Genomic DNA, 1,153,433 nt, shown 5'->3' with positions numbered 1-1,153,433 from the left:
TATCCATAGGACAACAGTCAGTCGCACACTGCACAAATCTGGCCTTTATGGAAGAATGGCAAGAAGAAAGCCATTTCTCAAAGATATCCATAAAAAGTGTTGTTTAAAGTTTGCAACAAGCCACACTAAACATGTGGAAGAAGGTGCTCTGGTCAGATGAAACTAAAATCGAACTTTTTGGCAACAATGCCAAACGATATGTTTGGCTTAAAGGCAACACAGCTCATCACCCTGAACTCACCATCCCCACTGTCAAACATGGTGGTGGCAGCATCATGGTTTGGGCCTGCTTTTCTTCAGCAGGGACAGGGAAGATGGTTAAAATTGATGGGAAGATGGATGGAGCCAAATACAGGACCATTCTTTTAGAAAACCTGTTGGAGTCTGCAAAAGACCTGAGACTGGGAAGGAGATTTGTCTTCCAACAAGACAATGATCCCAAACATAAAGCAAAATCTACAATGGAATTGTTTACAAATAAACATATCCAGGTGTTAGAATGGCCAAGTCAAAGTCCAGACCTCAATCCAATCGAGATTCTGTGGAAAGAGCTGAAAACTGCTGTTCACAAACGATCTCCATCAAACCTCACTGAGCTCGAGCTGTTTGCCAAGGAAGAATGGACAAGAATTTCAGTCTCTCGATGTAAAAAACTGATAGAAACATACCCCAAGCGACTTGCAGCTGTAATTACAGCAAAAGGTGGCGCCACAAAGCCGAATAATATTGCACGCCCCACTTTTCAGTTTTTGAATATCCACAAAAATTTAAAATAACTAATAAATTTCGTTCAACCTCACAATTGTGCTCTACTTGTTGTTGATCCTTCACCAAAAATTTACATTTAGTATCTATATGTTTGAAGCATGATATGTGGGAAAAGGTTGGAAAGTTCCAGGGGGCTGAATACTTTCGCAAGGCACTGTGTGTATATATACACACATATACACACTTTGAACATGTGCTCTGGACCCACACGCCCACATCCTCCCTCTCAGCTGTGAGCCCTTAGATGCACATAAATTCAAAGCCATGAGTCTGACCAGACGTGTCTGACCATCTTAGAAATCCCATCTTTTAAATCACAGATTTTTAATCACTATGAATTAGACTAGAATTGGACTGGAATTGACTGGAAGGTAAAAGAATAGAAAACTACTATAATGTTTCGGTTTCTTTTCTCTTTCACCCCCATACTACTTTATTTCTTCCTATCTCCTGTAAACCCTCCACCGAGTAAGGAAATAGTCATTTCTTCCTCCATCCTCCCCAGCCATCTCACCTCCTCCACAGAACTGTTCCTCCACATACAATCCTTTCTCTCCAGGCACACACGGCCACATCATGACCTATCCAGCTCACACCTCACCTTCTAACGCTCAGTCTGCTGCTCCTCATCGCTGGCGACATATCCCCAAATCCCGGCCCCCCTTATCACATCCCCACACTCATTTCTAATCCCCTGCCACGATCCTCTACACGTCTTCGCAACCACAGTAACCTCATACCCATTCATCCAGCCCCCACTCCCCCAGTCCCCCTACCTAGAGCACTATGGAACGCACGCTCTGTCTGCAATAAACTGTCATTTATCCACAACCTCTTTATCAATAACAAACTCTCCTTCCTCGGCATCACTGAAACCTGGCTCACCCCCTCTGACTCTGCCTCTCCAGCCGCTCTGTCCTATGGTGGATTCCACCTCTCTCACACCCCTCGCCCCAGCAACAAACGTGGTGGAGGGGTTGGCTTGCTCCTGTCTGACACCTGCTCCTTTACCCCAATTCCACTACCACCCTCTGCTACTCTTCCCTCGTTCGTGGTGCACTCCGTCCGCATCTACTCCCCCTCCAATCTACAGCTGGCTGTCATCTACCGCCCCCCAGAACTAGCTGGCTACTTCATTTCCTCTCAGCTGACATCCCCACTATCATCATGGGTGACTTCAATATCCCCATTGACACTTCCACCTCAGCCGCCTCTAAACTTTTTTCGCTCACTGTCTCTTTTGGTCTCACTCAATGGTCATCTGAAGCCACCCATAAAGATGGCCACACTCTGGACCTCATCTTCACCCGCCTTTGTTCCCTTACTAATCTCACCAACTCACCCCTCCCTCTGTCTGACCACAACCTACTGACATTTTCTTCTCTCTCCCCTCCTAGCGCACAACCTCCACTCCACAAACTCACTCACCCTCGCAGAAATCTCAAACACCTCAATTTACAATCACTGTCTGAGTCCCTTCTCCCTCTTACAAACATAGCTTCCTTCCATGACACAGACGCTGCTGCCTCTTTTTATAACACCACAATAACAGCAACACTCGATTCGGCCACCCCACTCATGCATAGCAAAACTCGTAGAATCAACAGGCAGCCCTGGCTAACCAGCCTGGCCAAAGAACTGAGACGGGCTTCCAGGATCGCTGAACGGCGATGGAAGAGATCTTGTTCTGCTGAGCACTTCACTGCATACAAGCAGTCCCTCGCCAGCTTCAAGTCCGCGCTCACTGCCGCAAAACAAATTTACTTCTCATCTCTCATATCCTCCCTGTCGCACAACCCTAAACAGCTCTTCAACACTTTCAATTCTCTACTCCATCCCCCAGCATCTCCTCCCTCCCCTATCATTTCAGCTGAAGAATTTGCCTCTTTCTTTAAGCAGAAGATATATAACATCAGACAAAGCTTTGGCCCGCAGCCCCCAATGCCCCTCCTCTTGACTACTCAGCCCCGTTCCAAAGCCAGCTTCTCCACCATGACAGAAGATCAGCTCTCCCTCCTTCTATCAAGATCACATCTCACCTCTTGCACTCTTGACCCGCTCCCATTCCACCTCATCCCTAACCTCACAAAAGTCTTCATCCCAACCTTAACACAACTCTTCAACCTCTCACTTACAAACGGTGTCTTCCTCTCATCCTTCAAACATGCATCAATCACACCTATCCTCAAAAAACCCTCCCTCGACCCATCCTCCGTGTCCAGCTATCGCCCGATATCCCTTCTCCCTTTTGCCTCAAAACTACTGGAACAGCATGTCCATCTTGAACTGTCCTCCCACCTCTCCTCCTGCTCTCTCTTTGACCAGTTACAATCTGGCTTCCGAACACATCACTCAACTGAAACTGCCCTAACTAAAGTGACCAACGACCTACTAACCGCCAAGAGCAAGCGACACTACTCTGTCCTCCTCCTCCTGGACCTGTCTTCAGCCTTCGACACTGTGGACCACTCCCTTCTGCTACAGATCCTCTCATCTCTTGGCATCACAGACTTGGCCCTATCCTGGATCTCATCATATCTAACAGATCGGACATTCAGTGTCTCCCTCTCCCACACCACCTCCTCATCTCGCCCCCTGTCTGTCGGTGTTCCCCAAGGCTCAGTTCTATGACCCCTACTCTTCTCCATCTACACCATCGGCCTGGGACAGCTCATAGAATCCCATGGTTTACAATATCATCTCTACGCTGATGACACGCAGATCTACCTATCTGGACCCGACCTCACTTCCTTACTGACCAAAATTCTGCAATGTCTGTCTGCTATTTCATCCTTCTTTTCTGCTCGTTTTCTAAAACTGAACATGGACAAAACAGAATTTATCATCTTTCCCCCACCTCACTCTACCCCTCCACCCGACCTATCCATCAATGTCAATGGCTGCTCACTTTCCCCGGTCCCGTATGCTCGGTGCCTCGGGGTGATCCTTGACTCTACCCTCTCTTTCAAGCCACATATCCAAGCCCTTGCCTCCTCTTGCCGATTTCAACTCAAAAACATTTCCCGGATCCGTACATTCCTTGACCATGAAACCACAAAAACACTAGTGCATGCCCTTATCATCTCCCGCCTTGACTACTGCAACCTCCTACTCTCTGGCCTCCCTTCTAGCACTCTGGCACCACTCCAATGCATCTTAAACTCTGCTGCCCGACTAATCCACCTGTCTCCCTGTTATTCCCCAGCCTCCCCTCTCTGCCAGGCCCTTCACTGGCTTCCTATTGCCCAGAGGCTACAGTTCAAAACACTAACAATGACATACAAAGCCATTCACAATCTGACTCCTCCATACATCTGTGACATGGTCTCCCGCTACCTCATCTCATGATCTCCTACTCTACTCCTCTCTCATCTCTTCCTCCCACAACCGCATCCAAGACTTCTCCCGTGCGTCCCCCATACTCTGGAACTCTCTACCCCAACACATTAGGCTCTCACCTACCACGGAAACCTTCAAAAGGAACCTGAAGACCCACCTCTTCCGACAAGCCTACAACCTGCAGTGATCCCCAGTCTACTGAAGCGCCACATGACCAGCTCTACCCTCACCTAGTGTATCCTCACCCATCCCCTGTAGACTGTGAGCCCTCGCAGGCAGGGTCCTCTCTCCTCCTGTACTTGTGTGTGCCTTGTTTTATTCATGTTTATTGTACTTGTCTATATTTGCCCCATTCACATGTAAAGCGCCATGGAATAAATGGCGCTATAAAAATGAATAATAATAATAATAATAATAATAATAAAATAATAATAATAATATATATATATATATATATATATTATCCATATATATAATTGCCTAAGGGTTTTTCCGTCTGTCTGTCTGTCTGTCTGTCTTTCTGTCTGTCTGTCTGTCCTGGAAATCCCGGCTCTCTGATTGGTCGAGGCCGCTAGGCCTCGACCAATCAGCAACGGGCACAGCGACGATGATGTCATAAATGACGTAGACATCCCGCGTCTCTGATTGGTCGAGGCCGCCAAGCCTCCACCAATCAGCAACGGGCACAGCGACGATGATGTCATAATGGTTGCCATGGCGACGATGATGTCATAAAGGTTGCCTCGACCAATCAGCAACGGGCACAGTCTGCCGCGAATTCTGGAATCATCATTGTCCATATATTACGGGGACATGCATATTCTAGAATACCCGATGCGTTAGAATCGGGCCACAATCTTGTATATATATATATATATATATATATATATATATATATATACAGGTCCTTCTCAAAAAATTAGCATATAGTGTTAAATTTCATTATTTACCATAATGTAATGATTACAATTAAACTTTCATATATTATAGATTCATTATCCACCAACTGAAATTTGTTAGGTCTTTTATTGTTTTAATACTGATGATTTTGGCATACAACTCCTGATAACCCAAAAAACCTGTCTCAATAAATTAGCATATTTCACCCATCCAATCAAATAAAAGTGTTTTTTAATAACAAACAAAAAAACCATCAAATAATAATGTTCAGTTATGCACTCAATACTTGGTCGGGAATCCTTTGGCAGAAATGACTGCTTCAATGCGGCGTGGCATGGAGGCAATCAGCCTGTGACACTGCTGAGATGTTATGGAGGCCCAGGATGCTTCAATAGCGGCCTTAAGCTCATCCAGAGTGTTGGGTCTTGCGTCTCTCAACTTTCTTTTCACAATATCCCACAGATTCTCTATGGGGTTCAGGTCAGGAGAGTTGGCAGGCCAATTGAGCACAGTAATACCATGGTCAGTAAACCATTTACCAGTGGTTTTGGCACTGTGAGCAGGTGCCAGGTCGTGCTGAAAAATGAAATCTTCATCTCCATAAAGCATTTCAGCCGATGGAAGCATGAAGTGCTCCAAAATCTCCTGATAGCTAGCTGCATTGACCCTGCCCTTGATGAAACACAGTGGACCAACACCAGCAGCTGACATGGCACCCCACACCATCACTGACTGTGGGTACTTGACACTGGACTTCAGGCATTTTGGCATTTCCTTCTCCCCAGTCTTCCTCCAGACTCTGGCACCTTGATTTCCGAATGACATGCAAAATTTGCTTTCATCAGAAAAAAGTACTTGGGACCACTTAGCAACAGTCCAGTGCTGCTTCTCTGTAGCCCAGGTCAGGCGCCTCTGCCGCTGTTTATGGTTCAAAAGTGGCTTTACCTGGGGAATGCGGCACCTGTAGCCCATTTCCTGCACACGCCTGTGCACGGTGGCTCTGGATGTTTCCACTTCTCCACAATCTTCCTCAGGGTCCGGTCTCCTCTTCTCGTTGTACAGCGTTTTCTGCCACATTGTTTCCTTCCAACAGACTTACCATTGAGGTGCCTTGATACAGCACTCTGGGAACAGCCTATTTGTTGAGAAATTTCTTTCTGGGTCTTACCCTCTTGCTTGAGGGTGTCAATGATGGCCTTCTTGACATCTGTCAGGTCGCTAGTCTTACCCATGATGGGGGTTTTGAGTAATGAACCAGGCAGGGAGTTTATAAAAGCCTCAGGTATCTTTTGCATGTGTTTAGAGTTAATTAGTTGATTCAGAAGATTAGGGTAATAGGTCGTTTAGAGAACCTTTTCTTGATATGCTAATTTATTGAGACAGGTTTTTTGGGTTATCAGGAGTTGTATGCCAAAATCATCAGTATTAAAACAATAAAAGACCTGACAAATTTCAGTTGGTGGATAATGAATCTATAATATATGAAAGTTTAATTGTAATCATTACATTATGGTAAATAATGAAATTTAACACTATATGCTAATTTTTTGAGAAGGACCTGTATATATACACACAGTACAGACTAAAAGTTTGGACACACCTTCTCATTTAAAGATTTTTCTGCATTTTCATGACTATGAAAATTGTACATTCACACTGAAGGCATCAAAACTATAAATTAACACATGTGGAATTATATTCAGTCATGGACAAAAATTTTGAGAATGAGACAAATCTTAATTTTTCCAAAGTCTACTGCTTCGTTTTTTCTAATGGCAATTTGCATATACTCCTGAATGTCAGAGTGATCAGCTTAACAGCAATTACTGTACTTGCAAAGTCAATATTTGCCCAGAAAATGAACTTTAACCCCCAAAACACATTTCAACATCATTGCAGTCCTGCCTTAAAAGGAGCAGCTAACATCGTTTTAGTGATTGATCCATTAACACAGGTGTGGGTGTTGATGAGGACAGGGCTGGCGATCAATCAGTCATGATTAAGTAAGAATGACATCACTGGACACTTTAAAATGAGGCTGGTGCTTGGTATCATTGTTTCTCTTCAGTTAACCATGGTTATCTCTAAAGAAACACGTGCAGCCATCATTGCACTGCACAAAAATGGCCTAACAGGGAAGAGTATCGCAGCTACAAAGATTGCACCTCAGTCAACAATCTTATCGCATCATCAAGAACTTCAAGGAGAGAGTTTCCATTGTTGTCAAAAAGGCTCCAGGGCGCCCAAGAAAGCCAACAAGCGCCAGGACCGTATCTTAAAACTGTTTCAGCTGCGGGATCGGACTACCAGCAGTGCCGAGCTTGCTCAGGAATGGCAGCAGGCTGGTGTGAGTGCTTCTGCACGCACTGTGAGGCGGAGACTCTTTGAGCAAGGCCTGGTTTCAAGGAAGGCAGCAAAGAAGCCACTTTTCTCCAGAAAAAACATCAGGGACCGACTGATATTCTGCAAAAGGTACAGGGAGTGGACTGCTGAGGACTGGGGCAAAGTCATTTTCTTTGATGAATCCCCTTTTCGATTGTTTGGGACATCTGGAAAACAGCTTATTCGGAGAAGAAGAGGTGAGCGCTACCACCATTCTTGTCTCATGCCAACTGTAAAGCATCCTGAAACCATTCATGTGTGGGGTTGCTTCTCAGCCAAGGGAATCTGTTGTGAATTCTGTGGTCAAGCTCCCTCCTGTGGTCATGAGTGGTACTTCGGCTGGTTCTGTCCATGAGCTTCATCTGGTGGATGTGAGTGGGGCTGCGGCTTCTGAGTTTCCTTCCTCAGGTGACGAGGTTAGGTCGTTAGGTGCTGCTCTATTTAACTCCACCTAGTTCTTTGCTCCTTGCCTCCAGTCAATGTTCCAGTATTGGTCTTGCTCTCTCCTGGATCGTCTTGTGGCCTGTCTGCCCTGCATAAGCTAAGTTCTGCTTGTGTTACTTTTGTTTGCTATTTTTTCTGTCCAGCTTGCTATATTGCTTTTTCTTGCTTGCTGGAAGCTCTGGGACGCAGAGGAAGCACCTCCGTGCCGTTAGTCGGTACGGAGGGTCTTTTTGCGCCCTCTGCGTGGTTGCTTGTAGGTTTTTGTGCTGACCACAAAGCTATCTTTACTATTCTCAGTCTATTCAGTAAGTCGGGCCTCACTTTGCTAATACCTATTTCATCTCTGTGTTTGTATTTTCATCTTTACTCACAGTCATTATATGTGGGGGGCTGCCTTTTCCTTTGGGGAATTTCTCTGAGGCAAGGTAGGTTTATTTTTCTATCTTCAGGGCTAGCTAGTTTCTCAGGCTGTGCCCGAGGTGCCTAGGTCTGGTCAGGAGCGCTCCACGGCTACCTCTAGTGTGGTGTGATAGGATTAGGGATTGCGGTCAGCAGAGTTCCCACGTCTCAGAGCTCGTCCTATGTTGTTAGTAACTATCAGGTCACTTTGTGTGCTCTTAACCACCAGGTCCATTGTGTTTCTGATTCACCAGCTCATAACAGTACTGGAGGCCCAAAGTACTAATGCTTCTCAATAGAGGGAAAAGCGAAGTTCTGAGACCATTTTTTTTTCTCTGCACTGTGTTTTGCCTTTCTTTTCCCCTAGACATTTGGGTGGTTCAGGACACAGGTGTAGTGATGGACATTAAAGGTCTGTCTTCTTGTGTGGATCATCTCACTGCAAGAGTACAAAATATTCAAGACTTTGTGGTTCAGAATTCTATGTTAGAACCTAGAATTCCTATTCCTGATTTGTTTTCTGGAGATAGAGCTAAGTTTCTGAGTTTTAAAAATAATTGTAAACTATTTCTGGCTTTGAAACCCCGCTCCTCTGGTGACCCAGTTCAACAAGTTAAGATCATTATTTCTTTATTACGTGGCGACCCGCAAGACTGGGCATTTTCCCTTGCGCCAGGAGATCCTGCATTATGCAATATTGATGCGTTTTTTCTGGCGCTCGGATTGCTTTATGATGAACCTAATTCAGTGGATCAGGCAGAGTGTCAGGGTCAGGATGAGGTAGAGATATATTGTCAGAAGTTTAGGAAGTGGTCTGTGCTCACTCAATGGAATGAATGTGCGCTGGCAGCAATTTTCAGAAAGGGTCTCTCTGAAGCCTTTAAGGATGTTATGGTGGGATTTCCTATGCCTGCTGGTCTGAATGAGTCTATGTCTTTGGCCATTCAGATCGACCGACGCTTACGTGAGCGTAAAACTGTGCACCATTTGGCGGTATTATCTGAACATAAACCTGAGCCTATGCAATGTGATAGGACTTTGACCAGAGCTGAACGGCAAGAACACAGACGTCGGAATGGGCTGTGTTTTTACTGTGGTGATTCCACTCATGCTATTTTCGATTGTCCTAAGCACACTAAGCGGTTCGCTAGGTCTGCCACCATTGGTACGGTACAGTCGAAATTTCTTTTGTCCGTTACTTTGATCTGCTCTTTGTCGTCCTATTCTGTCATGGCATTTGTGGATTCAGGCGCTGCCCTGAATTTGATGGACTTGGAGTTTGCCAGGCGCTGTGGGTTTTTCTTGGAGCCCTTGCAGTATCCTATTCCACTGAGAGGAATTGATGCTACGCCTTTGGCCAAGAATAAGCCTCAGTACTGGACCCAACTGACCATGTGCATGGCTCCTGCGCACCAGGAGGATATTCGCTTTTTGGTGTTGCATAATCTGCATGATGTGGTCGTGTTGGGGTTGCCATGGCTACAAGTCCATAACCCAGTATTGGATTGGAAATCAATGTCTGTGTCCAGCTGGGGTTGTCAGGGGGTGCATGGTGATGTTCCATTTCTGTCTGTTTCGTCATCCACCCCTTCTGAGGTCCCAGACTTCTTGTCAGATTACCGGGATGTATTTGATGAGCCCAAGTCCAGTGCCCTACCTCCGCATAGGGATTGCGATTGTGCTATCAATTTGATTCCTGGTAGTAAGTTTCCTAAAGGTCTTCTGCTGCTGTGCAAGCTTTTCAGGAGTTGAAGCGTCGTTTTTCTTCTGCCCCTGTTTTGTGCCAGCCAGATTTTTCGCTCCCGTTCCAGGTCGAGGTTGATGCTTCTGAGATTGGAGCAGGGGCTGTTTTGTCGCAAAGAAGTTCTGATGGCTCGGTGATGAAACCATGTGCCTTCTTTTCCAGGAAGTTTTCGCCTGCTGAGCGTAATTATGATGTTGGCAATCGAGAGTTGCTGGCCATGAAGTGGGCATTCGAGGAGTGGCGTCATTGGCTTGAAGGAGCTAAGCATCGCGTGATGGTCTTGACTGATCACAAGAACTTGACTTATCTCGAGTCTGCCAAACTGTTGAATCCTAGACAGGCTCGTTGGTCGCTGTTTTTCTCCCGTTTTGACTTTGTGGTTTCGTACCTTCCGGGCTCCAAGAATGTGAAGGCGGATGCCCTTTCTAGGAGTTTTGTGCCCGACTCTCCGGGTTTGCCTGAGCCGGCGGGTATTCTCAAAGAGGGGGTAATTTTGTCTGCTATCTCCCCTGATATGCGGTGGGTGCTGCAAAAATTTCAGGCTAATAGACCTGACCGTTGCCCAGCGGAGAAACTGTTTGTCCCTGATAAATGGACGAGTAGAGTTATCTCTGAGGTTCATTGTTCGGTGTTGGCTGGTCATCCTGGAATCTTTGGTACCAGAGATTTGGTGGCTAGATCCTTTTGGTGGCCGTCTCTGTCACGGGATGTGCGTTCGTTTGTGCAGTCCTGTGGGATTTGTGCTCGGGCTAAGCCCTGCTGTTCTCGTGCCAGTGGGTTGCTTTTGCCCTTGCCGGTCCCAAAGAGGCCCTGGACACATATCTCTATGGATTTTATTTCGGATCTCCCCGTCTCTCAAAAGATGTCGGTCATTTGGGTGGTTTGTGATCGCTTCTCTAAGATGGTCCATTTGGTACCCTTGTCTAAATTGCCTTCCTCCTCTGATTTGGTGCCATTGTTTTTCCAACATGTGGTTCGTTTACATGGCATTCCGGAGAACATCGTTTCTGACAGAGGTTCCCAGTTTGTTTCGAGGTTTTGGCGAGCCTTTTGTGCTAGGATGGGCATTGATTTGTCTTTTTCCTCGGCTTTCCATCCTCAGACAAATGGTCAAACTGAACGAACCAATCAGACCTTGGAAACATATCTGAGATGTTTTGTTTCTGCTGATCAGGATGATTGGGTGTCCTTTTTGCCTTTGGCTGAGTTAGCCCTTAATAATCGGGCCAGCTCGGCTACTTTGGTTTCGCCGTTTTTCTGCAATTCTGGTTTCCATCCTCGTTTCTCTTCAGGGCAGGTTGAGTCTTCGGACTGTCCTGGTGTGGATACTGTGGTGGATAGGTTGCAGCAGATTTGGACTCATGTAGTGGACAATTTGACATTGTCCCAGGAGAAGGCTCAACGTTTCGCTAACCGCAGGCGCTGTGTGGGTCCCCGACTTCGTGTTGGGGATTTGGTTTGGTTGTCGTCTCGTTATATTCCTATGAAAGTTTCCTCTCCTAAGTTTAAGCCTCGTTTCATTGGTCCTTATAGGATTTCTGAGGTTCTTAATCCTGTGTCTTTTCGTTTGACCCTTCCAGCTTCTTTTTCCATCCATAATGTATTCCATAGATCATTGTTGCGGAGATACGTGGCACCTGTGGTTCCATCCGTTGATCCTCCTGCTCCGGTTTTGGTTGAGGGGGAGTTGGAGTATATAGTGGAGAAGATTTTGGATTCTCGTATTTCGAGACGGAAACTCCAGAACCTGGTCAAGTGGAAGGGTTATGGTCAGGCAGATAATTCCTGGGTCTTGCCTCTGATGTTCATGCTGCCGATCTGGTTCGTGCCTTTCATTTGGCTCATCCTGGTCGGCCTGGGGGCTCTGGTGAGGGTTTGGTGACCCCTCCTCAAGGGGTGGGTACTGTTGTGAATTCTGTGGTCAAGCTCCCTCCTGTGGTCATGAGTGGTACTTCGGCTGGTTCTGTCCATGAGCTTCATCTGGTGGATGTGAGTGGGGCTGCGGCTTCTGAGTTTCCTTCCTCAGGTGACGAGGTTAGGTCGTTAGGTGCTGCTCTATTTAACTCCACCTAGTTCTTTGTTCCTTGCCTCCAGTCAATGTTCCAGTATTGGTCTTGCTCTCTCCTGGATCGTCTTGTGGCCTGTCTGCCCTGCATAAGCTAAGTTCTGCTTGTGTTACTTTTGTTTGCTATTTTTTCTGTCCAGCTTGCTATATTGGTTTTTCTTGCTTGCTGGAAGCTCTGGGACGCAGAGGAAGCACCTCCGTGCCGTTAGTCGGTACGGAGGGTCTTTTTGCGCCCTCTGCGTGGTTGTTTGTAGGTTTTTGTGCTGACCGCAAAGCTATCTTTACTATCCTCGGTCTATTCAGTAAGTCGGGCCTCACTTTGCTAATACCTATTTCATCTCTGTGTTTGTATTTTCATCTTTACTCACAGTCATTATATGTGGGGGGCTGCCTTTTCCTTTGGGGAATTTCTCTGAGGCAAGGTAGGCTTATTTTTCTATCTTCAGGGCTAGCTAGTTTCTCAGGCTGTGCCCAAGGCGCCTAGGTCTGGTCAGGAGCGCTCCACGGCTACCTCTAGTGTGGTGTGATAGGATTAGGGATTGCGGTCAGCAGAGTTCCCACGTCTCAGAGCTCGTCCTATGTTGTTAGTAACTATCAGGTCACTTTGTGTGCTCTTAACCACCAGGTCCATTGTGTTTCTGAATCACCAGTTCATAACAGGAATTGGCTCACTCACAGTCTTGCCTAAAAACACAGCCATGAATAAAGAATGGTACCAGAATGTCCTCCAAGAGCAACTTCTCCCAACCGTCCAAGAGCAGTTTGGCAGCCAACAATGCCTTTTCCAGCATGATGGAGCACCTTGCCATAAAGCAAAGGTGATAACTAAATGGCTCATGGAACAAAACATAGAGATTTTGGGTCCATGGCCTGGAAACTCCCCAGATCTTAATCCCATTGAGAACTTGTGGTCAATCATCAAGAGACGGGTGGACAAACAAAAACTAACACATTCTGGCAAAATGCAAGCATTGATTATGCAAGAATGGACTGCTATCAGTCAGGATTTGGTCCAGAAGTTGATTGAGAGCATGCCAGGGAGAATTGCAGAGGTCTTGAAGAAGGGTCAACACTGCAAATATTGACTTGCTGCATTAACTCATTCTAACTGTCAATATAACCTATTGGTACTCATAATATTATTGCAATTATATTTCTGTATGTGATATAAACATCAGACAAACACTAATAAAAACCAGAGGGCAGCAGATCATGTGAAAATATAATTTTAATGTCATTCTCAAACATTTTGGCCATGACTGTACTTAACAAAAAAGTGTGAAACAACTGAAAATATGTCTTATATTCTAGGTTCTTCAAAGTAGCCACCTTTTGCTTTGATGACTGCTTTGCACACTCTTGGCATTCTCTTGATGAGCTTCAAGAGGTAGTCACCGGGAATGGTCTTTCAACAATCTTGAAGGAATTCCCAGAGATGCTTAGCACTTGTTGGCCCTTTTGCCTTCACTCTGCTGTCCAGCTCACCCCAAACCATCTCGATTAGGTTCAGTACTAGTGACTGTGGAGGCCAGGTCATCTGGCGTAGCACCCCATCACTCTCCTTCTTGGTCAAATAGCCCTTACACAGCCTGGAGGTGTGTTTGGGGTCATTGTCCTATTGAAAAATAAATGATGGTCCAACTAAACGCAAACTGGATGGAATAGCATGCCGCTGCAAGATGCTGTGGTAGCCATGCTGGTTCAGTATGCCTTCAATTTTGAATAAATCCCCAACAGTGACACCAGCAAAGCACCCCCACACCATCACACCTCCTCCTCCATGCTTCACGGTGGGAACCAGGCATGTAGAGTCCATCCGTTCACCTTTTCTGCGTCGCACAAAGACATGGTGGTTGGAACCAAAGATCTCAAATTTGGACTCATCAGACCAAAGCACAGATTTCCACTGGTCTAATGTCCATTCCTTGTGTTCTTTAGCCCAAAGTCTCTTCTGCTTGCTGCCTGTCCTTAGCAGTGGTTTCCTAGCAGCTATTTTACCATGAAGGCCTGCTGCACAAAGTCTCCTCTTAACAGTTGTTGTAGAGATGTGTCTGCTGCTAGAACTCTGTGTGGCATTAACATGGTCTCTAATCTCAGCTGCTGTTAACCTGCGATTTCTAAGCCTGGTGACTCGGATAAACTTATTCTCAGAAGCAGAGGTGACTCTTGGTCTTCCTTTCCTGGGGCGGTCCTCATGTGAGCCAGTTTCTTTGTAGCGCTTGATGGTTTTTGCCACTGCACTTGGGGACACTTTCAAAGTTTTCCCAATTTTTCAGACTGACTGACATTCATTTCTTAAAGTAATGATGGCCACTCGTTTTTCTTTACTAAGCTGCTTTTTTCTTGCCATAATACAAATTCTAACAGCCTATTCAGTAGGAATGTCAGCTGTGTATCCACCAGACTTCTGCACAACACAACTGATGGTCCCAACCCTATTTACAAGGCAAGAAATCCCTCTTATTAAACCCGACAGGGCACACCTGTGAAGTGAAAACCATTCCCGGTGACTACCTCTTGAAGCTCATCAAGAGAATGCCAAGAGTGTGCAAAGCAGTCATGAAAGCAAAAGGTGGTTACTTTGAAGAACCTAGAATATAATACATATTTTCACACTTTTTTGTTATGTATATAATTCCGCATGTGCTAATTCATACAGTAGTTTTGATGCCTTCAGTGTGAATTTACAATTTTCATAGTCATGAAAATACAGAAAAATCTTTAAATGAGAAGGTGCGTCCAAACTTTTGGTCTGTACTGTATATATACAGTATGCGTGTCTGTGTGTCTCATCACTGACATATATATATATATATATATATATATATCTATAATATAACGCTGGGAGCGTCACTCTGTCCGAAGCCTTAATAGACTGCGCAGGCGCGACGCCCCCAGCGTTACATTATAGATGCCGCCGAGAGCAGGGGGTCGGGAGTACGGGTAGATGCCGCCGAGACCAGGGGGTCGGGAGTACGGGGAGATGCCGCCGAGAGCAGGGGGTCGGGAGCACGGGGGCGCCGTATGTGCGCCCGGCACAGAAAGTTTTTACTTACGCCAGTTCCGGCGCCATTGTCTTTCTCCTCCTGGTGCCGGAATCGGCGCCTGCGCAGTACGCGCTTTCCGGCGCCATTTCATTGAAGACACACTGCAGTGTCTTCAATAAAATGGCGCCGGAAAGCGCGTACTGCGCAGGCGCCGATTCCGGCACCAGGAGAAGCAAGACAATGGCGCCGGAACTGGCGTTAGTAACAAATTGCTGTGCCATGAGGCTGTGGCACTTCATGCCACAGCCATTTGTTACTTACGGCATTTCCGCCGCCATTCTCTTTCTCCTCCTGGTGCTGGAATCGGCGCCTGCGCAGTACGCGCTTTCCGGCACCATTTTATTGAAGACACACTGCAGTGTCTTCAATAAAATGGCGCCGGAAAGCGCGTACTGTGCAGGCGCCGATTCCGGCACCAGGAGAAGCAAGACAATGGCGCCGGAACTGGCGTAAGTAACAAATTGCTGTGCCATGAGGCTGTGGCACTTCATGCCACAGCCATTTGTTACTTACGGCATTTCCGCCGCCATTCTCTTTCTCCTCCTGGTGCCGGAATCGGCGCCTGCGCAGTACGCGCTTTCCGGCAGTGTCTTCAATAAAATGGCGCCGGAAAGCGCGTACTGCGCAGGCGCCAATTCCTGCTGCCAGAATCGGCGCCTGCGCAGTCCGCGCTTTCCGGCGCCATTTTATTGAAGACACACCTGCAGTGGAGCCGGATGATAGGTGAGTATGGTATTTTTTTTTTTTTATATGGCAGCAGCATACGGGGGCATATAATACAATAGTGGCGCAGGATGGCAGCAGCACATGACAGAACGGGCGCAGGATGGCAGCAGCACATGACAGAACGGGAGCAGGATGGCAGCAGCGCATGACATAACGGGCGCAGGATGGGAGCAGCACATGACAGAACGGGCGCAGGATGGCAGCTGCGCATGACAGAACGGGGGCGCAGGATGGGAGCAGCACATGACAGAACAGGCGCAGGATGGCAGCAGCACATGACAAAACGGGCGCAGGATGGCAGCAGCGCATGACAGAACGGGCGCAGGATGGCAGCAGCACATGACAGAACGGGCGCAGGATGGCAGCAGCACATGACAGAACGGGCGCAGGATGGCAGCAGGATGGGAGCAGCACATGACAGAACGGGCGCAGGATGGCAGCAGCACATGACAGAACGGGCGCAGGATGGCAGCAGCACATGACAGAACGGGCGCAGGATGGCAGCAGCACATGACAGAACGGGCGCAGGATGGCAGCAGCGCATGACATAACGGGCGCAGGATGGCAGCAGGATGGGAGCAGCACATGACAGAACGGGCGCAGGATGGCAGCAGCGCATGACAGAACGGGGGCGCAGGATGGGAGCAGCACATGACAGAACGGGCGCAGGATGGGAGCAGCACATGACAGAACGGGCGCAGGATGGCAGCAGCGCATGACAGAACTGGCGCAGGATGGTAGCAGCGCATGACAGAACGGGCGCAGGATGGCAGCAGCGCATGACAGAACGGCGCAGGATGGCAGCAGCGCATGACAGACCGGGTGCAGGATGGCAGCAGCTCATGACAGAACGGGCGCAGGATGGCAGCAGCACATGATGGAGACCATATACCAATATAAATGCTCGCCACCCGGGCGTAGAACGGGTTCAATAGCTAGTATATATATATATATATATATATATATATATATATATATATATATATATATATATATATAGAAAAAGTATTAGAGCAGCACAAAAAAACACAAAAGTGAAAATATAAAAGTAGAGTCGGGTGCAGAGCCCCCCAGGCATAGGCCAAACCTCAAATGTCAAGGCTTGAAAAAGGTTTACATCTACCAGAACTGAAACGTTGCTGAGATGGGCTAATAAAAGTAGCTCCTGCTTTTTCTACTACTAACGGTGTGCTGCCTCCATTTTTTGGATTCCTATATATATTATATTATTTATATTTCATACAGAGCTAGATGGCCGAATAGCCGGTAAATCATTTGTCGGCTTTTGTTAAATCATTACAGAACCCGACACAATATGAGACATGGTTTACATACAGTAATCCATTGCATATCCATTAGATTTATATATGTCCCTCATTAATAATGTTAGTAGTGTGTGTGTGTCAAATTTTGGAGCTGTAGGTGTTAAATTAAAGAATTAAAAAAATAACTCTCAGAAAAAACTTGCGTGGGTTCCTGCACAATTTTCTCCACCAGAGAGTGGAAGCCAGTGACAGAGGGCAGATATTAATAGCCTAGAGAGGGACCATGGTTATTAGCACCCCTGGCTAAAATCATCTGCCCCCAGCCACCCCAGAAAAAGCGAATCTGTAAGATGTGGCAATTCTGGCACTTAGCCTCTCTCTTCCCATTGCCATGTAGTGGTGGCATATGGGGTAATAAGGGGTTAATGTCACCTTGCTATTGTAAGGCAAAAGTCTTTTAATCAAATAATTAAACACACAGATTTTCCATCTTTATTGCACTCTCAATCCAAGCAAAGCCCTCGTTCTTCTGTAAAAAAATAAAAAAGCAACAATATCCCATACCTGTCCGCCATACAGTCAAGTCCCACGCAGCAATCCATCTCAAGTTAAATAGTTTACAACCGGGAGCAATGCTAATGCTACCGCCCTGACTGTAAACCACTGTGTAATGAATTAAAAGCTGCCTGTGAAGCCTCCCTTCCTGACCGGACATGAAAATATTGGAAAAGTTTCTGATCATTTTCCCATGCTGTCAGTTTGCCGCGGGTCAGACAGGGAGTCTGCGCATGCTTAGTGACGTCTGGTTCCTGGTGCCTAGTAAATACTGAGCTGTGCAGACAATGAGCTCAGTATTTTGGAGACATACAAAATACCATAAGTATACATATATTGTGGAGATATAGCTCATCAGGGATCTCTGCTTTGGCCCAAGCAGGTGGCTATGGAGTCACAACGAACAATAGCAGGCTAGCGAGTTCCACACAGGTATGTGTCAGGTGTATTTATTGTACACATTTGCCATACAATGTTACACGTGCCAAACATGAAATAAAATGTCTAAGGCCGTCTGGCCACTAACTAACAACAAGATACTAACTGCAAAATAAACCTACACAACAGGAAAGAAGTTTGTGCAACCTTACTGTGTCAGCTTCCCAGACCAGCAGATGAGAGAGTGAGATCCCAGCAGTTCCTGATTATATCAGCTGAATCAGACAGGAGTCAAAAGCTGGATTGAATGTGTGGAAGGGAAGCACCAGTACTTTTAGGCTCATCACTAAAGAAAACCAGGACCGGATTACAGTGAAATAAACAGCTTCACAATCAATACCGTGATACATATGAAATGAAACGGGGAGAAACATCTGTTTTCTAGTACTTCTCCCCTTGGAACCTCACATACCCCCTTCCTCTGTTCGAGCCCGTGGGGCCGGATACAACGAGCTGCCAAGCAATGTGTCCTAGACAACGCATCTGCATTCCCGTGTGCTGCGCCTGCCCTGTGCTCAACGGAAAAGTTAAAAGGTTGTAATGCCAAGAACCAGCGTGTCACCCTCGCATTGCCCTCTTTTGTGCGGGACATCCATGTTAGGGGTGAATGGTCTGTTACTAGCCTAAATTGGCGACCTAGTAAATAATAGCGTAAGGTGTATAGGGCCCATTTTATAGCCAGGGCTTCCCGCTCAACCACGCTATAATTCTTTTCTGCCCTAGTAAGCTTTCTGCTTAGATAGACCACTGGGTGTTCCTCGCCATTCACTTCCTGTGACAATACTGCACCGAGACCGACACCAGAGGCGTCCGTTTGGACAATAAACTCCCGTTTAAAGTCAGGGGCAACCAACACTGGTTGGTCACAGAGGACCGTTTTTAAATACTGAAAGGCCTTCTCTGCTTCTGTGTTCCACTTTATTGTGATAGATTTCGAGCCCTTAGTAAGATCTGTGAGAGGGGCCGCGATGGTGGCAAAATGTTTGATGAACCGCCTATAATAACCAACGATCCCCAAAAAGGCTCCGACTTGCTTTTTGGTGACCGGTCGTGGCCAATTCTGAATAGCGTCCACCTTATTGGTCTGTGGCTTTACGACTCCTCGCCCTATGCTATATCCCAGATAGCGAGCTTCTTCCAATCCCAAAGTACATTTCTTAGGATTGGCAGTTAACCCAGCAGCTTTTATTGAGTCCAAGACGGCTTGTACTTTTGACAAATGTGTGTCCCAGTCATCACTAAAGACAATGATATCGTCCAAGTATGCGGACGCCTACTGGACGTGAGGCTTTAGGACAATATCCATTAGACGTTGGAAGGTGGCTGCAGCACCATGTAACCCAAATGGCATATCACGGTACTGGAACAGTCCCTGGGGTGTTACAAAGGCCGTTTTCTCTTTGGCTGAATCCATGAGGGGAATCTGCCAATAACCTTTTGTTAAGTCGATAGTGGATATGTACCTGGCCGAACCCAGTCTCTCTATAAGTTCATCATCTCTCGGCATCGGGTAGGCATCAAATTTCGATACCTCATTTAATTTTCGAAAATCATTACAAAATCGAATAGTCCCATCGGGTTTGGGCACCAGCACGATTGGGCTAGCCCAATCACTCCGGGACTCTTCAATGACTCCAAGTTCTAACATTTTCTCGACTTCCTGGGCAATGGCTTGTCTCCGAGCCTCCGGAATTTCATATGGTTTTAGTCGTACACGGGCCTGTGGATCAGTAACAATGTCATGTTTAATTAAGTGAGTACGGCCAGGAAGCTCTGAAAAAACCTCTGCGTTTTTCTGTATAAATTCCTTGGTCTCTCGTTTTTGACTTTCGGATAGTGTCTCTGCAATACCCACCTCTGGCAATGCTACCTGGGGGTCATTTACCACAGATGGGGGTGCCCTACGAGGTCCATCATTAAGGGTGGCTTTTGTCATTAGACTCTCCCTATCCCACCAGGCCTTAAGCAAGTTTATGTGGTAGATTTGTTCAGTTTTCCTCTTGTCTGGTTGATATATCTTATAGTTCACTTCACCTATTCTCTCCAACACCTCGTATGGGCCCTGCCACTTCGCAAGAAATTTATTTTCTACAGTAGGTACTAATACTAATACCCTGTCTCCAGGTTGAAAGACTCGTGTTTTAGCCGCTCGGTTATATACCGTGCTTTGGGCCTGTTGCGCACGTTCTAAACATTCTTTAACTATTGGCATGACCGCCTCAATTCTATCATGCATAAGCATTACGTGTTCAATTACACTGCGATAAGGAGTCACCTCTTGTTCCCAAGTCTCTTTAGCAATATCTAACAGGCCTCTAGGACATCGCCCTTAAACTAACTCAAAAGGCGAAAAGCCTGTGGAGGATTGGGGTACTTCCCGTATAGCGAACAGGAGATATGGTAGGAGAGCATCCCAATCCCTCCCGTCCTTATCTACTACCCTTTTCAACATTCCCTTCAGGGTTTTATTATATCGCTCCACCAACCCGTCAGTCTGAGGGTGATATACTGAAGTACGCAAGTGGGAGATTTTTAGTAGCTTACACAAGTCCTTAAGTATTCGAGACATATAGGGGGTTCCTTGATCTGTTAGTATTTCTTTCGGAATGCCGGTGCGAGAAAACATATTAACAAGCTCCTTTGAAATTGCTTTCGCAATGGCATTCCGCAGAGGCACTGCTTCAGGGTAACGAGTGGCATAATCTAGTACTACCAAAATGTACTGATGTCCCCTGGCAGATTTAACTAATAGACCCACTATATCCATTGCTATCCTCTCGAAGGGCACCTCTATTATTGGTAAGGGCACAAGGGGGCTTCTAAAATGTGACATAGGTGTGGTCAATTGACACGTAGGACAGGACTGACAATACCGGGTCACGTCCCCCCCTATACCCGGCCAAAAGAAACACTGCAGAATACGGTGTTTTGTTTTTTCTCCGGCCAGGTGTCCCCCCAAGGGATGTTTATGTGCCAGTTCCAAAACTACCTCGCGAAAGGACTTGGACACCACTAGTTGCTCTACCGCCACCCCTCGCACTTTGTCTATGTGATACAGCATACCCTGTTGCACAGCTAGATGTGGGAACTCATTTTGAGCCCCTGGGTACAATGGTCTTCCCTCAGAGACCTTTACATTTTCCCATGCCCTTGCCAGAGTAGGGTCCTGGTGTTGAGCGGTCCCGAACTTACCACGGGCCACCTCAAGACCTAGCATTTCTATAGCCTCCTCTAGTTCACTTGCGTCGCCTGCATATACAGCCAGAGGTGAGTCTACAGATTCTGGAGTTACCTCTGAGATGGACTCCCCCCCTCTTGCTGCAATAGCTCAGGGGTTAGCCCCACGGCACCCTCCTCAACTAGAGTGCTCATGCCATTTTTAAGGCTCCACAAGTCCCAAAATAAGGGAAAGTCTCTCCCCAATATTACATCATGTCCCATAGACTTTAGGACTGCCGCTTGATGTCTTTTGGTTCCTACTGGCGTGGCAAGGGTGACCCAGGCAGTGGGGTAGTTTTTTATATCGCCATGGATGCAACTAATATCCAGGGTTGAGTTCGTTAGGGCTCTAGGGTCAACCAAACTGGCATGTACCAGAGTTACTTGACTGACGGAATCCAAGACGGCATTCACACTATGGCCGTCGACCTCGAGGCAACACACGTGTCGTTCATTTCCTGTGAGGACCTCTGCAACACAGACCGACTGTACATATAACGAAAGGCGTCTCATAGCGTTACAGTCCATTGGCTCTGTAGTCATTGGGCAGTTAGCTGCTACATGGCCAAGCCCGCGACATCGCCAACATTGTATAGGTCCTTGCTTCCTCACCGGAGACGCCTGATAGGGTCTGCTGAATTGCTGTGAGACTGTACCGCCTCCATAGTTCTTTGTGGGTTTGCTACCCTTTATTGCAACGTTCTCTTCTTTTGAAGATGAAGTAGGTTTCGCAGTATTTTCTGGCGATTTCTTGGGAGCCCAGCGAGGTGATAACGTCCCTTGGAGTAGGCTTTCGGAAGCATTGTAGCGTTCGACCATATTCACCAACTGGTCGGCTGTATATGGGTCACCTTGTCCAACCCATCTCTGTATCTTAGGGGGCAAGGACCGCAGGTATTTGTCTAGAACAACACGTTCCACCATCTCTGCAGATGTCAAAATCTCTGGTTGCAGCCATTTTTTTACTAGATGGATAAGATCATGCATTTGTGAGCGGGCTGGCTGATCTTCCACAAAAGTCCATAAATGTACCCTCTGTGCTCGTACATATGTGTTTACTCCCAGCCTGGCCAGGATTTCGCCTTTTAATTTGGTATAGTCCATAGCATCCACTCCACTTAGATCGTAATAGGCCTTTTGTGGGTCCCCGCTCAAAAATGGCGCAACCACTTTAGCCCACATGTCCACCGGTAAATGTTCACGTTCTGCAATACGTTCAAATACGGTGAGATACGCTTCTACATCATCGTCAGCAGTCATTTTAAGCAGGGTTTTTTGTACGGCTTTCCGTGCACCAGCAACACTTTGTGCATGATCCCTCTCATCTCGGGGCTGCCGAATCAAAGCCTGCTTTATTGCATTCAACTGCTCTTGCTGAACCTGGTTTTGCTGGTCCAGGGCTTGCTGGAAGTAAGTATTGGTCTGCTGTTGTTGAATATTTGCCTGCAATAACTGTTTCACTAGTTCCTCCATATTACTGGACTCTTGGCTCTTCAAAAGCACCGGAGCTTTCAGCCAGGACATACACAGAGCACTTTATCTGCAGTCACAGTCCAACAGCCACTATGCCCGCATTCTCAAAACCATTTGTGGAGATATAGCTCATCAGGGATCTCTGCTTTGGCCCAAGCAGGTGGCTATGGAGTCACAACGAACAATAGCAGGCTAGCGAGTTCCACACAGGTATGTGTCAGGTGTATTTATTGTACACATTTGCCGTACAATGTTACACGTGCCAAACATGAAATAAAATGTCTAAAGGCCCCTTCACATTTAGCGACGCTGCAGCGATACCGACAACAATCCGGATCGCTGCAGCGTCGCTGTTTGGTCGCTGGAGAGCTGTCACACAGACCGCTCTCCAGCGACCAACGATGCCGGTAACCAGGGTAAACATCGGGTTACTAAGCGCAGGGCCGCGCTTAGTAACCCGATGTTTACCCTGGTTACCATGCTAAAAGTAAAAAAAAAACAAACACTAGATACTTACCTACCGCTGTCTGTCCTCCAGCGCTGTGCTCTGCTTCTCTGCTCTCCTCCTGTACTGTCTGTGAGCCGGAAAGCAGAGCGGTGACGTCACCGCTCTGCTTTCCGGCTCACAGCCAGTGCAGGAGGAGAGCAGAGCGCAGCGCTGGAGGACAGACAGCGGTAGGTAAGTATGTACTGTTTGTTTTTTTTTACTTTTAGCATGGTAACCAGGGTAAACATCGGGTTACTAAGCGCGGCCCTGCGCTTAGTTACCCGATGTTTACCCTGGTTACCAGTGAAGACATCGCTGGATCGGTGTCACACACGCCGATCCAGCGATGTCTCCAGGGAGTCCAGCGACGAAATAAAGTTCTGGACTTTGTTCAGCGACCAACGATCTCCCAGCAGGGGCCTGATCGTTGGTCGCTGTCACACATAACGATTTCATTAACGATATCGTTGCTACGTCACAAATAGCAACAATATCGTTAACAATATCGTTATGTGTGAAGGTACCTTAAGGCCACTAACTAACAACAAGATACTAACTGCAAAATAAACCTACACAACAAGAAAGAAGTTTGTGCAACCTTACTGTGTCAGCTTCCCAGACCAGCAGATGAGAGAGTGAGATCCCAGCAGTTCCTGATTATATCAGCTGAATCAGACAGGAGTCAAAAGCTGGATTGAATGTGTGGAAGGGAAGCACCAGTCCTTTCAGGCTGATCACTAAAGAAAACCAGGACCGGATTACAGTGAAATAAACAGCTTCACAATCAATACCGTGATACATATGAAATGAAACGGGGAGAAACATATCTGTTTTCTAGTACTTCTTCCCTTGGAACCTCACAATATATACATATATCTTTATTTGACCTTCTTAGGTTGAGCAATAGTCGTGCTTATACATATATCTATCAACCTGGGTATGATCCCCAAATAAAAGGGACACTTAATCACATACACAGATATACTTTCAGAGAGGGTTTCTTGTGAAAAACCCAAAAGCAGAAAAATGGTCAAGTCTCCAATACTCAAATATAGGAATATAGGAATTACATGGCTTCGGGAGCACAATGGATGTCTTGTCTCAATGGGATATCAGCCCCTTTGAGATAGGTGTTCATTCATTTGTCTGCTATATTGGTGCAGTTTTTTAAGGAGTCATGGTGTTCCGTGTTTGGGGAAGACAGGACATGCATGTATGTACACACATACACTGCTCAAAAAAATAAAGGGAACACTAAAATCCCACATCCTAGGGATCACTGAATGAAATATTCCAGTTGTAAATCTTTATTCATTACATAGCGGAATGTGTTGAGAACAATAAAACCTTAAAATTATCAACGTAAATCACGACTAATATCCCTCAGAGGTTTGGAGTTGGAATGATGCTCAAAATCAAAGTGGAAAATGAAGTTACAGGCTGATCCAACTTCAGTGGAAATGCCTCAAGATAAGGAAATGATGCTCAGTAGTGTGTGTGGCATCCACGTTCCTGTATGACCTCCCTACAACACCTGGGCATGCTCCTGATGAGGCGGCAGATGGCCTCCTGAGGGATCTCCTCCCAGACCTGGATTAAAGCATCCGCCAACTCCTGGACAGTCTGTGGTGCAACGTGATATTGGTGGATGGTGCGAGACATGATGTCCCAGATGTGTTCAATCGGATTCAGGTCTGGGGAATGGGCTGGCCAGTCCATAGCTTCAATGCCTTCATCTTGCAGGAACTGCTGACACACTCCAGCCACATGAGGTCTGGCATTGTCCTGCATTAGGAGGAACCCAGGGCCAACCGCACCAGCATATGGTCTCACAAGGGGTCTGAGGATCTCATCTCGGTACCTAATGTCAGGCTACCTCTGGCGAGCACATGGAGGGCTGTGCGGCCCTACAAAGAAATGCCACCCCACACTGACCCACTGCCAAACCGGTCATGCTGAAGAATGTTGCAGACAGCAAATCGCTCTCCACGGCGTCTCCAGACTCTGTCACGTCTGTCACATGTGCTCAGTGTGAACCTGCTTTCATCTGTGAAGAACACATGGCACCAGTGGTGGTGGTGGTGAATTTTCCAATCCTGGTGTTCTGTGGCAAATGCCAAGCGTCCTGCACGGTGTTGGGCTGTGAGCACAACCTCCATCTGTGGACGTTGGGCACTCAGATCATCCTCCTGGAGTTGGTTTCTAACCGTTTGTGCAGACACATGCTCATTTGTGGCCTGCTGGAGGTCATTTTGCAGTGCTCTGGCAGTGCTCCTGCTGTTCCTCCTTGCACAATGTAACGAATGGAAAAGGAGGCACAGAAGTTGAAGTTCACATTAGTTTTTATTAAGGTTTAACAAGGAACCTCTGGGCCACGGTCTGGGGGGCTCCGAATGGGGCATGAATACATGAGTCCCAGACACCCGTGGTAAGTCCCCTTGAACAGGGTCAGAACGGAATGCCTGGGGGACACGGGTGCTACCTCCAGTTAGACCCCAGACTCGTGGTAGCTGTCCCAGTGGGACAAACGGACAAGCATAGTTAGTGGGAGACGTGTAGCTAACCAGGTGGGACCGGGTGTACAGGTAGAAGCTGGTTCCAGCGGTACTGCGTTGTCCAGAGATGAGGATGGCAGATTGGCGGGACAAGACGGAACTGGTGTAGACAGAGCGAACGTCGTCCAAGATAGCTGGGTAACTGCTAGCTGATGATCTGTGGAAACAGAGAGTATTAGCAGAACACTGGCAGAGAACTTTCAGAAACAGAAGCACATGCTGACAGGAACCGGAATGTTATGATCCGGTGACCTTGGAGCTGCATGAGAACTTTCACTGGAGAAAGTGGCCACTATACTGACCGCAAACCTGAACTTAACTCCGCAACTAGAAGTAGCCGTGGAGTGTACCTAACACACCTAGACACCTTGCCACAGCCGGAGGACTAAATACACCTAAAGATGGAAATCGGAATACTGTCTTGCCTCAGAGAAAATCCCCAAAGGATAGACAGCCCCCCACAAATATTGGTGGTGAGTCGGAGAGGAAAAAACACACACAGGCAGAAAAAAACAGGATTTAGCACAGGAGGCCACTCTAGCTAGATAGGACAGGATAGGACAGAGTTCTGTGCGGTCAGTATTAAAACCCTTCAAAAAATCCACAGCAGAATATACAAAAACTTCCTACATCCAACTAAAGACGTAGGAGCGTAAATCTGCAACTCCAGTGAAACCAACCAGACTGAGAAAACACAGACACAGTCTAATCTGGACAAAAGAAAAACAAACGAAAATACTGAAAATAAGCACACTGCATGCGTGCCACAGGAAAAGAAACAGACACTTATCTTTGCTGAACTGGCAGATAAGCAGGAGAGGCCAGGCAGAGATCCAATACTTCCAGAGAAACATTGACAACTGGCAGGGGCTAAAGGATCCTGCACACCTAAATATCCCAGTCAGAATTGTAATTATCTGATACACCTGGCCAGGACTGCGAGTCAGAGACATCTGCATTCCCACCAACAACCACTGGAGGGAACCCAAGAGCAGAATTCACAACACCGGAAGAAGCAACCGTAGATACTTGTCGCTCCGGCGCCCTCCTTATGGTGGAGAAGCTAGAAATAGCATTGAACAACACGCCATTGGCCAGAAGCATATTTTTAAAAATGCGCACTGTCTCTTTTAAGAGACAGGGAGCGAGCACACACGTGGCCTAAGCACACTGCCTGATAACCTGCTGGGAGCACGCCAGGAAGCAGGAGATGAAGCAGAGGCAGAAGCTGCATCCTGACAGCATGGAGCCAGCACAGAGCGAGAGTCCTGACAGGGACCCCACAAAGATATAGAGACCGGACCAGGTGTAACACACAGAGTCTGAGGTAGCGGTCCTTCTGCTGGACTGTTGCCCGCCTATGGGCCCCTCCACGTCTCCTGGTGTACTGGCCTGTCTCCTGGTAGCGCCTCCAGCCTTTGGACACTACGCTGACAGACACAGCAAACCTTCTTGCCACAGCTCGCATTGATGTGCCATTTTGGATGAGCTGCAATACCTGAGCCACTTGTGTGGGTTGTAGAGTCCGTCTACACGAGTGTGCTACCAGGAGTGTGAAAGCACAACCAACATTCAAAAGTGACCAAAACATCAGCCAGAAAGCATTGGTACTGAGATGTGATCTGTGGTCCCCACCTGCAGAACCACTCCTTTATTGAGTGTGTCTTGATAATTGCCAATAATTTCCATCTGTTGTCTATTCCATTTGCAAAACAGCATGTGAAATTGATTATCAAACAGTGTTGCTTCCTTAGTGGACAGTTTGATTTCACAGAAGTTGGATTTACTGAGTTATATTCTGTTGTTTAAGTGTTGCCTTTATTTTTTTGAGCAGAGTATATGTTAAGCATATACAGTGGGGCAAAAAAGTATTTAGTCAGTCAGCAATAGTGCAAGTTCCACCACTTAAAAAGATGAGAGGCGTCTGTAATTTACATCATAGGTAGACCTCAACTATAGGAGACAAACTGAGAAAAAAAATCCAGAAAATCACATTGTCTGTTTTTTTTAACAATTTATTTGCATATTATGGTGGAAAATAAGTATTTGGTCAGAAACAAACAATCAAGATTTCTGGCTCTCACAGACCTGTAACTTCTTCTTTAAGAGTCTCCTCTTTCCTCCACTCATTACCTGTAGTAATGGCACCTGTTTAAACTTGTTATCAGTATAAAAAGACACCTGTGCACACCCTCAAACAGTCTGACTCCAAACTCCACTATGGTGAAGACCAAAGAGCTGTCAAAGGACACCAGAAACAAAATTGAAGCCCTGCACCAGGCTGGGAAGACTGAATCTGCAATAGCCAACCAGCTTGGAGTGAAGAAATCAACAGTGGGAGCAATAATTAGAAAATGGAAGACATACAAGACCACTGATAATCTCCCTCGATCTGGGGCTCCACGCAAAATCCCACCCCGTGGGGTCAGAATGATCACAAGAACGGTGAGCAAAAATCCCAGAACCACGCGGGGGGACCTAGTGAATGAACTGCAGAGAGCTGGGACCAATGTAACAAGGCCTACCATAAGTAACACACTACGACACCATGGACTCAGATCCTGCAGTGCCAGACGTGTCCCACTGCTTAAGCCAGTACATGTCCGGGCCCGTCTGAAGTTTGCTAGAGAGCATTTGGATGATCCAGAGGAGTTTTGGGAGAATATCCTATGGTCTGATGAAACCAAACTGGAACTGTTTGGTAGAAACACAACTTGTCGTGTTTGGAGGAAAAAGAATACTGAGTTGCATCCATCAAACACCATACCTACTGTAAAGCATGGTGGTGGAAACATCATGCTTTGGGGCTGTTTCTCTGCAAAGGGGCCAGGACGACTGATCCGGGTACATGAAAGAATGAATGGGACCATGTATCGTGAGATTTTGAGTGCAAACCTCCTTCCATCAGCAAGGGCATTGAAGATGAAACGTAGCTGGGTCTTTCAACATGACAATGATCCAAAGCACACCGCCAGGGCAACGAAGGAGTGGCTTCGTAAGAAGCATTTCAAGGTCCTGGAGTGGCCTAGCCAGTCTCCAGATCTCAACCCTATAGAAAACCTTTGGAGGGAGTTGAAAGTCCGTGTTGCCAAGCGAAAAGCCAAAAACATCACTGCTCTAGAGGAGATCTGCATGGAGGAATGGGCCAACATACCAACAACAGTGTGTGGCAACCTTGTGAAGACTTACAGAAAACGTTTGACCTCTGTCATTGCCAACAAAGGATATATTACAAAGTATTGAGATGAAATTTTGTTTCTGACCAAATACTTATTTTCCACCATAATATGCAAATAAAATGTTAAAAAAATAGACAATGTGATTTTCTGGATTTTTTTTTCTCAGTTTGTCTCCCATAGTTGAGGTCTACCTATGATGTAAATTACAGACGCCTCTCATCTTTTTAAGTGGTGGAACTTGCACTATTGCTGACTGACTAAATACTTTTTTGCCCCACTGTATACAGGCATATACATACAAGTACATGCAGCGCCCCAGAGATCTGGTCGTTGCAGTAACGTCGCTCTGCCACTAAGGGGAGTGATGATAGGTCTGATGACACTAAAGGAGTTCTACTGACCAGGTATCACTAAGCACACACTACACTTCACACTCCGGCCACTAGGGGGAGAAAAAGGCTTATTTATTGGGCCACTTCTCACATTGGTAAAACTAGGGGTCGGACAGGAAGTTAGGCAGAAGGAAGCCTGGGAGAGCTCCAGTAAGGACCTGTCAGAACTGGGAAATCTGGCAGGTACCTAGCGAAAGGACAGATTGTTACGGAACCGCGCCTGCACTACCTTGCGGCGGTATCCTAAGAAAGAGACAAGAAAGGAAGGATATTGTGGAACAGTGAGAAACGAGATCAGCACAAAGGAGATCCAGTAGGAGTCGTGCCCCGAGAACGGCAACATCTTACTGAGGCGCATAGCCGGTGGACGGAGCACCGAAGAAGTAACAGTCTCCACGCATTACTTCAAACAGCGGCAGGACAGTTAATTACAGGTTGGCTGTCTACCATACAACACCTAAGAAGGACATAGGAGGCAATCGTGGGAGAGGGGCGACACTAGGGTTCCAGAATACCTCCAGGCCTACCTGTCCTAAAGGTGCATCCTAGCCATAACATACCTGGGGGACGGAGAAGAGAAAGATCTAGAACGAACGAGAACAGAAGTTGTGAGGACTATCCTGAATGCTCAGCAGGGAAGCACTACAACACACAGGCGCTAGTGGGTAGACACTGATTTCCACCTGCAAAGGGAACTCTGGATGTGCCTTCGGACCAGCCGGTCTCAGACAGCCCTGTTGAAAGTGCCCTGGATTGAGGATCCTGAAACCTTCAGTAAAAGGTAAAGAAACTGTACCCTGTGTCCTCGTTATTCCTCGCACTACACACCATCACCCTTTATTGGGCACCCCTTAGCAGGGTCACGGACCGGGTCCAGCCACCGTGACAACCCCAGAACTGAGACAGAAAGGAACGGTACCAAGTAACCTGTGGCCCTGTGTCTGGAGGGCGATCCAACTTGGCGTCACGAACAGGATTGTACTTAAGCCTGAAGAATCAGGTCATGTGTGCCTTGGAACTGTGATTGAACTGTGACTTATTGCAAAGACTGTGAACCACTATTTGCCGCCAAAAATACGCCATTGCCGCGCCGCGTGGAGCGCGAAGGGAGGAGTCATAGCTTCGTGGGAGGAGCTGGCTGGAAAAGCGCGCGGAGCGGAAGACGCGGTGAGGCGCCGACCCCGGAAGGAGAACCCCGACCCCGACCGATTAGCAAGGGGGAGGAACGGCCATGACGGACCCCGGAGGAGCGGAGGCGGCGGCCACAGCTGCAGACTCGGGAGCACTTCCGCATTCCACGGTAAGCGCAGCCACAAACCCGGTATCACCGCTAGAGGCCGCGGGGCTTACCGCTTCCACCAACCAGCCGGATAGCGCCGCCGCTACAGCAGCCATAATGTCCTTCTCTATGCCGTACCTACCAGGGGCCGCCTGGCTCCCGCGATACTTTGGAGAAGCTCATACGTTAACTGACTTTAAAGAAGAGATTTGCAGCCTGCTCCAGTTTTATCCCTTGACGGAGCCTCAGAAGGTTCATATGATAATCGGCCAACTCTTTGGAGCGGCATTGAGGGAAGTAAAGTCCTGGCCCGCTGCAGACAAGAAAACTGCGCAACAATTATTTGCCAAGCTTAAAGCCACCTTTGACACCCGCACCGCTACGGAAATTAAATTTACGTTCTATGGGTGCAAGCAGCGGCCGCAGGATAGCTTACGTGACTATGCCCTTTATCTGCAGGAGGCACTGCGGGCCATCAAACAAAGTGACCCAAGCAGCATGCAAGATGAACATAAACTCCTGAAAGAGCGGTTCATCGAAGGGCTCCTGTGCAGTAACCAAAGGGCCCAGCTACACTTCCTGGCCATGCAGAATCCAGACCTGACTTTCGCGCAATTCAAAGATAAGGCTATCCAGGCGGCAAGCCCTCACATACCACCAGGAGGTGGCGCCGGACGCACCTGTCTCCGCCGAGGCTGATGCCCAGATCCTGGACGACGACTCCCCTGCAGGACTGCGCCTTTAGGTACAGGAACTGACCAGGAGCGTTGCTGCCCTAGCCCGGACCATCCAGTCCCTACAGGAGGCCCCCAAGGAGAAGATCCAGCTGGCTTCCAGACCGGAGGATGTCCCCTGGCAACGACCAAGGAGGGTTCCATCGACCAGAGGCAGAGACGACGATCGTTTTCATCAGTATGGATGACCTATCTGCCGCCGCTGCCATCGGGTGGGCCATCTTGCAAGGTACTGTCAGTTAAACGAGCAACCCCTGGGGCCAAGGGCCAACCCCCAGGAGTAGAATGCAGAGGCGTAGCTAGAGCTTTTGCCGCCCGGGGCTGTTCCCGAGTTTGGCGCCCCCCCCCCCCCCGGCTCAATACACACAAAGGTTACCAAAAACGGTTTTCCTGTTTTGTAGAACTTAAACTGGGCCTAATGGTGTCACCCCCACATGCCACACCTGTGACTTAATACCACCACACCATGACCAGGCCACATAGTGACCGAATAATACTACATACAAGGGACAAATACCACAACACCATTTCCAGACCACATATTACCACCACATAGTGACTGAATACTACAATACTGATCAGTAATAAAAAAAAACCACAATACTATCACCATAAGTGCCAGTATTCACAGGAGATCTGTACTTAGTATGCAGTGTCTGTGTAGAGGTAATACAGAGATCACTGGTGACATTATACACAGGACCTCTATATAGTATACAGTGTATAGTGTCAGTGTATAGGTAACACTGACTCACCAGTGACGTCTCTAGGTGAAGTCCTTCATCTTTCATCCAGCACAGACCGCCATCATTCCTTCCAGCCAGGACTCGTTTCTGCAGGAAATAACACAGTTATCTCGAGCTCCGCTTGTAGAACACATCACTTAATTTTTCACAACTTCTACATTACATCACATGAAGAAAAAAAGGTGATATAGTGTCACTCTGCACAGTAACAGGACCGCCCCCCCATTTAAAACAGTATACTCAAAAAATAAAATAAATACATCACTGCAGTAATAATATCCCTTAATTAGCCCCTATGGTAATAATATTCCCCACCCTGGCCCCGTTTCTCATTCCTGGCTCCAGCCATATGTTCTCGCATCCTGCCCTCATGAGTATCCATTCTACCCCATATGATCTCCACATCCTGCCCCACCAGCCTCCATCGTATCCGTCCTGCCCCATGATCCAATCCTGCCCCGTGTCTCCAATCATGCCCCGTATCTACATTCTGCCCATGCCTCAAGTCCTGCCCCCAGTGTGTCCAGCATATTACCCCCATGTTGTCCAGCAATCTGCCCCAGTGTGTCCAGCATATTACCCCCATGTTGTCCAGCAATCTGCCCCAGTGTGTCATAGTAACATAGTAACATAGTAACATAGTTAGTAAGGCCGAAAAAAGACATTTGTCCATCCAGTTCAGCCTATATTCCATCATAATAAATACCCAGATCTACGTCCTTCTACAGAACCTAATAATTGTATGATACAATATTGTTCTGCTCCAGGAAGACATCCAGGCCTCTCTTGAACCCCTCGACTGAGTTCGCCATCACCACCTCCTCAGGCAAGCAATTCCAGATTCTCACTGCCCTAACAGTAAAGAATCCTCTTCTATGTTGGTGGAAAAACCTTCTCTCCTCCAGACGCAAAGAATGCCCCCTTGTGCCCGTCACCTTCCTTGGTATAAACAGATCCTCAGCGAGATATTTGTATTGTCCCCTTATATACTTATACATGGTTATTAGATCGCCCCTCAGTCGTCTTTTTTCTAGACTAAATAATCCTAATTTCTCTAATCTATCTGGGTATTGTAGTTCTCCCATCCCCTTTATTAATTTTGTTGCCCTCCTTTGTACTCTCTCTAGTTCCATTATATCCTTCCTGAGCACCGGTGCCCAAAACTGGACACAGTACTCCATGTGCGGTCTAACTAGGGATTTGTACAGAGGCAGTATAATGCTCTCATCATGTGTATCCAGACCTCTTTTAATGCACCCCATGATCCTGTTTGCCTTGGCAGCTGCTGCCTGGCACTGGCTGCTCCAGGTAAGTTTATCATTAACTAGGATCCCCAAGTCCTTCTCCCTGTCAGATTTACCCAGTGGTTTCCCGTTCAGTGTGTAATGGTGATATTGATTCCCTCTTCCCATGTGTATAACCTTACATTTATCATTGTTAAACCTCATCTGCCACCTTTCAGCCCAAGTTTCCAACTTATCCAGATCCATCTGTAGCAGAATACTATCTTCTCTTGTATTAACTGCTTTACATAGTTTTGTATCATCTGCAAATATCGATATTTTACTGTGTAAACCTTCTACCAGATCATTAATGAATATGTTGAAGAGAACAGGTCCCAATACTGACCCCTGCGGTACCCCACTGGTCACAGCGACCCAGTTAGAGACTATACCATTTATAACCACCCTCTGCTTTCTATCACTAAGCCAGTTACTAACCCATTTACACACAATTTCCCCCAGACCAAGCATTCTCATTTTGTGTACCAACCTCTTGTGCGGCACGGTATCAAACGCTTTGATACCGTGTCCAGCATATTACCCCCAGTGTGTCCAGCAATCTGCCCCAGTATGTCCAGCACTGCCCCCAGTGTGTCCAGCAATCTGCCCCAGTGTCCAGCCTTTCCCCAGTGTGTCCAGCAGTCTGCCCCAGTGTGTCCAGCATATTACCCCCAGTGTCCAGCATTGCCCCAGTGTGTCCAGCATATTACCCCCAGTGTGTCCAGCAATCTGCCCCAGTGTCCAGCATTGCCCCAGTGTGTCCAGAAGTCTGCCCCAGGGTCTCCAGCATTGCCTCAATGTGTCCAGAAATCTGCCCCAGGGTCTCCAGTATTGCCCCAGTGTGTCCAGCAATCTGCCCCATGGTCTCCTGTATTGCCCCAGTGTGTCCAGCATTCTGCCCCATGGTCTCCAGTATTGCCCCGGTGTATCCAGCAATCTGCCCCATGGTCTCCTGTATTGCCCCAGTGTGTCCAGCATTCTGCCCCATGGTCTCCAGTATTGCCCCGGTGTGTCCAGCAATCTGCCCCATGGTCTCCAGTATTGCCCCAGTATGTCCAGAAGTCTGCCCAGGGTCTCCAGCATTGCCTCAATGTGTCCTGAAATCTGCCCCATGGTCTCCAGTATTCAGTGTGTCCAGCAATCTGCCCCATAGTCTCCTGTATTGCCCCAGTGTGTCCAGCATTCTGCCCCATGGTCTCCAGTATTTCCCCAGTGTGTCCAGCATTCTGCCCCATGGTCTCCAGTATTGCCCCAGTGTGTCCAGCAATCTGCCCCATGGTCTCCTGTATTGCCCCAGTGTGTCCAGCATTCTGCCACATGGTCTCCTGTATTGCCCCAGTGTGTCCAGCATTCTGCCCCATGGTCTCCAGTATTGCCCCAGTGTGTCCAGCAATCTGCCCCATGGTCTCCTGTATTGCCCCAGTGTGTCCAGCAATCTGCCCCATGGTCTCCTGTATTGCCCCAGTGTGTCCAGCATTCTGCCACATGGTCTCCTGTATTGCCCCAGTGTGTCCAGCAATCTGCCCCATGGTCTCCAGTATTGCCCCAGTGTGTCCAGCAATCTGCCCCATAGTCTCCTGTATTGCCCCAGTGTGTCCAGCAATCTGCCCCATGGTCTCATGTATTGCCCCAGTGTGTCCAGCAATCTGCCCCATGGTCTCATGTATTGCCCCAGTGTGTCCAGCAATCTGCCCCATGGTCTCCAGTATTGCCCCAGTGTGTCCAGCAATCTGCCCCATAGTCTCCTGTATTGCCCCAGTGTGTCCAGCAATCTGCCCCATGGTCTCATGTATTGCCCCAGTGTGTCCAGCAATCTGCCCCATGGTCTCATGTATTGCCCCAGTGTGTCCAGCAATCTGCCCCATGGTCTCCAGTATTGCCCCAGTGTGTCCAGCATTGCCCCAGCCCCAGACAGTCAGACATAAAGAAAAAAAAAAAAAAGTAAAATCCTCACCTCTCCCGTTCCTAGCGCAGGTCCGGTGCAGTCAGCGTCTCTCCGGCTCTGCGACGCTCAGGACAGAGAGGCAGAGCGGCGCGCACAGTAGTGACGTCATCGCGCCCTCTGCTCTGAGACGTCGCAAAATCAGAGGACGCTGCAGCTGCCGGCGCCGCAGGAACCAGGAGAGGTGAGTATAGAGCGGGGGGCGGGGTCCGGTGGTGGGGGGAGCTGGCCCTGGTCGTGGCGGCGGACGGCGCCGCCCGAAGATTTAAAGGGGCGTCTTTTTTTTTTTTTTTTCTTCTCCTGCAGCGCCGGCCGCCCCCCGCATTGTGCCGCCCGGGGCGGACCGCCCCCCCCGCACTCCCCTTCCTACGCCACTGGTAGAATGCCCAGGCCCGCAAAACCCCCAAATATAACAGAAATCATGGAAAGTCTACTTCTAAAGCAGATAGATGAAGCTGCAACCCATAATGAGGTCCTGGTTATGGGGGACTTTAACTACCCGGATATTAACTGGGAAACAGAAACCTGTGAAACCCATAAAGGCAACAGGTTTCTGCTAATAACCAAGAAAAATTATCTTTCACAATTGGTGCAGAATCCAACCAGAGGAGTAGCACTTTTAGACCTAATACTATCTAATAGACCTGACAGAATAACAAATCTGCAGGTGGTCGGGCATCTAGGAAATAGCGACCACAATATTGTACAGTTTCACCTGTCTTTCACTAGGGGGACTTGTCAGGGAGTCACAAAAACACTGAACTTTAGGAAGGCAAAGTTTGACCAGCTTAGAGATGCCCTTAATCTGGTAGACTGGGACAATATCCTCAGAAATTAGAATACAGATATTAAATGGAAAATATTTAAGAACATCCTAAATAGGCACTGTAAGCGGTTTATACCTTGTGGGAATAAAAGGACTAGAAATAGGAAAAACCCAATGTGGCTAAACAAAGAAGTAAGACAGGCAATTAACAGTAAAAAGAAAGCATTTGCACTACTAAAGCAGGATGGCACCATTGAAGCTCTAAAAAACTATAGGGAGAAAAATACTTTATCTAAAAAACTAATTAAAGCTGCCAAAAAGGAAACAGAGAAGCACATTGCTAAGGAGAGTAAAACTAATCCCAAACTGTTCTTCAACTATGTCAATAGTAAAAGAATAAAAACTCAAAATGTAGGCCCCTTAAAAAATAGTGAGGAAAGAATGGTTGTAGATGATGAGGAAAAAGCTAACATATTAAACACCTTCTTCTCCACGGTATTCATGGTGGAAAATGAAATGCTAGGTGAAATCCCAAGAAACAATGAAAACCCTATATTAAGGGTCACCAATCTAACCCAAGAAGAGGTGCGAAACCGGTTAAATAAGATCAAAATAGATAAATCTCCGGGTCCGGATGGCATACACCCACGAGTACTAAGAGAACTAAGTAATGTAATAGATAAACCATTATTTCTTATTTTTAGGGACTCTATAGCGACGGGGTCTGTTCCGCAGGACTGGCGCATAGCAAATGTGGTGCCAATATTCAAAAAGGGCTCTAAAAGTGAACCTGGAAATTATAGGCCAGTAAGTCTAACCTCTGTTGTTGGTAAAATATTTGAAGGGTTTCTGAGGGATGTTATTCTGGATTATCAAAATGAGAATAACTGTTTAACTCCATATCAGCATGGGTTTATGAGAAATCGCTCCTGTCAAACCAATCTAATCAGTTTTTATGAAGAGGTAAGCTATAGGCTGGACCACGGTGAGTCATTGGACGTGGTATATCTCGATTTTTCCAAAGCGTTTGATACCGTGCCGCACAAGAGGTTGGTACACAAAATGAGAATGCTTGGCCTGGGGGAAAATGTGTGTAAATGGGTTAGTAACTGGCTTAGTGATAGAAAGCAGAGGGTGGTTATAAATGGTATAGTCTCTAACTGGGTCGCTGTGACCAGTGGGGTACCGCAGGGGTCGGTATTGGGACCTGTTCTCTTCAACATATTCATTAATGATCTGGTAGAAGGTTTACACAGTAAAATATCGATATTTGCAGATGATACAAAACTATGTAAAGCAGTTAATACAAGAGAAGATAGTATTCTGCTACAGATGGATCTGGATAGGTTGGAAACTTGGGCTGAAAGGTGGCAGATGAGGTTTAACAATGATAAATGTAAGGTTATACACATGGGAAGAAGGAATCAATATCACCATTACACACTGAACGGGAAACCACTGGGTAAATCTGACAGGGAGAAGGACTTGGGGATCCTAGTTAATGATAAACTTACCTGGAGCAGCCAGTGCCAGGCAGCAGCTGCCAAGGCAAACAGGATCATGGGGTGCATTAAAAGAGGTCTGGATACACATGATGAGAGCATTATACTGCCTCTGTACAAATCCCTAGTTAGACCGCACATGGAGTACTGTGTCCAGTTTTGGGCACCGGTGCTCAGGAAGGATATAATGGAACTAGAGAGAGTACAAAGGAGGGCAACAATATTAATAAAGGGGATGGGAGAACTACAATACCTAGATAGATTAGTGAAATTAGGATTATTTAGTCTAGAAAAAAGACGACTGAGGGGCGATCTAATAACCATGTATAAGTATATAAGGGGACAATACAAATATCTCGCTGAGGATTTGTTTATACCAAGGAAGGTGACGGGCACAAGGGGGCATTCTTTGCGTATGGAGGAGAAAAGGTTTTTCCACCAACATAGAAGAGGATTCTTTACTGTTAGGGCAGTGAGAATCTGGAATTGCTTGCCTGAGGAGGTGGTGATGGCGATCTCAGTCGAGGGGTTCAAGATAGGCCTGGATGTCTTCCTGGAGCAGAACAATATTGTATCATACAGTTATTAGGTTCTGTAGAAGGACGTAAATCTGGGGATTTATTATGATGGAATATAGGCTGAACTGGATGGACAAATGTCTTTTTTCGGCCTTACTAACTATGTTACTATGTTACTATGTTACTAAAATTGGAGAGCCAAATACGTCGGGGGGCGTCCTGTTCTCCCCATCGTGATCGACGGTATCCCCATGAACGCTTTGCTGGACACCGGTTCCCAGGTGACAACTATGCCCTACATTCTTTATAGGCATTATTGGGAGGACACTGACATCACCCGTGCCCCTGATGATGACTTCACCATAATAGCTAGCAATCGTCAGCCACTGCCGCAAGTGGGATATAAAGAGGTCACTATTAAGGTGGGGCGGGTTGAATTGGAGGCCCAAGGAATTGTCATTGTTGATATTGACCGGCGTGAACGTAACCCCATGATGACCATCGGTACTAATGTCATAGAAAATTGTCTTGCAGAAGTTATTGTTTTGTTGCAGCAAGTAGCAGAGACAGCTGGTCACAGTGAACAACGTGCCTTACAGAAAGAAATCAGAGCCCTAATGCGGAGACAGCAAGTGGAGCTGACTGGTGGTGAAATTGGCCGGGTCACAGTGAGTGATTCGAACCCCATTGCAATACCCCCAGGAGTGAAATGTTAATATGGTGTCGGGCAACCATAGGTCTCGGGGGTAAAGACTATCAGGCCCTGGTAGAACCTGTGTATTCGGAGAATAGGCCTACCCTCCTGACAGCCAGAGGGGTGGTTGACGTCCGCAAAGGGAGGGTGCCGGTACAGGTGCTCTTAACTGCGGGGAGGAGGAAGTCCACCTAACTAAATATGTCACACTTGCCAAGCTGTTTACTGTTAATAATAGTGTGATTCAGGCACCCGGACCCTTGGCTCCGTCCAAGTCGGCGGAGGACAACGGCTCTGCAGAGCAATCAAAAGATTGGTGCCAAGAATTACATGTGGGCACTGATGCTACTCCATCTCACCAGATACAGGGGGCCTACAGCATGGTTCATGAGTATGAGCGGGTATTCAGCAAACACCCCCTTGATTTCTGGCGGGTAAAAGGGATTCAACATCACATCCCCACAGGAGATCACCCACCCGTAAAGGAAAGATACCGTCCTGTACCCCCAGCTCATTATCAGTGTGCCAAGGACATGTTACGAGAGATGAAGGAGGCTGGGGTAGTGAGAGACAGCTGTAGCCCCGGGCAGCTCCAATAGTCCTCGTTAGAAAGAAAGATGGCACCGTGAGGATGTGTGTGGATTATAGGCAATTAAACCGCATTACACATAAGGACGCATATCCCCTGCCTAGGATAGAGGAGTCCTTGGCTGCGTTAAAGTCTGCTAATTACTTCTCTACTTTAGATCTCCCCAGTGGGTATTGGCAGGTTCCCGTGGCAGAGGCGGACAAAGAAAAGACAGCCTTCACGACGCCGATGGGTCTCTGCGAGTTCAACTATATGCCCTTCGGATTGTGCAACGCCCCGGGGACGTTCCAGAGGATGATGGAGTGCTGTTTGGGACACAAGAACTTTGAGACCGTGCTGCTGTATCTGGACGATGTCATTGTCTTCTCTAAGACCTATGAAGACCATCTGAAGCACCTAGTTGAGGTCTTTGAAGCGCTGTCCAACTTTGGCTTAAAGGTGAAACCGTCCAAATGCCATCTGATCAAACCCAAAGTACAGTACCTGGGCCATGTGGTGAGTGCCGAAGGAGTGGCCCCAGTGTTATGTAGGCAATCCAGTGACACAGTGTGCCAGCAGTCAGAGCACATACAGTGATCTGACAATAACCCAAAAACAATAGAACGAGCTCTGAGACGTGGAATCTCTGTAGACCGCAATACCTGAACCTAACCTAAACACAACTAAAGGCAGCTGTGGATTGTGCCTGACACTACCTATGCAACTCGGCACAGCCTGAGGAGCTGACTAGCCTGAAGATAGAAAAACAAGCCTGACTTGCCTCAGAGAAATACCCCAAAGGAAAAGGCAGCCCCCCACATATAATGACTGTTAGCAAGATGAAAAGACAAACGTAGGGATGAAATAGATTCAGCAAAGTGAGGCCCGATATTCTAGATAGAGCGAGGATAGCAAAGAGAACTTTGCAGTCTACAAAAAACCCTAAAGCAAAAAACCACGCAAAGGGGGCAAAAAGACCCACCGTGCCGAACTAACGGCACGGCGGTACACCCTTTGCGTCTCAGAGCTTCCAGCAAAACGAATTGACAAGCTGGACAGAAAAAGTAGCAACAAAAGCAAAGAAGCACTTATCTAAGCAGAGCAGCAGGCCACAGGAAAGATCCAGAAGCTCAGATCCAACACTGGAACATTGACAAGGAGCAAGGAAGACAGAATCAGGTGGAGTTAAATAACAAAGCAGCCAACGAGCTCACCAGAACACCTGAGGGAGGAAGCTCAGAAGCTGCAGTACCACTTGTGACCACAGGAGTGAATTCAGCCACAGAATTCACAACACCCCAGACCCCGACAAGGTCACGGTGATCAGGGACTGGCCGCAGCCCAGTAACGTTCATGAGATCCTCGGGTTGGTGGGTTACTACCGGAGGTTTATCAAGGACTTCACCAAGAAGGCCGCACCATTGCAAGACCTGTTGGTGGGCCAGCCCAAGAAACCCAAGGGTAAGAATACCCCGTTGGATTGGAACGACGGACTGGAAGGATCGTTCACTTGCTTAAAATCGACATTAACGGGAGAGGAAGTACTAGCCTACCCGGAATACGACCAACCATTTGTATTGTACACGGAAGCCAGCAACGTGGGGCTGGGAGCGGTGCTGTCCCAGGTCCAGAAGGGCAAGGAACGAGTAATCGCTTATGCCAGCAGGAAACTTCGCCCCACTGAAAGGAACCCAGACAACTACAGTTCCTTTAAGCTGGAGTTCCTCGCAGTCGTTTGGGCCGTGACGGAGAGGTTCAAGCACTATCTAGCCTCAGCGAAATTCACCGTCTTCACGGATAATAATCCACTTACACACTTGGACACAGCGAAACTCGGCGCCTTGGAGCAGCGGTGGATGGCCCGGTTGTTTAATTATGATTTTACCATCAAGTACCGGGCGGGGCACAAGAATGTGAATGCCGATGCATTGTCCCGAATGCCTCACTTACCCGAAACGGAGGAAGACCCAGAAACATTTGAAGAAGTGGAGCTGCCCGCTTTCCATCTTCCCAAGGCAACTCAGTGTTCCCATCAGGTGGAGAACAGGCGCAGAAACAAACAGGGCGCCCCGTTGAATCCCCTGCCCCACCACAGGTGGACAGAGAACCAGGATGGTGACCCTGCGGTCCGTCGGGTGAAGGAGCTCCTGACGCAGGCAGGTTCGCATCCTGGCCCGGATGATCCACCGGAGACATTACAGTTGTGGAAGGAGAGGGGCAAACTGTTTCTTCACGATGGCAAGCTGTGCCGAAGGAACATCGACCCTTGCACTCACGAATTAGTGTGGCAGATTGTGGTCCCCAGACAAGATGTGCCCATGGTCCTGGGAGCATACCACGATGAGGCAGGACACTTCGGTTGGAGAAAGCTGGAGAGGCTACTCCGTGGGAGGTTCTACTGGGTCGGCATGAAGAAGGCCATCGAGAAGTGGTGTCGAGAGTGTGGCCCCTGTAGCCTACGCCGGAAGGATCGGGACAGCCAACGGGCTCCCCTGCAGCCCATCATCACCAAACGGCTTCTCGAGTTGGTCGCGCTGGATCACGTAAAGCTAACACCAGGCCGGTCAGGGTATATCTACTCTCTCACCATTGTAGACCACTATTCCAGATTCCTGGTAGTCGTACCAGTCAAAGATCTGACGGCTAGGACGGCTGCCAAAACCTTCCAGCAGTACTTCTGTCGACCCCATGGGTACCCAGAGAAGGTGTTGACCGATCAGGGACCGGCATTTGAAGCGGAGGTGTTCCAGGAGTTCTGCAACTTGTACGGGTGTAAGAAGATCAGAACCACGGCATACCATCCACAGACCAACGGGATGTGTGAAAAGATGAATTAAGTGGTGATCGACTTACTGAAAACCTTACCTGCAGAGGAGCGGAACTTGTAGCCTACAAAGTTACCAGACTTGGTGGACATGTACAACCACATTCCAACTGCACCCCAGCGTACCAGATGCGAGGAAGGTCTAGTAAGTTACCCGTCGATCTGGACATGGGGGTTCTGACCCCCGAAGATATATCACCAGATGCGGATTGGGATACCGAGAGGCAGCAGAGGTACCGCAAAGTACAGGAAAATGTGGAAAAGAGTCTCGCTCAGGCCAGACAGAAGCAAGAGAGGGACTACAACCAGCATGCTCCCGCGGCTCCATTGGCACCTGGTGAGCAAGTACTCAAAAGAAAGAGGAGACTACACAAGCTTGATGATCAATGGGAAGCGGAACCGTATACCATTCTCCCCTCCGACTTTGACAATACAAAGGTCTGTCTCATCAGTAAGAACGGAGGGGAGACCTCAGCGGCCATATCCAGAGACCACCTGAAAATATGCCCGAATAAGCTGAAAGATGGGGAAACAGATCCCAGGATTTCTCCACCCGTGGAAGAAGAGAAGATGATACACACTGTTCTTGGCGATTTTCCCCAGTCCTGGACTCAAATAAATCAGGCCATTGTGGTACCTGTCCTAACGTTCCGTCAACCGAGACCGTCAGAACTAAATGTGGTGCCAGGGCAGCTGGACCCGCCAGCGCAGCCGACCCCACCAGAACATGCGATGCCAACGGTCGAACCAGCGGGTCCCCCCTCTGTCATCGGTGAATCTGCCATGCCCACCACTAATAGTGGTAGCACTGAGGACACCAGTAGGCCAGTGCTGCCCAGACTCACTAGAAGTGTAGCTAGAAGACAGTGCACTACACTAGCGATAGCAAGCGTAGCGGATCCTGTCAGGCCAGTAGCAACCCCTGCGCTGCGGAGGTCCACGCGTAGCACCAAGAATCAGACTCCACTTCGTTATAGACCTTGGCGATATTAACGATAGTTGTTATTTGGTTGAAAATGCTTGTGTAAATATTTGTGTTATAGGTTAACCCCTTAGTGACAGAGCCAGTTTGGTACTTAATGACCGAGCCAATTTTTGCAATTCTGACCACTGTCAATTTATGAGGTTATAACTCTGGAACGCTTCAACGGATCCCGCTGATTCTGAGATTGTTTTTTCGTGACATATTGTATTTCATGTTAGTGGTAACATTTCTTCGATATTACTTGCGATTATTTATGAAAAAAACAGAAATATGGCGAAAATTTTTAAAATTTTGCAATTTTCAAACTTTGTATTTTTATGCCCTTAAATCAGAGAGATATGTCACAAAAAAATAGTTAATAAATAACATTTCCCACATGTCTACTTTACATCAGCACAATTTTGGAAACAACATTTTTTTTTGTTAGGGAGTTATAAGGGTTAAAAGTTGACCAGCAATTTCTCATTTTTACAACACCATTTTTTTTTAGGGACCACATCACATTTGAAGTCATTTTGAGGGGTCTATATGATAGAAAATAACGAAGTGTGACACCATTCTAAAAACTACACCCCTCAAGGTTCTCAAAACCACATTCAAGAAGTTTATTAACCCTTTACGTGCTTCACAGGAACTGAAACAATGTGGAAGGAAAAAATGAACATTTAACTTTTTTTTGCAAACATCTTAATTCAGAACCATTTTTTTTATTTTCGCATGTGTAAAAACAGAAATGTAACCATAAATTTTGTTATGCAATTTCTCCTGAATACGCCAATACCCCATATGTGGGGGTAAACCACTTTTTGGACGCACCGCAGAACTTAGAAGTGAAGGAGCGCCATTTGACTTTTTCAATGCAGAATTGGCTGGAATTGAGATCGGACACCATGTCACGTTTAGAGAGCCCCTGATGTGCCTAAACAGTGGAAACCCCCCACAAGTGACACCATTTTGGAAACTAGACCCCTTAAGGAACTTATCTAGATGTGTGGTGAGCACTTTGAACCCCCAAGTGCTTCACAGAAGTTTATAACGTAGAGCCGTGAAAATAAAAAATCGCTTTTGTTTACACAAAAATGATCTTTTCGCCCATAAATTCTTATTTTCACAAGGGTAACAGGAGAAATTAGACCACAAAAGTTGTTGTGCGATTTCTCCTGAATACGTCGATACCCCATATGTGAGGGTAAACCACTGTTTGGGCGCACCGCAGAGCTTGGAAGAGAAGGAGTGCCGTTTTACTTTTTCAATGTAGAATTGGCTGGACTTGAGATCGGACGCCATGTCGCGTTTGGAGAGCCCCTGATGTGCCTAAACAGTGGAAACCCCCCACAAGTGACACCATTTTGGAAACTAGACCCCTTAAGGAACTTATCTAGATGTGTGGTGAGAACTTTGAATGCCCAAGTGCTTCACAGAAGTTTAGAATGCAGAGTCGTGAAAATAAAAAATATTTTTTTTTTCACAAAAAAGATATTGTAGCCCCCAAGTTTTTATTTTCACAAAGGTAACAGGAGAAATTGGACTGCAATAGTTGTTGTCCAATTTATCCCGAGTACGCTGATGCACCATATGTGGGGGTAAACCACTGTTTGGGCACACGGCAGAGCTCGGAAGGGAAGGAGCGCCGTTTTGGAATGCAGACTTTGATAGAATGGTCTGTGGGCGTTATGTTGCGTTTGCAGAGCCCCTGATGTACCTAAACAGTAGTAACCCCCCACAAGTGACCCCGTTTTGGAAACTAGACCCCGCAAGGAACTTATATAGATGTGTGGTGAGAACTTTGAATGCCCAAGTGCTTCACAGAAGTTTATAATGCAGAGTCATTAAAAAAAAAAAAAAAAGATTTCCACAAAAAAGATTTTGTAGCCCCCAAGTGTTTATTTTCACAAGGGTAACAAGAGAAATTGGACCCCAGAAGTTGTTGTCCAATTTATCCCGAGTACGCTGATGCCCCATATGTGGGGGTAACCCACTGTTTGTGCGCACGGCAGAGCTCAGAAGGGAGGGAGCACCATTTGACTTTTTGAGCGCAAAATTGGCTGTCGTGTTTGGAGACCCCCTGATGTACCTAAACAGTGGAAAACCCCCAATTCTAGCTCCAACCCAACTCCAACACACCCCTAATCCTAATCCCAACCTGATCCATAATCCTAATCACTAACCCTAACGATAATCACAACCCTTACCCCAAAACAACCCTAATGTCAACCCTAACCATAACCCTAATCAAAACCCTAAATCCAACACACCCCTAATCCTAATCTCAACCCTAACCTCAAACCTAACCCTAATCCCAATATACCCCTAATAACAACTCCAACCTTAACCCTAATCCCAAACCTAACCCTAATCCCAAGCGTAACCCTAATGCCAACCCTAACCCTAATACCAACCCTAATCCAAACCCTAACCCTAATCCCAACTCTAACCCTAACTTTAGCCCCAACCCTAGCCCTAACTTTAGCCCCAACCCTAACCCTAGCCCTAAGGCTACTTTCACACTTGCGTCGTTTGGCATCCGTCGCAATCCGCAGGATGCGTTTTTTGCCCATAGACTTGTATTGCCGACGGATCGTGACAGATGGCCACACGTCGCGTCTGTCGTGCACTGGATCAGTTGTGTTTTGGCGGACCGTTGCATCCGCCATTTCTGACCGCGCATGTGTGGCCGTAACTCTGCCCCCTCCTCCCCAGGACATAGATTGGGCAGCGGATGCGTTGAAAAACTACATCCGCTGCCCACGTTGTGCACAATTTTCACAACGTGCGTCGGTATGTCGGGCCGACGCATTGCGACGGCCCCGTACCGACGTAAGTGTGAAAGAAGCCTAACCCTAAATTTAGCCCCAACCCTAATCCTAAATTTAGCCCTAGCCCTAACCCTGCCCCTACCCCTAACCCTAGCCCTAACCCTAGCCCTAACCCTACCCCTAGCCCTACCCCTAACCCTAGCCCTACCCCTAACCCTAGCCCTAACCCTACCCCTAACCCTAGCCCTACCCCTAACCCTACCCCTAGCCCTAACCCTACCCCTAACCCTACCCCTAACCCTAGCCCTACCCCTAACCCTAACCCTAATTTTAGCCCCAACTGCTGTTCTCCTGCCGGCCAGCAGATGGAGACAGATGGCGCATGCGCCCGCCATTTTCTTTTCCCCGGCAGCCAGGAGGAGCAGCAGGAGGACCCAGGGACACAGGTGAGTATGCTAAAGTCCCGAATCCCCCTATTTCTCTGTCCTCTGATGTGCGATCACATCAGAGGACAGAGAATTACACTTTACTTCTTTTTTTTTTTTTTTGCGGTCGCCGGTAAACAGTTAATTACCGGCGATCGCAAAACAGGGGTCGGTAAAACCGACCCCGATCATGTTCTTTGGGGTCTCGGTTACCCCCAGCAGCCGAGACTCCAAAGATTTTCCCGGTGCCGGCCGGCGGGCGCACTGCGCATGCGCCCGCCATTTTGAAGATGGCGGCGCCCACCGGGAGCCACGAGGAGCACCGGGGGAGATAGGTGAGTATTGGGGGGCTACCTGGGACCCCTTTTCTCTGTCCTCCGATGTGCGATCACATCGGAGGACAGAGAAATTAAAAAGAGATCGCGTTTTTTTTTTTTGCGATCGCCGGTAAACGGTTAATTACCGGCGATAGCAAATGCGGGGTGGGTAAAAAAAAAACCCGAATCATGTTCTCTGGGGTCTCGGCTACCCCCGGCAGCCGAGACCCCAGAGAAAATCCGACTCTGGGGGGCGCTATTCACTTTTTCCACAGCGCCGTTAATTAACGGCGCTGTGGTTTAAGTACCCTTAGCGGCCGCCGTTAAAAGGCGTATCGGCGGTCGCTAAGGGGTTAAAAATGGACAATGGTGTGATGGACAGTGAATCACTCCAAAACTTTCACAGGGGCCCCTTTGTTTACCCGGGGTAACTGCTATTCTATGGTTACACCTACAGAACTGGGAGTCATGGACTGTGCATGACCAATCTTTTGCAACGTTCAAGCGTCCTTACCTTCCATAACGGAAAGCACTGTTTTGTTTATTTGTTCATAGTATATATATAAGAATTTTTGTGTGTTTTCTATTAACATGTATTGTTGTTCTTCTTTTCCCAGTTCGGGAGTACTGGATTTAACTGGGGGGAGTGCAGCGCCCCAGAGATCTGGTTGTTGCAGTAACATCGCTCTGCCACTAAGGGGAGTGATGGTACGTCTGATGACACTAAAGGAGTTCTACTGACCAGGTATCACTAAGCACACACTACACTTCACACTCCGGCCACTAGGGGGAGCAAAAGGCTTATTTATTGGGCCACTTCTCACATTGGTAAAACTAGGGGTCGGACAGGAAGTTAGGCAGAACGAAGCCTGGGAGAGCTCCAGGAAGGACCTGTCAGAACTGGGAAATCTGGCAGGTATCTAGCGAAGGTACAGATTGTTACGGAACCGCGCCTGCACTACCTTGCGGCGGTATCCTAAGAAAGAGACAAGAAAGAAAGGATATTGTGGAACAGTGAGAAACGAGATCAGCACAAAGGAGATCCAGTAGGAGTCGTGCCCCGAGAACGGCAACATCTTACTGAGGCGCATAGCCGGTGGCCGGAGCACCGAAGAAGTAACAGTCTCCACGCATTACTTCAAACAGCGGAAGGACAGTTAATTACAGGTTGGCTGTCTACCATACAACACCTAAGAAGGACATAGGAGGCAATTGTGGGAGAGGGGCGACACTAGGGTTCCAGAATACCTCCAGGCCTACCTGTCCTAAAGGTGCGTCCTAGCCATAACATACCTGGGGGACAGAGAAGAGAAAGATCTAGAACAAGCGAGAACAGAAGTTGTGAGGACTATCCTGAATGCTCAACAGGGAAGCACTACAACACACAGGCGCTAGTGGGTAGACACTGATTTCCACCTGCAAAGGAAACTCTGGATGTGCCTTCGGACCGGCCGGTCTCAGACAGCCCTGTTGAAAGTGCCCTGGATTGAGGATCCTGAAACCTTTAGTAAAAGGTAAACAAACTGTACCCTGTGTCCTCGTTATTCCTCGCACTACGCACCATCACCCTTTATTGGACGCCCCTTAGCAGGGTCACGGACCGGGTCCAGCCACCGTGACAACCCCAGAACTGAGACAGAAAGGACCGGTACCAAGTAACCTGTGGCCCTGTGTCTGGGGGGTGGGGGCGATCCATACACATGCAAGTATATATACATATACTATGAATACATACACATACAGGAATGTAGATACACATACAAGCATATATATGTATATATACTGTATCTAATATATAAAGCTGAATGTGTTTGTGTATGTGTGTGTGTGTGTATGTATGTATGTCAGGGATTGGCATCTGCACCGTCGCAGCTACAGCCACAACATTTTGCACAATCACACGTCTGGACCCCGAGAGCGTCATAGGCTGTGTTGTGAGGCGAAATTTTAACTCCGCGCGTTCCAATCCACCAAACAATTTTGCCCCTATCTACATAATGGGGAAAAAAGTGAAAGGCAAAGTGTTGGAGGCGTCGCAGCTACAGCCACAAAATTTTGCACAGTCACACGTCTGGACCCCAAGAGCGTCATAGGCTATGTTGTGAGGTGAAATTTTAACCCCGCGCTTTCCAATTCACCAAACAATTTTGCCCCTATCTACATAATGGGAAAAAATGAAAGGAAAAGTGTAGGAGGCAAATTGACAGCTGCCAGATGTGAACAAGGGGGACTTAAAGAATGAGAGCGATGGCGCCAAAGAGTATATACCGTACAGTTGCTAAGGTGGGGCCCCGACATGGGATACTCACCACATACGGGGATATGAACACACACACAAAATGCGCCACACACTACCACGTGCTTGAACACATATTACCCTCAGCACACATTTCACCACGAATACACCAACCTCGCCACATAAAAGTCGAAACACAAAAGTCGCCACTCAAAACTCGCCACACGCAGAACTCGCCACATGCAAAAACTAGGCTCTTGCAAAACTCCCCACAAGTGCAAAACTCACCTCATGGAAAACTCGCCACACGCAAAACTTGCACACGTGGAAAAATTGCCACATGCACAAAAGTTGCAACACATGCAAAAGTTGCCTTACACAAAACTTGCACATACTCAAAAGGCACCACACATAAAACTCGCCACGCGCAAAACTCGCCATGCGCAAAACTTGCTGCACACAACTTGCTACACTAACCTGTCACATGCAACTCGACACACAAAAAGTTGCTACACGCATGTTGCCACACAAAATTCATCTCACAAAAGTCGCTACATGCATGTCGCCACACGCAACTCAACACACACAACTTGACAAACGACACTCACCCTAAAACACACACAAGTCTGGTATTATCCTTCAAAAATAAAAATCTGATTAATAAGCAGACAAACTACAACAAATGTACCATATAGGAAATACGGCAGCTGTCAGTCACATGACCTGTCTATTATGTGTATGTGTGAGCTAATATATACTGCCAGGGGGAGGGCTGTTGTGAATTCTGTGGCCAAGCTCCCTCCTGTGGTCGTGAGTGGTACTTCGGCTGGTTCTGTCTATGAGCTTCCTTTGGTGGATGAGAGTGGTACTGCGGCTTCTGAGTTTCCTTCCTCAGGTGATGAGGTTAAGTCGTTAGGTGCTGCTCTATTTAACTCCACCTAGTGCTTTGATCCTGGCCTCCAGTCAATGTTCTAGTATTGGTCTGGCTTTCTCCTGGATCGTTCCTGTGGCCTGTCTATCCTGCATAAGCTAAGTTTTGCTTGTGTTATTTTTGTTTGCTATTTTTTCTGTCCAGCTTGCTATATTGGTTTTTCTTGCTTGCTGGAAGCTCTGGAACGCAGAGAGAGCACCTCCGCACCGTTAGTCGGTGCGGAGGGTCTTTTTGACCCCTCTGCGTGGTTGTTTGTAGGGTTTTGTGTTGACCGCAAAGCAATCTTTCCTATCTTCGGTCTGTTCAGGAAGTTGGGCCTCACTTTGCTAAATCTATTTCATCTCTGCGTTTGTATTTTCATCTCAACTCACAGTCATTATATGTGGGGGGCTGCCTTTTCCTTTGGGGTATTTCTCTGAGGCAAGGTAGGCTTATTTTTCTTTCTTAGGGCTAGCTAGTTTCTCAGGCTGTGCTCGAGGCGCATAGGACTGGTCAGGAGCGCTCCACGGCTACCTCTAGTGTGGTTGGATAGGATTAGGGATTGCGGTCAGCAGAGTTCCCACGTCTCAGAGCTCGTCCTATGTTTTTGGTAATTGTCAGGTCACTTTGTGTGCTCTGAACTTCAAGGTCCATTGTGGTTCTGAATTACCTGTTCATAACAGTACTGGAGGCCCAAAGTACTAATGCTTCTCAATAGAGGGAAAAGAGAAGTTCTGAGACCATTATTTTTTTTTGCACTGTGTTCTGTCTTTCTTTTCCCCTTTACATCAGGGTGGTTCAGAACACAGGTGTGGACATGGACATTCAGGGTCTGTTCTCTTTGATGGATAATCTCGCTATAAATGTACAGAATATTCAAGATTTAGTGGTTCAGAATCCTATGTTAGAACCTAAAATTCCTATTCCTGAGTTATTTTCTGGAGATAGAGCTAAGTTTTTGAATTTTAAAAATAATTGTAAACTATTTCTGGCTTTGAAACCCCGCTCCTCTGGTGACCCAGTTCAACAAGTTAAGATCATTATTTCTTTATTACGTGGCGACCCTCAAGACTGGGCATTTTCCCTTGTGCCAGGAGATCCTGCATTATGTAATATTGATGCATTTTTTCTGGCGCTCGGATTGCTGTACGATGAACCTAATTTAGTGGATCAGGCAGAGAAAAATTTGCTGGCTCTGTGTCAGGGTCAGGATGAGATAGAGATTTATTGTCAGAAGTTTAGAAAGTGGTCCGTGCTCACTCAATGGAATGAATGTGCGCTGGCAGCTATTTTCAGAAAGGGTCTCTCTGAAGCCCTTAAGGATGTCATGGTGGGATTTCCTATGCCTGCTGGTCTGAATGAGTCTATGTCTTTGGCCATTCAGATCGGTCGACGCTTGCGTGAGCGTAAATCTGTGCACCATTTGGCGGTATTATCTGAGCATAAACCTGAGCCTATGCAGTGCGATAGGACTTTGACCAGAGCTGAAAGGCAAGAACACAGACGTCAGAATGGGCTGTGTTTCTACTGTGGTGATTCCACTCATGCTACTGTATCTCCGATTGTCCTAAGCGCACTAAGCGGTTCGCTAGGTCTGCGACCATTGGTACGGTACAGTCGAAATTTCTTTTGTCCGTTACTTTGATCTGCTCTTTGTCTTCCTATTCTGTCATGGCATTTGTGGATTCAGGCGCTGCCCTGAATTTGATGGACTTGGAGTTTGCTAGGCGCTGTGGGTTTATCTTGGAGCCCTTGCAGTGTCCTATTCCATTGAGAGGAATTGATGCTACGCCTTTGGCCAAGAATAAGCCTCAGTATTGGACCCAGCTGACCATGTGCATGGCTCCTGCGCACCAGGAGGATATTCGCTTTCTGGTGTTGCATAATCTGCATGATGTGGTCGTGTTGGGGTTGCCATGGCTACAAGTCCATAACCCAGTATTAGATTGGAAATCAATGTCTGTGTCCAGCTGGGGTTGTCAGGGGGTACATGAGATGTTCCATTTCTGTCTATCTCATCATCCACCCCTTCTGAGGTCCCAGAGTTCTTGTCTGATTACCGGGATGTATTCGATGAGCCCAAGTCCAATGCCCTACCTCCGCATAGGGATTGTGATTGTGCTATCGATTTGATTCCTGGTAGTAAGTTTCCTAAGGGTCGACTGTTTAATTTATCTGTACCTGAGCACGCCGCTATGCGGAGTTACGTGAAGGAGTCTTTGGAGAAGGGTCATATTCGCCCGTCATCGTCGCCATTGGGAGCGGGGTTCTTTTTTGTGGCCAAGAAGGATGGTTCGCTGAGATCTTGTATTGATTACCGCCTTCTAAATAAAATTACGGTCAAATTTCAGTACCCCTTGCCGCTGCTATCTGATTTGTTTGCTCGGATTAAGGGGGCTAGTTGGTTCACCAAGATAGATCTTCGTGGTGCATATAATCTTGTGCGTATTAAACGGGGCGATGAATGGAAAACAGCATTTAATACGCCCGAAGGCCATTTTGAGTACCTGGTTATGCCATTCGGGCATTCTAATGCTCCATCAGTGTTTCAGTCCTTTATGCATGACATCTTCCGAGAGTACCTGGATAAATTCCTGATTGTATACTTGCATGATATTTTGGTCTTCTCGGATGATTGGGAGTCTCATGTGAAGCAGGTCAGAATGGTGTTCCAGGTCCTGCGTGCTAATTCTTTGTTTGTGAAGGGTTCAAAGTGTTTCTTTGGTGTTCAGAAGGTTTCATTTTTGGGGTTCATTTTTTCTCCTTCTACTATCGAGATGGACCCTGTTAAAGTTCAGGCCATTTATGATTGGACTCAGCCAACATCTCTGAAGAGTCTGCAGAAGTTCCTGGGCTTTGCTAATTTTTATCGTCGCTTCATCAATAATTTTTCTAGTATTGCTAAACTGTTGACTGATTTAACCAAGAAGGGTGCTGATGTGGTCAATTGGTCTTCTGCTGCTGTAGAAGCTTTTCAGGAGTTGAAGCGTCGTTTTTCTTCTGCCCCTGTGTTGTGCCAACCAGATGTTTCGCTTCCGTTCCAGGTCGAGGTTGATGCTTCTGAAATTGGAGCAGGGGCTGCTTTGTCGCAGAGAAGTTCTGATTGCTCGGTGATGAAACCATGCGCCTTCTTTTCCAGGAAATTTTCGCCTGCTGAGCGAAATTATGATGTTGGCAATCGAGAGTTGCTAGCCATGAAGTGGGCATTCGAGGAGTGGCGTCATTGGCTTGAAGGAGCTAAGCATCGCGTGGTGGTCTTGACTGATCACAAGAACTTGACTTATCTCGAGTCTGCCAAACGGTTGAATCCTAGACAGGCTCGTTGGTCGCTGTTTTTCTCCCGTTTTGACTTTGTGGTTTCGTACCTTCAGGGCTCTAAAAATGTGAAGGCGGATGCCCTGTCTAGGAGTTTTGTGCTCGATTCTCCGGGTTTGCCTGAGCCGGCGGGTGTTCTCAAAGAGGGGGTAATTTTGTCTGCCATCTCCCCTGATTTGCGGCGGGTGCTGCAAAAATTTCAGGCTAATAGACCTGACCGTTGCCCAGCGGAGAAACTGTTTGTCCCTGATAGGTGGACGAATAAAGTTATCTCTGAGGTTCATTGTTCGGTGTTGGCTGGTCATCCTGGAATCTTTGGTACCAGAGATTTGGTGGCTAGATCCTTTTGGTGGCCGTCTCTGTCGCGGGATGTGCGTTCTTTCGTGCAGTCCTGTGGGATTTGTACTCGGGCTAAGCCCTGCTGTTCTCGTGCCAGTGGGTTGCTTTTGCCCTTGCCGGTCCCGAAGAGGCCTTGGACACATATCTCTATGGATTTTATTTCGGATCTCCCCGTCTCTCAAAGAATGTCGGTCATTTGGGTGGTTTGTGATCGCTTCTCTAAGATGGTCCATTTGGTGCCCTTGTCTAAATTGCCTTCCTCCTCTGATTTGGTGCCATTGTTTTTCCAGCATGTGGTTCGTTTACATGGCATTCCAGAGAACATCGTTTCTGACAGAGGTTCCCAGTTTGTTTCGAGGTTTTGGCGAGCCTTTTGTTTTTGCTAGGATGGGCATTGATTTGTCTTTTTCCTCGGCTTTCCATCCTCAGACAAATGGCCAGACTGAACGAACCAATCAGACCTTGGAAACATATCTGAGATGTTTTGTTTCTGCTGATCAGGATGATTGGGTGTCCTTTTTGCCTTTGGCTGAGTTCGCCCTTAATAATCGGGCCAGCTCGGCTACTTTGGTTTCGCCGTTTTTCTGCAATTCTGGGTTCCACCTTCGTTTCTCTTCAGGGCAGGTTGAGTCTTCGGACTTTCCTGGTGTGGATACTGTGGTGGATAGGTTGCAGCAGATTTGGACTCATGTAGTGGACAATTTGACTTTGTCCCAGGAGAAGGCTCAAAGTTTCGCTAACCGCAGGCGCTGTGTGGGTCCCCGACTTCGTGTTGGGGATTTGGTTTGGTTGTCATCTCGTTATATTCCTATGAAGGTTTCCTCTCCTAAGTTTAAGCTTCGTTTCATAAGGTCCATATAGGATTTCTGAGGTTCTTAATCCTGTGTCTTTTCGTTTGACTCTTCCAGCTTCTTTTTCCATCCATAACGTGTTCCATAGGTCATTGTTGCGGAGATACGTGGCACCTGTGGTTCCTTCTATTGATCCTCCTGCTACGGTTTTGGTTGAAGGGGAGTTGGAGTATATAGTGGAGAAGATTTTGGATTCTCGTGTTTCGAGACGGAAACTCCAGTATCTGGTTAAGTGGAAAGGTTATGGTCAGGAAGATAATTCCTGGGTCTTTGCCTCTGATGTCCATGCTGCCGATCTGGTTCGTGCCTTTCATGTGGCTCATCCTGGTTGGCCTGGGGGCTCTGGTGAGGGTTCGGTGACCCCTCCTCAAGGGAATTCTGTGGCCAAGCTCCCTCCTGTGGTCGTGAGTGGTACTTCGGCTGGTTCTGTCTATGAGCTTCCTTTGGTGGATGAGAGTGGTACTGCGGCTTCTGAGTTTCCTTCCTCAGGTGATGAGGTTAAGTCGTTAGGTGCTGCTCTATTTAACTCCACCTAGTGCTTTGATCCTGGCCTCCAGTCAATGTTCTAGTATTGGTCTTGCTTTCTCCTGGATCGTTCCTGTGGCCTGTCTATCCTGCATAAGCTAAGTTTTGCTTGTGTTATTTTTGTTTGCTATTTTTTCTGTCCAGCTTGCTATATTGGTTTTTCTTGCTTGCTGGAAGCTCTGGGACGCAGAGAGAGAACCTCCGTACCGTTAGTCGGTGCGGAGGGTCTTTTTGACCCCTCTGCGTGGTTGTTTGTAGGGTTTTGTGTTGACCGCAAAGCAATCTTTCCTATCTTCGGTCTGTTCAGTAAGTTGGGCCTCACTTTGCTAAATCTATTTCATCTCTGCGTTTGTATTTTCATCTCAACTCACAGTCATTATATGTGGGGGGCTGCCTTTTCCTTTGGGGTATTTCTCTGAGGCAAGGTAGGCTTATTTTTCTTTCTTAGGGCTAGCTAGTTTCTCAGGCTGTGCTCGAGGCGCATAGGACTGGTCAGGAGCGCTCCACGGCTACCTCTAGTGTGGTTGGATAGGATTAGGGATTGCGGTCAGCAGAGTTCCCACGTCTCAGAGCTCGTCCTATGTTTTTGGTAATTGTCAGGTCCCTTTGTGTGCTCTGAACTTCAAGGTCTATTGTGGTTCTGAATTACCTGTTCATAATAGAGGGCTTCCTGTTGGCTGGGGATTTATCAGGCTGCCAATTTAGCTTACAAATACTGAGGTAAAAATACTGAGCAAATAACGTGTGAACAAGGTCTAATACAGGAGGAGATGACACACAGGTATAAACTATATACAGGGGAGATGACACACAGATATATACTATATACAGGAGAGATGACACACAGGTATATACTATATAGAGGAGGAGATGACATACAGGTACATATATATACAGGAGGAGATGACATACAGGTATATACTATATACAGGAGGAGATGACACACAGGTATATACTATATACAGGAGCAGATGACCTACAGGTATATACTATATACAGGAGGAGATGACATACAGGTATATGCTATATATAGAAGATGACATGCAGGTATATACTATATACAGGAGGAGATGACACACAGATATATACTATATACAGGGGAGATGACACACAGGTATATACTATATACAGGAGGAGATGACATACAGGTATATACTATATATAGAAGGAGATGACATTCAGGTATATACTATATATAGGGGAGATGACACACAGCAGGTATATACTATATACAGGGGAGATGACATACAGGTATATACTATATACAGGAGATGACATACAGATGTATACTATATATAAGGGAGATGACAAACATGTATATACTGAGGTGATGAGGTGAAAATGAGAGGTGTGAGGTGAAAATGAAAAGGTGTGAGTGCAAAATGAGAGGAGTGAGGAAAAATAGTGGAGTGATCAGAAAATGACAGATGTGAGGTTGAAATGACAAGTGTTAGGGGGGAATGAGAGGAGTGAGGGAGAAAATGAGAGGTGTGAGGGAGAAAATGAGAGATGTGAGGGGGAAAATGAAAGATGTGATTGGGAAAATGAGAGGCGTGATGGGAAAATAAGAGAAGTGAGGTGCTATAACTAACCACAGATATTTACTATGCCCAGGCAACGCCGGGCTCTTCAGCTAGTATATATATATATATATATATATATATATATACAGTCATGGCCAAAAGTATTGACACCCCTGCAATTCTGTCAGATAATACTCATTTTCTTCCTGAAAATGATTGCAAACACAAATTATTTGGTATTATTATCTTCATTTAATTTGTCTTAAATGAAAAAACACAAAAGAGAATGAAGCAAAAAGCAAAACATTGATCATTTCACACAAAACTCCAAAAATGGGCCAGACAAAAGTATTGGCACCCTCAGCCTAATACTTGGTTGCACAACCTTTAGCCAAAATAACTGCGACCAACCACTTCCGGTAACCATCAATGAGTTTCTTACAATGCTCTGCTGGAATTTTAGTCCATTCTTCTTTGGCAAACTGCTCCAGGTCCCTGATATTTGAAGGGTGCCTTCTCCAAACTGCCATTTTTAGATCTCTCCACAGGTGTTCTATGGGATTCAGGTCTGGACCTATTGCTGGCCATCTTAGAAGTCTCCAGTGCTTTCTCTCAAACCATTTTCTAGTGTTTTTTGAAGTGTGTTTTGGGTCATTGTCCTGCTGGAAGACTTATGACCTCTGAGGGAGACCCAGCTTTCTCACACTGGGCCCTACATTATGCTGCAAAATTTGTTGGTAGTCTTCAGATTTCATAATGCCATGCACACGGTCAAGCAGTCCAGGGCCAGGGGCAACAAAGCAACCCCAAAACATCAGAGAACCTCCGCCATATTTGACTGTAGGGACCATGTTCTTTTCTTTGAATGCCTCTTTTTTTCTCCTGTAAACTCTATGTTGATGCCTTTGCCCAAAAAGCTCTACTTTTGTCTCATCTGACCAGAGAACATTCTTCCAAAACGTTTTAGGCTTTTTCAGGTAAGTTTTGGCAAAGTCCAGCCTGGCTTTTTTTATGTCTCGGGGTAAGAAGTGGGGTCTTCCTGGGTCTCCTACAATACAGTCCCTTTTCATTCAGACGACGACGGATAGTACGGGTTGACACTGTTGTACCCTCGGACTGCAGGGCAGCTTGAACTTATTTGGATGTTAGTCGAGGTTCTTTATCCAACATCCGCACAATCTTGCGTTGAAATCTCTTGTCAATTTTTCTTTTCCGTCCACATCTAGGGAGGTTAGCCACAGTGCCATGTGTTGTGAATTCTGTTTTCGAACTCCCTCCTGTGGTCATGAATGGTACTTCGGCGAGTTCTGTCCGTGGACTCCCTCTGGTGGCTGTGGGTGGAGCAGCTACTTCTGAGGTTCCTTCCACAGGTGACGTAGTTTGTTCTTTGGCTGGCTGTTCTATTTAACTCCACTCAGATTGTTACTCCATGCCAGCTGTCAATGTTCTTGTACTGGTTCAGTTCGCTCTTGGATCTTTCTGGTGACCTGTCTACTCCAGCAGAAGCTAAGTCCCTGCTAGTTAATTATTTGTTCATTGTTTCCTTGTCCAGTTGGCTATCATGATTTTGTCTTGCTGGCTGGAAGCTCTGGGATGCAGATTGGCACCTCCGCACCGTGAGTCGGTGCAGAGGTCTTTTTGCACACTCTGCGTGGTCTTTTGTAGTTTTTTGTGCTGACCGCAAATATGCCTTTCCTATCCTCAGTCTGTGTAGTAAGTCTGGCCTCCCTTTGCTGAAACCTGTTTCATTTCTGTGTTTGTGACTTTCATCTTAACTCATAGTCAATATGTGTGGGGGGCTGCCTTTTCCTTTGGGGAATTTCTCTGAGGCAAGGTAGGCTTTATTTTCTATCTTTAGGGCTAGTTAGCTCTTAGGCTGTGAAGAGGCGTCTAGGTCGTGTTAGGTACGCTCCACGGCTATTTCTAGTTGTGTGATAGGATTAGGGGTTGCGGTCAGTAGAGCTCCCACTTCCCAGAGCTTGTCCTGTGGTAGTTTAACCATCAGGTCGTTCCGGGTGCTCCTAACCACCAGGTCCATAACAGTATAGCTGGCCCAAAGTATTAATGCATCTCAATAGAGGGATAAGAGAAGTTCTGAGACCATTTTTTTTTCTCTGCAGTGTTTTTTGTCTTTCTTTTCCCCTTATCCTCTGGGTGGTTCAGGACACAGGTGTAGATATGGACATTCAAGGTCTGTCCTCTTGTGTGGATCATCTCACTGCAAGGGTACAAAACATTCAAGATTTTGTGGTTCAGAATCCGATGTTAGAGCCTAGAATTCCAATTCCTGATTTGTTTTCTGGGGATAGATCTAAATTCCTGAATTTCAAAGATAATTGTAAACTGTTTCTAGCTTTGAAACCCCGCTCCTCTGGTGACCCCATTCAACAAGTAAAAATCATTATTTCTTTGTTGCGTGGTGACCCTCAAGACTGGGCATTTTCCCTTGCGCCAGGAGATCCTGCATTGCGTGATGTAGATGCGTTTTTTCTGGCGCTTGGATTGCTTTATGATGAACCAAATTCAGTGGATCAGGCAGAGAAAATCTTGCTGGCTTTGTGTCAGGGTCAGGATGAAGCGGAGGTGTACTGTCAGAAGTTTAGAAAGTGGTCTGTGCTTACTCAGTGGAATGAGTGTGCCCTGGCGGCAATTTTCAGAAAGGGTCTTTCTGAAGCCCTTAAGGATGTCATGGTGGGATTTCCCACGCCTGCTGGTCTGAATGAGTCTATGTCCTTGACCATTCAGATCGATCGGCGCTTGCGTGAGCGCAAAGCAGTGCACCATTTGGCGGTATTCTCTGAGCATAGGCCTGAGCCTATGCAATGTGATAGGACTTTGACCAGAGCGGAACGGCAAGAACACAGACGTCGGAATGGGCTGTGTTTTTACTGTGGTGATTCCACTCATGCTATCTCCGATTGTCCTAAGCGCACTAAGCGGTTCGCTAGGTCTGCCACCATTGGTACGGTACAGTCTAAATTTCTTTTGTCCATTACTCTGATTTGCTCTCTGTCGTCCTATTCTGTTATGGCATTTGTGGATTCAGGCGCTGCCCTGAATTTGATGGACTTGGAGTTTGCCAGGCGCTGTGGTTTTTACTTGGAGCCCTTGCAGTAGCCTATTCCATTGAGAGGAATTGATGCTACGCCTTTGGCCAAGAATAATCCAGTATTGGATTGGAAATCTATGTCTGTGTCCGGCTGGGGTTGTCAGGGGGTACATGGTGATGTTCCATTGCTGTCTGATTTGTTTGCTCGGATTAAGTGGGCTAGTTGGTTCACCAAAATAGATCTTCGAGGGGCGTATAATCTTGTGCGAATTAAACAGGGCGATGAATGGAAAACAGCATTTAATACGCCCGAGGGCCATTTTGAGTACCTGGTTATGCCATTCAGGCTTTCTAATGCTCCATCTGTGTTTCAGTCCTTTATGCATGACATCTTCCGAGAGTACCTGGATAGATTCATGATTGTACATTTGGATGATATTTTGGTCTTTTCGGATGATTGGGAGTCTCATGTGAAGCAGGTCAGAATGGTGTTCCATGTCCTTCGTGCGAATTCCTTGTTTGTGAAGGGGTCGAAATGTCTCTTTGGGGTTCAGAAGGTTTCATTTTTGGGTTTCATTTTTTCCTCTTCTACTATCGAGATGGACCCTGTTAAAGTTCAGGCCATTTATGATTGGACTCAGCCGACATCTGTGAAGAGCCTGCAGAAGTTCCTGGGCTTTGCTAATTTTTACCGTCGCTTCATCTCTAATTTTTCTAGTGTTGCTAAACTGTTGACTGATTTGACCAAGAAAGGTGCTGATGTGGTCAATTGGTCCTCGGCAGCTGTAGAGGCTTTTCAGGAGTTGAAGCGTCGTTTTTCTTCTGCCCCTGTGTTGTGCCAGCCAGATGTTTCGCTCCCGTTTCAGGTTGAGGTTGATGCTTCTGAGATTAGAGCAGGGGCTGTTTTGTCGCAAAGAAGTTCTGATGGCTCGGTGATGAAACCATGTGCCTTCTTTTCTAGAAAATTCTCGCCTGCTGAGAGCAATTATGATGTTGGCAATCGAGAGTTGTTGGCCATGAAGTGGGCATTCGAAGAGTGGCGACATTGGCTTGAAGGAGCCAAGCATCGCGTGGTGGTCTTGACGGATCACAAGAATTTGACTTATCTCGAGTCTGCCAAGCGGTTGAATCCTAGACAGGCTCGATGGTCGCTGTTTTTCTCCCGTTTTGATTTTGTGGTTTCGTACCTTCCGGGCTCTAAGAATGTGAAGGCTGATGCCCTGTCCAGGAGTTTTGTGCCTCACTCTCCGGGTGTTTCTGAGCCGGCGGGTATTCTCAAAGAGGGGGTAATTTTGTCTGCCATCTCCCCTGATTTACGGCGCGTGCTGCAGAAGTTTCAGGCGGATAGACCTGACCGTTGTCCAGCGGAGAAACTGTTTGTCCCTGATAGATGGACTAGTAGAGTTATCTCTGAGGTTCATTGTTCGGTGTTGGCGGGTCACCCTGGAATCTTAGGTACCAGAGATTTGGTGGCTAGATCCTTTTGGTGGCCTTCTTTGTCACGGGATGTGCGTTCTTTTGTGCAGTCCTGTGGGACTTGTGCTCGGGCTAAGCCCTGCTGTTCTCGTGCCAGTCGGTTGCTTTTGCCCTTGCCGGTCCCGAAGAGGCCCTGGACGCATATTTCCATGGATTTTATTTCAGATCTCCCTGTCTCTCAAAGGATGTCGGTCATTTGGGTGGTTTGTGATCGCTTCTCTAAGATGGTCCATTTGGTACCCTTGTCTAAATTGCCTTCCTCCTCTGATTTGGTGCCATTGTTTTTCCAGCATGTGGTTCGTTTGGCATTCCGGAGAACATCGTCTCGGACAGAGGTTCTCAGTTTGTTTTGAGGTTTTGGCGGTCCTTTTGTGCTAAGATGGGCATTGATTTGTCTTTTTCTTCGGCTTTCCATCCTCAGACAAATGCCCAAACCGAACGAACTAATCAGACTTTGGAGACATATCTGAGATGCTTTGTTTCTGCTGATCAGGATGATTGGGTGTCCTTCTTGCCTTTGGCTGAGTTCGCCTTTAATAATCGGGCCAGCTCGGCTACTTTGGTTTCGCCTTTTTTCTGTAATTCTGGTTTCCATCCTCGTTTCTTTTCAGGGCAGGTTGAGCCTTCGGACTGTCCTGGTGTGGATACGGTGGTGGACAGGTTGCAGCAGATTTGGACTCATGTGGTGGACAATTTGACATTGTCCCAGGAGAGGGCTCAACGTTTCGCTAACCGCCGGCGCTATGTTGGTCCCCGACTTCATGTTGGGAATTTGGTTTGGTTGTCATCTCGTCATGTTCCTATGAAGGTTTCCTCTCCTAAGTTTAAGCCTCGTTTCATTGGTCCGTATAAGATTTCTGAAGTTCTTAATCCTGTGTCATTTCGTTTGGACCTTCCAGCTTCTTTTGCCATCCATAATGTGTTCCATAGGTCGTTATTGCGGAGATACGTGGCGCATATGGTTCCCTCCGTTGATCCTCCTGCCCCGGTGTTGGTCGAGGAGGAGTTGGAGTATGTGGTGGAGAAGATTTTGGATTCTCGTATTTCGAGACGGAAACTTCAGTACCTGGTCAAGTGGAAGGGTTATGGTCAGGAAGATAATTCCTGGGTTTTTGCCTCTGGTGTTCATGCTGCCGATCTAGTTCGTGCCTTTCATTTGGCTCGTCCTGATCGGCCTGGGGGCTCTGGTGAGGGTTCGGTGACCCCTCCTCAAGGGGGGGTACTGTTGTGAATTCTGTTTTCAAACTCCCTCCTGTGGTCATGAATGGTACTTCGGCGAGTTCTGTCCGTGGACTCCCTCTGGTGGCTGTGGGTGGAGCTGCTGCTTCTGAGGTTCCTACCACAGGTGACATAGTTTGTTCTTTGGCTGGCTGTTCTATTTAACTCCACTCAGATCGTTACTCCATGCCAGCTGTCAATGTTCTTGTACTGGTTCAGTTCGCTCTTGGATCTTTCTGGTGACCTGTCTACTCTAGCAGAAGCTAAGTCCCTGCTAGTTGATTATTTGTTCATTGTTTCCTTGTCCAGTTGGCTATCATGATTTTGTCTTGCTTGCTGGAAGTTCTGGGATGCAGAGTGGCACCTCCGCACCGTGAGTCGGTGCAGAGGTCTTTTTGCACACTCTGCGTGGTCTTTTGTAGTTTTTTGTGCGGACCGCAAAGATACCTTTCCTATCCTCAGTCTGTTTAGTAAGTCTGGCCTCCCTTTGCTGAAACCTGTTTCATTTCTGTGTTTGTGACTTTCATCTTAACTCACAGTCAATATGTGTGGGGGGCTGCCTTTTCCTTTGGGGAATTTCTCTGAGGCAAGGTAGGCTTTATTTTCTATCTTTAGGGCTAGTTAGCTCTTAGGCTGTGAAGAGGTGTCTAGGTCGTGTTAGGTACGCTCCACGGCTATTTCTAGTTGTGTGATAGGATTAGGGGTTGCGGTCAGTAGAGCTCCCACTTCCCAGAGCTTGTCCTGTGGTAGTTTAACCATCAGGTCGTTCCGGGTGCTCCTAACCACCAGGTCCATAACAGCCATGGGCTTTAAACTTCTTGATGACACTGCGCACGGTAGACACAGGAACATTCAGGTCTTTGGAGATTGACTTGTAGCCTTGAGATTGCTCATGCTTCCTCACAATTTGGTTTCTCAAGTCCTCAGACAGTTCTTTGGTCTTCTTTCTTTTCTCCATACTCAATGTGGTACACACAAGGACACAGGACAGAGGTTGAGTCAACTTTATTCCATGTCAACTGGCTGCAAGTGTGATTTAGTTATTGCCAACACTTGTTAGGTGCCACAGGTAAGTTACAGGTGCTGTTAATTACACAAATTAGAGAAGCATCACATGATTTTTCCAACAGTGCCAATACTTTTGTCCACCCCCTTTTTATGTTTGGTGTGGAATTATATCCAATTTGGCTTTATCACAATTCTTTTCATGTTTTTTCATTTAAGACAAATTAAATGAAGATAATAATACCAAATAATTTGTGTTTGCAATAATTTTCAGGAAGAAAATTAGTATTATCTGACAGAATTGCAGGGGTGTCAATACTTTTGGCCATGACTGTATATTGTAAGATTACGCTACCTGAGTGTGTTAGGGAACACTCGCTTGGCAGCAGGATAAACACTTCAGGCATGATATCTTACACATAACAGTCTTATTTGGTTTATTACACATCATAAACCACATGACGTAGAGTCCATTGTGTTACACAGTTCATAGAACCTCACAAGCACCAACAGTCTGTATAGTACCTGATGGGAGCTCCTGCTCCACCTGCTTACTCCTTGTCAGTCCACTCCTCCGGGTAAGCTGCCTCACGGGGATCACCAACTTGCCTGGCTGGCACACATTAGTCAGTCCAGACCCACAGAAGGACTGTAGCTTCCCCACACAGTAGCTGTCACTGGCTCTGCAGATCCCGGTCCTCACCTCGTGCTATTCAGGAATCCGGTCCTACTCCCAGGACCTCCCAACACCCAGGTTACACAGGATCACACAGGTGGCCAGTCCGGGTACTATTCAGGACGTCCATCCCCAGCTGGTGCCGTCCAATACCCAGGCCACCAGTAGCAAAGTTACACCATGTGCTATTCAGGATTCCTCGTCTGGGAACTCCAACACATACTTCAGGACCTTCAGACCACACATGTGACCCACACCCTGGTCACATTATATACCCTGAAACCACACCCCTGGGTGGGAGTGTGGATGTGTGGCTAGTTTTTCCCGCCCATCTCACACAACTAGTCTAGTAAGTCACCCTTGCCTATTATACAACACTACACCAACTGTTGAGAGACTACAGGTCCCAGAATAACCACATTACATCAGACTTACCACGCAGACTCCCTCTGCGACACATACCGTCCACCAATCACATGACCAGTCGTTGTTTCAACACAATTATGTCTCCAAGTGCACCTTGAGGTGCAGATGCAGTGCCCCCTGGCTGTAACATTAGTCACTGCACCACAATATATATATATATATATATATATATATATATATATATATATATATATACACTACCATTGAAAAGTTTAGAGTCACTTTGAATTTTCCTTATTTTTGAATGAAAAGCACAGTTTTTTCCAATGAAGCTAACGTTAAATGATTCATAAATACATACTATACATTGTTAATGCGGTAAATGACTATGGCTGGTTTCACACTTGCGTTTTGATCTGCAGCGCTTGTACCGCATATAAACGCATGCGTTTTTTTTCTATGTTTAATATTAAAAACATGCGGTTTTTTTGTACGCGTTTGGCTGTGTTTAACGACGCATGCGTTTTTTTGCTGCATGCGTTCTGTCGCAGAAATGCAACATGTAGTAATTTTCAGAGGCTTTTTTGACGCATGCGTTCGTTTGTGTTTGATTTGCGTCAAAAAAATACATTGGTGTCTATGGAAACGCATGCGTTTTTACGCACATGCGTTTGGTTGCGTTTTTGAACGCATGCGTTTCAATTAAGATAACCATGTCTAGACACTGATAAGCCACCCCCTACCATCAAGGTGATAAAAGGGAGGTTGGGGACAGTTTCAGGACACTTCTCACCAGACTCTCAAGAAGACAAGACACTGGCAGGCTGCATTTTGGAGGACAAGACCCAGATCAATTTGAGTATATCCTAGCCAAGGCCTTTATTTTATATTTTTTGGCTCTACATGTCCTAATTTCTTCCATTTATTTCCTTCTACATGCATCAGAATGTCTTCTGCGGAGTCTTCATCTGATGAGGAATATCAGCCACGTCAGTCGGAAGTGGAGCATGTCAGTGAGGTGAGTATTTGCCTCTTCAGCTTGGTAAGTATTCACTGTCACATCAACACATGTGACAATTTGATTTTTCCTTTTTTTTTAGAGCACTTCTACTGAGGCACAGACCGGGCAGGAGCAGCGGAGTCAAGCTCCGGTGGGAAGACGGCAGCTGGTATTGTAAAATTCTTGAATCTTCCTTTCTTTACACTTGTATTTCTTTAAATTTTTCTTCTGGAATCCTTTTGTATGTTGACTTTTGTATTCATGCCATTTCTCATCATCTGTTCTCTTTCTTTTCCTTATGTGATTGAGCAAACTTTAATGATTTTCTTTAATTTTTAGGTTTCACAACGGGACGATGACCTTATCGACAACGACCTCCTAATAACACTGGTCCAGGAGCGAGTTCCGTTGTGGGACAGCCGGGATCCACTGCATTCGATGAACAGCACGCGTTTACGGAATTTTTTTCAGTAAATATATTTATTGAAATTTTAAACAGGAAAAACAATAAAACGAATCATTACAATGTACAGAGCTATACAATACGCCTCTGAGAACACAGCACAAGTGTAGTTAAACAAGGACTCTGGCACATAAAGGGTACATGCTTCTCATCTTGAGAATCACCTTGGGACATGGATACAGGATACAGAACCTGTAAGAAAAGCAATTGTAGAGATAGGAGAAAAAGAAAGAAAGAGAAGAAGTGAGAGAAAAAAAAAAAGGGGGGGGGGGAATGGGGAAGAAGGGGGGATTAAGGGAGACCCAGCAATGTATACGCCCACGTATTGAGAATTATGAGTATGTACACAGCCAAGTCAGGAACCCTGTGCTTTCCTTGAAGGATTGCCAGAGGAACCAGGTGTGTCCCTGGACATATGCAGCATCACCATCACCCGCCACCGGCGACTCTAGACGATGTAATCTATCCATTTCAGCTATCCATTCCTCCGTGTAGGGGACCTCAGTGGACCTCCAATGTCGGGGAATAACTGCCCTAGCAGCTATGAGGCAAAATCTCAGGATCCCCTTTTTAACGGAAGCTATCGAACTGGGTATCAGGGACAGTAGGGCCATTTGGGGGGAGGGCTCGTGGCGGACCCCAGTCATCAAATGAAAGGCATCGAAGACTGAGTTCCAGAAGGGTTGCAGGGGACCACAGGACCACCAAACATGAAGCATAGAGCCCGTGGCGGAGCCACATCTCCAGCAGGCGTCCGAGATCTCCGGGTTAATCCTGTGGAGAAGGACGGGACACCTATACCAGCGTGTCAGTAATTTATAATTCCTCTCCTGCACCTGACTGGACATCGTCATCTTATTTGCAAGAGTGAAGATTTTTAGACTATCCGCCTCAGAAAAGGTGATCCCCAGGTCCCTCTCCCAAGCCTCCATAAATCCAAGCGTAGTAGGGGGAAGTGAATTCAAGACCAGGCCATAGAGCAAGGAAACCACGTGGGAGGGACCCTCGGTAGGGAGCATCAGGGACTCAAATGGTGTCAGCGCCCCCATCGGCACACTGGAAAGAAAGCTCCGCAATTGCAGAAACTCCAGCCAGGACAGAGGTGTCGAAAGATCAGAACCTCGTAACCCCCGCATGCCGGAGAGCCCCGCAAGCTTATCCTTCACCTGACCCAGTCCCACCCCGTCAAGTCATGACCAACACAGATACGTAGATCTATTCATTGCTGGGGGAAAGGCCGGATCGTCAAAAAGGGGACTCAGTCTGCTCAATCGGGAGGTCAGGCATAATTTCACATAGGATCTATCCCAGAACCTCAAAACAATCTGTGTGAGTGGAGCAAAACTCGACACAGGTGGGCGTCCGGTCCCCCCCAGCCAAGGCAGCCAGTACAAAGAAGAGGGCGATAAAAGTTTCTCCAGGAGCACCCACTGTTTATGAGCATCACCGAGCCTCCAGTCGACAATCCTAGAGAGCAAGATTGCCTGATAATAACATTTAAAATCAGGAAGGCCTACCCCCCCTTTAGTCTTGGGTCTCACTAACACTGAGAATCGAGTCCGCGGCTTCTTAGTTCCCCAAATAAAGCTATTGATAGCTGACTGCAGGCGCCTGAAAAAGCAATCCGGAACCTGCACTGGAGCAGTCTGAAAAAGATAGAGGAATCGGGGTAAAATATCCATTTTGACCACTCCCACCCGTCCGAACCAAGATAGCTGAGGTCTGCCATACCGTTTAAGGTCCGAGATAGTTTTCTGCAGGAGCGGGACGTAGTTCAGAGCATATGTTGCGCTAATGTCAGCAGGTATTAAGACACCTAAATATTTTAAGGCATCGGTCTTCCACTTAAAAGAGAAGGACGCCTGAAGCTGAGAGACTAGATCATCAGGCAGGGAGATATTGAGCGCCTCCGTCTTGGAGTAGTTGACTTTAAAGTTTGAAACCTCCCCGAACCTACGGAACTCTCGGAGGAGTACAGGAAAAGCCATGGTCGGGTTGGTAATGTACAGCAATAAATCATCCGCATACAGGGATATCTTAAACTCATGTTGGCCAATCCGCAGACCCTCAATATCAGGAGTCTTCCGTAATGCCACTGCCAGATGCTCCATCGCAAGGATATAAAGTAAGGGGGAAAGGGGGCAACCCTGACGGGTCCCGTTTCTTATGTCAATGGGCGGGGAAAGGGTACCGTTCACTCTAAGACGGGCCGTAGGCCTATGATACAGAGCAAAAATCCTCTCCAACATGTTAGGTCCCACATCCAGTTGCTTCAAAGAGGCACGTAGAAAGGTCCAGCCTAGGCGATCAAACGCCTTCTCAGCGTCAATAGATAATAAACATGCTGGTACCTTTCCTGTGCGCATGTACGAGGTCAGAAGCAACGTCTTCACCGTGTTATCCTTGGCCTCCCTGTGCGGCACAAAGCCCACCTGATCACTATGGATGGACCCAGGGAGAATAGGGTTCAGTCTACCAGCTAACACTTTCGCGAACACCTTCACATCCACATTAATGAGGGATATGGGCCTATAGCTTGCACACAATAGGGGATCTTTTCCCGGTTTAGGAATCACGGTGATTGTGGCCATCAGCGTTTGGGGGGCAAAGGGGCAGCTGGCCAAGATGGAGTTAAACAGTTTGGTCATGAAGGGGACCAGGGAATTCGCATATAACTTATAGAAGGCGGCGGAGAATCCGTCAGGACCAGGGCTTTTACCATTAGCCAAAGATTTTATCGTGTCTAAAACCTCCTGTTCCGAGAGAGGACTCTCCAGGGCCTCAGACTCCTCCACCGACATAGGCGGGAGCTCAGTGTCCCGGATGTAGTCGTCCACCCGTGCTTGAAACTCGGAAGGGGACATATCAGACAGCGGGCCGCTTAAATTGTAGAGAGAGTCGTAATATGCTCTGAATGAGTCCACAATCTCCTCAGAAAAATGGACCAGTTCACCTGTAGCAGACCTCATAGTAGGGATATAAGTGGTGGGGGCACGGGGGTGCAAAAACCTCGCTAGAGCTCTCCCGGATTTATCAGAGTACTTATACAGAAATTTATGAAAGCGGTCCCTCTGTCGTGCTAACGTCGTGTCCAACAAGGCACTCAACTCACAGCGTGCCCGGAGGAGATCAGCCAGCACCCCAGCATCTCTAGTCCGTTTATGATCCAACTCCAGAGTTTGGATACGAGTCAACAAACCCACAATGTTAGTCTCCCTCTCTCTCTTCAGTCGGGCCCCCTGTTGTATAAATACTCCCCGTATTACTCCCTTCAGAGCCTCCCATTGGTATGGGATGGCCGTGGGGTCATGCTTGTGAAAATCTAGAAAGTCTGAGATTGCTGTTCGCACGACCGCCTGGCATGTTAGATCTCCAAGGAGACCAGGGTTTAAGAACCAGGTCCATTCTCTCGGAGAAAGGCTCGGCAGCCGAAGGGAGAGCAAAACTGGGGCATGGTCTGACCACAACATCGTGTCAATGTCAGACTTTGGGTCAAGAGACAGGAGCCCGTGGCTGATCAAAAAATAATCCAATCTACTATAGGAATTATGTACTGTGGAGAAGTAGGTATAATCTCGGGTAGTGGGGTGTAGTAACCTCCAAACATCCACCAACCTTGAGTCCGTCAGGGCCCGCCGCAGTCTCTCCAGCTGTGAGAGGGACACCGCTGACCTGCCCGAAGAGGAATCCACAGCGCGGTCCAACACCATATTGAAGTCCCCTCCCATAATCACATAGCCTTCAGCAAAGGCCGAGAGGTCCAGTAGGTACTTTCTGCACGCTCGGACCTGGTCTTGATTGGGGAGATAAATGTTAGCTATGGTGAACAGATCATGGGCAATTTTGAGCTTTAAAAACACATATCGACCATTAGAATCCGCTTTAGAGGCAACTACCTGAGCCTGTAAAGACTTGTGCAATGCAATGCTGACACCTTTAGACTTGGAGTCAGAGTTGCTGCCATGGAACCACTGTGTGTAGTATTTATGGTTAAGCTTAGGGATTCTGTCTGCTCGGAAATGTGTCTCCTGCAGCAGAAGTATGTCAACCCGTTTCTTATGCATACCGTATAAAACCTTTCATCGCTTTTCAGGGACATTAAACCCCCTGACATTAAGCGAGCAGAGTTGTAGAGACGCCATAGGAACTATCGGGCCTGCGGGTGGTACAATCGGGTCGGAAAGGAGTAGGAGGGGTGGAAAGTGGGGAAAAATAGAAACAGAGAAAGTAAAGCACCAAGGAAAGAGAGTAGTTCAGCCGGAAGACAGGGTTCCGACCAGAAAAAAAGAGAAAAACCAAGAAGCCACTAGGCCTCAATGGTACAGGACAATATCAGAGAAAACTCTGAGAAGTAGTCTCAGAGACACACCCTAGTGGGGAGGTGATTGAGCAGAGAGCAACCAGCCGAGCCCCTGCAGCAAAAAAGAAAATAAAAAAAAATCCAACTCTACCCAGTGCGTTTATGGAATGAGGTGGCCCAAGCGTTGTGGGATGGCTGGGACAACGCCCCACCATGGGTCCGTAGTGCATTTGGTAAGTATTGCACTGCAGTGTGAAGCAGCAGAGACCTTGGCCGTGCTCTCTTGACTGTGTGTGATGAAAGAAACTCTCCGGAGTTTCTCTCATCACACACAGTTGTCTTTGCACGGCAAAAAGTCCATTTCCTGACCATAATGTGTTTTTTTTAACAGTGGACAAAGTAAAAACACGTTGGCGTTCCATGAAGGACCGCTTCAACAAGGACGTGCGCCAAGAGAGTCGTGCTGCCAGTGGTTCAGGAGCAAGGATCAGACTGTACAAATATCATTGCGTGCTGTCATTTTTAAGACCGGTCCTTGTCCAGAGAAGTTTTTCTCACATGCTTTCGGTTGTATTGTATTGACATAATCTGTATTTTAAAATTCCACAGGATTTAGCGCCTGGTTATTTTTTGGTATTAATTTTCTGTTTCCTTTTTTCACAGCACGACTGTCGGCCCAGGTTCTGGAGCTGTCCTTCATCCGGCAGCCACGGACCCATCCCAGCCATCCAGCAGCGCAGCAGCAGGTGGGCCTTCCACACTAACTGGAGACCAGGGAGCTGGTCCATCAGGTCTTCCCCTTTCGCAGTCCTCTTCCACTGCACCCTTTTTTTTGGGCTCATCCCGGCAGCGACAGAGGGCTTCGGACAGGTCACTCATGCCTGAGTTTTTGCACTTGAGCTCGGTTTTACACGAAGCAAACAAGGCTTTAGGTGACCGAATGGATGTTTCTCATAACCTCTTGAATTGCCGTATCCAGGAGGTCACCAAAAGCCTTGATCAAGTGAAAGCCGACCTCCAGAGGCCAGCTCATCATTTTTTCAATCAAATTGAGCAGGGCATGTCGGAACACCTTACCCCTGATCTCCAGCTCAGTGTGATGCAGGCCTGCAATGCTGCTTTTGTGTAGGCTATGCAGCAGAGTCGGTATTTACAGCAGACAGTGGCGGCATATCCAACTGTGCCGTCACTGTCACGATTAACCTCAATGCCGACCTCTGTTGCATACCACTGTACGGCCACCTCAATTCCTTCCACAGGCGGACTCCACTACAGCACCAACATCATGACGAGTGCAGTTGGACATCCCACCGCCACCACCGTGACAACCGCTGCTCCGGCTTGGACCTCCTCCACTGACACCACGATGCAGCAGGACCCTGGCGTGGCTTTTCGGACCGGCCCCACCACGATGCCGCAGGACCCTGCCATGGCTTTCAGGACCGCCCCCACCACGATGCAGCAGGACCCTGGCATGCCTTTACGGACCGGCCCCACCACGATACAGCAGGACCCTGACAGGGCTTTATGTACCCCCCACCATGACGCAGCAGGACTCTGGCATGGCCGAGCGCTCGACAAGCGCTATGGACTGTGAGACAGTGCAGCCGGACCCTGACGGGTCATCCGCCACCACGCTACAGCATATGAGCCCACCAAGACGTCCCCCTACCAGGCAAAACCCAAAAAAACTCAGAAAAAAAAACTCTTAGTATTCCTCCCCCTTCACCTACCGATGTGTCTGTATCGTCAGTTTTGTCTCACCCTTCCAGTGCATCTCAAGCCTCTCATGTGTCAAGCCCCATCCTCGAACTTCCAGACCCTTCTAGTTTCATTGCCCCTTCTCCTGCCACCTCTGCATCGTCCACGGTTAGCCAGGCCTCATTTCTTCACACCCCCCGTTTACATCACTATACCCCAAGCCGACGCAGTAAAAAATAAATTTTTCCAGTTGTTTGTTAACAAAATAAAAAAACCTTTGATTTGCCACAATTATGTTTGGTTTATTATGTCTATCGCCGCCGGCAACACACACCGTGCGCCAAGAAACGTCGCCACACACTTACTTTTTTGGCCACATCATATCTCCAGTAGTTAAAAATAAAAAGACTGCAGCTTTGTGTGTCTTTAGTATACAAATATGAGGTGGGCCAAAAAATATAACATGTATCTCCATATTCTCTTTTTGTCTATGCCTGGTGTGCCAGTATGAAGAGAAAATGGTGGAAATACAGCGCAGTCCCCTACTGAATAGGTCAGGTGTCAAAAACTCATTAGTTATGACACCTGACCTGTTGAGTAGATAACTGATAATCTATTACACACAAATTGAGGACACAATGTTTGTCACACGCTACATATCTATGCTCACCTGCCCATGTGTCAGAAATAGTGAATTCATGAGCCTGTATATGTGTATCATGAATGCATTATTTCTGACACCTGACTTGATGAGTATAGATAGCGTGACAGTGATTGTATCTTCAGTTTGTGTCCAATGGATACATGAAAAGACAATCATGACGCAATGACGTCAACAAGCTTAGCAATAAAGCAACATGGCTGCCATTATTAGCAGTATGTGGCCAGTGTGTTATAACAGTATTTGTAAACCAAAACAGGGAGTGGAAAAATTATAGGTAAATTATGATAATATAATAACTAGCACCTCTGCTTGTATCGCCCACTCCTGGTTTTGGATTACAAAAAATGATATTAAATACCGATCAAATACTGCCAGGTTTTGTACAACCTTGGTTTAGAGAGGAAAAAGATAGGAGACACGGTCAACACAACCAAAGTTTATTAATGTGAAATATTATTTTCATTGTAGAAAATTACTGGTACAGATAAAGATACAACAGGACATTTACACAACATTGTCCTGCCATGACACCTGTCCAATATCTGAATCAAAAAAGGCAGCAAATTGGTCCCGCATGAGACCAACGTCTGCAGTTGACCGCAGCGGGTGATGCTGGAATTCAGGCAGTGGGTGTGCAACTGGTTCATCCAGTTCAATGTTGGGTCGCTCCTTAGTAATTATGTAATGGTGGAGAACCACACAGGCTGTGACCACCTCGTCAACTGTTTCCACTTTTAGATTTATGGCTGATGCAAGAATGCGCCATTTACCGACCAGAATGCCAAAGGTACACTCTACTGTTCTTCAGGCCCTGGTCAGTCTGTAGTTGAAGATCCTTCTAGTGTGGTCCAAGTCCCAACTGGAATAGGGCTTCAGTAGATTTTCACACATCTGGAAGGCCTCATCCCCAACCATAACAAACGGCAGCGGTGGACCTTGAGTGTTGGGGAGAGGCTGTGGAGGGGGGAAATTAAAATAGTTGCCATACACACGCCGGCCCATATCCGAGCTCTTGAAAGTCTGGGAATCATTGCCACGGCCAAAAGCTCCAATGTCCACGGCGATGAAGCGACAGTCCGCATCAGCTATTGCCATGAGCACTACAGAAAAATATTTTTTGTAGTTGAAAAACTCCGATCCGGTTCTGGCAGGTTTGATAATGCTGATGTATGCAACTCGGCACAGCCTGAGGAGCTGACTAGCCTGAAGATAGAAAAACAAGCCTGACTTGCCTCAGAGAAATACCCCAAAGGAAAAGGCAGCCCCCCACATATAATGACTGTTAGCAAGATGAAAAGACAAACGTAGGGATGAAATAGATTCAGCAAAGTGAGGCCCGATATTCTAGATAGAGCGAGGATAGCAAAGAGAACTTTGCAGTCTACAAAAAACCCTAAAGCAAAAAACCACGCAAAGGGGGCAAAAAGACCCACCGTGCCGAACTAACGGCACGGCGGTACACCCTTTGCGTCTCAGAGCTTCCAGCAAAACGAAATGACAAGCTGGACAGAAAAAGTAGCAACAAAAGCAAAAAGCACTTATCTAAGCAGAGCAGCAGGCCACAGGAAAGATCCAGAAGCTCAGATCCAACACTGGAACATTGACAAGGAGCAAGGAAGACAGAATCAGGTGGAGTTAAATAACAAAGCAGCCAACGAGCTCACCAGAACACCTGAGAGAGGAAGCTCAGAAGCTGCAGTACCACTTGTGACCACAGGAGTGAATTCAGCCACAGAATTCACAACAGTACCCCCCCCTTGAGGAGGGGTCACCGAACCCTCACCAGAGCCCCCAGGCGGACCAGGATGAGCCACATGAAAGGCACGAACAAGATCGGGAGCATGGACATCAGAGGCAAAAACCCAGGAATTATCTTCCTCAGCATAACCCTTCCATTTAACCAGATACTGGAGTTTCCGTCTAGAAACACGAGAATCCAAAATTTTCTCCACAATATACTCCAATTCCCCCTCCACCAAAACCGGGGCAGGAGGCTCAACAGATGGAACCATAGGTGCCACGTATCTCCGCAACAACGACCTATGGAATACATTATGTATGGAAAAGGAGTCTGGAAGGGTCAGACGAAAAGACACAGGATTGAGAATCTCAGAAATCCTATACGGACCAATAAAACGAGGTTTAAATTTAGGAGAGGAAACCTTCATAGGAATATGACGAGAAGATAACCAAACCAGATCCCCAACACGAAGTCGGGGACCCACACGGCGTCTGCGATTAGCGAAACGTTGAGCCTTTTCCTGGGACAAGGTCAAATTGTCCACTACATGAGTCCAAATCTGCTGCAACCTGTCCACCACAGTATCCACACGAGGACAGTCCGAAGACTCAACCTGTCCTGAAGAGAAACGAGGATGGAACCCAGAATTGCAGAAAAATGGCGAAACCAAGGTAGCCGAGCTGGCCTGATTATTAAGGGCGAACTCAGCCAAAGGCAAAAAGGACACCCAGTCATCCTGATCGGCAGAAACAAAGCATCTCAGATATGTTTCCAAGGTCTGATTGGTTCGTTCGGTCTGGCCATTAGTCTGAGGATGGAAAGCCGAGGAAAAAGACAAGTCAATGCCCATCCTACCACAAAAGGCTCGCCAAAACCTTGAAACAAACTGGGAACCTCTGTCAGAAACGATATTCTCTGGAATGCCATGTAAACGAACCACATGCTGGAAGAACAATGGCACCAAATCAGAGGAGGAAGGCAATTTAGACAAGGGTACCAAATGGACCATCTTAGAAAAGCGATCACAGACCACCCAAATGACTGACATCTTTTGAGAAACGGGAAGATCAGAAATAAAATCCATAGAGATATGTGTCCAAGGCCTCTTCGGGACCGGCAAGGGCAAAAGCAACCCACTGGCACGAGAACAGCAGGGCTTAGCCCGAGCACAAATCCCACAGGACTGCACAAAAGTACGCACATCCCGCGACAGAGACGGCCACCAAAAGGATCTAGCCACTAAATCTCTGGTACCAAAGATTCCAGGATGACCAGCCAACACCGAACAATGAACCTCAGAGATAACTTTATTGGTCCACTTATCAGGGACAAACAGTCTCTCCGCTGGACAACGATCAGGTTTATTAGCCTGAAATTTTTGCAGCACCCGCCGCAAATCAGGGGAGATGGCAGACACAATTACTCCTTCCTTGAGGATACCCGCCGGCTCAGACAAACCCGGAGAGTCGGGCACAAAACTCCTAGACAGAGCATCCGCCTTCACATTTTTAGAGCCCAGAAGGTACGAAATCACAAAGTCAAAACGGGCAAAAAACAGCGACCAACGAGCCTGTCTAGGATTCAACCGCTTAGCAGACTCAAGATAAGTCAAGTTCTTATGATCAGTCAATACCACCACGCGATGCTTAGCTCCTTCAAGCCAATGACGCCACTCCTCGAATGCCCACTTCATGCCCAGCAACTCTCGGTTGCCCACATCATAATTTCGCTCAGCAGGCGAAAACTTCCTGGAAAAAAAAGCGCATGGTTTCATCACTGAGCAATCAGAACCTCTCTGCGACAAAACAGCCCCTGCTCCAATCTCAGAAGCATCAACCTCGACCTGGAACGGAAGAGAAACATCTGGTTGAACACAGGGGCAGAAGAAAAACGACGCTTCAACTCTTGAAAAGCCTCCACAGCAGCAGAAGACCAATTGACCAAATCAGCACCCTTCTTGGTCAAATCGGTCAATGGTTTGGCAATACTAGAAAAATTGCAGATGAAGCGACGATAAAAATTAGCAAAGCCCAGGAACTTTTGCAGACTCTTCAGAGATGTCGGCTGAGTCCAATCATGGATGGCCTGGACCTTAACAGGATCCATCTCGATAGTAGAAGGGGAAAAGATGAACCCCAAAAATGAAACCTTCTGCACACCAAAGAGACACTTCGATCCCTTCACAAACAAAGAATTAGCACGCAGGACCTGAAAAACTGTTCTGACCTGCTTCACATGAGACTCCCAATCATCCGAGAAGATCAAAATGTCATCCAAGTACACAATCAGGAATTTATCCAGGTACTCTCGGAAGATGTCATGCATAAAGGACTGAAACACTGATGGAGCATTGGCAAGTCCGAATGGCATCACTAGATACTCAAAATGACCCTCGGGCGTATTAAATGCAGTTTTCCATTCATCTCCTTGCCTGATTCGCACCAGATTATACGCACCACGAAGATCTATCTTGGTGAACCAACTAGCCCCCTTAATCCGAGCAAACAAATCAGATAACAATGGCAAGGGGTACTGAAATTTAACCGTGATCTTATTTAGAAGGCGGTAATCTATACAAGGTCTCAGCGAACCATCCTTCTTGGCTACAAAAAGAACCCTGCTCCTAATGGTGACGATGACGGGCGAATATGCCCTTTCTCCAGGGATTCCTTCACATAACTGCGCATAGCGGCGTGCTCAGGCACGGATAAATTAAACAGTCGACCTTTTGGGAATTTACTACCAGGAATCAAATTGATAGCACAATCACAATCCCTATGCGGAGGTAGGGCATCGGACTTGGGCTCATCAAATACATCCCGGTAATCAGACAAGAACTCTGGAACCTCAGAAGGGGTGGATGACGAAATTGACAGAAATGGAACATCACCATGTACCCCCTGACAACCCCAGCTGAACACCGACATGGATTTCCAATCTAATACAGGATTATGGGCTTGTAGCCATGGCAACCCCAACACGACCACATCATGCAGATTATGCAACACCAGAAAGCGAATAACCTCCTGATGTGCAGGAGCCATGCACATGGTCAGCTGGGTCCAGTATTGAGGCTTATTCTTGGCCAAAGGCGTGGCATCAATTCCTCTCAATGGAATAGGACACTGCAAGGGCTCTAAGAGAAACCCACAACGCTTAGCATACTCCAAGTCCATCAAATTCAGGGCAGCGCCTGAATCCACAAATGCCATGACAGAATACGATGACAAAGAGCAGATCAAGGTAACAGACAGAAGAAATTTTGACTGTACCGTACCAATGGTGGCAGACCTAGCGAACCGCTTAGTGCGCTTAGGACAATCAGAAATAGCATGAGTGGAATCACCACAGTAGAAACACAGCCCATTCAGACGTCTGTGTTCTTGTCGTTCAACTCTGGTCATAGTCCTATCGCACTGCATAGGCTCAGGTTTAATCTCAGACAATACCGCCAGATGGTGCACAGATTTACACTCGCGCAAGCGACGACCGATCTGAATGGCCAAAGACATAGACTCATTCAAAGCAGCAGTCATAGGAAAACCCACCATGACATCCTTAAGAGCCTCAGAGAGACCCTTTCTGAACAAAGCTGCCAGCGCAGATTCATTCCACAGATTGAGTACTGACCACTTCCTAAATTTCTGACAATATACTTCTATATCATCCTGACCCTGGCACAAAGCCAGCAAATTTTTCTCAGCCTGATCCACTGAATTAGGCTCATCGTACAGCAATCCGAGCGCCAGGAAAAACGCATCGACACCACTCAATGCAGGGTCTCCTGGCGCAAGAGAAAATGCCCAGTCCTGAGGGTCGCCGCGCAAAAAAGAAATAACAATCAAAACCTGTTGAACTGGATCACCAGAGGAGCGAGGTTTCAAGGCCAGAAATAATTTACAATTATTTTTGAAACTCAGAAACTTAGTTCTATCTCCAAAAAACAAATCAGGAATAGGAATTCTTGGTTCTAACATAGATTTCTGATCAATAGTGTCTTGAATCTTTTGTACTCTTGCCGAGAGCTGATCCACAGATGAAGACAGACTTCTAATGTCCATCGCTACACCTGTGTACTGAACCACCCAAATGTCTAGGGGAAAAAAAAGGCAAAACACAGTGCAGAGAAAAAAAATGGTCTCAGAACTTCTTTTTTCCCTCTATTGAGAATCATTAGTACTTTTGGCTTCCTGTACTGTTATGAAAGGCAATTCAGTACTACAATGGACATAGCGGTAAGAGCACATACAGTGATCTGACAATAACCCAAAATCATAGAACGAGCTCTGAGACGTGGGAACTCTGCAGACCGCAATCCCTAATCCTCTCTAAACAACATTAGAGGCAGCCGTGGATTGCGCCTAACTCTGCCTATGCAACTCGGCACAGCCTGAGAAACTAACTAGCCTGAAGATAGAAAATAAGCCTACCTTGCCTCAGAGAAATACCCCAAAGGAAAAGGCAGCCCCCCACATATAATGACTGTGAGTTAAGATGAAAAGACAAACGTAGAGATGAAATAGATTCAGCAAAGTGAGGCCCGACTTTCTTAACAGATCGAGGATAGAAAAGGTAACTTTGCGGTCTACACAAAACCCTAAAGAAAACCACGCAAAGGGGGCAAAAAGACCCTCCGTACCGAACTAACGGCACGGAGGTACACCCTTTGCGTCCCAGAGCTTCCAGCAACAAATTAGACAAGCTGGACAGAAAAAATAGCAAACAAATAGCAAAGAAGATCTTAGCTATGCAGAGCAGCAGGCCACAGGAATGATCCAGGGAAAAGCAAGTCCAACACTGGAACATTGACAGGAAGCCAGGATCAAAGCATTAGGTGGAGTTAAGTAGAGAAGCACCTAACGACCTCACCAGATCACCTGAGGGAGGAAACTCAGAAGCCGCAGTACCACTTCCCTCCACCAACAGAAGCTCACAGAGAGAATCAGCCGAAGTACCATTTGTGACCACAGGAGGGAGCTTTGCCACAGAATTCACAACAGAAACCCCCCACAAGTGACCCCATTTTGGAAAGAAGACCCCCTAAGGAACTTATCTAGATGTGTGGTGAGCACTTTTAACCCCCAATTGTTTCACTAAAGTTTATAATGTAGCATTGTGAAAATTAAAAAATCATTTTTTCTTTCCACAAAATGATGTTTTAGCCCGCAATTTTTTTTCCCCAAGGGTAACAGGAGAAATTGGACCACAAATCTTATTGTCCAATTTGTCCTGAGTACGCTGATACCCCACATGTGGGGGGGGGAACCACCGTTTGAGTGCATGGCAGAGCTCGGAAGGGAAGGAGCACTGTTTGAAATGCAGACTTAGATGGAATGGACTGCAGGTGTCATGTTGCATTTGCAGAGCCCCTGATGTACCTAAACAGTAGAAACCCACCACAAGTAACCCCATATTGGAAACTAGACCCCCCAAGGAACTTATCTAGATGTGTTGTGAGAGCTTTGAACCAACAAGTGTTTCACTACAGTTTATAACGCAGAGCCGTGAAAATAAAAAATATTTTTTTTCCACGAAAATGATATTTTATCCCCTATGTTTTTATTTTCCCAAGGGTAACAGGACAAATTGGACCCCAAAAGTTGTTGTCCAACTTGTCCTGAGAACGCTGATACCCCATATGTTTGGGGGAACCACTGTTTGGGTGCACGGCAGAGCTCAGAAGGGAAGGAGCGCCATTTGAAATGCAGACTTAGATGGATTGGTCTGCAGGCGTCATGTTGCATTTGCAGAGCCCCTGATGTACTTAAACAGTAGAAACCCCCCACAAGTGACCCCATATTGGAAACTAGACCCCCCAAGGAACTTATCTAGATGTGTTGTGAGAGCTTTGAACCAACAAGTGTTTCACTACAGTTTATAACGCAGAGCCGTGAAAATAAAAAATATATTTTTTTCCACGAAAATGATATTTTATCCCCTATGTTTTTATTTTCCCAAGGGTAACAGGACAAATTGGACCCCAAAAGTTGTTGTCCAACTTGTCCTGAGAACGCTGATACCCCATATGTTTGGGGGAACCACTGTTTGGGTGCACGGCAGAGCTCAGAAGGGAAGGAGCGCCATTTGAAATGCAGACTTAGATGGATTGGTCTGCAGGCGTCATGTTGCATTTGCAGAGCCCCTGATGTACTTAAACAGTAGAAACCCCCCACAAGTGACCCCATATTGGAAACTAGACCCCCCAAGGAACTTATCTAGATGTGTTGTGAGAGCTTTGAACCAACAAGTGTTTCACTACAGTTTATAACGCAGAGCCGTGAAAATAAAAAATATATTTTTTTCCACGAAAATGATATTTTATCCCCTATGTTTTTATTTTCCCAAGGGTAACAGGACAAATTGGACCCCAAAAGTTGTTGTCCAACTTGTCCTGAGAACGCTGATACCCCATATGTTGGGGGGAACCACTGTTTGGGCACACAGGAGAACTCGGAAGGGAAGGAGCCCTGTTTTACTTTTTCAAAGCAGAATTGGCTGGAATTGAGATCGGACGCCATGTCGCGTTTAGAGAGCCCCTGATGTGCCTAAACAGTGGAAACCCCCAATTATAACTGAAACCCTAACCCCAACCCTAACCCTAGCCCTAGCCCTAGCCCTAGCCCTAACCCTAGCCCTAACCCTAGCCCTAACCCTAGCCCTAACCCTAGCCCTAATGGGAAAATGGAAATAAATACATTTTTTTACATTTTATTATTTTTCCCTAACTAAGGGGGTGATGAAGGGGGGTTTGATTTACTTTTATAACGTGTTTTTTAGCGGATTTTTAGGGTTGGCAGCCGTCACACACTAAAAGACGCTTTTTATTGCAAAAAATAGTTTTTGCATCACCACATTTTGAGAGCTATAATTTATCCATATTTTGGCCCACAGAGTCATATGAGGTCTTGTTTTTTGCGGGACGAGTTGACGTTTTTATTGGTAATATTTTCGGGCAGATGACATTTTTTGATCGCTTTTTATTCCGATTTTTGGGAGGCGGAATGAACAAAAAACAGCTATTCATGAATTTCTTTTAGGGGGGGCGTTTATACCGTTCCACGTGTGGTAAAATGGATAAAGCAGTTTTATTCTTCGGGTCATTACGATTACAGGGATACCTCAAGGAAGGGGCAGCTGGGAGCCGCGGGGAACCATCCTTCTACATAATGGGTAAGCTTGTGGGAATGAGTATGTAGCTTATTTGCTGGCAGCACTGATTGTGCGGTAGAGCACCTTTTATTGGCACTTGCACCTTATACTCATTTATGAGTCCCATGTGCTTCCCTGTGGATGCATTAGTTCCTATGTAGGCTACCCAGCTCACCGGTATTTTTCCTTCCTGAATTCCTTCCTTATTTGCTATGATAGCAGTTTACTGAATTTATGTGTTATATGTGTGTTTGTAGATACGATTTTCTGTAATAATAAAGTACTATTGATTTTTATTATGTTTTGTGGGACTGGTTTACTCCTTTTTTTGGGTCTATATACCTCATTTATGTAATTTTTTTATGTTTTGGCGCTTTTACACAATAAAAACTATTTTATATAAAAAAATAATTGTTTTTGCATCGCATTATTCTGAGAGCTATAACTTTTTTATTTTTCTGCTGATGATGCTGTATGGTGGCTTTTTTTTTGCGGGACAAGATGACGTTTTCAGCGGTACCATGGTTATTTATATCCGTCGTTTTGATCGCGTGTTATTCCACTTTTTGTTCGCCTGTATGATAATAAAGCGTTGTTTTTTGCCTTGTTTTTTTTTTTTTTTTTTGCGGTGTTCACTGAAGGGGTTAACTAGTGGGATAGTTTTATAGAGCGGGTCGTTACGGACGCGGCGATACCAAATATGTGTACATTTATTGTTTTGTTTTTTTTTACATAAATAAATGGATTTATTGGGAAATGTTTTTTTTTTTTAATTTGGGGATTTTTTTTTAATTTTTTTTTACTTTCTAACATTGTCCCAGGGTGGGACATCTCTGTATTAGATCAGATCGTTGATCTGACACTGTGCATAGCACACTGTCAGATCAACGATCTGACAGGCAGGTTAGGTGGCCATCTTGGTCACTTCATGACCCGGAAGGAGTCCGGCGGCCATCTTGGATCCGGGGACTCCTTCCGGGTCACCGGAGCAACGCGATCTCATTGCGTTGCTGCGGTGGGAGAGCGCAGGGAGCCCCCGTCCCTGCGCGATCCCCCTCTATGCCGCTGTCACTACTGACAGCGGCATCAGAGGGGTTAAATGCCCGCGATCGGCGATAGCGCCGTTCGTGGGCATTGCTGCGGGGTGTCAGCTGTCATATACAGCTGACACCCGCACCCGATCACCGCGGCGCTCAGCGCGAGACTGCGGTGATCGGTGCGCTGTACTAGTACTGCTGCTGGCACAAATGCAGTGCCGGCAGCGCAGTACTAGTACGGCGCATGTCACGAAGGGGTTAAATAGTACACGCAAAATGCCAGTGTCAACGTATACAGTGAAGAGGCGACTCCGGGATACTGGCCTTCAGGGCAGAGTGGCAAAGAAAAAGCCATATCTGAGACTGGCTAATAAAAGGAAAAGATTAATATGGGCAAAAGAACACAGGCATTGGACAGAGGAAGATTGGAAAAAAGTGTTATGGACAGACGAATCCAAGTTTGAGGAGTTGGATCAGACAGAAGAACATTTGAAAGATGCAGAACAACTGAAAAGATGCTGTCAGAGTGTCTGACGCCATCTGTAAAGCATGGTGGAGGTAACGTGATGGTCTGGGGCTGCATTGGTGCTAGTAAAGTGGGAGATTTGTACAAGGTAAAAGGGATTTTGAATAAGCAAAGCTATCACTCCATTTTGCAAAGCCATGCCATACCCTGTGGACAGTGCTTGATTGGAGCCAATTTCATCTTACATTAGGACAATTACCCAAAGCACATCTCCAAATTATGCAAGAACTATTTAGGGAAGAAGCAGGCAGCTGGTATTCTATCTGTAATGGAGTGGCCAGCGCAGTCACCAGATCTCAACCCCATTGAATTGTTGTGGGAGCAGCTTGACCATTTGGTACTGTTGGAGGTGCTTCTGGAAGCAGGGGGTGACATTTCTCCAGATTACCTCAGCAAATTAACTGCTAGAATGCCAAATGCTGTTATTGCTGCAAAGGGAGCATTCTTTGACGAAAGCAAAGTTTGTAGGAGAAAATTATTATTTCAAATAAAAATCTTTTATTTAACCTTGTCAATGTCTGGACTAGGTTTTCAATTCATTTGGCAACTCATTTGAATAATAAAAGTATGAGTTTTCATGGAAAACACAAAATTGTCTGGATGACCCTAAACCTTTGAACGGTAGTGCAAATATATGTGCACGATGGTTTAGTGGTTAGCACTGCAGCCTTGCAGCACTGAAGTCCTGGGTTCAATTCCCACCAAGGACAACATCTGCAAAGAGTTTGTATGTTCTCTCCGTGTTTGCGTGGGTTTCCTCCAGGCACTCCAGTTTCCTCCCACATTGCAAAGACATAGGGATAGGGTATTTAGATTGGGAGCCCCATTTGAGGACAGTGATGATAATGTCTGCAAAGCGCTGCGGAATATGTTAGCGCTATATAAAATGAAAGATTATTATTATATATATAAAATATATATATACACACAAGCATATACATACAATTCATATATAACCATACACAAACTTTAAGGCTGTTAGTATCCTACCTTGCCTTGTCTTTAGTCAGGTACAGGCTTTATTGAAGTACTTCTTCTATACCCAGGAAGTAGCAGTGCAGGGCGCGCGGAGTGATGTAACTTTTAAGGTACGGTTACACTAAGCGACGCTGCAGCGATATAGACAACGATCCGACCTAAACTAGATCGCTGGAGCGTCGCTGTTTAGGTCGCTGTAGAGACGTCAAACACAGCAACTCCAGAACGATGCAGGAGCAATCCAGTGACGTAACGGCGACTCACTTATCGTTCTCGCTCCATGTAAAACGTTGCTGGCGTCATTGCTTTTGATGTCAAACATGATGATACACGCCGATCTAACGACCAAATAAAGTTCTGGACTTCTAGCTCCGACCAGTGATATAACAGCGGGATCCAGATCGCTGCTGCGTGTCAAACACAATGAGATCGCTATCCAGGACGCTGCAACGTCACAGATTGTTGTCGTTCTCGTTGCAAAGTTGCTGAGTGTGACGGTACCTTTAGCAGATGCGGCAGTGGCCACATCTGCTAGCTGTGAAGCTGCTGGGCGTGTGACCCCTGCTGCTCTCCTCCTCCCTGACACAGCTCTCCACTGTTCTGTGCATCGCGGCCATCCAGCAGCGCGCGCATTTAACCCCTTTACCCTCATGGGTGGTTTGCACGTTAATGACCGGGCCAATTTTTACAATTCTGACCACTGTCCCTTTATGAGGTTATAACTCTGGAACGCTTCAACAGATCCTGATGATTCTGACATTGTTTTCTCGTGACATATTGTACTTCATAACAGTTGTAAAATTTCTTTGATATTACCTGCGCTTATTTGTGAAAAAAACTGAAATTTGGCGAAAATTTTGAAAATTTTGCAATTTTCCAACTTTTAATTTTTATGCCCTTAAATCACAGAGATATGTCACACAAAATACTTAAAAAGTAACATTTCCCACATGTCTACTTTACATCAGCACAATTTTGGAACCAAAATTTTTTTGTTAGGGAGTTATAAGGGTTAAAAGTTGACCAGCAATTTCTCATTTTTACAACACCATTTTTTTTAGGGACCACATCACATTTGAAGTCACTTTGAGGAGTCTATATGATAGAAAATACCCAAGTGTGACACTATTCTAAAAACTGCACCCCTCAAGGTGCTCAAAACCACATTCAAAAAGTTTATTTACATTTTAGGTGTTTCAAAGGAATTTTTGGAATGTTTAAAAAAAATGAACATTCAACTTTTTTCACAAAAAATTTAATTCAGCTCCAATTTGTTTTATTTTACCAAGGGTAACAGGAAAAATTGGAAACCAAAAGTTGTTACATAATTAGTCCTGAGCACGCTGATACCTCATATGTGGGGGTAAACCACTGTTTGAGCGCATGGCAGAGCTCGGAAGGGAAGGAGCGCCGTTTGACTTGTCAAAGCAAAATTGACTGGAATTGAGATAGGACGCCATGTCGCATTTGAAGAGCCCCTGATGTGCCTAAACATTGAAATCCCCCACAAGTGACACGATTTTGGAAAGTAGACCCCCTAAGGAACTTATCTAGATGTGTGGTGAGCACTTTGACCCACCATGAGCCATAATGTAGAGCCGTAAAAATAAAAATCATATTTTATCACAAAAATTATCATTTTGTCCCCAATTTTTTATTTTCCCAAGGGTAAAAAGAAGAAATTGGACCCCAAAAGTTGTTGTGCAATTTGTCCTGTGTACGCTGATACCCCATATGTGGGGGTAAACCACTGTTTGGGCGCATGGCAGAAATCAGAAGGGAAAGAGCGCCGTTTGACTTTTCAATGCAAAATTGACTGGAATTGAGATAGGACACCATGTCGCGTTTGGAGAGCCCCTGATGTGCCTAAACAGTGGAAACCCCCCACAAATGACACCATTTTGGAAAGTAGACCCCCTAAGCGGGATTTAAATCCCGCTTCCCTGATTGGTCGTGCTAGACAGGCGCGACCAATCAGCGACATTGGCGCGGGATTTAAATCCCGCTTCCCTGATTGGGCGCTAACAATCAGCAACATTGCCGCAGGATTTAAATCGCGCTTCGTGATTTAAATCCCGCACCAATGTCGCTGATTGGTCGCGCCGGCTGGGCGCGACCAATCAAGGAAGCGGGATTTAAATCCTGCGCCAATGTTGCGCCGGCTGGGCACGAGCGATCAGGAAAATAATAAAAAAAATAAAAAATCATTACATTCTCACCTTCCGTCGCCTCCGCAGCAGCTTTTCCTGCAGCTCGCAATACTCCGGTCCCACTGCTTCGCTGATTGGTCGCGCCCAGCCGGCACGACCAATCAGCGACATTGCCGCGGGATTTAAATCCCGCTTCCCTGATTGGTCACGCCCAGCCGGCGTGACCAATCAGCGACATTGCCGCGGGATTTAAATCCCGCTTCCCTGATTGGTCGCGCTAAACTGGCGCGACGAATCAGCGACATTGGTGCGAGATTTAAATCCCGCTTCCTTGATTGGTCGCACCCACGCCAATGTCGCTGATTGGTCGCGCCGGCTGGGTGTGACCAATCAGGGAAGCGGGATTTAAATCCCGCGGCAATGTCGCTGATTGGTCGCAGCGGCTGGGCGTGATTAATCAGGGAAGCGGGACTTAAATCCCGCAGTAATGTCTCTGATTGGTCGCGCGGGCTGTGCGCGACCAATCAGGGAAGCGGGATTTAAATCCTGTGGCAATGTGGCTGATTGGTCGCGCCGGCTGGGCATGACCAATCAGGGAAGCGGGATTTAAATCCCGCGGCAATGTCGCTGATTGGTCATGCCGGTTTGGCGCGAACAATCAGGGAAGCGGCACTTAAATCCCGCAGTAACGTCGCTGATTGGTTGCGCCGGCTGGGCGCTACCAATCAGGGAAGCGGGATTTACATCCAGCGCCAATATTGAGGCGACTGGGCGCGAGCGATCAGGAAAATAATTTAAAAAAATAAAAAATCATTACATTCTCACCTTCTGTCGCCTCAGCAGCAGCTTTTCCTGCAGCTCGCGATGCTCCGTGGGACCGTAGCATCGCGAGCTGCAGGAAAAGCTGCTGCGGAGGCGACGGAAGGTGAGAATGTAATGATTTAAATCCCGCTTCCCTGATTGGTCACGCCCAGCCGGCGCGACCAATCAGCGACATTGCCACGGGATTTAAATCCTGCTTCCCTGATTGGTCGCACCAAACCGGCGCGACCAATCAGCGATATTGGCGCCGGATTTAAATTCCGCTTCCCTGATTGGTCACGCCCAGCCGGAGCGACCAATCAGCGACATTGCCGCGGGATTAAATTCCCGCTTCCCTGATTGGTCACGCCCGGCCAGCGTGACCAATCAGCGACATTGGCGCGAGATTTAAATCCCGCTTCCCTGATTGGTCGCACCCAGCCGGCGCGACCAATCAGCGACATTGGCGCGGGATTTAAATCACGAAGCGCGATTGGTCATACCAGCTGGGCGTGACCAATCAGGGAAGCAGGATTTAAATCCCGCACCAATGTCACTGATTGGTCGCGCTGGCAGGGCGTGACCAATCAGGGAAGCGGGATTTAATTCCCGCGGCAATGTCGCTGATTGGTCGCTCCGGCTGGGCGTGACCAATCAGGGAAGCGGAATTTAAATCCGGCGCCAATGTCGCTGATTGGTCACGCCGGCTGGGTGTGACCAATCAGGGAAGCGGGTTTTAAATCCCGCGGCAATGTCGCTGATTGGTCACACCGGCTGGGCGTGACCAATCAGGGAAGCGGGATTTAAATCATTACATTCTCACCTTCCGTCGCCTCCGCAGCAGCTTTTCCTGCAGCTCGCGATGCTACGGTCCCACGTGTGCCGTTTATGTGTTTTATGTCTGTGTAGATCCGGTAGATAGTTGGAACAGTTACTGATTTGCTTGTGGTTGCTGGGAAACAGATAACAGGAAGTCAACTCGCTCGATAAGTTACCACAGATTCCCGTGCATAGGAGGGATAGGAGGTCCTAGAAGTCCAGGCTCAGATGGCGATAACTTAGAGGGATACCACAGATTCCCGTAACAGGTTAGCCAGGCAGGATGACCACAGCGGAGGGTGGTAGAATTCCCGCCTGCTGAGCATTTGAGTGCTCTGTGCGATTGGCAGTTGTCGGTTACCGGGATGACTCGTATGTTTCAAAAAATAATAAAGACGGCTTCGATTCCTCCCGGATGTCTATTGATGTTTGTAATGTAATGTGCTGTGGCTTTGATTATAAAGTTGCAATAGAAAGTTTTTTTCTCTTTTTCACACTTCTCCTTTTGCTGTTAGCAGGGAAATATTTCTTGTAAATCACACTGTCACATCTGTTTTTGCTCTGTGTCCTTTTTTTGTATTCTGAGATTTCGAGCTGTAGTGTAGCATAGGAATTTTGAGGAAATGAAACTGAGAGGTATCTGTGACTGCTGTGAGATACCTGTTTTTAGATATGTGACTTTAGTGACTTTAGATACACCAGCAGAGAAAACGGGAAGTGTCTGAGTGCGTCCAAGCACAGACAGAAGTGTTAGAAGCTGTTTCAACTTTCTACTTTTTGAAGTTTTTTTTCCTTTTGAATCGGGAATAAGATGGGCATACAGGAGTGTTTTTTTTACTTCCTGATGAGAAAACTCCCCCCCTTCCTCCACCGATAGTGGCATAACAAGAAGGTGTTAAGTATGTGAAGAATTTTAGAAGGTATAAAGTATGAGGGATTCATAAGAATGGCAGAATTCAGTCTGCGGAATTATATGACGCAATTGAAAAGGAAAAAAAAGAAAGTTGATGTTAAATTGCTCAATGATGCTAATACATGGTATAAATTAGCAGCATACTTACATCGTTTAGGAAGTACAGAAAGATATGTGAACAATCCTGGAAATTATCTTTGTGTATAAGATGGGGAAAGGTGTTAAGCCATCAGTGCCTCCCCCATATGGGGACGGAGATATTGGACATGTACAGTCTACTCCCAACAGAATCCATGGTATAGGGAGTTTTGCACAGTGTGGCGCTCCCCATCCCTCCCTACTGGGAGAAGGCATCATTGTTCCAACCACACCCTCTCTGGCTTCACAGAAGGTAGAGGAATTCTTTCCTCTCTCCTCTTCCTTCTCTATTACTCTTTCTCTCCTCCTTCTGTACTACACTCTTCACACTTCTCTCTCCTCCCTCCCTCTCTCTCCCCTCCTTCTTCAATCCCCTTTCCTCTTTCTTCACATCTCTCTCCTCCTCCTCTCCGCTTCCTTCACACCCCTCTCCTCTTTCTCCAAATCTTTCCCTCTCTCTCTCCCCTCCTCCTCCTCCATCACACCTTTCTTCCCTCCCCCTCATTCTCTCCTCTTTCTTCACTCCCCTCTCCTTTCCCTTCACACCTCTCTCCTCCCTTCTCTTTCCTCACTCCCCTCTCCTCTTTCTCCACACCTCTTTTCTCCCTCTCTCTCTACCCTCCTTCTTCACTCCCCTCCTCTTTCCCCACTCCCCACTTCTTTATCCTCTTCATTCTCCTCTTTCCTTACTAGCTGGGCCAAGGCCCAATCCAAACAGCATGGTCTCCCTGTTGTCCCTCCGTTCTATCTGTGTTTGGTTTTCGGCATGACAATGCATGTTTGCTTTAACGCTTTACTCTTTTCCCCCTAATTTGAGCTGGGATACTGTTGGCTGTTACCTGGATGGAGCCTTCTCAGTTCCCTGCTCTCCTGCACAGCCGTACACGGGTGGTTAGGTCTTTTTCTATTGCTTGACCATCCGCATGTGCAGTCCCTGGTTGCCGCTGTGGAAGCTGTCCGCAGGTTGTGAGGTCATTTGCAGCTGGTGCATGACTTTCCACGTGTGTTCGTGCTTGCAGTCACAGCCTGGTGCCCTGAGCCTCAGTTCCTGCACTGATTGTGCTGTAATGGTTTCTGTGTTTGCTAAGGGCGTGCACGGCCACACCTCCCCTGCTTTTATCAGGGTTAGTGTGTGTACTTGAAATACTGTCCCCAGCCAGTTGCTGAAGGGCATGTCCTATATAATGTTCCCCTGCCCTACGGGCGGGGCCTGAGCTACGCACAAAGCTCCTGAACTTTCCTATGTGTGTTTGTGTTCCTGCATCTCTCCTGTCTATGTTTTGGTACCAAAGTCCTTGTCTTGATTCCTGCTTTGTCCTGTTCTGGCGCCTGTCCTGGAGGCCGTATATCCATGCCCAAATCCTTGATCCTGTACCTGTCCTGTACCTGAACCTGTCTGAACTGTGTCTGCTGTGATTATGTTCCTGGAACCCCTCTGCATCTGGAGACTCGCACCCAGTGACTTTGAGTCTCTTGTAACCGGTGTTTCTGCTGAGCATCTACTACTCTGTGCTCTGACTACCATGCGGTGCTAGCTCCTGGCAGGTCCAGCAATCCTGCGGTTCTAGTACCATCCCGCTTGAGTTCCTTCCTAGGTCCGATGCCCGGAGACTGATGACCGCTGTCTGGAGCTTGGAGCCTGATGACTGTGGTGGTGCCTGTAGGTCGTGTCGGATGTCCGAAACTGAACAACTCCTGTCTGATGTCTGCCGGTGACCCTGGGTCCAGATGTCCTGTCTGTACCCTGATGTCCTGCCTTCGTCCTGATGACCTCGTGTACCCTGATGTCCTGATGACCTTGTGTACCCTGATGTCCCGATGACCTCATGTACCCTGATGTCCTCGTGTGTCCTGATGTCTTACCGGCATCCTGATGACCTTGTGTACCCTGATTGTTATGATCCGGTGACCTAGGAGCTGCATGAGAACTTTCACTGGAGAAGGTGTCCACTATACTGACCGCAATCCTGAACTTAACACCGCAACTAGAAGTAGCCGTGGAGTGTACCTAACACACCTAGACACCTCGTCACAGCCAGAGGACTAAATACCCCTAAAGATGGAAATAGGAATACTATCTTGCCTCAGAGAAAATCCCCAAAGGATAGACAGCCCCCACAAATATTGGCGGTGAGTCGGAGAGGAAAAAACATACACAGGCAGAAAAACAGGATTTACCACAGGCGGCCACTCTAGCTAGATAGGACCGGATAGTACAGAGTTCTGTGCGGTCAGTATTAAAACCCTTCAAAACATACACAGCAGAATATACAAAAAACTTCCTACATCTACTAAAAGATGTAGGAGCGTAAATCTGCAACTCCAGTGAATCCTACAATCAGAGCAGGAATAAAACTGAAACAAGCACACAGCAGTGTGCCACAGATACAAAAACCAAACACTTATCTTTGCTGAATTTGGCAGCAACAGGAGAAGCCAGAAAGTGATCCAACACTTCACAAGTAACATTGACAACTGGAAAGGGCTAAAGGATCCTGCACACCTAAATATCCCAGTCAGAATTGTAATCATCCGATACACCTGGCCAGGAATGCGAGTCAGAGACAACTGCATTCCCACCAACAACCACTGGAGGGAACTCAAGAGCAGAATTCACAATAGTACCCCCCATTGAGGAGGGGTCACCGAATCCTCACCAGGGCCCCCAGGACCAAATCAGCAGCATGGACATCAGAGGCAACAACCCAAAAATTATCCTCCTGGCCATAACCCTTCCATTTGACCAGGTACTGAAGCTTCCGCCTCGAAAAACGGGAATCCAAAATCTTCTCAACAACATATTACAACTCCCCATCAACCAACAGAGGGGCCGGAGGATCAACAGAGGGAACAACGGGCTCCACATATTTCCGCAACAAAGATCTATGGAAGACATTATGGATAGCAAAAGAGGCCGGAAGCGCCAGTCGAAAAGACACCGGATTAATAATCTCAGAAATCCTATAAGGACCAATAAACCGAGGCTTAAACTTAGGAGAAGAAACGTTCATAGGAACATGACGGGAAGACAACCAGACCAGATCCCCAACCTGAAGCCGGGAACCAACACACCGACGATGATTAGCAAAATGTTTAGCCTCCTCTTGAGACAACACCAACTTGTCCACCACATGAGCCCAAATCTGCTGCAACCGGTCCACCACAGAATCCACACCAGGACAGTCAGAAGGCTCAACCTGCCCAGAAGAAAAACGAGGATGAAAACCAAAATTACAAAAGAAAGGCGAAACCAAGGTAGCAGAACTAGCCCGATTATTTAGGGCAAACTCGGCCAATGGCAAGAAGGCCACCCAATCATCCTGATCAGCAGACACAAAGCATCTCAAATAAGTCTCCAAGGTCTGATTAGTTCGCTCGGTCTGGCCATTTGTCTGAGGATGAAATGCAGAAGAAAAAGACAAATCAATGCCCAGCCTAGCACAAAAGGCCCGCCAAAACCTAGAAACAAACTGGGAACCTCTGTCGGACACAATATTCTCCGGAATACCATGCAAACGAACCACATGCTGAAAGAACAATGGAACCAAATCAGAAGAGGAAGGCAATTTAGGTAAGGGCACGAAATGAACCATCTTAGAGAACCGGTCACAAACAACCCAGATAACAGACATCTTCTGGGAGACAGGAAGATCAGAAATAAAATCCATCGAAATATGCGTCCAGGGCCTCTCAGGGACTGGCAATGGCAAAAGCAACCCACTAGCACGGGAACAACAAGGCTTGGCCCGCGCACAAGTCCCACAGGACTGCACAAAAGAACGCACATCACGTGATAATGAAGGCCACCAAAAGGACCTACCAACCAAGTCTCTGGTACCAAGAATGCCAGGATGACCGGCCAACACGGAACAGTGAACCTCAGAAATCACTCTACTAGTCCATCTGTCAGGAACAAACAATTTCCCCACAGGACAGTGGTCAGGTTTGTCAGCCTGAAATTCCTGAAGAACCCGTCGTAAATCAGGGGAAATGGCAGAAAGGACCACCCCCTCTTTCAGAATACCGATCGGCTCTAAGACCTCAGGAGAATCAGGCAAAAAACTCCTAGAGAGGGCATCAGCCTTAATATTCTTAGAACCCGGAAGGTACGAGAGCACGAAATCAAAACGGGAAAAAAACAAGGACCATCGAGCCTGTCTAGGATTCAGCCGTTTAGCAGACTCGAGGTAAATCAAATTCTTATGATCGGTCAAGACCACAATACGGTGCTTAGCTCCCTCAAGCCAATGTCGCCACTCCTCAAATACCCACTTCATAGCCAACAACTCCCGATTGCCGACATCATAATTGCGTTCAGCAGGCGAAAACTTACGGGAAAAGAAGGCACACGGTTTCATTAAGGAACCAACAGGATCCCTCTGAGACAAAACGGCCCCTGCCCCAATCTCAGAAGCATCAACCTCAACCTGAAACGGAAGAGAAACATCCGGTTGGTGCAACACTGGAGCAGAAGTAAATCGACATTTAAGCTCCTGAAAGGCAGAGACAGCCGCAGAGGACCAATTCGCCACATCAGCGCCTTTCTTCGTCAAATCGGTCAAGGGTTTAACCACGCTGGAAAAATTAGCAATGAAACGGCGATAAAAATTTGCAAAACCCAAAAATTTCCGAAGGCTCTTCACGGATGTGGGCTGAATCCAATCATGAATGGTCTGAACCTTAACCGGATCCATCTCTATAGACGAAGGAGAAAAAATGAACCCCAAAAAGAGACTTTCTGCACCCCAAAGAGACACTTAGACCCTTTCACAAACAGGGCATTGTCACGAAGGATCTGAAATACCATCCTGACCTGTTGCACATGAGACTCCCAATCATCGGAAAAAATCAAAATATCGTCCAAATATACAATCAAGAATTTATCAAGATTAGTCCGGAAGATATCATGCATGAAAGACTGAAAAACCGGATGGAGCATTAGAGAGTCCGAATGGCATCACAAGGTATTCAAAATGGCCTTCGGGCATGTTAAACGCAGTTTTCCATTCATCACCCTGTTTAATACGAACAAGATTATATGCCCCTCGAAGGTCAATCTTGGTAAACCAACTAGCTCCCTTAATCCTAGCAAACAAATCGGAAAGCAAAGGTAAAGGGTATTGAAACTTGACCGTGATTTTATTCAAGAGGCGATAATCTATACAGGGTCTCAAGGAACCATCTTTTTTAGCAACAAAAAGGAACCCCGCTCCCAACGGTGAAGAAGATGGCCGAATATGCCCTTTCTCCAAAGACTCCTTAATATAGCTCCGCATGGCGGTATGTTCAGGCACAGATAGATTAAAAAGTCGACCCTTAGGAAACTTGCAGCCTGGAATCAAGTCAATAGCACAATCGCAGTCCCTGTGCGGTGGAAGGAAACTGGACTTGGGCTCATCGAATACATCCTGAAAATCAGACAAAAACTCTGGAATTTCAGAAGGTGAAGAAGAGGAGATTGACATCAAAGGAACATTATTATGAACCCCCTGACAACCCCAACTAGTCACAGACATGGACTTCCAGTCCAACACAGGATTATGTACCTGCAACCATGGAAAACCCAGCACGATAACATCATGCAAGTTATGCAACACCAGAAATCGACAATCTTACTGATGAGCTGGCGCCATGCGCATGGTCACCTGTGTCTAAAACTGGGGCTTATTTTTAGCCAAGGGTGTAGCATCAATGCCCCTTAAAGGAATAGGGTTCTGTTGTGAATTCTGTGGCTGAATTCACTCCTGTGGTCACAAGTGGTACTGCAGCTTCTGGGCTTCCTCCCTCAGGTGTTCTGGTGAGCTCGTTGGCTGCCTTGTTATTTAACTCCACCTGATTCTGTCTTCCTTGCTCCTTGTCAATGTTCCAGTGTTGGATCTGAGCTTCTGGATCTTTCCTGTGGCCTGCTGCTTTGCTTAGATAAGTGCTTCTTTGCTTTTGTTGCTGTTTTTTCTGTCCAGCTTGTCTATTCGTTTTTGCTGGAAGCTCTGAGACGCAAAGGGTGTACCGCCGTGCCGTTAGTTCGGCACGGTGGGTCTTTTTGCCCCCTTTGCGTGGTTTTTTGCTTTAGGGTTTTTTGTAGACTGCAAAGTTCTCTTTGCTATCCTCGCTCTATGTAGAATATCGGACCTCACTTTGCTGAATCTATTTCATCCCTACGTTTTGTCTTTTCATCTTGCTAACAGTCATTATATGTGGGGGGCTGCCTTTTCCTTTGGGGTATTTCTCTGAGGCAAGTCAGGCTTGTATTTCTATCTTCAGGCTAGTCAGTTCCTCAGGCTGTGCCGAGTTGCATAGGTAGTGTCAGGCGCAATCCACAGCTGCCTTTAGTTGTGTTTAGGATAGGTTCAGGTATTGCGGTCTACAGAGATTCCACGTCTCAGAGCTGGTTCTATTGTTTTTGGGTTATTGTCAGATCACTGTATGTGCTCTGATTGCTGGCACACTGTGTTACTGGATTGCCTTCATAACAGTACAAGGAGCCAAACTAATGATTCTCAATAGAGGGAAAAAAGAAGTTCTGACATCATTTTTTTTTCTCAGCTCTGTGTTCAGTCTTTTTTTTTCCCCTAGACATTAGGGTGCTTCAGGACACAGCTGTGGACATGGATATTGAGGCTCTGTGCTCTTCAATGGATAATCTCGTTACAAAAGAGACAAGATACAATTGATCAGAAATCTATGCTAGAACCAAGAATTCCTATTCCTGATTTGTTTTTTGGTGATAGAACTAAGTTTCTGAGCTTCAAAAATAATTGTAAGCTATTTCTGGCCTTGAAACCTCATTCTTCTGGTAATTCAGTTCAACAGGTTTTGATTATTATTTCTTTTTTGCGCGGCGACCCTCAGGACTGGGCATTTTCTCTTGCGCCAGGAGACCCTGCATTGAGTGGTGTCGATGCGTTTTTCCTGGCGCTCGGATTGCTGTACGATGAGCCTAATTCAGTGGATCAGGCTGAGAAAAATTTGCTGGCTTTGTGCCAGGGTCAGGATGATATAGAAGTATATTGTCAGAAATTTAGGAAGTGGTCAGTACTCACTCTGTGGAATGAATCTGCGCTGGCAGCTTTGTTCAGAAAGGGTCTCTCTGAGGCTCTTAAGGATGTCATGGTGGGTTTTCCTATGACTGCTGCTTTGAATGAGTCTATGTCTTTGGCCATTCAGATCGGTCGTCGCTTGCGCGAGCGTAAATCTGTGCACCATCTGGCGGTATTGTCTGAGATTAAACCTGAGCCTATGCAGTGCGATAGGACTATGACCAGAGTTGAACGACAAGAACACAGACGTCTGAATGGGCTGTGTTTCTACTGTGGTGATTCCACTCATGCTATTTCTGATTGTCCTAAGCGCACTAAGCGGTTCGATAGGTCTGCCGTCATTGGTACTGTACAGTCCAAATTCCTTCTGTCCATTACCTTGATATGCTCTTTGTCATCGTATTCTGTCATGGCGTTTGTGGATTCAGGCGCTGCCCTGAATCTGATGGATTTGGATTATGCTAAACGTTGTGGGTTTTTCTTGGAGCCTTTGCGGTGTCCTATTCCGTTGAGAGGAATTGATGCTACACCTTTGGTCAAGAATAAACCTCAGTACTGGGCCCAGCTGACCATGTGCATGGCTCCTGCACATCAGGAAGTTATTCGCTTTCTGGTGCTACATAATCTGCATGATGTGGTCGTGTTGGGGTTGCCATGGCTACAAACCCATAATCCAGTATTGGATTGGAACTCTATGTCGGTATCCAGCTGGGGTTGTCAGGGGGTACATGGTGATGTTCCGTTTTTGTCTATTTCGTCATCCACTCCTTCTGAGGTCCCAGAGTTCTTGTCTGATTATCAGGATGTATTTGAAGAGCCCAAGTCTGATGCCCTACCTCCGCATAGGGATTGTGATTGTGCTATCAATTTGATTCCTGGTAGTAAATTCCCTAAGGGTCGTTTATTTAATTTATCCGTGCCTGAACACACCGCTATGCGCAGTTATGTGAAGGAATCCCTGAAGAAGGGACATATTCGCCCATCGTCACCACCACTGGGAGCAGGGTTCTTTTTTGTAGCCAAGAAGGATGGTTCGCTGAGACCGTGTATTGATTACCGCTTTCTTAATAAGATCACTGTTAAGTTTCAGTATCCCTTGCCATTGTTATCTACCTTGTTTGCTCGGATTAAGGGGGCTAGTTGGTTCACTAAGATAGATCTTCGTGGTGCGTATAATCTGGTGAGAATCAGGCAAGGAGATGAATGGAAAACGGCATTTAATACGCCCGAGGGTCATTTTGAGTATCTAGTGATGCCGTTCGGACTTGCCAATGCTCCATCTGTTTTTCAGTCTTTTATGCATGACATCTTCCGTGAGTATCTGGATAAATTCCTGATTGTTTACTTGGATGACAGTTTGATCTTCTCAGATGATTGGGAGTCTCATGTGAAGCAGGTCAGAATGGTTTTCCAGGTCCTGCGTGCTAATTCTTTGTTCGTGAAGGGATCAAAGTGTCTCTTCGGTGTGCAGAAAGTTTCATTTTTGGGGTTCATCTTTTCCCCTTCTACTATCGAGATGGATCCGGTTAAGGTCCAAGCCATCCAGGATTGGACTCAGCCGACATCTCTGAAAAGTCTGCAAAAGTTCCTGGGCTTTGCTAATTTTTATCGTCGCTTCATCTGTAATTTTTCTAGCATTGCCAAACCATTGACCGATTTGACCAAGAAGGGTGCTGATTTGGTTAATTGGTCTTCTGCTGCCGTGGAAGCTTTTCAGGAGTTGAAGCGTCGTTTTTGTTCTGCCCCTGTGTTGTGTCAACCAGATGTTTCTCTTCCGTTCCAGGTCGAGGTTGATGCTTCTGAGATTGGAGCAGGGGCGGTTTTGTCACAGAGAGGTTCTGGTTGCTCAGTGTTGAAACCATGTGCTTTCTTTTCCAGGAAGTTTTCTGCTGCTGAGCGTAATTATGATGTGGGCAACCGAGAGTTGCTGGCCATGAAGTGGGCATTCGAGGAGTGGCGTCATTGGCTTGAAGGAGCTAAGCATCGCGTGGTGGTATTGACTGATCATAAGAACCTTACTTATCTCGAGTCTGCCAAGCACTTGAATCCTAGACAGGCCCGTTGGTTGTTATTTTTTGCTCGCTTCGATTTTGTGATTTCGTACCTTCCGGGCTCTAAAAATGTGAAGGCGGATGCTCTGTCTAGGAGTTTTGTGCCCGACTCTCCGGGTTTATCTGAGCCGGCGAGTATCCTCAAGGAAGGAGTCATTGTGTCTGCCATCTCCCCTGATTTGCGGCGAGTGTTGCAAAAATTTCAGGCTAATAAACCTGATCGTTGTCCGGCCGAGAAACTGTTCGTCCCTGATAGGTGGACTAGTAAAGTTATCTCTGAACTTCATTGTTCGGTGTTGGCTGGTCATCCAGGAATCTTTGGTACCAGAGAGTTAGTGGCTAGATCCTTCTGGTGGCCATCTCTGTCACGGGATGTACGTACTTTTGTGCAGTCCTGTGGGATTTGTGCTAGGGCTAAGCCCTGCTGTTCACGTGCCAGTGGTTTGCTTTTGCCCTTGCCGGTCCCGAAGAGGCCTTGGACACATATTTCGATGGATTTCATTTCTGACCTTCCCGTTTCTCAAAAGATGTCAGTCATTTGGGTGGTCTGTGATCGCTTTTCTAAAATGGTCCATCTGGTGCCCTTGGTTAAATTGCCTTCCTCCTCTGATTTGGTGCCTTTGTTCTTCCAGCATGTGGTTCGTTTGCATGGCATTCCTGAGAATATTGTTTCTGACAGAGGTTCCCAGTTTGTTTCAAGGTTTTGGCGAGCCTTTTGTGGTAGGATGGGCATTGACCTATCTTTTTCCTCGGCTTGCCATCCTCAGACTAATGGCCAGACCGAACGAACTAATCAGACCTTGGAAACATATCTGAGATGTTTTGTTTCTGCAGACCAGGATGATTGGGTGTCCTTTTTGCCGTTGGCTGAGTTCGCCCTTAATAATCGGGCCAGCTCGGCTACCTTGGTCTCTCCATTTTTCTGCAATTCTGGGTTCCATCCTCGTTTCTCTTCAGGACAGGTTGAGTCTTCGGACTGTCCTGGTGTGGATTCTGTGGTGGACAGGTTGCAGCAGATCTGGACTCAGGTAGTGGACAATTTGACCTTGTCCCAGGAGAAGGCTCAACTTTTCGCTAATCGCAGACGCCGTGTGGGTCCCCGACTTCGTGTTGGGGATCTGGTTTGGTTATCTTCTCGTCATATTCCTATGAAGGTTTCCTCTCCTAAATTTAAACCTCGTTTTATTGGTCCGTATAGGATTTCTGAGATTCTCAATCCTGTGTCCTTTCGTCTGACCCTCCCGGACTCCTTTTCCATACATAATGTATTCCATAGATCGTTGTTGCGGAGATACGTGGCACCTATGGTTCCATCTGTTGAGCCTCCTGCCCCTGTTTTGGTGGAGGGGGAATTGGAGTATGTTGTGGAGAAAATTTTGGATTCTCGTGTCTCTAGACGGAAACTCCAGTATCTGGTTAAATGGAAGGGTTATGCTCAGGAAGATAATTCCTGGGTTTTTGCCTCTGATGTCCATGCTCCAGATCTTGTTCGTGCCTTTCATGTGGCTCATCCTGGTCGGCCTGGGGGCTCTGGTGAGGGTTCGGTGACCCCTCCTCAAGGGGGGGGTACTGTTGTGAATTCTGTGGCTGAATTCACTCCTGTGGTCACAAGTGGTACTGCAGCTTCTGGGCTTCCTCCCTCAGGTGTTCTGGTGAGCTCGTTGGCTGCCTTGTTATTTAACTCCACCTGATTCTGTCTTCCTTGCTCCTTGTCAATGTTCCAGTGTTGGATCTGAGCTTCTGGATCTTTCCTGTGGCCTGCTGCTCTGCTTAGATAAGTGCTTCTTTGCTTTTGTTGCTGTTTTTTCTGTCCAGCTTGTCTATTCGTTTTTGCTGGAAGCTCTGAGACGCAAAGGGTGTACCGCCGTGCCGTTAGTTCGGTACGGTGGGTCTTTTTGCCCCCTTTGCGTGTTTTTTTGCTTTAGGGTTTTTTGTAGACTGCAAAGTTCTCTTTGCTATCCTCGCTCTATGTAGAATATCGGGCCTCACTTTGCTGAATCTATTTCATCCCTACGTTTTGTCTTTTCATCTTGCTAACAGTCATTATATGTGGGGGGCTGCCTTTTCCTTTGGGGTATTTCTCTGAGGCAAGTCAGGCTTGTATTTCTATCTTCAGGCTAGTCAGTTCCTCAGGCTGTGCCGAGTTGCATAGGTAGTGTCAGGCGCAATCCACAGCTGCCTTTAGTTGTGTTTAGGATAGGTTCAGGTATTGCGGTCTACAGAGATTCCACGTCTCAGAGCTGGTTCTATTGTTTTTGGGTTATTGTCAGATCACTGTATGTGCTCTGATTGCTGGCACACTGTGTTACTGGATTGCCTTCATAACAGGGTTCTGCAATGGCTGCAAGGGAAAACCACAACGCTTGGCAAACTCAAAATCCATTAAATTCAAGGCGGCGCCTGAATCCACAAACGCCATGACAGAAAATGATGACAATGAGCAGATCAAGGACACAGATAACAGAAATTTAGGTTGTACAGTACTGATGGTAATTGAACTGGCGATCCTCTTTGTCCGCTTAGGGCAGACAGAAATGACATGAGAAGCGTCTCCACAATAATAACACAACCTATTTTGACGTCTGAAACCTTGTCGTTCTGTTCTAGACAGAATTCTATCACATTGCATAAGCTCAGAAATTTGCTCTGAGGATAACGCCACAGCGCGCAGTTCTGCGCTCCCGCAGGCGTCGGTCAATCTGAATGGCCAGAGACATAGAATCACTCAGACCGTAAGGCGTGGGAAACCCCACCATAACATCTTTAACGGATTCAGAAAGCCCACTTCTGAAAATTGCCGCCAAAGCATCTTTATTCCATTTAGTCAACACAGACCATTTTCTGAATTTCTGACAATACAATTCTGCCGCCTCTTGACCCTAAGACAAGGCCAACAAGGTCTTCTCAGCTTGATCCACAGAATTAGGTTCATCATATAATAGTTCTAAAGCCTGAAAAAAGGAATCAATATTAAACAAAGCCGGATTCCCAGATTCCAGGGAAAACGCCCAATCCTGCGGGTCGCCACGCAGCAGGGAGATTACGATCTTTACCTGCTGAATGGAATCACCAGAGGATCGAGGTCTCAGGTCAAAACACAGTTTACAGTTGTTTTTAAAACTCAAAAATTTAGACCTGTCACCAGAGAATAAATCAGGAGTAGGAATCTTCGGTTCTAAAGCAGGAGTCTGAACAATATAATCAGAAATACCTTGCACCCTAGCAGCAAGCTGGTCTACACGAGAAGCTAATTCCTTAACATTCATGCTTGCACCAGGCTCCTCAGCCACCCAGATATTAAGAGGGAAGAGAACACAAAACAGACTGGAGAAAAAAAAATGGCTCAAGAGCTTCCTTCCCTTCTTCTGAGATGCATTTAACTCATTGTTGGCCAGATGTACTGTTATGATCCGGTGACCTAGGAGCTGCATGAGAACTTTCACTGGAGAAGGTGTCCACTATACTGACCGCAATCCTGAACTTAACACCGCAACTAGAAGTAGCCGTGGAGTGTACCTAACACACCTAGACACCTCGTCACAGCCAGAGGACTAAATACCCCTAAAGATGGAAATAGGAATACTATCTTGCCTCAGAGAAAATCCCGAAAGGATAGACAGCCCCCACAAATATTGGCGGTGAGTCGGAGAGGAAAAAACATACACAGGCAGAAAAACAGGATTTACCACAGGAGGCCACTCTAGCTAGATAGGACCGGATAGGACAGAGTTCTGTGCGGTCAGTATTAAAACCCTTCAAAACATACACAGCAGAATATACAAAAAACTTCCTACATTTACTAACCCCTTAGTGACGGAGCTAAATTTTTGAAATCTGACCAGTGTCACTTTATGTGGTAATAACTCTGCAACGCTTCAACAAATCCTAGTGATTTTGAGACTGTTTTTTCGTGACACATTGTACTTTATGATAATGGTGAATTTAGGTCAATATGTTTTGTGTTTATTTATAAAAAAATATCAAAAATTTTAGAAAAATGTTAAAAAATTAGCAATTTTCAAAGTTTGAATGATTATCCCTTTAGTCCAGATAGTCATACCACAGCAAACCATTAATAAATAACATTTCCCACATGTCTGCTTTACATCAGCTCCATTTGTAAAATGTTTTTTTATTTTGTTCGCATTTTAGGAGGATTAAAAATGTAGCAGCACAAAGTCAAAAGGTGTCTCAATAGCCTTCCACAAATCCTTTGTGCCTGAGATCTTAGACTCACAAATTGACAAACACGGCAGATATATCTTCCTACTTATCACATGGGCAGCACATAAACTTGTAATTGCTAACGTATATTTCCCAAACCAAGGGCAACAGAAGTTTGGAGCCGAATGCAAAAGACGTCTCGAGGAGTTTGCTGGTTCCTCTCCTGTGATACTTGGGTGTTGTGAATTCTGTGGCTGAGTTCACTTCTGTGGTCACAAGTGGTATTGCAGTCTCTGGGCTTCCTCCCTCAGGTGTTTTGGTGAGCTCGTTGGCTGCCTTGCTATTTAGCTCCACCTGAGTCTGTCTTCCTTGCTCCTTGTCAATGTTCCAGTGTTGGATCTGAGCTACTGCATCTTTCCTTGGGCCTGCTGCTCTGCTAGATAAGTGCTTCTAGTTTGTTTTCTGTTTTTTCTGTCCAGCTTGTTATTATCTTTTGCTGGAAGCTCTGAGAAGCAAAGGGGTGCACCGCCGTGCTGTTAGTTCGGCACGGTGGGTCTTTTTGCCCCTTTGCGTGGTTTTCGTTTTAGGGTTTTTTGTAGACTGCATAGTTCTCTTTGCTATCCTCGCTCTGTCTAGAATATCGGGCCTCACTTTGCTGAATCTATTTCATTCCTACGTTTGTCTTTTCATCTTGCTAACAGTCATTATATGTGGGGGCTGCCTATTCCTTTGGGGTATTTCTCTGAGGTAAGTCAGGCTTGTATTTCTATCTTCAGGCTAGTCAGCTCCTCAGGCAGTGCCGAGTTGCATAGGTAGTTGATAGGCGCAATCCACTGCTGCTTCCAGTTGTGTGAGGATAGATCAGGTACTGCAGTCTACAGAGATTCCACGTCTCAGAGCTCGTCCTATTGTTTTGGGTTATTGCCAGATCTCTGTATGTGCGCTGATTACTGCACGCTGTGTTGCCTGATTGCCAGCCATAACAGTACAAGGAGCCATTCAATGATTTCCAATAGAGGGAAAAAAGAAATCCTGACATCATTTTTTTTTCTTAGCTCTGTCTTCAGTCTTTTTTTTCCCCTAGACATTAGAGTGCTTCAGGACACAGCTGTGGACATGGATATTCAGGCTCTGTGCTCCTCAATGGATAATCTCGTTGTAAATGTACAAAAGATTCAAGATACTATTGATCAGAAATCGATGCTAGAACCAAGAATTCCGATTCCTGATTTGTTTTTTGGTGACAGAACTAAGTTCCTGAGCTTCAGAAATAATTGTAATCTATTTTTGGCCTTGAAACCTCATTCTTCTGGTAATCCTATTCAACAGGTTTTGATTATTATTTCTTTTTTGCGCGGCGACCCACAGGACTGGGCGTTTTCTCTTGCACCAGGAGATTCTGCATTGAGTAATGTTGATGCATTTTTCCAGGCGCTGGGATTGCTTTACGATGAGCCTAATTCAGTGGATCAAGCTGAGAAAAATCTGCTGGCTTTATGCCAGGGTCAGGATGATGTAGAAGTATATTGTCAGAAATTTAGAAAATGGTCAGTACTCACTCTGTGGAATGAATCTGCACTAGCGGCTTTGTTCAGAAAGGGTCTCTCTGAAGCTCTTAAGGATGTAATGGTGGGATTTCCTATGCCTGCTGGTTTGAATGAGTCTATGTCCTTGGCCATTCAGATCGGTCGTCGCTTGCGCGAGCGTAAATCTGTGCACCATCTGGCGGTATTGTCTGAGAGTAAGCCTGAGCCTATGCAGTGCGACAGGACTATGACTAAAGTAGAACGGCACGAACACAGACGTCTGAACAGACTGTGTTTCTATTGTGGTGATTCTACTCATGCTATTTCTAATTGTCCTAAACGCACTAGGCGGTTCGATAGCTCTGCCGTTATTGGTACTGTACAGTCCAAATTCCTTTTGTCCATTACCTTAATGTGCTCTTTGTCATCATATTCTGTCATGGCGTTTGTGGATTCAGGCGCTGCCCTGAATCTGATGGATTTGGATTATGCTAAACGTTGTGGATTTTTCTTGGAGCCTTTGCGGTGTCCTATTCCGTTGAGAGGAATTGATGCTACACCTCTGGCCAAGAATAAGCCTCAGTACTGGGCCCAGCTGACCATGTGCATGGCTCCTGCACATCAGGAAGTTATTCGCTTTTTGGTACTGCATAATTTGCATGATGTGGTCGTGTTGGGGTTGCCATGGCTACAAAATCATAATCCAGTATTGGATTGGAACTCTATGTCGGTAACCAGCTGGGGTTGTCAGGGAGTACATGGTGATGTTCCATTTTTGTCTATTTCGTCATCCATTCCTTCTGACATCCCAGAGTTCTTGTCGGACTTTCAGGATGTATTTGAAGAGTCCAAGTCTGATGCCCTTCCTCCGCATAGGAATTGTGATTGTGCTATCGATTTGATTCCTGGTAGTAAATTCCCTAAGGGTCGTTTATTTAATTTGTCCGTACCTGAACACACCGCTATGCGCAGTTATGTGAAGGAGTCCCTGGAGAAGGGACATATTCGCCCATCGTCGTCACCATTGGGAGCAGGGTTCTTTTTTGTAGCCAAGAAGGATGGTTCGCTAAGACCGTGTATTGATTACCGCCTTCTTAATAAGATCGCTGTTAAGTTTCGGTATCCCTTGCCATTGATTTCTGACTTGTTTGCTCGGATTAAGGGGGCTAGTTGGTTTACTAAGATTGATCTTCGTGGTGCGTATAATCTGGTGAGAATCAGGCAGGGAGATGAATGGAAAACGGCATTTAATACGCCCGAGGGTCATTTTGAGTATCTGGTGATGCCGTTCGGACTTGCCAATGCTCCATCTGTTTTTCAGTCTTTTATGCATGACATTTTCCGTGAGTATCTGGATAAATTCTTGATTGTTTACTTGGATGACATTTTGATCTTCTCAGATGATTGGGAGTCTCATGTGAAGCAAGTCAGAATGGTTTTCCAGGTACTGCGTGCTAATTCCTTGTTCGTGAAGGGATCAAAGTGTCTCTTCGGTGTGCAGAAAGTTTCATTTTTGGGGTTCATCTTTTCCCCTTCTACTATCGAGATGGATCCGGTTAAGGTTCAGGCCATCCAGGATTGGACTCAGCCGACATCTCTAAAAAGTTTGCAGAAATTCCTGGGCTTTGCTAATTTTTATCGTCGCTTCATCTGTAATTTTTCTAGCATTGCCAGACCATTGACCGATTTGACCAAGAAGGGTGCTGATTTGGTTAATTGGTCTTCTGCTGCCGTGGAAGCTTTTCAGGAGTTGAAGCGTCGTTTTTGCTGTGCCCCTGTGTTGTGTCAACCTGATGTTTCTCTTCCGTTCCAGGTCGAGGTTGATGCTTCTGAGATTGGTGCAGGGGCGGTTTTGTCACAGAGAGGTTCTGGTTGCTCAGTGTTCAAACCATGTGCTTTCTTTTCCAGGAAATTTTCTGCTGCTGAGCGTAATTATGATGTGGGCAACCGAGAGTTGCTGGCCATGAAGTGGGCATTCGAGGAGTGGCGTCATTGGCTTGAGGGTGCTAAGCATCGCGTGGTGGTTTTGACTGATCATAAGAACCTTACTTATCTTGAGTCTGCCAAGCGCTTGAATCCTAGACAGGCCCGTTGGTCGTTATTTTTTGCTCGTTTTGATTTTGTGATTTCATACCTTCCGGGCTCTAAAAATGTGAAGGCGGATGCTCTGTCTAGGAGTTTTGTGCCCGACTCTCCGGGGTTATCTGAGCCGGCGAGTATCCTCAAGGAAGGAGTCATTGTGTCTGCCATCTCCCCTGATTTGCGGAGAGTGTTGCAGAAATTTCAGGCTAATAAACCTGATCGTTGTCCGGCCGAGAAACTGTTCGTCCCTGATAGGTGAACTAGTAAAGTTATCTCTGAACTTCATTGTTCGGTGCTGGCCGGTCATCCAGGAATCTTTGGTACTAGGGAGTTGGTTGCTAGATCCTTCTGGTGGCCATCTCTGTCACGGGATGTGCGTGCTTTTGTGCAGTCCTGTGGAATTTGTGCTAGGGCTAAGCCCTGCTGTTCACGTGCCAGTGGGTTGCTTTTGCCCTTGCCGGTCCCGAAGAGGCCTTGGACACATATTTCGATGGATTTCATTTCTGACCTTCCCGTTTCTCAAAAGATGTCTGTCATTTGGGTGGTCTGTGATCGCTTTTCTAAAATGGTCCATCTGGTGCCCTTGGTTAAATTGCCTTCCTCCTCTGATTTGGTGCCTTTGTTCTTCCAGCATGTGGTTCGTTTACATGGCATTCCTGAGAATATTGTTTCTGACAGAGGTTCCCAGTTTGTCTCGAGGTTCTGGCGAGCCTTTTGTGGTAGGATGGGCATTGACCTATCTTTTTCCTCGGCCTTCCATCCTCAGACTAATGGCCAGACCGAACGAACCAATCAGACCTTGGAAACATATCTGAGATGTTTTGTTTCCGCTGACCAGGATGATTGGGTGTCATTTTTGCCGTTGGCTGAGTTCGCCCTTAATAATCGGGCCAGCTCGGCTACCTTGGTCTCTCCATTTTTCTGCAATTCTGGGTTCCATCCTCGTTTCTCTTCAGGACAGGTTGAGTCTTCGGACTGTCCTGGTGTGGATTATGTGGTGGACAGGTTGCAGCAGATCTGGACTCAGGTAGTGGACAATTTGACCTTGTCCCAGGAGAAGGCTCAGCTTTTCGCTAATCGCAGACGCCGTGTGGGACCCCGACTTCGTGTTGGGGATCTGGTTTGGTTATCTTCTCGTCATATACCTATGAAGGTTTCCTCTCCTAAATTTAAACCTCGTTTTATTGGTCCGTATAGGATTTCTGAGATTCTCAATCCGGTGTCTTTTCGTCTGACCCTCCCAGACTCCTTTTCCATACATAATGTATTCCATAGGTCGTTGTTGAGGAGATACGTGGCACCTATGGTTCCATCTGTGGAGCCTCCTGCCCCTGTTTTGGTGGAGGGGGAATTGGAGTATATTGTGGAGAAGATTTTGGATTCTCGTGTCTCTAGACGGAAACTCCAGTATCTGGTCAAATGGAAGGGTTATGCTCAGGAAGATAATTCCTGGGTTTTTGCCTCTGATGTCCATGCCCCAGATCTTGTTCGTGCCTTTCATGTGGCTCATCCTGGTCGGCCTGGGGGTTCTGGTGAGGGTTCGGTGACCCCTCCTCAAGGGGGGGGTACTGTTGTGAATTCTGTGGCTGAGTTCACTTCTGTGGTCACAAGTGGTATTGCAGTCTCTGGGCTTCCTCCCTCAGGTGTTTTGGTGAGCTCGTTGGCTGCCTTGCTATTTAGCTCCACCTGAGTCTGTCTTCCTTGCTCCTTGTCAATGTTCCAGTGTTGGATCTGAGCTACTGCATCTTTCCTTGGGCCTGCTGCTCTGCTAGATAAGTGCTTCTAGTTTGTTTTCTGTTTTTTCTGTCCAGCTTGTTATTATCTTTTGCTGGAAGCTCTGAGAAGCAAAGGGGTGCACCGCCGTGCTGTTAGTTCGGCACGGTGGGTCTTTTTGCCCCTTTGCGTGGTTTTCGTTTTAGGGTTTTTTGTAGACTGCATAGTTCTCTTTGCTATCCTCGCTCTGTCTAGAATATCGGGCCTCACTTTGCTGAATCTATTTCATTCCTACGTTTGTCTTTTCATCTTGCTAACAGTCATTATATGTGGGGGCTGCCTATTCCTTTGGGGTATTTCTCTGAGGTAAGTCAGGCTTGTATTTCTATCTTCAGGCTAGTCAGCTCCTCAGGCAGTGCCGAGTTGCATAGGTAGTTGATAGGCGCAATCCACTGCTGCTTCCAGTTGTGTGAGGATAGATCAGGTACTGCAGTCTACAGAGATTCCACGTCTCAGAGCTCGTCCTATTGTTTTGGGTTATTGCCAGATCTCTGTATGTGCGCTGATTACTGCACGCTGTGTTGCCTGATTGCCAGCCATAACACTTGGGGGCGACTTTAATATTCCTATGAACCCTGCGGTGGATGTCTCTTCGGGTAAGTCTTCATATCCTGCATCTTCTATTAAAAAAATAAGATCCCAGCTACACAGCATGAGACTGGTAGATGTCTGGAGGGTTCTTAACCCAACAACTAAGGACTATAGCTTCTTCTCAAAAATACATAACACTTACAGCAGAATAGACTATTTTTTGTTTCACATAAGTTGCTCGACATGCAGGTAAAGGCGGACGTGGGGTCGATATTGTGGTCGGATCACGCTCCTATTTACCTAACAATCTCGCTTCATTCTGCCTCGAGACCAGGTTTCTCCTGGCGTCTGAATGAAAACCTACTACAGGATCCCATATGTAAATCCAAGATTGATCATACAATCACAGATTTCTTGTCTGACCACGAGGAAGACACCACGTCCCCCACTGTAAAATGGGAGGCTTTGAAAAGTGTAATAAGAGGCGTCCTCATCTCTCATGGCGCTAGGCTAAAAAAAGAAAGAGCGGCGGAAATACTTAGCTTAACAGAACAAATCCACCAATTAGAAAACAAACATAAACGAGATCTTGAGGCCAGCACATTTGCTAGGCTCTCCTCGGCCAGACAAAAACTGCTAACTATAATAGACCAAAAATCTAAATGCCTCAGAGAAAGACTCAAGAGCCGCTTCTACCAGCTAGGCAATAAAAGTGGTAGACTCTTGGCCAGAGCCCTCAATCAATGCAATCCCAATACCTACATTCCTTTTATTAAAAACAAAGAGGGGAAGAAAGTGTTTAATACCAGAGATATTCTTTCCAACTTCAGCGACTACTACAAATCTCTATATAACATAGCGGGTCACTATAAAGAGGCTCCACTACATTCTCTCCGTAATAAAATCAAATCATATTTACAGGAACACAAATTACCCACTCTGCCTGAAGGTGATCTACTTGATCTTGAAAAGGAATTCTCAGTGGAGGAGGTTTCTGAAACCATTAGCGCCTTGAAACAGGGCAAGAGCCCGGGCCCTGATGGGTACTCAGCAGGCTTTTACAAGTCATTCAACACACTGCTTAGTCCAATACTTCTGAAAGCTTGCAATTTTGTCTCCCTTGGGGGATCGTTCCCTACACAGGCACTCATCGCTCACATAACAGTTCTCCCTAAGCCGGGCAAGGACCCCTCTACGTGTGATAATTACCGCCCGATCTCTTTAATAAACCTAGATATTAAAATATATGCAAAAATGTTAGCCAATAGATTATGTCCCCTTTTACCAAAACTAATAAACCAGAACCAGGTGGGCTTCGTTCCAGGACGAGAGGCGAGGGATAGTACAATTCGAACTATCTCTCTAATTGACAGAGCGGGCAGAGAGGGGGACCCCCTGTGTATCATGTCAATTGATGCTGAAAAGGCCTTTGACCGGGTCCATTGGGAATTTATTTCTCAGACCCTAGAGGAAATTGGCTTAAAAGAAAATATGCTGCGAAGGATCTCTGCCCTGTATTCTTCTCCTAGTGCTCAGGTCAAGGTAAACGGCACACTATCGGATATGTTCCCGATCAGAAATGGTACAAGGCAGGGGAGCCCACTCTCTCCCCTCTTATATATCCTAACAATGGAGCATTTAGCTGTGGCCTTGAGAAACAATCCATCAATTAATGGTATAAAACTACGTTCTGAAGAGCACAAGCTAGCACTTTTTGCAGATGACATCCTGCTATATATTACGTCTCCCTCCACGAGTCTACCAAACATCATTTCGGAGCTACATAAATTCGGCCACCTAAGTAACTTCAAAATGAATTCCCATAAATCGGAAATCCTAAACATTTCACTCCAACTTCCTTTGGTGGATCAATTAAGGAAGACCTTCCCATTTAAATGGTGCTTTGATTCCCTTACTTATTTAGGTATTAAAATAACAAGCAAAACGTCTAAACTGTTTGAAACCAACCTTGCGCCAACCCTACAGAAGACAAACTCAGACTTGGAGAAATGGCACAAGCTCCAATTGTCCTGGCTGGGTAGGATCAATGCAGTTAAGATGAACCTCCTGCCTCGCCTCTTATATTTTTTCCAAACAATCCCCCTATACCTACCAGCTTCCTTCTTTTCCCGCCTCAAACAAATAATCACTCGTTTTATTTGGTCTCATAACCGAGCACGTATTTCATATACAACATTGAGTAGATCTAAACCGACAGGCGGATTGGGTCTCCCGGATCTCGCGATTTATAGTTATGCATCATTGGGAACTTGTATCCTAGACCTTTATCATAGCAAAAACAACAAAAAGTGGGTAAACCTAGAAAACGATCTTAATGGATGCGACTCCCAAGTTGTTCTTTGGACAGGAGGCAGGGGGCTAGGACCAGGCACCTACATACCCTTCCTCACGCGAAACATATTGCTTCTTATTAAAAACCGAAACAAAGACCTTCAGATCACAACTCTCCCGGGCCCCTTAATCCCAATTTATGACAATTCTGCTTTTCCGGCGGGACTGAATAGAGAGACATTTCTAAATAAGAGAAAAGATTCCAAACCCATCATCCACGACTACTTAAAAGAAACTGGGATGAAGTCCCTTCGGGAATCATTCCCAGAGGAGGAATCACACTCTATTGATTGGTTCTTCTATGAACAACTAAAAAGTTATATCCACTCAATCTCTAAACAAACCAATATTGGCAGGCCGCTAACTCCCTTTGAGATGCTTTGCATATCAGCAAACCCTCCGGACCATACTGTCTCGCTGCTATATAAAATCTTTCAAGAAGGGAGGGCTCCACTGCAGGGTTGGCCATTGTTTTTCTCGAAATGGGAGGGCGATCTGGGAAGGCCCTTGTCATCTGAAGACAGGGGAAAAATTCTTCTCTTCTCGTCCAGATCGTCATTATGCGCAGTATCACAGGAGAGGAGCTATAAGATTCTAGCAAGATGGTATAGATGCCCCTCCATGGTGCACGCGGTGTTCCCCACGACTCCTGACACCTGCTGGAGATGTCTAAAGGAGACTGGCTCTTACATGCATATCTGGTGGGACTGCCCCCCCATAAAGGATTTGTGGTTGGCCGTCTTTGAACTTCATAATAAGCTGTCTATCACACAGATCCAACCTTCACCAAGTATAGCATTGTTGTCTCTATGCGACTTGTCAATATCTAGGTTCAAGAGGGGCATCCTCAGACACTTTCTTACCGCAGTCAGAAATCTAATCCCTCGGTTTTGGAAACAAGAAAAATTTCCTTCCCGCACAGAATGTGTGGCAGAACTTAATAACATCTATAGAATGGAGCAGCTGATAAACCAGTCACCAGGTAACGCAGAAAAAACCTACAACGTATGGGCCCCCTGGATCGCTTTTAGGGAAACTCCTGAACTAGACCTCTGGGTTACCAGAACCCGACACATTATTTAGTCTATTTTCGTGTGCGTCCGGGCCGTTTCTTGGCATGCGCTCTGTCCGCTGGGATGCGGAGGCAGCCACACTCCTTCCCTGAATTTCCCTCACCCTCTTCCATCCCTCTCTTCTTCTCCCTACCCTCCTTTCTTTCCCCTCTCTGACTTTCTATGTTTGTCCTCCCCATACCCAGTTTGATTGTATATATATGTGTATGTATGTATATGTATGTATGTATATATATATATATATAGTATTTTAAATGAATACAAAGGAACCTATCAATGGTTACCAACTATCCCGGCTGTTTTCTATTGTTATTACCTCATAATCTCAGGACAGCCAATAGCAGTACTAATCAGAAAGTTAAATTATAAGTCTTAAATGCTGTAACAATGCTCCTCTTGTTTGACTTGTAATTACTGCCTATCATTGCACAGATTTTCCAGTTTGTATTGTTTACCTTTATTCTTTATTGCTGTGCTCAATAAAAATGATTTATACAAAAATGTAGCAGCAATTTTTTTTTTTTTCAAGGAAATTTACAACATTTATTTTTTTAGGGAACTATCCATGTTTGAATTGACTTTAGGGGTCTCATTTATTGGGAAACCCCCAAACGTGATACCATTTTAAAAACAGCACCCCTTGACATATTGAAAACTGCAGTCAGGTAGTTTATTAACCCTTCAGGTGCTTTACAGGAATTAATGCAAAGTGGTATGACAGAAATGAAAATGTGTATTTTTACCACCTAAATGTCGGTAAATTCTGAACAGGTTACAACAGCCGACAGACTCTGAGGCCGCTATTTGGTCATGAACTGCCATCGCAAACATCAGGACCACAAAATCAAGATCTGAGGGCACCAATTGGGATAAAGAGGAAGCCCCCACACTCTGTTAACCATATATAATGATGTAGTCACTATTGACAGCAGCATCTAAGGGGTTAAAGAGATATGTACGGTGACAACACTGATCGTGGCTGATGCAGCAAGTTGTCAGCTATAGTGGACAGCCGACAGCTGCTGGATTGTCACCTGTATGGGGATGATATTCTCTTATATCTCAGGTCAGTTAAAAGACGTATTGGCGGTCATTAAGGGGCTAAAAGATGTAGGAGCGTAAATCTGCAACTCCAGTGAATCCTACAATCAGAGCAGGAATAAAACTGAAACAAGCACACAGCAGTGTGCCACAGATACAAAAACCAAACACTTATCTTTGCTGAATTTGGCAGCAACAGAGGAAGCCAGAAAGTGATCCAACACTTCACAAGTAACATTGACAACTGGCAAGGGCTAAAGGATCCTGCACACCTAAATATCCCAGTCAGAATTGTAATCATCCGATACACCTGGCCAGGACTGCGAGTCAGAGACAACTGCATTCCCAACAACAACCACTGGAGGGAACCCAAGAGCTGAATTCACAACACCTGATATGTGGAATCGGGATCCTGGCATAGTCTTGTTTGGTTTATGTACTGTGTGACTTTACTTTAGTAAACTTTACTTTCTATATACCTGAAGTTGTGCGGTGTAATCAAGTCCTACGTCTCTTTCCTTGTCCATATGCTCAGCTGCCACAGAACCCCGGTCTCTGCCCTCCCCTAGTTCGGGTAGGCCCGGGTCCCCCTCTGTGGTATAAACGGTCCGTACTGCGTTCCCGGGGGATGTGCGCCCCACGCCTTCTGAGGTCGGTCGGCTTGGGGGAGTCTATGGGCTGGGCCACATCAGTGGCTGCAGCTGACCATGATACATGTATCCAGTGCTTACAACACAAGGCACTTTTATGTCCCAAGTACAGCACAGCCATTGCCAGTTATGATATCGGGAGAAGAGGGTGAGAACATCCCTGCTCACAGTACTGCAGGCAGCCCCCAGACACATCAGGCACCAGAGAGTTCAGCCCGAGGTTCAGAGAGGGGAGGACAGACATCACCATCTGCTGATAATGTACAATTTCAGTACTGGTCAGAGCTGCCAACATTTACATCAACATGGAACTATAATCCTGATCCACCGCAGCCTCAGGGGGAGACATCCTCACACAAAAAGGCAAATTCTATGTCTAAATATCAGCCCGTGAATGACCCCAGCACACAGTATCACAACTACTTCTCTGATGAGGATCAAGAGGGAGTGCAGCGCCCCAGAGTCCTGGTCGTTGCAGTAATGTCGCTCTGCCGCTAAGGAGGGTGATGTTATGTCTGATTGCACTAAAGGAGTTCACCTGACCAGGTATCACAAGCACACATTACACTTCACACTCCGGCCACTAGGGGGAGCAAAAGGCACTATGTATTAGGCCACTCCTCACACTGGTAAAACTAGGGGTCGGATAGGAAGTTAGAACAGAACGCAGCCTGGGAGAGCTCCAGGGAGGACCTGTCAGGGGTGGGTTCCTGACAGGGGCCTAGCAGAACGATTAGAAAGCAATGGGACCGCGCCAGCTCTACCTTGCGGCGGTACCCTAAGGAAGGACAAGAAGAGGAGGATATTGTGGACAGTGAGAAATGAGATTAGAGCACAAAGGAGAGCCAGTAGGAGTCGTGCCCCGAGAATGGCAACTTCCTACTGAGGCGCGTAGCCGATGACTGGAACACCGAGGAAGTAACTGACTTTATGCCTTACTTCAAACTCCGCAGGACAGTTAATTATAGGTTGGCTGTCTACCATATATCACCTAAGGAAACAGGAACACATGGGCTACTTGCACAGTGAACAAGTCTGTATGATCATGTTCACACACCACCAAGAAACCTGAAGACACAAAAGAGAATAGTAAAACCAAAAACACTCAGTTTGAAAAAATGTTGCAGTAATCTGCAAGTGCTAGTAAAAGATGTAAAAAACAGGGTATTTGGTTGATACGTTTTTTGCAAAAAATGTATACTAAGCTGCTCTACCAATCTTCACGGTATACCCTTATCAGAGCAGTCCTAACTAATGTATGCAATCCCTATCTGATGTATTTAAAAACCTGATCATCTGTATATAACCTGTGTGAACAGGGTTCAGAGAGGAAAAATCCATGTGTGCATACAGGGTAGAACAGCTTTTGTGCAGATAGCCCAAGAGGAGTGGTGGAACTCCCCAGTCTTGTAGACACAAGAGAACAATTATGGAAACAGGAACACATGGGCTACTTGCACAGTGAACAAGTCTGTATGATCATGTTCACACACCACCAAGAAACCTGAAGACACAAAAGAGAATAGTAAAACCAAAAACACTCAGTTTGAAAAAATGTTGCAGTAATCTGCAAGTGCTAGTAAAAGATGTAAAAAACAGGGTATTTGGTTGATACGTTTTTTGCAAAAAATGTATTCTAAGCTGCTCTACCAATCTTCACGGTATACCCTTATCAGAGCAGTCCTAACTAATGTATGCAATCCCTATCTGATGTATTTAAAAACCTGATCATCTGTATATAACCTGTGTGAACAGGGTTCAGAGAGGAAAAATCCATGTGTGCATACAGGGTAGAACAGCTTTTGTGCAGATAGCCCAAGAGGAGTGGTGGAACTCCCCAGTCTTGTAGACACAAGAGAACAATTATGGAAACAGGAACACATGGGCTACTTGCACAGTGAACAAGTCTGTATGATCATGTTCACACACCACCAAGAAACCTGAAGACACAAAAGAGAATAGTAAAACCAAAAACACTCAGTTTGAAAAAATGTTGCAGTAATCTGCAAGTGCTAGTAAAAGATGTAAAAAACAGGGTATTTGGTTGATACGTTTTTTGCAAAAAATGTATTCTAAGCTGCTCTACCAATCTTCACGGTATACCCTTATCAGAGCAGTCCTAACTAATGTATGCAATCCCTATCTGATGTATTTAAAAACCTGATCATCTGTATATAACCTGTGTGAACAGGGTTCAGAGAGGAAAAATCCATGTGTGCATACAGGGTAGAACAGCTTTTGTGCAGATAGCCCAAGAGGAGTGGTGGAACTCCCCAGTCTTGTAGACACAAGAGAACAATTATGGAAACAGGAACACATGGGCTACTTGCACAGTGAACAAGTCTGTATGATCATGTTCACACACCACCAAGAAACCTGAAGACACAAAAGAGAATAGTAAAACCAAAAACACTCAGTTTGAAAAAATGTTGCAGTAATCTGCAAGTGCTAGTAAAAGATGTAAAAAACAGGGTATTTGGTTGATACGTTTTTTGCAAAAAATGTATACTAAGCTGCTCTACCAATCTTCACGGTATACCCTTATCAGAGCAGTCCTAACTAATGTATGCAATCCCTATCTGATGTATTTAAAAACCTGATCATCTGTATATAACCTGTGTGAACAGGGTTCAGAGAGGAAAAATCCATGTGTGCATACAGGGTAGAACAGCTTTTGTGCAGATAGCCCAAGAGGAGTGGTGGAACTCCCCAGTCTTGTAGACACAAGAGAACAATTATGGAAACAGGAACACATGGGCTACTTGCACAGTGAACAAGTCTGTATGATCATGTTCACACACCACCAAGAAACCTGAAGACACAAAAGAGAATAGTAAAACCAAAAACACTCAGTTTGAAAAAATGTTGCAGTAATCTGCAAGTGCTAGTAAAAGATGTAAAAAACAGGGTATTTGGTTGATACGTTTTTTGCAAAAAATGTATACTAAGCTGCTCTACCAATCTTCACGGTATACCCTTATCAGAGCAGTCCTAACTAATGTATGCAATCCCTATCTGATGTATTTAAAAACCTGATCATCTGTATATAACCTGTGTGAACAGGGTTCAGAGAGGAAAAATCCATGTGTGCATACAGGGTAGAACAGCTTTTGTGCAGATAGCCCAAGAGGAGTGGTGGAACTCCCTAGTCTTGTAGACACAAGAGAACAATTATGGAAACAGGAACACATGGGCTACTTGCACAGTGAACAAGTCTGTATGATCATGTTCACACACCACCAAGAAACCTGAAGACACAAAAGAGAATAGTAAAACCAAAAACACTCAGTTTGAAAAAATGTTGCAGTAATCTGCAAGTGCTAGTAAAAGATGTAAAAAACAGGGTATTTGGTTGATACGTTTTTTGCAAAAAATGTATACTAAGCTGCTCTACCAATCTTCACGGTATACCCTTATCAGAGCAGTCCTAACTAATGTATGCAATCCCTATCTGATGTATTTAAAAACCTGATCATCTGTATATAACCTGTGTGAACAGGGTTCAGAGAGGAAAAATCCATGTGTGCATACAGGGTAGAACAGCTTTTGTGCAGATAGCCCAAGAGGAGTGGTGGAACTCCCCAGTCTTGTAGACACAAGAGAACAATTATGGAAACAGGAACACATGGGCTACTTGCACAGTGAACAAGTCTGTATGATCATGTTCACACACCACCAAGAAACCTGAAGACACAAAAGAGAATAGTAAAACCAAAAACACTCAGTTTGAAAAAATGTTGCAGTAATCTGCAAGTGCTAGTAAAAGATGTAAAAAACAGGGTATTTGGTTGATACGTTTTTTGCAAAAAATGTATACTAAGCTGCTCTACCAATCTTCACGGTATACCCTATATACATTAGTTAGGACTGCTCTGATAAGGGTATACCGTGAAGATTGGTAGAGCAGCTTAGTATACATTTTTTGCAAAAAACGTATCAACCAAATACCCTGTTTTTTTACATCTTTTACTAGCACTTGCAGATTACTGCAACATTTTTTCAAACTGAGTGTTTTTGGTTTTACTATTCTCTTTTGTGTCTTCAGGTTTCTTGGTGGTGTGTGAACATGATCATACAGACTTGTTCACTGTGCAAGTAGCCCATGTGTTCCTGTTTCCATAATTGTTCTCTTGTGTCTACAAGACTGGGGAGTTCCACCACTCCTCTTGGGCTATCTGCACAAAAGCTGTTCTACCCTGTATGCACACATGGATTTTTCCTCTCTGAACCCTGTTCACACAGGTTATATACAGATGATCAGGTTTTTAAATACATCAGATAGGGATTGCATACATTAGTTAGGACTGCTCTGATAAGGGTATACCGTGAAGATTGGTAGAGCAGCTTAGTATACATTTTTTGCAAAAAACGTATCAACCAAATACCCTGTTTTTTACATCTTTTACTAGCACTTGCAGATTACTGCAACATTTTTTCAAACTGAGTGTTTTTGGTTTTACTATTCTCTTTTGTGTCTTCATATATCACCTAAGCAGACATAGGGGGCAAGCGTGGAGAGGGGCATCTCTAGGGTCCCAGAATAGCTCCGAGCCTTCCCGTCAAATGGGTGCGTCCTATCCAGATAAACTTGGGGGACGGAGAGAGAGAGAGAGAACGAGAACGAACGAGAACAGAAGTTGTGAGGACTATCCCGAATGCTCCGCAGGGAAGGACTACAACACACAGGCGCTAGTGGTAGGCACTGATTTCCACCTGCAAAGGGAACTCTGGATGTGCCTTCAGACCGGCCGGACTCAGACAGCCCAGTTGACAGTGCTCTGGATTGAGGATCCTGAAGCCTTCAGTAAAAGGTAAAGAGACTGCAACCCTGTGTCCTCGTTATTGACTGCGCCTCACACCATCGCCACCTACACTACTGGGAAGCCCTGGGGATATACTTCACCTGTAGGAAGGTATACCATCTACCTGCCATCACATCACCCCAGTGGACCCCAAGTAGCGTCGGTCACCCTGACCGAATACCACAGGTGGCGTCACGAAACCTAAGCCGACTTTCATCACCCCTTTTATTGGACGCCCCTTAGCAGGGTCACGGACCGGGTCCAGCCACCGTGGCAACACCAGAACTGAGACAGAGAGGACCGATACCGAGTAACCCGCGGCCCTGTGTCTGGGGGCGCTCCATCTTGGCGTCACGAACAGGATTGTACTTAAGCCTGAAGAATCAGGTCATGTGTGCCTTGGAACTGTGTTGGAATTGTGCTTGAACTGTGACTTATTGCAAGGACTGTGTATTGCTGTATACCGCAAAGATTCCCGCCAAAACTGCCGCCATTACAGCACCACGAGGAGCGCAGGAGAAGAAGAAGGGTGTGGAGTTGTGGGCGTGAACGAACTGAGAAGCGCAAAGAGCAATGGCCACCCAGTCCAAGTACTTTTGTACCTTGAGGACGTGTCCGTCAGCAGCCGAGATCTGCCTCCTGATCCTCAGTGGCGGGCGGAGGCAAAGGAAGCGAAGCCACCCACGAAGGAGAGAGCAGGAAAAGGACGAGGGAGAAGAAGTGAGCCACGTGGGAGACGCCATGGCCAGCCGACCGGGATTGGGATCGGAGCGTGGGGTCGGAGCAGAGGACTCCCCCAGCTACCCAGAGAGATACCGTGGCCAAGCATCACCTGTGGGCCCTGACTTCCTGCAGGCCGGAGTGGACGAGCTAAGTGATCAACTCCGGCGGACACAGCTGAGGCCGGGTGGAAGGAGACCGTCATTGGGGGCCTCACCAGACGTCTGTCGGCAGCCTCGTCTGGTCCGGAGCAAGAAAGAAGTTCCAGCGCTCCTAAGACAGAAAGCAAGGCCCTGCGGGAAAGCGAGATACTGCAAACAGAGATGACAACGCCACAGCGCAAGGCCCCGCAGTCGGCGTTCCAGAGCCCGCCGTCAGCAGAGTCGGCCAACCCCGAAGACACCGTGGTGGCAGGTAAGAATGCCGACCCTGCCCCAGTGACAGAAGACCTACTGGGAGGCCCCATAGCAGCGCCACCTGCTGCCATGACTAAGACTAACTCTGAACTGACAAATACTGAACCTACTACCAAAATTGACATTCGAACCCAGATTATACCTGAAAAACCGATTAGTGACATTGATACCGCATCGGATGAGAAGTCGAATACAGATCTTTCCGGGCCAGGAAGTGTTCGCTACCAACTGATGCCTTGCAACCTACCATCGCGAGAATAAACCTCGAAACCGCGACAAATGTAAATAGTTAACTGTCTGTTTCCTGCTCTTTTGCTGCCTAAACCCGTTTTAGGGTTAACTCTTAAAGGGATCCCTTTGTTGACCCGGGATCTCTATTGTTTCGAGTTTTTCTATTTTTTCTACTAAAGACTGCCGAATCATGGACGGTGAATGATTCACAAACTGTGTTGTAAATAGTTCGCACCTTCTTAAAGGTGCTCTCTACTGGTTTTACAAGGAAATAAGACTTTGCGAAGAGACGCTCCTGATGACGACGCGGAGGTTTCTTGTGTCTTGCAGTTCCTTAGTGACTTGATGAATGTTTGAACTACCTCAGAGAAGACTGGTTCCCCCTCTTAAAGGGAATGTTAATTTGTTGCCTTTTGATAATGATGCCTTAGGTAGTAAGATAGTGATAATGTTTGCATAGTAGATGCCATGTAGCTAGAAGAGCTAGAAAGTGAACCCATAGGGGTTAGTGAGTCTAAGAACCATAGAGAGATGGTTGCTGTGGACCTAGAAGAAGAAAGGCAGTAGGCCCGGACGAATAGCCAGGCGGTCCTGCATCTGTGTGAAGTTAGAAGTGAAGGAAAAGTTAGATTTGTACTGTAACGTTTTATAGTAAGCCTTTAGTGGGTCCAGCTTATACGCCCTTAAAGGAAAAGTTAAATTATTGTTCAAAGATTTGCACTTAGTAGAATACCTGTTTGGGTAATAGGAATTATTAATAGGAAGTAGAATAGAATGTTATTTAACCCCTTCCCGACCCATGACGCCACGTAGGCGTCATGAAAGTCGGTGCCAATCCGACCCATGACGCCTATGTGGCGTCATGGAAAGATCGCGTCCCTGCAGATCGGGTGAAAGGGTTAACTCCCATTTCACCCGATCTGCAGGGACAGGGGGAGTGGTAGTTTAGCCCAGGGGGGGTGGCTTCACCCCCTCGTGGCTACGATCGCTCTGATTGGCTGTCGAAAGTGAAACTGCCAATCAGAGCGATTTGTAATATTTCACCTATTATAACGGGTGAAATATTACAATCCAGCCATGGCCGATGCTGAAATATCATCGGCCATGGCTGGAAATACTAATGTGCCCTCACCCCACCCCACCGATCGCCCCCCCAGCCCCCCGATCTGGCCGGTACACTGCTCCGGCTCCCCTCCGTCCAGTGCTCCGCTCCCCCCCGTGCTCTTGTCCGCTCCCCCCGTGCTCCAATCACCCCCCCGTGCTCCAATCACCCCCCCTGCACTCCGATCCACACCCCCCGGTGCTCCGTTCCACCCCCCCGTGCTCCATTCCAGCCCCCCCGTGCTCCGCTCCACGCCCCCCGTGCTCCGTTCCACCCCTCCCGCGCTCCGATTCCCCCCCCTCCCGTGCTCCGATCCCCCCCCGTGCTCCCCCCCCACCCCATCATACTTACCGATCCAGCCGGGGTCCCGTCCGTCTTCTCCCTGGGTGCCGCCATCTTCCAAAATGGCGGGCGCATGCGCAGTGCGCCCGCCGAATCTGCCGGCCGGCAGATTCGTTCCAAAGTGCATTTTGATCACTGAGATATAATCTATCTCAGTGATCAAAATAAAAAAATAATAAATGACCCCCCCCCCTTTGTCACCCCCATAGGTAGGGACAATAAAAAAATAAAGAAATTTTTTTTTTCCACTAATGTTAGAATAGGGTTAGGGTTAGGGTTAGGGGTAGGGTTAGGGCTAGGGTTAGGGGTAGGGTTAGGGTTAGGGTTAGGGCTAGGGTTAGGGCTAGGGCTAGGGTTAGGGCTAGGGTTAGGGCTAGGGTTAGGGGTAGGGGTAGGGTTAGGGGTAGGGTTAGGGGTAGGGTTAGGGGTAGGGGTAGGGTTAGGGGTAGGGTTAGGGGTAGGGGTAGGGTTAGGGGTAGGGTTAGGGGTAGGGTTAGGGCTAGGGTTAGGGTTTTGGTATGTGCACACGTATTCTGGTCCTCTGCGGATTTTTCCGCTGCGGATTTGATAAATCCGCAGTGCTAAACCGCTGCGGATTTATGGCGGATTTACCACGGTTTTTCTGCGCATTTCACTGCGGTTTTACAACTGCGATTTTCTATTGGAGCAGTTGTAAAACCGCTGCGGAATCCGCACAAAGAAGTGACATGCTGCGGAATGTAAACCGCTGCGTTTCCGTGCAGTTTTTCCACAGCATGTGTACAGCGATTTTTGTTTCCCGTAGGTTTACATTGAACTGTAAACTCATGGGAAACTGCTGCGGATCCGCAGCGTTTTCCGCAGCGTGTGCACATACCTTTAGAATTAGGCTATGTGCACACGGTGCGGATTTGGCTGCGGATTCGCAGCAGTGTTCCATCAGGTTTACAGTACCATGTAAACATATGAAAAACCAAATCCGCTGTGCCCATGGTGCGGAAAATACCGCGCGGAAACGCTGCGTTGTATTTTCCACAGCATGTCAATTCTTTGTGCGGATTCCGCAGCATTTTACACCTGTTCCTCAATAGGAATCCGCAGGTGAAATCCGCACAAAAAACACTGGATGGAAATCCGCGGAAAATCCGCAGGTAAAACGCAGTGCCTTTTACCCGTGGATTTTTCAAAAATGGTGCGGAAATATCTCACACGAATCCGCAACGTGGGCACATAGCCTTAGGGTTAGGGTTGGAATTAGGGTTGTGGTTAGGGTTGTGATTAGGGTTATGGCTACAGTTGGGATTAGGGTTAGGGGTGTGGGGGGGTTAGTGTTGGAGTTAGAATTGAGGGGTTACCACTGTTTAGGCACATCAGGGGTCTCCAAACGCAACATGGCGCCACCATTGATTCCAGCCAATCTCGTATTAAAAAAGTCAAATGGTGCTCCCTCACTTCCGAGCCCCGACGTGTGCCCAAACAGTGGTTTACCCCCACATATGGGGTACCAGCATACTCAGGACAAACTGCGCAACAATTACTTGGGTCCAATTTCTCCTGTTACCCTTTTGAATCTAAAAAAATGCTTGCTAAAACATAATTTTTGAGGAAAGAAAAATTATTTTTTATTTTCACGGCTCTGTGTTGTAAACGTCTGTGAAGCACTTGGAGGTTCAAAGTGCTCACCACATATCTAGATAAGTTCCTTGGGGGGTCTAGTTTCTAAAATGGGGTCACTTGTGGGGGTTTCTACTGTTTAGGCACACCAGGGGCTCTGCAAACGCAACGTGACACCCGCAGACCATTCCATCAAAGTCTGCATTTCAAAAGTCACTACTTCCCTTCTGAGCCCCGACGTGTGCCCAAACAGTGGTTTACCCCCACACATGGGGTATCAGCGTACTCAGGAGAAACTGGACAAAAACTTTTGGGGTCCAATTTCTCCTGTAACCCTTGGGAAAATAAAAAATTCTGGGCTAAATAATTATTTTTGAGGAAAGAAAACGTATTTATTATTTTCACGGCTCTGCATTATAAACCTCTATGAAGCGCTTGGGGGTTCAAAGTGCTCACCACACATCTAGATAAGTTCCTTTCGGGGTCTAGTTTCCAAAATGGGGTCACTTGTGGGGGGTTTCTACTGTTAAGCCACATCAGGGGCTCTGCAAACGCAACGTGACGCCCACAGAGCATTCCATCAAAGTCTGCATTTCAAAACGTCACTACTTCACTTCCGAGCCCCGGCATGTGCCCAAACAGTGGTTTACCCCCACATATGGGGTATCAGCGTACTCAGGAGAAACTGGACAACAACTTTTGGGGTCTAATTTCTCCTGTTACCCTTGGGAAAATAAAAAATTGCAGGCTAAAAGATCATTTTTGAGAAAATATTTTTTATTTTTTTATTTTCATGGCTCTGCGTTATAAACTTCTGTGAAGCACTTGGGGGTTCAAAGTCCTCACCACACATCTAGATTAGTTCCTTTGGGGGTCTAGTTTCGAAAATGGTGTCATTTCTGGGGGATCTCCAATGTTTAGGCACACAGGGGCTCTCCAAACGTGACATGGTGTCCGCTAATGATTGGAGCTAATTTTCCATTTAAAAAGCCAAATGGCGTGCCATCCCTTCCGAGCCCTGCCGTGCGCCCAAACAGTGGTTTACCCCCACATATGGGGTATCAGCGTACTCAGGACAAACTGGACAACAATATTTGGGGTCCAATTTCTCCTATTATCCTTGGCAAAATAGGAAATTCCAGGCTAAAAAATCATTTTTGAGGAAAGAAAAATTATTTTTTATTTTCATGGCTCTGCGTTATAAACTTCTGTGAAGCACCTGGGGGTTTAAAGTGCTCAATATGCATCTAGATAAGTTCCTTGGGGGGTCTAGTTTCCAAAATAGGGTCACTTGTGGGGGAGCTCCAATGTTTAGGCACACAGGGGCTCTCCAAACGCGACATGGTGTCCGCTAACAATTGGAGCTAATTTTCCATTCAAAAAGTCAAATGGCGCGCCTTCCCTTCCGAGCCCTGCCGAGTGCCCAAACAGTGGTTTACCCCCACATATGAGGTATCGACGTACTCGGGAGAAATTGCCCAACAAATTTTATGATCCATTTTATCCTACTGCCCATGTGAAAATGAAAAAACTGAGGCGAAAAATAATTTTTTTGTGAAAAAAAAGTACTTTTTCATTTTTACAGATCAATTTGTGAAGCACCTGAGGGTTTAAAGTGCTCACTAGGCATCTAAATAAGTTCCTTGGGGGGTCTAGTTTCCAAAATCGGGTCACTTGTGGGGGAGTGCCAATGTTTAGGCACACAGGAGCTATCCAAACGCGACATGGTGTCCGCTAACGATGGAAATAATTTTTCATTCAAAAAGTCAAATGGCGCTCCTTCCCTTCCGAGCCTTACCATGTGCCCAAACAGTGGTTTACCCCCACATGTGAGGTATTGGTGTACTCAGGAGAAATTGCCCAACACATTTTAGGATCCATTTTATCCTGCTGCCCATGTGAAAATGAAAAAATTGAGGCTAAAAGAATTTTTTTGTGAAAAAAAGTACTTTTTCATTTTTACGGATCAATTTGTGAAGCACCTGGGGGTTCAAAGTGCTCACTATGCATCTAGATAAGTTCCTTGGGGCGTCTAGTTTCCAAAATGGGGTCACTTGTGGGGGAGCTCCAATTTTTAGGCACACGGGGGCTCTCCAAACGTGACATGGTGTCCGCTAAAGAGTGGAGCCAATTTTTGATTCAAAAAGTCAAATGGCGCTCCTTCCCTTCCAAGCCCTGCCGTGCGCCCAAACAGTGGTTTACCCCCACATATGAGGTATCAGCATACTCAGGACAAATTGGACAACAACTTTCGTGGTTCAGTTTCTCCTTTTACCATTGGGAAAATAAAAAAATTGTTGCTAAAAGATAATTTTTGTGACTAAAAAGTTAAATGTTCATTTTTTCCTTCCATGTTGCTTCTGCTGCTGTGAAGCACCTGAAGGGTGCTCAAACTGACTTCAAATGTGAGGTGGTCCCTAAAAAAAATGGTTTTGTAAATTTCGTTGTAAAAATGACAAATCGCTGGTCAAATTTTAACCCTTATAACTTCCTAACAAAAAAAATTTTGTTTCCAAAATTGTGCTGATGTAAAGTAAACATGTGGGAAATGTTATTTATTAACTATTTTGTGTCACATATCTCTCTGGTTTAACAGAATAAAAATTCAAAATGTGAAAATTGCGAAATTTTCAAAATTTTCGCCAAATTTCCGTTTTTATCACAAATAAACGCAGAATTTATTGACCTAAATTTACCACTAACATGAAGCCCAATATGTCACGAAAAAACAATCTCAGAACCGCTAGGATCCGTTGAAGCGTTCCTGAGTTATTACCTCATAAAGGGACACTGGTCAGAATTGCAAAAAACGGCAAGGTCTTTAAGGTCAAAATAGGCTGGGTCATGAAGGGGTTAAAATATTTAGCCGTGTTTCTGTTTGTAGCGTTCAAGTGACCTCACCTCCCATAAAGAGAAGCATTGTAATGTTTCCATTGTTCAAAGCATTTAAAAATTTTGTATGTCCTTGTCTAATAAGTAATAACTATTGTTGTTCTTCTTTTCCCAGTCCAGGAGTGCTGGATTTAACCGGGAAGGGGGGGGGGGGGAGGGGGGGAGTGCAGCGCCCCAGAGTCCTGGTCATTGCAGTAATGTCGTTCTGCCGCTAAGGAGGGTGATGTTATGTCTGATTGCACTAAAGGAGTTCACCTGACCAGGTATCACAAGCACACATTACACTTCACACTTCCGGCCACTAGGGGAGCAAAAGGCACTATGTATTAGGCCACTCCTCACACTGGTAAAACTAGGGGTCGGATAGGAAGTTAGAACAGAACGCAGCCTGGGAGAGCTCCAGGGAGGACCTGTCAGGGGTGGGTTCCTGACAGGGGCCTAGCAGAACGATTAGAAAGCAACGGGACCGTGCCTGCACTACCTTGCGTCGGTACCCTAAGGAAGGACAAGAAGAGGAGGATATTGTGGACAGTGAGAAACGAGATTAGAGCACAAAGGAGAGCCAGTAGGAGTCGTGCCCTGAGAACGGCAACTTCCTACTGAGGCGCGTAGCCGGTAACCGGAACACCGAGGAAGTAACTGACTTTATGCCTTACTTCAAACTCCGCAGGACAGTTAATTATAGGTTTGCTGTCTACCATATATCACCTAAGCAGACATAGGGAGCAAGCGTGGAGAGGGGTGTCTCTAGGGTCCCAGAATAGCTCCGAGCCTTCTTGTCAAACGGGTGCGTCCTATCCAGATAAACTTGGGGGACGGAGAGAGAGAGAGAAAAGGAGAACGAACGAGAACAGAAGTTGTGAGGACTATCCTGAATGCTCCGCAGGGAAGGACTACAACACACAGGCGCTAGTGGTAGGCACTGATTTCCACCTGCAAAGGGAACTCTGGATGTGCCTTCGGACCGGCCGGACTCAGACAGCCCAGTTGACAGTGCTCTGGATTGAGGATCCCAAAGCCTTCAGTAAAAGGTAAAGAGACTGCAACCCTGTGTCCTCGTTATTGACTGCGCCTCACACCATCGCCACCTACACTACTGTGAAGTCCTGGGGATATACTTCACCTGTAGGAAGGTATACCATCTAGCTGCCATCACATCACCCCAGTGGACCCCAAGCAGCGTTGGTCACCCTGACCGAATACCACAGGTGGCGTCACGAAACCTAAGCCGACTTTCATCACCCCTTTTATTGGACGCCCCTTAGCAGGGTCACGGACCGGGTCCAGCCACCGTGACAACCCCAGAACTGAGACAGAGAGGACCGGTACCGAGTAACCCGCGGCCCTGTGTCGGGGGGCGCTCCAGGAGCATCATACATGTTCCCCAGTACTAGGAAAAGAAACCCACAGGCACAAAGAAGGCGGGCAGATAGAGGACCACCCTTACACTATGTACACTTCACCCCAAGTCAAGTGACCAGTATTCTGAATAATGTGCCAGACCCAGATATGTATCTTATGCCATTTTACTGAAGAATGCAACAGAACCAGCGAACATATGCAGCAACCTGAAATGATCTCTGGGCCGTAATGGAAATAAAAGCAGTTGATGCATTCTGGCCAATCATCAAGGAACACTTCAGACTTCCAGCAGAACTAGATGTACACCCTTGAGAGTCAGGGCCACAGCTAATTGAACAGCTCAGAGAGTGGGCCAAAGACAGATTGGCAGGACAAGCCCTCAGTTTAGATGACATGAGCCAAGACAGGACAGAGTATGTGGAAAAGTTTCATGGCAGACTAATGCAAGTTTTCTAAGACTTGGGCTTCACCATTCATGACCAAATACATAGGCAAATGTTGGCACAGGCCTTTGTGCATGGACTAAGGGAACCAATCAGGAAACCACTGATAGTGGCCAGACCCGAGTACAGGTCAATAGCAATGGACACCCTACTCACAGTAGCCAAAGGGATTGAGATCCAACCAAGAGTGCAGAAGACAGCCCCTCTTATGGTGACCACTTACCTGGAAGAGCAACTACCCTACAAAGACAGAAGAAATGTCAAGTGTGGCAAGTCTCACCATTTCCGGAACCAGTGCTGAGCACCCATGCAACCCCAGAGTTGGCCCAGAGAAACAGGTCAAGGAAGAAGTACAGAAATCAGTGAAGAGCTCTGCCCATAGGACAGGAGCAAGCCAGGTCCAGAAGACACCACGCTCCTAACATGCAAAACCCCACCGGATGGACCAATACCTCAAATTACCCTGAAAGTGGATGGTGTTGTAAGATCTTTATTTGTGGACACTGGTGCAGCAAGAAGTGTGATGAAACATGTGGAACTCTCCGACCTCACCTGCCTATCAGAATCCGATGTGTCTTGCATGAGGATTGATGGTCAAGTCAGACGTTCCCACCTTACAAAGCCCCTGAGTGTGTGGACTCAGCCAGGACACTCTATTCTGTCCCAGTTCGTTGTGTCAAGGACCTGACCACTCAACCTGCTGGGAGCGGACCTACTCCAGAAGCTGAAGGCAACCATAGTGTTCCAGGAAGATGGGACCGTAACACTTTCTTCACCCCTGACCCAAGAAGAATCAATCATGCTGGCGGCCTTACATGATCTCCAAACAACCGATGCAAGCTTACCTCAGGTGCTGGACATGGTACCAGAAAGCCTATGGTCCAAGGGACCCTAGGATGTGGGGAAACTTCAAGTTGCCCCAGTGTGGGTGTCACTCAAGCCAGGTACCCCGTACCCTCATAAGGCCAAGTATCCCCTGTCTATCGCCCAGAGTCAAGCTGTCTCTGACCAACAGAAGGTCTTCCTTGAAAAAGGGATGATTCTTACCTGCACGTCACCTTGCAATACCTAACTTTTCCCAGTCAATAAAAAGACTGTAAAAGGAGAGCCAGCCAAGTTCAGAATGGTGCATGACCTAAGGGCTGTGAACGAGGCTACGGTATTTAAAACCCCAATTGTGCCAAATCCGCACACTCTGCTCTCAAATGTGCCGGCCACAGCAACAGTGTTCACAGTGATTGACCTGGCCAATGCTTTCTTCAGTGTTCCCCTTCACCCAGATGACCAGTACCTGTTTGCCTTCACTCACCAGGGAGCACAGTAAACATGGACAGTGATGCCTCAGGCGGCCCAGAACAGCCCTTCACAGTTCACCAAAGCAATGTCCTCCATCCTTGTCAACTGGATTACAGAACATGCGGAAGTCACCCTTCTACAATATGTGGGTGATCTTCTCTTATGTGCAGTTGACCTTGATATGTGTACAGCCCATTCCGTGTCTCTCCTACTCTACCTGGCGGAGCAGCACTGCAAGGTCTCAAGAAACAAAGTCCAGTGGTGTCAGAAGCGAGTTACATTCCTGGGACACTGTATTGCTCACCAGACGAAACACCTGACAGATGACCGGAAGACCACAGTGGAGAAAATTGCTCCCCCAATAACTCCAAAGATGCTACAGGTCTTCCTTGGTCTAGTTTCATATTGCAGAGCTTGGATCCCTGATGCCTCGGTCTTAATGCAGCCTCTGTACGATTGCATCAATGCAACCCCATTCCTCCTGTCGGATGCAGCCTTCAACTCGTTCAGGAAATTCAAAGACTCCGTAGTCTCAGTGCCAGCACTAGGCCTACCTGACTACAAGAAGCCATTCCGTCTCTACCTGATGGAAAGAGAAGGTCATGCTACTGCTGTCCTGACACAGATTCATGGGGAAAACAGAGACCTTTAGGCTACTTTTCAGCTTGCCTGGATCCATTTGCAAGGGGAGCCCCCTCCTGCATGAGGGCAGTATTTGCAGCACACGCCCTCCTGGACAAGACTGCTGACATCATTCTTGGACATCCACTGGAGATCCTGGCTTCACATGACATCTCAGCAATCCTCAACCAAACCCAGCCAAAACATCTCTCCACCACCAGACATCTTCGTCTCCATTGCTCTCTGCTCTTGCCTGACAATGTCACCATCTTCAGATGCACGGTCCTCAACCCAGCCACTCTACTCCCACTCCCAAGGGGGGAGGCGGATATGGACTCTGCAAATCAAAATCTGCATGATACCTTTCACAAGAATCTGGATATGCTCTGGACTGACGACCATGATTGCTTCAGCATCATGCAACAGGAAACAGAAGGATTACCCAATGTGGCGGATGAGCAACTAACCAACCCAGAGTTGATCCTCTACATAGATGGCTCCAGGCTTGTAGATGATAAAGGAAGGTTCCACACGGGATGTGCAGTGACCAGCAATCAAGAAATCTTATGGTCCAGAAGTCAGCCACCTAGCCTGTCAGCCAAGGAAGCAGAACTGATAGCGCTGACGAATGCCTGCCAGATTGTAGAAGGCAATGCTGCAAACATTTATACTGATTCCAGGTACTCGTATGGTATAGCACATGACTTTGGACCCATCTGGGATGCAAGGGACTTCATCACGGCAAGCGGGACAACCGTGAAGCATCATGGAGCCATCAGAGACTTGCTGGATGCACTCCAACTACTGAAGGTGGTGGCAATATTAAAAGTCAAAGCACATGGAAAACTGAACACAGTAGAGGCACGGGGAAATAACATGGCAGACATGGCAGCCAAAGAAGCAGCCAACAGAAGACAATATGGGGAGGTGGGAGAGGTCGTAGAGCCGGATGGCTACTACATGACGACTGAGGACAAGAATCCAGACAAAATAACGTCTAGGATCTGTTCAAGAAGTTGCAGGAGCAGGCTCTAAAGGAAGAGGAGAACTGGATGCCGAAGGGAAAAACACATGAAAAAGGAAAGCTATATGCAATGGACTCGAAACCCTGTCTACCTCGAAGCATGTACCCTATGGTGGTTCAATGGGCCCACACACAGATCGAAGACACAGATGAATGATCTGATCGGTGCTTACTGGTTTGCTCCAGGGATTTTTACCCTAACTGCCAAATTCACTAGCAGCTGTTTGACCTGCGGCAAATGCAACCCTGTACGAGTGGAGAAAGTTTCCACACATCATCCTGCCAGACCACTGTACCCCTTCCAGAGGATCCAGATAGACCACATCCAGATGCCGCCAAGTGGAGGATTTGAATACACTCTCGTGGTCATAGCCATGTTCTCTGGATGGCCAGAAGTTTTCCCAGTGAGGAACCAGTCAGTGAAGACTACTGCAAAGAAGCTACTTTCAGAAATAGTGGGGTTCTGGGGTTCCAGAAGTGATAGAAAGTGATCAGGGACCCCCATTCACAGCAAACCTAACACGAGAGATCTGGTCAGCAGTAGGGTCAGATTTAGGGCTACACACTCCCTACCATCCCCAAAGTAGCGGGAAAGTAGAAAGACTAAACGGAACACTTAAGAACATGATGTTGAAAGTCGCCCAAGAGACAAACAAACCAGGGCACGAAACACTCCCGATCACACTATTTAGTGTAAGGCACACACCCAGAGGCCCAGAGAATCTGTCACCATATGATATTTTGTTTGAGTCTAGTCCCAGGTTAGGGGTATTCTTCCCTTAGCAGCTGACTATGCAATTTGATACTTTGTCTGCTTATGTAATTGAATGCACCAAGAAACTTGCTAATATCCATTCTCGAGTTTTTTCTTCATTGCCAGATCCAGATTCAGTATCCAGTACGCACTCCTTGAAGCCAGGAGATTGGGTGTTGGTGAAAATGTTTTAAAGAACACCACTCGATTCCAGATTAGATGGTCCTTTCCAAGTGCTGCTGATGACACCATCCTCTGTGAAACTGGAGGAAAGACTAACTTGGATCCACGCATCGCATTGTAAGAAAGCTCCCATACCAGAAGATACACCCAAGCCAGAATGATGTTGTGGATGCCCTGCCTGACCGGATAGATGACCTACCTGATAAAGAATACACACCGCTGACTAGACATGCTGTTGACTAAGAGACTATGATTGCAACGAACCTCCGTTAGGGACAGATCTCTTGACTGCCCATTTGCGAAAGTCTGTACGGAGTGGGGTGTATGCCCTAGGCATGCATCAGCTCACCGGCAGCACAAAAGAGTTACAGCGCTTTGGGACAGGAGGTTAGGATTAGGGCAAGTGATATCTAAGGGGGGATTGTGATGGAAATATATGTCATAAAGATCTCACTTGCATATATTCTTATATATACTCACAGCTAATATATACACTCTAATCAATTGTTTAAAATGGCTGACATAAACTGATGTAAGCCAGAGAGACTGTTTGGGGCTTTCCAGGCAAAAGCGGAACAACACCAGATGTACTAAGTGATGAACAGACGTCTCAACTTTGTCCTAGATGCAGAAAAAGGCGACAGTTACACTTTAGTTGCTTAATCAGCATTCATTTGTGCATTAATCACAATTTGACATATATATTTAGATAACCAATAACAGAGGAGCTTGATAATATGGTAATTAACTAACCACCCCTAACCACCCCCTTTCTATATGCAATTATAAAACCATGCAGATCTGGTTTGCTTCAGTTCTGGTCATCGGGGGTTAATGCAGTTTCTTCCCCCCGGTGGCCGCTGATATTACTGCATTGTTCCTGGCTCAGCTGATGCTTGTGATGATCACTCCCTCCATCCTTTAAGAGGTCACCTGGTTCATCAGCTGACTGTCGGTGTTAGCTCATTCTTCAGCGACCAAGCCAGGAGTAGGATCTAGCTGGGAACTGCTGTTCTTCTGCTGAGTCCGTTCTATCTGGTGTTTCCCTCTGTTGTGCTGTTTCTTGCAGAAATAAGCTAAGTTTGGTTTTCCTTTTCTTTGTTTGTTTTCCTGTTTGTTGTTATAGTTTTATACTGGTGCAGTCCACTCTTGGGGGGGAGTGGGGGTCACTATAGGGTCTGCATAGGAGACAGGGATTCGCTGGCGGCTCGGGCCTCCCTACCTTTAAGGGTACCCCTGAGATAAGGGTTAGCCAGGGCCCCTATAGTGGCAGGGACAGGTGCGGGTTCCAAATACACCGTCCTGCCCCTTTATCGCCGTACGCGGCGTGACATTAACACCGACCTGCACATTTTTTCTGGTGAGCTATGGCTCAGATGCAGGCCTTTGCCCAACTGCTTCAGACCCTCACCGACGAGTTTAAGGTGCTGCGTGGTGAGGTGGTGCAGCGCTGCAGCAGTTGGTGGGGTTTTGGGCTTCGGCCCAGGTAAATGCTCAACTTGAGCCCAAGTTGTCCCTTCCTGACAGGTTCTCTGGTGGGAGAGATACATTTTTGGTTTTTAAGGAGGCCTGTAAGTTATACTTCAGGCTCCGCCCTCGTTCATCAGGGAGTGAGGAACAATGGGTGGGAATCATCGTTTCCCTTCTCAAGGGTGATCCCCAATCCTGGGCCTTCTCCCTGCCGACCGGTTCTCCATCTCTACGGTCAGTGGACGAGTTTTTTGCGGCTCTGGCACTGGTGTATGGTGACCTGGATGGCGTCTCCTTGGCGGAATCCCGACTCCGTAAGATCAAGCAGGGGCCTCGGCCGGCGAAGGAGTACTGTTCAGAGTTCAGGAGGTGGGCCACTGACACACAGTGGAATGACCCGGCCCTTAGGAGTCATTTTGTGCAGGGTCTGTCCCCTAGGTTGCAAGATACTCTGGTACAGTACGCCGCTCCCAAGTCATTCGAGGCCGCCATGTCCCTTGCCATCCAGGTGGATAGACGTTTGAGGGAGAGGCATACACCAAATGTGCCCCCGGTAGTCCTTGCTAGGGAGGAGGACACACCTGACCAGGTGGACGAACTCATGCAGGTGGGAGGAGTAACTTCCCAAACGGGGTTGTCTGAGGTTCGCCGGGGTGTGGGGGCATGTTTTTACTGTGGGCAGACTGGTCATTTTTATCAATGTCTGCCCAGCTCGCGCCAAGATACCTGTTCCATCTAAAAAGCCGTGTCCCTCTGGTTGTGTGGAAGGAAGCGACCAGGGAGTGTATATTTCCTCCATTTTCTCGTCTCAGTGTACCTTACCTGCTGAGGTGGTGGTAGATGGGGTAACTGAGAATATTCCGGTGCTTGTGGACAGTGGAGCAGGAGTCAATTTGGTGGATGCTCATTTTGTCCAGAACCATGGCCTGATGAGTAGGTCGCTAGCTAGACCCCTAAGCGTTCAGGCCATTGACTCTGTCCTGCTCAGCCAGGGGAGCATTACCCAAGTCGTTGACAAGATACATCTGCGTATAGGGGCTTGTCATGAAGAGTTCCTGTCGTGCTACGTCTTGGAGAACTTACCAACTCCCATTGTCTTAGGTCTCCCTTGGTTGAGTAAAAACAACCCTGTCATAGACTGGCGGTCCAGAGAAGTAGTCAGCTGGGGTCAGTCGTGTAAGGACTGTTGTCCAGGAGCTACGATCTCTGCCGTCCTTCTACAACCTACCCCTTCTTCTCCTGTGGGGGCAGTAGAGGTGTTTGAAGGGAGTAGGGGCAAGACTCTACCCTCATTACATTCTAACCCGATATGTCAGAGACCTCTTAGGAGGAGGGGTCAGAGGACAGTGGTGGTTCCCTCAGTGCATTGTGGGGGTGTGAGTTTGGTGACACAGGGGGACGTCTCTGTTGTCGGTTCTATAAAGAGTTCACCATCTTGTGGCAGACGCACGTGTGAAAATAAGCGTTCAGGTCCGGACCTGTGTGTGAATGAATACGTATGGGTGTCCACTAAAAAGATCAGATGGAAGTGTGGAACTGGAGTCTGGAGTTCGAGGGTAATCGGGCCATACCGAGTGTCAGCCATTGTCGGTCCGAAGACTTACCAGTTGGAGTTACCCTCTGTAATGCCCATACACAATTCATTCCACAGGTCGGCGCTTTGGAGATTTGTGCCGTCTACGTTGTCATCTCCAATGTGCCGTGTCCACCGTAAACCTAAGGGTCAGGTGACTGAGGAGGTGAACTCTGGTGAATCGAGACGTTCTCACAGTAGGTTGTTTGCTGGTGAGGTCCATTGTTGAGGGTCCAGAGGCCCCTCATTGAGAGGGGGGTACTGTCACCATCCAATTGTGGATTTGTGGCAGATCTGGTTTGCTTCAGTTCTGGTCATCGGGGGTTAATGCAGTTTCTTCTCCCCGGTGGCCGCTGATGTTACTGCATTGTTCCTGGCTCAGCTGATGCTTGTGATGATCACTCCCTCCATCCTTTAAGAGGTCACCTGGTTCATCAGCTGACTGTCGGTGTTAGCTCATTCTTCAGCGACCAAGCCAGGAGTAGGATCTAGCTGGGAACTGCTGTTCTTCTGCTGAGTCCGTTCTATCTGGTGTTTCCCTCTGTTGTGCTGTTTCTTGCAGAAATAAGCTAAGTTTGGTTTTCCTTTCCTTTGTTTGTTTTCCTGTTTGTTGTTATAGTTTTACACTGGTGCAGTCCACTCTTGGGGGGGAGTGGGGGTCACTATAGGGTCTGCATAGGAGACAGGGATACGCTGGCGGCTCGGGCCTCCCTACCTTCAAGGGTACCCCCGAGATAAGGGTTAGCCAGGGCCCCTATAGTGGCAGGGACAGGTGCGGGTTCCAAATACGCCGTCCTGCCCCTTTATCGCTGTACGCGGCGTGACAGGAGCTCTGTATATAGTATACAGTATATAGTGTCACTGTACAGGTAATTCAGTGATCACCAGTGACATTATATAGAGGAGCTCTGTATATAGTGTACAGTGAACAGGAAATAGAGTTAATAGAGTGTATAGTGTCAGTGTACAGGTAACACACTGACTCACTGGTGACTTCTCTAGTTGAATTCCTTCATCGTCGCTTTTCTTCTTCATCGAGTTCAGACCACCATCACCTCTTCCAGCCAGGACTCATCTCTGCAGAAAATAACAGTTATCTAGAGCAGATTCACCAATTTTTCCCGAACCTCTACACTACGCCAGATGAAGAAAAAAGCAACCGTGTCACCCTGCACAGTAACAGAACCTCTCCTCCCCCACACTGAAGACAGTATCCTCAAAAATATAATCCTTTAATTATCCCCTATAGTAATAATATCCCACATTCTGGAACCTATGTGTCCTCCCATTCTAGACCCCACGTGTCCACCCATTCTGCCTCATGTCTCTCCATACTACCCCCATGTCTCTTCATATTGCCCCCATAGTCATCCATAACAGTATAATGCATCTATATATATAATTGTCTAAGGGTTTTTTTCCGTCTGTCTGTCTGTCTTTCTGTCTGTCTCTCTGTACTGGAAATCCCGCGTCTCTGATTGGTCGAGGCCGCCAGGCCTCGACCAATCAGCAACGAGCACAGTATCGACCTAGATGTCATAATGGTTGCCATGGCGACGATGATGTCATAAAGGTTGCCTCGACCAATCAGCGACGGGCACAGTCTGCCGCGAATTGTGGAATCATCATTGTCCATATACTACGGGGACATGCATATTCTAGAATACCCGATGCGTTAGAATCGGGCCACAATCTAGTATACTGTATACAGTATAGTTATATATAGTGCTATAATGCAGCCCCATAGCGGTATAGTGCACCCACTTAGCGGTATAATGCATCCACATAGTGGTACAATGCACCCAGACAGCATTATAATGCACCCCCATAGTGGTATAATGCACCCCATAGTGTATAATATGCCCCATACCGCGGCTTTGCCATCATCACGCCGTCTATACACCTCACACAGGCTCAGTCACACTCATCAGGGCTGCGCTGCTCCTTGACTGTGACTGAGAAGAAAATTGCTGAGCCCATGCTCAGCAGGGATTGGATGGTGTAGTCCTGCCCTCCTATGGCCTCACATTCCTGTAGCTCAGCACTGGATGCCTCAGCACAGCTGTCACAGTGATGCGCCTCCTCCTGCTCCCTCCTCACCCCTCTTGCTTATGAAAACTGAATGCAGGCCCCCCAGCTCAGGGGCCCCATACACCAGTAAGGGTAATAATGCCCTGCTGGCGGCCATGTATACAGAGCTCCTGTGTATAATGTCACTGGTGATCCCTGTATTACCTGTACACTGACACTATATACAGAGCTCATGTGTATAATGTCACCAGAGATAGCTGTATTACCTGTACACTGACACTATATACAGAGCTCCTGTGTGTAATGTTACTGGTGATCTCTGTATTACCTTTACACTGACAATATATACAGAGCTTCTGTCTATAATGTCACTGATGATCACTGTATTACATGTACACTGACACTATATACAGAGCTCCTGTCTATAACGTCACTGGTGATCACTGGTGTATTACCTGTACACTTGTGGAAAAAATGGCATCCAGCTCCAAGAGATAAAATCACTTAACTTTAATAGTATTCATTTAAAATAGAAATAGGTTATAAAACATTCAAAAACCGGATATACCGGAAGGAGATTGCCTGTTTAAACTGTATGCGTATCGAACATACAACTGCTCTTAGTCTCAGTTAGCTCTGGCCATGCATAGCATCAATTTATACTAAGACATAACAGGTGTGGAAAGAAAAAAAAACACCATCACCTTCAACAAATATATAATACAATGAATTAGGCTACTTGAGTCGAGTGAAATCGGCCGATTATCGCGAAAAGTCGGGGATCGACCAAAACACGAAACCCAATGCAAGTCAATGTAGGAGCATAGTCGGCAGTGAGTGGAGGCCAGGAAAACATGTACAGTGCCCATTTTAATGGCAAAAACATACATTCTTGTTACTGAAGTTTGTCAATCTTAATTTACCTTATAATAATAGTAAGGCATTGGAAATTGGGGGTCATTTGGCTAAAGTTGTGGGGGGTAGGGCTGGTTCAAGTATTTAGTGGGTCCAGGAAATCTGGACCACGTCACGGCAGTGGAGCAGGGAGAGGTAAGTATTTCAACTTTGCAAGTGCTGTGATCCTGAGCAAGCAGGGGGGGCCCACTCGTTGGCATTGGCACTGGCACAGGGTCCCTCAAAGTACGGTGGTGTGTTTGCACGGCGGGGGCGCCTCCCACCAGCAGCGACACTTTTGCATACTATGAGGGGCCCTGTGCCAGTGACGTCGCCAACGAGTATTCCTCCCCCCACCTGATGAAGGAACCTGCACTTTCATCTGCACCTTCCTCTTTGTCCCCTTGTAAGGTGGTATCGTATGCGGGAAGGGGAACCTGACTTTCAGCAGGGTCACAATCTTGCTGTGTAGCGTGCACGGGGAATGTTGCGTTATGGGTCAATGTACCAGCAGACTCACCTATCACTGGCTGGGCAATGGGCAGGATGAGGAGGAAACACAGATATAGGCCCAAAGAATAAAGTGGGCTAAATGCAGTTCAAAATTGGTAACAGGACTAACCAGGGGGCATTGCTTTGTTCAGTGGAGGACAACTGTAATGAGAGGCTGACACAGTGAGTAGGCCCAAATCAGTAAGTAGGCTATATGCAGTTCAAAATTGGTAACAGAAGTAAACAGGCGGCACTGGTTTGTTCAGTGGAGGAGAACATCAAGGAGCGTCAGACACCGTTAGTAGGGCCAACAAAACAAGTAGGCCAAATGCAGTGTTATATTAAAAACAATTTAACGAGAGCCTGAAGATAGAAGCTAGGGAAAGGCAACCTGGAGAACACCTTGGAGCGGCAGACACGTCTCTACAACCCAGACCCAACTTGTAGGCCTAATGCAGTGCTGTTTCAACAACTACTTAACAAGAGCATGAAGACAGAAGCTAGGGAGAGGCACCCTGGAGAACACCTTGGAGCGGCAGACACCGTCTCTACAACCCAGACCCAACTTGTAAGCCTAATGCAGTGTTGTTTCAACAACTACTTAACGAGAGCTTCAAGGATAGAAGCTAGGGGGAGGCAACCTGGAGAACACCTTGGAGCGGCAGACACCGTCTCTACAACCCAGACCCAACTTGTAGGCCTAATGCAGTGCTGTTTCAACAACTACTTAACAAGAGCATGAAGATAGAAGCTAGGGAGAGGCAACCTGGAGAACACCTTGGAGCGGGAGACACCGTCTCTACAACCCAGACCCAACTTGTAGGCCTAATGCAGTGCTGTTTCAACAACTACTTAACAAGAGCATGAAGATAGAAGCTATGGAGAGGCAACTTGGAGAACACCTTGGAGCGGGAGACACCGTCTCTACAACCCAGACACAACTTGTAGGCCTAATGCAGTGTTGCTTCAACAACTACTTAACAAGAGCATGAAGATAAAACTAGGGAGAGGCAACCTGGAGAACACCTTGGAGCGGGAGACTCCGTCTCTACAACCCAGACCCAACTTGTAGGCCTAATGCAGTGTTGTTTCAACAGCTACTTAACAAGAGCATGAAGATAGAAGCTAGGGAGAGGCAACAAGGAGAACACCTTGGAGCGGGAGACACCGTCTCTACAACCCAGACCCAACTTGTAGGCCTAGTGCAGTGTTGTGTCACGCTCGCGCCCTGACTGGTGGGCGTGAGCTCGGGGGGTTTGTGGCCCCACTGTGCCACAAACCAGACTACCCTGGAAGGGGCGTGACTATGACAGCTGCCTGGGTTTTCACTGGAGCCTCTGATGGTGAGGACAGGCTTGTGCAGCAGGCAGCTGCCAGGTGCTACTCCAGGGTGGTGTCTGGCTGTGGCTGCTGATCCCACTTGGGAGACAGGAACACCTGGATTGGTGCGGGCATTAGGCAGGACTGGCAGAAGAGCACGGCTGGAACACAGACGAGTAGGCTGGCACGGCTGAGACAGGGCTAGCAGAGACACGGCAGAGAACTCAGGGCTGGCAGAGACACGGCAGGAAACAGGACTGGCTAGGACAGCAGGAACACAGGACTGGAAGGCAGGGCAGGAGCGGCAGGACTGGCAGGAACACAGGATTGGGAGGCACTGCAGAGAACACAGGACTGGAAGGCAGGGCAGGAACGGCAGGACTGGCAGGAACACAGGATTGGGAGGCACTGCAGAGAACACAGGACTGGAAGGCAGGGCAGGAACGGCAGGACTGGCAGGAACACAGGATACACAGGACTGGTTGATGTGGTGTATGAATCAGGCTGCACTCTGATGACACCCGAGTGCAGTCCTATTGTGAGTGTGATGAAGGAACAGGTAGGGACCTGTACACACAAAAGATGCAGGTACGGAAACAAGCCAGAAGGAAAGGAGAAAGAAGGAACAGGTAGGGACCTGTTCACACAGGAGGACCAAGTAACAAGTAGAAGGTGGAACTAAGAGAAGAGAAGGAGAAGGCAGAGCCAAGGACGGAGCCGCAAGAGGTGGAGCCAAGGGCGGAGATGCTGGAGGCGGAGCCAAGAGCGGAGACGCTGGAGGCGGAGCCAAGAGCGGAGAGTCTGGAGGCGGAGTCAAGAGCGGAGACGCTGGAGGTAACGCCAAGAGCGGAGACACTGGAGGCGGAGCCAAGAGCGGAGACACTGGAGGCGGAGCTAAGAGCGGAGACGCTGGAGGTGGAGCCAAGAGCGGAGACGCTGGAGGCGGAGCCAAGAGCAGAGACGCTGGAGGCGGAGCCAAGAGCGGAGACGCTGGAGGTGGAGCCAAGAGCGGAGACGCTGGAGGCGGAGCCAAGAGCAGAGACAGAGCCAAGTGCAGAAACACAGGAGGCGGAGCCAGATAGTACCAAAAAGAGCGGAGCCAGATAGAACTGCAAAGAGCGGAGCCACAGAGCAAAACCAGAGAGTGTGAAGCAAGGTCTGAGTGCAGAGCCGCAAGAGTGCGGAGTTAAGCAGACAGAAAACACAAGGAAAGAAAGCAGGGAAGGAAGCCACAGATAAGGAGACCGAGAAAAGACAAAATACAGACAAGGCAATAGAACAAGACACAGGGACAAAGACACAGGGACCAGGATATTCTGCCTCCTGGAGGGCGGACTACAAGAACAAGGCAAGAGCACAGAGAAAAGCTCAGAGGGAGTAACTCAGAGCAAGGCCAGGCAAACTCAGCAGCTAAACACTAACTGAGCTAACACATTGCACAGGCCCAGACCACAGGGTGGAGCTGCACTATATACAGGAGGCCTCTTGGTAATTGGTCAGGAACTGATTGGACAGGTGCACCTGATTCCTAAAAGAACCAGAGAGTTCAGGCGCCGGCCCCCTATACACATAGCCATGAGGCATGCAGAGAGCAAAGACACAGAACATGGAGCTGGCATTAAAGAGAAAGCACATCATGGCCTGGAGCAGTGGGTAAGATAGTGTGAGAGATGTGAGGCCATGCTGTGATGCCAGCAGAGTTGTTACATGTTGTTTCAACAACTACTTTACGAGAGCCTGAAAATGGAATTTCAGGACAGGAAACCTGGAGAAGAGCACGGAGCGGCATACACCGCTAGTATGCCCCAACCAAACTAGTAGCCCCACTGCAGTTGTTCGATTAAAAAACTATTTAACAAGAGCCTGAAGATTGAAGCTCAGGAAAGGCAACCAGGAGAACACCTTGGAGCGGCAGACACTGTTAGTAGGCCCCAACCTGTTGTGAATTTCGTTCTTGGGCTCCCTCCAGTGGTTGTAAATGGCACTTTTGTGAATTCTGCCCTTGGGCTCCCTCTGGTGGTTTTGAGTGGAACTGCTGCTCCTTGGGTTTAGCTTTAGCAGCTGCTTTCACTAATCGTCTCTCCTGGCACTGCTATTTAACCTGGCTCTAGTCTTCAGCCTATGCCACTTGTCAATGTTTTCTGGCTGGATTCACATCTCTGCTTGGATTCTCCTGGTTTCCTGACCAGTTCTGCTAAGATAAGTTCTGGCTTTGCTCATTTCAGTCCACATGTTGTGGACTTATTGTTCTGTGCATTCTATTTTTGTTCAGCTTGTCATTATGGATTTTTTCTGTTAGCTGGATGCTCTGGGAAGCAGATTTACCCTCCACACCTTTAGTCAGGTGTGGAGATTTTGTAAACTCTGTGTGGATTGTTTTCTAGTTTTTATACTAACCGCACACTATCCTTTCCTGTCCTATCTATCAAGCTAGACTGGCCTCCTATGCTAAAATCTGATTTCATTTCTGCGTATGTTATTTTCCCCTCCTCTCACCGTCAATATTTGTGGGGGGCTATCTTTCCTTTGGGGATTTTCTCTGAGGCAAGATAGGTTTCCTGTTTCCATCTTTAGGGGAAGTTAGATCTTAGGCTGTGCCGAGGGGTCTAGGGAGCGTCAGTTACCCCCCACGGCTATTTCTAGTTGCGCTGCTAGGTTCAGGGTCTGCGGTCAGTACAGATACCACCTTCTTCAGAGCTTGTCTCATGTTGTTCCTAAACCACCAGATCATAACAGTACAAGTGGCCAAAAATGAATTAAATGTATCTCAAAAGAAGGAAAAGAAAGTTCTGAACCATTTTTTTTTCTGTGCTCTGGTTTGCCTCTTTTTTCCTCTTGATATCTGGGTGGTGCAGGATATATGCTCTGGCATGGATGTTCAGGGTTTGTTTTCTCGTGTGGATCAACTGGCTGCAAGAGTACAGAATATCCAGGACTATGTTGTCCAGACTCCGGCTTTAGAGCCCAGAATTCCTACTCCGGATTTGTTCTTTGGGGACAGATCCAAGTTTTTGAACTTTAAAAATAACTGCAAATTGTTTTTTGCTTTGAAACCCCGTTCTTCAGGTGATCCCATTCAGCAGGTGAAAATCATCATATCCTTGCTGCGTGGTGATCCGAAAGACTGGGCTTTTTCTCTTGAAACAGGGGATCCGGCATTATTGAATGTAGACGCATTTTTTCAAGCGCTCGGATTATTATATGACGAACCTAACTCTGTAGAGCATGCTGAGAAAACACTGTTGGCCCTGTGTAAAGGTCAGGAAGCGGCAGAGTTATACTGCCAGAAATTTAGAAAATGGTCTGTGCTCACTAAATGGAATGAAGAGGCTCTGGCTGCTATTTTCAGAAAAGGTCTTTCTGAAACCCTTAAAGATGTTATGGTGGGCTTTCCTACGCCTGCCGCTTTGAACGAATCTATGTCTCTAGCCATTCAGATTGATCGGCGTCTGCGCGAGCGCAAAGCTGTGCACCATATGGCAGTATCCTCTGAGCATAGTCCTGAACCTATGCAATGTGATAGGATTTTGACTAGAATAGAACGGCAGGAATTCAGACGTCAGAATAGGCTGTGTTTTTACTGTGGTGATTCGGCTCATGTTATCTCTGATTGCCCTAAGCGTACTAAGAGAGTCGCTAGGTCTGTTACCATTAGTACTATACAGCCTAAATTTCTCTTATCTGTGACCCTGATTTGCTCATTGTTGTCCTTTTCTGTCATGGCATTTGTGGATTCAGGCGCTGCCCTGAACTTAATGGACTTAGAATTCGCCAGGCGCTGTGGTTTTTCCTTCCAGCCTTTGCAGAGCCCTATTCCTTTGAGGGGCATTGATGTTACACCCTTGGCCAAGGATAAACCTCAGTACTGGACACAGATGACTATGTACATGGCTCCTGCACATCAGGAAGATTGCCGTTTTCTGGTGTTGCATAACCTGCATGATGTTGTTGTGCTGGGATTTCCATGGTTACAGGAACATAATCCGGTGCTGGATTGGAAAACTATGTCTGTGACTAGTTGGGGTTGTCAAGGGGTATATAGTGACGTTCCTTTGATGTCAATTTCCTCTTCCCCCTCTTCTGAGGTCCCTGAGTTTTTGTCGGATTTCCAGGATGTATTTGATGAGCCCAAGTCCAGTTCCCTTCCTCCACATAGGGACTGTGATTGTGCTATTAACTTGATTCCTGGTTGTAAGTTCCCTAAGGGCCGACTTTTCAATCTGTCTGTGCCAGAGCATGCCGCCATGCGGAGCTATGTTAAGGAATCTTTGGAGAAAGGGCATATTCGGCCCTCTTCGTCACCATTGGGAGCGGGTTTCTTTTTTGTTGCTAAGAAGGATGGCTCCTTGAGACCCTGTATTGATTATCGTCTTCTTAATAAGATCACGGTCAAATTCCAATACCCCTTTCCTTTGCTTACTGATTTGTTTGCTCAGAATAAGGGGGCTAGTTGGTTTACTAAGATTGACCTCCGAGGGGCATATAATCTTGTTCGTATTAAACAGGGTGACGAATGGAAAACTGCATTTAATACGCCCAAAGGCCATTTTGAATACCTTGTGATGCCATTTGGGCTCTCTAATGCTCCATCTGTGTTCCAGTCTTTCATGCATGATATTTTCCGCAATTATCTTGATAAATTCATGGTCGTATATTTGAATGATATTTTGATTTTTTCCAATGATTGGGAGTCTCATGTGAAGCAGGTCAGGATGGTGTTCCAGATCCTTCGTGATAATGCTTTATTTGTGAAGGGGTCTAAGTGCCTATTCGGAGTTCAGAAGGTCTCTTTTTTGGGTCTTGTTTTTTCTCCCTCGTCTATAGAAATGGATCCTGTTAAGGTCCAAGCTATTCATGACTGGATCCAACCCACATCTGTGAAGGGTCTTCAAAAATTTTTGGGCTTTGCTAATTTCTATCACCGTTTCATTGCCAACTTTTCCAGTGTGGTTAAGCCCCTTACTGATTTGACGAAGAAAGGCGCTGATGTGACGAATTGGTCCTCTGAGGCTGTTGAGGCCTTTCAGGAGCTTAAACGCCGATTTACTTCTGCCCCTGTGTTGCGTCAACCGGATGTTTCTCTTCCTTTTCAGGTTGAGGTCGACGCTTCTGAGATTGGGGCAGGGTCCGTCTTGTCTCAGAGGGAGTCTGATGGTTCTTTGATGAAACCGTGTGCTTTTTTTTCCAGAAAGTTTTCGCCTGCGCAACGCAATTATGATGTCGGCAATCGGGAGTTGTTGGCTATGAAGTGGGCGTTTGAGGAGTGGCGACATTGGCTTGAGGGAGCTAAACACCGTGTTGTGGTCCTGACCGATCATAAGAATCTGATTTACCTCGAGTCGGCCAAGCGGCTGAATCCTAGACAGGCTCGATGGTCCCTGTTTTTCTCCCGTTTTGATTTTGTGGTCTCGTATCTCGGATCTAAGAATGTTAAGGCTGATGCCCTCTCTAGGAGTTTTTCGCCTGATTCTCCTGGAGTCCTTGAGCCGGTTGGCATTCTTAAGGAGGGGTGATTCTTTCTGCTATCTCCCCTGATTTGCGCTGATTCAGGAATTTCAGGCTGATAGGCCTGACTGCTGTCCAGTGGGGAAGCTGTTTGTTCCTGATAGATGGACAAGTAAGGTAATTTCTGAGGTTCATTGTTCAGTGTTGGCTGGTCATCCTGGGATTTTTGGTACCAGAGATTTGGTTGCTAGGTCCTTTTGGTGGCCTTCCTTGTCTCGCGATGTGCGTGCTTTTGTGCAGTCCTGTGGGACTTGCGCCCGGGCCAAGCCTTGCTGTTCCCGCGCTAGTGGGTTGCTTTTTCCTTTGCCGGTCCCTGAGAGGCCCTGGACGCATATTTCCATGGATTTTATTTCGGATCTTCCTGTTTCCCAGAAGATGTCTGTTATCTGGGTTGTTTGTGACCGGTTCTCTAAAATGGTCCATCCGGTACCTTTGCTTAAGTTGCCTTCCTCCTCAGATCTGGTTCCATTGTTTTTTCAGCATGTGGTTCGTTTGCATGGCATTCCGGAGAATATTGTGTCTGACAGAGGTTCTCAGTTTGTCTCTAGATTTTGGCGGGCCTTTTGTGCTAGCATGGGCATTGATTTGTCTTTTTCTTCGGCGTTTCATCCTCAGACTAATGGCCAAACTGAGCGAACTAATCAGACCTTGGAGACCTATTTGAGATGCTTTGTGTCTGCTGATCAGGATGATTGGGTGTCTTTCTTGCCGTTGGCCGAGTTTGCCCTTAATAATCGGGCTAGTTCGGCTACTTTGGGTTCACCTTTTTTTGTAATTTTGGTTTTCATCCTCGTTTTTCTTCTGGGCAGGTTGAGCCTTCTGATTGTCCTGGTGTTGATTCTGTGGTGGACAGGCTGCAGCAGATTTGGACTCATGTGGTGGACAATTTGACGTTGTCTCAGGAAAGGGCTCAACGTTTTGCTAACTGCCGTCGGCGTGTTGGTCCCCGGCTTCGTGTGGGGGATTTGGTTTTGTTGTCTTCTCGTCATGTTCCTATGAAGGTTTCTTCTCCTAAGTTTAAGCCTCGGTTTATTGGTCCTTATAAAATTTCTGAAATTATTAATCCGGTCTCTTTTCGTTTGGCTCTTCCAGCCTCTTTTGCCATTCATAATGTTTTCCATAGATCTTTGTTGCGGAGATATGTGGTGCCCGTTGTTCCCTCGGTTGACCCTCCTGCCCCGGTGTTGGTTGAGGGAGAGTTGGAATATGAGGTTGAGAAGATTTTGCATTCTCGTTTTTCGAGGCGGAGGCTCCAGTATCTTGTCAAGTGGAAGGGTTATGGCCAGGAGGATAATTCTTAGGTTGTTGCCTCCGATGTCCATGCTACCGATTTGGTTCGTGCTTTTCACTTGGCTCGTCCTGATCGGCCTGGGGGCTCTGGTGAGGGTTCGGTGACCCCTCCTCAAGGGGGAAGTACTGCTGTGAATTCCGTTCTTGGGCTCCCTCCGGTGGTTGTAAATGGCACTTTTGTGAATTCTGCCCTTGGGCTCCCTCTGGTGGTTTTGAGTGGAACTGCTGCTCCTTGGGTTTAGCTTTAGCAGCTGCTTTCACTAATCGTCTCTCCTGGCTCTGCTATTTAACCTGGCTCTAGTCTTCAGCCTATGCCACTTGTCAATGTTTTCTGGCTGGATTCACATCTCTGCTTGGATTCTCCTGGTTTCCTGACCAGTTCTGCTAAGATAAGTTCTGGCTTTGCTCATTTCAGTCCACATGTTGTGGACTTATTGTTCTGTGCATTCTATTTTTGTCCAGCTTGTCATTATGGATTTTTTCTGTTAGCTGGATGCTCTGGGAAGCAGATTTACCCTCCACACCTTTAGTCAGGTGTGGAGATTTTGTAAACTCTGTGTGGATTGTTTTCTAGTTTTTATACTGACCGCACAGTATCCTTTCCTGTCCTATCTATCAAGCTAGACTGGCCTCCTATGCTAAAATCTGATTTCATTTCTGCGTATGTTATTTTCCCCTCCTCTCACCGTCAATATTTGTGGGGGGCTATCTTTCGTTTGGGAATTTTCTCTGAGGCAAGATAGGTTTCCTGTTTCCATCTTTAGGGGAAGTTAGATCTTAGGCTGTGCCGAGGGGTCTAGGGAGCGTCAATTACCCCCCACGGCTATTTCTAGTTGCGCTGCTAGGTTCAGGGTATGCGGTCAGTACAGGTACCACCTCCTTCAGAGCTTGTCTCATGTTGTTCCTAAACCACCAGATCATAACACCAACCAAACTAGTAGCCCCACTGCAGTTGTTCGATTAAAAAACTATTTAACAAGAGCCTGAAGATTGAAGCTCAGGAAAGGCTACCAGGAGAACACCTTGGAGCGGCAGACACCGTCTCTACAACCCAGACCCAACTTGTAGGCCTAATGCAGTGTTGTTTCAACAACTACTTAACAAGAGCTTCAAGATAGAAGTGAGGGAGAGGCAACAGAGAGAACACCTTGGAGCGGAAGACTCAGTTTGTAGACCACAACGAAACTTGTGGCCCCAATGCAGTTTTATAATTCTGACAAGCTGAAAATCCGGCTTTTTTTTTTTTGAAGAAGAAGAAAAGCTGTATTAAGTGTTGCAGACAGACACTGCTAGTAGGCCTTACACCACAAAGTAGGCTCACTGCAGGATGACAAAAAGTTACATGGGTACACGGTCGGCATTGGTGTGCTTAGCGGAGGACAAATGGAAGGAGGGACCGCAGACAGACTTAGTAGGCCTAAAATAAAAAAATTTTGGCTCAGAACAGTTTGAATTATCTTGCAGGGGTACACAGGCAGCATTGGTGTGGTCAGCGGAGGACGATTGGAAGGAGTGTCTGACACAGTTAGTACTCCCAAAAAATAAATAGATGTTAATGTCTCGCAAAACAACAAAACCAAAAAACAAAAGGGTGGCATACTTAGGTACAGGGGTGAGCTCCTCTGCTGAGTTTCAAACATAGTAATTTGGCGCTAAGTATTTACTGGTGTCAATATAGGACACTGACCCTGACTATTTTAACTAGCATCATACATGTCAACAAATTGGTATTGTCAGTGCCAGGCATTGAAGGATGTCAGCACATAGACTAAACATTGGTGGAGCTGTGAGAGATAATTTTGCAAGTGGTAGAACAGTGTTTGAGCTGGGGGGAAACTCTCTTGTGGCCGGCGGTACAGGCCCAGGGCCCCTCATGTTACAACGGTGTGTCTGACGTTGGTTGCGCGCCACCACCACCAGAGACACTTTATTGTACTATGAGGGACCCAGTGGCAGTGCCATCGACCAAAAACGGGCACACCCACCTCTTCAGACAAACGGGTGCTTGCACCAAGTGGCGAGACCACGGCCCGTGGGGTGAGTTAGCCCATTTAGGGAGGTGTAAACATGTCGTATGCTGGACAAACAGCTGCTGCAAATTAAGAGATTGGAACAGTCAGTAAGACCAGTCCACAAGCGAGACCTTTTTATAGGAAAGCTAGGTGTCAGCCGGGAAAGGTGGGGCAAAATAATTCAAAATCCATGAGTGGTTCATTTTAATGAAGGTTAGATCATCAACATTTTGGGTAGCCAGAAGAGTCCTTTTTTCGGTCAATATTGAACCAGCAGCACTGAATACTCTTTCTGATAGCACACTAGCTGCTGGGCAAGCAAGCTCCTGCAAAGCATATTCTGCCAATTCAGGCCAGGTGTCTATTTTGGATGCCCAGTAATCAAATGGGAATGACGGTTGAGGGAGAACATCGATAAGGGATGAAAAATAGTTAGTAACCATACTGGACAAATATTGTCTCCTGTCACTTTGAATTGATGCTGCAGTACCTGTCCTGTCTGCGGTCATTGCGAAATCACTCCATAACCTGGTCAGAAAACCCCTCTGTCCAACGCCACTTCTGATTTGTGCAACTCTAACACCTCTGCCCTGTTGCCCCCTGCAGCTCGTGTGAGAACCATCACTGGCGCTGTGTACTGGGAATGCCTGAATCAAACGGTCTACAAGAGTTGCTTGTTTGGTTGCTAATATTTGTTCGAGGTTCTCATGTGGCATGATATTTTGCAATTTGCCTTTATAGCGAGGATCAAGGAGGCAGGCCAACCAGTAATCGTCATCGGTCATCATTTTAATAATGCTTGGGTCCCTTTTGAGGATACGTAAGGCATAATCCGCCATGTGGGCCAAAGTTCCAGTTGTCAAATCTGCGGTTGTGCTGGGTTGAGGGGCAGTTTCAGGCAAATCTACGTCACTTGTCTCCCTGAAAAAACCTGAACCGGGCCTTGCAACGCCACCAGTTGCTATTGGCCCCGGAGAAGCTTTCTCATTCAAAAAATACTCATCCCCATCATCCCCCTTGTCCTCCTCCTCTTTGCCCGCTACCTCATCCTGTAGACTGCCCTGACCAGACAATGGCTGACTGTCATCAAGGCTTCCCTCTTCCTCGGCTGCAGACGCCTGCTCCTTTATGTGCGTCAAACTTTGCATCAGCAGACGCATTAGGGGGATGCTCATGCTTATTATGGCATTGTCTGCACTAACCAGCCATGTACATTCCTCAAAACACTGAAGGACTTGACACAGGTCTTGTACCTTCGACCACTGCACACCTGACAACTCCATGTCTGCCATCCAACTGCCTGCCCGTGTATGTGTATCCTCACACAAATACATAACAGCATGCCTCTGTTCACACAGTCTCTGAAGCATGTGCAGTGTGGAGTTCCACCTTGTTGCAACGTCGATGATTAGGCAATGTAGGGGAAGGTTCAAAGACCGCTGATGGTTCTGCATACGGCTGGAGTGTACGGGCGAACGGCGGATATGCGCACAAAGTCTGCGCACTTTGAGGAGCAGGTCGGGTAACCCCGGTAACTTTTCAGGAAGCACTGCACCACCAGGTTTAAGGTGTGAGCCAGGCAAGGAATGTGTTTCAGTTGTGAAAGGGCTATGGCAGCCATAAAATTCCTTCCGTTATCACTCACTACCGTGCCTGCCTCAAGATGTACAGTGCCCAGCCATGACTGAGTTTCTTTCTGCAAGAACTCGGACAGAACTTCCGCGGTGTGTCTGTTGTCGCCCAAACACTTTATTGCCAATACAGCCTGCTGACGCTTGCCACTAGCTGTCCCATAATGGGACACCTCGTGTGCAACAGTGGCAGCTGCGGATGGAGTGGTCGTGCAACTGCGGTCTGTGGACGAGCTCTCGCTTCTGCAGGAGGACGAGGAGGAGGAGGAGGGGGGGCGAACGCCTACAGCCAACTGTTTCCTAGACCGTGGGCTAGGCAGAACTGTCCCAATATTGCTGTCCCCTGTGGACCCTGCATCCACCACATTAACCCAGTGTGCCGTGATGGACACGTAACGTCCCTGGCCATGCCTACTGGTCCATGCATCTGTTGTCAGGTGCACCTTTGTACTCACAGATTGCCTGAGTGCATGGACGATGCGGTCTTTTACATGCTGGTGGAGGGCTGGGATGGCTTTTCTCGAAAAGAAGTGTTGACTGGGTAGCTCGTAGCGTGGTACAGCGTAGTCCATCAGGGCTTTGAAAGCTTCGCTTTCAACTAACCGGTAGGGCATCATCTCCAAATGAGATTAGTCTAGCAATGTGGGCGTTCAAATCCTGTGTACGCGGATGCGAGGATGAGTACTTCCTTTTCCTAACGAGAGTCTCATGTAGGGTGAGCTGGACTGGAGAGCTGCAGATGGTGGAACTAGGGGGGGTGCCGGTGGACATGGCAGACTGAGAGAGGGTTGGAGATGGTATTCTTGCTGGTGCCCTACATGCAGTGTTTCCTACCACGAACCTGGTGATTCCCTGGCTGCTTTGGCCTGGCGACGAAACCTGCACATTTACTGCAGGTGGTGCGGTAAACGGTGGGCTTACAGTGAGGGAAGGGATGTAGTGTTGCTGACTAGCTTCATTGGCCGAGGGTGCTACAACCTTAAGGGACGTTTGGTAGTTAGTCCAGGCTTGCAAATGCATGGTGGTTAAATGTCTATGCATGCAACTTGTATTTAGACTTTTAAGATTCTGACCTCTGCTTAAGGTAGTTGAACATTTTTGACAGATGACTTTGCGCTGATCATTTGGATGTTGTTTAAAAAAATGCCAGACTCCACTCTCTCTACTATCGGATACCTTTTCAGGCTGTCCTACAACTGGTTTTGCCACGCGTTTTTGGCCAGATACGGGCCCGGCAGATGGAACCTGTTGCGATGTTGATGCCTGCTGCGGCTCCTTCTCCTCCGCTTCAGAGCTACTGCCGCCTGCACCCTTTTCCCCCAATGGCTGCCAATCGGGGTCAACAACTGGGTCATCTATGACCTCCTCTTCTATCTCGTGTGCAACTTCGTCTGTGTCACCGTGTAAGCCGGTGGTATAGCGTTCGTGACGGGGCACCATAGTCTCATCAGGGTCTGATTCTGGATCAGTACACTGCGAGGGCAATGTTCTGGTCTGAGTCAAAGGAACAGCATAGTAATCTGGCTGTGGCTGTGCATCTGTGCACTCCATGTCCGATTCAACTTGTAATGGGCATGGCCTGTTAACTGTTTCACTTTCTAACCCAGGAACGGTATGTGTAATGAGCTCCATGGAGTAACCCGTTGTGTCACCTGACGCATCCTTCTCTGTTGTTCTTGGTGAAGAAGACAAGGAAGCGACTTGTCCCTGACCGTGAACATCCACTAACGACGCGCTGCTTTTACATTTAGCAGTTTCAGAAGAGGAGGCGAAAGAGTTAGAGGCTGAGTCAGCAAGGAAAGCCAAAACTTGTTCTTGCTGCTCCGGCTTTAAAAGCGGTTTTCCTACTCCCAGAAAAGGGAGCGTTCGAGGCTTTGTGTAGCCAGATGACGAACCTGGTTCAACAACTCGAGACTTAGGTGCTATATTGCTTTTCCCACGACCACCTGATGCTCCACCACCACAACCATCATTACCAGCTGGCAATGACCGCCCACGGCCACGATATCTTCCACCAGACTTCCTCATTGTTTGAAAAACGTAACCAAACTAACGGTATTTGTTACTGTAAAACCAGTTACAAGGTGAACTCAAACTTCTGTTGGATTTATATATCCCTTTATAGGTGGGTGAGACTGCAGGGAAAATTAGGCCCAATGTATACCAGTACACAGCTTCAGTGGCAGACAGATATGCCACTAACAGGACTGACGCCGATGCAGACACTAACAATTAAAATCTCCCCCTTTTTATTTTTTCTGGGAGAATATTGAAGAAATGTGGCCCACTCTCATACAGTATATGTTCTGTGGCACAAAATTTGAGACAGGTGGCACACACAGGAGTGGCACTGAAGCAGAAATGCCAATCTTAATCTCCCACTATTTTTATTTTTTCAGGGAGAATTGAAAAGAAATCTGGCCCAGTATTACACACTAGGTTTAATGTAGCACAAAATTTGAGACAGGTGACACACACAGGAGTGGCACTGAAGCAGAAATGCCAATCTTAATCTCCCACTATTTTTATTTTTTTCAGGGAGAATTTAAAAGAAATCTGGCCCAGTATTACACACTAGGTTTAATGTGGCACACAATTTGAGACAGGTGGCACACACAGGAGTGTGTTGTGAATTCTGTGGCAGAGCTCCCTCCTGTGGTCACAAGTGGTACTTCGGCTGGTTCTCTCTGTGAGCTTCCGTTGGTGGAGGAAAGTGGTACTGCGGCTTCTGAGTTTCCTTCCTCAGGTGATGTGGTGAAGTCGTTAGGTGCTGCTCTATTTAACTCCACCTAGTGCTTTGATCCTGGCCTCCAGTTAATGTTCTAGTATTGGACCTGTTTCCTGCTGGATCGTTCCTGTGGCCTGCTGCTCTGCATAGCTAAGTTCCTCTTTGCTATTTGTTTGCTGTTTTTTTCTGTCCAGCTTGTCAATTTGTTTTTTTACTGCTTGCTGGAAGCTCTGGGACGCATAGGGTGTACCTCCGGGCCGTTAGTTCGGTACGGAGGGTCTTTTTTCCCCCTTTGCGTGGTTTTTGTAGGGTTTTGTGTTGACCGCAAAGTTACCTTTCCTATCCTCGCTCTGTTCAGAAAGTTGGGCCTCACTTTGCTAAATCTATTTCATCTCTACGTTTGTCTTTTCATCTTAACTCACAGTCATTATATGTGGGGGCTGCCTTTTCCTTTGGGGTATTTCTCTGAGGCAAGGTAGGCTTATTTTCTATCTTCAGGCTAGCTAGTTTCTCAGGCCGTGCCGAGTTGCATAGGGAGCGTTAGGCGCAATCCACGGCTGCCTTTAGTGTGGTTTGAGAGGATTAGGGATTGCGGTCAACAGAGTTCCCACGTCTCAGAGCTCGTTCTTGTTTTTTGGGTTATTGCCAGGTCACTGTATGTGCGCTGACCTCTATGTCCATTGTGGTACTGAATTACCTTTCATAACAGTACTGGAGGCCCAAAGTACTAATGATTCCCAATAGAGGGAAAAAAGAAGTTCTGAGACCATTTTTTTTTCTTTGCACTGTGTTTTGCCTTTTTTTTCCCCTAGACATTTGGGTGGTTCAGGACACAGGTGTAGCAATGTACATTAAAGGTCTGTCTTCATGTGTGGATCAGCTCACGGCAAGAGTACAAAGTATTCAAGACTTTGTGGTTCAGAATTCTATGTTAGAACCGAGAATTCCTATTCCTGATTTGTTTTTTGGAGATAGAACTAAATTTCTGAGTTTCAAAAATAATTGTAAACTATTTCTGGCTTTGAAACCTCGCTCCTCTGGTGACCCAGTTCAACAAGTTAGGATCGTTATTTGTTTTTTGCGTGGCGACCCTCAGGACTGGGCATTTTCTCTTGCGTCAGGAGATCCTGCATTAAGTAATATCGATGCATTTTTCCTGGCGCTTGGATTGCTGTACGATGAGCCTAATTCTGTGGATCAGGCAGAGAAGAATTTGCTGGCTCTGTGTCAGGGTCAGGATGAAATAGAGGTATATTGTCAGAAATTTAGAAAGTGGTCCGTACTCACTCAGTGGAATGAAGGTGCGCTCGCAGCTATTTTCAGAAAAGGTCTCTCTGAAGCCCTTAAGGATGTCATGGTGGGATTTCCTATGCCTGCTGGTTTGAACGAGTCTATGTCTTTGGCCATTCAGATCGGTCGACGCTTGCGCGAGCGTAAATCTGTGCACCATTTGGCGGTATTACCTGAGCTTAAACCTGAGCCTATGCAGTGCGATAGGACTTTGACCAGAGTTGAACGGCAAGAATACAGACGTCTGAATGGGCTGTGTTTCTACTGTGGTGATTCCACTCATGCTATCTCTGATTGTCCTAAGCGCACTAAGCGGTTCGCTAGGTCTGCCACCATTGGTACGATACAGTCAAAATTTCTTCTGTCTGTTACCTTGATCTGCTCTTTGTCATCGTATTCTGTCATGGCATTTGTGGACTCAGGCGCTGCTCTGAATTTGATGGACTTGGAGTATGTTAGGCGTTGTGGGTTTTTCTTGGAGCCCTTGCAGTGTCCTATTCCATTGGGAGGAATTGATGCTACGCCTTTGGCCAAGAATAAGCCTCAGTATTGGACCCAGCTGACCATGTGCATGGCTCCTGCACATCAGGAGGTTATTCGCTTTCTGGTGTTGCATAATCTGCATGATGTGGTCGTGTTGGGGTTGCCATGGCTACAAGTCCATAATCCAGTATTAGATTGGAAATCCATGTCTGTGTCCAGCTGGGGTTGTCAGGGGGTACATGGTGATGTCCCATTTCTGACTATTTCGTCATCCACCCCTTCTGAGGTTCCTGAGTTCTTGTCTGATTACCGGGATTTATTTGATGAGCCCAAGTCCGATACCCTACCTCCGCATAGGGATTGTGATTGTGCTATCGATTTGATTCCTGGTAGTAAATTCCCAAAAGGTCGACTGTTTAATTTATCTGTGCCTGAGCACGCCGCTATGCGGAGTTATGTGAAGGAGTCTTTGGAGAAGGGGCATATTCGCCCGTCATCGTCGCCATTAGGAGCAGGGTTCTTTTTTGTAGCCAAGAAGGATGGTTCACTGAGACCTTGTATAGATTACCGCCTTCTAAATAAGATCACGGTTAAATTTCAGTACCCCTTGCCATTGTTATCTGATTTGTTTGCTCGGATTAAGGGGGCTAGTTGGTTCACCAAGATAGATCTTCGTGGTGCATATAATCTTGTGCGTATTAAACGAGGCGATGAGTGGAAAATTGCATTTAATACGCCCGAGGGCCATTTTGAGTATCTAGTAATGCCATTCGGACTTGCCAATGCTCCATCAGTGTTTCAGTCCTTTATGCATGACATCTTCTGAGAGTACCTGGATAAATTCCTGATTGTGTACTTAGATGACATTTTGATCTTCTCGGATGATTGGGAGTCTCATGTGAAGCAGGTCAGAACGGTGTTTCAGGTCCTGCGTGCTAATTCTTTGTTTGTGAAGGGATCAAAGTGTCTCTTTGGTTTTCAGAAGGTTTCATTTTTGGGGTTCATCTTTTCCCCTTCTACTATCGAGATGGACCCTGTTAAGGTCCAAGCCATCCATAATTGGACTCAGCCGACATCTCTGAAAAGTCTGCAAAAGTTCCTGGGCTTTGCCAATTTTTATCGTCGCTTCATCTGCAATTTTTCTAGTATTGCTAAACCATTGACCGATTTGACCAAGAAAGGTGCTGATTTGCTCAATTGGTCTTCTGCTGCGGTGGAAGCTTTTCAAGAGTTGAAGCGTCGTTTTTCTTCTGCCCCTGTGTTGTGTCAACTAGATGTTTCGCTTCCGTTCCAGGTCGAGGTTGATGCTTCTGAGATTGGAGCAGGGGCTGTTTTGTCACAGAGAAGTTCTGATTGCTCGGTGATGAAACCATGCGCCTTCTTTTCCAGGAAGTTTTCGCCTGCTGAGCGAAATTATGATGTGGGCAATCGAGAGTTGCTGGCCATGAAGTGGGCATTCGAGGAGTGGCGTCATTGGCTTGAAGGAGCTAAGCATCGCGTGGTGGTCTTGACTGATCATAAGAACTTGACTTATCTCGAGTCCGCCAAGCGGTTGAATCCTAGACAAGCTCGTTGGTCGTTGTTTTTTGCCCGTTTTGACTTTGTGATTTCATACCTTCCGGGCTCTAAAAATGTGAAGGCGGATGCGCTGTCTAGGAGTTTTGTGCCCGACTCTCCGGGTGTATCTGAGCCGGCGGGTATCCTCAAAGAGGGAGTAATTGTGTCTGCCATCTCCCCTGATTTGCGGCGGGTGCTGCAAAAATTTCAGGCTAATAAACCTGATCGTTGCCCAGCGGAGAAACTGTTTGTCCCTGATAGGTGGACGAATAAAGTTATCTCTGAGGTTCATTGTTCGGTGTTGGCTGGTCATCCTGGAATCTTTGGTACCAGAGAGTTAGTGGCTAGATCCTTTTGGTGGCCATCTCTGTCGCGGGATGTGCGTACTTTTGTGCAGTCCTGTGGGATTTGTGCTCGGGCTAAGCCCTGCTGTTCTCGTGCCAGTGGGTTGCTTTTGCCCTTGCCGGTCCCAAAGAGGCCTTGGACACATATCTCTATGGATTTTATTTCAGGTCTTCCCGTCTCTCAAAAGATGTCAGTCATTTGGGTGGTCTGTGATCGCTTCTCTAAGATGGTCCATTTGGTACCCTTGTCTAAATTGCCTTCCTCCTCTGATTTGGTGCCATTGTTTTTCCAGCATGTGGTTCGTTTACATGGCATTCCAGAGAATATCGTTTCTGACAGAGGTTCCCAGTTTGTTTCGAGGTTTTGGCGAGCCTTTTGTGGTAGGATGGGCATTGACTTGTCTTTTTCCTCGGCATTCCATCCTCAGACTAATGGCCAGACCGAACGAACCAATCAGACCTTGGAAACATATCTGAGATGCTTTGTTTCTGCTGATCAGGATGACTGGGTGTCCTTTTTGCCTTTGGCTGAGTTCGCCCTTAATAATCGGGCCAGCTCGGCTACCTTGGTTTCACCGTTTTTCTGCAACTCTGGGTTCCATCCTCGTTTCTCTTCAGGGCAGGTTGAGTCTTCGGACTGTCCTGGTGTGGATACTGTGGTGGACAGGTTGCAGCAGATTTGGACTCATGTAGTGGACAATTTGACTTTGTCCCAGGAGAAGGCTCAACGTTTCGCTAATCGCAGACGCTGTGTGGGTCCCCGACTTCGGGTTGGGGACTTGGTTTGGTTATCTTCTCGTCATATTCCTATGAAGGTTTCCTCTCCTAAGTTTAAACCTCGTTTTATTGGTCCGTATAGGATTTCTGAGGTTCTTAATCCTGTGTCTTTTCGTCTGACCCTTCCAGATTCTTTTTCCATACATAACGTATTCCATAGGTCATTGTTGCGGAGATACGTGGCACCTATGGTTCCATCTGTTGATCCTCCTGCCCCGGTTTTGGTGGAGGGGGAGTTGGAGTATATTGTGGAGAAGATTTTGGATTCTCGTGTTTCAAGGCGGAAACTCCAGTATCTGGTTAAGTGGAAGGGTTATGCTCAGGAAGATAATTCTTGGGTCTTTGCCTCTGATGTCCATGCTCCCGATCTTGTTCGTGCCTTTCATATGGCTCATCCTGGTCGTCCTGGGAGCTCTGGTGAGGGTTCGGTGACCCCTCCTCAAGGGGGGGGGTACTGTTGTGAATTCTGTGGCAGAGCTCCCTCCTGTGGTCACAAGTGGTACTTCGGCTGGTTCTCTCTGTGAGCTTCCGTTGGTGGAGGAAAGTGGTACTGCGGCTTCTGAGTTTCCTTCCTCAGGTGATGTGGTGAAGTCGTTAGGTGCTGCTCTATTTAACTCCACCTAGTGCTTTGATCCTGGCCTCCAGTCAATGTTCTAGTATTGGACCTGTTTCCTGCTGGATCGTTCCTGTGGCTTGCTGCTCTGCATAGCTAAGTTCCTCTTTGCTATTTGTTTGCTGTTTTTTTCTGTCCAGCTTGTCAATTTGTTTTTTTACTGCTTGCTGGAAGCTCTGGGATGCAGAGGGTGTACCTCCGTGCCGTTAGTTCGGTACGGAGGGTCTTTTTGCCCCCTTTGCGTGGTTTTTGTAGGGTTTTGTGTTGACCGCAAAGTTACCTTTCCTATTCTCGCTCTGTTCAGAAAGTTGGGCCTCACTTTGCTAAATCTTTTTCATCTCTACGCTTGTCTTTTCATCTTAACTCACAGTCATTATATGTGGGGGCTGCCTTTTCCTTTGGGGTATTTCTCTGAGGCAAGGTAGGCTTATTTTCTATCTTCAGGCTAGCTAGTTTCTCAGGCCGTGCCGAGTTGCATAGGGAGCGTTAGGCGCAATCCACGGCTGCCTTTAGTGTGGTTTGAGAGGATTAGGGATTGCCGTCAACAGAGTTCCCACGTCTCAGAGCTCGTTCTTGTTTTTTGGGTTATTGCCAGGTCACTGTATGTGCGCTGACCTCTATGTCCATTGTGGTACTGAATTACCTTTCATAACAGGAGTAGCACTGAAGCAGAAATGCCAATCTTAATCTCCCACTATTTTTTTTTCCAGGGAGAATTTAAAAGAAATCTGACCCAGTATTACACACTAGGTTTAATGTGGCACACAATTTGAGACAGGTGGCACACACAGGAGTGGCACTGAAGCAGAAATGCCAATCTTAATCTCCCACTATTTTTTTTTCAGGGAGAATTTAAAATAAATCTGGCCCAGTATTACACACTAGGTTTAATGTGGCACACAATTTGAGACAGGTGGCACACACAGGAGTGGCACTGAAGCAGAAATGCCAATCTTAATCTCCCACTATTTTTTTTTCAGGGAGAATTTAAAATAAATCTGGCCCAGTATTACACACTAGGTTTAATGTGGCACACAATTTGAGACAGGTGACACACACAGGAGTGGCACTGAAGCAGAAATGCCAATCTTAATCTCCCACTATTTTTATTTTTATTTATGGGAGAATTGGCAAGAAATCAGGCCCACTGTTAGACTGTATGTTTTCTGTGCCAGAAAATGAGACACAGATGCCACACACAGGACTGCCACTGATACAGATTTGCCAATTTTAATCTGCACCCTTTTCTTCTTCAGGGAGACTAGTGAATAAATCTGGGCCACTGTATTAGAGTATATTTTCTGTGGCAGAAAGTGACTTGAAGAGATATAACGAAACAAAAAAAAAAAAAGGGACTGTCCTACAATTACTATCTCCCTGCAGTAATCTCAGCAATGTATGGCAGGCAGCAATAACAAAGAGTGGACTGCTGCACAAAAAAAGTCAAAAGTGTGGACAAACAAACAAGAAAGCTGTGCAGAATGGAAGGAGCAACAGGATTTGTGCTTTGAAAAAGCAGTTGGTTTGCACAGCGGTGTACAAACAGCAATGCAGCTATCTGGGAACCTTCTAGGGCAGCCCAATGAGCTACAGCGCTGAGGAAAAAAAAATGTAGTCTCCACTGTCCCTGCTAAGAAAAGGTGGTGTTGGACAGTGGAAATCGCTACAGCACAAGCGGTTTGGGGGTTAATGTACCCTGCCTAACGCTATCCCTGCTTCTGACGAAGCGGCAGCAACCTCTCCCTATGCTCAGATCAGCAGCAGTAAGATGGCGGTCGGCGGGAACTCCCCTTTGTAGCCCCTGTGACGCCGCAGAAAGCAAGCCAATCACTGCAATGCCCTTCTTTAAGATGGTGGGGACTGAGACCTATGTCATCACGCTGCCCACACTCTGCGTCCACCTTCATTGGCTGAGAAATGGCGCTTTTCGTCATTAAAAGTCGCGTACCGCATGGCCGACCCCACACAGGGATCGGGTCGGGTTTCATGAAACCCGACTTTGCCAAAAGTCGGCGACTTCTGAAAATGACCGACCCGTTTCGCTCAACGCTAATGCTGAGCACCCAATAATATAGACCACATGGTCAGAATTGCAAATAAAAAATTTTTAATTTTGTAGATTTTTTCATTTTTATCATCATAAAAAGTCGAAGTTTTTTTAGAATGTGAACATGTTTCACATGGAAATTTTCCACACTTGTAAAACCTGTCATGATCAACTAATGAGATGCTTTGGAATTCCTGCATGGATTGTAAAAGCTTGGAGACAAATAACTCCCTAACGTCGGTGCACGTCTAGCCACAATTTTAAAATACTGTCCATAGCATCATCATTTTTGAGAATATTCAAATTGCGATATACAATATTTGAAATGACTTTAAAGTGAGAGCTGTATGTCAGTTCCAAAACAGGTTGTTCTGATGAAGGGATTGCAATGGGATTACAGCCACTATTCACACTAGGAACAGGATTGATTAGTTCCTGTCTAGATCTAGAATCGTCAATTTGAAAAGCTCGATTAATAGTCCAGCTGGGATATTTCCTTTTAATAAGACGGCTTTTCATATTGTTCTTTTCAGTTTGAAAAAAAGATCACTACAATTGCTGCGTAAGTGCTGCGACCATTTGGTAGGACGTGAGTCTTAAATGAGGAAATCCTCGTGGGTCTCTTCATCTTTCCTATACAGTCATTGCCTATGATAACCCAGCCTAGGTCAAAGCATTGAGCAAATGGAGCCTCATGTGGCCCGTTGATTTGCTGACGTACCTTGTGTAGTCGCAGAATGTCTCTGCCAAGCAGGATCAGAATGTTTGCGCTGTTGTCGAGAGCTGGTATCTTGCCTGCCAAAGTCCTTAGATGAGGGTGATGGAGTGCAACCTCTGGATTTGGGATTTTCTGTCTGTTGGACGGTATCTGGTTGCATTCGACCAGAGTGGGTAAGGGTATCTCCACATTGTTCTCAAGAGAAAACACCATGAGTCCATTTGCTCCCAGAGACCTCAGTAAAACACCACTGCAGGTGCCCAGGGTGTAGGGGTGAGAGTTTCCCTTTAGGTCAAACATGTCAAAGAGCTCTGACCTTGCAAGTGACTGGTTGCTCTGATCGTCTAGGATAACATACACCCTTGCAGTTTTCTCTGATCGACCCTTGGGATACACATTCACCAGGCATATCTTCGCACACGGCTTGTCCCAGAGGCCTTCTCCGCAGACTTCTGTGCATGAAGAATATATTGTGACAGAACTCACTGTTTGAACAGCATCCTCTTCGCCTTGCCTTGTGGTGGGGAAGGCGTATGCTGTGCAGTGTTTGATTGGGATGGATGGAGCGCTTGCACATGCTCCTCACTGTCGCACTCCAAACACTAAATAGATATTTTACAGTCCTTAGGAAAGTGTCCAGTAGAAGCGCAGCACCTGTAACATATCCTAAAGTTCTTCAGAAGCTCTTTGCGTTCCTGGAGTGATTTCTTTCTAAAGCCGATGCACTTCTGTAAGGGTACCGTCACACTATACGATTTACCTACGATCACGACCAGCGATATGACCTGGCCGTGATCGTAGGTAAATCGTAGTGTGGTCGCTGGGGAGCTGTCACACAGACAGCTCTCCAGCGACCAATGATGCCGAGGTCCCCGGGTAACCAGGGTAAACATCGGGTTACTAAGCGCAGGACCGCGCTTAGTAACCCGATATTTACCCTGGTTACCAGCGTAAAAAAAAACAAACAGCACATACTTACATTCTGGTGTCCGTCTGTCTCTGCTTCCCGCACTCAGTGACTGCCGGCCGTAAAGTGAAAGTGAAAGCACACGTCACCGCTGTGCTCTGCTTTCACTTTACAGCCGGCAGTCACAGTGCGGGAAGAAGACGGCAAGGGACCTGACAGACACCAGAATGTAAGTATGTGCTGTTTGTTTTTTTTTAGTTTTACGCTTGTAACCAGGGTAAACATAGGGTTACTAAGCGCGGCCCTGCGCTTAGTAACCCTATGTTTACCCTGGTTACAAGCGAACGCATCGCTAGATCGCATCGCTAGATCGGTGTCACACACACCGATCTAGCGATGACAGCGGGAGATCCAGCGACGAAAGAAAGTTCTAAACGATCTGCTACGACGTACGAGTCTCAGCAGGATCCCTGATCGCTGCTGCGTGTCAGACACAGCGATATCGTAACGATATCGCTGGAACGTCACGAATCGTACAGTCGTAGCGATCGAAATGGCAGTGTGTGACGGTACCCTAAGGGGTGAGGTTTCTTGTGAATGGGACACATATGAATAGGATTTTCAACCTTCTCACCTTTGTTGCTCTTATCTTGTGAAACTGTAGGTGTGGGAAGAACATCAGTCTTCTTGACGGACATTGGAGCTCGGCGGTTCCTGTAGTTAAGACGTGGACTCTCGTGTTTAGGAGATGAAACAGGGTTGCTGTGCTCTCCATAGGAAAAACGTGGATCAGTCTTACACTCTGCAATATTTTCAATGAACTCGCAGAAGTAAGAAAATGGAGGGAAGAAGACTTGGTTTTCCCTTTTGTATTTTGATCCAAGCATGGCCCACTTATTTTGGATATTGGACGGCAGCTTGGAAACTATTGGGGTTACTCCATGAGCAGTGTCCAGGCAGCTGAGGCCAGGCAGGTATGGGTCTGCTTTGGCCAGCTGAAGCTCTAACAGAAGGTTGCTGAGCTCTTGGAACCTTGTACTGTCTTTACTAGATACCTTTGGAAAATCCTCCAGTTGCTTGAAAAGAGCCTTTTCTATGGCCTCAGGACTGCCATAGCTTCTTTCTAGCCTCTTCCATGCAGCGGTGAGACCCGCGATAGGATTACTGATGTGGACGGATTTAAGTCTCTTGACCCGATCCGTGGATTGTGGCCCAAGCCACCTGATTGGCAGGTCTAGCTCTTCAGCGGCAGTGATGCCGAGGTCACTGATTGTGGTTTTAAAGGTACACTTCCAACCCCTGTAGTTCTTAGGTTTATCGTCAAACTTTGTAAGACCTGTCTTAGTTAGATCACGCCGAATCATGTACCTTGCAAAGCCAGTCATATCAGCATTCTCCGATTTTGGAAGGACCATTGATGGCTGGGTAGCATTGTAAATACAGTCTGTGCTTTGACCTGGGAATGCAGGAACATACAGGGCAGCGTAGGTGTTCAGTCCATTAATGAGCTTAATTTCTGCCAAACATATGACTAGAATTGTGTGACCGGAGTGTGGTGACTTGCCTGCATATTGGCCTGCACGTATGTTTCTGTGTATAAGGTTTGGTGCGGTGCAGGTTTCTGGTACATTCTGGTGCACAGAGGAGGATCAGGATGCAGGGTTGGCAGCGTATTGTACTGACCTTGGGTGCAGGATGCGGGTAAACACTCTGTGTCCTGTTGTCTCAGGGAAGCATCTGTTCGGTCAGGAAGTATTGCAGGAGCAGGGGGAGCGCTGTATTGGCTTTGCACATAGTCTCTAGTACGTTTAAGAGGGTCTTCAGTATCAAAATCACTTAAACTGACAGTGTCTCTTTGGCTCCCACTGATGGCCTGTTCCAGGACCTTTAACCTTGCCATGGCTGCGGCGTGTTCACATTCCTTCTCTAGGGCCTCTATTTCTGCCTTTTTTTCTTCTCTAGGGCCTCTGTTTCTGCTTTTCTTTTCATCTCTAGGGCCTCTGTTTCTGCCATTCTTTTCTTCTCTAGGGCCTCTGTTTCGGCTCCCTCTATTTCATCTCAGTTTTCTTTTGAGCGAAGGCAGCTTGTATGTATCGCTGAGGGTTGAGGATTTTGAAGAGCGTGACTGCATACAGTTGATAATCTAAACACATTTGTGCAAGGATTCCCTCTGGTGGTCAATCAAGCGAAGCAGGCTGAGACAGGCTGTCTATGTGACTCAGCAGTTTTTGCCATTGCTCTGCTATGGCACGGAGAAGATCATGTTTACTGGATAGTAGATTCTCCCTTACTTTCCATGTGGGCTATCACGCCACAGAGAGAAGAAACAACCCGGGAGTGGAACCTCTGGATCACGGCCCCAGAGCGCCCAAGGGCGAGCAAACCTGGTGGATGCACCCCCTATACAGGGAACGTTAGGAGCAGTCCCTAGGAGGATGGAACCGCAACTGCCGGAGCCAAAGGGACGACTGGGTCAAGACGAGGTAGCAGGATGAAAGGGAATATGCAGGAACCAACAATAGCTGAGGCGGAGAGCTGTAAATGAAACAGAAACAGTAAATGACGGTAACACAGAAGAAAACAGACACAGGGTAGGACCATAGGACATGGACAGTACGAGATAGGGAAAGGGCGGAAATAGGGAAGGCACAGGAGTGGTAACAACCTAACAAAAAGGACAAGGGCACGTAGGCTGATAACAAAGAGAACAGGAAGGACCTGAGGACGACGAAGGGACACTTAAACAAAAGGCGTCACAGCAGCGAAGATTCGCAGGCGCCTTACCTGGGTAAGCTCAGGACAGAAATACCCGGTGGGCGCCGCCATATTGGAGGCAGAGCCACCGGGTCACGACCTCTCAGAATCCCACGCGGCGGAAGAAGCGCTATGGCGCATGCGTGAACCACTGAAGCGCCTGGAACTGGAGAAGCCGGGCAGAATGCAGCCAGGAGAGACTTCGGGAACGCGGACAGGTAAGTATGAGTGGTCGTGACAGTACCCCCTCTCTTACTCCCCCTCTTTTTAAAGCTGGAAAGAAACCTTTTTAAAATATGGGGAGCATTGATATTCTCCCGGGTTCCCACCACCTCTCTTCAGGACAAAATTCCTTCCAGTCAATTAAAAATAAAGTCCGACCCCTAACAGTCTTTTGGGCAAGAATATCCTTAACCTCGAATATATCATCAGTAGTGGAAAATAAGGGGAAATGAGTTTGGGACGAGTGAAAACGATTAAAGACTGCGGGTCTAAAGGGAACCTGTCACCCCGTTTTTTCAATATGAGCTACAAATAGCGTTAAATAGGGCCTGAGCTGTGCTTTACAATAGTGTCTTTATTGTCCCCTGATTCCCCACCTTTGCTGCCAAAATACCTTAGTAAAGTCGCCGTTTTCGCCTGTCAATCACGCTGGTCCGGTGAAATGGGCATTGTGAAATCGCTGTTATAAAACTGTCCCACTAGTTAACCCCGTAAGTAAACACCGTAAGAAAAAAAACGAGGCAAAAAACAACGCTATATTATCATACCGCCGAACAAAAAGTGGAATAACACGCGATCAAAAAGACAGATATAAATAAGCATGGTACCGCTGAAAACTTCATCTTGTCCTGCAAAAAACGAGCCACCATACAGCATCATCAGCAAAAAAATAAAAAAAGTTATAGTCCTCAGAATAAAGCGATGCAAAAATAATTCTTGTTTCTATAAAATAGTTTTTATAGTATAAAAGCGCCAAAACATAAAAAAATGATATAAATAAAGTATCGCTGTAAACGTACTGACCCGAAGAATAAAACTGCTTTATCCATTTTACCAAACGCGGAACGGAATAAATGCGTCCCTCAAAAGAAATTCATGAATAGCTGGTTTTTGGTCATTCTGCCCCACAAAAATTGGAATAAAAAGCGATCAAAAAATGTCACGTGCCTGAAAATGTTACCAATAAAAACGTCAACTCGTCCCGCAAAAAACAAGACCTCACATGACTCTGTGGACTCAAATATGGAAAAATTATAGCTCTCAAAATGTGGTAATGCAAAAAATATTTTTTGCAATAAAAAGCGTCTTTCAGTGTGTGACGGCTGCCAATCATAAAAATCCGCTAAAAAACCCGCTACAAAAGCAAATCAAACCCCCCTTCATCACCCCCTTAGTTAGGGAAAAATAAAAAAAATAAAAAAATGTATTTATTTCCATTTTCCCGTTAGGGTTAGAGCTAGGGTTAGGGCTAGGCTTAGGGCTAGTGTTAGGGTTAGGGCTAGGGTTAGGGTTAGGGCTAGGGTTAGGGTTGGGGCTAGGGTTACGGCTACAGTTAGGGTTGGGGCTAAAGTTAGGGTTGGGGCTAAAGTTAGGGTTAGGGTTTGGATTACATTTACGGTTGGGAATAAGGTTGGCATTAGGGTTAGGGGTGTGTCTGGGTTAGAGGTGTGGTTAGGGTTACTGTTGGGATTAGGGTTAGGGGTGTGTTTGGATTAGGGTTTCAGTTAGAATTGGGGGGTTTCCACTGTTTAGGCACATCAGGGGCTCTCCAAACGTGACATGGCGTCCGATCTCAATGCCAGCCAATTCTGCGTTGGAAAAGTAAAACAGTGCTTCTTCTCTTCCGAGCTCTCCCATGTGCCCAAACAGGGGTTTACCCCAACATATGGAGTATAAGCGTACTCAGGACAAATTGGACAACAACTTTTGGGGTCCAATTTCTCCTGTTACCCTTGGGAAAATACAAAACTGGGGGCTAAAAAATAATTTTTGTGTGAAAAAAAAAAGATTTTTTATTTTCACGGCTCTGCGTTATAAACTGTATTGAAACACTTGGGGGCTCAAAGTTCTCACAACACATCTAGATAAGTTCCTTGGGGGGTCTAGTTTCCAATATGGGGTCACTTGTGGGGAGTTTCTACTGTTTAGGTACATTTGGGGCTCTGCAAACGCAATGTGACGCCTGCAGACCATTCCATCTAAGTCTGCATTCCAAATGGCGCTCCTTCCCTTCCGAGCCCTCCCATGCGCCCAAATGGTGGTTCCCCCCACATATGGGGTATCAGCGTACTCAGGACAAATTGGACAACAACTTTTGGGGTCCAATTTCTACTCTTACCCTTGGGAAAATAAAAAATTGGGGGCGACAAGATAATTTTTGTGAAAAAATATGATTTTTTATTTTTACGGTTCTGCATTATAAACTTCTGTGAAGCACTTGGTGGGTCAAAGTGCTCACCACACCTCTAGATAAGTTCCTTAGGGTGTCTACTTTCCAAAATGGTGTCACTTGTGGGGGTTTCAATGTTTAGGCACATCAGTGGCTCTCCAAACACAACATGGCGTCCCATCTCAATTCCTATCAATTTTGCATTGAAAAGTCAAACAGTGCTCCTTCCCTTCCGAGCTCTCCCATGCGCCCAAACAGTGGTTTACCCCCACATATGGGGTATCAGCGTACCCAGGACAAATTTTACAACAACTTTTGGGGTCCATTTTCTCCTGTTACCCTTGGTAAAATAAAACAAATCGTAGCTGAAGTACATTTTTTGTGAAAAAAAGTTAAATGTTCATTTTTATTTAAACATTACAAAAATTCCTGTGAAACACCTGAAGGGTTAATAAACTTCTTGAATGTGGTTTTGAGCACCTTAAGGGGTGCAGTTTTTAGAATGGTGTCACACTTGGGTATTTTCTATCATATAGACCCCTCAAAATGACTTCAAATGAGATGTGGTCCCTAAAAAAAATTGGTGTTGTAAAAATGAGAAATTGCTGGTCAACTTTTAACCCTTATAACTCCCTAACAAAATAAAATTTTGGTTCCAAAATTGTGCTGATGTAAAGTATACATGTGGGAAATGTTACTTATTAAGTATTTTTGTGACATATCTCTGTGATTTACAGTTATATGAAAAAGTTTGGGCACCCCTATTAATCTTAAGCTTAATGTTGTATAAAAATAGTTTTTTTTGCAACAGCTATTTCAGTTTCATATATACCTAATAACTGTTGGACACAGTAATGTTTCTGCCTTGAAATGAGGTCTATTGTACTAACAGAAAATGTGCAATCTGCATTCATACCTAATTTGACAGGTGCATAAGTATGGTCACCCCACCAGAAAAGTGACATTAATATTTAGTAGATCCTCCTTTTGCAAAAATAACAGCCTCTAGTTGCTTCCTGTAGCTTTTAATGAGTTCCTGGATCCTGGATGAAGGTATTTTTGACCATTCCTCTTTACAAAACAATTCCAGTTCAGTTAGGTTTGATGTCCGCCGAACATGGACAGCCCTTTTCAAATGACCCCACAGATGTTCAATGATATTCAGGTCTGGGGACTGGGAGGGCCATTCCAGAACAGTGTAATTGTTCCTCTGCATGAATGCCTGAGTAGATTTGGAGCAGTGTTTTGGATCATTGTCTTGCTGAAAGATCCATCCCCTGCGTAACTTCAACTTTGTCAATGATTCATGAACATTATTGTCAAGAATCTGCTGATGCTGAGAGGAATCCATGCGTCCCTCAACTTTAACAAGATTCCCGGTGCCGGCATTGGCCACACAGCCCCAAAGCATGATGGAACCTCCACCAAATTTTACTGTGGGTAGCAAGTGTTTTTCTTGGAATGCTGTGTTTTTTGGCCACCATGCATAACGCCTTTTTGTATGACCAAACATCTCAATCTTGGTTTCATCAGTCCACAGGACCTTCTTCCAAAAAGAAATTGGCTTCTCCAAATGTGCTTTTGCATACCTCAGCCGACTCTGTTTGTGGCGTGCTTGCAGAAATGGCTTCTTTCGCATCACTCTCCCATACAGCTTCTCCTTGTGCAAAGTGCATTGTATAGTTGACCGATGCACAGTGACACCATCTGCAGCAAGTTGATGCTGCAGCTCTCTGGAGGTGGTCTAAAGATTGTCCTTGACTGATCTCACCATTCTTCTTCTCTGCCTTTCTGATGTTTTTCTTGGCCTGCCACTTCTGGCCTTAACAAGAACTGTACCTGTGTTCTTCCATTTCCTTACTATGTTCCTCACAGTGGAAATTGACAGGTTAAATCTCTAAGACAGCTTTTTGTATCCTTCTCCTGAACAACTACGTTGAATAATCTTTGTTTCAGATCATTAGACAGTTGTTTTGAGGAGCCCATGATGCCACTCTTCAGAGGAGATTCAAACAGGAGAACAACTTGCAAGTGGCCACTTTAAGTAGCTTTTCTCATGATTGCATGCACCTGGCTTTGAAGTTCAAAGCTCAATGAGGTTAGTAAACCAAAAAAAGTGCTTTAGTAAGTCAGTAAAAAGTAGGTAGGAGTATTTAAAACAAGAAAATGATAAGGGTGCCCAAACTTATGCACCTGTCAAATTTTGTTTGAATGCAGATTGCACATTTTCTGTTAGTACAATATACCTCATTTCAAAGCAGAAACATTACTGTGTCTAACAGTTATTAGATATATGAAACTGAAATAGCTGTTGCAAAAAAAACTATTTTTATAAAACATTAAGCTTAAGATTAATAGGGGTGCCCAAACTTTTTCATATAACTGTAATTGCATAAAAATTCAAATTTGGAAAATTGCGAAATTTTAAAAATTTTCTCCAAATTTCCATTTTTTTCCACAAATAAACGCAGGTAATATCAAAGAAATTTTACCACTATGATGAAGTACAATATGTCACGAGAAAACAATGTCAGAATCACTGGGATCCGTTGAAGTGTTCCAGAGTTTTAACCTCATAAAGGGACAGTGGTCAGAATTGTAAAAATTGGCCTGGTCATTAATGTGCAAACCACCCTTGTGGGTAAAGGGGTTAATGGCCAACAGTTCTTTGTCACCGATGGAATAATTACATTCAGAGGAGGAGAAGGATTTAGAGAAGAAGCCACAGGTGACGATGCTTCCGGAATGGAACTTTTGAAGAACTGCTCCAACTCCTATGGAAGAAGCATCCACCTCAAGGACAAAGGGTTTGTTGGCATCCGGAAGGTGCAACGCTGGGGCGGCAGCAAATCTTTGCTTCAGAGTTTGAAAAGCATCCTCTGCCTCCTGAGGCCAGTTGTTGGAATCGACTCCCTTTGCAGGTGAGAGCAGAGATGGGCCTGGTTAAGGAGGAGAAATGAGGAATAAATTGTCTGTAATAATTGGCAAAACCAAGGAAACGTTGAATGGCCTTTACCCCAACGGGCCGTGGCCAATCGAGAACAGCAGACACCTTAGCTGGATTCATTTTCAGTCCTGAATCAGAGACAATAAATCCAAGAAAGGGTACACTAGACTGCTCAAAAACACACTTCTCGATCTTGGCGAAAAGATAATTCTCCCTCAGACGTTGTAAGACTAGATGAACGTCACGTTGATGAGTGGAGAGATCCGGAGGGAAGACGAGATAGACTACGTCACTAGAATAAAGACGATCCCTGAAGACATCGTTGACAAACTCTTGAAAAACAGCAGGAGCGTTACAGAGACCAAAAGGCATAACTAAGTATTCGTAGTGACCATCACGGGTGTTGAAGGCGGTCTTCCACTCATCCCCTGCACGGATACGAACCAGATTGTAGGCTCCTCGAAGATCAAGCTTAGTAAATATCTGTGCCCCTCTAAGACGGTCAAAAAGCTCGGAGATTAAAGGTAATGGATATTTCTTTTTCACCGTAATGTTATTCAATCCTCCGTAATCTATACAAGCACGAAGAGAGCCATCCTTCTTTTTGATGAAAAAGAAGCCAGCACCGGCAGGAGAAGAGGATTTCCGAATGAAGCCTCTGGCGAGATTCTCTTGAACATACTCAGACATGGCTTGAGTCTCTGCTGGCAAAAGAGGATAAATTCTTCCTCTCGGAGGCATAGTTCCCGGAAGAAGTTCTATTGTGCAGTCGTAGGAGCAATGCGGAGGAAGATTCTCTGCTTCTTTTTTATTGCAGACTTCAGAAAAGGAACTGTAAACAGAAGGCAAACCAGAAGGAATGAGGGAAGGGCGAGAAACACCAACAGGACGCACCTGCAGCAGACACCGAGCCCAACAGGAATCTCCCCAATGAAGAATGTTGCCATTATGCCAATCCAAAGCGGGTTCGTGGGTCCGCAGCCAAGGTAGGCCGAGGAGTACTGGATGCGAAATATTGGCCAAAACATAAAACACAATTTTCTCTTTATGCAGAACCCCTTCCTGAAGTTCAACTACCTGCGTGATTTGGGTGACAGTCTCCTACAGAGGTTTGCCATCCACGGAGGTGAGGAAAAGGGGATTTTCTAAGGTCCTAACAGGAACAGAGAACTTAACTACCTCTTCTAGCCTAATAAAGTTCCCCGCAGCACTCGAGTCAATATAGACTAGGAAGGAAAAACATTTACCAGAAACGTGCAGTAAAACAGAAAGAGTGAGGGGTAGAGAGGTATTACATGCACCTAGGGAGGCCACTCTTACCTGGCCTAGGCGGAGGAGTTTTCCGGACGATCTGGGCAAGCACAAAGAAGATGGGAGGTACTGCCACAGTAAAAACAAAGACCTTGGGTGCGTCTCTCCTGGCGACGTTGCTCAGACATTTTGAGCCGGTCTATTTGCATCGGTTCCAACGCCAGTACGGAGGTGGACACCCAGTAACGAGGACTAGGTGGTCTACAAGAAGGCTGGGAAGGCCGAGGATTCCTCCTTTCATGGGCTCGCCCCTGAAATCGAAGGTCAATACGGGTAGCCAAAGAGATGAGATCCTCTAAATTGGTTGGTGTATCGTGACCCGCTAACTCATCTTTAATATGCCCAGATTAGCCTTGCCAAAATGTTCCCACCAAAGCTTCATTATTCCAGCCTAAATCGGAGGCTAGAGTGCGGAATTGAATGGCGTACTGACCCACAGTTAAAGACCCCTGCTGTAAATAAAATAGGGACTCAGTAGTAGAGGCCAGACGACCAGGTTCGTCAAATACTCGACGGAAGGTCTCTAAAAAGTTAGCTAACTGCGAAATTACAGGGTCATCATGCTCCCAGAGAGGATTCACCCACGCCAGCGCATCCCCCTCCAAATGAGAAATTATGAAAGCTATCTTGGCCCGATCAGTAGGGTACTGTAAAAGCAGAAGCTCAAAATGGATGCGGCACTGATTTAAGAATCCCCGACATAATTTGGGATCCCCGTTATAGCGTGGTGGTTTGGCCAGATGGGGAGGAGGGTGTGGAGCCGAGGGAGGAATGGCAGCAGACGCAGCAATCTGCAAGGAGAGAAGTCGAGTATCTACGGAAGCCATGTAACTTAAAATATGAGCCTGAGTGTCTCGCTGTTGTGCCAGCTCTTGTTGTAAGCTGGCCAACTGAGAAGCATTACTGAGGTCAGAGGTCTGAAGAGCGGACAGACGAGAGTCCATGGACTTCATAAAAGACATCATACGGGACTGGCTTTCATGTAAAAAGACTAACTATTTTTGAGCAGCTGAGGCTCCAGCGGGATCCATGGCCTGCAAATACTATCACACCACAGAGAGAGGAAACAACCCGGGAGTGGACACTCTGGGTCACGGCCCCAGAGCCCCCAAGGGCGAGCAAACCTGGTGGATGCGCCCCCTATACAGGGAGCGTTAGGAGCAGGCCCTATCAGGATGGAACCGCAACTGCCGGAGTCAAAGGGACGACTGGGTCAAGACGAGGTAGCAGGATGAAAGGGAATATGCAGGAACCAACGATAGCTGAGGCGGAGAGCTGTAAATGAAACAGAAACAGTAAATGATGGTAACAAGGAAGAAAACAGACACAGTGTAGGACCATAGGACATGGACAGTGCGAGATAGGGAAAGGGCGGAAACAGGGAAGGCACAGGAGTGGTAACAGCCTAACAAAAAGAACAAGGGCACGTAGGCTGATAACAGAGAGAACAGTAGGGCTTGAAGACGAAGAAGTTATACCTAAACAAAAGGCGTCACAGCAACGAAGATTCGCAGGCGCCTTACCTGGGTAAGCGCCGGATAGAAATACCCGGTGGGCGCTGCCATATTGGAGGCGGAGCCACCGGGTCACGACCTCCCAGAATCCCAGGCGGCGGAAGAAGCGCTACGGTGCATGCATGAACCGCCAAAGCGCCTGGAGCTGGAGGAGCCGGGCAGAATGCAGCCAGGAGAGATGTCAGGAGCGCGCCGGCCGGACAGGTAAGTATGAGCGGTCGTGACATGGGCTTTGTGGGACGTCTAGCCTTTTCACTAGATGGTGGATCAAGTTCTATGCACTCTTCCTCTAACAATGGGTCTGGCAGAGACAGTGTAGTCATTCTTTCAGCCATACTGATTCACAGGGAGAAGGGAAGCTGTATGGTCTCTTATATGCTGAGAGCGGATGCTCTGCAGGAAGTTCTGTAGCTTTTTAGAAGCTGTGGGTGGCTTTACAGATGAATCTGATAAGTCTTTTTTACTATTCTGTCCCCGGGGCCTGTGGCTGCAAATATGGCTCTTTGAGATGCTGAATCTCTTCACCCTACTTACAATTGGCAATGTTCGCAGATAGCTTAACTCAGCTGCAGGCACACATGTTATGAAGAATCCAGCAGAGACTTTGATTTCTTTAAGAATTCTTGTTGAATGCATACAAACAGCAACAGGTAAAAAAGACTTTCTTCAGACAGGCTGAAAGCACATGTGCCTCTATTGAAGCCAAGATGGAGACTGAGACACAGGGAGAAGAAGGAAGTGACATGACACCCAGCAGAGGGAGACAGGGAGACAGAAGGGACAAACTTCATGGAAAGGGAGGATTTTAGCTACGCAAAACACAGGAACACATAGCAACAATACACAATATGAGAGACTGCAATACAGCATGTAAAATGTACAGGACAGTCTGTAAATGTCTCATTCATGGGACATAACAGTCCTTTTCTGACAGCTTATAAAATCATAGGCTGCAGCCAATAGAAAAGGGACACAAAATAACACATTGAATTTATCATAAATCACAAGCAGCACTGGCATGTATTGCCAATATACTGCAACCAGAGAAGAGGGAGGACAGTGCAGAAAAAAGGGGGAAGTCAGGAAGGAGACAGCCAGTGCCTTATATTCAGCCCCCTCACCTGTCTCTCTTATGTCTCATTCCTCTCTTGTCTTCTGCCTTCATCTTTGCTGTCTCCTGCCTCTCTCTGTTTCTTGACACTTTGTCCATCTTTTCTATAATCCCCTGCTCTTTTCTTTCTTTCCTGCTGCCTCGTCTCCTTGGTTGTTTGTGGCTCCACCCCCTCCATTTAGCCCCACCCCTTCATGTTATTCCACAGCATGATAGCTGTGACGCTGCTGGAGGGGAGGGATCAGCAGCCCAGCTCCTGACTCCGCTACATTGAGTGATTATCCCCTGTGTCAGGACTGCTCTTGCCCAGCCTGCACTACAGCGCCGAGTGCTATATATCAAGGGGCGGCATAGTGCTGCTGCTGTGGATTGTGCCACCCCCTGAGAGGCATATGGGAGCGCAGATGCTGACATTAGGCACTTTTTCTTGCCAGCATGTCTCACCAAGTCCGGGCCCCTCCTCTTTCCTTCTACTCCCGGGCCCTTACACGAGTAAGGGCAGTAATGCCCTGATTGCGTCCATGGTGTTAGCCAGTAGATAGAATAGAAAAATATTTGGAATTGAGAGTCCTCAGTGGTTGATACTTTTTAATGGTTAACTGAAAAGATGGTAACAAATTGCAAACTTTCAAGACTACGCAGGTCCCTTCATCAGGCATAGACTAATACAACATCTGAAGAATCACATATTTATACACAACACAGCACAGAACTGTCATTATGGGAGAGTGATAATCAAACAGTTGTGTCCATAAGTATTGGAACAGTTCGTAGATAAGGAGTGAATGTTTTATTGTCCTCTGATTGGGGTCTGGTTCTGTGTTACAATGCCCCCACAAGGTCTGAAGAGCAAATTCCTGTCCAATATTCAGACAGATTTGAATAAAAACTTATTGTTTCTCAAGTCTAAAATTACTATGGACAATTTTGAGATTTTCCAAAAAGAATTAAAATCTAAAATACAGTCATTGGAGGATTCCATAATTTCTCTCAAAAGAAAAAAATTAATAGAGAAATTATTGATTATACCAATGATCAAGTCTATGAATGGGGCAGATGGGAGAAACAACTTGCTACACCCAAGTCTATATTGAAAAAATGCACTTGTTCTCCTTATGGCAAGCAAGTCACATTTTCTTCTTCAGATCCTGAATCCTGAGATGTGCAAGTGGATTCATCAAGACACTGGGGGGGATGCTCCTTCACAAGCTAAGACTAAGAAATCTCAAACTATTATTGCAAACCACTTAGAAACAACAATGTCTAAAAAACGCACAAGGAGGGGCGAAAGAAAACATTGCAAATGCCCCAATGTTATTCAGGAGTCGACTGAGGCGTTTCAAAAAGACATCTCACTAGATGTTATTAATTTATCCTCTATAGTTTTGTCTGATGTTGAAATTAAACTTCTTTCGCAAGGACTTAATTTTGTTCCCACCAACTCAAACTTGGATGTTTTTTCTACTCTAAGGCTGCCGTCACACTAGCAGTATTTGGTCAGTATTTTACATCAGTATTTGTTAGCCAAAACCAGGAGTGGGTGATAAATACAGAAGTGGTGACGTGTTTCTATTATACTTTTCCTCTATTTGTTCCACTCATGGTTTTGGCTTACAAATATTGATGTAAAATACTGACCAAATACTGATAGTGTGACGGCAGCCTAAAAGATATAAATAAGTTTGTAACAGATCTTACTATTAAAAAAAACTTTTCTTTGGAGGACAAAACCAATAAGCTAACATCTTCAGCTGTTATTAATTAATTCAGAGGGAAGAATTTCTTGGAACAGAACACTCTCTTATGTGTCCTAGATCTTGACACTTTGAATAATTCACCAAATGATACTAATATTGTTTCTGGATTTAAAACTAGGAATCCTACTTTTTATCCAATTCAAACCTGGACTGAGTCGATGGAAAAATTCCAGGACAATGTGGAAAAATATTTGGAATTGAGAGTCCTCAGTGGTTGATACCTTTTAATGGCTAACTGAAAAGATGGTAAAAAATTGCAAGCTACACAGACCTCTTCATCAGGCATAGACTAATACAACATCTGAAGAATCACGTATTTATACACAACACAGCACAGAACTGTCATTACGGGAGAGAGATAAACAGTTGTGTCCATAAATATTGGAACAGTTCGTAGAAGTAATTGCGTTATTATGATGGTTTCCATGGAGACCCCCGGCACCAAGATGGCCACTGGGTCCTTCTGGGTCCTGCAGGGAGGTGGCTTGTAAGCACCTGCTGGGAGCAGGCGCTGGCATGTCTCCTTCCCTGCCTGTCAGACTGCTGATCTGACACTGTGCTGTGCAAAGTGTCAAATCAGCGATCTGACATTATATACTGATGTCCCATACTGGGACAATGTAATAAAGTTAAAAATATATATTATAATGTGTAAAAATATATTTTTTTAAATCTGCAAATAAAGAAAACATTTTTTTTTCAAGTAAATACATTTATTTATGTAAATAAAAAAACAAACAATAAAAGTATACATATTTGGTATCGCCGCGTCTGTAACGACCCACTCTATAATACTGTCCCACTAGTTAACTCCTTTAGTGAACACCGTAAAAAAAAAACGAGGCAAAAGACAATGCTTTATCATCATACTGCCGAACAAAAAGTGCAATAGAACGCACTAAAACTGGTACTGCTGAAAATGTCATCTTCTCTTGCAAATAAAAGCTGCTTTACAGCTCCATCAGCAGAAAAATAACAAAGTTATAGCTCTCAGAATAAAGCGATGCAAAAATAATTATTTTTTCTATAAATTTATTTTTATTGTGTAAGGCTGTGTGCACATGTTCTGGATTTTTTTCTTTTTTTTTTGCTATAAAAACGCGATAAAACCGCAAAAAAACGCTCACATTAAGCATCCTATTAAAAGAATGCAATCCGCATTTTGTATGCACATGCTGTGTTTTTTTCCTGAGTGGAAACGCATTCCGGAAAAAAACGCAGCATTTTCATTAATTTGCGGAATCGTCGGGATTCCACACACATAAGAATGCATTGATCCACTTACTTCCCGCATGGGGCTATGCCCACCATGCGGGAAGTAATCGGATCATGTGCGGATGGTACCCAGGGTGGAGGAGAGGAGACTCTCCTCCACGGACTGGGCACCATATCACTGTTAAAAAAAAGAATTAAAATAAAAAATTGTGATATACTCACCTTCGATGGTCCCTGGAGTCTTCCCGCCTCTCAGCGGTGAACGCGGCGCCTTCCGTTCCCAGGGATGCTGTGTGCGAAGGACCTGGTATGACGTAGCGGTCACGTGCACCGCTGAGGAGATCGGGGGCAGTCGGAAGGTGAGAATAACCATTTTTTTATTTTTTTTTATTATTTTTAACATTAGATCTTTTACTATTGATGCTGCATAGGCAGCAGCACTTGTTTGACAAGTGTGACCAACCTGTCAATCAGTTTTCCAAGCGATGCTACAGATCGCTTGGAAAACGCTAGCATTCTGCAAGCTAATTTTGCTTGGAAAACGCTAGTGTTTAGCGGGAATACGCATGCTAATTCCGCATGCGATATACCCAAGGCAGGTGTTGTGGAATTGCCACGGAAATTTCCGCTGCAATTCTGCAATGTGTGCACTTAGCCTAAAAGCGACAAAACATTTTTTTTTAAAAATGCGGTATCGCTGTAATTGTACTGACCTGAAGAATAAAGCTGCCTTATCAATTTTACCACACGCAGGACGGTATAAAAGGAAAAAAAGCAATTCCTGAATTGCTAGTTTTTGTTCATTCTGTCTCCCAAAAATCAGAATAGAAAGCAATCAGAAAATGTCATGTGCCCGAAAATGATACCAATAAAAAAAGTCAGCTCACCCTGCAAAAAACAAGCACTCTGTCGAAATATGAAAAAAATTATAGCTCTCAGAATATGGTGATGCAAAAACTAGTTTTCGCAATAAAAATCATCTTTAAGTGTGTGACAGCAGTCATACATAAAAACCCGATATAAATCTGGTAACGCTGTAATCACACTGACCCAAAGAATAAAGTCGCCTAATTACTTATACCGCAAGAGGAAGGGCATAAAAAATAAATAAAACCAATTCTTCACATGCTGCTGATTTTCTCATTCTGCCTCCCAAAGATCGCATTAAGACTTGGTGCACATTTATCCTGCGATCTGTGCTGAACGCTTAAACCAAGGTTTCCATGTAATTCTCTGAAACACGTGACTCAGACAGAACCTCTGGTGGAAGATTCCCTATAATGAGGCAGATGGAGGCACTGTGGGCACCATTAGGCTATATTCACACTTTGCGGATTTTGCTGCGGATCCGCAGCGGATTTGACCGCTGCGGATCCGCAGCAGTTTCCCATGAGTTTACATTTCAATGTAAACCTATGGGAAACAAAAAACGCTGTGCACATGCTGCAGAAAAATCCGCGCGGAAACGCTGCGGATTACATTCCGCAGCATGTCACTTCTTTTCTGCGGATTTTCACCTGCTCCAATAGAAAACTGCAGATGAAAATCCGCAGAAGAAAACGCAGTAAAAACCGCGATAATTCCGCAGTAAAAACCGCGATGGGTTTTCACTGCGGATTTTGCAATTCTGCTGCGGAAAAATCCGCAGTGGAATCTGCAGAGTGTGAACATAGCCTTAGACCTGTGATCCGGCAGTGTCTATCTTTTTAGGATTGCATAAAAGTGCTGTCGGCCACAGTTTTCTGCACTTCTGAAAAAAAGGAAATCGCGGAACAGAGGCCAGACGGAGTCCAGAGTAACTGTGCTGCCTCATTATAGTAAATGGATCCATCCGGGTTTCATCTGAATCAAGTCACTCTGAGATTTAGATGGAAACCGCAAAAGTAAGTACTCAGCATAGAGCGCTCGATAAATGTGACCCCTAACGTTATGTAAAATGTTCCCAATAAAAGCTTCCACTCGATCCACAAAAAAAGCAAGTCCTCACTCAGATCTGTCATCTGTTAACAGAAATATAGGGGTCTTCCATGTTACTGATAGTACAAACACTCTGGAAAGCAAAATAGCTCCTCACCCACCAAAATTCTCCACTCCCAAATCCAAATGCCCCCATCTCTTCTGAGCCCCAGTATGCCTAAAACCACATATAGCGCCCACATGTTTTGCATTTCTGTAGTGATGAGAGCTCGCCTAATTTACAGGTGCGTGTCTCCAGAAGAATGAGCTGGGCATAATGTACTGGTCACTAAAGCGCACTGGTCACTACAACGGCAGTTTGCAATTTTCACTCAGCAACTTCCACTGCTGCCATCACTACTTCTGTTGTTAAATTCCCAAAGAGTTATAATTTCCAAAATGGGGTACCTTATGGGGGTTACATCTGCACTGTAATATGGTGCTAATTCCCTTCTGATCTTTGCACTGTGCCTCAAAAGTAGTTTTCGACCACATATAGGGTGTCAGGAGAAATTGCACAACAAAGTTTGCAGTCCATTTTCTCCCTTTGCCCTTTTGAAAATACAAAATTTGTAGCTAAAAAAGTTTTTTGTGGGAAAAATTTGATATTTTTTATTTTTACAGCTTAATGTTATAAACTTCTGTGAAGCACTTGTGGGTTCAAGGTGCTCAATACACATCTAGGTAAGGTCCCAATGGGTCTAGTTTCCAAAATGGTGTCATTGTGGGGGGTTCCCACTGATTAGGTATATTAGGAGCTCTTCAAATGGGATATGGTGTCCGTTAATTATTCCCTCAAATTTTGCATTCAGAAAGTCAAATGGCGCTCCTTCCCTTCCAAGCCCTGCCTTGCATCCAAACAGTGGTTTTCCCCCACATATCGGGTATCGGCGTACAGGGCTGCCATCAGGGCATTACTGTCCTGACTGGCGTATGGGGCCTAGTCAGCAGAGGGGGCCTATACGGGCAGAGCTGCCACTAGAAATTTCGGGGCCCCATACTGGCAAAATATTCAGGGCCCCCTTGAGACTCTGCCCAGGCTCCACCCCAGCCCCGCCTCCACGCTCTACCCCTCGAACTGTCCACGGTCCCACCGCTCCCTCTTGGAAAAACTCCACTTCTCACCTATCCCACATTAACAGTTCCCATCACCAGATCACACATATAGCCAGCAGCTTTTGTTTTGGCCAAAAGATTTTTTAAGCTGCCACCATAACACGGTAGACACTTTTGGCCGGGCGCTACTCTGCTGTAACCTATTAAATATTTGTTACAATTTGCAATACAATTTAGGTATATTTTTATTTATTTTTCAATTTTTAAAATGACCAATAATATCACATACAAGGAACAAATACTGCTACACCATGACCAGACTGCATATTACCACCAGTGATCGAATAATAGCACATACAAGGAACAAATACCACCGCACCATGTCCAGACCATATGTTACTACCACATAGTGACTGAATACTACAATTCTGATCAGTAATAAAAAAGCACCATACTATCACCATAAGTGCCATTATACACAGGAGATCTGTACTTAGTATGCAGTGTCTGTGTAGAGGTAATACAGAGATCACTGGTGACATTATACACAGGAGCTCTGTATATAATGTATAGATAATACAGTGATCACTAGTGAAATTATACACAGGACCTCTATATATAGTATACAGTGTATAGTGCCAGTGTACAGGTAACACTGACTCACCAGTGACGTCTCTAGGTGAAGTCCTTTATCTTTCATCCAGCAAAAACCGCCATCACTTCAGCCAGGACTCGTCTCTGCAGGAAATAACACAGTTATCTCAAGTTCTGCTTGCAGAACACATTACTTAATTTTTCCCAACTTCTACATTACACTACATGAAGGAAAAGAGGCGACATAGTGTCACTCTACACAGTAACAGAACCGCCCCCCCCATTTAAAACAGTATACTGAAAAAATAAAATAAATACATCACTGCAGTAATAATATCCCTTAATTAGCACCTATGGTAATAATATTCACCATCCTGGCCCCATGTGTCTCATTCCTGGCATCAGCCATATGCTCTCCCATCCTCATGAGTATCCATTCTGCCCCATATGATCTCCCCATCCTGCCCCATCTGTCTCCATCATATCCTTCCTGCCCCATGATCCTGCACGATCTGACTCCAATCCTGCCCCATCTGTCTCCATTTCTGCCCCAGTGTCTCCAATCATGCCCCATGTCTTTCATCCTGCCCTGTGTCTCCATTCTGCCCCCTATGTCTCCAATCATGCCCCCTATGTCTGCAATCCTGCCACTTGTCTCCAATCATGCCCCCTGTGTCTCCACTCTGCCCCATCTGTCTCCAATCCTGCCCCATCTGTCTCCAGTCATGCCACCATGTCTTTCATCCTGCCCCATGTCTCCAATCATGCCCCATATCTCCATTCTGCCTGTGCCTCTCATTCTGCCCCAATGTCCAGCATTCTGCCCCTTTGTCCAGCATTCTGCCCCTGTGTCTCACAGTCTGCCCCTGTGTCCAGCATTCTGCCCCTGTGTCCAGCATTCTGCCCATGTCCAGCTTTCTGCCCCTGTGTCCAGCTTTCTGCCCCTGTGTCCAGCATACTGCCCCTGTGTCCAGCATACTGCCCCTGTGTCCAGCATTCTGCCCCTGTGTCCAGCATACTGCCCCTGTGTCCAGCATACTGCCCCTGTGTCCAGCTTTCTGCCCGTGTCCAGCATACTGCCCCTGTGTCCAGCATTCTGCCCCTGTGTCCAGCATTCTGCTCCTGTGTCCAGCATTCTGCCCCTGTGTCCAGCATTCTGCCCCTGTGTCCAGCTTTCTGCCCCTGTGTCCATCTTTCTGCCCCTGTGACCAGCATTCTGCCCGTGTCCAGCATTCTGCCCGTGTCCAGCTTTCTGCCCCTGTGTCCAGCTTTCTGCCCCTGTGTCCAGCTTTCTGCCCCTGTGTCCAGCATTCTGCCCCTGTGTCCAGCTTTCTGCCCCTGTGTCCAGCGTTCTGCCCCTGTGTCCAGCTTTCTGCCCCTGTATCCAGCATACTGCCCGTGTCCAGCATACTGCCCCTGTGTCCAGCATGCTGCCCCTGTGTCCAGCATGCTGCCCCTGTGTCCAGCATACTGCCCCTGTGTCCAGCATAATGATCCTGTGTCCAGCATACTGCCCCTGTGTCCAGCATACTGCCCCTGTGTCCAGCACAATGCCCCTGTGTCCAGCATACTGTCCCTGTGTCCAGCATACTGTCCCTGTGTCCAGCATACTGTCCCTGTATCCAGCATTCTGCCCCAGTGTCCAGCATTCTGCCCCTGTGTCCAGCATAATGCCCCTGTGTCCAGCATTCTGCTCCTGTGTCCAGCATTCTGCCCCTGTGTCCAGCTTTCTGCCCCTATGTCCAGCATACTGCCCCTGTGTCCAGCATACTGCCCCTGTGTCCAGCGTAATGCCCCTGTGTCCAGCGTACTGCCCCTGTGTCCAGCATTCTGCCCCTGTGTCCAGCATTCTGCCCCTGTGTCCAGCATACTGCCCCTGTGTCATGCATTCTGCCCCTGTATCCAGCATACTGCCCCTGTGTCCAGCATTCTGCCCCTGTGTCCAGCATTCTGCCCCTGTGTCCAGCATTCTGCCCCTGTGTTCAGCATTCTGCCCCTGTGTCCAGCGTTCTGCCCCTGTGTCCAGCGTTCTGCCCTGGGCCCCCCGGATCGCCGCTCTCAATAAAGCAAAAAAAAAAACAAGTTCTTCTCACCTTGACCGCGCTCCTGCGGCGGGTGAAGCTCTGGCTCTCTCCACGCAGTGAAGCGCGCACTCGCCGGCGACTGACAATGACGTCAGACGCCGGCGAGATGCACACTGCGGCAGACGTCAGCTGCCAGCCTCAGATTGGTTGGAGGTTGTTAACCAGGCCCGCACGTCATTAGAGTTAAACAGCTGCAGCGCCACCTCTAAGGGCCTGGTTTAGCCTGCGGCTGCTGGTAGGGGCCCGTGAGCAGATGAGATGCGGGCCCCCTCTGCCCACCGGGCCCCATACGCCAGTCACGGCTGTAATGCCCTGATGGCAGCCCTGTATACGGGCCTCGTCTCTTCTGCTGATCGGACCCCAGCCAGTGCAGTAACTGAACCCTGCGTCCGAAATGCAGGGTTCAGTTACACTATTGCTGTGGAGGCCCGGGCCCGCATGGCAATAAAGTTGCCAGCCAATCGGAGGCTGGCAGCTGACGTCAGTGTGTACGTCGCCGGTGTCTGACGTCATTGTCATTCGCCGGCGAGTGCGTGCTTTCAGCCTGGAGGAAACATCCCTCGCCGCAGGAGTGCGGCAAGGTAAGAGGAAAGGTTTTTTTTATTATTTTTATTGAAAGCGGCAAGCCGGCAGGATGGAGACAAGTGTTCATCCTGTCGGGAGCAGAGTAGAGACAGGGCAGAATGGAGTCAGGGGGCATGATTGCAGACACAGGGGGCAGAATGGAGCCACAGGGGGCAGGATTGGAGACACAGGGGGCAGGATTGGAGACACAGGGGGCAGGTTTGGAGACATGGGTGGCAAGATTAAATATATGGGGGCATGATTGGAGACACGGGGGCATGATTGGAGACAGAGGGCATGATTGGAGACACAAGGGGCATGATTGGAGATACGGGGCAGACTGAAAGATATGGGGGCAGGATTGTAGACATAAGGGGCAGGATTGGAGAAATGGCGCCATGATGACGGATATGGGGGCATAATTGGAGACACAGGGGGCATGATTCGAGTCACAAGACATGATTGGAGACACAGGTTGCATGATTGGAGACACAGGGGGCAGGATTGGAGACACAGGGGGCAGGATTGGAGACACAAGGGGCAGGATGGGGAGATCATATGGGGCAGAATGGATTCTCATGAGGGCAGGATGGGAGAACATATGGCTGGAGCCAGGAATGAGATACACAGGGGCCAGGATGGGGGATATTATTACCATAGGGGCTAATTAAGGGATTTCTTTTTTGAGGATACTGTTTTAAATGGGGGGGCGGTCCAGTTACTGTGCAGAGTGATTCTATGTTGCCTTTTTTTCCTTCATTTGGTGTAGTGTAGAAGTTGGGAAACAATAAGTAATGTGCTCTGCAAGCTGTGCTCAAGATAACTGTGTTTTTTCCTTTAGAGACGAGCCCTGGCTGGAAGAAGGGACCTTGATCTGTGCTGGATGAAGATGAAAGACTTCACCTAGAGATGTCACTGGTGAGTCAACGTATTGCCTATACACTGACACTATACATTGTACACTATATACAGCGGTCCTGTGTACAATGTCACCAGTGATCACTGTATTACTTTTACACTGACACTGCATACTAAGTACAGATCTCCTGTATGGGGCCCCGAAATTCCTAGTGGCAGCCCTGATGGCGTACTCAGGAAAAATTGCACAACAACATGTACAGAGTAGTTTCTCCTGTTGCTTTTATGAAAATGCAAAATATGGAGCTAAAAAAGATTTATTTAAGAAAAATGTGATTTTTTTTATTTCCACGGCTCTAACGCTATAAACTTCTGTGAAGCATCTGTGGGCAGGGCTGCCACTAGAAATTTTGGGGCCCCATACTGGCAAAATTTTCAGGGCCCCCTTGAGACTCCACCCAGGCTCCACCCCAGCCCCACCTCCAGGCTCCACCCCTCGAACTGTCCACAGTCCCACCGCTCTCTCTTGGAAAATCTCCACTTCTCACCAATCACACGTTGACAGTTCCCATCACCAGATCACACATACAGCCGGCAGCTTTTGTTTTGGCCAAAAGACTTTTTAAGCCGCCACCATAACACGGTAGATACTTTTGGCCGGGCCCTACTCTGCTGTAACCTATTAAATATTTGTTAAAATATGCAATACAATTTAGGTATATTTTTATTTATTTTTCAATTTTTAAAATGACCTATAATACCACATACAAGGAACAAATACCACAACACTATGACCAGATGACATATTACCACCACAGTGATCGAATAATATAAAATACAAGGAACAAATACCACCACATCATGACCAGACCACATATTACCACCAATGACTGAATACTACAATACTGATTAGTAATAAAAAAAAAAAACACAATACTATCACCATCAGTGCCATTATACACAGGAGATCTGTAATTAGTATGCAGTGTCTGTGTAGAGGTAATACAGTGATCACCGGTGACATTATACACAGGAGCTCTGTATATAATGTATAGGTAATACAGTGATCACTGGTGACATTGTACACAGGACCTCTGTATATAGTATACAGTGTATAGTGTCAGTGTATAGGTAACACTGACTCACCAGTGACGTCTCTAGGTGAAGTCCTTCATCTTTCATCCAGCACAGACCGCCATCACTTCATCCAGCCAGGACTCGTCTCTGCAGGAAATAACACAGTTATCTCGAGTTCCGCTTGTAGAACACATTACTTAATTTTCCCAGCCTCTACATTACACATGAAGAAGGCGACATAGTATCACTCTACACAGTAACAGGACCGCCCCCCATATAAAACAGTATACTCAAAAAATAAAATAAATGCATCACTGCAATAATAATATCCCTTAGTTAGCCCCTATGGTAATATTTGCCATCCTAGCCCCCGTGTGTCTCATTCCAGGCTCCAGCCATATGTTCTCCCATCCTGCCCCATATGATCTCCCCATCCTGCCCCATCTGTCTCCATCGTATCCATCCTGCCCCATCTGTCTCCATTCTGCCCCATCTGTTTCCAATCCTGCCCCATCTGTGTCCAGCACTCTGCCCCATCTGTTTCCAATCCTGCCCCATCTGTCTCCATTCTGCTCCATCTGTTTCCAATCCTGCCCCATCTGTTTCCAATCCTGCCCCATCTGTTTCCAATCCTGCCCCATCTGTGTCCAGCACTCTGCCCCATCTGTTTCAAATCCTGCCCCATCTGTTTCCAATCCTGCCCCATCTGTTTCCAATCCTGCCCCATCGGTGTCCAGCACTCTGCCCCATGTTTGTCCAATCCTGCCCCATCTCTGTCCAGCACTCTGCCCCATCTCTGTCCAGCACTCTGCCCCATCTCTGTCCAGCACTCTGCCCCATCTCTGTCCAGCACTCTGCCCCATCTCTGTCCAGCACTCTGCCCCATTTCTGTCCAGCACTCTGCTGTTATGATCAGGTGGCCTTGGAGCAGCATGAAAAGACCTTCGCTGGAGCAGTGGTAACTTTACTGACCGCAAACCCTGATCCTATCACCGCAACTAGAAGTAGCCGTGGGGTGTGCCTAACCAGACCTAGACACCTCGACACAGCCTAAGGACTAAATATCCCTAAAGATGGAAATAGGAAAACTCTCTTGCCTCAGAGTAGATCCCCAAAGGATAGGCAGCCCCCCACAAATAATGCTCTGCACCATTCATTATTGCACCATAGCAGGGCCACATAGTGCTCTGCACCATTCATTATTGCACCATAGCAGGGCCACATAGTGCTCTGCACCGTTCATTATTGCACCATAGCAGGGCCTCATAGTGCTCTGCACCATTCATTATTGCACCATAGCAGGGCCACATAGTGCTCTGCACCATTCATTATTGCACCATAGCAGGGCCACATAGTGCTCTGCACCGTTCATTATTGCACCATAGCAGGGCCAAATAGTGCTCTGCACCGTTCATTATTGCACCATAGCAGGGCCACATAGTGCTCTGCACCTTTCATTATTGCACCATAGCAGGGCCACATAGTGCTCTGCACCGTTCATTATTGCACCATAGCAGGGCCACATAGTGCTCTGCACCATTCATTATTGCACCATAGCAATTTAATTTTATTACACAAAAGACAGTGACCTAGTCGCAAAATTACATGGTGGACACAAAAGCATTAGTTACATATTGTTGAGTAAATGGCAAAGCAAAAAGAAAAATTTTGGTTATACGGCGTGATCCTGCCAGGGTACAGCTCCAGAACCATTAAAGTACTGACAGTATTTATCTCGACAGTCCCTTGCATCGTCTGCCTGTCTGCCAGATCCCAGTGCTTGAAGAGCAGTTAAATTTTCAGGTTGTGTACGTCATTCCCTGGGCACAATATCTCTGGTTCTTGGGTCCACTGCATCAATGAATGAAGGAGGAGAATAGGAGCTGGTATCATGACGTCTCAGGAAATTATGTAGCACACAGCATGCCAAAACCACAGTCTATAGACGGCAGCTTCAAGTTGATAGCTGTGTGGAACACTCTAAACCGATTTGCCATAATCCCAAAGGCATTTTCAACCACACGACAGGCCCTAGACAACCGGTAATTATATATTCTGCGCTCCGGTGTGAGTGTTCGCTGCGCAAATGGCTTCAGCAGATGTGGATGAAGAGGGAAAGCTTCGTCTGCGATGAAAACAAAATTGAGGTTTGCTTTTGTGTCTTCATTTAGTGGCAACTGCAGTTGATTGTTCCTCAAGCTTTCCCCAAATGAAGTGTGTTCAAAAACTCCACCATCGGAGACTCGACCATTCATGCCAACATCCACATCGACGAACTCATAGTTTGCATTGACAAGGGCCATGAGGATCACACTGAAATATCCTTTGTAGTTGAAAAAAAAGGATCCAGAGTTGGCTGGTTGCGTGATGCGCACATGCTTTCCACCGCAGTTTGGAAACTGCCACAGCTGTTCAAAATCGGAAGCAATCCTCTTCCAGTCATCCGCTGTCTTGGGAAACTGCAAGATGAGAAGGAAACATGTACAAATTAGGTCAAATATATTGTTGTGCACATACACTCTCATGTGGACATCCTAGAGTGATTGACGCGCAGTATGGATTAGTATATCAAATTCAACAACCCTGAGTATGCAGGCAGCCATTTTATCAGATGGCTTCAGTGACTGAGAGGGGGTGCTAAACAATATATAGAAATTATATAATCAATAAAATAACGTTGGGAGCAGCAAATAAAAGAAGGGTGGCGCAGGGTTGGAGCAGCACATATCAGAATGGAGCCGCAAAATGGTAGCAGCACATGTCAGAATGGAGGCGCAGGATGGCGCAGGATCGCAGCAGCACATGTCAGAATGGGGGCGCAGGATGGGAGCAGCACATGATAGGATGGAGGATGGAGAACATATACCAATAGAAATGCGGGCGTAGAACGGGTTAAATAGCTAGTATAATATATCGACATAACACAGCATCCAAAAAAAAATAGTATTACCTCCATATAATGCCTTAAGCTCTGCACAATGGCCTCGCATGTCTCCGGAATCACAATGCTCAGGAAAGGTCTGGAAACAGCTGCGGAAAACTGCAAATCCTGAAGAGACCTTCCTGTAGCCAGGAACCGCAGTGTCACCGCCAACCTTTCATCAACGAGCAGGGCTGCGCGCATCGGCGTATCACGCCTTTGTATGAGTGGCATAACAGCAGACAGTATTAACTTGAAGGATTCCTTAGACATCCGAAGGTAGTTTCGGAAATCATGAGGGTTATTATCACGTAACTCTCTTATGAGACCCATGTGTGACAATGTGGATCTTTTCTGCAGCCAGCTCCGGGTCCACATGCGACGTTTTCGTTTAGGACGTCTCTCCTCTTGGAGACGTGCTGCCTCAAACACTAGGGCAGCAGCAACAACAGAACTCTCATCGGAAGTGAGCATACTTCCTAAAAAGAAAACAAACGTACAATAAATACACGTGCTTACAAAACAATGTTTTGACCATTGATCTAATTACTATATATGTTACTACTGGCATAAACGGGGCAGTCAACCATCTCGATCTGTAATAAAAGGATTAATTAATTGGGCCACGCTACAGCTGTGTACCTGAGGTTCTATGGCCTACCCTACTCTCCATAAAGGAAAAATCGACCACGCTCCAGCGTTTATCCCCGTTGAAGCGCAACATCTGCTACGCTGTAGCGTTATACATACCTCTTGCGGTAAAAGTCTGTAGTTATAAAAGTCCAGGGAATCCAGCGAATTTAGGAGTTCTGTTTCCAGCACGTGCTCCAGAGAGAAATGAATAGAGCGCTTGACAGCTCCGGTTTTATCCGCTGGGAACAATAGTCCTTTGTCTGTCGAATGAGCGCACAGTATTGTACCGCCCAATCAGCACACAGGAGGTGGAGAATTTGGCGCTCCTACGTAGCCATCTCCTCAACCCATTACATCGTATACAATATCGTGCACACCTTTGTTACACCATGCGATCATGCCGCCACAGCGGGACACTAGACGACGAAAGAAAGTTTCAAACGATCTGCTACGACGTACGATTCTCAGCGGGGTCCCTGATCGCAGGAGCGTGTTACACACTGCGATATCGTAACTATATCGCTCGAACGTCACGAATCGTGCCGTCGTAGCGATCAAAATTGCACTGTGTGACGGTACCCTTAGACCCTTTCACAAACAAGGCATTCACGAAGGATCTGAAATACCATCCTGACCTGCTACACATGAGACTCCCAATCATCGGAAAAAATCTAAATATCGTCCAAATATACAATCAGGAATTTATCAAGATAATCCCAGAAGATATCATGCATGAAGGACTGAAAAACAGATGGAGCATTAGAGAGTCCAAATGGCATCACAAGGTATTCAAAATGGCCCTCGGGCGTGTTAAACGCAGTTTTCCATTCATCACCCTGCTTAATACGAACAAGATTATAAGCCCCCCGAAGGTCAATCTTAGTAAACCAACTAGCTCCCTTAATCCTAGCAAACAAATCGGAAAGCAAAGGTAAAGGATATTGAAACTTGACCGTGATCTTATTCAAGAGGCGATAATCAATACAGGGTCTTAAGGAACCATCTTTTTTAGCAACAAAAAAGAACCCCGCTCCCAACGGTGAAGAAGATGGCCGAATATGCCCTTTCTCCAAAGACTCCTTAATATAGCTCCGCATGGCGGTATGTTCAGGTACAGACAGGTTGAAAAGTCGACCCTTAGGAAACTTACAGCCTGGAATCAAGTCAATAGCACAATCGCAGTCCCTTTGTGGTGGAAGGAAACTGGACTTGGGCTCATCGAATACATCCTGAAAATCAGACAAAAACTCTGGAATTTCAGAAGAGGGAGAAGGGGCGATAGACATCAGAGGAACATCATTATGAACCCCCTGACATCCCCAACTAGTCACAGACATGGACTTCCAATCCAAAACAGGATTATGTACTTGCAACCATGGAAAACCCAGCACGATAGCATCATGCAAATTACGCAACACCAGAAATCGACAATCTTCCTGATAGGCTGGCGCCATGCGCATGGTCACCTGTGTCCAAAACTGGGGCTTATTTTTAGCCAAGGGTGTAGCATCAATGCCCCTTAAAGGAATAGGGTTCTGCAAAGGCTGCAAGGGAAAACCACAACGCCTGGCAAACTCAAAGTCCATTAAGTTCAAGGCGGCGCCTGAATCCACAAACGCCATGACAGAAAATGATGACAATTAACAGATCAAGGACACAGATAACAGAAATTTAGGTTGTACAGTACTGATGGTAAATGAACTGGCGATCCTCTTGGTCCGCTTAGGGCAGACAGAAATGACATGGGAAGCGTCGCCTGTTGTGAATTCTGTTGTCGGGCTCCCTCCTGTGGTCATGAATGGTACTTCGGCTGGTTCTGTCCATAGACTTCCTCTGGTGGGTGTTTCTGAGTTTCCTTCCACAGGTGGCGAGGTTAATTCGTTAGCTGGCTGTCTATTTAACTCCACTTAGATCATTGCTCCATGCCACCTGTCAATGTTCCAGTATTGGTCTAGTTCACTCCTGGATCGTTCTTGTGACCTGTCTTCCCAGCAGAAGCTAAGTTCCTGTTTGTATTTTCTTTGGTTTGCTATTTTTCTGTCCAGCTTGCTTGCTCCGACTCACGGTGCAGAGGCGCTCCCTCTGCGTCCCAGAGCTTCCAGCAAGCAAGACAACAATAAAAATAGCAAGCTGGACAGACAAATAGCAAACCAAAGAAATACAAGCTGGAACTTAGCTTCTGCTGGGAAGACAGGTCACAAGAACGATCCAGGAGTGAACTAGACCAATACTGGAACATTGACAGGTGGCATGGAGCAAAGATCTAAGTGGAGTTAAATAGAGCAGCCAGCTAACGAATTAACCTCGTCACCTGTGGAAGGAAACTCAGAAACACCCACCCGAGGAAGTCCATGGACAGAACCAGCCGAAGTACCACTCATGACCACAGGAGGGAGCCCGACAACCGAATTCAGAACAGTACCCCCTTGAGGAGGGGTCACCGAACCCTCACCAGAGCCCCCAGGCCGACCAGGATGAGCCAAATGAAAGGCACGAACCAGATCGGCAGCATGAACATCAGAGGCAAAAACCCAGGAATTATCTTCCTGACCATAACCCTTCCACTTGACCAGGTACTGGAGTTTCCGTCTCGAAATACGAGAATCCAAAATCTTCTCCACCACATACTCCAACTCCCCCTCAACCAACTCCGGGGCAAGAGGATCAACGGATGGAACCACAGGCGCCACGTATCTCCGCAATAACGACCTATGGAACACATTATGGATGGCAAAAGAAGCAGGAAGGGCCAAACGAAATGACACAGGATTGATAACCTCAGAAATCTTATACGGACCAATGAAACGAGGCTTAAACTTAGGAGAGGAAACCTTCATAGGAACATAACGAGACGACAACCAAACCAAATCCCCAACACGAAGTCGGGGACCCACACAGCGCCTGCGGTTAGCGAAACGTTGAGCCTTCTCCTGGGACAATGTCAAATTGTCCACCACATGAGTCCAAATCTGCTGCAACCTATCCACCACAGTATCTACACCAGGACAGTCCGAAGACTCAACCTGCCCTGAAGAGAAACGAGGATGGAAACCAGAATTGCAGAAAAACGGCAAAACCAAAGTAGCCGAGCTGGCCCGATTATTAAGGGCGAACTCAGCCAATGGCAAAAAGGACACCCAATCATCCTGATCAGCAGAAACAAAGCATCTCAGATATGTTTCCAAAGTTTGATTAGTTCGTTCGGTTTGGCCATTTGTCTGAGGATGGAAAGCCGAGGAAAAAGACAAATCAATGCCCATCCTAGCACAAAAGGATTGCCAAAACCTCGAAACAAACTGGGAACCTCTGTCCGAAACGATGTTCTCCGGGATACCATGTAAACGAACCACATGCTGGAAAAATAATGGCACCAAATCAGAGGAGGTGTCACGCTCATGCCCTGACTGGTGGGCGTGAGCTCGGGGGGTTTGTGGCCCCACTGTGCCACAAGCCAGACTACCCTGGAAGGGGCGTGACTATGACAGCTGCCTGGGTTTTCACTGGAGCCTCTGATGGTGAGGACAGGCTTGTGCAGCAGGCAGCTGCCAGGTGCTACTCCAGGGTGGTGTCTGGCTGTGGCTGCTGATCCCACTTGGGAGACAGGAACACCTGGATTGGTGCGGGCATTAGGCACGACTGGCAGAAGAGCACAGCTGGAACACAGACGAGTAGGCTGGCACGGCTGAGACAGGGCTGGCAGAGACACGGCAGGAAACAGGACTGGCTAGGACAGGAGGAACACAGGACTGGAAGGCAGGGCAGGAACGGCAGGACTGGCAGGAACACAGGATACACAGGACGGGTTGATGTAGTGTATGAATCAGGCTGCATTCTGATGACACCTGAGTGTAGTCCTATTGTGAGTGTGATGAAGGAACAGGTAGGGACCTGTACACACAGAAGATGAAGGTATGGAAACAAGCCAGAAGGAAAGGAGAAAGAAGGAACAGGTAGGGACCTGTTCACACAGGAGGACCAAGTAACAAGTAGAAGGTGGAACTAAGAGAAGAGAAGAAGAAGGCAGAGCCAAGGACGGAGCCGCAAGAGGCGGAGCCAAGGGCGGAGACGCTGGAGGCGGAGCCAAGAGCGGAGACGCTGGAGGCAGAGCCAAGAGCGGAGATGCTGGAGGCGGAGCCAAGAGCGGAGACGCTGGAGGCGGAGCCAAGAGCAGAGACGGAGCCAAGTGCAGAAACACAGGAGGCAGAGCCAGATAGTACCGCAAAGAGCGGGGCCAGATAGAACCGCAAAGAGCGGAGCCACAGAGCAAAGCCAGAGAGTGCGAAGCAAGGTCTGAGTGCAGAGCCGCAAGAGTGCAGAGTGAAAGCAGACAGAAAACACAAGGAAAGAAAGCAGGGAAGAAAGCCACAGACAAGGAGACCGAGAAAAGACAAAGTACAGACAAGGCAATAGAACAAGACACAAGGACAAAGACACAGGGACCAGGATATTCTGCCTCCTGGAGGGCGGACTACAAGAACAAGGCAAGAGCACAGAGAAAAGCTCAGAGGGAGTAACTCAGAGCAAGGCCAGGCAAACTCAGCAGCTAAACACTAACTGAGCTAACACATTGCACAGGCCCAGACCACAGGGTGGAGCTGCACTATATACAGGAGGCCTCTTGGTAATTGGTAAGAACTGATTGGACAGGTGCACCTGATTCCTATAGGAACCAGAGAGTTCAGGCGCCGGCCCCCTATACACATAGCCATGAGGCATGCAGAGAGCAGAGACACAGAACATGGAGCTGGGATTAAAGAGAAAGCACATCATGGCCTGGAGCAGTGGGTAAGATTGTGTGAGAGATGTGAGGCCATGCTGTGATGCCAGCAGAGTTGTTACAGGAGGAAGGCAATTTAGACAAAGGTACCAAATGGACCATCTTAGAAAAGCGATCACAAACCACCCAAATGACCGACATCTTTTGAGAGACGGGGAGATCCGAAATAAAATCCATAGAAATATGCGTCCAGGGCCTCTTCGGGACCGGCAAGGGCAAAGGCAACACACTGGCACGAGAACAGCAGGGCTTAGCCCGAGCACAAGTCCCACAGGACTGCACAAAAGAACGCACATCCCGTGACAAAGACGGCCACCAAAAGGATCTAGCCACCAAATCTCTGGTACCAAAGATTCCAGGATGCCCAGCCAACACTGAACAATGAATCTCAGAGATAACTCTACTAGTCCATCTATCAGGGACAAACAGTTTCTCCGCTGGGCAACGGTCAGGTCTATCAGCCTGAAATTTTTGCAGCACCCGCCACAAATCAGGGGAGATGGCAGACAAAATTACCCCCTCTTTGAGAATACCCGCCGGCTCAGGAACACCCGGAGAGTCAGGCACAAAACTCCTTGACAGGGCATCAGCCTTCACATTCTTAGAGCCCGGAAGGTACAAAACCACAAAATCAAAACGGGAGAAAAATAACGACCATCTAGCCTGTCTCGGATTCAACCGTTTGGCAGACTCAAGATAAGTCAAATTCCTGTGATCTGTCAAGACCACCACGCGATGCTTGGCTCCTTCAAGCCAATGACGCCACTCCTCGAATGCCCACTTCATGGCCAACAACTCACGATTACCAATATCATAATTACGCTCAGCAGGCGAAAACTTTCTAGAAAAGAAAGCACATGGCTTCATCACCGAGCCATCAGAACTTCTTTGCGACAAAACAGCCCCTGCTCCAATCTCAGAAGCATCAACTTCAACCTGAAACGGGAGCGAAACATCTGGCTGGCACAACACAGGGGCAGAAGAAAAACGACGCTCCAACTCCTGAAAAGCCTCTACAGCTGCAGAAGACCAATTGACCACATCAGCACGCTTCTTGGTCAAATCAGTCAACGGTTTAGCAACAGTAGAAAAATTAGCGATGAAGCGCCGATAAAAATTAGCAAAGCCCAGGAACTTTTGCAGGCTCTTCACAGATGTCGGCTGAGTCCAATCGTAAATGGCCTGGACTTTAACAGGGTCCATCTCGATAGTAGAAGGGGAAAAAATGAACCCCAAAAATGAAACCTTCTGAACTCCAAAGAGACACTTTGACCCCTTCACAAACAAGGAATTCGCACGAAGGACCTGGAACACCATTCTGACCTGCTTCACATGAGACTCCCAATCATCCGAAAAGACCAAAATATCATCCAAATACACAATCAGGAATTTATCCAGGTACTCTCGGAAGATGTCATGCATAAAGGACTGAAATACTGATGGAGCATTGGAAAGCCCGAATGGCATAACCAGGTACTCAAAATGGCCCTCGGGCGTATTAAATGCTGTTTTCCATTCATCGCCTTGTTTAATATGCACAAGATTATACGCCCCTCGAAGATCTATCTTGGTGAACCAACTAGCCCCTTTAATACGAGCAAACAAATCAGACAGCAACGGCAAAGGATACTGAAATTTGACTGTAATTTTATTAAGAAGGCGGTAATCAATACAAGGTCTCAAAGAACCATCCTTCTTGGCCACAAAAAAGAACCCTGCTCCTAATGGTGATGACGACGGGCGAATATGGCCTTTTTCCAAGGATTCCTTTATATAACTCCGCATAGCGGCGTGTTCTGGCACAGATAAATTGAACAATCGGCCCTTAGGAAACTTACTACCAGGAATCAAATTAATTGCACAATCGCAATCCCTATGAGGAGGTAGGGCACTGGCTTTGGGCTCATCAAATACATCCCGATAATCCGACAAAAACTCTGGAACTTCAGAAGGAGTGGAAGACGAAATAGACAAAAATGGAACATCACCATGTACCCCCTGGCAACCCCAGCTGGACACAGACATAGATTTCCAGTCCAATACTGGATTATGAACCTGTAGCCATGGCAACCCCAAAACGACCACATCATGCAGATTATGCAACACCAGAAAGCGGATATCCTCCTGATGTGCAGGAGCCATGCACATGGTCAATTGGGTCCAGTACTGAGGCTTATTCTTGGCCAAAGGCGTAGCATCAATTCCTCTCAATGGAATAGGATACTGCAAGGGCTCCAAGAAAAAACCACAGCGCCTAGCATACTCCAAGTCCATCAAATTCAGGGCAGCGCCTGAATCCACAAATGCCATAACAGAATAGGATGACAAAGAGCAAATCAGAGTAACGGACAATACAAATTTAGACTGTACCGTACCAATGGTGGCAGACCTAATAATAATAATCTTTATTTTTATATAGAGCTAACATATTCCGCAGCGCTTTACAGTTTTTGCACACATTATCATCGCTGTCCGCGTTGGGGCTCACAATCTAAATTTCCTATCAGTATGTTTTTGGAATGTGGGAGGAAACCGGAGTACCCAGAGGAAACCCACGCAAACACGGAGAGAACATACAAACTCTTTGCAGATGTTGTCCTGGGTGGGATTAGAACCCAGGACTCCAGCGCTGCAAGGCTGCTGTGCTAACCACTGCGCCACCGTGCTGCCCTAGAAATTTAGACTGTACCGTACCAATGGTGGCAGACCTAGCGAACCGCTTAGTGCGCTTAGGACAATCGGAGATAGCATGAGTGGAATCACCACAGTAAAAACATAGCCCATTCCGACGTCTGTGTTCTTGCAGTTCAGCTCTGGTCAAAGTCCTATCACATTGCATAGGCTCAGGCCCATGCTCAGATAGTACCGCCAAATGGTGCACAGCTTTACGCTCACGCAAGCGTCGATCGATCTGAATGGCCAAGGACATAGACTCATTCAGACCAGCAGGCATGGGAAATCCCACCATGACATCCTTAAGGGCTTCAGAGAGACCCTTTCTGAAGATTGCTGCCAGGGCACATTCATTCCACTGAGTGAGCACAGACCACTTTCTAAACTTCTGACAATATATCTCCGCTTCATCCTGACCCTGACACAGAGCCAGCAAGATTTTCTCTGCCTGTTCCACTGAATTAGGTTCGTCATAAAGCAATCCAAGCGCCAGGAAAAACGCATCAACATCACGCAATGCCGGATCTCCTGGCGCAAGGGAAAATGCCCAGTCTTGAGGGTCACCACGTAACAAAGAAATAATGATCTTTACTTGTTGAACAGGGTCACCTGAGAAGCGAGGTTTCAAGGCAAGAAACAATTTACAATTATTTTTGAAATTCAAGAACTTAGATCTATCACCAAAAAACAAATCAGGAATTGGAATCCTGGGCTCTGACATTGGATTCTGAACCACAAAATCTTGAATGTTTTGTACCCTTGTAGTGAGATTATCCATCCAAGAGGACAGACCTTGAATGTCCATATTTACACCTGTGTCCTGAACCACCCAGAGGTAAAGGGGAAAAGAGAGACAAAACACACTGCAAAGAAAAAAAAATGGTCTCAGAACTTCTCTTATCCCTCTATTGAGATGCATTAGTACTTTGGGCCACCTGTACTGTTATGACCTGGTGGTCAGGACAATAATGGACCTGGTGGTTAAGAGCACACGGACTGACCTGATAGTTACTGATAATAAAGGACGAGCTCTGGGACGTGGGTACTCTGCTGACCGCAATCCCTAATCCTATCAAACACACTAGAAATAGCCGTGGATTGCGCCTAACACTCCCTATGCAACTCGGCACAGCCTAAGGAACTAGCTAGCCCTGAAGATAGAAAAATAAAGCCTACCTTGCCTCAGAGAAATTCCCCAAAGGAAAAGGCAGCCCCCCACATATAATGACTGTGAGTAAAGATGAAAATACAAACACAGAGATTAAATAGATTTAGCAAAGTGAGGCCCGACTTACTGAACAGACCGAGGATAGGAAAGGTTACTTTGCGGTCAGCACAAAAACCTACACAAAGACCACGCAGAGGGCGCAAAAAAGACCCTCCGCACCGACTCACGGTGCGGAGGCGCTCCCTCTGCGTCCCAGAGCTTCCAGCAAGCAAGACAACAATAAAAATAGCAAGCTGGACAGAAAAATAGCAAACCAAAGAAATACAAGCTGGAACTTAGCTTCTGCTGGGAAGACAGGTCACAAGAACGATCCAGGAGTGAACTAGACCAATACTAGAACATTGACAGGTGGCATGGAGCAAAGATCTATGTGGAGTTAAATAGAGCAGCCAGCTAACGAATTAACCTCGTCACCTGTGGAAGGAAACTCAGAAACACCCACCAGAGGAAGTCCATGGACAGAACCAGCCGAAGTACCACTCATGACCACAGGAGGGAGCCCGACAACCGAATTCACAACAGACTTTCCACTTTTTAGGCACATCAGGGACTCTCCAGACACAACATGGCAACTGCCCCTTAACTGGGGATATATTCACATGCAGGAGTCTGCTATAGACTCAGTCTGCTGAAAATCATCTTTTAACTTCCATCTTTTAAATTACATCTTTTTAATTATGATTCTGAATTAGACTGAATTCTAGAATGCATTTGGCTACTCATCACTACTACAATATTATCATCATCTGCACCATCTAATCGAGCTGTTCTCCTCTTCCCACAGGTATGCACTGACTTTACCCAGCTCTCCCTGGCTCCAGAATATCTCTGTATACTGCATTGATTTTCCATGGTATGCACTGACTTTACCCAGCTCTCCCTGGCTCCAGAATATCTCTGTATACTGCATTGATTTTCCATGGTATGCACTGACTTTACCCAGCTCTCCCTGGCTCCAGAATATCTCTGTATACTGCATTGATTTTCCATGGTATGCACTGACTTTACCCAGCTCTCCCTGGCTCCAGAATATCTCTGTATACTGCATTGATTTTCCATGGTATGCACTGACTTTACCCAGCTCTCCCTGGCTTCTGAATGTCTCTGTATATTGCACTGGCTTTTCTATGCTTCCCCTGGATCTGAGTGTCTTGGTGCAGCACATACAATCCTTTTAGTATGCTTTCTCACCTATGAGCTTGTTTCCACGACCTGTTTTCATGTCTCTCATTGTGTGATCCTGGCATCTCTTTGAGTGGTCAGTCTTACCCCTCCCTCACTTTATGACCTTTGCTTAACTCTCTACATCTGGTCTCCCATACCCAGCCACCCCCTCATTCACACCTGATTGCCCTTAACTGGGGATATATTCACATGCAGGAGTCTGCTATAGACTCAGTCTGCTGAAAATCATCTTTTAACTTCCATCTTTTAAATTACATCTTTTTAATTATGATTCTGAATTAGACTGAATTGGACTGGAATTGACTGGAAGGTAACAGAATACCAACCACTACAATGTTTCGGTTTCTTTTCTCTTTCACCCCCATACTACTTTCCTTCTTACAATCTCCTGCAATCCCTCCTCCTAGTAAGGAACTAGTCATTTCTTCCTCCATACTCCCCAGCCATCTCACCTTCTCCTCAGAACTGTTCCTCCACATACAATCCTTTTTCTCCAGACACACACGGCCACATCATGTCCTATCCTGCTCCCACCTTCTAATGATCTGTCTGTTACTCCTCATTGCTGGTGACATATCCCCAAATCCCGGCCCTCCCCAATTCATCCCCACACTCGTTTCTAACCCCCTGCCACGATCCTCCGCACGTTTTCCCAACCACGACAACCTCATACCCATTCATCCAGCCCCCACTCCCCCGCTCCCCCTACTTGGAGCACTATGGAACGCACGCTCCATCTGCAACAAACTGCCATTTATCCATGACCTCTTCATCACCAACAAACTCTCCTTCCTCGGCCTCACTGAAACCTGGCTCACCCCCTCTGACTCGGCCTCTCCAGCTGCGCTCTCCTATGGCGGATTACACCTCTCTCACACCCCTCGCCCCAGCAACAAACGCGGTGGAGTAGTTGGCTTGCTCCTGTCCGACACCTGCTCCTTTACTCCAATCCCGCTACCACCCTCCGCTACTCTTCCCTCGTTTGAGGTGCACTCTGTCCGCATCTATACCCCCTCCAACCTCCAGCTGGCTGTCATCTACCGCCCCCCAGAACTAGCCATCTCCACCTTTCTCGACCACTTCACCACCTGGCTACTTCATTTCCTCTCTGTTGACATCCCCACTATCATCATGGGTGATTTCAATGTCCCCATTGACACTTTCACCTCAGCTACCTCTAAACTTTTATCACTGACTGCCTCCTTTGGCCTCACTCAATGGTCCTCTGAGGCCACTCACAAAGATGGCCACACGCTGGACCTCATCTTCACCCGCCTCTGCTCCCTTACTAACCTCACTAACACACCCCTCCCCCTGTCTGACCACAACCTACTGACATTCTCGTCCCTCTCCTCTCCTAGTGTGCAACCCCCACTCCACAAACTCACTCACCCTCGCCGAAATCTCAAACATCTCAACTTACAATCACTCTCTGAGTCCCTTCTCCCTCTCACAGACATAGCTTCCCTTCATGACACAGATGCTGCTGCCACTTTTTATAACACCACAATAACAACAACACTCGATTCGGCCGCCCCACTCATGCATAGTAAAACTCGTACAATTAACAGGCAGCCCTGGCTGACCAGCCTGACCAAAGAATTGAGACGGGCTTCCAGGATTGCTGAGCGGAGATGGAAGCGATCCCACTCTGCCGACCACTTCACTGCATACAAGCAGTCCCTCGCCAGCTTCAAGTCTGCGCTCACTGCCGCAAAACAAACTTACTTCTCATCCCTCATATCCTCCCTGTCCCACAACCCTAAACAGCTTTTCAACACTTTCAATTCTCTACTCCGTCCCCCCGCACCTCCTCCTTCCCCCCTCATTTCTGCTGATGACTTCGCCTCTTTCTTTAAACAGAAGATCGATACGATCAGAGAAAGCTTTGGCCCACAGCGCCCACTGCCCCTCTTAGCTGCTCAACCCTGCTCCTCCAAAACCAGCTTCTCCACCATGACAGAAGATCAGCTCTCCACCCTCCTGTCAAGATCACACCTCACCACCTGCACGCTTGACCCGCTCCCATCCCACCTCATCCCTAACCTTTCCACGGTCTTCATCCCAACCCTAACGCACCTCTTCAACCTCTCACTCACAACAGGTGTCTTTCCCTCATCCTTCAAGCATGCCAAGATCACACCCATCCTCAAAAAGCCCTCCCTCGACCCATCCTCTGTGTCTAGCTATCGCCCGATATCTCTTCTCCCTTATGCCTCCAAATTGCTGGAGCAACACGTCCATCTTGAACTGTCCTCCCACTTCTCCTCCTGCTCCCTCTTTGATCGGTTACAATCAGGCTTCCGTTCCCATCACTCAACTGAAACTGCCCTAACTAAAGTCACCAATGACCTACTAACTGCCAGGAGCAAGCGACACTACTCTGTCCTCCTTCTCCTGGACTTGTCTTCTGCCTTTGACACTGTAGACCACTCCCTTTTGCTACAAATCCTCTCATCCCTTGGCATCACAGACCTGGCCCTTTCCTGGATCTCGTCATATCTGACAGACCGAACATTCAGTGTCTCCCTCCCCCACACCACCTCCTCACTTCGCCCCTTGTCAGTCGGTGTTCCTCAAGGCTCTGTTCTAGGACCCCTACTCTTCTCCATCTACACTTTCGGCCTGGGACAGCTCATAGAATCCCACGGTATGCAGTACCATCTCTACGCTGACGACACGCAGATCTACCTCTCCGGACCTGACCTCTCCTCCTTGCTTACCAAAATCCCGCACTGTCTGTCTGCCATTTCAGCCTTCTTTTCTGCTCGCTTTCTACAACTGAACATGGACAAAACAGAATTCATCATCTTTCCCCCATCTCACTCTACCCCTCCACCAGACCTATCCATCAATGTCAATGGCTGCTCACTATCCCCAGTCCCACACGCCCGGTGCCTCGGGGTGATCCTCGACTCTGCCCTCTCTTTCAAGCCACATATCCAAGCCCTTGCCTCCTCCTGTCGTCTCAAACTCAAAAATATTTCCCGGATCCGTGCTTTCCTTGACCGCAACACTGCAAAAACGCTAGTGCATGCCCTTATCATCTCCCGCCTCGACTACTGCAACCTCCTACTCTCTGGACTCCCCTCTAGCACTCTGGCACCACTCCAATCCATCCTACACTCTGCTGCCCGACTAATCCACCTGTCCCCCCGCTATTCCCTAGCCTCTCCCCTGTGTCAAGCCCTTCACTGGCTTCCTATCGCCCAGAGACTCCAGTTCAAAACCCTCACACTGACATACAAAGCCATCCACAACCTGTCTCCTCCATACATCTGTGACATGGTCTCCCGGTACCTACCTACACGCGACCTCCGGTCCTCCCAAGACCTCCTTCTCTACTCCCCTCTCATCTCTTCTTCCCATAACCGCATCCAAGACTTCTCCCGTGCTTCCCCCATACTCTGGAACTCTCTACCCCAACACATCAGACTTGCGCCTACCATAGAAACCTTCAAAAAGAACCTGAAGACTCATCTCTTCCGACAAGCCTACAGCCTGCAGTGATCCTCAACCTACTGAACAGCCGCACAGCCAGCTCTTCCCTCTCCTAGTGTATCCTCACCCACCCCCTGCAGACTGTGAGCCCTCGCGGGCAGGGTCCTCCCTCCTTATGTACTCGTGTGCCTTGTTATCTGCTCATGTTTAATGTATTTGTCTATATTTGCCCCGTATTCACATGTAAAGCGCCATGGAATAAATGGCGCTATAAAAATGTATAATAATAATAATAATAACTGCTAATTATTCCAGCATATTTTACTTTCAAAAAATCAAATGGTGTTCCATCTAGTGTTTTAAGCGATACCTTCCGATATCGGATATCGGATATCGCCGATACCGATACCCGATACCAATGCAAGTCAATGGGACCAAAATATCGGAATTAAAATAAACCCTTTCTTTCCTTGTAGGTTCATTCTACATGAAGGAAAACAACTAAGAATAATGTAGGATGTATTGGGGGAGGTGGCGGAGACATTAAAGGCATAGAGGTTTAGCCTAATCAAATAGAATAGCAGGAATTTTATTTTTATTTAAGACGTTCGGCGTTACAAAGATATTGACTATGCTAAGATTTTTTTATTTTTTCAGATATTGATACTTCCTCGCCCTTCACCTTTTTTTTTTTACTTTTCCCACACTTTCTTCTTCATCATCATCAGCATCTTTGACATCAACTTCTTCTTCACCTTATTCATCTTCTTCTTCATCTTCTACCTATTTTTTTTGTTACATTCTTCATATTCTTTTTATTCAACTATTATTCTTCTTCATGTTCTACTTCTTCATCATATTCTTATTTGTGACAGGAATTCCTGTAGTTGTTATCTATAAAAGTTTGAAGATTACACCTTCCGTTCTGCCTGTCACAAAAGAGTTACATTTGTCCGCATTCAGTTTGGCCTGCAGCATCAGGCTTTATCCAGGGGCACCACGAGGAGGAACGGACTCACCCCCATACACTGCTTAGTCTTCTTCTGCATATAATTTAGATAATATCTTTTGCTCTGATATAAAGTGTTATGCTTAATGTTCTTCTGCTCTTTGTTCTGCAGCCTCTTGTTCTTCTGCTTCTCGGTCTTCCATGTCGTCGTCTCCAGGGTCGTCGTCTCCAGGGTCGTCGTCTCCGGAGTCGTCGTCGTCATCGGGGTGGTCTTCAGGGTCGTCGTCTCCAGGGTCGTCGTCTCCAGGGTCGTCATCTCCGTCGTCGTCGTCGTCGTCATCGGGGTGGTCTTCAGCGTCGTTGTCTCCAGGGTCGTCGTCATCTCAGTGGTTGTCGTCTCTGGTGTCGTCATCTTAGGGGTGGTCTTCCGGGTCGTCGTCTTTAGGGTCTTGAACTTGGAAATGTAGAAGAAGGTACAAGAAGGCTGAGAAAATGCCCAGAACCAGCTGATCGAACTGGAACTTGGATGGCTACCCGAAGGTCCAAGAGCCATTGGAACTACCGAGGACCAGCTGACATTACTGGAACCAGGTTACTAAGCAGGAGGTACCCGTGCCAGAAAGCACTACCAAGGACCACCTGACATTGGTGGAACTCGGATACCCAGAAGGAGGCACCTAAGCCAAAGGCTCTGCCCGGAACCAGCTGACGGTGCTGGAACCAGGATGTGGACCAGAAGGTCCACAGGAGAAGAGAGAACAGCTAGGCCGCGAGGCTGCCGCAGTTCCTGAACACCAACAGTCCTACAGGGGGAGCTTGGCCTACTGGCACTACAGAACCAGCCTTGATTGCCACTTCCTGCAGCCCACATAGGAAGCTCCTAAACTGGAGGCACCATGGAGTTGGCTAACCCGACCGCAACACGACGGGACAATGTATAGGCGTGTAAGTGACCTTGACACTCCCCGGAACCAGCTGACGGTGCAGGAACCAGGCTGGGCAGGAGGGAGTACCCGTGACAAAGACACTGCCGAGAACCAGCTGACGGTACTGGAACCCGGATGCGTTGGGCAAGTGTGCAAGAGCCAATGGCACGACCGAGGACCAGCTGACGGTGCTGGAACCCGGTTACTAAGCAGGAGGTACCCGTGCTAAAAAGCACTACCAAGGACCGCCTGACGTTGGCGGAACTCGGATACACTGAAGGAGGCACCTAAGCCAAAAGGCTCTGCTCGGAATCAGCTGACGGTGCTGGAACCAGGATGTGGAGCAGAAGGTCCACAGGAGAAGAGAGAACAGCTAGGCCGCGAGGCTGCCGCAGTTACTGAACACCAACAGTCCTACAGGGGGAGCTTGGCCTACTGGCACTACAGAACCAGCCTTGATTGCCACTTCCCGCAACCCACATAGGAAGCTCCTAAACTGGAGGCATCATGGAGTTGGCTAACCCGACCGCAACATGACGGGACAACGTATAGGCGTGTAAGTGACCTTGACACTACCCAGAACCAGCTGACGGTGCAGGAACCAGGCTGGGCAGGAGGGAGTATCCATGACAAAGACACTGCTGAGAACCAGCTGACGGTACTGGAACCAGGATGTGGACCTATTCAAGATTGTCTTCCTAGAGCCCCCAACTAGCGGTGTTGGAGCAAAGGGTCAGCAGGGGGAGCAGAGTGTAGGCCGAAGCCTGCACTGGAGGCAGCTTTGTGTCTGCGTGGCGTTTGCAGGACACGTTGCCGGCTACACAGCAGGGTAACAGCTGGCGTTGCGGAACCCCACTGACGCATTGGCGGGTGTTTTGCTCTGTGCAGCCAGCACTTCCGGGCACCAACTGGTGGTGTTGGAGCCCAGGGTCTGCAGTAGGAGCAGAGTGTAGGCCGAAGCCTAATTGAACCAATTTCAAAGGTAACCTTTAACCCCCCCCCTCAGGTGTTACAAACTAGAAGAGCCACACCATGTGCAGCACTAATGCTGCACAAGTAAAAGGTTGCTCTATTTAGTTTGCTCCTTGCACACGCAGAATGAAACACGTATACAATTTAGCCCCTTATACAGTCAAACTGTCTTTGAGGCGTGACTTGCCTTCTTAATGAGACGCAGCACAGCTGTCAAAAAATCCCACCTTGGTGCTGGGCGCATACTCCTGAGCATCGTTATTTGCTGTACAGGAGTCTACGCTCTTGTGTTATCCCTTGGCCATGCGCTGTTAGCGCTGCCTGTCTTCTGACCTCATTTCACGTCGGCCGGTGCGGTTAGCGATGCCCATGAATCCCAGACCCGCAGTGTCTTTTCATAAATTCACACTGCGGGGCTGGGATTCATGGCCTTGCGCAGTAAATATGTTCGCCTCTCACTCATGTCCTTACACCTGCTTCAGACTGGGCGGCGTCCGCTGATCCCTTATCGCATGCCATGGCCATGAAGCCGCACAGTCTGAAGAAGGCGGAAGGAGATGAGTGAAGACAGGCGAAGATATGCACTGCTCATGCCCATCAATCACACCCTCGCAGTCAAAATAAATAAGACACCGAGGGGCGTTGTGTCGGGCAGGGCGGACGCACAGGCGCAGCCAGCCAACCAATGATGTCAGAAGACGGGCAGCGCTACCAAGGGGGTTGCTGCGAGTCATTAAAAAGGAAAGTCACACCTCAGGGACGGTTTAATGGTCTCAGGGGACACATTTTTTTACGTGTTGAGTTCGACGTGTGCAAGGAGAATAAGTGAGCCACCTTGTACAAATGCAGCATTACCGCTGTACAAGATGGCTGTTATACATACAAACGCCTGGGGGGGGGCAGGTTCCCTTTAATTTCAGTTCAGGTGTCTGCGTGGCGTTTGCAGGACACGATGCTGGCTACACAGCAGGGGAACAGCTGGCGTTGCTGAACCCCACTGACACATTGGCGGGTGTTTTGCTCTGTGCAGCCAGCACTTCCGGGAACCAACTGGCAGTGTTAGAGCCCAGGGTCAGCAGGAGGAGGAGAGGAGCAGAGTGTAGGCCGAAGCCTGCACTGGAGGCAGTTTTAGGTCTGTTGTGTCTGCGTGGCGTTTGCAGGACACGTTGCCGGCTACACAGCAGGGTAACAGTTGGCGTTGCTGAACCCCACTGACACATTGGCGGGTGTTTTTCTCTGTGTAGCCAGCACTTCCGGGCACCAACTGGCGGTGTTAGAGCCCAGGGTCTGCAGGAGGAGCAGAGTGTAGGCCGAAGCCTGCACTGGAGCAAGTTGAAAAGGAACCTTTAACCCCCCCAGGCGTTTGTTGCTGAAAGAGCCATCTTGTACAGCACTAATACTACAAAAGGAAAAGGTGGCTCTTTTAATTATGCTCCTTGCAAACGCTGAACTAGACACTCATGTAATGTGTCCCCTCACACCGTAAAACTGTCCCGGAGGTGGGACTTTCCTTTGTAATGTGACACAGCACAGCCGTCATTCCTACCCCCTTGGTGCCATGTGACTCCTCCTCAGCTTTGTTTTAAGCTGTCACGGAGCCTGCGCTGTAATGTTATCCCTTGGCCATGCACACTTAGCGCTGCCCGTCTTCTGACATCATTTGGTGTCGGGCTGGCTGCGCCTGTGCGTCCACGCTGCCCGAGATCCCACCTCGCAGTGTCGTCTAATGTAATCCCACTGCGGGCCTGGGATCCATGGGCATGCGCAGTGCATATCCTCGCCTCTCACTCCCCTCCTTCCGGCTTCTTCAGACTGTGCGGCGTCACGGCCGTGGCATGCTATTAGGGATCAGCTGACGACGCACAGTCTGAAGAGGCCGGAAGGAGGGGAGTGAGAGGTGAGGATATGCACTGCGCATGCCCATGGATCCCAGGTCCACAGTGGGATTACATTAGACGACACTGCGAGGTGGGATCTCGGGCAGCGTGGACGCACAAGCGCAGCCAGCCCGACACCAAATGATGTCAGAAGACGGGCAGCGCAAACTGTGCATGGCCAAGGGATAACATAACAGCGCAGGGTCTGTGACAGAATCAAACAACGCTGAGGAGGCGGCACACGGAGCCAAGGGGGTAGGAATGACGGCTGTGCTGCGTCACATAACAAAGGAAAGTCCCACCTCCAGGACGGTTTAACGGTGTGAGGAGACACATTTCATAAGTGTTAGGTTCAGCGTGTGCAAGGAGCACAACGAAAATAGGCACCTTTTCCTTGAGCAGTATTACTGCCGCATAAGGTGGCTCTTTCAGCAACAAACGCCTCGGGGGGGACAGATTCCCTTAAATTTTAGTTGTGCCAGCGTGGCGGTCGCATGAAACGTTGACGGATACACAGCAGGGGAGCAGCAGGCGTGACTGAACCCCACTAACCCATTTGGCGGGGTGTTTGGCTCTGTGCAAACAGCACTTCCGGGCAGCAACCAGCAGTGTTGGAGCCCAGGGACAGCAGGAGGAGCAGAGTGTAGGCCGAAGCCTGCACTGTAGGCATGTAAATGTCTGTTAGTGTGCCAGCGTGGCGGTCGCATGACACGTTGCCGGATACACAGCTGGGAATCAGCTGACGTTACTGAAACCCAAGTGTTAACTGTGCAGCCAGCACTTCCAGGCACCAACTGGAGGTGTTAGAGCCCAGGGACAGCAGGAGGAGCAGATTGTAGGTATTGCCGCACACACACAGCTGGGGATCAGCTGACGTTACTGAACCCCAATAAGAGAGGAGCGACTGTTGACTGTGCAGCCAGCACTTCCAGGCACCAACTGGAGGTGTTAGAGCCCAGGGACAGCAGGAGGAGCAGATTGTAGGTATTGCCGCACACACACAGCTGGGGATCAGCTGACGTTACTGAACCCCAATAAGAGAGGAGCGACTGTTGACTGTGCGGACAGCACTTCCAGGCACCAAATGTCGGTGTTAGAGCCCAGGGACAGCACGAGTAGCAGAGGAACAGAGTGTAGGCCGAAGCCTGATTGGAGCAAGTTGAAAGGGAACCTTTAACCCCACCCCCACCCCAAGGCGTTTGTAGCTGAAAGAGCCATCTTGTGCAGCACTAAGGATGCAAAAGGAAAAGCTTGCTCTTTTAATTATGCTCCTTGCAAACACAGAACTAAACACTGTAAGACTCATGCTGGTGTGGTAGATGGAGGCAGGTATATCTCGCCCAGGTGTTTGTCCTATGTGAATTAGGCCACTCAGTATCTTCAGGGTGCTAATGGGTTAATGATTGCAGGAATAAAAGATGACCAGCTGGGTGTTTCCAGTGTCTGCCTGGGGCACACAGATTGCCTGCCTGTGTGAGACAAACGTGAGTGAAGAGCTCTGCTCAAGATCTGTATGATGTTAGCTGGGTGGGGGAAGCCCCCCCAGTTGTTGAGATAGCAACGTATTTGTTTAGTTAGTGCCGGACAGGCTAGGGTTTATTTTTATGTTTTGTTTTTTGTGTTGCTTTCACGTTAATAAATCTGACCTGAGGTCAGCCTGCTCAGAAACCTGCTGTACGCCTCAGATTCAATGCACAAACCACGTGTCCTTTGACCCCAGCAAAGGCGATCCCAGAGTGTTTTGTCACATTGTGGTGGAGAACGCGGGCATACCGTGGCACAGGCGACAGCATGGAAGATGTGGTGAAAGCCTTAGTACAGTCCACTGCCGTACAGCAGCAGGCCACTGCCGCACAGCACGAAGCTAATCGCTTGATGGCCGCACAGCTGAAGGAGTTACTGGACATGACGGTTGCAGACCGCCAACTTCTCCAACAGGTGGCGCAGCGCCTGGTGAGCATGCCTGACGCTGACCCGAAAGCAGAGTCCAGAAGGATCCATGTGAGTCGATACTGGCAAAAGCTGACTGCAGAAGATGACGTCGAGGCATATCTGACAACGTTTGAGCGGACGGCATTGAGAGAGAAGTGGCCGAAGGCACGATGGGCCGATTTGATTGCCCCGTTTCTCTCCGGCGAGGCCCAAAAAGCTTACCATGATTTGGACCCGGAGGTCGCTCAGGACTTTGAGAAGCTGAAAGCTGAGATCCTGGCCCGGCTGGGTGTGACGACGGCTGTCCGTGCACAGAGGGTACATCAGTGGACATACCAGCAAGATAAACCAGCGCGGTCTCAGATGTTCGACCTGATCTACTTGACAAAGAAATGGCTGCAACCCGAGGTACTGACAATACCCGAAATAATCCAGCGGGTTGTCCTGGACAAGTACCTGAGAGTACTACCCCCAGCGCTGAAAAGGTGGGTAAGCCAAGGAAATCCCACGACAGCGGATCAACTTGTGGAGTTGGTCGAGCGTTATTCCGTGGCAGAAGGACTTCCCGACGACACCGCCAAACCCCGGACTGTGCCTCCTCCTCGTGGAACCGGTAAGACTGTTCCAGGGACCACGGGTGAAGGAAAATCGCTTAAAACTGTGGGGGAGGAGTCCGGGACTGCTCGCACTCTGAGACCAAGAGTATTGGACGGTGGTCTCAGTAGGGGACCTGTTAGGTGTTTCCGCTGCCATGAGAAGGGTCATGTTTCTGCGAACTGTCCTGTTACCGCTGAACCCATGCAGTGCGACGTTATAGACTCTAGAAAACGCATGTCTTTGGTTACACAGCTAGTGAGTGTGAATGCGGGTCAAAATGATACAGTGAAACACCTGTGTGAATTATCTGTTGATGGGAAAAATGTTGTGGCATTACTAGACTCTGGAAGTGTGGTGACTCTGGTGAAAGCTAGTCTAGTGGCACTTCCATCTGGTCCGTCTGACAAGTTTTCTGTGACGTGTGTGCATGGTGACACCCGCTCGTACTTAACAGCGGTCATATGGATTTCTACTCCCTATGGGTCAGTGCAGCACAAAGTGGGACTCGTTCCCGCATTGTTACATGATGTAATCCTGGGCAGGGATTTTCCCTATTTCTGGCAGTTGTGGGAGAATCAGTTGCTCCTTTACGGTAGCTGTACCCGTGAATCTTCTCCCATGCCATCTGGAGGTCCCGAGTCCCTAGAGGAGACCCCACAGGAAGATGTTGCTGGGGAGGTTAGTGAATCTAACCTTCAGTACCCCTTCTCCGTCATGGCGGGGGAAACAGAGGAAACTGAGGAACCTCAGCGAGAGGCGGAGGCAGACAGCCATCCGGCACCCTGCCTGCCAGATTTGGGAGTCCAGGTGGATGACTTCCACAGCGAGCAAATGAAAGATCCTACCCTGACTCCGGCTAGGAAAAATGTAAAAATGATAGATTGGGTACCCGTAGAACCTGACACTAGGCTAGCGTACCCATATATGGTTCTTGAAAATGATTTGCTCTACCAGGTAGAAAAAAAAGGGGAAGACACAGTGCAACGGTTAGTGGTACCCAAACCTTATCGGCGGAAGGTACTGGATTTGGCCCACGGACATATAATGGGGGGACATCTGGGGGTACAGAAAACCACAGAAAGGATATTGCATTGTTTTGTGTGGCCTGGAATACATTGTGATGTGCGTAACTATTGTGAGTCCTGTCCAGAGTGCCAAATCGCGGCCCCTAAATCTCAGTTCCGTAGCCCTTTGGTACCCCTTCCTATCATCGGGGTCCCTTTTGAGAGAATTGGGATGGATTTGGTTGGGCCCCTTCCCCGATCCGCACGTGGGCACCAACATATCCTCGTCATCGTGGGCTATGCCACTCGTTACCCGGAAGCCGTCCCTTTGCGTAACACAGCTACCAAGACGATCGCCAAGGAATTGGTACAAGTGTTTAGTCGGGTGGGAATTCAAAAACAGATACTCACCGACCAGGGGACTCCCTTTATGTCGAGGGTAATGAAGGAGCTCTGCAGGCTCTTACAAATAGACCCGTTGCGTACGTCTGTCTATCACCCTCAAACAGATGGCCTGGTTGAGCGCTTCAACAAAACCTTAAAACAGATGCTCCGGAAGGCGATAGACATAGATGGGAAGAACTGGGATTACTTGTTACCCTATTTGCTGTTTGCCATTAGGGAAGTTCCCCAGTCTTCCACAGGATTTTCGCCTTTCGAACTGTTGTACGCCCGTCGTCCCCGGGGACTGCTGGACGTCGCAAAAGAAACCTGGGAAGGTCAAGTCACTCCCTTTAAAACGGTGATCGACCATGTAACACAAATGCAGGATCGTATTGCCGCTGTCATGCCCATTGTTAGGGACCATATGTTACAGGCCCAGGGAGCCCAGAGGCAAAGTTATGATAGAGGCGCTAAGGTCCGTACATTTGCACCCGGCGATAGGGTGTTGGTCCTAATCCCTACGGTGGATAGTAAATTCCTGGCGAAATGGCAGGGCCCATTTGAGGTCCGAGAAAGAGTTGGTGAAGTGAACTATAAAGTGTACCAGCCGGGTAAGAGAAAACCGGAACAGATTTATCATGTGAATCTGATAAAATCCTGGAAAGACCGCTCTGCCCTAACGGCGGATCTGCCCCGTCCGGTTTGTTCACCTACTGTACCAGAGGTGCAGGTTGCTGAGACTCTCTCAGAACGACAAAAATCTGAGGTTAAGCAATTTTTGTTACAGAACCGACAGTTTTTCTCCGAAAAACCTGGCCGGACGAAGTTGGTGAAACATGAGATTGTCACAGAGCCTGGCGTCACTGTTCATGTGAAGCCCTACCGGATTCCGGAAGCCCGCCGTGAAGTGATGGCAATGTTGGACTTAGGAGTCATTGAGGAGTCACAGAGCGCCTGGTCCAGTCCAATTGTGTTGATACCTAAACCGGATGGCTCCATCCGGTTTTGTAATGACTTTAGGAAACTGAATGCAGTTTCTAAATTTGATGCGTACCCTATGCCCCGGGTCGATGAGTTGATCGACCGGCTTGGTAAAGCCCGATACATTACGACCCTGGATTTAACAAAGGGGTACTGGCAGATTCCTCTGGCCGAGGCGGCCAGAGAGAAGACGGCATTTGCTACACCGGAAGGTCTGTTCCAGTATGTCTATATGCCGTTTGGACTTCACGGAGCTCCCGCAACGTTCCAGAGATTGATGGATCGAGTCTTGAGGCCTCACAGACAGTACGCTTCTGCCTACCTGGATGACATCGTAATTTACAGCATGGACTGGGAAACTCATCTCCAGAAGGTACAAGCCGTGATTGATGACCTGCGAGATGCAGGTTTAACGGCAAACCCCAAGAAATGCCACATCGGGCTTGAAGAAGCCCGATACTTGGGCTACGTGATTGGCCGAGGAGTGGTTAAACCCCAGATCGACAAAATACAGGCAATTCAGGGCTGGCCACAACCAGTGAACAAGAAACAAGTGCAGGCTTTCCTGGGGATTGCCGGCTATTATCGCCGGTTCATACCCAATTTTGCAGCCATGGCTACTCCCTTGACGGATCTTACCAAGGGGAAGGGTTCCGTCATGGTAAAATGGACCTCAGCTGCTGAAGAGGCCTTCCACAGCCTGAAACGGGCTTTGTGCTCTCAGCCCGTACTAGTGACTCCTGATTTCAGCAGCGAGTTTGTGGTACAAACTGATGCCTCTGATACTGGTGTCGGAGCTGTACTTTCCCAGGTGAGGGACGGAGTCGAACACCCGGTCCTCTATCTCAGTCGGAAACTGAATGTACATGAGCAGAGGTATGCCGTGGTTGAAAAAGAGTGCCTAGCCATTAAATGGGCTCTCGACTCCCTCAAGTATTACCTGGCTGGTAGGAAGTTTAGGCTGGTCACAGACCATGCCCCTCTCAAGTGGATGCACCTCCACAAGGACCGTAATAGTCGGGTAACCAGGTGGTTCCTTGCCCTGCAGGCTTACTCTTTTACGGTGGAGCACCGACCTGGGGTGCAGATGGGGAACGCCGATGCCCTATCCCGAGTGCACTGTTTCAAAAGTGTTCTTGCTCGACCGGAGTGGTCTGAGCAAGGGGGGGGGATATGTAAGACTCATGCTGGTGTGGTAGATGGAGGCAGGTATATCTCGCCCAGGTGTTTGTCCTATGTGAATTAGGCCACTCAGTATCTTCAGGGTGCTAATGGGTTAATGATTGCAGGAATAAAAGATGACCAGCTGGGTGTTTCCAGTGTCTGCCTGGGGCACACAGATTGCCTGCCTGTGTGAGACAAACGTGAGTGAAGAGCTCTGCTCAAGATCTGTATGATGTTAGCTGGGTGGGGGAAGCCCCCCCAGTTGTTGAGATAGCAACGTATTTGTTTAGTTAGTGCCGGACAGGCTAGGGTTTATTTTTATGTTTTGTTTTTTGTGTTGCTTTCACGTTAATAAATCTGACCTGAGGTCAGCCTGCTCAGAAACCTGCTGTACGCCTCAGATTCAATGCACAAACCACGTGTCCTTTGACCCCAGCAAAGGCGATCCCACAGTGTTTTGTCACAACACTTATAAAATGTGTCCCCTGATACTGTGAAACCGTCCCGGAGGTTGGAATTTCCTTCGTAATGGGACGCAGCACAGCCGTCATTCCTACCCCCTTGGTGCCGTGCGCCGCCTCCTCAGCGTTGTTTGAAGCTGTCACGGAGCCTGCGCTGTAATGTTACCCCTTGGCCATGCACACTTAGCACTGCCCGTCTTCTGACATCATTTAGGTGTCAGGCTGGCAGTGCCTGTGCATCCACGCTGCCCGAGATCCCACCTCGCAGTGTCGTCTAATGTAATCCCACTGCGGGCCTGGGATCCATGGGCATGCACAGTGCATATCCTCGTCTCTCACTCCCCTCCTTCCGGCTTCTTCAGACTGTGCGGCGTCACGGCCGTGGCATGCTATTAGAGATCAGCTGACGGCGCACAGTCTGAAGAAGGCAGAGGGAGATGAGTGAGAGCCTGAGGTGAAGATATGCACTGCGCATGCCCATGGATCCCAGGCCCGCAGTGTGATTAAATCAAAAGACACTGCGAGGCGGGATCTCGGGCAGCGCGGCCGCAAAGGCCCAGTCAGCCTGACACCAAATTATGTCAGAAGACAGGCAGCGCTAATGCAGCGCCCCAGAGACCTGGTCGTTGCAGTATGGCCCCAAGGCGAGTAGCGGTACGTCCGATGGCACTAAAGAGTTCTCCTGACCAGGTATCACCAGAACACATTACACTTCACACTCCGGCCACTAGGGGGAGAAAAAGGCTTCATTTATTGGGCCACTCCTCACACTGGTAAAACTAGGGGCTGGGGAGGAAGTTAGTCAGAAGCTGACTGGGTTGGAACCAGGCAACATCCCGTGGCAGGGGGTGTTGCAGGGAGAAGGCACAGGGGGGTCCCTGTCAGGCGTGGGAACATGGCAGGTGTCTAGCGACAGAACAGAACGTTACGGAACCGCGCCTGCACACCTTGCGGCGGTATCCTAAGAAAGAGACAAGAGGGGAAGAATATTGTGGAACAGTGTAAACGAGATCAGCACAAAGGAGAGCCAGTAAGAGTCGTGCCGAGAGAGGAAGGCAACATCTTACTGAGGCGCGTAGTCGGTGGCTCGATCACCGTAGGAGTAACGGACTTCACGCATTACTTCAAATTCCGCTGGACAGTCAATTATAGGTTGGCTGTCTACCTTCTACACCTACGAAGACATAGGGGGCAACATTGGGAGAGGGGCGTCTCTAGGGTCCCAGAAGACCTCCAAGCCTTCCCGTCAAACGGGTGGCGTCCTAGCCATAACATATCTGGGGGACGTTAGAAACTAGCAACATCTGGAACCAAAGAACGAGAGAGAGAGAGAAAGCTGTAGAGAACGAATGAAGGAGAACAGCAGTTGTGAGGACTATTCCGAATGCTCAGCAGGGTAGGACTACAACATACACAGGCGCTATTGGTAGGCAACGATTTCCATCTGCAAGGGAAACTCTGGATGTGCCCATCGGACCGGCCTGTCTCTGATAGCCCGGTTGAACGTGCTCTGGACTGAGTGTACTGAAGCCTTCAGTAAAAGGTAAAGAGACTGCAACCCTGTGTCCTCGTTATTGCCTGCACCTCACACCATCACCATCTACCTTACTGGGAAGCCCTGGGGACATACTTCACCTGTGGGAAGGTATATCATCCGGCTGCTATTCCATCACCCCAGCGTCGGTCATCCTGACCAAACACCACAGGTGGCGTCACGAACTCCTGACAGACTGTACTACCACCTTCATTGGACGCCCCTTAGCAGGGTCGCGGACCGGGTCTAGCCACCGTGACAGCCTCAGAACCGAACCAGAGAGGCCCGGTACCGAAATGTCGTGGCCCTGTGTCTGGGGGCGCTCCACTAAGTGTGCATGGCCAAGGGATAACAGAACAGCGCAGGCTCCGTGACAGCTTAAAACAAAGCTGAGGAGGCGGCGCACGGCACCAAGGGGGTATGAATGACGGCTGTACTGCGTCACATTACGAAGGAAAGTCCCACCTCCGGGACGGTTTAACGGTATCAGTGGACACATTTTATAAGTGTTAAGTTCTGCGTGTGCAAGGAGCTAAACTAAAAGAGCTACCTTTTCCTTGTGCAGCATTACTGCTGCACAAGGTGGCTCTTTCAGTAACAAATGCCTGGGAGGGGGGGGGGGGGACAGGTTCCCTTACATTTCAGTTGTTGTGTCAGCGTGGCGGTCGCAGGACACATTGCCGGCTACACAGCTGGGGATCAGCTGACGTTACTGAAACCCAATAACACTGGGTCGTATGTTTTGACTGTGCAGCCTGCACTTCTGACCCTCAACTGGCGGCGTTGGAGCCCTGGAATTACAGTTCAGGTGGTAGAAAGATGAACACATCAGGAGACCTGGATGACACCCAATTATTTAATCAGGCAAAGGAGTGGCAAATTCCTGCGAGATCCAGGCCTGGTTCATTTTCAGAAAAGTAAGCCGGTCAACGTTATCGGAGGATAGTCGCATGCGACGGTCTGTTAGTACACCACCTGCGGCACTAAAGACGCATTCCGATAAGACACTAGCCGCAGGGCAAGCCAGCACCTCCAATGCATACTGGCTTAGCTCTGGCCATGTATCCAGCTTAGAGACCCAAAACTTGAAAGGGGAAGAGCCGTCTGGGAGTACAGTAAGAGGGCAAGACATGTAGTCTGTCACCATCTGACGGAACCGTTGCCTCCTGCTGACTGGAGCCGTCGGTGATAGTGTAGACATTTGGGGCGGGCACACAAAACTGTGCCACAGTTGGGCCATACTGGTCTTGCCTTGGGCAGAGGCACTGCTTCTGCTCCCTCTTGGTGCAGAGCCTCCTCCACTGCCTCAACGCACTGAGCTGCTTTGTAAAGCACTAGCAGCACTCCTCTCAGTTGGACTGGAGAAGATGATGGAATTCACCAGTGTGTCTTGGTACTCCCGCATTTTACGCTCCCGGGTCAACGGTGTGATGAAGTTTTGTACGTTGTCCCGGTAGCGAGGATCGAGGAGGGTGTACACCCAATAACCAGGCATGTTGAGAATGTGGTCAATGCGGCTGTCTTTTCTCAGGCACTGCAGCATGAAATCAACCATGTGCTGCAGACTGCCAACTGGCCAAGAAACGCTGTCCCCTGCTTGAGACGTGATCTCTGCCCGCTCTTCATCACCCCACCCTCGCTGTACACACTGACTACTGGACAATTCTGTAACTCCTTCCTCTGGACGGATGTCTTCCTCCTCCATTGACTCCTCCTCATCTTCCTCACAAAGTGTCCCCTGCCTACGCCTTTGTGAGGAACCACGTGGCGCTGACTGTCCAGAAGCTGATGGAAATGGTGACTCCTCATCCTCCACCTCTTCCACAACATCATCCCTTAGCGCTTGCAGTGTTTGTTGAAGCAGGCAGATAAGGGGGACAGTCATGCTGACTAGTGCATCATCTGCACTCGCCATCCGCGTGGAATAATCGAAGGGATGCAAAACCTGGCAGACGTCCTTCATAGTGGCCCACTCTGTGGTTGTGAAGTCTGAATGGCGCGGAGTGCGACTTCTTTGCGCCTGATGCAGCTGGTACTCCATTACTGCTTGCTACTGCTCACACAACCGCTCCAACATATGTAACGTGGAATTCCACCTGGTAGGTAAGTCACATATGATGCGATGTTCCGGAAGGCGGAATCGGCGCTGCAGAGCTGCAATGCGCGATCTTGCCTTGTTGGAACGCCGCAAGTGAGCACACTCTAGATGGACCTTGTGCAGCAGTGCATCAAGATCCGGATAGTCCCTCAGAAAACTCTGCACAACCAAATTGAGCACATGTGCCAGACATGGGATGTGAGTGAGGTTGCCAAGGGCCAAAGCTGCCACCAGATGTCGGCCATTGTCACACACTACCATGCCTGGCTGGAGATTCGCTGGCACAAACCACACATCGCTCTCCTGCTTGATGGCATTCCAGAGCTCCTGCGTTGTGTGGCTTTGATTCCCCAAAGAAACTAATTTCAGAACGGCCTGTTGACGTTTGGCCACGGCTGTGCTCATGTCGGTCGTAACAGGTAAACGTTCACTGGTCCATGTGGAGGTGGACTGTGACGGCTCCAGCAGCGATGATTCTGAGGAACTTGTGTATGAGGAGGAGTCAATGTGTACAGACTGGATTCCTGCGCCACTCGCACGATCTGTACCCGGCTCAACAACATTAACCCAATGGGCAGTGAGGGAAAGGTATCGCCCCTGTCCATGTTGACTGGTCCACGCATCGGTGGTGAGGTGGACCTTGCTACTGACATGCTTGTGCAGGGCAGGGATGGCTTGCCTGCTGAAATAAAAGCGGCTGGGCACATTGTACTGTGGGACTGCCAATGCCATCTAGTCCCGGAAGCTGTCAGTCTCCACCAGCCTGAATGAGAGCATTTCCAGTGACAGAAGTTTGGCAATGCCTGCATTCAGAGCCTGTGCTCGGGGGTGGTTTGCCGAGAATGGCCACCTTTTCTCCCATGCCTGTACTACCGATGGCTGTAGACTGGGCTGGGAGTGTGAGGATGACTGGGAACGTGGTGCTGTGGGTGGAATTACAGTGGGTCTCTGGACAACAGTGCCAGAGGTTCTTCCATGGCGATCCTGGGAGGAAGCAGAACCAGCTGTGTGTGAGCTGGAGGAAGAGGCAATACGAGCTGAAGAGGTGGTAGCTGCCGCTGTTGGTTGGCCTAGGTCTTCAGTGTGTTTTTGTAACTCAACCGCGTGCCTGTTCCGCACATGTTTCCACATATTTGTGGTATTGAGGTTGCTGACACTTTTCCCTCTTTTGACTTTCTGATTACACAGCTTGCATTTGACAACGCAAATGTCATCTGCAACTGTGTCAAAAAAGGACCAGGCACTACAAGTCTTGGGAGCGCCCTTTTTGGCTTTTGGAAGAGATAAGCTCCTAACTCCTAACGGGTGCCAAAGTGAAGGCTACAGGCTCCGCAGTCTTCCCCCTCCCTCTCCCTCTTTGGCCCGTTCGGGGAATCTCTTCCTCAGAGCTGCTCCCACCACCTTCCTGTACCTCACGCCACGATGGGTCAAGGACCTCATCATCTACACTACCCTCTGCCACCAACTGCTCCTCCTGGGTAGTCTCGGCAGCACAGTACGCACCAGAAAGCGGCACCTGAGTCTCATCATCAGATGCGTACTGCGCTATGGTGACCGGAGGCACTGGCCCACCCGCCTCTTCAGAGTCAGAGAGACAAAGCTGTTGGGCATCACTGCACACTGCCTCTTCTTCCATTTCTCCAATGCTGCTTGGCTGGCCCCCTGTTTCCAAGCCAAGAGATTCAGAGAACAGAATGGCTCCTGTCCTGGGCTCTCTGACTGCCAGGGGAATTTGGCAGGTGGTGAAGAGACAGATGGCTGCTCTCCAGTGCTCTGTGCCTGAGAGGATGTGGCACTAATTGAAGTTGATGCGTTAGCTGCCATCCATCCGACAATGGCTTCAATTTGATCTTCACGCAGCAGCGGTGTACGGCTCTCTCCTACAAAGCCGCGCATGAAGGACTGTTCCCTGCTGAAACTGGGTGATGATGAGTCATCGGTGCCCGCAGCAGGCACAGAATCACCACGTCCTCTCCCTGCTCCGCGCCCACGCCCACGTGCCTTACTCCCTGCCATCTTCATCTTGGTTGACGGATAAAGATAAGCAGAAAAGTACTAAGGCCTTAGTGTGCTTATTCCTGAACAGCTCCTCCTAACAGGTATAATAAACACTAATTTTCTAAAGTGTGGACTAGACTTTATTATGAGTTAATGTGGCCTACACAACTGTCAAGTGGTGTGTTTGGTGAACTTTACTTTTTTTTGGGGGGGGGGGGCAGATCGGACTACAGAGCGAGTTTCACTCACACGGAGACCGTGCAGACAGCCGTAAACGGCGCTGCAAGGCCCAAAAACCTCCTCTATGTTATACTATGTAGTGTTTTTCCACAATTTGGCTGGATACGGGTGGAAAGCTACTAATAGGAAATTTTTGAAAAAATGTGCACCAGGATGCACTATTAGCAAAAAAGGACAATGTATTTAACGGTATGAGGCAGTAACGCACCCTGAGCTGAATACAACTGTCTGTGGCTACACACAGACTACAGAGCGAGCTGCAATCACACGGAGACCGTGCAGACAGCCGTAAACGGTGCTGCAAGGCCCAAAAAACCTCCTCTATGTTATAGTATGTAGTGTTTTTCCACAATTTGGCTGGATACGGGTGGAAAGTCACTAATAGGAAATTTTTGAAAAAATGTGCACCAGGACGCACTATTAGCAAAAAAGGACAATGTATTTTACGGTATGAGGCAGTAATGCACCCTGAGCTGAATACAACCGGCTGTGGCTGGACACAGACTACAGGGCGAGCTGCACTCACACGGAGACCTGTTATGATCCGGTGACCTTGGAGCCGCATGTAAACTTTCACTGGAGTAAGTGGTAACTATACTGACCGCAAATCCTGATCTTAACACCGCAACTAGAAGTAGCCGTGGGATGTACCTAACAACCTAGACACCTCGTCACAGCCGGAGGACTAAATCCCCCTATAGATGGAAATAGGAATACTATTTTGCCTCAGAGCAGAACCCCAAAGGATAGGCAGCCCCCCACAAATATTGGCTGTGAGTAGGAGAGGAAAAACACACAGGCAGAAAAACAGGATTTAGCACAAGAGGCCACTTCTAGCTAAAATAGGAAAGGATAGGACAGAGTTCTGTGCGGTCAGTATTAAAACCCTTCCAAAAATATCCACAGCAGATTATACAAAAATTCCTCCATCTAACTAACGACATGGAACGTATATCTGCAACTCCAGAGACTAATACACTCAGAGCAGGAATACAATAAAAAAACAAGCACACAGCTTGTGTGCCATGGAAAAAGAAACAGACACTTATCTTTGCTGAATTGGCAGCTAAGCAGGAGAAGCCAGAAAGTGATCCACCACTTCCCTAGTAACATTGACAACTGGCAAGGACTAAAGAGTCCTGCAAACCTAAATACCCCAGTCAGAACTGCAATCAGCAGATACACCTGTCCAGGACTGCCACCCAGGGACAACTGCATAACCACCTACAACCACCGGAGGGAGCCCAAAAGCAGAATTCACAACAGTACCCCCCCCTTGAGGAAAGGTCACCGAACCCTCACCAGAGCCCCCAGGCCGATCAGGATGAGCCAGATGATAGGCACGAACCAAATCAGCGGCATGGACATCAGAGACAAAAACCCAAGAATTATCCTCCTGGCCATAACCCTACAATTTGACAAGGTACTGAAGCCTCCGCCTCGAAAAATGGGAATCCAAAATCTTCTCAACAACATATTCCAACTCCCCATCAACCAACACAGGGGCCGGAGGATCAACAGAGGGAACAACGGGTTCCACATATTTCCGCAATAAAGATCTATGGAAGACATTATGGATAGCAAAAGAGGCCGGAAGCGCCAGTCGAAAAGACACCAGATTAATAATCTCAGAAATCCTATAAGGACCAATAAACCGAGGCTTAAACTTAGGAGAAGAAACCTTCATAGGAACATGACGGGAAGACAACCAGCCCAGATCCCCAACCCAAAGCCGGGAACCAACACACCGACGACGGTTAGCAAAACGTTGAGCCTCCTCCTGAGACAATACCAAATTGTCCACCACATGAGCCCAAATCTGCTGCAACCTGTCAACCACAGAATCCACACCAGGACAGTCAGAAGGCTCAACCTGCCCAGAAGAAAAACGAGGATGAAAACCAAAATTACAAAAGAAAGGCGAAACCAAAATAGCCGAACTAGCCCGATTATTAAGGGCAAACTCGGCCAATGGCAAGAAAGCCACCCAATCATCCTGATCAGCCAACACAAAGCATCTCAAATAAGTCTCCAAAGTCTGATTAGTTCGCTCGGTCTGACCATTTGTCTGAGGATGAAACGCAGAAGAAAAAGACAAATCAATGCCCAGGCTAGCACAAAAGGAACGCCAAAACCTAGAAACAAACTGGGAACCTCTGTCGGACACAACATTCTCCGGAATACCATGCAAACGGACCACATGCTGAAAAAACAACGGAATCAAAACCGAAGAGGAAGGCAATTTAGGCAAAGGCACCAAATGAACCATCTTAGAGAACCGGTCACAAACAACCCAAATAACCGACATCCTCTGGGAAACCGGAAGATCGGAAATAAAATCCATAGAAATATGCGTCCAGGGCCTCTCAGGGACGGGCAATGGCAAAAGCAACCCACTAGCACGGGAACAACGAGGCTTGGCCTGCGCACAAGTCCCACAGGACTGCACAAAAGAACGCACATCACGCGACAAAGAAGGCCACCAAAAGGACCTACCAACCAAGTCTCTGGTACCAAAAATGCCAGTATGACCAGCCAACAGGGAACAATGAACCTCAGAAATCACTCTACTAGTCCATCTGTCAGGAACAAACAGTTTCCCCACAGGACAGCGGTTAGGTTTGTCAGCCTGAAATTCCTGAAGCACCCGTCGTAAATCAGGGAAAATGGCAGAAAGGACCACCCCCTCTTTAAGAATACCGACCGGTTCCAAGACCTCAGGAGAATCAGGCAAAAAACTCTTAGAGAGGGCATCAGCCTTAATGTTCTTAGAACCCGGAAGGTACGAGACCACGAAATCAAAACGGGAAAAAAAACAAGGATCAGCGAGCCTGTCTAAGATTCAGCCGTTTGGCAGACTCGAGGTAAATCAAATTTTTATGATCGGTCAAGACCACAATACGGTGCTTAGCTCCCTCAAGCCAATGTCGCCACTCCTCAAACGCCCACTTCATAGCCAACAACTCCCGATTGCCGACATCATAATTGCGTTCAGCAGGCGAAAACTTATGGGAAAAGAAGGCACACGGTTTCATTAAGGAACCAACAGGATCCCTCTGAGACAAAACAGCCCCTGCCCCAATCTCAGAAGCGTCAACCTCAACCTGAAACGGAAGAGAAACATCCGGTTGGCGCAACACCGGAGCAGAAGTAAATCGACGTTTAAGCTCCTGAAAGGCAGAGACAGCCGCAGAGGACCAATTCGCCACATCAGCGCCTTTCTTCGTCAAATCGGTCAAGGGTTTAACCACGCTGGAAAAATTAGCAATGAAACGGCGATAAAAATGTGCAAAGTCCAAAAATTTCTGAAGGCTCTTCACGGATGTGGGCTGAATCCAATCATGAATGGCCTGAACCTTAACCAGATCCATCTCTATAGACAAGGGAGAAAAAATAAAGCCCAAAAAAGAGACCTTCTGCACCCCAAAGAGACACTTTGACCCTTTCACAAACAGGGCATTGTCACGAAGGATCTGAAACAACATCCTGACCTGTTCCACATGAGACTCCCAATCATCGGAAAAAATCAAAATATCGTCCAAATATACAATCAAAAACTTATCAATATAAGTCCGGAAAATATCATGCATGAAGGACTGAAAAACAGATGGAGCATTAGTGAGCCTGAATGGCATCACAAGGTATTCAAAATGGCCTTCGGGCGTGTTAAACGCAGTTTTCCATTCATCACCCTGCTTAATACGAACAAGATTATATGCCCCCCGAAGGTCAATCTTCGTAAACCAACTAGCTCCCTTAATCCTAGCAAACAAATCAGTAAGCAAAGGTAAAGGGTATTGAAACTTGACCGTGATTTTATTCAAGAGGCGATAATCAATACAGGGTCTCAAGGAACCATCTTTTTTAGCAACAAAAAAGAACCCCGCTCCCAACGGTGAAGAAGATGGCAGAATATGCTCTTTCTCCAAAGATTCCTTAATATAACTCCGCATGGAGGTATGTTCAGGCACAGATAGGTTGAAAAGTCGACCGTTAGGAAACTTACAGCCTGGAATCAAGTCAATAGCACAATCGAAGTCCCTGTGCGGTGGAAGGAAACTGGACTTGGGCTCATCGAATACATCCTGAAAATCAGACAAAAACTCTGGAATTTCAGAAGAGGAAGAAGAGGAGATTGACATCAAAGGAACATCATTATGAACCCCCTGACAACCCCAACTAGTCACAGACATGGACTTCCAATCCAACACAGGATTATGTACCTGCAACCACGGAAAACCCAGCACGATAGCATCATGCAAATTATGCAACACCAGAAATCGACAATCTCCCTGATGGGCTGGCGCCATGCGCATGGTCACCTGTGTCCAAAACTGGGGCTTATTTTTAGCCAAGGGTGTAGCATCAATGCCCCTTAAAGGAATAGGGTTCTGCAAAGCCTGCAAGGGAAAACCACAACGCCTGGCAAACTCAAAGTCCATTAAGTTCAAGGCGGCGCCTGAATCCACAAACGCCATGACAGAAAATGATGACAATGAGCAGATCAAGGACACAGATAACAGAAATTTAGGTTGTACAGTACTGATGGTAAATGAACTAGCGATCATCTTTGTCCGCTTAGGGCAGACTGAAATGACATGAGAAGCATCGCCACAATAATAACACAACCTATTCTGACGTCTGAATCCTTGTTGTTCCGTTCTAGACAGAATCCTATCACACTGTATTGGCTCAGGAATCTGTTCTGAGGACAACGCCATAGCGCGCACAGTTCTGCGCTCCCGCAAGCGCCGGTCAATCTGAATAGCCAGAGACATAGAATCACTGAGACCGGAAGGTGTGGGAAACCCCACCATAACATCTTTAACGGATTCAGAAAGACCCTTTCTGAAAATAGCCACCAAAGCATCATTATTCCATTTAGTCAACACAGACCATTTTCTGAATTTCTGACAATACAATTCTGCCGCCTCTTGACCCTGAAACAGGGCCAACAAGGTCTTCTCAGCTTGATCCACAGAATTAGGTTCATCATATAATAATCCTAAAGCCTGAAAAAAGGAGTCTACATTAAGCAAAGCCGGATTCCCAGATTCCAGGGAAAACGCCCAATCCTGCGGGTTGCCGCGCAGCAGGGAGATGACGATTTTAACCCGCTGAATGGAATCACCGGAGGATCGAGGTCTCAGAGCAAAAAATAGTTTACAGTTGTTTTTAAAACTCAAAAATTTGGACCTGTCAACCAAAAACAAATCAGGAGTAGGAATCTTCGGTTCTAAAACAGGAGTCTGAACAATATAATCCGAAATACCCTGTACCCTAGCAGCAAGCTGGTCTACACGAGAAGCTATTTCCTGAACATTCATGCTAGCACAAGGCTCCTCAGCCACCCAGAGATTAAGAGGGAAGAGAATATAAAGCAGACTGAAGAAAAAAAATGGCTCAACACCTTTCTTCCCTTCTTCTGAGATGCATTTAACTCATTATGGGCCAGTTGTACTGTTATGATCCGGTGACCTTGGAGCCGCATGTAAACTTTCACTGGAGTAAGTGGTAACTATACTGACCGCAAATCCTGATCTTAATACCGCAACTAGAAGTAGCCGTGGGATGTACCTAACAACCTAGACACCTCGTCACAGCCGGAGGACTAAATACCCCTATAGATGGAAATAGGAATACTATTTTGCCTCAGAGCAGAACCCCAAAGGATAGGCAGCCCCCCACAAATATTGGCTGTGAGTAGGAGAGGAAAAACACACAGGCAGAAAAACAGGATTTAGCACAAGAGGCCACTTCTAGCTAAAATAGGAAAGGATAGGACAGAGTTCTGTGCGGTCCATATTAAAACCCTTCCAAAAATATCCACAGCAGATTATACAAAAATTCCTCCATCTAACTAAAGACATGGAATGTATATCTGCAACTCCAGAGACTAATACACTCAGAGCAGGAATACAATCAAAAAACAAGCACACAGCTTGTGTGCCATGGAAAAAGAAACAGACACTTATCTTTGCTGAATTGGCAGCTAAGCAGGAGAAGCCAGAAAGTGATCCAACACTTCCATAGAAACATTGACAACTGGCAAGGACTAAAGAGTCCTGCAAACCTAAATACCCCAGTCAGAACTGCAATCAGCAGATACACTTGTCCAGGACTGCCGCCCAGGGACAACTGCATTACCACCTACAACCACCGGAGGAAGCTCAAAAGCAGAATTCACAACAGAGACCGTGCAGACAGCCGTAAACGGCGCTGCAAGGCCCAAAAAACCTCCTCTATGTTATCCTATGTAGTGTTTTTCCACAATTTTGCTGGATACGGGTGGAAAGCCACTAATAGGAAATTTTTGAAAAAATGTGCAGCAGGCTGCACTATTTGCAAAAAAGGACAATGTATTTTACAGTATGAGGCAGTGACGCACCCTGAGCTGAATACAACCGGCTGTGGCTGCACACAGGCTACAGGGCGAGCTGCACTCATACGGAGACCGTGCAGACAGCCGTAAACGGCGCTGCAAGGCCCAAAAACCCTCCTCTATGTTATCCCATGTAGTGTTTTTCCACAATTTAGCTGGATATAGTTGGAAAGCCACTAATAGGAAATTTTTAAAAAAATGTGCAGCAGGCTGCACTATTAGCAAAAAAGGACAATGTATTTTAAGGTATGAGGCAGTGACGCACCCTGAGCTGAATAAAACCGGCTGTGGCTGCACACAGACTACAGGGCAAGCTGCACTCACATGGAGACCGTGCAGACAGCCGTAAACGGCGCTGCAAGGCCCAAAAACCCTCCTCTATGTTATCCTATGTAGTGTTTTTCCACAATTTAGCTGGATACGGATGGAAAGCCACTAAGAGGAAATTTTTGAAAAAATGTGCAGCAGGCTACACTATTAGCAAAAAAGGACAATGGATAGAACAGTATGAGGCAGTGTGAACCACCCTGAGCTGAATACAACTGGCTATGGCTGCATACAGACTACAGAGTGGGCTGCACTCACACACACAGAGACCTTGCTGAACGCTGTTAAAACAGCGCTGCAAGGCAAAAGCAAGGTGAACACACAGCGGTTGCTAAATTAGCCTGGGAAAAGCGCAATGAAACAATTCGCTATCTCAACTGGCCCTCAGTCAGAACACAGCGTCCTGTCTCTAACTGAATTCACAGCAGAGTGAGCGCAAAATGGCGGCAGCGTTTTTTATAGTGTGATATAGAAGGGTTAATAGTTTGCCTTTAACTACCTTGCCTTTAAGTGCCTTTTGCCTTTAAGTGTTAGAATTACTAGAATCTGTTGACTCAGTAGTCTGACGGTCTCCTCTTCAAGGAGACTGTACTTCTTATCATGTATGTTCCCAATATTCAGTCACAACATGCTCCGGGTACGTTAGAGAATAAAGGTCAGTATGACCCTGGGTGATGGTGGGCGCTACATGAGTTACATTGAAATGCATTATGTGTAAATGGTATAAAATATTGCTTCTTGCTCTATTACTTCAGATAAAAGTGACTTGCTCACAGGATATGTGTGAGGTGTCTTTTTGTCTCCAAGCGCGCTTGTAAAATGACGGGCGTAACTCCACGATTTGGCCCTCACTGGTGATCTGTCAGCTGACATTTGGGTCAGAATGAAAAACAGCTATAACAGTTTTGGCGCCCGACCGGGGCCGTGTATCCAGCTTATTCGGAATCCGTATGGGGGAGCTTCTGGGAGATTGGCATGCAAAACACCAGCTGCAGCAAGGTGAGAAATATTATTCTTACAAACCTGTTTTGCACTTGCAATCTCTCATCTGGATCTCTCCATACCTCTGGGTAAAAGGCTGCGAACATGGTTCAAAGAATCCACATCACCAGTGAGTTTTGTGTTTTGTCTATTTATGTCCGTATGAGAGTTGAATAATAGAGTTATAAGATGATAATTGTTATCTGTATCATTTGTCAGTATCCTAATTGGTTGTGTATTTGTGTAATGTGTAATACAGAGCTGGGATAGACTCTGTGCAGTGTTGTTATTTTGGTCATTTTGGATTGGCAGTACATCATATGAAGCTGTATTTTGTATTAAGGCCGTGGTTTTTGTTGTTTGGCCTTAATGTGCTTTCAGAGTGTCAGTGGACACTGCTGCAGTTTGTGTTATATAGAGTTGTGTTAATTCCAAAGTGCAAAATAGGCAGGCTGTGTGAGCCTTGTATGTCTATGAGAACTCTGAATGAGATGACAGGTGAGTAAATGAGTATAAGGAATAAACATAAATCCCTGATTGATGAGGGGTTCCGTTAGGTGTGGTCCTCTGTATGTGACAGAAGACATTATTCAGCGCAGTTTGAGCTGAATTAGGTGGAGTGATTGAGATAAGGGATTTTCTTCTTGTAAAAATCAACTGAAAGTGAAGGGAAAAGAAACCACAATCCCTGAATGAGCATGTATGTATGAGTGATCACATAAGTATCATTACTTATCTAACTGTTGTTAATTGTCCAGGATGAATGAGTTGTGGATATTTTTAATGTACATTTAATTTACATCTGAGATTCAGTGAAACCCGTGTTATGTGTAGTTTGACATTGGATAGGTTTCTATATGTGTTTTGGCCGGACGCGGTCAGAATCAGCTTATTCAAGTTATGCAGTGATCTGCCTGTATAGAGAAACTGTTTTTAATTCCGAGAGAATGAATGTTTTGTAGAGATTAAGTCTGAAAACTGCTGCATTCTGTTTCTGTGTGTGTAAGACAAGCTCTTATCTGTGTTTACACTTGATGGGAGGGGCGAACCCCTGCGCGAATTGTTTTTGATTTTCTCCTCCTTGTGATGCGGGACAGAGAAAGGGGGGGTCCATGCAGCTGCACTGAAGAATATGGAGCTGTGCATATTCTGTCCTTGGTTCAGTACGCGCTAAGAAATTTGTGTTTAAAGCAATAGTACTGTATGTATTGAAGTAGAAAGAAATATCGTAAGTTCAAGTTGGAATTTGAAAGTGAAAAGAACTGTGCTTAGTTTTAGAGGAAGCTTGTAAGTGATTGAAAAGATTGGTAAAAGATTCACCTGCTTCAAGTTGAATGATTGATATATAGCAAATTGAGGATCAGCAGAGGAGGTAGCCAACTGCATGGCTGATGTAGTGTACGGAGGAACCTGCTACAGTCCGTCTACGGCAAATTGGTGGTGTAACCTTGCCATCCATGGAGCTGTGCTAGCCAGCTGATCTACCGAGTGGTAGGTGGTTAACCTGCTCGCTAGAATCCTTTAGGTCTACCGGGAAATAGGTGGTGTAACCGTTCCCGCTAAATCTTGACACTCACTCTGACTTGTCACGTGTTGCAACCCTGGTTTAAGGCAAGGCACACTAAAAAAAAGGGCATTTTTAGAGGTGAGTGTCTGAGCGGATAAGTTGAAGCCATGGGCGACTTATTCTGTGTGCAGTCAGGGCCCCCAATGGGATCCAGAACCGCTATAGACATTGTAAAAGACATAGAAGGAAAGGAAGCAGTAAAAGATGTGAGACCAATATTGAAAAAGGCAAAAATGCCGGAGTGTGGATGTTTGGATGTTCAAAAAGGCACAGACAAATGAGGAAAATAGCATGTGAATAAATGGCATCTGAGAGAGTGCAGCAGGACGGAAGTAAGGTGTATTATGAATGTTTTGATGCTTAAAAGTCCGACTATGACCGACACATTACTGCTACGGTCATACCTTTGTATAACCAGAGACCAAGACAAGACAGATGGACTTGTAAACATTGCGGTCAGACAAACCCAGACTGGAGAAATACTTGTATGATCTGTGATGTAACCCAACCTAAGTGAATTACACTGAATCCTCTCCAGACAAGATCACATATAGTGACATAAGAAGCTGACACAGGATTGTGGTTAATGGGTAGTGGGGACATTAACTTTTGGGAGTAAGCTGACAGTAATCCTTTTGGGAAGGAGCTGTAGACCGGCATGTCATGTCACCCCCACCACCAGAGAACCAACCACATCAGGTAGTGTAAGACAGATACAGGAGTATTATCCCTGGAAGCCCTCTGACTAGCTAGCTACGCTAAAATGATTGGCTGACCCTAAGAACAAACCTTTCCCATTTTACAGACAAAGACAATATGATGGACGTATAAGTGCACCTGAGCAGACCTAGAGAGTTGGTGAGCACCAAAGCAGGTGACGTACTAGGATGCAAATTAAGACTTTTACAGATGTGACTAAAGGAGAGAGAGTAGAGATGTACTCTGGACGGTTACAGCTGAAATGGGCAGACATAGGGTACAGTCCAGTAAACCCACTCGATGTTAAAATATTGGTAAATACATTCATTGACGGTATGACAAAAGGCTTATGAGACGCAGTACAGACAGCTAGACCTAAATGGAGAAATGTAGATTCAAAGACCTCCTGAAGATTGCTCAGGAGTTGAAGAAACTAGGACAATAAGATGACGTGTCATGTATGCTGGAACACGAGGAAAACAGTAGAGACTTAGTAAGGGACCTAAGGACTTAGAAACAGTGAAGTGCTGGAATTGTGGAGAAAATGGACACTCAGACCAATCTTCCACCTCCTTCACCTTCAGACTAGGAAACTGACAACCCAGCGACAAATGTGTGCCCTGTTCTTGTCCCCTCCAGACTTGGTCCTGCCTTGATGACCACCATACCAATGCTGGGAGGGAAATAGACAGAATTCTTGACCGACACTGGGGCAGCTGGGACTAGTACACAAAGACTTGATACTGCCAGACATGATTACTGACGAGACTGTGGAATACGTGAGGGTAGGGGGACAAGCGACTGAAGCCCCTATGACTAAACAAGAAAAGACTAGAGTCACGAGATAGGCAAGAGGTGCTTACAAATTTATTGTTAGTGACAATACCCCTATGAATTTGCTGGGAGCAGAGTTGAGTGCTGTCTAGGCACTATACAGTGCTCTCCTGAGGGTATTACAGTCACAAGTCCCCTTTTCATATAAACACTTGTGGCAGAGGGACGCCAGGGTCTTCCATGTGCACATTATACCACAGGTAAATCATGTCCTATTATAGTTACACTTAATTCCATTCATTTGCCAGTTTTAGTAGTTTCCTTGCACAAAGGTGGTATAGTTACTGTGTATTTCTAGGTTGTCTTCATATGATATATAGTTTTTTAGCCATTCATTATATTGGCTCAAACCATAGTCACTGTTTATTTGTCTTTTCCAGTTCTTATACCTTATCGCAAGCAACTGGCATTGATATTTGGCATTTTTCAAATCCCTTCTTTTTGTATTCGGAACTGTTAGTTATGGATTTATATAGGGCTGTTACTTTCTTAGAATTGTACATTGCTGTGGCCTATGGCATTGTGCTCCCCCGTTTTATGACTCAGTATCTGTCGTAATTATATATATATAATTTTCTTTTGGTAACATTTTGTGAATCAAATTTAGTTTTTTTTTAAGGGGTACTCTACCCAATCAAATACGGGTATAAATATTTGGACATTAATGTGTGACTTATTTAAACACTTGTGTAATATTGCAGAAATGGTGTATATGGCAAGAGTAGTGAAAGTAACACCTGACACCAGAATGTCTGAGGACAGGGAAAAGAGTCAGGTACCAGACACCGTTTGGGCAAGGGGAAAATCTGAGATGGGTCGGCTGCCCATTCCCCCTGTCATGATAAATCAAGAGAAGTAATCACTCCTCTTTGGTTAAGGCAATACCCCTTAAGTCTAGTCAAATCAATGGCCCTGAGCAGGAATATTAAAGAGTACGTTAAGGCAGGGGTTCTAGTGCAGAGATATTCCCCCTTCAACACCCTTTTGTATCCCATTAAGAAAAAAAAAAAGGACCCAAGGGTTCCCCTGACACTTACAGAATGGTTCATGACTAACGAGCTATTAATGATGTTACAGAGAGTATGACCTTAATTGTCCCTAACCCACACACCTTACTGTCCCAGATTCCAGCGACGTCAAAATGTTTCACCGTTATTGATTTGGCAAATGCATTCTTCTCTGTGCCACTGCACTTTCACTGTCAGTATCGTTTGTCTTTCACTCACGAAGGTAAACAATACTGTTGGACGGTCCTCCCACAAAGGGGGAAAGAACTCCCCAACCATCTATTCAACAGCGATGGCAGGGATTCTTGAGCAGTGGCAACCACCTCATCCACAGATTGTGCTATTACAGTACGTGGATGACCTCTTGCTCTGCTGCCCGGACCAGATGTCCGGAAGCTACAGTTTCCTTGCTGTGTTTTTTTTTTTTGTTTGTTTTTTTTGGCAGAAAAGGGTTGCAGAGTCTGACGTGACAAATTACAGTATTGCAAACAAAAGGTGACATTTTTAGGACATTGTATTGCTGAAGGTACAAGACACCTGACTGAAGACAGAAAACAGGCAATACAAATCTCCCTTTACCCAGGTCACATCAGCATCTATGCACTTTTCTAGGTTTGGTGGCCTACTGTAGGCCTTGGATAAGGTCTGCTTCACAAATGATGCACCCACTCTATGACTGTTTGCCATCAGAACCCTACAATCTCACTCAAGAAGCAATTGACTCCTTCCACTCTCTCAAGCTGCTCATTGTGTCAGACATTCCAAACTATGATCAGCCATTTTTCTTATTTTGCACAGAGCAAGGTGGACATGCTACCGCAGTACTAACACTACAACATGGAAAGAAACAGAGACCGATAGGTTACTACTTAGCACAATTAGACCCCATGATTAGAGGGTCTTCTACATGTGTACGTGCTGTAAGAGCTGCTGTATTACTGAAAGGCATGTGAGATCACACTGACTTTTTCTTTTTGACTTTTTTGACAATTTTGTTCCCCACGTGACATTAATGCCATACTCGTACAAGTTCAACCAAAACAAATTGTCAATGGATAGACAGATCAGACTTGAATGTGCTCTAATACTAATTCCTGAATATGTCACCCTCAAAAGACATAATGTTCTGAATCCAGCCACTCATCTGCCTGCGGATTCAGAAAAGGGGGAATTGGTGACAGCATTGGCAGGTGGGAAAGAGAACATGACATGACGTTGACATGACGCACGAACATGACTGCATAGGAACTGATGAGTCAGGAGACAGTGGGTTTTACATATGTTCGTGGGAAGAAAAAAAAACCTGTTCCTAATGCATATTTTGAGTTTTTTTATTTTTGTAGATGGCTCCAGATACCACCAGAATGGGCGACTCTACATTGGATATGCAGTAGTATCCTCACATGAGGTAATCCGAGCTGAACCACTCGCTCCTCACATGTCGGTGCAGGAGGCAGAGTTGAAGGCACTCACTGAGGCGTGTAGAGCTGCTGCAGGTAAAGTCGCTAACAGTTACACAGATTCAAATTGTGCATGGGGAATATCCCATGATTATTGCCCTATCTGAAGAAGCAGAACGTTTCTTACATCAGCCGGTAAGCCCATTAAAAATGCAGAGCTGGTGAAACAATTAGTGGAGGCATTGACGTTATCAGTCCAGGTTGGCATCGTCAAGGTAAAAAGCACACACGGACGGTGACTCTGTGGAGGAAAAGGGCAACAGAAGGACGGACGAGGCTGCTAAAGTAGCAGCAAGGCGGCCTAGGAAGCAGTGGACGGTGGCGGGGAGTCAGCGTATTCCAGCCACACTGAGCCTAGATGTCCTGAAATCCCTCCAGCTGCCCAAACAGAGAAGGAACACTGGGAGAATGGGAGCTGAGCTGAACTCAGAAAGAGTATGGGAGAATCAGGATAAATCGTATATACCAAGATCCCTGCTCCCAATCATGGCGCAAGCAACACAAGATGCCTTCTGGATCGCTCCTGGTTTCAGTTACGCAGCCGCAAAGCTCGTACGGTCATGCCTCATCTGTGCACAGCACAACCCAGGTAAAACAGTAGGAATCCCTAAGAAAGCGACACCCAGGCCTCTCTACCCGTTTCAGAGACTGCAGACTGGCTACATACAGCTACCCAAGGTAGGAGTGTATGAAAAATGTCCTAGTATGTGTAGATCTCTTCTCTGGTTGGCAGGGAGCCTATTTTGTAAAATGTGCAAATACTAAAGCGACTGCAGACAAACTCATGAAAAAAACTGATCTGCAGGTATGGTGTCCTAGAAACCATAGACAGCGATAGGGACACACACTTCACGGGAGAAATAATGAGGGAAGTCATGCAGGTCCTGGGAGTACAGCAAGCATATCACGCACCATATAGACCACAAAGTAGTGGGAAAGTGATGAAACTAAATGGGACACTTAAACTGGAAAATCAAAGGCCATGGCAGACAAAGGAAAGAGCGGGGTAGAGTGTTTGTCTCTTGCACTCTTTTCAGTCACACACACTCCAAATAGAAAGACAGGCTTGTGTCCTTTTGAAGTCCTGTTTAGTAGTTTGCCAGAGGCTGGTCTGTACTTCCCACAGGTGCTACAAAAGCAACACGGTGCTATGACAGCCCATGTCCAGACCTTACAGAAAAGACTTAATGTGGTGCATAAACATGTGTTTTCATCCATTCCAGATCCAAATGCCAGTGCAGACGTATATCAGCTGAATCCAGGTGATTGGTGGTCATACACAGACATGTGAGAAGGAGCCTAGATCCACGGTTTGACGGCCCGTTTTAAAGTCCGTTTTAAAGCTGACCACATTCACCTCAGGGAAACCTGAGGGAAAGCCCACCTGGATCCATGCCAGTCACTGCAAAAAGATCTTTTCACCAGCAGAATGACTGTTGTCCTAATCACCTTGCTGACAGTGGTAGGATGTTTGCACCTTACAGAGACACTGGATAAACAAACTTATTCAACATCTTGCTTTTCTTATAAAAGACGCGGAAGGACAAAAACTGCTGGACTGTTGGATCTGTGCACACAGCCCATTATCTGCAAGGACTATGCTGTACTTAGCCTTACCCCAGGACCCAAGGAAGGTATTAGCACCCCACTGCATGCACAAGTGAGACTTGGACTCAGATTTTCGTGGTTCCTTAAGGCTCTTAATGAGACTAATACAATATAGAGACTCCTTTTTAAATCCAGCCAATTGGCTTAGCGGCCTAGCGGATGGATTATTTTTGGTATTTTACAGACTTGTATGCAAATTTTGTTGCTTTGCTTATTGTTTTATGTAGCCGTAAAAGCGCTAATATATGTATTACCTAAGCTATGGAATAATGTAGGTGTAGAAAAAAAATCTAAGGCTGAACCTTCTGTAGTATATCATAGGCCCCGTATGGCCACTGTTGACTGGGGAGGTGAGTGTCCACACTGAGGGTGGATGGGCGAAGCAGGTAGGAAGTCCCCTTGTGGGTATTAGACCCATGAGACAGTAGCCCCTTTGTGGACATCATCTGACCCCGTAGCAGAGGTTATACCATTTACAAAAGGGGGAAATTGATATAGAAGGGTTAATAGTTTGCCTTTAACTACCTTGCCTTTAAGTGCCTTTTGCCTTTAAGTGTTAGAATTACTAGAATCTGTTGACTCAGTAGTCTGACGGTCTCCTCTTCAAGGAGACTGTACTTCTTATCATGTATGTTCCCAATATTCAGTCACAACATGCTCCGGGTACGTTAGAGAATAAAGGTCAGTATGACCCTGGGTGATGGTGGGCGCTACATGAGTTACATTGAAATGCATTATGTGTAAATGGTATAAAATATTGCTTCTTGCTCTATTACTTCAGATAAAATTGACTTGCTCACAGGATATGTGTGAGGTGTCTTTTTGTCTCCAAGCGCGCTTGTAAAATGACGGGCGTAACTCCACGATTTGGCCCTCACTGGTGATCTGTCAGCTGACATTTGGGTCAGAATGAAAAACAGCTATAACAAGTGCATCATGACATCATTTCAGCAGCCAATCACAGCCTTGCCAGTAGTTACATGCCCACCATGCTGAACAGGATGTGCCCACACTTGCAATCATTCCTCATTGGCTGAAATCGTGCAGTTTGAATTCTGGGAACTTCCGATTCCGGTATCCGATATGCGGTAAATATCGGAACTCGGTATCGGAATTTCGATACCGCAAATATCGGCCGATACCCGATACTTGCGGTATTGGAATGCTCAACACTAGTTCCTTCCCTTTCAAACACTGCCGTGTGCCCAAACAGTAGATTTCCCCCATATATATGGGGTATCGGCATGCTCAGAAGAAATTGCACAACAAAATGTATGGTCTATTTTCTCTTGTCAACCTTGCAAAAGTAAAAAAAGGAAAAATTTTATAAAAGAAAAGTAAATATTTTATTTTTTTTCTTCCACATTCCAAAAATTCCTGTGAAGCACCTGAAGTGTTAAAAAAACTTCTTGAATGTGGTTTTGAGCACCTTGAGGGGTGCTGTTTTTAGAATGGTGTCACTTTTGGGCATTTTCTCTCATATAGACCCCTCAAAGTCACTTCAAGTGTGAGGTGGTCCCTAAAAAAATGGTTTTGCAAATTTTGTTGTAAAAATGAGAAATTGGTCAACTTTTAACCCTTATAAGTTCCTAACAAAAAAATATGTTTCCAAAATTGTGCTGATGTAAAGAAGACATATGGCAAATGTTATTTATTAACTATTATGTGCGATAAGCCTCTCTGATTTAAGGGCATAAAAATGAAAAGTTTGTAAATTGCGAAACTTTCAAGATTTTTGCCAAATTTACATTTTTTTCACAAATAAACGCAAGACATGTCTAAGAAATTGTACTGCTATCATAAAGTAAAATATGTCACGAGAAAACCTCAGAATCACCGGGGTTCATTGAAACGTTCCAGAGTTATTACCTCATAAAGTGACAGTGGTCAGAATTGTAAAAATTGGCCTGGTCATTAAAGGGAATCTGTCAACTAATTTTGGCACTATAAGCTACGGCCACCGCCATCAGGGGCTTATCTACAGCATTCTGTAATGCTATAGATAAGCCCCCGATGTAACCTGAAAGATAAGAAATACAAGTTATATTATACTCACCTGCTGGGGTGGTCCGGTGCGGTCCAGTCTGATGGGCGTCACGGTGCGGTCCAGTCCGATGGGCATCACGGTCCTGGTCCGGCACCTCCTATCTTCATGCGATGACGGCCTCTTTCTTGCTGCTGTCGCAGCTCCTGCACAGGCGTAATTCTTTGCCCTGTTGAGGGCAAAGTACTGCAGTGTGCAGGCGCCAGGAAAGGTCAGAGGCCTGGCGCTTGCGCACTGCAGTACTTTACGCTGCCCACAACAGGACAAATCAGTACACCTGCGCAGGACCCGCAACAGCAGCAAGGAGGATGACAACATCGTATGAAGATCGGAGGCGCCGGACCCGGACCGTAACGCCCATCAGACCCGAACCGGGACCGCTCCTGGGTGAGTATAATCTAAGTAAGTAAGGGTACCGTCACACAGTGGCATTTTGATCGCTACGACGGCACGATCCGTGACGCTCCAGCATCGTAACAATATCGCTCCAGCATCGTAGACTGCTGTCACACTTTGCAATGTACGACGCTGGAGCGATAATTTCATGACGTATGTGCGATGTAGAAGCCGTTGGTTACTATGCGCACATCGTATACAATATCGTGCACACCTTTGTTACACCATGCGATCATGCCGCAACAGCGGGACACTAGACAACGAAAGAAAGTTTCAAACGATCTGCTACGACGTACGATTCTCAGCGGGGTCCCTGATCGCAGGAGCGTGTCAGACACAGCGAGATCGCTGGAACGTCACGGATATATCGCTGGAACGTCACAAATCGTGCCGTCGTAGCGATCAAAATGCCACTGTGTGACGGTACCCTAACTTGTTTTTCTTATCTTTCAGGTTACATTTGGGGCTTATCTACAGCATTACAGATGAGCAGGATTCAGAAGGGTAATGTCCAATGTGGATATGCAGCATAGAACGGCTTTTATGTGCACGGCCCACAAGGAATTTCTGAATCCTGCTCATACAGGTACTATACATATGACCAGATTTTTAAATGCATCAGATAGGGATTACATACATTAGTTAGGACTGCTCTAATACAGGTATACCTTGATGTTAGGTAGAGCGGCTTAATATACATTTTTTGCAAAACCAAATACCCTGTTTTTTTATCCTTTTATTAGCACTTGCTGTTTACTGATATTTTTTGCAAAAGAGTATTTTTTGGTTTTACTGTGCCCTTTTTTTGTGTTACACTATATACTCTGCCTATGGGGGTTGAATTATACTATATAGTCTGCCTATGGGAAGTGCATTATGCACTATGTAGTCTACCCATGGGGAGTGCAGTATACAATATAGAGAAATATGGGAAGTGCATTATACAATATGGGGACCTATGAGGAGTGCATTATACTATATAGAGTCTTCCTATGTGGAATGCATTACACAATATAGACTCTGCCTATGGGGAGTGCAATATACTAAATTGAGGACTATCTGGCGTATTATGCTATATGGAGGCTATCTAGGGGGCTATCACACAGTGTGATTACAGTGACGTCCACGTGGCCATCACAGAGTGTTGGAGCCATTACACAGATTGGGGGATATTAAGGAGTCAGTATATATATATATATATATATATATATATATATATATACAGTGAGGGGGCATTATACCGAGTATAAGAGGACATCATACTGTGTATAGGGAAGCTGTACAGATGTGAGACTGGGGACATTCTTAAATGTAAAATGGGGACTTATTGCTATAGGGGAACTCAGGTTATTGTGACTGTCAAAGGGGCACCCACAGGGTAATATTACTTTTTACGGGACAAAATGTGGGCACTGTTTTCTAGGGCACTTGCACCCGGCATTACTACAGCTCTGGCAAAAATTAAGACACCACTGCAAAATTTTCAGATTGTCTGATTTTTCTCTTTATAGGTATACTAGATGGTGGCCCGATTCTAACACATCGGGTATTCTAGAATATGCATGTCCACGTAGTATATAGCACAGCCATGTAGTATATTGCCCAGTCACGTAGTATATTGCCCAGCCACGTGGTATATTGCCCAGTTATGTAGTATATTGCCTAGTCACGTAGAATATTGCCCAGCCATGTAGTATATTGCCCAGCCACGTAGTATATTGCCCAGTTACGTAGTATATTGCCCAGTGACGTAGTATATTGCCCAGCCACGTAGTATATTGCCCAGCCACGTAGTATATTGCCCAGTCATTTAGTATATTGCCCAGCCACGTAGTATGTAGTATATTGCCCAGCCACGTAGTATATTGCCCAGCCACGTAGTATATTGCTCAGTCACGTAGTATATTGCCCAGCCACGTTGCCCAGCCACGTAGTATTTTGCCCAGTCACGTAGTATATTGCACAGCCCACGTAGTATAAAGCACAGCCCATGTAGTATATTGCACAGCCCATGTAGTATATTGCCCAGCCCACGTAGTATATAGCAATGTGGGCATCATATCCCTGTTAAAAAAAAGAATTAAAATAAAAAATAGTTATATACTCACCTACCAGAGCCCCCGAATCCAAGCGAAGTGGTTACCGACGCTCCTTGCGTGCTCCGGTCTCAAGAGTGCATTGCGGTCTCGCGAGATGATGACGTAGCGGTCTCACAAGACCGCTACGTCATCATCTCATGAGATCGCAACATGGACCGGTTACCGGAGTGTCTCGAGCGGGAAAGGCCTGTTGTGTATCCGAGGGGCCGACGGACGGTGAGTATATAACGATTTTTTATTTTTTTAATTATTTTTAACATTAGATCTTTTTACTATTGATGCCGCATAGGCAGCATCAAAAGTCAAACGTTCGTCACACAGGGTTAATAGCAGCGTTAACCGAGTGCGTTACACCGTGGCATAGCGCGGTCGGTTAACGCTGCCATTAACCCTGTGTGAGGGCTGACTGGAGGGGAGTATGGAGGGGGCACTGACTGCGGGGAGGAAGGAGTGGCCATGTTGCCACCGGTCTGTGCCGGTGTGGGCTGATTGGTCGTGGCTGTTTTGCCGCGACCAATCAGCGACTTGGATTTCCATGACAGACAGAGGCCGCGACCAATGAATATCCGTGACAGACAGAAGGACAGACAGACAGAAAGACGGAAGTGACCCTTAGACAATTATAGAGTAGATTTTTTAGTAAAATGTAAATTGTTCTTTTATTCTATAAACTACTGATAACATGTCTCCGAAGTTCCAAGCAATACATTTTGTATTTATTTTCTGAAAATGAGAAATGGTCAAAATAACAAAAAAATGCATTGCTTGCAGACCTCAAATAATGCAAAAAAAAAAACCAAGTTCATAATAATTTAGAATCATTTAGAAACAACAATACTAATGGCTTAACTCAGGAAGAGTTCAGAAATCAATATTTTGTGTAATAACCATGATTTTTAATCACAGCTTTCATGCGTCTTGGCATGCTTTCCACCAGTCTTTCACACTGCTTTTCGGTGACTTTATGCCACTTCTGGTACAAAAATTTAAGCAGTTCTTCTTTGTTTGTTGGCTTGTGACTATCCATCTTCCTCTTGATTACATTCCATATGATTTCAATGGGGATCAGGTCTGGAAATTGGGCTGGCCATGACAGGGATTTGATGTGGTGGTCCTTCATCCACACCTTGATTTAACTAACTGTGCAGCACGGTGCATTGTCCTGCTGGAAAAAAACAGTCCTCAGAGTTGAGGAACAATGCCTGAGCAGAAGGAATCAACTGTTTTTCCAGGATAGCCTTCTATGCGGCTTGATTCATACGTCCTTCGCAAAGAACAACCTGCCCAATTCCAGCCTTGCTGAAGCATCCCCAGATCATCACCGATCCTCCACCAAATTTCACAGTGGGTGCAAGACACTGTGGCTTGTACGCCTCTCCAGGTCTCCGTCTAACCATTGGACGACCAGGTGTTGATCTGGATATTCTTCACTAAGGCTGGAATTGGGAAGGTTAATCTTTGCGAAGGACGATTAATCAAGCCGCATACAAGGTTATCCTGGAAAAACAGTCAAAACTACGTATCAGGATCCTGTCAGCCCCAGCACGCTGCCACGGCTGAGCAGGGTGACTCACCCACACTGCGGGAGAGCCCGGGGTCAGATGCCACGGGGAAAGCTCAGGCAGACGGGACCTGAGCAGAAAACAGAAGGACCTACGATCATGTGACCACAGAGGGCAGGGCTTAGCATCCTGCTACTGGAGATAAGTGCAGGATTCTACAGGTTAACCCTAAAACCACCTAATCCCAGAAACTGAGCAGACCATGACACTAGGGTAATTTTTGATCCTAGCTTGTTGGATGACAAATTCTACAAATACAGTGAAAGGAGGGAATGGTACGTTATGAGTTTGCTTATATCATGAGCCATGTGTAAGTTGTAAGGAAGTTTCTGTACTATCGGATTGACACCCCTAGCAGTGTCTAAGAATGCCAATCCAGGCAAGTGACCTTCCTTCTGGGCAACTTGTAACTCTAGCATTAAATCACTCAAGTCTCTAAGCTTCTGATAACCTTTAGGCACTATCTTAGGAAAATCATCAATTCTTTTGTATAAAGCATTCTGTATTACTTCTGCTTCACGTCACTTGTCTTATCTATTGCCTTCTTTCTCTCTGTGCTGTGTTGTGTATAAGTATGTGATTCTTCAGATTTTGCATTATTCTTTGCCTGATGAAGAGACCTGCCTAGTCTTGAAAGCTTGCAATTTGTTATCATCTTTTCAGTCAGCCATTAAAAGGTATCAACCACTGAGGACCCTCAATTCTAAATATTTTTCTATCTACTGGCTAACACACTACAAAGATATGTATCTTTCCTGTATCAAAATGGAGGATACCAGAATGTATCGCATCTTTATGGAACTAAAGCCACTTCTGAAGAAACGTGCACAAATGGACAGCAACATTTTTTTCTTATCTAAATGCAAAAAGGAGAATCTAATTTCCAAAGGACTCTGGATTACAAACTAAATTCTTCCTACCTACAATACCCATTATGCACCAAACCTTTGTGACAGGACTTCTGTGTGAGGATTCTCTGGTAAATAGGTGGACCCTCTGGACTGTGACGACAATCCCCTCACGGATGAGCTGACCAGATAGACCACCCCCTATACAGGGAGTGTTAGGGGCAGGAGCGTGAGAGACTATCACCACGGAAGCTGGAGGACCCAGGAGGTAGAGGGAAGAGGAAAATGGAGACAAAGGGCCGAAAAATCGGAAGAGAGCCTGAAACTGGTGGGAATGGCAAGGACACAGGACAGACAAAATGCCGCAGGGATTCAGGACAGAAGAGCACTATGGAGAGACAGAGAAAGCAAGAACACAAGGACTGCAGGGAGACTGGGACTGCAGGGACATGGAACCTGTAGAGACACAAGGACAGCTGGAACACAGGGACTGCAGGGAGAATGGGACTGCAGGGACACGGAACCTGAAGGGACACAAGGACAGCTGGAACACAGGGGCTGTAAGGATACAGGAACTGTAGGTACAAACACAGGGGCTGTAAGGATACAGGAACTGTAGGTACACAGGGACTGCAAGGAGACTGGAACTGCAGGGAATGACGCAGGTACTGCAGAGAAACAACAAAGAACAAAATCAGGGAACAAGAAGATGCACTAAGTATACGTGCGACCAGGAGCACTTGAGAAACACAAGTGATCATCAGGCACAGGGGTGAAGAGCAGACAGGAAGATATAGTAGCGCTATGACTTACTTCCGGGTGGAGAGGGTCCTCCAAGACAATAGAGAGGACAGGACAGGAAGCGCTAGTAGGACCTAGAGGTGCGCACGCGCAGAACGGAACCCGGCGCGCGCGGGCGCACCCGATGATCAGCAGAAGCCGGGAGCGAGCGCTGGAGGGAGGACGCAGCAGAGCCGCGCCGGGATGCTGAGGACACGTAAGTATAGCAGGGTGCAGAAGGCGGCAGCGGAGGTGGCGTGACAGTACCCCCGTCTTTACACCCCCTCTTTCTAAGGCTAGAAAGAAACCTGGACAAAATTTGGGGAGCCAGAATGTTCTCCCGAGGCTCCAAGGACCTCTCCTCAAGACCAAAATCCCTCCAGTCAACCAAAAACAAAGACTTTCCCCTGTATCTTTTCATAGCATCATCCGCAGAAACAGGCGAAGGAGAACAAAGAGAAGTGATTAAACACTGCCGGCTTAAGGAGAGATACATGAAAAGAATTAGAAATACGAAGAGAAGCGGGTAACTTAAGCTTATAGCTTATAAGAAACATCATTAATGTGAGTCTAAACCTTGAAAGGACCGATATAAAGGGGACCCAGCTTATGTGAAGGAATCTTAAGACGAATGAACTTAGAGGAAACCCAGACCTTATCCCCAGGATGGAAAATGGGGGAATCAAGACACCTTTTATCGGCATGTCTCTTCATCCTAAGTTGAGCCAACTCGAGGGAGGACTTGGTCTCCTGTCAGACCCTGGAGAACTCTCTAGACAGAAGATCTGCGGCTGGTACAGAAGAGACAGGAGGAACCGGTAGAGGAAGGCCAGGGTGTTGACCATAGACGATGAAGAATGGAGATTTGCTGGAAGCTTCACTGGGATGATTATTGTAGGCAAATTCGTCCCATGGTAGCAATTCAAACTAGTTGTTCTGATGGGCATTATTGAAATGACAGAGATAGGTCAATAACGTCTGATTAGTATGTTCCACTTGGCTGTTGGATTGTGGATGGTAAGCCGAAGAGAAGTCAAGCGAGATGTTCATAGACTTACAGAGGGATCTCCAGAATCAGCGATGAACTGGGCTCCACGATCAGAAACAAAATGTTGGGGAAGTCCATGAACACGAAAAACATGATGAACAAAAATCTTCGCCAATTCAGGTGCAGAAGGTAAACCAGGAAGAGCGATGAAATGGGCCATTTTGGAAAAACGGTCCAGGAGCACAAAAATAATGGAGCAACCAGATGAACCAAGCAAGTCTGTAATGAAATCCATAGATAAATGTTGCCACGGAGAAGAAGGCACCGGTGGAGGATGCAGAAGACCAGAAGGTAATTGCCTGGGAATCTTATTCCTAGCATAGAAGGGCAGGAGGCGACAAAACTTTGGACATCTTTAGACAGAGTAGACCACCAGTAGTAGCGAGAGATCAAACCATTGAAACCGACATGTCCAGCCAGTTTGGAAGCATGGCCCCAAAGTAAGACACGTCTACTGTTCCCCACTGCGACAATGGTTTTACCCGGAGACAAAGATGAGAAAGAGACCGGAGCAACCGTGATGACTCTGGCAGGATCAATGATGTGTGCAGGTTTCTCCTCAATATCCCCCAACCGAAACGACCTAGACAGAGCGTCAACTTTGGAGTTTTTATTACCAGGCAGGAAACGAAGTTCAAAATCGAACCTGAGGAAGAACAAGGCCCACCTGGCCTGTCGCGGATTCAGTCTATGTGCTGAACGAATGTAAGCCAGATTCTTGTGATCCGTATAGATCACAAAACGATGTAAGGCTACCTCTAACAGATACCGCCATTCCTCCAGTGCCAATCTGATAGCCAATAGTTCCTTATCTCAGATGGAATAATTCTTTCCAGAAGAAGAAAAAGTCTTGGAGAAAAAGCCACAGGGCATAAGACGACCAGAAGAAGATCTTTGAGAGAGCACAGCTCCGGCTCCGACAGCAGAAGCATCAACTTCAAGGACGAAGGGTTTACTGGCTACAGGACGTTTAATTATTGGCGCGGAGGCAAAGGCTTGCTTGAGAGACAGGAAAGCTTTCTCAGCCTCAGAAGACCAATGGTGAGGGTTGGCACCCTTACGAATCATGGAGGAGATGGGAGCCGATAAAGAAGAAAAGTGAGGGATAAAATGCCGATAATAGTTGGCAAATCCAAGAAATCGCTGAATTGCTTTAACTCCAAGCGAGCGTGGCCAGTTGAGTACAGCATAAACCTTTCCTGGATCCATACGCAGACCGGCATCGGAAATAATGAAACCCAAAAAAGGTAGAGATGACTGTTCAAAGACGCACTTCTCCAGTTTTGCGTATAGCCGATTCTCTCTCAAACGCAGAAGTACTTGCCGAACATCTCTCCTATGGGAAGACAGATCTGGAGAAAACACAAGAATATTGTCCAAGTAGACCACCACACAGGTGTAAAGAAGATCCTGAAAAACGTCATTCACCAGCTCCTTGAAGACTGCGGGTGCGTTGCATAACCAGACGGGCATAACCAGATATTCGTAATGGCCATCCCTGGTGTTAAACGCAGTCTTCCATTCGTCACTCGAATGGATGCGGACCAAATTATAGGCCCCTCAAAAATCCAACTTGGTGAAGATTTGTGCTCTTCGTAGACTATCCAAAAGTTTGTGAATAAGAGGAAGTGAGTACTTGTTCTTAATCGTGATGGCATTGAGACCCCGGTAGTCTATGCATAGACAAAGGGAACCATCTTTCTTCTTAATGAAGAAAAAACCAGCTCCAGCAGGTGAAGAAGACTTCCGAATGAAGCCTCTGTGTTATGACCCAGTGACCTTGGAGCCGCATGAATAACTTTCACTGGAGTAGGTGGTAACTGTACTGACTGCAAATCCTGATCTAACACCACAACTAGAAGTAGCCGTGGGGTGTGCCTAACAAACCCTAGACACCTCGTCACAGCCGGAGGACTAAATACCCCTACAAATGGAAATAGGAATACTATCTTGCCTCAGAGCAGAACCCCAAAGGATAGACAGCACCCCACGAATATTGACTGTGAGTAGGAGAGGAAAGACACACACAGGCAGAAATCAGGATTTAGCAAAAGAGGCCACTCTAGCTAAAATAGGAAAGGATAGGACAGAATACTGTGCGGTCAGTATTAAAACCCTTCCAAAAATATCCACAGCAGATTATACAAAAAATTCCTCCATCTAACTAAAGACGTGGAACGTATATCTGCAACTCCAGAGAATCCTACACACAGAGCAGAAATACAATCAAAAATCCAGCACACAGCATGTGTGCCATAGAAAAAAAAAACAGACACTTATCTTTGCTGAATTGGCAGCTAAGCAGGAGAAACCAGACAGAGGTCCAACACCTCCCAATAACCATTGACAACTGGCAAGGACTAATGAATCCTGCAAACCTAAATACCCCAGTCAGAATTGCAATCAGCAGATACACCTGACCAGGACTGCAGCTCAGGGACAACTGCATTACCACCTACAACCACCGGAGGGAGCCCAAAAGCAGAATTCACAACACCTCTGGCCAGATTTTCTTGAACGTATTCGGACATGGCTTGAGTTTCAGTAGGCGACAGAGGATAAATACGACCTCTAGGAGGAGTAGAACCAGGAACCAGATCAATTGGACAGCCATAAGAGCGATGCGGTGGTAAAATTTCCTTCTCCTTCTTATTAAACACATCCGAAAAAGAGTGATAGGCAGAAGGAAGATTCACAGATTCCGGAGTGGCTCGAGAGGAACCCGTTGGCATGACGGGGAGCAGGCATCTATTCTGACAAGACTGTCCCCAACCTAAAACGTCTCCTATATGCCAGTCCAGAGTGGGCTCGTGAGTTCTTAGCCAGGGAAGCCCCAAAAGGAAAGAATGAGACAGAGAGGGTAAGGCTGGACCCGTTGAAGCGATTGTTCGCGAAACGGCCGTCGTCTGTCTCGTCTCTGCACCCTCCCTCACCGCTCCCTCCTCATGTTGTAACCTGCCTTGTTCCTAGCTGGGAATGTTGAGCCACGGTCAATAAAGGACTATATTATCATTGAAGATCACGGGTGAGTGCTGCTTTCATTCATCTCCTCATGTATTGGTAAGGCTGGTTTCACACTTGCGTTTCAAAACGCATGCGTTTAAAAAAAAATGCATGGTGAAAAAATGCATGTAAACGCGTGCAAACGCTGCCTTTTTTTGACGCATGCGTTTTTGCATGTGGTGAAAAAAATGCAGCGTTTTGACGCGTTTACATGCGTTTTTTCATGCGTTTGCGTTTTTTAAACGCATGCTGAGAAATGTGTGACAGCTGCCAATCATCAAAATAAAGTAAAAAACCCACTATAAACAGAAATAGTTAGGGTTAGGGTTAGGGGTAGGGTTAGGGGTAGGGTTAGGGGTAGGGTTAGGATCCCTTTAGGGTTAGGGTTAGGATCCCGTTAGGGTTAGGGTTAGGATCCCTTTAGGGTTAGGGTTAGGGTTAGGATCCTTTAAGGGTTAGTGTTAGGGGTCGACTTAGGGGTAGGGTTAGGGATAGGGTTAGGATCCCTTTAGGGTTAGGGTTAGGATCCCTTTAGGGTTAGGGTTAGGGTTAGAATCCCTTTAGGGTTAGGGTTAGGATCCCTTTATCACCTTTATGGTGGGGGGTGGCATATCAGTGTGTGTTTTTTTTTTTCATAAAAACACATGCGTTTTTAAAGCAAACAAATGCATGTGCTTAAAAACGCGTTTCCATTGACTCCAATGTATTTTTTGACACAAAAAAACGCATGAAAACGCATGCGTCAAAAAAACTCCTCTCAAAAATACTACAAGTTGCATTTCTGAAAAAGAACGCATGCAGCAAAAAACCGCATGCGTTTCAAAACGCGGCCAAACACGTACAACAAAAAAATGCATGCGTTTTCAATGTTAAATATAGGAAAAAAACGCATGCGTTTTTGTGTGCAAAAAACGCTGCAGACAAAAACGCAAGTGTGAAACCACCCTTAGACAAAAAAACAATTTCTCACGGTGTAGGGTGTTATGATCAGGTGGCCTTGGAGCAGCATGAAAACCTTCACTGGAGTAGGTGGTAACTTATACTGACCGCAAACCCTGATCTTATCACCGCAACTAGAAGTAGCCGTGGGGTGTGCCTAACAAAACCTAGACACCTCGACACAGCCGGAGTACTAAATAACCCTAAAGATGGAAATAGGAAAACTATCTTGCCTCAGAGTAGACCCCCAAAGGATAGGCAGCCCCCCACAAATATTGACTGTGAGTTGGAGAGGAAAAGACACACGCAGGCAGAAAACAGGCTTGGCAAAGGAGGCCACTTCTAGCTAAATAGAAAAGGACAGGACAGGATACTAAGCGGTCAGCATAAAAATACTACAAAAAATATCCACAGCAGAAAATACAAAACTCCACCACCTAACTAAAGATGTGGAGAGTATAACTGCAACTCCAGAGAATCCAACCAGACTGAGAAAAACAACTGACACAGTCTAAGCTGGACAAATAGAAACAAAAGATCAGCACTGAAAATAAGCACACAGCAAGTGTGCTTCAGAAAAAGAAACAGACACTTATCTTTGCTGAACTGGCAACTAAGCAGGTGAGGCCAGGCAGAGATCCAATACTTCCAAAGAAACATTGACAACTGGCAAGGGCTAATGAATCCTGCACACTTAAATATCCCAGTCAGAACAGCAATTAGCAGATACACCTGGCCAGGACTGTGACTCAGAGACAACTGCATTCCCACCTACAACCACTGGAGGGAACCCGAGAGCAGAATTCACAACAGTAGGACTCCAATCTGTAGTTCAACCTCCTCCGTAACCAAGTTGACGGTCTCTTGCAAAAGCTGACCATCAACAGAAGCTAAATGTCTAGGAGTCTCCAGAGGTCTAACAGGTATCCCAAGTCTATTTACTACCTCAAGTTGAACAAAGTTTCCAGCAGCACCTGAATCAACATAAGCATCAAGAGAAAAATGACGGGAACCCAAATGTAAAATAACGGACAGAATCAGGGGGGAGAGGAATCAAAGCTACCTAGGGAGGCCTCTCTTACCTGGGCGGAGGCGTTTCCCGGCTTCAGAGGGCAGGAACATAGAAGATGAGAGGCACCGCCGCAATAAAAATAAAGAACCTGTGCGAGTCTCTCCTTGCGGTGTTGCTCAGCAGACTTGAGGTGATCAACCTGCATGGGTTCAGGAGAAGACGTGGAAACAGCCGGAGTGACTTGAGGGAATGAAGACCCTCGAGTAGGAGTAAAATATAAGAAAAACATATATATATATATATATATATATATATATATAAACGGAGTAGTAACGTTTCAACCCTGCCTCGGGTCTTTCTCAAACTGCGTTTTCTAAATAATGAGACACGCCCACAGAAGCAGGACGTCCTGACATCACAACAAGAGGAGCCCTTAAAGGGACCACACTTCTAAATTTTGCCCATTATCTAGAAAACGCAGTTTGAGAAAGACCCGAGGCAGGGTCGAAACGTTACTACTCCGTTTATGCTTCCTGCTGTGTGTGTATATATATTTGTCTCAACACATGTGAATAAATACGTCACCTTTTTGCAAAGATATACCCTAAAAGAGTGCGGCTGTTTTTCTTATATTGGACTTATTTTTGGGTTTTCCCAAGTACAACCAGCACCAACCAAAAATAGCTGAGTGCGCTCCTTTTTTCTTAATATATCACTCGAGTAGGACTAGACAGAAGAAGGGGTTTCTTCTCTCTGACAAGCTCGCGAGAGCGCTCCTGAAAGCGCAAATCTATGCGTATAGCCAAAGAAATTAGATCATCCAGGGAGGTGGGAGTATCTCGACCCGCCAACTCATCCTTAATCTGAGAGGACAAACCACGCCAGAATGCACCAACCAAAGCCTCATTGTTCCAACCTGTTCCAACCTAAGTCTGAGGATAGAGTTCGAAAACGCATGGCGTACTGGGCTACGGAAAAAGTACCCTGGTGAAGGTTGAAAAGCGACTCCATAGTAGAGACCAGGTGACCAGGTTAGTCAAAAACCTTATAAAAGGTATCTAGAAACGGAGCGAGTGACTAACGGATCATCTCGTTCCCAGAGGGGATTAACCCATGCCAGAGCCTCACCCTCCAAATGGGAAACAATAAAATCTACATTGGCTTGGTCGGTGGGGTAGAGTAGCAGAGATAATTCAAAATGCTGTTGGCACTGATTAAGAAAACCGCGGCATAATTTTGGATCCCCACCATACCGAGGAGGCCTGGCTAAACGGGGCGAAGGTTGAGGAGCGGAGACCTGGACAGGAACAGAGGCGACATTTTGAAGAGAGAGGCCATAAAATGGCCTGAATGTCCCGTTGTTGGCCAAGCTCCTGCTGAAGAGCAGCCAGCTGAGCGGCATTACCAGGATCAGTGGACTGTAAGGCCACAAGACGAGACTCCATGTTCTTTAGAAAAGACATGATCCTAGTCTGATTATCTCGCAAGAAGAGTAACTCCTTCTGAGTGGCAGAAACACCAGCGGGGCCCATGGCCATGGCCATGGCCTGATGATACTGTGAGGATTCTCTGGTAAATAGGTGGACCCTCTGGACCGTGACGACAATCCCCTCACGGATGAGCTGACCAGATAGATCACGCCTATACAGGGAGTGTTAGGGGCAGGAGTGTGAGGGACTATCGCCACGGAAGCTGGAGGACCAAGGAGGTAGAGGGAAGAGGAAAATGGAGACAAAGGGCCGCAGAAGTGGAAGAGAGCCTGAAACTGGCGGGAATGGCAAGGACACAGGACAGACGGAATGCCGCAGGGATTCAGGACGGAAGAGCACTATGGAGAGACAGGGAAAGCAGGAACACAAGGACTGCAGGGAGACTGGGACTGCAGGGACACGGAACTTGTAGAGACACAAGGACAGCTGGAACACAGAGACTGTAGGGAGTCTGGGACTGCAGGGACACGGAACCTGAAGGGACACAAGGACAGCTGGAACACAGGGGCTGTAAAGATACAGGAATTGTAGGTTCAAACACAGGGGCAGTAAGGATACAGGAACTGTAGGTACACAGGGACTGCAAGGAGACTGGAACTGCAGGGACTGATGCAGGTACTGCGGGGAAACAACAAAGAACAAAATCAGGGAACAAGAAGATGCACTAAGTATACATGCGACCAGGAGCACTTGAGAAACACAAGTGATCATCATGCACAGGGGTGAAGAGCAGATAGGAAGATATAGTAGCGCTATGACTTACTTCCGGGTGGAGAGGGTCCTCCAAGACAATAGAGAGGACAGGACAGGAAGCGCTAGTAGGACCTAGAGGTGCGCACGAGCAGAACGGAACCCTGCACGCGCGCACCCGACGATCAGCAGAAGCCGGGAGTGCTGGAGGGAGGACGCCGCAGTAGCAGAGCCGCGCCGGGACGCCGAGGACACGCAAGTATAGCAGGGTGCAGAAGGGGGCAACGGAGGCGGCGTGACATTCTGAGAGACTAAGGAACCATCCTTTGCATGTCTGCTATAGCTTTAAGGATAAAGTCCAAGGGCAATTTGAAACTCTGAGGAAAACACTTCCAGAAAGCACAGAGCAAAAAATTACAACAATATTACAACAAACTACGGACCTTTCTTATTCCTAGGAAGGAAAAGAAACTACACAGATTGCGCCTCAATTTAGGACTCTATACAGATACAAAACAAAGCCAAAACCTGACAATTTGGACAACCACTCCATTCCAGACACAAAAGCATGTGTCATCAATTTCTCAGATTACAAACCCAACAAAGTGGAGCTAGCTGTGCTCTCTAGAGGACTCTCATTTTGCCCTACTAAAGTCATAGATAAAACTGAACTCTGCAGTCATATGGAACATTATTTTAGGAGATTGCAATGATATAAAAGATTCACAAAACATTTGGACTGAATGTAAAGGGATCTGTCATGATCCCAATGGCAGGGGATCACTAAAGGACAAGCACAGATACAAACAAGCTCTAGGGCGATGGAACCTGAGCTGACCGCGACCCTGAACCTAACACACAAATAAAAGTAGCCGGGGAACGTGCCTACGATGATCCTAGACGTCTCGCTCCAGCCGAAGATCTAACTTCCCCTATTAGAAGAAACACAGACCTCTCTTGCCTCCAGAGAAATACCCCACAGAAATAGCAGCCCCCCACATATAATGACGGTGAAATGAGAGGAAAGCACATACGCAGTATGAAAACAGTTTCAGTAAAATGAGGCCCGCTAAAGCTAGATAGCAGAGGATACAAAAGTGAACTGCGCGGTCAGTGAAAAACCCTTCAAAAAACCATCCTGAAATTACTTGAACTCATGTGCCAACTCATGGTACATGAGGAGCAATTTCAGCCCACTAGAGCAACCAGCAGCAAAGAATCACATATCTGCAGGCTGGACTTAAAAACCAAATAAAGCAAAACACCAAAACAGGAAAATCCAAACTTAGCTTCACCAGAAGGTTCTAGGAGCAGGGAGCAGAGGTAACAAGACACACTGGATACATTGATAACCGGCGAGGAAATGCCAGCAAAGCCAGGTTAAATAGGAAACTCCCATATCCTGATGGAACAGGTGGAACCCAGCGACCCAGGAAAGACAAGTCACCCAGTACCATCAGTAACCACCAGACGGAGCCCAAAAACAGAACTCACAACAGTACCCCCCCCTTGAGGAGGGGTCACCGAACCCTCACGAGAACCACCAGGGCGACCAGGATGAGCCCTATGAAAAGCGCGAACCAAATCATCAGCATGAACATCCGAGGCAACCACCCAAGAATTATCCTCCTGACCATAACCCTTCCACTTGACCAAATACTGGAGTTTCCGTCTGGAAACACGAGAATCCAAGATCTTCTCCACAACATACTCCAATTCTCCCTCCACCAGCACTGGAGCAGGAGGCTCAAGCGAAGGAACAACAGGTACCTCATACTTCCACAACAACGACCGATGGAACACATTATGAATAGCAAACGATGCCGGGAGATCCAAACGAAACGACACAGGGTTAAGAATTTCCAAGATCCTATAGGGACCGATGAACCGAGGCTTGAACTTAGGAGAAGAGACCTTCATAGGAACAAAACGAGAAGACAACCACACCAAGTCCCCAACAAGAAGTCGAGGACCCACGCGGCGACGGCGATTAGCAAACTGCTGAGCCTTCTCCTGGGACAACTTCAAATTGTCCACCACATGACTCCAAATCCGATGCAACCTATCCACCACCATGTCCACTCCAGGACAATCAGAAGGTTCCACCTGACCAGAGGAAAAACGAGGATGAAACCCCGAATTACAAAAGAAAGGAGAAACCAAGGTAGCAGAACTAGCCCGATTATTAAGGGCAAACTCGGCCAGCGGCAAAAAGGTAACCCAGTCATCCTGATCAGCAGAAACAAAACACCTTAAATAAGTTTCCAAGGTCTGATTAGTTCGTTCAGTCTGGCCATTCGTCTGAGGATGGAATGCAGACGAAAAGGACAAATCAATGCCCATCTTAGCACAGAACGTCCGCCAAAATCTAGACACAAACTGGGATCCCCTGTCAGAAACGATGTTCTCAGGAATCCCATGCAAACGAACCACATTCTGAAAAAACAGAGGGACCAACTCAGAGGAGGAAGGTAACTTAGGCAAGGGTACCAGATGAACCATTTTAGAAAAGCGATCACACACAACCCAGATGACGGACATTTTTTGAGAGACAGGGAGATCCGAAATAAAGTCCATGGAAATGTGCGTCCAAGGCCTCTTCGGGATAGGCAAAGGTGACAACAATCCACTGGCCCGAGAACAGCAAGGCTTAGCACGAGCACAAACCTCACAAGACTGCACAAAAGAACGCACATCCCTCGACAAGGAAGGCCACCAAAAAGACCTGGCCACCAAGTCTCTAGTACCAAATATTCCAGGATGACCTGCCAACGCAGAAGAATGGACCTCGGAGATGACTCTACTGGTCCAATTATCCGGAACAAACAGTCTCTCAGGCGGACAACGATCAGGTTTACCCGCCTGAAACTCCTGCAAAGCACGTCGCAAGTCTGGGGAGACAGCAGACAAAATCACCCCATCCCTAAGGATACCAGAGGGCTCAGAATTTCCAAGGGAGTCAGGCACAAAACTCCTAGAAAGAGCATCCGCCTTCACATTCTTTGAACCTGGCAGGTATGAAACCACAAAATTGAAACGAGAGAAAAACAATGACCAACGAGCCTGTCTAGGATTCAGACGCCTGGCAGACTCAAGGTAAATCAAATTTTTGTGATCAATCAAGACCACCACACGATGTCTAGCACCCTCTAGCCAATGACGCCACTCCTCAAATGCCCACTTCATGGCCAAAAGTTCCCGATTACCAACATCATAATTCCGCTCAGCCGGCGAAAACTTTCTAGAAAAAAACGCGCATGGCTTCATCACTGAGCCATCGGAGCTTCTCTGTGACAAAACCGCCCCCGCTCCAATCTCGGAAGCATCAACCTCAACCTGAAAAGGGAGCGAAACATCTGGCTGACGCAACACAGGAGCAGAAGAAAACCGGCGCTTAAGTTCCTGAAAGGCCTCCACAGCCGCAGGAGACCAATTAGCAACATCAGCACCCTTCTTAGTCAAATCTGTCAAAGGCTTAACAACACTAGAAAAATTAGTTATAAAACGACGATAGAAATTAGCAAAGCCCAAGAACTTCTGTAGACTCTTAAGAGATGTAGGCTGCGTCCAGTCACAAATAGCCTGAACCTTGACGGGATCCATCTCAATAGTAGAAGGGGAAAAAATATACCCCAAGAAAGAAATCTTCTGGACTCCAAAGAGACACTTTGAGCCTTTTACAAACAAGGAATTGGCCCGCAGGACCTGAAACACCTTCCTGACCTGCTGAACATGAGACTCCCAGTCATCAGAAAAAAACAAAATATCATCCAAATACACAATCATAAATTTATCCAGATATTCACGGAAAATATCGTGCATAAAGGACTGGAAGACTGAAGGAGCATTAGAAAGTCCAAAAGGCATTACCAAATACTCAAAATGGCCCTCAGGCGTATTAAATGCGGTTTTCCACTCATCACCTTGCTTTATTCGTATAAGATTATACGCACCCCGAAGATCAATCTTAGTGAACCATTTAGCCCCCTTAATGCGAGCAAACAAATCAGTCAACAATGGCAAAGGATACTGATATTTTACGGTAATCTTATTCAAAAGACGATAATCTATACAAGGCCTCAAGGAACCATCTTTTTTGGCCACGAAAAAAAAACCTGCTCCCAAAGGGGACAAAGATGGACGGATATGTCCCTTTTCCAAGGACTCCTTAACATAATCCCGCATAGCAGTATGCTCTGGCACTGACAGATTGAACAAACGACCTTTAGGAAATTTACTGCCTGGAATTAAATTTATAGCACAATTGCAATCCCTGTGAGGAGGAAGCGAACTGAGCTTAGGCTCCTCAAAAACATCCCGATAGTCAGACAAAAACACAGGAATCTCAGAAGGAGTAGATGAAGCGATAGAAATCGGAGGTGCATCATCATGAACCCCCTGACAACCCCAGCTTAACACAGACATCGATTTCCAGTCAAGGACTGGATTATGAGTTTGTAACCATGGCAGACCAAGCACTAGGACATCATGCAAATTATACAGTACCGGGAAGCGAATCACCTCCTGATGAACAGGAGTCATACGCATGGTCACTTGTGTCCAGTACTGAGGTTTATTCATAGCCAAAGGTGTAGAGTCAATTCCCTTCAAAGGAATAGGGACTTCCAGAGGCTCCAGACTAAACCCACAGCGATTGGCAAATGACCAATCCATAAGACTCAGGGCAGCGCCTGAATCCACATAGGCATCGACGGAAATGGATGATAATGAACAAATCAGAGTCACAGACAGAATGAACTTAGACTGTAAAGTACTAATGGCAACAGACTTATCAACCTTTTTTGTGCGTTTAGAGCATGCTGATATAACATGAGCTGAATCACCACAATAAAAGCACAACCTTTTTTTCCGCCTATAATTTTGCCGTTCACTTCTGGACTGAATTCTATCACATTGCATTATCTCAGGTGACGGTTCAGACGACACCACCAAATGATGCACAGGTTTGCGCTCCCGTAAACGCCGATCAATCTGAATAGCCATAGTCATAGACTCATTCAGACCAGTAGGCGCAGGGAACCCCACCATAACATCTTTAATGGCCTCAGAAAGGCCATCTCTGAACTTTGCAGCCAGGGCGCACTCATTCCACTGAGTAAGCACCGACCACTTCCGAAATTTTTGACAATAAATTTCTGCTTCATCTTGCCCCTGAGAGAGGGCCAACAAAGCTTTTTCAGCCTGAATCTCTTGGTTAGGTTCCTCATAGAGCAAACCCAATGCCAGAAAAAACGCATCCGCATTAAGCAACGCAGGGTCCCCTGGTGCCAATGCACATGCCCAATCCTGAGGGTCACCCCGCAGGAAAGATATAATAATCTTGACTTGCTGAGCAGGGTCTCCAGAGGAGCGAGATTTCAATGAAAGAAACAACTTGCAATTGTTCCTAAAATTCAGAAAACGAGATCTATCTCCAGAAAAAAACTCTGGGACAGGAATTCTAGGTTCAGACATAGGAGCATGTACAACAAAATCCTGTATATTTTGAACCTTAGCTGCAAGATTATTCAGGCTGGAAGCCAAACTCTGGACGTCCATGATAAACAGCTGGGATCAGAGCCATTCAAAGATTAAGAGGAGGAGGAAGTAGCCAGGCTGCAATAAGGCTAGGCAGCAAACTCTGAGGGAAAGAGAAAAAAAAAAAACAAAAAACAAAAAAAAAATTCCTCAGACTACTTATCCTCCTACTACAGCCAATACAATTAACACTTTGTGGGCCGGTTATACTGTCATGATCCCAATGGCAGGGGATCACTAAAGGACAAGCACAGATACAAACAAGCTCTAGGGCGATGGAACCTGAGCTGACCGCGACCCTGAACCTAACACACAAATAAAAGTAGCCGGGGAACGTGCCTACGATGATCCTAGACGTCTCGCTCCAGCCGAAGATCTAACTTCCCCTATTAGAAGAAACACAGACCTCTCTTGCCTCCAGAGAAATACCCCACAGAAATAGCAGCCCCCCACATATAATGACGGTGAAATGAGAGGAAAGCACATACGCAGTATGAAAACAGTTTCAGCAAAATGAGGCCCGCTAAAGCTAGATAGCAGAGGATACAAAAGTGAACTGCGCGGTCAGCGAAAAACCCTTCAAAAAACCATCCTGAAATTACTTGAACTCATGTGCCAACTCATGGTACATGAGGAGCAATTTCAGCCCACTAGAGCAACCAGCAGCAAAGAATCACATATCTGCAGGCTGGACTAAAAAACCAAATAAAGCAAAACACCAAAACAGGAAAATCCAAACTTAGCTTGACCAGAAGGTTCTAGGAGCAGGGAGCAGAGGTTACAAGACACACTGGATACATTGATAACCGGCGAGGAAATGCCAGCAAAGCCAGGTTAAATAGGAAACTCCCATATCCTGATGGAACAGGTGGAACCCAGAGACCCAGGAAAGACAAGTCACCCAGTACCATCAGTAACCACCAGACGGAGCCCAAAAACAGAACTCACAACAGGGATCCAAACAACAAGGAAGAGGTCAGACTGGATACCTCCACCTGGACGCAACCCTCATTTGGATAAATAGACTCCTTCAGACATTTGATAAACTCCACCATCATAGACACCAACAAGAAACAAGCATCTAACATCAGTGCCCAGTCTCTAAAAACCAACAAAGGAATCATCATTAAACCTGCTGATAAGGGAGGTGCAATAGTCAAGATGAATCCATCAGACTATATGAAAGAAGCAACTTATGGACACACACTACTACAAAAATTTGGAGTTGGATCCTACACAGGACTATTACAAGGAACTAAACAAGTTGGTATCTTGTCTGTCTGACGAATCCATAAGAGCTGATGACCTCATACCAGAGAGTCCAAGAATAGGGACTGTTATGACCTGGTGGTCAGGACAATAATGGACTTGGTGGTTAAGAGCACACAGAATGACCTGATAGTTACTGATAATAAAGGACGAGCTCTGGGACGTGGGAACTCTGCTGACCGCAATCCCTAATCCTATCAAACACACTAGAAATAGCCGTGGATTGCGCCTAACGCTCCCTATGCAACTCGGCACAGCCTAAGGAACTAGCTAGCCCTGAAGATAGAAAAATAAAGCCTACCTTGCCTCAGAGAAATTCCCCAAAGGAAAAGGCAGCCCCCCACATATAATGACTGTAAGTAAAGATGAAAATACAAACACAGAGATGAAATAGATTTAGCAAAGTGAGGCCCGACTTACTGAACAGACCGAGGATAGGAAAGGTTACTTTGCGGTCAGCACAAAAACCTACAAAAAGACCACGCAGAGGGTGCAAAAAGACCCTCCGCACCGACTCACGGTGCGGAGGTGCTCCCTCTGCGTCCCAGAGCTTCCAGCAAGCAAGACAACAATAAAAATAACAAGCTGGACAGAAAAATAGCAAACCAAAGAAATACAAGCTGGAACTTAGCTTCTGCTGGGAAGACAGGTCACAAGAACGATCCAGGAGTGAACTAGACCAATACTGGAACATTGACAGGTGGCATGGAGCAAAGATCTAAGTGGAGTTAAATAGAGCAGCAGCTAACGAATTAACCTCGTCACCTGTGAAAGGAAACTCAGAAACACCCACCAGAGGAAGTCCATGTACAGAACCAGCCGAAGTACCATTCATGACCACAGGAGGGAGCCCGACAACAGAATTCACAACAGTACCCCCCCTTGAGGAGGGGTCACCGAACCCTCACCAGAGCCCCTAGGCCGACCAGGATGAGCCAAATGAAAGGCACGAACCAGATCGGCAGCATGAACATCAGAGGCAAAAACCCAGGAATTATCTTCCTGACCATAACCCTTCCACTTGACCAGGTACTGGAGTTTCCGTCTCGAAACACGAGAATCCAAAATCTTCTCCACCACATACTCCAACTCCCCCTCAACCAACACCAGGGCAGGAGGATCAACGGATGGAACCACAGGCGCCACGTATCTCCGCAATAACGACCTATGGAACACATTATGGATGGCAAAAGAAGCAGGAAGGGCCAAACAAAATGACACAGGATTGATAACCTCAGAAATCTTATACGGACCAATGAAACGAGGCTTAAACTTAGGAGCGAAAACCTTCATAGGAACATAACGAGACGACAACCAAACCAAATCCCCAACACGAAGTCGGGGACCCACACAGCGCCGGCGGTTAGCGAAACGTTGAGCCTTCTCCTGGGACAATGTCAAATTGTCCACCACATGAGTCCAAATCTGCTGCAACCTATCCACCACAGTATCTACACCAGGACAGTCCGAAGACTCAACCTGCCCTGAAGAGAAACGAGGATGGAAACCAGAATTGTGGAAAAACGGCAAAACCAAAGTAGCCGAGCTGGCCCGATTATTAAGGGCGAACTCAGCCAACGGCAAAAAGGACACCCAATCATCCTGATCAGCAGAAACAAAGCATCTCAGATATGTTTCCAAAGTCTGATTAGTTCGTTCGGTTTGGCCACTTGTCTGAGGATGGAAAGCCGAGGAAAAAGACAAATCAATGCCAATCCTTGCACAAAAGGATCGCCAAAACCTCGAAACAAACTGGGAACCTCTGTCAGAAACGATGTTCTCCGGGATACCATGTAAACGAACCATATGCTGGAAAAATAATGGCACCAAATCAGAGGAGGAAGGCAATTTAGACAAAGGTACCAAATGGACCATCTTAGAAAAGCGATCACAAACCACCCAAATGACCGACATCTTTTGAGAGACGGGGAGATCCGAAATAAAATCCATAGAAATATGCGTCCAGGGTCTCTTCGGGACCGGCAAGGGCAAAAGCAACCCACTGGCACGAGAACAGCAGGGCTTAGCCCGAGCACAAGTCCCACAGGACTGCACAAAAGAACGCACATCCCGTGACAAAGACGGCCACCAAAAGGATCTAGCCACTAAATCTCTGGTACCAAAGATTCCAGGATGCCCAGCCAACACTGAACAATGAATCTCAGAGATAACTCTACTAGTCCATCTATCAGGGACAAACAGTTTCTCCGCTGGGCAACGGTCAGGTCTATCAGCCTGAAATTTTTGCAGCACCTGCCACAAATCAGGGGAGATGGCAGACAAAATTACCCCCTCTTTGAGAATACCCGCCGGCTCAGGAACACCCGGAGAGTCAGGCACAAAACTCCTTGACAGGGCATCAGCCTTCACATTCTTAGAGCCCGGAAGGTACGAAACCACAAAATCAAAACGGGAGAAAAATAACGACCATCGAGCCTGTCTCGGATTCAACCGTTTGGCAGACTCAAGATAAGTCAAATTCTTGTGATCTGTCAAGACCACCACGCGATGCTTGGCTCCTTCAAGCCAATGACGCCACTCCTCGAATGCCCACTTCATGGCCAACAACTCACGATTACCAACATCATAATTACGCTCAGCAGGCGAAAACTTTCTAGAAAAGAAAGCACATGGCTTCATCACCGAGCCATCAGAACTTCTTTGCGACAAAACAGCCCCTGCTCCAATCTCAGAAGCATCAACCTCAACCTGAAACGGGAGCGAAACATCTGGCTGGCACAACACAGGGGCAGAAGAAAAACAACGCTTCAACTCCTGAAAAGCCTCTACAGCTGCAGAAGACCAATTGACCACATCAGCACCCTTCTTGTTCAACTCAGTCAACGGTTTAGCAACAGTAGAAAAATTAGCGATGAAGCGCCGATAAAAATTAGCAAAGCCCAGGAACTTTTGCAGGCTCTTCACAGATGTCGGCTGAGTCCAATCGTAAATGGCCTGGACTTTAACAGGGTCCATCTCGATAGTAGAAGGGGAAAAAATGAACCCCAAAAATGAAACCTTCTGAACTCCAAAGAGACACTTTGACCCCTTCACAAACAAGGAATTCGCACGAAGGACCTGGAACACCATTCTGACCTGCTTCACATGAGACACCCAATCATCCGAAAAGACCAAAATATCATCCAAATACACAATCAGGAATTTATCCAGGTACTCTCGGAAGATGTCATGCATAAAGGACTGAAATACTGATGGAGCATTGGAAAGCCCGAATGGCATAACCAGGTACTCAAAATGGCCCTCGGGCGTATTAAATGCTGTTTTCCATTCATCGCCTTGTTTAATACGCACAAGATTATACGCCCCTCGAAGATCTATCTTGGTGAACCAACTAGCCCCTTTAATACGAGCAAACAAATCAGACAGCAACGGCAAAGGATACTGAAATTTGACTGTAATTTTATTAAGAAGGCGGTAATCAATACAAGGTCTCAAAGAACCATCCTTCTTGGCCACAAAAAAGAACCCTGCTCCTAACGGTGATGACGACGGACGAATATGGCCTTTCTCCAAGGATTCCTTTATATAACTCCGCATAGCGGCGTGTTCTGGCACAGATAAATTGAACAATCGGCCCTTAGGAAACTTACTACTAGGAATCAAATTAATTGCACAATCGCAATCCCTATGAGGAGGTAGGGCACTGGCTTTGGGCTCATCAAATACATCCCGATAATCCGACAAAAACTCTGGAACTTCAGAAGGAGTGGAAGACGAAATAGACAAAAATGGAACATCACCATGTACCCCCTGGCAACCCCAGCTGGACACAGACATAGATTTCCAGTCCAATACTGGATTATGAACCTGTAGCCATGGCAACCCCAAAACGACCACATCATGCAGATTATGCAACACCAGAAAGCGGATATCCTCCTGATGTGCAGGAGCCATGCACATGGTCAATTGGGTCCAGTACTGAGGCTTATTCTTGGCCAAAGGCGTAGCATCAATTCCTCTCAATGGAATAGGATACTGCAAGGGCTCCAAGAAAAAACCACAGCGCCTAGCATACTCCAAGTCCATCAAATTCAGGGCAGCACCTGAATCCACAAATGCCATAACAGAATAGGATGACAAAGAGCAAATCAGAGTAACGGACAATAGAAATTTAGACTGTACCGTACCAATTGTGGCAGACCTAGCGAACCGCTTAGTGCGCTTAGGACAATCGGAGATAGCATGAGTGGAATCACCACAGTAAAAACATAGCCCATTCCGACGTCTGTGTTCTTGCCGTTCAGCTCTGGTCAAAGTCCTATCACATTGCATAGGCTCAGGCCCATGCTCAGATAGTACCGCCAAATGGTGCACAGCTTTACGCTCACGCAAGCGTCGATCGATCTGAATGGCCAAGGACATAGACTCATTCAGACCAGCAGGCATGGGAAATCCCACCATGACATCCTTAAGGGCTTCAGAGAGACCCTTTCTGAAGATTGCTGCCAGGGCACATTCATTCCACTGAGTGAGCACAGACCACTTTCTAAACTTCTGACAATATATCTCCGCTTCATCCTGACCCTGACACAGAGCCAGCAAGATTTTCTCTGCCTGATACACTGAATTAGGTTCGTCATAAAGCAATCCAAGCGCCAGGAAAAACGCATCAACATCACGCAATGCCGGATCTCCTGGCGCAAGGGAAAATGCCCAGTCTTGAGGGTCACCACGTAACAAAGAAATAATGATCTTTACTTGTTGAACAGGGTCACCTGAGGAGCGAGGTTTCAAGGCAAGAAACAATTTACAATTATTTTTGAAATTCAAGAACTTAGATCTATCACCAAAAAACAAATCAGGAATTGGAATCCTAGGCTCTGACATCGGATTCTGAACCACAAAATTTTTAATGTTTTGTACCCTTGTAGTGAGATTATCCATCCAAGAGGACAGACCTTGAATGTCCATGTTTACACCTGTGTCCTGAACCACCCAGAGGTAAAGGGGAAAAGAGAGACAAAACACACTGCAAAGAAAAAACAATGGTCTCAGAACTTCTCTTATCCCTCTATTGAGATGCATTCGTACTTTGGGCCACCTGTACTGTTATGACCTGGTGGTCAGGACAATAATGGACCTGGTGGTTAAGAGCACACGGACTGACCTGATAGTTACTGATAATAAGGACGAGCTCTGGGACGTGGGAACTCTGCTGACCGCAATCCCCAATCCTATCAAACACACTAGAAATAGCCGTGGATTGCGCCTAACGCTCCCTATGCAACTCGGCACAGCCTAAGGAACTAGCTAGCCCTGAAGATAGAAAAATACAGCCTACCTTGCCTCAGAGAAATTCCCCAAAGGAAAAGGCAGCCCCCTACATATAATGACTGTGAGTAAAGATGAAAATACAAACACAGAGATGAAATAGATTTAGCAAAGTGAGGCCCGACTTACTGAACAGACCGAGGATAGGAAAGGTTACTTTGCGGTCAGCACAAAAACCTACAAAAAGACCACGCAGAGTGCGCAAAAAGACCCTCCGCACCGACTCACGGTGCGGATGCGCTCCCTCTGCGTCCCAGAGCTTCCAGCAAGCAAGACAACAATAAAAATAGCAAGCTGGACAGAAAAATAGCAAACCAAAGAAATACAAGCTGGAACTTAGCTTCTGCTGGGAAGACAGGTCACAAGAATGATCCAGGAGTGAACTAGACCAATACTGGAACATTGACAGGTGGCATGGAGCAAAGATCTAAGTGGAGTTAAAAGTTAAATAGAGCAGCCAGCTAACGAATTAACCTCGTCACCTGTGAAAGGAAACTCAGAAACACCCACCAGAGGAAGTCCATGGACAGAACCAGCCGAAGTACCATTCATGACCACAGGAGGGAGCCCGACAACAGAATTCACAACAAGGGACATTCTACATGCTTCCCAAAATCCACAAATCTGGAAATCCAGGGAGACCAATTATTTCATGTGTGGGCACCCTTACTGAGCAGGTATCTGGATGGGTAGAGGGTGTTCTTAAATCCCTGGTAAATGATACACCCAACTACATTCAGGACACAACTGACCAATCGATTAAACTAGCAGCATTAGGTCCTTTACCAGAAGGAACCATCCTGGCCACCATGGATGTGGAATCTTTGTACTCCAATATCCCACACCATGATGGATTAAATGCCTGCAAATTCTTCAAGGAAAATGATGCTGATTCTATGGTGAAACTCACAAAATTCATCTTCACCCACAACTACTTCGAATTTCACAACAAGATTTATCTACAGGAGACTGGTACAGCTATGGGAAGTAAAATGGCTCCATAGTATGCAAATCTTTTCATGGCCAAGCTTGAAAACGAATTTTAGTCCTCATGCCCCATCAGGCCTCTGGCCTACTACCACTACATTGATGATATTTTAATCATCTGTTCCAAGAACAGTTTAATCAATTTCATCCCACCATCAACTTAACACTCAACTGCTCCAGCACTGAAATTAACTTTTTGGACACCATCATTAAGCTAAACAACAATGAAATAGAGACATATCTGTATCAGAAGCCAATAAACTGTCCAACATACCTTAAATGGGACAGTTTCCATCCAAAACACATAAAAAACTCTATTGTCTACAGCCAAGCCATCAGATACAATCCTTTATGTTCCAACCCCATGGATAGAGACAAACACCTTTGTTGCCTCAGAAAGACTTTTTTGAATCAGGGCTACCATCCAAAAACAATTGAAAAAAAAAAAACAAATTACAAGAACCACCAGAATATCAAGGAATCACCTGCTACATTACAAAGCTAAAGAAGAAAATAATCGGGTGCCTCTAGTAGTCACCTACAATCCAAATCTGGAGGCCTAAGGGGAGCTCCACGGAACTTACAACCTTTACTACAAAAAAGATGCTCGATTAAAATCCTTTTTTACAGACCCCCCCTACTGTGTTTTAGGCAGACCCCAAACTAAAGAAGCATCATTGTCAGAAGTTCCCTGTCCTCTCAAACAGCTGCAGGAACCTTTCCTTCCAACCAGAAAAAATGTAAAACTTGTCCATTTATAATGACCATGACAAGATAAAAATCCCCAACACACATCAGGACCACAAGATCACAGCACTTTCAGCTGCATCACATCTAATGTGGTGTATTTAATCATTTGTACTAAATGAAGAACTGGGGGTATGTATGTGGGGGAGACAGGGCAAAAACTTAGAACTAAGATGAACTTTCATCGCCACACAATAAGAGAAAAAAGAATGGACCTACCGGTAGCAAAACATTTTTGTATCCCCGGTCATAGCATCATGGACATGAAATTACTTTTTTTAAAAGGTAATTTCAAACCTCAGAAAGACAAAAGAGTCTATGAGTATATACTCATGATGACCTTTGACACACTCAGTGCAGAATGTGTCACATGGATATATGTCTTTTCAAATCAATTAAGGAATTTGCTTTTCAGACCTTCTGGGGTCATCACAACACAGAACCAGACCCATTCAGAGGACCATAAAATATTAAGACTTCCTTATCTATGAACTGTTCAAATATCTATTTCTATCTCTCTCACATGATAATTCTACTTCACGTCACTTTTCTTATCTATTGCCTTCTTTCTCTCTGTGCTGTGTTGTGTATAAATATATGATTCTTCAGATTTTGCATTAGTCTTTACCTGATGAAAAGACCTGCGTAGTCTCGAAAGCTTGCAATTTGTTACCATCTTTTCAGTTAGCCATTAAAAGGTATCAACCACTGAGGACTCTCACGTAGAAATATTTTTCTATGACTTCTATGGACCAATAGCATTCATCAAGTCTTTCCCACACTTTACGTAGACATGTGTGTGGATACTTTATATTAATGTCTCTTAGTCTTTTGGCATGCTCGACTGACTCACTTCCGAGCCACCTTAGGAGATCTAACTCCTCACTACTAGAAAGGCCCAGATCCTGAATGACGTTCTGGAACGAGGCTCGCCATGACCTATAGTTTTTGGCTTTATCAGTGAACTTTACAAGTCCTTTTGTAACCAGTTCTCGGTGGGCAAAGAATTTTGCAAATTCCATGGTGGCTTGGTCAGTGCTGGTACGAGCAGGTGTGTTATAGTCATGTCTAATGTGTGGTGTATCACCATGCCTGTGAGAAACTTCTGGCTTCGGATAGTCTGCATAGTACCCTTCTGGTAAAGGTGTCTCTTTAAGGCGGGACGGGAGCTGTACCATCTGCTTGATGGAACGGTAGCTGCGGTCAACATCTCTGTGCTGGGCATCTTGTCTGTAGTAGCGAAGTTCTTCGCTGGTAATCGGCATAGACTGGTCGATGTAATGCGTGAGAGCTGTCATCCATGCTGAAATGATAATGGACGTACTCTGAGACGTGCTGCGCTGGATCTTGCTGCTCTAGATGTGTTCCGAGAACGTTGCTGTGACTCTCATAATGAGGATCCTCCACTGCTTCCAAGTACTCTGCCTTGGCTATTATGGCTGCTGTCTCTTTGTCTGTATCAAGTCTTTCCAGAGACTCTTGCTGACATGCACTCTCTGCTTCTTGCTCTGCATGCAGGCGTGCGGTTTCTGCTTGTTTCAACTTTAATTGCATCTCTTGCGAAGGAGGACCTGGCTTTGGCAGCTTCAGCTTCAGCGAAAGCAACAGCAGCAAGCTCTTTTATTGAAGACTTGATAGAGCCTGCTCATGACCTCGTTTTGAGTGAGGATGTATCGCGTTGAGACATTGTGCGATTAGTTGCGTACTACTGAGTTTGTTGGCGGGAAACTGAGTCTATGTATAAATGGACTTCAGAGTGGCGGGAGTGATGTTGCGCTTTCTGGAGGGCTTCACTCTTGTTACTTGTGACTGAATGGCGGCTGCTGTGATACCCCTATGTGATGCACTGTGGGTGGTAGCGGTCCCACACAGTCCAATCCACTATCGCTTGACTAGCATCCGCTTTACTGTTCTGCCTTCTTCCAAGTATGGGCTACGTGGTTTCCAGCATACAGCTAAACCTCCTTCACATCTCAAATAAACAGTACAGTTCAGTAGTGTTTGTGGTTTATTGGTGCGATGATATGAAGATGAACATTAATGTTTGTGTGGTAAAACTATAAGAATACAAATTGTATCAGTCAATACTGGGCACATCACAGAAACCAGCAGCAATGATAATACAATACAAGGTGTACACTGAATACATTAATTATAAACAGCTATGACAGTACTAATTGCAGAAAGCACACTTCTACACAGAGGTACAGTACAGACCAAAAGTTTGGACACACCTTCTCACTTAAAATTTTTTCTGTATTTTCATGACTATGAAGTGTGAAACAACTGAAATTATGTTTTATATTCTAGGTTCTTCAAAGTAGCTACCTTTTGCTTTGATGACTGCTTAGGAAAACACAACGCATGTGGATAATTGCGGAAGAAATGCTGTGGTCACAACCGCAAATGTGAAACCGGCCTAAGTCACTAATTGGTTACAAGTTCAGCACTGTGTATTATTGTTTGCCTTTTCAGTCTATATGAGCAATTTATCTGCCATCATATTATGATTAGTGGGTGGGCTAAAATTCAGTTCAGATTTCGTATGAGTTTGTGATTTTTTGTGCAATAGCTATTATTTCATCTATTTCTCAGGGAATATCATAAACACCTTTTTATTACAAATACAGTAACTTCTGAACTGGTGTTAATTTATTGATACATGATATTTGGTGTGCAATGCACAGTGTGTGCAGCTATTTTGTATTGTATCCACTTTATTTTTATTTTTAGTGTATTGTAACAAAGTATGTGCAATAAAAAAAATTTTAAGTTTTTTCTATTTGGCATGTGCTTCCGCTGTTTTGTAGGAATCTGTGCCTTCTGATTGGTTGCCATGAATGATAGGGACATTGTTTTTTTCCACACTTCAGTTTTCCGCTATCATTATCAGGCCGGAGTCACACTACTGTATAACATGGCCGAGTGTTAAGTGATAAAACATCACAGCACTCAGACCAGTGTTAAACTATGGGACAGATCACATCTGTGATTACTTTCCACTGTACCCGTGCAATCACCGGTGGGAGCCCAGCTTACAATGTAACCCCCTAAATGCTGTGATCAATGTCATTCACAACATTTAGGAGACTGGGAGATGGAAGGGACAACCTCTGCCATCCAATGGACACCCCGCTACATCATTGCGAGGGTCCAATCATCGTCATGGCAAACTGAGGTTGTCATGACGACAACCAGGCCACCCAGCTGCGGAAAACCTGTTAGACCATAGTCAGAGCATGATCTAAGAGTCTACTGTCAGTGCACCACTGGCAGGTATAAAACATTGCAATGCATTATACCACAGATCAGAGTGATAAAAGTAAAACAAAATTGTAAAAATTTATTAAAAAAAATTAAAAATTATACTCATAAATACGTATTTTTATGTAAAAACAAAAGTAAAAAGTACACCTATTTGGTATTGCCGCATCTGAATGGACCTCCACTATAAAATTGTCACACCAGCCCCATCAGGACATTTGTAGTGTATATACGTCATGGTTGGGATTGACTTCCAGCTGCATCGGAAACCCGAATACCTGAAGTGCTCCCGATGATCAGCTGTTCGGTGCCGCAACTGCATGTGTTGCGACTGTGTGACAGTCACAACACACAGGGTCTCCATGCATGTGTTATGAACAGTAATACCATATACAAGGGACAAATACCGCCAAATTATGACCAGACCACATATTACCACCCTATAGTGACCGAATAATACCACAAACAGGGAGCATATACTGACACAACATGGCCAGAATGCATATTACCACCACATACTGACCCAATTATACCACATACAAGGAATAAATACCACCACACCACAACCAGACCATATATTACCACCACATACAAAGAACAAATGCCGCCACATCATGACCAGACCACATATTATCACCACATATAAGGAACAAATACTGCTACACCATAACCAGACCACATATTACAACCACATAGTGACCAAATACTACAGCACTGATCATTAATAAAAAAACCACAATACTAATATTACCTTAAGTGCCATTATACACGTGAGCTCTGTATATAGTGTCAGTGTATAGGTAATACAGGGGTCACCAGTGACGTTATAGACAGGAGATCTGTATATAGTATTCAGTGTACAGGTAATTCAGGGATCACCAATGACATTATATACACAGGAGCTCTGTATATAGTTTTAGTGTATAGGTAATACAGGGATTGTTCTGCCCATTTTATGCTCAGTAAGAGAAGGTATTTGTAGTTTGACACTTGTTATTACCCGTAAGAGGTGATATGTTATCCCTTTATGATGTTTAAATATGTTTAGCACAATATGGCAGCATTCTTACAGATGCACGTGTCTTCCCCTTTAAGTTCAGTGAGCTTGTGGGACCGCACCCTGCTCCTCTGAGACAAAGAGACATGTTTCAGACATGCCTGCCTGGACTCTAAGGCTACTTTCACACTTGCGTTTTTTGCAATCCGTTGCAATCCGTCGTGCAACGGATCCGTCGTGTTTTGGCGGACCATCGGCACGAATAAACGTTCAAGTGAACATTTCTTTGTCCGTCGCGTTCGCCATTTTCTACCCCGCATGCGTGGCCTAAACTCCACCCCCTCCTCTACGGACTTCAGAATGGGCAGAGGATGCGTTGAAAAACTGCATCCGCTGCCCACATTGTGCCACAAATTTCACAACGTGCGTCGGGATGTCGGCCTGACGCATAGCGACAGACCCGTACCGACGCAAGTGTGAAAGAGGCCTTACTGCAAAGTGCAGGGACTCATATAGATTAGTGAAGCAGGGTTACAAAGTGCCAAATGACTTATAGCAGCAGATTTATAAGAGACAAAGAATAATACACGATCATAAAACATGACCTATGGAGGTAAAAAAGAGCCTCACAGTACGAAGTGTAGAGAGTAATTTCTAAAGTGCCAAGTGACTGATAGAAGCAGGTAATGAGAGTTAAGTAATAATGCAGAGTGCTAAATAACAAACAGCCAAAAAGGGGGGAGGCTAGAGATGGAGGCAATTCATGACCTGTGGTACCAGTGCTGGACCCCGATGCACATTTCGCGTAAGCTTCTTCCTTGGGGGGTTATTGTATGAAAGGGGAATGGATAAAGAGTCTTTATATAGCTTTAGCTTCAGTGGTGGCAGCGGCATGTGTGCGTCACTTCCGTCATCTGAAACTGGACCAGTGTCTCATGTCACTCGTCCACACCCCCCTCCGTCAGAGAAAGGGGCAGAGCAAGTGACGGCCAGGACGTGTATTCCTTATACTACAGAGTCTGCCTGTGGGGAGGGGGGCTGCCTTACAGAGTCTGCCTGTGGAGAGGGGGAGCTGCCTTATACTACAGAGTCTGCCTGGGGGTGCTGCCTTACAGAGTCTGCCTGTGGGGGGAGGGGGCTGCCTTACAGAGTCTGCCTGTGGGGAGGGGGTCTGCCTTACAAAGTCTGCCTGTGGGGAGGGGGGCTGCCTTACAGTCTGCCTGTAGGGAGGGGGGCTGCCTTATACTACAGAGTCTGCATGGGGGGAGGTGCTGCCTTACAGAGTCTGCCTGTGGGGAGGAAGCCTGCCTTACAGAGTCTGCCTGTGAGGAGGGGGGCTGCCTTATACTACAGAGTCTGCATGGGCGGGAGGTGCTGCCTTACAGAGTCTGCCTGTGGGGATGGGCCTGCCTTACAAAGTCTGCCTGTGGGGAGGGGGGGTCTGTGTTACAGAGTCTGCCTGTGGGTAGGTGGCTGCCTTACAGAGTGTGCCTGTGAGGAGTGGGGCTGCCTTATAATACAATCTGCCTATGGGGAGGAGGTGCTGCCTTATACTACAGAGTCTGCCTGTTGGGAGTGGGGCTGCCTTATAATACAATCTGCCTATGGGGAGGAGGTGCTGCCTTATACTACAGAGTCTGCCTGTGGGGAGGGGGCTGCCTTAGGCTGGTTTCACATTTGCGTTTTTTGCCGCAGCGTTTGTACCGCATATAAACGCATGCGTCATGTTTTCCTATATTTAACATTAAAAATGCATGCGTTTTTTTTGTTCGCATTTTGCCGCGTTTGACGACGCATGCGTCTTTTCGTCACTTGCCTATGGGGGCTGCATTATACTGCAGAGTATGCCTATGGGGGTGCTGCATTATACTACAGAGTTTGCCTATGGAGGCAGTCTTATGCTATAGAGTCTGCCTATGGGAGCTACCTTATGCTCTAGAGTCTGTCTATGGAGGGTGCATTATACAATATAGTGTAGGCCTATTGGGAGTGCATTATACTATATGGAGTCCAATGGGGAGTGCATTATACTATATTGAGGACTATCTGGTGCATTCTACTATATGGAGGTTATCTAGGGGGCCATCATACAGTGTGGGGATTACATTGAGGGGGTCATCTTACAGTGTTGGAGCCATCAAACAGTTTGGGGGTTACTAAGGGGCCAGTATACTGTGTGGGTGGTACTATACAGTGAGGGGCATCATACCGTGTATAGGGGAGCTGTACAGGGGGGAGACTCGGGACATTATTAAATGTAAAGTGGGCACTTATTGTTATATGGGAACTCAGGTTACTGTGACTGTCAAAGGGGCACACAGGGCAATATTACTTTCTAGGAAGCAAAATATGGGCACTGTTTTCTAGGGGACTTGCACCCGGCATTACTATATTATAAAGGGGTGATTTAGAATTTAGAAGGCACAGAGAACCACACAGCAGGTGCAGTAATAGGGACATACGGCAGCAGCTGCTCAGTATTGGGGTATCAGGGGCAGTAATAGGGACACATACGGCAGCAGCGGCTCAGTATTAGGGTATCAGCAGGATGAGGAAATTGTGGAGGTTGGGAATAGATGGTGATGGGGCTGGAATATGAGAAGTGAAATGTGTCTTTGTTGTACTCTCTATAGCTGAGTCGTGGCTGGAGAAGTTGTCATGTCGGTCTGGGCCAGATGGAAAAGACGTGAAAAACAACGACTCAATCAGAAAGAACGTCAGCATTAAGTCACCATCTGGAACTGTACTTTGATCTGTTATATGTTCTGCAGGGCTGATATTTACCACTGACCATATGGCGGTAATATCCATATTGGTCTTTGTATAGAGATTATTTTCAGCAACATCGCTGTCATCTGCTGAGGTTCTCTTCCACTATTAAAGCGAAGGTGCCGTGATTTTAGTTTTTATATTAATAATTATTGATTATATAATCAATTATTTTTAATACAAAATTAAATTAACTACTTTCATAGTTTTTTATTTATTCCCTTTTATTTTTGCCACTTGAGGCTGCCATTTTCGTTAGTGTGGGCGCAAGTTTCTGGGCACGACACCTGCACACCTCACTTATGGCAGCCATGGGCATAACAGACTGTGGTCGGACTCCGACCGCATCCCTTACATTGAGGCCGCTCCTCCTGCTTCTTAGGCTTCTTTCACACTTCCGTTTGCTGGTGGACGTCGTAATGTGTTGCTGTGACGGATGTGTTGTTTGTGGAGGAGGAGGAGGAGGAAGAGAGAGAGAGAGAATTTTCCCAGAAAATCCTTCCAGGCATGCTCAAAATTAAAAAACGGGATACGTCGCTGGATTCCAGTGTTTGACGGTCAGCAACGGATCCTGCGTCCATAGGCTTCGATTATAGCCAATGATGGACAGCGCAGGATGATTTTCTGACGTGAAGAAAAAACATTCCTCTGAACATTTTCTCTGTCCAACGGATCGCTATTTTCTGACGGATCCAATGCACGATGGATGAAACGGATGGCCATCCGTCACAATCCGTTGCCAATACAAGTCTATGGGGAAAAACAAGATCCTACAGAAAAATTTGCAGGATCCTGTTTTATCAAAACTCAACGGATTTCGACAGGAGAGAAAAGATGGAAGTGTGAAAGAGGCCTTAGCTGTGACCTGGGCACGCCCACTAGGCTGCTAGGTCACAGCTGTGGTGGGAGATCGCGGCCATTTTGTTGTAGCCCACAGCTGTGGGCTTCATTTTCCTCTGTCATCGCACACACACATCAGTGCATGAAATGGCAGGAGCTGCTGGGGAGAAGCTGCTGTGAAGCGAGGGTGCGGGGTGAGTGTCAGCAGCGAGGAGCGGCGATTGCAGCCTGTAATTAGTATTACAGTACAGGCTGCAATCACTGCTCACTGCTGACTTGTTCAGAGCACAGCAGGGAGCGTGTCACACTGCTCTGCCCTGAACAGGATGCAGCACTTCCTGGGAGAGGAGGGAAGGTAAGTACAGGTTTTTTTTTTTTTCTTATGCATCTACCACTGCTACCTGCCCCTATATGCCACTGCTACCTGCCCCTATATACCACCTACCACTGCTACCTGCCTCTATATACCACCTACCACTGCTACCTGCCTCTATACAGTTAAGTCCATATATATTTGGACTGAGACAAAATTTTTCTAATTTTGGTTATAGACAATGAATTTTAAACAAAACAATTCAGATACAGTTGAAGTTCAGACTTTCAGCTTTCATTTGAGGGTATCCACATTAAAATTGGATGAAGGGTTTAGGAGTTTCAGCTCCTTAACATGTGCCACCCTGTTCTTAAAGGAACCAAAAGTAATTGGACAGAATAAATAATTTTAAATAAAATGATCATTTCTAGTACTTGGTGGAAAACACTTTGTTGGCAATGACTGCCTGAAATCTTGAACTCATGGACATCACCAGACGCTGTGTTTCCTCCTTTTTGATGCTCAGGCCTTCACTGCGGTGGTTTTCAGTTGCTGTTTGTTTGTGGGCCTTTCTGTCTGAAGTTTAGTCTTTATCAAATGAAATGCATGCTCAGTTGGGTTGAGATCAGGTGACTGACTTGGCCATTCAAGAATATTCCACTTCTTTGCTTTAATAAACTCCTGGGTTGCTTTGGCCTTATGTTTTGGGTCATTGTCCATCTGTAGTATGAAACGACGACCAATCAGTTTGGCTGCATTTGGCTGGATCTGAGCACACAGTTCGGCTCTGAATACCTCAGAATTAATTTGGCTGCTTCTGTCCTGTGTCACATCATCAATAAACACTAGTGACCCAGTGCCACTGGCAGCCATGCATGCCCAAGCCATCACACTGCCTCCGCCGTGTTTTACAGATGATGTGGTATGCTTTGGATCATGAGCTGTACCACGCCTTCACCATACTTTTCTCTTTCCATCATTCTGGTAGAGGTTGATCTTGGTTTCATCTGTCCAAAGAATGTTGTTCCAGAACTGTGCTGGCTTTTTTAGATGTTTTTTAGCAAAGTCCAGTCTAGCCTTTTTATTCTTGATGCTTATGAGTGGCTTGCACTGTGCAGTGAACCCTCTGTATTTACTTTCATGCAGTCTTCTCTTTATGGTAGATTTTAATATTGATACGCCTCGCTCCTGGAGAGTGTTGTTCACTTGGTTGGCTGTTGTGAAGGGGTTTCTCTTCACCATGGAGATTATTCTGCGATCATCCACCACTGTTGTCTTCCGTGGGCTCCCAGGTCTTTTGCATTGATGAGTTCACCAGTGCTTTCTTTCTTTCTCAGGATGTACCAAACTGTAGATTTTGCCACTCCTAATATTGTAGCAATTTCTCGGATGGGTTTTTTCCGTTTTCGTAGCTTAAGGATGGCTTGTTTCACCTGCCTTTGACCGCATGTTTACTTCACAGCAAAACCTTCCAAATGCAAGCACCACATTTCAAATCAACTCCAGGCCTTTTATCTGCTTAATTGAGAATAACATAACGAAGGGATTGCCCACACCTGTCCATAAAATAGCCTTGGAGTCAATTGTCTAATTACTTTTGGTCCCTTTAAAAACAGGGTGGCACATGTTAAGGAACTGAAACTACTAAACCCTTCATCCAATTTTAATGTGGATACCCTCAAACAAAAGCTGAAAGTCTGAACTTCAACTGCATCTGAATTGTTTTGTTTAACCACTTAACGACCGCAGATACGCCTTTTAATGGCGGCAGTTAAGGGTACTTAAACCACAGCGCCGTTAATTAACGGCGCTGTGGAAAAAGTAAATTGCGCCCCCCAGAGTCAGATTTTTTCCGGGGTCTCGGCTGCCGGGGGTAGCAGAGACCCCAGAGAACATGATTCAGGGTTTTTTTTACCGACCCCGCATTTGCGATCGCCGGTAATTAACCGTTTACCGGCGATCGCAAAAAAAAAAAAACGCGATTTCCCTTTTAATTTCTCTGTCCTCTGATGTGATCGCACATCAGAGGATAGAGAAAAGGGGTCCCAGATAGCACCCCGATAGTGACCTGTTTCCCCCGTTGCCGCTCGTGGCTCCCGATGGGCACCGCCATCTTTTTCTGGCAAAAAAATGCTGGGCGCATGCGCAGTGCGCCCGCCGGCCGGGGGGTAGCCGAGACCCCAAAGAACATGATTACCGACCCCTGTTTTGCGATCGTCGGTAATTAACAGTTTACCGGCGACTGAAAAAAAAAAAGCGATGTATAATTCTGTCCTCTGATGTGATCGCACATCAGAGGACAGAGAAATAGGGGGATTTGGGGACCCTATTATACTCACCGGTGTCCCTGGGTCCTCCTGCTTCTTCTCCTGGCCGCCGGCGTCTTCTTTGGGAAACAAAATGACGGGCGCATGTGCAGTGTGCCTGCCATCTGTCGCCATCTGCCGGCCGGCAGGATAAAGCAGTTAGGGCTAATATTAGGGTTAGGGTCAGGGCTAGGGTTAGGGCTAGGGTTAGGGCTAGGGTTAGGGCTAGGACTAAATTTAGGGTTAGGGTTGGGGCTAAATTTAGGGTTAGGGTTGGGGCTAAATTTAGGGTTAGGGTTGGGGCTAAATTTAGGGTTAGGGTTGGGGCTAAATATAGGGTTAGGGTTGGGGCTAAATTTAGGGTTAGGGTTGGGGCTAAATATAGGGTTAGGGTTGGGGCTAAATTTAGGGTTAGGCTTCTTTCACACCTACGTCGGTACGGGGCCGTCGCAATGCGTCGGCCCAACATACCGACGCACGTTGTGAAAATTGTGCACAACTTGGGCAGCGGATGTAGTTTTTCAACGCATCCGCTGCCCAATCTATGTCCTGGGGAGGAGGGGGCGGAGTTACGGCCACGCATGTGCGGTCGGAAATGGCGGACGCGACGCACAAAAAAACGTTACATTGAACTTTTTTTGTGCCGACGGTCCGCCAAAACACAACTGATCCAGTGCATGACGGACGCGACGTGTGGCCATCCGTCGCGATCCGTCGGCAATACAAGTCTATGGGCAAAAAACGCATCCTGCGGGCACATTTGCAGGATCCGTTTTTTGTCCAAAACTACGGATTGTGACGGCTAGGGTTAGGGATGGGGCTAAAGTTAGAGCTAGGGTTAGGGTTGGAGCTAAAGTTAGGGCTAGGGTTAGGGTTGGGGCTAAAGTTAGGGCTAGGGTTGCGGCTAAAGTTAGGGTTAGAGTTGGGATTAGGGTTAGGATTTGGATTGAGGTTGGTATTAGGGTTAGGGTTGGCATTAGGGTAACGCTTGGGATTAGGGTTAGGTTTGGGATTAGGGTTAAGGTTAGGGTTGGGATTAAGGGTGTATTGGGATTAGGGTTAGGTTTGAGGTTAGGGTTGAGATTAGGATTAGGGGTGTGTTGGATTTAGGGTTGTGATTAGGGTTATGGTTAGGGTTGACATTAGGGTTAGGGGTGTGTTGGGGTTAGGGTTGGAGCTAGAATTGGGGGGTTTCCACTGTTTAGGTACATCAGAGGGTCTCCAAACACGACAGCCAATTTTGCGCTCAAAAAGTCAAATGGTGCTCCCTCCCTTCTGAGCTCTGCCGTGCGCCCAAACAGTGGGTTACCCCCACATATAGGGCATCAGCGTACTTGGGATAAATTGGACAACAACTTTAGTCGTCCAATTTCTCCTAGTACCCTTGTGAAAATAAAAACTTGGGGGCTACAAAATCTTTTTTGTGGAAAAAAAAATATTTTTTTATTTTCATGACTCTGCATTCTAAGCTTCTGTGAAGCACTTGGGCATTCAAAGTTCTCACCACACATCTAGATAAGTTCCTCGGGGGGTCTAGTTTCAAAAATGGGGTCACTTGTGGGGGTTTACTACTGTTTAGGTACATCAGGGGCTCTGCAATCGCAACATAACGCCCACAGACCATTCTATCAAAGTCTGCATTCCAAAACGGCGCTCCTTCCCTTCCGAGCTCTGCCGTGCGCCCAAACAGTGGTTTACCCCCACATATGGTGCATCAGCGTACTCGGGATAAATTGCACAACAACTATTGCGGTCCAATTTTTCCTGTTACCCTTGTGAAAATAAAAACTTGGGGGCTACAATTTCTTTTTTGTGAAAAATTTTTTTTTTTATTTTCACGACTCTGCATTCTAAACTTCTGTGAAGCACTTGGGAATTCAAAGTTCTCACCACACATCTAGATAAGTTCCTTGGGGGGTCTAGTTTCCAAAATGGGGTCACTTGTGGAGGGTTTCTACTGATTAGGCACATCACGGGCTCTCCAAACGCAATATGGCATCCGATCTCAATTCCAGCCAATTCTACATTGAAAAAGTAAAACAGCACTCCTTCTCTTCCAAGCTCTGCGGTGCGCCCAAACAGTGGTTTACCCGCACATATGGGGTATCGATGTATTCAGGAGAAATCGCACAACAACTTTTGTGGTCTAATTTCTCCTGTTACCCTTGTGAAAATAAGAATTTGTGGGTGAAAAGATCATTTTTGTGTAAACAAATGCAATTTGTTATTTTCACGGCTCTACGTTATAAACTTCTGTGAAGCACTTGGGGGTTCAAAGTGCCCACCACACATCTAGATAAGTTCCTTAAGGGGTCTAGTTTCCAAAATGGTGTCACTTGTGGGGGTTTCCACTGTTTAGGCACATCAGGGGCTCTCTAAACGCGACATGGCGTCCAATCTCAATTCCAGCCAATTCTACATTGAAAAAGTCAAACGGCGCTCCTTCACTTCCAAGTTCTGCGGTGCGCCCAAAAAGTGGTTTACCCCCACATATGGGGTATTGGCGTGTTCAGGAGAAATTGCATAACAAAATTTATGTTACATTTCTGTTTTTACACATGTGAAAATAAAAAAAAATGGTTCTGAATTAAAATGTTTGCAAAAAAAAGTTAAATGTTCATTTTTTTCCTTCCACATTGTTTCAGTTCCTGTGAAGCACGTAAAGGCTTAATAAACTTCTTGAATGTGGTTTTGAGAACCTTGAGGGGTGCAGTTTTTAGAATGGTGTCACACTTCGTTATTTTCTATCATATAGACCCCTAAAAATGACTTCAAATGTGATGTGGTCCCTAAAAAAAAATGGTGTTGTAAAAATGAGAAATTGCTGGTCAACTTTTAACCCTTATAACTCCCTAACAAAAAAAAAATTTGTTTCCAAAATTGTGCTGATGTAAAGTAGACATGTGGGAAATGTTATTTATTAACTATTTTTCATGACATATCTCTGATTTAAGTGCATAAAAATACAAAGTTTGAAAATTGCTACATTTTAAAATTTTTTGCCATATTTCCATTTTTTTCATAAATAATCGCAGGTAATATCGAAGAAATGTTACCATGAACTAACATGAAGTACAATATGTCACGAAAATCTCAGAATCAGCAGGATCCGTTCCAGCGTTCCAGAGTTATAACCTCATAAAGTGACAGTGGTCAGAATTGTAAAAATTGGCTCAGTCATTAAGTACCAAATTGGCTCTGTCACTAAGGGGTTAAACTTCATTGTGGTAATGTCTAGAACCAAAATTAGAAAAATGTTGTCTCTGTCCAAATATATATGGACTTTGAGCGCCCCCAGACGCAGGGACGCGGGTTACTCGGTACCGATCCTCTCTGTCTCGGTTCTGGGGTTGTCACGGTGGCTGGACCCGGTCCGTGACCCTGCTAAGGGGCGTCCAATGAAAGGGGTGATGAAAGTCGGCCAAGGTTTCGTGACGCCACCTGTGGTATTCGGTCAGGGTGACCGACGCTGCTTGGGGCCCACTGGGGTGATGTTATGGCAGCTAGATGATATACCTTCCCACAGGTGAAGTATATCCCCAGGGCTTCCCAGTAGTGCAGGTGGTGATGATGTGAGGTGCAGGTAATAACGAGGACACAGGGTTGCAGTCTCTTTACCTTTTACTGAAGACTTCGGGATCCACAATCCAGAGCACTGTTAACAGGGCTGGCTGAGTCCGGACGGTCCAAAGGCACATCCAGAGTTCCCTTTGCAGGTGGAAATCAGTGCCTACCACTAGCGCCTGTGTGTTGTAGTTCTTCCCTGCTGATCATTCGGGATAGTCCTCACAACTCTCGTATTCGTTCTTTATCTCTCTCTCTTCATCCCCCAAGTTTATCTGGATAGGACGCACCCGTTTGACGGGAAGGCTCGGAGCTATTCTGGGACCCTAGAGATGCCCCTCTCCACGCTTGCCCCCTATGTCTGCTTAGGTGATGTATGGTAGACAGCCAACCAATAATCAACTGTCCTGCGGTATTTGAAGTAATGCATGGAGTCAGTTACTTCCTCGATGTTCCGGTCACCGGCTACGCGCCTCAGTAGGATGTTGCCGTTCTCGGAGCACGACTCCTACTGGCTCTCCTTTGTGCTTTGATCTCGTTTCTCACTTCTCCACAATATCCTTCTCCTCGTGTCCTTTCTTAGGATTGCCGCCGCAAGGTAGTGCAGGCGCAGCTCCTTACGTTCTGTCTTTCTGCTAGGTACCTTTCCAGGAATCCACCCCTGACAGGTCCTCCCTGGAGCTCTCCCAGGCTGCGTTCTCTCTAACTTCCTATCCGACCCCCAGTTTTACCAGTGTGAGGAGTGGCCTAACACATAGTGCCTTTTGCTCCCCCTGGTGGCTGGAGTGTGAAGTGTAATGTGTGACTGTGGGGACAAGAAAAAAGAGGCGTCACACTATATGTCATATGGGGATCACCAAGCCAATAATATATCAATCATTTTTAAATTCTTTATTTTGTCAGCCAAGAAAACACAAAACAGCACACAACACTTAAAAACATTTAAAAACAAAGTAAGACATCAAAAGTTCCTGATAAGGAACCCCCCCCTGGACGTGTAGAGGAATGATAGGTATCCCAAAATATTTCTGTTATAATAGTAGCCACAAATACAGTGATACATAAATGAAGGGTCAAGTATAATTCTGTTGGCCTATCCTGACATAAATAATCTAAGAAATACAATCTATATCTGGCCCAGCTCGCAGTACCAAAGGGAAATATACCCTAAATAAGTATGCACACACCTACTATATTCAAGAGAGCAAAAATAGGGTAGTACAAGCAATATAATGATGGAAACAATGACAGAAAATACACATTCACATAAACCTATTAAAACTCAGTCCCCCAAGTTATCAGAATGTATGATATTATACCGAAGGTGATCAGCCTCCAGTACTAGGAATGTATTGAAATAACATGCACGATATTAAGTGCTAAACCGTTAACCTTGAACATAGGGGGGAGCATATAAACATGCAACAATGACAATCTTATACAGCTTAAATGGCTCTAGGTAAGGATAATGTTCCCAGCAAGTCCCAGAAATATATCCGAGCACCACAAACATGTGTACCGCCCCCCTAAGATCAGGTGCACGCATACATAAAAAACTAGAAAAATCTAGCAATACTAGGGAGAGCCCTCTCGACTGCGCAAGGGCGCAATATAACCACACTGGATGATAGAATAGTGCCGCAAATAGAACAAGACCAAGATACCTATCCCTACATCAGTCCAAGGGGCCAAAGCCCAACGCGTGTCGCCACCGAAGTGGCTTCGTCAGGTGCAGGTGCCGCTATGTGCGGCCGACCACAATTTATATGTGTCTAACGCTTACCCCAAATTACAGATTTACCGCAGCTGTGGAGCGGCGTCATGGATTCGCTAGAGCAGAGGAGCGGCGTTCCCCATACCGGATATGGTCACACATTCACCCAAACATCCAGGTGTACCAAGATGGCTATCCTAGCGGCAGATGCAGGTTTATACTCCCCTGATGATTCCATAGGATGAAACGTGTCGGGAGACGCTGGCCATAGCTGAGGCTTCTACTTTTCTCACCACTACAGGGGGACTCCAGATAGAGAGGAATCTCTCCAAAATTTCCGGTGAGATCCACCCATATATATTTGGGGATTTTTTTGCACACATGTTGGTTAGACGGCGGTGTACAGTTGTTTATTTTGGACGTAGGTGTTAGATTTAAAGCCTCATTGCTATGCTGCTACAAACTGACAGTGACTGTGATTTGTGTTGAAAAGGATGCATGTGAATATACAACTAGTGGGAAAAGCCTCCTGATATAACACCACTGGAGACAGACAGGCATAGTGGTTAATGCAGGTCCTTAGATTCCTTTAAAAGCCTCCTAATATAACACTGTGGGCTGGTATCTGATATTAATTAACCACTTTTGTATGACTGGTTCTGATAACTGTACACAGGTGCTTCGAAAGGCTGGATATCAGTCTGCATTTATGATTTCAGTAAAATATCAGTCCAGGTTAACGTATGACCCGTATGGTGGACTGTTTGGAAATACAATGCCGATAGATTGAATTTGCATTTTTCCAAGGGGTCTAAAAGATATATGCTTGCTTTCCCACTGTATATATAGTGGTATTTGGCATCATCCCTTAGACTGGTAATATACCAGAATAGGGAACAATCGGTACTGTCATTTTATTGTATGTATTTATGTTAGTCCTCCCTTCTGTGTAGGGTATAGGGCACTTTCCTCACTAGGTTTCCCTTCCCCCATGTGCAGTGTTTTTGGTGTTACATGTCGCATTTTTTGAATTTTTAACGTAACTTAATAAAAGTGAAGTTTTAGGTATCCAATTGCTATTTTCTACTTTGAGTTACTCATTGGATTACGCACCCTGCTTATATATACTTCTTAACTAATTATCATAACATTACAATTTTTGTTAAAACAAAAAAGAGGGTCAACCCTCCCCTGGACGAGTTTTGATTCCAAAAAAATAGTACCCAATGCAACATCAATATTAGCTATGTACCTAAACACTTTATCATGTTAATCAGCTCTGTTTTTTTGTACAAAATGGCAAAAAATAACATTGTAAGAGAAAATAGATTATTCCTGTAATCATGTAGGGAAAGCATCTTTCAAGGTAAATTAATGTCAATACATTAGTGTACTTACAAAGTTGTGTCTGCTCCGCACGTGGCCGTTGGGCATAATCTGGGAATAGGATCCCACAGATGGTCCTCCAAGCTGCCTCTTTCCTGGCACGGTTTGAATAATTAGGATCCCGCTGGTCCCAGATTTCTGGCCTTTCTTGGACCAGGATGAGGAGCATATCCACGTTTATTATGCTGGCCATGATGCTTGCAACTCCGTGGAGGCGAGCGGCAGACTTCCGGGATTGTCTGTGTGGCTTTTTCAGCTAATTAGCATGTCTTAGCTTCCTGATTGATGGCTTGGCACAATTCCTTGCACCTGGCGATGTCTGGAGATGTCTAGCATATTTCTCGCAAGTCACACGCATGGTCCGTGTGTAATCCGTAATTTTCTCGGCCCCATAGACTTTCATTGGCGTATTTTTTGCACAATACGGTGACAAACGCAGCATGCTGCGATTTTCTATGGTCGTAGAAGACCGTATAATAAGGATCTGTAAAATACTGCTGATAGGAGCTGGGCCATAGAGAATCATTGTACTGTGTGCAATCCGTATTTTCAGCACCTCTCATACGGCCGTAAAACTCGCTAGTGTGACGCCGGCCTTATCCCTTAGCAAACATCCAGAAGGGGAGAAGTGACATCACACACACATCTCAGCAGACTCCGCCCATAATTACTGCAGTGCAGTAATGTGAGCTAGTTGTGCACTAGGTTTTTGTCAAATTTCAGTAGCTGCTCCCCCTAGTGTTTAAAAGTGGAAATGCCAAACTTTTTAAAATTATTTTTCATATTTTACTAAATTATAAACAAATGATAATATTTTTTTAAGAAAATGTAAACATTAATTCTTTACATTTTTTCAATTTCTGGAATTTTTTGTTTTTGCTGGCACCTTCCCTTTAAGGTGCGTCACCCAGATGTAAAGCTAACATATTAAACACCTTCTTCTCCACAGTATTCACGGTTGAAAATGAAATGCTAGGTGAAATCCCAAGAAACAATGAAAACCGTATATTAAGGGTCACCAATCTAACCCAAGAAGAGGTGCGAAACTGGCTAAATAAGATTAAAATAGATAAATCTCCGGGTCCGGATGGCATACACCCACGAGTACTAAGAGAACTAAGTAATGTAATAGATAAACCATTATTTCTTATTTTTAGGGACTCTATAGCGACAGGGTCTGTTCCGAAGGACTGGCACATAGCAAATGTGGTGCCAATATTTAAAAAGGGCTCTAAAAGTCAACCTGGAAATTATAGGCCAGTAAGTCTAACCTCTATTGTTGGTAAAATATTTGAAGGGTTTCTGAGGGATGTTATTCTGGATTATCTCAATGAGAATAACTGTTTAACTCCATATCAGCATGGGTTTATGAGAAATCACTCCTGTCAAACCAATCTAATCAGTTTTTATGAAGAGGTAAGCTATAGGCTGGACCACGGTGAGTCATTGGACGTGGTATATCTCGATTTTTCCAAAGCGTTTGATACCGTGCCGCACAAGAGGTTGGTACACAAAATGAGAATGCTTGGTCTGGGGGAAAATGTTTGTAAATGGGTTAGTAACTGGCTTAGTGATAGAAAGCAAAGGGTGGTTATAAATGGTATAGTCTCTAACTGGGTCGCTGTGACCAGTGGGGTACCGCAGGGGTCAGTATTGGGACCTATTCTCTTCAACATATTCATTAATGATCTGGTAGAAGGTTTGCACAATAAAATATCGATATTTTCAGATGATACAAAACTATGTAAAGCAGTTAATACAAGAGAAGATAGTATTCTGCTACAGATGGATCTGGATAAGTTGGAAACTTGGGCTGAAAGGTGGCAGATGAGGTTTAACAATGATAAATGTAAGGTTATACACATGGGAAGAAGGAATCAATATCACCATTACACACTGAACGGGAAACCACTGGGTAAATCTGACAGGGAGAAGGACTTGGGGATCCTAGTTAATGATAAACTTACCTGGAGCAGCCAGTGCCAGGCAGCAGCTGCCAAGGCAAACAGGATCATGGGGTGCATTAAAAGAGGTCTGGATACACATGATGAGAGCATTATACTGCCTCTGTACAAATCCCTAGTTAGACCGCACATGGAGTACTGTGTCCAGTTGTTGCTATAAATACATTTCTTTATCTAAATAAAAAAAAACAATAAAAGTACACATATTTAGTATTGTCGCGTCCGTAACGACCCGACCAATAAAACTGTCCCACTAGTTAACCCCTTCAGGGAACACGGAAAAAAAAAAAAAAAAAAACGAGGCAAAAAACAACACTTTATTATCATACCGCCAAACAAAAAGTGGAATAACACGTGATCAAAAAGATGGATATAAATAACCATGTACCGCTGAAAACGTCATCTTGTCCCGCCAAAAATGAGCCACCATACAGCGTCATCAAAGAAAAAATAAAAAAGTTATAGTCCTCAGAATAAAGCGATGCAAAAATAATAATTTTTTCTATAAAATAGTTTTTATCGTATAAAAGCGCCAAAACATAATAAAAAATGATATAAATGAGATATCGCTGTAATGGTACTGAACCAAAGAATAAAACTGCTTTATCTATTTTACCAAACGCGGAACGGTATAAACGCCTCCCCCAAAAGAAATTCATGAATAGCTGGTTTTTGGTCATTCTGCCTCACAAAAATCGGAATAAAAAGTGATAAAAAAATGTCACATGCCCGAAAATGTTACCAATAAAAACATCAACTCGTCCTGCAAAAAACAAGACCTCACATGACTCTGTGGACCCAAATATGGAAAAATTATAGCTTTCAAAATGTAGTAACGCAAAAAATATTTTTTGCAATAAAAAGCGTCTTTCAGTGTGTGACGGCTGCCAATCATAAAAATCCACTAAAAAATCCACTATAAAAGTAAATCTAACCCCCCTTCATCACCCCCTTAGTTAGGGGAAAAAAAAAAAATGTATTTATTTCCATTTTCCCATTAGGGTTAGGGCTAGGGTTATGGTTAGGTCTAGGGCTAGGGTTCCGGCTAGGGTTAAGGCTATAGTTAGGGTTGGGGCTAAAGTTAGGGTTTAGATTACATTACATTTATAGTTGGGAATAGGGTTGGGATTAGGGTTAGGGGTGTGTCAGGGTTAGGGGTGTGGTTAGGGCTACCGTTGGGAATAGGGTTAGGGGTGTGTTTGGACTAGGGTTTCAGTTAGAATTGGGGGTTTCCACTGTTTAGGCACATCAGGGGCTCTCCAAACGCAACATGGCGTCCGATCTCAATTCCAGCCAATTCTGCGTTGAAAAAGTAAAACAGTGCTCCTTCCCTTCCGAGCTCTCCCGTGCGCCTAAACAGGGGTTTACCCCAACATATGGGGTATCAGCGTACTCAGGACAAATTGGACAACAATTTCAACTGTTACCCTTGGAAAAATACAAAACTGGAGGCTAAAAAATAATTTTTGTGGAAAAAAAAAGAATTGTTATTTTCACGGCTCTGCGTTATAAACTGTAGTGAAACACTTGCGGGTTTAAAGTTCTCACAACACATCCAGATGAGTTCCTTAGGGGGTCTACTTTCCAAAATGGTGTCACTTGTTTCAATGTTTAGGCACATCAGTGGCTTTCTAAACGCAACATGGCGTCCCATCTCAATACCAGTAAATTTTGCATTGAAAAGTCAAATGGCGCTCCTTCCCTTCCGAGCTCTGCCATGCGCCCAAGCAGTGGTTTACCCCCACATATTGGGTACCAACATACTCAGGACAAATTGTACAACAACTTTTGGGGTCTAATTTCTTCTCTTACCCTTGAGAAAATAAAAAATTGGGGGCGAAAAGATCATTTTTGTGAAAAAATATGATTTTTTATTTATACAGCTCTGCATTATTAACTTCTGTAAAACACTTGTTGGGTCAAAGTGCTCACCACACATCTAGATAACTTCCTTCCTTAGGGGGTCTTCTTTCCAAAATGGTGTCACTTGAAGGGGGTTTCAATGTTTAGGCACATCAGTGCCTCTCCAAACGCAACATGGCATTCCATCTCAATTCCTGTCAAATTTGAATTGAAAAGTCAAACGGCGCTCTTTCCCTTCCGAGCTTTCCCTTGCGCCTAAACAGTGGTTTACCCCCACATATGGGGTATCGGTGTACTCAGGACAAATTGTACAACAAGTTTTGTGGTCCATTTTCTCCTCTTGGTAAAACAAATTGGAGCTGCAGTAAATGTTTTGTGAAAAAAAGTTAAATGTTCATTTTTATTTAAACATTGCAAAAATTCCTGTGAAATACCTGAAATGTTAATAAACTTCTTAAATGTGATTTTGAGCACCTTGAGGGGTGCAGTTTTTAGAATGGTGTCACACTTCGTTATTTTCTATCATATAGACCCCTCAAAATGACTTCAAATGTGATGTGGTCCCTAAAAAAAAATGGTGTTGTAAAAATGAGAAATTGCTGGTCAACTTTTAACCCTTATAACTCCCTAACAAAAAAATTTTTGGTTTCAAAATTGTGCTGATGTAAAGTAGACATGTGGAAATGTTACTTATTAAGTATTTTGTGTGACATATCTCTGTGATTTAATTGCATAAAAATTAAAAGTTGGAAAATTGTGCAATTTTAAAATTTTCACCAAATTTCCATTTTTTTCACAAATAAACGCAGGTAATATCAAAGAATTTTACCATTGTCATGAAGTACAATATGTCACGAGAAAACAATGTCAGAATCACTGGGATCCATTGAAGTGTTCCAGAGTTATAACCTCATAAAGGGACAGTGGTCAGAATTGTAAAAATTGGCCCGGTCATTAACGTCCAAACCACCCTTGGGGGTAAAGGGGTTAATGCAGAGGTGAATTTTAGCTGTTCTTATTTTCCTGTGGCAAGGTGACAGGGAGGCGAGTGCCCAGCACAGCCATGACATCATGTCTCTCTGATGCCAGGCACTCGCGGCCACAAGAGGAGGCAGGAACGTCGGGAAGTGACAGACAACCTGGAGCAAACTGGGGAAGAGGGAGTCATGTCACGTGACAGGCATCACGTGTGTTTCGCGCTGGAGGAGGAGGTGAGGGGGGCGGCGGTAGAGCGATAGGCCCCGCATATAGAGAGACACCGGGCAGCGGAGGAGAGCGGCTCCTGCCCCAAGGTAAGCTGCGGCCGTGGCTGCTCCTCCTGTAATCCGCCGCGGCCTGTTGCTCCTGAGTAATGGGGCTGCTCGCCGGGTATTTGTGTGCGTTCATTGTCAGTGAGCGGCTCCCCCAGCGCTGCTGTGTGCCGCTGATGTAATGTGCGGCGGGCAGCACCGGGTGCGGCGGGCAGGGGTCTCCCGATCACGGCTGTGTGCTGGGCACAGGTATCACAATGGCTGGGTAATGGTCCTGGCAGACCCCGCATCCTTCTGGAGTGGAATGTTACCCGTTTCTCTGGCGGCCACGAATTCTACCTCTCGGATCTCCTTCCTCATTATAGTTGGCCGTTTTTGCTTTGTTCTTCGCTGCTACTGAATACCTTGTTGCTTTTTACCATTGTAGTTCAGTGATCTTGTAAAACTGCATTTGTGTGAAGAAGCAGGCAATCCCCAGGCTTTACTGGCTGATTACATCCATTGTCCCTCCCAGTAGTGTGTGGAAATGACAGCAAGTGTTGGTTAAGTGTCCAATATATAGTGTACCGGTCTGCATACAGTATGCGTACTGTCGTCTCACGGCCACGGTGTACGTGGACCCGGACACTGTCGTCTCACGGCCACGGTGTACGTGGACCCGGACACTGTCGTCTCACGGCCACGGTGTACGTGGACCCGGACACTGTCGTCTCACGGCCACGGTGTACGTGGACCCGGACACTGTCGTCTCACGGCCACGGTGTACGTGGACCCGGACACTGTCGTCTCACGGCCACGGTGTACGTGGACCCGGACACTGTCGTCTCACGGCCACGGTGTACGTGGACCCGGACACTGTCGTCTCACGGCCACGGTGTACGTGGACCCGGACACTGTCGTCTCACGGCCACGGTGTACGTGGACCCGGACACTGTCGTCTCACGGCCACGGTGTACGTGGACCCGGACACTGTCGTCTCACGGCCACGGTGTACGTGGACCCGGACACTGTCGTCTCACGGCCACGGTGTACGTGGACATCGTGAACTTTCTACACATTGTCCTTATTGGAATAGTCTGTTGTCATAAATTATATCATTAAGGTTCTGGAGACAATAGATGACAAGGGGAACCTTGTGGTACGCTCCTAGTAACCCAGGAAATCCTTAACAATGCCATGCATGCACTGGTACTATGTCTATGAATGCCATGTCTGTGCTGTTTGATAATTTATTTTAGGCTTGTAGCATTTTTGTTTTTATACAAACATGTTTCCAATATAGTTAGTTGCAGATACAAATACTGCAGATTTTTATGTCTGTATTTTGCTTCAAAAGTTCCAGAATGATTATTGTGTATAAATCATTAAGGCCGGGGTCACACTTGCGAGTTCGATGCGAGAAACTCGCGCATCAAGTCCCCGCACTGCTGCCGGCACTCAAGTGTACGGCTACATGTGTTTCTATGCAGCTGCACACTCTGGTCCCGAGTGCCGGAACTTGATGTGAGAGACTCACTTGAGTTTCACGCATTGTGACCCCGGCCTATTTCTGACATTCAGCCATGGGCTTCTGATGGCCTGAACTGCTTGCACCTCCAGCATAGCAACACTTCCACCTAACCTTATCCATCTGACATGGTGAGATTCTCCAGCATGTGCTGTTGCCATGGCAACTGTACCCACCCATAGAGTAGCAGTCGCTGCTCCAGTAAAAAAATATTTGGACCCCCTACACAATACTTCTCAGGTGTGGTACTGTTGTCATGGCAACTGTATCCTTCAATGCACAGGGGTGTTTCATTTTATTATGAACAGAAATAAGAGCTGCACAATTGGAAACTATCAAAAAAGATAAGACCCTAAGTTCTGCGAATTGTCCAACCACATTTTACTAGGCTATGGTGCAAACATAATCAAGCTTTTGCTGTAAATAATGACAGTGAAAAGTTCTAGTCCATGATTTCTTTAAAGAAGTTGTCCACTACTATAACGTTTTGTTTCATAAATCTTGCTATTATGCGCCACTGAAAACATCCACTGTGTTTATTTTAGCAATATTACCTTTTATCATGTTGTAGCAGCACATCCTCAGTGCTAGATCCAGCTCTCATGGGGTTAATCGACAACTTCCTTTCTCCTGACTTATTGTGCTCTAATACTACAAGTTCCATGATGCATTGCACTGGCCTGTAAGCCCGAACATACCACACCCACTCCAAAACACACCCAAACCCTCCCTCCTCTCTCTTCAAAAAGATTTGTGATGTCCTTTCTGTCCAACCTCCTCTTTTACATTTGTCCAACCCACACTCCATTACAGATAGATAGGTAGATAGATATGTATCTATATATCTATATCTGTTTCCATAGATATGTCAATATCCATGTTTCTGAACCCCTGGAGCTTTTTTCGTTTATCGCTCCCCTTCTTTCCAGAGCCATAATGTTTCCGTCAATATGGCCATGTGAGGGCTTATCTTTTGCGGGACAAGTTCTACTTTTGAACAACACCATTGGTTTTACCATGTCGTGTAACAGAAAATGTAAAAAAAATTCAAAGTGCGATGAAATTGAAAAAAAAAAAAGTGCAATCCCACATTTGTTTTTTGCTAGGTTCACTAAATGCTAAGGCTGTGTGCACACGTTGCGGATTTGATTGCAGATCCGCAGGTTTTTTTTTCTGCACAGAATTGCATCAAATCCGCAGTGTAGTGCACAACCTATGTAAGTCCATGGGAGCCGCAGACTTGTGCACATGCTGCGGAAAAAGCCGCACCGAAACGTAGATTTTTTTTTTTTTCCGCAGCATGTCACTACTTTTGTGCCGAACTGCAGCGTTTCTGGACCCTTAGACTTGCATTGAGTTGGGCACATCCGCAGCAAAACTGCAGATGTAAAAAAGATGTGCAGTTTTGCTGCGGATGTGCGTCCGAGAAACGCTGCAGTTCGGGAGGAATGAAGTGTGTGGATGGTGACTGTGTGCATGTATGTATGTGTGTGCGGGCGGGGTCTGTGGGCTGTTTGGGTGTGTGCGGGACTGTTCGGGTGTGTGTGCAGGCATTATCCGATCTGCAACTAATTCGGATGTAAAACTGCACCAAAAACTGCATTAAAAACGCATCAAAACCGCACCAAAAACTGCATCAAAACTGCACAAAAAAGGCATAAAAAAGGTATAAAAACCGCACCAAAAACGCATAAAAAATGCTGCTGTGTTTTCTGCAAGGAGATGCAGATTTTGTGCAGAAAATCCTGCACCCAAATCTGCAACGTGTGCACACAGCCTAAAACTGACCTGCCATTATCATTCTCCAGGTCAGTACGAGTTCATCGACACCAAACATGTCTAGGTTTTTTTTTTTTATGTAAGTGGTGAAAAAAAATTCCAAACTTTGCTAAAATAAAAATAAAATAATTGCGCCATTTTCAGATACCCGTAGCGTCTATATTTTCTGAGATAGCGGGTTGGGTAAGGGCTAATTTTTTTGCGTAACGAGCTGACGTTTTTAGTGATACCACTTTTGTGCAGATATGTTCTTTTGATCACCCGTTATTGCATTTTAATGCAATGTCGCGGCGACCAAAAAAACATAATTTTGGCTTTTGAATCTTTTTTTTCTCGCTACGCCGTTTAGCGATTATGTAATTTTTTTTTTTTTTTTTTTTTGTTGAAAACAGCTGATCTGTTGCAGCTTTGAAGTGGGCTCACCGCCGAAGCCCACCTCAAAACGGGGGATACTGCCAGCTGATATAATATTCCGTCAGCTGGCAGAAAGGGGTTAGTGAACAATGTTTCAGTTAAAAAAAAAAAAAAAAATGTTGTGGGCACCAGCACATTTTTCTGTGCCAGAGGGGGAAAGCCGATGGCCGGGGGCCAATATTTGTAGCCTGGGAAGGGGGTAATACCTATGGCCCCCTCCCAGGCTATGAATATCAGCCCGCAGCTGTCTGTGTAGCCTTTACTGGCTATTTAAAATAGGGGGACCCACCCAAAAAATGACGTGGGGTCCTCCTATATTTTATAGTCAGAAAGGCTACGCAGACAGCTGCGGGCTGATATTCATAGCATAGAGAGGTGCAATGGATATTGCCCCTCCCCGGCTACAAATACCAGCCCGCAGCCTCTCCTGTAAGATGCGCCAATTCCGGCACTTAGCCCCTCTCTTCCCACTCCCGAGTAGGTGTGGGATATGGGGTAATAAGGGGTTGATGTCACCTTGCTATTGTATGGTTACATTAAGCCTGGCTAATAAAGGAGAGGCGTCAATATGACGCCTATTCATTATTAATCCTATAGTAGTGAAAGGGTTAAAAAAATACACAGCCAGAAAAAAGTATTTTAACCCCTTTCTGACATTGGACGTACTATCCCGTCGAGGTGGGGTGGGCCCCAATGACCACCGACGGGATAGTACGTCATATGCGATCGGAAGCGCTCACGGGGGGAGCGCGGCCGATCACGGCCATGTGTCAGCTGCCTGTCATCCTACCTCCCTCTCTGCTCCAGGCCCGGATCCAAGATGTCCGCGGCATCCCGGTCCTGCAGGGAGGGAGGTGGCTTCACAGAGCCTGCTCAGAGCAGGCACTGTGAAGCCTGCAGTGCTGTAAGTCAGATCGGTGATCTGACAGTGCTGTGCAAACTGTCAGATCACCGATGTGTGATGTCTCACCCCCCCCCCCCCCCCCCCCCCGGGACAAAGTAAAAAAGTAAAAAAAAAATTTTCCAAATGTGTAAAGAAAAATAAAAAAAAATATTCCTAAATAATGAAGAAAAAAATTATTCCCATAAATACATTTCTTTATCTAAATAATAAAAAAAAAACAAAAGTGCATATATTTAGTATCGCCGCGTCCGTAACGACCCGACCTATAAAACTGGCCCACTAGTTAATCCCTTCAGTAAACACCGTAAGAAAAAAAAAAAGCGAGGCAAAAAACAACGCTTTATTATCATACCGCCGAACATAAAGTGGAATAACACGCGATCAAAAAGACAGATATAAATAACCATGGTACCGCTGAAAGTCATCTTGTCCCGCAATAAACGAGCCGCCATACAGCATCATCAGCAAAAAAATAAAAAAGTTATAGTCCTCAGAATAAAGAGATGCAAAAATAATTATTTTTTTCTATAAAATAGTTTTTATCGTATAAAAGCGCCAAAACATAAAAAAATAATATAATTGAGGTATCGCTGTAATCGTACTGACCTGAAGAATAAAATTGCTTTATCAATTTTGCCAAACGCGGAACGGTATAAACGCCTCCCCCAAAAGAAATTCATGAATGGCTGGTTTTTGGTCATTCTGCCTCACAAAAATCGGAATAAAAAGCGATCAAAAAATGTCACGTGCCCGAAAATGTTACCGAAAAAAACGTCAACTCATCCCGCAAAAAACAAGACCTTGCATGACTCTGTGGACCAAAATATGGAAAAATTATAGCTCTCAAAATGTGGTAACGCAAAAAATATTTCCAGATCGTCCCTCATGACAGCACCACAGGAGGTTGCTCTTCATATCCTTGATAGTGACAGGAACACAGAAGATGTTAAATAGCCCCTCCCCACCTCCACCCCTCAGTGTTTTTCCTGTCCCTATCAGGGACAGACGCAGGAGAGAGTTCACCAGAAGATTAGGTTTTTCTCTTTACCTGATCCGAGGTCAGGTCTTGGAGCAGGAGCTCTGGAGAGCGGTCCATCCTCCTGGAGGGGGCTCTGGCCGCGAGAGTCTGGCGACTCCTGAAGTCGCACGATACCGCTGGAGGTCCCTCTGCGACTAGGTCGAGCTGTCTGCTCCCATGCGCTGCCTCATCCCCTCATCAAAGGGGGTGCTGAGGCTGCGGCGGCGGTGTCCGGCGCTCCCTCAGGCTCCACGTGCGGCCGGTGCTGGCGTCGCTCCCCTAACTTCCGGTCCGGCGCTACAGCCGAAGGTGACGACTTCCGGGGGGCGTGGCCAGATTCCGGGGGTCGGCGGCGCCGATTGTTTCCTGGGCGCCTGGAAGCTGCAGGGGGAGATCAGAGCGCAATGGCTGAAGATTATGCGCCGGTTTCCAGGTCCCAGGCTTGTCTGCATGTGTTCCAGATGACGCATGCGCAGTACAGCTGGGAACCTGAAATCACCGTGGAGGCCAGCAGCTGAGCTCGGAAGGAGGACGAATCAGATGTCTTGAAGCCGGGTAAGATTGCTACTTAATGACTGACATCTGACAGCACACTTGACCCAATAACATGGAAGGTGCTACTCGCCCAGACGTCCAATCCTTAGAGCTGCACACGGACCATGTGAGTAGTACGTGGTACGGGATGCATTCCAAAAAGTTAGTTCTGTACCTACAGGGATCTCCTTAACATTTCAGGATAAGGACATTCCCGAGAGGTCAACTACTAAAAAAAGGACTATTAGATGCCCATTGTGCACCACCAAACTCCCAGAGGGCTATAAGAAGAAATTATGCGAAAAATGCATCGCTAAACTTCTTAAAGACGAACAGGCTTCGCTGTTAGATAATATTAAATCTATGATTAGAGACGAAGTCCAAGCTACAGTGTCAATGATAATGGAAGAGTGGGAAGATGTGGGAAAAAAATTAGTAGTCCCGAGAGACTTCAAATACCGTCTTCCCTTTGACCCAGAAGAGACTAAAGTCTGGGAGTCGGTTCCAAAGATCGACATTCCTGTGGCCAAAGTCACAAGGAAAACGGCTATTCCCTTTGAGGACTCGTCAGGGTTAAAAGACCCAATGGATAAGAGGTCAGAAGATCTTCTTAAGAAAGCCTGGGAATCGTCAGCCGCCATTATGAAGACGAATATAGCGGCTACCTCTGTAGCAAGGTCCATGAGTCTTTGGGTGGACGAGCTGGAGAGTCATATTAAAAATAGAACTCCAAGGGAAGAAATCCTTAAATCCTTTTCAGTTTTAAAGATGGCGACTGATTTCATGGCAGATGCTTCAGCGGAATCCGTACGCTTTGCTGCCCGGAATAATGCACTGTCAAACGCAGCAAGAAGGGCCTTATGGCTGAGATCGTGGACGGGAGATACCCAATCCAAGAACAAGCTGTGTTCGATTCCATTCTCAGGTTCTCACGTCTTTGGTCCAGTCCTTGACAAGCTACTTGAAAAAGCGTCTGATAAGAAGAAAGGCTTCCCTGAGGAGAAGCCAAAGAAACCGCAATTCTTCCGAAAAACTCGCTCCCACCCAAGACAGGACTACAGAGGCAAGGGGAAGTCCGGTAGGTGGAGCTACCCTAAAAGAGGCAGAGGAAGAGGTTCCTTTCGAGACCAATCAACAGGACCCAGCAAACAATGACGCCAACAATATAGGAGGGAGACTACAATACTTCCAAGAAGGATGGCAGAACATAACTCAGAATCAGTGGATTCTACAGACAGTGGCACAGGGTTACAGGATAGAGTTTACTCATCTACCCCCCAAGAGATTCTGCTTAACACAGTCATCAGCAGTACATCAAAGGCTGATAACAGACATACAGGAACTCTTAGAATTAAACGTCATAATACCGGTACCCCATCATCAACATTTTCAGGGGCATTACTCCAGTCTGTTCTCCATAAGAAAATCAAACTGAGATTACCGAACAATAATAAACTTAAAACCATTAAACAAATGGGTGGCGTACAAACGCTTCAAGATGGAATCTCTCAAATCAATTGCACCGCTAATAAAAAATGAACTCTGTAATGTGCACGCTAGATCTCAAACATGCTTACTATCATGTTCCCATTCATCCCTCAGATCAAAAATTCCTCAGGTTCGCAATAAGAAACCACAAGAAAATACTTCATTTCCAGTTTCAGTGCCTACCATTTGGTCTCTCCTCTGCCCCAAGGATATTTACGAAGCTCATGACGGAGGTCATGGCCTACTTAAGAGAGAAGGAAGTTCTCATCGCACCATATCTGGACGATCTGTTGCTGATCGCAGATTCATCCCAACAGATGGAAGAATCCTTAGAAATAACCACGTCACTCCTGAAACGTCTGGGGTGGGTAATAAATGCAAAAAAATCAAGTCTCGAACCAGAGACGCAGAAGATATTTCTAGGGGTACTACTAAATTCCGAACTAGAATACTCCTTCCTACCAGACCAAAAACAACGGTCAATAAAAAAAGAACTTCAATCAATAAAAAAACGGAAATACATCTCCATCAGGAAAGCAATGAGGATTCTAGGTCTGATGACTTTTGCATTCCCAGTGTACAGTGGAGCCAGTTTCACTCCAGAACGCTTCAAAGGGAAGTTCTTTCGGTATGGAACGGAAGAAAAGATTCACTAGACAACAGGATGTGGTTACCCAGCAGGGTAAAGCAGTCCCTCTCATGGTGGATCAACATAAAAAAACCTCAAAAGAGGAAAACCATGGAAAATATCTCCATGCATAAATATAACCACCGATGCAAGCTCAAGGGGCTGGGGAGCCCACATAGAAGGTCGATACCTTCAGGGGACATGGCCACCATCGATACGCGACAGTTCCTCCAACTACAGGGAACTCAGAGCGGTCTGGGAAGCACTAAAAAGGTGCCAACACGAGATTCAGGGACACCACATCAGAGTCTTCTCAGACAACTCGACCACGGTAGCTTTTCTCCTACATCAAGGAGGACCAAGGCACCGTCCACTTCAGGCACTAGCAGAAGAAATATTCTCCTGGGCGGAAAATACCGTAAAGTCCATCACGGCAGTACACCTAAAAGGTTCACAGAACCAAATAGCGGACTTTCTCAGCAGAGAGAAGGTACAGCTGTCAGAATGGTCTCTAAACGAAGAAATCTTTACTCAGTTAATCCAACAGTGGGGCACCCCACAAATAGATTTATTCACCTCAAGGAGCAATACAAAAACGAAAGAATTCTTTTCGCTAAATCCAAGAGACAATCCAACTGGCATAGATGCATTGGCTCAACATTGGGACATGGAACTTGCATACGCGTTCCCTCCACTAGCCCTAATTCCCAGAGTTTTGAGGAAAATTCAGGAAAGTTTAGCCGTAGTAATCCTAATAGTGTCATATTGGCCCAAGAGGAGCTGGTTTCCTCTGCTGAAGTGGATGGCGGTGGAAGACCCAGTGTTACTACCACTAAGACGGGATCTTCTAATACAGGGACCATTGGTCCATCAAAATCTAAAGATGCTACAACTCTCAGCGTGGATCTTGAAAGGGAGATCTTGAGATCAAAAGGACTGTCTGAGTCAGTTATCTCGACCATGAAAAAAAGTAGAAAGCTGGTGACCTCGGCTATATACCAGAAAATTTGGAAGAAGTTTTGTGCACAGACCAATATTCCAATATCCGTTCTCCAACAACCTGATATTCCTCAAATACTAAATTTTCTCCAAACAGGTTTTGATATGGGCTTAAGACCTAGTACGCTAAAGGTACAAATCTCAGCTTTAACTGCCTTTTTATGACTATCCAATAGCGAATCATCCCTGGATAATGAGATACGTTGTGTAGCTTTAATGTATCAGACCAACAATACGAAGCTCAGTACCCTCATGGAACCTCACTTTGGTGCTAAATGAGCTACGGAAAGCTCCATACGAGCCACTTGATCAGGCAGACCTAAAATCTGTGACATTCAAGACTGTTTTCCTCGTCGCAATAACGACAGCAAGGCGAATAGGCGAAATTCAAGCCCTGTCCATAACAGATCCATACTTAAAGATACAAGAAGATTGCATCGTTTTAAAGTTGGATCCCTCATTTCTTCCAAAAGTTGTGACGGACTTTCACAGAAACCAGGAAATTAGTTTTACCCACGTTCTGCCAGAACTACAATAATGAAAAAGAACGTTCTCTTCATTCTCTGGATGTTAAGAGAACAGTGTTGCAGTATCTAAAACTTACAGACAGCTGGAGAATTGACTCTAATCTCTTTATCCAGATGTCCGGGAAAAATAGAGGCAAAAAAGCCTCAAAAGCGACTCTGGCCAGATGGATCAAATCTACCATTTGCGCTGCGTATATTTCAGCCGGTGAATCTCCTCCAGATCACCTAAAAGCCCACTCTCTGAGAGCAGTATCTGCTTCATGGGCAGAGAGTGCGGGTGCATCCATGGACCAAATTTGCCGGGCGGCAACTTGGTCTAGCTCAAATACCTTTTGCAAGCACTACAAGCTGGACGTTCTTTCAAAGCAACAGACTAGCTTTGGGAGAAAAGTCCTCAAAGCTGTAATCCCGCCCTAATAGGAGTTATTTGGTATTTCTCCTGTGGTGCTGTCATGAGGGACGATCTGGAAACTAGGAGTTAGTCATACCGGTAACGGTATTTCCAGGAGTCCATCATGACAGCACCCATTATTTGCCCCCCCTTGAACTACTGTCTAATATGTGATACGAACATGTAGAGAGGAAGTTCAATAAAATTGTGTTGTATCCATCCTGATGTGGTACTTTGTAAAATCACTGAGGGGTGGAGGTGGGGAGGGGCTATTTAACCTCTTCTGTGTTCCTGTCCCTATCAAGGATATGAAGAGCAACCTCCTGTGGGGCTGTCATGATGGACTCCTGGAAATACCGTTACCGGTATGACTAACTCCTAGATTTTTGCAATAAAAAGCGTCTTTTAGTGTGTGACGGCTGCCAATCATAAAAATCCACTAAAAACCCGCTATAAAAGTAAATCAAACCCCCCTTCATCACCCCGTTAGTTAGGGAAAAATTAAAAAAATGTATTTATTTCCATTTTCCCGTTAGGGTTGGGGCTAAAGTTATGGTTAGGGTTTAGATTACATTTACGGTTGGGATTAGGGTTAGGGGTGTGTCAGGGTTAGAGGTGTGGTTAGGGTTACTGTTGGGATTAGGGTTAGGGGTGTGTTTGGATTAGGGTTTCAGTTATAATTGGGGGGTTTCCACTGTTTAGGCACGTCAGGGGCTCTCCAAACGCGACATGGCGTCCGATCTCAATTCCAGCCAATTCTGCGTTGAAAAAGTAAAACAGTGCTCCTTCCCTTCCGAGCTCTCCCGTGTGCCCAAACAAGGGTTTACCCCAACATATGGGGTATCAGCGTACTCAGGACAAATTGGACAACAACTTTTGGGGTCCAATTTCTCCTGTTACCCTTGGGAAAATACAAAACTGGGGGCTAAAAAATAATTTTTGTGGGGAAAAAAGGATTTTTCATTTTCACGGCTCTGCGTTTATAAACTGTATTGAAACACTTGGGGGCTCAAAGTTCTCACAACACATCTAGATAAGTTCCTTAGGGGGTCTACTTTCCAAAATGGTGTCACTTGTGGGGGGTTTCTACTGTTTAGGTACACTAGGGGCTCTGCAAACGCAATGTGACACCTGCAGACCATTCCATCAGTCTGAATTCCAAATGGCGCTCCGTCCCTTCCGAGCCCTCCCATGCGCCCAAACAGTGCCCCCCCCCCCCCCCACATATGGGGAATCGGCGCACTTGGGACAAATTGGACATTGGGGTCCAATTTCTCCTGTTACCCTCGGGAAAATACAAAACTGGGGCTAAAAAATAATTTTTGTGGGAAAAAATTTGTTTTATTTTTACGGCTCTGCATTATAAACTTCTGTGAAGCCCTTGGTGGGTCAAAGCTGTTGTGAATTCCGCTCTTTGGCTCCCTCCGGTGGTTGTAAGTGGTATGGCTGCTCCTTGGATTTAGGTGTCAGCAGCTGCTTCCACTGATCGTCTTTTCTGCTCGGCTATTTATGCGTGGCTCTTTCCTTCAGCCAGTGCCACTTGTAAATGGTTCCTGGTTGGATTCACATCTCTTTGGATTTCCCTGTTATCCTGACCAGTTCAGCAAAGCTAAGTTCTTGCTTGCTCTTTTCTGTCCACAGGTTGTGGACTTATCCGTTCTGTGCTTTCTATGTTTGTTCAGCTTATCAGTAAGAATTAATTCTGTCTTGCTGGAAGCTCTGGGAAGCAGATTTACCCTCCACACCTTTAGTCAGGTGTGGAGATTTTTTGTAAACTCTGCGTGGATTTTTGTAGTGTTTTATACAGACCGCACAGTATTCCTTCCTGTCCTATCTAGCTAGACTGGCCTCCTGTGCTCATTCTGGTTTCATTCTGTGTATGTCTTTTCCCTCTCCACTCAGTCATTATTTGTGGGGGGCTAATCTATCCTTTGGGGATTTTCTCTGAGGCAAGATAGTTTTCCTGCTTCTATCTTTAGGGGTAGTTAGGTCTTAGGCTCTGACGAGGTGCCTAGGGAGAGTTAGGAGCATCCCACGGCTACTTCTAGTGTTGTGTTGAGCTTAGGGATTGCGGTCAGTACAGTTACCACTTCCTTCAGAGCTCGTTCCATGTTGCTCCTAAACCACCGCATCATAACACAAAGCGCTCAAAACACATCTAGATAAATTTCTTAGGGGGTCTACTTTCCAAAATGGTGTCACTTGTGGGGGGTTTCAATGTTTAAGCACATCAGTGGCTCTCCAAACGCAACATGGCGTCCCATCTCAATTCCTGTCAATTTTGCATTGAAAAGTCAAATGGCGCTCCTTCCCTTCCGAGCTCTTCCATGTTCCCAAACAGTGGTTTACCCCCACATATGGGGTATCAGCGTACTCAGGACAAATTGTACAACAACTTTTGTGGTCCATTTTCTCCTGTTACCCTTGGTAAAATAAAACAAATTGGAGCTGAATTAAATTTTTTGTGAACAAAAGTTAAATGTTCATTTTTATTTAAACATTCCAAAAATTTCTGTGAAGCACCAGAAGGATTAATAAACTTCTTGAATATGGTTTTGAGCACCTTGAGGGGTGCAGTTTTTAGAAAATACCCAAGTGCGACACCATTCTGTCATATAGACCCCTCAAAATGACTTCAAATGAGATCCCTAAAAAAAAAAAAAAAAAGTGTTGTAAAAATGAGAAATTACTGGTCAACTTTAAACCCTTATAAATCCCTAACAAAAAAAAAAATATAGTTACAAAATTGTGCTGATGTAAAGTAGACATGTGGGAAATGTTACTTATTAAGTATTTTGTGTGACATATCTCTGTGATTTAATTGCATAAAAATTCAAAGTTGGAAAATTGCGAAATTTTCATAATTTTCGCCAAATTTCCGTTTTTTTTTTTTCACAAACGCAGGTACTATCAAAGAATTTTTACCACTGTCATGAAGTACAATATGTCTCGAGAAAACAATATCAGAATCACTGGGATCCGTTGAAGTGTTCCAGAGTTATAACCTCATAAAGGGACAGTGGTCAGAATTGTAAAAATTTGCCCGGTCATCAACGTGCAAACCACCCTTGGGGTTAATATTCTTAATTTAATCATACTCACCATACTCGATCACCTGCATAAAATTAAAAATAATAAACCTAAAAATAATAAACCGTATACTCACTTTCCGCTGTAGTCCAATTAATAACGAGTGTCCCACAACGATCTCCCCTATAGAACACTGACGTCGGGTGCAAAGCTGTAAGAGAATTTTCCCACACAGCAGTGCCAGAAGTGAGTCTAGGGACTATTTCCAGGACGTCATCCTGACAGCACTCTGGAGGACGTTCTTCCTCCCTTGCTGGGACAGGAAACACACGAGAGTTCAAAAGGTCTGGTCCCACCCCCAAACCTCAGTGTTTTTCCTGTCCCTGCAAGGGACGCATGAGAGCAACTTACCGGAGCTCAGGGGGATTGTGCGGCTCGTCCAATACCCTTCCCCCTGTCAAGAGGCTCAGGGCAGATACCCTCCAGTGGGGGGTCCCTCTGCTCCAAAGACCAGGAGTGGACAAGGCTCCTGGAGGTAGCCGCTCCTCCCGGAGGGAGGCTCTCGGCTGCGGACACTGTTCCTGGAGGCCGGCGGTGCCCGGCTCGGCGTCTTTGAGCGGAAGTTCCCAGGGGCCGCGTCACTTCCGGTTTCGCGGCACCCGTTACCGTCACTTCCGGTAATGCTAATGTACGGGGGAGGTGTGCGTTCCAGCGCGGTTCAGTCGGCGGCTGTAGCGCTTCTGTTGGGAGCTCTGAGGACCTCTGCAAACATGGAAGGAAGCATGCCACCTGAGGAGGGGGTAAGTGCGCATAGCGCAAACTTCCCCACCGGCTCGCACAGACAGGTGTTCCTTACCTATTCCCTATCTTATATCGTTTAAGGATAAGGGTACCCCCGCTGTCCCGCCTGGTCCAGTTAAGAAATCCGGCAAGGCCTCTGGGAAGTCCAGTAGATGCCCCATATGTAGCGTAAAGCTGCCAGACTCGCACGGGAAAACCTTATGTGCAGATTGCACATCCAAGGTTATGAGAAATGAGCAGCCCTCACTGCTATCGGAAATGAGGTCCCTTATACGAGAGGAAGTCCAATCCTCTCTGTCTAGTATGATGGAAAGATCTAGCCCTATTCCTGTCCGCAAGAGGGCCAGAAAGGAACGGGACTTTAAAGAGCCAGAATTTTCCTCTGAAGATAGGTCTGATTCTGAAGACTTTGTCTCTGAAGAGGAAGGGGAGCTTCCTTCGGGAAGCCAGGACCACCAGAGGAAGTACCTCTTCCAGGCTGAGGATACGAATGATCTGGTGCAAGCGGTGCGGAGCACAATGCAAATAGAAGAAACTTCTAAACCGCAATCCAGGCAGGACCTGATGTTTGGGGGACTTATGTCGCGTCGGCAGGCAGTCTTCCCAGTTAGCGAGCATATCAAAGCCATGGTACTCGAAGAGTGGAAGGAGGCAGAACGTCGGCTGGTATTGTCCAAGGACTTTAAGGCTCGTCTGCCGTTTGACTCAGAGGAAGTAAAACTTTGGGACGAGATCCCCAAAGTGGATGTTCCTGTGGCAAAGGTTGCCAAAAGGACTGCTATTCCTTTCGAAGACTCATCAAACTTACGCCATCCCATGCATCGGAAAGCCGACGTACTGTTAAAAAGGACCTGGGAATCCTCTGCGGCGCTAATTAAGACCAACATTGCAGCTACCTCAGTAGCCCGGTCTATGTACCTTTGGTTGGGTCAATTAGAAGAGCATCCCTCTAATAAAACCCCGAGATCCTAAAATCTCTCCCTATAATGAGATCTGCCACGGCTTTTCTGTCCGACATGACGGCTGAATCCGTCAGATTTTCGGCCAGAAATAGTTCATTATCTAATGCGGCTAGGAGGGCGGTCTGGTTAAGATCATGGTCTGGAGATAATGCCTCTAAGACCAAGCTATGCTCAATCCCCTTTTCAGGTACAAGGGTATTCGGTCCATCTCTAGATACTATTCTAGAGTCAGCCTCTGACAAGAAAAAAGGGTTTCCGGAGGACAAGCCTAAGAGGTCGCAGTCCTTTCGGAGAGGGTTCCCCTTCAGGAGACAGTCAGACTTCAGAGGCGGTAGATCTAACAGGGGATTCAACAGGGGTTCACGTACCCAGGGTAATAGAAACAGGAATGTTTTCTTCAGCCCCTCCTCGAAATCTAAGTCTCAATGACGCCACCCTTATAGGGGGGAGGCTTCGTCACTTTTCAGACAGCTGGGCCCAAATCACCAAGAATCAGTGGGTTCTTCGGACTGTGGCAGAGGGCTACAGGATCGAGCTTTATTCCCCTCCACCAGACAGATACATTGTTCCTACGATGGTTCCTCGGGACTCGCCCATGATGATAGACTTAATGGGGATGCTTTCCTCTCAAATCATAATTCCAGTACCATCATTAGAAGTAGGCCAGGGTCACTACTCTTCCCTATTTTCAATAACGAAACCCTCCGGCGATTCTCGCACAATAGTGAACCTGAAACCCCTGAACCATTGGGTCAGGTACAAGAGGTTCCGTATGGAGTCATTTCGTTCGGCAATCCTCCTCATAGATCAGAACGATGTAATGTGCACTTTCGACCTGAAAAGTGCCTATTATCAGGTTCCCATTCACCCTCTTTCTCAGAGGCTTCTGAGGTTTGCGGTAGTTCTGCCATCTGGGACCTGTCACTTCCAGTTTCAGAGCCTTCCGTTCGGCCTTGCATCGGCTCCTCGGATCTTTACTAAGTTGGTGTCGGAGATTGTTGCTTTTCTAAGGAACCAAGGAATCAGAATAATTCCTTATCTCGACGACTTCCTCCTGGTGGCAAGTACTCCGGAGATTCTAGTAGATCACAGCAACCGAACCTTATCTGTGATGGAACAGTTAGGTTGGGTCATAAATTGGCAGAAATCTGACTTAACTCCGGAACACAAGAAGATCTTCCTGGGAGTGTGTTTGGATTTGGTAAACAGAATATCGCTTCTACCAGAGTCCAAGCTGGAGGCAATACGGATCCAGGTCAGACTCTTACTAGAACACAGAGTCTCAGTAAGGATGGCCATGAGAATGCTAAGCCTAATGACGGCATGCATACCATGTGTAAGATGGGCACAGTTCCATTCAAGACCTCTGCAGAGATTAATCCTCTCCAAATGGGACCGGCATCAGTCTTCTCTGGACAATATTTTAAAGCTGACGTATCAGGTACGAAGGTCTCTCCTTTGGTGGACAAACCCAGAGAAGTTAAGGAACGGGGTACTATGGTCCACCGATCCCTATGTGGTAATCACAACAGACGCCAGCGCCTGGGTCTGGGGTGCTCATTTAAAAGGCAGGATTCTACAGGGCAGATGGCCTTCAGACGTCGTTCACAGCTCCTCCAACTTCAAAGAACTGTATGCTGTTTGGGAGGCCTTGAAAAGGAACAATCAGATTCTGGAGAATCGACATGTCAGGATTATATCCGACAATGTGACTACGGTTTCCTTTCTGAAGCATCAAGGAGGTCCAAGGCACTATCGACTTCAGGAACTGGCAGGGAGAATATTTCGCTGGGCAGAAAGATCGGTCCTTTCCATCTCTGCGGTTCACCTAGAAGGCTCCCAGAACATCATTGCAGACTTCCTGAGCAGGAGAAGAGTGTTTCCAACAGAGTGGGAACTCAACCAGGATATCTTCCGGGATTTGTGTCTTCGCTGGGGAACTCCCATTATAGACCTTTTTGCAAACAGAAGAAATTCGAAGGTCTCAAAATCCTTCTCTCTGAACCCGCGGGATCTTCCGGAAGGGATAGACTGTCTGAGCCAGGATTGGACAGAACCTCTCTTATGCCTTCCCTCCTCTGGCATTAATCCCTGCCGTTCTCAAGAAGATCAAGGAAGACCGGGCTCGAGTTATTCTGTTTGTGCCATACTGGCCGAAAAGAAGTTGGTTCTCCCGTCTGGTAGACCTAGCAGTCGAGAACCCAGTAGAGCTGCCTCTCAGGACAGATGTAATCCACCAGGGTCCTGTGTATCACCCAAATCCAGAGAAGCTCCATCTTTCGGCCTGGATCCTGAAGGGATGATCTTGAAGGCCAGAGGGCTATCAAGTCAAGTAATTGCCACAATCAAGGCCAGTAGGAAGCCTGTCACGTCGGCAATTTATTTGAAGATCTGGAGACGATTCTGTCTGGAGGGTGGCAGGTCTGAGATTGCGGCAGGCACTCCCGACTTACCTAGAATTCTAGATTTCCTGCAGTCTGGGTTTGACAAAGGTCTCAAACCAAGCACCCTGAAAGTGCAGCTCTCCGCACTTGGCTCCTTTTTTTGACTATCCTCTAGCATCTCACCCTTGGATAGTCAGGTTTATCAGAACCACCCAGAGGTTACGCCCCACCATTAGGCAACTGTCGCCTTCCTGGGACCTTAATTTGGTCCTCAGATTTCTCTGTAAAGATATTTACGCCTCAGCTGATAATATGCCCATTTCAGTTCTAACACGAAAGACAGCGTTCTTAGTAGCTATTACCACAGCTAAGAGAGTGGGGGAGATTCAGGCTCTGAGTACTAGGGATCCGTACCTTCAGTTTAGAGATGAAAGCTTAATCCTCAAACTTGATCCCTCGTTTATTTCAAAAGTAGCAACTCTTAAAAATAGGAACCAGGAAATCGTGTTACCATCCTTCTGCAATAATCCGGCTAATGCTAAGGAGAAAACTTTGCATTCTCTAGATGTCAGACAGGCTGTCCTTGACTATCTGGCAGCCACCAACTCTTGGCGTATTGATCCAAATTTGTTTATTTTGTTTGGTGGGAGGAATAAGGGCAAAAAGGCTTCTAAGGCCTCTATCGCTCGTTGGATCACTTCGGTGATCTCTGAGGCCTACCGATCAGAGGGGATTCCTCCTCCGGGGGGTCTACATGCACACTCTACTCGAGGGATAGCTACATCTTGGGCAGAGAGGGCTGGTGCCTCTCTAGAACAGATCTGTAGGGCGGCAACATGGGCCAGTGCTAATACCTTTTGTAAACATTATAAACTCTATGTTTTGTCTGGTTATCATACTGCTTTCGGGAGAAAGGTTCTCCAAGCGGTAATCCCACCCTGAGGAGGTGCTTTGGTACTCTCCAGAGCGCTGTCAGGATGACGTCCTGGAAAATGGGTATTAAGCTTACCGTTAATTATGTTTCCAGGAGTCCATCCTGACAGCACGGGTAGTTCCCCCCCCTGGTAATATGGATTGGCATAATATAACTCTGGCAGAGTTGTAGTGTGTTCCTAGCATATGATGTAATATGTGTCTGATATTTAATGTAATATGTTCAATTGACCTTTAAAATATCTTTTCTGCATTTCCTTGAGGCGGTTCTTGTTACAACACTGAGGTTTGGGGGTGGGACCGGACCTTTTGAACTCTCATGTGTTTCCTGTCCCAGCAAGGGAGGAAGGACGTCCTCCAGAGTGCTGTCAGGATGGACTCCTGGAAACATAATTAACGGTAAGCTTAATACCTATTTTTCTCACAGGGGCGTAGGAATACATTGTGGGGAATATATTGTGGAGGGATGCCCTCCATCATTGTATTCCTGGTGAGCGGTCGCATCAGCTGATGCTGCTGGTCTCCACGGGAGACCGTCCAGGGACATGCGTTTTAATTGGATTTCTGTGGATTAGGGAGTATAATGTTTATTTTAATATTTTTTTTTTTACAGGTGACACTGGCTTCGGGGATCAAGGTGACAAGTGATGGTGAGTATGTACTCTATTGTATATGTACTGTATGTGGCATGGTGTATGTTGTGTGGTGCAATGCGCAGGTCAGATGTTGCATGCCACATGGTGCATATTGTATGTTGTATGTCGCTTGTGTTATGTTGCATGTAGTATGTTGCATGGTGTATGTTCTGTGTGTAATGTATGTTGTATGTACTGTATGTGTTTTTTTTTTTTTTTTTTTTTAAATTTCATTTCAACACATTAGCCGGATGATGGGACTACTACTGTCCCATCATTGGCTAATGTGTCACTCTCTGTCACTGTTGCAGGCAGAGCCCGATGGGACTTGTAGTCCCATCGGATGATGCCTGCACACAGTGACACACACACACCCACACCAATGCCCTCCACCCCCTCCTCCGTGCGAAGCTGACCCACTGCACAAAGCAGACCGACCGCACAAAGCAGACCCACCACACAGCCCCCCGCCCGCACACTCCCAGCACCTTCTGCAGACCCACCGCCAGCAGATCCACCGATGGCTGATTCACCACGCAGACCCCCCGCTGCTGCCGCACATCCCAGCACATGAGTGTGGCGGGCAAGCAGACCCGAGCATATCAGCACAGCCCGCAGATCCCAGCCCAGCCCCGCAGTCTGACCCCAGCACTGCCCACAGCACAGTCACTCTTGATGAGTGACCGCTGTCTGTGGAGGCTGGGTCATGCCTGCTCATGAGGTCATGTCAATTTCCAGTGTCTGGAAATTGACGTGATGTCGGCGGAAATTAGCGGCGGCTGCAGCCTGGGGGTCGCGTGACCCGGACTCAGCCGCCATAGCGCCGCTCACAGGCGAAAATGGCACCATAAGGTATTTGTGGTATTGGTGATTTAAGGGCATGAAAATTCAAATGTTCGCCAAATTTCCATTTTTTTTTCACATATAAGTCACATCAAAGAAATTTTATCTGTACAATGTCACGAGAAAACATTGTCAGAATCATCGGGATCCGTTAAAGCGTTAGAACTCGAACTTCTTAAAGGGACAGTGGTCAGAATGGTAAAAATTGGCCTGGTCATTAAAATGCAAATCACCCTTGGGGGGCTAAAAGGGGCTAAAGGGAATGTCACCCCATTTTTGGCCTATAAGCTAAAGGTACCGTTACACTAAACGACTTACCAACGATCACGACCAGCGAGACGACCTGGCCGTGATCGTTGGTAAATCGTTGTGTCGTCGCTGGGGAGCTGTCACACAGACAGCTCTCTCCAGCGACCAACGATCAGGGGAAAGACTTCGGCATCGTTGAAACTGTCTTCAACGATGCCGAAGTCCCCTGGTAACCAGGTTAAACATTGGGTTACTAAGTGCAGGGCCGCGCTTACGTCCTGTCACGTCCCCCGGCATCCACAGGGTTAAAACTGATTTCGGCAGGAGAGCTGCTAATGTACGGGCTTCGGCTGAGAGCTTCCCTGCACTGACTGTGTCTGCGCCGGCCGTAAAGCATAGCACAGCGGTGACTCGAGTATGAGCCTAGGGTGGAAAATGCAGCAGCTACCGGTAAATTTGAAAAATAAAAATATATACCAATAAAAGTAAAATTAATTGAGACATCAGTAAGTTAAGTGTTTTTGAATATCCATATTGAATCCGGAGCCCCATATAATGCTCCATGCAGTTCATGATGGCCCCCATAAGATGCTCCATACAAAATACGCCCCATATAATGCTCCTTGCAGTTCTTTATGGCGCCATAGATGCCCCATATAATGCTCTATGCAGTTCATTATGGCCCCATAGATGCCCAATATAATGCTCCATGCAGTTCTTTATGGCCCCATATAATGCTCCATGCAGTTCATTATGGCCCCATAGATGGTCCATATAAAATTGTGCCACATGTAATGCTGCTGCTGCACTAAAAAAAAAAAAAAAAATTACATACTCTCCCCTCTTGCTGCCCGCTGCTCCTCAGCATTCCGTCTCTCCGCAGTGACTGTCCAGGCAGAGGGCGGCGCGCACATTAATACGTCATCGCATCCTCTGACCTGAACAGTGAGTGCAGAGGATGCGGAAGATGGAGCGTCGGTGGAAAGGTGAATATGAAATACTCTCCTGCTCCGGGAGGTCCCTGCATGTCCTTTGGTCTTCGGGCACGGCAGCTTCTTCCTGTAGTGAGCGGTCACATGGTACCGCTCATTACAGTAATGAATATGCGGCTCCACCCCTATGGGAGTGGAGTGGATATTCATTACTTTAAAGAGCTGTAGAAGTGACCGCTGAACAGGGGAAGAAGCTGCCACGCCCGAAGACCTTGGGATATGCAGGGACCGCGTCGGGAGCGCCGGGATCAGATGACAGGAGGGCCGCGCTTAGTAACCCGATGTTTACCCTGGTTACCAGCGTAAACTTAACCCCTTCCCGACCCATGACGCCACGTAGGTGTCATGAAAGTCGGTGCCAATCCGACCCATGACGCCTATGTGGCGTCATGGAAAGATCGTGTCCCTGCAGATCGGGTGAAAGGGTTAACTCCCATTTCACCCGATCTGCAGGGACAGGGGGAGTGGTAGTTTAGCCCAGGGGGGGTGGCTTCACCCCCCCGGTGGCTACGATCGCTCTGATTGGCAGTTTCACTTTCAACAGCCAATCAGAGCGATTTGTAATATTTCACCTATTATAACGGGTGAAATATTACAATCCAGCCATGGCCGATGCTGCAATATCATCAGCCATGGCTGGAAATACTAATGTGCCCCCACCCCACCCCACCGATCGCCCCCCCCAGCCCTCCGATCTGTCCGGTACACTGCCCCGCTCCCCTCCGTCCTGTAATCCGCTCCTTCCCCCGTGCTCCGTTCCCCCCCCCCCCCCCCCCCGTGCTCCGTTCCACCCCACCTGCGTTCCGATCCACCACCCCCCCCCATGCTCCGATTTCCGTGCTCCCCCACCCCCATCATACTTACCGATCCTGCCGGGGTCAGTCCGTCTTCTCCCTGGGCGCCGCCATCTTCCAACATGGCGGGCGCATGCGCAGTGCGCCCGCCGAATCTGCCGGCCGGCAGATTCGTTCAAAGTGCATTTTGATCACTGAGATATAATCTATCCCAGTGATCAAAATAAAAAAATGATAAATGACCCCCCCCCCCTTCCTTTGTCACCCCCATAGGTAGGGACAATAAAAAAAATATAGAATTTTTTTTTTTTCCCCACTAATGTTAGAATAGGGTTAGGGTTAGAGCTAGGGTTAGGGTTTTGGTATGTGCACACGTATTCTGGTCCTCTGCGGATTTTTCCGCTGCGGATTTGATAAATCCGCAGTGCTAAACCGCTGCGGATTTATGGCGGATTTACCATGTTTTTTCTGCGCATTTCACTGCGGTTTTACAACTGCGGTTTTCTATTGGAGCAGTTGTAAAACCGCCGCGTAATCCGCAGATTGAAGTGACATGCTGCAGAATGTAAACCGCTGCGTTTCCGTGCAGTTTTTCTGCAGCATGTGTACAGCGATTTTTTTTTTTTTTTTTTTTTTTTTTTTTTTTTTTTTGTTTCCCATAGGTTTACATTGAACTGTAAACTCATGGGGAAACTGCTGCGGATCCGCAGCGTTTTCCGCAGCGTGTGCACATACCTTTAGAATTGGGCTATGTGCATACGGTGCGGATTTGGCTGCGGATCCGCAGCGGATTGGCCGCTGCAGATTCGCAGCAGTGTTCCATCAGGTTTACAGTACCAAGTAAACCTATGGAAAACCAAATCCGCTGTGCCCATGGTGCGGAAAATACCGTGTGGAATCCGCAGATGAAATCCACATAAAAAAACACTGGAAATCCGTGGAAAATCCGCAGGTAAAACGCAGTGCCTTTTACCCGCGGATTTTTGAAAAATGATGCTGAAAAATCTCACACGAATCCGCAACGTGGGCACATAGCCTTAGGGTTAGGGTTGGAATTAGGGTTAGGGGTGTGTTGGGGTTAGGTGTTGTGAATTCTGTGGCAGAGCTCCCTCTTGTGGTCACAAGTGGTACTTCGGCTGATTCTCTCTGAGCTTCCGTTGGTGGAGGAAAGTGGTACTGCGGCTTCTGAGTTTCCTTCCTCAGGTGATATGGGGAAGTCGTTAGGTGCTACCCTATTTAACTCCACCTAGTGCTTTGATCCTGGCTTCCAGTCAATGTTCTAGTGTTGGACCTGTTTCCTCCTGGAGTGTTCCTGTGGCCTGCTGATCTGCATAGCTAAGTTCCTCTTTGCTATTTGTTTGCTGTTTTTTCTATTCCAGCTTGTCAATTTGTTTTTTCTGCTAGCTGGAAGCTCTGGGACGCAGAGGGTGTACCTCCGTGCCGTTAGTTCGGTACGGAGGGTCTTTTTGCCCCCTTTGCGTGGATTTTGTAGGGTTTTGTGTTGACCGCAAAGTTGCCTTTTCTATCCTCGCTCTGTTCAGGAATTTGGGCCTCACTTTGCTAAATCTATTTCATCTCTACGTTTGTCTTTTCATCTTAACTCACAGTCATTATATGTGGGGGCTGCCTTTTCCTTTGGGGTATTTCTCTGAGGCAAGGTAGGCTTATTTTCCATTTTCAGGCTAGCTAGTTTCTCAGGCCGTGCCGAGTTGCATAGGTAGCGTTAGGCGCAATCCACGGCTGCCTCTAGTTGTGTTGGAGAGGATTAGGGATTGCGGTCAACAGTTCCCACGTCTCAGAGCTCGTTCTTATTTTTTGGGTTATTGCCAGGTCACTGTATGTGCACTGACCCCTTTGTCCATTGCGGTACTGAATTACATTTCCTAACAGTTAGGGTTGTGGTTAGGGGTGTGTTGCGGTTAGGGTTGTGATTAGGGTTATGGCTACAGTTGGGATTAGGGTTAGGGGTGTGGGGGGTTAGTGTTGGAGGTAGAATTGAGGGGTTTCCACTGTTTAGGCACATCAGGGGTCTCCAAACGCAACATGGCGCCACCATTGATTCCAGCCAATCTTGTATTCAAAAAGTCAAATGGTGCTCCCTCAATTCCGAGCCCCGACGTGTGCCCAAACAGTGGTTTACCCCCACATATGGGGTACCAGCATACTCAGGATAAACTGGGGTCCAATTTCTCCTGTTACCCTTGTGAAAATAAAAAAAATGCTTGCTAAAACATCATTTTTGAGGAAAGAAAAATGATTTTTTATTTTCACGGCTCTGCGTTGTAAACGTCTGTGAAGCACTTGGGGGTTCAAAGTGCTCACCACATATCTAGAGAAGTTCCTTTCGGGGTCTAGTTTCCAAAATGGGGTCACTTGTGGGGGGTTTCTACTGTTCAGCCACATCAGGGTCTCTGCAAACGCAATGTGACGCCCGCAGAGCATTCCATCAAAGTCTGCATTTCAAAACGTCACTACTTCACTTCCGAGCCCCGGCGTGTGCCCAAACAGTGGTTTACCCCCACATATGGGGTATCAGCGTACTCAGGAGAAACTGGACAACAACTTTTGGGGTCAAATTTCTCCTGTTACCCTTGGGAAAATAAAAAATTGCAGGCTAAAATTCTCATTTTTGAGAAAATAATTTTTTATTTTTATTTTCATGGCTCTGCGTTATAAACTTCTGTGAAGCACTTGGGGGTTCAAAGTCCTCACCACACATCTAGATTAGTTCCTTTGGGGGTCTAGTTTCCAAAATGGGGTCATTTGTGGGGGATCTCCAATGTTTAGGCATACAGGGGCTCTCCAAACGCGACATGGTGTCCGCTAACAATTGGAGCTAATTTTCCATTCAAAAAGTCAAATGGCGCGCCTTCCCTTCCGAGCCCTGCCGTGTGCCCAAACAGTGGTTTACCCCCACATATGAGGTAGCGGCGTACTCGGGAGAAATTGCCCAACAAATTTTATGATCCATTTTATCCTGTTGCCCATGTGAAAATGAAAAAATTGAGGCTAAAAGAATTTTTTTTGTGAAAAAAAGTACTTTTTCATTTTTACGGATCAATTCGTGAAGCACCTGGGGGTTCAAAGTGCTCACTATGCATCTAGATAAGTTCCTTGGGGCGTCTAGTTTCCAAAATGGGGTCACTTGTGGGGGAGCTCCAATTTTTAGGCACACGGGGGCTCTCCAAACGTGACATGGTGTCCGCTAAAGAGTGGAGCCAATTTTTCATTGAAAAAGTCAAATGGCGCTCCTTCCCTTCCAAGCCCTGCCGTGCGCCCAAACAATGGTCTACCCCCATATATGAGGTATCAGTGTACTCAGGACAAATTGGACAACAACTTTCGTGGTTCAGTTTCTCCTTTTACCATTGGGAAAATAAAAAAATTGTTGCTAAAAGATCATTTTTGTGACTAAAAAGTTAAATGTTCATTTTTTTTCCTTCCATGTTGCTCCTGCTGCTGTGAAGCACCTGAAGGGTTAATAAACTTGAATGTGGTTTTGAGTACCTTGAGGGGTGCATTTTTTAGAATGGTGTCACATTTGGGTATTTTCAGCCATATAGACCCCTCAAACTGACTTCAAATGTGAGGTGGTCCCTAAAAAAAATGGTTTTGTAAATTTCGTTGTAAAAATGAGAAATCGCTGGTCAAATTTTAACCCTTATAACTTCCTAGCAATAAAAAATTTTGTCTCCAAAATTGTGCTGATGTAAAGTAGACATGTGGGAAATGTTATTTATTAACTATTTTGTGTCACATAACTCTCTGGTTTAACAGAATAAAAATTCAAAATGTGAAAATTGCGAAATTTTTCCAAATTTCCATTTTTATCACAAACGCAGAATTTATTGACCTAAATTTACCACTAACATGAAGCCCAATATGTCACGAAAAAACAATCTCAGAACCGCTAGGATCCGTTGAAGCGTTCCTGAGTTATTACCTCATAAAGGGACACTGGTCAGAATTGCAAAAAACGGCAAGGTCTTTAAGGTCAAAATAGGCTGGGTCATGAAGGGGTTAAAAAAATAAAAACACTACATACTTACATTCCGGTGTCTGTCCTCCGGCGCTGTGCTTTCCTCTGCACTGTGAGCGCCGGCCATATCCCTGGTGTCAGCAGCAGTGGTAAATCAATAAATGATGAGGAATGCAATGTCATTATTGGGGACTCTGACTTCCTGTATCCTGGCTGTGTCATGGGCCCAGTTACATACAATGGGAGATATTGTCAGCATATAAATGATTAGGAGGGTGTTTAGAAGGAAGGTTAAATCTTTCTTCCATAACCATGAGCTCCCTCTCATGGTGGCTAGACGGGTATGATCTGTCATCAGACATTCCATCAATGTCTTGGATCAGCAACATTATTACCACAGATGCAAGCGTGAGTGGTTGGGGAGCACAATTGAGAGATTATGTTATACAAGGTCCTTGGTCAGTATGCAAGGGGAACAAATTCTTTGAACATGAAAAAGCTATTGTCGGTAGAGAAAGCAGTAAAAGGGTTCCTTACCTCTCTCCAGGGCCATCACATCCAGATTCTCAGTCAATCGATCCACACTGGAATATTTCAATCAAGGGGGACACAAGCTCTTGCTCCCTGATGAATTACATAGTAACATAGTTAGTAAGGCCGAAAAAAGACATTTGTCCATCCAGTTCAGCCTATATTCCATTATAATAAATACCCAGATCTACGTCCTTCTACAGAACCTAATAATTGTATGATACAATATTGTTCTGCTCCAGGAAGACATCCAGGCCTCTCTTGAACCCCTCGACTGAGTTCGCCATCACCACCTCCTCAGGCAAGCAATTCCAGATTCTCACTGCCCTAACAGTAAAGAATCCTCTTCTATGTTGGTGGAAAAACCTTCTCTCCTCCAGACGCAAAGAATGCCCCTTTGTGCCCGTCACCTTCCTTGGTATAAACAGATCCTCAGCGAGATATTTGTATTGTCCCCTTATATACTTATACATGGTTATTAGATCGCCCCTCAGTCGTGTTTTTTCTAGACTAAATAATCCTAATTTCGCTAATCTATCTGGGTATTGTAGTTCTCCCATCCCCTTTATTAATTTTGTTGCCCTCCTTTGTACTCTCTCTAGTTCCATTATATCCTTCCTGAGCACCGGTGCCCAAAACTGGACACAGTACTCCATGTGCGGTCTAACTAGGGATTTGTACAGAGGCAGTATAATGCTCTGTAATTGATGAAACCAGTAGAGGGCCTTTTCCAGCTGGCAGAGCAGCAGCTTCTTTCCCTGATGGCTTTACATATAAAGGGGAGGGAGAATGGCAGGACAGAATTCCAACATCGCAACCAACTGAGGCAAAGGGATTGGGTCCTGAATTCGAAGGTTTTTCAGCACATAGTGAGCAGAATTTTTCCATCTTCCTGTTCAGCTTGTTTTAGAACAGATCTATATCCGGGAGCCCTCCAAAGATCCGCTAAGTCCAAGATAAAGCCCTCAAGCTAATAGAAGCCCTTCAGATTCCTTGGGATTTCGGGATGACGTATTCGTTTCCTTCAATAGTAATGATTCCGTAAGTGCTGAAGAAGATCACCGAGGATCATGAGAGGGGTAATCCTAATAGCCCCAGTTTGGCCAGAAAGACCTTGGTTTTCCTGGATGAGGCTAATGTCCGTTTTCGATCTTTGAATCTTGCCATAGATCCAGGATCTACTCACTCAAGGTCCAATCTGTCATTCGTCAGTGAAAGGTTTCCATCTAACAGTATGGAATATTCATCATTATGCGCATATTCATCACTGTAATGAGCGGTACCATGTGACCGCTCACACAGGACCTGCTGCCGGCACTGAGAGCATACATCGCAGGAGCTGGGTGAGTATTTCTCGGCAAGCGGGGGCTGGCGCACAGGGGATGGGAGGTGACCCACAATCTTTATTTTTATCACACTAAAAAAAAACCCTTGATTTTTCATTCCTTCTCTCCAGCGAACGCTGCTGGGGAGAAGTAACGAATGCTGGCTTCAGCACTAAAAGCAGGGGACCGCGCTTAACTGTAGCGCTGTCTCCCTCACGGTCCGTGTGGTCCTCAGTCGGCACACGGCTGCTGCACGTGTGCCACACTGATGTGCTACGTGAGCACACGGACACGGATAACTCCGGTACCGATTTCTCCGGTACCGAAATTATCTGGACGTGTGAAAGAGGCCTAAGGGAGATGACAAACGTGTATACTGAGGTGAAAATGAGGTGTGAGGTGAAAATGAAAAGGTGTGAGTACAAAATGGGAGGAGTGATCGGAAAATGACAGATGTGAGGTCGAAATTACAAGTGTTAAGGGGGAATGAGGAGTGAGGGGGAAAATGAGGTGTGAGGGAGCAAATGAAAGATGTGAGGGGGAAAATGAGAGGCGTGATGGGAAACTAAGTGAGGTGCTATAACTAACCACAGAACCACCAGAAATGCGCTCATTGCCGACCCCCGTCACGTGATCAGGGGTCAGCGATGCGTCTGCATAGTAACCAGAGGTCTCCTTGAGACCTCTATGGTTGCTGATGCCGGCTTGCTGTGAGCGTCACCCTGTGGTCGGCGCTCATAGCAAGCCTGCAATTCAGCTACATAGGAGCGATCTGATGATCCCTGCTATATAGCAGAGCCGATCAGGCTATGCCAGCTTCTAGCCTCCCATGGAGGCTATTGAAGCATGGCAAAATTTAAAAAAACATGAAATAAATAATAAAAAATATATATAAAAGTTTAAATCACCCCCCTTTCGCCCCATTCAAAATAAAACAATAAAAATAAAATCAAATATATACTTATTTGGTATCGCCGCGTTCAGAATCGCCCGATCAATAAAAAAAAAAAAGTATGAACCTGATCGCTAAACGGCTTAGAGAGGAAATAATTTGCAACGCCAAAATCACGTTTTTTTGGTCACCATGACATTGCATTAAAATGCAATAACAGGCGAATAAAAGAACATATCTGCACCAAAATGGTATCACTAAAAACTTCAGCTCGGCACGCAAAAAATAAGCACTCACCTGACCCCAGCTCACGAAAAATGGAGACGCTACGGGTATCGGAAAATGGCCCTTTTTTTAAAAAAACATTTTTTTTTTTAGCAAAGTTTGGAATTTTTTTTTCACTACTTAGATAAAAAATAACCTATACATGTTTGGAGTCTCTGAACTTGTAATGACCTGGAGAATCATAATGGCAGGTCAGTTTTAGCATTTAGTGGAGCTAGGAAAAAAGCCAAACAATTAACACACATGGGATTGCACTTTTTTTGCAGTTTCACCGCACTAGGAATTTTTTTCCTATTTTCTAATACACGACATGGTAAAACCAATGATGTCGTTCAAAAGTACAACTCGTCCCGCAAAAAATAAGCCCTCACATGGCCATATTGGCTTAAAAATAAAAAGTTATCGCTCTGGGAAGGAGGGGATTGAAAAACGAACACGGAAAAACGGAAAATCCCAAGGTCATGAAGGGGTTAAAGATAAAATAAATTTTTTTTGGGTATCACCACACTTGTAATATAAAAAAACAAGATCTTGATTTATATGAAAACATTTTTTTTTTTTTTTTTAAATGTACAATACAATTGTAATGCAGTGTGTGTGTGTGTGTGTAGAACAAGTCATCAGACCATGGCAGATTCTAGTCCCCTAAGACACTGAGGCCATGATTACTTTTTGGTGCGTTTTTAGACTCTTTGCTGCGTCTTACAGTTCCGCAAATCTAATACCCACTGTGTGTTTTTTTTTTTTTTTTTTATTATTTTGTTTTACACAACGTAAACTGACCTGTGGGGACGAGGCTGAAATTGGTTTCTTACTCATCAGTTTATTTGGCAATTTTTTTCTTTTCTGTTTTTTATTGGTTTAACAACAAGAAATAAGCATCATGATAATAACATACAATGCAGCGAGATGCCCTGATGTGAATACACTTAACAATAGCTACAAAAATTATAAAACTGGCACAAAAATGGGCATCAAAGTGGGCACCGACGGGCGTTAATGAAAGGGTTAAATGACTTTGGGCCACTGATATTACACTGCAGATATACAGAAGAGGGCGCCCCACATAAAAACCAGGTCTCTCCAGCCTGGCCCAAATGCATTCTGGGCAAAATAACTGGCATCAAAGTGGGCAGTCGATTTTGGCCATTTTAATAAGTAACTGGTTTTTAAGGAGTTAAATGACTTTGGGCCACTGATCTCACACTATGAATACACATAGTGATGCCCTGCAACAACCCCAGGTCCCTCTAACCTGGCCCAAATGGATTCTGGTCATCAGAACTGCCATCAAATTGGGCAAACAGCCCATTTTCACAGATTTGCATAACTGATTTTTTTAAGGGATTAATTGACTTTGGCCCACTGATCTCACACTAAAAATACACTGGTATGTATTCTAAAGGCTCCTTTTCACTTGCGAGAAATACGTGGACACTTGGGAGCGGTGCATGCGGCTGCATAGCAATACATGGAGCTGCACACTCCGCTCCCAAGTGTTGGCGCCAGAGCTTGGTTTTAACCTGCGAGACTCGGACGTATTTCTTGCAAGTGAAAAGGAGCCCTTAGTGTGAGATCAGTGGCCCAAAGTCAACCTCTGTGTGCACTCTGCTGAATACGCAGATATCTCTGTTCCCAGGCTTCCTCCTCAGCGCCATCTTGCCTCTGCGGGACAGGTGGTGACTCACTCCTCAGTGCAGCCACCGGGTCCACAGCATCCCCCTGGGGCTTCTCCACCCCTCCCCCGGTCTCCACACACAGAACCTCTGGTTCTGTGTCTCCGGACATCAGCAGACTGTCTAGGGGAGGGGGCGAGTTCTTTTCCCAAGTCTGGTGAGGGTTGTATCTGTCCAGAGGTGGAGGTCCTGAAAAGAAGCGCTTTATATCTTGTAGAGGTTGTGCCAGGGTGAAAGGATTAGTATCCTGATGTTCTCTCCTAAAGGTACCATCACACTCAGCAACTTTCTAACGATCACGACCAGCGCTACAACCTGGCCGTGGTCGTTGGAAAGTCCTTGTGTGGTCGCTGGAGAGCTGTCACACAGACAGCTTTCCAGCGACCCGAAGTCCCCGGGTAACCAGGTGTGAGGAAAATGTATATCATAAGTGAGTTTTCTTGCTAGCCTGCGTGGGCTAAGCCCCCCCTTCTTGGAGTGATGCTAGCTTCAAATCCCTTCCCTTTTCCTCAGCCAAGAGCTGCTTTGCCCATGTACTGGGGGAAGTTTTATGGCCGAGAGGAATTTACGACCAGGGTAGAATCTTCCTCCAGCTAGAACAGGAAAAATGGCTCCAAAATTCATGAAAGATCCTTTGTTTGGTTTTTGTACGATATTATGCACCATGTTTACGTTAAGAACACGAAAATATATATTCGTATTCCCACTCGGTGTATCTACCCATCCCTTGAAACTCTGGCTTCTAACTCCATCTGGTAAAGAAGTAGGGATTTCTCTGTAAATATGTATCCCAGATAGGACATATTTGATCTCATTAGAATGCTCACGTTAATCCGAGATGAATGATAGGTTGAGTCTGACTCTGTCATGTTTTGTAGCGAAGTTATATCAAGTAGATAAATTTAAGATTGAAGTACTCAGAATGTAGAGAGAGGAGGGTCTGGATAAGCCAGCCCTTCTGTGATGTCAAAGCCTTAAGGTATTAAGTTGTGGCACACATCCTCAGCTCACCCTTCTGCTGGATTTCTTCTTCTGGACTTCTTGTCCTATTGTCCCAAGAGCTGAGTACATCCCATGGACTGGGATGTATGGAAACTGCACTAGCCAGGGGTGTCCGCCATGCTTTTAACATGTGAGTGTTATCTTTTCTCATTTATTCCCTTTGTTATAATTACCCATGTACATATTTGCAATTGTCTCATTTGTAACATCTTTATAAAATATTTTTGATAAAGCACTGCCTATTATTTTTATGGGATATAATATTTCATATATTAGTTCGTTCATCCATGCTCTAAACGTACCCTGTCTCTTGAAGAGAATTACGCTACTGTGTTGGGTTAGCTTCGGACCCGTTTAATCGAAGCTGGTGGCAGCGAGAAGTGTGCAGACTTTTGGGTTATGTTGTAGCGGCTGCGGCGTTAATAATTATTGTTCCTGCCTGAGTGGGAGTAGTTATCGCGTCGCTGCAGCGTGCCCAATAGCCAGTACATAGCAGGCAGCCTTTCTGGCGACTAATTACCCAGGGTGCAGTACCTAATCTGACCTGAGAGTAAGGGGGGCGCCAGAGAGCTGCAAGTGTTAAGTGGAACTGTAAGCGGGATATACATAAATCCCTGCAGTCCGTGGTATATAGAAAAGCAGTGGGATACCTAAAATAAGCCCCTGCTGTAAACTAAGAGGTCAATAGCCCTGTGTGTGTTTTCTCATCACATTGTTAGCAGTGGAGGGACAACTAAGATAAGCCCCCCTGCACATGTGATAGCTGTCTGTTGGCCTAAAGTCACCCCAAACCGTGACGTAGGGGTGACGGTCACGGTGTGAATCCTGACCAATTGGTGACAGCGGTCAGGGGAATCGTGACACCAGGGTAAACATCGGGTTACTAAGCGCAGGGCCGCGCTTAGTAACCCGATTGTTTACCCTGGTTACCATTGTAAATGTAAAAAAAAAAAACCCCTACATAATTACATTCCGGTGTCTGTAACGTCCCTCGCCGTCAGCTTCCCGCACTGACTGTGAGCGCCGTAAAGCAGAGCACAGCGGTGACGTCACCGCTGTGCTTTACGGCCGGTGCTCAGTCAGTGAGGGACGTGACAGATCCTAATCGCTGCTGCGTGTCAAACTCAACGATATCGCTATCCAGGACGCTGCAATGTCACGGATCGCTATCGTTATTGTTTTAATGTTGTTCAGTGTGAAGGTACCTTTAAAGGGAACCTGTCACCTGAATTTGGCGGGACTGGTTTTGGGTCATATGGGCGGAGTTTTTGGGTGTTTGATTCACCCTTTCCTTACCCGCTGGCTGCATGCTGGCTGCAATATTGGATTGACGTTCATTCTCTGTCCTCCATAGTATACACCTGCACAAGGCAAGATTGCTTTGCACAGGCGTGTACTATGGAGGACAGAGAAGGAACTTCAATCCAATATTGCAGCCAGCGGGTAAGGAAAGGGTGAATTAAACACCCGAAAACTCCGCCCATATGACCCAAAACCAGTCCCGCCAAATTCAGGTGACAGAGTCCCTTTAACACCCATTTGTGGATTTTGTGATTTGAGATAGTGTTGCTGTGGGTTTCTTCAGCATAGGTAAGGAGCGAGGTGAACATGCTTCTCTACTCCTCCATGGCCATCCACATTCCATTTTCCTATAATAGTTTGTGGACTCCATATAGAGTGCCCCTAATTGCTAGAAGAGCAGAATCGACCTTCAAGTGACCCCATTTTGGAAAATATACCCCTGCCAAACATGTGAAAGGTAAAGGTGGTTTATGCATACTGGGGCTCAGAAGGGAGGGGGGCATTTGGATTTGGGATCATAGAATTTGCTGAATTCCTTTTGGGGGGTGAAGAACCATTTAGGTAGCTTTTTCAGAACCTTTGTACTACCAGTAACATGGAAGCCCCCTATACTTCTCGCAACAGATGACGGATCTGAATGAAGACTTGCTTTTTTTTCTTGTACGGTAAAAGTGCTTAGGCGACTTTATTCTTTAAGTCAAGGCAATTACAGCAACACCAGATGTACGTATATTGGGTTTTTGTTTGGCTGCTGTCACACACCGAAAGATGATTTTTTTTTTTTTTTTTTTTTTTTTATTGTAAAAACAAGTTTTTCCATCTCCATATTTTGAGCTATAATTTTTCCATATTTAGGACGACTGTCATGTGAGGTTTTTTTTTTTTGTTGCAGGATGATTTGATATTATTGCTACTATTTTGTAGTTTTTTGATTGCTTTTTATGTGGAGGCTGTATAACAAAAAATCAGCAATTCAGTATTTTTTTTTTTTTTATTTTATTTTTTTTTCCCCATTCTGCTTGTGGTATAATTGATAAGGCAGCTTTATTCTTTGGATCAGTGTGATTACAGCTATACCACATTTATTATCTATCTGAAGTCAGAAGACAAGACTGACTGTCACTTCCAGACTAGTGTGAACAGGTGCATACTAGGAGCAGCCATCTCCATACGAAATAAGCAAAAAAAGTTGCACTCTGTAGTGCTAAAGCATGTCAATATGAATAGCAATACTGCTTCTGGATGCTAGGAAAAAGTGAGACTCTTGGCACATAATTTGGCCAATTCATACATGCCCAGCAGCCAACGACAAGGTGGTCTCAGAGCTTTCTGGGTCGTACGTGTCTAGTGTGAATACCTCTCTAAGACCTAAGTATGAATTCCTGGGTAGATGTGAATACCTCTCTTCAAAGTCTGATTTTAATGGGTAGGTAGGACCCTGTTGCAATTAAAAACCACCACATGCTGGAGGGCGGAGTGCTCGGTCAGAGAGTTAATATACAAATGACAAAAGACTGACTGGGCATGCATGAATTGGCCAAATTAAGTGTTGAGCGTCTCATTTTTCCTAACATCCAGAGGAAGTATTGATATTGATATTTCTTATATTTCATATTGACATGCTTTACCACTACAGAGTGCAACTTTTTTTTTATTGTATATAGAGATGGTTGCTCCTAATATGCACATGTTCACATTAGCTTGTAAGTGCCAGTCAGTGTTTTGTCATTTGTATGTTAGCTCTGTTGATGTGAGCAGGCAGTGATTGGCATCAGGCAGAACAGGCGGGTAGTTGACAACTACCTGCATGGAAGTTTTTAGCCCCATAACGAAAAATAAGTAAAGTCCTGGACAGACCCTTTAAGTGCCTTTTTTGTAATAAATCATTTTATTTATTAATTTCAGGTAACTGCAAGATTGAACCTGGTCTAACTCTCCTCCTGAAAATTCCCGACAAAGCAACACTGCCAAAGTCAACTTTATCGTATCCCATTGTTGACATGGAAGCAGCTTATGGTCTCCTCTAACTTCATCAAAACATTTCCAAAGTAATCCAAAATGACCGAAGACTAGACTTGTGTACTGTTCCCATGCTATATTAAAAAACTGAAGCATAATACCAGACATTCAGCTGGATTGGAAAAAACTGATATAATTAAAAGAAATGCACTCCCCCCCTCTCCCCAGATGTTTTTTCTGAGCTTAATGTACAATGCAGCAGTAAATAATGAAGGTCCCAAAACGGATAGTTAAGTAAAAAAGGAAAACCTATGCCTTGGGACAGAAAGACTAGTAAATCGCAATGCCTAATTTGTATTGATGGTGTGGAAGAGGGCACATTAGAAAGAAGGCAAGACTGGATATTTTTCTGACAAATAGACTTTAATTGGGTCGTGAAATGAATTGACTTTTTTCATCTCTGAGGAAGTGAGAAGAGACTAACAAACGACTTAAATACCATTTAAATCATAACTTGGAGGTCGACTGCTGAAGGGAAAACCTATGCCTGATTTCTCCTTAGGAATAACCAGAAGCTTAAAGTAGCAATTCTGTGCCAGTAACTAGTTTTACTGCCTGATAAATCTAATGATTTAACCATTTTGTGTAAAAAAAAAAAAAAAAAAAAAATAAATAAATTTAGAAATGTAGAAAGGAGATTAGCCAGGCAATACGATAATGAATGTTTTGTTCATGTCTTGGTGTGTAAGGGAGAGCAGAGAAATTGTCAGCTAGCCGGAACATCAGTTGATTGGAGCGACCATGAGAGAGTATCTGCTTCCTATACATAAACGTCTTGTTGGAATCCGTAATGATCGCTGTTTTTCGACTCTCAGTATTTCTGATCGCACAGCTTTGAACATTCTTATCTGGTCGGCTGCATAACCAAAATGATGTGTGCTATAGCTGTACTGTAGAGACATAACAGTTTTTTTTTGTGTTTTTTTTTTTTTTTTCTCAGAACTGGATATTGTTTGGGGAAAAAATTGGGCTGGAAATAATTTTGCACATTTTATGTGCCTTTTCTTTCCTTCTGCGTTTTATGCAAATTTACTTTGGCTTCAAGAACCTGCCACAAAGTGATTTGGAATTGGAATACAATGAGTTAGGACAGTTTGCTGTGCACTTTGGGGCATTTTGTGTCAGTTCTTTTAACCCTTAAATACTTGAAACCTTTACAATCCTCTAATTTATGGAATTGTGTGTGACGTTATTGGACTGCTCTATTGCTATCCTGGAACTGGAATCTCAGGCTACATATATTTATGCATAATAATTTGCTGAGGAGACACATTGTGGGACAGAACGAGAAGCAAGACAAGAAACCATGAGTGTCAACCACACAACCTTCACGATAAGAATCCAGACTGCTGGTTAATTTTACGCCAAATTCCTGAAGTTGTTGTGTACCTGGATAACTCTTACTATGCATTACGAGGCTGTTTATGGGCAACTGACCACTTAACATACTTAAGGTCAACTTTAACACTTTGAGAATTGCGGTCTTGTGTAAATGCACCTGACATTTGGAACTCGTTTTATTTACTTTAATTTTAAGAAAATTTTGTGAGGACTGGCAGCAAAACTTTTAAAAGCATGTACGCATCGGTGGAGCATGGTCCTGTACTTTGTAGTGACTCCAACATTTTATGCCTTTCTTGGAAAGGAAGGGTGCCAAAAAGTGAAAAAGAGAAACCAGTGTGTCGAAGGCGCTACTATGAAGAAGGGTGGCTAGCAACAGGCAATGGAAGGGGAGTTGTGGGTGTTACATTTACCCTGAGCCATTGTAGAAGAGACAGAAATGCACCACAGAGAACCAACTTCAACCTTCGAGGTCACAACAGTGAGGTAAGAGTTTTATTTCCTTTCCCAAAAGTTCTAATGTTCCACTTATCAGAATATCGTTTTGGGATTATGCATTGACATGCCGATGATATTTTGGTCTAAGTTTATCACTTATCCCATGTTTTTGTGCAGATAACTAGAGAGAACTGACAGTGAAAGTGGTGGGCCATAAAGTGGGTGGTATAACATACTGAATGTATATTTTGGAACCAGGATTTCTATCATGCTTAATTACTAAGTCATTTCTCAAATTCTCAAATTAAACATTTAGGAGATCCTTTTTTTGATTATAAGTGATATAAACTGATGTATGGCTCCAGGGTAAAGCCATGTCCTAGTTATCTGGATGAAGCCACAAGCTGTTAACTCAACCTGCCTTCTGAAAATGCAACACTTTTTCCACCCTTATGTCATTTACCTCTATTGTTAAAACAAGTCTGGAATTTAGTATCTCCTCCACTCTGCGGAAGCTGTTCACTGATGCTAGGTAACAATTCTACATAGGAGCGATCTGAGCTTCGCTCCTATGTAGCAGAGCCGATCAGGCTATGCAAGCTTCTAGCCTCCTATTGAAGCATGGCAAAAGTAAAAAAAGTTTGAAATATGAAAAAAAAAAAATAAAGTTTAATCCCATATGACGTACTATCCCGTCGAGGTGGGGTGGGCCTTAATTCCTACCGACGGGATAGTGCGTCATAGCGATCGGCCGCGCTCATGGGGGGAGCGCGGCCGATCGTGGCCGGGTGTCAGCTATGTGCCATGAGCGGTCACGGACCGCTCCCGACACATTAACCCCCGGCACACCGCGATCAAACATGATCGCGGTTTGCCGGCGGTACAGGCAAGCATTGCTCCCTGCGTGCTTCCCTGAGACGTGATGTGCTCACCGTGTACCGAGAGTCTTCTCCCTGCAGTCCCCGGATCCAAAATGGCCGCCGGGCTGTATCCGGGTCGACTGCAGGTGCTGGTAAGCCTGCTGCGATGTGAGTGAGATCGCCGATCTTACAGAGTGCTATGCAAACTGTAAGATCGGCGATCTGTGATGTCCCCCCCCCTGGGACAAAGTAAAGTAAAAAAAAAAAAATATTCCCATAAAATTTATTTATCTAAAAAAGTGAACACCGTAAGAAGAAAAAAAAAACGAGCCAAAAAACAACGCTTTACTATCATACCGCCAAACAAAAAGGGGAATAACACGCGTTCAAAAAGATGGATATAAATAACCATAGTACCGCTGAAAACGTCATCTTGTCCCGCAAAAAACGAGCCGCCACAAAGCATAATAAGCAAAAAAATAAAAAAGTTATAGTCCTCAGAATAAAGCGATGCCAAAATAATTATTTTTTCTATAAAATAGCTTTTATTGTATAAAAGCGCCAAAACATAAAAAAGATATAAATGAGGTATCGCTGTAATCGTACTGACCTGACGAATAAAACTGCTTTATCCATTTTACCAAACGCGGAACGGTATAAACGCCTCCCCCAAAAGAAATTCATGAATAGCTGATTTTTGGTCATTCTGCCTCACAAAAATCGGAATAAAAAGCGATCAAAAAATGTCACATGTCCAAAAATGTTACCAATAAAAACGTCAACTCGTCCCGCAAAAATCAAGACCTCAGATGACTCTGTGGACCAAAATATGCAAAAATTATAGGTCTCAAAATGTGGAGATGTAAAAACTTTTTTGCTATAAAAAAAAAAAAAAGCGTCTTTTGGTGTGTGACAGCTGCCAATCATCAAAATCCGATATAAAAAACGCTATAAAAGTAAATCAAACCCCCCTTCATCACCCCCTTAGGGAAAAATAATAAAATTAAAAAAATGTATTTCTATTTTCCCGTTGGGGCTAGGGTTAGGGTTGGGGTTAGGGTTGGAGCTAATGTTAGGATTGGGGCTAAAGTTAGGGTTGGGGCTAAAGTTAGGGTTTGGATTATATTTACGGTTGGGATTAGAATTGGGTGTGTGTCAGGGTTAGGGGTGTGGTTAGGGTTACTGTTGGGATTAGGGTTAGGGGTGTTGTTGGATTAAGGTTTCCGGTAGAATTGGGGAGTTTCCACTGTTTAGGCACATCAGGGGCTCTCCAAACGCGACATGGCGTTCGATCTCAATTCCAGCCAATTCAGCGTTGAAAAAGTAAAACCGTGCTCCTTCCCTTCCGAGCTCTGCCATGTGCCCAAATAGTGGTCCCCCCCCACATATGGGTTATCAGCGTACTCAGGATAAATTGGACAACAGCTTTTGGGGTCCAATTTATCCTGTTACCCTTGTGAAAATACAAAACTAGGGGCTAAAAAAATCATTTTTGTGAAGAAAGAAAAAAAAATTTTTTTTTATTTTCACGGCTCTGCGTTATAAACTGTAGTGAAACACTTGGGGGTTCAAAGCTCTCACAACACTTCTAGATAAGTTCCTCAAGGGGTCTACTTTCCAAAATGGTGTCACTTGTGGGGGGTTTCAATGTTCAGGCACATCAGGGGCTCTCCAAACGCAACATGGCGTCCCATCTCAATTCCAGTTAATTTTGCATTGAAAAGTCAAATGGCGCTCCTTTCTTTCCGAGCTCTGCCAACAGTGGTTGACCCCCACATATGGGGTATCAACGTACTCGGGACAAATTGTACAACAACTTTCGGGGTCCATTTTCTCCTGTTACCCTTGGTAAAATAAAACAAATTGGAGCTGAAATAAATTTTGTGTGAAAAAAAGTTAAATGTTCATTTTTATTTAAACATTCCAAAAATTCCTGTAAAACACCTGAAGGGTTAATAAACTTGAGGGGTGCAGTTTTTAGAATGGTGTCACACTTGGGTATTTTCGATCATATAGACGCCTCAAAATGACTTCAAATGAGATGTGGTTCCTAAAAAATAATGGTGTTGTAAAAATGAGAAATTGCTGGACATCTTTTAACCCTTATAACTCCCTAACAAAAAAAAAATTTTGGTTCCAAAATTGTGCTGATGTAAAGTAGACATGTGGGAAATGTTACTTATTAAGTATTGTGCATGACATATCTCTGTGATTTAAGGGTATAAAAATTAAAAGTTGGAAAATTTCGAAATATAGAAAATTTTCGCTAAATTTCCGGTTTTTTTTTTCAAATAAACGCAAGTTATATTGAATAAATTTTACCACTAACATGAAGTGCAATATCTCAAGAGAAAACAATGTCAGAATCGCCAAGATCCGTTGAAGCGTTCCAGAGTTATAACCTCATAAAGGGACAGTGGTCAGAATTGTAAAAATTGGCCCGGTCATTAACGTGCAAACCACCCTCGGGGCTTAAGGGGTTAAATCACCCCCCTTTTGCCCCATTCAAAATAAAACCATAAAAAAATCAAACATGCACATACTTGGTATCGCCGCATTCAGAATCGCCCGAGCTATTAATAAAAAAAAAAAAAAAAAAAAAAAAAAAAAAAGGAATAAACTGATTGCTAAACGGTGTAGCGAGAAAAAAATTTGAAACGCCAGAATTACTTTTTTTTTTTTGGTCGCCGCGACATTGCTTTAAAATTGGGGCTATCAAAAGAATGTATCTGCACCTAAATGTTAACATTAAAAACGTCAGCTTGGCATACAAAAAATAAGCCCCCACCCCACCCGACCACGAAAAATGGAGACGCTTCGAGCATTGGAAAATTGGAAAATTTTTTTTTTTAATTTTTATTGAGCAAAGTTTGGAATTTTTTTTTCACCACTTAGATAAAAAAAATAACTTAGACATGTTTGGTGTCCATGAACTCGTAATGACCTGGAGAATAATAATGTCAGGTCAGTTTTAGCATTTAGTGAACTTAGCAAAAAAGCCAAGCAAAAAACAATGTGGGATTGCACTTTTTTTGCAATTTCACTGCGCTTAGGAATTTTTTTCCCATTTTCTAGTACATGACATGCTAAAACCAATGATATTGTTCAAGAGTACAGCTCACCCCGCAAAAAATAAGCCCTCACATAGCAATATTGACAGAAAAATATAAAAGTTATGGCTCCAGGAAGAAGGTAAGCAAAAAACGAAAGCGAAAAAATTTAAATACCCCGTGTCATGAAGGGGTTAAAGTGCAGCAGTGCTCTGTATAAAGTGCTAGTGCTAGAAAGGTTTAATCGTATGTGAGCTATACTTATTGCTTGATACAGAAGTGATTGCAGACTTCCATTCCTGGGTGGTAGCCACTCAGGAGTGGGTGTCTCTGATCACTTCTGTATCGAGCAGTAAGTATAGCTCATATACTAATACACGTTTTTTGCTCTAGCACTTTATGCGGGGCCGCTGATGGACCCTAATATCTTTGTTATACCGTAACTTGCCTCAATAACGCATGCTAGAGGCTCAGCCTTGTTCAGTGTTTCCTATGTGAGGTATATTTTTTTTATTTTGCAATTATAACTGTAGTAGCAGTGGTGTGTGAGAGAGACATTTCCCATTCATTAACATTGTGTGCACTCTGTACTGCGGATTTGAGGCAATTTCGCGCATCCAAAAACGCATCAAAATCCGCAGCGTGTGCACATACCCTTAGGAGTCCTGCAGTGTAATATGCATCTATGTTTGCAACAAATAACTGCTGCCTTCAGCTCTTTACAAGCTGAGCTTCAAACCAACGCAAACCTGGAAAATCATTTGCAACTTTTGAAATGGAAGGACAAGGGAAAATATATTGATGTATTTGTGAAATATAATTGGAATTATAACTAACAACGTATGTAGTCTCGCATCCATATAAATTAATATGACCATGTAAGGCTATTTTCACATTTGCGTTGTGCGATGTTGCGTCCGAGACGCAACGCACAACGCAAAACAAAACGCACGCTAAAACGCAGCATTTTGTGATGCAAGCGTCCTTTTTTGCCGATTTTTGGACGCAAAAAAAATGCAACTTGCTGCGTCCTCTGCGCCCTACGCTTGCGGCAAAAAAAAACGCTTGCGTCGCAAAACGCAGCACAACGCATGTCCATGCGCCTCCATGTTAAATATAGGGACGCATGCGTCGCCGTGGTTGCGCCCGACGCAACGCAAATGTGAACGTAGCCTAAAAGGGGAAACTGGACAGTCAATAACTAATTGCATTAAAAACAGAGAAGAACTCTACCGAAAAGGTCAGAAAACTCAGTGTGAAATATGGTAAATCTTTTTTAATGACCAAGTGATGAAAGGATTACAGAAAATTACCATATGAGCCATAAAAACAAAGGGTGCTCCCTGAGGAGAATAGAAAACATATAACTTGTGGGAGATATAATATGTATAAAATTATCATCCTGATAGATGGACGTCACTGTACACTATAATGTATCCCACTACACATAATAACATACATAATGTCTTTTATCCAAACCATAGAATCAAGTAAAGTGCTAGTACATCAAATTATGGCTATTGGTATCATATAAGTGAATGTGCATCGCTGCACAGTGTAGTGACTGACAAGTTTCAGAGACACATAAATGTAAGGAACACTGTGACTGGTAAGGCTAACTCAGTACATGTTTTTCGCTATGTCCTGGATAAGTGAAGCAATGCAGCGCACGGAATGCTTACCGGGACGGGGCGCAACTGCTGACGTGCAGGACCTGCGGCACGTGACTGCAGGGGGTGGAACCGGGGGCGGAGCAATACACCAAAATGTCATCAAGATGGATCACAACAAAACGTCAAAGATCAGCAAACACTACATTAGTGAAATTCTGAAATATGACGGGAACATTAGACCGAACGGCATAACCAGGTTTTCAAAAAGACCCTCGGATGTGAGGAAGGCCGTTTTCCACTCGTCCCGCTCTCAAACCCTTATCAGATTATAGACTCCCCGGAGATCATGTTTGGAAAACCATTTAGCCTCAGTTGATTACATAGATTTGGGATAAGGGGAAGAGGATATGTATTTTTCACGGTTATTTTCTTTAGTTCTTGAAAGTCGAGGCATGGATGTAGGCTGCCATTTTTCTTTTTAACAAAAAAAAAAATCCGGCAGCCACAGAAGACTGAAGGACGTACACTACCGTTCAAAAGTTTAGGTTCACTTAGAAATTTCCTTATTTATGAAAGAAAAGCAGTTTTTTTTTCCAATGAAGGTAACATTAAATGATTCAGAAATACCACATTAACAATGTATACAGTGTAAATCACTATTTTAGCTGCAAACGTCTGGTTTGTAATGCAATATCTTCATAGGTGTATAGAGGCCCATTTCCAACAACCATAACTCCAATGTTCTTATGGTACTTTGTGTTTGCTAACTGTGTAAGAAGGCTAATGGATGGTTAAAATACCCTTGAAAACCCTTGTGCAAGTATGTTAGCACAGCTGAAAACAGTTTGGCTGATTTAGAGAACCTAGAAACCTGACCTTCCTTTGAGCTAGTTGAGAATATGGAGCATTGCATTTGTTGGTTCCATTAAACTCTCAAAATGGCCAGAAAAAAAGAACTTTCATGTGAAACTCGACAGTCTATTGTTACAGCTGCGACGGCAGACGCGGCCCAGCTGATGCCTCTACGTCGCTAGACCACGACGATGTGGGGCGAGCATCCCAGGTGTGTTGTGAATTCTGTGGCAGAGCTCCCTCCTGTGGTCACAAGTGGTACTTCGGCTGATTCTGTCTATGAGCTTCCGTTGGTGGATGTGAGTGGTACTGCGGCTTCTGAGTTTCCTTCCTCAGGTGATGTGGTGAAGTCGTTAGGTGCTGCTCTATTTAACTCCACCTAGTGCTTTGATCCTGGCCTCCAGTCAATGTTCTAGTATTGGTCTTGCTTCCTCCTGGATCGTTCCTGTGGCCTGTCTGCTCTGCATAAGCTAAGTTTTGCTTGTGTTATTTTTGTTTGCTATTTTTTCTGTCCAGCTTGCTTTATTGGTTTGTCTTGCTTGCTGGAAGCTCTGGGACGCAGAGGGAGCACCTCCGTACTGTTAGTCGGTGCGGAGGGTCTTTTTGCCCCCTCTGCGTGGTTATTTGTAGGGTTTTGTGTTGACCGCAAAGCAATCTTTCCTATCCTCGGTCTGTTCAGTTAGTCGGGCCTCACTTTGCTAAATCTATTTCATCTCTGCGTTTGTACTTTCATCTCAACTCAGTCATTATATGTGGGGGGCTACCTTTTCCTTTGGGGTATCTCTCTGAGGCAAGGTAGGCTTATCTTTCTATCTTCAGGGCTAGCTAGTTTCTCAGGCTGTGCTCGAGGCGCATAGGTCTGGTCAGGAGCGCTCCACGGCTACCTCTAGTGTGGTTGGATAGGATTAGGGATTGCGGCCAGCAGAGCTCCCACGTCTCAGAGCTCGTCCTATGTTTTTTGGTAATTGTCAGGTCACTTTGTGTGCCCTGAACTTCAATGTCCATTGTGGTTCTGAATTACCTGTTCATAACACAGGTGGGAACGAAATGTGGACCCATTGGACCACAGAAGAGATCCTGGACCTACCCAGGCTAATAAAGAGTAGCGAGTAGGGTCTGTGGCAGCTGAGCTTGTGGACAAGATGGTGACATGCAGAACTAGATAACACCGCACAACTTCAGGTATGAAGAAAGATGAAGTTTACTCAAACAAAATCACAGTACATAAACAGAACACAATTTATGCCAGGATCCCGGTTCTGCACTTCAAGAAAGGGTACACGTCTCAAGGAAACAGACGAAGGCAGGAGGACATCACGGGTTGATGCAGTCCATGGTTATCTGGCACGGGCATACTAGAACGGCCTCTCTCTCAGGCCTCAGCATAGCACAGGGTGAGCAGGAGAACATCCGACACTGACCTCGGACAGTCTTCTGATGATGGCAGGGGTAATCACGGGTTGATGCAGTCTAGTGTCCTCTGGCACAGGCATACTAGGACAGCCTCTCTCTCAGGCCTCAGGCATAGCACAGGCTCAGCAGGGGAACATCGGAAACACCGACCTCGGACAGACGTCAGACAATTGCAGGGGTCATCACGGGTTGGACCCCGGGGAACCATCGGGACACAGGCTGGACATCGGGACACAGGCTGGACATCGGGACACAGGCATGATTGCCCAGGTAATCGGCTGGGACACGGATGGCACAGAATCAGGCAACTGTGGTCGGGCTCCAGGAACCAGACAGCGGTCCCCGGTCTCCGAACATCGGACCTAGGAAGGAACTCAAGCAGGATGGTGCAAGCACCGCCGGATTGGACCGGGGCCGGACGGAGTTGGTAACGCATAGCAGGCTGAGCACAGCATAGTAAACACTCATCAAAAACACCAGACTCCATCTTTAAAAATCGAACCCAGGTTAGTTCAGTCACTGGATACAGGATTCCAGACACAGAGGGACTTCTGGAACATAACACAGAGGATCAAGCGTTCAGACCTGTGAATGCAGCCCTCAGGGAGCCGAGAAACAAAACACAACAGCATCGGGCCTGGATTAGCAGCCTCCAGGAAAGGAGGATCTGGGTACTCCGCACCCAGAGCAGGCGGAAGAACGGGTATCTGCTTTCCCAGAACTGAACGCAGGCAGAACAGGAGCTGAACACCCCACACACGGCAAGACTCAGAAACTTAATGCGAAGCTCTGTCAACGCCCAAAGAGGGAGTTTATATAGGAGCTGCCCCTCCGCAATAGGCTGGGGAAAGCAACTCGGGTGCACACACTAACCCTAATAAAAGCAGGAATGGTGTGGCCACACGCACCCTAAGCACATACAGAAACTGAGGCTGAGTACCTGGCAGCAGCAGCAAAGACATCAACACATGTACAGCTACACAGCAGAGCAGGAAACTGAGCAGCATCCATACAGGTAACAGACAACAGTATCCCTGCTAGTTAGAGGGAGAGGAGCAAAGGGTTAAAGCAGAGACATGTAGAGTAACGCCGGAGAAACAAGGTACAAACCCACTGGCGTTACATCTATTGTTCTTAGAAATGAAGGCTATTCCATGTGAGAAATTGCCAAAAAACTGAAGATTTCCTACAACGGTATGTACTACTCCCTTCAGAAGAGAGCAGAAACAGGCTCTAACCAGAGTAGAAAGAGAAGTGGGAGGCCCCGCTGCACAACGGAGCAACAAGACAAGTACATTAGTCTGTAGTTTGAGAAATCAACACCTCACAGGTCATCAACTGACAGCTTCTTTAAATAGTACACGCAAAACACCAGTTCCAACGTCTACAGTGAAGAGGCGACTCTGGGATGATGGCCTTCAGGGCACAGTGGCAAAGAAAAAGCCATATCTGAGACTGGCTACTAAAAGAAAAGGACTAATCTGGGCAAAAGAACAGACATTGGACAGAGGAAAATTGAAAAAAAAGTGTTATGGACACAACAATCCAAGTTTGAGGTGTTTGGATCACACAGAAGAAGATTTGTGAGATGCAGAACAACTGAAAAGATGCTGGAAGAGTGCCTGACACCATCTGTTAAGCATGGTGGAGGTAATGTGATGGTCTTGGGTTGCTTTGGTGCTGGTAAAGTGGGAGATTTGAACAAGGTAAAAGGGATTTTGAATAAGGAAGGCTATCACTCCATTTTGCAACGCCATTCCATACCCTGTGGATAGCGCTTGATTGGAGCCAATTTCATCCTACATCAGAACAATGACCCAAAGCACACCTCCAAATTATGCGAGAACAGTTTAGTGAAGAAGCAGGCAGCTGGTATTATATCTGTAATAGAGTGGCCAGAGCAGTCACCAGATCTCAACCCCATTGAGCTGTTGTGGGAGCAACTTGACCGTATGGTGTGCAGAAAGTACCCATCAAGACAAACCAACTTGTGGGAGGGGCTTCTGAATGCATGGGGTAAAATTTCTCCAGAGTACCTTCGCAAATTAACTGCTAGAATGCCAAAGGTCTGCAATGCTGAAATTGCTGCAAAGGGAGCATTCGTTGACAAAAGCAAAGTTTGAAGGAGAAAATTATTATTTCAAATATCTTTTTTTCTAACCTTGTTAATGTCTGGACTAGATTTTCAATTCGTTTGGCAACTCATTTGATAAAAGTATGAGTTTTCATGGAAAACACAAAATTGTCTGGGTGACCCTAAACTTTTGAACAGTAGTGTATATGCCCCTTGCCGAGGCTTTCTGCAATACACTCCTTCATGGCCAAACGCTCAGGACTGGACAAATTGAGCAGACAGGCTTTAGGCAACTTAGTCCCTGGAACCAATTCAGTGACACAATCAAAGGGTGTATGTGGTTGTAAAACCTCAGCCTCGCCTTGAAGTCCTTCTTCAGGTACTCTGGAATCCCCTCCAGACCGACAGTCGAGACAGAGACAGATCAGACAGGTTTAGACAAAAATGCAGATTTATAACAAAGATTGAAACCGTTAGGCCACCATTGAACAATTTCTCCGGTCTCCCAATTGATGACAGGGTTGTGACGTTGCAACCAAGGCATCCCCAACACCAACCCAGCAGGCAGATTTTTCAAGACAAAACTTATTTTTTCAACAAGAACAGAGCTCACCTTTATTGAAAAACGGCCGACACATAGAATCCCTTCCTGGGTGAGGGGAGAAGAGTCAATAGCCACCACTTTAATTGGAGACTTAAGCCTGACTGTCCCTATCTTGCATTGAGAAAGCAACCGAGAGTCGACCAAGTTGATGGACGAACCGCAGTCAACAAAAGCTGTAGAAAAAGGACCATCGTTCGCCAGAAGTTCTACTTGCTGCTAAATTTTAGAAAATGAGGAAAAGTGTACCTGAGGGTCTGGATAGTTTCCTCGTTCACTACCCAGACCTACTCGTTTCACGACACTTTGGTCGATGAAGGGCAGGATGGACAGTCCTTCTTCCAGTGTCCAGACTCCTCACAATAAGAGCACAGCTGCTATTACGACAGCATTTCCTCTCTTTCTCCTTAAGAGTGAGAGCGCCCATGGCAACTCTCTCACTGTGGAACAATGGGGTTTCTAATTGCATGACGTCTTCTCACCCGCAACCTACAGTCCATATGGACAGCCTGGGTCATGGTGTCCTCCAAAGAGTCAGGTGGAGGATGAAGGGCCAAGTCATCTTTCAGGTGTTCAGAGAGGCCCCTGCGGAACAAGCCCCGAAGGGCGGCATTCCAGGAAACCTCAGTGGCCCAGCGTCTAAACTCAGCACCTAACCACTCAGCCGAGTGCTTCCCCTGACAAACACTCATTACCATGTCTTCAGCCAGTCGCACACAATCCGGCTCATCGTAGATATGCCCAAGGGCCTCAAAAATGCATTCACAGACATTCTCTTGGGCTGTGGAAGGGAGAGAAAAAGCCCAAGCCTGCGGGGCTCCCCTTAATAAAGAGATTATGATCCCCACCCTCTGACTTTCATCCCCAGAAGAGCGGGGTCTTCAAAAAAAAAAAAAGCTTACAGCCCTCCTTAAAGGCTCTAAATTTCGCTTTGTCCCCAGCAAATGTTTCTGGCAACATAACTGGAGGTTCAGTCACAAGGAATTAGAGTAACATCTCTAGCTCCTGCCCCCTGAACCCTCGACGACAGGGCTCCTTGCACCGCATCAGATACCAGTTGCGGAGTCTGAGCAAGAGCTTGTAGCTCTATAGTCAATTTCTGCATCATCTGTGTCAGGTGCTTCACCTGCTCAGAAAGGGTTTGCATGGGTCCACACTACCCCCAGCGGCAGGAGACTGTGATGGTCAGTTATAATTTAACCCTAGCATGCATATTGGGGGCCTTTTAGGCCCCCATGCTTACTCTTTTGCTATTATCTGCAAATTTACTTAAGCCCTTCATGACCCAACCTATTTTGACCTTAATGACCTGACCGTTTTTTGCAATTCTGACCAGTGTCTCATTATGCAAACTGTAAAGCGCTGTGGAATATGATAGCGCTATATAAAAAAAGATCATTAATAAAGATTATTATGAGGCAATAACTCGGGAACACTTCAACGGATCCTAACGGTCCTGAGATTGTTTTTTTTCGTGACATATTGGGCTTCATGTTAGTGGTAAATTTAGGTCGATAATTTTTGCATTTATTTGTGAAAAAAATGGAAATGTGACTAAAATTTTGAAAATTTCGCAATTTTCTAACTTTGAATTTTTATTCTGTTAAACGAGAGTTATGTGACACAAAATAGTTAATAAATAACATTACCCGGATGTCTACTTTACATCAGCACAATTTTTGAACCAAAATTTTGTTTTTGCTAGGAAGTTAAGGGTTAAAATTTGACCAGCGATTTCTCATTTTTACAACTACCGTATATACTCGAGTATAAGCTGACCCGAGTATAAGCCGACCTCCCCCCCCCCCCTAATTTTGCCACAAAAATTGGGAAAACTTATTGACTCAAGTATAAGCCTAGGGTAGGAAATGCAGCAGCTACCGGTGAATTTCAAAAATAAAAATAGATGCTCCATACCGTTCATTATTGCCCCATAGATGCTCCATATAAAGCTGTGCCACATATAATGCTCCATACTGTTCATTATTGCCCCATAGATGCTCCATATAAAGCTGTGCCACATATAATGCTCTGCACCGTTCATTATGGCCCCATAGATGCTCCATATAAAGCTGTGCCCCCATATAATGCTCTGCACCGTTCATTATGGCCCCATAGATGCTCCTTATAAAGCTGTGCCATATATAATGCTCTGCATCGTTCATTATTGCCCCATATATGCTCCTTATAAAGCTGTGCCATATAGAATGCTGCTGCTGCAATAAAAAAAAAATAAAATCATACACTCTTCGCTCAGGACGCCGGCGCTTTCAATATTTACCTGCTCCTCGTGCGGCTCTCCAGCACTGACGCTCAGCAGAGGGCGCGCACTTACTACGTCACCGCGCCCTCTAACCTGAGCACCACAGCCAGAGGACGCTGGAGATGGAGCCGCAGCGGAACGAGGAGCAGGTAAATATCGCGCAGCACTCCCCTCCCCGTATACTTACCTGCTCCTGGCGCGGTCCCTGCGCGTCCCTGCTTCTTCCACCGCTACATCTTCCTGTATTGAGCGGTCACAGTTACCGATCATTAGTCATGAATATGCGGCTCCACCTCTATGGGAGGTGGAGCCGCATATTCATGACTGTAATGAGCTGTACCATGTGACCGCTCAATACAAAAAGAATCTGCAGCGCTGGAAGAAGCAGGGACCGCGCCGTGAGTAGGTAAGTATAACTACACAGCCCCCGCTCTCTCTCCCCTGCCGACCCCCAGGCATGGCTCGAGTATAAGCTGAGAGGGGGACTTTCAGCCCCCAAAAATGAGCTGAAAATCTCGGCTTATACTCGAGTATATACGGTAAATTTACAAAACCGTTTTTTTAGGGACCACCTCACATTAGAAGTCAGTTTGAGGGGTCTATATGGCTGAAAATACCCAAAATTGACACCATTCTTAAAACTGCACCCCTCAAGGTGCTCAAAACCACATTCAAGAAGTTTATTAACCCTTCAGGTGCTTCACAGCAGCAGAAGCAACATGGAAGGAAAAAATGAACATTTAACTTTTTAGTCACAAAAATGATTTTTCAGCAACAATTTTTTTATTTTCCCAAGGTTAAAAGGAGAGACTGGACCCCAAAAGTTATTGTACAATTTGTCCTGAGTACGCCAATACCCCATATGTGGGGGGGGGAACCACTGTTTGGGCGCACTACAGGGCTCGGAAGGGAAGGAGCGCCATTTGACTTTTTGAATGAAAAATTGGCTCCATTCTTTAGCGGACACCATGTCTCGTTTGGAGAGGCCCTGTGTGCCTAAACATTGGAGCTCCCCCCACAAGTGACCCCATTTTGGAAACTAGACCCCCCAAGGAACTTATCTAGATGCATAGTGAGCACTTTGAACCCCCAGGCGCTTCACAAATTGATCTATAAAAATGAAAGTACTTTTTTTTTTTTTTTTACAAAAACTCTCTTTTGGCCTCAATTTGTTTATTTCCACATGTGCAACAGGATAAAATGGATCCTAAAATTTATTGGGCAATTTCTCCTGAGTACACAGATACCTCACATGTGGGGGTAAACCACTGTTTGGGCACGGCAGGGCTCGGGAGGGAAGGAGTGCCATTTGACTTTTTGAATGAAAAATTAGCTCCAATCGTTAGCGGACACCATGTCTCGTTTGGAGAGGCCCTGTGTGCCTAAACATTGGAGCTCCCCCACAAGTGACCCCATTTTGGAAACTAGTCCCCCCAAGGAACTAATCTAGATGTGTGGTGAGCACTTTGAACCCCCAAGTGCTTCACAGAATTTTATAACGCAGAGCCATGAAAATAAAAAATAATTTTTTTCCCATAAATAATTTTTTAGCCCCCATTTTATTATTTTCCCAAGGGTTACAGGAGGAAGTAGACCCCCAAAGTTGTTGTGCAGTTTTTCCTGAGTACCCTGATACCCCATATGTGGGGGTAAACCACTGAGCGCATGTCGGGGCTCGGAAGGGAGGGAGCACCATTTGACTTTTTGAACGCAAGATTGGATGGAATCAATGGTGGCGCCATGTTGCGTTTGGAGACCCCTGATTTGCCTAAACAGTGGAAACCCCTCAATTCCAACTCCAACCCTAACCCCAACACACCCCTAACCCCAACACACCAACTAAGAGTAATCCTAATCCCAATCCTTAACCCTAACCACAAGCCTAATCTTAACCCTAATCCCAACCCTAACCCTAATTCCAACCCTAACCTTAAGGCTATGTGCCCACGTTGCGTATTTGTGTGAGATTTTCCCGCACCATTTTTGAAAAATCTGCAGGTAAAAGACACTGCTTTTTACCTGCGGATTTCCAGCACATTTCCAGTGTTTTTTGTGCGGATTTCACCTGCGGATTCCGATTGAGGAACAGGTGTAAAACGCTGCGGAATCTGCACAAAGAATTGACATGCTGCAGAAAATGCAACGCAGCGTTTCCGCGTGGTATTTTCCGCACCATGGGCACAGCGGATTTGGTTTTCCATAGGTTCACATGGTACTGTAAACCTGATGGAAAACTGCTACAAATCCACAGCGGCCAATCAGCGGCGGATCTGCAGCCAAATCCGCACCGTGTGCACATAGCCTAATTCTAACCCTAATTGTAACCCTAATTCTAACCCTAACCCTAGTGGGGAAAAAAAAAATATATATATATATATATTTTCTTCATTTTATTATTGTCCCTACCTGTGGGGGTGATAAAGGGGGGTTCATTTACTATTTTTTTAATGTTGATCACTGTGATAGGTTTTATCACAGTGATGAAAATGTACCTGGAATGAATCTGGCGGATGGCAGATTCGGTGGGCGCACTACGCATGCGCCTGCTATTTTGGAAGATGGTGGCACCAATGGAGTAGACGGACGGACACTGGGAGGGACACCGGAGCTCGGTAAGTATGGGGGGGTGGGATCAGAGCACGGGGGAGCAGACAGGAGGACGGAGGGGAGCGGAGGACAGGATGGAGGACTGGAGAGTAGATCGGTGGCGGGGGCAGATGATATTGCAGTATCGGCCATGGCTGGATTGTAATATTTGACCACTTTTCATAAGTGAAATATTACAAATAGCTCTGATTGGCTGTTTCACTTTCAACAGCCAATCAGAGCGATCGTAGCCATGGGAGGGCGAAGCCACCCCCCCTGGGCTGAAGTACCACTCCCCTTGTTCATGTAGGTCAGGTGAAATTACAGTTAACCCTTTCACCCGACCTGCAGGGACGCGATCATTCTGTGACACAGCGTATGCGTCACAGGTCGGATTAGCACCGACTTTCATGATGCATACGCTATCACAGGTCGGGAAGGGGTTAGGTTAGAATTTTGAAACTCCAGGTAATCCTCAAGTATGTCGTTGTTGGTAATATCCAGTTGTTCATATAATTTTTTTTATATAGGCATTTTGGTGTAACAATGATTTTTTGTTGAAAACCACATCTGTACGGATTGGGGGCATTTTAGGCCCCCATGTATTTTTTTTATCATGTTCTCAGTAGTGTTTGTGTCTCAAGTTACTTTATTTGTACTCGGTAATGCTGGTGGAGTGGCCAGGGAGTGGATAATGCCATATGAGGATGTCATGTGATTTTTGGAGGTAGAGATAAGGCCATGACATCATCTCGGGTCCTTCTGAACACAGTAATGAGCTGTGTAGAGAGTAATGAGGACAGTATACACTGTGAGCTAATTTACTTTTACTGCTGGCAGGGAGTCAAAAATCGTATGATGTTCCAATACGAGAATTATTTCTGGACCCACTTTCTGATCCACACTATAAGGCGACAATGTCAGTGGACAGATTTGATTAAATTAGAAGACACATTCGATTTGATGATAAGCGAACACGTGCATTGAGGCTTGAAGCAGACAAATTAGCCCCTATCAGTTATATCTGGAACATATTTATCAAAAATTGCACCAAACTTTACAATCCTAGTACTAATGTTACAGTAGATGAGCATCTTGTACTGTTCAGAGGACGCTGCAAGTTCATACAATACATGCCCAGCAAGCCAGCCAAATATGGAATCAAAATCTTCTGGATGTGTGATTCTGCAAATTATTATGGCATAAATGGCGTAATTACTGTGGCAAAGAGGTTGGTGCACCAGTACAGAAGGATCTTAAGTCTGAAATTGTCAAAACTCTTGCTGTTCCAATATTCAATTCAGGTAGAAACATTACCATGGACAATTATTTCACCAATGTTGAAATAGGCAATTTTCTGCTTCAAAAAGCTATTAAACTTGTTGGTACTATCAAGTCAGCGAGCACTTTATGAGAGTGTCTTTGGATTCAATAACAAAGCGACTTTGGTATCTTACAAAGCGAAGAACTAGAAATCAGTGATTTTACTCGGTACCATGCATCACAAATGCAGTATTGACAGCTATGACAGAAAATTAAAACCAGAAATCATCCTGCATTACAATAAAACAGAAGGTGTAGACAAAATGGATGAGGTGGTGGGAGAATATTCATGCAAGAGGCAAACTAAACAATGGCCTGTAGTACTTTTTTCAAATATGCTTGATGTAGCAGCCCTAAATTCCATGCACAGAGGAAGGACAGGAGACACCTACTTTTGAAGGACCTTTGTCATGAGCTTTGTAATGCCTCACATGATACAGCAATTCCAGGGCTAGGAGAAAGACACATGAAACCGCGCTTTCTTTTTCTAAGAAACATAGAAAGGAAAACTGAGAGATTTTGTTCAATTTGTAAGGAAAATGTCTGCAAAGAACATTCTTCCGAAAAAATAACGTCAAAATTGTTTGGAAGACTAATATAATAGAAACAAACATAATAGAAATGTAGCTACAGCTAGTTTGGTATAGATTTTTTTTTTTTCATATGTTTGTGTGAAATTTTGAAAACAAAATTTTGGGGGTGTTTTCGGTGAAAAATTATAATTAAAATTTTGTTTACTAATCATATTTTATTTAGCAGTTTTAAAGATTTCTGATGTCACGCATACTATGGTTAAGGAACACCGTGACTGGTAAGTCTCACTCAGTACACGTGTTCCGCTATGTCCTGGATGAGTGAGGCAATGCAGTGCACTGAAAGGTTGTCGGGAAGGAGCGCAACCGCTGATGGGCAGGACCTGCGGCACATGACTGCAGGGAGTGGAACCGGGGGCGGAGCAAGCTGTAGCGCTCCCGGAGAAGACAGCGGAGGATGGTGGGCACCGATAGAACAAGAGAAGTTCAGGAAAGCCGAGGTCAAAACCGAGAGGTCAGCAAGGTACAGGAGCGAGGTACAAAAGAGTAATCAAATACAAGGCCATGTGTCAGAAACCGGAGAGGGCAGCAATAGTACCAGGGGTACAGGCAGAACGAGTAGTTAGAATGGAGCAGAAGTCAGAAACCAGGCAGGACAAATGAGCACTTAAAGAATCAATAGACAACAGTAAAAACGGGGGACAGAACAGAGTCAGTAACAGGATAACACACAAGAGCAGGCACAAGCACACAAGGGTCAAACTGAAAAATCTTAACCCCTGAGGACCCTACCAAAACTTCCAAAAAATCTATGACCATAATCGGGTAAAGTGCTTAGTGCATCATCATGAATAAGGGCCAAGTCACACTCGCTACTATTAGTCAATCAAAAACAGAGTAAGGTGCTAGTGCATGATCACGTGTAAAATACAGATCATACTTGCTGCTATGGATTCCCACTCCTGAATGGCATCCACCCCTACATGCGTTTCAGCTGTCGCCTTTGTCAGGGAGTCACGCGTGTCTGGGTGGACATCATTCAGGAGTGGGAGTCCATAGCAGTGAGTGTGACTTGCATTTTACATTTGATCATGCACTAGCACTGTATAATATGCTTTTGTATAATTAGCATGAAAGTGTGTAATCCCAACAAAAGTTCTACTGTTAGTAGCAGTAAAGGTTTAAAATATAAGTTTTAATAATACTATTAATAAAAATATCAATACCAAAATTGCAAAGTGCGGGACAAACAGTTTAAAAAAAAAAACAAAAAAAACAAAACAATAATGGTACGAAAAATCAATTACGTCAGATCACCGTTTACGATAATGCTCTTCGGCATTCTGTTCCTAGTATGTGTGACACCCTTATCTACTCTCCTGATGAATGAGCAACACGAAACGTGTTGGAAGATCCACCAGCAAAGAGGGGAAACAGTCCAGGATGTGTGTTCATCCATGGATGACTGAGTGAGACTGTTCCACTTTTAACCCCTTCCCAACCTATGACTCATACGCTGCGTCATGAAAGTCGGTGCCAATCCGTCCTGTGACGCAGCGTATGCGTCATGGCGGAATCGCGTTCCTGCAGGCTGGGTGAAAGGGTTAACTGAAATTTCAGCCGACCTGCAGGGACAGGGGAACTTGTACTTTAGCCCAGGGGGGGGGGGGGGGGGTGGCTTAGCCCCCACTTGGCTACGATCGCCCTGGTGACCACTTTGTCACCACCTCCCAGATCTAATTGGAGCCAGCGTCCGTGACGCTAGCTCTCCATTCAGATGTGGAGGGGCGGAGAAAATCATGGCTGCCTCGCTGTCCAGCTTCATGACTTCCATGGAAGCTGAACAGCGAGGTGCCTGTATACTGCCCTGCCACATACAACGATCGCCGCCACTGAAGTGGCCGCCACCGCCAGGTGCTCCCCTCTCCTTCTCTTCCCCCCCCTTCTCTTGCGATGCCATGCCCCCGACCTTCGCTCCCTGCCCCCGGTGATCGCCCCCTCCTCCCTGCCCCGGAGATCACCCCCTTGCTGCTGCCGGCTCCATTTCCTCCTTCTGCTGCATCGCACCTGACAGCCCCCGCCCCAGTGATCCCCCTGATCTCCCCCCTGCCCTGTGGATCACCCCCTGCCCCGTTGATGTCCTCCCCATCCCCGCTGATCTCCCCTCTGCCCCGCGGATGTCCCCTCTGCCCCGCTGATGTCCCCTCTGCCCCGCTGATGTCCCCCCTGCCCCGCTGATGTCCCCCCTGCCCCGCTGATGTCCCCCCTGCCCCGCTGATCATCCCCCAGCCCCAGTTTATCCCATTAGGGTTGGGGCTAAAACTAGGGTTGGGATTAGGGTTAGGATTAGGGTTGGAATTAGGGGTAGGGTTAGGATTAGGGGTAGGGTTGGGATTAGGGGTAGGTGTGTGTTAAGGTTAGGGTTGGAGATAGAATTGGGGGTTTCCACTGTTTAGGCACATCAGGGGTCTCCAAACGCGACATGGCGTCCGATCTCAATTCCAGCCAATTCTGCACTGAAAAAGTAAAAGTGCTCCTTTCCTTCCCAGCTCTCCCGTGCGCCTAAACAGGGGTTTACCCCAACATATGGGGTATCAGCGTATTCAGGACAAATTGGACAACAACTTTTTTTGTCCAATTTCTCTTGTTACCCTTGGCAAAATAAAAATTGGGGGGGCTAAAAAACCCTTTTTGTGGGAAAAAAAATGATTTTTTTGTTTTCACGGCTCTGCGTTATAAATTGTAGTGAAACACTTAGGGGTTAAAAGTTCTCTCAACACATCTAGATAAGTTCATTGGGGGTCTAGTTTCCAATATGGGGTCACTTGTGGGGGGGCTTCTACTGTTTAGGTACATTAGGGGCTCTGCAAACGCAATGTGACGCCGTCAGACCATTCCAGTTGATTCTGCATTCCAAATGGCGCTCCTACCCCTCCGAGCTCTGCCATGCGCCCAAACGGTGGTTCCCCCTCACATATAGGGTATCAGCGTACTCAGGACAAATTGAACAACATCTTTTGGGAACCAATTTCTCCTGTTACCCTTGTGAAAGTAAAAAACTGCGGGCTAAAAATAATTTTTGAAGAAAAAAAAAAAAAGATTATTTTATTTTCACGGCTCTGCGTTATAAACTACTGTGAAGCATTTGGGGGTAAAAAGTGCTCACCACACATCTAAATAAGTTCCCTGGGGGGTCTAGTTTCCAAAATTGGGTCATTTGTGGGGGGGTTTCTACTGTTTTGGCACATCAGGGGCTCTGCAAATTCAACGTGACGCCCGCAGACCATTCCATCAAAGTCTGCATTCCAAATGGCGCTCCTTCCCTTCTGAGCCCCGATGTGTGCCCAAACAGTGGTTTACCCCCACATATGGGGTATCTGCATACTCAGGACAAACTGGGCAACAAATGTTGAGGTCTAATTTCTCCTGTTACCCTTGTGAAAATAAAAAATTGCTTTCTAAAATATAATTTTTGAGGAAAGAAAAATGATTTTTTATTTTCACAGGTCCGCATTGTAAAGTTCAAAGTGCTCACCACACATCTAGATAAGTTCCTTGGGGGGTCTAGTTTCCAAAATGGGGTCACGTGTGGGGGGTTTCTACTGGTTAGGCATATCAGGGGCTCTACAAACGTAACATGATGCCCGCAGACCATTCCATCAGTCTGCATTCCAAAACGTCACTACTTCCCTTCTGAGCCCCGTCTTGTGCCCAAACAGTGGTTCCCCCCCCACATATGGGGTATCGGCGTACTCAGGACAAACTAGACAATAACTTTTGGGGTCCAATTTCTCCTGTCACTTTTGTAAAAATAATAAATAGCTTGCTAAAAGTTAATTTTTGAGGAAAGAAAAATGATTTTTTATTTTCACGGCTCTGTTATAAACTTCTGTGAAGCATTTGGGGGTTCAAAGTGCTCACCACACATCTAGATTAGTTCCATGGGAGGTCTAGTTTCAAAAATGGGGTCACTTGTGGGGGAGCTCCAATGTTTAGGCACACAAGGGCTCTCCAAACGCCACATGGTGTCCGCTAACAATTGGAGCTAATTTTTCATTCAAAAAGTCAAATGGCGCTCCTCTTCCGAGCCCTGCCGCGTGCCCAAACAGTGGTTTACCCCCACATGTGAGGTATCAGTGTACTCAGGAGAAATTGCCCAATAAATTTTAGGATCCATTTTATCCTGTTGCCCATGTGGAAATGAACAAATTGAGGCTAAAAGACATTTTTTGTGAAAAAAGTACTTTTTCATTTTTACGGATCAATTTGTGAAGCACCTGGGGGTTCAAAGTGCTCACTATGCATCTAGATAAGTTCCGTGGGGGGTCTAGTTTCCAAAATCGGGTCACTTGTGGGGGAGCTCCAATGTTTAGGCACACAGGGGCTCTCCAAACGTGACAAGGTGTCCGCTAAAGATTGGTGCCAATTTTTTATTGAAAAAGTCAAATGGTGCTCCTTCCCTTCCGAGCCCTGTCGTGCACCCAAACAGTAGTTCCCCCCCCCCACATATAGGGTATCTGCGTACTCAGGACAAATTGTACAATAGCTTTTGGGGTCTAGTTTCTCCTTTTACCCTTGGGAAAATAAAAAAATTGTTGCTAAAAGATCATTTTTGTGACTAAAAAGTTAAATGTTCATTTTTTCCTTCCATGTTGCTTCTGCTGCTGTGAAGCACCTGAAGGGTTAATAAACTTCTTGAATGTGGTTTTGAGCACCTTGAGGGGTGCAGTTTTTAGAATGGTGTCACTTTTGGGTATTTTCAGCCATATAGACCCCTCAAACTGACTTCAAATGTGAGGTGGTCCCTAAAAAAAAATGGTTTTGTAAATTTTGTTGCAAAAATGAGAAATCGCTGGTCAAATTTTAACCCTTATAACTTCCTAGCAAAAAAAAAGTTTCCAAAATTGTGCTGATGTAAAGTAGACATGTGGGTTATGTTATTTATTAACTATTTTGTGTCACATAACTCTTTCGTTTAACAGAATAAAAATTTGAAAATTGCGAAATTTTCAAAATTTTTGCCAAATTTCCATTTTTTTTCACACAAAAAACGGAAAAATTATCGACCTAAATTTACCACTAACATAAAGCCCAATATGTCACGAAAAAACAATCTCAGAACTGCTAGGATCCGTTGAAGCGTTCCCGAGTTACCTCATAAAGGGACACTGGTCAGAATAGCAAAAAACGGCAAGGTCTTTAAGGTCAAAATAGGCTGGGTCATGAAGGGGTTAATTCTAGCATAAATATGCCAAGCTAGTGTTATGGCTGCACCTTGACATAAAGGTATACAAGTATGAATGTGATGCCTGTAATCTATTGTCATGGTGCTGAGGCCAGATTCTTTGTGGGCTTATGCTGCTGATGTCAGAACTATGGCTAATATATACAACCCCTGGCAAAAATTATGGAATCACTGGCCTTGGAGGATGTTCATTTAGTTGTGTAATTTTGTAGAAAAAAGCAGATCACAGACATGGCACAAAACTAAAGTCCTTTCAAATGTCAACTTTCTGGCTTTAAGAAATACTAAAAAAAAAAAGAACAACAAAAAATGTGGTAGTCAGTAATTGTTACTTTTTTAACCAAGCATAGGGTAAAAATTATGGAGTCACTCAAGTCTGATGGAAAAAATTATGGGATCATGAAAAACAAAAAAACACTCCAACACATCACTAGTATTTTTTTTTTGCACCGCCTCTTGCTTGCAGTCTCTGAGCCATGGACTTACTGAGTGCCAAACAGTACTCTTCATCAATCTGGCTCCAACTTTCTCTGATTGCTGTTGCCAGATGAGCTTTGCAGGTGGAGCCTTGTCATGGACCATTTTCTTCAACTTCCACCAAAGATTTTCAATTGGATTGAGATCTGGACTATTTGCAGGCCATGACATTGACCTTATGTGTCTTTTTTCAAGGAATGTTTGCACAGTTTTTGCTTTATGGCAGGATGCATTATCATCTTGAAAAATGATTTCATCATCCCCAAACATTGCTGGGGTAAGAAAAGTGTCCAAAATATCAACATAAACTTGTGCATTTATTGAAGATGTAATGACAGTCATCTCCCCAGTGCCTTTACCTGACATGCAGCCCCATATCCTCAATGACTGTGGAAATTTGCATGTTCTCTTCAGGCAGTCATCTTTATAAATCTCATTGGAATGGCACCAAACAAAAGTTCCAGCATCATCACCTTGCCCAATGCAGATTTGTGATTCATCACTGAATATGACTTTCATAAAGTCATCCACAGTCCACGATAGCTTTTCCTTAGCCCATTGTAACCTTGATTTTTTTCTGTTTAGCTGATGTTGATGGCTTTCATTTAGCTTTTCTGTATGTAAATCCCATTTCCTTTAGGCGGTTTCTTACAGTTCGGTCACAGATGTTGACTCCAGTTTCCACCCATTCATTCATAATTTTGTTTTGTTCTGCATTTCCTGTTTTGGAGACATATTGCTTTGTTTCCGGTCTTGATGCTTTGTCTTGTTTGGTCTACCAGTATGTTTGCCTTTAACAACCTTCCCATGTTGTTTGTATTTGGTCCAGATTTTAGACATAGCTGACAGTGAACAACTGACATCTTTTGCAACATTGCGTGATGATTTATCCTGTTTTAAGAGTTTGATAATCCTCTTCTTTGTTTCAATTGAAACAGCTCTCCAAGGTGTATTCACTCCTTTTTAGGCTATGTGCACACGTTGAGGATTGGGGTGCAGAATTTTCCGCACAAAATCCGCATCTCCTGGCAGAAAACGCAGATGCGGATTTTGTGCTGTTTTTTTTACCCCTGCGGATTTCTATTATGGAAGGGGTCAGAAACGCTGCAGTTCCGCACAAAAGTAGTAGAAGTCTTTTGTTCCACAGCGGTTTTCATGCGGATTTTTCTGCACCATTAGCACAGCTTTTTTTTTTTTTTATATTGATTTCCATTGTACTGTAAATCACTGTGTAGAACTGCAGCTTTTCCGTGCGGAAAAATCCGCTGCGGATCTGCAGTAATTCCGCATCGTGTGCACACAGCCTTAGATTCAGACTAACGAGCAGATCTAATTTGATGCAGTTGTTATTTTGGGAATGAAAATTTACAGGGCGATTCCATAATTTTTTTTTCCCCTCATAATTGAGTGACTTCATAATTTTTACCCTGTGCTTGGTTAACCCCTTCAAGACGCAGCCCTTTTTCATTTTTGCGTTTTCGTTTTTCACTCCTTTCCTTCCCAGAGCCATAACTTTTTTTACTTTTCCGTCAATATGGCCATGTGAGGGCTTATTTTTTGCGGTACGAGATGTACTTTTGAACGACACCATTGGATTTACCATGTCTTGTACTAGAAAACGGGAAAATAATTTCTAGTGTGGTGAAATTGCAAAAAAGTGCAATCCCACTCTTGTTTTTTGTTTGTTTGGCTTTTTTGCTAGGTACACTAAATGCTAATACTGCCATTTTGATTCTCCAGGTCATTACGAGTTTATAGACACCAAACATGTCTAGGTTTTTTTTTACTTAAGTGGTGAAAACAAATTCCAAACTTTGCTAAAAAAACAAAAACGAATTGAGCCATTCTCCGATACCCGTAGCGGTTTCATTTTTCAGGATCTCTGGTCAAGTGAGGGCTTATTTTTTACGTTTTTAATGATACCAATATTGTGGAGATACATTATTTTGATCGCCCGTTATTGCATTTTAATGTAATGTCGCGGCGACCAAGAAAACGTAATTCTGTTTTTTTAAAGTTTTTTTTTTTTTTTTTTTCTCGCTACGCCGTTTAGCGATCAGGTTAATGTTGTGTTTTTTTTTTTTTTTTTTTTTTTATTGATGGATCGGACGATTCTGAACGTGGCGATGCCAAATATGTGTAGGTTTGATTTTTTTTTTTTTTTTTTAAATTGTTTAAACTTTTATATATATTGTATATACTCGAGTAAAAGCAGACTCTCTCCCCCCCCCCCCCCCCCCCCCTAATTTTGCCACAATAAACTGGGAAAACTTATTGACTTGAGTACAAGCCTAGGGTGGAAAATGCAGCAGCTACCGGTTAATGTCAAAAATAAAAATAGATACCAATAAAAGTAAAATTAATTGAGACATCAGTAGGTTAAGGGTACCGTCACACTATACGATTTACCAACGATCACGACCAGCGATACGACCTGGCCGTGATCGTTGGTAAGTCGTAGTGTGGTCGCTGGAGAGCTGTCACACAGACAGCTCTCCAGCGACCAACGATGCCGAGGTCCCCGGGTAACCAGGGTAAACATCGGGTTACTAAGCGCTGGACCGCGCTTAGTAACACGATGTTTACCCTGGTTACCAGCGTAAAAAAAAACCAAACACTACATACTTATATTCCGGTGTCTGTCCCTTGCCGTCTGCTTCCCGCACTGACTGAGCGCCGGCCGTAAAGTGAAAGCACAGTGGTGACGTCACCGCTGTGCTCTGCTTTCACTTTACGGCCGGCAGTCAGTGAGTGCGGGAAGCAGACGGCAAGGGACCTGACGGACACCGGAATGTAAGTATGTACTGTTTTTTTTTTTTTTTTACATTTATGCTGGTAACCAGGGTAAACATCGGGTTACTAAGCGCGGCCCTGCGCTTAGTAACCCGATGTTTACCCTGGTTACAAGCGAACGCATCGCTAGATCGGTGTCACACATACCGATCTAGCGATGACAGCGGGAGATCCAGCGACAAAAGAATGTTCCAAACGATCTGCTACGACGTACGATTCTCAGCAAAATCCCTGATCACTGCTGCTTGTCAGACACAGCGATATCGTATGGATATCACTGGAACGTCACGAATCGTACCGTCGTAGCGACAAAAGTGCCACTGTGTGATGGTACCCTAAGTGTTTTTGAATATCCATATTGAATCAGGAGCCCCATATAATGCTCCATACAGTTCATGATGGGCCCATAAGATGCTCTATATAAAAATGTGCCACATATAATGATCCATACAGTTCATGATGGGCCCATAAGATGCTCTATATAAAAATGTGCCATATATAATACTCCATACAGTTCATTATTGCCCCATAGATGCTCCATATAAAGCTGTGCCCCATATACAATGCTCTGCACCGTTCATTATTGCCCCATAGCTGTGCCATATAGTGCTCTGCACCGTTCATTATTGCCCCATAGCTGTGCAATATGGTGCGCTGCACCGTTCATTTTTGTCCCATAGCTGTGCCATATAGTGCTCTGTACCTTTCATTATTGCCCCATTGATGTACCATAGAAAGCTGTGCCATTGCTGCTGCTGCAATAAAAAACAAACAAACACATGCTCGCCTTTCTTGCTTGCAGCTCCCAGCGTCCGGTCCCGGCGTCTCTCCGCACTGACTGATCAGGCAGAGGGCGGCGCGCACACTATATGCGTCATCGCGCCCTCTGACCTGCACAGTCAGAGCGGAGAGACGCCGGGAAGATGGAGCCACGCCTGGCGTGTGGAACGGGGATAGGTAAATATGACATACTTACATGGTCCCGGCGTCCGGCTCCTTCTCCCGCACAGCTGATCTAAGGTGCCGCAGCCTCTTCCTCTATCAGCGGTCACCGTTACCGCTCATTAGAGAAATGAATATGCGGCTCCACCCCTATGGGAGTGGAGTCCATATTCATTTTTCTAATGAGCGGTCCCACGTGACCGCTGAAGAGGGGAAGAGCTGCAGCACCCGAAGACCGTGGGACGGCAGGGGGAGCGCCGGGACTAGGTAAGTATGCCTCAGCGCCCTCTCCCCCTCACCCGCCGACCCCACCGCCGACCATGACTCGAGTATAAGCCGAGAGGGGCACTTTCAGCCCAAAAATTTGGTCTGAAAATCTCGGCTTATACTCGAGTATATACGGTATATATATTTTTTCATATATTTTAAAACATTTTTTTTTTATTTTTGCCATGCTTCAATAGCCTCCACATGGGAGGCTAGAAGCTACCAGAGCCTGATCGGCTCTGCTACATAGCAGCGATCATCAGATCGCTGCTATGTAGCTGAATTACAGGCTTACTATGAGCGCCGACCACAGGGTGGCACTCACAGCAATCCGGCATCAACAACCATAGAGGTCGCAAGGAGACATCAGGTTGTCATGCCGACTCATCGCTGTCCCCTGATCATGTTACGGGGTCGGTGATGCGAGAATTTCCGGCCACCTGGCAGGAAGCGGTAGTTAAATGCCGCTGTCGGCGTTTGACAGCGACATTTAACTAGTTAATAGCGGCAGGTGGATCGTGATTCCACCTGCTGCTATTGCGCGCCGTAGCCCACATCAAAGGGGGAGACACGACATGCGCAGTACTAGCATGTCGTGAAGGGGTTTAAAAAAAATTAACCATTACTGACTAACACTTTTTTTTGTTCTTGATTTCTTTTTGTGTTTCTTAAAGCCAGAAAGTTGCCATTTGAAATGACTTTAGTTTTGTGCCATGTCTGTGATCTGCTTTTTTTTTTTCTCTACAAAATGAAACAACTGAATGAACATCCTCCAAGGCCGGTTATTACATAATTTTTGCCAGAGGTTGTAGTATACTGTTATTCAAGTTCCTAAGGTACAAGGTGGGCAGATCCCCGTTACTATTATCTCGTTAATTTACGGCTACATACAATGATGCTGGGGTTGTCCAAAAGCTCATGGGTATCTCAGTGATAACCTTTAGCTTATGCATTTATTGTAAGCAGATGCTGCAATTTTAGCTTTAAAGTATGGTACATCAAATGATCCATGGCTAATGCTGTGAACTCTAAACAGTTACTCTCCTGCTCAAACACCTCCGTGAAGATAGTGAGTTTATTGCTCTGGATAATAATGGTGACTGCTGGTGCCTGTAGTAAACAGTAGTATCTGCCGTACCCTGGTGATTTGTGATCTCAAGTATTGGATCAACCAAATAATACTTTGAACCTTCACCACAAATTAATAGTGTATAGTGAACGGTGATCAGACATAATTGATTTTATTGTACTATTGTTGTTTTTTTGTGGCATTTTGTCCCTCACTTCACACATTTGGTATTGATATTTTTATTAATAATGGCATTAAAAGTTATGCTATTTGGGATGCTGTCCGCTATTTCATCCCTCTTCTCCACTAGATTTCTAAAAATTAACATGGACAAAAAAGAATTCATTATCTTTCCCCATCTCACAAGAACCCCCCCCACGGACCTATCCATTAAAGTGAATGGCTGCCCACTCTCCCCAGTCCCACAAGCTCGCTGCCTTGGGGTAATCCTTGACACTCATCTCTCTTTCAAAACACATATACAAGCCCTTTCCACTTCCTGCCGACATCAACTCTTTGCATTCCTAAACCAAGAATCTGAAAAAACCCTACTCCATGCCCTCATCATCTCCCGCCTTGACTACTGAAACCTCCTGCTCTGTGGCCTCCCCTAGAACACTCTCTTACCCCTCCAATCTATTCTATACTCAGCTGCCCAACAAATCCACTAGTACCCCCGCTATTCCCCGGCCTCTCTCCTCTGTCAATCCCTTCACTGGCTCCTCATTGCCCAGAGACTCCAGTACAAAACCCTAACCATGACAATCAAAGCTATCCACAACCTGTCTCCTCCATACATCTGTGACTTCGTCTCTCGGGATTTACCTGCACGCAACCTCTGATCCTCACAAGATCTTTCTCTACTCCCCTCTTATCTCCTCTTCTCACAATCGCATACAAAATTTTTCTCGCTCATCACCCCTACTCTGGAACTCTCTACCATAACATAGACTCTCGCCTACCATCGAAACCTTAAAAAAGAACCTGAAGACCTACCTCTTCCGACAAGCCTACAACCTGCAGTAACCACCGCTCGACCAAACCGCTGCACGACCCTCGCCTACTGTATCCTCACCCATCCCTTGGAGATTGTGAGCCCTCGCAGGCAGGGTCCTCTCTCCTCCTGTGCCAGTCGTGACTTGTATTGTTTAAGATTATTGTACTTGTTTTTATTATGTATACCCTTCTTCACATGTAATGCGCCATGGAATAAATGGCGCTATGATAATAAATAATAATAATAATAATAATAATGATGCACTAGCACTTTACATTATTATGTCTCTGAAACCAGTCAGCCACTTCACTATATGCAGCAATGCACAATTTGATGTACTAGCACTTAACTTGATTCTATGGTTTTGATGCAGGACGTTATGTATTATATTATGTGTAGTGAGATACATTATAGTGTACACTGACACTCATCTATCAGTATGATATTTTTATACATAATATGGCTCCCACAAGTTATATGTTTTTATTCTCCTGAGTGTGTGCCCTTTGTTTTTATGGCTTACATGGTATTTGTGCTGTAATCCCTGAATGTCTCTCTGAACTGCATTTTCTCTATCCCCATGATGGCACCATGGAGAGAGGGGTCCGCCCCCAGGGACAGGAAACCTACAGATGAAAAAGGGCGTACCTCTCTCCCACATCAGTTGGTTTCCTGTCCCTGACGGGGAACCTACAGCACGTACCTGAAGGATTCTTCGTGGGATTCCAGGGAGCTGGCCGGTCGGTTCCTGACAGGGGGCGCCCTGTCACGGCTGGTTGCAGCGGGTTTTCTCCCCCCTTTTATTCCGACCCTGAAGCACCACCGCTGGGGTCGGCGGGCCCTGTGGGTGAGTGTGTCAGGGGAAGGCAGTGAAGAGGTTCCAGCCTGCCTTCCCCGTGTAAAAAAAAAAAAAAAAAAAAAAAAAAAAAAAAAAAAAAGGGAGGAAGGAGGCAGGTGACGGCGGTCACCGATTCAGCCTCTGTACCGCTAGTCGGTACATGGAGGTAGCGGTGGCTATCTTTCCATGGCGGGCACAGGAGCTCTAGAGCGGAGCGCACCGCCGATCACCGCCGCCCAAACCTGAAGTGCGGGAGCAGGCGGAACGAGAAATCGCGCGCACAGGCGTCCCCAATAATACCTTCCCTATAGGACGCCTGTGCCGCGAACCGGAAGTGACGCGCACGCCTGCGCAGATGGTCGCTTCTGCCGGCGGCAGATTCAAAAACAGAGTTCCCTAAGGTGTAAGCGTGGAAATCCCCTCTTTGTTGGAAAACTGCAGAGTGGAGCCACTATGAGTGGTAGAGAGGAGCAAGAGGCAAAGGAGTGTGCACAACTGTCACCTGAGCAATTACAGGTGCAGCGGCACCCGCGTTCACAGCACCAGCGGAAGGGAAATGCTTCGTCCCAGCAGCGCAGCAGCAGTGGTCGCTCAGGGTCACAACGCAGCCAAGTCTCTGGGAAATGTACACGACCGGCGACGAATCCAGTGGATGTAGTCCCGAGGCCAGAGACGGTATCTCTCATTCACAAGGGGTGAGTGATCTACGTGAAAGTAATAATGTAATATGAGATTACTTTTTTCTTCTAGGGAAGAAAGTGTACAACTAAATCAAAGCACAAAGTTTGTGCGATATGTTCGGAAGAACTACCTTCCTCCTGGGAAAAAAAGCTATGCGGGTCTTGCATAGAAAAAACCATTCAGGAGGAGTCCCCGGCGTTCGCATCAGACCTGATGAAACATTAATAAAAAATCAGGTGGAGAGTGCCCTCAAAGGCATTAAAATTCTGAAGGAAAGACGTAGATCAGGTCATAAATCTCCTGAACCCAGCATAAACGAATCAGAAAGTGAAACATCTGACTCTAATGATTCATCAACATCCGAGACCTCTTCACTATCGTCAGAAGGGGGACGCAGTTGCTTTCCCATCGAAGAGACAGACGCACTGGTAAAGGCTATTAGAACAACCATGGGTCTGGTAGATGAACGTCCCAAAAGAACAGCACAGGACATAATGTTCAGCGGATTAGAACAGAAGAAAAGAAGGGTATTCCCGATAAATGAGAAGATTCATTCTTTAATCAAGAAAGAATGGAAAAAAACGGATAAAAAAGTTCTCTTGACTCCTAAGAGAAAATACCCGTTCGACAACCCAGCCTGCTCATCCTGGAGCAAGGCACCCAAACTGGATGTGGCCATAGCAAAGGCCTCCAAAAAATTTGCCCTGCCCTTCGAGGACATGGGCACTCTAAAAGAGCCGATGGACAAAAAAGCAGACACTTTCTTAAAACACTCATGGGAAGCAGCAGGAGGTGGTGTAAAACCAGCCATCGCAGCCACTTGCACGGCCCGTGCTCTAATGGTATGGCTTGAACATTTGGATTCCCAGCTAAAGGGAAAAGTCTCAAGAGACACAATACAAAAGTCAGTGTCCATGATGAAAGGGGCAGCAGCTTTTCTGGCGGACGCTTCGGTGGACTCAGTGAGATTAGCAGCCAGGTCGGCCTCTTTTTCCAACGCAGCAAGACGTGCCCTGTGGCTAAAGTGCTGGCCGGGGGACTTGCAAACGAAGACCAAGTTATGCTCAATACCTTGCGAAGGGGAATTCCTGTTTGGATCAACATTAGATGACATCCTCGACAAAGCGGGGGATAAAAATAAATCTTTCCCCGGGTTCCCTAACCAGTCATATAGACGTTCCTTTCGGAACATAAAGTTTATGCGGAGAAGACCCCCAAAAGGAAATAAGGATGGATGGGAAGACAGAAGAAATAAAAATAGGGGCTTCTTGTTCAACAAACCCCCCCCCCTCCTGATAATAAAAAATCCCAATGAAGGTATTCCCCAGGTCAGAGGGAGACTAGCCGAGTTTCTTCCAGCCTGGGAAAGAATTTCAAACAGCCCCTGGATCTTAGGCATTATACGAGAAGGCCTCAAATTCAAATTTCGTGTCCCTCCCGGCAACTTCTTCAGAATAACGCCTCAAAAACAGTCACACGAACAGTCAGCTCTCCAGAAGGAAATTCTGAACCTAGTCCAGAAAGGGGTATTGCAAGAAGTCCCATACCAGGAAAGAGGCACAGGGTTCTATTCTCCCCTCTTCCTCCGCAAGAAGCCGGACAGATCATACAGAACGATCATCAATCTAAAAAAATTAAACAGTTTCCTAGAGTTACAACATTTCAAAATGGAGACAATAATATCTTGCGTAAGAATACTCTTTCCCTTGTGTTTCATGACTGTTCTAGATTTACAAGACGCATATTACCATGTGCCCATCCACAGAGATTATCAAAAATATCTCAGACTGGCAGTGAATATCCAGGGGGAGGTAAAACACTTCCAATTCCGGGCTCTCCCCTTCGGGATAGCTATTGCTCCTCGGGTATTCACGAAAATAATGGCAGAAGTAATGGCCCACATACGGGAGCAGAACATCCTAATAGTTCCCTATCTGGACGACCTCCTTGTAGTAGGGAACTCATTCCAACATTGCGAACAACAGTTGAATCAGGTCATGACTTCACTGTCGAGTCTAGGGTGGCTGCTAAACATAGCCAAGTCCAAGATGGTGCCATCCCAGGTACAGATGTACTTGGGGATAGTCCTAGACTCGATCACGCAAACATGCTATCTTCCTCAGGAGAAAATTCAGAAAATGACACAGGCAGTGTTGCAGCTGACGGTATCCCCAGTCACTACCCTGAGGAAAGCAATGTCCCTGTTGGGCTCCATGACTGCCTGTATCCCGGCCGTACAGTGGGCACAATGTCATTCCCGGGATCTACAATGGGAGACTTTAGATTCAGGCATATCTCTGCACGGGAATTTAGACGAGCAGTTAAGTATATCTCCAAACACAATACACTCCCTAGCATGGTGGGCGGACCCAGGGAATCTAACCAAAGGGGTTCCTTGGGCTCTACCGACAGAAAAAATTCTAACGACAGATGCAAGCCCCTGGGGTTGGGGAGCACACATAGACGATCAAGTGGCACAGGGGAATTGGAACAGAAGTCAAAAGCTAGACTCTTCCAACATGAAAGAACTGTTAGCGGTAAAGCTGGCCCTAACACATTTTCTATATCTCCTTCACGGGCATCATGTAAAAGTCTTCTCGGACAACCAAGTAGTGGTCGCATATCTAAACCACCAAGGGGGCACCAGGTGTCGAGCTCTGATGGAGGTAACCCAATCCATCTTCCACATAGCGGAACACAGTCTAAAGTCCTTGACAGCTCTCCACTTAAAGGGCTCAGAAAACCAGACTGCAGACTTCCTGAGCAGGACATGCTTAAAGCAGGGAGAGTGGGAGCTAAATCAGTTGGTCTTCGATCAAATCGTGAATCTCTGGGGTCTACCAGAAATAGACCTATTCGCGAACAGCCAAAACCACAAAGTGAAAACATTCTGCTCAATAGATCCCCGGGAGAACCCTGTAGCTCTAGACGCACTAACAATTCCGTGGAACTATCATCTCGCCTATGCGTTCCCTCCAATGTCGCTCATCCCCTTAGTGTTGAGGAAAATTCGGGAGGAGAGAGCTACAGTGATAGTAATAGCGCCATTTTGGCCCCGCAGAATATGGTTTTCTTGGCTAAGAAACATGTCCATATCGAGTCCTTGGGTTCTACCAGACTCTCCAAAACTTCTGTCCCAGGGTCCAGTATTTCACCCCAATGTAAAAAATTTACACATGACAGCATGGCTTTTGAAAGGAGGTTGCTGAGGGATAAAGGGTTCTCTCCCAACTTGGTGTCCACTCTATTACAGAGTAGAAAACCCGTAACCACTAGAATATATGGGAAAGTGTGGAAAAAGTTTGTCGGTATCAGGGGCAGACCCGTCCGGGGAGATCTCAATAGGGAAAATACTTGAGTTCTTACAGAAAGGTCTGGAAAGAGGTTTAGCTACAAGCACTCTAAAGGTCCAGGTGGCAGCCTTAGGAGCACTGTATAATTACGACTTGGCCAAAAATCGATGGGTCATGCGTTTCATTAAAGCCTCATCTAGATCCAGACCCATTCCCCTCCACAACTCGCCTCCATGGGATCTAAACCTTGTATTAAACGCTCTAACCAAACCTCCCTTTGAGCCCCTGACAGAAGTTCCTTTAAAGATCTTATCCCTAAAAACCACACTGCTAGTGGCCCTAACCTCGGCTCGTCGTGTCAGCGATGTACAAGCGTTATCCTCATGTCCACCCTTTATTCAGATATTTGATGACAAAGTCATTCTTAAAACTGACCCGGCTTACCTCCCTAAAATATCACAGTTTCATAGAACGCAAGAAATTTCTTTGCCCTCCTTTTGCCCCAACCCTAAAAATGAGGGGGAAAGAACACTGCATACCCTAGACGTAAAAAGATGCCTGATCCAATATCTGTCAGCCACTAGGGAGTGCAGGAAGGCTAGGGCTTTGTTTGTCTGCTTCCAGGGTCCACGCAAAGGACAAAAAGCATCGAAAGCCACGTTAGCAAGGTGGATAAGAGACGCCATCGCCCTATCCTACTCATCCTGCGGGACAGCCATCCCGGAGAATATAAAGGCTCATTCGACCAGAGCAGTGGCATCATCCTGGGCGGAGAGAGCTGGCGCTTCGATACAACAGATATGTAGAGCGGCCACTTGGTCTTCCCAGTCTACATTTTTCAAGCATTACCGCTTAGACTTGACCTCCTCTGATACTACCTTTGGGCGAAGGGTTCTAGAGGCAGTGGTCCCTCCCTAAGAGCTATCTATTCAAATCTCTCCGTGGTGCCATCATGGGGATAGAGAAAATGGTAGTTACCTGCCGATAATGGTATTTCTCTGATCCCATGATGGCACCCGTATATTCCCTCCCTTTTCACACACAGGTGTGCACTTGGTAATGTACCAGTAATTAGTTTTAGTCACGGTGCCTCTGTTAAGTCAAATTGGTTAAGTTTAATTTGTGCAAATATTGAGTTGCAGCTGAAGTTCTGTATAAGGCTCTGTAATCCAACTGATGTGGGAGAGCGGTACGCCCTTTTTCATCTGTAGGTTTCCTGTCCCTGGGGGCGGACCCCTCTCTCCGTGGTGCCATCATGGGATCAGAGAAATACCGTTATCGGCAGGTAACTACCATTTTTTTTTTTTCCCTCTGGTATCCACTGAATGTCTCCAGCTCTGCCTAGACCCTGAATGTCTCTCTGAACTGCATTTTTTTCCCTTCTGGTATGCACTGCTCACCTTTCACTTTAGATTCATAATGTATTTCACTTCTCTGGTGTTCTCCATGCATACCCCTGAGCAGTCAGTCTAACCCCCCCCCCCCCTTTATGACCTTTTGTTTAACTCTGAACATGTGTTCTGGCCACACCCCCACATCCACTCACAGCTGAATCCTCTTACTAGCACATATATTCAGATCCAGGAGTCTGATCCACACGTAGTCTGATCCATGCAACTTTCAAATTACATCTTTCAAATTGCATATTTTTAATTACTTTGAATTAGACTGAATTGGACTGGAATTGACTGGAAGGTAATGGAATACAAAACCACTACAATAATTCGGTTTCTTTTCTCTTTCACCCCCATACTACTTTCCTTCTTTAAATCTCCTGCAATCCCTCCACTTAAGAAGTAGTCATTTTTTCCTCCATCCACCCCAGCCATCTCACATTCTCTTCAGAACTATTTCTCCACATACAATCCTTTTTCTCCACACACGGCCGCATCATGTCCTATCCTGCTCCCATCTTTTAACGCTTTGTCTTCTACTCCTCATCGCTGGTGATTTATCCTCAAATCCTGGCCCTCCTCAACACATCCCCACAAAACATTTATAACCCCACTGCCACGATCCTCTGCACGTTTTCCCAACCATGATAACCTTTTACCCATTCATCCAGCCCCACTCCCCCGGTCCCCCTACATGGATCACTATGGAACGCACGCTCTGTCAGCAACAAACTGCCATTTATCCATAACCTCTTCATCACAAACTAACTCTCCTTCCTTGGCATCACTGGAACCTGCCTTTCCCCCTCTGACTCTCCAGCTGCACTTTCTTATGGTGGACTCAATCTCTCTCACACCCGTCGCCCCAGCAACAAACGTGGTTGAGGAGTTGGCCTTCTCCTGCCCAACACCTGCTCCTTTACCGCAATCCCGCTACCACCCTCCACTACTCCCTCTTTTGAGGTGCACTCCTTCCGCATCTGTTCCCCCTCCAACCTCCAGCTGGCTGTCATCTACTGCCCCCTAGAACTAGCCATCTCCACACTTCTCAACCACCTCACCACCTGGCTACTTCATTTCCTCTCTGCTGACATCCCCACTATCATGAGTGACTTCAATATCCCCATTGAAACTTCCACCTCATCTGCCTCTAAACTTTTATCACTGACTTCCTCCTTTGGCCTCACTCAATGGTCCTCTGAGGCCACTCACAAAGATGGCCACACGCTGGACCTCATCTTCAACCGCCTCTGCTCCCTCACTAATCTCACTAACTCACCCTTCCCCCTGTCTGACCACAGCCTACTGACATTCTCTTCCCTTTCCTCTCCTAGTGTGCAACCCCCACTCCACAAACTCACTCACCCTCGCAGAAATCTCAAATGCCTCAATTTACAATCACTGAGTCCTTTCTCCCTCTTACAGACATAGCCTCCCTTCATGACACAGATGCTGCTGCCACTTTTTATAACACCACAATAACAGCAACACTCGATTCAGCCGCCACGCTCATGCCTAGCAAAACTCGTACATTCAACAGGCAGCCCTGGCTGACCAGCCTGACCAAAGAACTGAAACTGGATTCCAGGATCGCTGAGCGGAGGTGGAAGCGATCCCGCTCTGCCGAGCACTTAACACATACAAGCAGTCCCTCGCCAGCTTCCAGTCCACGCTCACTGCTGCAAAACAAACTTGGTTCTCATCTCTCCTATCCTACCTGTCTCACAACCCTAAACAGCTTTTCAACACTTTCAATTCTCTACTCCGTCCCTCCGCACCCCTCCCCTCTCATTTCTGCTGAAGACTTTTCCTCTTTATTTAAACAGAAGATCGATACGATCAGAGAAAGCTTTGGCCCACAGCACGCATTGCCCCTCTTAGCTGCTCAACCTTGTTCCTCCAAAACCAGCTTCTCCACCATGACAGAAGATCAGCTCTCCACCCTCCTGTCAAGATCACACCTCACCACTTGCGCGCTTGACCCGCTCCCGTCCCACCTCATCCCTAACCTTGCCACGGTCTTCATCCCAACCCTAACACACCTCATCAACCTCTCACTCACAACAGATATCTTACCCTCAATCTTCAAAAATGCCAAGATCACACCCATCCTCAAAAAGCCCTCCCTCGACCCATCCTCTTCGTCTAGCTGTCCCCCGATATCTCTTCTCCCTTATGCCTCAAAATTACAGGAACATGTCCATCTTGAACTGTCCTCCCACTTCTCCTCCTGCTCACTCTTTAACCCCTTCCCGACCTTTGACGCATACGCTGCGTCATGAAAGTCGGTGCCATTCCGACCCATGACGCAGCATATGCGTCATGGAAAGATCGCGTCCCTGCAGGCCGGGTGAAAGGGTTAACTCCCATTTCACCCGATCTGCAGGGACAGGGGGAGTGGTAGTTTAGCCCAGGGGGGGTGGCTTCACCCCCTCGTCGCTACGATCGCTCTGATTGGCAGTTTCACTTTCAACAGCCAATCAGAGCGATTTGTAATATTTCACCTAAAAAACTGGTGAAATATTACAATCCAGCCATGGCCGATGCTGCAATATCATCGGCCATGGCTGGAAACACTTATGTGCACCCACCCCACCCCTCCGATCGCCCCCCCAGCCCCCCGATCTGTGGTCCGCTCCCCTCCGTCCTGTGCTCCGCTCCCCCGTCCTCCTGTCCGCTTCCCCGTGCACCAATCACACCCCCCGCGCTCCAATCAAACCCCCCCGCACTCCGATCCCCCCCCGCACACAGCGACCCCCCCCCGTGCTCCGATCCACCCCCCCGCACAGCGATCCCTCACCCCGTGCTCCAATCCTTCCCCGTGCTCCAATCCTCCCTCCCGTGTTCCGATCCACCCCCCCCATGCTCCGATCCACCCCCCCCGTGCTCAGACGCCCCCCCGTGCCCTGATCTCCCCCCCCTTATACTTACCTGGCCGCCCGAGGTCCGTCCGTCTTCTTTCCTGGGCGCCGCCATCTTCCAAAATGGCGGGCGCATGTGCAGTGCGCCCGCCGAATGGCAGATTCGTTCCAGAGTGAATTTTGATCACTGAGATAGGTTATATCTCAGTGATCAAAATAAAAAAAATAGTAAATGACCCCCCCCTTTGTCACCCCCATAGATAGGGACAATAAAAAAAATAAAGAATTTTTTTTTTTTTTCACTAAGGTTGGGGTAAGAACTAGGGTTAGGGGTAGGGTTAGGGCTAGGGTTAGGGCTAGGGTTAGGGTTTCGGTATGTGCACACGTATTCTGGTCCTATGCGGATTTTTCCGCAGCGGATTTGAAAAATCCACAGTGCTAAACCGCTGCAGATTTATCGTGGATTTACCGCGGTTTTTCTGCGCATTTCACTGCGGTTTTACAACTTGCGATTTTCTATTGGAGCAGTTGTAAAACCGCTGCGGAATCCGCAGAAAGAAGTGACATGCTGCGGAATGTAAACCGCTGCGTTTCCGTGCAGTTTTTCCGCAGCATGTGTACAGCGATTTTTGGTTCCCATAGGTTCACATTGAACTGTAAACTCATGGGAAACTGCTGCGGATCCGCAGCATTTTCTGCAGCGTGTGCACATACCTTTAGAATTAGGCTATGTGCACACGGTGCGGATTGGCCGCTGCGGATCCGCAGCAGTGTTCCATCAGGTTTACAGTACCATGTAAACATATGGAAAACCAAATCCGCTGTGCCCATGGTGCAGAAAATACCGCGCGGGAACGCTGCGTTGTATTTTCCGCAGCATGCCAATTCTTTGTGCGGATTCCGCAGCGTTTTACACCTGTTCCTCAATAGGAATCCACAGGTGAAATCCGCACAAAAAACACTGGAAATCCACGGTAAATCCACAGGTAAAACGCAGTGCCTTTTACCCGCGGATTTTTCAAAAATGATGCTGAAAAATCTCATACGAATCCGCAACGTTGGCACATAGCCTTAGAGTTGGGTTGGAATTAGGGTTGTGGTTAGGGTTAGGGGTGTGTTGGGGTTAGGGTTGTGGTTAGGGGTGTGTTGGGGTTAGGGTTGTGATTAGGGTTACGGCTACAGTTGGGATAAGGGTTAGGGGTGTGTTGGAGGTAGAATTGAGGGGTTTCCACTGTTTAGGCACTTCAGGGGGTCTCCAAACGCAACATGGCGCCACCATTGATTCCAGCCAATCTTGTATTCAAAAATTCAAATGGTGCTCCCTCACTTCCGAACCCCGACGTGTGCCCAAACAGTGGTTTACCCCCACATATGGGGTACCAGCATACTCAGGACAAACTGCGCAACAATTACTGGGGTCCAATTTCTCCTGTTACCCTTGAGAAAATAAAAAATTGCTTGCTAAAACATCATTTTTGAGGAAAGAAAAATGATTTTTTATTTTCACGGCTCTGCGTTGTAAACGTCTGTGAAGCACTTGGGGGTTCAAAGTGCTCACCTCACATCTAGATAAGTTCCTTTCGGGGTCTAGTTTCCAAAATGGGGTCACTTGTGGGGGGTTTCTACTGTTTAGCCACATCAGGGGCTCTGCAAACGCAACGTGACGCCCACATAGCATTCCATCAAAGTCTGCATTTCAAAACGTCACTACTTCACTTCCGAGCCCCAGCATGTGCCTAAACAGTGGTTTACCCCCACATATGGGGTATCAGCGTACTCAGGAGAAACTGGACAACAACTTTTGGGGTCAAATTTCTCCTGTTACCCTTGGGAAAATAAAAAATTGCGGGCTAAAATTCATTTTTGAGAAAATAATTTTTTTTTTTTTATTTTCATGGCTCTGCGTTATAAATTCTGTGAAGCACTTGAGGGTTCAAAGTGCTCACTACACATCTAGATTAGTTCCTTTGGGGGTCTAGTTTCCAAAATGGGGTAATTTGTGGGGGATCTCCAATGTTTAGGCACACAGGGGCTCTCCAAACGCGACATGGTGTCCGCTAATGATTGGAGATAATTTTCCATTTAAAAAGCCAAATGGCGTGCCTTCCCTTCTGAGCCCTGCCGTGCGCCCAAACAGTGGTTTACCCCCACATATGGGGTATCTGCATACTCAGGACAAACTGGACAACAACATTTGTGGTCCAATTTCTCCTATTACCATTGGCAAAATAGGAAATTCCAGGCTAAAAAATCATTTTTGAGAAAAGAAAAATTATTTTTTATTTTCATGGCTCTGCATTATAAACTTCTGTGAAGCACCTGGGGGTTTAAAGTGCTCAGTATGCATCTAGATAAGTTCCTTGGGGGGTCTAGTTTCCAAAATGGGGTCACTTGTGGGGGAGCTCCATTGCATAGGCACACAGGGGCTCTCCAAATGCGACATGGTGTCCGCTAACAATTGGAGCTAATTTTCCATTCAAAAAGTTAAAAGGCGCGCCTTCCCTTCCGAGCCTTACCATGTGCCCAAACAGTGGTTTACCCCCACATGTGAAGTATCGGTGTACTCAGGAGAAATTGCCAAACAAATTTTAGGATCCATTTTATCCTGTTGTCCATGTGAAAATGAAAAAATTGAGGCTAAAAGAATTTTTTTGTGAAAAAAAAGTACTTTTTCATTTTTACGGATCAATTTGTGAAGCACCTGGGGGTTTAAAGGGCTCACTATGCATCTAGATAAGTTCCTTGGGGTGTCTAGTTTCCAAAATGGGGTCACTTGTGGGGGAGCTCCAATTTTTAGGCACACGGGGGCTCTCCAAATGTGACATGGTGTCCGCTAAAGAGTGCAGCCAATTTTTCATTCAAAAAGTCAAATGGCGCTCCTTCCCTTCCAAGCCCTGCCGTGCGCCCAAACAGTGGTTTACCCCCACATATGAGGTATCAGCGTACTCAGGACAAATTGGACAACAACTTACGTGGTTCAGTTTCTCCTTTTACCATTGGGAAAATAAAAAAATTGTTGCTGAAAAATCATTTTTGTGACTAAAAAGTTAAATGTTCATTTTTTCCTTCCATGTTGCTTCTGCTGCTGTGAAGCACCTGAAGGGTTAATAAACTTCTTGAATGTGGTTTTGTGCACCTTGAGGGGTGCAGTTTTTAGAATGGTGTCACTTTTGGGTATTTTCAGCCATATAGACCCCTCAAACTGACTTCAAATGTGAGGTGGTCCCTAAAAAAAATGGTTTTGTAAATTTCGTTGTAAAAATGAGAAATCGCTGGTCAAATTTTAACCCTTATAACTTCCTAGCAAAAAAAAATTTTGTTTCCAAAATTGTGCTGATGTAAAGTAGACGTGTGGGAAATGTTATTTATTAACTATTTTGTGTCCCATAACTCTCTGGTTTAACAGAATAAAAATTCAAAATGTGAAAATTGCGAAATTTTCAAAATTTTCGCCAAATTTCCGTTTTTATCACAAATAAACACAGAATTTATTGACCTAAATTTACCACTAACATGAAGCCCAATATGTCACGAAAAAACAATCTCAGAACCGCTAGGATCCATTGAAGCGTTCCTGAGTTATTACCTCATGAAGGGACACTGGTCAGAATTGCAAAAAACGGCAAGGTCTTTAAGGTCAAAATAGGCTGGGTCATGAAGGGGTTAACCGGTTACAATCTGGCTTCTGACTCCATCACTCAACTGAAACTGCCCTAACTAAAGCCACCAATGACCTACTAGCTGCCAAGAGCAAGCGACACTACTCTGTTCTCCTTCTCCTGGACCTTTCTTCTGCCTTTGACACTGTGGACAACTCCCTTCTTCTACAGATCCTCTCATCTCTTGGCATCACAGACTTTGCCCTATCCTGGATCTCGCCATATCTGACAGACCGAACATTCAGTGTCTCCCTCCCCCACTCCACCTCCTCACTCCGCCCCTTGTCTGTTGGTGTTTTTCAAGGCTCTATTCTAGGACCCCTACTCTTCTCCATCTACACCTTCGGCCTGGGACAGCTCATAGAATTCCACGGTATGCAGTATAATCTCTGCCGATGACACGGAGATCTACCTATCCGGACCTTACCTCACCTCCTTACTTACCAAAATCCCACACTGTCTGCTATCTTGGCCTTCTTTTCTGCCCGCTTTCTAAAACTGAACATGGACAAAACAGAATTCATCATCTTTCCCCATATCACTCTACCCTCCACCAGACCTATCTATCAATGTCAATGGCTGCTCACTTTCCCCAGTCCCACACACGCGGTGCCTCAGGGTGATCCTAGACTCTGCCCTCTCTTTCAAGCCACATATCCAAACCCTTGCCTCCTGCCAGCTCAAACTTAAAAATATCTCCAGGATCCGTGCATTCCTCGATTGCGACACCACAAAAACACTAATGCATGCCTTTATCATTTCCCACCTTGACTACTGCAACCTCCTACTCTCTGGCCTCCCCTCTAGCACTTTGGCACCACTCCAATACATCCTACACTCTGCTGCCCGACTAAACTACCTGTCTCCCCACTATTCCACAGCCTCTCCCCTATGCTAAGCCCTTCACTGGCTTCCCATCGCCCAGAGACTCCAGTTCAAAACCCTTACAATGACATATAAAGCCATCCACAACCTGTCTCCTCCATACATCTGTGACATGGTCTTTTGGTACTTACCTACACGCAACCTCCGATCCTCTGAAGACCTCCTTCTCTACTCCCCTCTCATCTCTTCTTCCCACAACCGCATCCAAGACTTCTCCCATGCTTCCCCCATACTCTGGAACTCTCTACCACAACACATCAGACTCTCGCTTACCATAGAAACCTTCAAAAAGAACCTGAAGACTCCCCTCTTCCAACAAAAACCAAAAACACATGGGCTACTTGCACAGGGAACAAGTCTGTAGAAACCTGTGCACACCACCAAAGAACTTGAAAACACAAAGCGCACAGAGAGGTCAAAAATACTCTGTTGTAAAAATAGTCACAGTAAATAAGCAAGTGCTCGTCAAAAAATGAAAAAATACAAGGCATTTAGTTAATGTTTTTTTGCAAAAAAAGTATGTTAAGCTGCTCCACCAATCGCCAAGGTATACCCTGTTGTGAATTCTGTTGTTAAGCTCCCTCCTGTGGTCATGAATGGTACTTCGGCTGGTTCTGTCCATGGGCTTCCTCTGGTGGTTGTGAGTGGGGCTGCGGCTTCTGAGGTTCCTTCCTGTTGTGAATTCTGTGGCCAAGCTCCCTCCTGTGGTCGTGAGTGGTACTTCGGCTGATTCTGTCTATGGGCTTCCGTTGGTGGATGTGAGTGGTACTGCGGCTTCTGAGTTTCCTTCCTCAGGTGATGAGGTTAAGTCGTTAGGTGCTGCTCTATTTAACTCCACCTAGTGCTTTGATCCTGGCCTCCAGTCAATGTTCTAGTATTGGTCTTGCATCCTCCTGGATCGTTCCTGTGGCCTGTCTATCCTGCATAAGCTAAGTTTTGCTTGTGTTATTTTTGTTTGCTATTTTTTTCTGTCCAGCTTGCTATATTGGTTTTTCTTGCTTGCTGGAAGCTCTGGGACGCAGAGGGAGCGCCTCCGCACCGTGAGTCGGTGCGGAGGGTCTTTTTGCGCCCTCTGCGTGGTCTTTTTGTAGGTTTTTGTGCTGACCGCAAAGCAACCTTTCCTATCCTCTGTCTGTTCAGTAAGTCGGGCCTCACTTTGCTAAATCTATTTCATCTCTGTGTTTGTATTTTCATCTTTACTCACAGTCATTATATGTGGGGGGCTGCCTTTTCCTTTGGGGAATTTCTCTGAGGCAAGGTAGGCTTATTTTTCTATCTTCACGGCTAGCTAGTTCCTTAGGCTGTGCCGAGTTGCATAGGGAGTGTTAGGAGCAATCCACAGCTATTTCTAGTGTGTTTGATAGGATTAGGGATTGCGGTCAGCAGAGTTCCCACGTCCCAGAGCTCGTCCTTTATTATCAGTAACTATCAGGTCATTCCGTGTGCTCTTAACCACCTGGTCCATTATTGTCCTGACCCACAGGTCATAACAATTCATACCTTGCTTGTAGTATTTCATTGGGGCGTTTCTCATACATCCTTGAAGTTTTAGTCACGTGCAACGAGGCACTGCATTTAAAGGTCGTTTCGCTGCCCACTGGCGGCTTTGTTTTTTTTTATTTACAGGTCCTTCTTTTCATTGACCTGTCTCCAATATGCATTGCTTTTGTTTGTCTCATCTGAATTGGCTATGCATACGAAGTAATCTTCTAATGACATTGCAAGATTAAGAGACTGACTACTGCATTGTCAACAGGAGCTTACAGCGCATGCGGCACCATTTCTGATGAGACAAACCTAGTCAATGATTGCGACTGTGCAGAATCTCAAGCAGAGCAAGACAAGTCACTGAGAGAAGTGACCGGTCAAAGACCTTAGGTCTCCATGGGGCAGAGAGACGGGAGTGCAGAACTTTCCCTACTGCACTTGCGATTAAAACGTAAAGAATGTCTTTTTAAGAAATGTCCCCAAATGCAGTGTGGCAAGTACTGCACTTTCAGCTCTGCTGAGCTTTCTGCTGGCTGACGGCCTCCGATCTTTGCCACGTCACTCTTCTCTCAGTGACCAATCTCTCCTTGCCCAAGATTGACAGCAACATTATTACTGGGGTTAGTCTCCTCAGAAATAGTAGCATACGTGCAGTAGGCTCCGGTCGACATTGTGGAAGCTGGTCCATTGATCTTGCAACGTAACTATGTGCTTACAGCTCTTGTGCCATCCCTTCTAGTGAAATGAACCCAGGCCATAACACTGCCTGCGTAAGGGAGAAGGCAGTGAAGAGTGATCTCTCAATTAAAGACCTTGGGGTGGGGAAAATGCAGAGAACACCTGGAAGTGCAGTGCACATACAATTACATCTCTGATTATAACTTGGATTTCTCAAAAATGCCCAAGCAAAATTCTACAATCCAGGTATGTATTTAACTAGATGGAGGCCCGATGCTATCGCATCGGGAGGGTGGTAATGTCACGATGGGGGCAGGCTTTTGCAGCGTTGAGTGTCTCTCAACCATATGCTCACCCACCTATCCACTCTTTCCCCATGTGCTGACTTCTCCCGTCTGTGCTCTCTTCTTTGACCTGTCTACCGCATGTGCTATCCCCCTTGTCTTCTGTCTCTCTCCATCCTGTGCTGTGTTCTCCCATCAAAGACAATATTGACATTACAGCAGGAGATCGCAGAGGATACATTTTGAGGTAAAATATTGTTTAAAAAGTCAGTGCAATATCTTACCTGGCAAAAGAAAACCTCTGTGATCCCCTGCTGTAATGTCAGTATTGTCTTTTGCTTCCTCCCCTACCCAGGAGATGTAATGTGCTTCGTACATGGTCAGATACAGACAATTTTTTAAAATGATCTTTCGTTCGTGGAAAAACCCCTTTAACGTGACCGGCTTCCTCTGCCTGTAGACATGTCGCACATCTGCCGCCGGGATCAGCCAAATGATTCACTGCATGCACGAGTTCCACGCAGGTGCAGTAAATCAGACCGCCTCCATCTTTGTGCAGACAGATAGCGGCAGTCACATTAAAACTGCGCATGTACTCCTGTACATAGATGGCAACTGTCAGTGACTCATTTAGCTGATCTCGGCGGCCTGTTCGTGCCGATGTTATGCTTGTGGTACCACGCAAGAGGCTGCGTACGGTGTATACAGTGTGTGTGTGTGGTGCGTACGGAGTATACAGTGTGTGGTGTATATAGTGTGTGTGTGTGTGTGTGGTGCGACGGTGTTCCACTGGTGGTACCGTGCAAGAGGCTGGTACCACCAGCAGTTTTTATATTGAGACACCCATCACTTGGTTGTCCCAATATGGAGGTCTGTGAACTTCCGCTGCTTGGAATTCTGGGATCCGTGTTATGGCTGGCAATCAGGCAACACAGCGTGCAGTAATCAGCGCACATACAGAGATCTGGCAAAAACCCAAAACAATAGGACGAGCTCTGAGACGTGGAATCTCTGTAGACTGCAGTACCTGAACTGTCCTCACACAACTGGAAGCAGCAGTGGATTGCGCCTATCACTACCTATGCAACTCGGCACTGCCTGAGGAGCTGACTAGCCTGAAGATAGAAATACAAGCCTGACTTACCTCAGAGAAATACCCCAAAGGAATAGGCAGCCCCCACATATAATGACTGTTAGCAAGATGAAAAGACAAACGTAGGAATGAAATAGATTCAGCAAAGTGAGGCCCGATATTCTAGACAGAGCGAGGATAGCAAAGAGAACTATGCAGTCTACAAAAAACCCTAAAACGAAAACCACGCAAAGGGGCAAAAAAGACCCACCGTGCCGAACTAACAGCACGGCGGTGCACCCCTTTGCTTCTCAGAGCTTCCAGCAAAAGATAATAACAAGCTGGACAGAAAAAACAGAAAACAAACTAGAAGCACTTATCTAGCAGAGCAGCAGGCCCAAGGAAAGATGCAGTAGCTCAGATCCAACACTGGAACATTGACAAGGAGCAAGGAAGACAGACTCAGGTGGAGCTAAATAGCAAGGCAGCCAACGAGCTCACCAAAACACCTGAGGGAGGACGCCCAGAGACTGCAATACCACTTGTGACCACAGAATTCACAACAGATCCGGACTCATCTGGATGGAACAGGATGTGAAGACATTACAAGGTAAGTATATATTAAGATAGTTAAAGAGGTATTCCCCTCGTGACTTTATTTATCGGTTGAATATCCTGCAGGTCCACTTGAACCTCTTTCACGTGTTACCTACAGTTTAGAACAAATTTGCATCCCATATCTGGCTCACTTTCATTGCTGGCACATTTTCATCCAAGGATTTCTGAGGTATTTTTAGTAATTGCTGTACATCCATCCAATGTACCACAATACACACACAGAAATACCTAACATCTATAATATAACGCTGGGAGCGTCACTCTGTCCGAAGCCTTTATAGACTGCGCAGGCGCAAGCGCCGGCGCAGTCTGGCCCCCACAGAGTGACGTTCCCAGGAGATCGCGGTATGCGTAAGCACTGAACGCATACCGCGATCTCCACCGGAGAGTCATGGACCGTGGACGCGCCAGGAGGGAGGGTAAGTATATTCACCTGTCCTCCGTTCCAGCGCTGCGTGCGGCTCCGTCTTCCGGCTCCTCTGCTGTGACAGTCCAGTCACAGGCAGAGGAGCCGGAGTGTGTGTTCAAGATAATGGCGCCGGAATGCGCGGACTGCGCAAGCGCCGATTCCTGCTGCCGGAATCGGCGCCTGCGCTTTCCGGCGCCATTTTCTTGAAGACACACTCCGGCTCCACTGCAGGTGTGTCTTCAAGAAAATGGTGCCGGAGAGCGCAGACTGCGCAGGCGCCGATTCCTGCTGCCGGAATCGGCGCCTGCGCAGTCCGCGCTTTCCGGCGCCATTTTCTTGAAGACACACCTGCAGTGGAGTCGGACGATAGGTGAGTATGGTATTTTTTTTTTTTTTATATGGCAGCAGCATACGGGGGCATATAATACAATAGTGGCGCAGGATGGCAGCAGCACATGATAGAACGGGCGCAGGATGGCAGCAGCACATGATAGAACGGGCGCAGGATGGGAGCAGCACATGACAGAACGGGCGCAGGATGGCAGCAGCGCATGACAGAACGGGCGCAGGATGGCAGCAGCACAAGACAGAACGGGCGCAGGATGGCAGCAGCACATGACAGAACGGGCGCAGGATGGCAGCAGCACATGATGGAGACCATATACCAATATAAATGCTCGCCACCCGGGCGTAGAACGGGTTCAATAGCTAGTAGTAACATAGTTAGTAAGGCCGAAAAAAGACATTTGTCCATCCAGTTCACCCTATATTCCATCATAATAAATACCCAGATCTACGTCCTTCTACAGAACCTAATAATTGTATGATACAATATTGTTCTGCTCCAGGAAGACATCCAGGCCTCTCTTGAACCCCTCGACTGAGTTCGCCATCACCACCTCCTCTGGCAAGCAATTCCAGATTCTCACTGCCCTAACAGTAAAGACTCCTCTTCTATGTTGGTGGAAAAACCTTCTCTCTTCCAGACACAAAGAATGCCCCCTTGTGCCCGTCGCCTTCCTTGGTATAAACAAATCCTCAGCGAGATATTTGTATTGTCCCCTTATATACTTATACATGGTTATTAGATCGCCCCTCAGTCGTCTTTTTTCTAGACTAAATAATCCTAATTTCGCTAATCTATCTGGGTATTGTAGTTCTCCCATCCCCTTTATTAATTTTGTTGCCCTCCTTTGTACTCTCTCTAGTTCCATTATATCCTTCCTGAGCACCGGTGCCCAAAACTGGACACAGTACTCCATGTGCGGTCTAACTAGGGATTTGTACAGAGGCAGTATAATGCTCTCATCATGTGTATCCAGACCTCTTTTAATGCACCCCATGATCCTGTTTGCCTTGGCAGCTGCTGCCTGGCACTGGCCGCTCCAGGTAAGTTTATCATTAACTAGGATCCCCAAGTCCTTCTCCCTGTCAGATTTACCCAGTGGTTTCCCGTTCAGTGTGTAATGGTGATATTGATTCCCTCTTCCCATGTGTATAACCTTACATTTATCATTGTTAAACCTCATCTGCCACCTTTCAGCCCAAGTTTCCAACTTATCCAGATCCATCTGTAGCAGAATACTATCTTCTCTTGTATTAACTGCTTTACATAGTTTTGTATCATCTGCAAATATCGATATTTTACTGTGTAAACCTTCTACCAGATCATTAATGAATATGTTGAAGAGAACAGGTCCCAATACTGACCCCTGCGGTACCCCACTGGTCACTTCGACCCAGTTAGAGACTATACCATTTATAACCACCCTCTGCTTTCTATCACTAAGCCAGTTACTAACCCATTTACACACATTTTCCCCCAGACCAAGCATTCTCATTTTGTGTACCAACCTCTTGTGCGGCACGGTATCAAACGCTTTGGAAAAATCGAGATATACCACGTCCAATGACTCACCGTGGTCCAGCCTATAGCTTACCTCTTCATAAAAACTGATTAGATTGGTTTGACAGGAGCGATTTCTCATAAACCCATGCTGATATGGAGTTAAACAGTTATTCTCATTGAGATAATCCAGAATAACATCCCTCAGAAACCCTTCAAATATTTTACCAACAATAGAGGTTAGACTTACTGGCCTATAATTTCCAGGTTCACTTTTGGAGCCCTTTTTGAATATTGGCACCACATTTGCCATGCGCCAGTCCTGCGGAACAGACCCCGTCGCTATAGAGTCCCTAAAAATAAGAATTAATGGTTTATCTATTACATTACTTAGTTCTCTTAGTACTCGTGGGTGTATGCCATCCGGACCCTGAGATTTATCTATTTTAATCTTATTTAGCCGGTTTCGCACCTCTTCTTGGGTTAGATTGGTGACCCTTAATATAGGGTTTTCATTGTTTCTTGGGATTTCACCTAGCATTTCATTTTCCACCGTGAATACCGTGGAGAAGAAGGTGTTTAATATGTTAGCTTTTTCCTCGTCATGCACAACCATTCTTTCCTCACTATTTTTTAAGGGGCCTACATTTTCAGTTTTTATTCTTTTACTTTTGATATAGTTGAAGAACAGTTTGGGATTAGTTTTACTCTCCTTAGCAATGTGATTCTCTGTTTCCTTTTTGGCAGCTTTAATTAGTTTTTTAGATAAAGTATTTTTCTCCCTATAGTTTTTTAGAGCTTCAATAGTGCCATCCTGCTTTAGTAGTTCAAATGCTTCTTATTACTGTTAATTGCCCCTCTTACTTCTTTGTTTAGCCACATTGGGTTTTTCCTATTTCTAGTCCTTTTATTCCCACAAGGTATAAACCGCTTACAGTGCCTATTTAGGATGTTCTTAAACATTTTCCATTTATTAACTGTATTCTTTTTTCTGAGGATATTGTCCCAGTCTACCAGATTAAGGGCATCTCTAAGCTGGTCAAACGTTGCCTTCCTAAAGTTCAGTGTTTTTGTGACTCTCTGACAAGTTCCCCTAGTGAAAGACAGGTGAAACTGTACAATATTGTGGTCGCTATTTCCTAGATGCCTGGCCACCTGCAGATTTGTTATTCTGTCAGGTCTATTAGATAGTATTAGGTCTAAAAGTGCTGCTCCTCTGTTTGGATTCTGCACCAATTGTGAAAGATAATTTTTCTTGGTTATTAGCAGAAACCTGTTGCCTTTATGGGTTTCACAGGTTTCTGTTTCCCAGTTAATATCCGGGTAGTTAAAGTCCCCCATAACCAGGACCTCATTATGGGTTGCAGCTTCATTTATCTGCTTTAGAAGTAGACTTTCCATGATTTCTGTTATATTTGGGGGTTTGTAACAGATCCAAATGAGAATTTTGTTACCATTTTTCCCTCCATGAATTTCGACCCATATGGACTCGACATCCTCATTTCCTTCGCTAATATCCTCCCTTAAAGTGGACTTTAGACAAGACTTTACATAGAGACAAACCCCTCCTCCTCTCCGATTTTTACGATCCTTTCTAAACAGACTGTAACCCTGTAAGTTAACTGCCTAGTCATAGCTTTCATCTAACCATGTCTCGGTTATTCCCACTATGTCAAAGTTACCTGTAGATATTTCTGCTTCTAGCTCTTCCATCTTGTTTGTCAGGCTTCTGGCGTTTGCGAGCATGCAGTTTAGAGGATTTTGTTTTGTTCCAATCTCCTCGCTGTGCATTGTTTTAGAAATGTTCTTACCTCCCTTCTGAGTATGTTTTCCTGGGTCTTCTTTGTTAAAGTCTAATGTTTTTCTTCCCGTCCCCTCTTCTTTCTTCTAGTCTCCTCTTCTTCTGCTTATGTTTACACGTGGCTGGCTATACAATCTTTCTTGTACATTTGAATGGTATAGTTTCAGTGTTGAATAAATGGATTTTTGTGCAAAATCTATTCTGCTAAATGTTTTATAATTATATCTTCATGAAACATTGATTTTATTTGTATATTGATATATCTGTTTTTCTCTCTTTTTTTTTTTTTTTTCTGGGTTATGATTTGAGCGTTATGACAGTTGTGCAAGTGCTTTTTCTCCAGTCACCTTCCACGACCGCAGTATCGGAGGATGTCTCCCCGGTGAAATACCCCTCCCCTTCCTGCAACCACCAGTATTTTCCTGTCCCCTATGGCAAGAGGTTTCTGATAGTGCTGCCGTGGCCGTCGATCGGGAGCGCTGTTACCTGCATGCGCTGGGCAGTCGAGGTCGGGGGTTCCGCTCTCCTCCTGTGACTGCTTCCATCTCCGCGTCCGCTGTACCTATGCGTTCCACCCTGGAGCGCACGTTCTCCGGTTGGCGTCCTGACCCAGCGGCAGGCATGACGGGCATTTCTTGCATCACCCCCTATGGACCCTAGGGAGGAGGAGCACTAAATCTCACTGGCGACCTCGATGCTATATATTCCTGGTCGGGGGAAAAAGCCTCCAGGTAAGGCCCATTTGTCTATGTCCTTCGGTGACTGACCGTATGGACGGCGACAAACCCCTGCACTCTGCTTCTGCAGAGCCCAGCATTCACCCTCCTACTGTAAGTGGTGAATGAGGCCCCTTGCTGTCCAGATAATTATAAAGTGACTTAGTTCACCTTTCTCTTTTTAGGGAGACATGGTCCCTGCCCATAAAAAGGATAAGATGCCCACCAAGTGGCATGTGTGTCCAAGCTTCCCTCATAAGAAAAAGCTCTGCTAACCATGCACGGATGAAGTACTGCGTAATGAACAGCCCTCTCTTCTGGACATCAACAGAACCCTCATCAGACAGGAGGTTCAGTCCTCTATGGTGGCCCTTTCCCAGGCCCCGACATCACAGCCCCCTCCTCCTAAGAAAAGGAAGATGGCTCCTGTGTATTCTGACTCAGGCGAGATCCGTACCTCGGGTTTGGAGGACATTTGGGAGAATGAGGGTTCTACTTCCACCCCCAGACCAAATAATAAAAAATATCTTTTTTCTTCCAAAGATATGGAAGACCTAATTTCTATGGTGAGGAGCACCATGAGGATGGAGGAGAAGGTAGCAAGCCACTCCGTTCAGGATGATATGTTTGGGGGGTTAAAACCCAGAGCCCCGAAAAGGTTCTGGAAACATTGAGAATCTTGACCTTCATGAATAGGGCCTACCTGAGAGAGGTTTGAGTGTCCCGTCAGAGTTAAAGAATCGATTTCCTCTTGATGGGCACTGTTCTTTATGGGAGATACCTAAAGTAGGTGCACAGGGTAACCAAAAAGACGATTCGTCCTTTTGAAGATTCCTCTCAGCTCAAAGATCCTATGGATTGGAAAATCGAGAGCTTGTTAAGGAAATCCTGGGACACATCCACTAATCTACTAAAAACAAATGTGGCCTCAACATGTGTTGCCAGATCCCTATTCCTCTGGCTACGTACATTAGAAAATCACCTTTCTCAGGGCACTTCAAGGGAAGAGATACTAAACTCTCTACCACTTCTTCAGAAGGCAAGGGGGTTAAATGCGGATGCTTCCGCTGAGTCTGAACGTGTAGCCGCTAGGTCTGCAGTTCTCTCCAATTCAGCTAGGAGAGCTCTATGGCTTAAATCCTGGGGAGGTGACATTACCTCCAAGTCCAAACTATGTGGTATTCCTTTTCAGGGACATTGTGTTTGGACAAGCCCTTGATGAAATTTTAGACAAGGCTACAGATAAAAAGAAAGCTCTTCCAGAGCAGAGAAGCTCTTTTCGTCTCTCCCGTGAGAAAGCTCCCCAGAGAGATTACAAGGGTAAAGGTAAAACAGGTCGGTGGAGACACCCAAAAGGGGGTAAAACCAGGAACATCCTTGTCCCCCAACATCAGCAGGCCCCTTAGAAGCAATGACTGCTCTCCGGTCGGGGGCAGACTCTCAGGCTTTCTCTCCCAATGGCAGGCCATCACCACAAATCAGTAGTTCCTGCGTACCATACAGGAAGGCCTGAGGTTAGAATTCGAGAGTCCTCCTCCTCATCGCTTGACAATTACCTCCCTACAGTCTCCACACCTTCGAGAATCCCTGATTTCAGATCTTCACTGTCTGCTCCAGGCAGGGGTGATTTCCTGGGTATCATATCAGGAAATGAAAGAGGGTCACTATTCTCACCTGTTTTTGGTAAAAAAAAAAAAGCCCTCTGGGAAACACCGGATCATCATAAACCTGCAACCCATAAATCAGGTGATCAAATATTGAAGATTTAATATGGAATCAATTAGATCAGTAATTGGGTCAGGATTGGGTTATGTCTACGGTAGATCTGAGGGACGCATATTATCATGTGTTGATACATCCCGACCACAGGAAGTTCCTCAGATTTGCAGTGGCCAAAGACCATCGGGTCAGCCATTATCAATTCAATGTCCTTCCATTCGGCAACTCGTCAGCTCCATGGGTTTTTACCAATATCATGTCAGAAGCAGTGATCTTCATCCGTCAACAGGGGGATCTGTATCATCCTGTATCTGGATGATTTTCTTATTGTCGCTCCATCCATTCCTCATCTGAATCTGGATGTGACTAAGGTCCTGGATATCCTGAGATCCTTGGGGTGGATTCCGAAATTGGAAAAGTCAAATCTCCATCCATCTTCGAAGAAAAATTTTTTGGGAGTTCTTCTGGACTCAGGGGAAAGAATGTCCTTCTTACACAGGGTCCGTCAACTCGACCTCGTCCAGAGGATTTCCAGATTCAGGAATCGGAGGACCCCGACCTTTAGAGACTCTATGTCAATCCTGGGCTCGTTGACATCATGCATCCAAGCAGTCCCCTGGGCCCAGGCCCACACAAGAGTCCTTCAATCCCACATCCTGCTGCATTCGAAAGGACACCAGAATGCATTAACCAGGAGGATTCCTCTCCCCAGTCACGTGAAATCCGACAACACGACTATACTGGCCTACCTCTGACACCAGGGAGGCACGACATACACCAGCCTGAAATTAACTGCTGCAAGGATTTTTTCCTGGGCAGGAAAACACCTCCTATTCATCACAGCAGTGCACATAAAGGAATCAAACCATGCCCAAGCGGACTTCCTCAGCAGGAGGGACTTCCATCCTGGGGAGTGGTCTCTAAACCAAGAGGTATTCCTATCCCTGGTCCGGAGATGGGGAAGTCCCAACGTGGATCTGTTTGCCAACAGTCAGAACACGAAGTTGAGCACTTTCTTCTCCCTCAACCCCTCAAGCGAAGCGCAAGGACTGGATGCCTTCTCCCATCCTTGGAAGTTCGCTCTGGCATACGCCTTCCCGCCAATTCCTATGTTACAATTCTGGTGGCACCCATGTGGCCAGGAAGAAGCTGGTACGGTGCATTGACAGATGTCTCTAGAGGGTCCGATACTTCTGCCCCAGATAGTTGACCATCAGCAGGGACCCCTGCTACACTCAGATTTACACAGGTTGAAACTGGCGGCCTGGTTGCTGAGGCTGAGATTCTGAGAGCCAGAGGTCTCTCAGATGACGTAATTCAGACCTTACAAAAAGTAGGAAACCAATAACCAACGCCATCTATGGCAAGGTTTGGAAAAATTTTCATTCTGGTGTTTCCCAAACAACCCCGATCCGTTCCATCCCAATATTGCACAAATCTTAGAGTTTCTCCAGAAGGGACTGGATCTAGGACTCTCACCTAGTACCCTTAAGGTTCAGGTGTCGGCACTTAGTTCATTCTTTGATCAGGATTTAGCAAGCCACCGCTGGATTAGACATTTCATGACATCTGCAACTAGGATTCCCCCTAGGCTCCTTGTCCAGACCCCTCCTTGGGATTTGAAGCTAGTCCTGAATAGTCTGACCGGGGACCCGTTTAATCCTTTATCAACCATCCGCTTAAAAATCCTGACCCTTAAGACCGTCTTCCTAGTAGCAATCACTACCGCTAGGCGTATAGGAGAGCTGCAGGCCTTGTCAGTACAGGAGCCATACTTAACCATCACCATAGCTAGCATAAACTTTAAGCTAGACCCTTCCTTCCTTCCTAGACAGCACGGTGGCGCAGTGGTTAGCACAGCAGCCTTGCAGCGCTGGAGTCCTGGGTTCAAGCCCCACTAAGGACAACATCTGAAAGAGTGTTCTCTCCGTGTTTGCGTGGGTTTCCTCCGGGCACTCCGGTTTCCTCCCACATTCCAAAGACATACTGACAGGGAATTTAGATTGTGAGCCCCAATGGGGACAGCAATGATAATGTGTGTAAAGCGCTGCGGAATATGTTAGCGCTATATAAAAATAAAGATTATTAAAAAAGAAAAAATAAAGATTATTATTCCTTTATGCCTAAGGTGGTCTCAGATTTTCACAGAAGTCAGGATATCATTTTACCCTCATTCTGTCCAAATCCTAATCCGAAGGAAGAAGCCTTTCACACCTTGGATGACCGCCGGGTGGTCCTTTTCTGCCTCCAACAAACGGAAAATTGGAGGATAAATCAAAACCTATTCGTCCAGTTGCAAGGACGGAATAAAGGCAAAAAGGCAGCTAAAAGTACAATGGCTAACTGGATCAAACAAGCCATTTTGTCTAAGCGTATTCATCTCCGAAGCTGAAAGCCCACTCCACCCGTTCAGTCTCAACTTCCTGGGAAGAGATAGGTAACACATCATCTGAGCAGATATACAGAGCCACCACCTGGTCGTCAGTCCACACATTCACCAGGCACTACAGACTAAATTTCAATAGGGACCTATCGTTTGGCAGACGTGTTCTGCAGGCAGTTGTCCCTCCCTAAGAAATTAGCTGTTGGCATTACTCCGATACTGCTGGCTGGAGACTGGAGAAAATAGAATTAGTCTTACCGGTAATTCGGTTTCTAGGAACCTTCAACGACAGCACAAATTTTCCTCCCTATCTGATATTCTTATTGGATGATTCCTGCACTTAAGTGGTAACTAAACGTGCTACAGTGTCCAGAAAAAACACTGGTGGTTGCAGGAAGTGGAGGGGTATTTAACCTCTGTTTCCTGTCTCCTATTAGGGCAGGGAGACATCCTCCGATACTGCTGTTGTGGAAAGTTCCTAGAAACCGAATTACCAGTAAGACTAATTCTATTTTATTTCTTCATTTTTGACATTCTGAATATTTTACTTCTGATCAGGACTATGGTGCACACTGCAGATAAGAAATATATTTCCTGTCATTAAAATATTACCGATATGCATTGTATAGTTTGTTTCATGCCTTCTCTCAAGACTCCACTTGTTTTGTTGTGGAATGAATGAAAATGTGCTGCACCTTGGTGCTTGCAGAGAAATCTTGCATACATTTTCTAAGTGGGAGGATGAAGGAAGGCTTGCAGGAGAAAAAAAAAAATAAATCCACAGCTATTTATGGCTTCTTCTCCTGAGGGCACTGAATGACTGAAGAGGGATGCCTGAGGTTTGAAACCGGCTTGAATTTACGAGATGAAGCACATAATATGTCATATAGGAGTTCAGTAATTCATTCTGGTCCCAGCAAAAAAGCATTTAATTGAGAAATTATATACGTATATAATTTTGCTGTTTGCACAAACTCTTCAGCTATGGTCTGTTTAGAAGAAAACTGTGCTATCAGTATATATATATTTATAATTTGTAAAGTGCTGCGGAATATGTTGGCGCTATATAAATAAAATTATTATTATTATTATATTGAAACATATACTGTTTAGGTGGCACAAATAAACAATGCCAGAATTGTTTAGATCTAACATATGATTTCAGACCTGCCAGAAATCTAATAAATTCATGCTATGTCAGTTGATAGTCTGCCTTGTCCAACCACGCATTCTTCTATTAATATTATTATTATTATTATTATGCATTTTTATAGCGCCGTTTATTCCATGGCGCTTTACATGTGAAAAGGGACAAATATAGACAAATACATTAAACCTGAGCAAAAAACAAGGAACACAGGTACATAAGGAGGGAGGACCCTCCCCGTGAGGGCTCACAGTTTGCACGGGATGGGAGGATACATTAGGAGAGGGTAGAGCTGGTTGTGTGGCAGTTCCGTAGCTTGAGCATCACTGCAGGCTGTAGGCTTTTTATCTCACCAAAAGGAGACATGTATAGCCTCTGGAAACCGTTTCCTAGCCAGTATTATGGCTTAACATTGGAGATCTTCCAACATGTTATATAAATAACTTATTTTAATGTTTTCTTATGTTACATAGTTGCTGTACAATAATGGTGGAATATATATCAAAATATTTATACAAAACTGTGCAAAAAAACCCCCAACATGAATACACAAAGAAAAATGCTACATAAAGAGAAAACAAAAACCAGGGGTTTATCATCCCTTAGGCCTTCCTTGTGTTGCTCAACTACAACTCCCAATAGCGTAAAAAAAAAAAAAAAAAATTAATCAAAATTGGGTTGTAGTCTGGCAGAACATGGAAAGCTGAAGGTTGAAAAGTCCCAGGCTACATTCACAGCACTGACACAAGACAGGACAGATAGGACGCCACCCTGCCAGCTTGGCATTCTCCCCTTTAGCGAGAGAAAAATAATAAAAGAGCACTTTTACCCATAGTGCTTACCAATGCATAAAATGCATGGAGAAATCATTTTGAACGAAGCGTCCTAACTTTTGTTAGAATGATGACAAGTTAAAAATTTGGTGGTTTCTTGTTCAGTCCATAGGCCTACATCATGTGGCAAACCGGTGAGCATGTGGCTCTATTAGTATAGGAGATACCTGAAAACATATCACACTTTTCCCCATAGTGCTTTTACCAATGCATAAAATGCATGGAGAAGTCATTTCGAACGAATCGTCCTCAGTTTTGTTAGAATGATGACAGGTGGGGGGCGTGGCCTGGACTGCTATGGTGTAGGTTGTGCGGTGCTGGTGCTCCTGAGGAAAATCCTCTATAATCAACCAAAATCACCTAAAAACCATTTTTATTGTCAAATTAGTATATTGAGCTTATGTTCATCAACAAAGAGGATGTTGCTCGGAAGCGAGTAACACGGACGTTTTCCCCCAACAGGTGAAGTGAACCCCTTCAAGTGGACATTCCAGTTTATTATTTATTGTTACCACTTGTATTAAACACTTATAGGTCTAAGATTTTCTTCACAGGTTTGCAAAATAGGCATCCATATAATTTAGATCATAATGAGTTTAAAACTACTATCCTACAATGTAAGAGGACTTAATAGTCCACACAAAAGACATACACTTTGGAAAGAAATAAGTAAAATAATTTGTATACAGGAATCCAAATTCAAAAACAAGGCCAACCCAAAATTCTCACATAAAAATTTCCCATATATTTACAAGTCTGACAATGTGAAAAAGAAAGCCGGTGTGATCACAATCATCAAAGGCACAATTTCATTTGAATTCATAGAGGAAGTCAAAGATGTTAGATTCCATATTCTTATTTGTTCATTAAACAACCAGGTATGCACAATTATCAATATCTACGCCCCCAATACGGGTCAAATAAATTTCCTGAACAAAATAAATAAAAAAGTCATGTCAGTTAAGAGAGGTGCCATGATTTGGCTGGGAGATTTCAATCTGGTCCCAAACGCAAATATGGACTCCTCCACCTCAAATAGATACAGACCAAACAATTTAGACAACTGGATCCATCATAACGAATTATTTGACATCTTTAGGTGTCTTAACACCACATCAATTGAATTCTCCCGTTTTTCTGACCCTCACCAATCAGCGTCACGTATTGACTTAATTTTATCAGACATTTTTACACTTCCCAAGTTCCATAGAATTAATATAGAAAGGAAAACCTTCTCGGACCACTCTCCAGTATCAGCTGAAGTACAAATAGGCCACACAATTAACAAAAATTCATTATGGAAATGCGACTCTAATCTGTTACACCACCCTGAATATAGATTACCAATAGAAAAATCATTAATAAATTATTTTACAGAAAACTCTCCTACAGATACAACCCCATTCATAAATTGGTGCGCCCATAAGGCGGTTATAAGAGGTACCATGATACAGATCTCTGCCAAAAGGAAAAGAAAATTTAGGACTCAGATTGAGGACCTTCAAAACAAAATAAAAGACAAGGAAAACGAGCAAATAAATTTAAATTCCCCCTCTACACAAATCAAAATTGATTTACTAAAACTCAGGCAGGATCTCAAAAGAATCATATTTTCATCATACCATACCATGGTCAAAAACTTCAAAATGAAGCCATACTCTTCAATAAATAAGCCAACACGATACATGGTTAATAGATTGAAAAAGACTAGACAATCAAATAGGATCAACAAAATAAAAAACCAAAATGGAATAACGGTATCTCATCCTCAAGACATAGCTAATTCCTTCGCTGATTTTTATAATAAATTATACAATTTACAGTCACAAACTTCTACCCCAAAACCCAATACCTCTGACATTGAAAAATTCTTGTCCACAATTGAACTCCCCAAACTGACCCATGACGATTTAGAAAACCTAACTTCCCCATTCTCCCAAGAAGAAATTGAAAAGACCATTCTTCAACTCAAAGATTTTAAATCACCAGGGCCGGACGGTTTCGGGAATGAATACTACAAATCCTTCACCAAAATACTTTCCCCACACTTAAAAAAAAATCTTTAATATAGCTGGTTCCTCAGGAAATTTCCCAGAAGAAATGTTAGAATCCACAATAATATTGATCACCAAACACAATTCCGACCTGACTCTTGTAAATAATTACAGACCAATTTCCCTCATAAATGCAGATTTGAAGATTTACTCCAAATTAATAGCGAATTGGCTCAAATCCTACCTACCATCATTGATAAATAAGGATCAGATAGGTTTTATCAAAGGTCGTCAAGCGACAGATGGCACTAGAAGACTGATTAATTCAATCAAGCTGATACACTCCTCTAAATTGCCAACGGTAATTATAACTTTAGACGCCGAAAAGGCTTTTGACTGCCTAAATTGGCTCTATCTAACATCAGTTCTAAGTAAATTTGGTTTTATTGAAAAATATATTAACAGCATCATGGCGCTTTACTCTAGGCCAAAAGCCAGAATATATACTAACAATTATTCTTCTGCACTATTTGACATATCAAATGGTATAAGACAAGGTTGCCCCCTTTCTCCACTTCTTTTTATACTGTCAATGGAACCATTGGCGCAATCGATCAGACAAAACAATAACCTAAAATGTTTGAAAACACAAACACGTCAGTATAAGATTGGCCTTTTTGCCGACGACCTGATACGCCTTACGAATCAATCACAGAACTGCAAAAAACCCTTAAATCTTTCTCAAATATTTCCTTTTTTAAGATTAACGAAAATAAATCAAAAATCTTGCCATTTTATTTGAGCGACTTAGAAACGAAGAAAATTGAGAACATATCTTCACTAAGCTGGTCAGAGGGGGACTTAGAATATCTAAGCACGATCATCTCAAAAAATTTAGAGGCAATAATGAAGAAAAATCTGGACAAACTCTTAAAGACAATTAACAATGACCTTAATTTCTTTGGTACAAAAGACCTATCATGGTGGGGTAGAATATTGGTTATCAAAATTTTTATCATCCCAAAAATCTCTTATATACTAAGAACACTCCCCCCTAAAAGTCAACACATCTTATCTAACCAGTATACAATCCACAATTAATTTGTTCATCTGGAATAAAAAAAGGGCCCGAATACCCACAAACATATTATATAAGTGCAAATAATTTGGGGGTATAGGCCTACCCAATATAACCACCTTATACTTATCGAACCTTATCAAACAAAGCCAATATTGGTTCATGCAAGAGGACTATCCAAATTGGCTTGATCTAGAAATTACCCACAATCATAATAAATCTCCCAAAGAATTAGTCTTCAACCATATTCTAAACAGAACCAACAATATTCACGTTAAACACCCTATTTTGTCTTCCATTATATATGCATGGGACAAACTTTCTAAAAGGGAAAGAGGATCCAACAAGAAAATTCTTCTCTACAATACCCCTATAGATATTATTACGCTTACCCAAAATGCTGACCCCTCTCCCATGTGGCGAGAAAAAGGGATCCCAAAAATTAAGCGATATTCATGATGGGGTTAAATTTATCATTTTCAGCTCCTTGAAAGAAAAATTTAAAATTCCCTCCTCAGCCTTTTTTCCTTATAAAACACTGAAAGAACAAGCCCAAAATTTTATCATTAAAAAAAAAACAAAAATCTCCGAAGTTACTACTAATTTATTACTAATTTATTAAAAAACCCCAAACATTACTTATTTTGGAGTAATAAGCAAATTTATTGGTGGTTCAACAACGACACTAAATTTGACAAGTTATCTTACATGAATAAATGGGAAAATGATTTGAACACGACATTTACTCCAGAACAGTGGGAAAACGCGATCCATTTCACCTATGCATCAAATATTTGCATGACACTACAAGAAGCATATTTTAAAATCATCACAAGGTGGTACTTCACTCCTGCTCGCCTTTCCCACCTACCATCGGGAGGGTCTCCCCTGTGCTGGAGAGAATGTGGAGAATACGGAAGTTTGCTACATATGTTTTGGAAGTGTCCAAGGGTGAAACCCTTATGGAGACAGGCCACAAAACTAATCAACAAAATATTAACCCCCTTCGCGCCATGCGCCGTACTAGTACTGCGCTGCCGGCACTGCATTTGTGCCAGCAGCAGTACTAGTACGGCGCACCGATCACCGCGGTCTCGCGCTGAGTTCCGCGGTGATCGGGAGCGGGTGTCAGCTGTATATGACAGCTGACACCCCGCAGCAATGCCCACGATCGGCGCTATCGCAGATCGCGGGCATTTAACCCCTCTGATGCCGCTGGCAGTAGTGACAACGGCATAGAGGGGGATCGTGCAGGGACTGATGAGATCGCGTTGCTCCGGTGACCCGGAAGGAGTCCCCGGATCCAAGATAGCCGCCGGACTCCTTCCGGGTCATGAAATGACCTGGCTAGCCGGCGCCTGCTGAGAGTTGCTGAGAGCAGGCGCCGGAAAGCCAGCTAAACTGTCTGTCAGATCGTTGATCTGACAGAGTGCTATGCACAGTGTCAGATCAACGATCTGATCTAATACAGAGATGTCCCACCCTGGGACAATAGTAAAAAGTAAATAAAAAAAAATAAAAAAAAATAGAATGTATAAAAAAAAAAATCCGCAAATAAAAAACAAAACCATTTCCCAGTAAATCCATTTATTTATGTAAATTAAAAAAAAATAATAAAAGTACACATATTTGGTATCGCCGCGTCCGTAACGACCCGCTCTATAAAACTATCCCACTAGTTAACCCCTTCAGTGAACACCGCAAAAAAAATAAAAAACAAGGCAAAAAACATTGCTTTATCATACAGGCGAACAAAAAGTGGAATAACACGCGATCAAAACGACGGATATAAATAACCATGGTACCGCTGAAAACGTCATCTTGTCCCGCAAAAAAAAAGCCGCCATACAGCATCATCAGCAGAAAAAAAAAAAAGTTATAGCTCTCAGAATAAAGCGATGCAAAAACAATTATTTTTTTATATAAAATAGTTTTTATTGTGTAAAAGCGCCAAAACATAAAAAAAATTACATAAATGAGGTATCGCTGTAATCGTACTGACCTGAAGAATAAAACTGCTTTATCCATTTTACCACACGTGGAACGGTATAAACGCCCCCCCCTAAAAGAAATTCAGGAATTGCTGATTTTTGTTCATTCCGCCTCCCAAGAATCGAAATAAAAAGCGATCAAAAAATGTCATGCGCCCGAAAATGTTACCAATAAAAACGTCAACTCGTCCCGCAAAAAACAAGATCTCACATGACTCTGTGGGACAAAATATGGATAAATTATAGCTCTCAAAATGTGGTGATGCAAAAACTATTTTTTGCAATAAAAAGCGTCTTTTAGTGTGTGACAGCTGCCAACCCTAAAAATCCGCCAAAAAAACGCTATAGAAGTAAATCAAACCCCCCTTCATCACCCCCTTAGTTAGGGAAAAATAATAAAATGTAAAAAAATGTATTTATTTCCTTTTTCCCGTTAGGGCTAGGGTTAGGGCTAGGGTTGGGGTTGGGGCTAGGGTTAGGGTTGGGGTTAGGGTTTCAGTTAGAATTGGGGGTTTCCACTGTTTAGGCACATCAGGGGCTCTCCAAACGCGACATGGCGTCCAATCTCAATTCCAGCCAATGCTGCTTTGAAAAAGTAAAACAGTGCTCCTTCCCTTCCGAGTTCTCCTGTGCGCCCAAACAGTGGTTCCCCCCAACATTTGGGGTATCAGCGTTCTCAGGACAAGTTGGACAACAACTTTTGGGGTCCAATTTGTCCTGTTACCCTTGGGAAAATAAAAACATAAAGGATAAAATATCATTTTCGTGGAAAAAAAAATATTTTTTATTTTCACGGCTCTGCGTTATAAACTGTAGTGAAACACTTGTTGGTTCAAAGCTCTCACAACACATCTAGATAAGTTCCTTGGGGGGTCTAGTTTCCAATATGGGGTCACTTGTGGTGGGTTTCTACTGTTTAGGTACATCAGGGGCTCTGCAAATGCAACATGACGCCTGCAGACCAATCCATCTAAGTCTGCATTTCAAATGGCGCTCCTTCCCTTCCGAGCTCTGCCGTGCACCCAAACAGTGGTTCCCCCCAACATATGGGGTATCGGCGTTCTCAGGACAAGTTGGACAACAACTTTTGGGGTCCAATTTATCCTTTTACCCTTGGGAAAATAAAAAATTTGGGGCAAAAAGATCATTTTTTGTGAAAATTAATATAAATTTTTTTTTACGGCTCTACATTATAAACTTCTGTGAAGCACTTGGAGGTTCAAAGTGCTCACCACACATCTAGATTAGTTCCTTAGGGGGTCTACTTTCCAAAATGGTGTCACTTGTGGGGGTTTCCACTGTTTAGGCACGTCAGGGGCTCTCCAATCGTGACATGGGCTCTGATCTCAATTCCAGCAAATCTTGCATTGAAAAGTCAAATGGCGCTCCTTCCCTTCCGAGTTCTGCCATGTGCCCAAACAGTGGTTTACCCCCACATATGGGGTATCTGCGTACTCAGAAGAAATTGGACCACAAAAGTCGTTGTACAATTTGTCCTGTTACCCTTGGTAAAATGAAACAAATTGGACCTGAAGTAAAAATTTTGTGAAAAAAAGTTAAATGTTCAATTTTTTTAAACATTCAAAAAATTCCTGTTAAGCACCTGAAGGGTTAATAAACTTTTTGAATGTGGTTTTGAGTACCTTGAGGGGTGCAGTTTTAAGAATGGTGTCACTTTTGGGCATTTTCTGTCATATAGACCCCTCAAAGTCACTTCAAGTGTGAGGTGGTCGGTAAAAAAAAAATGGTTTAGCAAATTTTGTTGCAAAAATGAGAAATCGCTGGTCAACTTTTAACCCTTATAATTCCCTAACAAAAAAAATTGTTTCCAAAATTGTGCTGATGTAAAGCAGACATATGGGAAATGTTGTTTATTAACTATATTATGTGATATAACTCTCTAATTTAAGGGCATAAAAACTAAGAGTTTGAAAATTGCTAAATTTTAATAATTTCCGACAAATTTTTGTTTTTTTCACAAATAAATGCAAGTCATATCGAAGAAGTTTTACCACTATCACGAAGTACAATATGTCTCGAGAAAACAGTGTCTTCCCGGTTTCCATCGTCACTCCATTCCTTTTAGCAATCACGTGACTTGTATTCCGACTTGCCAGCTTACTCATGGTATAAGTGTGACCCAAAAGTTGCTTGTACAACGCAAGTCTATGGAGTGTCAGAATGATGCACCATAGATTTACATTATAAAAGTAAATCACCAGTGTCAGAATCACCAGGATCACCAGGATCCGTTGAAACGTTTCAGAGTTATGACCTCATAAAGTGACAGTGGTAAGAATTGTAAAAATTGGCCCTGTCACTTAGGTGAAAACAGGCTTTGGGGTGAAGGGGTTAAAAGATAATATCATAGTTACCCCAGCAATGGCCTTGTTGTCTTTACAATGGGAAAGCGTTGACACAAATGTGAGACCTATTATAATGCACATTTGTTTAGTGGTTAAACAAATTATAGCATTCCATTGGAAAAATCCATTTTTACCAGCCTTTACTGAAATCATAGACCAAATTAATCTACATAAAGCATATGAAGAAAACTTCGCAATAGCAAATAACTATTATAAGAAATATGATAGGAAATGGAAGAAATGGGTTGAGGTATATCCCAACTTACCACATTAAAAGGAAAGGTGACAATTAATGTATACCTGTGAAGGTAATATATGTTAACCTGTTAATAATTGGGGGGTTGAAGGCCCAAGCCAGGTTTATATAGATTTGGGGATGTCTGGCCAATTAGATTAAAAAAAATCCTGTTTCTGAGCATGCTCAGTAGAAAAAAACGTATTGCAGCGCTGCATTGCGTCGTACGACGTGTCTCGACGCATCCGTAGCTCATAGACTTTCATTGTAGCAAAAGACGCATGCCGCAGGATGCGCCGAGACACGTTTTTTTGTCGGAGCCAAAAAAACGTTACAATCTACGTTTTTCCAGACGACGTGTCGCCTAATTTCGACGCATCCGTCGAAAGACGTATACCGACGAATGCAAATCCGTTGCAATGTGTCGCCAATACAAGTCTATGGGGAAAAAACGCATCCAGCAAAATATTTTGCTGGATGCGTTTTTTCGGCAAAACGACGCATTTTAACGTATTGCAGTCAACGCTAGTGTGAAAGTAGCCTTAGCCAGTTTAAGTACATGTGGTGGTTGCCTGGTTGCTAGGGAATCCCTACATGTACTTATGCTGGCTAACAGATGTAACTCATTCAGCTGCGGCGAGAAAAACGAAATCTCCGAGCACTAAAAAATATTCGGAGGACCCACGAGCATTCTCGAGACATCTCGACATCTCTTTTAAGTGCAGCTCTGAGTTCCTCCTAAACTTTGCAAATTTTCAAAGCTTTTCAACAGAATTCTGCCGTGAAAGCTGTGATGAATTGGGCCCATTGTCTTTAATTTGTTAGAATGCTTATAAGAGAGGACAGAACTGGATATTTGAACCTTCCCAACATTTTAATTCCTTCCTACAGGATATTTAAAAAAAAAATGTATTTTTGAATAGAGATCTTTAGGCCGGGTGCCTTTGATCCAGAAGTAGCAGCGCTTTGGATGCAGCGCATGTTTGCTGCGTCCAAAGCTCTGCCTTCTAGTGAATGCAGGTTAATGCACATGTGTTCACTCTTTTGCAGATTTCTCGCATCTAATACATTCTATTGATATAGTTTCGGTCTGGAAAGATGTGCCTCATTTAAGTCTAGAAATCCCATCCACTATTGCTGTAACAGCTGGCTGCTGTGGGTTTGACGCTGCATAAGTACACAGCGTCAAATCGGCAGCAACTCTGGATCGTGAGCACATAACTTTACAATTTTCAAAATAAAACTAAAAACATACACACAATGACAAAACAGCCCACCATACATAACCAATAAACTGTCTACAGTGTATCATTTATGCATGGCAGGTAATAATAATCTTTATTTTCATATAGCGCTAACATATTCCACAGCGCTTTACAGTTTGCACACATTATCATCGCTGTCCCCGACGGGGCTCACAATCTAAATTCCCTATCTGTATGTCTTTGGAATGTGGGAGGAAACCGGAGTACCCGGAGGAAACCCACGCAACCTTGAAGAGAACATACAAACTCTTTGCAGATGTTGTCCTTGGTGGGGTTTGAACCCAGGACTCCAGCGCTGCAAGGCTGCAGTGCTAACCACTGCATGACTGTGCTGCCCAGGTACTTTGAAAGAAAATGTTGGAAATCTCTGTAAAGCTGGTTTCACACTTCCGTTTTTTTTTCCGGTACCAGAGATGTCCATGTTTAGGTGCATGGTAGAGCTCGGAAGGGAAGGAGCGCCTTTTGACTTTTTCAACACAAAATTGGCTGGAATTGAGATTGGACTCCATGTCGCATTTGGAGAGCCCAAGATGTGCCTAAATAGTGGACCCCGCCCCATTAGTGACCCCATTTAGGAGAATAGAACCCCCAAGGAACTTATCTAGATGTGTGATGAGCACTTTGAACCCCCAGGAGCTTCACAGAAGTTTATAACGTTGAGCCGTGAGAATAATAAAATCACATTTTCCTCACAAAGATGTTATTTAAGCCCCAAATTTTGCATTTTTAGAAGGGTAACAAGAGAAATTGCACCATAAAATTTGTTGTGCAATTTCTCTTGAGTACGCCGATAATCCATATATGGGGGAATACTACTTTTGAGGCACAGTGCAAAGGTCAGAAGGGAAGAGACTTAACAAATCACGCGAGACATCAGCACTATTTTCAATGGAGCACGGTGACCCGCTCCACTGCGCAGGCGCCAGATTTCCAGTCCCGCAGTGTGAATACATCATAACACACTGCTGGGCGGGATCTGGGGCCTCCGCTACATGCAGGCGCGATATCCTTACATCACCTGATGTAAGTTCATGGGCAGCACGCACGGCGCATGCCCGAGAACTGATTGCAGAGTAAGCGCCGGTGACGTCACGAGAAAGAGAAGAGGCGGCACACAGGACAGAGCGGGATGATGGACGGCTGCGAGGCGGTTGAGTTAGGGGGAGAAAACATACCTCCCTGACTCAATAGAGGTATGGCGGGAAATTTATAAAATTCATTATTCAGCATTCCTAGGGATAATAAACATAAGAGCCACCTTCACAGAATGCAGCCTTAGTGCTGCTGACGGTGGCTATTTTACTTTAATAGGCCCTGGGGGGGTGATGTGTTCCCTTTAAGTTTTTACTTTCTCTAAGGGCTAATAGGACAATTTATTTTACAACAAACAAATTTTATCTTGAGTGTGCCAATACCCCATATAATGGGGAAATAGTTTTCAAGCACAGTGCAAAGTTCAGAAGGCAAGGAGTGCCAGATTTTACTGTTATGGTTTGCAGGTGCCATCTGTGAGAGCACATGAGGTGCCAGAACAGCAGAACCCCCCATAAGTGACCCATTTTACAAACTACACCTCTCAATGAATTCACATGATAGTGCGCAAAATGTCCATTACAATACATGAGGCGCAGAGTTTTGGTATTGCTGAATTGAATCTCTTTTGTTTCCTCTATTCATGAGGGTATAAATGAAAATATGCATAGATCAACCTGCGCATACTGACATTTGGCTTAGGGTAAAGGGTATTACCCACTTGTAGTGTTAGATGAGGAGGCATGATTAAAAGGTTTACCTGATAAGGTTTATCAGAATCTGCGCCTCATGTATTGTAATGGACATTTTGCTCACTATCATGTGAGAAGCGGCACGATTGAAGGAGTGTCCGCGAACCGGATATGACGTTACGGCACAGCGTGTCTGCGTCTCAGTTGCCGGGAGTGATGTGCGCATCATCGCATGGTGCACTGTTATGACCTGGTGGTTAGGAGCATCCGGAATTACCTGATAGTTAAACCTCATACAGGACGAGCTCTGGGATGTGGGAGCTCTGCTGACCGCAAGCCCTAATCCTATCACACACACTAAAAATAGCCGTGGAGCGCTCCTGACCAGACCTAGGCGCCTCGTCACAGCCTAAGAACTATCTAGCCCTAGAGATAGAAAATAAAGCCTACCTTGCCTCAGAGAAATTCCCCAAAGGTAAAGGAAGCTCCCCACATATATTGACTTTGAGTAAAGATGGAAGTCACAAACGCAGAGATGAAACAGGTTTCAGCAAAGGGAGGCCAGACTTACTAAATAGACAGAGGATAGGAAAGGTAACTTTGCGATCAGCACAAAAACCTACAAAAGACCACGCAGAGTGTGCAAAAAAGACCTCCGCACCGACTCACGGTGCGGAGGGGCCAATCTGCATCCCAGAGCTTCCAGCTAGCAAGACAAAATCATGATAACCAGCTGGACAAGAAAACAGAGAACAAATAATGACTATCAGGAACTTAGCTTCTGCAGGAGAAGGCAGGTCACCAGAGAGATCCAGGAGCGAACTGAACCAATGCAAAAACATTGACAGCTGGCATGGAGTAACGATCTGAGAGGAGTTAAATAGAACAGCCAACCAAAGGATAAACCACGTCACCTGTGTAAGGAACCTCAGAAGCTGCAGCTTTACTCATAGCCACCAGAGGGAGCCCATAGACAGAACTCGCCGAAGTACCATTCACGACCACAGGAGTGAGTTCGACAACAGAATTCACAACAGTGCACTGCACGCGCTCCAACAAACCGGAAGTCCGGTGTGTGGCGTCCGGAAACACGCAGCCCTAAATGCCGGTGAGCACTAGATATAAGGCTAGTAAGATGAAGGTACTCTAGCGATTGCTCATTTGAACTGAACACATGCCATAATCCCCTGATGAGTCTATACAGGATAAAACGCGTTGGGAGGCATTCTTTAATAAATATGACCTGAATGAAAGGATGTGGATTTACTTGAAAGCTGCAAGAAGGTTCAATTGAACTCAACCTGCATGAGACTGGGAAAGTAACCAAGAAATGACAGATGAGTATAAAATGATTTATATTGACTTATACATAAATCCCACATAACAGCTGATGTGAACGTATACCCCAAAGAGTTTCTGTATGGGAAACGGTATAGTTGTATTCTAGCTGTATTTACTGGAATTCTGGTGTTTAGGATTAAAGGGGGCTGAGTCCGGGTCACGTGACCCCCAGGCTGCTGCTGCCGCTAATTTCTGCCGACGTCATGTCAATTTCCAGACTCTGGAAATTGACGTGACGTCAGCAGCAGACGTGACCAGCCTCCACAGTCAGAATCACTCAAGAGTCGGGCCACAATCTAGTGTATATATACTAGATTGTGGCCCGATTCTAACGCATCGGGTATTCTAGAATATGCATGTCCCCGTAGTATATGGACAATGATGATTCCAGAATTCGCGGCAGACTGTGCCCGTCGCTGATTTGTTGAGGCAACCTTTATGACATCATCATCGCCATGGCAACCATTATGACATCTACGTCGATACTTTGCCCGTCGCTTAATCAGAAACGTGGGATTTCTACGTCCTTTATGACATCATCGTCGCTGTGTCAGTCGCTGATTGGTCGAGACCTGGCTGCCTCGACCAATCAGAGACGCGGGATGTCTACGTCCTTTATGACATCATCGTCGCCATGCTGTGCCCGTCGCTGATTGGTCGAGGCCGCTAGGCCTCGACCAATCGGAGACGCGGAATTTCCAGGACAGACAGATGGAAAAGCCCTTAGGCAATTATATATATAGATCTATACTAGCTATTGAACCCGTTCTACGCCCGGGTGGCGAGCATTTATATTGGTATATGGTCTCCATCCTGGTATGTGCTGCTCCATCCTGCGTCCCCATCCTGTCGTGCTGCTCCATCCTGCGTCCCCATCCTGTCATGTGCTGCACCCATCCTGCGTCCCCATCCTGTCATGTGCTGCACCCATCCTGCGTCCCCATCCTGTCATGTGCTGCACCCATCCTGCGTCCCCATCCTGTCATGTGCTGCACCCATCCTGCGTCCCCATCCTGTCATGTGCTGCTCCCATACTGCGCCCCCATTCTGACATGTGCTTCACCCATCTTGCGCCTCCATTCTGTCATTTGCTGCTCTCATCCTGCACCTCCATTCTGTCATGTGCTGCTCCCATCCTGCGCCCCCGTTCTGTCATGTGCTGCTTCCATCCTGCGCCCCCGTTCTGTCATGTGCTGCCCTATTCTGTCATGTGCTGCTCCCATCCTGCGCCTCCATTCTATGTGCTGCTCCTATCCTGCGCCCCCGTTCTGTCATGTGCTGCTTCCATCCTGCGCCCCCGTTCTGTCATGTGTTGATGCCATCCTGCGCCCCCGTTCTGTCATGTGTTGATGCCATCCTGCACCCTCGTTCTGTCATGTGCTGCTCCCATCCTGCGCCCCCGTTCTGTCATGTGCTGCCCTATTCTGTCATGTGCTGCTCCCATCCTGCGCCTCCATTCCGACATGTGCTGCACCCATCCTGCGCCTCCATTCTGTCATTTGCTGCTCTCATCCTGCGCCCCCATCCTGTCATGTGCTGTTCTCATCCTGCGCCCCCATCCTGTCATGTGCTGCTGTCATCCTGCGCCCCCGTTCTGTCATGTGCTGCTGCCATCTTGCGCCCCCGTTCTGTCATGTGCTGCTCCCATCCTGCGCCCCCGTTCTGTCATGTGCTGCTCCCATCCTGCGCCCCCGTTCTGTCATGTGCTGCTCCCATCCCGCGTCACCATTCTTTAATTTGTTGCTCCCATCCATATGACCCATACGCTGCTCCATAAAGGTTTATGGCCCCCATAAAATGCTCCATAGTATATGCCCCGTACACTGCTCCATAAAGGTTGATGGCCCCCATAAGATGCCCCATAGTATATGCTCCCGTACACTGCTCCATTATGGTTTATGGCCCCCATAAGATGCTCCATAGTGTATGCCCCGTACGCTGTTCCATAAAGGTTTATGGCCCCCATAAGATGCTCGATAGTAGTAACTGCCCCGTACACTGCTCCATAAAGGTTGATGGCCCCCATAAGATGCTCCATAGTAGTAAATGCCCCGTACACTGCTACATAAAGGTTGATGGCCCCCATAAAATGCTCCATAGTAGTAAATGCCCCGTACACTGCTCCATAAAGGTTGATTGCCCCCATAAGATGCTCCATAGTAGTAAATGCCCCGTACACTGCTCCATAAAGGTTTATGTCCCCCATAAGATACTCCATTGTATTATATGCCCCAAATGCTGCTGCGATATTTTAAAAAAAACAAAAAAAAAACATACTCACCTATCTTCGCTGGGCGCCGAGTGCTGGGGGGCCTGAGCAGGCAGGGACACCGGCGCGCTGTGGGGGCCAGGTGCCGGAGTCGCCGCTAGCTCAGGCCCCCGACACTTGCTATATTCACCTGTCTGGCCCCGTTCCAGCGCTGCGTGCCGCTTCTTCCGGGTCCTCCGGGCTGTGACTGTTCAGTCAGAGGGCGGCGCGCATTAAGCGCGTCATCGCGCCCTCTGAACTGTGAACGTCACAGGCAAAGGACCCGGTACAATTTATGGGCAAGTAGAGATGATTACCGCCACCTGCAAGGTCAATGGGAGGAGTGCAAGATCAGTCTGGATGCAGCCACATCCATACACTAAACAAAGAGAAAAAAACAACAACCAGCACTCCCAATGTGAACACATGCAAGCTGTATCATATAGATATAAAGAAACACAGCAGCACATGTATATGAATCTAGGCCATGTGAAAACACAGACAAATATTCGATATGAATCATACTACTCAAAAATATTTTTTCATAAAATTTTTTTCAAAAAACTTACTTATAGATAAAATGAAGATTCTTAGCGCATAAATTGGCCAATTCATGTGTGCCCATCAACCATGGCAAGGTGATCTCCCTCTGATGGGTCCTAACTCTACTGTACATGCCACGTGGTTGATGGGCACACATGAATTGGCCAATTTATGCGCTAAGAATCTTCATTTTATCTATAACTAAGTTTTATGAAAAAAAAAATTTTGAAAAATTTTTTATGAAAAGATATTTTTGAGTAGTATGATTCATATCGAATATTTGTCTGTGTTTTCACATGGCCTAGATTCATATACATGTGCTGCTGTGTTTCTTTATATCTATATGATACAGCTTGCATGTGTTCACATTGGGAGTGCTGGTTGGTTTTTTTTCTCTCTCTCTCTCTCTCTATCTATCTATCTATCTATCTATCTATCTATCTATCTATCTATCTATCTATCTATCTATATATATATATATATATAGTGTACACATTTATTCAACCTATTCTATTGTAAGCTGTCAGTGTGATTTTACTGTACACCGCACTGAATCGCCGACTTTTCTCTCTAACACCGCTGCGTATTTCTCGCAAGTCACACTGTTGGTCCGTGTGTAATCCGTATTTTTCTCGCCCACATAGACTTTCATTGGCGTATTTTTTTTTGCTGACAAACGCAGCATGCTGCGATTTTCTACGGCCGTAGAAGACCGTATAATACGGATCAGTAAAATACGGCTGATAGGAGCTGGGGCATAGAGAAGCATTGTACCGTATGCAATCCGTATTTTCAGCACCTCTCTTACTTCCGTAAAACACGGTAGTGTGACGCCGGCCTTACTCTGGACTACATCTGACCTCTGTTCAGCCGTGTCCTTTTCAGAAGTGCACAAAACTGTGTCAGACGTCGCTTTATGCAATCCTAAAAAAGACGGACACCGCTGCATCACAGGTCCACAGTGCCTCCATCTGCCTCATTTTAGGGAATCTTTCGCCAGAGGTTCCGTCTGAATCACGTTCAGAGATTTACACGGAAACCCCAGTGCATGTACTCAGCACAGGATAAATCTGCGCCAAGCCTTACTGCGATCTTAGGGAGGCAGAATGAAAAAAAAAAAAAAAATAGCATGTGAAGAATTGGTTTTATTTATTTTTTGCACCTTGTGTCGTGTAGTATAAATGATTAGGTAACTTTTATTCTTCGGGTCGATGCGATTGCAACAATACCAGATTTAGGTGTCTTTCACACGTCCGTGTCTCCGGTATGTGTGGTGACCGTTTTCATGTGTACCGGAGACACGTACACATGTAGATCCATTCAAGTGAATGGGTCTGTGCACATGTCAGTGTTTCCACAGACCAGGTGTCCGTGGGCAAAACAGGCTAAGGCTATGTGCACACGTCAGTATTTTTTCCTGGCAAAATCCTGAGAATTCTGCCAGAAATCCGCGTGCTTTTTTAGCGCGGACTTTGCAAGTTTTTGACGTGTTTTTTGCGCGGAGTTGTTTGCGGATACTCCAATTTGATGGGAAATCCGCAAAAAATCCGCAAAAATAATGAACATGTCCGTTTTTTTTTTGCAGTATGCTTTTTTTGCGGAAAAAAACGCAAACATATGCACAAAAAATGCGGAATGCATTCTAAATGATAGGATGCATAATGTTTGCGTTTTTTTTAGCGATTTTATTGCGAAATTCCGCAAAAAAAAACGCTAAAAATCCGGACGTGTGCACATATCCTTAGGCTGTATGCACACATTCCGGATTTTTAAAGTTTTTTTGAGTTCTATCTATCTATAAAAACGTGATAAAATGCATAGAAAAACTCATACATATGCATCCCATCATTTAGAATGCATTCCGCAATTTTTGTGCATATGTTGCGTTTTTTTCCGTGAAAAAAACGCGTTGCGGTAAACACAGCATGGTCATTAATTTTGTGGATTTTTTGCAGATTTCCCACTATATTATTGCATTGGGAACCTCCGGAAAAATCCGCAAAATAAAATAAACCCGCAATAAAAACGCATGCGGACTTCTTGCAGAAAATGTCCGGTTTTGTTCAGGTAATTTCTGCAAGAAATCCTGACGTGTGCATATAGCCTAACATGTCCATTTTTTAATGTCAGCACGGGCGGCAAAACGTCCCACAAACAGAAAACACACATGGATGTCACCCGTGTGACACACATCGGCGTTACAGTAAGCGCTCACGGTCCTAGCGGGGATCTCACACGGGTCACGGCAGTTTTGTCTAGCGTGGAACACAGCCTCAGTGACTGGCAGTAAGCTCGATGATGTCATTGCCGGGCACTGACGCTGCAATTGCAGCCGCTCAGTTACCAGTGGTTCTCAGCCTGGACGGTCGCATCTTGGCACTGTCCAGGTTGAAAATTATTTCTCCCCCAGACATGGATTATTGCATGGGACAGAATGACTGAAAGGTGAGGGATATTGTTTTTTTTAATTTTTGGTTTATTAGAGGATAACGTGGACTTTAGTGGAATTAGGAGTTAGGTCAGTATAGCTGTGTTTGTTGTTTTTAAATAAAAATGAAAAACTGTGTTTTGTTTTATTTCGAAAAAAATACTTTATTCTGGCTGTGTCTTTACCATACAACTACAGGATTATTAATGGATAGGTGTCTTATAGACGCATCTCCATTGCTAAGCTGTGGGCTTGATGTCACCTGACAATACCCCCCACAAATATGAACCCCACTTGCCACCACTACAATGCAAGTGGGAATAGCTGGGCAAAGCCTTTTCTGGGTGGCTGGGGGGGGGGGCAATATCCATGGCCCCTTACCAGCCTGAGAATACCAGCTATCAGCTTTAGCAAGGCTGATTGTCAAAAATTGGGGGGGACCCCACGCCGTTTTTTAAAATGATTTAAATAATTAAGCAAAACCGCATGGGGACCCCTCGATTCTTGATAACCAACCTTGCTGAAGCTGACAGCTGAGGATTGCAGCCCCCAGCTGTGAGTTTTGCATAGCTGGTTATAGAATATACAGGGGAACCCACGCTGTGGCGTCTGATGAATACCCCTATCAGCCGCTCCTGCTTTCACTGTTATTAGCGGCAGCATGAGTAGGCTGATAGGAGTAATAGTCCCATCAGCCGCCGCCTGCTGTCTCTTTTATCACTTAAATATGACTCTCATCATTCTTCCCTGTTCGCGTTGATCCCCGGCAGAACAGGGGAGAATGATGAGAGGTGTTCAGCACCCAGCACTGGGGAACAGCGCTTACTGTAACGCTACTTAGCTGGCACCCGTCCGTGTTGTACTGATGCGGCAAATGGATGCCACACATGTGCTGCTAGGTGCACGGTCTCCGCTACCGTTTTTTTTCCGGTACTGGTATTATCAAGACATGTGAAAGACTCCTTATAGCGAGTTTTTCTGTTTGGCTTCTGTCACACACTAAAAGACTATTTTTATTGCAAAAAAATAGTTTTTGTATCCACATATTTTGAGAGCTATCATTTTTTCCATATTTTAGCCCACAGTCATGTGAGGTCTTTTTTTTTTTTTTTTGTGGGACGAGTTGATGTTTTTATTGGTACCATTTTCAGGCACATGACTTTTTTTTTTTTTTTATTGCTTTCTATTCTGATTTTTGGGAGATAGAATTAACAAAAAAATCAGCAATTCAGGAATTTTTTTTTTTTGGGGGGGAGGGGTTATGAGAAGGTAGTTTTATTCTTCAGGTCAGTACGATTACAACGATACCTCATTTATTTTTTTTATGTTTTGGTGCTTTTATACAATAAAAACACTTTTATAGAAATAATAATTATTTTTGCATCGCTTTCTTCTGAGAACTATACCTTTTTTTTATTTTTCCGCTGATAAAGCTGTATTTTGGCTTGGTTTTTGCGGGACAAGATGACATTTTCACTGGTACCATGTTTATAGATGTATTTTTAACCCCTTCCCGACCTTTGACGCACCGTATGTGTCATGAAAACCTGTGCCAATCCGACCTGTGACGCAGCATATGCGTCATGGTCGGATTGCGCTCCTGCAGGCCAGATGAAAGGGTTACCTTTAATTGCACCCGGCCTGCAGGGACAGGGGGAGTGGTACTTTAGCCCAGGGGGGGGAGGCTTCGCCACCCCCCCCGTGGCTACAATTGCTCTGATTGGCTGTTGAAGGTGACGTTTCACTTTCAATCAGAGCGATAGTAATATTTCACCAATGAAAATTGGTGAAATATTACAATCCAGCCATGGCCGATGCTGCAATAGCATCAGCCATGGCTGGAGATCGTGATCTGAGCCCCCCCCCCCCCCCCCCCCCCCCACCACGATCTCCTCCCCTCCGGTCCTCCATCCGGTAATTGCCTGTCCTCCGCTCCCCTCCGTCCTCCTGTCCCTCCCCCATGCTGTCCGATCACCCCCCCACCCTCAGACCTGTGTCCCTCCCGGTGTCCGTCCGTCTGTTCGATGGGTGCCGCCATCTTCCAAAATGGCGGGCGCAGTCGCAGTGCGCCCCCCGAATCTGCCGGCCGGCAGATTGGTTACAGGTACTTTTTGATCGTTGTGGTTCTATCACAGCGGTCAAAATAAAAAAAAATAATAAATAACCCCCCCTTTATCACCCCCATAGGTAGGGACAATAATAAAATAAAAAATGTTTTTTGTTTTTTTTTGCCCCACTAGGGTTAGGCTGGAGTCACACTAGCGAGTTTTACGGATGTACGAGCGCAGAAAATACGTCCGTAAAACTCGCCAAACAAATGTCCCAATTATTCTCTATGCCCCTGCTCCTATCTGCCGTATTTTACTGATCAGTATTATACGGCTTTCTACGGCCGTAGAAAATCGCAGCATGCTGCGTTTGTCACCGTATTGCGCAAAAAAAACGCCAATTAAAGTCTATGGAAGCCCCAAAAATACGGATTACACACGGACCAGCAGTGTGACTTGCGAGAAATACGCAGCGGTGTTAGAGAGAAAAGCCGGCAATTCATTGCGGTGTACAGTTAAATCACACTGACAGCTTACAGTAGAATAGGTAGAATAAATGTGTACACATAGAATAGGTATATATCTATATATCTAATTGTCTAAGGGTTTTTCCGTATGTCTGTCTGTCCTGGAAATCCCGCGTCTCTGATTGGTCGAGGCCGCCAGACCTCGACCAATCAGCGACGGGCACAGCGACGATGATGTCATAAAGGACGTAGAAATTCCGCGTCTCTGATTCAGCTACGGGCACAGTATTGACGTAGATGTCATAATGGTTGCCATGGTGACGATGATGTCATAAAGGTTGCCTCAACCAATCAGCGACGGGCACAGTCTGCCGCAAATTCTGGAATCATCATTGTCCATATACTACGGAGACATGCATATTCTAGAATACCCGATGCGTTAGAATCGGGCCACAATCTAATGCATATATATATATATATATATATATATATATATATATATATATATATATATATATATATACACACACACAGTGGGGCAAAAAAGTATTTAGTCAGTCAGCAATAGTGCAAGTTCCACCACTTAAAAAGATGAGAGGCGTCTGTAATTTACATCATAGGTAGACCTCAACTATGGGAGACAAACTGAGAAAAAAAAATCCAGAAAATCACATTGTCTGTTTTTTTAACATTTTATTTGCATATTATGGTGGAAAATAAGTATTTGGTCAGAAACAAAATTTCATCTCAATACTTTGTAATATATCCTTTGTTGGCAATGACAGAGGTCAAACGTTTTCTGTAAGTCTTCACAAGGTTGCCACACACTGTTGTTGGTATGTTGGCCCATTCCTCCATGCAGATCTCCTCTAGAGCAGTGATGTTTTTGGCTTTTCGCTTGGCAACACGGACTTTCAACTCCCTCCAAAGGTTTTCTATAGGGTTGAGATCTGGAGACTGGCTAGGCCACTCCAGGACCTTGAAATGCTTCTTACGAAGCCACTCCTTCATTGCCCTGGCGGTGTGCTTTGGATCATTGTCATGTTGAAAGACCCAGCCACGTTTCATCTTCAATGCCCTTGCTGATGGAAGGAGGTTTGCACTCAAAATCTCACGATACATGGCCCCATTCATTCTTTCATGTACCCGGATCAGTCGTCCTGGCCCCTTTGCAGAGAAACAGCCCCAAAGCATGATGTTTCCACCACCATGCTTTACAGTAGGTATGGTGTTTGATGGCTGCAACTCAGTATTCTTTTTCCTCCAAACACGACAAGTTGTATTTCTACCAAACAGTTCCAGTTTGGTTTCATCAGACCATAGGACATTCTCCCAAAACTCCTCTGGATCATCCAAATGCTCTCTAGCAAACTTCAGACGGGCCCGGACATGTACTGGCTTAAGCAGTGGGACACGTCTGGCACTGCAGGATCTGAGTCCATGGTGGCGTAGTGTGTTACTTATGGTAGGCCTTGTTACATTGGTCCCAGCTCTCTGCAGTTCATTCACTAGGTCCCCCCGCGTGGTTCTGGGATTTTTGCTCACCGTTCTTGTGATCATTCTGACCCCACGGGGTGGGATTTTGCGTGGAGCCCCAGATCGAGGGAGATTATCAGTGGTCTTGTATGTCTTCCATTTTCTAATTATTGCTCCCACTGTTGATTTCTTCACTCCAAGCTGGTTGGCTATTGCAGATTCAGTCTTCCCAGCTACAATTTTGTTTCTGGTGTCCTTTGACAGCTCTTTGGTCTTCACCATAGTGGAGTTTGGAGTCAGACTGTTTGAGGGTGTGCACAGGTGTGTTTTTATACTGATAACAAGTTTAAACAGGTGCCATTACTACAGGTAATGAGTGGAGGAAAGAGGAGACTCTTAAAGAAGAAGTTACAGGTCTGTGAGAGCCAGAAATCTTGATTGTTTGTTTCTGACCAAATACTTATTTTCCACCATAATATGCAAAAAAAATGATAAAAAAACAGACAATGTGATTTTCTGGTATTTTTTTTTCTCAGTTTGTCTCCCATAGTTGAGGTCTACCTATGATGTAAATTACAGACTCCTCATCTTTTTAAGTGGTGGTACTTGCACTATTGCTGACTGACTAAATACTTTTTTGCCCCACTGTATATAATATAGTGTGTGTGTGTGTGTGTATATATATATATCAGTGAGACACAAATATGTATATATATATTACTTCATACAGCGCTAGATAGCTTTAAAGCCGGTAATTCAATTACCGGCTTTTGCTATCTCCTTCCTAAACCCGACATGATATGAGACATGGTTTACATACAGTAAACCATGTCATATCACCTTTTTTTTGCATATTCCACACTACTAATGTTAGTAGTGTGTATGTGCAAAATTTGGCCGTTCTAGCTATTAAATTAAAGAGTTAAATGGCGGAAAAAAGTAAGCCAAATTAATAATGGAGAGGCGTCAATTATGACACCTATCCATTATTAATCCAATAGTAGTAAAGGGTTAAAAAATACACAAACACATTATTAAAAAGTATTTTAATGAAAAAATCACAAAGGTTGTTGTAATATTTTATTCTACGCTCAATCCACTCACTGAAGACCCTCGCTCTGTAACAAAAAAAAAACAAAAAACAACAATATACATACCTTCCGAAGATCTGTAAAGTCCCACGATGTAAATCCATCTGAAGAGGTTAAAATATTTTGCAGCAAGGAGCTCTGCTAATGCAGCGCTGCTCCTTGCTGCAAAACCCCGGAGAATGAAGGTAAAGTAGGTCAGTGACCTATATTTACCTTCATTTGCGGTGAGGCGCCTTCTGCTGGTTGTCCCTAGATCGTGGGAACTTTCCTAGAAAGCTCCCAGGCTCGAGTTCATATGAGGACAACCAGCAGAGGGTGCCTCTTATGAACTCGAGCCTGGGAGCTTTCTAGGAAAGTTCCCACGATCTAGGAACAACCAGCAGAGGGCGCCTCACCGCAAATGAAGGTAAATATAGGTCATTGACCTACTGTTGTGAATTCTGTGGCTGAGTTCACTTCTGTGGTCACAAGTGGTATTGCAGTCTCTGGGCTTCCTCCCTCAGGTGTTTTGGTGAGCTCGTTGGCTGCCTTGCTATTTAGCTCCACCTGAGTCTGTCTTCCTTGCTCCTTGTCAATGTTCCAGTGTTGGATCTGAGCTACTGCATCTTTCCTTGGGCCTGCTGCTCTGCTAGATAAGTGCTTCTAGTTTGTTTTCTGTTTTTTCTGTCCAGCTTGCTATTAACTTTTGCTGGAAGCTCTGAGAAGCAAAGGGGTGCACCGCCGTGCTGTTAGTTCGGCACGGTGGGTCTTTTTGCCCCTTTGCGTGGTTTTCGTTTTAGGGTTTTTTGTAGGCTGCATAGTTCTCTTTGCTATCCTCGCTCTGTCTAGAATATCGGGCCTCACTTTGCTGAATCTATTTCATTCCTACGTTTGTCTTTTCATCTTGCTAACAGTCATTATATGTGGGGGGCTGCCTATTCCTTTGGGGTATTTCTCTGAGGTAAGTCAGGCTTGTATTTCTATCTTCAGGCTAGTCAGCTCCTCAGGCAGTGCCGAGTTGCATAGGTAGTGATAGGCGCAATCCACTGCTGCTTATAGTTGTGTGAGGATAGATCAGGTACTGCAGTCTACAGAGATTCCACGTCTCAGAGCTCGTCCTATTGTTTTTGGTTATTGCCAGATCTCTGTATGTGCGCTGATTACTGCACGCTGTGTTGCCTGATTGCCAGCCATAATACCTACTTTACCTTCATTCTCCGGGGTTTTTCAGCAAGGAGCAGCGCTGCATTAGCAGAGCTCCTTGCTGCAAAATATTTTAACCCCTTCAGATGGATTTACTGCGTGGGACTTTACAGATCTGCGGAAGGTAAGGATATTGTTGGTTTATTATGTTTTTTTTTGTCACAGAACGAGGGTCTTCAGTGATTGGATTGGGCGTTAAATAAAATATTACAACAACTTTTGTTTTTATTTCATTAAAATCATTTTTAATAATGTGTGTATTTTTTTAACCCTTTACTAGTATTGGATTAATAATGGATAGGTGTCATAATTGACACCTCTCCATTATTAATCTGGCTTAATGTCACCTTACAATAGCAAGGTGGCATTAACCCTTCATTACCTCATATCCCACCGCTACACGGGAATGGGAAGAGAGTGGCCAAGTTCCAAAATAAGCGTATCTTCCAGATGTGCCTTTTCTGGGGTGGCTGGGGGCAGATGTTTTTAGCCAGGGGGGCCAATAACCATGGACCCTCTCCAGGCTATTAATATCTGACCTCAGTCACTGGCTTTCCTACTCTGGCGGAGAAAATTGTGCGGGAGCCCACGCCAATTTTTTCCGCCATTTAACCCCTTAATTTACTAGCTAGAACGGCCAAATTTTGCATATACACACTACTAACATTAGTAGTGTGGAATATGCAAAAAAAAAAGGTGATATGAGATGGTTTACTGTATGTAAACCAGGTCTCGTATCATGTCGGGTTTTAGGAAGGAGTTAGCAAAAGCCGGCAATTGAATTACCGGCTGTAAAGCTATCTAGCGCTGTATGAAGTAATAATATATATACATATATGTGTCTACTGATATATATATATAACCCTTTGGGTCTTGTACGGTATCCTAACAGCAGGGGAACCGACTGGTTGTGGCCTTTTGCTTGGGGTCCGATTAATTGTGACACCCAGTGGTTTTGGATTGCGTATTTTGGTGTCCAATCAGTGCATCAGGCTGTTCTGTATGATCACTTGGCCAGATGCTTATATCTTATATCTTTTGTATATCAAACTGCATTATGTCTGGAATACCTGTATTATGAATGAGTGTTATATTAAGGGGATCCGTACATGTATGTTTAACCCTTGGGAGCGTTTAGACATGGTTTACAAGCACTACAGCACCTTATTATAAATTATATCCCTAAAACATCTAATAAGGGACAGGTTAGTGGACAGTCGTCGTTGAGCGGGGGCGCCACTGTCGTACCACCATAGGGTGCCAACCTCCGCTGACAGGTAGGGGTAGAGTAGGGAGTATTATAGACTCTCCCCTCCTTTCTTTCTATCATACATACGATTGTAGTTTTGTATGACTGTTCATGTGTTTCCATCCCATCCTATTAGGGCCCAATAGGGGTAAGAGGGATAGTTGATGGTGAGCGGGGGCACCAATTGCGCAGGACTATAGGGTGCCAACCTCCGCTGATAGGCAGGGTGCAGGTAGTGCAATATAGGGCTAGGCACCACCCTGGTCTTTTTTATGATATGCTGTTGTCATGGTGACGGTTTACGTTAAGTGCACTTATTTTTGATAGGTTTTAAAATTAAATAATAAAGGTATTTTTAATCTAGTTTACACTGGGGATTTTTTTTTCTGTGAATTTTGTAAGGATATAGGTCCCCATAGATATATTTTTTCTTCTCTGTAAGTGTGTGACATAGTCAGAAAAAGGCGCTGGTGAAGCGGAGACCCGACGCGTCTTGCCCCACTCAAGAGGCTTCGCCATTTGTATGACCTTCACTTTTCTCTTGTGTCTTTTGGTTATGCATATGTTGTAGGTCAGGGTGATCCCTCTTTATAGGCCATGGTGCCCCCTCAACATATATGTCTAGACTGAATACTATTAATCCCCCAAAAGTGGATTATGGTGTGGGACAGAACATCAGACAGGTGAGGGATATTGCTGTTTTTTTATTTTTGTTTTATTACAGGAGGCGAGGGATTCAGTGGAATTAGTTGTTAGGTGAGTATAACTGCTTGTTGTTTTTAAAGGGACACTGTCACCTGGATTTGGAGGGAACAATCTTCAGCCATGGAGGCGGGGTTTGGGGGTTTTTGATTCACCCTTTCCTTACCCGCTGGCTGCATGCTGGCTGCAATATTGGATTGAAGTTCATTCTCTGTCCTCCATAGTACACGCCTGCGCAAGGCAAGATTACCTTGTGCAGGCATGTACTACTGAGGACAGAGAATGAACTTCAATCCAATATTGCAGCCAGCGGGTAAGGAAAGGGTGAATCAAAAACCCCAAAACCCCGCCTCCATGGCTGAAGATTGTTCCCTCCAAATTCAGGTGACAGTGTCCCTTTAAATAACAATGGAAAACTGTTTTTATTTTTTATTTCTAATAGAATACTTTATTCTAGCTGTGTCTTTATTTACCAGCTCACTATTGGATAAGTAATAAATAGGTGTCTTATAGACGCCTCTCCATTACTAAGCTGTGGTCTTGATGCCACCTGACAGTACAAAGGTGACACCAACCCCACAAATATGAACCCCACTTGCCACCGCTAGAGGGCAAGTGGGAAGAACCAGAATTGGCACCTCTAATAGATGTGCCTTTTCTGGGCGGCTGCAGGCTGCTAATTTTAAGCTGGTGGGGTCAATATCCATGGCCCCTTACCAGCCTGAGAATACTATTTTTTTTTTTTAACTATCCAGGCAAAACTGACAGCCGGGGGCTGTAACCCTCAGCTGTCAGTTTTAGCAATGCTGGTTGTCAAAAAAAGGGGGGGGGGGGAGGGGGGGCACACTGTTTTTTTTTTAATTAGTTATTTAAATAATTTTAAAAAACTGTGGGACCCCGCTGTTTTTGATAACCAGCCTTGCTTAAACTGGCAGCTGAGTGTTACAGCCCCCAGCTGTCAGTTTTGCCTGGCTAGTTAAAAAAAAAACAAACAAAAAAAAAACAGGGTAACCCATGCTGTTTTTTTTTTTCATTTACTTAGAGCGCTTGCTACTGGTGAGGAATACTCCCATTGGCCACTCCTGCTGTCACTTTTTTTAGTGGCAGCAGGTTGTAGGCTGATGGGAGTAATAATCTCATCAGTCGTCGCCTGCTGTCACTGTTCTCGCTTGATTATAACTCTCATCGTTCTTCCCTGTTTGTGCTGATCACTGGCAGAGCTGGGGAGAATGATGAGAGCCGTCTTCACCACCAGGCGCTGTGGAGCAGCATTTACTGTACTGCTTCTTCCCTGGCACCGGTGCGGGTTACACAGATGACATCCACGTGTGTCATCTGTGTGCACGTGTGCGGGACATTTGCGGCCACGGTCCGTGGAAACACACTGACTTGTGCACAGACCCATTCATTTGAAAGGGTCTATGTGTGTAAGTGTCTCCGGTACGTGTGAAAGCTGTCACCACTCCTACTGGAGACATGGACGTGTGAAATAGGCCATATAAAAATATAAAGGTGAGTATTGCCTCTCACATAACAAATGTCTTCTTTCCAGAGTCATACATGCATCAGATAAATAAGTCTGAAATCTTAAACCCTTTTTTGTTTATTGGCTTGCCTTTAAAGATCACTAAATATTTCTGAATGTAGTGATTAATAGTTGACCGCTACAACTACAGAAGATAAGTTAGAAGTTAATGAATCCTAACAAGGAAAGATGTCCTAAACTCATGCACAGGCTTGCATAATACTGATTGATCTTTTTTTTGTTGATTTTCAGGTGGTGCTAGTGAGATGGAACGAACCTTTTCAAAAGTTGGCAACCTGCGATGCAGATGGGGGTATATTCGTATGGATCCAGTATGAAGGTAGATGGTCTGTGGAACTGGTCAATGATCGTGGAGCACAGGTGGGTGATAAATCTGGTGTCCGTTCTATGAACGAATGAGATTTGCTATATTGAAAGTAATTTTCCTTTAAAGAGCTCAGATATGTGGGCAACAGTTAATGGTGTGTAGACTCAAGTTTGTTAATGATAGAGTGAACCTGTCATGTCAAGAAACACTATTTGCATGCAAATAAAGGGTTACTGTGCATGTATATAGCGTGAAAATCCTGTCTGATGCTTTACTGGAGCAATGCCTACAGGGAGAAAATTATTCAAATGATTTATTATTTTAAATAATGTATACTATATTGTGAGTGTGGCTGTATACACAGCCTACTTTTTCTGCAAGACCACACTTTTTTCTTTTAGACCTCGTTCACATGTTATTTGGTCAGTATTTTTACCTCAGGATTTGTGAGGTTAAACTTGGAGTAAAACAATCCGAGGAACAGTATTTTAGAAACACATCACCACTTCTGTATTTTCTGCCACTCGTGGTTTTGTCTCATAAATACGGAGGTAAAATACTGACCAAATACTGATCTTGTGAATGTGTCCTTATACACAACCTCTTACTGGAGCAGCACCTCACTTCTCTCATTTCCCCATCGCGCCTCTTATTTTCCCCCTCACATCTTTCATTTTCCCAGTCACATCTCTCATTTTCCCCTCACTCAACTGTCATTTTCAAATCAGTCCACTATTTTCCCCTCACTACTCCCATTTTCCATTCACACCTCTTCATTTTCACCTCACACCTCTTTTTCCCCTCACTCCACTATTTTCCCCTCACTCTTCTCTTCCCCTCACACATGCACAGCACCTTCCTCTTATGAGCACAACAGTGTAATCCATGAGGCTCCTCCCTTTCCCTTGACGTCATGCCTCACAGGAACAACCCCATTCTAGACATGACGGAGCTAGATGTGGCCTGTGCCTACCATGTACTCTAACTATGCGGAGTGGGCGTGGCTTGAAACACACACCCTCAGAGAGAGGTGTATATATATATATATATATATATATATATATATATATATATATATATATATATATATATATATATATATATATATATATATATATATATATATATATATATATATATATATATATATATATATTTTAAATGGATGTGTGTGTGTATATATGTGTGTGTATATGTATATATATATATATATATATATATATATATATATATATATATATATATATATATATATATATATATATATATACACACGCATACATAAACACCTTCTCATTTAAAGTTTTTTCTGTATTTTCATGACTATGAAAATTGTACATTCACACTGAAGTCATCAAAACTATGAATTGACACATGTGGAATTATATACTTAGCAAAAAAGTGTGAACCAACTGAAATTATGTCTTATATTCTAGGTTCTTCAAAGTAGCCACCTTTTGCTTTGATGATTGCTTTGCACACTCTTGGCATTCTCTCTCTTGATGAGATTCAAGAGGTAGTCACCGGGAATGGTCTTCCAACAATCTTGAAGGAGTTCCCAGAGATGCTAGGCACCTGTTGGCCCTTTTGCCTTCACTCTGCGGTCCAGCTCCCCCCCAAACCATCTCGATTGGGTTCAGGTCTGGTGACTGTGGAGGCCAGGTCATCTGGCGTAACACCCCATAACTCTCCTTCTTGGTCAAATAGCCCTTATATAGCCTGGAGGTGTGTTTGGGGTCATTGTCCTGTTGAAAAATAAATGATGGTCCAGCTAAACGCAAACCGGATGGAATAGCATGCCGCTGCAAGATGCTGTGGCAGCCATGCTGGTTCAGTATGCCTTCAGTTTTGAATAAATACCTAACAGTGTCACCAGCAAAGCACCTCCACACCATCACACCACTTCCTCCATGCTTCACGGTGGGAACCAGGCATGTAGAGTCCATCCATTTACTTTTTTCTGTGTCGCACAAACACACGGTGGTTGGAACCAAAGATCTCAAATTTGGACTCATCAGACCAAAGCACAGATTTCCACTGGTCTAATGCCCATTCCTTGTGTTCTTTAGCCCAAACAAGTCTCTTCTGCTTGTTGCCTGTCCTTAGCAGTTGTTTCCTAGCAGCTATTTTACCATGAAAGCCTGCTGCACAAAGTCTCCTCTTGACAGTTGTTGTAGAGATGTGTCTGCTGCTAGAACTCTGTGTGGCATTTACCTGGTCTCTAATCTGAGCTGCTGTTAACCTTCAATTTCGGAGGCTGGTGACTTGGATAAACTTATCCTCAGAAAGCAGAGGTGACTCTTGGTCTTCCTTTCCTGAGGCGGTCCTCATGTGAACCAGTTTCTTTGTAGCACTTGATGGTTTTTGCCACTGCACTTGGGAACACTTTCAAAGTTTTCCCAATTTTTCAGACAGACTGACCTTCATTTCTTAAAGTAATGATGGCCACTCGTTTTTCTTCATTTAGCTGCTTTTTTCTTGCCATAATACAATTTCTAACAGTCTATTCAGTAGGACTATCAACTGTATATCCACCAGACTTGTGCACAACACAACTGATGGTCCCAACCCCATTTATAAGGCAAGAAATCACTTATTAGACCTGACAGGGCACACCTGTGAAGTGAAAACCATTCCCGGTGACTACCTCTTAAAACTCATAAAGAGAATGCCAAGAGTGTGCAAAGCAGTCATCAAAGCAAAAGGTGGCTACTTTGAAGAACCTAGAATATAATACATAATTTCAGTTGTTTCACACTTTTTTGTAATTCCACATGTGTTAATTCATGGTTTTGATGCCTTCAGTGTGAATAACAATTTTCATAGTCATGAAAATACAGAAAAATCTTTAAATGAGAAGGTGTCCAAACTATTGGTCTGTACTGTGTGTATGTATGTGTATACGTATATATATATATATATATATATATATATATATATATATATGTATATATATGTATATGTATGTATATATATATATATATATATATATATATATATATATATATATATATATATATATATATATACACACAGTGGGGCAAAAAAGTATTTAGTCAGTCAGCAATAGTGCAAGTTCCACCACTTAAAAAGATGAGAGGCGTCTGTAATTTACATCATAGGTAGACCTCAACTATGGGAGACAAACTGAGAAAAAAAAATCCAGAAAATCATTGTCTGTTTTTTTTTAACAATTTATTTGCATATTATGTTGGAAAATAAGTATTTGGTCAGAAACAAAATTTCATCTCAATACTTTGTAATATATCCTTTGTTGGCAATGACAGAGGTCAAACGTTTTCTGTAAGTCTTCACAAGGTTGCCACACACTGTTGTTGGTATGTTGGCCCATTCCTCCATGCAGATCTCCTCTAGAGCTGTGATGTTTTTGGCTTTTCGCTTGGCAACACGGACTTTCAACTCCCTCCAAAGGTTTTCTATAGGGTTGAGATCTGGAGACTGGCTAGGCCACTCCAGGACCTTGAAATACTTCTTACGAAGCCACTCCTTCATTGCCCTGGCGGTGTGCTTTGGATCATTGTCATGTTGAAAGACCCAGCCACGTTTCATCTTCAATGCCCTTGCTGATGGAAGGAGGTTTGCACTCAAAATCTCACGATACATGGCCCCATTCATTCTTTCATGTACCCGGATCAGTCGTCCTGGACCCTTTGCAGAGAAACAGCCCCAAAGCATGATGTTTCCACCACCATGCTTTACAGTAGGTATGGTGTTTGATGGATGCAACTCAGTATTCTTTTTCCTCCAAACACGACAAGTTGTGTTTCTACCAAACAGTTCCAGTTTGGTTTCATCAGACCATAGGACATTCTCCCAAAACTCCTCTGGATCATCCAAATGCTCTCTAGCAAACTTCAGACGGGCCCGGACATGTACTGGCTTAAGCAGTGGGACACGTCTGGCACTGCAGGATCTGAGTCCATGGTGGCGTAGTGTGTTACTTATGGTAGGCCTTGTTACATTGGTCCCAGCTCTCTGCAGTTCATTCACTAGGTCCCCCCGCGTGGTTCTGGGATTTTTGCTCACCGTTCTTGTGATCATTCTGACCCCACGGGGTGGGATTTTGCGTGGAGCCCCAGATCGAGGGAGATTATCAGTGATCTTGTATGTCTTCCATTTTCTAATTATTGCTCCCACTGTTGATTTCTTCACTCCAAGCTGGTTGGCTATTGCAGATTCAGTCTTCCCAGCCTGGTGCAGGGCTACAATTTTGTTTCTGGTGTCCTTTGACAGCTCTTTGGTCTTCACCATAGTGGAGTTTGGAGTCAGACTGTTTTAGGGTGTGCACAGGTGTCTTTTTATACTGATAACAAGTTTAAACAGGTGCCATTACTACAGGTAATGAGTGGAGGAAAGAGGAGACTCTTAAAGAAGAAGTTACGGGTCTGTGAGAGCCAGAAATCTTGATTGTTTGTTTCTGACCAAATACTTATTTTCCACCATAATATGCAAATAAAATGTTAAAAAAACAGACAATGTGATTTTCTGGATTTTTTTTTCTCAGTTTGTCTCCCATAGTTGAGGTCTACCTATGATGTAAATTACAGACGCCTCTCATCATATATATATATATTCATTCATTCATTCATTCATTCATTCATTCATTCATTCATTCATTCATTCGTTCGTTCAGTACAGACCAAAAGTTTGGACACACCTTCTCATTTAAAGATTTTTCTGTATTTTTATGACTATAATTTTCAGCGATGTGCCCTATTGCCTCCTCTCAACAATTTGCTTTTGTCTCCATGAGAGCAGTGAATTTGGGCTGGAATCTGTCTGTACCTTACTGGCTCTGATGTTTGTCCTAATATATCCGTAATCCACTGCAGAATTCCACTAATTCCCTGCAACCCAGAATTTGTCATTACCCTCTCTAATTATGCTGGCCAGTAAATGAAATAGGCTTTCAGAAAATTAGCGTTTCTTCCCATACTAAGCAGTAAACATTTTCTGGCCAAGAATAGATAACTGCAGATATGCTAAAGGTACCGTCACACTAGACGATATCGCTAGCGATCCGTGACGTTGCAGCATCCTCGCTAGCGATATCGTCCAGTTTGACAGGCAGCAGCGATCAGGCCCCTGCTGTGCTGTCGCTGGTCGGGGAAGAAAGTCCAGAACTTTATTTGGTGTCTGGACTCCCCGTAGACATCACTGAATCGGCGTGTGTGGCACCGATTCAGCGATGTCTTCGCTAGTAACCAGGGTAAACATCGGGTAACTAAGCGCAGGGCCGCGCTTAGTTACCCGATGTTTACCCTGGTTACCATCCTAAAAAGTAAAAAAAAAGACGCTACATACTTACCTACCGCTGTCTGTCCTCGGCGCTCTGCTTCTCTGGTCTGGCTGTGAGCACAGCGGCCGGAAAGCAGAGCGGTGACGTCACCGCTCTGCTTTCCAGCTGCCCGGCGCTCACAGCCAGACCAGAGAAGCAGAGCGCCGAGGACAGACAGCGGTAGGTAAGTATGTAGCGTTTGTTTTTTTACTTTTTAGGATGGTAACCAGGGTAAACATCGGGTAACTAAGCGCGGCCCTGCGCTTAGTAACCCGATGTTTACCCTAGTTACCAGGGACTTCGGGATCATTGGTCGCTGGAGAGCTGTCTGTGTGACAGCTCTCCAGCGACCAAACAGCGACGTTGCAGCGATCCGGATCGTTGTCGGTATCGCTGCAGCGTCACTTAGTGTGACGGTACCTTAAGTCCTAGTAAAGGCTCATTCAAATGTATTTTCTTTTATTCAGATGACTGCTACCCATGTTTTCAAAGATGGCACTCTTGTACCAATCACAGTATATGAGGTAATTCACGTGTCAGATTTTTTCCGTGGAAAATTATCCACACAAAGGCTCTGACCAGACTTTGATGGTCAAAAATTGACACTCTGACCAAACTCAGAAAATCACTAATGTCTGAATGAGCCCTTATTCAACCAGTTCTTAACTAGTGTATTTGGTACTTAGTAGAACATTCCAAATGTGATATATTCGGCCATGCTCACTGGACGGGTCACTAGTCGGGGCCTCGGCCTGAATCTATTCAAGTGTATGGAGTGAGGCCAGGCACATTAGACGTTCTCTGTCCAGGAGTTTGTATAACTCATACATCATTGCCGCTCCCAGCTCAAAAGCCAGCTGAGAGGATTCATAAATCTGCAGTCACACAGAGTGACTGCATACTTATGGAGTTGGCGATATGTGACTGTCAACAATATGTCACGGATCGGGGGTGACCTTTGGCCAGCACACGGCTATCACATGTGCAGGGAGGCTTATCTTATTTATCCCTCCACTGCTACAATGTGATGAAAAGACAAACAAGACTATAGACCTGTCAATTTACCGCAGGGGCATATTTTAGTTATCCCACTGCTGCTACAATATCACGAACAGCAGGGATTCATGTATATCCCGCTTTCCAGTTTGGAACTTGCAGCTCTCCAGCGCCCCCCTCCGGGTCAGTCAGGGAACTACACCTGGGATAATTAGTCGCCGGACGGGCCGCTTCACTGTGGACTGGCTAGCAGGCACGCTGCAGCAAGGGAATTATAAATGCTCAGGCCGCAGCCAGACAATAGCTTATAAAACCCCGTTCTGTCGCTGCCAGCGGTACCCACCTAGCCCAGAACACACTTCGCTGCCACCAGCTCACATTTCTCACAGAGAGGGGTTCGAGCAGCACAGTGGCTCAGTGGATAGCACTGCAGCCTTGTAGCGCTGGAGTCCTGGGTTCTAATCCCACCTTGGACAACATCTGCAAGGGTTTTGTTTGTTCTCCCTGTGTTTGCGTGGGTTTCCTCCGGGTTCTCCTGTTTCCTTCCACATTCTAAAGACATACTGATAGGGAATTTAGATTGTGAGCCCCATCGGGGACAGTGATGATAATGTGTGCAAAAAACTGTAAAGGGCTGCGGAATATGTTAGCGCTATATAAAAATAAAGATTATATTATTATTTGGCTGGAGAACCCTTTAAGGACCTGGCATTTTTTGTTTTTGCGCTATCATTTTTTCCTCCACTTCTTCCAACTTCCATAAGTTTTTTTTATTTTTTAGTTGACGCAGCCATAAGAGGGCTTGTTTTTTGTAGGGCAATTTGAACGTTTGAATGACAACATCCATTTTATCATTTGATGTACTGGAAGGTGGGAAATTACAAGTCTGGCAAAATAGTAAAAAAAGCAAAATTACACAAATGGTTTGTTGTTTTTTTTATATCTTCAGCTTTAATTTTACGGTAAAATGACCTGGCAATATGATACTCCAGGTCAGTATAATGAAGATACCAAATATGAATAGGTTTTGTTTTATTTACCGTAAGTGTTGAAAACAAAATTTCAGAAATTTGTAAATGAAAAAATGTGAGAGCAGTAATGCTGTTAATTTTAGGGATTTGGAGCTATGTGAGGGCTTAGTTTTTTTTTTTAGTTTTTTTTTTTTTAGAGCCGACGTTTTTATTGATATGATTTTTGGGTAGATACGATGTTTTGATCACCTCTTAATTTTTTTTGTGTTGTTGCGACTGCCAAAAGAAAAAAGCAATTCTGGCATTTGTTTTTCTTTCTCGTTACTCCAATTGACAGCGGCATTTGACAGCTTAACAGCCACGGGTAGAGCTTCGCTCCACCTGCAGCTCTTACAAGCAGATGATGCTTGAGTAAATTATCCATCCTCTGCTGGCAAAAATGTGGTCTCACTTTTTGAGTTTGGAGATCCCCTAAGGTGCCTAAACAGTGGAAACTCCCCACAAGTGACCCCATTTTGAAAATTAGACCCCCATTATCTAGATGTGTGGTGAGTACCTTGAAACCCCCAGGTGCTTCACTGAAATTTATAACGTTGAGCCATGAAAATAAAAGTTTGTTTCCCACAAAAATGTTCTTTGAGCCCCAATTTTTTTTTTTTCAAAACGGTAAGCGGAAATGGGACCCCACAATTGGTTGTGCAGTTTTTCTGGAGTACGCTGATACCCCATATGTGGAAGAAAACTACTGTTTGGGTGCACGGCAGGGCTTGGAAGGGAAGGGGCGCCATTTGGAATACAAAATTGGCTTAAATCAATAGCCGACGCCATGTCACATTTGGAGAGCCCCCGAGGTGCCTAAACAGTGGAAACCCCGCACAAATTACCCCATTTGGAAAACTAGACCCCCCAAGGACTTTATCTAGATGTGTGATGAGCATCTCGAAATCTCAGGGGCTTTGCAGAATTTGATAATGTTGAGCCGTGAAAAGTAGAAAACAACACATTTTCCCAACAAAAATGTTGTTTCAGCCCCATTTTTATTTTTTATTTTTACAAGGGTAACAGGAGAAAATGGATGCCAAAATTGGTTGTTCTATCCTACTTTTTGTTCAGCAGCATGATGAAAAAGCAAAATGTTTTTTTTGTTTGTTTTTTTTTTACAGTGTGTACTGAAGGAGATAACTAGTGTGAAAGTTTTTATATGTCAGCTCGTTCATAAATACAGTGGGGCAAAAAAGTATTTAGTCAGTCAGCAATAGTGCAAGTTCCACCACTTAAAAAGATGAGGCGTCTGTAATTTACATCATAGGTAGACCTCAACTATGGGAGACAAACTGAGAAAAAAAATCCAGAAAATCACATTGTCTGTTTTTTTTAACAATTTATTTGCATATTATGGTGAAAAATAAGTATTTGGTCAGAAACAAACAATCAAGATTTCTGGTTCTCACAGACCTGTAACTTCTTCTTTAAGAGTCTCCTCTTTCCTCCACTCATTACCTGTAGTAATGGCACCTGTTTAAACTTGTTATCAGTATAAAAAGACACCTGTGCACACCCTCAAACAGTCTGACTCCAAACTCCACTATGGTGAAGACCAAAGAGCTGTCAAAGGACACCAGAAACAAAATTGTAGCCCTGCACCAGGCTGGGAAGACTGAATCTGCAATAGCCAACTAGCTTGGAGTGAAGAAATCAACAGTGGGAGCAATAATTAGAAAATGGAAGACATACAAGACCACTGATAATCTCCCTCGATCTGGGGCTCCACGCAAAATCCCACCCCGTGGGGTCAGAATGATCACAAGAACGGTGAGCAAAAATCCCAGAACCACGCGGGGGGACCTAGTGAATGAACTGCAGAGAGCTGGGACCAATGTAACAAGGCCTACCATAAGTAACACACTACGCCACCATGGACTCAGATCCTGCAGTGCCAGACGTGTCCCACTGCTTAAGCCAGTACATGTCCGGGCCCGTCTGAAGTTTGCTAGAGAGCATTTGGATGATCCAGAGGAGTTTTGGGAGAATGTCCTATGGTCTGATGAAACCAAACTGGAACTGTTTGGTAGAAACACAACTTGTCGTGTTTGGAGGAAAAAGAATACTGAGTTGCATCCATCAAACACCATACCTACTGTAAAGCATGGTGGTGGAAACATCATGCTTTGGGGCTGTTTCTCTGCAAAGGGGCCAGGACGACTGATCCGGGTACATGAAAGTATGAATGGGGCCATGTATCGTGAGATTTTGAGTGCAAACCTCCTTCCATCAGTAAGGGCATTGAAGATGAAACGTGGCTGGGTCTTTCAACATGACAATGATCCAAAGCACACCGCCAGGGCAACGAAGGAGTGGCTTCGTAAAAAAGCATTTCAAGGTCCTGGAGTGGCCTAGCCAGTCTCCAGATCTCAACCCTATAGAAAACCTTTGGAGGGAGTTGAAAGTCCGTGTTGCCAAGCGAAAAGCCAAAAACATCACTGCTCTAGAGGAGATCTGCATAGAGGAATGGGCCAACATACCAACAACAGTGTGTGGCAACCTTGTGAAGACTTACAGAAAACGTTTGACCTCTGTCATTGCCAACAAAGGATATATTACAAAGTATTGAGATGAAATTTTGTTTCTGACCAAATACTTATTTTCCACCATAATATGCAAATAAATTGTTAAAAAAACAGACAATGTGATTTTCTGGATTTTTTTTTCTCAGTTTGTCTCCCATAGTTGAGGTCTACCTATGATGTAAATTACAGACGCCTCTCATCTTTTTAAGTGGTGGAACTTGCACTATTGCTGACTGACTAAATACTTTTTTGCCCCACTGTATATGCATTTTATGTTGTAGTATTTTTTCTTCTTTATTTATAGTTTAAAAGCATTTTTTTAAACTTTTTTTTATTTAGTCCCTGTATGGAACTTCAATTCTTATTTCTATGATCGCTGGTCTCATACAATGCAATACACATGTATCGCATTGTATGAGACCTGTCAGTGTTACACAGGCAGATCTCTTGTGAGACTCAGATGCAGGCTGAGTCTAATACCAGGGGTCCCCAACTCCAGTCCTCAAGGCCCACCAACAGGTCATGTTTTCAGGATTTCCTTTGCATTGCACAGGTGATGCAATTATTACCTGGGCAAGACTAAGGAAATCCTGAAAACATGACATGTTGGTGGGCCTTGAGGACTGGAGTTGGGGACCCCTTTAATAAACCACTGTAGCAGGCAGACCCGGATGACATCATGTGACCTCCAGCTGCTGACACAACGCGGGAACCCCAATGATGTGATCAGATCACGGGGGGGCTTTGGAGAGGCGAGTAAACCAGTGGCCTCCCACTACTATCTTCCAAATGCAGCGATCATGGTTTCTAGAAGATAGCAAAGGATTAACATTAGGGTTGATCGAATACTTTAGGATAAGTGCTTATCCGAGTAGCTATAGCGCTTATGAATAGCTGCCTCGGTAACCTGGATACCTGGAGCGCTCATGATAATCAGCTGTTCTCTGCCGCAGCTGCATGTGTAGCAGCTGTGTGACAGTCACAACACATGCATGGAAAGACCAACAGACAGGCTCTCCATTTATGTGTTTGACTGTCACAGAGCCACAACACATGCAGCTGCGGTGCCGAACAGCTCATTATCGGGAGTGCTCCAGGTATGCAGGTTACCGAGGTAGCTATTAGGTAAGCGCTATTGTGGCACCCCAGGAGTCCGGATGCCACAGTGGCAATGCCTTCCTCACAGGGGATAATGCCATGCCTAGAATCAAGAAGGGATCCCCTTAACAGGTAACACTAGCATGCAACACTTTCCTGACTCCAGACCAGAAGAGGGAGCTGTAAACCCAGTTTCAGGGGAGCTTCCCTGATAAGTTCTGGTTTGGAGGCGGGGTTAGTCAGCTAGTCCGTGCTAGTGAATTAAGAGGAATCAAGTGAGGAGAAGCTGGGGATAGGAGCTGCGATTGGGCTCACCCCAGGACTGATCACAACAGACTACACACCAGAGTCTGTGGTTGTGTGGGAACTGTATGCCCCGCAACTGAATCCGGAGAACGGAAGATTGCAGGTCTCCTGGCCACATCTGACGCCTGAAGGCACAGCAGCAAACTAGAGAACCTGGAGCCACCACGAGGAAGTGTTGTCAGGAAAAGGCTCGAGCTGCCTACCATGCGGGTAGTGGTATTCCACTTAAAGGACAGACTGAGATTGGGACTTGAAGACCGCATAAGGCATCAATAACCTAAAGAACAGCGCAGTACGGAGGCTTCCAACCTCACCTGGCTAGGAGGATTCTGAACTGCTACCAGGCTTCCCTAGATTTCCAATACCACCTATACCTGTGCTCCAGAATGCACCTACAATTAAAGGTAAAGAAACTACAGGCCCTGTGTCCTCCAATCATTCCTGCACCTCAACTTTCACAACCCCTCATAGACTGGTCTGGTAGCCCTGGAGCCTCGCTCCACCTGTGGGGATCAGGACCATCCAAGCTGCATCACCATCAGCCCCAGCGGTCCCTTTAAGCGGCGTCGGCCATCTATAGCCGAGTACCTCAGGTGGCATCACGAACAATCCCCTATAAACATTCCCGCATCCTTTTTAATTGCATGCCCAGGGCCACAGACCGGGTCACTGCTGCCGTGCTTTAAGAACAGTCCGACCCGGTTCCGAGTACCCCACGGCCCTAGCGGATGTTGCACTATAGCTATTAGTTTAAGCCCGAAGCTTTTTGATCAACCGTAGTTAACATCATTAGGTCGTAATCCAATCAGGTCCCGATGTTGTTACCTGTCAGAGCCACCGCTCTGCACAGGAACTGCAGCGCTTGCATGACTCTGGGGGTCCTGAGCGCTGCGAGACCACTGAACACTCATAAACACCTCCCGAAGTGGGCGGTCAGGAAGCGTTTAAAGAAGCACTCCCATCAAAATCCTTGTCCTCTCAATACACTGCTCAAAAATATAAAGAGAGCTCTTAAACATCACAATGCAACTCCAAGTCAATCACACTTATGTGAAATCAACCTGTTATGAAGCACCACTGATTGTGAATTAATTTCTCCAGCTGTTGTGCAAATGAAACAGACAACGGGTAGAAATTATAAGCAATTAACAAGACAACCCCTATAAAGGAGTGGTTCTGCAGGTGATGACCATAGATCATGTCACTGTTCTCATCCTTTTTGGCTGTTGTTTTGGTCACTTTTTCATTTTGTCACTGCTCTCATCCTTAGAGGTACTGTACAGTAGCATGAGGCGGTTTCTACAACTTACAGAAGTTGCTCAGGTATAGCAGCTAGAGTAGTTGTCTGTCAGCTCAATGTCCAGAGCATGATGCAGATACCAGGAGATAGGCCAGTGCACCAGGAGACGCGGAGGGGCCATAGGAGGGCAACAACCCCGCATCAGGACCGCTACCTCCTCCTTTGTACAAGTAGGAGCAGTGCCAGAGCCCTCCAGCAGGCCAATAGCATCCATGTGTCTGCTCAAACGGTCAGAAACAGACTCCATGAAGGTGGTATGAGGGCCCTACGTCCTCAAATGGGTGTTGTGCTTATAGCCCAACACTGTACTGGGCGATTGGCATTTTCCAGAGAACATCTAGATTGGCAGATTTGACATTGGGTGCTCTGTGCTCTTCACGGATGAGAGCAGGTTCACACTGAGCACATGTGACAGGGTCTGGTGACACCTTGGAGAACGTTTTGAGACCATCCTCTAGCATGATTAGTCTGGCAGTGCATCAGTAATGGTGTGGGGAGGCATTTCTCTGGAGGGCCACACAGCCCTTCATGTGCTAGCCACAGGTACCCTGTTTCACAGATCCCCACCGTGCTGCTAACAATTTGTCACATACCCGTTCTCCGCACTTGGGGTTGTGCCTACAAGGGTTTATCTATCTCCCCTTTCTCAGTCCAGCATTCAACATCTGTCCTGTGCTGCAGTGGGAGCATAAATCACACACTGACCCAGGCCACACACCCGCTCATACACTCTGCCACTACTCACCGAACACACGGGCGATGAGTCCCGGAAATATTACTAAAACGGTCTACCACTCATAAGGGTCAAACACTTTAAGGCTATGGATTCTTTAGAACATACACGGTTCAACTGTTAAAGTTTTATGCTTTAATACAAAAGGTACAGTGCTTATAGTAAAAAAGAATCTAAAAATATGGTAATAAAAAGACATACAGGTATGCAAAACCGTATAAAATAAACAGGATAAAATTTACAGAAATAGCTAACGTGTAGTCTGCTTCTGTAAACTATGAATTAACACATGTGGAATTATTTACTTAACAAAAAAGTGTGAAACAACTGAAATTATGTATTGTATTCTAGGTTCTTCAAAGTAGCCACATTTTGCTTTGATGACTGCTTTGCACACTCTTGGCATTCTCTTGGTGAGCTTCAAGAGTTAGTCACCGGGAATGGTTTTCACTTCACAGGTGTGCCCTGTCAGGTCTAATAAGTGATTTCTTGCCTTATAAATGGGGTTAGGACCATCAGTTGTGTTGTGCAGAAGTCTGGTGGATACACAGTTGATAGTCCTACTGAATAGACTGTTAGAAATTGTATTATGGCAAGAAAAAAGCAGCTAAATGAAGATGATATACAGTACAGACCAAAAGTTTGGACACACCTCAGTTAAAGATTTTTCTGTATTTTCAGGACTATGAAAATTGTACATTCACACTGAAGGCATCAAAACTATAAATTAACACATGTGGAATTATGTACTTAACAAAAAATGTGAAGCAACTGAAAATATGTCTTATATTCTAGCTTCTTCAAAGTAGCCACATTTTGCTTTGACTGCTTTGCACACTCTTGGCATTCTCTTGATGAGCTTCAAGAGGTAGTCACCGGGAATGGTTTTCGTATCAATCATTTTTATTGGTCATAGCAATAAAGAATAAAGGTAAACAATACAAACTAGTAAATCAGTGCAATGATAGACAATGGTTACAAGTAAGTCAAGTGAGGCATTGTGACAACATTTAGGTCTTGTAATTCAACTTTCTGGTAAATAATGTTGTTGGTTATCCCGAGATTATGAAGTGTTAATAAAAAGAAACAGCAGGGATAATAGATAGCCATTATTAAATTTCTTTGTAATCATTTGACAGTATAACATGCATTCAAACTGAGTAAGAGGAAGACAAACAAAGTAAGATAAGGGAAAGAAAGAGGGGTAGAAAGAAGGAGAGGAGTGGATGGGGGAGTGGGGAAAAGGTGTGGCTGCCAACCCGCTCCAGCGGCCAGAGCGCAGGTCGAGAAACGGCTCGGGAGTGCACGCGAATGAGCTACATAATGCGTCAAGTTCTGGAAATCCAGCGATCTAATTCAGAGGTTTCCCTAAAAGCAATCCAGGGAGCCCATGTGTTGTAGGTTTTTTCCGCATTACCTGTAGACTGATTTATCAGCTGCTCCATTCTATAAATGTCATTAAGTTCTGCCACAAATTCTGCATGGGAAGGGAATTTTTCTTGTTTCCAAAAACGTGGAATTAGATTCCTGACTGCAGTAAGAAAGTGTCTGAGGATGCCCCTCTTGAACCTAGATATCGACAAGTTACACAATGACAACAATGCTAGACTTGCTGAGGGTTGGATCCGTGTGATAGACATTCTATTATGAAGTTCAAAGACGGCCAGCCACAAATCCTTTATGGGGGGGGGGGCAGTCCCACCAAATATGCATGTAAGAGCCTATTTCCTTTAGGCACCTCCAACAGGTGTCAGGAGTCGTAGGAAACACTGCATGCACCATGGAGGGGCATCTATACCATCTTGCTAGAATCTTATAGCTCCTCTCCTGTGATACTGCGCCTAATGACGATCTGAACGAGAAGAGAAGAATTTTTCCCCTATCTTCAGATGACAAGGGTCTTCCCAGATCACCCTCCCATTTCGAGAAAAACATTGGCCAACCCTGCAGTGGAGCCCTCCCTTCTTGGAAGATTTTATATAGCAGCGAGACAGTATGGTCCGGGGGGGTTTGTTGATATGCAAAGCATCTCAAAGGGAGTTAACGGCCTGCTGATATTGGTTTGTTTAAAAATTGTGTGGATAAAACTTTTTAGTTGTTCATAGAAGAACCAATCAACAGAGTGTGTTTCCTCCTCTGGGAATAATTCCCGAAGAGACTTCATCCCAGTTTCCTTTAAATAGTCATGGATGATGGGTTTGGAATCTTTTCTCTTGTTTAGATACATCTCTCTATTTAGTCCCGCCGGAAAAGCAGGACTATCATAAATTGGAATCAAGGGTCCCGGGAGAGTTGTAATCTGAAGGTCTTTGTTCCTGTTTTTAATAAGAAGCAATATGTTTCGTGTGAGGAAGGGTATGTAGACGCCTGGCCCCACCCCCTTACCTCCGGACCAAAGAACAACTTGGGAGTCGCATCCATTAAGGTCGTTTTCTAGATTTACCCACTTTTTGCTATATTTCGTGTGATAAAGGTCCAGGATACATGATCCTATTGAAGCATAACTGTAGACCGCAAGATCTGGGAGGCCCAAACCACCTGTCAGTTGAGATCTACTTAAAGATGTAAATGAAATACGTGCCCGACTATGAGACCAAATAAAACGAGTGATTATTTGTTTGAGGCGGGAAAAGAAGGAAGCTGGTAGGTATAGGGGAATTGTTTCAATGAGATATAGGAGGCGAGGTAGGAGGTCCATTTTAACTGCATTGATCCTACCCAGCCAAGATAATTGGAGTCTTTGCCATTTCTCCAAGTCCAAGTTTGTTTTTTGTAGGGCTGGCGTAAAGTTGGCCTCAAACAGTTTAGACGTTTTGCTTGTAATTTTGATACCCAGATAAGTGAGAAAGTCAAATCGCTATTTAAATGGAAAGGCCGTCCTTAATTGATCAACCAAGGGGAGTTGTAGTGAAATGTTTAGGATTTCGGATTTATGGGAGTTTATTTTAAAATTGCTTAGGAGACCAAATTTATGTAATTCTGAAATAATGTTTGGTAGGCTCGTAGAGGGAGACGTGATGTATAGGAGGATGTCATCTGCAAAAAGTGCTAACTTATGTTCATCAGAACATATTTTTATACCATTAATTGAGGGGTTATTTCTCAGTGCTACAGCCAAATGCTCCATTGTTAAAATATATAGGAGGGGAGAAAGTGGGCACCCCTGCCTTGTACCATTTCTGACCAGGAACACATTCGATAATGCTCCGTTAACCTTGACCTGGGCACTAGGAGAAGAATAAAAAGCGGAGATCCTACGCAGCATATTTTCTTTTAGGCCAATTTCCTCTAGAGTCTGAAAAATAAATTCCCAATGAACCCGGTCAAAAGACTTTTCAGCGTCGATTGACATGATACACAGGGGGTCCCCCTCTCTGCTCGCTCTATCAAGTAAAGAGATAGTTCGGATTGTGTTGTCTCTCGCCTCTCGTCCTGGAACTCCGGAAATGGTTTTTACTTTACAGGTGTGCCCTGTCAGGTTTAATAAGTGGGATTTCTTGCCTTATTAATGGGGTTGGGACCATCAGTTGTGTTGAGCAGAAGTCTGGTGGATACACAGCTGATAGTCCTACTGAATAGACTGTTAGAATTTGTATTATGGCAAGAAAAAAGCAGCTAAGTAAAAAAAAAGAGTGGCCGTCATTACCTTGAGAAATGAAGGTCAGTCATTCTGAAAAATTGGGAGAACATTAAAAGTATCCCCAAGTGCAGTTGCAAAAACCATCAAGCGCTACAAAGAAACTTGCTCACATGAGGCCTGCCCCAGGAAAGGAAGACCAAGAGTTACCTCTGTTTCTGAGGATAAGTTTATCTGAGTCACCAGCCTCAGAAATTGCAGGTTAACAGCAGCTCAGATTAGAGACCAGGTCAATGCCACAGATATTTCTAGCAGCAGACACATCTCTACAACAACTGTTAAGAGGAGACTTTGTGCAGCAGGCCTTCATGGTAAAATAGCAGCTAAGAAACCACTGCTAAGGACAGGCAACAAGCAGAAGAGACTTGTTTGGGCTGAAGAACACACTGAATGGACATTAGATCAGTGGAAATCTGTGCTTTGGTCTGATGAGTCCAAATTTGAGATCTTTGGTTCCAACCACCATGTCTTTGTGCGACGCAGAAAAGGTGAACGGATGGACTCTACATGCCTGGTTCCCACCGTGAAGCATGGACGAGGAGGTGTGATGGTGTGGGGGTGCTTTGCTGGTGACATTGTTGGGGACTTTTTCAAAATTGAAGGCACACTAAACCAGCATGGCTACCACAACATCGTGCAGCGGCATGCTATTCCATCCGGTTTGCGTTTAGGTAGACAATCATTTATTTTTCAACAGGACAATGACCTCAATCGCCTCTCCAGGCTGTGTTAGGGCTATTTGACCAAGAAGGAGAGTGATGGAGTGCTGCGCCAGATGACCTGCCCTCCATAGTCACCAGACCTGAACCCAATCAAGATGGTTTGGGGTGAGCTGGACCGCAGAGTGAAGGCAAAAGGGCCAACAAGTGCTAAACATCTCTGGAAACTCCTTCAAGATTGTTGGAAGACCATTTCCGGCGACTACCTCTTGAAGCTCATCAAGAGAATGCCAAGAGTGTGCAAAGCAGTCAACAAAGCAAAAGGCGGCTACTTTGAAGAACCTAGAATATAAAACATATTTTATATATCAATCAGACACAGGAAATACGTTCCTAATGGGAATTATTAGAAAAAATTGTACAATGACCGACCGATATAATGCAATGATGATATACACGATGGAACCTCTAAATAGAGCGGTCCAGGTCTGAATATAATTAATAACATCAATGTCCCAATAAACCATCAGCTATTCCCATTATCCCATAATGAATATGGATTACCTGTGCCTGAAAGTGCTATGTGCCCCCTTGGTTCTGTTCACGATCGGCGTCCACTCACCCCGACGTACGTTTCGCCACCAGCTTCTTCCGGGGGCGTGTCAGGGTGAGGGGCAGCCGGGTATAAATATAGCGCACCACCAATCAGCGCCTTGCTAAGGGAAGGAATCTATGCAAGCCTGTACTAGTGCATAATGCATGCGCCCGCCTCCTACTTGGGGCGCTTCCCTAGTAACGCTCAATGGCACGCAAGGTGTGACGCCTGCGTGTCAGTGCGTGAGCGTCTCGGGAAGTCCCAGGAGGCCGGAGTGCACGTGCATGCAAAAAAGGCATATCGACACCGATGGAGATAGGAAGCTATGTACACAGGAAAATACATAATAGCAGTCAGTGAATCAATCAAAAAAATAAGTATAACGCAGACTCTGATAAATAGTGCTTATTATTAATAAATAACCACCACCGAAAGATATGAATAAATAAGGGGAATAGTGTGAAAATGTGTGTACAAGAGGAGTGTGAAAGAAGTGTAAGGCCATGTTCACACGTAGCGTCGGGTCCCTGAGGGTTGTCCCGCAGCAGATTTGATAAATCTGCAGGGCAAATCTGCTGCGGTTATCCCTACAGATTTATCACGTTTTGTCCTGTGGTTTCCGCTGTGGGATTTACTCCTACTATTGATGCTGCATATGCAACAATATGCAGCATCAATAGTAATGTAAAAAAAAAAAAAAAAATGGTTATACTCACCCTCTGACGTCCCGATCTCCTTGGTGCTGCAGGCGGCCGTCCGGTTCCAAAGATACTGTGCGAGAAGGACCTTCGTGACATAACGGTCATGTGACCGCAACGTCACCGCAGGTCCTGCTGGCATAGCAACCTGAGACCGGATGGCCGCGTGCAGAGCTGAGAGGTGAGTATAGCATTATTTTTTATTTTAATTCTTTTTTTTTTTTTTACACAAATATGGTTCCCGGGGCCTGGAGGAGAGTCTCCTCTCCTCCACCCCGGGTACCACCCGCACATTATCCGCTTACTTCCCGCATGGTGGGCACACCCCCATGCGGGAAGTAAGCAGATCAATGCATTTCTATGTGTGCAGAATCGCTGCGATTCTGCACAAAGAAGTGACATGCTGCGGGTTGTAAACTGCTGCGTTTCTGCGCGGTTTTTCCTGCAGCATGTGCGCAGCGGTTTGCGGTTTCCCATTGGCTTACATGTTTACTGTAAACGCAATGGAAACTGCTGCGGACCCGCACCATCAAAATTGCTGCGGTTCCGCGGTAAAAACCGCAACGTGTGCACATAGCCTAAAGCGGTAAATAGGTCATTCAAAATAATGACCAATTAATATCAATATATTGTTTTATTAAAAAGAATAAAGAAATGAATGCAGTGAATACAAAAATAAATTAACCCGTGGTGAACTACCATAAAGTGACGGTGCAAAATTATGAATATCAATTCATTAATTTGTGACCAATTAAATATACTAAGGATCAATCAATGACCCAATTTAATACAGAAATCTCAATAAATTAGTGACAGTTTGAATATATAATACACACAATTCACCCCCCAGTTCCATATATTAAAATTACCATATCTTAATAATATAAAGTGACAGTGCACATAATTGGTGATCCAATTTGATGCCACACAATTTACCCCCCAAATCAATATACCGTATATACTAGAGTATAAGCCGACCAGAGTATAAGCCGAGACCCCTAATTTTGCCACAAAAAACTGGGAAAACTTAATGACTCGAGTAAAATCCTAGGGTGGAAAATAGATCCAGATATACTTGTAAGATGTTCGGGTGGTTTACTCAACGCGTTTCGAAGCTCATGGCTTCTTCTTCAGGAAGTTTCCACACAAAGATATCTTTGTGTGGAAACTTCCTGAAGAAGAAGCCATGAGCTTCGAAACGCGTTGAATAAACCACCCGAACATCTTACAAGTATATCTGGATCTATTATTTGTCGCAGCAGCGTGGATGTAATCCACATTTCATCTATTATAACGGTTCTGAGAGGTCGCAGCGGCGACCTGTGGATCTGCAGCAGCTGACAAACTACACGCTTGTACTGTGTACCACCAGGTGAGCAGTTCTCTCACTATTGATTAGAAACAATCCTGGGGATAAGACCCTATTTGCGCTTTTTTTGTCTCCTCCTATTTTTCTATACCAGGGTGGGAAATGCAGCAGCTACTGGTAAATTTCAAAAGTAAAAATAGATACCAATAAAACTAAAATTAATTGAGACATCAATAGATTAAGTGTTTTTGAATATCCATATTGAATCAGGAGCCCCATGTAATGCTCCATACAGTTCATGATGGGCCCCATAAGATGCTCCATACAAAATACGCCCCATATAATGCTCCATACAGTTAATGATGGGCCCCATAAGATGCTCCATACAAAATACGCCCCATATAATGCTCCATAAAGTTTATGATGGGCCCCATAAGGCTACTTTCACACTTGCGTCGGTACGGGTCCGTCGCTAAGCATCGGTGTGACGTACCAACGCACGTTGTGAAAATTTGTCACGACGTGGGCAGCGGATGCAGTTTTTCAACGCATCCGCTGCCCATTCTAAAGTCCGGGGAGGAGGGGGCGGAGTTCCGGCCGTGCATGCGCGGTATTAAATGGCGGATCGATGTACGAAAAAACGTTACATTGAACGTTTTTTCGTGCCGACGGTCCGCCAAAACACGATGGATCCAGTGCACGACGGAGGCGACGTATGGCCATACATCGCGATCCATCGGCAACACAAGTCTATGGGATAAAATGGCATCCTGCGGGCACATTTGCAGGATCCGTTTTCCCCCCCCCAAAAAAAGATTGCGACGTACGTCACATGCCGCAAGTGTGAAAGAAGCCTTCGATGCTCCATATTAAAATATGCCCCATATAATCCTGCATAAAGGTTAATAATGGCCCGATAAGATGCTCCATAGACACATTTGCCCCGTATAATGCTGCACAAATGTTGATTATGACCCCATAAGACGCTCCATAGAGATATTTACCCTATATAGTGCTGCACAAACGTTAATTATGGCCCCATAAGATGCTCTATAAAGATAGTTGCCCCATACAGTGCTGCACAAACGTTGATTATGGCCCCATAGGATGCTCCATACAGACACATTTGCTCCATATAGTGCTGTATAAACGTTGATTATGGCCCTATAAGATGCTCCATTAAGATATTTGCCCCATACATTGCTGCACAAACGTTGATTATGGCCCCATGATATACTCCATACAGACACATTTGCCCCATACAGTGCTGCACAAACGTTGAATATGGCCCCATAAGATGCTCCATAGAGATATTTGCCCCATATGCTGTTGCTGAGATTAAAAAAAAAAAGACAAAAAAAGTCACATACTCACCTCCAGTCGCTCTGGCACCTGGCACTTTCAATATTCACCTCTTCCCTTTCCGGGCGCCGCTCCGTCTTCAGCGTCTTCCGCACTGACGTTCAGGCAGAGGGCGCGCACTAACCATGTCATCGCGCCATCTGACCTGAGCGTCACTGCAGAGGACGCTCCCTCTCCCCATTATACTCACCTGCTCCTGGCACGGTCCCTGGTTCCCCGGCGCCCGCAGCTTTTTCCTGTAGTGAGCTGTCACCGTTACCGCTCATTATAGTAATGAATATGCGGCTCCACCCCTATGGGAATGGAGTAGGGTCCATATTCATTACTGTAATGAGCGGTACCATGTGACCGCTCACTACAGGATGAAGCTGCGGCGCCGGGAGAACTAGGGACCTGCAGGGACCGTGCTGGGAGCAGGTATGTGACTCCCCTCCTCTGCTGTCCCCTGGGTATAACTCGAGTATAAGCCGAGAGGGGGACTTTTAGCCCACCAAAATTGGCTGAAAATCTTGGCTTATACTCGAGTATATACGGTATTAGAATTATTATATCCAAGTAATCTAAAGTGACGGTGCATATAATAAATAATAAAAATAAAAAATATTCCTGTCATAATGATATATAAATATTATTATTATTATTTATTATTATAGCGCCATTTATTCCAATAATTATAAATACTTAATAATCAATAATTTCATCTATTCAACACCTATTTCATAAATTATAGAGTACAGAGGGATGATAGTATAATGAAACTCCCGATGTATATAGGACCCCTCATAATATTATACGTTGATAGTCCATACATAAACCGACATGCCATTCAAAATCATTGCGGCTTTAAGAATTGAAAATATGAAGAGTCCAAATCCACCGCTATCCTTCCCATAGGACTTACAAATGAATAATAACTGTTTAGTGTCTTAGGCACAATAAATGTAAAGTTCACAGTGCATAGTATCTGGTCTTGACGAAACGTGTGTTGGGGCGGCGGGGACTGCTTGTTACCGTTACATTGCCTTCTCACATTAAGTAAGTATGCCACATTTCTTAGTTATGTTTGTACTGTGTGCTCTTGCAGTTTATTCTGGACCAGATACTATGCACTGTGCACTTTACATTTATTGTGTCTGATTGCTGCTAATGCATATGTCAGTACTGATAGATTTGAATTACCTATGTAGCAAATATTGTATTGTGTCATTATAGTGTTTACTGACCAATATTGCTAGAAGAAATGTTGCAATAATTCTATAAAAAGGCTAAAAGATGTGCTGGTTACATCTTGTCCCTGGATGAATGGTGTCCAGTAGTTCTAATTTTAATAATTTTTGAATCTGTACTTTATAAATAAAGATGTGAATTTAGGCTACGTTCACACTAGCGTTCGGCTAGTGTGCGTCGCGCTAGCGTCGGGCGACGCAGCGGCGACGCACGCGTCATGCGCCCCTATGTTTAACATGGGGGACGCATGCGTTTTTGCTTGTTGCGTTTTCCGACACGTGCGTCTTTTTTGACGCTCGCGTCGGACCAAGAAAACGCAACAAGTTGCATTTTTCTTGCGTCCGATTTTCGTCAAAAAACGACGCACGCGTCGAAAAACGCAGCGTTTTTGCGTGCGTTGTGCGTCGCGTCGCCGACGCAGCGGCGCACAACGCTAGTGTGAACGTAGCCTTAAGGATTATACTCGATATGTGGTCTTTATGCTCCATGTTTTCTGAAGTGAAACTTCCTTTAGTAGTCAGCCGTACCCAGGAAGGACAGTATCTGCTTCTTAGTTTGTGGGGTGGGCCAGGCTGTAATGGCTTCTACCTTCCCTGGCTCAGGTTTTAGCAGTCTTCCTCCACCCGGTGTCCTAGGTATTGTACTTCCCGCATGGCTACCTTATACTTCCCTGGCTTAACAGTAATCCTGCAGTTGCAACACCTTTGCAACACCTGCGAAAGATGTACGAGGTGTTCCTCCAAAGAATTACTAAAAATGGCTATGTCTTTGAGATAAGCGACAGCAAAACCATCACATCCTTCCAATAAGTGATTGATTGACCAACCTCTGGAAGGTGGCAGGGGCATTCTTCATACCAAATGGCATTACCAGAAACTCAAATAGCCCGAATGGCATTACAAAGGCAGACCTCTCCAGAGCTTCTCTGGTCAGGGGTATCTGCCAGTATCCCCAACTTAGGTCCATGATGGTGAGGTATGATGCTTTAGCTAGCTGCTTTAACAGCTCGTCTATCCTCAGCATGGGGTAGACCTCACATGTAGTCAGTAGACTTAATTTCCTGTAGTCTACACAGAATCGGGTAGTATGGTCCTTTTTCGGGACAAGAACCACAGGCGAGGCCCAGGCACTCGGGGATTTTTGTATTACCTTGAGGTTCAGTATCTCCTCTACCTGTTCCCTCATGTGTGCCTTCACCCCTCCTGACACACGATATGCAGACTGCCGTGCTGGGGGATTAGTACCAGTGTCCACATGGTGAGCTGCTAAGTGCCTTCCAGACTCCCCTGTGAAAACTTCGGTGAAATCGCTGAGCGACCCCATCAGCTCAGACCTCTGCCTGTGGGATAGCTCAGGGTTAAACTCTGCTGACTCCAGGGACTCCATGTACTGAGTCCCAGCCCTCACACCTTGTAACAGATCAGCCTCCCCCTTTTGAGGCAGGCTACTGACAGGTAAGACACATGTCTCCCTGTCATGATGAGCCTTCAACATATTTTCATGAAATACTTTCTGACGCTTTGCATGCTTTTCTAGTGTCACCACATAATTAACATCATTTAGCCACTTGTGTACATTGTATGGTCCTTCCCATGCGGCCTGTAATTTATTCTGTAACATAGGGACCAACACCCAAACCTTCTGCCCCTCCTCGTAGGCCCTCAGTCTGGCATTACGGTCGTACCAGACCTTCTGGTTGATTTGGGCCTGAGTCGTGTTTTCATGGGTCAGGTTGCTCAGTTCATACTTTCTCTGAGCTGCAGTACATATTCAACCACTGAGACTCCCGTACTTTTGGGGTCGTCCTCCCAACAGTCCTTAATCAGATCAAGTGGCCCCCTGACCCTCCTGTTATGGACCTGGTGGTTAGGAGCACCCGGCACGACCTGATAGTTAAACTCACACAGGACAAGCTCTGGAATGTGGGAGCTCTGCTGACCGCAACACCTAATCCTATCACAACAACTAGAAATAGCCGTGGAGCGTTCCTGACACTCCCTAGACGCCTCTTCACAGCCTAAGAGCTAGCTAGCCCTAGAGATAGAAAATAAAGCCTACCTTGCCTCAGAGAAATTCCCCAAAGGAAAAGGCAGCCCCCCACATATATTGACTGTGAGTAAAGATGAAAGTCACAAACACAGAAATGAAACAGGTTTCAGCAAAGGGAGGCCAGATTTACTAAACAGAGGATAGGAAAGGTATCTTTGCGGTCAGCACAAAAAACTACAAAAGACCACGCAGACTGTGCAAAAAGACCTCCGCACCGACTAACGGTGCGGAGGTGCCACTCTGCATCCCAGAGCTTCCAGCTAGCAAGGCAAAATCATGATAACCAGCTGGACAAGGAAACAATGAACAAATAATAACTAGCAGGAACTTAGCTTCTGCTGGAGCAGACAGGTCACCAGAAAGATCCAAGAGCGAACTGAACCAATGCAGGAACATTGACAGCTGGCATGGAGTAACGATCTGAGTGGAGTTAAATAGAGCAGCCAACCAAAGGATAAACCACGTCACCTGTGTAAGGAACCTCAGAAGCAGCAGCTCCACTCACAGCCACCAGAGGGAGTCCATGAACAGAACTCGCCAAAGTACCATTCACGACCACAGGAGGGAGTTCGACAACAGAATTCACAACACCCTCCTCCCATAAACCAGTTCAAAGGCGGAGAATCCTGTAGACGCCTGGGGTACCTCTCTGTATGCAAACAACAGATGGGGGAGGTACCGCTCCCAGTCTCTCCCTTGAGTCTCCACCAGCATTTTGAGCATTTGCTTTAATGTTCCGATAAAACGCCCCCAGAGTCCGTTGGTTTGGGAATGATAGGCGCTTGCCACAACATGCTGCACTTGTATTTTCTCGCAGATGCTTTCCATCAGACTGATGGAGAAGGGTCCCCGTTTGGCTTACCTCCCTTCCAGCTGAATCCCGATGGCTTCCGCACCTCAGGCATCCTGTTAGGCCTCGTTCACACTTCTGTCTTTTTCCTCCCGTCGAAATCCGTTGAGTTTTGAAAAAACGGGATCCTGCAAATTTTTCTGCAGGATCCTGTTTTTTCCCATAGTCTTGCATTAGCGACTGATTGCAACGGATGGCCATCAGTTTCATCCGTCGTGCACTGGATCCGTCAGAAAATAGAGGTCCGTCGTGCAGAGAATACGTTCAGAGGAACGTTTTTTCTGCATGTCGGAAAATCGCTCAGCGACGGGCACTACGCTGCCCGTCGTCGGCTATAATGGAAGCCTATGGATGCAGGATCCGTCGCTGACCGTCAAATACAGGAATCCAGCAACGTATCCCGTTTTTTCACTCTAAGCATGCCCGGAAGGATTTTCAAGTCAGGGAAAAATCTCTTTCTCTCTCTCTCTCTCTCTCTCTCTCTCTCTCTCTCTCATCTTGTACCTGAAAATGCAGGCAGGAACTCCTTCGACGCATCAGTCATAACACTGAATGCGTTGAATACGTTTTCCTCTATTTTTTCAACATCCGTCGGAACGTCGCTTCACTGCATTAGAACACACCCCGACCGACGGAAGTGTGAAAGAAGCCTTAGCCACATAGCAGTCTGCAATCTTTGCAGCCAGATCTGCAGTTTGTGGCTCCCGATCACACACACATTGTCGTACATCCGTGGGGCACATGTGAAGAAATTGATCCTTGACCATAAGGTCTGTTAACCCCTTAGTGACAGAGCCAATTTTTTACAATTCTGACCACTGTCACTTTATGAGGTTATAACTCTGGAACGCTTCAACGGATCCCGCTGATTCTGAGATTGTTTTTTCGTGACATATTGTACTTCATGTTAGTGGTAACATTTCTTCGATATTACTTGCAATTATTTATGAAAAAAAAAACCGGAAATATGGCGAAAATTTTTAAAATTTTGCAATTTTCAAACTTTGTATTTTTATGCCCTTAAATCAGAGAGATATGTCACGAAAAATAGTTAATAAATAACATTTCTCACATGTCTACTTTACATCAGCACAATTTTGGAAACAAAATTTTTTTTTGTTAGGGAGTTATAAGGGTTAAAAGTTGACCAGCAATTTCTAATTTTTACAACACCATTTTTTTTTTTTTAGGGACCACATCATATTTGAAGTCATTTTGAGGGGTCTATATGATAGAAAATAACGAAGTGTGACACCATTCTAAAAACTACACCTCTCAAGGTTCTCAAAACCACATTCAAGAAGTTTATTAACCCTTTACGTGCTTCACAGGAACTGAAACAATGTGGAAGGAAAAAATGAACATTTAACTTTTTTTTGCAAACATCTTAATTCAGAACCATTTTTTTTATTTTCACAAGTGTAAAAACAGAAATGTAACCATAAATTTTGTTATGCAATTTCTCCTGAATACGCCAATACCCCATATATGGGTGTAAACCACTTTTTGGGCGCACCGCAGAACGTGGAAGTGAAGGAGCGCCGTTTGACTTATTCAATGCAGAATTGGCTGGAATTGAGATCGGACACCATGTCACGTTTAGAGAGCCCCTGATGTGCCTAAACAGTGGAAACCCCCCACAAGTGAAACCATTTTGGAAACTAGACCCCTTAAGGAACTTGTCTAGATGTGTGGTGAGCACTTTGAACCCTCAAGTGCTTCACGGAAGTTTATAATGTAGAGCCGTGAAAATAAAAAATCCTATTTTTTGTCCACAAAAATGATCTTTTCGCCCACAAATTCTTATTTTTACAAGGGTAACAGGACAAATAGACCACAAAAGTTTTTGTGCGATTTCTCCTGAATACGTTGATACCCCATGTGTGAGGGTAAACCACTGTTTGGGCGCACCGCAGAGCTTGGAATTGAAGGAGCGCCGTTTTACTTTTTCAATGTAGAATTGTCTGGAATTGAGATCGGACGCCATGTTGCGTTTGCAGAGCACCTGGTGTGCCTAAACAGTGGAAACCCCCCACAAGTGACACCATTTTGGAAACTAGGCCCCTTAAGGAACTTATCTAGATGTGTGGTGAGAACTTTGAATGCCCAAGTGCTTCACAGAAGTTTAGAATGCAGAGTTGTGAAAATAAAAAATATATTTTTTTCCACAAAAAAGATATTGTAGCCCCCAAGTTTTTATTTTCACAAGGGTAACAGGAGAAATTGGACTGCAATAGTTGTTATCCAATTTATCCCGAGTACGCTGATGCGCCATATGTGGGGGTAAACCACTGTTTGGGCGCACGGCAGAGCTCGGAAGGGAAGGAGCGCCGTTTTGGAATGCAGACTTTGATAGAATGGTCTGTGGGCGTTATGTTGCGATTGCAGAGCCCCTGATGTACCTAAACAGTAGTAACCCCCCACAAGTGACCCCATTTTGGAAACTAGGCCCCTTAAGGAACTTATCTAGATGTGTGTTGAGAACTTTGAATGCCCAAGTGCTTCACAGAAGTTTAGAATGCAGAGTCGTGAAAATAAAAAATATTTTTTTTTCCACAAAAAAGATATTGTAGCCCCCAAGTTTTTATTTTCACAAGGGTAACAGGAGAAATTGGACCCCAGAAGTTGTTGTCCAATTTATCCCGAGTAACCCACTGTTTGGGCGCACGGCAGAGCTCAGAAGGGAGGGAGCACCATGTGACTTTTGATTGGCTGTCGTGTTTGGAGACCCCCGATGTAACTAAACAGTGGAAACCCCCCAATTCTAGCTCCAACCCTAACCCCAACACACCCCTAACCCTAATCCCAACCCGATCCACAATCCTAATCACTAACCCTAACGATAATCACAACCTTTACCCCAAAACAACCCTAATGTCAACCCTAACCATAACCCTAATCAAAACCCTAAATCCAACACACCCCTAATCCTAATCTCAACCCTAACCTCAAACCTAACCCTAATCCCAATACACCTCTAATCACAACCCTAACCTTAACCCTAATCCCAAACCTAACCCTAATCCCAAGCGTAACCCTAATGCCAACCCTAACCCTAATACCAACTCTAATCCAAACCCTAACCCCAAATCTAGCCCTAACTTTAGCCCCAACCCTAACCCTAGCCCTAAGGCTACTTTCACACTTGCGTCGTTTGGCATCCGTCACAATCCGTCGTTTTGGACAAGAAACGGATCCTGCAAATGTGGCCGCAGGATGTGTTTTTTGCCCATAGACTTGTATTGCCGACTGATCGTGACGGATGGCCACACGTCGCGTCCGTCGTGCACTGGATCAGTGTTTTGGCGGACCGTCAGCACAAAAAAAAACTTTCAATGTAACGGTTTTTTGTACGTCGCATCCGCCATTTCTGACCGCGCATGCGTGGCCGTAACTCCGCCCCCTCCTCCCCAGGACATAGATTGGGCAGCAGATGCGTTGAAAAACTACATCCGCTGCCTACGTTGTGCACAATTTTCACAACGTGCGTTGGTATGTCGGGCCGATGCATTGCGATGGCCCCGTACCGATGTAAGTGTGAAAGAAGCCTAACCCTAAATTTAGCGCCAACCCTAACCCTAAATTTAGCCCCAACCCTAACCCTAAATTTAGCCCCAGCCCTAACCCTAAATTTAGCCCTAACCCTAATCCTAACCCTAAACCTAGCCCTAACCCTAACCCTAGCTCTAACCCTAATTTTAGCCCCAACTGCTCTTCTCCTGTCGGCCGGCAGATGGAGACAGATGGCGGGCGCACTGCGCATGCGCCCCCATTTTCTTTTCCCCAGAAGACGTCGGCGGCCAGGAGGAGCAGCAGGAGGACCCAGGGACACCGGTGAGTATTATAGGGTCCCCGAATCCCCCTATTTCTCTGTCCTCTGATGTGCGATCACATCAGAGGACAGAGAATTACACTTTGCTTTTTTTTTTTTTTTGCGGTCGCCGGTAAACAGTTAATTACCGGCGATCGCAAAACAGGGGTCGGTAAAACCGACCCCCGATCATGCTCTTTGGGGTCTCGTCTACCCCAGGTAGCCGAGACCCCAAAGATTCTCCCGGGGCCGGCCGGGAGCCACGAGGAGCACCGGGGGAGATAGGTGAGTATCGGGGGGGGGGGGGGGGGAGATCGGGGACCCCTTTTCTCTGTCCTCTGATGTGCAATCACATCGGAGGACAGAGAAATTAAAAAGAAATCTCGTTTTTTTTTTTTTGCGATCGCCGGTAAACGGTTAATTACCGGCGATCGCAAAAGCGGGGTCGGTAAAAAACCCCCCGAATCATGTTCTCTGGGGTCTCGGCTACCCCCGGCAGCCGAGACCCCGGAGAAAATCTGACTCTGGGGGGCGCTATTTACTTTTTCCAACTGTGGTTTAAGTACCCTTAGCGGCCACCGTTAAAAGGCGTATCGGCGGTCGCTAAGGGGTTAAATCCTCAAAACTATTTACAGAAAGTCCCCTGATCCATTGGTGGAACGTGGTCCTCAAGGTGCTCACAACATCTGCATAGCTATCAGTTGATCCACGTTGTAGGTTCCGGAACATTCTCCGATACACTTCTGGTGTTAGGTTGTATTTCCTGATCACGGCCTCTTTTATGGCATCATAGTTCCCATCTAGCTGTGGTGGGATTCAAACTTACAGGGCTTTGCCTCTCAACCCTGGTGTTAGATACTGCGCCCACTGCTCACGGGTTAGATGGTATTGCCTGCAGGTTTTTTCAAACCCCTGAAGGAAAGTATCCAAGTCCTTATCCTTCTCCATCACGGGGAAGTTTTCCAGACGTGGTCTCCTCGTATTTATGTCCTGGGAGGGGGTTAGCTGAGGACCGATACCCCATTCTATTTGAGCCACCTGAAGCTGGAAAGCTCTCTCCTCCTGGCGTTCTGCAGCCTCTCTCTCAGCCCAGTCCCGGTGTTCTGCAGCAGCAGCCTGTCGGTGCTGTAGAATAAGCTGCTTGCGCAGATTGGGATCACTTGTTCCCACCTGTTGTAAGTCCATTTTTAAAGCAGAGTCCATATGTTCCTCAGCACTGGCACGTCAATCAAATATCTCTGGTGCAAGAGCTGGCATTGCTTGGTCTCTCTGAGACGAACTATCTCCTTGCCCAGATATCCCAGAACTTTGCTCCATTTTCTGCTCGACCAAGGTGCGTGTCAGCAGTTCCTTGGATTTCTCGGCCGTCTCTATTCCTCCCTGCTCACAAAGGTCAGTCAGAGCATCTTTGCTCTGCTTCTGGTACTTCTTACCATATCGATGAACAGCCTTTGCCAAATAAAAGATAGAAAAGAAAAACGGGGAGGGGAAGCTGTTTGCCAGTATGTCTAAGTAAGCACTGAGTTGAACATTGTAGAACTGGTGCATTCCTCACAAGGATTCCAATTCTTTAGTACATGGAATAATTGCTTAAACCATGCACTAATGCTCTAATAGAAATAATTCTCTCCCACTGCTCTGCCACCAATTGTCACAAATCCCCACCTTGCTGCTGCCAAGTTGTCATGTACCCGCTCTCAGCACGTGACTTGGGGTTGTGCCTGCAAGAATTAATCTATCTCCCCTCTCTCAGTCCAGCGTTCAACCTCTGTCCTATACTGCAATGGGAGCATAAATCACACACTGACCCAGGCCACACACCCGCTCATACACTCTGCCACCACTCACCGAACACACAGGCAATAAGTCCCGGAAATATTACTAATACTGTCCACCCTTCATAAGGGTTAAACACTTTAAGGCTATGGATTCTTTAGAACATAAAAGGTTCAACTTTTAAAGTTTTATGCTTTAATACAAAAGGTACAGTGCTTATAGTAAAAAAGAACATAAAAATATGGTAATAAAAAGACATACAGGTATGCAAAACAGTATAAAATAAACAGGAGAAAACTTACAGAAATAGCTAACTTGTAGTCTGCTTCTGCTCCCTGGGGGGTGGGGGAGTGAATATGGACTGGATCACATCAGCTAGGCTGACCCTCAATCTGTGAACAATTTTGAATGTATACAAGCCAAATTTATCTCAACCACCCCGCGTTGTCGCTCCGACCCCAATACTGGACCCACTGAGGCATTGCGGGTCAGTGCATTTCATGCAGTAACGTGCATATTCGTTCTTTTAAGCACCAATTGCTCCCACACACTTGGATTCAGCTCACTGGTTTTCCTTGCTGGCACATTGTGATGCAATAAAGACATAGCACCGGCACTGCAGCGGCGCAACACCATTAAGTTTTCTTTTATATTTGGGACATATTGTGCTACTTTTTCTTGTTACTTGATACAATTGATAAGTTAGCGATCAGTAATTAGTACATCTATAAAAATTGGCCACTCATTAATAATTGGCATATATACAAAGTACTAAAACATCAAGGACAATATAGAAACATCCTTCCAACCAATTATTGATGTTTTTTATTCATTCATTTATTTATCTATTTTGAATAGGTTAGCGCGGTGACCTTTGTTATAAATGTTTTTTGCTTTTCTTTGGTATTGACAGACTGAGCGCAGCCGCTGTCTAGGCACCAGCAGCTTCAACTTATATCTAGAATTTTTGGGAGCGCCGATGTGCCTAACATTATGTAATTGACATCTCTCTTCCAAAGAGCTGAATGTGTGAAGCTCTTCCTCTCCTTCCTGGTCCTAGCTAGGCCCCCTGGCGAGATTGGAGACAGAAGTCTGCTGTCTCAGGATAATACATATTAACACCTGGGTGAGACATGCAGCCTTTAGGACAGATGTTAAATAATTACTAGTCACACAATAAACCTATACATAGTTCACTGCACACATATATTTATACATATTTCACTACACCCTGACTGCCATTAGGTATCGGGATGAGATTCCCATTGTGAGATGATATACAGGTGCAGTGTGCACTCGGTTCCTTCTGATGCATGACAATGTTAGGCCTCATGTGTCTGAAGTGCGTCTGCAGTTCCTACGTGATGAAGTCATTGATGCTATGGACTGGCCTGCTTGTTCCCCATAGCAAAATCCAACCAAGCAAATGCGGGACATCATGTCTTGTTTCATTCATTAAACGCCACATTTCTTCACAGGCTGTCCTGGAGTTAACTGATGCTTTAATCCAGGTCTGGGAGGACCTCAGGAGAAAGTCCACCGCCTCATCAGATGCATTCCCAGGTGTTGTAGAGAGGTCATACAGGCACATGGAGGCCACACACACTACTAATCATCATTTCCTTGTCTTGAGTAATTTCCACTGAAGCTGGATAAGCCTGTAATTTGATTTTCCACTTTGATTTTGAGGATCATTCAAAATCCAGACCTCTATGGGATATTAATCTGTATTTATATTGATAATTTTTATGTTTTATTGTTCTCAACACATTTCACTATGTTAATGAATAAAGATTTGCAACTGGAACATTTCATTCAGTGATATCTAGGATGTGGTATTTTAGTTTTCCTTTTATTTGTTTGAACAGTGTATATTGCAGTCATATTATAGCACTGTGTACTTACAATTGCTTCTTTTGCCCTTCTACACAGTTAATTCTTCTGTTAGGAAGTCTATTTCTCCTGTATGAGTTGTCCTCAATGTTGATGGCAATATGTTAAGATAATAAAAAACATTGATGGGAGTGCTTCTTCAATTAGAAGAGGTCTCCTACTGATACCAAATCTGTCTTACTAATTATTAAAATTCACCATTCTCTAATTTCACCATCAATGTTTGTGCGAAACATTTCTGGTGCAAGCAATTACCTTCATAAGTCACATGCTTAGTGAAGGGAAGTCCACCTGTGTGCAGTCTAAGAGTCACATGGTGTGTCAGTATATACACAGCTTTTCTGAAAAGCCACAGAGGCTGCAACACCAGTTAAGCAATAGGCACCACTAACTAAACACCATGAAGACCAAGGAGATCTCCAAACAAGTCAGGGACAAAGTTATTGAGAAATACAAGTCAGGGTTGGGTTATTAAAAAAATATAATAAAATGAAAAAAATAGTCCAGTCTGTGATGATGCCCCGGAGCACCATCAAATCCAATATCATCAAACGAACATGGTATCGCAATAAACCTGCCAGGAGAGGGCCGTCCACCAGAACTCTCAGCCCAGTGTAACAATGCTGCTCACTTGGGTGCGGAATGAGGAATCACAGAAACCGTTTCTCTTTTAAAAGTTTGATTTGTTTATTTCACTCTACATAAACTGCATCACAGGAAACTTAAATACAACCTTTTCCTGGCACAAAGTGACACATACAGAAAAAATCAATATAGTAGTGAGGGTTCCTCAGCTTGGGTTAAGGTACCTTCACACTAAGCGAGGTCGCTAGCGAGATCGCTGCTGAGTCACAAGTTTTGTGACGCAACAGCGACCTCAGTAGCGATCTCGCTATGTTTGACACGTAGCAGCGACCAGGCCCCTGCTGTGAGATCGCTGGTCGTGTCGGAATGGCCTGGACCTTTTTTTGATCGTTGAGGTCCCGCTGGGTAGCACACATCGCTGTGTTTGACACCTTACCAACGACCTCGTTGACGACTCAGGCACCGACACATAGGCGTGCATTTGCGTTGCCTTTTCCGCACCCCTCAGCTCCGATTGGTGGTCGCTACTGCGTTCTGATTGGCGGTCATGCCTTCAACAGAAGGCGACATAGTAGCGCTTCCATCCTAGGTGTCAGAAGAACCGTTGAAGAATAGATAAATCGAAGAAGAGTCGCAGGCCGGAGAACTCTACAACGATCTGCAAACCACCACGCGGTCAGGAACAAAGGACGGAAGGGCTATTGTCGCCTCATAAGGCAAGGCTGCCACCAATCAGAACGCAGTAGCGACCACCAATCGGAACTGAATGGGCGCGGAAAAGGCAACGCAAATGCACGCCTGTGTGACTACAACATCACACAGGACGTCCCTCATCGAGGTCTGAATCGTCATAATAGCTGCCATGTGACAGGGTCACAACGACCAACGACATCGTTGTACAGGTCGCTACAGGTCGATGCATCGCTGCTGCATCGTTTGGAAGATCTCACTGTTTGACATCTCACCAGCGACCACATAGCGACGCAGCAACGATCCCTGACAGGTCGTATCGTTGTCGGGATCGCTTTAGCGTCGCTAAGTGTGACTGGGCCTTTAGAGTCCAGCTGCATAATTCTTTAGTAAAGATACACAATTCTGTAGGTCTGCATACCCCCACACACAGTTGTGACGCAAATGGGCTACATTTTACCATATGAATCACACACAGAGGTGGGGTATGTGGGCAGCCAGACCCGCCCAATTCCCTCTGCCTGGAAACATATCCTGGATGTCCTACAAACCTCTTAGTAGTATGTGTACTTGAGCATTACTCCAGGTTTATATCACAGAGGAGAAACATCTCCCTTGTAATTAACTCCCTTCAGCTATCTGTCTGGCAGCCATCTTTCATCAAGCAATGAGGGCATGAATCAAAGGGACAGCACAGATACTAAAGGTAACCTTGAAGGAGCTGCAGAGTTCCCAAGTATAGACTGAAGTATCTAAAGCAACACTCAAGTGGTTTGAGGGGAAACTTGTAAATGTTTTGGAGTGGCCTAGTCAAAGCACAGAACTTTATCCAATTGAGAATCTGTGGTTAGGCTGTTCACCAAAGGATATCATGTAGTTTGAAGGAGCTGAAGCGGTTTTGCCTTTGAGGAGTGAGCAATAATCATAGTGGCAAGATGTGGAAAGCCCAAAGAGACTTATGCAAAGTGACTTGCAGCTGTAATTGCTGCAAAAGGAGGCTCTACAAAGCACTGACTTCAGGTAGATGAATAGTTATGCACACTGAAGTTTTAAGTTATTTTGTCCTATTTGTTTGCTCTACAAAAAAAGAAAAACAAATTTTTACAGCTGTAGGCATGTTCTTTACATGAACTGATGCAAACCTTATAAAAATAGTGAAAATCCAGGTTGTAAGGTAGCAAAACACACAAAAAATTTGCATGTCACTGTAACTCTCTAACGACCGCCGATAAACTTTTTAACGGCGGTCATAAAATTCTGTTATTCCTCAGCACCGTTTTGAATCCAGGGCATTGTGAACTGTAAGATGACGTCTATATAAGCAGTGTCTCACAGGCTGTGTATTTGACTCACTGACACGACTCTGGCACTGCAATACACAAGTACTGCAATGTACTGTATGAGACCAGCAATTAAATTATGCATGTCCCACAATGTGACTTAGGCTACTTTCACACTGGCGTTTTTTGCAATACGTTGCAATGCGTCGTTTATGGCAAAAAACGCATCCTGCAAAGTTGTTTGCAGGATGCGTTTTTGCCCCATAGATTAACATTAGCGACGCATTGCCACACGTAGCAACCGTCATGTTGTGGCGGACCGCCGGGAGCAAAAAACGTTAAATATAATGTTTTTTGCTGCCGACGGACCGCTTTTTCCGACCGCGCATGCACGGCCGGAACTCCACCCCCACCTCCCCGCACCTCACAATGGGGCAGCGGATGCGCCGGAGAAATGCATCTGCTGCACCCATTGTGCGGCGCATCAAACGCTAGCGTCGAAATCTCTGCCCAACGCATTGCGACGGGCAGATTCCGACGCTAGTGTGAAAGTAGCCTTAGTGGAAAACGCTAAAAAAAAAAATCGCGAAAAGCCATTTCCTTATAAAAAATAAAAAAAATGCAGCCTTTGTAATAAAACAAAGTTAAATAAAAAAAAATGCACATAATTGGTATTGCCGCATCTGGAAAGACACAATCTATTAAACTAAGATGCTATTTATTCTGTAGGGCGGACACTGTAATTAAAGAGGGGGGGGGGGGGGGGAAAGCTAACAATATTGCTTTTTATCATATTGACAGATAAAAAAATTAAAAGTGAAGAAAATTATATGTATAAAAAATTGTACAAAAGTAAAAGCCAAATTTCCCACAAAATCAAGCCTTAAAGGGAAGGTACCGCGTTTGTAGGTCATTAATAAATCACTGTAATGTAGCATAACATGCTGCTATAAGCAAGTTTGAAATGCATGTGAAACAGATTTCATGTGTTATATGAGTTTAAAGAATGCACTGGGGGCTGACATCTTGGTTTTGCAGCAGTAGCAGAGCACTATCAGTGTCAGATTACGGCACCCCATGGACATAGGGTCAGCGCCGGTCTATTATCTCCTATCTGTAACATTGCAGCAGCATTAGCAGTGAGCTGGGCATGCCTCTGTGGGCTGCACAACTCACTGCTGTAGGTGTGACTAGCTGCCATTTTATTATAGCCCTGTGCTATATGCCGAGCTCCACTTACTCTCTATCGCAGGACAGAAGAAGCCCTCACTGCTCCTCTACTCCAAGCAGGCACATCCTCTGCTCCTCACACACTGCCCTGTGTGCTTCTCCTGCTGTCTCCGCCTCCCCCTCACACACAGTCCCTGTGTTCTCCGGTAAGCTGCACTCACAGCCTGCAGATAGGGAGCTGACACCTGGAGAGAGAGAGAGCAAGGCAGCTGACAGGACAGGGATTAAGGTGGGGGATGGCAAGATTGTTATTCACAAAAAATGCTGCTGAGTCCACTGTGTTCTGCTCCTCTGTAAACAAGCTGTGCCTCTGATGCAGTAACTGCTGGTGATAGCAGGTCACAGGGCAGTCATACACAGAATGGTGCTGCCCTGTGATGCTGCTCTTTATTCTGCCCCAGGGATATTAGACCACCCAAAAGGGGAGGGGAATGGTGATGTCAGCAGTTACTGCCCCAATTTTGTTGCTGGTAAATCTTACTATAGCTGCTTGAGGTCTAAAACGGTAAATGCTCCCCCTAGTGGTAAATATGTATATTTGTAGAAAAATATATAATATTTTTCATATAGAAATGTTTGCAAACAGTGCAAACATTGCATTAATACATTTTAATTACTATTTTAAGCTTAATTTCACAAAAAAACTAAATACAAGAAAACTGGTGGCTCCTTCCCTTTATTATGGCTCATAAGGCAAGCAAAATATAGTTAGTTTTTAGAATGTGGCGGTGCAAAAATAAATTCATTTTTGTAAAATATTGTTTTTAGTCTGTGAAAGTAGCAAAACATAAAAAATTAAAACTATTGTCTGCTTTTGTTTATTCTGCCTCCCAAAAATCAGAACAACGTTAGGCTTATATTTATCCTGTGCTCTCCACTGAGTGTTTACGTTGGGGTTTCCAGTTCAATCCCCAAAAATGTGATTCACACAAAACGTCTGACAGAAGCACTCACATATGAGGCACATGGAGTCTCTTTGGACTCCATCTTGTTTCTCATCCGGTGCTTTACCATCATTTTAGGTGATAATCATTGTGCTTATCACATCATTAGCACACAAGTGGGGTTGACCACATTTCTGTGCTTACCTAAAAATATGGATACCATCAGAGTAGAAGCCAAACTGAGTCCAAAGGGTCTCCACCTGCCTCATTATAGTGAGTGGTTGCATCGGGGTTGTCATCTGCATCTTGTTTTGTGGGATTTACATGGAAACCTTGACGCAAGTGCTCAGTGTAGAACACAAGAATGTGATCCCACATGATACTGAAAGCGATCCAATAATGTTATGTACCCCAAAATGTTACTAACAAAAAACCTAACTTATCCAGCATAAAACTAGCCCCCACCCAGGTCCGTCATCTGCCACTGGAAATATAGAGAGTTCCAACGTTACTGGTAGAACAAAGACTCTAGAAAAAAAGACATAGCTTCTGCCGCCTCAAATATAAATCCAATGAAATCTATGCTCTCCAATCCAAATGCCCCCTCCTTCTGAGCCCCATTTTGCCTAAACGCAGTAAACGGTCACATGTTTGGCATTATTATAGCCGGAGAGTGCATAGAACAATTTACCTGGTGCATGTCACTTGAAGCACAAGCTGGGCACTACAATATATGGGGGCTCTACACTATATGGCGGCATATGTATGGGCACTAAACTAGCAGATTTCCAATTCTCCCAAATAAAGCATGGCGTGGATGTTATAAAATAGTCACTGCAGCCATAGGTTAATTCATTGAGATGTGGAGTTCTTACAATGGGTGACTTTTAGGGTTTTTTCTGCTGTTCTGGCACCTTTGGGGCCCCGCATATGTCGCCTACAAACTATTCTAGCAAAATCTGTACTCCAAGTGCCTAATAGTGCTCCTGCCTTCTCAGCCCTGAAGTCTGGCCTAACAGTTGTTTCCGACCACATATAAGGCCATCGCCACGTTTGGAATAAATTGCGCCATAAATTGTGGGGTTTCCATTATTAACCCTTGTGTAACTGAGAAATTTGCAGCAAATAGAAAAAAATTATTTGTATTACTAAAATGTTATATTTCCACATCTCATTGTTATAAAATTCTGAGAGGCACCTATTTTCTTCAAAATTCTCAATACACCCCCAGATGAATTCCTTAACAAGTGGAGTTTCCAATATGGTGTCCCTTCTGGGGGTTTCTGCTGATCTGGCATTTCTGGGGTTCTGCTCTGCTAATGGCGCCCTCAATCTATTCAAATGGTGTCTGAGTTCTAAAAGCCAAGTAGCGCTTCTTCCAATCTAATCCCTGCCGTGGGCTCAAACAGTAGTATGCAACCACATATGGCATACTGCCACGTTTAGTAGAAATTGCATAACAAATATTAGGGTTCATTTTTCTCCCATCACCCCTTGTGTAAATTATAAATTTGGTTCTAAAGCAGTATTTTAGTGGAACAAATGTACCGTATTTTTCTGACCATAAGACACATTTTTTTTCCTCCAAATTTGAGAGGAAAGTGTGGGTGCGTCTTATGGTAGGGATGTAACGTGGGGAGGGGGCAGCAGCGAGTGGGTTTGCACTGTGAGGCAGGAGGCAGAAAAATGTCCCTGCTGGGCTTCAGGAATCAGCTGAGGAAACCACATGGTCCCGATCATTAAAGTACAGTGAATATTCATTAGCTACTTCCCCGCCCACCTGTCAGCTGAGCAGTGAGCCAGGAGCAGCAAATGAATACTCCTTCACAGGGACACACATGGTTTCCCCAGCGCTGGATTCCTGCAGCAGCTAGGGAGATCTGTGTGTCTGGTGGAGGAGGGGGCAGCAGCAGGGGCCAGAGGGGACAAGATCACTGCATACCTGCCTGCTGGGGCTGTGCTGGATGGATGCTGAGTGCTCCAGCACAAGGACCTGTGTGATGTAATGAATAGGGCGGGCTGGAGCATCACATGGCAGCACAGAGCCCTCCCTCTTCTGATGTCATCACAGGTCCTGAAGACACCACACTACAATCTGCAAGCTTACTCCTGTGCTGTGGAGAGGCAACAAGAGGGAGGGCTCTGTGGTGTCATGGGATGGGATGCTCCAGCATTTTACCTCACCACAGAGTGGCTGGCTGCCACAATTAAAATGTTAGTCACTACAACACACAATAAAGCACTCTGCTACTTCTGTGGTGAACTATAACTCCCAGCATGCCATAGGTTCTGCAGGACATGCTGGGAGTTATAGTTCTCCCAACGGGATCTCAAAGCAGCACTCCACTGTTATATTTTTAGTGCTGGAGTGGTGCTTTAAATATATGCCCTGTGCCCCCATTCTTATACTCACCCTCCAGCATCTTCATACAGTACTTTACAGACACCACACTGGTCCTGCAGCACCATCTTCTACCTGCAGCTTCCAACATAATAACATACTATTATATATAATAACAATGCATATAATAGCTTCAATTGCTTCAAATATATTTTTCCCTATTTTCCACCTCTAAAACCTGGGTGCGTCTTATAGTCCGATGCGTCTTATGGTCCGAAAAATACGGACTTTTTTTGTTTTCACATGTAAATGTTATAACGTTTTGTGGATCACCTGTAGGTTAACAATGTTCAGTAGTTCGCTAGATGAATTCCTTGATGTATCTAGTTTCAAAAATGGGGTCACTTGTGTTTCTGCTGCTTTGTCAAGGACCCTGCAAATGTGACTTGAGATTCACAATCTATTCCTGAGAAATTTACACTCCAAAAATCAAATTGTGCTCTTTCCATTCAAAGCCCTGCCATGTGGCCAAATAGCAGTTTTTGGCATGTATGGGGTATCGTCCCGTTAAGGAGAAATTGCATAACAAATTATGAGGTCCGTTTTCTCCTATTATCTATTATGAAAATTACAAATTTCTGGCTAAAACAAAATTTTAGCTGAAAAAACATAATTTTCGTTTTCTCACCTGCATTATAAAAAGTTCTGTGAAGCACCTACGGGTTCAACAAGCTCAACACCACCATAGATGAATGGTCTAGTCTTCTCCAAAATAGTCATTGTTGAGGGTTACCTGAACTGTAAATTTCGGACTTCGTACTGGACAAGAAGTGTCTGGTACCAAACACCGAACACTGACTAATTACTGTACGTCCGTGTAGCTGTCCAGGTTTGGCAGTCTAAGGGTACGTTCCCGCAGTCAGTAAACGCTGTGGGTTGGACGCTGCGTACATTAGCAGCGTCCAACCCGCAGTGTCCAGATGTTACAGCATAGTGGATGGGATTTCAAGAAATCCCATGCCCACTATGCGTGCACCAAAGCCCACGGCTTCCCTGCAGAGACGAACATGCGGTGCGTCTTAACTGACCGCAGCATGTCTATTTATCTCGCGGAGACGCTCAATCTCCGCAAGATAAATCTCACCCATACAATGTATTGGACACGGTGATTCCGCACGGTTCAATGAACACCTGCAGAATCGCCTGTGTTCAAAAGCTGGCAGCGCTTTGGACAGAGCAAACGTACTGCATTCAAAATACTGCCAAGTACTGATAGTGTGCACCCGGCCTAATAAAGCTTGTTGAAAGGCTGCAGCGCAAAGTTTCTTTTTTCGTGTCGTCTTGGTTTATGAATTAAAAATTAAACCAACGGTTACTCTTTAACTTGTCAAGTACTGATCACCTCGTAAATTTAGTAACATTTTAGTCTTTTTGTTCTTATTATATTTTATATGTAGTGTCAGAGAAGCCAGGTTAGTCTTTGAAAAAGAAATATGGTTTGAAATGCGTTTTCATGTGGGTTGTTTTTATGATTTGCTTGGAGGACTTGGATAAAAAGGAAATATAATTTTCTCTTACGCTGTTAAGCAGAGCGCGTTTTTTTTCTCTTTAGAATATAGGATTAGTACTTTCCAATGGGCATGCACCCAAAAAAGGAGTTCTTGCAGATGTGGTGAGCAGATTTTTTTTTCTTATTTATGGTAATAGTGTAATAAAAATGTGGTAACCTTAGCATTTTTTTTTTTACATTTTTTTTTTAAATGCAGGAATTATTTTTATCATATGGCCTAGAATAATGAAGCCAAGTATTATAGTAACATGAGGATAATCATGCATATAATGACTGTTTACACGAGGCGATCTAGCTAAATTAACCAAACTGGTCAGAGATCTATCATTATTTTCTCTGTGTGAAATTGCATAGCCTTTTGTATTATAGATTATTTTATTTGCATGTGAGGCACGCACAACTAGCTATTTACATAGTTACATAGTTACATACGGTAGTTATTAAGGTTGAAGGAAGACTATAAGTCCATCTAGTTCAACCCATAGCCTAACCTAACATGCCCTAACATGTTGATCCAGAGGAAGGCAAAAAAAACCCATGTGACAAGAGTAAGCTCCACATTGGGGAAAAAAATTCCTTCCCGACTCCACATACGGCAATCAGACTAGTTCCCTGGATCAACGCCCTATCAAGGAATCTAGTGTATATACCCTGTAACATTATACTTTTCCAGAAAGGTGTCCAGTCCCCTCTTAAATTTAAGTAATGAATCACTCATTACAACATCAAACGGCAGAGAGTTCCATAGTCTCACTACTCTTACAGTAAAGAATCCACGTCTGTTATTATGCTTAACCCTTTTTTCCTCCAAACGCAGAGGATGCCCCCTTTTCCCGGTTTCAGGTCTATGATTAAAAAGATCATCAGAAAGGTCTTTGTACTGTCCCCTCATATATTTATACATTAACATAAGATCATCCCTTAGTCTTCGTTTTTCCAAACTAAATAGCCCCAAGTGTAATAACCTATCTTGGTATTGCAGACCCCCCAGTCCTCTAATAACCTTGGTCGCTCTTCTCTGCACCCGCTCTAGTTCAGCTATGTCTTTCTTATACACCGGAGACCAGAACTGTGCACAGTATTCTAAGTGTGGTCGAACTAGTGACTTGTATAGAGGTAAAATTATGTTCTCCTCATGAGCATCTATGCCTCTTTTAATGCATCCCATTATTTTATTTGCCTTTTGTAGCAGCTGCCTGACACTGGCCACTGAATATGAGTTTGTCATCCACCCATACACCCAGGTCTTTTGCCCAGAGTTTTAGAATTAAGCACATAATTATACATCTAGTTACGTCTACCCAAGTGCATGACCTTACATTTATCCCCATTAAAGCTCTTTTGCCATTTATCAGCCCAAGCTTCTAGTTTACATAAATCATCCTGTAATATAAAATTGTCCTCCTCTGTATTGATTACCCTGCAGAGTTTAGTGTCATCTGCAAATATTGAAATTCTACTCTGAATGCCCACTACAAGGTCATTAATAAATATGTTAAAAGAAGAGGGCCCAAAACTGACCCCTGTGGTACCCCACTGCTAACCGCGACCCAGTCCGAGTGTGCTCCATTAATAACCACCCTTTGTTTCCTATCCCTGAGCCAGCTCTCAACCCACTTGCACATATTTTCCCCTATCCCCATTATTCTCATTTTATGTATCAACCTTTTGTGTGGCACCGTATCAAAAGCTTTTGAAAAGTCCATATACACTACATCCACTGGGTTCCCTTGGTCCAATCCGGAACTTACCTCTTCATAGAAACTGATCAAATTAGTCTGACATGAACGGTCCCTAGTAAACCCGTGCTGATACTGGGTCATGAGGTTATTCCTCTTCAGATACTCCAGTATAGCATCCCTTAGAATGCCCTCCAGGATTTTACCCACAGTAGAGGTTAAGCTTACTAGCCTATAATTTCCGAGTTCAGTTTTTGTCCCCTTTTTGAATATTGGCACCACATTTGCTATACGCCAGTCCTGTGGTACAGACCCTGTTATTATGGAGTCTTTAAAGATTAAAAATAATGGTCTATCGATGACTGTACTTAATTCCTGCAGTACTCGAGGGTGTATCCCATCCGGGCCCGGAGATTTGTCAATTTTAGTGATTTTTAGACGCCGCCGCATTTCCTGCTGGGTTAAGCAGGTGACATTTAATGGGGAATTTTTATCACTAGTCATTTTGTCTGCCATGGGATTTTCTTGTGTAAATACTGATGAAAAAAAGTCATTTAGCATATTAACTTTTTCCTCATCCTCATCCACCATTTCACCCAGACTATTTTTAAGGGGGCCAACACTATCATTTTTTAGTTTCTTACTATTTATGTAGTTAAAGAATATTTTAGGATTATTTTTACTCTCTCTGGCAATGAGTCTCTCTGTCTCAATCTTTGCTGCCTTGATTTGCTTTTTACAGAATTTATTTAATTTTCTGTATTTATTTAATGCCTCATCACTACCTACTTCCTTTAATTCTCTAAATGCTTTCTTTTTGTCACTTATTGCGCCCCTTACAGCTCTATTTAGCCATATTGGTTTCCTCCTATTTCTAGTATGTTTATTCCCATACGGTATATACTGTGCACAGGTCCTATCCAGGATGCTAATAAATGTCTCCCATTTTCTTTGTGTATTTTTGTGTCTCAGGATATCGTCACAGTTAATTGCACCAAGATCCTCTCTCATCCGTTGGAAATTTCCCTTCCTGAAGTTTAGTGTCCTTGTAACCCCTCTATTACACATCCTTTTAAAGGATACATGAAAACTTATTATTTTGTGATCGCTATTACCCACGTGACCCCCAACCCTTATATTTGATATGCGGTCTGGCCTGTTGGTTAATATTGGGTCTAGCAGTGCCCCCTTCTTGTTGGGTCCTGAACCAGTTGTGAAAGGTAATTGTCTTATAGTTGTCAAAAACCGATTACCTTTGCTGGAACTGCAGGTTTCTGTTCCCCAATCTATTTCAGGGTAGTTGAAGTCCCCCATAATAATGATTTCTCGCAGGATGGGTTTTAAGGACGATTTTACATATAGACACACCCCACCCCCTTGCTTATTTGTACGGCCATTTCTAAACAGACTATAGCCCTGCAAGTTAACAGCCCAGTTAGATTTTAAGTGTGGTGCAATTTACTAGTTGGAAATGTGTTAGGCTATGTGCACACGTTGCGGATTAGGCTTAGGAATTTTTGGTGCGGATTCTGCTTCTCCTCGCAGAAAACGCACCTGTGGATTTGTCCCATTTTTGTGCGTTTTTGCTGTGGTTTTCTTGCGGATTTGCTGCGTTTTTTACTCCTGCGGTTTTCTATAATGGAATGCAGCTCCCTTATACACAGTATGATGGGGCCACAGCTCCCTTATACACAGTATGATGGGCCCACAGCTCCCTTATACACAGTATGATGGGCCTGCAGCTCCCCTATACACAGTATGATGGGCCCGCAGCTCCCTTATACACAGTATGATGGGGCCACAGCTTCCTTATACACAGTATGATGAGCCCACAGCTCCCTTATACACAGTGTGATGGACCCGCAGCTCCCTTATACACAGTATGATTGGGCCACAGCTTTGTTATACACAGTATGATGGGCCCGCAGCTCCCTTATACACAGTATGATGGGGCCACAGCTCCCTTCTACACAGTATAATGAGCCCACAGCTCCCTTATACACAGTATGATGGGCCCGCAGCTCCCTTATACACAGTATGATGAGCCCGCAGCTCCCTGTCATGATTTGGCAGTCTGCTTTCATATAAAGTGACTGCAGACATTTATTCCATGCCTTTATCAACTTTATAGTATTAAATTGCTTATTATTAAAGCACCACTCTAGCAGGGTTTTTTTTCCCACCGCTGGAGTGGTGCTTTAAGCGCAAGTCCCCATCCTCGGTCATTTACTCATCCTCCGGCGTATTCACTATTTTGTGGCACTGCTACAGTCCCACGGCTCATTCTTGTGAGTGCAGTTTCTGACTGGCCAGAAGTTAGAAGCTATGTCACAAGCGCTCAGTGTAAGACTGTGAGGCTATGTGCACACGTTGCAGATTTTTCTGCACCACTTTTGCAAAGTGCTGCGTTTTACCTGTGAATTTACCGCAGATTTCCTGCATTTTTTGTGAGGATTGTGCCTGCATTTTTACACCTGTGGATTCCTATAAAGGAGCAGGTGTAAAACGCTGCAGAATCCGCGCAAAGAATTGACATGCTGTGGAAAATACAACGCAGCGTTTCCGCGCGGTTTTTTCTGCACCATGTGCACTGCGGATTTGGTTTTCCATAGGTTTCCATGGTACTGTACACCACATGGAAAACTGCTGTGAATCCGCAGCGGCCAATCCACTGCGGATCCACAGCCAAATCTGCAACATGTGCAAATAGCCGGAGAGTGAGAAAGAGGCCAGAACGAGGCTCCCATAGACTCACATTGATTAGTGACCTCTGCGCTGCTCCATGAAACACTGGAGCAGCGGACAGGTCACTAACTGCAGGTGACTGAGCCGAGCAGAGACAAAAACAGATAAAAACGCCAAAGGTGAGTATCAGACAGAGGGCAGCGGACTTGGATTTTCAGCACCGCTCCAGCAGTGAAATAAAAAAAATGCCGGAGTGCAGCAAATATTACGTGATGGAGCACATATAATATCATAACAAAACATTATAATATTCAGCCCCCAGTGACCTGTTCCCACTCCCCCACTTCAGCCCCAATGCCCCCATCAACTCACATCCACCCCCTCAGTGCCCTGTCCCACTTCACCCACCTTCAGCCCCCACAACACCCCCATGGTCTCACATTTACCCCCCAGTGCCCTGTCTCCCCTCCCCCACATCGGTACCCAATACCCCCATCATCTCACATCCACCCCCTCAGTACCCTGTCCTCCCTCACCCACTTTCAGCACCCACAATACCCCAATGGTCTCGCATTCACATCACAGTGACATACCTAAAATGTTCCATCCCCACTTACTGATAAAGTTTGTAGGCAGGACCAGGAAGTGTCTAGGTGAAATGCAAGCTGTGGGCACTAGGACCCAGCGTGCCTGAGCCAATCCCAGCGTACACAGAGTGAAGATAACTGCAGCTGGGGAAAACCTGCATGATCAGGTCAAACAGGGAAACCATTCACTGCAGGAGGGAGACTGCAGCCGGCCACTGTGCTAATAGCCAGCTTGCAGAGTCTCTGTCAGATGGGAGCAGACATTATACTGCTCTGCTCCTATGCTGTGTTCTGCCTCGTCACAGAAGTGGCCCTGGCCCCAGTGGGCCCCTTCATGTGACAGGGCCCGGGGCGATGGCCCCCTCTGCCCCCCCAGTAACTACGCTACTGGGCTGTTATGATCTGGTGGCCTTGGAGCAGCATGAGACGTACTCTGGAGAATGTGGTCCCTGTACTGACCGCAAACCCTGAACCTAGCAGCGCAACTAAAAGCAGCCGTAGGGGGTACCTAACACTCCCTAGACCCCTCGGCACAGCCTAAGATCTAACTACCCCTAAAGACAGAAACAGGAAACCTATCTTGCCTCAGAGAAAATCCCCAAAGGATAGATAGCCCCCCACAAATGTTGACTGTGAGAGGAGAGGGAAATAACATACGCAGATATGAAATCAGATTTTAGCATAGGAGGCCATACTAGCTAAAAAGAAAGAATAGAACAGAGTACTATGCGGTCAGTATAAAAACACTAGAAAATATCCACCGCAGAAAATACGAATCACCACATCTGACTAAAGACATGGGGGGTATATCTGCATCTCCAGAGAAATAGCTAGGCTGCAAAAAATCCTTCACAGACCAAGCTGGACAAGACAAAAATATGAAAATGCACAGAACTATAAGGTCCACTGCAGGTGGAAAGCAAAAACAAAGCCAGGACATATCTTTGTAGAAAAACACAGCAAACTGGAGAGACCAGCAGGGAAGTGAATCCTTCAAGAACAATGGACAACTGGCACTGACTAAAGGATCCAGCAAAGCCCATATATATATATATACCATATACCCCAGTCAGTCCTGCAATTAGTAGATACACATGTCCACTCCTGCAATCCAGGCACAACTGCATTACCCTCTACAAACACCGGAGGGAGCCCAAAAGCTGAATTCACAACACTGGGCCTCCCCATGGCCAGCATCTGAGGCCCACACGACCTCCCCATGGCCGGCATCTGAGACCCACGCAGCCTCCCCATGTCCAACATATGAGGCCCATGCAGCCTCCCCATGTCCAGCATATGAGGCCCATGCAGCCTCCCCATGTCCAGCATATGAGGCCCAAACAGCCTCTCCATGTCCATGCTAAGACCCCCATAGCCTTCCTATGTCCATGATAAGACCCCATAGTCTCCCCATTTTCAACCAAACATCCCATACACACAAATTATTACATAAAAAAAAAACACTGCATACTCACGCTCTCTCGTTCCCACTGCTCTGCTTCTGTTTCTGGTGCGCTGACTCATCGCAGTACACAACTGACGCAATTACATCAACTGTTTCACACGTTGATTGGTGGAGGAAAGATTCGGAGGCCTTTCCTGCGCCAATGCAGTCAGTGTGCATGGAGAGTGACTGTGGAGACAGCGAGCGGGAAGGTGGAGACAAAAGGACTCGGTTGTCTCAGTCCTAGACTGGAACAGCCAGAGGGCCAGATGTGGCCCATGGGCTGCACTTTGCCCAGGTCTGATATGGAGGACTAAATGACAGCAGGTTTATTAGTTCTCTAGTGATCATCTGCTGATAGAAATGAGTTGTTTTGTTTTTTTTTTAAAACTGTAGCAAGCAGCCCAGGAAGTGACACATCACTGGAAACGGGGTCAATATCTCTACCGTATGCTGCACTCAGATTAGTTGGGCAGAAACCTCATGACAGATTCCCTTTAACCCCTTAGCGACCGCCGATACGCCTTTTAACGGCGGCTGCTAAGGGTACTTAAACCACAGCGCCGTTAATTAACGGCGCTGTGGATAAAGCGTATAGCACCCCCCAGAGTCCGATTTTCTCCGGGGTCTCGGCTGCCGGGGGTAGCCGAGACCCCAGAGAACATGATTCGGGTTTTTTTTTACCCACCCCGCATTTGCGATCGCCGGTAATTAACCGTTTACCGGCGATCGCAAAAAAAAAAAAAAAAAAACGCGATTTGCGTTGTGTTTCTCTCCCTTCTAATGTGATCGGACATTAGAGGGGAGAGAAATAGGGTCCCCCGAGCCCCCCACGGTACCTAATGTACCGGTGAAGGTGCCCCCCCCGGTCCCCGACCCTCCTCCTTCCTGTGCGGGCTCCAAAATGGCGGGCGCAAGTGCAGATGCGCCCGCCAAAACCTAGCTTCCCCCGCAGTGTATTGGGGTCGGTTTTTACCGACCCCTGGAGCGATCGCAATCCCGGGGGTCTTTACAGACCCCCGGGGATTGCGATCGCTGCAAATAGTTTGTAAAAAAAAAAAATGCTTTGCATTTCTCTCCCCTCTGATGTGATCGCACATCAGAAGGGAGAGAAATAGAGCCCCCGAGCCCCCCACCATACCGCCTGCACATCAGTGCTCCTGTCCCCGGTCCTCAGCCCATGGTCCCCGGTCCTCAGCCCACGGCTCCTGGCCCCCCTTCTTCTTCTCTGCTGGAAGAAAATGGCGGGCGCATGCGCAGTGCGCCTGCCATGATCTGCCAGCAGAGACCCAGCAACCTATGAGAATTTTCTCATTGGCTGCTGGGTTTTGATTACTGTAATATGTCCAATTACAGTGATAAAAACCCCTAATATTTGATAAACATGGTAGCACTTGGGCTGTACCTTTCTCCTCTCTCCTTGTAGTTGTTCTAGGAGAGAAGAGAGAGAGAGACTACAGTTCAAGTGCTGCCCTGTCAGTTACAAAAAACATAATATCTGCCTCCGCCAGCATCCAATTTACCCACCCCCGTTCTCCGTAATCCCTGCATCATCAGCAGAGGATTATAAAAAAAAAAAAAAAAAAAAAAAATTTTTTTTTTTAATTTTTTTTTAGGGTTAGGGGAGGAATTAGATAAAATGGCCCGCAGAACTTTTAGCGCGGAGCAAGCTTACAGCCTGCTTTGCTCCGGCAGCGAAACAGATTCTGCCCCTGAAGTTGAGCAGTTTTCAGACAGTGATGACGACTCTTCCTCCACGGGATCCCCCAGCCCGGTGGTAGCGGAGTCGGTCGTCACTGCTGAAGCTTCAGAGGCAGGACCAAGTACCGCAGTCCCCCCACCGCTGTGGTATAATGACACCTCATTTTCCCCTCAAATTCCCCCTTTTTCTGCAGTCCCTGGAATAAAAGTAGATGTCGCCAATTTTACCCCCATTGATTTTTTTGAAATTTTCATTAGCCCCGAAGTCCTGCAATTAATCGTCCACCAAACAAATCTATATTGCCGGCAATATATTTCCCAAAAACCCACTGCCTTTCATTCCCGTTCCTGGATCCCCACAAATGTCCCTGAAATAAAAAATTCTTAGGCCTCACCCTGAATATGGGTATAGTAAAAAAACCCACTCTCCGCTCTTACTGGGCAACAAAAGCTGTCCACTGCACCCCTGTATTTGCAGCCATCATGTCCCGAGCCCGTTACGAAGCCCTGATGAGATTCCTCCACTTCAGTGACAATTCCCAAGCTCTCCCAAGAACTGACCCCAACTACGATCGGCTAAATAAATTAAGACCCCTAATTTCCTTTCTAAATTCCTATACCCCAGAGCAAAATATGGCAGTCGACGAGTCCTTGATGAGCTACAAGGGCCGTCTGTTATTCCGCCAATTTATTCCCTCCAAGAGGGCCAAATACGGCGTAAAATTATATAAAGCTTGCGAGAGCTCATCAGGGTACACGTCCACCTTCCTAATTTATGAAGGTAGGGACCGCCAAATAAACCCCCCAAACTGCCCCCAGACAATTGGTATCCCAGGCAAAATTGTCTGGGAGCTAATGACGCCCTTTCTCAATCAAGGGTACCACGTGTATACCGATAACTATTACACGAGTATCCCCCTATACAAATCCCTCCATGCTGCAAATACAGGGGCCTGTGGGACAGTGAGGAAAAACAGAGTGGGGTTTCCGTCACAGTTGGTGTCCAGACGTTTGGAGAGGGGGGCGTCATTTTCACTTGCAAGCGACCAACTTCTTGCAGTGAAGTGGAAAGACAGGAAGGACGTCTATATGCTTTCCACACTGCATACGGACACCACTGTGACGGTCAGAGAGAGGGGTGCCACCAGGGACAAAGAAAAACCAGTCTGCGTCACAGACTATAACAGACATATGGGTGGCGTAGACCTGTCAGACCAGGTTCTGCAACCATACCTGGTCAAGAGGAAGACCAGGGCGTGGTATAAAAAGGTGGGAATCTATCTAATTCAGACTGCCACCTACAACAGCTTTGTCCTATATAAAAAATCTCAAGGACCGCTAACTTTCCTGCACTTTCAGGAAAAAGTAGTAGAGAGCCTCATATTTGAGTCCATGGCACCGGGGGAAGCCTTTGACTCTGAGGATTCCCGGAGACTGTCAGAACGCCATTTTCCTCACCCTGTCCCTGTCACTCCTACCCAAAGGTATCCTCAAAAAAGGTGCCGAGTTTGCAGAAAGCATGGCAGGCGGAGTGATTCCCGATTCTATTGCCCCACATGCCCATCCCAACCAGGCCTTTGTATCTCCCCCTGTTTTGAGACCTACCACACCACCTACAATTATTAGTTTGCTTTTTTTTCAATAATTTTTATTTTCTGCTTAGTGGCCCCAGTAGTACAATTTGGAACAATTGATAAATAATATTTTAATTAGTAGATCCCATTTTACCCCATTTCACAATTAATTCCAGAACTTGATCAATCCCATACTAAACTACTATCCCAACAAATTCTCGTCCACGTACCCACGTCTGTACGCTCTAGAGTGTGGACCCCACAAATGTTCTTGCAAAGTCAGATCATCTGAAAATTCTACGACTCGATCAATCCCATACCAAACTACTATCCCAACAAATTCTCATCCACGTACCCACGTCTGTACGCTCTAGAGTGTGGACCCCTCAAATGTTCTTGCAAAGTCAGGTCATCTGAAAATTCTACGACTCGATCAATCCCATACCAAACTACTATTCCAACAAATTCTCGTCCACGTACCTATGTCAATAAGCGTTAGAATGTGGACCCCAGAATTGATCTTGATAAGTGAAATCATCTGAAAATGAATTCTAGGACTTGATTACTCACAAACATTTTTGACCATTTATCTAACTTTGACTGTTTTATGACTCTTGCTACACAAAACTTGGGCTTCCATTTATATTACTTATATTTATGTTGATGATACGGGCATGATCGTTTTATTGTAGGATTTCTAAAAAAAATTAGGAAGTTCCGTATTTATACACTATTGGCTTTACTTTATGGTTCTTGCCGAACCTCTGGTACCAGACAATACTTTCTATAGAGAACTGGTTGTTTTGTGTATATAGCGGTTCTGACCTTGGCGAGTGGGAGCTTGCTATGGTGTACCACGTCTATTGGCACATTCGTCTCTCATATAGGGATTGATGGAGCTAAAAGGACGTTGTACGACCAGTCTCTGAAAGTGTCTGCCATTCTAGCCCTGATGGTGTTCTTTCATCTTTGGAACAAACTCCGCTTTGCCACATAGTTGGCTGCATTTTCCTACACATTTTGCCCTTCATTCCAGTACAGTTTATTCTTCCTGCTATAATATACGCAAATGCGGGACAACTGTTTTGTTAGCAAGACCAATTTTATAGTCAGCCATTGTGTTTTAGGAGCATGCCTCCCTCTGTGAGTAATAATTCCTGGAAGGATTTTCTTTTTTGCTCAATGTCTCTAGAAGCTTTGAATGGGTCCTGGATCTTCAATTTCAAATAAAGCCAAATTTGTCACATTGTGCCCCATTCTGTCCAAGCCCTGCCATTTGTCCAAACAACTTTTTGACTACATATTGGATATCGCTGCGCTCATAATAAAGTGGGTAACGAATTGTGGGGTCCACTTTTTGATGTTATTTCTGAAAAAGTGAGACATTCAGGTCTAAAACAAGATTCTCGTGGAAAAAAATGAATTTTTTCAATATGACGACCTAATGTTATCAAACTCTGTGTCATACATGTGGGTTCAAATTGCTCAATATACCCCTGATTAAAATCTTTGAGGGGTGTAGTTTCCAAAACGGGGTCAGTTGTGGGGGGTTTCTGCTGTTAGGCACATCTACAAACCCAAAATGGCGTCCGCTCTCACAATTAAGAGATTAAAAATTCAAACGGCGCTTCTTCCCTTCCAAGCTCCGCAGTGCGCCCAAACACAGGTTTACCCCCACATACGGGGTATCGACATACTCAGGACAAATTGCACAACAACTTTTGGGAACCAATTTCTCTTGCTACCCTTAGGAAAATAAAAAATTTGGGGTGAAAAGATCATTTTTGTGAAAAAAAAAAAAGATTTTTAATTTTTTCGGCTCTACGTTATGAACTTGTGTGAAGCACTTGGGTGTTCAAAGTGTTGACCACACACCTAGATAAGTTCCCTAGGGCAGTGTTTTTCAACCAGTGTGCCGCGGCACACTAGTGTGCCGCGGGGAACGGGAGTCAGCTGTATTCTGTGCCGACTGTCAAGCTGACAGCCGGCACAGAGAAGCTGCAGCGCGCCGGCTCCCGGAGATCAATTGTACTCGCAGACATCTACCAGCTGCGAGTACAATTGAGGCTCTGACCGCTGGGTCAGAGCGACGCCAGCAGCGTGATCAAGTCATGTGATCACGCTGCTGACGTCACTATCCGGCGCGCAGGAGAAAGAAGAGACTTGGTGGTAAGTGCTCCTGTGCTGTGGAGCTGAAGACACCGAAGATTCAGCGTGGGGCGGGTTTATGGGGAGTATGTGGGGGGATTTATTAAGTGTGTGGGGGGATTTATTCAGTGTGGGGGGGGATTTATTCAGTGTGTGGGGGGGATTTATTCAGTGTGTGGGGGGGATTTATTCAGTGTGTGGGGGGGATTTATTCAGTGTGGGGGGGGGATTTATTCAGTGTGGGGGGGGATTTATTCATTGTGTGGGGGGGATTTATTCAGTGTGTGGGGGGGATTTATTCAGTGTGTGGGGGGATTTATTTAGTGTGGGGGGGGATTTATTCAGTGTGTGGGGGGGGATTTATTCAGTGTGTGGGGGGGATTTATTCAGTGTGTGGGGGGGATTTATTCAGTGTGTGGGGGGATTTATTCAGTGTGTGGGGGGATTTATTCAGTGTGTGGGGGGGATTTATTCAGTGAGTGGGGGGATTTATTCAGTGAGTGGGGGGATTTATTCAGTGAGTGGGGGGATTTATTCAGTGTGTGGGGGGATTTAATCAGTGTGTGGGGGGATTTATTCAGTGTGTGGGGGGGATTTATTCAGTGTGTTCGTTGGGGGGGGCTGGAATTTATTTAGCATGTGTGGGGCAGGGTGCATTGATTCTGTGGAAGGGCAGTGGATATATTCTGTGGGGGTGAGTGGGGAGATGGGGGTGGACACAGTAGCGAAGGGAAAAATGTGTGCTGACAGTACTGGGAGCAACGGTGATGGGATGTGTGGACAGTATGGGGAGTCGGGGGAATGTGTGAGGGGGGAATGTGTGAGGAGGAAATATGGAGAGAGCAAAGGGGTATGTTAGCAGGGGGGGGATGTACAGGAGGAGGCTATTAGAAATGTGTGCAGACAGTATGGGGGGATGAAAGTGTGAGTGGATACAGAATAGATACTGAGTAGTGTGAGGGTAACAGCCAGGAGGAGACAGTATGCCAAGTAGGAGGAGTGTAATGAAGGGGCACAGTAGAGAGACTGGGCTCTCTATGAGGGACACCGTATGAGAAGGCAGTGTGAAGTATGGAAAAGAGAGAGAGGGTAGTGTGGATGGCATGTACCATAAGAGGGACAGTGAGGGTCATATTATGTGCTGGGAATAAAGTGAGGGGCAATAATTTACTCAGGGGCTCAGCCTAGGGCAGATATTGTTATTCCGGAGCATTATAATAACACTGCTATCTTTAAGGGTGTTGTGTTGGGATGTGCTGCAGAAGACAGGAGAAGATGGAAGTCTGCAGAAACGAGCTCTGCCGGTGGATGAGAAGAGTCATCATGGCATCTGGACAAGGTGAAGATGAAAAGAAAGAGGCGACTCCACAAACAACGTCATCTATCAGGTACCTGGATGTAAATGTGTTTTTTTTGTGATACTAATTCTCATTTTTATTTGTTAGGAACATTAAAGGGGATGTCCAAGGTTGTGATGAGTCTGCAGTCATACTATGTGACTGCAGACTTCTGAATTCTCACAGTGCACACTGCTATCATAATTCTCTGATGTTGGTGGTTTACATACATGCGGTCACGTGCTGACTAGACATGTGTGGCCTCATTCAATGAAAATGAATTGACTGAGGCCGGACACGTCTAGTTAGAATGTGACCAGAAGTATCCAAATCACATACTTGTGCTGTCATGACCATCCACTCTGGCCACCGGCAAGGGAGAATCCTGAAAGTGTGCAGTGCTTGCGCTGTGAGAATTCAGAAGCCTGCAGTCACATAGAATGACTGCAGACTTTCATCTCAAACCTGGACGCACCATTTTGTGCCATTTTGGTTGGTGGTGCGCCTCGGGATTTTTTAAGTATAAAAAGTATGCCGCGGCTCAAAAAAGGTTGAAAATCACTGCCTTAGGGGGTCTAGTTTCCAAAATGGTGTCACTTATGGGGGGTTTGCACTGTTTAGGCACATCAGCGGCTCTCCAAACGCGACATGGTGTCCGATCTCAATTCCAGAGAATTCTATGTTGAAAAAGTCAAATGGCGCTCCTTCCCTTCTGAGCTCTACTGTGCATCCAAACAGAGGTTTACCCCCACATACGGCGTATCAACATACTCAGGACAAATTGCACAACAACGTTTGGGGTCCAATTTGTCTTGCTACCCTTGGGAAAATAAAAAATTGGGGGTGAAAAGATCATTTTTGTGAAAAAAAAAATGATTTTTAATTTTTTCGGCTCTACGTTATAAACTTGTGTGAAGCACTTGGGTGTTCAGTGTTGACCACACACCTAGATAAGTTCCTTAGGGGGTCTAGTTTCCAAAATGGTGTCACTTGTGGGGGGTTTCCACTGTTTAGGCACATGAGCGGCTCTCCAAACGCGACATGGTGTCCGATCTCAATTCCAGAGAATTCTATGTTGAAAAAGCCAAATGGCGCTCCTTCCCTTCTGAGCTCTACTGTGCACCCAAATAGTAGTCCTTCCCCACATATGGGGTATCGGCATTCTCCGGACAAATTGCACAACAAATTATGTGGTTCATTTTCTTTTTTTACACTTGTGAAAATAAAAAAAATTGGTTCTGAAGTAAAATGTTTGTGAAAAAAAGTAAAATGTTCATTTTTTCCTTCCACATTGCTTCAGTTCCTGTGCAGCAACTGAAGGGTTAATAAACTTCTTGAATGTGGTTTTGCGCACCTTGAGGGGTGCAGTTTTTAGAATGTTGTCAATTTTGGGCATTTTCTGCCACATAGACCCCTCAAACTGACTTCAAATGTGAGGTGGTCCCTAAAAAAAAATGGTTTTGTAAATTTTGCTGTAAAAATAAAAAATTGCTGGTCAAATTTTAACCCTTATAACTCCCTAATAAAAAAAAAAATGTTATTCCAAAATTGTGCTGATGTAAAGTAGACATATGGGAAATGTTATTTATTGACCATTTTGTGTGACATATCTCTTTGATGTAAGGGAATAAAAATCCAAATTTTGAAAATTGCTAAATTTTCAAAATTTTCGCCATATTTCCGTTTTTTTAATAAATAATCGCAAGTAATATCGAAGAAATGTTACCACTAACATGAAGTACAATATGTCACGAAAAAACAGTCTCAGAATCAGCGGGATCCGTTGAAGCGTTCCAGAGTTATAACCTCATAAAGTGACAGTGGTCAGAATTGCAAAAATCGGCTTGGTCATTAAAGGGAACCTGTCACCCCGTTTTTTGAGATTGAGATATAAATACTGTTAAATAGGGCCTGCGCTGTGCGTTACTATGGTGTATGTAGTGTACCCTGATTCCCCATGTATGCCGAGAAATACATTACCAAAGTCGGCGTTTTCGCCTGTCAATCAGGCTGGTCTGGTCAGGTGGGCGTGTTCACAGCGTTCTTTTCTTCCCCAGGTTTCCGTTGGTGGCGTAGTGGTGTGCGCATGTCCAAGGTCCGGATTCCCTGTGCCCACGTGAAGACACAGCGCGCGATCTGCGCTGTCATTCCTTTCATCGGTGCGGGCGGCCATCTTCCTGGGGCCGCGCGTGCGCAGATGTAGTGCTCTGCTGCACGGGGCTTCAGGAAAATGGCCGCGGGATGCCGCGCGTGCGCAGAAGAGATCGCGGCGGCCATTTTCCCAAAGCCGAGATGCAAACTCGGCTTTGGGAAAATGGCCGCCGCGATCTCTTCTGCGCACGCGCGGCATCCCGCGGCCATTTTCCTGAAGCCCCGTGCAGCAGAGCACTACATCTGCGCACGCGCGGCCCCAGGAAGATGGCCGCCCGCACCGATGAAAGGAATGACAGCGCAGATCGCGCGCTGTGTCTTCACGTGGGCACAGGGAATCCGGACCTTGGACATGCGCACACCACTACGCCACCAACGGAAACCTGGGGAAGAAAAGAACGCTGTGAACACGCCCACCTGACCAGACCAGCCTGATTGACAGGCGAAAACGCCGACTTTGGTAATGTATTTCTCGGCATACATGGGGAATCAGGGTACACTACATACACCATAGTAACGCACAGCGCAGGCCCTATTTAACAGTATTTATATCTCAATCTCAAAAAACGGGGTGACAGGTTCCCTTTAAGTACCAAATTGGCTCTGTCACTAAGGGGTTAAAGTGACTGTGATATAAGATCACATACTGTAGGGAAAATAAGTATCTGATACACTGCTGATTTTGCAAGTCTTCCCACCTACAAAGAATGAAGAGGTCTGTGATTTTTATTGTAGGTACACTTAAACTGTGAGCGACAGAATCTAAAAAAAAATCAGGAAATCACATCATATGATTTTTACATAATTAATTTGCATTCTATTGCATGAGATAAGTATTTGTTACAATATAAAAATAGGAGAAAAAAAGCAACAAAGATCAGCTCACCTCTCATTCCCACCGCGCGGATCATGCAGTGCTGCAAGTAGTATGAAGGTGAAGCATAAGTCCAGCGTGGGTCATATCCATAAAAAATAACTTTTATTCCATTTTCATTAAAAGCACATAGGTCCAAAATCCATATTTATATGCACAGATACAAAAATGGGTAATTCATACCAGTTACAGTCACAGGCTTAAAATGCATTTAACCCCTTTACCCCCAAGGGTGGTTTGCACGTTAATGACCGGGCCAATTTTTACAATTCTGACCACTGTCCCTTTATGAGGTTATAACTCTGGAAAGCTTCAACGGATCCCAGTGATTCTGACACTGTTTTCTCGTGACATATTGTACTTCATGATAGTGATAAAAATTCTTTGATAGTACCTGCGTTTATTTGTGAAAAAAACGGAAATTTGACGAAAATTATGAAAATTTCGCAATTTTCCAACTTTGAATTTTTATGCAATTAAATCACAGAGATATGTCACACAAACATAACATTTCCCACATGTCTACTTTACATCAGCACAATTTTGGAACCAAAATTTTTTTTTTGTTAGGGAGTTATAAGGGTTAAAAGTTGACCAGCAATTTCTCATTTTTACAACACCATTTTATTTTAGGGACCACATCACATTTGAAGTAATTTTGAGGGGTCTATATGATAGAAAATACCCAAGTGTGACACCATTCTAAAAATTGCACCCCTCAAGGTGCTGAAAACCATATTCAAGAAGTTTATTAACCCTTCTGGTGCTTCACAGGAATTTTTGGAATGTTTAAATAAAAATGAACATTTAACTTTTTTTCACAAAAAATTTACTTCAGCTCCAATTTGTATTATTTTACGACGGGTAACAGGAGAAAATGGACCTGAAAAGTTGTTGTACAATTTGTCCTGAGTACACCGATACCCCATATGTGAGGGTAAACCACTGTTTGGGCACATGACAGAGCTCGGAAGCGAAGGAGCGCCATTTGACTTTTCAATGCAAAATTGACTGGAATCGAGATGGGACACCATGTTGGAGAGCCCCTGATGTGCCTAAACATTGAAACCCCCCACAAGTGACACCATTTTGGAAAGTAGACCCCCTAAGGAACTTATCTAGAGGTGTGGTGAGCACTTTGACCCACCAAGTTCTTCACAGAAGTTTATAATGCAGAACCGTAAAAATTAAAAATCATTTTTTCACAAAAATTATCTTTTCGCCCCCAATTTTTTATTTTCCCAAGGGTAAGAGTAGAAATTGGACCCCAGAAGTTGTTGTACAATTTGTCCTGAGTACGCTGATACCCCACATGTGGGGGTAAACCACTGTTTGGGCGCGTGGGAGAGCTCGGAAGGGAAGGAGCGCCGTTTGACTTTTCAATGCAAAATTGACAGGAATTGATATGGGACACCATGTTGCGTTTGGAGAGCCACTGATGTGCCTAAACATTGAAACCCCCCACAAGTGACACCATTTTGGAAAGTAGACCCCCTAACGAACTTATCTAGATGTGTTTTGAGCGCTTTGACCCACCAAGGGCTTCACAGAAGTTTATAATGCAGAACCGTAAAAATAAAACAAAAATTTTTTCCCACAAAAATTATTTTTTTTAGCCCCCAGTTTTGCATTTTTCCGAGGGTAACAGGAAAAATTGGACCCCAAAAGTTGTTGTCCTATTTGTCCTGAGTACACTGATACTGCATATGTTGCGGTAAACCCCTGTTTGGGCGCACGGGAGAGCTCGGAAGGGAAGAAGCACTGTTTTACTTTTTCAACGCAGAATTGGCTGGAATTGAGATCGGACGCCATGTCACGTTTGGAGAGCCCCTGATGTGCCTAAACAGTGGAAAACCCCCAATTATAACTGAAACCCTAATCCAAACACACCCCTAACCCTAATCCCAACAGTAACCCTAACCACACCCCTAACCCTAATCCCAACCCTATTCCCAACTGTAAATGTAATCTAAACCCTAACCCTAACTGTAACCCTAACCATAGCCCTAACCCTAGCCCTAATGGGAAAATGGAAATAAATACATTTTTTTAATTTTTCCCTAACTAAGGGGGTGATGAAGGGGGGTTTGATTTACTTTTATAGCGGGTTTTTTAGCGGATGTTTATGATTGGCAGCCGTCACACACTGAAAGACGCTTTTTATTGCAAAAAATATTTTTTGCGTTACCACATTTTTGAGGTATAATTTTTCCACATTTTGGTCCACAGAGTCATGTGAAGTCTTGTTTTTTGCGGGACGAGTTGTCGTTTTTATTGGTAACCTTTTCGGGCACGTGACATTTTTTGCTCGCTTTTTATTCCGATTTTTGTGAGGCAGAATGACCAAAAACCAGCTATTCATGAATTTCTTTTGGGGGAGGCGTTTATACCGTTCCGCGTTTGGTAAAATTGATAATGCAGTTTTATTCTTCGGGTCAGTACGATTACAGCGATACCTCATTTATATCTTTTTTTATGTTTTGGCGCTTTTCTACGATAAAAACTATTTTATAGAAAAAATAATTATTTTTGCATCGCTTTATTCTCAGGACTATAACTTTTTTATTTTTTTGCTGATGATGCTGTATGGCAGCTCGTTTTTTGCGGGAGAAGATGACGCTTTCAGCGGTGCCATGGTTATTTATATCTGTCTTTTTGATCGCGTGTTATTCCACTTTTTGTTCGGCGGTATGATAATAAAGCGTTGTTTTTTGCCTCGTTTTTTTTTTTTTTTCTCACGATGTTTACTGAAGGGGTTAACTAGTGGGCCAGTTTTATAGGTCGGGCTGTTACGGACACAGCTATACTAAATATGTGTACTTTTATTGTTTTGTTTTTTTAATTTAGATAAAGAAATGTATTTATGGGAATAATTTTTTTTCTTTTCATTATTTAGGAATATTTTTTTTTATTTTTTTTTTACACATTTGGAAACTTTTTTTTTTTAACTTTTTTACTTTGTCCCGGGGGGGACATCACAGATCGATGATTTGACAGTTTGCACAGCACTCAGATCACCGATCTGACTTACAGCACTGCAGGCTTCACAGTGCCTGCTCTGAGCAGGCTCTGTGAAGCCACCTCCCTCCCTGCAGGACCCGGATGCCGCGGCCATCTTGAATCCGGGCCTGGAGCAGGGAGGGAGGTGAGCAGACCCTCGCAGCAACGCGATCACATCGCTTTGCTGCGGGGGGCTCAGGGAAGCCCGCAGGGAGCCCCCTCCCTGCACGATGCTTCCATGTACCGCCGGCACATCGCGATCATGTTTGATCGCGGTGTGCCGGGGGTTAATGTGCCGGGAGCGGTCCGTGACTGCTCTTGGCACATAGTGCCGGATGAGCGCTGCCGATCGCATATGACGTACTATCCCGTCGGTAGTCATAGGGGCCCACCCCACCTCGACGGGATAGTATGTCTGATGTCAGAAAGGGGTTAAAATCAGCAATGTAAAAATAGAACTTAATATTTGGTACAGAAACCTCTGTTTGCAATTACAGAGGTCAGACGTTTCCTAGTTCTTCTCCAGGTCTTTCAGGTTTTGGGGCTGATGATTCGTAACATTGAGTTTAAGCTCCCTTCAAAGATTTTATTTTTGATTAAGATCTAGAGATTGACTAGGTAATTCCAGGACCTTGAAATCATTTTAGGCTGTGTTCACATGTTGCAGATTTTTCGCGCTTTTTTCGCTATAAAAACGTGAAAAAAAGCATACATTATGCATCCCATCATTTAGAATGCATTCCACATTTTTTGTGCACATGATGCGTTTTTTTGCGCGAAAAAAACGTATCGGGGTAAAAAACGCAACATGTTCATTAATTTTGCGGATTTCCCACTATATTATTGCGCTGGGAAACTTTGGAAAAATCAGCAAAAAAAAACGCGGTAAAAACGCGAGAAAATGCAGAAAATGTCCTGTTTTGCTCAGGAAATTCCTGAACGTGTGCACATATCCTAAAGGGAGCTATTCCTTAGTTGCCCAGTCTGTTTGTTTTGGATCATTGTCATGCTGTTACCAGAAGAAGATTGTTGTGCTAAACTCTCACGATTTATAACCTCACCCATCCTTTCTGCTTCACAGTTGGGATGGTGTTCTTGGATTGTTCTCATGCTTCTTCTTCCTCCAAACAAAGCAAGTGGAGTTGATATTAAAAAGTTCTATTTTGGTCTCATGTGACCACATGACCTTCTGCCATGCCTCTGGGTCATCCAGAAAGTCTTTGGTGAACTTCAGGCTATGTGCACACGTTGCGGATTTTGATGCGTTTCCACAGCGTTTTTGGATGCATGGAATTGCATCAAATCTGCAGTGTAGTGCACAAGCAATGTTAGTCAATGTGAAATTGACATTTGGTGTGCACATGCTGAGGAAAAAAATTACAGAATCGCAGCAGGTTTTTTTCCGCAGCATGTCAATTCTTTTTGTGGATCTGCAGCGTTTCTGCACCCATTGACTTCCATTGTGTCAGGCCAGTCCGCTGCAAAACCACAGGTTTAAAAAAGATCTGTGGATTTGCTGCCGTTGTGCCTGCGAAAAACACTGCAGATCTGGAGGGGAAAGAGTGTGTGGGTGGAGTGTGTGTGTGTGGGTGGAGACTGTGTGTGTGTCTGTATGTGGGTATCTGTGTGTGTGTGTGCGGTACTGTGTGCGCGCGCGGCTGTGTGTATGCGCGGCTGTGTGTAGGCAGGCATCGTTTGATGGGACTACTAGTCCCATGCAGCTATGCCTGCTACAGTGACAGGTAGCTGGATGATCACATAGAAAAAGTTAACCACCAGCACTCGGATGCAGGATGCACGCTCAAGGGTCCCAGGATCCAATCGGGCCCGAAATCACAAATGAAGAAAAAAAGCAGCATCCATACCAGGTGAATTGTGTCCAAGAAACGGTCTTTATTCAGCCATAAAACAGCATACAACGGCATTGTGGCCGAAACGTTGCATCTGTTTTATGGCTGAATAAAGACCGTTTCTTGGACACAATTCACCTGGTATGGATGCTGCTTTTTTTCTTCATAGGTAGCTGGATGATGGGACAGTAGTAGTCCCATCATCCGGCTACTGTGTTCAAGTGTAAAAACAAACAAAAAAAACCCCACGCACACACGTATAGGCATACAGTACATACAACATATACAGTACATACTCACCAATCACCTAGTCCCTCTATCACCTGTAAAAAAAAAATGTAAATAGGTGCAATAGGTATAATCTGCTGCAATAGTTATGATCTGAGATATGGAACACCAATCACACAGGGAGGATAAAGCGCCGGGGTATGTGGCAACATCAGTTGCAGAGGCAAAGTGCTGTGTTCGAATCAGTGAGGAGGAAGCGTGGCAACGTGCTGTGCAGCAGGAGCCTCCCTGTGTGATTGGTGTTCCATATCTCAGATCATACCTATTGCAGCAGATTATACCTATTGCAGCAGGCTGTTATATAACCTATATAATCTGTGGACGCTCCTTATACCTTCTTAGATTGCTTCTACATCCAGTTCACACTAAAGAATTGTCTGATGAAGGTCCTTTGCCGGCCCGAAAATGTTTTTTTCGTCAATTGTGTCTGGATGCATTAATAATAAAAAGAAGCAAAATAATTTTTCTCACTACAGAGTGCCAAGTTTTTTCTATTAAATAAAAAAACAACAGTATACTCCCTGATCTGATGTAATCCATTTAATAACTAGTGTCCCACGACGATCTCCCGTGGAGAGCTGTCACATCGGCATATGCAATCGCTCTCCAGGGGCTTCGGGGTACAATAACAGAAGGTATCCTTCCCCACTGTATCCCTCCGCCGCTGTGAGTACAGTATAGTTCGTACTGTCACTTGCGGCACCGCTGCGTGAGAAAATTCTCACGCCGCAGTTCTGTAAAGTGAGAGACCATTGAACCCTCAGTGATAACACTGTAGGTGCCATTGTCTCATGTCAGTGTGTCACTGGAGGCCTATAGTGCCGTCACATCTCCTGACGTGACAGCTCTATAGGGGAGATCGTCATGGGACACTCGTTATTAAATGGACTGCGTCGGACCAGGGAGTATTTGTTTTCGTCTATTATTTTTCCTTTTTTTCCTGGAGATTGAGGGCATTGCATGGATTGGCAGAAAAATAAAGATGGCAAAACTGTGTGGTGTTTTATTTAATTAAAATGCTTTATTCTGCATGTGTGTGTGTGTTTATTTAACCCATTAACAACTATAGGATTAGTAATGGTTGTGTCTTACTGATGCCACTCCATTACTAAGCCGGCTTGATGTCACCTTACAATTCAAAGGTGACATTAACCTCCTATTACCTCATATGCCATTGCTACAGGCAGTGGGAAGAGAGAGGCATCATTCTGGGGTGGCTGAGTGCTGGTGTTTGTAGACGGGGGGGGGGACAATATCCATGGCCCCTTCCTAGGCTATGAATATCAGCCTGCAGCTTATCTGCATAGCCTTTTCTGGCTATTAATTAAAGGGGGACCCCATGACATTTTTTTTGGGGGTGGGGTTCCACTATTTTAATAGCCAATAAAGGCTAAATATATAGCTGTGGGCTGATATTCATAGCCTGGCAACATCCATGGGTATTAACCCCTTCCCAGGCTATAAACATCGGCCCCTAGTTCGCTGGCTTTCCCTCTCTGGTGCAGAAAATTGCACAGGAGCCAACGCCATTTTTTTGGGTTATAAATTATACAGATATTGTGTTTAAGGCCGGGATCACACATGTGAGTAACCCGCACGAGTCTCTCGCATCAATACCCGGCACTCGGGAGCAAAGTGTGCGGCTGCATGTATTTCTATGCAGCTGAACGCTCCGGTCCCGAATGCCGGTGGCAGTGCTGGGTATTGAGGTGCGAGACCCTTGCGAGTTTCTCGCAAGTGTGACCCTGGCCTAACGCAGATTTTGTGTGTGTGTGTGTGTCTTCATTTAACTCTTTAGGTACCATTTTATGTTTATTACTAAACATTGGGCTAGGTATTATCTATCTATAGATATATCCAGGGCCGGACTGGGACTAAAATTCAGCCCTGGCATTTGAAGTTACACAGGCCCACTTGTCACATGGTGACTGTATAATCTCTTTGTACACTTGTAGGTTACAAGACGTGAGGGGAGTGTAACACGACTATATAACATAATTACAGCTGTATCCAGCATTACAGCTCAGTCCCCGTAGAATGTAATACAGCACAGCCACCATAGAATGTAATACAACACAGCCCTAATAGAATGTAATACAGCACAGCCCCCATAGAATGTAATACAGCACAGCCCCCATAGAATGTAATACAGCACAGCCCCCATAGAATGTAATACAGCACAGCCCCCATAGAATGTAATACAGCACAGCTCCCATAGAATGTAATGCAGCCAGCCCCCATAGAATGTAATACAGCACAGCCCCCATAGAATGTAATACAGCACAGCTCCCATAGAATGTAATGCAGCACAGCCCCATAGAATGTAATGCAGCACAACCCCCATAGAATGTAATGCAGCACAGCCCCCATAGAATGTAATACAGCACAGCCCCATAGAATGTAATAAAGCTCCCCCATAGAATGTAATACAGCACAGCCCGTATAGAATGTAATACAGCACAGCCCCATAGAATGTAATGCAGCCAGCCTCCATAGAATATAATACAGCACAGCTCCCATAGAATGTAATGCAGCCAGCCCCATAGAATGTAATGCAGCACAGCCCCCATAGAATGTAATACAGCACAGCCCCCATAGAATGTAATGCAGCACAGCCCCATAGAATGTAATGCAGCACAGCCCCATAGAATGTAATGCAGCCAGCCCCCATAGAATGTAATGCAGCCAGCCCCCATAGAATGTAATGCAGCCAGCCCCCATAGAATGTAATGCAGCCAGCCCCATAGAATGTAATGCAGCCAGCCCCCATAGAATGTAATGCAGCCAGCCCCCATAGAATGTAATGCAGCCAGCCCCCATAGAATGTAATGCAGCCAGCCCCCATAGAATGTAATGCAGCCAGCCCCCCATAGAATGTAATGCAGCCAGCCCCCATAGAATGTAATGCAGCCAGCCCCCATAGAATGTAATGCAGCCAGCCCCCATAGAATGTAATGCAGCCAGCCCCCATAGAATGTAATGCAGCCAGCCCCCATAGAATGTAATGCAGCCAGCCCCCATAGAATGTAATGCAGCCAGCCCCCATAGAATGTAATGCAGCCAGCCCCCATAGAATGTAATGCAGCCAGCCCCCATAGAATGTAATGCAGCCAGCCCCCATAGAATGTAATGCAGCCAGCCCCCATAGAATGTAATGCAGCCAGCCCCCATAGAATGTAATGCAGCCAGCCCCCATAGAATGTAATGCAGCCAGCCCCCATAGAATGTAATGCAGCCAGCCCCCATAGAATGTAATGCAGCCAGCCCCCATAGAATGTAATGCAGCCAGCCCCCATAGAATGTAATGCAGCCAGCCCCCATAGAATGTAATGCAGCCAGCCCCCATAGAATGTAATGCAGCCAGCCCCCATAGAATGTAATGCAGCCAGCCCCCATAGAATGTAATGCAGCACAGCCCCATAGAATGTAATGCAGCACAGCCCCATAGAATGTAATGCAGCACAGCCCCATAGAATGTAATGCAGCACAGCCCCATAGAATGTAATGCAGCACAGCCCCATAGAATGTAATGCAGCACAGCCCCATAGAATGTAATTCAGCCAGCCCCCATAGAATGTAATGCAGCCAGCCCCATAGAATGTAATGCAGCCAGCCCCCATAGAATGTAATGCAGCACAGCCTCCATAGAATTTAATGCAGCACAGCCCCCATAGAATGTAATGCACCCCCCCCCCATAGCCCCACAATCCAGTTATCACTCATTGATGTATATATAAGAAAAAAAACACTTTACTCACCTTTCCTCTTGCCCCACGCTGCTCCAGGCTCCGGTCTCAGCAGCTGCAGTCTGCCCGACACACAGCAGATGACGTCATCGCGCACCCGCAGTGTCAAAGGCAGAGCAGGGAATGATGGGAGAGGGAGCGACAGCAGACGCTCTCTCCTCCATGATTGCATTCAACTGTACCGGCGTCATAGTTGAATGCGGGGCACCGGGGAGTGTGCCGAAAGCGGGGGGAGTGTGCCAACAGTGGGGGGAGTGTGCCGAGAGTGGGGGGAGTGTGCTGAGAGCGGGGGGAGTGTGCCAACAGCAGGAGGAGTGTGGGGGGAGTGTGCCGACAGTGGCACACTCGAGCGGCCCACTACTGCCAGCGGCCCTTCTAGCATTTGCCAGAACTGCACGATGGCCAGTCCGGCCCTGGATATTTCTATAGATAGATGTATAGATATACTTATAGATAAATAGACAATAAATATATCTATAGATAGATGGATAGATAGATTTATCTATCTATTATCTATCTATAGATATATCTATCTACCTATCATCTATCTTCCTGTGTGTAAACATTATTGTTCAATGGAGTATGTATAGTTATATGAAAAAGTTTGGGCACCCCTATTAATCTTAAGCTTAATGTTTTATAAAAATTGTTTTTTTTACAACAGCTATTTGTTTCATATATCTAATAACTGTTGAACACAGTAATGTTTCTGCCTTGAAATGAGGTTTATTGTACTAACAGAAAATGTGCAATCTGCATTCAAACAAAATTTGACAGGTGCATAAGTATGGGCACTCCACCAGAAAAGTGACATTAATATTTAGTAGATTCTCCTTTTGCAAAAATAACAGCCTCTAGTCGCTTCCTGTACCTTTTAATGAGCTCATGGATCCTGGATGAAGGTGTTTTTGACCATTCCTCTTTACAAAACAATTCCAGTTCAGTTAAGTTTGATGGTCGCCGAGCATGGACAGCCCTCTTCAAATGATCCCAAAGATGTTCAATCATATTCAGGTCTGGGGACTGGGATGGCCATTCCAGAACAGTGTAATTGTTACTCTGCATGAATGCCTGAGTAGATTTGGAGCGGTGTTTTGGATCATTGTCTTGCTGAAAGATCCATCCCCTGCATAACTTCAACTTTGTCACTGATTCATGAACATTATTGTCAAGAATCTGCTGATGCTGAGAGGAATCCATGCGTCCCTCAACTTTAACAAGATTCCTGGTGCCGGTATTGGCCACACAGCGCCAAAGCATGATGGAACCTCCACCAAATTTTACTGTGGGTAGCAAGTATTTTTCTTGGAATGCTGTGTTTTTTGGCCGCCATGCATAACGCCTTTTTGTATGACCAAACAACTCAATTTTGGTTTCATCAGTCCAGAGGACCTTCTTCCAAAAAGAAATTGGCTTCTCCAAATGTGCTTTTGCATAACTCAGCCGACTTTGTTTGTGGCGTGCTTGCAGGAACGGCTTCTTTCGCATCACTCTCCCATACAGCTTCTCCTTGTGCAAAGTGCGTTGTGTAGTTGACCGATGCACAGTGACACCATCTGCAGCAAGTTGATGCTGCAGCTCTCTGGAGGTGGTCTGAGGATTGTCCTTGACTGATCTCACCATTCTTCTTCTCTGCCTTTCTGATGTTTTTCTTGGCCTGCCACTTCTGGCCTTAACAAGAACTGTACCTGTGTTTTTCCATTTCCTTACTATGTTCCTCACAGTGGAAATTGACAGGTTAAATCTCTGAGACAGCTTTTTGTATCCTTCCCCTGAACAACTATGTTGAATAATCTTTGTTTTCAGATCATTAGACAGTTGTTTTGAGGAGCCCATGATGCCACTCTTCAGAGGAGATTCAAACAGGAGAACAACTTGCAAGTGGCCACTTTAAGTAGCTTTTCTCATGATTGCATACACCTGGCTATGAAGTTCAAAGCTCAATGAGGTTAGAAAACCAAAAAAGTGCTTTTTTAAGGCTTCTTTCACACTAGCGTCGGAATCTCCCCGTCGCAATGCGTCGGAGAGAGAGATTCCGACGCTAGCGTTTGCTGCATTGCACAATGGGTGCAGCGGATGCATTTTTCCGGCGCATCCGCTGCCCTATTGTAAGGTGCGGGGAGGTGGGGGCGGAGTTCCGGCCGCGCATGCGCGGTCGGAAAAAGCGGTCCGTCAGGAGAAAAAAACGTTACATGTAGCGTTTTTTTCTCCTGACGGGCCGCCAAAGCACGACGCATCCGTCGCAAGACGGATGCGAAGTGTGGCAATCCGTCGCAAATGCGTCGTCAATAGAAGTCTATGGGGAAAAAACGCATCCTGCAAGCACTTTTGCAGGATGCGTTTTTTCTGCAAAACGACGCATTGTGACGGATTTTAAAAAAAAACGCTAGTGTGAAAGTAGCCTAAGTCAGTAAAAAGTAGGTAGGAGTATTTAAAACAAGAAAATAAGGGTGCCCGTACTTATGCACCTGTCAAATTTTGTCTGAATGCAGATTGCACATTTTCTGTTAGTACAATAAACCTCATTTCAAGGCAGAAACATTACTGTGTCCAACAGTTATTAGATATATGAAACTGAAATAGCTGTTGCAAAAAAAACAATTTTTATAAAACATTAAGCTTAAGATTAATAGGGGTGCCCAAACTTTTTCATATAACTGTAAATGAAGAAGTTGGACAAGAAATGCAAGAGATGCAGATTCTGTACAGAAAATTCTGCAGGCAAATCTGCAACGTGTGCACGTACCCTCGAACTGGCCTGGACATGTGTTGGCGATTACAGGGGGGACCTTAAGTGCCCTGCAGGGTAATAATCCATGACGGTGTAGTGTGCCATTAATGGTAATGTTTGAGACTATGGTCTCGGCTCTCTTCAGGTCATTGTCCAGATCCTCCCGTGTAGTTCTGGGCTGATTCCTGACCATTCTCAGAATAATCCTAACCGCACGAGATGAGATCTTGCATGGAGCCCCAGACATAGTCATCTTGTCTTTCTTCTATTTCCTAATAATTGTGCCATCACCTGTTGTTTTCTCACCAAGCTGTTTGCCTATTGACCTGTAGCCCATCCCACCCTGAGGGAAAGGTCTACAATTTTGTTCCTGGTGCTCTTAGACAGCTCTTTGGTCTTGGCCATGGTGTAGAAGTTGGAGTGTGATTGATTGTTTGGATCGGTGTCTTTTATATAGGTAACGACTTCAAACAGGTGCAATTAACCCCTTCTCGACATGCCCCGTACTAGTACGGCGCATGTCGGGTCCCCTGGTTTGATGTGGGCTCCGGCGGTGAGCCCACATCAAAGTCGCGACATATCAGCTGTTTTGTACAGCTGACATGTGCGCGCAATAGCAGCGGGTGAAATCGCGATTCACCCGCCGCTATTAACCTGTTAAATGCCGCTGTCAAACGCTGACCGTGGCATTTAACTGGCGCTTCTGGCCGCGCGGCCAGGAATGACCTCATGTCGACCCCCGTCACATGATCGGGGTCGGCGATGCATCAGGATGGTAACCATAGAGGTCCTTGAGACCTCTATGGTTACTGATGCCGGCCTGCTGTGAGCTCCCTCCTGTGGTCGGCGCTCATAGCAAGCCTGCATTTCTGCTGCATAGCAACGATCTGATGATCACTGTTATGTAGCAGAGCCGATCGAGTGGTGCTAGCTTCTAGCCTCCCATGGAGGCTATTGAAGCATGGCACAAGTGAAAAAATTTTTTTTAAAAAAAAATATGAAAAAACTAAATATATAAAATTTTAAATCACCCCCCTTCGCCCCATCCAAAATAAAACAATAAAAAAAAAATCAAACCTACACATATTTAGTATCGCCGCGTTCAGAATCGCCCGATCTATCAATAAAAAAAATGCATTAACCTGATCGCTAAATGGCTTAGTAAGAAAAAAAAAATTGAAACGCCAGAATTGTTTTTTTGGTCGCTGCGACTTTGCATTAAAATGCAATAACGGGCGATCAAAAGAACGTATCTGCACAAAAGTGGTATCATTAAAAACGTAAGCTCAGCATGCAAAAAATAAGCCCTCACCCGACCCCGGATCACGAAAAATGGAGACGCAACAGGTATCGGAAAATGGCGAATTTTTTAAAGCAAATTTTTGAATTTTTTTTCACCACTTAGATAGAAGTCGTGATGTGGTCGCTGGGTGTCTGAGTTGCCATGACAACCGAGGGTTTGCTGAAGACCCCTGTGCCGATCATTGTGATCCATCTGGCCTGTGGCTGGTGTTCATAGGAAATTGTGATTTTCGCTATACATAGTAGTGCTGATGCAGTGCTATGTATTGCACAGGTGATCAGATGATCGCAGCTTTAAGTCCCGTAAGGGAACTGTAATGGGGTCTACCACTCTGGGGTACCTCTTTCAGTACCACCCCGTGTTTTCGGAGGTCTGCTCTGCGTTGACTGGAGTCTGAATGAAGGACGCTGGCTGGAATTCCTTGGTTACATGGGTGCATATAAAAGATCACTTCTTCTCCATGTATTTCCAGTCTGACAACACTTTACTCACAGGACACAGAATATATATAACACAGATACTGAGGGCAGGACAATAGACAAGCGGCAGGCCAGACATACATTACAATAGTCGCAAGTGGCCGGAGCCTGCTGATATTTACTGTGGGAACTACAAAGGTGGGGGGGGGGGGGGGGGGTCGGACAAAAGGGGAATAGCGTGTCCCCTCTGCCCAGGGGCGCAGCCTGTTGGCTGATGCATTAGCGACATGCATCTCACATGGAACCTATTATACATACATATAACTGCACAACATATTCTGGGTGCTGAGTGGTTCTGTAACACTGCTCCCCTTTTCAGCGACGCGATCGGCATACACAGTCTGATCCTTAACTGATTGGTTTGGGGATGACCGAAGTTTATGGGGTTGGTACAAGTTCCGTTTGTCGACTTAGTCCATCGGTGTTACCGTTTTGTTTCCCGGGTCTGTAGTGGATGGTGAAGTCCAGAGGTTGTAGGGCTAAACTCCACCGCAGCAATCTGGTGTTGTCTCCGGAGACCCGATTAAGCCAGGCTAGGGGATTATGGTCCATTAGGAGGGAAAACTGTCGTCCATACAAATATGGTTGCAACTTTTTGAGTGCCCATACTACCGCCAGGCACTCATTTTCGATGGCCGCATAGCTTACTTCACGGGGCAGTAGTTTCCGACTCAGATAAGCTACTGGGTGTTCTTGGCCACCCAGCCCGACTTGGCTCAGTACTGCCCCCATTCCAGACATAGAAGCATATGTGTGAACAAGGAAACGTTTATTTGGATCGGGTGTGGCCAATACAGGGGTATTGGTGAGGGCGTCCTTTAGTTGGCGGAAGACTTCCTCACACTCTGGGGTCCAGGTTACCTGGCTGGGTTGGTTCCTACGGGTCAGATCAGTGAGGGGCTTGGCTACACTGCTGTAATTGGGAACGAATTTCCTGTAATACCCCGCTGTCCCTAGAAACTCCATGACCTGGGTTTTAGTGCGTGGGATGGGCCCTTTGGCTATGGCCTCAATCTTGGCTGGTTCTGGTCGCTGTTTCTCACTCCCACCCAATGCCCTAAATACTGAACCTCTGCTTTTCCCACGTGACACTTGTTTGGATTCAGGGTGATTCCGGCCTTGTGGATCCTGTCCAATACTGTCTCTAGGTGATTTAGATGCTCTTCCCATTTCGCACTGTAGATGGCGATGTCGTCCAGGTAGGCACAAGCATAGTCCTGGAGACCATCCAGAAGCCTGTCAGCCAGCCTTTGGAAGGTCGCCGGGGCATTCTTCATCCCGAATGGCATAACTCGAAACTGGAATAAGCCGAACGGGGTGACAAATGCCGACTTGGGAATAGCGTCGGGACTAATGGGAATCTGACAGTAGCCTTTGCATAGATAGATGGTGGTCAAATACTTTGCCCCCGCCAGCCGGTCTAACAACTGATCCACACGTGGCATGGGATATGCATCCTTCACTGTTTTCTCATTGAGCTTACGATAGACTACACAAAACCGTGTAGTCCCATCCTTCTTGGGCACTAACACTACGGGGGATGCCCAGGGACTATCTGACTCTTCAACCACCCCTAAACGCAACATCTCTTGTATCTTTTGTCGCATCCCTTCTCGTATAGACTCAGGGACGCGGAAGGGGTTTTATCGCAGGGAGGTCTGATCCTGGGTCTCAACCTTGTGTTGTACCAGGCAAGTGTACCCTGGTCTCCCCGAAAACATTCTCTGTCGCTGCCTCGACAACTCCTCCGCCTGCTGTCTCTCCCGGGGACCTAGGTCTTCACCCAAGTGTACCTGGTCCCCTGTTTTAGACTGAGTCCTTTCCCCTAAGACATCCGGTAAGGGTAGTCCGTCTCAATCCTCTGCTTCAGGTGCACAGATGGCCAATACCTCTTCAGGGCGCTCCCGGTAGGGCTTCAGCATATTCACGCGGAACATGCGGATGACCCTGGGGTCGTCACAATCGGCGACATTATAGGTTGTGTCGGCTATTTTCCCCGCTACCTGGTAGGGTCCCTGCCATGCAGCTTGAAACTTGTTCTGCTTAGTGGGCTCTAACACCAGGACCTTCTGTCCTATTTCCAAGGTGCACTCTCTGGCCCTCTGATCGTACCATACGCGCTGGCGCCGCTGGGTCACCTGCATGTTCACATACAGCCTGGGTCAGCTCCTGTAGGCGGTCCCGGAATTCCAAAACATAGGGTACAATAGGTACCCCTTCTATGAGGCCTTCCCCTTCCCAGTGTTCTGGCACTAAGTCTATAGGTTCCCTTTCCTGTCTCCCATATACCAGCTCGAACGATGAGAACCCCGTGGATTCTTGGGGCACCTTCCGATAGGCAAACAGGAGGTGTGGTGTTGGGGGATACAGCAGAGAAATATAGTACAGCCCACGTAGTATGTAACACAGCCCACGTAGTATGTAACACAGCCCACGTAATATATAGCACAGCCCACGTAATATATAGCACAGCCCCCATAATATATAGCACAGCCCACGTAGTATATAGCACAGCCCACGTAGTATATAGCACAGACACATACACTGTGTGCAGAATTATTAGGCAAGTTGTATTTTAGAGGATTATTTTTATTATTGATCAACAACTATGTTCTCAATCAACCCAAAAGACTCATTAATATCAAAGCTTAATATTTTTGGAAGTCGCAATGTTTTTTTTTTAGATTTGGTTATCTTAGGAGGATATCGGTTTGTGCAGGTAACTATTACTGTGCAGAATTATTAGGCAACTTAATAAAAACCAAATATATTCCAATCTCACTTTGTTTTTAACCAAGTAAACCAATATACCGTATATACTCGAGTATAAGCCGAGATTTTCAGCCCACTTTTTTTTGCTGAAAGTCCCCCTCTCGGCTTATACTCGAGTCATACCCGGGGGTTGGCAGGGGAGGGGGAGCGGGGGCTGTGTAATCATACTTACCTTCTGCTGGAGCGGTCCCTGCTTCTTCCAGCGCTGCATCTTCTTCCTGTATTGAATGGTCACATGGTACCGCTCATTACAGCAATGAAGAGGTGGAGCCGCATATTCATTACTGTAATGATCGGTAACTGTGACCGCTTAATACAGGAAGAAGATGCAGCTGTAGAAGAAGCAGGGACCGCGCCAGGAGCAGTAAAGTATACGGGGAGCGCAGTGCGATATTTACCTGCTCCTTGTTCCGGTGCGGCTCAGTCTCCGGCATCCTCTGGCAGTGACGCTCAGGTTAGAGGGCGCGGTGACGTAGTCAGTGCGCGCCCTCTGCTGAGCATCAGTGCTGGAGACGGAGCCGCACGAGGAGCAGGTGAATATTGAAAGCGCCGGCGTCCTGAGCGAAGAGAGGTGAGTATGTGATTTTTTTTTTATTGCAGCAGCAGCATTCTATATGGCACAGCTTTATATGGTGCATCTATGTGGCCATAATGAATGGTGCAGAGCATTATATATGGGGCACAGCTTTATATGGAGCATCTATGGGGCCATAATGAACGGTGCAGAACATTGTATGTGGCACAGCTTTATATGGGGCCATAATGAACGGTGCAGAGCATTATATGTGGCACAGTTTTATATGGGGCCATAATGAACGGTACAGAGCATTATATGTGGCACAGCTTTATATGGAGCATCTATGGTGCCATAATGAACGGTCCAGAACATTGTATGTGGCACAGCTTTATATGGGGCCATAATGAACGGTGCAGAGCTTTATATGGGGCCATAATGAACGGTGCAGAGCATTATATGTGGCACAGCTTTATATGGGGCCATAATGAACGGTGCAGAGCATTATATGTGGCACAGCTTTATATGGGGCTATAATGAACGGTGCAGAGCATTATATGTGGCACAGCTTTATATGGAGCATCTATGGGGCAATAATGAACAGTATGGAGCATTATATGTGGCACAGCTTTGTATGGGGCCATAATGAACGGTGCAGAGCATTATATGCGGCACAGCTTTATATGGAGCCTCTGTGGGGCAATAATGAACAGTATGGAGCTTTTTATGTGGCACAGCTTTATATGGAGCATCTGTGGGGCAATAATGAACAGTATGCAGCATTATATGTGGCACAGCTTTATATGGAGCATCTATGGGGCAATAATGAACGGTATGGAGCATCTATTTTTATTTTTGAAATGCAACGATAGCTGCTGCATTTCCTACCCTAGGCTTATACTCGAGTCAATAAGTTTTCCCAGTTTTTTGTGGCAAAATTAGGGGGGTCGGCTTATACTCGGGTCGGCTTATACTCGAGTATATACGGTAACTGCACAAAATTTAGAAATAAATATTTCTGACATGCAAAAACAAAACCCCCTAAAATTAGTTACCAATATAGCCACCTTTATTTATGATGACACTCAACAGCCTTCCATCCATAGATTCTGTCAGTTGCTTGATCTGTTTACGATCAACATTGCTTGCAGCAGCCACCACAGCCTCCACGCTGTTCCGAGAGGTGTACTGTTTTCCCTCCCTGTAGATCTCACATTTTATGAGGGACCACAGGTTCTCTATGGGGTTCAGATCAGGTGAACAAGGGGGCCATGTCATTATTTTTTCTTCTTTTAGACCTTTACTAGCCAGCCACGCTGTTGGGTAGTTCGAAAATCATGTTTTTCTTGAATGATACCGACTTCTTCCTGTACCACTGCTTGAAGAATTGTCTTCTAGAAACTAGCAGTAGGTCTGGGAGTTGAGCTTCACTCCATCCTCAACCCGAAAAGGTCCCACAAGTTCATCTTTGATACCAGCCCATACCAGTACCCCACCTCCACCTTGCTGGTGTCTGAGTCAGAGTGGAGCTCTCTGCCCTTTACTGATCCAGCCTCTGGCCCATCAAGAGTCACTCTCATTTCATCAGTCCATAAAACCTTTGAAAAGTCAGTCTTAAGATATTTCTTGGCCCAGTCTTGACGTTTATCTTATGTTTCTTGTTCAAAGGTGGTCGGATTTCAGCCTCCTTATCTTGCCCATGTCCCTGAGTAATCGCACACCTTGTGCTTTTTGTTACTCCAGTAACGTTGCAGCTCTGAAATATGGCAAAACTGGTGGCAAATGGCATCTTGGCAGCTTCACGCTTGATTTTTTTCAATTCATTGGCAGTTATTTTGCGTCTTTTTTGCCCAGCACGCTTCTTGCGAACCTGTTGGCTATTTGCCATGAAACGCTTGATTGTTCGGTGATCACGCTTCAAAAGTTTGGCAATTTCAAGACTGCTGCATCCCTCTACAAGACCTCTCACAATTTTGGACTTTTCAGAGCCCGTCAAATCTCTTTGACCCATTTTGCCAAAGGAAAGGAAGTTGCCTAATAATTAAGCACACCTAAAGGTACCGTCACACTCAGCGACGCTGCAGCGATATAGACAACGAGCCGACCTAAACTTGATCGCTGGAGCGTCGCTGTTTAGGTCGCTGTAGAGACGTCAAACACAGCAACTCCATAACGATGCAGGAGCGATCCAGTGACGTAACAGCGACTCACTTCTCGTTCTCGCTGGTTGTTAACTCCATGTCAAACAGCCGGAGTGTACTGATCCGACAAACATCTAGGTTCCCTATGCTCGTTGCTGGCATCGTTGCTTTTGATGTCAAACATGACGATACACGCCGACCTGGCGACTAAATAAAGTTCTGGACTTCTAGCTCCGACCAGCGATGGCACAGCGGGATCCAGATAACTGCTGCATGTCAAACACAACGACATCGCTATCCAGGATGCTGCAACGTCACGGATTGTTGTCTTTCTCTTTGCAAAGTTGCTGAGTGTGATGGTACCTTTTATTTAGGGTTTTGAAGTCATTAGACAACACCCCTCCTCATTACAGAGATGCTCATCACCTGATTTACTTAATTGATAGTTGGCTCTCAAGCCTGAACAGCTTGGAGCAGGACAACCTGTATAAAAAGTATCATGTGATCAAAATACAACTTGCCTAATAATTCTGCACACAGTGTAGTATATTGCACAGCCACGTAATATATTGCACAGCCACATAATACAGGTCCTTCTCAAAAAATTAGCATATAGTGTTAAATTTCATTATTTACCATAATGTAATGATTACAATTAAACTTTCATATATTATAGATTCATTATCCACCAACTGAAATTTGTCAGGTCTTTTATTGTTTTAATACTGATGATTTTGGCATACAACTCCTGATAACCCAAAAAACCTGTCTCAATAAATTAGCATATTTCACCCATCCAATCAAAAGTGTTTTTTAATAACAAACAAAAAAACCATCAAATAATAATGTTCAGTTATGCACTCAATACTTGGTCGGGAATCCTTTGGCAGAAATGACTGCTTCAATGCGGCGTGGCATGGAGGCAATCAGCCTGTGACACTGCTGAGATGTTATGGAGGCCCAGGATGCTTCAATAGCGGCCTTAAGCTCATCCAGAGTGTTGGGTCTTGCGTCTCTCAACTTTCTCTAAACAATATCCCACAGATTCTCTATGGGGTTCAGGTCAGGAGAGTTGGCAGGCCAATTGAGCACAGTAATACCATGGTCAGTAAACCATTTACCAGTGGTTTTGGCACTGTGAGCAGGTGCCAGGTCGTGCTGAAAAATGAAATCTTCATCTCCATAAAGCATTTCAGCCGATGGAAGCATGAAGTGCTCCAAAATCTCCTGATAGCTAGCTGCATTGACCCTGCCCTTGATGAAACACAGTGGACCAACACCAGCAGCTGACATGGCACCCCACACCATCACTGACTGTGTGTACTTGACACTGGACTTCAGGCATTTTGGCATTTCCTTCTCCCCAGTCTTCCTCCAGACTCTGGCACCTTGATTTCCGAATGACATGCAAAATTTGCTTTCATCAGAAAAAAGTACTTGGGACCACTTAGCAACAGTCCAGTGCTGCTTCTCTGTAGCCCAGGTCAGGCGCCTCTGCCGCTGTTTATGGTTCAAAAGTGGCTTTACCTGGGGAATGCGGCACCTGTAGCCCATTTCCTGCACACGCCTGTGCACGGTGGCTCTGGATGTTTCCACACCAGACTCAGTCCACTGCTTCCTCAGGTTCCCCAAGGTCTGGAATCGGTCCTTCTCCACAATCTTCCTCAGGGTCCGGTCTCCTCTTCTCGTTGTACAGCGTTTTCTGCCACATTGTTTCCTTCCAACAGACTTACCATTGAGGTGCCTTGATACAGCACTCTGGGAACAGCCTATTTGTTGAGAAATTTCTTTCTGGGTCTTACCCTCTTGCTTGAGGGTGTCAATGATGGCCTTCTTGACATCTGTCAGGTCGCTAGTCTTACCCATGATGGGGGTTTTGAGTAATGAACCAGGCAGGGAGTTTATAAAAGCCTCAGGTATCTTTTGCATGTGTTTAGAGTTAATTAGTTGATTCAGAAGATTAGGGTAATAGGTCGTTTAGAGAACCTTTTCTTGATATGCTAATTTATTGAGACAGGTTTTTTGGGTTATCAGGAGTTGTATGCCAAAATCATCAGTATTAAAACAATAAAAGACCTGACAAATTTCAGTTGGTGGATAATGAATCTATAATATATGAAAGTTTAATTGTAATCATTACATTATGGTAAATAATGAAATTTAACACTATATGCTAATTTTTTGAGAAGGACCTGTATATTGCACAGCCACGTAGTATATAGCACAGAGACGTAGTATATAGCACAGAGACATAGTATATAACACAGCCCATGCAGTATATAACACAGGCCACGTAGTATAGAGAACAGCGATGTATTACATTGCCCAGCCACGTAATATATACCACAGCCACGTAGTATATAGCTCAGAGATGTAGTATATAACACAGCCCACCCAGTGTATTGTCCAGCCACGTAATATATTGCACAGCCACGTAGTATATAACACAGGCCACGTAGTATAGAGCACAGCGATGTAGTATATTGCCCAGCCACGTAATATATACCACAGCCACTTAGTATATAGCACAGATATGTAGTGTATAACACAGCCCATGCAGTATCTAACACAGCCCACGTAGTTTATAGCAATGTGGGCACCATATCCCTGTTAAAAAAAAAAAAAAAAAAAGAATTAAAATAAAAAATAGTTATATACTCGCCTTCCTTCGGCCCCAGATCCAGCCCAGGCATTTACCGATGCGCCTCGCGACGCTTCAGTCCCAAGATTGGATTGTTGTCTCGCAAGATGATGACGCAGCTGGAAAGGCGATGGAAGGTGGGAATATAATGATTTTTTATTTTGTTTATTTTTTTAACATTAGATCTTTTTACTATAGCCAGCATCAATAGTAAAAAGTTGGTCACACAGGGCTAATAGCAGCGTTAACGGACTGCGTTACACCGCGGCATAACGCGGTGTAACGCAGCCATTAACCCTGTGTGAGCGCTGACTGGAGGGGGCGAATTCGCAGCCGGACTGTGCCTGTCGCTGATTGGTTGCGGCACCAATCAGCGACGTGGGATTTCCATGACAGACAGACAGACAGACGGAAGTGCCCCTTAGATGATTATATATATATATATATATATAGATAGATAGAATATATATATATATATACACATACATACATAAAACATGTATATGATAGTCATCCTCTCATGTTCTACTTACTATAAAAAAAACTACCACATGCCACTTTTTTGTAGAATATATATATATATATATATATATATATATATATATATATATATATATATATATATATATATATATATATATATATATCTTTTTGTAATGTGTGTTGTTATATACAAGAAGTATCCAAACTATTGTATGCAAATGGATTAAACCCTTTATTACCCAGTACTTCAATGGGTTAAAGATTCGCATGTAATACTTGTTTCATTCTGATGACATTTTAAATGGGACCTGTCAATAGGATCAACCCTCATAAGCCATCTGAGTATGTAGGTCAAAGGAAGCTGAATAAAATGAGACCTTGATATCTGCGATCGGATGTTTTATTTCAGAGAAATCAAAATTTTTATAATATAAATGAGGTGTTAAGATCTATTGGCAGGACAAAGATCTGTCTGAGAATCTGCCTCCAGAGCTTGTTTTTAATGAAAGGGCATGTTAACAGTGAGACATGTTATGATTGACAGTCTGCTCTTCTGATCTCACTGCAGAGCTGTGTGTAAGGCTTTGTTTCCACGGTCAGGAAACGCTGTGTGTTTTTTACGCTGTGTAGAGCCGCAGCGTCAAACACGCAGCGTCCAGATGTTACAGCATAGTGGAGGGGATTTCATGAAATCCCATCTCCACTATGTGTTAAAGACGCAGGCGTCAGACCCGCGTAAACGGACATGCGGCGCGTCTTTTCAGAACTCAGCATGTCTGTTTACAATGCAGTGACCCTCCGTCGCCGCATCGTAATTTACCATAGACAATCATTAGATGCTGTAAAACCTCATCTAATGATTAGTCACATGCGTAGTAACTGCGTAAACGCAGCTTACTACGCATGTCTACTAATTTACATGCGATCTTACCTGTCCCACCACCGGACGTCCGCGTCCACTTCCGTTCTCACGGTAAGCTAAGTTTTCGCGATAGCTTAGCTTACCGCGAGAACTGCCGTGCACTTGACGGGGGGTTATCTCCGGTCACTAGTCCGGTTCTCACGGTCAGATGATCAGCTGATTGTGAAAACACTGCAGTGTAGGTGATCACTGCAGAGTTGTCTCCGGCGGTTATCTACAAGCTCTGCTATGTCTGGATGTCAGGCATCCAGAAGTAGCATCAGTATACTCAAATTAAACTGGACAACAACTTTTGGGGTCCAATTTCTCCTGTTACTCTTGTGAAACTAAAAAATTGCAGGCTAAAAACTAATTTTTGAGGAACGAAAAATGATTTTTTATTTTCACGGCTCTGCGTTATAAACTTCTATGAAGCATTTGGGGGTTTAAAGTGGTCACCTCACATCTAGATTAGTTACATGGGAGGTCTGGTTTCCAAAATGGGGTCACATGTGGGGGAGCTCCAATGTTTAGGCACACAGGGGCTCTCCAAACGCAACATGGTGTCCGCTAACGATTGGAGATATTTTTTCATTCAAAAAGTCAAATGGCACTCTTTCCCTTCCGAGCCCTGCCGTGTGCCCAATCAGTGGTTTACCCCCACATGTGATGTATCCGTTTACTCAGGAGAAATTGCCCAATAAATTTTAGGATCCATTTTATCCTGTTGCCCATGTGGAAATGAACAAATCGAGGCTAAATGAAATTTTTTGTGAAAAAAAAATATTTTTTCGGATCAATTTGTGAAGCACCTGGGGGTTCAAAGTGCTCAAAATGCATCTAGATAAGCTCCTTGGGGGGTCTAGTTTCCAAAATAACATAGTAACATAGTTAGTAAGGCCGAAAAAAGACATTTGTCCATCCAGTTCAGCCTATATTCCATCATAATAAATACCCAGATCTACGTCCTTCTACAGAACCTAATAATTGTATGATACAATATTGTTCTGCTCCAGGAAGACATCCAGGCCTCTCTTGAACCCCTCGACTGAGTTCGCCATCACCACCTCCTCAGGCAAGCAATTCCAGATTATCACTGCCCTAACAGTAAAGAATCCTCTTCTATGTTGGTGGAAAAACCTTCTCTCCTCCAGACAACCATTCTTTCCTCACTATTTTTTAAGGGGCCTACATTTTCAGATTTTATTCTTTTACTATTGATATAGTTGAAGAACAGTTTGGGATTAGTTTTACTCTCCTTAGCAATGTGCTTCTCTGTTTCCTTTTTGGCAGCTTTAATTAGTTTTTTAGATAAAGTATTTTTCTCCCTATAGTTTTTTAGAGCTTCAATGGTGCCATCCTGCTTTAGTAGTGCAAATGCTTTCTTTTTACTGTTAATTGCCTGTCTTACTTCTTTGTTTAGCCACATTGGGTTTTTCCTATTTCTAGTCCTTTTATTCCCACAAGGTATAAACCGCTTACACTGCCTATTTAGGATGTTCTTAAACATTTCCCATTTATTATCTGTATTCTCATTTCTGAGGATATTGTCCCAGTCTACCAGATTAAGGGCATCTCTAAGCTGTTCAAACTTTGCCTTCCTAAAGTTCAATGTTTTTGTGACTCCCTGACAAGTCCCCCTAGTGAAAGACAGGTGAAACTGCACAATATTGTGGTCGCTATTTCCTAAATGCCCAACCACCTGCAGATTTGTTATTCTGTCAGGTCTATTAGATAGTATTAGGTCTAAAAGTGCTGCTCCTCTGGTTGGATTCTGCACCAATTGTGAAAGATAATTTTTCTTGGTTATTAGCAGAAACCTGTTGCCTTTATGGGTTTCACAGGTTTCTGTTTCCCAGTTAATATCCGGGTAGTTAAAGTCCCCCATAACCAGGACCTCATTATGGGTTGCAGCTTCATCTATCTGCTTTAGAAGTAGACTTTCCATGCTTTCTGTTATATTTGGGGGTTTGTAACAGACCCCAATGAGAATTTTGTTACCATTTTTCCCTCCATGAATTTCAACCCATATGGACTCGACATCCTCATTCCCTTCGCTAATATCCTCCCTTAAAGTGGACTTTAGACAAGACTTTACATAGAGACAAACCCCTCCTCCTCTCCGATTTTTACGATCCTTTCTAAACAGACTGTAACCCTGTAAGTTAACTGCCCAGTCATAGCTTTCATCTAACCATGTCTCGGTTATTCCCACTATGTCAAAGTTACCTGTAGATATTTCTGCTTCTAGTTCTTCCATCTTGTTTGTCAGGCTTCTGGCGTTTGCGAGCATGCAGTTTAGAGGATTTTGTTTTGTTCCAATCTCCTCACTGTGGATTGTTTTAGAAATGTTCTTACCTCCCTTCTGAGTATGTTTTCCTGGGTCGTCTTTGTTCGAGTCTAATGTTTTTCTTCCCGTCCCCTCTTCTTCTAGTTTAACGCCCTCCTGATGAGTGTAGCGAGTCTTCTGGCGAATGTGTGTTTCCCAGGTTTGTTGAGGTGTAGTCCGTCTCTGGCGAGGAGTCCATCATACCAGTAATTCACACCGTGGTCCAGGAATCCAAATCCTTGTTGTCTGCACCATCGTCTTAGCCAGTTGTTTGCATCAAGGATCCTGTTCCATCTCCTGGTGCCATGCCCGTCTACTGGAAGGATAGAAGAAAAAACTACCTGTGCATCCAGTTCCTTTACTTTCTTCCCCAACTCTTCAAAGTCCTTGCAGATTGTCGGTAGGTCCTTCCTTGCCGTGTCATTGGTGCCAACATGTATCAGAAGAAATGGGTGGACGTCCTTGGAGCTGAAGAGCTTTGGTATCCTATCGGTCACATCCTTGATCATCGCACCTGGAAGGCAGCATACTTCTCTTGCAGTTATGTCCGGTCTGCAGATGGCTGCTTCGGTGCCTCTCAGTAGTGAGTCTCCCACCACCACCACTCTTCGTTGCTTCTTGGCTGTACTTTTTGCTGTCACTTGTTGCTGTGTGCCCTTTTCTTTTTTGCTTGCTGGTATTGCTTCATTCTTAGGTGTGCCATCTTCATCCTCTACAAAGATTTGATATCGGTTCTTCAGTTGTGTGGTTGGTGATTTCTCCATGGTCTTCTTGCTTCTTTTGGTCACATGCTTCCACTCATCTGCTTTTGGAGGTTCTCTGACACTTTTTGCACCTTCTGTGACCAGTAGAGATGCTTCTGTTCTGTCTAGAAAGTCTTCATTCTCTTTGATGAGTTTCAAAGTTGCTATTCTTTCTTCCAGACCCCGCACCTTTTCTTCTAAAAGGGCCACTAGTCTACACTTCTGACAGGTGAAATTGGATTCTTCTTCTGGTCGATCTGTGAACATGTAGCACATGCTGCAGCTCACCATGTAGGTTGTCACATCTGCCATGTTGCTCCTAGATCCTGCTGACTTGCTGTGTGTTTTCCTTCTTGTGTAATCTACTCAGCCAAGCTCTCTTGCAATAATGTCCTACAGGCAAAAATTCGCGCGCCTTACGGCGCGCGGTTTGGTGATGCTTTCGAAGCAGCTGGTCCCGGCTGTACCCAACGATCTTCTAGCTTAGGGAGACTTCGCTTCTCCCAGAAGGCACCTGGAATATGCAAATTAGCCTCCTGAAGCTTGAATCCCTGGTTTGGTGATGCTTTCGAAGCAGCTGGTCCCGGCTGTACCCAACGATCTTCTAGCTTAGGGAGACTTCGCTTCTCCCAGAAGGCACCTGGAATATGCAAATTAGCCTCCTGAAGCTTGAATCCCTGGTTTGGTGATGCTTTCGAAGCAGCTGGTCCCGGCTGTACCCAACGATCTTCTAGCTTAGGGAGACTTCGCTTCTCCCAGAAGGCACCTGGAATATGCAAATTAGCCTCCTGTGTGTTTTATTAACCCTTTAACAACTATAGGATAAGTAATGGTAGGTATCTTATTGACGCCTCTCCAGTACTAAGCCGGCTTAATGTCACCTTACAAAGGTGACATTAACCCCTTATTACACCATATGCCACCGCCAGGTACGGACTGGGACTGAAATTCAGCCCTGGCATTTGAAATCACACAGGCCCATGCTGTCCCCGTCCCCAAGCACCAGATGGAATATATTACTAATATTTCCCTGGATGGAGGTAAGTAAGATTCACTACAAGACCAATATACTAATGTTACCCGTGGCCTGCTAGGGTGTTGTGAGTTCTGTTTTTGGGCTCCCTCTGGTGGTTACTGATGGTACTGGGTGATTTGTGTTCTGCTGTCTCTGGTGTCCACCTGTTCTATTAGGATTTGGGAGTTTCCTATTTAACCGGGCTTTCTTGTCATTTCCCCGCCGGCTATCAAGGTTATCAGAGTGTTTTGTTACCTCAGCTTCTGGCTTCAGTAATCTTCAGGACAAGCTAAGTTTTGATTTTCTTGTTCCACGTTTTGCTTTATTTTTGTCTTGTCCAGCTTGCATATAATTGTCTCTTTGCTGCTGGTTGCTTTAGTGGGCTGTAATTGCTCCTCATGTTCCATGAGTTGGAACATGAGTTCAAGTAATTACAGGATGGTTTTTTGAAGGGTTTTTTGCTGACCGCGCAGTTTGCTTTTGTATCCTCTGCTATCTAGTTTTAGCGGGCCTCATTTTGCTGAATCTGTTTTCATACTGTGTATGTGCCTTCCTCTCATTTCACCGTCATTATATGTGGGGGGCTGCTATTTCTGTGGGGTATTTCTCTGGAGGCAAGAGAGGTCTGTGTTTCTTCTAATAGGGGAAGTTAGATCTTCGGCTGGTGCGAGACGTCTAGGATCAACGTAGGCACGTTCCCCGGCTATTGTTATTTGTGTGTTCAGGTTTAGGGTCGCGGTCAGCTCAGGTTCCATCACCCTAGAGCTCGTTGGTGCTTGTCCTTTTGTGATTCCCTGCCATTGGAATCATGACACTAGGGTAAGTGATGGAGTCAGCGACTTTGTGCTCCATCACAATTCTTAACAGTATGGCTGTCTTGAGAACACTGATTCTGTCAACAATGTTGCAGACAAGGCAGCCCACAACCAGACAGGCCCTTCTGGCATTTGCCAGAATTGCCAAATGGCCAGTCCGGCCCTGGCCACCGCTACAGGGCAGTGGGAAGAGAGTGGCTAAGTGCCGGAATTGGCTTACAGATGCGCCATTCCTGGGGCGGCTGGGAGCTGGTATTTGTAGCCAGGGGAGGCCAATATCCATGGTCCCTTCCTAGGCTATGAAAATCAGCCCACAGCTGTCTGCGTAGCTTTTCTGGCTTTTTTGTGGGGGTACCCTTATTTTTATAGCCAGGAAATGCTAAATATACAGCTGCGGGCTGATATGCATAGCCTGCAAAGCTCCATGGGTATTAACCCTGTTGTGAATTCAGCTTTTGGGCTCCCTCCGGTGGTTGTAGAGGGTAATGCAGTTGTGCCTGGATTGCAGGAGTGGACATGTGTATCTACTAATTGCAGGACTGACTGGGGTATATAGCTTTGCAGGATCCTTTAGTCAGTGCCAGTTGTCCATTGTTCTTGAAGGATTCACTTCCCTGCTGGTCTCTCCAGTTTGCTGTGTTTTTCTACAAAGATAAGTCCTGGCTTTGTTTTTGCTGTCCACCTGCAGTGGACCTTATAGTTCTGTGCATTTTCATATTTTTGTCTTGTCCAGCTTGGTCTGTGAAGGATTTTTTGCAGCCTAGCTATTTCTCTGGAGATGCAGATATACCCCCCATGTCTTTAGTCAGATGTGGTGATCCGTATTTTCTGCGGTGGATATTTTCTAGTGTTTTTATACTGACCGCATAGTACTCTGTTCTATTCTTTCTTTTTAGCTAGTATGGCCTCCTATGCTAAAATCTGATTTCATATCTGCGTATGTTTTTTCCCTCTCCTCTCACAGTCAATATTTGTGGGGGGCTATCCTTTGGGGATTTTCTCTGAGGCAAGATAGGTTTCCTGTTTCTGTCTTTAGGGGTAGTTAGATCTTAGGCTGTGCCGTGGGGTCTAGGGAGTGTTAGGTACCCCCCACGGCTACTTTTAGTTGCGCTGCTAGGTTCAGGGTTTGCGGTCAGTACAGGGACCACCTTCTCCAGAGAACTTCTCATGCTGCTCCAAGGCCACCAGATCATAACATAACCCCTTCCCATCCTACAAACATCGGTCCCCCATTCGCTGGCTTTCCCTCTCTGGCGCAGAAAATTACGCAGGAGCCCACACCATTTCTTTTCACTTTTTTTTTTTTTTAATTAAACAGATATTGCATTTAAGGCCAGGCTCACACTAGCAAGAAACTCACACGAGTCTCCCGATTCAATACCTTGCACTGCCGCCGGCACTCGGGACCGGAGCCTTCACCTGCATAGAAATACATGCAGCCGCACATTCCGGTCCCGAGTGCCGGCGGCAGTGCCGGGTATTGAGGTGCGAGTTTCTTGCAAGTGTGACCCCGGCCTAAGGAAGATTTCGAGGGTGTCACACATGCGAGAAACTCAGACAAGTCTCGCATCTTAATACCCGTCCTCGGGAGCTCCCGAGTGTCGGTGGCAGTGCCGGGTATTAAGATGCAAGACTCGTCCGAGTTTCTCACATGTGTGATCCCGGCCTAACTCTTTATTAACATTTTATTTTGTTTATTACTAAACATCGGGCTTGGTATTATCTATCTATCTATCTACTATCTATTATCCATCTATCAATATAGCTATCTATAGGTATATCTTTCTATGGATATATATATCTATCGGTAGATAATAGATAGATATTAGATAGATAGATACGATAGATAGATAGATACGATAGTTAGATCTGTCTATCGTATCTATCTATTATCTATCATCTATCTATTATCTATCTATAGATGTATCTGTGTGTCTAAACATTATTCTTCAATGGAGTATGTAAATGAAGAGGTTGGACAAGAAATGACATCACAATTCTTTTTTTTGTATATCTTCATTTAGCTTACAAAAACACACACACAAATCCACATGAATGTGCATCAAAAACGCAGGTGACCTGCCAGTGACCTCGGTGCAGAATTTACCTGCGTCAAATCCTGAGCAAAGCCTGATGCAATCCTGACCTTAGGCTATGTGCACACGTTGCGGATTTTGCTGCGGATCCGCAGCGTTTCCGCAGCTGCAGATCCGCAGCAGTTTCTCATGAGTTTACAGTACAATGTAAACTTATGGGAAACCAAAGACGCTGAAACACTGTGCCCATGCTGCGGAAAAAGCCGTGCGGAAACACAGCGGATTATTTTCCGCAGCATGTCAATTCTTTGTGCTGAATCCGCAGCAGTTTTACATCTGCTCCAATAGAAAAAGGCAGATGGAAAACCGCAGCAGAATCCGCATTAAAACCGCGATAAATCCACAGTAAAAACCGCAGTGGTTGCAGATTTTTCTACGTGTGCACATAGCCTTAGAGTATTTTGTGAGTTTTTCACATCATTATTTGTAAGCCAAAACCAGGACTGGAACAGTCAGAGGAAAAGTATAACAGAAACACATCCAACATACAGTTATATGAAAAAGTTTGGGCACCCCTATTAATCTTAAGCTTAATGTTTTATAAAAATTGTTTTTGCAACAGCTATTTCAGTTTCATGTATCTAATAACTGTTGGACACAGTAATGTTTCTGCCTTGAAATGAGGTTTATTGTACTAACAGAAAATGTGCAATCTGCATTCAAACAAAATTTGACAGGTGCATAAGTATGGGCACCCCACCAGAAAAGTTACATTAATATTTTGTAAATCCTCCTTTTGCAAAAATAACAGCCTCTAGTCGCTTCCTGTAGCTTTTAATGAGTTCATGGATCCTGGATGAAGGTATTTTTGACCATTCCTCTTTACAAAACAATTCCAGTTCAGTTAAGTTTGATGGTCGCCAAGCTTGGACAGCCCTCTTCAAATGATCCCACAGATGTTCAATGATATTCAGGTCTGGGGACTGGGATGGCCATTCCAGAACAGTGTAATTGTTCCTCTGCATGAATGCCTGAGTAGATTTGGAGCGGTGTTTTGGATCATTATCTTGCTGAAAGATCCATCCCCTGCGTAACTTCAACTTTGTCACTGATTCATGAACATTATTGTCAAGAATCTGCTGATACTGTTGTGAATTCTGTGGCTGAATTCACTCCTGTGGTCACAAGTGGTACTGCAGCTTCTGAGCTTCCTCCCTCAGGTGTTCTGGTGAGCTCGTTGGCTGCTTTGTTATTTAACTCCACCTGATTCTGTCTTCCTTGCTCCTTGGCAATGTTCCAGTGTTGGATCTGAGCTTCTGGATCTTTCCTGTGGCCTGCTGCTCTGCTTAGATAAGTGCTTCTTTGCTTTTGTTGCTACTTTTTCTGTCCAGCTTGTCAATTCGTTTTGCTGGAAGCTCTGAGACGCAAAGGGTGTACCGCCGTGCCGTTAGTTCGGCACGGTGGGTCTTTTTGCCCCCTTTGCGTGGTTTTTTGCTTTAGGGTTTTTTGTAGACTGCAAAGTTCTCTTTGCTATCCTCGCTCTATCTAGAATATCGGGCCTCACTTTGCTGAATCTATTTCATCCCTACGTTTGTCTTTTCATCTTGCTAACAGTCATTATATGTGGGGGGCTGCCTTTTCCTTTGGGGTATTTCTCTGAGGCAAGTCAGGCTTGTTTTTCTATCTTCAGGCTAGTCAGCTCCTCAGGCTGTGCCGAGTTGCATAGGTAGTGTCAGGCGCAATCCACAGCTGCCTTTAGTTGTGTTTAGGTTAGGTTCAGGTATTGCGGTCTACAGAGATTCCACGTCTCAGAGCTCGTTCTATTGTTTTTGGGTTATTGTCAGATCACTGTATGTGCTCTGATTGCTGGCACACTGTGTCACTGGATTGCCTACATAACAGATACTGAGAGGAATCCATGCGTCCCTCAACTTTAACAAGATTCCCGATGCCGGCATTGGCCACACAGCCCCAAAGCATGATGGAACCTCCACCTAATTTTACTGTGGGTAGCAAGTGTTTTTCTTGGAATGCTGTGTTTTTTGGCCGCCATGCAGAACGCCTTTTTGTATGACCAAACAACTCAATCTTGGTTTCATCAGTCCACAGGACCTTCTTCCAAAAAGAAATTGGTTTCTCCAAATGTGCTTTTGCATATCTCAGCCAACTCTGTTTGTGGCGTACTTGCTTCTTTCGTATCACTCTCCCATACAGCTTCTCCTTGTGCAAAGTGCGTTGTATAGCTGACCGATGCACAGTGACACCATCTGCAGCAAGTTGATGCTGCAGCTCTCTGGAGGTGGTCTGAGGATTGTTCTTGACTGATCTCACCATTCTTCTTCTCTGCCTTTCTGATGTTTTTCTTGGCCTGCCACTTCTGGCCTTAACAAGAACTGTACCTGTGTTTTTCCATTTCCTTACTATGTTCCTCACAGTGGAAATTGACAGGTTAAATCTCTGAGACAGCTTTTTGTATCCTTCCCCTGAACAACTATGTTGAATAATCTTTGTTTTCAGATCATTAGACAGTTGTTTTGAGGAGCCCATGATGCCACTCTTCAGAGGAGATTCAAACAGGAGAACAACTTGCAAGTGGCCACTTTAAAGCGACTGTCACCCCCTCCAGCAGTTAGAAACTAAAAAAGCTACCTTGTGCAGCAGCAATGCTCAATGAGGTTAAAACACCAAAAAAAGTGCTTTAATAAGTCAGTAAAAAGTAGGTAGGAGTATTTAAAACAAGAAAATGATAAGGGTGCCCATATTTAGGCTAGGTTCACATTGCGCTAGGGGAGTCTGTCTAACGGACACGTTTTTAAGTAGTGAAAACGCAATGTAACGGACATTGTAAGGCACTCATAGACTTGCATTGTCTGACGCATCGTGATGCATGCCTAAATTGGCATGCGTTTGCCACATTACATTTTTTGATGACGGACCTTCGAACGCGGCTTGTTGCGTTTTCGAGTCCGGTCAAGCTAACGCAAGACCAACGGAAGCGTCAATTCTGCTATTGAAGGCTATTGCAAACGCAGCCAGACGCAAATCATGCAAAATTTCCAAATAAAACCATACGTTTGAATTGCGTTAATGAGGGTGGTCCATGTGGACATGTGACAGGAAATATGATTTCAGCCATTTTTAGGAGGAGGGACACTACAACACATTGTCAACACACCTACAGCACAGTGTGAGTGTCTTGCAAGCGATCAGAGGCAATGTAAGTACAATTCTATATATTATATATCTCTGTATACATCATGTGAGTGTGTAGTGCACGTCGGTTGTGTGTGTAGTAAAAATGTATTGTTTTGTTTGCACACAGATGTCGGATAGTGAGGGAAGCAGCAGTAGCAGCAGCAGTGTGTCTGCGGTATTCTCCCAATCGGTATGCTTTCACTTTAAAAAGCCACAATAATGTTGTGTGTCACTCCAGTGTATTGAGGTAAGCATGTTTTTATTGCAAATAGGAGTCTTCGGAGCCCGAACCTGCTAGGCAACCCCCCAAGAAACAGGCAAAAGTGAGAAAGGTAAATGCCGCATGTTTTGTGTGTTTCACCCATAAATTTATTGATACCAGAATTATTATTTATTTATTAATTTTTTTTAAACTACACCATAGGTTGTTGAACAAGGACACAAGAAAAAAAAACAGCCTCGCCGCCTGTCGTCGCCACACCTACCAGCGGTAAATATCACGCTATTAATGTTCCTTTTTGACCCAAAAAAAACAAAAATAAGTTTCCCTTTTTTTTTGTATTAAAAAATCTAACCTACTTAATCAAACATAGTACAAGAAACATATATCTAAACAACGTGTAAAACCCTGGTTAAAAAACTACATATCACAACATAAACAAAACCCAACAAGGACAAGCAACCAAAACAAACATTGCAAAATTATTTATGAAAAGTTAAGTGTTTTAAAAAAGGGAAAAATGTAGGATAAAATGAATAATAAAATATATTTTTGCGATGAGATACTATTTCTATACAACCCAAAATGAACGTATACATTGTAATATTACGTTTTGTGTTTATTTTCATAGTCCAAGCAGCCCGCCAAAAAAAAGAGGAACATTGTGGTTGACGAAGAGCCCTTGGACATACAGAACGAGACGCTGATCACTCTAGTGGAAGCCAATCCGTCCATATGGGACCAAAGTGACAGCTCCCTCCACGATATAATGAAAAACAGGAAGTTGTGGGATAAAATCATGTGCCATTTTGACCCACGATATATGGAGAAGTCGGCATCCTCTAAGAAAAAAATTGGTAAATATTGATGAAGTTAACTTGCGAAATGTAAAGATTGCAAGCTGTCAAAAAAATTTTGTAATTTTTTTATTTTTTATTTTAAAGCCGATGCTGTCCATACCCGTTGGAGATCTATTAGGGATCGCTTTGTACGGGACTTCCGCAACAGCCAAAACACACCTAGTGGATCTGGTGGCAAACGGGTCACCCCTTATGTGCATTATGAGTAATTGCTGTTTCTACAAAAAACTTTGTCGCAGCGCTCGTAAGTGAAAAGATTTAGGTGTGAGAGACAAAATAGTATAAATTAAAATAATTAATTTTTTTTTTTTTTTTTTTGTAATAGAACAATATGCAGTTCCACTGCGTCAAGAGAGGCAGAGGAACCGGAGCCATCTTCTCTGGAACCAAGCCTGAGCGAGCCACGATCTGTGGAGAGAAGTACTGTGGCTTCTGTTGTCAGTGCCCGTTTGCAAGCACAGCGCGTACGCAAGCGAGCATCCAAAAAAGATGAAGCTGATGCCATAATTGTAGATGGACTCCAACGGGTAGAGGATCTGTGTCGCAGTGAGCACAGAGACCTGAGGCGGGAAATTACGGACTTGCAATCCCGTGAGTCTGTATATGCAGCCAATGAGTGGAAGCTCCTGCTTTTGTCCTATGTGCCTGTAGTTCAAAATATCCCGGCGCACAGAAATATTATGTTTAGGCAAAGACTTAATGACCTAGTTGAAAAATTTTTGGGCCCCCAGGAACCCACTTCCTCGAGAACAAGAAGCATGGACATGCCGGCCTACAACCCACAATACAGAGGCCGGGGTGAACCGAGCATGGAACAGCAGAGGCAATGTAGCAGTCCATCATACAGTGGGGCAGACAATACGCCCGCGCAATATCACAGTCTATAAGTACTGTTCACTTTCACCAACCTGTTGCAATTACAGCGTTTACATTTTTTGGGTTTAATTTTAGTTCACCAAAGTTTTTTGTGTATGTTTTTGTTCATCCCTATGGGATATCATATGTTAAAATGTCTACCAATACTGAGGTTGGAATATTTTCTATGATTTATAGTAAACTGTTACTTTAAAATTTCATATTCTTGTATGACTTGAACTTTTTACTCTAGATAAGGTTATGGAAACTCAAACAAACAAAAATTGCCCCACACATTTCATCAATATCATCAGGCTTCAACATTTTCACACGTGTATGTCTTGCCATGGAACAAGGCCTTCATGTGTGAAGTAATTAGCAAATTGATCACGAATCCTCATAATTTCAACTGTAGACCGAATAGCAGTCGAATCTATGCTGATGAGGTTCGAATCACAATCATCGGGGTCAACCACCTGGGGTTCATGCCTGGAAACAAAATTGTGCAGACAGATGCGTGCCTTCACTACACGGTCCACATTTTCAGGTTGCAGTTGCATGCAAGTTAGTAATATACGCCATTTCAAGGTCAAAATACCAAATGTACACTCCACATAACATCTTGCCCAGCTAAAGCAATAATTAAAAATGCATCTTGTGGAGTTTAGACTACGGCTTGAGTATGGAACGCCTCATCCCCAACTAAAACATAGGGCAAACTTGGTCCTTCGGTCCCCGGAAGAGGTCGTGCTGAGGGTATGTTGAAGTTGTTGCTGTACAAACATCTCCCCATGTTGGAGTCTTTGAAGACTCTGGAATCGTTCGTCCGTCCATACGCACCAATATCCACAGCAACAAAACGGTATCTAGCATCCGCAATAGCCATCAATACAATAGAAAAGGATTTTTTGTAGTTATAGTATAGGGATCCACTATGCGCTGGTTTCTGAATACGAATGTGCTTGCCGTCCACGGCACCAATGCAATTGGGAAAATTAGCCACATCCTCGAAATGTTGGGTAATCGCTAGCCACATTTCTGTTGTCAGGGTTGGTAGCACAAGTGGTTGCAAGTTGTTCCAAATGGCATCACAAGTTTCACGAACGGTTGACTTCCCAAGTCTAAATTGAAAATGCAGTGATGCAAATGATTCTCCGGTAGCCAGATATCTGTCGGCAATCACAAAGAAAAAAAATATATATATATATTGTTAGGATTTTAAAGGACATCTAACAAAAAGTCAAATTTAAATGGAATGCTACATTTGCCTAAATGTACATAATTATGCCCCGCGATAAATTACATCTTGTCTTTGTCAATAGAAGAATGTTCAAAAAATGTATAATTACCTCAGAGTCACCACTACACGTTGCTCCGCACAAATGCTTTCACGGAAAGTGCTGCGCTGATGATGTATCTTATCCTTCACATGCGAGAGCAGAACATCAAAGGTCTCAATGGACATCCGTAGATAACGTTGAAATTTAAAGGGATGATCGCGAAGCTGAACATACAGGGTGTGAAAGGCACCATATGTATTCCATAATAAATTCACTTCATGGATCCAATATCTCCTTTGAGAAATACGCTTTCTCTTGCGAAGTCGCAACTGCATCAAGTGAAATCTAACGAGCTCAGACACAAACATCTTGCTAGCAGAAGTTCACTCAATGTTTTCAAAATGGAGAATGTGTATGCACCCACACCCGACGCTGACAAAAGGAAAAAAAAAGAAATGAGTACAACTTTAGTGACAGTGCCAAACGCAGACAAACGAATGCTTCACGAACGGACATCAGAAAGACATAAACGCAGTCACGTGCGTTAACGCAAGCGTTAACGTGAAGCCATGTTTTCAACAAATTTGGCTCTTTTCTGTACATGCGTTTAACGGATCCGTTTAACGGTATGTACTTAACGCAATGTGAACCTAGCCTTAGTTTGAAATCCTCCGATCATTGGACTTTGTGCTAGAATTACCCTTGTTTGATGCACTTTTCTTTCTCTTTACTTATTTATAACAGACTAGATGGAGGCCGAATGCTATTGCATCGGGAGGACGGTTATGTCACTATGGCTTTGCAGCATTGAGAATCTCTCCCCCATGTGCTCACCCACCTATCCACTCTCTCTTTCCCCATGTGCTGACTTCTCCTGTCTATGCTTTCTTTTTTGACCTGTCTACCCCTGTAGTGTAGCTACCGGGGGGCAGAGGGGCGCGCGCCCCGGGCCCCACGCTCTGAGGGGGCCCACCCGGAGCTACGCTACTGTAACTGTACAGTTACATTCTGCGGCAGAGCAGGGAGAATCAATCTCCCTGCTCTGCCGCTATGGGGCCCCTGAGCAGGTGGGGGGGGGGCCCAGTGCCAGCAGTGGGCCCCCCGCCCATCATCGCATGGTGAGCTGTATCGGCAACTAGCCGATACAGCTCACCTCATTGATGAGGGAAGGAGCGCTGTGCTGTTTCCCCATCATGCCATCAGCATCTGACGTCACTCGCAGACGCCGACACTGACAGCGGGCACGGTGACGTCACCACCCGGCGCCTGCTGTCAGGACAAGAGCTGGAGCAGGGAGCACCGCTGGAACGAGGAGGAAGAAAGGTGAGTATTTATTTAGTTTTTATTATGGGGGCTGCCTTATACACTACAGGATCTGCCTATGGGGGGAGTACTGCCTTTTTACACTACAGGATCTGCCTATGGGGGTAGTGCTGCCTTATACATTACATGATCTGCCTATGTTGGGGAGTGCTGCCTTTTTACACTACAGGATCTGCCTATGGGGGGAGTGCTGCCTTATACTACAGGATCTGCCTATGGGGGGGGGGTGCTGCCTTTTTACACTACAGGATCTGCCTATGGGGGTAGTGCTGCCTTATACATTACATGATCTGCCTATGTTGGGGAGTACTGCCTTATACTACAGGATCTGCCTATGGGGGGAGTGCTGCCTTTTTACACTACAGGATCTGCCTATGGGGGGAGTGCTGCCTTATACATTACAGGATCTGCCTATGGGGGGGAGTACTGCCTTATAGTACAGGATCTGCCTATGGGGGGAAGTGCTGCCTTTTTACACTACAGGATCTGCCTATGGGGGGGGGGAGTACTGCCTTATATACTACAGGATCTGCCTATGGAGGGTGCTGCCTTATACACTATAGGATCTGTCTATGGGGGGGTTTGCCTTATACGCTACAGGATCTGCCTATGGAGGGGGTTCTGCCTTATACTACAGGATCTGCCTATGGGGGGTGCTGCCTTATACTACAGGATCTGCCTATGGGGGGAGGTGCTGCCTTATACCACAGGGTCTGCCTATAGGGGTACTGTCTTATACTACAGGGTCTGCCTATAGGGGTACTGTCTTATACTACAAGGTCTGCCTATAGGGGTACTGTCTTATACCACAGCGTCTGCCTATAGGGGTACTGTCTTATACTACAAGGTCTGCCTATAGGGGTGGGGTTCTGTCTTATACCACAGGGTCTGCCTATAGGGGTACTGTCTTATACTACAAGGTCTGCCTATGGGGGGAGTTCTGCCTTTTTACACTACAGGATCTGCCTATGGGGGGAGTGCTGCCTTATACATTACAGGATCTGCCTATGGGGGGGGAGTACTGCCTTATAGTACAGGATCCGCCTATGGGGGGGGAGTGCTGCCTTTTTACACTACAGGATCTGCCTATGGGGGGAGGGGGAGTACTGCCTTATATACTACAGGATCTGCCTATGGGAGGTGCTGCCTTATACACTATAGGATCTGTCTAAGGGGGGGGGGAGGTTCTGCCTTATACACTACAGGATCTGCCTATGGAGGGGGTGCTGCCTTATACTTATAGGATCTGCCTATGGGGGGTGCTGCCTTATACTACAGGATCTGCCTATGGGGGGTGCTGCCTTATACTACAGGATCTGCCTATGGGGGGAGGTGCTGCCTTATACCACAGGGTCTGCCTATAGGGGTACTGTCTTATACTACAGGGTCTGCCTAAGGGGGACTGTCTTATACTACAAGGTCTGCCTATAGGCGTACTGTCTTATACCACAGGGTCTGCCTATAGGGGTACTGTCTTATACTACAAGGTCTGCCTATAGGGGTGGGGTACTGTCTTATACCACAGGGTCTGCCTATAGGGGTACTGTCTTATACTACAGGGTCTGCCTATAGGGGTACTGTCTTATACTTCAAGGTCTGCCTATAGGTTTACTGTCTTATACCACAGGGTCTGCCTATAGGGGTACTGTCTTATACTACAGGGTCTGCCTATAGGGGTACTGTCTTATACTACAAGGTCTGCCTATAGGGTTACTGTCTTGTACTATATTGAGGACTATCTGGTACATTATACTATATGTAGGTTATCTATGGGGCCATCATGCAGTGTGGGGATTACAGTGAAGGGGCCATCATACAGTGTTGGAGCCATCAAACAGTTTACAGTGTACTAAAGGGTCAGTATACTGTATGGGTGGTACTATACAGTGAGGGGCATCATACTGTGTATAGAGGAGCTGTACAGGGGGAGACTCGGGACATTATTAAATATAAAGTGTGCACTTATTGTTATAGGGGAACTCAAGTTACTGTGACTATCAAAGGGGCACTCAGGGCAATATTACTTTCTAGGGGGCAAAATATGTTTTCTAGGGCACTTGCACCCGGCATTACTATATCATAGATGGGTGCTTTAGAATTTAGACAGCAGGTGCAGTAATAGGTACACATACTGCAGCATCGGCTCAGTATTAGGGTATCAGGTGCAGTAATAGGGACATACGGCAGCAGAGGCTCAGTATTGGGGTATCAGGGGAAGTAATAGGGACACATACGGCAGTAGAGGCTCAGTATTGGGGTATCAGGGGCACTAATGGGGACACATGGCAGCAGATGCTCAGTATTGGGGTATCAGCAGGATGAGGATTTTGTGCAGGTTGGGAATAGATGGTGATGGGGCTAGAATGTGAGAAGTGAAATGTGTCTTTGTTGTTTTCTCTGCAGACGAGTCTTGGCTGGAAGAAGTTGTCATGTCAGTCTAGGCCAGATGGAAAAGACGGGAAAAATGAACAATTCCATCAGATTACGTCAGCGGTAAGTCATTATCAGTAACTGTGCTGTGATCTGTTATATGTTCTGTAGGGCTGGTATCTACCACTGACCATATGGCGGTAATATCAATGTTGGTTTTTATATAGAGATTATCTTCAGTAATAGCGTGGTCATCTGCTGAGGTTCACCTCCAGTATTAGGGCGCGTCACCGTATTGTAATCAAGGTTACCTGGTTAGGGGCCCACTCAGAAGCTTTGCCCCCCTGAACCAAAACCTTAGCTACGCCTCTGGTCTACCCCATGTACTATATGCATTATTTTTGTCGCAGCGATGCTGTTGCTCTTCAAGAGTCTCATTTTCCCTTTGTTGTCTTTGACGTTGTGCCTTTGCTGCTTTCCTTTCATTGTCGTTCGTGTACTTTTTAGGAGGAGCCATGTTGGCGTTTAGATTTTCTTTTTAAATGTGGTTTTCCCACAATAGAAAGTTCAGTTTAAAAATTGTCTGTGTCTGACTGTGTACAGAACATACCACAGCTCTTGTGCAGGGGAGGAAGCAAAAGTCGATACTGCCATTACAGCAGAAGATCGCAGAGGATACATTTTGTGAGGTAAAATATTGTTTAAAAACAGTCAGTGAAATATTTTACCTGACAAAATGAATCATCTGTGATCATCTGCTGTAATGTCAGTATTGACTTTTGCTGCCTCCCCTGCCCAAGAGATGTAATATGCTTCGTACACAGTCAGACACGGACAATTTTTAAAATGAACTTTCGTTCTTGGGAAAACCCCTTTAATGTGACCGGCTTCCTCTGCCTGTAGACACGTCGCTTATCTGCTGCTGGGATCAGCCGAATGATTCACGGCGCCTGCTCTGAATTTGCGCAGGCGCAGTAAATCAGACTTCTGCCATCTTTGTGTAGACAGATAGCGGCGGTCACATTAAAACTGCGCATGCACTCCTCCTGTACATGGATGGCGGCGGTCAGTGAATCATTCGGCTGATCCCGGCGGTGTGCTCGCGACGTGTTCTGCTGGTGGTACCGTGCAAGAGGCTGCGTACGGCTTATACAGTGTGTGTGTGGTGCATACGGTGTATACAGTGTGTGTCTGGTGCGACGGTGTTCCGCTGCTGGTACCACGCAAGAGGCTTATACCACCAGCAGTTTCCATATTGAGACACCAATCACTTGAGTGTCCCAATATGGCTGTCGGTGAACTTCCGCCACTTGAAATTCTGGGATCTGGACACATCTGGACAGAAGAGGATGTGAAGACATTAGTATATATTAAGATGACAACTTTAAAAATAAAATTCTGGAATCCGTTTTCATCTTGTGAGCACATATTTATTGCAGTATTCTTAAAGAGGTCCACTATTTTATAATTGATGACCTATCCTTACGATAGGTCATCAATGTCTGATCGGTCGGGGTCTGACACTTGGCACCCCCAAGTTGGTCTCTGCGGTGGTGGTCGCTGGTTGGAACTGCCCAATTGCAGAGCTGCTCTGTCTTCTCACAGTGGCTGCCGCTGGTACTGCACATCCGCCTCCTACTCAAATCAATAGGAGGAGGATGGGCGGTACACTGTTGTCGCGGTCACTGTCAGAAGACGAAGCGGCTCCACAATTGAACAGTTCCCGCCAGCTGCCAACACCGAGAACTCTTAGTCAACTGCTGGGTGTCAGAAAATTACTGATCAGACATTGATGACCTATCGTAAGGATAGTGGACAGCCTCTTTAGTATTGGAGACAAACTAATCATGTTTGTTTCTTTTATCCTTAATAGGTTAGTGACTTTACTTGGAGTCACGATGGCACGCAAGCATTGATATCATACCGAGATGGATTTGTACTTGTGGGATCAGTGAGTGGTCAACGACATTGGTCATCAGAGATAAACTTGGAAAGTCAAATCACCTGTGGCATTTGGACACCAGATGATCAGCAGGTATCATGAAATTACAAAACTGTATTCATATTTACATTTCTGAAAGGATGCACAATATTAAGCCCCATAATGACCAAGTCACTTTATGTTTTAACCCCTTTATGACCCCAACTTTGTTGTACTTTTGAATGACACCATTGGTTTTACCATGTTGTGTACTCGAAAACGGGAAAAAAAATTCCAAGTGCGGTGAAATTGCAAAAAAAGTGCAATCTCACACTTGTTTTTTGTTTGGCTTTTTTGCTAGGTTCACTAAATGCTGAAACTGACCTGCCATTATGATTCTCCAAGTCAATACGAGTTCATAGACACCAAACATGTCTAGGTTACTTTTTATCTAAGTGGTGAAAAAAAAATTCCAAAGTTTGCTAAAAAGGAAAAAAAAAAAATTGCACCATTTTCCGATACCCGTGGTGTCTTTTTTGTGATCTGGGGTTGCCTGGGGGCTTATCTTTTGCGCACCGAGCTGATGTTTTTAATTATACCATTTTGGTGCATATATGTTATTTTTATCGCCCGTTATTGCATTTAATGCAATGTCGCTGCGACCAAAAACACCTAATTCTGCTATTTTTACTTTTTTTTTTATCTCTACACTGTTTAGCTATCGGGTTAATCCTTTTTTTTATTGATAGATCAGGCGTTTCTGAACGCGGCGATACCAAATATGTGTAGGTTTGAATTTTTTTTTATTTTAGCTTGAATGGGGCGAAGGAGGGTGATTTAAAGTTTTATATATTTATTTGTTTCAGATTTTTAAAAAGATTTTTTTCTAATTTTGGCATGCTTCAATAGCCTCGATGGGAGGCTAGAAGCTGCCACAACTTGATCGGCTCTGCTACATGGAGGCGATGCTCAACTCGCCCCTATGTAGCAGAATTACATGTACCGACTACAGGGTGGCACTCATAGCAATCTGGCATCAACAACCATAGAGGTTGTTGTTATGCCAACATGCCGATGACCCCCAATCATGTGACGGGGGTCACCAGTGCACGCATTTCCGGAAGGGTGGGAAGCACTTGTTAAATGCCGCTGTCAGAATTTGACAGCTGCATTTAACTAGTTGATAGGTGTTGGTGGATCGTGATTCTACCCTTTTGTGGGCACATGTCAGCTGTTCAAAACAGCTGACATATTCCGACTTTGATGCGGGCTCACCGCCGGAACCCACATCATAGCGGGGGTTCTGCCCTCGGTCGTACTATTCCATCTGCGGGCAGAAAGGGGTTAATGACCAGGCCTCATTTTTTAAATTTGACATTTTGAGGTAATAACTCTGGAACGCTTCCTCGAATCCCAGTGATTCCGAGTTTGTTCTTTGTGTGACACATTGTACTTCATGATAGTGGTAAAATATCTTCGATATAACTAAAAAAACTAAAATTTTGTGAAAATTTTGCAATTTTCAAACTTTGAATTCTTATTCCCTTAAACCAAAGGTCATCAAAATAGTTAATAAATAACATTTCCGACATGTCTAATTTAAATCAGTCTAATTTTTGAAACATATTTTTTTTGTTTAGGAATTTTTTTGTTAGGAATTTTTCCAAACCATTTTTTTGGCACCATATCACATTTGAAGTGACTTTGGGGGCCTAAATGTCAGAAAATACTCCCAAATGACACCATTTTTAAAACTGCACCCTTCAAACTACTCTAAACCAAATTCAAGAAGTTTATTAACCCTTAAGGTGCTTCGCATGAATTAATGCAACGTGGAAGGAAAAAGTTTACATTCTACTGTTTTGTTTTTTCTTCACAAAAATGTTACTTTAGCCCCAATTTTTTTTAATTTTCGCAAGGGTTACAGAAGAAATTTTACATCAAAATTTGTTGTGTAGTTTCTCCTGAGTATGCCGATACCCTATTTGTGGGGGAAAACTACTGTTTGGTTGCATGGTAGAGCTCAGAAAGGAAGGAGCACCACTTGACCTTTTTAACTAAAAAATGACTGGAATTGAGAGTGGACGCCATGTCGCATTTGGAGAGCCCTTGATTTGCCTAAATGGTGAAACACCCCTGCATGTGACCCCATTTTGAAAAATACATCCCTCAAGGAATGTATCTAGTTGTGTGAGTCACAGAAGTTTATAACGTAGGGCCGTGAAAATAAAAGAAAATTCTCACAAAAATGTTATTTTAGCTCCAATTTTTTTATTTTCACAAGGGTAACAGGAGAAAATGTACCGTACAATTTTTGTGCAATTCCTCCTGAGTACACCAATGCCTCATATGTAGTCGACAACTGCTTTTGAGGCACAGCGCAAAGCTCAGAAGGAAAGAATCGCCATATTGGAGTTCAGATTTTGCTGGGTTTGAGGGTGCCATGTTAGATTGGCAGTGCCAGAACAGCAGAATCTCCCTGTAAGTGACTTTTTTTTACAAGCTACACCTCTCAATGAATTTATCTATGGGTGCAGAGATCATATTAAGACCATGGGTGTGTCACACAACCTTACACCATTGGGCAGCGAAGAGAAAAGGATTACATTTTTACTACAGAAATTTTGTTTTAGCCCTAAATTTTACGTTTTCACATGAGGAAACTGATAAAGATGGCACCAAAATTTGTCACACAATTTCTGCTGAACATAATACCCCATATGTTTGTCAGGATTCCCCTGACCGCTGGCCCCAATTGTCACGATTCGGGGTGACTTTAGGCCAGCAGACTACTATCACATGTGCAGGGGGGCTTATCTTAGTTATCCCTCCACTGCTAGCAATGTGATGAGAAAACACACACAAGGCTATTGACCTCTTAGTTTACAGCAGGGGCTTATTCTAGGTATCCCACTGCTTTCAATATACCACAAACTGCAGGGATTTATGTATATCCCACTTACAGTTCCACTTAACACTTGCAGCTCTCTGGCGCCCCCTTACTCTCAGGTCAGATTAGGTACTGCACCCTGGGTAATTAGTCGCCAGAAAGGCTGCCTGCTATGTACTGGCTATTGGGCACGCTGCAGCGACGCGATAACTACTCCCACTCAGGCAGGAACAATAATTATCAACGCCGCAGTCGCTACAGCATCACTCAACAGTCTGCACACGGTATCGCCGCCACCAGCTTCGATTAAACGGGTCCGAAGCTAACACAACAGTAACAGTAGCGTATTTCCCTTCAGAAGACTTAGGGTACGGTTTAGAACAGGAGAACGAACTAATATTAAATATTATATCCCATAAAAAATTAGGCAGTGCTTTATCAAAAATATTTTATAAAGATATTACCAATGAGACAATTACAAATATGTACACGGGTAATTATAACATAAAGGGAATAAAGGAGAAAAGATAACACTCACATGTTCAACGCATGGCAGGCCCCCAGGCTAGGGCAGTTTTCCATACGTCCCAGCTCATGGGATGTACTCAGCTCTTCCAGGAAAAAAAAGGACAAGAAGCAAGAGCTGGGGATCTGGGCAGACAGTTATAGCTAAGCCTGTAACATCCCAGAAAGGGGTTGGATCACCTCGTCCCTCCTACCTCTTCAGATAACTCATTTTATCCTAATCTATATCTACTTTCGATAACTCCGCTACAAAACATGTTATAGTCCTAACAAATCCATCATTCATCTCGGATTAACGTGAGCATTCTAATGAGATCAAATATGTCCTATCTGGGATACATATTTACAGAGAAATCCCTACTTCTTTACCAGATGGAGTTAGAAGCCCGGGTTTTGCGGGATGGGTAGATACACCGAGTGAGAATAAGAATATATATTTTCGTATTTCTAGCTTAAATCGTTTGCCTAATATCTAACAAAAACTAAACAAAGAATCTTTCATGGATCCTTGAAGTTTCTACTTCACTTATAGCTGAACAAGAGCTTACACAGCAAATGCCGGTCGTAAATACTTTTGGCTCTCCTAACCCCCACACTCTCTGAGAAGGAAAGCCAGGAATTTGCAGCTACAACTGTTGCAGTATCACTCCAAGAAGGGGGGCTTAGCCCACGCAGGCTAGCAAGAGAACTACTTATGATATTTCATACTATATCGTGACACCTCCCCCTTTTGGTGTGCGCTAGGGAGGCAGTACCCCACGGTATGCCTCCATGGGCACCTCAGTAGGTTCACCCTGGCGGGAGAGTCCATCTGCATTCCCATGCTCTTTGCCCGTTTTGTGTTCAATGGTGAAGTCAAACTGCTGAAGGGCAAGGCTCCAGCGTAGCAACCTGCCGTTGGTTCCACACATGGCGTTTAGCCAGCGCAGAGGGTTGTGGTCGGTCACCACAGTGAAGGGGCGACCGTACAAGTAGGGCTGCAAGCGCTGCAGGGCCCAGACTATGGCCAGGCACTCCTTCTCGATGCTGGAGTAGGCCACTTCCCTCGTCAAAATCTTCCAGCTCAGGTATAACACGGGGTACTCTTGGTCCTCCGAGTCAACCTGGCTGAGCACAGCACCAAGGCCAAACTCGCTGGCGTCGGTCTGCACCAAGTACGGTCGACTGCTGTCGACTGCTTTCAACACAGGGGCGTTGCACAGTGCAGTTTTCAACGCCTGGAAGGCCCCCTCACAGCCATCTGTCCAGTTGACGATGTGGGGTAGCTTCTTCCTGGTGAGGTCCATCAAAGGTTTTGCCAGGCTACTATAGTGCTGTACGAAGCGCCTATAGTACCCTGCAGTGCCCAAGAAGGACATCACCTGTTTCTTGGTCACGGGAGTGGGCCAGTTCACGATCACTCCCACTTTGTCAGGCTCTGGCTTCAGGGTGTTCCCGCCTACCCGGTGCCCCAGGTAGTGAACCTCCCTCATGCCCATCTGGCACTTTCCGGGCTTGATAGTCAGTCCTGCTTGGTGAATTCGCCTGAGCACCTCCTCGAGATGCTGCAGGTGTTCCTCCCAGGAGAAACTGAAGATGGCCATGTCATCCAAGTACGCCACTGCGTACTTCTCCAGTCCCTGAAGCAGGAGGTTGACCATCCGCTGGAAAGTGGCAGGGGCATTCTTCATGCCGAAGGGCATGACCGTGGACTCGTACAGTCCAAAGGGTGTGATAAAGGCGGACTTCTCCTGCGCCTCGGGGCTCAGGGGAATCTGCCAGTATCCTCGACTCAGATCCATTATTGTTAGGTAATTTGCACCAGCTAACTTCTCAAGCAGCTCCTCGATGCGCGGCATGGGGTGCGCGTCAGAGGCTGTAATGGCGTTGAGCCCCCTGTAATCCATGCAGAATCGGGTGGTCCGGTCCTTCTTTGGCACAAGATCTACAGGTGATGCCCACGCGCTCGTTGACCGTCGAATCACCCCCAGCTGTAACATCTCATCGATCTCTTGGCGCATAATCTGCTGCACCTGGTCAGAGATTCGATAGGGTGTTCGCCGTAGTGGGGCGTGATTCCCGGTGTCCACCTCGTGGACGGCTAACTCAGTCCTCCCAGGTCGGTTGGAGAACACGACCCGGAAGGGTTCCAGTGTGGTTTGCAACTGCAACCGCTGGGGTTCAGTTAACGAGGCGCTTACCTCCACGTCCTCGATGGACCCATTGACGTTGGCTTGGGCCAGCATGTCCAGGAGGGTGTCTTCCTCACCGTCTTCGGGCAAGCTGCAGACCGGTAGGACGAAAGGTTCACGTTCGTGATGAGCCTTCATCATGTTGACGTGAAAGGCCTTTCGCCTACCCCGAGCGTGGTCAAGCGTGACCACGTAAGTGACCGGGTTGAGCTGTTGGTGGACGACGTACGGGCCCTCCCAGGCTGCCTGAAGCTTATCCGTTGGTACGGGGACCAGCACCCACACCTTTTGACCCACATGGTAGGTCCGCTCCCGGGCGTTCTGGTCGTACCAGTGCTTCTGATCAGCCTGAGCCTGCGTCATGTTGTCATGCACCAGCTGCGTCAAGGTCTGCATCTTGTCACGGAAGCGCATGACATACTCCACTATGGACACTTCAGAAGGGTTCGGCTCCTCTTCCCAGGATTCTCTTACCAAACCGAGGGGTCCCCGGACTCGCCTGCCATACAGGAGCTCGAAGGGGGAGAACCCTGTCGAGGTCTGCGGAACCTCTCGGTAAGCGAATAGCAGGTGTGGGAGGTACCGCTCCCAGTCGCGCCCTTGTGTCTCAACCAGCATGCGTAGCATCTGTTTGAGGGTACCATTGAAGCGTTCACACAAGCCATTGGTCTGTGGGTGATACGCACTCGATACCAGGTGCTTCACCTGCATTCTCTTACAGAGAGCCTCCATTAAGCGAGACATAAATTGGGTCCCTTGATCAGTAAGCATTTCCCTGGGAAGTCCTACACGTGAAAAGATGGCCAACAGGGCATCCGCCACCTTATCTGCCCTAGATGACGACAGAGCTACTGCCTCTGGGTACCGGGTAGCGTAGTCTACCACAGTAAGGATGTATTGCTTTCCAGAGCTGCTGGGGACGGCCAGCGGGCCCACAATGTCCACCGCGATCCTCTGGAAAGGCTCCTCTATCACTGGCAAAGGGATCAGGGGAGCCTTAATAGCAGGCCCCGCCTTCCCCACTCTTTGACAAGTGATACAGGAGCGGCAGTAGTTTGACACATCTGTCCCCATCTTAGGCCAATAGAAGTGTTGAGACAGCCGGGCCTTAGTTTTGCTGATCCCCAAGTGTCCAGCTAGCGGGATCTCATGGGCAATCCGCAACAACTCACCCCTGAATTGCTGCGGGACGACCAGCTGTCTTTCCCTCAACCACTCCTTTTGTTATTCTCCGGGTACTGTCTCCCGGTACAACCTTCCTTGTTCCCAGAACACCTTCTCCTTATCAGTCTCGGAGAAGCGCGTCCTGGCGAGTTATCTCAAACTCTCTAGGCTCGCATCTGTGTGCAGAGCGGCCTGAAACTCCTGGCTAGGGGAAGCCAGCAGCGAAGTCAGGGTCCCTTCCCCACGGGAACCATCTTGGACCTGCTCTGGGTCCACCTCTGGTTCAGTCACAGTGGTGACTGAGGAGGGTCCGGAAGGCTGACAGTTATCTGCGTTCCGGGCACTCTGACTGCGGGTGACAGCAGCTACGTAGGCTGTCTCCCCGGGGATTTCTAAAGACCCATCAGCCGGCGCTGCTATGGGCTCTACCTCCCCATCCACCCCCAACACTCCAGGGGCAGTGCTACTTATGGGCCAGTTACCTTCCTCGGTGGCACTGGTCACTTTCATGGCATCACCTTTCTCACGGTTCCCATGCATCTCCCCATTTCCTGTAGCACCGACACTTGCCCCTGTTAGGGGTTTCTCAGCCGTCTCACTCCACAGAGCGACGTGGCTGAGCACGCCTGTACCTATGGACACATTAACCTTCACAGAAAAATCATCATCAGGTTCAGCTGGCACAGGTACAACATTTTCACCATCAATCCTAGGACAAAAATGGTTAAAATATGCATCATTACAAGATAAAGCATGGTCAGGTAACACATGCGATTTCCCATCATCATCATCATCAGGGTTAACGTTACCCTCATTAGTAGATTGGGGAGGGGTGTCAGAGACGTAGTGTGCAACCAACCTCCCCAAATCAGTCCCCAACAAAACATCAGTGGGCAAATTATCAGACAGCCCCACTTCCTTCACCCCGCTCCCGGCACCCCAATCAATAAAAACCCGGGCCATCGGTAAGGGACAGCTGATGCCCCCAATCCCAGTGACAGTTAGGGTTTTCCCCGGAATGATTTCTTCAGGGGCCGCCAGTTCGGGTCGGATGAGGGTTCGTTCAGCCCCGGTGTCCTTGAGGCCTGTAGCAACATGGCCTCCCACAGTGACGTGCTGTACGTTGTCACACACCCTCCCAACCACACCACCCACCAAATGAACTGCTGCATTAGGCCCTGGGGCCTTGGCTGGAGTGTTCTTCTGCTTGGTTGGGCAGGAGGGACTGATATGACCAGTCTGATGGCAGGTGAAACACTTGCGAGGTTCGGTGGTAGGTCTGGTGCTGTTGGCTACGGGGACAGGACCTCTGGAGTGCTGGCTGGCAGGGATACTGGCGTTGGTTGCAGGCTTACCCCCTCTCCAGCTGGTGGTGACTGGCTTCCGCACTTCCGATCTACGGTTGGCCTCATAGGCATCGGCAATCTGCGCTGCTTTCGTCACGTCTTTGGGTTCTCTGTCCATCACGAACTGTCGCACCTCAGCTGGGCAAAGATGAAAGAACTGGTCTTTGATCATCAGGTCTCACAGCTGTGCAAAGGTGGTCACTGACAGTCCTTGGATCCACTGGTCCAAGTGGGTCCCCAGTCCATGCACCACATCACTGTAACTGTCGTGTGGGCCACGTTGGAGGGTCCGGAACTTTCTACGGTACACCTCGGGTGTAAGCTGGTACTTGGCTATCAGAGCCTGCTTGATGGCCTCATAGTCACCATCTTGTTCTTGAGGGAGGGCAGCAAACGCCTCCAGAGCTTTACCTCTCAGCCCTGGTGTCAGGTATCGTGCCCATTCATCTGTAGGCAGCCGGTACTGTCTGCAGGCTTTCTCAAAGGCCCGCAGAAACGTGTCCAAGTCTCCGTCCTTCTCCATAACCGGTAAGTGATCGGGCCGGGGCTTAGGCATCTGAGCGCTGCTGGGCTCACGGCTGGACTGGGACGACCCCTGCATTTGCAGTCGGGCCATCTGCAGCTGGTACTCCCGCTCCGCTTGCCGCTCGGCTCGCTGGGCCTGGGCCTCTCGCTCAGCTCGGGCGTCTCTCTCAGCTCGGGCCTCTCTCTCGGCTTGCTGGGCCTGGGCCTCCTGCCGGTATTGCTGAATCAGCTGCCGGTGTCCCTCATGGTCGTCAGTGGGGAATTCATTCAAGGCCGCCTGCAGGTGGGGGTCCAATTCGCCCGGATTGCTAACAGGGCCGGCATTCAGTGGTTGGACCTCTGCTGCAGCACCATGTTCGCTGGTGCTGGCTTCTGCGGCCTCTGGGCTCTGTGACCTGGCTTGGTCTGCTTCGAATTGCACCAAGTCAGCGACCATTTGAGCCTTGGACTTGTCCTGGGGGTTCAGGCCATGGTACATGCATATCCCAGCAAGAACGTCCTTCTTCTGCTGGTTGTACCAGGCTTCCCCTTTCGCAGCCATGGTTGCCAAATAAAAGATAGGATAGAAAAACGAAGAGAAGGGAGGGGATAATTACCAGTACGCAATTGTCTCAAGACTAATAAAACACTGAGTTCGTTCTCCAAACTTATTTGCGCAGAGTCCTCTCAAGAACTTATATTGCATAGCAAAAGTCTGCAAGGACTTTAGTCTGCAGTGTGATCCCTTAGAAGTGTGTCCTTAAAAGTGTGGATTACAGTAGAATTAAAACCTGAATTGAACCTGAAGGGAACTGAAGGTAACTGGCCAGTCACTATAAACAATGTTTCTGTTTGTTTTCACATTCACCCCTATAATCCTTCACTTTCTGCTACCTCCCCTAACCCCTACTCCTAGTAAGGAACTGTTCATCTCCTCTTCAATCCTCCCCATCCACCTCACCTCCTCCACAGAACTGTTCCTTAACATACAAACTTCTGTCTCCAAGCACAGACAGCCCCCTCATGCCCTCTCCTGCTCCCACTTGCTAACACTTTCTCTGCTCCTTCTTACTGCTGGTGATATCTCTCCAAATCCTGGTCCTCCTCACCATATTCCCACAATCATTTCTACCTCCCATCCATGCTCTATCACAAACTTCCGTAACCTCTCTAACCTTATACCCATTCGCCCAGCCCCCGCCTCCCCAGTCCCACTAACAGGAGCTCTGTGGAACGCTCGCTCTGTCTGCAACAAGCTCTCCTACATCCATGATCTCTTTGTTACTACCAAACTTTCCTTCCTCGCCATCACCGAAACCTGGCTCACCCCTTCTGACACAGTCTCCCCTGCTGCACTCTCTTACGGTGGCTTCCACCTTTCTCACACACCCCGCCCCAGCAGTAAACATGGCGGAGGAGTTGGTTTTCTCCTGTCAGATAACTGCTCCTTCGCCCCAATCCCACTGCCACCCTCTGTCACTCTCCCTTCCTTTGAGGTGCACTCTATGCGCATCTACTCCCCCACCAACCTCCAACTGGCTGTCATTTACCGCCCCCCAGGGCCAGCCACCACCTTCTTTGACCACTTCACCACCTGGCTACTTCATTTCCTTTCTGCGGACATCCCCACTATCATCATGGGCGACTTCAACATCCCCATTGACACTTCCCTCTCAGCTGCCACTAAACTTCTAACTCTCACTTCCTCCTTCGGCCTCACTCAATGGTCCTCTGCAGCCACTCACAAAGACAGTCACACACTGGACCTCATCTTCACCCGCCTCTACTCTCTATCTAACCTCTCTAACTCACCACTTCCACTCTCTGACCACAACCTTCTCACATTCTCATCTCTCTCCACTCCATGTCTACAATCCCCACCCCACAAACTTTCACACCCTCTCAGAAATCTGAAACATCTTGACCTACATTCATTCTCTGAATCCCTCCTCCCCCTCACAGGCATAAGTTCCTTACACAATGCGGATGACGCTGCTGCTCTATATAACACCACAATAGCTGTAGCTTTGGAATCTGGTGCCCCACTTACACATACCAAAGCTCGCAAAATCAACAGACAGCCCTGGCACACCAGCCTGACCAAAGAACTGAGGCGAGCTTCCAGGGCTGCTGAGCGCAGATGGAAAAGATCCCACTCCAACGAGCACTTCATCGCATTCAAACAGTCCCTCACTACTTTCAAGACCACACTCGCCACAACTAAACAAACGTACTTCTCATCTATCATATCCTCTCTCTCACAACGCTAAACAGTTATTCAACACCTTCAATTCTCTCCTCCGTCCCCCAGCACCTCCTCCCTCCCCACTTATCTCCGCTGAAGACTTTGCCTCATTTTTCAAGCAGAAGATTGATAGCATTAGAGACAGTTTTGGTCAACAACCCTCAGAGCCCTTCCTCCCGATTTCCCAGCCCTCCACCTCCAAAACCAACTTCTCCACCATTACAGAAGATCGACTCTCCACTCTACTCTCAAGATCGCATCTCACCACCTGTGCACTTGACCCGCTCCCATCCCACCTCATCCCAAACCTCACCGCAGTCTTCATCCCAACCCTAACCCATCTCTTCAACCTATCACTAACAACTGGTGTTTTCCCCTCAAGCTTTAAACATGCCTCCATCACACCTATCCTCAAAAAGCCCTCTCTTGACCCATCCTCTGTATCTAGCTATCGCCCTATATCACTTCTCCCCTATGCCTCCAAACTACTGGAACAACACATTTACCTTGAACTGTCCTCCCATCTCTCTTCTTGCTCCCTCTTTCACCGCCTACAATCTGGCTTCCGGTCACACCATTCCACCGAAACTGCCCTAACTAAAGTCACCAATGACCTCTTAACCGCCAAGAGCAAGCGACACTACTCTATCCTCCTCCTCCTCGACCTGTCGGCTGCCTTTGACACAGTGGACCATTCCCTATTAATACAAACCCTCTCATCCCTTGGCATCGCAGACTTGGCCCTATCCTGGATCTCATCATACCTAACAGACAGGACATTCAGCATCTCCCACTCACACACCACCTCCTCACCTCGCCCTCTATCTGTCGGAGTCCCACAAGGTTCAGTCCTTGGGCCCTTGCTCTTCTCCATTTACACCTTTGGCCTGGGACAGCTCATAGAATCTCATGGCTTTCAGTATCACCTCTACGCTGACGACACACAGATCTACATCTCTGGACCAGATATCACCTCCCTTCTAACCAGAATCCCTCAATGTCTGTCTGCTATTTCATCCTTCTTCTCCACTAGATTTCTAAAACTTAACATGGACAAAACAGAATTCATCATCTTTCCCCCATCTCACGCGACCCCCCCAATGAACCTATCCATTACAGTAAATGGCTGCCCACTCTCCCCAGTCCCACATGCTCGCTGCCTCGGGGTAATCCTTGACGCTGATCTCTCCTTCAAACCACATATCCAAGCCCTTTCCACTTCCTGCCGCTTTCAACTCAAAAATATTTCACGAATCCGTTCTTTCCTCAACCATGAATCTGCAAAAACCCTAGTCCATGCCCTCATCATCTCTCGCCTTGACTACTGCAACCTCCTGCTCTGTGGCCTCCCCTCTAACACTCTCGCACCCCTCCAATCTATTCTAAACTCTGCTGCCCGACTAATCCACCTGTCCCCCCGCTATTCCCCAGCCTCTCCCCTCTGTCAATCCCTTCACTGGCTCCCCATTGCCCAGAGACTCCACTACAAAACCCTTACCATGACGTACAAAGCCATCCACAACCTGTGTCCTCCATACATCTGTGACCTCGTCTCCCGGTACTTACCTACACGCAACCTCCCATCCTCACAAGATCTCCTTCTCTACTCCCCTCTTATCTCCTCTTCTCACAATCGTATACAAGATTTTTCTTGCGTATCACCCCTACTCTGGAACCCTCTACCACAACACATCAGACTCTCGCCTACCATCGAAACCTTCAAAAAGAACCTGAAGACCCACCTCTTCAGACAAGCCTACAACCTGCAGTAACCACCGATCGACCAAACCGCTGCATGACCAGCTCTACCCTCACCTACTGTATTCTCACCCATCCCTTGTAGATTGTGAGCCTTCGCGGGCAGGGTCCTCATTCCTCCTGTACCAGCTATGACTTGTATTGTTTAAGATTATTGTAGTTGTTTTTATAATGTATACCCCTCCTCACATGTAAAGCGCCATGGAATAAATGGCGCTATAACAATAAATAATAATAAATAATAATAATAACTTTATGCAAGTTTTTAGTGAGAGGAATGATTACTCAAACCAAATCACTAATGCTCTAAGATATCCCACTGCTGCCACCAAATGTCAGGATTCCCCTGACCGCTGGCCCCAATTGTCACGATTCGGGGTGACTTTAGGCCAACAGACAACTATCACATGTACAGGGGGGCTTATCTTAGTTATCCCTCCACTGCTAGCAATGTGATGAGAAAACACACACAAGGCTATTGACCTCTTAGTTTACAGCAGGGGCTTATTCTAGGTATCCCACTGCTTTCAATATACCACAAACTGCAGGGATTTATGTATATCCCACTTACAGTTCCACTTAACACTTGCAGCTCTCTGGCGCCCCCTTACTCTCAGGTCAGATTAGGTACTGCACCCTGGGTAATTAGTCGCCAGAAAGGCTGCCTGCTATGTACTGGCTATTGGGCACGCTGCAGCGACGCGATAACTACTCCCACTCAGGCAGGAACAATAATTATCAACGCCGCAGTCGCTACAGCATCACTCAACAGTCTGCACACGGTATCGCCGCCACCAGCTTCGATTAAACGGGTCCGAAGCTAACACAACAGTAACAGTAGCGTATTTCCCTTCAGAAGACTTAGGGTACGGTTTAGAACAGGAGAACGAACTAATATGAAATATTATATCCCATAAAAAATTAGGCAGTGCTTTATCAAAAATATTTTATAAAGATAATACCAATGAGACAATTGCAAATATGTACACGGGTAATTATAACATAAAGGGAATAAAGGAGAAAAGATAACACTCACATGTTCAACGCATGGCAGGCCCCCAGGCTAGGGCAGTTTTCCATACGTCCCAGCTCATGGGATGTACTCAGCTCTTCCAGGAAAAAAAAGGACAAGAAGCAAGAGCTGGGGATCTGGGCAGACAGTTATAGCTAAGCCTGTAACATCCCAGAAAGGGGTTGGATCACCTCGTCCCTCCTACCTCTTCAGATAACTCATTTTATCCTAATCTATATCTACTTTCGATAACTCCGCTACAAAACATGTTATAGTCCTAACAAATCCATCATTCATCTCGGATTAACGTGAGCATTCTAATGAGATCAAATATGTCCTATCTGGGATACATATTTACAGAGAAATCCCTACTTCTTTACCAGATGGAGTTAGAAGCCCGGGTTTTGCGGGATGGGTAGATACACCGAGTGAGAATAAGAATATATATTTTCGTATTTCTAGCTTAAATCATTTGCCTAATATCTAACAAAAACTAAACAAAGAATCTTTCATGGATCCTCGAAGTTTCTACTTCACTTATAGCTGAACAAGAGCTTACACAGGAAATGCCGGTCGTAAATACTTTTGGCTCTCCTAACCCCCACACTCTCTGAGAAGGAAAGCCAGGAATTTGCAGCTACAACTGTTGCAGTATCACTCCAAGAAGGGGGGCTTAGCCCACGCAGGCTAGCAAGAGAACTACTTATGATATTTCATACCATATCGTGACAATGTTGCTTTACAGTACTGCTTGGCCATACGGCGAGATTCGGGAGGGAGAGTGCGCTATTCACCTCCTGGTGCTCAGATTTTCCTATTATACAGTATTTTGTGGACTCAATATACAGAGCGCCTAAGTCCTAGAAGAAAAGTATATCCCCCTCAAGTGACCCCATTTTGGAAATTACACCCCTTCCAAATATGGGGACACTAAATGTGGTTTAGGCAAACTGTGAGGCTCAGAAGGGAGGGGACATTTAAGTTTGGGAGTACAGAATTCACTGGATCTCTTTTGAGCAGTGGGGAGTTCATAGCTTTTTTCCAAAGCCTCTGTACCATCAGTAACTTGGAAGACCCCTATATTTCAGATGACAGACATGAGTGGAAACTTGCTTTTTTGTGGATTGGGTTGAAGCTTTTGTTGGGAACATTTTTTTTAACATTTTGGATCACTTTTATCCTGCGCTCTACTCTGAGTACTTATATCGGGGTTTCCATCTAAATCTCCAAATTGTCTCTTCAGAGAGGAAGAGGACTAGAACTCTAGTGCCACCTATTGGAAGTAGCAATCCTAACAGTCAATGTTGACTCTTTAACGAGCCTTGTCACATGACTTAGGATAATAGCCAAACCAGAATCTAAATTTGCAGACACTGTGTTTCGGGTTACTGCCCCTCGTCCGTGCAAAGTGGAGATCTGGTTTGGCTGAATGAGAGGTGTCTGACCGGAATCCAAGAAGTATCGTTTCTCCTTGTGGAGAGTGACATGATAAGCATGTCGAGGTGAGGAGACTTAAAGCCGCAATGCTCCGAATGACGTGATTCAGATGAAACCCTCAAAGGATACATTCACTAGAATGAGGCAGCAGAGTTACTCTGGACTCAGTCTAGCCTTTGTTCAGCGGATTACAGGTCAGATGACGTCCACAGTGTCCCCATCTGCCTTATTATGTGGAATCTTCTGCCATTACAGCGACACCAGATTTCTATAGTTTTTTCAGCTTTACTGCTGTCACACACTTTTTTTTTTTTGCAAAAACAAATTTTTGCATTGCCATACGTTGAGAGCTATAATTTTTCCATTTTTCTGCCTACAGAGTCACCTGAGAGAGGGCTTTGTTTTTGCAGGACTAGTTAATATTTTTATCAGTGCCATTTTCGGGCACAGTACATTTTTTGATCGCTTTCTATTTCCATTTTTGGGAGTCATAATGAATAAAAAACAGCAATTCACGAATTGTTTTTTTTACTTTTTTATGCTGCTTCGCAGGTGATAAAATTGATAAGGCAACTTTATTCTTCAGGTCAGTATTACTGCAATTATACCTCATTTATGTAATTTTTTTATGTTTTGCACTTTTACACAACACACAGCAAATAGATGAAGCTGCGACTCAAGGAGAAGTCATTATTATGGGGGACTTCAACTACCCTGAAATAGATTGCAGTTCCAGCAAAGGTAATCGTTTTTGACAACTATGAGAGACAATTACCTTTTACAACTGGTTCAGGACCCAACAAGAAGGGGGGCTGTTATGATCAGGTGACCTTGGAGCAGCATGAAAACTTTCACTGGAGTAGGTGGTAACTATACTGACCGCAAACCCTGATCTTATCACCGCAACTAGAAGTAGCTGTGGGGTGTACCTAACAAAACCTAGACACCTCGACACAGCCGGAGGACTAAATACCCCTATAAATGGAAATAGGAATTTCTACCTTGCCTCAGAGCAGAACCCCAAAGGATAGGCAGCCCCCCACAAATATTGACTGTGAGTAGTAGAGGAAAAGACACACGTAGGCAGAAAACAGGATTTAGCAAATGAGGCACACACTAGCTAAATAGGAAAGGATAGGACAGGATACTAAGCGGTCAGTATTAAAAATCCTTCCAAAAATATCCACAGCAGAAAATACAAAAACTCCACCATCTAACTAAAGATGTGGAGTGTATCTCTGCATCTCCAGAGAATCCAACAAGACCGAGAAAACACTGACAGTCTAAGCTGGACAAGAGAAAAACAAATGAATAGCACAGAATATAAGCACACTGCATGTGTGCCACAGGAACAAAAACCAGACACTTATCTTTGCTGAATTGACAGCTGAGCAGGAGAAGCCAGAAAGTGATCCAACACTTCAGAAGAAACATTGACAACTTGCAAGGGCTAATAAATCCTGCACACTTAAATATCCCAGTCAGAACAGCAATCAGCAGATACACCTGGCCAGGACTGTGACTCAGAGACAACTGCATTCCCACCTACAACCACTGGAGGGAACCCAAGAGCAGAATTCACAACAGGGGGCACTGCTAAACCTAATATTAACCAACAGGCCAGACTGCATATTCAAATATAAGGGTTGGGGGTCATTTGGGGAATAGTGATCACAAAATAATAAGATTTCATGTATCCTTTAATAAGATGTGTAGTAGAGGGGTTACACGGACACTAAACGTCAGGAGGGCAAATTTCCAACGGATGAGAGATGATCTTGGTGCAATTAACTGGGATGATATCCTGAGACATAATGTCACGCTCACGCCCTGACTGGTGGGCGTGAGCTCGGGGGGTTTGTGGCCCCACTGAGCCACAAACCAGACTACCCTGGAAGGGGCGTGACTATGACAGCTGCCTGGGTTTTCACTGGAGCCTCTGATGGTGAGGACAGGCTTGTGCAGCAGGCAGCTGCCAGGCGCTACTCCACGGTGGTGTCTGGCTGTGGCTGCTGATCCCACTTGGGAGACAGGAACACCTGGATTGGTGCGGGCATTAGGCAGCACTGGCAGAAGAGCACGGCTGGAACACAGATGAGTAGGCTGGCACGGCTGAGACAGGGCTGGCAGAGACACGGCAGAGAACTCAGGGCTGGCAGAGACACGGCAGAGAACTCAGGGCTGGCAGAGACACGGCAGGAAACAGGACTGGCTAGGACAGCAGGAACACAGGACTGGAAGGCAGGGCAGGAACGGCAGGACTGGCAGGAACACAGGATACACAGGACTGGTTGATGTGTATGAATCAGGCTGCACTCTGATGACACCCGAGTGCAGTCCTATTGTGAGTGTGATGAAGGAACAGGTAGGGACCTGTACACACAGAAGATGCAGGTACGGAAACAAGCCAGAAGGAAAGGGGAATGAAGGAACAGGTAGGGACCTGTTCACACAGGAGGACCAATTAACAAGTAGAAGGTGGAACTAAGAGAAGAGAAGGAGAAGGCAGAGCCAAGGACGGAGCCGCAGGAGGCGGAGCCAAGGGCGGAGATGCTGGAGGCGGAGCCAAGAGCGGAGATGCTGGAGGCGGAGCCAAGAGCGGAGATGCTAGAGGTGGAGCCAAGAGCGGAGACGCTGGAGGCGGAGCCAAGAGCAGAGACGCTGGAGGCGGAGCCAAGAGCAGAGACGCTGGAGGCAGAGCCAAGAGCAGAGACGCTGGAGGCGGAGCCAAGAGCGGAGACGCTGGAGGCAGAGCCAAGAGCGGAGACGCTAGAGGTAACGCCAAGAGCGGAGATGCTGGAGGCGGAGCCAAGAGCAGAGATGCTGGAGGCGGAGCCAAGAGCAGAGACGCTGGAGGTAACGCCAAGAGCGGAGACGCTGGAGGCGGAGCCAAGAGCAGAGATGGAGCCAAGTGCAGAAACACAGGAGGCGGAGCCAGATAGTACCGCAAAGAGCGGAGCCAGATAGAACCGCAAAGAGCGGAGCCACAGAGCAAAGCCAGAGAGTGTGAAGCAAGGTCTGAGTGCAGAGCCGCAAGAGTGCGGAGTTAAGCAGACAGAAAACACAAGGAAAGAAAGCCGGGAAGGAAGCCACAGATAAGGAGACCGAGAAAAGACAAAGTACAGACAAGGCAATAGAACAAGACACAGGGACAAAGACACAGGGACCAGGATATTCTGCCTCCTGGAGGGCGGACTACAAGAACAAGGCAAAAGCACAGAGAAAAGCTCAGAGGGAGTAACTCAGAGCAAGGCCAGGCAAACTCAGCAGCTAAACACAAACTGAGCTAACACATTGCACAGGCCCAGACCACAGGGTGGAGCTGCACTATATACAGGAGGCCTCTTGGTAATTGGTCAGGAACTGATTGGACAGGTGCACCTGATTCCTATAAGAACCAGAGAGTTCAGGCGCCGGCCCCCTATACACATAGCCATGAGGCATGCAGAGCGCAAAGACACAGAACATGGAGCTGGCATTAAAGAGAAAGCACATCATGTCCTGGAGCAGTGGGTAAGATTGTGTGAGAGATGTGAGGCCATGCTGTGATGCCAGCAGAGTTGTTACACATAAAAATACACAAAGAAAATAGGAGACGTTTATTAGCATCCTGGATAGGACCTGTGCACAGTATATACCGTATGGGAATAAACATACCAGAAATAGGAGGAAACCAATATGGCTAAATAGAGCTGTAAGGTGCACAATAAGTGACAAAAAGAAAGCATTTAGAGAATTAAAGGAAGTAGGTAGTGATGAGGCATTAAATAAATACAGAAAATTAAATAAATTCTGTAAAAAGCAAATCAAGGCAGCAATGATTGAGACAGAGAGACTCATTGCCAGAGAGAGTAAAAATAATCCCAAAATATTCTTTTACTACGTAAATAGTAAGAAACTAAAAAATGATAGTGTTGGCACCCTTAAAAATAGTCTGGGTGAAATGGTGGATGAGGATGAGGAAAAAGCCAATATGCTAAATGAATTTTTTTTCATCAGTATTTACAAAAGAAAATCCCATGGCAGACAATCTGATCAGTGATAACAAAAATTCCCCATTAAGTGTCACCTGCTTAACCCAGCAGGAAGTACGTCGGCGTCTAAAAATCACTAAAATTGACAAATCTCCGGGCCCGGATGGGATACACCCCCGAGTACTGCAGGAATTAAGTACAGTCATCGATAGACCATTATTTTTAATCTTTAAAGACTCCATAATAACAAGGTCTGTACCACAGGACTGGCGTATAGCAAATGTGTTGCCAATATTCAAAAAGGGGACAAAAACTGAACTTGGTAATTATAGGCCAGTAAGCTTACCCTCTACTGTGGGTAAAATCCCGGAGGGCATTCTAAGGGATGCTATGCTGGAGTATCTGAAGAGGAATAACCTCATGACCCAGTATCAGCACGGGTTTACTAGGGACCGTTCATGTCAGACTAATTTGATCAGCTTCTGTGAAGAGGTAAGTTCCGGACTGGACCAAGGGAACCCAGGAGATGTAGTGTATATGGACTTTTCAAAAGCTTTTGATACAGTGCCACACAAAAGGTTGATACATATAATGAGAATAATGGGGATAGGGGGAAATATGTGTAAGTGGGTTGAGAGCTGGCTCAGGGATAGGAAACAAAGGGTGGTTATTAATGGAACACACTCGGACTGGGTCACGGTTAGCAGTGGGGTACCACAGGGGTCAGTATTGGGCCCTCTTCTTTTTAGCATATTTATTAATGACCCTGTAGGGGGCATTCAGAGTAGAATTTCAATATTTGCAGATGACACTAAACTCTGCAGGGTAATCAATACAGGGGAGGACAATTTTATATTACAGGATGATTTATGTAGACTAGAAGCTTGGGCTGATAAATTGCAAATGAGCTTTAATGGGGATAAATGTAAGGTCATGCACTTGGGTAAAAGTAATAAGATATATAACTGTGCTTAATTCTAAAACTCTGGGCAAAACTGTCAATCAAAAAGACCTGGGTCTATGGGTGAATGACAAACTCATATTCAGTGGCCAGTGTCAGGCAGCTGCTACTAAGGCAAATAAAATAATGGGATGCATTAAAAGAGGCATAGATGCTCATGAGGAGAACATAATTTTACCTCTATACAAGTCACTTGTTCGACCACACTTAGAATACTGTGCACAGTTCTGGTCTCCGGTGTATAAGAAAGACATAGCTGAACTGAAGCGGGTGCAGAGAAGAGCAACCAAGGTTATTAGAGGACTGGGGGGTCTGCAATGCCAAGATAGGTTATTACACTTGGGGCTATTTAGTTTGGAAAAACGAAGAATAAGGGGTGATCTTATTTTAATGTATAAATATATGAGGGGACAGTACAAAGACCTTTCTGATGATCTTTTTAATCATAGACCTGAGACAGGGACAAGGGGGCATCCTCTACATCTGGAGGAAAGAAGGGTTTAGGCATAATAACAGACGCGTATTCTTTACTGTAAGAGCAGTGAGACTATGGAACTCTCTGCCGTATGATGTTGTAATGAGTGATTCGTTACTTAAATTTAAGAGGGGACTGGATACCTTTCTGGAAAAGTATAATGTTACAGGATATGTATACTAGATTCATTGATAGAGCGTTGATCCAGGGAACTGGTCTGATTGCCGTATGTGGAGTCGGGAAGGAATTTTTTTCCCCAATGTGGAGCTTACTCTTTACTCTTACTCTTTGGTTTTTTTTTGCCTTCCTCTGGATCAACATGTTAGGGCATGTTAGGTTAGGCTATGGGTTGAACTTGATGGACATATAGTCTTCCTTCAACCTTAATAACTTTGTAATTATGTTAAAACTTTTATAGAAAAAATAATTTTTTTCCATATCTGTATTCTGAGAGCTGTAAAAATTTTATTTTTCCTCTGATGGAGCTGTGAGGTGGCTTGTTTTTTGCAGGACAAGATGATGTTTTAAGCTATACAATTTTTATTTTTCATTTGTCTTTTTGACCGTGTTTTATTTCACTTTTTTTCCAGCAGTATGATGAAAAAGTATAGTTTGTCACTTTGTTGCTTTTTGCAGCGTTCACTGGTGAGGTTAACTAGCATCACGCTTTTATAGATCTGGTCTTTCCAGTCATGGCAATAGAAATATGTGGGTTTTCTCTAGTCACCTTCCACGATGGCATATGGAGGTTGTCTCTTTGCCCTAATGGGGAACAGGAAACACAGAGAGGTTTAAAAGGACCTCCCACCTGCCAGTGTCTTTCCTGTTCCCCATGGGACAGAGAGAGTGTTATGGACCTGGTGGTTAGGAGCACCCGGCACGACCTGATAGTTAAACTCACACAGGACAACCCCTAATCCTATCATAACAACTAGAAATAGCCGTGGAGCGTTCCTGACACTTCCTAGACGCCTCTTCACAACCTAAGAGCTAGCTAGCCCTAGAGATGGAAAATAAAGCCTACCTTGCCTCAGAGAAATTCCCCAAAGGAAAAGGCAGCCCCCCACATATATTGACTGTGAGTAAAGATGAAAGTCACAAACGCAGAAATGAAACAGGTTTCAGCAAAGGGAGGCCAGACTTACTAAACAGACAGAGGATAGGAAAGGTATCTTTGCGGTCAGCACAAAAAACTACAAAAGACCACGCAGAGTGTGCAAAAAGACCTCCGCACCGACTAACGGTGCGGAGATGCCACTCTGCATCCCAGAGCTTCCAGCTAGCAAGGCAAAATCATGATATCCAGCTGGACAAGGAAACCATGAACAAATAATAACTAGCAGGAACTTAGCTTCTGCTGGAGCAGACAGGTCACCAGAAAGATCCAAGAGCGAACTGAACCAATGCAGGAACATTGACAGCTGGCATGGAGTAACGATCTGAGTGGAGTTAAATAGAGCAGCCAACCAAACGATAAACCACGTCACCTGTGTAAGGAACCTCAGAAGCAGCAGCTCCACTCACAGCCATCAGAGGGAGTCCATGGACAGAACTCGCTGAAGTACCATTCACGACCACAGGAGGGAGTTTGACAACAGAATTCACAACAGTACCCCCCCTTGAGGAGGGGTCACCGAACCCTCACCAGAGCCCCCAGGCCGATCAGGATGAGCCAAATGAAAGGCACGAACTAGACCGGCAGCATGAACATCAGAGGCAACAACCCAGGAATTATCTTCCTGACCATAACCCTTCCACTTGACCAGGTACTGGAGTTTCCGTCTCAAAACACGAGAATCCAAAATCTTCTCCACCACATACTCCAACTCCCCCTCGACCAACACCGGGGCAGGAGGATCAACGGAGGGAACCATAGGCGCCACGTATCTCCGCAACAACGACCTATGGAACACATTATGGATGGCAAAAGAAGCTGGAAGGGCCAAACGAAATGACACAGGATTGAGAACTTCAGAAATCTTATACGGACCAATGAAACAAGGCTTAAACTTAGGAGAGGAAACCTTCATAGGAACATAACGAGATGACAACCAAACCAAATCCCCAACACGAAGTCGGGGACCAACACAACGCCGGCGGTTAGCGAAACGTTGAGCCTTCTCCTGGGACAATGTCAAATTGTCCACCACATGAGTCCAAATCTGCTGCAACCTGTCCACCACAGTATCCACACCAGGACAGTCCGAAGGCTCAACCTGCCCTGAAGAGAAACGAGGATGGAAACCAGAATTACAGAAAAAAGGAGAAACCAAAGTAGCCGAGCTGGCCCGATTATTAAGGGCGAACTCAGCCAAAGGCAAAAAGGACACCCAATCATCCTGATCAGCAGAAACAAAGCATCTCAGATATGTTTCCAAAGTCTGATTAGTTCGTTCGGTTTGGCCATTAGTTTGAGGATGGAAAGCCGAAGAAAAAGACAAATCAATGCCCATCTTAGCACAAAAGGACCGCCAAAACCTCGAAACAAACTGGGAACCTCTGTCCGAGACGATGTTCTCCGGAATGCCATGCAAACGAACCACATGCTGGAAAAACAATGGCACCAAATCAGAGGAGGAAGGCAATTTAGACAAGGGTACCAAATGGACCATCTTAGAGAAGCGATCACAAACCACCCAAATGACCGACATCCTTTGAGAAACAGGGAGATCAGAAATAAAATCCATGGAAATATGCGTCCAGGGCCTCTTCGGGACCGGCAAGGGCAAAAGCAACCCACTGGCACGAGAACAGCAGGGCTTAGCCCGAGCACAAGTCCCACAGGACTGCACAAAAGAACGCACATCCCGTGACAAAGAAGGCCACCAAATGGATCTAGCCACCAAATCTCTGGTACCAAAGATTCCAGGATGACCCGCCAACACCGAACAATGAACCTCAGAGATAACTCTACTAGTCCATCTATCAGGGACAAACAGTTTCTCCGTTGGACAACGATCAGGTCTATCAGCCTGAAACTTCTGCAGCACGCGCCGCAAATCAGGGGAGATGGCAGACAAAATTACCCCCTCTTTGAGAATACCCGCCGGCTCCGGAACACCCGGAGAGTCAGGCACAAAACTCCTTGACAGGGCATCAGCCTTCACATTCTTAGATCCCGGAAGGTATGAAACCACAAAATCAAAATGGGAGAAAAAGAGCGACCATCGAGCCTATCAACCTTTTGGCAGACTCGAGATAAGTCAAATTCTTGTGGTCCGTCAAGACCACCACGCGATGTTTAGCTCCTTCAAGCCAATGTCGCCACTCCTCGAATGCCCACTTCATGGCCAACAACTCTCGATTGCCAACATCATAATTGCGCTCAGCAGGCGAGAATTTTCTAGAAAAGAAGGCACATGGTTTCATCACTGAGCCATCAGAACTTCTTTGCGACAAAACAGCCCCTGCTCCAATCTCAGAAGCATCAACCTCGGCCTGAAACGGGAGCGAAACATCTGGCTGGCACAGCACAGGGGCAGAAGAAAAACGACGCTTCAACTCCTGAAAAGCCTCTACAGCCGCAGAGGACCAATTGACCACATCAGCACCTTTCTTGGTCAAATCAGTCAACGGTTTAGCAATACTAGAAAAATTAACGATGGAGCGACGGTAAAAATTAGCAAACCCCAGGAACTTCTGCAGGCTCTTCACAGATGTCGGCTGAGTCCAATCATAAATGGCCTGAACTTTAACAGGGTCCATCTCGATAGTAGAAGGGGAAAAAATGAAACCCAAAAATGAAACCTTCTGAACTCCAAAGAGACACTTTGACCCCTTCACAAACAAGGAATTCGTACGAAGGACCTGGAACACGATTCTGACCTGCTTCACATGAGACTCCCAATCATCCAAAAAGACCAAAATGTCATCCAAATATACAATCATGAATCTATCCAGGTACTCTCGGAAGATGTCTTGCATAAAGGACTGAAACACAGATGGAGCATTAGAAAGCCTGAATGGCATAACCAGGTACTCAAAATGGCCCTCGGGCGTATTAAATGCTGTTTTCCATTCATCGCCCTGTTTAATTCGCACAAGATTATACGCCCCTCGAAGATCTATTTTGGTGAACCAACTAGCCCCCTTTATCCGAGCAAACAAATCAGACAGCAGCGGCAAAGGGTACTGAAATTTGACTGTGATCTTATTAAGAAGGCGGTAATCAATACAAGGTCTCAAAGAGCCATCCTTCTTGGCCACAAAAAAGAACCCTGCTCCCAATGGTGACGACGACGGGCGAATATGACCCTTCTCCAAGGATTTCTTTATATAACTCCGCATAGCGGCGTGCTCTGGCACAGATAAATTAAACAGTCGGCCCTTAGGAAACTTACTACCAGGAATCAAATTAATAGCACAATCGCAATCCCTATGAGGAGGTAGGGCACCGGATTTGGGCTCTTCAAATACATCCCGGTAATCTGATGAAAACTCAGGGACTTCAGAAGGAGTGGAAGGCGAAATTGACAACAATGGAACATCACCATGTACCCCCTGACAACCCCAGCCGGACACAGACATAGATTTCCAATCCAACACTGGATTATGGACCTGTAGCCATGGCAACCCCAAAACGACCACATCATGCAGATTATGCAACACCAAAAAGCGGATATCCTCCTGATGTGCAGGAGCCATGCCCATGGTAAATTGAGTCCAGTACTGAGGCTTATTCTTGGCCAAAGGCGTAGCATCAGTTCCTCTCAATGGAATAGGATACTGCACGGGCTCCAAGAAAAAACCACAGCGCCTGGCAAACTCCAAGTCCATCAAATTCAGGGCAGCGCCTGAATCCACAAATGCCATAGCTGAATATGATGACAGAGAGCAAATCAGAGTAACGGACAAAAGAAATTTAGACTGTACCGTACCAATGGTGGCAGACCTAGCGAACCGCTTAGTGCGCTTAGGACAATCGGAGATAGCATGAGTGGATTCACCACAGTAAAAACACAGCCCATTCCGACGTCTGTGTTCTTGCTGTTCAGCTCTGGTCAAAGTCCTATCACATTGCATAGGCTCAGGCCTATGCTCAGAGAATACCGCCAAATGGTGCACAGCTTTGCGCTCACGCAAGCGCCGATCGATCTGAATGGCCAAGGACATAGACTCATTCAGACCAGCAGGCGTGGGAAATCCCACCATGACATCCTTAAGGGCTTCAGAAAGACTCTTTCTGAAAATTGCCGCCAGGGCACACTCATTACACTGAGTAAGCACAGACCACTTTCTAAACTTCTGACAGTACACCTCCGCTTCATCCTGACCCTGACACAAAGCCAGCAAGATTTTCTCTGCCTGATCCACTGAATTTGGTTCATCATAAAGCAATCCAAGCGCCAGAAAAAATGCATCAACATCACGCAATGCAGGATCTCCTGGCACAAGGGAAAATGCCCAGTCTTGAGGGTCACCACGCAACAAAGAAATAATGATTTTCACTTGTTGAACGGGGTCACCAGAGGAGCTGGGTTTCAAAGCTAGAAACAGTTTACAATTATTTTTGAAATTCAGGAACTTAGATCTATCCCCAGAAAATAAATCAGGAATAGGAATTCTAGGCTCTAACATCGGATTCTGAACCACAAAATCTTGAATGTTTTGTACCCTTGCAGTGAGATGATCCACACAAGAGGACAGACCTTGAATGTCCATATCTACACCTGTGTCCTGAACCACCCAAAGGTTAAGGGGAAAAGAAAGACAAAACACAGTGCAAAGAAAAAAAAATGGTCTCAGAACTTCTCTTATCCCTCTATTGAGATGCATTAATACTTTGGGCCAGCTGTACTGTTATGGACCTGGTGGTTAGGAGCACCCGGCACGACCTGATAGTTAAACTCACACAGGACAAGCTCTGGGATGTGGGAGCTCTGCTGACCGCAACCCCTAATCCTATCACAACAACTAGAAATAGCCGTGGAGCGTTCCTGATACTCCCTAGACGCCTCTTCACAGCCTAAGAGCTAGCTAGCCCTAGAGATAGAAAATAAAGCCTACCTTGCCTCAGAGAAATTCCCCAAAGGAAAAGGCAGCCCCCCACATATATTGACTGTGAGTAAAGATGAAAGTCACAAACGCAGAAATGAAACAGGTTTCAGCAAAGGGAGGCCAGACTTACTAAACAGACAGAGGATAGGAAAGGTATCTTTGCGGTCAGCACAAAAAACTACAAAAGACCACACAGCGTGTGCAAAAAGACCTCTGCACCGACTAACGGTGCGGAGATGCCACCCTGCATCCCAGAGCTTCCAGCTAGCAAGGCAAAATCATGATATCCAGCTGGACAAGGAAACCATTAACAAATAATAACTAGCAGGAACTTGGCTTCTGCTGGAGCAGACAGGTCACCAGAAAGGTCACCAGAAAGATCCAAGAGCGAACTGAACCAATGCAGGAACATTGACAGCTGGCATGGAGTAACGATCTGAGTGGAGTTAAATAGAGCAGCCAACCAAAGGATAAACCACGTCACCTGTGTAAGGAACCTCAGAAGCAGCAGCTTCACTCACAGCCACCAGAGGGAGTCCATGGACAGAACTCGCCGAAGTACCATTCACAACCACAGGAGGGAGTTCGACAACAGAATTCACAACAGGAGAGGTCTCCATGTGCTGTAGTGGCTGGCGACTGCAGTACCTTGTACAGGCTTTGCCTGTTTAAGCCGGGCAGCTGATGGTCGCGCTCCGCCTCCTCCGGTGCTGCTCCCGTCGTCCTGCTTGCAGGTGCCTCGGGACCCCCTCCTGGCCTTCCTGTGCCCCCACGAGGGCAAAGCAGGCCTGGGATCCCTCGCCGGGTTCCTCCAGGAGCTTCCCGGCGTTCTCCCCCTCCATTCTGTCGGCTCGGCGTTCCGGAAGTGACGTCAGCGGTCGCGCGCGCGTCACTTCCGGTTTTTCGTATCATCTGGAAGCTGGTACTTCCGGGTTCGCCGGCCGGCGTGTCGGGCTGATGGCGTCCCCTCACATGGATTCTAGAGGGGGAACATTTGATTGCTGGAGACAGGTGCTGGACGGCGTTCTTAAATCCTGCTGAACCACCACTGAAGAAAGGCTATTTCCCCAGTATGGATGGTTCTTTGTGCCCGGCGTCTGCGGAGCCCAGCGCTACCCCTGTTACAGTGAGTGTTTGCAGGGATAAGATCCGGGAGGTAGTACCTTTAGGGGGTTTCGTTGTCCTCTCTCCTTTCACCCTTTCTGTTTCAGGGAGAAAAGTCTGCCCCTACAGCCGCTAATAAAAAGAAGTGCCCAGTCTGTTTTGCTAAATTCCTTCTTAACTGGGATGAACAACTCTGCCAGCCATGTACTGACAGGATTGTAAAAGCCGAGCAACCATCTCTGCTGGATGAAATTCGCTCCCTAGTAAAACAGGAGGTGCAATCTTCATTGGCAGCTTTTACTCCTCTACCACCGCCACCACATTCCCCAGCTAAAAAGAGAAAAATTTAGGTCGTTGAATCTGATTCTGATTCAGATCGCTCTCATACCTCATCTGTGGGCTGGGAACATCCAGTATCGCCTAAAGCTGAGATAAGGAAATACCTCTTTTCCTCAGATTACATTGAGGATCTAGTATCTGCTGTCCGTAATACTATGGGCCTAGAAGAGGAACCTGAACCACAGTCCATACAGGATCAAATGTTTGGTGGGCTCAGATCGGAGAAGAGAGTGGGGTTCCCAGTGCACGCTAACATTGTTAGTATGATTGATCAGGAATGGGAACAGCCTGAGAAACGCCTCAGTACCCCTTCAGAAATGAAGCATAGATTTCCTCTATAGGGTGAAATTATCAAATTGGACATTCCAAAGGTTGATGTGCAGGTGTCTAGAGTCGCCAAAAGAACAGCACTCCCTTTTGAGGATTCTTCGCAATTAAAGGATCCTATGGACAGGAAGATTGAAAGTCTCCTAAAAAAATCATGGGAAACTTCTACATCTGTCCTTAAGGCTAACGTCGCTTCTACTTGTGTTGCCAGGGCCCTCTCCTGCTGGCTAGAAAAATTAGAGTCTCACATATCTCAAGGTACCTCAAGAGGCGAGATATTAGATTCACTCCCCATTCTACATAAAGCTACTGGGCTTCTGGCTGACGCTTCTCTGGAATCTGTTAGAGTGGCCGCCAGATCCCTGGTGCTTTCCAACTCTGCCAGAAGAGCCCTCTGGCTTAAGATATGGAGCGGTGATATCACCTCTAAAGCAAAGTTGTATGCCATACCCTTTAAGGGAGATTATGTTTTCGGTCCGGCCTTAGATGACATTCTTGACAAGGCTTCCGACAAGAAAAAGTCACTCCCGGAGCAAAAACAACCTAGGAAACGTTTTTTTCGTGCCCCACAGTCTCAGCCCTCTCAAGCAAGAGGTAAAGGCAAAACCAGCAGGTGGAGTTACGCAAAGGGTAGAGGGAAAAATATTTTTGTCCAACAGCAACAGCAGCAGCAGTCCCAACAGGACAAACAATGACTCCGACCCGGTGGGGGGGAGACTCTCAAAATATGTGGGTCAGTGGGAAAATATCACCAGTTCCCACTGGGTCCTCAATGTTATCAAGAAGGGCCTATTGATAGTTAATTTCTTCCCCCCCTCAGGGTCTAAAAGTTACTACCCTTCTGACATCGAGAGATCACAGTTTATTGACATTGGGTCTCAGAGATCTTCTGAAATCAAATGTGATCTCCCCAGTTCCACAATCGGAACGGGGAAAAGGACATTATTCCCGACTGTTTTTGGTACCCAAACCTTTAGGGGACGTACATATTATTATAAACCTGAAAGGTCTAAATCAACATGTGAAATATCGCTAGTTCAAGATGGAGTCTGTAAAATCTGCAATTCCTCTGATAGAACATCACTCCTTTATGGCAACCATCGACCTAAAGGATGCATATTTTCACATTCCTATTCACCCAAGACACACAAAATATCTCAGGTTTGCGATACAGGGGAGTCATCGAGTGGAGTCCTTCCCTTTGGCATTTCCTCAGCACCGAGGGTGTTCTCCAAAATCATGGTCATTTATCCGGAAACAAGGTGTCTGTATAGTGCCCTATCTGGACGATCTCCTGATAGTAGCTCCCACCGAGATGACCCTGATATCCCATGTGTCAACCACTTTAGAGATATTGATGTCTCTGGGTTGGATTCCAAATATGAATAAATCTCAGCTTCAACCCTCAAAAACAAGGAAGTTTTTGGGTGTGGTTCTGGACTCGGCAAAACAGATGTCCTTTCTCCCAGACGATCACAGGCTACCATTAGCAAAAATCAGAAGATTCAAAGAGATGAGATCTCCTACTCTTCGAGAAGGAATGTCTCTCTTAGGCTCCATGACAGCCTGCATACAATCGGTAGCTTGGGCTCAAGCTCACTCAAGAATTCTCCAAACCCACATTCTAGACAAGTGGGATGGTCGACCTGGCACTCTAACAAAAAGGATCCACACACCCAAGTGAGTGAAAGCATCCTTAACATGGTGGATGAATTCCAGAAACCTCCTGAAGGGCGTGAGCTGGATTCAGCTTCCACTAACCACGATCAAGACAGATGCCAGCAAGAGGGGCTGGGGAGCCATATGAAACATATTCCTTACCAAGGTCTTTGGAACCAGTCGATCAGCGAGAAATCGTCAAATTTCAGAGAGCTCAAAGCTTTGGAAGAGGCCCTGTTAGCAGCAAGCCGTCAGATTTCTGGTCAACATGTCCAGATATATTCAGACAACATGACCAAGGTGGTTCACATCAAGCTCCAGGGCAGTACAAAATTCCTCAGTTTATAAAAGATCTCCGCTCGAATTTTTTATTGGGCCGAAAAACACTTACTGTCCCTGACGGCAATTCACTTAAAGGGGGCTGCAAATATTCAGGCAGATTACCTGAGTCGCCAGGACATTCATCCTGGCGAATGGAGCCTAGATCTTCAAACGTTCAATATACTAGTACAAAAGTGGGGTCTTCCAGATGTTGACCGCTTTGCCTCTCACCAGAACGCAAAAGTCGAAACCTTTTTTTCCTTGAACCCAAGAGGCAATCCCAGAGGAGTGGATGCCCTAGTCCAAGATTGGCATTTCCAGCTAGCCTACGCATTTCCACCAATCCCAATTCTTGCAAAGGTTCTACGGAAGATACTGATAGAAATGACTCCGACTATTCTGATAGCTCCTTTTTGGCCCAAAAGAAGTTGGTTCAACTTGATCATCCAACTACAAGTGGATGGGGCGGTAATGTTACCACTAAAAGACAATCTCCTCTCTCAGGGTCCCATTCTCCATGCAGACCCTCAGAAATGGAACTTAGCGGCGTGGTTACTGAAGCCCAGGTTTTCAAAGCAAAAGGATTATCGGACCCTGTTATAGCTACTCTCCAAAAATCGAGAAAGCCAGTAACCAACGCCATCTCCAACAAAATCTGGAAAAAGTTTTTGTCGTTTTGTCTGCCTAACCTTCCAGACCCTCTCAAGCCAAATATACCTAACATATTAGATTTTTTACAAAAAGGCTTGGAGATGGGTCTTAGACCCAGTACTCTCAAAGTCCAGGTCTCTGCACTTAGTTCTTTTTTTGATCAAGATCTAGCAGGTCATCGCTGGATCAAAAGGTTTTTAACATCGGCAACTAGTATGAATCCTAGAAAACAGATCATAGTTCCCCCATGTGATCTCAATGTGGTGCTCCAAGGTCTTACAGGCCCACCTTTTGAACCTTTGTCCTCCTGCTCTCCTCAAAATCTTGCCTATAAAACTGTGTTTTTGGTAGCCATAACTTCGGCTAGAAGAGTGGGTGAACTGCAGGCCTTATCTATACGAGAGCCGTATCTTCTAGTGAGAGATGATTCAATAGTACTTCGTCTGGATCCTTCTTTTCTTCCGAAGGTAGTCTCTGAATTTCATCGTTCCCAAGAGATTGTTCTACCGACCTTTTGCCCTAAACCTGCAAACTTGGAAGAAAGAAGATTCAGCACTCTGGATGTACGACGTATTCTGCTGCAATACTTGGATCAGACCCGTGCTCTCAGAATCGATCATAACCTCTTTGTCCATCTCTCAGGGCAAAATAAGAGGAAAAAAGTAGCTAAAAGTACCATTGCTACATGGATCAAAAAAGCCATAACGGAAGCCTACCTTGCTCAAAACAAAATACCTCCAGTAGGGATCAAGGCCCATTCAACAAGATCTACGTCAGTTTCCTGGGCAGAAAGAGCAGGTGCATCTCCGGAGCAGATCTGCAGGGCAGCAACGTGGTCTTCACTCCATACCTTCTCTAAGCATTATAGATTAGATGTATTGTCCAATAAGGACTTAGTCTTCGGCCGTAAAGTTCTCCAGGCCGTTGTCCCTCCCTAGTGCCAAATTAGTTGGTATTCCTCCATATGCCGTCGTGGAAGGTGACTTGAGAAAATAGAATTATTCTTACCGTTAATTCGGTTTCTAGGAACCTTCCACGACGGCGCTAATTTCCCACCCGATACATAATCCTGGACTAGTTCTGGGATTTCGAAGGTAAACCGGTGCTATGGTCTCAGTTGTAAGTCACTGGCAGGTGGGAGGTGGGAGGTCCTTTTAAACCTCTCTGTGTTTCCTGTTCCCCATTAGGGCAAAGAGACAACCTCCATATGCCGTTGTGGAAGGTTCCTAGAAACCGAATTAACGGTAAGAATAATTCTATTTTTTATTTGTTTGTTTTTTTTTATACATAAAAATGTGTAATTTATTAGTGTAATATTTTTAATTATTTTGTATTTTTTTTTTTCACTTTGTAATTTTTTTTATCTGGTCTCACTATGGGACTTCCGCTTTTTTTTATTTTTGTTTTTTTAACTTTGATCGCAGGTGTAATGCTTTGCAATGCACCAGCATTGCAAATGCGTTATACATATACAGAAGCTTCGATCATGGTCTAATAAGCTTCCCGTACCTTGGTGACCTGGGAGTCACTATGGCAAAAATCGGGCTCTTGCAATGACATCGTGGGAGCACTCATACGTAGGCAGATGGACCTCTCTCCTTTTAGGTACCGTCACACTAAGCGACGCTGCAGCGATACCGACAACGATGTCGATCGCTGCAGTGTCTCTGTTTGGTCGCTGGAGAGCTGTCACACAGACAGCTCTCCAGCGACCAACGATCCCGAGGTCCCCGGTAACCAGGGTAAACATCGAGTTACTAAGCGCAGGGCCGCGCTTAGTAACTCGATGTTTACCCTGGTTACCAGCGTAAACTTTAAAAAAACAAACACTACATACTTACCTTCCGTGTCTGTTCTCCGACGCTGTGCTTTCCTCTGCACTGTCAGCGCCGGTCAGCCGGAAAGCAGAGCGGTGACGTCACCGCTCTGCTTTCTGGCTGGCCGGCGCTGACACAGGATGCAGGAGAAGTGCAGAGAAGCAGAGCGCCGGGGACAGACAGCTGAAGGTAAGTATGTAGTGTTTGTTTTTTTAACGTTTACCCTGGTTATCAGTGAAGACATCGCTGGATCAGTGTCACACACGCCGATCCAGCGATGTCAGCGGGAAGTCCAGCGACGAAATAAAGTTCTGGACTTTCCTCAGCGACCAACGATCTCCCAGCAGGGAGATCGTTGGTCGCTGTCACACATAACGATTTCCTTAACGATATCGTTGCTACGTCACAAAAAGCAACGATATAGTTAACAATATCGTTATGTGTGACTGTACCTTTTGCCTGGTTCCTAATTGTTGTGATCGTTTACACACAGTGACAGTTTAATCCCTTAACGACCGCCATATACCTTTTAACGGCGGCAGTTTTAGGTACTTGTGCATCAGCGCTGTTTTATAACGGCACTGAGAAATAAGTGTATAGCGCCCCCAGAGTCTGGGGAGGAAATGTGCTCCCGCCGAGTTATGCCGGCCTATTGTTGACTTTCTTTATTAGAAAGTCAATTTTACATCACTGCAAAATCATTGGTGGGGAGAAGAGCGTAGCTGCTGCGTCATGAGTTGAAGAGGGGTGGAGCTGGGCTACCAGGGATTTTGCAGCGATGTAGAATTCAGCTAGTCTGTTTTTAATCACGTGTCATTGACCTAATTGAAAAGAGAAGAATTAACTGAGTAGAAGGGCAAAATGAGCAATTGTAAGTACGCAGTGCCATAATGTGATGATTGCAATATGTTAAGAGGATGAAAACTTTGAAGCGAGTGCTTCTTTAAATCATAAGGCTTTACTATTCATTAAAAAATAAGTTGCCAAATATTTACAATTCTTAAATTTCAGCCCCTTTCAGAACCCTTTATATTTGATAAGAATATATGCCATTAATTAAGATCCTATTAAATTGTGGCTATGTCTTCTGGTCATAAACCGGTTATCAGTGAGAAAATAGCACAAGTTTTTTTTTTTTTTTTATAAGACCTGTTGGACAAAATAATGGAAACACCTAATGTTTTGGCATCATAATCTTCGAACATGTGATAAACACGCAAACCGTGACATATGGTAATATTTTGTAGTTGATTATTTGTGTTATGTGATATGTGTATGTAAATTAACTGTTTGTTTTGCATAATTTTAAGAACATTGATGAGAACCTGATACCAATTGCAGGATTTTCAAAGAGGCCAAATTGGCAGGCGTTAGTGTATCATTAAGTGCCCGAATGCTTGGCGTGTTAAGAGGTACTGTCTCCAAAGTAATGACTGCGTTTGAAAGAGAAGGAAAAACGTCCGCAGCAAAGCACAGGTCCATCCGAAAGTCAAAGTTGACTGAGCGAGACCGTCGTACTCTAAAGCGAATTGTGAGAGAGGATCGCAAGACCACGGCTCCGAAAATCACTGCTGAGCTCAATGAACATCTACAGAACCCAGGTTCCACGAAAACTATTCATCGGGAGCTGCACTTCGCTGGATTCCACGGAAGAGCTGCAATTAGAAAACCGCTGCTCTCAATGACAAATGTTTCCAAGCGTTTAGAGTGGTGTAGCCAGCCACAGTCTACTAGGCCAGCCACAGCCTTCCAGGCCATCAGCCAGCCACAGCCTCCCAGGCCAGCAGCCAGCCACAGCCTACCAGGCCAGCCACAGCCTACCAGGCCAGCTACAGCCTACCAGGCCAGCCACGAAGTCAACTAGTCTAGCCGCCAGTCAACCAGGCCAGCCGCAGCCTACCAGGCCAGCCACAGCCTACCAGGCCAGCTACAGCCTACCAGGCCAGCCACGAAGTCAACTAGTCTAGCCGCCAGTCAGACTGTGGCTGGCCTGGTTATCAGGCCAGTCGCCTGCCAACCAGGCCAGCCACCGGCCAACCACAGCCTACCAGGCCAGCCACAGCCAACCAGGCCAGCCGCCAGCCAACCAATGTCTTCTTCTGGGAGCATTCCCTCGCATCGTCAGTGATGTGAGGTAAATAGATAAATATATATTTTTTCTTTTTGTTGATGTTAACGAAATATGTATAGATTATTAATAAATAATTGTTTAACAGGAACCTGCAGTATCAGAGGTGTTTCCAGAAGGAGACGGACGGGGTGAAGAAATACCCGGAGCTGGCTTGCATTTAGTAAGTTTCTTACATGCATCGCAGAAACAAATCATCACAGACCTCACAGTATACACAACACATAAAAAACAAATCATCGCAGACATCACAGTAGACACAACACATAAATCAGATCATCACCGACATCACAGTACACACAATACATATCCAAACAGATAATATTGTTTTTTTTTTTTTTTTTTTTTAGTCTTCCGATTCTGGGTCTCGACGTAGAGGTCCTCAAAGCACATCCCACGTCGGGGTGGTCATCACAAAGTAAGTACCTCAACTTCATGTTGATGATTTGTGCCTAACGTTTTTGTTTTTTTTGTCTTTATCAGGCTACAAAGCGTGCTCTGGACTCTGACGGTGAGGAGGCCGGTTTAGATATCGACCTCCTCATCGATATAGTCCGAGAGCGGGAGCCGCTGTGGAACACGGGGGATCGCTGCCACGCTGATCAAGGTGTGACCCGACGGCTCTTGGAGGAAGTATGTCACAAAGTAGTGGACAATTGGGAGGACCTTGAGGGTCGGGCCCAGAATCAAGCGCATAAGTATTCCCAGTTCAGTAACTTATGTTGCTTGATGTAATGTGTTGAAAACTAACTAATTTGTGCTTTCACTTCACAAGGGACAGAGTTATGAACCGGTGGCGTTGGCCTGTTACATGTGTAACCTTTTTTTTTGGGTTTCAGCCAGAGCCAAGCAATAACAATATATTAATTAACATATATACTCGAGTATAAGTCGAGATTTTCAGGCCATTTTTTGGGGCTGAAAGTCCCCCTCTCTGCTTATACTCGAGTCATACCCAGGGGTCGGCAGGGGAGGGGGAGCAGCAGCTGTCTAATAATACTCACTTACTCCTGGCGCGGTCCCTGCAGGTCCCTGGCTTCCCGGGGCTGACCGCTTCTTCCTGTACTGAGTGGTCACATGGTACCGCTCATTACAGTAATGAATATGCGGCTCCACCTGCCATAGGGGTGGAGGTGTATATTAATTACTGTAATGAGCGGTAATGGTGACCGCTCAGTACAGGATGAAGCTGCGGTGTCGGGGAAGCAGGGACTGCACCGAGCCAGGAGCAGGTGAGTATAATGGGGAGGGGAGCGCAGCGCTGCGCGATATTCACCTGCTCCACGTTCCGGCGCTGCTCCATCTTCAGTGTCTTCTGCAGTGACGCTCAGGTCAGAGGGCGCAGTGACGTGGTTAGTGCGCGCCCTCTGCCTGAACATCAGTGCAGGAGACGTTGAAGATGGAGCGGCGCCGGCAGCACTATATGGGGAAAGTGTCTGTATGGGGCATCTTCTGGGGCAATACCGTTTGTGCAGCACTATATGGGGCAAGTGTCTGTATGGGGCCATACCGTTTGTGCAGCACTATATGGGGCAAGTGTCTGTATGGGGCCATAATGTTTGTGCAGCACTATATGGAGCCATAATCAATGTTTGTGCAGCACTATATGGGGCAAATATCTTTATGGAGCATCTTATGGGGCCATAATCAACATTTGTGCAGCATTATATTGGGCAAATGTGTATATGGAGCATCTTTTGGGGGCATTATTAACCTTTATGCAGGATTATATGTGGCATGTTTTAATATGGAGCATCTTATGGGGCCATCATAAACTTTATGGAGCATTATATGGGGCTCCTGTTCAATATCGATATTCAAAAACACTTACCTACTGATGTCTCAATTAATTTTACTTTTATTGGTATCTATTTTTACTTTTGACATTTACCGGTAGCTGCTGCATTTCCCACCCTAGGCTTATACTCGAGTCATTAAGTTTTCCCAGTTTTTATGTGGCAAAATTATGGGGGTCGGCTTATATTCGGGTTGGCTTATACTCGAGTATATACGGTACTCTTTTTTTTCTTTTTTCTACAGCACCGTCTGCAGCACTCGGGAGCCTGCAGAGTTGAACCCTTCTGGAGCGATCCCTCAGGAGTCCGCCATCGGGGACCACTTCGACAGACCGACCCATTTGCACCTTCCATGCCTTCCCTCACATCTGGTCTCTCTGTCCCATCCACCTGCGCTGGAGCATCGTGGCAGACTTCGTTACATGAAGCTTCTGGTGAGGATATAGCTTTTCCTTTATCCCACCCCTCTGACACTGTTGCCACCATTAGAACACCTTTAGGTTCTGGGCGGCAGCACCAGAGGGATCAGGAAAAGAGCTATGCGCCCAAGTTCTTGAATCTAAATGCATCCTTCCAGAACTCATTCAAACTGTTGTCAGCAAACCACTGCTGGATTCAACCTACTGAACAGCAGTTTGCTTGAGTTGAGCACACGTCTGGATAGACATCTGCATTGAGATGGAAGTAAATCGCCAAATTACTCATTTTTCCGAGTGCATAGATGAGCTATCTCCTGACCAGCAGATGCATGTAATGCAAGCCTAGTGCAGGTTCGCTCCCAAGCCCCTCCACCCGCCCCGGTAGTTTCTCCCGCACTTGTTCCCCCTCCAGCCACTGTCCCTCCTCCCCCTCCTATACAATACCATCTTCCTGCCCCAAACCAGCTTCCTGCCCCATACCAGCTTCCTGCTCTGTACCAGCATCCTGCCCCATACTAGTTCCCAACCACATCATCTGTGCCTCCACTCCCTGCCTATCCTGTACTCCCTGCCCACACTACCAACAGTCTCCTTCCACACCCATCATGCCCCAAACACAACCCTCTTCTCCACCCACCACCTCTTTTGCCTCCCAATCCCTCCACTCCACGCCTGAAAGTTTACAATATCCCATCCCTAATCCCGTTTTTTATTCCTCCCATTCTCTTTCTTTCTCTACCCCTTCACCCTCTGTTTTACCTTCTGATCCGTCACCACCACAATCCTCTCTCCGACAGTGGGAGTGTGAAGTGGTCCGATCTGCCAGCCCCTCCAGTACTATCTCCACCCCACACTACATGAATTTATAAATGTTTTATAAATTAAAAAAGTTTTCTAAAATTTATAAAAGATTTATTTTTTGTTTAAAAAGCTTTGTCTTTCATTTATTTAATTATAAGGTACAATACTTTGTGTAAACTTTGGGTAAAACCCAACCAGGTACAATACTTTGGGTAAAAACCGGTACAATACTTTGGGTAAACTATGAGTAAACCCAACCAGGTACAATACTGTGGGTAAAAACAGGTACATTACTTTGGGTAAACCAGGTACAATACTTTGGGTAAACTTTGGCTAAAACCCAACCAGGTACAATACTTTGGGTAAAAACAGGCACAATACTTTGAGTAAACCATGTACTATACTTGGGGTAAAACCAGGTCCAATACTTTGGGTAAAACAAGGTCCAATACTTAGGGTTACAAGGTGCAAGGTCCAAGACAAAGCTTTCAAACTATCTCATCTTGCCAGTATGATAATCATTCAAGGTGGTTTCATCGATGTTGTCATCCATGGTAATATGTTCCTTGCATATTATGAAATTGTGCATGACCACACAAGCTTTCACCACCTCAGTGTCAGTCTTCAGGTTGATAGCGGTCAACAGAACACACCATTTGGATGTTAGAATGCCAAAAGCGCTTTCCACCATTCTTCTCGCTCGTGTTAGGCGGTTATTAAAAACTCTTTTAGTTGGCGTCAATCTACTACTTGAGTATGGCTTCAGCTGGTGTTCTGAGAGTTGGAACACTTCATCTCCAACACATACAAATGGCATTGGTGGCCTAGAGGTTTCAGGCAGCGGTCTTGGTGGTGGAAATTGGAGGGTGTTTCCATATAGCTTGCAGACACTTTAAAAACTTGCGAGTCATTGGAGTGGCCATAAGCCCCAATATTGGCCGCTATAAACTTGTATTCTGCGTCTGCGATGGCCATGAGCACAATGGAGAAATATTTCTTGTAATTGAAATATTCTGAGCCAGATGCAGCAGGTTTGACGATGCGGATATGTTTCCTGTCCACTGCACCCAAGCAATTGGGAAACTGACACATTTTTTGTAATTTTTCTGCAATATCCAGCCAAATCTCCGTTGTGCGATGTGGGATAAATTCTTGATGCAAACAGTCCCACAATACGCGGCAGGTGTGCTTAACAATCCCCGATATGGTGGAAATCCTGAGTCTAAATTGAAAATGGAGTGAGGAAAGGGATTCTCCAGTTGCAAGGAATTTGTGAAAAAAGGCAAGGCAATAATTAGTACAAAATACCAGCAACAACATTACAGTTATAAGTGTGCTTTAACAGTAGGAGATACAATAAAAATGGCTTACTGAAGAGTCATCATCAGACGCTCCGTCGGTGAAATGGAGAAGCGCCAATATGTGTCACTAATTCGGATGATGTTTCCAATCCGTTCCACCAAAAAAATCGAAGTAGTCCGGTTTCGAACGTAGCTGAAAAGCTTTTCCGGGTTTCCTCTTAACTCCTTGTATAATGTTGAATAGACCCCACGTGTCATTCTCTGTGTTGTGATTGGGTGGATCCAAAAATGACGCTGATGCATGGTGCGCTGTCTTTCTCGCTCCTTCTCTAGAACAATCGCTTCCAGACGATTAGCCTAAAAAGTGAAATCCACATAAATCTTCATAATGTTTGCCATCATGCCTTCCATCTTTGCACCACTTGCTCTACAGCCTGTCAAAGATGGACTGTAGAAACATTATATATAGGTTTTCAGTAGCCAATAACGTTTGTGAGCCTCCCATGGGCGATTTTAAAAAATGGATCCGTCGAAGAAACTGATGTAAAACTAATGTGACGGATCCATTTTTTTGTCAGATCCGGCAGTCGGATCCGTCACATCAGAGTTTTTCACAATTTACGACGGATTGTTGAGCCAACGAATTGTGACTGACGGCAAAAAAAATGTGTGAAAGCAGCCTAAGACCTTCATTCCATCTACACTTCTTGCTGTCAATGCTGTATCATCTGCATATTTAAGGTTGTTGATGATTCGTCCAGCAATTTTGATTCCTTCTTTTTTTGGCAAGTCCAGCCTTCCTGGTAATAGCTTATGCATAAAAATTTAATAGAAATTATGACCGGATACAGCCTTGTCTGACCCCTTGCTCTACTTTGAACCATGCTGTGTTTTCCGTTTGGATTATTACTTCTTGGTCAATTTCAAGGTTCCTAATTAGGCTGATCAGATGGTTCGGCACACCCATACCTTTCATGGTATTTTGAAGTATCTGGGGATCATCACAGTCTAAGGCTTTGCAGTTTTCGAAGATTCAAAAATCAATCTCCTTTTGTTGTTTTCTTTTACCTTTTGCATTATTCATCTAATATTAGCCATTACATCTCTTGTTCCTCTGCCTTTTCTAAATCCTGCTTGCTACTCTGGCAGCTCTTTGTCAAAGTAAAGCTGTAGACTTCTTTTTAAGATCTTCAGTAGTTTTTTGCTGGCATGAGGATGGGAACAGTAGTAAGATAGTTTCCAAAGTCTGTAGCATCTCACTTCTTCAGAATAGGAATAAACACATATCTTGTCCAGTCCTTGGGCCATTTACCAGTTGTCCATATCTGTAGGCACAAGCATTTGATAACATCAACTGCTGCTTCAGAAGACTTTATTAGCTCTATTGGAATATTGTCACATTCTTGTAACGTCGTTTTTTTGGCAAAAATGTTATCATAGCAATGACATGTTCTTTAACCCCTTCACAACATGTAAAGTCTATTTACTTGATATTTCGTGTAAAAAAACAAATCAGTATAGTAGGGTTTAGTGTAAGAAAAACCAAGTGTAAAGCAAAACCAAGTGTGAAGGAAAAAAAAAACCCTTAAAAAATAACTTGTATTTATAAAAAGCGAAATATACAAAAAATTCTCTTTTTAGAAAGAGGAGTTATAGAGGGTCTGGTAATGATAATCCCATAGAGTTTATCCACTGGGATACAAAACACAAAAACAGCACATTGATTTGGCGCTAAAGAGTAAATGACAAAATAGGAAGAGTCTAGGGAAGATAAATTGTGTTACCCTATATGTATCCCTTCCTATCAGCAGACGTTGGCACCACCCTGTATAGCGAAATAGCGCCTCCACTCAACGTCGATTGGCCCTCCATGACCCTCACCGAGACTCCTTAACCCCTTCCCGACCCATGACGCCACGTAGGCGTCATGAAAGTCGATGCCATTCCGACCCATGACGCCTATGTGGCGTCATGGAAAGATTGCGTCCCTGCAGATCGGGTGAAAGGGTTAACTCCCATTTCACCCTATCTGAAGGGACAGGGGGAGTGGTAGTTTAGCCCAGGGGAGCTACGATCGCTCTGATTGGCTGTTGAAAGTGAAACTGCCAATCAGAGCGATTTGTAATATTTCACCTATTATAACTGGTGAAATATTACAATCCAGCCATCGCCGATGCTGCAATATCATCGGCCATGGCTGGAAACACTAATGTGCCCCCACCCCACCGATCGCCCCCCAGTCCTCCGATCAGTGCTATGCACCGCTCCGTCCTGTGCTCAGCTCCCCCCGTGCTCTTGTCCGCTCCCCCGTGCTCCAATCACCCCCCGGGCTCCGATCCAACCCCCCTGCACTCCGATCCACCCCCCGTGCATCATCCACCCCCCGTGCTCTGATCCACCACCCCCGTGCTCCGTTCCACACACCCCCCGTGCTTTGTTCCACCCCCCCGCGCTCCGATCCTCCCCCATGCTCCGATCCACCCCCTGCATCATCCACCCCCCGTGCTCCGATCCACCACCCCGTGCTCTGTTCCACCCCCCCGTGCTCCGTTCCACCACCCCCGCGCTCCGATCCCCGCCCCCATGCTCCGATCCCCCCCCCCCGTGCTCCCCCCCACCCCATCATACTTACCGATCCTGCCGGGGTCCGTCCGTCTTCTCCCTGGACGCCGCCATCTTCCAAAATGGCGGGCGCATACGCAGTGCGCCCGCCGAATCTGCCGACCGGCAGATTCGTTCCAAAGTGCATTTTGATCACTGAGATATAATCTATCACAGTGATCAAAATAAAAAAATTAATAAATGACCCCCCCCCCCCCTTGTCACCCCCATAGGTAGGGACAATAAAAAAAATAAAGAATTTTTTTTTTCCACTAAGGTTAGAATAGGGTTAGGGCTAGGGTTAGGGTTACGGTTAGGGTTAGGGTTTCGGTATGTGCACACGTATTCTGTTCCTCTGCGGATTTTTCCGATGCGGATTTGATAAATCCGCAGTGCTAAACCGCTGCGGATTTATCGCGGATTTGCCGCGTTTTTTCTGCGCATTTCGCTGCGGTTTTACAACTGCGATTTTCCATTGGAGCAGTTGTAAAAACGCTGCGGAATCCGCAGAAAGAAGTGACATGCTGCAGAATGTAAACCGCTGCGTTTCCGTGTAGTTTTTCTGCAGCATGTGTACAGCGATTTTTGTTTCCCATAGGTTTACATTGAACTGTAAACTCATGGGAAACTGCTGCGGATCCGCAGCGTTTTCCGCAGTGTGTGCACATACCTTTAGAATTAGGCTATGTGCACACGGTGCGGATTTGGCTGCGGATCCGCAGCGGATTGGCCGCTGCGGATTCGCAGCAGTGTTCCATCAGGTTTACAGTACCATGTAAACCTATGGAAAACCAAATCCGCTGTGCCCATGGTGCGGAAAATACCGCGCGGAAACGCTGCGTTGTATTTTCCGCAGCATGTCAATTCTTTGTGCGGATTCCGCAGCGTTTTACACCTGTTCCTCAATAGGAATACACAGGTGAAATCCGCGCAAAAAACGCTGGAAATCCACGGTAAATCCGCAGGTAAAACGCAGTGCCTTTTACCCGTGGATTTTTCAAAAATGATGCTGAAAAATCTCACACGAATCCGCATTGTGGGCACATAGCCGTAGGGTTAGGGTTGGAATTAGGGTTGTGATTAGGGTTATGGCTACAGTTGGGATTAGGGTTAGGGGTGTGGGGGGTTAGTGTTGGAGGTAGAATTGAGGGGTTTCCACTGTTTAGGCACATCAGGGGTCTCCAAACGCAACAGGGCGCCACCATTGATTCCAGCCAATCTTGTATTCAAAAAGTCAAATGGTGCTCCCTCACTTCCGAGCCCCGATGTGCGCCCAAACAGTGGTTTACCCCCACATATGGGGTACCAGTGTACTCAGGACAAACTGTGGAACAATTACTGGGGTCCAATTTCTCCTGTTACCCTTGTGAAAATAAAAAAATTGCTTGCTAAAACATCATTTTTGAGGAAAGAAAAATGATTTTTTATTTTCACGGCTCTGCGTTGTAAATGTCTGTGAAGCACTTGGGGGTTCAAAGTGCTCACCACATATCTAGATAAGTTCCTTGGGGGGTCTAGTTTCTAAAATGGGGTCACTTGTGGGGGGTTTCTACTGTTTAGGCACACCAGGGGCTCTGCAAACGCAACGTGACGCCCGCAGACCATTCCATCAAAGTCTGCATTTCAAAAGTCACTACTTCCCTTCTGAGCCCCGACGTGTGCCCAAACAGTGGTTTACCCCCACATATGGGGTATCAGCGTACTCGGGAGAAACTGGACAACAAATATTGGGGTCAAATTTCTCCTGTTACTCTTGGGAAAATTAAAAAATTCTGGGCTAAATAATTATTTTTGAGGAAAGAAAACGTATTTATTATATTCACGGCTCTGCATTATAAACATCTGTGAAGCACTTCGGGGTTCAAAGTCCTCACCACACATCTAGATTAGTTCCTTTGGGGGTCTAGTTTTCAAAATGGGGTCATTTGTGGGGGATCTCCAATGTTTAGGCACACAGGGGCTCTCCAAACGTGACATGGTGTCCACTAATGATTGGAGCTAATTTTCCATTTAAAAAGCCAAATGGCGTGCCTTCCCTTCCGAGCCCTGCCGTGCGCCCAAACAGTGGTTTACCCCCACATATGGGGTATCAGCGTACTCAGGACAAACTGGACAACAACATTTGGGGTCCAATTTCTCCTATTTCCCTTGGCAAAATAGGAAATTCCAGGCTAAAAAATCATTTTTGAGGAAAGAAAAATTATTTTTTATTTTCATGGCTCTGCGTTATAAACTTCTGTGAAGCACCTGGGGGTTTAAAGTGCTCAATATGCATCTAGATAAGTTCCTTGGGGGGGTCTAGTTTCAAAAATGGGGTCACTTGTGGGGGAGCTCCAATGTTTAGGCACACAGGGGCTCTCCAAACGCGACATGGTGTCCGCTAACAATTGGAGCTAATTTTCCATTCAAAAAGTCAAATGGCGCGCCTTCCCTTCCGAGCGCTGCCGTGTGCCCAAACAGTGGTTTACCCCCACATATGAGGTATCGGCGTACTCGGGAGAAATTGCCCAACAAATCTTAGGATCCATTTTATCCTATTGCCCATGTGAAAATGAAAAAATTGAGGCGAAAAGAATTTTTTTGTGAAAAAAAAGTACTTTTTCATTTTTACAGATCAATTTGTGAAGCACCTGAGGGTTTAAAGTGCTCATTAGGCATCTAGATAAGTTCCTTGGGGGGTCTAGTTTCCAAAATGGGGTCACTTGTGGGGTATCTCCAATTTTTAGGCACACGGGGGCTCTCCAAACGTGACATGGTGTCCGCTAAAGAGTGGAGCCAATTTTTCATTCAAAAAGTCAAATGGCTTTCCTTCCCTTCCAAGCCCTGCCGTGCGTCCAAACAGTGGTTTACCCCAACATATGAGGTATCAGTGTACTCAGGACAAATTGGACAACAATTTTCGTGGTTCAGTTTCTCCTTTTACCATTGGGAAAATAAAAAAAATTGTTGCTAAAAGATAATTTTTGTGACTAAAAAGTTAAATGTTCATTTTTTCCTTCAATGTTGCTTCTGCTGCTGTGAAGTACCTGAAGGGTTAATAAACTTCTTGAATGTGGTTTTGAGTACCTTGAGGGGTGCATTTTTTAGAATGGTGTCACTTTGGGGTATTTTCGCCATATAGACCCCTCAAACTGACTTCAAATGTGAGGTGGTCCCTAAAAAAAATGGTTTTGTAAATTTCGTTGTAAAAATGAGAAATCGCTGGTCAAATTTTAACCCTTATAACTTCCTAGCAAAAAAAAAATTTTGTTTCCAAAATTGTGCTGATGTAAAGTATACATGTGGGAAATGTTATTTATTAACTATTTTGTGTCACATAACTCTCTGGTTTAACAGAATAAAAATTCAAAATGTGAAAATTGCGAAATTTTCCAAATTTTCGCCAAATTTCCGTTTTTATCACAAATAAACGCAGAATTTATTGACCTAAATTTACCACTAACATGAAGCCCAATATGTCACGAAAAAATAATCTCAGAACCGCTAGGATCCGTTGAAGCGTTCCTGAGTTATTACCTCATAAAGGGACACTGGTCAGAATTGCAAAAAACGGCAAGGTCTTTAAGGTCAAAATAGGCTGGGTCATGAAGGGGTTAACAAAGCCACCACCAAACATCTAAGTAAAGTGCTTATAGTGCATAATAAAGTGTGTGATCCTATGTGCCTAGTCTCTACTGAGCTGTGCAGGAATATGGCTCAATATTACAGAGGAGATGTAATACTCGCATAGGTATATATTTTGTATGTCTTTATATATGCTAATATCTCAGTGTGGTGTAAAGATGTTGAGAAACCAGGACAATCTGATGATAAATGAGCTACTGGAACAAACCATACATGGTCAAGGCAAGAGACCCTGCATCTGATGAAATGCTACTATTACAGCAGACCAAATGAGAGAGGATATATGAAGCGCATGAGGAAACTCTGGATGGATACAAGACCTAAATGTCCACTGACTTTGAAACAACTAGTCACCCAACTTACAACTAGTCACCCAACTTTTCAATGTCATTAAGAGAAAGCTGATAGCAGAGGCTCTAAGTGCCAACTCGTAGTAAATAGAGCAGTCGCTCAAGACTCAAGATCCAGACAGACCAATCTCAACACAACCTGGATTGACTACAGGAAAGCTTATGAATCAGTGCCACACACACATGGATCTGTGAATGCTTGGCTCTCTACAATGTCAACAGGAAATTTAAGAACCTTCCTCAGAAACTCAATGGGGCTCTGGACAGCAATATTGGAAGTCAACTCAAGACAACTAGTACAAATGATCATCAAATGCGGTATATACCAAGGTGATGCACTGTCTCCATTGCTGTTCTGCATAGGCTTGAACCACTTCAGTCAGATAATTACAGAGTCGGCTATGGATACAAGTTCAAGAGTGGAAACACCATAGGCCACCTCCTCTACATGGGGGACATCAAGCTGTATGCAAAAAATGAACGTGACATCAATTCATTGATCACACTGACAATGATCTACTGCAAAAACATTGGCATGTCCTTCGGACTGGTGAAGTGCAGCCGATTGGTAATAAAGCGAGGCAAGATAGTCAGGACTGATTAAATGGATTTACCAGAAGGGCAAATGGCAGATGTGCAGACATGCTACAAGTACTTCTGCATCCCACAGGGATACGGTAACCATGATGAGGAGGCAAGGAAACCAGCAACTTCCAAATACCATAAAAAGGGTAAGACAGGTCCTGAAGAGCCAGCTCAATGGGGAGAATAAAATCCGCACCATCAATACATATGCCCTGCCAGTTATCAGATACCCTGCTGGCATAGTGTTTTGACCAAAAGAAGAGATGGAAGCTGCAGATGTAAAGACATGAAAGCTCCTCACAATGAATGGAGGTCTTCACTCCAAGTCTAACATCCGAAGATTGTATACCAACAGAAATGAGGTTGGTCGAGGCTTGATAAGCATCAAAGCCACCATCACTGATGAAACCAGGAGTATCCAGGGATACATCAGAAAAATGGCACCAACAGATGAGATGCTGAGAGCCTAAGGCAGCAACAACAACAACAGTTCTGGAAAGACGAACATGAACATGAAGCGCCAGGGGAAGACAAGCCGCTGCATGGGATGTTCCATCGACAGATGATGGCGGTGGCTGACATTTAGAAATCCTACCAATGGCTGGAGAAAGCTGGACTCCAAGACAGCACCGAGGCACTTTTCATAGCGGCATAAGAGCAAGCACTAAGTACTAGATCCATAGAAGCAGAAATCTACCAGACAAGACAAAACCCAAGGTGCAGACTATGCAAAGAAACCTCAGAAACAGTCCAACACATAGTGGCAGGATGAAAAATGCAAGCAGGAACAGAGTATACCGAATGCCACAACCAAGTATCGGGAATTGTATGGAGTAACATCTGCGCAGTCCATGTGGAAGACGCCAGAGCAAGTGGTGGAGAATGAAAGGGCTAAAATCATGTGGAACTTCAAGATCCAGACGGATAAGCAGGTGTTGGCTAATCAACCAGACATTGTGATTGTAGACAAGGATCAGAAGACCGCAATGATAATAGATGTTGCCGTGCCAAGTGACAGCAATATCAGAAAGAAGGAATATAAGAACCTGGAGAAATACCAGGGCCTCAAAGGAGAACTGGAGAAGATGTGGAGGTGAAGGCAACAGTGATTCCAGTGGTGATAGGAGCACTAAGTTGGGAAAATGGCTACAACAGATCCAGGAAGCAACATCTGAACTCTCTATCCAGAAAATTGCAATGCTGGCAACAACTAAGATCCGGGCAGAACCCTCAAACTCCCAGGCCTTTGGTAGAAGACCCGATAATGAGAAAGGACAACAAAGACCACCCCCATTGGGGGGGGGGGGGGTGAGAAGGAAGTTTTTTACATCTATGTGAATAATACCTCTCCTCTGTACTATTGAGCCATATTCCTACATGGCTCAGTATAGACAAGGCACATAGGATTAGACATTTTATTAGGCACCATAAGCACTTTACTTAGGTGTTTGGTGGTGGCTTTGTTAAGGAGTCCTGGTGAGGGTCAAGTAGGGCCAGTTGACGTGAAGTGGGGGTGCCATTTCACTACCCAGGGTGCAAACCTCCGCTGTTAGATGCTGTCACCCTATATGTATCCCTTCCTATTTTCCCTAGACTCTTCCTATTTTGCCATTTATTCAGTAGCACCAAATCAATGCTCTATTTTTATGTTTTGTATCCCAGTGGATAAACTCTATAAGATTATCTTTACCAGACCCTCTATAACAACTGTGTAACCCCTTTCTGACATATGAGGTACTATCCCGTCGAGGTGGGGTGTGCCCGTATGACCACCGACAGGATAGTACCATCATATGCGATCGGCCATGCTCACGGGGGGAGCGCAGCCGTTCGCGGCCGGGTGTCAGCTGACTATCGCAGCTGACATCCGGCACTATGTGCGAGGAGCGGTCACGGACCGCCCCGACACATTAACCCCCGGCACACTGCGATCAAACATGATCGCAGTGTGCCGGCGGTATAGGGAAGCATCGCACATGGCGGGGGCTCCCTGCGGGCTTCCCTGAGACCCCCAGAGCAACGCGATGTGATCGCGTTGCTGTGAGGGTCTCTTACCACCTCCTCCCTGCAGCAGGCCCGGATCTAAGATGGCCACGGCATCCGGGTCCTGCAGGGAGGTGGCTTCACGGCGCCTGCTCAGAGCAGGCGCCGGGAAGCCAGGAGAAGTGCACGTCAGATCGCTGATCTGACACAGTGCACAGCAAAGTGTCAGATCAGCGATCTTACACTATAACATGACGCCCCCCCTGGGGCAATGTTATAGTGTAAAAAAAAAAATATTCACATGTGTAAAAATAAAAAAAATAAAAATTGCAAGAAAAAAATTTTCTTCCTATAAATACATTTCTTTATCTAATTAAAAAAAAACAATAAAAGTACACATATTTAGAATCGACGCCTCCGTAATGACCCCACCTATAAATCTATATCACCAGTTAACCCCTTCAGTGAACACTGTAAAAAAAAAAAAAAAAAGAGGCAAAAATCAACGCTTTATTCTCATACCTGTTGTGACTTCCGCTCTTGGGCTCCCTCCGGTGGTTGTAAGTGGAATGGCTGCTCCTTGGATTTAGCAGTCTGCAGCTGCTTCCACTGATTGTCTTTCTGCTCGGCTATTTATGCCTGGCTCTTACATTCAGCGAGTGCCACTTGTCAATGGTTCCTGGTTGGCTTCACATCTTTGCTTGGATTTCCCTGATATCCTGACCAGTTCAGCAAAGATAAGTCCTTGCTTTGCTCTTTTCTGTCCACATGTTGTGGACTTATTCGTTCTGTGCATTCTATGTTTTGTCCAGCTTGTCAGTATGGATTAATTCAGTTAAGCTGGAAGCTCTGGGAAGCAGATTTACCCTCCACATCTTTAGTCAGGTGTGGAGATTTTTGTAAACTCTGTGGATTTTTGTAGTTTTTAATACTGACCGCACAGTATTCTATCCTGTCCTATCTATCTAGCTAGACTGGCCTCCTGTGCTACATCCTGGTTTCATTCTGTGTATGTCTTTTCCCTCTCCACTCACAGTCATTACTTGTGGGGGGCTATCTATCCTTTGGGGATTTTCTGTGAGGCAAGATAGTTTTCCTGCTTCTATCTTTAGGGGTAGTTAATTCTCAGGCTGTGACGAGGTGCCTAGGGAGTGACAGGAGCATCCCACTGCTACTTCTAGTGTTGTGTTGAGCTTAGGGACTGCGGTCAGTACAGGTACCACCTCCTTCAGAGCTCGTCCCATGTTGCTCCTAAACCACCAGTTCATATCACATACCGCCAAACAAAAAGTGGAATAACACGCGATCAAAAAGACTGATATAAATAACCATGGTACCGCTGAAAACGACATCTTGTCCCGCAAAAAACGAGCCGCCATACAGCATTATCAGCGAAAAAATATAAAAGTTATAGTCCTCAGAATAAAGCGATGCAAAAATAATTATTTTTTCTATAAAATAGTTTTTATCGTAAAAAGCGCCAAAAATAAAAGAATTATATAAATGAGGTATGGTTGTAATCGTACTGACCCGAAGAATAAAACTGCTTATCAGTTTTACCAAACGCAGAACGGTATAAACGCCTCCCCCAAAAGAAATTCATGAATAGCTGTTTTTTGGTCATTGTGCCTCACAAAAATCGGAATAAAAAGCGATCAATAAATGTCACGTGCCCGAAAATGTTATCAATAAAAACGTCAACTTGTCCCGCAAAAAACAAGACCTCACATGACTCTGTGGACCCAAATATGGAAAAATTATAGCTCTCAAAATGTGGTAACGCAAAAAATATTTTTTGCAATAAAAAGCGACTTTCAGTGTGTGACGGCTGCTAATCAAAAAATCCGCTAAAAACCCGCTATAAAAGTAAATCAAACCTCCCTTCATCACCCCCTTAGATAGGGGAAAAAAAAATGTATTTCCATTTTCCCATTAGGGTTAGGGCTAGGATTAGGGCTAAGGTTAGTGTTGGGGCTAGGGTTCAGGCTACAGTTAGGGTTGCGGCTACACTTACGGTTGGGAATAAGGTTGGGATTAGGGTTAGGGGTGTGTCAGGTTTAGGGGTGTGGTTAGGGTTACCGTTGGGATTAGGGTTAGGGGTGTGTTTGGATTAGGGTTTCAGTTATAATTGTTTTTTTTTCACTGTTTAGGCACATCAGGGGCTCTCCAAACGCGACATGGCGTCCGATCTCAATTCCAGCCAATTCTGCGTTGAAAAAGTAAAACAGTGCTCCTTCCCTTCCGAGCTCTCCCGTGTGCCCAAACAGGGGTTTACCCCAACATATGGGGTATCAGCGTACTCAGGACGAATAGGACAACAACTTTTGGGGTCCAATTTCTCCTGTTACCCTTGGGAAAATACAAAACTGGGGGCTAAAAAATAATTTTTGTGGGAAAAAAAGAGATTTTTTATTTTCACGGCTCTGCATTGTAAACTGTAGTGAAACACTTGGGGGTTCAAAGTTCTCACAACACATCTAGATAAGTTCCTTGGGGGGTCTAGTTTCCAATATGGGGTCACCTGTGGGGAGTTTCTACTGTTTAGGTACATTAGAGGCTCTGCAAATGCAATGTGACGCCTGCAGACCATTCCATCTAAGTCTGCATTCCAAATGGCGCTCCTTCCCTTCCGAGCCCTCCCATGCGCCCAAACAGTATTTCCCCCCCCACATATGGGGTTTCAGCGTACTCAGGACAAATTGGACAACAACTTTTGGGGTCCAATTTCTCCTGTTACCCTTGGGAAAATACAAAACTGGCGGCTAAAATATAATTTTTGTGGGAAAAAATGTTTATTTTTATTTTTACGGCTCTGCATTATAAACTTCTGTGAAGCCCTAGGTGGGTCAAAGTGCTCACCAAACATCTAGATAAGTTTCTTAGGGGGTCTACTTTCCAAAATGCTGTCACTTGTGGGGCGTTTCAATGTTTAGGCACACCAGTGGCTCTACAAACGCAACATGGCGTCCCATCTCAATTGCTGTCAATTTTGCATTGAAAAGTCAAACGGCGCTCCTTCCCTTCCGAGCTCTCCCATGCTCCCAAACAGTGGTTTATCCCCACATATGGGGTATCAGCGTACTCAGGACAAATTGTACAACAACTTTTGGGGTCCAATTTCTTCTCTTACCCTTGGGAAAATAAAAAATTGGGGGCGAAAAGATCATTTTTGTGAAAAAATGATTTTTTATTTTTACAGCTCTGCATTATAAACTTCTGTGAAGCACTTGGTGGGTCAAAGTGCTCACCACACATCTAGGTAAGTTCCTTAGGGGGTCTATTTTCCAAAATGGTGTCACTTGTGGGGGGTTTCAATGTTTAGGCACATCAGTGGCTCTCCAAACGCAACATGGCGTCCCATCTCAATTCCTGTCAATTTTGCATTGAAAAGTCACATGGCGCTCCTTTGCTTCTGAGCTCTGTCATGCGCCCAAACAGTGGTTTACCCCCACATATGGGGTATCGGCGTACTTAGGACAAATTGTACAACAACTTTTGGGGTCCATTTTCTCCTGTTACCCTTGGTGAAATAAAACAAATTGGAGCTGAAGTAAATTTTTTGTGAAAAAATGTTAAATGTTCATTTTTATTTAAACATTACAAAAATTCCTGTGAAACACCTGAAGAGTTAATAAACTTCTTGAATGCAGTTTTCAGCACCTTGAGGGGGTGCAGTTTTTAGAATGGTGTCACACTTGGATATTTTCTATCATATAGACCCCTAAAAATGACTTCAAATGAGATGTGGTCCCTAAAGAAAAAATGGTGTTGTAAAAATGAGAAATTGTTGGTCAACTTTCAACCCTTATAACTCCCTAACAAAAAAAAATTTTGTTTCCAAAATTGTGCTGATGTAAAGTAGACATGTGGGAAATGTTATTTATTAACTATTTTTCGTGATATATCTCTCTGATTTAAGGGCATAAAAATACAAAGTTTGAAAATTGCAAAATTTAAAAAATTTTCGCCATATTTCCGTTTTTTTCATAAATAATCGCAAGTAATATCGAAGAAATGTTACCACTAACATGAAGTACAATATGTCACGAAAAAACAGTCTCAGAATCAGCGGGATCCGTTGAAGCGTTCCAGAGTTATAACCTCATAAAGTGACAGTGGTCAGAAGTGTAAACATTGGCTCGGTCATTAAGTAACAAATTGGCTCTGTCAATAAGGGGTTAACAGACCTTATGGTCAAGGATCAATTTCTTCACATGTGCCCCACGGATGTACGTGGGGCACATGTTCCTTCCACATTGTTTCAGTTCCTGTGAAGCACGTAAAGGGTTAATAAACTTATTGAATGTGGTTTTGAGAACCTTGAGAGGTGTAGTTTTTAGAATGGTGTCACACTAAGTTATTTTCTATCATATAGACCCCTCAAAATGACTTCAAATGTGATGTGGTCCCTAAAAAAAAAATGGTGCTGTAAAAATGAGAAATTGCTGGTCAACTTTTAACCCTTATAACTCCCTAACAAAAAAAAATTTGGTTCCAAAATTGTGCTGATGTAAAGTAGACATGTGGGAAATGTTCCTTATTAAGTATTTTGTGTGACATATCTGTGATTTAATTGCATAAAAATTCCAAATTTTCGCCAAATTTCCGTTTTTTTCACAAATAAACGCAGGAAATATCAAAGAAATGTTACCACTAGCATGAAGTACAATATGTCACAAGAAAACGATGTCAGAATCACCAGGATCCGTTGAAATGTTCCAGAGTTATAATCTCATAAAGGGACAGTGGTCAGAATTGTAAAAATTGGCCTGGTCATTAAAGGGCCTCTGTCACCCCCTCTAGCCGTTATAAACTAAAAGAGCCACCTTGGGCAGCAGTAATGCTGCATTCTAACAAGGTGGCTCTTTTAGTTTTTGGTGCAGTTATTGTCAAAATAAAGCGTTTTATAGTTTCGCCAAAATACCTTTCTTTAGACAGGGAGGCAGGTCTTAACCCCGCTGCTGGAAACGCCACACTGCAAACATGATGTTTGTTGTATGTGGAATTTCCTGAAGAAGAGGTCGCACTGACCTTGAAACGCGTTGAATAAACCACCTTTTAAATTTATTATCCTTAGAACTTCATCATTAAGGCAGCGCAGATTTAACCTACACCTCCTGCACAGTTTATATTGTCATACGGCTGTTGATCGGCTTGTGGATCTGCAGCAGCCGAAATCGCTACATGCTTTTCATTCAACAAAATCAGGTGAGCAGTTCTAAGAAAGCTCTCTTGGTTATCTAGAGGATAAGACCCTATTTTGCACTTTGTGTCTACATTTTTTTCTCCTATAGCACTGTTTAGGTACATCAGGTGGTTTCCAAGCGTGACATGGCGCCACCATTGAATCCAACCAATTTTTACGTTCAAAAAGTCAAACAGTGCTCCCTCCCTTTTGAGCTCTGCCATTCACCAAAGCAGTGATTTACCCCCACATATGGGGTATCAGCATACTCAGGACAAGTTGCACAACAATGTTGGGGTTCCAATTTCTCCTTTTACCCTTGGGAAAATAAAACTTTTGGGGCGAAACAATAATTTTTGGGGAAAAATTATTATTTATTTTCACGGCTCTACATTATAAACTTCTGTGAAGCACTTTGGAGTTCAACGTGCTCACCACTAGTGATGAGCGAGTATACTCGTTACTCGAGATTTCCCGAGCACGCTCAGGTTTCCTCCAAGTATTTTTTAGTGCTCTGAGATTTAGTTTTCATCACCGCAGCTGAATCATTTATATCTGTTAACCAGCTTGATTGCATGTGGGGATTCCTGTTGTGAATTCTGTTGTCGGGCTCCCTCCTGTGGTCATGAATGGTACTTCGGCTGGTTCTGACCATGGACTTCCTCTGGTGGGTGTTTCTGAGTTTCCTTCCTCAGGTGACGAGGTTAATTCGTTAGCTGGCTGCTCTATTTAACTCCACTTAGATCTTTGCTCCATGCCACCTGTCAATGTTCCAGTATTGGTCTAGTTCACTCCTGGATCGTTCTTGTGACCTGTCTTCCCAACAGAAGCTAAGTTCCTGTTTGTTTTTCTTTGGTTTGGTATTTTTCTGTCCAGCTTGCTATTTTTATTGCTGTCTTGCTTGCTGGAAGCTCTGGGACGCAGAGGGAGCGCCTCCGCACCGTGAGTCGGTACGGAGGGTCTTTTTGCGCCCTCTGCGTGGTCTTTTTGTAGGTTTTTGTGCTGACCGCACAGCAACCTTTCCTATCCTCGGTCTGTTCAGTTAGTCGGGCCTCACTTTGCTAAATCTATTTCATCTCTGTGTTTGTATTTTCATCTTTACTCACAGTCATTATATGTGGGGGGCTGCCTATTCCTTTGGGGAATTTCTCTGAGGCAAGGTAGGCTTTATTTTTCTATCTTTAGGGCTAGCTATTTCCTTAGGCTGTGCCGAGTTGCATAGGGAGCGTTAGGCGCAATCCACAGCTATTTCTAGTGTGTGTGATAGGATTAGGGATTGCGGTCAGCAGAGTTCCCACGTCCCAGAGCTCGTCCTTATTATCAGTAACTATTAGGTCATTCCGTGTGCTCTTAACCTCCAGGTCCATTATTGGCCTGACCACCAGGTCACAACAGATTCCCTAGCAACCAGGCAACCCCCACATGTACTTATGCTGGCTTGCAGATGTAAATCATGCAGCTGCGTCAACAAAAACTAAATCTCTGAGCACTTACAAATACTCGGAGACCTTCCGAGCAACGAGTATACTCGCTTATCACTGCTCCCCACACATCTAGATACAATAAGTTCCTTTGGGGGTCTAGTTTCGGAAACGGTGTCACTTGTCGGGGTTTTTCACTGTTCAAGCACATCAGGAGCTCTCCAAACGCGACATGGCATCCGATCTCAGTTCCAGCCAATTCTGCGTTGAAGAAGTCAAACGGCGCTCCTTTCCTTCCAAGCTCTGTCGTGTGCCCAAATAGTGGTTTACCCCTATATATGGGGTATCAGCGTATTCAGGAGAAATTGCACAACTTTTGTTTGTTAATTTTCTCTTTTTACAAAAAAAATTGGGTCTGAAGTAAAATGTTCGTGAAAAAAAGTTAAATATTCATTTTTTCCTGTGAAGCATGTAAAGGGGTAATAAACTTCTTGAATGTGGTTTTGAGCACATTAAGGTGTACAGTTTTTAGAATGTTGTCACTTTTGGGTATTTTCTGTCATGTACACCCCTCAAAGTGACTTCAAATGTGATGTGGTCCCTAAAAAAAATGTTTTTTAAATTTTGTTGTAAAAATAAGAAATCGCTGGTCATCTGTTAACTTTTGTTTCCAAAATTGTGCTGATGTAACGTAGACATGTGGGAAATGTAATTTATTAAGTATTTTGTGTGACATATCTCTCTGATTCAAGGGCATAAAAAGTAAAAGTTTGAAAATTGCTAAATTTTACAAATTTTCACCATATTTCTGTTTTATTCATAAATAAATGCTAGTCATATTGAAGAAATTTTGACTCTAACATGAAGTTAAATATGTCATGCAAAAAACAGTCTTAGAATCAGCGGGATCCATTAAAGCGTTCCAGAGTTATGACCTCCTACAGTGACAGTGGTCAGAATTGGATAAATTGTCTCCGTCCTTAAGTACAAAATTGTCAGTCACTAAGGGGTTAAAATTGTTTTTATTGTCTAAAAGCGCCAAAGCATAAAAAAAGATATAAATGAAGTATCGCTGTAATCATACTGACCCGAAGAATAAAGCTGTCTTACAAATAATGGATATAATGGAACTAGGTCTAGTACAAAGGGGGAAAACAAAATTAATAAAGGTGATGGGGGAACTACAATACCCAGAGAGATTAGCAAAATTAGGATTATTCAGTCTAGAAAAAAAGACTGAGGGGTGATCTAATAACCATGTACAGTGCCTTGCGAAAGTATTCGGCTCCCTGGAACTTTTCAACCTTTTCCCACATATCATGCTTCAAACATAGATACCAATTGTAAATTTTTGGTGAAGAATCAACAACAAGTGGAACACAATTGTGAAGTTGAAGGAAATTTATTGGTTATTTTTAATTTTTGTGGAAATTCAGAAACTGAAAAGTGGGGCGTGCAATATTATTCGGCCCCTTTAACTTAATACTTTGTTGCGCCACCTTTTGCTGCGATTACAGCTGCAAATCGCTTGGGGTATGTCTCTATCAGTTTTGTACATTGAGAGACTGAAATTCTTGCCCATTCTTCCTTTGCAAACAGCGCGAGCTCGGTGAGGTTTGATGGAGATCGTTTGTGAACAGCAGTTTTCAGCTCTTTCCACAGATTCTCGATTGGATTGAGGTCTCAGGTCTTTTGCAGACTCCCAACAGGTTTTCTTCAAGAATGGTCCTGTATTTGGCTCTATGCATCTTCCCATCAATTTTAACCATCTTTCCTGTCCCTGCTGAAGAAAAGGCAGGCCCAAACCATGATGCTGCCACCAACTTGTTTGACAAGTGGGGATGGTGTGTTCAGGGTGATAAGCTGTGTTTCCTTCACGCCAAACATATCGTTTGGCATTGTTGCCAAAAAGTTCGATTTTGGTTTCATCTGACCAGAGCACCTTCTTTCCACATGTTTGGTTTGTCTCCCAGTTGGCTTGTTGCAAACTTTAAACAACCCTTTTTATGGATATCTTTGATAAATTGCTTTCTTCTTGCCAATCTCCATAAAGGCCAGATTTGTGCAGTGTACAACTGATTGTTGTCCTATGGACAGACTGTCCCACCTCAGCTGTAGATCTCTGCAGTTCATCCAGAGTGATCATGGGCCTCTTGGCTGCAACTCTGATCAGTCTTCTCCTTGTTTGAGATGAAAATGTAGAGAGACGGACGGGTCTTGGTAGATTTTCAGTGGTATGATACTTCTTCCATTTCAATATGATCACTTGCACAGTGCTCTTTGGGATGTTTAAAGTTTTGGAAATCATTTTGTATCCAAATACGGCTTTAAACTTCTCCACAACAGTATCACGGACCTGCCTGTTGTGTTCCTTGGTCTTCATGATGCTCTCTGTGCTTCAAACAGAATCCTGAGACTATCACAGAGCAGGTGCATTTATACGGAGACTTGATTACACACAGGTGGATTATATTTATCATAATTAGGCATTTAGGACAACATTGGATCATTCAGAGATCCACAATGAACTTCTGGAGTGAGTTTTCTGCACTGAAAGTAAAGGGGCCGAATAATATTGCACGCCCCACTTTTCAGTTTTTAAATTTCCCAAAAATTTTTAAATAATCAATAAACTTCGTTTAACCCCTTAGCAACCACCGATATATCTTTTAACGGCGGTAGTTATGGGTACTTAAACAACAGCGCCGTTAATTAACTGGATGTGGAAAAAGTGTATAGCGCCCCCCAGAGTCGGATTTTCTCTGGGATCTCGCTTGCCGGGGGTAGCCGAGATCCCAGAGAACATGATTCGGGTAGTTTTTTTCCCGACCCCCGGATTGCGATCGCTGGTAATTAACCGTTTACCGGCAGCAGCAAAAATAAACACCGTGATTTGCCATTTAATTTCTCTGTCCCCTAATGTGGTCGCACATCAGAGGACAGAAAAATGGGGTCCCCGATGCTTACACGTGTCCCCAGGTGCTCCTCGTGGTTCCTCATGGGCGCTACCATCTTCTTTCGGCCAAAAAATGGCGACACCCGGCAGACCTTTGGGGTCTCGGCTGCCGGGAGTAGCCAATATCCCAAAGAACATGATCGGGGTCATTTTTTACCGACCCCTGTTTTGCAATCGCCGGTAACTAACTGTTTACCGGCGACCGCAATAAAAGAAATGCAATGTTTCTGTCATTTTCTGTCCTCTGATGTGATCACACATCAGAGGACAGAGAAATAGAGGGATCGGGGACCCTGTCATACTTACCTGTGTCCCTGGGTCCTCCTACGTCCCCTCCTTGGCCACCTTCTTCTTCCTCCGGAAAGAAAATGGCGGGTGCATGCGTAGTGCGCCTGCTGTGATCTGCCGGCCAGCAGAGGAAGATTCTTCCTCTTGTTTCATTTTGGTCACTGTGATAGATCCTATCACAGTGATCAAAATAAAAATAAAATAGTATTTAACCCCCCTTTATCACCCCTTTAGTTAGGAAAAATAATAAAATAAAAGAAATGTATGTATTTCCATTTTACAATTAGGGTTTCAGTTGGGCTAAACGGAGTTGGGCTAAAGTTAGGGCTAGGGTTAGGGTTGGGTCTAAAGTTAGGGTTGGGGCTAAAGTTAGGGTTGGGGCTATGGTTGGGGCTAAAGTTAGGGTTAGAGTTAAGGTTAGGGAAGGGTTGGGATTAGGGTTTGGGTTAGGGTTAGGTTTGAGATTAGGTTTAAGGTTTGGTTTGGGATTAGGGTTAGGGGTGTATTGGGATTAGGGTTGGGATTAAGGTTAGGTTTGAGGTTAGGGTTGAGATTAGGATTGGGTATTTTGGGTTTAGGGTTTTGATTAGGGTTGGGATTAGGGTTAGGGGTGTTTTGGGGTTAGGGTTGTCATTAGGGTATGGCTAGGCTCTTGATTAGGATTATGGATCGGGTTGGGATTAGGGTTAGGGGTGTGTTGGGGTTAGGGTTGGAGTTAGAATTGGGGGTTTTCCATTGCTTAGGTACATCAGGGGGTCTCCAAACGTGACAGCCAATTTTGCGCTCAAAAAGTCAAATGGTGCTCCCTCCCTTCTGAGCTCTGCCGTGCATCCAAACAGTGTTTTACCTCCACATATGGGGCATCAGCATACTCAGGACTAATTGGACAACAACTTTAGGGTCCAGTTTCTCCTGTTACCCTTGTACAAGGTCTGACTGGGGTGTCTTGGGCCCACCAGGTTAATGGACTCTAGGGGCCCACCCTACAGTTATATGCAAATATCTGTCAGTAGTTATCCTGATTATAATGGACCATTGGCTGTAAAACACAGGTGCTCCTGCACATCTACTGTGCGCCCCCATAGCTGGGATGTATAATTACAGTAGTTTACATTAATGGGGTTGTTTGGTTAAAACAAGTTATCATTGATCCATGGGCTTCACAGGATAGTTGATTGCTTAAGTCCGACCATTAGAAACTGCACCGATCGGAATAATGAGGAAGTTTTGTCGTTGATAGGACACCTATCCCCATTTTAAAATGGAGCTGCAGGTGGGATGTCTGACCGCAGCTACATTCATCCTCTTTGGGGCTTCCAGAAAAAAGCAAGATCAGCCACTGATCTTGACAGTGATTGACAGTGATTTTACATGCCACTCCAGTCTAATGGGGCTAAAAAGTTCCACATTCTGCCGATTAGATCCAAGTAGTCAGACCCCTCCAATCAATACGTTATTGCTTATACTGTGAAGAGGTGATTACTTTTTTTCATAGGAAACCCCCTATAAGTGCATCTCCGCCGCTGTGTACAAGTATTTAATCTTTAATGAAAATAAAGAATCTTCTCCTAATTAATATCAGAGAGAACAAATGACTGCCACACACAACACAATCCCCTATACCAAGACCACATGCAGGAAGAAATACCACCACACCATGACTAGACCACATAGTGACCGAATAATACAACATACAAGGGACAAATACTGCCACACCATGACCAGACCACATAGTGAATAATAATACATACAAGGAACAAATATGGCACACCATGACCAGACCACATATTACCACCACACAGTGAACCGAATAATACCACATACAAGGAAAAAATATAGCCACACCATGACCAGAACACACATTAGCACCACACAGTTACCGAATAATATCACATACAAAGAACAAATATGCCACACCATGATCAGACCATATAGTGACTGAATAATGACATATTACCAGCATATAGGGACGAAATAATACCACATACAAGGAGAAATACTGCCACGCATGACCAGTCCACAATTTACCACCACATAGTGACCGAATACTGCAATACTGATCATAAATACATACCTCAATACTAATACTGTTATTACCACCAGTGGCATTATACACAGGAGCTCAGTATATAGTGTCAGTGTACAGGTAAAACAATGATCACCAGTGACATTATACACAGGAGCTCTGTATATAGTGTCAGTGCACAGGTAATACAGTGATCAACAGTGACATTATACACAGGAGCTTTGTGTATAGTGTACAGGTAATACAGTGATCACCGGTGACATTATACACTGAAGCTCTGTATATAGTGTCAGTGTACAGATAATACAGTGAGCACCAGTGACATTATACGCAGGAGCTCTGTATATAGTGTCAATGTACACATAATACAGTGAGCACCAGTGATATACACAGGAGCTGTGTGTAGTGTACAGGTAATACAGTGATCACTGGTGACATTATACACAGGAGCTCTGTATATAGTGTCAGTGTACAGATAATACAGTGAGCACCAGTGACATTATACACAGGCACTCTGTATATAGTGTGTGTACAGATAATACAGTGAGCACCAGTGACATTATACACAGGAGCTTTGTGTATAGTGTACAGGTAATGCAATGATCACCGGTGACATTATACACAGGAGCTTTGTATATAGTGTCAGTGTACAGATAATACAGTGAGCACCAGTGACATTATACACAGGAGCTTTTTATACAGTGTCAGTGTACAGGTAATACAATGATCACCAGTGACATTATACAAAAGAGCTCTGTATATAGTGTCAGTGCACAGGTAATACAGTGGTCACCGGTGACATAATACACAGGAATTCTGTACACAGTATATAGTGTATAGTGTGTGTGTACATGTAATACATTGATTCACCAGTGATTCTCTAGTTGAAGTCGTTCATCTTTGCTTTTCTTCAACCAGCACAGACTGCCATCTCTTCTTCCAGCCAGGACTCGTCTCTGCAAAAAATATCATCAATAGCTGATCTCTTCCAGAGCGCTTCCCCACTTTTTCACTGACTTCTACACCACATCAGATGAAGAAAAAAAAGCGACGCAGTACCACCCTGCACAGTAACAGGACACCCATTTTACTCCATCCATTGAAAACAGTTTCCTAAAAAGTAAATTATATTACAGTAGTAATGTCCCTAAATAGACCCTAAAGAAATTATGTTCCCCACTTATCACCATAAACTAATATAGCATGTTTCTCATCCTTTCCCTCAAACAGTAATTTAGTCCCTCATCTTGGTCAACTTTATTTAATCTTGCCCAGCCTTGCCTCCTTTATTTTATAATATGCCCCAGCCTGTTCCCCTGTGTCCCTTGTCCAGCCTGGCCCCCAGATATCCATCCTGCCCCCTCAGCTATACATACTGGCCCTCATATGTCTCTTATCCTGCCCCCCATATTTCTTTCCTGGACCCCATATATCCTTCCTACTCCCCTGTCCCGGCTCCCCCATATATGCAACCTGCCCCCCATGTATATCCATCCTGGCCCATCCCTATATATATCCATCCTCCCCCCATATATCTATCTCATGGCTCCCCCATATATGCATCCTGAATCCCCCACATATGCATCCTGGTCCATTGTTCTGCCTCACACCCCCCCCCCCCATAAATATATATATATATATATATATATATATATATATATATATATATATATATATATATGCACACACACACACACACACAGTTAGGTCCTTATATATTTGGGTAGAGACAACATTTTTCTAATTTTGGTTCTAGACATTACCACAATGAATTTTAAACAAAACAATTCAGATGCAGTTGAAGTTCAGCCTTTCAGCTTTCATTTGAGGGTATCCACATTAAAATTGGATGAAGGGTTTAGGAGTTTCAGCTCCTTAACATGTGCCACCCTGTTTTTAAAGGGACCAAAAGTAATTGGACAATTGACTCCAAGGCTATTTCATGGACAGGTGTGGGCAAACCCTTCGTTATGTCATTCTCAATTAAGCAGATAAAAGGCCTGGAGTTGATTTGAGGTGTGGTGCTTGCATTTGGAAGGTTTTGCTGCGAAGTAAACATGCGGTCAAAAGAACTCTCCATGCAGGTGAAATAAGCCATCCTTAGGCTGTGAAAGCAAAAAACTGGGTCACTAGTGTTTTTTGATGATGTGACACAGGACAGAAGCAGCCGAATGAATTCTGACGTATTCAGAGCCATACTGTGTGCTCAGATCCAGCCAAACGCAGCCCAACTGATTGGTTGTCGTTTCATACTACAGATGGGCAGTGACCCAAAACATAAAGCCAAAGCAACCCAGGAGTTAATTAAAGCAATGAAGTGAAATATTCTTGAATGGCCAAGTAAGTCACCTGATCTCAACCCATTTGAGCATGCATTTCACTTTTTAAAGGTAACCTGTCACCTGAATTTGGCGGGACCGATTTTCGGCATATGGGCGGAGTTTTCAGGTGTTTGCGCAGGCGTGTACTACGGAGGACAGAGAATGAATTTCAGTTCAATATTGCAGCCAGCATGCAGCCAGCGGGTAAGGAAAGGGTGAATCAAACACCTGAAAACTCCGCCCATATGACCGAAAAACCGATCCCGTCAAATTCAGGTGACAGGTTCCCTTTAAAGACTAAACTTCAGACAGAAAGGCCCACAAACAAATAGCAACTGAAAACCACCACAGTGAAGGCCTGGCAGAGCATCAAAAAGGAGGAAACACAGCGTCTGGTGATGTCCATGAGTTCAAGACTTCAGGCAGTCATTGCCAACAAAGGGTTTTCAACCAAGTACTAGAAATGAACATTTTATTTACAATTATTTAATCTGTCCAATTACTTTTGGTCCCATTAAAAACAGGGTGGCACATGTTAAGGAGGTGAAACACCTAAACCCTTCATCCAATTTTAATGTGGATACCCTCAAATAAAAGCTGAAAGTCTTAACTTCAACTGCATTTGAATTGTGTTGTTTAACCCCTTTACCCCCAAGGGTGGTTTGCACGTTATGGACCAGGCCAATTTTTACAATTCTGACCACTGTCCCTTCATGAGGTTATAACTCTGGAACGCTTCAACGGATCCCGGTGATTCTGACATTGTTTTCTCGTGACATATTGTACTTCATGATAGTGGTAAAATTTCTTTGATATTACCTGCGTTTATTTGTGAAAAAAACGGAAATTTGGCGAACATTTTGAAAATTTCGCAATTTTCCAACTTTGAATTTTTATGCAATTAAATCACAGAGATATGTCACACAAAATAATTAATAAGTAACATTTCCCTCATGTCTACTTTACATCAGCACAATTTTGGAACCAAAATTTTTTTTTTGTTAGGGAGTTATAAGGGTTGAAAGTTGACCAGCAATTTCTCATTTTTACAACACCATTTTATTTTAGGGACCACATCTCATTTGAAGTCATTTTGAGGGGTCTATATGACAGAAAATACCCAAGTGTGACACCATTCTAAAAACTGCACCCCTCAAGGTTCTACAAACCTCATTCAAGAAGTTTATTGACCCTTCAGGTGTTTCACAGGAATTTTTGGAATGTTTAAATAAAAATGAACATTTAACTTTTTTTCACAAAAAATTTATTTCAGCTCCAATTTGTTTTATTTTACCAAGGGTGACAGGAGAAAATGGACCCCAAACGTTGTTGTACAATTTGTCCTGAGTACGCCGATACCCCATAAGTGGAGGTAAACCACTGTTTGGGCGCATGACAGAGCTTGGAAGCGAAGGAGCACCATTTGACTTTTCAATGCAAAATTGACTGGAATTGAGATGGGACACCATGTTGCGTTTAGAGAGCCACTGATGTGCCTAAACATTGAAACCCCCCACAAGTGACACCATTTTGGAAAGTAGACCCCCTAATTAACACAACACCCAAACCCCTTGTGGTGGGAGTGGGTCAATAAAAACCTGGCCCGAAAAAATCAAGGCTTTGTACGATCAGACTAGTTGTTTCATTGGTGAATTACCAACTGGCATCTGTTTGGTGTTTATTATCACTCTGTGGGCCCTAGGTTGTGGGCTATCTATTAGCATTGGTAGTGATATAGTATTCCCACATGGGTATAGGGACTTACAGGGTTTGAAGGGTCAGCCGACGAGGAGCGGGTGCGCCATATTGCGTCCAAGAGGGTGCCAACCTCCGCAGACAGGCAGGGAGTATCTTAGGGACGTGTAGTATTTGCATTTCGTCCATTTACCCCCACCCTCTGCCCTTGATTTTTTCGGGCCAGGTTGTTATTGACCCACTCCCACCACAAGGGGTTTGGGTGTTGTTAGTTTTTAATCCTAGTTTGTTTAATAAAGTTATTGGATATATTCGTTTTTTTTTTTTCTCGTTTTCTTTGTTGAATACTAATTTGGACTATCAGACAGCATACTTTTTTTCAGATTTTTTGTGATTATGGCTGGTTTTTTATCAGGGCCTATCTGTTCTGAATCATGGGTGAGTGAGGCGGATCGGGTGTTTTCAGTTGACTCAGGCTACACAGGTACCGACTCGAGCCCATCTATATATTCCACATTTAAAGAACTTACTGGGTATTATAAAAAATACTTGAAATCCCTATGGGAAACAAAAGCATTAGAGAATTATATTAAGAACAATATCGTACCGAAGGGATTACGAGTGAATATCTCGCCATCACCACGAGTAAGTAACCCCGGCCTTCTAAAGGCCTGGCGGGAGGAGTCCATAGCCTCATCTGTTTGGTTTATGAAATTATTGTTAGAGGAAGAGAAAAAGATTTTAGAGACTACATCTAAACAACTAAACGAGTTGATAGAGAAAACGTTACAGTTTAAGTCCGACCCTGAGTTTAATAAAAAGGAGAGTAATCTGCAAATCTCAGTGGAACGCTATCAAAATCAACTAAAGAATCGTAAACATACACAATTTATGCGAGACTCTGAAGAGTTTAAAACCAACAGTGCGTATAATTTCTTAGGAGGCGTGGACACCGTCTCTGAGATTTATTCCTCTGAGGCAGAGGGCTCCGACACAGAGAGGCCGGGGGGATACTGGAGACAAAGAGGGAGAGGTGGGTCTTCATCATATGGGGTAAAGGAAAATGGCAGAAGCAAAGAGGTTATACGGGCAGGTACCAAGGAGGCAGAGGTCGAGAGCAGGGCTTCATGGGCCAAGGGAATGGAGCCAGTGGCTTTGGGGCACCCGCAAGATCTCTAGTCCCAGTATCATCTTCCTCCTCATCCACCTCTACACCCTCCTCCTCTTTTTTAGAGCAGAGGGCCCCAGTGGGGTACGATTTGAGGAAACGAATGTAAGAAACATGTATGAGGACAATCAGATTATAAATCTTAGTAGTCATACTTTGTCGTCTGTAGAAGTCAGTGTATTAAGAAAGGAACTCACATTTGTTCCCACAACATGGTATAACACATTTTCTTGGGTTAAGGATTTAAATCTCTGTCATAAATTAAAATGGAAAAAAAAATTTTTCTTTACATAACAAACAACAATGTTTAGAACTTGATATATCTGAGGAGGATCTGGAGGGGTTGAATGTTCTGACAGACCTCCTGGAGGACAATGAGAGGGAGAGAGGATTGGGTCCACACACTGACCTAAAATTAAAGAGTAACATAATGCCTCCCCCGGGTGATTACGCTAATATCGACATCTTTCTGAAAGTGGTCGAGGATGACCTTAAAAAAATAGGCCGATTGAATGGAGATAAATCACCAAATTTGAGTAGTGAAGAATGGGAGGCCTTAGAGAAATTGGAGAAAAATGACCAAATTATCGTCATGTCATCTGATAAAGGAGGCAATTTGGTCATCCTCGACCATAAGAGATATGTGGGAATGTGTAAATCTATCCTGAACGACAGAGAGACGTATGGCATACTTGAGAATGACCCTACAGAAAGATTTATTGGGTCATTGATGACTATTTTAGATGCTGGTCTACATGATAAATTGATTTCTTACAATGAATTTAAGCTTTTGGCTCCTCCTACCCCGATGATTCCAACTTTTTATGCCCTCCCTAAAGTCCACAAAGGTCTCTCCCCCCTGAAAGGACGCCCAATAGTTTCAGGTGTTGGTTCATTGAGTCAGAATGTCGGCATTTACATAGATAACATCTTACGTCCGTTTGTTATATCATTACCCTCATATGTGCCGGACACATCGGACCTACTCCAAAAGATAGACGGCGTTGTGGTGGAACAGGGGACCATTTTAGGTTCAATCGATGTCGAGGCTTTATACAGTAGCATTCCCCACAGTATGGGCCTTAAGGCATTAGAGTATTATTTAAGGACGAGAGCCGTCTTTTTTGAGAAACACAATAAATTTGTTGTGGAGTTGATGGAGTTCGTTTTAACCCACAACTATTTTCTTTTTGACGGTAAGTACTTCCACCAGCTCAGGGGGGCTGCGATGGGTTGCTCTTGTGCACCCTCGTATGCAAATCTCCTCCTGGGCTGGTGGGAGGAAACCGTAGTGTTCTCTGGGGTAGAGGAATGGTGGACCAATAAAATATCGGCTTGGTACCGATATATAGATGATGTCCTGGTCATATGGAGTGGTACAGAAACGGAGTTTAACAGCTTTGTACAAGGGTTGAATGACAATGGTTTTGGCCTAAGATTCACGTCAGAGAATGATAGATGTGAACTGGCATTTCTGGATGTTAAAATCACCATCAACACTAATGGGGTACGTTGGATACAAGGCTGTTTCGTAAGCAGACAGCCACCAATGCCCTTCTTCGGTGGGAGAGTCATCACCCGGCTCCCCTGAAGAGGGGTATCCCTCGGGACCAATACTTAAGGGCAAGGAGAAATTGCTCCAGTCCTGCCACTTTTAGGACACAAGCATACGATCTGAGAGAGCGATTCCGAGATCGGTGATATCCGGATGAGGTCCTAGATCCGGCCTTTAGGAATGCTATGGGTAGAGAGAGACAGACTCTCCTACAGACGAACAGAAAACCAGAGGTTGAAAATATCCCGAGGATTATTGGAACCTATGATAATCAAACTAATCGGGTTTTCAGTGTCCTCAAAAAACATTGGGGTATTTTGCAGTTGGATGAGACTCTGGCAGATATCATCCCGGATAGACCCGAGATTACCTTCCATAGAGGACGGTCTTTGAAAGATCAACTTGTGCACAGCCATTATAAAAGACCGAAACAGGAAGGAACCTGGCTTGATAGACGTATCAATGGTACGTTTAGGTGCGGAAACTGTTCATTTTGTGATTATATAACACCAGGCAAGAGCTTTATTAGTGCATATAATGGAAGACACTTTTTTTGCAGGGACTTTGCTAATTGTAAGACCACTGGTGTGGTCTATATGGCTACGTGTACATGCCCGAAAAACTATATAGGGAAGACCAAAAGAGAACTGAGGAGGAGGATCGGGGAACACCTGGGAGATATCAAGAATAACAGAGACACTCCCGTAGCACGTCACATCTGGGAGACACATCAGGGTGACATTAAGACTCTTTCTTTCTGTGTTCTGGAAGTGATAAAACAAAATGGTAGGAGAGGTGACTGGGATAGGGTTATCCTGCAAAAGAAAACCCAGTGGATATGTAGGATGGAGTCAGTGGTCCCGGGAGGACTCAACGAGCGGTTAACCTATGGTTGCTTTGTGTGAATTATTTTCGTCGGTTTCGGTTTTGCTCCCCTTCTCCCCTGGTATGAATGAGACAGCGCTGCAGACCTAGTAGACGGCTTGCAGCAAACTAGATAAGGACATAGGAGTTTGATGCCTAATATGTATACTCCAGATTATCTGTTTATAATGGACTTAGGATAATATGGTTGTGGGTGTTGGGTCTTGCTGACTGACACCATATGTTACTGCATACTTACCATGTGTGCACATTTTGGTCCCCTATTCAGAGGGTATTTTCTCTAAGATCAATATCCCTTGGGGGCGCCATATACATGACTATGACAAGAACATATCTGTATGTGCTGTTACCTTTAAATATATGTAATGCGCCTCCAGAGAAATTCATTAGATTTAATGTTGGTGCGCACTATAGTGTACTATCATTTCAGTATGTGGGTGGTTGTGATATTTGGAGGCCCACTATAATTGTGTGTGAGAAATGGGCCACACACAGATGGGAACATAGTACCAGGAACCAATTTGATTTGTGGATGTTATCGCTTTGTGTTACTTACACACGGAGCCTAGCTGTGGGACAGGGTGCCGCTATACCTAATGGGGCCGAGTGGAGCCGTCCACAATATAATGTAGGCAGGTAACACATATGCGGCTGTGTAATCAGTGGTTAGACCTATATGGTCTTTGAAGCGGCATATGTATAGTTAAAACATGCCAGCACAACCGCCGTGCTTATATGGTCTTTGAAGCGGCATATGTATAGTTAAAACATGCCAGCAGAACCGCCGTGCTTTTATCGTGCTGAGTGTGTTGGTAACAAGGCGGAGCATGTGTAGATGATGGACGTCAGCGCGATTTACTATGGGCGGAGTTTTCTGCCGGTGTCACGGCGCCTGCGCAGTAGTTTTTTGGTGTATAATCCGATCCACAAGAAAATGGCGCCCAAGCACATGCGCAGTTGGAAATCTGGCAATTAGACCTCTAGGGCCAGAAACCTGCGCGTGCGCAGAGAGTAGAGGACGCCGAGAGACGGGGATAATGGCGGCCAGAGTACTGAATCAGAGAGTCTGAAGCCCGGTAACCAACCCCAAGTTTGGGACATTTTTGGAGCGGCACATACAGGTAGTAATTAGCCCGTAATTCTTTATCTCCAAGGTGGGGTCTATTTAATGCTGGATTTGCCAGTGTATTCCCTGCACCTGCAACCAGGCACAGCATGCATCTCTGATGTGATTCAACCACACGGAACTCCATTTTCCCATATGCCTCCTGAGGAACCACATCATGGGGGGTAAACGCGTAGAGGCGAAACTTGAACACAGATGTATCAAGTTTTTTTTAACTGTTTTTTTTTGTTTTTTTCACCATCTGTGCATTTGTAACCAGTGTATATATATATATATATATATATATATATATATATATATATATATATATATATATATATATATATATATATATATGTACTTGACCATCTGTGATATAAATTTAAACTGTACCTGCTAGTCACTAGGTATACCCTAGTTATTGCTGGTTTATGTGTTTTCAAACAATCTTTATGTTTCTCTATGGTCTGACCGAGTTACAGGGGTCCGTCACTATAGGTCACTAGTGTAGCCCCTAAGGCACCACCCGTGTACAGGATTTCTAATCTTTGCAGGGATTCAGTCAGGGTGAGCAGGGGCAGCCGCCGAGGAGCGGGAGCTCCATTTGTGTTCAAGAGGGTGCCAACCTCCGCTGATAGGCAGGCATGTCCGGCTAGGGACTCTATAGGGCGTACTAGCCTTAGGAATAGGCGGTGTATTTAAGTGTATAGGGCTTTGTACGGTCAGACTAGTTGTTTCGTTGGTGAATTACCACCTGGCATCTGTTTGGTGTTTATTATCACTCTTTGGGCCCTAGGTTGTAGGCTATCTATTAGCATTGGTAGTGATGTAGTATTCCCACATGGGTATAGGGACTTATAGGGTTTGAAGGGTCAGCCGACGAGGAGCGGGGGCGCCATATTGCGTCCAAGAGGGTGCCAACCTCCTCAGACAGGCAGGGAGTATCTTAGGGACGTGTAGTATTTGCATTTCGTCCATTTACCCCCACCCTCTGCCCTTGATTTTTTCGGGCCAGGTTTTTATTGACCCACTCCACAAGGGGTTTGGGTGTTGTGTCAGTTTTTAATCCTAGTTTGTTTAATAAAGTTATTGGATATATTAGTTTTTTTTTTTTCGTTTTCTTTGTTGAATACTAATTTGGACTATCAGACAGCATACTTTTTTTTCCAAAGTAGACCCCCTAAGGAACTTATCTAGAGGTGTGGTGCACACTTTGACCCACCAAGTGATTCACAGAAGTTTATAATGCAGAACCGTAAAAATAAAAAATCTTTTTTTTTCACAAAAATTATCTTTTCGCCCCCAATTTTTTATTTTCCCAATGGTAAGAGAAGAAATTGGAATGAAAAAGTTGTTGTACAATTTGTCCTGAGTGCGCTGATACCTCATATGTGGGGGTAAACCACTGTTTGTGCGCATGGGAGAGCTCTGAAGGGAAGGAGCGCCGTTTGACTTTTCAATGCAAAATTGACAGGAATTGAGATGGGACGCCATGTTGCGTTTGGAGAGCCACTGATGTGCCTAAACATTAAAACCCCCACAAGTGACACCATTTTGGAAAGTAGACCCCTAAGGAACTTATCTAGATGTGTGGTGAGCACTTTGACCCACTAAGAGCTTCACAGAAGTTTATAATGCAGAGCCGTAAAAATAAAAACAAATATTTTTTCCCCCCAAAATTATTTTTTAGCCCCCAGTTTTGTATTTTCCCGAGGGTAACAGGAGAAATTGGACCCCAAAAGTTGTTGTGCAATTTGTCCTGAGTGCGCTGATACCCTATATGTGGGGGGGAACCACCGTTTGGGCGCATGGGAGGGCTCGGAAGGGAAGGAGCACCATTTGGAATACAGACAGATGGAATGGTCTGCAGGCGTCACATTGCGTTTGCAGAGCCCCTAATGTACCTAAACAGTAGAAACCCCCCACAAGTGACCCCATATTGGAAACTAGACCCCCAAGGAACTTATCTAGATGTGTTGTGAGAACTTTGAGCCCCCAAGTGTTTCACTACAGTTTATAACGCAGAGCCGTGAAAATAAAAAATCTTTTTTTTTCCCACAAAAATTATTTTTTAGCCCCCAGCTTTGTATTTTCCCAAGGGTAACAGGAGAAATTGGACCCCAAAATTTGTTGTCCAATTTGTCCTGAGTACGCTGATACCCCATATGTTGAAGTAAACCCCTGTTTGGGCGCACAGGAGAGCTCGGAAAAGAAGGAGCACTGTTTTACTCTTTCATCGCAAAATTGGCTGGAATTGAGATCAGACGCCATGTCGCGTTTGGAGAGCCCCTGATGTGCCTAAACAGTGGAAACCCCTAATTCTAACTGAAACCCTAACCCAAACACACCCCTAACCCTAATCCCAACCATAACCCTAACTTTAATCCCAACAGTAAATGTTATCCAAACCTTAACTTTAGCCCCAACCCTAGCCCCAACCCTAAGGCTATGTGCACACGATGCGGATTTTGCTGTGGATCCGCAGCGTTTCCGCAGCTGCGAGTCCACAGCAGTTTCCCATGAGTTTACATTACAATGTAACGCTGTCCACATGCTACGGAAAAAAAAGTGCGGAAACGCAGCGTTTTACATTCCGCAGCTTGTCACTTCTTTCTTTCCGCAGTGGTTTTACACCTGCTCCAATAGAAAACCGCAGTTGTAAAACCGGTGTGAAATCCGCAAAAAAAAAAAAAAACATGGTAAATCCACGATAAATCTGCAGCAAAAACGCGTTTTTTGCCCGCAGATTTATCAAATCCGCTGCGGAAAAATACGCAGTGCACCATTCTATGTGTACACATTCCTTAACTGTAGCCCTAACCCTAACTTTAGCCCCAGCCCTAACCCTAACTTTAGCCCCAACCCTAAGGCTGCCGTCACACTAGCAGTATTTGGTCAGCATTTTACATCAGTATTTGTAAGCCAAAACCAGGAGTGGGTGATAAATGCAGAAGTGGTGCATATGTTTCTATTATCCTTTTCCTCTAATTGTTCCACTCTTGGTTTTGGCTTACAAATACTGATGTAAAATACTGACCAAATACTGCTAGTGTGACGGCAGCCTAACCCTAATGGGAAAATGGAATTAAATACATTTTTTAGGCCATGTTCACACGTTCCTGATTTCCCTGCTGTTTTTTCGGCACTAAAAACCGCAGCTCTTGGCAGAAAACGCAGGTGCGTTTTTTTGGTGAGTTTTTGGTGCGTTTTTTGATGCGGTTTTTAGTGCAGATTTTTATGCAGTTTTCTCTGCAGAGTCTGTGTGTTTTCTAGGAAGTTTTTTTAGGGTTAAAATGGCTGAAAATACCCTAACCGTACCCCTAACCCTAACCCTACCCCTAACCCTAACCCTAGTTCTAACTGTAGTGGGGGAAAAAAAAAATTCTTAATTTTATTATTGTTACTACCTATGGGGGTGATAAGGGGGGGGGGGGGGGGTAATTTACCTTTTTTTAATTTTGATCACTGTGAGGTTATCACAGTGATCAAAATGTGCCTGGAACGAATCTGCCTGCCGGCAGATTCGGCGGGCGCACTGCGCATGCGCCCGCCATTTGGGAAGATGGCGGCGCCCAGGGAGAAGACGGTCGGACGGACATCGGGAGGCCCGGTAAGTATAAGGGGGGGAGATGAGGGCACGGGGTGGCATCGGAGCATGGGGGGGTGGGATTGGGGCATGGGGGGGCAGCCACACTCCGCCCACGCACTTCCTGCTGCAGCGATTCTGCACCACAAACCGCAGAAAACCCGCAGATATTTTTTTCGTCTGCGGGTTTTACTGCGGGTTTGACCTCACAATGGAGGTCAATGGGTGCAGAACCGCTGCAGTTCCGCACAAAGAGGTGACATGGTACTTCTTTTTTACCGCAGCTATTCAGCTCGGCTTTTTTAGTGCATTTCCGCAATGTGGGCACAGCGGTTCCTGTTTTCCATAGGGTACATTGTACTGTACCCTGCATGGAAAACAGCTGCGGACCCGCAGCGGCAAAATCGCGGCGGTTCCGCAGTTAAAAACGCATAGTGTGAACATGGCCTTAAAATTGTATTATTTTTTCCTAACTAAGGGGGGTTTGATTTACTTTTATAACTGCTTTTTTAGCGGATTTTTATGATAGGCAGCCGTCACACACTAATGGACGCCTTTTTTTTGCAAAAAATAGTTTTTTCATCTCCACATTTTGTGAGCTATAATTTTTCCATATTTTGGTCCACAGAGACATGTGAGGTCTTGTTTTTTGCGGGACAAGTTGACGTTTTTATTTGTATCATTTGCGGGCACGTGACATTTTTTGATCACTTTTTATTCCGATTTTTGTGAGGTAGAATGAACAAAAAACAGCTATTCTTGAATTTCTTTTGTGGGGGGGCTTATACCGTTCCATGTTTGGTAAAATTGATAAAGCAGTTTTATTCTTCGGGTCAGAACTATTAAAGCCATACCTCATTTATTTCATTTTTTTTTTATGTTTTGGCACTTTTATACGATAAAAACTATTTTATATAAAAAATTTTTGCATCGCTTTATTCTGAGGACTATAACTTTTTTATTTTTTCGTTGATGATGCTGTGTTGCGGCTCGTTTTTTGCGAGACAAGATGACGTTTTCAGCAGTACCATGGTTATTTATATCCGTCTTTTTGATTGCATGTAATTCCACCTTTTGTTTGGAGGTATGATAATAAAGCTTCGTTTTTTGCCTCGCTTTTTTTTTTACGGTGTTCACTGAAGGGGTTAACTAGTGGGACAGTTTTATAGGTCAGGTCGTTACGGACGCTGCAATAATAAATAAGTGTACTTTTATTTTTTTTTTATCTAGATAAATGTATTGGAACAATTTTTTTTTTTTTTAATTTAGGATTTTTTTTATTTTTTTTTTTAACACCTGTGAATTTTATTTTTTTTCTCTTTATTACATTGCCCTAGGGGGGGATATCGCATTATATTGACAGATCGCTGATCTAAAGGTACCTTCACACATAACGATATCGTTAACGATATCGTTGCTTTTTGTGACGTAGCAACGATATCGTTAAGGAAATCGTTCTGTGTGACAGCGACCAATGATCAGGCCCCTGCTGGGAGATCGTTGGCCGCTGAGGAAAGTCCAGAACTTTATTTCGTCGCTGGACTCCCAGCAGACATCGCTGGATCGGCGTGTGTGACACCGATCCAGCGATGTCTTCACTGGTAACCAGGGTAAACATCGTGTTAATAAGCGCAGGGCCGCACTTAGTAACCCGATGTCTACCCTGGTTACCAGCGTAAAAGTTAAAAAAACAAACACTACATACTTACCTACCGCTGTCTGTCCCCGGCGCTCAGCTTCTCTGCACTCCTCCTGCACTGGCTGTGAGCGTCGGTCAGCCGGAAAGCAGAGCGGTGACGTCACCGCTCTGCTTTCCGGCCGCTGTGCTCACAGCCAGTGCAGAAGGAGTGCAGAGAAGCAGAGCGCCGGGGACAGACAGCGGTAGGTAAGTATGTAGTGTTTGTTTTTTTAACTTTTACGCTGGTTATGTTATCTGAGGCGAAAGCAAGAGTAGACCCTCTGGACCGTGGTAAGGTACTACCTCCGGGCGAGCTGACCTGGTGTTACCCAACCCCTATACAGGGACTGGCTGGGGCAGGCCCGAAGAAGACCAAACCACAGTAGCAGATACCAGAAGGGACGGCTCAGGAGCAAAACAATAGAGGAAAACAAAAACGGAATCACAGGAGCGGGAACACACAGGAGCGGGGAAGGAGGCAAAAAACAACGGAAGACACAGAGACTGGAAATCAGGCTGTACTGAGGAAAAGCTGAGACAGAGGCGAAACTGTAGAGAGAAAGAGAGAGAGAGGACGGGATAAATGGAGGCACAATAACGAGAGGCAAGCGTAGAACACAGGGCTAGCACGAAGCACAAGGCGAGAAGGGACCAGAGGCAAAAGCACAGGCAAATGACACTCAGGCACCTCCTAGCAGGGGAGGTGGCCTGAAATACTGTGTCTTACCGGGATTGGTTGAGACTACTGGATCCCAGCACCCGGAGGCAGGAGATCCAGGACTGGAGCGCAGGTGCCCGCCGTCGAACCCTGCGCGCTGGCGCAGATGTCCGTGCGCCGGCGCAGATGCCGAACCTCCCCAGCAGGATGTGGAGGAGGAGCCTGCTGAGGACGAGCGCGCCGCCCCCCAGAGGCAGGACAGCGGGGACGAACAGCGGCGGAAGGAGTCGGCGTCGCTGGAGAGGCAGGAGGAACGGCACGCCGGAACCCGGAAGAGGAGCAGCCGAAGCAAGCAGGGACAGCGCACCGGCGACCAGAAGCGGAGCGACGAGGGTAAGTAGCGGCCGTAACAGTTACGATCATGTTTGATTGCAATGTTCTGGGGGTTAAAGTGCCGGGAGCGGTCCGTGACATGACTGCTCCTGGCACATAGTGCCAGATGTCAGCTGTAATAATCAACTGACACCTGGCGGCTATCAGCCGCGCTTCCCCCGTGAGCACGGCCGATCGCCTATGATGTATTATCCCGTCACTGGGAATTAAGTCCCAACTCACCTCGACGGGATAGTATGTCATATGGGATTAAGGGGTTAAGGAAGGCCCGCACAGAAGAGTAGTCACTTCTAAGGTGACCTTTGCTTGCTGGATTCGATATGCCATTCTAGTATCATATTAAGCTAAGGCCAGATCTCCCCCATTCAGGGTTAAGGATCACTGTTCTCGGGCTCTGGGAGCCTCCTGGGCAGTCCGATGGTAGCCATTTGTTTTAGACCTTTGTATGGCGGCTACTTGATCACTGGTTTACACATTTTTTTTTCTTAATCAGATAATTTTTATTGATTATTTTATTTTGTAAGCAATTACGTACATTATAGTACAAACACAACAAACTCTATAAATAAGTTTAACCCTTAATGTTTATATAGTCCTATACCTGCCAAGGTAGGCCATGCCAAACAAACTTATTAGTTTTGTCCAAATGAAGAATTTCCCAAAGACTGGTGAAACGTTATTAAATACAGGGATTATACCAAAACTAGTATTGGCTGTATGTTCACTAACAGCATGCTTACAAACAGAAAATTATTGGTATCTATATGTCCTCAACATACAATATTTGAAAAGCCAAAATAACCAAACGGTCTAATACAGTTATTCTGAGTAGGTCCACAAACGCCACCCCAGGGGTGGCCAGCCACTGCTCCAATATATTTATAAACTTTTTTTAGTGAGTTCCTTTTAATGTAAGTACCTCTCTCCAGGCATATGATAATATTAATTTTGGCTTTCAATTCCTCCAATGTTGGGGGATTACAGTCTAACCGGTGCAATTTCTTAGCAATAAACAGTATTCTCAGAATTGCTGTTGTCACAGGGGATTTTAAATCTACCCCCACCCCAGAAGGCCCAGTATGCACACCCTAGGATTAAGTTGTATATGTATCCCGAATACCCTTTTAATAAGAAAGGCCACTCCCACCCAGTAGTGGCCTATATCAGCACATTCCCATAGCATATGCATCAGATGGGCCCCATTCATACCGCATCTCGGACATGAGTCTTCAGTACGAACCCCAATTTTAATCAATATATTAGGTGTCTTATATACTCTGTGGATAGGGAAATTTTTAGATTTTCTTTGGGACTTGGATAAAGATAGTATAGGTGTTGTTTCTAGTATTTCATTCCATTGTTCTTCAGATATGGGGCCAACATCCTCTTCCCACTGTGATCTGACCAACATGGGATAAGGGTAATAAAATCCTGTAAATGGAGGAAATAAGGCACTTCGTATTAGATGCTGTAGCGATTAAATCTAAGATATAGTGATTAGTGATATCTACCTTAATAGTCTTAAATTGTGTCTGGAAGGCATGACGAAGCTGCAAACATAGAAGGCTCTATGTGGAATGCCAAACCCAGAGTGAATCTGATGAAAACTTTGGATTCATGCGTCACATACTATGGGGACAATAGCAAAATCCCTCCGCTTTCCTATTCACCGAAGCCCTCTAGTTGAGCTATTTCACTTAGTTTAGAATTGTGCCACAGAGTGGAATAGTTTATTAATCCCTTGATACGGAGAATGTCCTTGCCCCTATCTGAGATTTTATAGATCAAATATAGAGTGTGAACCTTTGTCTCATTTTCCATGAGAAAACCAGACTCAAGAGCTAATATTGATATCTCCCATTTAGTGCCCTCCTTTATTAGCGAACACGAAGCTCCACAGTGGTCAGTTGTACCCCAGCCCAGAAACTGCTGTAGCTGTGAGGCTATGACCTATAGTCAAGCAGTTGGAACTGCTAGGCCATCATTATCCTTTCCCCTTTGCAGGATTTCAAGTTTAATTCTGAGTTGCTGTTTTTTCCAGATGAGTTTCCGTAACAGCCCATGTATTTTGTGAAAGAAAGATGTAGGAATCCAAATCGGAGTATTATGAAGAAAATAAAGGAGTTGTGCCATTAGGATCATTTTCAAAAGATTACTTCTTCCAACTGGAGACATCAGGAGGCGACACCATATATCCACCTTTGACCTATATTTTAACAGCAGGGGGGCAAAATTATGTGAAAGAAAGTCCTGGGGGTTAGCAGAAACTATTACCCCCAAATATTTAAAAAAGTTTACTATTTGAATTTGTGTATGTTCCAATGAGTATTCCTCTGGAAGAGGATCAACAGGCATAAGTTCCTATTTGCTCCAGTTAATTAGAAGGCCCAACCATTTCCCGTATGTTTTAATTATGTCCATTACTGGTCCTATAAAAGTGCCTAGGTCCCCCCCAGAAAGAAGCATATTATTCCTGTATAGAAAGATTTTTATCTCTATTGGCCCACACTGAAAGCCAGAGATTGCAGGATTATTTTGTAACAGGCAAGTGGCTCCATGGCTATTGCAAAAAGGAGTGACGGGACAACCCTGCCGTCTTTCCCTTCCCAAATAAAACGATCCCGATATATAACCCTTAACCCGAAGTTTTGCCTTTGGAGAACAATATAATAACTGGATCATTGAAATAAATTTATCTCATGCCCTTTAACACAGCCCACAAAAAGTTCAGTTCAGCTCTGTCAAATGCCTTGGTGGCATCTAAGTAAAGGATCGCCCTTGTTCCCTTGGATTTTGGACTAAGCCGCGTATATAACCTTATAGCCTTATATTATATCAGGTGGATTTGTTTTGTATAAATCCAGTTTGATCATTGTGTATTACCCTTGTAATCACCTTGGATAATCTATTTCCAAGAATTTCAGCTAGCAGTTTGACATCGGTTTGGAGGAGGGAGATGGGTCTATAAAAATCAGGCAGGGATGGATCTTTTCCAGGTTTCAATATCAATCCCAATACCGCCTCTTTCATAGATTCTCTGAGGTTACCAATTCTAATACTTTCTTGACAAGCTTCCAGTAAATTTGGAAGCAATATTTCTTGATATGTTTTGAGGAATTCCCCTGGTAACCCATCTGAGCATGGGGCCTTCTCATTTTGGGATCCTTGAATGGTCTCCTTCAATTCCTCAAGTTCAATTGGTTTGTCTATTATGCCCACTCTAGATTTGATAATTGTGGTAATAAATGGTTGCTAAAAAGTTCTCTTTTTCTTCTGAATTGGTGACGCTTCTAGAAGAATAAATACTAGAAAAGTAATGATGCAGATTGTGGAGAATGTCTCCATCCTCCGTAACCATGACCCCAGTGTCAAAGACTAGTCTAGAAATGCACGAGAACCCATTTTGAGCTTTAACAATAGTTGCTAGCAAGTAGCCCGCATTTTCACCCTCCATAAAATTTTTGTTTTGCAAAAAAACCTGATTTTGTACAGCTAGTCCCAATAGGTGATTTTTCCCTTCCCCCATGACGGCACACCTGAGAGAGGGGATCCGCCCAGCCAGGACAGGAAACCCTACTGAAAATAAAAGGGCAGTACCTCTCCCTCGCTTCAGTTGGGTTTCCTGTCCTGACAGGGACCCTCTTACTGAACACGGCGGTTCACTTACCCAGGTCCCGTCCCGGCGTGGAAGAACAGGCAGCGCCTGTGCGTCGGGTTCGGGGGTCTGGAAGCGCCGTCCGCAGGTCCTCCGGGTCTTCGTCCGAGCGGGCGTTGAGCAGCGTGGTCAGAGGGCTGGGTTCCCTTCCATGGCTGCCACGCCGCCCTCCCCTCTCTGCCGGCGTCCAGGTGCGGTGGCCGCTTCCGGGTCGCTCGTCTGACGTCACGCGCAAGGCACGCTGGGAATGGGCGTGCCCGCGTGACGTCGGGGGCGGGCGCCGGATCCAAGATGGCGGCGCCCATGATGAGAACGCCGGCCGGTGAAAGGGAACTTCGGCGGCACGGCAGAGAGTGGGAGGGGGTTAATTTGGGCACCGAAGGAGACGGGGAGTGCAGTGGTCCCCCCATAAAAGGGGGTTAGACCACAGAAGACGCGCTCATGTCCATAAACTTCACCATGGAAGTAGGACAACAGGAGCAGCAGCAGCAGCAGCCGCCTTCACAGCAGCAGCAAATGGAGCTCTCACCAGATGCCTTGCCGAGCCACCAGCATACCAAGAGCAGCCGCTCAAGTGCTAGAAACAGCAGTCGTTCTGTCCGGCAGGATTCGTTGGCGTCCAGGAGGGACGCTTCACGTGCATCTGTCCAGCCTCCAAAATCGGTACCCTTGATTGTCGGTAGTAGTGAGTGATCTACGTGAATGTCACCCTTATGGTAACAGTGTCCATTTTTGTCTGTTTTTGATCACTAGGGGTCCAGGAAAGCGGTTGGTAAAACAAAGAACCGAGAGTGTGCCCTTTGTAGAAACCCGCTTGCAGTTCAGTGGCAGAAGGATCTCTGTGCTGACTGCATTAATAAAACTATACAAGAAGAGACCCCTAATTTTGCCACTAGCCTAAAAGCCATAATACAGGCTGAAATAAGACTCCTTGAAATTGGCCCTTAGCGAACCAAGAAGGAGAAGCCGTAAGGCGTCCACAGACTCAGATGCCTCTCAGAGACAGGGGAGTCATAAAACATCCGGGTCTCCCTCTACCTCCTCGGCCTCTGTCCAGTCTTCAGATTCCTCCTCGGACAGTGATTCAGGAGGTCGTCCATGTTTCCCAACTGAGGACGTAGATAAATTGGTTAAAGCAGTTAGATCTGCAATGGGGCTTAAAGAGGAGAAGACACCTAGGTCACTAGAAGATGTCATGTTTGGTGGCCTAGAAGAGAAAAGGAAACGCACGTTTCCGGTTAATGCAAAAATAAAAGCATTAATTGAGAAAGAGTGGAAAAAGCCCGAAAAAATGGGTTCCTTGCCCTCTTCATCCAAAAGGAGATATCCTTTTGAGGATAAAGACTCCGAGTCCTGGGAGAAAATCCCTAAGATTGACGGGGCAGTAGCCAAATGTTTAAAAAGATCATCCCTTCCGTTAGAGGACTCTGGTGTTCTCAAAGACCCGCTTGATAAAAAAAGCAGATAGTTTCCTGAGACACATCTGGGAAGCCTCAGCCGGGGGCCTTAAGCCGGCGATTGCGGGAACATGTACGGCCCGTGCCCTAATGGTCTGGCTACAACAGATAGAAGATCAGCTGAAAAACAAAGTACCCAGAACTGACATCCTTGCAAATATTTCTTTGCTACAAGGAGCAGCAGCTTTTTTGGCAGACTCTTCTGCGGATTCCGCAAGACTAACCGCAAGAGCCGCGGGTTTGTCCAACGTGGCAAGAAGAGCCCTTTGGCTCAAAGGCTGCCCGGGGGATTTGCCATCTAAACACAAACTGTGTTCTATTCCATGTGACGGCCAACTTCTCTTCGGGAAGAAACTTGAAGACATCCTGGAACATGCAGGAGATAAGAAGAAAGGTTTTCCCAACATCCCTAAAGATCCTAAAAAAACTTTTTTTCGTAGGAGAAGATATAATAGAGGTCGCCCCCCAGGGGAGAGAAAAAATTGGGACTTTAGAGATAAAAGAGGATCGGGCTATATGTTTAAAGGGCCCTCCACATCGGCAAAAAAATCCCCCCAATGACATTACGCCAGAAGTGGGAGGAAGACTCTCCCTCTTCTTTCCGGCCTGGGTAAATATCTCTCCCAGTATCTGGGTCACGAACATCATCAGAGACGGCCTAAAAATAAAATTTGTCTGTCCTCCCAGACGAAACTTCATAATAACTCCCCGACGGAAGTCTCAGCAGGAACAATCTGCCCTAGAAACCGAGATCTTGGGACTTGTCCACAAAAAGGTTCTTCAGGAAGTCCCGGTTCAGGAAGAGGGAGACGGGTTTTACTCCCCCCTCTTCTTGATCCAAAAACCAGATGGTTCTTGGAGAACTATTATAAATCTAAGGAAGCTCAACCAATCCATAGAAAACTACACTTTCAAGATGGAGTCTATAAACACAACCATAAAACTTCTCTTCCAACACTGCTTCATGGCAGTAATAGACTTAAAGGATGCTTACTACCATATACCAATACATCAGGAATATCGGAAATACTTGAGGGTAGCTCTCTATATTCAAAATCAGGTAAAGCATTATCAATATACAGCTCTTCCATTCTGCCTGTATACAGCCCCCAGAGTTTTCACCAAAGTGATGGTGGAAGTAATGTCATACCTCCGGTCCCGGGATGTAGTAATTGTCCCATATCTGGACGATTTCCTGGTAATAGGGAGGTCAGAGTCCCACTGCACTCATCAAGTATCAGTGGTAACATCAACTCTAATGGAGCTGGGTTGGATAATAAACATCCCCAAATCCAGACTACTGCCAGTAAAAATACAGTCCTTCCTGGGGTTAATACTGGACTCCGAGCGTCAGCTCTGCCTCCTTCCACAAAACAAAGTGGACAAGACAATAAACCTGACCAGTACAGCAATACGTCAACCCGCAATGACTCTCAGAAAGGCGATGTCCCTTCTAGGCTCGTTAACATCGTGTATACCGGCAGTAGAATGGGCGCAATTCCACCTAAGACAACTACAGTGGGAAGTTCTCTCAGCTCAAAGACTGTTAAGAGGGCATTTAGAAGGAAATCTATGTCTCTCCCTGAGCGTAAGGGATTCCCTAGCTTGGTGGACTGTAGAACACCACCTGACAAAGGGGGTCCGGTGGAAAAATCCGGTCATAGACATCATCACGACCGACGCAAGCGGTACAGGTTGGGGAGCTCATCTGAGATCTCACTCTGTACAAGGTACCTGGTCCATAAAAGAAAAATACTATGGATCAAATGAAAAAGAGCTATGGGCAGTGGAGAAAGCCCTAAGACATTTTCTCCCTTTACTCCAGGGTCGCCATACTCGAATCCTAACAGACAATCGAGCAGTGGTGGCGTATGTCAATCATCGGGGGGGACGAGGTCCAAAGGCCTCATGAATGCGTCAAAACTCCTCTTCCAACTGGCAGAACAACACCTGTTTTCTCTGTCGGCACTACACATCAGGGGCATAGAAAACACTCAAGCAGACTTCCTGAGTCGCAGAGGCTTAAGACAGGGGGAATGGTCCTTAAACCCCCAGATATTTCAGCAAATAGTCCAAGCCTGGGGCTCACCAGAAATAGACTTGTTTGCCAACTCGCACAACAAAAAAGTCAGAAAGTTCTGCTCCTTAAATCCAAAAGAACATCCCTTCGCAGTAGATGCCCTACTAATACCTTGGAAGTTTTCTCTAGCCTACGCATTCCCCCCGATAGTGATGATCCCAGCTGTGATCCGGAAGATCAGAGCGGATCAGGCGAAAATTATCCTCATAGCTCCATTTTGGCCAAGGAGACCATGGTTCTCCCTTTTAAGGCAGATGTCGGTAACAGATCCATGGATTTTGCCAGAAATTCCGGACCTACTAACCCAGGGCCCAGTAACCCACTCTCAGGTGAAGGGCTTCCATCTGGCAGCCTGGAATTTGAGAGGGCGTTACTAAGTCGCCATGGATTCTCACCAGGATTAATCTCCACCCTGTTGAAAAGCAGAAAACCCATAACTTCTAGAATCTATGGTAGGACACGGAAAAAATTTCTTGACTTCCTGGGTGAACCATTGGGGGAGGTGGCTCCAGTGGGTCCTATCCTTGAATTTCTACAAGCAGGATTACATGTTGGGTTAGCAACCAGCACCCTTAAAGTTCAGGTTTCAGCCTTGGGAGCCCTGTATAACTGTAATCTTGCCTCAAATAGATGGGTTTCACGATTCATAAAATCTTGCAGTAGATCTCGGCCGGTCGTTATCCCAAAAATCCCTCCTTGGGATCTAAATTTGGTCTTAGAAGCTCTAACTAAACACCCTTTCGAGCCCTTACAGGAGTTATCACCTAAGTTACTTACCCTTAAAACAGTTCTTCTAGTAGCCCTAACATCGGCACGTAGGGTAAGTGATTTGCAAGCCCTGTCAATATCCCCTCCTTATACTCAGGTTTTTGATGACAGGATCGTTCTAAGACCAGACCCGGCTTATCTCCCCAAGGTGGTTCAAAAGTTCCATAGGAGTCAAGAGATTACCTTACCATCTTTCTGTAGTAATCCCAAAAATCCAGGGGAACAAAAGTTCCACATGCTAGATGTGAGAAGATCTATGTTACAGTACATATCTATGACTAGTCAGTGGAGGAAAGACCAAACCCTATTCATAGCCTTTCAGGGTAGCAAAAGAGGGTGTGGGGTAGCTAAAAGTACTATTGCTAGATGGATTAGGGAGGCCATTAGTTTATCCTACTCTGCGGGTGGCACTCCGGTTCCTGAAGGCATCAAGGCTCACTCTACCAGAGCCATGGCTACCTCCTGGGCGGAAAAGGCTGAGGTATCGATTGATCAAATTTGCAAGGCTGCTACCTGGTCCTCACCTTCAACTTTTTTCAAGCACTACCGGCTAGACCTTTCCTCCTCTGCTGACCTAACCTTTGGTAGAAGGGTACTCCAAGCGGTGGTCCCTCCCTAAGGTTTCATTCTACAAAAGTCTCTCAGGTGTGCCGTCATGGGGGAAGGGAAAACACCAGGGTTACTTACTGGTAACAGGTTTTTCCGGAACCCATGACGGCACCCGTATATTCCCCCCCTTTATCACCTTTTCGGTGTGCACTATTGTTTTGGGTGCTTTTTTAGTTAATATGATGTGGTGTTGGATTGCCATGTGTACTAACCAGGGGGGCCTCTCATGCTCTGAAAACCAACTGAAGCGAGGGAGAGGTACCGCCCTTTTATTTTCAGTAGGGTTTCCTGTCCTGGCTGGGCGGATCCCCTCTCTCAGGTGTGCCGTCATGGGTTCCGGAAAAACCTGTTACCAGTAAGTAACCCTGGTGTTTTCATTATTTTTTGAGATTCTTTCATATTACAGTGCTAGTTGAGGGGTTTGATATAAATTCTGATTCTACTAGGCCGACCTTATTGTGTAACTTTTTGTGTATTCACTTGTTTTAGTTTTCCGTTCACTAATTTCACCAATATAGAGTCCTCTAACAAATACTTTCATGGCATCCCATACTATTAAATTCGAAGTGGAGTCCATATTAATGCTAAAGTATTCCCCGCAATCTGTCATGTAGAGAATCCCCAATAGTCTGAATCCAAAATGGGTTTAACTGCCATATGTTCTTGGTGACCAAGCCCTCCATACCCAACCTCAGTTGTACCTTTTATAGGGGAATGATCTCACACGGTTCTTGGTAAATATTCAACCTCCTTTACCAGAGACATCATTTTCACATTTCCAACCACCAAGTCAATTTTGGATAACGAATGCTAAGACGTTGAATAACAAGAGTATGTCACTGTCAGATCTTCCGAACCTCCTAGAGTGAACCCACAGGACCGCGACAACGAACCTCCCAAGGGTAAGCTAACCAGGTGGAGCGTTATGGGCAGGCCCGAGGGAGACTATTGCCATGGAAGCTGATACTCGGGGACAGAAAGTAGGAGCAGAGAAGGCGCTGAACTGGCTAAAACGGAGACACAGAGCAGACAGGGTATGGCGGTAACACAGAACAGGCAGGGTAAGATAAATGCATAAGACTGAGCTAGGTATGGTGGATGCACAGGACAGAGCAAGGTATAGCGTGACCTGGGTCAAATGAGAACAATTGACAATCAGGCATAGAGTAGGAGGAGAGGCTACCTGATATAGCAGGAGTTGCGCAGCACTTCCGGGTCAGGATCCATCCAGGATCAGGAAGGGGATGAGCGGAGACCAGCCTGAGGGAGTGCGCGTGCGCCGACTGAGCAGTAAGGAGAAGTGCGCACGCGCTGGCGCCAGGAACCAGGGTCGAGCGAGGAAGGAAGAGGAGAGGAGACCAGGCGGTGCACGGACAACCCGGGAGTGCGCAGAGATGAATACGCAAGCCGGGAAGAAGACCTAGGAGAAGCGGCAGCAGCAATGCGCCGGGACAGGTAAGTATGAGAAGAGCCTGAGGGGAATGCGGCAGACATGACAGTACCCCCCTCCTTACGCCCCCTCCTCCTAAGCTTAGAAAGAAACTTAGCTAGAATTCGAGGATCCTGGATGTTTTTTCGAGGCTCCCAAGATCTCTACTCAGGACCAAAGCCCTTCCAATCAATTGAAAAGAGGGTCCTACCTCGAGATTTCTTCATAGCCAATATGTCCTTAATGTCAAAGACATCTTGTGCGGAAATGGGTAGAGGCGACTGGCCAATGGTATGGTGAAATTGGTTAAATATGACTGGCTTGAGTAGAGAAACGTGAAACAAATTTGGAATGCGAAGCGAGGCGGGTAACCTCAACTTGTAAACAACATCATTAATACGAGCTAACACCTCACATGAACCGATATACCGTGGACCTAACTTATACGAAGGGATCTTAAGCCGATTAAACTTGGAAGACACCACACTTTATCACCAGGTTGAAAAGACGAAGAATCCAGACGCCTCTTGTCTGCATGTTTTTTAATTCTGTCTCCAGCTCGTTCGAGTGCGGTTTTGGTCTCCTGCCAGACCTTAGAAAACTCCTCAGACAGAAGATCGACCGCCGGCACACCCGAGGCAGGGGGTACTGGCAGAGGTACAGCAGGATGTTGCCCGTAGATGACAAAGAAAGGTGACTTGGAAGATGATTCATTATTGTGGTTGTTGTATGCAATCTCGGCCCAAGGAAGTAGACTAGACCAGTCGTTTTGATGGACGTTAGAGAAATGACGAAGATGGGTGACCAGGATTTGATTTGTGCGTTCTGCCTGACCATTAGTTTGAGGGTGGTAGGCAGAGGAGAAGTCCAAAGTCACGTCCATTAGTTTGCATAATGCACGCCAGAAGCGCAAGGTGAATTGAACTCCTCTGTCCGAAACTATGTGCTGAGGAAAGCCGTGAATTCGAAAAATATGAGCGATGAAGATCTTTGCCAATTCGGGAGCAGAAGGTAAACCAGGAAGAGGAACGAAATGAGCCATCTTGGAAAATCGATCCATGACTACAAAGATAACTGTATGACCTGAGGACCGAGGCAGATCAATGATAAAGTCCATTGCAAGGTGTCGCCAAGGAGACCAGAGGGTAAATGTCTAGGAACTTTGTTGCTTGGATCCACGATATGTGAAGGTTTCTCCTCAACATCGGTTGTCAGAAAGGATCTGGATAGGGCGTCGGCTTTGAATTTCTTATTGCCAGGGCGGAAATATAGCTCAAAATCAAATCGGACAAATAACAGCGTCCACCTGGTTTGTTCTGGATTCAGTCTCTGTGCAGAGCGGGTGTATGCCAGATTTTGTGGTCTGAGTAGATCTTAACAGGATGAACAGCTCCTTCCAACAAATACCGCCACGCCTCCAACGCCAATTTGATAGCCAGCAACTCTCTGTCACCAATGGTATAGTTCCTCTCAGCCGCATAGAAGGTCGTAGAGAAGAAGCTGCAGGTAACCAGCCAACCAGAGGAAGACCTCTGGGAAAGAACTGCTCCCGCTATGATTGCAGAAGCATCCACCTCCAAAATGAAGGGTTTGCTAATCTCTGGACGATGGAGAACGGAAGCTGTAGCAAAGGCTTGTTTCACAGACTGGAAGGCGTTCTCGGCCTCCAGGGACTAGGAGTGAGGGTTAACTCCCTTGCGGATTAAAGCAGAGATAGAGCTGGACAGGGTAGAAAAGTGTGAGATGAACTGCCGGTAGTAATTGGCAAATCCAAGGAATCGTTGGTTCACCTTGACGCCTTGAGGACGCGGCCAGTTCAGCACGGCGGACACTTTTCCCGGATCCATATGTAGACCAGAGTCAGATATGATGTACCCTAAGAATGGTAGGGATGACTGTTCAAAGACGCACTTTTCTAGCTTGGCATACAGACGATTCGCTCTAAGACGTAAGAGGACTTGACGGATGTCTCTTCTGTGGGTAGAAAGATCTGGAGAGAATATAAGAATATCGTCTAAGTACACGACCACACAAGAATAAAGTAGATCCCGGAACACATCGTTCACGAACTCCTGGAAGACAGCGGGAGCCTTACACAGACCAAAGGGCATAACCAAGTACTCGTAATGACCATCCCGGGTGTTGAATGCTGTTTTCCACTCATCTCCAGGACAGATACGGATGAGATTGTAGGCCCCATGGAGATCCAATTTAGTGAAGATACGCGCACCACGGAGACGGTCAAATAGTTCTGGAATGAGAGGAAGTGGGTGCTTGTTCTTAATCGTGATATTATTGAGACCTCGGTAGTCGATGCAAGGACGAAGGGTTTCATCTTTCTTCTTGACAAAAAAGAACCCAGCACCAGCGGGAGAAGAAGATTTTCAAATAAAGCCCTTGGTTAAGTTCTCTTGGACATATTCAGTCATAGCTTGGGTCTCAGTAGTGGACAGAGGGTAGATCCGGCCCCTTGGAGGAGTGGAACCTGGAACAAGGTCAATCAGGCAATCATATGGACAATGCGGAGGAAGGATCTCCGCCTCTCTTATTGAAGACGTCAGCAAAGGCCACATAGGCAGATGGTAAATCTGGAGACAGATGTTGATTGAGAAGAAGTTTTAAACTGGATGGGATGCAAGCACTGATTTTGGCAGAGATGTCCCCAACGCATAATGTCCCCAGACCGCCAGTCGAGAGTAGGCTCGTGCTTCCTCAACCAAGGGAGACTGAGAAGAATAGCATGAGACAAGGAGGGTAGTACGTAAAAGACAATTCTCTCGATGTCGAACTCCGATCTGTAATTCCAGTTCTTCGGTAACCTGAGTAACAGACTCCCGCAGGGGTTGACCATCGAAGGAAGTTATCTGCCGAGGAGTCTCCAGGTACCTGACAGGAAACCGAAGTCTTCTAACCGCCTCGAGCTGAATGAAATTTCCGGCCGAACCTGAATCAATATAGGCTACTTCAGAGAAACGCTTAGAACCTAAATGCAAAAGAACAGAAAGAGTCATAGGTGGAGAGGAATTAGAATCACCTAGGAAGTCCTCTCTTACCTGTCCTAGGCAGAGGCGTTTCACGGCCTCAGGGGACAAGAACGCAGGAAATGGGAAGCACTGCCGCAGTAAAAACAGCCCTTGAGCGAGTCTCTCTTTACGACGCTGCTCTACTGGCTTGACTCGGTCCACCTGCATGGGTTCTGGAGCAGGAACAGCTGGGGAAGACACAGCACAAGAACGAGAGGAACTAGAGGTACGGAGGAACACGAGGAAATCTCTCCCTAGCGGCTTCACGGGAGCGCTCCTGAAAGCGTAAGTCTATACGGGTTGCCAGGGAGATCAGGTCCTCTAACGATGTCGGAGTATCCCGACCAGCCAGCTCGTCCTTGATCCGGGATGAGAGAGCACACCAAAAAGCTCCCACCAATGCCTCATTGTTCCAATTTAACTCTGAAGACAGGGTGCGGAACCGAATGGCGTATTGGCCCACAGAGAGCGATCCCTGGTGAAGATTAAATAGTGATTCTGTAGCAGAGGCCAGACGACTAGGCTCGTCGAATACCTTGCGGAATGTATCGAGAAAGGTGGAAAGCTGAGAGACTAAAGGATCATCACGCTCCCAGAGAGGATTTACCCAGGCTAAGACCTCCCCCTCTAAATAAGATACAACAAAAGCCACTTTTGCCCGGTCAGTGGGGTACTGCTGAGGCAGCAACTCAAAATGTAGTTGGCACTGATTAAGAAACCCTCTACACAACTTGGGGTCTCCGCTGTACCGTGGCGGCTTCGCCAAACGGGGCAAAGGGTGAGGGGTTGTAGCCTGGGGCGAGACAGGGGCGGCGGACTGAAGAGCAAGCAGGCGACCATCCACCGATGCCATATAATTCAGAATGTGGGCCTGGGTATCACGCTGCTGAGCAAGCTCCTGTTGGAGACCGGCCAACTGAGTAGCGCTCCCAGGATCAGAGGTCTGAAGGGCCGACAAACGGGACTCCATGGTCTTTAGGAAGGACATAATTCTTGACTGATTCTCCTGTAAAAATAGAAGTTCTTTTTGGGTGGGGGGCGGAGTATCAGCGGGGTCCATGGCCTGATTGTACTGTCAATGTCAGATCTTCCGAACCTCCTAGAGTGAACCCACAGGACCGCGACAACGAACCTCCCAAGGGTGAGCTAACCAGGTGGACCACTCCCAATACAGGGAGTGTTTTTGAAGTTTTTGAATTTCCACAAAAATTTAAAATAACCAATAAATTTCGTTCAACTTCACAATTGTGTTCCACTTGTTGATTCTTCACCAAAAATTTACATTTGGTATCTTTGTTTGAAGCATGATATGTGGGAAAAGGTTGAAAAGTTCCAGGTGGCCGAATACTTTCACAAGGCACTGTAACAGGTTTCCCTGAATAATGCCTTGGCCAAATAGCTTGACCAGGTCCATGCTTACTTTTATTTTGCTTTATAACTCACAGGCGTCCTACTGTAACCAAAAAGCATTCCAGCAGGTCTAAGGCTACGTTCACATTTGCGCCTTTGGACGCTGCGTCGCCGACGCAACGCACGACGCACCAAAGACGCATTTGAAACGCACACCTTTTCGACGCAAGCGTTCAACGCATGCGTCGTGAACGCAGCGTTTTTTTTTAAAAAAACGTTGCGTTTTGTTTAAAAACGCAGCGTTTTTAGACTCATGCGTTTTCCTAAAGTGATGTAATTGTTTAGCAATTACAAATAAAAAAAGGCCACAATTACTGTCTAGACACTAGATAAAGACCACCAATGGCTACAAGAGGGTGGGTGTAGGGTATATATACACTGGCAGAGATGAATTCCTCAGATTTTCCTTGTGTTTCCAGCATCAAGATGGAGCGTCCCATGGAGAGTATCTACATGAATATGGAGTTGGATTTTGCCTTGGCTAATGCTTATGCTATTGCCTATTACGAGCAAAGGAAAAGGGATAAACGGAGAAGGAGTCATCGGCGCTTTCGGCTACACTCTATCGTTGAAGTGCAGGAGATCCGTGGAGCCTACCATTGCTTGTTTGGCGAGCTAAATGGCAACCTGGAAAAATATTACGAGTATACCAGGATGTCTCAAGACAGCTTCCGCTATCTGCTGCGTCTGGTGGAAGGAGCCATTACCAGGCAGGACACACAGCTCCGGAGATCAATTTCTGCTGAGGAACGGCTGTTGGTGACTCTACAGTACGTATGTAGCTCTGAACGACTGATCTGTTCTTCCCTTTTTTTTTTTCCTGTAAATATTTTGTTTGGGGTTGGTTGGGTATAGTAAATGTATTTTTTATTAATACAATGCACTTTAATTCAATTTCTTTATTTTTCATCTTGGCAGTTTCCTGGCAACCGGAGAGACCTTAAGATCCTTGCATTTCCAATTTAGGATTGGAGTCTCCACACTTTCTGGAATTATTGCCGACACATGCTGCGCTTTGTGGGACAATCTCCGGGATGAATTTTTACCCCTCCCTACAACAGACATATGGGAGGCCAACGCCAAGAAATTTGAACAAGTGTGTTCTTTCCCTAACTGTATTGGAGCTGTGGATGGGAAGCACATTAGGATTATAAAGCCAGCAAGAAGTGGATCTCTTTTTTTCAACTACAAAAAATATTTTTCCACAGTGCTCATGGCAATTGCAAGTGCGGACTGCAGGTTTCTGGCTGTGGACATTGGAGCATTTGGCCGTGCAAATGACTCGCGTACATTTAAGGACTCTGATATGGGCCAAAGGTTGTATGGGAACAATTTTAATTTGCCCCAGCCACGGCCTCTTCCCAACACCGAAGGCCCGGCAATGCCATTTGTTGTGGTTGGGGATGAGGCATTTCAAATGTGTGCCAACCTATTGAAACCATACTCTAGTAGGGGCTTGGACCACACAAAAAGTATTTTTAAGTACAGACTGTCCAGGGCCAGAAGAACTGTGGAGTGCGCCTTTGGCATCCTGGTCTCCAAATGGCGTATTTTAGGATCCGCCATTAATCTTAAAATTGAGACAGTGGATGAGGTGGTGAAGGCTTGTGTGGTTCTCCACAATTATATTATGGCCAAAGAGAGACTGAACGTGGAACTCGATGAACCCATACCAAACCCATTGCCCGATTACCAAGATCACCCTTTGAGAACAACTGTGGAAATAGTGCAGATGAGGGATCGATTTGCATCCTATTTTGTATCTGATGTTGGCCGTGTGTCATGGCAAGATACAATGTTGTAGTGCTTATGTTTTGTACTCTCATACTTTGTTCAGCTTTTAAATCTAAAATTAATACCTTTATAGTGCAAAAAATATGTATAATGCTAAAGATTGATACACTATTATGTCCAATAAAAGTCACCAGTAAAGGTGCCTAATAATGTAATGTTATGTTAAATTTGGCAGCTACCTATATGTAAATAATTTTTTCTTTTTGACTAAACTTACTTTAATGTGCCCTTCTTAAAAATTGCTATCCTTTTTTAAAAAAGTTGTGTTTAATAAACAATTTTTTTACATTTCACAAAACTCCATTTGCCTACCAACTGCTGTCGCCGAAAATGTTCAGAGGTGATCACCATCTCCCATATTTACTGAGCCAAAACACCGTACTTTTGTTGACATGGCCGTGTGTTCGATAGTTGAGCGAACTTCATCGGCTCCCTCCTTGGCAAACTGTCAAGCTTCCAGACTAGTTGGCTAGGGAACACGGCTTCATTGAGCGCACTGGCTGATCAACAATTTTCACCCACCGCAGCAGTATGTGTGGCGGGAGTGTGACAGGCACTACTCATGCATGGCGAGGCCAACAAATCGGCTACGGTTGTTCATGTGTTGTGCTAGTCACACATCCTTGAAACATGCGACAGCGGTGACGGACATAAAGCAGATCAACCGCACACATGGAGCCGGGTCCATATGCAAGTAGTTGAAAAGTGTGTCTCTGATAACCCACTGTCATTGCTGGATCGGCGTGTTTGACGCCGATCCAGCAATGTGCTTGTACCCAGGGTAAAGACCGGGTTACAAAGCGCAGTGCCGCGCTAGTAAAGTAACCCGATATTTACCCTGGTTACCCGGGTGATGCAGGGGGATTTCGGCATTGTTGAACACAGTTTCAACAATGCCGAAGTCTTTACCCTGATCGTTGGTCGCTGTAGAGAGCTGTCAGTGTAGCTCCCCAGCAACCACACAACGACTTACCAACGTTCCTGTATGTGGACAATCTGTCATATTTGTGTTTGTAAACACCTCATAGAACAATGAGAGACAACCAAAAAACTATACTTAAAAAGGGACAAAATAGTGTCTGACATTGCATATATGAGGTATATAAAACACAAAATGTGTGTAGACGTCGCACGGTGAGTTGCCGATACTATAGTTGCCAATAAAAACCAAAATTGATAATAAAAAAACAATTTTATTTGGGGGAAACAGAAAGAAAAAGGGATGAATAAAACTAGGGGCTATCAACTGTAGCAACTAATGGGGATTTGTAACTCCCTGCTTCCGAATGGCGAGAGGAGGAAGCAGAGGCTATTGAGGAGCCATAGTCCAGTAGACTCGAGGGCAAGTCCAAGGCATCATCATCATACTGGGGGGAAGATACTGCAACCACTGTAGGGGAGGGAGGAGGCAAAACCAGTCTGCTGGATCGTGACTGGCTTTGGCTGCTCCTGCTGCGTCTAGACCCTTGCCGCTTTGAAGGTGTCTGTGTTGGAGCAGCCAGAGCCGCAGAATTCTGTTCTCCTTCGCTTCTTCCTCCTTCTCGCTTCTCCCGCGGCGGCTTCCCCAGCAGGACGGGTACGGGAGGTTGAGGGCCTAGCAGGAGCAGGACTCGGTGGATCAGTGTGGTAGTGTCTGTGGTGGCGTCCCTCAGCACGCAGACCCCGGTGGAGTGGATGGAGTGGCTGTGCAGCAGGAGTCGGAGTCATGGTAGCCAGCGATGGCACTACGGGCAGTGCAGTCGCTGACTGCATGATCCGAGCCTGCTGAAGAGCACTCATGTAGGCATTGTTGCAGGCCTGCATCACCGAAATCTGGAGTTCCGGCGTAAGGTGTTCCACCATGCCCTTTGCAATGGCACTAAAAAAGTGTTTTGCCGGCCTCGAGAGCTCGGATTCCATTGAATCAAGGCGCCGGTCGATAGTGGCCAGACCAGTCTCCATTCTATCTCCCAGCACCTTGAAACAAGTCTGGAATACCATGCCCAAATGAAAATACTCGGGCATTAGCGGCCTGTCCGAGGCCCGCTGTCGCTGGCGTGAATAGCCAAAGGAAGGAGCGACAGAGGCCTCGGTCAGGGGAACACCGGATGGACCGGCTGCCGGTTCTCCAGAAGGTTGTTCAAGCCTGCTCTCGCTGTGGGATGGCTGTGATGGGTCAGATGGCGATTCATGAAGGCCCGCTCTAGAGGGCCGATCAGGTTCGAGGGTGCTGCTGTGAGTTCTGTTAAAAGAAGAGGAAATCATTAGTGTGGAAAAAATACCATCACATACGCCAACTCCTGTAATAGAATAAGGTTAACATTGCATTACACAACAATAGATTGCAATCCTCTGTCTCTCTATCTGTCTGTCCTTCAATCATTCGCTGATTGTTATCACCAGCTGCTGACGAGACCAATCTGCGAATGGCCTAGTGCAGAAGACAAAGAGCGCTCCTTCCAGCTGCCAATGCCTTTCCGCCCGCATAGTCAACACTGTCATCGCCGAACACACGGCTGGCATTTAAATCTTTTTCTAAATAAAAAATTGGTGTCATAAACTCTTTAGTATTGACGCTGCCTATGCCGCATCAATATTAAACAATTTAAAGTTACTAATTTGATCTTTAAAAAAAATAATGCTATGCTTGCACGGTAGTTGCATTTCAGACAGACAACTGCCATTCTTTACGCTGATCGCAGGACCTGCCATGACGCCACGCCAATGTGATTGAGACGTAATCACAATTCCTGCTATCAGACCTACCCTAGCTCGGAACGGAACATGTCATGGACTACAAGGACTCACGCGGTTAACTAATAAAAATATTTTAAAAAAATGGATGTGTAATTTACCATGCCACTAGGGAAAAAGTACTGTGGATGACCAATATACTACGTGTACTACGTGGATGGGCTATACACTATGTGGCTGGTCAATATACTATGAGGATACGTGGCTAGGACATGTACTATGTGCCTGCGCAATAAACTTTGTGGCCTCGCAATATACTAGGTGGGTGCGCAAGGTTATACGTTGTTGGCAATGTACGATGTGGATGTGTAATGCTATGTGCCTGTGCAATATGGTATGTGGGCATGCATATTGTGCAGTACCCGATACGTTAAATACTTACTGTTGGCGGGCAAGGATCGGTCTCATAAATTGCAACGCCCTGCTATATTTGTAGCGAATGGACCTTCCCGCTGCAGCACCACTTCGAACCTTCTCCTCTTGACGAAGGACCTTATTGAAACGGTCCTTCATGGATCGCCATCTGGTCTTCAACTTTTTGACTGTGAATGCAAAACCAAAAAAAAAGGTTAGATATTTTACATTTCCATATGATAACACAACCGTGTGCGATGCAAAGTTGAAGGCATTGATTGCATTACACACTGTTGTGTTATCCTGGCCAGATGGGTCTGATCGGAGTTTAACAAATACTTACCAAAGTTTGATTTTTCCATAGTGGAAGCGCTATCAAAGCCATCCCACAGCGTTTTTGCCACCTCTACCCACATCCGCCTCAAAACGACCTGGTCCGCATGACGGGGGTCACGGGTGTCCCACAACGGCCCATGCTCCTGTATGCTGGAGATTAGGAGGTCCACGTCTATCGCTGGCCCGTTGTGAAACCTAGAATATTCGAAAAACATAAAGGATATGAAGGTTTGTAAAAATTTACATCAAATACCACCACCACCCAACACCCCCCCCCACTCCCCCGAGAAGAAAAGGAATTAAGAATAATGAAAAAAAAATTTTTGTTTTCAAGAACACTTACTTGCCGCCACAGCTTGTCCCCGATGTCGCTGTTCCTGCGGTGTCCCTTCCTCCTCACTTGCAGAAGTCTATAAAAATAGATTTAAAAAAATTTGTGCCAAGTCTGCAAATGACAGCGAATAATAAGCATCTGTACATAATTACTCACTGAGCTCCCCTGCGCCGAGTGGCTTGATGGTGAGTCCGTCGCCATTCTTGCAATTAAAAATTCTGCAAGGAAAAATTTAAACAAATATTACATTATTTCAAAACACAGCCAGATACAAGAAAATAGAGAAGAAAAAAAAACCAAAACATCATAATAACATTACTACCACAACATACTGTTCACTCATAGGACAATGCAAACTCAACTATCGCTGATCATACCACAAAACCATACATTGTAGTAAAAATCAATAGCAGATACGACACAATCCAGAGTATAGCAAAAGGTGTCATCCAGAATAGACATAAATAAATAAAAATTTAACTACAAGAGCCCCCTATGTACAAATCCCCCCCCCCAAAAAAAAATTAACCTTTATTGCGTACACCAAAAATTAAAAAAAATATACAAAGGGCCAAAAAATACCAATCTAGTCTAAAACGCCATACTTTACAATAAAATACAGCAAGACATGAGCCAAGAAAATGCCATACGGTTAACCCCAGAAATAGAAACAAGAATAAACACATACACCAGAAATATACAATAAAATGCTTAGAAAAAACAAAAAGGAACAAACGCATGATAACAGAACAACCCAAAATACAAACCAATCCAAAAAAAAGCAAGGCCTGAGACAAGAAACACCATCATATAAAACGCCAGAAATACATAAAAATAACAAATTTTCACTAAAAACCCACATTGGCATGACCGTACAAAAGCACAGACCAAACATTGCACAAATTTCATTCAAAAATCAAGAAATAAAAACACAGAAAAAAAAGGCAATGAAAAATTATTATACTTACAGGTTTTGAAAGCAGATCCTCACTGGCGTCTCAGGTGTCTGATGTGTCCTTGTGTCCTGATGGCAATTGAAAGACAATGCCAGCCCCTTTTCTTTATATATGTAGGGTCTTATCAGTGTCTACACACAGTCTAGACACTAATTCTATTTTTTGATTAAAAGAATGCATGCGTCGTACAACGCACAACAACGCAAGTACGTGCGTCTACTGCGTCGCCAATGCAATTCAATGGGTTTTTTGACGCATCGATGACGCAAACGCGACGCAAGTGCGACGCGTGCGGTTTTTTAAAAATTTGTGACGCCAAAAAAATGCAACATGTTGCGTTTGCCGCGCCCTGACATGTGCGCTGAAACGACGCATGCGTCATGAAACGCACCGAAACGCATGAAAACGCACGCACATGCGTCCCCAATGTTAAAGATAGGGACGCATGACGCGTGTGTTGTTTTGCGACGACGCTGCGTTCAAAGACGCGAATGTGAACGTAGCCTAATAGGACTCCGTCCGCATCCTGGGAGATACATATCGACCGTCGCATACGATCCCCCTCACTGCCTCACAGGAGGAAGAAAAATTCCACACCTTAGATGTAAAGAGGTGTTTGGTTCAGTACCTAGAGTCCACACAGGGATGTTTGAAGGAAGGATCTCTATGTTTTCAGGGGCCTAGAAAGGGACTCAAAGCCTCCAAAAGTACCCTGGCGAGATAGATAAGAGATGCAATATTGTTGTCCTACTCATCTAGTGGGAATATTGCCCTGGAGGGTATGAGAGCTCATTCTACAAGACCAGTGGCAATCTCCTGGGCAGAAAGGTCTGAGGTTTCAATAGAGCAGATCTGTAAGGCTGCCACCTGGCCATCACCTGGTCTTTAAGTAATATGATAAAGATATTTAATCGTTGTCAAAAACCAGGAGATCATCCTATGCTCCGTAAACCAACTGATGCGAGGGAGAGGTACCTCCCTTTTGTCTGAAGGTTTCCTGTCCCTGAAGGGCAGATCCCCTCTCTCCGTGGTGCTATCATGGGATCTGAGAAATCCCGTTAGCGGTAAATAACTAGTTCTTTTGCAGCTACACAGAGTTTAGCTGGATAAAGCATTGAGTAGGGCACTTGACTATCTCTGTCTCTTATTAAAATAAAAAAAACTTTGCTTGCCTCTTTTGTATTTCTGCAGAAAAGTCCGGGTAAATGGAAGTTTTATATCCATTAATAGAAAGATATTTAAGTCCCCTGTTTTTTTTTTTTTTTAGAATAAGCGTCTCTGTCAAGGTAGTGCAACATGCGGATAATGACTGGACGTAGGGGAGCACCTGGTTGGAGGGGTCTGCTGGGCACCCTGTGCACTAGTTCAGTTGCAAAAACTGACGAGTGCCTCCTTTCCTGTGGTGTAAAATATCCACTTTTCAAAAAATCCCACAGGATCCTTTCCTTCCACTTTTTCAGGGACCCCCACCAGCCTTATATTATTTCTGCACATCCTATTTTCTAAATCGTCTGTTTTATCAAACAGTAGGGAAATGTTCTGCGCAGTTTATTTAACATCTTCAATGATTTGTGGCATTTTATGCTCCATACATCCTACCCTCTCCTCCGGCTCCTTCACTCTTTCATTTACTGTATGGAGGTTCTGTTTAATACAGTGAATATCCTCCTTCATGCTACCCATTTGTTCACTAATTGTTGCTAGAGTAGTGTTAGACAAGGAGACTGCTGCAAACCCATCTCTCATAGTTGGTTCAGGGCATCATCCTGTGAGGGAACACATAGCACAGACATGCTCCCTTTGGTCTGCAGGGGTGATCTTTCCCCACATGCTGTGAGTGTCTTCCCCATGTTCTCATCTTGTGACTCTTTTTCCATCCCCAGTTGCTGCTCAGTGCTATTGTGAGCATCCTCCAAGCCTGATTTTGCCTCAAGCTGCAGGGGAGTCACAGAGACATTTGCAAAACCTTTTAGTCTTGCAGCAGCATCTGCTGCTCTGTCTCAGGCTGGAGTACCTTGTGTAGGAACCATTTGGAGGATTTATCTTATCTTGGCTGGGTCTCCTTCTCTCCCACTTTCCTGCTGTGTGTTATGATTTATCTCCTCAGCGATGTCCCTGAAGGACAGACCGCAGTTAGAGGAGACATACTGGTCAAGTTCTGGGCTGCAGGAGTAAGTCTAAAGCTAGGTAACCAAGGATTTTTCACAATGGAAGGCAGGAGCTATGTAAAACACGTCTTCGTCACATGCTGTCCAGGCCACGCCCCGGTTCACACATTTTCTAACTTTTACAAGGTTCATAACTTTTTATTGTAAGACGCAAGGCAAGTCTTCTTGTCACTTGGCTATTGGCCTGAGTAAGAGCAATTCTTCCTGTGGTAATACTATAATTTTTGTGATTCCACACCCCAAGAACTGCTTTAGAATGATTCACAGTTCCTGAGAAATGAAGAATTTTTGGGAAGTACTGCTGATGGGTGTTTGTTTGCATGCTCAGTTGAGTACTGAGCAGTGATGAATATCTCATGGTGCTCAGGTCCTTGTATTATTTTTTCCCTCTTTTTCCCTCTCTTTCTCTACCTCCCTCCCCTCTCCCTTCCTCCTTCTCTCTCCCCCTCCCTCTCTCCCTCCCTCTCTCTCCCTCTCTCTACCTCCCTCTCTGTCCCATCCTCCCCCTCTCTTCCTCCCTCTCCCTTCCTCTCTCTCTCCCTTTCTATTCCTTCCTCCCCTCTCTTTTCCTCCCTCCTTCCCTCTCTCTCTCTCCCTTTCTATTCCTCCCTCCCCTCTCTCTTCCTTCCTCCTTCCCTCTCTCTCTCCCTCCCTCTCTCTCCCCCCCCTTTTCCCCTCTCCCTTTATTACGGTATCTTAGAGTGGTCTAGTTTTCCTCCTTTTATGTATAAACGTTCCTGTTCCCTTACACTATGTAACGTGTGTGGCTATTCACAACACTTGGTGTATGTAAAGTAAAACAAGATTATTATTACAAATTATACTGAATAAAGAAATCATACATAATTATAATACCGTCACCATCCCATAGGAATCACTTTACCCACCCATGTCCCAATACCACTTGACAATGCAGAAGTATCCATATTTTTTTTTAAGGGGAATATAAGGATAAGAAGAAACAGATAAGAGAGGTTATAGGATGAGATAATAGACAGGAGAGGAAGTAATTAATGCAGGGGGAATTGGTAAATATGGAGAAAATAAACCATGGGCTGTTGAATGGGAGAGGAATCGGGTTAAGTGGATTCTCAGGAAGGTTGAAGAGGAACTTGAGGAAAGATCTGCAGGATTGATGGTATGCTCCTCTTGTGGTGGTGGTCAAAGAAAACAAATGTGTCCAGTTTGTCACAGTGGTAACTCTCGCATGCCTCTTCAGCTCCACTCATCATGGTCACCACGCACCTGGCTTCTCGGGTCAGGCCGACTCGCTGAGTTTTGCCTCTTGCAGCACTGCTGCATCTGAATGTGTTGCCATTTGGCTTTAGTGGGGTGTGGACAGTCTCTGCAGGAATGCAACCTTGCTGTGTCTTTCAGAGATTAAGTTCCCCGGCCAATCCCATGCAAGCAATCTCTATTTTAGGCAGCTCCTCCCACTGCTCTTGGTCCGAATGTTGGTTTCTAGTCTCTTTGCCTGCTAGCGTCCTGTTTATGCGTGTGTTTTTATTTCTCCCATTATGGACCCGTGTTGCCTACCTGTCCTGTCTGATCTTTTCTATGCTCATCTCAGCTAAGCATTCTGATCCTGTGCAGTGGGACAAGCCAAACATTCTATAAAAAAAAAACCACAGCGAAGGTATCATGACAAAGTATGCATGTTCTTTTGAAGCCCCCGGCGCCTTTAGACAGTCTTGAGAGATGACCCTGGATGGGAAAGTTAGCTTTCCAAAGTTTTGACCCAAGTCGCCGCATTTGGGGAGAGAGGTCTCTCTCCATGGCAGATTATTTAGACTCCGGGTCCGTTGCCAACCTAATCTATCCTGACCTGGTTCGTTAGCTTCCTGCGCAACAGCTTCTTCGTCCCCGGGTTGTTGCCTCCATTGACTGACAACCCCTGGTGCAGCATATTTGTCATGTCATGCTGTCTGTCACCCTGCAAATTGGAACCCAGCACTCAGAATCTTTTTTTTATGTGCTACCTAGATCTGTAAACTCTGTTTTTTTGGGTCTTCCATGGTTTCGTCTACACACACCAGTTATTGATTGGTCCATTGGTCAGTTGCTACAATGGGGGTCATCATGTTCTACCAACAGGTTGCCAACGTCATGCCCAAGTCCCCGCCTTCTATGCCTACGGTCCTGCCTTCCCTAACTGAGACTCGTGTTTTGTCACGATCCTTTGACACATCTAATTCTGAGGAGGAATCTCAGCACATCTTTAACCCGGTTAAGATTGTTGAAGCGGCTCCTGTTCTGTAAAAGACTTCCCTTGGGATAAGACCTTAGCTTCAACTAGGTAGAGAAGAATTCAGTCCAGGACATGAATCCATGCCAGCCAAGGATGTTTGGGACCTTATAGCCACCTATCCACAATGCGCTAGTAATAGTGAGTCCTCCAGGTACAAGCCTGCAGAAAATGTCTGTACCCCTACTATTCCTTAGATGTTTCATCGGTGAACTTTAAACCCGTGATCCTATATAAATAGGCAGTAAGCACTTCAGTATACAATACATCACATTTTTTTACCAGAAATGGTACAAAGTGACAAAAGAATGTTTGAGTAAAAGAATATTTTTTATTAAGTACAAAAAATTAAAAACCGAATTTTAAAAAGACAGGGGAAAAGGAAAAACCTCCAAAAAATCAGGGAGAAGATACAGTTAGATGGAATGAATTTACAAACACTGCAAATCAAAAAATGAAAAGATGTATAAGCAGTTTTTATTTTTTTGTACTTAATAAAAAATATTCTTTTACTCTTAAATGTTCTTTAGTCACTTAGTACCATTTCTGGTAAAAAAAAATGTGATGTTTCATCGGTGGTCTGACTAAAAAGGGAAAAGTGTACAGTTTCGGCGGTAAATCACATGCATCCTCATCTCTGCCTTACTGACCGTAGGTCACCACGCAGCTTCTCCACGCGTCAGGCTGGCTCGCTGAGCATCTTCTCATGTCAAGCTGGCTCGCTGAGCTTTTCCTCTCACAGCAATGCTGCATCTGAATGTATTGTCATATGGCTTTAGGGGGGCGTGGACGGTCTCTGGAGGAATTTAGCCATGCTGTGTCTTACAGAGATTAGGTTCCAAGGCCAAACCTGTGCAACCAAGGGCTATATTAGGTAATGCTCCCACCATTCTTTACCTGAATGTTGGTTCATAGTCAGCTTGCCTGCTAGTGTCCTGTTTGTATTTGAGTGTTTTGGTTTTTCCTGATACTGACCCAGCTTGCCTACCTGTCCTGTCTGGCTTCTTCACTCCTGACCTCGGCTACGCATTCTGATCCTGTGTTGCCTGTCCCGACCTTGAACTGCCTGAACACGTTTTTCTCTTTACCCTCTTGTAACATGTACCCACACCTCTGATTTTCCAGTCTGCTGCAGCAGTCCTAGTGACTTCCTTGGAATGGTACTTGGTGTCTACCAGCTGCCCATCATATCCTCATCATCAGAGGCTCTAGTTAAGATCTGATAGACACCTAGTCATGCCCCTTCAAGGTAATCCCGGCCTATGGCGCAGTGCATCCAGACCCACCAGTGTTACTAAGTTCTTGGGCTTTTAAGCCCCGTAGATAAGGGACAGTATCCAGATTCTGGTGTGCGGGGGATGGCTTGTTTTGTTCCTTGCCTTTTGAATAAGCTTTACTCCCCCCACCCCTGGCGTTGGGCAAGGATGTATCATTGTTATCTCAGCTGATAGGACAGACTGGAACAACTGGTTTATTACCAGCCCCAATCCTGTTTACTCAAACTGCTGCAACAAAGGCTGAATGTGCCCTGCACCCAGCTGGTTTAGAGCTTTGATGTCTTCTTACTTCAGCTGATAACACAGAATTTATGAAGTTTTTACCATCTTCACTCTGTCCTAAGGGGTCAGGAAGTGGACTGGGCAGTGTGTATATGTATATAGATATAGGTATATCCATATGCATGTATGCACGCTGAAAACACTTACCTTTACAGGGGTACACTGCACTTTCTCTTGATTGCCCTTTTGGGTGTGCATTTATTTTGTTTTCCTCTCTGGCTGGTTGTCCTTTTCCATTGTTCTTTTGCTTCTCCTTCCACTTTCCACAGAGTAAATTGGTGCTGGTAGGCTAGGTAATGTATCTTAGGGAGGCGACTACTTTTTTGTTTAGGTGTATTAGAATGGTCAGCCTCCAGGTGGCAACAGACTTAGCCCATGGTTTCATTTAAGGCTATGACAGAGATTTTAGGGTGTGGCAAAAAAAATTCCACCAATGCTTTTTAAACGCTACATATATTCTTAGTCCTGATGTTAGTGTGTGGTTTACTTTCACTGAAGTACAATAAATACAATTTCTAAATAGGTGTTCCACCCATCTTTAAATACCCTCAATATAATCGACACATCTGGCATGATTGTACTATTATCAAAAAGCCTTAACTTAAAAAAACAACTTTGTGTCCACATTTAACCCCTTAACGACCAATGGTATTTTGGTTTTGCATTTTAATTTTTTGCTCCCCTTCTTCTTCCCAGAGCCATAACTTTTTTATTTTTTGGTAAAAATGGCCATGTGAGGGCTTGTTTTTGCAGGACAAGTAGTACTCTTAAACGACACCATTGGTTTTACCATGTTGTGTACTCGAAAACGGGGAAAAAATTTCAAGTGCGCTGAAATTGCAAAAAAAGTGCAATCCCAGACTTTATTTTTGTTTGTTTTTTAACCATGTTCACTAAATTCTAAAACTGACCTGCCATTATGATTCTCTAAATCATTACAAGTTCATAGACCCAAACATGTCTAGGTTTTCATTTTTATCTAAGTGGTGAAAAAAAATTCCAAACTTTGTTTAAAAAAATAAATTAAAATGGCACCATTTTCCGATAATCGTAGCGTCTCCATTTTTCATGATCTAAGGTTGGGTGAGGGCTTATTTTTTGTGGGCCGAGCTGACGTTTTTAATGATACCATTTTGGTACAGATAGAATCTTTAGATCGCCCGTTATTACATTTTAATTCAATGTCGCGGTGACCAAAAAAAAAAGTAATTCTGGCGTTTTGACTTTTTTCTCGCTACGTCGTTTAGCGATCAGGTTAATCCTTTTTTCTATTGATCAGGCGATTCTGAATGCAGCGATACCAAATATGTCCTATGTTTGATTTTCTTTTTATTGTTTTATTTTGAATGGGCCAAAAAGGGGGTGATTTGAATTTTTATATATTTTTTAAAACATTTTTTTTTTTTTTTACTTTTGGCATGCTACAATAGTCGCCATGGGAGACTAAAAGCTGCCATAACCCGATCGGCTCTGTTACATGCAGGGGATGATCATATCACCTGCATTTAGCAGAATACCTCACTTTCTATGAGCGCTGACCACCGGGCGAAAAAAATGGATTCAATCTCTAATACCCATATGCTGTTGAACGTAAGATGTAAATGTCTATGTGAGTGCATTTTGTTTACTTTATGTAAAGAGATTGAATCTTTTTTTTTTCGTTTTATATCCCAGTCTGAGGAAGGTCTATGACAGACCGAAACGTTACAATTCCATTGAGATTTTTTTCATATTAATTAGAGATCATTCATGTTATGAAGAGTGCCAGAGTTTTTTGAAGTGCAGAAACAACCATGTGACCTCTGGAACCATTATCTGAAAATGAGAAGCATTCGCCTTGTATTGCTTCTGCAGGACACAGTTGGGATTGTGACATACTATCTCCTTTGTGCTATTTCACAATGAATACATTGGTGCACACATATGTAGGTGGATACATGCCCTATTGGCTGGTTTCTCTGCACACATGCATTAAACTCTTCGGGTCATTTTTAGGTTTTGCATTTCTGGTTTTTGCTCGCCTTGTTCCCAAAGTCATACCTTTTTTTTTAGTTGGACTTTTGAACGACGCCATTGATTTTACTATGTAACGCTACGTTCACACTAGCGTTGTGCGCCGCTGCGTCGGCGACGCGACGCACAACGCACCGAAAAACGCGTGCAAACGCTGCGTTTTTTGACGCGTGCGTCGTTTTTTGACGAAAATCGGACGCAAGAAAAATGCAACTTGTTGCGTTTTCTTGGTCCGACGCTAGCGTCAAAAAAGACGCACGTGTCGGAAAACGCAACAAGCAAAAACGCATGCGTCCCCCATGTTAAACATAGGGGCGCATGACGCGTGCGTCGCCGCTGCGTCGCCCGACGCTAGCGCGACGCACACTAGCCGAACGCTAGTGTGAACGTAGACTTATGTACTGGAAAACGGGAAAAAAAAAATCCCAAGTCCTTTGAAGTTGCAAAAAAAAAGTGCAATTCCACAATTGTTTTTTTTTGTCTTTTACCATGTACTCCAAATGCTAAAACTGACCTGCCATTATGATTCTCAAAGCCATTACGAGTTCGTAGATACCAAACATGTCTAGGTTCTTTTTTATTTAAGTGGTAGAAAAAAATTCACAGTTTGTTACAAAGAAAAAATATATATACATTGCGTAATTTTCTGAGACCCCAAGCGTCTCCATTTTTCAGGATCTGAGGCTGAGTAAGGGCCTTTTTTTGTGTGCTGAGCTTACGTTTTTATTGATAAATTTTTTGCGTAGATACAAAGTTTTGATAACCTTTTATTGCATTTTAATGCAATGTTTCGGTGACCAAAAAAACGTAATTCTGATGTTTTGATTTATTTTTCTCATTACAATGTTTACTGATTGGATTAATTCTTTTTATATATTGATAGATCTGGTGATTATGAACTCGATGAAACCAAATATGTGTATTTTTAATATTTTTTGTAATTGTTGTATTTTGAATAGGGACAATGGAGAGGTGATTAAACTTTTTTTTTTTTTTAAACGTTTTATAATTTTAAAAACATTTTTTTTTTTTTTACTTTTAACTTGCTTCTGTAGTCTCCATGGGAGACTAGAACCTGCGATCATCCGATCACCTGTGCTACACATAGTAGGACTTCATCACAATACAAAGATGTGTTCAGTTCACAGACCCTGTATAATGGCACATGAAATCCTGCTGGACGCCTAAACTTCGTTTCGATTAAATTATTTTGTGTAACATTGCGTTGGAATTGAGCTGTCGTTAACTATAGCGTTCATTTCGTGAGTATAGTTTATTTTTTTCATTTTTATTTTTTCAAATTTTTTGTCAGTGGTTATTGGGAGGTGTTGGACCTCTGTCTGGTTTCTCCTGCTTAGCTGCCAATTCAGCAAAGATAAGTGTCTGGTTTTTTTTTCTTTGGCACACATGCTGTGTGCTGGATTTTTGATTGTATTTCTGCTCTGTGTGTAGGATTCTCTGGAGTTGCAGATATACGTTCCACATCTTTAGTTAGATGGAGGAATTTTTTGTATAATCTGCTGTGGATATTTTTGGAAGGGTTTTAATACTGACCGCACAGTGTTCTGTCCTATCCTTTCCTATTTTAGCTAGAGTGGCCTCTTTTGCTAAATCCTGTTTTCTGCCTGTGTGTGTCTTTCCTCTCCTACTCACAGTCAATATTCGTGGGGGGCTGCCTATCCTTTGGGGTTCTGCTCGGAGGCAAGATAGTATTCCTATTTCCATCTATAGGGGTATTTAGTCCTCCGGCTGTGACGAGGTGTCTAGGGTTTGTTAGGCACACCCCACGGCTACTTCTAGTTGCGGTGTTAGATCAGGATTTGCGGTCAGAACAGTTACCACCTACTCCAGTGAAAGTTATTCAAGCGGCTCCAAGGTCACCGGATCATAACAGTACAACTAGCCCTTAATGAGTTAAATGCATCTCAGAAGAAGGAAGAAAGGTGTTGAGCCATTTTTTTTTCTCTGCAGTCTGCTTGGTCTTCTCTTCCCTCTTTATCTTTGGGTGGCTGAGGAGTCTCGTGCTAGGATGGATGTTCAGGAATTAGCTTCTCGTGTAGACCAGCTTGCTGCTAGGGTACAGGGTATTTCAGATTATATTGTTCAGACTCCTGTTTTAGAACCGAAGATTCCTACTCTTGATTTGTTTTTTGGTGACAGGTCCAAATTTTTGAGTTTTAAAAACAACTGTAAACTGTTTTTTGCTCTGAGACCTCGATCCTCCGGTGATTCCATTCAGCAGGTTAAAATTGTCATCTCCCTGCTGCGTGGCGATCCGCAGGATTGGGCGTTTTCCCTGGAATCTGGGAATCCGGCTTTGCTTAATGTAGACTCCTTTTTTCAGGCTTTAGGATTATTATATGATGAACCCAATTCTGTGGATCAAGCTGAGAAGACCTTCTTTGCCCTGTCTCAGGGTCAAGAGGCGGCAGAATTGTATTATCAGAAATTCAGAAAATGGTCTGTGTTGACTAAATGGAATAATGATGCTTTGGCGGCAATTTTCAGAAAGGGTCTTTCTGAATCCGTTAAAGATGTTATGATGGGGTTTCCCACCCCTTCCGGTCTGAGTGATTCTATGTCTCTGGCCATTCAGATTGACCGGCGCTTGCGGGAGCGCAGAACTGTGCGCGCTGTGGCGTTGTCCTCAGAGCAGATTCCTGAGCCAATGCAGTGTGATAGGATTCTGTCTAGAACGGAACGACAAGGATTCAGACGTCAGAATAGGTTGTGTTATTATTGTGGCGACGCTTCTCATGTCATTTCAGTCTGCCCTAAGCGGACAAAGAGGATCGCTAGTTCAATTACCATCAGCACTATACAACTTAAATTTCTGTTATCTGTGTCCTTGATCTGCTCATTGTCGTCATTTTCTGTCATGGCGTTTGTGGATTCAGGCGCCGCCTTGAACTTAATGGACTTTGAGTTTGCCAGGCGTTGTGGTTTTCCCTTGCAGCCTTTGCAGAACCCTATTCCTTTAAGGGGCATTGATGCTACACCCTTGGCTAAAAATAAGCCCCAGTTTTGGACACAGGTGACCATGCGCATGGCGCCAGCCCATCAGGAAGATTGTCCATTTCTGGTGTTGCATAATTTGCATGATGCTATCGTGCTGGGTTTTCCGTGGTTGCAGGTACATAATCCTGTGTTGGATTGGAAGTCTATGTCTGTGACTAGTTGAGGTTGTCAGGGCGTTCATAATGATGTTCCTTTGATGTCAATCTCCTCTTCTTCCTCTTCTGAAATTCCAGAGTTTTTGTCTGATTTTCAGGATGTATTCGATGAGCCCAAGTCCAGCTTCCTTCCACCGCACAGGGACTGCGATTGTGCTATTGACTTGATTCCAGGCAGTAAGTTTCCTAAGGGTCGACTTTTCAACCTGTCTGTGCCTGAACATACCGCCATGCGGAGCTATATTAAGGAGTCTTTGGAGAAAGGGCATATTCGGCCATCTTCTTCACCGTTGGGAGCGGGATTCTTTTTTGTTGCTAAAAAAGATGGCTCCTTGAGACCCTGTATTGATTATCGCCTCTTGAATAAGATCACGGTCAAGTTTCAATACCCTTTACCTTTGCTTACCGATTTATTTGCTAGGATTAAGGGAGCTAGTTGGTTTACGAAGATTGACCTTCGGGGGGAATATAATCTTGTTCGTATTAAGCAGGGTGATGAATGGAAAACTGCGTTTAACACGCCCGAAGGCCATTTTGAATACCTTGTGATGCCATTCGGGCTCACTAATGCTCCATCTGTTTTTCAGTCCTTCATGCATGATATCTTCTGGACTTATATTGATAAATTCTTGATTGTATATTTGGACGATATTTTGATTTTTTCCGATGATTGGGAGTCTCATGTGGAACAGGTCAGGATGGTATTTCAGATCCTTCTTGACAATGCCCTGTTTGTGAAAGGGTCTAAGTGTCTCTTTGGGGTGCAGAAAGTCTCTTTTTTGGGCTTCATTTTTTCTCCCTCGTCTATAGAGATGGATTTGGTGATGGTTCAGGCCATTCATAATTGGATTCAGCCCACATCCGTGAAGAGCCTTCAGAAATTTTTGGGTTTTGCAAATATTTATCGCCGTTTCATTGCTAATGTTTCCAGCGTGGTTAAACCCTTGACCGATTTGACGAAGAAAGGCGCTAATGTGGCGAATTGGTCCTCTGCGGCTGTCTCTGCCTTTCAGGAGCTTAAACGTCGATTTACATCTGCTCCGGTGTTGCGCCAACCGGATGTTTCTCTTCCGTTTCAGGTTGAGGTTGACGCTTCTGAGATTGGGGCAGGGGCTGTTTTGTCTCAGAGTGATCCTGTTGGTTCCTTAATGAACCCGTGTGCCTTCTTTTCCCGTAAGTTTTCGCCTGCTGAACGCAATTATGATGTCGGCAATCGGGAGTTGTTGGCTATGAAGTGGGCGTTTGAGGAGTGGTGACATTGGCTTGAGGGAGCTAAGCACCGTATTGTGGTCTTGACCGATCATAAGAATCTGATTTACCTCGAGTCTGCCAAAAGGCTAAATCCTAGACAGGCTCGATGGTCCTTGTTTTTGTCCCGTTTTGATTTCGTGGTCTCCTACCTTCCGGGTTCTAAGAACATTAAGGCTGATGCCCTCTCTAGGAGTTTTTTGCCTGATTCTCCTGAGATCTTGGAACCGGTCGGTATTCTGAAAGAAGGGGTGGTCCTTTCTGCCATTTCCCCTGATTTACGACGGGTTCTTCAGGAATTTCAGGCTGACAGACCTGACCGCTGTCCTGTGGGGAAACTGTTTGTTCCTGACAGATGGACTAGTAGAGTGATTTCTGAGGTTCACTGTTCCGTGTTGTCTGGTCATCCTGGCATTTTTGGTACCAGAGACTTGGTTGGTAGGTCCTTTTGGTGGCCTTCTTTGTCACGTGATGTGCGTTCTTTTGTGCAGTCCTATGGGACTTGTGCGCGGGCCAAGCCTTGTTGTTCCCGTGCTAGTGGGTTGCTTTTGCCATTGCCGGTCCCTGAGAGGCCCTGGGCGCATATTTCTATGGATTTTATTTCTGATCTTCCGGTTTCCCAGAGGATGTCGGTTATCTGTGTTGTTTGTGACCAGTTCTCTAAGATGGTTCATTTGGTGCCTTTGCCTAAATTGCCTTCCTCTTCGGATTTGGTTCTGTTGTTTTTTCAGCATGTGGTTCGTTTGCATGGTATTCCGGAGAATATTGTGTCCGACAGAGGTTCCCAGTTTTTTTCTAGGTTTTGTGCTAGGCTGGGCAATGATTTGTCTTTTTCTTCTGCGTTTCATCCTCAGACAAATGGTCAGACCGAGCGAACTAATCAGACTTTGGAGACTTATTTGAGATGCTTTGTGTCTGCTGATCAGGATGATTGGGTGGCTTTCTTGCCATTGGCCGAGTTTGCCCTTAATAATCGGGCTAGTTCGGCTACTTTGGTTTCGCCTTTCTTTTGTAATTTTGGTTTTCATCCTTGTTTTTCTTCTGGGCAGGTTGAGCCTTCTGACTGTCCTGGTGTGGATTCTGTGGTTGACAGGTTGCAGCATATTTGGGCTCATGTGGTGGACAATTTGGTGTTGTCTCAGGAGGAGGCTCAACGTTTTGCTAACCGTCGTCGGTTTCTTGGTTCCCGGCTTCGGGTTGGGGATCTGGTCTGGTTGTCTTCCCGTCATGTTCCTATGAAGGTTTCTTCTCCTAAGTTTAAGCCTCGGTTTATTGGTCCTTACAGGATTTCTGAGATTATCAATCCGGTGTCCTTTCGACTGGCGCTTCCGGCCTCTCTTGCGATCCATAATGTCTTCCATAGATCTTTATTGCGGAAATATGTGGAGCCCGTTGTTCCCTCTGTTGATCCTCCGGCCCCTGTGTTGGTTGATGGGGAGTTGGAATATGTTGTTGAGAAGATTTTGGATTCCCGTTTTTCGAGGCGGAGGCTTCAGTACCTTGTCAAATGGAAGGGTTATGGCCAGGAAGATAATTCTTGGGTTTTTGCCTCTGATGTCCATGCCGCTGAATTGGTTTGTGCCTTTCATCTGGCTCGTCCTGATCGGCCTGGGGGCTCTGGTGAGGGTTTAGTGACCCCTCCTCAAGGGGGGGTACTGTTGTGAATTCTGCTTTTGGGCTCCCTCCAGTGGTTGTAGGTGGTAATGCAGTTATCCATGGGCTGCAGTCCTGGTCAGGTGTATCTGCTGATTGCAATTCTGACTGGGGTATTTAGATTTGCAGGATTCATTAGTCCTTGCCAGTTGTCAATGGTTATTGGGAGGTGTTGGACCTCTGTCTGGTTTCTCCTGCTTAGCTGCCAATTCAGCAAAGATAAGTGACTGTTTTTTTTTCTTTGGCACATATGCTGTGTGCTGGATTTTTTATTGTATTTCTGCTCTGTGTGTAGGATTCTCTGGAGTTGCAGATATACGTTCCACGTCTTTAGTTAGATGGAGGAATTTTTTGTATAATCTGCTGTGGATATTTTTGGAAGGGTTTTAATACTGACCGCACAGTATTCTGTCCTATCCTTTCCTATTTTAGCTAGAGTGGCCTCTTTTGCTAAATCCTGTTTTCTGCCTGTGTGTGTCTTTCCTCTCCTACTCACAGTCAATATTCGTGGGGGGCTGCCTATCCTTTGGGGTTCTGCTCTGAGGCAAGATAGTATTCCTATTTCCATCTATAGGGGTATTTAGTCCTCCGGCTGTGACGAGGTGTCTAGGGTTTGTTAGGCACACCCCACGGCTACTTCTAGTTGCGGTGTTAGATCAGGATTTGCGGTCAGTACAGTTACCACCTACTCCAGTGAAAGTTATTCATGCGGCTCCAAGGTCACCGGATAATAACAGAATATGTCAGGCTAAGTAAAGGTACCTTCACACTAAACGATATCGCTAGCGATCCGTGACGTTGCAGCGTCCTCGCTAGCGATATCGATCAGTTTGACACGCAGCAGCGATCAGAATCTTTCTGTGATGTCGTTGGTCAGGGCTAGAAGGCCCGAACTTTATTTGGTTGCTGGCTCTCCCGCTGACATCGCTGAATCGGCGTGTGTGACACCGATTCAGCGATGTCTTCGCTGGTAACCAGGGTAAACATCGGGTTACTAAGCGCAGGGTCACGCTTAGTAACCCGATGTTTACCCTGGTTACCATCCTAAAAGTAAAAAAAAACAAACGCTTCATACTTACCTTCCGCTGTCTGTCCTCCGGCGCTGTGCTTTCCTGCACTCACTGTGAGCACAGCGGCTGGAAAGCAGAGCGATGACGTCACCGCTCTGCTTTCCGTCCGCTGTGCTCACAGCCAGTACAGAGAAGCACAGCGCTGAGGACAGACAGCGGAAGGTAAGTATGAAGCGTTTGTTTTTTTTACTTTTAGGATGGTAACCAGGGTAAACATCGGGTTACTAAGCGCGGCCCTGCGCTTAGTAACCCGATGTTTATCCTGGTTACCGGCATCGTTGGTCGCTGGAGAGCTGTCTGTGTGACAGCTCTCCAGCGACCAAACAGCGACGCTGCAGCGATCCGGATCGTTGTCTGGATCGCTGCAGCGTCGTTTAGTGTGAAGGTACCTTAAGGCTGCAAAACGTCAACGAGAAACAACAGATCAGCGTCAATCACGACTCGGTGCTCAGCAATCACGCGATTACAACCGCCTTGCATTCCGGTAGAACCCACCTAATGATTATAGTTTGAGCCAACATATTCTCATCGGCACTATGACTGAAATGTGTCATTATTGCAAGGCTCTGAAATTTAATGGATAAACAAAAGGAATGTGTTGCGCCGCTGGAAAATGTAATCTGCTTCAACTTGGAAAACCACCAGAGCCATTAAAAACTGCAAAACAATAGATCAGCTGCGATATTTTCATATGAATTGCCGGAAATTGGGAACGGAAAGGTGCCGGTTGATCTGACGTCAGGATGAATTTTATTACCTCATAACTTCTGCAGTTTTGTGGCATCAAAAGGAGAATTTATTGAAAAAGTATTTCCCAATATTCAAACCAATTATAAGAATCACGACTGGCTGAGTGAACGAGCTATTCTTGCCGCGAAGAACAAAGACGTCTACGAACTTAACAATATTATTCAGTCTAACATTCAAAATAAGGCAGTCACATACAAGTCCGTCGACACTGTTGTGGAAGCAGATGAAGCGGTTAATTATCCAACAAAAATATTTTAATTCACTCTATCTGCCAGGAATGTCACCGCACGTACTGCAATTGAAAATTGGCGTGTCAATTTCATGTTGCGAAACATTAAACAGCCAAAGCTTTGCAATGGCACGCGGCTTGCAGTAAAAAAATTAATGAACAACGTCATAGAAGCAACAATCTTGACAGGACCTTTCGAAAATGAAGATGTCCTTATTCCTCGCATTCCTATGATTCCAACGGATGTGCCATTTCAATTTAAGATATTGCAATTCCCAATTCGATTGGCGTTTGCAATCAGCATCAACAAAGCTGAAGGCAAATCTTTAGAAATGTGTCATTTAGATGTAGACATGCATGGCTTCTCACATGGACAATTATAAGTTGGGTGTTCTAGAGTCGGCAAACTAGACAATCTCTATATCTACACAGACAATGGAACAACTAAAAATATTGTATACCCACAAGCATTGTAAAATTAAACATATTAGAAATGTTTGTTTTCTCTTTTTTCTTTTTTTTCTATTTAACCAAACTGAACCACAGCAACACGTGGCCGGGTACAGAAAGTTATTAACCCTGCTGTTCTGTTGGTCAAAAATGACCGACTTTGAACTTCAATATTCTTTAAAATATTCAAGATGCGGCTCTGAAACCCGTGGCCTACCGACCCATCCTCATTTAAGTCAATCAACCACAAGTTTCAGAACCACATCTTGAACACCCCCAAAAATACCAAAGTTCAAAATTGGTCTCCCCAGACCAAACAGAACAGCAGGGTTAATAACCAGCAAAGTCAAGTCAGACAGCTGTTGGCTGATATTAATAGCCGATAAAGGGGCCATGGATATTGGCCTCCTCCCAGACTAAGAATATGAGCCCTCAGCCTCCCCAAAAATGTGCATCCAATAGATGCCCCAATTCTGGCGCTAATCCTTGGCTCTTCCCACTTGCCCTGGTGCGGTGGCAAGTGGGTTAATAGTATTGGGGTTGATGTCAACTATGTAATGTCAGCTGGCATCAAGCCCAGGCGTTAGTAATGGCGGGGCATCTATAAGACACCCCCGCTACCAACCCCATAGTCAAATTATATAAAGACAAACACAGAATAAAGTCTGTTATTTTAAATAAAAACTCCCTGACCCTCTTTTACCCATTTATTAATATCCAAATAAAAATATAAAAACAAAGACATTCTTACCTGTCCGCCTATAAGCCATTTGTCCCGCGATGAGCATCTAGTTGACACTGAGCTGCGCATGCGAATGACAAAGCTTCAGTGCCGAGTGCTGACTTCAGTAAGACGAATTTGTCATGCATCGAGTGATTACGACAGTGAGTGGAGTTCATCTGTAAACTCCAGTTACCCTACTGACTTCAGCGCCTGGCACTGACATCAGAGCTCAGCACTGAAGCTGCGTTCGCATGCTCAGCTCAGTGTCTTCTGGATGCTGAGCTCAGCGATCACATTTTATGTAACTGCTCAGCAAAGCATCCAGATTTAGCGGATTTGGGCTCATCACAGGACAAAAAGGGTCTTGGAGTTATTTCAATTAAAGGACTTTACTCTGTCATTACAAAGCTGCCATTAAACCCAATTCTATTACCTCACTTGCCACTGCAAGTGGTAGAGTGGTGACTAAGCTTTAGAATTGGCGCTTGTAATGCATTCGCCATTTCTGGGGTGGTTGAGTGCTGGGAGGCGGCCAATATCCATGACCCTTTGCTAGGCTATTAATTAGTGTGCAGCTGTCTGCCTAGCCTTTGTTGGTTATTAATTGTGAGGGGACTCCATTTCATTTTTTTGCTGTGAGCTGATATTCATAACCTGGCAGGCTCCATGTTTATTACTCCATTTCCAGACTTGAAACATCAGCCCCAAGCTGCTGTCTTTTCCTCAACTAGTGAAGGATAATATGGGGGACCCCACACCATTTTTTTCTTCTCTCTCTCTCTCTCTCTCTCTCTCTCTATCTATCTTTTATTGTATTCTAAAAGTAAGGGTTCCAGAGGGCAATATCTCTATAAATGGTAATAGTCAGATTATAAAGGGATAAACGTATCATTTAGATGCAATTTACTATTTTAAAATAGCAAGCTGAGGCTAGAGTGAACCCGAAGTACACTACTGAAAAAAAAAATAAAGTGAACACTAAAATCCCACATCCTAGATATCACTGAATGAAATATTCCAGTTGTAAATCTTTATCCATTACATAGTGGAATTTGTTGAGAACAATAATACCTAAAAATTATCAACGTAAATCACAACTAATATCCCATGGAGGTCTGGAGTTAAAATGATGCTCAAAATCAAAGTGGAAAATGAAGTTATAGGTTGATCCAACTTCAGTGGAAATGCCTCAAAACAAGGAAATGGTGCTCAGTAGTGTGTGTGTGGCCTCCACGTGCCTGTATGACCTCCCTACAATTCCTAGGCATGCTCCTGATGAGGTGGCGGATGGTCTCCTGAGGGATTTCTTCCCAGACCTGGACTAAAGCATCAGCCAAGTTGTGGACAGTCTGTGGTGCAACATGACGTTGATGGATGGTGCGAGACATGGGCCAACTGCATCAGCATATGGTCTCACAAGGGGTCTGAGGATCTCATCTCGGTACCTAATGGCAGTCAAGCTATCTCTGGCGAGAACATGGAGGGCTGTGTGGCCCTCCAAAGAAATTCCACCCCACACCATTACTGACCCACTGCCAAACCGGTCATGCTGAAGGATGTTGCAGGCAGCAGATCGCTCTCCATTGCATCTCCAGACTTTCTCACGTCTGTCACATGTGCTAAATGTGAACCTGCTTTCATCTTTGAAGAGCACAAGCCATCAGTGGCGAATTTGCCAATCCTGATGTTCTGTGGCAAATGCCAAGCAATCTGCATGGTGTTGCGCTGTCAGCACAACCACCTTCCGAGGACGTCGGGCACTTAGACCACCCTCATGGAGTCGGTTTCTAACCGTTTGTGCAGACACATGTACATTTGTGGCCTGCTGGAGGTCATTTTGCAGGGCTCTGGCAGTGCTCCTCCTGTTCTTTCTTGCACAAAGGCTGAGGAAGCGGTCCTGCTGCTGGGTTGTTGCCCTCCTACGGCCCCCTCCATGTCTCCTGGTGTACTGGCCTGTCTCCTGGTAGCGCCTCTGGACACTACGCTGACAGACAAGGCAAACCTTCTTGCCAGAAAGCATTGGTACTGAGATGTGGTCTGTGGTCCCCACCTGCAGAACCACTCCTTTATTGAGTGTGTCTTGATAATTGCCAATAATTTCCATCTGGTTTCTGTTCCATTTGCACAACAGCATGTGAAATTGATTGTCAAACAGTGTTGCATCATAAGTGGACCGTTTGATTTACTTGGAGTTACCATATATACTCGAGTATAAGCCGAGAATTTCAGCCCATTTTTTTAGGCTGAAATGGCCCCACTCGGCTTATACTCAGGTCATTCCCAGGGGTCAGCAGGGAAGGGGGAGCGGCAGCAGTCTAATAATACTCACATGCTCCTGGCGGGGTCCCTGCAGGTCCCTGGTTCTACGGGCGCTGACAGCGTCTTCCTGCATTGAGCAGTCACATGGTACCGCTCATTACAGTAATGAATATGCAGCTCCACCCCTTTGGGAGTGGAGTCGGGTCCATATTCATTACTCTAATGAGCGGTACCATGTGACCGCTCAATACAGGAAGAAGCTCTCAGAGCCCGGAGAACCAGGGACCGCGCCAGGAGCAGGTGAGTATAATGGGGGCATATTCACCTGTTCACGTTCCACCGTCGGCGCCGCTCCATCTTCCGCATCCTCTGCAGTGACGCTCAGGTCAGAGGGCGCAATGACGCGATTAGTGTGCGCGCCGCCCTCTGCCTGAACTGTCAGAGTAGAGGATGCGGAAGACTGAGCGGCGCCGACGGTGGAACGTGGGACAGGTGAATATAGCAATGTCTGGGGCCTGAGCGACGAGAGGTGAGTATGTGACTTTTTTTATCGCAGCAACAGCATATTGGGCAAATATCTCTATGGAGCATCTTATGGTGCCATGTGCAGCATTATATGGGGCAAATATTTCTATGGAGCATCTTATGGGGCCATGTGCAGCATTATATGGGAGCAAATATCTATGGAGCATCTTATGGGGCCATAATCAGCATTTGTGCAGCATTATATGGGGCAAATGTCTGTATGGAGCATCTTATGGGGCCATAATCAGCATTTGTGCAGCATTACACGGGGAAAATGTGTCTATGGAGCATCTTATGGGGCCATAATCAGCATTTGTGCAGTATTATATGTGGGCAAATATCTCTATGGAGCATCTTATGGGGCCATAATCGGCATTTGTGCAGCATTTTATGGGGCAAATGTCTCTATGAAGCATCTTATGGAATCATAATCAACATTTCTGTATCATTATATGGGGCATATTTTAATATGGAGCATCTTATGGGGCCCATCATGAACTGTATGGAGCATTATATGGGGCTCCCGATTCACTATGGATATTCAAAAACACTTAACCTACTGATGTCTCAATTAATTTTACTTTTATTGGTATCTATTTTTATTTTTTACATTTATCGGTAGCTGCTGCATTTTCCACCCTAGGCTTATACTCAAGTCATTAAGTTTTCCCAGTTTTTTGTGGCAAAATTAGGAGTCTCGGCTTATACTCATGTCAGCTTATACTCAAGTATTTACGGTATATTCTGTTGTTGAAGTGTTCCCTTTATTTTTTTGAGCAGTGTATATAAACTAAAATACTAGGAATTAAAAATAGCTGGATTTCATGCACCTCTTAATGAATGAGGAGTATCTGACTTCAAAATGCTCCCTCGTCAAGATGAATCGATGCCATGGTGCACCAAGTTACAATATTAATTTGTAATTTAAGCTCTTAAGTGTATGGAAAACTGAAATTCCAAGCAACCAAAGTATATAAGAAAAAACATAAAAATCAAGGTTAAAATAACAAGCAGATAACTCATTGTTACAAGTCAAACTAGTTCTTATGAACAAAAAGGACATGGATTTTCTCAACCGTCTTTATAATAAAGTCATCTTGTATAACAATGATTTGAAGCTGCTGTCACCTGACGTTTTCAGGAGCAACTTTCATCCTGGCACAGTAAAATATAGAACATGTAGTGTCATAAAATATTGCAAAAAGATGCTACTAGACAGTCAACGTGTGCATACACTTCAGTAGTACTAGTGTTTTACTAGTGAAATGCTCATGCGCTGCAGATCTGAATTGTCTGACACTATATGTTGAAATGTGGTTTGCTTGTCCAAGAAAAGACCGTCGTATGTTGAAAGTAATGAAAACTGATAAACTGCTGTAAAACAAAATTGTTCTCCGAACTGGTATTCAAGGTAATACAGATAAAAAATGTCTGTTCTTTTGTTTGCTAGGTTCTGTTTGGCACTGCAGATGGCCAGGTTATAGTCATGGACTGTCATGGCAGGATGTTGGCACATGTTCTCTTACATGAGTCAGATGGCATTCTGAGCATGTCATGGAATTACCCCAGCTTCTTGGTGGAAGATAGCAGTGAAAGTGACACTGATTCTGATGACTATTCTCCACCACAAGGTAACAGACCACATATGTATACCTCTTGTCTAAAAAAAAAAAGGAACAAAGTGGATAAACACTATATTCCTCATGTTGGGCTTATATTGTTAGTAGGTTAATGAAATGGTGTTGAAAAATCAAATCATTGTGTTTTGGTCCACACTTTGATTGTTCTGGATGCTTTACATTCCCTATTTCAGCAAATTTAAGAATATTCATGTCATAACGCTATATTAATCCATGATTATCCTGCACATCTTCTTGATATTAAAAACTTTTTCTTCATTCAAATCCTCTTAAAAACATAGTTAGAGATCAAGACAGAAAGGGATAGCTAATCCCACTTGCGAATTAAAACTTTACACGTTTCGACCCATGTGTGGGTCGTTATCAGGGCCGGCTCCAGGTTTTTGAGTGCCCCGGGCGAAAGAGTCTCAGTGGGCCCCCCTTTAACACATAAAGCAATTCATGATGCACAAATACAGAAGTGAAATATAGGTATAGTACAATGCCAGGTTTCACTTCTTACATGAGTGATAGCTATTGTAAATTCTATAATACCATGCAGCAGAGGGGCTTTATAGCACAGCCACGTAATGTATAGCACAGTCATGTAGTATATACACAGCCACGTAGTATATAGCACAGCCATGTAGTATATAACACAGCCACATAGTATATAGCACAGCCACGTAGCATATAGCACAGCCACGTAGAATATGGCACAGCCACGTAGTATATAACACAGCCACATAGTATATAGCACAGCCACATACTATATAGCACAGTCACGTAGTATATAACACAGCCACGTAGTATATAGCCCAGTCACGTAGTATACAACACAGCCACGTAGTATATAGCACAGCCATGTAATATATAACACAGCCACGTAATATATCACAGCCCATGTAGTATATAGCACAGCTACGTAGCATATAGCACAGCCACGTAGTATATAACAGCCACGTAGTATATAGCACAGCCGAGCACAGCCACGTAGTATATAACACAGCCACGTAGTATATAGCACAGCACCGTAATATATAGCACAGTCATGTAGTATATACACAGCCACGTAGTGTATAGCACAGCCATGTAGTGTATAACACAGCCACATAATATATAGCACAGCCACGTCATATATAACACAGCCACGTAATATAAAACAGCCCATGTAGTATATAGCACATGCCGCGTCCAATCAGCTACAGGTACTGTGCCTCCTCCCTACTCCCCTCCAATCAGTGCCCCCTGCGTGCGTCACTGCTGACACATGACCCGCACACGGTGCACAAGGTTATAATGGGGAGGAAGCAGCGAGCGCTCACAATGCGGGACACGGAAATACAACTGGGAGATCACAGCAGCCGCCATCATCTGACCTGTGCCCGGAGCTCCGCAAACTCCCAGGAGCAGCCACGATGTCGTCCGCCAGCAGCGGCCTCCGTGCCGCACTACAGGTAGGGCGGACTATCACCCCGCACACAGCTCTTCGGAGCCAGCCCATGTGCCGACACTGTGAAGTCCCGCAGGGCGCCCCATGTGAGCCACACTCCCGGCCGGGCCCTCGGCTTCTCCGTCATCTACACACATGTCCTGTTATTGTTATGCGTGGACCATGTGCTGTTCCTGCACTGCCAAAGATGGCGCCTCCGCCGCTCTCACAACCGCCCGTACATCTGCTCCTCTCATGGACGGATGACCTGGGAAGGCCTCCAGAAAGCTGCCGCCACCGCCCCCCTCCACACTCCCCTCCAGTGTTATATAACGTCTCTGTGCTATATACTTTGTGGGCTGTGTTATCTACTATGGGGGCTGTGTTATCTACTACGTGGGCTGGGCTGTGTTATCTACTACGTCGGCTGTGTTATCTACTACGTCGGCTGTGCTATATACTACGTTGGCTGTGCTATATACTACGTGGCCTGTGCTATGTACTCCGTGGGCTGTTAAATACTACGTGGCCTGTGCTATATACTACGTGGGCTGTGTTATCTACTACGTGGGCTGTGTTATTACTACGTTAGCTGTGCTATATACTACATGGCCTGTGCTATATACTGCGTGGACTGTGCTATATACTGCGTGGGCTGTGCTATATACTGGGTGGCCTGTGTTATATCCTGCGTGGGCTGTTATATACTGCGTGGGCTGTGTTATATACTGCGTGGGCTGTGTTATATACTGCGTGGGCTGTTATATACTGTGTGGGCTGTGTTATATACTGCGTGGGCTGTGTTATATACAGCGTGAATTGTGTTATATACTGCGTGGGCTGTGTTATATACTGCGTGGGCTGTTATATACTGTGTGGGCTGTGTTATATACTACGTGGTTGTGCTATATACTATGTGGGTGTGTTATATACTGTGTGGGCTGTGCTATATACTATGTGGCTGTGTTATATGCTACGTGGGCTGTGTTATATGCTACGTGGGCTGTGTTATATGCTACGGTGGGCTGTGTTATATGCTACGTGGGCTGTTATATACTGTGTGGGCTGTGTTATATACTGCGTGGGTTGTGTTATATACTGCGTGGGCTGTGTTATATACTGCGTGGGCTGTGTTATATACTGCGTGGGCTGTGTTATATACTGCGTGGGCTGTGTTATATACTGCGTGGGTTGTGTTATATACTGCGTGGGCTGTATTATATACTGCCTGGGCTGTGTTATATACTGCGTGGGCTGTTTTATATACTGCGTGGGCTGTGTTATATACTTCGTGGGCTGTGCTATATACTACTGTACATATTCTAGAATACCCGATGCATTAAAATTGGGCCACCATCTAGTTGCTCATATACCTTCAAGTTCTACATGTTTTGTGGCTACATTAATAGGAGCCTTTTGTTGCCAACCAATTTGATCTTCTGTACTGAAATTAACCCTATTCATGTGGTCACTTGGAGACAGTACATTCCCGATAGTTAGACCCCTTTTTGAAACAGTCTGACAAAACATGTGGAACTTGCAGGTATATGAGCAATGTTAAACAGTTTGTTTCTTATCAGACAGGAGAAGCTATCAATATAAAATCGATGATGAATCCAGTGTACCTTATCTCATGTGAGAAAGGCAGAGTGCAGTTTGTTGGGTGCACCACCAGAACACTGCGCACACAGTTATCAGAACATATTTATGATGCACAATACCGTACAACACACAGTTTGGTGTTTCAAAGCATTTTCTGTATATTCACTCCGGCGATATGTTTGATTTAAAAAATCACTGCAATCGAAAAAATAAATATGAGAAATATTTAATGCATGAAATGCATAATTGGATTCTGCGTTTAAACACTAGAGCTCCCTTAGGTTTGAATCAGAAAACAGATTTGTTATTTTTAATAATTTTTTTTCATACAGAAATTATCTTTGGGATATCAAATCAGGAGCTTTGTTTTTTACTCATTATGATTAAGACCCACATATGGGTCGAAAAGCGTAAAGTTTTTTTTCTCATGTGGGATTAGCTATCCCTATCTGTCTTGATCTCTAACTATGTTTTTAAGAGGATTTGAATAAAGAAAAAGGTTTTAATATCAAGAAGTTGTGCTGGATAATCATGGATTAATTTTGCATGCAGGCTATTCCATGCACCTTTGTGGATAACTGCACCTGCTGTGGATTCAAGTTGAGCTGATAAACTTTTCTTTATATTTCATGTCATAATGCTGTTGGTTACATATATGGTTAATCAGTTGTTAGCAACAATCTGGCATAACCCAGGCTCACAAAGAGGTCATGCCCGAATAATTGAAAAAGATAGATGTTGCAATATGTTGCCAACTTGTTAATTCCATGTCTAGGAGGCTTTGGGCTTTACTTAAAAATCGTAGCCGTCATACAAAATACTAGATGTTGTAGTTTTGATGTGGGGTGTATTAATTTTTGCATCAACTAATTTGAGAAAAATAGCAGATTTTAGAATGAAAGATAGATTTAACTTTAGTTTCATGCTATGGGGTAAAAAAGTGTTCTTTGAACTTCAGAGTTGTCAAAATAAAATTGTGGAAATTGTTCTTGTATTTTGTATTGTCGTCTTGAACCAATCCAATGGCCGCACTAAAAAAGATATATTACCCTCTGTGACATTTATGGCATATTGAAAGTATATTCCATAAATTTCTGATGGGTGCAAATTTTACTTACAGGACTCTTACCTTTACCAATAAGCACTGCACTCCAAGGGTATATGCACATGTTGCAGATTTGCCTGTGGAATTTTCTGCGCAGATTCTGCATCTCTTGGCACAAAAGGCAGGTAAAAATCCGCGTTGACCTGATGGGTTTTTGACTCGTTTTTGATGCGGATTTTCATGCGTTTTTTAATGCTGATTTATATGCGTGTTTGTAAGCTAAATAGAGATCTATTATTTACCAAAAAAAAATGAATTGTGATGTCATTTCTTGTCCAACCTCTTCATTTTACATACTCCATTGAAGAATAATGTTTACATAGATAGATAGATAGATGGGCTATTAAATTTTGAGCATCTTCTAAACTTTAATCTACAATGATGTTCTGCCTCTGATTTTTGGACCCCTACAATAAGGTTTGGTACATGCCTGTGGGGGCCTTGCACCCTAATTTTCCTTTTTGTCTTTTTGTGCTGCTTTTAATCTTTTTGCAACTAGATAGATAATAGATAGATCTATCTACATATCTATATAGATATATCTATCTCTATCTATTTCTCGCTATCTATAGATATATATTTGTTTTAACTCAAATAGCTTTTTATTAAGTATAATATCACAATAATCATTTTACAACAATACAGGCATTTTTTTATTTTTTCAGCAACAACCCTAAGCATTACCAGAATCATTTTAATAAGATTGACTCACTGACAAGTGCAATTTAGACCAAGCCCCTACCTTTGCATTAAGAACCCCCAGCACAGGAGTCAAATTCTGTCTGCAATAATAATAGTCTGTAATCGGCATAGAGATCCATATCCCCAAATGCTTAAATTGATCTGCCACTTTAAGTCTACCCCCATCTGCTTCATCTCCCACCTCATCCCTTAAATTATCCACCTTGAACAAAGTTGATTTATTCATCAACCCCGACAAAGCTCCAAATCTCTCAATAAGCTGAATAGCATTTCCCAATGAGACATGCAGATCGCCCAAGAAAAGCAGTATATCGTCCGCGTATAGCGCTATCTTTTCTTTTATTGACCCATACTTAAACCCAGACCCTTCGGCAGACTATCTAATCTTGGCTGCCAATGGTTCCACAGCCAAAGCAAACAAAAGATGGGAGAAAGGACACCCCTGTCTTGTCCCTCTATGTAATGTAAAATCCACCGCACTCCCTTATGTGGAATATCTTAGAACAGAAATGTAACTCTTTTGAAATTTGCTAATTTATTCAAGTAAATCAATAACATCGGATCAAACATAAGGCAATTGTTACAAATTGTGTATGCGACTCAGAGTGGTGACGTTTCGACCCTCCCGGGTCTTAATCTAGGGTCGCACTAGATCCAGTTTTTTAGGGAAATAATAGAAAGGATGTCGTCCCTGTGGTGTCCAGGGGCAGGTATTACTTTCTAATGAGTATAGCCTAGTGGGTGATCCGTCTCTAGGTGCAACCTTGTCTGAAAATAGCAGCGGCGCAACAGCGTCTTGCTGATAATTTAATGGTAGATACGGCCCAAGTGGTAATCTGTTTGTGGGTATAGCCTTATTAAGGAATAATGGAAGCGTATTCGCGTCTTGTTGATGATAGGACCATTTAAACAGCCTAAAGGGGGATCCGTGTAGGGGTATAACCTTAATAATGAAAAACAGCGGCGCGTCTGCATCAGTTTTAGCGAAAAATATGGCCAAAAGGGGAATCCGTAATAGGGTAGAGCCTTGATAGGGAGGAACTGCGGCGCAACTGCGTCTTGCTGATGGAGAAGGCGTAAAACCCTGGGAGGTGTGTGAGCGGCGCTCCTGCGTCCTGTTGTGTGGCCATTTTCCAAGCGTACAAACCATACAACTGTCGCACAATAAATTCCTCCAGCTCTCCAAACACCAGCTCCTCACTACTCCAGGTCTTTCAAGCAAGTGCTATCTCAGACAAGGATCTGACCAGAAGGCCTAGCTTTTATAGAAGAGAGGAGTGGCTAACCGAGCACAGCTGAAAGCAGGAATTTCCACAAGCCTATTAACCCCTGTCCTGCTGAAAGAAAACAAAACACTTTTAATACACAGGAGAAGCGCTTCTTCTCACGATGAAGCAGAAGCCATCAGACGCCGTGGTCTTCTGGTACTAATCTGTCACGGTAACTCCGTGACAGTCGTACTCTCCACAGATCAATCATGCCAATTTCCCAACATATGTACCAAACTCAGTAGTATGGCCTTCAGACCTATTCTGTACGTTTTTATTTCTGTCCCAGAAGTCATCACATATATTATTGAGGTCCCCAATAATTAGAAGCGACATCGAGTCTCCCCGTCCAACCAGCTCAAACACTTCTCCTTCTCTAATTTTCTTGATGGAATAAGGAGGTGGAATATATATAGCCACTACACACAGCAATACCCCAAACATTTTGGACTTCACCGCCACATATTGGCCATCCGCATCAACATATACCTTCACCTCATCATAACGCACACCCACGGAGACCAGTACCGACACTCCCCTTGAGTTAGTAGAGAAGGTAGAGTGATACATTTTCTGTATCAAGCTCCTACATACAGTAAGACATAAACCTTCTCGCGCACCAAATGTGTCTCAAGCAGGCATATCAATGAGGCCCTTTGATCTCGAGCGTACTGTAAAACCGCCGCCTGTCTTGTCTTATCTGCTAGGCCTCCTACATTCCAAAAAAACACCATAAGAGGAAAAAACCTCCACTATTCTTGACAAATAACTAGTACACAGGCAGAGATGCTTACCTGTCCAAGGCCTCCAAACAATTACACTAACCAAAGTGCAGCGGACCCAAGTTAAGATGGTAGATGACAGATGCACAGGTGCAATAATACCAATAATGCAGCCAGCCTACAATCAGGATTTGGCCACATGGACCCAAGTTAAGATGGTGGGTGCCACATACAGATTATTTTGCACAGGTGTGCCAGGCGGCCAAATCCTGATTGTAGGCTGGCTGCATTATCGGTATTATTGCACCTGTGCATCTGTCATCCACCATCTTAACTTGGGTCCGCTGCAATTTGGTTGATATAATTTTTTGGAGGCCTTGGACAGGTAAGCATCTCTGCCTGTGTACTGGTTTTTTGTCAAGAATAGTGGAGGTTTTTTCCTCTTATGGTGTTTTTTTGTTAGAGTAGGACTGGCAATACGTAAGGACCCTTGTTGTGAGTTGTCAGCTTAAGTATTGTGGCCATAATATCAACCAATACCTTGCATACATGTTATATTTTTGGGCACGTTATTTTTTCAGGGTGCAGCTGGGCCCTAGATGGCTCTGTAAACTGTGACCTCTGTTCACACAGGATGCATTATAGCAATGGCTGGCCCGCTATATGGCGTTATTAATGCCTTGAGCCATATGCTCTGCACTTCTGTGTGAACATGCCTCATACAGATCATTTTGCACAAGTGTGCCAGGCGGTCACAGTTTACAGAGCCATCTAGGGCCCAGCTGCACCCTGAAAAAATAACGTGCCCAAAAATATAACATGTATGCAAGGTATTGGTTGATATTATGGCCACAATACTTAAGCTGGCAACTCACGTCAAGGGTCCTTACGTATTGCCAGTCCTACTCTAACAAAAAAACACCATAAGAGGAAAAAACCTCCACTATTCTTGACAAAAAACCAGTACACAGGCAGAGATGCTTACCTGTCCAAGGCCTCCAAACAATTACACTAACCAAAGTGCAGCGGACCCAAGTTAAGATGGTGGATGACAGATGCACAGGTGCAATAATACCGATAATGCAGCCAGCCTACAATCAGGATTTGGCCGCCTGGCACACCTGTGCAAAATAATCTGTATGTGGCACCCACCATCTTAACTTGGGTCCATGTGGCCAAATCCTGATTGTAGGCTGGCTGCATTTTCGGTATTATTGCACCTGTGCATCTGTCATCCATCATCTTAACTTGGGTCCGCTGCACTTTGGTTAGTGTAATTGCTTGGAGGCCTTGGACAGGTAAGCATCTCTGCCTGTGTACTGTTTTTTTTCTCCTACATTCCAACTCAGTATTTTAATATGGTTCCCCATCACACCACTCATAATCCTTACTACTTAGCCTGAGCTGTCTAATCCCCCCCCCTTTAAACTCCCACCCCTGCCCCCCCCAAATAAAGCTTCTTCCTCTCTTCGAGAGTGGGGCTCCTCTGCCCATTAGAGACACTCTCCCTTAGCTTACATTCTCCTTCCGCCTCCCGCCACCATTAAAACCACAACTCTTTTCATTTATCAAAAACATTTCAAAGCATACAGTGAGATAAAGAGATTACAATACACATTCACAGAACACCCTTTTAACTGCTCCCCTACCCTCCATATTATCTATTACAACACTGGCCAAGTAACCAGAATGGCCAAACTCAACTCTTCCAGAATTGAAAATAACACAAGAGTTGAACAGGTATATAATTAACCCAATTCTCCTCTTCCAAAGACAAAGAAATATCGCATATCCATGTCCCAATGGATTCTCAGTCTCCTTTAGCTTGTATTTTCTTAGCATTAATATCGATCCACTGGGCAGTTTCCTCAGGTGCCAGGAAAAAATTAACTCTGTCAAAAGCCACCACTCTTAACTTCGCAAGAAAAAGCATGGAGTATTAGGCCCCCATCTCTCTGCCGTCTCTTGACACCAGAAAACTGCATTTTCTGTTTCTGGATCGCAGCGGAGTAATCCGGGTAAATGGCAATCCTCTGTCCGCCAACCGTGAGATCCTCCATTTCTCTGGCATTCCTGAGTACAATATCTCTGTCCCTATATTTTTATATCTTGGCCAACATGGTACGGGGATTAGCTCCAGGGGTAGGGGGCTGCAGTGGAACCCTGTGAGCTCTTTCAATGGCAAAAACTTTTGTCAGAACCTCAACTCCAATCTTCTCCCTTAGCCAGTTTTCAATAAACTCAGCAGGATTTCTCCCCTCTGTTTTTTCAGGCAGACCCACTATTCGGAGATTGTTAATTCTGGATCTATTTTCCAGATCCTAATTTTTTGCCGCCAGTTTTGATATCTTTTGAGCAAACTTTTGCTCTGCGTTTTGCAACTATACTGCATGATCCACTGCAGTGCTCACCTCTCTTCCACTACCCCCTGCGTTTTTGCCATCTTTGTAGGGCAGCATTTATATGTACAATCTCCCCATTAACCTCCTGCACCTGGAGGGTCAAGCCATTTAGGCACTGCTTACATGAGGAAACAAGTATAAAGATGTCCCTCAGGGTCGTCTTTCCTCTCAGTTCCACTTCTTTTTGAATCTCTGCAACTGCAGCCATGCCACCTTCTCTTTCCCCCTTCTGTTCCTCGTTCTCTCCTGCAGAGATCGTTTCATCCTTCTCCCCTTCAGATCCATCTCCAGCAGGCGACTTTGCCTCTTCCACTCCGTCCACCTGGGCAAACTTTCTTAGTTTTGCAGCAGCCTCCAAGTGTCGCTGACATGCGGCATTTGCATTGTCACATTCTTCATGGCCGTGGCGCCATCTTGGATCGCGCTGCCCTCTCCAGCACCCGCATCTTTCTGCCTCCTCCTGGTCATCTCTTCCTCCACAGGGCTTTCACGCAGTGCTCCTCCGCACCCAGGATCTTCAGCCAGCAGGTACGGCACAATTTAAGGCAGACAGTGGTGTCTGCACAGGATTAGAGCAGTAATGGCAATGAATGCGCTCTCCTATGCGTCCGCTCACATGGCCAGCTAGGACCCACCCCATCTATAAACATATCTATCTCTCTCTAGCTATCTATAGATATATCTATCCATTTATAGATAGATGGATAGATAATACCAAGCCCAATGTTTAGTAATAAACATAATATAAAATGGTACATAAAGAGTAAAATAAAGACACGCACGCACACAAAATCTGCGTTAGGCCTGGGTCATACTTGCGAGAAACTAGCACGTGTCTCGTACCTCAGTAACCGGCACTGCCGCCGGCACTTGGACCGAAGCGTTCAGCTACATAGAAATACATGCAGCCGCACACTTCGGTCCCGATTGCAGGCGGCAGAGCCGGGTATTGATAAAAGAGACTCGTGCGAGTTTCTCTTAAGTGTGACCCCGGCCTTAAACGCAATATGTGTTTAATTGAAAAAAAAATTTGTGGGCTCTCGCAAAATTTTCTGCGCCAGAGAACGAAAGCTAGTGACTGGGGGCCAATGTTTATAGCCTAGGAAGGGGTTAATACCCATCGATCTTCCCAGGCTATGATTATCAGCCCGCATCTGTATATTTAGCCTTTACTGGCTTTTAAAATAGGGGCAGCCCCTTAAAAAACATGATGTTCCCCTATAATCAATAGCCAGAAAAGGCTATGCAGACAGCTGCGGGCTGATATTCATAGCCTAGGAAGGGACCATGGATATTGGACCCCTCATGGATACAAACCCCAGCACACAGCAGCCCCAGAAGTGGCGCATCTATTTAATGAAATAAAACACTACACAGTTTTGCCATCTTTATTGTTCTGCCAATCAATGCAACACCCTCGATCACCTGTAAAATAGAAAAAAATAATAAACTAACACAAATACTCCCTGGTTCGAGACAGTCCATTTAATAACTAGTGCCCCATGACAATCTCTCCTATAGAGCTGTCACATCAGGAAACTTGACCACTCTACAGGGCCTCCAGTAACACACTGACAGGAGACAATGGTTCCTGCAGTGTTATCACTTTATGGCACTGCTGCGTGAGAATTTCCCCATGCAGCAGTGCCGCAAGTGAGTGACCTCTGACGGCGGAGGGATACACTGCTGGAGGATACCTGCCGTCCGTATATCCCCGGAGCCCCTGGAGAGTGGTCACATCTGCCGATGTGACAGCTCTCCACAGGAGATCGGTGTGGGACACTTGTTATTAAATGGATTACATCGGACCAGTGGGTATACTGTTGGTTTCTTTTATTTGTTTTACAGGTGATCGAGGTCTTCAGGGACTAGGTGTATGGTGAGTATATATTGTATGTAATAATAATAATAATAATAATAATCTTTATTTTTATATAGTGCTAACATATTACGCAGCGCTTTACAGTTTGCACACATTGTCATCACTGTCCCCGATGGTGCTCACAATCTAGATTCCCTAGTAGTGATGAGCGAATATACTCGTTACTCGAGATTTCCCGAGCACGCTCGGGTGTCCTCTGAGTATTTTTTAGTGCTTGGAAATTTAGTTTTTATTGCCGCAGCTGAATGTTTTACATCTGTTAGCCAGCATAAGTACATGTGGGGGTTGCCTGGTTGTGAGATAAATATGGATTACACACGTACCATATGTGTGACTTGTGAGAAATATGCACCAGTGTTCTATAGAAAAGCCGGCAATTCAGCGCGGTGTACAGTAAAAACACACTGACAGGTTAAAATAGAATATATAGAATAAATGTCTACACATAGTATATGTAGCAAAGGGGGAGGAAAAAATCCAAAAGATAACCTATGGTCTTTGGTAAAATATGCTTTATTGTGGAAGGCAAGGAAACGATGGCAACAACAGAATCACCCAACAAACTGTAAAATGTAAAAAGGGCACTGAAAACCATACATGCCATATTATCTATAAAGTACACATTCTGTATAGGTAACAAAAGGGCATTAGATGTATCCACAAAGGCATGTGAGAGAAAAAAAGAATACAAAATACGCCAAATAGAAACAAAAGAAGTAAATATATCAGGAATACATCACCCCAAAATGCAGGCAAGTGCTGGCAGGTAAGCGGTCCCAGTGCCCGCCCCAAAGCACGTTTCGGAACACCTTCGTCAGGGGGCGCATAGTATAACACACAAAAGCGGTATAAAAAGGCCACACACAGGAAATGAACCGTACTAATGCCCTGGAAGTACCTCTGCGCTCCTTAGCAACCACCCACACAACAGAGAGAGCGGCGCAGTCCAGGCTGTGCGCGCAGAAACACGTGGGGCCCCACGTGATCGGCTAGCAACAAATCCATGGACATCGCCGCCCGCAGAGGAAAAGTGGGTAGGCGCATGCGCTGAAGAAGATCCGAGGCTGGAGCCACCATCAATTCTAAGGGCAAAACATAGCCTGCCTTAGAGATAGCAAAAGACAGAGTTAATAACCGCAATGGCTCCATTATTAATATGTCACCTCTCAAAGCACTAGAGTTAGTAGAAAACCAACATAACAATCTACAAATAAAGTACATCATACTAAAAAAAAAGGACAACAGGTGTAAAGATACATAATATAGTGTAACACTGTTATCCATTTCATAACCCATCGCATATATAGATAATATTCGTAAAGTCAAAATAAGTATCATACAGTTGTTGGTATATAGAAGATTACATCATGGGATATATATATATATATATATATATATATATATATATATATATATATATATAAATAGCGCGAAGTAGATCGTAGTCTTTCACAAATATTGCTCCATAAAGATGTCCAAACGGATAGTGTGTTGGATAATTTCATATCTTCAATCTTGTGCCATAGAGAAGGCAAAAAAATCCGTAACCATGGCCAAAAAATACAGTAGAATATGGATCTAAAAATATGAAAATATTGTTAAAACAAGTCTGTTGACAATCCACTGCAACAAGAGAACCTCACAGTCCAAAGATCTCAAGAAAGGGGCAAAGCTAAGGTTTTCATTTAAACCAAGGGGATGTGTAGTCCGTAGTGTCCATATCCATCTAGATTCAAGCCGTGCCAGTTTAGTAGAAAGTTTGCCACCCCATATTCCGACATCTAAAGAATCAAATCCCCTAAACCTAATCAACCTACCATTACTCCCATGGAATTTTTTGAAGTGTCTTGGGAGTATCTTAAATAGAAATATCAGTGCAACTTGCTGCTGTACGCGGACTTTCAGTTGGCGGGACGTAAGCCCTACATAAATTAAGCTACAAGGGCAAGTAGCATAATAAATCACGAACCGTGTAGTACATGTGATTGCTTTTTTTAACCCCTTTCTGCCATTGGACGTAATATTCCGTCCATGTGGGGTGGGCCTTAATTCCCAAGGACGGAATATTACGTCCAGCGCGATCGGCCGCGCTCACGGGGGGAGCGCCGCCGATCGCGGCCGGGTGTCAGCTGCTTATCGCAGCTGACATCCGGCACTATGTGCCAGGAGCGGTCACGGACCGCCCCCGGCACATTAACCCCCGGCACACCGCGATCAAAGATGATCGCGATGTGCCGGCGGTGCAGGGAAGCACCGCGCAGGGAGGGGGCTCCCTGCGGGCTTCCCTGAGACCCCCGCAGCAACGCGATGTGATCGCGTTGCTCCGGGGGTCTCCTACCTCCCTCCCTGCAGTAAGTCCCGGATCCAAAATGGCCGCGGATCCGGGTCCTGCAGGGAGGGAGGTGGCTTACCAAGTGCCTGCTCAGAGCAGGCACTTGGTAACGCTGCACTGCTCTCAGACAGATCGGTGATCTGTCAGAGTGCTGTGCAAACTGGCAGATCACCGATCTGTATTGTCCCCCCCTGGGGCAAAGTAAAAAAGTAAAAAAAAAAATTTCCAAGTGTGTAAAAAAAAAAAAAAAAAAAAAAAAAAAAAAATCCTAAATAATGAAAAAAAAAATATATATATTATTCCCATAAATACATTTCTTTATCTAAATAAAAAAAACAAAACAATAAAAGTACACATATTTAGTATCTCCGCGTCCGTAACGACCCGACCTATAAAACTGGCCCACTAGTTAACCCCTTCAGTAAACACCATAAGAAAAAAAAAAAAAAGAGGCAAAAAACAACGCTTTATTATCATACCGCCAAACATAAAGTGGAATAACACGCGATCAAAAAGACGGATATAAATAACCATGGTACCGCTGAAAGCGTCATCTTGTCCCGCAAAAAACGAGCCACCATACAGCGACAACAGCAAAAAAATAAAAAAGTTATAGTCCTCAGAATAAAGCGATGCAAAAATAATTATTTTTTTCTATAAAATAGTTTTTATCGTATAAAAGCGCCAAAACATAAAAAAATGATATAAATGAGGTGTCGCTGTAATCGTACTGAACCGAAGATTAAAACTGCTTTATCAATTTTACCAAACGCGGAACGGTATAAACGCCTCCCCCAAAAGAAATTCATGAATAGCTGGTTTTTGGTCATTCTGCCTCACAAAAATCGGAATAAAAAGCGATCAAAAAATGTCACGTGCCCGAAAATGTTACCAATAAAAACGTCAACTCGTCCCGCAAAAAACAAGACCTCACATGACTCTGTGGACTCAAATATGGAAAAATTATAGCTCTCAAAATGTGGTAACGCAAAAAATATTTTTTGCAATAAAAAGCGTCTTTCAGTGTGTGACGGCTGCCAATCATAAAAATCCGCTAAAAAACCCGCTATAAAAGTAAATGAAAAAAATGTATTTATTTCCATTTTCCCATTAGGGTTAGGGCTAGGGTTAGGGTTAGGGCTAGGGTTAGGGCTAGGGTTAGGGTTAGGGCTAGGGCTAGGGTTAGGGCTAGGGCTAGGGTTAGGGCTAGGGTTAGGGCTAGGGTTAGGGTTGGGACTAGGGTTAGGGTTGGGGCTAGGGTTAGGGCTAGGGTAAGGGCTAGGGTTAGGGTTAAGGCTACAGTTAGGGTTGGGGCTAAAGTTAGGGTTAGGGTTTGGATTACATTTGCGATTGGGATTAGGATTAGGGGTGTGTCTGGGTTAGAGGTGTGGTTAGGGTTACCGTTGGGATTAGGGTTAGGGGTGTGTTTGGATTAGGGTTTCAGTTATAATTGGGGGGTTTCCACTATTTAGGCACATCAGGGGGATCTCCAAACGCGACATGGCGACCGATCTCAATTCCATCCAATTCTGCATTGAAAAAGTAAAACAGTGCTCCTTCCCTTCCGAGCTCTCCCGTGTGCCCAAACAGGAGTTTACCCCAACATATGGGGTATCAGCGTACTCAGGACAAATTGGACAACAACTTTTGGGGTCCAATTTCTCCTGTTACCCTTGGGAAAATACAAAACTGGGGGCTAAAAAATAATTTTTGTGGGAAAAAAAGAGATTTTTTATTTTCACGGCTCTGCGTTATAAACTGTAGTGAAACACTTGGGGGCTCAAAGTTCTCACAACACATCTAGATAAGTTCGTGGGGGGGTCTAGTTTCCAACATGGGGTCACTTGTGGGGGTTTCTACTGTTTAGGTATATTAGGGGCTCTGCAAACGCAATGTGACGCCTGCAGACCATTCCATTTAAGTCTGCATTCCAAATGGCGCTCCTTCCCTTCCGAGCCCTCCCATGCGCCCAAACGCTGGTTCACCCCACATATGGGGTATCAACGCACTCAGGACAAATTGGACAACAACTTTTGGGGTCCAATTTCTCCTTTTACCCTCGAGAAAATACAAAACTGGGGGCTAAAAAATAATTTTGAGGGGAAATTTTTTATTTTATTTTCGCGGCTCTGCGTTATAAACTGTAGTGAAATACTTGGGGGCTCAAAGTTCTCACAACACATCTAAATAAGTTCCTTGGGGGGTCTAGTTTCCAATATGGGGTCACTTGTGGGGGGTTTCTACTGTTTAGGTACATTAGGGGCTCTGCAAACACAATGTGACGCCTGCAGACCATTCCATCTAAGTCTGTATTCCAAATGGCTCTCCTTCCCTTCCGAGCCCTCCCATGCGCCCAAACGCTGGTTCTCCCCCACATATAGGGTATCGGCGCACTCAGGACAAATTGCACAACAACTTTTGGGGTCCAATTTCTCCTGTTACCCTCAGGAAAATACAAAACTGGGGGCTAAAAAATTATTTTTGTGGGAAAAAAATTTTGTTTTATTTTTACGGCTCTGCATTATAAACTTCTGTGAAGCTCTTATTGGGTCAAAGTGCTCACCACACATCTAGATAAGTTCCTTAGGGGGTCTACTTTTCAAAATGGTGTCACTTGTGGGGGGTTTCAATGTTTAGGTACATCAGTGGCTCTCCAAACGCAACATGGCGTCCAATCTCAATTCCTGTCAATTTTGCATTGAAAGGTCAAACGGCGCTCCTTCCCTTCCGAGCTCTCCCATGCGCCCAAACAATGGTTTACCCCCACATATGGGGTATCAGAGTACTCAGGACAAATTGTGCCACAACTTTTGTGGTCCAATTTCTTCTCTTACCATTGGGAAAATAAAAAATTGGGGGCGAAAAGATAATTTTTGTGAAAAAAAAAATGATTTTTTATTTTTACGGTTCTGCATTATAAACTTCTGTGAAGCACTTGATGGGTCAAAGTGCTCACCACACCTCTAGATAAGTTCCTTAGGGGGTCTACTTTCCAAAATGGTGTCACTTGTGGGGGGTTTCAATGTTTAGGCACATCAGTGGCTCTCCAAACGCAACATGGCGTCTCATCTCAATTCCTGTCAATTTTGCATTGAAAGGTCAAACGGCGCTCCTTCCCTTCCGAGCTCTCCCATGCGCCCAAACAATGGTTTACCCCCACATATGGGGTATCAGAGTACTCAGGACAAATTGTGCCACAACTTTTGTGGTCCAATTTCTTCTCTTACCATTGGGAAAATAAAAAATTTGGGGCGAAAAGATAATGTTTGTGAAAAAAAATGATTTTTTATTTTTACGGTTCTGCATTATTAACTTCTGTGAAGCACTTGGTGGGTCAAAGTGCTCACCACACCTCTAGATAAGTTCCTTAGGGGGTCTACTTTCCAAAATGGTGTCACTTGTGGGGGGTTTCAATGTTTAGGCACATCAGTGGCTCTCCAAACGCAACATGGCGTCCCATCTCAATTCCAGTCAACTTTGCATTGAAAAGTCAAATGGCGCTCCTTCCCTTCCGAGCTCTGCCATGCGCACAAACTGTGGTTAACCCCCACATATGGGGTATCAGCGTACTCAGGACAAATTGTACAACAACTTTTGGGGTCCATTTTCTCCTGTTACCCTTGGCAAAATAAAACAAATTGGAGCTGAAGTAAATTTTTTGTGAAAAAAAGTTAAATGTTAATTTTTATTTAAACATTCCAAAAATTCCTGTGAAGCACCTGAAGGGTTAATAAACTTCTTGAATGTGGTTTTGAGAACCTTGAGGGGTGCAGTTTTTAGAATGGTGTCACACTTGGGTATTTTCTATCATATAGACCCCTCAAAATGACTTCAAATGAGATGTGGTCCCTAAAATAAAATGGTGTTGTAAAAATGAGAAATTGCTGGTCAACTTTTAACCCTTATAACTCCCTAACAAAAAAAAATTTTTGGTTCCAAAATTGTGCTGATGTAAAGTAGACATGTGGGAAATGTTACTTATTAAGTATTTTGTGTGACATATCTCTGTGATTTAATTGCATAAAAATTCAAAGTTGGAAAATTGCGAAATTTTCAAAATTTTCGCCAAATTTCCGTTTTTTTCACAAATAAACGCAGGTAATATCAAAGAAATTTTACCACTATCATGAAGTACAATATGTCACGAGAAAACATTGTCAGAATCACCGGGATCCGTTGAAGCGTTCCAGAGTTATAACCTCATAAAGGGACAGTGGTCAGAATTGTAAAAATTGACCCGGTCCATAACGTGCAAACCACCCTTGGGGGTAAAGGGGTTAATGTTAAATGTTTTTCCACCACTGGAGTCAGAGAATGTATTAATGCGATCCACGCCACACAGTGACCGCACGGAAAGGAACCACACCATGAGGAGGCATTGTCTAGAAAGGTGACCCTTGGTATTCCTTCATAATGACTCTGTGTCAAATATAAGTTCCTGGCCCGCCTAAAGGACATAAGGGGATGATCCGGTAAGATTTTAAAATTAGTCTTATGCACCTTAACCCTTTCATGACTTTGGGATTTTCCGTTTTTCTGTGTTCTTTTTTCGCTCCCCTCCTTCCCAGAGCCATAACTTTTTCATTTTTCCATCAATATGGCCATGTGAGGGCTTATTTTTTACGAAACAAGTTGTACTTTTGAATGACATCATTGGTTTTAGCATGACATTTACTAGAAAACGGGAAAAAAATTCCAAGTGCGGTGAAATTGCAAAAAAAAACCTGCAATCCCACACTTGTTTTTTGTTTGGCTTTTTTGCTAGGTTCTCCCGGTCATTACGAGTTCATAGACACCTAACATGTCTAGGTTATTTTTTATCTAAGTGGTGAAAAAAAATTCCAAACTTTGCTAAAAAAAAAATAAAAAATTGTGCCATTTTCCGAATACCGTATCGTCTCCATTTTTCATGATCTGGGGTCGGTTGAGGGCTTATTTTTTGCTTGCCGAGCTGGCATTTTTAATGATACAATTTTGGTGCAGATATGTTCTTTTGATCGCCCGCTATTGCATTTTAATGCAATGTCGCGGCGACCAAAAAAAGTAATTCTGGTGTTTGGAATTTTTTTTCTCTGTACGCCATTTAGCGATCAGGTTAATCCTTTTTATTTATTGATAGATCTGACGATTCTGAATGCGGCGATACCAAATAAGTGTAGGTTTGATTTTTTTTTTTTATTGATTTATTTTGAATGGGGCGAAAGGGAGGTGATTTAAACTTTTATATTTTTTTTTATTTTTTTAACTTTTTTTTAACTTTTTTTTTTAAAAACTTTTGCCATGCTTCAATAGCCTCCATAGGAGGCTAGAAGCTGGCACAACTCGATCGCCTCTGCTACATAGCAGCGATCATCAGATTGCTGCTATGTAGCTGAATTGCAGGTGTGCTATGAGCGCCGACCACAGGGTGGCGCTCACAGCTAGCCGGGATCAGTAACCATAGAGGTCTCAAGGACCTCTATGGTTACTATGCAGAAGCATCGCTGACCCCTGATCATGTGACGGGGGTCAGCGATGCGCTCATTTCCGGCCGGATGGACGGAAGTGCAGGTTAAATGCCGCTGTCAGCGTTTGACAGCGGCATTTAACTAGTTAATAGTGGCGGGTGAATCGCGATTTCACCCGCCGCAATTGCGGGCACATGTCTGCTGTTCAAAACAGCTGACATGTCCCGGCTTTGATGCGGGCTCACTGCCGGAGCCCTGCATCAAAGCGGGGTATCTGACCTCGGACGTACTATCCCGTCCGAGGTCAGAAAGGGGTTAAGAATAGGCCAAGATTTTAGTAATGCCTCACGGATTTTAGTAGCCTGAGAATTGAAGTTAGTTACAAACCGCAACTGTTTGTCAGACTGCGAGGATCTACTTGCTGGATTATTGTAGATAAGGGCTTCCCGAGGGGTTGTCCTAGCCCTATTATAGGCCCTCTTAATAGACCGCTTACTATATCGACGGTTAAGGAATCTCGCCTGTAGCTCTTTAGCCTGCCGTTCAAAATCAAGCTCTGTTGAACAAATGTTTCGCAAGCAAAGGAATTGCCCAGTTGGTACAGCCCTGATAATGTGAGATGGATGGCATGATGATGCATGTAATAAAGTATTTGTTGATGTTGGCTTACGAAACGTGTCAGTTTGTACCATGCCAGAAGGTTCCTTCTTTACCATGACATCCAGGAATTCAACTTTTTCCATACTCCAATTATATGTCAGGTGAATGTTCAGATCCTTGTCATTCAAAGCTGCCCTAAATGTGGAAAGTTCATCAGATGAACCCTGCCAGATCATGAGTACATCATCAATGTACCAGGTCCAAAGAAGGACCCGGGCTATTGACGCCCAACGATCTGACAGGAAGAGGTCCCTCTCCCACAGCCCCAAGAACAGATTAGCATAGGAGGGCACAAAGGCCGCCCCCATGGCTTTTCCCTGGAGCTGTAAGAATAAGGACCCCTTAAAAACAAAAAATTATGTGTTAACGCAAATTCAAGTAATTCAAGGATCAAGTTTCCAAACTCAGAGGAAGATCCAGATAGACCAAGAAAAAACGTATAGCATTTAAACCATCTTGATGTTTAATGTTAGTATACAATGATTCTACATCAGCTGTAGTCAAAATGGTATCTCCGTCCAAACGGACAGAGTCAACCTTCAGCGGCAGAATCAAGAATATTGTCCAATTAAACACTAAAGGCCGACAAGGGATTAAAGGTCAGTTTCTTATAACACACAGCATTATGAAGTTGCCGGTAGGCCTCTTTTTCGTACATAACTTTAGGCCAGATGACCACATTACCTCCCTTGTCGGCCGGTTTCAGTACAATATCTTGAATGCTTTTTAGATATTGCAGCCTCAACCTTTCCTCTCAACTGAGATTATCCCTCCCAAGATGTTGTGGTATCTTAAGGAGATCCTGGGTGACCACCTGGACAAACATATCAATGTGGGTACATGCAGAGAATGGGGGAAACTTCCTCGACTGTGGTCTAATAGAAGGTGGGATCTTACCTCCCTCAGCAATATTTTCCCGCCAACTGAAAGTCCGCGTACGCGAACACGTGTTAGATATTGAAGCAGCAGCAAGTTGCACTGATATTTCTATTTTGAAGACACTCCCAAGACACTTCAAAAAATTCCATGGGAGTAATGGTAGGTTGATTAGGTTTAGGGGAATTGATTCTTTAGATGTCGGAATACGGGGTAGCAAACTTTCTACTAAACTGGCACTGCTTGAATCTAGATGGATATGGACACTACGAACTACACATCCCCCTTGGTTTAAATGAAAATCTTAGCTTTGCCCCTTTCTTGTGATCTTTGGACTGTGAGGTTCTCTTGTTGCAGTGGATTGTCATCCGACTTGTTTTAATAATATTTTTATATTTATAGATCCATATTCTACTGTATTTTTTGGCCATGGTTACTCTAGTGCTTTGAAAGGTGACCTTAATACTGGAGCCATTGCGGTTATTAACTCTGCCTTTTGCTATCTCTAAGGCAGGCGATGTTTTGCCCTTAGAATTGATGGTGGCTCCAGCCTCGGATCTTCTTCAGCGCATGCGCCTCCCCACTTTTCCTCTGCGGGCGGCGACGTCCATGGATTTGTTGCTAGCCGATCACGTGGGGCCCCACGTGTTTCTGCACGCACAGCCTGGACTGCGCCGCTCTCTGTGTTGTGTGGGTGGTTGCTAAGGAGCACTGAGGTACTTCCGGGGCATTAGTAGGGTTCATTTCCTGTGTGTGGCCTTTATATACCGCCTTTGTGTGTTATACTATGTGCCCCCTGACGAAGGTGTTCCGAAACGTGCGTTGGGGCAGGCGCTGGGACCGCTTACCTGACAGCACTTGCCTGCATTTTGGGGTGATTTATTCCTGACATGTTTAGGCCGGCGTCACACTAGCGAGTTTTACGGACGTATGAGAAGCGCTGAAAATACGGATTGCATACGGTACAATGATTCTCTATGGCCCAGCTCTTATCTGCCGTATTTTACTGATCCGTATTATACGGTCTTCTATGGCCGTAGAAAATCGCAGCATGCTGCGTTTGTCACCATATTGCGCAAAAAAAATCGCCAAAGAAAGTCTGTGGGGGCGAGAAAAATACAGATTACACACGGGCCAACAGTGTGACTTGCGAGAAATATGCAGCGGTGTTCTAGAGAAAAGCCGGTAATTCATTGCGGTGTACAGTAAAATCACAAGGACAGGTTACAATAGAATAGCTAAAATAAATGTCTACACATAGTATAGGGGTATATATATGTCAGTGAGACATAGATGGTGGCCCGATTCTAACGCATCGGGTATTCTAGAATATGCATGTCCACGTAGTATATTGCCCAGCCACATAGTATATTGCCCAGCCACGTAGTATATTGCCCAGCCACGTAGTATATTGCGCAGCCACGTAGTATATTGCCCAGTGACATAGTATATTGCCCAATGACGTAGTATATTGGCCAGCCACGTAGTATATTTCCCAGTGACGTAGTATATTTCCCAGCCACGTACTATATTGCCCAGCTACGTAGTATATTGCCCAGTGACGTAGTATATTGGCCAGCCACGTAGTATTTTGCCCAGCTACGTAGTATATTGCCCAGTGACGTAGTATATTGCACAGTGACGTAATATATTGCCCAGTGACATAGTATATTGCCCAGTGACGTAGTATATTGCCCATCCACGTAGTATATTGCCCAGCCACGAAGTATATTGCCCAGTGACGTAGTATATTGCACTGTGACATAGTATACAGCACAGAACCATGTAGTATATTGCCCAGTCACGTAGTATATTGCCCAGTGACGTAGTATATTGCCCAGTGACGTAGTATATTGCCCAGTGACGTAGTATATTGCCCATCCACGTAGTATATTGCCCAGCTACGTAGTATATTGCCCAGTGACGTAGTATATTGCACTGTGACATAGTATACAGCACAGAGCCACGTAGTATATTGCCCAGCCACGTAGTATATTGCCCAGTGACGTAGTATATTGCCCAGTGACGTAATATATTGCCCAGTGACGTAGTATATTGCCCAGTGACGTAGTATATTGCCCATCCACGTAGTATATTGCCCAGCTACGTAGTATATTGCCCAGCCACGAAGTATATTGCCCAGTGACGTAGTATATTGCACTGTGACATAGTATACAGCACAGAACCATGTAGTATATTGCCCAGTCACGTAGTATATTGCCCAGTGACGTAGTATACAGCACAGATCCACGTAGTATATTGCCCAGTCACGTAGTATATTGCCCAGTGACGTAGTATATTGCACTGTGACATAGTATACAGCACAGAACCATGTAGTATATTGCCCAGTCACGTAGTATATTGCCCAGTGACGTAGTATACAGCACAGATCCACGTAGTATATTGCCCAGTCACGTAGTATATTGCCCAGTGACGTAGTATATTGCCCAGTGACATAGTATATTGCCCAGACACGTAGTATATTGCCCAGACACGTAGTATATTGCCCAGTGACATAATATATTGCCCAGTCACATAGTATATTGCCCAGTGACGTAGTATATTGCCCAGTGACATAATATATTGCCCAGTCACGTAGTATATTGCCCAGTGACGTAGTATACAGCACAGAGCCATGTAGTATATTGGCCAGTCACATAGTATATTGCCCAGCTACGTAGTATATTGCCTAGCTACGTATGTCACAGGTTAAAAAATAAACATATACTCACCTTCCGAGGGCCCCTTGTAGTTTGGTCACATGACCGTGACGTCTTGGCAGGTCCTTCTCGCTCAGGACTTGTGATGACGTCAGCACAGGCCCTGCGCGCCTGCACGAGATGGACCTGCCATGACGTCACGGTCATGTGACCGGAACGTCATCACAGGCCCTGCGCGAGAAGGACCTGTGACGTCATGGCAGGTCCTTCTCACACAGGGCCTGTGATGACGTCGCGGTTACATGGCCATGACGTCATGGCAGGTCCTTCTCCCATACATGGCATCGGAACCTGCCACTTGCATGGAGTGGTCACCGGAGCATCGCGTGAGTATATAATGATTTTTTATTTTTAACATTAGATGTTTTAACTAGTGATGCTGCATAGGCAGCATCAATAGTAAAAACTTGGTCATACAGGGTTAATAGCTGTGGTAATGGAGTGAGTTACCCGCAGCATAATGCGGTTCGTTACCGCTGGCATTAACCCTGTGTGAGCGGTGACTGCGGGGAGTATGGAGCGGGCGCTGACTGCAGGGGAGGGACTAATCGGACTGTGGCCGTCGCTGATTGGTCGTGGCAGCCATGACAGGCAGCTGGCGAGACCAATCAGCGACTTGGATTCCATGACAAACAGAGGCCGCGACCAATGAGTATCCGTGACAGACAGAAGGACAGGCAGACAGAAAGACGGAAGTGACCCTTAGACAATTATATAGTAGATATATATATGTATGTATAGATATCTATATACAGTGGGGCAAAAAAGTATTTAGTCAGTCAGCAATAGTGCAAGTTCCACCACTTAAAAAGATGAGAGGCGTCTGTAATTTACATCATAGGTAGACCTCAACTATGGGAGACAAACTGAGAAAAAAAAATCCAGAAAATCACATTGTCTGTTTTTTTAACATTTTATTTGCATATTATGGTGGAAAATAAGTATTTGGTCAGAAACAAAATTTCATCTCAATACTTTGTAATATATCCTTTGTTGGCAATGACAGAGGTCAAACGTTTTCTGTAAGTCTTCACAAGGTTGCCACACACTGTTGTTGGCATGTTGGCCCATTCCTCCATGCAGATCTCCTCTAGAGCAGTGATGTTTTTGGCTTTTCGCTTGGCAACACGGACTTTCAACTCCCTCCAAAGGTTTTCTATAGGGTTGAGATCTGGAGACTGGCTAGGCCACTCCAGGACCTTGAAATGCTTCTTACGAAGCCACTCCTTCGTTGCCCTGGCGGTGTGCTTTGGATCATTGTCATGTTGAAAGACCCAGCCACGTTTCATCTTCAATGCCCTTGCTGATGGAAGGAGGTTTGCACTCAAAATCTCACGATACATGGCCCAATTCATTCTTTCATGTACCCGGATCAGTCGTCCTGGCCCCTTTGCAGAGAAACAGCCCCAAAGCATGATGTTTCCACCACCATGCTTTACAGTAGGTATGGTGTTTGATGGATGCAACTCAGTATTCTTTTTCCTCCAAACACGACAAGTTGTGTTTCTACCAAACAGTTCCAGTTTGGTTTCATCAGACCATAGGACATTCTCCCAATACTCCTCTGGATCATCCAAATGCTCTCTAGCAAACTTCAGACGGGCCCGGACATGTACTGGCTTAAGCAGTGGGACACGTCTGGCACTGCAGGATCTGAGTCCATGGTGGCGTAGTGTGTTACTTATAGTAGGCCTTGTTACATTGGTCCCAGCTCTCTGCAGTTCATTCACTAGGTCCCCCCGCGTGGTTCTGGGATTTTTGCTCACCGTTCTTGTGATCATTCTGACCCCACGGGGTGGGATTTTGCGTGGAGCCCCAGATCGAGGGAGATTATCAGTGGTCTTGTAGGTCTTCCATTTTCTAATTATTGCTCCCACTGTTGATTTTTTTCACTCCAAGCTGGTTGGCTATTGCAGATTCAGTCTTCCCAGCCTGGTGCAGGGCTACAATTTTGTTTCTGGTGTCCTTTGACAGCTCTTTGGTCTTCACCATAGTGGAGTTTGGAGTCAGACTGTTTGAGGGTGTGCACAGGTGTCTTTTTATACTGATAACAAGTTTAAACAGGTGCCATTACTACAGGTAATGAGTGGAGGAAAGAGGAGACTCTTAAAGAAGAAGTTACAGGTCTGTGAGAGCCAGAAATCTTGATTGTTTGTTTCTGACCAAATACTTATTTTCCACCATAATATGCAAATAAAATGTTAAAAAAACAGACAATGTGATTTTCTGGATTTTTTTTTCTCAGTTTGTCTCCCATAGTTGAGGTCTACCTATGATGTAAATTACAGACGCCTCTCATCTTTTTAAGTGGTGGAACTTGCACTATTGCTGACTGACTAAATACTTTTTTGCCCCACTGTATATAATTGTCTAAGGGTTTTTCCGTCTGTCTGTCTGTCTGTCTGTCTGTCCTGGAAATCCCGGCTCTCTGATTGGTCGAGGCCGCCAGGCCTCGACCAATCAGAGACCGGCACAGCATCGACGTAGAAATCCCGCGTCTCTGATTGGTCGAGGCCACCATAATGATGTCATAATGGTTGCCATGGTGACGATATCATAAAGGTTGCCTCGACCAATCAGCAACGGGCACAGTCTGCCGCGAATTCTGGAATCATCATTGTCCATATATTACAGGGACATGCATATTCTAGAATACCCGATGCGTTAGAATCGGGCCACAATCTAGTATATATATATATATATATATATATAGATAGATAGATAGATAGATATACATATGTCAGTGAGACACACACACATATATATATACATATATATCTATATATATAATTGTCTAAGGGTTTTTCCGTCGGTCTGTCTTTCTGTCTGTCTGTCTTTCTGTCTGTCTGTCTGTCCTGGAAATCCCGCGTCTCTGATTGGTCGAGGCCGCCAATCAGCAACGAGCACAGCGACGATGATGTCATAAAGGACGTAGACATCCCGCGTCTCTGATTGGTCGAGGCCGCCAATCAGCAACGGGCACAGCGACGATGATGTCATAAAGGACGTACACATCTCACGTTTCTGATTCAGCGACGGGCACAGTATCGACGTAGATGTCATAATGGTTGCCATGGCGACGATGATGTCATAAAGGTTGCCTCGACCAATCAGCGACGGGCACAGTCTGCCGCGAATTCTGGAATCATCATTGTCCATATACTACGGGGACATGCATATTCTAGAATACCCGATGCATTAGAATCTGGCCACAGTCTAGTATCTATATATATAATTGTCTAAGGGTTTTTCCGTCTGTCTGTCCTGGAAATCCCGGCTCTCTGATTGGTCGAGGCCACCATAATGATGTCATAATGGTTGCCATGGCGACGATGTCATAAAGGTTTCCTCGACCAATCAGCAACGGGCACAGCGACGATGATGTCATAAAGGACGTAGACATCCCGCGTCTCTGATTGGTCGAGGCCACCATAATGATGTCATAATGGTTGCCATGGCGACGATGTCATAAAGGTTGCCTCGACCAATCAGCAACGGGCACAGTCTGCCGCGAATTCTGGAATCATCATTGTCCATATATTACAGGGACTTGCATATTCTAGAATACCCGATGCGTTAGAATCGGGCCACAATCTAGTATATATAATTGTCTAAGGGTTTTTCCGTCTGTCTGTCTGTCTGTCTGTCTGTCCTGGAAATCCCGGAAATCCAGGCTCTCTGATTGGTCGAGGCCGTCAGGCCTCGACCAATCAGAGACCGGCACAGCATCGACGTAGAAATCCCGCGTCTGATTGGTCGAGGCCGCTAGGCCTCGACCAATCATCAATGGGCACAGCGACGATTATGTCATAATGGTTGACATGGCGATGATGATGTCATAAAGGTTGCCTCGACCAATCAGCGACGGGCACAGTCTGCCGCGAATTCTGGAATCATCATTGTCCATATACTACGGGGACATGCATATTCTAGAATACCCGATGCGTTAGAATCGGGCCACAGTCTAGTATATATATAATTGTCTAAGGGTTTTTCCGTCTGTCTGTCTGTCTGTCCTGGAAATCCCGCGTATCTGATTGGTCGAGGCCGCCAGGCCTCGACCAATCAGCAACGGGCACAGCGACGATGATGTCATAAAGGACGTAGACATCCCGCGTCTCTGATTGGTCGAGGCCGCAAGGCCTCGACCAATCAGCAACGGGCACAGTATCGACGTAGATGTCATAATGGTTGCCATGGCGACGATGTCATAAAGGTTGCCTCGACCAATCAACGACGGGCACAGTCTGCCGCGAATTCCGGAATCATCATTGTCCATATACTACGGGGACATGCATATTCTAGAATACCAGATGCGTTAGAATCTGACCATAGTCTAGTATATGTTAGGTCTCGAGTTCCCGCTTCTGCACAGGGGGAATCTCGAGCCATCTCCGCTGCGGTCTCCCATTCTTATCCAGCCGAATGGCTGAGTGGAGTCTGCTCAGCAGGGACGTCGGTCCCAGCGTCTTGCTCAGTCTCACTCTGTACAGAGAGTTACTGCTGCTTCTTCAGCTTCTGCCATTAAAGCCAGTGCTGGTCAGCAGCGAGCGGACTTCTCTGGGACTAAGTCCTTGTCTGCACACACTGAGCATGCCCAGGGCAAGATCTCCCGTTGGAGATCGAGGGTCATGTGCTCAGGCCCTGCAGCACATTCCATTGGTCCTCTTGGCAGGTCTTGGAAGGGCAAAGTTTCTGTGGAAACTTCCTGTGCTGCAACTATATAAACTGCCCATGACCGCACGGCCATGCGCTAGTGTACATTTGCTTACGTGTGTTTGTTGTGAGTGCAAGTCGTCCTTGGATACCCCTTCCCTATTGAATGACTGTTCGCGGAAGGTGTATGGTTGCTATCTAGCGCCCGACTTATCCTACAGCACGAATCACACAGTACAGCGTCCAGTTGCTGTGACCGTCAGTACGGCGCTGTGCACTTCCTCTGTGCTTTCCTTACCCAAGCCTGGGTGGTTAGTGGCGTTCGTCAGTGCGGCACCGCATGCACTCTTGTGCCCTAATATTTAGCTTCCTTACACACCCAGTTGCGCTGTTGTGCCAGCAAGGGTCTAATCAGACTTCAATCCTAGTTGGGGTTGAGTTCGCTGACTACTTGCTCGCGCTCTATGTGCGGTACCGCGATCCTGTGACGCAACAGGATCGCTTCCTTCACGCTGGGTGAAGTTTAACCCACGTGTGTATACTTATGAGTACCGCCATATAGTCCGTCATTACTTGGCAGCAGGTTCCATCTCTGCACGGTGGACCCCGGGCTGCGAACGCACCATACTCTATCTGTCCTATTATTTGGTGCGTTCCGCTAGCCCTAACAGTATATATATATATATATATATATATATATATATATATATATATATACATATATATATATATATATATATACTAGCTGAAGCTGAAGAGCCCGGCGTTGCCTGGGCATAGTAAATATCTGTGGTTAGTTATAGCACCTCACTTCTCTTATTTTCCAATCACGCCTCTCATTTTCCCAATCACATCTTTCATTTTCCCCCTCACACCTCTCATTTTCTCCCTCACCCCTCTCATTCCCCCCTAACACTTGTCATTTCAACCTCACATCTGTCATTTTCTGATCACTCCACTATTTTTCCTCACTCCTCTCACTTTGCACTCACACCTTTTCATTTTCACCTCACACCTCTCATTTTCACCTCATCACCTCAGTATATACATGTTTGTCATCTCCCTTATATATAGTATACATCTGTATGTCATCTCCTGTATATAGTATATACCTGTATGTCATCTCCCCTGTATATAGTATATACCTGCTGTGTCATCTCCCCTATATATAGTATATACCTGAATGTCATCTCCTTCTATATATAGTATATACCTGTATGTCATCTCCTCCTGTATATAGTATATACCTGTGTGTCATCTCCCCTGTATATAGTATATACCTGTGTCATCTCCCCTGTATATAGTATATATCTGAGTGTCATCTCCTCCTGCATATAGTATATACCTGCATGTCATCTTCTATATATAGCATATACCTGTATGTCATCTCCTCCTGTATATAGTATATACCTGTATGTCATCTCCTCCTGTATATATATGTACCTATATGTCATCTCTTCCTCTATATAGTATATACCTGTGTGTCATCTCTCCTGTATATAGTATATATCTGTGTGTCATCTCCCCTGTATATAGTATATACGTGTGTCATCTCCTGTATTTGACCTCGTTCACACGTTATTTGCTCAGTATTTTTACCTCAGTATTTGTAAGCTAAATTGGCAGCCTGATAAATCCCCAGCCAACAGGAAGCCCTCCCCCCGGCAGTATATATTAGCTCACACATGCCATGACAGAAAATGACGATAATGAGCAGATCAAGGTCACAGATAACAGAAATTTAGGTTGTACAGTACAGATGGTAACAGAATTAGCGATCCTCTTTGTACGCTTAGGGCAATCAGAAATAACATGAGCAGAATCGCCGCAGTAAAAACACAACCTATTCTGACGCCTGAATCTTTGACGTTCAGCTCTAGACAAAATCCTATCACACTGCATAGGCTCAGGGCTCCGCTCAGAGGACAACGCCACAGTGTGCACAACTCTGCGCTCGTGCAAGCGCTGATCAATCTGAATGGCCAGAGACATAGAATCACTCAGACCAGCAGGCGTGGGGAACCCCACCATAACATCTTTAACGGATTCAGAAAGACCCTTTCTGAAAATTGCCGCCAAGGCATCCTCATTCCATTTAGTCAGTACAGACCATTTTCTAAATTTCTGGCAATACGATTCTACCGCTTCTTGACCCTGACACAGGGCCAACAAGATCTTCTCAGCTTGATCCACAGAATTAGGCTCATCATACAATAACCCCAATGCTTGAAAGAAAGAATCGACATTAAGCAAAGCAGGATTGCCAGTTTCCAGGGAAAATGCCGAATCCTGTGGGTCACCACGCAGCAGGGATATGATGATTTTAACCTGCTGAATAGGATCACCAGAGGACCGGGGTCTCAATGCAAAAAACAGTTTACAGTTATTTTTGAAACTCAAAAATTTGGATCTGTCACCAAAGAATAAATCAGGAGAGGGAATCTTAGGTTCTAAGGCAGGAGTCTGAACAATATAATCTGAAATACCCTGTACCCTAGCAGCAAGCTGATCCACACGAGAAACTAACTTCTGAACATTCATGTTATTACTAGGTTCCATAGCCACCCAGAGATTAAGAGGGAGAAAAAAACAGGCTAAGGAAAAAAAAATGGCTCAAAACCTTTCCTCCCTTCTTCTGAGATGCAATTAACTCATTGTTGGCCAGTTGTACTGTTATGATCTGGTGGCCTAGGAGCAGCATGAGACGTACTCTGGAGAAGGTGGTATCTGTACTGACCGCAAACCCTGAACTTAGCAGCGCAACTAGAAGTAGCCGTGGGGGGTACCTAACACTCACTAGACCCCTCGACACAGCCTAAGAACTAACTTCCCCTAAAGATAGAAACGGGAAAACTATCTTGCCTCAGAGAAAATCCCCAAAGGATAGACAGCCCCCCACAAATATTGACTGTGAGAGGAGAGGGAAATAACATACGCAGACATGAAATCAGGATTTAGCATAGGAGGCCATACTAGCTAAAAAGAAAGAATAGGACAGAGTACTATGTGGTCAGTATTAAAACACTAGAAAATATCCACCACAGAAAATACAAATCACCACATCTGACTAAAGACATGGAGGGTATATCTGCATCTCCAGAGACACAGCTTGGCTGCAAAAAATCCTTCACAGACAAAGCTGGACAAGACAAAGCATGAAAATGCAGTGAACTATAAGGCCCACAGCATGTGGACAGCAAAAACAAAGCCAGGACTTATCTTTGTTGAAAAGCACAGCAAACAGGAGAGACCAGAAAGAGATGTGAATCCTCCAAAAACAATGGACAACTGGCACTGACTAAAGGATCAAGCAGGACTAAATAGCGGAGTCCAAATTGCAAAAAGTGAACACACCTGATAAATGCTGCGATCCCAAGACAGCAGCACTACCACTCATAACCACCGGAGGGAGCCGAAGAGCAGAATTCACAACAGTTGATGCCTTTGCCCAAAAAGCTCTAATTTTGTCTCATCTGACCAGAGAAAATTCTTCCAAAACGTTTTATGCTTTTTTAGGTAAGTTTTGGCAAACTCCAGCCTGTCTTTTTTATGTCTCGGGGTAAGAAGTGGGGTCTTCCTGGGTCTCCTACCATACAGTCCTTTTTCATTCAGACGCCGACGGATAGTACAGGTTGACACTGTTGTACCCTCGGACTGCAGGGCAGCTTGAACTTGTTTTGATATTAGTCGAGGTTCTTTATCCAACATCAGCACAATCTTGCATTGAAATCTCTTGTCAATTTTTCTTTTCCGTCCACATCTAGGGAGTTTAGCCCCAGTGCCATGGGCTTTAAACTTCCTGATGACACTGCGCACGGTAGACACAGGAACATTCAGGTCTTTGGAGATGGACTTGTAGCCTTGAGATTGCTCATGCTTCCTCACAATTTGGTTTCTCAAGTCCTCAGACCGTTCTTTGGTCTTCTTTCTTTTCTCCATGCTCAATGTGGTACACACAAGGACACAGGACAGAGGTTGAGTCAACTTTAATCCATGTCAACTGGCTGCAAGTGTGATTTAGTTATTGCCAACCCCTGTTAGGTGCTACAGGTACGTTACAGGTGCTGTTAATTACATAAATTAGAGAAGCATCACATGATTTTTTTGAATAGTGCCAATACTTTTGTCCACTCCCTTTTTATGTTTGGTGTGGAATTATATCCAATTTGGCTTTATGGCAATTCTTTTTGTGTTTTTTTCATTTAAGACAATTTAAATGAAGATAATAATAGCGAAGAATTTGTGTTTGCAATCATTTTCAGGAACAAAATGAGTATTATCAGATAGAATTGCAGGGGGGTCAATACTTTTGGCCATATCAATCTTTACTTAAAATAGACATGCCACTGAAGCGAGCTTATTTGACCAGATGGGAAAAAGAATTAGGATACTCCCTTACTGATTCACAAATCAAACATTTACAGATACTCACACGGTCCCTCAAAGTGTGTGCGGATCCAAGAAAATTCTTTTAAAATTATCACTAGATGGTACATTATGCCCAAACAAGTCCAAAGATGGCATCACGCTACATCCCCTAACTGCTGGAGATGTGGAACCGGAGAAGGTAGCTACATACATATATGGTGGTCCTGCCCGATGCTCGCCCCCTTCTGGAGCGACGTTAATTCTACCATACATAAGATATTAAATAAACGTATTACCTTGAAACAAGAAAATGTCTTTCTAAATATTCCAATCTGGTCAAATGATAGGTTTGCTAACAAATTAGTTAAATTCATTATAGCAGCGGGGAAATCTTTGATCCCGATAAACTGGAACTCCAAGACAATACCCACTGCTAACCAACTACATATCAAAATAGAACAATTATATCACATTGAGGAATTAGCTGCAAGAGTCAATCTCAATATTGATAACTTCAATCATATGTGGAAGTCCTGGACCCAATATAGGACACGGCATACATTCTACACGGCAATATTGCCATAGAGCGATAACCTCTCACCCTAAGGTGCTACTATCTTCTCTCCCCCCACTGAGCCCCCCCCTTTCCCTTTTCAATGCCCCATCTCATCCTTCTCTCCCCTAACACTTGGACTCTCCTATCCCTTTTTTTCCCTTTTACTTTAAATATAAATTTTGAGAAGATACTTCTTTAATTGTTGTAAGGTGACTGTATAACTCTGACATCAACGGTACTTACGATAATTGAAACAATTAGAGCTACATGTACCAGTTATACTCTTAAATCTTTGAACTATGTTATAGTCACTTCTGTTGAATTTGTTTGTTATGCATCAAATTTTCAATAAAAAGAACATTGAAAAGAAATGATAAGGAATTTTTAATTTTTCCTGCAACATTTACAAAAACATTTTTTTAGGGACCACATCACATTTGAAATTACTTTAGGGGCGCCCATATGACAGAAATTACTCAAAAGCGACACAATTCTAAAAGCTGCATCCCTCATAACCACACTCAAGAAGATTATTAACCCTTCAGTGCTTCACGGAATTAATGCAATGTCAAAGGAAAAAAGAAACATTTTACTTATTTTCACACAAATTTTACTTTAGCCGTAAATATTTTATTTTCACAAGGGTAACAAGAGTAAATGAACCCCAAAATGTGTTGTGCAAATTCTCCTGAATACGCCAATACCCCATATGTAGGGAAATTTATGACAGGGCTCGGAAGGGAAGGAGCACTATTTGACTGTTTGAATGAAAAATTTGCTAGAATCATTAGTTGCATTTGGAGAGCCATTGATGTGCCTAAATTGTGCAAACCCCCCACAAGTCAGCCCATTTTGGAAACTAGTCCCCCTCAAGGAATATATCTAGCTATGTGGTGAACACCTGGAACTCCGTGGTGGGTGCTTCACAGAAATTTATAATGTAGAGCCATGAAAATGTCACATTTCCCACAAAAATGTTATTTTAGCCCCAGATTTTCCATTTTCACAATGCTAATGTCACACTAGGGACGTCCTAGCTATCCCTGCTCCACAGATTTCTTCCGATGATGAAGAAGCTGTGGCCACGTACAATTGCTGTACTCCTAAATCTGCCTCTCATGATTCAGGACTGGGTTTTCTCTTTATCCCGTCCTGGTCAGACAGAGACTAATTATATCTGCCTCTCTCTGTAGTGAGGGCAGCTTTTTAGTTGCCATATGACCAAGGTCTGGTGTCGGTGATAGTTTCCGGTCCCCTCGGCCTGAGCAGCTGACCTAGGTTACTCTGTTGGTAATCGTGTTTTTCTGTATGCGTGCTCGCTTTTGTGTGTTTGTCCTGACTTGCTCCCTAACCTGTTTCCATCCTCCGTTTTGGTATCGTTTAGCTTGCTTCGGTTTTCTGACCTCCTGGCTTGCTTCTGACTACCCCTTCGGCTTCTCCCCCTGGTACCTTACTCCCGTCTGGTTCTTACCTGTTGGCAAGCTTCTGACCATGTGTTTGCTTAGACCTCTGGTGCTACGTTTGACCGCTTGTTGCTGACTTAGCTAGTTTTGACGATTCTGCTGCCACCTGGTGGTAGCCCTGCTGCAGTTTTGCAGGTCTGCCCTGGGAGTGTGCAGTTTTTCCTCCACTTTATTGCCATCTGGTGGAGCTTGGACAGACCTGCATTGCAGCTGCATGACATTATCACTGACCTCACATTAAATCTAGTGGAGGTCTATTTATTTTACTCTGCTTTGTATCCACTCTGCACTTTGACTGAGCAGGTGACCAACCTGACCCAAATGATGCGGAATCTGTCCTTGAAGCAGAGGGCTTTGGCTGCCTCTCACCAGCAGGTGCAAAGAGAGTTTGCTGAGACGGTTATAACTGTTCAGAGTGTTTCCCCTCTGACGGGCAGTAAGAATGGTACTGTGTCTGATGTGTCTTTTTCTTCCCCTGAACCCTCTGTCAAGCTCCCTGACAATTTTTCTGGGGAAAAAGAGAAATTTTGGGTATTTAGGGAGAGTTTTAAATTGCTGTTCTCCCTCAGGCCTCGATCCTTGGGTGATGAGTCAGCAGGTGGGGATAGTAATGTCATTACTTTGGGAGGGTCCGCAGGCTTGGGCTTTCAACTTACCCCCATCGCCCTTGAGAGAATGTCTGTTGAAAAGTTCTTTGAAGTTCGAAGATGGGGCCCTTCTCACTCTACAAGAACTACGCAAAATCCCTGGGCTATCGGGCCTTACCTTTCTGCAACATGGAAAGCTTTCCTACCTTCTTTGCCAACGAAACCACCCGATCGATTTCAATAGAGCTTTAATCCCCTATGAGATCTTATGTGCCAGGATAAATTCCCCTACCAAAACTCTCTCAACAATTTACCAGTCTTAAGATGGATAAACCTCTGAAACGGGCATATTTAGCCCATTGGGTAAAAGACATGAGTACCTCCTTTTCTGAATCACAGATTAAACATATCTACAGAAACTCCCATGGCCCATCGAACTGTGTACATATTCAGGGAAACTCGTTCAAAATTATTACCAGATGGTATATTACGCCTAAACATATCCACAGATGGCACCATGCTACAGCTGCTAACTGTTGGAGATGTGGAGCGAATGATGGCAGCTATATCCACATCTTATGGTCTTGTCCGATATTTTTTGGAATGAGGTGTCTTCAATCATACATAAGTTGCTGGGCAAGCGTGCCGTCTTGAAACCTGAGAATATCTTTCTAGACCTTCCACTTTGGAAAAATGAAAGATATGCTACTAAACTGGCTCAATTCATTCTGGCGGCCGGGAAATCATTGATCCTGACAAATTGGAACTCAACTATCCTACCCACCACACAACAACTTTACTCCAAAAGCGAACAAATATACCATAAAGAGGAGTTAGCAGCAAAAGTCAATCATACTTCTGCTAATTTTCAAAATATCTGGAGGACCTGTGTTGTGAATTCTGCTCTTGGGCTCCCTCCGGTGGTTGTAAGTGGCACTTTTGTGAGTTCTGCTCTTGGGCTCCCTCTTGTGGTTTCTAGTGGTATGGCTGCTCCTTGGAGTTAGCTGTCATCAGCTGCCTCCACTTATCGTCTCTTCTGCTCGGCTATTTAAGTCTGGCTCTTTCTTCAGCCTGTGCCACTTGTCAATGTTTCCTGGCTGGATTCACATCTCTGCTTGGATTCTCCTGGTTTCCTGACCAGTTCTGCAAAGATAAGTTCTGGCTTTGCTCATTTCAGTCCACATGTTGTGGACTTATTGTTCTGTGCATTCTATGTTTGTCCAGTTGTCAGTATGGATTTTTTCTGTTAGCTGGAAGCTCTGGGAAGCAGATTTACCCTCCACACCTTTAGTCAGGTGTGGAGATTTTGTAAACTCTGTGTGGATTGTTTTGTAGTTTTTATACTGACCGCACAGTATCCTTTCCTGTCCTATCTATCAAGCTAGACTGGCCTCCTATGCTAAAATCTGATTTCATTTCTGCGTATGTTATTTTCCCCTCCTCTCACCGTCAATATTTGTGGGGGGCTATCTTTCCTTTGGGGATTTTCTCTGAGGCAAGATAGGTTTCCTGTTTCCATCTTTAGGGGAAGTTAGATCTTAGGCTGTGCCGAGGGGTCTAGGGAGCATCAGGTACCCCCCACGGCTATTTTTACTTGCGCTGCTAGGTTCAGGGTTTGCGGTCAGTACAGATACCACCTCCTTCAGAGCTTGTCTCATGTTGTTCCTAAACCACCAGATCATAACAGACCTGGACCCAATTTAGGACACAATCTTCCTTTTACTCTACAGTTACGCCATAATTATTTAATCATCCCAAGGTGCTTCTACAACCTCTCCTACCCCTACCCCCTCCCCTCCCTCTCCTATACTCTTCCCCCTACTTCTATCCTCCCCTACTGTTCTGATTCCTCTGATGCTCATCTCATTCTCTCCATAAAATTGGAAGTCTCTGTAAATCCACTGTTTACGGTAATTAAGTTTCTGCATGCTAGATATTGGCTGTTCATTTTACCGGAAATACTATTATAGTTTCTGTTTTCTGTTATTGTTACTTTCTCTAATTATATTTGTTATACAATAATTTCCCAATAAAAAGAACATTGAAAGAAAGAAAAAAGTACTTTTGGGGTTTCCCATAAGAAGCTATCCCCGTCCAGGGGGAAACGTTTTTTTTTTTTAGCTCTGAGGGCACGCTAAGTCCTTGTTAGGATTTGAACCTGCGACTCTTTGTTTGCTAGTCTGTTCCTTTGCTTGGTGAGCTATTTGGAACTTGCTTGACTTCTGCCTGAAACCATATGAACTTCGTCTGAGATAGAGATCATCACCTGCCCTGCTGATTTGTCCCCACCCTGATTGAGCTTGATTGGACCTGCTATATATACCTGGCCCTGTGCACCTTCCTGTTGCTGAGTATTTTGTGTGCTCAGTCTAACTGAGTGAAGCAATCTCTGGTTGGAAGGTGTCTTGCTGGCATCTTTCTGCTTCCTATTGACTTTCTGCTGCTACTACCCTGAACTCCTGCTGCTCATACGGACTTTGTGCACGTGTGGGATCCAGGCCGGCCCTGGCTTGGGCTGGTCCCTGCATCTGCGGATATATTGAACTGCCACTGCCATATATTGCATCTCCCGAGGTCTTTCCACAGTCCGGTCACTTGTATACATCTGCAACAACAAACAAGATGGCTACCGCACTTCACAAGCAGGAGCGCACGTCTAGGTCCCGGGAACCACCTAGGGCCATACGAAGTCCAAAATATAGAAGTGACAGCGCTCCATCCGGGTGTATTCCAAAATTCAAAACTTTATTGAAGCCATAAAAACAGCAGACAGCTGCTTCGGCCACTGACCTTCAGTCCTGTATCGCCAGTAATGTGACAGGATACTCAGCCCAAAAATGGAGACCGCTGGGGCAGAAACTATGGAGACACGTGTCAGAAAACTGCAGTGTGCAATGTCCAATCTGCACGGCGAACAGATGAATGGAAAAGCACGGATGGACGCATTTATTATACAAAACGACCATAATGTCCAGAATCTCCAACAAACTATCCAAGATTTGCAGAATATGGTACAGGTGTTGACTGTCCTAATTACACAGCTAGAAGGACAAGCTTCCGTCTCAGCGTCTGACAGGCCCCCTAAATTGCCACCGTTTCGTTTTGGAGGAGATCGAGATAAATTTAGTAGATTTTTGAACCAATGCTATCTGTTCTTCGATACACATCCTAATCAGTTCCCGACCGATAGGTCAAAGGTGTTATGCATCATTATGCTGTTAACCCACAAAGCGATCGCTTGGGCGAATCCTCTGATTGAGACTCGGGACGCACGTTTAGACAATTTGAATGAGTTTATTCGGGCGATGCAGCAGATGTTTGATGACCCAAATCGTGCAGCTACAGCTGAATCAACGTTGCTGGCATTACGACAAGGCAAACGTCCGTCGCAGAATATGCTATGGAGTATAGGAGGTGGGCCGTCGACACTGAATGGAATAATGCAGCAAAAGTAACCTTCTTTAAAAGAGGACTTTCTAGTGCAGTAAAGGATGAACTTGCCCGTGGAGAGACCCCTTCAGATCTGGATGATGTCATCAAACATTGCGTCCGGATTGATACCCGTCTGTCTGAACGACGACAAGAGAAGTGGAATTCCATGAATCGCTCAACAAACTCATATAATTCTTCCCTGCCATCGGTCATCAAAGAAGTGCCTAGCCGGAATCCCCGGGATACAGAATCAGAACCGATGCAAGTAGATGCGATCCAAAGACGAGCGAGTGCAGAACGAAGAGAACAAAGATTTAAAGAGAATCTATGTCTGTACTGCGGGGAAGCAGGACATTTTCTCATTAACTGTCCAAGTCGTCCCACAAGACGTTCACGAAAAATGGTGGCGGCCATAATGGACCCTGACTCCTCTGACGAGGAGTCTTAGATTTCAGAGACTGACTATGCTAAGGATGAGATCCAGTCTATATCATCCATAGCTCCACATGTTAGGAAAGAGAACCGAGAATCGCATTATTTTATAACTATTAAACTGAAGGTCAACTCCATGTGGATCACCGCATCAGCCATGATCGATTCTGGGGCCAGTGGGACTTTCATGGATTCTGCGTTTGCTCAAAAACATGGCATAGATGTGCAGAAAAGATGTTCACCTATTGTGATGGAGACAGTAGATGGATCTCCACTGAATTTGGGGCCAGTGGACCATGAGACAGGACTTTTGGAGATCTATATTGAGCCACAGCACCGCGAGATGTTGACATTCCTAATTATTTCTTCCCCACATTTTCCCATTATTTTAGGTCTGCCCTGGTAACAGAAGCAAAATCCTTGCATCGACTGGGAGATGAAAAAGATCAGTTTCCCCGTAATGAACGTTCGGGTGGAAGTTCCAAGTGAGTCAACATTAGAAACAGCCCAGAATTCAGAATTACCTCAGCTACCAGCGGTGTATGAAGATTTTCTAGATGTCTGTGACAAGAGGGGGGCGGATACCCTTCCCCCGCATCGACCATACGACTGCCCAATAGAGCTACTCCCGGGGGCGGCTATACCATTTGGAACTATCTACCCTCCAGCAGGTCCTGAACTAAAGGCTCTCAAAGAATTTATTGAAGAAAATCTAAACAAAAAATTCATTCGTCCATCATCCTCTCCCGCTGGAGCTCCAATATTCTTCGTTAAAAAGAAGGATGGAACACTTCGGCCAGTAGTGGACTACAGGGAGCTTAATAAAGTGACGATTAAAAATCGTTATCCCTTACCGTTGATCCCGGAACTCCTAGAAAAGGTGCGATGTGCGAAGATCTTCACTAAGTTAGATTTACGTGGGGCATATAACTTAGTACGTATAAGACCTGGGGATGAGTGGAAGACAGCTTTTCGTACCCGATATGGACACTTTGAGAGTCTAGTGATGCCCTTCGGACTTTGCAATGCTCCAGCTACTTTCCAGCACTTGGTGAATGATATTTTCCGAGACCTGTTGGACCAGTTCATGGTCGTTTATCTAGATGACATCCTGATTTTTTCTAATTCTGTGGAAGAACATCAGACGCACGTAAGACGAGTGCTAGAACGTTTAAGAGAGAATTCATTGTACATTAAATTAGAAAAATGTGAATTCCATCGAGAAGAGATCCAGTTCCTCGGATACATCATTTCACCTCAAGGATTACGGATGGATGCTAAGAAAACGCAAGCTATCACCGAGTGGCCTATCCCTACAAATGTGAAGGAGGTCCAGCGTTTTGTGGGGTTTGCCAACTTTTACAGATGTTTTATTAAAAAATTTTCAGAAATTGTGGCACCCATCACGCAACTGACAAAAAAAGGAGCAAATTTCATCTGGACTCCACAGGCGCAAGAAGCATTCTCTCGTTTAAAAATGAAATTCACGACGGCTCCCATATTACGCCATCCTGACCCAGAATTGGCATTCATCATTGAGGTGGATGCCTCAGATTGTGCGGTCGGTGCAATCCTCTCTCAGAGGACAGGGGAAAAGAAGTTGCTGCATCCATGTGCATTTTTCTCACAACGTATGTCCTTAGCCGAAAAGAACTATGACGTGGGTAATAAAGAATTGCTCGCCATTATATCAGCATTCAAAGAGTGGAGACATCATCTTCAAGGGGCTGCACAGCAAATTTTGGTGTTGACTGATCATCGCAATCTAGAGTTTATTAGGTCTGCAAAATGCCTCTCTCCTCGGCAGACCCGTTGGAGTCTGTTTCTGAATCAGTTTAATTTTGTAATTTCGTATCAACCAGGCTCCCGCAACAAGAAGGCAGACGCATTATCCCGAATGTTTTCAAGTGATGTTAACCTCGTAACAAAACCCAAGCCTATTGTGGCCGATACTAAAATTGTGGGAGTAATACATGATGGAGATTTGCTGGAAGATCTAAAAGCAGCATACGAAACAGACTCTTTTCTATCACGTCCATCAGGAGACGTACACCTATTTTTCAAAAATCAAGTATGGACTGATGGTCGACGATTATATGTGCCAGAAGCAGCTCGGTTAAAAGTTCTACAACTAGTGCATGACTCTAAAGTTGCAGGGCATAAAGGGGTACAGAAAATGCAGGAGTTTTTGTCACGTTTCTTTTGGTGGCCGAACTTTCAAGAAGACGTGAAGAAGTACGTTAAGTCTTGTGACATCTGTGCCAGACATAAGACCCCACGTGTATCTCCTATGGGACTGCTGCAGCCTCTTGCCATTCCAACACGGCCATGGGGATCGATTTCAATGGACTTCATAGTGGATCTACCTGATTCCAAGGGAAAGACATCCATTCTGGTAGTAGTGGATCGACTTACGAAAGCAGCGCATTTTATCCCGTGTACAGGTCTGCCTTCAGCAAAAGATACAGCTGATCTGATAATTTGCAATGTTTTTCATCTCCACGGAGTGCCAGATGAAGTCGTCTCAGATCGAGGTGTACAATTTACATCTAAATTTTGGCGCAGTCTGTGCTCAGCACTAGACATCAAGGTACGATTGTCAACCGCTTATCATCCGCAATCTAACGGTCAAACAGAACGTACGAATCAGACGCTGGAGCAGTATCTTCGTTGCTATATTTGCCATCTGCAAGATGACTGGGTAGATTTGTTGCCATTTGCGGAGTTTTCATACAACAATTCACAGAATGCTTCTATGAAACAGACGCCATTTTTTGCAAATCTTGGATATCATCCAAACATCCTTCCCAAGAATCCTGTGGCGCCATTAATACCAGCAGTCGCAGAAAGAATCTCTCTCCTACAAAAAAATCTGAATGTCCAGAAAGACACATTAAGGGAAGCTCAGGAGAAATATAAAAAAGCTGCTGACAGGTATCGTAGACCCACTCCCACTTTTAGGATTGGAGATCGAGTGTGGTTATCCACTAAGAATTTGAAACTGAAGATTCCTTCTCCTAAATTAGGACAGAAGTTTGTGGGACCATACAAAATCAATAAGATTGTGAGTCCATTGGCTGTTCGTTTACAGCTACCAAAATCAATGAAGATTCATCCCGTATTCCACGTGTCTTTGTTGAAAGCCACCACAGCCAATCCATTCCCAGAGCGATCCCCTCCGCCTCCTGATTCAATTGAAGTGGACGGACAGGAGCAGTTTGTGGTGGAGATCTTGGATTCTCGAATTCATAGAAATGGTTTACAATATTTGATCAAATGGCAGGGCTACGACACGGAAGAAAATTCATGGGAACCGGTAGGCAATGTCAATGCTCCCCGTTTGATTAGACAATTTCATCAGCGGTATCCTGCAAAGCCTGGGCAAGTTGCGTCCAGAGGCCGCCATTAAGAGGGGAATATTGTTAGGATTTGAACCTGCGACTCTTTGTTTGCTAGTCTGTTCCTTTGCTTGGTGAGCTATTTGGAACTTGCTTGACTTCTGCCTGAAACCATATGAACTTCGTCTGAGATAGAGATCATCACCTGCCCTGCTGATTTGTCCCCACCCTGATTGAGCTTGATTGGACCTGCTATATATACCTGGCCCTGTGCAGCTTCCTGTTGCTGAGTATTTTGTGTGCTCAGTCTAACTGAGTGAATCAATCTCTGAGCTCCTGGTTGGAAGGTGTCTTGCTGGCATCTTTCTGCTTCCTATTGACTTTCTGCTGCTACTACCCTGAACTCCTGCTGCTCATACGGACTTTGTGCACGTGTGTGATCCAGGCCGGCCCTGGCTTGGGCTGGTCCCTGCATCTGCGGATATATTGAACTGCCACTGCCATATATTGCATCTCCCGAGGTCTTTCCACAGTCCGGTCACTTGTATACATCTGCTTCGGCCACTGACCTTCAGTCCTGTATCGCCAGTAACGTGACAGTCCTTTTTCATGGAGGCCCCATTCATGGAGGATCAGACTCTGAACATTTTCGTGTACAGGAAACCCTTTTGATCTTTGAGCTTCAGACCCCCAAATATTTTGTCTCTATCCTGTACCATGAATTTAACTTCTTCCTCCTCCACCCCCATGGTGCCTCTCGCCATACTGATCAGCTCACGCATATCTTCGGAACTAAAGTAGTATTTTTGCTCTCTGGTTTAGGGGTAGAAGTGGAAGTGGAACCCTCATTCTCCCAAATGTCCTCCGGACCCGAGGACTGAATCTCACCCAAGTACAAGTCAGATTCTATCAGAGCCTTCTTCCTCTTTATAGAAGGAGGTGGTTGATGTACCGGTATCTGGGAGAAGGTAGAAATGGAGGTCTGGACCTCGTGTTTAATGAAGGATCTGATGCTATCCAGGAAAGAGGGCTGCTCGGAGCATAAGACCTCATCTGTACAGGACTGGCAGAGCTTTTTCCCATATGTAGAAGGAAGCCTGGCAGCACACATTTTACACTTGCGTCTGGTCCTCTTAGGGTCAGAGACCTTTTCTCCCTATAAGAGAGAGAGAAGGTTTGCTAAGCCACTTGAGAGAATAAACGCTGGATAGCCGGGGCTGACACCTGCTACTTACAGTAAAGGGGGGTACACTGGGCTCCGCAGACGCAGAGAAAGAGGGCTGGTCACCATCCATGTCCGTGTGTCCACAGCGTCAGCCAAAATGTCTTACCTGGTGACTCCCCACTCGGATCTTTAAAAGAATCGAGGGTCCAGCGTCATCTGAGCTCCTTCTCCCCCCTCTTGGCCCAATGGGGGGAAACCACCTTGGAACGTCCCCTGATGTTGCCGCCAATGCTGGGAAGAAAGCGCCGGCTGGCTCCCGTGTGAGTTCCACCCAGAAACGTACAAGGGAAAGATCGGAAGTGACGTGCGCCCCAGCGTGGCACGCACAGCGATGACCTGAAAGTGGAGGCGCTCCACCTCCGGCCAGCGCGCGCTCCCCAGAGATGGCAGCATGGGGGAGGAGGAAATCGGGGAGCTACTGGAGGCCCCTGGTGCACACATCACTGCCCTGCTTTACCCCCGGGGTCGCAGGAGAGGCGGGAAGGTCCCGAGTCCCGCAGGAGTGAGGAGACGGGAGCAGCTACCGGAGGAGGAGAGATGAAGCCCCCGACCTCAGCTGCCCAGCTTCCGAAGGTAATGTGGGGTGCTCCAGTCGCCGGCCACGGCAGCACCATCAGAGATCCTCTTCATGCCCCGCAGGAGACAGGGAAACACTGGTGGTTGCAGGAAGGGGAGGGGTATTTAACCTCTTTGTGTTCCTGTAAACTATTAAGGCGGGGAAGACATCTTCCGAAGTGGCCGTCGTGGAAGGTGACTGGAGAAATAATGTTTTTCTTTTTGGGGACCACCGACCGAGATTTCAATTCACAAATATATTGTTACAAAAATCGGATTCAGTTGAATTCACTATATAGTTATGGTATTAATCTTGGACAGCTCACCATATTTTGTTCACATATTGAAAAAACATTAAAGGGAACCTATCACCACATTTGGCCTATTTAAAGTATTAATATGGGTATACATATTAGAGACCGCTGAAAAAGTCATGATATGTGCCTCATATCAGATGCTGTGTTGTTGGGAAATCATCTGGTGTCACTCAATATTAATGACTGCTTCCAGGCTCTGAGGAGGATGTTGCCTGGAAGATAACTCTGTTTCCAGAGATTATTTTCATGAAGGAGGTGTTCACAGTGTGATGTGTAATGGCCGCTCTCTTCTCTCCTGATCTCCCTGTAGGGCTATGTTCACACGTTCCTGATTTCCCTCCTTTTTTTTCAGGACTAAAAACCGCAGCTCTTGGCAGAAAACGCAGGTCCTTTTTTTGGTGCGTTTTTTGATGCGTTTTTTATGCAGTTTTCTATGCAGAGTCTGTGTGTTTTTTAGGAAGTTTTTTAGGGTTAAAATGGCTGAAAATACCCTAACCCTACCCCTAACCCTACCCCTAACCCTAACCCTACCCCTAACCCTACCCTTAACCCTAACCCTACCCCTAACACTAACCCTAACCCTATTCTAACCTTAGTGGGAAAAAAAAAATTCTTAATTTTTTTATTGTCCCTACCTATGGGGGTGACAAAGGGGGGGGGGGGGTCATTTACTATTTTTTTTATTTTGATCACTGACATAGGTTATATCTCAGTGATCAAAATGCACTTTGGAACGAATCTGCCGGCCGGCAGATTCGGCGGGCGCACTGCGCATGCGCCCGCCATTTTGCAAGATGGCGGCGCCCAGGGAGAAGATGGCCGGACGGACACCGGGAGGCCGGGTAAGTATAAGGGGGGGAGATGAGGGCACGGGGGGGGGGGGCGTCGGAGCACGGGGGGATGGCATCGGAGCATGGGGGGGTGGGATTGGGGCACGAGGGGGGCAGCCACACTGCAGCGGTTCTGCACCACAAACCGCAGAAAACCCGCAGATATTTTTTTCGTCTGCGGGTTTTACTGCGGGTTTGACCTCACAATGGAGGTCTATGGTTGGCAGAACCGCTGCAGTTCCGCAAAAAGAAGTGACATGGTACTTCTTTTTTACCGCGGCTATTCAGTGCGGCTTTTTTCGCGATTTTCCGCAATGTGGGCACAGCAGTTCCTGTTTTCCATAGGGTACATTGTAATGTACCCTGCATGGAAAACAGCTGCGGACCCGCAGCGGGAAAATCGCGGCGATTCCGCATGAAAAAAAGGATGGTGTGAACATGGCCTAGAGCTGTGTGTGGTTATACCTGACACATCTTGCCGGTTCCTCTCAGCTTTAGTTTCCATCTCACAAACAGACAAGGTTGTAATATTGTTGCAATACATCAGAGCACAAAGGCTTCAAAAAATGTTTGCAAGAAGACAAATTTTATTTCTCGTGTTTTGTGTTACGGTACTTTTCTCACACTGGGGACACCTCCTTCATGTAAAATAAGATCTGTATGCAGAATTTTCTTCCAGGCAACATCCTACCCTTAGCTTGGAAGAGTTCATTTATATAGTGATGAAAAATAATTCTCCCCAACAAGGCATCTCATGTGAGACATACAAGTATCACTCTTCTCATCAGTCAGATGTGTTGAAAGAGTCCCTTAAAAAGATTAAGATATTTTTGCAGAAATGATTTTATTAGGTTTGCTTTAGAAAGGATCATACAAAGAAAAACAACAAAAGTATCAATAAGATAAGCTGAAGCAATAAGTAAACCTTGACGTAAATGGAGGGTAGATCTGAAATTTGAAACTAGCAACACTTTGTGATTTGTTTTCCTGTATATACTTTTGTATAAGCCAAGGCACCCAATTTTGCCACAAAAAAATGGGAAATCTTATTGACTCGAGGTTAAGCCGGGTATGCATTGTTCACTCATCCCCATCCTTGTATGCATGGTTCCTTATCCCCATCCTTATCTGTCTGGCTACTTATCCCCATTTTTGTCTGCATGGCTCCTTATCCCTGTCCTTGAATGCGTGGCTCCTTATCCCTATCCTTGCATGCATGGCTCCTTAAAAGCATAAAAAAGAATATCCTACTTGCCTTCCCTGCTCACCCTCGCATTATCTTGTTCCTGTGTCAGCCGCTCCTGCAGCCGAGCGATCACGTGTCATTGCTCATTAAAGGAATGAATATTCACCTCTCTGCATGCCTGTACCCGTAGCGTCTCCATTTTTTGTGATCTGGGGTTGGGTGAGGGTTTAATTTATGCACACCGAGCTGACGTTTTTAATTATACCACTTTTGTGCAGATACGTTATTTTGATCGCCCGTTATTGCATTTTAATGCAATGTTGACCAAAAAAACGTAATTTTGGCATTTTGATTTTTTTCTTGCTACACCATTTAGCGATCAGGTTAATCCTATTGATCGAGCGATTCTGAACACAGTGATACCAAATATGTGTAAGTTAGATTTTTTTATTGTTTTATTTTGATTGGAGTGAAAGGGGGGTGATTTGAACTTTTATATTTTTAAACACTTTTTTTAAAAAACAATTTGGCATGCTTCAATAGCCTCCATAGGAGGCTAGAAGCAGGCACTACTCAATCGCCTCTGCTACATAGAGGTGATGCACAGATCACCTCTATGCACCAGAATTACAGGAGAGGAGACCTCTGGTTGTGATGGCAATGCACCGATGACCCCCCGATCACGTGGCAGGGGACAGCAGTGCGAGTACTTCCAGCCGCACGGCCAGCAGCGCTTGTTAGATGCGGCTGTCAGAGTTGACAGCGGCATTTAACTAGTTAATGGGCGCTGGCGGATCGCGTTTGGAAAACAGCTGACATGTTGCGGAGCCCACCTCAAAGCGGCGATACTGCCAGCTGACATTCTATTCCGTCAACTGTCAGAAAGCAGTTAATGAGCGGGCACCCGTGATAGCCCACCAGCTGCGGCTGTAACTGCCCTTGCTTTACTAGAAATGAATACTCATTGCCAGCGCACTGAATATTCATTTTTCCTTTTTGCAGCGGGCACAGGATTTAGCTGCAGTTGCTGTCTCCTGTGACCCGCTGATCCCCCTCCCCAGCTGTCTTCAAAATATGGAAGCTCACTAATAGGCTGTGAGCCAGATGCTCTGCATCTCCTGTGTGTGTGACCATTGCTTGGTGTTTTTTATAGATTTTACTGGGGAACACAATTTTTTAAGAGTTAGGTCAGACAACTGTTCTTAATTAATTTTTGGATGCTGAATCCAGAAATGATCTCAGTTTTTCTCTATCACGTCAAGTTTTTGAACTATAGGATTTTTGTCTTCTCAAAACTATGTAAACTACTGTACCTAAAAAGTGTTTTTGTTTTTTTAAATAGTACAAATATGAACAAAAAATGAAATATATAAGAAATAGGCATGACAAAGTTGTGACTACTCTTACAAGTTGCCACGTAGCTCTATATGAGTCGAATTGTAATCAGATAACAAGTCTTATTACAGATATCAGTGCAATTTTGCTTCTCTGGCAGGTAAGTTGTGTAGGAAAAACTTGATGTGCTAAAAATAAACGGACTACATTTTTGGAATCAGCATGCCAATTTTAGTATAAATCAACTCAAAAACCTAACTCAACAGAAATTTTTTTTCAAATTGTTCCCCTGTGTTTTTGGAGGATTTTCAAGTCCTCTTTTTGTGGTTTTGATGTCATAGCAGGACTTACAAGCGTGAGGACCCGTGACGTGGGTTGTGAGCTTCCGTATTTTGGCCAGAATATTAACTAACACCTCACATATATTGCTATGTGTTTTTTGCACTTTATATCTTTTCACGGTGCAGTTGGGCCCAGATGACTCTTTAAACTGTTGCCTCTGTTCAGACAGGATGCATTTTAGTTAGCACTGGGCAGCCCGCATGATCTAAGAGTATAGGCGTCATTAACCCCTTTCTGACCTCAGACGGGATAGTACGTCCGAGGTCAGATCTTCTGCTTTGATGCAGGGCTCCGCAGTGAGCCCGCATCAAAGCCGGGACATGTCAGCTGTTTTGAACAGCTGACATGTGCCCGTAATAGGCGCGGGCAGAATCGCGATCTGCCCGCACCTATTAACTAGTTAACCCCTTAATCCCATATGACGTACTATCCCGTCGAGGTGACCTGGGACTTAATTCCCAGTGACGGGATAGTACATCATAGTGTTTAATGCGACATCGCGACTTAAGTCGCGGTGATTGCATTAAATTTCCGGCGCCATCTTACCTGGAGGAAGATGGCGCCGACATCCCCGGGCATGGCTTCGCCCCCTAGGCATCTGGATCGCTGTTATTGGCTGTTCAATTCTGAACAGCCAATCACAGCGTTCCTCATTGTTTCAGCCAATCGGAGCGGCTGAAACAATGAGGTCGCAGGCTAGGATCGAGTACCGATGTACTCGATCCTAGGGCCGGTGCCTGGCAAAACTCCCCCGGATTGGCGCGATCGCCGATCGTATCGATCGCGCCAATCGCAGGGCACAGCGGCGGTATTACCGCCGCTGTGCCCTGCTGTACTGGCCTGGATCGGTGCTGCAATAGCACCGATCGTAGGCCAGAGCCTAGTGCAGGCCCAGCAGGGCCTGCAGGAGCTGATTGGCGCGAACGACGATCGCGCCAATCACAGGGCACAGCGGCGGTATTACCGCGCTGTGCCCGGCTGTTCCCTGCCCCGTGCCCGGCTGTTCCCTGCCCCCTGCTGTCCCCTGCTCCCATACCCCCTGCTGTAGCGGCCTGGATCGGTGCTGCAATGGCACCGATCCCAGGCCAGTGACTAGTGCAGGCCCTGCAGGGCCTGCAGGAGCTGATTGGCGCGATCAACGATCGCGCCAATCACAGGGCACAGCGGCGGTCATGTTGTGACTGCTGTGTGCCTTGCTGGTGACCTGGCAGTGACCTGCCTAGGATCAGAGGGATCCTAGGCAGTTGCCATGGTCACCAAGCCCTGCAGGGATTGGTGGGATCGATGTTATCATTCGATCCCACCAATGACAGCTCACAGCAGCGGTGTGACCGCTCTGTGACCTGTCTATCACCTGCAGGTGACCTGTGTGACCGCTCTGCAGGGGTCCTCACTCTAGCTGAGGGAGTCCTGCTGAGCAGTCACACAGCCAGATCCTATCTTGCTGGGCCTTGTGGAAGTGTGTGACTTCCAGGAAGCAGGATACCCCAGCGCCACACTTAGAGGAGCCCTTTTTGGGACCTAATTTCAAACTTTCAAACAGTATCAGCTACTCAGTTTGAGAAAGACCCGGAATTGGGTCGAAACGTCACTTTTTTTCTTATCCTGCTGTATGTGTACATATATTTGAATGTCAAACACATGTGAATAAATACACCACTTTGCAAGCTATAACCCAAGAGAGTGCGGCTGTTTTATCGTTTATTTGACTGGTATTGGGTTCTTTACAAGTACAGCCTGCACCACCTGATTTGCTGAGTGTGCTCCATTCCCTTGAACTTTGGTAAGTGACGCGGTTCATTTATCAGAGCTCTCGTGCCTACGGGTTTTTTTTTCACATCCCCGTTCACACACCCAGCAGCCACTAAACTTTGATAAGTGATGCGGTTCATTTATCAGAGCTCTTGTGCCTGCGTTTTTTTTTTTTTTTCACATCCCCGTTCACACACCCAGCAGCCGCCAAACTTTGGTAAGTGACGCGGTTCACTTATCAGAGCTAGGGCCTGCTGTTTTATACTTTTCTTTCACAGGTATTTTTTTTTCCTTTAGCTTTTTCTTTTCAGAGTAGTTTGCACCAAGCACTATCCCCCCACACTTACACATAGTTACCAATAAAGTACACCCAAGCACCACACTTACAAAAAAATGTCCCGCTCGTCCCGTTCGTCCCAACAGCGCTATTCAGTGGAGGAGGCATATGCTTTCCTTGCCTCCGACACTGATAGCGAGGGAGAGGATCCTACTTTTCTTTATTTTTCTGATTCTTCCTCATCCTCTTCCCACTCCTCATCTTCCTCTTCCGGCCCTGCGGAACCGCCACGCAGACGCCGCAGGACAGAAGATGAGGCTAGGCCCATCTTTGATGAAGATGAAGCGCCCACCATTGCTGAAGACGAACCAGCACACCCCACTGTGGATCCCATATGGACCACACCCCCCGAAAATTACGAGCCACTGATTCCTGATTTTGTGGCAGAATCAGGAATCAAGTTTGACACCACCGGCCTCACAGAACTAGACTTTTTCAAAGTCTTTTTCTCTGAGGCTTTCGTCAACCTCATGGTGGAGCAAACTAATGTGTATGCTCGGCAATTTTTGGACCAAAACTTGGGTTCATCATATTCTAACTGGTCTCCTGTAGACGCAGTTGAAATGATGCAGTTTTGGGGCCTGGTCCTCCATATGGGGATTCTGAAGAAGCCTGAACTTCGGCAATATTGGAGTGTGGATATTTTATATAACACTCCAGTATTCAGATTGGTCATGTCCCGGATGCGTTTCGAGGCCATCCATAAGTTCCTGCATTACAACGATAATGCACGGTGTCCCGCACGAGATGACCCCAACTTTGACCGTCTGTTCAAAGTTCGACCGGTCATCGAACACTTCAACAAAAAGTTTGCAGAAGTGTACGTGCCTCAAAGGGACATCTGCGTGGATGAGTCCTTAATTCATTTTAAGGGGCGGCTCGGATTCCGTCAATACCTGCCCAGCAAGAGGGCCAGGTACGGAATCAAACTCTACAAGCTGTGTGAGAGTACCTCAGGGTACACCCACAGCTTTAGAGTCTACGAAGGGAAGGACAGCAGGATTGAACCGCCTGAGTGTCCTTCTATCCTGGGAGTGAGTGGGAAAATTGTGTGGGATTTGGTGCACCCACTGCTGGATAAAGGTTATCACCTCTATACCGATAACTTTTATTCCAGCATCCCACTCTACAAATCTCTCTTTGCGCGAGGTACCGCAGCCTGCGGTACTGTCCGCAAAAATCAGAGAGGCCTCCCGAAGATGCTACTTGGGCAGATTCTCAGAAAAGGTGAGATCAAAGCCCAATGTAGCGACCGCCTGCTGGTTGTCAAGTACAAGGACAAAAGGGATGTCCTTCTGTTGACCACCATACACGGTGATGGCAGCGCCCTCAGCACTGTTCGGGGTACCTCTGCACAGGTCTTCAAACCGGACTGTGTACTTGGGTACAACAAAAAAATGGGGGGCGTTGATCTCTCCGATCAACTCCTCCAACCGTACAGTGCTTTGAGAAAGGCCAGGGTTTGGTCCAAAAAGCTGTCCGTGCACATCGTACAAATGGCAATGCTTAACGCTTTCCTGCTGTCACGATGTGCACGCAACACCGATACGTCGTACCTTCATTTCCAGGAGGTAGTGGTTAAGGCCCTGATGTTTGGCACGAAGGCAGGAGCGGGCCCCAGTACTTCTGGAACTGAAGGTGCACGTATCGTACCAGGCCAGCATTTTCCTGGGGTGGTCCCACCAACTGATAGAATAGATAAGCCGCAAATAAGGTGCCGAGTGTGGTACAAAAGAGGAATTCAAAGGGACACCATCTATCAATGCGACACCTGCCCTGACAAACCTGGCCTGTGTATGAAGGATTGCTTTAAATTGTACCACACCTCCATGCACTACTAATTTACTTTCCAGGAAATAGAATAATTCCAAAGTTGGCACATCTAGGTAAGTTCTCTGGGGGTCTACTTTCCAAAATGTTGTCACTTGTGGGTTTTTTTCCTGTTTAGGCACATCAGGGGCTGTGCAAACGGAACATGATGCCCGCAGACGATTCCATCAAAGTCTGCATTCAAAAACGTCAGTACTTCCCTTTTGAGCCCCAACGTGTGCCCAAAGAGTTTTTCTCCCACATGTGGGGTACCAGCGTACTCAGGGCAAATTGGACAACAACTTTTATGGTCCAATTTTGTCTTGTTACTCTTGGGAAATTAAAAAATTGGGGACTAAAAGATCATTTTTGTGGACAAAAAATAGGATTTTTTATTTTCACACCCGGGCGTTATAAACTTTAGTGAAACACTTGGGGGTTCAAAGTTGTCACCACACATCTAGACAAGTTCCTTAGGGGGTCTAGTTTCCAAATTGGGGTCACTTGTGGGGGGTTTCCACTGTTTAGGCACATCAGGGGCTCACCAAACGCGACATGGAGTCCGATCTCAATTACAGCTAATTTTAGCTTGAAAAAGTCAAATGGCGCTCCTTTCCTTCTGAGCCCTGCCATGCGCACAAACAGTGGTTCCCCCCCACATATTGGGGTATCAGCGTACTCAGGACAAATTAGACAACAACTTTAGCAGTCCAATTTCTCCTGTTACCTTTGGGAATATAAAAAAAATTGTTGCTAAAAGATCGTTTCATGACTAAAAAGTTAAATTTTCATTTTTTCCTTCAACATTGCTTTAGCTCTCACGAAGCACCAGAAGGGTTAATAAACTTCTTGAATGTGGTTTTGATCAGCTTGAGGGGTGCAGTTTTTAGAATGGTGTCACTTTGGGGTATTTTTTGCTATATAGACCCCTAAATGTGACTTCAAATGTGAGGTGGTCCCTAAAAAAAATGGTTTTGTAAATTTTGTTGTAAAAATGAGAAATTGCTGGTAAACTTTTAACCCTTATAACTCCCTAACAAAAAAAAATTTGTTTCCAAAATTGTGCTGATGTAAAGTAGACATGTGGGAAATGTTAATTATTAAGTACTTTGCGTGACATATCTTTGTGATTTAAGGGCATAAAAATTCAAAGTTGGAAAATTGCGAAATTTTCTAAATTTTCGCCAAATTTCAATTTTTTTCACAAATAAACGCAGGTAATATCAAAGAAATTTTAGCACTATCATGAAGTACAATATGTCACGAGAAAACAATGTCAGAATCGCCAAGATCCGTTGAAGCGTTCCAGAGTTATAACCTCATAAAGGGACAGTGGTCAGAATTGTAAAAATTGGCCCGGTCATTAACGTGCAAACCACCCCCGGGGCTTAAGGGGTTAAATGCCGCTGTCAATCGCAGACAGCGGCATTTAACTACCATTTCCGGCCAGGCGGCCGGAAATGACGTCATCGCCGACCCCGTCACATGATCGGGGGTCGGCGATGCTTCAGAATAGTAACCATAGAGGTCCTTGAGACCTCTATGGTTACTGATCCTCGGCAGCTGTGAGCGCCACCTTGTGGTCGGCGCTCACAGCACACCTGCAATTCTGCTACATAGCAGCAATCTGATGATCGCTGCTATGTAGCAGAGCCGATCGTGCGATGCCTGCTTCTAGCCTCCCATGGAGGCTATTGAAGCATGGCAAAAGTAAAAAAAGAAAGTTAAAAAAAATGTGAAAAAAATAAAAAAAATATAAAAGTTTAAATCACCCCCCTTTCGCCCCAATCAAAATAAATCAATAAAAAAATATCAAATCTACACATATTTGGTATTGCCGCGCTCAGAATCGCCCGATCTATCAATTAAAAAAAAGCATTAACCTGATCACTAAACGGCGTAGTGAGAAAAAAATGCAAAACGCCAGAATTACGTTTTTTTGGTCGCTGTGACATTGCATTAAAATGCAATAACGGGCGATCAAAAGAACGTCTCAGCACCAAAATGCTATCATTAAAAACGTCATCTCGACACGCAAAAAATAAGCCCTCAACTGACCCCAGATCATGAAAAATGGAGACGCTACGGGTATCGGAAAATGGCGCCATTTTTTTTTTTTTTTTTTTTTTAGCAAAGTTTGGAATTTTTTTTCACCACTTAGGTACAAAATTACCTAGTCATGTTAGGTGTCTATGAACTCGTACTGACCTGGAGAATCATAATGGCAGGTCAGTTTTAGCATTTAGTGAACCTAGCAAAAAAGCCAAACAAAAAACAAGTGTGGGATTGCACTTTTTTTGCAATTTCACCGCACTTGGAATTTTTTTCCCCGTTTTCTAGTACACAACATGCTAAAACCAATGATGTATGTCGTTCAAATGTACAACTCGTCCCGCAAAAAATAAGCCCTCACATGGCCATATTGACGGAAAAATAAAAAAATTATGGCTCTGGGAAGGAGAGGAGTGAAAAACGAACACGGAAAAACGAAAAATCACAATGTCATGAAGGGGTTAATAGGCTGTGAGCCAGATGCTCTGCATCTCCTGTGTGTGAACCTTGCTGCATACAGACTGTATAATTTTGTGCAATGGTGTACCAAACGGCCAATCCCTGATTGTAGGCTGGCTGTCTCATCGGTTTTACTGCACCTGTGTAGCCACCATTTTTAATTGGGTCCACTGCGCCCTGTTAGGGTATGTACATACGCTGCGGATTTTGCGGCAGATCTGCAGCGGATTGGCCGCTGTGGATTCGCGGCTTTTTTCCATGAGTTTACAGTACCATGTAATCCTATGGAAAACAAAATCTGCAGTGCACATGCTGCGAAAAAAAAACGCGCGGAAATGCAGCGTTGTTTATTCCGCAGCATGTCAATACTTTGTGCGGATTCCGCAGCGGTTTTCACCTGCTCCATAATGGGAATCCACAGGTGAAAAGCCGCATGTGAAATCCGCACAAAATCCTCAAAAACATTGCGTCAAATCCGCGGTAATCCGCAGTGTTGTTTACTTGCGGATTTACCAAAATCAGCCCAGAAAAATCTGCAGGACTTTCCGTAACGTGTGCACGTAGCCTTAGTGCATTTGGTTTGAGGCCTGGGCAGGTAAGCGTCTCTGCCTTTTTCTTAGTAGTTTTTTTATAGATTTTTTGGATAATTTTCAAGTCCTCTTTTTGTGGTTTTGATGTCAGGCATGTAATGTGCAATATGTTGGATCAACCACACGCAAATGAAAGCAGAGAATTAAACAACATGTATCAGGAGCCGCTACTGGTAACAGCAATGATAAACGCTCTTTGTAAGGGCTCATCTCCACTTGTGAGAAAAATGGACGAGTGCAATCCGATAAAAAATCGGATTGCACTCGGACCAATGTTAATCAATAGGTGACATTCCATTAGCGATTTTTTTCTCAGCCGAAAACGGACTGAGAAAAATCTGTCGGCTGAGAAAAAAATCGCAGCATGCTGCGTATTGCTGAGATTCTCGGACGAGACTCGCCAATGCAAGTCAATGGGTGCGAGAAAAAAAACGCACAGCACTCGCACCATGCGAGTGCTGTCCGATTTTTACGCACCCGTGTCCTTATAAAAGCCGGCAATTCAGCGCAGAGTACAGTAAAATCACACTGACAGGTTAGATGAGAGTAGATATATACTCATAGAATAGGTATATATACATATATATATGTCAGGGAGACACCTATATATATATATTTATATTTAATGCAGCGTGAGATAGCTTTAAAGCTGGTAATTCAATTACCGGCTTTTGCTTTCTCCTTCCTAAACCCGACATGATATGAGACCTGGTTTACATACAGTAAACCATCTCATATCACCATTTTTTTGCATATTCCACACTACTAATGTTAGTAGTGTGTATATGCAAAATTTGGGCGTTCTAGCTATTATATTTAAGGGTTAAATGGCGGAAAAAATTGGCATGGGCTCCCGTGCAATTTTCTCCGCCAGAGTAGTAAAGCCAGTGACTGGGGGCAAATATTAATGGCCTGGAGAGGGTCCATGGTTATTGGCCCCCCCTGGCTAAAAATACCTGCCCCCAGCCACCCCAGAAAAGGCACATCTGGAAGATGCGCCCATTCTGGCACTTGGCCACTCTCTTCCCATTCCCGTGTAGCGGTGGGATAAGGGGTAATGAAGGGTTAATGCCACCTTGCTATTGTAAGGTGACATTAAGCCCAATTAATAATGGAGAGGCGTCAATTATGACACCTATCCATTATTAATCCAATTGAATGAAAGGGTTAAAAAAACACACACACATTATTAAAAATTATTTTAATGAAATAAAAACAAAGGTTGTTGTAATATTTTATTTAACGCCCAATCCAATCACTGAAGACCCTCGTTCTGTAAAAGGAAAACATAATAAACCAACAATATACTTACCTTCCGCAGATCCGTAAGGTCCAACGATGTAAATCCATCTGAAGGGGTTAAAATATTTTGCAGACACGAGCTCCGCTAATGCAGGCTGCTCATTTCTGCAAAACCCCGGAGAATTAAGCTAAATATAGATCAATGAGCTATATTTAGCTTCATTTGCGGTGAGGCGCCCTCTGCTGGCTGTTCCTAGATCGTGGGAACTTTCCTTGAAAGCTCCCAGGCTTTCTAGGAAAGTTCCCACGATCTATGAACAGCCAGCAGAGGACGCCTCACCGCAAATGAAGCTAAATATAGCTCATTGATCTATATTTAGCTTCATTCTCCGGGGTTTTGCAGGGAGGAGTAGCATTGCATTAGCAAAGCTCCTGGCTGCAAAATATTTTAACCCCTTCAGAAGGATTTACATCGTTGGACTTTACAGATCTGCGGAAGGTAAGTATATTGTTGGTTTATTATGTTTTTTCTTTTACAGAACGAGGGTCTTCAGTGATTGGATTGGGCGTTAAATAAAATATTACAACAACCTTTGTTTTTATTTCATTAAAATAATTTTGAATAATGTGTGTGTGTTTTTTTTAACCCTTTCATTCAATTGGATTAATAATGGATAGGTGTCATAATTGACGCCTCTCCATTATTAATTAGGCTTAATGTCACCTTACAATAGCAAGGTGGCATTAACCCTTCATTACCCCATATCCCACCGCTACACGAGAATGGGAAGAGAGTGGCCAAGTGCCAGAATAGGCGCATCTTCCAGATGTGCCTTTTCTGGGGTGGCTGGGGGCAGATGTTTTTAGCCAGGGGGGGGGCCAATAACCATGGACCCTCTCCTGGCTATTAATATTTGCCCCCAGTCACTGGCTTTACTACTCTGGCGGAGAAAATTGCGCGGGAGCCAATTTTTTCCACCATTTAACCCTTAAATATAATAGCTAGAACGCCCAAATTTTGCATATACACACTACTGACATTAGTAGTGTGGAATATGCAAAAAAAATGGTGATATGAGATGGTTTACTGTATGTAAACCAGGTCTCAAATCATGTCGGGTTTAGGAAGGAGAAAGCAAAAGCCGGTAATTGAATTACCAGCTTTAAAGCTATCTAGCGCTGCATTAAATATAAATATATATATATAGGTGTCTCCCTGACATATATATGTATATATACCTATTCTATGTGTATATATCTACTCTAATCTAACCTGTCAGTGTGATTTTACTGTACTCTGCGCTGAATTACCGGCTTTTCAAAGGACACGGGTGCGTAAAAATCGGACAGCAATACGGATGTCATACGGATGTTGCGATAAAAAAATCGCATGACACTCGCATGGCACTCGCATGGCACTCGCAGACGTTACATCAGTTTTTTCGGTCCGTAGATCGGACCGTTTTTTTCTCACACAAGTGGAGATGAGCCCTAAGGAGTGTCCAGACACTTCAAGAAGGTTCATGGTGGTAAAATTACTTCTATGAGAGTAACTGCCATTGAACAAATAAAGAGGGCAGTCAGATGAGGGGACACAGTATCTACTTTGTGAGCCAGAGAAGCAGCTTGGATCTTAAAATTAGACACTTGCTTCCCCAAAGGACGGAATTATAAAACAGATCTGATGTACTTTTATTAAGTGATGCTTTCATGTATAAATGTAATAAAGATATGTGGTTTATTCATATGTGTGTGTATATATATATATTGAGGAATGATATTGTTGTATTTTTAATATTTGTATTTGCAATATTGTATATAGATTTAGGGGCTAAAATAATTGTGTAACACTCAGGTTGGGCTGGGTGTGCGACTTCTTCCACCAGGTATTCAGGTGTTTGGTATAATGTTAATTGACATGTATTGTGATTGTTTGTAGCCTTATATTATGTGCCTTTACATATTGTGTTGTAGCATGTTTTTTATTATGACTAAGGGCAGTATTGCCTGAAACACGTCAGCTTGTTTTTATGATGCACCAATAAAGGACAAGACTTTATTCTATTTTCATCTCCTCCACTCAATATTTGCATGAGCTGGGTACGTGAGTTAGTTACAACAAAGGTTTGGTTTACTTTTGTACTTTTATCTAATGCAGACCAGTATTGCATAATATTAGCAGCTCATATAATCAGTAAAAGAGGCCGGGGGAAAGGATTATTAGTTTATGTACCTGGTATAATGATAGTTCAGCAAGATGTCATGGTGCACAGCGTATTGTCTGTTGTATTCTCATTATTTTGATTGCATTATTAGTTTCCTGCTTACTTTGCATTGATTGAACATTGTAGATGGCCCTTCTGCATATCCCATCCCAGTGGAGAATATCAAGCCGCTACTTACTGTTGGATTTACATCTGGAGATATAAGCTTGATGAACAACTATGATGACCTGTCACCAACCATCATTCGCTCAGGATTGAAAGGTAGTAACATTGCTTACATTTGTTTTCATTCTTCAATTTTCCAAAAGTTATAACTGGAAGTCATTTTCCTTTAATGCAATTGATGACACCTATTGGAAATAATTCTTCATCTGGTAAATTACCGTATATACTCGAGTATAAGCCGAGATTTTCAGCCCAAATTTTTGGGCTGAAAGTGCCCCTCTCGGCTTATACTCGAGTCACGGTAGCGATGCGGTCGGGGGGTGAGGGCGCTGAGGTATACTTACCTAGTCCCAGCGATCCTCGCGCTGTCCCTGCCTTCCTCCCCGTCTTCTGTGCTGCAGCTTCTTCCCCTCTTCAGCGGTCACGTGGGGGGAGCCGCCTATTCATTTCTCTAATCAGCGGTGCCGGTGACCGCTGATAGAGGAAGAGGCTGCAGCACAGAAGACTGGGAGGAAGGCAGGGACAGCGCAAGGATCGCTGGGACTAAGTGAGTATGTTATATTTACCTGTCCACATTCCAGCCGCCGGGCGCCGCTCCATCTTCCCGGCGTCTGCGCTCTGACTGTTCAGGTCAGAGGGCGCGATGACGCATATAGTGTGCGCGGCGCCCTCTGCCTGATCAGTCAGAGCGGGGAGACGCCGGAACGAGACGCTGGGAGCTGCAATCAAGAGAGGTGAGTATGTGTTTGTTTGTTTTTTATTGCAGCAGCAGCGGCCATGGCACAGATTTATGTGCAGCATCTATGGGGCACAATGAACGCTGCAGAGCACTATATGGGGCATCTGTGCAGCATCTATGGGGCACAATGAACGGTGCAGAGCACTATATGGGGCATCTGTGCAGCATCTATGGGGCACAATGAACGCTGCAGAGCACTATATGGGCATCTGTGCAGCATCTATGGGGCACAATGAACGCTGCAGAGCACTATATGGGGCATCTGTGCAGCATCTATGGGGCACAATGAACGCTGCAGAGCACTGTATGGGGCATCTGTGCAGCATCTATGGGGCACAATGCACGCTGCAGAGCAATATATGGGGCATCTGTGCAGCATCTATGGGGCACAATGAACGCTGCAGAGCACTATATGGGGCATCTGTGCAGCATCTATGGGGCACAATGAACGCTGCAGAGCAATATATGGGGCATCTGTGCAGCATCTATGGGGCACAATGAACGGTGCAGAGCACTATATGGGGCATCTGTGCAGCATCTATGGGGCACAATGAACGCTGCAGAGCACTATATGGGGCATCTGTGCAGCATCTATGGGGCACAATGAATGCTGCAGAGCACTATATGGGGCATCTGTGCAGCATCTATGGGGCAATATGAACGGTGCAGAGCACTATGGGGCATCTGTGCAGCATCTATGGGGCAATATGAACGGTGCAGAGCACTGTATGGGGCACAGATATTGGGCAAAAATGAACGGTGCAGAGCATATATGGGGCACAGATATGGGGCAATATGAACGGTGCAGAGCACTATATGGCACAGCTATGGGGAAATAATGATCTATTTTTATTTTTGAAATTCACCGGTAAATGCTGCATTTCCACCCTAGGCTTATACTCGAGTCAATAAGTTTTCCCAGTTTTTTGTGGCAAAATTAGGGGGGTCGGCTTATACTCGGGTCGGCTTATACTCGAGTATATACGGTAGATTTAGACATTTTTTTTCCTCAAAGCTTATTATGTTTGACTTTTCTTTCCATGCAGTGTAAGTTAATAGCAGTATAAGAGCATAGTAAATTACTGAATGCAAAATCAAGATGTAATGAGAATTTAAAGAAAATCTGTCACAATAATAGACCTGTTAAAATTAAGACATATTTAATATCAAGGATATAGTTTATCTTGCCTGAATTATATAAATTATGCATTATACGTAGGAAATAATAGCATTTTTAAACTTTGGACCTTAACATGTTGCTAACCACATGGATAAGCCATTATTGGGCAGCACGGTGGCGCAGTGGTTAGCACAACAGCCTTGCATCGCTGGGGTCCTGGGTTCTAATCCCACCCAGGACAACATCTGCAAAGAGTTTGTATGTTCTCTCCGTGTTTGCGTGGGTTTCCTCCGGGCACTCCGGTTTCCTCCCACATTCCAAAGACATACTGATAGGAATTCTAGATTGTGAGCCCAATCGGGGACAGTGATGATAATGTGTGCAACCTGTAAAGCGCTGCGGAATATGTTAGCGCTATATAAAAATAAAGATTATTATTATTATTATTATTATTATGGACTTTTGACATGTTGTTGCAAAAAGACATTTGGGCAGTAAAATGGTGTGTCCTAATTGTTAAAATTAGCAACCCCATACTGTCGGGGACCAGCCAGGGGATCAAGCAGAGAATCCCGCCTTTGCCATCAATTGACAATGGTCAATGGACAGCTGGAGGATCACACATGTAACCCACTACTGCCGCCAATTTGTCAAAGATCAGTACACAATGCCTCCATTCATCAGGACAATCACGCAATTGACTGATGATTGATAGACAAGGACACACCTGCTATTGTGCGCTTTTCAGTAAATGTGTGGCTTAGTAGTTAGCACTGCAGCCTCGCAGCTCTGGGGTCCTGGGTTCAAATCCCATCAATGACAACATCTACAAGGTGTTTGTATGTTCTCCCATTGTTTGCATGGATTTCCTCAGGCTACTCCAGTTTCCTCCCACACCCCAAAACATACTGATAGGGATAGATAATAATATATACAGTACAGACCAAAAGTTTGGACACACCTTCTCATTTAAAGATTTTTCTGTATTTTCATGACTATGAAAATTGTACATTCACACTGAAGGCATCAACACTATGAATGAACACATGTGGAATTATATACTTAACAAAAAGTGTGAAACAAGTGAAAATATGTCTTATATTCTAGGTTCTTCAAAGTAGCGACCTTTTGCTTTGATGACTGCTTTGCACACTCTTGGCATTCTCTTGATGAGCTTCAAGAGGTAGTCACTGGGAAAGGTCTTCCAACAATCTTGAAGGAGTTCCCAGAGATGCTTAGCACTTGTTGGCCCTTTTGCCTTCACTCTGCGGTCCAGCTCACCCCAAACCAACTTGATTGGGTTCAGGTCTACTGATTGTGGAGGCCAGGTTATCTGGCATAGCACCCCATCACTCTCCTTCTTGGTCAAATAGCCCTTACACAGCCTGGATGTGTGTTTGGGGTCATTGTCCTGTTGAAAAATAAATGATGGTCCAACTAAATGCAAACCGGATGGAACAGCATGCCGCTGCAAGATGCTGTGGTAGCCATGCTCGTTCAGTATGTCTTCAATTTTGAATAAATCCCCAACAGTGTCACCAGCAAAGCACCCCCACACCATCACACCTCATCCTCCATGCTTCACTGTGGGAACCAGGCATGTAGAGTCCATCCATTCACCTTTTCTGCGTCGCACAAAGACACGGTGGTTGGACCCAAAGATCTCAAATTCGGACTCATCAGACCAAAGCACAGATTTCCACTGGTCTAATGTCTATTCCTTGTGTTCTTTTGCCCAAACAAGTCTCTTCTGCTTGTTGCCTGTCCTTAGCAGTGGTTTCCTAGCAGCTATTTTACAATGAAGTTTACAATGAAGCTGCACAAATTCTGCTCGTAACAGTTGTTGTAGAGATGTGTCTGCTGCTAGAACTCTGTGTGGCATTGACCTGGTCTCTAATCTGAGCTGCTGTTAACCTGCAATTTCTGAGGCTGGTGACTCGGATAAACTTATCCTCAGAAGCAGAGGTGACTCTTGGTCTTCCTTTCCTGGGGCGGTCATCATGTGAGCCAGTTTCGTTGTAGCACTTGATGGTTTTTGCCACTGTACTTGGGGACACTTTCAAAGTTTGCCCAATTTTTTGGACTGACTAACCTTCATTTATTAAAGTAATGATGGCCACTTGTTTTTCTTTACTTATCTGCTTTTTTCTTGCCATAATACAAATTCTAACAGTCTATTCAGTAGGACTATCAGCTGTGTATCCACCAGACTTCTGCACAACACAACTGATGGTCCCAACCCCTTTTATAAGGCAAGAAATCCCACATATTACACCTGACAGGGCACACCTGTGAAGTGAAAACTATTCCCGGTGACTACCTCTTGAAGCTCATCAAGAGAATGCCAAGAGTGTGTAAAGCAGTCATCAAAGCAAAAGGTGGCTACTTTGAAGAACCTAGACTATAAGACATACTTTCAGTTGTTTCACACTTTTTTGTTAAGTATATAATTCCACATGTGTTAATTCATAGTTTTGATGCCTTCAATAATAATAATAATAATCTTTATTTATATAGCGCCAACATATTCCGCTGCGCTTTACAGTTTAACAGTTTTCAAACACAAAAGTCATAAGTAACAACGTTAACAATACAATAATTAAAGCAAAATAAGACGACCCTGCTCGTGAGATCTTACAATCTACAATGAGGTGGGGAAGATGCAAAGTACAGGTGTGTATTTACAATGATGTATTTACAATCATGGTCCAGCCATCTTCAGGGGTTGGGGAATAGATGGGGATAGTGAATGGGCTACACACACACAAACATAACATAACTTTTATTAGTGAACGTGATAGGCCGCTCTGAACAAATGTGTTTTGAGCGAGCGCCTAAAACTATGCAAATTATGGATGGTCCTAATATCTTGGGGTAACCAAGATTGACCCCACATAGTAGTATCTCTTAGTTCGGTAACTGGAAACTCACAGCAGTCAAAGTAATGAGACAGCAAAGAGCCCAATGACAGTCTTTCCTTCTTAAAACTTTAATAGTTATTATTACTAAAAAATTAGAATTTTTTTTTTTTATTATTTTATATTATATATGAGTGAATGTTTTTACATTTTGGCTCCTTTAACTTCTTTAAGCTTTTCGGATGTGATAGTTCCTCTTTAGGTACCGAAGTGTACCTTTTTTGGAAGGGAGTGGAGGAGTGACAGTATTCTGCCATTTGATGTAGTGCTCTTTGGTGAACTTTTAGGCTTTTTTCTATAAGCCAACTAACAACACCATCTTAATCACACAAAAAAAAACATAGTACGCCTTACTAGAGGTATTACTAGGGTCAGAAATGATCTGGAGGTCAAGGCCTGAGGCATATGTAAAGGAAAGAACACCAAAGTGATAGCCCTCTAAGAAAAGGTAATACAATAATGCAGTAGATGCTACCTGTAGTCCTTAGTTAGGCTACATTCCCACCTGAATTAGGCTCTCTTTTTGTCTGTTTCACATTTAGAAACATAGAAAACAGATAGATTACATAACTTATGGAAAAGATAACTGTGTTGAGAATTATGGGGTTTATTTGGGTTTCACTGTATGTAAGCTTTAAGGCTTAACAAAAAAAGTTATGCATGATAGTAACATAGTAACATAGTTAGGCCGAAAAAGACATTTGTCCATCCAGTTCAGCCTATATTCCATCATAATAAATCCCCAGATCTACGTCCTTCTACAGAACCTAATAATTGTATGATACAATATTGTTCTGCTCCAGAAAGACATCCAGGCCTCTCTTGAACCCCTCGACTGAGTTCGCCATCACCACCTCCTCAGGCAAGCAATTCCAGATTCTCACCGCCCTAACAGTAAAGAATCCTCTTCTATGTTGGTGGAAAAACCTTCTATCCTCCAGACGCAAAGAATGCCCCTTTGTGCCCGTCACCTTCCTTGGTATAAACAGATCCTCAGCGAGATATTTGTATTGTCCCCTTATATACTTATACATGGTTATTAGATCGCCCCTCAGTCGTGTTTTTTCTAGACTAAATAATCCTAATTTCGCTAATCTATCTGGGTATTGTAGTTCTCCCATCCCCTTTATTAATTTTGTTGCCCTCCTTTGTACTCTCTCTAGTTCCATTATATCCTTCCTGAGCACCGGTGCCCAAAACTGGACACAGTACTCCATGTGCGGTCTAACTAGGGATTTGTACAGAGGCAGTATAATGCTCTCATCATGTGTATTATTATTATTATTTATTTATATAGCACCATTGATTCCATGGTGCTGTACATGAGAAGGGGTTACATACAAGTTACAAATATCACCTACAGTAAACAAACTAACAATGACGGACTGATACAGAGGGGCGAGGACCCTGCCCTTGCGGGCTTACATTCTACAGGATTATGGGGAAGGAGACAGTAGGTTGAGGGTTGCAGGAGCTCCGGTGTTGGTGAGGCGGTAGCTCCGGTGTTGGTGAGGCGGTAGCTTCGATGGTGATGAGGCAGCAGCGGTGTCAGTGCAGGCTGTAGGCTTTCCTGAAGAGATGAGTTTTCAGGTTCCGTCTGAAGGATCCGACTGTGGTTGATAGTCGGACGTGTTGGGGCAGAGAGTTCCAGAGGATGGGGGATATTCGGGAGAAGTCTTGGAGGCGATTGGATGAGGAGCGAATAAGTGTGGAGGAGAGAAGGAGGTCTTGGGAGGACCGGAGGTCACGTGAGGGAAGATATCGAGAGATTAGTTCTGAGATATATGGAGGAGACAGGTTGTGGATGGCTTTGTAGGTCAGTATTAGCAATTTGAACTGGATACGCTGAGGGAATGGGAGCCAGTGAAGAGATTTGCAGAGGGGGGAAGCGGAGGAGTAGCGAGGAGAGAGATGGATTAGTCGGGCAGCAGAGTTAAGGATGGACTGGAGAGGTGCAAGGGTGTTAGCAGGGAGGCCACAGAAAAGGATGTTGCAGTAGTCAAGGCGGGAAATGATGAGGGCGTGCACAAGCATTTTAGTAGATTGGGGGTTGAGGAAAGGACGGATCCTGGAGATATTTTTGAGCTGGAGGCGACAGGAGGTGGAAAGAGCTTGGATGTGTGGTTTGAAGGACAGGGCAGAGTCGAAGGTTACTCCGAGGCAGCGGACTTCGGGTACAGGGGAAAGCATGATGTCATTGACTGCGATAGATAGGTCAAGTAAGGAAGATTTGTGGGATGGAGGAAAGATGATGAGTTCAGATTTGTCCACATTGAGTTTGAGGAAGCGAGAGGAGAAGAAGGAGGATATGGCTGATAGGCACTCTGGGATTCTGGACAGCAGAGCGGTGACGTGTATCCAGACCTCTCTTAATGCACCCCATGATCCTGTTTGCTTTGACAGCTGCTGCCTGGCACTGGCTGCTCCAGGTAAGTTTATCATTAACTAGGATCCCCAAGTCCTTCTCCCTGTCAGATTTAGCCAGTGGTTTCCCGTTCAGTGTGTAATGGTGATATTGATTCCTTCTTCCCAAGTGTATAACCTTACATTTATCATTGTTAAACCTCATCTGCCACCTTTCAGCCCAAGTTTCCAACTTATCCAGATCCATCTGTAGCAGAATACTATCTTCTCTTGTATTAACTGCTTTACATAGTTTTGTATCATCTGCAAATATCGATATTTTACTGTGTAAACCTTCTACCAGATCATTAATGAATATGTTGAAGAGAACAGGTCCCAATACCGACCCCTGCAGTAGCCCACTGGTTACAGCGACCCAGTTAGAGACTATACCATTTATAACCACCCTCTGCTTTCTATCACTAAGCCAGTTACTAACCCATTTACACACATTTTCCCCCAGACCAAGCATTCTCATTTTGTGTACCAACCTCTTGTGCGGCATGGTATCAAACGCTTTGGAAAAATCGAGATATACCACGTCCAATGGGTCACCGTGGTCCAGCCTATAGCTTATCTCTTCATAAAAACTGATTAGATTGGTTTGACACTTTTTTGTTAAGTATATAATTCCACATGTGTTAATTCATAGTTTTGATGCCTTTCAGTGTGAATGTACAATTTTCATAGTCATGAAAATACAGACAAATCTTTAAATGAGGAGGTGTCCAAACTTTTGGTCTGTACTGTATATAACATATTTTTCGGACTATAAGACGCTCTTTTTTCCCCCAGAAAATTTTGGGGAAGGCAGGGGTGTGCATCTTATATTCGGAATATACCGTACTTACAATTAGCGAGGTGGCAGCAGGAGTCAGGTTATTCTTCCTTTGGTCCTACGTTGCAGGGCAATGATCTCACTCCTATCCGGATGCGGGGGCTCCGCCGACATTTTGTGAAAGCCCGGGGCCCACACACTTCTATTGCCTCGATGCTTTGGCCTCTGGGAAAATGGCCTCCAGAGACGGCGCATGCGCAGATTGAGATCTCGGCAACAAGATCTCGTCCCACACGGGATGGGATTTCCTGGAGACCACCAATGGATGTGCGTGGGCTCCAAGCTTTCACAAAATGCCGACGGAGCCCCCCACACCACCAAGCACCACCGGAACTGCTGCACCAGTGACTCCGCTCCACTGGCGCTGCTGATCCCCCCCAGAGGTAAGCTGAATTCAGGACTGTAAGGCTGGAGTCACACTCAGTGCAGGGAAATACGGTCTGTATTTTACATGCATAATACGCAGAAATGTTCCCAAAATAGTGATTCGTATGACATCCATAGGCAGGGTGTGGCAGCGTATTTTGCGCATGTAAACCTCTGTATGTAATTCGTATGGCATCCGTACAGCGAGATTTTCTCTAGTCACCTTCCACGACAGCATATGGAGGTTGCCTCTTTGCCCTAATGGGGAACAGGAAATGGAGAGGTTAAAAGGCCCTCCCACCTCCCTCTCACTAGTGTCTTTCCTGTTCCCCATGGGACAGGAGAGGTTTACTTCATATGCAGTGGTGGCCGGTAACTACTGTTTCCACAGGCTCTGGCCTAATGATACCGGGCAGCATGGGGTCGTACCTTACCTCCCCCTTATGCTGCTCCCGCCGCTCTGCGGTGTCCTCGGGACCTGTTCCTAGCCTTCCCGCGCCCCCGTGAGGGCAAAGCAGGCTAGCGTTCCTGACCGGAGTCCTCCTGGAGCTCTCCGGTCTCCTCTCCTCCACATGCCGCTGGCGACCCGGAAGTGATCGCGCCCGTCACTTCCGGTCTTTTCTGCGCTCCCTGGAGGCACTTCCGCCAGCGGTGTCTCGTGCAGGACGGCGTCCTCCACCCTGGACCATGGAGGGGAGGAGGATTTTTCGTAATCGCTGGGGGCAGGGACATGCCGCAGAGCATAAAACCTTCCAGAAAACGTCGCAGGTAAGACTGTCCTGACATGGAGAGCAGTACCTGCCCTGCTCTTGCAGAGCCCAGCGCTGCCCCTGCCACAGTAAGTGCTGCAGGGACAGGGGTCCTTAGTTAGTGACTTGGGGGTATTATTAGTCATGACTCTCTCTCCCCTCTCATTGCATGGAGAAAAGTTTGCCCCCAAAACTACTACTAAAAAGAAGTGTGCCATCTGTAACATTAAGCTGCCACCATTATGGGTGAAAAAACTCTGGAGGACCTGTACTGACAAGATTGTCAGGGCAGAGCAACCTTCTTTACTAGAAGAAATCCGCTCTTTGGTCAAGCAAGAGGTGCAATCTTCCCTAGCGGCCTTTACCTCCCCCTCCCCCCTCCGCCACTCTCTCCAGCTAAAAAAAGAAAAATCCAGGAGGAGGATTCTGAATCTGAATCAGACCTCTCATATGCCTCATCCTCGGGTCGACGGGAGGAACCTACGTCCCCTATAACCTCTGAAGCTAGGAAGTATCTTTTCTCTTCAGACTGGGTTGAGGATTTGGTGGCTGCCGTACGCAGCACTATGAGGCTGGAGGAAGAGCCAGAACCACAGTCCATACAAGACCAGATGTTTGGTGGTATAACCAAGGGTAAACGGGTGGGGTTCCCAATCCACCCAAATATATCTGATATGATTCATCAAGAGTGGGAACTACCTGAAAAACGTCTCAGTACTCCATCCGAGATGAAGCATAGATTCCCCTTAGAAGGGGATTTGGCCAAATGGGATGTTCCTAAAGTTGATTCACAGGTAGCAAGAGTGGCTAAGAGAACGGCTTTTCCGTTCGAAGACTCGTCTCAATTAAAAGACCCAATGGACAAAAAAATAGAAAGTCTATTGAAAAAATTGTGGGAGACATCAACGGTAGCCCTCAAAGCCAATATTGCATCAACATGTGTAGGGTACGTCTAGAGCTGAATTGTTGGAATCTCTACCCAGTCTCCTTAGAGCCACGGGTTTTCTAGCAGATTCTTCTATGGAAACTATCAGAATTGCTGCTAGGTCATTAGTACAGACTAATTCGGCTAGAAGGGCGCTTTGGTTAAAAATGTGGTCTGGCGATATCACCTCCAAGGCCAAATTGTGCGCCATACCGTTTAATGGTAAGTACGTCTTCGGGCCTTACCTGGATAACATCTTGGAAAAGGCAACCGATAAAAAGAAAGCCCTCTGTTGTGAATTCTGTGGCAGAGCTCCCTCCTGTGGTACTTAGGCTGGTTCTCTCTGTGAGCTTCCGTTGGTGGAGGAAAGTGGTACTGTGGCTTCTGAGTTTCCTTCCTCAGGTGATGTGGTGAAGTCGTTAGGTGCTTCTCTATTTAACTCCACCTAGTGCTTTGATCCTGGCTTCCAGTCAATGTTCTAGTATTGGACCTGTTCCCTCCTGGATCGTTCCTGTGGCCTGCTGCTCTGTATAGCTAAGTTCCTCTTTGCTATTTGTTTGCTGTTTTTTTCTGTCCAGCTTGTCAATTTGTTTTTTACTGCTTGCTGGAAGCTCTGGGACGCAGAGGGTGTACCTCCGTGCCATTAGTTCGGTACGGAGGGTCTTTTTGCCCCCTTTGCGTGGTTTTTGTAGGGTTTTGTGTTGACCGCAAAGTTACCTTTCCTATCCTCGCTCTGTTCAGAAAGTTGGGCCTCACTTTGCTAAATCTATTTCATCTCTACGTTTGTCTTTTCATCTTAACTCACAGTCATTATATGTGGGGGCTGCCTTTTCCTTTGGGGTATTTCTCTGAGGCAAGGTAGGCTTATTTTCTATCTTCAGGCTAGCTAGTTTCTCAGGCCGTGCCGAGTTGCATAGGCAGCGTTAGGCGCAATCCACGGCTGCCTTTAGTGTGGTTGGAGAGGATTAGGGATTGCGGTCAACAGAGTTCCCACGTCTCAGAGCTCGTTCTTGTTTTTTGGGTTATTGCCAGGTCACTGTATGTGCGCTGACCTCTATGTCCATTGTGGTACTGAATTACCTTTCATAACAGCCCTCCCAGAACAAAAAACTCCCAAAAAGAAGTGTTTTCGTCCCTTTCAGGCCCAAACCTCTCAGAGAGGGGAAGGCAAGTCCGGGAGGTGGAGTTACCCGAAGGGAGGGGGGAGAAACATCCTTATCCCTCAGCAACAGCAGTCTCAACAGGAGAAGCGGTGACTTCGACCCGGTGGGGGGGAGACTCTCAATTTTTGTACCCCAGTGGCAAAACATCACCAATTGCCCCTGGGTCCTCAACGTCATCAAAGAGGGTCTTCTAATAGAATTCATTTCATCCCCCCCACGGGGTCTAAAGATTACCTCCCTTCCCTCCTTGAAAAACTTGTCCATTCTAGAGTCAGGTCTCAGGACCCTAAAAATGTCAAATGTGATATCTCAGGTTCCGGAATCAGAGAGGGATCAGGGACACTACTCTCGTCTGTTTCTGGTTCCCAAACCATCGGGCGAGTCCCGTATTATTATAAATCTAGAGGGCCTCAACCGGCATGTCAAGTACCGAAGATTCAAGATGAAATCTGTGAAAAATGCTATTCCCTTGATAAGTCCGCACTCCTTCATGGCCACTATCGATTTGAAAGATGCATACTTTCACATCCCCATTCACCAGAGACACCGCCAGTATCTCAAATTTGCAGTGCAGAAGGGACGTCTGATAGAGCACTATCAGTTCAACGTCCTTCCGTTTGGAATCTCCTCTGCTCCAAGAGTATTTTCCGAAATAATGGGGGAAGTAGTCTCCTTCATCCGGAGGCAAGGCGTCTGTATAGTGCCGTATCTAGACGACCTTTTGTTAGTGGCTCCCACCAAACAAACCCTGGAGTCTCATGTATCAAAGACTCTCGATATTTTGACATCTCTTGGATGGGTGCCGAATTTAGAAAAATCTCACCTATGACCCTCCAAATGCAGGAAATTCCTGGGAGTTCTTCTGGACTCTGCAAGACAAATGTCCTTCCTCCCATTGGAACATCGTCTGACCCTACTATCAATGGTCAAGACGTTCAGAGACACCAGATCCCCTACAATCAGAGAAGGCATGTCTCTTCTAGAATCGATGACAGCCTGCATCCAATCGGTACCATGGGCCCAAGCCCATTCCAGAATTCTTCAGGCACATATCCTGCAGATTTGGGACGGTCATCCCAGTTCTTTGAACAAGAGGTTGTACACACCGGGCCGTGTCAAGGCCTCCCTGGCGTGGTGGATAACTCCAAAAAATTTACAAAAGGGAGTCAGTTGGACACAAGTCCCACTGACTACGGTTACAACAGATGCCAGCAAAAGGGGCTGGGGGGCCATGATAATTCACACCCCTTTTCAAGGTCTCTGGGACCAATCGACAAGCAGGAAGTCATCCAACTACAGAGAACTAAAAGCTGTAGAGGAAGCCCTTCTAGTAGGGGGTCATCTTATCAAGGGACATCACGTTCGAATATATTTGGACAATGTGACCACGGTGGCTCACATCAGACATCAGGGCAGTTCAAAGAACAACAACCTGAAGAACATATCTGCCCGACTATGCTCCTGGGCAGAAAGACATCTGTTATCCCTGACGGCAGTTCACCTGAAAGGCTCATCCAACACTCTGGCAGATTATCTAAGCTGCCAGGACATACATCCCGGGGAATGGTGTTTGAGCATCCAAAGTTTTGAGATGCTGGTGAACAAATGGGGTCTTTCAGAAATCCACCTCTTTGCATCGCGGCAAAACGCGAAAGTCGAAGCCTTCTTCTCCCTGAACCCCAAAGACTGCTCCAGAGGAGTGGATGCACTGGCACAGAAATGGAATTTTCAGCTGGCCTATGCGTTTCCACCAATTCTGATATTGGCAAAAGTCTTGCAGAAGGTTCGGGAAGAACAGACACCAACTATGTTGGTAGCCCCGTTGTGGCCAAAGAGGAGTTGGTACAACCTGATAGTGGATTTACAGGTGGATGGGCCGTTCCAGTTTCCGATGGAAGAAAACCTTCTTTCTCAAGGACCAATCCATCTCCTAGATGCCCACAAATGGAATCTGCTACTGAAGCCCAGGTATTGAGAGCCAAAGGACTATCAGAGGCAGTGGTTTCCACACTTCAAAAATCAAGGAAACCGGTAACCATTGCTATATACAATAAAATCTGGAAGAAATTCTCATAATTTTGTCTTCCTGAAGTACCAGATCCCTTCAATCCGAATTTATCACAAATTCTAGACTTTCTGCAAAAAGGCTTAGAAATAGGCCTCAGGCCTAGCACCCTAAAGGTCCAAGTCTCCGCCCTCAGTTCAATATTTGATCAGGATCTGGCAAATCATCGCTGGATTAAGAGGTTCATGATATCAGCTTCTAGGATGAACCCTAAAAACGAATAACAGTACCATTATGGGACCTGAATCTGGTATTACAAGGGCTTACAGGTCCACCCTTTGAACCATTATCCTCCTGCTCTCAGAAAAATCTGATTTATAAAACAATTTTTGTAGTGGCCATTACCTCAGCAAGGAGGGTGGGAGAATTACAGGCCCTCTCAATGAGAGAACCATACTTGTCCATTTGAGATGACTCTATAATACTGCGCCTTGACCCTTCCTTTCTTCCAAAGGTCGTATCGGATTTCCACCGCTCTCAGGAAATTATTCTACCTTCTTTTTGCCAAAATCCAACAAATCCAAAATAAGAGAGATTTCATACGCTGGATGTCAGACGCATTGTATTATTTTACCTAGAGCAAACCAGCTCTTACAGAATTGATCAGAATCTATTTGTCCATCCATCAGGACAAAATAAAGGAAAGAAAGTAGCAAAAAGTACTATTGCCATCTGGATCAAGAAAGCGATAGCAGAAGCATATCTTGCTCAAGATAAAACCCCTCCTGTTTGAATCAAGGCTCATTCGACTAGATCAACCTCAGTCTCCTGGGCAGAAAGAGCAGGTGCATCAACAGAGCAAATCTGCAGGGCAGCTACTTGGTCTTCGTTGCATACTTTCTCCAGACATTATAGACTAGACGTAATGCCCAACAAGGATTTAGCCTTCGGCCGGAAAGTACTCCAGGCCGTTGTCCCTCCCTAGCGCCAAAATTAGTTGGTATTCCTCCATATGCCGTCGTGGAAGGTGACTAGAGAAAATAGAATTATTCTTACTGTTAATTTGGTTTCTAGGAACCTTCCACGACGGCGCTAGTTCCCTCCCTATACTCCTGGATTTAAATCTGGGATTCAAGGTAAATCGGCGCTATGGTTTTCAGTTATAAGTCACTGGTGAGAGGGAGGTGGGAGGGCCTTTTAACCTCTCCATTTCCTGTTCCCCATTAGGGCAAAGAGGCAACCTCCATATGCCGTCGTGGAAGGTTCCTAGAAACCAAATTAACGGTAAGAATAATTCTATTTTCTCGCCGGCTTGCAAAACACATACAACGGATCCATGGGCTCAAAAATTCATGAAAACATATATACAGTCTCTATATATGTGTATATGTGTCAGTGAGACACATATATATAAAGATATATATATCTTTATATTTAATACAGCGCTACATAGCTTAAAAGCCGGTAATTCATTTGCCGGCTTTTCCTATCTCCTTCCCAAACCCGACAGGATATGAGACATGGTTTACATACAGTAAACAATTTCATATCCCTTATTTTTTAACATATTCCTCACTAATAATGTTCCAAGTGTCTGTGTGCAAAATTTGGGGGCTCTAGCTGTTAAAATAAAGGGTTAAAGGGACTCTGTCACCCCCTCCGGCCGTTAGAAACTAAAAGAGCCACCCTGTGCAGCAGTAATGGTGCATTCTGACAAGGTGGCTCTTTTAGTTATTGGTGCAGTCAAAGCAGAAATAAAGCGTTTTATAATTTCGCAAAAATACCTGTCTTTAGTCGTGGAGGCAGGTCTTAACCCCCCTGCTGCACACGCCACACTGCCGTCACTCAAGGCTTCTTCGGCGCCGGGCGCCGCCCCCTCCGCGCTATTTTCAAATCAAATCCGGCGCCTGCGCTGTTTTGTTCTGCCTAGAGCAGGCGCAGCGAGCGCTGCCCGTCTGACCTCAGATGCAGTCTCGTAGACTGCGCCTGTGCGGCCACCCAGCTTGTGAATCCCAGCCCCGCAGTGTGTTATGCATTATGCACAGTGTGGGGCTGGGATTCACAAGCTGGGTGGCTGCACAGGCGCAGTCTGTTAGACTGCATCTGAGGTCAGACGAGCAGCGCTCACTGCGCCTGCCCCAGGTTATGCCAGCAGGGGGCACAGCACCACAAGTCTTGGTAGCTACGTTCCCCTGCTATCCATTCATTCCCCAGTTTTTACAGGCAGGGGCGGCTGCATTAGCAGGCTTCTGTTTGTAAAATTATTTAACCCCTTCAGATGGATTTACAGCGTGGGACAAGACTGAACGACGGAAGATATGAGATATTGTTAATTTTTCTATTCGCCACGACAGCACCCACTGAGAGAAGGGTTCCGCCCCTAGGAACAGGAAACCCTACGGAGAGATAAAAGGGGCGGTCCCCCTCGCTCCCACAGTTTTGGTTTCCTGTTCCTACTGGAAGATCCACGGAGAAGAGGATGCCCAGCCTGGATGCCGCTTGCGCTGTTTACCTGTGAGGACGGCAAGGGCTCCAGAGCTGGAAGCAGCGTCGGGGGTCCTGGCTCAGTTTCCCCCCTCTGCTGGCAGACGCCGTGAGGCCAGGACGGGCGGTTGCTGCCTCACGGGAATCCATCCGGCTTGTCTGCAGGGAGCAAGCGCCGCAGTAAGGAGCGTTGCGCCGTCCTCGACGGACGCTTAGGCAGCGTGAAGCCCCGGTGTGTTCCCCCGGAAGTGCAGGTAAGCTTCCGGGGTGATGGAGGAGGGAGACGGCGCCTGCGCTGATGCCGGCGGCAGAGCATAGAATAGAATATGGCCGCAACCTGGAGGTGGTTAGCACTTCCGGGTTCAACAGGAAGAAAATGGCGGCCCCCATGTGAAAAGGACGCCGGCGCTGACAATCCGGCGTCCAATATGGATTCTGCGCAGGACCCTGCGATGCCTTCCGTGGAAGTCACCGCTATCACTCCACGCAGCCATAACAGCAGCAGTCGCTCTAGACAGAGCGGATCTTCTAGGAAGAAGTCGGATCGACCTATTCCTCTACCTACGCCTCAGTCTCCTCCTCAGCCGGTACCTTGACAGACAGCTTGACTGGGTGAGTGTGCATCTACCCCACTAAGCTGATTATTGTTCCCTCTCCCTCTATACACCCTAGGCAAAAAGAACTGAAAAAACGAAACTCAAACAGTGTGCGTTATGTCTCCATCCCTTTCCAGATAGTCACACTAAGAGGCTTTGTAAACCATGCATTGATACTACCTTACGGGAGGAAGCCTCAGTTAAATCAGAAGACATTAGAGTCATGATTAGGGAAGAATTACGAGCCCTGCATAGTTCTGACAAGGAGCCGCGTACTAAGGGAAAAAGGGGATACGTTTCCCCTATATCTGACCAGTCTTCTGATATAGAGAATGCAGACTCTGATAAATCCCAAGAATATGTTTCCTCAGACGAGGATCGAGATACATGCTGTCCCACTGATAGTATTGATAACCTTGTGAAATCCGTTTCTAACACCATGGGCATCGAGGATTCCAAGGTCCCTAGAACACAGCAAGACATAATGTTTGCTGGTCTATCCGAAAAGAAAAGACCCTCCTTTCCGGTATAGCAGCAGTGAAAAATTTAGTCAAAAAAGAGTGGGAAAGCCAGGGGCAAAGGGGATTACCACAGTCTTCAAAAAGGCGTTATCCCTTCAATGATGAAGAGTTTTCGACATGGTCAAAAGCCCCGAAGTTAGACGCTGCAGTGGCGTCCACATCCAAAAAATCCTTGCTGCCTGTGGAGGATTCGGGCTCATTACAAGATCCACTGGATCGTAAGGCCGACTCTCTTTTAAAAAGAGCCTGGGAGACTTCTACGGGGGCTTTTAGACCGGCTATATCGACTACATGCACCGCTAGGTTCATGCTAGTCTGGCTAAGTGACTTGGAGGAAGGGCTGAAAGGAGGTCTCTCTCGAAAAATTATTATGCTTTATACCCCTAATTAGGGGTGCTACAGCCTTCCTGGCGGACTCATCTGCTGACTCCATACGCCTGGCAGCCAAGTCGGCAGGACTGATGAATGCAGCACGTAGGGCCCTGTGGCTTAAGGGCTGGAAGGGTGATCCCCAAACAAAATCCAAATTCTGTGGCCTCCCATGTCAGGGTGAGTACCTGTTTGGTACTAAACTGGACGAGATTCTAACCAAAGCGGGAGAGAGAAAAAAGGGCTTCCCTAATAATAATAATTACCTTCCATTCTATAGGAGAGCGTTCCGAAAGCCTGCGTTTAATAAAGGGAAGGATTTTAAGAACCAAGACCGCTGGGCCATAAGAGACACCAAACAAAGAGGTGCATTCTTTGGGAAGCGCCCTTTCACCTGTGGGAGGTAGATTGTCCTCCTTCTCAAATTAGTGGCGAGCGATAACCTCAAATGTTTGGGCAAATAGCCTCATCACCTCTGGCTTAAGATTAAAATTTTCCCGAGTCCCTCCGGACTCATTTCTATTGACTTCTTTAAAGTCTCAGTTGCAACAGGAGGCATTGGAGCAGGAAGTAATGAATCTTCTATCCAATGGAGTTTTGGTGGAAGTTCCATTCCTTCAGGAGGGAAAGGGATTCTATTCCCCATTATTTTTTATTTCAAAACCGGATGGATCTTTCAGAACCATTATAAACCTTAAAAAGTTGAACATCTTCTTAGAAAATCAAACCTTTAAAATGGAGTCTATCCGGTCCACCATAAAACTCCTGTTTCCCCATTGCTTTATGACGGTTCTTGACCTTAAAGATGCGTATTACCATCTACCAATCTATATAGAACATCAACAATATCTCCGCGTGGCGATTGTATTGAATGGGTATATGCGGCACTTTCAGTGTGCCGCAATGCCCTTTGGACTATCAATAGCTCCAAGAGTGTTCACTAAGTTAATGGCGGAGGTAATGTCATTCCTAAGGTTAAAAGACACCCTCATAATTCCATATCTAGATGACCTTTTGGTAGTAGGAAATTCCCCTTCACAATGTCAGCAACGATTGTGTGATATGATTTCATCTCTACAAGAATTAGGGTGGTTAATAAACTGGGAAAAATCTAGGCTATTCCCAACAACTCGGCAAATTTTTCTGGGGATTATATTAGATTCTATAAGCCAGAGATGTTTCCTTCCGGAAACTAAACAAATAACGGTTGGAAATAAGGTTCAGTCTGTAATAGATACACCTCTAATTTCTTTGAGAGAAGGCATGTCCCTTCTTGGTTCCTTCACGTCATGTATCCCAGCTGTTTCATGGGCCCAATTCCATTCGAGGCGTTTACAGTATGCAATTTTACATGAAGAGGTAAAATCACAAGGTCGTTTAGACAGTAAAATTTCCCTTTCTGGTGAGGTAATCCAATCTCTGAACTGGTGGCTAGAATCAAAAAACTTGGTTAGTGGAGTCCCCTGGGTAGTTAAAACCTCAAACACAATATGTACGGATGCCAGTCCTAGTGGTTGGGGAGCACATTTAGGAGACCACCTAGTCCAAGGACTGTGGTCAGTTGCGGAGTCAGACGACTCTTCTAATATAAGAGAGCTAAAAGCTATCTATCATGCTCTATGTGAATTCCTTCCGCAGCTATATGGGACACATACCAGAATTCTGTCAGACAACATGACATCAGTGGCTTATATCAATCATCAAGGAGGAACAAGATCAGGAACTCTCATGTCTATAGCCGAAGACATTCTAACTATAGCCGAAGAACATCTTCTGTCCCTGTCAGCGCTACATGTCAGAGGAGTGGACAACTCAAAAGCGGACTTCCTCAGTCGTCATACCCTCCACCAAGGGGAGTGGGTTCTAAATCAGCGAATTTTCAAAATGATAACCGTGAAATGGGGTATACCCGATATAGATCTCTTCGCTACAAGAGACAACAGGCAGTTAAAAAGATTTGCTTCAATGTTCCGGGCCGACAATCCCGATATTCTCGATGCCCTTCAGGTTCCATGGACATTTCAGAAAACATATGCTTTTCCTCCTTTGATTCTTCTTCCAATAGTAATCAGGAAGATAAGGGAGGACCGAGCAAATATAATCCTGATTGCCCCATTTAGGCCAAAGAGATTTTTGGTTTTCCCTGCTCAGAGCCATGTCCATCTCAGATCCGTGGATTCTCCCAGAGGATCAGGATCTTCTCTTCCAGGGGCCCTTCAACCACCCTCATGTGAAGGGTCTACGGTTGACAGCGTGGAATTTGAGAGGCAGCTGTTAAAACTAAGAGGCTTCTCTGATAAAGTAATTAATACCTTATTGTCAAGTAGAAAAAAATCCACTACATCCATATATGTGAGAGTGTGGAAGAAATTTCTAAGTCTCTATCCATCGGCCTTGTCAAATGAAATTCCCGTCTCTACTATTCTAGAATTTCTTCAAAAAGGACGTGTTTTAGGCCTTTCAGTTAATACTCTAAAAGTACAAGTTTCTGCTCTAGGGGCCTTGTATAGTCACAACGTTGCGGGTAATAGGTGGATAGCCAGATTTATTTCAGTCTGCCAGAGATCAGAACCAGTTCAGATTCCCCAGATACCTCCTTGGGATATTAATTTGGTCCTGGAAGCCTTGACAGGTCACCCGTTTGAGCCTCTAGACTCAGCTCACATTAAATGTGTTTCCCTCAAGACTGCTCTTCTTGTCGCTCTGGTGTCGGCAAGAAGGGTAAGTGACATACAGGCACTATCAGTAGATCCTCCCTTTATGTCAATATTTCCAGATAGAATTGTCCTGAAAACAGACCCTTCCTACCTACCTAAAATGTGTATTAAATTTCATAGGTCTCAAGAAATCCTTCTTCCTTCTTTCTATAATAACCCTACAAATCAGGAGGAGGAAAAGTACCATACTTTAGATGTGAGAAGGGCCATAATAGCTTATCTAGACAGGACTAGCGCCTGGAGGAAGAGCAGGGCTCTCTTTGTTTCCTGCCAGGGTCAAAGGAAAGGATCTGTTGTTACAAAAGGCACATTATCCCGATGGATTCGGGAAGCGATATACCTGGCCTATTCGTCTAAAGGGGAGAATCCACCTGAGGCTGTGAAGGCACATTCCACCCGGGCGATAGCATCATACTGGGCTGAGCGAGCAGAGGTTCCTATAGAACTCATATGTAAGGCCGCAACCTGGTCTTCTCCTACTACCTTCTATAGTCACTATAGATTAGATCTATCTACCTCCACTGACTTGTGTTTCGGTAGATCAGTTCTTAATTCAATAATCCCCCCCAAATTACTATCTCTGAAAGTCTCTCCGTGGGTGCTGTCGTGGCGAAGAGAAAACACCGGATTACGTACCGATAATGCTCTTTTATAGAGCCACGACAGCACCCCTTCACTTCCCTCCCATTTACATATATTAGTTTGCATATGAGCACTGTTAAGGGTGGTTGGTTCTTGTAAATTATACGTAACTAAGTTAAAATAAATGATGGTATAGAATTACCTACTAAAACTGGTGGGCGGTTCCTCGCAATCTCTGTAACCCAAACTGTGGGAGCGAGGGGGACCGCCCCTTTTATCTCTCCGTAGGGTTTCCTGTCCCTAGGGGCAGATCCCCTCTCTCAGTGGGTGCTGTCTTGGCTCTATAAAAGAGCATTACCGGTACGTAATCCGGTGTTTTTATTTTAACTTTGTTTCAGGTGACAAGAGTCTTCAATTGGATTGAGAGTATAATAAACTATTACAACACCATGTGTCTTTATTTCATTAAAATACTTTATTCCTAATGTGTGTGTGTTTTATTTACCATTTACTACTATTGGATTAATAATGGATAGGTGTCTTATTGACACCTCTCCATTATTAACATGGCTTAATGTCACCTTACAATAGCAATGTGACATTAACCCTTTATTACCCCATATCCCACTGCTACACGGGAGTGGGAAGAGAGAGGCTAAGTGCCAGAATAGGCACATCTTACAGATGTGCCTTTTCTGGGGTGGCTGGGGGCAAATGTTTTTAGCCAGGGGGGGGGGGTCCTATAACCATGGTCCCTCTCTAGGCTATTATCTGCCCTCAGTCACTGGCTTTCCCACTCTGGTGGAGAAAATTGTGCGGGAGCCCGCGCCAATTTTTTCCGTGATTTAACTCTTTATTTTATCAGAGCCCCAAATTTTGCACACAGACACTTGGAACATTACTGTGAGGAATATGTTAAAAAATAAGGGATATGAAATGGTTTACTGTATGTAAACCATGTCTCATATCCTGTTGGGTTTGGGAAGGAGATAGCAAAAGCCGGCAATTGAATTACCGGCTTTTCCGCTATCTAGCGCTGTATGAAATATAAATACATATATATATTGTAGCATGGCTAACGGGTGTGTGGTCGACGGGAGGTATGTGTCACAAAGGTACCTTGTCGCTGTAATGTAGCCCGGAATATTTCTTTGTTTTACATAACCATATATTTGTGTTTCAGGACCTGTGGTGATGTCAGACCACATGGCTAATCATGTGATAGATTACTGGGTGTGATTAGTCCTATGTAAGACAGGCTAATGCTTAACAGTAGATATGTGAGGAGGTGAAACCCTCCTGAGTGTGTCAAGGCTCCAGGACTGAGCCGGAAGGACTGGACATTTGTTTTTCTTTCCTGAGCCAAAGGCTATTTGTTTTCTGTTATTTCGCCACGTGGTTTATGATGCAATAAACCCTATGAACTTTTCAAGAAACGTGCCTCCTGAGTCTCAGACGTCGCACCCGAGTGAGTGAAATCCCTACAATATATATATATGTGTGTGTGTGTGTCTCACTGATATATATATATATATATATATATCCCTATACTATGTGTAGACATTTATTTTAGCTATTCTATTCAGACCTGTCAGTGTGATTTTACTGTACATCGCACTGAATTGCCGGCTTTTCTATAGAACACCGGCACGTGTTTCTCGCAAGTCGCACTGTTGGTCTGTGTGTAATCCATATTTTTCTCACCCCCATTGACTTTCATTGGTGGAATTTTTGCGCAATATGGAGAAAAACGCAGCATGCTGCGATTTTCTACGCCCGTAAAATACGGCAGAGAAATATACGGCAGATAGGAGCTGCCCCATAGAGAATCATTGGTCCGTGTGCAATGCGTAGTTTTTGCGCCTCTCATACGTCCGTAAAACTCGCTGATGTGACCCCGGCCTTAAGACAGACCCCCATTTGAATCATTATTTTTTTTTTCCCCCATTTTCCTTCTGAAAATTTGGGTGCATCTTATGGTCCGGTGCGTCTCATAGTCCGAAAAATACGGTACTTCTTTGTGGTCACCGTTAACTTTACATTATATACAATCACATAAAATAAAAGTGGATAGCAAAAAAAAAGTGCTCGACCTGATCTCACAGGAATGGTGCAGATCTTAGTTTAGGGGAACACTCCAATTGGAAAATGGTGCAGTCCTACCGTAAGCTGTATCTCCCAGTACTGAAAATAACTGATTCAAAATCTGCTTCTATTAGAAAAGCTCCTCCCACATACCTCCCCTCAGATGGGGCTAGTCAATGGGATGCAGCTAGGTCCTAAAAAATTAGGAGATTCACCAACCTTCAGGATATCTCCTTCCTTCTGGAGGTCCCAGGCGGGAGATATTAATGACCTACAGTATCTCCCATCATGATTTTAGCTTTCTATAGATAGGAGACATGTCATATCTAATTTTATTAATCTGGACGATATTAATTCAGTGCTGATGTGCAGACTGCACAGTGATGCTTTAAGTTCACCACTTTGTAACAAAAATATGTCTCCCATAACCATATGACCTACACCTGTCTCACAAAACCAAATATTCATAACTGGACTTTGGTGCCATAGCGTCTAACTGTAATTTTTTTGAATGTTGGAAGCCTTATCTCCTCAGGCACTAAAAAGTGTCATGTCTCAGCCTTTGCTCTACACTTTGTGACTGCTCTCCATCAGATAACCCACTTCAGGGGTCATGTGGAGTATTTAGAGTGCTAGCTCTTGTTCCCTTTCCAAGTTATGATGAAGCCATGTTTCAGTCAACAATATGCGAGTCAAACGTCCCCTCTCAGGAGATTGCTTTATAGATTTGTCCAATTTTTTCATTACATCTATGATACCTCCCCTTTTTAGAGATGGCATTGGAATTGTCTCCTAAGCCCATCTACCTGCACAACCTCTCTGTATCCAGGACCGGCGTCAGCACCCGGCGTACCCGGGCAAATGCCGGGGCCCTGGCGAGATGGGGGGGCCCATTTACGGTGCGCAGCTGAAACAGGAATACTCACCTCCAGGAGTCGGGACCATCACCATGGATACGCAGAGTGAGTCACTTCCGGGCCGGGCCTGGGACTGAGTTTCACGCAGTTGCAAAACTCACCAGTCAAGGCCGGCGCCGCCATCACCATGGATACGAGTCACTTCCAGGCCGGCAGTCGCTCTGTCCTGCCACTTCCGGTCGTGTGAGAGCTCAGAGAAGAGATCCAGCTACAGGCGCAGGCAGCGCCAACCAGAAAGAGGAGCAGGAGCAGCAGTCAGGTGCACGGAGGGTGCACCCGGTCCCAGGCTGTGTCCACAACGGAACGTAACCAACGGCGAAGTGAGGCAGTGAGTTAAGAGTGAGTCTTCCTCCAAGTTACTGCCTGGCGCTCACAGCCAGAGCAGAGAAGCCCAGCGCCGGGGACAGACAGCGGTAGGTAAGTATGTAGCGTTTGTTTTTTTTACTTTAACGATGGTAACCAGGGTAAACATCGGGTTACTAAGCACGGCCCTGCGCTTAGTAACCCGATGTTTACCCTGGTTACTTGGGGACTTCGGCACCGTTGAAGACAGTTTCAACGATGCCGAAGTCTTTCCCCTGATCGTTGGTCGCTGGAGAGCTGTCTGTGTGACAGCTCTCCAGCGACCAAACAGCGACGCTGCAGCGATCCGGATCGTTGTCGGTATCGCTGCAGCGTCGCTAAAGTGTGACGGTACCTTTACACTTTTCCATCATCCTGACAGGCTTGAACTAACACACTCCCATCACCAGGACACTTCCCAATTACCCTGACAGGATGTGGGTATGACTTATCTGCCATCCTGACAGGCCGTGGGCAACACTTTTTCCACCATCCTGACAGGTAATGGGTAGCACTTTCCTATAACCTTGACAGGTTGTGGGTAAAACTTTCCTATATCCTGCCAGGCTGTGGATAACTCTTTTCCATCACCTTGAAAGGCTGTGGGTAACTCCCACCAACCTGACAGGCTGTGGGCGACACTTTCCCACTATCCTGCTGGCTGTGGGTATCACTTTTCCACTATCCTGCCACGCTGTGCATACCACTTTCCCATTATCTTCACAGGTGACTTCACTTTCTCGCATAATACCTCAGGATCAGTGATATTCAGGGTGCAGCTACCACCGACCCTCTCACAGTCCGTTATGACACTGGCCAGCTGCAAGTGACCACGTTCCTCATGTTTCAAGTACATGTCCCCATCACCCTTAGCAATGATTCTTACTACTTTAAAGGGGATCCCCAGCAACATCACCCCGCAGCATGACATGGCAGAGTTATCCTGTACAATGAAACACATCATCCTCATGCACAACATTGACATCCATATTAGCAACATTTGGATTACATGCAGTGTCATATCTGGGAGGTTTGTAAGGACCATATTGAGCGGCCAACCATCACACAATGGTCCCCAATAAAAAATCTGAGTTGAGGTTGTCGGACTCCGCCACTTTCCTCAACCTCCTACAAGCACCCTAGTCTACGAAAACCCGGCCCATCAGTAAAGTTCAGTGAATATACTGTGACAGGGTCACTGGCTCCGTATGTGAGGGGAGATATGTGTCGCAAGAGGTTTTATCCTGTGTGATGTGAAAGCTATAGGTTTCCCACCAGCATGATATGTGCTGAGAGTGTCGGGGTCGTCACGACAATACCCTTCATTCACCAGTCATTCCAAATTAGACTATGAGCATTGGTACCGGGTAAGAATGAGTCAGACAAAGTGCTGGTTCAATCTCAGTGCATGCTCGTGCTTCTACAAGTATTTGCAACGGTCACAGCAACTGACTTTATTTCCTGATACACAGCATTATATGCTCTATGAGGGGAAGGCGTGCAATAGGCGGGGTTAGGCGGGGTTAAGCAATATGTGTCTAGTATCCGGTCTTTCTGGTTGGTCCTGAAGTCATCTGGTGGATCCTCCTCTCTCCACGTCACTCAGGTTTCAATTTCAGCAGAAATGATACTTAGCTTCTCAGAAACGAAACTAGGGCATAGGTGAATATTGGCAGCCATCTTAAATACAGTTACATTTGCATCAGCAAGCAAAGGGGAAAACTTATTGTTTCACAGCACAAGAATATAAAAGTACAAAAAGTGTATAAAGATATATCTTTTCACCTTGACAAGAGTAAATCAATAATTTCTAGGGTCTGGGTTACGGTGAGTAGGTTAGAGATGGACTGGACACCTACCCACCATATCTCCACCTCAAAAGTGTGGTTGGAGGGAGTTAGATGTCCAGCGAGACTATTTTTTTCGGTCTGTGCTATTTGGAGGAAGGAAGGCTCCACACTGAAGCTCAAGTGAGAGCTGCTGTGCGTGTTTGTTCCAAAAGGAGGGAGCCACACTAGGAAGGACTTCGTATGGACATTTTATTTTCATTTGTGCCAGAAAGGCTGTTTTTGTTACTATTTTGGACTTTATAGTTTATGAAGTAATAAACCACCCATAGACTTTAACCTAAAGTGTTCCTGTGTCAACCTCGGGGAGCAGCTAAGTGAGCCGACCATCCACAACCTCCAATCCCAGTTACAGTCAGGGTTTTTCCATCATACATGACGGCACCACGAGCGAGGGGATCCGCCCTTCAAGGACAGGAAACCTGCAAGATAAAAGGGGCAGCTCCTCTTTCCGCATCAGTTGGTTTCCTGTCCTTGATGGGGAACCCTCAAGATGGAAGATCTTGAAGATAGAAGACCATCGACCAAATCTGTAAGGCGGCCACTTGGTCCTCTCCATCTACAGTTTTTAAACATTATAGGTTAGACCTACCTGCTACAGTTGTGGCCAAAAGTATTGACACCCCTGCAATTCTGTCTGATAATACTCGGTTTCTTCCTGAAAATAACTGCAAACACAAATTCTTTGTTATTATTATCTTCATTTAATTTGTCTTAAGTGAAAAAAGACAAAAAGAATTGTCCTAAAGCCAAATTGGATATAATAACACACCAAACATAAAAAAGGGGGTGGACAAAAGTATTGGCACTGTTCGAAAAATCACGTGATGCTTCTCTAATTTGTGTAATTAACAGCACCTGTAACTTACCTGTGGCACCTAACAGGTGTTGGCAATAACTAAATCACACTTGCAGCCAGTTGACATGGATTAAAGTTGACTCAACCTCTGTCCTGTGTCCTTGTGTGTACCACATTGAGCATGGAGAAAATAAAGAAGACAAAGAACTGTCTGAGGACTTGAGAAACCAAATTCTGAGGAATTATGAGCTATCTCAAGGCTACAAGTCCATCTCCAAAGACCTGAATGTTCCTGTGTCTACCGTGCGCAGTGTCATCAAGAAGTTTAAAGCCCATGGCACTGTGGCTAACCTCCCTAGATATGGACGGAAAAGAAAAATTGACAAGAGATTTCAACGCAAGATTGTGCGGATGTTGGATAAAGAACCTCGACTAACATCCAAACAAGCTGCCCTGCAGTTCGAGGGTACAACAGTGTCAACCCGTACTATCCATCGGCATCTGAATGAAAAGGGACTGTATGGTAGGAGACCCAGGAATACCCCACTTCTTACCCCGAGACATAAAAAAGCCAGGCTGGAGTTTGCCAAAACGTACCTGAAAAAGCCTAAAACGTTTTGGAAGAATATTCTCTGGTCAGATGAGACAAAAGTAGAGCTTTTTGGGCAAAGGTATCAGCATAGAGTTTGCAGGAGAAAAAAAGAAGCATTCAAAGAAAAGAACACGGTCCCTACAGTCTAACATGGCGGTGGTTCCCTGATGTTTTGGGGTTGCTTTGCTGCCTCTGGCACTGGACTGCTTGACCGTGTGCATGGCATTATGAAGTCTGAAGACTACCAACAAATTTTGCAGCATAATGTAGGGCCCAGTGTGAGAAATCTGAGTCTCCCTCAGAGGTGATGGGTCTTCCAGCAGAACAATGACCCAAAACACACTTCAAAAAGCACTAGAAAATAGTTTGAGAGAAAGCACTGGAGACTTCTAAGGTGGCCAGCAATGAGTCCAGACCTGAATCCCATAGAACACTTGTGTAGAGATCTAAAAATGGCACTTTGGAGAGGGCACCCTTCAAATATCAGGGACCTGGAGCAGTTTGCCAAAGAAGAATGGTCTAATATTCCAGCAGATCATTGTAAGAAACTTATTGATGGCTACCGGAAGCGGTTGGTCGCAGTTATTTTTGCTAAAGGTTGTGCAACCAAGTATTATGCTGAGGGTGCCAATACTTTTGTCTGGCCCATTTTTGGAGTTTTGTGTGAAATGATCAATGTTTTGCTTTTTGCTTCATTCTCTTTTGTTTTTTTTCATTTAAGACAAATTAAATGAAGATGATAATACCAAAGAATTTGTGATTTCAATCCTTTTCAGGAAGAAATTGAGCATTATCTGACAGAATTGCAGGGGTGTCAATAATTTTGCCCACAACTGTACCTCTGATCTCACATTTGGGAGAAGAGTGTTACAAGCAGTGATTCTGTAACTCTCTCATGGTGCCGTCATGTATGATGGAAAAACACGGGTATTGCATACCTGGTAATGTGTTTTTTCATGAGACATGACGGCACCCTTATATTCCCGCATTTTTGATCACGTCATTAGTTGGGTGCATTGTTAAGATTATACACTCCCTCGGGTATTGGTAATTAGGCTTATAAAGGATGTATTATTTATCTGTATACTAATCTGTGGAGTTCCCCTCGTGCTCTGTAAAACAACTGATGCGGAGAGAGGAGCTGCCCCTTTTATCTTGAAGGTTTCCTGTCCTTGAAGGGCGGATACCCTCTCTCGTGGTGCTGTCATGTCTCATGAAAAAACACATTACCAGTTATGTAATACCCGTGTTTTCCTAAGGTTAAAGTGTTCCCTATTTATTCCCTATGGCCGGACAACCCCTTTAATAACCATTAAATACTCTTCATATCTGACAACACCATAGCCTCACATGAGTTTTTATAGTCAATCATCTAAATCGGATACTAAGTGCCAGTAGAGTTGAGCGACTTTTACTTTTTTAGGATTGAGTCAGGTTTCGCGAAACCCGACTTTGTCAAAAGTCGGGTCGGGTGAAATTGGCCGATCATTGCGAAAAGTCGGGGGCCGACCGAAACACGAAACCCAATGCAAGTCAATGGGGAATGAAAGTCGGCAGTGAGTGGAGGACAGGAAAACACCTACAGTGCCCATTTTAATGCCAAAAACATCAATTCGTATTTCTTAAGCTTTTCAATCTTAATTTACTTTATAATAATAGTTAGGCATTTAAAACAGGGGCTCATTTGGCTAAAGTTGTGGGGGGGGTAGGGCTGGCTCAAGATTTTTGTGGTCCCAGGAAACGCGGCATACATCACGGCGGTGGAGGAGGGAGAGGTAAGTATTTCAACTTTGCAAGTGCTGCGATCCTGAGCAAGCAGGGGGGCCCAATAGTTGGCACTGGCACAGGGCCCCTCATAGTACGGCGGTGTGTTTGACGGTGGGCGGCGCCTCCCACTGCCAGAGACATTTTTGCGTACTATGAGGGGCCCTGTGCTAGTGCCAACGAGTATGCCCCCCCACCTGATGAAGGAACCTGCACTTTCATGTGCACCTTCCTCTTTGTCCCAGTGTAAGGTGGTATAGTATGCAGGAAGGGGAACCTGACTTTCAGCAGAGTCAGATTCTGGCTGTGTAGAGTGTTATGATCTGGTGGTTTAGGAGCAACATGGGACGAGCTCTGAAGGAGGTGGTACCTGTACTGACCGCTGTCCCTAAGCTCAACACAACACTAGAAGTAGCCGTGGGATGCTCCTGTCACTCCCTAGGCACCTCGTCACAGCCTGAGAACTAACTACCCCTAAAGATAGAAACAGGAAAACTATCTTGCCTCAGAGAAAATCCCCAAAGGATATATATCCCCCCACAAGTAATGACTGTGAGTGGAGAGGGAAAAGACATACACAGAATGAAACCAGGATGTAGCACAGGAGGCCAGTCTAGCTAGATAGATAGGACAGGATAGAATACTGTGCGGTCAGTATTAAAAACTACAAAAATCCTCAGAGTTGACAAAAATCTCCACACCTGACTGAAGGTGTGGAGGGTAAATCTGCTTCCCAGAGCTTCCAGCTTAACTAAATTAATCCATACTGACAAGCTGGACAAAACATAGAATGCACAGAACGAATAAGTCCACAACATGTGGACAGAAAAGAGCAAAGCAAGGACTTATCTTTGCTGAACTGGTCAGGATATCAGGGAAATCCAAGAGAGATGTGAATCCAACCAGGAACCATTGACAAGTGGCACTGGCTGAAGGAAAGAGCCAGGCATAAATAGCCGAGCAGAAAGACAATCAGTGGAAGCAGCTGCAGACTGCTAAATCCAAGGAGCAGCCATTCCACTTAAAACCACCAGAGGGAGCCCAAGAGCAGAACTCACAAAAGTGCCACTTACAACCACCGGAGGGAGCCCAAGAGCGGAATTCACAACAGTACCCCCCCCCCTTGAGGAGGGGTCACCGAACCCTCACCAGAGCCCCCAGGCCGATCAGGACGAGCCAAGTGAAAAGCACGAACCAAATCGGCGGCATGGACATCGGAGGCAACAACCCAAGAATTATCCTCCTGGCCATAACCCTTCCGCTTGACAAGATACTGAAGCCTCCGCCTTGAAAAACGAGAATCCAAAATTTTCTCAACCTCATATTCCAACTCTCCCTCAACCAACACCGGGGCAGGAGGATCAACCGAGGGAACAACGGGCACCACATATCTCCGCAACAAAGATCTATGGAAAACATTATGAATGGCAAAAGAGGCTGGAAAAGCCAAACGAAAAGACACCGGATTGATAATTTCAGAAATCTTATAAGGACCAATAAACCGAGGCTTAAACTTAGGGGAAGAAACCTTCATAGGAACATGACGAGAAGACAACCAAACCAAATCCCCCACACGAAGCCGGGGAACAACACACTGACAGCGATTAGCAAAACGTTGAGCCTTTTCCTGAGACAACGTCAAATTGTCCACCACATGAGTCCAAATCTGCTGCAGCCTGTCCACCACAGAATCCACACCAGGACAATCAGAAGGCTCAACCTGCCCCGAAGAAAAACGAGGATGAAAACCAAAATTACAAAAGAAAGGTGAAACCAAAGTAGCCGAACTAGCCCTATTATTAAGGGCAAACTCGGCCAACGGCAAGAAAGCCACCCAATCATCCTGATCAGCAGACACAAAGCATCTCAAATAGGTTTCCAAGGTCTGATTAGTTCGCTCAGTTTGGCCATTAGTCTGAGGATGAAACGCCGAAGAAAAAGACAAATCAATGCCCATCCTAGCACAAAAGGCCCGCCAAAACCTAGAGACAAACTGAGAACCTCTGTCAGAAACGATATTTGCCATGCAAACGAACCACATGTTGAAAAAACAATGGAACCAGTTCTGAGGAGGAAGGCAACTTAGGCAAAGGTACCAGATGGACCATTTTAGAGAACCGGTTACAAACATCCCAGATAACAGACATCTTCTGGGAAACAGGAAGATCCGAAATAAAATCCATGGAAATATGCGTCCAGGGCCTCTCAGGGACCGGCAAAGGCAAAAGCAACCCACTAGCGCGGGAACAGCAAGGCATGGCCCGGGCGCAAGTCCCACAGGACTGCACAAAAGCACGCACATTGCGCGACAAGGAAGGCCACCAAAAGGACCTAGCAACCAAATCTCTGGTACCAAAAATCCCAGGATGACCAGCCAACACTGAACAATGAACCTCAGAAATTACCTTACTTGTCCATCTATCAGGAACAAACAGCTTCCCCACTGGACAGCGGTCAGGCCTATCAGCCTGAAATTCCTGAAGCACCCGCCGCAAATCAGGGGAGATGGCAGAAAGAATTCATTTTTGGCCACTTGTACTGTTATGATCTGGTGGTTTAGGAGCAACATGGGACGAGCTCTGAAGGAGGTGGTACCTGTACTGACCGCAGTCCCTAAGCTCAACACAACACTAGAAGTAGCCGTGGGATGCTCCTGTCACTCCCTAGGCACCTCGTCACAGCCTAAGAACTAACTACCCCTAAAGATAGAAACAGGAAAACTATCTTGCCTCAGAGAAAATCCCCAAAGGATAGATAGCCCCCCACAAGTAATGACTGTGAGTGGAGAGGGAAAAGACATACACAGAATGAAACCAGGATGTAGCACAGGAGGCCAGTGGCACTGGCTGAAGGAAAGAGCAAGGCATAAATAGCCGAGCAGAAAGACAATCAGTGGAAGCAGCTGCAGACTGCTAAATCCAAGGAGCAGCCATTCCACTTAAAACCACCGGAGGGAGCCCAAGAGCAGAACTCACAAAAGTGCCACTTACAACCACCGGAGGGAGCCCAAGAGCGGAATTCACAACAGTAGAGTGCAAGGGGAATGTAGTGGTCTGGGTCAATGTACCAGCAGACACATCTAGCAGTGGCTGGGCAATGGGCAGGATGAGGAGGAAACAGAAACATAGGCTCAAAATAAAAAAGTAGGCTAAAAGCAGTTCAAAATTGGTGACAGGACTAAACAGGCGGCATAGCTTTGTTTAGTGGAGGGCAACTGTAATGAGTGGCTGACACAGTTACTAGGCCCAAATAAGTAAGTAGGCTAAATGCAGTTAAAAATTGGTAACAGGAGTACACAGGCGGCATTGCTTTGTTCAGTGGAGGAGGACAACTGTAATGAGTGGCTCAGACAGGCTTAGTAGGCCTAAAATAAAAAAGTAGGCTAAATGCAGTTCAAAATTGGTAAAAGGAGTACACAGGCGGCATAGCTTTGTTCAGCGGAGGACAACTATAATGAGAGGCTGACACAGTTACTAGGCCAAAAATAATACAGTGGGCTTAATGTCTGCCAAAAAAATAGTTCACAAATAAACAGGTGGCATAGCTAGGTAAAGGGGTGGACTCCTCTGCTGAGTAGCAGACAGTGGTAGTTGACGCAAAGTATTAACTGGTCTAAATGGAGGCCAAGGCCCCTGTATATTTTTACTATCATCTATCATTTCAACAAATTTGTATTGGCAGTGCCATTGAAGGATTTAACAGCACAGACTACACAATGGTGGAGCAGGGAGAGGTAAGTATTGCAAGTGGTAGAGCACAGTTCGATCTGGGGGGGAAACACTCTCTCGTGGGCAGTGGTACTGACAGAGGGCCCCTCATATTACGACGGTGTGTCTGATGTTGGTTGTGCACCACCACCATCAGACACTTGATTGTACTATGAGGGACCCTGTGCCAGTGCCGTCGCCCAAGAGTGGGCACACCCACCTGTCCAGGCAAACGGCACTCGCACGGGTGCTTGCGCTAAGTGGTGACCACGGCCCTGTGGGGGGAGTCAGCCCATTTAGGGAGGTATAAAAGTGGCCTATGGTGGACATTCAGCAGCTGCAAATGGAGGAATTGGAGCAGTCATTCAGAGGAGGCCAAAAGCAAGACATTTTTCAGGCAAGCTACGTGTCAGCAGGGGGAGGTGGGGCAAAATAATTTGAAATCCATGATTGGTTCATTTTAATGAAGGTTATAGATCATCAACATTTCTGATAGCCAGACGTGTCCTTTTTTCGGTCAGTATTGAACCAGAAGCACTGAAGACTCTTTCTGATAGCACACTAGCAGCTGGGCAAACGAGCTAATGTAATACATATTCTGCAAATACAGGGCAGGTGTCTATTTTAGATGCCCAGTAATCAAAGGGCAATGTGAGGGAGAACATCGATAAGGGAGGAAAAATAGTTCATAACCATACTGGACAAATGCTGTCTCCTGTCACTTTGAATCGATGCAGCAGTACCTGTCAAGTCTGCAGTCATTGCGAAATCACTTCACAAACCTGATCATAAAACCCCTCTGTCCAACGCCACTTCGGATTTGTGCACCTCTAACACCTTTGCCATGTTGCCCCCTACAGCTCATGTGAGAACCATCACCGCCGCTGTGTGCTGGGAATTCCTGAACCAAACGGTCTACAAGAGTTCCTTGTTTGGTAGCCAATATTTGCTCAAGGTTCTCATGTGGCATGATGTTATGCAGTTTCCCCTTATAGCGTCGATCCAGGAGGCAGGCCAACCAGTTATCGTCATCGGTCATCATTTTTATAATGCGGGGGTCCCTTTTTAGGATACGCAAGGCATAATCCGCCATGTGGGCCAATGTTCCAGGTGTCAATTCACTGCTTGTGCTGGGTTGAGGAGCACTTCCTTGCAAATCAACATCACTTGTGGCCCGCAAAAACCCTGTACCTAACCTTGCAACGCCGCCAGTTTCTATTGCCCCCTGAGAAGCATCCTCCCATAAATATTCATCCCCATCATCCTCCTCCTCTTCTTCGTCCGCCACCTCGTCCAGGAGAGTTCCCTGAGCAGACAATGGCTGACTGTCATCAAGGCTTCCCTCCTCCTCGGCTGCAGACCCCTGCTCCTTAATGTGCGTCAAACTTTGTATCAGCAGACGTATTAGTGGGATGCTCATGCTTATGATGGCGTCATCTGCACTTACCAGCCATGTACATTCCTCAAAACACTGAAGGACTTGACAGAGGTCTTGGAGCTTCGACCACTTCACACCAGACAACTCCATGTCTGCCATCCAACTGCCTGCCCGTGTATGTGTGTCCTCCCACAAATAAATGACAGCACGCCTCTGTTCGCACAGCCTCTGAAGCATGTGCAGTGTGGAGTTCCACCTTGTTGCAATGACGATTATTAGGTGGTGCTGGGGAAGATTCAGCGATCGCTGATGGTTCAGCATAAGGCTGGAGTGTACCTTCAGGAGCAGGGCTGGTAACTCCGGATAATTTTTCAGGAAGCACTGCATCACCAGGTTCAAGGTGTGAGCCAGACAAGGTATGTGTTTCAGTTCTGAAAGGGCTATGGCAGCCATAAAATTCCTTCCGTTATCACTGACTACCTTGCCTGCCTCAAGATATACACTGCCCAGCCATGACTGAGTTTCTTGCTGCAAGTACTCGGCCAGTACTTCCGCGGTGTGTCTGTTGTCCCCCAAACACTTCATTTGTAGCACAGCCTGCTGACGCTTACCACTAGCTGTTCGATAATGGGACACCTCGTGTGCAACACTGGCAGCTGCGGATGGAGTGGTCATGCCATGACTGTGCTCTGTGGACGAGCTTTCGCTTCTGGAGGAGGAGAGGTGACGATCGCCTACAGCCAACTGTTTCCTACACCGTGGGCTAGGCAGAACTGTCCCACTATGGCTGTCCCCTGTGGACCCTGCATCCACCACAATAACCCAGTGCGCTGTGATGGACACGTAACGTCCCTGGCCATGCCTACTGGTCCATGCATCTGTTGTGAGGTGCACCTTTCTACTGACTGATTGCCTCAGTGCATGGACAATGTGGTCTTTGACATGCTGGTGTAGGGCTGGGATAGCTTTTCTTGCAAAGAAGTGTCTCCTGGGTAGGTCATAGCGTGGCACTGTGTAGGCCATCAGGGCTTTGAAAGCTTCACTTTCAACCAACCGTTAGGGCATCATCTCTAATGAGATTAGTCTAGCAATGTGGACATTCAAACCCTGTTTACGTGGATGAGAGGATGAGTACTTTCTTTTCCTAACGACAGTCTCTTGTAGGGTGAGCTGGACTGGAGAGCTGCATATGGTGGAACTAGCGGGGGTGTTGGTGGACATGGCAGATTGAGAGAGGCTTGGTGATGGTATTCTTGATGTTGGCCTACATACAGTGTTTCCTACCAAGAACCTTGTGATTCCCTGACTGCTTTGGCCTTGCGACGATACCTCCACATTTGCTGCTGGTGGTGTCCTAACCGGTGGGCTTACAGTGAGGGAAGCAATGTAGCGTTGCTGACTACCTTCATTCTGAGCATGTGCACCAACGGTACGGGACGTTTGGTAGTTAGTCCAGGCTTGCAAGTGCATGCTGGTTAAATCTCTAAGCATGCACATTGTATTTAAATTTTGAAGATTCTTCCCTCTGCTAAAGGTCTTTGGGCATTTCTTACAGATAACTTTGCACTGATCATTCGGAACTTGGTTAAAAAATTCCCACACTGCACTCTTCCTACTATGGAATACCTGTTCAGGCATTGCACGCTGTGCTACTTACACCGGATGGCCACGCTGTCCTAAAATTGTTTTTGATTTTGACAAATGTTTTTGGCCAGAGACGGGCTTGCCAGATGAAAGCTGTTGCAATGTAGATGGCTGCTGCGGATCATCCTCCTCCGCTTTTGAGCTACAGGCAGCGACACCCTCTTCCCCCAGTGGCTGCCAATCTGTGTCAACAACTGGGTCATCTATCACCTCCTCTTCAATGTCATGTGCACCTTCCTCTGTGTCACTGTGTAAGGTGCTAAAGCGTTCGGGACGGGGCACCATTGTCTCATCAGGGTCAGATTCTGGTCTGGCTCAGTACACTGTGAGGGCAATGTAGTGATCTGAGTCAATGGAACAGCATAATAATCTAGCTGTGGCTGTGCATCTGTGCACTCCATGTCCGATTCATCTTGTAATGGGCTTTTAACAATTTCCCTCTCTAACCCAGGCACGGTATGTGTAAAGAGCTCCATGGAGTAAACTGTTGTGTCACCTGCTGCATCCTTCACTTTTGGTTTGGGTGAAGGACACAAGGAAGCGACTTGTTCCTGAACGGGAGCATCCACTGACGACTCGCTGCTTTTATATTTGGAACTTTCCGAAGAGGAGGCGAAGAGCTAGAGGCTGAGTCAGCAAGGAAAGCCAAAACTTTTTCCTGCTGTTCCGGCTTGAAAAGCGGTTTTCCTACTCCCAGATAAGGGAGCCTTCAAGGCCTTGTGTAGCCAGACGATGACGCTGGCTCAACACCTCGAGCCTTTGGTGCTATTTTGCTTTTCCCACTACCACCAGATGCTCCACCACCACCATCAGTACCAGCTGGCAATGACCGCCCACTGCCTCTTCCACCAGATTTCCTCATTTTTGGAAAAATCTAACCAAAATAACAACCGTTATATGGTACTGTAAAACAAGGTAGAAGGTGTATATAAACTTGTTGAGAATTAAAATCTCCCTTTTTTGGGGGGGAGACTGCACCAAAATTCAGGCCCAGTCTATTATACTACACAATGTAAGTGGCAGAACGTGGCTGGAAGATATACGACAAACTAACAGAACTGACGTAGATTCACTTAGAGCCAATTTAAATCTCCCTTTTTTGCGGGGGAGACTGCAACAAATCTCATGCGCAGTGTATTAAACTACACAATGTAAGTGGCAGAACGTGGCTGGAAGATATACGACAAACTAACAGAACTGTGACGTAGATCCACTTAGTGCCAATTTAAATCTCCCTTTTTTGGGGGGGAGACTGCCACAAAACTCAGGCCCAGTGTATTACACTACACAATGTAAGTGGCAAAAAGTGGCTGGAAGATATATCAAGAAATACAAGGGCTGTAGTACAATTTCCATCTCCCTACAATGATCTCAGGTCAAGTATGGCAGCAATAAAAAGGACTGCTGCACACAAAAGTGTGGACAAATAAATAAGATACAGTAACTGTGCAGAAAGGAGCAACAGGATTTTTGCTTTAAAAAAAGCAGTTGGTTTGCACAGCAGCGTGCAAACAGCAATGCAGCTATCAGGGAGCCTTATAAGGCAGCCTAATAAGCTACAGAGCTGATGCACAAAAATATGAACTCCAGTGTCCCTGCAAAGAAAAGGTTGTGTTGGACAGTGGAAATTGCTAGAGCACAAGCAGTTTCGGGGTAAATCTTCCCTCCCTAACTATATCCCTTCTTCTGATGAAGCTGCAGCAACCTCTCCCTATGCTAAGATCGGCAGAAGTAAGATGGCGGTCGGTGCGCACGCCCCTTTATAGCCCCTGTGACGCCGCAGAAAGCAAGCCAATCACTGTCATGCCCTTCTCTAAGATGTCATCACGCTGCCCACACTCTGCGCCCTCCTTCATTGGCTGAAAAATGGCGTTGTAAAAGTCATACGAAACGCGACGTTGGCGCGCTGATCGCCGACCTCATGGCCGATCCCACACTAGGATCGGGTCGGGTTTCATGAAACCCGACTTTGCCGAAAGTCAGCGATTTTTTTAATTTGTCTGATCCGTTTCGCTCAACCCTAAGTGCCAGCACTGCAAAATGTTTTTATTTAGCTACAATATTACAAGGTTATATGATAGAACAAAAGAACAAACATCATGTTTCACTGTTCATTATTACTATATGGCAAAGTTAATCCTGCCTTTAACACACCATGGGTTTAATATCTTGACCAAAAGCATAAAACACATCAGGCACCCAATATAACATAGAAGAAAATCCAGCTCACCACCTGCAATTCCACACTTCTGGGTCACAGATAGCACCTGGGCAGGGTGCAACATCTAATGAAGAGAGCAGAAAAATCCAGCTCACAGATGAAGTTCTAAAAAGTGCGACATGCTCTTTGTCAAGATCGCGTCAAAGGATGCCTGTACTCTCTTTTTTGTGAACACACAATTTTATGTACACTGGCTGTTTTACATCCGGAATAGCTGCGGATTGAACACTACGTAGAGCCGCAGCGTTTAAGCCGCAGCGTTCAATCCGCAGCGTCCAGATGTTCCAGCATAGTGGAGGAGATTTTATGAAGTCCCATCTCCACTATGCGTGGAAACATGCATCCGGCGGCCCTGCGATTCCGGACATGCGGTGCGTCTTTTTAGATCACAGCATGTCCGTTTAGCTTGCGGCGACGCTGCGCCGCCTCAAGGTAAAACACAGGGCCCTATGTGTGGGGTGCGATGATTCCGGATGTGTGCAATGAACACATCATCGCGTCTACAGAAGGGGGTGGAGCTTTGGGCGGAGCTAGTTTTCCGCTCCATCCAAAGCGCCGGCCATCCTGAACGTGGACACGTACCCTAATTTTTGCTTCATGTGCCTTGGAAAATAAAATGCACTTTTTTGGACTTCATCTGTGAGCTGGATTTTTCTGCTCTCTTCACCAAATATAACATATTCTAATCATGAGAGAATAATCCTCTTTGCCTGGAGACTAACGTGAATCAAACTAAGGATTCCATACTTTTTCAGTTTTTTTTGATGAGGACAATGTTTATTCTTGTATTCCACCCATTCACAGGAAGCTGCGGTGTTTACCATATTGACCCAATGTGAAATCTAGAGGGATCTTCTTTCCATCCATCACTAGGTGACAGCCTTACAGGCCGTAAACAAAGTATCACTGAGAAGAGAGCAAAGTTTGAGGCCAGGAATCCTCTTCAAGGATACCCAATAAGCACACATTATGACACAATGGTACAGGAGATTTTATGATCTCGATGAGGATAGTGAAGACCTCTTTCCAAAAATCTACAATAGGAGGGCAACGCCACATCAAGTGTATAAAATCTGCCACCTCCTTACGACACTTATGGCAATCTGCAATGGTGGATCTACCCATTTTATGTAATTTTTTAGGTGTCGGGTAGCATTGATGGACTATATACATTTGGATTAGTTTGTTATTAATTGCAGTTAAAGTGAACCTGTCAGTAGGATTGTGCAGAGTAATCTAAAGACAGTGTCAGGTTGGCGCTATTATACTGATAAAAATGATACCTTATGTGATAAAGTCCATTTTGTGGTTGTTGTTTAATCTTTATTTTCAGTTAATGAGATTCTCGCTCTTCGGGTCGGGCCTATGGGGCGGGGCTTTATGTGATGCCATTTTGGCAGAGAAAAAAAAATAGGCTACATCAAGATGGTGCTGGCGGCGCCTGCGCAGTAGCATCTATCGGAATGATGCTACTGCACAGGTGCCGCGTGTGCCATGTTGATAAAGCCTTTTTTTTTCTGCCAAAATGACACCGGTAGTGCAGTAGCATCTATTTCTTTCTAACGGATGCTACTGCGCAAGCTCCGCCGGCGCGATCATGATGAAGCCTAATTTGTTTTTCTCTGCCAAAATGGCACTGCCAGTGGCTCCTGCGCAGTAACATATATCGGAATGCGATAGATGCTACTGCGCAGGTGTGGCCGCCGATGCAATTTTGTTTAATCATTTTTTTTTTTAATAATTCTATATGTGTAAATAAAATTAAAATATGTATATTATCCCCCATGTCATGCTACATCGCAGGCCCCACCGCCTGCCTGTTGAATGTGATTTTTTTTTTTCAAACCATATTATATTCAGTATATAAAATAGGGGGCATGTCACTGAGGGATCAGTGACCTGTCATAAGCCGTACAGATGAATATCTAAGCAGAGCATCACATAGAGCCCCGCACACATGCCCCGCCCCAGAGCACGATAATCTCGTTAACTGAAAACTACACATACAAATTAAACAACCACAAAATGGTTTTCATCAACCCAGGTATAAGGCTATGTGCACACGTAGGAAATGTGGTGCAGAATTTTCTGCACTAAATCTGCATCTCCTGGCAGAATCCGTTGGTGCGTTTTTTATGCGGTTTTAGTGTGTTTTTTGTGCGGAATTGATGCGGATTTTGTGCAGTTTGTAAATCACATTGCAGTTCTGCAGCGTTTCTTCTGCAGAAAAAAACGCTGCAGATCTGCACTAATTCTGCACTAATTCTGCATCGTGTGCACATACCCTTACAGCGCCAAACTGACACTGTCTGTAGTTTACTGAGCACAATCCGCTGACAGGTTCACTTTAAAATATATTGCAGGTAGGCCAAGGCCTCACCCCAATCCTTCTTTGATAGGGAGGGTATTATTGCCTTCCATTTGGCCTCTACTAACTATTCCAATGAGAAGTGTCTTCTGCTCATTCACTGGGAATATAAAAAAGGAGATTAACTCCTTGGGTCCCTGGCTCCTTAATATCCCAATCGAGTATGAGGATTTGAGAGCTTTCAATATCTGTAAACTGGATATTGAGCACATTCCTTAGTTAGAGATACCTAAAGAAAGTGTATATCCTGCAAAAAACATGGAATCTAAAGCCCACTGTGTAAAATGGACAAATAGTTTATTAAATACAACAAAAAGTGGCAAGAAACTAAAATAGATTGTAAAGACACAGGTGGTATGTGGAAGAGATAAATACACATACAAGAATGGGAGGGGCAGTATAGATACCCCTGAGCACATACATCAATTCTGAAAGTGAAATCTGTAGTTTTTTTTTTTTATAAATTTTCAAAGATTAAAAAAAAATTAATTTCTATGTTGCATGCCTTTAAGTTTCTCCTTATAACTCAAACCAGAACCAAGACAGAGAAACTGAAAAAGACTCCATTCCACTCTGTTCATGCTTCCACCCGATATGTCACAAGAGTATCTTTGTTAATGTTTTACCCATGCATTTCCAAAAAACTACACTGCTCAAAATAAAAGGAACACTAAAATCCCACATCCTAGAGATCACTGAATGAAATATTCCAGTTGTAAATCTTTATTCATTACATAGTGGAATGTGTTGAGAACAATAAAACCTAAAACTGATCAAGGTAAATCACAACTAATATCCCACGGAGATATACCGTATTTTCTGGTGTATAAGACGACTGGGCGTATAAGACGACCCCCAGCTTTTCCATATAAAATATGGAATTTGGGATATGCCCGCTGTATAAGACGGGGGTCATCTTATACGCCCAGTCATCTTATACGGCGTGTGCGGTGCGTATGGTTCCCAGGGTCTGGAGGAGAGGAGACTCACCTTCAGGCCCTGGGATCCATATTCATGTAAAAAATAAAGAATAAAAATAAAACATATGGATATACTCACCCCTCCGACGGACCCTGGCTCTCAGCGGTGCAAGAGTCTGCCTCCGTCCTAAGAATGCAGTGAGTGAAGGACCTTCGATGACGTCGCGGTAACGCAACCGCTCACATGACCGCGACGTCATCGAAGGTCCTTCTCTCACTGCATTCTTAGGAACGGAGGCATACTCTTGCACCGCTGAGAGCCAGGGTCTGTCGGAGGGGTGAGTATATCCATATGTTTTATTTTTATTCTCAGAACTGTAGACACTGGATCTGCAGAGTGTGAATAAAGTGCAGGTTTTTTTTCACACATGTGAAACGGGGGGGTAGTACCATGTGATGTTTTATCGAATAGCACTCGCCCCAGTGTTATTCTATGGGGAAGAGCAGTTCAGCGATTATTTTCTCATGCTGAATCGGCATGAGAGAACAATGGCAGCATGCTGTAATTGGCAGTATGCTCTGCTCACTCGCACCCCCATACAAGACTATGGGTCTGAGTGAAACATCACACTGCACTCGGATACCACCCCAGTGCAATCCGATATACACCGAGTCAGTCCATGGAGCAGACGGAGAAATTTTCTCCTGCTCTGCTTCAGTGCTGTGATTCTCTCATGTGAGAGCGTCAGAGCACTGACACTCGGATCACACTCCCAGCTGAGCAGAAGCTGAGTGTTATTAGCATATCGCATCCAATGTGACACAATAGTATAACTCCAGCCTTATGCCCTGTGTCCACGATGAGATTTTGGTGAGTTTTTGGTGAATCATAATTTTGTTGCATCAAAAATGCAGCACCTTACAGTTCAGAAATGTGGATGGGATTTACATTATTAAAATCTTCTGCCCACTGGGCTTTTTTATGCAGTGTAAACTGACCTACGGTGCGTGCTTCAAATTCGCAACATGTCAATTCTTCTTGCAGATATGATAAATTTTGGGCAGAATCGGATTAATTAAAATTATAATTCTTCCCAAATGCTTATATATGCTGGAACATACATCGTTAAGGATCCCTAAAAGTTTTTTTTAGGAAAATACATAGCATGATGCCAGCATTTATATGGGGTCTGTCAAGACCTAAATTAAGTATTGGATCCCTGCAGAGGCCCAAAGACCAAGGTGTATAAGCGGGCCCTGACTTATATTTGTATTATCTGGCTGGTCAACTACGCTACTTAAAATACTGGGTAAATCAAGATGGACTTAATAATGCAGAAGATCATCTTATGCATTTTTTGGGTAGGAATACACCGTGGGCAATATTGGAGTGTTCATATAGACCACCCCAGTGTTTATTTGCGCATAGCTTAGCAATACAGCTTTGGCAAGAAAGTAAACTTATTTTGAAATTCACGATCAAATTGTTGAAATTCATATATGAAATAATCCCGAGTTCCCGCGCCTTCAAAATTTACAGGACTCGGGTTTCTGGAAACAAAATAGAATAACAACACTTAATCAGTTTTTTGAAAATGAAACTTTATTATCGTTTGAACAAATCCATGTCCGGTTCGGAATTCCCTACAGAGACTTTTATAGAGATCTACAACTAAGACACGCCATGATGTACCAGTTCCCATTTCCTAGAATGAGAATATCTAAATACCCACTGATAGGAGTATTATCAACTCAAGGACCCACAGGTGTGATATCCTCTCTCTATACCTTTCTGTTAAACTTTAAATTCGCATCCACTCAGCTCGCTGTAGAGAGTAAAGGTACCGTCACACTAGACGATATCGCTAGCGATCCGTGACGTTGCAGCGTCCTCGCTAGCGATATCGTCCAGTGTGACAGGCAGCAGCGATCAGGCCCCTGCTGTGCTGTCGCTGGTCGGGGAAGAAAGTCCAGAACTTTATTTGGTCGCTGGACTCCTCGTAGACATCGCTGAATCGGCGTGTGTGACACCGATTCAGCGATGTCTTCACTGGTAACCAGGGTAAACATCGGGTAACTAAGCGCAGGGCCGCGCTTAGTAACCCGATGTTTACCCTGGTTACCATCCTAAAAGTAAAAAAAAACAAACACTACATACTTACCTACAGCCGTCTGTCCTCCAGCGCTGTGCTCTGCACTCCTCCTGTACTGGCTGTGAGCGTCGGTCAGCCGGAAAGCAGAGCGGTGACGTCACCGCTCTGCTTTCCGGCCGCTGTGCTCACACAGCCAGTGCAGGAGGAGTGCAGAGCACAGACGGCTGTAGGTAAGTATGTACTGTTTGTTTTTTTTTACTTTTAGGATGGTAACCAGGGTAAACATCGGGTTACTAAGCGCGGCCCTGCGCTTAGTTACCCAATGTTTACCCTGGTTACCGGCATCGTTGGTCGCTGGAGAGCGGTCTGTGTGACAGCTCTCCAGCGACCAAACAGCGACGCTGCAGCGATCCGGATCGTTGTCGGTATCGCTGCAGCGTCGCTAAGTGTGACGGTACCTTAAGTGGCTACACTTATTACCATCTATTACTGATGATCAGTGGAGCGATAGCCTAGAGGCACATGCGATGGTGTCACCTGCTGCAAATAAGTTAATGGTGTCACCTGCTGCAAATAAGTTAATACAGTTGTATATTCTTCACCAATCCTATCTGACCCCAAGTAGATTACATAAATTTGGTAGAGGAGTGACTGATGAATGTCACAGGTGTGGGGAATCCTGGGCTGATTTCTGGCACCTTATTTGGAACTGCAGGATTATACGGAGATATTGGATTGTGGTCGTTGCTACATTGGAGCGGATAATAGGGATTCCGATCGAATGTAGAATTGTGCATCCTGGGTGTCGTGGATGAGGAGATATGGGTCCACCATGATAGAATATTTTGGGAAGTTCTATTTATGGCTAGGAAAGCTGTAGCATTGAGGTGGATGGAGGGGGGAATCTCCTTAGATTAATCAGAAAATTGTCTCTTCAGAGAGGAAGAGGACTAGAACTCTAGTGCCACCTATTGGAAGTAGCAATCCTAACAGTCAATGTCGACCCTTTAACGAGCCTTGTCACATGACTTAGGATAATAGCCAAACCAGAATCTCAATTTGCAGACACTGTGTTTCGGGGTACTGCCCCTCGTCAGTGCAAAGTGGAGATCTGGTTTGGCTGATTGAGAGGCGTCTGACCGGGATCAAAGAAGTATCGTTTATCCTTGCGGACAATGTCCACCTGATGAAGACGGTGTTAACCGTTTAAATGCGTTGTGGCTTAAATATAACCTGGTGTCCAAGTATTCCTTCCGCGCTCCTGGGACCGAATTCTACTTTCTTTGTTCTTGAGTCCTCCATCAGAGGTATTCGGCTGGAAGCTGCGGGGGACTCTGCAATTTGGTTCTCTTTCCCTCCCTCCCTGGGTCTACTCTTGGCGCTCCACCACCAAACCGCCTAATACTGAATTCTGTAAGGCTCGTTAAAGGGTCAACATTGACTGTTAGGATTGCTACTTCCAATCTAATAGGTGGCACTAGAGTTCTAGTCCTCTTCCTCTCTGAAGAGACAATTTGCATGTTTCCCAGAGGAGCATTGCGGCTTTAAGTCTCCTCACCTCGACATGCTTATCATGTCACTCTCCGCAAGGAGAAACGATACTTCTTGGATCTAGATTAATCAGTGGAAGAAACTAGTGAATGACATAATTCCTTATAAAAACATTATACAGAAACAGAGGATGTCCCCAGAAATTTCAGAAGATTTGGGAAAGGTGGTGTGACTAGCCATTGACGCATTTGGCTCTTGTCACTATGGTCTCTTCAATCTCGTGATATAGTCCCTGATGTACTGTATAGCTATTCTGGACCATGAAAGTGATGATTTGTGTTGGATTAATAACATGTGTCCATTATAACCTTACCTGGTACGAGCATAAAAACTTTTATAAAGGCTTCGTTGATTAGGAAATGCAATGCCTGGTAGAATATATTATACTGAAGGTTATGTTTTATTTTTGTTTGTAAACTTTATTATTGAAGGAATTATGTCATGTCTATGTCAATGTGAACGTTGATACATGGATTATTTTGACTCTATGCTATGTTGCCATATGTGTGTTCTCTTATTTTGTGGCATCTTTCAATAAAAAGTTTTAAAAAAAAAGATATGCTAAATTTCTGTGCACATTTTTCTCATAGAAGCGAAATATAGGTAATGTGGCCACTTTGGACCAGACCGTAGCTCAATGGAGAGTGCAGCTTCATCTTTATTATCTACGAGACCCCGCTCTGTGTGCAAAGTAGTAACTTTTCTTGGTATTGCAACTAAGGCTAGAATGACACGAATGTATAACATCAGATACAAGAGCATTGGATGCGATATCCTATTGACCCTCGGCTCCAGCTTTGCTGCAAGCGTGATCCGAGTGTCAGTGCTCTGTGCTCCGATCCTCTCACAGTGGGAGAATTAGAGCACAGCTAGGGAGGAGACGGAGAAAGTAATTTCTCCATCTCCTCCATTACCTGTCTCGACGTATATCGGACTACACTGGAATGACATCTGAGTGCAGTCCGATGTTCCACATGCATCCATAGACTTGTGTGGGTGTGAGTGAGCCAAGTCTCTGTGCCAATCGCAGCATGCAGCAATTGTTCTCTCATGCCGAATCAACATGAGAAAATAATCGCATATCTGAGCTGCACCAAAGGATAACACTGGGCCAAGGGCTATGCGATGTTTTATCACATAGCTCTCAGCCATGTTATACGCTTGTGTGACCCCGGCCTTTGAGCAATAAATAGGACTGAACTGTAATATTGGACCATCTGGGACTGCATGTTATATAGTCGTGTTAAACTCGCATCATGGGCGTACCCACTGTGGGGCAGGGGGAGCGCTGCGCGCCTATCATGATGAGGCCTGGCCACCTGTTTTTCCTGCTGCCGGCCATTTAAATCTTCAGGCACGGAGGCTTTACAGGTGCACGCATCAGTGCGTCAGTGGCCCGGGTTCCCTGCACAGAGGGGTTAAGAACGCCTGACGTTGAACGTCAGGACGTTCTTTATGGGCGGAGAGAGCGCGTTCTGCTCTCCCCGCCTCCTGCCCCTGGCTGCAGCGAGCCACTGAACGTATCAGGATCAGGTCTCAGGCATCCGGAGAAGCTCTTAGTACCCGCACACTTCCTAAGACAATCGCTACAAGTGCTGAGCTGGGGGCTGGGCTGATGTATATACAGAGGCTGGCTGTGGCTGGGCTGATGTATGTAAATGCAGGGGCTAGGGGCTGGCTGGGCTGATGTATATACAGGGGCTGGCTGTGGCTGGGCTGATGTATGTATATAAAGGGGCTGGGGGCTGGTTGGTCTGATGTATATACAGGTGCTGGGTGCTTGGGCTGATGTTTACACAGGGGCTGGCTGTGGCTGGGCTGATGTATATAGAGGGGCTTGCGGCTGGCTTGTCTGTATATACAGGTGCAGGGGGCTTGGGCAGATGTATACACAGGGGCTGGCTGTGGCTGGGCTGATGTATAAACAGGTGGTGCTGGGCTCAGTGGGCTGGTGTTGATATATACAGGTGGTGCTGGGTTCAGTGGGCTGGGGCTGGTGATGATGTATATACAGGTGCTGGGCTCAGTGGGCTGGGGCTAGTGATGATGTATATACAGGTATGGTGCTCATTATACTATATGGAGTATTATATGGGGCACATTATACTGCATGGAGCAATATATGGGAATCATTATTCTGCATGGAGCAATATATGGGGCATGTTATTCTGCATGGAGCGCTATGTGGTGCCCATAATATTGTATGGAGCAATATATGTGGCTTATTATTCTGTATGGAGCAATATATGGAGCTCATTATTCTTTATGGAGTAATATGTGGGGCTCATTATACTGTATGGAGCACTATATGGTACCCAAAATACTGTGTGGAACAATATATGGGGCTCATTATACTATATGCAGCAATATATGGGGCTCATTATTCTGTATGGAGCGCTATGTGGTGCCCAGAATACTGTATGGAGGACTAAGCTGTCTGATTTATGACCTATTGTAGACTGTACAATAGTTATAACTCATGTGATGTATGGGGGGACTGTATATGAGATGGGAGCCCTATGGGGGGCTGTATACATGTTTGTGGGGGGTGCCCTTTTGAAGTTCGCCTCAGGCAGCAGGGTGGATAGGTTTACCCCTGCCCATAAATTATCATGTTATCAGCAGCATTTCTACAGTTTTCCCTGGACAATGTTTTGCTGAGAACAGTGTTTTTGTTCAGGCATAAACAATCCAATCACTCAATGAATAGGCAGTATTTTGCTTGTTTAGTATAATACACGCCATAGTCCTCCACCTAGCATAATGTGGACCACATTTCTCAATATTGTATAATGCACACCCCATAGTCCTCAAGATAGTATAGTGTGTGTGCCACAGTCATCCATATTGTATAATGCACACATCCATATAGTATAATGTGCTACATAGTCCTCCATATAGTATTATACACTCCCCATAGTCATATATGTTGTACAATGCACTCCCCATAATATAATGCACCCATAGTTCTCCATATATTAAATACATTCTTCGTAGTCCTCCAAACAGTATAATGTACTTCTCATAGTCCTCTATATAGTATAATGCACCCCCCATAGTTCTCCACGTAGTACAATGCACTCCCCATAGTATACTGCACCCCATAGTTCGTCATATAGTATAATGCATTCAAAATGGTCCTCTATACAGTATAATGCAGCCCCCCTCAGAGTACAATGCAGTCCCTCCATAGAATATAATGTAGCCACCCCATATAATGTAATGCAGCTTCCTTATAGTATAGTGCAGCCCCTATAGAATATAATGTAGCCCCCTCATATAGTGTAATACAGCCCCACATAGAATATAATGCAGCCCACCCCCATAGAATATAATGCAGCCGCCCACAGAACTTAGTGTAGCCCCCTCAGAGTATAATGCAGCCCCCCCATAGAATACATTTTTGCTCCATCACATAGTATAATGCAGTCCTACAGTATTATGGTCACCACGTACTCACTCAAGCACAGATGTGTATATATACAAAATACAAAAAATTTACAATATTCACCTCTACTGCTCGTTCCCCCGCTGCTCCAGGCTCTACAGAGTGTGCGATGAAGTGATGTCATCGTGCACTCGCTGTGTCAGAGACAGAAGGGAGTGATGGGTAGAGAGCGTCATCTGACGCTTTCTCCTCAAACATTCCTTCCAACTGTATTGGCATATATGCTACTGATGCAGTGGAATGCTGCGTGCGAAGGGTGGTGCTGGCAACGGGCCTCCCTGACTCATGTCTGCCTGCCCCTAACACCTGTCCTGACTGTATGATAGCCTCCACAGTATCCTTCAAACTGTATTATGGCCCTCACATTAGCTATCATAATGTATAATGGCCCTCACATTAGCTCCCATGCTGGATGATGGCCCTTACATTAGCTCCCATGCTGTATAATGCCCCCACATTAGCTCCCATGCTGTATAATGGCCCTCACATTAGCTCCCATGCTGTATACTGTGTTATGATCTGGTGACCTTGGAGCTGCAGGAGAACTTTCACTGGAGAAAGTGGCCACTATACTGACCGCAATCCTGAACTTAACACCGCAACTAGAAGTATCCGTGGAGTGTACCTAACACAGACACCTCGTCACAGCTGGAGGACTAAATACCCCTAAAGATGGAAATCGGAATACTATCTTGCCTCAGAGAAAATCCCCAAAGTATAGACAGCCCCCCACAAATATTGGCGGTGAGTCGGAGAGGAAAAAACATACACAGGCAGAAAAAACAGGATTTAGCACAGGAGGCCACTCTAGCTAGATAGGACAGGATAGGACAGAGTTCTGTGCGGTCAGTATTAAAACCCTTCAAAAAATCCACAGCAGAATATACAAAAAACTTCCTACATCTAACTAAAGATGTAGGAGCGCATATCTGCAACTCCAGTGAATCCTACAAACAGAGCAGGAATAAAACTGAAACAAGCACCCAGCAGTGTGCCACAGACACAAAAAAACAAACACTTATCTTTGCTGAATTTGGCAGCCAGCAGGAGAAGCCAGAAAGTGATCCAATACTTCACAAGTAACATTGACAACTGGCAAGAGCTAAAGGATCCTGCACACCTAAATATCCCAGTCAGAATTGTAGTCATCCGATACACCTGGCCAGGACTGCGAGTCAGAGACAACTGCATTCCCACTTACAACCACTGGAGGGAACCCAATAGCAGAATTCACAACAGTACCCCCCCTTGAGGAGGGGTCACCGAACCCTCACCAGGAATAATAATAATAATAATCTTTATTTATATAGCGCCAACATATTCCGCAGCGCTTTACAGTTTAACAGATTGAAACACAAAAGTCATAAGTAACAACGTTAACAATACAATAATTAAAGCAAAATAAGATGACCCTGCTCGTGAGAGCTTACAATCTACAATGAGGAGGGGGAGATGCAAAGTACAGGTGTGTATTTACAATGATGTATTTACAATCATGGTCCAGCCATCTTCAGGGGTTGGGGAATAGATGGGGATAGTGAATGGGCTACACACACAAACATAACATAACTTTGATTAGTGAACGTGATAGGCCGCTCTGAACAAATGTGTTTTGAGCGAGCGCCTAAAACTATGCAAATTATGGATGGTCCTAATATCTTGGGGTAGAGCATTCCAGAGGATTGGCACAGCAAGGGAGAAGTCTTGGAGTCGGGAGTGGGAGGTACGGATTAGTGCAGAGGTTAAGCGAAAGTCATTTGTAGAGCGCAGTGGTCTGTTAGGCTGATAGACAGAAATGAGGGAGGAGATGTAAGGGGGTGCCGCACTGTGGAGAGCTTTGTGGGTGAGAACAAGTACTTTGAATTGTATCCTGTAATGAATGGGTAGCCAGTGTAAAGACTGGCGAAGAGCGGACGCGTCCGAGTAACGATTAGCCAGATGGATGACCCTGGCTGCTGCATTAAGGATGGACTGGAGAGGGGAAAGTCGAGTAAGGGGGAGGCCAATTAATAGAGCGTTACAGTAGTCCAGGCGGGAGTGGATCAGGGCGACAGTGAGGGTTTTAGCTGTCTCCATGGTGAGGAAAGGGCGGATTCTAGAGATGTTCTTTAGGTGTAAGCGGCACGAGCGGGCAAGAGATTGTATATGGGAGGTGAAGGAGAGATCGGAGTCAAACATAACACCCAGACAGCGCGCCTGCTGCCGGAGTGTTATTATGGTGCCACCCACCAGGACCCCCAGGACGATCAGGACGAGCCAGATGAAAGGCACGGACCAAATCAGCAGCATGGACATCAGAGGCAAAAACCCAAGAATTATCCTCCTGGCCATAACCCTTCCATTTGACCAGGTACTGAAGCTTCCGCCTCGAAAAACGGGAATCCAAAATCTTCTCAACAATATATTCCAACTCCCCATCAACCAACACAGGGGCCGGAGGATCAACAGAGGGAACAACGGGCTCCACATATTTCCGCAACAAAGATCTATGGAAGACATTATGGATAGCAAAAGAGGCCGGAAGCGCCAGACGAAAAGACACCGGATTAATAATCACAGAAATCCTATAAGGACCAATAAACCGAGGCTTAAACTTAGGAGAAGAAACCTTCATAGGAACATGACGGGAAGACAACCAGACTAGATCACCAACCCGAAGCCGGGAACCAACACACCGACGACGATTAGCAAAACGTTGAGCCACCTCTTGAGACAACACCAACTTGTCCACCACCTGAGCCCAAATCTGCTGCAACCTCTCCACCACAGAATCCACACCAGGACAGTCAGAAGGCTCAACCTGCCCAGAAGAAAAACGAGGATGAAAACCAAAATTACAAAAGAAAGGCGAAACCAAGGTAGCAGAACTAGCCCGATTATTAAGGGCAAACTCGGCTAATGGCAAGAAGGCCACCCAATCATCCTGATCAGCAGACACAAAGCATCTCAAATAAGTCTCCAAGGTCTGATTAGTTCGCTCGGTCTGGCCATTTGTCTGAGGACGAAATGCAGAAGATAAAGACAAATCAATGCCCAGCCTAGCACAAAAGGCCCGCCAAAACCTAGAAACAAACTGGGAACCTCTGTTGGACACAATATTCTCCGGAAAACCATGCAAACGAACCACATGCTGAAAGAACAACGGAACCAAATCTGAAGAGGAAGGCAATTTAGGTAAGGGCACCAAATGAACCATCTTAGAGAACCGCTCACAAACAACCCAGATAACAGACATCTTCTGGGAGACCGGAAGATCAGAAATAAAATCCATCGAAATATGCTTCCAGGGCCTCTCAGGGATTGGCAATGGCAAAAGCAACCCACTAGCACGGGAACAACAAGGCTTGGTGTTATAAACTGGTGGATTAGGAGCAACATGGGACAAGCTCTGAAGGAGGTGGTACCTGTACTGACCGCAGTTCCTAAGCTCAACACCACACTAGAAGCAGCCGTGGGATGTTCCTGTCACTCCCTAGACACCTCATCACAGCCTGAGAATTAACTACCCCTAAAGATAGAAACAGGAAAGCTATCTTGCCTCAGAGAAAATCCCCAAAGAATAGATAGCCCCCCACAAATAATGACTGTGAGTGGAGAAGGAAAAGACATATACGTAGAATGAAACCAGGATGTAGCATAGGAGGCCAGTCTAGCTAGATAGATAGGACAGGACGGAATACTGTGCGGTCAGTATTAAAAACTAGAAAAATCCACCACAGAGTTTACAAAAATCTCCACACCTGACTAAAGGTGTGGAGGGTAAATCTGCTTCCCAGAGCTTCCAGCTTAACTGAATTAATCCATACGGACAAGCTGGACAAAAACATAGAATGTACCAAACAATGAAGTCCACAACATGTGGACAGAAAAGAGCAAAGCAAGGACTTATCCTGACCAGTTCAGCAAAGATATCAGGGAAATCCAAGCAGAGATGTGATTCCACACAGGAACCATTGACAAGTGGCACAAGCTGAAGGGAAGAGCCAGGCTAAATAGCCGAGCAGAATAGACAATAAGTGGAAGCAGCTGCTGACTGCTAAATCCAAGGAGCAGCCATTCCACTTAAGACCACCGGAGGGAGCCCAAGAGCAGAACTCACAAAAGTGCCACTTACAACCACCGGAGGGAGCCCAAGAGCGGAATTCACAACAGTACCCCCCCTTGAGGAGGGGTCACCGAACCCTCACCAGAGCCCCCAAGCCGATCAGGACGAGCCAAGTGAAAAGCACGAACCAAATCGGCGGCATGGACATCGGCGGCAACAACCCAAGAATTATCCTCCTGGCCATAACCCTTCCACTTGACAAGATACTGAAGCCTCCGCCTCGAAAAACGAGAATCCAAAATTTTCGCAACCTCATATTCCAACTCTCCCTCAACCAACACCGGGGCAGGAGGATCAACCGAGGGAACAACGGGCACCACATATCTCCGCAACAAAGATCTATGGAAAACATTATGAATGGCAAAAGAGGCTGGAAGAGCCAAACGAAAAGACACCGGATTGATAATATCAGAAATCTTATAAGGACCAATAAACCGATGCTTAAACTTAGGGGAAGAAACCTTCATAGGAACATGACGAGAAGACAACCAAACCAAATCCCCCACACGAAGTCGGGGACCAACACACCGACGGCGGTTAGCAAAACGTTGATCCTTTTCCTGAGACAACGTCAAATTGTTCACCACATGAGTCCAAATCTGCTGCAGCCTGTCAACCACAGAATCCACACCAGGACAATCAGAAGGCTCAACCTGCCCCGAAGAAAAACGAGGATGAAAACCAAAATTACAAAAGAAAGGTGAAACCAAAGTAGCCGAACTAGCCCTATTATTAAGGGCAAACTCTGCCAACGGCAAGAAAGCCACCCAATCATCCTGATCAGCAGACACAAAGCATCTCAAATAGGTTTCCAAGGTCTGATTAGTTCGCTCAGTTTGGCCATTAGTCTGAGGATGAAACGCCGAAGAAAAAGACAAATCAATGCCCATCCTAGCACAAAAGGCCCGCCAAAACCTAGAAACAAACTGAGAACCTCTGTCAGACACAACATTCTCCGGAATGCCATGCAAATGAACCACATGCTGAAAAAACAATGGAACCAAATCTGAGGAGGAAGGCAACTTGGGCAAATGTACCAGATGGACCATTTTGGAGAACCGGTCACAAACCACCCAGATAACAGACATCTTCTGGGAAACCGGAAGATCCGAAATAAAATCCATGGAAATATGCGTCCAGGGCCTCTCAGGGACCGGCAAAGGCAAAAGCAACCCACTAGCGCGGGAACAGCAAGGCTTGGCCCGGGCGCAAGTCCCACAGGACTGCACAAAAGTACGCACATTCCGCGACAAGGAAGGCCACCAAAAGGACCTAGCAACCAAATCTCTGGTACCAAAAATCCCAGGATGACCGGCCAACACTGAACAATGAACCTCAGAAATTACCTTACTTGTCCATCTATCAGGAACAAACAGCTTCCCCACAGGACAGCGGTCAGGTTTATCATCCTGAAATTCCTGAAGCACCCGCCGCAAATCAGGGGAGATGGCAAAAAGAATCACCCCTTCTTTAAAAATGCCAACCGGCTCAAGGACTCCAGGAGAGTCAGGCAAAAAACTCCTAGAGAGGGCATCAGCCTTAACATTCTTAGATCCCGGAAGAAAAACAGAGACCATCGAGCCTGTCTAGGGTTCAGCCGCTTGGCCGACTCGAGGTAAATCAGATTCTTATGATCAGTCAAGACCACAACACGGTGCTTGGCTCCCTCAAGCCAATGTCGCCACTCCTCAAATGCCCACTTCATAGCCAACAACTCACGATTGCCGACATCATAATTGCGCTCCGCAGGCGAAAACTTTCTGGAAAAAAAAGCACACGGTTTCGTCAAAGAACCATCAGAATTCCTCTGAGACAAAACGGCCCCTGCCCCAATCTCAGAAGCGTCAACCTCAACCTGAAAAGTAAGAGAAACATCCGGCTGACGCAACACAGGGGCAGAAGTAAATCGGCGTTTAAGCTCCTGAAAGGCCTCAACAGCCGCAGAGGACCAATTCGTCACATCAGCGCCTTTCTTCGTCAAATCTGTAAGGGGCTTAACCACACTGGAAAAGTTGGCAATGAAACGGCGATAGAAATTTGCAAAGCCCAAAAATTTCTGAAGGCTCTTCACAGATGTGGGTTGAATCCAGTCATGAATGGCTTGGAGCTTAACAGGATCCATTTCTATAGACGAGGGGGAAAAAATAAAACCCAAAAAAGAGACCTTCTGAACTCTGAATAGGCACTTAAACCCCTTCACAAACAAAGCATTATCACGAAGGATCTGGAATACCATCCTGACCTGCTTCACATGAGACTCCCAATCATCGGAAAAAATCAAAATATCATCCAAATATACAACCATGAATTTATCAAGATAATTGCGGAAAATATCATGCATGAAGGATTGGAACACAGATGGAGCATTAGAGAACCCGAATGGCATCACAAGATATTCAAAATGGCCTTCGGGCGTATTAAATGCAGTTTTCCATTCGTCACCCTGTTTAATACGGACAAGATTATATGCCCCTCGAAGGTCAATCTTGGTAAACCAACTAGCCCCCTTAATCCGAGCAAACAAATCAGAAAGCAAAGGCAAGGGGTATTGGAATTTGACCGTGATCTTATTAAGAAGACGATAATCAATACAGGGTCTCAAGGAGCCATCCTTCTTAGCAACAAAAAAGAAACCCGCTCCCAATGGTGACGAAGACCGTCGAATATGCCCCTTCTCCAAAGACTCCTTAACATAACTCCGCATGGCGGCAGATTGAAAAGTCGGCCCTTAGGGAACTTGCAGCCAGGAATCAAGTCAATAGCACAATCACAAGTCCCTGTGCGGTGGAAGGGAAGTGGACTTGGGCTCATCAAATACATCCTGGAAATCAGACAAAAACTCAGGGACCTCAGAAGAGGGGGAAGAGGAAATTGACATCAAAGGAACGTCACTATGCACCCCTTGACAACCCCAACTAGTCACAGACATAGTTTTCCAATCCAGCACCGGATTATGTTCCTGTAACCACGGAAAACCCAGTACAACAACATCATGCAGGTTATGCAACACCAGAAAACGGCAATCTTCCTGATGTGCTGGAGCCATGTACATGGTCATCTGCGTCCAGTACTGAGGTTTATCCTTGGCCAATGGTGTAGCATCAATGCCCCTCAAAGGAATAGGGCTCTGCAAAGGCTGCAAGGAAAAGCCACAGCGCCTGGCGAATTCTAAGTCCATTAAGTTCAGGGCAGCGCCTGAATCCACAAATGCCATGACAGAAAATGACGATAATGAGCAAATCAGGGTCACAGATAAGAGAAATTTAGGCTGTACAGTTCTGATGGTAACAGACCTAGCAACCCTCTTAGTACGCTTAGGGCAATCAGAAATAACATGAACAGAATCACCACAGTAAAAACACAGCCTATTCTGACGTCTGAATTCCTGCCGTTCTGTTCTAGTCAAAATCCTATCACATTGCATAGGCTCAGGACTCTGCTCAGAGGACACTGCCATATGGTGCACAGCTTTGCGCTCGCGCAGACGCCGATCAATCTGAATGGCAAGAGACATAGATTCGCTCAAACCAGCAGGCGTAGGGAAGCTCACCATAACATCTTTAAGGGCTTCAGAAAGACCTTTTCTGAAAATTGCAGCCAAAGCATCCTCATTCCGTTTAGTGAGCACAGACCATTTTCTAAATTTCTGGCAGTATAATTCGGCCGCTTCCTGACCTTGACACAGGGCCAGCAGGGTTTTTTCTGCATGATCCACAGAATTAGGTTTGTCATACAATAATCCGAGCGCTTGAAAAAATGCGTCTACATTCAGCAATGCCGGATCCCCTGACTCAAGGGAAAATGCCCAGTCCTGAGGGTCACCACGCAGCAAGGATATAATGATTTTATCTTGCTGAATGGGATCACCAGAAGAACGGGGTTTCAAAGCAAAAAACAATTTGCAGTTATTTTTAAAGTTCAAAAACTTGGATCTGTCCCCCCCAAAAAATCAGGAGTAGGAATTCTAGGCTCCAAAGCCGGAGTCTGGACAACATAATCTTGGATACTCTGTACTTGCAGTAAGTTGATCCACACGAGAAAACAAACCCTGAACATCCATGTCAGCGCCAAAATCCTGAAGCACCCAGAAGTCAAGAGGAAAAAAAAGACAAAACAGAGTGCAAAAAAAAAAAAGGCTCAGAATTTCTTTTTCCTTCTTTTGAGATGCATTTAATTCATTTGGGGCCACTTGTACTGTTATGAACTGGTGGTTTAGGAGCAACATGGGACGAGCTCTGAACGAGGTGGTACCTGTACTGACCTCAGTTCCTAAGCTCAAGACCACACTAGAAGCAGCCGTTGGATGTTCCTGTCACTCCCTAGACACCTCGTCACAGCCTGAGAATTAACTACCCCTAAAGATAGAAACAGGAAAGCTATCTTGCCTCAGAGAAAATCCCCAAAGAATAGATAGCCCCCCACAAATAATGACTGTGAGTGGAGAGGGAAAAGACATACGTAGAATGAAACCAGGATGTAGCATAGGAGGCCAGTCTAGCTAGATAGATAGGACAGGACGGAATACTGTGCGGTCAGTATTAAAAACTAGAAAATCCACCACAGAGTTTACAAAAATCTCCAAACCTGACTAACGGTGTGGAGGGTAAATCTGCTTCCCAGAGCTTCCAGCTTAACTGAATGAATCCATACTGACAAGCTGGACAAAAACATAGAATGTACCAAACAATGAAGTCCACAACATGTGGACAGAAAAGAGCAAAGCAAGGACTTATCTTTGCTGAACTGGTCAGGATATCAGGGAAATCCAAGCAGAGATGTGAATCCAACCAGGAACCATTGACAAGTGGCACAAGCTGAAGGGAAGAGCCAGGCTAAATAGCCGAGCAGAATAGACAATAAGTGAAAGCAGCTGCTGACTGCTAAATCCAAGGAGCAGCCATTCCACTTAAAACCACCGGAGGGAGCCCAAGAGCAGAACTCACAAAAGTGCCACTTACAACCACCGGAGGGAGCCCAAGAGCTGAATTCACAACAGCTTGGCCCGCGCACAAGTCCCACAGGACTGCACAAAGGAACGCACATCACATGACAATGAAGGCCACCAAAAGGACCTACCAACCAAATCTCTGGTACCAAAAATGCCAGGATAACCAGCCAACACGGAACAGTGAACCTCAGAAATCACTCTACTAGTCCATCTGTCAGGAACAAACAATTTCCCCACAGGACAGCGGTCAGGTTTGTCAGCCTGAAATTCCTGAAGAACCCGTCGTAAATCAGGGGAAATGGCAGAAAGGACCACCCCCTCTTTCAGAATACCGACCGGCTCTAAGACCTCAGGAGAATCAGGCAAAAAACTCCTAGAGAGGGCATCAGCCTTAATATTCCTAGAACCCGGAAGGTACGAGACCACGAAATCGAAACGAGAAAAAAACAAGGACCATCGAGCCTGTCTAGGATTCAGCCGTTTAGCAGACTCGAGGTAAATCAAATTCTTATGATCAGTCAAGACCACAATACGGTGCTTAGCTCCCTCAAGCCAATGCCGCCACTCCTCAAACGCCCACTTCATAGCCAACAACTCCCGATTGCCGACATCATAATTGCGTTCAGCAGGCGAAAACTTATGGGAAAAGAAGGCACACGGTTTCATTAAGGAACCAACAGGATCCCTCTGAGACAAAACGGCCCCTGCCCCAATCTCAGAAGCGTCAACCTCAACCTGAAACGGAAGAGAAACATCCGGTTGGCGCAACACTGGAGCAGACGTAAATCGACGTTTAAGCTCCTGAAAGGCAGAGACAGCCGCAGAGGACCAATTCGCCACATCAGCGCCTTTCTTCGTCAAATCGGTCAACGGTTTAACCACACTGGAAAAATTAGCAATGAAACGGCGATAAAAATTTGCAAAACCCCAAAATTTCTGAAGTCTCTTCACGGATGTGGGCTGAATCCAATCATGAATGGCCTGAACCTTAACCGGATCCATCTCTATAGACGAAGGATAAAAAATGAAGCCCAAAAAAGAGACTTTCTGCACCCCAAAGAGACACTTAGACCCTTTCACAAACAGGGCATTGTCACGAAGGATCTGAAATACCATCCTGACCTGTTGCACATGAGACTCCCAATCATCGGAAAAAATCAAAATATCGTCCAAAGATACAATCAAGAATTTATCAAGATAAGTACGGAAGATATCATGCATGAAGGACTGAAAAACAGATGGAGCATTAGAGAGTCCGAATGGCATCACAAGGTATTCAAAATGGCCTTCGGGCGTGTTAAACGCAGTTTTCCATTCATCACCCTGCTTAATACGAATCAGATTATATGCCCCTCGAAGGTCAATCTTGGTAAACCAACTAGCTCCCTTAATCCTAGCAAACAAATCGGAAAGCAAAGGTAAAGGGTATTGAAACTTGACCGTGATTTTATTCAAGAGGCGATAATCTATAGAGTCTCAAGGAACCATCTTTTTTAGCAACAAAAAAGAACCCCGCTCCCAACGGTGAAGAAGATGGCCGAATATGCCCTTTCTCCAAAGACTCCTTAATATAGCTCCGCATGGCGGTATGTTCAGGCACAGACAGGTTGAAAAGTCGACCCTTAGGAAACTTACAGCCTGGAATCAAGTCAATAGCACAATCGCAGTCCCTGTGCGGTGGAAGGAAACTGGACGTGGGCTCATCGAATACATCCTGAAAATCAGACAAAATCTCTGGAATCTCAGAAGGTGAAGAAGAGGAGATTGACATCAAAGGAACATCATCATGAACCCCCTGACAACCCCAACTAGTCACAGACATGGACTTCCAGTCCAACACAGGATTATGTACCTGCAACCATGGAAAACCCAGCACGATAACATCATGCAAGTTATGCAACACCAGAAATGGACAATCTTCCTGATGGGCTGGCGCCATGCGCATGGTCACCTGTGTCCAAAACTGGGGCTTATTTTTAGCCAAGGGTGTAGCATCAATGCCCCTTAAAGGAATAGGGTTCTGCAAAGGCTGCAAGGGAAAACCACAACGCTTTGCAAACTCAAAATCCATTAAATTCAAGGCGGTGCCTGAATCCACAAACGCCATGACAGAAAATGATGACAATGAGCAGATCAAGGACACAGATAACAGAAATTTAGGTTGTACAGTACTGATGGTAATTGAACTGGCGATCCTCTTTGTCCGCTTAGGGCAGACAGAAATGACATGAGAAGTGTCACCACAATAATAACACAACCTATTTTGACGTCTGAAACCTTGTCGTTCCGTTCTAGACAGAATTCTATCACATTACATAGGCTCAGAAATTTGCTCTGAGGATAACGCCACAGCGCGCACAGTTTTGCGCTCCCGCAGGCGTCGGTCAATCTGAATGGCCAGAGACATAGAATCACTCAGACCGGAAGGCGTGGGAAACCCCACCATAACATCTTTAACGGATTCAGAAAGCCCCCTTCTGAAAATTGCTGCCAAAGCATCATTATTCCATTTAGTCCACACAGACCATTTTCTGAATTTCTGACAATACAATTCTGCCGCCTCTTGACCCTGAGACAGGGCCAACAAGGTCTTCTCAGCTTGATCCACAGAATTAGGTTCATCATATAATAGTCCTAAAGCCTGAAAAAAGGAGTCAATATTAAGCAAAGCCGGATTCCCAGATTTCAGGGAAAACGCCCAATCCTGCGGGTCGCCACGCAGCAGGGAGATTACGATTTTTACCTGCTGATGGAATCACCAGAGGATCGAGGTCTCAGGTCAAAAAAACAGTTTACAGTTGTTTTTAAAACTCAAAAATTTAGACCTGTCACCAGAAAACAAATCAGGAGTAGGAATCTTCGGTTCTAAAGCAGGAATCTGAACAATATAATCAGAAATACCTTGCACCCTAGCAGCAAGCTGGTCTACACGAGAAGCTAATTCCTGAACATTCATGCTTGCACCAGGCTCCTCAGCCACCCAGATATTAAGAGGGAAGAGAACACAAAACAGACTGGAGAAAAAAAATGGCTCAAGACCTTTCTTCCCTTCTTCTGAGATGAATTTAACTCATTGTTGGCCAGTTGTACTGTTATGATCCGGTGACCTTGGAGCTGCATGAGAACTTTCACTGGAGAAAGTGGCCACTATACTGACCGCAATCCTGAACTTAACACCGCAACTAGAAGTATCCGTGGAGTGTACCTAACACACCTAGACACCTCGTCACAGCCGGAGGACTAAATACCCCTACAGATGAAAATCGGAATACTATCTTGCCTCAGAGAAAATCCCCTAAGGATAGACAGCCCCCTACAAATATTGGCGGTGAGTCGGAGAGGAAAAAACATACACAGGCAGAAAAAACAGGATTTAGCACAGGAGGCCACTCTAGCTAGATTGGACAGGATAGGACAGAGTTCTGTGCGGTCAGTATTAAAACCCTTCAAAAAATCCACAGCAGAATATACAAAAAACTTCCTACATCTAACTAAAGATGTAGGAGCGCATATCTGCAACTCCAGTGAATCCTACAAACAGAGCAGGAATAAAACTGAAACAAGCACACAGCAGTGTGCCACAGACACAAAAAACCAAACACTTATCTTTGCTGAATTTGGCAGCCAGCAGGAGAAGCCAGAAAGTGATCCAATACTTCACAAGTAACATTGACAACTGGCAAGGGCTAAAGGATCCTGCACACCTAAATATCCCAGTCAGAATTGTAATCATCCGATACACCTGGCCAGGACTGCGAGTCAAAGACAACTGCATTCCCATTTACAACCACTGGAGAGAACCCAAGAGCAGAATTCACAACAATACTGGCCCCCACATTAGCTTTCATGCTGTATATTGGACCACACATTAGTTACCATGCTGTATAATGACCCCTACAGTAGCCTCCAGCCTGTGTAATTGGCGTGCATTAGCTTCCAGGCTGTATAATGTCCTCTGCATTAGCTTCCAGGTAGTATATTGGCCCGCGCTTTGGCTTCCAGGCTGTTTAATGGCACCTGCATTACATTCCATGCTGTATAATGGCCCCACAGTATCTCCCTAACTGTTTTATAGCCACCACATTAGCTGAAACGCTGTATAATGGCCCCCGCATTAGCTACAATGCTGTATAATGGTTCCCGCATAAGCTCCCATATTGTACAGTGGACCCCAAATTAGCTCCCATGCTGTGCAATGGTGCCCGCATTTCCTCCAATTCCTTGGATTTCGATCTTTGTCCCTTTCTGTGGTCTGCAACTTACAGAAAGTAAAAACAGCCAGTAGGTGCATCCAGAATCCATCATATGGGTATTGGTCCCTGAATGTCTCCAGGTATACCAAAGGCTATGTGCACACGTTGCAGATTTTGTTGCGGATCTGCAGCGTTTTTTTCGCATGGAATTGCACCAAAACCACAAAGGGTAGCTGAAGCAATGTTAATCAGTGGGTATCCAGAATTGGTGTGCACATGTTTCGTAAAATTCCACACTGATTTGCAGCGTTTTATTTTCCGCAGCATGTCAATTTTTTTTGTGGATCTGCAGTGTTTCTGCACCCATTGACTTACATTGAGTCAATAAAATCTGCAGCTAAACTGCAGATGTGAAAAGGCTTGCGGATTTGCTGCAGATTTGCATTACAAAACCGCTGCAGAAAGGAAAGAGGAAGAGTGTGTGGGTGAAAAATATGTGTTAGAGCGGAGACTGTGCGGGTCTGTCTGCATGTGACTGTGTGTGTGTGCGTGTGTGTTTGCAGGTGTCTGTCTGCGTGTGTCTGTCTGCAGGTGTCTGTGTGTGTGTGTGTAGCCAGACATCGTCTGATGGAACTACTACTCACATCTGGCTATGTCTGCTGTCACATATAACAGTGACAGCATGAGCCAATCATTAGGCAACTGTGTTCAATTGTAAAACAAAAAAAACAAATTCGTACTCGACAAACCGCTAATCCCCGACGCCCGCGTCTCCTGCAGCATAAATAAAATAATAAACCAACATATACTTACCTTTCCGTCGTAGTCCATTTAATAACGAGTGTCCCATGACAATCTCACGTGTAGAACAGTCACATCGGGAAATATGACCGCGCTACCTGGCCTCCAGCGATACACTGACAGGAGGTAATCCTCCCGCAGTGTATCTCTGTGCCGCCGTGAGAGTTCACGGAGTTCGTGCTGTCACTTGCAGCACCACTGCATGAGAAAATTCTCACGCAGCGGTGCCTTAAGTGACTGCACGAACTCCGGTAAACTCTCAGTGATATCTTGCGGGAGTGATTACCTCCTGTCAGTGTATCATCGGACACGGGGTAGAGCGGTCATATCTTCCGATGTTACTGTTTCACACGTAAGATCGTCATGGAACACTCGATAAATATACTACGTCAGACAGAGAGTATTTATGTTGGTTTATTTTATTATTTTTGTAGGAGGATTAGGTGATGCAGTAAGTATGGTAAATTAAGATCAATAATGGAGTCTGTGTGATTATTTCAATTAAAGGACTTTATACTGGCTGTGTCTTCATTTACCATATAACTATAGGATTAGTAATGGATAGGTGTCTTATAGACACTTCTCCATTACTAATCCGTGTGCTTGATGTTACTGGACAATACAAGGTGACATCAACCCCACTAATATTACCAAGGGCCGTATTGAGAGTTTCTGCTGCCCTAGGCACTTTCAGGGCTGCCTCCCCCTTTGGTGAGTATGACACTATTGGCAGTGACTTTGGCAAGAATCGCTGATGTGAAAGTAGCCTTTTGCAGCAGATCCAGCAGTTTTTCTGCATCTGCCGCATAACGGATCACTTACGGCAACAATGCGTTCGGCCTCATTCATTCCCTATGGGATTTGCGACACTTGCTGTGATCTGGCAAATGCGGTATCATACCTCCCAACTTTTGAAGAAGGGAAAGAGGTATAAAGTTTGCAGCATGCGTAGTGCGCTGCGGCAAATTTTAGGCCATGCCTCTGACCACACCCATTTCACAACTAGTCACACCCATATCCATGTCCCAACCACACCCATTTATCACTGCTGATCACACTGTTTTATATACAATAATTATAACCAAAAACAAATATGACCACACAGTACTCCATACTGTATAATGGCCACACATGAAGCTCAATACTGTATAATGGCCACACATGATGCTCCATACTGTATAATGGCCACACATGATGCTCCATACTATATAACGGCCACACATGATGCTGAATACTGTTTAATGGCCATACGTGATGCTCCATACTGTATAATGGCCACACACAGTTCTCAATACTGTATAATGATCCCACATGATGCTCAATACTGTATAATGGCCACACATGATGCTCCATAGTGTATAATGGCCACACATGATGCTCAATACTGTATGATGGCCACACATGATGCTCCATAGTGTATAATGGCCACACATGATGCTCAATACTATATAACGGCCACACATGATGCTGAATACTGTATAACGGCCACACATGATGCTCCATACTGTATAATGGCCACACACAGTTCTCCATACTGTATAATGATCCCACATGATGCTCAATACTGTATAATGGCCACGCATGATGCTCAATACTGTATAATGGCCACACATGATCCTCAATACTGTATAATGGCCACACATGATGCTCAATACTGTATAATGGCCATTGGCCACACATGATGCTCCATACTGTATAATGGCCACACATGCTCCATAATGTATAATTACCTCACATGATGTTCCATACTGCATAATTGCCCCACGTGATGCTCAATACTGTGTAATGGCCACACATGATGCTCCATACTGTATAATGGCCAAACATGATGCTCCATACTGTATAATGGCCACACATGATGCTCCATACTGTATAATGGCCACACATGAAGTTCCATACTTCATAATGACCACACATGATGCTCCATACTGTATAATGACCCCACATGATGCTCAATACTGTATAATGCCCCCCTCCCATCTTGTATGCATGGCTCATCTCCCCCCATCCTGTATGCATGGCTCATATCCCCCTCCTGTATGCATGGCTCATCTCCCTCCCATCCCATATGCACGGCTCATATTTCCCCCCCTCCTGTATGCATAGCTCATATTCCCCCCTCCTGTATGCATGGCTCATCTCCCTCCCATCCCATATGCATGGCTCATATCCCCCCCCCTGTGTGCATGGATCATATTCCCCCACTCCAGAATTACGTTTTTTTGTCGCCGCGACATTGCATTAAAATGCAATAACGGGCGATTAAAAGAACATATCTGCACCAAAATGCTATCATTAAAAACGTCATCTCGGCACGCAAAAAATAAGCCCTCAACCGACCCCAGATCATGAAAAATGGAGACGCTACGAGTATCGGAAAATGGCGCAATTTTTATTTTTTTTAGCAAAGTTTGGATTTTTTTTTTTTCACCACTCAGGTAAAAAATAACCTAGGTGTCTATGAACTCGTACTGACCTGGAGAATCATAATGTCAGGTCAGTTTTAGCATTTAGTGAACGTAGCAAAAAAGCCAAATGAAAAACAAGCGTGGGACTGCACTTTTTTTGCAATTTCACCGCACTTGGAATTTTTTTCCCGTTTTCTAGTACACGACATGCTAAAACCAATGATGTCGTTCAAAAGTACAACTCGCAAAAAATAAGCCCTCACATGGCCAAATTGACGGAAAAATAAAAAAGTTATGGCTGTGGGAAGGAGGGGAGCGAAAAACGAACACGGAAAAACGAAAAATCCCAAGGTCATGAAGGGGTTAAGGTGATGAATATGCGTCCATATTCATCACCTTAATGAGCGGTACCACGTGACCGCTGAGGACAGGACGAGCTGCCGGCGCTGAAGGAGGGTGAGTATGAAGTCTTCAGGGAGGGGGCGAGAGGGAGGGAGGGGGTGAGAGGGAGGTAGAGGGGGCGGGCGCTTGACCCCGGACTTTATAAAAAAGAAAAAAAAACTTGCTCAAGTGCGCCCCGCACCCCCCCCCCCGCATCCTGCCGCCCTAGGCACGTGCCCTTAAGTAACTCTATATAGAAAAGAAATACCATTAATATTCAAAATGTAACCAAATAGTAATTATTACAATAAATATATACCCCAAAAAAATATTTACTGACAAACCAATCAATAAGTTTTAATCAAATTATTTATTTTTAAAAAGGACATGAACACAATAAACAACACTATTTTATAAAAAAAAATTACATGTATATATATATATATTTATTAAGATAAAAATAAAATAAAATGCAATAATAACTAGCATTTGAGGGGGCTGTGACACGCTAAGACTGATTGATTAAAAAAAACTATGCATAAATAATCAAATAAATATATTACATCAAATAAATACAAATATAAATAATACATAATTATTACACGGCTGACAAAATAATATATATTCACAATGAAATGCAGTAAGAAATATATAAATAATATTAAATAAATATTTCATGTGATAATTTCAATATAAAATATAAATATATACATGTGAATGTACCTGAAATAAATAAACTCTAATCACAATATAAATCCAGAATCAAATTATATCAAGTAATAATTTTTCACATATGGTAATACCTATGAATAATATATAATTGGTGACATGATGTGAAGATAATATATGTGCTAAAAAAAAATTTCGAATCATGAAAAAAATATTTTAAAAATGACCAATGTGAACACAATTAATAATTAATAAGGTGAAATTATACTAACCGAAATATGAGAAAGAGTATGTGAAGGGGTGTAGCCAGTGTAATATATGCCACAAAAATAGGTTTAATATATATATCTAATAGAAAAAAAGTATATATATGTGTGTAGTGACAAAACGTGAGCAAAATGATAAAATAAATAATTAATTGTGAACACAATATATAATAGTGTTGAAAATTCATGCACCATTGGAATAAAATAATAAAATATTATGTAACTAGTGCAATCGTGCCACAAAGAACCAGTATTTTGGAAAGAAATATATCTACTACTAGCTGAAGAGCCCGGCGTTGCCTGGGCATTGTAAATATCTGTGGTTAGTTATACCACCTCACTTCTCTTATTTTCCCATCACGCCTCTCATTTTCCCAATCACATCTTTAATTTTCCCCCTCACATCTCTCATTTTCTCCCTCACACCTCTGATTTTCTCCCTCACTCCTTATTCCCCCCTAACACTTGTCATTTCGACCTCACATCTGTCATTTTCCGATCACTCCACTATTTTCCCTCACTTCTCCCATTTTGCACTCACACCTTTTCAATTTCACCTCACACCTCTCATTTCACCTCAGTATATACATGTTTGTCATCTCCCTTATATATAGTATACACCTGTATGTCATCTCCTGTATATAGTATATACCTGTATGTCATTTCCCCTGTATATAGTATATACCTGCTGTGTGTCATCTCCCCTGTATATAGTACATACCTGTATGTCATCTCCTCCTATATATAGTATATTCCTGTATGTCATCTCCTTCTATATATTGTATAGTATATACCTGTATGTCATCTCCTCCTGTATATAGTATATACCTGTGTGTCATCTCCCCTGTATATAGTATATATCTGTGTGTCATCTCCTGTATATAGTATATACCTGTATGTCATCTTCTATATATAGCATATACCTGTATATCATCTCCTCCTGTAAATAGTATATACCTGTACGTAATCTGCTCCTGTATATAGTATATACGTGTGTCATCTCCTCCTGTATATAGTGTGTACCTGTATGTCATCTCCTCCTCTATATAGTATATACCTGCGTGTCATCTCTCCTGTATATAGTATATATCTGTGTGTCATCTCCCCTGTATATAGTATATACCTGTGTGATCTCCTGTATTAGACCTCGTTCACACGTTATTTGTTCAGTATTTTTACCTCAGTATTGGTAAGATAAATTGGCAGCCTGATAAATCCCCAGCCAACAGGAAGCCCTCCCCCTGGCAGTATATATTAGCTCACACATACACATAATAGACAGGTCATGTGACTGACAGCTGCCGTATTTCCTATATGGTACATTTGTTGCTCTTGTAGTTTGTCTGCTTATTAATCAGATTTTTATTTTTGAAGGATAATACCAGACTTGTGTGTGTTTTAGGGCGAGTTTCGTTTGTCAAGTTGTGTGTGTTGAGTTGTGTGTGGCGACTTGCATGTAGCGACTTTTGTGAGATGAGTTTTGTGTGGCAACATGCGTGTAGCAACTTTTTGTGTGTCGAGTTGCATGTGACAGGTTAGTGTAGCAAGTTGTGTGCAGCAAGTTTTGCGCATGGCGAGTTTTGCACATGGCGAGTTTTATGTGTGGTGCCTTTTGAGTATGTGCAAGTTTTGTGTGAGGCAACTTTTGCATGTGTTGCAAATTTTGTGCATGTGGCAATTTTTCCGCCTGTGCAAGTTTTACGTGTGGCGAGTTTTCCATGAGGTGAGTTTTGCACTTGTGGCGAGCTTTGCGTAAGCCTAGTTTTTACATGTGGCGAGTTTTGCGCGTGGCGAGTTTTGAGCGGCGACTTTTGTGTTTCGACTTTTATGTGGCGGGGTTGGTGTATTTATGGTGAAATGTGTGCTGAGGGTAATATGTGTTCAAGCACGTGGTAGTGTGTGGCGCATTTTGTGTGTGTGTTCATATCCCCGTGTGGGGTGAGTATCTCATATCGGGGCCCCACCTTAGCAACTGTACGGTATATACTCTTTGGCGCCATCGCTCTCATTCTTTAAGTCCCCCTTGTTCACATCTGGCAGCTGTCAATTTGCCTCCAACACTTTTCCTTTCACTTTTCCCCCTTTATGTAGATAGGGGAAAAATAGTTTGGTGAATTGGAAAGCGCGGAGTTAAAATTTCACCTCACAACGTAGCCTATGACGCTCTCAGGGTCCAGACGTGTGACTGTACAAAATTTTGTGTCTGTAGCTGCGTCGCCTCCAACACTTTTCCTTTCACTTTTTTCTCCATTATGTAGATAGGGGCAAAATTGTTTGGTGAATTGGAAAGCGCGGGGTTAAAATTTCGCCTCACAACGTAGCCTATGACGCTCTCTGGGTCCAGACGTGTGACTGTGCAAAATTTTGTGGCTGTAGCTGCGACGGTGCAGATGCCAATTTCGGACATACACATACACACATTCAGCTTTATATTTTAGACTAGCTGAAGAGCCCGGCGTTGCCTGGGCATAGTAAATATCTGTGGTTAGTTATAGCACCTCACTTCTCTTATTTTCCCATCATGCCTCTCATTTTCCCCCTCACACCTTTTCATTTTCACCTCACACCTCTCATTTTCACCTCAGTATATACATGTTTGTCATCTCCCTTATATATAGTATACACCTGTATGTCATCTCCTGTATATAGTATATACCTGTATGTCATCTCCCCTGTATATAGTATATACCTGCTGTGTGTCATCTCCCCTGTATATAGTATATAGCTGTATGTCATCTCCTCCTGTATATAGTATATACCTGTGTCATCTCCCCTGTATATAGTATATATCTGTGTGTCATCTCCTCCTGTATATAGTATATACCTGTATGTCATCTTCTATATATAGCATATACTGTACCTGTATGTCATCTCCTCCTGTATATAGTATATACCTGTAGGTCATCTGCTCCAGTATATAGTATATACGTGTGTCATCTCCTCCTGTATATAGTATATACCTGTATGTCATCTCCTCCTGTATATAGTATGTACCTGTATGTCATCTCCTCCTCTATATAGTATATACCTGTGTGTCATCTCTCCTGTATATAGTATATATCTGTGTGTCATCTCCCCTGTATATAGTATATACCTGTGTGTCATCTCCGCCTGTATTAGACCTCGTTCACATGTTATTTGCTCAGTATTTTTACCTCAGTATTTGTAAGCTAAATTGGCAGCCTGATAAATCCCCAGCCAACAGGAAGCCCTCCCCCTGGCAGTATATATTAGCTCACACATACACATAATAGACAGGTCATGTGACTGACAGCTGCCGTATTTCCTATATGGTACATTTGTTGCTCTTGTAGTTTGTCTGCTTATTAATCAGATTTTTGTTTTTGAAGGATAATACCAGACTTGTGTGTGTTTTAGGGCGAGTTTCGTTTGTCAAGTTGTGTGTGTTGTGTTGTGTTGTATGTGACGACATGCATGTAGCGACTTTTGTGAGATGAGTTTTGTGTGGCAACGTGCGGGTAGCAACTTTTTGTGTGTCGCGTTGCATGTGACAGGTTAGTGTAGCAAGTTGTGTGCAGCAAGTTTTGTGCATGGCGAGTTTTGCGCGTGGCGAGTTTTATATGTGGTGCCTTTTGAGTATGTGCAAGTTTTGTGTGAGGCAACTTTTGCATGTGTTGCAACTTTTGTGCATGTGGCAATTTTTCCGCGTGTGCAAGTTTTGCGTGTGGCGAGTTTTCCATGAGGTGAGTTTTGCACTTGTGGTGAGTTTTGCATGAGCCTAGTTTTTGCATGTGGCAAGTTTTGCGCGAGGCGAGTTTTGAGTGGCGACTTTTGTGTTTAGACTTTTATGTGGGAGGTTGGTGTATGTGTGGTGAAATGTGTGCTGAGGGTAATATGTGTTCAAGCACATGGTAGTGTGTGGCGCATTTTGTGTGTGTGTTCATATCCCCGTGTGTGGTGAGTATCCCATGTCGGGGCCCCACGTTAGCAACTGTACGGTATATACTCTTTGGTGCCATCGCTCTCATTCTTTAAGTCCCCCGTGTTCACATGTGGCAGTTGTCAATTTGCCTCCAACATTTTTCCTTTCACTTTTCCCCATTATGTAGATAGGGGCGAAATTTTTAGTGAATTAGAAAGCGCGGGGTTAAAATTTCGCCTCACAACAAAGCCTATGACGCTCTCGGGGTCCAGACGTGTGACTGTGCAAAATTTTGTGGCTGTAGCTGCGATGGTGCAGATGCCAATCCCGGACATACACACATACATAGATACATATACACATACACACACACATTCAGCTTTATATATTAGACTAGCTGAAGAGCCCGGCGTTGCCTGGGCATAGTAAATATCTGTGGTTTGTTATAGCACGTCACTTCTCTTATTTTCCCATCACGCCTCTCATTTTCCCAATCACATCTTTAATTTTCCCCCTCACATCTCTCAATTTCTCCCTCACACCTCTCATTTTCTCCCTCACTCCTCTCATTCCCGCCTAACACTTGTCATTTCGACCTCACATCTGTCATTTTCCGATCACTACACTATTTTCCCTCACTCCTCTCATTTTGCAGTCACACCTTTTCATTTTCACCTCACACCTCTCATTTTCACCTCAGTATATACATGTTTGTCATCTCCCTTATATATAGTATACACCTGTATGTCATCTCCTGTATATAGTATATACCTGTATGTCATCTCCCCTGTATATAGTATATACCTGCTGTGTGTCATCTCCCCTGTATATAGTATATACCTGTATTGTTGTGAATTCTGTGGCCAAGCTCCCTCCTGTGGTCGTGAGTGGTAATTTGGCTGGTTCTGTCTATGAGCTTCCTTTGGTGGGTGAGAGTGGTACTGCGGCTTCTGAGTTTCCTTCCTCAGGTGATGAGGTTAAGTCGTTAGGTGCTGCTCTATTTAACTCCACCTAGTGCTTTGATCCTGGCCTCCAGTCAATGTTCTAGTATTGGTCTTGCTTTCTCCTGGATCGTTCCTGTGGCCTGTCTTCCTGCATAAGCTAAGTTTTGCTTGTGTTATTTTTGTTTGCTATTTTTTCTGTCCAGCTTGCTATATTGGTTTTTCTTGCTTGCTGGAAGCTCTGGGACGCAGAGGGAGCACCTCTGTACCGTTAGTCGGTGCGGAGGGTCTTTTTGCCCCCTCTGTGTGGTTGTTTGTAGGGTTTTGTATTGACCGCAAAGCAATCTTTCCTATCTTCGGTCTGTTCAGTAAGTTGGGCCTCACTTTGCTAAATCTATTTCATCTCTGCGTTTGTATTTTCATCTCAACTCAGTCATTATATGTGGGGGGCTGCCTTTTCCTTTGGGGTATTTCTCTGAGGCAAGCTAGGCTTATTTTTCTTTCTTAGGGCTAGCTAGTTTCTCAGGCTGTGCTCGAGGCGCATAGGACTGGTCAGGAGCGCTCCACGGCTACCTCTAGTGTGGTTAAATAGGATTAGGGATTGCGGTCAGCAGAGTTCCCACGTCTCAGAGCTCGTCCTATATTTTTGGTAATTGTCAGGTCACTTTGTGTGCTCTGAACTTCAAGGTCCATTGTGGTTCTGAATTACTTGTTCATAACACTGTATGTCATCTCCTCCTATATATAGTATATACCTGTATGTCATCTCCTCCTATATATAGTATATACCTGTATGTCATCTCCTCCGATATATATATAGTATATACCTGTATGTCATCTCCTTCTATATATAGTATATACCTGTGTGTCATCTCCCCTGTATATAGTATATATCTGTGTCATCTCCTCCTGTATATAGTATATACCTGTATGTCATCTTCTATATATAGCATATACCTGTATGTCATCTCCTCCTGTATATAGTATATACCTGTAGGTAATCTGCTCCTGTATATAGTATATACCTGTGTCATCTCCTCCTGTATATAGTATATACCTGTATGTCATCTCCTCCTGTATATAGTATGTACCTGTATGTCATCTCCTCCTTTATATAGTATATACCTGTGTGTCATCTCTCCTGTATATAGTATATATCTGTGTGTCATCACCCCTGTATATAGTCTATACCTGTGTGATCTCCTGTATTAGACCTCGTTAACACGTTATTTGCTCAGTATTTTTACCTCAGTATTTGTAAGATAAATTGGCAGCCTGATAAATCCCCAGCCAACAGGAAGCCCTCCCCCTGGCAGTATATATTAGCTCACACATACACATAATAGACAGGTTATGTGACTGACAGCTGCCGTATTTCCTATATGGTACATTTGTTGCTCTTGTAGTTTGTCTGCTTATTAATCAGAATTTTATTTTTGAAGGCTAATACCAGACTTGTGTGTGTTTTAGGGCGAGTTTCGTTTGTCAAGTTGTGTGTATTTAGTTGTGTGTGGCGACATGCATGTAGCAACTTTTTGTGTGTCGAGTTGCATGTGACAGTTTAGTGTAGCAAGTTGTGTGCAGCAAGTTTTGCGCATGGCGAGTTTTGCGCGTGGTGAGTTTTATGTCTGGTGCCTTTTGAGTATGTGCAAGTTTTGTGTGAGGCAACTTTTGCATGTGTTGCAAATTTTGTGCATGTGGCAATTTTTCCGCATGTGCAAGTTTTGCGTGTGGCGAGTTTTCCATGAGGTGAGTTTTGCACTTGTGGCGAGTTTTGCGTGAGCCTATTTTTTGCATGTGGCGAGTTTTGCGCGTGGTGAGTTTTGAGAGGAGACTTTTGTGTTTCGACTTTTATGTGGCGAGGTTGGTGTATTTGTAGTGAAATGTGTGCTGAGGGTAATATGTGTTCAAGCACGTGGTAGTGTGTGGCGCATTTTGTGTGTGTGTTCATTCATATCCCCGTGTGTGGTGAGTATCCCATGTCGGGGTCCCACCTTAGCAACTGTACGGTATATACTCTTTGGCGCCATCGCTCTCATTCTTTAAGTCCCCCTTGTTCACATCTGGCAGCTGTCAATTTGCCTCCAACACTTTTCCTTTCACTTTTCCCCATTATGTAGATAGGGGAAAAATAGTTTGGTGAATTGGAAAGCGCGGAGTTAAAATTTCACCTCACAACATAGCCTATGACGCTCTCAGGGTCCAGACGTGTGACTGTGCAAAATTTTGTGTTTGTAGCTGCGACGCCTCCAACACTTTTCATTTCACTTTTTCCCCATTATGTAGATAGGGGCAAAATTGTTTGGTGAATTGGAAAGCGCGGGGTTAAAATTTCACCTCACAATATAGCCTATGACGCTCTCGGGGTCCAGATGTGTGACTGTGCAAAATTTTGTGGCTGTAGCTGCGACGGTGCAGATGCCAATCCCGGACATACACACATACACACACACACACACATTCAGCTTTATAGAGTAGATATAAAGCTGAATGTGTATGTGTGTGTGTGTGTGTGTATGTATGCATGTCCGGGATTGGCATCTGCACCGTCGCAGCTACAGCCACAAAATTTTGCACAGCCACACTTCTGGACCCCGAGAGCGTCATAGGCTATGTTGTGAGGTGAAATTTTTAACTCCGCGCTTTCCAATTCACCAAACAATTTTGCCCCTATCTATATAATGGGGAAAAAGTGAAAGGAAAAGTGTTGGAGGCAAATTGACAGCTGCCAGATGTGAACAAGGGGGAATTAAAGAGTGAGAGCGATGGCGCCAAAGAGTATATACCGTACAGATGCTAAGGTGGGGCCCCGACATGGGATACTCACCACACACGGGGATATGAACACACACACAAAAGGCGCCACAAACTACCACGTGCTTGAACGCATATACCACCCTTAGCACACATTTCACCACACATAGCACACATTTCACCACACATACACCAACCTCACCACATAAAAGTCGAAACACAAAAGTCGCCGCTCAAAACTCGCCACATGCAAAAACTAGGCTCTTGCAAAACTTGCCACAAGTGCAAAACTCACCTCACGGAAAACTCGCCACACGCAAAACTTGCACATACTCAAAAGGCACCACACATAAAACTCGCCATGCGCAAAACTTGCTGCACACAACTTGCTACACTAACCTGTCACATGCAACTCGACACACAAAAAGTTGCTACACGCATGTCGCCACACAAAACTCATCTCACAAAAGTCGCTACATGCATGTCGCCACACGCAACTCAACACGCACAACTTGACACATGAAATTCACCATAAAACACACACAAGTCTGGTATTATCCTTCAAAAATAAAAATCTGATTAATAAGCAGACAAACTACAAGAGCAACAAATGTACCATATAGGAAATACGGCAGCTGTCAGTCACATGACCTGTCTATTATATGTATGTGTGAGCTAATATATACTGCCAAGGGGAGGGCTTCCTGTTGGCTGGGGATTTATCAGGCTGCCAATTTAGCTTACAAATACTGAGGTAAAAATACTGAGCAAATAACGTGTGAACGAGGTCTAATAGAGGAGGAGATGACACACAGGTATATACTATATACAGGGGAGATGACACACAGATATATACTATATACAGGAGAGATGACACAGGTATATACTATATAGAGGAGGAGATGACATACAGGTACATATATATACAGGAGGAGATGACATACAGGTATATACTATATACAGGAGATGACACACAGGTATATAGTATATACAGAAGCAGATGACTTACAGGTATATACTATATACAGGAGGAGATGACATATAGGTATATGCTATATATAGAAGATGACATGCAGGTATATACTATATACAGGGGAGATGACACACAGGTATATACTATATACAGGAGGAGATGACATACAGGTATATACTGTATATAGGGGAGATGACACACAGCAGGTATATACTATATACAGGGGAGATGACATACAGGTATATACTATATACAGGAGATGACATACAGATGTATACTATATATAAGGGAGATGACAAACATGTATATACTGAGGTGATGAGGTGAAAATGAGAGGTGTGAGGTGAAAATGAAAAGGTGTGAGTGCAAAATGAGAGGAGTGAGGAAAAATAGTGGAGTGATCAGAAAATGACAGATGTGAGGTTGAAATGACAAGTGTTAGGGGGGAATGAGAGGAGTGAGGGAGAAAATGAGAGGTGTGAGGGAGAAAATGAGAGATGTGAGGGGGAAAATGAAAGATGTGATTGGGAAAATGAGAGGCGTGATGGGAAAATAAGAGAAGTGAGGTGCTATAACTAACCACAGAAATTTACTATGCCCAGGCAACGCCGGGCTCTTCAGCTAGTACCGTAATAAAAATGACCTATGTGAACACAATTAATAATTAATAAGGTGAAATTATACTAACTGAAATGTGAGAGAGTATGTGAAGGGGTATAGCCAGTGTAATACAGTGGGGCAAAAAAGTATTTAGTCAGTCAGCAATAGTGCAAGTTCCACCACTTAAAAAGATGAGAGGCGTCTGTAATTTACATCATAGGTAGACCTCAACTATGGGAGACAAACTGAGAAAAAAAAATCCAGAAAATCACATTGTCTGTTTTTTTATCATTTTTTTTGCATATTATGGTGGAAAATAAGTATTTGGTCAGAAACAAAATTTCATTTCAATACTTTGTAATATATCCTTTGTTGGCAATGACAGAGGTCAAACGTTTTCTGTAAGTGGAATCTAGTATTATTATCACATACTAGATATTATTGCATTTTATTTTACTTTTATCTTAATAAATAAATATATATATATATATATATATATATATATGTAATTTTTTAATAAAATAGTGTTGTTTATTGTGTTCATGTCCTTTTTAAAAATAAATAATTTGATTAAAACTTATTGATTGGTTTGTCAGTAAATATTTTTTGGGGGGTATATACGTGCCCTTAAGTGCCTAGTGGCAAATACGGCCCTGATATTACGCTGCAGGGCAAGTGGGAAGAGCGAGGCTAATTGCCAGAATTGGCGCATCTATAAGATGCACCATTTCTGGGGCGGCTGAGAGCTGGTGTTTTTAGCTTGGGGGGTGCCAATATACATGGCCCTTTCTGAGGCAATTAATATCAGCCCGCAGCTGTCTGCCTTTACTGGTTCGATTTTATAGGGGGACCCCATGTCAATTTTTTTTCTGGGATTCCCCTGTAAACTAGCCAGTAAAGGCTAACATACTAAAACTTAACCTTTATTAGGTATAGCATTAAAGTGGACCAATATATAACCAAAAAGAGGAGGACAACAAACTCAAAAAAGGACAGGGGGGAAGGGACCACAATCTAAGCAAAAACCCTATTACCTAAAAAAATGAACAAAACCAAAGTTAAGAAGGTGCTGACAGCGACTCTCGTCCATATAATAATCCGACCTGATAAACATTTGATTATTCCTGCTTGTGGGAATGTTTATACAGCATCCAGAAAAACCAGAAAAATCACCAATGCCTTATAGGTAGGTCTCAAACTATAGGAGCTGTGCATATGTATGTGTATATGTATATATATATATATATATATATATATATATATATATATATATATATATATATATATATATATATATATATATATATATATACACACACACAGTACAGAGCAAAAGTTTTGACACACCTTCTCATATAAAGATTTTTCTGTATTTTCATGACTATGAAAATTGTACATTCACACTGAAGGCATCAAAACTATGAATTAACACATGTTGAATCATATACTTAAAGGGAACCTGTCACCCGCCCCAGGCGTTTGAAACTAAAAGAGCCACCTTGTGCAGCAGTAATGCTGCATTCTGACAAGGTGGCTCTTTTAGTTATTGGTGCTGTAACTGCAGAAATAATCCGTTTTGTAATTTGTCCTAAATACCTTTCTTCAGTCCTGGAAGCAGGGCTTTTTCCCCCTGCTGCAGATGCCACACAGCCGTCACTTAAGTCTTCTTGGCGCCGGGCGCCGCCTCCTCAGCGCTGTTTGAAATCAGCCGGTGCCTGCGCTCTTTTGTCATGCCTGGGGTAGGCGCAGTGAGCGCTGGCCGTCCTCTGACCTCATATGCAGTATAGCTGACTGCACCTGTGCAGCCGCCCTGCCTGTGAATCTCAGCCCCGCAGTTTGAATAAATCAGAAGACACTGCGGGGCTGAGATTCACAGGCAGGGCGGCCGCACAGGCGCAGTCAGCTAGACTCTCATATGAGGACAGAGGACGGGCAGCGCTCACTGCGCCTGCCCAAAGCATGACAAAGGAGCACAGGCGCCGGCTGATTTCAAAACAGCGCTGAGGAGGCGGCGCCAAGAAGACCTGAGTGACGGCTGTGTGGCGTCTGCAGCAGGGGGGTGAAAGGCCTGCCTCCAGGACTGAAGAAAGGTATTTAGGACAAATTACAAAACGGATTATTTCTGCAGTTACAGCACCAATAACTAAAAGAGCCACCTTGTGAGAATGCAGCATTACTGCTGCACAAGGTGGCTCTTTTAGCTTCAAACGCCTGGGGGAGTGACAGGTTCCCTTTAACAAAAAAGTGTGAAACAACTGAAATTACCGTATATACTCGAGTATAAGCCGACCCAAGTATAAGCCGACCCCCTAATTTTGCCACAAAAAACTGGGAACACTTAATGACTCGAGTATAAGCCTAGGGTGGAAAATGCAGCAGCTACCAGTAAATGTCAAAAGTAAAAATAGATACCAATAAAAGTAAAATTAATTGAGACATCAGTAGGTTGTGTTTTTGAATATCCATGTTGAATCAGGAGCCCCATATAATGCTCCATAAAGTTTGATGGGCCCCATTAAATGCTCCATATTAAAATATGCCCCATATAATCCTGCATAAAGGGTAATAAGGGCCCCATGAGATGCTCCAAACAGACACTTGACCCTTATAGTGCTGCACAATCGTTATGGCCCCATAAGATGCTCCATACAGTCACTGCCCCTTATAGTGCTGCAAAATCGTTATGGCCCCATAAGATGCTCCATACAGTCACAGCCCCTTATTATGCTGCACAATCGTTATGGCCCCATAAGATGCTCCATACAGTCACGGCCCCTTATAGTGCTGCACAATCGTTATGGCCCAAACAGATGCTCCATACAGTCACTGCCCCTTATAGTGCTGCACAATCGTTATGGCCCCATAAGATGCTCCATACAGTCACTGCCCCTTATAGTGCTGCACAATCGTTATGGCCCCATAAGATGCTCCATACAGTCACGGCCCCTTATAGTGCTGCACAATCGTTATGGCCCCATACAGATGCTCCATACAGTCACTTGCCCCATATGCTGTGGCTGCGATAAAAAAAATAAATCATATACTCACCTCTCCGTTGCTCATTACCCCGGCACTTTTACATGCTCCTCGTTCGGGTGCGGCTCCGTCTAGCACTGACGTTCAGCAGAGGGCGCGCACTGACAACGTCACCGCGCCCTCTGACCTGAGCGTCACAACCAGATGACGCTGAAGACGGAGCCGCACCGGAACGAGAAGAGGTACATATTGTGCAGCGCTGCGCTCCCCCTCCCCGTATACTTACCTGCTCCTGGCGCGGTGCAGTCCCTGCTTCTCCCGGTGCTGCATATTCTTCCTGTACTGAGCGGCCACCTCGCTATGGGAGGTGGAGCCGCATATTTATTACTGTAATGAGCGGTACCATGTGACCGCTCAGTACAGGAAGAATATGCAGCGCTGGAAGAAGCATGGACGCGCAGGGACTGCACCAGGAGTAGGTAAGTATAATTAGACAGCCCTCGCTCCCCCTCCCTTCCGACCCCAGCATATGACTCGAGTATAAGCAGAGAGGGGGACTTTCAGCCCCCAAAAAATGGGCTGAAAATCTCGGCTTATACTCATAGTAACATAGTTAGTGAGGCTGAAAAAAGACATTTGTCCATCCAGTTCAGCCTATATTCCATCATAATAAATCCCCAGATCTACGTCCTTCTACAGAACCTAATAATTGTATGATACAATATTGTTCTGCTCCAGGAAGACATCCAGGCCTCTCTTGAACCCCTCAACTGAGTTCGCCATCACCACCTCCTCAGGCAAGCAATTCCAGATTCTCACTGCCCTAACAGTAAAGAATCCTCTTCTATGTTGGTGGAAAAACCTTCTCTCCTCCAGACGCAAAGAATGCCCCCTTGTGCCCGTCACCTTCCTTGGTATAAACAGATCCTCAGCGAGATATTTGTATTGTCCCCTTATATACTTATACATGGTTATTAGATCGCCCCTCAGTCGTCTTTTTTCTAGACTAAATAATCCTAATTTCGCTAATCTATCTGGGTATTGTAGTTCTCCCATCCCCTTTATTAATTTTGTTGCCCTCCTTTGTACTCTCTCTAGTTCCATTATATCCTTCCTGAGCACCGGTGCCCAAAACTGGACACTGGTACTCCATGTGCGATCTAACTAGGGATTTGTACAGAGGCAGTATAATGCTCTCATCATGTGTATCCAGACCTCTTTTAATGCACCCCATGATCCTGTTTGCCTTGGCAGCTGCTGCCTGGCACTGGCTGCTCCAGGTAAGTTTATCATTAACTAGGATCCCCAAGTCCTTCTCCCTGTCAGATTTACCCAGTGGTTTCCCGTTCAGTGAGTAATGGTGATATTGATTCCTTCTTCCCATGTGTATAACCTTACATTTATCATTGTTAAACCTCATCTGCCACCTTTCAGCCCAAGTTTCCAACTTATATAGGATCCATCTGTAGCAGAATACTATCTTCTCTTGTATTAACTGCTTTACATAGTTTTGTATCATCTGCAAATATCGATATTTTACTGTGTAAACCTTCTACCAGATCATTAATGAATATGTTGAAGAGAACAGGTCCCAATACCGACCCCTGCGGTACCCCACTGGTCACAGCAACCCAGTTAGAGACTATACCATTTATAACCACCCTCTGCTTTCTATCACTAAGCCAGTTACTAACCCATTTACACACATTTTCCCCCAGACCAAGCTTTCTCATTTTGTGTACCAACCTCTTGTGCGGCACGGTATCAAACGCTTTAGAAAAATCGAGATATACCACGTCCAATGACTCACCATGGTCCAGCCTATAGCTTACCTCTTCATAAAAACTGATTAGATTGGTTTGACAAGAGCGATTTCTCATAAACCCATGCTGATATGGAGTTAAACAGTTATTCTCATTGAGATAATCCAGCATAACATCCCTCAGAAACCCTTCAAATATTTTACCAACAATAGAGGTTAGACTTACTGGCCTATAATTTCCAGGTTCACTTTTAGAGCCCTTTTTGAATATTGGCACCACATTTGCTATGTGCCAGTCCTGCGGAACAGACCCTGTCGCTATAGAGTCCCTAAAAATAAGAAATAATGGTTTATCTATTACATTACTTAGTTCTCTTAGTACTCGTGGGTGTATGCCATCCGGACCCGGAGATTTATCTATTTTAATCTTATTTAGCCGGTTTCGCACCTCTTCTTGGGTTAGATTGGTGACCCTTAATGTAGGGTTTTCATTGTTTCTTGGGATTTCACCTAGCATTTCATTTTCCACCGTAAATACTGTGGAGAAGAAGGTGTTTAATATGTTAGCTTTTTCCTCGTCATCTACAACCATTCTTTCCTCACTATTTTTTAAGGGGCCTACATTTTCAGATTTTATTCTTTTACTATTGATATAGTTGAAGAACAGTTTGGGATTAGTTTTACTCTCCTTAGCAATGTGCTTCTCTGTTTCCTTTTTGGCAGCTTTAATTAGTTTTTTAGATAAAGTATTTTTCTCCCTATAGTTTTTTAGAGCTTCAATGGTGCCATCCTGCTTTAGTAGTGCAAATGCTTTCTTTTTACTGTTAATTGCCTGTCTTACTTCTTTGTTTAGCCACATTGTGTTTTTCCTATTTCTAGTCCTAGGTTCATCAAAGTAGACACCTTTTGCTTTGATGACTGCTTTGCACACTCTTGGCATCCTCTTGATGAGCTTCAAGAGCTAGTCACCGGGAATGGTCTTCCAACAATCTTGAAGGAGTTCACAGAGATGCTTAGCATTTTTTGGCCCTTTTGCCTTCACTCTGTGGTCCAGCTCACCCCAAACCATCTCGATTGGGTTCATGTCTGGTGACTAATCCTAAAAAGGACACGGCCAGAACACAGGTCCTATGACATCCACTGTGCCTCGATCTGCCTCATTATAGAGAATCTTCCGCCAGAGGTTCTGTCTGAATCACGTATTTCAGATATTTACACACAAATCCCAATGTAAGCTCTCAGCTTAGAGGGCAAATTAAATGTACGCCAAGTTTTACTGCGATCTTTGGAAGGCAGAATGAAAAAATCAACAGCAGGTGAAGAATTAGATTTATTTATTTTTTGCACCGTTCCTCATGCGATATAAGTGATTAGGCGAATTTATTCTTCGGGTTGGTACAATTACAGCGACAACAGATTTAAGCCAGGTTTTTATGTTTGGCTGCTGTCACACACTAAAAGACGATTTTTATTGCGAAAACTAGTTTTTGTAACACAATATTTAGACAGCTATAATTTTTCCATATTTTGGCCAACAGAGTCATGTGAGGGCTTGTTTGATTTTTGTGGAACGAGCTGACGTTTTTATTGGTACATTTTCGGGCACGGTGGCATTTTTTGACGGCTTTCTATTTAAGTTTTTGGGAGACAGAATAAAATTGATAAGGCAGCTTTATTCTTTTGGTCAGGACGATTACAGTGAAACCCAGTTTATATTTTTTTTATGTTTTGCTGGTTTTACACAATAAAAACTATTTAATTGAAAAAATAATTATTTTTGCATCGCTTTATTCTGAGAGCTAAAACTTTTTTCTTTTTTCGCTGATGGAGCTGTATAACGGCTTTTTTTTTCCGGGACAAGATGATGTTTTCAGCGGTCCTATTTTTATTTACCGGGACATTCATCTTTTTTATAGTGTTTTATTGCAATTTTTGTTTGGCGGTGTGATGATAAAGCATCATTCTTTGCCTTTTTTTACGGTGTTCACTGAAGGGGTTAACTAATGGGGCAGTTTTATAGACCGGGTTGTTACAAGAGATGAGCGAATATTAAAATGTTCGTATTGGTCTACATTTGCCGAATTTGCTATATTCGCCGATTAATTTGTCGAATATTCGCCGAACATAACCAAACGCCATTCACGTCAATGGGAGGCAAAAACAAACGCATACTCAGCAGCTTAGAACGGCCCCAAATGCTGCCAAAACACATCAAATGAGGGACAAACACCAGGAAAGTGGCCTCAATTCACCCACAGTACAGATTTTAGCATGGCACTGCAGCAATCAGCGAGTCATGAGGTATCGGGGTCTGGGACAGCATTTACAGCTTTCAATTGAACGTCACAGTAAGACGAGGTGGGTGAGGGATCGGTGTAGGGCCCCTTTGCTGAGAACCTTGTTACCACATGCAGCACCTCTACCTGCTTTCATGCTGAGCCACACTCAGGTGGCACAAATATCAGTTTTGTAGACAACCATTGTGAGAAAAATTTAAAGATAGTAACACGGGTAGTTAAATCCAATAAAGAGGAGGCCTACTGCTACAGGCAACACGCATTAAGGAGACCCAACCAGGAATGTTCACATTTCCAAACATTATTGGCAGAAACCACCAAAGTGGCATCAATTTCACCACAGTAGAAACGGTATAATAGGGAACGACAGGTCTTTCACCCTACCCAATCCAGCAGATGGACACCCAACCAGGAGTGTTCACATTTCCAAAAATTAGTGGCAGACACCAACAAATGGGCATCAATTGCAATAAAGTAGAATTAGTATAGTGGGTACCGACCCCTCTTCCACTACAGCCAACCCAGCAGATAAAGACTGTAACGGGCAAGGTGGTGGAATCACTGTTCCATATCCCTCTGAAAGCCTGGAAGGGGCGTAACTAGATGGCCTACCAAATCCCTACTTGGATAAGTGGCAGCAGTTGAAAACTGCGACCCAATGTTTATTTATATCCGTCTTTTTGATCGTATGTTATTCCACTTTTTGTTCAGCGGTATGATGATAAAGCATTGTTTTTTGCCTATTTTTTATTTTTTATTTTACGGTGTTCACTGAAAGGGTTTACTAGTGAGACAGTTTTATAGGTCGGGCGGTTACAGACGCGGCGATACTAAATATGTGTACTTTTATTGTGCGTTTTTTAATTTACATAAAGAAATGTATTTATTGGAACAATTTTTTTAATTTATTTATTTCGGATTTTTATTTTTTGTACACCTGTAAATACCGTATATACTCGAGTATAAGCCGACCCGAGTATAAGCCGACCCCCCTAATTTTGCCACAAAAAACTGGGAAAACTTATTGACTCGAGTATAAGCCTAGGGTGGAAATGCAGCAACTACCGGTGAATTTCAAAAATAAAAATAGATCATTATTTCCCCATAGCTGTGCCATATAGTGCTCTACACCATTCATATTTCCCCATAGCTGTGCCCCATATAGTGCTCTGCACCGTTCACTGTGCCCCCTAGCTGTGCCATATACAGTGCTCTGCACCGTTCACTGTGCCCCATTGCTGTGCCATATACGGTGCTCTGCACCGTTCACTGTGCCCCCTAGCTGTGCCTTATACGGTGCTCTGCACCGTTCACTGTGCCCCCTAGCTGTGCCTTATACGGTGCTCTGCACCGTTCACTGTGCCCCCTAGCTGTGCCATATACAGTGCTCTGCACCGTTCACTGTGCCCCATTGCTGTGCCATATACGGTGCTCTGCACCGTTCACTGTGCCCCCTAGCTGTGCCTTATACGGTGCTCTGCACCGTTCACTGTGCCCCCTAGCTGTGCCTTATACGGTGCTCTGCACCGTTCACTGTGCCCCCTAGCTGTGCCTTATACGGTGCTCTGCACCGTTCATTGTGCCCCCTAGCTGTGCCTTATACGGTGCTCTGCACCGTTCATTGTGCCCCCTAGCTGTGCCTTATACGGTGCTCTGCACCGTTCACTGTGCCCCCTAGCTGTGCCTTATACGGTGCTCTGCACCGTTCACTGTGCCCCCTAGCTGTGCCTTATACGGTGCTCTGCACCGTTCACTGTGCCCCCTAGCTGTGCCTTATACGGTGCTCTGCACCGTTCATTGTGCCCCCTAGCTGTGCCTTATACGGTGCTCTGCACCGTTCATTGTGCCCCCTAGCTGTGCCTTATACGGTGCTCTGCACCGTTCATTGTGCCCCATAGCTGTGCCATATACGGTGCTCTGCACCGTTCACTGTGCCCCCTAGCTGTGCCTTATACGGTGCTCTGCACCGTCCATTGTGCCCCCTAGCTGTGCCTTATACGGTGCTCTGCACCGTTCATTGTGCCCCCTAGCTGTGCCTTATACGGTGCTCTGCACCGTTCATTGTGCCCCATAGATGCTCCACATTAATCTGTGCTGCCGCTGCTACTGCTGCAATAAAAAAAAAAAAAACACATACTCCCCTCCCTTGATTGCAGCTCCCCGCGTCTCGTTCCGGCGCCTCCATCTTCCCGGCGTCTCTGCTCTGACTGATCAGGCAGAGGGCGCCGCGCACACTATATGCGTCATCGCGCCCTCTGCCTGATCAGTCAGAGAGCGCAGACGCCGGGAAGATGGAGGCGCCGGCCGGGAAGATGGATCGGCGCCCGGCGGCTGGAACGAGGACAGGTGAATATAACATACTTACCTAGTCCTGGCGATCCTCGCGCTGTCCCCTCCTGTCTTCGGCGCTGCAGCTTCTTTCTCTATCAGCGGTCACCGGCACCGCTGATTAGAGAAATGAATAAGCGGCTCCGCCCCTATGGGAGGTGGAGCCGCTTATTCATTTCTGTAATGAGCGGTCCCACGTGACCGCTGAAGAGAGGAAGAAGCTGCAGCGCCGAAGCCCGTGGGACGGCAGGGACAGCGCGAGGATCGCTGGGACTAGGTAAGTATACCCCAGCGCCCTCAGCCCCTCACCTGCCGACCCCACCGCTACCGTGACTCGAGTATAAGCCGAGGGGGGCACTTTCAGCCCTAAAATTTGGGCTGAAAATCTCGGCTTATACTCGAGTATATACGGTATATATTTTTTAACTTTTTTAACTTTACTTTGGGGGACATCATGTTAAAGTGTCAGATCACTGATCTGACACTTTGCAATGCACTGTCAGATAAGCGATCTGACAGGCACTGCATGAGGCTTGTCGGCGCCTGCTCCGAGCAGGAGCTTGCAAGCCACCTCCCTGCAGGACCCGAAACAAGCCACGTGGCCATCTTGGATCCGGGACCTGCAAGGAGGAGACGCTCGGAGCAACGCGATCACATCGTGTTGCTCCGAGGGTCTCAGGGAAGCACGCAGGGAGCCCCCTCCCTGTGCGATGCTTCCCTATGCTGCCGGAACGCAGCGATCATGTTTGATCGCAATGTTCCAGGGGTTAATGTGCCAGGAGTGGTCTAATGTCAGATAATAAACTTAATAAACTTCTTAAATGTGGGTTTGAACACCCTAAGGGAAGCAGTTTTTAGAATTGTGTCGCTTTTAATGCATTTTCTGTCATATGAGCCCCTAAAAGTCACTTCAAAAGTGATTTGGTCCCTAAAAAATATGGGTTTATTAATTTTGGAAAAAAATGAGAAATCGCTGGTAAACTTTTAACTCTTATAACTTCTCCTAACAAAAAAAAAGTATGTTTCAAAAATTGTGCTGCTGTAATGTAGACATGTGGGAAATGTTTTTGATCAACTATTTTGTGCGAGAAAACTCTCTGAATTAAGGGCATACACATGTAAAGTTTGAAAATTGTGAAATTTTTGCCAAATTTGTGATTTTTTTCACAAACTAAGCAAATAAACGCAAGTCATATTGAAGGAATTTTACCACTATCTTGAAGTTCAATATGCCATAAAAAAAAAACAGTCTCAGAATCGGTGGGATCCGTTGAAGCTTTCCAGAGTTATTACCTCATAAAATGACACTAGTGAGAGTTAAAATATTAGGCCTGGTCATTAATGTACAAAGTGGCTCGGTCCTTAAGGTACATTCACACATAACGATTTAGTTAACGATATCGTTGCAACGTCACGATTTTTGTGACGTAGCAACGATCCCGCTAACGATCTCGTTATGTGTGACAGCGACCAACGATCAGGCCTGATCATTGGTCTTTGGGAATGATCAGGACCTTTTTTAGGTCGCTGATCACCCGCTGCCATCGCTGGATCGGCGTGTGTGACGCCGATCCAGCGATGTGTTCACTTGTAACCAGGGTAAATATTGGGTTACTAAGCACAGGGCCGCGCTTAGTAACCCGATATTTGCCCTTGTTACCATTGTAAAAGTAACGGTAGCGGTGTTTGCTCTGCTTTACGGCCGGCGCTGACAGTCAATGCAGGGAAGCTGACGGCGGGGGACGTGACAGACATCAAAATGTGAGTTTGTACTCTTTTTTTTTTTTTTTACTTTTACAATGGTAACCAGGGTAAATATCGGGTTACTAAGTGCGGCCCTGCATTTAGTAACCTGATGTTTACCCTGGTTACCCGGGGACTTCGGCATTGCTGAAGACAGTTTCAACGATGCCGAAGTCGTTCCCCTGATCGTTGGTCGCTGGAGAGAGCTGTCTGTGTGACAGCTCCCCAGCGACCACACAACGACTTACCAACGATCACGGCCAGGTCGTATCGCTGGTCGTGATCGTTGGTAAGTCGTTTAGTGTAACGGTACCTTTAGGCTCACTTGCTTAATGTTGTTGTGAATACCTTATGCTATATACTATAATACTATAATATAATACTATAATATATATATAACATTATAATATTATGCTATAATACCTTATGCTCTTACTGCAGCTTGTGCCTCACTTAGTAGCATAATCCTCTATTTCTCTTCTGTTCACTCTGCAACTAGCTTTAGGGGCTGCTCAATCAGTACAAGTTTGTATTAGACAAGAAATCAGAGACTTCCATCTTTTTTTTAGGTTTTGTACTCAACACAAATAGCAGGAATACCTTCAATAAAGATGACTTGAAATGGATTGTATAGCCACAGTATTTCTTACATAGATCGGTTTGTCACATCAATAAACAATTGTCTGAATAGAAAATACAATGGTTTCTTGCTGTATTTGTTTTAAGGCTGATATGTTTGATTTTCAGATGTAGTGGTTCAGTGGTGCACACAAGGAGATTTGCTAGCTGTTGCAGGTATGGAGAAACAGAATCTCTTACCCGATCTTGGCAATGGTCCATCCCTTAAAAGTGCCAAAATCAAGTTCTACAATATCCGAGGAGAACATATCTACATTCTGGAGACTCCAGTGCAGGTAGGAAAAATTCTGAGCTAACCTTTTTTTCACACCTGAATCTATTTAAAGGGAACCTGTCACCCTGTTTTTTCAGATTGAGATAAAAATACTGTTAAATAGGGCCTGCGCTGTGCGTTACAATAGTGTATGTAGTGTACCCTGATTCCCCACCTATGCTGTGAAATACATTACCAAAGTCGCCGTTTTCGCCTGTCAATCAGGCTGGTCAGGTCAGGTGGGCGTGGTGACATCGCTGTTTCTTCCCCAGCTTTCCGTTGGTGGCGTAGTGGTGTGCGCATGTCCAAGTGCCGAATCCACTGCGCGCAAGAAAAAGTGCGCTATCTGCGCTATTACCCTTGTCATCGGTGGGGGCGGCCATCTTCCTGAGGCCGCGCGTGCGCAGATGGAGTGCTCTGCTGCATGTGGCTTCAGGAAAATGGCCGCGGGATGCCACGCGTGCGCAGATGGAGATCGCGGCTGCCATTTTCCTGAAGCCGAGATGCAAACTCGGCTTTGGGCGAGTGTCATGCGAGTACAAAGTGATTTTTTTATCACCTAGCATCCGTTTGACATCTGTATGTAATCCATATACAATGCATTTTTGTCATCAGCTTTTACATACAGTAATTCTCTGCCATTTCAAGCCAATTTACTAAGAAATATAGATGATAGCTATGGCATAGATTGATGGATGTCATTGAGATATATAATCAGTGCGTGGGGTGTGTAGTTTACTGTACAAGTATTTAGATAATTCAATAAATTAAAGATAAAAATGGCATGGGATCCACCTACTTTTTCTTAACTAGCTGACATGCTGAGGGCTGATTTTACAGCCTGGGAAGGGGGTAATAGCCTGGGAAGCTCCATGTTTATTAATATCAACTCACAGCTGTCTACTTAGCCTTTACGTATTATTTAAGATAGTTGACCCCCCAAAAAAAAATTATGTGGGGTCCCCCTATAATTGACCCACAAAGGCTAACCAGACAGCGGCAGGCTGATATTCATAGCCATGAAAGATGTCATGGATATTGGCCCCCTCCCAGACCAAGAGCATCAGCCCTCACCCGACCTAGAAATGGCGCTTAGCCTCCGCTCTTTCCACTTTCCCTGGTGCGGTGGCAGGTGGGTAAATAGCATTGGGTTGATGTCCGCTTTGTATTGTCAGCGGACATCATGCCCAGAGGTTAGTATTGGGGAGGCGTTTATAAAACGCCCCCATTACTAACCCTATACTCAAATATAATACAGACACACACAGCATAAAGTACTTAACCCCTTCACGACCTCCGCCTTACTAGTACGGCGGAGGTCGGATCCCCTGCTTTGATGCGGGCTTCCGAGGTGAGCCCGTATCAAATCTGGAACATGTCAGCTGTTTCGAACACCTCATCCCTGCTGAGGTGGGAAGCTGTGCCTGCTGGAAGGTAGATATTATCTCTGATTTTGGTAACACGTATATATTATTTGATGCACCTTATGCATTCTAAGGCAGCAAGTGTTAACCGGCCAGTGTATAAGAGTATAGTTATCACCTTGCAGTGGGTTCTATTATTGTTGAACCGATGTTTATATTGCATATGATTATTCAACTCCCCACCTTGTGTTAGGGCGCCTGTGCACTATTTTTGCACTACTATAAATTTTAACTGTTTCTTAATAAAGTCTTGCTGATTTTACTTTATTATTTTATTATTTGGATGTCTTCGTTTCGGCTGTCTGTAAAAAAATAATCAAACCTACATATATTTGGTATCTCCGTGTTCAGAATCGCCCGATCTATCAATAAAAAAAAAGGATTAACCTGATCGCTAAACAGCGTGGCGAGAGAAAAAAATGCAAACGCCAGAATTACTGTTTTTGGTCGCCATGACATTGCATTAAAATGTGATAACGGGCAATCAAAAGAATATATATGCACCAAAATGGTATCATCAAAAACGTCAGCTCGGCACGCAAAAAATAAGCCCTCACCTGATCCCAGATAACGAAAAATGGAGACACTACAGGTATCAGAAAATTGCACAATTTTTTTTTTACCTCTTAGATAAAACATAACCTAGACATGTTTGGTGTCTATGAACTCGTAATGACCTTGAGAATCAAAATGACAGGTCAGTTTTAGCATTTAGTGAACCTAGCAAAAAAGCCAAACAAAAAACAAGTGTGGGATTGCACTTTTTTTGCAATTTCATCGCACTTGGAATTTTTTTCTCGGTTTCTAGTGCGCGACATGGTAAAACCGATGGTATCGTTCAAAAGTACAACTTGTCCCGCAAAAAAATAAGCCCCCACATGGCCATATTGACCAAAAAATAAAAACGTTGTGGCTCTGGGAAGGAGGGGAGCAAAAAACGAAAACGCAAAACCGAAAAAGGGCAAGGTCTTGAAGGGGTTAATTTGAAATAAAGACACAGACTCCTTTGTTTGAAATAAATACTCTCCACCCTCGTTTACCTATTTATTACTGTTAAAATAAAAAATAATGAAACACCATTTTCCTCACTTGTTTGCAGATCATCCCTATAATATGCTGTCCAACGAAGTTCAGCTCTGCTACATCCGGATGGTTTGTTGAGCAGTGGCATGATGCGACCGTTCAGCAATCGAGCAAGAACACACTTAAGGTACCTCCACACATAACGATATCGTTAACGATATCGTTGCAACGTCACGTTTTTTTGTGACGTAGCAACGATCTCGCTAACGATCTCGTTATGTTTGACAGCGACCAACGATCAGGCCCCTGCTGGGAGATCGTTGGTCGTGGGGAATGATCAGGACCTTTTTTTGGTCGCTGATCACCCGCTGTCATCGCTGGATCGGCGTGTGTGACGCCGATCCAGCGATGTCTTCACTTGTAACCCGATGTTTACCCTGGTTACCCGGGGACTTCGGCATCGTTGAAGACAGTTTCAACGATGCCGAAGTCTTTCCCCGGATCGTTGGTCGCTGGAGAGAGCTGTCTGTGTGACAGCTCCCCAGCGACCACACAACGACTTACCAACGATCACGGCCAGGTCGTATCGCTGGTCGTGATCGTTGGTAAGTCGGTTAGTGTAACGGTACCTTAACACAAAGGTAGGAGCTCAGCTGATGTCTGTAAAGTGCTGTGGAATTAGTGGCTCTGTATAAGTGAGAAAAATAAATATAGATGTAGACTGAAGATTAAGTAGTAGCCCTATGGAACAAAAGAACAGAAACCTGGAGTTATATGACCCAGAAGGCTGCTACTACACAGGAGGAGTGAGCTGTGACCTGGTAGTAGAACCCTAGCTGTGCCCAATTCTCCACATTTTCATATCGATGCCAGTGAACAACAGTAGCCCTAGAAGTGGTAAGACCTCTGCATGATCTTTCTGGGTTGACCTGCAAGGCATCCAATTGTCTACACAGGGCTGTGAGAGAGATGGAGAATTCTACAGCTCTGACGTTATCAGACTCTGTAAGAATCTGTTAGAGAGATGAGGGGAAGTACCTAAATGAAGGCACACAGTCTCCTCATTAAGATGTAAGGCTGAGAACATTTTGGGAGAAAGAAAGGAGCTGAACTCAAGATCACTGTGTCCTTAGAAAGAGGGAGGAAGGCAAGAGCCACCAATCAGAGCCTCACCTGATGAAAGAGATCGTAAAGACGAAAAATTCACCCTGCCGGAAAGCCAGAATGGAGACATATCTCTGATCAGCATTAAGGGAGAGGACTTATGGGCTTCCAAGACCAGAATGAGGTCCTCAAGAAGCAGGGGGTATAATACGATGAACCTGAGTTAGCCCTGCACTATTGGGCAGTCCTGACCTAATCCCATAAGTCAAGTTCTGCTAGACAAAGATAGCCAAGGTAGAAAGCTAGCCACTGGGAGTCTACCCTGGCTCAAGATTGGAATGCAAAAATTAAAAAGGAGGATAGTGCCGTTAGCTTGATGCCACTAGGATTTCACCTATGGAAAGATACCTTCTAAATGAAATGGGATAAATCATAGTGAGAACAACCTAATCAGAAAACCTTCAGAAATGGTACACTCTACAGTCCTGCCAGTAAATTAAATGACAGAGAATTTGGGTAGACGTGGACTCCATTGGGAAAGGTCCATCTGGATACCATGGTGCAGGCATTCAAAGGTTTTAGTTTAAACTGGGGCAAGGAGAATCTTGCCTTGATAGGGAAAGACCAAGATTCCTCTGCAATGTAAAAGAGCTTTCATCTCTGTCCTGAACCATTACCTACCAGAGAAAATTCTAGTGGACAAAGTAGGTGTCATGGGAGACAGACACCGTCTCCAAATACCCTGGTCATTCAGGAAGCACAACAAAAGTCGACCATCTGAACAACTTGTGCTAAGACTTGAATGAGACGTACCTGACCAGCGCCATAGGAGGTGAATAGATGGAAACACTCCTAGTATTTTCTAACCCAGTCACTTTAGACTATAGGCAAAAAGTACTACACTATGGTGGCGTCTGCCTTGGGGATGGAGATAGTATAAGGGATAAAAATACAGTTATGCTCAAAAGTTTATTTACCCCGTCAGAATTTTTGCTTTCTTGGCCTTTTTTCAGAGAATATGAATGATAACACAAAACTTTTTCTCCACTCATGGAAGCCATTTATTGTCAAACTAGTGTTTTCTCTTTTTAAATCGTAATGACAACAAAACATCCTAATGACCCTGTTCAAAAGTTAACATATCCTGGTGATTTGGGCTGGATAAACATGCACAGAAGTTGACACAAATGGGTTTGAATGGCTGCTAAAGGTAACATCCTCACCTGGGACTTATTTGCTTGTAATCAGTGTGTGTGCATAAAAGCTGAGTGAGTTTCTGGGATCCAGACAGACTCTTGCATCTTTCATTCAGCCACTGACTTGAAAAGGTAGTTGAACTGTATAAAACAGGAAAGGAATGCAAAAAGATATCCAAGGAATTGATAATGTCAGTCAGCAGCGTTCAAACTGTGATTAACAAATGGAAAATCAGGGGCTCTGTAAAAACAAAACCACAGTCAGGTAGACCAACAAAGCTTTCGTCCACAATTGCCAGGAAAGTTGTTCGGGATGCAAAGAAAAACCCACAAATAACATCAGCTGAAATACTGGACTCTCTGAAAACTAGCGGTGTAGCTGTTTCAAGATGCACAGTAAGGAGTCAGTTGAAGAAAAATGGGCTGCATGGTCGAGTTGCCAGAAGAAAGGCATTACTGGCATTTAAAATTAAGGATACAAAGAAACTGAAATTGATACAAAGGGATTTAAAGGGGAAAATTAAGAATGCCCGTGAGGCGTTCCGAATTAAATTAGAAAATAAATTGCTACACAACAATTCCATGGAGGTGTGGTCAGGCATGAAACAGCTAAGGCTGGTTTCACATTTGCGTTTTTTTTTTTTTGCGTTTTTGCGCAAAAAAACGCATGCGTTTTTTTCCTATACTTAACATTACAAAACGCATGCGTTTTTGCATGTGTTTTGACGCGTTTTGATGACGCATGCGTTTTTTCTCTGCATGCGTTGTGTTGCAGAAATGCAACATGCAGTAATTTCTAGCAGCGTTTTTTTGCCGCAAAAAAAGCCTGCGTTTTTTTGCAGCAAAAAAAGTATTGATGTCTATGTAAACGCATGCGTTTTTAAGCACATGCGTTTGCATGCGTTTTGATAGAAAAACACAAGAATACACACTGATAAGCCACCCCCCAGCCCTAACCCTAAGGGATCCTAAGCCTAAGGGTTAGGGTTAGGATCCCTTAGGGTTAGGGTTAGGATTCCTAGGGTTAGGGTTAGAGTTTGTGTTAGGGTTAGGGTTAGGATCCCTAGGGTTAGGGCTAGGATTAGGGTTAGAGTTTGGGTTAGGGTTAGGATCCCTAGGGTTAGGATCCCTAGGGTTAGGGTTAGAGTTTGGGTTAGGGTTTGTGTTAGGGATAGAGTTTGGGTTAGGGTTAGAGTTTGGGTTAGGGTTAGGGTTAGGGTTTGTGCTAGGGTTAGATTTTGGGTTAGGGTTTGTGTTAGGGTTAGAGTTTGGGTTAGGGTTAGAGTTTGGGTTAGGGCTAGGGTTAGGGTTAGAGTTTGGGTTAGGGTTAGAGTTTGGGTTAGGGTTTGTGTTAGGGTTAGAGTTTGTGTTAGGGTTAGAGTTTGGGTTAGGGTTAGAGTTTGGGTTAGGGTTAGGGCTAGGCTTAGGGTTAGAGTTTGGGTTAGGGTTTGTGTTAGGGTTAGAATTTGGGTTAGCGTTAGGGTTAGGATCCCTAGGGTTCTAGGGACCCTAACCCTAGATATTTCTGTTTATAGTGGGTTTTCTAGTTGATTTTGATGATTGGTAGCTGTCACACACTTCTCATGCGTTTCAAAAACGCAAATGCTGGAAAAAACGCATGTAAACACGTCAAAACGCAGCGTTTGTGTTAAAACATGCAAAAACGCTAGCGTCTAAAAAACGCAGCGTTTAAACACGTTTTTTCACCAAATGCGTTTGCGTTTAAAACGCTGCGTTTTTAAACGCAAATGTGAAACCAGCATAACTGGGTTTAAGGCAAAGCCGGAGCATGGAGAAGTGGATCTGCCCTTGCCTTATGAAGCGAATGAGTTTTTCAGCAGATTCTCTAACACAAGCACAGCGTTATCAGGAATGGAGGATGGAGCTGAGAAACGATTGGCAGCATTGACATTGGAGGATAAACTGCCTGCTTTCACTGTCTCCCAAAGCGATGTGAGAAAACAGTTTAGTAGACTAGTTATCGGCAAAGCAGCTGGGCCTGATGGCCTCAGCCCATGTGTCCTCAGAGCATGTGCAAACCAACTGTGTACTGTTTTCCAGCACCTGTTTAACTGGAGCCTTCAATCACAGGGTATACCAGAACTGTGGAAGACCACCTGCCTGGTGCCGGTTCCGAAGTCTACTTTTCCAACTTCCCTACAAGACTATCGTCCAGTGGCCTTAACATCACATGCTATGAAGTCCTTGGAGAGAATAATACTTGCCTACTTGTGCCCGAGGGTGAGGGCATTTACTGACCCCCAAAGTTTGCGTACCAACAGAGATTGGGGGTGGATGCTGCTGTAGTGTCTCTGCTAAATACAGTACATTCATTCTTGGACAATAATGGAACTGTAGTGCTCAACATGTTCTTTGACTTCTCAAGTGCTTTCAATACCTTACAGCCGCTCTTACTACGTAATAAGCTGACTGATATGGCAGTGGATGAGGGGATGGTGAACTGGATAAACAACTACCTGACGGACAGGCTGCAATTTGTAAGGATGGGGGAGGTGGTATCTAGCAGTGTTGGAGCCCCTCAGGGCACAGTGCTGTCGCCCTTCCTCTTCACATTGTATACAGCTGACTTTCAGTATAAATCAGATTTTTGTCACCTTCAAAAATTCTCAGATGACTCAGTGATTGTAGGGGGCATTGTGGGGGGCCGGGAGGAGGAGGAATATTGAAGGGTGGTTTCTGAGAAATGTTTGGTAAAGAAAACCAAGGAGTTGGTGGTGAGTTATAGAATGAAAAAGGAGGATTGCTTACCAATCAATATTGCTGGCAAGCAGGATTAGATTGTTGAGAGCTACAAATATTTGAGGGTTAACCTTGACAGTAAACTCGATTGGAGGTGTCATATAGAAAAGGTTTACAAGAAGGGAATGAGAAGACTGGAGTTTCTTCGGAAGCTCAGGTCATTCAATGTGTGCGGTAAAATGCTGGAAATGTTCTACCAGTCCTTTGTGGCAAGTGCCATTTTACTTGCTATCATATGCTGGGGCAGTAGGGTGTGAGTATCTGACACTAATAAGCTCATCAAACTTATCAAGAAGGCAAGTGCGGCTGTTGGCCCCCATTTGGACTCTTTTGAGGAGGTATTGGAGGATAGAATTCTGACGAAGTGTAGAGCTATAATGAATAATGATCAATAATACACACCCACTGTACGAGCTGTTCTTGAAGCAGAAGAGCACATTTAGCAGCCATCTAATTCTACTAAGGTGTTAGAAGGAGAAATTCAGGAAATCATTTGTACCTACTGCTATGGAGATGTATAATAATTTCCTAAGGGTGGTAGACAACAATGACTGATTGCAGGTGTACTAATGTCTATTAGTGAATTATATACCTGAACTACCCACATTTATTTGTTATGTAATTTTGGTATACTTGTGCAAGATTTGTGTCCTACTATTTTATGTACTGCTGTTTGTATTGCTGCTGTAATACTGTAATTTCCCCCGGGATCAATAAAGTTTATTGTATCGTACTGCGCAAATGCCACAAAGTATCTCCCCTACAATACACAAAACAGCACAGAGACAAGCCTCAAAACTTCTGGAACAAGGCAATTTGGAGTGATGAGACCAAAATTTAACTTTTTGGAAACCACCATAAACGTTACATTTAGAGAGAGGTCAACAAGGCCTATGATGAAAGGAACAACCACTTCTACTGTAAAGCATGGAGGTGGATTGCTGATGTTTTGGGGATGTGTGAGCTTTTAGGGTATGTGTCCACGTTCAGGATAGCATCAGGATTTGGTCAGGATTTGACGCAGGTAAAATCTGCACCAAATCTGTACCTGAGGTCACTGGCAGGTCACCTGCGCTGTTCATGCGTTGTTTGAGCATTGTAAGGATATGCTGTGTTCTGAAAAGATGCGCCGCATGTCCGTTTCCGCGGGTCTGCCGCATGCGTCTTTTAATTCATAGTGCTTTAGAAAAACAAGAAAAAGAAGACATACACAGAACCGGGGATCACCAAAAAGGACAACAATAATCCCTATACAAAAATCATAAATTTTATTAAGGTCAAACAAAGACACAACAGACGGTTAAAAACAATGTTAAAAACAGTAACAGTACATCCCCAGATGGGGAATGCTCCCCAAGACCAGGAAAAAGTTAATGCGGGAATAGATGTACAAAGATACACAATCCAGATAGCATACAGATTGCATGTAGAAACAAAAATATATATATAAATATAAACATATATACACACAACTGCTCAGAAGGACAGGACGAAAAAACTATATACGCCCTATAGGCATGTGATTGTTATGGCCATAACAAAATAAAGAAAAATATAGTACTGTAACATTCACTAATTAGTTTTGATCAGTATCATAGCCACCGAGTAGTTAAATATATAGAATAGACCTAGCCCAAACTATATGGATATTGATAATACATATGCGGGTACACTGAAAAAGGTACTGACCACCATATCATGTAGCTAGATCAACTGATATAAGTATATATGGGTGTACCATGTATAATACAAAGACCCCAAATGTATATAAAGTGCGAAATGCAAAAAATTATATATCCATGGAATGCGCTAAGAGGAATACCTGAACCCCACAAGCTGGCAATGTAATATCTATAAGCCAAAAATAATAATAAAAGGCATATCAATGTAACACCTGCCAAAAGGCAGTAATTACAAATAGAAGAAGAGGCATACAGGTATACACCGAAGGGGGCTGGAACGAGCTGAAAAAAGGAGCCATACAATTACGATATAGCCTGTCCAGAGCTGCAAGCAGCACTCAAAAAAGCATGACACCGGTTAGGGGTGACAAAGGGAGCCCAACGCGTGTCGCCACAGCGTGGCTTCGTCAGGAGCAGAAGTACTGTTGTCCACATATTGAGTCCTATTTATACCTCTGAATCAAAAGCCGTTACATACCAGCTGTGTGGGTCTTCCACGAGGGGAACGGAGGAGTGAATCGTACTACACGCTGCGGCGCCATGTTGAAAACCGGAAATGTCCCAGCGTCATAGACACCTGACCGGCAAGGAGTACCAAGATGGCGGGCGATGTCGCAAATGCGTATGCGCCGAGACCGCTTATAGGTTCATAGTCATTCATTGCAGGAGTACCAAGATGGAGACATGCCGAACAGAAGCTGGCGCTATATATATATGTCCCAAAGGGGAAACGTCAAGAAAATAATAATACATAAGATACATAATGGCGCAAAACATTGTACAAAGATCCCGCAGCAAAATACCAATCTACATTATAGGGGATGTCAAGATAAATGGTGCAGCAAAAAAGTAGCTCCCAGAGTGCATTACACATGCAAGCAGATTCAATATGCTGCACATGAGCAAATGAGAAATAGCCGCTCCGTACTAGGGATAGTCATGGCAAAATGCCTAATTTGTCCAGCACCCCCACACAAATACATATAGGAGACTGAATGTAAGAATGGTCTATTGTACATCCAGTTTGTAATGATGTCGTATGCAAGGGCATAGATATTACACCAACACACACGGTATGGGTACAGTAAGGGTAAATGCTTATATATGAAAAAATTCCCCAATATAAAAGGCCCGTGCAGCCAGAAACCAGAGGAACCAAGAGCATGATGGCACTCCTGTTAAGCGGCTAGATGAAAAGAATATATGTATATATACATAAGTATACATATAAAGAGAACATCGCAAAAAAGAGGGGCTGTGTGACGGTCACAGCAGTGAATTCACCAATGTGACACATACACACCCCATGAAGCATGACACTAGAGACGATAGACACATCTGGGGATGTACTGTTACTGTTTTTAACATTGTTTTTAACCGTCTGTTGTGTCTTTGTTTGACCTTAATAAAATTTACGATTTTTGTATAGGGATTATTGTTGTCCTTTTTGGTGATCCCCGGTTCTGTGTATGTCTTCTTTTTCTTGTTTTTCTAAAGTACTCTTGTTGGACATGCCCCGGGTTGATCCCAGTTTGATAAGATATGATTATAATGGTGCCCTCCGCCCCTTTTGCTTTGTGTCTATTTTAATTCATAGTGGAGATGGGATTTCATGAAATCCCCTCCACTATGCTGTAACATCTGGATGCTGCGTTTTTGACGCTGCAGCTCTATGCAGCGTCAAACACGCAGCGTTTCCTGAACATGGAAACATACCCTAAGGGCACAGGAAATTTGGTCAAAGTTGAAGAAAAGATGAATGCTGCACTTCCGACATGACAACAATCCAAAACAAAAGGCCAAGTCGACCTGTCATTAGCTACAGCAGAACAACGTGAATGTTCTGGAGTGGCCATCTCAGTCTCCAGACGTTAATATCATTGAGCCAGTCTGGGGAGATCTCAAGCGCGCAGTTCATGCTAGACGGCCCAGAAATTTAAAGGAACTGGAGGCTTTTTACTAAAAAGAGTGGGCAGCTTTACCATCTGCGAAAATAAAGAACCTCATCCACAACTACCACAAAAGACTTCAAGCTGTCATTGATGTTAGAGAGGGTAATACACGGTATAAAGAAATTTGGTATGTGAACTTTTGATCAGAGTCATTTGGATTTTTTAGGTTGTCATTATCATTTAAAAAGAGAAAGCACAGTAGTTTGACAATAAAAGGCTTCACCCAACCACTAACCATAAGTGGAGAAAAAGTTTTGGTGTAACCATTCATATTCTCTGAAAAAAAGGCCAATAAGTAAACTTATGAGCACCTTTATGAGTACTGAACTAGCCCCCTCAATGGCTTCCTTCATTAGACACCTAATGCATCTAAAATGGTGCCCTTTTTAGGGATGATCAATGTACTTCCTGAATAAATGACTTCCATTGGCAGGAAGGTCAGACCATCGAGAGGATGCGAAATGACCCCACTTTAAGGCTTCTGGGAACGTCAATCATGGTGTATCTGATCTGTGGTTTAGGATACCATGAACTAATGGAAGCACTAGCTGTTAAAGCCAAATCAAGTGTAATCGCCACTACATACTGAAAAAGGCTAGCTGAGTGAGGCAGTCACCCCTGCTTCTAGAATTCTAGAATTGGAGGAAATGTTCCTGCTAAAGGTTGGAATCCTTAACCAAAAGTGAGCTGGAGCAAAGCTGCCTGGATTGCTTGATCAATGCACAAGAAGTCTCTTCCAGAGGAAAACATTTATTTTGGCTGCAATTTAAAGATGCGCACAGAAGTCTTGCGACTTTGCCAAACCGAGAGTTCTCAGTTGCCTGGTTGGTAGGGAATCTCCACATGTACTTAAGCTGGCTAACAGATGTAAATCATTCAGCTGTGGCAAGAAGAACTAAAACTCTGAGCACTAAAAAATACTCGGAGGACCCCCGAGCATACTTGAGAAATCTCGAATAACGAGTATATTCGCTCATATTCATTATACTATATGCGGGCTGCATTATACACTATTGAAGACCATGGGGGCTGCATTATAATATGTGGTGGCTGCATTATATCAAGAATTATAGGATGTGTATTATACTGTGTGTACTATATGTGGGCTGCATTATACTGTATCGACGACTTTGGGGAGTGCATTTTACTGTATGGAGGACTATGATGAATGCATTATAGTGTAAGGAGGGCTATGGGTAATGCATAATGCAATACAGAGGACTATGGGATACATTATACTTTATTGAGGACTATGGGGAGTTTATTATACTATATGGAGGTCTATGGTATGCATTATCCCCTTCTTGGCCGGTGCTTTTTTCGGTTTTACGTTTTCGTTTTTCCCTCCACTTCTTTCCAGATCCATAACTTTTTTATTTTTCCGTCAATATGGCTATATGAGGGCTTATTTTTTGTGGAACGAGTTGTACTTTTGAACGACATCACTGGTTTTAGCATGTCGTGTACTCGAAAATGGGAAAAAAAAAATTCCAAGTCCGGTGAAATTGCAAAAAAAAGTGCTATCCCACACTTGTTTTTTGTTTGTCTTTTTTGCTAGGTTCACTAAATGCTAAAACTGACCTGCCATTAAGATTCTCCAGATCATTACGAGTTCATAAGCACCAAAAATGTCAAGGTTCTTTGGTGAAAAAAAAAATTCCAAAGTTTGCTAAAAAAAAAAATTGTGCCATTTTCCAATACCCCTAACGTATCAATTTTTCGTGATCTCGGTTTGGGTCAGGGCTTATTTTAATTCAAACTCCCATGACGACACCATGAGAGAGGGAGGGGATCCGCCCATTAGGAACTGGAAACCTACAGATGCAAAACGGGCGGCACCTCTCCCACATATCAGTTGGTTTCCTGTTCCTAAGGCTGCCATCACAGTAGCCGTATTTGGTCAGTATTTTACTTCAGTATTTGTAAGCCAAAACCAGGAGTGGGTGATAAATGCAGAAGTGGTGCATATGTTTCTATTATACTTTTCCTCTAATTGTTCCACTCCTGGTTTTGGCTTACAAATACTGATGTAAAATACTGACCAAATACTGCTAGTGTGACGGCAGCCTAAAGGGACTGGATCCTACAGAAAAACATTAGGAATCCCAGGCCGGCCGGTTCAGGTAGCGGGGGGGGGTCTCCTACCTCGGCCGGTGCGGAGTTCCTGAAGTGCTCACGGTGGTCCTGGAAGGGCTGCACGGCGGTGGCATATGCAGCAGGGAGCGGTCACCAGGGGGTGTCCTGTCTCCAGGGCTAGCGCGAGGTAAGTATTTCGGTTCCCCTCTCATGCGGTGCCGTACGGGGCTCTGTTGGGGCGGCAGTGTCATGGTGGTGCCTCCCGGGGGTGTAGCTGGCTCCATCTCCATCCCACGTTGCTCGCAGCGCTGACAGGGAAGTACTGCGGGCCGGGGTGATGTCGGTGAGCGGAGCCGGCGGTTACTTCCGGGCCGCGGGGGTTCTTCGCATGCACAGTAACTCCAAGATGGCGGCGCCCACCAGAAAGTAACAGGCCGCTCACCCTCAGGCCCTGGAGCGGTCTCTCGCAGCTGGGGGGGGGGGTTGGATGATGTCCCAGAAGGAGCGCTGAGCAGATCTGCTGACCGGGGGAGGGGCTATATAAGAGCGCTCCAGGTGCGTGTTCCCTGCTTCTGGCCTCCAGTTAAGGATGGAATCGGAGCAGGATCAGCAGCCTCTGCTGCTCGAAGAGTTATCACAGAAGCCCAAGGATAAGGAACACAATAAAAGGAGCGATGGATCTGGCCGCAAAAGCTCCTCCAGACAGGGGTCTGGAGCATCAGCCAGAAAGGATCCCCCTCGTACTCCGGTATCTCTCTGATTTTGGGCAACCACTGGTAAGTGATCTTCGAGAAAGTTCACCCAGTGACTAGTCTCCCCTCGTGTGTTTTATTATAGGAGAAGAAGAGCGTCAGTAAGGCGAAACATAGGGAATGTGCCATCTGCGGGGTTCCCTTACCTGATTCATGCCCTAAAAAACTATGTGACCCCTGTGTCCAGCAGACAGTGAGGTCCTGGAAAGGGGGAGTGGATAGCAGCATAGATCTATATAGACTAGATTGCTTTGCTTGCCCCCTCAGGTAACGGAGGAATCCTCTTCTATTGCCGCCAGCCTGAAAGAAATGGTCAGGATGGAGATTAAACAGTCCATTAAAGACCTATCTCATGCAGGAAGCTCTAGGCAAAAAAGCCAGTGGATATCCGATTCGTCTGTGGACGAAGATAAGGATGACATTTCCGGCGATTCGGCTGCATCATCCTCCTCTTCGGATGAAGACGCTGCCCATTTCTGCTTACCCCTGGAAAGGATAGACAAATTAGTGAAAGCAGTCAGAGGAACAATGGGTATAACAGAACCCAGGCCTCAACTATCCAAGGAAGACATGATGTTCAGTGGACTAGAACAAAAGAAACGCAGAGTTTTTCCTTTAAATGAAAAAATACAGCAACTAATCAACAGGGAGTGGAAGAAATCGGAAAAAAAAGGTTCCTTGCCACCAGCACAAAAACGTAGGTATCCCTTTGATGACCCAACAGTCAGCAATTGGGAAAAAGCCCCCAAGTTAGATGCAGCAATTGCCAAAGTGGCAAAACGAACCTCTCTCCCATTTGAGGATATGGGATCCCTCAAAGACCCCCTGGACAGGAAAGCTGACACCTTTCTAAAGGGTAACTGGGAGATGGCAGCTGGTGCCTTAAGACCTGCGGTAGCATCGACCTGTACTGCAAAGTCAATGATGGTTTGGCTGGACCAGTTAGAGACTCAGTTGTAGCAGGGGGCTTCTAGAGACTCTTTACTAGCGGCGTTACCAGTAATTCAGGAGGGGTCGGCTTTCTTGTCAGACGCTTCCATTGATTCCATTAAGATGGCAGCTAGAACAGCAGGACTCTCCAATGCCGCTAGAAGAGCCCTATGGTTAAAGTGCTGGCCGAGGGATATGCAAGCAAGAGCAAAGCTCTGTGCTATTCCTTGCAAGGGAGAATATTTATTTGGGCCCACCTTGGACGAACTCCTGGAGAAAGCAGGAGATGACAAAAAGAAATTTCCTAGTTTATTTGGGTCATATCGTCGTCCCTTCAACAAAAGGAAGTTCAATCGGGGAGGGAAGCGCACCTTCTCACCAGTTAGAGATCGGTCCAGATGGGATGATAGAAGGAAATGAGATACAGGATTCATGTTTCCCCATTCTTCGAGAGAAAGAAAAAACCAGACCAATGACTAGAAAGACCAGTGGGGGGGGAGATTGTTACACTTTACTGCAGAGTAGTTAAAAATTACAAATAGTGTTTGGATACAAGACACTATTTCCCAGGGACTCAAACTAGAGTTCATTCATACCCCACAGGAGAAATTTAAGTTAACCACCTCACGTTCTTCTGCTGTGATGACTCTCTGTTCTAAAAATGTCCTGATAGAGGTCCCACGCTCTGAAAGAAGAAAAGGTTTTTACTCTCCCCTATTCTTGATTCAAAAACCTGACAAAACTTATAGGACTATTATAAATCTTAGAGGTCTCAATAGATTTTTGGTTAAGCATACTTTCAAAATGGAGTCCATCAACTCAACAATAAAAATGCTTTTTCACAACTGTTTCATGGTAGTAGTAAACTTAAAAGATGCCTATTATCATGTACCCATTCATGCGGGTTTCCAAAAATACCTGAGAGTAGTGGTATTAATGGGGGGGAACGATTAGGCACTTTCAGTACAGGGCACTTCCCTTTGGCATAACTTCGGCCCCCAGGGTATTTACAAAAATAATCACTGAGGTCATGGCACATTTGAGGGAATCAAATGTCCTTATAATCCCCTATTTAGATGATTTCCTCGTCGTTGGGAATTCAGTTCATCACTGCCTGTCACAATTGGAAATAACTAAGACTAAATTTGAACGCCTAGGTTGGGTCATAAACTACGAGAAATCTAAGTTACAGCCCCTAAACATTCAAAAATGTTTGGGGTTAATATTGGATTCAAAAACGCAACAGTGTCTTCTCCCTATAGAGAAATTAGATCAAATTCAAAGTCATGTCTTAAAAGCGATTAATACACCCTCTATGACGCTTCGACAAGCCATGTCCCTACTCGGGTCCCTTACGTCGTGCATCCCAGCAGTTAAATGGGCTCAATTTCACACCAGATCCCTGCAAAAAGAAGTCCTGTTCCATGACAGAGTTTTGGGGGGTGCGTTAAATAAAAAAATAACGTTGGGATCTATAACATTAGAATCCCTTAGATGGTGGCTAGATAGAGAAAATGTATCAGCGGGGGTTCCCTGGATAGTGGATATTACTCGGGTGATAACCACAGATGCTAGCTCTTCAGGGTGGGGAGCCTACATGGAGGACATCGTGGTCCAGGGGCAACGGGATCCCTTCACAACATCCTCATCCAATCAAAGGGAATTATTGGCGGTTGAATTAGCTGTTTAAAAATTCCTCATATATCTGCAGGGCCAGCACGTCAGAATCCTATCGGACAACCAAGTTGCAGTCACTTATATAAACCGTGAAAGGGGAACACGTTCCGAGGCTTTAATGCAGATCACGGATCGTCTATTTCAAATAGCAGAGACACATTTTCGATCTTTGACGACGCTCCACATCAAAGGAAAAGAGAACGTAACAGCAGATTTCCTCAGCCGCAATACACTAAAACAAGGAGAATGGTCTCTAAACAAGGACGTTTTCAATCATATTGTCCGCAGATGGGGTCAGCCAGTGGTGGATCTGTTTGCCACCAGAGGCAACAAAAAAAGTGAAAAGTTTCTGCTCACTGAATCCCAGAGATTATCCCCTGGCGGTGGACGCATTTCTAATAAAGTGGGATTTTCCGCTGGCCTATGCTTTCCCACCGTTGAACCTTTTACCTCAAGTGGTAAGGAAAATCAGGGAAGACCGAGTGAAAGTCATTCTTTTCGCCCCTTTCTGGCCCAGAAGAACCTGGTTCGCCTGGCTCAGGACAATGTCGGTGTCGGCTCCCTGGGTGTTGCCGGAGATTCCGGACATGCTTTCTCAAGGGCCGATCTGCCATCCACAAGTGGCAGCACTCCATTTAACGGCTTGGAGTTTGAGCGGTCATTATTAGAACATAGAGGCTTCTCTCCAAAATTGGTAGACACACTCCTGAGAGTAGGAAGCTGGTAACAACAAGAATTTACTCCAGAACCTGGAGGAAGTTCTTGTCCAGTTCAGATTTCAATATCCAGGAAGGGGTGGCGATACGTCAAATCTTGGAGTTTCTACAGAGAAGGCTAGAATTAAATCTCTCTACCAGTACCTTTAAAGTGCAGGTGTCAGCCCTGGGTGCCCTGTTTTCCTGCAATATTGCTAACAACTATTGGGTGGCAAGATTCATTAAGGCAGCCCATAGAACTAGACCATTACATAAAGATAGGATGGTTCCGTGGGATCTAAATCTAGTTCTTTCATCCCTAACGAAACCCCCCCTTTGAACCTCTTCCAGAAGCCTCAATCAAAATGTTGTCCCTCAAGACAGCTTTTCTAGTGGCCATAACATCAGCTCGCAGAATAGGGGACATCCAAGCACTTTCCAGACTGCCCCCATACACGGAGTTCTTATCAGACAGAGTAATTCTTAGACCAGACCCTGCGTACTTGCCGAAGGTCGTAACACGGTTTCATACATCACAAGAGATAGTTCTACCATCATTTGTACCTAATCCTTCTAATCCTAAAGAGGAAGAGCTTCATACACTGGACGTTAAAAGATGTATTTTACAGTGTATCTCAGTCACCAATGGTTGGAAAAAAGATAATGCACTATTTTTTTCCTTCCAAGGTTCTAGTAAAGGGGGTAGAGCATCGAAGTATACACTAGCTAGATGGATTAGGGAGGCTATCTCTCTCGCCTACACAGCAGGTGGGGGTCCAGCACCGCAGAATCTGAAGGCACATTCCACCCGGGCCATGGCGTTGTCTTGGGCGGAAAGGTCTGGAGCGTCACTAGATCAGATATGTAAGGCGGCCACATGGTCATCACCTTCCACCTTTTTTAAACATTGTCGGTTGGACTTGGGGTTCTCTTCTGATCTCAACTTCGGGCTAAGGGTGCTTCAGGCTGTTGTCCCTCCCTAAGATGGTTTACGTCTCTGTAAAATCTCTCGTGGTGCCGTCATGGGAGTCCGAATAAAGCATTAAGCTACTCACCGGTAGCAGTTTTTTTTTGGATGCCCATGACGGCACCCTTAGTTCCCTCCCTTTTCACGTGGGGGTTGCACACCCTTAAAAGTAAAATAAAAAAAAAATAGAGAGTTTTCTTTTTCACCGGGAGATACCTGGATTGTTAATTTATTAAAAAATGTTATATTGTATATTATCCTTGTCCTTAACCACGGTAGTCCTCTCAGGCTCTGTAAAACAACTGATATGTGGGAGAGGTGCTGCCCTTTTGTATCTGTAGGTTTCCTGTTCCTAATGGGCGGATCCCCTCTCTCTCTCGTGGTGCCGTCATGGGCCTCCGAAAAAATCTGCTACCGGTGAGTAGCTTAATGCTTTTGCGCGCCGAGCTGAAGTTTTTAAGGATACCACTTTTGTGCAGATACGTTCTTTTGATCGCCCGTTATTGCATTTTAATGCAGTGTCGCAACGTCCAAATAAAATGTAATTCTGGCATTTCGATTTTTTTGCTTGCTACGCCGTTTAGCGATCAGGTTAATCCTTTTTTTTATTGATAGATCGGGCGATTCTGAACTTAGCGATACCAAATGTGTATATTTGATTTTTTTTTTTATTGTTTTTTTTGAATGGGGCAAAAGGGGGTGATTTACACTTTTATTTTTTTTATTATTTTTATATTTGAAAAGCTATTTTTCTTTACGTTTTAGCATGCTTCAATAGCCTCCATGGGAGGCTAGAAGCTGCCACAACTTGATCGGCTTTGCTACATAGAGTCGATGCTAAGATCGCCTCTATTTAGCAGAATTACTGCATTGCTATGAGCGCCGACCACAGGGTGGCACTCGTAGCAATCCGCCATCAACAACCATAGAAGTGTCAAGGAGACCTATGGTTGCTATGCCGACGACCGATGACCCCCGATCACGTGACGGAGGTCAGCAGTGCACGTATTTCTGGTCCGATTGCCGTAAGAGCGCGTTAAATGCTGCTGTCAGAGTTGGTCAGCGGCATTTAACTAGTTAATAGGCGTGGGCGGATCGCGGGCACATAAAAACTGTTGGAGGAAAATAGCACAATAGGGTTTTATCCGAGATGGTAAAAGCACTCACCAGACGTCGCTTAAAACAAGCATTGGAGAAATTCAATGCCGCAGATCCACGGATCTACGAGGGACCGGCCGTTAGGAATACAATGTAGGAGAACGTGGTCAAATTCTGCGCTGCTGAATTATGTAGTCCAAAGGGATTATTAAAAGTCGTCTTTATTCAGTGCGTTTCTGAGTTTCAAAGAACTCTTTCATCAGGAAATACCACATAAGAATCTACTGCAGGCACATGTCAGCTGTTCAAAACAGCTGACGTGTCCCGGCTTTGATGCGGGCTCACCGCCGGAGCCCACATCAAAGCGGAGGTACAACCAATGGACTACTATCTGGTCCAATGGCAGTAAGCGGTTATACTATGTGGAGTAATATAGTTTGCATTATTAAACAAGCAACATGCTGCCTATTCATTGTTTATGTTAATTGTTCTCAGCAGCACATCACCCGATGAAAACTGCAGATATACTGCTAATAACATGATACTAAGAACATATGAGAAAAGAAGAAGCGCACCAAGAATTATACAAAAAAAGGGGGTACTTTATTGAATAACATACAGCAAATATATAAAAACATTAAAAAGCAGGAAAGAACCAAAAGATATAAGGTGGTAAGCCAAAATGTGGCACCACCGCTTTCACAGGATAGAAGTTAAATAAAGAAAGCCAGCATATAGTAAAACATAACCATAAACAGGAGATCATTTCAGGATATTACAAACCCAACGTGGACATAAACATGTAAATCATGAGCTGAAGTGCAATAGTGCAAAAGTGAATGTGTGCTAGCCACAAGGGAAGACCTGAGTATATAAATACAAATTGCTATGCTGTGAAGTGGAGAGACAACATTACCTGTAGATAGCGATGGTTCCACTTACCTGGCGTGCGTTTCGGCGACGTGCCTACCTCAGGGGGAGTGGCATCATGGCATATCCAGGCTCGATAAATACCCAGACCCTATCTCCCTAGCCTATAATGGCGGTCATCAAAAGTAGCGGCCGAGCACTGTGATTAGGAGTTATTTCTCAGTGTGGTAGTGGCGCATAAAGCGCCGACGTCATCTGGAATCCTGGAGACAGGCGTCAATGGGGGCTGGCCCATTGTGACATCATACGGCAACTCCCACATCTGTGACCGAAGCAGCTGGGTGGCACGCCACCAGGAGCAGACGGCATCAGATGCTCCGGTACTGGAGCGTCGACGCGCATGCGCACCATCAAGAAAACTGACTACAGTAAGTATAAAAATAACAGTGTAAGTGCGCATCAGTAAAACAACCAAAGTAAACAGTGAATTTGGTGAGTGTATATATACAGTGCCTTGTGAAAGTATTCGGCCCCCTGGATCTTTTCAACCTTTTCCCATATATCATGCTTCAAACAAAGATACCAAATGTACATTTTTGGTGAAGAATCAACAACAAGTGGAACACAATTGTGAAGTTTAAGGAAATTTATTGGTTATTTAAAATTATTGTGGAAATTCAGAAACTGAAAAGTGGGGCGTGCAATATTATTCGGCCCCATTAACTTAATACTTTGTTGCGCCACCTTTTGCTGCGATTACAGCTGCAAGTCGCTTGGGGTATGTCTCTATCAGTTTTGTACATCGAGAGACTGAAATTCTTGCCCATTTCTTGGCAAAGAGCTCAAGCTCAGTGAGGTTTGATGTAGATCGTTTGTGAACAGCAGTTTTCAGTTCTTTCCACAGATTCTCGATTGGATTGAGGTATGAACTTTGACTTGGCCATTCTAACACCTGGATACGTTTATTTGTGAAGCATTTCATTGTAGATTTTGCTTTCTGTTTGGCATCATTATCTTGTTGGAAGACAAATCTCCATCCCAGTCTCAGGTCTTTTGCAGACTTCCAACAGGTTTTCTTCAAGAATGGTCCTGTATTTGGCTCCATCCATCTTCCCACCAATTTTAACCATCTCCCCTGTCCCTGCTGAAGAAAAGCAGGCCCAAACCATGATGCTGCCACCACCATATTTGACAGTGGGGATGGTGTGTTCAGGGTGATGATCTGTGTTGCCTTTACACCAAATATATCGTTTGGCATTGTTGCTAAAAAGTTCGATTTTAGTTTCATCTGACCAGAGCACCTTCTTCTACATGTTTGGTGTGTCTCCCAGGTAGCTTGTTGCAAACTTTAAACAACACTTTTTATGGATATCTTTGAGAAATGGCTTTCTTCTTGCCACTCTTCCATAAAGGCTAGATTTGTGCAGTGTACGACTGATTGTTGCCTATGGACAGACTGTCCCACCTCAGCTGTAGATCTCTGCAGTTCATCCAGAGTGATCATGGGCCTCTTGGCTGCATCTCTGATCAGTCTTCTCCTTGTTTGAGATGAATGTGTAGAGGGACGGCTGGGTCTTGTTAGATTTGCAGTGGAATGATACTCCTTCCATTTCAATATGATCGCTTGCACAGTGCTCTATGGGATGTTTAACACTAGAAGTCCCAGAGACAGGTCATTTGACATTTCTACCTTTGAAACCCAGAGAAGGGTCAAATGACCTAAAGGACTTTATCTATAGCTTATCTTATCTCTATTCACTGTCTTTTGTTCTGTAATTAAGGCCATTACTGTTGCACCACAGGAGGTTGTTTGCTGTTTTCCATTGAGTTTACCCATGTAGTTTCAAGTAAAGGTACCTTCACATTAAGCGACGCTGCAGCGATACCGACAACGATCCGGATCGCTGCAGCGTCGCTGTTTGGTCGCTGGAGAGCTGTCACACAGACAGCTCTCCAGCGACCAACGATGCCGGTAACCAGGGTAAACATCGGGTAACTAAGCGCAGGGCCGCGCTTAGTAACCCGATGTTTACCCTGGTTACCATCCTAAAAGTAAAAAAAACAAACAGTACATACTTACCTAACGCTGTCTGTCCTCCAGCGCTGTGCTCTGCACTCCTCCTGTACTGGCTGTGTGAGCACAGCGGCCGGAAAGCAGAGCGGTGACGTCACCGCTCTGCTTTCCGGCTGACAGACGCTCACAGCCAGTACAGGAGGAGTGCAGAGCACAGCGCCGGGGACAGACGGCTGTAGGTAAGTATGTACTGTTTGTTTTTTTTACTTTTAGGATGGTAACCAGGGTAAACATCGGGTTACTAAGCGCGGCCCTGCGCTTAGTTACCCGATGTTTACCCTGGTTACCAGTGAAGACATCGCTGGATCGGTGTCACTCACGCCGATCCAGCGATGTCAGCAGGAGTCCAGCGACGAAATAAAGTTTTGGACTTTGTTCAGCGACCAACGATCTCCCAGCAGGGGCCTGATCGTTGGTCGCTGTCACACATAACGATTTTATTAACGATATCGTTGCTACGTCACAAAAAGCAACTATATCGTTAACAATATCGTTATGTGTGAAGGTACCTTTAGTTCTGTTCAGTTTATTGTATTTGATAATATAAAGACTATACATATTGTATTTAGTTTAGTATTATTTGTGCAAAAAAGCGCTGAAACAATGAGTCATTTTTTATATATTTTAAATAGAGAATTAGAAATTTTAGAGCAAGGTACAGCTGTGAGTAATGACCAGAAGCATTTGTGTCTAAAGGTACCGTCACACTAAACGATATCGCTAGCGATCCGTGACGTTGCAGCGTCCTGGCTAGCGATATCGTTCAGTTTGATACACAGCAGCGATCAGAATCCTGCTGTGATGTCGTTGGTCGCTGCAGAAAGTCCAGCACTTTATTTCGTCGCTGGACTTCCTGCTGACATCGCTGAATCGGCGTGTGTGATGCCGATTCAGCGATGTCTTCGCTGGTAACCAGGGTCAACATCGGGTTACTAAGCGCAGGGCCGCGCTTAGTAACCCGATGTTTACCCTGGTTACCAGCGTAAAAGTAAAAAAAAAACCAAACACTACATACTTACCTTCCGCTGTCTGTCCCTCGGCGCTCTGCTTCTCTGCCCTGTGTGAGCACAGCGGCCGGAAAGCAGAGCGGTGACGTCACCGCTGTTCTTACACAGGGCAGAGAAGCAGAGCGCCGAGGGACAGACAGCGGAAGGTAAGTATGTAGTGTTTGTTTTTTTTTTTTACTTTTACGCTGGTAACCAGGGTAAACATCGGGTTACTAAGCGCGGCCCTGCGCTTAGTAACCCGATTTTTACCCTGGTTACCGGCATAGTTGGTCCCTGGAGAGCTGTCTGTGTGACAGCTCTCCAGCGACCAAACAGCGACGCTGCAGCGATCCAGATCGTTGTCGGTATCGCTGCAGCGTCGCTTAGTGTGACGGTACCTTAAGGCTATGTGCACACTTTGCGGATTCCACTGCGGATTTTTCCGCAGCAGAATTCCAAAATCCGCAGTGAAAACCCGTTGCGGTTTTTACTGCGGATTTATCGCGTTTTTTGCTGCGGTTTCTTCTGCGGATTTTCATCTGCAGTTTCCTATTGGATCAGGTGAAAATCCGCAGAAAAGAAGTGACATGCTGCGGAATGTAATCCGCAGCGTTTCCGCGCGGATTTTTCCGCAGCATGTGCACAGCGTTTTTTGTTTCCCATAAGTTTACATTGTACTGTAAACTCAGGGGAAACTGCTGCGGATCCGCAGCGGTCAAAGGTACCGTTACATGTTATGATCTCGTCGACGATATAGTTAGAAATGTCACGTGATCACATCGTTCGTGCAATCAGTTTTATCGTCCAAGAGGCGTCACATGCAACTATCTTGTTAACGATGTAAATTTTGGCTCCGCGTTAGCCTCATTGCAAACATTTGCAGAACGATTTTTCACAATGGCAGGAATAGGAGAATTACACTGAACGATGCTGCACATCTTCTGACACATAATTGGACGAGGATCGTCAGATTTGAGATCCTGACCTCAAATCTGCGATCAGCGATCTAATGATGTGTTCGTCCGATATCTTCACGTTACACGCAACGATGTGAAAATGACATCGCATGAACGACGTGATCACGTGACGTTTTCAAACGATATCGTCAACAAGACCTTTTTGATGATCTTTTTAATTATAGACCTGAAACAGGGACAAGGGGGCATCCTCTGCGGTTGGAGGAAAAAAGGTTTAAGCATAATAACAGACGCGGATTCTTTACTGTAAGAGCAGTGAGACTATGGAACTCTCTGCCGTATGATGTTGTAATGAGTTATTCATTACTTAAATTTAAGAGGGGACTGGATACCTTTCTGGAAAAGTATAATGTTACAGGGTATATACACTAGATTCCTTGATAGGGCGTTGATCCAGGGAACTAGTCTGATTGCCGTATGTGGAGTTGGGAAGGAATTTTTTTCCCCAATGTGGAGCTTAGTCTTTGCCACATGTTTTTTTTTTGCCTTCCTCTGGATCAACATGTTAGGGCATGTTAGGTTAGGCTATGGGTTGAACTAGATGGACATATAGTCTTCCTTCAACCTTAATAACTATGTAACTATGTAATGTGTAACTGTACCTTTAGGCCTCAATCACACTAGCGGAAAAAAATCGCAGCATGTTCATTCTTGTGCAAATTTGGCGCGAAAAAAATTTGCACAAGAGGACTGAAATTTTAGTGTGAAAAATATACAAAAGAACAACTGTTATTTGTTTCGATGCTTTTTATTTTTTTTTAAAAACCAATAAGATTTTTTTTTCACTAAAGGGTTATTTCACACCAACATCAAACAAATAGTCACATTTTCAAGATGAGCAGTGTATAAGCGGCATGGCCAAACAAATGCGATAAAACAGTGAACAAGAAAACAATATAATCAAATTATACAACAGGGAGGGATGTTGGTGGAGGAGTGGGAAGAGGGAAGGGGGGAAAGGGTAAAGGATGCTTTTTATTTTTGTTATAAAAATGTTAAAAAAAATACAAGGAATAAAACAATTCCACACATATTTTCAATAGGCTGCAGTGGGGGGCTCTGTGTGTGTGAGTGGCTTGTTCTTGTGTGACTAGCATTTCAGCACTCACTCAGCAGTCTGTCTGAACATGTCGGAACATACCTGGCACTGCCTGGGTATGTCCCTGATACATTTGTCACACGTGTATTTGTAGCAGTCAACACATCTCTCAGTTGCACAATTGTTCGTGCATCAATGGTTGACCTGACACTTCACCCTTTTGCCAGGGCTGGGTGTGCAAGGAAGTTGCCAAAGGAGTTTCTCCTTGCGTGCCTTCTTTTCAGTCACATGACGGCCACCTAACTCTTTTGCAAGCTGAACCAGGAAGTCCACCCGTCTCTCCCGCACCCCAGTGCATGCCTGATAAAGAACATGAGCATTGAGTGCTGCCATGTCAATCATGTTGTAGAACACTATTTAAAAATTATTATTATTATTATTATTAGAACACGGCGACTGGCCATCTCCGTGTTCCTGCACGCACGCTGTACTCCCGCACCATTTGGTCCATTACATCCACACCGCACTTTGTGTGGTTGTATTGTGTGACCATGTTTGGCTTCCTTTTGTTGGTATCCTCAGTCTCAACCACGCTGTGCATGCTGCTGAGAATGTAGACGGCCTTCTTTCGTTTGGGTGCATACACTGTCAGTGTGGCACCAGTGGTTGAAAACACCTGAGTGGTGAATTCAGTGCGATCCATCTGTCTAGCGGATTGAGAAATTTCCCGGCGACTCTTGTTGACTGTGCCAAGGATAGTGGTTTCCCGGCTAAGCAGTCGTTGTGCAAGTGACAATGATGTAAAGAAATTGTCCGTGGTTACAGTTCTGCGGTTTCGGGTCATAGTGGCAATGATCCTTGGGTTTCCCAGGTTTGCTGACCAGCTGTCACGTAGTGATGGAACCTTGGTCACCCCCCGCAAGATAATGACTGAAATAAATGCCATTAGTTCCGGGAGACCCATGAACCAATCCACCTGCTCCGTGTGACGTGCATGTTGAGTAGTCCATTCTTCAATGCTACGAAGCATGTCAAGACTGATAAAACAGAGGAAGCTCTGAAGGCGACTCTGGACACTTCGTCTGGCCTTAGCACTTGGCTCTCCATCTGTAGGGTACGGTTCTATTGGGGTCAAATGGAGATGTTTCCCTACTTGTACTTCATGCCACACTGTGCCATCTTTTGCGGTCTATGTCGGCTCACTCGCCAACCGAGCTCTCTTTTTTGGTAGAGGCGGAGTCTCCTTATCTGCAAGATAAATAATTTCAAATAAGCATTTTGTTTTGGTTCAAAATGAAAAAGATAGTCAGGAAATAAAATAGGTTACTCACACTGCCTTTTCTGGCATCCTGTTCTGTCCGTTTTTGAAACAAGCAGAACAGGATCCCTTTTGGCCCCCATGCACCGTGGGTGATGTCCGTGTGCTATCCGTGAATCCACAGATAGCGCTGTCTGCTGTCACCACATACTCACCTCCCTCCAGAGCCTCTTCTCCTCTCACTTCCGGTTCACTCTTGGGCTCAATGAAGTGAATATTCATAACCTAATGAGCGGCACCAGAAGTGAGAGGAACTGTCAGCGCTGGACTGAGGTGAATATGAAATTCTTTATTTTTAGGCTTTTCACTTTCTTCCGTGGTCCGTGCACACGGAAGTCACACGGATGACATCTGTGTGCATGGACGTTTTTGGCAAAAAGCGGTCCGTGCTTCCGCAAAACAACGGACATGTCTCTGTGTGGAGCAGACGGACACGCATGTGCTCCACACAGAGACACAGTTCGTGCGGAATGGGGCCATAGGGGAACATGTGTCCCGTATGTCCGTGCCTACGGCATGTGTCAGCACAGACCCCACATGTGCCAGTTGAAGGACTATGTCTTTTCCATCTGAGTCTGAAGGTGATGTGTTGCTCAGAATCAGCTCCAATGCCTCTTCAATGGTGTGCCTTCTCTCCATTTTCTTTCCTGTGAACAAAATAGGTTTCTCCCCCACACTCAGGGAGAAACCAAAATAGGTTTTTCTTGTGAGCAGCAACCCCCACAATAGCTTGCATTCTTCAGTCTACACACTCTTATCTTAGATAATCCCCCCTGCAGATTCCTCAGGCAAGATTACATTTACAAATGAAAGGATGCTAATTAAGGTGTCAATATGGACTGAGGGTCATTTGACCCTCTCTCAGGACTTCAGGGAGGATCTTGAAATTCCCGTGACTTTTAAGGTACCGTCACACTAGACGATATCGCTAGCGATCCGTGACGTTGCAGCGTCCTCGCTAGCGATATCGTCCAGTGTGACAGGCAGCAGTGATCAGGCCCCTGCTGTGCTGTCGCTGGTCGGGGAAGAAAGTCCAGAACTTTGTTTCGTCGCTGGACTCCCCGCAGACATCGCTGAATCGGCGTGTGTGACACCGATTCAGCGATGTCTTCGCTGGTAACCAGGGTAAACATCGGGTTACTAAGCGCAGGGCCGCATCAAAAAGGAGGAAACACAGCATCTGGTGATGTCCATGAGTTCAAGACTTCAGGCAGTCATTGCCAACAAAGGGTTTTCAACCAAGTACTAGAAACGAACATTTTATTTAAAATTATTGAATCTGTCCAATTACTTTTGGTCCCTTTAAAAACAGGGTGGCACATGTTAAGGAGCTGACACTCCTAAACCCTTCATCCAATTTTAATGTGGATACCCTCAAATGAAAGCTGAAAGTCTGAACTTCAACTGCATCTGAATTGTTTTGTTTAAAATTCATTGTGTTAATGTCTATAACCAAAATTAGAAAAATGATGTCTATGTCCAAATATATATGGACCTAACTGTATATATATATATATATATATATATATATATATATATATATATATATATATATATATATAGGGAAAAAAACAAATCAGCACTTCCAATGTGAACACGTGCAAGCTGCAAACTGCAACACAGAGACAAAAAAAAGACCACAGCAGCACATGCACATGAATCGGCCATGTGAAAAAAAAAATTTTTCATGAAACTTACCGTTAAAATGGAGATTCTTAGCGCATAAATTGGCCAATTCATGTGTGCCCATCAACCACGGCAAGGTGATCTCCCCCTGATGGGTCCTACTCTACTGTACATGCCACTCTTGGGCCACCAGCCTACAACTTCGGACAAACATGTCACTCTGGGCTAGACCTACAATTTATGGGCAGGTAGAGTTGATTACCGCCACCTGCAAGGTCAATGGGGGGAGTGCAAGATAAGTCTGGATGTTGCCACATCCATACAAATAGAGGGAAAAAACAAATCAGCACTTCCAATGTGAACACGAGCAAGCTGCAAACTGCAACAAAGAGACAAAAAAAGACCACAGCAGCACATGCACATGAATCGGCCATGTGAAAACACAGACAAATATACATTTCACAAAAATATTTTTTCATAAAAATTTTTTCCAAAAATTTTTTTTCATAAAACTTAGTTAAAATGGAGATTCTTAGCGCATAAATTGGCCAATTCATGTGGGCCCATCAACCACGGCAAGGTGATCTCCCCCTGATGGGTCCTACTCTACTGTACATGCCACTCTTGGGCCACCAGCCTGCAACTTCGGACAAACATGTCACTCTGGGCTAGACCTACAATTGGCCAAATTATGCGCTAAGAATCTCCATTTTAACTGTAAGTTTTATGAAAAAAAAATTTTTGAAAACATTTTTATGAAAAATTATTTTTGTGAAATGCATATTTGTCTGTGTTTTCACATGGCCGATTCATGTGCATGTGCTGCTGTGGTCTTTTTTTTGTCTGTCTATATATATATATATATATATATATATATATATATATATATATATATATATATATATATATATATATGTATACATATTGATGAGCTTCAAGAGGTAGTCACCGGGAATGGTCTTCCAACAATCTTGAAGGAGTTTCCAGAGATGCTTAGCACTTGTTGGCCCTTTTGCCTTCACTCTGCGGTCCAGCTCACCCCAAACCATCTCGATTGTGTTCAGGTCTGGTGACTGTGGAGGCCAGGTCATCTGGTGTAGCACCCCATCACTCTCCTTGTTGGTCAAATAGCCCTTACACAGCCTGGAGGTGTGTTTGGGGTCATTGTTCTGTTGAAAAATAAATGATGGTCCAACTAAACGCAAACCGGATGGAATAGCATGCTGCTGTAAAAGATGCTGTGGTAGCCGTGCTGGTTCACTATGCCTTCAATTTTGAATAAATCTCCAATAGTGTCACCAACAAAGCACCCGCACACCTCCTCCTCCATGCTTCACGGTGGGAACCAGCCATGTAGAGTCCATCCATTTACTTTTTTCTGTGTCGCACAAACACACGGTGGTTGGAACCAAAGATCTCAAATTTGGACTCGGCAGACCAAAGCACAGATTTCCACTGGTCTAATGTCCATTCCTTGTGTTCTTTAGCCCAAACAAGTCTCTTCTGCTTGTTGCCTGTCCTTAGCAGTGGTTTCCTAACAGCTGTTTTAACATGAAGGCCTGCTGCACAAAGTCTCCTCTTAAAGGGACACTGTTGTGAATTCTGTGGCTGAGTTCACTTCTGTGGTCACAAGTGGTATTGCAGTCTCTGGGCTTCCTCCCTCAGGTGTTTTGGTGAGCTCGTTGGCTGCCTTGCTATTTAGCTCCACCTGAGTCTGTCTTCCTTGCTCCTTGTCAATGTTCCAGTGTTGGATCTGAGCTACTGCATCTTTCCTTGGGCCTGCTGCTCTGCTAGATAAGTGCTTCTAGTTTGTTTTCTGTTTTTTCTGTCCAGCTTGCTATTAACTTTTGCTGGAAGCTCTGAGAAGCAAAGGGGTGCACCGCCGTGCTGTTAGTTCGGCACGGTGGGTCTTTTTGCCCCTTTGCGTGGTTTTCGTTTTAGGGTTTTTTGTAGACTGCATAGTTCTCTTTGCTATCCTCGCTCTGTCTAGAATATCGGGCCTCACTTTGCTGAATCTATTTCATTCCTACGTTTGTCTTTTCATCTTGCTAACAGTCATTATATGTGGGGGGCTGCCTATTCCTTTGGGGTATTTCTCTGAGGTAAGTCAGGCTTGTATTTCTATCTTCAGGCTAGTCAGCTCCTCAGGCAGTGCCGAGTTGCATAGGTAGTTATAGGCGCAATCCACTGCTGCTTATAGTTGTGTGAGGATAGATCAGGTACTGCAGTCTACAGAGATTCCACGTCTCAGAGCTTGTCCTATTGTTTTTGGTTATTGCCAGATCTCTGTATGTGCGCTGATTACTGCACGCTGTGTTGCCTGATTGCCAGCCATAACAGTACAAGGAGCCACACCAATGATTCCCAATAGAGGGAAAAAAGAAATCCTGACATCATTTTTTTTTCTTAGCTCTGTCTTCAGTCTTTTTTTTCCCCTAGACATTAGAGTGCTTCAGGACACAGCTGTGGACATGGATATTCAGGCTCTGTGCTCCTCAATGGATAATCTTGTTGTAAATGTACAAAAGATTCAAGATACTATTGATCAGAAATCGATGCTAGAACCAAGAATTCCGATTCCTGATTTGTTTTTTGGTGACAGAACTAAGTTCCTGAGCTTCAGAAATAATTGTAAGCTATTTTTGGCCTTGAAACCTCATTCTTCTGGTAATCCTATTCAACAGGTTTTGATTATTATTTCTTTTTTGCGCGGCGACCCACAGGACTGGGCGTTTTCTCTTGCACCAGGAGATTCTGCATTGAGTAATGTTGATGCATTTTTCCAGGCGCTGGGATTGCTTTACGATGAGCCTAATTCAGTGGATCAGGCTGAGAAAAATCTGCTGGCTTTATGCCAGGGTCAGGATGATATAGAAGTATATTGTCAGAAATTTAGAAAGTGGTCAGTACTCACTCTGTGGAATGAATCTGCACTAGCGGCTTTGTTCAGAAAGGGTCTCTCTGAAGCTCTTAAGGATGTAATGGTGGGATTTCCTATGCCTGCTGGTTTGAATGAGTCCATGTCCTTGGCCATTCAGATCGGTCGTCGCTTGCGCGAGCGTAAATCTGTGCACCATCTGGCGGTATTGTCTGAGAGTAAACCTGAGCCTATGCAGCGCGACAGGACTATGACTAAAGTAGAACGGCAAGAACACAGACGTCTGAACAGACTGTGTTTCTATTGTGGTGATTCTACTCATGCTATTTCTAATTGTCCTAAACGCACTAGGCGGTTCGATAGCTCTGCCGTTATTGGTACTGTACAGTCCAAATTCCTTTTGTCCATTACCTTAATGTGCTCTTTGTCATCGTATTCTGTCATGGCGTTTGTGGATTCAGGCGCTGCCCTGAATCTGATGGATTTGGATTATGCTAAACGTTGTGGATTTTTCTTGGAGCCTTTGCGGTGTCCTATTCCGTTGAGAGGAATTGATGCTACACCTTTGGCCAAGAATAAGCCTCAGTACTGGGCCCAGCTGACCATGTGCATGGCTCCTGCACATCAGGAAGTTATTCGCTTTCTGGTACTGCATAATTTGCATGATGTGGTCGTGTTGGGGTTGCCATGGCTACAAACCCATAATCCAGTATTGGATTGGAACTCTATGTCGGTAACCAGCTGGGGTTGTCAGGGAGTACATGGTGATGTTCCATTTTTGTCTATTTCGTCATCCATTCCTTCTGACATCCCAGAGTTCTTGTCGGACTTTCAGGATGTATTTGAAGAGTCCAAGTCTGATGCCCTACCTCCGCATAGGAATTGTGATTGTGCTATCGATTTGATTCCTGGTAGTAAATTCCCTAAGGGTCGTTTATTTAATTTGTCCGTACCTGAACACACCGCTATGCGCAGTTATGTGAAGGAGTCCCTGGAGAAGGGACATATTCGCCCATCGTCGTCACCATTGGGAGCAGGGTTCTTTTTTGTAGCCAAGAAGGATGGTTCGCTAAGACCGTGTATTGATTACCGCCTTCTTAATAAGATCACTGTTAAGTTTCAGTATCCCTTGCCATTGATTTCTGACTTGTTTGCTCGGATTAAGGGGGCTAGTTGGTTCACCAAGATAGATCTTCGTGGTGCGTATAATCTGGTGAGAATCAGGCAAGGAGATGAATGGAAAATGGCATTTAATACGCCCGAGGGTCATTTTGAGTATCTGGTGATGCCGTTTGGACTTGCCAATGCTCCATCTGTTTTTCAGTCTTTTATGCATGACATTTTCCGTGAGTATCTGGATAAATTCTTGATTGTTTACTTGGATGACATTTTGATCTTCTCTGATGATTGGGAGTCTCATGTGAAGCAAGTCAGAATGGTTTTCCAGGTACTGCGTGCTAATTCCTTGTTCGTGAAGGGATCAAAGTGTCTCTTCGGTGTGCAGAAAGTTTCATTTTTGGGGTTCATCTTTTCCCCTTCTACTATCGAGATGGATCCGGTTAAGGTTCAGGCCATCCAGGATTGGACTCAGCCGACATCTCTAAAAAGTCTGCAGAAATTCCTGGGCTTTGCTAATTTTTATCGTCGCTTCATCTGTAATTTTTCTAGCATTGCCAGACCATTGACCGATTTGACCAAGAAGGGTGCTGATTTGGTTAATTGGTCTTCTGCTGCCGTGGAAGCTTTTCAGGAGTTGAAGCGTCGTTTTTGCTGTGCCCCTGTGTTGTGTCAACCTGATGTTTCTCTTCCGTTCCAGGTCGAGGTTGATGCTTCTGAGATTGGTGCAGGGGCGGTTTTGTCACAGAGAGGTTCTGGTTGCTCAGTGTTCAAACCATGTGCTTTCTTTTCCAGGAAATTTTCTGCTGCTGAGCGTAATTATGATGTGGGCAACCGAGAGTTGCTGGCCATGAAGTGGGCATTCGAGGAGTGGCGTCATTGGCTTGAGGGTGCTAAGCATCGCGTGGTGGTTTTGACTGATCATAAGAACCTTACTTATCTTGAGTCTGCCAAGCGCTTGAATCCTAGACAGGCCCGTTGGTCGTTATTTTTTGCTCGTTTTGATTTTGTGGTTTCATACCTTCCGGGCTCTAAAAATGTGAAGGCGGATGCTCTGTCTAGGAGTTTTGTGCCCGACTCTCCGGGGTTATCTGAGCCGGCGAGTATCCTCAAGGAAGGAGTCATTGTGTCTGCCATCTCCCCTGATTTGCGGAGAGTGTTGCAGAAATTTCAGGCTAATAAACCTGATCGTTGTCCGGCCGAGAAACTGTTCGTCCCTGATAGGTGGACTAGTAAAGTTATCTCTGAACTTCATTGTTCGGTGCTGGCCGGTCATCCAGGAATCTTTGGTACCAGGGAGTTGGTTGCTAGATCCTTCTGGTGGCCATCTCTGTCACGGGATGTGCGTGCTTTTGTGCAGTCCTGTGGAATTTGTGCTAGGGCTAAGCCCTGCTGTTCACGTGCCAGTGGGTTGCTTTTGCCCTTGCCGGTCCCGAAGAGGCCTTGGACACATATTTCGATGGATTTCATTTCTGACCTTCCCGTTTCTCAAAAAATGTCGGTCATTTGGGTGGTCTGTGATCGCTTTTCTAAAATGGTCCATCTGGTGCCCTTGGTTAAATTGCCTTCCTCCTCTGATTTGGTGCCTTTGTTCTTCCAGCATGTGGTTCGTTTACATGGCATTCCTGAGAATATTGTTTCTGACAGAGGTTCCCAGTTTGTCTCGAGGTTCTGGCGAGCCTTTTGTGGTAGGATGGGCATTGACCTATCTTTCTCCTCGGCCTTCCATCCTCAGACTAATGGCCAGACCGAACGAACCAATCAGACCTTGGAAACATATCTGAGATGTTTTGTTTCCGCTGACCAGGATGATTGGGTGTCATTTTTGCCGTTGGCTGAGTTCGCCCTTAATAATCGGGCCAGCTCGGCTACCTTGGTCTCTCCATTTTTCTGCAATTCTGGGTTCCATCCTCGTTTCTCTTCAGGACAGGTTGAGTCTTCGGACTGTCCTGGTGTGGATTCTGTGGTGGACAGGTTGCAGCAGATCTGGACTCAGGTGGTGGACAATTTGACCTTGTCCCAGGAGAAGGCTCAGCTTTTCGCTAATCGCAGACGCCGTGTGGGACCCCGACTTCGTGTTGGGGATCTGGTTTGGTTATCTTCTCGTCATATTCCTATGAAGGTTTCCTCTCCTAAATTTAAACCTCGTTTTATTGGTCCGTATAGGATTTCTGAGATTCTCAATCCGGTGTCTTTTCGTCTGACCCTCCCAGACTCCTTTTCCATACATAATGTATTCCATAGGTCGTTGTTGAGGAGATACGTGGCACCTATGGTTCCATCTGTGGAGCCTCCTGCCCCTGTTTTGGTGGAGGGGGAATTGGAGTATATTGTGGAGAAGATTTTGGATTCGCGTGTCTCTAGACGGAAACTCCAGTATCTGGTCAAATGGAAGGGTTATGCTCAGGAAGATAATTCCTGGGTTTTTGCCTCTGATGTCCATGCCCCAGATCTTGTCTGTGCCTTTCATGTGGCTCATCCTGGTCGGCCTGGGGGTTCTGGTGAGGGTTCGGTGACCCCTCCTCAAGGGGGGGGTACTGTTGTGAATTCTGTGGCTGAGTTCACTTCTGTGGTCACAAGTGGTATTGCAGTCTCTGGGCTTCCTCCCTCAGGTGTTTTGGTGAGCTCGTTGGCTACCTTGCTATTTAGCTCCACCTGAGTCTGTCTTCCTTGCTCCTTGTCAATGTTCCAGTGTTGGATCTGAGCTACTGCATCTTTCCTTGGGCCTGCTGCTCTGCTAGATAAGTGCTTCTAGTTTGTTTTCTGTTTTTTCTGTCCAGCTTGCTATTAACTTTTGCTGGAAGCTCTGAGAAGCAAAGGGGTGCACCGCCGTGCTGTTAGTTCGGCACGGTGGGTCTTTTTGCCCCTTTGCGTGGTTTTCGTTTTAGGGTTTTTTGTAGACTGCATAGTTCTCTTTGCTATCCTCGCTCTGTCTAGAATATCGGGCCTCACTTTGCTGAATCTATTTCATTCCTACGTTTGTCTTTTCATCTTGCTAACAGTCATTATATGTGGGGGGCTGCCTATTCCTTTGGGGTATTTCTCTGAGGTAAGTCAGGCTTGTATTTCTATCTTCAGGCTAGTCAGCTCCTCAGGCAGTGCCGAGTTGCATAGGTAGTTATAGGCGCAATCCACTGCTGCTTATAGTTGTGTGAGGATAGATCAGGTACTGCAGTCTACAGAGATTCCACGTCTCAGAGCTTGTCCTATTGTTTTTGGTTATTGCCAGATCTCTGTATGTGCGCTGATTACTGCACGCTGTGTTGCCTGATTGCCAGCCATAACAGGACACTGTCACCTGGATTTGGAGGGAACAATCTTCAGCTATGGAGGCGGGGTTTTGGGGTTTTTGATTCACCTTGATTCAATTTTGCCTTGCGCAGGCGTGTACTATGGAGGACAGAGAATGAACTTCAATCCAATATTGCAGCCAGCATGCAGCCAGCGGGTAAGGAAAGGGTGAATCAAAAACCCCAAAACCCCGCCTCCATGGCTGAAGATTGTTTCCTCCAAATCCAGGTGACAGTATCCCTTTAACAGTTGTTGTAGAGATGTGTCTGCTGCTAGAACTCTGTGTGGCATTGACCTAGTCTCTAATCTGAGCTGCTGTTAACCCGCGATTTCTGAGGCTGGTGACTCGGATAAACTTATCCTCAGAAGCAGAGGTGACTCTTGGTCTTCCTTTCCTGGGGCGGTCCTCATGTGAGCCAGTTTCTTTGTAGCGCTTGATGGTTTTTGCCACTGCACTTGAGGACACTTTCAAAGTTTTCCCAATTTTTCGAACTGACTGACCTTCATTTTTTAAAGTAATCATGGACACTCATTTTTCTTTACTTAGCTGCTTTTTTCTTGCCATAATACAAATTTTAACAGTCTATTCAGTAGGACTATCAACTGTGTATCCACCAGACTTCTGCACAACACAACTGATGGTCCCAACACCATTTATAAGGCAAGAAATCCTACTTATTAAACCTGACAGGACACACCTGTGAAGTGAAAACCATTCCCGGTGACTACCTCTTGAAGCTCATCAAGAGAATGCCAAGAGTTTGCAAAGCAGTCATCAAAGCAAAAGGTGGCTACTTTGAAGAACCTAGAATATAAGACATAATTTCAGTTGTTTCACACTTTTTTGTTAAGTATATAATTCCACATGTGTTAATTCATAGTTTTGATGTCTTCAGTGTGAATGTACAATTTTCATAGTCATGAAAATACAGAAAAATCTTTAAATGAGAAGGTGTGTCCAAACTTTTTCTCTGTACTGTGTATATATATATATATATATATATATATATATATATATATATATATATATATATATCTTAATACATACTTACCTTGTAATGTCTTCACATCCTGTTCCGTCCAGATGTGTCCAGATCCCAGAATTCCAAAGAGGATGAAGTTCATCGACCTCCATATTGAGACACCCAAGTGATGGTTGTCTCAATATGGAAACTGCTGGTGGTACCAGCCTCTTGCGCGGTACCACCAGCGGAGCACAAAGATGGCGGCAGTCTGATTTACTGCGCCTGCGCGAATCTCCTTGGCAGGGGAGGAAGCAAAAGGCAATACTGACCTTACACCAGGGGATCACAGAGCATTTCTTTTGTCAGTTAAAATATTTTACCTCACAAAATGTTTCCTCTGTGATCTCCTGCTGTAATGTCAGTATTGTCTTTTGCTTCCTCCCCTGCCCCGGAGATGTGATATGCTCCATACACGATCAGACACAGACAATTTTTAAAATGAACTTTCATTCGTGGGAAACCCTTTTAAAAAGCAAATATCAATGCCAACATGGCTCCTCCTAAAAAGTACTCCAATGACAATGAAAGGAAAGCAGCAAAGGCACAACGGACACATCTGGATGGAACAGGATGTGAAGACATTACAAGGTAAGTATATATTAAGACATATATAATACATAGATACAGGGATAGATAGATAAATAGATAGACATAGATTATAGAATAAAATGTGTTTTTTTCCTTATGTGGATACAATGTAAATTAAAGCACCTTTGTTATAAATTTTTCCATGTTAATAAAATGTTACCTTTACCTACTTTGCTTTCATTTTAACACACGTGGAGGGATGAGTGCACATAGGAAACAGGACACACAGGGGGAGACAGCTCAAAGGAGAGAACACATGAGGGAAGAAGACTTTTTGAGCTGTCTCCCCCTGTGGTGGAGAGAGAGCAGACAAGGGGGAGAGCACATCGGGTACAGAGGTCAAAGAAGAGATGACATGAGAGGAGAAGACAGCAGATAGGGGAGAGAGAAAGCTCACAGGGTGGAGACAGCACAGGGGGAGACGGCTCAAACGGGACAGCACATGAGGGGAGAACACCGCACAGGAAGGAGAGAGACAGCAGACAAGGGGGAGAGCACATGGGGTAGACAGGTCAAAGAAGAGCGCACAGACGGGAGAAGTCAGCACAAGGGGAAAGAGAGCATGGATAGGTGGGTGAGCACATGGGGGGGAGAGATTCTCAATCCTGCAAAGCCATCGGGCCTCCATCTAGTGTATGTGACATACCGGCCTCCTCTGACGCTGCGGCCGCTTCTCCTATCAGTCCCGCTCTCTCCATTTCTCCTCGCCGCTCTGTGTCGCGCCGGTTCCCCGCGTCCTCTTCCTGCTGCTCGGGGATTTCGGCGTGGGGTGCGCGCTCCTCTTCCCTCCCGTCCTGTACCTGCTCCACACATGCGCCTTAGGACGCGGGCGTGCACTTCTTCCTCCAGTTAACCATTTCGGACCCTCCCTGCTCCTGTCTCCTCCAATCAGGTACTTCTTTGGGCTATATCAGGCCTCGCCTCCATAATGGAGGTGCCTGATTGTTGTGTGCAGTTTGTACCTTTGTTTGGCCCTGTCTGGTTCAGATCCTTTTCTGCTCCGGTCTGGTCCGTTTTCTCAGGCTCATTCTCCTCCTGTCTTCCCTCCGTTTTCCCAGCCTGTCTCCCTTGGTTCGTCCCTTCCTCCCCTCTCCCTTTTACTTTCATTCCCAGGATTTCTCCTCCACTTCCGTCCTTCCCTTCTGTCCTTTCCAGAGCCGTCCCTCTTGGTGCCAGCTGTTGCGGTATTGTTCCCCTCGGGCCTGCTCCCCAACTATCCCTGTATAGGGGTTGTCATCTCGGGTTCGCTCGCCCCTGGGTGTATCATTACCGTGACCCAGAGGGTCCACTCTCTGTCCGGTTCTTTCGTCCTCACGGTCACTATAGGACTGCGCTCAGATTTCATCAGAGTGCAGTCAGATTGTCTGTCTTCCGTCCTCACGGTCACTATAGGACTGCGCTCAGATTTCATCAAAGTGCAGTCAGATTGTCTCAGTCTTCCGTCCTCACGGTCACTATAGGACTGCGCTCAGATTACATCAGAGTGCAGTCAGATTGTCACAGTATGTATGTGTGTGTATATATATATATATATATATATATATTGTAAGATTGCTCTCACAGAGTGTATTGGGGGACATTCGCTTAGCACGGGATTCACGTACACGGGCACGGTTTTTTCAAACAAAAACAGTCCACATGGTTTATTATGGCATCATAAACCACAGAAATACGCACAACCAGCAAACAGTCTTTACATCACAGTATACGGCTTTGAAACGTGGTCACTAAACACGCTGAACCTCTGTGTCCAGTTATCGTGGGTGACCGCACGCCATACCGTTCCTTAATGTCAATGGAGCACAACAGGCACCAACACATACGATTTACGGTTGTAGTAACTAAACACGCTGGTCCTCCTGACCAGTTGCCGTGGGTTACCACACAGTTCATATATTATAGCAAGCAATTAGCACCAACAGACTATGGTACCTTCTGGGAGCTCCTGCTCCACCTGCTGACTCCTTGTCAGTCCTCACTCTTCCGGGAAAGCTGCCAAACGGGGATCACCAACTTGCCTGGTCGGCACACATTAGTCAGTCCAGACCCATCGAAGGACTGTAGCTTCCCCACACAGTAGCTGACACTGGCTCTGCAGATCCCGGTTTTCACCTCGTGCTATTCAGGGATCCGGTCCTACTCCCAGGACCTCCCAACACCCAGGTTACACAGGATCACACAGGTGGCCAGTCCGGGTACTATTCAGGACGTCCATCCCCAGCTGGGACCATCCAATACCCAGGCCACCAGGTCTGAAGCCCCACCATGTACTATTCAGGAAGCCTCCTCCCAGGTCTTCCAACAGAGGCTCACACAGGTCACTCACAGTGACCATACACAGGCACTCCATGTGACCCACACCCTGGTCACATTATATACCTTGAACCACTCCCCTGGATGGGAGTGTGGGTGTGTGGCTAGTTTGTCCCGCCCATCTCACATAACTAGCCCTGCCAAACCTCCCATGACTATTATACAACACTATACTTGTAGGACTACAGGTCCCAGAACACCATATCACTTCAGGCTGGCAGCGCAGAGTCCACTCCTCTGCGACACATATATCGGCCATTCACCACAATGCCGGACTTCTGCATCACAATATATATATATATATATATATATATATATATATATATATATATATATACTAGATGGTGGCCCGATTTTAACGCATCTGGTATTCTAGAATATGTATGTAGTTTATTTATGAAGTTTTCAGAATAATGCAATTTATACACAGGATTCGACTGGCCGGGCTTGACCAATTAGCGAAGCGTGGTTCAAATTCCGCGCCAATTCCTAGCCAGACTGCGCCAGTCGCTGATTGTTCACGGACGGGCGTGACCAATCAGTGAAGCCAGGGCCGGCTCCAGGTTTTTGAGGGCCCCGGGCGAAAGAGTCTCAGTGGGCCCCCCCTCTTTAACACATACCACGATTCATGATGCACAGATACAGCAGACAAATATACCACAGCCAAGTAACATATAACATAGCCCACGAAGCATATAACACAGCCCACGCAGCATGCAGCACAGCCACGTAGCATATAGCACAGGCCACGCAGTATGTAGCACAGGCCACGTAGTATATAGCACAAGCCACGTAGTATATAACACAGCCTACGTAGCATATAGTACAGCCCACGTAGCATATAGCACAGCCATGTATATAGCACAGCCCACGTTGTATATAGCACAGCCCATGCAGCATATAGCACAGCCCATGCAGTGTATAGCACAGCCCACATAGTATATAACACAGCCCACACAGTGTATAACAGCCCACGTAGTATATAGCACAGCCCACACAGTGTATAGCGCAGCGCACACAGTATATAACAGCCCACATAGTATATAACATAGGCCACGTAGTATATAACACAATCCACGTAGTATATAACACAGCCAAGTAGTATATAGCACAGCCACATAGTATATTGCCCAGCCATGTATATTGCACAACTACGTAGTATATAGCACAGCCCACTGTTGTGAATTCTGTGATCGAACTCCCTCCTGTGGTCATGAATGGTACTTCGGCGAGTTCTGTCCATGGACTCCCTCTGGTGGCTGTGAGTGGAGCTGCTGCTTCTGAGGTTCCTTCCACAGGTGACGTAGTTTATTCTTTGGCTGGCTGCTCTAATTAACTCCACTCAGATCGTTACTCCATGCCAGCTGTCAATGTTCTTGTACTGGTTCAGTTGCTCTTGGATCTTTCTGGTGACCTGTCTACTCCAGCAGAAGCTAAGTCCCTGCTAGTTAATTATTTGTTCATTGTTTCCTTGTCCAGCTTGCTATCATGATTTTGCCTTGCTAGCTGGAAGCTCTGGGATGCAGAGTGGCACCTCCGCACCGTGAGTTTGTGCGGAGGTCTTTTTGCACACTCTGCGTGGTCTTTTTGTAGTTTTTTGTGCTGACCGCAAAGATACCTTTCCTATCCTCAGGTTTCAGCAAAGGGAGGCCAGACTTACTAAACAGACTGTTTCATTTCTGTGTTTGTGACTTTCATCTTACTCACAGTCAATATATGTGGGGGTTGCCTTTTCCTTTGGGGAATTTCTCTGAGGCAAAGGTAGGCTTTATTTTCTATCTTTAGGGCTAGTTAGCTCTTAGGCTGTGAAAAGGCGTCTTGGCAGTGTTAGGTACGCTCCACGGCTATTTCTAGTTGTGTGATAGGATTAGGGGTTGCGGTCAGCAGAGCTCCCACTTCCCAGAGCTTGTCCTGTGTGAGTTTAACCATCAGGTCGTTCCGGGTGCTCCTAACCACCAGGTCCATAACAGCCCACATAGTTTATAACACAGCCACGTAGTATATAGCACAACTCACCTATATAGCACAGCTCACACAGTATATAACACAGCCACTCAGTATATTGCCAAGCCACATAATATATTGTACAACTATGTAGTATATAGCACAGCTCACGTAGTATTTAGCACAGCTCACGCAGTATATAACACAGCCCACGTAGTATATTGCCCAGCCATGTAATATATTGCACAGCCCACGTAGTATATAGCACAGAGACGCCGTTTTTAACACAGCTCACACAGTATATAACACAGCCCACGTAGTATATAGAACAGCGATGTAGTATATAGCACAGGTCACGTAATGTATAGCACAGAGACGTAGTATATAACACAGCCCATGCAGTATATAACACAGCCCACGTAGTATATAGCAATGTGGGCACCATATCCCTGTTAAAAAGAAAGAATTAAAATAAAAAAGTTATATATTTACCTTCCGTCGGCCCCCGGATCTAGGCGAGGCGTTCAGCGATGCTTCTCGCGACGCTCCGGTCCCAAGAATGCTTTGCGGTCTAGCGAGATGATGATGTAGCGGTCTCGCGAGACCGCTACGTCATCATTTCGCGAGACCGCAATGCATGGCCCGGAGCGTCGCGAGGAGCCAGAAAGGCGCCAGAAGGTGAGTAATGATTTTTTATTTTTTTTATTATTCTTAACATTCGATCTTTTTACTATTGATGCTGCATAGGCAGCATCAATAGTAAAAAGTTGGTCACACAGGGTTAATAGCAGCGTTAACGGACTGTTACACCGCGGCATAACGCGGTGTAACGCAGCCATTAACCCTGTTTGAGCGCTGACTGGAGGGAAGTATGGAGGGGACACTGACAGAGAGTAGGAAGGGGCGAGACTGCTAAGTCATCTGGGTAATTTCGCAATGCATCTCTGGGAACGGAAGCTGACGGCAGCCTCGCCACTCGCGCGCATCGGTGGATGCTGGAGGATGAGAATAGCACCATTTTTTATTTTTTTAAATTATTTTTAACATATCTTTTTACTATTGATGCTGCATAGGCAGCATTAAGAGTAAAAGGTTTGTCACACAGTGTTAATAGCAGCGTTAACAGACTGCGTTACACCACGTTATGCCGTGGTGTAATGCAGTCTGTTTAACGGACTGCGAAAACACTATGTGGGTGGCTGGCGCTTATTGGAGGTTTGTATGGAGCGGACACTGACTGCAGGGGAGTAGGGAGCGGCCTTTTCACGGCTGGACTGTACCTGTCGGTGGCCGCGACCAATCAGCGACTTGGAATTTCCGTGACAGACAAACAGACAGACAAACAGACGGAACTGCCCCTTAGACAATTATATGTATAAATGATGTTCCTTGTAGTCCTACTTCATATACATACGATGATCCATAAGATGAGATTCCACTTCATTTAGGAAAACTGGTCCATAGCATAAGAAAAATGGTTAGAAATGATGTAAAAACCAACGTTCAGAGGAGGTGAGAAGACCCCCAAAAGTCCGTAACAGCATATGGTTGATGATCATAGGATAAGGGAAATGGCTAGGTACTAAGAGCAATGTAAAAAAAAAACATGATAAAATACTAAATTAAAATGAGCAGACATACAACACACTCACAAAAAAACACAAACAAAACATGCCTAAAAAAGCCCTACCAATGTGCGGGGCCAGCGCTCAGAGGAAATGACAAACCCCAAAGATTCATTAAGGCCAAGTGGTTGTAGAGTCTTTAGAGTCCATATCCATCTAGACCAGTGTTTCTCACCTCCAGTCCTCAAGAGCCACCAACATGTCATGTTTTCTGGATATCCTTAGTATTGCACAAGCGATAATTTCATCACCTGCTCAAGCATTAATTCCAACACCTGTGCAATACTAAGGATATCCTGAAAACATGACATGTTGGTGGCTCTTGAGGACTGGAGTTAAGAAACACTGATCTAGACTTTGAGACAATAGGTGACTAAAATTCCCCCCCCCCCGAAGATCCGATTGAATGTGATCAATCCCCTGGACATGAAGACCTGATGGATCATAAGAGTGGAATAGCTTGAAATGTTTTGGGATTGTCAACCATAGCAGTTACAACAATATCACACACATGCTCACGTGTTCTAATTTTTAGTGATCACGTAGTCATACCTATGTATATCAATGAAAATGGGCATGTTGTGTGATAAATCACTGTTCTACTAAAACAGGTAATCGGATGAGTGATTACAAAAGTCCTACCATCTGATGATACAAATTCCTCAGTCCTTTCAATGTTATGGCAAGCAATGCAATTACCACAGGATCGACATCCCCAATTATTGCGTTGGCCATTCAGTTGGTCAAAAATTAATCTGGGTTGATTAGTGGGCATATAGTAACTTCTCACTAGTTGGTAATGTAAATTGTTGCAGCGCCGAGGTGTGATGGCAGGTTTAGATGTTACCATAAGTATTGCTGCAACATCTGATACGCCAAAAGAATTGGGCAATGGTTATTGAGAATACTGTACATCTTATTCCACTGAGAGTGGTATTGAGTGATTAGTCTGATTACATTGGTTTTTGAAGTTTTCTTGTTTGGGTATACCAAACCCTGTTGGTTTAAATTTCTTGCTCTATTATAAGCATGTTTGATACTGCGATTACTCTAACCCCCAATCAAGAAATCTCTTCATTTCTTGTGCACGTTCTTAAAAAACTGTATCTGCTGAACAGATACAATGAAGATCTGATAACATGGGCAGGATGTGATGATGTTGCATGCAAAATAGAATTTACGAATGTTTCTTTTCGGCAGATACCAGTTTTGAATTAGGCCCGATTTGTCCCTCTTAGTAAGAACATCCAGGAAATCTATTGTTAAAGCTAGCGGAACGCACCGAGTAAATATAGATGTTTTATTGTAATTGATGCGTTCGCAGCCCGGGGTTCACCGTGCAGGAGAACCTGCTGCTAGCAATGGCGGCACTATATGGCGGTATGAACTAGCTCTGTTATTTCACAGAGTAGCTGTGGAAGCAAAGCACTGCACCCTGTTAGACTTCACAGAGGCACAGGCTAACTGCCCAACAGAGAGCAGTCAATGGTCATGCATGCACACAAAACTCCTCGCCGGAGGTGCCAGCATTCTAGAGGCTTATTTCAACCTGGTCCCTGAATACATACAAACACACAATCTCCTCGCCGGAGGTGCCAACATTCTAGGGGCTTATTTCAGCCGGGTCCCTGAACACAATCTTACATGACCACACTGGCGCAAAGCACATAACTTAGAAAGATACTAGCGCATGGCCGTGCGGCCATGCGTGCCTTAAATAGTTGCAGCAAGTACAGGACCTTCCTAAAAGGACCAATGAGAGGCTGCTACAGAGCCTGAGCACCTAAAGGACCTTCCTGGAGGACCAATGGATCTAGCTGCAGTATCTGAACATGTGACCCTTGATCTCCACTGAGAGATCTTACTCTGGGCATGCTCAGAACGAGAAAAGCAGGACTCAGTCCTAGAAGCGTCTGCTCGCCGCTGCCCAGCACTGGCTTCAATAGTAGAAGCAGGAAAAGCAGTAGTAACTCTTTGTACAGAGTCAGACTTAGCGAGACGCTGGGACTGACGTCTCCGCTGAGCAGGCTCCACTGCGACAGGAGAAGAATGGGAGACCGCAGCGGAGATGGCCCGAGATTCCCCCTGTGCAGAGGCGGGAACTCGACCCCCAACATCTATTTCCATGTAATCAAATTTATAGGTTAACTTGTATGTTCAGGTTTTTAGTGTTGATTAGTGTAGAGCCGTAGTTCTTCGGGTCTGCCTTGCCAGATCATGAAGACATCATCTATGTGTCGGGTCCAGAATATGACCTGGTCCATCAATGAGCACTGATCTGACTATAATAGGTCCCTCTTACACAGCTCCAGGAACAGGTTGGCATAGGAGGGTGCACAGGCCACTCCCATGGCTGTCCCCAGGAGCTGTAGGTAGAAGGACCCATTACAAAAAAAAAAAATTGTGAAAATAAATTCTAATAACTGAAGAATGGATTGTTTTTCTTCCTTAGTAAACGGAGTCATAGGTAAAAAAAAATTGTGATACTGCCCTCAGTCTATCACTATGCCACATACTCGTATATAGTGATTCCACACACAAGTAACTAGGATCATGTTCTCGTCAATGTGCATGGAATCAATTTTTTTGTAAAAGTTCAGATTTGTCCCGCAAGAAAGATGGAATAGGGAAGGTCCTGGCACTGCGGTGGATGGGGAGTTCAGAACCATCTATAAGAACTTGGATTGACCTGATTAACTCGATAATTCCATATGAACGCACGCTATATCAAAATAGAGGCTGCCCGGGCAAATTTGAAAAAATTTGGGGTAGATGGAATGCTTCCCATCTTACTCTATAGACTTGTTGGGGACGGGAGATGTCACACAGGGGGACAGGCACGAGGTAATGCGGCGTATTAGAGGTTAGAATAGATACAGTTGTAACTCAAGAGTTATGGTTTTCTTTATGTTCTATTTACCTAAATGACCCATATGTTACTATTGGAAAACAAGCATAATAATAATCACAAGATAACATTGGCTATAAACGAAGATTGCATTTTATTACATGTTTAATCATACGCAGTTTATATGTATTGCATACTATGCTTGATAACCTTGGATGCAAATATGTTTGTAACAATTTATTTTATTGTCAATAAACGAATTTAAAAAAAAAAAGAAAGATGGAATAGTTTCCACTAAAGGTTTGAGGAAGTAGGCAATATATTTTGCAATGTCTTCAGTCAAGCTACCCATCCCAGAAATAATGGGCCTAGCTGGTGGAATATAAATATTATTATGCACTTTTGGCAATAGATATAATGTTGCAATAGATGGTTCTTTGGTCAATAGAAGGTCCCATACTTCCTGTATGATGATATTGTCATTTAAAGCTGCATCCAATTTTTTACCCAGTTGTTCCCTAAAGGACGATAAAGGGTTGAATGTCAATTTTTTGTAACATGATGTGGCCTTAATAGACAATGTGCCTCAGCTTCGTACATCTTATGGGGCCATACCACGATGTTACCACCTTTATCTGCTGGTTTAAATATCACGTCCTTGAGTTTCTTCAACTGTTTTAAACTGGCCCATTCAGTGGAGGTCATATTATCCATATTGATGTTTGAAGGTATATCATCAAATTCTTTAGTTACCAGTTGTACAAATATTTTTACATTTGGACAAAGTGAAAGAAGGAATCATTTTTTAGATTTTGAAAGAATGGATATTGGGATCTTACCTAAAGATGGGCTTTCATGTTTAATTGCCAGTTCTTCAAGGGTTTGTAATGCATCTTGTTCCTCCAGTATTGGAAACATTTTCATGATCTCATCGTTATGGAACAATTTTTTCAAAACTAGAGCTCTAGAAAAAATCTGAAGATCCTGATGGCTGTATCTCAGCTCTGAGATCTCATCTCCCGAGATCTTGATGCCGAGATCTCCATCTGCGCATGCACCGCCCCCCGGCAGCCATTTTCAGGGAGTTCACCACATAGGAAACCATGGAACTGTGGGGGCTCTGGCTCTGACCCGCAGCACTGGCCACCCGCAGCGGCAAACCGCACATCTGAACACTCCCTCATACCGGCCCGGAGCAATGCTACACTCTTGCCTCCTCCAGCAGCGACCCTGGGACTCCGCTTCACCACAGCCAACACCCCCGGTAAGCAATAAGACGCATGGATTATAAGAAGCACTACCATTTTATTCAAAAAAGTTTTTTTCCTATTTTTCTCCTCATAATTTGGGGGTGCGTCTTATAATCTGAAAAATACAATATATAATATATCACCAAAAAGACCGTGCCTGGACAATTATTCATAAACAGTTTAGCGCCAACCAGATATAAAGAACATATGAGAAAATCTGTATGGGGACAGATTGATCTACACTCCCTGACAGAAGTTATGTTGCTTATCCATGTTATGTAAATAAAAGCTTATAACCTGACGTTAAATTCATCCATTAGTTGCATAAATTATTCTTTTCAAAGCTGAAACCCTCCGACATGTGATTTAGGTTAAGAAAATAAATTGGCATCAATGCAGAAATATTGATCAGTTAATTGGACACAGAATGGTCAGATTTTGGCAAGACAAACGTTTTGTTGCCCACAGAAAGTAATGTGATATTCAAATAAATAATTAACTTAAAATACAAATATATGTTGCATAACATTGATGAATGAAGTTGTGGTGCTATTAGAGTCATATTTAATATTTTATGTGACTTCCATGAGCTCGAAGGACTGCATCAGTTCAACAATGATTCATACAATTTATTAATGAAGTCATCAGGAATAGCCAAGAATACAGTCTTACATGCCTCCCAGAGTTCATCTAGATTATTTGGATTTGTCTTCCAAGCTTCCTCTTTCATCCAACCCCAAACATGCTCAATGATGTTTTTATTATGTATACCCCTCTTCACATGTAAAGCGCCATGGAATAAATGGCGCTATAACAATAAATAATAATGATAATAATAATAATGATGTTCATGTCTGGTGACTGGGCTGGCCAGTCCTTGAGCACCTTGATCTTTTTTGCCTGGAGGAACTTTGTTGTAGAGATGAATATATGAGATGGAGCACCATCCTGCTGCAGAATTTGGCCCCTTTTATGATTTGGAATATAAGAGATAGCTAATACTTCTTGATATTTAAGGCTATTGATATTGCCTTCCACCTTGCAAATGTTTCACCCCCCCCCCCCCCCATACTGAATGTAACCCCAGACCATGATCTTTCCACCACCAAATTTAACTGTTTTCTGGGTGTATTTTGGATCAATACGGGCTCCAGTAGGTCTCCTGCAATATTTGCGGCAGCTGTGGTGTAATTCTACTGAAGATTCATCAGAGAAATCCACCTTCTGCCACTTTTCCAGCGTCCATCTGTTTAGCAGGCTGTGGGACCTAGCAAATGCCACACGGTTTTTTATTTGCCTTTTGTTTAGTGCTGGCTTCTGGGCACTGATTTGACCATTGGAAGCCATTTCGAGACAGAATCCTACAAACTGTTCTAGTTGACACAGGATCTTGAGATGACCAGGCCTGTTGGAGCTCTGCTGCAGTGGAAGAGGGGCTTGCTTTGGATTTTCTAACCAACAAACGTTTCTCCTGAGCAGTTGTCTTGCAGGGTCTGCCAGACCTGGGCTTATCAAACACATCTCCAGTCTCTTCAAATCTTTTTTTAAATCTTTGTACTTAACGCTGAGACACATTAAATGTATCAGCCACCTCTGCAGTGGATCGTCTTCAGCTTCTTGATAATCCAGGTTTTGGTCGCAGGGTGGATTTTTGGCATGTTGTCAGAGCTCAAGTTGCTGTTCAAGTGAAGGTCTGGGGTGCTGGGTTTCTTTTTATACACACACTAATTAACCGATCATTTACTGAGCACAGGTGAGGATGTAAACTAGGATTGGGTGCATTATATAACCAGGCGACAAAAAAATTTTCTTGCCAAAATCTGACCATTCTTTGTCCATTAACTGATCAATATTTCTGCATTGATTCCAATTTATTTTCTTAACCTAAACCACATTTCGGAGAGTTTCAGCTTTCAAAAGAATAATTTATACAACCAATGGATGAATTTAAAGTCAGGTTATAAGCTTTTATTTACATAACATGGATAAGTGACATAACTTCTGTCAGGGAGTGTACTAGTGATTGTTCTGTGCCCATCATTCTTCTTCAGCCGATGTAAAAAGGATGGGAAAGAAGCGTCGAACAACTTCAATTTTGTCAATCATGCTTGTTTAAATGTATGAACTTGGCACATACAACCGAAATTTTGGTGCAAACACATTTGAGGCCCACTGTAAACTTTTGCTTAGGGCCCCACTTTGCCTAAAACCCGACCTTCCTACTAGAGGGTTACTCACCCTGTATAGTGGTCATAGTGCTGATTAGATTACATGCATAACAAGTCCAATGAGAGGGCTTGCTACTTATGCTGACCTGCTGAGAAAAATGGCCATAGTACTGCCTGTGTGATATCCAATACAGAGGGTCTCAGTTTGACTAGCTTACCTATGAAGAGGCACTTGCACTGTGAGATAAGTCCCATCAAGATTGGTTACGTGCTACCTTCAGATGAGGAGTCTGAGCTCCGTGGTCTGACTCATCCAAGGAAGCAGCAAAAAAGGCAGACACAGTTCTGGGATGTAGTAAGAGAACCATAGAGTAATTATCCCCCTCTACTCCCCTTTGGTCAGACCTCATCTGGAATATATTGTCCAGTTCTGGGCACCACATTTTAAAAAAGACATTAAAAAAAACTGGAGCAAGTTCAGAGAAGAGCTACCAGGATGGTAAACGGACTGCAAACTATGTCCTATAAGGAACGGTTAAAAGATATGGAAATGTTTAGCTTGCATAAAGAAGGCTAAGAGGAGACTTAATAGCTGTCTACAAATTAACGCATACAGAGAAATAAATTCATGTAGTGTAACCACTCAAAATATAACATTTATAAATCTGATGCACAGCTTATATAGTAAACAATGAAATTGTATTAATTACCAAATCATTAGGTCAATAAAAACATAAAGGAACAAACTTAATCAAGAATAAAATTGACTTGTCATATGATATAATAATCAAAAAGATTACTGGTATGCATCAATTAACAGCTAACATAGAAAAACTCAAATAAGACATACCATAAGATATGGCCTTCCCAAAACCCTGTCTGATAACAAACGCATATCTAGCAGGATGCAGCAGGCCTCCACTGATATAGGCAAGGGGCAGCACAGGTGCAAGCTACTGATAAAAACAGCCACCCCCACACCTACCAGACCATGGAGGGGTTGGCTGCCTAGTAGAAAAAATTGCACATTGATATGGCTTGCATAGGACGCGAGTCACACATATAAGTGTGATGCAAAGTGTCTGGTTTGCAGCCTATTAATGACGCCCTTGTATTAACAGGTGGGCTGCCCAGCACTATAGTATGCAACACACAGGGACAGACGCCCCAATAGGTAACACACCAGAAACATCTCATGATGGGTAAAACCAGTGAGCTGTCTCAACAACTTGACTCCCTTATTATTGCAAAACATGTTGGCACTGGGTACAGAAGAATTTATAAACTACTGAAGGTTCCAGTGAGCACTGTTGGGGTCATAATTCAGAAGTGGAAAGAGCATCATTCTGACCATATACATATTCTTCCACACAAACTTCAAATCCTGAAGGTTCTGTGGGCTCCTTCTATGAACGCTGAACTTTCGTTTCTTCCATAAATCTTGTATTGAATCCAAGTCAGGCGATTGTCTGGGTCATTCTAGCAACTTTAAGGTACCTTCACACTCAGCGACGCTGCAGCGATACCGACAACGATGTCGATCGCTGCAGCGTCGCTGTTTGGTCGCTGGAGAGCTGTCACACAGACAGCTCTCCAGCGACCAACGATCCCGAGGTCCCCGGGTAACCAGGGTAAACATCGGGTTACTAAGCGCAGGGCCGCGCTTAGTAACCCGGTGTTTACCCTGGTTACCAGCGTAAAAGTAAAAAAAAAAAACACTACATACTTACCTACCGCTGTCTGTCCCCGGCGCTCTGCTTCTCTGCACTCCTCTGCACTGACTGTGAGCACAGCGGCCGGAAAGCAGAGCGGTGACGTCATCATTTCCCATAGACGATAAGAGGCTGTGCACTGACCCATAAACGTCACAGTCGGCTCACGATCACATGATCAGAGCCGCAATTCAAAATACCCTGTGAGCTCCCTATTGATCAGACCAGCTCAAGGTTCAATACATCCACAGCAGTGCATGTCAGCACATAGACGTGGATGCTGCCCTTTCAATGAAGGTAATGTGCAGATTTACACCGCCCACATCCTTCCTATACCAAAGAAGGAGTGTTGGTTCTTATAGTGTCTCATTCTCCGTGTAGTCCATTCACATAGATGTCCGGTTCTTAAGGGAGATATAATATCATAATAATGAATGTGCAACCATGGTATGGTGTTTTTGGGTGATATTCAGTACCTTTTGGCCTCCAAACTTTGTCTGTATTATGGCATCCAAAGAGATCTTCTAATCAGACTACAGTCTCACAGTATTTCGCATGCTATTTTCATACTCACACGAATGTACTTTTTGTTCAGCAATTGAGTCTTGCGTGTTGAGTGTGCATACAAGCCATGGAGGTTGAGAGCATTACTTATAGTTTTCTTTGAAACAATGCTTCCTGCTGATTCCAAGTATATCTGTAGCTCTCTAAATGTGGTTCCAGGCTCTTGGACAACTTTTGTGATGATTCTTTGGACTCCCCTGTCTGAAATCTTGTGGTGAGCACCTTGTTGTGTTCGGTTTATGGTGAAATTATGTTCTTTCCAATTACAGATTATGGCCCCAACAGTGCTCACTGGTACCTTCAGTATTTTAGAAATTCTTCTGTAACCAACGTGATTCAATACAATACACTTTATTGATCCCTGGGGAAAATTACAGTATTACAGCAGCAATACAAACAGCAGTATATAAACTATTTGGACACAAATCTTGCACAGGAATACCAACATTACATAACAAATAAATGTGGGTGGTTCAGGTATATAAATCACTGTTAATTGACATTAGTACACCAGCAATCAGTCATTATTGTCTACCACCCTTAGGAAATTATTATACATCCCCATAGCAGTAGGTACAAATGATTTTATGAATTTCTCCTTCTTGCACCTTAGTAGGATTAGTCGGCTGCTTCAAGAACAGCTTCAAGAACAGGCCGTATAGTGGGTGTGTATTATTGTTCATTATAGCCCTACACTTCTTCTGAATTCTATCCTACAATGCCTCCTCAAAAGAGTCCAGATGAAGGCCAACAGTTGCACTTTCCTTCTTGATAAGTTTTTTGAGCTTATTAGCATCAGCTACTCGCACACTACTGCCCCAGCATATGATAGCAAAGAAGATGGCGCTTGCCACAAAGGACTGGTAGAACATTTCTCACCCATTCCTTTTAGATTGTGAGCCTTCACGGGCAGGGTCCTCTCTCCTCCTGTACCAGTTATGACTTGTATTGTTTAAGATTATTGTACTTGTTTTTATTATGTACTGTATACCCCTCCTTACATGTAAAGCGCCATGGAATAAATGGCGCTATAACAATAAATAATAATAATTTCCAGCATTTTACTGCACACATTGAATGACCTGAGCTTCCGAAGAAAGTACAGTCTGCTAATTCCCTTCTTGTAAACCTTTCCTGTATGACACCTCCAATCGAGTTTACTGTCAAGGTGAACTCCCAAATATTTGTAGCTCTCAACAATCTCAACCTCCTGGCCAGCAATACTGATCAGTAAGTAATCCTCCTTTTTCTTTCTATAACTCACCACCAACGCCTTGGTTTTCTTTAGATTTAGTTCTAGACAGTCTGGCATCAATCCACAAAGTCAGAAACCAACCTTCAGCTGTATACAATGTGAAGAGGAAGGGCGACAGCACTGGACCCTGAGGGGATCCAACACTGCTCTGTACACTGCCAGATACCACCTCCCCCATCTTTACAAACTGCGGCCTGTCCGTCAGGTAGTTGTTTGAGTTGCTTAGAGAACTAGTAGTCACTTGACAATAATATAGTATATATTGGGCACTCTTACCTGGATTGATGTATGTATTCATATAGATAGATAAATTACCGTGCTGGGCAATCTTCCGGGGGTGTCGTATTTCTCTTCTCTACACTGGCTGGAGTTGCTTAGAGAACTAGTAGTCACTTGACAATAATATAGTATATATTGGGCACTCTTACCTGGATTGATGTATGTATTCATATAGATAGATAAAATACCGTGCTGGGCAATACATGTAGATCCTATAGGCTCTACAATATTTTGAGTTTACCATTTGTGGGTAGATTACTTTGCAGTATTAGAGTCCTTCCTAGTTGGGGCACTTTGATAAATTTTATGAAGTGTGTGTATACATTTTTAGAATACTTTAATAAAATATTGTTTTATGTTTTAATTAAAAATCTGGATCTCTTCTTACGGCTTCCGGTAGAGAGTTAGTCCGTATTTGTGTTATATGTTGCTAATGCAGTGCCAGTCTTGTTATTATTTGGACTAAACTTTGTTATTTAGGTGGTCTTCCACAGTTCTGGTACCCCCTGTGATAGAAGGCTCCAGTTAAACAGGTCCTGGAAGACAGTACACAGTTGGTTTGCACATGCTCTGAGGACACGTGTACTGAGGCCATCGGGCCCAGCTGCTTTGCCAATAACAAGTCTACCAAACTGTCTTCTCACATCGCATTGGGAGACGGTGAAAGCAGGCAGCTTATCCCCCAATGTCAATAATGCCGATGTTTTCCCAGCTCCATCCCCGATTCCTGATGACGCTGTGTTTGTGTTGGTGAATCTGTTGAAAAACTCATTCATTTCATTAGCCAAGGGCTGATCCACTTCCCCACGCTCTGGCTTTGCCTGAAACCCAGTTCGCTGTTTCATGCCAGACCACACCTCCATGGAATTGTTGTGTGACAATTTATTTTCTAATTTAATTCAGAACGCCTCACGGGCATTCTTAATTTTCCCCTTTAAATCCCTTTGTATCAATATCAGTTTCTTTGTATCCTTAATTTTAAATGCCAGTTTTTTCTTGTTTAGTAAGTGTTTCAATTCTTTTTTAATCCAAGGCTTGTTATTTGCATTACATTGAATCTTTTTAGCTGGTACAACAGTGTCAGTACAAAAATGTCTATAATCCGTTACTCGCCTGACAATATCATTTACATCATCATGCTCTCCCCTGTCGCATATCACCTCCCAGTCTGTGAGGTCAAACCAGTCTTGTAGAGCCTCCTCTGCTGCTGGAGTGCACTTTCTAATTAGTTTTATTGTCACTGGTTGTTTACTGACAACAGGTTGGCATGATGAAGACAATAGTATGAGGTTGTGGTCTGATTTCCCCAGGGGGGGCAGTGCAGATGATGAATAGGCGTCTTTAACATTCCCATAGAGGAGATCCAATATACTGTTGTCCCTTGTGGCACATTTTACATATTGATAGAACTTTGCAAGAGCCTTTGAGATCTTTACTCTGTTAAGGTACACTCAGCGACGCTGCAGCGATATAGACAACGATCTGACCTAAACTAGATGGCTGGAGCGTCGCTGTTTAGGTCGCTGTAGAGACGTCAAACACAGCAACTCCAGAACGATGCAGGAGCGATCCAGCGACGTAACGGCAACTCCCTTATCGTTATCGCTCCATGTAAAACGTTGCTGGCGTCGTTGCTTTTGATGTCAAACATGACGATACACGCCGATCTAGCAACGAAATAAAGTTCTGGACTTCTAGCTCCGACCAGCGATATAACAGCGGGATCCAGATCGCTGCTGCGTGTCAAATACAACGAGATTGCTATCCAGGACGCTGCAACGTCACAAATCGTTGTCGTTCTCGTTGCAAAGTTGCTGAGTGTGATGGTACCTTTAAAGTCCCCAGAGATTACAGTTAACGAGTTTGGGCGCTTTGTCTGAATGCGGTCTAACACCCCAGACAATACTTCCCCAGCCGCCTCTTGGTTTGCAGATGGAGGTATATACACGACTACAGTAATGCAAATGGAGAATTCCCTAGGTAGATAATAGGGAATCACTGCTAAGAGTTCAGTGTTTTGACTGCAGTGACTTTCCATAACAGTAATATGACACTGATTGCACCTTTTGTTATTAATGTATAATATCACCCCACCACCCTTTTTCTTACCACACTTAGCTTTGTCTCTATCAGCCCGGATCATGTGAAACCCTGGAATTGAGACACTTGAATCAGGGACCTCCCCGTGTAACCAGGTTTCTGAAAAGCACATGAGACTGCATTCCTTGAACTCCTTCTGGGTTTTACACAGGGCTAGCAGTTCATCCGTCTTATTTCCCAGCGAGCGTACATTACCCATGATAATGGATGGGAATGCTGGTTTAAACCTTCTTCTCCTGGACTTCACCTTTTTTCCTGCTCTGCAGCCTCTGAAAGGTCTCCACACTTAATGTGGAACAAGTGGTATGGCCACGGCTGGAGTAGCGTTCATCCTGCTCAGCTCCGGAAGTCGATCCCTTGAATACACAACACATTTAGTGACAGACTTAAGGTACCTTCACACTAAACGATATCGCTAGCGATCCGTGACGTTGCAGCGTCCTCGCTAGCGATATCGTTTAGTTTGACACACAGCAGCGATCAGAATCCTGCTGTGATGTCATTGGTCGGGGCCAGAACTTTCTTTGGTCGCTGGCTCTCCCGCTGACATCGCTGAATCGGCGTGTGTGACACCGATTCAGCGATGTCTTCGCTGGTAACCAGGGTAAACATTGGGTAACTAAGCGCAGGGCCGCGCTTAGTAACCCGATGTTTACCCTGGATACCATCCTAAAAGTAAAAAAAACAAACACTTCATACTTACCTTCGGCTGTCTGTCCCCGGCGCTGTGCTTCTCTGCTCTGGCTGTGAGCACAGCGGCCGGAAAGCAGAGCGGTGACGTCACCGCTCTGCTTTCCGGCCGCTGTGCTCACAGCCTGTACAGAGAAGCAGAGCGCCGGGGACAGACAGGGGAAGGTAAGTATGAAGCGTTTGGTTTTTTTACTTTTAGGATGGTAACCAGGGTAAACATCGGGTTACTAAGCGCGGCCCTGCGCTTAGTAACCCGATGTTTACCCTGGTTACCTGCATCGTTGGTCGCTGGAGAGCTGTCTGTGTGACAGCTCTTCAGCGACCAAACAGCGACGCTGCAGCGATCCGGATCGTTGTCTGGATCGCTGCAGTGTTTAGTGTGAAGGTACCTTTAGGGGCAACCAGCAGATTAGTGTCCCTGTCCTTTGCTCCAGTCCGCACCTTATCTGACTGTTTCCAGTGTTCTCCTCTGTACACAGATGGTTGCATCAGTAACCAACAAGGTAGAAGCTGTGTGTATTGTGGAACTGTAGCTGGTAGTGGTTGCATTAGATACATGTCCATGGGTGCGTCACATTACTGGTATCCATTTAGGAGTTGCATGTACCTGTAGGGGGATGTACGTAGTAGTGGCAGATCCGGGTGCTGATCCAGTGCTGTGTGTCCAGAGGCAGTTGGTTGTATGGGTGAATGGTTTCCGCCTTCCCACAATGGTCCGTCTTACAGGAACAGTGCGATCCACAGAGTATAAACCATCCATCAATCCGCGATTTCTACCTGAAATCCGCATGCATTTTTACCGCGATTTTGACGCGTTTTTGACGCATTTTTTGTGCGTTTTTTGTGCGTTTTTCCCAAATGCATAGAATTGTGGGAAAACGCAGAAAATCTGCAAAAATAATGAACATGCTCATTTTTTACCGCGATGCGTATTTTTCGCAGAAAAAAACGCATCCATGTGCACAAAACATGCAGAATGCATTCTAAATGATAGAATGCATAATGTATGCGTTTTTAATGAGTTTTTATAGCGTTTTTAGCGCAAAAAAACGCAAAAAAAACTGTACGTGTGCACATAGCCTAAAGGTACCAAACCCAGTAGAAAGTCCAAAAGAACAGACAGCATACAGAGACAAAAGAAACAAAAGAGTAGCTGCTGCTGCAATGGGCTGCCAGTAGCATGGCGCCGTGTTATCTCCTCTGACTTGCAGAAAGCAGATAGGCATGTCTGCTCACTCCGACGTCTAGAGAAATGGCATCAGTATGTTTTGCAAAAATTTGGTTGTGAAGGTCTTGAGATAGCTCACTGGCTTTATCCATCATGAGATGTTTCTAATGAGACCCCTTTTTCTAGGCCATCAGTTGAAACAGCTGAGATTATTTTTCACTAAGTGGCAGGATTGCTTTCTAATTACTGATAGATTTCAGCTTGTGTCCTAAATTCCATGGCTATTTACACCTCTTTCTTCTTGTGCTCAATACATTTTCCCTGTGTCATTTTTCATTATAACACATAACTTAATTTATGGACGTCTATGGTTTGATTTGTTTGCCTGTGTGAATTGGATGGATTGTTACCGCTGTCTGGTAAGAATTTAATGTCACTAGCACCTTTAGAAATAGATTTACTTAGATAATTGGCGACGTGTTCAATACTTGTTTCAGCTGCTGTATAGGGTATTGGCGTACTTGGAGAAATTGCATTACAAATTGTAGGATTCATTTTCTTCAGTTACCCCAAGTGCAAATAAAAAATGTGGGACTATACCAAATTTATTGTAAGGAAAAACTTTTTTTTTTTGCTGTGAAATACCTGTCAGTTATAAATTCTCACTACACTCTTGATTGAGCTTAATTGATTGATTGGCGCACTATCCAAAAAAGAATTAGTTGTGGCAATTCTTTGCAGTTTTTACACCTTAGGGGCACTGCATCTGGGACATGACATCCAGAATTTATTCCAGCCAAAATTACACTCACAGTGCTTCGCTTTTGAGCCTTGTCACGTGCCCAAACAGAATTTTCTGACCACATTTTCTGAACACATGTTTATTTATATTGATTTATACTGGAGAAATGTCATGACAAAATTTTCCACTCCTAGCATTACAAAATATATATACAGTACAGACCAAAAGTTTGGACACACCTTGTCACTTAAAGATTTTTCTGTATTTTCATGACTATGAAAATTGTAAATTCACACTGAAGGCATCAAAACTATGAATTAACACATGTGGAATTATATACTTAACAAAAAAGTGTGAACCAACTGAAAATATGTCTTATATTCTAGGTTCTTCAAAGTAGCCACCTTTTGCTTTGATGACTGCTTTGCACACTCTTGGCATTCTCTTGATGAGCTTCAAGAGGTTGTCAGCGGAAATGGTCTTCCAACCATCTGAAAGGAGTTCCCAGAGATGCTTAGCACTTGTTGGCCCTCTTGCCTTCACTCTGCGGTCCAGCTCACCCCAAACCATCTCGATTGGGTTCAGGTCTGGTGACTGTGGAGGCCAGGTCATCTGGCGTAGCACCCCATCACTCTCCTTCTTGGTCAGATTGCCCTTACACAGCCTGGAGGTGTGTTTGCAGTCATTGTCCTGTTGCAAATTAAATGATGGTCCAACTAAACGCAAACTGGATGGAATAGCATGCCGCTGCAAGATGCTGTGGTAGCCATGCTGGTTCCGTATGCCTTCAATTTTGAATAAATCCCCAACAGTGTCACCAGCAAAGCACCCCCACACCATCACACCTCCTCCTCCATGCTTCACGGTGGGAACCAGGCATGTAGGGTCCATCCGTTCACCTTTTCTGCGTCGCACAAAGACACGGTGGTTGGAACCAAAGATCTCAAATTTTGACTCAACAGACCAAAGCACAGATTTCCACTGGTCTAATGTCCATTCCTTGTGTTCTTTAGCCCAAACAAGTCTCTTCTGCTTGTTGCCTGTCCTTAGCAGTGGTTTCCTAGCAGCTATTTTACCATGAAGGCCTGCTGCACAAAGTCTCCTCTTAACAGTTGTTGTAAAGATGTGTCTGCTGCTAGAACTCTGTGTGGCATTGACCTGGTCTCTAATCTGAGCTGCTGTTAACCTGCGATTTCTCAGGCTGGTGACTCGGATAAACTTATCCTCAAAAGCAGAGGTGACTCTTGGTCTTCGTTTCCTTGGGCGGTCCTCATGTGAGCCAGTTTCTTTGTAGCGCTTGATGGTTTTTGCAACTGCACTTGGGGACACTTTGAAAGTTTTCCCAATTTTTCGGACTGACTGACCTTCATTTCTTAAAGTAATGATGGCCACTCGTTTTTCGTTATTTAGCTTCTTTTTTCTTGCCGTAATACAAATTCTAACAGTCTATTCAGTAGGAATTTTTCTTGCCATAATAAAACTTCTAACAGTCTATTCAGTAGGAATATCAACTGTGTATCCACCAGACTTCTGCACAACACAACTGATGGTTCCTACCCCATTTGTAAGGCAAGAAATCCCACTTATTAAACCTGACAGGGCACACCTATGAAGTGAAAACCAATCCCGGTGACTACCTCTTGAAGCTCATGAAGAGAATGCCAAGAGTGTGCAAAGCAGTCATCAAAGCAAAAGGTGGCTACTTTGAAGAACCTAGAATATAAGACATATTTTCAGTTGGTTCACACTTTTTTGTTAAGTATATAATTCCACATGTGTTAATTCATAGTTTTGATGCCTTCAGTGTGAATTTAAAATTTTCATAGTCATGAAAATACAGAAAAATCCTTAAATGAGAACGTGTGTCCAAACTTTTGGTCTGTACTGAATGTAAAGCACTTGTGGGTTCAAAATGGTCATTATACCCAAAAATATTTTCTAAAGGGGTATAGTTTAAAAAATGGGGTCATTTTTTAAGGTGTCTGCTGTTTCTGCACATCAGGTATTCTGCTTATGTGACCTGTTGTCCACAATGTACAGTAGCATGTAAAAGTGTGGGCACTCTTGATCATAATTACTGTTTATTTTGAATAGCTACGTAAGTTGAAGACAAAATTAGCTCTATAAGATGTCAAGTTCAATATAACAAAAATCCTTTGTATTTTAGGCGCAAATATTTACTATTTATTTTCATTTATTTATATAGCACCATTGATTCCATGATGCTGTACATGAGAAGGCGTTACATGCAAATTACAGATATCACTTACAGTAAGCAAACTAACAATTACAGACTGATACAGAGGGGCGAGGACCCTGCCCTGCGGGCTTACATTCTAGAGGATGGTGGGGATGAAGACAATAGGTTGAGGGTTGCAGGAGCTCCGGTGTTGGTGAGGCGGTAGCTTCGGTAGTGGTGAGGAGGCAGCAGGGTCAGTGCAGGCTGTAGGCTTTCCTGAAGAGGTGGGTTTTCACGTTTCGTCTTAAGGATTCGAATGTGGTTCATAGTCGGACGTGTTGAGGCAAAGAATTCCAGAGGATGAGGGATATTCGGGAGAAGTCTTGGAGGCGGTTGGGTGAGGAGCGAATAAGTGTGGAAATATATATAAATATATATATATTTTTTTTTTAGCACTCTGTATGCTTAGCACCCCCATATGAAAGGATTACAGTGTAAATGCCTTTTGTAGCCAGCTACACATGTTTGAGGAATTTTTATCCATTCTTCCTTGGAAAATGAGATTCCTGGGTCATCTTGCATGCACTGCTATTTTGAGGTCTAGCAGCAGATTTTCAAGATCTAATTTGCCTTTCTAGCAATCTTACGAGCAGCTCTCAGTGAAATTTTGCTTGGTTTTCCAGACCTTCTCTTGACCTCCACTGTTCCTGTTAACTGCCATTTCTTAATTACATTTCAAACTGAGGAAAGGGCAAATTGAAAATGCTTTGCTATCTTATAGCCTGTTCCTGTTTTCTTGGCCTCCACCATTTTTATTTTCAGAGTGCTAGGTAGCTGCATAGAGGAACCCATGGCTGTAGTTTTCTGGCACAAACATAGAGGATATTAACTACACAAAATTCCGTTTCAGCTAAAGAATGGCACTTCAAAAGAGCATATCAACATGATATGAGTTGAGACCTTCAGATAAAATAAGAAACGCTCAATTCAAAGAAGAGATCCATTATAAAATATGGTTAATTGATAAACTTTAACCCCTTCCCGACCCATGACGCCACGTAGGCGTCATGAAAGTCGCTGCTAATCCGACCCATGACGCCTATGTGGCGTCATGGAAAGATCGCGTCCCTGTAGATCCGGTGAAAGGGTTAACTCCCATTTCACCCGATCTGCAGGGACAGGGGGAGTGGTAGTTTAGCCCAGGGGGAATGGCTTCACCCCCCCCCCGTGGCTACGATCGCTCTGATTGGCTGTTGAAAGTGAAACTGCCAATCAGAGCGATTTGTAATATTTCACCTATTATAACTGGTGAAATATTACAATCCAGCCATCGCCGATGCTGCAATATCATCGGCCATGGCTGGAAACACTAATGTGCCCCCACCCCACCGGTCGCCCCCCCCAGTCCTCCGATCAGTGCTATGCACCTCTCCGTCCTGTGCTCAGCTCCCCCCGTGCTCTTGTCCGCTCCCCCCGTGCTCCAATCACCCCCCGTGCTCCGATCCAACCCCCCTGCACTCCGATCCACCCCCCGTGCTCTGATCCACCACCCCCGTGCTCCGTTCCACACACCCCCCCCGTGCTCCGTTCCACCCCCCCGCGCTCCGATCCTCTCCCCATGCTCCGATCCCCCCCCGTGCTCCCCCTCACCCCATCATACCGATCCTGCCGGGGTCCGTCCGTCTTCTCCCTGGGCGCCGCCATCTTCCAAAATGGCGGGCGCATGCGCAGTGCGCCCGCCGAATCTGCTGACCGGCAGATTCGTTCCAAAGTACATTTTGATCACTGAGATATAATCTATCACAGTGATCAAAGAAAAAATAAATAAATAAATGACCCCCCTTCCCTTGTCACCCCCATAGGTAGGGACAATAAAAAAATAAAGAATTTTTTTTTTTCCCACTAAGGTTAGAATAGGGTTAGGGTTAGGGCTAGGGTTAGGGTTAGGGTTTCGGTATGTGCACACGTATTCTGTTCCTCTGCGGATTTTTCCGCTGCGGATTTGATAAATCCGCAGTGCTAAACCGCTGCGGATTTATCGCGGATTTACCGCGGTTTTTCTGCGCATTTCGCTGCGGTTTTACAACTGCGATTTTCCATTGGAGCAGTTGTAAAACCGCTGCGGAATCCGCAGAAAGAAGTGACATGCTGCAGAATGTAAACCGCTGCGTTTCCATGCAGTTTTTCTGCAGCATGTGTACAGCGATTTTTGTTTCCTATAGGTGTACATTGAACTGTAAACTCATGGGAAACTGCTGCGGATCCGCAGCGTTTTCTGCAGCGTGTGCACATACCTTTAGAATTAGGCTACGTGCACACGGTGCGGATTTGGCTGCGGATCCGCAGCGGATTGGCCGCTGCGGATTCGCAGCAGTGTTCCATCAGGTTTACAGTACCATGTAAACCTATGGAAAACCAAATCCGCTGTGCCCATGGTGCGGAAAATACCGCGCGGAAACGCTGCGTTGTATTTTCCGCAGCATGTCAATTCTTTGTGCGGATTCCGCAGCGTTTTACACCTGTTCCTCAATAGGAATCCACAGGTGAAATCCGCACAAAAAACGCTGGAAATCTGCGGTAAATCCGCAGGTAAAACGCAGTGCCTTTTACCCGCGGATTTGTCAAAAATGATGCTGAAAAATCTCACACGAATCCGCAACGTGGGCACATAGCCTTAGGGTTAGGGTTGGAATTAGGGTTGTGGTTAGGGTTATGGCTACAGTTGGGATTAGGGTTAGGGGTGTGGGGGGTTAGTGTTGGAGGTAGAATTGAGGGGTTTCCACTGTTTAGGCACATCAGGGGTCTCCAAACGCAACATGGCGCCACCATTGATTCCAGCCAATCTTGTATTCAAAAAGTCAAATGGTGCTCCCTCACTTCCGAGCCCCGACGTGCGCCCAAACAGTGGTTTACCCCCACATATGGGGTACCAGTGTACTCAGGACAAACTGCGCAACAATTACTGGGGTCCAATTTCTCCTGTTACCCTTGTGAAAATAAAAAAATTGCTTGCTAAAACATCATTTTTGAGGAAAGAAAAATGATTTTTTATTTTCACGGCTCTGCGTTGTAAACGTCTGTGAAGCACTTGGGGGTTCAAAGTGCTCACCACATATCTATATAAGTTCCTTGGGGGGTCTACTTTCTAAAATGGGGTCACTTGTGGGGGGGTTTCTACTGTTTAGGCACACCAGGGACTCTGCAAACGCAACGTGATGCCCGCAGACCATTCCATCAAAGTCTGCATTTCAAAAGTCACTACTTCCCTTCTGAGCCCCGACGTGTGCCCAAACAGTGGTTTACCCCCACACATGGGGTATCAACGTACTCAGGAGAAACTGGACAACAACTTTTGGGGTCCAATTTCTCCTGTAACCCTTGGGAAAATAAAAAATTGCAGGCTAAAAGATCATTTTTGCGAAAATATTTTTATTTTCATGGCTCTGCGTTATAAACATCTGTGAAGCACTTGGGGGTTCAAAGTCCTCACCACACATCTAGATTAGTTCCTTTGGGGGTCTAATTTTCAAAATGGGGTCATTTGTGGGGGATCTCCAATGTTTAGGCACACAGGGGCTCTCCAAACGTGACATGGTGTCCGCTAATGATTGGAGCTAATTTTCCATTTAAAAAGCCAAATGGCGTGCCTTCCCTTCCGAGCCCTGCCGTGTGACAAACTGGACAACAACATTTGGGGTCCAGTTTCTCCTATTTCCCTTGGCAAAATAGGAAATTCCAGGCTAAAAAATCATTTTTGAGGAAAGAAAAATTATTTTTTATTTTCATGGCTCTGCGTTATAAACTTCTGTGAAGCACCTGGGGGTTTAAAGTGCTCATTAGGCATCTAGATAAGTTCCTTGGGGGGTCTAGTTTCCAAAATTGGGTGACTTGTGGGGGAGCTCCAATGTTTAGGCACACAGGGGCTCTCCAAACGCGACATGGTGTCCGCTAACGATGGAGATAATTTTTCATTCAAAAAGTCAAATGGCGCTCCTTCCCTTCCGAACCTTACCATGTGCCCAAACAGTGGTTTACCCCCACATGTGAGGTATCGGTGTACTCAGGAGAAATTGCCCAACAAATTGTAGGATCCATTTTATCCTGTTGCCCATGTGAAAATGAAAAAATTGAGGCTAAAATAATTTTTTTGTGAAACAAAAGTACTTTTTCATTTTTACGGATCAATTTGTGAAGCACCTGGGGGTTCAAAGTGCTCACTATGCATCTAGATAAGTTCCTTGGGGCGTCTAGTTTCCAAAATGGGGTCACTTGTGGGGTAGCTCCAATTTTTAGGCACACGGGGGCTCTCCAAATGTGACATGGTGTCCGCTAAAGAGTGGAGCCAATTTCATTCAAAAAGTCAAATGGCGCTCCTTCCCTTCCAAGCCCTGCCGTGCGCGCAAACAGTGGTTTACCCCCACATATGATTTATCAGCGTACTCAGGACAAATTGGACAACAACTTTCGTGGTTCAGTTTCTCCTTTTACCATTGGGAAAATTAAAAAATTGTTGCTAAAATATAATTTTTGTGACTAAAAAGTTAAATGTTCATTTTTTCCTTCCATGTTGCTTCTGCTGCTGTGAAGTACCTGAAGGATTAATAAACTTCTTGAATGTGGTTTTGAGTATCTTGAGGGGTGCATTTTTTAGAATGGTGTCACTTTTGGGTATTTTCGCCATATAGACCCCTCAAACTGACTTCAAATGTGAGGTGGTCCCTAAAAAAATGGTTCTGTAAATTTCGTTGTAAAAATGAGAAATCGCTGGTCAAATTTTAACCCTTATAACTTTGTTTCCAAAATTGTGCTGATGTAAAGTATACATGTGGGAAATGTTATTTATTAACTATTTTGTGTCACATAACTCTCTGGTTTTAACAGAATAAAAATTCAAAATGTGAAAATTGCGAAATTTTCAAAATTTTCGCCAAATTTCCGTTTTTGTCACAAATAAATGCAGAATTTATTGACCTAAATTTACCACTAACATGAAGCCCAATATGTCACGAAAAAACAATCTCAGAACCGCTAGGATTCGTTGAAGCGTTCCTGAGTTATTACCTCATAAAGGGACACTGGTCAGAATTGCAAAAAACGGCAAGGTCTTTAAGGTCAAAATAGGCTGGGTCATGAAGGGGTTAAAATAACTTAACATAATTACATTTAAGCAGACGATGTTATAATAGGGGATGCTGTGGAAAACAATAAATACTTCTATGTGTTTTTTATCTTTTATGAGGAGAATGGCTTAATTGCCATTATCATTCTCAATATCATTAAATCTCATTTAACCAATAGAGAAGACGCTGGCGGCGAAAGGCGCGCATTGGGGTGAGGGGACACTGTGGAGGTCACTACTTGATGGAAAATACGGACACACTTAAAAGGTAACCTTAATATACTGACATTGCTAAATGCAAGAGAGATAATCTACATGAATTACTGCTTCATATAATTGTATACTTCAGTTGATCCAACTCCCTAGGATACGTGATTAATACAGTATTTGGTACATATATAGATGTTGTATGTCACTTTAGTTGCACACAAGCACTTTACAAATACTTGTATCTGACATACACACTGTTCCACTTACCCTATTCTTTTAACCCCTTTGTTCTTGTTTATATCTATGCCTTTGGGAGTAAATGGTTAATTAATATACAAACCCATTTTTTCCCAACAGTGTATGTAATTGATCTATGTGATACTATTATCTATTGATTAATTGAGAATGATATTGGCAATTAAATGAACCTGTCAACCTCAAAATCGAAGATGAGTTAAGCCCACCAGCTTCAGGGGCTTATCTACAGCATTCTGTAATGCTGTAGATAAGCCCCCGATGTATCCTGAAAGATAAGAAAAAGAGGTTAGATTATACTCACCTGAGGGGGCGGTCCGATTCAATGGGCGTCGCGGTCCGGGGCCTCCCATCTTCATAGGATGACGTCCTCTTCTTGTCTTCACGCTGCGGCTCTGGCGCAGGCGTACTTTGTCTGCCCTGTTGAGGGCAGAGCAAAGTACTGCAGTGAGCAGGCGCCGGGCGTCTCTAACCTTTCCCGGCGCCTGCGACAAAGTACGCCTGCGCCGGAGCCACAGCGTCAAGACAAGAAGAGGATGTCATCCTATGAAGATGGGAGGCTCTGGACCGGACCGCCCCTGGGTGAGTATAATATAACCTCTTTTTCTCATCTTTCAGGATACATCGGGGGCTTATCTACAGCATTACAGAATGCTTAGCTCATCTTAGCTCAGCTTATCTTCTATTTTGGGGGTAACAGGTTCCCTTTAAGTCATTCTCCTCATAAAAGAAAAAAACACATAGAAATATTTATTCTTTTCTGCAGCATCACCTGTTATAACTTCTTCTGCTTAAATGTAATTATTAGCTAATTACATTAGCTAATGATATGAGTTGAGACCTTCAGATAAAATAAGAAGCGCTCGATTCAAAGAAGAGATCCATTATGAAATAGTTTATTGATAAATCTTAGCTAACTATGACCAGGGGTGCCCAAACTTTTACATGCCATTGTAGACTTACCAAAGTTGCACTCCAACAGTCAAATAGTGTCTTTTCACTTTTAAGCCCTGCCATGTTCCCAAACAATTGTTTTGGCCACATATGGGGTATTGCCTTGATGAAAAATGTAGGAATAATGTAATATGTTGTTTTCACAGCCTACTTCTAGAATTCTGTGATGCACAAATGGTTTCACGATGCTCCACACATCTCTAGATCAGAGGTCCCCAACTCCAGTCCTCAAGGCCCACCAACATGTCATGTTTTCAGGATTTCCTTAGTCTTGCCCAGGTAATAATTGCATCACCTGTGCAATGCAAAGGAAATCCTGAAAACATGACCTGTTGGTGGGCCTTGAGGACTGGAGTTGGGGATCTATGCTCTAGATGAATTCTTTGAGAAGAATTAGGGGCTCTAAACATGCGATATGGTATTGGCAATCTATTTCATCTGAATTTACACTAAAAAGACAAATGACAGTCCTTCCTTTCTGAGCCCAGCTACTTGCCCAAACTTGTTTCTGATCACACATAGAGTATTGCTGTTCTGGCACCTCAACTTTGTTTCCTAAGAAAAGCGAGTTGACAGACCGCTAAACTCTTTCCTATCGATGCATTGAGGTAGATGCAGGGAGTAGTGATGAGCGAATACACTCGTTGCTCGAGATTTCCCGAGCACGCTCGGGTGACCGCCGAGTATTTTTTAGTGCTCTGGGATTTAGTTTTCCTGACCTCAGCTAAATGATTTACATCTCTTAGCCAGCTTGATTACATGTGGGGATTCCCTAGCAACCAGGCAACCCCCACATGTACTTATGCTGGCTAGCAGCTGTAAATCATTCAGCTGCGGCAATGAAAACTAAACCTTCGAGCATTAAAAAAGACTGGGAGGTCTCCCGAGCATGCTTGAGAAATCTCGAGTAACGAGTATATTCCCTCATCGCTAGCAGGGAGTCTTTTACAACTTTTATTGATATGATCAGTTTAAAACTACAAAAAAAAATGAAAGTACTCAGTACAAGGCATACAACATATCTAAAGTACATAGCATTATGTATGGTACAGGACACTCAGAGCGTAGTTACACAACATGGTGATCTCACAGCGTAATTACACAACATGGTGAATAGTAGCAGAAGACTATCTACTATATAATTGTCTAAGGGTCACTTCCGTCTGCCTGTCTGTCTGTCACAGTTATTCATTGGTCGCAGCCTCTGTCTGTCATGGAAATCCAAGTCGCTGATTGGTCGGGGCAAAACAGCCACGAGCAATCAGCGACGGGCACAGTCCGGAAGAAAATGGCCACTCCTTCCTTCCCGCAGTCAGTGCCCGGCGCCCGCATACTCCCCTCCGGTCAGCGCTCACACAGGGTTAGTGGCAGCATTGACCGCGGTGTAACGCACTCCATTAACGCTGCTATTAACCCTGTGAGACCAACTTTTTACTATTCATGCTGCCTATGCAGCATGAATAGTAAAAAGATCTAATGTTAAAAATAATTTAAAAAAATAAAAAATCGTTATATACTCACAGTCCGTCGGCCCCTCGGATCCACAACAGGCCTTTCCCGCTCGCGATGCTCCAGTAACCGGTCCATGCTGCAATCTCGCGAGACCGCAATGCACTCTTCAGACCGGACCGCGCGAGGACCATCGGTAACCGGCCGCTTCGATCCGGAGGCTCTGGATGGTGAGTATGTAACTATTTTTTATTTTAATTCGTTTTTAACAGGGATATGGTGCATACTACGTGACTGGCCAATATACTACGTGTCTGTTCTGTATACTACGTGGCTCTGTGCTGTATACTACGTGACTGGGCAATATACTACATTACTGGGCAATATACTACGTGACTGGGCAATATACTACGTGACTGGGCAATATACTGCGTGGCTAGGCAATATACTACGTGACTGGGCAATATACTACGTGACTGGGCAATATACTACATGGCTGGGAAATATAGTATGTGGCTGGGCAATATACTATGTGGCTGGGCAATATGCTATGTGGCTGGGCAATATGCTATGTGGCTGGGCAATATACTATGTGGCTGGACAATAGACTACGTGGCTGGGCAATATACTATGTGACTGGGCAATATGCTACGTGGCTGGGCAATATGCTACGTGACTGGGCAATATACTACGTGACTGGGCAATATACTACGTGACTGGGCAATATACTACGTGACTGGGCAATATACTACGTGGCTGGGCAATATACTACGTGACTGGGCAATATACTACGTGGCTGGGCAATATACTACGTGACTGGGCAATATACTACGTGGCTGGGCAATATACTACGTGACTGGGCAATATACTACGTGACTGGGCAATATACTACGTGACTGGGCAATATACTACGTGGCTGGGCAATGTACTACGTGGCTGGACAATATACTACGTGGCTGGACAATATACTACGTGGCTGGGCAATATACTACGTGGCTGGGCAATATACTACGTGGCTGGGCAATATACTACGTGGCTGGGCAATATACTACGTGGCTGGGCAATATACTACGTGGCTGGGCAATATACTACGTGGCTGGACAATATACTACGTGGCTGGACAATATACTACGTGGCTGGGCAATATACTACGTGGCTGGGCAATATACTACGTGGCTGGGCAATATACTACGTGGCTGGGCAATATACTACATGGCTGGGCATTATACTACGTGGACATGCATATTCGAGAATACCCGATACGTTAGAATCGGGCCACCATCTAGTTTTGATATAAACATATAGAACAGAGTAGCTACATCATACAATGTGAGCTCTAACAAGGGGGAAATAATAACTCACCGACTGTGCTATGTGAAGGTAAACAACCAGATGGCCTGAAAATCAGAGAGAGATGATCAGCATGTCAGCATCCTTGAGGTCAAATTGGCTGCTGGAGAAGAAGGGGGCAAAGCTAATGCAGAGGCTGATGGGAAACTACGGAAGCATTGATGAGCAAAGATTAAATTGCATAGTAAGCAATGAAACAGGACGTAAAGCTGTAATGAGAACATTGTCAACAGATGGCCCTGTTGGATAAGTTATCACAATACAGTGATTCAATCTTATCAATACACTACAATTCAACATTACAAAGCATTGTGAACTGACTATGCATTTGTATAGAGGCATGACAATTGCCACATTCAGAAGAAATTGCGTAACAAATTGTGGGGTCCGTTTTCTATTGCCATTGGTGAAAAATAAAAAATATACGGTAATTTTTCATACCACATTTTATTAATTTCTGTGCAGTAACTGAAGGATTAAAACCTTGTCTGAATGCATTTTTGAATTGTTTGTGAGGTGCAGTTTTAAAAATGGGGAACTATTTAGGGGTTTTCATATATGCCTCTCAAAATCACTTCAAAAGTGAAGAGGTCCGTAAAAAAAGTTTGTGTGAATTTTCTTAAAAAATTAGATTTCTGCTAAATTCTTAAGCTTTCTAACATCCTATCAAAATAAAAAGACATTTCAAAAATGATTTTGAGGTAGACTTGAGAATTGTTATTTATCGACTCTTTCTGTGATACAACTGTTTTAATTAAATTCAGATGTTAAAAGTTGTTAATATTTATATTAAATACGGTAAATACAAATCATATCTGCCTAAATTTACCGCTAAGATAACGTACAATGTGTCATTACACAACATTCTCAGAATCCCTGGGATAAGTAGAAGCATTCCCGAGGTATTACCACATCACACAGATTTTAAAAATGTAGGCTGGTCAGGAAGGTGAAACTTGGCTACGGCAGAGTGGGGTTAGTTGATAAATGGAAGAATAGAAGACAATCCAAAAATGTAGTTTTGTTACAGTTTTTTTTTTAGTTTGAGACAAGCTGCTGCCTTATGTTAAGTTGACTTTGATTGGGGAATATTTTGTGTAACAGTAAACCAAGAAATGGAAGAAATGTGAAACTGCAAGTAACACTTTACATACTAAAACACTTTCTGACTACTCCAGCAAAGTAACTGTTGTATCACTTGTGTTCTTTAGCGTCCGATCACTTCTATATGTTGGGGCCACAGAAATTCCCGCCTATTCCTGGCTTCTGGTCCAGCTCTCTATGTTGTTCGTGTGGAGCATAGAATTGCTAATTTGCAGCTTCTCTGCCAGCAAGCAATTGCCAGCTCTCTCCTTGATGACAAAGATATCGCCAAACTTTCCCTGCCTCCTCGTCTCTGCTCTTACCTCACCACCGCCTTTATACCTACTATTAAGGTCAGTATGAATGTTTACTTTGGCTACATTAGTTATATTAAAAAGAAAAGTTGTCACTAGATTCATGCTGCCTGTTCCACGGCTAGCATGACAGAGCCTGACTACACGATTGCAACCAGATATGGCTTTTTTAAATACTGCAGTATTTCAGTGAAGGCATAGTTTGAAAAGCCCACCAAAGGCTATAGTGAGAGACCTGACTAGTCCAGCATAGCCCCTTGCCAGCTTCTCGCTTTTTCGCTCTGCTCCAGTTGACTGACTGGACTCTCCCAAGGGACTACAAAGCAAGAGACCGGTCAGTCACCTAGATCAGGACTAGGAGAAGCTGGCCAGTGCCTAAATGGGCTTCTCCCTATAATCTCTGGTCTGCTTTCCAAACTGTGTTTTCTCCGAAATTCCAGAGGGTTTCAGACTAAAATGTACCTAGCTTAAATCTTACATCCAGGGTCTGACTTATGCTGCCTGTGGTTTGGTCAGCATGAATCTAGTGACAGGTCCCCTTTAACACCAGAATGTGCACAGTATAATGAGAACCACTATTATGGATGTAGTTAGAAAGTGCCAGATTTATTGTAAAACATGTTTAAAATTCACTAATGAGAATTTAGTTTAAAGTATTTGCTGAGGTTGCTCATAAATTATATTGTAACCAGTATTGGGCTGTTCTAAGCTGCTCACTGGATAACGGACTTCTAAAACCTGGTAGTTTTGTGTTCTCCATTGTGTCTCTTGTTAAGCTGATTTTTTTAATACATTTTCTATTAAACATTATCCACATTTATACTGGTTTTTTTGTTCTGTTGTAGAAGTCAGGAAAGGCCGTACTGGGCCCCTGGCCCTCAAGGGAGGCCAGCATGACGGGGTCACGGGGAATGGCAGAGCCTCAGGGTGGGCAAGGGCAAGTCGGGGTTAAATAGTTTGCTTGGGCTGTGTACTTTTGAATTTGGACAGGGGGGGGCGGGGTTTGGATAAGGCAGGAAGCAGCAAGTGGGGGGAGCTTACTGAGGGTGATTTGGATAAGAAACCGACAATTTCACCTCAACTGCCACGCTCACCTGCTGGTCCGGCGGTGGCTGAACTCCCCAGTGATGGACGTGGAGGCCTTATTGCAGAGACTGCGCGAACAGGCCAGCACACAGGGCACCGAATGGCTGCAGCAGTCTATAAGCAGCTTTCTGGATGGAGTGGTGACGGGACCAGCCTAGGAATTTGCAGAGGAACGCCGGCCGCGGAGGTCCAGGCCTCCGGCGCGCTTAAACCCCGACGTCACCCCTCGGGCCCGGCGTCGTATCAGGAGCCCCTCTAGGGACCCTCCAGCAGGAGACGCGAGCGGCGGTGCAGCAGCGGCCCGCGGCAGAGTTGGGAGGAATCCGGCAGCACGGCGGGGCCTGCAGCAGGGGGAGGTGTCAGCCTCCTCCTCGGTGCGTGTGACTCACCAGGTGTCGGGACCAGGAGCGACGGGCTGCGCCAGGTCAGGTGAGCCTGCTCGGCGCAGAGGACTAGGCGCTTCCAGGAAGCGGGGGCCTTATTCCCAGGTCTCTCGGCATGTGGCATCTAACGGGCGGCGTTCTGCTGGCCCTGTCAGCAGCGCTCTGCCTGGGACGGGGCAGGGAGCTGGAGGGCTGACTTTCTCTAGCCAGCGCAGGCCGAGGCTGAGTCCATCCAAGGGGTCTGGCCATGTCACAGCTGCAGATAGGAGCACTTCCCAGCACGGGCAGCGTTACGCTGGCTCAGGCATCTTCACAGTGGCGGCGTCAGCAGCAAGGGACCCTGCACCTTCGGATGGGGTGTCACAGGACGGCAGTCGGCCATCTGACTTACCCGGGGACCAACGGATGGGAGAGCTCAGGAGAGAAGCACGTACGTCTGGCTTCAGGATCTTCGGCTGCCGGGTCCACAGCGCTCGGGCAGCTAGGTGAGGACAATCCTTTTCTTTCATGTACCCCTGTGTTAGCTCCCTCTGTCAGTGTTAGTAGGGATGTATTTATGGGGGGAGTCGGGGGGTTAGGGCTTATCATGCATGGGCTTAGAGATCTGGCGGCGCTATAGGGATCGGGGGGTTCAAACCTGGGGTCTTCTCCTTCTGCGGCATGGCTTGGGAATCCGGGGGAAGTTTTGAGTTTGAGGGGTTCTCTGGGGGGGTTCACTGATATGAGTTCTAGGAGTATGTCGTCAGATAACGTGGGGAATGATTCTGCAGCGACGAGTGCCGCCGTACCTTCAGTTAGCATGTCTGTTGCCAGTCAGGCAGGGGATGCGGAAAAAGATACCTCAGTGCGTTTGGATGACGCAGCCCGTGGGGAGGTATATGTTTGTTTCGAGGGACCGATGGGGGCACACTTAAAAAGTGAAACTAGGGAAAAAATTTGGAAAGGGGAATACGTGGAAATATTCTTGTTATTACCACTAGAGCTTTTTCAATTGGACCGGCTGCGCAAAGATGATTTAAAAAAAGAGGAGGAAGAAAAAAGGCGTTTTAGGCTGATTCCTAGGACGTTTTCTAATTGGTTACAGGCATTCGCCATTTTGGCGAGTATGATTGGTGAGAGGTCCCCCGAGAACTGCTCGGTGCTTTTTTGTTACATGGAAGCTTATCAGACTTACGGGGGCCAAGGTTGGCTCAGATACGATGAGCAATTCCGGCAACGGAAGGCCATTGGGCCCAGTATTCGGTGAGATCACAAAGATATAGCTTTGTGAATGAAGGTTATGGTCCCGTCAAGCTTCGGGTCAGGCAGCCAGTCATTTCCTGGAAGCGCTGGGGGTTCAGGGCAGTCGGGACACTCAGCGGCAATGCAGAGAGGACTGTGCTTTGCATTCAATGAAGGGTCATGTAAATTTAAGGGAAAATGCAAATTCAAGCTGAATGTGCAACTTGCGGGGGACCGCACAGGTCATCCAAATGTTTTAAGGGTGGCAGACAGAGAAGCCGAGACGGTTCTGAAAAAAGGAATGACGCCAATTCGTCTGGACTTGATGGTGCCATTTCTAAATAGGTACCCTGATTCACCAGCTGCAGCTTTGTTAGAAGGAGGTTTTCGGGATGGTTTCCGTATTCCATTCGTGGATGTGGAACATAAATTTTCCACAAAAAATTTGAAATCGGCTCTGCAATTTCCTGACGTGTTAATCCATATACAACAACGGAGTTCAAGTCCAGATTAGTATATAAAAATATCAATTTTATTACTCTTCAATGTTAATAACAATCATAATAAAATACTATATATCTGACATTACATGCTCAGCAAGGGAAAGCAACAACGGTACCAGACCTGTGTGATCAGCCACTCACTGCCATAATCAAAATAAAGTGCTTAGTGCTACTGTCCAATATAGTGGGACAGGAAAAAGAACCCCAGGACCAAATATTATTATATATCTAACATCAAATGTAACTTATTCCTCCTGGCACTTTTCCTTACCCATGTAGCAGGCAGCGGATGGTCACACAGCTAGCCCCAACGCGCGTTTCGCGTTGGCTTCTTCAGGGGGCGGTCAATTTCCTGACGTGGTTGCTAAAAAGCTGGAAAGCGAAGTTAACCCTGCTGTTCTGTTCGGTCTGGGGAGACCTATTTTGAACTTTGGTATTTTTTGGGGTGTTCAAGATGCGGTTCTGAAACTTGTGGTTGATTGACTTAAATGAGGATGGGTCGGTCGGCCACGGGTTTCAGAGCCGCATCTTGAATATTTTAAAGAATATTGAAGTTCAAAGTCGGTCATTTTTGACCAACAGAACAGCAGGGTTAAATTGGGTAGGATGGCCGGCCCTTTTCCAGTGGCGCCTATACGCAATCTGAGGGTTTCCCCATTGGACGTGGTACCAAAAAAGGAACCCAATAAATTCAGATTGATTCATCATCTGTCCATTCCGAAATGGTCCTCAGTAAATGACGGAATTGAACCTCAGTTATGTACGGTGATTTACACTTAATTTGATGCGGCTATGGATTGGGTGCGGGTATGTGGGGGTGGCGCACTGTTTGCAAAAACAGATATCGAAGCGGCTTTCAGGCTACTACTGGTTCACCCGGAGAGTATGCATCTCCTGGGTTGCTATTGGGATGGAGGTTTTTACGTTGATTGCTGTCTCCCCATGGGTTGTTCCCTTTCCTGCGCGTACTTCGAAACTTTTAGCACCTTTTTGGAGTGGGTGGTGAAAGACGTGTCGGGCTTGAAATCCTGCATTCACTATCTGGATGACTTCCTGTTTATAAGCCCGGCTCAAAGTACCGATTGCTTGGTGCTATTGCACACTATGGAGAGAGTGTGCAAGATTTTCGGGGTTCCTTTAGCTCCAGACAAAACTGTGGGTCCAGTTACTGTTCTGAGTTTTCTGGGTTTAGAAATCGATACCTTAGAAATGGGGTGCAGGTTGCCTGGGGATAAGGTTAGCGCTCTGAGCGAAGAGGTGTCTAGGGCATGTAGTGCTAAAAAATTGAAGCTGAGGGAGGTACAATCTTTGCTTGGCAAATTGAACTTCGTTTGCCTTATTATGCCGATGGGAAGGGCATTCTGCCGCAGGTTGTCGTTGGCGACCAGGGGCGTTCGATCTCCAGTTCATTTTATCAGACTAATGAAGGAATTGCGTGAAGATTTGGCAGTATGGGCAAATTTTTGGGAAAATTACAACGGAAAGTCTATCTGGATAAAACCGGTTGTGAATTCAGATGATTTCGGTTTCATCATTGCCATGGTGGATGATGGTGGTTTTGGTTTGTTTTTTCAAGGCAGTTGGTTGTTGGCTGAATGGCCTGGTTTCTGGCAGGAGCAAGATTGGCTACAAAATGGGGTTCTTCCTCATTTGATCGCTATCGTTGTTGCGTTGTCGTTATGGGGTAACAGTGTGCGAGACAGGAAGATTCGTTTTCCATGTGGGTCCGATGCGTTTGCCGTGGCGATAAATTCACTGTCGGCTGATTCACCGGCGGTAGTAAAATTTTTACAGTGTTTGGTGTTTTTGGGCTTATCTTTGAATTTGTGGATTGTGGCGGAGGTCAGGTCGATGGCTTCTAACCCTGTCTCTGTTGCTCTTTCTCACTTGCAGGGAGATCGTTTTCGAGAATTGGTACCTCAGGCGGAGTCGACAGGCCGAGAGTGCCCAGCGGAGTTATGGAAGCTTCCTGGCGGGCAGTAGATTATCTGTTTCAGAACTCTTTATTGGCTAGGTCGTGGAGTCAGTATCAGCAGGCATGGGGTACTTGGGAAGAGTGGGGTGTTTCTTTAGGGGTGGGACTACAGGATGAGAGCAGATTATTGTTGATCGGGCATTTTAAAGAGTCAGGTTGGTCCGTGTCTAGACTGAACAAGTTGTTGGCGGGCATTGCATTCGGTTTCAAGGCTCGGGGCCTTAAGGATGTCACAAAGTCTTTTTTCGTAGTTCAGACGTTAAAGGGATGGAGAAAAGGTTGGGCGGTGAGCGATAAAAGACGCCCGGTATCATACGAGGTATTGTTAATTTTGGGCAATCAGTTAGCTTCGGTCTGTTCATCGCAATGGGAAATAATTCCTTTTAAGGCGGCCTTCGCATTAGCGTTCTTTGGAGCCTTTCGATTAGGGGAGTTGGTCAGCCCCTCTAAAAGAACCAAAGGTGGTTTGCTGAGGGACGACATGGACGTGTATATTGATAGGGTAGTCATTCGGCTTCAATTTTCTAAGACAGACAGTCAAGGTAAAGGCTGTAAAGTGGTGTTATTTAAGGTGGCCAGTTCCCCGTTATGCCAGTCCTGTGTGTCAATGCTTTCATGGGGATGGGCGGAGGATTCTCCAACACCCTTTTGGTCCATGAGGACGGTTCCTTTTTATCTCGATTTCAGTTCATAGCGGTTTTTAAGAAATGTTTGATCACAGGGGGAATTTCAGCGGGGGATTACAGTGGGCACTCATTTGGAATTGGCGCAGCGACGGAAGCTGCCAGGAGGGGCCTGGGCGAGGAGGTGGTAAAAAAGATCGGTCGGTGGGAGTCGAGGAGATTCATTTCCTATATCCGCCCGAACTTGGTCTAATGGTTTAATAGTTGAATTGTTTTTTTCTTACTGTTGTGTTATCTATTTCAGGCCGCGAGCATCGGCTGGTGTGGATCATGGGCCACTCTTTTGTTTTTTGGGCGGCTTTGCGGGCCGCAATTCGGCTGGACGGGTGGCAACTGGGGTTCTCAAGAGAGACAGCGATTCTGCGGTGGATCGGGAAACGCGAAATTATATGGAGCCTGCTTTTGCCGGAGCTCCACCAGTTTGTTCGTTTGGATCGAGCTTCGGATGTGGTAGTAATTCATTTGGGCGGGAATGACTTGGGCAAAAGGCCCTGTAGGGAATTGATAAAGGACATAAAGTTCGACATTTTAAGACATTGGGCAGTGTTTCCGAAGTTGTTAGTTGTCTGGTCGGATATTATCCCGGGGAAGGTGTGGCGAGGTGCTCACTCGATTGAGGGGATAAATAAGGCCAGAATAAAAGTAAATAGGGCGGTATCTCGGTTCATGGCGCGGAATGGGGCATTGGTAGTGCGTCATGTAAATTTGGAATCCGGAAAGGGCAAATATTGGAGGGCGGATGGCGTGCATTTAAATGCAATCGGGGTTGACATGTGGTGTCTCGCTGTTCAGGAAGGAATTGAGACGGGTTTGAAGGTTTGGAGGGACACAAATTTTTGAGGTGTCAAAACATTTATGTTGGGGAGGTAGGTCCTCGAAGTTGGTGGAAAGAGGGGAATGGCAGATTCTAGGGGGGGGACCTCTAGTGGTCCTGGACTCCCCCGGAGTGGATTGCGAGTGGATGTGGTAGATTAGCCCGTGGAGGGGCTGATTAAAGGATTTGGTAATCGGTTGGTTTGGTCGGGTTGGTCATTATCTGCCTCCGAGTTGGTGCTCAGCGGCTGGAGGCAAGACTAAAGGTACCTTCACACATAATGATTTCGTTAACGATATCGTTGCAACGTCACGCAGGCCCCTGCTGGGAGATCGTTGGTCGTTGGGGAATGATCAGGACCTTTTTTTGGTCGCTGATCACCCGCTGTCATCGCTGGATCGGCGTATGTGACGCCGATCCAGCGATGTGTTCACTTGTAACCAGGGTAAATATCGGGTTACTAAGCGCAGGGCCGCGCTTAGTAACCCGATATTTATCCTGGTTACCATTGTAAAAGTAAAAAAAAAAAAAAAAAATACATACTCACATTCTGATGTCTGTCACGTCCCCCGCCGGCGTCCACAGGGTTAAAACTGCTTTCGGCAGGAGCGCTGCTAATGCACATGCTCCGGCCGTCAGCTTCCCTGCACTGACTGTCAGCGCCGGCTGTAAAGCTGAGCACAGCGGTGACGTCACCGCTGTGCTCTGCTTTACGGCCAGCGCTGACACAGTCAGTGCAGGGAAGCTCTCGGCAGCAGCGGGTGCATTAGCAGCGCTCCTGCCGAAAGCAATTTTAACCCTGTGGATGCCAGCAGGGGACATGACAGACATCAGAATCTGAGTATGTAGTGTTTTTTTTTTTTTTTACTTTTACAATGGTAGCCAGGATAAATATCGGGTTACTAAGCGCGGCCCTGCACTTAGTAACCCGATGTTTACCCTGGTTACCCAGGTGCTGCAGGGGGACTTCGGCATCGTTGAAGACAGTTTCAATAATGCCGACGTCGTTCCCCTGATCGTTGGTCGCTGGAGAGAGCTGTCTGTGTGACAGCTCCCCAGCGACCACAAAACGACTTACCAACGATCACGGCCAGGTCGTATCGCTGGTCGTGATTATTGGTAAGTCGTTTAGTGTAACGGTACCCTAAGCCTGGAGGCCAAAGTACACAATTTGAATTTCTGCAAGGTTATTTTTGAGGCTTCGAGGACCACCACTCCCTGGGGGGATATTGTTTACATGTTGTATTTATGTTTAATAAAAGGCTGCTGTGGCCATTTAATCCAAATCTGGTGTAATGTCGTTATTCAGGAGGGGATCTTACGATAAGGCAGTTTACGAGAGATCCGATGCAGTAAGTAATTAAGGTTAGGCGTTTAAGTCAGTAAAGGCGGTCATGAGTCACGTGTACCCCTTACGTCAAGTAGCAACCAGATTAAGCTGTATAAGAATCAAGTTGTGATCATATTATAGCAGTATTTTTGTTGCTAGCATTATGCAGTAAAACATTCTTTTACTGCATGACAAAAACAAGGTTTAAACTAACCCTAATCCAGCCACTATACACCTTCTTGCTAGGCCAAGCATGCCTGTTTATTTCTATGGATGGAGGGTATAATGCTCTGCAAGAGATCCCAGGCAGCGACTTATCTACTGCAGGTCTCAACAGTCACATATAGAGAAATTCATCATACCTGACCCTACCATCTACTATATAATTGTCTAAGGGTCACCTCCGTCTGTCTGTCTTTCTTTCTGTCTGTCACGGATATTTATTGGTCGTGGCCTCTGTCTGTCAAGGAAATCCAAGTCGCTGATTGGTCGTGGCAAAACGCCCACGATCATTGCCACGACCAATCAGCGATGGGCACAGTCCGGCGGCAAAATGGCCGCTCCTTCCTCCCCGCAGTCAGTGCCCGCACCATACTCCCCTCCAGTCAGCCCTCACACAGGTTTAATGACAACTTTAATGAACCGCGTTATGCCGCGGTGTAACGCACTCCATTAACGCAGCTATTAACCCCGTGTGACCAACTTTTTACTATTGATGCTGTGTATGCAGCATCAATAGTAAAAAGATCTAATGTTACAAATAATAATAATAAAAAAAAGGTTATTCTCACCCTCCGACGTGGCGCGCTGTCCTCGGCAGTGCAAGCGGCAGGTTCCGGTGCCAAGGATGCTATGCGAGAAGGACCTTCCATGACGTCACGGTCATGTGACTGCGACGTCCTCACAGGTCCTGCGCTCATACCAACCCTGGGACCGGAAGCTGCCGCATGCACCGCACACAGGCACCAGGACTTCAAGGGGCCTACGGAAGGTGAGTATATGTTTATTTTTTATTTTAAGTCTTTATTAACCACGGATATAGTGCCCACATTGCTACGGTACATACTACATGGGCTGTGTTACATACTGCGTGGGCTGCGTTATATACTACATGGCTGCTATGTACTACGTGGGCAGTGTTATATACTATGTGGGCAATGTTATACACTGCGTGGACTACGTTATATACTACATGGCTGCTATATACTATGTGGGCAGTGTTATATACTATGTGGGCAATGTTATATATGCGTGGGCTGCGTTATATACTACATGGCTGCTATATACTACGTGGGCAGTGTTATATATTGTGTGGGCTGCGTTATATACTACATGGCTGCTATATACTACGTGGGCAGTGTTGTATACTATGTGGGCAGTGTTATATACTGTGTGAGCTGCGTTATATACTGTTTGGGCTGTGTTATATACTGTTTGGGCTGTGTTATATACTGTGTGGCCACTGTTATATACTGCATGGCCTGTATTAATGCATCGGGTATTCAAGAATATGTCGTGGCCTGTGCTATGTACTATGTGGCTGCTATATACATACATATTCTAGAATACACGATGCGTTAGAATCGGGCCACCATCTAGTACGTAACATATTGCTCAATATATAATGATGTAAAACTAGTTAGTAAGACAGCTAGTATTTATACTCCTTTATATTGTGCTGTTTTTCTATGATTATCGATATTTGTTTGGTTTACATTCTATCTAGCCTCCCATACCAGACCCTAATAATATGAGAGATTTTGTCAGTTATCCGACATCCGGAAATGAGAGGCTGCACTGCACTATGAAGAGGACAGAGGATGACCCAGAGGTTGGGGGGCCATGCTACACACTTTATTTGGAATACGTGGGTGGATTGGTGCCTGTTCTCAAAGGACGTCGGATTAGCAAGCTGCGCCCTGAGTTTGTGATCATGGATCCTAAAACAGATGGCAAAACAGGTATTTCTCCTGCTTTATTAACAGGATGTAATCTTCTAAACTTAAATTTCTTGTGATCATAAAGTAAATTTTTTAGCAAACGAAAACTTTATTTCTCAAAAGAGAAAACCTAAGCCTGCACAATTCTCGTTTCTCCCCCCCCCCCCCCCCCCCATAAAAAAAGAATACTTGATGGCTCTTTAAGGGAAGCTCTCACCACATTTGATCTCTCTAAACTTTTAATATGGGCATACAGGCTATAGGCAGCTGAAAACAGTCCTCCATCTGTGTCTCATATCAGTAGTGGTGTTGCTGAGAAATCCTCTTTTATCACTTTATATAAGTGACCTCTTCCAGGCTCTGGGAGGATGTTGCCTGGAAAATTACTCCCCTGAGCTTGTTTTTTTTTAATTCATTTATTAAACATCAAAAGAAAAAGAACAATAAGACGTACATGTTGCTTGCAACCAAGCCAGTACAAATGTATAGCACAAGTCATATAAGCACATATCTTGGTACATAGACCCAGTCGCAGAAAACTTAAAGTAATACAGTATATCCACGGACCTGTAATAAAACTCTAAAACTGTCTTGCTGCCAAAACCAATTCCATTTTAATTGTGTTTAAATGTTGAAATGAGGCGCGAACCAATGTAGAATTCTACCATTTATTATAATGAGGCAAGGCTATCTGTCCCGTGATGACATGGTGAGGTATGATGAGTTCCATATATCCCAGATCTTTTCAAATTTTCCCATGCAAACCCTATTCTGGTATAATGTGCGTTCATAAGGTATAACTGAATTTACCAGATCAATCCAGGCCCTAAGGGACGGGTGATAGTTTCCCATCCAGAGCAAAGCTATTATTTTCCTTGCCAGAAAAAGCGTTTCTCTCAAAAAAATTTCAACATGGTGCCCCCACGTCTTTTCTTCCAGCACCCCGAATAAACATATTAATGGGTTCAAAGGAACGGGGATATGTACAAGGGAGGTTAGTAATGATGTCACCTCACTCCAAAAGGATTGAATAACTGGACATCCCCATATGTAAAAAATCTGCTTCGCCATATGGCATCTCAGACATTCTGAATAGTCCAACCCATTTTAAATAGTCGTGACGGGGTTAAATATGATTGATGTATTATATATAGTTGGATCATCTTACTGTTGGCTGAAGGGGACACCCTAGATGGGGATTCAAGAATTGTCTCCCAGTCCTCATCTTGAAGGTCAGGAACTAGGAGTTTCCATTTTTATTTAACCGGCAATACCGTCGAGTAGTGTTGAGCCACCTCCCTAGTGTTCGGATTCGGTTCGTCGATCAGGGAAGTGTTCGCCGAACTGTTCGTTGAACGTTTGACGAACACCGTCGAACCCCATTGAAACCAATGGCAGGCAAACACATGGAAAACACATGGAAAACACATAGAAAACACCTTAAAAGGTGTCCAAAAGCTGACAAACTGCTCAGAAGACACAACAAACATGGAAAAGTCACAACTGCATATAGTCATGTGAAAAGAAAAGAGGTGGAGGAGTAAAAGAATGAGGAGACACAGATATAGGCATGTCATGCCCTTCTAAAATCAAGAAAGGCTGGAGTAAAAATCTAAACTCACTCTACCAACACCCAGACGTCTTGACAAAAAAAATAAAAAATATATCTTTAGGTAGAATGGCGGCGGGTCCATTCAGAGCACTTTTCTTAGAAGACGTAGTGGTACCCCCATTGGGAGTTGTGCCAAAAAATGAACCCAATACATCCAGACTAATCCACCATTTGTCATATCCAAGGGGCAGGTCAGTAAATGTACTGTACCTCCTTTGACGAGGCAATCAGGCGGGTCAAGAAGTTGGTAAGGGGCACCCTAATGGCCAAAACAGACATTGAGGGGGCGTTCCGGTTACTACCTGTGCCTCCGAATAGTGTCTTCCCATTGGGCTGCTTCTGTGAAGGAGCATACTACATAGATCGCTGTTTGCCCATGGGGTGCTCCATATCCTGCTCACTATTTGAGGCGTTTAGTTGCTTCCTTGAATGTGTCGTCATGGACGTTTGTAAGGCGGCACATATTATCCATTGCCTCGCCCAAAAGATTCGCCACAGTGTGAAAACACGCGGTAGTCCACCTGTGAGAAGGAGAGAGCTGGAGGTAGAGTGGACACTCCAGAGCCGAGGGGTTAGATTGAGAAAGAAAGAAGGAGGTGTAGCTTGCTTCATGGGTGGGGTACTTTGCTGAGTAGGAGAAATTGCTACTAGGCCCAAAAGGATTTCCTGGGCCAGATGCCGTTAAAAAATAGTACTTAGGTAAACAAGCGGTGTAGCTTGCTTCATGGGTGGGGTACTCTGCTGAGTAGCACAAAATGCTATCAGGTACAAAACGATTTCCTGGGCTAGATGCAGGTAAAAATTAGTAATTGGATCAACAGGCGGTGTAGCTTGCTTCATGGGTGGGGTACGCTGCTGAGTATCACTAAATTCTACTAGGCCCAAACGGATTTCCTGGGCTAGATGCAATTACAAAATAGTAGTTAGGTAAACAGGCCTTGTAGCTTGTGTTATGATCTTGTGGCCTAAGAGCAGCATGAGACGTACTCTGGAGAAGGTGGTACCTGTACTGAACGCAGACCCTGAACTTAACAACACAACTAGATGTAGCCGTGGGATGTACCTAACGCTCCCTAGACACCTCAACACAGCCTGAGGACTAAATACCCCTAAAGATAGAAACGGAAAACTATCTTGCCTCAGAGAAAATCCCCAAAGGAATGACAACCCCCCACAAATATTGACTGTGAGAGGAGAGGGAAATGACATACGCAGACTGAAATCAGAATTTAGCAGAGGAGGCCATTCTAGCTAAATATAAAGTATAGTACAGAGAACTATGCGTTCAGTATTAAAACACTAGAAAATATCCACCACAGAAAATACAAAACTCCACATCTGACTAAAGACATGGAGGGTATATCTGCATCTCCAGAGATACCGCTTGGCTGCAAAAAATCCTTTCACAGACAAGCTGGACAAGACAATACATGAAAATGCACAGAACTAAAAGGCCCACAGCATGTGGACAGCCGAAACAAAGCCAGGACTTATCTTTGAAGAAAAGCACAGCAAACAGGAGAGACCAGAAAGGGATGTGAATCCTCCAAAAACAATGGACAACTGGCACTGACTAAAGGATCAAGCAGGACTAAATAGCTGAGTTAAAATTGCAAAAAGTGAACACACCTGATAGATGCTGTGATTCACAGACAGCAGCACTACCACTCATAACCACCGGAGGAAGCCCAAGAGCAGAATTCACAACAGTACCCCCCCCTTGAGGAGGGGTCACCGAACCCTCACCAGAGCCCCTAGGCCGATCAGGACGAGCCAAATGAAAGGCACGAACCAAATCGTCAGCATGAACATCGGAGGCAACAACCCAAGAATTATCCTCCTGGCCATAACCCTTCCATTTGACCAGATACTGAAGCTTCCGCCTCGAAAAACGAGAATCCAAAATCTTCTCAACCACATACTCCAACTCCCCATCAATCAACACCGGAGCCGGAGGATCAACAGAGGGAACAACGGGCACCACATACTTCCGCAACAAAGATCTATGGAAAACATTATGGATGGAAAAAGAGGCTGGAAGGGCCAAACGAAAAGACACTGGATTGATAATCTTAGAAATCTTACAAGGACCAATAAACCGAGACTTGAACTTCGGGGAAGAAACCTTCATAGGAACATGACGGGAAGACAACCAGACCAAATCCCCAACCCGAAGCCGGGAACCAACACACCGACGACGGTTAGCAAAACGCTGAGCCTCCTCCTGAGACAACACCAAATTGTCCACCACATGAGCCCAAATCTGCTGCAACCTGTCAACCACAGAATCCACACCAGGACAGTCAGAAGGCTCAACCTGCCCAGAAGAAAAACGAGGATCAAAACCAAAATTACAAAAGAAAGGCGAAACCAAAGTAGCCAAACTAGCCCAATTATTAAGGGCAAACTCGGCCAATGGCAAGAAGGCCACCCAATCATCCTGATCAGCAGACACAAAGCATCTCAAATAGGTTTCCAAAGTCTGATTAGTTCGCTCGGTTTGGCCATTTGTCTGAGGATGAAATGCGGAAGAAAAAGACAAATCAATGCCCAGCCTAGCACAAAAGGCCCGCCAAAACTTAGAAACAAACTGGGAACTTCTATCGGACACAATATTCTCCGGAATGCCATGCAAACGAACCACATGCTGAAAAAATAACGGAACCAAATCAGAAGAGGAAGGCAATTTAGGCAAAGGTACCAAATGAACCATCTTAGAAAATCGGTCACAAACCACCCAGATAACAGACATCCTCTGGGAAATCGGAAGCTCTGAAATAAAATCCATAGAAATATGCGTCCAAGGTCTCTCAGGGACCGGCAAAGGCAGAAGCAACCCACTAGCGCGGGAACAGCAAGGCTTAGCCTGCGCACAAATCCCACAGGACTGCACAAAAGAACGCACATCCCGCGACAAAAAAGGCCACCAAAAGGAACTACCAACCAAATCTCTGGTACCAAAAATCCCAGGATGGCCAGCCAACACAGAACAATGAACCTCAGAAATCACTTTACTAGTCCATCTATCAGGAACAAACAGTTTCCCCACTGGACAGCGGTCAGGTTTATTAGCCTGAAATTCCTGAAGAACCCGTAGTAAATCAGGGGAGATGGCAGAAAGAATAACCCCTTCCTTCAAAATGCCGACCGGCTCAAGAACCCCAGGGGAATCAGGAACAAAACTCCTAGAGAGGGCATCCGCCTTAACATTCTTAGTACCAGGAATGTATGAGACCACAAAATCAAAACTGGAGAAAAACAGGGACCATCGAGCCTGTCTAGGATTCAGCCGTTTGGCAGACTCGAGGTAAATCAGATTCTTATGATTGGTCAGGACCACAATACGGTGCTTGGCCCCCTCAAGCCAATGTCGCCACTCCTCAAATGCCCACTTCATAGCCAACAACTCCCGATTGCCGACATCATAATTGCGTTCCGCAGACGAAAACTTCCGAGAAAAGAAGGCACACGGTTTCATCAAGGAACCATCAGAATTCCTCTGAGACAAAACGGCCCCTGCCCCAATCTCAGACGCGTCAACCTCAACCTGAAATGGAAGAGAAACATCCGGCTGACGCAACACAGGGGCAGAAGTAAATCGGCGTTTAAGCTCCTGAAAGGCAGAAACAGCCGCGGAGGACCAATTTGTCACATTAGCACCTTTCTTTGTCAAATCGGTCAGAGGCTTAACCACACTGGAGAAGTTGGCAATGAAACGACGATAAAAATTAGCAAATCCCAAGAATTTCTGAAGGCTCTTCACAGATGTGGGTTGAATCCAATCTAACTGGGTCGAAGTGACCAGTGGGGTACCGCAGGGATCAGTATTGGGACCTGTTCTCTTCAACATATTCATTAATGATCTGGTAGAAGGTTTACACAGTAAAATATCGATATTTGCAGATGATACAAAACTATGTAAAGCAGTTAATACAAGAGAAGATAGTATTCTGCTACAGATGGATCTGGATAAGTTGGAAACTTGGGCTGAAAGGTGGCAGATGAGGTTTAACAATGATAAATGTAAGGTTATACACATGGGAAGAGGGAATCAATATCACCATTACACACTGAACGGGAAACCACTGGGTAAATCTGACAGGGAGAAGGACTTGGGGATCCTAGTTAATGATAAACTTACCTGGAGCAGCCAGTGCCAGGCAGCAGCTGCCAAGGCAAACAGGATCATGGGGTGCATTAAAAGAGGTCTGGATACACATGATGAGAGCATTATACTGCCTCTGTACAAATCCCTAGTTAGACCGCACATGGAGTACTGTGTCCAGTTTTGGGCACCGGTGCTCAGGAAGGATATAATGGAACTAGAGAGAGTACAAAGGAGGGCAACAAAATTAATAAAGGGGATGGGAGAACTACAATACCCAGATAGATTAGCGAAATTAGGATTATTTAGTCTAGAAAAAAGACGACTGAGGGGCGATCTAATAACCATGTATAAGTATATAAGGGGACAATACAAATATCTCGCTGAGGATCTGTTTATACCAAGGAAGGTGACGGGCACAAGGGGGCATTCTTTGCGTCTGGAGGAGAGAAGGTTTTTCCACCAACATAGAAGAGGATTCTTTACTGTTAGGGCAGTGAGAATCTGGAATTGCTTGCCTGAGGAGGTGGTGATGGCGAACTCAGTCGAGGGGTTCAAGAGAGGCCTGGATGTCTTCCTGGAGCAGAACAATATTGTATCATACAATTATTAGGTTCTGTAGAAGGACGTAGATCTGGGTATTTATTATGATGGAATATAGGCTGAACTGGATGGACAAATGTCTTTTTTCGGCCTTACTAACTATGTTACTATGTTACTATGAATGGCCTGAACCTTAACCGGATCCATTTCTACAGATGAGGGAGAAAAAATGAAGCCCAAAAAAGAAACCTTCTGCACTCCAAAGAGGCACTTCGACCCCTTCACAAACAAAGCATATCACGGAGGATCTGAAATACCATACTGACCTGCTTCACATGAGACTCCCAATCATCGGAAAAAATCAAAATATCATCCAAATATACAACCATGAATTTATCAAGATAACTCCGAAAGATATCATGCATGAAGGACTGGAACACAGATGGGGCATTAGAGAGTCCGAATGGCATCACAAGGTATTCAAAATGGCCTTCGGGCGTATTAAATGCAGTTTTCCATTCGTCACCCTGCTTAATACGAATAAGATTATATGCCCCTCGAAGGTCAATCTTAGTAAACCAGCTAGTCCCCTTAATCCTAGCAAACAAATCAGTAAGCAAAGGCAAAGGGTATTGAAATTTGACCGTGATCTTATTCAAGAGGCGATAACCAATACAGGGTCTCAAGGAGCCATCCTTCTTGGCAACAAAAAAAAAACCTCCCAATGGTGAAGAAGATGGCCGAATATGCCCCTTCTCCAAAGACTCCTTAATATAGCTCCGCATAGCGGCATGTTCTGGCACAGACAGGTTGAAAAGTCGGCCCTTAGGGAACTTACAACCTGTAATCAAATCAATAGCACAATCACAGTCCCTATGCAATGGAAGGGAACTGGATTTGGGCTCATCGAATACATCCTGGAAATCTGACAAAAACTCAGGAATTTCAGAAGAGGGGGAAGAGGACATTGACATCAAAGGAACGTGACCATGAACCCCCTGACAACCCCAACTAGTCACAGACATAGATCTCCAATCCAACACCGGATTATGTACCTGTAACCATGGAAAACCCAGCACAATATCATCATGCAAATTATGCAACACCAGAAAATGACAAACTTCCTGATGGGCTGGCGCCATGCGCATGTTCAGCTGTGTCCAAAACTGAGGTTTATTTTTAGCCAACGGTGTAGCATCAATGCCCCTTAAAGGAATAGGGTTCTGCAAAGGTTGCAAGGGAAAACCACAACGTCTGGTAAATTCTAAGTCCATTAAGTTCAGAGCGGCGCCTGAATCGACAAATGCCATGACAGAAAATGATGATAATGAGCAGATCAAGGTCACAGATAACAGAAATTTAGGTTGTACAGTACTGATGGTAACAGAAGTAGCGATTCTCTTAGTACGCTTAGGGCAATCAGAAATAACATGAGCAGAATCGCCGCAGTAAAAACACAACCCATTCTGATGCCTGAATCCTTGACATGCAGCTCTAGACAAAATCCTATCACACTGCATAGGCTCAGGACTCCGCTCAGAGGACAACTGTTATGACCTGGTGGTCAGGACAATAATGGACCTGGTGGTTAAGAGCACACGGAATGACCTGATAGTTACTGATAATAAAGGACGAGCTCTGGGACGTGGGAACTCTGCTGACCGCAATCCCTAAACCTATCAAACACACTAGAAATAGCCGTGGATTGCGCCTAACGCTCCCTATGCAACTCGGCACAGCCTAAGAAACTAGCTAGCCCTGAAGATAGAAAAATAAAGCCTACCTTGCCTCAGAGAAATTCCCCAAAGGAAAAGGCAGCCCCCCACGTATAATGACGGTGAGTAAAGATGAAAATACAAACACAGAGATTAAATAGATTTAGCAAAGTGAGGCCCGACTTACTGAACAGACCGAGGATAGGAAAGGTTACTTTGCGGTCAGCACAAAAACCTACAAAAAGACCACGCAGAGGGCGCAAAAAGACCCTCCGCACCGACTCACGGTGCGGAGGTGCTCCCTCTGCGTCCCAGAGCTTCCAGCAAGCAAGACAACAAATAAATAGCAAGCTGGACAGAAAAATAGAAAACCCAAGAAATACAAGCTGGAACTTAGCTTCTGATGGGAAGACAGGTCACTAGAACGATCCAGGAGTGAACTAGACCAATACTGGAACATTGACAGGTGGCATGGAGCAAAGATCTAAGTTTGGTTAAATAGAGCAGCAGCTAAGGAATTAACCTCGTCACCTGTGAAACTCAGAAACACCCACCAGAGGAAGTCCATGGACAGAACCAGCTGAAGTACCATTCATGACCACAGGAGGGAGCCCGACAACAGAATTCACAACATTACCCCCACCCCCTTGAGGAGGGGTCACCGAACCCTCACCAGAGCCCCCAGGCCGACCAGGATGAGCCAAATGAAAGGCACGAACCAGATCGGCAGCATGAACATCAGAGGCAAAAACCCAGGAATTATCTTCCTGACCATAACCCTTCCACTTGACCAGGTACTGGAGTTTCCGTCTCGAAACACGAGAATCCAAAATCTTCTCCACCACATACTCCAACTCCCCCTCAACTAACACCGGGGCAGGAGGATCAACGGATGGAACCACAGGCGCCACGTATCTCCGCAATAACGACCTATGGAACACATTATGGATGGCAAAAGAAGCAGGAAGGGCCAAACGAAATGACACAGGATTGATAACCTCAGAAATCTTATACGGACCAATGAAACGAGGCTTAAACTTAGGAGAGGAAACCTTCATAGGAACATAACGAGACGACAACCAAACCAAATCCCCAACACGAAGTCGGGGACCCACACAGCGCCGGCGGTTAGCGAAACGTTGAGCCTTCTCCTGGGACAATGTCAAATTGTCCACCACATGAGTCCAAATCTGCTGCAACCTATCCACCACAGTATCTACACCAGGACAGTCTGAAGACTCAACCTGCCCTGAAGAGAAACGAGGATGGAAACCAGAATTGCAGAAAAACGGCGAAACCAAAGTAGCCGAGCTGGCCCGATTATTAAGGGCGAACTCAGCCAACGGCAAAAAGGACACCCAATCATCCTGATCAGCAGAAACAAAGCATCTCAGATATGTTTCCAAAGTTTGATTAGTTCGTTCGGTTTGGCCATTTGTCTGAGGATGGAAAGCCGAGGAAAAAGACAAATCAATGCCCATCTTAGCACAAAAGGATCGCCAAAACCTTGAAACAAACTGGGAACCTCTGTCAGAAACGATGTTCTCCGGGATACCATGTAAACGAACCACATGCTGGAAAAATAATGGCACCAAATCAGAGGAGGAAGGCAATTTAGACAAAGGTACCAAATGGGCCATCTTAGAAAAGCGATCACAAACCACCCAAATGACCGACATATTTTGAGAGACGGGGAGATCCGAAATAAAATCGATAGAAATACGCGTCCAGGGCCTCTTCGGGACCGGCAAGGGCAAAAGCAACCCACTGGCACGAGAACAGCAGGGCTTAGCCCGAGCACAAGTCCCACAGGACTGCACAAAAAAAACGCACATCCCGCGACAAAGACGGCCACCAGAAGGATCTAGCCACCAAATCTCTGATACCAAAGATTCCAGGATGCCCAGCCAACACTGAACAATGAATCTCAGAGATAACTCTACTAGTCCATCTATCAGGGACAAAAAGTTTCTCCGCTGGGCAACGGTCAGGTCTATCAGCCTGAAATTTTTGCAGCACCCGCCGCAAATCAGGGGAGATGGCAGACAAAATTACCCCCTGTTTGAGAATACCCGCCGGCTCAGGAACACCCGGAGAGTCAGGCACAAAACTCCTTGACAGGGCATCAGCCTTCATATTCTTAGATCCTGGAAGGTACAAAACCACAAAATCAAAACGGGAGAAAAATAACGACCATCTAGCCTGTCTCGGATTCAACCGTTTGGCAGACTCAAGATAAGTCAAATTCTTGTGATCTGTCAAGACCACCACGCGATGCTTGACTCCTTCCAGCCAATGACGCCACTCCTCGAATGCCCACTTCATGGCCAACAATTCACGATTACCAACATAATAGTTACGCTCAGCAGGCGAAAACTTTCTAGAAAAGAAAGCACATGGCTTCATCACCGAGCCATCAGAACTTTTCTTCGACAAAACAGCCCCTGCTCCAATCTCAGAAGCATCAACCTCAACCTGAAACTGAAGCGAAACATCTGGCTGGCACAACACAGGGGCAGAAGAAAAACGACGCTTCAACTCCTGAAAAGCCTCTACAGCCGCAGAAGACCAATTGACCACATCAGCACCCTTCTTGGTCAAATCAGTCAACGGTTTAGCAACAGTAGAAAAATTAGCGATGAAGCGCCGATAAAAATTAGCAAAGCCCAGGAACTTCTGTAGGCTCTTCACAGATGTCGGCTGAGTCCAATCGTAAATGGCCTGGACTTTAACAGGGTCCATCTCGATAGTAGAAGGGGAAAAAATGAACCCCAAAAATGAAACCTTCTGAACTCCAAAGAGACACTTTGACCCCTTCACAAACAAGGAATTCGCACGAAGGACCTGGAACACCATTCTGACCTGCTTCACATGAGACTCCCAATCATCCGAAAAGACCAAAATATCATCCAAATACACAATCAGGAATTTATCCAGGTACTCTCGGAAGATGTCATGCATAAAGGACTGAAATACTGATGGAGCATTAGAAAGCCCGAATGGCATAACCAGGTACTCAAAATGACCCTCGGGCGTATTAAATGCTGTTTTCCATTCATCGCCTTGTTTAATACGCACAAGATTATACGCCCCTCGAAGATCTATCTTAGTGAACCAACTAGCCCCTTTAATACGAGCAAACAAATCAGACAGCAACGGCAAAGGATACTGAAATCTGACTGTAATTTTATTAAGAAGGCGGTAATCGATACAAGGTCTCAAAGAACCATCCTTCTTGGCCACAAAAAAGAACCCTGCTCCTAACGGTGATGACGACGGGCGAATATGGCCTTTCTCCAAGGATTCCTTTATATAACTCCGCATAGCGGCGTGTTCTGGCACAGATAAATTGAACAATCGGCCCTTAGGAAACTTACTACCAGGAATCAAATTAATTGCACAATCGCAATCCCTATGAGGAGGTAGGGCACTGGCTTTGGGCTCATCAAATACATCCCGATAATCCGACAAAAACTCTGGAACTTCAGAAGGAGTGGAAGACGAAATAGACAAAAATGGAACATCACCATGTACCCCCTGGCAACCCCAGCTGGACACAGACATAGATTTCCAGTCCAATACTGGATTATGAACCTGTAGCCATGGCAACACCAAAACGACCACATCATGCAGATTATGCAACACAAGAAAGCGGATATCCTCCTGATGTGCAGGAGCCATGCACATGGTCAATTGGGTCCAATACTGAGGCTTATTCTTGGCCAAAGGCGTAGCATCAATTCCTCTCAATGGAATAGGATACTGCAAGGGCTCCAAGAAAAAACCACAGCGCCTAGCATACTCCAAGTCCATCAAATTCAGGGCAGCGCCTGAATCCACAAATGCCATAACAGAATAGGATGACAAAGAGCAAATCAGAGTAACGGACAATAGAAATTTAGACTGTACCGTACCAATGGTGGCAGACCTAGCGAACCGCTTAGTGCGCTTAGGACAATCGGAGATAGCATGAGTGGAATCACCACAGTAAAAACATAGCCCATTCCGACGTCTGTGTTCTTGCCGTTCAGCTCTGGTCAAAGTCCTATCACATTGCATAGGCTCAGGCCCATGCTCAGATAGTACCGCCAAATGGTGCACAGCTTTACGCTCACGCAAGCGTCGATCGATCTGAATGGCCAAGGACATAGACTCATTCAGACCAGCAGGCATGGGAAACCCCCACCATGACATCCTTAAGGGCTTCAGAGAGACCCTTTCTGAAGATTGCTGCCAGGGCACATTCATTCCACTGAGTGAGCACAGACCACTTCCTAAACTTCTGACAATATATCTCCGCTTCATCCTGACCCTGACACAGAGCCAGCAAGATTTTCTCTGCCTGATCCACTGAATTAGGTTCGTCATAAAGCAATCCAAGCGCCAGGAAAAACGCATCAAGATCACGCAATGCCGGATCTCCTGGCGCAAGGGAAAATGCCCAGTCTTGAGGGTCACCACTTAACAAAGAAATAATGATCTTTACTTGTTGAACAGGGTCACCTGAGGAGCGAGGTTTCAAGGCAAGAAACAATTTACAATTATTTTTGAAATTCAAGAACTTAGATCTATCACCAAAAAACAAATCAGGAATTGGAATCCTAGGCTCTGACATCGGATTCTGAACCATAAAATCTTGAATGTTTTGTATCCTTGTAGTGAGATTATCCATCCAAAAGGACAGACCTTGAATGTCCATGTTTACACCAGTGTCATGAACCACCCAGAGGTAAAGGGGAAAATAGAGACAAAACACACTGCAAAGAAAAAAAAATGGTCTCAGAACTTCTCTTATCCCTCTATTGAGATGCATTAGTACTTTGGGCCACCTGTACTGTTATAACCTGGTGGTCAGGACAATAATGGACCTGGTGGTTAAGAGCACACGGAATGACCTGATAGTTAATGATAATAAAGGACGAGCTCTGGGACGTGGGAACTCTGCTGACCGCAATCCCTAAACCTATCAAACACACTAGAAATAGCCGTGGATTGCGCCTAACGCTCCCTATGCAACTCGGCACAGCCTAAGAAACTAGCTAGCCCTGAAGATAGAAAAATAAAGCCTACCTTGCCTCAGAGAAATTCCCCAAAGGAAAAGGCAGCCCCCCACATATAATGACGGTGAGTAAAGATGAAAATACAAACACAGAGATTAAATAGATTTAGCAAAGTGAGGCCCGACTTACTGAACAGACCGAGGATAGGAAAGGTTATTTTGCGGTCAGCACAAAAGCCTACAAAAAGACCACGCAGAGGGCGCAAAAAGACCCTCCGCACCGACTCACGGTGCGGAGGCGCTCCCTCTGCGTCCCAGAGCTTCCAGCAAGCAAGACAACAAATAAATAGCAAGCTGGACAAAAAAATAGCAAACCCAAGAAATACAAGCTGGAACTTAGCTTCTGATGGGAAGACAGGTCACAAGAACGATCCAGGAGTGAACTAGACCAATACTGGAACATTGACAGGTGGCATGGAGCAAAGATCTAAGTGGAGTTAAATAGAGCAGCAGCTAACGAATTAACCTCGTCACCTGTGAAACTCAAACACCCACCAGAGGAAGTCTATGGACAGAACCAGCTGAAGTACCATTCATGACCACAGAAGGGAGCCCGACAACAGAATTCACAACAGACAACGCCACAGTGTGCACAACTCTGCGCTCGCGCAAGCGCCGATCAATCTGAATGGCCAGAGACATAGAATCACTCAGACCAGCAGGCGTGGGGAATCCCACCATAACATCTTTAACGGATTCAGAAAGACCCTTTCTGAAAATTGCCGCCAAGGCATCCTCATTCCATTTAGTCAGTACAGACCATTTTCTAAATTTCTGGCAATACGATTCTGCCGCTTCTTGACCCTGACACAGGGCCAACAAGATCTTCTCAGCTTGATCCACAGAATTAGGCTCATCATACAATAACCCCAATGCTTGAAACAGAGTCAACATGAAGCAAAGCAGGATTGCCAGTTTCCAGGGAAAATGCCCAATCCTGTGGGTCACCACACAGCAGGGATATGATGATCTTAACCTGTTGAATGGGATCACCAGAGGACCGGGGTCTCAATGCACAAAACAGTTTACAGTTATTTTTGAAACTCAAAAATTTGGATCTGTCACCAAAGAATAAATCAGGAGTGGGAATCTTAGGTTCTAAGGCAGGAGTCTGAACAATATAATCTGAAATACCCTGTACCCTAGCAGCAAGCTGATCCACACGAGAAACTAACTCCTGAACATTCATGTTATTACTTATTTCCGCAGCCACCCAGAGATTAAGAGGGAGGAAAAGAAAAAACAGGCTAAGGAGAAAAAAAATGGCTCAAAACCTGTCCTCCGTTGTTCTGAGATGCAATTAACTCATTATAGGCCAGTTGTACTGTTATGATCTGGTGGCCTAGGAGCAGCATGAGACGTACTCTGGAGAAGGTGGTACCTGTACTGAACGCAGACCCTGAACTTAACAACACAACTAGATGTAGCCGTGGGATGTACCTAACGCTCCCTAGACACCTCGACACAGCCTGAGGACTAAATACCCCTAAAGATAGAAACAGAAAACTATCTTGCCTCAGAGGAAATCCCCAAAGGAAAGACAGCCCCCCACAAATATTGACTGTGAGAGGAGAGGGAAATGACATACGCAGACTGAAATCAGAATTTAGCAGAGGAGGCCATTCTAGCTAAATAGAAAGTATAGTACAGAGAACTATGCGTACAGTATTAAAACACTAGAAAATATCCACCACAGAAAATACAAAACTCCACATATGACTAAAGACATGGAGGGTATATCTGCATCTCCAGAGATACCGCTTGGCTGCAAAAAATCCTTTCACAGACAAGCTGGACAAGACAATACATGAAAATGCACAGAACTATAAGGCCCACAGCATGTGGACAGCCGAAACAAAGCCAGGACTTATCTTTGAAGAAAAGCACAGCAAACAGGAGAGACCAGAAAGGGATGTGAATCCTCCAAAAACAATGGACAACTGGCACTGACTAAAGGATCAAGCAGGACTAAATAGCTGAGTTCAAATTGCAAAAAGTGAACACACCTGATAGATGCTGCGATCCACAGATCGCAGCACTACCACTCATAACCACCGGAGGGAGCCCAGGAGCAGAATTCACAACAAGCTTGCTTCATGGGTGGGGTACGCTGCTGAGTAGCACTAAATTCTACTAGGCCCAAATGGATTTCTTGGGCTAGATGCCATTACAAAATAGTAGTTAGGTAAACAGGCAGTGTAGCTTGCTTCATGGGTGGGGTACGCTGCCGGGTAGCACTAAATTCTACTAGGCCCAAACGGATTTCCTGGGCTAGATGCCATTAAAAATAGTAGTTAGGTAAACAGGCGGTGTAGCTTGCTTCATGGGTGGGTACGCTGCTGAATATCACTAAATTCTACTAGGCCCAAACAGATTTCCTGGGCTAGATGCCGTTACAAAATAGTAGTTAGGTAAACAGGCGGTGTAGCTTGCTTCATGGGTGGGGTACTCTGCTGAGTAGCACAAAATGCTATTAGGTACAAAACCATTTCCTGGGCTAGATGCAGTTAAAAAATAGTACTTAGGCAAACAGGCGGTGTAGCTTGCTTCATGGTTAAAGTACGCTGCTGAGTAGCACCAAATTCTATTAGGCCCAAAAGGATTTCATGGGCTACATGCCATTAAAAATAGTACTTAGGTAAACAGGCGGTGGGTGGCTGGGCTACTCTGCTGACTAGCAGACACTGAAGCTTTGGAGCAGACCTCTGAATCCCAGGCCATAGTATGAGGAAACAACTCTGCAGACGACCCCACCCACCTGGAATTGACGATGGCAACGTCATGTAAAACTCAGCAAGGGGACTAAGTTTTTTAAAACAGTTGGTGAGGTGATTTTCAAAAATCATCAAGCTTTTAGTCTCCCCAAGATGACACAGGGGTAGAAAAGTCCTTGCAGATCCAGAATTTGTTCATCTTGATGAACGATAGTCTGTCTACATTGTCACTGGACAGCCGCGTGCGCTTATCTGCCAGCACACCACCAACAGTGCTGAACACATGTTCAGAGAGAACGCTGGCTGCGGGGCACGACAAGATCTCCAAGGCGTGAGTGGCGAGCTCAGGCCATTTTTCAAGATTGGAAGCCCAAAATGAGCAAGGGTCCAGTTCCACAGTCATGACATCGATGATAACTTGGAGATACTCTTGTACCATCCTCTCTAGGTGTTGGCTGTGTGTCAGACTTCTTGTCTCCTGTGGACTTGCAAAGGATCGTCTAAAAAAAATCTTAAAACGATTGGAAGAAATTGCTGTTACCACCAGATACGATGTTACTGTTACGGTTTGAGTGATGACTCGATAGTCCCATGGTTGGCAAGTTAGAACTCAGAGATTGACTACGTGCACCACTGGTGTTTTGTGGAAAAGCAGATGTTAGATTCTGTAACAGTCTCTGCTGATACTCCTGCATGCGTGAATCCCTTTCTATGGCAGGAATTATTTCGCCAAATTTGCTTTTGTACCGGGGATCTAAGAGTGTGGCAACCCAGTAGTCGGCATTACTTCGGATTTTGACATTCCAAGGGTCATGTTGCAGGTAGTGCAGCAAGAAGGCACTCATGTGTCTTGCGCATCCAGGAGGACCAAGTCCTTGTTGTCTTGGTGGTGGCGAGGTGAGAATCATGCTTCCTTCGTCTGCCCTCTCCCCCCAATCTCGCACAACAGAAGTTTGATCAAGGTCTCCCTCATCTGATGAGTCTTCCATGTCCAGCGCCAGTTCGTCCTCCACTTTTTCCTTGCCTCCTGCACCTTCCTCAACAGTTTGGCTGCTACCATGCTTCTTCGGTAACCCCTCTCCCCCAGCCTCCAATGCCAGTCGCCTTGGTGCTGCCAACCTTCTTGGCCTTGGAGATATGATCCAGTAGTGTATAATAGCCATGATCCGTCAAACTCAATCTGACAGGTGCCCCGCCCCTATCAAAGTGTATCAAAGTGTCTAACCCCTCCCCTCCCCTTGTCTGACGGCTGGTATCCAGCTGTCCCTCCTTGTTTGATTTCCCCTTTTGATATAGTTTAATATAGTTTAATTTGTTGTAGTTTTGATATTATTCCCGTATTTTGTGGAATAACACATGTTTATAATTATAGCCTAGTCGTGTATTTATTTTACACGTGGTTTATAACACCTTTCTCATTTGTTTTATAATAGATTTTATACGTATCCCCGAGTTTGATTCTGTAAGCTTTTGTTTTATTCACAGTGTATTCATATAGTGGAGAACTTAAAGCTGTTTATATGTGTCTCTACTGAACACTATGGTGAACATTAACTAAATGTTTATTTTTCACAAACAGAGAATCTGCTGTGGGTATTTGCAGTGTATTCATATAGTGGAGAACTTAAAGCTATCTATTTGTTTTTGTAAATGGTGAACACTAACTAAATGGTGAACATTACCTAAATTAGGTTAACTGTGGCTCAGAGGTTTATAGCACCTAGGTCAAGCAATTGTTGTTGTATTTGCGTACCCCATAAATGTTTATTCTCACAAACAGAAAAGTTATTGTGTCCTGAAGATGACATCTGAGGTTATTTGTTTTTTGTATTAGCTTTCTCAGAAAACAGCTGTGTTATCGGAGGGTCAGATATTTTTGTACAAACTCATGCTGTTTGGTGATCTTTGTGAAGCAGAACTTTGTTTTATAACACATTTGTACTTGTATTGTACCTGGATTGATATTTGCTTTCTCTTTTTTGTGTCCTGAAGATGGCATCTGCAAAGTTATTTGTTATCTACTGAGGCCATTGCAAGTTGTGTTTATTCACATTGTAGCAGGTTTTATCCTTGTGGCTGCCTTATATACACAGAAGAGATATGCACCAATGTCACAACACAAGTTATAATATGACCCAATGTTACAACACAAGTAAGAAGCGGCGTGTTTTATACGAATAAAAACCAAAGACACGATATTGTAAAAAAAAAAAAAAATTTAAAAGATTTATTTCTCACGATAAAACAGCATCTCAAAGACATTTCAACACTATAAAAAATTCTTACAGAATATAAAAAGTAAAAACATTAAAATAGTACAATGAACAATTACACTTCTTACAAAATAATTAATATAGAGTTACAAGGCGAGTACAGCATTTTAGCCAGTACATTCTTTACATCGTGAGCCACATGGTTTGCAGCATCGGTAGAGACCTTTTTTAGGTAGCAGAGTTCCACGTGTGGTACCTAATGACGGGGAATGTAAAGATTGAATTGTACGGGGAACCGCCGCTAACTTCAGCGGTGTAGATACAGAGCGTGTCTCACTGTTGGTAATTTTTAATTCATCTAAAAGCTTCCTAGTAGCGGGGTTACCCACAACTGTAGACGGCATATTTAGTTCGGCCATAGCCTGCATAAATGAATCCCAACCCGGTGGTAAATTTCTACTGTTCAGAGCATGGCTCTGCGTTGTACTACGTACCAAATCCAGTAAGTTAGACCCTGGTATTACGGATCCTTTGAAAATAAATTCAGCATTATTATTCCATGCTGTGACATTTTTATTCTGCAGCAGCCTGTTTAGTAAAAATTCAGCATTCTTTTTATATCTCTGGTTTATATGGCTGACAATTTCAGCGATCTCATGATTTTTATCAGAGTCGGTATGATTTTTATCAGAGTCGGTATTTGGCAATTGATATATATATATATATATATAATATGACCCAATGTTACAACACAAGCAAGTAAGAAGCGGTATGTTTTATACGAATAAAAAAACCAAAGACACGATATTGTAAAAATAGAAAAAGATTTATTTCTCACAATAAAACAACAGCTCGAATTTTAACATGAAATAGACATTTAGGACTTATGTTATTATCTTTATGCACGTTGCCTGTGCTGTCTATAATTTGACTCTATCCTTGTTTTGTTGAAAATAACTGGACATACATAAGAAACCGGGCAATATATCTTTATAGAAATAACACTTCTGCACTCTTTGTGCATTTCTATCAGTTTTATTCATGCATTTATAACACACCATGTTTGATATTGGTAATTTGATTCTGGGAACACATTTTAAGTTACATCTGCACATGTATTACTGTTTTTAGGCCATATAAATAGAAAATTATGTAGAAACCCAAAGTTTTGATAAGTGTATGAAAATACACCAATATTAACTATTTGTGCTATTTTAGGCGTAAATTTGTCCTATATGTATAGCAGTCAGGAGTTGGGGCGATGAAATATGTGTTACAAGCGTAGTGAATTGCAGATATATTCTACAGTGTATGTCATTTTGAGAAATGTGTGGCATAACCAATGTATACAGTAACAGGCGGAATGACTGAGTGTAATACTGCACTCAATACTGTGCAAAGGGTCTGAATACTTATGACCGTGTGATATTTCAGTTTTCTTTTTAATAAATTCGCAAAAAATCTACATTTCTGTTTTGTTCAGGCATGATGGCGTGCAGAGTGTACATTAATATATATATATATCTCAGAATGCAACTGAATAGTATTGCTAATTAGGCCATATAAATAGAAAATTATGTAGAAACCCAAAGTTTTGATAAGTGTATGAAAATACACCAATATTAACTATTTGTGCTATTTTAGGCGTAAATTTGTCCTATATGTATAGCAGTCAGGAGTTGGGGCGATGAAATATGTGTTACAAGTGTAGTGAATTGCAGATATATTCTACAGTGTATGTCATTTTGAGAAATGTGTGGCATAACTAATTACCTATTACGGCCACATTTCTATGCAGTGTATTTTAGAACCAGTGTTTCTGGCTGCAGACTGTAATGTGTAAGGTATTCTCATTTTTATATATTGTATTTTATAACACACCATGCCGTTTATATAATAATCACAGTTGTGTCTCTACAGGACAACGTGGCTTACAAAGACATTTCATTAATATAAGTGTGAAACTGACAGACAAGCACAGCTGTGTCTCTACAGGACATGCTGGTCACTAGACAGCCAGAGTTTCTGTGGGGGAGATATACTAACAGAGGTTCTGTTGACCCAATAAACCGGTGTAGAACGTACACAGAGAGCAACTTGCAATATTTACTAAGGTAGCGGAAATGAGTTTACTGCAGTTATCAGAGCATTGTATTTTATTTGACAGCCACAAGTCACACAGGTCATGATGATAGTGTATCTGCAGCATGTTATTTGGAAATAAAGAAGCCTTTTATGTATTCGCCCGCATTTTATATAAAATCTGCATAAAAAAATCTTCTTGGCTACACCAAAACACGTAAGAAACAAATGTATAACTTTTAGATCTACCGCATCCACAGATATTATTCCAGCGTTCTTTAATTCTACATTATTTTAGCACATATTAATTTCACAACTTTTATATGATATTTATAACACTCATTTTATATGAGTTTTCTAACACATTCTCACGGGAATATTATATATATATATTTTGTGTTTTGCGCAATTATTTGACACTGTAATTGGCATTTTATATAAAATATGCATAAAAAATCTTCACATTCTCACGGGAATATTATATATATATTTTGTGCTCTGCATCATTATTTGACACTGTAATTCGCATTTTATATAAAATCTGCATAAAAAATCTTCTTGGCTGCACCAAAACACGTAAGAAACAAATGTATAACTTTTAGCGCTGTCGCATCCGCAGATATTATTCCAGCGTTCTTTAATTCTATATTATTTTATCACATATTAATTTCACAACTTTTATATGATATTTATAACACATTCTCATTTATAAGGGATTTATAACACAATATTGTAAAATCATTTATTGGTTCGCGGCCTTACTAATATCCTTTGAAAATAAATTCAGCATTATTATTCCATGCTGTAACATTTCTATTCTGCAGCCTCCTGTTTAGTAAAAATTCAGCATTCTTTTTATATCTTTGGTTTATATTATATTAGCTTTTTGATAATCCCGGGAGTGCCATCTATCTAGCCCTAGTATTTTTGTTATCTCAAAAGGGTGTGACACAGTCCCATATATTATTCCAGCATTCTTTAATTCTACATTATTTTAGCACATATTAATTTCACAACTTTTATATGATATTTATAACACTCATTTTATATGAGTTTTCTAACACATTCTCACGGGGATATTATATATATATATATATATACTGTATATATTTTGTGTTATGCACCATTATTTGACACTGTAATTCGCATTTTATATGCCGCTGCTTTTTCTTGTTTTTGTGTAAAAATCTCTGGCAGACAGGCACAGCTGTATCTCTACAAGACATGCGGGACACACCAGAGACATTGGAAATTGGGGGTTATAATGTCGAATTCAGAAAATAACCATTTTATATTGAATGACTAATGATTTCTATAGGCCTACTTTACTATGAAATTATGCATAAAAAATCTTCTTGGTTAACCCAAAACCGTAAGAAACAAACGCATAACTTTTAGCTCGAACACATCAGCATATATTATTACAGTTTTTTGCTGAATTAAAAATTATACAGTTATTTCATATTTTTGGGGCTTCATGACAGGAGAAATTATTGATAGAAACCCAGAGTTTTGATACGTGTATGAAAATACACCAATATTAACTATTTGTGCTATTTTAGGCACAAATTTGGTCTATATGCATAACAGGCAGGAGTTGGGGCGAAGAAATATGTGTTACATGCGTAGTGAATTGCAAATATATTCTGAAGTGTATGGCATTTTGAGAAATGTGTAGCATAACCAATTACCTATCACGGTCACTAGATGGCAGAATATCATATTAATTATACATTGGGGTTTACTTTTGGAAGCTTATAAAGGCGGTGTGTATGTGCACAGGATGACTTATTTTGTTTTTATAGTCACTAATATCCATATTAAATGACTCTTTAGCTTTATGAGTAAGAGACAACATACAAATAGAATCCTTTTCCCTAGTAGTTTTATATTCTATGTCTGGTATATTTCTACACAAAGCTACAAAACTATTTTGTAGTTTATAATGTATCACAGTAGTTTCATGTGAAGTTACATCTTAGGTTCTGTTCAGACTATTGTAATATCTATAGCTTAAAATAGAGCCAAATAGCTACTTTCAAACACGGACATACACCATTGATTTTCGTCACAAATGGATCCAATATATCTCGTGTCACGGTTTATTTTTACCGCGTTGCGGTTTAAAGTTATAAGCATTTAAATAATAATTTTCTCATTAGATATGTGACTCGCGATATTTATTTGCTTAGGTTAGATCATTTTCAGTTTAACAATACATTTTATCACAAAAATGACCTTATTTGGGGCCCTAGAAACAACATAGCAGCATTAGTAAGCCCCTTTCTTTTTACATTATCAAGAATCCCTGGGTTAAGATAACGTAAGTTTATATGCATAAAGCATTTAATATAGTGCACCAAACATGATATGGTTTTTGATTTCTATGAACTGTCGCGAACAAATCATATAAGGTTAAAAATATGAATATTATTGAATATAATGTTTTACTATTGTTTACAGTATTTTATTTTCCGGGTGTTACTTTTGTTCATGTACTACTGGTTTCTTCCTCAGTTGTGATTTTTACCTTTTCTATATAAATATGGGTAAATGAATTGGCCATTATAGATTTATGGCGCTGTAAAGAGAGAGGAGAATTACAGAAAGGAGATGGCTGCAGGCAAACACACACACACAACAAACACACATAACATACAGAAAACACACAACACATACAACAAACATACATACACAACATACAGAACACACACACACACACAACACAGAACCCACACACCACAAACACACATAACATACAAAACACACACACACAACACATACAACAAACATACATACACAACATACAGAACACACACACACACACAACAAACACACATAACATACAAAACACAACATAACATACAGAAAACACACAACACATACAGCATGTGTTGTATGTGTTCTGTGTGTTGTGTGTGTGTGTGTGTATGTTGTATGTGTTGTGTGTGTTTTGTATGTTATGTGTGTTTGTTGTGTGTGTGTGTGTTCTGTATGTTGTGTATGTATGTTTGTTGTATGTGTTGTGTGTTTTCTGTATGTTATGTTGTGTTTTGTATGTTATGTGTGTGTTCTGTATGTTGTGTATGTATGTTTGTTGTATGTGTTGTGTGTGTGTGTTTTGTATGTTGTGTGTTTGTGGTGTGTGGGTTCTGTGTTGTGTGTGTGTGTGTGTGTGTGTTCTGTATGTTGTGTATGTATGTTTGTTGTATGTGTTGTGTGTTTTCTGTATGTTATGTTGTGTTTTGTATGTTATGTGTGTTTGTTGTGTGTGTGTGTGTGTTCTGTATGTTGTGTATGTATGTTTGTTGTATGTGTTGTGTGTGTGTGTTTTGTATGTTATGTGTGTTTGTGGTGTGTGGGTTCTGTGTTGTGTGTGTGTGTGTGTTCTGTATGTTGTGTATGTATGTTTGTTGTATGTGTTGTGTGTTTTCTGTATGTTATGTGTGTTTGTTGTGTGTGTGTGTTTGCCTGCAGCCATCTCCTTTCTGTAATTCTCCTCTCTCTTTACAGCGCCATAAATCTATAATGGCCAATTCATTTACCCATATTTATATAGAAAAGGTAAAAATCACAACTGAGGAAGAAACCAGTAGTACATGAACAAAAGTAACACCCGGAAAATAAAATACTGTAAACAATAGTAAAACATTATATTCAATAATATTCATATTTTTAACCTTATATGATTTGTTCGCGACAGTTCATAGAAATCAAAAACCATATCATGTTTGGTGCACTATATTAAATGCTTTATGCATATAAACTTACGTTATCTTAACCCAGGGATTCTTGATAATGTAAAAAGAAAGGGGCTTACTAATGCTGCTATGTTGTTTCTAGGGCCCCAAATAAGGTCATTTTTGTGATAAAATGTATTGTTAAACTGAAAATGATCTAACCTAAGCAAATAAATATCGCGAGTCACATATCTAATGAGAAAATTATTATTTAAATGCTTATAACTTTAAACCGCAACGCGGTAAAAATAAACCGTGACACGAGATATATTGGATCCATTTGTGACGAAAATCAATGGTGTATGTCCGTGTTTGAAAGTAGCTATTTGGCTCTATTTTAAGCTATAGATATTACAATAGTCTGAACAGAACCTAAGATGTAACTTCACATGAAACTACTGTGATACATTATAAACTACAAAATAGTTTTGTAGCTTTGTGTAGAAATATATCAGACATAGAATATAAAACTACTAGGGAAAAGGATTCTATTTGTATGTTGTCTCTTACTCATAAAGCTAAAGAGTCATTTAATATGGATATTAGTGACTATAAAAACAAAATAAGTCATCCTGTGCACATACACACCGCCTTTATAAGCTTCCAAAAGTAAACCCCAATGTATAATTAATATGATATTCTGCCATCTAGTGACCGTGATAGGTAATTGGTTATGCTACACATTTCTCAAAATGCCATACACTTCAGAATATATTTGCAATTCACTACGCATGTAACACATATTTCTTCGCCCCAACTCCTGCCTGTTATGCATATAGACCAAATTTGTGCCTAAAATAGCACAAATAGTTAATATTGGTGTATTTTCATACACGTATCAAAACTCTGGGTTTCTATCAATAATTTCTCCTGTCATGAAGCCCCAAAAATATGAAATAACTGTATAATTTTTAATTCAGCAAAAAACTGTAATAATATATGCTGATGTGTTCGAGCTAAAAGTTATGCGTTTGTTTCTTACGGTTTTGGGTTAACCAAGAAGATTTTTTATGCATAATTTCATAGTAAAGTAGGCCTATAGAAATCATTAGTCATTCAATATAAAATGGTTATTTTCTGAATTCGACATTATAACCCCCAATTTCCAATGTCTCTGGTGTGTCCCGCATGTCTTGTAGAGATACAGCTGTGCCTGTCTGCCAGAGATTTTTACACAAAAACAAGAAAAAGCAGCGGCATATAAAATGCGAATTACAGTGTCAAATAATGGTGCATAACACAAAATATATACAGTATATATATATATATATAATATCCCCGTGAGAATGTGTTAGAAAACTCATATAAAATGAGTGTTATAAATATCATATAAAAGTTGTGAAATTAATATGTGCTAAAATAATGTAGAATTAAAGAATGCTGGAATAATATATGGGACTGTGTCACACCCTTTTGAGATAACAAAAATACTAGGGCTAGATAGATGGCACTCCCGGGATTATCAAAAAGCTAATATAATATAAACCAAAGATATAAAAAGAATGCTGAATTTTTACTAAACAGGAGGCTGCAGAATAGAAATGTTACAGCATGGAATAATAATGCTGAATTTATTTTCAAAGGATATTAGTAAGGCCGCGAACCAATAAATGATTTTACAATATTGTGTTATAAATCCCTTATAAATGAGAATGTGTTATAAATATCATATAAAAGTTGTGAAATTAATATGTGATAAAATAATATAGAATTAAAGAACGCTGGAATAATATCTGCGGATGCGACAGCGCTAAAAGTTATACATTTGTTTCTTACGTGTTTTGGTGCAGCCAAGAAGATTTTTTATGCAGATTTTATATAAAATGCGAATTACAGTGTCAAATAATGATGCAGAGCACAAAATATATATATAATATTCCCGTGAGAATGTGAAGATTTTTTATGCATATTTTATATAAAATGCCAATTACAGTGTCAAATAATTGCGCAAAACACAAAATATATATATATAATATTCCCGTGAGAATGTGTTAGAAAACTCATATAAAATGAGTGTTATAAATATCATATAAAAGTTGTGAAATTAATATGTGCTAAAATAATGTAGAATTAAAGAACGCTGGAATAATATCTGTGGATGCGGTAGATCTAAAAGTTATACATTTGTTTCTTACGTGTTTTGGTGTAGCCAAGAAGATTTTTTTATGCAGATTTTATATAAAATGCGGGCGAATACATAAAAGGCTTCTTTATTTCCAAATAACATGCTGCAGATACACTATCATCATGACCTGTGTGACTTGTGGCTGTCAAATAAAATACAATGCTCTGATAACTGCAGTAAACTCATTTCCGCTACCTTAGTAAATATTGCAAGTTGCTCTCTGTGTACGTTCTACACCGGTTTATTGGGTCAACAGAACCTCTGTTAGTATATCTCCCCCACAGAAACTCTGGCTGTCTAGTGACCAGCATGTCCTGTAGAGACACAGCTGTGCTTGTCTGTCAGTTTCACACTTATATTAATGAAATGTCTTTGTAAGCCACGTTGTCCTGTAGAGACACAACTGTGATTATTATATAAACGGCATGGTGTGTTATAAAATACAATATATAAAAATGAGAATACCTTACACATTACAGTCTGCAGCCAGAAACACTGGTTCTAAAATACACTGCATAGAAATGTGGCCGTAATAGGTAATTAGTTATGCCACACATTTCTCAAAATGACATACACTGTAGAATATATCTGCAATTCACTACACTTGTAACACATATTTCATCGCCCCAACTCCTGACTGCTATACATATAGGACAAATTTACGCCTAAAATAGCACAAATAGTTAATATTGGTGTATTTTCATACACTTATCAAAACTTTGGGTTTCTACATAATTTTCTATTTATATGGCCTAATTAGCAATACTATTCAGTTGCATTCTGAGATATATATATATATTAATGTACACTCTGCACGCCATCATGCCTGAACAAAACAGAAATGTAGATTTTTTGCGAATTTATTAAAAAGAAAACTGAAATATCACACGGTCATAAGTATTCAGACCCTTTGCACAGTATTGAGTGCAGTATTACACTCAGTCATTCCGCCTGTTACTGTATACATTGGTTATGCCACACATTTCTCAAAATGACATACACTGTAGAATATATCTGCAATTCACTACGCTTGTAACACATATTTCATCGCCCCAACTCCTGACTGCTATACATATAGGACAAATTTACGCCTAAAATAGCACAAATAGTTAATATTGGTGTATTTTCATACACTTATCAAAACTTTGGGTTTCTACATAATTTTCTATTTATATGGCCTAAAAACAGTAATACATGTGCAGATGTAACTTAAAATGTGTTCCCAGAATCAAATTACCAATATCAAACATGGTGTGTTATAAATGCATGAATAAAACTGATAGAAATGCACAAAGAGTGCAGAAGTGTTATTTCTATAAAGATATATTGCCCGGTTTCTTATGTATGTCCAGTTATTTTCAACAAAACAAGGATAGAGTCAAATTATAGACAGCACAGGCAACGTGCATAAAGATAATAACATAAGTCCTAAATGTCTATTTCATGTTAAAATTCGAGCTGTTGTTTTATTGTGAGAAATAAATCTTTTTCTATTTTTACAATATCGTGTCTTTGGTTTTTTTATTCGTATAAAACATACCGCTTCTTACTTGCTTGTGTTGTAACATTGGGTCATATTATATATATATATATATATATCAATTGCCAAATACCGACTCTGATAAAAATCATACCGACTCTGATAAAAATCATGAGATCGCTGAAATTGTCAGCCATATAAACCAGAGATATAAAAAGAATGCTGAATTTTTACTAAACAGGCTGCTGCAGAATAAAAATGTCACAGCATGGAATAATAATGCTGAATTTATTTTCAAAGGATCCGTAATACCAGGGTCTAACTTACTGGATTTGGTACGTAGTACAACGCAGAGCCATGCTCTGAACAGTAGAAATTTACCACCGGGTTGGGATTCATTTATGCAGGCTATGGCCGAACTAAATATGCCGTCTACAGTTGTGGGTAACCCCGCTACTAGGAAGCTTTTAGATGAATTAAAAATTACCAACAGTGAGACACGCTCTGTATCTACACCGCTGAAGTTAGCGGCGGTTCCCCGTACAATTCAATCTTTACATTCCCCGTCATTAGGTACCACACGTGGAACTCTGCTACCTAAAAAAGGTCTCTACCGATGCTGCAAACCATGTGGCTCACGATGTAAAGAATGTACTGGCTAAAATGCTGTACTCGCCTTGTAACTCTATATTAATTATTTTGTAAGAAGTGTAATTGTTCATTGTACTATTTTAATGTTTTTACTTTTTATATTCTGTAAGAATTTTTTATAGTGTTGAAATGTCTTTGAGATGCTGTTTTATCGTGAGAAATAAATCTTTTAAATTTTTTTTTTTTTTTACAATATCGTGTCTTTGGTTTTTATTCGTATAAAACACGCCGCTTCTTACTTGTGTTGTAACATTGGGTCATATTATAACTTGTGTTGTGACATTGGTGCATATCTCTTCTGTGTATATAAGGCAGCCACAAGGATAAAACCTGCTACAATGTGAATAAACACAACTTGCAATGGCCTCAGTAGATAACAAATAACTTTGCAGATGCCATCTTCAGGACACAAAAAAGAGAAAGCAAATATCAATCCAGGTACAATACAAGTACAAATGTGTTATAAAACAAAGTTCTGCTTCACAAAGATCACCAAACAGCATGAGTTTGTACAAAAATATCTGACCCTCCGATAACACAGCTGTTTTCTGAGAAAGCTAATACAAAAAACAAATAACCTCAGATGTCATCTTCAGGACACAATAACTTTTCTGTTTGTGAGAATAAACATTTATGGGGTACGCAAATACAACAACAATTGCTTGACCTAGGTGCTATAAACCTCTGAGCCACAGTTAACCTAATTTAGGTAATGTTCACCATTTAGTTAGTGTTCACCATTTACAAAAACAAATAGATAGCTTTAAGTTCTCCACTATATGAATACACTGCAAATACCCACAGCAGATTCTCTGTTTGTGAAAAATAAACATTTAGTTAATGTTCACCATAGTGTTCAGTAGAGACACATATAAACAGCTTTAAGTTCTCCACTATATGAATACACTGTGAATAAAACAAAAGCTTACAGAATCAAACTCGGGGATACGTATAAAATCTATTATAAAACAAATGAGAAAGGTGTTATAAACCACGTGTAAAATAAATACACGACTAGGCTATAATTATAAACATGTGTTATTCCACAAAATACGGGAATAATATCAAAACTACAACAAATTAAACTATATTAAACTATATCAAAAGGGGAAATCAAACAAGGAGGGACAGCTGGATACCAGCCGTCAGACAAGGGGAGGGGAGGGGTTAGACACTTTGATACACTTTGATAGGGGCGGGGCACCTGTCAGATTGAGTTTGACGGATCATGGCTATTATACACTACTTGATCCCTTCCACATACGACTCCTCCTAAACCCTCCTCCTCCTCGTGTTCCACCACCTGACTCCAAACACTGTGTAAGGTGTGCTCCAGCATGTAAATCACCGGAATGGTCATGCTGATAATAGCATTGTCAGCACTAAACATCTTCGTTGCTATTTCAAAACTGTGCAGAATGGTGCATAGGTCCCTGATCTGAGACCACTCCTGCAGCGTGATTTTACCCCACCTCTTGATCTCGTTGGCCCAGGCTATACATCATAACATATTGCACCAGGGCTCGTCGGTGCTGCCACAGTCGCTGCAACATGTGCAGAGATGAATTCCACCGTGTGGGCACATCGCATTTCAGCCAGTGAACTGGCAGGCCCAACGACTTCTGTAGAGATGCAAGTTGTCGAGCTGCGGGATGCGAACGGCGGAAGTGAGCACACAGCGACTGTGCCCTCTGCAGAAGCCCATCTAGTCCGGGATAGTCGGATAAAAATTGCTGGACAACCAGGTTCAAAACGTGAGCCATACAAGGCACGTGTGTGACATTGCCCTGGCGAAGGGCCGCACCCAGGTTTGCAGCATTGTCGCACACAGTCTTCCCTGGCTGCAGGTTGAGTGGAGACAACCATTGATGGAACTCAGTCTCCAGAGCTGACCACAACTCCTCTGCTGTGTGACTCACATTTCCCAGTCATTTCAATGTAAACACTGCCTGATGCTGTTGAGCCCTGGTGACAGCATAGTGAAGAGTTGTGCAGGATTCCTTCTGCGCATTTACAAGGCTGGTGGCATTACCAGACAGGCTTTGGGTGCAGGTGGAGGACCTAGAGGAGGTTGAGGAGGCAGAAGCAGTGGAGGAACTTCTAGATACAGAGGATCGACGAGCAACTCGTGGCGACGGCAAGACTTGGATAGCAACCCTTCTTCTGATATCGCCGTAGTTACCCAGTGCCCAGTCACTGACATGTAACGCCCCTGTCCATGTCTACTTGTCCAAGTGTCTGTGGTGAAATACACCCTGTCACACACAGAGTTTCTCAAGGAAGCGGTGATGTTGTGTGCGACATGCTGGTGTAGCGCAGGCACAGCTTTCTTTGAAAAGTAGTGGCGACTGGGCATCTGGTACTGGGGCACTGCAACGGACATAAGGTCTCGAAAATCCTCTGTGTCCACCAGGCGGAAAGGCAGCATTTCTGTAGCCAACAGCTTGCTGATGGAGAAATTCAACTTCTTAGCTTTGTCATGGCTAGGAGGAGATGGTCTTTTTCTTGTCCACATCTGAGGGAATGAGGGCTGGCTGCCGTGCTTAGACAGAGTTGAGGAGGGTGTCCCTGGCAAACTGCTGGTCTGAGAGGAAGGTGCAGGCGGAGATGTTATGTTGCCTTGATCAAAATGTGGTGTCGATGTTGGAGAGCGCTCAACACCAGCAGGTGTTTCCACTAGCAAATGTCTTGACGACCTGCCAATCACACTGGCTGTTGCGGGTAATGAGGTGGAAGGTCTGCATCCAAAACCATGTGCGACTGCTGTCCCCACAGTCACAGAGGATGAAGAGGACGCGGATGCACTTGATGGGACAGACGGTGGTTGACCCGGCCCACTAGGCTGCATTATAGCACAGTGAGCTTACCACTGCAACTTATGCCTCATATCCATGTGAGGGTTCATGCAAGAAGTACTCAAGCTAGTGATTTTTTGGCCTCTACTGAGATTTTATTGACAAATCTTACAGACAACAGGAGTTGGATCATCCTTTGCAATGTCAAAAAATGCCCAGGCTATGCAAGGCTTAGAGCCCGTGCGACCTGAAGAGCCACCACAACTTCTGGTCTGAGGCACATTTGGGGTTGAGGATGCAGTTGTTGACGTGCTTCCAGTAGATCATTTCCTCGTCTGGATTCACAGAAGCTCTGGAGCTGACCTCTGATTCCCAGGCTTTAGTATGCATAAACAGCTCTACAGACTCAACCATGTGTGTTACCCCATGCTCAGACGGGCAGCTGGAAACTTGGGAGCTGTGAGTAAGCAAGAGCGATTGGGGTGACAACTCTGACGACTGGAGTAGTTGTGATGTTGAAGTTGACATGGAGGAGAGCCCACTTGAACGAGCACTTGATATCCGTTCAAGCACCTGCTGTTTTTGTGCCTCATCTGGAATTTTTGGCGATGCTTGTAGCGATGGTCGTAAGAAAGGGATCATATCAGATTGTCCACAAAAAGAAGTAGACATCTTACTTTGGCTGGAAGATGGCCTTTCTTCTGCAGATGTTACTGTTGCTTTACCACCTACCCCACGGACACAACCTTTTTTTCCCTTTCCAACATGCCTATTCTCCTTTCCACCAGCAGCAGGCCTTTTGCCACTCATTTTAGTGCTTAACTAATTGGCAACTCTGTATCTGTAGTTGTTGGCTCAACAACTGATGGATGAAAACCGAGCAGAACTGAGTGGCCAAACTGTGGTACTAGGCCCAAATTTAATAACTGGATTAGATGCAGTGAAAATTGAGGTATACAGGCGGTATAGTTTGTTTCACACGTGGGCTACTCTGCTGACGTGCAGACACTGCTCCTAGGCCCTAAACTAATAACTGGATTAGATGCAGTGAAAATAGAGATACACAGGCGGTATAGTTTGTTTCACAGGCAGGCTACTCTGCTGATGTGCAGACACTGCTCCTAGGCCCCAAACTATTAACTGGATTAGATGCAGTAAAAATAGAGATACACAGGCGGTATAGTTTGTTTCACAGGCGGGCTACTCTGCTGACGTGCAGACACTGCTCCTAGGCCCTAAACTAATAACTGGATTAGATGCAGTGAAAATAGATACACAGGCAGTATAGTTAGTTTCACAAGCGAGCTACTCTGCTGACGTGCAGACACTGCTCCTAGTCCCTAAACTAATAACTGGATTAGATGCAGTGAAAATAGAGATACACAGGCGGTATAGTTTGTTTCACAGGCGGACTACTCTACTGACGTGCAGACACTGCTCCTAGGCCCTAAACTATTAACTGGATTAGATGCAGTGAAAATAGAGATATACAGGCGGTATAGTTTGTTTCACAGGTGGGCTACTCTGCTTACGTGCAGACACTGCTCATAGGCCCTTAACTATTAACTGAATTAGATGCAGTGAAAATAGAGATACACAGGCGGTATAGTTTGTTTCACAGGTGAACTACTCTGCTGACGTGCAGACACTCCTCCTAGGCCCTAAACTATTAACTGGATTAGATGCAGTGAAAATAGAGATACACAGGCAGTGTAGCAAGCTTCACAGGCGGGCTACTCAGATGACTATCAGACAATGCTACTAGCCCAAAAGGATTGGCTGAGCTAGATTCCACCAAATGCTGTGACAAACACTTGCACAGCACTGGCACAGACCTGCTATGAACTGCTGTAACCTACCCTGAAAAGGGCTGATATTACAACTAGTCCCGACTCCTCCCGACTCCCTAAACCTATCTCTCTGACAATTTGCTCCAAAAAAACACTCTTTGTCTGTATAGCGGCCACAGCAGCAGCGGTGCCGTCTAACACTAAGCTGCAGCAGTGAGGAAATTGTGGAGACGGGGCAAATGGCTGGTTCTTATAGGGCAAGGACATGTGACATACACAGCCAATGACACATGCCCTTGCTTGTGTGCATCACATGCACATTGCTGTGTGTGTGCACACTGCTAATAGGCTGAGAGACTGCACCGCCCCACTGTAATTGCGGGAAAGAAAAAAAAATGGAGATCGGCGTTATTTCAGCACAGATCTATCCCCCGCCCAGTATACACTGAAACAGTCTATTAACAATGATAAACAGTTTTAATGTGCAAATCAAGCGAGGCTTTTGCTGAACGAACAGAAACTCGAACAGCCGAATTTTAAGCAAATTGTTCGGGTTTGTCGAACGACTCGAACACCGCCCAAAACAGCTCGAATTTGAGATTGGCGAACAATTCGATTCGGAACACCGCTTATCTCTACCGCCGAGTCCGCACTTACGGACAGCATATGAGTGTACAATGTGGATATAAGACCCCGGGCCCCTGTGATTTAAGGATCCCTATTAATGGAAGGGATGATATTATTAGCACGGCATTTACTGCGCATGTACGATTGTATTGCTGATTTGAGTTGCAGATAGCAGAAGAGTTGGGGCCTTGGTATATCATGCTTAGTCTGTAGCTGTTCGAAAGACATTAAGACGCCCTGCTAATACAAATTATTAATGGAAACAACACCGCATGAGGTCCAGAGTAGATGGTGATAGGGTGGTTCAGGCATTTCGGCTATAATACCGAATTATATCTATAACCCTGTATATAACCCCTTTTCACATGTACAGCACCATGGAATTAATGGTGCTATATAAATAAATAATAATACCTTCAAAATGAATGGCCCTTTTCACCTGCTTCCAAACCAATCTCACTAAGCGGAGAAGCGGTAATAATTTAGAGGTGTTGGGTCTATCAATTTCTAAAAAGCCTAACGGGCAATCAAGCTTCGTAGCGTGCGCCAGATGACTCTCCGAGTTTGGTAAATGACCCCCAGGCATCCACTTACCAAGAGCCCTAAGTTGTCCGGCCAAATAATAAGGAAAAATTCAGGTAGCGCCACACCTCCCATTTGCTTGGATCTATGTAAAGTAGATAATTTAAGTTTAAGCCTGGCTTTCCCCCATATAAAGGATGAGATTAACGAATTTAGATTTGAAAAAAAGGATCTGGGTACAGGAACTGCACTGTGCTGAAGGGAATAATTGAGCTTCGGAAGTAATATCATCTTGATCACTTTTTTTTTTACTAGAAACCGACAAGGGTAATTTACTCCACACCGCAAATTTATGTTTAACTAGATACAATAACGGGAGGACATTAAATTGTAGGTCAAATCTACGGTATTTGTGTATAATTATCCCTACATTTTTAAGTGGGACACCACTGGCAATAAGGATAGCTCTTTAAGATGATCTGCTGAAACATGGGAGAGAGGCATTAAGCGGGATTTGTCCCAATTTATATACAATCCCGAGTATTTACTAAATCTATTTATGGTGGTTATCACATGCGGCAGTGTCTCGTCTACATCATCCATGAATATTACCATATCATCGGCGTATAAGCCAATAACCTCCACGCGGTCTGCTATCTCAATACCTCTAATGGATGGAGTGGATCTCATACGTATTGCTAGTGCTTCAATTGCAAGAGCAAAAAGGGCCGGTGAAAGGGGGCAACCCTTTCGAGTTCCCCTATTCAGGGAGAATGTCTCTGACATGGAGCTATTAATAATTATCCGGGTTTTAGGTTTTATGTATATTGCATTGATCCATTTTTGAAATTTGGGGCCAAATCGGTATCTCTGTAAACATGCGGACAGGAAGTGCCATTCAAGGGAGTTGAACGCCTTGCCTGCGTCCAGCGAGGCTAAAGCCCATCTATTCTCCAATACCAGTGAGCTATATTGGGCAACCAACTGGAACCTCCTAATATTAATGGACGTGTTTTTACCTGGCATGAATCCGGTCTGGTCTGGGTGTATTATGTTTAGTATTACCGTATTTAACCTAGTGGCTAATATTTTAGTGAAAATTTTATAATCTACATTTACCAATGAGATAGGGTGATATGATCCACATTCCAGGGGGAATACCTTACTTTTTTAAAACAATAATATTTGCTTCATAATAGGAGTCTGGCAAAGAACCTCCTCTCCAAATTCCTTGAAACACCTTCGAAAGACATGGTGCTAAAATATCCCGGTATTTGCTATACATTTCTATGGGGAACCCGTCTGGGCCTCTGGGCCTGGTGCCTTTCCAGAAGCCATATCCGCTATAGCCGCATTAATCTCTTCCAGCTTGAAATCTGCATTTAGAAAAGCTTGTTGTGTAGGGCTCAACATAGGGAACTCAGTGTCTGATAAATTGTCTAAACAACCTGGTGTATCGAGGTCCCTCTGAGAGCGATACAGCTCTTTATAATATTCATGAAAGCATTGAAGAATATCATTTGTGGAAGTCACTATTGCAATATCTGGTTTCCGGATTTGAAGTATAGTATTAGATGTATTGTGTTGTCGTACCATGAATGCTAATAGTTTACTCGATTGATTCCCCAACTCAAAGTATGCTTGTCGAGTAAAAAAGAGTTTTCTTTTAGACTTAGTATCTACATATTGAGTATATAATCTATGGGAAATCGCTGGTTTGGCTAGTAATATAGGCCTCTTCTGAGTCTCTCAGTCGTCTCTCCATCTCATCATCTTCCTGTGAGGTCATACGTTTAATGTAGGAAATTGTAGAGGTCAAGCATCCTCTCAAATACACCTTAAGAGCATCCCAAAACATATTTATATTCTGTGGCTCCGGGTCAGATGATATGAAACAGTCTAGTTGGTCTATAGTGCTATCATTAGGGCCTATCAGCTTGAGCCAGAATGGATTTAGTTTCCAGACCGCATTATATCTTGTCTGACCAAAGTTGAGTTTAAGTATTACCGGGCTATGGTCTGAAATGCCCGTTTCCATGTTCTATCTCCCCCACCCACATCGCCAAGTTACTAGAGCCAAAAATATAATCCAAGCGGGATAGGGTGCGTCTAACGGACGAGTGGCAGGTGTATTCTTTTTCATCCGGATGACATATTCTCCAAAGATCTAGCCACCCACTACCCTCCATGAATGTGGACAAACGGGAAGGGGAGGGAGTCACCCCCCAAAACCTCGCCATCCAGCCCTCATCCATAACCAAATGGAAGTCTCCCATGCATAAGATATATGCATCCGGATAATTCAGAGCAAAACTCAGCGCCTTTTTTATGATGGACATATTAGCAGGAGGGGGTTGTATATACAAATTATAACATAGTCTTTCAAGTTAATCCATTCATGTACAAAGATAAACCTTTCTTTAGGATCCCTCCGTACCTCCCCAACCTTCCATCTAACATCCTTATGAATTAATAAAGAGACCCCCCTAGAATAACTAGTATGGAATGTATGTACAGACCATTGTACCCACGGTTTTTGTACATAGCGGGCCGTGTCTCTGGTCAAGAGTGTTTCAACTAGGGTTACAATATGAGGATGGTGACGTCTTATTTGAGAAAATACTTTAACTCTCTTTCGGGGTGATCCAAGACCTCTCACATTCCAGTTAAATAGAAGCTCAAGGCAAGGGATGCGTAAATACCTAATATTTTAGTGTAGTAGTCAAAATAAATAAAATATTAAATTTACATATATGGTTTATACGTATCCCATAATGGACGAAAATAAAGGACAAATCGGGAGAAAATATACAAAAGAAAAAAGAGAACACAAAAAAACGAACAAATGCCCAGATAATTATATTCACAATAAATTTATTATGTAAGTAAATACACCAAATGGTAAGGGGGGAAAGAAAACCATTAAGAAGGCACAATACCAAGAGGACGGAGCAAATAAACAGTCCTGCTATAATGTGATAATGGGGTGATACAAAATTAAAAATATATATAACCCCACAGGACTGAAAATTATAAATGCACATAAACAAGAAATAAATTGCACAGAAGAAATAAAGTGCAATGTATCATAAATGGCGGTGCACCATTAAGAAATGGCCTGAAATACTCAAAGGGCTAAAGTGTATAAAAAAGTTTCAACTGCCATATAAGTGTCATAAAAATATGTGTCATTTAAAATACATCGGCATAAGGTGCAACCAGTGCTGAAAGAGTGCGGCCAGGATACAAATGTATATAGATATGAGGTGCAGATGTGCGGCCACCAACAATTACGCTGGTAACAAGGAAGTAAATGCAGGTACCTGCTGAGTGAATACAGGCCACAATTGGTAACACATGAAATTATTAATAAATATGAGAAAGTAATGGGCCTGGAGCAGGTATTACCTCTGGTGCTGCCGTCTCTTGGATGTGCCACTCCCCGACGCGCGTTTCGGCGTCAGCCTTCGTCAGGGGTCAATTCCAGGTCAAACATGTAAGATCAGGTGCCATACCTCCTCATCCACAAATAATACACATTGTCTCGCCAATCACATTTCTGGTATACAATGGAAAAAAACATGGCAGCAATTCTTATATAACTAATTCCTAACAATACTAAAACAAGATAAAGCAAAATACGCTTCAAGAGGGAGCAAAGTTTCTTACTCCTATCGCTGTCCAAAAAATAGAGGGTACCATCTCTGAAAGCAGAGTCCGGTATAGTTGTTTTCTTGGACTTTGACAGAAAGAGCTCTTATCATTAAAAATGGAAGAAAAAATAAAAGAAGAAAACCCAGTGAAAGAGTTCCATTTCCGGAGTATCTATATGTAAAGACGGCAGGTAATTTTGGATTTTCCCCCCCATTCGCTCCCACATGAGATCACATCCAATGTTCGGCTTCTGCTGGGGTCATAAAGAAAGAGGAGGAACCCTTGTAAATAATCTTGAGACGGGCTGGATAAATCATTGAATATAAAATGTTGTTTTTCCTGAGTTGCTTCTTTATCTCCATGATTTGGGCATGTTGTTTCTGCAATTCCATAGAGAAATCCAGGAATATTGATATAGTGGCATTATTAAATTTTATGGGGCTTTTTTGTCTTGCATTGCAGAGCACTGCATCTCTATCCCTGCAATTCAAAAGGCGCGCCAAAAAGGGTCTCGGTGGGGCACCCGGGGGAAGAGTTTTTGTTGGTACTTTGTGAGCCCTTTCCACAGAGAAGGTAGAAGAGAATTCGTCTCCCAAAGTGTCTTTAAGCCAACTCTCCAGGAATTGTTCCGGTTGCTGACCCTCTGAGCGTTCTGGGAGCCTAATAATGCAGATATTTTTCGGACTATTCTAGGCTATTTTCCAGGTCGTCCGCCTTTTGCTTCCAGGCATTTATAGAGCCAGCCACTGTTGTCAATTTAGTTTACATGGGCACAGAGTTGTCTTCAAGGCAAGATACCCGGGACTCCACCTCCGTAATGCGGCCCCTCGTAGATTGCATGTCCTGTCGCAGGCGTCCCACCTCAGTGTGCACCTCCTCTATTTTCCCCAGTTAAGGATGTCCTGATTAGTGATATAGCCTGCATTAACTGCTCGGACGCTTGTTTCAAAGTTAAATCCTCCCGATCTCCATCCTCCTCACTATCAGAAGCACGTTTTTTTGGCTGACTAGCAGTCTTGGCCCCAGGTGAATTATCTTTATTCAACCGCAGGTTATCAGGGGGGTCAGGTCGTGCATATTTTCTCAACTTTTCAGTTGAGTTTCTGCATAGTTAATGTTTTGTGAAATAAGGTCCAGGCACTGTTGCACTATAATTAAATACAGTCACTACTTAGTTAATGCAGCAATGTGTTGCAGAGCAAATAAGTCTGTGTTAAGTATCTACACAGCCTACAGAAGATCCTTACGGAGGAAGCAGCGTGTGTCACCAAGGATTTATGGCAGCTGCTGCACTTATTACCCTGGGGGGAGGTGCAAGTCAGGGGTACAAAGCCGAAATTAATAAAGCTCAATGTTTATCAAGAGATATAGGGTCCTCTGTTATGATCTGGTGACCTTGGAGCCGCATGGAACTTTCTCTGGAGTTGGTGTAAACTGTACTGACCGCAAATCCTGAACTTAACACCGCAAATAGAAGTAGCCGTGGGGTGTGCCTAACAAATCCTAGACACCTCGACACAGCCGGAGGACTAAATACCCCTATAGATGGAAATAGGAATTCTACCTTGCCTCAGAGCAGAACCCCAAAGGATAGGCAGCCCCCCACAAATATTGACTGTGAGTATTAGAGGAAAAGACACACGCAGGCAGGAAACAGGATTTAGCAAAAGAGGCCACTCTAGCTAAAATAGGAAAGGATAGGACAGAATACTAATTGGTCAGTATTAAAATCCTTCCAAAAATATCCACAGCAGAAAATACAAAAAATTCCACCATCTAACTAAAGATGTGGAGCGTATATCTGCAACTCTAGAGAATCCAACAAGACTGAGAAAACACTGACACAGTCTAAGCTGGACAAGAGAAAACAAATGAATAGCACATAATTATTAAGCACACAGGATGTGTGCCACAGAAACAAAAACCAGACACTTATCTTTGCTGAATTGGCAGCAAGGCAGGAGGAACCAGACAAAGATCCAAAACCTCCCAGAACCATGGACAACTGGCAAGGGCTAATGAATCCTGCACACCTAAATACCCCAGTCAGAACTGCAATCAGCAGAAACACCTGACCAGGACTTCAACTCAGGGACAACTGCATTACCACCTACAACCACTGGAGGGAACCCAAAAACAGAATTCACAACAGTACCCCCCCCCCCCCCTTGAGGAGGGGTCACCGAACCCTCATCAGGACCCCCAGGACGATCAGGACCAGCCAGATGAAAGGCACGGACCAAATCAGCAGCATGGACATCAGAGGCAAAAACCCAAGAATTATCCTCCTGGCCATAACCCTTCCATTTGACAAGGTACTGAAGCCTCCGCCTCGAAAAATGAGAATCCAAAATCTTCCCACATACTCCAACTCCCCATCAACCAACACAGTGGCCGGAGGAACAACAGAGGGAACAACGGGCACCACATATTTCTGCAATAAAGATCTATGGAAGACATTATGGATAGCAAAAGAAGCCGGAAGCGCCAATCGAAAAGACACCGGATTAATAATCTCAGAAATCCTATAAGGACCAATAAACCGAGGCTTAAACTTAGGGGAAGAAACCTTCATAGGAACATGACGGGAAGACAACCAGACCAGATCCCCAACCCGAAGCCGGGAACCAACACACTGACGACGGTTAGCAAAACGTTGAGCCTCCTCCTGAGACAACACCAAATTGTCCACCACATGAGCCCAAATCTGCTGCAACCTGTCAACCACAGAATCCACACCAGGACAGTCAGAAGGCTCAACCTGCCCAGAAGAAAAACGAGGATCAAAACCAAAATTACAAAAGAAAGGCGAAACCAAAGTAGCCGAACTAGCCCAATTATTAAGGGCAAACTCGGCCAATGGCAAGAAGGCCACCCAATCATCCTGATCAGCAGACACAAAGCATCTCAAATAAGTCTCCAAAGTCTGATTAGTTTGCTTGGTCTGGCTATTTGTCTGAGGATGAAATGCAGAAGAAAAAGACAAATCAATGCCCAGCCTAGCACAAAAGGCCCGCCAAAACCTAGAAACAAACTGGGAACCTATGTCGGACACAACATTCTCCGGAATACCATGCAGACGAACCACATGCTGAAAAAACAACGGAACCAAATCTGAAGAGGAAGGCAATTTAGGCAAAGGCACCAAATGAACCATCTTAGAGAACCGGTCACAAACAACCCAGATAACAGACATCTTCTGGGAAACCGGAAGCTCTGAAATAAAATCCATAGAAATATGCGTCCAGGGCCTCTCAGGGACTGGCAATGGCAAAAGCAACCCACTAGCATTGGAACAACAAGGCTTGGCCCGCACACAAGTCCCACAGGACTGCACAAAAGAACGCACATAACGTGACAAAGAAGGCCACCAAAAGGACCTACCAACCTAATCTCTGGTACGAAAAATACCAGGATGACCAGCCAACACAGAACAGTGAACCTCAGAAATCACTCTACTAGTCCATCTGTCAGGAACAAACCGTTTCCCCACTGGACAGCGGTCAGGTCTGTCAGCCTGAAATTCCTGAAGAACTCGTCGTAAATCAGGGGAAATGGCAGAAAGGACCACCCCTTCTTTCAGAATGCCGACCGGTTTAAGGACCTCAGGAGATCAGGAAAAAAACTCCTAGAGAGGGCATCAGCCTTAATATTCTTAGAACCCAGAAGATACGAAACTACAAAATCAAAACGGGAAAAAAACAAGGACCATCGAGCCTGTCTAGGATTCAGCCTTTTGGCAGACTCGAGGTAAATCAGATTCTTATGATCGGTCAAGACCACAATATACGGTGCTTAGCTCCCTCAAGCCAATGTCGCCACTCCTCAAACGCCCACTTCATAGCCAACAACTCCCGATTGCCGACATCATAATTGCGTTCAGCAGACGAAAACTTACGGGAAAAGAAGGCACACGGTTTCATCAAGGAACCAACAGGATCCCTCTGAGACAAAACGGCCCCTGCCCCAATCTCAGAAGCCTCAATCTCAACCTGAAATGGAAGAGAAACATCCGGTTGGCGCAACACCGGAGCAGAAGTAAATCGGAGCTTAAGCTCCTGAAAGGCAGTGACAGCCTCAGAGGACCAATTCGCCACATCAGCGCCTTTCTTCGTCAAATCGGTCAAGGGTTTAACCACGCTAGAGAAGTTAGCAATGAAACGGCGATAAAAATTTGCAAAACCCAAAAATTTCTGAAGGCTCTTCATGGATGTGGGTTGAATCCAATCATGAATGGCCTGAACCTTAACCGGATCCATCTCCATAGAAGAGGGAGAAAAAATGAAGCCCAAAAAAGAAACCTTCTGCACCCCAAAGAGACACTTAGACCCCTTCACAAACAAAGCATTGTCACGAAGGATCTGAAATACCATCCTGACCTGTTGCACATGAGACTTCCAATCATCGGAAAAAATCAAAATATCGTCTAAATATACAATCAAGAATTTATCAAGATAAGTCCGAAAGATATCATGCATGAGGGACTGAAAAACAGATGGAGCATTAGTGAGCCCGAATGGCATCACAAGATATTCAAAATGACCTTCGGGCGTATTAAACACAGTTTTCCATTCATCACCCTGCTTAATACGAACAAGATTATAAGCCCCCCCCGAAGGTCAATCTTAGTAAACCAACTAGCCCCCTTAATCCTAGCAAACAAATCAGAAAGCAAAGGTAAAGGGTATTGAAACTTGACCGTGATCTTATTCTAGAGGCGATAATCAATACAGGGTCTCAAGGAGCCATCCTTCTTAGCACCAAAAAAAAATCCTGCTCCCAACGGTGAAGAAGATGGTCGAATATGCCCTTTTGCCAAAGACTCCTTAATATAATTCCGCATGGCGGTATGTTCAGGCACAGACAGGTTGAAAAGTCGACCCTTAGGAAACTTACAGCCTGGAATCAAGTCAATAGCACAATCACAGTCCCTGTGCGGTGGAAGGGAACTGGACTTTGGCTCATCGAATACATCCTGAAAATCAGACAAAAACTTAGGAATTTCAGAAGAGGAATAAGAGGAGATTGACATCAAAGGAACATCATTATGAATCCCCTGACAACCCCAACTAGTCATAGACACAGACTTCCAGTCCAACACAGGATTATGTACCTGCAACCACGGAAAACCCAGCACAATAGCATCATGCAAATTATGCAACACCAGAAATCGACAATCTTCCTGATGGGCTGGCGCCATGCGCATGGTCACCTGTGTCCAAAACTGGGGCTTATTTTTTGCCAAGGGTGTAGCATCAATGCCCCTTAAAGGAATAGGGTTCTGCAAAGGCTGCAAGGGAAAACCACAACACCTGGCAAACTCAAAGTCCATTAAGTTCAAGGCGGCGCCTGAATCTACAAACGCCATGACAGAAAATGATGACAATGAGCAGATCAAGGACACAGATAACAGAAATTTAGGTTGTACAGTACTGATGGTAAATGAACTAGCGATCCTCTTTGTCAGCTTAGGGCAGACAGAAATGACATGAGAAGCGTCGCCACAATAATAACACAACCTATTCTGACGTCTGAAACCTTGTCGTTCCATTCTAGACAGAATCCTATCACACTGCATTGGCTCAGGAATTTGCTCTGAGGACAATGCCACAGCGCGCACAGTTCTGCGCTCCCGCAAGCTCCAATCAATCTGAATGGCCAGAGACACAGAATCACTCAGACCGAAAGGCGTGGGAAACCCCACCATAACATCTTTAACGGATTCAGAAAGACCCTTTCTGAAAATTGCCGCCAAAGCATCATCATTCCATTTAGTCAACACAGACCATTTTCTGAATTTCTAACAATACAATTCTGCCGCCTCTTGACCCTGAGACAGGACCAACAAGGTCTTCTCTGCTTGATCCACAGAATTAGGTTCATCATATAATAAACCTAAAGCCTGAAAAAAGGAGTCTACATTAAGCAAAGCCGGATTCCCAGATTCCAGGGAAAATGCCCAATCCTGTGGATCGCCACGCAGCAGGGAGATGATGATTTTAACCTGCTGAATGGAATCACCAGAGGATCGAGGTCTCAGAGCAAAAAACAGTTTACAGTTGTTTTTAAAACTCAAAAATTTGGACCTGTAACCAAAAAGCAAATCAGGAGTAGGAATCTTCGGCTCTAAAACAGGAGTCTGAACAATATAATCAGAAATACCCTGTACCCTAGCAGCAAGCTGGTCCACACGAGATGCTAATTCCTGAATATCCATGCTGGCACAAGACTCCTCAGCCACCCAGAGAAAAAGAGGGAAGAGAAGACAAAACAGAGTGCGGAAAAAAAAATGGCTCAACACCTTTCTTCCCTTCTTCTGAGATGCATTTAACTCATTATTGGCCAGTTGTACTGTTATGATCCGGTGACCTTGGAGCCGCATGGAACTTTCTCTGGAGTTGGTGTAAACTGTTCTGACCGCAAATCCTGAACTTAACACCGCAACTAGAAGTAGCCGTGGGGTGTGCCTAACAAATCCTAGACACCTCGACACAGCCGGAGGACTAAATACCCCTATAGATGGAAATAGGAATTTTACCTTGCCTCAGAGCAGAACCCCAAAGGATAGGCAGCCCCCCACAAATATTGACTGTGAGTAGTAGAGGAAAAGACACACGCAGGCAGGAAACAGGATTTAGCAAAAGAGGCCACAATAGCTAAAATAGGAAAGTATAGGACAGAATACTAAGCGGTCAGTATTAAAATCCTTCCAAAAATATCCACAGCAGAAAATACAAAAAATTCCACCATCTAACTAAAGATGTGGAGCGTATATCTGCAACTCCAGAGAATCCAACAAGACTGAGAAAACACTGACACAGTCTAAGCTGGACAAGAGAAAACAAATGAATAGCACAGAATTATTAAGCACACAGCATGTGTGCCACAGAAACAAAAACCAGACACTTATCTTTGCTGAATTGGCAGCAAGGCAGGAGGAACCAGACAAAGATCCTAAACCTCCCAGAACCATGGACAACTGGCAAGGACTAATGAATCCTGCACACCTAAATACCCCAGTCAGAACTGCAATCAGCAGAAACACCTGACCAGGACTTCAACTCAGGGACAACTGCATTACCACCTACAACCACTGGAGGGAACCCAAAAGCAGAATTCACAACAGTCCTCCTCCAAACAATGTTTGTATGCGGTGAATTTATATCTCAATCTCTGTGTGGTGCTTGGCAGGTCAGGCACCCGCCAGGCACCACAGTGTCCGCAGTTACACTCTGAATGGCGGGAGCGGAGGGAGGTACATCCGTTTGGGAGCAGACTGTTGTGAATTCTGTGGCAGAGCTCCCTCCTGTGGTCACAAGTGGTACTTCGGCTGGTTCTCTCTGTGAGCTTCCGTTGGTGGAGGAAAGTGGTACTGCGGCTTCTGAGTTTCCTTCCTCAGGTGATGTGGTGAAGTCGTTAGGTGCTGCTCTATTTAACTCCACCTAGTGCTTTGATCCTGGCCTCCAGTCAATGTTCTAGTATTGGACCTGTTCCCTCCTGGATCGTTCCTGTGGCCTGCTGCTCTGCATAGCTAAGTTCCTCTTTGCTATTTGTTTGCTGTTTTTTTCTGTCCAGCTTGTCAATTTGTTTTTTTCTGCTTGCTGGAAGCTCTGGGACGCAGAAGGTGTACCTCCGTGCCGTTAGTTCGGTACGGAGGGTCTTTTTGCCCCCTTTGCGTGGTTTTTGTAGGGTTTTGTGTTGACCGCAAAGTTACCTTTCCTATCCTCGCTCTGTTCAGAAAGTTGGGCCTCACTTTGCTAAATCTATTTCATCTCTACATTTGTCTTTTCATCTTAACTCACAGTCATTATATGTGGGGGCTGCCTTTTCCTTTGGGGTATTTCTCTGAGGCAAGGTAGAGTTATTTTCTATCTTCAGGCTAGCTAGTTTCTCAGGCCGTGCCGAGTTGCATAGGGAGCGTTAGGCGCAATCCACGGCTGCCTTTAGTGTTGTTGGAGAGGATTATGGATTGCGGTCAACAGAGTTCCCACGTTTCAGAGCTCGTTCTTGTTTTTTGGGTTATTGCCAGGTCACTGTATGTGCGCTGACCTCTATGTCCATTGTGGTACTGAATTACCTTTCATAACAGTACTGGAGGCCCAAAGTACTAATGATTCCCAATAGAGGGAAAAAAGAAGTTCTGAGACCTTTTTTTTTTCTTTGCACTGTGTTTTGCCTTTTTTTCCCCCTAGACATTTGGGTGGTTCAGGACACAGGTGCAGCAATGGACATTAAAGGTCTGTCTTCATGTGTGGATCAGCTCACGGCAAGAGTACAAAGTATTCAAGACTTTGTGGTTCAGAATTCTATGTTAGAACCGAGAATTCCTATTCCTGATTTGTTTTTTGGAGATAGAACTAAATTTCTGAGTTTCAAAAATAATTGTAAACTATTTCTGGCTTTGAAACCTCGCTCCTCTGGTGACCCAGTTCAACAGTTAGGATCGTTATTTCTTTTTTGCGTGGCGACCCTCAGGACTGGGCATTTTCTCTTGCGTCAGGAGATCCTGCATTAAGTAATATCGATGCATTTTTCCTGGCGCTCGGATTGCTGTATGATGAGCCTAATTCTGTGGATCAGGCAGAGAAGAATTTGCTGGCTCTGTGTCAGGGTCAGGATGAAATAGAGGTATATTGTCAGAAATTTAGAAAGTGGTCCGTACTCACTCAGTGGAATGAAGGTGCGCTCGCAGCTATTTTCAGAAAAGGTCTCTCTGACGCCCTTAAGGATGTCATGGTGGGATTTCCTATGCCTGCTGGTCTGAATGAGTCTATGTCTTTGGCCATTCAGATCGGTCGACGCTTGTGCGAGCGTAAATCTGTGCACCATTTGGCGGTATTATTTGAGCTTAAACCTGAGCCTATGCAGTGCGATAGGACTTTGACCAGAGTTGAACGGCAAGAACACAGACGTCTGAATGGGCTGTGTTTCTACTGTGGTGATTCCACTCATGCTATCTCTGATTGTCCTAAGCGCACTAAGCGGTTCGCTAGGTCTGCCACCATTGGTATGGTACAGTCAAAATTTCTTCTGTCTGTTACCTTGATCTGCTCTTTGTCATCGTATTCTGTCATGGCATTTGTGGACTCAGGCGCTGCTCTGAATTTGATGGACTTGGAGTATGCTAGGCGTTGTGGGTTTTTCTTGGAGCCCTTGCAGTGTCCTATTCCATTGAGAGGAATTGATGCTACGCCTTTGGCCAAGAATAAGCCTCAGTACTGGACCCAGCTGACCATGTGCATGGCTCCTGCACATCAGGAGGTTATTCGCTTTCTGGTGTTGCATAATCTGCATGATGTGGTCGTGTTGGGGTTGCCATGGCTACAAGTCCATAATCCAGTATTAGATTGGAAATCCATGTCTGTGTCCAGCTGGCGTTGTCAGGGGGTACATGGTGATGTCCCATTTCTGACTATTTCGTCATCCACCCCTTCTGAGGTTCCTGAGTTCTTGTCTGATTACCGGGATTTATTTGATGAGCCCAAGTCCGATACCCTACCTCCGCATAGGGATTGTGATTGTGCTATCGATTTGATTCCTGGTAGTAAATTCCCAAAAGGTCGATTGTTTAATTTATCTGTGCCTGAGCACGCCGCTATGCGGAGTTATGTGAAGGAGTCTTTGGAGAAGGGGCATATTCGCCCGTCATCGTCGCCATTAGGAGCAGGGTTCTTTTTTGTAGCCAAGAAGGATGGTTCACTGAGACCTTGTATAGATTACCGCCTTCTAAATAAGATCACGGTTAAATTTCAGTACCCCTTGCCATTGTTATCTGATTTGTTTGCTCGGATTAAGGGGGCTAGTTGGTTCACCAAGATAGATCTTCGTGGTGCGTATAATCTTGTGCGTATTAAGCGAGGCGATGAGTGGAAAACTGCATTTAATACGCCTGAGGGCCATTTTGAGTATCTAGTAATGCCATTCGGACTTGCCAATGCTCCATCAGTGTTTCAGTCCTTTATGCATGACATCTTCCGAGAGTACCTGGATAAATTCCTGATTGTGTACTTAGATGACATTTTGATCTTCTCGGATGATTGGGAGTCTCATGTGAAGCAGGTCAGAACGGTGTTTCAGGTCCTGCGTGCTAATTCTTTGTTTGTGAAGGGATCAAAGTGTCTCTTTGGTGTTCAGAAGGTTTCATTTTTGGGGTTCATCTTTTCCCCTTCTACTATCAAGATGGATCCTGTTAAGGTCCAAGCCATCCATAATTGGACTCAGCCGACATCTCTGAAAAGTCTGCAAAAGTTCCTGGGCTTTGCTAATTTTTATCGTCGCTTCATCTGCAATTTTTCTAGTATTGCTAAACCATTGACCGATTTGACCAAGAAGGGTGCTGATGTGGTCAATTGGTCTTCTGCTGCGGTGGAAGCTTTTCAAGAGTTGAAGCGTCGTTTTTCTTCTGCCCCTGTGTTGTGTCAACCAGATGTTTCGCTTCCGTTCCAGGTCGAGGTTGATGCTTCTGAGATTGGAGCAGGGGCTGTTTTGTCGCAGAGAAGTTCTGATTGCTCGGTGATGAAACCATGCGCCTTCTTTTCCAGGAAGTTTTCGCCTGCTGAGCGAAATTATGATGTGGGCAATCGAGAGTTGCTGGCCATGAAGTGGGCATTCGAGGAGTGGCGTCATTGGCTTGAAGGAGCTAAGCATCGCGTGGTGGTCTTGACTGATCATAAGAACTTGACTTATCTCGAGTCCGCCAAGCGGTTGAATCCTAGACAAGCTCGTTGGTCGTTGTTTTTTGCCCGTTTTGACTTTGTGATTTCATACCTTCCGGGCTCTAAAAATGTGAAGGCGGATGCTCTGTCTAGGAGTTTTGTGCCCGACTCTCCGGGTGTATCTGAGCCGGCGGGTATCCTCAAAGAGGGAGTAATTGTGTCTGCCATCTCCCCTGATTTGCGGCGGGTGCTGCAAAAATTTCAGGCTAATAAACCTGATCGTTGCCCAGCGGAGAAACTGTTTGTCCCTGATAGGTGGACGAATAAAGTTATCTCTGAGGTTCATTGTTCGGTGTTGGCTGGTCATCCTGGAATCTTTGGTACCAGAGAGTTAGTGGCTAGATCCTTTTGGTGGCCATCTCTGTCGCGGGATGTGCGTACTTTTGTGCAGTCCTGTGGGATTTGTGCTCGGGCTAAGCCCTGCTGTTCTCGTGCCAGTGGTTGCTTTTGCCCTTGCCGGTCCCGAAGAGGCCTTGGACACATATCTCTATGGATTTTATTTCAGATCTTCCCGTCTCTCAAAAGATGTCAGTCATTTGGGTGGTCTGTGATCGCTTCTCTAAGATGGTCCATTTGGTACCCTTGTCTAAATTGCCTTCCTCCTCTGATTTGGTGCCATTGTTTTTCCAGCATGTGGTTCGTTTACATGGCATTCCAGAGAATATCGTTTCTGACAGAGGTTCCCAGTTTGTTTCGAGGTTTTGGCGAGCCTTTTGTGGTAGGATGGGCATTGACTTGTCTTTTTCCTCGGCTTTCCATCCTCAGACTAATGGCCAGACCGAACGAACCAATCAGACCTTGGAAACATATCTGAGATGTTTTGTTTCTGCTGATCAGGATGACTGGGTGTCCTTTTTGCCTTTGGCTGAGTTCGCCCTTAATAATCGGGCCAGCTCGGCTACCTTGGTTTCACCGTTTTTCTGCAACTCTGGGTTCCATCCTCGTTTCTCTTCAGGGCAGGTTGAGTCTTCGGACTGTCCTGGTGTGGATACTGTGGTAGACAGGTTGCAGCAGATTTGGACTCATGTAGTAGACAATTTGACTTTGTCCCAGGAGAAGGCTCAACGTTTCGCTAATCGCAGACGCTGTGTGGGTCCCCGACTTCGGGTTGGGGACTTGGTTTGGTTATCTTCTCGTCATATTCCTATGAAGGTTTCCTCTCCTAAGTTTAAACCTCGTTTTATTGGTCCGTATAGGATTTCTGAGGTTCTTAATCCTGTGTCTTTTCGTCTGACCCTTCCAGATTCTTTTTCCATACATAACGTATTCCATAGGTCATTGTTGTGGAGATACGTGGCACCTATGGTTCCATCTGTTGATCCTCCTGCCCCGGTTTTGGTGGAGGGGGAGTTGGAGTATATTGTGGAGAAGATTTTGGATACTCGTGTTTCAAGGCGGAAACTCCAGTATCTGGTTAAGTGGAAGGGTTATGCTCAGGAAGATAATTCCTGGGTCTTTGCCTCTGATGTCCATGCTCCCGATCTTGTTCGTGCCTTTCATATGGCTCATCCTGGTCGTCCTGGGAGCTCTGGTGAGGGTTCGGTGACCCCTCCTCAAGGGGGGGTACTGTTGTGAATTCTGTGGCAGAGCTCCCTCCTGTGGTCACAAGTGGTACTTCGGCTGGTTCTCTCTGTGAGCTTCCGTTGGTGGAGGAAAGTGGTACTGCGGCTTCTGAGTTTCCTTCCTCAGGTGATGTGGTGAAGTCGTTAGGTGCTGCTCTATTTAACTCCACCTAGTGCTTTGATCCTGGCCTCCAGTCAATGTTCTAGTATTGGACCTGTTCCCTCCTGGATCGTTCCTGTGGCCTGCTGCTCTGCATAGCTAAGTTCCAATTTGCTATTTGTTTGCTGTTTTTTTCTGTCCAGCTTGTCAATTTGTTTTTTTTCTGCTTGCTGGAAGCTCTGGGACGCAGAGGGTGTACCTCCGTGCCGTTAGTTCGGTACGGAGGGTCTTTTTGCCCCCTTTGCGTGGTTTTTGTAGGGTTTTGTGTTGACCGCAAAGTTACCTTTCCTATCCTCGCTCTGTTCAGAAAGTTGGGCCTCACTTTGCTAAATCTATTTCATCTCTACGTTTGTCTTTTCATCTTAACTCACAGTCATTATATGTGGGGGCTGCCTTTTCCTTTGGGGTATTTCTCTGAGGCAAGGTAGGCTTATTTTCTATCTTCAGGCTAGCTAGTTTCTCAGGCCGTGCCGAGTTGCATAGGGAGCGTTAGGCACAATCCACGGCTGCCTTTAGTGTTGTTGGAAAGGATTAGGGATTGCGGTCAACAGAGTTCCCACGTCTCAGAGCTCGTTCTTGTTTTTTGGGTTATTGCCAGGTCACTGTATGTGCGCTGACCTCTATGTCCATTGTGGTACTGAATTACCTTTCATAACAGCAGACACTGGAACTATCAGGCACTATACCGTCTTGAGGATGGGGGGGAGCGCAGGACCCAATTCTCAGGGCTCACACCACGTGTTCCCCCTGTCGTACCTCCCGGAGCTTCGCCTGCGTCCAGCTAACTCCCCTTGAGCCGAGTGCGGCTGCTCCACGTCCTTCACCACCGGCGCACGCGGCAGGTAAAATGTCCGCCGTCTCCTTCAAAGCCCGTCCACTGTCCTGGCTTCCCCGGCGCTCACACCGCCAGAGCTGCACACCTCCTCTGAAGCCGTGCGCCTCCAGGTATCCAGGGGAACACAGCGGCAGCCGAAGGAACCCTCCTAGGTGAGTATATTGCAGGATTCAAATCAGGATCACAGGAGCTCCAGCCAGACACGTCCTCTCCGCTCTGCTACATAGCCACGCCCCCCTCCGGAGCTTGTTTTACATGAAGGGACAAGTAACTAATACAGAACAGGAGAAATAAAATTTGTCTTTTTGCAAACACATTTTCTGCTTTTCTTTGAGCTTTGCTGTATTGCAACTATATTGCAGCCTTCTCTGCTTGTGAGATGGACAATGAATCTGAGAGGAACCTGCAGATGTGTCAGTTATAATCACACACAGCTCTGCAGAGAGATTAGGAGAGCAGAGAGCTGCCATTACACATCACAATGGTAAATATTGAATATCACACTGGTAACTCCTCTGGGTGCCATCACTCCAGAGCCTAGAAGAGGTTCTTATATAAAGTGATAAAAGAGGATTTTTCAACAACAAGACATCTGAAACACTCATGTAGGACTGTTTTCAGCATTCTACAACCTGTGTAAGCCCATATTAATAGTTTAGATAGGTCAAATGTGATGAAAATTTCCGTTTAAAGAGTTATTTTCTTCAGTGTTATGAAACTGATCACTTATTTTCTAGGCTTGGGGGAGTTACGGAGCTTAGTGTACTGTGCTAGATTGAACTCCACAAGAAAATTGCATTACGGTTATACAATTGGTGGTTGTAAACAGCTAGAATTTGGTCATTTAAACTTTCCACTGCAGAGATTCAGAGCTCTGTCTCTAAAATAATGCCACAGCTTTAAATAGGGGAAAATTTAGACAGCTGCTAAAATGATGAAACCAATAAATATTATTCCTCTGCCCAATTGTAACACTTAGGCTAAGTTCACATTTGCGTTGTGCGCTGCTGCATCGGCGAAGCAACGCACAACACAAACAAGAACGCATGCAAAACGCATAGTTTTGCGACACATGCGTCCTTTTTTTTGCCGGATTTTGGACGCAAAAAAAAATGCATCTTGCTGCGTCCTCTGCGCCCTAACGCTTGCGGCAAAAAAGACGCATCCATCGCAAAACGCATGCAAACGCATGTCCATGCGCCCCCATGTTAAATATAGGGGCCCATGGCGCATGCGTCGCCGCGGCTGCGCCCGACGCAGCCCGGCAGAACGCAAATGTGAACGAGCCTTAGGAGCCAAAAGTGACCAAGTGATTTTGTTAAAAAAAAACATAAATTTAAATATAACTTGCCACTCGATTTGTGGTGCCCATATCATGGGTAGCATGAATCAAAGCCTGGCTGCACAATTGCAGACAGGTATGTTTTTATCTGAAACGCTCCGATATTTCAGAGAAAGCATAGTCTGATGACGCGGCTGAGGACTATTAGGGAGAGACAAGACTACTATGGCTTTTCCCCACATCACTCATGGTGATTGACAGGTTTTCATGTACATACACGTGTGTAACCTATCAATCAACTGAAGGTGGGAAAGGAGGAGAATCTGTCCATGGGTGGCAACAGATTTTTCAGTAGTCAGGTCTCTCCCTAAAGTTCCCAGCTACTCGTCAAACTATATTTTCTCTGAAATGCCAAAGAATTCCCTTTGAAACATGACATAGCCACAACTAAAGGAAGCATATGATGTTACTTTGTGATTAACCTCAATGAATGAGAATGTCCAGCAAATATCTACACTCCAACGGTAACTGAATGAAAATGCTCTTGTCAATTAATTTCGAGCCTCCAGTCAATCCACAGTGAAAAGCCTGCTTCCAGTTTTTCAACTATGATGAATGTGAATAAATTCATAAGATACCTAACAACTAAGAATTTTTTTTTAAATGATGAACCAACCTCTAATCACTAAATACTGAATTCACACCTGAAAAAGGAATTCATTAACTTGAAATTCATGGAACAGTTTACTCTGACCAATTTATGATTCCACTACAGAGTCTTCTACATTACATGATTATAATTTTTTCAACAGGGTACCTAATCAAACAATTTACCCCTGTGACAAAGTCACTGGCAAAGTACTGCAGGGGAGATATGTAGCACTGAGGTTGTTAGCTATACTAATATAAACCTAGGAAAATGCTTCAGCACACTAAGTGCTGAGAGGGGTTAATTGGCCATGTTTAGTGCTAGGTTGATTGTACAGCTCTAGAATGGGAGGAGTCCAGAGGATAAATACCCAGCAGTCTAGAGGATTCAGCATGGGGTGGGCCTGGAAGTGCAAAGCTCTGGAGCTGTATTTTGATGTTTAGGAAGACTAAAGCTCGTGTTGTTTGTTCCTGAAGCTGTAGTATTCCCGTAGCAACAACAACTGTGCCATACGTTATGTTTTTGTTTTCCTGTTAGGTCAGGAAGGCCGTGTTTGTGTTGCTAATGTTGCACTGGTTTATGCAGTATTTTTAAATAAACCAGTGGAAGATTTATAGAGGCACTGTTTTTGTGTATACCTGTATGTGCAGCCGAGTGAGCTGGTCTACCAGACACCCTGCAGTCATGCAGTCTATTCATGGTAGAAGAAGAATATAAAAACTACATAAAAAAAAAAAAAACATTTTCAAAAACATTTTGCCATGGGTGAACAACAAGCATTAAAACAATTGCAAATTAATGACAATGTCATCGTTAAAAATGCGGACAAAGGGGGTTCCATTGTTTCTATGGACAAAGGTCTATATGAGAAAAAAATGTAAATATGTTAAAAGATTCAAAGGTTTATCAGCAATTGGTTTCTGATCCTATCAACCAAATTAAGGAATCTTTACCAAACCTTCTGGATGAAGGAGTACGACTTGGTCTTATTACAACTAAATAAGCTGAATATTTAAATCCTCCCTTTCCGAGAACTCCATGCTCTCCCAAAAATGCACAAGGAGAAATTTCCACCACGATTCAGACTTTTTGTGTCTGGCATTGGATACTTGTTGGAAAATCTGTTAGTGGTTAGATGATATTAATAATCTTTATTTATACAGCGCCAACATATTTCGCAGCACTTTACAATTCAACAGTTCATATACAAGTCATAATTAGCAACATTTAAAGTAATACAATAATTAAAGCAAAATAATGATGTCCCTGCCCGTAAGAGATTATGGTCTACACACACACACACACACACACACACACACAAAAGGACTTTGATTAGGGAACATGATAGGCCGTTTTGAACAGATGTGTTTTGAGGGAGCGCCTGAAGCTATGTAAGTTGTGGATAGTCCTAATTTCTTGGGGTAGAGCATTCCAGAGGATTGGCGCAACATGGGAGAAGTCTTTGAGCCGGGAGTGGCAGGTACAGGTTAGTGCAGAGGTTAGTTGAGAGCCTTTTGCAGAGCATAAAGAGCGGGTAGGCAGAAATGAGGAATTCTATAATGAATGGGCAGCCAGTGCAATGATTTGCACAGAACAGATGCGTCCGAGTATCGATTAGCCAGTTAGACAACTCTGGCTGCAGCATTAAGGATGGACTGGAGAGGGGAAAGTCAAATAAGGGGGAGGCCAATTAATAGAGCATTACAGTAGCCTAGGTGAGAGTGGATCAGGGCAACAGTGAGGGTTTTTGTTGTTTCTATGGTGAGAGATGGCTGGATTCTAGATATGTTCTTTAGGTGTAAGCGGCAAGACCAGGCAAGATATTGTGTGTGGGAGGTGAAGAAAAGATTGGTGTCAAACATGACACTCAGACAGTGTGCCTGCTGCCTGGGCGTTGTTATGGTGCCACCCATGGAGAGGGAGATGTCAGCTTTAGGGAGGATAGTAGATGGCAGGAGCAGAAGATGTTCAGTTTTGGACAGGTTGAGTTTCAGATAGAGAGCAGACATAGTGTTGGATACTGAATAACAGAGAGTTACTGGTGTTCTCTAATACAACGGGGGTAAGGCCAGGAGTTGACGTGTATAGTTGCGTGTCATCAGCTTAAAGGTGGTACTGAAAGCCAAATCTGCTGATGGTCTGTCCAATTGGGGCCGTGTAGAGAAGAGAAGGGGGCCAAGGACTGAGGCCTGAGGGACCCTAACAGTGAGAGGAAGAGGAGATGAAGTGGAGCCAGCGAACGATACACTGAAGTAGCAGTCAGAAAGATAGAAAGAGAACCAGGAGTGAGCAGTGATCTTTATGCCCATTGACTGGAGCATAGAGAGTAGGAGATGGTGGTGAACAGTCTTGAAAGCTGCAGAAAAGCAGAGGAGAACAGAGAGTGGTCATCGTTAAGTTTTACTGTCACAAGGTTAGTGGTCACTGTAGAAGGGAAGTGCTCCAAAATGTATATCTTTACGCATAGATGTGTTTAGTGATATATAATTCCCCCACATGTGCTCAGTAGCACCCTCCTCAAGCTGGTATATCAGGTTTCATTTAGGACTTAGGCCAGTGGACAATAGATTTGTGACCTCATCCCCACACACCTGGGGCTGGACACACATCTTCTAGCTGGATATAAAAGGCACAAGACACATGTGCTCTGCCTTTTTTGCTGTGCCTGCATGCTGGAATGATGATGGACCCATGTGGCTTAAGTATACTCTGTATCCCCTTTTCTTAATAGGCCCAGTACTATTCCTTTCGGGTTAGCTAGCCATAGGTGGGAGGGCTGATATTGTATGTGTGATTTGGGCAATCGGGCAGTTAATTGATTGTTGTGATATTACTGGTTATTGTGGGTTATTACTGTGTGATACTGTTGGGATATCACGGTATACTGTAGTGATATTACTATATCAGAGTTGTGATATCCGTATATTTGTGTGTATATATATATATATATATATACATATTTATAGTTTAGCTTTCCTAGGGTGTTAAGTAGCTGCGAGGGTTGTATGTTACTCTTTTGAATTGTGGAAAACTGGTAGGGGTGTCTGTATAGGAAACAGAGGCAATTGACTAGGATCGTACTGTAAGAAAATTGCATTCATTTTGTGGGGTTCAGGAAAGTTGAGGCATTAGCTAATTAGTGGGCAGCTCAAGAAAGGTTAACAGGGGAAGATCTCCCAGAAGTAAAAGTATAAAGAATGAGTGAGTTTGGGGGGGACAGGGAAGCATCAAATAAGGATATTTACTAACTGCACTGGGAGATCTCCAAGAGAGTATTGTTCCTTTTGTCCCATTTTAGGTATCTATGTAGAAGAGCACCTATCACTCCAGAGAAGAAGTCATGACCTTTGCCAAGATGCCCCTGAGAGACTCCAGAACACCCCTCTTATGTTTGGTGCTGAGCTGAAACATCTATTCTCAGATTTCAGCCATGAGGAGGAGACTGTAATAAAACCTAATGCCACTTCGTCCTGTCATTTTCCTCCTGGTCATTATCTAATATATAAAGCTGAATGTGTGTATGTGTGTATGTATGTGTGTGTGTGTGTGTATGCATAGCTCCCAACCGTCCCTCATTGAGCGGGATTGTCCCGGTTTTGAGCCTTTGCCCTGCTGTCCAGCACGGGACGCTCTGTTCCCACAGAGCGCAGACAGCAGGACCGACACGCCCCCTTGTGTTAAGCCATGCCCCGGGCCCTTACCCTTCCGTATGGCTGCCTGCTTTCTGTGCACAGGACCTGTGATGAGGTCACAGGAGGGGAGGAGTCAGCGGTCACATGATCGGGACCTCCATGGATTGCAGGACTCGGCTGCCTGTGCTGGTTGCCAGCTTGCTGCCACATGGTGCTGCAGCCGCAGGATGAGGTAAGTATGCTGCCTTGTGTGGGGTCAGGAGGTGTACAGTGTGGATGTAGCAGAGCCGTGTGTGTGCGAGGTGTACGGAGCGGAGCCGTGTCTGTGCGAGGTGTATGGAGCAGAGCCGTGTGTGTGCGAGGTGTACGGAGCGGAGCCGTATGTGTGCGAGGTGTACCGAGCGGAGCCGTGTGTGTGCGAGGTGTACGGAGCGGAGCCGTGTGTGTGCGAGGTGTACGGAGCGGAGCCGTGTGTGTGCGAGGTGTATGGAGCGGAGCAGTGTGTGTGCGAGGTGTACGGAGCGGAGCCGTGTGTGTGCGGGTTGTACGGCATGGAGCCGTGTGTGTGCGAGATGTACGGAGCGGAGCCGTGTCTGTGGAAGGTGTACGGAGCAGAGTCGTGTGTGCGAGGTGTACGGCGTGGAGCCGTGTGTGTGCGAGGTGTACGGAGCGGAGCCGTGTGTGTGCGAGGTGTACGGAGCGGAGCCGTGTGTGTGCGAGGTACTATGTGTCGCCATTATATGGAGCATCATGTGCGGTCATTATACAGTATGGAGCATCATGTGCGGCAATTATACAGTATGGAGCATCATGTGGGGTCAATATACAGTATGGAGCATCATGTGGGGTCAATATACAGTATGGAGCATCATGTGGGGTCATTATACAGTATGGAGCATCATGTGCAGTCATTATACAGTATGGAGCATCATGTGCGGTCATTATACAGTATGGAGCATCATGTGTGGCCAATATACAGTATGGAGCATCATGTGCGGCCATTATACAGTATGGAGCATCATGTGCGGTCATTATACAGTATGGAGCATCATGTGCGGTCAATATACAGTATGGAGCATCATGTGCGGCCATTATACAGTATGGAGCATCATGTGCGGCCATTATACAGTATGGAGCATCATGTGCGGTCATTATACAGTATGGAGCATCATGTGCGGTCATTATACAGTATTGAGCATCATGTGGGGTCATTATACAGTATGGAGCATCATGTGGGGTCATTATACAGTATGGAGCATCATGTGCGGTCATTATACAGTATTGAGCATCATGTGGGGTCATTATACAGTATGGAGCATCATGTGGGGTCACTATACAGTATGGAGCATCATGTGCGGTAATTATACAGTATGGAGCATCATGTGCGGTCATTATACAGTATGGAGCATCATGTGCGGTCATTATACAGTATGGAGCATCATGTGTGGCCATTATACAGTATGGAGCATCATGTGTGGTCATCATACAGTATGGAGCATCATGTGTGGCCATTATACAGTATGGAGCACTGTGTGGCCATATTTTTGTGTTGTATTATTGTATATGAAACAGTGTGATCAGCAGTGCTAAATGGGTGTGGCTGGGATGTGGAAATGGGTGTGACTAATTATGAATGGGTGTGGTCAGGGGTGTGGCTTAAAATTTGCCGCTTTGCCCCTCTTTCCCATCTTCAAAACTTGGGAGGTATAGTGTATGTCCGGGATTGGCATCTGCACCGTCGCAGCTACAGCCACAAAATTTTGCACAGTCACACGTCTGGACCCTGAGAGAGTCATAGGCTATGTTGTGAGGTGAAATTTTAACCCCGCGCTTTCCAATTCACCAAACAATTTTGCCCCTATCTACATAATGGGGAAAAAGTGAAAGGAAAAGTGTTGGAGGCAAATTGACAGCTGCCAGATGTGAACAAGAGGGACTTAGAGTGAGAGCGATGGCACCAAAGAGTATATACTGTACAGATGCTAAGGTGGGGCCCCGACATGGGATACTCACCACACACGGGGATATGAACACACACACAAAAGGCGCCACAAACTACCACGTGCTTGAACGCATATGCCACCCTTAGCACACATTTCACCACACATACACCAACCTCGCCACATAAAAGTCGAAATACAAAAGTCGCCGCTCAAAACTCGCCACATGCTAAACTAGGCTCACGCAAAACTCGCCACACGTGCAAAACTCACCTCATGGAAAACTCGCCACACGCAAAACTTGCACACGCGGAAAAATTGCTACATGCACAAAAGTTGCAACACATGCAAAAGTAGCCTCACACAAAACTTGCACATACTTAAAATGCACCACACATAAAACTCGCCACGCGCAAAACTTGCTGTACACAACTTGCTACACTAACCTGTCACATGCAACTCGACACACAAAAAGTTGCTACACGCATATCGCCACACAAAACTCATCTCACAAAAGTCGCTACATGCATGTCGCCACATGCAACTCAACACACACAACTTGACACATGAAACACCCTAAAACACACACAAGTCTGGTATTATCCTTCAAAAATAAAAATCTGATTAATAAGCAGACAAACTACAAGAGCAACAAATGTACAATATAGGAAATACCGCAGCTGTCAGTCACATGACCTGTCTATTATGTGTATGTGTGAGCTAATATTAACTGCCGGGTGAGGGCTTCCTGTTGCCTAGGGATTTATCAGGCTGCCAATTTAGTACTATATACAGGAGAGATGACCCACCGGTATATACTATATACAGGAGCAGATGACACACAGGTATATACTATATACAGGAGCAGATGACACACAGGTATATACTATATATTGGAGGAGATGACTTACCGGTATTTACTATATACAGGAGGAGATGACACACGTATCTATATATATAATTGTCTAAGAGTTTTTCCGTCTGTCTGTCTGTCTGTCCTGGAAATCCCGCGTCTCTGATTGGTCGAGGCCTGGCGGCCTCGACCAATCAGAGACCGGCACAGCATCGACGTAGAAATCCCACGTCTTTGATTGGTCGAGGCCGCCAGGCCTCGACCAATCAGCGACGAGCACAGCGATGATGATGTCATAAAGGACGTAGATATCCCGCGTCTCTGATTGGTCAAGGCCGCCAGGCTTCGACCAATCAGCAACGGGCACAGCGACGATGATGTCATAAAGGACGTAGAAATCCCACGTTTCTGATTCAGCGACGGGCACAGTATCGACGTAGATGTCGTAATGGTTGCCATGGCGACAATGATGTCATAAAGGTTGCCTCGACCAATCAGCGACGGGCACAGTCTGCCGCGAATTCTGGAATCATCATTGTCCATATACTACGGGGACATGCATATTCTAGAATACCCGATGCGTTAGAATCGGGCCACAATCTAGTATACTATATACAGGAGGAGATGACACACAGGTATATACTATATACAGGAGGAGATGACACACAGGTATATACTATATACAGGAGGAGATGACACACATATATACTATATACAGGGGAGATGACACAGGTATATACTATATACAGGAGGAGATGACATACAGGTATATACTATATACAGGAGGAGATGACATCCTGGTATATACTATATACAGGGGAGATGACATACAGGTACATACTATATACAGGGGCGATGACACACAGGTATATACTATATACAGTGGAGATAACACACAGGTATATACTACAGTTAGGGCCAGAAATATTTGGACAGTGACACAAGTTTTGTTATTTTAGCTGTTTACAAAAACATGTTCAGAAATACAATTATATATATAATATGGGCTGAAAGTGCACACTCCCAGCTGCAATATGATAGTTTCCACATCCAAATCGGAGAAAGGGTTTAGGAATCATAGCTCTGTAATGCATAGCGTCCTCTTTTTCAAGGGACCAAAAGTAATTGGACAATGGACTCTAAGGGCTGCAATTAACTCTGAAGGCGTCTCCCTCGTTAACCTGTAATCAATGAAGTAGTTAAAAGGTCAGGGGTGGATTCCAGGTGTGTGGTTTTGCATTTGGAAGCTGTTGCTGTGAGCAGACAACATGCGGTCAAAGGAACTCTCAATTGAGGTGAAGCAGAACATCCTGAGGCTGAAAAAAAAAGAAAAAATCCATCAGAGAGATAGCAGACATGCTTGGAGTAGCAAAATCAACAGTTGGGTACATTCTGAGAAAAAAGGAATTGACTGGTGAGCTTGGGAACTCAAAAAGGCCTGGGCGTCCACGGATGACAACAGTGGTGGATGATCGCCGCATACTTAATTTGGTGAAGAAGAACCCGTTCACAACATCAACTGAAGTCCAGAACACTCTCAGTGAAGTAGGTGTATCTGTCTCTAAGTCAACAGTAAAGAGAAGACTCCATGACAGTAAATACAAAGGGTTCACATCTAGATGCAAACCATTCATCAATAACAAAAATAGACAGGCCAGAGTTAAATTTGCAGAAAAACACCTCAAGAAGCCAGCTCAGTTCTGGAAAAGTATTCTATGGACAGATGAGACAAAGATCAACCTGTACCAGAATGATGGGAAGAAAAAAGTTTGGAGAAGAAAGGGAACGGCACATGATCCAAGGCACACCACATCCTCTGTAAAACATGGTGGAGGCAACGTGATGGCATGGGCATGCATGGCTTTCAATGGCACTGGGTCACTTGTGTTTATTGATGACATAAGAGCAGACAAGAGTAGCCGGATGAATTCTGAAGTGTACCGGGATATACTTTCAGCCCAGATTCAGCCAAATGCTGCAAAGTTGATTGGACGGCGCTTCATAGTACAGATGGACAATGACCCCAAGCATACAGCCAAAGCTACCCAGGAGTTCATGAGTGCCAAAAAGTGGAACATTCTGCAATGGCCAAGTCAATCTCCAGATCTAAACCCAATTGAGCATGCATTTCACTTGCTCAAATCCAGACTTAAGACTGAAAAACCCACAAACAAGCAAGACCTGAAGGCTGCGGCTGTAAAGGCCTGGCAAAGCATTAAGAAGGAGGAAACCCAGCGTTTGGTGATGTCCATGGGTTCCAGACTTAAGGCAGTGATTGCCTCCAAAGGATTTGCAACAAAATATTGAAAATAAAAATATTTTGTTTGGGTTATATTTATTTGTCCAATTACTTTTGACCTCCTAAAATGTGGAGTGTTTGTAAAGAAATGTGTACAATTCCTACATTTTCTATCAGATATTTTTGTTCAACCCTTCAAATTAAACGTTACAATCTGCACTTGAATTCTGTTGTAGAGGTTTCATTTCAAATCCAATGTGGTGGCATGCAGAGCCCAACTCGCGAAAATTGTGTCACTGTCCAAATATTTCTGGCCCTAACTGTATATACAGGTGGAGATGACATAAAGGTATATACTATATAATGGAGGAGATGAGACACAGGTATATACTTTATACAGGAGCAGATGATTCACAGGTATATACTATATACAGGAGGAGATGACTTACAGGTACATACTATATACAGGAGGAGATGACACACATATATACTATATACAGGAGGAGATGACATGCAGGTACAGTGGGGCAAAAAAGTATTTAGTCAGTCAGCAATAGTGCAAGTTCCACCACTTAAAAAGATGAGAGGCGTCTGTAATTTACATCATAGGTAGACCTCAACTATGGGAGACAAACTGAGAAAAAAAAATCCAGAAAATCACATTGTCTGTTTTTTTAACATTTTATTTGCATATTATGGTGGAAAATAAGTATTTGGTCAGAAACAAACAATCAAGATTTCTGGCTCTCACAGACCTGTAACTTCTTCTTTAAGAGTCTCCTCTTTCCTCCACTCATTACCTGTAGTAATGGCACCTGTTTAAACTTGTTATCAGTATAAAAAGACACCTGTGCACACCCTCAAACAGTCTGACTCCAAACTCCACTATGGTGAAGACCAAAGAGCTGTCAAAGGACACCAGAAACAAAATTGTAGCCCTGCACCAGGCTGGGAAGACTGAATCTGCAATAGCCAACCAGCTTGGAGTGAAGAAATCAACAGTGGGAGCAATAATTAGAAAATGGAAGACATACAAGACCACTGATAATCTCCCTCGATCTGGGGCTCCACGCAAAATCCCACGCCGTGGGGTCAGAATGATCACAAGAACGGTGAGCAAAAATCCCAGAACCACGCGGGGGGACCTAGTGAATGAACTGCAGAGAGCTGGGACCAATGTAACAAGGCCTACCATAAGTAACACACTACGCCACCATGGACTCAGATCCTGCAGTGCCAGACGTGTCCCACTGCTTAAGCCAATACATGTCCGGGCCCGTCTGAAGTTTGCTAGAGAGCATTTGGATGATCCAGAGGAGTTTTGGGAGAATGTCCTATGGTCTGATGAAACCAAACTGGAACTGTTTGGTAGAAACACAACTTGTCGTGTTTGGAGGAAAAAGAATACTGAGTTGCATCCATCAAACACCATACCTACTGTAAAGCATGGTGGTGGAAACATCATGCTTTGGGGCTGTTTCTCTGCAAAGGGTCCAGGACGACTGATCCGGGTACATGAAAGAATGAATGGGGCCATGTATCGTGAGATTTTGAGTGCAAACCTCCTTCCATCAGCAAGGGCATTGAAGATGAAACGTGGCTGGGTCTTTCAACATGACAGTGATCCAAAGCACACCGCCAGGGCAACGAAGGAGTGGCTTCGTAAGAAGCATTTCAAGGTCCTGGAGTGGCCTAGCCAGTCTCCAGATCTCAACCCTATAGAAAACCTTTGGAGGGAGTTGAAAGTCCGTGTTGCCAAGCGAAAAGCCAAAAACATCACTGCTCTAGAGGAGATCTGCATGGAGGAATGGGCCAACATACCAACAACAGTGTGTGGCAACCTTGTGAAGACTTACAGAAAACGTTTGACCTCTGTCATTGCCAACAAAGGATATATTACAAAGTATTGAGATGAAATTTTGTTTCTGACCAAATACTTATTTTACACCATAATATGCAAATAAAATGTTAAAAAAACAGACAATGTGATTTTCTGGATTTTTTTTTCTCAGTTTGTCTCCCATAGTTGAGGTCTACCTATGATGTAAATTACAGACGCCTCTCATCTTTTTAAGTGGTGGAACTTGCACTATTGCTGACTGACTAAATACTTTTTTGCCCCACTGTAGGTCCTTAACATAAATTTGTAGGATGAAGTCTTCTGGTGTGTGTTTTCCTCCATTAGTGTTCAGCACTCCTAGAGCATCGCTGGAGAAATCGAGTTTGTGATGTGATAGACTAAAATCTTTGGTACAATTGTCCCCCAGGTATATTTGTGATTTTGAACATGTTTTAATTGTTTTGAAGGACATTTAATGGTTTGAAAATTATACCTTGGTAACGTGTGATATAAATGCACTGCACACCTCGATACAGCATAAATTAGCATTCCTTTTTTGGACTGATCAAATGTGCAAATTTATTGATTATTATAAGGAACTACCGCAATTTATACTTAGGTTGCTCACTTTTTTTTCTGGGCAAATTTTTTTTACAATGCCAGGGAAAAAGTGTTTGCCCCCTTCCTGATTTCCTATTCTTTTGCATGTTTGTCACGCTTAAATGTTTCACATCACCAAACAAATTTAACCCCTTAGTGACCGCCAATACGCCTTTTAACTAACCTGAGATATAAGAGACTTATATCCCCATACAGGTGACAATCCAGTAGCTGTCAGCTGTCCACTATAGCTGACAACTTGCTGCATCAGCCATGATCAGTGTTTGCACCGTCCAAATCTATTTAACCCCTTAGATGCTGCTGTCAATAGTGACTACATCATTATAAACGGTTAACAGACTGTGGGGGCTTCCTCTTTATCCCAATTGGTGGTCTCAGATCATGATTTTGTGGTCCTGATGTTTGTCATGGAAATTCATGACCAAATAGAGGCCTTAGAGTCTGTCGGCTGTAGTAACCTGTTCAGAAGTTAGTGACATTTAGGTGATAAAAATACACATTTTCATTTTTCTCATGCCACTTTGCATTAATTCCTGAAAATCACCCGAAGGGTTAACAAATGACCTGACTGCAGTTTTCAATATGTCAGGGGGTGTGTTGTGAATTCTGTGGTCACAAGTGGTATTGCAGTCTCTGGGCGTCCTCCCTCAGGTGTTTTGGTGAGCTCGTTGGCTGCCTTGCTATTTAGCTCCACCTGAGTCTGTCTTCCTTGCTCCTTGTCTATGTTCCAGTGTTGGATCTGAGCTACTGCATCTTTCCTTGGGCCTGCTGCTCTGCTAGATAAGTGCTTCTAGTTTGTTTTCTGTTTTTTCTGTCCAGCTTGTTATTATCTTTTGCTGGAAGCTCTGAGAAGCAAAGGGGTGCACCGCCGTGCTGTTAGTTCGGCACGGTGGGTCTTTTTTGCCCCTTTGCGTGGTTTTCGTTTTAGGGTTTTTTGTAGACTGCATAGTTCTCTTTGCTATCCTCGCTCTGTCTAGAATATCGGGCCTCACTTTGCTGAATCTATTTCATTCCTACGTTTGTCTTTTCATCTTGCTAACAGTCATTATATGTGGGGGCTGCCTATTCCTTTGGGGTATTTCTCTGAGGTAAGTCAGGCTTGTATTTCTATCTTCAGGCTAGTCAGCTCCTCAGGCAGTGCCGAGTTGCATAGGTAGTGATAGGCGCAATCCACTGCTGCTTCCAGTTGTGTGAGGACAGTTCAGGTACTGCAGTCTACAGAGATTCCACGTCTCAGAGCTCGTCCTATTGTTTTGGGTTTTTGCCAGATCTCTGTATGTGCGCTGATTACTGCACGCTGTGTTGCCTGATTGCCAGCCATAACAGTACAAGGAGCCCCCTTCCATTTGACCAGATACTGGAGTTTCCGTCTAGAGACACGAGAATCCAAAATCTTCTCCACAATATACTCCAATTCCCCCTCCACCAAAACAGGGGCAGGAGGCTCCACAGATGGAACCATAGGTGCCACGTATCTCCTCAACAACGACCTATGGAATACATTATGTATGGAAAAGGAGTCTGGGAGGGTCAGACGAAAAGACACCGGATTGAGAATCTCAGAAATCCTATACGGACCAATAAAACGAGGTTTAAATTTAGTTGAGAGGAATTGATGCTACACCTCTGGCCAAGAATAAGCCTCAGTACTGGGCCCAGCTGACCATGTGCATGGCTCCTGCACATCAGGAAGTTATTCGCTTTTTGGTACTGCATAATTTGCATGATGTGGTCGTGTTGGGGTTGCCATGGCTACAAACCCATAATCCAGTATTGGATTGGAACTCTATGTCGGTAACCAGCTGGGGTTGTCAGGGAGTACATGGTGATGTTCCATTTTTGTCTATTTCGTCATCCATTCCATCTGACATCCCAGAGTTCTTGTCGGACTTTCAGGATGTATTTGAAGTGTCCAAGTCTGATGCCCTTCCTCCGCATAGGAATTGTGATTGTGCTATCGATTTGATTCCTGGTAGTAAATTCCCTAAGGGTCGTTTATTTAATTTGTCCGTACCTGAACACACCGCTATGCGCAGTTATGTGAAGGAGTCCCTGGAGAAGGGACATATTCGCCCATCGTCGTCACCATTGGGAGCAGGGTTCTTTTTTGTAGCCAAGAAGGATGGTTCGCTAAGACCGTGTATTGATTACCGCCTTCTTAATAAGATCACTGTTAAGTTTCAGTATCCCTTGCCATTGATTTCTGACTTGTTTGCTCGGATTAAGGGGGCTAGTTGGTTTACTAAGATTGATCTTCGTGGTGCGTATAATCTGGTGAGAATCAGGCAGGGAGATGAATGGAAAACGGCATTTAATACGCCCGAGGGTCATTTTGAGTATCTGGTGATGCCGTTCGGACTTGCCAATGCTCCATCTGTTTTTCAGTCTTTTATGCATGACATTTTTCGTGAGTATCTGGATAAATTCTTGATTGTTTACTTGGATGACATTTTGATCTTCTCAGATGATTGGGAGTCTCATGTAAAGCAAGTCAGAATGGTTTTCCAGGTACTGCGTGCTAATTCCTTGTTCGTGAAGGGATCAAAGTGTCTCTTCGGTGTGCAGAAAGTTTCATTTTTGGGGTTCATCTTTTCCCCTTCTACTATCGAGATGGATCCGGTTAAGGTTCAGGCCATCCAGGATTGGACTCAGCCGACATCTCTAAAAAGTTTGCAGAAATTCCTGGGCTTTGCTAATTTTTATCGTCGCTTCATCTGTAATTTTTCTAGCATTGCCAGACCATTGACCGATTTGACCAAGAAGGGTGCTGATTTGGTTAATTGGTCTTCTGCTGCCGTGGAAGCTTTTCAGGAGTTGAAGCGTCGTTTTTGCTGTGCCCCTGTGTTGTGTCAACCTGATGTTTCTCTTCCGTTCCAGGTCGAGGTTGATGCTTCTGAGATTGGTGCAGGGGCGGTTTTGTCACAGAGAGGTTCTGGTTGCTCAGTGTTCAAACCATGTGCTTTCTTTTCCAGGAAATTTTCTGCTGCTGAGCGTAATTATGATGTGGGCAACCGAGAGTTGCTGGCCATGAAGTGGGCATTTGAGGAGTGGCGTCATTGGCTTGAGGGTGCTAAGCATCGCGTGGTGGTTTTGACTGATCATAAGAACCTTACTTATCTTGAGTCTGCCAAGCGCTTGAATCCTAGACAGGCCCGTTGGTCGTTATTTTTTGCTCGTTTTGATTTTGTGATTTCATACCTTCCGGGCTCTAAAAATGTGAAGGCGGATGCTCTGTCTAGGAGTTTTGTGCCCGACTCTCTGGGGTTATCTGAGCCGGCGAGTATCCTCAAGGAAGGAGTCATTGTGTCTGCCATCTCCCCTGATTTGCGGAGAGTGTTGCAGAAATTTCAGGCTAATAAACCTGATCGTTGTCCGGCCGAGAAACTGTTCGTCCCTGATAGGTGGACTAGTAAAGTTATCTCTGAACTTCATTGTTCGGTGCTGGCCGGTCATCCAGGAATCTTTGGTACCAGGGAGTTGGTTGCTAGATCCTTTTGGTGGCCGTCTCTGTCGCGGGATGTGCGTGCTTTTGTGCAGTCCTGTGGAATTTGTGCTAGGGCTAAGCCCTGCTGTTCACGTGCCAGTGGGTTGCTTTTGCCCTTGCCGGTCCCGAAGAGGCCTTGGACACATATTTCGATGGATTTCATTTCTGACCTTCCCGTTTCTCAAAAGATGTCTGTCATTTGGGTGGTCTGTGATCGCTTTTCTAAAATGGTCCATCTGGTGCCCTTGGTTAAATTGCCTTCCTCCTCTGATTTGGTGCCTTTGTTCTTCCAGCATGTGGTTCGTTTACATGGCATTCCTGAGAATATTGTTTCTGACAGAGGTTCCCAGTTTGTCTCAAGGTTCTGGCGAGCCTTTTGTGGTAGGATGGGCATTGACCTATCTTTTTCCTCGGCCTTCCATCCTCAGACTAATGGCCAGACCGAACGAACCAATCAGACCTTGGAAACATATCTGAGATGTTTTGTTTCCGCTGACCAGGATGATTGGGTGTCATTTTTGCCGTTGGCTGAGTTCGCCCTTAATAATCGGGCCAGCTCGGCTACCTTGGTCTCTCCATTTTTCTGCAATTCTGGGTTCCATCCTCGTTTCTCTTCAGGACAGGTTGAGTCTTCGGACTGTCCTGGTGTGGATTATGTGGTGGACAGGTTGCAGCAGATCTGGACTCAGGTAGTGGACAATTTGACCTTGTCCCAGGAGAAGGCTCAGCTTTTCGCTAATCGCAGACGCCGTGTGGGACCCCGACTTCGTGTTGGGGATCTGGTTTGGTTATCTTCTCGTCATATACCTATGAAGGTTTCCTCTCCTAAATTTAAACCTCGTTTTATTGGTCCGTATAGGATTTCTGAGATTCTCAATCCGGTGTCTTTTCGTCTGACCCTCCCAGACTCCTTTTCCATACATAATGTATTCCATAGGTCGTTGTTGAGGAGATACGTGGCACCTATGGTTCCATCTGTGGAGCCTCCTGCCCCTGTTTTGGTGGAGGGGGAATTGGAGTATATTGTGGAGAAGATTTTGGATTCTCGTGTCTCTAGACGGAAACTCCAGTATCTGGTCAAATGGAAGGGTTATGCTCAGGAAGATAATTCCTGGGTTTTTGCCTCTGATGTCCATGCCCCAGATCTTGTTCGTGCCTTTCATGTGGCTCATCCTGGTCGGCCTGGGGGTTCTGGTGAGGGTTCGGTGACCCCTCCTCAAGGGGGGGGTACTGTTGTGAATTCTGTGGTCACAAGTGGTATTGCAGTCTCTGGGCGTCCTCCCTCAGGTGTTTTGGTGAGCTCGTTGGCTGCCTTGCTATTTAGCTCCACCTGAGTCTGTCTTCCTTGCTCCTTGTCTATGTTCCAGTGTTGGATCTGAGCTACTGCATCTTTCCTTGGGCCTGCTGCTCTGCTAGATAAGTGCTTCTAGTTTGTTTTCTGTTTTTTCTGTCCAGCTTGTTATTATCTTTTGCTGGAAGCTCTGAGAAGCAAAGGGGTGCACCGCCGTGCTGTTAGTTCGGCACGGTGGGTCTTTTTTGCCCCTTTGCGTGGTTTTCGTTTTAGGGTTTTTTGTAGACTGCATAGTTCTCTTTGCTATCCTCGCTCTGTCTAGAATATCGGGCCTCACTTTGCTGAATCTATTTCATTCCTACGTTTGTCTTTTCATCTTGCTAACAGTCATTATATGTGGGGGCTGCCTATTCCTTTGGGGTATTTCTCTGAGGTAAGTCAGGCTTGTATTTCTATCTTCAGGCTAGTCAGCTCCTCAGGCAGTGCCGAGTTGCATAGGTAGTGATAGGCGCAATCCACTGCTGCTTCCAGTTGTGTGAGGACAGTTCAGGTACTGCAGTCTACAGAGATTCCACGTCTCAGAGCTCGTCCTATTGTTTTGGGTTTTTGCCAGATCTCTGTATGTGCGCTGATTACTGCACGCTGTGTTGCCTGATTGCCAGCCATAACAGGGGTGCTGTTTTTAAAATTGTATCACTTGTGGGGATTTCTCTATATATAGGACCCCCAAATTCACTTCAAACATGGATAGGTCCCTAAAAAAATACATTTTGTAAATTTCCTTGAAAAAAATTTAAATTGTTGATACATTTTTAATCCTCCTAAAATGCTAACAAAATAAAATAACATTTTGCAAATGGTGCTGTTGTAAAGCAGACATGTGGGAAATGTTATTTATTAATGTTTTGCTGTGGTATGACTATCGGGATTAAAGGGATAATCATTCAAAGTTTGAAAATTGTAAATTTTTTAACATTTTTTTCAAATTTCTGATATTTTTTATAAATAAACATAAAGCATATCAACCTAAATTTACCATTATCATAAAGTATAATGTGTCACGAAAAAACAATCTCAAAATCACTGGGCTTTGTTGAAGCATTCCAGAGTTATTACCACATAAAGTAACACTGGTCAGATTTCAAAAATTTGGCTCCGTCACTAAGGGGTTAAATATCAGACACAGTTCACGGAAGAAAACACCAGATAAAGTTTTTAACTGAAGATCTTTGTTATTAAGGGCAAAAGAAATCGAAACCTACAGGGCCCTGTGTGAAAAAGTGATTTCCCTCTTCCCCCCTTAAAGCAAATTAATTGTGGTTTATCACATCTTTGGGAAGCTGAATTCAAATTCCCTTTACACTGAAGCATGATTACTGCCACACCTGTTCTCAATCAAGAAATCACTCAAATATTATTATTATTTATTGTTATAGCGCCATTTATTCCATGGCGCTTTACATGTAATGAGTGGTATACATAATAAAAACAAGTACAATAATCTTAAACAATACAAGCCATAAATGGTACAGGAGGAGAGAGGAACCTGCCCACGAAGGCTCAAAATCTACAAGGGATGGGCGAGAATACAGTAGGCGAGGGTAGAGCTGGTCATGCAGCGGTTTGGTCGATCGGTGATTACTGCAGGTTATAGGCTTGTCGGAAGAGGTGGGTCTTCAGGCTCTTTTTGAAGGTTTCGATGGTAGGTGAGAGTCTGATATGTTGTGGTAGAGAGTTCCAGAGTAGGGGTGATGCGCGAGAGAAATCTTGCATGCGATTGTGGGAAGAGGAGATAAGAGGGGAATAGAGAAGGAGATCTTGTGAGGATCGGAGGTTGCGTGCAGGAAAGTACCGGGAGACGAGGTCACAGATGTATGGAGGAGACAGGTTGTGGATGGCTTTGTATGTCATGGTTAGGGTTTTGTACTGGAGTCTATGGGCAATGGGGAGCCAGTGAAGGGATTGACAGAGGGGAGAAGCTGGGGAATAGCGGGGGGACAGGTGGATTAGTCGTGCAGCAGAGTTTAGAATAGGACCTGCCTGACAAAGGGAAGTAGACCAAAATACCCTCAAAAGCTATACATCATGCCACGGTTCAAAGAAATTCTGGAACAAATGAGAAACAAAATAATTGTGATCTATCAGTCTAGAAAAGGTTATAAAGCCATTTCTAAAACTTTGGGACTCCAGCAAACCACATTGAGAGCGATTATCCTCAAATTGGCGAAAACAAGGAACAGTGGTGAACCTTCCCAGGAGTGACCGGACGACCAAAATTACCCCAGGAGCACAGCGACAACTTATCCAAGAGGTTACAAAAGAGCCCAGAACAACATCCAGGCCTCAATTACCTCAGTTGAGATCAGTGTTCATTACTCCACGATAAAGAGACTGGGCAAAAATGTCATGCATGGCAGAGTTCCAAAACGAAAACCCACTGCTGAGCAATAAGAACATAAAGGCTCATCTCCGTTTTTGCCAGAAAACATCTTGATTATCCCTAAGACTTTTGGTTAGAATGCTCTATGGACTGACGAGACAATAGTTGAACTTTTTGGAAGGTGTATGTCCCATTACATCTGGCATAGAACTAACACAGCATTTCAGAAAAGGAACATCTCACCAACAATAAAATATTGTGGCATTTTGTGTTTACTTGTGTTATCTTTGTCTAATATTTAAATTTGTTTGCTGAGCTGAAACAAATAAGTGTGACAAACATGCAAAAGAATAGGAAATCAGGAAGAGGGCATACACTTTCACACAACTGTATATATACCGGTACCTCATTTAATCCTTATGTGTCTGATGTTTTGCTGGTATGGTCATAGATGACGACCTTACTGAATTTCATCAGATACATAAATAACAACGCTGATAATATTTTGTTCCCATTCAACAGACATCCTGCTCATATTCCTGTTTTGGTTTTTTTGTTATATGGAGAGATGTTAAAAATTAAAAGGTTTGCACAGAAATTTATAGAAAACCAATAGCTGGTAATTCTATGTTTTATGCTACTAGTTGTCACCCAAGACATGTCATACAGAATCTACTAGTAGGATGATATGTGAGGGCAAAGAGATGCTGTACCACAGAAAAACAATATTCACATGAATGTTCTATTATAGATAACCGTTTTTTGTTTTTAAAGAGGATATTCAGAGCAAGCTTTAGGCTGTGTTCACACGTTGCGTTTTTTTAGCGTTTTTTTCGCGTTTTTTCCCGATAAAAAAACACTATAAAACCGCAAAAAAAACCGCATACAATAAGCATCCCATCATTTAGAATGAATTCCGCATGTTTTGTGCACATGATGCGAAAAAAAGCATCGCGGCAAAAAAACGCAGCATGTTCATTAATTTTCCGTTTTTTTGCGGATTTCCCACTCCAAAATGCATTGGGAAGTGTCCGGAAAAAAACGCGTCAAAGCCGCGGCAAAAAACGCGTCAAAACCGCGGCAAAATCGTGGCAAAAACGCATGCGGTTTTCTTGCGGATTTCTTGCAGAAAATGTTCGGAATTCTCAGAAATTTTCTGCAAGAAATCCTGACGTGTGCACATAGCCTTAGGCTATGTGCACACGTCAGGATTTCTGGCAGAAATTTTCCTGACAAAAACCTGACATTTCTCCCGGAAATCCGCATGCGTTTTTCTTGCGTTTTTGATGCGTTTTTTCTTGCGTTTTTTCCAAATGCTTTAAATACAGTGAAAAAAACGCAAAATTAATGAACATGCTGCTTTTTTTTTACCGCGATGCGTTTTTTATCGCGGAAAAAAGCGCATTTTGTGCACAAAAATTGCAGAATACATTGTAAGTGATAGGATGCATATGTCTGCAGTTTCTAATGCGGTTTTATCGCGTTTTTATCAGGAAAAAACGCGAAAGAACCTGAACGTGTGCACATACCCTTAATCTCAGCAAAAATAGCTAATTCCTAATCAATAACATACACAAAAAAAGGCAAAATATACATAAAATAATCCTATATTTTTCCACTCAGTATAGTAATTCTTAATATCAAATTACCAATATTATTAAAAAAATATTTACCTGATTTGTACACTGATAATTCTTTGCAAAATATTCTACAAACACTTAACAAATTTGTTTCTAGGTGGAACCACTATAAGTAACATTATATTCTCAAATGACCATACTAATAAACAGGGATGGACACTGACAGCTTTGGGCCCCTGTGCAAGAAATGTGTCTAGGCTCTCCTCTTTTTATGGCGACAAAGCTACAGATGCATATACAGTTATATGAAAAAGTTTGGGCACCCCTATTAATCTTAAGCTTAATGTTTTCTAAAAATAGTTTTTTTTGCAACAGCTATTTCAGTTTCATATATCTAATAACTGTTGGACACAATAATGTTTCTGCCTTGAAATGAGGTTTATTGTACTAACAGAAAATGTGCAGTCTGCATTTAAACAAAATTTGACAGGTGCATAAGTATGGGCACCCTTATCATTTTCTTGTTTTAAATACTCCTACCTACTTTTTACTGACTTACTAAAGCACTTTTTTTGGTTTTCTAACCTCATTGAGCTTTGAACTTCATAGCCAGGTGTATGCAATCATGAGAAAAGCTACTTAAAGTGGTCACTTGCAAGTTGTTCTCCTGTTTGAATCTCCTCTGAAGAGTGGCATCATGGGCTCCTCAAAACAATTGTCTAATGATCTGAAAACAACGATTATTCAACATAGTTGTTCAGGGGAAGGATACAAAAAGCTGTCTCAGAGATTTAACCTGTCAATTTCCACTGTGAGGAACATAGTAAGGAAATGGAAAAACACAGGTACAGTTCTTGTTAAGGCCAGAAGTGGCAGGCCAAGAAAAACATCAGAAAGGCAGAGAAGAAGAATGGTGAGATCAGTCAAGGACAATCCTCAGACCACCTCCAGAGAGCTGCAGCATCAACTTGCTGCAGATGGTGTCACTGTGCATCGGTCAGCTATACAACGCACTTTGCACAAGGAGAAGCTGTATGGGAGAGTGATACGAAAGAAGCAAGCACGCCACAAACAGAGTTGGCTGAGATATGCAAAAGCACATTTGGAGAAACCAATTTCTTTTTGGAAGAAGGTCCTGTGGACTGATGAAACCAAGATTGAGTTGTTTGGTCATACAAAAAGGTGTTCTGCATGGCGGCCAAAAAACACAGCATTCCAAGAAAAACACTTGCTACCCACAGTAAAATTAGGTGGAGGTTCCATCATGCTTTGGGGCTGTGTGGCCAATGCCGGCACCGGAAATCTTGTTAAAGTTGAGGGACGCATGGATTCCTCTCAGTATCATCAGATTCTTGACAATAATGTTCATGAATCAGTGACAAAGTTGAAGTTATGCAGGGGATGGATCTTTCAGCAAGACAATGATCCAAAACATCGCTCTAAATCTACTCAGGCATTCATGCAGAGGAACAATTACACTGTTCTGGAATGGCCATCCCAGTCCCCAGACCTGAATATCATTGAACATCTGTGGCATCATTTGAAGAGGGCTGTCCATGCTCGGCGACCATCAAACTTAACTGAACTGGAATTGTTTTGTAAAGAGGAATGGTCAAAAATACCTTCATCCAGGATCCAGGAACTCATTAAAAGCTACAGGAAGCGACTAGAGGCTGTTATTTTTGCAAAAGGAGGATCTACTAAATATTAATGTCATTTTTCTGGTGGGGTGGCCATACTTATGCACCTGTAAAATTTTGTTTGAATGCAGATTGCACATTTTCTGTTAGTACAATAAACCTCATTTCAAGGCAGAAACATTACTGTGTCCAAAAGTTATTAGATATATGAAACTGAAATAGCTGTTGCAAAAAAAAACATTTTTTATAAAACATTAAGCTTAAGATTAATAGGGGTGCCCAAACTTTTTCATATACCTATATATCTACTATATAATTGTCTAAGGGTCACTTTCGTCTGTCCTTCTTTCTTTCTTTCTGTCAAGGATATTCATTCACTGATTGGTCTCGGCAGCTGCCTGTCATGGCTGCCGCGACCAATCAGCGACGGCCACAGTCTGATTAGTCCCTCCCTAAAACCCTGCAGTCAGTGCCCAAGCTCGCAGTCTCACCCTCCGCAGCCGCCGTACATGCCCTTCATCATCCCCGCAACTGTCTGATCACTGGTAATCACCGATCACTGCGCAGTTTTCCCTCTCCCCTGCTATTCATTACATGGTATAATGTCACCGCCAGTGATGATGTCACCAGTGATGACGTCCCTTCCCTTCAGGCGCTGCACATGCTGTCATCTCACCTGTACATATGCGGTCAGCGCGGCTGCAGGCTCCCGGGGCGGTGCGTGGACATGGTGACCTCCTCACGGTACCGGAGCCAGTGTCTCGGGCTCTCATGCAGCGGCGGCTGTGGCGGAGACCCCGGAGCATGAGAGGCGCCTGGTGAGTGGCTGACATTGCTCTTGCTTTGCTGAGAAGGAGCAGGGAAGAGGGAAGCACCGGCCGGAGGAGGAGGCTGCTTCTTCCTTACTACTGTGTCTTGCACCTTACTGTCCTATATTCCAGCCCATAGTTCTAAATTTGGGAACTACAAGTCCCAGCAGTCTGTCCAGAAGGATGATGGCATTATAGACCCACACCATACCTTCGTGTTGTGTTTTTTTTGTAACCTGTTACATACGTGGCTGCGCAATATACTACGTGGCTGGGCAATATACTACGTAACTGGGCAATATACTACGTGGCTGGGCAATATACTACGTGGCTGTGCTATATACTACGTGGCTGGGCAATATACTACGAGGCTGGGCAATATACTACATAACTGGGCAATATACTACGTGACTGGGCAATATACTACGTGGCTGGGCAATATACTACGTGACTGGGCAATATACTACGTGGCTGGGCAATATACTATGTAATTGGGCAATATACTACGTGGATGGGCAATATACTACGTGGCTGGGCAATATACTACGTGGCTGGGCAATATACTATGTAACTGGGCAATATACTACGCGGCTGGGCAATATACTACGTGGCTGGGCAATATACTACGTAACTGGGCAATATACTTCGTGGCTGTGCTATATACTACGTGGACATGCATATTATAGAATACTCGATGCGTTAGAATCGGGCCACCATCTAGTATATATATATCTTTCATAGTCTCCTTTATTATGTATATTGCTGTCCCTTATTACACAGCATGTACAGCACCGTACCTTACATATCGGATTATTTATAGCACCATTTTCTATATTACATACTGTTGTCTCTTGTTAGATATAAACTGCAGTGATAGCTGATGGAGCATGTGAAAGCTTCTTTTCTAATGGATGAGCTAATGGGCTGGTCTTCTGGTAAGATACTGCTCCACCAGTAGTCATTTTATATCTAACAAGAGATAATAAAGAGATGAAGTCGTAATTAACAAAAATACACTATGTAAGGGACAGAACTGTACATAACAAAAGAGGATGTTTTATAATAAGGTATCACCCTATACATAACTAGAAAGGATGGTACATAATAAGAGACAGTTGTTCTACATAATAAAAGAGGAAACTAAGGACGGCGCTATACATAATAAGTGAGTACACTATATACTAAGGGACTGTGCTATACATAATAAGGCTACATTCCCATATCCGTGTGCAGTGTCAGTGTGCTGCCCTCTTTTAGAGACGCATTGAGCATGTCCTATTCTGATCCTCAAAATTTGATCAGAACATGGATCTCACGACTACATATGAAATTTAATGTTTTTTATTTGATAAATTAAGGATATAATACCAAAATAAGAAATCAACAGAAAACAGAGGGATTTGAAGCAAAAAAGGGGCATCTACTTAGATTATGTTAATTTAATTATGATTAATTATAATGGTCTATGTATATGGTGCATATTATCAAAGTGTTTTGTCCAGTGTTTTTATCAGCAGTTATTTTTATATTTGCTTATTACTTATTATTATATTTGTTTAAATAAATTCCTGATGAAATAAGGATATCTCTTTAGATATTAGATGTTATTTAATGTTTACCAGCAACAATGGTTATAATTAACCATAATGAACTTAGCATAATCTAAGTAGCTATTATTTTGTTTTTGTTTTGAATTTATCAAATAAAGCATGTAAATTTCATATGTAGTCATGTTTCATATTTCTAGGTTGTATATTAGGATATGCAGCACATGTGCGCACATAGCTTTAGTGTCCTGTGTCCTGACTATTTAATAAAAGACCTTGAAAGCATCATAATGAATTTGGGGGTGGGAGAACATATTATTAGGTACTTAACATTCTCTGCCTCCTCCCAATTCAATTTAAGTCCCCGACAGTGTCTTCTCCCACTTTACAATTCATTTACAAAGTGTCTATGCACCTTACCCTCTCATTTCCCACTCTACTCCGCATTTTCCTCTACCACACATCCACATCCTATCATTTCCCTCTCATCCACATCCTATCATTTTCCTCTTCTCCACATCCCATCATTGTCCTCTCCTCCACATCCTATCATTGCCCTCTCCCACACATCATTGCCCTCGACTCGACATCCCATCATTGTCCTCTCCCATATATCCCATCATTGTCCTCTCCACACATCCCATCATAGTCCTCTCCCACACCACACACCACCCTTTCCTACACATCATTGCCCTCAACTTGACATCCCATCGTCCTCTCCCACATATCCCATCATTGTCCTCCTCCACATCCTATCATTGCCCTCTCCCACACATCCTTGCCATCAACTCAACATCCCATCGTTGTCCTCTCCCATTTATCCCATCATTGTTCCCTCCTCACACATCCCATCATTGTCCTCTCCTCCACATCCTATCATTGCCCTCTCCTACACATCATTGCCCGCAACTCGACATCCCATTTTTGTCCTCTCCCATATATCCCATCATTGTCCTCTCCACACATCCAATCATTGTTCTCCGTCTCAAATCCCATCATAGTCGTCTCTCACACAACACACCACCCTCATTGTCCACTCTGCAGTGCATTGAAAAAAACACACTCACCTCTCCGTCTGTTACCCTGAAGCATCGCTGCTTCTTTCTACAGCGCCAGCAACTTTCTATCTGACACAGGCCCGCACTGGATGGTGATGTCATCAAGCCTGTGTCAGAGAGAAAGCCCTAGGAAAGAAGCAGAAGACAGATTTGTGCAGCTGCGCTGTAATTCTCTTCTGTAAGCAGCAAAGCTGCAGAGATCGCTCCCTGCCTTCTGCATATGATGTAGGCAATTTGGCCATGGTCCCCCTGGAGCCGTGGGCTCCGAGCAATAGGCCATATTGCCCTCAGTATTACAAGCCTGCAAGAGCCCCCCTCCACAAGCTGCATTGGCTATATTTCCGCCCCTGCTAATCAAAATATAAATAAATATAAAACATCTAAAAACTGGTTATCAACTAATGCTTCTTACAAATGTGGCAAAAAAGCTTGCAGTTTATGTCCCTATATAGCTGACACAAAAAACTGTACTTTCACATCTACTAATAAAGAATTTAAAATGAATGCCTTCAATAATTATAGTACTCCAAAAGGAATAAATATTAAATGAGATCTTATGTATATCTATTGAAGTATCATATTCCATAAAGTACTCATTTATTATGAAGGGAAGAGAAAGGAAGGAGAAGGAAAGAAAAAATATACATTTTTTTTTTTCAATGCACAAATGTCTATCTTTTTATTTAGATACTACCTGAAGAGCCCGGCGTTGCCTGGGCATAGTAAATATTTGTGGTTAGTTATAGCACCTCACTTCTCTTATTTTCCCATCACGCCTCTCATTTAGCACCTCACTTCTCTAATTTTCTCCCTCACACCTCTTATTTTCCCCCTCACTCTTAATTCCCCCTCACTCCTCTCATTCCCCCCTCACTCCTCTCATTCCCCCCAACACTTGTCATTTCGACCTCACATCTGTCATTTTCCGATCACTCCACTCCACTATTTTCCCTCACTCCTCTCATTTTGCACTCACACCTTTTCATTTTCACCTCACACCTCTATTTTCACCTCACACCTCTCATTTTCCCCTCAGTATATGCATGTTTGTCATCTCCCTTATATATAGTATACACCTGTATGTCATCCTCCTGTATATTGCATATACCTATGTGTCATCTTCACCTGTATATAGTATATATCTGTATGTCATCTCTTCTGTATATAGTATACATAGTATATGCAATTGTTACCATCCACCTCTCGTGTCTCCCCTTTTCCTCATAGTTTGTAAGCTTGCGAGCAGGGCCCTCATTCCTCCTGGTATCTGTATTGAACTGTATTTCTGTTATGCTGTAATGTCTATTGTCTGTACAAGTCCCCTCTATAATTTGTAAAGCGCTGCGGAATATGTTGGCGCTATATAAATAAAAATTATTATTATTATTATTATATACCTGTATGTCATCTCCTATATATAGTATATACCTGTATGTCATCTCCTGTATATAATATATACCTGTATGTAATCTCCCCTGTATATAGTATATACCTGCTGTATGTCATCTCCTCCTGTATATGCCTATGTGTCATCTACTCTTTTATATAGTATATACCTGTATGTCATCTCCTCCTGTATATAGTATATACCTGTGTCATCTCCTCCTGCATATAATATATAAATGTATGTCATCTCCTCCTATATATAGCATATACCTGTATGTCATCTCCTGTATATAGTATATACCTGTATGCCATCTCAGACTCCTCCTGTATATAGTATATACCTGTATGTCATCTCCTCCTGTATATAGTATATACCTGTAAGTCATCTCCTCCTGTATATAGTATATACCTGTGTGTAATCTGCTCCTGTATATAGTATATACCTGTGTGTCATCTCCCCTGTATATAGTATGTACCTGTATGTCATCTCCTCCTGTATATAGTATATATATCTGTGTATCATCTCCTCCTGTATTAGACCTCGTTCACACGTTATTTGGTCAGTATTTTTACCTCAGTATTTGTAAGCTAATTTTGCAGCCTGATAAATCCCCAGCCAACAGGAAGCCCCCCTGGCAGTATATATTAGCACATACCCATAATAAACAGGTCATGTGACTGACAGCTGCCGTATTTCCTATATGGTACATTTGTTGCTCTTGTAGTTTGTCTGCTTATTAATCAGATTTTTTATTTTTGAAGGATAATACCAGATTTGTGTGTGTTTTAGGGCGAGTTTCATGTGTCAAGTTGTGTGTGTTGAGTTGCGTGTGGCAACATGCATGTAGCGACTTTTGTGAGATGAGTTTTGTGTGGCGACATGCGTGTAGCAACTTTGTGTGTCGAGTTGCATGTGACAGGTTAGTGTAGCAAGTTGTGTACAGCAAGTTTTGCGCGTGGCGAGTTTTATGTGTGGTGCATTTTGAGTATGTGCAAGTTTTGTGTGAGGCTACTTTTGCATGTGTTGCAACTTTTGTGCATGTGGCAATTTTTCCGCGTGTGCAAGTTTTGCATGTGACGAGTTTTCCATGAGGTGAGTTTTGCACATGTGGCGAGTTTTGCGTGAGCCTAGTTTTGCATGTGGCAAATTTTGCGCGTGGCGAGTTTTGAGTGGTGTCTTTTGTGTTTCGACTTTTATGTGGCGAGGTTGGTGTATGTGTGCTCAGGGTGGTATATGTGTTCAAGCACGTGGTAGTGTGTGGCGCATTTTGTGTGTGTGTGTTTATTTCCCCGTGTGTGGTGAGTATCCCATGTCGGGGTCCCACCTTAGCAACTGTACGGTATATACTCTTTGGCGCCATCACTCTCATTCTTTAAGTCCCCCATGTTCACATCTGGCAGCTGTCAATTTGCCTCCAACACTTTTCCTTTCACTTTTTCCCCATTATATAGATAGGGGCAAAATTGTTTGGTGAATTGGAACGCGCGGGGTTAAAATTTTGCCTCACAACATAGCCTATGACGCTCTCGGGGTCCAGATGTGTGACTGCGCAAAATTTTGTGGCTACAAAACTGGGGATGTGAGAACCACAAAAAACGACCACAACTGGTAATATACATAAAACTACTTTTATTTAGAACATATACACAGTAAAAAACAGACAAAGATGAAACAAAAGTGAACACATGGTGCGAAACACCACACCGAGCCGCCACTATGCAAAAAACATACCGACTGTATGACCTAGGTCCCCAAATCAAAGATGTATCTATAGATAATATAATATTATTACCTCTGGTAGAGGACCCTCGGTTGCAGCCCGGTCACAGACAGTACGTCTGTGACCGGGCTGCAACCGAGGGTCCTCTACCAGAGGTAATAATATTATTGTGCTAAGCGGGTGCTGTTTGCGACTAGTGGAGATACATGGTCATTTTGAGCTTATGCCTCTGATGGCGGTAGCATGAGGATGATGCACTTTGGTGTGGTGCACCGGATCTCTGTTTACTATGTGTATTCTGGGGCATCTTTTGCCCATATCTGGGCTGGGGTCGTTCAGTTAGAACCCAGTGGGGAATATTTGTATACAATGGTATGGACATTACCCTTCATCCCCGGAGTTACACTGGATACTGTTACATCTTTATAGTTGCATACTTGCCATAGGTATACCCTCTCTTTGGTTGCTGTATCCCCCTATAGATACATCTTTGATTTGGGGACTTAGGTCATACAGTTGGTATGTTTTTTGCATAGTGGCGGCTCGGTGTGGTGGTTCGCACCATGTGTTCACTTTTGTTTCATCTTTGTCTGTTTTTTACTGTGTATATGTTCTAAATAAAAGTAGTTTTATGTATATTACCAGTTGTGGTAGTTTTTTGTGGTTCTCACATCCCCAGTTGTGTTGTCTTTCTAACGACTTGGTGTATTATATATATCCGTTATAGACGCAATATTTTGAGTACTGTTACGTAATGTTGCTATATAATACCTTTCCTTTTGTAAAATTTTGTGGCTGTAGCTGCGACGGTGCAGATGCAAATCCCGGACACACACACACAGCTTTATGTATTAGATAAAATGGATTCTGTACATATTGGGATTGTACTATGAATAAGAACTGAATTGTTTGAAGCGCCTAAAGATCATTCCGAATATTTTTTACACTGTTTTTCAAGAATGTTTTTAATCTTTAATTGTAACATGGAATAATAGAAGACTTTGATTTTAATCATTACCTGTGGATGTGTTATTGGATTCACCCAACATTTGCACCTGCTGCCAGACAGTCTACAATTTTTGTTGTTTTTTTAACAAAGTTGATTTTTTTTTAAATTTGGAAAGGTTTTGCAGAGTCCTAAATAAATCTTAACTTTTACAGCTTGACTTTGTGGCTACGGAGGTTATGCTGAATGTGAGCTAGACATTTAAGTCGATCATATTATATAACTGTGCCTGGGGTATGTAGAAATATGTGGTGCATACAGAGAAAGCAGTAATCATACATGGGGGAAAAAAGTATTTTAATGTATTAAATTACTAATATTAAGGTTTAATTTACTGTTGTTCCACTGTCCAAAATGTTCTTCGCAGTACTGGAAAGAAGTGAAACATTCCCACAATTTTCCTGTTGTGCTTGTTTCCTTGCTTTTCTTCATCTGGTTGTGTACCAGCTGTAGGTTAATTATGATGGTTAGAATTTTGCATCCTTATGGACAAACCAGCGAGAGTGGGTTGTTAATAGCTAGGACGGATTGTTTGTATATAATAAGTAATTGGAGCAAGGTCTACATTATTTGAAGATGTGATGCCCTACCTTAAAATATTTCATATTTTCTTTTTCTGTTTTTGCCAGATGAAATTTACAGCAAAGGATTGATATCAACTGTTATTGATAGCTGTAATTGTTCTGACTCCAGTGACATCGAGTTGAGTGATGACTGGGCGGCCAAGAAATCTCCAAAGATTACAAGAGCAAGCAAATCCCCCAAATTACCCAGGTCTTGGAACACTATTTTTATTTATATCTTTACAGGAAAAAGTGCCAGTGATGCCCATAGCAGAGAATGAGATCAATAGTTTTCATACTGGGTTCACGTGAGCAGTAGAGTGGCACTCAGCACAATGGCTATAGTTGTGTGGTGCAATTATTGCCTATGTGGATTTTACAGTTGAAACATATTTCTTGATTGTTTCACCTATAAAATCAACCTCACTGACACTGGTCAGTTCCATTGAGTCACACCACCTTATCGTGAGCCCGCCCTTATTTCTCTTTTTATGCATGAACCCCTTGTGTCAGCTGGTGAGAAGTGGTATGTTGCCTGTCTGTGCTTCTTTTTAACAAACTGATACCTGTGTGCATGGTAAATTGATATAGGCATTTTCAACACTACATGTCTAGGTTGGTATGTACATCTTGGCTAATTAGTAAATTTAACCATGTAATTATTGTACAGGTTGTCACCTTTCCGGTTTATAAGATTTCTGCCTTGCTAGTTGTCAGATGGAAAGTGAATGCATTGTCCCAAGAGTAAAATTTGATTGAAGAGAAAAATTGGCCTTAGATTAGTCATGAATATAAATTTTGGGGATTTAAAGAGTACAGCACAATTTTGTATTGGGCAGTAACACAGATTAAATTTATACCTTTGACAAAGAAATCTGCTTTGTAGTTCTTTAATCCCTTCACAACATATGACATACATTCACATATGTCGTGCCCCTGAATTTGATGCTGGCCGATACTGTGACCCCGCATCTTTCCCAGCAAATGATGGCTGATTCAATCAGTCATCACGTGCCTTTGGCAACTGTGGGTGGAGCTTTGCCTGCAGCTGTTAACCTGTTAAATGTTGCTGTCAATCTCTGACCACAGCATTTAACATGCACCAGCAAGGGGCTGCATCATTCCAATTGCCCATCGCCTGTGATGTGATCGCAAGGCATCGATGGGTTTCCATGACAGCCAAAGGACTGCTGAAGACCTCCGTGCTTGTACCACATCACATTTGAAGTCACTTTGAGGGGTCTATATGATAGAAAATACCCAAGTGTAACGCCACTCTAAAACTGCATCCCTTAAGGTGCTCAAAACCACATTCAAGAAGTTTATTAACCCTTCAGGTGTTTCACAGGAATTTTTGGAATGTTTAAAAAAATGAACATTTAACTTTTTCACAAAAAATTACTTGATATCCAATTTGTTTTATTTTACCAAGGTTAACAAGAGAAATTGGACCCCAAAAGTTGTTGTACAATTTGTCCTGAGTACAGTGATACCCCATATGTGGGGGGGAACCACTGTTTGGGCGCATGGCATAGCTCAGAAGTGAAGGAGCGCCTTTTGACTTTCCAATTAAAAATTGGCTGGATTTGAGATAGGACGCCATGTCTCGTTTGGAGAGCCCCTAATGTGCCTAAACAGTGGAAACTCCCCACAAGTGCGCTTATTTTGGAAAGTAGACCCCCTAAGAAACTTATCGAGATATGTGGTGAGCACTTTGACTCACCAAGTGCTTCACAGAAGTTTATAATGTAGAGCCGTAAAAATAAAAAATCACATTTTTTCACAAAAATGATCTTTTTGCCCCCCAATTTTTTATTTTCCCAAGGGTAACAGGAGAAATTGGACACAAAAAGTTGTTGTGCAATTTATCCTAAATACGGTGATACCCCATATGTGCGGGGTAGACTACTGTTTGGGTGCATGACAGAGCTCGGAAGGGAAGGAGCGCCATTTGACTTTTCGTTGCAAAATTGACTGGAATTGAGATATCACGCCATGTCGCGGTTGGAGAGCTCCTGATGTGCCTAAACAGTGGAAACTCCCCACAAGTGACACCATTTTGGAAAGTAGACCCCCTAAGGAACTTATCTAGATGTGTTGTCAGAACTTTAAACCCCAAGTGTTTCACTACAGTTTATAACGCAGAGCCGTGAAAATAAAAAATCATTTTTTCCTAAAAAAAAAAAAATTTTTTTTAGCCCCCAAATTTTTATTTCCCCAAAGGTAACAGGAGAAATTGAAGCCCAAAAGTTGTTTTCCAATTTGTCTTGAGTACACGGATACCCCATATGTGGGGTGGAACCACCGTTTGGGTGCATGGCAGAGCTCGGAAGGGAAGAAGCGCCGTTTGGAATGTAGACTTAGATAGAATGGTCTGCTGCTGTCACATTGCGTTTGCAGAGCCCCTGATTTACTTAAAGAGAAGAAACCCCCCACAAGTGACCCAATATTGGAAACTAGACCCCCCAAGGAACTTATCTAGATGTGTTGTGAGAACTTTGAACCCCCAAGTGTTTCACTACAGTTTATAACGCAGAGCTGTGAAAATAAAAAAAAATTCCCACAAAAATGATTTTTTTAGCCCCCAAATTTTTATTTTCCCAAGGGTAACGAGAAATTGGACCCCAAAATTTGTTGTACAATTTGTCTTGAGTACGCAGATACCCCATATGTGGGGGGAACCACTGTTTGGGCGCATGGCTGAGCTCGGAAGTGAAGGAGCGCTGTTTGATTTTCCAATTCAAAATTGGTTGGAATTGAGATTGGACGCCATGTCACGTTTGGAGAGTCCCTGATGTGCCTAAACAGTGGAAACCCCCCAATTCTAACTCCAACCCTAACCCAAACACACCCCTAACCTTAATCCCAACCCTAACCACACCCCTTACCCCGACACACCCTTAACCCCAACACATCCCTAATCCCAACCCTAGCCACACCCCTAAACCTAATCCCAGCCATAACCCTAACCACACCCCTAACCCTGACACACCTAACTCTAATCCCAACCGTAAATGTAATACAAACCCTAACTTTAGCCCCAATCCTAACTTTAGCCCTAACCCTAATGGGAAAATACAAATAAATACCTTTTTTAAATTTTATAATTTTTTCCCTAACTAAGGCGGTCATAAAGGGGGGTTAGATTTACTATTTATAGTGGGTTTTTATATTTGGCAGCTGTCACACATTAAAAGACGCTTTTTATTGCAAAAAAGTCATGTGACGTCTTGTTTTTTGCGGGACGACTTGGCATTTTTATTGGTACCATTTTTGGGCACGTGACATTTTTTGTTCCCTTTTTATTCCGATTTTATTGAGGCAGAATGAACAAAAACCATCAATTCCTGAATTTCTTTGGGGGAGGCGTTTATACCGTTCCACGTTTGGTAAAATTGATAAAGCAGTTGTATTCTTCGGGTCAGTACGATTACAGCGATATCTCATTTCTATCATTTTTTTATGTTTTGGCGCTTTTATACAATAAAAACTATTTTATATAAAAAATAATTATTTTTGCAACGCTTTATTCTGAGGGCTATAATTTTTTTATTTTTTCGCTAATGACGCTGTATGGCGGCTCGTTTTTTTGCTGGACAAGATGACGTTTTCAGCAGTACCATGTTTATTTATATCCGTCCTTTTGATCGCGTGTTATTCCACTTTTTGTTCGGCGGTATGATGATAAAGCATTGTTTTCTGCATCGTTTTATTTTTTTTTACAGTGTTCACTAAAGGGGTTAACTAGTGGGATAGTTTTATACGTCGGGTCGTTGCGGACGCGGCAATACTAAATATGTGTACTTTTATTGTTTTTTTTATTTACATAAAGAAATGTATTTATTGGAACAATATTTGTTTATTTCTTTCTTTATTTAGAATTTTTTTTAATATATATTTTTTAGACAGTGTAAATTTTTTTTTTTTTACTTCGTCCCAGGGTGGGACATCACGGTATAGTGTCAGATCACTGATCTGACACTTTGCAGAGCACTGTGTCAGATCTGCGATCTGACAGGCAGTGCAGGAGGCTGCAATCATGTTTGGTCGCAGTGTTCCAGGGGTTAAAGTGCCTGGAGCGGTCCGTAACCACTCCTGGCACATAGTGCCGAATGTCAGCTGTGATAATCAGCTGACACCCAGCCGCGATCGGCCGCCCTCCCCCCATCAGAGCGGCTGATCTGGTATGATGTATTATCCTGTCCATGGGAATTAAGTCCCAGGACATGTTTGGTATCTGCGTACTGACCTGGAGAATCATACTGCCAGTCAGTTTTACTGTGCACAAGATCTGATTAGCAGAAAACTTAAAATGATGATTAAAAACAACAACAAATTACTATTCCCGTCTATATTCATTACCCTCCACTCTACCCATAGACCAGATTGATAGATCTGAAAGACTCAAAACTTACTTGGACTCCTGTCAATTACCAGCCTTGAGTGCGGAAGCCCTTTTAACACTAAACAACATAATAACCGAAGAAGAACTGGAGAATACAATTAAAGAATTGCCCCAGGACCTGATGAGTTCACATATTTATACTACAAAACATTCCAGAAAGAATTAATGGCTTTTGTTACCGCTCTTTAATTCCTTCATGTCGGGTTCTCCCATTCCCCCCTCTATGCTGAGTTCACATATCACAGTAATACATAAAGAGGGAAAGGACCCTGCTGATTGCGCCAGCTATTGTCCTATATCCCTACTAAATGCCGATCTTAAAATATTTACTAAAATCCTGGCTAACAGATTGAGTTTGCTTCTTCCGGATTTAATCCATAAAGATCAGGTCGTTTTTGTGGCAAATAGGCAAGCAGGTGATAACACTAGACGTACTATAGATCTTATTGATGTCCTTGAAAAAAATGGGCAATCTGGTCTTCTGCTCAGTTTAGATGCTGAGAAGGCATTCGACCGACTGAGTTGGCCTTTTTTATTTGCGTCTTTACGCAGGTTTGGCCTGTTGGGTCCATTTCTTCAGGCTATACAAGATTTATATTCCTTGCCCAATGTTGTGGTTAAACTCCCACATGCGTCTTCCTCTCGTATCAATATCTGAAATGGATCTAGACAGGGGTGTCCTCTCTCTCCCCTGCTGTTTGTCCATTGTATAGAGCCCTTGGCTTCCAAAATAAGGAATAATCCAGATATCCAGGGCATTAAGGTACGGGAGCGAGAGAGTTCAAGTTGTCTCTATTTGTGGATGATATTTTCCTCACCAACCCACACATTTCCCTCCCCAATCTTCAATCTACTTTGACAGAATATGGACTACTCTCAGGGTACAAGGTAAATACAACAAAGGCTGAAGCTCTCCCAATTAACTTACCGTGCGCAATGGTGGACGCTCTGAAATCAAAGTTTAAATTTGCTTGGAAGGACACCAAAACTTAAATATTTGGGTATTTTCCTGACTGGCTCTTACGACTCCCTTTATAGACATAATTTCCCAGCCTTCTTTCAAGAGAATAATGGCTTACTTTCTAGATGGTCTAAACTTCCTCTCTCACTTTTTGGCAGCGCAAATGCGATCAAGATGTCTATTATACCTAACATTATACCTATACATGGAGGTTTTGCCGGTGCAGATCGCACGAGCAGTGTTGAGGAGGTTTCAGACTGTGCTTCTTAATTTTTTTTTTTTGGGGGGGGGGGGGTCAGAGACGTCATCAAATAGCTAAATCAGTCCTCACATCTCCAAAAACGCAGGGGGGTATTGCCTTTCCAGACATCTGGGGATATTACTTGACCATGCACCTTAGTAGGATACCAGCTTGGGCCTCCTTGCGGGCTTATAGCAAATGGGTAGAAATCGAGAAACTTTGGATGGCTCCAGCGCATCCCAATTCATTGCTATGGGGAGATGGGAGTACATGCTCCTCAATGCCACTGCTGGGCTCTATTGCATTTACAATAAAAATTTGGAGGATAAGCAGCAAGGCCTTTCCATTGATCTCCCCCAAGTCCCCTATGATCTCCTTCCTTTTTACACCCTCCATACCCGATAGTCTTACTGCAGCTATGACAGAACCATGGCTTCAAGCACAATTATTTTATTATTTTATTGTAGACCCCTTTAATAGAAATATTCTTCCTTTTCAGACTCTTAGAGAGCGGATTAAACTTCCACTTAGGACCTACTTCTCTGTAGTGAATTCTGTGGCAGAGCTCCCTCCTGTGGTCACAAGTGGTACTTCGGCTGATTCTTTCTGGGAGCTTCCGTTTGTGGAGGAAACTGGTACTGCTGCTTCTGAGTTTCCTCCCTCAGGTGATCTGGTGAGGTCGTTAGGTGCTTCTCTACTTAACCCCACCTAATGCTTTGATTCATGCTTCCTGTCAATGTTCCAGTGTTGGACTTGTGTTTCTCTGGATCATTCCTGTGGCCTGCTGCTCTGCATAGCTATGTGCTTCTTTGCTATTTGTTGCTATTTTTTCTGTCCAGCTTGTCAATTTGTTTTGCTGGAAGCTCTGGAACGCAAAGGGTGTACCTCCGTGCCGTTAGTTCGGTACGGAGGGTCTTTTTGCCCCTTTGCGTGGTTTTCTTTAGGGTTTTGTGTAGACCGCAAAGTTATCTTTCCTATCCTCGTTCTGTCTAGAATATCGGGCCTCACTTTGCTGAATCTATTTCATCCGTACGTTTGTCTTTTCATCTTACTCACAGTCATTATATGTGGGGGGCTGCCTTTTCCTTTGGGGTATTTCTCTGAGGCAAGGTAGGCTTATTTTTTCTATCTTCAGGCTAGTTAGTTTCTCAGGCTGTGCCGAGTTGCATAGGTAGCGTTAGGCGCAATCCACGGCTGCCTCTAGTTGTGTTTGGAGAGGATCAGGGATTGCGGTCTGCAGAGTTCCCACGTCTCAGAGCTCGTTCTATTATTTTGGGTTATTGTCAGATCACTGTATGTGCTCTGACCTCCATGTCCATTGTGATACTGAATTGCCTTTCATAACACTTCTCATACATACTTACAAATCCGCCACCTGGCCTTAACTTTATATAAAAACACAACGTTCCCTTTGAGCGACTCTGTAAAGGTAATCCCTCTACGAAGGGTTTGTTCACAGACATTTATAGTATACTGTTCACTCCGCCATCAGACCCCCCTCCTAAACATGCTTACATGATTAAGTGGGAGACATACCTGGGGAGGGAACTTCCACTTCCTATCTGGCAGGTCATATGGTCTAAGGCAGCTAAATCGTCACCATGCAAAGCACAAAAGGAAAATCAGTACAAGATACTGATGCATTGGTATCATACGCCGGAGGTTTTACATAATATTTACCCTGCCACGTCGGATAAATGCTGGAGATGCCTGGGGGCTGTGGGCTCATTGCCACATATATTCTGGGATTGCCAGACTATATCCCCATTCTGGAAGAGACAGGGCCGGCGTCAGCACCCGGCACAGCGGGCAAATGCCGGGGCCCTGGGGAGAGGGGGGGGCCCACTCATGCTGTCATAGATACAGCTGGGAGAGCAGAGCAGGAGATAACATGCTCTCTCCCCCCACAAAGTCACGCTGGCTGCGTTCTCTTAACCCCTATGTGCCAGCTCTGACACAAGGATCTTCTCACTCAGTCAGTGCAGCCAGGCAGGCACACATAGGGGTTAACAGAAGGCAGTGTGACATTGTGGGCGGAGAGAGCACGTTCTCTGCTCTCCCCCCTGGGTGGCTGCAGACAGTGCTGAAGTTTATCAGATTCCGGAGCTCAGTCCTACTAGTGCCTGTCTGAGTGAGTGTTATGGTATCCAGCAGTGGTTGCAGTTGTGGCTCAGTCTGCTGCTGTCTTTCTCCACTGCCTAAAAATGTGGGTGATGTCTGGAGGAGCAGCTGGTGGGGTGCAGCCTGTAGCCGCCCAGCTCACCCAGAATACATGCATGCTGCACCAAACCTGCACCAGTGGGGTAGGAAGAAGCTTAACCCCTTCCCATCTGTATGAAGGTTATTGCTGAACCTTAAAGATAACAATCCGACCCGCATAAATGGGGTTAACCAGATGCCAGGAGGAAGGGGAGCTGCTGCCATGGATAAAACTGAGCTGTGGGCTGTAGGTTGGGGCCCCGTGGCCCCAGGCTGGTGACTGGAGGGACTCTGCCCAGTGCTGGCATGTGGGTGATTTCTGCTCTGGAGTCTCAGCTTCTCTCCTCCAGGTCACACTGTGCAGTCACAGCAACATTGGTTGTCTCTGTCCAGGTCCCAGCAGCTGCCACTGCTTCCACCAAGGACATGGCATCACTTAACCCTTCCCCTGCAGCCACCGGCAACAAATCCACATTATTCCTTGATTAAATCAGGTTCCAACCCAATAGAGGAGCAGACATTTCCTGCTGCCATTAGGGTCCGGGAGGGGGTGACATTGGCTGCCCTGCTACTCTGTAGTGGGAGGTGACAAGTGTAACATGGGGTAACGATGACAGAGAAATGCACAGGATAATAGTGAGCGCGACAGAGGGCAGTGTATGGTATGGAGCAGTCAGGGGGTGGGCTGCAGGATCCCCCCATACTGTACATGACTGCTCGGGACAGGGAGGCGTTTAATGAGCTTCTAATGACGGGGCACTAATTGGGTCATTAGGGTTTGTGGAAAGGATTCAGCATCAGGTCCCTCATTAATGCCCGAGCCGCCTGTTACTTTGTAGCACAGATCTGTTAGGGCCGCAAAACCAAACAATGTTGTTTATGTAGAAAAGTCTTTGTTTCATAGAAAAACTCAAAACAGAAAAGCACCTCTCCTGTATATATACACTGCACAGCACCTTTCCTCCTGTATATATACACTGCACAGCACCTCTCCTGTATATATACACTGCACAGCACCTTTCCTCCTGTATATATACACTGCAGAATCTACAATAGCTGTCACTCATGTAAGAAGTGAAATCTGGCATTGTACTATACATTTCTCTGCCGTATCTGTGCATCATAAATCGGGGTATGTGTTAAAGGGGGGGGCCCACTGAGACTCTTTCGCCCGGGGCCCTCGAAAACCTGGAGCCGGCCCTGGGAAGAGAGTACAGGGGTTGATTTCTCAGGTGTTAGATGTAGAGATTCCTCTGGATCCTGTGACTTTTTTGCTTAATGTTCCCCCCCCCCCTTCCGTGCCCATGACAAAGGGCCCTGCCAGGCTGCTCCTCTATATCCTAACATCAGGGAAGTGTCTATTAGCCTCGTACTGGAAGAAAAGATCAGCTCCCACTATGAAAAAAACTCCGGGTGAAGATTAAAGAAATGAGACGAATGGAGAATCTTACGGCCTGTATTAATAATCAACTTGATTTGTTCAATCGCATCTGGGCTCCATGGGATGACTATGTAACTAAGCTAACCAACTGATGTTACGTGCCTTTTTTCTTTCTTTCTGTGTCTTTTCCCCTCCCTGACTTTTTCCCTATCACTTCCCTGTACCCCTTCTACTCTTAGATGATGCATTAGATGTTTACCCTAATTTTAGTAGGAGCAGCAGAGTTGTGCACTGTGTCAGTGGAAGAAACATCTAAAATGTTTTTCATTGTTTAGCATAATTTTGCTACAACTATACTTATGTTTATGATGTTATTTGTACGAGAAAAAGGAAAATCTTTCAAAAATAAACAGTTAAAAAAAACAACAACAACATAGATTTCTAAAACCAGTAAAATAAATTTATCTAGATTATAATACCATTACAGCCATGTTTTTTTTCTTTACATTACATAATCGTGCTGACAGTTTCGCTTTAAAGGGAACCTGTCACCCCCCTCAGGTGTTTGTAACTAAAAGAGCCACCTTGTGCAGAACTAATGCGGAATTCTGACAAGGTGGCTTTTTAGTTACAAACGCCTGCACACACTGAAATAAACACTTATAAAATGTGCCCCCTCATACTCTGAAATCGTCCCGGGGCGGGACTTCCCTTCCTAATTAGACGCAGCACAGCCATCACTCCGGAGCTGTGTGCGCCGGGTGCCGCCTCCACTTCTCACCAATCACACATTAAGGCCGGGGTCACATTTGCAAGTTCAATGTGGGAAACTGGCACTGCGGCCGCCACACGGGACCGGAGTGTGCGGCTGCATAGAAATATATGCAGCCGCAAACTCCGGTCCAGAGTGCCGGCTTCAGTGTCGGAACTTGATGCAAGTTTCTTGCATTGAATTTGCAAGTATGACCCCAGCCTAACCGTTCCCATCACGAGATAACACACACATATAGCCAAAAAATTTTTTGAGCCTCCACCACGACAAGGTAGACTCTTTTGGTGGGACCCTACTCTACTCTAACCTATTAATCATTTCTTATAATATCCAATACAATTTTGGTGTATTTTTATTTATTTTTAAAGTTTTAAATTGACCAATAATATCACATACAAGGGACAAATACCACCGCACCATGACCAGACGCCACTGCACCATGACCAGACGCCATATTACCACCACATAGTGACCTATAATACCACATACAAGGAATAAATACCGCCACATCATGTCCTGATCACATATTACAACCACAGTGACCAAATAATATCACATACAAGGAACAAATACCGCCACATCATGTCCAGACCACATATTACCACCACAGTTACCGAATAATATCACATACAAGAAACAAAATACCACCACACCATGTCCAGACCACTTATTACCACCACAGTGAGCGAATAATACCACATAAAAGGAACAAATACCGACACACCATGTCCAGACCACATATTACCACCACAGTGACCGAATAATATCACATACAAGGAACAAATATCACCGCACCATGTCCAGACCATCTGTCCCATGATCCTGCCCCATCTGTCCCATGATCCTGCCCCATCGTATCCATCCTACCCCATAATTCTGAGCCATCTGTCTCCATACTTGCCCCCTGTGTCTTCATTCTTGCCCCCTGTGTCTTCATTTTTGCCACTGTGTCTTTATTCTTGCCCAAGTGTCTCCATTCTTGCCCCCTGTGTCTCCATTCTTGCCCCCTGTGTCTCCATTCTTGCCCCCTGTGTCTCCATTCTTTCTCTGTGTCTCCATTCTTTCCCCCTGTGTCTCCATTCTTTCCCCGTGTCTCCATTTTTGCCCGTGTCTCCATTCGTGCCCATCTCAATTCTTGCCCTGTGTCTCCAGTCTTGCCCCGTGTCTCCATTCTTGCCCCTGTGTCTCCATTCTTTCCCCCTTTGTGTCTATTCTTTCCCTCGTGTCTCCATTTTTGCCCGTGTCTCCATTCTTGCCCGTGTCTCCATTCTTGCCCGTGTCTCCATTCTTGCCCCGTGTCTCCATTCTTGCCCCGTGTCTCCATTCTTGCCCCGTGTCTCCATTCTTGCCCCATGTCTCCAGTCTTGCCCCGTGTCTCCATTCTTGCCCCTGTGTCTCCATTCTTGCCCCTGTGTCTCCATTCTTGCCCCCTATGTCTCCATTCTTGCCCCGTATGTCTCCATTTTTGCCCCCTGTGTCTCCATTCTTGCCCCCTGTCTCTATTGTTCCCCCTTGTCTCCATTCTGGCCCCATGTCTCTATTCTTCCCCTTGTGCCTCCATTCTTGCCCCTTGTGCCTCCATTCTTGCCCCTTGTGCCTCCATTCTTGCCCCATGTCTCCAGTCTTGCCCCCTGTGTCTCCATTCTTGCCCCTGTGTCTCCATTGTTTCCCCGTGTCTCCATTTTTGCCAGTCAAGTAAATAAGGCAGCACAGTGCAGCGCTAAAACATGCAAACATGAAACACGAAAATTGAACTGCATTAATGCACTAGAAATATGAAAAATGAGAGCGTTTAGCGCATAAAAATGGCCAATTTTATGTGTACCTGGTAGCCACTTTACGGCATCTCTCTTATACCAGGTCCTAGACTTGCCTTTCCTCGCTGAGAATAAACGTCTCCATCTGAATGGGTACATGTGAAACCTCTTCTTAGACTAAAATTCTCTTTCTCTATGGAGGGTGTTATGAAAGGTAATTCAGTACCACAATGGACATAGAGGTCAGCGCACATACAGTGACCTGGCAATAACCCAAAAAACAAGAACGAGCTCTGAGACGTGGGAACTCTGTTGACCGCAATCCCTAATCCTCTCAAACCACACTAAAGGCAGCCGTGGATTGCGCCTAACGCTCCCTATGCAACTCGACACGGCCTGAGAAACTAGCTAGCCTGAAGATAGAAAATAAGCCTACCTTGCCTCAGAGAAATATCCCCAAAGGAAAAGGCAGCCCCCCACATATAATGACTGTGAGTTAAGATGAAAAGACAAACGTAGAGATGAAATAGATTTAGCAAAGCGAGGCCCAACTTTCTGAACAGAGCGAGGATAGGAAAGGTAACTTTGCGGTCAACACAAAACCCTACAAAAACCACACAAAGGGGGCAAAAAGACCCTCCGTACCGAACTAACGGCACGGAGGTACACCCTCTGCGTCCCAGAGCTTCCAGCAAGCAGGAAAAAACAAATAGACAAGCTGGACAGAAAAAAACAGCAAACAAATAGCAAAGAATAACTTAGCTATGCAGAGCAGCAGGCCACAGGAACGATCCAGGAGGATACAGGTCCAATACTAGAACATTGACTGGAGGCCAGGATCAAAGCACTAGGTGGAGTTAAATAGAGCAGCACCTAACGACTTCACCATATCACCTGAGGAAGGAAACTCAGAAGCCGCAGTACCACTTTCCTCCACCAACGGAAGCTCACAGAGAGAATCAGCCGAAGTACCACTTGTGACCACAAGAGGGAGCTCTGCCACAGAATTCACAACAGGAGGGGTATTAGACCTGCTGTAATTAAAACACCTGTGACTAGGAAGCGGGAGTGCTCAATCAGAATGCTAAAGAATACATTTCAAAAGACTGACCGTCACATCCAAACGTAGACTAAGTGTGAACAGGTGCTGAACCTAGAGTTGCCAACTCGTATATAGTCAAGTAAATAAGGCAGCGCTAAAACATGCAAACATAAAACACGAAAATTGAACTGCATTACTGCACTAGAAATATGAAAAATGAGAGCGTTTAGCGCATAAAAATGGCCAATTTTATGTGCATCTCTCTTATACCAGGTCCTAGACTTGCCTTTCCTGAGAATAAACGTCTCCATCTGCAGTGTGCTGCCTTATTTACTTGACTATATACGAGTTGGCAACTCTAGGTTCAGCACCTGTTCACACTTAGTCTATGTTTGGATGTGACGGTCAGTCTTTTGAAATCCATTTTTGCCCGTGTCTCCATTCATGCCGAATGTCTCCATTCTTGCCCTGTGTCTCCATTCTTGCCCCGTGGCTCCATTCTTGCCCCCTATGTCTCCATTCTTGTCCCCTATGTCTCCATTCTTGCCCCGTGTCTCCATTCTACCCTCGTGTCTCTATTCTTGCCTCCGTGTCTCTATTGTTCCCCCTTGTCTCCATTCTGGCCCCGTGTCTCTATTCTTCCCCTTGTGCCTCCATACTTGCCCTGTGTCTCCATTCTTGCCCCTGTGTCTCCATTCTTTCCCCGTGTCTCCATTCATGCCCCATGTCTCCATTCTTGCCCTGTGTCTCCATTCTTGCTCCGTGTCTCCATTCTTGCCCATGTCTCCATTCTTGCCCCATGTCTCCAGTCTTGTCCCCTGTGTCTCCATTCTTGCCCCTGTGTCTTCATTCTTTCCCCTGTGTCTCCATTCTTTCCCCGTGTCTCCATTCTTGCCCCCTATGTCTCCATTCTTGCCCCCTATGTCTCCATTCTTGCCCCCTGTGTCTCCATTTTTGCCCGTGTCTCCATTCTTGCCCCTTGTGTCTCCATTCTTGCCCCGTGTCTCCATTCTTGCCCCGTGTCTCCATTCTTGCCCCATGTCTCCAGTCTTGCCCCCATGTCTCCATTCTTTCCCCGTGTCTCCATTTTTGCCCCGTGTCTCCATTCGTGCCCATCTCAATTCTTGCCCTCTGTCTCCAGTTTTGCTCCGTGTCTCCATTCTTGCCCCTGTGTCTCCATTCTTTCCCCCTTTGTGTCTATTCTTTCCCCGTGTCTCCATTTTGCCCGTGTCTCTATTCTTGCCTGTGTCTCCATTCTTGCCCATCTCAATTCTTTCCCTGTGTCCCCAGTCTTGCCCCGTGTCTCCATTCTTGCCCCTGTGTCTCCATTCTTTCCCCCTTAGTGTCTTTTCTTACCCCGTGTCTCCATTTTTGCCCGTGTCTCCATTCTTGCCCATGTCTCCATTCTTGCCCCATGTCTCCAGTCTTGCCCCCTGTGTCTCCATTCTTGCCCCTGTGTCTCCATTCTTTCCCCTGTGTCTCCATTCTTTCTCCGTGTCTCCATTCTTGCCCCCTATGTCTCCATTCTTGCCCCCTATGTCTCCATTCTTGCCCCCTGTGTCTCCATTTTTGCCTGTGTCTCCATTCTTGCCCCTTGTGTCTCCATTCTTGCCCCGTGTCTCCATTCTTGCCACTTGTCTCCATTCTTGCCCCATGTCTCCAGTCTTGCCCCCATGTCTCCATTCTTTCCCCGTGTCTCCATTTTTGCCCCGTGTCTCCATTCGTGCCCATCTCAATTCTTGCCCTGTGTCTCCAGTCTTGCTCCGTGTCTCCATTCTTGCCCCTGTGTCTCCATTCTTTCCCCCTTTGTGTCTATTCTTTCCCCGTGTCTCCATTTTGCCCGTGTCTCCATTCTTGCCCGTGTCTCCATTCTTGCCCATCTCAATTCTTTCCCTGTGTCCCCAGTCTTGCCCCGTGTCTCCATTCTTGCCCGTGTCTCCATTCTTTCCCCCTTTGTGTCTTTTCTTACCCCGTGTCTCCATTTTTGCCCGTGTCTCCATTCTTGCCCCATGTCTCCATTCTTGCCCCGTGTCTCCATTCTTGCCCCGTGTCTCCATTCTTGCCCCGTGCCTCCATTCTTGCCCCGTGTCTACATTCTTGCCCCATGTCTCCAGTCTTGCCCCGTGTCTCCATTCTTGCCCCCGTGTCTCTATTGTTCCCCCTTGTCTCCATTCTGGCCCTGTGTCTCTATTCTTCCCTTTGTGCCTCCATTCTTGCCCCTTGTGCCTCCATTCTTGCCCCTTGTGCCTCCATTCTTGCTCCATGTCTCCAGTCTTGCCCACTGTGTCTCCATTCTTGCCCCTGTGTCTCCATTCTTTCCCTGTCTCTCCATTTTTGCCCGTGTCTCCATTCATGCCCCATGTCTCCATTCTTGCCCTGTGTCTCCATTCTTGCCCCGTGGCTCCATTCTTGCCCCTATGTCTCCATTCTTGTCCCCTATGTCTCCATTCTTGCCCCGTGTCTCCATTCTACCCTCGTGTCTCCATTCTTGCCCCCGTGTCTCTATTGTTCCCCCTTGTCTCCATTCTGGCCCCATGTCTCTATTCTTCCCCTTGTGCCTCCATTCTTGCCCCTGTGTCTCCATTCTTTCCCCTTGTCTCCATTTTTGTCCGTGTCTCCATTCATGCCCCATGTCTCCATTCTTGCCCTGTGTCTCCATTCTTGCTCCGTGTCTCCATTCTTGCTCGTGTCTCCATTCTTGCTCGTGTCTCCATTCTTGCTCGTGTCTCCATTCTTGCTCGTGTCTCCATTCTTGCCCCATGTCTCCAGTCTTGCCCCCTGTGTCTCCATTCTTGCCCCTGTGTCTCCATTCTTTCCCCCGTGTCTCCATTTTTGCCCGTGTCTCCATTCTTGCCCCGCGTCTCCATTCTTGCCTTGTGTCTCCATTCTTGCCCCGTGTCTCCATTCTTGCCCCATGTCTCCAGTCTTGTCCCCTGTGTCTCCATTCTTGCCCCTGTGTCTCCATTCTTGCCCCTGTGTCTCCATTCTTGCCCCTGTGTCTCCATTCTTTCCCCGTGTCTCCATTCTTACCCCCTATGTCTCCATTCTTGCCCCCTGTGTCTCCATTCTTGCCCCCGTGTCTCCATTTTTACCCCCGTGTCTCTATTGCTCCCCCTTGTCTCCATTCTGGCCCCGTGTCTCTATTCTTCCCCTTGTGCCTCCATTCTTGCCCCTTGTGCCTCCATTCTTGCACCTTGTGCCTCCATTCTTGCCCCATGTCTCCAGTCTTGCCCCTGTGTCTCCATGCTTGCCCCTGTGTCTCCATTCTTTCCCCGTGTCTCCATTTTTGCCCTTTGTCTCCATTCATGCCCCATGTCTCCATTCTTGCCCTGTGTCTCCATTCTTGCCCAGTGGCTCCATTCTTGCCCCCTATGTCTCCATTATTGTCCCCTATGTCTCCATTCTTGCCCCGTGTCTCCATTCTACCCTCGTGTCTCCATTCTTGCCCCCATGTCTCTATTGTTCCCCTTGTGCCTCCATTCTTGCCCCGTGTCTCCATTCTACCCTCGTGTCTCCATTCTGGCCCCATGTCTCTATTCTTCCCCTTGTGCCTCCATTATTGCCCTGTGTCTCCATTCTTGCCCCTGTGTCTCCATTCTTTCCCCGTGTCTCCATTTTTGCCCATGTCTCCATTCATGCCCCATGTCTCCATTCTTGCCCTGTGTCTCCATTCTTGCTCCGTGTCTCCATTCTTGCCCCCTATGTCTCCATTCTTGTCCCCTATGTCTCCATTCTTGCCCCCCTGTGTCTCCATTCTTGCCCCGTGTCTCCATTCTACCCTCGTGTCTCCATTCTTGCCCTCGTGTCTCTATTGTTCCCCCTTGCCTCCATTCTGACCCCGTGTCTCTATTCTTCCCCTTGTACCTCCATTCTTGCCCCTTGTGTCTCCATTCTTGCCCTGTGTCTCCATTCTTGCCCTGTGTCTTCATTCTTGCCCTGTGTCTTCATGCTTGCCCCCTATGTCTCCATTCTTGCCCTGTCTCCATTCTTGCCCCGTGTCTCTATTGTTCCCCCATGTCTCCATTCTTGCCCCCTGTGTCTCTATTGTTCCCCCATGTCTCCATTCTTGCCCCATGTTTACATTCTTGCCCTGTCTCTATTCCCCCTGTCTCCATTTTTGCCTCTTGTGTCTCCATTTTTTCCCTTTGTCTCTATTTGTGCCCTGTGTCTCCATTCTTGCCCTGTGTCTTCATTCTTGCCCCCTATGTCTCCATTCTTGCCCCGTCTCCATTCTTGCCCCCTGTGTCTCTATTGTTCCCCCATGTCTCCATTCTTGCCCCCTGTGTCTCTATTGTTCCCCCATGTCTCCATTCTTGCCCCATGTCTACATTCTTGCCCTGTCTCTATTCTTCCCCCTGTCTCCATTTTTGCCTCTTGTGTCTCCATTTTTCCCTTTGTCTCTATTCGTGCCCTGTGTCTCCATTCTTGCCCTGTGTCCCCATTCTTGCCCCGTGTCTCCATTCTTTCCCTGTCTCTCCATTTTTGCCCGTGTCTCCATTCATGCCCCATGTCTCCATTCTTGCCCTGTGTCTCCATTCTTGCCCCGTGGCTCCATTCTTGCCCCTATGTCTCCATTCTTGTCCCCTATGTCTCCATTCTTGCCCCGTGTCTCCATTCTACCCTCGTGTCTCCATTCTTGCCCCCGTGTCTCTATTGTTCCCCCTTGTCTCCATTCTGGCCCCATGTCTCTATTCTTCCCCTTGTGCCTCCATTCTTGCCCTTGTGTCTCCATTCTTTCCCCTTGTCTCCATTTTTGTCCGTGTATCCATTCATGCCCCATGTCTCCATTCTTGCCCTGTGTCTCCATTCTTGCTCCGTGTCTCCATTCTTGCTCGTGTCTCCATTCTTGCTCGTGTCTCCATTCTTGCTCGTGTCTCCATTCTTGCCCCATGTCTCCAGTCTTGCCCCCTGTGTCTCCATTCTTGCCCCTGTGTCTCCATTCTTTCCCCCGTGTCTCCATTTTTGCCCGTGTCTCCATTCTTGCCCCGCGTCTCCATTCTTGCCTTGTGTCTCCATTCTTGCCCCGTGTCTCCATTCTTGCCCCATGTCTCCAGTCTTGTCCCCTGTGTCTCCATTCTTGCCCCTGTGTCTCCATTCTTGCCCCTGTGTCTCCATTCTTGCCCCTGTGTCTCCATTCTTTCCCCGTGTCTCCATTCTTACCCCCTATGTCTCCATTCTTGCCCCCTGTGTCTCCATTCTTGCCCCCGTGTCTCCATTTTTACCCCCGTGTCTCTATTGCTCCCCCTTGTCTCCATTTTGGCCCCGTGTCTCTATTCTTCCCCTTGTGGCTCCATTCTTGCCCCTTGTGCCTCCATTCTTGCCCCTTGTGCCTCCATTCTTGCCCCATGTCTCCAGTCTTGCCCCTGTGTCTCCATGCTTGCCCCTGTGTCTCCATTCTTTCCCCGTGTCTCCATTTTTGCCCTTTGTCTCCATTCATGCCCCATGTCTCCATTCTTGCCCCGTGTCTCCATTCTTGCCCAGTGGCTCCATTCTTGCCCCCTATGTCTCCATTATTGTCCCCTATGTCTCCATTCTTGCCCCGTGTCTCCATTCTACCCTCGTGTCTCCATTCTTGCCCCCATGTCTCTATTGTTCCCCTTGTGCCTCCATTCTTGCCCCGTGTCTCCATTCTACCCTCGTGTCTCCATTCTGGCCCCATGTCTCTATTCTTCCCCTTGTGCCTCCATTATTGCCCTGTGTCTCCATTCTTGCCCCTGTGTCTCCATTCTTTCCCCGTGTCTCCATTTTTGCCCATGTCTCCATTCATGCCCCATGTCTCCATTCTTGCCCTGTGTCTCCATTCTTGCTCCGTGTCTCCATTCTTGCCCCCTATGTCTCCATTCTTGTCCCCTATGTCTCCATTCTTGCCCCCCTGTGTCTCCATTCTTGCCCCGTGTCTCCATTCTACCCTCGTGTCTCCATTCTTGCCCTCGTGTCTCTATTGTTCCCCCTTGCCTCCATTCTGACCCCGTGTCTCTATTCTTCCCCTTGTACCTCCATTCTTGCCCTTTGTGTCTCCATTCTTGCCCTGTGTCTCCATTCTTGCCCTGTGTCTTCATTCTTGCCCTGTGTCTTCATTCTTGCCCCCTATGTCTCCATTCTTGCCCTGTCTCCATTCTTGCCCCGTGTCTCTATTGTTCCCCCATGTCTCCATTCTTGCCCCCTGTGTCTCTATTGTTCCCCCATGTCTCCATTCTTGCCCCATGTTTACATTCTTGCCCTGTCTCTATTCCCCGTCTCCATTTTTGCCTCTTGTGTCTCCATTTTTTCCCTTTGTCTCTATTTGTGCCCTGTGTCTCCATTCTTGCCCTGTGTCTTCATTCTTGCCCCCTATGTCTCCATTCTTGCCCCGTCTCCATTCTTGCCCCCTGTGTCTCTATTGTTCCCCCATGTCTCCATTCTTGCCCCCTGTGTCTCTATTGTTCCCCCATGTCTCCATTCTTGCCCCATGTCTACATTCTTGCCCTGTCTCTATTCTTCCCCCTGTCTCCATTTTTGCCTCTTGTCTCCATTTTTTCCCTTTGTCTCTATTCGTGCCCTGTGTCTCCATTCTTGCCCTGTGTCCCCATTCTTGCCCCGTGTCTCTATTCTTTCCCCTGTGTCTCCATTCTTGCCCCGTCTCTCCATTCTTGCCCCGTGTCTCCATTCTTCCCCCTGTGTCTCCATTCTTCCCCCTGTGTCTCCATTCTTGCCCCCTGTGTCTCCATTTTTGCCCCCGTGTCTCCATTTTTGCCCCCTGTATCTCTATTCTTGCCCCCTGTGTCTCCATTCTTGCCCCGTGTCTCTATTCTTCCCCCTTGTCTCCAGTCTTGCCCCCTGTGTCTCCATTCTTGCCCCCCGTGTCTCCATTTTTGCCCCCTGTGTCTCCATTCTTGCCCCCTGTGTCTCCATTCTTGTCCCCGTGTCTCTATTGTTCCCCCTTGTCTCCATTCTGGCCCCGTGTCTCTATTCTTACACTTGTGCCTCCATTCTTGCCCCGTGTCTCCATTCTTGCCCCGTGTCTCCATTCTTGCCCCATGTCTCAAATCTTGCCCCCTGTGTCTCCATTCTTGCCCCTGTGTCTCCATTCTTTCCCCGTGTCTCCATTCATGCCCCATGTCTCCATTCTTGCCCTGTGTCTCCATTCTTGCTCCGTGTCTCCATTCTTGGCCCCTATGTCTCCATTCTTGTCCCCTATGTCTCCATTCTTGCCCCCCTGTGTCTCCATTCTTACCCCATGCCTCAATTCTACCCTCGTGTCTCCATTCTTGCCCCCGTGTCTCCATTCTTGCCCCTGTGTCTCCAGTCTTGCCCCTGTGTCTCCATTCTTGCCCCTGTCTCCATTCTTGTCCCGTGTCTCCATCCTTGCCCCCTGTGTCTCCATTCTTGCCCCGTGTCTCCATTCTTCCCCCGTGTCTCCATTCTTCCCCCGTGTCTCCATTCTTGCCCCCTGTGTCTCTATTCTTGCCCCCTGTGTCTCCATTCTTGCCCCTGTGTCTCTATTCTTGCCCCTGTGTCTCCATTCTTCCACCTGTGTCTCCCATCCTGCCCCCAATACTGCTTTCAATAAAAATTCACAGGAATGTTTGTAATATGGAAAGAAAAAAAATAACTTTTTTTCACAAAAATGTTAGTTTAGACCTATAAAGTTTTTTATTTTTGCAAGGCTAACAGGAGAACTTGCACCATACAAATTGTTTGTAATTTCTCCCGAGTGTGCCGATATGTGGAGGAAAACTGTTTGAGCGCATGGCAGGGCTTGGAAGGGGAGGAGTGCCATTTGACTTTTTGAATGTAAAATTTACTGGAATAATTAGATGATGTCATATTGCGATTGAAAAGCCCCTGATGTGCCTAAACAGTGGAAACTCTCACAGGTAACACCATTTTAGAAACTAGACCCTCGAGGGACTTATCTAGATGTGTGGTGACCACCTTGAACCACCAGGTACTTCACAGAAGTTTATAATGTAGAGCCATGAAAATAACAAAATCCAATTTTTCACATAAAATGTTATTTTAGCCCCATTTTTTTTATTTTCATAAGGTAAACAGGAGAAAATGGAACCCAAAATTTGTTGTGCAATTTCTCCTGAGTACTCAGATACCAATATGTGCTGGGAAAACTACTGTTCGGGCGAATGGTAGGCCTCAGAAAGGAAGGAGTGACGTTTTAGAATGCAGACTTTGATGGAATGGTCTGGGGGTGTCACATCGCATTTGAAGAGCCCCTGATGTGACTAAAGAGTGTACCACGGTGGCTTAGTGGTTAGCACTACAGCATTGCAGCGCTGGAGTCCTGGGTTCAAATCCCACCAAGGACATCATCTGCAGAGAGTTTGTATATTCTCTCCGTGTTTGCGTGGGTTTCCTCCGGGTTCTCGGGTTTTCTTTACACATTCCAAAGACATACTGATAGGCAATTTAGATTGTGAACCCCAACGGCGACAGCGAACCCCAACGGCGACAGCGATGATAATGTGCAAAACTGTAAAGCGCTGCGGAATATAAAAAATAAAGATTATCCACAAGTGACCCCATTTTGGAAACTAGACAACTCAAGGAATGTATGTAGATGTGTGGTGAGCACCGTGAACCTCCAGGTGCTTCACAGAAGTTTGTAACGTAGATCTCTGAAAATAAAAAAAATAACTTTTTATTTTCACAAGGGTAAGAGGACAAAATGAACCCCGAAAAATGTTGTGCAATTTCTCCTGAGTTCACCAATACCCTTTATGTGGTTGAAAAATACTTTTGAGGTACAGTGCAAAGGTCAGAAGGGAAGAAGCTCCATATTGGAGTTCAGAGAGTGATGAACTGCTTTGAGGGTGCCATGTCACATTGACGAAGCCTCTAGGTGCCAGAACAGCAGAAACCCCCATAAGTGACCCCATTTTACAAACTAAACTTCTCAAATGAATTCAATTAGGAGTGCAGTGATCATATTGATGCCACATAATTTTATGCCATATGGCAGTGAAGAAAAAATAATTACAGTTTTACCACAAAAACTTAGTTTTATCCCCAGATTTTACATTTTTCACACTGGAAAATGGGCAAAAATGGGCTGTCATCACTACAGAAATACCAAACATGTTGATGCTAAATGTGGTTTAGGCACATTGTGGGGTCCAGAAGGGAGGGGGTGCTTGGATTTGGGCACTCAGAATTTTCTGAATTTCATTTGGGGGTCGAGGAGCCAATTCGCTTTTCCAGAACTTTGTACTACCAGTATCATGGAACCCCCCAGGGCCGGCATCAGTACCCGGGCAAGTGCCGGGGCCCTGGTGAGACAGGGGGGCCCATTCAAGGCCGGCGTTGGGGGCAGGCAGCTGCCAGTGCCTAGGACCACCGCTCCCCCAGGGGCCCTCAGCTAGCGGCACATCATGGAGTTGACTCGGCAGGGGAGGGGGAGAGGCTGGGGGCTGTCTAATTATTCTCACCTACTCCTGGCGGCTGGCGCGTTCCCCGACTCCCCAGCTTCTTCCTGTACTGAGCGGTCACATGGTACCGCTCATTACAGTAATGAATGTGGCTCCACCTCCCATAAGGGTGGAGCCTGCATATTCATTACTGTAATGAGCGGTAACGGTGACTGCTCAATACAGGAAGAAGCTGCCGGCGCCGAGAAGCAGGGACTGCACAGCACCAGGAGCAGGTGAGTATAATGGGGAGGGGAGCGCAGCGCTGCGTGATTTTCACCTGCTCCTCGTTCCAGCCGCCACTCCGTCTTCAGCGTCTTCTGCAGTGACGCTGAGGTCAGAGGGCGCGGTGATGTGGTTAGTGCGCGCCCTCTACCTGAGCATCAGTGCAGAAGACGCTGAAGAAGATGGAGCGGCGGCTGGAACGAGGACAGGTGAATATTGAAAGTGCCGGGGGCCTGAGTGACGGAGAGGTGAGTATGTGATTTTTTTTTTTTTTTATCGCAGCAACAGCAAATGGGGCAAGTGTCTGTATGGAGCATCTTATGAGGCAATAACGTTTGTGCAGCACTATATGGGGCAAGTGTCTGTATGGGGCCATGACGTTTGTGCATCACTATATGGGGCAAGTGTCTGTATGGAGCCATAACTTTTGTGCAGCACTATATGAGGCAAGTGTCTGTATGGAGCATCTATGGGGCCATAACGTTTGTGCAGCACTATATGGGGCAAGTGTCTCTATATACTAGATGGCTGTTCTATAAACTACGTGAGCTGTGTTATATACTATGTGGCTGTGCTATATACTATATGGGCTGTGCTATATACTACGTAGCATTTAGAGGGTTAAAGTGTCGGGAGTAGTGTGGGCATCGCATCTTACACTGACTACTACCGTGTGCCAGCTGTCAGAATCAGCTGACACCCGATGGTGTTATGGCTGGCAATCAGGCAACACAGCGTGCAGTAATCAGCGCACATACAGAGATCTGGCAATTACCAAAAACAATAGGACGAGCTCTGAGACGTGGAATCTCTGTAGACTGCAGTACCTGATCTATCCTCACACAACTATAAGCAGCAGTGGATTGCGCCTAACAACTACCTATGCAACTCGGCACTGCCTGAGGAGCTGACTAGCCTGAAGATAGAAATACAAGCCTGACTTACCTCAGAGAAATACCCCAAAGGAATAGGCAGCCCCCCACATATAATGACTGTTAGCAAGATGAAAAGACAAACGTAGGAATGAAATAGATTCAGCAAAGTGAGGCCCGATATTCTAGACAGAGCGAGGATAGCAAAGAGAACTATGCAGTCTACAAAAAACCCTAAAACGAAAACCACGCAAAGGGGCAAAAAGACCCACCGTGCCGAACTAACAGCACGGCGGTGCACCCCTCTGCTTCTCAGAGCTTCCAGCAAAAGACAATAGCAAGCTGGACAGAAAAAAACAGAAAACAAACTAGAAGCACTTATCTAGCAGAGCAGCAGGCCCAAGGAAAGATGCAGTAGCTCAGATCCAACACTGGAACATTGACAAGGAGCAAGGAAGACAGACTCAGGTGGAGCTAAATAGCAAGGCAGCCAACGAGCTCACCAAAACACCTGAGGGAGGAAGCCCAGAGACTGCAATACCACTTGTGACCACAGAAGTGAACTCAGCCACAGAATTCACAACAGTACCCCCCCCTTGAGGAGGGGTCACCGAACCCTCACCAGAACCCCCAGGCCGACCAGGATGAGCCACATGAAAGGCACGAACAAGATCTGGGGCATGGACATCAGAGGCAAAAACCCAGGAATTATCTTCCTGAGCATAACCCTTCCATTTGACCAGATACTGGAGTTTCCGTCTAGAGACACGAGAATCCAAAATCTTCTCCACAATATACTCCAATTCCCCCTCCACCAAAACAGGGGCAGGAAGCTCCACAGATGGAACCATAGGTGCCACGTATCTCCTCAACAACGACCTATGGAATACATTATGTATGGAAAAGGAGTCTGGGAGGGTCAGACGAAAAGACACCGGATTGAGAATCTCAGAAATCCTATACGGACCAATAAAACGAGGTTTAAATTTAGGAGAGGAAACCTTCATAGGAATATGACGAGAAGATAACCAAACCAAATCCCCAACACGAAGTCGGGGTCCCACACGGCGTCTGCGATTAGCGAAAAGCTGAGCCTTCTCCTGGGACAAGGTCAAATTGTCCACTACCTGAGTCCAGATCTGCTGCAACCTGTCCACCACAGAATCCACACCAGGACAGTCCGAAGACTCAACCTGTCCTGAAGAGAAACGAGGATGGAACCCAGAATTGCAGAAAAATGGAGAGACCAAGGTAGCCGAGCTGGCCCGATTATTAAGGGCGAACTCAGCCAACGGCAAAAATGACACCCAATCATCCTGGTCAGCGGAAACAAAACATCTCAGATATGTTTCCAAGGTCTGATTGGTTCGTTCGGTCTGGCCATTAGTCTGAGGATGGAAGGCCGAGGAGAAAGATAGGTCAATGCCCATCCTACCACAAAAGGCTCGCCAGAACCTCGAGACAAACTGGGAACCTCTGTCAGAAACAATATTCTCAGGAATGCCATGTAAACGAACCACATGCTGGAAGAACAAAGGCACCAAATCAGAGGAGGAAGGCAATTTAACCAAGGGCACCAGATGGACCATTTTAGAAAAGCGATCACAGACCACCCAAATGACCGACATTTTTTGAGAAACGGGAAGGTCAGAAATGAAATCCATCGAAATATGTGTCCAAGGCCTCTTCGGGACCGGCAAGGGCAAAAGCAACCCACTGGCACGTGAACAGCAGGGCTTAGCCCTAGCACAAATTCCACAGGACTGCACAAAAGCACGCACATCCCGTGACAGAGATGGCCACCAGAAGGATCTAGCAACCAACTCCCTGGTACCAAAGATTCCTGGATGACCGGCCAGCACCGAACAATGAAGTTCAGAGATAACTTTACTAGTCCACCTATCAGGGACGAACAGTTTCTCGGCCGGACAACGATCAGGTTTATTAGCCTGAAATTTCTGCAACACTCTCCGCAAATCAGGGGAGATGGCAGACACAATGACTCCTTCCTTGAGGATACTCGCCGGCTCAGATAACCCCGGAGAGTCGGGCACAAAACTCCTAGACAGAGCATCCGCCTTCACATTTTTAGAGCCCGGAAGGTATGAAATCACAAAATCAAAACGAGCAAAAAATAACGACCAACGGGCCTGTCTAGGATTCAAGCGCTTGGCAGACTCGAGATAAGTCAAGTTCTTATGATCAGTCAATACCACCACGCGATGCTTAGCACCCTCAAGCCAATGACGCCACTCCTCGAATGCCCACTTCATGGCCAGCAACTCTCGGTTGCCCACATCATAATTACGCTCAGCAGCAGAAAATTTCCTGGAAAAGAAAGCACATGGTTTGAACACTGAGCAACCAGAACCTCTCTGTGACAAAACCGCCCCTGCACCAATCTCAGAAGCATCAACCTCGACCTGGAACGGAAGAGAAACATCAGGTTGACACAACACAGGGGCACAGCAAAAACGACGCTTCAACTCCTGAAAAGCTTCCACGGCAGCAGAAGACCAATTAACCAAATCAGCACCCTTCTTGGTCAAATCGGTCAATGGTCTGGCAATGCTAGAAAAATTACAGATGAAGCGACGATAAAAATTAGCAAAGCCCAGGAATTTCTGCAGACTTTTTAGAGATGTCGGCTGAGTCCAATCCTGGATGGCCTGAACCTTAACCGGATCCATCTCGATAGTAGAAGGGGAAAAGATGAACCCCAAAAATGAAACTTTCTGCACACCGAAGAGACACTTTGATCCCTTCACGAACAATGAATTAGCACGCAGTACCTGGAAAACCATTCTGACTTGCTTCACATGAGACTCCCAATCATCTGAGAAGATCAAAATGTCATCCAAGTAAACAATCAAGAATTTATCCAGATACTCACGGAAAATGTCATGCATAAAAGACTGAAAAACAGATGGAGCATTGGCAAGTCCGAACGGCATCACCAGATACTCAAAATGACCCTCGGGCGTATTAAATGCCGTTTTCCATTCATCTCCCTGCCTGATTCTCACCAGATTATACGCACCACGAAGATCAATCTTAGTAAACCAACTAGCCCCCTTAATCCGAGCAAACAAGTCAGAAATCAATGGCAAGGGATACTGAAACTTAACAGTGATCTTATTAAGAAGGCGGTAATCAATACACGGTCTTAGCGAACCATCCTTCTTGGCTACAAAAAAGAACCCTGCTCCCAATGGTGACGACGATGGGCGAATATGTCCCTTCTCCAGGGACTCCTTCACATAACTGCGCATAGCGGTGTGTTCAGGTACGGACAAATTAAATAAACGACCCTTAGGGAATTTACTACCAGGAATCAAATCGATAGCACAATCACAATTCCTATGCGGAGGTAGGGCATCAGACTTGGACTCTTCAAATACATCCTGAAAGTCCGACAAGAACTCTGGGATGTCAGAAGGAATGGATGACGAAATAGACAAAAATGGAACATCACCATGTACTCCCTGACAACCCCAGCTGGTTACCGACATAGAGTTCCAATCCAATACTGGATTATGGGTTTGTAGCCATGGCAACCCCAACACGACCACATCATGCAAATTATGCAGTACCAGAAAGCGAATAACTTCCTGATGTGCAGGAGCCATGCACATGGTCAGCTGGGCCCAGTACTGAGGCTTATTCTTGGCCAAAGGTGTAGCATCAATTCCTCTCAACGGAATAGGACACCGCAAAGGCTCCAAGAAAAATCCACAACGTTTAGCATAATCCAAATCCATCAGATTCAGGGCAGCGCCTGAATCCACAAACGCCATGACAGAATACGATGACAAAGAGCACATTAAGGTAATGGACAAAAGGAATTTGGACTGTACAGTACCAATAACGGCAGAGCTATCGAACCGCCTAGTGCGTTTAGGACAATTAGAAATAGCATGAGTAGAATCACCACAATAGAAACACAGTCTGTTCAGACGTCTGTGTTCTTGCCGTTCTACTTTAGTCATAGTCCTGTCGCACTGCATAGGCTCAGGTTTACTCTCAGGCAGTACCGCCAGATGGTGCACAGATTTACGCTCGCGCAAGCGACGACCGATCTGAATGGCCAAGGACATAGACTCATTCAAACCAGCAGGCATAGGAAATCCCACCATTACATCCTTAAGAGCTTCAGAGAGACCCTTTCTGAACAAAGCCGCTAGTGCAGATTCATTCCACAGAGTGAGTACTGACCATTTCCTAAATTTCTGACAATATACTTCTACATCATCCTGACCCTGGCATAAAGCCAGCAGATTTTTCTCAGCCTGATCCACTGAATTAGGCTCATCGTAAAGCAATCCGAGCGCCAGGAAAAATGCATCAACATTACTCAATGCAGAATCTCCTGGTGCAAGAGAAAACGCCCAGTCCTGTGGGTCGCCGCGCAAAAAAGAAATAATAATCAAAACCTGTTGAATAGGATTACCAGAAGAATGAGGTTTCAAGGCCAAAAATAGCTTACAATTATTTCTGAAGCTCAGGAACTTAGTTCTGTCACCAAAAAACAAATCAGGAATCGGAATTCTTGGTTCTAGCATCGATTTCTGATCAATAGTATCTTGAATCTTTTGTACATTTACAACGAGATTATCCATTGAGGAGCACAGAGCCTGAATATCCATGTCCACAGCTGTGTCCTGAAGCACTCTAATGTCTAGGGGAAAAAAAAGACTGAAGACAGAGCTAAGAAAAAAAAATGATGTCAGGATTTCTTTTTTCCCTCTATTGGGAATCATTGGTGTGGCTCCTTGTACTGTTATGGCTGGCAATCAGGCAACACAGCGTGCAGTAATCAGCGCACATACAGAGATCTGGCAATTACCAAAAACAATAGGACGAGCTCTGAGACGTGGAATCTCTGTAGACTGCAGTACCTGATCTATCCTCACACAACTATAAGCAGCAGTGGATTGCGCCTAACAACTACCTATGCAACTCGGCACTGCCTGAGGAGCTGACTAGCCTGAAGATAGAAATACAAGCCTGACTTACCTCAGAGAAATACCCCAAAGGAATAGGCAGCCCCCCACATATAATGACTGTTAGCAAGATGAAAAGACAAACGTAGGAATGAAATAGATTCAGCAAAGTGAGGCCCGATATTCTAGACAGAGCGAGGATAGCAAAGAGAACTATGCAGTCTACAAAAAACCCTAAAACGAAAACCACGCAAAGGGGCAAAAAGACCCACCGTGCCGAACTAACAGCATGGCGGTGTACCCCTCTGCTTCTCAGAGCTTCCAGCAAAAGACAATAGCAAGCTGGACAGAAAAAAACAGAAAACAAACTAGAAGCACTTATCTAGCAGAGCAGCAGGCCCAAGGAAAGATGCAGTAGCTCAGATCCAACACTGGAACATTGACAAGGAGCAAGGAAGACAGACTCAGGTGGAGCTAAATAGCAAGGCAGCCAACGAGCTCACCAAAACACCTGAGGGAGGAAGCCCAGAGACTGCAATACCACTTGTGACCACAGAAGTGAACTCAGCCACAGAATTCACAACACGATGGCATTCATGCGTGTACAGGCTCTTTGTGCGCAAAATCGTCATGAGGTATCCATATTTCCAAGGTCGGCAAGTACCAGCCAACTTGTATATATGGATACGTCCAAGGTCGTAAAAGGGTTAATAGTCCCCTAAGGGGACTTGAATCTGCTATCATTTGATCGCTTGTGCTACACACAGAAGTGCATCAGCAGGTTTTTGCTATGTAAACCAAAGACAGCAGGAGATAGAGGTTGGATATGTCACTTTTCAAAGTGACTGCTGCTGTTTACTAACAGTGGAGGATTTATCGCTAAGAAATTAACATTGCCGGACTAGTCTGAAAAATATTAAAATTTGAGAGTCCTCAGTGGTTGATATCTTTTAATGGCTAACTGATAAGATAGTAAAAAATTGCAAGCTTTCGAGATTACTCAGGTCTCTTCACCAGGCAATAGCACTAAATTTGAAGAGTCACATATTTATACACAGCAGGACACAGGAATAGTACAATAGATACAACAAGTGACATGAAGCAGAACTATCATTATGGGGGAGGGATAAGCAATTGGGAATATTGGAACAGTTCATAGATAAGAAGTGTGGAAGTTTTAAGGTATGTTTCCATGGTCCGTATTGGCAGCGCTTTGGACGCAGCACATGTCCTCTCCGTCCAAAGCGATGTCAGCTTCTGTTCGCGCGGTGATTCCGCATGTGTTCTTTGAACCATGCTGAATCACTGCATCGTATACTTTGGACTGTGATATTTATGTTGCGGAGATGGAGCGTCTCCGCAAGATAAATTGACATGCTGCAGTCTAGAAAGACGCTCCGCATGTGCGTATACGCAGGGAAGCTGGAGGAGTCTCTGAACGCATAGTGGAGATGGGATTTCATAAAATCCCATCCACTATGCTGTGAGACTAGTTTCACATTTGCAGACGAGGGCTTTGCGGAGGGCTGCATAGTTCCTCCATTAAGCCCCACCCACTGCTGCACCTCTTCCTTCAGCTCCGCCTACGTCAGCATGCGTCCTGCATACTTATCTTTAAAATGTTGCGTTCGACGCAGGTCGATGCAGCGTGAAAAAGATGCATGCATCCGCATACATCCGCATGGCCTGCATACCCAATGTTAAAGATAGGGTATGCAGGACGCATGCCGACATAGGCGGAGCTGAAGGAAGAGGTGAGGCAGTGGGCGGGGCTTAATTGAGGAACTACGCAGCCCTCCGCAAAGCCCTCGTCCGCAAATGTGAAACCAGCTTTACATCTGGCTACTGCAGATTGGATGCTGCGGCCAGGGTCGTTCTGACCCACCAGAGAACCGGAGTATTCTCCAGTGGGCCCAGGCACTGACACCTGCTGGCATACTGGCCAGCAGATGTCTAGGGCCCCCACTGCTCCAAGGTCCCTCAGCCAGTGGCTATGGGGTCCCTGAGTCAAGGGGGCCCGCCCTGTGCCAGTGAAGCAGCAGCGTTGAAGCAGCGGGTGGCAGGAAGCCACACCTGTCCCCACTGCTAAAGGAAAATTAATATTCACTCTTCCCCACGCCCCCATGGGCGTGGATAGGAGTGAATACCATTTCATTTTGATTGTGGGCAGCGTTAGCCGCAGGGTGAGGCTAACGCTGCCCGCATGTAAAGTCCCATCACCACCGCACCACATACATGCATGCACGTGTGCAGGCAGACACACAATATTCACCTCTCCGCAACTTCCCCACAGCACATCCCGGTGTCTTGCTTCCTGTCTGAGACAGCCCAGCTGGATGGCGTCATCATCCAGCACGCTGTTTCAGACAGAAAGCTGCTGGCGAGGAAGAGGCTGCCAGGATGTGCTGTGGGGAACTTGCAGAGAGGTGAGTATTGTGTATCTGTCTGCCTGCATGCTTGTATGTGGTGCGGTGCTTGTGTGTGAGAGAGTGGTGTGGTGCTGTGTGTGTATTGGAGATTGGCAATGATGGGGTGGTGGGGGTGGACAGTGATGGTGGTGGGGGGAGGCAGTGATTGAGGTGGTGGAATGGGCAATGAAGGGAGTCGTGGAGGAGAAAGCAGTGATGGAGGTGTTGGAAAGGGCAAGTTTAGGGGTGGTGGGGAGAAGGCATTGATGGAGGTGGTGATGAGGACAATGATGGAGGTGGAAAGGGGATGCATTAGTCCCTATGAAGGGGGCTGCATTATACTTTATAAGGGGGCTACATTATATTCTGTGGGGGGACTGCATTATTATCTCAGGGGACTGCATTATATTCTGGGGCCTACATCATACTATATGAGGGGGGCAGCATTATGCCTTATGAGGGGGCTACAGTATACTCTATGGGGGGCTGCATTATATTCCGTGGAGGGGATTCATTATACTATATGAGGGGGGCTGCATTATACCCTATGAGGGTGCTACATTATATTCTATGGTGGGGACAGCATTATACCGTATGAGGGGGTTGGATTATATTTTGTGGGGTGCTGCATTATATTTTATGACATAGCCATATTCTGATGTATATCATCGGTGGTGTTTGATCAAAATCGCAACCTTAAATTATCTATGCATGTATATATATATATATATTATATTATATATATATATATATATATATATATATATATATATATATATATATACATCTACAGTCATGGCCAAGAGTATTGACACCCCTGCAATTCTGTCAGATAATACTCATTTTCTTCCTGAAAATGATTGCAAACACAAATTCTTTGGTATTATTATCTTCATTTAATTTGTCTTAAATGAAAAAACACAAAAGAGAATGAAACAAAAGCAAAACATTTATCATTTCACGCAAAACTCCAAAAATGGGCCAGACAAAAGTATTGGCACCCTCACCCTAATACTTGGTTGCACAACCTTTAGCCAAAATAACTGTGACCAACTGTTTCCGGTAACCATCAATGAGTTTTTTACAATGCTCAGCTGGAATTTTAGACCATTCTTCTTTGGCAAACTGCTCCAGGTCCCTGATATTTGAAGGGTGCCTTCTCCAAACTGCCATTTTTAGATCTCTCCACAGGTGTTCTAGGGGATTCAGGTCTGGACTCATTGCTGGCCACCTTAGAAGTCTCCAGTGCTTTCTCTCAAACCATTTTCTAGTTCTTTTTGAAGTGTGTTTTGGGTCATTGTCCTGCTTGAAGACCCATGACCTCTGAGGGAGACCCAGCTTTCTCACACTGGGCCCTACATTATGCTGCAAAATTTGTTGGTAGTCTTCAGACTTCATAATGCCATGCACACGGTCAAGCAGTCCAGTGCCAGAGGCAGCAAAGCAACCCCAAAACATCAGGGAACCTCCGCCATGTTTGACTGTAGGGACCGTGTTCTTTTCTTTGAATGCCTCTTTTTTTCTCCTGTAAACTCTATGTTGATGCCTTTGCCCATAAAGCTCTACTTTTGTCTTATCTGAGATCAGAGAACATTCTTCCAAAACATTTTAGGCTTTTTTAGGTAAGTTTTGGCAAACTCCAGCCTGGCTTTTTTATGTCTCGGGGTAAGAAGTGGGGTCTTCCTGGGTCTCCTACCATACATTCCCTTTTCATTCAGATGCCGACAGATAGTACGGGTTGACACTGTTGTACCCTCGGACTGCAAGGCAGCTTCAACTTGTTTGGATGTTAGTCGAGGTTCTTTATCCAACAGCACAATCTTGCATTGAAATCTCTTGTCAATTTTTCTTTTCCGTCCACATCTAGGGAGGTTAGCCACAGTGCCATGGGCTTTAAACTTCTTGATGACACTGCGCACGGTAGACACAGGAACATTCAGGTCTTTGGAGATGGACTTGTAGCCTTGAGATTGCTCATGCTTCCTCACAATTTGGTTTCTCAAGTCCTCAGACAGTTCTTTGGTCTTCTTTCTTTTCTCCATGCTCAATGTGGTACACACAAGGACACAGGTTGAGTCAACTTTAATCCATGTCAACTGGCTGCAAGTGTGATTTAGTTATTGCCAACACCTGTTAGGTGTCACAGGTAAGTTACAGGTGCTGTTAATTACACAAATTAGAGAAGCATCACATGATTTTTCCAACAGTGCCAATACTTTTGTCCACCCACTTTTTTATGTTTGGTGTGGAATTATATACAATTTGGCTTTAGGACAATTCTTTTTGTGTTTTTTCATTTAAGACAAATTAAATGAAGATAATAATACCAAAGAATTTGTGTTTGCAATCATTTTCAGGAAGAGAATGAGTATTATCTGACAGAATTGCAGGGGTGTCAATATTTTTGGCCATGACTGTATATGTCTGTCTATCACTCCACCACCCAAGCATGGATATCTATGGATAACTGCAAAACATAGTATAAAGAAGCAAGAGAACCACCAAGCAGTCATGGAATCCAAACACAATGTCACTTTATTAACATCAATATAGTGTAAAACATATCGAAGCAGACAAACAGTACAAAAGGGGGCTAAAAGATGACATGGGATGTCACCAGCATCATGCCAAAACCCAAGGTAGGGTACATCCCTGAATCAAAAGTAATAGTATACAGGTAAACTGTAAAATGCAAAGTGCAATAAAGGTGGCATCCACCAATAGATATATCAGTGGAAGCCGTACACAGAATAGATGAAAATCCAATAGCTATAGTACACAGCTGTAATGCTAGACAATCATATGCTTATATCCCTTCATGCACATTACCTGATGCACATGGTAAATAGTACAGGGACGCCCGTCCACCCCGACGCGCGTTTCGGTATGGTACCTTCCTCAGGGGGCGCATGAACGCAAAAGGGCAAAGAAAATAAATAGAGATCCATAGGCAGCACGACCCAGCCCCGCATTACCTCACATCCGTCCGGTCGCAATGAGCCGGGAAGCCGACAACCGGAAACACGCGGGGCCCCATGTGATCAGGAAGTCAGCGCACAGTCAGAGAGAACCGAGCGGACGGAGGTGCAGTCGGCACATGCGTGGTAGGTGCACGAATGTATCGCTGCCATATTTGGTAAGGGCAAAGAATTGGGCAATGGTGCTTTATCACTATGGTGGAAAAATGAGGGATAGACTACTGGTGAGTGTGGCATCAGCAGAACAAGCTGCATGCAAAGCACGTCAGGCCACTAAAATGCTCCGAAAAGCAGGTATACTCAAATGGCATGCATACCGCTTAATGATATGCATTCTGGTCCCTCTGTCTAAAACGGAACAGATAGAACTGTACAGGAATGGAGTACCCAATCATACACTATATCTTCCATACAGAAAACATATTAACCTATGCAGTATACCAATATATCCAAACATATATAAACGAAACAATATCAATACAAGTGATAATATAACAACATATAAAATGAATAGATGGATAACAAATAAACCGCAATGGAATACATCCCACATATAGAAAACACTAATATGATTATGCAAAATTGTAGTTAACTATAAACAGGCCGGATGGCATATTGATCAGTCCTAGATGGTGACAACCATCCCAAAGTTCTCCAAAGGTTTTCTATAGGGTTGAGGTCAGGGGAAGATGGTAGCCACACCATGAGTTTATCTCCTTTTACGCCCATAGCAGCCAATGACTCAGAGGTATTCTTTGCAGCATGAGATGGGGCATTGTCATGCATGAAGATGATTTTGCTCCTGAAGGCACGTTTCTGCTTTTAGACCATGGAAGAAAGTTGTCAGTCAGAAACGCTATTTACTTTACAGAGGTCATTTTCACATCTTCAGGAACCTTAAAGGGCCCCACCAGCTGTTTCCCCATGATTCCGGCCCAAAACATGATTTCTCCACCTCTTTGCTGACGTCGCAACCTTGTTGCGACATGGTGGCCATCCACCAACCATCCACTACTCCATTCATCTGGACCATCCAGGGTTGCTCGACACTCATCAGTAAACAAGACTGTTTGAAAATTAGTCTATAAACAGGCCGGATGGCATATTGATCAGTCCTAGATGGTGACAACCATCCCAAAGTTCTATTTAGCAGAACCCCAGGGGATTCACGTAAATTTTAGTCCTCTTCAAAATCCTGTTTAGAGAGCACTACGGGATTCCCATATATAGTAATAGTAGTCCTCTTCCATTTCAAAATCGTCCCGAACTCCAGGAATAGATGAACACCCAATTCACCACATACCCACAGAAGGCCCTAAGTCGAGGGGAAAATAGGTTAAAATCATAAAAAAAACACAAGATGCGGATACACATCCAAACACAACATTATGGTGACTAAAGAAAGGGCGCATAACTAATATTTTCATTTAGCCCCATTGGATGCACACTGTTGAGGGACCATATCCAACGTGTTTCCAACTGACCCAACCGTTTACATCAATCTCCCCCGCGGATATTGACATTCAACATATCAATGCTACGCACTCTAAGGAGAGTGCTATCACTTTGATGATAAGACTTAAAATGCCTCGGGATTGTCTTTAGCGTGGTCTTTTAGCGTTGCAGCTGCCTGGATCCCCAAGACATGCTCCCTAATCCTCACTTTTAACTGCCTTGTTGTCATCCCAATGTAGATGTAACCACAGGGACATGTGGCATAGTAAATAATATACCAAGAGGTACATGTAATTCATTTCCTGATGGTATAATTCCTAGTGCCATTCGAGTTAGTGAATGTATTACACCTATCCACATTCGGGCACGCAACGCACCGGCCGTATGGAACGCAACCCCCTGCCATTGGAATATCATCCAAGAATGGCCTAGGTCCCTGCCCCACATAGTGGCTCCTTGTTAGATGATCTCTTAGTTTTTTGCCCGTCTAATGGTAAGTAGCGGCTTCTTTGGAAGAAACTTACTAATGATAGGGTCTACCTGTAAGATGGGCCAAGCCTTAGTAAGTGCCGTTCGAACTCTGCCTGCGGGTGAAATGTGATAAACCAAAGTTGATCCCCTCCAGCCTTAGTTCTATTCTCCTGAGGTTTGTACAGTAGATGATTACGGATGGAATATTTAGCAATGTGATAGGCCTTTTTAATAATGCATCTACTGTACCCCCGTTCAGAGAAGCGGGCTGAAAGCTCTGCAGCCTGTCTCTCAAAATCAGTATCCGTGGAGCAGATTCTGTGGAGTCGGAGAAACTGTCCCACAGGTATGGATGCAATCATGTGGCGGGGATGGCAGGAAGTAGCGTGCAGTACTGTATTAGTTGACGTGGCTTTATGGAAAATATCCGTATGGATATTCCCCATAACGTCTTTGCCAACCATCACATCCAAAAAACTGATCTTCGACATATCCCACTCACAAGTGAGTGTGATATTCAGATCATTACTGTTGAGACGTCTAATGATCTACTCCAGGTCGACGGCCCTACCTTGCCAGACAAAAAGGATGTCATCGATATACTGTATCCAAAAGGGGACACGGTCCATCGATGACAGCCTGTCCGACATAAAGAGGTCCCTCTCCCACAGCCCCGGGAACAGATCAGCATAGGCCGGCGTAAAGGCCGCACCCATGGCTGTCCCCTGGAGCTGTAGATAGAAGGACCCCTTGAAAACAAAAAAGTTGTGAGTGATGGTGAATTCCAGTAGTTCCAGAAGGAGTCCCCTAAGATCCGCGGACAAAGTAGATGTGTCAAGAAAAAATTTGACCGCGGCAATGCCATCTGTAAGTCTAATATTTGTATACAGGGACTCCACGTCTGCTGAAACCAGTAGAGATTCACCTTCAAAGGACAAGCCATCGACCCTGCGGAGCAGCTCACCAGTATCCTTAAGATAGGATGGAAGAGCAGACACCAATGGCTGGAGGTGGAAGTCCTTCCAGCAGTTGACATGCTCGAGAAAGTTTCCCCTCCCTGACATGATTGGTCGGCCGGGTGGCGACTCCAGGCTCTTGTGGACTTTAGGGAGGAGAGAGAATGTAGCCATCGTGGGGTCATTAACAAGGAGAGCAGAAGCAAGCTCCTTGGTAATGACATCACCCTCTAACGCTTTTTTAACAATAGTCACTAGTTGGCCAGAATATGCACTCAATGGATTATATGTTTGTTTTTTGTAGTAGACAGCATTATTCAACTGGCGAAAGGCCTATTTTTCACACATTCCTGTAGGCCACAGGACAACATTTCCTGTTATGAACAGGTAATTCAGAACCACAATGGACGTTGAAGTTCAGAGCACACAAAGTGACCTGACAATTACCAAAAACATAGGACGAGCTCTGAGACGTGGGAACTCTGCTGACCGCAATCCCTAATCCTATCCAACCACACTAAAGGTAGCCGTGGAGCGCTCCTGACCAGACCTATGCGCCTCGAGCACAGCCTGAGAAACTAGCTAGCCCTAAGAAAGAAAAATAAGCCTACCTTGCCTCAGAGAAATACCCCAAAGGAAAAGGCAGCCCCCCACATATAATGACTGTGAGTGGAGATGAAAATACAAACGCAGAGATGAAATAGATTTAGCAAAGTGAGGCCCAACTTACTGAACAGACCGAAGATAGGAAAGATTGCTTTGCGGTCAACACAAAACCCTACAAACAACCACGCAGAGGGGGCAAAAAGACCCTCCGCACCGACTAACGGTACGGAGGTGCTCCCTCTGCGTCCCAGAGCTTCCAGCAAGCAAGAAAAACCAATATAGCAAGCTGGACAGAAAAAATAGCAAACAAAAATAACACAAGCAAAACTTAGCTATGCAGGAAAGACAGGCCACAGGAACGATCCAGGAGGAAGCAAGACCAAAACTAGAACATTGACTGGAGGCCAGGATCAAGGCACTAGGTGGAGTTAAATAGAGCAGCACCTAACGACTTCACCATATCACCTGAGGAAGGAAACTCAGAAGCCGCAGTACCACTCTCATCCACCAAAGGAAGCTCATAGACAGAACCAGCCGAAGTACCACTCACGACCATAGGAGGGAGCTTGGCCACAGAATTCACAACCATTTCCTCCCTTATCGGCAGGATTTAGTAGTACATCAGGGAGATTTTTTTTAAAAAATCCAGTCGCTTACGTTCAATCTTAAGGTACCTTCACACTCAGCATCGCTGTTTGGTCGCTGGAGAGCTGTCACACAGACAGCTCTCCAGCGACCAACGATCCTGAAGTCCCTGGGTAACCAGGGTAAACATCGGGTTACTAAGCGCAGGGCCGCGCTTAGTAACCCGATGTTTACCTTGGTTACCAGCGTAAAAGTAAAAAAAAAAACACTACATACTTACCTACCGCTGTCTGTCCCCGGCGCTGTGCTTCTCTGCACTCCTCCTGCACTGACTGTGAGCACAGCGGCCGGAAAGCAGAGCGGTGACGTCACCGCTCTGCTTTCCGGCTGACCGGCGCTCACAGCCAGTGCAGGAGGAGTGCAGAGAAGCACAGCACTGGGGACAGACAGCTGAAGGTAAGTATGTAGTGTTTTTTTTTTTTTTACTTTTACGCTGGTAACCAGGGTAAACATCGGGCTACTAAGCGCGGCCCTGCGCTTAGTAACCCGATGTTTACCCTGGTTACCAGTGAAGACATCGCTGAATCGTCGTCACACACGCCGATCCAGCGATGTCAGCGGGAGATCCAGCGACGAAATAAAGTTCTGGACTTTCCTCAGCGACCAACGATCTCCCAGCAGGAGCCTGATCGTTGGTCGCTGTCACACAGAACGATTTCCTTAACGATATCGTTGCTACGTCACAAAAAGCAACGATATCGTTAACGATATCGTTATGTGTGAAGGTACCTTTAGACAAGTTATCAGATCGTGAGAACCTAGGAATTTGGCACAAGTCCTGAGTCACCACCCGGACGAAAAGCTCAATGCTAGAACAAGTAGCCAGAGGGGGAAACTTGGTCGACCGAGAACGAATAGAGGGAGGTATTTTACCTCCCTCGTGGATATGTTCCACCGCCAGTTCCTCCATTATTCTCAATGTGGTCTGCTCCTCCTCTGTAGTAAAAAGTATATTACTTTCATTATCATAAAAATGACGTCTCAACAGTAATGATCTAGCAAACAGATGTAAATCTTTAACAGTGGTGAACTTATCATATTCTGCAGTGGGTGAGAAAGAAAGACCCCTGCCAAGAAGCGAAAGGTCAGCCGGAGAGAGTAAATAATGACTCAAATTAATTACCCGATTATTTTTACTCTCGGATTCCACCGGATATTTCCGCTGTCTCTTATAGGGATGATCAGAATGATCCCTTAGATGTATGGATCCAGATGAGACTGATATATCTGACTGTCCACTCATAGATGATAGTGATGGAATGCGAGGTAAATTAGCCTTTCTCCACAGGTATACCCTGTTCGTTTGGTAATCTTTAATAAGATTGATTCTCCTGAATTTTCTTGGCCAAGGCGTCTAAGGATTTCTCCAGGTCCAAGTCAAACTGGTGTAATTTTTCTTTTGGGCATACAGTTTTAAGTGTGACTTGGATCTCATCTATATTTTTATCCAGCTCATTGATTTTGGAGGTATTTAAATCAATTAGGAGCTGCATCAGAGTAAAAGAACATACATTGCTCGCCTCCTCCCATTTCTTGATAAATAAATCATCACTAATCGGGAAAGTCAGAACCACGCGGACACGTAACCCCCTCGGGATCATTTTATTAGTCATATACTTTTCCAAGAAGATTCCACCACAATCTAGAGCGTTTAAAGAATCCTTCATCATAGCTAATTTGTCATCAAATCTTAGGTCACCACACTGTTGCGTATTAGCCCCACTTGTACCGAAGGTCTGGTCCATCTGGCTGAGCCACGCTTTTTCTTTGGCTCTGTAATCCATATCACCAAAACGAACACCTGTGCAAAACACAGTTAAATTAACACATAGCCATATTCTGATGTACATCAATAGGGGTGGAGATCAAAATCGCAACCTTAAATTATCTACGCATGTATATATATATACACACATCTATATGTCTGTCTATCACTCCACCGCCCAAGCATGGATATCTATGGATAACTGCAAAACATAGTATAGAGAAGCAAGAGAACCACCAAGCAGTCATGGAATCCAAACACAATGTCACTTTATTAACATCAATATAGTGTAAAACATATCGAAAAACTTGTGGATGTTATTGTGTCTCAGGGCTCAATAGATAACTGAAATCAATTTTAAACACGTGATAATTAGTTTTCCAGGTGATTCTAATTAAAGGAAAACTACTTAAAAATGATGTTCCAAATTATTAAGCAGGCCAAAGTTTTCAAGCTAAATGAGAAATAAAAAGGATCTCTCTGCTGCTGAAAAGCGTTAAATAGTGCAGTGCCTTGGACAAGATATGAAACAATTAGATACTTCACAAAAACTTTGTGATCATCATACTGTGAAGAGATTTGTAACTGAAGCAGAGCACAGACAGAGTTCATGCAGATAAAGGCATAATGAGGAAGGTTTCTGCCAGACAAATTCATTGGATTAAGAGAGCAGCTGCCAAAATACCATTACAAAGCAGCAAACAGTTATTTGAAGCTGCTGGTGCCTCTGGAGTTCCTCGAACCTCAAGGTGTATGATCCTTCAAAGGCTTGCTGTGGTGCATAAACCTACTATTCGGCCACCCCTAAACAGTGTTCATGAGCAGAAACGGTTGCAGTGGGCCCAGACATACATGAAGACTAATTTTCAAACAGTCTTGTTTACTGATGAGTGTCGAGCAACCCTGGATGGTCCAGATGAATGGAGTAGTGGATGGTTGGTGGATGGCCACCATGTCGTAACAAGGTTGCAACGTCAGCAAAGAGGTGGAGAAATCGTGCTTTGGGCCGGAATAATGGGGAAACAGCTAGTGGGGCCCTTTAAGGTTCCTGAAGATGTGAAAATGACCTCTGTAAAGTAAATAGCGTTTCTGACTGACAACTTTCTTCCATGGTCTAAAAGCAGAAACGTGCCTTCAGGAGCAAAATCATCTTCATGCATGACAATGCCCCATCTCATGCTTCAAAGAATACCTCTGAGTCATTGGCTGCTATGGGCATAAAAGGAGATAAACTCATGGTGTGGCCACCATCTTCCCCTGACCTCAACCCTATAGAAAACCTTTGGAGAACTTTGGGATGGTTGTCACCATCTAGGACTGATCAATATGCCATCCGGCCTGTTTATCGTTAACTACAATTTTGCATAATCATATTAGTGTTTTCTATATGTGGGATGCATTCCATTGTGGTTTATTTGTTATCCATCTATTCATTTCATATGTTGTTATATTATCACTTGTATTGATATTGTTTCGTTTATATATGTTTGGATACATTGGTATACTGCATAGGTTAATATGTTTTCTGTATGGTAGATATAGTGTATGATTGAATACTCCATTCCTGTATAGTTCTATCTGTTCCGTTTTAGACAGAGGGACCAGAATGCATATCATTAAGCGGTACCAGAAGCAACAAAGAGCTAGCACTCGACCACTAGGCAAGATTTTGATGGTGCCAGTGAACGGGACCCGAAGACCCCAATTACATAAGGAAAGTCAAAACACTGCACTCATCCAGTCCAAGAATTTGCTGAAGTGAATACATTTATTGAAGATGCAGGAATTAAACAATAAGGCAACAGTTTTGACGTTTCGGCCACTCAGTGGCCTTGTTCACAAATGATGCTGTAACAAAACAAATAAATAGTGTATGAACATACTATATACATAGTGTTTCAAGATATGTACAAGAATATATACAAATATAATACACAGAGTTGGACCCATGTCAAGCAACGTAGAAAGAGGAACAGGTTCTTATATCCCTGAAGTATAAGCTTAATCCCATAGGGCATAAAGAAAAAGAAGAGGGGTTCTAGAGAGTGGTATCTAAACATTGAGGAGACCCAATCGGAGGCAAGAGATAGGATAACATACCCTTACAATCTGTTCATGGTGCGTCATATGAAAACAAGGATATACTAGTAAATGGGTGGAGGTGATCCAGATGTAACCTGTATAGGATATATAGGGAAAACCGTAGCAATGTAACTGAAGGTGTAGAGAGCCACATATAATGCGGAGGAAGTCCACATATGTGTAAGGACAAGTAATTACCCAGGTGCCGGATATAAAGTCTTAATTTTCAAAAGGAGTAGCTAAAGGATGGTCCAATCTTGGTTATAGACATCCGGCCAGGATCAAGTCAGCCGTAATGTATAACGATATATACACACTGTAGGAGTCATGTGATAGACCAGCAGCTAAAGTTAAAAATAATAGGGTTTCTACCTGGGTAGTAAACTGGCTCCTATGTGGCCCTGCAATCTCGGAGGTCCCAGCAGGGAAAAGGGTCAGTATCTGTCGCCTGCACCCAAGGTGTGCCTAGCAGAAGGTTGTATATAGAGAATCTAGCATTAAGTTATGTCCGGTAATAGGGCAAGTGTACTTATCTGAAAGCATAGTCCCAGTCTCACAGCAATTGGTGGCGCAGTGGAGGCGCGATGCCGGATCAAGGTGACCGCGTTGGAAGCGTGATACGGGATCAGAGAGTCCGCATAGGTGATGGCGCCGACACAGACAGTGTCTAGGTGGGGAAGCCGGCGGTAACCTGTCAGCATGGAGCCAGGTTTAAATGGCTATGGCCGGTCATGTGACCGGAACGAGGGGAGGACGCCGGCGCCTGCGCACTATTGCAGGAGAAGTGTGTGTGGTAAGCGCCTGCGTGTTGCGGAAGGAGGCAGGCGCATGCGCAGAGAGGTTCGAAGCCGCGCTTGCGCATCTGTCTACTAGCACGCGAGTATGTCGGGCGCTTGCGTGCTTAGAGGGGAACCGGCGCATGCGTGGACCGGGTCCTGGGGCTAACTAGAAGTACGGCGGTATCAGTACTGTTGGCGCTAGGTAGCGCCTGTGTGCCAGTGGGAAATGCAAATATGGGATCCAATTGTATGGGTCAGAGAGATAGAGGCTCAAGGGGTAATACACATATGTGTGGAGGGTATGTATAGGGTAGCAGGCAGATAGAGGAAATGAGACCAGAGGTATATTAGAGTACATGGAAAGATAGTGACCCCCGCAGACAGTGCTGGGGGAGTGAGAACATAATTAACATAAGACGACATGCCAATGATATAGTAGGAGTCCAAACTAGCGATGATTATTCACAGAACCTGAGTTGAATGGGTTAACATGAAAAAAAAGGGGGAAATAAAGCAAAAAATAAAAATAAGAAATAAATAAAGAAATACTGCACGTGAAGAAAGAACTAAATGGTAAAAGACCAGGGGAAAAAAACATTATATGCCAAAAAAAAGGGGTAAAAAATAGAAAATAAAAAATAAAAAAGTACTACTGTCCTTGATAAACATGTACAACTCAAAACTATAGACGCCAAAACCAGAACATATCTCATAAATCATCATCCTGTTACCCCGGTACTGTATATCCTACCCAAAATACATAAGGATCTCCATAACCCCCCCGGTCGCCCTATAGTGGCATCCACTAATTCAATATTAAATCCACTGTCTATCTTTTTAGAAAAAATTCTTACCCCTCACGCTCGTTCTACGAAATCCTACATTTTAGATACAGGCGATTTTCTGAATAAAATCCATAACATCAAAAACATTCCACCCGACAGTACTTTATGTACTTTAGACGTGAATAGTCTGTACACCTCCATCGAACATGACAAGGGTGTTGAAGCAGTCATACTGACCCTCCGTGAAGCCAATATGGATTCCAATCTACTAGATCTATGTATTGACCTACTGAACCTTGTCCTTAGGGAAAACTTCTTCATTTTTGAAGATGACTTCTTTTTACAAACGTGCGGTACGGCAATGGGGTCCAATGTGGCCCCGGCATATGCGAATTTGTACATGGACCATTTTGAACGCACATATGTCTACCCTAATCCCATCTTTCAACAACATGCTCTCACATGGTACAGATACACAGATGACATTTTTTGCATATGGAGAGGGGATCAGACCAGTCTACAAGGATTTTTTAACACCATAAACGAGGCTAGACCAGGGCTGACATTTACATTGGTACAACATAGTGAGGAGATTGCATTTCTTGACACTAAAATCCTGAAAGACACATCTGGTAACCTGAGTACGGACTTATTTGTTAAACCTACTGACTGTAACAGTTTGTTACTTTACAATAGCTGTCACCCCAGACCTACCTGGGATAGTCTTCCCAGGTCCCAATTTAAAAGGGTAGCTAGAATTGTCTCCGATTCTGTGACTAGAATCACCAGAGTTCAAGAAATGGCCGATAAATTCAAAGCCCGCAACTACCCGACTAGGCTTCTTGACCTGGAATCTTCTAAAGCCCTCAATACCACTGAAGCTACAGTACCTACCATGGTCAAGAACCCCAGACTCCCCTTCGTCCATAACCACCACCCTACCTTGCACAGAATCCATAACCTGATCCGAGGGCATTGGCCTTTATTGTCTAAAGCATATCCACACATTCCCATTTTTAGAGATCCTCCCCTCATGAGCATGAGACGACCTCAGAATGTAAGAGACAGAGTAGTACGGGCAGATCTAGGCACATCCAGAACACCTACACTGGGGACACTCTCGGGACAAAGGAGAACTGGTACATTCCCATGCCTCAGCTGTATGTGTTGCTCAAATGTCATAAAGGGCAATGAGATACTCCATCCCCGCACTGGCAAGGCCTTTCCTATCAAAGAATACCACACGTGCAATTCAAACTTTGTAGTATATCTCATTAAGTGCCCGTGTGGATTACTTTATGTGGGTGAAACCACCCAGGCTATCAAGAGTAGGATCTCAAGCCACAAATCTACCATCAGGTGTGGTAAGACCTGGTTGCCACTACCTCTTCACTTTAAAGAAGCTCAACACACTGTAGCGCAATTGCGCTTCCAGGTCATTGAAAAGGTCCATCGCCCCAGGAGAGGGGGTAATCATATTCAGCTACTTAAACAGAGGGAAACCTTCTGGATTTACACGCTTGACACGCTTCACCCTAAAGGGCTCAATAGAGAATTGGATTGGCTAACTTAATCGGGTTGTTTTCCCAATAGGCAAACTAACCCACTGCACATGTAATACTCGTATCGCCCCCCTCCCCCCCCCCCGGAGGATGGTAAGAGCCATACCCTTTAGGAGTCCCCCAAGTTTCATTTATCCCCATTATTATACCCCTTTATTATTATTATTTTATTCTTTATTTTTTGTTTTTTATTTTTTATTTTTAACTTTTTTATTTTCTATTTTTTACCCCTTTTTTTTGGCATATAATGTTTTTTTCCCCTGGTCTTTTACCATTTAGTTCTTTCTTCACGTGCAGTATTTCTTTATTTATTTCTTATTTTTATTTTTTGCTTTATTTCCCCCTTTTTTTTCATGTTAACCCATTCAACTCAGGTTCTGTGAATAATCATCGCTAGTTTGGACTCCTACTATATCATTGGCATGTCGTCTTATGTTAATTATGTTCTCACTCTCCCAGCACTGTCTGCGGGGGTCACTATCTTTCCATGTACTCTAATATACCTCTGGTCTCATTTCCTCTATCTGCCTGCTACCCTATACATACCCTCCACACATATGTGTATTACCCCTTGAGCCTCTATCTCTCTGACCCATACAATTGGATCCCATATTTGCATTTCCCACTGGCACACAGGCGCTACCTAGCGCCAACAGTACTGATACCGCCGTACTTCTAGTTAGCCCCAGGACCCGGTCCACGCATGCGCCTGTTCCTCTCTAAGCACGCAAGCGCCCGACATACTCGCGTGCTAGTAGACAGATGCGCAAGCGCGGCTTCGAACCTCTCTGCGCATGCGCCTGCCTCCTTCCGCAACACGCAGGCGCTTACCACACACACTTCTCCTGCAATAGTACGCAGGCGCCGGCGTCCTCCCCTCGTTCCGGTCACATGACTGGCCTTAGCCATTTAAACCTGGCTCCATGCTGACAGGTTACCGCCGGCTTCCCCGCCTAGACACTGTCTGTGTCGGCGCCATCACCTATGCGGACTCTCTGATCCCGTATCACGCTTCCAACGCGGTCACCTTGATCCGGCATCGCGCCTCCACTGCGCTACCAATTGCTGTGAGACTGGGACTATGCTTTCAGATAAGTACACTTGCCCTATTACCGGACATAACTTAATGCTAGATTCTCTATATACAACCTTCTACTAGGCACACCTTGGGTGCAGGCGACAGATACTGACCCTTTTCCCTGCTGGGACCTCCGAGATTGCAGGGCCACATAGGAGCCAGTTTACTACCCAGGTAGCAACCCTATTATTTTTAACTTTAGCTGCTGGTCTATCCCATGACTCCTACAGTGTGTATATATCGTTATACATTACAGCTGACTTGATCCTGGCCGGATGTCTATAACCAAGATTGGACCATCCTTTAGCTACTCCTTTTGAAAATTAAGACTTTATATCCGGCACCTGGGTAATTACTTGTCCTTACACATATGTGGACTTCCTCCGCATTATATGTGGCTCTCTACACCTTCAGTTACATTGCTACGGTTTTCCCTATATATCCTATACAGGTTACATCTGGATCACCTCCAGCCATTTACTAGTATATCCTTGTTTTCATATGACGCACCATGAACAGATTGTAAGGGTATGTTATCCTATCTCTTGCCTCCGATTGGGTCTCCTCAATGTTTAGATACCACTCTCTAGAACCCCTCTTCTTTTTCTTTATGCCCTATGGGTTTAAGCTTATACTTCAGGGATATAAGAACCTGTTCCTCTTTCTACGTTGCTTGACATGGGTCCAACTCTGTGTATTATATTTGTATATATTCTTGTACATATCTTGAAACACTATGTATATAGTATGTTCATACACTATTTATTTGTTTTGTTACAGCACCATTTGTGAACAAGGCCACTGAGTGGCCGAAACGTCAAAACTGTTGCCTTATTGTTTAATTCCTGCATCTTCAATAAATGTATTCACTTCAGCAAATTCTTGGACTGGATGAGCGCAGTGTTTTGACTTTCCTTATCATTAAGCGGTATGCATGCCATTTGAGTATACCTGTTGTTCGGAGCATTTTAGTGGCCTGACGTGCTTTGCATGCCGCTTGTTCTGCTGATGCCACACTCACCAGGAGTCTATCCCTCATTTTTCCACCATAGTGATACCGCACCATTGCCCTATTCTTTGCCCTTACCAGATATGGCAGCGATACATTCGTGCACCTACCACGCATGCGTCGACTGCACCTCGGTCCGCTCGGTTCTCTCTGACTGTGCGCCAACTTCCTGATCATGTGGGGCCCCGCGTGTTTCCGGTTGTCGGCTGCCCGGCTCACTGCGACCGGACGGATGTGAGGTAATGCGGGGCTGGGTCATGCTGCCTATGGATCTCTATTTATTTCCTTTGCCCTTTTGCGTTCATGCGCCCCTTGAGGAAAGTACCATACCAAAATGCGCGTCGGGGTGGACGGGCATCCCTGTACTATTTACCGCCTGCATCAGGTAATGTGCATGAAGGGATATAAGCATATGATTGTCTAGCATTACGGCTGTGTACTATAGCTATTGGATTTTCATCTATTCTGTGTACGGCTTCCATTGATATATCTATTGGTGGATGCAACCTTTTTTGCACTTTGCATTTTACAGTTTACCTGTATGCTATTACTTTTGATTCAGGATGTACCCTACCTTGGGCTTTGGCATGATGCTGGTGACATCCCATGTCATCTTTTAGCCCCCTTTTGTACTGTTTGTCTGGTTCGATATGTTTTACACTATATTGATGTTAATAAAGTGACATTGTGTTTGGATTCCATGACTGCTTGGTGGTTCTCTTGCTTCTTTATATTATATGTTATGAGGAAGTCTGCATTATATTCTATTTGAGTGGGCTGCATTATATTCTATGAGAGGGGGCTGTATTATATTCTATGAGGGGGGCTGCATTATATTCTATGAGGGGGGCTACTTTATATTCTATGAGAGGAGGCTGCATTATATTCTATGAGAGTGGGCTGCATTATATTCTATGAGAGTGGGTGTACAACTCTCCTGGCACCACGGCATGGCCTCTCATCTCTCACACCATCTTACCCACTGCTTCCGGTCATGTTGTGGTCTCTGTCTGTTGCCGTCTCCATGTTCTGTGTCTCTTGCCTTCTGCCTGCTCTCTGCATGCGTCCTGGCTGTGTGCATAGGGGGGTGGCGCCAGAACTCTCTTGTTCTTATAGAATCAGGGCGTACCTGTCTAATCTGTTCCTGACCAACTACCAAGAGGCCTCCAGTATTTAGGGCAGCTCCACCCTGTGGACTGGGCCTGTTCAATGTGTTTACTCAGTTTATGTATTGCTTCTGAGCTGCCAGACCTTGCTCTGTGTCTTGCCTTCTCTGAAGGCTTTTCTCCTTGCTTTGCCTTGTTCCTATCTGTCTGCCCTCCCGGAGGCAGTATATCCTGGTCCCTGTTTCTTTGTTCTTATACCTTGTCTTGTTCCATTACCTTGTCTGGACTTTGTCCTAACTTTGTCTCCTTGTCTGTGGCTTCTTTCCCTGTTGTCTTTCCTTGTGTCCTCTCTGCCTATGCTCCGCACTCTTGCGGCTCTGCCTGCTCTGTAATCTTGTGTCTTTGCCTATGCTCAGCTCTCTTGCAGCTTTACTTCTGCTCTGCACTCCGGCGGTTCTGCTCCGTTCTACTCTGCTCCTGCTGCTGCAGAAATCTCTTGTTGCAGCTCCCCTCCGCATTCCTTGCAGTTCCGCTCTGCTTAGCTTCTGCTGCTGCAGAAATCTAACTGCAGCTCCTTTCCGCATTCCTTGCGGTTCCGCTCTTCTTAGCTTCTGTTGCTGCTCCATCTTTTGCTGCTCTACCGCTCTTATCTGCAGCCTTGTGGTTCTCTTCCAGTGTGAACAGGTCCCAACCTGTTCCTTCATACTCCTTTCCTTCCGGCTTGTTTCCATACCTGAATCTCCTGTGTGAACAGGTCCCAATCTGTTCCTTCATACTTCATTCCTTCCTGCTTGTTTCCTTACCTGCACCTCCTGTGTAAACAGGTCCCAACCTGTTCCTTCATACTTCATATCCGTACGTGCACCTTCTGTGTGAACAGGTCCCTACCTATTCCTTCATCCACCACACCAACCTGCCCAGTGTCTCTGCCGTGCCTGCCAGCCCTGTGTCTCTGCCGTGCCTGCCAGCCCTGTGTCTCTGCCGTGTCTGCCAGCCCTGTGTCTCTGCCGTGACTGCCGTCAGAAAGGCTGCATCCAGTAATTAAGTGATACATCGTTGGATTCATCTTCTCTCTGCCTACATCAGCTGGCCTCAGATGAGATAGCAAAATCCTGCTGACAGATTCCCTTTAAAATGCAGATATGTGGTTAATCTGCAGGTTTCTTGGTTTCTGAATCCCAGTCTAGCGTCAGTATTTAAAGCTCTGCTAATACTGAGCTGTTGTCAGTCAGAGTTGGGGCGCGGTTATAGCCACTGCTCTCTAGACATAGAGGTGATTGAACCCGTGCCGATGCCACCCCGTGACTGAGACATAAAGAAAGTTCCTCCCGGTAGATGGTGTCTAATGTTCAGCACGCTATTAACCTGCAGATTAACCCCATATCTGCAGATTAATAGCATTTTCTCATGTGACAAGTTGCCTTTTACTATAGCATATTGGACACAAATTGTTTAACACTTCGAGGGGCAATATATGTGTATATAATTAAATAAAAAGTAAAAAATGACCACTTAAAGACCCCCAGTGAGAACAAAAAAATGAGTGGAAACCACTCGATAGCAGCAAAAGACCAACCACCAGAGCCAAGGACCCAATCCCAAAATAAGAGACGTGGCAAGGTTATATATATAATATAACAATATTTTATTAGGTAATGGTGATAACATATATATATGTGCACATATGGAGGGATATTAAAAGCATAATCACAACAATTAAAATAAAAATAATGATGACAATATATATCAGTAGATATAGGGTATGCCAAAGAAGGTGGATATCAGGTCTCTCAGAAAAAGATAAAAAAGTGTAACTCACTAGTGTACCAAAAAATAAAAAATTACAAAAGTGTCCGTGAAGTAGCTAAAAACATATATAAAACTGACCTATAATAAAATGTAATCTGGCCATATGACCAACACCTCACTCAAAAAGTGCAATAGTGTAAATAAGAAGGGGGAGGGCCAGAAAGCACACTGTGCAACACCGCAAAGGGTAAAAGAAAATTATTGACCCATCATACAATACATTCTGGCCATGTGGCCGACACCTCATAATAGTGTGAAGTAGTGCAAATGAGCAATATACAAAAGGGCACTGTGCAAAGCCGCAAAAAGTAAACAATAGAACACAAGTGGAGAGTACCTGTACCTTAAATGGCTACGCAAGATCCAACCAAAGCGCACCCCGACGCGCGTTTCGGATATACAATCCTTCGTCAGGGGGTATTTGCAGATATAAGACCAACACAATACCACACGGATCAAAGTGCAGAAAAATTATACAAAGGCATGGGGTAAATAATATATGGCTTTATTAATGGGATGCCTATATTTAACAAGAATCAATATAAAATAAAAAAAATGTTTTTAAAAACATAAATGAAATATGCGCAGTAACAGGATATATTGAGGTGTGTATATATTATACAGTAGTAACACCACCACAATACCAGGATTCTTTCAAAATTAAAGGCTATACCAAAGTACGTGAAAAAGAAAATAAATAAAAATAAAAAATAGAACACAATTTATATCAACAAAACAATACCCATATGTAATTTTTGCCTACATGGCAAATAAAGTGACAAAGTGCCAAAAAAATAATAAAAAAAAATTTCCTAGTGCAAAAATTCAATTATAGTACTGTCTCACACATATAGTGCATATTGCACAAAAATAATCCAGCCTGATAAAAAAAGTTGTTGCGAACCTTAAAGGGGCCTGTAAATAAGTAACCCTATATGTATCATGAGCAATATGTGAAAGAAAGAGGAACTAGAAAAAGCTGCTGTGGAGTATAATAAAGTGCAAGTTTCTACTGAGAAATAAAAGTTTCTACTGAGGAACTAAAGTGCGCATGTGCAGTGACCCTCAGTTAAATGCAGCGTAATGTTTCCATAGTAAGTGTGATAGAAGCCTGCAGCAGTATAGCCTAAAAATAGATTTCAATATACCTGAGGGGGTTAAATCCTGTATATGCGCTCACCCGACGCGCGTTTCGGAACGTATGTCTTCCTTCGTCAGGGGTGGCTACGATGTATGAATAACGTCCAGATCCGAGCGCTGCGGCCCGGGTATATCCGGCGCGTGCGCAGTCGGGAGGTCCGTGAGTTCCGGTCCCCGCGTCACATGGCCGGCCGCATGGGGACGGAGTACCCAGCGTCACCACAGTAACATGGACGCGGGGAACCGGAACCTCAGGACACAGACCACACACGCGCACAGCCAGAGGCGCAGCGTGGGAGAGATGGACAAACAATCGGAGCTGAATGCAGGCAAAGTATAAAGTCTCATAGAAACTAGCGACTATGGGCGTTGAAATGGGTGAAGAAAGAAAATATAAATGCATGTATAATTTATATACTACACCCAAATAAATGTGATGTTTTATTGCATATCCTGAAATGTATAGAGACCACTCATATGACTAAGGTTCACCAATAAATATAATAATATAATTAAATAGAAAAATATGTATATATTGGTACATAAAAAAGAAAAAAACAATTCATCAGAAAACCATAAGAAAAACAATTCATCAAAAAAGAAATATATAAAGAAAAATATAACAAAAATTATATAATAAGTAACTGTCACTGACTTGCCTTATCTCGGCAATCTCTGAGAGCTGCTACTGCACGGGCGGCGCTATCTTGGAAAAGGAAATCCTTTTTTCTTCTCCAGCAACATGGCGCTGCCTGCGTTATAGCAGATATCGAATCTATACACCCCAATAGCTGCTACTGCGCAGGCGTGATTTTCAAATTGCCTTTTTTTTGTCCTCTCTCAATTAAATCATCAAAAGGGATTAAGTGCAAAGTACACATATGATTATGCTGCAGGACAGGTGCCATGGTCCGCACCTGCCTGCAGAAGTGTTTTTTTTTTCCTCCACTATGTACGTATATTCATTATGCAAAATAGGAGGCAGGTTAGTGAGTGATCTGTTAGCAGTCTGCATTATGAAAATATAATCAGTGCACCACATACATCAACCCTACTTAGGGCCGAGAATTTCATTAACACAAAGCTGAAAATAAAGATTACACAACAGCTACAAGACCGATTTCATCAACCAAGGTATCATTTTAATCAGTATAATGGTGTCGACCTGACACTGTGTGTAGGTTACTATGCGCAATCCTGCTGACAGTTTCCCTTTAAGAACAAAAGCCATAAATCACGGATTCTGCTAACTTCTGTCAAACTAGCTTAAAGCAGCTCTGCATGTCTTCAATAGTTGCTTTTTTCTTTGCTTTATGAATAATACCCATATATACTGTATTTGAGTATAAGCCTACCTAAGTATACCCCTAATTTTGCCACAAAAAACTGAGAAAACTTAATGGCTCGAGTATAAGCCTAGGGTGGGAAATGCAGCAGCTACTGGTAAATTTCAAAAATAAAAATAGATACCAATAAAAGTAAAATTAATGGATACATCAGTAGGTTGTGTTTTTGAATATCCACATTGAACCAGGAGCCCCATATAATGCTCCATATAAAATGCACCCCATATAATGCTCCAAAAAGTTTATGATGTGCCCCATAAGATGCTTAATACAAAAAAATGCCCCATATAATGCTGCACAAAGGTTGATTATGGCCCCATAAGATGCTCCATAGAAAATGTGCCCCATACAATGCTGCACAAAGGTTGATTATGGCCCCATAAGATACTCCATAGAATATTATGCCCGATATGCTGATGCTGCAATTAAAAAAAAAAAATGACATACTCACCTCTCGTCGCTCAGGCCCACGGCACTTGCAATATTCACCTGTCCCGTTCCACCGCCGCGCCGCTGTGTCTCCCGGGTCCTCTGGCTGTGACATTCAGGCAGAGGTCACGCACTAAACACGTCATCACGCCCTCTGACCTGAACGTTAAAGCCAGAGGATGTGGAAGACTGTCCCTGACGGTGAAACAGTGACAGGTGAATATCGTGCAATGTTCACCCTCCCCCCATCATGCTCACCCTCCCGGCGTGGTCCCTGGCAGCTTTTCCCAGTGCTAGCAGCTTGTTCTGGTGTTCAGTGGTACCGCACATTAAAGTAATGAATATGCGCTCCACCCCTATGGGAGTGGAGTTGCGTCCATATTCATTACTTTAATGAGCGGTACCACATGAGCGCTGAACACAGGAAGAGCTGCCGGAGACCATCGCATCGGAGAAGCTGCTATGGACCGCACCGGGAGGGTGAGTATGATGTGACAGCTGCCGCTCCCCCTCCCCTGCTGACCCCCTGGGACAACGACTCGAGTATAAGCCGAGAGGGGCACTTTCAGCCTAAAAAATGGGCTGAAAATCTTGGCTTATACCTGAGTACATACGGTACATATAAAGCTAATGCAAAACACAGTTCTTAAAGCTAGATATAAATTGTATAAGTGATAATCAATGCAAGATATAAAATATTAACCAAAACAAATGTAACTACCTTGTATGTTGCTATACTCAGTCTTGCCATGACGTATTACCTGAGACATGAAACTGTCTTCTACAACCTCACTTTTGTGTGTAATATGCAAAATCAGTAGCATGTGTGTGAGTTTACTGTATATACGTTACATACATGACTTGAGTCTGATTTTGCATATTAATAGACAATTGTCAAGGCTCCTAGGTGTAGTTGCTGCTGGGAGGCTACTCGCTGCAGTAAGGGAGCCCAGAGCAGAACAGCAGATAACTCACCTGGTAGCAAGCAGGACCTGAATCATGTGACTGAGGAGGAGTGGCTAGGGGCGAAGCCAGGCATCGGGGGGCAAGGTTGCGAATGGCGCCGGAGAGTAGTTAAACGTGCCGAGGTCAATAACCAGGGGATAAGTGAGGTACCAGAGGGTGAGACAGAAGGATAGTCAGGTGGAAGCCGAAGGTCAGAAAGCAGAGTAAGCAAATGGATAGAAATGCAGCGCCCCAGAGACCTGGTCGTTGCAGTAGTGTCGCTCTGCCACTAAGGGGAGTGATGGTACGTCTGATGGCACTAAAGAAGTTCACCTGACCAAGTATCACAAGCACACATTACACTTCACACTTTGGCCACTAGGGGGAGCAAAAGGTTTTATTTATTAGGCCACTCCTCACACTGGTAAAACTAGGGGTTGGATAGGAAGTAAGTCAGAAGCTGACTGGGTTTTGTCCAGGCAAGATCCCGTGGCAGGGGGTGTTTCAGGGAAGATTCAGGGGGGTCCCTGTCAGGCATGGAAACCTGGGAGTGACCTGGCGACAAGGACAGATCATTACAGAGCCGCGCCTCCACTACTTTGCGGCGGCATCTAAAGAAAGGACACGAAGCGAAGGATATTGTGGACAGTGAGAAACGAGATCATGCACCAAGGAGAACCATTAGGAGTCGTGCCCCGAGAACGGCAACATCCTACTGAGGCGCGTAGCCGGTGGCCGGAACACTGAGGAAGTAACTGACTCTATGCCTTACTTTAAACTCCACAGGACAGTTAATTATAGTTTGGCTGTCTACCATACATCACCTAAGCAGACATAGGGGGCAACCGTGGAGAGGGGCGTCTCTAGGGTCCCAGAATAGCTCCAAGCCTTCCCGTCAAACGGGTGCGTCCCAGCCATAACACACTTGGGGGACGGAGAGAAAGAACTAGAAAGAACTGGAACAGAAGTTGTGAGGACTATCCCGAATGCTCAGCAGGGAAGGACTACAACACACAGGCGCTAGTGGTAGGCAACGATTTCCACCTGCAAAGGGAACTCTGTATGTGCCTTCGGACCGGTCGGTCTCAGACAGCCCGGTTGACAGTGCTCTGGATTTAGGATCCCAAAGCCTTCAGTAAAAGGTAAAGAGACTGCAACCCTGTGTCCTCGTTATTGACTGCACCCCACACCATCGCCACCTATACTACTGGGAAGCCCTGGGAACATACTTCACCTGTGGGAAGGTATACCATCTAGCTGCCATTACATCACCCCAGTGGACCCCAAGCAGCATCGGTCGACCTGACCGAATACCACAGGTGGCGTCACCAACACCTAACAACCTCCATCACCCTTTCATTGGACGCCCCTTAGCAGGGTCATGGACCGGGTCCAGCCACCGTCACAACCCCAGAACTGAGACAGGACCGGTACCGAGTAACTCGCGGCCCTGCGTCTGGGGGCGCTCCAACTTGGCGTCACGAACAGGATCCTACTTAAGCCTGAAGAATCAGGTCATGTGTGCCTTGGAACTGTGTTGGAATTGTGCTTGAACTGTGACTTATTGCAAAGATTGTGTATTGCTATTTGCTGCCATGATTCCCGCCAAAACCGCCGCCATTGTAGTGCCACGAGTAGCACAGGAGAAGAAGGGCGTGGAGTTGTGGGCGTGAATGAACTGAGAAGCGTGAAGAGCAATGGCCGCCCAGTCTAAGTACTTTTGTGCCTTGAGGACGTGTCCGTCAGCAGCCGAGATCCGCCTCCTGATTCTCAGTGTAGGGCGAAGACAAAGAAAACGAAACCGCCCACGAAGGAGAGAGCGGGAAAAGGACGAGGGAGAAGAAGTAAGCCACGTGGGAGACGCCATGGCCAGCTGACCGGGATCGGAGTGTGGGGTCGGAGCAGAGGAGTCCCCCAGCTGCCCAGAAAGATACCGTGGCCAAGCGTCACCTGTGGGCCCCTACTAACTGCAGACCGGAGTGGACGAGCTCAGCGATCAACTCCGGTGGACGCAGCTGGGCGCTGAAGCCAGGCGGAAGGAGACCGTCATCGGGGGCCTCACCCGACGTCTGTCGGCGGCCTCGTCTGGTCCGGAGCAAGAAAGAAGTTCCAGCGCTCCGAAGCCAGAAAGCAAGGCCATGCCGGAAAGCGAGCTACTGCAAACAGAGATGACGGCGCCACAGCACAAGGAACCGCAGTTGGCGTTCCAGAGCCCACCGTATGCAGAGTCTGCCGACCCCGAAGATACCGTGGTGGCAGGTAAGGACGCCGACCCTGCCCCAGTGACAGAAGACCTACTGGTAGGCCCCGTAGCAGCGCCACCCGCTGCCATGACTAAGACTAACTCTGAACTGACAAATCCTAATACTGCTACCACAGTGGGCATTAATGCCGCTACTGAACCTACTACCAAACTTGACATTCGAACCCATATTATACCTGAAAAACCGATTAGTGACATTGATATCGCATCGGATGAGAGGTCGAACACAGATCTTCCCAGGCCAGGAAGTGTTCGCTACCAACTGATGCCTTGCAACCTACCGTTGCGAGAATAAACCTCGAAACCCCGACAAATGTAAATAGTTAACATTTTGTTTCCTGCTCTTTTGCTGCCTAAACCCGTTTAGGGTTAACTCTTAAAGGGGTCCATTTGTTTACCCGGGATCCCTATTGTTTCCCACTTTTCATTATTTTTGCACAAGTTCATCACTATTTAACAGACTGCCGAATCATGGACGGTGAATGGTTCACAAACTGTTTTGTAAATAGTTTGCACCTTCTTAAAGGTGCCCTCTACTGGTTTTACATAGAAAGAAGACTTTGTGAAGAGACTGTTTTTAAATACAGCGCAGAAGTTCTTGCTTTCTAACAGACTTGCAGATAGAGAGAATCTGCACTACCTCAAAGAGACTTAGTTCCCTCTTAAAGGGAATGTTCACATGTTGCACTTAAGTATAATGTTGCCTTAAGAAAGTTACATTGTAATAATGTTGAGATTTAGGAAATGTTAATAATGTTGCTAGAGATTGAGGACAGGAAATGTTGGAAGCCAAATTTCAACACAGTGAACCCGTAGGGGTTAGAGAGTTTTCCTAAGAACCATAGATAGAAGAACAATGGCAGTAGGCCCAGACAAGGAGCTAGGCGGTCTTGCATTTGTGAAGTTAAGTTCGTATTATAGTATTTTTATAGTAAGCCTTTAGTGGGTTCAGTCTATACGCCCTTAAAGGAGAAGTTAAATTATTGTTCAGAATTTGCACTTAGTAGAATACCCGGCAGGGTACCAGAAGTTATTTATAGTCAGAGTGTTGTTTAAAATATTTAACCTTGTTTTTGTTTGTAACGTTCAAGTGTCCTCACCTCCCATAAAGGGAAGCATTGTTATATTTATTTGTTCCTTGCATTTCAAAAATTTGCAAGTCTTTTGCTAACATGTATTGTTGTTCTTCTTCCCAGTCCAGGAGTACTGGATTTAACCGGGGGGGAGTGCAGCGCCCCAGAGACCTGGTCGTTGCAGTAGTGTCGCTCTGCCACTAAGGGGAGTGATGGTACGTCTGATGGCACTAAAGGAGTTCACCTGACCAGGTATCACAAGCACACATTACACTTCACACTCCGGCCACTAGGGGGAGCAACAGGTTTTATTTATTAGGCCACTCCTCACACTGGTAAAACTAGGGGTTGGATAGGAAGTTAGTCAGAAGCTGAGTGGGTTTTGTCCAGGCAACATCCCGTGGCAGGGGGTGTTGCGGGGAAGATTCAGGGGGGGTCCCTGTCAGGCATGGAAACCTGGCAGTGACCTAGCGACAAGGACAGATCGTTACAGAGCCGCGCCTGCACTACCTTGCGGCGGCATCTAAAGAAAGGACACGAAGCGAAGGATATTGTGGACAGTGAGAAACGAGATTATGCACCAAGGAGAACCATTAGGAGTCGTGCCCCGAGAACGGCAACATCCTACTGAGGCGCGTAGCCGGTGGCCGGAACATTGAGGAAGTAACTGACTCTATGCCTTACTTTAAACTCCGCAGGACAGTTAATTATAGTTTGGCTGTCTACCATACATCACCTAAGCAGACATAGGGGGCAACCGTGGAGAGGGGCGTCTCTAGGGTCCCAGAATAGCTCCGAGCCTTTCCGTCAAACGGGTGCGTCCTAGCCATAACACACTTGGGGGACGGAGAGAAAGAACTAGAAAGAACTGGAACAGAAGTTGTGAGGACTATCCCGAATGCTCAGCAGGGAAGGACTATAACACACAGCCGCTATTGGTAGGCAACGATTTCCACCTGCAAAGGGAACTCTGGATGTGCCTTCGGACCGGCCGGTCTCAGATAGCCCGGTTGACAGTGCTCTGGATTGAGGATCCCGAAGCCTTCAGTAAAAGGTAAAGAGACTGCAACCCTGTGTCCTCGTTATTGACTGCGCCCCACACCATCGCCACCTACACTACTGGGAAGCCCTGGGGACATACTTCACCTGTGGGAAGGTATACCATCTAGCTGCCATTACATCACCCCAGTGGACCCCAAGCAGCGTCGGTCGACCTGACCGAATACCACAGGTGGCGTCACCAGCACCTAGCAACCTCCATCACCCTTTCATTGGACGCCCCTTAGCAGGATCACGGACCGGGTCCAGCCATCGTAACAAAACCCCAGAACTGAGACCTAGAGGACCGGTACCGAGTAACCCGTGGCCCTGCGTCTGGGGGTGCTCCAGAAACACAAAGCTGGGAATCCGAGAGGACAAAACAGACCAGACAAGGCACGGAGAACAAACAAACAACACAGTATCCACACTCACACCAGGGGGTCAGGCACACAGCCTGAACGAACGTATAACTGACAGAGAATCCTAGTCCAGCGTGGGTATAAATATCCTCAGATCCAAAAGGATGCCACAACAATTAACCCTGAGAGGGCAGGGCATTAACCCTGTCGAAACCATGACAGTACCCCCCTTAATGGGGGACCACTGGACCCCCAGGCTTCTCTGGATATCTGGCATGGAAGGCCCGCATCAGACGATCGGCGTGCACTGAACTGGCTGGGGCCCATGACCAAACCTCAAGAGAATACCCTTTCCAATGTATCAGATACTGGAGCTTCCGACGCACTCACTGAGAGTCAATGGTGCGCCCTACCTCATACTCCAGCTGTCCCTCTACCAATACTGGCAGAGTATCGGATGAAAAGTCTTCCCTAACCGTCCCCACTGGCTTTAACAGGGACCTGTGGAAGACATCAGATATTTTGAAGGACGTGGGCAGCTGTAGTCTGTAGGCCACCGGATTGACTACCTCCACAATTTTGTATGGACCAATAAACTTGGGGCCCAGCTTCATATCTTAAGGATATCTTAAGCTTGATATTATGGTGGATAACCACACCTTCTCTCCTACTACAAATGCCGTACCTGGCCCCCTCCTCCAGTCTGCAAATCGTTTGTACCTTTTCTGGGCTTTAGAGATGTTCGTCTGATCCTCCCTCCAAAGTGTTCTCAAACGCTGTACCATGCATTCGGCTCCAGGACAACCTGAATCCATCCAGGAAAATTCCCCAAAATGTGGGCCAAACCATAGTTGACCTGAAAGGGAGACTTTCCAGTGGACTGACTCACACGAGAGTTGAGCGCAAATTCTGCCATGGGCAATACTTCACACCAATCTTCCTGTCTGGAAGAGGCCAGGCATCTCAAAATTTGCTCCAAGGATTGGTTCGTGCGTTCAGTCTCTCCATTAGACTCCGGATGATAGGCACAGGAAAAAGTCAGCATAATCCCCAGCTTCTTACAAAAAGCCCTCCAAAACCTGGCCACAAACTACACACCTCTGTCCAACACCACATTTACAGGCGCTCCATGCAACTGAACAACATGCTGTATAAATAAGCAGGCTAAAGTTTCAGCAGACGGTAATGCGGGTAGAGGTACAAAGTGGATTTGTTTGAAGAACCTATCCACCACCACCCATACCACTGAGTTGCCCCTGGAAGGAGGAAGATTTGTCCATGGCCTACAAATGTGTCCATGGCCTATCCGGAATTGGCAAAGGCACCAATTCCCCAGCCGGGTATGAGAACTCTTGTAACGGGCGCACACCCCACATGCAGTCACAAACTTTTTAACATCTGACACCATAGAGGGCCACCAGAAACCTCTAGCAACATCCCCCTGCGTAGCTGCAATCCCAGGATGGGCACTTAAAATCGTGAAACTCCTGCAGGAGTCTGAGACAGAACCGTTCCGTTACAAACAACTTTCCTGGAGGTATACTACCAGGTGGCTGGGTTTGGGCCTCCAAAATCTCTCTCTGCAAATCGGAAGAGATTTCAGCCACCACTACTCCTGGATGAAGAATGGAGGAGGGAGGTACTGAAGGGGACACAGAATCAAAGCTTTGGGATAAAGCATCAGCCTTAATATTTTTAGATCCCGGGCGGATTGTGATGGTAAATTGAAATCGAGATAAAAAAAAGCAACTAACAAGCCTGTCTGGGGGCCAATCTCTTGACAGACTCGATGTAGGCCAAATTTTTATGATCAGTGATAACTGTAATGGGGTGGACGGCCCCCTCCAAGAAATGCCTCCATTCTCCAAAAGCTAACTTAACCGCCAACAATTCTCTATTGCCAACATCATAATTTCTCTCGGCTTCAGATTAGTGAGTGTGGAAGGACCCTGAGACAAAACTGCCCCACCTCAGAAGCGTCAACCTTCACAATAAAGGGTCTTGACGGATCGGGTTGCACCAACACAGGAGCTGAAATAAAACATTTTTTTAGTGTCATGAAAGAATTTTTTGCAGCTACGGACCAATTTTTCACATCAGCCCCCTTGAGGGTGAGGTCCTTCAAAGGCTTTACCACCTGTGAGAAACCCTTAATAAACTTCCTATAGAATTTAGCAAAGCCCAAAAATCGCTGCAACCCCTTCAAGTCATGATGCTGCACCCAATTTGTAATGGCCTGGACCTTTTGAGGATCCATGCATAATCCCTCCCCTGACACAATTAAACTCAGAAAAGACAGTTCTTGCACACAAAGTAAACATTTTTCCAGTTTGGCATATATATGATTCTCCTTGAGTCTCTCAAGAACCATATGCAGATGGTGAAAGTGGGTTTTACTGTCCACTGAGTACACTAAAATGTCATCCAGGTAGATGACCACATACCGCCCAATTAGGTCAGAGAAAATAACATTAATGAAGTTTTGAATAACGGCAGGAGCGTTAGTGAGACAAAAAGGCATAACTAAGTTTTCAAACAGCTCTTCAGTCATCAGGAACACTGTTTTGCATTCATCCCCTTCCCGGACCCTTATAAGGTTATAAGCCCCTCGTAAATCGAGCTTGGAGAATCATTTGTCCCCCGTGAGTTGGTTTCATAAATCGGGGATCAGGGGAAGAGGGTACTTTTTTACCGTAATTTTGTTCAGTTCCCAAAAATCGCAAACCACCATCTTTCTTTTTTTACGAAAAAGAACCACGCTGCCACGGGTGAAACAGAAGCCCGAATATGCCCCTTGCGGAGACTCTCTGCTATGTACTTCTTCATGGCTTGATGCTCAGGCCTGAACAAATTAAACAGGCGAGCCTTGTGTATCTTGGCTCCCGGGACTAAATCAATGGCACAATCAAAAGTGGTTCAGTTCCTGCTTGCTACCCAATGAGTTCTCTGCTGTTCTTCTCTGGGCTCCCTTACTGCAGCGAGTAGCCTCCCAATAGTAATTACACCCGGGAGTACAATCCTGTCCAACGTAGTCCATGTGATACCAAGTGTCCCACGCAGGGGTGGATTAAGGGTAGCCAGGGCCCGGGCTGTTCAGACACTGTAAGCCCCCCCGGTCATGTGACGGGGGTCATGTGACGGGGGTCATGATATACCCGAACCAGATTATTCCAGAAAAATGGCCGGGCCCTACTCTACTGTAACCTATTAAATATTTGTTAAAATCTGCAATACAATTTAGGTAAATTTTGACCAATAATATCACATACAAGGAACAAATACCACCGCACCATGACCAGACCACAAATTACAACCACAATGATCGAATAATATCACATACAAGGAACAAATACCACCGAACCATGTCAAGACCACATATTACCACTTGGTGACCAAATAGCACATACAAGGGAAAAAAACCACAACACCATTTCCAGACCACATATTACCACCACATAGTGACTGAATGCTACAATACTGATCAGTAATAAAAAAAAAAATGAGAAACACAATACTATCACCATAAGTGCCAGTATTCACAGGAGATCTGTACTTAGTATGCAGTGTCTGTGTAGAGGTAATACAGAGATCACTGGTGACATTATACACAGGAGCTCTGTATATAATGTATAGGTAATACAGTGATCACTGGTGACATTGTACACAGGACCTCTGTATATAGTATACAGTGTATAGTGTCAGTGTATAGGTAACACTGACTCACCAGTGATGTCTCTAGGTGAAGTCCTTCATCTTTCATCCAGCACAGACCGCCATCATTTCTTCCAGCCAGGACTCGTTTCTGCAGGAAATAACAGTTATCTCGAGCTCCGCTTGCAGAACACATTACTTAATTTTTCACAACTTCTACATTACAACACATGAAGAAAAAAAGGTGATATAGTGTCACTCTGTACAGTAACAGGACCGCCCCCCCCCCATTTAAAACAGTATACTAAAAAAATAAAATAAATACATCACTGCAGTAATAATATCCCTTAATTAGCCCCTATGGTAATAATATTCCCCACCCTGGCCCCGTGTGTCTCATTCCTGGCTCCAGCCATATGTTCTCCCATCCTGCACTCATGAGTATCCATTCTACACCATATGATCTCCCTATCCTGCCCCATCTGTCTCCATCGTATCCATCCTGCCCCGTGATCCAATCCTGCCCCATGTCTTTCATTCTGCCCCGTGTCTCCAATCATGCCCCGTGTCTACATTCTGCCCATGCCTCCAGTCCTGCCCCCAGTGTGTCCAGCAATCTGCCCCAGTGTGTCCAGCATATTACCCCCAGTGTGTCCAGCAAATTACCCCCAGTGTGTCCAGCAATCTGCCCCAGTATGTCCAGCATATTGCCCCAGTGTATCCAGCATTGCCCCCAGACAGTGTCTCCAGCAATCTGTCCCAGTGTCTGACTCCAGCATATTGCCCCCGTGTGTCCAGCAATCTGCCCCAGTGTGTCCAGCAATCTACCCCAGTGTGTCCAGCAATCTACCCCAGTGTGTCCAGCAATCTGCCCCAGTGTGTCCAGCAATCTGCCCCAGTGTGTCCAGCATATTACCCCCAGTGTGTCCAGCAATCTGCCCCAGTATGTCCAGCATTGCCCCCAGATAGTGTGTCCAGCAATCTGCCCCAGTGTGTCCAGCAATCTGCCCCAGTGTGTCCAGCATATTACCCCCAGTGTGTCCAGCATATTACCCCAGTGTATCCAGCAATCTGCCCCAGTGTGTCCAGCATATTACCCCCAGTGTGTCCAGCAATCTGCCCCAGTGTGTCCAGCAATCTGCCCCAGTCTGTCCAGCATATTGCCCCAGTGTGTCCAGCATTGCCCCCAGAAAGTGTGTCCAGCAATCTGCCCCAGTGTGTCCAGCATATTACCACCAGTGTGTCCAGCAATCTGGCCCAGTGTCTCCAGCATTGCTCCAGTGTCTCCAGCATTGCCCCAGTGTCTCCAGCATTGCCCAAGTGTCTCCAGCAATCATCTGCTCCAATGTGTCCTCCAGCATTGCCCCAGTGTGTCCAGCAGTCTGCCCCAGTGTCTCCAGCATTGCTCCAGTGTCTCCTGCATTGCCCCAGTGTCTCCTGCATTGCCCCAGTGTGTCCTCCAGCATTGCCCCAGTGTCTCCAGCATTGCCCCAGTGTGTCATCTAGCAATCTGCCCGAGTGTGTCCAGCAATCTGCCCCAGTGTCTCCAGCAATCATCTGCCCCAGTGTGTCCAGCATTGTCCCAGTGTGTCCAGCAATCTGCCCCAGTGTCTTCAGCATTGCCCCAGTGTCTCCAGCATTGCCCCAGTGTCTCCAGCATTGCCCCAGTGTCTCCAGAAATCTGCCCTAGTGTGTCCTCCAGCATTGCCCCAGTGTGTCCTCCAGCAATCTGCCCCAGTGTCTCCAGCAATCATCTGCCCCAGTGTGTCCAGCATTGCCCCAGTGTGTCCAGCAATCTGCCCCAGTGTCTCCAGCATTGCCCCAGTGTATCCAGCATTGCCCCAGTGTCTCCAGCATTGCCCCAGTGTCTCCAGCATTGCCCCAGTGTCTCCAGAAATATGCCCTAGTGTGTCCTCCAGCATTGCCCCAGTGTGTCCAGCAATCTGCCCCAGTGTCTCCAGCAATCCGCCCCAGTGTCTCCAGCATTGCCCCAGTGTCTCCAGCAATCTGCCCCAGTGTCTTCAGCAATCCGCCCCAGTGTCTCCAGCATTGCCCCAGTGTCTCCAGCAATCTGCCCCAGTGTCTCCAGCAATCTGCCCCAGTGTGTCCAGCAATCTGCCCCAGTGTCTCCAGCATTGCCCCAGTGTTTCCAGCAATCTGCCCCAGTGTCTCCAGCATTGCCCCCAGTGTGTCCTCCAGCAATCTGCCCCAGAGTCTCCAGCATTGCCCCCAGTGTCTCCAGCACTGCCCCCAGTGTCTCCAGCATTGCCCCAGTGTGTCCTCAAGCATTGCCCCCAGTGTCCACCGTTAGCTTATCAAAAAACAAAAAAAAACAAACAGTCTCCTCACCTGTCCGCGCTCCAGGCGGCGAGCTCCCTCCAGCAGCGCACACTCGCCGGCGACTGACAATGACGTCAGACGCCGGCGACGTGTGTGCTGCGACCGACTTCAGCTGTCAGCCTCCAATTGGCTAGCGGCTGTTGTTGTTAACTATTGACGTGCGGGAGCGCGCCCGCACGTCAATAGGAAACCACCGCAGCGCCGGAAGGGGCCCGGTGAGGAGATGAGAAGGGGCCCGATGTGGGCCCCCTCTCTCTGCCCACCAGGTCCAGGGTCACATAAATGCTGGCGGGCATTCACAGATGATTAGCGGAGGGTCAATCTGTGCAGTAGCCCAGGGCCCCCCCAGACCACTGGGCCCTGGGCTACCGCCCATATTGACCCTCTGATAATCCGCCCCTGGTCCCACGGCAATTTCACGTGTAGAACAGTCACATCTGGAGATGTGATTGCTCTACCCGGCCTCCGGCGATACACTGACACTACTGACTCACCAGCTCTGGTGCTCTCACTTACGGCACTACCGCTGTGTGAGAACTTTCCACGCAGGATTGCCGCAAGTGAGAGCATCGGAGCTGATCAGCTGATGAACTCCAGTGAACTCTCACGTTGGCTCAGTGATACGCTCCGGGAGCGATTACCTCCTCTCAGTATATCGCCGGCGGCCGGGTGAGATCGACGTGGGACACTCGGTATTAAAATGGACTATGGCGGAAAGGTGAGTATATGTTGGTTTATTATTTTTGATTGTTTGCAGGAGACACTGGCATCGGGGATTAGGCGTTCGGTGAGTATGTATTTTGTTTGTGAATATGGAAATGTTTTTTTTTTTGTTTTTTTTTACAATTGATCTTGATGAGACTCCCATCATGATTCTCCCATCATTGGCTCATGCTGTCTCTGTTATATGTAACAAAACACGTAGCCGGATGGGAGTAGTAGTCCCATCAGACAACGCCTGGGTACACACGTCGCATGGGCACACACAGACAAACACACGCACATATTCTCCACCACACACAGAGACAAACGCACATATTTCCCACCCACACACTCGTCCTCCTTCTGACATCATTTTCATTTGCAGCAAATACGCAAACCTTTTTACACCTGCATTTTTGCTGTAGATTTGACTGACTCAATTGAAGTCAATGAGTCAACAACCCAGTAAAAAAGGATTCACATGCTGCAGAAAATAAAACGCTGCAAATACAGACGGAAATTTACTGATCGTGTGCACAACACTTAAGGATTGTCATTGCATTACCTTGCATAAGTATTCCATTGTGTTTTTGGAGCATTTACGCAAGTAAAAAAACGCATCAAAAATGCACCATGTGCACATATCCTTAGGGTGGACCAATTTTATCATGCAGTGTATACTACTGTAATTAACTTGATGCAAAATCTGCCTGCCTCCCTAGGTCTTTAATTTAGTATTTTAATACATTTTAGCCATTGTGATTTCTCCTAGAAGCAGTGCTAATATTCTCCTTGGTCTGTTGCTGTTATTGCGGCTCACTCCCAATAAGGCAAATTCCACTTCCAGATAGAGCCAAGGAAGAAGAGTAGTGCATTTTCTAGATGAAAGTGACAATGATTTTCTACACTCCAACTCCTTTAACTCTAAAAACAGATTGAAATCAAAAAGTCATCATCCTGTTGCTGCATTATTTCTCATGTAAGGGAAAGATAAAATCAACTATTGTTAAATGTTGCTTGAATGAAACTAATTATTGCACCATATAGTGGAAATATGTGCCGTCCCCTTTCCCAATCCAGATATTAGCAGGATGTGCAATGTGCTGTCTGTACAAGTTGGCCTTTTGTGAAGATTTCTCGTCCCATGTGACCACTGCAGCCTATCAGATTTGGCAGTCCTCACATGAAATGAGGTGTTATTGTAGGAAACCAGTTTGTACAGAGACCGGCAGAGAACCAGTCAAGGAAAACATAAAACAGAGAAGGTGATTATAGTGTTGATTTATATTTTTTTACACTACTGCTGCAAATCTATGTGTACTTTTTTGTCTTAAATCAACATTTTTTACCAATATTCTGTTAATAGAATTAACATAGAAGCAAGAAAATCCCCAAAGCTGTCACGTGCTGCACAAGAGATTACAAGGTCACCTCGATTACCTATAAGGAAGCCTTCCATTGGGTCACCAAACTTAACTCGAAGAGAATTTCCTATAGATGATATCACACAGGTGAGATTGATAACATGCATGCAATGTTTGCAATGTGAAAATCTAACTCCTATGACTGATATACACTAGTGTTCAAAAGTTTAGGGTCACCCAGACAATTTTGTATTTTCCATGAAAACTCATACTTTTATTAATCAAATGAGTTGCCAAATGAATTGAAAATCTAGTCCAGACATTGACAAGGTTCGAAAAAAATAATTTTATTTGAAATAATAATTTTCTCCTTCAAACTTTGCTTTCGTCAAAGAATGCTCCCTTTGCAGCAATTTCAGCATTGCAGACCTTTGGCATTCTAGCAGTTAATTTGCTGAGGTAGTCTGGAGAAATTTCACCCCATGCATCCAGAAGCCCCTCCCACAAGTTGGTTTGGCTTGATGGGCAATTTTTGCATACCATACGGTCAAGCTGCTCCCACAACAGCTCAGTGGGGTTGAGATCTGGTGACTGCGCTGGCCACTCTATTACAGATAGAATACCAGCTGCTGGCTTCTTCCCTAAATATTTCTTGAGTTTGTAGGTGTGCTTTGGCTCATTTTCCTGTTGTAGGATGGAATTGGCTCCAATCAAGCTCTGTCCACAGGGTATGGCATGGCATGGCGTTGCAAAATGGAGTGATAGCCTTCCTTATTCAAAATCTCTTTTACCTTGTACAAATCTCCCACTTTACCATCACCAAAGCAACCCCAGACCATCACATTACTTCCACCATGCTTGAGAGATGGTGTCAGGCACTCTTTCAGCATCTTTTTAGTTGTTCTGCATCTCACAAATGTTCTTCTGTGTGATCCAAACACCCCAGTCAAGCATTCGTCTGTCCATAACACTTTTTTCCAATCTTCCTCTGTCCAATGTCTGTGTTCTTTTGCCCATATTAATCTTTTCCTTTTATTAGCCAGATATTGCTTTTTCTTTGCCATTGTGCCCTGAAGTCCCACATCCTGGAGTCGCCTATTCAGTGTAGACGTTGACACTGCGTGTACTATTTAATGAAGCTGCCAGTTGAGGACCTGTGAGGCTTCGATTTCTCAAACTATAGACTCTAATGCAGAGGTGTCAAACTGCATTCCTCGAGGGCCTCAAACCATGAGTGTTTTCAAGATTTCCTTAGCATTGCACAAGGTGCTGGAATCATTCTGTGCAGGTGATTAAATTATCACCTGTGCAATACAAGGAAATCCTGAAAACATGACCTGTTTGCAGCCCTCGAGGAATGCAGTTTGACACCTCTGCTCTAATGTACTTGTCTTGTTGCTCAGTTGTGCAGCGGGGCCTCCCACTTCTCTTTCTACTCTGGTTAGAGCCTGTTTGTGTGTAGTACACACCGTTGTAGGAAATCTTCTGTTTCTTGGCAATTTCTCGCATAGAATAGCCTTAATTTCTAAGAACAAGAATAGACGGTCGAGGTTCACGTGAAAGTTCTTTTTTTCTGGCCATTTTAGGAGTCTAATAGAACCAACAAATGTAATGCTCCAGATTCTCAGCTATCTCAAAGGAAGGTCAGGTTTATAGGTTCTCTAATCAGCCAAACTGTTTTTAGCTGTGCTAACATACTTGCACAAGGGTTTTCAAGGGTATTCTAACCATCCATTAGCCTTCATACACAGTTAGCAAACACAAAATACCATAAGAACACTGGAGTGATGGTTGTTGGAAATGGGCCTCTATACACCTATGAAGATATTGCATTACAAACCAGTCGTTTTCAGCTAGAATAGTCATTTACCACATTAACAATGTATAGAGTGTATTTCTGAATCACTTAATGTTAGCTTCTTTGGAAAAAAAACTGTGCTTTTCTTTCAAAAATAAGGAAATCTCTAAGTGACCCTAAACTTTTGAACGGTAGTGTAAAGCTATAAACATACAGTACTTAAAGCTTCACACTAGTGGATTAAATCCATATTCAACTTCGATTTAACTTTCATTACTTGAATTTTACCCCGACATTGCATTTCAGTGCCCCTCTCTCAGGAAGTGATGTGTAGATGATGATTGCTGCCTTTATCCTTCAGCTGAGACCTCCAAACAAAGCTGGACCCAACTAGCGGAAATCAGAGATATAAGTAGCAAATGGGAGACTCTGGGAAATGCTGCCATAAGTATTGTAGGAAAGTGTAAAAGATTTTACCAGACTATTGTGGATATATTTTTCATTATTAAAAATTGGTCATTATAATGTTTAAAACCTAACTAAGGATTTAATGTGTGAATCACGGTAAAAGCAGGGTCAGAGGTCACATTGGCTCATCCTTGAAAAAACATAGTAATAGTGAATTAAAGTCTCCTTCTATTACATACATAAAATATGGAAATTGAATACACATTCATGTATTGTCATTTTACCATGGGTATTAAACACTGTGGGGGCATTATACTGTGTGGGGGAATTGTATTTCGTGAGGTGAGGCGGACTCGGGATACATGATACTTTGTGGGCAGGAGACTGTGAGGTCATTATATTTGGCAATGGGCATTTTAACATGTAGGGTCTTTGGGGGCATTATACTGTGTTTTAGGAGGCAATGTGGGGGCATCATACTGTGGGGCAGGACAGTGAGCATCATACTATATTATAAGTTGAAGACACAAAACAGCACAGGGAGGTCAAAAATACTCTGTTGTAAAGAAGTCACAGTAAATAAGCAAGTGCTAGTCAAAAAAATGAAAAAAATACAGGGTATTTAGTTAATATTTTTTTGCAAAAAAAATGTACCGTATATACTCGAGTATAAGCCGACCCGAGTATAAGCCGACCCCCCCCTAATTTTGCCACAAAAAACTGGGAAAACTTATTGACTCGAGTATAAGCCTAGGGTAGAAAATGCAGCAGCTACCGGTGAATTTCAAAAATAAAAATAGATGCTCCATACCGTTCATTATTGCCCCATAGATGCTCCATATACAACTGTGCTATATAGAATGCTCTGCACCGTTGATTATGGCCCCATAGATGCTCCTTATAATGCTGTGCCATATATAATGCTCTGCACCTTTGATTATGGCCCCATAAATGCTCCTTATAATGTTGTGCCATATATGCTCTGCTCCTTTGATTATGGCCCCATAAATGCTCCTTAGAATGCTGTGCCCCATATATGCTCTGCACCTTTGATTATGGCCCCATAGGTGCTCCTTAGAATGCTGTGCCATATATGCTCTGCACCTTTGATTATGGCCCCATAGGTGCCCCTTATAATGCTGTGCCATATATGCTCTGCACCTTTGATTATGGCCCCATAGGTGTTCCTTATAATGCTGTGCCATATATGCTCTGCACCTTTGATTATGGCCCCATAGGTGCCCCTTATAATGCTGTGCCATATATGCTCTGCACCTTTGATTATGGCCCCATAGGTGCTCCTTAGAATGCTGCCCCATATATGCTCTGCACCTTTCATTATGGCCCCATAGGTGCTCCTTATAATGCTGTGCCATATATGCTCTGCACCTTTGATTATGGCCCCATAGGTGCTCCTTAGAATGCTGTGCCATATATGCTCTGCACCTTTGATTATGGCCCCATAGGTGCCCCTTATAATGCTGTGCCATATATGCTCTGCACCTTTGATTATGGCCCCATAGGTGCTCCTTAGAATGCTGCCCCATATATGCTCTGCACCTTTGATTATGGCCCCATAGGTGCTCCTTAGAATGCTGCCCCATATATGCTCTGCACCTTTCATTATGGCCCCATAGGTGCTCCTTAGAATGCTGCTGGTGCTGCCATAAAAAAAAAAAAAAATCACATACTCACCTCTCTTCTCAGGACGCCGGCGCTTTCAATAATTACCTGCTCCTCGTGCGGCTCCGTCTCCAGCACTGACGCTCAGCAGAGGGCGCGCACTGACTACGTCACAGCGCCCTCTAACCTGAGCGTCACTGCTAGAAGACGCTGCAGACGGAGCCGTACCTGAGCGAGGAGCAGGTAATTATAGCGCTGCGCTCCCCTTACCTGCTGCGGCGCGGTCCCTGCAGTCCCTGGCTTCTCCGGCGCTGCAGCTTCTTCCTGTAATTGAGCGGTCACATGGCACCGATCATTTACAGCAATGAATATGCGGCTCCTCCCCTATGGGGGTGGAGCCGCCTATTCATTTCTGTAATGAGCGGTGCCATGTGACCGCTCAGTACAGGAAGAATCTGCAGCGCCGGAGAAGCCAGGGACTGCAGGGACCGCGCCGCAGCAGGTAAGTATGATTAAACGGCCCACGCTCCCCCTCCCCTGCTGACACCCGGGTATATGAATCGAGTATAAGCCGAGAGGGGGACTTTCAGCCCAAAAAAATGGGCTGAAAATCTCGGCTTATACTCGAGTATATACGGTATATTAAGTTGCTCCACCAATCGTCAAGGTATACCCATAATAGAGCAGTCCTATCTAATGTATATAATCCCTATCTGATGTATTTAAAAACCTGATCATCTGTATAGTACCTGTATAAGGTACAATGGTTCAGAGAGAAAATATCCATGTGGACATGCTAGATGGAACAGCTTCAGTGCAAATGACCCACAGAGGAGTGGTGGACTCCCCAGTCTTGTAGAAACAAGAGATCAATTATAGAACCAAAAACACATGGGCTACTTGCACAGTGAACAAGTCTGTAGAAACCTGTTCACACCAAGAAACTTGAAGACACAAAAAGAGCACAGCAAGGTAAAAAATACTCTGTAGTCACAGTAAATAAGCAAGTGCTAGTCAAAAAATGAAAAAGTACAGGGTATTTATTTAAAAATACCAATTAGACAGACAATACACAGGGTAAACCTGGTTGCACCCTATGCCCATCCAGGGATATATAACTATATCGATCCCGTACAATATACATACATTAACCTACAAAAATTGCACAAGAACCTCATCGTACAAAAAACCTTATAAATTTTATTTGGAACAATAACAAAAATATTTAAAAACAGCAATGATGGAAAATGGTACTAAATAAAGACACCCCAGGCCAGAGGTAAGCACGTTACAACATTATGTCACACCGCCATCATCAGACCAGAGGTATAGTAACATTTATATTGTATATACTGAGTTGTCTACTGCGCCGCAATGTGACAATAGAGTTTGGGGTTATACAGTGTATTGTGCCGTGGCGGCATGAGAGATTTTCTTACCCGAACACATCATTATATTTATATGGCGGTGTGACATAATGTTGTAACGTGCTTACCTCTGGCCTGGGGTGTCTTTATTTAGTACCATTTTCCATCATTGCTATTTTTAAATATTTTTGTTATTGTTCCTAATAAAATTTATAAGGTTTTTTGTACGATGAGGTTCTTGTGCAATTTTTGTAGGTTTATGAGGGTATTTATTTAATACGTTTTTTTGCAAAAAAAAAAATGTATATTAACCCCTTCATGACCGGGGGATTTTTCGTTTTTCCGTGTTCGTTTTTCGCTCCCCTCCTTCCCAGAGCCATAACTTTTTTATTTTTCCGTCAATTTGGCCATATGAGGGCTTATTTTTTGCGGGACGAGTTGTACTTTTGAACGACATCATTGGTTTTAGCATGTCGTGTACTAGAAAACAAGAACAAAAAATTCCAAGTGCGGTGAAATTGCAAAAAAAGTGCAATCCCACATTGGTTTTTTGTTTGGCTTTTTTGCTAGGTTCACTAAATGCTAAAAATGACCTGCCATTATGATTCTCCAGGTCATTACGAGTTCATAGACACCAAACATGACTAGGTTATTTTTTATCTAAGTGGTGAAAAAAAATTCCAAACTTTGCTAAAAAAAAAAAAAAAAAAAAAAGTTGCGCCATTTTCCGATACTCGTAGCGTCTCCATTTTTCATCATCTGGGGTCGGTTGAGGGCTTATTTTTTGCGTGCCGAGATGACGTTTTTAATTATAGCATTTCGGTGCAGATACGTTCTTTTGATCGCCCGTTATTGCATTTTAATGCAATGTCGCGGCGACCAAAAAAACGTAATTCTGGCGTTTCGAATTTTTTTCCCGCTACGCTGTTTAGCGATCAGGTTAATACTTTTTTTTAATTGATAGATCGGGCGATTCTGAGCGCGGCGATACCAAATATGAGTAGATTTGATATTTTTTTACTGATTTATTTTGATTGGGGCGAAAGGGGGGTGATTTAAACTTTTATGTTTTTTTTATTTTTTTCACATTTTTTTAAACTTTTTTTTTAAACTTTTGCCATGCTTCAATAGCCTCCATGAGAGGCTAGAAGCAGGCATAGCACGATCGGCTCTGCTACATAGCAGCGATCTGCTGATCGCTGCTATGTAGCAGAATTGCACGTGTGCTGTGAGCGCCGACCACAGGGTGGCGCTCACAGCGACGGGCAATCAGTAACCATAGAGGTCTCAAGGACCTCTATGGTTACCATTCACAAGCATCGCCGACCCCCGATCATGTGACGGGGGTCGGCGATGACGTCATTTCCGGCCACCCGGCCGGAAGCGGTAGTTAAATGCCGCTGTCTGCGTTTGACAGCGGCATTTAACTAGTTAATAGGTGCGGGCAGATCGCGATTCTGCCCGCGCCTATTACGGGCACATGTCAGCTGTTCAAAACAGCTGACATGTCCCGGCTTTGGTGCGGGCTCACCGCGGAGCCCTGCATCAAAGCAGGGGAGCCGGCATCGGACGGTATAGTACGTCCGATGCCGGTAAGGGGTTAACCACTTTACCCCCAAGGGTGGTTTGCACTTAATGACCAGGCCAATTTTTACAATACTGACCACTGTCCCTTTATGAGGTTATAACTCTGGAACGCTTCAACGGATCCCAGTGATTCTGACATTGTTTTCTCGTGACATATTGTACTTCATGATAATGGTAAAATTTCTTTGATATTACCTGCGTTTATTTGTGAAAAAAACAGAAATTTGGTGAAAATTTTGAAAATTTCACAATTTTCCAACTTTGAATTTTTATGCAATTAAAACACAGAGATATGTCACACAAAATACTTAATAATTAACATTTCCCACATGTCTACTTTACATCAGCACAATTTTGGAACCAAAATTTTTTTTTGTTAGGGAGTTATAAGGGTTAAAAGTTGACCAGCAATTTCTCATTTTTACAACACCATTTTTTTTTAGGGACCACATCTCATTTGAAGTCATTTTGAGGGGTCTATATGATAGAAAATACCCGTGTGACACCATTCTAAAAACTTCCCCTCAAGGTGCTCAAAACCACATTCAAGAAGTTTATTAACCCTTCAGGTGTTTCACAGGAATTTATGGAATGTTTAAATAAAAATGAACATTTAACTTTTTTTCACAAAAAATTTACTTACGCCCCAATTTGTTTTATTTTATCAAGTGTAACAAGAGAAAATGGACCCCAAACGTTGTTGTACAATTTGTTTTGAGTACACCGATACCCCATATGTGGGGGTAAACCACTGTTTGGGCGCATGACAGAGCTCGGAAGCGAAGGAGCGCCATTTGACTTTTCAATGCAAAATTGACTGGAATTGAGATGGGACGCCATGTTGCGTTTGGAGAGCCACTGATGTGCCTAATCATTGAAACCCCCCACAAGTGACACCATTTTGGAAAGTAGACCCCCTAAGGAACTTATCTAGATGTGTGGTGAGCACTTTGACCCACCAAGTGCTTCACAGAAGTTTATAATGCAGAGCCGTAAAAATAAAGAATCATATATTTTCACAAAAATTATTTTTCGCCTCCAATTTTTTATTTTCCCAAGGGTAAGAGAAGAAATTGGACCCCAAAAATTGTTGTACAATTTGTCCTGAGTACGCTGATACCCCATATGTGGGGGTAAACCACTGTTTGGGTGCATGGAAGAGCTCGGAAGGGAAGGAGCGCTGTTTGACTTTTCAATGCAAAATTGACAGGAATTGAGATGGGACACCATGTTGCGTTTGGAGAGCCACTGATGTGCCTAAACATTGAAACCCCCCACAAGTGACACCATTTTGGAAAGTAGACCCCCTAAGGAACTTATCTAGATGTGTGGTGAGCACTTTGACCCACCAAGGGCTTCACAGAAGTTTATAATGCAGAGCCATAAAAATAAAACAAACATTTTTTCCCACAAAAATTATTTCTTAGCCCCAGTTTTGTATTTTCCCAAGGGTAACAGGAGAAATTGGACCCCAAAAGTTGTTGTACAATTTGTCCTGAGTACGCTGATACCCCATATGTGGGGGGAACCACCGTTTGGGCGCATTTGAGGGCTCGGAAGGGAAGGAGCGCCATTTGGAATGCAGACTTCCAGTAGAAACCCCCCACAAGTGACACCATTTTGGAAAGTAGACCCCCTAAGCAACTCATCTAGATGTGTTGTGAGAGCTTTGAACCCCGAAGTGTTTCACTACAGTTTATAACGCAAAGCCGTACAAATAAAAAAAAAAATTTTTTCCACAAAAATTATTTTTTAGCCCCCAGTTTTGTATTTTTCTAAGGGAAACAGGAGAAATTGGACCCTAAATGTTGTTGTCCAATTTGTCCTGAGTTCGCTGATACCCGATATGTGGGGGGAAACCACCGTTTGAGCGCATGGCAGAGCTCGGAAGGGAAGGAGCATCATTTGGAATGGAGACTTAGATGGATTGGTCTGCAGGCGTCACATTGCCTTTGCAGAGCCCCTAATGTACCTAAACAGTAGAAACCCCCCACAAGTGACCCATATTGGAAACTAGACCCCCCAAGGAACTTATCTAGATGTGTTGTGAGAACTTTGAACCCCCAAGTGTTTCACTACAGTTTATAACGCAGAGCCGTGAAAATAAAAAATAAAAAAAATTTCCCCCAAAAATGATTTTTTTAGCCCACAGTTTTGTATTTTTCCAAGGGTAACAGGAGAAATTGGACCCCAAAAGTTGTTGTGCAATTTGTCCTGAGTATGCTGATACCCCATATGTGGGGGAAACCACCGTTTGGTCGCATGGAAGGGCTCGGAAGGGAAGGAGCGCCAATTGGAATGCAGACTTAGATGGAATGGTATGCAGGCGTCATATTGCGTTTGCAGATCCCCTAATGTACCTAAACAGTAGAAACCCCCCACAAGTGACCCCATATTAAAAACTAGACCCCCAAGGAACTTATCTAGATGTGTTGTGAGAACTTTGAACCCCCAAGTGTTTCACTACAGTTTATAACGCAGAGCCGTGAAAATAAAAAATCTTTTTCCCAGAAAAATTATTTTTTAGCCCCCAGTTTTTTCATTTTCCCAAGGGTAACAGGAGAAATTGGACCCCAAAAGTTGTTGTCCAATTTGTCCTGAGTACGCTGAAACCCCATATGTTGGGGTAAACCTCTGTTTGGGCACACGGGAGAGCTCGGAAGGGAAGGAGCACTGTTTTGAACGCAGAATTGGCTGGAATTGAGATTGGACGCCATGTCGCGTTTGGAGAGCCCCTGATGTGCCTAAACAGTGGAAACTCCCCAATTATAACTGAAACCCTAATCAAAACACACCCCTAACCCTAATTCCAACGGTAACCCTAACTACACCTCTAACCCAGACACACCCCTAACCCTAATTCCAACCATATTCCCAACCGTAAATGTAATCCTAACCCTAACTTTAGCCCCAACCCTAACCCTAACTTTAGCCCCAACCCTAACTGTAGCCTTAACCCTAGCCCCAACCCTAACCCTAGCCCTTACCCTAATGGGAAATAAATACATTTTTTTAATTTTTCCCTAACTAAGGGGGGTGATAAGGGGGGGTTGATTTACTTTTATAGTGGGTTATTTAGCGGATTTTTATGATTGGCAGCCGTCACACACTGAAAGATGCTTTTTATTGCAAAAAATATTTTTTGCGTTACCACATTTTGAGAGCTATAATTTTTCCATATTTGAGTCCACAGAGTCATGTGAGGTCTTGTTTTTTGCTGGACGATTTGACGTTTTTTTTGGTAACATTTTTGGGCACGTGACATTTTTTGATCGCTTTGTATTCCGATTTTTGTGAGGCAGAATGACCAAAAACCAGCTATTCATGAATTTCTTTTGGGGAAGGCGTTTATACCGTTCCACGTTTGGTAAAATTGATAAAGCAGTTTTATTCTTCGGGTCAGTACGATTACAGGGATACCTCATTTATATCATTTTTTTGTTTTGGCGCTTTTATACGATAAAAACTATTTTATGGAAAAAATAATTATTTTTGCATCGCTTTATTCTGAGGACTATAACTTTTTTACTTTTTTTCGCTGATGATGCTGTATGGCGGCTCGTTTTTTGCGGGACAAGATGACGTTCAGTGGTACCATGTTTATTTATATCCGTCTTTTTGATCGCGTGGTATTCCACTTTTTTGTTTGGCAGTATGAGTATAAAGTGTTGTTTTTTGTCTCTTTTTTTTTACGGTGTTCACTGAATTGGTTAACTAGTGATACAGTTTTATAGGTGGGGTTGTTACGGACGCAGCGATACTAAATATGTGTATTTTTATTGTTTTGTTTTTTTTTATTTAGATAAAGAAATGTACTTATAGGAACAATATTTTTTTTTTCTTGGAATTTTTTTTTTTCATTTTTTTTTACATATTGGAAGATTTTTTTTTACACTATAACATTGCCCCGGGGAGGGGGGTGGGGGGTGGTGGGGTGGTGTTTGGGCATCATGTTATAGTGTAAGATCCCTGTTCTGACACTTTGCTGTGCACTGTGTCAGATCAGCGATCTGACGTGCACTTTTCCTATGCTTCCCGGCGCCTGCTCTGAGCAGGCGCAGTGAAGCCACCTCCCTGTAGGACCCACATGCCGCGGCCATCTTGGATCCAGGCCTGCAAGGAGGAGGAGGAGGTAAGAGACCCTTGCAGCAACGCGATCACATTGCGTTGCTGCGCCGGTCTCAGGGAAGCCCGCAGGGAGCCCCCTCCCTGCGTGATGCTTCCCTGTATTTTTTTCATTTTTTGACTAGCACTTGCTTATTTACTGTGACTTCTTTACAACAGAGTATTTTTAACCTCGCTGTGCTCTTTTTGTGTCTTCAAGTTTCTTGGTGGTGTGAACAGGTTTCTACAGACTTGTTCACTGTGCAAGTAGCCCATGTGTTTTTGGTTCTATAATAGTTCTCTTGTTTCTACAAGACTGGGGAACCAACCACTCCTCTGTGGGCCATTTGCACTGAAGCTGTTCCATTCAGCATGTCCACATGGTTATTTTCTCTCTGAACCATTGCTTATACAGGTAATATACAGATTATCAGGTTTTTAAATACATCAGATAGGGATTATATACATTAGATAGGACTGCTCTATTATGGGTATACCTTGACGATTGGTGGAGCAGCTTAATATACATTTTTTTTGCAAAAAAACGTATTAACTAAATACCCTGTATTTTTTTTCATTTTTTGACTAGCACTTGCTTATTTACTGTGACTTCTTTACAACAGAGTATTGTTGACCTCGCTGTGCTCTTTTTGTGTCTTCAAGTTTCTTGGTGGTGTGAACAGGTTTCTACAGACTTGTTCACTGTGCAAGTAGCCTGTTGTGAATTCTGTTGTCGAACTCCCTCCTGTGGTCGTGAATGGTACTTCGGCGAGTTCTGTCTATGGGCTCCCTCTGGTGGCTATGAGTGAAGCTGCTGCTTCTGAGGTTCCTTACACAGGTGACGTGGTTTATCCTTTGGTTGGCTGCTCTATTTAACTCCTCTCAGATCGTTACTCCATGCCAGCTGTCAATGTTTTTGCATTCGTTCAGTTCGCTCCTGGATCTCTCTGGTGACCTGCCTTCTCCTGCAGAAGCTAAGTTCCTTATTGTCTTATTTTGTTCTCTGTTTTCTTGTCCAGCTGGTTTTCATGATTTTGTATTGCTAGCTGGAAGCTCTGGGATGCAGAGTGGCCCCTCCGCACCGTGAGTCGGTGCGGAGGTCTTTTTTGCACACTCTGCGTGGTCTTTTGTAGGTTTTTGTGCTGATCGCAAAGTTACCTTTCCTATCCTCTGTCTATTTAGTAAGTCTGGCCTCCCTTTGCTGAAACCTGTTTCATTTCTGCGTTTGTGACTTTCATCTTTACTCACAGTCAATATATGTGGGGGGCTTCCTTTACCTTTGGGGAATTTCTCTGAGGCAAGGTAGGCTTTATTTTCTATCTCTAGGGCTAGATAGTTCTTAGGCTGTGACGAGGCGCCTAGGTCTGGTCAGGAGCGCTCCACGGCTATTTCTAGTGTGTGTGATAGGATTAGGGCTTGCGGTCAGCAGAGCTCCCACATCCCAGAGCTCGTCCTGTATGAGGCTTATCAGGTCATTCCTGGTGCTCCTAACCACCAGGTCATAACAGTAGCCCATGTGTTTTTGGTTCTATATTATAAGTTGGTAGGACAATTGTGGGTACATCTTAGTGTGTGGTAGGCACTGTGGGTGACAGCCAGGGCCGGCGTCAGCACCTGGCGCACCCGGGCATGTGCCGGGGCCCTGAGCAGGCAAGATGCTATAGTGCCGGCCCCCCGAGTGGACCCCCCGCCTGCTCCGGGCCCCGCCACTTGTGATACTTATCTCTCTCGGTTCCAGCGCTGCAGCATCTTCCATCCTCTGACTGTGATGTTCAGGTCAGAGGGCGCCGTGACGTCACCAGTGTGCGCCTTCTGTCTGAGCAGTCGCAGCACAGAGAGCAGGAAGACGCTGAGGAGTCAAGAAGCAGAGCAGCGTCAAGCAACGAGAGGTGAGCATTTAATTTTTTTTTTTATATTTGGAGTAAAATATGGGGACCATCAGAAGGGGCCCATATATGAAGCATTATACGGGGCTAATTCTATATGGAGCATCTTATGGGGCCAATAATATAGGGAGCATCTTATGGGGCCAATAATATAGGGAGCATGTTATGAAGCCAATTCTATAGGGAGCATTATATGGGGCCAATTTAATATGGAGCATCTTATGGGGCCATTTCAATATGGAGCAGTATATGGGGCCAATTACATATAGAACAGTATATGGGGCCAACAATATATAAAGCATCTTATGGGACTAATTATATACGGAGCATTTTATATGGCCAATTATATATAGAGCATTATATGGGGCCCATTATACATGGAGCATCTTATGGGGCCAATTATTTTTGGAGCATTATATGGGACCCATTCTGTAAGGAGTATTATATGGGCCCATTATACATGGAGCATCTTATGGGGCCAATTATTTTTGGAGCATTATATGGGACCCATTCTGTAAGGCGTATTATAAGGGCCCATTCTGTATGGAGCATCATATGGGGCCCATTTTGTATGGAGCAATATATGGGACTCTGTATACTGTATGGGGCCGATCATATACTGTATGGAGCATTATGTGAGGCCCATTATATATGGAGCAATAGATGGGGCCCATCATATACTGTATGGAGAATTATATGAGGCTCATTATTCTGTTTGGAGCAATACATGGGGCTCATTATTCTGTATAGAGGACTATGTGGTTCCAATTATACTGTATGGAGCACTATATGGGCCATTATACTGTATGGGGAAATATATGGGGCTCATTATTTTGTTTGGAGCAATATATGGGGCTCATTATTCTGTACTAGATGGTGGCCCGATTCTAACGCATCGGGTATTCTAGAATATGCATGTCCACCTAGTATATTGCCCAGTCATGTAGCATATTGCCCAGCCACGTAGTATATTGCCCAGCCACGTACTATATTGCCCAGCCACGTAGTATGTTGCCCAGCCACGTAGAATATTGCCCAGCCACGTAGAATATTGCCCAGCCACGTAGAATATTGCCAAACCACGTACTATATTGCCCAACCACGTACTATATTGGCCAGCCACGTACTATATTGCCCAGCAACGTAGTATATTGCCCAGCAACTTAGTATATTGCCCAGCCACGTAGTATATTGCCCAGTCACGTAGTATATTGCCCAGTCACGTAGTATATTGCCCAGTCACGTAGTATATTGCCCAGTCACGTAGTATATTGCCCAGTCACGTAGTATATTGCCCAGTCACGTATATTGTCCAGCCGCATAGTATATTGCCCAGTCACGTAGTATATTGCCCAGTCACGTAGTATATTGCCCAGCCACGTAGTATATTGCCCAGTCACGTAGTTTATTGCCCAGCCACGTAGTTTATTGCCCAGCCACGTAGTATATTGCCCAGCCACGTAGTATATTGCCCAGTCACGTAGTATATTGCCCAGTCACGTAGTATATTGCCCAGTCACGTAGTATATTTCCCAGTCACCTAGTATATTGCGCAGTCACATAGTATATTGCCCAGTCACATAGTTTATTGCCGAGCGACGTAGTATATTGCCCAGTCACGTAGTTTATTGCACAGTGACGTAGTATACAGCACAGAGCCACCACCACGTAGTATACAGCACAGACACGTAGTATATTGCCCAGTCACATAGTATACAGCACAAACACGTAGTATATTGCCCAGTCACGTAGTATACAGCACAGGCACGTAGTATATTGCCCAGCTACGTAGTCTATTGCCCAGGCACGTATGTAACAGGTTACAAAATAAAAAAGAAACATATACTCACCATCCGAAGAGCCCGTTGTAGTTCCGGCGCTTGTGTGCTGTGCACCCGGAAGCTTCCGGTCCCAGGATTGGTATGAGCACAGTCATGGACGTCCTTCTCCCATAGCATCTTTGGAAGCGGAACCTGCCGCTTGCAGTGCCGAGGACAGGACGCGACGGCGGAGGGTGAGAATAACATTTTTTTAATCATTATTTTTAACATAAGATCGCTCTACTATTGATGCTGCATGCGCAGCATCAATAGTAAAAAGTTGGTCACACAGGGTTAATAGCTGCGTAACCGGAGTGCGTTACACCGCGGTCCGGTAACACTGGCATTAACCCTGTGTGAGGGCTGACTGGAAGGGAGTATGGAGCGGGCACTGACTGACTGCGGGGAGGAAGGAGCGGCCATATTGCTGCCGGACTTCGGGCGTCGCTGACTGGTCGTGGCAATGGTCGTGGGCGTTTTGCCACGACCAATCAGCGACTTGGATTCCATGACCGACAGAGGCCGCGACCAATGAATATCTGTGACAGACAGAACGACGGAAGTGACCGTTAGACAATTACGGTATATAGTAGATAGAGGACTATACTGTCCGGGTTTCTGAGCTAATGTAGAATGTACAATAGATATCACTCATGTAATGTAAGAAGTAAGTGAAATCTTTGGCATTGTACTATACCTATATTTCTCTGCCGTATCGGTGCATTATGAAATATGGTATGTGTTAAAGGGGCCCACTGGGACTCTTTCGCCCAGGACCCATGAAAACCTGGAGCCGGCCCTGGTGACAGCATAGTGTGTATGTAGAAGCATCATAGTTTGTGAGGTGGACACTGTGGGAGTTTTGAAAGGGCTTTCCCACTATGTGGGAATATTAACAGGATTCACTAGGACATTTAAAGGACTAGGTGAGATTATGGAAATGGCTTAGTGTAAAATTAAAATTGCCGTATTTGTCTCATCTTCTTAAATTTCAAAGTTAAATATGTATTAACAAACAAGAAACTGTGTCATATACATAATGGGTAGGTATCTAATGTTATCTCTTTTTCTCAGGTGGTTTATTGGGGGATACAGAGACCATAAGTAAAATAAAGAAAACTTGGCACTCAACTTCTATAGTATTTTTGGGGATTTTTTTAAGGCAGCCAGAAAATAATATAGATGTTTCGGCCTCACTGGCCTTCATCAGTAGCTATAAGTAAAAATATATATACAGAATATGATTGACAACGAAAATATCATATCAAAGAAATTACAACAAAAACAAAGTACCGTATATACTCGAGTATAAGCTGAGATTTTCAGCCCACTTTTTGGGGCTGAAAGTGACCCTCTCGGCTTATACTCGAGTCAGTGTCGGCGTGGGGTCGGCGGGTGAGGGGGAGCGGCGCGGTGACATACTCACCTGCTCCTAGCGCGGTCCCTGCTTGTCCGATGGTCTCCGGGAGCCGGCGGTATCTTCCTGTATTCAGCGGTCACGTGGTACCGACCTTTAATCAGCGGTACGCTGAACACAGGAAGATACCGCCGGCTCCCGGAGGCCATCGGACAGTGAGACGCTGCCAGGGACTGTCCGGGAGCGGGTGAGTATATCGGCGGAGCATTGCGCGATAGTCACCTTCCTCGTTCCACCGCTGCGCGCTGCTTTGTCTTCCGTCCTCTGGCTGTGACTGTTCAGGTCAGAGGGCGCGATGATGCGATTAGTGTGCACGGCGCCCTCTGCCTGAACAGTCACAGCCACAGGACGGAAGACAGAGCAGCGCGCAACGGTGGAACGAGGAAGGTGACTATCGCAAGTCCCAGGGCCGGAGCGAAGAGAGGTGAGTATGTGATTTTTTTTTTTAATTTTAATCGCAGCAACAGCAAATGGGGCATAATGTGTGGAGCATCTATATGGCCACAATGTATGGAGCATCTATGGGGCCACAATGCGTGGAGCATTTATGGGGCCACAATGTGTGGAGCATCTATGGGGCCACAATGTTTGGAGCATCTATGGGGCCACAATGTTTGGAGCATCTATGGGGCCACAATGTATGGAGCATCTATGGGGCCACAATGTTTGGAGCATTTATGGGGCCACAATGTATGGAGCATCTATGGGGCCACAATGTATGGAGCATCTATGGGTCAACAATGTTTGGAGCATTTATGGGGCCACAATGTATGGAGCATCTATGGGGCCACAATGTATAGAGCATCTATGGGGCCACAATGTTTGGAGCATTTATGGGGCCATAATGTATGGAGCATCTATGGGGCCACAATGTATGGAGCATCTATGGGGCCACAATGTATGGAGCATCTATGGGGCCACAATGTTTGGAGCATCTATGGGGCCACAATGTATGGAGCATTTATGGGGCCACAATGTGTGGAGCATCTATGGGGCCACAATGTATGGAGCATCTATGGGGCCACAATGTATGGAGCATCTATGGGGCCACAATGTTTGGAGCATCTATGGGGCCACAATGTATGGAGCATCTATGGGGCCACAATGTTTGGAGCATTTATGGGGCCACAATGTATGGAGCATCTATGGGGCCACAATGTTTGGAGCATCTATGGGGCAACAATGTGTGGAGCACCTATGGGGCCACAATGTTTGGAGCATCTTTGGGGCAACAATGTGTGGAGCATATATGGGGCCACAATGTATGGAGCATCTATGGGGCCACAATGTATGGAGCATCTATGGGGCCACAATGTATGGAGCATCTATGGGGCCACAATGTTTGGAGCATTTATGGGGCCACAATGTATGGAGCATCTATGGGGCCACAATGTATGGAGCATCTATGGGGCCACAATGTTTGGAGCATCTATGGGGCCACAATGTATGGAGCATCTATAGGGCCACAATGTATGGAGCATCTATGGGGCCACAATGTATGGAGCATCTATGGGGCCACAATGTATGGAGCATAATGTTTGGATCATCCTATGGGGCATAATGTGTGGATCATCTTATGGGGCATAATGTGTGGATCATCTTGTGGGGCCATAATGTGTGGAGCATCTTATGGGACAATCAACCTTTATGCAGCATTATATGGGACAAATATTTCTATAGAGCATCTTATGGGGCCATTATTAACCTTTGTGCAGCATTATATGGGGCGTATTTTGTATGGAGCATCTTATGGGGCCCATCATGAACTGTATGGAGCATTATATGGGGCTCCAGATTCAATATGGATAGTCAAAAACACTTAACCTACTGATGTCTCAATTAAGTTTACTTCTATTGGTATCTATTTTTATTTTTGACATTCACCGGTAGCTGCTGCATTTTCCACCCTAGGCTTATACTCGAGTCATTAAGTTTTCCCAGTTTTTTGTGGCAAAATTAGGGGGGTCGGCTTATACTCGGGTCGGCTTATACTCGAGTACATACGGGTATATACAGGATTGGACAATCTAGAGTGACAAGGAATAATCTAGACATAGGGTCATGTCAGAATTGAACCATCAGATCCATTTAATGTGGCATGAAACTACCAGTAAATTGTACAAAATAATAATGTTATAAACAAATGAGAGTATAATATCTGGTGGAAAAAATGAGAAGGACACATACCGGACTGCAGTATAGTGGTTAATCGCGTTCAGTGCGATAATAGGAGTGACACCATAGTCTATAACGGTAAATAAGCGGAGGTAAGAACACCAGGCTATATATAAAAAAATAGAGGGTCACAGTGAAAAGATCAAAAATGGAAAAAGGTGGCCTACCACTTTAAATATGTCTAGTCATGCAGTAGGCGCTGGGCATGGAGCCTGTATAAGATAGTACCTAGTAAAGAAAATGACTAGCCATAAAATTCGGTCCAAACCAGTGCAAGTAAAAATTGCGGTATGGAAGGGGTTTAAGAGCTCACCTGGGTGGGTGGGGGTGCCACCGTGCTGTCGTCAGCTACGCGGTATCCACCGCTGGTCAGCTGTGAGTGAACGTGTTGGGAGCACTATTATAAGTAAGGAAGGGGCGGGACTAACTCTTAGCTAGGACCAATGGCAGTCAGTGGGAAGTGAGAGCAGTGAAAGCTTGTGTTCCACATGCGTTCCAGCAGCCATATTGGAGCCCAACAATGAATAAGAGGAGGATTTCCTGTATTCAGAGTGAGGTCTGAATAGCAGAATGTGTTTCAGCAGCCATCCTAGGAGTGCAGAAATATTCCGAAGCTCATTATAGCAATCCATTTAGATTAGAAAAAGTGGTGGCTATTATTCACTATTCAATGTGGAGAAGATGATAAACGCAGAGGTGAGTCAGAAGGCAGGGTGTTATGATCTGGTGGTTTAGGAACAACATGAGACGAGCTCTGAAGGAGGTGGTATCTGTACTGACCGCAAACCTTGAACCTAGCAGCGCAACTAGAAATAGCCGTGGGAGGGTACCTGACACTCCCTAGACCCCTCGGCACAGCCTAAAATCTAACTTCCCCTAAGACAGAAACAGGAAACCTATCTTGCCTCAGAGGAAATCCCCAAAGGAAAGATAGCCCCCCACAAATATTGACGGTGAGAGGAGAGGGAAATAACATACGCAGAAATGAAATCAGATTTTAGCATAGGAGGCCATACTAGCTAGATAGATAGGACAGAACAGGATACTGTGCGGTCAGTATAAAAACTACAAAAAATCCACACAGAGTTTACAAAAATCTCCACACCGGACTAAAGGTGTGGAGGGTAAATCTGCTTCCCAGAGCTTCCAGCTTAACTGAATTAATCCATACTGACAAGCTGGACAAAAACAAAGAATGTACCGAACAATGAAGTCCACAACATGTGGACAGAAAAGAGCAAGCAAGGACTTATCTTTGCTGAACTGGTCAGGATATCAGGGAAAACCAAGAGAGATGTGAATCCAACCAGGAACCATTGACAAGTGGCACAAGCTGAAGGGGAGAGCCAGGCTAAATAGCCGAGCAGAATAGACAATTAGTGGAAGCAGCTGCTGACTGCTAAATCCAAGGAGCAGCCATTCCACTTAAAACCACTGGGGGGAGCCCAAGAGCAGAACTCACAAAAGTGCCACTTACAACCACCGGAGGGAGCCCAAGAGCGGAATTCACAACAGTACCCCCCCCCCTTGAGGAGGGGTCACCGAACCCTCACCAGAGCCCCCAGGCCGATCAGGACAAGCCAAGTGAAAAGCACGAACCAAATCGGCGGCATGGACATCGGAGGCAACAACCCAAGAATTATCCTCCTGGCCATAACCCTTCCACTTGACAAGATACTGAAGCCTCCGCCTCGAAAAACGAGAATCCAAAATTTTCTCAACCTCATATTCCAACTCTCCCTCAACCAACACCGGGGCAGGAGGATCAGCCGAGGGAACAACGGGCACCACATATCTCCATAACAAAGATCTATGGAAAACATTATGAATGGCAAAAGAGGCTGGAAGAGCCAAACGAAAAGACACTAGATTGATAATTTCAGAAATCTTATAAGGACCAATAAACCGAAGCTTAAACTTAGGGGAAGAAACCTTCATAGGAACATGACGAGAAGACAACCAAACCAAATCCCCCACACAAAGCCAGGGACCAACACACCGACGGCGGTTAGCAAAACGTTGAGCCTTTTCCTGAGACAACGTCAAATTGTCCACCACATGAGTCCAAATCTGCTGCAGCCTGTCAACCACAGAATCCACACCAGGACAATCAGAAGGCTCAACCTGCCCCGAAGAAAAACGAGGATGAAAACCAAAATTACAAAAGAAAGGTGAGACCAAAGTAGCCGAACTAGCCCTATTATTAAGGGCAAACTCGGCCAACGGCAAGAAAGCCACCCAATCATCCTGATCAGCAGACACAAAGCATCTCAAATAGGTTTCCAAGGTCTGATTAGTTCGCTCAGTTTGGCCATTAGTCTGAGGATGAAACGCCGAAGAAAAAGACAAATCAATGCCCATCCTAGCACAAAAGGCCCGCCAAAACCTAGAAACAAACTGAGAACCTCTGTCAGACACAATATTCTCCGGAATGCCATGCAAACGAACCACATGCTGAAAAAACAAAGGAACCAAATCTGAGGAGGAAGGCAACTTAGGCAAAGGTACCAGATGGACCATTTTAGAGAACCGGTCACAAACCACCCAGATAACAGACATCTTCTGGGAAACAGAAAGATCTGAAATAAAATCCATGGAAATATGCGTCCAGGGCCTCTCAGGGACCGGCAAGGGCAAAAGCAACCCACTAGCGCGGGAACAGCAAGGCTTGGCCCGGGCGCAAGTCCCACAGGACTGCACAAAAGTACACACATCCCGCGACAAGGAAGGCCACCAAAAGGACCTAGCAACCAAATCTCTGGTACCAAAAATCCCAGGATGACCGGCCAACACTGAACAATGAACCTCAGAAATTACCTTACTTGTCCATCTATCAGGAACAAACAGCTTCCCCACAGGACAGCGGTCAGGTTTATCAGCCTGAAATTCCTGAAGCACCCGCCGCAAATCAGGGGAGATGGCAGAAAGAATCACCCCTTCCTTAAGAATGCCAACCGGCTCAAGGACTCCAGGAGAGTCAGGCAAAAAACTCCTAAAGAGGGCATCAGCCTTAACATTCTTAGATCCCGGAAGATACGAGACCACAAAATCAAAACGGGAGAAAAACAGGGACCATCGAGCCTGTCTAGGGTTCAGCCGCTTGGCCGACTCGAGGTAAATCAGATTCTTATGATCAGTCAAGACCACAACGCGGTGCTTGGCTCCCTCAAGCCAATGTCGCCACTCCTCAAATGCCCACTTCATAGCCAACAACTCACGATTGCCGACGTCATAATTGCGCTCCGCAGGCGAAAACTTTCTGGAAAAAATAGCACACGGTTTCATCAAAGAACCATCAGAATTCCTCTGAGACAAAACGGCCCCTGCCCCAATCTCAGAAGCGTGAACCTCAACCTGAAAAGGAAGAGAAACATCCGGCTGACGCAACACAGGGGCAGAAGTAAATCAGCGTTTAAGCTCCTGAAAGGCCTCAACAGCCGCAGAGGACCAATTCGTCACATCAGCGCCTTTCTTCGTCAAATCTGTAAGGGGCTTAACCACTCTGGAAAAGTTGGCAATGAAACGGCGATAGAAATTAGCAAAGCTCCAAAATTTCTAAAGGCTCTTCACAGATGTGGGTTGAATCCAGTCATGAATGGCTTGGACCTTAACAGGATTCATTTCCATAGACGAGGGGGAAAAATAAAACCCAAAAAAGAGACCTTCTGAACTCCGAATAGGCACTTAGACCCCTTCACAAACAAAGCATTATCACGAAGGATCTGGAATACCATCCTGACCTGCTTCACATGAGACTCCCAATCATCGGAAAAAATCAAAATATCATCCAAATATACAACCATGAATTTATCAAGATAATTGCGGAAAATATCATGCATGAAGGATTGGAACACAGATGGAGCATTAGAGAGCCCGAATGGCATCACAAGATATTCAAAATGGCCTTCGGGCGTATTAAATGCAGTTTTCCATTCGTCACCCTGTTTAATACGGACAAGATTATATGCCCCTCGAAGGTCAATCTTAGTAAACCAACTAGCCCCCTTAATCCGAGCAAACAAATCAGAAAGCAAAGGCAAGGGGTATTGGAATTTGACCGTGATCTTATTAAGAAGACTATAATCTATACAGGGTCTCAAGGAGCCATCCTTCTTAGCGACAAAAAAGAAACCCGCTCCCAATGGTGACGAAGACGGCCGAATATGCCCCTTCTCCAAAGACTCCTTAACATAACTCCGCATGGTGGCATGCTCTGGCACAGACAGATTGAAAAGTTGGCCCTTAGGGAACTTGCAACCAGGAATCAAGTCAATAGCTCAATCACAGTCCCTGTGCGGTGGAAGGGAACTAGACTTGGGCTCATCAAATACATCCTGGAAATCCGACAAAAACTCAGGGACCTCAGGAGTGGGGGAAGAGGAAATTAACATCAAAGGAACGTCACTATGCACCCCTTGACAATCCCAACTAGTCAGAGACATAGTTTTCCAATCCAGCACCGGATTATGTTCCTGTAACCACGGAAAACCCAGTACAACAACATCATGCAAGTTATGCAACACCAGAAAACGGCAATCTTCCTGATGTGCTGGAGCCATGCACATGGTCATTTGCGTCCAGTACTGAGGTTTATCCTTGGCCAATGGTGTAGCATCAATGCCCTTCAAAGGAATAGGGCTCTGCAAATGCTGCAAGGAAAAACCACAGCGCCTGGCGAATTCCAAGTCCATTAAGTTCAGGGCAGCGCCTGAATACACAAATACCATGACAGAAAAGGACGATAATGAGCAAATCAGGGTCACAGATAAGAGAAATTTAGGCTGTACAGTACTGATGGTAACAGACCTAGCGACCTTCTTAGTACGCTTAGGGCAATCAGAAATAACATGAGCAGAATCACCACAGTAAAAACACAGCCTATTCTGACGTCTGAATTCCTGCTGTTCTGTTCTAGTCAAAATCCTATCACATTGCATAGGCTCAGGACTCTGCTCAGAGGACTCTGCCATATGGTGCACAGCTTTGCGCTCGCGCAGACGCCGATCAATCTGAATGGCTAGAGACATAGATTCGCTCAAACCAGCGGGCGTAGGGAAGCCCACCATAACATCTTTAAGGGCTTCAGAAAGACCTTTTCTGAAAATTGCAGCCAGAGCATCCTCATTCCATTTAGTGAGCACAGACCATTTTCTAAATTTCTGGCAGTATAATTCTGCCGCTTCCTGACCTTGACACAGGGCCAACAGGGTTTTTTCTGCATGATCCACAGAATTAGGTTTGTCATACAATAATCCGAGCGCTTGAAAAAATGCGTCTACATTCAGCAATGCCGGATCCCCTGATTCAAGGGAAAATGCCCAGTCCTGAGGGTCACCACGCAGCAAGGATATGATGATTTTAACTTGCTGAATGGGATCACCAGAAGAACGGGGTTTCAAAGCAAAAAACAATTTGCAGTTATTTTTAAAGTTCAAAAACTTGGATCTGTCCCCAAAAAACAAATCAGGAGTAGGAATTCTAGGCTCCAAAGCCGGAGTCTGGACAACATAATCTTGGATACTCTGTACTCTTGCAGCAAGTTGATCCACACGAGAAAACAAACCCTGAACATCCATGCCAGCGCCAAAATCCTGAACCACCCAGAAGTCAAGAGGAGAAAAAAGACAAAACAGAGTGCAAAAAAAAAAAAATGGCTCAGAATTTCTTTTTCCTTCTTTTGAGATGCATTTAATTCATTTTTGGCCACTTGTACTGTTATGATCTGGTGGTTTAGGAGCAACATGGGATGAGCTCTGAAGGAGGTGGTATCTGTACTGACCGCAAACCCTGAACCTAGCAGCGCAACTAGAAATAGCCGTGGGAGGGTACCTGACACTCCCTAGACCCCTCGGCACAGCCTAAAATCTAACTTCCCCTAAAGATAGAAACAGGAAACCTATCTTGCCTCAGAGAAAATCCCCAAAGGAAAGATAGCCCCCCACAAATATTGACGGTGAGAGGAGAGGGAGATAACATACGCAGAAATGTCATCAGATTTTAGCATAGGAGGCCATACTAGTTAGATAGATAGGACAGAACAGGATACTGTGCGGTCAGTATAAAAACTACAAAAAATCCACACAGAGTTTACAAAAATCTCCACACCTGACTAAAGGTGTGGAGGGTAAATCTACTTCCCAGAGCTTACAGCTTAACTGAATTAATCCATACTGACAAGCTGGACAAAAACAAAGAATGTGCCGAACAATGAAGTCCACAACATGTGGACAGAAAAGAGCAAGCAAGGACTTATCTTTGCTGAACTGGTCAGGATATCAGGGAAAACCAAGAGAGATGTGAATCCAACCAGGAACCATTGACAAGTGGAACAAGCTGAAGGGGAGAGCCAGGCTAAATAGCCGAGCAGAATAGACAATTAGTGGAAGCAGCTGCTGACTGCTAAATCCAAGGAGCAGCCATTCCACTTAAAACCACCGGAGGGAGCCCAAGAGCAGAACTCACAAAAGTGCCACTTACAACCACCGGAGGGAGCCCAAGAGTGGAATTCACAACAGCAGGGATCCAGATGGAACATAAAGTCAATAAAGGCGTCTCTTAAAAGTGATATGATACAATTAGTAATCGGCATATAATAAAATATCTGGAAAAAAATGTCAAAAACAGTAAAATATATGAAAGACGGACAATCAATTAATAGTATGCATTAGACAAATGTTAATAAGTCATAGTCGCGGATTAATCCGCGTGGTGTTAAGGTACCCAGCGTATGTATCCAATACCCTTCACACATTTTAAAGGGAACCTGTTACCCCCCCCCCCCAGGCGTTTTTAACTAAAAGAGCCACCCTGTGCAGCATTAATGCACCAATGCTATATTCTGCAGAAAAACCCTCAAAACACCGCAAGGCAGTCATGAAATCCAACAGCATTTTATTAAAGTCACAATCAACAATAAAAGTATAACAGACAAACAGATACAATGGGACTAAAAGAGATGACAAGGACCTTATCAGCATCAAGCCAAGCCCAAGGTAGGGTACATCCCTGAAAGCGGTAATTGTATGCAGAAAATCTGCATACTGCCAAGTGCAGAGAAGTGCAATGCTGATAGCAACCACTGACACACACATACCTTGAGGAAGGTACCTGTTGTGAATTCTGCTCTTGGGTTCCCTCCGGTGGTTGTAGGTGGGAATGCAGTTGTCTCTGAGTCACAGTCCTGGCCAGGTGTATCTGATGATTACAATTCGGACTGGGTTATTTAGATGTGCTGGATCCTTTAGCCCTTGCCAGTTGTCAATGTTTCTTGTGAAGTGATGGATCACTTTCTGGCTTCTCCTGCCTGCTGCCAAATTCAGCAAAGATAAGTGTTTGGTTCTTTGTATCTGTGGCACACTGCTGTGTGCTGGTTTCTGTTTTATTCCTGCTCCGATTGTAGGATTCACTGGAGTTGCAGATTTACGCTCCTACATCTATCAGTTAGATGTAGGAAGTTTTTGTTATTTCTGCTGTGGATGTTTTGAAGGGTTTTTTACTGACCGCACATAACTCTGTCCTATTCTGTCCTATTTAGCTAGTGTGGCCTCCTGTGCTAAATTCTGTTTTCTGCCTGTGTATGTTTTTTCCTCTCCGACTCACCGCCAATATTTGTGGGGGGCTGTCTATCCTTTGGGGATTTTCTCTGAGGCAAGATAGTATTCCTCTTTCCATCTTTAGGGGTAATTAGTCCTTCGGCTGTGACGAGGTGTCTAGGTGTGTTAGGTACACTCCACGGCTACTTCTAGTTGCGGTGTTAAGTTCAGGATTGCGGTCAGTACAGTGGCCACTATCTCCAGTGAAAGTTCTCATGCAGCTCCAAAGTCACCGGATCATAACAGGTACCATACCGAAACATGCGTCAGGGTGGACGGGCGTCCCTGTGTGTGCTCTCTGTCATCTGCACTAGGTAATGTGTATTCATATAAAGTTAGTAGGTATTTACTTGCTGGCACTGCAGCTGTGGAAAATTTGTATTGGACTATCCATTGATTGATTATATGTTTGGCATAGCTGTGTGTGTCAGTGGTTGCTATCAGTATTGCACTTTTCTGCACTTGGCAGTATGCGGATTTTCTGCATACAATTACCGCTTTCAGGGATGTATCCTACCTTGGGCTTGGCTTGATGCTGATTAGGTCCTTGTAATCTCTTTTAGCCCCATTGTATCTGTTTGTCTGTTATACTTTTATTGTTGATTGTGACTTTAATAAAATGCTGTTGGATTTCATGACTGCCTTGTGGTGTTTTGAGTTTTTTTCTGCTATCGTTTTTGCAGTTATCCATATATTTCTATACTTGGGTGGTGCTTAGGTAGACAAATAATTTTATGTATTCACAAAATTTGCTCTATATTATTTCTCAAATGTCCCACAATCAATAGGGGACACTGTACCATAAACAATAAGCTATATCACTGAAGGTGTGACCACAAAATATGAATTGACCTCACCATGGTACAATATAAAAACATATTTATTAAAGTAATCTAAAAGACAACATATGGTAATAACAAACAAGGGTACTGGAACCACAAAATGAGGGACATCTCTGCCATAGGTTATCCAAAAACACTGGACTGACTACCATAATAAATGCATATCATATATCACAGGGATAGAATGCCTATGTGTACAACATAATAAACTGAAAGTGCACATGCCTACCTGGCTGTAAGCATAAACATAACTGGATAGCTAAACGCTAATTCTCCTAATTTCCCAGGTAAGCCATGCACCCTCATAAACAGGCAAAAATATCCATGTTATGGAAAAGTGTACCTTATAGTCAGCCACATGGGGATGAACCTTGGCGTCCCTCTGCCCCGACGCGCGTTTCACACCGCTTCTTCAGGAGCCCGCCTCTACCCTTCGAACTTACAGCGCAGGCGCCGAACACACGGGCGACTGCTGCGTGTTGACTTCCTCAAAGTGGTCGCTGTTGTGGCTGCTACTCCGACTGCGGAAGGTCGTCTGAGAAGCGAGGGACGCACCGCTGTGGTCACTGACAAGGCGGTAAATACGGGAGACCCAGTGGGACGTTAATGAAAGCAGAGGAGGTGGAGCCCTGTGCGGAGAGTATTGAGTGACGGCGTTTCTGTACGGGGGAAAAGATATGACCGCAGGTCTAATTCGAGGAATCAGGCACAAATTATTAAAGCGATTATTTCAGCGTTTGCAGGGACCCGAACTAAAAGAGCCACCTTGACAGAATGCAGCATTAGTGCTGCACAAGGTGGCTCTTTTAGTTAAAAATGCCTGGGAGGGTGACAGGTTCCCTTTAAGGGTTTTTATGTGGTCATCCTTTCTCCTAGGTGGTGCTACCTGTTCAATTACCTGTAAATGGAGTTGGAAAATTTTATTATTATGGGTAAATGAAATGATAAGGAATAGGTGTCTGCATCTGATTGTGGACTTGTGCTTAGAAATTCGATCTTTCACGGGTTGGGTGGTTTCTCCTACGTAAGCAAGTCCACATGGACATTTGATCAAATAAACTACATGCGAAGTATCACAGGTTGAAAAGTGCCTGATTTTGAAAGTTTTGCCTGAGTGTGGGTGGTGAATTACATCGCCCTTGATAACACTACTATATTGGTTGCAGTTAAGACATGGGAAAGTACCAGATTTTGGTTTGTGTAGAAACCGTTGGGTAGATGGAGTCAGATTCCCTGTATATGTCTGTTTTAACTAGTTTATCCCATAAATTAGCCGCCCTTTTAAAACTGGGGAGAAAGGTTGGTTAAATTCGGCAATATCAGGGTGCGCCTCTTTGAGTAAATGCCAATGTTGGCGGATGGAACGGTGTAATTTGTATGCAAAAGGGTGATACGTATGTACAAACGGTATACGTTTACTAGAGGTATTATGAGTTTATGCGTTCTGGGGGTCTCTTGGTAAGATTTGGTCAATACATGCTCCGGATAGCCCCTCTCACTAAAATTGGTACGCATTTCATAAAGGGGTGTTGATCATAAAGTGTCGTCGGTTGCAATCCTTTTGATCCTCTGGAATTGGGATCTAGGGATTGATTCTTTATAGTAGATGGGTGTAGACTATTTGCAGTGGCGGAGACTGTTACGGTCATTTTTTTTAGTGTATAAATCTGTGCTGAGGTGACCATTCTCATTTTTAATGACCAATGTGTCCAAGAAGCTGATCTGGTTAAGATCATATGGAACGCATGCGGAACATAACCTTTCACTGCTCTCACTTCCCACTGACTGCCATTGGTCCTAGCTAAGAGTTAGTCCCGCCCCTTCATTACTTATAATAGTGCTTCCCACACGTTCACTCACTGCTGACCAGCGGTGGATACCGCGTCGCTGATGACTGAACGCCGGCACCTTCACCCTTCCAGGTGAGCTCTTAAACCCCTTCCACACTGCAATTTTTACTTGCCCTGGTTTGGACTGAATATTATGGCTAATAATTTTCTTTACTAGGTACCCTTGCACCACTCCATTCGGTCCTCAACTCTGCTGCTCGGCTAATCCACCTCTCTCCTTGCTACTCCCCTGCTTCACCCCTCTGCAAATCCCTCCACTGGCTCCCAATTCCCCAACGAATCCAGTTCAAATTACTTTCACTGATCTACAAAGCCATCCACAACCTGTCCTTTCCCTACATCTCTGAACTAATCTCCCACTATCTTCCCTCACGTAATCTTCGATCCTCCCAAGATCTCCTACTCTCCTCCACACTTATTCATTCCTCACATAACCGCCTCCAAGATTTCTCCCGAATATCCCCCATCCTCTGGAATTCCACGCCTCAACACGTCTGATTATCCACCAACCTTGGATCCTTCAGACGGAACCTGAAAACCCATCTCTTCAGGAAAGCATACAGCCTGCAATAACCATTCTGCCACCTCACCAACCACCCGAGCTGCCGCCTCACCAACCACCCGAGCTGCCGCCTCACCAACCACTCGAGCTGCCGCCCCACTAACCACCCGAGCCGCTGCCACGTCACCAACTACCCGAGCTGCTGCCTCACCAACCAACCGAGCTGCCGCCTCATCAACCACCCGAGCTGCCGCCTCACCACCACCAGAGCTGCCGCCTCACCACCACCAGTGCTGCAGCACACCAACCTCCTGTCTCTTCCCCATTATCCCGAACAATGTAAGTCCGCAAGGACAGTGTCCTCTCCCCTCTATACCAGTCTGTCATTGTAAATTTGTTTACTGTTAACGATATCTATAACCCTGTATGTAACCCCTTTTCACATGTACAGCACCATGGAATTAATGGTGCTATATAAATAAATAGTAATAATCTTATACAGGCTCCATGCCCAGCGCCTAGTGCATGACCAGACAAATTTAAAGTGGTAGGCCACCTTTTTCCATTTTTGATCTTTTTCACTGTGAGCCTCTATTTTTTCATATATAGCCTGGTGTTCTTACCTCCGCTTATTTACCTTTATAGACTATGGTGTCACTCCTATTATCGCACTGAACGTGATTAACCACTATACTGCAGTCCAGTATGTCTCCTTCTCATTTTTTCCACCAGATATTATACTCTCATTTCTTTATAACATTATTATTTTGTGCAATTTATTGGTAGCTTCGTGCCACATTAAAAGGATCTGATTGGTCAATTCTGACATGACCCTATGTCTAGATTATTCCTTGTCACTCTAGCTTGCCCAATCTTGTATATACTTTATTTGTTTTTGTTGTAATTTCTTTGATATATTTTCGCTGTCAATCATATTCTGTATATATTTTTTCACTTATAGTTATTGATGAAGGCCAGTGAGGCCGAAACTATATTTTTTATTCTATATTATTTTCTGGCTGCATTAAAAAAAATCCCAAAAAATATTCAAGAAGTTGAGTGCCAAGTTTTCTTTTATACATGTATGGCGTGGGGCCCTACTTGAGCACCTTCTGAGGTTGTGCATACCTTTGCAAAGACCATAAGTGACGTCTGCTGCCACCAGGAGACTCACACTATTAATACACCTTAAGGTACCTTCACACATAACGATATCGTTAAGGATATCGTTGCAACATCACGCTTTTTGTGACCTAGCAACGATCCCGTTAACGATCTCGTTAATGTGTGACAGCGACCAACGATCAGGCCCCTGCTGGGAGATCGTTGGTCGTGGGGAATGATCAGGACCTTTTTTTGGTCGCTGATCAGCCGCTGTCATCGCTGGATCAGCGTGTGTGACGCCGATCCAGCGATGTGTTCACTTGTTAGCAGGGTAAACATCGGGTTACTAAGCGCAGGGCCTTAGTAACCCGATATTTACCCTGGTTACCATTGTAAAAGTAAAAAAAAAAAAAACAGTACATACTCACATTCTGATGTCTGTCATGTCCCCCGGCGTCCACAGGGTTAAAACTGCTTTCGGCAGGAGCGCTGCTAATGCACGCGCTCCGGCCGAGAGCTTCCCGCACTGACTGTGTGAGCGCTGGCCGTAAAGCAGTGACGTCACCGCTGTGCTCTGCTTTACTGCCGCCGGCGCTGACAGTCAGTGCAGGGAAGCTCTCGGCCGGAGCGCGTGCATTAGCAGCACTCCTGCCGAAAGCAGTTTTAACCCTGTGGACGCCGGGGGACGTGGCAGACATCAGAATGTGAGTATGTACTGTTTTTTTTTTCACTTTTACAATGGTAACCAGGGTAAATATCAGGTTACTAAGCGCGGCCCTGCGCTTAGTAACCCGATGTTCACCCTGGTTACCCGGGTGCTGCAGGGGGACTTTGGCATCATTGAAGACAGTTTCAACAATGCCGAAGTCTTTCCTCTGATCGTTGGTCGCTGGAGAGAGCGGTCTGTGTGACAGCTCCCCAGCGACCACACAACGACTTACCAACGATCACGGCCAGGTCGTATCGCTGGTCGTGATTGTTGGTAAGTCGTTTAGTGTAACGGTACCTTAAGGCTAGTTTCACACTAGCGTTTTGCTGAGCTGCGGAGGGCTGCGGACTTCCTCCGTGAAGCCCCGCCCACGGCCGCACCTCCGCCGCTCAGCTCCGCCTATGTCCGCATGCGGCCTGCGTACCTATTTTTAACATTAGGTACGCAGGTGGTGCGGATGTATGCGGCTGCCTCTGCATGCGTCGTTTTGATGATGCAGTGATCCGTGTCGAACGCAGCTGGTTAGAATGTCTTTTTTTCTCTGCAGCGTCAAAATGACGGATGCGGAGGCATCCGCATACATCCGCACGACCTGCGTACCTAATGTTAAACATAGGTACGCAGACCGCATGTGGATGTAGGCGGAACTGAGTGGCAGAGGTGCGGCTGTGGGCGGGGCTTCACGGAGGAAGTCCGCAGCTCAGCAAAACGCTACTGTAGGAGTACACTCCTGAAAATTATGCGCGTCAGAACTCACGTTCACTCTGTCTGCATCATTACAGTCTATGGCCCCGTCAGTACATACTTCTGAACCCCATTTTGCAGGAAGTTCGGACGTATGTCCCGACGGGACCCACAAACACAATGTGGAAACACCCTTATTCCTTTTTTAGGCTGAGTAACAGAGCAGGATGTGCTAACCTGACTTCATCCCTCCCTCTCAGTATGGAGTACAGCATGTAGTGGTCAGTATCTCATCAGGATGGCAGGACCATCGTACCTTATGTACAAATTGCCAAAGGCAAATAGACCCTAACTAAAGATTCTATAAAATTAAAATATAACTTGAATTTGGAACTACTTATTAAAATCACAGTGTCTGTGTGGTCATTGAATAAGCAATTGTCCTAAACTGTTAATAAAGTTCCGTTTTTGTGGTCTCTCTAGGAGCCATTAAGGAAATCTTAGGGAGACATCTCCCTCATTTAGCGATGACTAGTGCCAATTGATACCCCCTAGCTGGTATGGGGTTCAAATCCTACTATTTTTTTGATTGCATGTCAGGACTTTTTTCAGGATTGTGTCTGCTGCCTTGCTCCGGCTCATGTGACCCACATTAGCTTCTCTGTCTTTATAACCCTAGTTTGCCTTCCAGTTTATGCTTGTTTATTCTACTTGAATTCCTGGCTCTGTGTTTGCAAGAGACTGATCCTCTACAGAGAATCCGGTTCAGCCCTTTCAGAAAACCTTCGCAGCTCTCAGTGGTGCTAATTCTACAAGCTGTGTGTCTGTGTTTCTCTGCATGTGCCTCAGCCTGCCTGCTTAGGACATGTAAGCTCGGTCTGCTTCAGCTAATCTTGTTTGTGTGCAATGACAGTATATTAGACTGTTCTGGACTTCCTAAGAGGCTCACAGCTCTGCACTGTTTTCGGGACTCTTAGGCTACTTTCACACTGGCGTTTTTTTTAATACGTCGCAATGCGTCGTTTAGGGGAAAAAATGCATCCTGCAATGTTGTTTGCAGGATGCGTTTTTGCCCCATAGAGTTACAGTACCGACGCATTGCGACGTATTGACACACGTCGCAACCGTCTTGCGACGGTTGTGCTGTGTTGTGGCGGACCGCCTGGAGGAAAAAACGTTAAATGTAATGTTTTTTGCAGCCGACGGACCACTTTTTCCGACCGCGCATGCGCGGCCGGAACTCCGCCCCAACCTTCCCACACCTCACAATGGGGCAGCGGATGCGCCGGAGAAATGCATCCGCTGCACCCGTTGTGCGGCGCAACAAACGCTAGCGTCGGAATCTCGGCCTGACGCAATGCGATGGGCCGAATCCGACGCTAGTGTGAAAGTAGCTTAATTCAGAGACTGCCAGCATTGTTGTGACCTATGGCTTCTGATCAGCATTCCCCAGTGTGTGCCTCTCCCAAGAGACTCTGATTGCAGTAGTACCGCATAGGAACTACTTTTTTATTTCAACAACTTTTTATTTATTTATTTTACAATATCAGGGTAGGGGAACAGGTTACATGCGACAATATAACATGAGTTGAAATTCAACATATATAATATTATTGGAGTATGATGAAAAATACCATGTAAACTTTATGAAACTATATGAAGGATAATAATACAACATTACAAACGATAGTGGGGAAAAGAGGAAAGGGAAAAAAGGGGGAGTGGAGGAGGTGAACTTGAATACGGTAGGACAAAGGTGAAATTAGGGATAAAACAAGGGAACAGAATCAAACAATAGTCCATTGAGAGTGGTGACATGTTAAAAAGCAGCAATCTTAACCCCTTCATGACCCAGCCTATTTTGACCTTAAAGACCTTGCCGTTTTTTGCAATTCTGACCAGTGTCCCTTCATGAGGTAATAACTCAGGAACGCTTCAATGGATCCTAGCGGTTCTGAGATTGTTTTTTCGTGACATATTGGGCTTCATGTTAGTGGTAAATTTAGGTCAATAAATTCTGTGTTTATTTGTGATAAAAACGGAAATTTGGCGAAAATTTTGAAAATTTCGCAATTTTCACATTTTGAATTTTTATTCTGTTAAACCAGAGAGTTATGTGACACAAAATAGTTAATAAATAACATTTCCCACACGTCTACTTTACATCAGCACAATTTTGGAAACAAAATTTTTTTTTGCTAGGAAGTTATAAGGGTTAAAATTTGACCAGCGATTTCTCATTTTTACAACGAAATTTACAAAACCATTTTTTTTAGGGACCACCTCACATTTGAAGTCAGTTTGAGGGGTCTATATGGCTGAAAATACCCAAAAGTGACACCATTCTAAAAACTGCACCCCTCAAGGTGCACAAAACCACATTCAAGAAGTTTATTAACCCTTCAGGTGCTTCACAGCAGCAGAAGCAACATGGAAGGAAAAAATGAACATTTAACTTTTTAGTCACAAAAATGATTTTTCAGCAACAATTTTTTTTTTTTCCCAATGGTAAAAGGAGAAACTGAACCACGTACGTTGTTGTCCAATTTGTCCTGAGTACGCTGATACCTCATATGTGGGGGTAAACCACTGTTTGGGCGCACGGCAGGGCTTGGAAGGGAAGGAGCGCCATTTGACTTTTTGAATGAAAAATTGGCTGCACTCTTTAGCGGACACCATGTCACATTTGGAGAGCCCCCGTGTGCCTAAAAATTGGAGCTCCCCCACAAGTGACCCCATTTTGGAAACTAGACGCCCCAAGGAACTTATCTAGATGCATAGTGAGCCCTTTAAACCCCCAGGTGCTTCACAAATTGATCCGTAAAAATGAAAAAGTACTTTTTTTTCACAAAAAAATTCTTTTAGCCTCAATTTTTTCATTTTCACATGGACAACAGGATAAAATGGATCCTAAAATTTGTTTGGCAATTTCTCCTGAGTACACCGATACTTCACATGTGGGGGTAAACCACTGTTTGGGCACATGGTAAGGCTCGGAAGGGAAGGAGCGCCATTTGACTTTTTGAATGAAAAATTATCTCCATCGTTAGCGGACACCATGTAGCGTTTGGAGAGACCCTGTGTGCTTAAACATTGGAGCTCCCCCACAAGTGACCCCATTTTGGAAACTGGACCCCCCAAGGAACTTATCTAGATGCCTAGTGAGCACTTTAAACCCTCAGGTGCTTCACAAATTGATCCGTAAAAATGAAAAAGTACTTTTTTTTCACAAAAAATTTATTTTCGCCTCAATTTTTTCATTTTCACATGGGCAATAGGATAAAATGGATCCTAAAATTTGTTGAGCAATTTCTCCCGAGTACGCCGATACCTCATATGTGGGGGTAAACCACTGTTTGGGCACACGGCAGGGCTCGGAAGGGAAGGCGCGCCTTTTAACTTTTTGAATGGAAAATTAGCTCCAATTGTTAGCGGACACCATGTCGCATTTGGAGAGCCCCTGTGTGCCTATGCAATGGAGCTCCCCCACAAGTGACCCCATTTTGGAAACTAGACCCCCCAAGGAACTTATCTAGATGCATACTGAGCACTTTAAACCCCCAGGTGCTTCACAGAAGTTTATAATGCAGAGCCATGAAAATAAAAAATAATTTTTCTTTTCTCAAAAATGATTTTTTAGCCTGGAATTTCCTATTTTGCCAATGGTAATAGGAGAAATTGGACCACAAATGTTGTTGTCCAGTTTGTCCTGAGTATGCAGATACCCCATATGTGGGGGTAAACCACTGTTTGGGCGCACGGCAGGGCTCAGAAGGGAAGGCACGCCATTTGGCTTTTTAAATGGAAAATTATCTCCAATCATTAGCGGACACCATGTCACGTTTGGAGAGCCCCTGTGTGCCTAAACATTGGAGATCCCCCACAAATTACCCCATTTTGGAAACTAGACCCCCAAAGGAACTAATCTAGATGTGTAGTGAGCACTTTGAACCCTCAAGTGCTTCACAGAAGTTTATAACGCAGAGCCATGAAAATTAAAAAAAAAAATTATTTTCTCAAAAATGAATTGTAGCCCGCAATTTTTTATTTTCCCAAGGGTAACAGGAGAAATTTGACCCCAAAAGTTGTTGTCCAGTTTCTCCTGAGTGCGCTGATACCCCATATGTGGGGGTAAACCACTGTTTAGGCACATGCTGGGGCTCGGAAGTGAAGTAGTGACGTTTTGAAATGCAGACTTTGATGGAATGCTCTGTGGGCGTCACGTTGCGTTTGCAGAGCCCCTGATGTGGCTAAACAGTAGAAACCCCCCACAAGTGACCCCATTTTGGAAACTAGACCCCGAAAGGAACTTATCTAGATGTGAGGTGAGCACTTTGAACCCCCAAGTGCTTCACAGAAGTTCATAACACAGAGCAGTGAAAATAATAAATACGTTTTCTTTCCTCAAAAATAATTTTTTAGCCCAGAATTTTTTATTTTCCCAAGGGTTACAGGAGAAATTGGACCACAAAAGTTGTTGTCCAGTTTCTCCTGAGTACGCTGATACCCCATGTGTGGGGGTAAACCACTGTTTGGGCACACGTGGGGGCTCAGAAGGGAAGTAGTGACTTTTGAAATGCAGACTTTGATGGAATGGTCTGCGGGCGTCACATTGCGTTTGCAGAGCCCCTGGTGTGCCTAAACAGTAGAAACCCCCCACAAGTGACCCCATTTTGGAAACTAGACCCCCAAAGGAACTTATCTAGATGTGTGGTGAGCACTTTCAACCCCCAAGTGCTTTACAGAAGTTTATAACGCAGAGCCGTGAAAATAATAAATACGTTTTCTTTCCTCAAAAATAATTTTTTAGCCCAGAATTTTTTATTTTCCCAAGGGTTACAGGAGAAATTGGACCACAAAAGTTGTTGTCCAGTTTCTCCTGAGTACGCTGATGCCCCATGTGTGGGGGTAAACCACTGTTTGGGCACACGTGGGGGCTCAGAAGGGAAGTAGTGACTTTTGAAATGCAGACTTTGATGGAATGGTCTGCGGGCGTCACGTTGCGTTTGCAGAGCCCCTGGTGTGCCTAAACAGTAGAAACCCCCCACAAGTGACCCCATTTTGGAAACTAGACCCCCCAAGGAACTTATCTAGATATGTGGTGAGCACTTTGAACCCCCAAGTGCTTCACAGACGTTTACAACGCAGAGCCGTGAAAATAAAAAATCATTTTTCTTTCCTCAAAAATGATGTTTTAGCAAGCAATTTTTTATTTTCTCAAGGGTAACAGGAGAAATTGGACCCCAGTAATTGTTGCGCAGTTTGTCCTGAGTATGCTGGTACCCCATATGTGGGGGTAAACCACTGTTTGGGCACACGTCGGGGTTCGGAAGTGAGGGAGCACCATTTGAATTTTTGAATACAAGATTGGCTGGAATCAATGGTGGCGCCATGTTGCGTTTGGAGACCCCCTGAAGTGCCTAAACAGTGGAAACCCCTCAATTCTACCTCCAACACACCCCTAACCCTTATCCCAACTGTAGCCGTAACCCTAATCACAACCCTAACCCCAACACACCCCTAACCACAACCCTAACCCCAACACACCCCTAACCCTAACCACAACCCTAATTCCAACCCAACTCTAAGGCTATGTGCCAACGTTGCGGATTCGTATGAGATTTTTCAGCATCATTTTTGAAAAATCCGCGGGTAAAAGGCACTGCGTTTTACCTGTGGATTTACCGTGGATTTCCAGTGTTTTTTGTGCGGATTTCACCTGTGGATTCCTATTGAGGAACAGGTGTAAAACGCTGCGGAATCCGCACAAAGAATTGGCATGCTGCGGAAAATACAACGCAGCGTTCCCGCGCGGTATTTTCTGCACCATGGGCACAGCGGATTTGGTTTTCCATATGTTTACATGGTACTGTAAACCTGATGGAACACTGCTGCGGATCCGCAGCGGCCAATCCGCACCGTGTGCACATAGCCTAATTCTAAAGGTATGTGCACACGCTGCGGAAAACGCTGCGGATCCGCAGCAGTTTCCCATGAGTTTACAGTTCAATGTGAACCTATGGGAACCAAAAATCGCTGTACACATGCTGTGGAAAAACTGCACGGAAACGCAGCGGTTTACATTCCGCAGCATGTCACTTCTTTCTGCGGATTCAGCAGCGGTTTTACAACTGCTCCAATAGAAAATCGCAGTTGTAAAACCGCAGTGAAATGCGCAGAAAAACCGCGGTAAATCCACGATAAATCGGCAGCGGTTTAGCACTGTGGATTTTTCAAATCCGCTGCGGAAAAATCCGCATAGGACCAGAATACGTGTGCACATACCGAAACCCTAACCCTAGCCCTAACCCTACCCCTAACCCTACCTCTAACCCTACCCCTAACCCTAGCCCTAACCCTACCCCTAACCCTAACCCTAGCCCTAACCCTAACCCTACCCCTAACCCTACCCCTAACCCTACCCCTAACCCTAACCCTAGTTCTTACCCCAACCTTAGTGAAAAAAAAAAAAATTCTTTATTTTTTTTATTGTCCCTATCTATGGGGGTGACAAAGGGGGGGGGCGTCATTTACTATTTTTTTTATTTTGATCACTGAGATAGGTTATATCTCAGTGATCAAAATTCACTCTGGAATGAATCTGCCGGCCGGCAGATTCGGCGGGCGCACTTCACATGCGCCCGCCATTTTGGAAGATGGCGGCGCCCAGGAAAGAAGACGGACGGACCTCGGGCGGCCAGGTAAGTATAAGGGGGGGAGATCAGGGCACGGGGGGGCGTCGGAGCACAGGGGGGGTGGATCGGATCATGGGGGGGGGTGGATCGGAACACGGGAGGGAGGATTGGAGCACGGGGAAGGATTGGAGCACGGGGTGAGGGATCGCTGTGCGGGGGGGGTGGATCGGAGCACGGGGGGTCGCTGTGTGCGGGGGGGGGATCGGAGTGCGGGGGGGTTTGATTGGAGCGCGGGGGGTGTGATTGGTGCACGGGGAAGCGGACAGGAGGACGGGGGAGCGGAGCACAGGACGGAGGGGAGCGGACCACAGATCGGGGGGCTGGGGGGGCGATCGGAGGGGTGGGGTGGGTGCACATAAGTGTTTCCAGCCATGGCCGATGATATTGCAGCATCGGCCATGGCTGGATTGTAATATTTCACCAGTTTTTTAGGTGAAATATTACAAATCGCTCTGATTGGCAGTTTCACTTTCAACAGCCAATCAGAGCGATCGTAGCCACAAGGGGGTGAAGCCACCCCCCCTGGGCTAAACTACCACTCCCCCTGTCCCTGCAGATCGGGTGAAATGGGAGTTAACCCTTTCACCCGGCCTGCAGGGACGCGATCTTTCCATGACGCATATGCTGCGTCATGGGTCGGAATGGCACCGACTTTCATGACGCAGCGTATGCGTCAAAGGTCGGGAAGGGGTTAAGGTACTGTCACACTAGACGATATCGCTAGCGATCCGTGACGTTGCAGCGTCCTCGCTAGCGATATCGTCCAGTGTGACAGGCAGCAGCGATCAGGCCCCTGCTGGGAGATCGCTGGTCGGGGAAGAAAGTCCAGAACTTTATTTCGTCGCTGGACTCCCCGTAGACATCGCTGAATCGGCGTGTGTGACACCGATTCAGCGATGTCTTCGCTGGTAACCAGGGTAAACATCGGGTAACTAAGTGCAGGGCCGCGCTTAGTAACCCGATGTTTACCCTGGTTACCATCCTAAAAGTAAAAAAACAAACACTACATACTTACCTACAGCCGTCTGTCCTCGGCTTAGTTACCCGATGTTTACCCTGGTTACCGGGGACCTCGGGATCGTTGGTCGCTGGAGAGCGGTCTGTGTGACAGCTCTCCAGCGACCAAACAGCGACGCTGCAGCGATCCGGATCGTTGTCGGTATCGCTGCAGCGTCGCTATGTGTGACGGTACCTTTAAAAGATTTCTACTTGACAAATCCTCTGGCTATGGATCCATATCAATCAGTTGTAAAGGACTCATGTGGAGATAAAACTGAATTCCATAATGCTCATTTAAATTTATACTCTGTAATGGAGTTGTTGTTCAAGGCAAAAACTAATTTGAAGGTGTTAGGCCGCCGTCACACTTGCGAGTTTTACGGACGTAAGAGCGCAGAAAATACGTCTGTAAAACTCGCAAAACAAACGGCACAATTATTCTCTATGCCCCTGCTCCTATCTGCCGTATTTTACTGATCAGTATTATACGGCTTTCAACGGCCGTAGAAAATCGCAGCATGCTGCGTTTGTCACCGTATTGCGCAAAAAAAATCGCAAATGAAAGTCTATGGAAGCCCCAAAAATATGGATTACACACGGACCAGCAGTGTGACTTGCGAGAAATACGCAGTGGTGTTAGAGAGAAAAGCCGGTAATTCATTGCGGTGTACAGTAAAATCACACAGCTTACAGTAGAATAGGTAGAATAAATGAGTACACATAGAATAGGTATATATATATATATATGTCAGTGAGACACATATATGTATATATATTATTACTTCATACAGCGCTAGATAGCTTTAAAGCCGGTAATTCAATTATGAACTCGAGCCTGGGAGCTTTCTAGGAAAGTTCCCACGATCTAGGGACAACCAGCAGAGGGCGCCTCACCGCAAATGAAGGTAAATATAGGTCATTGACCTATTTTACCTTCATTCTCCGGGGTTTTGCAGCAAGGAGCATCACTGCATTAGCAGAACTCCTTGCTGCAAAATATTTTAACCCCTTCAGATGGATTTACATCGTTGGACGTTACAGATCTTCGGAAGGTAAGGATATTGTTGGTTTATTTTTATTTTTTGTTACAGAACGAGGGTCTTCAGTGATTGGATTGGGCATTGAATAAAATATTACAACAACCTTTGTGTTTATTTCATTAAAATAATTTTTAATAATGTGTTTGTGTTTTTTTAACCCTTTACTAGTATTGGATTAATAATGGATAGGTGTCATAATTGACGCCTCTCCATTATTAATTTGGCTTAATGTCACCTTACAATAGCAAGGTGGCATTAACCCTTCATTACCCCATATCCCACTGCTACACGGGAATGGGAAGAGAGTGGCCAAGTGCCAGAATAGGCTTATCTTCCAGATATGCCTTTTCTGGGGTGGCTAGGGGCAGGTGTTTTTAGCCAGGGGGGGCCAATAACCATGGACCCTCTCCAGGCTATTAATATCTGCCCTCAGTCACTGGCTTTACTACTCTGGCGGAGAAAATTGCGCGGGAGCCCACGCCAATTTTTTCCGCCATTTAACCCTTTAATTTAGTAGATAGAACGGCCAAATTTTGCACATATACACTACTAACATTAGTAGTGTGGAATATGCAAAAAAATGGGGATATGATATGGATTACTGTATGTAAACCATGTCACAAATCATGTCGGGTTTAGGAAGGAGATCGCAAAAGCCGGTAATTGAATTACCGGCTTTAAAGCTATCTATCGCTGTATGAAGTAATATATAATAATAATAATAATAATAATCTTTATTTTTATATAGCGCTAACATATTCCGCAGCGCTTTACAGTTTTTGCACACATTATCATCACTGTCCCCGATTGGGCTCACAATCTAGAATTCCTATCAGTATGTCTTTTGAATGTGGGAGGAAACCGGAGTGCCCGGAGGAAACCCACGCAAACACGGAGAGAACATACAAACTCTTTGCAGATGTTGTCCTGGGTGGGATTAGAACCCAGGACCCCAGCGCTGCAAGGCTGTAGTGCTAACCACTGCGCCACCGTGCTGCCCAGTTAGGTCCATATATATTTGGACAGAGACAAAATTTTTCTAATTTTGGTTATCGACATTACCACAATGATTTTTAAACAAAACAATTCAGATGCAGTTGAAGTTCAGACTTTCAGCTTTCATTTCATTTGAGAGTATCCACATAATAATTGGATGAAGAGTTTAGGAGTTTCAGCTCCTTAACATGTGCCACCCTGTTTTTAAAGGGACCAAAAGTAATTGGGCAGATTCAATAATTTTAAATGAAATGTTTATTTTTAGTACTTGGTTGAAAACCTTTTGCTGGCAATGACTGCCTGAAGTCTTGAACTCATGGACATCACCAGACGCTGTGTTTCCTCCTTTTTGATGCTCTGCCAGGCCTTCACTGCGGTGGTTGTCAGTTGCTGTTTGTTTGTGGGCCTTTCTGTCTGAAGTTTAGTCTTTAACAAGTGAAATGCATGCTCAATTGGGTTGAGATCAGGTGACTAACTTGGCCATTCAAGAAAATTCCACTTCTTTGCTTTAATAAACTCCTGGGTTGCTTTAGCTTTATGTTTTGGGTCATTGTCCATCTGTAGTATGAAACGACAATCAATCAGTTTGGCTGCATTTGGCTGGATCTGAGCACACAGTATGTCACTGAATACCTCAGAATTCATTCGGCTGCTTCTGTCCTGTGTCACATCATCAATAAACACTAGTGACCCAGTGCCACTGGCAGCCATGCATGCCCAAGCCATCACACTGCCTCCGCCGTGTTTTACAGATGATGTGGTATGCTTTGGATCATGAGCTGTACCACGCCTTCACCATACTTTTCTCTTTCCATCATTCTGGTAGAGGTTGATCTTGGTTTCATCTGTCCAAAGAATGTTCTTCCAGAACTGTGCTGGCTTTTTTAGATGTTTCTTAGCAAAGTCCAGTCTAGCCTTTTTATTCTTGATGCTTATGAGTGGCTTGCACCGTGCAGTGAACCCTCTGTATTTACTTTCATGCAGTTTTCTCTTTATGGTAGATTTGGAGATTGATACGCCTACCTCCTGAAGAGTGTTTTTCACTTGGTTGGGTGTTGTGAAGGGGTTTCTCTTCACCATGGAGATTATTCTGCGATCATCCACCACTGTTCTCTTCCATGGGCGCCAAGGTCTTTTTGCATTGATGAGTTCACCAGTACTTTCTTTCTTTCTCAGGATGTACCAAACTGTAGATTTTGCCACTCCTAATATTGTAGCAATTTCTCAGATGGGTTTTTTCTGTTTTCACAGCTTAAGGATGGCTTGTTTCACCTGCATGGAGAGCTCCTTTGACCGCATGTTTACTTCACAGCAAAACCTTACAAATGCAAGCACCACGCCTCAAATCAGCTCCAGGCCTTTTATCTGCTTAATTGAGAATAACATAACGAAGGGATTGCCCACAACTGTCCATGAAATAACCATGGAGTCAATTGTCCAATTACTTTTGGTCCCTGTAAAAACAGGGTGGCACATGTTAAGGAGCTGAAACTCCTCAACCCTTCATCCAATTTTAATGTGGATACCCTCAAAAGAAAGCTGAAAGTCTGAACTTCAACTGCATCTGAATTGTTTTGTTTAAAATTCATTGTGGTAATGTCTATAACCAAAATTAGAAAAATGTCTCTGTCCAAATACATATGGACCTAACTGTATATATATATGTATATATATATATATATATATATATTTTTTTTTACACATGGATCCCTTGTATAACTGTATGTTGGTTTGGCAAGCCTGCGAGAAAAACACGCAGTACGGATGCCATACGGATTACATACGGAGATGCCATGCGCAAAATACGCTGACACACCCTGCCTACGGAGGAGCTACGGACCACTTTTTTGGGGACTTTTCAGCGTATTACGGCCGTAATATACGGACCGTATTGTCTTACGCCAAGTGTGACGCCGGCCTTATGGGAAGCCAATCTGTCCATTAGCATATTGATACTAGGAATGATCTCAGATTTCCACCTGGCACCTATAAACATTTTTGCAACTGAGAAAATATGAAAGGAAATTAATTTAACATTTTGAGGAAAAGAGCCAGAGTCCAGGGACAAAAGAGAGAGTTGAGAAGACATAATTAATTTGTATTTCCCTATTTTAAAAATTAGATCATAAACCCCCTTCCAAAAAGGTTTTATTTTTGGACACGACCAAAAAATGTGCAATGTATTGCCTTTAAATCCACACCCTTTCCAACATAAGTGTCTGCATAAGATGGGAAAGCTGAGTTTAGCCTGACAGGGGTAAGATGCCATCTTGTAAGAATTTTAAAATAATTTTCCTGAATATTGGAGTTTATATAGTTTTTACACATTAATTTAAAGGTTTGTTACGATACGATATGATACATAACAAATAAATGTGGGTGGTCCAGGTATATAAATCACTGTTAATTGACATTAGTACACCAGCAATCAGTCATTATTGTCTACCACCCTTAGCAAATTATTATACATCCCCATAGCAGTAGGTACAAATGATTTCCTGAATTTCTCCTTCTTCCACCTTAGTAGGATTAGACGGCTGCTGAATGTGCTCTTCTGCTTCAAGAACAACCCGTATAGTGGCTGTGTATTATTGTTCATTATAGCCCTACACGTCTTATGAATCCTATCCTCCAATACCTCCTCAAAAGAGTCCAGGTGGAGACCAACAGCCGCGCTTGCCTTCTTGATAAGTTTGTTGAGCTTATTAGTGTCAGATACTCACAAACTACTGCCCAAGCATATGATAGGAAAAAAGATGGCGCTTGCCACAGCGGACTGGTAGAACATTTCCAGCATTTGCTGCACACATTGAATGACCTGAGCTTCCGAAGAAAGTACAGTCTGCTCATTCCCTTTTTGTAAACCTTTTCTGTATGACACCTCCAATCGAGTTTCGGTCAAGGTGAACCCCCAAATATTTGTAGCTCTCAACAATCTCAACCTCCTGGCCAGCAATATTGATAGGTAAGTAATCCTCCTTTTTCTTTCTGTAACTCACCACCAACTCCTTGGTACTTGGTACTGACCTTCAATGAGAGGTCGACCCGTGGGCATGCTCAGTAGGGGAAAAGCAGGACGTCTGGTCGCCACTGATCAGGGCTGAGCCTGGAAAGGCAGCAGTAACCAAGCGCACAATATCAGCTTGAGCCACACGCTGGGATAGACGTCTCTGCTGAGCAGGTTCCGCTACGGCTGGAGGAGAATGGGATACCTCAGCGGACATGGTTCGAGATTCCCCCTGTGCAGCGGTGGGAACTCGAACCCTAACATTATCCCCCCTCCTAGGGCCCCCCCTGGGCCTCGCTACGCTCGAAGGCAACAATGAGCTGCGGAGCCCGAATGTTGTCAACAGGCTCCCAGGACCTGTCCTCTAGACCATGACTCTTCCAATCCACCAAATAGAATTTTTTGCCACGTACTACCTTACACTCCATGATAGCGTTCACCTCATAATCGTACGTGGACGAATCCGATGTCTCGGCAGATGACTCAGAAAACCGGGACATGTGAACGGGCTTTAGGAGGGAGACATGAAAGGTGTCGGTGATACCCAGGCGTGGAGGAAGGGCCAGACAATAGACCACAGGGTTGACCTGTTCCAGAACCTTGAAGGGACCTAAGTAGCGAGGCGAAAACTTAGTGGTCTCAACTCGCTGCCTGATATTACGGGCGGAGAGCCACACTAAGCCACCAGGAGCAAAGGTCCGATCGGGGTACTGATGTGCATCGGCGGAACCCTTCATTCTCTCCTTGAAGGCCAGGATGGCATCCTGTGTGCAGTTCCAAATGTCACGTGCCTCCACAGCCCAGTCTGTCACCCTGGAGTCGGCGGAAGACATGGGCATGGGCACCAGAATCCACAGATGCTGGCTGTAGTTAAGGAGGAATAAGGTCTGCCCAGTGGAGTCGGCTAGGGCGTTATTCAGCGCGAACTCCACCCATGGTAGCAAGAATGCCCAGTCATCCTGCCTGTCTGAAACAATGTCGCAGGTATGTGACCAGGGTCTGGTTGGCCCTCTCTACCAACCCATTCGTCTTGGGATGGTATGCTGAAGAGACATTCAGCTCGACACTGAGTAGACCACAAAGCTCTCTCCAGAACCGAGACGCAAACTGGGACCCCGGTCACTGACAATTTTGTCTGGCATACCGTGTAGGCGGAAAACGTGTTTAATAAACAACACCGCTAAGGCGCGTGCAGAAGGTAGGCGTGGAAGAGGCACCAAGTGCACCATTTTGGCAAAATGGTTGGTGAATACCCAAAAAATGGTGCAGCTACGGGACTTGGGTAAGCCTACTATGACGTCCATCCCGACCATTTCCCAGGGCCTGTCCACCACCGATGGGGTAAAGTAACCCAGCAGGCCGTTGTCGAGGGGACTTATTCTTGGCGCAGGAGACACACGCCCGAATATAGTTTCCGACGTCATGGGCCATATGCGGCCACCAGTACGTCCTCGCCAGGAGCTCAGATGTCCTCTTAGTCCCAAAATGTTCACCCACCCGGGAGGAGTGAGTCCAAGAGAGAACCTCCGGTCGCAAATTAGGTGGAACAAAAGTCTTGCATGGAGGCACAGTCTCTAGCGAAACCGGGGCCACAGTTCTCAGGCCCTCAGAAGGGACAATAAGCCGAGGCTCCTCCTCCTCTGATGACACCACAGAGTGGGAGAGAGCGTTGGAACGAGTGTTCTCCCCGGAGAGAAAATGGGGTGAAGTGGAACCGGGAGAAGAACAGGGACCATCTGGCCTGGCGAGAGTTTAGCCGCTGGGTGGTTTGTAAATATACCAAATTTTTGTGGTCGGTGAATACTTGGAAGAGATAGCGGGCCCCCTCCAGGAGGTGTCTCCACTCCGAAAAGGCCAACTTCATGGCTAGCGACTCCCTGTCCCCAATGGAATAATTCTTCTCTGCCGGTGAGAAGGTCTTGGAGAAGAAGAAGCAAGGAGGATTCCGACCTTGAGCATCCTTCTGGAAGAGGACTGCTCCAGCACCGACAGAAGAGGCATCCACCTCCATGATAAATGGTTTATCAACATCGGGGCAATGTAAAATGGGAGCACTAGCGAAGTGTGACTTGATAAAGAGGAAAGCCTTGGAGACCTCCGACGACCACAATTTGGGATTAGCTCCATTCTTGGTGAGGGCAACCAGGGGAGCTACCAAGGTTGAGAAGTGGGGAATGAACTGGCGATAATAGTTGATGAACCCCATAAAGCGCTGCACCGCTTTGAGAGAATGGGTTCCTGCCAGTCCATCACAGCCTGTAGCTTGTCAGGATCCATAGCCAACCCCTCGGCAGAGATGATATAGCCCAGGAAAAGCAAGGACTCCTGCTCAAACATACACTTCTCCAACTTGGCATAGAGGGAGTTTGCCCGTAATCGGTTAAAGACTTTTCAAACATCTCTCCCGTGGGAGTCTATATCTGGAGAGTAGATGAGAATATCATCCAGATATGCTCATCACCTCGGTCGTAGTCTATCCCAGAAGATATCGTTCACAAAGTCTTGGAAAATGGCAGGAGCATTACAGAGCCAGAGGGCATCACCAAGTATTCATAGTGCCCGTCCCTGGTGTTAAATGCAATCTTCCATTCGTCCCCCTCACGGATGCTAATCAGGTTGTAAGCACCCCGCAGATCAAGCTTAGTAAATACCCTCACCCCCCCCCCCCCACCCCAACCTATCAAAGAGCTCAGGTATAAGTAGCAGAGGGTACTTATTCTTAACGCTTATGGTGTTAAGACCCCTGAAGTCTATGCAGGGACGTAATTCTCCTTCTTCTGCACGAAGAAGAACCCAGTCCCTGCGGGTGACACTGACTTCCTAATGAATCCTCTTGCCAGATTCTCCTGGATGTACTGAGACATTGCCTCTATCTCCGGGAGTGATAACGGATAGACTCGACCCCGGGGAGGCTCAGCACCAGGCAAGAGGCCAGTAGGACAGTCATATGGGCGGTGAGGCGGAAGAGTCTCCGCAGCCCTCTTGGAGAACACGTCCGCATAGAGCCAATAGTTCTTGCGGAGAGAGGAAAGATCGGCGGGTACCTCAGTAGTTGCAACCTGAATGCACTCCCTCTGACATCTACCCTCACAAAATTCACTCCATCCCAAAATTCTCCCTGTGGACCACTCAATATGAGGGGAGTGGTACCGTAGCCAAGGTATCTCTAACAGGACCTCATCAATTCCCTCAGATATGACAAGTAAGGAGATAATCTCCTGATGGGATGGCGACATAGAAAGAGTAAATGGGATGGTCTGGTGTGTTGTGTGAGGGCAGTTTCGACCCATTAACCACTCATACGGTCACTGGTTTGGCGAGCATGACCAGGGGTATTGCATGCCATTGAGCGAAGGCAGAAGACTTGAAGTTGCCCTCCGCCCCAGAATCCACCAAAGCTCTACCGCAGGATTGGATGGGCCTATGGTAATTGTCTCTCATGCAGAGATGATACCTTCTGCTAGGTAATGGTGGACAGTAAATGGCGGTATAATGAAAACACACATGGGTTAGCTACACCCGGTATGAAGGAAGCGAACCCTGTTGCTTCACAGGGCCGCAATACCGCAGAGGTAACGCAAGTAAAGAGTCACAGAACTGTAGAGCTTGGGTCCCCAACTTCAGTCCTCAAGGCCCACCAACAGGTCATGTTTTCAGGATTTCCTTTGCATTGCACAGGTGATGCAATTATTACCTGGGCAAGACTAAGGAAATCCTGAAAACATGACATGTTGGTGGGCCTTGAGGACTGGAGTTGGGGACCCCTGCTGTAGAGCACTTGCATTTGGCAGCGGAACTGCGGTGCCAGGGAAACTAAATACAAAATTGATGTAGAGCACTGGGTGCACGCAGCGCCGCTCTGGTGGACACCACTAACTGCCCCAACTAGGGACAGGTAAGCACACTGATTGCGCACGGTGCCACACTGGCTAACGCTGCCGATAGACACTATAGATTGTGCCTGGTGCTGGATGGCACTAACTGGCGCTAGACAGCTCCAACATTCGTGAGCATTCATCAACACTAGGGATGGGTATGATTCGGAGCTTTCACCAGAACAGGCATACATCCACACACACACACAATAACAGATTTATACTAGCGCATGGCCGTGCGGCCATGCAAACCTTTTATGGCGGAAGATCTCCAGGACCTTCCTAGTGGTCCAATAGGAGCTGCTACAGGACCTGAGCATGTGACCCCTGACCTCCAATGGGAGGTCGACCCGTGGGCATGCTCAGTAGGGGAAGAAGCAGGACATAGTCCCTGGAAAGTCTGCCTGCCACTGATCAGTGATGGCTACAAGGGCTGAGCCTGGAAAGGCAGCAGTAACCAAGCGCACAGTATCAGCTTGAGCCAGACGCTGGGATCGATTTCTCTGCTGAGCAGGCTCCACTGCAGCTGGAGGAGAATGGGAGACCGCAGCGGACATGGTTTGAGATTCACCCTGTGCAGCGGAGGGAACTCGACACCTAACAAGTTGCTTGTGAAATTTTTGAATCCAGGAAGAAGGGATAACTAAAGGGACATTCCTAAAAATATTTAGAAGTCCAGGAAGGAACAGCATCTTGTATATCATAATTCTACCCAACAATGAGGTATTTGTTTTGTCATATTTATCTAGTAAGATTTAAATGACCTTAAATATTTTCATTAAGTTGGTCTCCAGAGTTCGGCTTAGTGGGTTTGTTAAACTAATTCCCAAAAAGGAAATCTCTGATGCTTCCCATGAGTAAGAGAATTCATCCTTTATCAAATTCACTGTTTCTGGGTTTAAATTAAAGCGTAGGATTTTTTTATTTTTTCTCATTAATTTTATAATGAAATATAAATGAGAAATTATTAATTAACACAGATAATTGTCAGATCTTCCGAACCTCCTTGAGTGTACCCACAGGACCGCAACAACGAACCTCCCAAGGGTGAGCTAACCAGGTGGACCACCCCCAATACAGGGAGCGTTAGGGGCAGGCCCGAGGGAGACTATTGCCGCGGAAGCTGATACTTGGGGACAGAAAGTAGGAGCGGAAAATACGTTGAACTGGCTAAAACGGAGACACAGGGCAGACAGGGTATAGCAGTCACAGAACAGGCAGGGTAAGATAAACGCATAAGAGTGAGCAAGGTATGGCGGACGCACAGGACAGAGCAAGGTATAACGGGACCTGGGTCAAATGAGGACAATTGACAATCAGGCAAACAGTAGGAGGAGAGGCTACCTGATATAGCAGGAGTTGCTCAGCACTTCCGGGTCAGGATCCCTCCAGGATCAGGAAGGGGAGGAGCGGAGAGAACGGAGACCAGCCTGAGGGAGTGCGCGTGCGCCGGCAGAGCAAGAAGGAGAAGTGCGAACGCGCCGGCGCCGAGAACCAGGGTCCAGCGAGGAAGGAAGGAGACAGGAGACCAGGCGGCGCGTGGACAACCCTGGAGCGCACAGAGACGAACGCACAAGCCGGAAGAAGACCCAGGAGAAGCGGCAGCAGCCATGCGCCAGGACAGGTAAGTATGAGAAGAGCCAGAGGGGGGGATGCGGGAGACGTGACAATAATCCATTAACTACTTTCAGTATTTCCCTGTTTGCTGTGTTTTCTTGAACTGTTGCTTATGTGCTGCACCTACGTTTATTTGTGTAACACAGACTTGTTAATCGTACTCTTGTTCAGTTGACTCATTTGTCTCAAGCCAAGAGGTTCCTGAGTGTTCCACTGTAATTGTTACATTGCAGTTCACTGTGACACTGTGTTCATACAGCGGATTTGATACAGTTAGCTCAATGGATTTAGTACAATCAGCTAACTCTTATTGTTTCCACCAGGGAATACCACAGTTACTATAAAGCCCTTTGGACTTATTGCTTATTATTAATTCATTTATCATTTTTGCATAATGTGGCCGCGGACCACTATTAATATTTGTAGTTTGTCATTGACCAGCTGCTTCCCCAACATGTTTCACATGGCTTCTTCCGGGGAATGAGGCTAGCCACATTATCGCCGCAGCAATTGAAATGCATCGTTTGTTTCCCCTATCTGCTATTGTCATCCCGTAGCATCCATGTTTTAATTGGAAAAAAATAAAGGACATTTCTTGATTTTATCCCAGGAGCTGGAACATTGCTGCTTTCTTCATTGTTTGTTCACTTCTTACCAGGATGGAGTTCCTTGCACTTGTCTTCAATCATTGTTGAGCTGGCTTTTTTCTCTATTTTTAACAACTTAGCTGCCCCTCCTTCTGTGTTGGAAATGCTAGTGTCTCGTTTATTGAGAACTACCATCCTTTCTCTCACAGATGTAGCGGCTTCAAAAGACCCTAAGTATAGATGTATTGAGTCCATGGCAAGGTCTACTTGTGAGGCAGCAGGCTCTACCCTGGCTATCAACGCCACTAGGGTTTCCAAGGTGATTACCGCCTGGGCTAAACACCTGCATTAGAGATTCTTTCTTGGACCACAAAAACGACGGTTAACAGATGTGGACAAACAAATCGCTCACTCTGGCAAGTATTTTTGTTCAGTTTCCTTGAATGCTGCTGACTGCTTGCCCCAAGCTGTGAGTAATTGTCATGAACAAAGCAATGGGAAGTCCATGTCATGACAGACGATCCCCACCATCTCCTTCCCTTCCAGGACACTTGGCTTTCCACAGTTGATGAAATCTAGATCAGAAAAGTTGTCTCTTCAGGTTACAGGATAAAATTCACCACTCTCCCACATGACCAATACTTCAGGTGTTTTCCCAGAGCTTTTCTTCTCTGGGCGGGGTCATTGTGCCAATCTTGCCTTAATAACACTTCGAAAGGTTTCTTATAAAATGTATTAGTCTATTAGTGTATTAATTCCAGACCCTTGTATAATTCCTTTCTTTCTTGTTGAAGCAAGTCCAAGCTCTCCTTAGATTGTTTTATGTCTGCCAGTGTCAAAAATGGGTCGTGGCTGGGTCTTCCAGCAAAACAATTACACAAAACATACAGCCAAGGCAACAAAGGAGTGGCTCAAAAAGAAGCACATTAAGGTCATGGAGTGGCCTAGCCAGTCTCCAGGCGTTAATCCCATAGAATACTTATGGAGGAAGTTGAAGCTCCGAGTTGCCAAGCGGCAGCCTCAAAATCTTAAAGGGAACCTGTCACCCCGAAAATCGCGGGTGAGGTAAGCCCACCGGCATCAGGGGCTTATCTACAGCATTCTGTAATGCTGTAGATAAGCCCCCGATATTACCTGCAAAAGGAGAAAAATACGTTATATTATACTCACCCATGGGCGCTCCCGCTTCTGGTCAGGTCAAACGGGCGTCTCCAGTCCGCTGCGGCGCCTCCCATCTTCATTACAAGACGTCCTCTTCTGATCTTCAGCCACAGCTCCGGCGCAGGCGTACTTTGCTCTGCCCTGTTGAGGGCAGAGGATAGTACTGCAGTGCGCAGGCGCCGGAAAGGTCAGAGGCTCGGCGCCTGCGCACTGCAGTACTTTGTCTGCCCTCAACAGGGCAGAGCAAAGTACGCCTGCGCCGGAGCCGTGGCTGAAGATCAGAAGAGGACGTCTTGTAATGAAGATGGGAGGCGCCGCAGCGGACCGGAGACGCCCGTTTGACCTGACCAGCAGCGGGACCGCCCCTGGGTGAGTATAATATAATATCTTTTTCTCCTCTTTCAGGTAACATCGGGGGCTTATCTACAGCATTATAGAATGCTGTAGATAAGCCCCTGATGCCGGTGGGCTTACCTCACCCGCGATTTTCGGGGTGACAGGTTCCCTTTAATGATTTAGAGATGATCTGCAAAGAGGAGTGGACCAAAATTCCTCCTGACATGTGCGCAAACCTCATCATCAACTACAAAAAATGTCTGCTGTGCTTGCCAACAAGGGTTTTGCCAACAAGTATTAAGTCTTGTTTGCCATAGGGATCAAATACTTATTTCTCACTGTAAAATGCAAATAAATTTATAGAATTTATACAATGTGATTTGCTGGATTTTATTTTTGATATTCTATCTCTCAATGTTAAAATTAACCTACCCTTAAAATTATAGACTGTTCATGTCTTTGTCAGTGGGCAAACTTACAAAATCAGCAAGAGATCAAATACTTATTTCCCCACTGTATATTTATGATCATGTATCATCACCATCATCATGATTTACCGTATTTTTCAGACCATAAGACGCACTTTTTTCCCTCCAAATCTGGGAGGAAATGTGGGTGCGTCTTATGGTACAGATGTATCATGTGGGATCCCACTCGTTGGAGGCAGGAAATTATCCCCGCTACAGGAATCTGGCGCTAGGCACACAACATGTTCCCGATGCTTAAAGTGAAGGAATATTCATTAGCCTCTTCACTGCCCACCTGTCAGTGCCGAGCAGTGAGCGGGGAGCAGCAAATGAATATTACTTCACTTAAAGGGAACCTGTCACCCCGAAAATCGCGGGTGAGGTAAGCCCACCGGCATCAAAGGCTGAAAGAGGAGAAAAAGACGTTATATTATACTCACCCAGGGGTGGTCCGGCTGCTGGTCAGGTCGGATGGGCGTCTCTGGTCCGCTCCGGCGCCTCCCATCTTCATTACAAGACGTCCTCTTCTGATCTTCAGCCACGGCTCCGGCGCAGGCGTACTTTGCTCTGCCCTCTTGAGGGCAGAGGATAGTACTGCAGTGCGCAGGTGCCGGAAAGGTCAGAGGCTCGGCGCCTGCGCACTGCAGTACTTTGTCTGCCCTCAACAGGGCAGAGCAAAGTACGCTGGAGCCGGAGCCGTGGCTGAAGATCAGAAGAGGACGTCTTGTAATGAAGATGGGAGGCGCCGCAGCGGACCAGAGACACCCATCCGACCTGACCAGCAGCGGGACCGCCCCTGGGTGAGTATAATCTAACGTCTTTTTCTCCTCTTTCAGGTAACATCGGGGGCTTATCTACAGCATTACAGAATGCTGTAGATAAGCCCCTGATGCCGGTGGGCTTACCTCACCCGCGATTTTCAGGGTGACAGGTTCCCTTTAAACAGCAGACACACATGGTTTCTCCAGCGCCGGATTCCTGCAGCTGCTGGGGAGATCATGTGTCCAGTGGAGAAGGAGGCAGGATCAGGGTGCCAGCGGAGAGAGGGATGCCGCATACCTAACAGCACAGCCCCGGCCAGGGCTGTGCTGGATACTGAGTGTTCCTCACCTGTGTGAGGTCATGAAGAGGGCGGGCTGGAGCATCATATGACAGCACAGAGCCCTCCCTCTTCATGATGTTATCACAGGTCCTTCAGACATGGCACTAGAATCTTCAAGCTTCCTCTTATGACCTGTTGAGAGGCAACAAGAGGGAGGGCTCTGTGGTCATGAGATGCTCCAGCTCTTTACCTCACGACAGCGTGGCTGTCTGGCTGCAGGACCTGCACAGCCTGCACAACTAAGAATTAATTAAAAGGCTAGTTATTGTAACACACAAAAAAGCACTCTGCCACTCCTGAGGTGAACGATAACTCCCAGCATGCCATAGGATCTGCAGGACATGCTGGGAGTTATAGTTCTCACATGGGATCTTAAAGAAGCACGCCATTGTTATTTTTCAGTGCTGGAGTGGTGTTTTAAATATAAGCCCTGTGTCCCCATTCTGATACTCCCACTCCAGCATTATCATAAAGTATTTTACAGACAACACACTGATCCCGCTGCAGCACAATCTTCTACCTGTAGCTTCCAAAATTATAACATACTATTATATATAATAACACCACATATAATAGTATGTTATTTACGTTATTCAGTATTTTACCACTTTTTTTTGCTTCAAATATTTTTTTCCCTATTTTCCACCTCTAAAACCTACATGCGTCTTATAGTCTTATAATCTGAAAAATACTGTATATTGGTTGAAGACATAAGCATTGCCTGAGACTATAGCCATGATATTGCTCTAGCACTTTATATAATTTCTGGATTTGTATATAATATCAGTGTGATGATGCACTAGCACCTTATAAAAGGGGCAGGCAATTAATTTTCACATAAGGAACTGGGACAGTGTGGGAGGGCTGAACCAATCGGCTGAACTTAATTCAGCTCAATATTTTATTGTTTTTGAAAAACCGTAAATTATACTGTTTTGATTAGTTGTTTATACTGGTAAGAATACGTGTTACAATAAGCTATATAGTAAAATCTAGTAGCAACTAGTCCACATATGTTACCCCTATGGCAAAGCAAGCACATTTTCACTATTGTTAAAAGTAAAGTAAATTTTGAACCTACCTTCAATGAAAAAAATCCAGTCTGTCTTGGGCTTGAACAAGTGTGTTGAAGTTTGGCTGATTGAGGTGACTAAACAAAAGATGGCTGACAGGTGACCATCAGTGAGAGAGTCTCGGTATCTAAATTTATTAAACTTCATTACTGAGAATGTTTGTTCACATATGTACTTAGATCAACAAACATCTTCTGAGCATGCCTCCTCATGTTTGTAAAGTTGTCCTCTTTTAAGAGAAGAGTAGAAATCCTGCAGTGATGCAGACCTAAAGCGCTCTTCAAGTAGTCATCAGACTACAGGTCAATGAGTTCAAGCTGAACATCGCTGGGTGTATTATTATCGATGCAGCAAAAGGGAGAAAAAAACAATTGCATTTCATTCTCAACTGATTTGATGTCTTGAAATCGCCTTGAAAATTAATCATGCAGTACTCCTAACATGGATGAGCATCTGCGGCAGTGATCAACAGATGGTGTGGCTTCCTTTAGCATTGGCAAATGGATAAAAATGTTGTCATCTATTTGCCTTGAAAGAATTTGCAACTTTCTCATGAAAGCATTCACCATATACATTTCATTTACAAAAAGGCCCTTGCATTGCAGTTTGGTATTTAGCTCATACCTCTGACAGATGTGTAGTAGCCCGCATCACAATGTTCAAATTCATTCTTAAAAAAGGGCAACAAGCTATCTGTGATTCAGCATTGTTTCCCTGATGTAGTTAACTATTTTGGTAGTAACAACATCTGTAACATGGATAATAATAATAATCTTTATTTATATAGCGCCAACATATTCTGCAGCACTTTACAGTTTAACAGTTTCAAACACAACAGTCATAAGTAACAACATTAACAATACAATAATTAAAGCTAAATAAGAGGACCCTGGATCACGGGGCTACCGCGACAGAGAGGTTCCAGAGAACCGCAGCGTTCTGGGCCTCGTTCACACACGATGAACAGAAGCTCTTCTCCTGAATTCTGACCTTGCTGTCTTGTGCCAACAGGGCAGGAGTTAAACCTTGTTACTGAAGTTACTGAGAGCTTGGTCTCTCAGCTGATTTGGTTTTTGTAATCTCCGCTCCTATATAGACTCAGCTTTAACTACAACTGTTGTCAGTGATCAGTTCTGCTGCCTGGCTTGGAGGTTTATTTACAGAGATTGGTGTCTGCTGTTTTGGTTGCATGTTAAACCTGTTTTCCTTCCTAGTTTTTTCCTTCTCTTCCCTTCTCTGTGTTTCCTCTGTGGTTGTGTGAGCATTTGGTGAGTTTGAGATTTTAGTTACCTTGTCTGCATACCCTGTTTAATTGTCGTATTTATACACTGGTGCAGTCCACCTCCCTTGGGGGGAGAGGGGGCCACTGATAGGGCCTGCACAGGAGACAGGGATACGCTGGCGGCTCATGCCTCCTAACCATTATAGGTACCCCTGAGATAAGGGAAAGTCAGGGTCCCATTATAGTGGCAGGGACAGGTGCGGGTCCCAGTACGCCGTCCTGCCCCTTTATTGCCGTTAACGGCATGACACCCTGCTTGTGAGAGCTTACAATCTACAATGAGATGGGGGAGATACAAAGTTCAGGTGTGTATTTACAATGATGTACAGTATTTACAATGATGGTCTAGCCATCTTCAGGGGGTGAGGGATAGATGGAAGTAGTGAATGGGCTACACACACACACACACACAAACATAAAATTACTTTGATTAGTGAACGTGATAGTCCGCTCTGAACAAATGTGTTTTGAGGGAGCGCCTAAAACTATGCATATTGTGGCTGGTCCTAATATCTTAAGGTAGAGCATTCCAGAGGATTGGCACAGCACGGGAGAAGTCTTGGAGTCGGGAGTGGGAGGCATGGATTTGTGCAGTGGTTAGTCAAAAGTCAGTTGCAGAGCGCAGCGGTTGGTTAAGCCGATAGACCAAAATTAAGGAGGAGATGTAACGGGCTGCCGCACTGTGGAGAGCTTTGTGGGTGAGAAAAAGTACTTTGAATTGGATTCTATAATGAATGGGAAGCCAGTGTAACGACTGGCGAAGAGCGGACACATCTGAATAGTGATTAGCTACATGGACAACCCTGGCTGCTGCATTAAGGATAGACTGGAGAGGGGAAAGTCGAGTAAGGAGGAGGCCAATTAATAGAGTGTTACAGTAATCCAGGCGAGAGTGGATCAAGGCGACAATGAGGGTTTTTGTTGTTTCCATGGTGAGAAAAAGGCGGATTCTAGAAATGTTCTTTAGGTGTAAGTGGCACGAGCGGGCAAAAGATTGTATATGGGATGTGAAGGAGAGATCAGAGTCCAACATAACACCCAGACAGCATGCCTGCTGCCGGGGTGTTATTATGGTGCCACCCACGAAGGGGAAAATGTCAGAGTTAGGGAGGTTAGTAGATGGCGGGAGCAGAAGAAGTTCAGTTTTGGAGAGGTTGAGTTTCAGATAGATAGTGGACATGATGTTGGAGACTGCGGACAGACAGTCACTGGCGTTCTGTAGTTCAGCAAGGGTAAGGTCAGAGGATGACGTGTATAGTGTTGAGTCAGCGGCATAAAGATGGTACTGAAAGCCAAATATGATGATGGTCTGTCCAATTGGGGCCATGTAGAGGGAGAAGAGAAGGGGGCCAAGGACGGAGCCCTGAGGTACCCCGACAGTGAGAGGAAGAGGAGATGAAGTGGAGCCAGCAAACAGAACGCTGAAGGAGCGGTCAGAAAGATAGGAAGAGAACTAGGAGAGAGCAGTGTCCTTAATGCCTAGGGACTGGAGCCTAGAGAGTAGGAGAGGGTGGTGAACAGTATCGAAAGCTGCAGAAAGGTCGAGAAGAATGAGGAGAGATTGGTCACCGTTACATTTTGCTGTCAGAAGGTCGATGGTCGCCTTGATGAGTGCAGTTTCTGTCGAATGTAGGGGGCGGAAACCGGACTGTGAAGGGTCTAGGAGGGAAAGAGTGGAGAGGTAACGGGTGAGGCAGGAGTAGATCAGGCGCTCCAAGATTTTAGAGATGAAGGGCAGATTTTTAGGTTAATTTTTAGCACTGACTTACACAGCACCTCTTGATGAATAATGCAATGTAAAAATACCCATTTCTGTTCAGGGTTGATTCCAGTCACTTTTTCCTGCATCCATTTCAAAAGCCCAACATTTTTCCCTGTCAGATTTTGAGAACCATCTGTTGTAACACCTGTTAGCTTGTCCCATTTCAGCTCCAGCTTGTCCAAGCATCCATCCACTTCTGTGAACCAATCACTCTCTGTTGTTGTACCTTTCATGAACCACTTTGCTGCCATCTCTTTCATATTCTTAAAGTCCTTTGATATTCCACGTACAAAGATGAGCAACTGGGTAGTGTGGTGGATATCACAGCATTCATCCAAAGCCAAGGAGAATAAGTCAAAATTGCCTACTTTGTTTTTCAGCTGAAGCTCTAGATTTTCCGCAATGTATTCGATTCTTCTTGTTACGGTTCTTCTGGAGAGTGGCACATTCTCAAAGGCCTCTTTTTTTTTATCAGGACATATTAGCAATGTAAATTCCACCAAACACTCTTTGATAAACTCGCCATCACAAAATGGCTTACTTTTTTGGCAATTTAGTGACATGCATCCCCGGATGTGTGAAGCCTGGTAAAAAAAAAGTCCCTTTTGGTTTTGCAGCTTGGCTAGCAAAGCATCCAATGCCCGTGCCCGCTCTGCATCACTCAAATTGCTGTATTTTTTAGCATGTTTCGTTGTGTAGTGACTAATTCAAATTGCAATCCTTAAACACAGCAACTCCACACACTAAGCACACCGCTTTACATCTCACTTCAGTAAATAAATACTTTGTAGTCCAGATCTTGTTAAAACCTCTACATTCTCTATCAACCTTTCTGCTTCCCCCATGACAGCACCACGGATAGAGGGGATCTGCCCATCAAGGACAGGAAACCTATAGATAAAAAAGTGGTACCTCTCTCCCACATCAGTTGGTTTCCTGTCCCTGATAGGGAACCTGCAGTCATCGACAAGGCTCATACCTGAGAACGTAGTGGGATGCCGGGGCCGGTCAGACCGACCCCTTCCTTGGCTGGCACGATAGCCCAAGGTGCCACCGTTGGGGTCAGTGGGCCTTTTAGGGTGTGCGGGGAGAGGCAGCAGAGAAGAGGATTGCACAGGCTGCCTCGCTGAGGCCCGGCGGGTCCGGAGGCCAGGGCACATGGCAGAAGCACACCACCGCTAGGGTCTATCTGAGGCATGGGGGTGGATGCAGTGAAGAGGACCGCAGGTTGTCTCTCCCAGAGTGAAGACTCACCAGCTCTACGATTCCTGGAGGTTCCGGAAACCAGGGCGCATGCGTGGAGAAGTGTGGCCTATGACGAGGGCCGGCTCCGCTGCAATGCATGACTGGGTAACCAGTCAGCATGCATGTATGGGGCACAGTGACGCAGAAGGCATGGGGCATGACAGTCTCGGCAATCAGCGTTCCCCCGGGGGCTGTATAGACGGGCCGGGGCATCTATTTAAGTGGGCAGGAGCACTGACTTGTAGCTTCAAATGGAGTTTGGTCAGTGTTCCCCACAGGCCATGAGCGACCTGGAGCAACCGGAGTTACAGGCTCCACAAGCCAGATCACCAAAGCAACAGCAATAGTGGCAACACCTGAAGAGCAAAAAACGGGTAAAAACCGTTTCTTCCCACCACCAGCAACATGACATCAGCGGAAGTGGGCGCTCGGGATCCCAGAGCAGCAAACGCTCCAGTATGGCATCCAGCGCGTGAGAGAATCCACTCGTGGAAACAGTTCCACCCCAACCGGTACCCTTACTTCCACCAGGTGGTGAATGATCTTCGTGAAAGTTCACTTGTTAACAGGGGCCCCTGTTCTCTGCTTTTCTTTGTAGGGAAGGAAGAGTTCATGGAAAACTAAACACAGAATCTGTGCGCTCTGTGTGAAAGATTTGCCCACTATGTGGGAAAAGAGACTTTGCAGCTCCTGTATAGAGTAGTCTGTGAAGGGCTCCCTGGGTTCGCCACAGAGCTTAGATTGTTAATTAAAACACAGGTGGAGGACACATTTAGGTCCCTTCAAGAAGGAAAAAAGCGGAGGAAGACCAGGCATAGGTCCCCTGAACCCAGATCTAGTAGTTCGGATAGTGAAGAAGGGGATTCAGATACCTCCAGCTCATCATCATCTTTCTCTGGGTGTCGCAGCTGTTTCCTGTTAGAGGAGACAGATAGCCTTGTTAAGGTGGTTAGAAACACCATGGGTTTAGTTGATCCTCGCCCCAAAAAATCAGTTCAGGATATTATGTTTGGGTGTTTAAAACAAAAAAAGAGGAGATCTTTCCCACTTAATAAGAAAATTCAGACCTTGATTAAAAGGGAATGGAAAAAACTGTAAGGAAGGGTCTCCTTACCCCAAAGATGAAATACCCTTTTGAGGACCCAGTGTGCTCATTTTGCGAGAAGGCACTGAAATTAGATGTAGTGATTGCCAAGGCATCCAAAAAGTTCGCCCTTCTGTTCGAGGATATGGGAGTCTTAAAAGATCCCATGGACAAGAAGGCAGATGCATTCCTGAAAGTCTCATGGGAAGCAGCCGGGGGAGCTGAAAACAGCAGTAGCCGCCACTAGTACATCCCGATCCTTAATGGTCTGGTTGGATCAACTGGAATCCCAGCTCAAAGGGAAAACATCTAGAGACATTATATTAGACTTTTTACCAGTAATGAGGGGGGCTGCTGCCTTTCTGGCGGATGCATCAGCAGGCTCAGTCAGGCTAGCCACCAGATCAGCACACCTGAACAACCAGATAGCACAGGGGGTCTGGACAGGCGATGTAATAGCATGTCTTCCAATATGAAAGAACTATTGGCAGTGAAGTTTGCACTCTTAAGGTACCGTCACACTGGACGATATCGCTAGCGATCCGTGACGTTGCAGCGTCCTGGCTAGCGATATCGTCCAGTGTGACACGCAGCAGCGATCAGGCCCCTGCTGTGATGTCGTTGGTTGGGGCAGAAAGGCCAGGACTTTATTTCGTCGCTGGCTCTCCCGCTGACATCGCTGAATCGGCGTGTGTGACGCCGATTCAGCGATGTCTTCGCTGGTAACCAGGGTAAACATCGGGTTACTAAGCGCAGGGCCGCGCTTAGTAACCCGATGTTTACCCTGGTTACCATCGTTAAAGTAAAAAAAAACAACCACTACATACTTACCTACCGCTGTCTGTCCCCGGCGCTGTGCTTCTCTGCTCTGGCTGTGAGCGCCGGGCAGCCGGAAAGCAGAGCGGTGACGTCACCGCTCTGCTTTCCGGCCGCTGTGCTTACACAGGGCAGAGAAGCACAGCGCCGGGGACAGACAGCGGTAGGTAAGTATGTAGTGGTTGTTTTTTTTTACTTTAACGATGGTAACCAGGGTAAACATCGGGTTACTAAGCGCGGCCCTGCGCTTAGTAACCCGATGTTTACCCTGGTTACCGGCATCGTTGGTCGCTGGAGAGCTGTCTGTGTGACAGCTCTCCAGCGACCAAACAGCGACGCTGCAGCGATCCGGATTGTTGTCGGTATCGCTGCAGCGTCGCTTAGTGTGACGGTACCTTTACTGAAGACCCTTCACTCACACCACATCAGGGTATTTTCAGACAACCGGGTGGTGGGAGCTTATTTAAATCACCAAGGGGGGACCCGATCCCAGTCTCTCATGGAAGTAACAAGGTGCATCTTTCAATACCCAGGTCAAAAGTGGTGCACTCATCAAATTAGGTGGTGCTCAAAGGTAAAAAAAAAAGCCAAGACACAAGAAAAATAACCTTTGGCACTCAACAAGTCCACAATTTTTTCTCTCAAGAAGGATGGATTTATTTATTAGTAGACAGCCGGTAGCAAGATAACAGACATCAAAATTCCAACGTTTCGGCACACTCTGCCTTTTTCAAGGAAGTCTGTATATGATTAGTAATGCGCATAATATGTCACCTATCAATATGGCATACGGGAGAAACAGCGTTACTGTAATAGATGATGTACCAGCGTGCGTCCAGTGCCGGGAAGACAAAGCTCGTGTGATCTTAATAGCCCCCTTCTGGCCGAAGAAGATATGGTTTTCATGGGCGATGAGGATGTTCATCTCCGACCCTTGGATACTCCTGGACCTTCATACCTTCTCTCCCAGGGGCCATAAGTAGCAAATTTACATATGACAGCCTGTAATTTGAAAGGGGGCTACTAAGTGATAATGCATTTTCACCAAACCTAGTCTTACCCTTACTACAAACCAGGAAACCAGTAACCACTAAACAGTATGGGAAAATCTTGAAAAAAAATTCCTCTCAGCGTCAGGCTCTAAAGTAGATGAGGGGGTTCCACTTAGAGCCATATTAGAGTTTCTGCAGAAGTGGATGGAACAAGATCTGGCTACAAGTACCCTGAAAGTTCAGGTTGCAGCTTTAGGGGTTCTGTTCAATTATGATTTAGCGGGGAATTGATGGGTTTCCAGATTCATTAAAGCGGCAGAAAGGTTTAGACCCCTTCCCTCACGGAGTGCTCCTCAGTGGGATTTAAATTTATTTCTTACTGCTAAATCAAGCTTCCTTTTGAACCCCTGGCAGAAGCTTCCCAAAAGTGGCTTCAAAGTTTCACCGATCACAGGAGATCTCCCTTCCTTCTTTTTGTCCCATTCCCAAAAATAAAGAAAAAAACCTTACACACCCTAGATGTCAGAAGATGCCTGATCCATTACCTAGAGGCCACAAGGGAGTGTAGGAAGGATATGTCTCTCTTTGTGTGCTTTCAGGGTTCCCGGAAGGGGAAAAAAGCTTTGAAGAGCACATTTGCAAGATGGATAACAGATGCCATCAACTCAACCAATTACCGTATATACTTCACGTGGGGTGGCCGCTCCGGAGAAAATAAAAGCTCATTCAATAAGAGCGGTGGCAGCCTCCTGGGTAGAAAGAGTCGGTACTTCGATAGATCAGACATGTAGAGCTGCTACTTGGTCTTCCTCCTCTACATTCTTCAACCACTATCGGCTGGACCTAGCCTCTTCTTCAGACCTTACCCTTGGGAGAAGGGTTCTTAGTTTAAATTACACTATTGCTTAAACAGCAGTCACGCGGTATCTCTGTTAAGCTTCACAGTAATGTTGAATATTTTTTTCTGCTATTAATTTAGCGTTCATTTCATGCTCTGTAAACAACTGATGTAGGAGAGAGGTACCACTTTTTTATCTGTAACATTCCTGTTCTTGATGGGCGGATCCCCTCTATCTCCGTGGTGCTGTCATGGGCTCAGAGAAATACCGTTATCGGTAAGTAACTACATTTTTCTTTTTTTAGCATGAGCTGACACTTCTTAGCTAACGCAGTAAATTATGATTTACTTGACCTTCCTCAAACTGAAATGGAAAACAATATTGGTGTAAATTTGGTAGTAACATGCGTAATCATTATCTCAGCAATCCTAATTGCAGTAGTTATCATCTGGCAGATAACATTCTCCCCCTCCCCCATCCCCACAATTTATTCTAATAATAATTTTCATTTCTATTCTGCCAGCATATTCCGCAGCATGACTGGAACTGAACCACAAATATGCAATTTACGCACATGCAGTCAGGTGCTGACTAGACTTCTGCTGCCTCTCTCCATACAAGTGAATTGAGCAAGGCTGGACACGTGTAGTCGGAATGTGGTTGAAAGCATATTGCATACTTGTTGTCATATGTCTGCCTGGCGTCAGCATTGGAAAATCCTCACAGCGCGTAGTGCACATGCTGTGAGGATTCAACATGTCTGCAGTCACATAGCATGTCTACAGACTTGTAACCAATTATGAGTTTCTAATATTTAATCCCTTCACCTCGAAGCCTGTTTTCACCTTAATGACCAGGCCAATTTTTACATTTTTGACTATTGTCACTCTGAGGTCATAACTCTAGAATGCTTCACCCGTTCCTGAATATTTAGAATAGAGTCCTCAGTGGTTGATACCTTGTAATGGCTAATTGAAAAGATGGTAACTGTTATGAAAGGTAATTCAGTACCACAATGGACATAGAGGTCAGCGCACATACAGTGACCTGGCAATAACCCAAAAAACAAGAACGAGCTCTGAGACGTGGGAACTCTGTTGACCACAATCCCTAATCCTCTCCAACCACACTAAAGGCAGCCGTAGATTGCGCCTAACGCTGCCTATGCAACTCGGCACAGCCTGAGAAACTAGCTAGCCTGAAGATAGAAAATAAGCCTACCTTGCCTCAGAGAAATACCCCAAAGGAAAAGGCAGCCCCCACATATAATGACTGTGAGTTAAGATGAAAAGACAAACGTAGAGATGAAATAGATTTAGCAAAGTGAGGCCCAACTTTCTGAACAGAGCGAGGATAGGAAAGGTAACTTTGCGGTCAACACAAAACCCTACAAAAACCACGCAAAGGGGGCAAAAAGACCATCCGTACCGAACTAACGGCACGGAGGTACACCCTCTGCGTCCCAGAGCTTCCAGCAAGCAGAAAAAACAAATTGACAAGCTGGACAGAAAAAAACAGCAAACAAATAGCAAAGAGGAACTTAGCTATGCAGAGCAGCAGGCCACAGGAACGATCCAGGAGGAAACAGGTCCAATACTAGAACATTGACTGGAAGCCAGGATCAAAGCACTAGGTGGAGTTAAATAGAGAAGCACCTAACGACTTCACCACATCACCTGAGGAAGGAAACTAGCCGCAGTACCACTTTCCTCCACCAACGGAAGCTCACAGAGAGAACCAGCCGAAGTACCACTTGTGACCACAGGAGGGAGCTCTGCCACAGAATTCACAACAGTACCCCCCCCTTGAGGAGGGGTCACTGAACCCTCACCAGAGCTCCCAGGACGACCAGGATGAGCCATATGAAAGGCACGAACAAGATCGGGAGCATGGACATCAGAGGCAAAGACCCAGGAATTATCTTCCTGAGCATAACCCTTCCACTTAACCAGATACTGGAGTTTCCGCCTTGAAACACGAGAATCCAAAATCTTCTCCACAACATACTCCAACTCCCCCTCCACCAAAACCGGGGCAGGAGGATCAACAGATGGAACCATAGGTGCCACGTATCTCCGCAACAATGACCTATGGAATACGTTATGTATGGAAAATGAATCTGGAAGGGTCAGACGAAAAGACACAGGATTAAGAACCTCATAAATCCTATACGGACCAATAAAACGAGGTTTGAACTTAGGAGAGGAAACCTTCATAGGAATATGACGAGAAGATAACCAAACCAAGTCCCCAACCCAAAGTCGGGGACCCACACAGCGTCTGCGATTAGCGAAACGTTGAGCCTTCTCCTGGGACAAAGTCAAATTGTCCACCACATGAGTCCAAATCTGCTGCAACCTGTCCACCACAGTATCCACACCAGGACAGTCCGAAGACTCAACCTGCCCTGAAGAGAAACGAGGATGGAACCCAGAGTTGCAGAAAAATGGTGAAACCAAGGTAGCCGAGCTGGCCCGATTATTAAGGGCGAACTCAGCCAAAGGCAAAAAGGACACCCAGTCATCCTGATCAGCAGAAACAAAGCATCTCAGATATGTTTCCAAGGTCTGATTGGTTCGTTCGGTCTGGCCATTAGTCTGAGGATGGAAAGCCGAGGAAAAAGACAAGTCACTGCCCATCCTACCACAAAAGGCTCGCCAAAACCTCGAAACAAACTGGGAACTTCTGTCAGAAACGATATTCTCTGGAATGCCATGTAAACGAACCACATGCTGGAAAAACAATGGCACCAAATCAGAGGAGGAAGGCAATTTAGACAAGGGTACCAAATGGACCATCTTAGAGAAGCGATCACAGACCACCCAAATGACTGACATCTTTTGAGAGACGGGAAGATCTGAAATAAAATCCATAGAGATATGTGTCCAAGGCCTCTTCGGGACCGGCAAGGGCAAAAGCAACCCACTGGCACGAGAACAGCAGGGCTTAGCCCGAGCACAAATCACACAGGACTGCACAAAAGTACGCACATCCCGCGACAGAGATGGCCACCAAAAGGATCTAGCCACCAACTCTCTGGTACCAAAGATTCCAGGATGACCAGCCAACACCGAACAATGAACCTCAGAGATAACTTTATTCGTCCACCTATCAGGGACAAACAGTTTCTCCGCTGGGCAACGATCAGGTTTATTAGCCTGAAATTTTTGCAGCACCCGCTGCAAATCAGGGGAGATGGCAGACACAATTACTCCCTCTTTGAGGATACCCGCCGGCTCAGATACACCCGGAGAGTCGGGCACAAAACTCCTAGACAGAGCATCCGCCTTCACATTTTTAGAGCCCGGAAGGTATGAAATCACAAAGTCAAAACGGGCAAAAAACAACGACCAACGAGCTTGTCTAGGATTCAACCGCTTGGCGGACTCGAGATAAGTCAAGTTCTTATGATCAGTCAAGACCACCACGCGATGCTTAGCTCCTTCAAGCCAATGACGCCACTCCTCGAATGCCCACTTCATGGCCAGCAACTCTCGATTGCCCACATCATAATTTCGCTCAGCAGGCGAAAACTTCCTGGAAAAGAAGGCGCATGGTTTCATCACCGAGCAATCAGAACTTCTCTGCGACAAAACAGCCCCTGCTCCAATCTCAGAAGCATCAACCTCGATCTGGAACGGAAGCGAAACATCTGGTTGACACAACACAGGGGCAGAAGAAAAACGACGCTTCAACTCTTGAAAAGCTTCCACCGCAGCAGAAGACCAATTGACCAAATCAGCACCTTTCTTGGTCAAATCGGTCAATGGTTTAGCAATACTAGAAAAATTGCAGATGAAGCGACGATAAAAATTAGCAAAGCCCAGGAACTTTTGCAGACTTTTCAGAGATGTCGGCTGAGTCCAATTATGGATGGCTTGGACCTTAACAGGATCCATCTTGATAGTAGAAGGGGAAAAGATGAACCCCAAAAATGAAACCTTCTGAACACCAAAGAGACACTTTGATCCCTTCACAAACAAAGAATTAGCACGCAGGACCTGAAACACCGTTCTGACCTGCTTCACATGAGACTCCCAATCATCCGAGAAGATCAAAATGTCATCTAAGTACACAATCAGGAATTTATCCAGGTACTCTCGGAAGATGTCATGCATAAAGGACTGAAACACTGATGGAGCATTGGCAAGTCCGAATGGCATTACTAGATACTCAAAATGGCCCTCGGGCGTATTAAATGCAGTTTTCCACTCATCGCCTCGCTTAATACGCACAAGATTATACGCACCACGAAGATCTATCTTGGTGAACCAACTAGCCCCCTTAATCCGAGCAAACAAATCAGATAACAATGGCAAGGGGTACTGAAATTTAACCGTGATCTTATTTAGAAGGCGGTAATCTATACAAGGTCTCAGTGAACCATCCTTCTTGGCTACAAAAAAGAACCCTGCTCCCAATGGCGACGATGACGGGCGAATGTGCCCCTTCTCCAAAGACTCCTTCACATAACTCCGCATAGCGGCGTGCTCAGGCACAGATAAATTAAACAGTCGAACTTTTGGGAACTTACCACCAGGAACCAAATCGATAGCACAATCACAATCCCTATGCGGAGGTAGGGTATCGGACTTGGGCTCATCAAATAAATCCCGGTAATCAGACAAGAACTCAGGAACCTCAGAAGGGGTGGATGACGAAATAGTCAGAAATGGGACATCACCATGTACCCCCTGACAACCCCAGCTGGACACAGACATGGATTTCCAATCTAAAACTGGATTATGGACTTGTAGCCATGGCAACCCCAACACGACCACATCATGCAGATTATGCAACACCAGAAAGCGAATAACCTCCTGATGTGCAGGAGCCATGCACATGGTCAGCTGGGTCCAGTACTGAGGCTTATTCTTGGCCAAAGGCGTAGCATCAATTCCTCTCAATGGAATAGGACACTGCAAGGACTCCAAGAAAAACCCACAATGCCTAGCATACTCCAAGTCCATCAAATTCAGAGCAGCGCCTGAGTCCACAAATGCCATGACAGAATACCATGACAAAGAGCAGATCAAGGTAACGGACAGAAGAAATTTTGACTGTACCGTACCAATGGTGGCAGACCTAGCGAACCGCTTAGTGCGCTTAGGACAATCAGAGATAACATGAGTGGAATCACCACAGTAGAAACACAGCCCATTCAGACGTCTGTGTTCTTGCCGTTCAACTCTGGTCAAAGTCCTATCGCACTGCATAGGCTCAGGTTTAAGCTCAGGTAATACCGCCAAATGGTGCACAGATTTACGCTCGCGCAAGCGTCGACCGATCTGAATGGCCAAAGACATAGACTCATTCAGACCAGCAGGCATAGGAAATCCCACCATGACATCTTTAAGGGCTTCAGAGAGACCTTTTCTGAAAATAGCTGCGAGCGCACCTTCATTCCACTGAGTGAGTACGGACCACTTTCTAAATTTCTGACAATATACCTCTATTTCATCCTGACCCTGACACAGAGCCAGCAAATTCTTCTCTGCCTGATCCACAGAATTAGGCTCATCGTACAGCAATCCGAGCGCCAGGAAAAATGCATCGATATTACTTAATGCAGGATCCCCTGGCGCAAGGGAAAATGCCCAGTCCTGAGGATCGCCACGCAAAAAAGAAATAACGATCCTAACTTGTTGAACTGGGTCACCAGAGGAGCGAGGTTTCAAAGCCAGAAATAGTTTACAATTATTTTTGAAACTCAGAAATTTAGTTCTATCTCCAAAAAACAAATCAGGAATAGGGATTCTCGGTTCTAACATAGAATTCTGAACCACAAAGTCTTGAATACTTTGCACTCTTGCCGTGAGCTGATCCACACATGAAGACAGAAAAATGGTCTCAGAACTTTTTTTCCCTCTATTGAGAATCATTAGTACTTTGGCTTCCAGTACTGTTATGAAAGGTAATTCAGTACCACAATGGACATAGAGGTCAGCGCACATACAGTGACCTGGCAATAACCCAAAAAACAAGAACGAGCTCTGAGACGTGGGAACTCTGTTGACCGCAATCCCTAATCCTCTCCAACCACACTAAAGGCAGCCGTGGATTGCGCCTAACGCTGCCTATGCAACTCGGCACGGCCTGAGAAACTAGCTAGCCTGAAGATAGAAAATAAGCCTACCTTGCCTCAGAGAAATACCCCAAAGGAAAAGGCAGCCCCCACATATAATGACTGTGAGTTAAGATGAAAAGACAAACGTAGAGATTAAATAGATTTAGCAAAGTGAGGCCCAACTTTCTGAACAGAGCGAGGATAGGAAAGGTAACTTTGCGGTCAACACAAAACCCTACAAAAACCACGCAAAGGGGGCAAAAAGACCCTCCGTACCGAACTAACAGCACGGAGGTACACCCTCTGCGTCCCAGAGCTTCCAGCAAGCAGAAAAAAAACAAATTGACAAGCTGGACAGAAAAAAAACAGCAAACAAATAGCAAAGAGGAACTTAGCTATGCAGAGCAGCAGGCCGCAGGAACGATCCAGGAGGATACAGGTCCAATACTAGAACATTGACTGGAGGCCAGGATCAAAGCACTAGGTGGAGTTAAATAGAGCAGCACCTAACGACTTCACCATATCACCTGAGGAAGGAAATTCAGAAGCCGCAGTACCACTTTCCTCCACCAACGGAAGCTCACAGAGAGAACCAGCCGAAGTACCACTTGTGCCCACAGGAGGGAGCTCTGCCACAGAATTCACAACAGGTAACAAATTGCAAGCTTTCAAGACTACTCAGGTCTCTTCATCAGGCATAGACTAATAGAAATTCTGAAGAATCACACATTTATGCACAAAAGAGCACAGAAATAATGCCATAGATAAGACAGGTGATGTGAAGCAGAACTGCTATAAAAAAATTCACACTCCTTATCTATGTGAACTGTTCCAATATTTATGGACATAACTGTTTATCACTCACATAATGGTAGTTCTGCTTCACGTCACCTGTCTTATCTATGGCATTACTTCTGTGCTCTGTTGTGTATAAATATGTGATTCTTGTGCAATTTCTAGTGAGTACACCGATACCCCATATGTGGGGGAATACTACTGTTTGGGCACACGGCAGAGCTTGAAAGGGAAAGAACGCCATTTGACTTTTTGAATGTAAAATTTACTGGAATAATTAGCAAATGCCATGTCGCATTTGGAGAGCCCCTGATGTGCCTAATCAGTGGAAACCCCCTCAAGTGACCCCATTTTGGACATTATAACCCTTTGGGAATTTATCTACAGATGTATTGACGTTTTTGACTTCATGTGTGTTTTCCAGAAACAGGCAGCAGTTGCTGAGTGAAAATTGCAAACTGCTGTTGTAGTGACCAGCATGTTGTAGTGACCAGTACATTATACCCAGCTCATGCTTCTTGGGACACACACCTGTAAATTATGCTCTCTTCACTACAGAAATGCCAAACATGTGGTCACTAAATGTTGTTTAGTCACACTGGGGCTCAGAAATGATGGGAATTTGGATTTGGGAGCAGATAATTTGCTGAATTTCTTTTGGCGGGTGAGGAACCATTTTGCTTTTCCAGAGCCTTTGTGCTACCAGTAACGTGGAAGCCCCCTATATTTCCGTTAACAGACCTGAGTGGGGACTTATTTTTTTTCTGTGGATGAAGTTGGTTTTTATTGGGAACATTTTACATAATGTTTGGGATCACATTTATTTGGCGCTCTACCCTGACCACTTACTTTGGGGTTTCCATCTAAATCTCTGAGTGACATGACAGACGAAACCCCTGAGGGATCCATTCACTATAATGAGGCAGATTTACTGCCAGTGTCTGGCCTCTGTTCAGTGGTGCACAAAACTGCAATCCTAAAAAGACGGACACCGCCGATCACAGGTCATACAGCGTCTACAGTAACTCCATCTGCCTCATTATAGGGAATTTTCTGCCAAGGGTTCTGTCTGAATCACGGATTTCAGAGATTTACACAGAAACCCTGGTACAAGCGCACAGCGCAGGATAAATGTGCGCCAAGCCTTTCTGCAATCTTTGGGAGGCACAATGAAAAAATCAACAGCATGTGAAGAATTGGTTTTATTTATTTTTTACGACGTTCCTTGTGGGGTATAAGTGATTAGGCGACTTTATTCTTCGGGTCGGTGCGATTACAGCGATACCAGATTTATATCGGGTTTTTATGTTTGGCTGCTGTAACACACTAAAATATGCTTTTTATTGCAAAAACTAGTTTTAGCATTACCATATTTTGAGAGCTATAATTTTCCATATTTCGGTCGACAGAGTCATGTGAGGTCTTTTGCGGGATGAGCTGACATTTTTATTGGTACCATTTTCAGGCGCATGACATCTTTTGATCGCTTTCTATTCCGATTTTCGGGGGACAGAATGAACAAAACCCAGCAATTTAGAAATTGCTTTTTGTTTTAGTAAGGCAGGTCTATTCTTTCGGTCAGTATGATTACAGCAATACCTCATCTATATCTTTTTTTTTTTTTTTACGTTTTGGCGCTTTTACACAATAAAAACTATTTTATAGAAAGAATAATTATTTTTGCATTGCTTTATTCTGAGAGATATATCTTTTTTATTTTTCTGCTGATGGAGCTGTATGGCGCCTTGTTTATTGCGGGAAAAGATAATGTTTTCAGCGGTGCAATTTTTATTTACATCCGTTGTAGTGATCTCGTTTTATTGCACTTTTTGTTCAGCGGTATGATGATAAAGCATTGATTTTTTTGCCTAGTTTTTTTTATGTTTTTTTACGGTGTTCACTGAATTATTATTTATTTATATAGCACCATTAATTCCATGGTGCTGTACATGTGAAAAGGGGTTGCATGCAGGGTTATAGATATCGTTATCAGTAAACAAATTTACAATGACAGACTGGCACAGAGGGGAGAGGACCCTGTCCTTGTGGACTTACATTCTTCGGGATAATGGGGAAGAAACAGGAGGTCGGAGTGCTGCAGCTCTGGCGGTGGTGAGGCTGCAGCTCTGGTGGTGGTGAGGCGGCAGCTCAGGTAGTTGGTGAGGCGGCAAATCTGGTGGTTGGTGAGGCGGCAGCTCTGGCGCTGGCGACGCGGCAGGTCAGGTGGTTGGTGATGTGGCAGCAGCTCGGGCGGTTGGTGGGGTGGCAGCTCGGGTGGTCGTGAGGCTGCAGCTCAGGTGGTTGGTGAGGCGGCAGCTCAGGTGGTTGGAGAATGGAATGAATGGTTTATCTAGTGGGACAGTTTTATAGAGCCGGTCGTTTTGGATGCGTCAATACCAAATATGTGTACTTATATTTTATTTTTTTATTTACATAAATATATTTATTGGGAAAATATTTTTTTATTTATTTAGGAATTTAAAAAAAATATTTTTGCACTTGCTAATATATATATATTTTTTTAACTTTTTTTACAATGTCTCAGTGTGGGACATCACTATATAGTGTCAGATCGCTGATCTGACACTTTGCACTGCACTGTACCAGATCAGCGATCTGACAGGCAGTGAAGGAGGCTTCTCAGGTCCTGCTCTCAGCAGGCGCTGAGAATCCACCTCCCTGCAGGACCCGGAAGGACCCCGCCGCCATCTTGGAGCCGGGGGTCTGAAAGAAGAACCTCAGAAGAACGCGATCGCATCACTTTGTTCTGAGGGAAGCAAACAGGGTGCCCCCTCCCTGTGCGTTGCTTCTCTATGCCGCTGTCAATACTGACAGCAGCATCAGAGGGGTTAAATGCCCACTATCGGTGCTAGCACCGCTTGTAGGCATTGCTGCGGTGTGTCAGCTGTCACATACAGCTTACACCCGCACGCGATCACCGCGGCTCTCTGCGTGAGGCCGTGCGATTGCAGCGCCATACTAGTACTGCTGCTTGCAGGAACGCACTTCCTGCAGAGCAGTACTAGTACAGCGCATGTCGGGAAGAGGTTAATGTCCATCGCTGGATTAACCCCTTAGTGACTGGGCCAATTTTTTTTAAATCTGACCATTGTCACTTTATGTAATAATAACTCCGGAATGCTTCAACACATCCCATTGATTTTGAGAATCTTTTTTTCGTGACATATTGTACTTTATGATAATGGTAAATGTAGGTTGATATATTTTGCATTCATTTATGAAAATAACAGAAATTTGACAAAAATGTTAAAAAAAATTGTAATTTTCAAACTTTGAATGATTATCCCTTTAATCTAGATAGTCACACCACACAAAACATTAATAAATAACATTTCCCTCATGTCTGCTTTACATTAGCACCATTTGTAAAATGTTCTTCTATTTTGTTCTCATTTTAGAAGGTTTAAAAATGTAGCAATAAGTTTTCATTTTTTCAAGGAAATTTGTAAAACATATTTTTTTAGGGACCTGCTCAGTCTGGGGGTCCTATATATTGGAAACCCACAAAAGTGATAACATTTTAAAAACCACATCTCTCAAGGTATTCAAAATTGGTTTCGGCTAGTTATTTAACCCTTCAGGTGCTAATGCTAAGTGGCATGACAGGAATGAAAAAAGTTTTTTTTATCACCTAAATTTTGATAACTTTTGAACAGACCACTGTAGCCGGCAGACTCTCAAGTTCGTTATTTGGCAGTGAGTTGCCATGGCAAACATCAGGACCACACAGTCAAGATCTTAGGGTACCAATGAGGATAAAGAGGAAGCCTTCACACTCTGTTAACTATCAAGATGCCTTAGTCATTGATAGCAGCACCTAATGGGTTAAACGACAATAGACTGTGCCAACACTGATCATGGCTGATGCAGCAAGAAGTCAGCTATAGTGTTCAGTTGACAGCTGCTGGATTGTGACCCATTGGAAGATGCTAGACTCTTATATCACAGGTCAGTAAATAGATGTATTGGTGGTCACTAAGTTGTTAAAATAATAAAATCAGATGTTACTCACCTCAAATTTAGCTCTACCTTTTTGCCACTGCTCTGATCTCTATTGCAGTAGTGACATCCCAGCTACAGCTCACATCACTGCTGCAGCCAATCACAGAGCTCAACAGCTCATGGTGTCTACATCAAGCAGAGTCGCTAAGCTCATTGGCTGTGGAGGTGATGTCTGCTGCACTCGTGATATCACCACTGCAGTCAGTAAACAGACAATAGCAGAGGCAGAGAGGTAGCCATGGAATCCGTGAGGGTGCATAACATCCCATTTTATTTGCTGGCTATTACAGGCAAAAAACTTATAACAAGAAAATATCATTAATAAAGTACATTTATACTTCCTTCACTGGCACTGTTCTGCCACTCTGACATGGGTATACAGGGCTCATGGTCTCACAGGAATGACAAAAGACTGACTGGCACTTCCAAGCTAGTGTGAACAGGTGCATACTAGGAGCAGCCATCTCCATATACAATAAACCAAAAAAGTTGCACTCTGTAGTGCTAAAGCACATCGAACAAAGTCCAGCTCACTAAAGCACACACTGGCTTGGAAGTGTTGGAAGTGCCAGTCAGTCTTTTGTCATTTCTATATTGCCTCTCTGACCGAGCACTCCGCCCTCCAGCATGTGGTATTTTTTAAATACAACAGGGTCCTACCTACCCATAAAATCAGACTTTGAAGAGAGGTATTCACTAGGGTTGAACAAAACGGATCGGACAAATTCAAAAATCGCCGACTTTCGGCAAAGTCGGGTTTCATGAAACCCGACCCGATCCTAGTGTGGCATCAGCCATGAGGTCGGCGATCTTCGTGCCAAAGTCGCGTTTCGTATGACGCGTTCAGCGCCATTTTTCAGCCAATGAAGGAGGACGCAGAGTGTGGGCAGCGTGATGACATAGGTCTCGGTCCCCACCATCTTAGAGAAGGGTATGACAGTGATTGGCTTGCTTTCTGCGGCATCACAGGGGCTATAAAGGGGCGTGCACGCCGACCGCCATCTTACTTCTGCCGATCGTAGCATGGGGAGAGGTTGCCGCAGCTTCATCAGATGAAGGGATATAGTTAGGGAGGGAAGATTAAGCCCCGAAACTGCTTGTGCTGTAGCGATTTCCACTGTCCAACACCACCATTTGTTTGCAGGGACAGTGGAGGCTATATTTTTGTGCATCAGCTCTGTAGCTTATTAGGCTGCCTTATAAGGCTCCCTGATAGCTGCATTGCTGTTTGCACGACGCTGTGCAAACCAACTGCTTTTTTAAAGGCAAAAATCCTGTTGCTCCTTTCTGCACAGTTATCTTGTTTATTTGTCCACACTTTTGTGTGCAGCAGTCCTTTTTATTGCTGCCATACTTGTCCTGAGATCATTGTAGGGAGATTGAAATTGTACTACAGTCCTTGTATTTTTTCATATATCTTCCAGCCACTTTCTGCCACTTACATTGTGTTGTTTTATACACTGGGCCAGAGGTTTGGTTTAGACTCCCTCCCCCCCCCCCCAAAAAAAAAAATTGAGATTCAAATGATCACAAAGTGGATAAATTTCAGTCCTGTTAGTTTGTGGTATATCAGCCTGCCACTTTCTGCCACTTACATTGTTTTGTTTTATGCACAGGGCCTGAGGTTTGGTTTAGTCTCCCCCCCCCCCCAAAAAAAAAAGTGAGATTCAAATTATCACAAACTGGATATATTTCAGTCCTGTTAGTTTGTGGTATATCAGCCAGCCACTTTCTGCCACTTACATTGTGTTGTTTTATGCACAGGGCCTGAGGTTTGGTTTAGTCCCCCCCCAAAAAAAAAAAAGTGAGATTCAAATTATCACAAAGTGGATATATTTCAGTCCTGTTAGTTTGTGGTATATCAGCCAGCCACTTTCTGCCACTTACATTTTGTTGTTTTATGCACAGGGCCTGAGGTTTGGTTTAGTCTCCCCCCAAAGAAAGTGAGATTCAAATTATCACAAAGTGGATATACTGCAGTCCTGTTAGTTTGTGGTATATCAGCCAGCCACTTTCTGCCACTTACATTCTGTTGTTTTATGCACAGAGCCTAAGTTGTGGTTCAGTCTCCCAAAAAAAGGGGAGATTCAAATTCTCACAAAGTGGATATACTGCAGTCCTGTTAGTTTGTCGTATATCAGCCAGCCACTTTCAGCCACTTACATTGTGCTGTTTTTTGCACAGGGTCTGATTTTTTGTGCAGTCTCCCCAAAAAATAAAAAAGGGAGATTTAAAATCTCAACATGTTTATATACACCTTCTACCTTGTTTTACAGTACCATATAATGGTTTATTTTGGTTAAATTTTCCAAAAAATGAGGAAGTCAGGTGGAAGAGTCCGTGGGCGGTGGTTGCGAGCTGGTACTGATGGTGGTGGTGGTGCATCTGGTGGTAGTGGCAAAAGCACAATAGCACCTAAGGCTGGAGGTGTTGAGCCAGCGTCATTGTCTGGCTACACAAGGCCTCAAAGGCTCCCTTATCTGGTAGTAGGAAAACTGCTTTTAAAGCCGGAGCAGTAGGAAAAAGTTTTGGCTTTCCTTGCTGACTCAGCCTCTAGCTCTTTCGCCTCCTCTTCAGAAAGTTCCAAATATAAAAGCAGTGAGTCGTCAGTGGATGCTCCCGGTCAGGAACAAGACGTTTCCTTGTGTCCTTCACCCAATCCAAAAGTGAAGGATGCATCAGGCGACACTACAGGTTACTCCATGGAGCTCTTTACACATACCGTGCCTGGGTTAGAACGGGAAATTGTTAACTGCCCATTACAAGATGAATCGGACATGGAGTGCACTGATGCATAGACACAGCTAGATTATAATGCTGCTCCATTGACTCGGATCACTACAGGGGCGGGATCACGGGCAGGGCAGCCGCACAGGCGCAGTCAGCTAGACTGCAAATGAGGACAGAGGACGGGCAGCGCTCACTGCGCATGCCCAAAGCATGATAAAAGAGCGTAGGTTGCAGTCACCAACAAATTGGCTCCTTAGGCTTGGTTCCCATTGCGTTAATGGGACCGCGCTAACGGACAGCGTTGCGCGGCGAAATTAACGCCGTGCAACGTGTCCGTTAGCGCGCCCATTCACAGCAATTAGGATGCGCATCACTAGCACGTGCCATTTTCGGCACGCGCTAGCGATGTGCCGGTGTTTTGTGGCGCGCAGCGGACGCTGCTTGCAGCGTCCGAGGTGCGCCCACAGTCCGTTCCCCGCTCTCGCAGATCGGAGATCTGCGAGAGCGGGGACGTTTAACGCGACCCCATTACAACACATTGCGTTAGCGCAATCCGCTAGCGCTAGGCGCTAAACGGATTGCACTAATGCAATATGAACCTAGCCTTAGTGTTTTCCTAAACTTCATCTTCTATCCATTTGCAAACACCCCTAAAGGGAGGAGAGGAGCGACGTCACAGATACCTAAGCAGATGCCGCCCACATTTACTGCAGTCGTACTATACTAGGTTTTCATGGAAAATTTCAGCAGCTGCTTCTTCAAGTGTTTAACCCCTTCACCTTGAAGCCTGTTTTCACTTTCCTGACCAGGCCATTTTTTTTTTCAATTATGACCAGTGTTACTTTATGAGGTCATAACTCTGAAACTCTTAAATGGATTCCACTGATTATGAGATTGTTTTCATGATGATGACTTGCGTTTATTTGTGTAAAATCAGATATTGGCGAAAATGTTGCAATTTTTAAACTTTTAATTTTTATGCCCTTGAATAGTTAATAAATAACTTTCCCTACATGTCTACTTTCGATCAGCGAAATTTTTGAAACATAATTTTTGTGTTAGGAAGTTAGAAAGGTTAAAAGTTGATCTGCAATTTTTCATTTTTCCAATCAAATTTACAAAACCATTTTTTTTTAGACACCACATCACATTTGAAGTGACTTTGATGGGCCCATATGACAGAAAACACCCCAAAGTTACACCATTCTAAAAACTGCACCCTTCAAGGTGCTGAAAACCACATTCAAGAAGTTTATTAACCCTTCAGGTGCTTCACATGAATTAATGGAATGTGGAAGAAAAGAATAAACATTTAACTTTTTTCACAAAAATTTTCCACTAGGCCCCATTTTTTGTACTTTCACAAAGGTAAGAAGAGAAAATGGACCGTACAATTTGTTGTGCAATTTCTCCTGAGCATGTCGATACCCCATATGTGAGGGAAACCACTGTTTGGGCGCATGGCCGGGCTCGGAAGGAAAGTAGCACCATTTCACTTTTTTTATGTAAAATTTGCTGGAATGATTAGCGGAAGCCATGTCTTGTTTGGAGAGCCCCTGATGTGCCTAAACAGTGGAAACCCCCCACAAGTGACCCCATTTTGGAAGCTATCCAAAATTGTTAAAAATAGAATCAGTGTAGGGTTTAACAATATAATTTACAAATTCCCAAATGGCAAATAGACCCTAACTAAAAATTCTAAGATTAAAAAGTAACTTTTATTGACTAAGCAATAATAATAATAAAGTTGTGTTCATATGAAAATACAGAGTCAATATTAGATAAATGTCTTAACTTACTGTTATAGCCATTAGGGGTGAATATAATTCCTCCTCTCACAGTTATGTTGCTGTTCCAATTTCAACTTTCTAATGGCTATTAGTTTGGGTGTAAATATTATTCAATTCTTACCATTTTTTGTTTTGTTAAGCAGTCTAAGATGGGGGTAGGTATTGTTCAATCCCTTAGAAAAAAAAGGAAAAAATTTCAGCTCACCCTTGTAGAGAATTTCCCGTAATCCTTGGGAAAAGTCCGAGCACGGAAGAGCGTCTCTGCCTGATGCTAAAACTTGTATGAGAAGACAAAAGGAGATCCAGCGCCGAAGATAAAATCAATAGTCTTTAATTTGACATATTTAAAATAGAAAGCTGCTTGCAAATAACCGGCATTTACCGCAGAAGGAAAGCCATGAACCACTGAACGCGTTTCGAACACGCATAGTGTTCTTAGTCCTCAGTATCAAAATGAGCAGCCTGGTTCAAAATAAAAATGCTCCTGACAGGTGAGTAACACTAGTGATAATTAAATAATCATTGCTATAAAGATCACCTTACCATTAATGCAGGAAACATAAATGTGGTTTTAAAAATACCGTATATACATAATAAATCAGATGAGAAACAATACAAAAAAAATATATAAAGAATAATACAAAAACCACATCAAAATACTAATAGTGCAACATAACTTCCTTTTTTAGATTTATTCCTAGAGGTACCCGAGTGTTCAATAAATAAATCCAAAAAGCCTCTCTATCTCTCAGCTTTTTCTCCCTATCTCCACCACGTGCATTCTTATAAACCTGTTCTATTGCAAAAACTTTAGGATGCGTTATCTGTCTGTTGTGTGCATTAATAAAATCATTAGATGCATTTGAAACATGACGGATTGTAGGTTGAATAATGTCTTATAAATGCTCTCTGAATCTTTCTTTGAGTCTCCTGATCGTGGATCCCACATAAAGTAATTTGCAGTCTGTTAGGGCTAGCGGAACGGACCAAATAATTAGGAAGATGGTATAAGGTGCGATCGCAGCCCGGGGTCCACCGTGCAGAGATGGAACCTGCTGTTGAGTAATGACGGACTTTATGGCGGTATAATATGGATACACACATGGGTTAGCTTCACCCGGTATGAAGGAAGCTAACCCTGTTGCGTCACAGGGCCACAGTACTGCACAAAGAGCACAAGCAAGGAGTCACAGAACTCTATCACAAGACACAGGGAAAGAGTTCCTCCATACCTTTTGCGCTCAACACCGCTACTGGGGTGTCAGAGGTAAACAGAAACAATAATTAAATGCACAAGAGTGCGTGCAGTGCCGCTGTGGCGGACACCACTAACCACCCAGACTTGGGTCAGGAAAGCGCTATATTAGCGCATGGAGCCGCACTGGCGGTCACTGCAATCAGATGCTGTATCGTGTGTTAGGTGCAGGTAGCACTGTCGGGCGCTAGATAGCAAGCATCCACCATTCGCAAGCAGTCAAAAATACTAGGAAGGGGGATGATTAAAGAGCGACAGTCACACATCTACACACACGTTTTCAAGTATACACTAGCGCATGGCCGAGCGGCCATGCAAACCTTTTATAGCAGCAGTGCTATGGGACCTTCCAGATGGTCCAAAAGAAGCCGCAACAGGACCTGAGCATGTGACCCCCGACCTCCAATGGGAGGTCGTCCCATGGGCATGCTCAGTATGGGAAAAGCAGGACTTAGTCCAAGGCAGAGCCTGAAAGGGCAGCACTAACCAGTCGCACAGTATTAGCTTGAGCCAAACGCTGGGACCGACGTCTCCGCTGAGCAGGCTCCACTGCAGCTGGAGAATAATGGGAGACTGCAGCGGAGATGGTTCTAGATTCCCCCTCTGCAGATGTGGGAACTCGACACCTAACACAGTCTTGACATTCTATTATATAGACTTATCTTATATATTATATCTTATATCTTATATTATCTGTTTAACAATTCAAAACATTTTTATCTGATAACTCTTTTAATTTTTTGAACAAGAAAATGTTGAGGTTTTTTATTGCATGGACAGGTTTTGCAAGGATGTTGACCACGTTTGGAAAAACCTGTGATTGACAACCAATTCAAAGAATTTTTCATATACTAAGAGACGATGAAACTATGGATACAATTCTAAAAAATGGTATCAGGCCCTGACTTTAGGTGATATTTTATCTCCCAGTTTTTACTATGCAAACAGAATTAAAAATTCTTTGAATTGGTTGTCAATCACAGTTTTTTTTCAAATGTGGTCTTTATAAAAACGATCATTTAATTATCACTAGTGTTACTCACCTGTCAGGAGCATTTTTATTTTGAACCAGACAGCTCATTTTGATACTGAGGACTAAGAACACTAGATATGTTCGAAACGCGTTCAGTGGTTCATGGCTTTCATTCTGTGGTAAATGCCGGTTATTTGCAAGCAGCTTTCTATTTTAAATATGTCAAAATAAAGACTATTGATTTTATCTCCGGAGCTTGATTCCTGTTTGCCTTCTCATACATTGTTCAATCTCTTACCTTGCCATAATTTTGTGATCACTTTCACTGGCTGGTTAGCCTTGGGGGGTAAGTATTATTCAATGCTTCCCCAACAAGAGCAGGACATTAATTTGTTAATGTCAATGGTGTTTTAGCCTTGGTGGCCACGGACCACTCTATTTCATATATCACCAATATAGACTATGTGCACACGTAGGAAATGTGGTGAAGAATTTTCTGCACAGAATCTGCAGCTGCGGATTTGCATCAGTTTTTTATGCGGATTTGCCACGGAATTGATGCATTTTAATGAATTTTTTATGCGGATTTTGTGCGGATTTTCTGCAGTTTTTGCCACTGCGGATTTCTATAATGGAGGGGTGCAGAAACGCTGCAGAAACGCTGCAGATCCGCACAAAAGAAATGACATGCACTTCTTTTAAATACGCAGCTATTCCGCACTGATTTTTCCGCACCATCTGCACAGCTTTTATTTTAACCCATTGATTTACATTGTACTGTAAATCGCAGTGCGGATCTGCAGCGTTTCTGCGCAGAAAAATCTGCTGCGGATCCGCAGTAAATCCGCATCGTATGCACATAGCCTAACTGCTCTAAAATAATAAACAGTTGCCTGGATGTGGCAATTCCAAATATGTGTACTTTTAATGTTTGTTTTTTTTAGATAAATGTAATTATTGGTTTCATATTTTTCTTTTTTTGTTCTTTAATTGGGGATTTTTAAATATATTTTTACACTTTTTAATAACTTTTTTTAAAACCATTTTTATATTGTCCCGGAATGGGACATCATTGCATCACTGCATCAGATCAGCATCTGACAGGCAGGGAAGGAGGAGTATCAGCTCTTGATCTTAGCAGGCGCTCACAGGCCACCTTACCTGTAGGACCCCTGTTATGACCTGGTGGTCAGGACAATAATGGACCTGGTGGTTAAGAGCACACGGAATGACCTGATAGTTACTGATAATATAGGACGAGCTCTGGGACGTGGGAACTCTGCTGACCGCAATCCCTAATCCTATCAACCACACTAGAAATAGCCGTGGATTGCGCCTAACGCTCCCTATGCAACGCGGCACAGCCTAAGGAACTAGCTGGCTCTAAAGATAGAAAAATAAAGCCTACCTTGCCTCAGAGAAATTTCCCAAAGGAAAAGGCAGCCCCCCACATATAATGACTGTGAGTAAAGATGAAAATACAAACACAGAGATGAAATAGATTAAGCAAAGTGAGGCCCGACTTACTGAACAGACTGAGGATAGGAAAGGTAGCTTTGCGGTCAGCACAAAAACCTACAAAAAGACCACGCAGAGGGCGCAAAAAGACCCTCCGCACCGACTCACGGTGCGGAGGCGCTCCCTCTGCGTCCCAGAGCTTTCAGCAAGCAAGACAACAATCCAAATAGCAAGGTGGACAGAAAAATAGCAAACCAGAGAAAAACAAGCAGTCACTTAGCTTCTGCTGGGAAGACAGGTCACAAGAACGATCCAGGAGTGAACTAGACCAATACTGGAACATTGACAGGTGGCATGGAGCAAAGATCTAAGTGGAGTTAAATAGAGGAGCCAGCTAACGAATTAACCTCGTCACCTGTGGAAGGAAACTCAGAAACACCCACAGCCACCAGAGAAAGTCCATGGACAGAACCAGCCGAAGTACCATTCATGACCACAGGAGGGAGCCCGACAACAGAATTCACAACAGTACCCCCCACCCTTGAGGAGGGGTCACCGAACCCTCACCAGAGCCCCCAGGCCGACCAGGACGAGCCAAATGAAAGGCACGAACTAGGATCGGCAGCATGAACATCAGAGGCAAAAACCCAGGAATCATCTTCCTGACCATAACCCTTCCACTTGACCAGGTACTGGAGTTTCTGTCTCGAAATACGAGAATCCAAAATCTTCTCCACCACATACTCCAACTCCCCCTCAACCAACACCGGGGCAGGAGGATCAACAGATGGAACCACAGGCGCCACGTATCTCCGCAACTGCGACCTATGGAACACATTATGGATGGCAAAAGAAGCAGGAAGGGCCAAACAAAATGACACAGGATTGATAACCTCAGAAATCTTATACGGACCAATGAAACGAGGCTTAAACTTAGGAGAGGAAACCTTCATAGGAACATAATGAGACGACAACCAAACCAAATCCCCAACACGAAGTCGGGGACCCACACAACACCGGCGGTTAGCGAAACGTTGAGCCTTCTCCTGGGACAATGTCAAATTGTCCACCACATGAGTCCAAATCTGCTGCAACCTATCCACCACAGTATCTACACCAGGACAGTCCGAAGACTCAACCTGCCCTGAAGAGAAACGCGGATGGAAACCAGAATTGCAGAAAAACGGCGAAACCAAAGTAGCCGAGCTGGCCCGATTAATAAGGGCGAACTCAGCCAACGGCAAAATGGACACCCAATCATCCTGATCAGCAGAAACAAAGCATCTCAGATATGTTTCCAAAGTCTGATTAGTTCGTTCGGTTTGGCCATTTGTCTGAGGATGGAAAGCCGAGGAAAAAGACAAATCAATGCCCATACTAGCACAAAAAGATCGCCAAAACCTCGAAACAAACTGGGAACCTCTGTCAGAAATGATGTTCTCCGGGATACCATGTAAACGAACCACATGCTGGAAAAATAATGGCACCAAATCAGAGGAGGAAGGCAATTTAGACAAAGGTACCAAATGGACCATCTTACAAAAGCGATCACAAACCACCCAAATAACCGACATCTTTTGAGAGACGGGGAGATCCGAAATAAAATCCATAGAAATATGCGTCCAGGGCCTCTTTGGGACCGGCAAGGGCAAAAGCAACCCACTGGCACAAGAACAGCAGGGCTTAGCCCGAGCACAAGTCCCACAGGACTGCACAAAAGAACGCACATCCTGTGACAAAGACGGCCACCAAAAGGATCTAGGCACCAAATCTCTGGTACCAAAGATTCCAGGATGCCCAGCCAACACTGAACAATGAATCTCAGAGATAACTCTACTAGTCCATCTATCAGGGACAAACAGTTTCTCTGCTGGGCAACGGTCAGGTCTATCAGCCTGAAATTTTTGCAGCACCCGCCGCAAATCAGGGGAGATGGCAGACAAAATTACCCCCTCTTTGAGAATACCCGCCGGCTCAGGAACACCGGAGAGTCAGGCACAAAACTCCTTGACAGGGCATCAGCCTTCACATTCTTAGAGCCCGGAAGGTACGAAACCACAAAATCAAAACGTGAGAAAAATAACGACCATCGAGCCTGTCTCGGATTCAACCGTTTGGCAGACTCAAGATAAGTCAAATTCTTGTGATCTGTCAAGACCACCACGCGATGCTTGGCTCCTTCAAGCCAATGACGCCACTCCTCGAATGCCCACTTCATGGCCAACAACTCTCGATTACCAACATCATAATTGCGCTCAGCAGGCGAAAACTTACTAGAAAAGAAAGCACATGGCTTCATCACCGAGCCATCAGAACTTCTTTGCGACAAAACAGCCCCAGCTCCAATCTCAGAAGCATCAACCTCAACCTGAAACGGGAGCGAAACATCTGGCTGGCACAACACAGGGGCAGAAGAAAAACGACGCTTCAACTCCTGAAAAGCCTCTACAGCTGCAGAAGACCAATTGACCACATCAGCACCCTTCTTGGTGAAATCAGTCAACGGTTTAGCAACACTAGAAAAATTAGCGATGAAGCGCCGATAAAAATTATCAAAGCCCAGGAACTTTTGCAGGCTCTTCACAGATGTCGGCTGAGTCCAATCGTAAATGGCTTGGACTTTAACAGGGTCCATCTCGATAGTAGAAGGGGAAAAAATGAACCCCAAAAATGAAACCTTCTGAACTCCAAAGAGACACTTTGACCCCTTCACAAACAAGGAATTCGCACAAAGGACCTGGAACACCATTCTGACCTGCTTCACATGAGACTCCCAATCATCCGAAAAGACCAAAATATCATCCAAATACACAATCAGGAATTTGTCCAGGTACTCTCGGAAGATGTCATGCATAAAGGACTGAAATACTGATGGAGCATTGGAAAGCCCGAATGGCATAACCAGGTACTCAAAATGGCCCTCGGGCGTATTAAATGCTGTTTTCCATTCATCGCCTTGTTTAATATGCACAAGATTATACGCCCCTCGAAGATCTATCTTGGTGAACCAACTAGCCCCTTTAATACGAGCAAACAAATCAGACAGCAACGGCAAAGGATACTGAAATTTGACAGTAATTTTATTAAGAAGGCGGTAATCAATACAAGGTCTCAAAGAACCATCCTTCTTGGCCACAAAAAAGAACCCTGCTCCTAACGGTGATGACGACGGGCGAATATGGCCTTTCTCCAAGGATTCCTTTATATAACTCCGCATAGCGGCGTGTTCTGGCAAAGAAATATTGAACAATCGGCCCTTAGGAAACTTACTACCAGGAATCAAAATAATTGCACAATCGCAATTCCTATGAGGAGGTAGGGCACTGGCTTTGGGCTCATCAAATACATCCCGATAATCCGACAAAAACTCTGGAACTTCAGAAGGAGTGGAAGACTAAATAGACAAAAATGGAACATCACCATGTACCCCCTGGCAACCCCAGCTGGACACAGACATAGATTTCCAGTCCAATACTGGATTATGAACCTGTAGCCATGGCAACCCCAAAACAACCACATCATGCAGATTATGCAACACCAGAAAGCGGATATCCTCCTGATGTGCAGGAGCCATGCACATGGTCAATTGGGTCCAGTACTGAGGCTTATTCTTGGCCAAAGGCGTAGCATCAGTTCCTCTCAATGGAATAGGATACTGCAAGGGCTCCAAGAAAAAACCACAGCGCCTAGCATACTCCAAGTCCATCAAATTCAGGGCAGCGCCTGAATCCACAAATGCCATAACAGAATAGGATGACAAAGAACAAATCAGAGTAACGGACAATAGAAATTTAGACTGTACCGTACCAATGGTGTCATACCTAGCGAACCGCTTAGTGCGCTTAGGACAATCGGAGATAGCATGAGTGGAATCACCACAGTAAAAACATAGCCCATTCCGACGTCTGTGTTCTTGCCGTTCAGCTCTGGTCAAAGTCCTATCACATTGCATAGGCTCAGGCCCATGCTCAGATAATACCGCCAAATGGTGCACAGCTTTACGCTCACGCAAGCGTCGATCGATCTGAATGGCCAAAGACATAGACTCATTCAGACCAGCAGGCATGGGAAATCCCACCATGACATCCTTAAGGGCTTCAGAGAGACCCTTTCTGAAGATTGCTGCCAGGGCACATTCATTCCACTGAGTGAGCACAGACCACTTTCTAAACTTCTGACAATATATCTCCGCTTCATCCTGACCCTGACACAGAGCCAGCAAGATTTTCTCTGCCTGATCCACTGAATTAGGTTCGTCATAAAGCAATCCAAGCGCCAGGAAAAACGCATCAACATCACGCAATGCCGGATCTCCTGGCGCAAGGGAAAATGCCCAGTCTTGAGGGTCACCACGTAACAAAGAAATAATGATCTTTACTTGTTGAACAGGGTCACCTGAGGAGCGAAGTTTCAAGGCAAGAAACAAATTACAATTATTTTTGAAATTCAAGAACTTAAATCTATCACCAAAAAACAAATCAGGAATTGGAATCCTAGGCTCTGACATCGGATTCTGAACCACAAAATCTTGAATGTTTTGTACCCTTGCAGTGAGATTATCCATACAAGAGGACAGACCTTGAATGTCCATGTCTACACCTGTGTTCTGAACTACCCAGATGTAAAGGGGAAAAGAGAGACAAAACACACTGCAAAGAAAAAAAAAATGGTCTCAGAACTTCTCTTATCCCTCTATTGAGATGCATTAGTACTTTGGGCCACCTGTACTGTTATGACCTGGTGGTCAGGACAATAATGGACCTGGTGGTTAAGAGCACACGGAATGACCTGATAGTTACTGATAATATAGGACGAGCTCTGGGACGTGGGAACTCTGCTGACCGCAATCCCTAATCCTATCAACCACACTAGAAATAGCCGTGGATTGCTCCTAACGCTCCCTATGCAACTCGGCACAGCCTAAGGAACTAGCTAGCCCTAAAGATAGAAAAATAAAGCCTACCTTGCCTCAGAGAAATTCCCCAAAGGAAAAGGCAGCCCCCCACATATAATGACTGTGAGTAAAGATGAAAATACAAACACAAAGATGAAATAGATTAAGCAAAGTGAGGCCCGACTTACTGAACAGACTGAGGATAGGAAAGGTAGCTTTGCGGTCAGCACAAAAACCTACAAAAAGACCACGCAGAGGGCGCAAAAAGACCCTCCGCACCGACTCACGGTGCGGAGGCGCTCCCTCTGCGTCCCAGAGCTTTCAGCAAGCAAGACAACAATCCAAATAGCAAGCTGGACAGAAAAATAGCAAACCAGAGAAAAACAAGCAGTCACTTGGCTTCTGCTGGGAAGACAGGTCACAAGAACGATCCAGGAGTGAACTAGACCAATACTGGAACATTGACAGGTGGCATGGAGCAAAGATCTAAGTGGAGTTAAATAGAGGAGCCAGCTAACGAATTAACCTCGTCACCTGTGGAAGGAAACTCAGAAACACCCACAGCCACCAGAGAAAGTCCATGGACAGAACCAGCCGAAGTACCATTTATGACCACAGGAGGGAGCCCGACAACAGAATTCACAACAGACCTTTAAGCCATCTTGCGGCCGGGAGTCACCATTGAGACCATCAGCACAAAGCGATCGCATTGTGTTATGCTGATGGGAGCAGACAGGGAGCCCACTTCCTAAACTATGCTCCTCAATGTCGCTGTCATTAGTGACAGTGGCATCAGAGAGGTTAAATGACCGTGATTGGTGCTATCACCGATCGTGGGCATTACTGCAGGGTATCAGGTCTCACAAATAGCTGATACCTGCACCAGATAGAAGCGAAGCTCAGCGTGAGCCTGCTCGATCACAGCATCGTAAATATACTTCTGTTTGTGGGAAAACAGCTCCCACAGAACAGTATATGTATGGCGCTTGTTGGGAAGGGGTTAAAAGTGGAAAATATTAAACCTTTTAAAATTATTTTTCATATTTTACTTCATTAAAATCAAGTTATAATATACTATATAAAAAAATTAATGCTTCACATTTTTTAACCCCTTTCTGCCATTAGACGTACTATTCTGTCCATGTGGGGTGGGCCTTAATTCCCAAGGACGGAATAGAACGTCATAGGCGATCGGCCGCGCTCACGGGGGGAGCGCGGCCGAGTGTCAGCTGCTTATCGCAGCTGACATCCGGCACTATGTGCCAGTAGCGGTCAGGGCCCGTCCCCGGCACATTAACCCCCGGCACACCGCGATCAAAGATGATCGCGATGTGCCGGTGGTGCAGGGAAGCATCGCGCAGGGAGGGGGCTCCCTGTGGGCTTCCCTGAGACCCCCGCAGCAACGCGATGTGATCGCGTTGCTGCGAGGGTCTCTTACCTCCCTCTTTGCAGCAAGTTCCGGATCCAAGATGGCCGCGGATCCGGGTCCTGCAGGGAGGGAGGTGGCTTACCAAGTGGCTGCTCAGAGCAGGCACTTGGTAACGCTGCATCGCTCTTTGACAGATCGGTGATCTGTCAGAGTGCTGTGCAAACTGGCAGATCACCGATCTGTATTGTCCCCCCCTGGGACAAAGTAAAAAAGTTTAAAAAATTTTTTACAAGTGTGTAAAAAAAATTTAAAAAAAATCCTGAATAATGAAAAAAAGAAAAAAATATTATTCCCATAAATACATTTCTTTACCTAAATAAAAAAAAACAAAACAATAAAAGTACACATATTTAGTATCGCCGCGTCCGTAACGACCCGACCTATAAAACTGTCCCACTAGTTAACCCCTTCAGTAAACACCGTAAGGGAGGCAAAAAACAACGCTTTATTATCATACCGCCGAACAAAAAGTGGAATAACATGCGATCAAAAAGACGGATATAAATAACCATGGTACCGCTGAAAACTTCATCTTGTCCCGCAAAAAGCGAGCCGCCATACAACATCATCAGGAAAAAAATAAAAAAGTTATAGTCATCAGAATAAAGCGATGCAAAAATAATTATTTTTTCTATAAAATAGTTTTTATCGTATAAAAGCGGCAAAACATAAAAAAGATATAAATGAGGTGTCGCTGTAATCGTACTGACCCGAAGAATAAAACTGCTTTATCAATTTTACCAAACGCGGAACAGTATAAACGCCTCCCCTAAAAGAAATTCATGAATAGCTGGTTTTTGGTCATTCTGCCTCACAAAAATTGAAATAAAAAGCCATCAAAAAATGTCACATGCCCGAAAATGTTACCAATAAAAACGTCAACTCGTCCCGCAAAAAACAAGACCTCACATGACTCTGTGGACCCAAATATGGAAAAATTATAGCTCTCAAAATGTGGTAACGCAAAAAATATTTTTTGCAATAAAAAGCGTCTTTCAGTGTGTGACGGCTGCCAATCATAAAAATCCGCTAAAAAACCCGCTATGAAAGTAAATCAAACCCCCCTTCATCACCCCCTTAGTTAGGGAAAAATAAAAAAAAATTAAAAATGTATTTATTTCCATTTTCCCGTTAGGGTTAGGGCTAGGGTTAGGACTAGGGCTAGGGTTAGGGCTAGGGTTAGGACTAGGGCTAGGGTTAAGGCTAGGGTTATGGTTAGGGCTAGGATTAAGGCTACAGTTAGGGTTAAGGCTACAGTTAGGGTTGGGGCTAAAGTTAGGGTTAGGGTTTGGATTACATTTGCGGTTGGGATTAGGGTTAGGGGTGTGTTTGGATTAGGGTTTCAGTTATAATTGGGGGGTTTCCACTGTTTAGACACATCAGGGGCTCTCCAAACGCGACATGACGTCCGATCTCAATTCCAGCCAATTCTGCGTTGAAAAAGTAAAACAGTGCTCCTTCCCTTCCGAGCTCTCCCGTGTGCCCAAACAGGAGTTTACCCCAACATATTGGGTATCAGCGTACTCAGGACAAATTGGACAACAACTTTTGGGGTCCAATATCTCCTGTTACCCTTGGGAAAATACAAAACTGGGGGCTAAAAAATAATTTTTGTAGGAAAAAAAAAAGATTTTTTATTTTCACGGCTCTGCGTTATAAACTGTAATGAAACACTTAGGGGCTCAAAGTTCTCACAACACATCTAGATAAGTTCCTTGGGGGGTCTAGTTTCCAATATGGGGTCACTTGTGGGGGGTTTCTACTGTTTAGGTACATTAGGGGCTCTACAAACGCAATGTGACGCCTGCTGTTGTGAATTCTGTGGTCAAGCTCCCTCCTGTGGTCATGAGTGGTACTTCGGCTGGTTCTGTCTATGAGCTTCCTCTGGTGGATGTGAGTGGGGTTGCGGCTTCTGAGTTTCCTTCCTCAGGTGACGAGGTTAAGTCGTTAGGTGCTGCTCTATTTAACTCCACCTAGTTCTTTGTTCCTTGCCTCCAGTCAATGTTCCAGTATTGGTCTTGCTCTCTCCTGGATCGTCCTTGTGGCCTGCATAAGCTGTTCTGCTTGTGTTTCTTGGTTTGCTATTTTTTCTGTCCAGCTTGCTATTTTGGTTTGTCTTGCTTGCTGGAAGCTCTGGGACGCAGAGGAAGCACCTCCGTACCGTTAGTCGGTGCGGAGGGTCTTTTTGCGCCCTCTGCGTGGTTGTTTGTAGGTTTTTGTGCTGACTGCAAAGCTATCTTTCCTATCCTCGGTCTATTCAGTAAGTCGGGCCTCACTTTGCTAAAATCTATTTCATCTCTGTGTTTGTATTTTCATCTTTACTCACAGTCATTATATGTGGGGGGCTGCCTTTTCCTTTGGGGAATTTCTCTGAGGCAAGGTAGGCTTATTTTTCTATCTTCAGGGCTAGCTAGTTTCTCAGGCTGTGCCCGAAGCGCCTAGGTCTGGTCAGGAGCGCTCCACGGCTACCTCTAGTGTGGTGTGATAGGATTAGGGATTGCGGTCAGCAGAGTTCCCACGTCTCAGAGCTCGTCCTATGTTATTAGTAACTATCAGGTCACTTTGTGTGCTCTTAACCACCAGGTCCATTGTGTTTCTGAACCACCAGTTCATAACAGTACTGGAGGCCCAAAGTACTAATGCTTCTCAATAGAGGCAAAAGAGAAGTTCTGAGACCATTTTTTTTTCTCTGCACTGTGTTTTGTCTTTCTTTTCCCCTAGACATTTGGGTGGTTCAGGACACAGGTGTAGTGATGGACTTTAAAGGTCTGTCTTCTTGTGTGGATCATCTCACTGCAAGAGTACAAAATATTCAAGACTTTGTGGTTCAGAATTCTATGTTAGAACCAAGAATTCCTATTCCTGATTTGTTTTCTGGAGATAGAGCTAAGTTTCTGAGTTTTAAAAATAATTGTAAACTGTTTCTGGCTTTGAAACCCCGCTCCTCTGGTGACCCAGTTCAACAAGTTAAGATCATTATTTCTTTATTACGTGGCGACCCTCAAGACTGGGCATTTTCCCTTGCGCCAGGAGATCCTGCATTATGTAATATTGATGCGTTTTTTCTGGCGCTCGGATTGCTTTATGATGAACCTAATTCAGTGGATCAGGCAGAGAAAAATTTGCTGGCTCTGTGTCAGGGTCAGGATGAGGAAGAGATATATTGTCAGAAGTTTAGGAAGTGGTCTGTGCTCACTCAATGGAATGAATGTGCGCTGGCAGCAATTTTCAGAAAGGGTCTCTCTGAAGCCCTTAAGGATGTCATGGTGGGATTTCCTATGCCTGCTGGTCTGACTGAGTCTATGTCTTTGGCCATTCAGATCGATCGACGCTTGCGTGAGCGTAAAACTGTGCACCATTTGGCGGTATTACCTGAGCATAAACCTGAGCCTATGCAATGTGATAGGACTTAGACCAGAGCTGAACGGCAAGAACACAGACGTCGGAATGGGCTGTGTTTTTACTGTGGTGATTCCACTCATGCTATCTTCGATTGTCCTAAGCGCACTAAGCGGTTCGCTAGGTCTGCCACCATTGGTACGGTACAGTCGAAATTTCTTCTGTCCGTTACTTTGATCTGCTTTGTCATCCTATTCTGTCATGGCATTTGTGGATTCAGGCGCTGCCCTGAATTTGATGGACTTGGAGTTTGCTAGGCGCTGTGGGTTTTTCTTGGAGCCCTTGCAGTATCCTATTCCATTGAGAGGAATTGATGCTACGCCTTTGGCCAAGAATAAGCCTCAATACTGGACCCAGCTGACCATGTGCATGGCTCCTGCGCATCAGGAGGATATTCGCTTTTGGGTGTTGCATAATCTGCATGATGTGGTCGTGTTGGGGTTGCCATGGCTACAAGTCCATAACCCAGTATTGGATTGGAAATCAATGTCTGTGTCCAGCTGGGGTTGTCAGGGGGTACATGGTGATGTTCCATTTCTGTCTATTTCGTCATCCGCCCCTTCTGAGGTCCCAGAGTTCTTGTCGGATTACCGGGATGTATTTGATGAGCCCAAGTCCAGGGCCCTACCTCCGCATAGGGATTGCGATTGTGCTATCGATTTGATTCCTGGTAGTAAGTTTCCTAAGGGTCGACTGTTTAATTGGTCTGTGCCTGAGCACGCCGCTATGCGGAGTTACGTAAAGGAATCCTTGGAGAAGGGTCATATTCGCCCGTCGTCGTCGCCATTGGGAGCAGGGTTCTTTTTTGTGGCCAAGAAGGATGGTTCGCTGAGACCTTGTATTGATTACCGCCTTCTAAATAAAATCACAGTCAAATTTCAGTACCCCTTGCCGCTGCTGTCTGATTTGTTTGCTCGGATTAAGGGGGCTAGTTGGTTCACCAAGATAGATCTTTGTGGTGCGTATATTCTTGTGCGTATTAAACAGGGCGATGAATGGAAAACAGCATTTAATACGCCCGAGGGCCATTTTGAGTACCTGGTTATGCCATTCGGCTTTCTAATGCTCCATCAGTATTTCAGTCCTTTATGCATGACATCTTCCGAGAGTACCTGGATAAATTCCTGATTGTATACTTGGATGATATTTTGGTCTTCTCGGATGATTGGGAGTCTCACGTGAAGCAGGTTAGAATGGTGTTCCAGGTCCTGCGTGCGAATTCTTTGTTTGTGAAGTGGTCAAAGTGTCTCTTTGGTGTTCAGAAGGTTTCATTTTTGGGTTTCATTTTTTCCCCTTCTACTATCGAGATGGACCCTGTTAAAGTTCAGGCCATTTATGATTGGACTCAGCCGACATCTCTGAAGAGTCTGCAAAAGTTCCTGGGCTTTGCTAATTTTTATCGTCGCTTCATCAATAATTTTTCTAGTATCGCTAAACCGTTGACTGATTTAACCAAGAAGGGTGCTGATGTGGTCAATTGGTCTTCTGCTGCTGTGGAGGCTTTTCAGGAGTTGAAGCGTCGTTTTTCTTCTGCCCCTGTGTTATGCCAACCAGATGTTTCGCTCCCGTTCCAGGTCGAGGTTGATGCTTCTGAGATTGGAGCAGGGGCTGTTTTGTCGCAAAGAAGTTCTGATGGCTCGGTGATGAAGCCATGTGCCTTCTTTTCCAGGAAGTTTTCACCTGCTGAGCGTAATTATAATGTTGGCAATCGAGAGTTGCTGGCCATGAAGTGGGCATTCGAGGAGTGGCGTCATTGGCTTGAAGGAGCTAAGCATCGCGTGGTGGTCTTGACTGATCACAAGAACTTATCTTGAGTCTGCCAAACGGTTGAATCCTAGACAGGCTCGTTGGTCGCTGTTTTTCTCCCGTTTTGACTTTGTGGTTTCGTACCTTCCGGGCTCTAAAAATGTGAAGGCAGATGCCCTGTCTAGGAGTTTTGTGCCCGACTCTCCGGGTTTTCCTGAGCCGGCGGGTATTCTCAAAGAGGGGGTAATTTTGTCTGCCATCTCCCCTGATTTGCAGCGGGTGCTGCAAAAATTTCAGGCTAATAGACCTGACCGTTGCCCAGCGGAGAAAATGTTTGTCCCTGATAAATGGACGAGTAGAGTTATCTCTGAGGTTCATTGTTCGGTGTTGGCTGGTCATCCTGGAATCTTTGGTACCAGAGATTTGGTGGCTAGATCCTTTTGGTGGCCGTCTCTGTCGCGGGATGTGCGTTCGTTTGTGCAGTCCTGTGGGATTTGTGCTCGGGCTAAGCCCTGCTGTTCTCGTGCCAGTGGGTTGCTTTTGCCCTTGCTGGTCCCGAAGAGGCCCTGGACACATATCTCTATGGATTTTATTTTGGATCTTCCCGTCTCTCAAAAGATGTCGGTCATTTGGGTGGTTTGTGATCGCTTCTCTAAGATGGTCCATTCGGTACCCTTGTCTAAATTGCCTTCCTCCTCTGATTTGGTGCCATTGTATTTCCAGCATGTGGTTCGTTTACATGGCATTCCAGAGAACGTTTCTGACAGAGGTTCCCAGTTTGTTTCGAGGTTTTGGCGAGCCTTTTGTGCTAGGATGGGCATTGATTTGTCTTTTTCCTCGGCTTTCCATCCTCAGACAAATGGCCAAACTGAACGAACCAATCAGACCTTGGAAACATATCTGAGATGTTTTGTTTCTGCTGATCAGGATGATTGGGTGTCCTTTTTGCCGTTGGCTGAGTTCGCCCTTAATAATCGGGCCAGCTCGGCTACTTTGGTTTCGCCGTTTTTCTGCAATTCTGGTTTGCATCCTCGTTTCTCTTCAGGGCAGGTTGAGTCTTCGGACTGTCCTGGTTTGGATACTGTGGTGGATAGGTTGCAGCAGATTTGGACTCATGTAGTGGACAATTTGACATTGTCCCAGGAGAAGGCTCAACGTTTCGCTAACCGCAGGCGCTGTGTGGGTCCCCGACTTCGTGTTGGGGATTTGGTTTGGTTGTCGTCTCGTTATATTCCTATGAAAGTTTCCTCTCCTAAGTTTAAGCCTCGTTTCATTGGTCCATATAGGATTTCTGAGGTTCTTAATCCTGTGTCTTTTCGTTTGACCCTTCCAGCTTCTTTTTCCATCCATAATGTATTCCATAGTAACATAGTAACATAGTTAGTAAGGCCGAAAAAAGACATTTGTCCATCCAGTTCAGCCTATATTCCATCATAATAAATACCCAGATCTACGTCCTTCTACAGAACCTAATAATTGTATGATACAATATTGTTCTGCTCCATGAAGACATCCAGGCCTCTCTTGAACCCCTCGACTGAGTTCGCCATCACCACCTCCTCAGGCAAGCAATTCCAGATTCTCACTGCCCTAACAGTAAAGAATCCTCTTCTATGTTGGTGGAAAAACCTTCTCTCCTCCAGACGCAAAGAATGCCCCCTTGTGCCCGTCACCTTCCTTGGTATAAACAGATCCTCAGCGAGATATTTGTATTGTCCCCTTATATACTTATACATGGTTATTAGATCGCCCCTCAGTCGTCTTTTTTCTAGACTAAATAATCCTAATTTCGCTAATCTATCTGGGTATTGTAGTTCTCCCATCCCCTTTATTAATTTTGTTGCCCTCCTTTGTACTCTCTCTAGTTCCATTATATCCTTCCTGAGCACCGGTGCCCAAAACTGGACACAGTACTCCATGTGCGGTCTAACTAGGGATTTGTACAGAGGCAGTATAATGCTCTCATCATGTGTATCCAGACCTCTTTTAATGCACCCCATGATCCTGTTTGCCTTGGCAGCTGCTGCCTGGCACTGGCTGCTCCAGGTAAGTTTATCATTAACTAGGATCCCCAAGTCCTTCTCCCTGTCAGATTTACCCAGTGGTTTCCCGTTCAGTGTGTAATGGTGATATTGATTCCCTCTTCCCATGTGTATAACCTTACATTTATCATTGTTAAACCTCATCTGCCACCTTTCAGCCCAAGTTTCCAACTTATCCAGATCCATCTGTAGCAGAATACTATCTTCTCTTGTATTAACTGCTTTACATAGTTTTGTATCATCTGCAAATATCGATATTTTACTGTGTAAACCTTCTACCAGATCATTAATGAATATGTTGAAGAGAACAGGTCCCAATACTGACCCCTGCGGTACCCCACTGGTCACAGCGACCCAGTTAGAGACTATACCATTTATAACCACCCTCTGCTTTCTATCACTAAGCCAGTTACTAACCCATTTACACACATTTTCCCCCAGACCAAGCATTCTCATTTTGTGTACCAACCTCTTGTGTGGCACGGTATCAAACGCTTTGGAAAAATCGAGATATACCACGTCCAATGACTCACCGTGGTCCAGCCTATAGCTTACCTCTTCATAAAAACTGATTAGATTGGTTTGACAGGAGCGATTTCTCATAAACCCATGCTGATATGGAGTTAAACAGTTATTCTCATTGAGATAATCCAGAATAACATCCCTCAGAAACCCTTCAAATATTTTACCAACAATAGAGGTTAGACTTACTGGCCTATAATTTCCAGGTTCACTTTTAGAGCCCTTTTTGAATATTGGCACCACATTTACTATGCGCCAGTCCTGCGGAACAGACCCTGTCGCTATAGAGTCACTAAAAATAAGAAATAATGGTTTATCTATTACATTACTTAGTTCTCTTAGTACTCGTGGGTGTATGCCATCCGGACCCGGAGATTTATCTATTTTAATCTTATTTAGCCGGTTTTGCACCTCTTCTTGGGTTAGATTGGTGACCCTTAATATAGGGTTTTCATTGTTTCTTGGGATTTCACCTAGCATTTCATTTTCCACCGTGAATACCGTGGAGAAGAAGGTGTTTAATATGTTAGCTTTTTCCTCGTCATCTACAACCATTCTTTCCTCACTATTTTTTAAGGGGCCTACATTTTCAGTTTTTATTCTTTTACTATTGATATAGTTGAAGAACAGTTTGGGATTAGTTTTACTCTCCTTAGCAATGTGCTTCTCTGTTTCCTTTTTGGCAGCTTTAATTAGTTTTTTAGATAAAGTATTTTTCTCCCTATAGTTTTTTAGAGCTTCAATGGTGCCATCCTGCTTTAGTAGTGCAAATGCTTTCTTTTTACTGTTAATTGCCTGTCTTACTTCTTTGTTTAGCCACATTGGGTTTTTCCTATTTCTAGTCCTTTTATTCCCACAAGGTATAAACCGCTTACACTGCCTATTTAGGATGTTCTTAAACATTTCCCATTTATTATCTGTATTCTCATTTCTGAGGATATTGTCCCAGTCTACCAGATTAAGGGCATCTCTAAGCTGTTCAAACTTTGCCTTCCTAAAGTTCAATGTTTTTGTGACTCCCTGACAAGTCCCCCTAGTGAAAGACAGGTGAAACTGCACAATATTGTGGTCGCTATTTCCTAAATGCCCAACCACCTGCAGATTTGTTATTCTGTCAGGTCTATTAGATAGTATTAGGTCTAAAAGTGCTGCTCCTCTGGTTGGATTCTGCACCAATTGTGAAAGATAATTTTTCTTGGTTATTAGTAGAAACCTGTTGCCTTTATGGGTTTCACAGGTTTCTGTTTCCCAGTTAATATCCGGGTAGTTAAAGTCCCCCATAACCAGGACCTCATTATGGGTTGCAGCTTCATCTATCTGCTTTAGAAGTAGACTTTCCATGCTTTGTTATATTTGGGGGTTTGTAACAGACCCCAATGAGAATTTTGTTACCATTTTTCCCTCCATGAATTTCAACCCATATGGACTCGACATCCTCATTCCCTTCGCTAATATCCTCCCTTAACCCCTTCCCGACCTTTGACGCATACGCTGCGTCATGAAAGTCGGTGCCATTCCGACCCATGACGCAGCATATGCGTCATGGAAAGATCGCGTCCCTGCAGGCCGGGTGAAAGGGTTAACTCCCATTTCACCCGATCTGCAGGGACAGGGGGAGTGGTAGTTTAGCCCAGGGGGGGTGGCTTCACCCCCTCGTGGCTACGATCGCTCTGATTGGCTGTTGAAAGTGAAACTGCCAATCAGAGCGATTTGTAATATTTCACCTAAAAAACTGGTGAAATATTACAATCCAGCCATGGCCGATGCTGCAATATCATCGGCCATGGCTGGAAACACTTATGTGCACCCACCCCACCCCTCCGATCGCCCCCCCAGCCCCCCGATCTGTGGTCCGCTCCCCTCCGTCCTGTGCTCCGCTCCCCCGTCCTCCTGTCCGCTTCCCCCGTGCACCAATCACCCCCCCCGCGCTCCAATCAAACCCCCCCGCACTCCGATCCCCCCCCGCACACAGCGACCCCCTCCCCGTGCTCCGATCCACCACCCCCGCACAGCGATCCCTCACCCCGTGCTCCAATCCTCCCTCCTGTGTTCCGATCCACCCCCCCCATGCTCCGATCCACCCCCCCCGTGCTCCGACGTTCCCCCCCGTGCCCTGATCTCCCCCCCCTTATACTTACCTGGCCGCCCGAGGTCCGTCCGTCTTCTTTCCTGGGCGCCGCCATCTTCCAAAATGGCGGGCGCATGTGCAGTGCGCCCGCCGAATCTGCCGGCCGGCAGAATCGTTCCAGAGTGAATTTTGATCACTGAGATAGGTTATATCTCAGTGATCAAAATAAAAAAAATAGTAAATGACCCCCCCCTTTGTCACCCCCATAGATAGGGACAATAAAAAAAATAAAGAATTTTTTTTTTTTCACTAAGGTTGGGGTAAGAACTAGGGTTAGGGTTAGGGGTAGGGTTAGGGTTAGGGGTAGGGTTAGGGGTAGGGGTAGGGGTAGGGGTAGGTGTAGGGTTAGGGGTAGGGGTAGGGTTAGGGGTAGGGTTAGGGTTTCGGTATGTGCACACATATTCTGGTCCTATGCGGATTTTTCCGCAGCGGATTTGAAAAATCCACAGTGCTAAACCGCTGCCGATTTATCGTGGATTTACCGCGGTTTTTCTGTGCATTTCACTGCGGTTTTACAACTGCGATTTTCTATTGGAGCAGTTGTAAAACCGCTGCGGAATCCGCAGAAAGAAGTGACATGCTGCGGAATGTAAACCGCTGCGTTTCCGTGCAGTTTTTCCGCAGCATGTGTACAGCGATTTTTGTTTCCCATAGGTTTGCATTGAACTGTAAACTCATGGGAAACTGCTGCGGATTCGCAGCATTTTCTGCAGCGTGTGCACATACCTTTAGAATTAGGCTATGTGCACACGGTGCGGATTTGGCTGAGGATCCGCAGCAGTGTTCCATCAGGTTTACAGTACCATGTAAACATATGGAAAACCAAATCCGCTGTGCCCATGGTGCGGAAAATACCGCGCGGGAACGCTGCGTTGTATTTTCCGCACCATGCCAATTCTTTGTGCGGATTCCGCGGCGTTTTACACCTGTTCCTCAATAGGAATCCGCAGGTGAAATCCGCACAAAAAACACTGGAAATCCGCGGAAAATCCGCAGGTAAAACGTAGTGCCTTTTACCCGCGGATTTTTCAAAAATGGTGCTGAAAAATCTCATACGAATCCGCAACGTTGGCACATAGCCTTAGGGTTGGGTTGGAATTAGGGTTGTGGTTAGGGTTAGGGGTGTGTTGGGGTTAGGGTTGTGGTTAGGGGTGTGTTGGGGTTAGGGTTGTGATTAGGGTTATGGCTACAGTTGGGATTAGGGTTAGGGGTGTGTTGGGGTTAGTGTTGGAGGTAGAATTGAGGGGTTTCCACTGTTTAGGCACTTCAGGGGGTCTCCAAACGCAACATGGCGCCACCATTGATTCCAGCCAATCTTGTATTCAAAAATTCAAATGGTGCTCCCTCACTTCCGAACCCCGATGTGTGCCCAAACAGTGGTTTACCCCCACATATAGGGTACCAGCATACTCAGGACAAACTGCGCAACAATTACTGGGGTCCAATTTCTCCTGTTACCCTTGAGAAAATAAAAAATTGCTTGCTAAAACATCATTTTTGAGGAAAGAAAAATGATTTTTTATTTTCACGGCTCTGCGTTGTAAACGTCTGTGAAGCACTTGGGGGTTCAAAGTGCTCACCACATATCTAGATAAGTTCCTTGGGGGGTCTAGTTTCCAAAATGCGGTCACTTGTGGGGGGTTTCTACTGTTTAGGCACACCAGGGGCTCTGCAAACGCAACGTGACGCCCGCAGACCATTCCATCAAAGTCTGCATTTCAAAAGTCACTACTTCCCTTCTGAGCCCCCACGTGTGCCCAAACAGTGGTTTACCCCCACACATGGGGTATCAGCGTACTCAGGAGAAACTGGACAACAACTTTTGTGGTCCAATTTCTCCTGTAACCCTTGGGAAAATAAAAAATTCTGGGCTAAAAAATTATTTTTGAGGAAAGAAAACGTATTTATTATTTTCACGGCTCTGCGTTATAAACTTCTGTAAAGCACTTGGGGGTTCAAAGTGCTCACCACATATCTAGATAAGTTCCTTTGGGGGTCTAGTTTCCAAAATGGGGTCACTTGTGGGGGGTTTCTACTGTTTAGGCACACCAGGGGCTCTGCAAACGCAACGTGACGCCCGCAGACCATTCCATCAAAGTCTGCATTTCAAAAGTCACTACTTCACTTCCGAGCCCCAGCATGTGCCTAAACAGTGGTTTACCCCCACATATGGGGTATCAGCGTACTCAGGAGAAACTGGACAACAACTTTTGGGGTCAAATTTCTCCTGTTACCCTTGGGAAAATAAAAAATTGCGGGCTAAAATTCATTTTTGAGAAAATAATTATTTTTTTTTTATTTTCATGGCTCTGCGTTATAAATTCTGTGAAGCACTTGAGGGTTCAAAGTGCTCACTACACATCTAGATTAGTTCCTTTGGGGGTCTAGTTTCCAAAATGGGGTAATTTGTGGGGGATCTCCAATGTTTAGGCACACAGGGGCTCTCCAAACGCGACATGGTGTCCGCTAATGATTGGAGATAATTTTCCATTTAAAAAGCCAAATGGCGTGCCTTCCCTTCTGAGCCCTGCCGTGCGCCCAAACAGTGGTTTACCCCCACATATGGGGTATCTGCATACTCAGGACAAACTGGACAACAACATTTGTGGTCCAATTTCTCCTATTACCATTGGCAAAATAGGAAATTCCAGGCTAAAAAATCATTTTTGAGAAAAAAATTATTTTTTATTTTCATGGCTCTGCATTATAAACTTCTGTGAAGCACCTGGGGGTTTAAAGTGCTCAGTATGCATCTAGGTAAGTTCCTTGGGGGGTCTAGTTTCCAAAATGGGGTCACTTGTGGGGGAGCTCCATTGCATAGGCACACAGGGGCTCTCCAAATGCGACATGGTGTCCGCTAACAATTGGAGCTAATTTTCCATTCAAAAAGTTAAAAGGCGCGCCTTCCCTTCCGAGCCCTGCCGTGTGCCCAAACAGTGGTTTACCCCCACATATGAGGTATCGGCGTACTCGGGAGAAATTGCTCAACAAATTTTAGGATCCATTTTATCCTGTTGCCCATGTGAAAATGAAAAAATTGAGGCGAAAATAAATTTTTTGTGAAAAAAAAGTACTTTTTCATTTTTACGGATCAATTTGTGAAGCACCTGAGGGTTTAAAGTGCTCACTAGGCATCTAGATAAGTTCCTTGGGGGGTCCAGTTTCCAAAATGGGGTCACTTGTGGGGGAGCTCCAATGTTTAAGCACACAGGGTCTCTCCAAACGCGACATGGTGTCCGCTAACGATGGAGATAATTTTTCATTCAAAAAGTCAAATGGCGCTCCTTCCCTTCCGAGCCTTACCATGTGCCCAAACAGTGGTTTACCCCCACATGTGAAGTATCGGTGTACTCAGGAGAAATTGCCAAACAAATTTTAGGATCCATTTTATCCTGTTGTCCATGTGAAAATGAAAAAATTGAGGCTAAAAAACTTTTTTTGTGAAAAAAAAGTACTTTTTCATTTTTACGGATCAATTTGTGAAGAATCTGGGGGTTTAAAGGGCTCACTATGCATCTAGATAAGTTCCTTGGGGCGTCTAGTTTCCAAAATGGGGTCACTTGTGGGGGAGCTCCAATTTTTAGGCACACGGGGGCTCTCCAAATGTGACATGGTGTCCGCTAAAGAGTGCAGCCAATTTTTCATTCAAAAAGTCAAATGGCGCTCCTTCCCTTCCAAGCCCTGCCGTGCGCCCAAACAGTGGTTTACCCCCACATATGAGGTATCAGCGTACTCAGGACAAATTGGACAACAACTTACGTGGTTCAGTTTCTCCTTTTACCATTGGGAAAATAAAAAAATTGTTGCTGAAAAATCATTTTTGTGACTAAAAAGTTAAATGTTCATTTTTTCCTTCCATGTTGCTTCTGCTGCTGTGAAGCACCTGAAGGGTTAATAAACTTCTTGAATGTGGTTTTGTGCACCTTGAGGGGTGCAGTTTTTAGAATGGTGTCACTTTTGGGTATTTTCAGCCATATAGACCCCTCAAACTGACTTCAAATGTGAGGTGGTCCCTAAAAAAAATGGTTTTGTAAATTTCGTTGTAAAAATGAGAAATCGCTGGTCAAATTTTAACCCTTATAACTTCCTAGCAAAAAAAAATTTTGTTTCCAAAATTGTGCTGATGTAAAGTAGACGTGTGGGAAATGTTATTTATTAACTATTTTGTGTCACATAACTCTCTGGTTTAACAGAATAAAAATTCAAAATGTGAAAATTGCGAAATTTTCAAAATTTTCGCCAAATTTCCGTTTTTATCACAAATAAACACAGAATTTATTGACCTAAATTTACCACTAACATGAAGCCCAATATGTCACGAAAAAACAATCTCAGAACCGCTAGGATCCATTGAAGCGTTCCTGAGTTATTACCTCATGAAGGGACACTGGTCAGAATTGCAAAAAACGGCAAGGTCTTTAAGGTCAAAATAGGCTGGGTCATGAAGGGGTTAAAGTGGACTTTAGACAAGACTTTACATAGAGACAAACCCCTCCTCCTCTCCGATTTTTACGATCCTTTCTAAACAGACTGTAACCCTGTAAGTTAACTGCCCAGTCATAGCTTTCATCTAACCATGTCTCGGTTATTCCCACTATGTCAAAGTTACCTGTAGATATTTCTGCTTCTAGTTCTTCCATCTTGTTTGTCAGGCTTCTGGCGTTTGAGAGCATGCAGTTTAGAGGATTTTGTTTTGTTCCAATCTCCTCACTGTGGATTGTTTTAGAAATGTTCTTACCTCCCTTCTGAGTATGTTTTCCTGGGTCGTCTTTGTTTGAGTCTAATGTTTTTCTTCCCGTCCCCTCTTCTTCTAGTTTAACGCCCTCTTGATGAGTGTAGCGAGTCTTCTGGCGAATGTGTGTTTCCCAGGTTTGTTGAGGTGTAGTCCGTCTCTGGCGAGGAGTCCATCATACCAGTAATTCACACCGTGGTCCAGGAATCCGAATCCTTGTTGTCTGCACCATCGTCTTAGCCAGTTGTTTGCATCAAGGATCCTGTTCCATCTCCTGGTGCCATGCCCGTCTACTGGAAGGATAGAAGAAAAAACTACCTGTGCATCCAGTTCCTTTACTTTCTTCCCCAACTCTTCAAAGTCCTTGCAGATTGTCGGTAGGTCCTTCCTTGCCGTGTCATTGGTGCCAACATGTATCAGAAGAAATGGGTGGACGTCCTTGGAGCTGAAGAGCTTTGGTATCCTATCGGTCACATCCTTGATCATCGCACCTGGAAGGCAGCATACTTCTCTTGCAGTTATGTCCGGTCTGCAGATGGCTGCTTCTGTGCCTCTCAGTAGTGAGTCTCCCACCACCACCACTCTTCGTTGCTTCTTGGCTGTACTTTTTGCTGTCACTTGTTGCTGTGTGCCCTTTTCTTTTTTGTTTGCTGGTATTGCTTCATTCTTAGGTGTGCCATCTTCATCCTCTACAAAGATTTGATATCGGTTCTTCAGTTGTGTGGTTGGTGATTTCTCCATGGTCTTCTTGCTTCTTTTGGTCACATGCTTCCACTCATCTGCTTTTGGAGGTTCTCTGACACTTTTTGCACCTTCTGTGACCAGTAGAGATGCTTCTGTTCTGTCTAGAAAGTCTTCACTCTCTTTGATGAGTTTCAAAGTTGCTATTCTTTCTTCCAGACCCCGCACCTTTTCTTCTAAAAGGGCCACTAGTCTACACTTCTGACAGGTGAAATTGGATTCTTCTTCTGGTCGATCTGTGAACATGTAGCACATGCTGCAGCTCACCATGTAGGTTGTCACATCTGCCATGTTGCTCCTAGATCCTGCTGACTTGCTGTGTGTTTTCCTCCTTGTGTAATCTACTCAGCCAAGCTCTCTTGCAATAATGTCCTACAGGCAAAAATTTGCGCGCCGTACGGCGCGCGGTTTGGTGATGCTTTCGAAGCAGCTGGTCCCGGCTGTACCCAACGATCTTCTAGCTTAGGGAGACTTCGCTTCTCCCAGAAGGCACCTGGAATATGCAAATTAGCCTCCTGAAGCTTGAATCCCTGGTTTGGTGATGCTTTCGAAGCAGCTGGTCCCGGCTGTACCCAACGATCTTCTAGCTTAGGGAGACTTCGCTTCTCCCAGAAGGCACCTGGAATATGCAAATTAGCCTCCTGAAGCTTGAATCCCTGGTTTGGTGATGCTTTCGAAGCAGCTGGTCCCGGCTGTACCCAACGATCTTCTAGCTTAGGGAGACTTCGCTTCTCCCAGAAGGCACCTGGAATATGCAAATTAGCCTCCTGAAGCTTGAATCCCTGGTTTGGTGATGCTTTCGAAGCAGCTGGTCCCGGCTGTACCCAACGATCTTCTAGCTTAGGGAGACTTCGCTTCTCCCAGAAGGCACCTGGAATATGCAAATTAGCCTCCTGAAGCTTGAATCCCTGGTTTGGTGATGCTTTCGAAGCAGCTGGTCCCGGCTGTACCCAACGATCTTCTAGCTTAGGGAGACTTCGCTTCTCCCAGAAGGCACCTGGAATATGCAAATTAGCCTCCTGAAGCTTGAATCCCTGGTTTGGTGATGCTTTCGAAGCAGCTGGTCCCGGCTGTACCCAACGATCTTCTAGCTTAGGGAGACTTCGCTTCTCCCAGAAGGCACCTGGAATATGCAAATTAGCCTCCTGAAGCTTGAATCCCTGGTTTGGTGATGCTTTCGAAGCAGCTGGTCCCGGCTGTACCCAACGATCTTCTAGCTTAGGGAGACTTCGCTTCTCCCAGAAGGCACCTGGAATATGCAAATTAGCCTCCTGAAGCTTGAATCCCTGGTTTGGTGATGCTTTCGAAGCAGCTGGTCCCGGCTGTACCCAACGATCTTCTAGCTTAGGGAGACTTCGCTTCTCCCAGAAGGCACCTGGAATATGCAAATTAGCCTCCTGAAGCTTGAATCCCTGGTTTGGTGATGCTTTCGAAGCAGCTGGTCCCGGCTGTACCCAACGATCTTCTAGCTTAGGGAGACTTCGCTTCTCCCAGAAGGCACCTGGAATATGCAAATTAGCCTCCTGAAGCTTGAATCCCTGGTTTGGTGATGCTTTCGAAGCAGCTGGTCCCGGCTGTACCCAACGATCTTCTAGCTTAGGGAGACTTCGCTTCTCCCAGAAGGCACCTGGAATATGCAAATTAGCCTCCTGAAGCTTGAATCCCTGGTTTGGTGATGCTTTCGAAGCAGCTGGTCCCGGCTGTACCCAACGATCTTCTAGCTTAGGGAGACTTCGCTTCTCCCAGAAGGCACCTGGAATATGCAAATTAGCCTCCTGAAGCTTGAATCCCTGGTTTGGTGATGCTTTCGAAGCAGCTGGTCCCGGCTGTACCCAACGATCTTCTAGCTTAGGGAGACTTCGCTTCTCCCAGAAGGCACCTGGAATATGCAAATTAGCCTCCTGAAGCTTGAATCCCTGGTTTGGTGATGCTTTCGAAGCAGCTGGTCCCGGCTGTACCCAACGATCTTCTAGCTTAGGGAGACTTCGCTTCTCCCAGAAGGCACCTGGAATATGCAAATTAGCCTCCTGAAGCTTGAATCCCTGGTTTGGTGATGCTTTCGAAGCAGCTGGTCCCGGCTGTACCCAACGATCTTCTAGCTTAGGGAGACTTCGCTTCTCCCAGAAGGCACCTGGAATATGCAAATTAGCCTCCTGAAGCTTGAATCCCTGGTTTGGTGATGCTTTCGAAGCAGCTGGTCCCGGCTGTACCCAACGATCTTCTAGCTTAGGGAGACTTCGCTTCTCCCAGAAGGCACCTGGAATATGCAAATTAGCCTCCTGAAGCTTGAATCCCTGGTTTGGTGATGCTTTCGAACCAGCTGGTCCCGGCTGTACCCAACGATCTTCTAGCTTAGGGAGACTTCGCTTCTCCCAGAAGGCACCTGGAATATGCAAATTAGCCTCCTGAAGCTTGAATCCCTGGTTTGGTGATGCTTTCGAAGCAGCTGGTCCCGGCTGTACCCAACGATCTTCTAGCTTAGGGAGACTTCGCTTCTCCCAGAAGGCACCTGGAATATGCAAATTAGCCTCCTGAAGCTTGAATCCCTGGTTTGGTGATGCTTTCGAAGCAGCTGGTCCCGGCTGTACCCAACGATCTTCTAGCTTAGGGAGACTTCGCTTCTCCCAGAAGGCACCTGGAATATGCAAATTAGCCTCCTGAAGCTTGAATCCCTGGTTTGGTGATGCTTTCGAAGCAGCTGGTCCCGGCTGTACCCAACGATCTTCTAGCTTAGGGAGACTTCGCTTCTCCCAGAAGGCACCTGGAATATGCAAATTAGCCTCCTGAAGCTTGAATCCCTGGTTCCATAGGTCATTGTTGCGGAGATACGTAGCACCTGTGGTTCCATCCGTTGATCCTCCTGCCCCGGTTTTGGTTGAGGGGGATTTGGAGTATATAGTGGAGAAGATTTTGGATTCTCGTATTTCGAGACGGAAACTCCAGTACCTGATTAAGTGGAAGGGTTATGGTCAGGAAGATAATTCCTGGGTCTTTGCCTCTGATGTTCATGCTGCCGATCTGGTTCGTGCCTTTCATTTGGCTCATCCTGGTCGGCCTGGGGGCTCTGGTGAGGGTTCGGTGACCCCTCCTCAAGGGGGGGGGGGTACTGTTGTGAATTCTGTGGTCAAGCTCCCTCCTGTGGTCATGAGTGGTACTTCGGCTGGTTCTGTCTATGAGCTTCCTTTGGTGGATGTGAGTGGGGCTGCGGCTTCTGAGTTTCCTTCCTCAGGTGACGAGGTTAAGTCGTTAGGTGCTTCTCTATTTAACTCCACCTAGTTCTTTGTTCCTTGCCTCCAGTCAATGTTCCAGTATTGGTCTTGCTCTCTCCTGGATCGTCCTTGTGGCCTGCATAAGCTAAGTTCTGCCTGTGTTTCTTGGTTTGCTATTTTTTCTGTCCAGCTTGCTATTTTGGTTTGTCTTGCTTGCTGGAAGCTCTGGGACGCAGAGGAAGCACCTCCGTACCGTTAGTCGATGCGGAGGGTCTTTTTGCGCCCTCTGCGTGGTTGTTTGTAGGTTTTTGTGCTGACTGCAAAGCTATCTTTCCAATCCTCGGTCTATTCAGTAAGTCGGGCCTCACTTTGCTAAATCTGTTTCATCTCTGTGTTTGTATTTTCATCTTTACTCACAGTCATTATATGTGGGGTGCTGCCTTTTCCTTTGGGGAATTTCTCTGAGGCAAGGTAGGCTTATTTTTCTATCTTCAGGGCTAGCTAGTTTCTCAGGCTGTGCCCGAGGCGCCTAGGTCTGGTCAGGAGCGCTCCACGGCTACCTCTAGTGTGGTGTGATAGGATTAGGGATTGCGGTCAGCAGAGTTCCCACGTCTCAGAGCTCGTCCTATGTTATTAGTAACTATCAGGTCACTTTGTGTGCTCTTAACCACCAGGTCCATTGTGTTTCTGAACCACCAGTTCATAACAGTACTGGAGGCCCAAAGTACTAATGCTTCTCAATAGAGGGAAAAGAGAAGTTCTGAGACCATTTTTTTTTCTCTGCACTGTGTTTTGTCTTTCTTTTCCCCTAGACATTTGGGTGGTTCAGGACACAGGTGTAGTGATGGACATTAAAGGTCTGTCTTCTTGTGTGGATCATCTCACTGCAAGAGTACAAAATATTCAAGACTTTGTGGTTCAGAATTCTATGTTAGAACCAAGAATTCCTATTCCTGATTTGTTTTCTGTTACCCTTGGGAAAATTCAAAACTGGGGGCTAAAAAATAATTTGTGGGAAAAAAAATTTTGTTTTATTTTTAAGGCTCTGCATTATAAACTTCTGTGAAGCACTTGGTGGGTCAAAGTGCTCACCACACATCTAGATAAGTTCCTTAGGGGGTCTACTTTCCAAAATGGTGTCACTTGTGGGGGTGTTTCAATGTTTAGGCACATCAGTGGCTCTTCAAACGCAACATGGCGTCCCATCTCAATTCCTGTCAATTTTGCATTGAAAGGTCAAACGGCGCTCCTTCCCTTCCGAGCTCTCCCATGCGCCCAAACAGTGGTTCACCCCCATTTGGGGTATCAGAGTACTCAGGACAAATTGTGCAACAACTTTTTGGTTCAAATTTCTTCTCTTACCATTGGGAAAATAAAAAATTGGGGGCGAAAAGAATTTTTGTGAAAAAATTTTTTTTTTTATTTTTACGGTTCTGCATTATAAACTTCTGTGAAGCACTTGGTGGGTCAAAGTGCTCACCACACCTCTAGATAAGTTCCTTAGGGGGTCTACTTTCCAAAATGGTGTCACTTGTGGGGGGTTTCAATGTTTAGCCACATCAGTGGCTCTTCAAACGCAACATGGCGTCCCATCTCAATTCCAGTCAATTTTGCATTGAAAAGTCAAATGGCGCTCCTTCGCTTCCAAGCTCTGTCATGCGCCAAAACAGTGGTTTACCTCCACTTATGGGGTATCGGCGTACTCAGGACAAATTGTACCATGCTCAATGTGGTACACACAAGGACACAGGACAGAGGTTGAATCAACTTTAATCCATGTCAACTGGCTGCAAGTGTGATTTAGTTATTGCCAACATCTGTTAGGTGCCACAGGTAAGTTGCAGGTGCTGTTAATTACACAAATTAGAGAAGCATCACATGATTTTTCGAACAATGCCAATACTTTTGTCCACCCCCTTTTTTTATGTTTGGTGTGGAATTATATCCAATTTGGCTTTAGGACAATTCTTTTTGTGTTTTTTCATTTAAGACAAATTAAATGAAGATAATAATAATACCAAAGAATTTGTGTTTGCAATCATTTTCAGGAAGAAAATGAGTATTATCTGACAGAATTGCAGGGGTGTCAATACTTTTGGCCATGACTGTAGAAGACACCTGGCCACCGTTAATATATGTAAGGGAAACTTAGCTAAATTCCTCCCCATCCCCTTAGGGGTAACATTTAGGCTATTTATCAATGGGTCTAACTGTACATTAGTGTATTTTACCCTTTTTTCTTGTCATGCTTAGATTTTGTTATTGTGTTTTCTGTATCAAGCCTCAAACATATGAGTATTTATAGCCTAACAAGTAATATTCAGGGGTGACAGTAATGTTGACTAAAAATATACATGCATGATATTTTTTCAGGATCAATATTTGAAATATCAGCTTTAACAATGTGATGAACGTTTTTGCAAAAATAAAACGGAAATGTTTAATAAGTCATATTCATGAATAATGTCATCTGTCATTACAGCATAACTATCTTGCTCAGGTCACTTCCAATATATGGGGAACCAAGTTTAAAATAGTAGGATTAGCGGCATTCTTACCAGCTAATCTTGGAGCAGGTAAGCACTTGCTCAATTTAGTCTAGAAACAGAATGATTGCTCATAATCTGGTTCTTCCTTTATTTCTGTCAATATGTTAATAAAGACATAATGTTTGACATTCTGGCTCAAATTAGAGATATTTTTTTTTACATTTTTTAATATAATATCGACTACATTAATTGTATTATTAGTTACTGCTAAAATGAATACATAGACAACTGTCTGTCTCTTTATATAAGTTTTAAAGTGGTTTTCCATCACACAAAGTGGCTAGTATATGCCATAACTTAATAATTGATGGGTGTCTGACCTCTTGACGATCTTCAATCTTTGAATTGAAAAGGTTGCATCTCTACTTAGAGAGGACCTGTCACTTCCTGGAAATATTGAATTAAATAGCTTGTAAAAATCCCTGAGCTCCCCTGATTTAACCATTTTTTTTCATGAGAAATCTTTTCTTGTAGTGCAACTGGGCATTTCTTCAGAGAACACACCCCCAGAGAAGACTATCACCTCTCCCTCGTAGATGCTGCTAACCACAGCAAAGCAGTCTGAATCTTCTCTGTCAGTATGCGCTTTCACCCAAGACACAGGCAATCACAGCTCAGCAGCTTCTGAAACTACTGGACTTCTAGATCACCTACCAACCTGAGATTGGAAGCGTCTTGGATGGTTAAAAGTGCAAGTCCACAGAGAAAACGCTGAAGAAATGCCCAGTTACATGACCGCGTATCGCCAAGACTGGGTCTTCTCCGTACCCAATCTTCCTAACCTCCCATACCTAGGACACCATTCTCCATTGCTCCTGCTAAACATTAAAATTAAGACACAACACGTAAATTTCTTTGGATAATTTGGCCACAGCGGCCATTTTATTAAAACAAACAATAACATGAATAACAACATGTATACCATATGTAAAAACCTTGAGGGGAGGGTTCTTGGAGCTAAGAAATCTGGCTCAAAAATAGGCATAAAGCCACCACCAAGCTTGAAAAACCAAACACTTCTTTACCCTCAGCCGTAACCACCAGCTCAAGGGCACCATGTAACCCATTTCGGACAAACCAAACCCCAAAGCTCCCGAAGTAAACTCCCCGTCCAGAGCCCGTAAACAAAAGCCAGATCAACCCCATAAAACGTCATCACCAACTCCAAGAACCCCACCCCCCGCCACACACGAACAGCCCTGACCACCTCAGGCTCGTGAGTGCCCCACCACCACCAAAGCTCTTTCCAATCCTTCCTGTAGACCGAGCGCCCACAAGTCCATACCAACATCATTAAGATGCGCTCCATCCTCCCTCCAGAAATTGCCAACCCCAGCCTCCAGCTCCAAATGTCTCACGGCAATACCCCCGTTTCGAGACACAAAACTCGCCACCGCCCTATTCAGCTTCACCCGGGCCCTATTAATCCCTTTATGAGAACGTGCATCCCGCCACTTCCGTCGTGGCACAATGTCTGACCAGACCGTCAAAACATCCGGGAAAGATACCCACAACCTTAGAAAATCGAAACGGATGTCTCGAATCAATTCCCTCACTGGCCTCATTCCCAAATCATTTCCTCCAAGATGAACCACCAAAATGTCTGGGGGGTCGATCAAGTCTGGCGGCATTAGAAACTTCCACCAACAACCTCCCCCATAACATACCACGAAAGCCCAACCACCTAATAACCACAGAATCCCATACAAAGCCTAATTGCCTACCATTTGGCCTAGCATCTGCCCGAAGCGCACCCCAGTGAACAAAAGTTTGTCCGACAATCCAGGCCAGGAGGGAGGTTCGACCTCAAAAACATAACAGCGATTAACACCATAACATAACTCGCCACCATTACCCCAGACTTAATGAATAACATAAGACAGATAACGATTCAAACTCCATCTGCCTATTCTCTTGATCACATCCGCGCCCAAGCCCAGACCATCAGCCTCGGACGCAGCACCAATTCGAAACGAGTGCGACCCGAAATTCCTCGGGTCAACACCCAGCAATCCCAAACCCTTCTTCAATAGCGCCGTAAATTGGAAGCGCGACAAGAATTCCCCGTTCTGGTTTCGTAACAAAGGGCCTGACCTCAGCGGCCACAGACCCCAGTAAGCCTCCAAATAGTACTGCGGGCACATTCCGCTACCGCCAACTCTTCCCAGCACCACTCGCTTACCCCTACCGAGCTGATCAGTCTTAGAACCACTGATCCAAAAAACAATACCCCCTGCCCAGAAATCAACATCTTCCTCCCGCCTTATCTTTATTCGGGGACACCAGCTCCCCCAAGCGCAAAGCCCCAAAGAACGCTAAAGAAAAAGCCAACCGAAACAATAAGACCTCGAACTGAGAACTACAAATACCACCTAAAGCCTCCCCCGAGCTGTTCCAGCATCCCAAAAGAAATCGGCCTGCGCTTATCAAAAGACACATTTCCTTTCCTGAAACCCTTCAAAGCTTGCCTTATCAAAAAATCTTTTGTCACATCAGCTGAACCTTGCAAACGAAAATCAAAGGCCAGACCCGCAATAACTTTATTTAACCTCGACACGGACCATCCCCATTCAGCCGCCTTACCCTTCAATGCCAGCAAAGCCGTGGTCCTGTCGCCGTGAGACTCAACTGGGCCGCATTGGACCAACCAACCTTCCCACATATCCCATGCAGCTTCATAATCCGACCACGTTCGGCTCGACAGTGAGGCCTGTATCAACCGACCTCCCTGTCCGCAACAATCTGCCACAGATGCGAAGGACATCCCGCTCCTGTAGGTTCCTAATCTGGCACCAGTTCCCGGAATCGATCCCACTGCAAACAAGTGTAACGTTGTACCCACTCAGGTGCGTAGGAGGAAACAGGAGCCACATTCTCTTCTGCGTTCAAGTGGGTTTATTGCTCCATAAACCACATAACAGTGTGAACAACAGGTAAACAAACAGCTTTTAGCTCAGGAAAGGAAAATACAAAAGTCCAGTCCTTCAGGCTCAGTCCTGCAGCCTTAACACACTTTGGAGGCTTTCTCCTCCACACACACAGACTCCTGTCTGTAGTGTCCCATCTGGACACAGGGACCTCTGTCCACCCTGACAGATTCCCAAACACTCTCTTACCATGTGCTACACATCTCCATTAAGTAGCCTGAAACCACACCCATTGGTGAAGTAACGTCACATGATTAGACATGTGGCTATGACATCACCACAGGTCCTTAAACAAACACAAATAGGCATGGTTATGCCCCTTACCCAGGGGTGAGGTATATGGGTAGCCAGACCCTCCCATCTCTCATAGCTACCCGTAACCCGGACCCAAACATCCTAAACAATTCCTTATTGCCTTATGTGTATTAAACAAAACACTCCGGGTTACATCACAGCGGCAAGCCTTCTCTGTGATACATACCTCCCATCGACTATACAAGCTTTAGCCATGCTACATACCTCCCCCCTCTGCCTAAAGCCGTGGGGCTTGGCACTTGTCCTAAACCGACTAGAGACCCCTCTCAGTCGTCCCTGACAGTCAAACCTGTTATGCTGTGCTATCAGGCAACACAGTGTGCAGTAATAACCCAAAAAACAATAGAACAAGCTCTGAGACGTGGAATCTCTGCTGACTGCAATACCTGAACCTATCCTCACACAACCAAAAGCAGCAGTGGATTGCGCCCAACACCACCTATGCAACTCGGCACCGCCTGAGGAGCCGACTAGCCCGAAGATAGAAATACAAGCCTGACTTGCCTCAGAGAAATACCCCAAAGGAATAGGCAGCCCCCCACACATAATGACTGCTAGCAAGATGAAAAGACAAAACGTAGGAATGAAATAGATTCAGCAAAGTGAGGCCCGATATTCTAGACAGAGCGAGGATAGCAAAGAGAACTATGCAGTCTACAAAAAACCCTAAAGCAGAACCACGCAAAGGGGAGCAAAAAGACCCACCGTGCCGAACTAACGGCACGGCGATGCACCCTTTGCGTCTCAGAGCTTCCAGCAAAAGAGAATAGCACAGCTGGACAGAAAAAACGGAAACAAAAACAAAGTAACACTTATCTAGCAGAGCAGCAGGCCACAGGAAAGATGCAGTAGCTCAGATCCAACACTGGAACATCGACAAGGAGCAAGGAAGACAGACTCAGGTGGAGTTAAATAGCAAGGCAGCCAACGAGCTCACCAAAACACCTGAGGGAGGAAGCCCAGAGGCTGCAATACCACTTGTGACCACAGGAGTGAATTCAGCCACAGAATTCACAACAGTACCCCCCCCTTGAGGAGGGGTCACTGAACCCTCACCAGAACCCCCAGGCCGACCAGGATGAGCCACATGAAAGGCACGAACAAGATCTGGGGCATGGACATCAGAGGCAAAAACCCAGGAATTATCCTCCTGAGCATAACCCTTCCATTTGACCAGATACTGGAGTTTCCGTCTAGAGACACGAGAATCCAAAATCTTCTCCACAATATACTCCAATTCCCCCTCCACCAAAACCGGGGCAGGAGGCTCAACAGATGGAACCATAGGTGCCACGTATCTTCTCAACAACGACCTATGGAATACATTATGTATGGAAAAGGAGTCTGGGAGGGTCAGACGAAAAGACACCGGATTGAGAATCTCAGAAATCCTATACGGACCAATAAAACGAGGTTTAAATTTAGGAGAGGAAACCTTCATAGGAATATGACGAGAAGATAACCAAACCAGATCCCCAACACGAAGTCGGGGACCCACACGGCGTCTACGATTAGCGAAAAGCTGAGCCTTCTCCTGGGACAAGGTCAAATTGTCAACTACCTGAGTCCAGATCTGCTGCAACCTGTCCACCACAGAATCCACACCAGGACAGTCCGAAGACTCAACCTGTCCTGAAGAGAAACGAGGATGGAACCCAGAATTGCAGAAAAATGGAGAGACCAAGGTAGCCGAGCTGGCCCGATTATTAAGGGCGAACTCAGCCAACGGCAAAAATGACACCCAATCATCCTGGTCAGCAGAAACAAAACATCTCAGATATGTTTCCAAGGTCTGATTGGTTCGTTCGGTCTGGCCATTAGTCTGAGGATGGAAGGCCGAGGAAAAAGATAGGTCAATGCCCATCCTACCACAAAAGGCTCGCCAGAACCTCGAGACAAACTGGGAACCTCTGTCAGAAACAATATTCTCAGGAATGCCATGCAAACGAACCACATGCTGGAAGAACAAAGGCACCAAATCAGAGGAGGAAGGCAATTTAACCAAGGGCACCAGATGGACCATTTTAGAAAAGCGATCACAGACCACCCAAATGACCGACATCTTTTGAGGAACGGGAAGGTCAGAAATGAAATATATCGAAATATGTGTCCAAGGCCTCTTCGGGACCGGCAAGGGCAAAAGCAACCCACTGGCACGTGAACAGCAGGGCTTAGCTCTAGCACAAATCCCACAGGACTGCACAAAAGCACGCACATCCCGTGACAGAGATGGCCACCAGAAGGATCTAGCCACTAACTCTCTGGTACCAAAGATTCCTGGATGACCAGCCAGCACCGAACAATGAAGTTCAGAGATAACTTTACTAGTCCACCTATCAGGGACGAACAGTTTCTCGGCCGGACAACGATCAGGTTTATTAGCCTGAAATTTCTGCAACACTCTCCGCAAATCAGGAGAGATGGCAGACACAATGACTCCTTCCTTGAGGATACTCGCCGGCTCAGATAACCCCGGAGAGTCGGGCACAAAACTCCTAGACAGAGCATCCGCCTGCACATTTTTAGAGCCCGGAAGGTATGAAATCACAAAATCAAAACGAGCAAAAAATAACGACCAACGGGCCTGTCTAGGATTCAAGCGCTTGGCAGACTCGAGATAAGTAAGATTCTTATGATCAGTCAATACCACCACGCGATGCTTAGCTCCCTCAAGCCAATGACGCCACTCCTCGAATGCCCACTTCATGGCCAGCAACTCTCGGTTGCCCACATCATAATTACGCTCAGCAGCAGAAAATTTCCTGGAAAAGAAAGCACATGGTTTCAACACTGAGCAACCAGAACCTCTCTGTGACAAAACCGCCCCTGCTCCAATCTCAGAAGCATCAACCTCGACCTGGAACAGAAGAGAAACATCTGGTTGACACAACACAGGGGCACAGCAAAAATGACGCTTCAACTCCTGAAAAGCTTCCACGGCAGCAGAAGACCAATTAACCAAATCAGCACCCTTCTTGGTCAAATCGGTCAATGGTCTGGCAATGCTAGAAAAATTACAGATGAAGCGACGATAAAAATTAGCAAAGCCCAGGAATTTCTGCAGACTTTTCAGAGATGTCGGCTGAGTCCAATCCTGGATGGCCTGGACCTTAACCGGATCCATCTCGATAGTAGAAGGGGAAAAGATGAACCCCAAAAATGAAACTTTCTGCACACCGAAGAGACACTTTTATCCCTTCACGAACAAGGAATTAGCACGCAGTACCTGGAAAACCATTCTGACTTGCTTCACATGAGACTCCTAATCATCAGAGAAGATCAAAATGTCATCCAAGTAAACAATCAGGAATTTATCCAGATACGCACGGAAAATGTCATGCATAAAAGACTGAAAAACAGATGGAGCATTGGCAAGTCCGAACGGCATCACCAGATACTCAAAATGACCATCGGGCGTATTAAATGCCGTTTTCCATTCATCTCCCTGCCTGATTCTCACCAGATTATACGCACCACGAAGATCAATCTTAGTAAACCAACTAGCCCCCTTAATCCGAGCAAACAAGTCAGATATCAATGGCAAGGGATACTGAAACTTAACAGTGATCTTATTAAGAAGGCGGTAATCAATACACGGTCTTAGCGAACCATCCTTTTTGGCTACAAAAAAGAACCCTGCTCCCAATGGTGATGACGATGGGCGAATATGTCCCTTCTCCAGGGATTCTTTCACATAACTGCGCATAGCGGTGTGTTCAGGCACGGACAAATTAAATAAACGACCCTTAGGGAATTTACTACCAGGAATCAAATTGATAGCACAATCACAATTCCTATGCGGAGGTAGGGCATCAGACTTGGGCTCTTCAAATACATCCTGAAAGTCAGACAAGAACTCTGGGATGTCAGAAGGAATGGATGACGAAATAGACAAAAATGGAACATCACCATGTACTCCCTGACAACCCCAGCTGGTTACCGACATAGAGTTCCAATCTAATACTGGATTATGGGTTTGTAGCCATGGCAACCCCAACACGACCACATCATGCAGATTATGCAGTACCAGAAAGCGAATAACTTCCTGATGTGCAGGAGCCATGCACATGGTCAGCTGGGCCCAGTACTGAGGCTTATTCTTGGCCAAAGGTGTAGCATCAATTCCTCTCAATGGAATAGGACACCGCAAAGGCTCCAAGAAAAATCCACAACGTTTAGCATAATCCAAATCCATCAGATTCAGGGCAGCGCCTGAATCCACAAACGCCATGACAGAATACGATGACAAAGAGCATATCAAGGTAATGGACAGAAGGAATTTGGACTGTACAGTACCAATGACGGCAGAGCTATCGAACCGCCTAGTGCGCTTAGGACAATTAGAAATAGCATGAGTGGAATCCCCACAGTAGAAACACAGCCTGTTCAGACGTCTGTGTTCTTGCCGTTCAACTTTAGTCATAGTCCTGTCGCACTGCATAGGCTCAGGTTTACTCTCAGACAATACCGCCAGATGGTGCACAGATTTACGCTCGCGCAAGCGACGACCGATCTGAATGGCCAAAGACATAGACTCATTCAAACCAGCAGGCATAGGAAATCCCACCATGACATCCTTAAGAGCTTCAGAGAGACCCTTTCTGAACCAAGCCGCCAGTGCAGATTCATTCCACAGAGTGAGTACTGACCACTTCCTAAATTTCTGACAATATACTTCTACATCATCCTGACCCTGGCACAAAGCCAGCAAATTTTTCTCAGCCTGATCCACTGAATTAGGCTCATCGTAAAGCAATCCAAGCGCCTGGAAAAACGCATCAACATTACTCAATGCAGGGTCTCCTGGCGCAAGAGAAAACGCCCAGTCCTGTGGGTCGCCGCGCAAAAAAGAAATAATAATCAAAACCTGTTGAATAGGATTACCAGAAGAATGAGGTTTCAAGGCCAGAAATAGATTACAATTATTTTTGAAGCTCAGGAACTTAGTTCTGTCACCAAAAAACAAATCAGGAATAGGAATTCTTGGTTCTAGCATAGATTTCTGATCAATTGTATCTTGAATCTTTTGTACATTTATAACGAGATTATCCATTGAGGAGCACAGAGCCTGAATATCCATATCCACAGCTGTGTCCTGAAGCACTCTAATGTCTAGGGGGAAAAAAAAAAAAAACTGAAGACAGAGCTGAGGAAAAAAAAATGATGTCAGGACTTCTTTTTTCCCTCTATTGAGAATCATTGGTTTGGCTCCTTGTACTGTTATGCTGTGCTATCAGGCAACACAGTGTGCAGTAATAACCAAAAAAAACAATAGAACAAGCTCTGAGACGTGGAATCTCTGCAGACTGCAATACCTGAACCTATCCTCACACAACCAAAAGCAGCAGTGGATTGCGCCCAACACCACCTATGCAACTCGGCACCGCCTGAGGAGCCGACTAGCCCGAAGATAGAAATACAAGCCTGACTTGCCTCAGAGAAATACCCCAAAGGAATAGGCAGCCCCCCACACATAATGACTGCTAGCAAGATGAAAAGACAAAACGTAGGAATGAAATAGATTCAGCAAAGTGAGGCCCGATATTCTAGACAGAGCGAGGATAGCAAAGAGAACTATGCAGTCTACAAAAAACCCTAAAGCAGAACCACGCAAAGGGGAGCAAAAAGACCCACCGTGCCGAACTAACGGCACGGCGGTGCACCCTTTGCGTCTCAGAGCTTCCAGCAAAAGAGAATAGCACAGCTGGACAGAAAAAACGGAAACAAAAACAAAGTAACACTTATCTAGCAGAGCAGCAGGCCACAGGAAAGATGCAGTAACTCAGATCCAACACTGGAACATCGACAAGGAGCAAGGAAGACAGACTCAGGTGGAGTTAAATAGCAAGGCAGCCAACGAGCTCACCAAAACACCTGAGGGAGGAAGCCCAGAGGCTGCAATACCACTTGTGACCACAGGAGTGAATTCAGCCACAGAATTCACAACACAAACCGTCCGTTTAAGTCAGGGCCTGTCATTGAACCCTTTCGTCGGCATTCGTCATCCCTTTCGGTCAGATCCCTTAATAACGATGACCCCTTGTCATCTCATCTGCTACAGGATCTCCTGCTTAGGTCACTTAACCCTGAGCTAACTGAGGCATCACTGCTTCTACCCGTTTCATCAGGCCACCTTCTCCCATGGTTTTTATTGCCTGGAGAGCAATCCATCCACTTTTCTCTATGTCCCCTGCTAGCTTCCGCTTGAGGACTTCTGGTCTTACGCAAACTTCTTCGCATCTCTGGCAGCTGTCTATTAACTTGCCATCTCTCAAGTCTCAGCTGCTCTACCTCCCTTAGGTATGCCATGCGATATTCCAGGAGCATGCGGATATTCCTGAGACTCTCTCTGGATTCGACAACCAGGAACGGAACCATCCCATCTTCACCCAAGACCTGGACCTCTTCATCAGCGGGTATCCTCAGTCTCTTCAGACCGGATTTATCCACCATCTCCTGCATCACTCTCCCAAGTTTCCCAATGACTTTCGCCACCAGACCTTTAGGTACTTGGACTGTGTCTTCCACTAAGCCCAGCCGACTAATAGCTTTCCTTTCACGCTCCAAACGTCGAATGGCTTCATCATTCTTCAAAATGATCTTCTGCTTTGTACGGAGGCAGTGTAGGTGCATATCCCTCAGGACAGCCACCCGCTTCACTGTGACTTCCATAGTCGACAGTATCACCAACTGTTTAGTCTCTGGTGCCCAGTGCACACTACATGCTTCCACCGCTTTTCTAAAGGCCTCATGCACACCTTCACCGGTACAGGCTTCTTGCACATCCTCGGGTACATCTATCACACTCTTGAAGAGCGGGGTCTCACTCTCTTCATGGACGGACGGCTCCGGTTCTTCTATGGACCTTTCCATTAAGACATCTGCCATGACCGGGTGACTGTCTTGTTCTGCCTTTACCGCGAGCTCTTCCTCAGTTTTACCCTTCTCAACAACCTTTGCCAAGATGGGTATCGGCAGCTCCGCCTTGTTATCACTCGGGGATGACTGCTGTACGTCTCGGACCCGTAACTTCTCCTTTGACAGAAGACTTCTTACTGCTTCTCGGAGCACTACCACATTTTCGCCTAAGGCCTTATTCTCACTGTGCCACACTGTCAGGTGACCTCTGAGCTCAGAGACCTCCTTCTCCATCTCATCCAACCTGTGCTCCGCCATTTGTCTCAGGGCCTTTTCTTGTTCGAGAGACTCTTTGAGCAGCTCTATCTCGCTTCTCCCATCCTCCGGATTGGTGGAGCATGCATCACTTGAGGAGGTATCTAATTCAGGCACCACTTCTTTGGTGGCCACCTCCACTTCTGCACCCTCAGACTTTGCACTGTCAGCGTCAACCCTCTCTGGTGTCTTAGCGGTGACATCCTTAGGTTCGTCCCGTTCCCCTGGGACTTTAAAGTACTCCAGACAATTCAAGTCCTCAGCACCAGATTTTCTGGAGCCTTCACCCTCTTCCGTCACATCTTCACAAGGTGCAACTGGTTCAGCCCCTTTGCCTTTTCTACGTCTCCGGCGACGGGAGGAAGACTTGCCAGCGGAACCTGAGTCAGCCTTACTGCACTCTTTTCCACTGGTGTCATCATCTGAATGGAAGTCACCACCACCCAATTGGTCTTCCTGGAACCGACAGTCCCCACTTAAACAGGTCACAATTTCTGGCATGGCTGTCACTGCCATCCTGTCTTCACCCTGTGGAGCCCTGTCGTTCCCCTGTGTCAGTATTTCTGATACCGGTACATCATACTCAGTTGTAGCACTTGTTACTGGCCTTGTCATGTCACAGTCACCCTTGGAGTCTGTGTCACACCCCACAATAAGGCGACCCCCCAAGTCACACTCTAACTGGGTGTCAGCTCCACTCTGTTTAACCACCACATCCTTATCTACCAGTTCATTACCAGTCACACTGTCGCACACTTCAGGTGACGTCAGGTCAGTAAGTTCGGCAGACGCACGGTTTCCTCTGGTCGCCCTTATACCTGACCCATCAGTGTTGGGAGGTGTTTCTGCCAATGTTGTCTCACCAAGTTGGGCCCGTTCACCATTTTCTTTGGGCATGTCCAGCTTCGGTCTGTCCACACTAGGGGGCGCATTCACAACATTACTACCTCCCATACACATAATTTCCACAAACACTTCACCTTTTTCCCACCAGTCCCACAGTGCTTCCAAATCTTGTCCTATTACCATAGGACACGGCAAGTTCGGGACTACAGCCACCTCATGGTATGTGGAAACATCAGCTGCGACAATGTAGAGAGTGGCTACCTGAAGACCTTTAGCGTCCCCACTTATGCCACTTATTTTCACCTTTGTCCCAGGTGACACAGAACTTCCTGGAAGGGTCCTCAGCAAAGACGCTTCCCTCCCCGGGTCTAACAACCCCCGCACACGCTCTCCATCCAGCCAAAAAAGACACAGTCGTGACTCGTCACTGATCGGCTCCCCTTTTTTTGGTTCCGCCCCCTTTTGGGCAAGTGCTCTATTTTTTGACACCACCCCTGTTCGGGTTACAGCCCCCATTTGGGATTCCACCCCTTTTTGGGCTACTACCCCTATCTGGGTTACCGCCCCTTTTTGGGACTCCACCCCCTTTTGGGCAACCATCCCCGTTTGGGTCCCCGCCCACTTTTAGGGACACTCCCTTCCCTGGGGTACACTCTGTGGACTTCCCCACGGCACTCAGGCCCCAGTTCGCACAGTACACCACTTAGTCTCTGGGCCTGTACTGGCCCTTTAAGAGTCTGCAAAGAGAAAAAAAAATGTTTTTTTTTTTTTTTTTTCAACACTTCACCAGCTCCTGCTGGCAATCACAAGCCGCTTCTGCTGAACCTCTTGCTGCAACTGCAGCCGCACTCCACAATGCTCTGTACAGCTCCACCGCAGACTTCGTGGACCCGCCGATCCACCGCAAGCCCCTTGTCACCTTCGTAACCCCGCCGAGTTACAGCAAGACGCTTGTCACCTTCGTAACCCCTCCGAGTTACAACACAAACTTCGTGACCTCACCGAGCCACAGCAAGCTGACTTTCAGGAAAAAAAACTTCACAGTCTTTCACTGACGCTTGTCAGAACAACACAGACACTGGTCTGTTTCACACCCGGCTTTACAGCCCAAACACAATTTTCACTGACTCCAGTCAGTATCACACGGTTTTTAGACCGTTACCCGTTGGCAACTTCACGGGCTCCTGAACACCCCTCAGCCTCAGAGATGCCCAGACGCACTGTCTCTGTTTTCTTCCAGTCTGACCCCGGTCAGTACACACGGACACCTGTCCGTTACCTGTTGGTGCCGGCCACACAGTTTCCCGGATCCCTCTTCTCCTCAGAGGTATCCCAAAACAACAGTTCTCACTGATCCCGATCAGTATTTACTCACAGTTTTCAAGACCGTCCACTCCTCTGGCTCAGACCAGCCAGCGCTGCAACACGTGCTCCTTGGATCGTTGCTCGCAGTCTAAAACACAAATTGTAAAGTTGTACCCACTCAGGTGCGTAGGAGGAAACAGGAGCCACATTCTCTTCTGCGTTCAAGTGGGTTTATTGCTCCATAAACCACATAACAGTGTGAACAACAGGTAAACAAACAGCTTTTAGCTCAGGAAAGGAAAATACAAAAGTCCAGTCCTTCAGGCTCAGTCCTGCAGCCTTAACACACTTTGGAGGCTTTCTCCTCCACACACACAGACTCCTGTCTGTAGTGTCCCATCTGGACACAGGGACCTCTGTCCACCCTGACAGATTCCCAAACACTCTCTTACCATGTGCTACACATCTCCATTAAGTAGCCTGAAACCACACCCATTGGTGAAGTAACGTCACATGATTAGACATGTGGCTATGACATCACCACAGGTCCTTAAACAAACACAAATAGGCATGGTTATGCCCTTTACCCAGGGGTGAGGTATATGGGTAGCCAGACCCTCCCATCTCTCATAGCTACCCGTAACCCGGACCCAAACATCCTAAACAATTCCTTATTGCCTTATGTGTATTAAACAAAACACTCCGGGTTACATCACAGCGGCAAGCCTTCTCTGTGATACATACCTCCCATCGACTATACAAGCTTTAGCCATGCTACACAAGATAAAGCATCAGCTATAGTGTTTTGGACACCTGGCACGTGCACAGCCGAAATCCACGAATTCAATTCCAAACACCTCAACACCAATTCCCTAACCAACCTGATAACAGGGGGAGAAGAAGAAGATAAACTGTTGATAACTGCCACAACGCTCAAGTTATCGCAATGAAAACGCACCCGGCGAACCTTAAAATTGTCGCCCCAAATAAATGCTGCCACCACAATTGGGAACAACTCCAACAACGTCAAATTTTTGGTAAGCCCGTTTTGTCGCCACTCTTCCGGCCACACTCCGACACTCCATTTCCTTCCGCAATAGGCCCCATAACCGGCTCCTTCCGCTGCATCCGTATAGATTTCACAATCAAAGGCATTCACATCCTCCTGTTGAATCAATGCCCTGCCATTATAATTCTCCAGAAAACGCTGCCAAACCAGCTAATTATCCCTGTGCTCCCTGCTCAAGCGTATGAAATGATGAGCTGCAAGGACTCCCGCCGTAGCTCTGGACAACCTGCGGCAAAAAATCCGGCCCATAGGCATGATACGGCACGCAAAATTCAAGCGACCCAGCAACGACTGCAACTCCTTCAACGTCACTTTCCTCAATTTTCCGATTCGGGCCACCTCCTGCTTAAGCAACAACAATTTGTCATCGGGCAACCTGCACTCCATCTTTCCTGAATCGATAAGAATCCCGAGAAAACTTAAAACCGTACAGGGGCCCTCTGTTTTATCCTGCGCCAAAGGGACCCCGAAATGCCAATAAATTGCCGCACACCGCAGAGTCCCGGGGACCCACAAACAAAAAATCATCCAAGTAATGAATGACCGAAGGAACATCAGAAACGTCTCTTAACAACCCATTCTAGAAAAGTACTGAAAGTTTCAAACAACGGACAAGAAATCGAACAGCCCATAGGCAAACACATGTCCAAATAAAAACCTCCTTTCCAACAACAGCCTAGTAACGGAATGCTCTCCGGGTGCACCGGCAGACGCCGAAAGGCAGACTATATGTCTGTCTTTGCCATCAAGGCCCCCGCTCCGTACATACGAACCCACTGCACTGCCGCGTCGAACGATGTGTATACGACAGAGCATAATTCCTCCGCAATGCCATTGTTAACCGAACAACCTTTCGGGTACGACAGATGCTGAATTAAACTAAACTTATTCGGCTCCTTCTTGGGCACCACCCCCAATGGAGAAACAATCACCCCTTCCATAGGCAGCGAACTAAACGGCCCCGCCATTCTCCCCAACTCCACCTCTTTTGCTAACTCAATCGAAACAACATCCGCATGCAAACTTGCTGACCTCAGATTTTTTGTAGAAAAGGGGACCACATGATTCGGGCGAGGAATCCTAAAACCTTCAGCAAAACCGTCCCTAATAACCACCGCCTTCAACCGGTCCGGATATCTACTCAGATAAGGGGCCATCTTTTGAAACCTCAGCGGCATCACCCCCATGACCGCTACACACCGCTGGCTTGCCCCTTGCTTTTTTGAAACATTTTGAAGCCCCGTGTGAGGCTCCGCTACAATGTGAGCATACGTGCTTGAACTTGCAGGTATTGCCATACTTGCACTGGCCGTCATTGAACTGCCAGCACGTGCCCGTTTTTTCTTTTGCCCCCTGTGATCCCTGTCCTTCACCTCCCCCTTGTCCCGACTGCTGACTACTATGCCCCCCCCCCCCGCCCCCTTGAAAGGACTGCCCGTACCGCACAGGGGCCATCACCTTCAACCACAATCCAATGTCCTTTTGATCCCATTTTATTTCGGGCCTAACCGCCTTCCGCTGCCTAAATTGCTCATCGTGACGCAGCCAAGCCTGGCCCCCATACGTACGATGTGCCTCCCCTATAGAATCAAAATAACAGAAAAGACCCGAGCAATTTTCCGGGAATTTCTCTCCTATCACACTGGCCAAGATAGCAAAAGCCTGTTGCCAATTTACAAACGTTTACGGAATCAAGCTCCAACGCCTTTTTTCTTCCTCCTCCTTTTTGCTATCATCTTTCTTCCCTTTGTCCAAATTAAATTTTTCCAAAGGGAGGAGGGAGAAAATCTCCACAAATTCGTCCTTCCAAATCTTCTCTTTCACCTCCTTCTTTAAATGGACACCGAGGGGACCCTCAAAACACACATAAACTTCCCCTTTTGCCCGATCGTCTAACTTCACCTCATCCTTCTTACCCGTCTCCGTTTGAACTGACACTGACACCCCAGCTGCCTGAGCCGACGTGGCAGCCCCAGACCTTGCTAACTCGCCAGGGCCCCCCCAGCTGCGTTACCAGGATCCACCAACTAAGCCCCCGCGGGTGACCCTCCCACGCTGCCTGCTGCACCCGCATCCAATCTCCTCAAAATATGCGACATACCCGCCAAAAGCTCTCTAACGCCAGGAAACCCTAAACCAGCCTCCCCTACCCCTGCCACTAACCTCGCCGCACCCGGCACCGAAAGAGGAATAGACATATACTCAGGAGGCTGCGCAGGTGCTGTGTCCCCACCAGCCGTGTCTCCGGAATCCCGCTGCTCGCCATCGTCTGGATGCTCGCTCCCAGATCCGGGGTCGTCGCTACCGCTGAGGTGCCCCAGGCCCGCGCCCCTGGCCTCCACGTCACCAGGAGGGACCGAGACTGGCGAAACGCTCCTGTCGCTGGACCTCCTGGCGGATCGTGACCTGACGGCTGTTTGTAATCCACTTCGGCCTCCTGCAATACTGGCCCGACCGGCACCCGCCACACGACCTCCACGTCCCGGGCCCAGCTGAACCGCTGATGCCAGCCTGCCCGTCGCCCTGCTCTGCCATCCGGTGCCTCTGCCAGGCCCACCTGGGGGAGGTGAGCCCGCCGCTGCACCTGCTGCCCTGGAACTCCCGATCACCGCTGTCATCGCTGGGCTCCTGGCTCCCCCAGCTCCTGTTGCCGCTGCTGCCCGCGCTGTGCTCCGGCTGTTACTAGCGCCACTAGAGGACGCTGCACTTCCTCTGCTCCCTGGACTAGGCCGCACTTCCGGTGCGGCCCTGGCTTCCGTTGCGGCCCTGGCCTCGGGCCACGCTTGACTGGTCCCTGCTCCACTCTGCCGACTCGCGCCGGCAGAGCCGCCAGGTGGATTCCTGCCGGAGGGGGGAGCGGGCGGGATGGTCGCGCCGCGTCCCACAGCCCCCGCAGGATCCCCGGAGGGGCTCCGCGGCCTGCGCCTGCCGCGCAGTGTCATTTCTGGGGACAACCTCTCTGGGAGCCGCGTCCTGGTCCTGCTGCCCCGGCTCCCGCTGTCGCCTAGCAGCCTGGTGAGCTGCTCCTCTAGCGATCCATCGCTCCTGGACCTGGATTCCCTGCGCAGCTGCTCCACAAGGCTGTCTATGGAGGACATGGTGAGTAGCTGTGACAGGTCTTCTCTCCTCGTGATTCACCGCACAAGTGATCCTTCCCGCACTTATTCCATCTCCCGCCTCCTTGCTCCACTAAGAACGCCCCCCCCCCATTCAAAATTCCCACCAATCCCATGATGATCCCGGTTTTCATTCAAAAACTCCAAACCCCTCCTCTCGGCAACGCAGTCATGTGGTGCTTCCATCAAGCAGTGCCCATTATAGCCCCCCCTCTTTACCAGCAAACACTTCACATATTGTGCTATAAAAGCAACAAATATGAAATCTTCTGCAATGGAGTGATGCATCGCAAAACAGAATACATCAGCAGAATCGTTGGCTCTCGGGGACTTTTTAAGGTATTTAACGCAATTTTTTTTAGCAAGTGAATATCGCTGGTAACACCTTTCTGCAAAGCAGGTGGTCAAGACTATGCCAGTATGCCATATACGGTAATTAATTGATGGAAATACCTTTTTGTTATTCACATTGTCTGATATCCACACTAAGCCTCTTCTTATCATTGTATAGTTATTTATAAGACGAGTTTGCTGCACCTCCAGCCAAGACAGATGACTATTTACCTTCCTGAAGTGCGAAAAATTTCTATGGACTACATAAATTTGCCAGTATTTAATACAAATGTTTTCAGTGAAGATGAAGATGATTTACCAGGTAAGTTTTTTTGTTTTGTTTTTAAATCTTCATTAGAATATTATGTATATTCTACATTAATCTGTTTTCTTGTCACCAATATTTGAATAAAGCAGCAGTTATAAAATCTCTCATAGTCAGTCCTGGCTAGAAAGAGGTATTCACTATTGTATGTGAGTTTACAGCCTTAGGCTAGGTTCATATTGCGTTAGTGCAATCCGTTTAGCGCCTAGCGCTAGCAGATTGCGCTAACGCAATGTTGTTTTATGGGGTCGCGTTAAACGTCCCTGCTCTCGCAGATCTGCGAGAGCGGGGAACGGACCTCGGGCGCCCCGCGGACGCTGCAAGCAGCGTCTGCGGCGCGCCACAAAACACCGGCACATCGCTAGCGCGTGCCGAAAATGGCACGCGCTAGTGATGCGCGTTACCATTGCTGTTAATGGGCGTGCTAACGGACGCGTTGCACGGCGTTAATTTCGCCGTGCAACGCTGTCCGTTAGCGCGGTCACATTAACGCAATATGAACCAAGCCTTATACAATTGCTACGTAATTACTGGCTTACTATAATTGGCAAAATCCAGCTAAAATATTCTGAAGCCTACAAACATGGTAGGAAGCATTTTGGTATGAAAACTAAAGTATTAGCTGAAATCACGAGGTTTTAAGCCAGGATAATCGTACAGGTTTTCAAAGGCTACTATGCTTATTTTGAAAGCAGTACTAGCCAGAAGATATGCTGTTGTTGGTAACAGTAAGATAGTAGCACAAAAGAGTAAATCTATACAACCTAGAGTAAAAATGGGAAACTGGGTCCTTATTTAGTTAGTAAGTTATTACCAACAAGGCTAAGGATCCAGCAAAAATCAGACTGTTCTCTCCCTGCATAAAAAGGTTATCCTGTGTTAACTGTTATTACTCCATAGACTCAGAGGCGGGTAAAATAACAAACTGAGCTTTTACTCACTCTCACCTGGTCCAGTGGTACCTTTCTGCCACAATCCTGTGTCAATCACATATCCTGTGTCAATCATTGAGCTTAGTGTCTCTACCGATGGAGGCCACACGAGCTGCTGAGTCCATCCAGTGATTGGCTGCAGTGCTATGGACCATAATGTCACCTCTGCAACCAATTAACAAAACTTGGAGTGCAGGCAAAGAGGCCATGGAGAATGAGTACAAGCTCTGTTTGTTATTTCACAGGCTAAGAGACTAATAAAATATAAAACTGGACAACCCTTTTAAATAATACGCTTTGTCATGCCCTTGGGTGACATCATACCCACTTCGGCTATGTTCACACGTTCCTGATTTCCCTCCTTTTTTTTCAGGACTAAAAACCGCAGCTCTTGGCAGAAAACGCAGGTCCTTTTTTTGGTGCTTTTTTGGTGCGTTTTTTGATGCGTTTTTTTATGCAGTTTTCTATGCAGAGTCTGTGTGTTTTCTAGGGAGTTTTTTAGGGTTAAAATGGCTGAAAATACCCTAACCCTACCCCTAACCCTACCCCTAACCCTAACCCTATTCTAACCTTAGTGGAAAAAAAAAATTCTTAATTTTTTTATTGTCCCTACCTATGGGGGTGACAAAGGGGGGGGTGTCATTTACTATTTTTTTTTATTTTGATCACTGAGATAGGTTATATCTCAGTGATCAAAATGCACTTTGGAACGAATCTGCCGGCCGGCAGATTCGGCGGGCGCACTACGCATGCGCCCACCATTTTGCAAGATGGCGGCGCCCAGGGAGAAGACGGCCGGACGGACACCGGGAGGCCGGGTAAGTATAAGGGGGGGAGATGAGGGCACGGGGGGGGCGTCGGAGCACGGGGGGGTGGCATCGGAGCATGGGGGGTGGGATTGGGGCACGGGGGGGCAGCCACACTGCAGCGGTTCTGCACCACAAACCGTAGTAAAACCCGCAGATATATTTTTCATCTGCGGGTTTTACTGCGGGTTTGACCTCACAATGGAGGTCAATGGGTGCAGAACCGCTGCAGTTTTGCAAAAAGAAGTGACATGGTACTTCTTTTTTACCGCGGCTATTCAGCGCGGCTTTTTTTCCCGATTCCCGCATCATGTGCACAGTGGTTCCTGTTTTCCATAGGGTACAGTGTACTGTACCCTGCATGGAAAACAGCTGCGGAGCCGCAGCGGCAAAATTGCGGCAGTTCCGCAGTAAAAAACGCACTGTGTGAACATGGCCTTCAACTACCAAACTGCATATACTGTAAATATTATGAATAGAGTACTTTGTAAGGTTGTGCATGGGAGAAAAACTGGCCACACTTTAAGGTTGTGTGTACACGGTGTGTTTTTGCAGCATTTTTTTCTGCACGGAAATTGGCCCAAAACGCTATGGGATCTTTATGCCAGGTAATTCAAATGAGAATCCTGAAGTGCTGTGCACATGAACAGTAATTTTCCTTGAGTATTTGCAGTGCTCTTTTTCTGCAGCATCTCAATTCTTTGTGCAGATTTTTGCCATTTTTTACCCATTGGCTTCAATTGAGTCAGTCAAATCCACAGCAAAAAGGCAGGTATAAAAATGTTTGTGGATTTGCTGAGTTTTTGCTTGCATTTTTAAGGGCTTTCTGTGGTATTTCCCACACTGTAATCTGTGTGACAGCATGGGAAACACCGACGCGGCTGTTCTGATCGGTGTGGAGACACGGGGGTCAGTGGGTGCTCTCATTTGCGGACCCGGCTGTCTTAGCACTGAATACCGACTCTCTCTTCCATGGGCAGAACACTACTCAGACAAAACAGAGAAAGGGTAAAACAGTGTGGCATTAATTTATTGAGCCACCAACACAATAGTGATAATAGGGAATAGTCCCAGTGAATACTCAAGATGGTGCAAATTACAGAGTCTCACCCTTCCGCTGACTCGCCGGGATTAGTGCTTCGTCCAGTGTCAAATGCCCCTAAGCTTATCTCCTGTAGAGTCACATGGACCAGAAGAAAGTCTCTTTATATAGTTCACAACTGGCCTTCAACCAGCATCCAGTGGTAAAAGAGAGATGTGAATGAGGCCAACCTGCGTTGTTTGATTATACACTGGCAGGAGCGTCATCGGTCCCGCTGTGTATAATGCTGAGGTCAGTTTACAGTCATGGCCAAAAGTATTGACACCCCTGCAATTCTGTCAGATAATACTCATTTTCTTCCTGAAAATGATTGCAAACAAATTCTTTGTTATTATCTTCATTTAATTTGTCTTAAATGAAAAAAACACAAAAAGAATTGTTCTAAAGCCAAATTGGATATAATTCCACACCAAACATAAAAAAGGGGGTGGACAAAAGTATTGGCACTGTTCGAAAAATCATGTGATGCTTCTCTAATTTGTGTAATTAACAGCACCTGTAACTTACCTTTGGCACCTAACAGGTATTGGCAATAACTAAATCACACTTGCAGCCAGTTGACATGGAATAAAGTTGACTCAACCTCTGTCCTGTGTCCTTGTGTGTACCACATTGAGCATGGAGAAAAGAAAGAAGACCAAAGAACTGTCTGAGGACTTGAGAAACCAAATTGTGGGGAAGCATGAGCAATCTCAAGGCTACAAGTCCATCTCCAAAGACCTGAATGTTCCTGTGTCTACCGTGTACAGTGTCATCAAGAAGTTTAAAGCCCATGGCACTGTGGCTAACCTCCCTAGATGTGGATAGAAAAGAAAAATTGACAAGAGATTTCAACGCAAGATTGTGCGGATGTTGGACTAACCTCGACTAACATCCAAACAAGTTCAAGCTGCCCTGCAGTCTGAGGGTACAACAGTGTCAACCCGTACTATCCATCGGCATCTGAATGAAAAAGGACTGTATGGTAGGAGACCCAGGAAGACCCCACTTCTTACCCTGAGACATAAAAAAGCCAGGCTGAAGTTTGCCAAAACTTACCTGAAAAAGCCTAAAACGTTTTGGAAGAATGTTCTCTGGTCAGATGAGACAAAAGTAGAGCTTTTTGGGCAAAGGCATCAACATAGAGTTTACAGGAGAAAAAAAGAGGCATTCAAAGAAAAGAACACGGTCCCTACAGTCAAACATGGTGGAGGTTTCCTGATGTTTTGGGGTTGCTTTGCTGCCTCTGGCACTGGACTGCTTGACAGTGTGCATGGCATTATGAAGTCTGAAGACTACCAACAAATTTTGCAGCATAATGTAGGGCCCAGTGTAAGAAAGCTGGGTCTCCCTCAGAGGTCATGGGTCTTCCAGCAGGACAATGACCCAAAACACACTTCAAAAAGCACTAGAAAATGGTTTGAGAGAAAGCACTGGAGACTTCTGAGGTGGCCAGCAATGAGTCCAGACCTGAATCCCATATAACACCTGTGGAGAGATCTAAAAATGGCAGTTTGGAGAAGGCACCCTTCAAATATCAGGGACCTGGAGCAGTTTGCCAAAGAAGAATGGTCTAAAATTCCAGCAGAGCATTGTAAGAAACCCATTGATGACTCAAATGATCAATGTTTTGCTTTTTGCTTAATTCTCTTTTGTGTTTTGTCATTTAAGACAAATTAAATGAAGATAATAATACCAAATGATTTGTGTTTGCAATCATTTTCAGGAAGAAAATGAGTATTATCTGACAGAATTGCAGGGGTGTCAATACTTTTGGCCATAACTGTATCAGCTGATGAGCTCCGGTGATCTCACTAATGGCATTATCACTGCATGGAAATTTCTCACACAGCGGGGGTGCCGTAAGTGAGATCACCGGGGCTCATCAGCTGATGAACTCTGGTGAACCTTGTCGCCGCAGCTCAGCTCTACGCACTGCAGGAGCGATTACATGCTCATGTCAGTGTGTGGCCGGCTGTGCTTGAGAACAGTTACATCAGTAACTGCTCGCAAAGTCATCAGCATCGTCGTGCGACATTATGGAATATTATCTACTCTGCGAACAGGTAAGGAATATTGTTTATTATTTTAAATCTCTTACAGGGGACAATGGGACAACGGCTTTACTGGAATGGGCTATGACTTGAGTATGGTTTAATTTAGATTCATTAAAGGAATCTGTCATTATTTCAAATAAAGGTCTTTATTGTGTGTGTGTTTTTTTTTTATAATATCACTATGGGGTTAGTAATGGGGGCATCTTATAGACGCCTCTCCATTATTAACCTCTGGGCTTAATGTCACCTGACAATACAAAGGTGACCTCAACCCCCCCACTATCACCTCTCTCGCAACCGCACCATCTTATGGATGCGCTATTTCTAGGGCGTCTGAGAGCTGATGTTTTTAGTCTGGGAGGGGGCCAATAACCATGGCCCCTTCCTATGCAATTAAAATCTGTCCACAGCTGTCTGCCTAGCTTTTGCTGGTTAGATTTTATAGGGAGTGCCTATGTCAATTTTTTTCTGGGGTCCCACTGTAACCTAGTGAGTAAAGGCTGATCAAACAGCTGTGAACTAATATTAATAGCCTTGGAAACTTTATGGCTATTGGGTCCTTCCCAGAATATTAACATCAGCCCCCAGCCATCGGCTTTACTTAACATTTGCTGTTTGGTGACAGCCTATGTAGGTTATTATTATTATTTATTATTATAGCACCATTTATTCCATGGCGCTTTACATGTGAGGAGGGGTATACATAATAAAAACAAGTACAATAATGTTGAACAATACAAGTCACAACTAGTACAGGAGGAGAGAGGACCCTGCCTGCGAGGGCTCACAATCTACAAGGGATGGGTGAGGATACAGTAGGTGAGGATAGAGCAGTTCATGCAGTGGTTTGGTCGATTGGTGGTTACTGCAGGTTGTAGGCTTGTCAGAAGAGGTGGGTCTTCAGGTTCTTTTTGAAGGTTTCGATGGTAGGTGAGAGTCTGATATGTTGTGGTGGAGATTTCCAGAGATGGGGTGATGCGCGAGAGAAATCTTGTATGCGATTGTGGGAAGAGGAGATAAGAGGGGAGTAGAGAAGAAGATCTTGTTAGGATCGGAGGTTGCGTGCAAGAAAGTACCGGGAGACAATGTCACATATGTATGGAGGAGGCAGGTTGTGTATGGCTTTGTATGTCATGGTTAGGCTTTTGTACTGGAGTCTCTGGGTAATGGGGAGCCAGTGAAGGGATTGACAGAGGGGAGAGGCCGGGGAATAGCGGGGGGACAGGGTGGATTAGTCAGGCAGCTGAGTTTAGAATAGATTGGAGGGGTGTGAGAGTGTTAGAGAGGAGGCCACAGAGCAGGAGGTTACAGTAGTCGAGGCGGGAGATGATGAGGGCATGGACTAGGGTTTTTGCAGACTCTTGGTTTAAGAATGTACGGATCCATGAAATATTTTTGAGTTGAGGGCGGCAGGAAGTGGAAAGGGCTTGGATATGTGGTTTGAAGGAGAGATCAGTGTCAAGGATTACTCAGAGACAGCGAGCTTGTGGGACTGGGGAGAGTGGGCAGCCGTTTACTGTAATGGATAGGTTTTAGAAATCTAGCGGAGAAGAAGAATGAAATAGTGGATAGACATTGAGGGATTCTGGTTAGTAGGGTGGTGATATCCGGTCCAGAGATGTAGATCTGTGTGTCATCAGCATAGAGATGATACTGAAAACCGTGAGATTCTATGAGTTGTCCCAGGCCAAAAGTGTAAATGGAGAAGAGCAAGGGCCCTAGAACTGAACCTTGCGGGACTCCGACAGATAGGCGGTGAGGTGAGGAGGTGGTGTATGAGTGGGAGACGCTGAATATCCGGTCAGTTAGGTGTTATGAAAGGCAATTCAGAATCACAATGGACATGGAGGTCAGAGCACATACAGTGAACTGACAATAACCCAAAATAATAGAACGAGCTCTGAGACGTGGGAACTCTGCAGACCGCAATTCCCTAAGCCTATCAAACCACACTAAAGGTAGCCGTGGAGCGCTCCTGACCAGAACCTAGGCGCCTCGTCACAGCCTGAGAAACTAGCTAATCCTGAAGATAGAAAAATAAGCCTACCTTGCCTCAGAGAAATTCCCCAAAGGAAAAGGCAGCCCCCCACATATAATGACTGTGAGTAAGATGAAAACACAAACATAGAGATGAAACAGATTTAGCAAAGTGAGGCCCGACTAGCTGAACAGAACGAGGATAGGGAAGATAACTTTGCGGTCAGCACAAAAACCTATAAAAAACCACGCAGAGGGGACAAAAAGACCCTCCGCACCGACTAACGGTACGGAGGTGGTCCCTCTGCGTCTCAGAGCTTCCAGCAGGCGAGAAAAACCAATAAAGCAAGCTGGACAGAAAAATAGCAACAAAATAACATAAGCAAAACTTAGCTTTGCAGAGCAGCAGGCCACAGGAATGATCCAGGGAAAAAACAAGTCCCACACTGAAACATTGACAGGAAGCATAGATCAAAGCATCAGGTGGAGTTAAGTAGAGAAGAAGCTAACGAGCTCACCAGATCACCTGAGGGAGGAAACTCAGAAGCTGCAGTACCACTTTCCTCCACAAACGGAAGATCCCAGAGAGAATCAGCCGAAGTACCACTTGTGACCACAGGAGTGAACTCTGCCACAGAATTCACAACAGTACCCCCCTTGAGGAGGGGTCACCGAACCCTCACCAGAGCCCCCAGGCCGACCAGGATGAGCCACATGAAAGGCACGAACAAGATCGGGAGCATGGACATCAGAGGCAAAAACCCAGGAATTATCCTCCTGAGCATAACCCTTCCATTTAACCAGATACTGGAGTTTCCGTCTTGAAACACGAGAATCCAAAATCTTCTCCACAATATACTCCAATTCCCCCTCCACCAAAACCGGGGCAGGAGGCTCAACAGATGGAACCATAGGTGCCACGTATCTCCGCAACAATAACCTATGGAATACGTTATGTATGGAAAAAGAATCTGGAAGGGTCAGACGAAAAGACACAGGATTAAGAACCTCAGAAATCCTATACGGACCAATAAAACGAGGTTTAAACTTAGGAGAGGAAACCTTCATAGGAATATGACCAGAAGATAACCAAACCAGATCCCCAACACGAAGTCGGGGACCCACACGGCGTCTGCGATTAGCGAAAAGTTGAGCCTTCTCCTGGGACAAGGTCAAATTGTCCACTACCTGAGTCCAAATCTGCTGCAACCTGTCCACTACAGTATCCACACCAGGACAGTCCGAAGACTCAACCTGTCCAGAAGAGAAACGAGGATGGAACCCAGAATTGCAGAAAAACGGTGAAACCAAGGTAGCCGAGCTGGCCCGATTATTAAGGGCGAACTCAGCCAAAGGCAAAAAGGACACCCAGTCATCCTGATCAGCAGAAACAAAGCACCTCAGATATGTTTCCAAGGTCTGATTGGTTCGCTCGGTCTGGCCATTAGTCTGAGGATGGAAAGCCGAGGAAAAAGACAAGTCAATGCCCATCCTACCACAAAAGGCTCGCCAAAACCTCGAAACAAACTGGGAACCTCTGTCAGAAACAATATTCTCTGGAATGCCATGCAAACGAACCACATGCTGGAAGAACAAAGGCACCAAATCAGAGGAGGAAGGCAATTTAGACAAGGGTACCAGATGGACCATCTTAGAAAAGCGATCACAGACCACCCAAATGACTGACATCTTTTGAGAAACGGGAAGGTCAGAAATAAAATCCATAGAGATATGTGTCCAAGGCCTCTTCGGGACCGGCAAGGGCAAAAGCAACCCACTGGCACGAGAACAGCACGGCTTAGCCCGAGCACAAATCCCACAGGACTGCACAAAAGCACGCACATCCCGCGACAGAGAGGGCCACCAAAAGGATCTAGCCACTAACTCTCTGGTACCAAAGATTCCAGGATGACCAGCCAACACCGAACAATGAAGTTCAGAGATAACTCTATTCGTCCACCTATCAGGGACAAACAGTTTCTCCGCTGGGCAACGATCAGGTTTATTAGCCTGAGATTTTTGCAGCACCCGCCGCAAATCAGGGGAGATGGCAGACACAATTACTCCTTCCTTGAGGATACCCGCCGGCTCAGATAAACCCGGAGAGTCGGGCACAAAACTCCTAGACAGAGCATCCGCCTTCACATTTTTAGAGCCCGGAAGGTACGAAATCACAAAGTCAAAACGGGCAAAAAACAACGACCAACGAGCTTGTCTAGGATTCAAGCGCTTGGCAGACTCGAGATAAGTCAAGTTCTTATGATCAGTCAATACCACCACGCGATGCTTAGCTCCTTCAAGCCAATGACGCCACTCCTCGAATGCCCACTTCATGGCCAGCAACTCTCGGTTGCCCACATCATAATTACGCTCAGCAGGCGAAAACTTCCTGGAAAAGAAAGCGCATGGTTTCATCACTGAGCAACCAGAACCTCTCTGCGACAAAACAGCCCCTGCTCCAATCTCAGAAGCATCAACCTCGACCTGGAACGGAAGAGAAACATCTGGTTGACACAACACAGGGGCAGAAGAAAAACGATGCTTCAACTCTTGAAAAGCTTCCACAGCAGCAGAAGACCAATTGACCACATCAGCACCCTTCTTGGTCAAATCGGTCAATGGTTTAGCAATACTAGAAAAATTGCAGATGAAGCGACGATAAAAATTAGCAAAGCCCAGGAACTTTTGCAGACTTTTCAGAGATGTCGGCTGAGTCCAATCATGGATGGCTTGGACCTTAACAGGATCCATCTCGATAGTAGAAGGGGAAAAGATGAACCCCAAAAATGAAACCTTCTGCACACCAAAGAGACACTTTGATCCCTTCACAAGCAAAGAATTAGCACGCAGGACCTGAAAAACCGTTCTGACCTGCTTCACATGAGACTCCCAATCATCCGAGAAGATCAAAATGTCATCCAAGTACACAATCAGGAATTTATCCAGGTACTCTCGGAAGATGTCATGCATAAAGGACTGAAACACTGATGGAGCATTGGCATGTCCGAACGGCATCACGAGATACTCAAAATGACCCTCGGGCGTATTAAATGCAGTTTTCCATTCATCACCTTGCTTAATTCGCACCAGATTATACGCACCACGAAGATCTATCTTTGTGAACCAACTAGCCCCCTTAATCCGAGCAAACAGATCAGATAACAATGGCAAGGGGTACTGAAATTTAACCGTGATCTTATTAAGAAGGCGGTAATCTATATAAGGTCTCAGCGAACCATCCTTCTTGGCTACAAAAAAGAACCCTGCTCCTAATGGCGACGATGACGGGCGAATATGCCCCTTCTCCAGGGATTCCTTCACATAACTGCGCATAGCGGTGTGCTCAGGCACGGAAAATTAAACAATCGACCTTTTGGGAATTTACTACCAGGAATCAAATTGATAGCACAATCACAATCCCTATGCGGAGGTAGGGTATTGGACTTGGGCTCATCAAATACATCCCGGTAATCAGACAAGAACTCTGGGACCTCAGAAGGAGTGGATGACGAAATTGACAGAAATGGAACATCACCATGTACCCCCTGACAACCCCAGCTGGACACCGACATGGATTTCCAATCTAATACTGGATTATGGGCTTGTAGCCATGGCAACCCCAACACGACCACATCATGCAGATTATGCAACACCAGAAAGCGAATAACCTCCTGATGTGCAGGAGCCATGCACATGGTCAGCTGGGTCCAGTATTGAGGCTTATTCTTGGCCAAAGGCGTAGCATCAATTCCTCTCAATGGAATAGGACACTGCAAGGGCTCCAAGAAAAACCCATAACGCTTAGCATATTCCAAGTCCATCAAATTCAGGGCAGCGCCTGAATCCACAAATGCCATGACAGAATATGATGACAAAGAGCAGATCAAGGTAACGGACAGAAGAAATTTTAACTGTACAGTACCAATGGTGGCAGACCTAGCGAACCGCTTAGTGCGCTTAGGACAATCAGAGATAGCATGAGTGGAATCACCACAGTAGAAACACAGACCATTCAGACGTCTATGTTCTTGCCGTTCAACTCTGGTCAAGGTCCTATCACACTGCATAGGCTCAGGTTTAAGCTCAGGTAATACCGCCAAATGGTGCACAGGTTTACGCTCACGCAAGCGTCGACCGATCTGAATGGCCAAAGACATAGACTCATTCAAACCAGCAGGCATAGGAAATCCCACCATGACATCCTTAAGGGCTTCAGAGAGACCCTTTCTGAATATTGCTGCCAGCGCAGATTCATTCCATTGAGTGAGCACTGACCACTTTCTAAATTTCTGACAATATACCTCTATCTCATCCCGAGCCTGACAAAGAGCCAGCAAATTTTTTTCTGCCTGATCCACTGAATTAGGCTCATCGTACAGCAACCCAAGCGCCAGGAAAAACGCATCGATATTACGCAATGCAGGATCTCCTGACGCAAGAGAAAACGCCCAGTCCTGAGGGTTGCCGCGCAAAAAAAGAAATGACGATCCTAACCTGTTGAATTGGGTCACCAGAAGAGCGAGGTTTCAAAGCCAGAAATAGTTTACAATTATTTTTGAAACTCAGAAATTTAGTTCTATCTCCAAAAAACAAATCTGGAATAGGAATTCTCGGTTCAAGCAAAGAATTCTGGACCACAAAATCTTGAATATTTTGAACTCTTGCCGTGAGCTGATCCACACATGAAGACAGACCTTTAATGTCCTTTGCTACACCTGTGTCCTGAACCACCCAAATGTCTAGGGGAAAAAAAAGACAAAACACAGTGCAAAGAAAAAAAAATGGTCTCAGAACTTCTTTTTTCCCTCTATTGAGAATCATTAGCACTTTTGGCTTCCTGTACTGTTATGAAAGGCAATTCAGAATCACAATGGACATGGAGGTCATAGCACATACAGTGAACTGACAATAACCCAAAATAATAGAACGAGCTCTGAGACGTGGGAACTCTGCTGACCGCAATCCCTAAGCCTATCAAACCACACTAAAGGTAGCCGTGGAGCGCTCCTGACCAGAACCTAGGCGCCTCATCACAGCCTGAGAAACTAGCTAATCCTGAAGATAGAAAAATAAGCCTACCTTGCCTCAGAGAAATTCCCCAAAGGAAAAGGCAGCCCCCCACATATAATGACTGTGAGTAAGATGAAAACACAAACATAGAGATGAAACAGATTTAGCAAAGTGAGGCCCGACTAGCTGAACAGAACGAGGATAGGGAAGATAACTTTGCGGTCAGCACAAAAACCTATAAAAAACCACGCAGAGGGGACAAAAAGACCCTCCGCACCGACTAACGGTACGGAGGTGGTCCCTCTGCGTCTCAGAGCTTCCAGCAGGTGAGAAAAACCAATAAAGCAAGCTGGACAGAAAAATAGCAACAAAATAACATAAGCAAAACTTAGCTTTGCAGAGCAGCAGGCCACAGGAATGATCCAGGGAAAAAACAAGTCCCACACTGAAACATTGACAGGAAGCATAGATCAAAGCATCAGGTGGAGTTAAGTAGAGAAGAAGCTAACGAGCTCACCAGATCACCTGAGGGAGGAAACTCAGAAGCTGCAGTACCACTTTCCTCCACAAACGGAAGATCCCAGAGAGAATCAGCCGAAGTACCACTTGTGACCACAGGAGTGAACTCTGCCACAGAATTCACAACAGTTAGGTATGACGACATTCAGGATAGGGCCAAGTTTGTGATGCCAAGGGATGAGAGGGTGTGCAGCAACAGTGAATGGTCCACTGTGTCAAAGGCTGAGGACAGGTCCAGGAGAAGGAGGATAGAGTAGTGTTGCTTGCTCTTGGCGGTTAATAGGTCATTGGTGACCTTAGTTAGGGCAGTGTCAGTGGAGTGGTGTGACTGGAAGCCTGATTGTAAGCAGTCGAAGAGGGAGCAGGAAGATAGATGGGAGGACAGTTCAAGATGGACATGTTGTTCCAGTAGTTTTGAGGCATAGGGGAGAAGTGATATAGGGCGATAGCTAGATACAGAGGATGGGTCAAGAGAGGGCTTTTTGAGGATAGGTGTGATTGAGGCATGTTTAAAGCTTGAGGGAAAAACACCAGTTGTGAGTGATAGGTTGAAGAGATGGGTTAGGGTTGGGATGAAGACTGGCGAGGTTTGGGATGAAGTGGGAAGGGATCAGGTCAAGTGCACAGATGGTGAGATGTGATCTTGAGAGTAGAGTGGAGAGTCGATCTTCTGTAATGGTGGAGAAGTTGGTTTTGGAGGTGGAGGGCTGGGTAGTTGGGAGGAAGGGCTCTGGGGGTTGTTGACTTAAACTGTCTCTGATGTTCTCAATCTTCTGCTTGAAAAATGAGGCAAAGTCTTCAGCTGAGATGAGTGGGGAGGGAGGAGGTGCTGGGGAACGGAGGAGAGAATTGAAGGTGTTGAATAACTGTTCAGGGTTGTGAGACGGAGGATATGAGAGATGTGAAGCAGGTTTGTTTTACTGTGGCGAGTGTGATCTTGAAAGTATTGAGGGACTGTTTGAATGCAATGAAGTGCTCGTTGAAGTGGGATCTTTTCCATCTCCGCTCAGCAGCCCTGGAAGCTTGCCTCAGTTCTTTGGTCAGGCTGGTGTGCCAGGGCTGTCTGTTGATTTTGTGAGCTTTAGTATGTGTGAGAGGAGCAAGAAATTCCAAAGCTACAGCTACTGTGGTATTATATAGAGCGGCAGCGTCATCCACATTGTATAGGGAACTTATGTCTGTGAGAGGGAGGAGGGATTCAGAGAGTGAGTGTAGATCAAGATGTTTAAGATTTCTGCGAGGGTGTGCAAAGTTTGTGGGGTGGGGATTGTAGACAAGGAGTGGAGAGGGAAGAGAATGGGAGTAGATTGTGGTCAGAAAGAGGAAGAGGTGAGTTAGAGAGGTTAGATAGGGAGCAGAGGCAGGTGAAGATGAGGTCCAGTGTGTGACCATCTTTGTGGTGGCTGCAGAAGACCATTGGGTGAGGCCGAAGGAGGAAGTGAGAGATAGACGTTTAGTGGCAGCTGAGAGGGAAGTGTCAATAGGTATATATCACCCGCAATGAGAAGGAGCAGAGAAAGTGTTAGCAGGTGGAAGCAGGAGAGGGCATAAGGTAGCTGTCTGTGCTTTGAGACAGAGGATTGTATGTTGAGGAACAGTTCTGAGGAGGAGGTGAGATGGATGGGGAGGATTGAAGAAGAGATGAACAGTTCCTTACTAGGTGTCGGGTTTAGGGGAGTTAGCAGAAAGTGAAAGATTATAGGGGTGATAGTGAAAATAAACAGAAACAGTGTTTACAGTGACTGGCCAGTTACCTTCAGTTCCCTTCTGATTCAATTCTGGTTTTAATTCTGCATTAATCAGGTTCATTCTGTTAATGCTACTACATAGGCTGGTGTGTGTGTGTGTGTGTGTGTGTGTGTTTAACTCTTTCTTACTGGTTTAGTAATGAGGGTGTCTGGCTGAAAGGGTCTAAATTGACTGGGTGTTGTCCCTAATGTAACTATCTCTTCTTATATAACATGATCTGTCTGCACTCACCTTCTGAATAGATGAATAGATTAAATGATGACTCTAGGCTGGGGCATGGATACATATTTGTAATAGTATTTTTCTCTCTTCATTCTACAGTATTTATATCTATCACTGTCACTCAGTGGTCAACTCATTGTATTTAAGTTAAAATGTTTATTTATTTTTTTCTCACTTTTATTTTTTTCCCTCTTTTACAGTAACTGGAACTTCTGGGGCACCTGAAAATAATCCACCTTGCACTGTGAACATCCCAATTGCTCCTATCCATAGCTCTGCACAAGCTATGTCACCAACTCAAAGCATTGGCTTAGTTCAGTCATTGTTAGCAAATCAAAATGTACAACTAGAGATTGTGGCCAATCAAATGGTAGCCCCAGCACCACAAGATCATTCAACGGAAAATACTGTTCCGTATCCTGCACAGAATCGATATTCTAATCCAGGGCAAGTAATATTTGGTGGAGTTGAAATGAGCCGCATGTTGCAACCTGCCCAGCATCCTTTGCCTCACCCACCCCAAAATGCAGTAAAGATGTCCATGGAGCACACCGAACGAGACCATGACCTTCCCCAAAAATCAAAATCTATACATTCAGTTCCTCAGTTTGCAGAAGCAGATGCTGTAGTTTTCACCACTGTTCAAGAAATGCAGTTGAACAAACTCAATCCTCCCCCACCATATCCAGGAACAATCCCAGCTCCTCCAACTTCAGCAGCACCGCCACCACCAATTCCACAGCCTCCTGTAGATCTCTGCCTAAAAAAGGGAGATTTTTCCTTGTTCGCTAGTGCGCACTACCAGACTCCACTAGGTTATGAAAGAATAACAACATTTGATAGCAGTGGCAATGTGGAAGAGGTGTGCAGACCACGAACTCGAATACTGTGCACTCAAAATACTTATACTCTTCCTGGCCCAGGAAGCTCTGCAACACTAAGAGTTTCTGCAACGGAAAAGAAGATTAAACAACCTTGTACTAGTGCCACACTGAATAGACTGACTGTTCCTCGGTATTCTATACCCCCTGGAGATCCGCCACCATATCCTGAGATTGCTGCACAGCTTGCTCAAAGCAGGGGTGCAGCTCAAAGAATAGACAGCAGTCTCATCCACGCTACTCTACGGAGAAATAGTCGTGAAGCTACTCTTAAAATGGCTCAGATGGCTGATAACCAGAGGACAACACTACAACATCTACCCAAATCAAAGAGCAATGTTGTGACTGGACAGTACCAACCGAGGACACCAACAGCATTGTACACATGCAGCCAGTGTAGCAGTAGCACTGGAGTTATCAGCAGTAGCATCAGTAATCATAATAGTAATATAAGCACCAGCACTATTGGTGCTGGAAATATTCGCCCTGACCTCTCCTCAGCCTGTAGTCCTCAACAGAGTACTGTTATAGTTCACTCTGCCAGCACGACTCCTTTAGCTTCTCAGTCATCTTATAACCTTTTAAGTCCTGCTGAAAGTTGCAGAGACAGGACAGACTATATAAATTCTGCCTTTACAGAAGATGAATCGGTTTCTCAACATTGCCAAGTAGAAAAGCCAGTAATGCATATTAACCTGGCTGAGGCAGGGCTAACAATAAAACGCCCCCCACCATACCAGTGGGACCCAATGGTAAGTGAGGATGTATGGGTTCCACAGGAAAGGACAGCTCACAACACATTGCCAATTCCCAAAAGACCTCCTCCCTTAATATTAGGACAAGGCCAACATCACGATATGTCACGTGTGCCATTTATTTCTCCTAAGTCAACCACAAGCCCCATTTCGACATTCCAGTCAACTTTTGGTGGTGGTATACCTTTTACTGGAAGTTATAATATACCACCTCCTCTTCAACAAGTACAAAAACCTTGCTCCCCAAAAGAGGCCCTAGCTCCAACACAGTTTGTTCAGCAGGAGCCTCCTATACTAGTACAACCAGCATATCCACCCAATTTGCCTTGTTGCCCCTTGCCGCCCATGTATCCAGGAAGCAGTAATTGCAATGGGTTGCAACTTCCTGCAATAGCTTTGCACCCATGGAATACCTACAGTACATGCCCCTCTGTTCCAAGCTCACAGGCTGCTCTTCCACCAAAGCCTTTTATGTTGCTGGAAAAACCTATCATTGCTCCTCAGCTTGAGCTCCACAGTACTGTGGGTACAGAGGTAATGGTGGAAACTGCTGATAATTTCCAAGAAGTCCTATCCTTGACAGAGAGCCCGATATCCCAGAGAACAGACAAATTTGCTAAGAAAAATCGAAAGCGTTTGGATAGCAAGGCAGAAGAAGGAAACGTTCAGGCTATTACTGAGGGCAAGGTGAAAAAGGAAGCAAGAACTTTGGGTGACTTTAATTCTCTCATATCTAGCCCCCGACTTGGAAGAGAAAAAAAGAAGGTCAAAAGTCAGAAAGATCAGCTAAAGTCCAAGAAGCTAAATAAAACAAATGAATTTCAAGATAGTTCAGAAAGTGAACCGGAGCTCTTCATTAGTGGAGATGAGCTGATGAATCAGAGCCAGAGCAATAAAAAGGGTTGGAAAACAAAGCGGAACCTCAGAACAGCTAGTGACTTAGATGAATTTAAGTGTCGAAAAGCAAATGATAAGGATGACGGCAGATTGGGAAGTCAAGGATTTGTGTATGTTATGGCCAACAAGCAGCCTCTTTGGAATGAGGCAACACAGGTCTACCAGTTGGATTTTGGAGGTCGGGTTACTCAGGAATCTGCAAAAAATTTTCAAATAGAACTGGAAGGTAGACAGGTATGGAAAATATTTTTTTCAATATGTAAAAAGACTTTCATAAACTAAGTATTTATAAATGAAACAATTATTTATATTTACACATTCACATCCATTTTATTGCAACAATTCATCAAAACATTTAAAAATAAAACAACTTAAAAAATTGCCTTAATTTAATAGAAAAAGACAGTTTTTTTGGTCAACAAAGTCTAGATAACCCTTTTAGAGTAGTAGTATAAACAGCGGAAACAGATGTGCTGAGACCAGTGATGTCACTTGCGGAGGAGACACGGCACTGGTCTATGCACGCTGGATATTCTGACAATGCACTCGTTACTGCTGATCTGAGCGGGCAACAGAGTGCACTGTCATAATGCTCATCACACAGTGCACAGCTCGCAAGAACTAGAATCAATGATGGCGCTTCCTTTCGGGGAGGAATCAGAGGCGTTGGCAGTGACTGTAGCCTCTGCCCCCTGATGAAGCTTCTTTTGATTGTCCCAGTATGCACTGGGATTCTCAAACAGTGTCATCAAAAAGGAAGTGAAAAAATTGTAAACCAGTTAGATAGCGTAGTTAGGGAAGGATAGGACATTTTTATTTCAAGTATATTAGAAAATAGTTTAGATTATGGCACTAGGTAGTGGTTTAGGATGAAAATTACTTTGTACTTCAAACCACACCTTGAAATGTTTTAGTTGGGTTGGTAGTGACAGCTGGGTAGAGGGACTGGAGGAGGTGAAAGGTAATAGTGTCACTGTGGCAGGTATTGAGGTGAGAAGAAGCAAGGAGCCTTATTCCTTTTTATATTACTGGTAAATATAAGAAGGTGAACTTGATGAAGACAGTGAGGGAAGTGGACTCTACAATTTGAGAATTTGGAGCAAATTTACTGTCATATATGGTCATTTTTTTCTTTGAAATAAATGGCCAGATTGTCAGTACTAAAGATGATAGTGACCTGTACTTTAAGAGTAAGATGTCAGTTGTTTAGAATTGTTGGACAGTGAGGTGATGAGGCTGGCAAAGTAGACAGGTGAGATGAAGGTCAGAGTTATGTGTCTCGAGTATAACCTTAAAATGGATGAAGTCTTCAGCCAGGAGTGATTTTCTCCACCGAAACCAAGCACCCATAGAGTACCTCTGGAGAAAATATGTTTGCTGTGTAGCTAGGGTGACTGTCATCTGTGCCAGGTTTCCTTGTGTGTAGGAAATGCAGCTTCATATAGAGCAATTTCCAGTGTTCTAATATAATGGATTACAGCTAAAGGTACCGTCACACTCAGCGACGCTGCAGCGATATAGACAACGATCCGACCTAAACTAGATCACAGGAGCGTCGCTGTTTAGGTCGCTGTAGATACGTCAAACACAGCAACTCCAGAGTGATGCAGGAGCGATCCAGTGACGTAATGGCGACTCACTTCTCGTTCTCGCTGGTTGTTAGCTCCATGTCAAACAGCCGTAGTGTACCGATCCGACACACATCTAGGGGCCCTATGCTCGTTGCTGGCGTTGTTGCTTTTGATGTCAAACATGACGATACACACCAACCTGGCGACGAAATAAAGTTCTGGATTTCTAGCTCCGACCAGCGATGGCACAGCAGGATCCAGATCGCTGCTGCGTGTCAAACACAACGAGATCGCTATCCAGGACGCTGCAACGTCACGGATTGTTGTCGTTCTCTTTGCAAAGTTGCTGAGTGTAACGGTACCTTAAGTCAGGACAGGAGAGGGAGGCTATTGGGGCCAATTATGACTGTACTTTCTTGATAAGTTTCTGGGTAAAGCTGGCACAGAAATTTATGTACCTGTGTTTTTTAGGGATGTTACTCATAGGATGACAAATCTTGACAAAGAAGATTATGGTCAGATAGTGAGAGAGGGGAGTAAGTAAAATAATACACTGATCAGAGAATTGGAGAATAGCAGGTTGTGTATTTCTGTCTTAATGCGTAGGAGAATTAGTATGCTGTGAAAAGCATAGAGAGGAGGTTACAGATAGAAGATTACCATCCTGTTCAATACTATGGTTGTTTAGGTACAAAGTAGACTTTTAGGACAATTTTCCATGTTTAGTGTGCCTGTGAGTGGTTAGCTGATAGCTGTGGTACTTTGCCAGTTCACAAGTGCAAGTGACTGCTGCTGTTCTGGTCTCAGTGTCTTGTTCCACCTACACTAGTGGTTGCAGTGATCACATATACTTTTAACATACCATCAACGCTACAGCATGTCAACAGAGACCAGAGCAGCATCACTGAATCCGGGATTGATGAGTATAGCTATGTTGGTTATTTTCTACAGTTGCAACCCTATGGACATAAAAAAATAATCCTGAACAATCCTGTTAAATGTAGATTGAGCTTGTCTTGTAAAATAAATTGGCCTTTATCTTCTTTCCTTGACAGGTAATGCAATTTGGAAGGATTGATGGCAATGCCTACATTTTAGACTTTCAATATCCCTTTTCAGCTGTCCAAGCCTTTGCTGTTGCTCTGGCTAATGTAACTCAGCGTCTCAAATGAGCCAAAACTATGGCATGGGAACATTTCAACAACCGTGGATAAAGCAACGTTTCAATAGTATAGAAAGCGCAAATAGGACAGCAAGAAAAAATAAAATTATTTCAACTGGAAAGAAGTATAAATTCCTTTGTGAAGGCCCTCGTGTTGTTTTCCTTATTTTTTACATGCAATATTGCTGATTGAACAAGAGCCATTAAGTGTCCTGATGGGAATGTGACTGTAGACCGGTCTGTTGTGTTTGGTTTAATAGATGCTAGAATATTACATTGACAAACTGATATATATACAGTATATATATATATATATATATATATATATATACTATATATATATATATATATACTGTATATATATATATATATATAAATACGGTATATAATTTTTTTTATTTTTTTTTTAACTGTAAGGGATATGGTTCATTGACCTATTTTTTTTCCATTTTCTAGAATCACAAACAAAAAACAGCATCTAAGGATATTTTTCAATACTTGATTGCATTTACAATGGGTGGTAGGTACTGAGGGTTGGATACATTTGTTTAGCAAGTATTTCTTCAAGCCTGTCCATATGTGCAGATTGGTTTTTAGTTTGATTTTAAGAGAATCTCTGCAAACCCTAAAAACTCTTGATTTTTTTTTTTTTTCATTTCTAGGGTAGATTTGTTCTTAAATCTGTATGTAGTTCTCAGTTATTCCAAATGTGGAAATTAACAGATTATTGTTGAAATCACTATTGTAATGCCCTTCTGGCATCTCAGAATTGGGCTAAATTGACTCTAAAAAGTAAAAATTTCTAATGCCTACCCTTAATGGTAGCATATTGTTGTCTCATGACCAGGTGATACCTGCCATAGTGACATTTTGTGCATAGTGTGACTGTGCCTTCCAAAAATAACATTACATTCAAAATACGATATTAGTAACGGGGACCCAAATAAGTTTGGTAATTGGACAATTTACCTAGCCCTCTTACGTCCTGTTTATAAAAGATGCCACTTAAAGACTTACTCCATCCATAAAATACTCCTTAAATGTTTTCTTCTTGAACACTCACCTATACGAAGAATAATGTATCAATGATCCCTATTTGCCAAGCAAAGGGGTATTCTAATGTTAGGATGCAGTCAGAAGACATTATTTAGGGAGAGAGGTAGTTGTCATCCAACACATTCAGTAACGCAGGTCCTGTTGAAGAGAGAGGTCTGCATATGTTCAACAACCATTGAAATCAGCGGACGTGACAGGAACATACTAGTATGGAGAAACATATCAGAATTTCAAATGCAAAAGTGTTAACATTTCTGTATTCTATTCTTGACCAATACGACCTGATACAGAAAAAAGGGCAGTATGCATGGCGTCCACATTTCTGCCAATTACTCTTAATTTTTATGTTTAATCAACTAATACTGATGATACAAATGGTTTCCTGTATGTTTTGTATGAAATATTCCTCTTATTTATGTTTTGCACATTCTGCTCTAAACGTTGGAGCGTTGTATCATTTATTTCCCAATTTCTAATTTATAACATTTTATTACATTTAGATTTTATCTCCAATATAAATTTCCCAGACCGAATATGAAAAAAAAAATGTGTGTCTGATGTTAAACTGGTACTGCTAGTGGCGTCTTATTATGGCCTACACCAGATTCCAAAGGCTTCACAGTAGTAATGTGGATAACTGTAGGGCATTTACTGCATTACTGAAATTATTCACAACTGCATTGCACCACTGTTACTTAAGTAACGTCACGGTCAACTATGTATTACGTTGTTCTTCACTTGATTACTCATAAAACTGTAGTTAACAAAAAAATTCTGCTCAACGATGTATTCTTTATATTGGTTTCTAAGATGGATGGCAACTTATATTGCCACCATTCCAGTTCACACATGGGTTTATCTGTCCCTGGACGGACATGTCTGCTGACGTATGCAGCAGTGTTTCCATCACTATGATTTGATATTCATGCTCTAGAAAAGCCAGCTGACAAATCCTGCCATTTTTGTGCTCGTGGCCTAAATGTTGTTAACCATCAGCTAGAAAACTTTATACAATTTTTACCACCTGAACCAAGAAGGCAACTGAAGATTGTATGTGTTATTGCTTTTCACCATTTAAAAATATCAGTCTGCAGCTGCGCTTTTTATATAAGAATGGACAGCCCCAGAATAGTGATTTTTCTAAATATCGCCTGTTAACAAAAAGTGTTCAGTAGCAACCCTAAAGCCCTCTGGCTAGAACTTCTTTTGTGGGATCCTGGCATGCAGATCGGGAGCCCACAACCCTCTGAGGCCCTCTCTTAGTGAAAGAGCACGATCTCTGCCTTTTACCTGGCTGAGATGTAACTGATCAGTACCCTCGCTAATGATGCTACGGTTGAGTAACAGCTTAGTAAGGAATGCAGCATTAGGGTGCGGAGACATTAGTATTACTTCTCATCACATTTCTAAGTGATATGATGAAAAATCACTAATCTGGTGCAGCTCCACATAGTGATAGGTAGTCTTTAAGGAATATAATCTACACTGTGATTGGCTTCATAATAATCAAAGGGTTTTTAATCACATTATCCACTTAAATGATCCTTTTTATTTTTCAATTAAGTAATGCATCTTCATGTAGCACTTATAACAAAGACTTTTTGCTGGTAGCCTCATTGATTTGAATGAAATATAAGAAAAGTTAAAATATGTCATTGGAAATGTCTAATGAGGAAATACAGTGGGGCAAAAAAGTATTTAGTCAGTCAGCAATAGTGCAAGTTCCACCACTTAAAAAGATGAGAGGCGTCTGTAATTTACATCATAGGTAGACCTCAACTATGGGAGACAAACTGAGAAAAAAAAATCCAGAAAATCACATTGTCTGTTTTTTTAACATTTTATTTGCATATTATGGTGGAAAATAAGTATTTGGTCAGAAACAAAATTTCATCTCAATACTTTGTAATATATCCTTTGTTGGCAATGACAGAGGTCATACGTTTTCTGTAAGTCTTCACAAGGTTGCCACACACTGTTGTTGGTATGTTGGCCCATTCCTCCATGCAGATCTCCTCTAGAGCAGTGATGTTTTTGGCTTTTCGCTTGGCAACACGGACTTTCAACTCCCTCCAAAGGTTTTCTATAGGGTTGAGATCTGGAGACTGGCTAGGCCACTCCAGGACCTTGAAATGCTTCTTACGAAGCCACTCCTTCGTTGCCCTGGCGGTGTGCTTTGGATCATTGTCATGTTGAAAGACCCAGCCACGTTTCATCTTCAATGCCCTTGCTGATGGAAGGAGGTTTGCACTCAAAATCTCACGGTACATGGCCCCATTCATTCTTTCATGTACCCGGATCAGTCGTCCTGGCCCCTTTGCAGAGAAACAGCTCCAAAGCATGATGTTTCCACCACCATGCTTTACAGTAGGTATGGTGTTTGATGGATGCAACTCAGTATTCTTTTTCCTCCAAACACGACAAGTTGTGTTTCTACCAAATAGTTCCAGTTTGGTTTCATCAGACCATAGGACATTCTCCCAAAACTCCTCTGGATCATCCAAATGCTCTCGAGCAAACTTCAGACGGGCCCGGACATGTACTGGCTTAAGCAGTGGGACACGTCTGGCACTGCAGGATCTGAGTCCATGGTGGCGTAGTGTGTTACTTATGGTAGGCCTTGTTACATTGGTCCCAGCTCTCTGCAGTTCATTCACTAGGTCCCCCCGCGTGGTTCTGGGATTTTTGCTCACCGTTCTTGTGATCATTCTGACCCCACGGGGTGGGATTTTGCGTGGAGCCCCAGATCGAGGGAGATTATCAGTGGTCTTGTATGTCTTCCATTTTCTAATTATTGCTCCCACTGTTGATTTCTTCACTCCAAGCTGGTTGGCTATTGCAGATTCAGTCTTCCCAGCCTGGTGCAGGGCTACAATTTTGTTTCTGGTGTCCTTTGACAGCTCTTTGGTCTTCACCATAGTGGGGTTTGGAGTCAGACTGTTTGAGGGTGTGCACAGGTGTCTTTTTATACTGATAACAAGTTTAAACAGGTGCCATTACTACAGGTAATGAGTGGAGGAAAGAGGAGACTCTTAAAGAAGAAGTTACAGGTCTGTGAGAGCCAGAAATCTTGATTGTTTGTTTCTGACCAAATACTTATTTTCCACCATAATATGCAAAAAAAAATGATAAAAAAACAGACAATGTGATTTTCTGGATTTTTTTTTCTCAGTTTGTCTCCCATAGTTGAGGTCTACCTATGATGTAAATTACAGATGCCTCTCATCTTTTTAAGTGGTGGAACTTGCACTATTGCTGACTGACTAAATACTTTTTTGCCCCACTGTATATAATCCTTTGGTAGTTATAGGGTTAAGTGTTTGGTTACTATGGCTCTATGGAAACAGTCTTCCCTATAATTATTCCTATGATAGAGATGGATAGTATCTTATTTGAATCCCTAATAAAAGGTGTGAGGTCAACCAATGAGACCTTCTGTGACCTTCTATGAGGTGCTCATTTCCACCAAAACATCAATCCACTTTGATGAAATGCACATGTCTACTTAATATTAATGGGGATGGACATTTATGTTATATATGCACAGTACAGACCAAAAGTTTGGACACACCTTCTCATTTAAAGATTTTTCTGTATTTTCATGACTATGAAAATTGTAAATTCACACTGAAGGCATCAAAACTGTGAATTAATACATGTGGAATTATATACTTAACAAAAAAGTGTGAAACAACTGAAATTATGTCTTATATTCTAGGTTCTTCAAAGTAGCCACCTTTTGCTTTGATGACTGCTTTGCACACTCTTGGAATTCTCTTGATGAGCTTCAAGAGGTAGTCACCGGAAATGGTTTTCACTTCACAGGTGTGCCCTGTCAGGTTTAATAAGTGGGATTTCTTGCCTTACAAATGGGGTTGGGACCATCAGTTGTGTTGAGCAGAAGTCTGGTGGATACACAGCTGATAGTCCTAATGAATAGACTTTTAGAATTTGTATTATGGCAAGAAAAAAGCAGCTAAGTTAAGAAAAACGAGTAGCTGTCATTACTTTAAGAAATGAAGGTCAGTCCGAAAAAATGAGAAAACTTTGAAAGTGTCTCCAAGTGCAGAGGCAAAAAACATCAACCATTTACAAAGAAGCTGGCTCACATGAGGACCGCCCCAAGAAAGAAAGACCAAGAGTCACCTTTGCTTCTGAGGATAAGTTTATCCGAGTCAGAAGCCTCAGAAATCGCAGGTTAACAGCAGCTCAGATTAGAGACCAGGTCAATGCCACACAGAGTTCTAGCAGCAGACACATCTCTACAACAACTGTTAAGAGGAGACTTTGTGCAGCAGGCCTTCATTGTAAAATAGCTGCTAGGAAACCACTGCTAAGAGCTGGCAACAAGCAGAAGAGACTTGTTTGGGCTAAAGAACACAAGGAATGGACATTAGAACAGTGGAAATCTTTGCTTTGGTCTGATGAGTCCAAATTTGAGATCTTTGGTTCCAACCACCGTGTCTTTGTGCGACGCAGAAAATGTGAACGGATGGACTCTACATTCCTGGTTCCCACCATGAAGCATGGAGGAGGAGGTGTGATGGTGTGGGAGTGCGGGGGTGCTTTGCTGGTGACACTGTTAGGGATTTATTCAAAATTGAAAGCATACTGAACCAGCATGGCTACCATAGCATCTTGCAGCGGCATGCTATTCCATCCGGTTTGCGTTTAGTTGGACCATCATTTATTTTTCAACAGGACAATTACCCCAAACATACCTCCAGGCTGTATAAGGGCTATTTGACCTGGCCTCTACAGTCACCAAACCTGAATCAAATCGAGATGGTTTTGGGTGAGCTGGACCGCAGAGTGAAGGCAAAAGGGCCAACAAGTGCTAAGCATCTCTGGGAACTCCTTCAAGATTTTTGGAAGACCATTTCCGGTGACTACCTCTTGAAGCTCATCAAGAGAATGCCAAGAGTGTGCAAAGTAGTCATCAAAGCAAAAGGTGGCTACTTTGCAGAACCTAGTATATGAGACATATTTTCAATTGTTTCACACTTTTTTGTTAAGTATATAATTCCACGTGTTAATTCATAGTTTTGATGCCTTCAGTGTGAATTTTCATAGTCATGAAAATGCAGAAAAATCTTTAAATAAGAAGGTATGTCCAAACTTTTGGTCTGTACTGTATATGTATGTGTATATATATATATATATATATATATATATATATATATATATATATACACACACACACATACACACAAGAGGGTCTAAGAGGATGGGGGCCCGCTACTATTTCCAGAGCAGGTGGACTGTCATATATTGTCCTTGTGCAGAGGCCCTTTGCGCTCTGTGTCCACTCTTGAGAGACAGAATCTTAAAAAAAAATGCAGAAAATCACATTGTATGATGTTTACATAATTACTTTGCATTTTATTGCATGAAATAACTATTTGAGAGAATACAAAACAGAACTTAATACAGTGGGGGAAAAAGTCAGCCACCAATTGTGCAAGTTCTCCTTCTTAAAAAGATGAGAGAGGCCGGTAATTGACATCATAGGTAGACCACAACTGTGAGAGTCAAACTGAGAAAACAAATCCGGAAAATCACCTTGTCTGATTTGGCAAGATTTATTTTGCAAAATATGAGGGAAAATAAGTATTTGGTCACCTAAAAACATGCAAGATTTCTGGCTCTCACAGACCTGTAACTTCCTGTAGCAGAGGCTCTTCTGTCTTCCACTCATTAGCTGTAGTAATGGTACCTGTTTGAACTTATCAATATAAAAGACACCTGTCCACAACCTCAAACAGTCACACTCCAAACTCCACTATGGTGAAGACCAAGTAGCTGTCGAATGACACCAGGAACAAAATTTGAGCCCTGCATCAGGATGGGAAGACCGAATCTGCAAAAGGCAAGCAGCTTGGTGTGGTAAAATCAACAGTGGGAGCAATAATAAGAAAATGGAAGACCTACAAGACCACTGATAATCTCCCTCGATCTGGGGTTCCACGCAAGATCTCACCCCGTGGGGTCAAAATAATAACAAGAACGATGAGAAAAAATCCCAGAACCACACGGGCGGACCTAGTGAATGACCTGAATTGAGAGCATTTCAAATATCCAGAAGAGTATTGGGAGATTGTCTGATGAAACCAAAATAGAACTGTTTGGTAGAAACAAAACTCGTCATGGTTGGAGGAGGCAGAATGCCCGGTTGCATCCAAAGAACACCATACCTACTGTGAAGCATGGGGGTGGCAACATCATGCTTTGGGACTGTTATTCTGCAAAGGGACCAGGACTGATCTGTGTACATGAAAGAATTAATAGAGCCATGTATCGTGATTTTGAGTGCAAACCTATCAGGAAGGGCATTGAAGATGAAACGGGGATGGGTCTTTCAGCATGATAATGATCCCAAACACACTGCCAGGGCAACAAAAACCTTTGGGAGGGAGTTGAAAGTCCATGTTGCCAAGCGACAGGTCCAAAATATCACTGCTCTAGAGGAGATCTGCATGGAGGAATGGGCCAACATACCACCAAAAGTGTGTGCCAACCTTGTGATGACTTACAGAAAACGTTTGACCACTGTCATTGCCAACAATGAATATATAACAAAATATTGAGATGAACTTTGGTTAATGACCAAATATTTTTTTTAACCATAGTTTGCAAAATAAATCATGCCAAATCAGACAAGTTGATTTTCTGGATTGGTTTTCTCATTTTGACTCATGGTTGTGGTCTACCTATGATGTCAGTTACAGGACTCGCTCATCTTTTTAAGTGGGAGAACCTGCATAATTGGTCGCTGACAAAATACTTTTTTTCTTCACTGTATTTGGTACAGAAACCTTTGTGAGCAGGGGAACCTTGGCTGCCCTGCAGGATTTTAATTCATGATGGCGTAGTGTGTTACTAAGGGTAATGTTTGAGAATGTTGCCCCAGCTCTCTTCAGGTCATTGACAAGGTTCTCCATGTAGTTCTGGGCTGATTCTTGACCATTCTCAGAATCATTCTAACCACACAAGGCGGGATCTTGCATGGAGCCCCAGACCAAGTAAGATTGAATGTCATCTTTTGTTCCTTCCATTTTCTAATAATTGCACCAACAGTTCTCACCAAGCTGCTTGCCTTTTGTCCTGTAGCCCATCTCAGCCTTGTGCAAGTTTACAATTTTGTCCCTGGTATCCTTAGACAGCTCTTTGATCTTGGCCACATTGGAAAGGTTGTAGTGTGATTGATTATGTGGACAGGTGTCTGTTATACAGGTAACAAGTTAAAACAGGTGCAATTATTACAGATAATGAGTGCAGAGTAGGAGGGCTTCTTAAAGAAAAACCAGCAAGTCTGTGAGAGGCAGAATTCTTGCTGGTTGGTAGATGATCAAATACTTATTTCATGCAATAAAATGCCATTTAATTATTTAAAAATCTTAAAATGTGATTTTCTGTATTTTTTATTTTTAGATTCTGTCTCATAGTTGAAGCGTACCTATGATAAAAAATGTCAGAACTCTTGCAACTCTTGTAGGTGGAAAAACTTGCAAATCGTCAGTGTATAAAAAACTTATTTTCCCCACTGTGAATGTGCGTGTGTGTATATGTATATATATATATATATATATATATATATATATATATATGTGTGTGTGTGTGTGTGTGTGTGTGTGTGTGTGTATGTATACACATAAACACACAAACAAGTATATGTAATTTCCTAAATACTGGTTGGATGTAATACATAACGGATTATATTAAGAAGTGAACATGGAGGTTTCAGTAAAACAAAGCAACGTCTCTGGCTTTCCTACAAAATTGTAGAAATCGTATTGTGGAAATGATGGTCAAAAATCCTCCTTCTGAAGAGATAGACTGGACTATGGCGTTTTGTTTTTTTTTTGCATGGGGCATTTACTAGCCCTGTGACAGGTGGTAACATAGGAATTTTGTTGTTTTATTTATTGAATATCTAATATCTATGCAAAATTCTCTTCTTAGATGTGGATATAGTTACGGTATATAAAATTTTGTGAATTGTTACTCATTAAACCCATTTCTATGTAAATTGAGTGATGCCTGATTCTGATGTTCCATGTTTACATTAATTATTGCTACTTGTACATATTTAGTGACAGCATATATCAATGAGCAGCAGAACATGGTTAAGCTCTGCCTCTATCTTTATTTACACTGTGAACTACGTTTTTTTTTCTGGATAAGAAATAGTCAATACTTCAGCTCCTATATTTCTGCTTGAAAATTTGATTAACAGCAAGTTATGCTAAACTATGGTAAACTACAGGCATTGTTAGATTGGTGCTGTTATACTGATTAAAATGATACCTGGGGTGACAAAATCCATCTAGTGGTTCTTGTGTAATCAGTGTTAGAAGTTTTCAGTTAATGTTGCGCCAGTGCTCCAGGGCAGGACTATAGGCAGAGTCTTATTTGTATGCTCTAGGCCAGGGGTCCCCAACT

At 45.0% G+C, this 1,153,433-nt stretch overlaps 1 protein-coding gene and 1 long non-coding RNA gene across 2 annotated transcripts; both read left to right on the top strand.

Annotated features, from left to right (window-relative positions):
* The first annotated feature begins 284,183 nt into the window (after positions 1-284,183).
* On the top strand, positions 284,184-1,144,260 carry TULP4 (TUB like protein 4). Its single transcript, XM_069769358.1, has 15 exons — positions 284,184-284,373; positions 319,041-320,981; positions 405,702-405,830; positions 505,437-505,598; positions 623,124-623,304; positions 681,657-681,791; positions 768,642-768,808; positions 839,296-839,520; positions 849,203-849,437; positions 931,703-931,847; positions 997,985-998,129; positions 1,106,841-1,106,934; positions 1,124,170-1,124,313; positions 1,138,870-1,141,436; positions 1,143,829-1,144,260. Exons 2-15 carry the CDS (start codon positions 320,730-320,732, stop codon positions 1,143,943-1,143,945), a joined length of 4,698 nt encoding a protein of 1,565 aa, XP_069625459.1. The 5' UTR covers positions 284,184-284,373; positions 319,041-320,729; the 3' UTR covers positions 1,143,946-1,144,260.
* LOC138680602 (uncharacterized) lies at positions 540,161-541,400 on the top strand. The gene is made up of 3 exons (XR_011321680.1): positions 540,161-540,295; positions 540,378-540,452; positions 540,640-541,400. It is a non-coding gene; the product is annotated as an uncharacterized lncRNA (long non-coding RNA).
* Positions 1,144,261-1,153,433: the final 9,173 nt, after the last annotated feature.

This window comes from Ranitomeya imitator, chromosome 5, assembly GCF_032444005.1.
Source record: "Ranitomeya imitator isolate aRanImi1 chromosome 5, aRanImi1.pri, whole genome shotgun sequence".
NCBI lineage: Eukaryota > Metazoa > Chordata > Amphibia > Anura > Dendrobatidae > Ranitomeya > Ranitomeya imitator.
This window is presented reverse-complemented; position numbering and strand designations above follow the sequence as displayed.

Excerpts from the sequence above, each read along its gene's own strand:
- TULP4 (XM_069769358.1), top strand. The coding sequence starts at position 320,730 with ATGTACGCATCGGTGGAGCATGGTCCTGTACTTTGTAGTGACTCCAAC. Across the intron at positions 405,831-505,436 it reads TCAATGATCGTGGAGCACAG|GTTAGTGACTTTACTTGGAG; the intron begins GTGGGTGATAAA and ends TATCCTTAATAG. Across the intron at positions 623,305-681,656 it reads TGACTATTCTCCACCACAAG|ATGGCCCTTCTGCATATCCC; the intron begins GTAACAGACCAC and ends TGAACATTGTAG.